We start from the raw sequence: 1,153,433 nt of genomic DNA, 5'->3' as shown, positions 1-1,153,433 counted from the left end.
CATAGCATATCAAAACATAGCATAGCAAAACAAAGCATAGCATAATAAAACATAGCATATAGCATAGCATAACAAAACATAGCATAGCATAACAAAGCATAGCATAACAAAGTATAGCATAACAAAACGTAGCATAACAAAACATAGCATAGCAAAACAAAGCATAGCATAGCAAAACACAACATAACATAGCATAGCATAACAAAGCATAGCATAACAAACACAACAAAACATAGCATAACAAAACAAAGCATAGGATAGCAAAACATAGCATTGCATAATAAAACAAAGCATAACAAAACATTGCATAGCATAACAAAACATAGCATAACATAACAAAACATAGCATAGCATAACAAAACACAACAACACATAGCATAACAAAACATAGCAAAACACAACAAAACATAGCATAGCTTAACAAAACACAACAAAACATAGCATAACAAAACAAAACATATCATAGCATAGCAAAACATATCATAGCATAACAAAACATAGCATAGCAAAACAAAGCCACAACCACACACACAACCACAACCACACACAACACACACAACTATCTATCTATCGCCCTCACTCTGTCTATCGATCTATCGCCCTCACTCTTATCTGTCTATCTATCTATCGCCCTCACTCTATCTATCTATTGCCCTCACTATCTATCGCCCTCACTCTATCTATCTATCTCCCTCACTCTATCTATCTATCTATCTATCTATCGCCCTCACTCTATCTGTCTATCTATCGCCCTCACTCTATCTATCTATCGGCCTCACTCTATCTAATCGCCCTCACTCTATCTATCTATCTATCTATCTATCTATCTATCTATTGCCCTCACTCTATCTATCTATTGCCCTCACTATCTATCTATCACCCTCACTCTATCTATTGCCCTCACTCTATCGCCCTCACTCTATCTATCTATCGCCCTAACTCTATCTATCGCCCTAACTCTATCTATCTATCTATCGCCCTCACTCTATCTATCTATCTATTTATCTATCTATCACCCTCACTCTATCTATCGCCCTAACTCTATCTATCTATTCGCCCTCACTCTATCTATCTATCTATCTATCTATCTATCTATCTATCTATCTATCTATCTATCAATCTATCAATCTATCGGCCTCACTCTATCTATCGGCCTCACTCTATCTATTGCCCTCACTCTTTCTATCTATCTCCCTCGGTCTATCTATCTATCGATCTATCTAACACCTTCACTCTATCTATCGCCCTCACTCTATCTATCGCCCTAACTCTATCTATCTATCTATCGCCCTCACTCTAGCTAATCGCCCTCACTCTATCTATCTATCTATTTATCTATCTATCGCCCTCACTCTATCTATCGCCCTAACTCTATCTATCTATCTATCACCCTCACTCTATCTAATCGCCCTCACTCTATCTATCTATCTATCGCCCTCACTCTATCGCCCTAACTCTATCTATCTATCTATCTATCGCCCTCACTCACTCTATCTATCTATCTATCAATCTATCAATCTATCGGCCTCACTCTATCTATCAGACTCACTCTATCTATCGCCCTCACTCTATCTTGCTATTGCCCTCACTCTATCTATCTATCTATTGCCCTCACTATCTATCTATCGCCCTCACTCTTTCTATCTATCTCCCTCGCTCTATCTATCTATCGATCTATCCAACGCCCTCACTCTATCTATCGCCCTCACTCTATCTATCTATCGCCCTCACTCTATCTATCTATCTATCTATCGCCCTCACTCTATCTTGCTATCGCCCTCACTCTATCTATCTATTGCCCTCACTATCTATCTATCACCCTACTCTATCTATCTATCTATCTATCTATCTATCTATCTATCTATCTATCGCCCTCACTCTATCGCCCTCACTCTATCTATCGCCCTCACTCTATCTATCTATTGCCCTCACTCTATCTATCGCCCTCACTCTATCTATCTATCTATCGCCCTCACTCTATCTTGCTATCGCCCTCACTCTATCTATCTATTGGCCTCACTATCTATCTATCACCCTCACTCTCTCTATCTATTGCCCTCACTATCTATCTATCACCCTCACTCTATCTATCTATCTATTGCCCTCACTATCTATCGCCCTCCCTCTATCTATCTATCTATCTCACGCCTTCACTCTATCTTTTGCCCTCACTCTATCTATCGCCCTCACTCTATCTATCGCCCTCACTCTATCTTGCTATCGCCCTCACTCTATCGCCCTCACTCTATCTATCTATCGCCCTCACTCTATCTTGCTATCGCCCTCACTCTATCTATCTATCTATCTATCGCCCTCACTCTATCTATCGCCCTCACTCTATCTTGCTATCGCCCTCACTCTATCTATCTATTGCCCTCACTCTATCTATCTATTGCCCTCACTATCTATCTATCACCCTCACTCTATCTATTGCCCTCACTCTATCGCCCTCACTCTATCTATCTATCGCCCTCACTCTATCTTGCTATCGCCCTCACTCTATCTATCTATTGCCCTCACTCTATCTATCTATTGCCCTCACTATCTATCTATCACCCTCACTCTATCTATTGCCCTCACTCTATCGCCCTCACTCTATCTATCTATCGCCCTCACTCTATCTATCGCCCTCACTCTATCTATCTATCGCCCTCACTCTATCTATCGCCCTCACTCTATCTATCTATTGCCCTCACTCTATCGCCCTCACTCTATCTATCTATCGCCCTCACTCTATCTTGCTATCGCCCTCACTCTATCTATCTATTGCCCTCACTATCTATCGCCCTCACTCTATCTATCTATCTCCCTCACTCTATCTATCTATCTCCCTCACTCTATCTATCTATCTATCGCCCTCACTCTATCTATCGGCCTCACTCTATCTATCGCCCTCACTCTATCTATCGCCCTCACTCTATCTATCGCCCTCACTCTATCTATCGCCCTCACTCTATCTATCGCCCTCACTCTATCTATCGCCCTCACTCTATTTATCGCCCTCACTCTATTTATCGCCCTCACTCTATCTAGCTATCTGTCGCCCTCACTCTATCTCTCTTTCTATCTATCGCCCTCACTCTATTGCCCTCACGCTATCTATCTATCGCCCTCACTCTATCTACCTATCGCCCTCACTCTATCTACCTATCGCCCTCACTCTATCTACCTATCGCCCTCACTCTATCTACCTATCGCCCTCACTCTATCTACCTATCGCCCTCACTCTATATATATATCTATCTATCTCGCTCACTCAATCTCTCTATCGCTCTCACTCTATCTATCGCCCTCACTCTATCTATCTATCTATCGCCCTCACTCTATCTATCTATCTATCTATCGCCCTCACTCTATCTATCGCCCTCACTCTATCTATCACCCTCACTCTATCTATCGCCCTCACTCTATCTATCGCCCTCACTCTATCTATCGCCCTCACTCTATCTATCGCCCTCACTCTATCTATCGCCCTCACTCTATCTATCGCCCTCACTCTATCTATCGCCCTCACTCTATCTATTGCTCTCACTCTATCGCCCTCACTCTATCTATCGCCCTCACTCTATCTATCGCCCTCACTCTATCTATCGCCCTCACTCTATCGCCCTCACTCTATCGCCCTCACTCTATCGCCCTCACTCTATCGCCCTCACTCTATCGCCCTCACTCTATCGCCCTCACTCTATCGCCCTCACTCTATCTGTCTATCTATCGCCCTCACTCTATCTATCTATCGCCCTCACTCTATCTATCGCCCTCACTCTATCTATCTATTGCCCTCACTCTATCGCCCTCACTCTATCTATCTATCGCCCTCACTCTATCTTGCTATCGCCCTCACTCTATCTATCTATTGCCCTCACTATATCTATCTATCTCCCTCACTCTATCTATCTATCGCCCTCACTCTATCTATCGCCCTCACTCTATCTATCGCCCTCACTCTATCTATCTATCGCCCTCACTCTATCTATCTATCGCCCTCACTCTATCTATCTATCGCCCTCACTCTATTTTGCTATCGCCCTCACTCTATCTATCTATTGCCCTTACGCTATCTATCGCCCTCACTCTATCTACCTATCGCCCTCACTCTATCTACCTATCGCCCTCACTCTATCTATCTATCTATCTATCTATCGCCCTCACTCTATCTATCGCCCTCACTCTATCTATCGCCCTCACTCTATCTATCGCCCTCACTCTATCTATCTATCGCCCTCACTCTATTTTGCTATCGCCCTCACTCTATCTATTGCCCTTACGCTATCTATCGCCCTCACTCTATCTACCTATCGCCCTCACTCTATCTACCTATCGCCCTCACTCTATCTATCTATCGCCCTCACTCTATCTATCGCCCTCACTCTATCTATCGCCCTCACTCTATCTATCGCCCTCACTCTATCTATCGCCCTCACTCACTCTATCTATCCCACTCACTCTATCTATCACATCACCACAGCATCACTCAGCACCACCACAACAACAACATCACTATGCGCTACCACAGGATCATTGAATGCCACAGCATCACTAGTCGCCACCACAACATCACTCAGCGCCACCACAGCATCAATCTGTGCAACCATTCAACAACAACTGGGTCAAATATGTTCTCTCAATGTTTCAAGCTTTATTACAAATGTCACAAAAAGAGGTTAGCATTTCACTTCTGTTCTTGGATTTTCGTCACAATAAAATACACTGAACATATTCTTCACAAAAGTTATTTACAAAAGTTTAAGCTATTGCCATTATAAATTACAACAACTTTTATTTAAGTATTAATTATTAAAAAAAATTAAAAGCCATTGTTATTTGTAATATCAATACATCTAAGTCACGTGAATACAACACATATTGCATTACAAATGCTATAGGTGTCACAAGTTATAACTATTGGCATTGTAAATGACAAAGCTATTATTTTTGCTATTTTCAAAACCAACACATAAATAAAAAATGTGTCATTTACAATACCAATAGCTCAAACTTTCCTAATGCGAGACCTTATGCATTGCAAATGCTTGTTTTAGAAATGTATAGGTTTCTGGGTTTCCTCATGGGATTCAAAACCTGATTGCACCACAAACTGCTTGTTGATAAAACTGCAAAAATAGAAATTATTGACTACCGCTTAGTAAGTTGCAATAAATATGGTAGAATATTGTTTTTAACAACTCCGCTCGTTCCTGGAAGCTGGGAAAAAGGTGATCTTAGCACAGCAAAGGTTTTGTTGAGGCCAGTTTTATTAAAAAAAAGCCTTACTCTTTCTTGCAAATCACTTTTTCTGAAAACAATACCATTCTGCTTATCGAGTGTGAATTATCGTGAAGCACGTACTGAGGAACGTGGTCTAAATCTGGAGGGGACAGATTTCTGCTGGAATATTGGCTATGCAGCAACCTTTTGACTTTACCATACTGTGTAATGTTAATCAGATTCTCTACCTTCATAGTTTATATGGACGCTGAAAGATGTACTTCAGTACTGTATTGCCAATGCCATTGAATTATTTGAGATTCAGATTGTTTTGCTTCCATATACGAATTGTAATAAAAACCTACAAAATGACAATAAAGAAATATAAAATAAAATAAAAAAACAATACCATTTTGCTATATTTTGTCTATTTTCTTAGTTCTCCTCTAGAGGAATCAAATATTTCCTCACATATCATCGAGTGAAAGTCCTGGCCTCTGAGATAAGCCTGTCTACTCGTGCCAAGCTACCAAGGGGGTGAGCAGGGATTATTTTAGAAGTGTATCCCTTACCCTGATTAGGAAGAAGGGTTCCGACTTGGACAAAGGTGCAAACCATTGCCAACAGGGCCGGTGTTCTTTCCCCAAAACTGTACCTTTGCTCCTACAATGGCTCCTAAATTGGCCCTCCTCTGGCCTACATATAAGTCCCAAGTAAAAAGTGCCAGGGGCACCAAGGTCCTTGTAGCCAGAGAAAGTCTCTGAGGGCTGAAGCATATATTGCTACCCTCAGAGACTCCTCCCCTGACTCTGTGTGCCAGGGGGAGAACCTAAAACTACAAGCTGACATGGCACACATCCCTGTGTGCTATGCCTACCAAAACACTGCCTGTGGCATAGGTCAGTCACCCCCTAGCGGGCCTTACAGCCCTAAGGCAGGGTGCACTATACCCCAGGCGAGGGCACAGTAGCATGAGCCCTGGGCCCTGCAGTACCAGTGCCATTCACAAGTATTGTAAGTGCAGTAAAGCCATTTTTAAACCATGGGCTGGGAGTTTGGCACCCCTAACTCCACAGCTCTATGATGGCTTAACTGAAGACTGAGATGTTTTGTATCAAACTTCTCAGCCTATTAAACCCACACTGATGCCAGAGTTGGATTTAATACCAAATGCACACCGAGGGCGTCTTCGAGATAACCACTAAAAAACAACCTAACTCTAGTGTCCTGGCTGAGTGGCTACTTGTCAGCAGCCACCACAGACATGTTTATGGACCCCTGGATCAAGAGCCTCCTGCTCTATGAGTCCTGAAGCAAAGCACATCCTGTGCAGAGGTGCCAAGCCTCCTACCCCAGGATTGGCAGGGTCCACAATGGGAAAGCTTCAAAGACTTGCCACCTTTGTTAGCTGACCCAGGTTTTTTGCTGCTCCCAGCAACTAGCCGCCACCAGTTCTAAACCCCACTTTGGGAGGGAGAATCGGCGGAAAAAGCAAGCTAGGAGGAGAGGTGTGCCCACATCTCTTAGTCCCCGCCATCTTTTATGCCACCCCTCCCACTGGTGCGAGGCACAATAGGGGGGTCCCAAACTGTACCTACCTGAAACACCCCTAACTTTAAGTATTTAGGGAGGACCCCAAACCTTGCCTCCTCAGACAAGCAAGAATAAGAAGGACTGAAGAGATGTGCTGAAGGAAGACGAGGAGGGCACCAACTGCCTTGGCCACAGCCCTTCCGGCCTGTGCCGACCTCGACCTGCTCCAGTGCAATCCCTCAATGTATCTCAGCCTATAGAACCCGGAGGACCTGCCCTGCCTGCCCTGCTATGTCTCTGTCTTCTGTCTTGACTTGCTCACAAACCAGAGTCTGGCTCTGGTCAAATCCGTGAGTCTGCACCACTCTGCATCCGAAGCCCACAGCCTGAGTTCGAGTGGCCCAACACTACGAGGTCCCCCCAGCAAATCTGACCTAGGACCTTGTGATCCTTGACCTACCTCAAACCCATCGACGACGTCTGCAGCCTCTATCTGGAGGATCCCTGAACCGCATCCGGAACTGGTAAAGAAACTCAATGCCTAAATGCACCCTTGCACCCGAAGCCCCGCGGCCTTTGGAGGCCCAACCGACGAAGTCCCAGCATTCCCCTGCATCCCAACTTACCTCTTCAACTGGTGGTCGCCTCCAGGAGGCTCCCTGTCCAAGCCTGCAGTCTTTGTTCTGACTGGAGAGCTACCATTGAAAACAACAGGGCACCCACCGCTAAATCAGCACCCTACACCCGGCTGCCACTGAGCCGCTGTAGGTGCACCTTGTGTGCTAACTCGAATCCCCCTTTGCCCTGAGCTTAACCCTAGAAGCTTCCACAACCCAGTACTTCGCTCAGGAGCAGCCACCAACCGACGGCCCCCAAGCCCAGTAGGCTAACATTGGGCCTCAGCACTCCCAACTCAGCTGCCCTAGTGCTGCTGAGGGTGCTCTTTGAGTGCATCCTTGACCCTGAGGGAACCCTTGTTCTAACCCCAGAAACTCAACCCTCAAGGCAGACTGCTTACCTACAAACCGATAACCACATTTTCTTCCATAGGATTGCATTGACTGTTTTCCCTCTGAAGAGGTTTTGGGTTGAGTTGTGTTTGTATGGAAACCTTAGCAACTATGTTTTAATGTCAAAGTGCTTTACTTACCTTTGTCTACGACATGTCCCAATGTGGCATCTAGGCATACCACACTCTGTAAAAAAAGTTATCTAAAAGTAATCTCAAAAGACATCTAAAAGTAATCAAAAAGTAATTACAAATATCAACTGTCTTTGAATGTTTTACAAGCCTCACAAAGTAAATTTCATCCAGCTTGCATATCCTTACCAACTTGTTTTAAAAAGTACAATTCAACTTACCTACACCAAGTCCTCTTTTATTCTAAAAATAAAATACAACTAAAGAAATACTTTTTTATACAAACAATTGGTCTGAGTTCAGTCTTTCAGGGTGGGACATCATTTCTTGCCTTGCCGCTTGCCCACACTACCACAAATAGAGAGTAAGGTGATATCTACTTTTACCTCTGCCTACCTTGGGGTTCCACTGGACTCTGTGCACACTATACCTCAATTTGGTACTGTATATAGAAAGCCCCATTGTCCATCTTTATTGTATGATTAATTAAAATCCTTTACAAAAACGGCAGAAAGTTCAAGTTGAGAAAAGGTGATAATAAAATACATAAAATCTAAATAAAACAAGATATTTAAAATGCGGAGATACAATAAGGTAGCAGAACGCAAATAACTTAGTACCAACAAGAGAAAAGGGGAAAAGGAATGGTCCATTTAAAAACAAAACATGCAGAGATTGACAAGCGGGGAATGAGCAAAACTGCTCAGGGCGTTCTGTTCCTACCAAAAGTTAGTATAGACTTGTATATTATTGAAAATGCGGTGATAAGTAATAGCGAGTGTCAGTGGTGCTTAAAGCATAGTTTATTCAGCTGTCACTTCTCTGGCTGACCGTATGAGCATTCCAGCAGCAGCATAAAACTTCCCAATTAGTGCCAGCTCCATCGGGACTGTGGTAGTGTAGATATGCCTTAAAGCCTCCTTAAATGATCTAGGGCCGTGATGTATAAGCATAGTGCTTAAATACAAGCTCCTTGGGTACAGTAAAGCTGGGCAGCAGCAAATAACATGCTCAGCAGATTCTGTGTGGTGTTGACACAGACAACAGCCGGAGCCACTAGATGACCAGTTTTTCCAGTGGGCTCTATAGTCTTGTATAGGCAAAGTTAAGAGCCTCACTCTCATGGCATTTTGTAGGGCTTGCCTTTCAAGGCCTGCTTTTAAGTAGGGCTGGCATGTGGTAGTTTCACGTGAGTTAACAAGGCCTTCTGCACCCAGTTTTGATCTAATCCGTTCAAGGTCCTGTTGCCTCGAGATGTTCTTGCCACACTTTTTTTTAGCAGGATCTTTGAGCTACACTTTGTTAGTGGTATGTGTAGAAGGTTCGATTGTTAGTCCCAATGTTTGTTTGGCAATCAAGAGATACCTCGCCCAGCGACTGTTGTTATCTGAAAGGACCACCTGTAGTGCTGCCCTGATTGTGCCCGGACATGAATTGATCACTTTATGTTGGAGTTTGACTATGTCTTTTTTACATTCAATGTCCATTGCTGTGATGTTGAACTCTAATCGTATCTGTGAACGCCTGGTCGTGTAGGGGAGCTTGAAGACTTTTCTATACGCCATTGGGTTACAGTTATGTTTATGTGCAGTTAATTAAAACCATTCCAAAACAAGCATTTGCAATGCAATAGGTCTCGCATTATGAAAGTTTGAGCTATTAGTCTTGTAAATGACATTTTTTTATTTATGTGTTGGTTTTGAAAATAGCTAAACTAATAGCTTTGCCATTTACAATGCCAATAGTTATAACTTTCGCAAATGTGACACCTATAGCATTTGTAATGCAACATGTTTTGTATTTACGTGACTTAGATGTATTGATATTACAAATAACAATGGCTTTTAATTTTTTTAAATAATTAATACTTAAATAAAAGTGATTGTAACTTATAATGGCAATAGCTTCAATTTTTGTAAATAACTTTTGTGAAGATTATGTTCAGTGTATTTTATTGTAATGAAAATCCAAGAACAGAAGTGAAATATTAACATCTTTTTGTGACATTTGTAATAAAGCTTGAAACATTGAGAGAACATATTTGAACCAGTTGTTGTTGAATGGTTGCAGAGATTGATGCAGGGGTTGCGCCGACTGATGCAGGGGTTGCGCCGACTGATGCAGGGGTTGCGCCGACTGATGCAGGGGTTGCGCCGACTGATGCAGGGGTTGCGCCGACTGATGCAGGGGTTGCGCCGACTGATGCAGGGGTTGCGCCGACTGATGCAGGGGTTGCGCTGTGTGATGCAGGCGTTGCGCTGTGTGATGCAGGCGTTGCGCTGTGTGATGCAGGCGTTGCGCTGAGTGATGCAGGCGTTGCGCTGAGTGATGCAGGCGTTGCGCTGAGTGATGCAGGCGTTGCGCTGAGTGATGCAGGCGTTGCGCTGAGTGATGCTGGGGTTGCAAGGGAAAAACGAGTCTAACAGAGGGCAGAAGGGCACAAAAAGCGAGTCTAAAAGAGGGCAGAAGGGCAGAATAAAGCAGATGTCTGTGTGTGTGTTTTTTTTCCTCTCGTGCCTTCGGTTTGTTTCCTTTAAACATGTGAATTCCCCTAAACATTCATTAAGCAGGATAGCTCTGTCTATATTGCCCCTGTGGCGCTGGCTGTCTGTTTCCAGCAGAGATGAAGGAGCCAAAGAAGCAGGATGCACGCGCCGTTTTTTAAAAGGAGATGTTACTGAAAGAGGATGACTGGCGGCCTTGTGGCACAGTGGCGCCTGTTGTCTGTTCCCAGCTAACACTTGCTAATTAAGCATTGTAGCTGTATAACTAAAACAATCACACCAAAATGGGCACTAAAAGAGTGTAAAACATTAATTATTTAAAAAAGCTTGCCTATACACACACAATATCTGTAACCTTAGTTTGCAAAAAAATTAAACTGCTACAACTAATCACGCGCAAAAGTTAAATTAAATGCCAGAACAAATGCAGGAACAGAAGGAGGACAGGTAGCTGATTAATATTTTGGCAAAGTATGTTTAATCTTCAGCGTTTGCTAACTGGCCGGCGTTTTCACTCTCCTCCCTCTGACCTGGCTTTTAATAACTACATAATCGTGTAGCGTTTCCTTTTTTTTTATTCCATTATTGTGCTTACACAAAATACATGATGTAATGTCCATAACATAACAGCGGAACATAACAGCGGCCGTGTGCAAATAACGAAAGTGACATTAAATGCGAGGGTGGGAGGATAGAACTACAAGCTGACAACAACAAAGAGACGGGTTAGGAAAGGGAGAGTTATAGTAAAATATTATAAAAATGTACATCCAAATAAAATAAAATATTTGTTTTCTACCTTTAAAAAAATGGAACACTTGACATTGCTCAATCGGTGGCAGCAAATGTGAGGACTCAAAGTAAACGTGGCCAGTTGGCGGGCGTGTTTCGCGTTTTTTTTAAATCTACATTTAAAAGCGCTCGCATTTATATGTGTGTATTAGCGGCAGTGTTCGCAAAAAAGTAAAATTAAATGCCGGGACTGAAGAAGCTCCCTCTTACCCGGACTAACAGTGATTCCTTTAACAGAAAGTTAAATTAAATGCGAGGTGAGAAAAAAAAGTGAAGACAGCGGCCAGTCAAACAGTGGTGCGAGGGGGGGGGAGCGAAATATAGTGTGAACTGGACCTGATGGCATTAAAGCGCTTTACAAGCGCAGTAGTTTAAAATGCAGCATATTTTGTTAAATGCGAGGTGAGAAAAACAAGACGCAAAAAGCCCTGTGACCGCGAGATGTTTTAAGTGCGAGGAGGGAAGCCGGATGGGGGTGGGAGAGCCTGGGGCGTGAATGCGAGCGAGGAGAGTGCAAGGAGGGAAGCCGGATGGGGGTGGGAGAGCCTGGGGGGTGAATGCGAGCGAGGAGAGTGCGAGGAGGGAAGCCGGATGGGGGTGGGAGAGCCTGGGGGGTGAATGCGAGCGAGGAGAGTGCGAGGAGGGAAGCCGGATGGGGGTAGGAGAGCCTGGGGCGTGAATGCGAGCGAGGAGAGTGCGAGGAGGGAAGCCGGATGGGGGTAGGAGAGCCTGGGGCGTGAATGCGAGCGAGGAGAGTGCGAGGAGGGAAGCCGGATGGGGGTGGGAGAGCCTGGGTGGTGAATGCGAGCGAGGGGAGGCAGGCAGATTAGGGAGATGCGCGTGCTTGTGTGGTCACGTGACCCGCTTTGTGGCCACGTGACCTCACATGCACTGTAAAGAAACGCCAGTGGTTTCACTAGTCGATCGAGCACTTGAATTCTCGATCCCTCAATGCGCTTGCGCGCATTGTAGGTCACGAGACCTAAAAATATATGAGCATCGTTTATAAGCAATAAAACATTAGTTTAAAATAAGCTTATGACCTCAATTAAAAAGCGCACATAAAGATCGCGGAGCGGATCCCCTCCCCCAACCTTGATGACCCATTGTGTTGTTTCTTCATTTTTATCGGTTGAGGTAAACAGCAGTTCGTGAGGCCGTGATCAGTGCATGTTTGTATTGCATAGTCCCGTCTCAACATTCATTGGTTTATACAAGGGTAAATAACATTTTGATATTTTTCTTTGGAGCTTGTATGTGCAAAAAAATGCTTACAAATTGTATGCTTAAAAACAAAGTTACAGCTGTGAGCGCAAAAGATTGACAGGTCGTCGCCATCTCTGTTCCAGTACAGCCATTGTGTATAGGCCCTCCAATTTTTTAGTTAACAGACCAGGAAAGACAAGGTGGCCATAGCTGAGTGAAGGCATTAGCTTGGCTTGCATAACTCGTCGGATCCCCTCCGTCGCGTGGCTTACAAGCTTGTGGTGTAATTTGCACAAGCCATAGGTTAGCTTAGCTGCTTTTGCCTCCAGTGCTTTGACCTGCAGTACTGGTCTGCAGGTATGTGTAAATTGTACTCCTAAGTAGGTGTACTTGTTGGTCAAGCTTATCCTTAGAGGACCCAGCTGCCATGCCAGTATTTGTTTTTTTGGCTTGTGACCAAAGATCAGCACTTTAGTCTTAGATGCATTAGCCGCGAGCTTGTTTTCCATGTTGTAATTATGTAGCGTCTCTAATGCCCTTTTCATGCCAATTCTTGTATGATCCAACAAAACCAGATCATCCGCATACTGCATAATTGGCTGTCTAAGGTGGCCCAATTTTGGAGGAAAGATGTTAGTTTTTAACAGTGCTTCTCCCAGGACAACAGTGTATAAGTTAAACAGGGTGGGGGCGATCACGCAGCCCTGTTTTAGCCCCCTGTTTGTGAAGATCTAGGCAGTTGCGCATGTACTAGTAAGCTTGACTCGCACCCACGTGCCAGTGTAGAGTGAGGTCATAATTTCTGCCCAACTGCTCTGTGGGCCATTTATGCATGTATTCTGCTTCCATTTGATGTACTTTGCCCGGCTTATAGGGCCCCATTTGATGCGTTTAATGAAGCTGTTTCATTATCTAGACTGAGCATTTTGCCTGCAGTTATATGTTCCTCATGCATCATGCTGCTAATCTTGACCAGGATAGAGATTGGTTGATGATCGCTTCCGGGAGTAGGCAATACCTTATACTCTGCGCATCTCCTTAACAAATTCTTACTCAGAAAAATATAGTCAAGCGTGGAATTGTTTTTAAATGTAGGTTGTGGAGGCGTTGTCAGCTGGCATGGGTTACTCGCAGACCCCAGATACTAGCAGACCCCAGGTACAGTATATACAGAGCCAGCTTCCTACACACATTTGCCCATTACGGGTTAAGGCTGTCAAGGTAGCATTTCATTCTATTGCTTTTGTTTCTGCCTTCCATACTTAATCACTTCCCTGTGTGCACTGGCAGTGGATGAGCTAACTACCATATTGTGTCTCTAAATACCAAAAATAACCCAGGGTATGCGTTTCTACCCGGAGGGAAGGCTCTTGTTGAGACGAGAAAACCAAGTGGTTTGCTCCCATCAGATGAGAGGCCCAATTATATTTTCATAGATCTGGGAAAGCAACATCCCCATTATAAACTCTGCAAGCTAACATGTCAAAGGTGATCTTTGGGGGGTATCCCACAGTAGTGTGTATACTGCTACTTCTGTTCCTTGGAAGAAGAGCCATAGCAGTGTGCATACTGCTGCGTCTGTTCTTTCCTGGAATAATTCCTCCAGTACCCAGTACAATGTGTTCTGGAGTATGTAAACAAGCACAATAATTCTGAATAGTACAGTCCTTTCCAACAGTGATATATATATATTTTTTTCTTCTAACATTGGGTGGTAGACATCCCATTGCTGCACAGTTAGGTGAGATCTTCGCAAGACTGTGACTGCATGTTTCTGTAGAATACTAGTGTCGTATTAAAACCAATCCACCCTTCGACATCTAGTTGTAGAATGTGTTATATATTTATTATAACCTGCAAACCTGCTGTAGCTGCGGAGAAAGGAAGCACTATATGCATCCAGCATACACTGTAGCTTTAAGGAGACCAGCAGATTCCATTACCCAGCATGCATGGTACTGGCAGTATGCCGGACAGCCTCCGTTTTTTTTTTCTGGATCGTGCTGACTGGATCTCAGAACACTTCAGGGGTTTCTAATGCTTTTTTTCTGAAGGTTATTTTCTTCAGCAAATCGTTGCTCACACCTTTAATAAACATTTCTGAAAGATTTCAACAGTTTCCGTGTGTTATAACACCTTTAGGGAATATTGCTTCCTCCAAACTACCATTGCTTTTTGTGACAAGCCCCTACTGCGGTAAAAAGAGCACTGCTTCCGAACCTCATGACCTACTCACACTGTTAAGGACTGTCATTTTTGCCAGAAAAACAAAAATAGAGCACCCAAGAACAGGGAAGGAATACGCCTGAGAGGAACTCAGGGCTGTGGAATAAAGAAATATGCAGAAGTGGAGAGAGGGGACTAACCCTACAGCACCAGGTTCCTCACGTGAAAAGGACCCCCATACAGGGACATCCAGGGAGTGAAAGCACCGAAAACACAGTCACCACCCCTTCAAGCACTACCGCCCTTCACAGGAGCATCATTTACCACTTGCCTGCTCATGAGGGCCCCGGTCGTCATGCGTGACGGTGGACGTGTGCTGACGACGGCCGGGTGGTGTCCGAATCCAGCCCACTTTTAAAATTGCCCGCACAGCGCAAAAATTTGCGGTGCATGCAAGGGGTTAAACATCAAATCCTTTGGCACAACAATGCTCTTTGTCAAAGAGCTCCACAGTTCCAACAATATTCACACTAAGAGCCATGGTACTGATTACTACTTCTACGCAACTGCCAGCCTCGATGTCAGCTTCCTCAACATCAAGACCACCACCTTCGACGGTGACAATGTTGAAACAGGCTATGGAGCAATCTACAATGCCGGCGCATCATCCACCCATGACAACACATTCTAAGACTGTATCCCCACGCACCATAATTTGACACAAAGAAACTTCATGTAACCATCATCTTCGATGTTTAGACATCATCGCATCTAGGCACAGAGCATGTCCCTCTCTCTCACTCTCTGGAATCGACCTTGAGATCGATGTGAAGGAGATCAACATTGACACAATTGAAGTTGAGGCACTCAACAGAATCAGTTCATTCTGTGTTATTCTGATGTAGTTGTCCCTATGGAAGAGCCCATTTTTCCAGTGAGGCCAAGACAGGCAGAAGATACACAGCCAGGACCTTTAAAGTCTCTAGATCAACCACCTCTTCCTGAACCTCTGGTGGCACAATGGGTCATCCATTCACCTGCTCCAGTAACACCTTTGCTAAAAGGAACACCAACTCCACCGGTTCCGAGATTATTAGTGTCTATAACACCTTGTCACCCGCATACTCCTGACAGACTAAAATGCAGAAGCACAACTTCTGCTTCTCCGAGCACATCCAGATATCACACCACGGATTCTTTGTACACGCTGACTTCACCTCCAGCTGCACCATTACGTTAATCTCCGGTGAATGATATATTGACTTTACAAGATGTTCTTATTAGAAGCGCAGTGAAATATAATAAACAAATTGAGGTTCCTCACACCATGACCTCACTCATAATGGAGACTTTACAATCCAGACCCTCTGCAAAACCTGTTCTCCAACTAGTCCCATGTTTTACTGAACTGGCAGAGGAGACGTTTTTAACCACAAGATAATTTAAAATTGGCAACTCCATGCCTAATTCAGAAATACAAGCTTGCACAGCAAGAACCTGTACTTCATCACCAAGAACCTAAGTCTGGTACTGTAATAGTCTCTGTTGTACGTAAAAAGCATCCATATGTGCAAGAGACACTGTTACCACAAGAAAGGGAGAGTAAAAAGATGGATGCACTGGGCAGGAAAGTCTGTGGTTCAGCAGCAACAGACATAAAATCTGTCAGAGACTGCACTTTTCAGCAGGTATGACAAAACACTTTGGGAATCTTTGCTCACATTTGTAGATCTTCAGAAGGACAGAAAACAAGATTTCCTAGCAATCTTGAATGAAGCACAGACTGTCTCTAATCAGGTGGTAAGAACTGGCATTATTGCAGCAGATTTAGTGGGACTACTTTTTGTCACGGCACTGCACTGCAACGTGCACATTGGCTTCAACTCATATCAATGAAACATGATGTACTATTACAAATAATGAGCCTGACATTTTTTGGCCTGTTCTCTTTCGTCCTTAGGCAGATGAAGAAATGGAGAGGATGAAATTGGAGTAAGAGACACCTAAAGCAGTGGGCCTTGAAGGGGAAAAACAATTCTGTTGTTCTCAATTTTGTTCCTGGGACACCAGGCAACATCAGCAGAAGGTGGTTCTACCCCCTTAATGTCCTAACTACACGCAATCTCAGCAGCGACAATCTCAAAATCAGCCTCAGTACTCATGAAGAATGATCCCTCCGTCTACTCTGTTCGCCACCTCAGTGGGAGGGAGTGTACAAACCAACAGGAATAGTGGAGAAAATTTACAACAGATAAATGAGTTTTACAAATAATTCAGAAGTGCTACAAACATCCAATTCAAGTTTCCGCCGCTCAGGATTCCACCAAAACGAGCACCGCAATACTAGCAGCATGATCTTCGAGTGGAAATAAAAGCTACTACAAAAACAAGGAATAGAACCCGTTTCACCATCACAAACTGGAAAAGCCATGTTTTGGAGATTTTGTGGTACCTAATTACCCAAATGAGAATTCAGACTCATATTAAACCCAAGACAAGTCAACAAGTATATCATAAGCGAAAAATTCAGAATGTTAAAGCGGCATCAGATCTATCCACAGCTCGTGAAAGGAGACTGAATGTGCTCTGTGGATCTTTGGATTGCTCATTTCCGCATACCAGTAGCAGTCAAACTCAGAAAGTTTCCGAGGCTCCTTGAGGGTAAAGCCCACTGCCATTCGGCCTCAAGAAAATTCCCAAAAAGCATGAAAGGGGTTGCTGCCTTTCTAAGCAAAATGAAATCTTTATCTACTCATACTTTGACGACTGGTGGATGAGGGGCATGAAGGCATGCACAGCTTGACTGGCACAAAAGAAAATCGACTACACTGTCACATTATTAGACGGACTGAGTCTGTGTGGGAATCTAGAAATATCAATCACATTTCTGGTTCAAGGAGCATCTTTTGAAAGCATTGCAGAGGACAGAGTGTGTAGCATTCCTCAAAAATGTCACCAGTTGTAACATGCCATTAAGCGAACAAAAAGGCAAGTCACCTCTCAGCTGGGGTCCATTGCCTCTTGTATTTTTCTAGTACCAAATGCCCGTCTCTACATGAGAACTCTGCAACATGCTTGGAAAATCAATGGTCCACCATCACGGCAAATAGGATCAATCCTGATACCAGTAGTGGAGTTATTAAAGAATGCACCCAGAGGGCACCTTAGAGGTGCCCCCTGAAAACCACTACCAGCCTCTTAGTGTGCTGGCTGACCGTTATCTTCCAGCCTGCCACCACAGACGTGTTTCTGTTCCCCTGGAGGTGAGAGCCGTGCTCTCAGAGGTCAGAAACAATACTTGCTCTGGCGGGAGGTGTTTACACCTCCTCCAGCAGGATGATTAGTGAATCTGCATACCAAGGCCAGAGGCTTCAAAGCGTCTGCTGCCTTTGATATACGACCCCCGCTTCCTCTAGACCTGGGGAATGCCACCCCTTGCCCTGAGGACCAACCCACAACAGGACAGGCGGGAAAGTAGCTATTCAAGTAGGCATGTTGCACCACCAGGTTAGTCATAGCACTAGGGGTGGCAGCCTGATGTGCTCCACGAAGGAAGTATTCCACCGCCTTGATTTTGGTGTAATTAGGAACTCTGGGACAAGGTGATCCCTACTCCCCAAAGGAAGTGGTCATATAGGAGGTTTAGTGACCCCAACGGTAAATAGCCCTTGGCTACTACCCCTCACTCCCCTTAATGCCCCTAAATTCGGTATTTGTGTGGCCCCCTGACATCAGGAACGTTGATTCACCTGACAAAAGAAGAAGAAGGACAAACAAGAGCCGAAGAAGCGAGAACTGAATACTATCAGTGGACTTTGGAGCCAAACCCTGCCTGCATGTTCTAACCCTGACAATCCCGACAACCTTACTTGTCCTTCAGCTGAGCAGCCTGCAAAAGTGTCAGAGGGCCACAAGCACTTCGCCAAGCGGTCATCTCCCTTTAAGTGGGGAGCAACTTCCCTGCAACCTGTAGACATTGACCACAACATCCAGTTTACCATACTGCTGTCCACCGGGTCCACTGACCCAGCAGCTGCCAAGGAGGAAGTCACCGTGCTCCCAAAAGGTCAGTTCCGTCTCCCCGTCTGGAGACGCCAGGATCCTCAAGAACCACCCTGCACCAACACCCAGACCGGACTCCTTGCAACAACCAACACTTGCTTGAAGTCCAATCCGGACTCCAATCCCACAAAGACCAACCAGCCGACGAGGGACATTAGCATCGCAGAGGCCAGCATCAAGTGGCTCAGCTGTCCTGTCTTGTCCCACTCTGCAGGTCTGACCGAGAACCGTGAGTGCATTTGACGCACAGGCCCAGCCGACCATAACGGTCGGGCACCTGAGCTTCCCGGCCTGGGTCCACTGACACCGACTGTGCCCCCTGCTCTAAGGATCCTCACAACTGAGTCCCCCTGAGTAAACATTTGGTCCACTTTATGTCCTGGAACTTAAATGGCTTGAGGTCTATGAGAATACTGGCTCGAATTATGGAATTTCTTAAGAAATCTGAGGCCATTGTTATTTTATTACAAGAAACTCACCCAGAAAAAAGTGAATGTAAAAACGCATTTAATAAGTGGGCCTGGGTTCAGGACGTCGCTTGTTCAGATCAGAGAGGTAGTACGAGGGGGTTGGCTGTTATTACAAGAAGTAACTGTAGTATTAAATTGGAGAATTATCAGACAGACTCCTCTGGGAGATGGGTATTGGTTAAGATGAGGAGACATGGAATGCCAAAGGTTTGTCCTAGTTACTATGGGCCAAACGAGGACAATCCAGATGCACTTGTTAAACTGGAATCATGTTTACTGTTAACTAATGCCCCCGTGATAATTGGAGGAGATTTCAACATAGTCCAAAGTAAAGATTTGGATAGAACCTCCAAAGTTAAATATGTTAGTTCACCCAAAACAATGGTGGTGCTTAAAACTCTGATCCAAGAATTAAACTTAGTGGACATTTGGAGAACTAAGATGGGAGATAAGAAGGATTTCACTTTCTTTAGAAAGAAGTACGGCCACCATTCTCGTATTGATTACTTTTTAATTAATCGAGAGTTGCTGACGGGGGTGGAAGGGATTAAACATCTGCCTGCTATACTTTCAGATCATTCAGTTGTGCTTTTCTCCTTGAGGCTCCTGGATAAGAGGGGTAGAATAAGGTGGACTCTAGATAGGGCAATCCTGTTAAATGAGGGGGTGATATCTAATATGAGATGGGGTTTTGGTCTTCTTCAAAGTCAATATAGGGTCAGCAAAAATTCAATCAGTATGGGACTCTTTTAAGGCTTTATCAAGAGCTATTGGTACCTCTACAACGGTGGGTAAAAGGTGTAGCATGAGGCAGAAAGAGGAAAAACTTTCCAAAAAAATGAAAAGTAAAGAGCAGGAGCTTCAAAGGGCATCACTGGAGGGCTCTAGTAAGGTTGCTTTGCTGATTAAAGAATTAGAACAGCTGCAAGCAGAATATCAGGGGGCCCTGGATAAGACGTTGTCTGATAGATGGAAGGTTAGCAAATTGCAACATTTTTCATACGGGGAGAAGAGCGGCTCACTCCTTGCCTGGAAAGCTAAAGTAGATAAAGCCCGCAACACAATAGCTAGTTTAAGACAGAGTATAACAGGTGACATAGTAAATACCAACATAAAAATTGGATTGGAAGTCTGTAGACATATGAGTCAATTGTATAAGGAGGATATCTCTCCTGGGAGGGAAAATATAGAGGGTTTTTTCTAAAGAACATCAAACTCCCGAATGTAAGTGAAGATCAGAAAACGACGTTAACTCTGAGATAACGGAGGAGGAAGTCCGACCTCAGCTGAGAAAGATGGCTAGAGGGAAGGCGGCTGGGCTGGACGGCCTACCAGTTGAGATATATCTTAGTCTCCTAGATAGCATAGTATTAGTTTTATAAGAGCTTTTCAATGATATATTGATGGAAGGGGAAGACCCCCCTTTGTCCTGGGCTGAAGCCACTGTAACCCTGATCTTGAAACCCAACAAAGACCCCCTGGTGGCAGATTCTTGTAGGCCAATATTGCTGTTGAATACCGACTACAAGGTTTTCTCAGGGATATTGGCCGCCAGGGTGGCTAAGATCATAAAAAGTGTTATACATCAAGATCAGAGAGGTTTTATCCCCGGGAGGCAGCTCAATGAGTTAACCTTCGGAATGCTCGGGGTAGTTGATTTGGCAGAAACGTATAATCTACCTGTAACAGTTGTGACAGTGGACGCCGCTAAGGCCTTTGACCAAGTTCACTGGCCCTATCTCTGGGAGGCCCTAAAGACCTTTGGATTTCCCGACAATATAATAAAGGCGGTCCAACTTTTATACCGTTCACCAAGAGCAAGGGTTCTAGTAAATGGGGAGTTAACGGATTGGTTTAATATAATGCGGGGAACTAGACAGGGATGCCTCCTGTCCCCGCTTTTATTCAATCTTTATATTGAACCGTTAGCGGCTTGGATTAGAAAGGACGATTCCATTGTTCCGTTTAGATATGCAAACTTGGAGGCAAAACTAGCCTTTTACGCTGACGACCTCATACTGTATATGTTAAACCATGAGAGGGCTATCCCTAATTTAAAAGCTAAAGTGGAATCCTTTAGGAAGATATCAGGGTACAAGGTAAATAGGGATAAGACAGAAGTTATGGAATGGAATCAGCCAAAACAAACTTTGGGGGCAAAATCGAACATGCGCTATCTGGGTATCCTAATTACGCAGAAATTAGCGGAAATGACTACTGTCAACAGGAGAAAGATTATTCAGGCGGTAGGGAGATTGTTGGTTAGGTGGGCAAACCTTCCCCTAAATTTATATGGCAGGGTAAATCTTATTAAAATGATTGTTCTGCCTAAGCTCACCTTCCTTTTTAATTCTATACCCCTTTTATTTGACAGAGGAGAGATTGCTAAACTACAGGGAAAGATAGGCAGCTTCATTTGGGCCTCGAAGGGCTTCTGTATATCCTGGAAAACATTAAGTAGGAAGTTGGAGAAAGGTGGGCTGGCACTTCCTGATTTGATGATATATGGGCATGCTTTTTATTTTAAGAATTATCGGATGCGGTTAAATAAAGCAGATGGCTCAGCACTAGGAATTCTCTTTGGGGCAATGCTCAGTGAGCTGAGGGAGGGGCAAGATCAGTTTCTATTAAAGTATGGGGACCCAAAGTTTTTTTTTTTTAAGTGAAATTGAAGATTTTGTTGGGGGCATTGAAAGCATGGGTCTTTATCAGGACAAAACTAGGAATAACATACTACTTCCCGGGAGTGCTAAAAAGACTCGCTCAGCCTTCCACTGAAGAATGCGGGAATTTCCCGATGGGGAGAACTGAAGTCGGGAACGGAGTTAGTTAGCTGGGAAACTTTGAGTTTATGTACAGTGGGTCAACTAACTAGATTTAAGTATTATCAAGTCTCCGCGTGGTGGTCACGTCAAGACTAGGATGAGGAGGAAGATGATACCTGGTTGGATCAAGCAACAAAAAACGGTACTGTTAAGAAGGAGGTTGCCTTGTGGTATCGTATTTTGGCAGAGGCAGAAGATGGACTGGATAAAGACATTCAAAAGCTCTGGGGAGATGACTTGGTAAACTTAAATCTGAGCGAGGCGTGGTTGGGTTCATTTGCAATCCTTCGGGAGACAGTTAAACCTGCCATTCTTAAACGTAACCACCTTTTTACTGTTTACAGGGTGTATTGGTCCCCAGCAAAATTTTTACAATTTTTAGGAACACACTATTCATGCCCAAGATGTAGGGATCCCTCAGCAGATGACCTTCATATTTTTTTAACGTGTCCTGAGATTACGAAATTTTGGACTGAAGTTTGTAAATTTTTAACTGAAGTAACAGGCATACAGATGAGGGTAAAGACCTTTACTTGTATTTAGTGCCACCTGTCCGAATAAGCCGTTTGCAAGATTTATATTTTATGTGATCTTATTGGGGAGAAGGGAGATTTGTAGATCATGGAAATCAGGTGCTCCACCTCCTTTTCTGGAGTGCAAAAAGAATATTATATCTATAAAGTCAACAGGATATAGCATGTGATCCCAGTAGTCGGAAAAAAGTATGGGCCAAGCTGGTGGAGTGGATTTAAAAACCTAGTGTCCAATGATTAAGCCAATAAATTGCTGTCAGTCCTGATCCCTTCTTTGCTACAGGCACACCAGTGAAGGGCAGAAGTGGAAGCAAATATGTATTCTTGGGTGGAATGACTCCATCCCTGGCTGGTATACCAGTAATGGAAAGAGAGTATTGCCAACAAGAGAATTGGCAGAATGAGGACACACAAAATAAAAAAATAAAAAATACTTTTTTTTTTTAAATACGGAAACCCCATTTGGAAGCTCCCGGACTTGTCTCCCTCTGCAGTCTGTTTTTAAGTGCGCCCCCCCCCCCCCTTTTAGCCTACAGTGCAGCGCACAAGGCCACCAACCCGTCCGGCTCCTCTGTAGCTGCACACTTTTAGGGCAGGTATACCTGAACTGATGGTGGATCTTGTGACCTTGACCACCAGCACCTTAAGTGCTTAAGGTAACCCCTGAAATACGTTTGCAAAATACCTATATGCAGTATATGTTTCCTTCTCCATAGGAAAACATTACCGCGGAAGAATGCATTTGTGTGACATTTTTACTTAACTGTAAAAATTGATAATGCAAAAAACACTTACCCAATTATGAATTTCTTGGTGTTAGGAAATATATAAAAATACATGTTATTTTTCCGAATTGGTCTTGAGTTTCTTCTTGAGTGTGTGTCTGATTTATTGACTCTGTGTGTTCAACAAATGCTTAACACTAAAGTCTGATTAACCTAAAGTGCTCGCCCACACTAACAGAAAAGAGGGCATTTGGGATTATTAATTTAAGCTTGTAAACCAGTAAGGGTCATCTGGACTTTCGACATAATGTACCTCATTTTGTACACTTCATAAAAAGCCAGCTTCCTATAGATACCGAGACTCCTCTGATAATTTCTCATTTCATAACCAGTACATTTCCTGGAATGAAATACACTTATTGAAATACAATGGACTGAAGTGTTCCCACAGACATAAAACACCGATGGGGCTAGTAACTAGTGATATCGACTTTACCGGAATTAAAAAGGCACTTCTAATTGAGACCAAAGAGGCTACTTACCAGGTGGCGGATAGCGATTAGAAGCAGAGGAAGAGGTGGGTTCCTCAGTCCATGGCCTTCTTGCTGCAGAGTGGTAAGGCCCGTCGGGTTCATACCTATAGATGTAAGATTACATCCCTTTTTGTGCATTCACAGACAAATACATTCTTTGTCAAATGCAAACTGACAAACTATTAATAAAAAGTTACACACTTCTTGGTACTACTCTTAAGGATTTAGTTATCAACTGCTTTAATCAGCTTACCCTTGTGTGTGCCTTTATTACAGCAACACTACCACCACTGGCTGATTCTGTTTAGTGGTGACTGGTTCTTTATCCAAGACGTGTTTTTTTTTTTAAAGAACTAGTGTGTCATAACATTTAAATGTCCCTTTGGCTGCACAAAGGTACTGGGACTCAGTCCATGGCTCAGCCTCCCATGATACAGTCACAGTGGCTGCAAAAGGTTTTAAAGCAGGTGAAAGATCTGAAACTGTAACCACAAAATTCACAATGAAAACATTAAAATTTATTTTTATATTAAATAACACATAATCTAAAAATACTGTGCCCCCTTTCTTAAATACCGGAATGGCAAAGACTAAAAGGATTACTTTGCATATAATAAGAAAAACAAAAAAGTGATGAGTGAACTGCTTGCATTAATCTCAGCCCTAGAATTACTCCTGGGACATTCCAATTCATTATTTCTTGTGGGCTATTCCACTTTAAGCAGAGACCAGCCCTAGACAAAACAGTCTTGGTACTGCTCCAATACTAACAGTCCAGCTTAAACTATCAGGCCAGAGCCCCACCAGCTCAAAATACCAGTAAACCAGACCAGTTTTAGCCTGCTGGACCTCGTTATGAGGTGAAGTGTGGGTCCAATGAAACAGTAAGAAATTTAGCATTCTCACCAATTACCCGTTATCAGGGCCAGACTGGCCGTAGCGGCACCTGGCATTTCCTCAGTGGGCGGTCAGGGTGGGGGTCGGCAATAACGGCCCCCTGTAACAAATTCGGGGGCTGGCTGAGCAGTTTGCCAGGGCCGGTTTCTGTTCCCAGTCCGGCCCTGCCCGTTATGATGGGCAGCAGTGGGTGGACCGATCCCGTAGAGGGCGTATAGTCATGGCAGTGTTTCAGAGCCATCTCCTGAAAACTTGAGGCTGCTAGATAATTTGCCCGGACACAAAAAATATCATTAACACAATTGTGACTTACCTTGTCTCCATGTAAGCTTACATCATGATTTGTGAGGAAAGACATGTGGCACACCAAATGTATTAAACCAATCGAAGATAACCGTTGTTCCTATTTTTGCTTCTAGCATTTTACCAATCGAAGAAGGATCCTGACCTTTTAATTTGTGGTCTAGACAATATATAAATGGCTTTGAGAAGAGATGCGTAAAGCGCTACACTTTTGGAGTTTTGTTTTTGTGATGTCCATTGCCTCTTCAATCAATATGTTCCCCGGAGTCTGTTTTCCCTACTCCATTCTTTAGTTATCCTGTTGAATCTTTCTGAAAGTTTGTTTGCTGCTTGGCTCACCTCTGTCTCAGTGTGGTTCTGGTGCCTTGCTCGTCTTCTTCTGCCTGAGCTCCAATCAAGGTTTTTCTACCCTTAAGATATTTTCCTTCTATAGAGAGACACCTTCATCATAATAGCTCTGTACAGGGTGACACAATGGCTACTAGAAGCGATTGGCCATTCCAAAGGCAGCCAAAATGGAGAGAGGAGACCCATAATCCAGCCCTTGATATTACCATCCATTCTAACGGGTGGGATCATGAATGCACTTAGGCCTGCAGAACGATGGATTGACTTTGACATTTACAGAATCGGTGTTGAGAATTATTAGAAGAGTGATTTAAATTTACAACTTCACAAAATCTACCATTAGGGTGGGATTTCTGTGATAAAATTCGATGAACACTAACAAAGTTTTAGATTCATGGGTATTACAGACTCAAGTTGCACACTAAATTGAAGTGTTAGAAAATGCAAGACTAAGTTCGCCAATCGGGTGTAAAAAAGTTCACCCCCTATATTCCAAAGAGTGCAAGGAATGGTTTCTTCCACATCGAAATATACTTTCTGTGTACAGAAATGAGAACTTGTTTGACCCATACTGGGCCACAAAAGCACACAGCTCATTACCCTGAATACACTTGTGTATAATGCACATTGCGCCATGCCGCTTTCTTCACCTGTGATGATTACTGCACTGTACCAGGTGCTGAATGATCACTGATGATGTTGCACATTGTGTTAAGTGAAAGGTAAAATCGAAGAGGTGACCAAAAATGTCCTTGAAATATACCTGACTGGGTTTTTACAATGGAGATCGTAGCAGGGTCCGTCTCATCGCCAAAACAACTGTGATTTGCAAGCGTTTCATTATGTTTTGAAAGAAATGTCTCAAGAATGGAAACATAAAGACCATTTCAAAACGTTCTTGCATCCAATGGTCTCAAACAGTATGGTATAGCTGAAAATGTTTACTTCTTTAAGTTGTCCTTCTTCAATCTTCTTCCTTTCTTGCTTCCCTTCTGCTCTTTCCTTCCTATCTCTCTATTTCCTATTCTTGCTTCACATTTCTTTTTCTTCTTCTCTTCGCTTGCTTCTTTCCTCATTTCATTATCTTGCTTACTACCTCAATAAACCATCCGCCCCTTCCTCCTATTGCTTCCTGCCACTTGTGCATTCCTTGCATTTGTTTTCTCTGCTTCTTCCAAAGAACACCACACGGGCCAGTTTGATGGGTCTTTTTGAGACATGTTCTAGATAGTTTGATCACCCTTAATGTTTCTGCTGCACATACATCTTTGTAGTCAGTGGGTCTCACAAATGTGAACTCTCTTGTGTAGCGTAGTTCCTATATTCCCAATAGGCTCTGCGCATTGGAATAATATATCCTATAGAATTGACGTAGGACTTAGGTCGACTAGGTCTCTATCGAATATATTAAACTTAATTGTGAGTGCCAGCTAGCTCAGAGGTCACTAGAAACTTTCTCGAATAAACAAGAAGGGATTCGTTTCTGACAACGGCATAAACATTACAACTTTGTTTCCCAAGAATAAAACGTATCTTCAGAGTCATGGAAACAATAGATAGATATTTTACTCAGTAAATCGTGCATGCTTCGTTTCACCAGAGGTGCAGAGAAATAGAGAGACGGGCGTTTTCAATAAAAAAGATTTATTGAACAGTCTTCTTTCTCATGCAGAAGAAATGAACTGCTACTATCGTAATACTGGCTGCAAAGTATAATACATACAGCGAGAAGAGTATTATAAAATAATACTGTAAAAGCATGGTATGGTTTCTAAGCCATAAAATACATACATAAATAACAAAGACTAAAAGCATTCAACTGGTGCTTCTAAAATACGCCTACCCCAATGTACCTAACCTAAGTCTAGTACGAGGGAAGAAGTAAGTATGGTGTAGCATAGGTTTAGTATTTTTTGCCAAGAATCTATCCAAGATTTCTCTTAGGGTCTAATCAGATCCGTACCTTGGTTTTAGAATGAAGGAGGTCTGGTATCTCTCTGTCTCGGGACTCGATTTCCCAACACCCCGTAAGGGGAGCTTGGAAACAATAGAGCTTGATTCTCAGCGAGAGAAAGGCAGCCTCTCTGTCAGTGCGTCAGCTGGAGGGTCGGCTTCCTTCGGCACTTGGTATAGCGAGCTGCGTCGGGCAAGTAGATAGTCGGACTGCTCCAAACCCCCGTGTGTTTGCTAGGGCAAGTATGGGCATATTTATACCTTGAAGGTGCCTGGTTTGACGTAAAGTTGGACATAATAACATCATCAAAGAACCCAAAGGGAATGGCAGTTCTCTGAAAACTCCATGAGTTCTTGGACAAATCAATTTTCAAGCAAGGGGATGACCCTAACTGCTGAAGCCGAGTTTTCCAAGAAATCGTTGTGGCTTTTCAGAACTAGTGGAAGTATCCATGCCTGTATTTGGACTGCATGGGCTATGCCTAAATATGGTTATGATTTCTATGCCTATATAAGGGCAAGGTGATTTGTACCTATATAAGGGCATGAATCGGGAAAATTACACTAGGGTCCTAAAATGCTATACAACACTTGGGGCCTTAATATCAACAGGCTTTGTCGTCAGTGCAATAAATATGTTTTGTATGCCATCACCTATTGCAGGTTCTAAACAGAATCTGCATTTCAAAACAGGCAATGGACTGCTGACAGCAGAAGTGTCTGGTCAGAAGGGGCAAAGTCTGTCCAGGTGCATCGTTTTCTAGCATGTGGGGAGGAGGCAGGTGGCTTTGGCAATGGTTCTGCAGAGCACGGTTGGGTGTATGCATGTCCGTGTGCCTAAAACAGAGGCTTGGCTCTGCTGCCAGATGTTTCCAGTCCCAAAGATCTGAAGGTACAACTTTGATTTAAAGCATGCCACCACTTTTTCTAAGAGTAGGGTGTGAGAGAGAGTGCTGCATACATACAGTACCTGTTCGTGGTATGGCATGCATAGTTGCAGTCCGAGGGAAGGACAGAGAGGGGGGTCCATGCAAGCGCTCTCTAGCAACTGCCGTTGGACAGCATTCTCTCCATCCATGTCATCGACATCACTGCTCGCCCCACCTGCACCGGCAGGCATGAGCTGCTCCCTATCCGTCTATTGCTTAAACTAACAGGAACAGCCAGACATTCTCTGTTAAATCGAGCATTTACATAATTTCCTATTAGCTGGCTGTTTTATTCAGTGTAAAAGTGCTTACTGGCTTGCTGAAGCCTTATATTAGCAAGAGATGCTTTCAGTTGTAAATAAAATTAAAGACATACATGTAGGTATTGCTGTGAGAATAGCAGGTGATGTTATGCCTATTTTGATCAAGCTCTATGGTAGAATAGAGTAACATGAAACTGACTAATGTAAAATTTGTTCTACTAGTAACATAGACTAGAAACTAGTTGGAATACAAAATATGTGACTGATTCTTCTAATCTCATATGCTGATTTTGATATATAGTTTGCTGCAATACAACACTGCCATTTCCTCCAAAGAGCTCTGGGGAGCTATAATGAATTCCTCATTCATAAAAAGTTTGCACAAGGGATCTGTGGGTCACTCAGAAACAAGTTTTCTTTAAACATTTCAGGTTTTCACATAGTGCTATGACCATGGGGATTACAAAGGCTCTAAGACAGATTCTGTGGGGACGTGAATATGAGGTGGCATTGAACATGAGATTAAAAAGATGTCAGCCTTTTGAGAACCACAATAATCTTGGGATCACATCTGTAGATTTCCTTTAACCTCACAGGATTACATGCCTATTTAAAAGAAAAGGAAAGCGACAGCGTTTCTCACAGAGTCATGCTCATGAGAAATAGGGATGGGTTGATTATGACAAACCTGCCAGAGAACACTTTGCAGGTAAAAGAGAAACGGCCAAGACCGAACCCACAAAATAGGTGCACCCACAAAACTAGGATTGAATAATGATGAGAATGTATTAACTGCTGTTCCTTTAGATATTTTGTAAGTGATTATAATTCATACTACCTCAAGAATTAAAAGTAAGATAAGACTGAATACAAGATACAACTCAAACGCTGTCCTTCCCAAATCAATAACCCATTGGTCACAAAAACCCTAACTGCCCTTTGGCATTATATTACTATATCTATATTAAATTGCAGAGCCACGTCAAATCCCCCTCATATTTGTCAGCCAGACGGTCGCAACTAGGTTACCCTCTCGACAGTATCTCTACCAGCAACCGTCATCTCTGTGCCCCTCTGCTAGGTGCTTTTATGAATGTCTTCTTTTAAGAAGTGTATGGAGAAAGTGTGCTAATGAACACAGAAACTGTATTTCCAGGAGGACTGAAAATGAGGGCGAAAGCAACAACTGTTTTTATTTACGAATTCCAGAAGCAGAGAACTATGCAAGGTCAGCCCGCAGAAGCCTCTTGCCCTCTTGCCGTCAGCCCAAACATTCAGCAGAGAACAGAAAAATATCCTAATTTCATGGGCAGAAAATATGTGACAATTTTGCACGTACAAACATTCTGTACGCTTGCACTAAATGAAGCTGGAAACCTTGTGCAAGATTCCTAAATTCTAGTTCTGGAATACTTACATTAAATGAAATAGTCACTCAATTCTTAGCAATTAACAAAGATAGTCTACATTAGCATGCATGCTCACACATGAGTCAGGGAAACAATTCAGCACCGATCATCAAATTAAACGCCTAGCGTGATGCAGAACCCATGCTACAGTTAAAGCCTGCTAATGAAAACATAAGAATACAGTGATGCCATCATTGTGGGTAGGAGAGGCGTTATTTTGAGGTGCTTTCTTCAGTAAGGTTAGTATTAATATTTAAATTGAACCCAAACTAAAACACAAACTGAACTCACAACTGCAAGAATATGAGCCTGAGAGTGAAAAGGGCATTTTTTGGTGGCACAGCCAAAGAGTTCCACAGTGTACTACAAAGCCCTATCCACAATTTCCCCCATCTGACCCACAACAACAAATGCTTCCTCTTTAGCATGACAAGCCTGATTGATTGCTGCAGTCCTTTAGCCCTCACAGATTTCAGAAGGAAATTCAGAAGGAAAAAATCTGGTGGTCGAAAAAAGCACAGTTCTTCCTTTCAGCTTCAGGAGAATAGCACCTGGGCCCAAGCTAGCAAACAAAGCTGCATCTTCAGTAATCAAAATAAAAGATGTTTTGTGTTTGGCTGTCGGTACTCAGCACATTGGTTGCAGCGATTCAGTTTGGAGGAAGAAGTGCTTAGGAGGATGGCAGATGGCTCTCTGGGGAACACCACAAATAACAACATATTTTAAAAAAAATCCTAATATTTTATGATTACCTTTGATTGGGTGTCCACTTCTGCTTTCTGCTTCCACGAGGGCTGGGGCTACACCTCTGGTCCTCCTCTCTCCAGTTGTTGCGCTTCATGCTTTAAAGAAAAATGTCAAACAACTAATGATGAGGAACGTTCTTCTCGCAAGGTGTGCACTCCTCACCATCTTCTCTTAGGTAGAGCAGTGATCTCAAAGCTATCAAGAAGGAACAGTGGGTCAGACAACAGATCAGCAATCACTGGTAAGAAACAAGAAAGGTAAACACCTCGCAGACAATGTGGAGGCAGCTGACCGAACCAGTAAAAACTGATCTACATAGGTAAATGTTAGAGAGATTATAGTGTCAGGAATTCCGAAGAAGGACCTGTTGAAGAGAGGGGCTGTCAGTTTTTTGTATAATACGCAAAGGTTCCCTTTGATGCCGTAACTTCTCCCTAAAGTGCCTACTGGGTTGACTACAATAAAAGTGGGACCCTGAAGACAATTTGAGGGTGGTGCAAAGGAAGGTAACAGAGCCATTCATAGACAATACAACATTTTGGGTGGTTTTAGGCAAGCACGTTTGACTGATCATTGAGACACTAACAGAGCTTGTAAAACAATCAACATTTGTTATGAGTGCATGTTAGGTGTCTAATGGGTATAACAGATTTTTAAGTTCTACTGCTAAAGCTGTCATTAAATATCGAAAAAGAGGCACAAGATTCAGTTAAATAAAGATCCTAAATCTAAAGACAAAATAAATAATTAATAAAAGGATGTAACAAAACCGGATGATGAATTTATAACATTACAGGAAAGATCCAGTTGAAGGAGTTGTCCACAGTTCATAGACTAAACACTCTCAAGAATATATGAATTAAATTATTTGCATACTGACTTGAACAAGAGAAGCTGTTACAAACATTGCAAAGCCAACAAATTAGGCAGGTAATTTGAGTCAATAGAGGCGAGCTAATAATCATTGATGTACAGCACAATTTAAATCTGAGAAAAACTGGACATTAAGAAAGAAAAATATAGTGCCTAAGAAATAGGTATACAAGTGAGACCTAAACGAACCCACTTTTATTCCAGCTCCAAATTCTTTATCACCAAGAAAGTGAATGCTCCCCAGAGCAGAGGAATGCTGTGTGACCGGGGCGGTGTTTGAAGTCTCCCAGAGATAGGTTACATCATATGATGAATGTACTTTCTGATGGAGGACCTGAGTATCTGCTTACTGTTCTGCAGGTAGAGAGATGGTCCAGGAGAAGAATCCCGGTGCGTTCCTGGCCTGAAGAGGACCCACAGAAAATGGACTGCCTCAGAGAAAGGAACCAGGACCAACACGTGCTGCAGAGGGTCTTGCGGTTTCTCTGCGGTTCCAGAGGAGAACCATAAAAATCTGTGCACACCCAGACATCAGCTCGAGGCAGGCTGGATCTACCTTTAGGTGTGCATTGACCTAGGTCAAGGCTGCATCTGCCTTGCTTTGTGTATCAGCCAAAGACACAGCAGCAACTGCCTCGCTGTGCGCACCGATCTAGGTTTGGAACACAACTGATGTGACGAGAGTCCACGTAAGCCCAGAAGCAGGCCACAACCACCAGGATCGCATGCTCAGTGATGCCAAGGCCTATAGAGTGACATCAGACCATACACGAGCTTCCACCAGTGAGAAACAACCTCAACCATAATGTTTGGGGCTATTAGCCCCTGAAAAGCTGTCAAGCCCCTGAGCAGGGTCTGACAACTGGTGGCAAACGGTGTGAGATCTACAAGTGCCAGGTCAAACTTTCATGAACAGAACAATAGGTATGGCTTAAACACAGCACGCCTGCACAGTACAAAGATAGTTACAAAGTTGGAAGGAGTAGATCCAGACACCCTGTTCTTATAACAGTTAAAATCTCTGTGTTTTGGTAGAGGTTGGAGACAGTGTGATGGACTCTGGAGAGGATACTATGATAGGAATTCAGGGAAGTGCTGTAGTGCCTGGCTACCCTAGCCCAGATTTTTACAGTACGCACCACGTATGTGTTCCCCTAAAAGATTCCCCCTTTAAGGGTACCAGGGTCACCAAATTCAGGAATTACTCTCTTGGGTGGGTTAAGCCTGGCTGAGATCCTAAACTTGCAGTTGGCTTTTCAGAAAGCTAAAGCCGAGGAAGAGGAGAAAGCCGGGAATTCAAGAGGGAGAAGATGAGATTAGCACAGCAGAAACAAGAGGAAAGGAAGCAGGTGAGAAATGGGGATAGGGCCCGTGAGGAAAGAGGAAAATGAAAGGCAAGAAAAAGAACTGGAAAGAGAAGAAAAAGAGAATGAGGTCATCGGGAGAGACTGGACAGCTTTCAAGAAGGAAAAGCTCAGGATTGACGTAGAGACAGTTATGTTAGAAAAAGCCTATTCTAACTCTAACTCAGCAAGTGTACCTGTAAAGGTTCCAAAAGAGTTTGCGCACTTGTACGCAAAACCCAGGATATTGTGGAATGGTTTATAAGTTTTGAGATCACTTGTAGAGTATAGGTTATGAATGATGTGTCTAAGGCAGCTACTTTACCGAGTCACTTGCCAAAAACAAGGAACAGCAGACATTTGGAGAATGCCTGTAGCTAATCAAATGACCTATGAGCAAATGAAGGATGCTCTGATCAGCTGGTTTGGCCTGAAGTCAGCTTAGAATTATCAGAGATTCAATGAGAGCAAGAGAGCAGGAAGTATACCATTTGCAACTTGGATTTGGATAAATGGTGTGTTGTTTGATTGGATTGATTAGGTGAGAACATGGAGGCCAGAGATTGTCATTAGGTCTCGCCTGTCGATGCGCATGCGCATCGAGCAAGCGAGACTATGGGGGCTTATCCACTCTTTGTCCAACTTGCAAGGAATCGTGGCGATTCCTTGCAGTGCCCGTGACTTTTAAGCTCAATGCGCATGTGCATTGAGCTTAAAAGCGCGTGCACATGCCCCCAGCCGCCTGCCTTACCTACTCTCCCGCCCCCTCACTTCTTGATTGCACGGCCGCTAGGCCGTGCCTCCCCTACTCCTCCTCCTACTCTCCTCCCCTCGCCGTCTGTTCCCGCACTCCTCCCACACCCCCGCTCCGCCCCCTCCCCTGCCTGCCGCGTCGCATTTCTCGAAACTGGTGAGTCTATGTCTGTGACAGGAGGAGCCACGTCGTCTGTGTGTCTTTGTACCCACAGGTGTCCAGAAGTTTGGCCATGTTGTTTTTATGTCCTCGGAACCAAGGCCTGCTTCGATTCAGAGATGCTCGCGCCTGCCTTGCCTACTCTCCCGCCCCCTCACTTCTTGATTGCACGGCCGCTAGGCCGTGCCTCCCCTACTCCTCCTCCTACTCTCCTCCCCTCGCCGTCTGTTCCCGCACTCCTCCCACACCCCCGCTCCGCCCCCTCCCCTGCCTGCCGCGTCGCATTTCTCGAAACTGGTGAGTCTATGTCTGTGACAGGAGGAGCCACGTCGTCTGTGTGTCTTTGTACCCACAGGTGTCCAGAAGTTTGGCCATGTTGTTTTTATGTCCTCGGAACCAAGGCCTGCTTCGATTCAGAGATGCTCGATCCCAAGTGTTTCTTCGGAGCCAATGCGGGGTTAAAGTTTGTTTGGTAGGGCTGTGACGTACCGTGGCACGGTGGGGAAAGTGTTTGCAAGATTTTCTTGGCACGTGAGTGAGCGCAACACTTCAAAGTCAGTCACATCAGCAGATGTTACGGGCACCCGGAGCTCACAGCCACTCTCTCTGCCCGCCCGCTCTCCACTCCATCAGGCAGCCAGCTTCAGGAGAGCAATCTGCGGGGTGCCGCCATTTTGTATAGGGTAAAGGCTCAGGCGCCAGCATCTAAAAGTTATATTTAAACAGCCCCCTCTCGCAGCAATTGTGTACTTGCAATGTGTAGATCTGGCGCTCGAGGCAGCGCGGTCCGCCAGCCCCAGGCACCTTTGCGTGCTTTGGTTCGTTCTCCGCAGTTTCCCACAGCTGCGGCCTTCAGTCTCGCTTTCCGCCTCGGGCTCGATTTTAGCAGCGAGATAATGGTGCTCGGCTGCGGCTGGTTCAGTGTCTCCCAATCGGGTCCCACCTTCCTCCGGATCTCGCCCAGCGGGACACTTTTCGCTCCGTTGTTTTTCATTCGTGTGGCCACCAAAGCTTACCCCACCGTGTAGAGTGAACAGCACGCCAGTTACAGCTTGTATTGCAGGATAAATTAAGAGGATTAATCCCCCGGTCGGCGGAGCTCGCTCACATGGCGGCCATCTCGCAGCTCGGCTAGCCACGCCCCCCCAATGAATCACCGAACTTAGTGGAGAATGAATCAAAATAGAGTGGGACATCACAAGAAAAACACACTCACACTCACGCAACGTCACACACCCGAAGCCTCACACCCCCTCACTCACACTCACCCTCACACCCCCTAACCCGCACACCGCCTAACGCTCACACCCCCTAACGCTCACACCCCCTAACGCTCACACCCCCTAACAATCACCCCCTAACCCTCACCCCCTCACTCTCACCCCACACCCTCATCCCCTCACCCCTCACCCCCTCACCCTCACTCCCTCACCCTCACCCCCCCACCCTCACCCTCCACCCTCACTCACCCTCAACCCCTCACCCTCACACCCTCAACCCTTCACCCTCAACCTCTCACTCACCCTCACTCACCCTCAACACCTCAGCCTCACCCTCACTCACCCTCACCCTCACTCACCCTCAACCCCTCACACTCACTCACCCTCACCCACCCTCAACTCCTCACCCTCACTCACCCTCAACTCCTCACCCTCACTCACCCTCACTCACCCTCACCCACACTCACCCTCCCTCAACCCCTCACCCTCACTCACCCTCAACCCCTCACCCTCAAACCTTCACCCTCAACCCCTCACTCACCCTCACTCTCACTCACCCTCACTCAGCCTCAACTACTCTCACTCACCCTCAACCCCTCACCCTAACTCACCCTCACCCTCACTCACCCTCAACACCTCACTCACCCTCACCCACCCTCAACACCTCACCCTCAACCCCTCACCCTCACTCACCCTCACTCACCCTCACTCACCCTCACTCTCACTCACTCTCACTCACCCTCAACCCCTCACCCTCACTCACCCTCACTCACCCTCAACCCCTCACCCTCACTCACCCTCACCCACCCTCACCCTCACTCACCCTCAAACCCTCAAACCCTCACACAGTGCAATAGGTCTCAGACCATTTCAGTTAGAGCTTTAAGAAATGTTTATGGCTTTTTTTATTTGTAATTCTTTAGCATTGGCTACAGGAAACAAAAATGCTAAACATTTACAAAAAAAACCCATAAACAATTCTAAAAGCACTAACTCTAATGGTGCGAGACCTATTGCATTTCCAATGCTTGTTACTTTAAACTGTTGATGGTGACCAGGGGTCTCAAGGAAGAGCCCCTCTGCCACAATGCTTGGGCAATACTTGTCAGAAGGATCCATCGATGCAGTGTTGGATGACACGTGGTTGGCTAACAGGATTACCATAGTGCTGGAGCAGCTATGCTCTAAAGCATGGGTACTCACAAACATTTTCCCAGGGGCCGCATACTTTGGTCTGTGGTGTGATCGAGGGTCGTACTGAGGCCAACGGAGGGTGTAAAGTGGGTGTAGGGGAAGCAAAGCATGTATATCTAGTAGTTGTGTTTAAAAATGAAGGTGTTACTAAAGTTAAGGGCCTAGTTACTTCCTTTCCCTAACTGCAATTAACCTTTAAATAAGTGTTTGCTGTATATTTAACTTTTTTTTCATGTTAATGCTGAGTCTAGTAAAAGGCAGCTCAGTGCTGCTGCTGCCCAGAGGGCCGCATGCAAAGGTCCTGAGGGCCGCATGCGGCCCCTGGGCAGTACTTTGAGTATCACTGCTCTAAAGCAAAGGGAGAGATGAGGTCTCAACAGACTCATTCCAAAACTGGAAGTATGGGCCAATATCCAAGGGTCCAAAGTAGAACCCAAGATAAAAAGGCAATTGGATACCAGGAACATAGGGAGACGGGAGGAGAGAAAGGTTAGTCCAAGCTAAAAGTGATTACTAGTTATAGAAGGTCACAAGGAGGGGTATTCTAAGAGAACATTTGAGGTGTCTTCTGCAACATGAAACACCCCAAAATGCAATTTTGAGACATCAGCAAAGTTATTAGCTGTGGATTTTGGGCATGGGAGTAGAAAAAGTTTGCTGATCAATGTTGCATTTTGGGCCCTTTGCTATCGCAGGTGCTAGGACCATCCATACAAGTGGAGTACCATTTCTATCGGGAGACTTGTGGGAAAGCAGGGTGGCAGAAAATGTGTGCCACACTAGCCGTCAAGTGGGTAATATCAAGTGACAATATTTTCTCTGTTATTAAACATAATATTCTTCTTCTTGATAACTTTATTGCGGTCAGAGACCATAAAAGCACAAGTAAAATATGTACATACATGGAATAGAATACATAAATAATTATAAAATACATGGTTAAAAGGTTATTAAACAGTAAGTTATCAAAGTAATGGTATCAAAACATCCCAGTTAATCACAGATTGTTACAGTTCATTAAAATAAGTCTTCTGCGCCACATACCATATAAAAAACGGGATACCGCAAACACAATAGAGGGGGAGGTGTCATATCTTAAAATTCTGACAGCTTGTGCACATTGTCTTAAACAAAGGCTTCTACATAGCGGTGCCAGCCAGCATCTCCTTATTGTACTGTAGGCTGGGCAGAAGAATAAGACGTGGGCAGTATCCTCTTTAGTGTTGTTACAAACTGGGCAAATTCCCTCTTCTCGTCCATTCCATTTGCAAGTAAATGCCCCAATAGGTAAAGTTTTCTTGCAAGGGGAGGCTGTATTAAGTCCAGAAACTCCTCCCTCTTAGGCACCAGTTTCACCTGCAAGAACTCTGCAGACAAACTGCCCAGCGTTGTCGAGCTATACAGAAGGCTTAGGTTGCAATGTCTCAGGGAGGCCAAAAGCTCCATTCTCTTCACTCTCGGGCAGCTCACCTCCGGTGTCTCCCATAATTGGGGCATTCCAATTTGATGTACAAGGGCCTTGATATGGGCTAGCCAGGGGATATTCTTGGTCTTTAGGTACCCCCAGACTGCAGCGAACTCAGCTCTATAATCCTCAAGCTCAGGCACTGTCCAGAGCCTTCTCCAATACAGAAGCGGTCGGGTGGCTAGCAGTTCTGAAATGGGCTCTAGGCCTAGATCTAGTCTCAAGGGTGTGAGCGGGGTACTCTGGGGGAGGCCTATCAGGTTCCGCATAAAGGCCTGTTCCACCTTGAGGAGGCTTGGTGTGCTCTTATGGCCCCAGAGTTCTGCACCATACCTCACAGCTGGTCTAGCTTGCGCCCCATAGATCTCAAGGGCTGGGGCAACTGGCTTAAACAGGGTTGTTCTGTGGAACTTGCCAATGCCCCCTCCGATCTGCGCCAACCTCAAAGCAGATTTGGATACCTGTGGGCCCCAACCGAAATCTTCAGTCAGGGTAACCCCAATGTATATAAAGGTTCTCACCCTTTCGAGCGGGACACCGTTTAATACCGGGTTAGGGCGAGTTCGCTTTGGGGGATGGAAAATCATAAACTTCGTCTTTGCTAAGTTTATCTCCAATCCCCTCCGATCGCAAAAGGATACAAAACCATCCAGGACCCTCTGGATACCTGATGATGTTCGAGACAACAACAGAGTGTCGTCTGCGAACATCAGAGCAGGTACCCGGCCAGTGGCCAACCAAGGAGCATCACTATCTCTGACCCTATCCAGTTCACCCACCAGGCCATTTATATAAAGACTAAAGAGCGTGGGAGCCAGGGTGCAGCCCTGGCGTACGCCTTTAGTCACGGGGAAGCGGGCTGATAATTCCCCTTTCTTCCCGCATCTCACCTTGGCGTAATTCCCTGCATAGAAGCGCATCAGGACGTCTAGCAGAAAGGGCGGGAGGTCTAGTTCTTTCAGTACCCTCCATAGGCTTTCCCTGGGGACAAGGTCGAAAGCAGCCCGCAGGTTACGAAAACAAGGTAGAGGCTGCCACCCTCTACACTTGCTGTCTTCCAAAAAAGGACCTGCAACCTAAAAAGTTGGTCCAGGGTCGAAATTCCAGCTCTGAAGCCGGCCTGTAGGGTAGTCAATATTTTTTGCTCCTCCATCCACCTCAACAATCTGTCCAAAAGGACTCGGCCCATTAGCTTCTGTGAAGTATCCAGGAGACTAATCGCCAATAATTTGATGGCACTAAGGGGCAGCCCTTCTTGAAGATTGGCACAATCTCGGCTCCTGCCCAGGTGTCCGGTAACTTGGCTCCCCAAAGGACAGCATTGAATAGAGCAGCCAAGTATGGGGCCCAGATTTTTGGCTGGGAGCGGAAAAGGTCTCCTGGTAGTCTGTCGAGGCCTGGGGCTTTATTAGGTAGTTGCCTGATGATCACCGATTCCACCTCTTTGACTGAGATACTCTCGGTGTCTCCAGGGCCCTCCCTTGCCCTGACGTCCCGGTGGCCTAACGGATAACCCAAGTCCGAGGCCCCCCGCAGTCGATACTTGTGCGGGGGGTCTGGGGCTCGGGACATCCGGAGGGCATCATCTACCACCGATATCTCTGCCCCATTTAGATGTTCACTAGTATCAGTCTCAGGGCTGGTGTAAAGCGCAGCAAAGTGCGCCTCCCAGACTGACGGAGCAATGTTTGGTTGAAGAGGCTCCCCTCCCTCTTTTACACCAGAGTTTACTATTGCCCAGAATAATTTGGCATCATTTGCTAGTAGGGCCCCTCTTAGATCTTCTCACCTGGCTTCTTCCCACTCCCTCTTGCCCCTAGCGAGCTCCTTTTTATATAGCAGTCTGTTTGTGATAATGTTCACTCTGTCATTCGATTTGATTGCCACAAGTAGCTCCTTTTTTAGTTTTTTGCATGCATCATCAAACCAAGGGTGAGATTTCGGGGCTCGCCTTTTAATTCCTTTTACAGGGTAAAACACGTCCCCCAATACCGTAACTAGCTGCCTGTGTGTCTCCACTACCTGATGCTTGCAGGATAGATCACCCATCTGGGTGATAAGTGGAATTGCAAGTAGGTACATTTTTGCTAGCCTGGATGGTGAATTTACTAGGCGGGGCCATTTAACCCTTCTTCTATTATTAGCCAACAAGAGGGGAGGCATCAACGCCGCGGGTTCGGATACAGGATTAGTTAAACCAAAGGACCCCGGCTTAAGAGTTAAAACCAGGGCATTATGGTCGCTATCTTGTCTTTGTACGGCCCTAAATTCTTTTAGCTTATCCCAATTTTTGGCGTCTACCATAAGGTAGTTGTAGGAGAGTAGGGTCTGCAATCCTATGATCACCCAGATTTTTTGCTTTTTGCTGCACTGGTTTACGACTTTCCCTGGCTGTGGGCCTGCTAATCAGACCCACAGCCTAGCTGTTCTCTCTATCCAAATTGTACTCAGGTACTGAATTGGCACTGGGCCCTCTCCAAGTCCCTGTACCCAGGGCTGAGGTGCACCCAGAAGTCTCCCAGGGGCTGAAGCATGTATTGTGCCACCCCTGGATTGACTAACTAAAACTGACACAACTGGCTGCACGACAGCTGGGGCAAGGTGGTGTACTCACCCTTTGCTTTAGATATAGTATACTTATATCTAACCCTAAAATGGACACACAGATCTCCTATCAGTCACTCCTATGGCAGGCCTTAACAATCCTGAAGGCAGAGTGCTTGGAATCGTGTGAGATGGTGCTCTGGCATGAGCTGAGCCTGTCTGCGGCTTTCGGGATCCATCCCTTAGCCGTTTCCATGATATCGCATACCATATACTCTTAAGTGCATTATAATCCTCGCGGTTATGTGCCAACTCTGGTATCGCTTTATCAAAACATGTCGAGTAAGGTGTCATACGAATTGGAATACTAACCCCTCGCCAATTCTGGCGACGGGGTTAGCATTCCACCCTTCTAGAGGGACACGACATGTATGTAACCCCTAACCCCGGTTAAAGTCAGACAGAGCCTTAGCATCCACAAAATGGATGCTGCCACCGAGACACAAGTCTGCCCTCCTGCTGCTGGGAGTCCTCCCAGAGCAGGAGATAAGGACAAAGGGTTTCCTGCCAGGGGCGGTGCCAGCACCGTCCCAGACAGGGTTTTGTGTATTGTAGGTAGGCAGGGCTTTAGAGGAAGGTGACTGCACGTGGCACCCCGGTGCTCACTGTGCATAGGCTGGCTGGAACCAGTTCCAGGGTCACTCCAGACCCTGTACTGGGGAAAAGCCCGCCAAGGAAGTGGGTGTAACCACCCCCCTCCTAGTCCCACCCATAGGGCAGGACTTAGTCGCGTGCCAGCCCCTTTTTACAGGATAAAGGTAGGAACTGGCCCCCTTCCAAATCAGATCATCTTTGAATCCTGAAACTACTTTCCACGAAAGGAACTCAAGACTTCTTCCTAAGATTTCTCCCTTGTGACTAAGGAGTAGTCACCCTGCATCCGCAGGCACCATCTAAGAACACTGCGGTCTGCTGCACGTCCTTCCTCCGGAATCCGACTGCCCAGCTCGACGAGAACCGGCTTCCCTGGCACCTCTGACCTCTACCCACCTCTACAGCCCAGCTGAGAACCGTGGGTGCGACGAGACCTCAAGGGACCGGCCATCTGCAAGACTGCACGACTTCTTTCCAGCAAGCCCGCCGAGTGAATTCCTGGTGAGTGCTTTGGGGTCCGAGAAGCCCCCACCCTGAGCAGCTCCAGCACCGAAGAGCAGCCCCCCAGCATCTCCACGATCTGCGTGGGGCCCTTCTGCTTTTTGCTGCTCACCGCGTTGTTTGGCTACTAGCCCGCTGGCTTGTGGCCTTCCTGACGACGCCCGACGACATTTCTGCTGCTGGTCTGGTTGCTCCAGACTGGCCCTTGCTTCCCTCCATCGGAGAAGTACCCTGGACCCTCCTGGTCCACCCAAGACGCCATTTTAGGTCCACCGCGTGGGCCTTGCATTTGCCAAGACTTGTTGCCCAATCCTGGGTCCAGCGACGTCGACAGCAAGAACCTCCGTGGGACAGCTCGCACCTCCATCCTGGTCGCCGACAACGCCTCCTGGTCCGAGAGACTGCAGAGCCCAGCAGCGCCCACTCACCTGACTGCGGTGACTTCGCCCGGTGCCATCCTGGTGCCCACTTAATCACTGGCTAGTGATTCAAGAACTTGGTCCCCTCTGCTTTCAGGTTTTCTTCTTCCTTGATCCAGGCTTGGATCCATCGAACTTTTCTTCACTGGTCGCCTGCCAGCAACTTCTTCCTTCCAGGCTCCTGGTCCGGCAACGAGATCCCCGACGTCTTTTCAGACCTATGCAGCTGCAGCCCCTGGGCTAGGTAACTTCGGCACTTCGGTGTCCCAGCATAGCCTCACTATCCTAGGGTCAGGATCCACTGTCGTTTTCTTCCTACCAGGTCGGGTTCGCCCGTGAACACTAACTTTGCCTTTACTAGCCTCCATAGACTTTGTCCCGCATCCCGCGTGAGAGTGCACACTCTGCACCCGAGTCCCCTAGGTCTCCTAGTAGTAATCTAACGATTCCCTAGTTCAGTCCTAGCGATTCCAAAGCCTATTAGAACTGTTACTTACCTACTAGTAATTCGCATTCCACTTTTTAAGTATATGGTTTTTCGTGCCCCTCGGGCATTTGTGTATAACGTGCTAACTTAAGTATTTTCATAAGAGTTTTGTTGTGTGCCTAGCACCCTGTCCTCATAAAGAGTACAGGGTTGTTGTGATTCTAATAAATACACTGTTTATTTTCATAACACTTGTGTGGTGTCCTTTCACTGGGTGTTCAAGGGGTAATGTGATGGTAAGACAGCTGGCTTAACACGCCCTCTAGAGTCTTAGCCTTAGACTGCTCGTATCCATGCTACTAGGATAGCTGGTCTATAAGGTTGACTTACAACCAATCATCAATAAGGGTTGTTTGGACTGATATATAGTGATCACTAGAATAGTGAGCACTGCACATCAGGCCAACTTCTCACATTGGTGAGCAGCGGTTGGGATTTGAGCTTGCTGTTGTTTTACCACACATGCCCTAAGAATATCTTGTGAAAGATCACATAAGTACTAAAGGTACATATAACTTAGCTTAGAATACTCTGAGTTCTACTGAACCAGCTGTTGTAGCTCCTAGGGCCTAGCACACCCTAAACTACAACTCTAGCAAGGGATCAGTAGGCAAACATATAGTGTAGGTAAGTGCACCACTTACACCTCACTAGAAAAGCATGTCTACCCAGGGAGAATCTACTGAGACTCCCCTGGTCAGTGTTGACCCTCCACAGGTCACTTCAAGATATGCAGCTCTCAGTTTTCAGGAGATGAGACAAATCTGTGTCTCCAGGAAACTGAAGCAGGGGTCTAACCCCACCATTCCCTTTCTGATAGGTCTCTTAGAGACATATGATGCCAGAAAGCTTTCTCAATTACATGAGAACATGCCAGCCTTAGAGGGAACCTCTGGGGATCCAGACCTCCCCAACACTGATTCAGCAGTTGAGGAGGAGGATCAAGAGGAACTCTCTGGGGATGAGGTAGACAAAGGTCTTGAGGTAGTCAGAAGGCTAACTAGGACCAACTTAGACTTACTTGGGCTAGGATCTGGGGGCCCCCCAGTACTAACCCGAAGTGGGCCTAACCTTGGAGTTAGGAGAGATAGATCTCTTTCTAGGGACTCCAATAGATCTCTGCACTCTAATGCCTCTTCTCAGGGGAGAAGGAATCCTCCACAGAGGAGATTTACTTCTCCACAGAGAAAAGAGCATGAAGCTAGAATGAGACAAGCTGAACTGAGGATTGAAAGGGAAGAACTTGCCCTGGCCAAAGAAAAGCTTGCCTTTGCTAGAGAGCAGCAGATGAGTGGGCTAGCTCCCACTGGTGGCAGCAATCTCCCAAGAGATAGAGAGAAGGGTTTAGATACTAAACACCTGACTAAAATAGTGCCCCCCTTTAAGCAAGGGGATGATATCCAGAAATGGATGGCTGCTCTGGAGAGGGCCTGCACTGTGCAGGGCATTCCCCAGAGTCAGTGGGCAGCTATACTGTGGCTCTCCTTTGATGGTAAAGGTAGAGATAAGCTCCTCACTACAAGAGTGGAGGATGCTAACAATTACCAGGTCCTGAAGAATACACTGGTTGATGGGTTTGGTTTAACCACTGAGCAGTACAGGTTGCTGTTCAGAGACACCCAGAAAACTCAGTCTCAGGACTGGTCTGATTTTGTGGATTGTGCCACTAAGGCTTTGGAGGGCTGGTTGCTGGGTAGCAAGGTTACAGATTACACAGGATTGTATAATCTAATGATGAGAGAACAAATTTTAAACAATTGTCAGAACCAGTTGCTGCACCAGCACCTTGTTGATTCAGATCTGACCTCTCCCCAAGAATTGGGAAAGAAGGCAGACAAATGGGTCAGGACAAGGATCAAGCAGAACCAGAACCAGGGTGGTCAGAAGAAAGCAGACCAGAAGGGTAATGTTAAGAATGAGCAAAATGACCAGAAGTCTTCACCAGGTCCCCAACAAACCAAAGAGGGTGGGGGTCAGGCTTCCCAGAAGAAGAAGACTCAAGAAGGCCAGTCAAAAAGGTGGTGCCAGTACTGCAAAAGTAAATCTCACTGGTTTAGTGAGTGCACCAAAAGAGGAGGACAAACTCCTGCCACTACAGCTCCTAAAGCAACTGCACCCCCTAGTACAGTCAGTAGTGGTAGTGTCACTCCCAAGGCATTAGTTGGGTTAACCTTGGGTACTGAGGGGTCTGACAACTTAGTTGGCACACTCACTCAGGCTGTCCTTGTCTGTACAGGGGATATGGATATGTCCCCTGAAATAAGTCCCAATACTTTGGGCAAATACAGGCAGACACCTTTGATAAATGGCAAAATGGCTCAGGCCTATAGGGACACTTGTGCCAGTGTCACCATGGTGACACCTAACTTTGTGGACCCTGGACAGATCATGCCAGGTACTGATTTCCTGGTGACCAATGCCAGCAATGTCACTACTAGTCATAGTGTGGCAATTGTGGCTTTCTCCTGGGGTGGAGTGAAGGGACAAAAGAAAGTTGTAGTCAGTTCAGACCTCCCAGTTGATTGTTTGTTGGGCAATGATTTGGAGTCATCACAATGGTCAGAAGTGGAGCAGAGGACTCACATGGAGATGTTAGGCTTGCCAGCACATGTGCTTGCTGTGACTAGGTCACAGGCCAGAAGATGCCCCACTGAACAGGTGCTGGATCCTGAAATTATGGACCAGACACCTTCCAAGAAGAAGAGCAGTAAGGGTAAGGCTTTGCCTTCCCCCTTGCCCCAGGTTGAGGATCAAGTCTCTGAGGAGGCTGATCTAGAAGAGCTGAGGGAAACTGAGCCTAAAGAGCTTGAACTTGATCAAGTTGAGTTTCTGGGCTCAGGGGGACCCTCCAGAGCAGACCTGGGGAAGGAACAGTTGAGCTGCCCTTCCCTTGAACCCCTCAGACAGCAGGCTGCTGCTGAGGCTGCAGGGAATGCCACAGGTGCCCACAGGGTATACTGGGAAGATGGACTCCTGTACTCTGAGTCAAGAGACCCCAAGCCTGGTGCAACCAGGAGGCTGGTCATCCCCTTGTCTCTGAGAGGTTTCCCTCTCACATTGGCCCATGAGATTCCCCTTGCAGGTCACTTAGGTCAGACAAAGACTTGGGACAGGCTTGTCTCACACTTTCACTGGCCCCATATGAATGAGAATACCAAGGAGTTTTGTCGCTCCTGTGTCACTTGCCAAGCCAGTGGTAAGTCAGGTGGCACAACAAAGGCCCCCCTCATACCACTACCTGTGGTGGGGGTTCCCTTTGAAAGAGTGGGGATTGACATTGTTGGTCCAATGGAACCCCAGACAGCATCAGGACACAAGTTTATACTGGTGGTGGTGGACCATGCCACCAGGTATCCTGAGGCTATTCCCCTTAGGACCACTACAGCCCCTGTAGTGGCAAGAGCCCTAGTTGGAGTGTTCTCCAGAGTGGGTTTCCCTAAGGAGGTCGTTTCTGACAGAGGTACAAACTTCATGTCAGGATATCTGACTGCCATGTGGAAAGAGTGTGGTGTGAACTACAAGTTCACCACACCCTATCATCCACAATGCAATGGGCTTGTTGAGAGATTCAACAGGACCCTGAAAGGGATGATTCATGGACTACCTGAACCTCTTAGGAGAAGATGGGATGTCCTGATCCCCTGCCTCTTGTTTGCTTACAGAGAGGTCCCACAGAAGGGGGTTGGCTACAGCCCTTTTGAGCTTCTGTATGGGCATCCTGTAAGAGGACCCCTGTGTTTGGTGAAGGAAGGATGGGAGAGACCTCTCAAAAAGCCTGCAACCAACATAGTGGACTATGTACTTGGTCTCCGCTCCAGGATGGCTGAGTACATGGAAAAGGCATCCAAAAACCTTGAGGCCAGCCAAGAACTTCAAAAAGCTTGGCATGACCAAAAGGCTGTTCTGACGGTGTACCAGCCAGGACAGAAGGTGTGGGTGCTGGAGCCAGTGGCCCCAGCAGCTCTGAAAGACAAATGGTCTGGGCCCCACACCATCATTGAGCAAAAGGGAGAGGTTACCTACTTGGTGGACCTTGGAACTCCCAGGAGCCCTCTCAGAGTGCTCCATGTTAACAGGCTCAAGGCATATGTTGACAGGAAGGACATGAGCTTGCTCATGGCCACAGATGAGGGACAGGAGGAAGAGAGTGACCCTCTCCCAGACCTGCTCACTCAGAATCCTGATGATGGGTCAGTTGATGGTGTTGTCTTTTGTGGCAGCCTCACTGAACATCAGCAACAGGATTGCAGGCAAGTTCTGCAATCCTTCAGACATATGTTCTCTCTGACACCCAGCCAAACTGATTGGTGTACCCATGATGTTGACACTGGAGACAGTCTGCCTGTCAAGAGTAAAATCTACAGACAGCCTGATCATGTTAGAGACTGCATCAAAACTGAAGTGCAGAAAATGTTGGAGCTGGGAGTCATTGAGCCCTCAGATAGCCCTTGGGCTAGCCCAGTAGTTCTAGTGCCAAAGCCTCACACCCAGGGTGGTAAGAGAGAGATGAGGTTTTGCGTAGACTACAGAGGCCTCAATGCAGTCACTAAGACTGATGCCCACCCAATACCAAGAGCAGATGAGCTTATAGATAGATTGGCTTCTGCCAACTTCTTAAGCACATTTGATTTGACAGCTGGGTATTGGCAAATCAGGTTAGCTGAGGAAGCCAAACCCAAGACAGCATTTTCTACCCCTGGAGGGCATTATCAATTTGTGGTAATGCCCTTTGGACTGAAAAATGCACCTGCCACCTTCCAAAGGTTGGTGAATCAAGTCCTCACTGGGCTGGATGACTTCTGTGCAGCATATCTGGATGATATTGCTGTCTTTAGCTCCACCTGGGAGGATCACCTGGTCCACCTGAGGAAAGTGTTAGAGGCCCTGCAAAAGGCAGGCCTCACTATCAAGGCCACAAAGTGCCAGATAGGGCAGACACAGGTTGTATACCTGGGCCACCTTGTAGGTGGAGGCCAGGTTCAGCCACTGGAGAGTAAGATACAGGCCATCAAGGACTGGACTCCTCCAATCACCCAGACTCAGGTTCGAGCTTTCTTGGGCCTGACTGGGTACTATAGGAAGTTTGTCAGAAATTATGGGTCCATAGTGACCCCCCTTAATGACCTGACAAGCAAGAAGATGCCAAAGAAAGTTCAGTGGACAGCAAGCTGTCAGAAAGCATTCAATGACCTAAAGCAGGCCATGTGCACAGCACCTATCCTCAAGAGTCCAGATTACTCCAAGCCATTCATTGTCCAAACAGATGCTTCTGAGTTGGGTGTGGGAGCTGTTCTGTCTCAACTGAATTTTGATGGTAATGATCAGCCTATTGCTTTCATTAGTAGAAGGTTGACACCCAGAGAGAAAAATTGGTCAGCTATTGAGAGGGAGGCCTTTGCTGTGGTCTGGGCCCTGAAGAAGCTGAGGGCCTACTTGTTTGGCACTCACTTCACCATTCAGACAGACCATAAGCCCCTCTTGTGGCTAAATCAGATGAAGGGTGAAAACCCCAAACTGCTTAGGTGGTCCATTTCCCTACAGGGGATGGATTTTACAGTGGAGCATAGACCTGGGACTGATCACAGCAATGCTGATGGGCTCTCCAGGTATTTCCACTTAGAGCAAGAAGACTCACCTGGTCAAGGTTAGTTTATTGTCCCAAAGTTTGGGGGGGGGTCATGTAGGAGAGTAGGGTCTGCAATCCTATGATCACCCAGATTTTTTGCTTTTTGCTGCACTGGTTTACGACTTTCCCTGGCTGTGGGCCTGCTAATCAGACCCACAGCCTAGCTGTTCTCTCTATCCAAATTGTACTCAGGTACTGAATTGGCACTGGGCCCTCTCCAAGTCCCTGTACCCAGGGCTGAGGTGCACCCAGAAGTCTCCCAGGGGCTGAAGCATGTATTGTGCCACCCCTGGATTGACTAACTAAAACTGACACAACTGGCTGCACGACAGCTGGGGCAAGGTGGTGTACTCACCCTTTGCTTTAGATATAGTATACCTATATCTAACCCTAAAATGGACACACAGATCTCCTATCAGTCACTCCTATGGCAGGCCTTAACAATCCTGAAGGCAGAGTGCTTGGAATCGTGTGAGATGGTGCTCTGGCATGAGCTGAGCCTGTCTGCGGCTTTCGGGATCCATCCCTTAGCCGTTTCCATGATATCGCATACCATATACTCTTAAGTGCATTATAATCCTCGCGGTTATGTGCCAACTCTGGTATCGCTTTATCAAAACATGTCGAGTAAGGTGTCATACGAATTGGAATACTAACCCCTCGCCAATTCTGGCGACGGGGTTAGCATTCCACCCTTCTAGAGGGACACGACATGTATGTAACCCCTAACCCCGGTTAAAGTCAGACAGAGCCTTAGCATCCACAAAATGGATGCTGCCACCGAGACACAAGTCTGCCCTCCTGCTGCTGGGAGTCCTCCCAGAGCAGGAGATAAGGACAAAGGGTTTCCTGCCAGGGGCGGTGCCAGCACCGTCCCAGACAGGGTTTTGTGTATTGTAGGTAGGCAGGGCTTTAGAGGAAGGTGACTGCACGTGGCACCCCGGTGCTCACTGTGCATAGGCTGGCTGGAACCAGTTCCAGGGTCACTCCAGACCCTGTACTGGGGAAAAGCCCGCCAAGGAAGTGGGTGTAACCACCCCCCTCCTAGTCCCACCCATAGGGCAGGACTTAGTCGCGTGCCAGCCCCTTTTTACAGGATAAAGGTAGGAACTGGCCCCCTTCCAAATCAGATCATCTTTGAATCCTGAAACTACTTTCCACGAAAGGAACTCAAGACTTCTTCCTAAGATTTCTCCCTTGTGACTAAGGAGTAGTCACCCTGCATCCGCAGGCACCATCTAAGAACACTGCGGTCTGCTGCACGTCCTTCCTCCGGAATCCGACTGCCCAGCTCGACGAGAACCGGCTTCCCTGGCACCTCTGACCTCTACCCACCTCTACAGCCCAGCTGAGAACCGTGGGTGCGACGAGACCTCAAGGGACCGGCCATCTGCAAGACTGCACGACTTCTTTCCAGCAAGCCCGCCGAGTGAATTCCTGGTGAGTGCTTTGGGGTCCGAGAAGCCCCCACCCTGAGCAGCTCCAGCACCGAAGAGCAGCCCCCCAGCATCTCCACGATCTGCGTGGGGCCCTTCTGCTTTTTGCTGCTCACCGCGTTGTTTGGCTACTAGCCCGCTGGCTTGTGGCCTTCCTGACGACGCCCGACGACATTTCTGCTGCTGGTCTGGTTGCTCCAGACTGGCCCTTGCTTCCCTCCATCGGAGAAGTACCCTGGACCCTCCTGGTCCACCCAAGACGCCATTTTAGGTCCACCGCGTGGGCCTTGCATTTGCCAAGACTTGTTGCCCAATCCTGGGTCCAGCGACGTCGACAGCAAGAACCTCCGTGGGACAGCTCGCACCTCCATCCTGGTCGCCGACAACGCCTCCTGGTCCGAGAGACTGCAGAGCCCAGCAGCGCCCACTCACCTGACTGCGGTGACTTCGCCCGGTGCCATCCTGGTGCCCACTTAATCACTGGCTAGTGATTCAAGAACTTGGTCCCCTCTGCTTTCAGGTTTTCTTCTTCCTTGATCCAGGCTTGGATCCATCGAACTTTTCTTCACTGGTCGCCTGCCAGCAACTTCTTCCTTCCAGGCTCCTGGTCCGGCAACGAGATCCCCGACGTCTTTTCAGACCTATGCAGCTGCAGCCCCTGGGCTAGGTAACTTCGGCACTTCGGTGTCCCAGCATAGCCTCACTATCCTAGGGTCAGGATCCACTGTCGTTTTCTTCCTACCAGGTCGGGTTCGCCCGTGAACACTAACTTTGCCTTTACTAGCCTCCATAGACTTTGTCCCGCATCCCGCGTGAGAGTGCACACTCTGCACCCGAGTCCCCTAGGTCTCCTAGTAGTAATCTAACGATTCCCTAGTTCAGTCCTAGCGATTCCAAAGCCTATTAGAACTGTTACTTACCTGCTAGTAATTCGCATTCCACTTTTTAAGTATATGGTTTTTCGTGCCCCTCGGGCATTTGTGTATAACGTGCTAACTTAAGTATTTTCATAAGAGTTTTGTTGTGTGCCTAGCACCCTGTCCTCATAAAGAGTACAGGGTTGTTGTGATTCTAATAAATACACTGTTTATTTTCATAACACTTGTGTGGTGTCCTTTCACTGGGTGTTCAAGGGGTAATGTGATGGTAAAACAGCTGGCTTAACACGCCCTCTAGAGTCTTAGCCTTAGACTGCTCGTATCCATGCTACTAGGATAGCTGGTCTATAAGGTTGACTTACAACCAATCATCAATAAGGGTTGTTTGGACTGATATATAGTGATCACTAGAATAGTGAGCACTGCACATCAGGCCAACTTCTCACAGTAGTCAATGATGGATGTTTGCCCTACTTGGTTAAACGTAACTATAGCTGGGGAATCAGGGTCCAATCTCCCATTACATGCCCGCAAAGATGTTTCAAGGGAGAGGGATTTTATCTGGAGAGCTAAAGGAGTCCATGCACTAACCGGGGTAATATTGGGCTCAGGAATATGCCAAAGTGCGTCAACCTCATCTTGCTCACCCAGCTCCAGACTTCCCAGTGGTTCGAATTGAGTCTCCCCCAAGAATTATTGAAATAGAGGGGTCTAGCCTCTGGATAAAAGAATTCAGGGCTTTAATTGTTTCCGACTCTTGTCCATTTCTGGATGGTCTGGAGTAGATATTTATTATTGCTACTTTGGGTTTGCTTGCGGGTTTTAATAAGACACACTGTATATCCAATGAGTTTGTTTGTATTTGGGTCGCCTGGATACCCAAATGGGTACCTATCCAAATTGACAACCCACCCGATGGGCGGCCTCTGCCTGTAGACACGGCCAGGATGTCAAATGTTGCGAAAGACGAGCTACTGCTCTCTTCCAGTGCCCAGGTCTCTTGCATGAGGCATATGTCATGTGTTGCCATAAAGGCCGCCCACTCTGGGGTTAGTAGCTTATTTTTTAACCCGGCTATATTCCATGAGATCAACTTTAAACATCCTTCTTGTGGAATTTTGGAGCCCTCTCCTTCCCCTTCTACATTTTTCTTCCCAGAAGCTGATGAACCATGGGATACGGAGTGATTTCTTCTAAAACCCCATGGGCTGCACCTTCTGGACTAGTGGTATGGGATTGTCCACCCATACCCCACCTCGACTGTAAACTTCAGTCGCAATCATCCATACCACTAAACACATCGAACCTATTAAGTGTCTCCAGGGATGTGAAAGGCCTCAGATAGTCCATGTTTCTGTTCAAATTTGTATTGACTCTGGGGGGTACAGTATTCCACCCGTAGGGATCAACAGCAGGCATTTGGTATTGTGCATGTAACAAATGCCTGGTGTTAAATGGGGTTGGAAAATATGTATGGGTATGTGATTGTCCACTTGTGTATTTTGGGGCGAACACTAAGGATCTGGGATAGAAATAGGTCAGAGGGCGGGGGATAATGCTGTTGTTACCATTCCCTGCAGGCCAGTTTAATATATAATTGACCGCACACGAATCTCTAAAGTTGACTACGACTACATCTCCCTCAACGTCCTTACTTCTACTACCCAGCCAAGGAAGTCGGCGAACATGTACTATTTCGCCATTGATGTTACTTGCCATTGGTCTGTATACTCTAAACCAATGCATAATTGTATTCTTCAGCTGGGCAAACCCTTCCCTCTTGTTATCAGCCAATACAGGAACCCCTGTTAAGACAACCACATAAGGCAAAGCTTCCAGGGGGAGTTCTGCTAATGGAGCCCTATTCGTTGGAACCCTTGTGTGTCTGATGCCTCTCCTCACCTCATGTAATTTCCCTGCAGGTACCTTTTCCTGATCCCTCATGATGTTACTCGCGGGAATTACGACTGATTTTTTTGCCTGCTTAGGGGGAGATAGCTTTCGTTGAATGGAACCTGCCATTTTGGGGGATTTTGATGTAACTATAATGGGTTGGGATGAGACTTTAGGGGCAGTGGACATAGCTGGTATGACCGGGATCGGGATCAAGGGCGGCACAGCCTCCCTCACCAGGACCTCAGGTAAGTGATCCTTCCTCCCAACACCCAACTCCATAACCTCAAGACGTTTCTCCACATTTTTTAACCTTTCAATGATAGGTAAAATGAAGGATCTAATTAAGTGTTCCATGCTATCTAATAAGACACTAGTATATACTGATTTCAATGTAGATTCTACAGGTGCATCGGCGGGTAGACTAATGCAAATGTCCATTCCAGTGTGCAGGGATATTGAATCGACTGTCAGATTTAACAATTTGTCTTCTGCAGGTGCTAAAGTCTGTTCGGGTGTGATACCGGGCTTGAGAGACTTGCCAAAATCTGAGTGACAAATCTTAGGTATTTGCATTGCCCCCCTGTTAGAACCTGAGATGCCAGGTCACCTAGGGTAGCCTGGCCTAGGGGTAAGACATGCAATTTCTAGAGGCACAGTGTGAAGGTTGCAGACCACCCAAGAGTAAATCCACGCAATAGCACACAAAAACAACACTACACCAAAGTATAGGAAAATAAGTACTGCTTTATAAAAATAATATATATCTTGGCTCTTTTGTTTTCAGAATACACCACTTAATACATTTCAGGTTGTCTTGGAATTAGCAAGTACTTCTTTTAAACTGCAAAGCAATTTACCACCTATTTTCAACATTACAGTACATCTGTTATTAAATCAGTAATAACACTCTCAGATTTGTTAACTGGAATCAATAATCAATATCGATAGTACATTTCATTACATCAGATTCAACTTTACTGACTTTGACTTCTCTTCAGTGCTTAAACCTCTACCTCCCTTATCTGCCCCTTTATTCACAAAGTGAGTGCACACCCAATGAGAGGTGAGGGAAATACTCAAGTTCTTTGTTAACCTCAACAACTCTTATGGGGGTCTTATATTCTTCCCCAAGCGACAGATACCTTCAACATTCCCTTTTCAGATTGGTTCATTCAGCTCCTCCCCACCTCATGCATCTCATTTGAGGAGAAAAACAACAATAATCCATGTCTATGGGATTTGTTTACAGGCTCTAGCTCCACCTTCCCACTTCAGATCACCTCCTTACTTGTGGGCAAAGCCTTGCAGCACCAGAGGGTGGGGGGAAAATTACCCGGAAGGCCAAGGGTGTCCAGCGTTGGCAAAAGCTTCTCAGCCCCTCAGGCCCCTCCGCTCCCACCCCGCTCGAGCCAGCTCCTTATGTAACGCTCGAACGGGTAAAGGCAGTTACCGCAGATCTCCCCTCCCGCTCACGCCAGCTACCGTGTGGCGCTCGAGCAGGGGAGAGAAACAGGGAAGAAGCTCACAAGTTATTGTGGGATTCCGGGCGCTCCTCCTCAGCGTCGGACGGACTAGCACACTACTTCCCCAGACATGCGCGGCTCACTCACGCTGGCGCCGCCTCTCACGTGAGCCTCCGGGCACTTCCTCAGGTCCGTCTTCACTGCGCAGCCACCGCGGAGAGACGCCGCTCCCTCTTCCTCACTCAGAAGCGGCCCAGAGACACTACCGCTCGTCGGCCTCACAGCGTCTCTCTACTGCTTCAGATTAGCGTCGCACACCATGCGCCAATACAGGGGCGGAACAGCCCAACTTCTCTCATTCTCCGCTCTCCTAAGTCAGCGCTCAGCCACTAATCCAGCACAGCTCATCAGGCGCTGGCTTGGGGAATAGACAGGCTCCGCTTCACCCCGCTTCTGCCCCTTCCACGGTGGACTCCTCTCCACAGCCAGAAACTGTCCACCACAGGTAATGGATGACTCTCTGTGGGATTTTTGGTAGCTGGGGGTCGGGCACAGCAACCGGGGGTAGGATTCAGTGGATGACTGAACAAGGGGGGGGGCCACAAGGTTAGCCCTAATCCTGGTCAGCACTTGTTCAGTAAAAATCTCTCGCCAGTCTTTCTACTGGGCAGAGGACTGCGCTCTGCAGCACGGCAGTCTCCTTCTCCTTTGACACCCCGCTATTCCTAAGCTAGGGGTTAGTCAGGCGCCAAGGATCTCCCTTATCTTCCACAGCGGGGACAAGACAAGAAACCCACAGGAGGGATAGAGAAGTGGTATTATTAGGCTGCTTCTCAGTCCAAGAGTTTAACCCTTACACTAATCTCCTCCCACCTGCCAGGATAGCCTGTCCTCCAGCTGACTCTCACAGGTAGACAAAATGGCTGCCCCGCATTCCGCCTTTTATAGGCTGCCCTTCAGTGGTCCAGAATGGACCAGAAGGTTCTGGAATGCCCTATGCTGGTCTATGGGTAAGTTCTGGACTTGGCAGTTAGGGCAGTTGGTAGCCACCATTTTGTGGTTCCAACTTTCCCCTGTCAGAACAGGCCTCTGGGCCTGAGGTAAAAGATTATGGGGGGAAAAAGAACACCTATCCCCTTGACCAACACCTAAAAAAGTAGTAGACACAAAAATTAGTAAGGGGAAGAGGGGCAAAAAGGGGACAAAATAAATAATAATGAGGAGGGACTACGCAAAAAAATCCAGACAGGTCTAACACCCCCCCTTGCGTCTTCTTTTGCAGGGTGGTGGGCCTTGTACCTTAGGCAAAATTGGCCTTTTATTCTTACTACGTTTAAGTTTAAATTTGTCAGAAATGCGATTCGCACTAACTGAATCCCTTGTTAAACTGATAGGACTAGAAAGTGGAGTAGGACTCAAGGTCTGTCCAGTAGAGGCACACGATGTAGGGGTACAGTCTTGTAGCAAAAATGGGACACTCTCTTGCAGAGTTAGATCTTCAGTTCCGCTGAGATTCCCCCCATTAGGAAAAGGGGCATTCAGTGTAGGATCTATTATAGTTTTGTTTTTCAGACTTTCTACTGAGCGACGGCGCTCCGCCCTTCGCTCTGATAGCGTGGTCTCCTTTTCAAAGTCAATGAGGACCTTGGTGAAATAATTGTCAAGAGTACCTTTTAACGGCAGCCCCCCCGGCTTATCCACAATAGTTAATTCGGGGCTCATACCTGAAGCAGACATTCCAGCAGTGGGAAGGTTGGAGGATGGATGCAAGAGAATAGGCCCGGCCTGGCCTCAATCGGCCTCTGACGGCCACAGACGGCCCGCCCTTTGCCCGGGCTTCGCCCGGCGTCCCGCGTTGCGAGGGAGCCCGATCTTTAAGCGCCTCCAGGCGCCTACAATGACGTCTTCTGGTGGCGCCGCCACAGGGGTTGCTGGGTAACCGAGTCCTCCGCTCGGCGGATGCTGGAGATGGTGCACGCGGCAGCGGGAGGACTCGGGCAGGCAGGAAGGCACGTCCGGTATCTGGGTGGATAGCAGGGCTCAGAATATGCCCCCAATGTTCTAGCAGGGATTTACATAATATTTAGATCACCTCAAATGAATTAATTCTTTTTATGGCCTGTCTTGATCACGCAGTTGTTGTCAGACAATTATGTAATTATGTGAGAATCTCCAGGAGTGGCTTTGGCTCCGCCCACCTGTTGGGACCCAGAAGTGCATGTTTTGATTGGTCAGAAGTTATGTGCTTCCACAAAAAAGTGCTTGCCCTCCAACAGCTATGATCATTGTGTTTATTTATCCAGCTGCCTGAGCTTGAATTTTCTGATCCCATTTCTTTTCTGATTGTCCTGGTGAACTCTCACTGGCTCACCTGGCACTATCATGCTATTACAGTGTCCTAGATAAGTGCAATTTGTAAGCGGCTTCCTCTAGCAGCAGCACAGATAAGAGAAGTCTAGTAACTCATGTACATAGTTTTTAGGTCTGCCTTGACTGTTACTTCACCTTTTAACCTATGCCAATTTTCCACACAAATACATTTGCTTCCCCTTGCTATCTACTTGTAATGCTTCACATACATACAACAATCCTTTAAAGCAAGACCTACTGGCGTTGCTAGTGCTTGGTTTTAAGTTAATTTTGATTACATGGTACAATGGGCAAATAATGCAGAAGGGGTTAGGCACAGACCTTGCACCTCGGGTGAGATATAACTTGAACTACCATCCCTTAGATGCTTGATATAGAGGGTGGGGCTGGTGCTAGACAAAAGTAATTAAAGTAAATACCTAACTATAAAACCTACAACGATAAACCCAGGACAGCAAAACATTTCACAGAGCGAAACAAGACAATAAAGTGTTATTTTAAAACTGAACATACACACCAACCCTCCGACCTTAAATAAGTATTATAACACAAAAAGGTATTAAAACTGATCGCCTACCTGCTTTGCTTCGACTCTAGTTTGTGCACGTGCAGACCGGATTAAGGAAAAAAAAACATACGAAAACTACTCATTCATGATTGAAAAGTTTACAGTCAGTACTCCGACGGGTCAGCTGGATGTTGTTACACGCATGGCTCCTGTGATTGGTTAAGACAAATGACCCGCCCCCGTATGACGCTCTATCCGCCCGTCTAGATCTCTCACAGGAAGTGATTGGCCAGCCTCACGTGGCCCGGTGTTCCGTAGCCAATGCTTCCTGTTAGCTATGGTTTCGTTTTCGATTTGTTTTCTCTGCGTGAATGCGTGAGCTCTTCTGGGGTCGAGCTAGTGGTCTAGCGTGTGTTTAATAGCCAAAGCAACAGCTTAGTGCGGTATAGTGACTAGCCTTGCACATGACAACCTAATTGCCATCTGTAAACACAAGTTCTGGATTCCGAGCCTCATTTTCAGCATCTGCCATTCTGATTGCTCTTCTTACTGTCGACCCTTTCAAATCATTTGAGAGATCGCTTCGTAATGGCTCCTCCAATAGTTCTGGCTCTCCACCTTTTACTGCAGTAACAAAAGGTGCGATCTGGGATTGCTTAGAGGTCACCATACTTTCCTGTGCCTTTCGGAGCTAATCAGCATTCCATTCTTCGGTTTCGCACTCAAAGCACCGGGTATTTTATTACACATAGTCCCATAAATCTGGAAGCAAGGTATCTTTTCCATTAAGCACCTGACCGGTTTCCTTGCCAATTTCCTCTTGTATTAAGTACTGTTCTTTAGCATTAATGTACATTAAACCATACATGTCAACATTTTAGGACCGGGACGTGGGAGATTTCCAATAAAAAAAATCGGGAGAATGAAAATTCCCCATTGACTGCATTGTAGAAAGTGCAATTTCAGCCGGGAGACAGCTCAAATAAAGCCATTTTTGGCTTGAAAAATCGGTAGTCTCCCGCCTGAATCGGGTCTAATGGAATGTATGTTAGTAGGCACTAGCATTTCTGTATCTATCAAAAGAGTCGGGCCAGCAGCATCGTCCCCCCGGGCAGTGCCGCAGCTGTGCTCCAGGGGTCTTGAATCACGGTACATTCATGGCTCCAGGCACTGGACTGCAGTGCAGGGTGGCCAGGCTGCAGTGCTAAGGCACCAGACCACTACTCCAGTGGTAGCCACAGTCTGCCAGGGGTCGGTTTCAGGTGATCATTACGCCGCTGTGCCTCGGCCGGGCCACTATGCTAAACGCGGGGGGAGCTACAGCAGCAGCGGGCTGGTTAAGTTAAATTGTGTGGCGCCACCCTCGGTCTATAGGTGTGTTTATCACAGACTGTGCTCAGGCATGCTGTGTTGGCAGTAGGGATTTGGCAATGACTCCTGTGAGGTTTGAGTGAAATGAAATGAAAAGACCATTTATATAGCGCGGTAGCTACCCTCAGGCGTCCTAGCGCTGCAGACATCACGCTTATTGAAAAACAGTTAAATCTATTCTGGTTTATTAAAACGCAGGGTTTTCAGGAGTTTACGGAAGGTGAGTAGTTTGGGCTCTGATCTGAGTTGGAGGGGGAGGGAGTTTCAGAGCCTGGCTGAGTTGAGGGAGAACGAGCGGCCTCCACACCTGGCTCTCTTGAACCTAGGTATTACGGCCAGGAAGGAAGAACCAGATCTAAGCTGTCTGGGTGGGTGATAGGCAGTTATCAGAGGTTGGCAGTTATCAGAGGTTGGTCAATGATAGCGCCTGTTCCCCAGAAGGCTCGATGTGTGATGCACATTACCTTAAATTCGATTCTTTTCCTTATTGGGAGCCGGTGGAGGTCCTTCAGTCTGGGTTTGACTGTGAGTCGACGGGGAATTTGGAGGAGGGTTCTGGCTGCACAATTTTGGATAATCTGCAGCTTGTTTAGGGTAGTCTGGGGAGCCCCTAGATACAGGGCATTCCCAAAGTCTAGACGGGACAAGATTAAACCCTGGACCATTATCTGTCTTGCATGAAAAGGTAGCAGGGGAAGGATTTTACGCAGAAGTCTTAGCAGGCCAAAGCAGGTGGCTGAGAGTTTGGTGGCTTGACAGTTGAAATTAAGGGACTTGTCTAGCCAGATGCCCAGACATTTGATCGTATCTTTAGGCGCGGGGTCAGGTCCCAGGCAGGGGGGCCATAGTGGGTCGATGGTGTTATTGATGGGATTGCCCAAGAGCATGAGCTCCGTTTTGTCCCCATTCAATTTAAGGCAGGAAGATGTCATCCACTCAGTGACTGCTTCCAGGCAGTTCTTCAGGCTGTTGGGGAGGTTTGTGGAGGATTAAGAGCCACCACTAGCTGAGTGTCGTCCGCATAGGTGATGATTTTTACTCCGAAGGGGCGGTCGATCTCAGCTAGGGGGCTCATGTATATGTTAAATAGTGTGGGGCTCAGGGAGGAGCACTGGGGTACACCGCAGCTAAGGGGCTTGCTGGGGGAGGTGTAGTCACACTCAAAGACCTGGAAGGAGCGATTGGAGAGGAAAGACTTAAACCAGGTGATAGCCGTTCCTGAGATTCCCTTACTGCTGAGTCGGTGCAGTAGGATGTTGTGGCTCACAGTGTCGAAGTCGGCACTTAGGTCAAGGAGGATGATGGCTACAGAGCCTCCATCGTCTAAGATCCTCCTTGCCTCCTCCGTCACTGCGACCAGGGCGGTTTCAGTCCCATGGAGTCCAAAAGGTTGTTGGATTCTAGGAACTCTGTTAGCTCTGTATTGGCATGTTTTTCCAGGAGTTTACTTAGCCAGGGCAGCAGGGAGATGGTTCGGTAGTTGATGGGGTTGTTTTGATCTAAATTAGTTTTTTTAGGAGAGCTTTGACCATGGCTCACTTCCATGGGAGTGGGACAATGCAGGTGGATAGGGAAGCATTGAGTAGTTCCAGAATGGTTGGTAGGATGTGGTAGTGACTGAGAGTAGGGTGCGTGGTGGTGCAGGGTCGTTAGGGGAGCCGGATTTTACCTGGTGCATAATAGATTCAAGATTGGTGGGGTCTAGAGGGGGGAAATGGTCAAGTGTGGCTGGGGGCTGAGGCCCTGGCTCAGAAGGTTTCTCGGGCGGGATCAGGGGATGGGGAAAAGAAGTGTAGATAGTTTCGATTTTGTGGAGAGAAATATCTGCTAAGTTGTCACAATGGGTTTGGGCATTTAGGTGGTCATAGTGTTTTTCCGGAATATTAAGTAAAGTTTTTGCTATGCGATATATTTCCTTAGGCTTTGAGGCAGCTTCGGTGATTTTTTTCTCGAAAAAGGACGGCTGCGCGCATTTAATACTGGCCTTGTAGGATTTAATCGCTGCTCTGTATGCAATTTTCCTAGAGGGAGAATAGTCAAGGCGCCATTTCCTTTCCATCTTTTTGCAAGTCCGTTTCAATTCCCGTAGTTCCGAGGAGTACCAGGGGGCGGTCTTATTGCTGCGTTTGGATTCGGTGGATTTGATGGGGAGTACAGAGTCGAGTGAGTCGAAGTTCCATTTGTTATAGTTCTCGTTAGCCAGAGTGGGATAAGGGATGCTGGGTGGTTTGGAGGTTTCAAGACCTGCCAGCCATTCAGCTTAGGAGAGTTTCAACCAGTTACGGCTTTTGCGAGTTCCTGAGGGCGTGGGGGGGAGTGGATCTGGGGTGAGCCATGAGAGGGGGATAAGGAAGTGGTCCGTCCATGTAAGGGGAGAAGGTATCCCTACTTGAAGATCTGAACAGTTGCTAAAGATGGGATAGAGGAGATGGCCCATGATATGGGTCGGATCGGACACTAACTGTTTAAGCTGAAGAGCTGAAAGGCTGGTGATCACTTCTCGGGCAGCGAGATCTGTGGAGTCATCAAAATGAATATTAAGATCCCCAAGGAGGGTAAAGTTGGATGGGCTGTAAGCCAGGTAAGCTATAATGGGTGGGAGGGTGTTGGAGAATTGCCCCAGGGAGCCGGGCGGGCGGTATAGGAGCACCCCCGAAAAGGTGCTAGTGGGGGAGAAATCAGATGTGCCCGCAGGGGTGTCGGGGGAATGTTATACATTGTAGCCAGCTGAGCCAGCCTCCAAGACTGCCGCAAGCAACGTGCGGAGGCAGCCCTGCCAAGTATCACGCATCAGGCGGTGGACTAACGCAGCCTGTTTTGCTTTTGCGGATGTGGGTGATGTGTGCGAGTGAGAGTGAAGCAGAACGTAAGTGTCGGGTGGGTTGGTAAATGTGTATGCAGCTGTTCAGGTATTCTGGTCCTGTGTCGTGAGCCAGTGAAGCTTCCTGAGGTGCAGTGTGATGTGGGATCCTCGCAAGCATATGCTTGCGAGGGTTTTTTCAGATTGAATGCTTATTAATTTGGTGCCCCATCATGAATGCAGGGGACACTCTTTCATACACAGAAGAATAAATTAAGAGTCTGAAACCAATACTTTTAAAATTGACTTTTCACTGAATGAAAAAATAAACAAATTGGAGCGGTTAGAAAAGAAACTGGTATGCACCAGACTTCACGGACACCTATTAACAAAGTATCTGCAAGAGAATATCATACCGACTAGTCTCCAAGTGCGCAACGAACCGGCGATCTTCGTGGATAACCCTAAATTTAAAGAAAGATTTAGCTTTGTAGCTAATAATTGCTCAGGCCACTGGATGGTGTTGGGGGTGGAAACAGCACTGGAACAAGTTGAGAAATTCATCAAGGCAATCAGTGATCTCAGGCAAGAGATAAGTGGTGACTCCGCAATTGCCAATGGGAAGGAGACACTAGAAAGACTTGAGAAGACATTGAAGGATTTTGACGTGGGCACACGGGCCAACAAGTTAGACAAATTGGCAAAGGACATCCGCTACTACGATAAGAAGAAAGCATACCCCTACCTGCAAGAAGACTATTTTAAGCAGGATAACCAGGGACGTTTCTATAACGGAGGATGAGGGGGATACAGAAGGGGAAGGAGGTTTACCAACTTTTCAGACTTCATACATCACAGGAAGTGACAGCAAACAAGCTAGCTCCAGTAGCAGCTACCAGTATCAGGATCCATGGTACCAACCACCACAAGACCGCCAAACTGGGCCACTGCCTTTTTTAGAGGAAACCAACTGGCGACCACCAAGAGGCCGAGGTGGATCCTGGAACAGACAACCACGCCGTGGACAGAACCAACAGAACTGGGACATGGGACGCCTACAGGGACAGAACCCCAAGCAAGTGCGATTCCAGCCAGAACCTCAGGGAGATCAACACCAGGAGAATTACATACCGATAGTGAATCAGAAAAACCCGATCATTAACCTATCCTCCCACATACTCTCTCCTAAAGAAACCAGCGTCGTTAAGAAGGGTCTGTCTTTTGTGTCCACATCACATGTGAACCGTTTTAACATAAAGGCGGAGTTGCACAGGTTTTTCTGCAAGATCCGATTAAGACGTTTTTTCAAACACTCGCTACCAATATCATCATCATCATCATATACTGGGATGCATCCACCATCAACGTTCATGCCTCCAGCACACTCTGTATCCCACAGGATTCTGACGTATGAGAGCGTGGTATTATGTGACATTATGAAAATCTGTGGCAAGAGACCATATGTGAATTATAACATCACCAAAGGGGAACAAGAAGCCCTCAACACCCTGAAGAACAATAGAACAATTGTCATCAAGCCGGCTGACAAAGGGGGAGAAATTGTTATGCAAAACATCGAGGACTACAAAGCAGAGATCTACTCGCAACTGAGAGATGGGATCAGCTATACACACATCAACGTGGACTCTACCAAAGAAATTCGGATGACTTTTTGAAGTATCATCGAAAAAGGCAAAGAATTGGGTTTCCTGTCACAGAAGGAGTATGAGTTTTTAAATGTGAACCAGCCCCGCACACCCACCATCTATACTTTGCCCAAAGTACATAAGGACCCACTCAAGCCACCGGGACGACCAATTATTTCTGGCTGTGGATTGCTCTTAGAGCCGGTCTGTAAGTACGTTGATTTCTTCGTGAAACTACTGGCTGAGTCAACTAAAAAATACTTACGAGACACCATGCAAGTAATCAATCTGATGGACGACATAGTGTTTGATGAGAATTAACAACTACTGGTAACCATGGACATCGTCTCCCTCTACACCAGTATCCCCCAAGCACTGGCTTTGGAATCTATGTCAAGGGCTCTTGAGAAAAGATACAAACCCACCAACGTCCCCACCAAATTTATAGTTGACTTACTGGAAGTGGCAATGACAAAAAACTTTGTTGTCTTCCAAAATGAATTTTTCATACAGAGCAAAGGTGTGGAGATGGAGGCCGCTTTCGCTCCAGATCTAGCGATCCTCTATATGGACGATTTTGAAGAAACTAATATACTATCATCTGATAACCCATTCAGGAACAATATCACCGAATGGAGAAGATATATAGATGACGTTCTCCTGATCTGGACGGGAGAAGAGAATGAACTCACCAATTTCTTCATTTGGTTGAACTCCTGGTCTGATGATATCAAGTTCACCATGCAGTATGACAAACACACTATCGATTTCCTGATTATCAGCATAAGGCCAAAACAGCCACCTTTACACCACCCTGTACAGGAGACCGGCTGAACGGAACACGCTCAAGTCAAGTCAAGTCAGAATTTGTATAGCGCACTACATACCCATAGGGTCTCAAGGCGCTTGAGGAAGGGGGAGGGGAGGTTTACTTATCGAATATCCATGTTTTAAGTTGTTTTCTGAAGGCTAGGTGGTTTTGAGTAAGGCGGAGGTGGATGGGAAGGGAATTCCAGGTCTTGGCCGCTAAGTAGGAGAAGGATCTCCTCCCATGGTGGCTTTGTGGATGCGCGGGACAGCGGCGAGGGCTTGGTTGGACGAACGCAGCTGGCGGGTGGGGGTGTAAAAGGAAAGGCGCGTGTTGAGACAATCAGGTCCAAGTTCGTATAGGGCTTTGTGTGCGTGGGTGAGGAGACGGAACGTTATTCTCTTGTTGACGGGGAGCCAGTGAAGGTCTTTCAGGTGAGCGGAAATGTGGTCTGTGCGGGGGATGTCTAGTATGAGTCTGGCTGAAGCATTTTGGATGCGTTGGAGTTTTTTCTGTAGTTTCGCGGTGGAACCGGCGTAAAGGGTGTTTCCGTAGTCCAGACGGCTAGTAACCAGTGCGTGGGTGACCGTTTTTCTTGTTTCGGTGGGGATCCAGTGAAATGTTTTTTTGAGCATGCGTAGGATGTTGAAGCATGAAGATGAGACGGCGTTGACTTGTCTGGTCATCGAGAGTGAGGAGTCCAGGATGATGCCCAGGTTCCGTGCGTGGTCCGTCGGTATGGGGGCTTTTCCTAGGGCCGTTGGCCACCAAGAGTCGTCCCAGGCGGAGGGGGATGAGCCTAAGATGAGGACTTCCGTTTTGTCCGAGTTCAGTTTCAGACGGCTGTGCTTCATCCACTCGGCAACTTCTTTCATCCCTTCGTGTAGGTTGGTTTTGGCGGTGGTTGGGTCTTTGGTGAGTGAGAGGATCAGCTGAGTGTCATCAGCGTAGGAGATGATGTTGAGGTTGTGTTGACGTGCGATGGTTGCGAGGGGGCTCATGTAGACGTTGAAGAGGGTGGGGCTGAGTGATGATCCTTGCGGGACGCCGCAGATGACTTCGGTGGCCTCTGACTTAAAAGGGGGGAGGCGGACTCTCTGAGTTCTTCCAGCGAGGAACGAAATGATCCAGTCCAATGCTTTTCCTTGAATTCCGATGTTTCTGAGGCGTTGTATCAGGGTGCTATGGCAGACGGTGTCGAAGGCAGCGGAGAGGTCAAGCAGGATAAGGGCGACTGTGTCTCCATTGTCCAGTAGTGTTCGGATGTCGTCTGTTGCTGCGATGAGGGCGGTCTCGGTGCTGTGTTTGGCTCGGAAGCCAGACTGTGAGGAGTCGAGTGATTTGTTAGTTTCGAGGAAGGTGGCGTACTGATTGTTAATGGCTTTCTCAATGACTTTGGCAGGGAATGGGAGGAGCGAGATGGGGCGGTAGTTTACTGAGATATACAAGCCACCACACCAGAGGACTCCAAGATAACCTCCCATTTGGCCAGTTTCTCTGGATCAGGAGAAACTGTTCGCTCAAGGAAGGTTTTTTTTGAGAATCAGATGACTTGATCAACCGCCTCTTGGAAAGAGGATACCAGAGGAGACTCATCAAGAGAGCTAGGAAGAGAGCGTGGTACAATGACAGAGAAACCCTACTAACTCCCAAGCTGCGTACTACTTCTCTTGACAGAATGATATGTGTCACGACCTACTGTACCAGAAGCAACAAGATCAAAAGGATAATTAATGGACATTGGGGATTGATCTCCGACACCATAGAGATACAAGAACCTCCCATGCATGCCTTTAAAAAAGCCAAAAACATTAAGGACCAAGTTGTACGTTCATTACTAGACGTTCCACCCAACTTGACCATCCAAACAATGTGGAACCTACCAGAAATAGTAGGCCATTACAAGTGCACAAAATGAAAGGTGGCTCTATGTGCATAGAAACCAAAACTTTTGAATACAAAGACTATACCATCAATCTGCAGGCACATACAAATTGCAACACCGCAAACTCAATCTACGCCATTCTATGCCCCATGCAACCAACTTTATGTGGGACAAACTCGACAAAAGGTAAAGACAAATTCCTACAGCACTGTAGCAGGTTTCAGTGCAAGACAGCTGGAGCACCATTGGTGGAACACTTCTCTACCAAAATGCACACTCCTGAATCCATCAAATAGATAGTGCTAGAGAAGGTATCCATTGGCCAATGAGGAGTGGACCTATGTCCAATCCTTAACATCAGGGAATGTAAGTGGATGCACCGACTGGACACAGTGATGAATGGCCTGAACAAGCAAGATGCCACCTATGCCCAAATGTCAGGTCTACATGCGGAATAAAGCTTATTACTTTTGACTTTTTGACTAAATACACACAGGTTAGACACACGCACATATATGCTATTCTAGTATAAAAACAACACAATACTACTCCCACTCTAGAGCATGATCCTCTAATGATAAGCATCTTCTTCAAAGATATATGACCTGATTAACTACATTTTTTATCTCCCCATTCTATGCTTTGTTATCTCTGTGTTGAAAACGTATCAAAGTGTTTTTTTAAAATACAACCAGCTTTGGAAACATGTCCTTTAATGTACATATATATTTTGAATAATGCTTGAAACAACAGTTAATGAACAGCGTTGTCTTAGACTGCTTGACAATTGTACATATATCTGTTGAAAATACATTGTTATATTTTTCTACTATATGTTTTGGGAAAATGTTCCTACCGTTGACATACATAGTCTGAGGTCTTGGATAATGCCTTGAAATTAGTTTACTGCACAGCATGGCCTGTTACTACACGACATCTGAATACAAAAAGGCCTGATATCCTAATGTAATAAGTTAGGGCACTCGTATGGCATTCTGCTTCTTTTTTAATATGTGCTCGATTGACACACATACAATTCTCGGCGGAGGATTTCCATCTCAGCCGCTGTCATATAAACAAAACTGCAGTATGCTACGTTAGGTCCAATTTCCGACATGAAAATCACCTGCACCGTCACAGTATCTCAAGACACGCCCCTCCCTTTGTCATTGGATAGTGGCGAGGGGAGCCCCCAGGAACCATCGAGCGGCTGCACCTCGCGGTGCACGCACACCGTGGTTTTTGCTTACATCTAGCGTGAGATTACGTGGCAAGCTCATTGTTCGAGCGACCCAGCCACATCAAGGAGGTAAGAGTGTAGCTGTCTAGTACCTTGTCTGTGTTCAACCCAACACTAAGCGCATTTTGAATTCATTGATTGGCACAAGTCGTACAGATAGACTCACGATGTTGCTATATAAGTTATGTACAGGTTGCCAGTCTCCAACGGGTACTCAGTTAGGACCGTATATTTGGCGTATTCACCGCGCACCATGTCCCGCTCACCAGGTGATTTCTGCAATCACCACCACAAGTGTATGTTTTAACAGCGAGTGAACACTTTCTTCAGTAGACGGCAGTACAATGGCTTTCTGACAATGGGAACATTCTAATTTGCTCGTTCCCATTTGCGTATTCACTGCGCACCATGTCACGCTCACCAGGGGCCTCATTTATGAGGCCTTGCGTCAGTTTTGCGCTGCCGATGCGTCACTTTTTGTGACGCATCAGCGGCGTAAAACATGCCTCCTGTTGCACACTATTTACAAAGTGACGCATCTAAGCAGATGCGTCACTTTGTAAACCCCTGCGCCACATTATACCTGCGTCAGGTATAATGTATGCAGAGGGGGCGTTCCCCCGCAAAAAGCCTCGTAATAGTGACGCAGTGAAATCTACGAGATTTCACTGCGTCACTTTTAGGACGCTGTTGCGTCAAAATCTTGCGCCTGCCTCACAGCAGGCGTAAGACTGACACAAGCCCTTTCACATGGGGCTTTCCCCATGTGAAAGGACGCATTGCTGGAGTTGCGTCACTTTTGTGACACACCCCAGCAATGCGTGACTTTTGCGCTTACAGATACGTCAGAAATACTGACGTATCTGTAACTCCTTGCGACATGATGCGTCATACTGTAAATATGACGCATCAATCATGTCGCAAGGAGTGCGCACTGAGAAGTGACGCATCGCTGCTTTCACGCAGCGATGCGTCATTTCTCATAAATGAGGCCCCAGGCGATTTCTGTAATCACCACCACAAGAGTTCGTTTTAACAGCGAGTGAGCACTTCCATAAGCAGACGGCAGGACAATGGCTTTCTGACAATGGAAACATTTTTATTTGCCCGTTCCCATTTGCAAACCCTTTCCTCACCCGGGTTCGGTGCCTAATGTAGCGGGAGATTTTTAACACCGCTTTGAGTATCAAATAACCCCCTGAGACTCTCCGTATATAGAAGTGCCTTTTCTTTATGATTTTCACTACTAACTGCCCAGCACTCCATTGACATTACCCGGGTTCGGTTCCTAATGTAGCAGGAGACTTTCAATACCGCTTTGAGTTTTATATACCCCAGAGTTTTGTAATACCACTCTGACTCTCCATATATAGAAGTGCCTTTTCTTTATGTTTTTCACTACTAACTGCCCAGCGCTCCATTGACATTTCTGCGCAATGTTTTTATCCTGACGAAGCCCATCTCCCTTCTTCCTTCAGACCGTGTTTTGGATTGATTCCATCGCTTGCATCGGGAGATTGATTACCGCATTTGCAAGATTAACGACAGAAGTGAGTGTGCTACCCCTCCGTCTTTCCTATTGATTGGGAAACCTTCTGCCCAACATGTACATTAAACCAGCATGTCTTTTCTCTAGAGTATCAGGAGCCCTTTGAGAGTCCATTAAGGAATTGCACGTTGCCCGTCCTTCCTTACCCAAGTAGGTGCAAATTTCCTTACCTACTTGACTTGTTCACCACTTCTAATTTATTTGTGCACTGAACCAATATTAATTACTCTTAGGTGCTCACCCCATGAATATGTCCTGATGAAGACCCGTCGTGAGGACACCACTCACCCTCCATCCTGCTGGGGTCGAAACGTAGACCGTCCTATCGAAACAACCACGTTCTCATAGAATAAAACTAATCAATTGAAAACATACCTATGGGCAATGTGTATATAGGAACTAACTGACCTTTAATAGGCTGCAAAGGTCAATCTGTATATATTGTGTATTGTATTTCTGTCACAAACACCTTTAACCTGTCCCTCACCCGTCAATTCACTACCAATGCCCTATTTTCCTCTCTTACCTACACTAAGAGCACTGTGAATAGTCTAAACACTACCAATGTTTTGGAACTAATGCATTGCGACCCATTAATGCTTTGACTGACAATCGCATTTAATGCTGGTGTTACATATGGAAATTAAATTTCTGTTTCTGAACTTGCTTTTGCATCTATAGTGGTGAATTGTTTTCTGTTTGTTTTTGGATTTCTTAAAAAATATATAACTACCTCGACCAATCGTTTCAACGTACTGTGTGAAATGGGACGTCGTGTTAGATTGAGTATGAGTATTACAGCGACAATCTGGATGATCTGGAGCCTGTGCAAGAGTTGTTTGGAGATTCCAGCATAAAAAGTGTTGTCACAGTCCAGCCTGATGGTGAGGAGTGCTTGTGTGACACCCCGTCTGATGTTGTTGAAGATCTTTTGCGGCATGCATAGGAGGTACACACTGCGTTGACTTGAGCTGACATGTTGAACTTGTCATCTAGATTGATCCCTAGATTTCATGTGTAGTCTGTAGGTGTGGGTGTTGGTTCTAGCTTGATGGCCACCAGGTGAAGTCCCATGGTGATGTCTTGTTGCTGAAGACCAGTACTTATAACTAGTCGCAGTTTAGCTTCAGGCAGTTTGTTCGCATACAGTCTGCTACCATGGTCATGCAGTTGGTGAAGTTGATTCTGGCGGTGGTTGTCTTGTCCATCAGGGAGAGGATGAGTTGGGTGTCATCGACGAAGGAGACGACTGTGATGTATTGTAATCGGATGATGTTGACATACGTGGCAACATTTTGGGACCAAAGAGGGGTAGAATTATTAAGGGTTTAATACTTTTTATTTGCATAATGATTGTATCACTAAAAGTGATGATATATAACTTTTTTCAGAATTATGACATCAGTTTAAATTACATCCTGAGACTTAAGTCAGAGCCGTCCTAGCCCAACATGTGATGCAGAGGTAATTCACTGACATCAGTGCCTCTTGTCAAACACCAGTACACCAGTTCCAACAAGCTTTGTTCAAGCCAATTTTTATTTCAAGCATATGCTCAACATTTTTTAAAAAGCACACCACCACCTAAATGTGTCAGCCGTTCGCATGCAGTAAAAAATGACAAAACATTGAATTACAAAACATTTGTGCTGTTTTATTAAAACAGTTATAGAAATTTGGGGGGTTGCCTAGAAGGGAAGAGTGAGTAGAATAGGTACAGAAACCCTTAGTTTTGAAGCAATTCACAGGAAACGTGATTCTTATTGCTGCAAAGAAAAGGTACTACTTGCTCTGAATTACTGTATTCTGAAGGCATAGCTCAAGCACACAAGAATAACAAAAAAATTAAAAAGCACCGAAAATGGGAAGAAAAAAGTACCAAAACTGCATGGCTTGAACCTCGGTGCAAATATATTGTAACAAAACACAGTGGCTCCTTGAAGTGGGACGGGCAGGTAGTGGCTCCACGTTTTACTGTGCTTCAGTTCATAAGTTTAAAAATCAACATAGAAGTTACTCAAACATAGACACTGTGCTTGACACAGGCAGTGTTCTTCCCAACAAATGAGTCCAAAGCATATTACAGACACTGTCATGTTGCGTTGCACTCAAAATGTACAAAGTGATTTATAAACAAACATGACAAACGAGTGAGCTTTCAATTTAATGATGCTGTCTCTCCTTTCACCATCCCCCCCATTACTGCGTTCTTGCAATTTCACTTTCCAAGATCACTTCTGTATTCTACTTTACGCTTCAAGAATTTTCAGTTCTAGTTAGCATACGAAGGTTAGGATTATGCTTCCCATTTCTTTACTGAAAACTTACAGCAGGCAATCAAAACAGTTAAACATATAAACTACACTTCCCATAAAACCTCTAACTAATCAGGACCAACTTAGCCCTTTATCTATCAGAGAGACAGAGATCCCTCTTTATTTGCAATATTGTATAAAGATAAGAAACAATCAATTGAAACATGACAAGAGTCAACCAACAAGTCCACAGTGATCTTCTGTTTCACCGGCCAGCACATTCCATAGAATCAACAAGTCCTTCACACAAAACTCTATATGACTGCACCAGTGCCGACACACCAAGTGCTCAGATTTATTATTTATTTATTTATGCGATTTTCTATAGCGCAAACTTTACCCGAAGGTGTCAGAGCGCTTTACATAAGAACCAGTTGAAAAACATAAGGATTTAGGATTACATGCGTTGCATAAAAGATACAAACAGAAAAAAAATTGCAAATGTACAAGATGTAAAGTCACACAAGGAGGAGATACAAATGGATATACTCTAAGAGTCACATAGGAATGGTAGATAGTACAAAGGTCTACTGCATATACTAGTGATTAGAGTTATCTCTATATACATACGGAAGGGATACAAATGGATATACTCTAAGAGTCACATAGGAATGGTAGAGAGCACAACGGTCTACTGCATATACTAGTGATTAGAGTTATCTCTATATACATAGGGAAGGGATATGACTGGATATACTCTAAGAGTCACATAGGAATGGTAGGGAGCACAGCGGTCTACTGCATATACTAGTGATTAGAGTTATCTCTATATACATACGGAAGGGATACGAATGGATATACTCTAAGAGTCACATAGGAATGGTAGAGAGCACAGCGGTCTACTGCATATACTAGTGATTAGAGTTATCCCTATATACATATATATACATACATAGTAGATTTCCTCAGGCAGAGTTCCATTAAGTGGGGATCCATTTGATCCGTCCTCGATCTTGGAACAGCATGAACCACAGCCCATGGCAAGCATTACTCTTGCTACTGATCGTTTCATGAAATGCAAAAAATTAACAGTAACAACTATCTCACTAAAAAGATCCATAAACAATCAGAGAGGGAGAAAAGGATAACAGATAATAATTCTGTATTAACAAAAACTGCAATGTAATTAGAATGCAAATAGCAAAATTCAAAGATGATACATATCAATTTTGAGTGGCATAATCCTCTCCTCTCTGTCCTTAATAGAACTGAAAATGATAATGCTTAAGCTAGATTTATTTTTATTCTATATCAGGAACAGAGGCTCAGATTATTCTTGTTTAAAGCTGACTCTACAATAGAAATAAGCTTGTAATGCATTGTCTTAAACATTGAATCAGAGGACCAAATCTGCTTCCCTCATAATGTCTTCCAGCCGAGAAACCAAACCAAAAGTCCTTGACATTATGGCCATCCTCACAGAGTGTGCATCAAATCTGATCACATCAATGACTACCTCTGGCACAATCCATATAACCCAGCATGTTAAGGTTGGTGGCAGCCATCACTGAACGAAAGAGCTTTTGCAAGGCAATGAAATATTGGCTTGAGCGGGAAGTCCTAAATTCCCTTGTGAAGTCCTCATAAGCCGTCAAACACTGCATCACACACAATTTAGGGTTATTTGGAAATCATGGATGTGAAATAGTCCTGGGTAAAGTCTGGGTCTGTCAAGAAATCTGAAACAAAACCCGGTCCAGAGAAAAAGTTCTACCAGCCAAGTAAAGACTAGAGCCCAGACATTCTGATACTCTTCAGCAAGAAGCCAGACATAACAGAATGTTAAGCTTTGCAGACAACTGCTTCCTGGAAAGATAAGGGTTAGAAGCCAGTTTTCCAAGAAGGTTTACATCACATTGACACTCCAAAGGTAGGAATAACGAGGTTGAGAGGGATTCGAAGGACGAATAGCCCTGAGGAGTTTACCCACCAATGAGTGCTCTGCCACCTGCTTGCTGTGAACATGGGAATGTCCAGCTGAAATGTCTGAAAAATATTGTTGACCGACCTGTAGGTCAGACCATCCTCAGCTGGAGACAACACAAATTTCATAAGGTGTGACAAATCTGCCCCACAGGATCAATGTGGAGTTCACCACACTAACGTACCCATCACTGCCAAGCTGAACGTTTATAGGTACCCCTGGAAATGAGAGTGGAACCGGAGGCTTTCATGACAATTCAAGAAGAGATGGGAACAAAGGTTGGGTACTCCAAAGAGGAGTAACTAGTGTCAGATCCTCATTCTGTCTCCTCACCTGGACAGCTACCCTAGATATTGTCATGAACAGGGAAAAAGCATGGTGGAGAGCCCGAGAAGGACACTTTACAACACACATGTTACAACACGTGTCCTCACAACGCATTTTTTACATCGCAAAATCCATTACAACGCATGTTCTTACAGCGCATGTCGTTACAACGCATAATCCATGACAACGCAATTACTATTCTAACTCCGCTGGGGCGTTACTTTGGGGAATGTGTTGTAATGGATTATGCGATGTAATGACATGCGTTGTAATGGATTTTGCGTTGTAAAACATTTGTTGTAATGACACGCGTTGTAACACGTGCGTTGTAAATGATGTTTCCCGGAGAGCCCTGCTTTAAGCCTGGCCAAATGCATAGGTCACGAGGGTTTTCGGGTCAGAACACAACCTGAAGAACCTCTCCAGCTGATAATTGATCCATGACACAATGAGACCAAGATCTCGCACCCACAGGATCAGTCTGCCACTACATTGTTCTGTCCTGGAAGATATTCCCCAGCTACCGAGATCTTGCGCTGCAGGCAGTAGTGCCAAAAATCCTTGGCTATTTCCGCTAACATTTGAGTCCAAGTTAAGCACCGCTTGTTTACATACCGGACTGCTGACACGTCCATCCGAAGAACGATGCAGCAGTTTGCCTTCTGCGGGGACAAAGTCTTCACTGCATAGAATTTAAATTGGATAGGGTAGACAGATACAATGGTTTTCAATTAAATAAATCTTAAATATTTCAAAGAAGACAGTGAAACCAGAAACAATTTTATTCACAGTATGCAATATTTTTTAAATCAGGCCAGCCAACATGTGTTTCGCCCCCCTTTACAGCGTACAGGCCTGGGGCTTTTTTCAAGGCCCCATTATACCACCGGCAACCACCTTTTTTTGATATTTTGTTCATTTGCTTACCTCACTAGGACATGGATACTACACCAGTTTTAATTATTACCTTATATTACATGTCTTCTCACTTTTGAATAAATGGGTTTATTGTGTGACACAGTTTGAAAACGTCTCATGGGGTGACTAGATACAGATACATATACTTACTATGCAATATGAAAACTTTAAGTAGTTTGTTCTGTTTTTTCCTATTCCATTTTGTTCTTCTATGTTGTATTATTCCTCTCCCATTCATGATTTATTCCAATACCCACTTTTTTGTATGTCCCTTTTAATTTTTCATACTGATTGCCGATGTATTACACATATAGTTAAATACCCAGCTGCTGATCCGTCTGGGCGAAGAGGTTAATTTGAAGAGCCAGGTCTTGCGGTCCTCCCTGAATTGGGTCAATGACGCAAATTGCCTGAGGTGGAGGCGCAGGGTGTTCCAGGTCTTGGTGGTGAGCTAGGAGAAGGATCTTCCTCTGGTTCTGGTCTTGTGGATCTGTGGGACAGAGGCCAGGTCAAGTTGGGAAGAGCGAAGTTGCGAGGCGGTGCTTCAGATATTTTAGTCCTGCGTCGTGGAGAGCTTTTTAGGCATGTGTGAGGAGCTTGAAAGTGATTCTCTTGTTGATTAGGAGCCAGTGGAGATATCGGAAGTATTGTGTTATGTGGTTGTTATGTGACTGCAGCAGGGGATGTCAAAGAATAGTCTGGCTCCAGCGTTTTGGATGTTCTGTAGTTTCCTGAGCTGTTTCTGGATGATGAGGGCATAGAGCGCGTTGACATAGTCATGTCTGCTGGTGATGAGTGCGTGGGTGATCGTCTTTCCGGATTCTGAATGTCTTTCAAAGCAGCGAAGTGTGTGGAGGCAGGATGAGGATTCTGAGTTGATTTGGTGGTTCATTGTGAGCGAGGAGTCCAGTATGAGGCAGAGGTTACGTGCATTTTCGTAGGGGTTGGAGGGGTTCCTTGTGCGGCGGGCCACCAAGAGTCATCCCAGGCTGATGGGGCGGGTCCCAGGATGAGTACTTCGGTCTTGTCCAAGTGGAGCTTGAGGCAGCTGTCTTTCATCCGGGTAGGAACGGCTTTATATTTTGCTGTGAAAGTTGATTCTGGCAGCTGTGGGTTCGTTGGTGAGAGAGAGGATTGGCTGGGTGTCGTCGGCATAGGAGATGATGTCCTTGGTTGACTTGGTGAGTGAGGCTCAGGGAGGAGCCCTAGGGCACTCGGCAGCTGATCTCTGTAGGTTTTGAGAGGATTGGGGGTAGTCTGACTCACTGTGTTCAACCGGTAAGGAAGAAGTGGATCTAGTCCAGTGCCTTGTTGCGGATGCCGGCGTCGTGGAGTCTTGTGATAAGGGTACGGTCGGACGCGGCATCAAAGGCAGCCGAGAGGTCCAGTAGGATGAGTGCTGCGGTTTTACCCCAGTCGAGGAGGGAGCAGATGTCGTCAGTGGCAGTGTGGAGTGAGGTCTCAGTGATGTAGTTGCTTCAGAAGCCAGGTTGGGAGATGTCCAGGACATGGTTCTCTTTGATGAACTCGGAGAGTTTGGGGTTGATGGCCTTCTCGATGACTTTGGCTGGGAAGGGAATGAAGTTCTTGAGGTCTGTTGGGCCGGCAGGCAGCTTCTTGAATGGGGGGTTGATCTCCACGTGTTTCCAGTCATCGGGGAAAGTGGCGGTTTCAATGGAGTAGTTGATGGTGTGGCGGAGCTCAGGCGATGGAGGCGGCTGCTCTATGGAAGATGTGGTACGGGCAAAGATCCAATGGGGATCCTGAGTGAATGAAGCGAAACAAAAGGGGATGATGGACGGAGCGTTTGAGCAAATCAAACACTCACCCCCAGTCAACTGATCTGGGTTTAATCCATCACCATTCTTTAGCTCACTCAGCCACCCCAGTGCAGACATGGCCATATGCAAATCAGTCTGACCCTGTGCCTCATGGGAACAGTCCAGCCCGAACTGCCAAGCCATGTCTTCCCTGGACCGGAAACAAGCATCCTGGGTGAATGCTCTTCATGGTCTTGAGTGTGTCATCTGTGATGAGCGGAGTCTACTTGAGCATGATCTGTTGGGGTGCAGGTGGTTGCGTGCAGGGGTGGCGTGCGTTGTGGCAGGGTCTTGGGTATCGAAGCTGGCGTAGATCTGCCTGATCTTCTGGTGGAAGAAGGTACTGAGTTTGTTGCAGAGGTCTTGGAAGGGTGGGACATCTGTGGTCTTGCTGTTGGGCCTGGCGGACTCCTTGACGATGGCAAATAGTTCTTTACTGTTGTGTACGTTTCTTCAAATCTGTTTTATTTTTTAACACAGCGTTAAGCCTACAACCTCTTGCCGAGGCCGGCCGCGCAAGATGTATCTCGTCGAGTTCTGTGCCAGTGCAATCGGGGAAAAGCTTTAACACAGCGCCTCGCCTACAACCCTCCCAGGAGGGCCGGCCGCATGGCTTAGGGGTGCCGTGGTCAAAGTCTTGCCATACTCATGAGTGTATTCGCTTTGGCAAGTAGGATGCGTGGAGGGCAGGTAGCCCAGCTATCTCTAACAGCCCAACGGGGGCACAACCATCTCAAGGGAAGATAGGCGCCAGGGTGGCAAGTAGGAAGAAAGAGAGTAGGAAGGTCAAAGAGGCCTATGGACAGACAAAGCGGAGGGGGGGGGAAAGGAGGGGGAGGTTCGATGGAATGGCGGGTATTGGCAGCATGGCGGGGGGTAGGGTGCAGGGGGGCGTGCGTGTGTGTGGTCGCAGCCGCGGTGTGTAAGGTGATCAGGGATGTAATCTGGTCGGGTCTCTAGGGACAAGCACGTCCTCGAATAGGTGCAGAGCGCGGAGTCTAGTGGGCATGTGTCGCGCATATTCCACAGAACAGAGATGACGCACCAAGGGCTCCCAAACCGCCTTGAAGCGCACATCTCGCGCCTGTAGACGCGCCGTAAGTAGCTCCATCGCTAGGACCTGCCAAAGGCGCACAAACCAGGCGGCTATGGGAGGTGCCTCCGCTCGCTTCCAGTACAGGGCAATGAGTTGCCTAGCGGCACCTAGCATTTGGAGTGTGAGGGTCCAATCTCCACGAGTGAGTGCCTTGAGCGTAGCAGGACGTATGCCAAGTAGGATCACGCTCACTTCCTCGGGCAGCGGGAACCCCAACACCCCTTTGATATGGCTAAGCACCTCCTTCCAGAAAACAGTAAGGGCCGGACACGTCCACCATATATGTACGAAGTCACCAGTCGCAGATTCACATCTCCAGCACTTCGGGGAGGCGGTGGGGAACATCTGACTAAGGCGGAGGGGGGTGTAGTACCATTGCGTAAGTAGTTTGTAGGCGTTTTCCCTCTGTGGAATGCTGCGGTATACCTTGGGTATATCCCGCCACAGTCTGCTCCATTGAGAGGGGGCAATGTCTACGCCCGTCGCTAATTGCCATTGCCTCTGATAGGGGTGTTCAGGCGCCAATATAGGGTGCTGCAGAATGTAATATATCTGGGAGATCAGCCTCTTCAGTCCCCCGAGGGAGCGCGCCAATTTCTCAAAGGGCGTGTATGCTCGGGTAGCCGCTTGGCACATTTCGTCCCCGGTAGTCCAGTGGCGTAGCTGGACGTGTTGTAAGGCAGCCTGCGGCGGCACCCGAAATTCCTCCCTGCAATCCATCCAAGATTTGGGCATGCCCTCAAGAAATAGGTCTCCAGCTACTCTACAGTCCCCTTGAATCCATTTATCAAACGCCCGAGTCCGGTGGGCCGGGGGGAACTGCGGATTCCCCGCTATCGGGGTGTGTGGGGACGGGAACGTGGTCAGACCTCTAGGCACGGCTATGCTATCCCAGATGTCAAGCACCATTTTCGTGGGTACTGCAAGGTACGCACTTCTCGAGCGTGCAGCTCGCGGAAGCCAAGGCAGGTCCCATATTGTACATCCAGTGACCGCTCGGTCCATGTGGAACCAGTGTTTATCGCTTTCGCGTGCGCCCCATTCCACCACGAATCGGAGATGTGCCGCCCAGTAGTAGTGCACCAAATTGGGACAGGCCAGGCCTCCTCTGTCTCTTGGTTCCATGAGGACCTTTTGCGAGAACCGAGGGCGTTTCCCACCCCAGATAAAGGACGTAATCTCCCGCTGGAGGGCCCGGATACAGTGAAGCGGTATAGGGGTGGGTAGACATTGGAATACATAGAGAATTCGGGGGAGGATCGACATTTTAACTGCGTTGAGACGCCCCAGCCAGGACATCATCAACGGTTTCCATTTCCTAAGGTCCTCTAGCACAGCTTTACGACACTCTGCCCAGTTTACCGAGGACCAGGAGTCCAAGTGGGGGGTAAGGGCGAGGCCCAAGTATCTAATATGGCTCTCCGCCCATCGATAGGGTACGGACTCCTTCAGGGAGAGGTTGAGTGCCCAAGATTTGGTGTGGTTTATTTTGAGGCCCGACGCTCGTTCATACAGACAGAGTACATCGTGGACCGCTGGTAGAGACGTGCGAGGGTGTGTAAGGGTGAGAATCAGGTCGTCCTCAAAGAGCGCCACCTTATTGTCTCTCCCCCCAAGGGTTATTCCATGTATTCTGGGGTCACGTCTGATCAGTGCCGCCAGGGGCTCTACTGCCAGGGCAAACAGGAGTGGCGAGAGGGGGCACCCCTGCCTCGTGCCTCGGTGTATCGCCAACGGCGGTGTAAGTTGGCCATTTATCCTGATCCTGGCCTGTGGACCCAGGTACGGGGCCATAACATACGCTATCATTTTGGGGCCCAGGCCTAGCTTCCGGAGGGTCTCCTTCAAGAAGGTCCAGTCCACCCGGTCGAAAGCCTTCTCTGCGTCGAGCGAGAGAAGGCAAGCAGGGATATCCCAATGTCGCACTTTGCCCACCAAGTGGGCCAGTCTGCGCACGTTGTCGGCTCCCTGCCGGTCGCGGATGAATCCCACTTGATCCGGGTTCACCAACCCTGGCATGTACGGGTCTAGTCGCTTAGCCAGGATCTTAGTATATATCTTCAGGTCAGTGTTCAGGAGGGCAATGGGCCGATAGGAAGCACACAGCGCAGGATCTTTCCCTAGCTTCGGTATTAGTGCGATTTCCGCCATTCCCATGTCAGGGGACGGTCCCACCTCGTCTGAGAAGGAGTGGAACAATCTCAGTAGATGGGGGCGAAGCTGGGTTTGGAAGGTGCGATAGAAGGAGAGCGGCAGGCTATCGGGCCCCGGAGTTTTCCCCATGGGAAGGTCTTTAAGAGCCGAGGAGATCTCATCCTCAAGTATGGGCTCTTCCAACTCCGCCGTTTGATGCGGCGGTAGGGGGGTCCCCTCAAAGTCAGCGAGGACAGCAGCCCGCGCCTCTGCTGATGTAGGCTCCTCCGCATATAAGGAAGAATAGTAGGCCACAAAGGCGTCCTGCTTGGCTCGCTCGGTGACTGCGCACTTACCATCCTGATGTCGCAGATTAGCGATGTGAGCTCTAGCCATCCGCGCCTTTAGCCGTCTCGCCAGTTGTCTACCTACTTTATCCCCCCCTTCGTAGTATTTCTGTTTTAGCGCTAAGAGGGAGTGTTCTGCCTTGTTAGTGCGTATGAGGCGAAGTTGTCCCCTGAGGTTTGCCAGTTTCCTCCTGGACGCCAGCGAGGGCCGTTCCCTGTCGTGCGCCTCCGCCTGTTTGATCTCACCTGCCAGATCAGCCTCCAGCTTACAGGCTGCTCTCCTTCTCGCGATCGCCAGAGAAGTGATATGCCCCCGTATGGTGGCCTTAAAGGCATCCCACACTACCGGGAATGGTGTCTCCGGGATGTCATTGAGAGTGAAGTACGAGTCTATGGCTTCCCGAATGCTATCAACATCTTCCGGGTCTCGAAGAACGCTCGGTGGGAGATGCCATCGTCGCTCCCGGGGGGCGCATGCCCGCGGGTCCTGCAACAGCAGTTCCACATGTGCATGGTCCGACAGCGAGATATCTGAGATGGTGACCTTCAGCGTGTCTCGCGCCAGGGCTAGAGAGGTGAAAAGGTGGTCAATGCGCGAGTAAGTTCTGTGGGAGTGCGAGTAGAAGGTATAGTCACGGACTCCTGGATTATGGTACCTCCACGCATCCACCAGCCCTAGGTCCGTGATCTGCTCTTTCAGTGCGGCCGACATTGCGCCCGTACCGCTAAACGTGTTGTCTCCACGATCTATGTCTGGGTCCCACACCAGGTTGAAGTCCCCGCCTAAGATTGTGTGGGGTGCGCCAGCTTGGAACTGGTCCCTTAGGAGTGCCTGGAGAAACTTGTCCTGCGACTGGTTAGGTGCATACATGTTGCCCAGGGTGTACTGTGTCCCGCCCATCTGTACCGTGGCCCGAAGGAAGCGTCCATCACCACTCTTGTAGGGTCCTGTGGATCCCCGCCTAAAGCCCGCTCTGCAGAGAATGGCCACCCCCGCCGTTTTAGTGTCAGCTGACGCCCAGAATTGCATGGGGTATCTGGGATGTGCCATGCGGCCGGTGTCTCCCCGCAGGAGATGTGTCTCCTGAAGGAAGACAATGTCAGGAGAATGTTGCAGGAGATAGCGCCACACCTGTTTCCGCTTGTTGGGGGAGTTAAGTCCTTTGACATTAAGCGTCAGGACTTTGAGAGGTGTAGGGACATTCACCGCCATGGAATCAAGGGGAGTAAAGCCGTCTCGCCACCCGGTAGCCCCCACCCCATCAAGCAAGGGGGTCCAGCCACCTCCACCCACCATGACCATGCAGGCTCCATCGACAGTCTCCAGGCCGCCACACTGCATAACTGAAGGGGAAACCATTTAAAGGGGAGGGTCGAGCGAGAAGTAGGAGGGATAGAACAGGTAAGAAAAGAGGGAACACATAGAGAGAGTATAACCACAACTGGCCAACGTGGCCGTAGTACAATGTCCCAGATTCCGGGCATCCTCTACCCGAGGGTTTGGATGGTCTCAGGAATGTCACTTCCTTGGGGACAAAGTGGGGGTTGTCTTTATCAGAGAAAGTAGTCTCAAGTGCCCCGAGGCCCGTCCGCCCCGTTGCTCAGGGTGGATTCGGGGGTATGTAGCATAGGGGCAGTGAAGAGAGAGTAGTGTCAGGACAGCCAGGCCGGCAGCATTGGGCCCCGGCGGAAAGACACCACACCCTGGTCCTCCAGCCGCCGCAGCTGAACTTCGTGGGCGTCCGTGGGGGGGTAGCTGCAAACCATCGCCTTCCGAACCAATTCCCTTCCCAGCAGTGCCTTGTCGGGACCCCCCGCAGCGCCCCGTCTGCCTCACCTGTTGGTGCGGCGGGCTCCGGCATCAGCGGTGTACGCTACAAGGTGCGCCTGGACGCGTAGTCATAGAGGGGCCGCCGGCATGCAGGGGTCAGCCAGCGTTCCGCGGGGGGGTTCTGGATTTCAAGAAATGTCCGCTGCATCATTATGGGGTGCAGCATCCTTCACTCCGCTGGGCCTGAGGCGCCGGGGGTCCATAGCTGGCGTGGCAAGGGTTAGAATGAGACCATTCACGGAGTGTGGGGCCCCAAGGTTTGATCCTCGCTGTCGTGCTCAAGGGAGCGGATGTGTTCTATGATGTCCTGCTTTGCCTGGGACATGGAGCCTGCATCCATCGGGGGTGAGCGGCGGCGTCGATTCACTGTGGTCCAGTCGGGCCGGGCCGGGGCCCTCTCCGGGCGGTTGGTGCGAGCGGGACTGCGTTCCGGGGACTCCGAGAGCTTAAGCAGCTGCGCCGCCTCGTTGTAGGAGCGGATGACTTTGCGTTTGCCTTCCCAACGAAAGATGAGAGCAAAGGGATGTCCCCACTGGTAGGGGATTTCGAGGGCCCTCAGCTTCTCCGTCACCGGGCGGAAGACTTTCCGTCTGTGCAGCGTGTTAGGGGCCAGGTCCTGGAAAATTTGGATCTTATGGGCTCCATATCGCAAATCCTGTTGGTCCCTCGCCGCCTTCAGAATGGCCTCCTTCTCTGTGAAGTAGTGCACTCGGGCGATGATGTCTGGGAGGAGACCCGTCTTGCCTCCCGCTCCGAAGATTCGGTGTGCCCGGTCCAAAAGCGGCAGGGGGGCTTCCTTGTTGCCCCTCACCTCATGCAGGAGCTGCGCCACGTAGGCCATGGTGTCCGTCCCTTCTTCTCCGAGTGGCACGCCCCGGATGCGGAGGTTGTTGCGGCGTCCCCTATTTTCGAGGTCCTCCTGCTTAATCTGAAGTTCGATATTCTGCTCCTCCAGGGTTGCCACTCTCTGCCACAGCTGTTCCAAGTCTTCAGTGCGCGTGTCCACCAGCTTCTCGAGACCGTCTACCCTGTCACCCAGCTCCGTCACGTCCTTGCGTAGTTCTTTAACGCACGTTTGCACCTCCGATCTTAGGGACCCTATTTCAGACTTCAGGTCCATCATGAAGGAGGACATGAAGGCTTGTGTCACCGGCGGGGAGTCGGTGACCGATGGTGGCACTTCTTCAGTTGGTGCTGCCGCCCCTGCCTTGCCCCACATGGCAACCACCGAGGTGCCCTTGGACGACGTTGCCTGGTCCGGCTTACCTCCTCTTCCGCGGGTCATGGTCTGTCTTGAGCGCGGCGCTCCACCACCCAATGCTTCGCACGTCGTCGTTGGCTCCGCACCCCCCTGGTGCTATAGTAGTGCGGCGGAGGGTCAGAACACCACCAATCGACCTCCCCCGTAGCAAGCGCCTCCCCTCACGCCGTCCTGTGTCTCCCAGGGAGTGATATACGTAGGCCCTCTCTTCCTGGGGGTCGCAGGGTGACCGCAGTGGTCAGTTGGTCAGCGCTCGGCGTCTTGGGGGTAGACCTCACCCCGGGTTCGGGACGCCGCGGCGCTCTCGCTCCCCACCAGAGGCAGCGTCCCTCAGGAGTGGCAGGTGTGTGGGCCGTCTCCCCACCTCCGTTGTGTCCCCCAAAAAGCAGTTGGGCCCCAGGTCCCTCCGGAAGATGGGGGAGTACTCACGATTCGGAGAGGCCTCACGTCCCCGCCTCAGGCCGGTCCTCCAGGCCGCAGGGGTGCGATCTCCAGCAGGCGACGCAGGTCGGTCAGGCAGCCACTCGCGGAGGCCCCACCAGCAAGGGGGGCGCAGGCCACTCGCTCTCCCAGCACTGGCTCAGCAAGCGGGTAGGGAGGCGCCCGTACCGCCCTTTCAGCCACCTAGACGGCAGCGAGTGCTCGAGGGGCTGGTCAGATGTCGGGGGGCAGGGGTCAAAGGCCCGCTCAGGTGCTCCTGCAGGGTCGCCCTTACTGGGCACTCGCCGATGGTCTCTACAGCCCGCCGGGGCGGGCGCCTTGGTCACCGACGCCGATGGGGAGGGTCAAGATGGCGGGCGAGCTCCCGTCCGGGAGGACAAGATGGCGGGCGGTCCCTCCAGCGCGCCAACTCCCAGTGCGGTAGTTCAGGGCACCACCACGGCGCCAGGCATCGGGGCAGTGAGGGTCCGCCAGGTTCAGGTCTCCAGGTCAGCCTCCCAGGGGACAGTAGCTCCGCAGTCGTGTGGCCGGGGTCCGCTTCACCTCCGACGCGGCCTTGCCGCCACTTCAAAGCCGGGTCCTCTCGTAGGTCCAGCAGCCGGGCCAGTACCGCGTCCCCCTCTAGGAGTCGCTCCGCTCGCGACGGCTCCGCCTCCGCTATCAGCAGGCCCCGCGACCTACCAACCACAGCCTGGGTTTGCCTCGGAGCGTCCGGTTGTGTCTCCAGGCGTTCTCTCGTTCCGGGCGCCGTCCGCCAGAGATGCAGGACCGCTGCGAGGCGGGAAGATGGCCGCGATATTCCGGCAGCCGGGCCCCCAAGATTTCAGTCTCCCCCGGCAGTGTCCTCTGCACCGGAGCGTCCACCAGGCGAGTCTCCACACTGTCAGAGGGTCGGCGGGGGATCAGGGACACAGAGGAAACCCCCGAATAATGCTTAGAAACGCTTATTAGGGCAACGGGGCGACGGAGCTCGCTTGAGTTGCGTCCGCTCACATCACCGCCGTAGCCACGCCCCCCCTGTTGTGTACGTTTGCATTGATTCTGTCTTGGAAGGCCGTTTTCTTTGTGGTTTTGATGAGAAGGTGGTGTGCTTTGACATTGGATTTGAAGGTTGCGTGGGTCTCCTGGGTTTTGTTGTTCCTCCATCTCTTCTCAAGTCTTCTGCAGGTGCGTCTGGACTCGTGGAGGGCAGGAATGAACTAACGGGCTTTCTTGGAGTGTTGCTTGCCTGGTGTCTTCTTGAGGGGTGCCAGACTGTCAGTGCTGTTGGAGAACCATTGGTGAAGGTTGCGTGCTGCGGTGTTGGTGCCTGTTGGTGTTGGTGGAGTGGTCGTTCTGAGGTAGTCGACAAAAAGTTCTTTGGTGGCCTTGTTCCAGCCACGAGGGGGGCGGTGAGGGCAGTGATGTATGGTGGGAATGGCGAAGGCTAAATGCACGCAGTGGTGGTCGGTCCAGAGGAGTTCGGTGGTGTGGCTGTAGGTGATGTTCCCGCTGGCGTAGTAGATGGAGTAGAGCGTGTGTTCGGCTGTGTGGTTCGGTGCAGTGACTAGCTGCTTGAGTCCGATGTTGGAGAGGTTCTCCAGTAGGGAGGCTGTGTTTCCATTTGCTAGGGTTGAGATCTCTGAGTAGGATGTAATCGGTGGATGCGAGAGCCTGGGGTGCGATGAGGTCAACAATGGCATCGGTGAAGGGCAGGCGGGGGCCGGAGGGCCTGTAGATGAGGGTGCCACGGAGAGTTGAAAAATATATATATATGTCCATATAAATTCATATGTATGTACTTCAAAGATATATGCTTAGATATCACACTAACATGAGGCCTAGAGCCCCAAAGGGCTTCTAATCTGACCTTGCCTGGACAAGCTTCAACAGCTATTCTGAACCCCCTTAGAGGTCACTTAGCTTGTCCTGACTTCATGATAGTTTCCTCATCTGGTTGTGCAAGTTGCTTACACACTGCCGAGCCAGCCTTTCTGGTCTGCCCATATCTAGCTGTTTATAATTGGCATGGTGCAGTTCTTGCACATCCCTGTTAGCCATATTTGGCTTGGTGCCTTATTCTAATTCCGCTGACATGGCATTACTAAATGAATATAGCACGCAGAAACTCTGGGAAGAAGCAGTCTGAGAGCCCCTAAGGCAGGAGACCTGACTTCTTCCTTGCTAATTAGCAATAATGCATGCATTTGGTACCAATAAATACATTTTGCTCTGTTTCTGAGCAAACCTGCTATGTCTGGTGAGTTTCATTAATTTGCTTCTGGGAGGGTGCCAGTATTTCCCTATCAACTGTGATGCGATCAACGGTGGACATGTCATATCACTTTTGAAAACTTTAAGCCATGTTGCTCGGCAGCTCGCACTGCTGAGCAGCATGTAAAAAAAAACATTGATCATGTTGCATGGCAGCTCACACTGCTGTGCAACATGTGAAAAATGAATGCATTGGCAAAGACAATAGATATTGCATAGGTGAAACCTACTGGCTTTGTCAGTGCTTGTCTATACTGACACAAATTGGGGTTTTTTTGTCCAAGGAGTGTGCAGCATCTGAAAGGCACTTTCATACTTTATTTTCTGATGCATTCTGGTAGGTACTCTAATGAACTTTCATTAGTGGAATATTGCAGTCACCAGAAATAGTGACTGGGCCCTGCTCACAAACTCAGTCTCGTGCCTTAATAGCTTATAGAAGCGTTTAGAGGTATGATAGCCTACAAAGTGAGCTATACAGTAAAATGTGTGTACTCCTGGTTGCCGTGCAATTGCAATTAAATAAACACGGCAACAACTGTGTGTTCGATAAAAGGAGTAGCACATGGTTGGATAACAGTAACAATTGATAATTACAATGCTACTAACTTATCAGCGTGTGGCCTCAGGCACTATATAAGACAGGTTTGTATATCATATATACATATATAGGGAGATGGACTGCAGGGACATGCACTTTATATGAGTGCATGTTGAAAAGTGAAAAAGAGTGTCTGTAGGAGTTTACAGCCAATAGAAGGACACCGGCTGCAGATAGGAAGCTTTTCCTGGTCCATGCTCCATGACAGGGGCACACACGAAGCCTCAGGAGGAAGCTAAATGAGGAGGAGGCTCTGTCTAATAAGAATTAAGGAAACAAAAGTGACGTGAGAGCCAACCAATGGTAAGTAATGGGCGGGCTCTAAGCAGCACACAATGTACAAACATTAATTTATTTGTTCTGCCCAGTTTAAGCACAAAAGAAGATTTTATATATCCACTCAGCTGTAGCACTAAACACAAAAACGCATTAGGAAGCCAACGGGGCAATGCCTGGGCTGCTTGTCTTGGCTCAATTTAGGTAACAGTACCTTTATATTTGTCATAAAGATGCTAGTTCAGTTACTGTTTCCAACATGCTAGTTAACTCACCCTTATCATTAGTCTCCTTTGTGTTTACTATCATTTCTTCCACAAACATATGAATGGGGGATAATTTGGAACCTTCCTCAAACGGTGTTCTGCCTGTGGTGTTTTGCAAAACGCTCTTAAAAATTCTTATATGGACTCTTTAATAGATACATGCCCAGTCATACCTACCTGTATATTTGTCTACATGACCATGGTTGTTTTGTTAGCCTATCCATTTCCTTTTGGGTTGTATTAGCTTATTTGTTGTGCACTATCCCACTTTTCTTCACAAATCTTTTCATTGTTAGGGACAGAAAGTGTACATCAATATCAAAAAACGTTCCTGTTTATGGGCATGTTCCCCTTCCCTGAGTGCCCAATGGCATGTATATCCATATCCTGACTTTTATTTTGGCCCTATCATCCTGCTAATCTAAGCCTGTGCACAAAAGTATAGCCTGTTCCTGACTATATGAGGTCCTGGACGTGTCTTGTGACTCGAAGGGGAGCATCAAGTCTGTCCTTGTTACTGACAGTGGACTACCGTCCCTGTCATGGGTAGAGCTCAAACTGTGGTTGTGGCAACACACTGTGGTTCAGAGGAATCAGTAGCATGAGCAGTTTTTTTTCTATGTCACCTAGGGTTTAGGCCTACCCTCCTGTATGCATACCTAGAACCTTACGCTGGCATTCCGAGTCTCAGTTAAGCACATGTACATAGGTGTAACAAATGCAAGGTGTGCAAGTAATGGAGGCAAGCAGGATCCATCTTGGCTATCCTTGGATTGGCAAAGCAAAAGATGTCATAAGAGGGGAAACAGCGTTTACAACGCTGTCAACACAACACGCTTCCATTACAATGCAAGTCGTATCAATGCTTTGCTGTAGGGGGCGTGCAACACCAGGGAATGTGTTGGATTTTAAATCCAACACCTTCCCTGCTGTTGCGCAAACTGGAGTATGAATAGTAATTAATACTATTCCTGAGTCCAGGGTGCCCCCTACAGCAAGTTGTTGAAACGACTTGCGATGTAATGGATCGCGTAGAAACAACGCAGTCGTTGTAACGACCGCGTTGTAATGGAATGCGTAGTGAAAGCATTCATTGTAAAGGGCCATATTCAAGAAGAGGATATGTTCCCAGACAGTGGAAATGTTTTGGTTGCACTTCTGGAACTGGAAGAATGAGTCACAGTGAACAAAACTTGCCATTTCTGCAGACTCACCCCGGATTTTTCACCTCTTCCAGAACCCTATATTTTTGCTGGTTATAGAACTCTCTGCACTTGACTCCTGCTAACCAGTGATAAAGTGCCTGATCGTCCCCAAGTCCTTTATGACTAAGTGAGGGAGTGCTTTGCAGAGTACTCAAAGGACTCTGAGTCCTGTGCATCCAATCATGGTGTCTGCCTGACAGCCAGTACCCCAGGGGTGAGAGAACATCACCTGAAATCCAGACATTAAACTGATGGAATGCGTAGAATCCTGCTTGCCTGCTGAGAGAGGTCCAATGCGTGCCAGGTGACTGTAGGGCATCCAGGAAGCGCAGACAACTCAAGAGCTAACTAGGTGGGACCCTGGTGTCTGTGCCCCCCCACCTCCCTCCGGTCTTCCATCTCAGTTCCTAGCAGGAAGTGTTGTGCTGTGTTCCCGGTCGGTCCAGTCAGGGCTGATTATAATTGGTCAAGATGATAACTAAAACTGCCTGATTGTCATTGACCCTAATGAGCGTTGTAATTGCCTGATTGCTGTAGACCTGGCCTACAGCAATCAGGTAATCTCAGTCCAGTCTAGGCGACAGCCTTCAAGATTGCTGCGGCACCGCCCACAAGCTTTACCTATTTGGGCCAAGGTGGGGCCATTTCACGGCACTAGATGAAAACCGCTGCAGTCGGGCCTGCAATTGCACAGGCTCCAGTACTGTATCTTTTCCAAATGAGGCTGGGTGAGCAAGCTGCTGGACATGGGCCCTGCTCTGCTCCAACACTTTTAGTGGACTAACCAACTCACTGTAATCCCTAAGAGAACGTTGAAAGGGCGCTCCTGGTGCAAGGCAGTAAGAGAAGACTTACACTCAAGGACACTGACTTGTGTGATCATTGAATTCTGTACTATTTAGTGCAACTGTATGATTAAAGTACTTTCTTTCTTGTAAAGACAAGCACTGATATGGATATTAACCCGTTCCGCGGGCTGACGGGAGCACTCCCTCCTTGGCGCTGCAAACGGCCGTTGGCTGTCGCAGCCGCGCCCACCCTTTAGAACACCCGCACCGCGGCGAAATTGCCGCCGTGGTTAAGACGTTAAGATAATTGTGTCTTTTTGTTGATTGTTGTGTGCTGAGACTGAGCAACCTCAACACTGCCTCCCAGATCACTAGTGACTGCTCCCCACTCTGAGAGTTAAGTACAGAAGAGGTTGTACTTGGCCCAGTTTGCAGAGCTATATAATGACGGACCCAGGAAAACAGTGGTGAATTACTTCATCCCCCACAACTGAGGCCCAGTGGCTCCTGCCTGCCCATGGCCCACCAAACTGGTCATGACAGTAACAATTTGAGTAGGGAACATTCGTCTATGGGACAGTTGGCTTTTGGAATGTAAGAACTTGTTCCATAGTTGGTTGGAGCACAAATTTACGCTTTACCCACTTGGTGAAATAATTAGGCTTATTATTTATTGCTTCTCGCTTGTCACTGACCCAGTAAAATGCAACCCAGTCTTTTGCCAAAGTAATTTTTACTATGTCATGGACCAAGAGCATACTTTCAAGTTATTTTTTTAGCCATTTTAGAAAGCCAACCATCTTTCACATGCACATCCTTTTCCTTGTCCATGGATTGCCACTAGTATGTAGTGGTCGAAGTGGGCGGGATCGAAGGGACACGATGTGCCCATAATTTATTTAACTTATGAAAACCAGTTCCTCTACTTTTTAGGACATGTTTACCGTCCTGGGACGGTTAATTCCAAGAGTTGAAATGCTTCAGCTGAAATGTAAGTTAGGGAGTCTCCTGTGTTGTGAAACCAAGGGAGTGGTAGAGAGCTAAACAAGCCCTCTTGCCAGGGTGCCTGCTGCTCAAAAGAAATGTATATGTGCACATCTGGCCGATCTGCAAATGTAAAGGGTGCCTGGAAGCAGGTATTGGCGTTAATTGATGGAACCACTTGAAGCTTTCGGATAAGATAGATTTATTCTTTTTGAGTGGTATAGCAAGGGAGTTCCAGCTGAGCTGTGAAGTGTGTACTTTTAAAGAACAGTTATAAAAATAATTTCACTACGCACAGTCTGGCTATTAATTACTAAAATCTATCATTTGGAAGCCCTGTTATATCTTTAACATTTTATAGCAGCCTACCTCCTACCATATGTAACACAAGTTTAAAATAGCGACTGACATATCCACAGTGCTTTATGTCACGGGCTAGGACCTCATAGCACAAAACATACAGACGTCCACTGGACCAACCTGGGTTCAATTCTGTGTCTTTTTGGTTATAGGCACAGACCTCTGCAGTTCATTAACTAATAGAGATTTCATAGTGTATGATAGTGCATTTCCCACTAATTAACTTAACTTGCATTCACTTTTCATTTAAGCTGTGTCTTATTTTATACCTGAAGATGAAAGACTAAAAAAGTTTAGAGACTATTTTGTTTTTTTGCCATGCCTTTGACCCAGCCCCATTTGCACACAGCATCACAGTTCCCATATTTTTTTTAATGTACTTTGACCACTGCCAGTTTGTCTTCCATATCTACTTTTCATACTTATCTGTTATGCCATTGTTCTATCAAATTAATTTGCCACTTGATGCAAGTAGGGGAACAAGCTTCTCATCTCTAACAACCCACTCGTCTTCCAAGCACAGTGCATCACCATCTCTGCAGTCTAGTTGTATGCTTAGAGCTGGTCTGCCCTCCTTGCATTATGTTTTTAAAATGTATTTTACGACTTGTTTGTAAACTTGGCAATACAGGTATCCTAACCAACCAGCTTACAGCCAGCTGAAAATCTTGTTTATAGTGCTAACTCGTGCATTAAAGTTTTTTTTAGCAGCATATACATTTCTCCCCATAGTAAGTGTGATCTACATTATAGGCACAATTGCGATTCTCCTATTAACATGACCAGAGAATCTGGATTTCATTAAAGACACGGAGGCTGACATTATGCATTATCCTTTAATAGCAACTCACAGCAGCCGCATTACATCACAAAGGATAAAGTTCTACAGACTAATAAAGGATGTAACCAGGAAACAGTCTGCCTCTTTTAAAACAATCGCAGCAGGAAAGTCTTCAGAAAATGGCGAGATCCAAACTGAACTTGTAGATCCAACTTGAACTTAACTTCGGAGTCTTAAAAGGAAAGGACCAGACGGTTAAACGGAATTACCTGGAAAGGAGAAAAGATAGGTTTAAGAACCAAATCCAGAAAAGGCCTAGAGAGCAACATTTTCAAAAAAGGCAATGAAGAGAAAACAGAAGCATATCAACAATTGATGATAGTAATAAACTCAGAATTTAAACAATAAACTCGGTATTGAAACATATGAAATGTTGTCAAAGGGAGGAGGGAGGGATAATGTCAGCCTCCGAGTCTTTAATGAAATCCAGATTCTCTGGTCATGTTAATAGGAGAATCGCAATTTCATTACAAGACTGGAGGCTACATTATGCATGTTCGTAGCCCCGAAGGACAACATCGGACATATGCTCGATAGGCTTGCAATAATGACGAGCAAAGGTGTTAGCATTTGACCAATCAGCAGCTTTCAGGATATCATCCAACTTACCACCAAATCAGAAGGACTTACTGGCCATAGCTCCTCTGATAGAATGTGCTTGAAACCTTGAGAGGTCAATACCAGCTAAACTCATGGTAGACTTAACCCATCTAGCTATGGCAGAAGAGGTAACAGGTTTAAATGGTTTAACAAAGGAAACTAAAAGTTGATTTGCATCGCTAGGGCGAAGGTTGTGCATCCTCGAGTCATACTCTTTCATACATGCAACTACACAAAGTTTAGGGAAAAGGTCAAAACGAGGGTAAAAGATAAAATCTGACATGGTTTTAGTTCTCCTTAGAATCTCAAACTTAACACCAAACATATCATAACATCTATTAGAAATATCTAAGCTTTTGATCTCAGAGACTCTCCTACAGGGAATTAAACATAAGAGAGTAGCGAGTTTAAAGGAAAGAAATTTCCTGTTAAGGGAAGAGTTATCTGGCCAGGAACAGAAAAGATCTAGAATAGCCTTAGCATCCCAAAGAGACTGGTACTTAGGTCTAGGGGGTCTCCTTAGCCTAATACTCTTGAGGACTCTACAAATGATAGCATTTTTACCTACCGATTTACCGTTGATGGGTGAATGGCCGGCAGAGATTGCGGATCTAAAGCAATTAATTGAACGATAGGAGAGGCCTCTGTCAAATTGTTCAACCATAAAGTTTACAATATTGACGATAGGAGCCTCCACGGGATCCAGACTCCTTTCCAAGCACCAGTGAAACCATTTTTTCCAAATGTTGTTGTATCTGAGGTGTGTTCCAGGAGCCCAGGATTCCCCGAGAAGAGAGAGAGCTGACGACGAAAGTCCAGACAATTCGTTAGATTGTCTGACACTTTCCAGGCAAGAAGGTTCAAATTCCCCGAGAGGATAAGATGATGATCTTCCCCGTCTGCGTTTGAAACCAGTTCTCTGACTGCTGGGATCAGAAAGGGAATGTCGCATGCGAGTTCCAGGGCTGTCGGGAACCATGCTTGGGACGGCCAAAAGGGAGTTATTAAGATCAGAAAACATTTCTCCGTCCTGACCTTCTGAAGGACCCTCTGAATCATGGCAAAGGGAGGGAAAGCATAACCCAGGAAGTGAGACCAGGGTTGGAGGAAGGCGTTCACAGCAAGTGCGCCCGGGTCTGGCATCCACTGAAGTAGTTTGGCAATTGGAAGGTCAGTTTGCTGGCAAATAAGTCCGCATCTAGGGGACCCCAAAAATTGAAGAGGGCATTGAAAACGCTCACATTGAGCTTCCAGTCTGTGAAATCTAGGAGGAAATCTCGAATTCCAATCTGCAGACAAGTTTGATTTTCCGGGAAGATATTCTGCCCTGAGGGAGATTTTGTGTTCCAGGCAGAACATCCAAAGTTTCTTGGCTAGATTGGAGAGGTCTGCAGATCTCGTTCCTCCCAGACGATTGATATATGCCACGGCAGAGATGTTGTCCATCTTCAGAAAAACTGACCTCCCTTGAAGGGAATGTTTGAAGCTCATAAGAGCGTATAAACCTGCAGTCAACTCCAGAAAATGTATGTGATGTGAAGATTCGGTCAGGGTCCAAACCCCTCCGGTGTTCTGGTCTTGCAAACGAGCACCCCAGCCATGAAGGCTGGCATCTGATTCTAGAATGAAATCCGGGGTTGAACCGAAGATAGCTTTGCCATTCCAGGCATCTAGGTTCTCCAGCCACCAAAAGAGCTCCGTCCTTGCATCTGTGTCCAGAATCACATGATCTCCATACCAAAGACCTGAATTGAGGGCTTTCCTCTTTATTCTCTGAAGGGCGCGGTAATTCAGAGGTCCAGGAAAGATGGCCTGGATGGAAGAAGAAAGAAGGCCAAGAAGTCTGGATAGTTCGCGAAAGGTTAAGGATTCTTGTTTTAGAACTGATCTGATCTCCTTTCGGATCTTGGCAATCTTTTTTGCAGGAAGGAGGAGAAGGCATTCCGAGGTGTCTACCGTGAAACCAAGGAACTCTATGGACTTGCAAGGAGAGAGAATGGATTTTTCTCTGTTTATGATGAAACCCAGACTCTCTATTAGATTCATGGAAGTATTCAGATCTCTGATAAGGTCTGAATGGGACTGAGACATGATAAGAATATCGTCTAGGTAGATGATGAGTCGGATGCCCCTTTCTCTGAGAATTGAGACAATGGTCTTCATAATCTTGGTGAAACACCAAGGGGCAGACGAGAGGCCGAAAGGTAGGGCCTGAAATTGGAATAGACGATCCTTCCAAGCAAATTGAAGGAAGGGTTGATGGTCTTTGGACATAGGGATGGTGAAGTATGCGTCTTTTAAGTCCAATTTGACGAGCCAGTCTCCTTTGAGAAGGAGATCCCTGAGGAGGTGGATACCCTCCATTTTGAAGTGACGATAAACAAGAAATTTGTTGACTTCTCGAAGGTTTATAACGGGTCTCCACCCTTTGTCCTTTTTCTGTACCAGAAATAACGTGCTTATGAATCTTGCAAGAGACCAAGGAACCTCTACATTTGCACCCTTTTTGAGCATAGAAAGGATTTCTTCCTCCACGATCTCTTCTTGATCCTTTGAAAGGATAAAAGGTTGGGGAAGACGCGATTGGGAGGGGACCTCTACAAAATCTATTCTGAAGCCCAGAACGGTTTCTAGAACCCAGGGTTCTTGGGTAAGGGAGTCCCAAACATGATAAAAGTGTTTTAGTCTGCCCCCTACCATGGGAGGAGGGGAAGAGGAAGACTTACTTGCAGTATTGGAGGTGTTGGGAGTACCACGTCCTCTTGAACCTCGGTTTCTCAGACCTCTTCCTCTCTGGGGAAAGAAAGGTTGTCTTGATGGGTAGAAACCTCTACCAGTTCCTCGGAAGGTCGAGTAGGGTCGTTGATAGCCTTGGCCGGAAGAACGACCCCTTCTCCCGGCCTGCCCAAAAAAGTTAGAATTAAGGACGCGTTTGAGGTTGTTTTGGGCCCTGTCAAGGGCAGTAAAGGTTGACACATACTTGCCAATTTCTTTAATTATATCCTCCCCGAAAAGTAGCCCCTTAGGATTCTCTGAGGGTTCCTTTTCTGCTAAATCACCAAGTTTGGGGTTAATTTTGTTCAGAATAGATCTCCTCCTTTCAACATTTAGGCTTGAATTTACGTTGCCAAGGAGTACAAGTGCCCTTTGACTCCAGCCTCGAACAAGATCGGTATTTAAGGGAGTAGAGGAGACGTGAGATTGTTCAGCCAGGTCTAAAATTCTAGTGAGTGGTCCGAGCACATCTAAAAGACGGTCCTGACAACCCTTAAGTGCTCTCTCCAGGCCTTTTCTAGGGTCTCTCCCCAGTTTGAACAAGAATTTAATTAGGTCGGGGTCTAAGTTCGGAGTTTGACAAACCTTGTCATCAATAGTAGGTCTGGGGGATTCAGATCTCATGGTGTTTCGGGTATCTCTATCAAGGAGATTTCTTAGCCAACGTGTGACAAAGCGGGAAACATGCTCCTGTGGGAACCACTTTGAACTATTAGGACATGAGATATTTAGGGGAGAGAACATCTCCTCCCCGATAGGGTTGAGGATTATATTTTTAGAGGTTGGCTCTGGGTCAGGTTGGGAATTAAAATCAGGTTCGACCTCATCTAGGTCGAAGACAAACTCGTCGTCGGAATCTCTAGAGGTGCAGTCTTCAGAAGAAGAGGAGTCAAAGTCCAAATCATTATTATTGTTGTTAGCACTATTGCAAATTGTGCCGCGAGCGACACCGTTCAGATTTGTGCCGCCATGGGCACCGTTCAAGGGAGTGTCGCGAGGGACATCATGTTCAAGTGAGGCGCGGTGGCCTCCCATCGAAAGTGAGGTGCTAGGACCTCCCGATACGTAAGAGGCGCTAGGGCCACCCGTAGTGCTTTCACAGTGTTTTGTCTTTTTGGTCCTTTTACTGTGGTTAGGAGGGGGTTCTTGGGGATCAAACGGTCTCTTAGAGGACATAACTTCTTTCAGCGCTACCATCATATAGGATTTAATCTCCTGTTGTAAGAATTTTTTAAGGGATTGATTAACTGGGGCAGGTGAACTTGCCGTACCGTCATCAGATTCCATGTCAGACATGGTGAAGGGTAGATCTTGAAGGTTTTTAATTTATTTTTTTAAATATGAATAATTCAAATTGAAAAATAAATGTAATAATAATATTATTACTTTCTTTTTTTTTTTATGGTATAGAGAAATGGTTAGAGTAATTGAAAGCAAAAGAGTGTGCTTTAAGATAAAATTATCAATTGGTAGATTAATAAAGGTAAACTTAATATGGCTATTGTTTGTAAATGCTGTAAATCAACAAATTAATAGTAATAAGTCTCTTTCCCCTTTTTTTTTTTATATTAGGCTGAAAAAGAGGAAATCGTTAGGAAAGCTTCTCCGGCAGCGGCTGAAGGGATGAAACTGACGAGATGAAAAATCGCTCGAGCTCCGCCGCTGCCAGAGAAAGAGGAAAGAGCCTTGGGGAATGAGACACGCAACGCGGGTGTTGCTAATGACTCTTCCTCTAAGTTAGCAGGCCCGTACTCCTAAAGTTGCGACGCGGTCGCGGGGAAGAAGGCAAGAAGGAGTGTGAAAGAGTCGGAAAAGGCCGCGGAGGAAAGGGCGCTCGTCCGGTTATTATGAATTCATCATAATGTATGAAAATTAACCAGTGTCGCCTAAAAGTATGCGAGGTTGCGAGATCGCGCTAATGGGAGAGATATCATTTCGGCATCAAGAGGGTAAGGCTCAATAAAGGGAAACGAAGAGGGGGGGGATAGGGAGACAACCATAAATTGGAAGTCGTTTGGCAGGGGTGGGAGGGGGGGAAACCAGCGCCACCACGTATTGTGTAAAATAAGCAGAGAATATATAAATGCTTTTAGGACAAGCTAAAGAATATATATAATCAATAAAATACAAGTTAAATTAATTAAATAGAAGGCTTAATGCCCAAAAACAAAGGTAAATCATGGACAAGTAAGAGGCAGTGACTTATCTGCTAGCGAGCCGCTTTTAAAACAGGCAGACTGTTTCCTGGTTACATCCTTTATTAGTCTATAGAACTTTATCCTTTGTGATGTAATGCGGCTGCTTTGAGTTGCTATTAAAGGATAATGCATAATGCCATGCCTGTATAGTGACCTCTTGGGAAACATTGGATGCCACTTACGGAGATCATTATCCGATCTCCTTCTCTATAAAACTAGAAGGGCAAGCACAGGCTCGGGTGGAATTTTTTTTATATCAAGCAGAAATCAATTTAGGGCGCAGAAACGGTTATTCTATTAAATGGAACAAGGTGGATCCAGTGAGACTATTAACAAACTTAGGGCCCGATGTAGGTAAATCTTTTTTACCACTTCTTAAATACCGATTCATACCGAATCGGTATTTAAGAAGTGGTAAAAAAGAGGAGGCCAGATGTAGGTAATTGTATTTTTACAATTACCGAATCGGAAGGAATCGGTATTTATCGATTCGGTAAATACCGAATCGGTAATGCCCATTGATTCCTATGGGCATTGAAGCCCATAGGAATCAATGGGCATTACCGAATCGGTATTTACCGAATCGGTAAATACCGATTTTTGCAAGGATGCAGGGGGTGTCACTTTGACACCCTCTGGCACCCCAATTACAGGCATGTGTGCCATGTAGCACACAGACATGCCCTAAGGGGGCATGGATTCGGTATTTCACCACCCAATTGGATTGGGTGGTAAAATACCGAATCTAAAAGGCCTGTAGCACTGGAAACAGTGCTACCTGCATCAGGAATTTTCCAAATCGGTAAAATTACCGAATCGGTATTTTACAGAATCGATAAATTTACCGATTCTGTAACTTTACCGATTCTGTAAAATATAGCCCCTACATCTCAATGTCCCATTTACCGGTCGGTAACGGCCGAATTCGGCCGTTACCGACCGGTAATGGCCACCTACATCGGGCCCTTAGTACTGAAAACCAGGGAAGAAATCTATACTTGTCTGTCTCTCACAGAAACCCCAGCAAAAATTCTGGGCTCCTTCCTAAAAATTCAAACAGAAATAAAAAAGATCCTGACTAGGGAATGTCGCTCCACATCAATCCGACCAAACGGCTGGTTTGATAACAACTGCACTAAAGCACTCAAAGCTTTAAAAAAGGCACTGTGTACATCTCCAAGATCCGAGAATGAGATCCGCCTAGCCAGAAAGCTATACTCTAGGGCAGTCAAAACCAGGAAACAATCCCTGAAGTCTGAGGCGTGGTCAGCCCTGATCAATGTCTCAAAAAACCGGGATATGACCGCCTTCTGGAAGGCTGTCAACGCCCCTTATTTGCAGAACAAGCAGACAGACATATTAGATATCGCCATTAATGGCGAAACCTGGGTAAAGCACTTCAAAGGCCTCTATGATAAAGCAAATCCCCCCACTCCTGTAGCTTCTACTTTAGTAACAACACCAGAGGACTATGATATTCACATCGCGGCTGTATTCCCTCTGGGCATCACTTTTACCTGCGAGGAGGTTACTGCTGCAATTAAACAAAGTCCCTCAGGTAAAGCCCCGGGCCCGGACAGCATTCCAATAGATGTTTTTAAAACTAAAATTGATCTCTGGGCCCCCATGCTACTTAATGTCCTGAACAGCGCAAACTCCCATGGGTTTATATCCACCTGGACCGAAGCAATAGTCGTTCCTATCTTCAAAAAAGGAGATAGGAACGACCCTATTTGCTATCGGCCAATTTTTCTTCTCGACGCCTTAATGAAGGTAGCAGGCCGCATAATTTTAAATCAAATTCAAATTTGGGCGGAGGAGGGTGACATTATTTCCGGCTTACAGTACGGATTCAGAACTGGTAAAGGCACAGTTGAACAGGGATTAAATCTGGACCTCGTTATATCAAAGTATACTCAAGCCAAGAAGGGTAACCTCTACATCACTTTTGTCGACTTGAGTTCAGTCTTCGACTGTGTGGACCACAATAATTTGTGGTCTACACTTTCTGATATGGGCATAGACGACCAAATCCTTACATTCATCAAGGAATTATATAGGGACGCAGGAGCCAGGGTAAGGTACGGCATTCATGGAGAATGCTCGGACAAGTTCCCTATTAGGAGGGGCGTGAGACAGGGATGCATATTAGCACCCCTATTATTCACCCTATACATAAATTCAATAGGCAACCACCTTAAAGAGTCGCAGTTCGATTATCCAGCAATCAACGGGAAGTCGGTGCCAATACTCCTTTACGCAGATGACGCTGCCATCATGTCACGAACCAAGGTAGGCCTACAGAGGGCCGTACTGAAGTTTTCAAATTATATGAAAGATAAGGGTTTAAGAATAAACATCACGAAAACTTTCACTATGGCCTGTGGGAATGGCCCCAAGAACGCACCCTGCCCAATATTCCTTGAGGGTAGGAGGATCGAGACAACCGATCAATTCTCTTAACTAGGAATACATTTTAATAGGAGAGGTAACTGGCACATCGCCGTGAGAGCACGAAACTTAGCGTTCACACGCGCTGTAGGAGCCCTGAACAACTTCGCGGCTAAAATAGGAGGTAGACCCGTGAAGGAACTGACCATAATTTATAAGGCTAAATGCATTTCCACGGCCATATACGGGGCAGGAATCTGGGGAATCGATAACGCATCATCGATTCAACTAACAGAGAACCAGTACCTCAGATACTTGCTTGGGTCCCCCAAATCTACACCAACCTACCTCACACACATCGAACTGGGCCTATCGTACATTTTAGATGTCATAAAAATCGCACCCATACTATTATGGCACAAGGTGTGGGTCACGCCGGAGACCTCCTTAAATCGTAATTTAATCTCCGACTGCTTGACCCTCGACGGTGTTAGCAACATCAAATGGCTGGCATATGTTAAAAACCTGATGACTGAGATTGGTCACCCAGAGTATTTTATGAGACCATCCAGTATGGAGGTGGTGCAAGAAAAGCATTAAAAAAAAATGGCTCTGGACTACTTAGCCAATAACAGATGGGACAAGGAAAAAACTAAAAACTCAGTGTTGTACTACCAGCTAATCACCGTCAACAAAGGGCCTCAACTGTACCTTACATGCGATTTTAACTGCTACTCTAGAATGTTACTGTCCCGTTTTAGGTTTGGCACCTTCTTTCGTTTAATTACTTTTCCAGTCTGTAATATTTGGTCAAGGAAGACACTTACCTGCCCATGGGATGACACCTCCGCCCAATCAAACATTCATTGCATTCTTTTCTGTAAATTTTATTCAGCCCCCTAGGGCAGCCTTACTGAAACCAATCCTGAGGGCATGGGGCCATCGTACTTGCAGAACTGCCTTCATTAGGTTGCAACAGCTAGAAAATGCTACTGTTGCACAAGCTGTATCGAGTTTTTTAAAAACTATTGATCAAGTTCAGGAATTCAATGTAATGAACTTTGTAAATTAACTGCATTTTAGATTCTTTTTAAAAAACTCTTGGCATTACTAGATTTTAACGTTGGTGCATGTACAAACCCTCTTCTTTTTCTCTTGCTGTATCTTACGTGCTATGAATTTTTTTAAATGAATGCTTTTATGACTTCAAATATGAATTTCGAATAAAGCTTTTTGAATTTGAATTTGAATTAATGCATAATGTTGCCTCCTGTCTTGTAATGAAATCAGGCTTTAAGTGGGCCGGGTCCCCTAAAAAGCAGGTGCTGAGACGGATCCCTAGCGGGCTCTCCATTTTTGCCCTCACCCTCAGGTTGAAAAATAAATCTTAACTCTGCAGCCATGCCACCCTTCACTGCCTTTGATGTAACTTCGAAGAGACTCGTTGTAGGTCTTTCATCGTCTCATCATTTCAGAACTGAAGCATTTTCAATATTATTAACAACGAAGCCAATGTTGTTGCTTAGTTATTTTATGTAACTAACAACTATTGGTAAAGCCAATAGTCCTGGCTTGTTGTAGGTATAATGTTACTTGCTGTATTATATATCTGAATGCAATAACAGAAACAGCTCAATACCATCCGGACAGCCCACTATGCTAAGCACAGTTTTGTAGCTTAGGTCTTTTAAGCCACACCCTTTATTACATAGGCCTTGCCCCTTGTGAGACACCCCACCCAGTTTTTTCATGCCACTTAAAACTCTGGGCACAATCTTACAGTTTGCTTATTTTTCTGACCTCGCACAAAAATCCACAGGCCCCGCCCAAGAATAAACTCAGTTTTCATACCCACATAACTTTATTAAAGTAAATGCAATTGTACTTGATTCATTGCTTTTTATTGTAACAGTCCCACCCCAGCAGTTTTTTTCTGTGCTGACTTCAACAATTAACCTGTGGGTAGTATATGTTAGAAGTATATTTATGGCAGAAGAGTTTATGGGTTATGTCTATTATGACACTCAAGCAGTCATGGTGGACATGCTACTTTTTCAATAAACAGTTCTAATGTCAGTGCTTTATCAACAAGTTGATACAATCCCTCCTTTTGCAACATTCAGAATTCCATTGGTATCTTTATTTTTCTTTACTAACGCTCTCATCAACTCTACCTTAGAAGCATAGTTAGAAATGAATTTCAAGACCAGATTTCACTTTCACTTTTCCTGTTTCCTGGAGCATGGCTTCTGTAGTGGCTGAGACAAGGCTGAATTTGGTCTCACTCACCCATGTGCATTTCAAGGGGTGCCCTGAATATCATACTTCATGTCTTCATTTCCATATTTGAACATCTGTTCTCTGCCTTGAGGTCTTCAAAACTTCCTTCTAGATTTTGATATGCTAGGAATTTATCTCAGCATCAATGAAGACATCGCCCTGGGATGAATGCCCTTGTATACCTTAAAAATAGTACTCATTATGACTGTCTGAAAATAGTCGCAGCTGAGATAAGACTTCATGGTTTTGAGCCAATCTGACAAACTCCTTCATGAGTGACAAATTCTCTTAATGAATGTATGCCTTTATGCAATTTTACCGGATTTTAAGCCGCAATGAAATCCAACTTTTCATTACCCAGTCAGTATTAAAACCATTTCTTGTATGTGTGGAGTACCAAAACACATTCATAACCTCTAATCTCCTCCTTGTGGGCTATAACAAGTGAGAGTAATCATATAAATTAGATACTCCCAGTTTAAATATCATTCTAAAGTAATTTATTGATCACCGTATCCTCTGGTCTTATGTCACGTTTGTATAATATATTTTTTCCTTGTATTTCTTTCAATTTCTATAATTGACCGAATATCCATTGAACTGTTTACGCGTGGTCAGTCTAAGTTTCCAATAGACTTACACTGCTTTGTCTCTTCATTTTCACGATTTAGCTTCACCATCAAGACCATGTATTCTAATTTGTCATTCATGGTATTTTTCCATTCACACCTTCATGAAGAGCACAACCTTTTTTGATGAACAACATTTTGTAAACATGGGCCAAGGGACCATTCTTTCAAGTTAAAGTTCACTTTCCCAAGGCAGGCACATTGGCCTCTGTGCTTTCTCATACAGTTTGGTAAAGATATCAAAGGTTTTATTTTTTTATCACGATGCATACATTGAATTTCCAGTCTGTTTTATCCTTCCCAATCGTCATCTTTTTCTCTTCTCATCAGAGAAGGAAATGTGATCTAACAGGTGCTTGCCTTCCGCCCCTTAGCAATTATGTAGCATAGTTTGCTTTCTTTCACCGGAAAATCTTTAGCCATCAATACATTTGGGAACTTTTGACTCATGGTGTCTGCCTGTTGGTTGTGATGCCAGATGCTCCTAAAAAGGTGACAGGTGGTGACACTACAAAAATAGACGTGTAAGGGCAGAGAGAAAAGTCTGTGGGCATTGGGTTTAAAATACATGTAAGAAGTGAGGGATTGAGGGAATGCCAGATGGCGACATCATTATATCAGTGGTACCTCAAAGGAAGCAAAAAGATCAGAAAAGTGAAAGCATCACAAGAATAGAGACCCTGGGTGTACTTTAAGGTAGCGATACAGAGTGAAGCTAGAAAAAGCCACAAATGCTGCTTTCAGACGTTGCACTCCTCCACTGCCCGATGACAGCTTGAAGAGGTGACAAAGAAAGGCGGAGCAACGAGGCCCATTCTACAATAGATACAGAGCTGAAGTGCTTCCATCTTGCTGGACTGTAGCTCTGAGGGAGAGGCAAGCTGCACTATGAACAGAGGCAGTGGGTAATTTGTACAAAAACATAAGTGCCGTGGCTCTCGTCAGGAGGCAGCTTGCACCAGCCCATTTCTCCCCTCCTAAAACAGGAAAGGCTCCATAATATCACCAATTTACAAGAAGGGAGACAAGAATAAAGGAACCAGCTATAGACTTGTAGCCCTAATTGATGTTGAGGCAAAATAGAGTCAGAGTCAGAGTCAAAAATACTTTATTCGATTAATTAAAATCATAAAAGTATACTACACACATATTTATAAAATAATCTACATAAATTCACAGATAAAACTTTAAAATTCACAAACAATTGTTAAAAAGCAGTTAAAAAGACAGTTAAAACAGTTGTGTGGGAAGTAATCAGGCACAGTTTAAAATTTATGATACCCTGTAAACCATCAGATTGATTATATAACTAATTTCATTGTCTTGTTACTTCTTGTTGACGGTGTGAACAAGCAGGGAAAAAATGAAAATGAACCGCTCTTGATGGTAAAAATTAATCAGACCAAACTTTAGCTAATCCAAAACACATTCCATCATTGTGGTATTCAACAATCTTTTACGTTTGGCACGCAACGCCGCTACCAGAAAGTTGGCAACCCCAAACATTACAATAGGGGTCTCCATAAGCTGTAAAAACAACAACGCGGGTTTCACTTGCATAAATCCCTTGTCCCTCAGTAGTGGTAAAATATATTTTTTCCTCCCTTCGACAAAAAAGGGACAGAAAAATACAAAGTGCGTCAAGTCTTGGTCATTAAAGGCATCACATTTACACGGGGCATTGTCCCTTGGCTTATTCCATTTCAGGTATTCACCCAAAAGAAGATGCATCTGATTAAAACGGAATTTCGTCAATAGCCAACGATGATATGGTCTATTGACTACAGATAAGTATGGCTGGATGGTCAAGATAGAAATTACCATGTAATGAGCCCTTACTGTAATTTTTTCAATTTCCATAGCTTCCCGGTGAGTATTTCTAAGGTTTAAAAGTTGGGCTTTCATCCATTTAACATCATCTTTACTGAGTCTTTCAGGGTTACAGTACAGTTCTGGACGACCTAATTGTGTAGCTAAGAATTTAATATGTTTCAGCCATTTAATGTCCATTGCTCTATCTCTCCCCATGCAGTCGGTGATAATTTTTCGATTTAATGACAGAGTAGGGTTCAGCCATACTTTCACCCATAGCAATAGTGGAGCCAAGTTAAGGGCATCCTCAATATGACCTTGCCCCAATTCCAAGTGGACAGAGAACGAGGGAGTGGACTGTGGTAAACCCAGTAGAGAACGCATAGATCTGTTCTCCTCTTTTTGAATTGGGGCTAAGTTCTTATAACCCCAAATCCCGGCCCCATATCTGGCCAGAGCCAGGGTTTTAGCTCTATATAGGGAAAGAATGGCTTCAATAGGTTTCCCTCCCAACCTCTTGGCGAAACTTAGTATGGCTGCAAAAGATCTTCGTACAGCTATCGCTTTGTTAGCAATCTGGGGGGTCCAGGTGACTAAATTATCAAAAATTACACCGAGGTATGTAAATGTCTTTACTTTAGACAATGTCACACCGTTGCATCTCAAGATTTTTGTATTATCCTTGCCTTTCCCAATTGACATAACATGGGACTTTTCCATGTTAACAACCAGATCCAATTTCTGCATAAAGGCCCCAAAAGTGTCAAGGAGTAACTGTAGTCCATTGGGGGTTCTGGCAATGAGGACCGTATCATCGGCATACATCAGTACGGGCAGAGGGGACCCACCCATACTAGGTATATCCGGTGTGACTGTTGATAGAGCTGAATACAGTGAATTTATATACAGTGAAAATAACATGGGCGCTAAAATGCACCCTTGTCTTACCCCTCTGGCTGATCTAAACCCAGCAGTGCATTTACCATCGGATGACATACGCACTGAGGCGGTCAGATCACTGTGCAAATAGGCCAGGAAGTTAACCAAAGCAGGGTCCAAACCCATCTCCAAAAGTATTGTCCACAGTTTCGACCTATTGACTAGGTCGAACGCTGTGGACAAGTCCATAAATGCCAGGTGGATTGCCCCCCTAGCAGCAACAGTATATTTACAAATGGTCATATACAGGTTAAGACACTGTTCCTCAGTACCCCTCCCCACCCTGAACCCGTATTGGGTATTACATAAAATTTCATTTTCCTTTTCCCATTTATTAATTTTGTTTAAGATGACTTTGCCTAAAATCTTGAATGACGAGTCGAGCAACGATATCGGTCTATAACACCTTGGGTCACCCCTTTGACCCTTCTTAAAAACTGGTATAATAATCGAGTGTGACCAATAAGTAGGAATGTTAGAGTTATCCATACAGACTAAATTAAAAACATTTGCGAGAACTACGGACCACACATGAGAGTGTGTCTTGAACATATCGGCGGGAACCCCGTCCGGGCCGGGGGCCTTACCACCAGCCGTGTTTTCTATGGCATTTTGTACTTCTTTCACCGTGATTCTTAGTGGGGTGTCTGAATTTGTAAAATCAATAGGGGTGAAAGGAGTTATAAAGATCTTACTGCCATAGATAGTTTCAAAATGGTCCAGCCATTGTTTCTCGGTGATGTTAGCCTCCAGTATTTCATTATCTCTGCCATTAAACAATGGAGAATTCACTACAGCCCAAAACTTAGCGCTGTCCCTCAGTGTAAGTTTATCATATAGTGATTCCCAGGCCTTGTCTTTAATTTCTCTTTTACGTGCCTCAGTCGTGATTTTATATTCCTTCCTGCATTTTGACACTTCTGCTCTGTTACGCGGTGTACATTTCAAGGCTTCTAGTAAGTTTTTATGTGCCTTGGAACAATCGGCGTTAAACCACCCTTGCGCTTTACGTGTCTTGTTATTAGGTTGGCACGTAAGTGCCATGGCAACATTTTTGCAGATAACTTCAAAGGCTTTAATAACATTCCCTCCTGGTGTCAATGGGTCTCTGCAGATGTTTAATTCTAGACTTACTTTGTCACACAAATCATTAAAAAAATCATTGGGAATAACTCTAGACCATTTAACTCGTCTACCTTGATCATGAGCCTGGATTACAGTAGGATAAATTAAATGTCCGGTAGTTATTATGGTAGGATTTGTGTTAATTAATTCCATAATAACCGGATTATGGTCACTAAATGCCGTCTGTATTGCATTATAAGAAATAACATTTTTGAGTATACTGGGTGACCCAAAAATAAAATCAATGATAGTGTTGCTCCCCCTAGCACTATATGTTGGTACTCTGTCTTTATTATTCACAAAGACGGGTTCTGATATGTCTAAATTTATCAGCAGTTCTTCTAAAGCTCCCCCTTTAACAGAGTGTTCAAAATGCGGGTGGGTCAAATAATCATCTTCCAAACAAACATCATGATAACAATTAAGATGACATATGTGCGTATTAAAATCACCAAGAAGTATATAATGAACAAATGTAGTTTGACTCCTTTTGTAATCATTTAAAAAATCTGTCAACATGAGGATATTTTCACTACCTTGTGTACCCTCTATGGAATTATAAAAATTTACGTAAAGGATTTTTTCCCCCGAATTATTCAGAACCTCCAATAGTAAACAGTTGGGAGAGTTAACATTTAGCATTTTCATCACCCCCATATGTTTAACTGAGATTAAGAGCGCAAGGCCTCCCTTGCTCCTACCCCTAGACGACTTTTGTGCAGCTACAAAAAAAGATGTATGAGGCAAAATACTATGCTGGTCTCTTTCTGGACGAATTAACAGCATGGGCAAATGAAAAAGCCCTCATCCCCATCAACCAGACAGGCTTTTCTAAAGGGACAGGGACCATCACAAACTTACTTGCCCTGACGCTACTGATGGACGGCGTCAAAACAGCGAATCTTCATCTATTTTTCTGCTTCATTGGTTATTCTGCTGCTTTTGAAAGTATAAACAGGCATAAACTGTGGGCTAAACTTGCGAAGGTGGAAATTCCAGTAGCGCTATTAAAGCAGATAATCCACCTACATACCAACACTTGGGTTCAAGTAAAGCTAGGAACCGGTGAATATCTGTCAAGGCGAATACCAACTGCAAGGGGACTGAAGCAGGGTTGCGTGCTGGCCCCCTTGCTTTTTAACCTGTTTATGGCAGACCTTACATCAGAGTTAAACAACAGTACCGCACATGCACCCAGGCTAGGTGGGTTGTCACTTTCTAACCTACTGTATGCTGACGACGTCGTGCTAATTAGCCGAACTCCAATCGGGCTTCAGCACTTGCTAAATACAACTGTCAATCACGCAGCATCTAACGGCTTAACCATCAACCTAGACAACTCAAGGATGATGCGCTTCAACCTGAAAAAGAACACAACTGGAATCTAGCAGGTGCACCCATGGAAGTTGTGACGGAATATAAGTACTTAGGGGTGATACTTGACGAGAAAGGTACTTTCAAATCACAAAAAGAAGCCATAAAAAGGAGAGGAAACTCCATAGCAGTAGCTCTAAAATCTCCAAAACTTAAAACTGCTGGGCCAAGCTTCTATCCTTTACTACAAGTTCTACAAGCATAGTTAATCCCAGCCATCACTCACAGGAGCGAGTGCCTCAGGGGAAAAGATGAGGATACTTGGGAACAAACTGGGATGAGATCAGCAAGAATAATCTTCAGTCTACCAAAGTATGTCTCTCCCGCACAAATCAGGCTGGAGCTCGGTCTACAGTCCCAAAACATAGCTCGAAACGCCGCCTATGTGAAATGCTAGTTTAGGATCAGAAGTGCCGATAAGTGCTCACTGAATTTCCATCTATGGAAAGAGAGAAACTCAAGCAAAGCCTGCACCCCAAGAGATTACCTGGCAGCATCCATAAACCGCCTTGGCCTGAAGGAGCTCTGGGCAACTACAGGAACACAGAACAGCTTTAAGTCTTTGGTAAATAAGACAGTAAAAAGGCTCTGAGCACTGGAAGACAAAGAAGCGCTCTGGGGAAGGTCTCATGGCTGGTGCGTGCTGCAGAGTTATACAAAGCCTGGCCCGTAAAATTATCTGTGTGCTGGTTTCAGCAGAAGACTAAAAGAGAAATATCTCTGGATCCGACTGGGAATTCTTCCTGTCCTGCCGCACCTTCAACCATGGAAGCGATCCGCAGAAATAACTAAGTGCCGCTTTTGCTGGAAAGCTAAAGAGAGCATCACACATCTTCTATGTATCTGACACGGTTTGGACCCAGGACGACGTTTGTTTTTTAAATCAATCTTTAACATAAAGAGGATAAGAACCTGCAGGGAAGCAGTGAAGGCTTACTTTGGAGGAGGAGACATACAGCTGGCATGCCGGTTCGTCCAATTCATGGGGGCAGTAGAGGCGAAATTGAAGAGATTCGATGCACCATAAACAGCTCTAATCGAGGCCTCACCATTCCCTGATATTGGCTTATTTTACAAAAAACTTCCCTTTCACCACATTGAAAACAATTGGACATTTGAAAGGCCACCAACCTCTAGCATCACTATTATAATAATTGACTCTGATCTGATAAATTACACTATTAATGTTGCTACTTTTTATAAATGCCTTACATAAGCTCTTTTTAAGCACATGTTTTTATATCACATGTTTGGGACTAAGGACTGACCAAAGCTGATTAGATGAAATAGACACTCAGTCGGAGGAAGGCACAAGCTTGCCGGAAAGGAAACTCTGGGCCCTCTCTTTTATTGTTTGCATAAATTATGAAATTGTAGTGTATTCCTTTTATAAATTTTTAAACTTGTAAAGATTTTTATTAACTTATACAATAAAAATTACTTACTTACCTCCTAAAACAGAACCAACTACTAACCATGAAAGTGTGGAGAGGATGTGGCATAATGGCCAGACCTGCTGACTTCCAAGCTGGGGAAACAGATTTGCGTCTCGGCATGGGCTCAACATCCTGTGATTCTGAGCAAAGCACTTAATCTCCCCGTAAACTAATGTGTCCTTAACTGTTGCTCATGAAAAGCGCCGGTGTCGATGATTAAGTGCCACTGGAAACAAACCACAGGCTCAAATTAAGCACTGCACAGAGGTTCCACTCAGGCGTGTAACACAGGCCCCGCAGGCCCCGCAGAGCGTAGGACCCCCGAGCTGCAGGGTACCTTGCAGGGGTAACCATTCAACGTTCGTTATGCCACTGGTACCACTCCCTTTAGGCAGTGTGACCAGGTAGTGGAGCTACCATTGCCAAAGGAATGTGGGATAAGAAGTTGTAACAGGGGAGAAGCTGCTTGCGATAGATATCAGACATTTCAACAAACTATTTACATAGAGGTACATTACAATGCATCAAATTAGCATCACATTCTAAGGTATTTCTATGGAGATTACATTTACATTGCGTTTGATGTAGCAGTGCATTTTACAGACGTTTAGTAGAAGCAACACTGCCATCTATGGTATTTTTGCTGTAAATACAATGTTGATTTTTACTGCATTATTATAGAATGGCATATATTATTTCCTGATCTAAAACTGAAAAATACTACAGGTCAAAATCTTTCTTTTAAATATTATTAAGTCACCCATATGTTTGGCTTTTAGCCCAAAAAAGGATGTATTGTACATAAAATAGGACACAGAGAAATGTAATGTTATTGTCCTTACAGGGACTAGCACCCAAAAGCTATTTTCCATTGTTGCAGGCTTGGCTGTTATATATACAAAACCAGAGCACAGTTTAAACTCCTAATACTATATCTCAGATATTGGACTAGCTGCAAAAATAATTAAACAACTACGTTTAATAGTTACTAAAAATCCAATTTATTGGTGAAGCCAGATTTTTTTTTACAGATATTAATGAAAAGCAACTTTTAAAAAGTTACCTTTTCCCTGCTTGAAGTTCCTAGAGGCCAATTTGCATCTGCTCCCCAACTTCTCCCAGCCATAATTGATAACTTATAATGTTTTGTCATATACACATGGCCCAATGTGTTTCAAAGCACAATTGTACACTTTATTTTCTAACTGGATCTTGGTGTAAGATTCAATAATCACTTGGATAGTGTTTTTTAAAATCCTATTTAGGTCTCATTACATTGTGATTTGATCCACATTGTGTTTTGCAAATTGCTTAACAATGGCACCCCCTTGTTATTTGTTATTATATGGTCTTATTGGGAAATTGTTGATAACTTCTCTATTAATACATATCAGCCCAGTCTACATTTGCTGGTATAGTGGCCAGGAAGTACAACATATTTGCTGAGTAGTCCAAGACCTATTGAGGAGGTCATTTGGCTTTCTAGTGTACATTTATATATGACAGTCTTTTACCTGCTTCGTAACATGAAGTTTGACTTTTATCTGCACTTGGCAGGTTTCCATGCTTCCTACATTCACCACTCAAAAAAGTGCATGCACGTCCAAGCCTTGTTAGCCACATAGAGGGTGCCACCTTGAGAGTCCTATGCAAGGAGTCTACTGCATGTGAAAGAGTAGAGAAGGCCCATAAATCTGGAAGTGGATGAATCAGTAAAATCCAAACAGAGGTACCATGCAAGCAGCATCAAGCAGAGCTTTTATCATAGAGCAGGACCCTAGATGCAAACCCATAAAACTGCCTTAGAAGCTGTGATGCTGCCTGCCCATCTACAGGTCCTGTAGCTGGAGATGGAACAAATGTTCTCAGCAAGGCCACAGGCCTCACATGGACCATCCTGGGCTTACACAACCACCTGTCCTTTACCATACCATACCTTCCTGTATTCCTGATTGATGTCTAAGAAGATCTCCTTTTGTACAACATCTTTTCCGCAACCTGCCTGCAACTATGAGGGGTGTATGCCAATGTCAGAGCCTGCTTTAAGTCAATGCAGTTTTAACTGGTGCTTTTGATCAAATGTAATTGAACTATTCATCTTGTGTCACAACCTTATAGTGAAATTCGTTGTAGGAACTTTCCCTGTAAAATGACACTTAAATTCTATTTAGTTTTCACCGTAGTTGCAGCCCTAAAATATTTAAATTACACTGTTTGCTGCTAATTTCCCAAAATGTTATGCTCCAAGCGCTGTGTAAAGTTATTTTCAATTAGTGGTGAGTTAAATTAAAACTTCACTTACAAAGTTGGCCAGAATTATGAAACTCCAGACTTTATGAAGATGAGGAAGTTTTCTAAATTTAAGATGAGATAAGGTTTATCCTTTTGGACCTTACAGGTGTGATAATTTCCTGATGCAGAATGTCCCAGGTAGGACATCCTCCAGCAAACTAATTTCTAGTGTGGAGGCTGGACATTCACCACCTACGGTAAGAGGTATGGGAGAGAGGGCTCTGAGCAGAGGCCAGCTTATGTGGTTTAAAAAAAAAGAACTTGATACACTTTGTATTGCACAAGGCTTGAACAGTTCAGAAAACATATAAAGTTGGGAGTGAGCCTACTATACAACTTTACCCTCTTCTACTTTAAATCCCAGCTAACTGATAGGATTTAAAGTTTGATTACGAAAAGTTGATTGAGTGTTCTTTAATATGTACCGAAGAAATCGACATAATATTTTATATAGAATCATATGGTGTGCACCTGGATATCGAAACCAGAATATCAATGGCACAACATTTTGAAGACATAATATGGAATTCAAAATATTGACCGGTAAGTATAGCTTTTCTATATCTTACTCCACATATATGTATCTACGCAATATATATATATCTTAAAGGTATATAGATGCATAGTTATAAATAATATATCTGTACTTCCCTATATGCACTTACCTTTAAATATTCTGTCCATGATATTCTTGAACCAGGATATTCTGGGGGGGGGGGGTTATTTAGTAGTGAAACAGTATTTGAGAGCAAATGCACCCATAAAGCACAGCTTTAATGTTTGGTTATGGTTGGGGGCCATGGCCCCTAAAAATATACTTATGGCTACGGGACTGCCTGGGCCTAAATTCTGCACCTACCCATAACACCAAAATTGGTCAATTTTCATGATGTCTCTATGTTGCGTTTTGATGCCTGTTGTTTGCGGGTGATAGGCCTAGCCCCATAATGGGGGGAGGGGGGCATTTTTATTGAACAAAATGTGGGACCGGGGGATGGCGGAAATGTTGTGGGTGCCAAAAGATTACAAAACTTTCCCTTACAGAAATGTGAGAAAAATGTGGGCTTTTGCCAAAGTGTGAGGTTTGAAGGGTAATCTGAGTGAGAAAATATCATGAGACATCATACTCCTTGGACTCTCCTGGGGTTTTTAGTTTTCAGAAATGTCTAGGTTTAGAAGGCTTTCCTGGGTGGCAGCTGAGCCCAAGCCCAAATACCCCAACAATACCCATCGCCAAGATGGGTACATTTTCATGATGAAAACTTGATGTCTCCATGTAGCTTGGATGTATGTCACTACAACACACACTTTTACAACGCATACCTTTACAACGCATTTTTTACAACGCAACATCCATTACAACGCATTCCATTACAACGCATGCCATTACAACGAAAATTAAAAAACTACATTTACAACGCATTCAATTACAACGCATAATACCTTTGCAACGCATACTATTACAACGCATAACATTACATTGCACGTTTAGGTAAGTATTGGATAGTGTAGGGGTAACATTTACTATTCTAACTCCAGGGGGTGCAACAGTAGGGTAAGTGTTGGATAGTGTAGGGGTAAAAATTACTATTCTAACTCCAGGGGGTGCAACAGTAGGGTAAGTGTTGGATAGTGTAGGGGTAAAAATTACTATTCTAACTCCAGGGGGTGCAACAGTAGGGTAAGTGTTGGATGGTAACGTTATGCATTGTAATGGTATGCGTTGTAATGACTGCGTTATAAAGACATGCGTTGTAGTGGTGTGCGTTGTAGTGGTGTGCGTTGTAGTGTCGTGCGTTGTAATGGTTGCGTTGTAATGGCATGCATTGTAATGGATGTTGTGTTGTAAAAGTTTCGTTGTAATGGTAGTGCGTTGTAAAAGTTGCATTGTAAAGGTTGTTTCCCGGGTGGAAAGGGTGGGTGGTAGGAATTTTGTTGATCATTTTAGATTCCAGAACAAAAATGTGAGGAAAATACATGTCTTTTGACAAAGTATGAGGTTTGCGGGGCATTCTGAGTAAGAAACTTTCTTAGGATCCACATATGTTGCACCGCTCTAGACTTTGCTGGGTGTCTAGTTTTAAGAAATGCCTGGATTTAGTAGGATTCCCTTGGTGGCAGCCGAGCATGGATGGAAATACTGCAGCGACCAACATGGCCATGATGGGTCAATTTGCAAGTTAAAAATGTTGATGTCTCCACGTTGCGTTTTTGGGTCCTTTCCTGTCACAGACGATAAGCACAGCCCCACAAGTTGGGTATCACTTTTTATCAAGCAGGAGTGTGGCAATACAGAATAGAAGAAAATTTGATTTTTTTTTATTAACAATTGCATATAAACGCACTTATGCCTTCTAAGTGTAAGCCAGCGTGCAAGAAAGAACAAATTTTGCAAAAGACCATTCAGGGCCTGACATTGAAACCACTTTCCCCTTCATTATTGCATTCTCAGAGTGGACCACCCTGACCATGTTGGAGGTGGATTGACGGTTAAAACTGTTTTCCACATCGGCTCCTCACATCACTTGCCACCTTTGAGCAGAATTTATTCTTGCTGAATTAAAGCTTTCAGGCACCTTACCTTGTTGTCTATCGTCCTCCCCTCTTCATGTCCTGAATTAATTCCCAAAATCACTTACACATTCACATCCTTTCTCATAAACGCTACCAATTTCATTCTGGAAACTGGAAGCAGGCCTTAGTAGTCTCTCTCCTAAAGAAGCCCTCCGCCAAACCCAAACATCGTTAAAAGTACATCTGTAGGAAACTGCCCCTTTTTGCATGGTTGCCCCGCCCCCCACACTTTTTGTCTAGTGTTGATGTACTTTGACTGAGTGTGCCCTGGGCTCCTGCCAACCAGGTACCCAGGGCCTATGCTCGTTCCCAAACTGCATTGAAAACAAAACCCAATTGCCAACTCTCTAGCCACATATACGTCCCTTGTAAACTGTACCATAGGTATCAAGGGCACTGTGACTAGGGAAGGCCTCTAAGGACTGCAGCACATATTGTGCCATCCTTAGAAGCCCTGGACCATTGCACAGACAAACACTGCCCTTGCAGGCTGCATGTTTTAGTGCAGAGAAAAGTGAGGAGTTGGCATGGCACACCTACCTGTGTGCCATGCCTACAACCCACTGCCTGTGGTGTAGGTGAGACACTCTTCTAGCTGGGTGCACTATACCACTGGTAAGGGCACAGGTGCATGAGCCCTGTACCCCTACAGTGTTTAAGTCCACTCTTAGACATTGTAAGTGCAGTAAAGTCATAAAAGATGAGATGGTCTGGGAGTTTGTCATTACGAACTCCACAGAACCATAATGCCTTTCCTGAAAACGGAGAAGTGTGGTATCAAACTTCTCAGCACATTAAACAAAAAATGCACTCAGAGGGCATCTTAGAGATGCCCCCTGAAAATGACCTAACTCTAGTGTCCTGGTTGAGTGACTGCTTATCAGCTGCCACCATCAGACATGTTTCTGGATGCCTGGGTCGAGAGCTTGCCTCTTGAAGGGTGCTGAAACAGAGCACATCCTGGGACGAGGTGCCAAGCATCCTCCCCCAGGAGGGGCAGGGTCCATGAAGGAGAAGCTTCAAAGGCTTGCTGCCTTTGTGAGCTACCCCAGCCATTTGCTACTCCCAGCAACTGGCCTCTACCGGTTCTGACCCCCACTTTGGAAGGAAGAATTGTCGGGAAAACCAAGTCAGGAGGAGAGGTGTGCCCACGTTTGCCAACCCCACCCCTCAGGTGGGGCAGGCAAGATGAAGCACAACTCTCAGCCTCCGCCATCTTGCAGATGGAGGGACCCAGCCAACTAGAGTGAGGCTTATGCCCCATTCCCACTGGAGGATGGCATGCTAGGTGGTGTATCCACCCCAAGGAAGGGAACCATTGCAGTGGTGGCTGGTGACATTTGAAAGTGGTGAGGCGTTAATGTTGATGACAAGTTCCACGGAGGGAATAAAGGTAGCAAGGATGAGCAATTGACAAATTGGGACTGGGTAGAATAATATTGCTAGACAAAATCATGTTATTTACAGCACATTTTCATAAAAATGTGTTTATAATGCAAAACATTTTTTTTATAGTAATACTGAAGGGCTAATATAGTATACCAGTAGTTTTTTTATGGGAGGGAAGCTACTGTAACTAACAAAATAGATTAGAAAGGAGGCACAGTTACCTTTCAAGAAAACACGAGAAGGCTAGAGCCATATAGTAAGGCCCTTGAACTTTAAGCACAGTTGAAATATGCAAGCGTTAAATAATTATCCACAACAGGAAAAAATGCAACACATTCAAGTTTAGAATAGACAAAGTAGGAGAAAGCGAGAAATTTAGCAGCATTCTAGTCAGTTTGAAAGGGTGGCATCTTAGGGGAAAAAATGTCATGCATGAAACAGACTCTTCAAGGGCCCGAAGGGTTTAATACGTGACTGGTTTTGCTTTAATCATGCCAACTCACAGAAACCAATAAAAGCTATGTTTAAAACAATCTTTAGCCCTGACTGACTTGGCCCCAGCCAAACTAGCCTTTTGGTAGCGAGCCTGTTCTGTGATTGACTCGTCTCCACCTCTACAGATCTTTCCATACTAAGTCTGCCTATCTACTGGCTAGGGTGCAGCTATGCCTAGTGCTTCATCCAATGCCAGTCTGTGATGTATCCGGCTTTCAGAGACACGTGCCTTTCTTGGAAGGTCATGATCGCCCAGCAGGCGACCTCCGGCAGCAGATCGTTGTCCCACCTTGCCGCCAAGTCATGGAACACCCTCCCCAACCACCTACGACTGACCCAAGACCTGCTGACCTTCAGAAGACTCCTCAAGACCTGGCTCTTCGCATAGTAGCAGCATCGCTCACCCCCCAGCGCCTTGAGACCCTCACGGGTAAGTAGTGGACTTGATAAATGCCATGATTGATTGATTGATTGATTGAATGCAGGCCAGCTGGGACACCTTCACCAGCACAGCCAGTGGCGCAGCCAGGGTCTCACTCTCATCTCATGGCAATAAATGGAATCAAGGAAAGGGCACAGAACCAATCTTAGACAAACACGTGGGTCAGTTTCTGAAGCTTTCACTAGAAAGAGAATGCTGTCCCCTCATCGCAGGCTGATAATACAAGCTGAAGGTAACTCAAATGTACGACTAGCTTTTGTAAAGCGCCCTGGCATCCACTTGACAATGTCAGCGCTACCAGAAAGTAACATAAAGTCGCCCTGCAAAGTTTGAGGTGCTTCGCAGACTCTGTGAGGTTTTGCCAATCTGCACCTCTTGGACACTTTAGAGGCAGCCACACATAGCACACATCTAAAAGCCAGGGCATTAAAAATAGCGGTTGATGCTCAAACACAAAACAAGTGTAGAAAGCGCTCATCACCACTTTTTAAGAGTTGGGGAAGCGTGCCACTTTTTTAAAGCACGACAAATACACGATGCTCGGGGCACGCACAATACCTAAAACAAACTCTCGAGTTGCACAACATTTTCTTGTGTTACCAGTGGAGATCCGCGTAATTTTCACCAAAAAGTGGTACATGATGCTAATTTATAAAATCAGGTTCACATATTGTACTTCAAAACACACACCAATAACTACTGACACACAATAATACAATATTCTGACGGTTTATCCTCACGTCCAGGGACTCCTGGATAGATGTTGTTCCTCTCTAGTTCAAGGGAGCACCGCTCCTCGATCACAAACACAAGGGCAGCCCGGATCGAATCCCAGCTCCGGACTCCAAACCAAAACAAATGAAACAAGGTGCCAAGAAGCCTGGAATGTTCTAGGACTGTGTTATCCAAGTTATCGATCCGTGTTACCTGGTGCCAGAGAAGGCAGGGTCAGTAGCCGCGCCACGAAGCCCGGTAGCCACATCCTTAGGCTGCAAGTGTCTGTTTTAAGGTGTCATAGGTACCAAGCGGGGATATTAAAAAAAACGTACACAGCTTCTGGATTGGTCCATCCAACTCCCGCCATCCTGCGCCAATTCCTGCAGCTCTACTCATCATCAGGAAAGCCAGCCTCCCTCCCTCCCCTCCGCCAATTACAACGCTGCATTGGCAGCGTTGTGATTTTTTTAGGCGCAGGGGAGAGCGCAGCAGGCGCGCAATTTTGTCCTACATAGAGAAAAAGGGAGAGTAGGCGGTCATGCTTGAGGACAGGGGGGAGCGGCTTTCCCACTGTTGTGGATACTGACTGTTTGGTCGGCTCCAAACAGTCAGTACCCACAACAGTGGGTAAGCCACTCCCCGCCTGCCCTCGGGCATGACCACCACCCTCCCGCCCCTAACCAGGCACTTCTGCTTTCTTGCAGTGCGAGAAGCAGAAACATAAAATGGTAGTGTTTACAATTTTATGTTTCTGCTTCTCGCACTGCGAGAAAGCTGTGAGGCAACGCCCAAATGCCCCTATGGAGGACCCGCCTCTGACCCATTGGTCCTGACCTGTACATACCTGTAATGCTCCTAAATTTAGTATTTAGGGGAAATCATGAACCTTGCCTCCTCAGACAAGAAGAAACAAGAAGACGAAGGACCGAAGAGCTGTGCTGAAGAAGAAGAGGAGGACACCAACTGACTTGGCCCCAGCCCTACCGGTCTGTCCCGCCCTCGACCTGCCACAGTGATATCCTGGTGTGTCCTGCAGCCAATTTTCCTTCCCAAACCAGACTTTGTCTCCCTTGAGCACCAGATGTGCTCAAACGCAAACTCTGACTCTGGCCAAATCCACGAGTCCGCACCACTCTGCACTCAACAGCCACAGCCCGATTTCGAGTGGCCCAACACCACGAGGAGGTCTACCCAGCGATCCTGACCTGGGATCTGGTGATCCCTGACCTGCCTCAAGTCTCCAAACAATGCCTGCAGCCCCTTTCTGGAGGATCCCCCAGACCGCAACCAGAGCCTTTAAGGAAATTCCGACACCAAAAGACACCCCTGCACCTGACACACCACGGCCTTGGGTGGCCAAACCGACAGTGTCCCAGCAGCCGAACTTACCTCTCCAACCGGTGGTCGCCTCCAGAAGATCTTCGTCCCCGAACCTGCAGTGTTTATTGCATACGGGAAATCCCCATTGAAATCAACAGAGCACCCAACGCCAAAACAGCACACTGCACCTGGCCACCCCTGTGCCACTGTGGGTGTACTTTGTGTGCTAAATCAGATCCCCCTTTGCCCTGAGCCTAACAACAGGAGCTTTGCTCCCACAACCTTGTGGTCTGCTCGTGAGCAGCCACCAACTGGAGGTCTCCTATCCCCTGTTGGATAATATTGGGCTTCAGCATTCTGCACCTGGCTGCCCTAGTGACGCTGAGGATGCTTTGAGAGTGCATCCTCGACCATGGGGAAACCCTGGTTCTAACCCCAGAAACCCACCTCCCACAGCCAAGTACTTACCTGTAAACCGATAAATTAATTTCCTCCCATGGGATTACATTGACTACTTTTCTGTGAAAAATCTTGTGTGTGGAGTTGGTTTGTATGAAACCTTCGAAAACTGCAAATGTACAACAACTGAATTACTTGGTTTTTCTTTAGAAAATGTCCCTGTGTGGAATCTAGGCATATCACACTGAGTTAAAAAAAAGTAACTTAAAAAGTAATCTGGAAGGTAACATACAAAGTAATCTCAAAAGTAACTGTAAAGTAATTTTGACTGTTGACTTACCTGTAAGCATCGCCCTGTGCCCTAAAACCGTCCCCCACTCCTAAAACCTACACTCCCCCCTCTACCCTAGCCCCAGCCCAACTTATCACACCGCGTCCTGGTTCTTCCTACAGCAATCTTCTGGTTCCTCTCCCCACCCGCTCAGACATCTAGACCATGCACTGCCTTAACCACGCATATGTGTGGTTAAGGCACATGCACGGTTAAGGCAAGCGTTGTTAGGTTGCAGGGAAATGGCACACATGCTAAAGTCCTCGTTGTAAAGGCTGTTTCTCTTCTCCTTGAAATATTACTGCAACATGTGCTGCGGTATAACTTTGGGAATAGTAATCATGAAATTATATATTTTCTTGTCTTCTTTGATGGTCTGTCTTCATTATGTAAGTCTATCTCTTTCACACATGCCCGTTCTTGTTCGATTCTAAATGGTTGGGCTGGAAGGCGGCCCACCTTGTTTTTCATGAGCGTAGTACACATGCTTCAACCTCAGTAGAGCCGGTTCAGCCATATTTGTGTCTAGTGTGTATATTTGACTCCTGAGTGATGTGATAAAATCACAGAAGGCATTGTGAGGGGGGCTGTCCTATACTCTGTCTCTACCATTTTTAACTCCTCTGCAAGTTTATCTCTTTGCTGGAGCCTCAACGTTATAAGATTGGCAGTTTACTAATGCATTCACCCCTGATGACTTCCTTGAAGGCATCCTAGTGGCCCGCAAGAAAAACAACATGTGTGTCATTGTTTCGAAGTACTCTTTAACATGTGTATGTAGTTCCCCCCGGATCCTTAAAAAGTGATGGATCGAAAATCTATCGTCCTTTCATTTTCTGTCCCTCCCCTAATTCTATGTCTATCCAGATCGGGGCATGATCGGATAGAAATGTTCCTATCTCAGATTTTGATATTAGCGATACCAGGAGGTTTTTAGTAAGCATATAATCAATTCTTGGGTACATGCTATGGACATGGGAATGGAATGTAAGTAAGTACTTTTTTTCATGCATAGTTAATTAAAACCATTACATGTACATATAAAACAAATTAAAATATTTCCTTAATAATGCAATATAGCAATTAAAACATCTTAAATAAGAAAAACTGCAAAACAGGGCAAGTTATTAAGTTGGAATTTTGGGCAAGGAATGTATAATCTTGCTGTGTGTAGTTCCTGGCTCATGTCTTGGAGTGTAGATCTCTGACTTTACCCTTCAGTGTCTTAGAAAGTACTCCAGATGTGCTGTTCCAGCGCCCATTCTACCCATTCTAGGGTCCCAGGTTGCATTAAAGTTTCCCATAAGTATAATGTCTTCATCCACGAACCCCACTAGCATGTCGATGGTACCGCATTGGAAGGTATCTTCAGGGCCGGACTGGCTACCGGGCGTTTTGGCATGCTGCCAAGCTGGGGGCTTATTTCACTGCGGTGGGGGCTGATTTCGTTGATGGGGACCTGCGTGTGCTTCTAAATAAACAAAGCGAAACAAATGATTTTACGCACACGCAGGTCCCCATCAACGAAATCAGCTCCCAGCTTGGCAGCATGCCAAAACGCCCGGTAGCCAGTCCGGCGCTGGGTATCTTGACCTTGGCCACAGATAACCGGTCTTGCAACATGTTCCTTCCAGCAAGCCCTTATTCAATCATGAGGTATTCCCCCTCCTTATCTTTCTTACCATTGTTTTTAAAAAAGGGAAAGCATCTATATAGGAAGAGAACTGCCCCCTGGTGCCTTGAGAGGCAAGAGGAGCAGAATGCCTGTGGATATTTCTATGCCTGAATCTCATCTCCTTTAACCTTTTTAAGTGCGTCTCCTGGACAGTTACAACATCATATCTCCCGTCTCCTATGCAGAGCCACGCTGTGGAACATTTATTTGGGGCACTCAACCCTTTTGCATTCATTGATATTATTTTCAGCATCCTAGCATCTCTGGATGAGTGAATCTCCTTCCGTCTCCCCGCACCCAGGAGGGGGTAAGGGGGAGGCAAGTGTACTGAAGGCCTGGGCAATATCTTAACATCTTCTGTGTTAATGGCCTCACAACTAACATGAGAGAGAGAGAGAGAAAGAGAGAAAGAGAGAGAAAGAGAAAGAGAGAAAGAGAGAGAAAGAGATTGAAAACAGAAAGTCATGGACATCATACAGTTCTTGAACCACCCAAACGGACATTTTGGGTGCCATAAATACGGGACTGTCCACAGAAACCTCTTTTAAGGTAGTCTGTGGGCCTGTAAAGACAGGGCCGGCTTTAGGGCAGTGCGACTGGTGCGGCTGCACTGGATGCTGACCTGTGGAAGGGGCGCTGACCTCATAGGGAGGGCACTGTGTTTAGCAATAACTTATTATTGGAAAGATGAGGGGCACTTTTGCCCGGTGGTAGCGAGAGAATCCAAGGATGCGATCATGGGGCACCAGAAATGATTGTTGCACTGGGTGCCACCAGTGCTAAAGCTGGCCCCACCCGTTACTCTTTTGGTCAGAACCAGTATTGAATTCTAAACACTGTTGTAGGCAAGGGTTGGCGCATTGAGCCTCTCCACAAAACTCTGAACCCAGTGCTTAATTTGTGCCGGTGGTTTCCAGTGCTGGGCACCCGCACCTAATTATTGGCTTCCATCTCAGAACGTGTACTCGGCATCAGGATTCAGATCGTAGCGTACTTTAATAACACTGGTCCCTCAGGACAAGCCGCATTACTTAGGACTAGTCACCTGTCCTTATTATAAAGTTTGGAATATACTTTCTTGACAGAAATTTGAGCACCGAATTTGATATATGATAAATTGAGCAGCCGGGTTGGAAGTATAACTGGTGGAAGGTTACTGAATTTAGCACCTAAAGAGCCATACAATCCTGAAGAAGTCGAGGGGTAATCCCCTTACGAAGAAACACCTGTTGGCTGGGCGTTGTTGGATTAAAGACAAGGAAAAGACAAACAAGACATTACTGTGAGAAAGTGACTCTATATATACTGGACCAAAGTAAGGTACAGTGTGAATAGAGGCCAAACACCCCAGAGGTATTACAGAGGTTAAAGTCAGGTCTGACCTTACTCTCTAAAGTGGTAGCTTGGTCGAGCAGTAAGGCAGGACCAGAGGACAGTGTAAACCATTTGTTGTACACACTCCAGCAAAAGGTTTCACACACTCAAGGACTGAACTCCAGGCCAATTGTTTTTATATCAAAAGATATAGTTGTTTTATTTTTAGAACCAACAGGTATCAAAATATACTTTTCTCAATATGAGAGGTCTCAGATGAGTACCTTGCAGAAAGGCAATAAACTTGGTGAACACAATAGGTACAAGGGTTTCAGTAGGCAACACAATTCTATACACAATTTAGCATTGAGCTCAATCGGTTTTTCTACATAAAGGCAGCTGGTTACTTTATCAATTACTTTTGGAATCCCAGGACTGGATCCTAGATTCAGTCTTGGGGTCTAAGCTGAAAACAGTTTAGCAAAAACGATTTGGCTACTGCACTGATTTTTAAGAAATATAAAGCTATTTTAAAAGTTCACACTTAAAAACTTTTCAATGAAAATCTGGCAATATTATCCAATGGGAGGAAATTCAGGTTACAGGTAATATACGTTCTCGTTACTTTTGTAATCTAGAACTGGGCTCCTAGGTCCAGCACTGGGGTCTCTACGCAAAACAGGTAAGCAATTACGTTTCAGTAGTTGGTACGATTTTTAAGAAATATTTCAAGTTTTCAAAAGTAGACAGAAGAAATTTCATAGAAAAGCAGACAATGGATTCCTATGGAGAAAATTCAGTAAACCCGGTTAGGATTACTTTTGTGGTTCAGTACTGGGCTACAAGGTACAGTACTGGCTTCTCTCCTGATCACAGGTAAGTACTTCAGAATTTGTTATTCGGCTGATTTTATAGGAATATTTTAAAGTTTCAAAACTTCACAGAAGATTTTTCGAGTCAAACCAGTCAATGTTATCCAATGGCAGGAAAGTGAGTCATCGGTTTTCAGGTGAGTACTCGACTGGTGAAGTTAAGAAGGTTCTGGGCATAGACTCAGGGGTCCCCCAGGGTCAGGTAGGTACAGTTGGTACACCCTCAGCGGCACAGGGGCGGCCGGGTGCAGAGGTAGTTAGGCCCAATGTTATCCAAAGAGAGGCAGGGGGCCTTCGGTTGGTGGCTGCTGGCTAGCAGGCCACGCGGCTGTGGGAGCTGGGCTCCTGGTCATTTGCTCAGGGCAAATGGGGAAGTAGGATAGGGTACAGGTTGCACTGCCAGGGGCACTCGGGCGGCTGGGTGCAGGGTGCTTTTGAGCCGTCGGGCGATCAATGTTATTCAATGAGGATCTTGAAAAGGGAACAAAGGCTGCAGGCTCAGGGATGAAGGATCTTCTGGAGCGACCAACTCTTCGAGGGGTAAGTTGGGATTTTGGAGGATAGGTAGGCACCCAGGAGTTAGGCACAGGGGGCCGTGGGGCGCCGGGTGCAGGGGTGTCTTTTGATGTCGGGAAATCTTACCCCCTGCTGGTCGCGATCGGAGGGGTCCGTTGTCCTGAGGCTGCAGGCGTCGTCGGGGTCTTCGAGGAGGGTTCTTGGGCACTGGATTCCAAGTCAGAATCGCCGGGGGGACGTCCTCAGGGTCTTGATTCACTCTGGCACAGGCCAGGCTTGGCGGGTGCAGAGTGGGCAGGGTTCGTGGTTCCGGGCTGATGCCAGGGCTTGTTACTTGCTTTGAGCAGTACCAGTGCTCGTGGGAGACCCAGGGAGTCAGAGTCACAAGGCAGTCAGGTCCTCCGGTGTTTTTGAGGTTGCTGACCACTGGAGACGCCGGGGTTTAGCAGGAGCAGGTTCGAAGGTCGACTGGGCAGTAGGGCTGGGGCCAAATCAGTTGGTGTCTTCCTCTTCTTAGCAGCTGCACGGCAGGTCTTCTTGTTTCTTGTTCTTCTTTCTTGTTTCGGTATCTGTATCTAAGGAAGGAAGGTTCAGGGTGCCCCTAAATACTAAATTTAGGGTCGTTACAGGTCGGGCAAGGGCAGGGACCAATGGGTCCCTGTCCTGGGGTGGGTACACCCCCTAGCCTGCTCCTCTCCTGTGGGAGGGGGGCAGGAGCCTAGCTGTGATTGGGTAGGGCTCCCCATCTTCAAGATGGCCAGAGCCCGGGGTCGTGCATCACCTCGCCCCTCCCACCTGAGGGGTGGAGTGGACACAGGCTGGCACACCCCTCTTTCTGACGTAGGGTTTCCTGCCAGTCTTCCCGTCAGAGTGGGGGTCAGAATTGGTGGGGGCCAGTTGCTGAGTACAGCAAGTGGTCTGGAGAAGCTCACAAAGGCGGAATGCCTTTGAAGCTTCCCCTGTCCATCTTGGGGAGGAGGCTTGGCACCTCGTCCCAGGATGTGCATTGTTGCAGGCCCAGGAGAGCGGGAGCTCTCCACCCAGGGGTCCAGCAACATGTCTGCTGTGTGGCAGCCTAGGCATCCTCTCAGACAAGACGTGGATTGTAGGTTAGGTTTCAGGGGTGCCCTCTGTAGTGCATTTTACATTAAATCCCACACTGGCATCAGTGTGAGTTTAATGTGCAGAGAAGTTTGATATCAAACTTGTCGGCCTTCAGTGTAGCCATTATGGTGCTGTGGAGTTCATAATGACAAACCTCCCAGTACCATATACTCTTAATGGCACCACTCTACTTACAGTGCCCAGGAATGGTCCTGGGTACTGTAGGGGCACAGGGCTCATGCATCTGTGCCCACTCCACTGGCATAGGGCACCCAGCTAAAGGGGTGGCTGATGTATGCCAGGGCAGGGGGTTTGCGGGCATGGCACACAGGGATGTGTGCCATGTCGACTCTTTGTTTAGTTCTGAACCAGGACACTCAGCCTGCAAGCACAGTGTGTGTGTGTCAGGATACAGGGCCCCTAAGGGTGGCACAATAAGTGCTGCAGCCCTTAGGGGTCTTCTCTGGTGACAATGCCCAGGGTACCTAGGGTACCATTTACTAGGGGCTGACATGTGGCCAGAGATGCCAATTGGGTTTAGGCTTTGTCCAGTTTTTAGGGAAGGAACACAGGCCCTGGGTCCCTGATTGGCAGGGACCCAGGGCACACCAAGGAAAAGTGCATCAGGTAGCAGGCAAAAAGTGGGGGGGTACCGCAACAAAAACTCACTTTCCCACACAGACAAAGAAAAGACAAACAAGACATTACTCCTCTTTCTTTTGTTTTCATCTACTGTATGAGGGACTTTCATTTGATATTAGAGCGTGTGTATAGGATAAGAAATTGTAACCTCCACCTAATTGTCCGCACCTGCGCGTGCTTGTCACAGTCTTGCATATATTGGCACTGTCTGTCTAATTTAGTGATGAGCACAACAACAGTTGTTTATTAATACAGTATACATCAAAAGTTACTTTTACCTGTCACCCAAGCCACTTTATAGCTTTGGGGCCCTGGGATAGTCTGAATTGTCACACTTGGAGGAGTGTGACCGTTAGTAATTGTGTTGGTACTGCTGTTGGCAGCGCTGGCAGGGGCAATGTGTGGTGCAGGCTGTAGCAGCCTGCTGAGGAGGGCCCTGGCACTTACATTTTCACAAATTAAGCAGTGTCTGAACCTGTTGTAGACCTATGTGTACAGCTGGAAGTGGGGTAGTGTTACTAAGGCTCTTTCTCATTTATTGTATGTTAACCTCTAACAGTTTTTTTCTAGCGCCACTAGACCGACATTAATAACTGGTGTGTTACTGTGTGCGTTCTGTCTTTTTGTCCACCACAGAATAAATGAGCGCCGGGTATGTCCTTAAAGGGGCCCTCCATTGTGGGGATAAAACAGCTGTCTCCCCCCAGTCCTTCGTCACTCACAGTCACAAACAGGAGGCACTCTAGGATGTTACCTTGTTTGATGTCTGCCTGCTGGGGTCTTAAGATGTATTGTGGCATCACTCACCTGTCCTGTACATCATTTATGGATGCAAGGTGGTACTATTTAGAAGCCTGTGTCAGAACGCTTAACACAGGGGAGAGGAGTTGGCCTACTAACAGCTAGGGCGGTCGACCTCGAATCTGGGGAACTGGGTTTGAGTCTGAGCAATAACGCTGAACATCCTGTGATTCTGGACAAATTACTAAATCTCACTGTGCCTAACAAAAAAAACCATGAATGTAGGGCGCTCTGATACCCAATTCAGGTCAAGTTCGCGCTATATAAAACTGTATAAAATAGAAATAAATAAATAAATAAAAGGAGTACTCCCACAAAACCTCCATGTAAGTGCTAACTCGCCCCTATGCAGAAGACTGCTCGCCTGGATATTGCAGACTTGAAAATAATAACGTTGTTCGATTGTCTTTTTTTCTAAAAATTTTACCTTTTTAATATGGATTTCTTAGCCCATCCTGTGTTTCGCACGCCCAATTAGTGCGTTTTCCCATGCGCTCCCCGTCACTTTCGTTAAATCAATCACATAAAACCTATTGACGAAAATTTGTGAATCACTAGTAAGCCTGCCCACCAAGTGTACAATTACAATATACGGCATACCTGCTCCTCTGAGACATCTTTCAGTTGTTCATTAACAAGTGAAATTTAGCACGCACGTGCGATTTGAACTAACACATATTTTGTGCGTTCAAAAATTCTAGCTTTTGTTATTTTTGGTATGTTTGACGTACACGTGGTAAAATCTTTGTGTACCTTGTATATATGCTCGTGCCCCTCGTCTTCCTGAGTCTGTGCATCTCTTTTCTCTTTGCGACTCTTGAAGTTTCACAATGTCGAGTCGCATCAGCCGTTAGGGCCTCTTTCTACGTTGCTTCTGCTCTTGTTGTGTGGCCCGCATTTCCCGGGGTTTCTCAGGTGTGGCAGTCACTAGGCAGTCTTTGTAGTTGTTTACCCTCTAGACCCGTGTTTCCCAAAATGGCGTCCGTGACACATTCCCAGGGGGTCCCCAGGCAGCAGTTTTAAAAGCACTGCAAAGCTCCTTGTAGAATTAGCATGTTTCGAGCAACAATAAAAGTGTCAAGATAACACCAGTGATTAATGTACCTTCTGGAGAGAGATTAGTTTTGTCCAGTGGTAGGTTTGACTTATCTAATGTAGCACAGAGGGTTAATATGCCTGCTGCAAAGAACGTGTACCATGCATTTTAAATAACAGTATTTTATGTGCATAGGTCAGTGGGTTACTGTTTTGTTACAGATATTCTTGTGTTACTCTGCAGCTCATAAGAGACAATCATAATCTAGCACAGTGACCTATAAACTGTCAAAGAGCTGCTTACACACTGCTTCGTACAAGTTAGTAACTTATGTTTTTTCTCAGTCTTTCATTATCCTGATGCTGCTAAAGGTGTTTATTTGGGTGGAAATGTATTTTTTATTGTTAAAGTCAATGCTAACCACTGTGTTATGTTCTCAATCATGAGTTTGTGCTTTTCCAGACCAAGCACTCTTTAAAAATGTCTACCAGTATGAACAACGCGGTACAAAAGGGGGTGGTAATGGACGGAGCATCTGAACCAATCAAACACTCACACCCAGTCAACAGATCTGGGTTTAATCCATCACCGTTCTTTAACCCACTCTGCCACCCCAGTTCAGACATGGCCATATGCAAATCAGTCGGACCCTGTACCTCATGGGAACAGTCTAGCCCGAACTGCCAAGACATGCCTTCCCTGGACCGGATTCAAGCTTCCTAGGATAGGTTTCTGGCATAACATAATTGCCAGAAACCGGTCCTAGGAAGCTTGTTTCTGGTCCAGGGAAGACATGGCTTGGCAGTTCGGGCTGGACTGTTCCCATGAGGCACAGGGTCAGACTGATTTGCATATGGCCTTTTCTGAACTGGGGTGGCAGAGTGGGCTAAAGAACGGTGATGGATCAAACCCAGATCTGTTGACTGGGTGTGAGTGTTTGATTGGTTCAAATGCTCCATCCATCACCACCCCGTTTTGTACCAGTATGAACGGCATGTGAATCCTACAACTTGTAGTCCCCTTTGCCTTATGTAACATTTTTTGTACACTGATTTACATGTATGATTCATTATCTCTATATGTGTGTGATGTAAAGTGCTCTGACATCCTACAATGGTATTAGAGAGGCTATACAACAAATGAAATACATGTGACGGATGTGCTATGGAGAAATCAAGCAAGCCTGGCTGAAGACGGCTGGAATGCCAGAAACCGGTCCTAGGAAGCTTGTTTCCGGTCCAGGGAAGGCATGGCTTGGCAGTTCGGGCTGGACTGTTCCCATGAGGCACAGGGTCAGACTGATTTGTATATGGCCATGTCTGAACTGGGGTGGCAGAGTGGGCTAAAGAACGGTGATGGATTAAACCCAGATCTGTTGATTGGGTGTGAGTGTTTGATTTGTTCAGATGCTCCGTCCATCACCACCCCCTTTTGTACCGCTTTGTTCACCATAAGTTGGCAGGGTATGCACAGACGTGAGTCCCTTGCTCACTTTGCCACTGGATTCAAGCAAGCCTGGCTGAAGACGGCTGGAATGCCAGAAACCGGTCCTAGGAAGCTTGTTTCCGGTCCAGGGAAGGCATGGCTTGGCAGTTCAGGCTGGACTGTTCCCATGAGGCACAGGGTCAGACTGATTTGCATATGGCCATTTCTGAACTGGGGTGGCAGAGTGGGCTAAAGAACGGTGATGGATTAAACCCAGATCTGTTGACTGGGTGTGAGTGTTTGATTGGTTCAGATGCTCCGTCCATCACCACCCCCTTTTGTACCGCTTTGTTTGCCATAAGTTGGCAGGGTTTGCTCAGACGTGAGTCCCTTGCTCATTTTGCCACTGGATTCAAGCAAGCCTGGCTGAAGAGGGCTAGAATGCCAGAAACCGGTCCTAGGACGCTTGTTTCCGGTCCAGGAAAGGCATGGCTTGGCAGTTCAGGCTGGACTGTTCCCATGAGGCACAGGGTCAGACTGATTTGCATATGGCCATGTCCGAACTGGGGTTGCAGAGTGGGCTAAAGAACAGTGATGGATTAAACCCAGATCTGTTGACTGGGTGTGAGTGTTTGATTGGTTCAGATGCTCCATCCATCACCACCCCCTTTTGTACCGCTTTGTTCGCCATAAGTTGGCAGGGTATGCACAGACGTGAGTCCCTTGCTCACTTTGCCACTGGATTCAAGCAAGCCTGGCTGAAGACGGCTGGAATGCCAGCAACCGGTCCTAGGAAGCTTGTTTCCGGTCCAGGGAAGGCATGGCTTGGCAGTTCAGGCTGGACTGTTCCCATGAGGCACAGGGTCAGACTGATTTGCATATGGCCATTTCTGAACTGGGGTGGCAGAGTGGGCTAAAGAACGGTGATGGATTAAACCCAGATCTGTTGACTGGGTGTGAGTGTTTGATTGGTTCAGATGCTCCGTCCATCACCACCCCCTTTTGTACCGCTTTGTTCGCCATAAGTTGGCAGGGTATGCTCAGACGTGAGTCCCTTGCTCACTTTGCCACTGGATTCAAGCAAGCCTGGCTGAAGACGGCTGGAATGCCACAAACCGGTCCTAGGATGCTTGTTTCCGGTCCAGGGAAGGCATGGTTTAGCAGTTCAGGCTGGACTGTTCCCATGAGGTACAGGGTCAGACTGATTTGCATATGGCCATGTCTGAACTGGGGTGGCAGAGTGGGCTAAAGAACGGTGATGGATTAAACCCAGATCTGTTGACTGGGTGTGAGTGTTTGATTGGTTCAGATGCCCCGTCCATCACCACCCCCTTTTGTACCGCTTTGTTTGCCATAAGTTGGCAGGGTTTGCTCAGACGTGAGTCCCTTGCTCACTTTGCCACTGGATTCAAGCAAGCCTGGCTGAAGACTGCTGGAATGCCAGAAACCGGTCCTAGGAAGCTTGTTTCCGGTCCATGGAAGGCATGGCTTGGCAGTTCGGGCTGGACTGTTCCCATGAGGCACAGGGTCAGACTGATTTGCATATGGCCTTTTCTGAACTGGGGTGGCAGAATGGGCTAAAGAACGGTGATGGATCAAACCCAGATCTGTTGACTAGGTGTGAGTGTTTGATTGGTTCAAATGCTCCATCCATCACCACCCCGTTTTGTACCAGTATGAACGGCATGTGAATCCTACAACTTGTAGTCCCCTTTGCCTTATGTAACATTTTTTGTACACGGATTTACATGTATGATTCATTATCTCTATATGTGTGTGATGTAATAATAATAAATAATCCACATTTGTAAAGCGCACAATCACCCGTTAGGGTCTCTAGGCGCTGGGGGCCGTCGGGAAGATTAAGCAAGCTATTGCTCAGAGTCACATGGTGCTGGGCTAACCTGCCGCCGGAGCCGGGGATCGAACCGTGATCCCCAGATTCCAGCGTCAGTCGCCCTGGCCGCGGCGCCACACCTCTTCCACATGTAAAGTGCTCTGACATCCTACAATGGTATTAGAGAGGCTATACAACAAATGAAATACATGTGACGGATGTGCTATGGAGAAATCAGGCAAGCCTGGCTGAAGACGGCTGGAATGCCGGAAACCGGTCCTAGGAAGCTTGTTTACGGTCCAGGGAAGGCATGGCTTGGCAGTTCGGGTTGGACTGTTCCCATGAGGCACAGGGTCAGACTGATTTGTATATGGCCATGTCTGAACTGGGCTGGCAGAGTGGGCTAAAGAACGGTGATGGATTAATCCCAGATCTGTTGACTGGGTGTGAGTGTTTGATTGGTTCAGATGCTCCGTCCATCACCACCTCCTTTTGTACCGCTTTGTTCGCCATAAGTTGGCAGGGTATGCTCAGACGTGAGTCCCTTGCTCACTTTGCCACTTGCTTCAAGCAAGCCTGGCTGAAGACGGCTGGGATGCCAGAAACCGGTCCTAGGAAGCTTGTTTCCGGTCCAGGGAAGGCATGGCTTGGCAGTTCAGGCTGGACTGTTCCCATGAGGCACAGGGTCAGACTGATTTGCATATGGCCATGTCTGAACTGGGGTGGCATAGTGGGCTAAAGAACAGTGATGGATTAAACCCAGGTCTGTTGACTGAGTGTGAGTGCTTCATTGGTTCAGGTGCTCCGTCCATCACCACCCCCTTTTGTACCGCTTTGTTCGCCATAAGTTGGCAGGATATGCTCAGACGTGAGTCCCTTGCTCACTTTGCCACTGGATTCAAGCAAGCCTGGCTGAAGACGGCTAGAATGCCAGAAACCGGTCCTAGGAAGCTTGTTTCCGGTCCAGGGAAGGCATGGTTTAGCAGTTCAGGCTGGACTGTTCCCATGAGGTACAGGGTCAGACTGATTTGCATATGGCCATGTCTGAACTGGGGTGGCAGAGTGGGCTAAAGAACGGTGATGGATTAAACCCAGATCTGTTGACTTGGTGTGAGTGTTTGATTGGTTCAGATGCTCCGTCCATCACCACCCCCTTTTGTACCGCTTTGTTTGCCATAAGTTGGCAGGGTTTGCTCAGACGTGAGTCCCTTGCTCACTTTACCACTGGATTCAAGCAAGCCTGGCTGAAGACTGCTGGAATGCCAGAAACCGGTCCTAGGAAGCTTGTTTCCGGTCCATGGAAGACATGGCTTGGCAGTTCGGGCTGGACTGTTCCCATGAGGCACAGGGTCAGACTGATTTGCATATGGCCTTTTCTGAACTTGGGTGGCAGAATGGGCTAAAGAACAGTGATGGATCAAAACCAGATCTGTTGACTGGGTGTGAGTGTTTGATTGGTTCAAATGCTCCATCCAGCACCACCCCGTTTTGTACCAGTATGAACGGCATGTGAATCCTGCAACTTGTAGTCCCCTTTGCCTTATGTAACATTTTTTGTACACTGATTTACATGTATGATTCATTATCTCTATATGTGTGTGATGTAAAGTGCTGTGACATCCTACAATGGTATTAGAGAGGCTATACAACAAATGAAATGTGACGGATGTGCTATGGAGAAATCAAGCAAGCCTGGATGAAGACGGCTGGAATGCCAGAAACCGGTCCTAGGAAGCTTGTTTACGGTCCAGGGAAGGCATGGCTTGGCAGTTCGGGTTGGAGTGTTCCCATGAGGCACAGGGTCAGACTGATTTGTATATGGCCATGTCTGAACTGGGGGGGCAGAGTGGGCTAAAGAACGGTGATGGATTAATCCCAGATCTGTTGACTGGGTGTGAGTGTTTGATTGGTTCAGATGCTCCGTCCATCACCACCCCCTTTTGTACCGCTTTGTTCGCCATAAGTTGGCAGGGTATGCTCAGACGTGAGTCCCTTGCTCACTTTGCCACTGGATTCAAGCAAGCCAGGCTGAAGACGGCTGGAATGCCAGAAACCGGTCCTAGGAAGCTTGTTTCCGGTCCAGGGAAGGCATGGCTTGGCAGTTCAGGCTGGACTGTTCCCATGAGGCACAGGGTCAGACTGATTTGCATATGGCCATGTCCGAACTGGGGTTGCAGAGTGGGCTAAAGAACAGTGATGGATTAAACCCAGATCTGTTGACTGGGTGTGAGTGTTTGATTGGTTCAGATGCTCCGTCCATCACCACCCCCTTTTGTACTGCTTTGTTCGCCATAAATTGGCAGGGTATGCTCAGACGTGAGTCCCTTGCTCACTATGCCACTGGATTCAAACAAGCCTGGCTGAAGACTGCTGGAATGCTAGAAACCGGTCCTAGGAAGCTTGTTTCAGGTCCAGGGAAGGCATGGCTTGGCAGTTCGGGCTGGACTGATCCCATGAGGCACAGGGTCAGACAGATTTGCAAAGGGCCATGTCTGAACTGGGGTGGCAGAGTGGGCTAAAGAACGGTGATGGATTAAACCCAGATCTGTTGACTGGGTGTGAGTGTTTGATTGGTTCAGATGCTCCGTCCATCACCACCCCCTTTTGTACCGCTATGGTGAAATCAGAGGCACTGTTGAAGTGTGATAATTAGGGACTCATTCAAGAACCCTAACAAAGATTGTTGTATCCTGGTGCATAGTAAGGTCATCATTTACTATTCTTTAAAAGCTAATACATTTCAATATATAATGATAAATGGGTTGTAGAATGCACCATTGTATTCCAAATTGTTTTGAGGGTAGAGCCTCCCAAAGGCCCCTTTGTAGTGGTCAGGCTCACTCACTGCACTTGGGGTGCACTGTATGAGGCCTGGTCTGAAAACATTTGCCAGGGCTGCTTTGGGTTTCCACTCTGGCCCTGGCAGGAGCAGGAGCCTTGTACTGCGAAATAAAACTAACCATTTAAAAGTTAATAACGGAGATGCAGCACCAACCTTTCCATAACATTTTTCTGTTTTTTTGCAAACTCTTTAATATAAAATACTAAAATCCTTAGTAATTTGAGTGTTTGTTTTGTGTGCACCTGTGTGTTTATCTTTTTCAAATTACTCTTTTAATGTTTGAAATTTAAATCATACAAATTGCTGGGGGTTTCCGGCTTCCAGTGGGGAGTCAATGGGGGTCCTCAGGAGTCAAAAGATTGGGAAACACTGCTCTAGACCTCCACGACAAAGGTTCAGGGCAGATGTTCCCAGCCCTGTATCGCCAGTTACACGCACTGCTGTTTTGTTTTGTTTAGCTGAGCCGCGTTCCGCCACAGGGGGGGCGCTCTTCTACCGCTGATGACTCGGTATTAGTATGGCCTATAGTGGGCCGGGGAAAAAATTATTCTCTGTGACTCTTCCATTGATTCTCGTGAGCACGGGGCCTTCCAGAGATGATTCAAGGCATGAGCAAAGTGGGCTCTGACGCAGGGACCCACTGTTTATGGGGCCCCCTGATAAGAGCCAGCTGTGTTATGCAGGGAGCCCTTCCCTGGTAGTTCCTAAACTGCTTGTTTTAAATACTATTTTCTTTTAATTTTTTTTGTATGTGGATGATATGTGAGAATCTAATACAAACGTGTTTATGTTTCATGCATGATCCATAAAAAAAGGTTCTTTTAGATCAAAACAAGACCTCACATATGAGAAATGGGAGGGTGGCCCAGAGATTATTTGCAGCAACATTAGTGAGTTGTTGCTATGTTACAATATGCAAAGTCGCTGTCCCTGAATATTAGATGTAAACACATTTAGAATGTGGTCGAGTGCGCACGTGCGCTGTCAGTGACCTTGCCAAAGAGGGCATGAAAAAGATGAAATTTGATTATTCAAATCTGTTCCCAACATGGGCACCAAAACACGTTTGGCACAGGGCCAGCAAATCATTAAGATGCCACTGAGGCGTGCCTACCTGTGCAAAAATAACAATTAATGGACACTGGCGTAACGAAAAGTGATGGGGCCTCCCTGCACGGTACTTAGGGGGGCCCCCTCTGGGCGCAATCAGGAACTCTCCCGGCCAGAGTTCAGTGCCGAGGGGGCGTCTTGGAGCTAGGGGCCCCCCACACTGCGTGGTCTGCGGGGGCCTGTGTTACGCCCTTGTTAATGGACGGAATGCTGAAACATTGTCAAACATTCACGCCCAGTACAAAGATCCATTGTTTTTTTTGCACCCCATGCCATTCCAGTTCAGACCTCAGCCATGTGCAAATCAGCCTTGACCCTGGGCCCAATAGGAACAGTCCAGCCTGAATTGTCAAGCCAGGCCCTCCCTGGACTGTAAACAAGCATCCTGGGACCGGTTTCAGGGTATCACCCTTCATCAGCCAGGCTTGCTTGAATCCAGTGCACAGTGAGCACTTGACCCACATCAGGGCGATCTGAGAGCAACTGAGTCACAAAAGTCTAAATCAGGGCCTCACTGCGCTGTGCGAGGCACGTGACTTGCTGCAGGAGGAATAATTGGGGAGGATTCTGCCCCCAGGAACCTATCTGGAACAAAAATGGTGCTTTAGAGCACAACCGCCATATGGTGGTTGAAAGGGTATAGGATTTGCACGCAGCAGACAGAAATACTCAGATGTGTCGCTTACAGTCCTTGGGGGCAATATTCTTACACAACAAATCATGTATGTAACTACACAAAGAACGTGCAAATCCAAAGAAAAACAGTGCCAGTCGGGGGTGACAAGGGGAGCTTACACAGCTACTGTGCCACTGTGATTCAGGTCCATGACTTGGCGGTTCCACACATCTCATTAACTGAGCGATCTTTTTCACTAGGACTGGAATCCGTGACCTGTAGATTACATGTAACTCTCTGCAGAAGACAGGCCTGCTCGCCAAGCCTTCTCTTCGAGGTTGGAACCTGTGTCTTACAGGTTACACTTTTGCCTGTGTAGTACTTGAATGTATCCATTGAGCTTCCTGGCTTGTTCTGGAACATTCGACCTGTGGATTACACACACATCCTGGTTTATCTTGAACCATAGCACTATATAATTAGGATTAGAATCATTAAATTTAAAATTGTGTCTGGATCTTGCAGTACCTTTTTATTTGTCTTCTGGTTCCTTTCAGTGTCACCTTTTCTCACGTTTTCCTTTTTAGGGCTCGGGCCTACGTCACACACTGCGAAGCAGTGTGGGCGGAGCCAAGAGTCCTATTATCAGGGTGTCCGAGAAGCAACCCAAACATTCCTGAATGCTCGTGATCGTTGTTTGCCATCTGCATGGCGATTGGGCCTTGCATGCCTGTCTCTTTAGAAGTCAGCACGCAATAGGGCATAGTCTGTACAGCTTCTCCACTTCCTGCATATTCCGTTCGGGCACGAGCTTGAGAAGGTCATAAATCTTCAATTACCAGCTGTCATAGCTGGCAGTAATTGAAGACAGATGCTGGGCGAGCAAGGCAGATGGTGGGCGCGCGTGCTCACGTTAGCCCCACAGAGTAAACACCATTCCTCGCATGAGCAGCACTGTGCGTTCGCCTCTCTTGCTTTATATTTTAGCTGTGTGTGTGCGCGCATGCTGGTTTCCTTTCCAGGTATTCACACTGCCCTGAGGTGCATGTGTTGGCAGTTTGAACAATGCCCTTAGCACAATTTTTTTTCAATGCTGCTTTATTGCCGTTGCACGTATTTATATATTTATTAACATGCCGGTTCTTAGTAAAGTACATGTCAAAGGCTAAGAAAAGTAGGTTATTGCAGTGAACTATATCTATAATGGCAAACCCTTGTTTTTCAATGCTGCTTTATTGCCGTTGCACGTATTTATATATTTATTAACATGCCGGTTCTTAGTAAAGTACATGTCAAAGGCTAAGAAAAGTAGGTTATTGCAGTGAACTATATCAATAATGGCAAACCCTTGGTTACAAGACATAAGGATTATTATAGTGTGAGTGCAGAGTGGTGAGTGCAGAGTGGTGAGTGCAGAGTAGTGAGTGCAGAGTGCAGAGTAGTGAGTACAGAGTGCAGAGTAGTGAGTGCAGAGTAGTGAGTGCAGAGTGCTGAGTGCAGAGTGCTGAGTAGTGAGTAGTGAGTGCAGAGTGCAGAGTAGTGAGTGCAGAGTGAGTTTCCAGAGTGCAGAGTAGTGAGTGCAGAGTGCAGAGTAGTGAGTGCAGAGTAGTGAGTGCAGAGTGAGTGTGCAGAGTAGTGAGTAGTGAGTGCAGAGTGTGAGTGCAGAGTAGTGAGTGCAGAGTGAGTGTGCAGAGTAGTGAGTGTGGAGTGTGAGTGCAGAGTAGTGAGTGCAGAGTAGTGAGTGCAGAGTAGTGAGCGCAGAGTGAGTGTGCAGAGTACTGAGTAGTGAGTGCAGAGTAGTGAGTGCAGAGTGAGTTTCCAGAGTGCAGAGTAGTGAGTGCAGAGTAGTGAGTGCAGAGTAGTGAGTGCAGAGTAGTGAGTGCAGAGTAGTGAGTGCAGAGTGAGTGGGCAGAGTAGTGAGTAGTGAGTGCAGAGTGTGAATGCAGAGTAGTGAGTGCAGAGTGAGTGTGCAGAGTAGTGAGTAGTGAGTGCAGAGTGTGAGTGCAGAGTAGTGAGTGCAGAGTCGTGAGTGCAGAGTAGTGAGTGCAGAGTGAGTGTGCAGAGTAGTGAGTAGTGAGTGCAGAGTGCTGAGTAGTGAGTGCAGAGTGCTGAGTGCAGAGTGCTGAGTAGTGAGTAGTGAGTGCAGAGTGCATAGTAGTGAGTGCAGAGTGAGTTTCTAGAGTGCAGAGTAGTGAGTGCAGAGTGCAGAGTAGTGAGTGCAGAGTAGTGAGTGCAGAGTAGTGAGTGCAGAGTGAGTGTGCAGAGTGCTGAGTAGTGAGTGCAGAGTAGTGAGTGCAGAGTAGTGAGTGCAGAGTGAGTGTGCAGAGTGCTGAGTAGTGAGTGAAGAGTGCTGAGTGCAGAGTGCTGAGTAGTGAGTAGTGAGTAGTGAGTGCAGAGTGCAGAGTAGTGAGTGCAGAGTGAGTTTCCAGAGTGCAGAGTAGTGAGTGCAGAGTAGTGAGTGCAGAGTGCAGAGTAGTGAGTGCAGAGTAGTGAGTGCAGAGTAGTGAGTGCAGAGTAGTGAGTAGTGAGTGCAGAGTGAGTGTGCAGAGTAGTGAGTAGTGAGTGCAGAGTGAGTGTACAGAGTAGTGAGTAGTGAGTGCAGAGTGTGAGTGCAGAGTGTGAGTGCAGAGTGTGAGTGCCGAGTAGTGAGTGCCGAGTAGTGAGTGCTGAGTAGTGAGTGCAGAGTGAGTGTGCAGAGTAGTGAGTAGTGAGTGCAGAGTGAGTGTGCAGAGTAGTGAGTAGTGAGTGCAGAGTAGTGAGTAGTGAGTGCAGAGTAGTGAGTGCAGAGTAGTGAGTAGTGAGTGCAGAGTAGTGAGTAGTGAGTGCAGAGTAGTGAGTGCAGAGTAGTGAGTGCAGAGTAGTGAGTGCAGAGTAGTGAGTAGTGAGTGCAGAGTAGTGAGTAGTGAGTGCAGAGTAGTGAGTAGTGAGTACAGAGTAGTGAGTGCAGAGAAGTGAGTGCAGAGTAGTGAGTGCAGAGTAGTGAGTGCAGAGTGAGTGTGCAGAGTAGTGAGTAGTGAGTGCAGAGTAGTGAGTGCAGAGTAGTGAGTAGTGAGTGGTGAGTAGTGAGTGCAGAGTAGTGAGTGCAGAGTAGTGAGTGCCGAGTAGTGAGTAGTGAGTGCAGAGTAGTGAGTGCAGAGTAGTGAGTAGTGGGTGCAGAGTAGTGAGTAGTGAGTGCAGAGTAGTGAGTAGTGAGTGCAGAGTAGTGAGTGCAGAGTAGTGAGTGCAGAGTGAGTGTGCAGAGTAGTGAGTAGTGAGTGCATAGTGAGTGTGCAGAGTAGTGAGTGCAGAGTGAGTGTGCAGAGTAGTGAGTAGTGAGTGCAGAGTAGTGAGTGCAGAGTGTGAGTGCAGAGTAGTGAGTGCCGAGTAGTGAGTGCAGAGTAATGAGTGCAGAGTGAGTGTGCAGAGTAGTGAGTAGTGAGTGCAGAGTGAGTGTGCAGAGTAGTGAGTAGTGAGTGCAGAGTAGTGAGTAGTGAGTGCAGAGTAGTGAGTGCAGAGTAGTGAGTAGTGAGTGCAGAGTAGTGAGTAGTGAGTGCAGAGTAGTGAGTAGTGAGTGCAGAGTAGTGAGTGCAGAGAAGTGAGTGCAGAGTAGTGAGTGCAGAGTAGTGAGTGCAGAGTGAGTGTGCAGAGTAGTGAGTAGTGAGTGCAGAGTAGTGAGTAGTGAGTGCAGAGTAGTGAGTGCCTAGTAGTGAGTAGTGAGTGCAGAGTAGTGAGTGCAGAGTAGTGAGTAGTGGGTGCAGAGTAGTGAGTAGTGAGTGCAGAGTAGTGAGTAGTGAGTTCAGAGTAGTGAGTGCAGAGTAGTGAGTGCAGAGTGAGTGTGCAGAGTAGTGAGTAGTGAGTGCAGAGTGAGTCTGCAGAGTAGTGAGTGCAGAGTGAGTGTGCAGAGTAGTGAGTAGTGAGTGCAGAGTAGTGAGTAGTGAGTGCAGAGTAGTGAGTGCAGAGTAGTAGTGCAGAGTAGTGAGTGCAGAGTAGGGAGTGCAGAGTAGTGAGTGCAGAGTGAGTGTGCAGAGTAGTGAGTAGTGAGTGCAGAGTAATGAGTAGTGAGTGCAGAGTAGTGAGTGCAGAGTGAGTGTTCAGAGTGCAGAGTAGTGAGTGCAGAGTGAGTGTGCAGAGTAGTGAGTAGTGAGTGCAGAGTGAGTGTGCAGAGTAGTGAGTAGTGAGTGCAGAGTGAGTGTGCAGAGTAGTGATTAGTGAGTGCAGAATGTGAGTGCAGAGTGTGAGTGCAGAGTAGTGAGTAGTGAGTGCAGAGTAGTGAGTGCAGAGTAGTGAGTAGTGAGTTCAGAGTAGTGAGTGCAGAGTAGTGAGTGCAGCGTGAGTGTGCAGAGTGATCAGGCAGCGCGTTACTCTGCTGCATAACATAATTCTTAGGAGCTGAGTTGGCGAGCATTATTTGACGAACCGGATTATTTTAGAAACTGAAATTTAGCGATTTTAAAATTGTATGAAAAATGTATTTTATTCACTGAATTTGCAGACAGCATACCTGTAGCTGACCCGCATTCATTTGCTAGCACATTTGCGCCCGGTACCTGCCGATCTAGGGCAAGGCACCGAGCACCAGGGACTTTAGTGGCGGCCATCTTAGGTCGGGACAGAGCGGTGAGAGCGCTCTCGTCTCGGGCATAAAAGGAATCGGTTCCTCTCCGCGCAAGCGGACGCGTTTGTGGACGCGCCTCGTCAGCGCCAGAGTCCAGCCTGAGTCGGCCCGTCTGTGCCCGTCCGGGCCAGGCCGGGACACGGGGCTCGGATGTCTGCTCCACCTACTTTAGGGATGACAACAAGTGAGCAACTCAGGGCTCTTCGTCCTATGAGAGATAATAACTGTACTACCTTGAATCCATTACTTGCTGGAGCACAAGCATGCCCTCATTGCACCCTCTCTCTGACTAACTATCAGCCCTATCCCGAAGCCAAACACGGTACTAATAACAAAGCCTATTCTCTGCGAAAGGGCCCCCGTGATTTTACATTTTATACGGTAAACTGTAGATCATTACCACAACACAAACTAGATATCTTCCATCTTCTAATGGAGGAAAAGCCTAGTGCGGTATTTCTGACGGAGACGTGGCTCCACGATAGTGCAGGTCCAGATGTTGCAACTGCCCTCCCCTCGAGTTACGCTATTGTAAGAAAGGACCGAGTAGGACAAGTAGGCGGGGGGGTTGCAATTGTTTATAATAGAGATCTTGTGTGCAACCTTGAACCTGCAGGCATTCCTAGCTGTGAGGCGGCATCGTTTAAGATTACCCTTAGCCCCAATTTTACTTTCTCTGGCCTATTGATCTACCGCCCGCCAGGGAATAATTCTGCATGGTCAGAAAATTTGGTTAACTACATTCTACCATACCATCTTAATGCCCAAAATTTTACAGTACTAGGGGACTTAAATCTTCACTTAGAAGACGATAACAATACTGCTTGTATAAATCTCATTGATGACTTCGCGGCCTTGGACATGACGCTGCGCAACAAGGGCCCCACCCATAAAGCTGGCCATTTGTTAGATCCCATCATTTCTAATATGAGAGAACTTACATGGTTGAATACCATTCCCATCTGCTGGTCGGACCATTTCCTCACACGTTTTGGCATCTCACTTAAACACTCTACACTGCCTTCCGTGACTCCCTCCGAAACTTTCAGGAGGAACTGGAAAACCCTTAACAGGGAGGATTTACATAACGTATTGAGGAACGATCCCCCATGCTTAGTTGGGGATATGGAAAGTATAGCAGACGCTACACATAAATGGCTTAAAAACGCAGTTGATGCCTGCTTGCCTCTTTCTCGTTGTAAAGGGAAAGTGCACCGCCCTCCTGCCCCCTGGTATACTGAGGCCCTCAGGAAGGAAAAATCCATATGCAAGGCTCTGGAGAGGCAGTGGCGCAAGAAATATGAGTCGAACCAAAAAGAGGTTTATCGCAGGGCCAGAAACATTTACCACTCGGCCTGCATGAAAGCCAAAGCGTGTTATGTTACAACTTCCATCAACACGGCTGTAAATAAATCCCAGACTCTTTTTAATACCGTAAAAGATCTGGCTGGGGAGAAATCGAGAGCTGAGGTGAACCCCCTTAACACTCAGCAGTGCCAGGATCTGGCGTCTTTTTTCGTTGGAAAGATTGAGACTATCATCTCCAATATCAACCAAAATTGTACCGATACATATAAGCAGGACGACACCCCCCAAGCCCCCAGAGGAGATTACCGCCTTGAAACTTGGCCTCCCATTACTCTGGATAAATTGAAGGAATTGTCAAAATCCATTAAATCGGGTTCCCCACGAGACCCTATTCCTATTAGCATCATTTGCCAGTTGGAGGACTCTGCTTTGACCATCATAACTGAGACACTTAACTCCTCCATAGAACAGGCCACAGTTCCAGCGCTATGGAAACACGCTATGGTTAGTCCACTGCTTAAAAAGCCGGCGGCCGACCCCACGATACTGGCCAATTATCGTCCAATATCGTTACTTCCTGCTTTCTCTAAAATTTTGGAGAAGCACATCCATAGTGCCCTCTCAATCTACGTGGAAAATAATGATCTGCTTCATTCTTCCCAGTCCGGTTTTAGGACTGGATATTCCACAGAAACTGCCCTTCTTGGGGTCACAGAAAAGATCAGGTAGCTAATGGACGATGGCCAAACGATCGCATTGGTTCTGTTGGACCTTAGTGCGGCGTTTGACACCATTTCTCACTCCAGACTGCTTGTCAGGCTGGAGGAGAATGGTGTCGGTGGCACGGCACTGAATTGGATCAGGTCTTACCTATCCCTTCGTACCTTTCAGATCTCCTCTTCCTTGGCATGTTCTGATGTGCTCTACTCCCCCCACGGTGTGCCACAGGGCTCAATTTTGAGTCCTCTGTTTTTCAACTTGTACCTCCGTCCACTTGCTGACCTTGCAGAGAGTTATGGTCTTGCTTTAATGACCTATGCAGACGACTCGCAAATTCTTTTCTCACTTTCCAAATCTGATCCGTCTGCTCCATCTGCTCTCAAAACAGGCCTTCACGAAGTTTTTAACTGGATGTCGGATAACCAATTAAAACTTAATGGGGAGAAAACGGAGAGCCTCCTCTTAGGGAAAAGCAAGGACCTCTGGAGTGATCCCCATTGGCCGACGTCGTTGGGTAGGCTCCCGCCACCAGCCACCCAGGTTAGAAACCTTGGGGTTATCATAGATGATGGACTATCTATGACGCAGCAAGCCAACAAAGTGGCAGGCATGTGCTTCACCATTCTTAGATGGCTACGCAAAATTGTCTGGAGTTACCACCTATTACCCAGAAGACCGTAGTCAATGCCTTAGTTACATCTCGGCTTGACTACGGGAACATCCTCTACCTGGGCTCCAACAAAGCAGTGATAAGACGCCTGCAGCTTGTGCAAAACTCTGCTGCTAGACTGCTATGCAGAATCCCTAGATCTGCTAGGATCACAAAACATCTTAGGGATCTGCACTGGCTAAGGGTGGAAAATCGGATCCGATTCAAAGCCCTGAACTATCTGTTCAAAATCAAAGCTGGCACTGCCCCCAGGTACTTACAAGATCTTGCTAAGCCCTATTTCCCCAACCGCAACCTTCGCTCTTGTACAGCAGCGAATTTTGCTGTTCCCAGGTACAAACTGGCCAGAATGGGTGGGAGATCCTTTTCCTACCTAGGGCCCACCCTCTGGAACACACTCCCCCCCACATACGCAAAGAAGAAAATCATCTGAAATTTAGAAAAAGTGTTAAAACTTGGCTGTTTGACAAATAGTTGGCTGCTGATTGTCTCCTCTCCTGTTGTGTTTTGGGCTCTGCTACCTTGGCGCCGGGAAACCCTTTGTGGGTGGCTGCGCGCCTTATAAGTGCTATAAAATAAATAAAAAATAAATAAATAAATAAGTGAGTGCAGAGTGAGTGTGCAGAGTAGTGAGTGCAGAGTGCAGAGTAGTGAGTGCAGAGTGCTGAGTAGTGAGTAGTGAGTGCAGAGTGCAGAGTAGTGAGTGCAGAGTGCAGAGTAGTGAGTGCAGAGTGAGTTTCCAGAGTGCAGAGTAGTGAGTACAGAGTGCAGAGTAGTGAGTGCAGAGTGCAGAGTAGTGAGTGCAGAGTAGAGAGTGCAGAGTAGTGAGTGCAGAGTAGTGAGTGCAGAGTGAGTGGGCAGAGTAGTGAGTAGTGAGTGCAGAGTAGTGGGTGCAGAGTAGTGAGTGCAGAGTAGTGAGTGCAGAGTGAGTGTGCAGAGTAGTGAGCAGTGAGTGCAGATTGCTGAGTAGTGACTGCAGAGTGCTGAGTGCAGAGTGCTGAGTAGTGAGTGCAGAGTGCAGAGTGGTGAGTGCAGAGTAGTGAGTGCAGAGTGCAGAGTAGTGAGTGCAGAGTGCAGAGTAGTGAGTGCAGAGTAGTGAGTGCAGAGTAGTGAGGGTAGAGCAGTGAGTGCAGAGTAGTGAGTAGTGAATGCAGAGTGAGTGTGCAGAGTAGTGAGTAGTGAGTGCAGAGTGAGTGTGCAGAGTAGTGAGTAGTGAGTGCAGAGTAGTGAGTAGTGAGAGCAGAGTAGTGAGTGCAGAGTAGTTAGTGCAGAGTAGTGAGTGCAGAGTAGTGAGTAGTGAGTGCAGAGTAGTGAGTAGTGAGAGCAGAGTAGTGAGTGCAGAGTAGTTAGTGCAGAGTAGTGAGTGCAGAGTAGTGAGTGCAGAGTGTGAGTGCAGAGTAGTGAGTGCAGAGTAGTGAGTGCAGAGTAGTGAGTGCAGAGTGTGAGTGCAGAGTAGTGAGTAGTGAGTGCAGAGTAGTGAGTGCAGAGTAGTGAGTGCAGAGTAGTGAGGAGTGAGTGCAGAGTGTGAGTGCAGAGTAGTGAGTAATGAGTGCAGAGTAGTGAGTGCAGAGTAGTGAGTGCAGAGTAGTGAGTGCAGAGTGAGTGTGCAGAGTAGTGAGTAGTGAGTGCAGGGTGAGTGTGCAGTGTAGTGAGTAGTGAGTGCAGAGTTTGAGTGCAGAGTAGTGAGTAGTGAGTGCAGAGTAGTGAGTAGTGAGTGCAGAGTAGTGAGTGCAGAGTAGTGAGTGCAGAGTAGTGAGTGCAGAGTAGTGAGTAGTGAGTGCAGAGTAGTGAGTGCAGAGTAGTGAGTAGTGAGTGCAGAGTAGTGAGTGCAGAGTAGTGAGTGCAGAGTAGTGAGTGCAGTGTAGGGAGTGCAGAGTAGTGAGTGCAGAGTAGTGCGTGCAGAGTGAGTTTCCAGAGTGCAGAGTAGTGAGTTCAGAGTGCAGAGTAGTGAGTGCATGTGCAGAGTAGTGAGTGCAGAGTAGTGAGTGCAGAGTAGCAAAGTAGTGAGTGCAGAGTAGTGAGTGCAGAGTAGTGAGTGCAGAGTAGTGAGTGCAGAGTTGTGAGTGCAGAGTAGTGAGTAGTGAGTGCAGAGTAGTGAGTGCAGAGGGAGTGTGCAGAGTAGTGAGTAGTGAGTGCAGAGTGAGTGTGCAGAGTAGTGAGTGCACAGTGAGTGTTCAGAGTAGTGAGTGCAGAGTGTGAGTGCAGAGTAGTGAGTAGTGAGTGCAGAAAGTGAGTGCAGAGTAGTGAGTAGTGAGTGCAGAGTAGTGAGTGCAGAGTAGTGAGTAGTGAGTGCAGAGTAGTGAGTGCAGAGTAGTGAGTGCAGAGTAGTGAGTGCAGAGTGAGTGTGCAGAGTAGTGAGTGCAGAGTAGTGAGTGCAGAATAGTGAGTGCAGAGTAGTGAGTAGTGAGTGCAGAGTAGTGAGTGAAGAGTAGTGAGCGCAGAGTAGTGAGTGCAGAGTAGTGAGTGCAGAGTAATGAGTGCAGAGTAATGAGTGCAGAGTAATGAGTGCAGAGTAATGAGTGCAGAGTGTGAGTGCAGAGTGAGTGTGCAGAGTAGTGAGTAGTGAGTGCAGAGTAGTGAGTGCAGAGTAGTGAGTGCAGAGTAGTGAGTGCAGAGTAATGAGTGCAGAGTAATGAGTGCAGAGTAGTGAGTGCAGAATAGTGAGTGCAGAGTAGTGAGTAGTGAGTGCAGAGTAGTGAGTGAAGAGTAGTGAATGCAGAGTAGTGAGTGCAGAGTAGTGAGTGCAGAGTGTGAGTGCAGAGTAGTGAGTGCAGAGTAGTGAGTGGAGAGTAGTGAGTGCAGAGTAGTGAGTAGTGAGTGCAGAGTTGTGAGTGCAGAGTAGTGAGTAGTGAGTGCAGAGTAGTGAGTGCAGAGTAGTGAGTGCAGAGTAGTGAGTGCAGAGTAGTGAGTAGTGAGTGCCGAGTAGTGAGTGCAGAGTGAGTGTTCAGAGTGCAGAGTAGTGAGTGCAGAGTGAGTGTTCAGAGTGCAGAGTAGTGAGTGCAGAGTGAGTGTTCAGAATAGTGAGTAGTGAGTGCGGAGTGAGTGTGCAGAGTAGTGAGTAGTGAGTGCAGAGTGTGAGTGCAGAGTAGTGAGTAGTGAGTGCAGAGTGTGAGTACAGAGTAGCGAGTAGTGAGTGCAGAGTAGTGAGTGCAGAGTAGTGATTAGTGAGTGCAGAGTAGTGAGTAGTGATTGCAGAGTAGTGAGTATTGAATGCAGAGTAGTGAGTGCAGAGTAGTGAGTAGTGAGTGCAGAGTAGTGAGTGAAGAGTAGTGAGTGCAGAGTGTGAGTGCAGAGTAGTGAGTAGTGAGTGCAGAAAGTGAGTGCAGAGTAGTGAGTAGTGAGTGCAGAGTAGTGAGTGCAGAGTAGTGAGTAGTGAGTGCAGAGTAGTGAGTGCAGAGTAGTGAGTGCAGAGTAGTGAGTGCAGAGTGAGTGTGCAGAGTAGTGAGTGCAGAGTGAGTGTGCAGAGTAGTGAGTAGTGAGTGCAGAGTAGTGAGTGCAGAGTAGTGAGTGCAGAGTAGTGAGTGCAGAGTAATGAGTGCAGAGTAATGAGTGCAGAGTAGTGAGTATTGAATGCAGAGTAGTGAGTGCAGAGTAGTGAGTAGTGAGTGCAGAGTAGTGAGTGAAGAGTAGTGAGTGCAGAGTGTGAGTGCAGAGTAGTGAGTAGTGAGTGCAGAAAGTGAGTGCAGAGTAGTGAGTAGTGAGTGCAGAGTAGTGAGTGCAGAGTAGTGAGTAGTGAGTGCAGAGTAGTGAGTGCAGAGTAGTGAGTGCAGAGTAGTGAGTGCAGAGTGAGTGTGCAGAGTAGTGAGTAGTGAGTGCAGAGTGAGTGTGCAGAGTAGTGAGTAGTGAGTGCAGAGTAGTGAGTGCAGAGTAGTGAGTGCAGAGTAGTGAGTGCAGAGTAATGAGTGCAGAGTAATGAGTGCAGAGTAGTGAGTGCAGAATAGTGAGTGCAGAGTAGTGAGTAGTGAGTGCAGAGTAGTGAGTGAAGAGTAGTGAATGCAGAGTAGTGAGTGCAGAGTAGTGAGTGCAGAGTGTGAGTGCAGAGTAGTGAGTAGTGAGTGCAGAGTAGTGAGTGGAGAGTAGTGAGTGCAGAGTAGTGAGTAGTGAGTGCAGAGTTGTGAGTGCAGAGTAGTGAGTAGTGAGTGCAGAGTAGTGAGTGCAGAGTAGTGAGTGCAGAGTAGTGAGTGCAGAGTAGTGAGTAGTGAGTGCAGAGTAGTGAGTGCAGAGTGAGTGTTCAGAGTGCAGAGTAGTGAGTGCAGAGTGAGTGTTCAGAGTGCAGAGTAGTGAGTGCAGAGTGAGTGTTCAGAATAGTGAGTAGTGAGTGCAGAGTGAGTGTGCAGAGTAGTGAGTGCAGAGTGTGAGTGCAGAGTAGTGAGTAGTGAGTGCAGAGTGTGAGTGCAGAGTAGTGAGTATTGAGTGCAGAGTAGTGAGTGCAGAGTAGTGATTAGTGAGTGCAGAGTAGTGAGTAGTGAGTGCAGAGTAGTGAGTATTGAATGCAGAGTAGTGAGTGCAGAGTAGTGAGTAGTGAGTGCAGAGTAGTGAGTGAAGAGTAGTGAATGCAGAGTAGTGAGTGCAGAGTAGTGAGTGCAGAGTGTGAGTGCAGAGTAGTGAGTAGTGAGTGCAGAGTAGTGAGTGGAGAGTAGTGAGTGCAGAGTAGTGAGTAGTGAGTGCAGAGTTGTGAGTGCAGAGTAGTGAGTAGTGAGTGCAGAGTAGTGAGTGCAGAGTAGTGAGTGCAGAGTAGTGAGTGCACAGTAGTGAGTAGTGAGTGCAGAGTAGTGAGTGCAGAGTGAGTGTGCAGTGAGTGCAGAGTAGTGAGTGCAGAGTGAGTGTTCAGAGTGCAGAGTCGTGAGTGCAGAGTGAGTGTTCAGAGTGCAGAGTAGTGAGTGCAGAGTGAGTGTTCAGAATAGTGAGTAGTGAGTGCAGAGTGAGTGTGCAGAGTAGTGAGTAGTGAGTGCAGAGTGTGAGTGCAGAGTAGTGAGTAGTGAGTGCAGAGTGTGAGTGCAGAGTAGTGAGTGCAGAGTAGTGAGTGCAGAGTAGTGATTAGTGAGTGCAGAGTAGTGAGTAGTGAGTGCAGAGTAGTGAGTGCAGAGTAGTGAGTGCAGAGTAGTGAGTAGTGAGTGCAGAGTAGTGAGTGCAGAGTAGTGATTAGTGAGTGCAGAGTAGTGAGTAGTGAATGCAGAGTAGTGAGTGCAGAGTAGTGAGTGCAGAGTAGTGAGTGCAGAGTAGTGAGTAGTGAGTGCAGAGTGTGAGTGCCGAGTAGTGAGTGCAGAGTAGTGAGTGCAGAGTAGTAAGTGCAGAGTAGTGAGTAGTGAGTGCAGAGTTGTGAGTGCAGAGTAGTGAGTGCAGAGTAGTGAGTGCAGAGTAGTGAGCGCAGAGTAGTGAGTGCAGTGAGTGCAGAGTAGTGAGTGCACAGTGAGTGTTCAGAGTGCAGAGTGAGTGTGCAGAGTAGTGAGTAGTGAGTGCAGAGTGATTGTGCAGAGTAGTGAGTAGTGAGTGCAGAGTGAGTGTGCAGAGTAGTGAGTAGTGAGTGCAGAGTGTGAGTAGTGAGTGCAGAGTGTGAGTGCAGAGTAGTGAGTAGTGAGTGCAGAGTAGTAAGTGCAGAGTAGTGAGTGCAGAGTAGTGAGTGCAGAGTAGTGAGTGCAGAGTAGTGAGTTCAGAGTGCAGAGTAGTGAGTGCAGAGTGCTGAGTAGTGAGTAGTGAGTGCAGAGTGCAGAGTAGTGAGTGCAGAGTACAGAGTGAGTTTCCAGAGTGCAGAGTATTGAGTACAGAGTGCAGAGTAGTGAGTGCAGAGTGCAGAGTAGTGAGTGCAGAGTAGTGAGTGCAGAGTGCAGAGTAGTGAGTGCAGAGTGAGTGGGCAGAGTAGTGAGTGCAGAGTAGTGAGTACAGAGTAGTGAGGGCAGAGTAGTGAGGGCAGAGTAGTGAGCAGTGAGCGCAGAGTAGTGAGTGCAGAGTGAGTGTGCAGAGTAGTGAGTAGTGAGTGCAGAGTGAGTGTGCAGAGTAGTGAGTAGTGAGTGCAGAGTGTGAGTGCAGAGTAGTGAGTGCAGAGTAGTGAGTGCAGAGTGAGTGTGCAGAGTAGTGAGTGCAGAGTGCAGAGTAGTGAGTGCAGAGTGCTGAGTAGTGAGTAGTGAGTGCAGAGTGCAGAGTAGTGAGTGCAGAGTACAGAGTGAGTTTCCAGAGTGCAGAGTAGTGAGTACAGAGTGCAGAGTAGTGAGTACAGAGTGCAGAGTAGTGAGTGCAGAGTAGTGAGTGCAGAGTAGTGAGTGCAGAGTGCAGAGTAGTGAGTGCAGATTGAGTGGGCAGAGTAGTGAGTGCAGAGTAGTGAGTGCAGAGTAGTCAGTGCAAAGTAGTGAGTAGTGAGTGCAGAGTAGTGAGTGCAGAGTGAGTGTGCAGAGTAGTGAGTAGTGAGTGCAGAGTGAGTGTGCAGAGTAGTGAGTAGTGAGTGCAGAGTGTGAGTGCAGAGTAGTGAGTGCAGAGTAGTGAGTGCAGAGTAGTGAGTGCAGAGTAGTGAGGGTAGAGCAGTGAGTGCAGAGTAGTGAGTAGTGAATGCAGAGTGAGTGTGCAGAGTAGTGAGTAGTGAGTGCAGAGTGAGTGTGCAGAGTAGTGAGTAGTGAGTGCAGAGTAGTGAGTAGTGAGAGCAGAGTAGTGAGTGCAGAGTAGTTAGTGCAGAGTAGTGAGTGCAGAGTAGTGAGTAGTGAGTGCAGAGTAGTGAGTAGTGAGAGCAGAGTAGTGAGTGCAGAGTAGTTAGTGCAGAGTAGTGAGTGCAGAGTAGTGAGTGCAGAGTGTGAGTGCAGAGTAGTGAGTGCAGAGTAGTGAGTGCAGAGTAGTGAGTGCAGAGTGTGAGTGCAGAGTAGTGAGTAGTGAGTGCAGAGTAGTGAGTGCAGAGTAGTGAGTGCAGAGTAGTGAGGAGTGAGTGCAGAGTGTGAGTGCAGAGTAGTGAGTAATGAGTGCAGAGTAGTGAGTGCAGAGTAGTGAGTGCAGAGTAGTGAGTGCAGAGTGAGTGTGCAGAGTAGTGAGTAGTGAGTGCAGGGTGAGTGTGCAGTGTAGTGAGTAGTGAGTGCAGAGTTTGAGTGCAGAGTAGTGAGTAGTGAGTGCAGAGTAGTGAGTAGTGAGTGCAGAGTAGTGAGTGCAGAGTAGTGAGTGCAGAGTAGTGAGTGCAGAGTAGTGAGTAGTGAGTGCAGAGTAGTGAGTGCAGAGTAGTGAGTAGTGAGTGCAGAGTAGTGAGTGCAGAGTAGTGAGTGCAGAGTAGTGAGTGCAGTGTAGGGAGTGCAGAGTAGTGAGTGCAGAGTAGTGCGTGCAGAGTGAGTTTCCAGAGTGCAGAGTAGTGAGTTCAGAGTGCAGAGTAGTGAGTGCATGTGCAGAGTAGTGAGTGCAGAGTAGTGAGTGCAGAGTAGCAAAGTAGTGAGTGCAGAGTAGTGAGTGCAGAGTAGTGAGTGCAGAGTAGTGAGTGCAGAGTTGTGAGTGCAGAGTAGTGAGTAGTGAGTGCAGAGTAGTGAGTGCAGAGGGAGTGTGCAGAGTAGTGAGTAGTGAGTGCAGAGTGAGTGTGCAGAGTAGTGAGTGCACAGTGAGTGTTCAGAGTAGTGAGTGCAGAGTGTGAGTGCAGAGTAGTGAGTAGTGAGTGCAGAAAGTGAGTGCAGAGTAGTGAGTAGTGAGTGCAGAGTAGTGAGTGCAGAGTAGTGAGTAGTGAGTGCAGAGTAGTGAGTGCAGAGTAGTGAGTGCAGAGTAGTGAGTGCAGAGTGAGTGTGCAGAGTAGTGAGTGCAGAGTAGTGAGTGCAGAATAGTGAGTGCAGAGTAGTGAGTAGTGAGTGCAGAGTAGTGAGTGAAGAGTAGTGAGTGCAGAGTAGTGAGTGCAGAGTAGTGAGTGCAGAGTAATGAGTGCAGAGTAATGAGTGCAGAGTAATGAGTGCAGAGTAATGAGTGCAGAGTGTGAGTGCAGAGTGAGTGTGCAGAGTAGTGAGTAGTGAGTGCAGAGTAGTGAGTGCAGAGTAGTGAGTGCAGAGTAGTGAGTGCAGAGTAATGAGTGCAGAGTAATGAGTGCAGAGTAGTGAGTGCAGAATAGTGAGTGCAGAGTAGTGAGTAGTGAGTGCAGAGTAGTGAGTGAAGAGTAGTGAATGCAGAGTAGTGAGTGCAGAGTAGTGAGTGCAGAGTGTGAGTGCAGAGTAGTGAGTGCAGAGTAGTGAGTGGAGAGTAGTGAGTGCAGAGTAGTGAGTAGTGAGTGCAGAGTTGTGAGTGCAGAGTAGTGAGTAGTGAGTGCCGAGTAGTGAGTGCAGAGTGAGTGTTCAGAGTGCAGAGTAGTGAGTGCAGAGTGAGTGTTCAGAGTGCAGAGTAGTGAGTGCAGAGTGAGTGTTCAGAATAGTGAGTAGTGAGTGCGGAGTGAGTGTGCAGAGTAGTGAGTAGTGAGTGCAGAGTGTGAGTGCAGAGTAGTGAGTAGTGAGTGCAGAGTGTGAGTACAGAGTAGCGAGTAGTGAGTGCAGAGTAGTGAGTGCAGAGTAGTGATTAGTGAGTGCAGAGTAGTGAGTAGTGATTGCAGAGTAGTGAGTATTGAATGCAGAGTAGTGAGTGCAGAGTAGTGAGTAGTGAGTGCAGAGTAGTGAGTGAAGAGTAGTGAGTGCAGAGTGTGAGTGCAGAGTAGTGAGTAGTGAGTGCAGAAAGTGAGTGCAGAGTAGTGAGTAGTGAGTGCAGAGTAGTGAGTGCAGAGTAGTGAGTAGTGAGTGCAGAGTAGTGAGTGCAGAGTAGTGAGTGCAGAGTAGTGAGTGCAGAGTGAGTGTGCAGAGTAGTGAGTGCAGAGTGAGTGTGCAGAGTAGTGAGTAGTGAGTGCAGAGTAGTGAGTGCAGAGTAGTGAGTGCAGAGTAGTGAGTGCAGAGTAATGAGTGCAGAGTAATGAGTGCAGAGTAGTGAGTATTGAATGCAGAGTAGTGAGTGCAGAGTAGTGAGTAGTGAGTGCAGAGTAGTGAGTGAAGAGTAGTGAGTGCAGAGTGTGAGTGCAGAGTAGTGAGTAGTGAGTGCAGAAAGTGAGTGCAGAGTAGTGAGTAGTGAGTGCAGAGTAGTGAGTGCAGAGTAGTGAGTAGTGAGTGCAGAGTAGTGAGTGCAGAGTAGTGAGTGCAGAGTAGTGAGTGCAGAGTGAGTGTGCAGAGTAGTGAGTAGTGAGTGCAGAGTGAGTGTGCAGAGTAGTGAGTAGTGAGTGCAGAGTAGTGAGTGCAGAGTAGTGAGTGCAGAGTAGTGAGTGCAGAGTAATGAGTGCAGAGTAATGAGTGCAGAGTAGTGAGTGCAGAATAGTGAGTGCAGAGTAGTGAGTAGTGAGTGCAGAGTAGTGAGTGAAGAGTAGTGAATGCAGAGTAGTGAGTGCAGAGTAGTGAGTGCAGAGTGTGAGTACAGAGTAGTGAGTAGTGAGTGCAGAGTAGTGAGTGGAGAGTAGTGAGTGCAGAGTAGTGAGTAGTGAGTGCAGAGTTGTGAGTGCAGAGTAGTGAGTAGTGAGTGCAGAGTAGTGAGTGCAGAGTAGTGAGTGCAGAGTAGTGAGTGCAGAGTAGTGAGTAGTGAGTGCAGAGTAGTGAGTGCAGAGTGAGTGTTCAGAGTGCAGAGTAGTGAGTGCAGAGTGAGTGTTCAGAGTGCAGAGTAGTGAGTGCAGAGTGAGTGTTCAGAATAGTGAGTAGTGAGTGCAGAGTGAGTGTGCAGAGTAGTGAGTGCAGAGTGTGAGTGCAGAGTAGTGAGTAGTGAGTGCAGAGTGTGAGTGCAGAGTAGTGAGTATTGAGTGCAGAGTAGTGAGTGCAGAGTAGTGATTAGTGAGTGCAGAGTAGTGAGTAGTGAGTGCAGAGTAGTGAGTATTGAATGCAGAGTAGTGAGTGCAGAGTAGTGAGTAGTGAGTGCAGAGTAGTGAGTGAAGAGTAGTGAATGCAGAGTAGTGAGTGCAGAGTAGTGAGTGCAGAGTGTGAGTGCAGAGTAGTGAGTAGTGAGTGCAGAGTAGTGAGTGGAGAGTAGTGAGTGCAGAGTAGTGAGTAGTGAGTGCAGAGTTGTGAGTGCAGAGTAGTGAGTAGTGAGTGCAGAGTAGTGAGTGCAGAGTAGTGAGTGCAGAGTAGTGAGTGCACAGTAGTGAGTAGTGAGTGCAGAGTAGTGAGTGCAGAGTGAGTGTGCAGTGAGTGCAGAGTAGTGAGTGCAGAGTGAGTGTTCAGAGTGCAGAGTCGTGAGTGCAGAGTGAGTGTTCAGAGTGCAGAGTAGTGAGTGCAGAGTGAGTGTTCAGAATAGTGAGTAGTGAGTGCAGAGTGAGTGTGCAGAGTAGTGAGTAGTGAGTGCAGAGTGTGAGTGCAGAGTAGTGAGTAGTGAGTGCAGAGTGTGAGTGCAGAGTAGTGAGTGCAGAGTAGTGAGTGCAGAGTAGTGATTAGTGAGTGCAGAGTAGTGAGTAGTGAGTGCAGAGTAGTGAGTGCAGAGTAGTGAGTGCAGAGTAGTGAGTAGTGAGTGCAGAGTAGTGAGTGCAGAGTAGTGATTAGTGAGTGCAGAGTAGTGAGTAGTGAATGCAGAGTAGTGAGTGCAGAGTAGTGAGTGCAGAGTAGTGAGTGCAGAGTAGTGAGTAGTGAGTGCAGAGTGTGAGTGCCGAGTAGTGAGTGCAGAGTAGTGAGTGCAGAGTAGTAAGTGCAGAGTAGTGAGTAGTGAGTGCAGAGTTGTGAGTGCAGAGTAGTGAGTGCAGAGTAGTGAGTGCAGAGTAGTGAGCGCAGAGTAGTGAGTGCAGTGAGTGCAGAGTAGTGAGTGCACAGTGAGTGTTCAGAGTGCAGAGTGAGTGTGCAGAGTAGTGAGTAGTGAGTGCAGAGTGATTGTGCAGAGTAGTGAGTAGTGAGTGCAGAGTGAGTGTGCAGAGTAGTGAGTAGTGAGTGCAGAGTGTGAGTAGTGAGTGCAGAGTGTGAGTGCAGAGTAGTGAGTAGTGAGTGCAGAGTAGTAAGTGCAGAGTAGTGAGTGCAGAGTAGTGAGTGCAGAGTAGTGAGTGCAGAGTAGTGAGTTCAGAGTGCAGAGTAGTGAGTGCAGAGTGCTGAGTAGTGAGTAGTGAGTGCAGAGTGCAGAGTAGTGAGTGCAGAGTACAGAGTGAGTTTCCAGAGTGCAGAGTATTGAGTACAGAGTGCAGAGTAGTGAGTGCAGAGTGCAGAGTAGTGAGTGCAGAGTAGTGAGTGCAGAGTGCAGAGTAGTGAGTGCAGAGTGAGTGGGCAGAGTAGTGAGTGCAGAGTAGTGAGTACAGAGTAGTGAGGGCAGAGTAGTGAGGGCAGAGTAGTGAGCAGTGAGCGCAGAGTAGTGAGTGCAGAGTGAGTGTGCAGAGTAGTGAGTAGTGAGTGCAGAGTGAGTGTGCAGAGTAGTGAGTAGTGAGTGCAGAGTGTGAGTGCAGAGTAGTGAGTGCAGAGTAGTGAGTGCAGAGTGAGTGTGCAGAGTAGTGAGTGCAGAGTGCAGAGTAGTGAGTGCAGAGTGCTGAGTAGTGAGTAGTGAGTGCAGAGTGCAGAGTAGTGAGTGCAGAGTACAGAGTGAGTTTCCAGAGTGCAGAGTAGTGAGTACAGAGTGCAGAGTAGTGAGTACAGAGTGCAGAGTAGTGAGTGCAGAGTAGTGAGTGCAGAGTAGTGAGTGCAGAGTGCAGAGTAGTGAGTGCAGATTGAGTGGGCAGAGTAGTGAGTGCAGAGTAGTGAGTGCAGAGTAGTCAGTGCAGAGTAGTGAGTAGTGAGTGCAGAGTAGTGAGTGCAGAGTGAGTGTGCAGAGTAGTGAGTAGTGAGTGCAGAGTGAGTGTGCAGAGTAGTGAGTAGTGAGTGCAGAGTGTGAGTGCAGAGTAGTGAGTGCAGAGTAGTGAGTGCAGAGTAGTGAGTGCAGAGTAGTGAGGGTAGAGCAGTGAGTGCAGAGTAGTGAGTAGTGAATGCAGAGTGAGTGTGCAGAGTAGTGAGTAGTGAGTGCAGAGTGAGTGTGCAGAGTAGTGAGTAGTGAGTGCAGAGTAGTGAGTAGTGAGAGCAGAGTAGTGAGTGCAGAGTAGTTAGTGCAGAGTAGTGAGTGCAGAGTAGTGAGTAGTGAGTGCAGAGTAGTGAGTAGTGAGAGCAGAGTAGTGAGTGCAGAGTAGTTAGTGCAGAGTAGTGAGTGCAGAGTAGTGAGTGCAGAGTGTGAGTGCAGAGTAGTGAGTGCAGAGTAGTGAGTGCAGAGTAGTGAGTGCAGAGTGTGAGTGCAGAGTAGTGAGTAGTGAGTGCAGAGTAGTGAGTGCAGAGTAGTGAGTGCAGAGTAGTGAGGAGTGAGTGCAGAGTGTGAGTGCAGAGTAGTGAGTAATGAGTGCAGAGTAGTGAGTGCAGAGTAGTGAGTGCAGAGTAGTGAGTGCAGAGTGAGTGTGCAGAGTAGTGAGTAGTGAGTGCAGGGTGAGTGTGCAGTGTAGTGAGTAGTGAGTGCAGAGTTTGAGTGCAGAGTAGTGAGTAGTGAGTGCAGAGTAGTGAGTAGTGAGTGCAGAGTAGTGAGTGCAGAGTAGTGAGTGCAGAGTAGTGAGTGCAGAGTAGTGAGTAGTGAGTGCAGAGTAGTGAGTGCAGAGTAGTGAGTAGTGAGTGCAGAGTAGTGAGTGCAGAGTAGTGAGTGCAGAGTAGTGAGTGCAGTGTAGGGAGTGCAGAGTAGTGAGTGCAGAGTAGTGCGTGCAGAGTGAGTTTCCAGAGTGCAGAGTAGTGAGTTCAGAGTGCAGAGTAGTGAGTGCATGTGCAGAGTAGTGAGTGCAGAGTAGTGAGTGCAGAGTAGCAAAGTAGTGAGTGCAGAGTAGTGAGTGCAGAGTAGTGAGTGCAGAGTAGTGAGTGCAGAGTTGTGAGTGCAGAGTAGTGAGTAGTGAGTGCAGAGTAGTGAGTGCAGAGGGAGTGTGCAGAGTAGTGAGTAGTGAGTGCAGAGTGAGTGTGCAGAGTAGTGAGTGCACAGTGAGTGTTCAGAGTAGTGAGTGCAGAGTGTGAGTGCAGAGTAGTGAGTAGTGAGTGCAGAAAGTGAGTGCAGAGTAGTGAGTAGTGAGTGCAGAGTAGTGAGTGCAGAGTAGTGAGTGCAGAGTGAGTGTGCAGAGTAGTGAGTGCAGAGTAGTGAGTGCAGAATAGTGAGTGCAGAGTAGTGAGTAGTGAGTGCAGAGTAGTGAGTGAAGAGTAGTGAGTGCAGAGTAGTGAGTGCAGAGTAGTGAGTGCAGAGTAATGAGTGCAGAGTAATGAGTGCAGAGTAATGAGTGCAGAGTAATGAGTGCAGAGTGTGAGTGCAGAGTGAGTGTGCAGAGTAGTGAGTAGTGAGTGCAGAGTAGTGAGTGCAGAGTAGTGAGTGCAGAGTAGTGAGTGCAGAGTAATGAGTGCAGAGTAATGAGTGCAGAGTAGTGAGTGCAGAATAGTGAGTGCAGAGTAGTGAGTAGTGAGTGCAGAGTAGTGAGTGAAGAGTAGTGAATGCAGAGTAGTGAGTGCAGAGTAGTGAGTGCAGAGTGTGAGTGCAGAGTAGTGAGTGCAGAGTAGTGAGTGGAGAGTAGTGAGTGCAGAGTAGTGAGTAGTGAGTGCAGAGTTGTGAGTGCAGAGTAGTGAGTAGTGAGTGCAGAGTAGTGAGTGCAGAGTAGTGAGTGCAGAGTAGTGAGTGCAGAGTAGTGAGTAGTGAGTGCCGAGTAGTGAGTGCAGAGTGAGTGTTCAGAGTGCAGAGTAGTGAGTGCAGAGTGAGTGTTCAGAGTGCAGAGTAGTGAGTGCAGAGTGAGTGTTCAGAATAGTGAGTAGTGAGTGCGGAGTGAGTGTGCAGAGTAGTGAGTAGTGAGTGCAGAGTGTGAGTGCAGAGTAGTGAGTAGTGAGTGCAGAGTGTGAGTACAGAGTAGCGAGTAGTGAGTGCAGAGTAGTGAGTGCAGAGTAGTGATTAGTGAGTGCAGAGTAGTGAGTAGTGATTGCAGAGTAGTGAGTATTGAATGCAGAGTAGTGAGTGCAGAGTAGTGAGTAGTGAGTGCAGAGTAGTGAGTGAAGAGTAGTGAGTGCAGAGTGTGAGTGCAGAGTAGTGAGTAGTGAGTGCAGAAAGTGAGTGCAGAGTAGTGAGTAGTGAGTGCAGAGTAGTGAGTGCAGAGTAGTGAGTAGTGAGTGCAGAGTAGTGAGTGCAGAGTAGTGAGTGCAGAGTAGTGAGTGCAGAGTGAGTGTGCAGAGTAGTGAGTGCAGAGTGAGTGTGCAGAGTAGTGAGTAGTGAGTGCAGAGTAGTGAGTGCAGAGTAGTGAGTGCAGAGTAGTGAGTGCAGAGTAATGAGTGCAGAGTAATGAGTGCAGAGTAGTGAGTATTGAATGCAGAGTAGTGAGTGCAGAGTAGTGAGTAGTGAGTGCAGAGTAGTGAGTGAAGAGTAGTGAGTGCAGAGTGTGAGTGCAGAGTAGTGAGTAGTGAGTGCAGAAAGTGAGTGCAGAGTAGTGAGTAGTGAGTGCAGAGTAGTGAGTGCAGAGTAGTGAGTAGTGAGTGCAGAGTAGTGAGTGCAGAGTAGTGAGTGCAGAGTAGTGAGTGCAGAGTGAGTGTGCAGAGTAGTGAGTAGTGAGTGCAGAGTGAGTGTGCAGAGTAGTGAGTAGTGAGTGCAGAGTAGTGAGTGCAGAGTAGTGAGTGCAGAGTAGTGAGTGCAGAGTAATGAGTGCAGAGTAATGAGTGCAGAGTAGTGAGTGCAGAATAGTGAGTGCAGAGTAGTGAGTAGTGAGTGCAGAGTAGTGAGTGAAGAGTAGTGAATGCAGAGTAGTGAGTGCAGAGTAGTGAGTGCAGAGTGTGAGTGCAGAGTAGTGAGTAGTGAGTGCAGAGTAGTGAGTGGAGAGTAGTGAGTGCAGAGTAGTGAGTAGTGAGTGCAGAGTTGTGAGTGCAGAGTAGTGAGTAGTGAGTGCAGAGTAGTGAGTGCAGAGTAGTGAGTGCAGAGTAGTGAGTGCAGAGTAGTGAGTAGTGAGTGCAGAGTAGTGAGTGCAGAGTGAGTGTTCAGAGTGCAGAGTAGTGAGTGCAGAGTGAGTGTTCAGAGTGCAGAGTAGTGAGTGCAGAGTGAGTGTTCAGAATAGTGAGTAGTGAGTGCAGAGTGAGTGTGCAGAGTAGTGAGTGCAGAGTGTGAGTGCAGAGTAGTGAGTAGTGAGTGCAGAGTGTGAGTGCAGAGTAGTGAGTATTGAGTGCAGAGTAGTGAGTGCAGAGTAGTGATTAGTGAGTGCAGAGTAGTGAGTAGTGAGTGCAGAGTAGTGAGTATTGAATGCAGAGTAGTGAGTGCAGAGTAGTGAGTAGTGAGTGCAGAGTAGTGAGTGAAGAGTAGTGAATGCAGAGTAGTGAGTGCAGAGTAGTGAGTGCAGAGTGTGAGTGCAGAGTAGTGAGTAGTGAGTGCAGAGTAGTGAGTGGAGAGTAGTGAGTGCAGAGTAGTGAGTAGTGAGTGCAGAGTTGTGAGTGCAGAGTAGTGAGTAGTGAGTGCAGAGTAGTGAGTGCAGAGTAGTGAGTGCAGAGTAGTGAGTGCACAGTAGTGAGTAGTGAGTGCAGAGTAGTGAGTGCAGAGTGAGTGTGCAGTGAGTGCAGAGTAGTGAGTGCAGAGTGAGTGTTCAGAGTGCAGAGTCGTGAGTGCAGAGTGAGTGTTCAGAGTGCAGAGTAGTGAGTGCAGAGTGAGTGTTCAGAATAGTGAGTAGTGAGTGCAGAGTGAGTGTGCAGAGTAGTGAGTAGTGAGTGCAGAGTGTGAGTGCAGAGTAGTGAGTAGTGAGTGCAGAGTGTGAGTGCAGAGTAGTGAGTGCAGAGTAGTGAGTGCAGAGTAGTGATTAGTGAGTGCAGAGTAGTGAGTAGTGAGTGCAGAGTAGTGAGTGCAGAGTAGTGAGTGCAGAGTAGTGAGTAGTGAGTGCAGAGTAGTGAGTGCAGAGTAGTGATTAGTGAGTGCAGAGTAGTGAGTAGTGAATGCAGAGTAGTGAGTGCAGAGTAGTGAGTGCAGAGTAGTGAGTGCAGAGTAGTGAGTAGTGAGTGCAGAGTGTGAGTGCCGAGTAGTGAGTGCAGAGTAGTGAGTGCAGAGTAGTAAGTGCAGAGTAGTGAGTAGTGAGTGCAGAGTTGTGAGTGCAGAGTAGTGAGTGCAGAGTAGTGAGTGCAGAGTAGTGAGCGCAGAGTAGTGAGTGCAGTGAGTGCAGAGTAGTGAGTGCACAGTGAGTGTTCAGAGTGCAGAGTGAGTGTGCAGAGTAGTGAGTAGTGAGTGCAGAGTGATTGTGCAGAGTAGTGAGTAGTGAGTGCAGAGTGAGTGTGCAGAGTAGTGAGTAGTGAGTGCAGAGTGTGAGTAGTGAGTGCAGAGTGTGAGTGCAGAGTAGTGAGTAGTGAGTGCAGAGTAGTAAGTGCAGAGTAGTGAGTGCAGAGTAGTGAGTGCAGAGTAGTGAGTGCAGAGTAGTGAGTTCAGAGTGCAGAGTAGTGAGTGCAGAGTGCTGAGTAGTGAGTAGTGAGTGCAGAGTGCAGAGTAGTGAGTGCAGAGTACAGAGTGAGTTTCCAGAGTGCAGAGTATTGAGTACAGAGTGCAGAGTAGTGAGTGCAGAGTGCAGAGTAGTGAGTGCAGAGTAGTGAGTGCAGAGTGCAGAGTAGTGAGTGCAGAGTGAGTGGGCAGAGTAGTGAGTGCAGAGTAGTGAGTACAGAGTAGTGAGGGCAGAGTAGTGAGGGCAGAGTAGTGAGCAGTGAGCGCAGAGTAGTGAGTGCAGAGTGAGTGTGCAGAGTAGTGAGTAGTGAGTGCAGAGTGAGTGTGCAGAGTAGTGAGTAGTGAGTGCAGAGTGTGAGTGCAGAGTAGTGAGTGCAGAGTAGTGAGTGCAGAGTGAGTGTGCAGAGTAGTGAGTGCAGAGTGCAGAGTAGTGAGTGCAGAGTGCTGAGTAGTGAGTAGTGAGTGCAGAGTGCAGAGTAGTGAGTGCAGAGTACAGAGTGAGTTTCCAGAGTGCAGAGTAGTGAGTACAGAGTGCAGAGTAGTGAGTACAGAGTGCAGAGTAGTGAGTGCAGAGTAGTGAGTGCAGAGTAGTGAGTGCAGAGTGCAGAGTAGTGAGTGCAGATTGAGTGGGCAGAGTAGTGAGTGCAGAGTAGTGAGTGCAGAGTAGTCAGTGCAGAGTAGTGAGTAGTGAGTGCAGAGTAGTGAGTGCAGAGTGAGTGTGCAGAGTAGTGAGTAGTGAGTGCAGAGTGAGTGTGCAGAGTAGTGAGTAGTGAGTGCAGAGTGTGAGTGCAGAGTAGTGAGTGCAGAGTAGTGAGTGCAGAGTAGTGAGTGCAGAGTAGTGAGTGCAGAGTAGTGAGTGCAGAGTAGTGAGTAGTGAGTGCAGAGTAGTGAGTTCAGAGTAGTGAGTGCAGAGTAGTGAGTGCAGAGTGAGTGTGCAGAGTAGTGAGTAGTGAGTGCAGAGTGAGTGTGCAGAGTAGTGAGTAGTGAGTGCAGAGTTTGAGTGCAGAGTAGTGAGTGCAGAGTAGTGAGTGCAGAGTAGTGAGTGCAGAGTAGTGAGGGTGCAGGGTGAACAGTGTGTGAGCATGCAGGGTGAACAGTGTGTGAGCGTGCAGGGTGATCAGTGTGCGAGCGTGCAGGGTGATCAATTCCAATCCAAACCACATAATTCCACTACACACCATGTTAGAAGGGGCAATCTCCGAGGGCCAGGTTGTGCTCACCCAGACACCCCAAGATCCACCTCTCCCACAGAACTTGCCGAGTCTTGATTGTGAGGTCCTCGCCGGGGAGGCCTTTGGGTTTGGGATCGTACACACTGAGCTCACACCACACTACGAACAGACACCACACCGTTGGGTTTTAGGAACAAGTTCTTTATATAAGCAAATAATGAAGGAAGCACTCTTATATACACAGTGGCAACAGGACCACAAAGTCTCTGAGGATTCGGGAAGGGGGAAGCGGGACAGTCTTTTAGTCTCTGGGTCAGTACGAGGCGTACCCCACGCACAGCTCTCAATCCTCGAGCCGGGGGTTACGGGATGGTGGTCGTACTGGCTGCCTCACCTTCGTCGAGTCGACCCGGTCGTGATGGTGGTCTCGATGGTCCAGCCGGACCAGAGTACTCCTCGAGCCGCGACGAGGTCAGCAGGGCTTGATCTGGAGAAGTTTGTGAGAGCCGCGACAGCGTCAGCAGGGCTCGGATGGTCTTAGAGGTCGAGCCGCGACAGCGTCAGCAGGGCTCGGATGGTCTTAGAGGTCGAGCCGCAACAGCATCAGCAGGGCTCCGGTGGTCTTTAGAGATCGAGCCGCGACAGCGTCAGCAGGGCTCCGGTGGTTCAGTTCCTTAAGGCGAAGAAGGAGCCGCGACAGCGTCAGCAGGGCTCAGAGGTTCCAGGTGAGTCTTCTTAGGGTCAGCCGCGATCAGATCAGCAGGCTTCAGGTCCAAGATACAACTGCCCGCTAGTTGTCGGGCGAGCCCAGTTATAGTCCTTCTACTCTTTGATCTCCGGACCCTCGCAGGCAGAGGTCTCCGGCCCTGGGGGCTGGTCGTTGGCGAGGTCCGGCGGTTGGCTCTTTGATCCCTTTGAAAGATGGGTCCGGGAATTCCCAGACGCCCAGCGGGTCTGGAGCCAGCCCTCGGGGGGGCCAGAGGGGTGATTGAAACCGGCCCACAGGGGAGGGCCAAAGGTGTGACAGAAACCAGCCCCTCGGGGGAGGCCGGAGGTGCCATCGAAACTCCCTGGCTTATCTCACTCGGGGAGCCCTTTACCCCCCAAGCCGGGACTGGCGCGCCTTTGGAGTCTGGGCTTCGCGGGGGCCGGGGTCACGCTAGGACTAGGGAGACAGGGATGTCGGGAAGGGAAGATGGCGTCCGGGCCTTGTGGGGCATGCATGGTTAGGCGCTCGGAGCCGGGCGAGGAGCGGGAAAGGCAGGCCTGGTCAAGGGTTCTCGGGGGATCTAGGTGTCCCTGGGTAGGACGACCAGGCTCGGGTTGCAGGCTACACCAACGGGGTGGCCGCGCAGGGGACTCGGGGTACAGGCCTACGCTCACAGGGTGTGGAGGGACAGAGGTGAACCACGCCACGAGGCCGGGTCCAACACGCGTCCCCCCCAGCTGAAGGCGGGGAGAACTACCCATCCTCTTGGGGGTTCTCTTCGCTGAGGCGGAAGAATCGGGACAGGCCGTCAGCGTTGGCGTGGTCAGAGCCCGGCCGGTGTTCGAAAGTGAAGTCCATCCCCTGGAGGGAGATGGACCAGCGCAGCAATTTGGGATTCTCCCCTCTCATCTGCATTAGCCACCGGAGAGGTCGGTGGTCGGTCTGGACCCGGAAGTGAGTACCGAACAGGTAGGGCCTCAGCTTCTTCAGGGCCCAAACTACCGCGAAGGCCTCCCGCTCGATGGTGCTCCACCTTTGTTCTCGAGGGAGTAGCCTCCGGCTAATGAATGCCACTGGTTGGTCTAGGCCGTTCTCATTCACCTGGGACAGGACGGCTCCGATGCCATGCTCGGACGCGTCCGTCTGGACTACAAACTCTCGTGAGTAGTCGGGGGCCTGCAAGATGGGGGCAGTGCACATGGCGTCTTTTAACGTTTCGAACGCCTCTTGGCAGGCGGGGGTCCAGCTGACTTTCTTCGGCTGGTTTTTGGAGGTTAACTCCGTGAGGGGGGCTACGATGCTGCCGTAACTCTTGATGAACCGGCGGTAGTACCCCGTGAGCCCTAGAAACGCCCGCACTTCCGTCTGGGTTGTGGGGGCCTCCCAGGCCACGATGGCATCGATCTTGGGCTGGAGGGGGGCTACGAGGCCGCTTCCGACCTGGTGCCCGAGGTAGATTATGGACCCTTGTCCGATCTGGCACTTGCTTGCCTTAATGGTGAGACCGGCCCTTCTCAGGGCCGTCAGCACCGCCCAGAGGTGCTGGAGGTGCTCGGGCCAGTGGGAACTGTACACTGCGATATCGTCCAGATACGCAGCGCTGAACTCCTCCAACCCCGCCAATACCTGGTTCACCAGCCTCTGGAAGGTGGCGGGGGCGTTCTTCATCCAAAAGGGCATCACCCGGAAATGGTAGTGACCATCCGGGGTGGAAAAAGCGGATCTTGCCTTTGCTCCCTCGGTGAGGGCGATCTGCCAGTATCCACTGGTCAGGTCGAACGTGCTAAGGAAGCGAGCAGCCCCGAGGCGATCGATAAGCTCGTCGGCTCGGGGGATGGGATGAGCATCGGTTCTGGTGACTGCGTTGAGCCCGCGGTAGTCAACGCAGAACCTCAGCTCGGGAACAGCACCGGGGGCGGCTGCCTTCGGAACCAGGACCACGGGACTAGCCCATGGGCTGTCAGAGGCTTCGACCACCCCGAGAGCTAGCATCTTTGATACCTCGGCCTTGATACAGGCCCGGACTCGGTCAGGGACGCGGTAGGCTCTGTGCCGTACCGGTGGGCTGTCCCCGGTGTCCACGTCGTGGACGCACCAGTTGGTGACGCCGGGGGTGAGGGAGAAGAGGTCCGAGAACTGTCCCAACAACTGGCGACAGTCCTCGCGCTGCTCGGGAGAGAGGGAGGAGGAGAGACTCACCCCCTCTACGGAGCCATCTTTTTCTTTCACGCACAGGAGATCGGGGAGAGGCTCCGCTTCTTCTTCTTCCCCATCGTCCGTGGCGAGGAGCAAGCTCAACTCGGACCGGGCGAAGTGGGGCTTGAGGCGGTTCACGTGAAGGACCCGCAAGGGGTTCCTGGGGGACTCTACATCGATGAGGTAGGTCACCTGACTCTTGCGCTCTACCACCTTGAAGGGCCCTGTCCACTTGTCTTGCAGGGCACAGGGCTCTACGGGGGCCATAACCCAGACCTGCTGTCCGGGCTGAAACTCGACCAGAGTGGCATTTTGGTCATACCACCGTTTCATTTCTTCTTGGCTGGCTTCGAGGTTTGCCTCGGCCAGCTCTCGGAACTTCCTCGTCTGGTTCCGGAGGGCCAAAATGTATCGAAACACATCGGGAGGGGGCTCTGGGGCCGCCGTCTCCCACCCTTCCTTGACCAGGGTGAGGGGTCCCCGGACAGGGTGCCCGTAGAGCAGTTCGAAGGGGCTGAACCCCAGGGATTTCTGGGGAACTTCGCGGTACGCGAAGAGGAGACAGGGAAGGAGGACGTCCCACTTACGCCACAGGGGCTCTTCGAGTCCCATGATCATTCCTTTGAGGGTCCGGTTGAAGCGTTCCACCGGGCCATTACCCTGGGGGTGGTATGGGGTGGTGAACTTGTACGTCACCCCACATTGTTGCCAAAGGGACTTCATGTATTTCGAGATGAAGTTGGTCCCTCGGTCACTGACGACCTCTCGAGGGAATCCCACCCGGGAGAAGATGGCCATGAGGGCCCGCCCCACTACGGGGGCGGTCACCGTTCGGAGGGGAACGGCTTCGGGGTATCGGGTGGCATGATCTACCAGCACCAGGATAAAGCGGTGCCCCAAGGAAGTTCGGGGGTCGAGTGGGCCCACAATGTCGATTCCCACCCTCTCAAAGGGGGTACTGACCACGGGGAAGGGTTGGAGAGGAGCCTTGCGCTTCCCTCCGCTCTTTCCGCTGGACTGACAAGTGGGGCAGGATTTACAGTGGGCCTCCACATCGGAGCGCATGCCCGGCCAGTAGAAGTGGGTGACCAGGCGCTGGTACGTTTTGTCTTGTCCCAAGTGTCCCGCCAGGGGCACGTCATGGGCCAGGTTCAGGAGAAAGCTGCGGAAGCGTAGGGGGACCACCAGCACTCGGCCGGACCCTAGCTCGGCGGACTTTTGCTCGCTGTATAATAGGCCGTTTTCCCAATAGATAAAGTGGGAGCCGGACTGGTCACCGGCGGCCTGGGCGGCGGCCTGCTGCCGCGGCCCCACCAGGGATGGGCAGGATGTCTGGTCTAGGCAGAACTCTTCTCGGGACGGTCCCCCTTCCTGGCGCCATTGGGCCAGCTCAGGAAGGTCGTCCAAGCTCGGGGTCGGTTCGACGTCGGGGCAGAGGGGCCCTGCGTCGAGGGGGAAGCTCTCCCCGGGGAATAGCTCAGGGGTCTCAAAGGGTTCAGGGACCTCGGGGTCCTCGGGGGTCGCCGGGTCCGCCTCTAAGGTCACCCCTTCGGGGCGGTCCTTCGGGTGGTCATCGACCGGGTACTCACACAGGCCCACTCGGGTAGGCCCACCATCTCTAAGTGGGTCCTTTTCTCAACCCGCTGCCATGGGGAGCTCTCTAGATCGTTGCCGAGCAGGCAGTCCACCGGCATGTCGGAGCGGACCGCCACTCGTAACTCTCCAGAGACGCCCCCCCACTCGAACGGGACTTGAGCTATTCGGCAGGTGCGGACGGAGTTATCGGCTGCGATCACCCTGCAGGAGATGTGGGGAACAATCTGGGCTTCGGTGACGAGGTGCCGTTTGACGGCGGTGATACTGGCCCCAGTGTCTCGGAGCGCCCCTATGTGATGGCCATTGATAGTCACCTGCTGCCGGTACTTCTCTGTGTTGTCGGGTAGGGGAGCTCCGGGGACCATCTCCCTATCACCCAAGGAGACTAACATCATAGCTGCGGGTTCAGCTCCCTCGAACTCTTCCTCCCCCTCCTCTTCTAGGGCTACGGAGGTGATGTGGCGCACTGGGGGCCCTGCAGCGGCAGGCTTCTGGAACAAGGGGCAGCGGGGGTCATTGGCATAGTGCCCGGGTTTCTGGCAATGGTAGCAGGCTTGGCTGACCCGGGGCCCTGGCCTAGCTGGGGGAAACCCTGCGCGCGCTGTGGGAGGCGAGGTACCTGGCTGGTTTCTGGGGGGACTGCGCGGGGACCCTACCTGGGAACCCCTCTGTCTATTCTGACCCCCTCCTCCCCTCGGGCGGGATGGTCCTTGTTCGTTCCGGCCAGTGTCCCCCCCGGGCCCCCGGGGTACTCTGGTGCTCACCCAGCGATCGGCCTCGACGGCCAGCTTCCGGGGGTCGGCCAACTTGCTGTCCAGGAGGTGCTGTCAGAGTTCCACAAAGCAATTCAGGGACAAATGTTCGTAGGCAATGAGGTCGATGAGCCCCTCGAAGGTGGATACCTTGCTGCCCTTGATCCACCCTTCCAGGGCCCGGCTGTAGAAATTGACATATTCTACCCACGTGGTGCCGGGGATCTTCTTGCATTCTCGGAAGTGTTGGCGGTACATTTCTGGAGTGAGCCCGTACCTTGTGAGGAGGGCCTCTTTCATGTGGCTGTAGGAGGTCTGTTCGGCAGACGGTAGGTCGAGTAGGGTGTCTCTCCCCTCACTCAGGAATCGACCCCACAGCCCGGCTCCCCAATCTTTCTGTGGAACTCGGTGTGAGGTCATAGCTACCTCGTAGGCCTTGAACCATTGCTGGATGTCATCGTTTTTATAATATTCTTTGACTACATCCTTGGGGATGTGGACCTTGGGTTCCACTGGGGGACCAGACTCTCGGGTCGCTGTGGTTTTGTTGCCTTCGTTCCGGGCCTTTAGTTCGATTTCCAATATGCTGCGCTCGTGCTCCAGCTGGAGCTTTTTTCCGTCATGTTCTTGCTGGAGCTTCTTCTCCTCCAGTTCTCCTTGCAGCCGCAGCTGCTCGATGGCTAGCTTCTTCTCGGCCAGTTTGAGTTCTCCTTCCATTTTCAAACGGGCTAGTTCTAGCTCGTGGTTTCGGTTGCGCTCTCGGTCGGTCATCTCTTCTCGAGACAGACCTCTCTCGGGGCTGTAAGTCCGCGTCGGGGACTTTGCTCTTTCTTGCTCTGGGGCGTGGGTTTCGATCAGGGGTGCTCCCCCTCCATCGGCTTCCGTCGGTGCTGGAGGTTGGGCTCCGGTCTCCACCCAGGCTGTTAGAGCTTGTTGGAAGTCCTCTTTGGTGTTTAATCCCGTTGACGGGATATGAAGATCTTTGCAGAATTGCTTGAGCTCACGGTGCGAATAGTCTCCCAGAAGCTCCATCTGGAAGGTGGTCTTGTCGGTAGTGACGCTCATGGCTGCTCTTTGTTCGGGTAGTGTGTCAGTACTGTACGATCCCTAGACGTAGGTTCTTATCGCGACGCTGCCACCAATGTTAGAAGGGGCAATCTCCGAGGGCCAGGTTGTGCTCACCCAGACACCCCAAGATCCACCTCTCCCACAGAACTTGCCGAGTCTTGATTGTGAGGTCCTCGCCGGGGAGGACTTTGGGTTTGGGATCGTACACACTGAGCTCACACCACACTACGAACAGACACCACACCGTTGGGTTTTAGGAACAAATTCTTTATATAAGCAAATAATGAAGGAAGCACTCTTATATACACAGTGGCAACAGGACCACAAAGTCTCTGAGGATTCGGGAAGGGGGAAGCGGGACAGTCTTTTAGTCTCTGGGTCAGTACGAGGCGTACCCCACGCACAGCTCTCAATCCTCGAGCCGGGGGTTACGGGATGGTGGTCGTACTGGCTGCCTCACCTTCGTCGAGTCGGCCCGGTCGTGATGGTGGTCTCGATGGTCCAGCCGGACCAGAGTACTCCTCGAGCCGCGACGAGGTCAGCAGGGCTTGATCTGGAGAAGTTCGAGAGAGCCGCGACAGCGTCAGCAGGGCTCGGATGGTCTTAGAGGTCGAGCCGCGACAGCGTCAGCAGGGCTCCGGTGGTCTTTAGAGATCGAGCCGCGACAGCGTCAGCAGGGCTCCGGTGGTTCAGTTCCTTAAGGCGAAGAAGGAGCCGCGACAGCGTCAGCAGGGCTCAGAGGTTCCAGGTGAGTCTTCTTAGGGTCAGCCGCGATCAGATCAGCAGGCTTCAGGTCCAAGATACAACTGCCCGCTAGTTGTCGGGCGAGCCCAGTTATAGTCCTTCTACTCTTTGATCTCCGGACCCTCGCAGGCAGAGGTCTCCGGCCCTGGGGGCTGGTCGTTGGCGAGGTCCGGCGGTTGGCTCTTTGATCCCTTTGAAAGATGGGTCCGGGAATTCCCAGACGCCCAGCGGGTCTGGAGCCAGCCCTCGGGGGGGCCAGAGGGGTGATCGAAACCGGCCCACAGGGGAGGGCCAAAGGTGTGACAGAAACCAGCCCCTCAGGGGAGGCTGGAGGTGCCATCGAAATTCCCTGGCTTATCTCACTCGGGGAGCCCTTTACCCCCCCAGCCGGGACTGGCGTGCCTTTGGAGTCTGGGCTTCGCGGGGGCCGGGGTCACGCTAGGCCTAGGGAGACAGGGATGTCGGGAAGGGAAGATGGCGTCCGGGCCTTGTGGAGCATGCATGGTTAGGCGCTCGGAGCCGGGCGAGGAGCGGGAAAGGCAGGCCTGGTCAAGGGTTCTCGGGGGATCTAGGTGTCCCTGGGTAGGACGACCAGGCTCGGGTTGCAGGCTACACCAACGGGGTGGCCGCGCAGGGGACTCGGGGTACAGGCCTACGCTCACAGGGTGTGGAGGGACAGAGGTGAACCACGCCACGAGGCCGGGTCCAACACACCACATGCATACACTCCATAACACATGGCTAAAAGACATTGCCATTTACAATGCCATTAGCTCTAACTCAAATAAATCCGAGACCTATTGCATTTCCAATGCTTGTTTCAATCTTCCTGTTGATTTTTTCCTTTTCATTTTGTGACTTCTTCACCGTGTCTGTTCCACTTGTACAGCCCGTTCCTCATTTGTATTTACCTGGGGTCTCTTTCTTTCAAATTATTTTCGGACGTTTTCTTTTTCTTCCTGTTTTCATTTTCTTCTCCTTTGCAGTACAGTTTTCTACATAGTTCTTTCTCCCTGCAGTGTCTTTTCATTTCTATTTTTACCTTTGTGTTCATCTTCTGCTCTTATCGTGCTTGTCATGCTCTCTCTCCCTAGATGCTGTCTCCCAGGGGCTCGGTAGGGTTTGGAGTTAGTTTGATTACTACAGCACGTGGCAACACCCAGGGCAGCAAAACCTGCTCTCAACATAGGCCTGTGCAGGGATGCAAGGGAAGCAGGGGAGGTAGGGATTATAGGGGGCTGGGACCAGGCATGTCAGAAGCTTTTGTGGGGCCGTACATTTGTGGGGCTTCTCTTCGATCTAGCATTCAAGGATTCCAGATTTAGAAAAATGTATAATCTCGGCGAAAGCGAAAATACAGTATATGGCGCCACCTAGTGGTACCGCAATAGTAGCTATACCAAGAATTGGTAGGCTTGACTTTTTGGTCGTTTTATTAGGTCGAGCTCGACGTAAGCAATGCGAAGCATTGCTGACGTCAGCGAAGACATCTATTGTGATCCGTTTCTGGGAATGTGGACAGGAAAGGGTGCACGAGCGCAGAGTAGCTCAGTTTTCACCTCGTGAGCGCGCACGGCGCCGTGCCCCTCTCCTGTCCACATTCCCTTGCGCAAACACTCTACACTCACGCATGCGCACATACACAGGCATACACAGGCACCCACACACTGCATACACACACGCAAACACACACGCAAGCCCACGCGCACACACACAGACACACGCACACACACAGACACACGCACAGACACATTCGAACACACGCGCGACCCCCACCCCACCACTTACCGGGCTCTTTCGGCGTGTTCAGTGTGTCATCTACGGCAGCGCTGGTACCAGGGGGCAGGACTTCACTTCTGGGGCTCCCTCCAGCACCTGGGAGCCCCGGGATGCGGAGAGGCCATCAGTCGGCCGGCTCCACTTCTTCCTCGGCGGCGGCGGCTGTGGCGGCGGGCGGGACTTCCTGCCGGATTGCAGGCCCCGCCCCCATCTCAGGCAAAAGTGCCTGACTTCCGTTTTTTAGGTCTCGCCTGTCGATGCGCATGCGCATCGAGCTTGCGAGACTATTGGGGCTTAAACAGTCTTTAACCAACTTGCAAGGAATCGTGGCGATTCCTTGCAGTGCCCGTGAAATTCAAGCTTAATGCGCATGTGCATTGAGCTTAAAAGCGCGTGCATATGCCCCCAGCCGCCTGCTTGCATGTATTTTCCCTCAGCCGCACTCCTCCCACACCCCCGCTCTGCCCCCTCCCCTGCCTGCCGTGTCGCGTTTCTTCAGTTCCCTTAGCCGCACTCCAGGCCCCTGCTGCTTTCACAACCTCATGCCGCTCTCCCCGCTCCGCCCCCTCCCCTGCCCGCCATGTCGCATTTCTCCTCCCCCCTCCCCACAGCAATGCCCTCCGTCTTGTTTAACCCGTTTCTTCTTTTCTCTATCTGTCCCGCGTCCCTTTCTCTCTTTGCCTCGCAGCGTCTTTTTTTTTGCTTCTGATGCCCGTATGTTTCTTTACAGTATCTCAAGCATGCCAAAAGTTCTTTTGATTTAAACATAAAAAACGACCATGTCTAGAACTTAAAGAGCAAGAGATTAGTGCCTTTCGTTTTTAAACTCTGATTTCCTCAAACAAACATGAGCCCGCGTCCCTTTCTCTCTTTGCCTCGCAGCGTCTTTTTTTTGCTTCTGATGCCCGTATTTTTGTGCAGGCAACCGAGGGGTTCATTCATGGCTGGCCGGTGGCCGGCCGTACTTTCAGTTTCCTGCTTCTCCAGCTCCTTCCTCTCTGCTGGAAACAGACAAAAGGCGCCAGTGGTGCACAACATAGACGGAGCCATCCGGCTTAATGATTGCTTTGGAATTCCATGTGTTAACAGTAAACAGACCAGAGGCGCCAGGAGAGCACAAGCCACACAGAGTTGCACCCCCACCTGCCCCTCTCGCCTTAGTCAAACGAGGTGTTTGTAACCAAGGCTGCGTCTTCTTTGGTGCGTTTATAATGTACATGGGATGTTTGGGTTCATGCTGGGTAGCGCTGCAGCCATTGACTCTCCCTCAGCCCTACCCTCCTTTGGCTTCTATAACGCACTGTTGTAGTACTGTTAAGGTGGGCTAAAATACAGGCACTTTCTTCTAAACTAAACATATGTTTGTCGTAATCTCTTTGTTTTAAAGTGCAAACAATGTTTTAAAATGCTGCCGCTGTTAGTTACACGAGGTGTTTGTAACCGAGGACGCTTCTCCACATGATCGCCTGCCTCTCGCACACATGTGAGTGCGTTTCAACTATGTTTTATTAGTACCGTGCTGTGTGTTGGCTTTTTCATATGTTGTCATGGGTCTATATTTTTATAATAATGGCAGCGCTTTAGGCAACGCCACCTGCAGATAATTACCCGGACGTCTGCTGAGGCAATCAGCAGCGCTGCTCTCGAAGAATAACACGGGGGTCCATAGCAGTGCCACGCGACCGGTCCGGCGCGCTCTCCTCCCTGCTACCGGGGGCCAAGACAGGCAGGGATATCCTTAAATTGCACAGCCAACGAAACTCCAGGGCAAATGTGGTAAGGGGATAAACAAGGGCACGGCGAAAACATGGCAACAGTCACCGCATGCAAAACTCGATTGCTGTTTAATTTCCTACCCCACCACCATACACGCATACAACCACTCACACATACAACCACTCACACATACAACCACTCACACATACAACCACTCACACATACAACCACTCACACATACAACCACTCACACATACAACCACCCACACATACAACCACCCACACATACAACCACCCACACATACAACCACCCACACAACCACCCACACAACAACCACTCACACATACAACCACTCAAACAACTACACACACAACCGCACACATCTGTCGCACACACATCTCACACACGCAACGCCACTCACACACGCAACGCCACTCACACACGCAATGCCACTCACACACGCAACGCCACTGACCTGCTCTCGGTACAGGCTAGTGACGAAGGGAGGCAGAGCCTTCTCGGTATTGGTTCCCCAGCTGTGGAACAATTTGCCTGGAGGGCTGCGTGAGGAAGGAAACCTCTTAAAATTTCGAAAGAGTCTGAAAACGCTACTGTTTAGGAGAAGCCTGAGCATGGCTTAATCCAATGCGATTTTTTGTTCTGACCCTGTTATGTTATTGTCCTGTACCATCTTTCCGGGCGCTTAGAGACCTGCAGGTGATTAGGCGCGGTATAAAATTAAAATAACAATAACAATAACAATAACAACACACGCAACGCCACTCACACACGCAACGCCACTCACACACGCAACGCCACTCACACACGCCACTCATCCACGCAACGCCACTCATCCACGCAACGCCACTCATCCACGCAACGCCACTCATCCACGCAACGCCACTCATCCACGCAACGCCACTCATCCATTTGAAAAACGAAAAATGTCAAACTCTTCTATTGCGAGACCTATTGCATTTTCAATGCTTGTTTTTTATATCGGTGCGTGGGAAAGCAGTCAGATAGTGAATTGGGTCTAATTTTGGAACACGGTCTCTCCTTTGACTCGCTGTAGAGTGCTGCAGAACTAGCATTACTGTATGCGTGCAGCAGACTCATGACCCATAGTCCCTGCTAATTTTTTTTTTTTGCTGCATAAATGGATGGTCAGTCTGTTTTTCAAAGCTCCGCCCTTCATGACTCTACCCCCTTTACTCCACCCAACCATGAAACCCCCATACCCAATGTATGACTTCCCAGAATAAATGTTTAATTTCAACACTTATGGTAGGTAAAAAAGACAAGATTTAACAAGCTGAAAAACGAATAAGAAGCAGGCAGAAATGAGTCACAGAAAGGACCCCCGTGGGACTGGCGGGCTGTGGGCTCCTGGATATTCTTGAGAAGCCAGAGTCTTTCGCATCAACCTCGATTTAATAGAAACTGCTTGGGGGAGGCATAAGCCTACTCCACAGCCAAAGAGCACTTCGGAATTCTACCGTGTATTAGCATTGGCTAAAATGCCGCCAATGCTCCAATCTCAGGTCATTTTAGACAATAAGTATTGACTCTCACACGCAGCCGGCTTGAAGAATCTATTCAGCCTTGGCATTGGTTGTTATGGGACGCGGAAGTGCTAAAATTACGGAGAAATGGCATGCGTTATAAGCTCAACTACGGACAAGGAGGGTTGCACTGAATTTGCTGACGGTCCGTGTAAGTAGCGGACAAGTGGTCACTTTATTATTCCTATGCCTCCCTCCCTCTGTCACCTTAGCTTTTGGATATGCCACGCCAGCCGACAAGATCACCTTTGTAAGGCAGTGCGTGTGTAAACTGCCTCCCTTCCTATGTATGCTATATAGCTATGGATGGAGAAAGTCCTCTGCATCGTATTTAATGAGTTTTCAGGTGTTGCATATAAAAAAAGTGAGATCAGTGGAATACTGTACATAGAATGATGTGCAACTGACAGTTCAAAAGGTGCATTAATCACTTTGAGAGTACGATAACATGCAGGAACTGCGCTGTAGACGGTGTAACAGCAGCAGCACACACTTTAGCTGATGGTACAGAGCGTAATTAGTTTTTCAAGTTGTGTTGATTTTGCTATAGCATTAACCGCTTTATCATTTCTCCAGTAGTACTTTTTACGTTTTCACGTTATTGGCCTGTAGAACTTGTTTATTTTTTGAGTGTATCCTTACAGTAGTCTGCGAGACGGAATTTAGTTACAAGCAACAGAAACCCATAAATACCCATACAAATGGGACTGTGCTACATATCACTGTGCATTGCGTAGTTGCAAGTATGCGTTAAGTGCTTGGAATGCTCAGTAAGCAAGGCTGGTTAATTTGTTACGTAGTATATGGTTTATCTAAATCCACGATTTAATTTGTTTACATAGGTCACTATGTAAACAAATATTTGGTTTATTTTCAGTCATTGTCACTTTCATTCTTGGTCTTCCCTCTGACTGGACCATTTTTTAGCTTGTGATCATTTAATGTAGCAGAATTTCTTGCACCATACATAATCTAATGGTCGAAAAAGTTGCTCCAATTTTGCGTTTTTCACAAAGTCGAACACGCAGTTAATTTCGAATAAGCTGCAAATCTAATTAGAGCATTCCTGACTAAGCCTCGACCACAGCCTTTTGCCCGCGAACTGTGATTTATTTTTTAGATTAATAATTGGGATACAAATCGTGTTGGGTATACATCTTGGAGGTTCACTTTTTTTAACTGCTATTATAATTTAAAATCACACACGTAGAAATCAAGTAAAAATGTATTTACCATGGTGTCTGTAAGAAAGTGATGCTGTCAATAATAAATTTAGATTGAGCTTTCAACATTAGTGCACAGATGCATATTGATGCCACTTCCTATTTGGGCTGCTGTATAGTTGGATCCAGAGCACAACGGGTTAACTCCATTCCTCAGTTTTCTTCTTATGCAAAAGTGTCTTTCGACTATTTAAGATGAGTCTTGTATCTTTCTACTGGTTTTGTCGTTTATGTAGCATCACCAGGAGACACTTCTCACTATAGTCAACAGGCGCTTCCAATCAGGCCAATGTCATGAACGCGATTCACAATAACAGGTGCTTTGAACGCCCTCTGCTCCTTTTGGAAAAAGTTTGAATTTTCGAAGAGTGATGTTCTTTATGCCTACCCTAGAATTTCGTGTATTTGTTCGTGTGCAAGTTGTTTCAGTCCCCAGTTCAGCAGATGGCAGTTTGATAGCATCAACACTAAAATAATAGCAGGGAAACTGTAAACGTGCTATCTGTTCTTTTACCAGAATCGAGGCATAATGTTTGATGGGGCTTACCCATGGAGCTAGAAAGAATTCTCCGAGCACTCAGAAAATCAACAGTTAGGTCATGATTTCAATGTATTTTTTATTGAAATATTATTATTCAATTCTTCCCTCGCCAACACCTGTTTAGTCTATTGCTGACTCAAAGACAGCAGACATCATCCGGGCTAGTTATGAGATGAGTAATGGTATTGGATAGAAGTAGGATGAACATGGTCGGTATCTTGTGTGGCCCCACTGCCTCGTGTGCGACATTAGTGGTCTAAATGTGTACAGTCTGGAAAAGAGTACTCGTGTGTGTATCCTCCTGACTAGCTCCGATGAAGTCTGTTGTCACCAATCGAGTCAGCAATAGATGAAAGATGTGTTGGCGAGGGCAGAATGCAATAAAGGCAGTTCAATAAAGAACACATGTTGAAACCACAACCTCATTTGGCTACAAACCTGGATGTCCTCTGAAGATTGTATTATGCCTTGTTATTGAGGGATACACCATATGCTGTCGTCTAACCCTTCCCTTGGTGCCCAACCTCATATTTGCAGGGCCGCTTAAGTGTATGGACCATGATGCAATCTCTATGCATTGAGACGATATGGGGTTAGGGCTTGGCGCACAGTGGGTTATATACATAACCCACTGTGCGCCAAGCCCTAACCCCATATCGTCTCAACGTATTTCTCTGTTCCCAGGCTGGCAGCACGGACTTTTTGAACTTCAAAAATGCAATACGAAGAGATTTCGAAATCCACCGAAGCAAGAGCTGACATTTTAGCTTTTGACACTGATGCAACAGCGAGAATCTACGCTTTGATCAATGAAGACCTCACACAGACTACCACCAGCAGAACAAAGAGCAATGCGTCAAACAACTATTATACCTATCTAAACGCCGCATTAATCAACAACTACATGCCCATACCCTCATTAAATACCACAAGGTACTCCGGATTCCCCGTGGCCTACGGATTGCTTTAAAACCGTCGTTATGCAAGAACTCCAAAACATTCGTTGAAAAATGGAACGCCATCCTTAATAAGTGCAGTCTGGACCTCATACTACTAATCGTAGAAGAACTATCAGGCATCCTAACTGAACTTTCCCACGAAATTGAAATTATACAGGATGAACTGAAAGAAGCAATAACTGCTGAGGAACTGACATCCACCTTAGAGGACATCAAAGTACAACTCGAGAAACATACAAGGGAAATAAATGAACGTAAGATCCGGAAATTCCGCCGGGATACACTGGACTACAAATTAGGAGAGGTTTACACGTGGGCGGACCTATACGCCCAACGACGAAGAAACAAACCCTTCAACCCTAACACTGATACCTCCTCTTCAGGAAGCGACACTACTAACCGTCCTCCTAAAAGAACCCAGACAGGCGCCTCAGCCTCCACTGGTCCTTTTCATGAAACACCATCTACCTCTGACGTAGACCTAACTACCAGTGAGCCTTTTTTAGGTTCAGGTCCAGACAAAACCGCAGACCCAGACGGGGGAAAAGAGCAGGCAAAAAATCAAGAGGAAACTCAACATCAAGCGAGGACCCGAAAAACTCAAAAGAAGAATCGCTAGTGATTAACATCTCAAGTACCAAACTTACCGATTTCGAGACTAGAACTCTGCAAAAAGGCATGTCATTCATCCCGACTCATGATACTAACCTTTTGGAACTGGACGTCAGCACTTTTAAACTCACCAGAAAACTTAGGTTGAGACATTTTTTTGAAAACATCCTAGAACCAGCCAGAGAACAGAGACCGGATCAACTTATGGGCCTACGCCCACAGAGCACCTTTATACCACCCGCCAGTCACAAAAGTATTGACACTTTTGAGACCCTGGTCAAACAGGATATCGCCAAGATCAACTTTCGCAAAAAAACCCGAAGAAACATCACCAATAAGGAATTGGATACCCTGAAGAACCTAGCCAAGAACCCCTCCATCAAATGCATTAAGGCTGACAAGGGCGGCGCTCAGGTCATCCTTAACACTCAACTTTATGATCAAAGAACACGGGAACACGTGATGGACCCTGAAGTATATCTACCTTTGGAAGGCAATCCTACTAATGATTACCGTATTGAATTACAACTAATCATTGACCACGCCATCGCGGATGGGATTATTGATGACAAAACCAAGAGATACCTCACTGTAGAACACCCAAGAAGCCCGTCTATCACCATGTTACCTAAGATACACAAAAACCTGATGGACCCTCCATTTCGCCCGATTGTTTCTACCAGAGGCTCAATTCATGAACCGACGGGAAAATTCATAGACCGTTATCTTCAACCTATGGTCCTGCACCTACAAAGCTACATAAAAGATACCACTGAATTTTTGAACAAATTGAATTCAGTACAAATTGGTGAGAATGAAACGTTATACCTTTGTACAGCTGACGTCAAAAGCTTATACACTTCGATTCCCCATGACGGAGGGATCAACGCCATAGAGCAAGCTCTACTCTCAGCAGAGATGGATGATTCTTTGAAACCCTTTATATTGGAACTGATGATATACACTTTGTATCACAGTTACTTTAAGTTTGATGACAAGTGGTACCTCCAGATGTCCGGGATGGCCATGGGCAATTGTGCGGCACCGACGTACGCAAACCTCTACATGGGCAACTTCGAACTCTGTCACATCTATAAAAATGCCAACTGGATGAGCCACTTAAAACTCTATGTCCGGTATATCGACGATTTGTTCTTTATCTGGAAAGATTCAAAAGAAAACCTGGAATTGGCCCTCACTGAACTCAACACTAAAGACGACCGCATTGAGTTCACTTGGAACATCAGTGCTCAGGAGATAACCTATTTGGATGTTTTGATTAGACTCACCCCCCAAGGCATTGTAACTGATCTGTTCCGGAAACCTACTGACCGCAACAACTCTTTACTTTTCAGTAGCTTTCACCAGAACTCACTTAAAAGACATTTACCCTTCAGTCAACTACTCAGAGTCACACGCATCGTATCTGACCCAGAAACAAGGATGATCCAAATTGAATCCATGAAAACCAGGTTCAAAAACAGAGGATACCCTGATGACATCCTACAAGACGCAGCCCAACGAACAGCCGTAATACCCCGCGAGCAAACCTTACAACGAACTGTGAAACCAGCTGACCATAGGATGGTCCTTGTGTCGAGGTATTCCACCTCAAGTAAATGCTACAAAAACATCATTTTGAAACACTGGAGAATTCTCTCCTCAGAGCCTGACTTTAAGGATCTGTTTAAAGAACCACCAATCTTTGCATACACCAGACCAAGGAACCTCAAGGAAATTCTCTCCAGACCGATTTTGACAGGGGAAACTACACAACACACTGGCACACGCCCTTGTTACCACTGTAACAACTGCAATAACATCATTAAAGGCAACAACATCAACCACCCAATGCGAGGATTCAACATTAAATTGAACGTGGATGCAACTTGCGACTCTTCTAATTTGATCTACCTTTTGAAATGCCCCTGCGGCAAAATTTATGTGGGTAAGACCAGCCGTAAGATTAAAATCCGACTTAATGAACATAAGTCCAATATCCGCACAAAAAACTCCAAATCTAATGTTGCCACCCACTTCAATGAGGCTAACCAAAACGTGGCTCAACTCAAATACCTAGTCCTTGAGTTGGTCCCTAAAACAGAAGGGAGAGACAATAACAAGACCCTGCTTCAACGCGAAACATCGTGGATTTATAGACTTCAGTCTCAAAAACCATTTGGTCTTAACGACCGCACAGAACTCAGTTGTTATCTGTAAATCTTTGCTTATTGGCCGCTTTGCACTGACATTCTGCTGTTGTTTAATCTTATGCTTCATTGATTCTTTTATTCTCTTAGCCTTCTTAAAATGGCCGCCGTCATCACAATGCAAGTCCACCACACATTCCCAACCCGTAGTCCCTCGTCGATTTCTATTATAATTTTCGAACATTAACTTCACATTTCCTAGCCGAGCTCACACAGCCGACACCGACTCGTTGCATGCTGCACGACCCGGTATTGAAGTAAGTACCCTCACCCTTTCCAACTCCCTAAACTGCGCGGCAGCCTATGCCACGCTAGAACCCGTTTTATCCTATGTTCACTGTTCACTTTTCACCCAGATAATCCGGCACGTTTTCTCAGCCGGTATCCTCATGTTTTACATGTTCCCAGACGTTATGGCAGCTCATACATGCTTTTCGTTTAAATGTTAATGCACGTTTTTATGTAACCAGCACCTCTGTGAACACTACTCTTTAACCGATTAGCCCCTTTCATACTCGCTACGCCGACATATGCATGTTTCACCGCTTAGACTAAAGAAGCACGTTTTTTATCCTCCAAACACAACCCGCCAATGGAGCACTTCCACTTCTCACGTATTATTATTTTTTCTCACCGGTTACCCTCAGTTTGGGCTGCACGCGGTCGTTCCAATCACCCTGTCACGTAAATTGACTGCACATTTACCGCGAAGGCTTTGTTCTGATTCTTTTTCCTGTTGCATCTTTTTGTAGAGCTCCTTGATAAAGGACAGCATGTCCGAAATGCATCGGAGCACTGTATAATACCATGATCTCAACGTTATTTCTTTGACTCATATGAGAAAAATATGAACTTTATGGAATAAATTCTTTTTGAAAAACCATTCTTCACTTGTTGAATATCCAATTGGAACTCTATGGCACAGGGTGCCTAGAACCGAATCAGTGTGCCCTATACAGGGATGTGCCTACACTGTTGTAGCACACTTCACTTTCAGGCAATCTCTATGCAGCCTGCAGTGTGGGGGAGGTATTGTTCGACTCTACCACAGAGATTCTTTTCCTAGAGCATTCACACTTGATTCAGCATCAGGCTATCCTTTAGTGGTCAAGCAAAACTGTGTGCTGTGCAGTTTCAACTGTTTTGCTCTATTCTGTGCAGTTCAAGTTCAGATTTTGGGAAAATAACCATTTCTTTGATATGTCGGAGGCGGCCCATTTGGACTGGATGGAGGAGAGGAAGGTTTTTGCAGGAGTATTGGAGACATGGCGTGATACATGTTGGTGGCATCCCCCAAAGAAAGAAGTGGTCAAAGAAGTTGTTCCTTCTGTGCCACAAGTAATTCTGTGACCAGTATACATTCTGATTCTAGAGAACCTGATGAGAGAGACTCTTGGCAGTGATTGCAACTTTAGAGAGGCTGCAATCACCGCCAAAGAATTACTTTATTGTTTTGCATTTTGTAATCCATTGTGCTCTCCTAGTTTTTTTGCTTTGATCTCTCTGCTAATCATATGTCTTCTTTCCTATACTGTTGAGTCTAAATGATTCTGGCCCCTCTCTCTTCTTTGCCTCACCTCCACACCATGCACCCATGGGCAGGGAAAGGGTTACCCATCCCCACTTGACATATGGTCATGCCGTTTATATCTCAGTGGCATATTCTACCTACTTAATGTTTGATAATTCAGGGCTGTTTGGTGAGGTTGGGAGTTGGTCTACTTCGCACACAAGGTTTTCACTCCTTAGATCAGTGTTATTCAAAGGTGATCTGTGCATCGGTGGGGTTCATTGTTTTTAAAACCTGCAATCGGTGCATAAACACGCACTTTGAACGTATATTCCTTGCTTACAATGAGCAAAGCTGGCAGTAAAAGAGACTTACAGCCTTGCTTCTCATAAGCATGGACTATAAGTGCAAAGTGCTTGTTTATGCAACGATGCAAATGAAGAAAAGGCATTGTCATTTACAATGCCAATAGCTCAAACTTTAATAATGCAAGACCTATTGCATTGTAAATGCTTGTATAAAACATGTAACATAAGAGCGAGGCTTCAATAAGCGCGGGGCTCAGGACAAAGAGCGGAGTCTTTGGGGCTCGGCATGGTTGGAATTAATTTAACTACCACAACCTCCAGCAGTCCCTAACACAGTAGCCTACCTCCTGGGAAACCCGCGTCCTGCTTAAATGGCCTGTCCGGACATGCAGGAGAAGCAGGGGAGGCAGGCTAGGAGGAGAGGGCTCTGGATCCAGCCGTGTCGGATGCTTCTGTAGGGCTGGGAACATAACCTTTGTGGGGCTTCTCTGTGATCCAGGGAACGGCTCACCATTAAGGAGATTTTTATTGTGGGAAAAGAGAAAACACAGTATTTGGTGCCTCCTAGCGATGATACAACGGTAGCCGCATCAGGAATGTATAGTTCATGTATAAAAACATGCTGTAATAGGAGAGCGGGCCTCAGAATGCCTGGGGCACCGGGCAAACCCCGGCTGCCCTCCCCTGGCGAGGGCCGGGCTGCTGGATCAGTGAGGGGCTGATGCTTCACGGTGGAAGGCAGGCATCGCCTCATCACAGCTGGTTTGCCGTTGCCAAGTATGTTGTTGATTGTGTAGGGGACCAAGGGAACACATACACACAGACACATTGATGGGCTAGTCATACCGGAAGTCCCGAGCGACTCCGGCACATTTATTTATAGCCTTCTGGCCACGTGATACAAAGGTGCACTTGTTTCCGGCGGTGGCCGGGACCTGGGGTAAAGCACTAGAGCGCTACATTCCTTCCCAATTAGTCCTTCAAATAAATTAAAGTAAAATGGTTAACACGCAAAGTCTGCCAGTCTCTGGCTAGGCCTGGGATTGGGCCTAAGGTCATACTGCCATTGTCCTCTCACCGGTGCACACTCTGGGTTGGTTCTCGGCACCGGCCTTGGTGATACGGGGGTGGTAGCAGGAGAGGGTGTCGAAGAGTCGAGGTGTTGAAACTCTTCCGACCTACTTGTGTTGTTACACCCCGCTGATGTTTCACCTGACTGCTCTGCGCTGACGGGTGTCAGTGGTATTCGCTTGAACCATGAGATGTTCCTTGTCACCTCTTCTCCATCGCGTTGTGCTGTTACGGCAGTGCCTATGTGATGTATTCCTATAGGTTCTGTATCGATCCCCCCTATTCCGGACCCTATTCTGGTTAACGAATTAACTAGCAGCCATCCCATGATGCAGAAACCGTTATCTGATTACGCCAGACCACGGCACAGGAGCGCGTTATCTGATTAGGTCATAACGCTTGCCATCTAATTAGGCAAGCAATATTCCTCCAGCCCCTGATAAGGCATACGGAGTTCTCAAAACAAATCAAACCTATGACAACCTGGGAAAATCCCTGCGGCCATTGTTTTGATTTCTCAAAGAACTTCAGTAAAAGAATGTGCTAACGACCAGCTCGTATGACATCCTTATTGACGTATCTATGTCCATCCTTACGTCAATCTCGGCACCTTACAGGTATAAATATTACCGATATTGCCTTAAGCAAACACACGCGGTGGTGACGAGATCGGAGCAGCGAGAATTGCCGAAGCTCAGCAGAGAGCGAAGCCCACTGGCGCTGCCCCGCCTTCCTGACGCGCTGAGAACGAGACGCTGCCTTTCTCCTGCCGAGAAATCCAGCTCCGGCGCTTCCGAGCAACCCTTGCAGGCAGCCTGGAATATCGAGACCAAAGATGAGAGATACCATCCCTCAATCATCCTAGATTCAGGTACAGAGCTGAATAACCCCTTGCAGAGAATTCTTGAGTCAGTCACTTGGCAAAACAAACTTAACTTAAACTGCTACTTTCTATCCCTGCCCACGTATTAGGCTTAGGTCAGGTACACTGGGGTAGGCGTAGTTAGAAGCACCAGTTGAGTACGATTAGTCAAATGTTTATATGTATGTATCTATTTTATCCATTTTAAACCACCATATGGCTTAGAAACCATATAAATGTTTTTACAGTATTATTTTATACTTCTGCTTTTATTGTATGCACTTTACTTAACCATAAGTATTGTGATAATATCGATTCATTTCTCTTGTACGAGAAAAGAGACTGATCAATAAATAACATCTTTTATTGAACACGCCCGTCTCTTCCTTTTCTCTACAATCTGGTGAAACTAAGAATGCACGTACTGACTGAGTAAAATAAGTTGTCTTTTGTTTTCACACGACTCTAGAGATACACTCTTGATTAGGGGAGAGCAAAGTTGTCATGTTCTATGGTTGTCAGAAACTAAATCCCTTCTTGTCTATCCAGGGAGGTTCAACTCCTCCTTGCCTATTCGAGAAAGTTTCTAGTGAACTCTGAGCTAGCTGGCAAACCCAAAACTTTAAGTCTAATATCGACAGTAGAAGACCTAGTTAACGTCTGGTCTAGGTCTATACTATTGGAGGTATTATTCCAATGCGCAGAGCCTATTGGGATAATAGGAACTACACTACATGGCGCCCAACGTGTTTGGATAGGCGATAAAACTAACGCAAGACTTTAGAGTAACTCAGTCGTGCTCTTTCACTCAGACCCTTTTTTCCCATAATACTCCAAAGACGTCTGGAGTGGGTGAGAGGTAAAATCCGCCAAACCTCGCAGGAGGGAACTCCTATGTATGGTTCTTGGTTCAATCAACGTTGAAGGATACACTGTTCCAAAATATTGTGCATCTAATCTTTGTTTCCACAAGAAACCTGATCTGCAAACAAACAGAATAACCTTCCTGACAGTAAAATGCCAGAAAGTGATGATGAAAGAGAGAGAGCTAGAGTAGCAGCTGAACTAATAGAAGCTGATAATACTATGCAAGAAGCGGACCCGGATATAAAACTCATCCCGGTCAACATAAGAAGATCTATAACGTTAAAACTTATAGAAAATGGACTGACACCAAGAGGTGGTACAGTCATATTCGTAATTGAGGCACACGAATATCGGCAGACAGAGGTATTCTATTCATGGATAAACTTTCCAGCAGCAAATGCTGTAACGAAGGAGTTCCACTATTATAAAATAGAGGAACCTCCTAATGAGTACACTCCTTTCGAGGAAGTAGAAGTACCACTTAAATTCCAAGAGCACCTGCTCTTGTTTAATGGCGCCCTAAAACACAACAAACACATCACCAGGCTCGGTCCACTAGGTAGACCAGGAGCAACGTGGCCGGTCCTAGCCGGATACACACCACATCCAGACATCGAAAGAATGTCTGCAGCAGATGTTTTAGTACAACTAAAACAATTAATAAAAATATATAGACAACTAGTCCAATATGTAATGCGGACTTCAACAATCAAACCAGCAATTAAAAATCCACAGCTGACCCCTCATCAGGGGAACACAAATAAAATTACACCACAGAACATACAGTCCTGCCTAGGTAAAGTACCAGCTAAACGGGAACAAATACCATTCTGGTTAGCACAAAAAATCACCCAAATAGAGGCGGTGTTTCCAGACACCACCCCTGTGGATAAACACAGGATTCTGACTATCTGTCTTCCAATGGGAATCGCACCACACGTGGAGGACTGTGACACTTGGGGTACAGTCTTTGCTTCCATTTACACAAAAACACATCGTGTACCATCCATGTCGGTAATACCAGATGTGCTAAAACAAATTCAAGACGAATACGGTCCAGAACCCGCTTTAACTCTCGGTATGAAATTACTAAAAGACTTCAAGCAGGTCTCGGCAATATTACTAGCCAACATAAAAGGAGAAGCAGCGAATGTGGCGATCCGCCAGAGGTTAAAAGAGACAGATATAGCAGACCAACCAGCTGAAATTGCCAGAATTATAGAAAAATCCTATGAAGAACTAGGTAGAGATAGTTTGGGTGGAATACCAGTAAAGCCCCAACTAATTGAAAGTCTTGAAAAAATATTTATTAAAAATAATCTAAACAGTCAAAAGAAGAACTGGGATGGAAACAAACAATCCAATCCAAAAGAAAAGAGATTCCAGTCCAGAGGAAGGTCTCCTCGGCGGAGAGAAAGATCTCCGGACCAAGGACCCAAGTCTCCCCAAAGGGAGCCCTCTGTGAAAAAATACAACCTTAGAAATAGGGATAACATAAAGAAACCGGATAGATATCAAGATTTTGATACACGTCCCTCTCAATCTTTTCAGACTTCCTCGCAGAAATCGGAAAGAAGAGGACGATCGGAACCCAGGGAAGGGCACGTCAAGTCCAAAGACAAGGAACCTGCTCATCCAAATAAAAAATTACAGTTTCCAAAAAAGAAGGTAGCCAGTATTAAAGTATTCAACAATGCCGAGAATACTGAGGACACAGCTGAAAAACGGAGAGTGGGCTCAGACAATGCTAGACAGCGCAGCAGAAGTGAGCATAGCACGCAAAGTCCTTATGAATCATCTGGAGACAGTGGACACGAATGAATACATTCAAGTGGAAACTGCAGACACCAGAGTTAGCAAACCTCACAAAATATATGAAATAACTTTACGTATAGAAGGGGATAAGACTAGGAAAATAAGGGGCCTTTTTTGGGATAATCTCTCCAAGGGCTATGACATCCTTCTAGCTGAAAAAGATTGGCCACCAGAGTTCGTCAGGGAGTGCCCACATGGCGAAGAAATAATTATGCCTGCCTTCTCAAATCATATTCCAATTCATAAAAAATATACACTTGCAAGAAAGTGGGCAGTAGCTCAAGCTCCTGCTTTATATAAAAATCATGTAGGATGGGATGAGGAGTCTCCTCCTCACAAAATCCAGTTAAAATCACAACCTACTGCACAAAGGCAGTATCCAATCAAGCAAGAAGCTAAAAAACAGGTAAAAGAAATTCTAGATCAACTAGAATACCAGGGGGTGATTGAAACTTGCACCTCACAAATGAACAACCCTTTGTTTCCTGTCTCTAAACCAGACAATTCATATCGTCTAGTTTTGGATTACAGACACCTTAACTCATGTTGCAAAACTTTTGCAGTACAAAACTCGCATAGTGCTGCACTAATGAATAACAAAGTGCGCAAAAAATATAAAACAACATTAGACATCTCTAATGGATTATTTTGTCAAAATATAGCACCAGAGAGCAGATACTTGTCAGCGTTCTCAATAAATGGCGCTCAAAAAGAATTCTGTCGGTTACCCCAGGGGTACAAGAACAGCCCAGGATTATTCTCAGCGAGAGTAACAGAGTTACTACAAACATATGATGACGAAGCATTATCGTATGTCGACGACATATACCTAACAGACGATGACTTGGATACTCACTTGAAGAGAGTGAACACCATAATACTTGGGTTCGCGGCAGAGGGTTACAAATTCAACTTTAAAAAATCTAGAATTGCCCATCTAACAGTCCTGTTCTTAGGATATGAATTATCAAGTGAAGGCAAAAGCATGGCTGACAATTTCCTAGAGAAATGTGCCGTACTCCAAGCACCTAGAACACTAAAAAACCTACAGTCAATTCTAGGCTTCCTAAATTTCGGAAGAACATACATTGCAAATTACGCAGAAAGGGTCAAACCCCTTTATGATCTAATAAAACCAGATTTTAAAAAACCCAATTGGACTCAAATACACACAGAAATTCTGAGATCCTTATAAACAGATATGTTAATTAAAACAAAACTAGAAACACGTGATAACACACGCAACCTTGTGATTCGAGTCATCCCAGGAAGATGCGGATTCACATACCTGACCTCTAATGAGGGAGAAAAGGTACCAATTGCATTCAAATCACACTTGTACACTAAAGCTGAAATGAAATTTAGCCCAACGGAAAAAATTCTTACTGCAACACAGACAGCTATAGCAAAAGAACGAGCCCTGTCACAAGGTAAACGAATAATATTCGTTACACCGATACCAGCCCTAGAGGCTGTAACAAAAGCAAGCATACCAAATGCTAAAGCACTCCATCCGAGATGGATACAATGGGCTAATTCTCTTGCTGCAACAGACGTGGCACACGAATTTGATCCTAACTTAAAAACACAAGAGTTTCTCCAATACGAATTCGAATGTCCGCCGCCGACCGAAATTCTGCCTCTAGAACATTACGGCTGTATAATATATACAGACGGATCAGCACAACCCGCAGTAGGAGGTAAACAAGCTTACAGTGCTGCGTGTGCGATTGTAAAAGGTCGCTGGCACGATGGGAAATTCAAACCAGCGGTCACTAAAACACAATCTCTAGGAGATTGTACAGCTCAGCGAGCAGAACTACTAGCATTCAAGATGGCACTTGAAAATACCGATCGAGAATTCCCCACACTCATAGTGTGTGATTCGTATTATTGCGTTCAGTCTTACAATGAATACTTACAGATCTGGCTTCAGAATGGTTTTAAGGATGCAAAAGGAGGCACAATCAAGCATAAAATGCTTTGGGAACAAGTAGTTCTTTTACAAAAGGAACTACCAAAGACTCACGTGATACATACACTGAGTCATCAACGTGATGGCGTTCACGTTGCAGGGAATTCATTGGCTGAGAAAGCCACAGTGGTAGCAACTAAATCGGCTTCCGTAGCTAGGAAAAAGCGTGCAGTAAAATACATTGACGGTGAAACAATGCTGGCGGTAAAAACGTCATCAAAAGTCGACTGCTCAGCGTTACCGATCAGTTACCCACTCGAATATACATACATAATCGATGCGAACTCCGTTCCTTTTGCTCGAATCCCTGGAGTGGGGGATAGAGTAATTCCAAACAAGGACAGGAGAACTTTGTTAATAGCAGACGCACATATGGGCGAGGGTCTCAGACACCTCAAACTAAAAGATTCTCTGGAAGAGCTACAATCAGTGTACTGGTGGCCGAGCCTGCATCATCACATTTTTGTAAAAAAATGCCCGGGCTGCAACAGAGATCGCAGCGGCGAGAGGAACGGGGTAATACCATGGCGTTTCACTCAATAAGGGCTAAACAATAATCAGTGAAAAAAGTGTAAATAATGCGTCCCATTAACAAATAAGGACTAGTTTCCACTTATAAATGTAGACCCCAGCACTCGGCTGACGTCAGGACTGTTATACAAAGATTTGCGAGTCTAAATGGCATATACGCTAGGAGCATGCTACGTTTGACCAATGTTTTCACTTTAGCCCTCAAGCTTGTGGGAAAGCACGGCCAAATGAGCATAGCGAAGCGGGATTCTTCTCACTTTCTTCCTGAGGGATACGGGATGGTGTAAAGAAAAAACCAAGGCATAAAGCAATCTATAACAGCAAAGGTATTAGGTTCGGGAGCTGGGTGGGTCAAACATCTAATAAGTGTCCAACGTAGTCTAAACAACTTGCCAAGAAATTCTCTGAGGGGATTCAGTCCGTACGAATTACTGTTTGGGACTAGGATGCTAGTCTTAGATCTTGACAGTCAGACTTCAGTGGTGAAAGAAAAAAGCTTTGATATCAAAGATCGTTTGGCTATTTTACAGGACTTAAACGAAACAAGAAAAGACCTGAGCAACATAAAGTTGAAACAGCAGCCAACAACCACTGAAGAACCACCACCTGTCCCAGCAAGACCTGTCTGGATTCCAAAAATCGGGGATCTAGTCAGAGAAAAGATCGCGGTAAAGAAGGAATTTGGGCCTTCTTACAGAAAAGCAGTTCCTGTCTTGTCCATCAACGGGACGAGATCAGTTGTACTACCGCCACTTGCTGGTAAAAAGGAGAACCGAGTTGTATCCACCGACCTGGTAAAACCACAATCATGTGGCCGATAACAAACAGTAGGCCAAGTGGACTCCCGATAAGTAGTAGAACACCGAGGTTTGCTACAAGTACAGAGGTGCTAACTAAAAGGCTAATCACATTCGAAACGCCTACAGAACAACAACAAGGAATATGCAACAATGCAATGGAACTCACACCTCTGAAAACCCAAATAAAAACATTTAGTAGAGACACACCAACCTACAATGAAGTAACAAATTAATATGCTGAAGCTGCAAGAAACAGTAATCCTGAAGCAATTGGAACAATAGACAGAACGGCATCCGGCTACTTCATCAACTTTGATGATTCTTCTGAAGATCTAAGTGAATCAAAGACACAGCCATCAACAAAAACTTTTAAAGAAAAAGCTAAGGAACTTTTGAAACAGCTGAAAGAAACCTATCTGATTTCTCCATGGATTGAATTTTGGGTGTCCTTTGGTGTATTTATCCTGATACTTTGGCTCATCATGATACTATGTTTGGGACGCTTCATTGAGGGAAAATATGCAAAAATGGACACAGCAAGCCAGAAAATCAACTTGATCCTCAAGCCACACACGTCTTCACACGTCGAGAAAAGAGAACTTTCTTCAGTCAACTTCACAGCCAATCCTATACCGGGTGGGGTAGCATGGGACAATACTGACTATGAAATCTATGGTCCGGTTGAAATCCTCAAATATCCACACCAAATCAAGATCTCGTTGAGTGACTTTGTAAAACCAAACTCATTTGCTGATGATTGGGACTTTGAAAGTATTAATGACATGATGTCTGACCTAGTGATGTCTGCTAAATTTACCAAACATGATTATTTGCAGGGTTCATCTAATTATGACAGTATGTACTGCTACAACCACTATGGTAACCATTTTTTACATAAATCAGCACAACCTAGAAATGTTTTAAATTATAATCAATGGGAACATTGTGCAACCCCTCCAAAAGGAAGCTTAAGAACCTTTTATGACAAATATTCATACTTTTCAGGGTTCAACACAAGTAATGCTGAAACATTTTATTTCAAATTGTCAAATAGGACAGGAACAAAAACCATGCTTACAAACACGAAATTGATATATTCGGACTCATTTTTTGAACAAATGAATACATTTGGTTTTGATTATTGGGACAAAAATGTTGAAGTAAAAAGTGTTTGGGGTACAAAAGAATGGCAAGTACAAGGTATAGAATCATTGTTTAGAGCCTGCATGATCCCAGAACAAATTATATTCTTGAATGAAACTATTCAACAAACTACCTGTCTTGGATTAGCCAAAATCAAAGACTTAAATAAACCGTCTATTCCAAAACCAACAATGAACAGCAATAACTCTGCAGATGAAGAGATAGACGTAAACTTTGTATTAAACCAAAACAGAACAAATCCTGATTGGAAACAATGGTTGATCTGGCCCACAGATACTAATAACTGTCAAGACAGATTCCTGAACAAAACACAGGGGTTCACATTGACCAGGCCAGACCCTAGATATTCCCAAAGACAACACCCAGGGATAATCACCACCTACAGTGTGGGCAAACTCTGCCTTCAATGGCTACAAGCTTCCACACTGACAGAGATTAAGCAACACCTAACTTTACTTACTGATGGTGCTGACTTGCGTGATTTCATTATGGGACCGCGCAAACAGCGTCAAAAACGCTTCATAGCAGCCTCTATATATGCAGCTTACAACGAGGCCTGGAAGATAACTCAAATTGAGACAGCAGAAAGTATACGGGAAATTGACCGTATTAATTTGGAAAAATCGCTTTCTGTAGTGGACAATGGGTTAATGACTCTGTCCTCCAGAATCTTTTCATTGGACAGCATTGTGTCATCAGCAATCGACATAATATCGCAAGACTTACTGTTGTTACAACACGGTCAGTCTCAATTGCGTTCTATTGTACAGCTTGGCTGGACGTTACAAAACCTGCGTTCAGGCTATGTGCCTTGGCGTTTAATCAACACAACGTCACTATTCAATATCTTTAACCTTACTGATAAACAAATCAGTATGGCACAAAAGGGTGCTGATTATACAATCCTGAGCATTGAGAAACTCGAGAGATTACCATTGACAATGTCAGAACGACCTGTCATTGAATGGATAATACATGGGATAATTAATATTCCGATATCTACTTTCAGGTTTCAATACTGCCAAAAATATATACAGGCTGGCATGTACGAAAAATTGGGTAAAGGGTACATTAAGACACCATGGAACTTGCCCTATTCACATGCATGTGTCAGTAATAAAGGACAGAAAGTGTTTCTTAGTGGCAATGATTGTGCGAGGTCACTAAGCGGTACACTTCTGTGTAATGGAATTAGTTTGCATGGAGCCTGTGAAGGGAATTCAAATAACCTTTCATGTCACCAGCTAGGCACACCTGCAACAGAGATAGAACCATTCTTTAAAAGACTCTATAACGGGAGTTACATTCTAATTGTGGATCGCAGATGTTGTAGTCTACTGCCCGGGGTTCCTTATCTCGTTAGTACGACTGCGAAGGTCATGTGCTGTGGACGCTTATTGTTCCCCAGCTCCTTTCCAGACAGGGAGGCAAAGGCATGGCCTAACTTGAAAATTACTTCTATTCGAGTTGATACTTTAAGCAGAATGAAAACAGTGCTTCTTCAGACGCCGACCAGGCTCACGTCATCAAAAGAAACGTATGATCTCCTAGTCGCAAGGACGACTGCAGAGATTCACTCATTATTATCAACTAATTCCCCCATACATTTCGCAGAAATCCTGAATGAAATCTTAAATATTTCTGATACCAGTGGAGTCTCAAATGTATTTAAGACAGTATTTTCGATGGCATTAACACCATTCAAAGCCATACTGGGTATTTTTCCAGACTTCGTCCATTCGATTTTTGGAGGAGTTCCCCTCATTTTGGGACTAATTGCAGGAATCCTATTCTTAGTCCTTATATTTCGTTATGGCAAACCATGTCACAGACAAAACACCCGCGACAAGGGAAGAAACAATCCGACCCATTGGATACCGGGACCGGATATCAAAAATCCTGGGACTAACCCGGCTTAGAGACCTGAACATGACTTGGTTTCTTTCATTTCGGCCGATATGGCAAACATTACCTGTACTAAGGTGCATGCTGTGCGGAGAAGAATGCGTGTTGGACACCTGTCTGACGCTACAATCGGATGCGCCAATGGATGCAGAAACATTGTTGGGTCCGGTAAAGGCTCATGCATTGTGCTGCCCTCAACGGCTGCCAATCCTGATGACGGCATTCGTGGAAACTTCACCACTATGATTAAGGGGTAGTGAAGATCAAGATGAAAGCAGCATCGATCAGGTACAACCTTCTGTCAGCAATACTACTCAAAACGTCAATGGAGACAATCATGCACATGAATGCATGGTTACATCCTTTTCCGAGTTAGTGGAACTCTCACAGGAAGCTGTTGACAGCTTTTTCAGCAGTCTCAATGATATGATGTTCTCACCAGAGCAGAAATAATGACTCTTGAACAAGCTAGCACACGGCGTTCCCGACACCTTGAATTTGGCCTTCAACTTTAATAATAAAGTAGCAAGATCAACTTTTCCTCCAGTCCACGGACAGCAATTTTTTTAGCAGCCCCAAAATATTTTTTTTTAAATTTTACGGGACACTTTTCTTCTGCTTAAAGTAAGAACTATTCTTAGAGAACTAATTTCTATTTTTAGAAACTTCATAGACATTAGCTGCCCGCTGGTATGTTCATAAATATTTTTGAACTGTGATGAAGTGGTCTCGAACTTTTCTTCTGTATTAAGAGCCATTTCATGTGTAATTCTAATATTCAATTACTAATAATGTATACATATGCGTGATTATTTTAGCATTATTCTACTGCTTGAGTGCATATAGTACATATGACTATTTTTTTCCCGTATGTTACATAATTTCAAAATGCATTATGTGTATTTTGGGGTGGTAAGGTATACACGATACTCTACAGTATGTTTTACTATGCCTAGATTCGTAAATATGGCCATAGTTAGCGTGGAGTGGGTGTGATGTATTCCTATAGGTTCTGTATCGATCCCCCTATTCCTGACCCTATTCTGGTTAACAAATTAACTAGCAGCCATCCCATGATGCAGAAACCGTTATCTGATTACGCCAGACCACGGCACAGGAGCGCGTTATCTGATTAGGTCATAACGCTTGCCATCTAATTAGGCAAGCAATATTCCTCCAGCCCCTGATAAGGCATACGGAGTTCTCAAAACAAATCAAACCTATGACAACCTGGGAAAATCCCTGCGGCCATTGTTTTGATTTCTCAAAGAACTTCAGTAAAAGAATGTGCTAACGACCAGCTCGTATGACATCCTTATTGACGTATCTATGTCCATCCTTACGTCAATCTCGGCACCTTACAGGTATAAATATTACCGATATTGCCTTAAGCAAACACACGCGGTGGTGACGAGATCGGAGCAGCGAGACTTGCCGAAGCTCAGCAGAGAGCGAAGCCCACTGGCGCTGCCCCGCCTTCCTGACGCGCTGAGAACGAGATGCTGCCTTTCTCCTGCCGAGAAATCCAGCTCCGGCGCTTCCGAGCAGCCCTTGCAGGCAGCCTGGAATATCGAGACCAAAGATGAGAGATACCATCCCTCAATCATCCTAGATTCAGGTACAGAGCTGAATAACCCCTTGCAGAGAATTCTTGAGTCAGTCACTTGGCAAAACAAACTTAACTTAAACTGCTACTTTCTATCCCTGCCCACGTATTAGGCTTAGGTCAGGTACACTGGGGTAGGCGTAGTTAGAAGCACCAGTTGAGTACGATTAGTCAAATGTTTATATGTATGTATCTATTTTATCCATTTTAAACCACCATATGGCTTAGAAACCATATAAATGTTTTTACAGTATTATTTTATACTTCTGCTTTTATTGTATGCACTTTACTTAACCATAAGTATTGCGATAATATCGATTCATTTCTCTTGTACGAGAAAAGAGACTGATCAATAAATAACATCTTTTATTGAACACGCCCGTCTCTTCCTTTTCTCTACAATCTGGTGAAACTAAGAATGCACGTACTGACTGAGTAAAATAAGTTGTCTTTTGTTTTCACACGACTCTAGAGATACACTCTTGATTAGGGGAGAGCAAAGTTGTCATGTTCTATGGTTGTCAGAAACTAAATCCCTTCTTGTCTATCCAGGGAGGTTCAACTCCTCCTTGCCTATTCGAGAAAGTTTCTAGTGAACTCTGAGCTAGCTGGCAAACCCAAAACTTTAAGTCTAATATCAACAGTAGAAGACCTAGTTAACGTCTGGTCTAGGTCTATACTATTGGAGGTATTATTCCAATGCGCAGAGCCTATTGGGATAATAGGAACTACACTACACCTATGGTCGTTCTGATTGTCCATGGCACGGTTTCATAAGGTGTTCGGAACTTCCCACCTGGTCTTCTCGTTCGGATCAGTACCGAGTCTCCCGGAATTAGTGTTCGGTCTTTGGGCTCTCCTCTTCTTGCTTGCCCTGTCGTTGGTCTTCTTTCACCGTACCTGAGTGTCCTCCGGAATGTATGGGCCAGGCACCCAGTTTTCTGCCATAGGGAGAAGGTAACGCCTCGGCCCCGACAACATGAGTGACCAGGGAGATCTCTGGGTTGTGCTGTGAGGGGTGCTCCGGTATTCTCGGAGGAAGTGTTGGAGTGCTTCTTCAGGGTTCGTTCCTTCTACTGTGGCTATTCTCAGGACTTTGTTTATAGTCCTCATGAACCGTTCTACCTCTCCGTTGGCTTGGGGCCATTGTGGTGTTATGCGATGATGTCACACTCCTAGCCCTTGCAGGAACTCCTTGAATTCGGTTCCCTGAAAAGGGGGCCCATTGTCTGCTTTGAGCCGGTGTGGAATTCCGAACATGGCGAATGCTTTGCTTAGGATTGGTTGTATATTCGTGAAGCTTGTGGATTGTGCCAGTTCCACTAGGGGATACTTCGTGTAGCTGTCCATGAGGACCACCGTAGCTCTCCCATCCGGGAAGCTGCCAAAGTCCAGACTGACACACTACCATGGCGACGGTGCGGGGTCGTCGGTGATGATTGGTGCTGGGACTTCTGCTATGCTTGCCAGTTGACATGCTCGGCAGTTCTGCACTACTGCATCGACGCTGTTTTCCAGATTGGGAAACCATACTTTCTCTCGCATTCTGGCTTTCATCCTACGAGTGCCCTGGTGTCCTTCATGGGCTAGCGTTGTTGCTTGATCCTGTAGTGCTAGAGGGATCACGACTCTCGACCCTCTTATGATGAGCCCATTTTTTGCAATGCTGAGCTCGTTGTGTATTTTCCAGAACTGACTCAAGCGCAGTCGGTCTGCTTCACTCCACCCTTGGACATCTCGGAGGAAACCTTCCCACGATCCTGTCTGTATTGCGTCTGTAACTCTTTTCAGAACTACGTCATTGGCATACTGTGCCACAATCATTCCCACTGACAGGGCTTGGGGACAAGCCCACTGAGATATCATGTTCACAAACTCTTCTGTTTGTCTGTCTGGCACTTCTCCTGTGTTGTGTCGATAGCTGGGTGCCGAGACAGGAAATCCGCCGGGTTCTTTGCTCCGGGTCAGTACACAAGGTCCATCTGATACTGCTGTATCTGAATGGCCCACCTCTCAATTTGTGGGGGTGGATGAGGGGCTGTACCTTTAAACAAAGGTATTAGAGGTTGGTGATCTGTCACCATCCTGAATGAGTGTCCAGTTATGTAGAGGTGAAAATGGTTACAAGCCCATTTCACAGCCAGGGCTTCTCTTTCAATTTGAGAGGATCTTGCTTCCGTTGCCGCGAGCGCCTTGCTCGCGAGAGCTAATGGGGCCCACACCCCTGGTTCTGTTTCTTGTGTGAGCAAGGCCCTTAGCCCGACGGGGCTGGCATCTACCAATATCTCTGTGTGCCTCGAGGTGTCGAAATAGGCCACGGTGGTCCCATCTAGTAGTGCGGTTTTGATTTTGGTGAATTCTTCCTCTTAGGTGTCGGTCCACTTCCATGGATTTTCTTTTTTCGTCAGATTCCGTAGGGGCTCAGCAATGGTGGCCAGGTTCGGGATAAATCTGACACTGTATTGGGCCATGCCCAAGAAGCTTCTCACTTCCGAAGCTGTCGTTGGGGCCGGGGCATGCTTGATTGCCTGAGATTTTCTGGGGTCCACTTGAACTCCTTTTGAGTTGAAGACGTAACCAAAGAATTCTATTGACTTTTGGAAGAACTTGCATTTTTCCTTGTGTAAGGTTACTCCATGTTCGGCTAGCCTCTTAAGTGTGGACTTCAGTCGCCTATGATGTTCCTCGCTGGTTTTAGAGTGTGTTAATATATCGTCGCTGACGTTTAACACCCCTTGCAGGCCAGACAGTATCTCCCTTATGGTGTTTTGGAATATTTCCGCTGCTGATGATATTCCGAAGTTTAACCTCTTGTACCTCCTAAGGCCTAGATGTGTCGAGAATGTTGTTATATATCTGCTTTCCTCAGCTAGCCTTAGTTGGTGGTACCCAGCATTCAGATCTAATTTCGAGAACCACTGGGCTCCGTTCAAGTCTGTCAGTATGTCATCGACGGTGGGTGTGATATGTCTTACTCTTTTTATTGCTTTGTTGGGCATCCGCATGTATATGCAGATTCTTATTTTTCCTGGTTGCCGGGGTTTCTCTGCTATCACCATGAGTGATACCCACGGTGTCGGGCCAGTTACTTTTTCAATTACCCCTTGCTTTTCTAGTTGTGTTAGTTCTTGTTCGACTGCGGTTCTCAAATGAAATGGAATCCTCCGATGCTTCAAAGCAATGGGCTGGATGGCTTTATCAGTGTGCAACTTTACAGGCTGCCGTTTGATTGTTCCTAGCCCTTCAAATAACGACAGGAATAGTTATAAGATATCTTCAGTCTGGAGTACCTTGACGGCGTTGGCAAATGCAATGAGGTTTAGATCTTCTGCGGTGTGGCTTCCGACTAGAAGGTCGGCCTCTTTATCGACGACGTGGTATGTCGTCATGACCTCACGGTATTCTGCTTTGACCTGTACCAGTATTTTGCCTCATACGTTAGGATTCGGATCTTGGACGGCGTTAGTTTCGGCTTTGGGTTGAGGTTTTTGTAGTGCTGTATGTGTTGAGGAGTCCTGTGAAACCCTTCTGACGTTTCCTTTCGAGCTGCAAACTCCCAACTCCCTCAAGGATTTACCAACACAATCAGAACTTAAAACACTGACTGGATTGACTTCTCCTTCAGGGAAAGGGGAAGTGGACAGAGAGACTCACAACAAATTATACAAGATTTGGTCTTCAGTTGAGTCTCTCTCAAGAAAGTGCTTCAGGCCAAGAATCTTCTCTCAAGGATTTTCTGCGCTGCCTTCACGCTACACTGTGATGCAACATTAACAGCAATTACTCAGTTGACAATTTCTTAACTAATTTCTATATTCAACTAAACATTGTGCTTACTGACCATCAATCCGTTTGACCCTTGTTCGCACTTTTACTGAAGTATTAGCACTGACTCAGAAGCTTGACACCTTCAAATAAACATAACATGTCAGAATCACTTAAAACTTTAACTAAGGTGACAGGCTAATTAGATTAGTTGGGTTAGTTTTAACTAAACTCAGATTCTTCATGCAAGGCCATACCTGAGTCTTTAGTTACTTCTTTCATAGGTGATTCTGCAGTTGGAAGACAGAAAATAACAGCCTATCCAATTTTCCGTTGCTAACTAAATTATTATTTCCAATCCTACTTGTAAATCTGCACACCATTACAAGTATATATATATATATAAATATCTATATATATCTCTGTCATAAGGTCTACAAATTCCAACAGTACACATTAGCTCTGTTTGACGTTTTCATACATTTGCCTTTACCAAGGCTTGTTTTTTCCTGGCCCAGTTGTAAATATGCGAGGCTTTTGAAATATATCTCTGTAACTAAATCAACATATCACCAATTGTACACATTGGTCCTATTTGCCTGTAAATCTGCCTATTTAACACATTTGCCTTAACCAAGGCTTGTTTTAACTCAGCATTCCGCTTTTTGCGCGATTAAACAATTCACTGTTAACTCAATTCTAAAGTTGAGGTAAATCTCTTTGAACTAATTGAGAACACTTCGTGAAACTAGCTTTTCCCAAAGAGTAAATTAAAACTGCTTAATGCACAGTGTCTTTTGCCTTTGTCAAGGCTTGTTCCTTTCTCAGTTCTACTCGACGTGCTAGCTTAGAAATGTCTTGCGCGGAGTATTGACTGTAAATAAGCCTTTGCCACTTACTAATTAGGTAAATTGTTCGTGGCCCTTTTTAAAAAGAAATAATCTCTCTTACTGTCTCTTTCCAAGGTTTCAAGCAATTACTCACTGTCCGACTGACAGGAGCCTCGAACTGCCGACCGGCAGAGGAAAGCGGGGAAACAAACCTCCCGGCTGCTTCAGAAATGCCGGAGCTCAGCCAAGCAGTCGCGCTGGCAAAACTCAGCGTCGATGACAGGCGGGGAACTCAGGACCTCGCCGACAGGTTTCCTCAAAGGATTCCAAGGCTTTACCTGAAATTAAGGGGAAGTGGCGGTTTCAAGGCCAGGGAAGCCACTACACGGGGACAGAAGCTCTCACAGGGAATAACGAGAGACGAAGCGTTTGGCAGTTGGCTGAAGCTAGTATTTATAGCTTCAGCCACGAGACCAGCGCGAGGCTCACACTTCAGGATACCAAGCGCGAGGGCAGACAGAGCCTGTCTTCACATGAGCGCACAATCTAGGAAACAGCACACAGTAAATGGAAATAACAAACAAGCATTGCTAAAGGCAATTGATACAGATTATATTTCCATAAAGAGTTTTATTTACACTTAACATAAAATCATACTCTAAATGAAATCAATAAACTAAAGCAACACTTTAGATTAAATATATATATATATACACTGAAACCATTCTGGGTCTGTACCTAATTAAGACGACCTGTAACACCCCTAACAGTTCCTCCCCCCAAAGGTCGTCTTACAGGTCTAGGTTTATCAGGATGCAGAGCATGAAAAGATCTAACAAGTCTAGGAGCATGAACATTTTTCTCAGGTTCCCAAGATCTCTCAGAAGGATCATAACCCTTCCAGTCAACCAAATAAAACAAGGCACCCCGAATTCTTTTGGAATCTAGAATGGATTTAACCTCGTACTCAACATGGTCACCGACAATTACCGGCGGTGGTGGGTTATCAGCACGAGTAGAAGGTTCAAAAGGTTTCAACAGAGAAACATGAAAAACAGGATGAATAGCATATTCCTCAGGTAAAACTAATTTTACAGATACGGGGTTCAAAACCTTTTTAACTTCAAAAGGCCCAATATATCTAGGCTTCAACTTCCTGGGACCTTCCATCTGAATGTTTCTAGTAGATAACCACACCAACTGACCTTCCTTATACAAAGGGGCAACTTTACGATGAGAATCAGCAGTCCTTTTCATAGATACCTTACTTTTGACCCATTGCTTTCTAGCCTTATCTTGAATATCCAACAGATGAGTCAACCTATCCGTAACTGCTGGCATAGACAATTGCTCCTCAGGTAAAAGTATAGGAATAGATCTTGGATGTTGACCAGTGAGAAAATAAAAAGGAGAACAACCCAAAGCTGAATGAGTGGTGTTATTATAAGAAAATTCTGCCCACGGTAACATTTCATCCCAAGGGTGAGAAGAGGTAGTTAACAAACATCTTAAACCCTGTTCAACATGCTGATTCAACCTCTCCGTTTGACCATCCGTCTGTGGATGAAAAGAAGAAGACAGAGCCAACTCAATTCCCAAAAGTTTGCTAAGTTGTGACCAGAATTTAGAAATGAACTGAGGACCCCTATCCGAAATAATCTTTGAGGGCAGACCATGAAGCTTCACAATATTAGATAAAAATACAGCACTAAATTCAGTTGCCGAGGGAATCTTATGTAATGGAATAAAATGTCCCATTTTGGATAACAAATCCACCACCACGAGGACTGTAGTAAAACCATTAGACTTAGGAAGATCAGTAATAAAATCTAAACTGATTGTATGCCAAGGGTTAGGGGGAATAGTCATAGGACGAAGTAAACCCATTGGAACCTCATGTAAAGCCTTTTGACGAGAACAAACTGGACAGGCTTTCACGAATTGCTGAATAATTGAAATCATTTTTTCCCACCAAAAATGACGTTGACACAAATCCAAGGTTTTGTTAATACCAGGATGTGCAGCAATCGCCAAATCATGATTCCATTGCATGACCTTATCCTGTAAATCTCTTGTGGGAATAAACAATTTATCATTGTGATAGAAAAACCCATCTCTAATGGAATTACCTTTTTTTAATAACCATTCATGAACCTCAAAATTCTTTAATTCTTTTTTTACTGAATCCAAGAAACTTTCAGAATGGATTTCAGCAGCAATTTTTTCTAAAGGCAAAATGCTGGGAGGATCCTTCATAGAATTTAAATCCTTTTCACAAACTAAACGTGAAAGTGTATCAGATAATAGCTGCTTCTTTCCTGGTCGATACATAATCAAAAAATCAAATTCGCTAAAAAATTGCAACCACCTCATTTGTCTGGGAGTAAAAGCTTTAACAGTGGAATAAAATTGCAAATTTTTATGGTCAGAATAAACAGTAATAGTGTGTTTAGCCCCCAAAAGATGATGCCTCCATTCTTGAAACACATCTTTAATAGCTAACAATTCACGTTCTGCAATCGTATAATTTTGCTCGGCCAAAAGTAATTTTCTGGAGAAAAAGGCGATTGGATGAAGGTGACCAGTATTTGAATCCTTTTGAAGCAACACACCACCAATAGCAGTCTGTGAAGCATCTGCTTCCACAAAGAAAGGCCTATTAGGATCAGGATGTACCAAAATGGGAGCCGAGGTAAAAGCCTTCTTCAACAAAGAAAATGCCTGATCAGCCTCCTCAGTCCAAGAGAAGACTTTCCCTTTTTTCAATAACTGGGTAATAGGAGTAACAATTTCAGAAAATTTAGAAATGAAACGCCTATAAAAATTAGCAAATCCTAAAATTCTCTGTGTTTCTTTTATTGAAGCAGGGATTGGCCAAGATAAAATTGCCTCAACCTTCTTAGGATCCATATGAATTCCCTCAGGTGACAAACAATAGCCAAGAAATTCAACTTGAGAAGCATGGAAAACACATTTTTCCAACTTAGCATACAGAGAATGATCTCTCAATCTCTGTAATACCAACCGAACATGCTGTACATGCTCCTCCATACTTTTAGAATAAATTAAGATGTCATCTATATAAACAATACAACAGACATCCAATAAATCATGCAGGACCTCATTAATGAAATATTGAAAAGCCGCTGGAGCGTTGCAAAGACCAAAAGGCATAACCGTATACTCAAAAAGACCAAATTTCGTACGAAAAGCGGTCTTCCACTCATCGCCTTCTTTGACTCTAATCAAATGATATGCTCCTCTAAGATCCAACTTGGTGTAGACACTAGATCCTTTAATTTGATTAAGAAGCACTGGAATCAAAGGCAATGGATATCTATTCTTAATGGTTGCTTTATTAACCTTTCTGTAATCAATACAAGCCCTCAGATCCCCAGACTTCTTCGAAACGAAGAAAAGAGGAGACGAAACAGGAGAAGTAGAATGTCGAATGAACCCTAACTCCAAAAGCTCATCCAAATAGTTCCTTAAATAAACATTTTCAGGCTCCGTTAAGGCGTAAATTCTGCTACATGGCAGAATAGCACCAGGAACTAAATCAATTCTGCAATCAAAAATTCTGTGCGGTGGTAATTGGGTTGCTTCAACAGGATCAAAAACCTTAGAAAAGTTTCTATACTCAACTGGAAGCCTATTATCTTCCGCAGTTAGAGCAGCACAAAAAAGGGGCATCACCGGATCTTTGGTTTCTTGATAACAGTGTAACTTACAAAAAGAAGACTCTAAAGTAACAGTCCTTTTAATCCAATCAATATTGGGATTATGTAATTCCAACCAAGGAATGCCTAGGATGACACCAAAACTTGGAGCATCAATAAGATCAAAAACCACTTTCTCCGTATGCCCATTATCTGCTACCAAAGTTAATGGTTCGGTGTTAAATTGAATCATACCAGAAGATAAAACCGAACCATCAACCGCTCTCACAGACTCAGGCTCCTCCTTAGTAACAAATTTCAGATTCAATTTATGGGCAAACCCAATATCGAAAAAATTCCCAGTAGCCCCAGAATCCAAAAGTACAGGAATGCTATGTCTTTGAAGAGTAGTTAAGATAAAGACCATCCGAATAGTAAAATGTTTAGGAATATGTGTAGTTACATTGGTGACAAATTTGGAGATCTTAGAAGAAGATTTGCTCGAGGGAACGATCTCAGCTTTCCTCGAGTATTTTAGTTTTCCGACGGCTTAATAGGAAGAGTTTCAACAACTAAAACTTTCTTTTTTGTGGGTTTCACAGAACAATCCTTGGCAAAATGCCCAGGTTTGCCACAATATAAACATAAATTGCCCTTACGCCTCCGTTCTTTTTCTTCAGGAGTTAAAGGCCCTTTGAACCCACCCGGTAAAACAGATTCAACAAAAACATTCTTAGCCTCAGACTCTTTTTTCTCAACTTTAACTAGAGGACTTCTAAAGTCACTCCTAGTTTTTTCATTTCTACGTTCACCCAATCTGTGATCAAGTCTAACCACTAGATCCTGAAATTCCTTAAACCCATCAGGTAAATTCACTATGTGCGCAAGGGAGTCTTTTAAATCATCTTTTAAACCTCTATAAAATAAAGAAATCCTCTTCTCCTCAGGCCAATGAGTTTCAGACAGAAGCCTATTAAAGGTAGTTATATAGGATACAAGGTCCTTGGTCCCTTGACGAAGACTCAATAACTCATTATCAGAAGATTGAATTAAGGTATGTTTGGCGAATAGACTGGACATGGCCAATTTAAAATTCTGCAAATTGTGAAGCAAAGGATCATTATTATCTACTAAAGGCGTGGCCCAATTAGCAGCCACCCCTCCCAGATAAGAAATTATAAAAGCCACCTTAGCAGAATCAGAAGAAAAAATTTGAGGTTTACACATGAAGTGCAATTGACATTGACTAAAAAATGTTGCAAATCTGCTATTATCCCCAGTAAACCTTTCAGGATTAGCCAAAGGGACAGGTGTGGGAGTAACAACAGTTACTTGAACTGGTTGTTTTTCTGACTGAACTTCTGAGGTATGAGGCTGAATAACCTCAACTCCAAATCTGGCTGGCGCTAAAACTGGTTTCTTCTCCTTAGAAGAATCCCTCCAAGACGAGAATCCAACCCTAGTCTCATCTAGCTCCTGACGAAGCGATTGGTTCTCTAAGCGTAAATTTTCCATCTCCACTGTCATCTTCTGGACTAACTGTGACAACTGTGAAGCATCCATGAGGGTGAGTTTGCAGACTTGAAAGGAAACGATTTTAAAATTGGGAAGTTAGGCTTCGTCTACTGTTGAGGAGTCCTGTGAAACCCTTCTGACGTTTCCTTTCGAGCTGCAAACTCCCAACTCCCTCAAGGATTTACCAACACAATCAGAACTTAAAACACTGACTGGATTGACTTCTCCTTCAGGGAAAGGGGAAGTGGACAGAGAGACTCACAACAAATTATACAAGATTTGGTCTTCAGTTGAGTCTCTCTCAAGAAAGTGCTTCAGGCCAAGAATCTTCTCTCAAGGATTTTCTGCGCTGCCTTCACGCTACACTGTGATGCAACATTAACAGCAATTACTCAGTTGACAATTTCTTAACTAATTTCTATATTCAACTAAACATTGTGCTTACTGACCATCAATCCGTTTGACCCTTGTTCGCACTTTTACTGAAGTATTAGCACTGACTCAGAAGCTTGACACCTTCAAATAAACATAACATGTCAGAATCACTTAAAACTTTAACTAAGGTGACAGGCTAATTAGATTAGTTGGGTTAGTTTTAACTAAACTCAGATTCTTCATGCAAGGCCATACCTGAGTCTTTAGTTACTTCTTTCATAGGTGATTCTGCAGTTGGAAGACAGAAAATAACAGCCTATCCAATTTTCCGTTGCTAACTAAATTATTATTTCCAATCCTACTTGTAAATCTGCACACCATTACAAGTATATATATATATATATATAAATATCTATATATATCTCTGTCATAAGGTCTACAAATTCCAACAGTACACATTAGCTCTGTTTGACGTTTTCATACATTTGCCTTTACCAAGGCTTGTTTTTACCTGGCCCAGTTGTAAATATGCGAGGCTTTTGAAATATATCTCTGTAACTAAATCAACATATCACCAATTGTACACATTGGTCCTATTTGCCTGTAAATCTGCCTATTTAACACATTTGCCTTAACCAAGGCTTGTTTTAACTCAGCATTCCGCTTTTTGCGCGATTAAACAATTCACTGTTAACTCAATTCTAAAGTTGAGGTAAATCTCTTTGAACTAATTGAGAACACTTCGTGAAACTAGCTTTTCCCAAAGAGTAAATTAAAACTGCTTAATGCACAGTGTCTTTTGCCTTTGTCAAGGCTTGTTCCTTTCTCAGTTCTACTCGACGTGCTAGCTTAGAAATGTCTTGCGCGGAGTATTGACTGTAAATAAGCCTTTGCCACTTACTAATTAGGTAAATTGTTCGTGGCCCTTTTTAAAAAGAAATAATCTCTCTTACTGTCTCTTTCCAAGGTTTCAAGCAATTACTCACTGTCCGACTGACAGGAGCCTCGAACTGCCGACCGGCAGAGGAAAGCGGGGAAACAAACCTCCCGGCTGCTTCAGAAATGCCGGAGCTCAGCCAAGCAGTCGCGCTGGCAAAACTCAGCGTCGATGACAGGCGGGGAACTCAGGACCTCGCCGACAGGTTTCCTCAAAGGATTCCAAGGCTTTACCTGAAATTAAGGGGAAGTGGCGGTTTCAGGGCCAGGGAAGCCACTACACGGGGACAGAAGCTCTCACAGGGAATAACGAGAGACGAAGCGTTTGGCAGTTGGCTGAAGCTAGTATTTATAGCTTCAGCCACGAGACCAGCGCGAGGCTCACACTTCAGGATACCAAGCGCGAGGGCAGACAGAGCCTGTCTTCACATGAGCGCACAATCTAGGAAACAGCACACAGTAAATGGAAATAACAAACAAGCATTGCTAAAGGCAATTGATACAGATTATATTTCCATAAAGAGTTTTATTTACACTTAACATAAAATCATACTCTAAATGAAATCAATAAACTAAAGCAACACTTTAGATTAAATATATATATATATACACTGAAACCATTCTGGGTCTGTACCTAATTAAGACGACCTGTAACACCCCTAACAGTATGCCCATCACATTCACTGTTGCGCCAGTGTCTATTACCCCAGTGACCGCTGAGCCATCGATTTGGATCTGGTGTTTTGGTTGGGGTCTCCGCCTCCTCTTCAGGTCCTTCATGAAAGACACAAAGTAGCATTCATCATCCTCTTCAGTGGAGGAATCGTCTAGGCGTGCATGGTGGTGGTGCCGGGTCGTCGTAAATCGTGACTGCTGGGTCTCCTCAAGGCTTAGCTGTCTGACTGCCCCTGTGATTGTCTTCCTTCCAGAGGGGTTTCTTCCACGGAACCCTCCTCGGCATACACTTGCAAAATGGTTCGGCACTCCACACTTGGAGCAAGTCTTTCCTCGCGCAGGGCAGCCATCTTGGCTGTGTTCTTCTCGTCCGCAATATCCACAAGGCTGCCGTCGTGGTGTTCTGGTTGGGGATGTACGTTGTTGCAACGCATGCTTTTACCACACATGCTGTAACAACGCAAGTTTTAAAACGCATTCCATTACAACGCATTACACTGGGGGGTGCTGGATAGTGAATAGTTTAATTTACTATTCCAACACCAGTCCCCGTGAACACTAGGGAAGGTGTTGGATAGTAAATTAAAACTATTCCCTATCCTAGAGCGCCCCCAGTGTAATGCGTTGTAATGGTTTTCGTTTTAAAGTCTGCGTTGTAATAGCACTGCGTGCTAAAAGTTGCGTAGTAAAGGTTGTTCCCCTCTGGTTGGCCATCTTCCTCGCCCACCCCTACCTGGGGTGAGAACAGCGTCTACCCTTTCTGTTTTTATGTTGGTTCCAGCATCTGCCTGAGGATTGATGGCGGCTTCCATTGCCGTGGACCGGGCATCAGACAATTTGTGCGATCGTGCAAGTATGAGTATTTCATTTAACCTGATGCGTGGTTGACACAGTATCAGCGTCCTCAGAGTTTTGTTCCGGCACCCTTGAATAAGCTGTGCGGTGACCTCCTTTGTTTGGTCATCCTCGGTACATGTACTCGCTAATTCTCTCAAACGGGCATGGAACGCATCCATCGCCTCTCCTTCTCTTTGCCTCGACTGACGGAATTTGAATCGTTCATAGTGTGGGTTGAGCTGAGGGTCGAAGTGCGCATTGAGCGCTCGCACAGCAGCGTCATAGTCATTGGCAGCTCCAATGTTTGGGAGATGAGTGAAAAGCTTGCAAATCTCAGTTCCTCCAAAGTGCAGCAGTAACAATCTCTTGACCTCATTGTCCTTTTCCCGGGTTGCCACAAAGTAATTGTTTAGTTGCCCAACCCACACTGCCCATCTCGGTGCTGCTGTTGCTGGATCGATTAACTCGCTAAATGGTGGCAGTGCTTGAATTTGTGAATGCGCCGAGGGTAGCGTTGGTGGCCCTGCTGGTTGTGCTGGGATCTCTGCTTGTTGTTGTTGGTTTCCTCCCCCAGCGTCTGGCTGGTTCGACATTGTGAGGTGCCTCTACTTGTGCTTCTTGTCACCTGGGATTTGGTCACACAACTGTTTTGCACCTTTATCTTTGGTTTTGCCAGTGTTTGTTAAATCACTCCACTCTTGGTTTTGCTCGTGCTTGTTTGCTCCTTTTTTCCCCCCCTCTACTGGTGTGTGTGGCGTTCTGTTTTCTCTCCGGGGCACTCCTGGGCTGTCAGGGACTTGTGTTTGCTGTTTGTTAGTCATACGCGGGGTTAATTGCTCTGCCCGTTCTGTGTATCTTCACTCGCGCTCACTCGTTCTGGGCCTCCGTGTCTCTGTCTGGCCTTTCCCCGCTTCTGCGCATGCGCGCTTGTTGCAGCCGGCAGTCGGGCCTCCTAGCACACAGACGGGCTGCCGGTGTTCGCGTCTCCCCGCTGCCTACCGCACCTGTGTCCCTACGCAGCTCCTGGCTCACGCTGCTCACCGGTGCGGCTGATGATGTCGTGGGGGTCTTCGCCTTGGGCTGTGTTCCCGGTGTCGGGCGCCTCGCTTCGCGCCGGTTCTTCGCCAGCTAGTGCTTCGGCACACTTGCCGGTAATTCTGCTTTTGCTTCTTTTGGGGGTATTGTTAACACCCCACCCTCGTCGCCATTGTACGGGACCAAGGGAGCACATACACACAGACACAGTGATGGGCTAGTCGGACCAGAAGTCCCGAGCGACTCCGGCCCATTTATTTATAGCCTTCTGGCCACGCCTGGCCAGAAGGTGATACAAAGGTGCACGTGTTTCCGGCGGTGCCCGGGACCTGGGGTAAACCACTAGAGCGCTACAGATTGTACCAGATCTTCTCAGCGGGTCTGACATCCCTGGCACTTTTTAATAAAGCTGCTTGCTATATGTATACAAGACAGTTCCAGCACATCCCAGCATTACTGTTCATCAACACTGCTTTAAAGGGCTGCTTTAGGGCAGTAAATAACTTTTTTTAAACTATTTTTATCAGTGCTGTAGAAGGAGTTTGAAAACTGATCACCTCAGTAGTAGCGAGCGAGGTAACATTATGTGCACAGCCTGGTACATGCGATGACAACGGTCCAGAAATATAATTTTGCTGCAGACGAAGAATATCTGAGATGAAAAAAGAGGTAAGATTCATGCAGAGATAATAGTAAAAGAGTGGAAAAAATTGAAAAAATCAAAGGATGTACTGATCCAGGTGCTTGGTTAGGAAGTTATCCTTTAGTAGGGGCAGGGGTGGTGCCAGCTTTGGTAGATATTACCACAGTTTAATGACATTTCCAGTCAGTAGGCCGAGCCTGCAAGCAGCGCGCATGCGCGGTCACTTGGCGGCGATCTACTCTGTCTAAAAAAAAAAACTCTAAAAAGAGGCTTTTAGCTTGCCCATTACTAACGGTTGGACCTGGCCCTTTTTGGCAGGGTCACCCCGAAACTTTTTGCTTTTTTCTAGCCTGTTTCTGTGACCTGGTGTTGGTGATTTTAGGCCTCCATGCACTTTTTCACTGTGGTACAGTGTAAAGTGCGTGAGCTCTCTGTGTATGTGTGGTGAGTGACCTGCCCTCTCATAGGAATGAATGGGGAATATGTATGCCCATGGTAGTTCCTGATGTGTGGGGAGTGCAGGGTCGAGTTTGGTATGTGCGAACTCGTGAGATTGAATGTTGCGCAATGGTATATGCGGCATGATTGTGTCTAGTGTAGAAGTGCCACTTTTAGAAGTTGGCATATTTGTGTAATTTGTGTCTGGCGTATGATTGGCTGAGGCTGGCTGGTGAGCCTGGCACCAAGAGTCTGGGAGGGTCTGCCCCGTGAGGTTCTGTGAATTCTGAACCCTTGTGTTCCAATTTGTGCACGGTAGCCATTTTGTGGTTGCCCTCACATAGGCCATGATTGTGGCTGAAACAAGTCTTTTAAGGACATGTAGACCTTAGCTTGAGTTTGTGCTGACTCCTGTTTGACCTGAGTGAACTGACCCTGTTGCCTGAAGCTGACCCTGTTAAACCAGTTCCTGCCCTTTAGCTGATCAAGATTGAGGATCAAAGCACAGGACATTGTAGAGTTTGGTATGCACACACACACCCCTTGTCTGTTTTCTGTTCCTTCTTTTATGGTCTGTTTATGATATGGGTTGTGGTCCTTTTATTATGGGTTTGTCCGGCTTGTGTAAGAAGGAATGTTAGGTATTTTGCATGCTTGCAAAAGCTAGGACTGCCCCTTACTTGTATGCTGAAGTTTGTAACCCTGAGAGCATATAAAAGGCCTCTGTTCTCTGTACTCTGCAGACTACCTCATTCAGTTGCTACGGCTTCTGTGTGACGTGGCCTCACTTATTAAATTTAATAAAGATGTCTTTTCATATTTTCAGCTTCTGTGCCAAGTTCTTTTTATTAGTAAGTATTCCCTGAGAATGAAGATTACAGTTCTTCAAATGGCGCGGCCAATGTGGGCTTCATCAGAGAAGTGACTTTCTGTGGGAGTGATCTGGTCAGAGGACTGAAATCTACTGAGGAGGACAGAACAGGATTCTACTAAGGAGGTACTCTGTGCACAGGGGTTCTGGAGATTCTTTGATTCTGCAGCCCAGTATATTTCTGATCTTCCTGATTTTGATCCTCCACATGATGTCACTCCTGACTGAGAACCTTTTTGGCGGGAGTATTCTAAAAAAGACCGTTAGGTCATGTAGAACTTGACAGTTAGAATTTGGATAACCTTTTGATTAGTAAAAATAAGAAGTACAAGTGGGTCGCTCCCACGACTTTGTTTGGTTTCTTGGTTTTGATTTGGTTATTGCAATTACCAAAGCCGAGGGGTTTGGTTTCTTGGTTTTTGATTTGGTTATTGCAAATCACCAAAGCCGAGGGGCTCGTATATTTGCGAGTGTATTGGTAGAGATAACCCCTTGAAGTTTGAAGCTAGATTAGTGAGCTATAAGATGCCTAATCCTAGCAAATTTGGGACTGTAGCTTTGGAACTTTGGAATTTATGTTGGCCAACTTTGGATTTGTATAGGTTTGGATATGCGAATTGCAATTTGTGTAGGCAGGTAATGAGGAGATATTTCTCCATTTGGTTTAGTTGAACGGTGCACGTACGAAAAGTACCTTAAGCACCACTTTGATTATAATACTTGCGTATTCCGCAGTATTTTTTGGCATACCTGTTCTCAAGCTCACATGGAAAAATGTGTTGCTTTTTTGGAAGGTACCATAGTGTGATGTGAAGTAAATTAGCCGGCCCCCTAAAGGGAATATCTAAATAGGTTTAGATTTACAAACATATTTCTTCCTTGGTGATTTTGTATCCCCAGGGAATTCAAATATGACATAATACATATAAGGATCCTTTGTTCTGCGCAATGTTATGAAGGAAGATATGCAGAGCGATTGTGTTCTGCTAGCCAAAGCTAGTGAATTGAGTGTATTTTCGCTTCTTGGACATACATCAGTCTGTTGGGCTGTTTTTGCAGTCTTTTTGAAACACAATTGAGAAGCGTTTCTTGTAAATATGACTTACAACTAGTATTTACAAATGGTTTGGTTTAAGTAGAGTCTGTGGGCTGTCCTTGGTTTCTGTCCTTAGTATTGATTTGTGGGTTAAATGTGTGTTTAAATGTCTATGTGGGTTTCCCATTAGTGCAACTTCTGTAAGTACATAGCGATGGCGCTATTCACGAGATGCATGGCTAAAGCGCGCTGTATTGTGTGTCCTGAGTGTTTTGACCCCTTTCTGTTTATGTCTGAAATTAGCTCAATGTCTGTTCGTGGTTTTTCTTGATGTTTTCAGTCTATTAAGCAACATTTTGTAAGCATATTCTTGGGTCTGTTGCTAAATAAAATTGTCCTTTTTAGAAAGAAAAAAATGGCGCACACATTTTGTCATGTTTCAAGTTAGGCGTCTGTGCTCGGGCTTATAAATGAATGCGTCTAAAAATGATAGGCAAGGGATGCAACTTGCTCTTATATGTGGAATTATCAAAAATAATTGGATTTATTAAATAATAATTATTAATTATGAACAATAATTATTAAAAATAAGTGCTACAAAATTCGTTTTTTACTATTCATGGAGCCTAATGCTCATACTGTGACCTCCTAGCATTATAATTTAATTTGAGTTGTGTTGCACTGCATAATGAGGACATTAGCATATGACATCTTACCTAGCGCAGGCGTAAAAAACTCATTTTTCTAAAGATTTACATGGGATATATCTGATTAAAAATCTCTGTAATTTGTAAAGAATATTCTGAGGATGATTAATATGTATCACACGTATAGGATATTTATTTTTAAGTGCCCCAAACATCAAAGTCGAATTTGGGTAAAATAGACCATTTATAACAGCATTCTTGCCATTTATGATAGCTTTAAAGTGCTTTAGGCTTCAGTAAATGCATACATTTCGGTGTAATACAAATTTGCAGACTGTCCCCATTTGGGGTTTGCTGTTAAATGGCCCAGTGAGATTCATTTAATGTTGCTGAAATGAGTACCATTGCATAGGGTAATAGCAAACATCTGTTCTGAAGATGGTATGTTGTGTTATTATGTTTTGCTAATTAGTCACAGTAACTGTTTTAATAATCTAAGTATAGAAATAAATTGTAGCCCCTAACAGGAGTAATATATATATCATGTGTTTTAAATAGGGTTGGTTATTGCAGGTTAGAAAGAGTTGGGAAGGTTTTTTGTCTTTTTTCAGCCTTAAGAGTGAGGAAGAGATAGAGGGCTGAGGAGCCCGCGAGGCAGATTTTGACCTTAAGGTCAGTAAGGTGGGAGTTAGGAGTAAGTGTAAACAGATGGAGAAATGATTGCTTGGAAAAGCAGGGCCTCAAAGGGTGTTGGCGCACGGGACACGCAGAGTGTCAGTGAAAGAATTTTACTTTTGGAAAGTGAAAAGGGCTTCATGTTGCAAGCTGACTGACAAGATGGTAACAGTTAAGTAATGGAATTTTTTTGTGTCTGTTAATGTGTATCATGTTTTGTCTTCTGATTAAAAGTTATAATTGATGTCTGTTTGTCTTGAGAAATGTCTCTCTTTTGTGTGTTGTGTATTTTTTCTTTTTGCTTCTGCTCACAGATCATTCATGGATTGTCCTGAGTGATTTTAAGGCTGACAAGACACGTGAGTTTGGTTGGTTGAAAAGAGATGTGTTTTTGCGTAATTTCTTTGAAAAGAAATGTTTGTGCATTTTACATATTCTTGCATTTTATCCTTTTATGAATTGTTCCTGCTGGTCCTGTGTGTCAGAAGTGACACACAGTAAGTTGCATTTGACAGCCAAATCTCCACTACCTGGTGATTTGCTGTCAAAAAGAGGGTGAGGATTTTAAACCTGACAAATTAAGCAGGCCCGAATATTGTTAGTACATGACCTGGTGTTGTGCGTCACCGCTCATTTATATATGCTATTGTTTTGTCTATGCTTTTTGTGCTTGATATACAGTGAGTATATCTGATGGCTTGACATGTCCGTTTTGTGCGTTTTTTTGCATGTTTTTGTTTTATGTTGCTGCTTATAATACTATTACAAGTTTACCTGTGTGGTGAAGGGATATACATGACGATGTGTATCCTGCAAACAGTTGGGTAGATTTGCTTTGACACAAAATTTCACAGAAAAACAGACAACACTTCATCAGTGTATGTCAAATTTGGCTTCAATGGTATTTGAAGGAAAATAAAAAAGAAATATACAGAACCAAAGTGTGTCACATGCTGTTAGTCACGTACTGCCCTTCCCCTTAAGGAACAGGCAGCCCTAAAATTATGTATCCTGAATTGGACGTAAGGATAAATTATAGATCTGTGACTTTTGTGCATGGTGACCTAATTTTTATATTACATTAGTCAGTTTTGTTCTGCTTCCTAAGTAGTGTATGGCCTTGTACCATAAAGGAAACCAGGTTTCATTTTTCCCTGAAGAAGGAACTAGAACATTAGCTGAGATTACCGTATATGGTGTAGCGGCCAGTGGTAGAGTTTAAATTTGTGTATTATTTTGACCTTTTGTGTATCACCCATACTCTTGGTATTGTGTCACATGCCTGACTATCACCCAAGTGCATCGTGCCTAGTTATTGGGATTTTAACTGTGTCCTAGTTCCATTTCCCTTTCCATATTCTTTTCACCAGTTAGCCCATTTCTTTATTGTTGGTGAATTATTCAGGTTCACACTTTCAGATTGAAGTAATGTACCGTGGACCCCCATCTTATGTATAATTCCCTTTTGTATAACCAGACTGTTTTCCCTGATAATCTGTATTATGCGATTTTTCTTTTGAGATGTTCTAGATAAGGAATTTAGGAACACCTATATGTAATCATTGAGATAAAATGTGTTTACCCCATTAGACGATGCCACTATGTGTGAGGACATCCATTCAGATAGAATTCCCATGTCGCTATCTACCCTTAGATGGTGAAGGATATGCTCTCACACGGAAACCCAATTGAAGAGCCTAGAGGAACTGTTTTGCCTACTGCCTTTGTTTTTGTATTACCTTTCTACTGCCTTTGTTTTTGTATTACCTTTGAGAATGACAGTGTATTTCAACGCAGAATTGTCCCATGGCGTATGGGCACTCCTTTGAAGATTGCAGGCCACCTGTTTTCAGTCCCCTTGTTATACAATGAACTGTTTAAAGCATCGCACTTGCTCCATCAGACGGCATTGGACATCACAGAGCCAGAATTTCAGTGCAAAAGAACGCCTGTCATGTACTGGTAACCTCTGACAGTGTGCAGTCCCTTGAGTCCCTTGGCCTGAGTTTTGGCCACACCCCCCCCTTTTCCTTTGCTCCAACGGAAGTGCAGTGCACTGGAGGAACCAAGATTGGAAAAAGGCACTACATTCTGGTGCTCATGAAAGAGCAGCCTGAGCGTTCTCTGACACTGAGTAATGAGTGTTGGAGCCTGAGAATGTAGACCCGGATCTGCATAAAATGATCTGTGCCCTTGATCAATGAAGAGCACTCTATCTGTAGTGCCTGCCGCAGAGGAGAGATATTGGTGCACTGCCTTGAGACATTGAGACTTTCAAATGAGCTGTGAGTGTTTGCCAGGAGGGCACTCCAACGGATACTGAAAAACACTATTTTTCATGGGAGGCATGAATCAAGAGGCCCATGCAACAACTGGAGCAGATATGATGGATAATAGAAGCCTGCCAGAGAGGCTTTTGAACGAACTCTGAGCATAGTTGGTTTCACAAGTTGTTTCCGTGTGATTGCATAAAATGGGTTTGAGGAGACTGATCATTATTGTTTTACTGGCATTGTTTTAAAGTAGTATTCTGTTTAGTAAAAGCAGAATAAAGTCCATTCTCTGTGGAAGAGTATTCCCTTTTCACCTCTCGCCACTGTTTCACCTGAACATATAATAAGTTACTGAAGTGCATAGGAGCCATAAAAATGTTACTAGATAATTTTAGGATCTGCTTTCTGCTTAGGGTTGTGAAAAATTATAATTTTGTTTGTAATAATGGTCATTACTTTCTCCTGTTGTCTATATGTTCTTAATAACGTGTTTTCTAGTATTTTTAAACATGATGTTGTCTCTGATGGGTGGGATTGTTTTTGCTACCCAGTTGACATCTGTACCAACCTTCCAACCTATGTCTCTTCCTACTACTACTTCTTTGCATTCTTTCCATACTTTACCTGAACATGAACTGGTTAGGAGGTCAGAGTTTACTAATAATTCCTTTGTACAGCTTCTGCTTCAACACCAGTTAGTAATAAACACCACAAATTGTTGGGTGTGTGGTTTTATGCCACATACTACAGATAGAGGTATTCCCTATTTGGTTCTGTCATTTAGTTACAATGGGTCTGTATGGGCATATCAGACGATGTTTATTTATGCCAACGAAGTCTATCCCTTGTGTTCCATGAAAGATAACTCGAGTAATAGTGCCTTAGTGAAAGGAATAACGGATAATATTGATATCGATTCAGACACAGACTGAGTGATTGCCTATGTAAGGGCAAAAGGAGGGTCTGAGGTTCTGTGAATTCTGAACCCTTGGGTTCCATTTTGTGCATGGTAGCCATTTTGTGGTTGCCCTCACATAGGCCATGATTGTGGCTGAAACAAGTCTTTTAAGGACATGTAGACCTTAGCTTGAGTTTCTGCTGACCCTGTTGCCTGAAGCTGACCTTGTTAAACCAGTGCCTGCCCTTTAGCTGATCAAGATTGAGGATCAAAGCACAGGACATTGTAGAGTTTGGTATGCACACACACACACCCCTTATCTGTTTTCTGTTCCTTCTTTTATGGTCTGTTCATGATATGGGTTGTGGTCCTTTTATTATGGGTTTGTCCGGCTTGTGTAAGAAAGAATGTTAGGTATTTTGCATGCTTGCAAAAGCTAGGACTGCCCCTTACTTGTATGCTGAAGTTTGTAACCCTGAGAGCATATAAAAGGCCTCTGTTCTCTGTACTCTGCAGACTACCTCATTCAGTTGCTACGGCTTCTGTGTGACCTGGCCTCACTTATTAAATTTAATAAAGATGTCTTTTCATATTTTCAGCTTCTGTGCCAAGTTCTTTTTATTAGTAAGTATTCCCTGAGAATGAAGATTACAGTTCTTCACCCGGTGGTGAATGGAGTGTTTAGCATGCCTATGTGAGGGGAGGAGCGAGCCTGGGCCTGCTTGTGGATTGACTGTCTGGTTTGAGGGTCCTGAGTGAGGCTGGGTTTCCCCCACACAATGCTGGCTCCACCCCCTGGGGTGCGTCTGATGTCCCTAGCCTGGCCAGTGAAAGGAATTCCCTATAACCAGTTCTAGCTGGTTCTCACACTGCTTGCACCCTGCTAGACAAAGGATTTCTCTGTATAAAAAGGGGCTGTGTCCCCTTCCAAAATGTTCTTGTTTCAGACTTTAATCCTGCCAGGGGCGTGCTGCTGCTTGGGCTCAGGGGAAGGCTTGCCTCCCTGAGCCCTGCCCAGCCCCTGGATACCTGATGGATGCCTGGAGGACTTCTGGGGGACCCCTCTGCCTTGCCTGGGCTGATTGGGGGACTTTGCTTGCCCTGGGATCCTTTGGACCTTCTTCCTATCCCCTGAAGGACTTTTCTGGACTTGTTGTTCCTGTAGCGCTGAGAGAGCGCTTTATTATCCTTCTAGCGCTGGGAGCGCTGTGTTTCTTCTCTTTAGCACCTGTGAGCGCTTCACTGGGGCAATAGCGCTTAAGAGCGCTTTATTTCTGATTATAGCGCTGGTAGCGCTCTGTTCATTTTTCCTTAGCGCTTGGAAATGCTTTATTTCCCATTGCCAGTGCCCACCCGGCCTGGCCCCGCTCACTGCCGCATTTTTTCTGGCCAAGATCGCCGCCGCCGCCCGGCCGGAAGTCAGGCAGGCCGGGGGCGGGACGAGGAGGACAACAGGAAGTGGTGGAGAGAGGAGGTCGGGAGCCTACCCCGCCTCCTCGTGGGCCGTGAGCTGTGTGGCGTGGGGGAAGCCTTGTTTTTTCGTTGCCGGTCTCCCATGCGATGGAGGGAGACCGGAGATGTGCCCGGAGGTGTGGCGTCCTGTAGCGGGGCTCCCCTGTGCTGAGGGAGCCCCGGAGAAGAAGATAGAAGAGGCCCGCAGCAGCAACGGAGGGTCCCGAGGAGCGGGAGCTCTCCTCCGACGGCCGCCGCCAGACCCGGTGAGTGGGGCATTGGTAGTGTTGGCAGCAGAGGGGGGCGTCGGGGCACATTGCCGGTGCCCGCCCCCCCCGTGTGCTCTCCCAGAGTGGGGCGCTGGTAATTCAGGAGCCCCGAGGCTCCCAGGGCATTTCCTGCCTCGGAGTCCCCCGAGAGGGACTCCAGCGTCCGGGGGCATGTTTGTGGATGAGCCCTGAGAGGCTCCAGGCAGTTCTTCAGTTCCGAGCCCAGAGAGGCTCACGGGGGCATTTTGTTATGCAGAGCCCCGGGGCTCACAGCCGCCATTGTTTACAAAGAGCCCAGCGAGGCTCAATGGGGCCAGTCATTTGTTTGGAGCCCTGAGAGGTTCAGGGAGACATTTTATTTCTTTAGAGCCCGCGAGGCTCTTCTGAGGGCCAGTCATTTGTTAAGGCCCACGAGAGGCTTCTGAGTATTTCGGCATGTTTCTTTTCAGAGCCCCGTGGCTCCCACGATGGCTATTAGTTGTTCAAGGTCCCTGTGAGGGGCTTAGGGCCCCCTGTGTGTTAAAGAGCCCAAGAGATGCGGATGGCAGTGGGTCGCCCCAGCATTTGGCCATGTCTGATGTCCAGAGCCTGTGTGGCTCCAACGAGCGCAGTTCCGAGCCTGTGGGGCTCCAGCAGTGGGCGCAATTTGCTTGAAGGGCTACTGAGGGCCTTGTCGCAGTTTTGAGTCTCCAGCTGCCCAGCAATTAGTGGGCAGCTGCACCGTTTAGGCGCAAGATGGAGAGTGGGTCCCTGAGAGGGACAGAGGTGGCACAGAGGTGCCAGGCCGGTCACAGCTGCGCAGCACTTAGTGCCAGCTGCAGCGTTTAGGCCCTTGTGACTGTTCCCAGGTGCCCAGCAAGTAGTGGGCACCTGCAACATTTAGGTTTTGCGCCAATGGCGCACCCCTGACTGGCGCTGCATTGGCAGCGCACCCTGACATTCTGGACACAGGGCTCTGTAGTCCCTTTATTAGATGGGGGCTGGTATGTGATTTTATTTAGGCGCAATGTGATTATCTATGTGATGGTAATTGCCTAATGTGAGTTTTGCGCAATGTGATGTGGTGCTAGGAAATGTAATGCATTTAATATGATTACGCACCTTGATCTTACACCTCTGAATGTTTTTAGGCATCATGTGTTTTTGCGCTATTGAGTTATGTTCTGGCACCTCTGAATGTTTTTATGCATCATGTGTCTTCCTTGATTTTACACCTCTGAATGTGTTGGTTTATGCATCATGTGTTTTTCCTTCCCTGCACCTCTGAATGTGTTTATGATGCATCATGTACCTTATTATTACACCGCTGAATGTGTTTTTATACATCATGTGCTTACCTTTTTCCCTACACCTCTGAATGTTGTGATGCATCATGTGTAATGTGTTCTTGCTGATACCCCTAAATGTATTTTATTCTTAGGTGGTGGTTCTTTCCAGTACATGTGGTCCTAGTGAGGTCCTGGTTCCCTGCGTGACATTCTCCTAAGGTGGTTAGGGTTGCGTAGGTGGTACTTACCTGTTACCAGTAGTTACTGGTTGTGTGCTATACTTGCTAATTTGTGCTACAGTGATTTTATATTCTTTTATTCTAATTTCTGACAGTATTTCTATTTCTAAAAGTATTGATCCTGACAGTGGCCCATGTGGCCCTGTCTTGTGAATAATCCCTTGTGAATATTGCCCGTGCCAGGTGGCACAATGTACATGTGTGATTTCTATCTGATGTGATTTTGACAATACAGAAGTTATTTTTATATAACCTTGTGTGGAGTTCCTTTTGTGGTGTGCCTAGGATGTTGTTGCTGTTGTGTGCTGGCGCAAATGCTTTACACATTGCCTCCAAGTTTAGCCTTACTGCTCGTGCCAAGCTACCAAGGTGGTGAGCAGGGGTTATCTTGGCGTGTGACTCCCTTGCCCTGACTAGAATGGTGGTTTCTGCCTGGCTTTGGCGTCAGCCTTAGCCTACCAGAAATAGCCAGTTCTAACACTTACCATCCGTTGGCATCACTATCACTCTTATTCGCTGTCTTCTAATTTAGTTTGTCGCCCTAAGTGGCACAGGTATGGCCAAACATGGGTCCCTTGCGCACTCTGTCACTGAAACCAATATGTATCCGACTGATGAACCCTTAGCTAGGGCGAAACCAATCCTGAGTTGCCTGTGTTTCGGTTCAGGGAGGTCTTGGTTTGGCAGTTCAAACTGGACTGTTTCGATTGGAGCAGGGTCAAGACTGATTTGGAAGAGGTGTGGCGCCGCGGCCAGGGCGACTGACGCTGGAATCTGGGGACCACGGTTCGATCCCCGGCTCCGGCGGCAGGTTAGCCCAGCACCATGTGACTCTGGGCAATAGCTCGCTTAATCTTCCCGACGGCCCCCCAGCGCCTAGAGACCCTTACGGGTGATTGTGCGCTTTACAAATGTGGACTTTACTTTACTTTACTTACTTATACCTGGTTCCAAACTGAGGTGACATGGTGTGCAAAATAACGATGGGATGCAGTCCAGAGTCGATTAATTCCAGTTCTAAATCTGTGGCGTGTCCCCAGGGCCGGACTGGGAACCAAAACCGGCCCTGGCAAAGTGCTCGGCCGGCCCCCCCTCCTCCCCCTGTGGGAGGGGGGTGATGCCACCAAGCTCTTTACCAGGGCCGCTTTTCCGCCGAATTTGTTACAGGGCCGATTTCGCAGCTTTGCTGCAAAAACGGCCCTGTCACAAAAACGGCCCCCAGGGGCCCAAAAACGGCCCCCACCCTTGCGGCCGACCGGGGAATTGCCCGGTGCCCGCAACGGCCAGTCCGGGCCTGCGTGTCCCAGGCATCACTTCTTGCATCACTTCCTTTTCTTTGTGTGGCGCATGGATCAAGTACAGATTGATTTATCTTGATTAGTGTTCGTAATGTATACGCTGTGATTTAGGTACTATTTTTTGTTTTTTCGTATGATATATAGCGCAACTCTGTCCTCTAGTGGTCAAATTTGATTACTTCAACTATTCTCAACTGGACTTTAAAATCTCTCAATCCATGTTTACAGTTCTTTGTCTTCCACTACATTGTATTGTATTGTATTGTAATTGCATTTATATAGCGCTTACTACCCCTGACGAGGCGTCAAAGCGCTTTTTCGGTGAGTAGCACGCTATTCCGGGACCCATAGAGGATTAGTTTTGAATTAGTATAGTGAAACATGCAAGTACATTTTAAGTGGTAGATAGGTTAGTCAGTTATTTGGATTTAGAATGATAGCAGAAGGATAGAGGAGGAAAAAGGTTTGTATTTATATAGCGCTTGTTGATGCACGCTATTCAGGAAGCCCATAAAGGATTTGTGGTTAATTAATATGGTGACATATGAAGTAATTTCCGTGGTGGATATTAGTCAGTTACTTGAAATGAGAAGGATATCGGAGGGATAAAAGGGGAAGAAAGGTTTGCATTCATATAGCACTTGTTACCCCTGATGGGTGTTGAAGCGCTTTTCTGGCGAGTAGCACGCCACTCTGGAACCCATAAAGGATTAGTGTTGAAAATGAGTATAGTAAAATATGAAGTAATTTGAGTAGTGGATATGTTATTCAGTTATTGGGGTAGAGAAGGGTAGGTGGCGGGATAGAAGAGGGAAAGAGGTTTGTATTTATAAAGCGCTTGCTACCCCTGATGGGGTTTTGAAGTGCAAGTAGCACGCTACTCTGGAACCCATCAGGATTAGTGTTGAATTAGTATGGTGAAACATGAGATTAATTTTAGTGGTGGATATGTTAGTCAGTTATTTGGATTGAGAAGGCTTGGGGACGGTTGGAAAGGAAAAAGGTTTGCATTTATATAGCACTTGTAACCCTGATGGGGCGTTGGGACGCTTTATTGGCGAGTAGCACGATGCTCTGGAACCCAACAAAGGATTAGTGGTGAATTAGTATAGTTGAATATGGAATTTGAGAAATGAACATGTTAGTCTGTTAATTTTGATTGAAAAGGATAGTGGAGGGATGAAAGAGTGAAGGATTTTTTAAATTTTTTTTAGGTCTTAGCAGTAGGAGGAGGCTTTTGGATGAGTAAAAATGAGTTTTGGAGGGGATTAAAACTGTGGCCAAGAATTCTCATGAAAGATTCAAGCACCCAACTTGTGTGATTTTATTCACAAATGTATATGTGGGATGTGTACTAATTGGACTGGGTCAAATGTGGAGGTTATGGCAGGGGCCGCCGCCAAAGGGGGGAATACGGGTCGGCGCAATAACATCCGCTAGGGACCCGTAAATTCTGGTTTAAGCTGCCATAGCGGCTAACACAAGGGGAGAGGCGTCCAGCTCCCTCCCATGGGAAGAAAAAGCACTGCAAGGTTGACGCGAAAAAAAGGGCCAATGTGGGCCCTGGTAATGTTTTGAACTAATCTGCAGAAAGTACATTTGAGGAACAGGGGCAGCTCTCAGGAAATTTGAGACCCACCCACCTACACCAGAACAGCTACATTGTTGTAGGGCTGAGACGTCAGGCAAGGCAGTAAAAGGGGGTATGTTGGTTGGTAAAGGAGGCACACCGGTGAGCGGTGTACTAATGGATGCCCACTGACCGTGGGATGTCTTAAGGCAGGGTAATAGGCCGACAGGAGGAGTATGCAGAGCACGGCACTCACAGCCCAGTCTCGCTGGTTGTCTGGGCACAAAATGGTAGACAAGGTAGCAAGTTGGGCCTAACAGCAGTGAGAGGTTACCTCCCCTGTAAAATGAGGATGAAAAAAAAACAACCTAACACTTTATGACCCCGAAAAAGTGGCATAGATGATGGCCTCAACAACAAAAAGGTGTGACAAACAAATGAGTGGATTTCATTGATGTCGGGCTTAATTGATTTTTTGACCCGTTAACTGTTGATGATTCATGACCTGTCACAAATTTATGATTTAGGATTATGTCAGAATGATTTATGTATAACGGAGACGATTTATGACCTGTCAATCTTTGTTGATTTATGACCTGTCTCGTAATTGTGATGTATGATTCTGTCAGAATGATTTGTGATCCTTCAAATGATTGATGCTGCAGTAATAATGATTTATGCCATTGTTACAATGATTTATGGCCTTGTCATCTTGAATTATGACATACTACTGTGATTTATGAGGTCATTAACATAGAGACCATGCATGTAAACTGCTGCCAAGAATTCCCACAAAAGATACAAGCATACGGCTGGTTGAATTTTATTCACAATGTATATGTGGGATGTCTACTAATTGGACTGGGCCAAGTGCGGGGCTTATTCACTGTCCATAGCTGCTTCTCTAGGAGTAGCAGGCTGTCAACACACCGGAGCCTGCATGCTTTGGTTATGGAGAGGAAGCTGTGGCGCGCTGATTGTGGACTGAAGAGTAGTAGAGACTTGGGGCCTCATTTATGAGGCCTTGCGTGAGTTTTGCGCTTCCGATGCGTCACTTTTTGTGACGCATCGGGGGCGTTAAACATGCCTCCTGATGCGCACTATGTACAAAGTGACGCATCTAAGCAGATCCGTCACTTTGTAAACCCCTGTGCTACATTATACCTGCGTCAGGTATAATGTATGCAGAGGGGGCGTTCACCCGCAAAAAGCCTCGTAATAGTGACGCAGTGAAATCTATGAGATTTCACAGCGTCACTTTTAGGACGCTGTTGCGTCAAAATCTTGCACCTGCCTCACAGCAGGCGTAACACTGACGCAAGCCCTTTCACATGGGGCTTTCCCCATGAAAGGAAGCATTGCTGGAGTTGCGTCACTTTTGGGACACACTCCAGCAATGCGTCACTTTTGCGCCTACAGATACGTCAGAAATACAGATGTATCTGTAACTCCTTGCGACATGATGAGTCATATTATAAATATGACGCATCAATCATGTCGCAGGGAGAGCGCAGTGAAAAGTGACGCATCGCGGTTTTCACGCAGCGATGCGTCACTTTTCATAAATGAGGCCCCCGGGGCCTAAAGGATGCTGCTGTATGTTGCTGGATGGGCTGTTTAAAGGCATTGTGTCTGGCAAGGCTGACTTTTGGCATGGGAGAGCAGGGCCCGGGCCCAGGGGGCCAGTTTTCCAAGGGGCACACAGCGCTGTCTGCATTTAAATTCTGAAAACAGCAGCACCTCTCTCACCTGTCTCCAATGATTGAGACTGAACTGCTTTTAATCTTTTTTACTTGCTGCAGGTTCCGTTATACACTTAATCAACCCCCCTCCCCCTATCTCCCTCCCACCCCCTCCTGCCGACACCCCCCAACACTGCCATTCGCACTACCAACAACTTGACATTGGGGGTTTAGTTTATTATGTGTGATTAATAAAAAACCGTTGCATACACGTATCATTACAAATTCATTTACATTATGCGAAGCTGAATAAAAACACTGTTTAAAACCTTTGTAAAATGCCACATATAAAAAATTCACATTTTAAGGCTTTTGCAACTCATCAAATTTAAAGTGCTTGTGCATCGAAAGGTGGACTAACAAGAATCTTGACAAGTTGTGCAACAGTAAGACCATGGCCCAGCTATGTTCTTATTCAATGTCCGTTTGCAAAGTGCATTGAAGTCTCTCTGCCACTATGTCAAATAATGTGTACGTCGACAGTTTGGCTGTGTTTCCACTGGATTAAAGCACAGCTTTACTGCCTGCCTGCAGGTCCTAATGACGCTCTTTTTGAGCATTGATTGAAGTAAGGTGCATCTTATGTCATTCAGGTTGGGGCCGATGCAGATGACGTGTACAAGGTCTTTGTTTCCTTTTTTGCAGAGGCGGCAGGTCTGCTCTTCTCGTATCCTTTTTCAGGGCAGCAGGTGCGGAAGAATTGGTAAGATGCCAAAGCAAAGCCTTAGGAATTTTTCTTTGAACCTCATTTTGACTCCTGTTTTTAGATAAAATTGCGGTTTAAGAACTTTGTAGTCGTTTTATATAGCATAAACTTAACCTAAAGATATCGGGGCACTACAGATGAGCACCAGTTACATCGCACAAGTTCATATTATTTTTAAGTTTCTCCTATACAGTGCATGCACTGTCTCTGCAAGAGATGTTGTTGCACACAGTGAGCTTACAGCCTGCCCATAGCTTACCATTTGTTAGCATTAACATCGCTCTCATTTCCTTTGCCCCCTTTTGTCCTGTCATGCGAGCCTTCTGTCTTCTTCTTGGGTTTGGCCCTCCCCTGGAGCAAGGACCAAGTACTTATGTCCATCCCGTGCTCCTGTTTTCGGAACTACTTTTTTCTTTGTGTTCAAGCACTCCATATGAGGGCTTGTGTTTTCAGTCTGCCTCCCAAATCCCCATCCATGTAGCTTCTTTTAAACCCTCTACTCTACGCCACTGCACTCTACTCTTCACCACTCTATGCCACTACACTCTACTCTGCATCACTCTACTCTACACCACTGCACTCCACTCTGCACTACTGCACTCTACACCACTACACTCTACGCTACACCAATGCACTCTATGTCACTGCACTCTATTCTACTCCACTGAACTACACACCACTGCACTCTGTTCTGCACCATGCTACACCACTGCACTCTACACCACTGCACTCTACGCCACTGCACTCTACGCTGCACCACTGAAGTGTGCACACTCTACTCTGCACCATTCTACTATGGACCACTCTACCCTATACCACTGCACTCTAGGCCACAGCACTCTTCCCTGCTCCACTCTATGCCACTATACTCTGCTCTGCACCATTTTACTCTATACCACCGCACTCTATGCCACTGCTCTCTACGTCACTCTAATCTACTCTGCTCTATGCCACTACACTCTGCACCACTCTACTCTGCACCACTGCACTATATGCTGCACCACTCTATTCTGCACCACTGCGCTCTACACCACTCTACTCTACACCATTCTACTCTTCACAACCATACTCTATGATACTGCACCCTTTCCCACTGCACTCTGTGCCACTGCACTCTACTCTATGCTACTGCACTCTATGCCACTCTACTTTGCAGTACTGCACTCTACACCACTCTACTCTATGCCACCTTACTCTCCACCACCGTACTCTATGCCAGTGTACCGTACAGCAATTTACCCCACTGCACTCTATGCCACTCTACTCTACACCACTCCACTCCACTGCACTCTACCCCAGTGCAATATATGCTACTCTACTCTGCACTACTGCAGTCTACACCCCTGCACTCTATGCCACTTCACTATACTCCACTCCTTGTCGCTCCACTTCAATCTGCCACTCCACTCTACGCCACTCCTTGTCACTTTATGCCACTCCCCTGTATGCCACTCTGTGCCACTACACTCTGCTTTACTCTATGCCACTCTACGCCACTCCACACAGTGCCACTTTATGCCACTCTACTATATGCCCCTCTATTCTGCACCCCTCTACTCTATGCCACTCCAAGCCACACTACTTCACTCTATGCCATGCCACTCCACTCCATTGTAGTCTACCCCACTCCACGCTATGCCATTCAACTCTACTCTATGCCACTCTACTTTGCAGTACTGCACTCTACACCACTCTACTCTATGCCACCTTACTCTCCACCACCGTACTCTATGCCAGTGTACCGTACAGCAATTTACCCCACTGCACTCTATGCCACTCTACTCTACACCACTCCACTCCACTGCACTCTACCCCAGTGCAATATACGCTACTCTACTCTGCACTACTGCAGTCTACACCCCTGCACTCTATGACACTCCACTCTACTCCACTCCTTGTCACTCCACTTCAATCTGCCACTCCACTCTACGCCACTCCTTGTCACTTTATGCCACTCCCCTGTATGCCACTCTGTGCCACTCCACTCTGCTTTACTCTATGCCACTCTACGCCACTCCACACAGTGCCACTTTATGCCACTCTACTATATGACCCTCTATTGTGCACCCCTCTACTCTATGCCACTCCAAGCCACTCTACTTCACTCTATACCATGCCACTCCACTCCATTGTAGTCTACCCCACTCCACGCTATGCCATTCAACTCTACTCTATGCCAATCTACTCTACACCACTACACTCTACACCACTCTACGACTACAGTCGGACAACACGTAGGCAGGTACACATAGAGAGTCAGGGGCCATAAGGACAAGCAGATACAGGGGCAAACAGACAGATGGACCCATAATTGGTGTTTGGAATGCCCTTATTTACTTAGGGCACAATTCTCAAAGGTAAATGTACTTTAGGAAAAGTATGCATGTATGGAAGAACTCTATAACGATGTGAATGTTTCCAAACATATGACATCCAAGCACGTCTAAGTGTAGACATACATCGGCATGCCCCTCTGCTGATTTCAATTTGAGACTGTTGATGTATGCCTGAAACAACAGCTGTATTGCTAGTACACATGACATTGCATGTGTAGATTGGGCATGCTAGCTTAGCATCATGAAGGTGGAATGCTACACATGTGTTGTGTGTCATTGCAAACTGGGGGAAAAAGGAAGCCTACAATTTCTCTCTCTCTTTCTCTCGCTCTCTCTCTCTCTCTCTCTCTTTATCTCTCTCCTCTCCCTCTCTCTAGCTGTCTCTCTCTCTCTTTCTCTCCCTACCTCTTTCTCTCTCTTCTCTCTTCTCTCTCTCTCTCTCATCACCTAGTTTCTCCAAAACAGAACTCACAGATTCAAGGTTAATAAGTCCCTATCTAAGACCACTCCTGTCACACTAGGGGTCTCAAGGGGGTTCCTCCCTCTCACACATTCTCTTTAACTTTGTCAAGGAGCCTCTAACTAAAATTCTGCATTTATCCAACATCCATTATCGAATGTATGCTGAAGACACCCAGTATACCTGAAAGTCTCCTCCCCCGAAGACATCACATCCCTGAACTTCACTCTACAGATATTCCAAAGTTGACTGGCAAGCAACCACCTCAAGCTAAACATTCCCAAAACAGATTTCGACAAGAACCTTAACAGACAGAAGCACATCCGTGCTACCACCAAAGGAGCGACTCTCCAAATGAACATCTTAAGAAAATTAAAACCCTTCCTGCCCCCCAACCCCCAATGACTTCAAATCTGCAATGCAAACCCTAGTGATTTCCAGGTTGGACTATGGAAGTGCAAACCTCTGCAGCTTGCCCAGATCCAAAATGGCTCCTCTAAGGGCCTCCTTTAACTCTGCTGTAAAACTCCTCACAGAATCAAAAAGTAACAACCACATCACCCTTGATTTGAAATCCCTCAATTGGCTCCCTTACGGAGCAAGAACTCAGTTAAACATTACCTGCATGACCCATAAAGCCTTACACTTCAATACCCTGAGATACCTTGCTCAGAAGCTGGAACTTTCTGGTAGCTGCAGATCCTCCCAGAAGCTCCAGCACCTTACTGCTGAAACCACAGAGATTCTTTATAAAGAAAAGCTACAACCGAGCTTTCTCTGCGATCGCCCCAAGAATTTGGAACTCCTTGCCCCTTGAAATCAGACTGAATCACTCAACTGCTTCTTTCAAGAAAGAAGTTAAAGTACAACTTATGAACACATTTCTGCCCTAGTTCTTATGTTCTCCTCTCTCCGCACCTTTCATGACACATCAATTACACTCATGACTACTGCTCACTGTTATTGTTTGTGTTCTATCGGGCCTAACATTGTGGTGATCCCTCCCTTATCTGGGGAGTTGCCATATACTGTACGTTTTTTTCGACTATGATATTATTGGTTCTATTTGTCTCTGCTCTCTGAGCATTTGTAAAACGTTCCGATACCCGCAAGGGTCATGTTCGCACTATATAAAACTTTTTTTTAAATTAAAAAGAATCTCTCTCTCTCCCTCTTTCTCTACACTCTCTTTCTCTCTCTCCCTCTCTATATATATATATATTTATATATATATATATATATATATATATATCTGTCTCTCTTGCGCACACACACACTCACGCACGCATGCACGCATGCATACACACACACACACACACCTTTTTCAGGTAACAATAGAAATCAGAAGAACATAACTACTTCAATACCCATGGCCCTGACCTCTTCCCCTTGTGCTGTGCATCTCATTGGAGTCAGAGTGGCAATACAAGCATCAAGCTGCAGACCGCCTAACTCAAGAGTTATTTTATTCAATTTTATTTTAACACACCCCTATGGTAAACTACACACACCCTCGATGAAGCAAGACCCCCAGGCCATGTGGAAGGGTGTAGAATGGTGCAGAATAGAGTGACATAGAGTACAGTAGTGCAGAGTACAGTGGTGAAGTCTAGAGTGCTGAAATAGGAGGAATGCATGGGGTAGAGGATTGCACCATGGGTGGAAATAAAATGGAAGTGGCACGTTGAAAGGAGTGAGAAGTATAAACCTACTAGGATAGAGCTGGCAGATCTTGTTTCTGGCAGCGGACCCGGATCACGGATCCAACTTACCTCCGTGAAGCAACATGGCCTCCTGACCATGCACTCCCACCAACTGCATGGACTGCCTGCTCTGGAGGCCATCATCATCAGGCAGCTCAGATGCATACACAGGAGAGGTGGTAGCAATACAAAATAGCGCCAGCAAATGTTCCTAACACACCTGACGGCTAACGGCAACCATGCTGGGTGTTCCAAGGGCACAACCAGGCCTGGCTTCATAGCCCTCAGCCAACCAGGAAGATGCCACCGCAATTCAGTGCTATCAGTGCCACTAGCCTGATAGTAGGGCAATATCATTTGTAGATAGGTCCACTGTCACCACAAGGTCTCACCAGCACCCATGCCAGTCTGCACACACCTCCAATTGCCGCACTATGGGAAATCACATAGGGATTAACACTTGGTATCCATTATTTCTGTCCCTCCCACCAGTGTGAGAGCTTTGTTCTCAGCCCTCAGCCATCTGCCACCACCTCCAGTCTAATTGCCCTCTGTGTGATGACATGGAGTCTGGTCACTATGACTGGACAGGTGACAGAGCCCAGCAAGCTTCCTTCAATATCTACAACTAAATCGCACAGCATGTTGGTTTACCACACGGTCACCTACTTGTAGCTCTCAATACTTGTTGCACGTCTTCTATAGGTAACCGTGAGTCCTCACAAGTCTCAGGCTTGCATTGTCCTCACAACAAAGACCCTTGTCCAGGCCACCACTGGTCTCACCGCCTGCAGGAATGCAGCCAACAAATATGTGTCTCAAGATGTTCACAAGGTATTACATGTCACAGGTGCCTTTGTATGATCAGTCACAATGTTGTTTTATATATTGCAATGATGAGGTCTGAAAGGAGGCAACTTGTTCTGAGGTGGTAGGAATGATTACGTGCTAATACCACCAGGTGCAAATACTCTTGTTACCAGGTCACGTTATTACCAAGGGTTCTACTGTCTGATTCCACGTTTTCCAGGCCATAACAGGGAACAAGGTGTAGTTTGGGTTTTCTGATCAGCAGATCCACACCCAGTGTCCCTTGCTGATCTGTTTCCCTCATAAGAATTCCTGCAGGGGGTGCCTGGATGGATTCTCGTGGAAGAAAACCCTGCATTTGTCTACGGTTTGTCCCTGACTAAAAATGCAACCTTAGACGTATATACCATTGGTGGTCAACTCCAAATCTATATCAGAAACCAGCCCTTTAGTATTTCTTATTGAGAACAGCTCTGGCCACTCAATACTGGATCACACTCCCTCAGCTCTCAGTTTGCAGCAACAGAGCCCCCTTGAGGCAGTGTTGGAGTAGGCACTCTTGCTAGAGAGGAACCCCACCTCTTTGTAGCTGGTTCTCTCTGGCTTCATTCTCCTAGTCACAGTGACCCCCAAGGTCTCACTAAGATTCTCCCATGGTAGCTGTAGCGAAAATAACAGCCCTATTCCTACCCTTTGACCCCTGGCTGACTTGTACAAAACTGCCCGATTCCGATTCGGGTAAAACCGCTCCGAATAGCCGTTCGGAGCGTTTTTCCCATATGAATCGTACCCTGCAACGTCCCCCGTACGTACGACGAAGTACGATTTGTACCAGGAGCCGTACTCCGTACGAGTCGTACAGAGACCGTACGACTCTAATCTCCGTACGATTCTCCCTCGGAACCCGCTGTACGCGACATCTGTACGGTTCGTGGCTGGTTTTTACGACCCAGCAAGTACGATACATGTCGGGTATGCACCGTACGACCCTTTTTCTACGGGAGCTGAAAACAGCCGTGAAAGCAGAGTTCGCGCCGAAACAGGTACAGAACGCCCCCCCCGGGTATGGTGCATACCCCCCATGATCGCAGGGGTACGCACGGTACCCCTGCGATCATGGGGTGAACGAGCCGTACCCCATGTACGATGGGTGTATAAGCCGTACCCAATGTACGATGGGTTTACGAGCCGTACCCCATGTACGATGGGTACACCGTACCCTGGGGTGTACAAGCCGTACCCCATGTACGATGGGTGTACGAGCCGTACCCCATGTACGATGGGTGTACGAGCCGTACCCCATGTACAATGGGTGTACGAGCCGTACCCCATGTACGATGGGTGTACAAGTCGTACCCCATGTATGATGGGTGTACGAGCCTTACCCCATGTACGGCTCGGAGAAAGTGGGAGTGTCCTCTAGTGCCCTGCGTCCCTCCTGTACTCGCCTAGGTCTCATCCCAGGTTTTTTTCTCAGAAATTCCCCGGATCCCAAGTACATCAATCCGGAGATACTTAAAGCCATCAGAGGACCATGGCAGGGGCATGACCAATCAGCAGGAGGTGCCCATCAGGTCAATGGAAACGCCATTGACTTTCACTAGTTGATGCAAACCCCTGAGTACCTGCTGTACGTCTCCAAAATCTCCAGGGCTCTGGGAATGGAATGAAAGGGGTCAGCTAAATACAACAACACGTCATCCACGTAGAGGCAGATGACGTCCTCCCAGTCCGGACCCCAACGCAGTCTCCAAATCTGAGTGTCTGCGTGCACCCAGCAGACCAGGATCTCCAGGGTCAGGGAGAACAGCAAGGCGAGAGCAGGCATCTCTGCCTCATCCCTCATCTCGGGCCATACTCCCTAGACAATGACCCATTTGCCTGAACTCTAGCCACTGGTTTGGTATATAGCAAACCTATCCAGGAGATGAGCTCCTTACCGAAACCCATCTTGCCCAAAACCGCTTATAAGACATACAACTCAACTGAGTCAAAGGCCTTTTCGGCATTCAGGGTCATGAACACAACCGGTTCCCCTTGGACCTGACTCTTTGCCCAAGAGCCAAAGAGCTGCTGCAGGTAATGATAAGTAGAGTGCATGGGCATAAAGCATACAGTCTGACTGGTCAGGGGGTCACAAATTTGTTGATCACCTGTGTCAGCTGATTAACCAGAACCTTAGCCAAGATCTTGACTTCATATTCTAGTAGGGTTATCGACCTGTAGGAAGCACAGTGACCTGTAGGCTTACTCTCCTCATGGAAAACGACTTTAATGGTGGTCCTCAGGTCCCTGAATAGACAACTCTCCCCCCTGGCCTCATATAGCGTCCTAGATATCGGCACCAGACCTCCCACACATCTGTAGGACTCAGATCAATGGACATTTGGCCCAGGGGGTCTACACCCTTGGAACTGACAGATGACCTCTCAGATCTCCTCGTCACGAATCCCCCTCATCAAGTTGTTCTGCCCTGGAACTGGGACGGGCAGGTCTTTCACAAACCTCTGTAGGTCCGCTGTGGACTGATCCAGCCCAGGGATAAAGAGCTACATGACATGGGCTGCAAAAGCGTTAGTGATTTCCTCCTTAGTGTATACCAACACTCCCTCACTGTTTATTACTTGGTAGATCCAGCGCCTTGCTTCCTCATGCTGCACCAGCTAGGCTATTTCCCAGGTCTTTTACCACCTCATATTGCTTACATTGTTTTGTCTGGTGCTGGCTTCTTGCCTCTTCTTCCACCAAGCAGTGATACTCTTCAATGGTAAGGGTGATGCAGTAGAGCAGGGCACGGCTGGAGGGTGTACTCCCACTACCATTCTAACAGTCTTGATTCAAGGCCATGGACTGCCTAGTGTCTCTCTTCTTCTCCCCATTATGTGGGCTCCTATGGGTCAGTCTCTATGACACCTGCCCCTCCATCGGAACCACTGGCTCAGCCTAGTATCGATGGAAGAGTGATCTGAAACACATTCTAGCAAATAGCAGGTGTCTCAATACCACCCCCGCATTTAGGGAACAAGGAAGTAGTCTAATCTGCACATGGAACCAGCCATTCCTGCTGCATAGGTGTGCTGTTGCTCTGTGGGTTCAGTACCCCACCATATGTCTAGCAGTAGACACAGCCTCGGAAAATGTGCACAGGCATGTATCCCTACCTGGGTGCAGTGTCAACTGGTAAAGATTTTAAATCTGGCCCAGCCTAGAATAGATGGGAGATTGATTTGTAATGCCTTTTGGCATATAGCAGGTTTCTCAACCCTGCTTTTGGGGAACAAGGACATCTGCACATGGAACCAGCCGCTCCCGCTGCATAGGAGTGAGAGCTAGGGGTGGGGTTTTTAGTGAGGACAGGAAGAAGTGGTGCTCTGACTAATATGCGTTATGTTCATAAGGATCTAAGTAAATACGGTGCTGCCAGGTCGGGGAATTTACCCGATAACCCTCGGATTTGTGTGGGTCGAAGGATCCACACTGGAAAATAAGCACAGTCCTGGGCACACGTGATGAGGGTATTACAGAGTTAGTTCAAGTGTTTTCACAATTTTGACAAAGGGGCGGTCAACACCAGTGTAGTTTTTGAAAAAAGGTTTTTTATATCACAAGGCAACAACTGTATTGAAGCAAACAACCATCCGACACGTGTTTCGTCACAAGGAGTTATCCTGTGACTCTTCAAGACTGTTCCGAGTCGGAAGAAGTAGGAGAGCAGGCCCCAAGTAACCGGTGATAATTCCAACCTTAAAATTAACAATTTTAAAATTAAAAAAACCACAAAATTAAACAGCTGGTTTGCAGTTGCCAAGAAGGTTATTGATTGTACCAGATCTTCTCAGTGGGTCTGACATACCTAGCACTTTTTTTTTTGTTTAAGAGTTTTTTTTTACATTTTACAAATACATATGAAGCCATAAAATATCATAAATAGCATAGTGAACATAAGCAAACAGGCAGATATCAAATGAGCGAAATAGTGATGATAGAATTAAAAAGAAAGGGGAAAGAAAGAAAGTGTGGAAGAGAGAAAAGAGGAAGAGAGAAAAAGAAAGAGAGCAAAGCATACCTAGCACTTTTTAATAAGGCTGTTTGCTATATGTGTACTAGACAGTTCCAGCACATCCCAGCATTACTGTCCATCAACACCTCTTTACAGGGCTGAGACATGTGTGAAGGGCAACACCAGCATTGCACGGCAGGGCTGCTTTAGGGCAGTAAATAACATTTGTTTTACTTTTTTCATCAGTGCTGTAGCAGGAGTTTGAAAACTGACCGCCTCAGTAATTGCGAACGACGTAACATTTTGCGCACAAGTGCACAGCCTGGTACATGTGAGGACAACGGTCCAGAAATAATGTTTTTCTTGCAAATAGAGAATATCTGAGATGAGAAAAGAGGTACGATTACCGCAGAGATAATAGTAGGATAATTGAACAAATCAAGGATGGACTGATCTAGGTGCTGGGTTAGGAAGTTATCCTTTAGTAGTGGCAGGGGTGGTGCCAGCCTTGGTAGACCTTTCCATGTTTTAATGACATTTCCTGAGAAGGCGCTGGTGTCAGTAGGCCGAGCCTGCAAACAGCAAAAGAGGCTTTTTGCCTGCCCATTGCTTACCATGCGTTAGCATCACTATCACTCTTATTCGCTGTCTTATAATTTAGTTTGTCGCCCTAAGTGGCACGGGTATGCCCAAACGTGGGTCCGATCCGCACTCTGTCACTGAAACCAATATGTGCCCGACTGATGAGCCCTTAGCTAGGGCGAAACCAATCCTGAGTTGCCTGTGTTTCTATTCAGGGAGGTCTTGGTTTGGCATTTCAAACTGGACTGTTTCGATTGGAGCAGGGTCAAGACTGATTTGCATATACCTGGTTCCAAACTAAGGTTATGTTATGTTATGTTAATTTTTCTTATATAGCGCATGGCTGCCCCAACAGCAGGGCGTCCCAGCGCTTGCGGAAAAACCAACCAGGGGTGGCAGCGGAAAACAACAGAGGGAGTACTGAGAAGCCGGGAGTCGGCTATCTAGATGGAAGCAAACAACCAGGTTTTTATAAATTTACGGAAAAGCCAATGATCTTGTATGGCACGTGCTTCAATGGGGATGGAATTCCAGAGAGCAGGGGCCAAAGCCCTGAAAGAGCAGCCACCTGCTCTGCTCCTGCGAACCCTGATAGTGCAGGCTAGATGGCGATCAGCAGAGCGCAAGGCCCGGGTGGGAGTATAGGGGGTGCAGAGTCCTTGCAGTATTTGAGGGCCCTGGCCGTTGAGAATTTTATGAGTTAAACAGAGGGACTTGTTCGTAATGTATATGCTGTGATTTAGGTACTATTTTTCTTTTCTTTTCTTTTCGTATTGATATATAGCGCAACTCTGTCCTCTAGTGGTCAAATTTGATTACTTCAACTATCCTCAACTGGACTTTAAATTCCCTCAAGCCATGTTTACAGTTCTTTGTCTTCCACTACGTTGAATCTTGGGATCAACAGCTCAGTGATTCTTGGCTTCTATAGAGAGTTACAAGTTATTTTTGATGACTGTCATTATTTCACTTGGCACTTGCATAACACGCATCTGCCACTACCGTGGCATCGTGTCACTCTAAGTGCCCAGAGCCATTTTTTAGTAGTTTTTATATAGCATAAACTTGACCTAAAGATATCGGGGCACTATACATGAGCACCAGTTACATCGCACAAGCTCATATTATTTGTAAGTTTCGGCTATACAGTGCATGCGCTGTCTCTGCAAGACATGTTGTTGCACACAGTGAGCTTACAGCCTGCTCATAGCTTAGCATTTGTTAGCTTTAACATTGCTCTCATTTCCTTTGTCCCCTTTTGAACCGCCATGCGAGCCTTCTGTCTTATTCTTGGGTTTGGCCCTCCCCTGGAGCAAGGACCAAGTACTTGTGTCATCCTGTGCTCCTGTTTTTGGAACTACTTTTTTCTTTGTGTTCAAGCACTCAATATGAGGGCTTGTGTTTTCAGTCTGTTCTGCACCATGCTACACCACTGCACTCTACGCCACTGCACTCTACGCTGCACCACTGAAGTGTGCACACTCTACTCTGCACCATTCTACTATGGACCACTCTACCCTATACCACTGCACTCTAGGCCACAGCACTATTCCCTGCACCACTCTATGCCACTATACTCTGCTCTGCACCATTTTACTCTATACCACCGCACTCTATGGCACTGCTCTCTACGTCACTCTAATCTACTGCTCTATGCCACTACACTCTGCACCACTCTACTCTGCACCACTGCACTATATGCTGGACCACTCTATTCTGCACCAATGCACTCTACACCACTCTACTCTACACCATTCTACTATTCACAACCATACTCTATGATACTGCACCCTTTGCCACTACACTTTGTGCCACTGCACTCTACTCTATGCTACAGCACTCTATGCCACTCTACTCTGCAGTACTGCACTCTACACCACTCTGCTCTATGCCACCTTACTCTCCACCACCGTACTCTATGCCAGTGCACCGTACAGCAATTTACCCCACTGCACTCTATGCCACTCTACTCTACACCACTCGTCTACACTGCACTCTACCTCAGTGCAATATACGCTACTCTACTCTGCACTACTGCAGTCTACACGACTGCACTCTATGCCACTTCACTCTACTCCACTCCTTGTCACTCCACTTCACTCTGCCACTCCACTCTACGCCACTCCATGTCACTTTATGCTACTCCCCTGTATGCCATTCTGTGCCACCCTACTCTGCTTTACTCTATGCCACTCTACGCCACTCCACACAGTGCCACTTTATGCCACTCTACTATATGCCCCTCTATTCTGCACCCCTCTACTCTATGCCACTCCAAGCCTCTCTACTTCACTCTATGCCATGCCACTCCACTCCATTGTAGTCTATCCCACTCCACGCTATGCCATTCAACTCTACTCTATGCCAATCTACTCTACACCACTACACTCTACCCCACTCTACTCTACACCACTCTACGACTACAGTCGGACAACATGTAGGAAGGTACACATAGAGAGTCAGGGGCCATAAGGACAAGCAGATACAGGGGCAAACAGACAGATGGACCCATAATTGGTGTTTGGAATGCCCTTATTTACTTAGGGCACAATTCTCAAAGGTAAATGTACTTTAGGAAAAGTATGCATGTATGGAAGAACTCTATAACGATGTGAATGTTTCCAAACATATGACATCCAAGCACGTCTAAGTGTAGACATACATCGGCATGCCCCTCTGCTGATTTCAATTTGAGACTGTTGATGTATGCCTGAAACAACAGCTGTAATGCTAGTACACATGACATTGCATGTGTAGATTGGGCATGCTAGCTTAGCATCATGAAGGTGGAATGCTACACATGTGTTGTGTGTCATTGCAAACTGGGGGAAAAAGGAAGCCTACAATTTCTCTCTCTCTTTCTCTCGCTCTCTCTCTCTCTCTCTCTTTATCTCTCTCCTCTCCCTCTCTCTAGCTGTCTCTCTCTCTCTTTCTCTCCCTACCTCTTTCTCTCTCTTCTCTCTTCTCTCTCTCTCTCTCTCTCTCTCTCTCTCTCATCACCTAGTTTCTCCAAAACAGAACTCACTGATTCAAGGTTAATAAGTCCCTATCTAAGACAACTCCTGTCACACTAGGGGTCTCAAGGGGGTTCCTCCCTCTCACACATTCTCTTTAACTTTGTCAAGGAGCCTCTAACTAAAATTCTGCATTTATCCAACATCCATTATCGAATGTATGCTGAAGACACCCAGTATACCTGAAAGTCTCCTCCCCCGAAGACATCACATCCCTGAACTTCACTCTACAGATATTCCAAAGTTGACTGGCAAGCAACCACCTCAAGCTAAACATTCCCAAAACAGAATTCGACAAGAACCTTAACAGACAGAAGCACATCCGTGCTACCACCAAAGGAGCGACTCTCCAAATGAACATCTTAAGAAAATTAAAACCCTTCCTGCCCCCCAACCCCCAATGACTTCAAATCTGCAATGCAAACCCTAGTGATTTCCAGGTTGGACTATGGAAGTGCAAACCTCTGCAGCTTGCCCAGATCCAAAATGGCTCCTCTAAGGGCCTCCTTTAACTCTGCTGTAAAACTCCTCACAGAATCAAAAAGTAACAACCACATCACCCTTGATTTGAAATCCCTCAATTGGCTCCCTTACGGAGCAAGAACTCAGTTAAACTTTACCTGCATGACCCATAAAGCCTTACACTTCAATACCCTGAGATACCTTGCTCAGAAGCTGGAACTTTCTGGTAGCTGCAGATCCTCCCAGAAGCTCCAGCACCTTACTGCTGAAACCACAGAGATTCTTTATACAGAAAAGCTACAACCGAGCTTTCTCTGCGATCGCCCCAAGAATTTGGAACTCCCTGCCCCTTGAAATCAGATTGAATCACTCAACTGCTTCTTTCAAGAAAGAAGTTAAAGTACAACTTATGAACACATTTCTGCCCTAGTTCTTATGTTCTCCTCTCTCCGCACCTTTCATGACACATCAATTACACTCATGACTACTGCTCACTGTTATTGTTTGTGTTCTATCGGGCCTAACATTGTGGTGATCCCTCCCTTATCTGGGGAGTTGCCATATACTGTACGTTTTTTTCGACTATGATATTATTGGTTCTATTTGTCTCTGCTCTCTGAGCATTTGTAAAACGTTCCGATACCCGCAAGGGTCATGTTCGCACTATATAAAACTTTTTTTTAAATTAAAAAGAATCTCTCTCTCTCCCTCTCTCTCTACACTCTCTTTCTCTCTCTCCCTCTGTATATATATATATTTATATATATATATATATATATATATATATATATATATATATATATATATATATATATATATCTGTCTCTCTTGCGCACACACACACTCGCGCACGCATGCACGCATGCATACACACACACACACACCTTTTTCAGGTAACAATAGAAATCAGAAGAACATAACTACTTCAATACCCATGGCCCTGACCTCTTCCCCTTGTGCTGTGCATCTCATTGGAGTCAGAGTGGCAATACAAGCATCAAGCTGCAGACCGCCTAACTCAAGAGTTATTTTATTCAATTTTATTTTAACACACCCCTATGGTAAACTACACACACCCTCGATGAAGCAAGACCCCCAGGCCATGTGGAAGGGTGTAGAATGGTGCAGAATAGAGTGACATAGAGTACAGTAGTGCAGAGTACAGTGGTGAAGTCTAGAGTGCTGAAATAGGAGGAATGCATGGGGTAGAGGCTTGCACCATGGGTGGAAATAAAATGGAAGTGGCACGTTGAAAGGAGTGAGAAGTATAAACCTACTAGGATAGAGCTGGCAGATCTTGTTTCTGGCAGCAGACCCGGATCACGGATCCAACTTACCTCCGTGAAGCAACATGGCCTCCTGACCATGCACTTCCACCAACTGCATGGACTGCCTGCTCTGGAGGACATCATCATCAGGCAGCTCAGATGCATACACAGGAGCGGTGGTAGCAATACAAAATAGCGCCAGCAAATGTTCCTAACACACCTGACAGCTAACGGCAACCATGCTGGGTGTTCCAAGGGCACAACCAGGCCTGGCTTCATAGCCCTCAGCCAACCAGGAAGATGCCTCCGCAATTCAGTGCTATCAGTGCCACTACCCTGATAGTAGGGCAATATCATTTGTAGATAGGTCCACTGTCACCACAAGGTCTCACCAGCACCCATGCCAGTCTGCACACACCTCCAATTGCCGCACTATGGGAAATCACATAGGGATTAACACTTGGTATCCATTATTTCTGTCCCTCCCACCAGTGTGAGAGCTTTGTTCTCAGCCCTCAGCCATCTGCCACCACCTCCAGTCTAATTGCCCTCTGTGTGATGACATGGAGTCTGGTCACTATGACTGGACAGGTGACAGAGCCCAGCAAGCTTCCTTCAACATCTACAACTAAATCGCACAGCATGTTGGTTTACCACACGGTCACCTACTTGTAGCTCTCAATACTTGTTGCACGTCTTCTATAGGTAACCGTGAGTCCTTACAAGTCTCAGGCTTGCATTGTCCTCACAACAAAGACCCTTGTCCAGGCCACCACTGGTCTCACCGCCTGCAGGAATGCAGCCAACAAATATGTGTCTCAAGATGTTCACAAGGTGTTACATGTCACAGGTGCCTTTGTATGATCAGTCACAATGTTGTTTTATATATTGCAATGATGAGGTCTGAAAGGAGGCAACTTGTTCTGAGGTGGTAGGAATGATTACGTGCTAATACCACCAGGTGCAAATACTCTTGTTACCAGGTCACGGTATTACCAAGGGTTCTACTGTCTGATTCCACGTTTTCCAGGCCAGAACAGGGAACAAGGTGTAGTTTGGGTTTTCTGATCAGCAGATCCACACCCAGTGTCCCTTGCTGATCTGTTTCCCTCATAAGAATTCCTGCAGGGGGTGCCTGGATGGATTCTCGTGGAAGAAAACCCTGCATTTGTCTACGGTTTGTCCCTGACTAAAAATGCAACCTTAGACGTTGTCACGAAGCCGGGCTCCCTGACCTGGACGAGCTCCCTGACGCAATCGGACGGGGTGTGCCTGCTAACGTCTCTTCCTTTACACCCCGTCCGCAGGATCCTTGTGACGTTTCATGGGCTTCCCCGGCCCTGCCTCCAGCACGTCCGTTTCCGTGTCCAGCCTCCATGATGCTGGGGGCGTTCCCACCGACTGCATCTGCACCCGACCAATCCGGCGCCTGGACGTCATCCACCACTGGCCAATCACGGGAGCTAGGGGCGTTTAAGGAAGCCCCGTTTCCCTACTGCAGCGCGGATCCTTTGGAAACAGAATGGGAAGACGAGGAAGACACCGCCAAGGAGGAAGAAGGAGGAACCGTCGTAGAACCGCTGTTGAGCCCCCTGGAGCCGAGAGTCGACACGCCAGGAGGCCAACGTTCCCATGAGCCGCCCCGCCACACTTCCAAGGGAGAAGTGTGGCTACACAAGGTACGAGGGCGTTTTCAAGGGTTGTTTTTCTCACGGGGTGGGACCGGGTAGCCTGAGGGTGGACACTCTCGCCGTGCCTTGTTATCCTTCACAGATAGGCGGTTACAGACGGTGGTAGTACCCTGGTGTTCCCTCACTACCCTAACCCCCTCTCTACCTTTGTTTATATTGGTCTCGGCCCTAACGTGGCTCTTTTCTGTTTTTCTTTTCTCTCGAGTACAAATCCCTGGAACAAGCCGGCCTTCTCTCCTTGAGGCAAAGACTGGAAGTGATGACCTCGACAGTTCGCCGCTAAAGGGACTCCAGACCTATGTTCATTGTACTTTAAACCTTGTTTTGCTTACAATCCAACCGGTGGTAAAGAAGTACTTAATAAAAACCCGGTTAAAGACACCTTCATACTTGTGAGGCTCTCCTTCCCCCGACCCCCCTTCCCACAAGTGGTGCCGTGACTCGGATCCTTCAGTGAACCCCGCCATTCGAAACAGAATGGAGAGTCTGTTGACCCAAATGGAGGCTGACAGAGCCGCGTTTACTCAAGCCATTCAGACCCAGTCCGACAATCTTATTAAACTGGCGGAAGGACAAACACAATTGATGACTGTGATAGGACAGGGAAGGACTACAGCTCCCCCTCCAGGCACTGTTGTACCGCTACAAAAATTCAGTCCAGGCGAGGACCCACGGGCTTTCTTTTTGAACTTTGAAAGAGCGGCAAGAGCCAGTTCCTGGCCTGGGGATAGATGGCCCTTCTACTTGGCGCCCTTATTGATTGGTGAGGCCCAGGCAGCTTATCAAACTGTGAACCGCGATGGAACTACGGCTTATGCTGTCGTGAAACAGTATATCCTCGACAGGTTGGGGGTGGACGAGGAAACCCATAGACTTAGGTTCCGTCAAGAAAAGGGTTCCCCCGGGGATTTACCCAAAACTTTGTTTTTCAAACTAAAAGAATCAGCAGACCTGTGGCTCAAACCCCAGGAAGGAAACGTCGATGCCATAATGAACAAGATATATCTTGAACAGTTCATTGAGTCCCTTCCCTATAGCACCCAGAGGTGGCTTAAACAACATGCCGGTTTAACCCTGGATCACGCTATAGAAATGGCGACCTGTTACGCCCGAGCCCAGGGTAGGCCTTATACGAGGGAACCAGAAAAAAATACCAAGCTGTTACCTCCTATCAAAACTGAAAAAAAACCATTCCAAAAACCCATTCCTGAACCCGTGAAAGCACGGTTCCAACGACCGGAACTGCCTAACACCGGCCCTCAATGTTATGATTGCGGTGAGTGGGGTCATATCGCTCGCTTTTGTCGGAAGAAAAAGGAAAGAGAAGAAGAACCTATGGACGTGAGCTATGCCCCCAGGTCCATCCTGTACGCACAAGAAACCGGAACCACTTTCTACGTACGTGTCTTATTGAACGGTGCCAAAGTAAGAGCGTTGTTGGATTCCGGCTGCAAACAATCTGTTATACGAAAGGAGTTGGTAGAACAGGCCTCTCTCCTTGCTGGGAGATGGGTCAGTATCCGTTGTGTCCATGGGGACGTCAAGGATTATCCGGTGGCAAAGGTCACGTTGACAACGCCCTCAGGGACACCAATGGACATAGTGGTGGGGGTTATGTCTAGTCTACCCGAGCCTGTAATCATAGGGACAGATAACCCCTCCTTTAGTTCTTTGTTGTTAGAGGTTCTTCACCCCCTGTCCCTTCCTCGTGAAGCCTTGTTAGCCGTAGAGCCCTGGGCCATGGACACTCATTTTAGGACAGCCCAGTTAAATGACGCCAGCCTCAGTAATGCATGGCAGGTTGCCCGAAATAGACAAGACCCGACCACCCGAAGTTATCCCACCTTTGTTGAAAAAAACGGTCTACTGTACAGGCTCGCCAAGGCGGACGCCGAACCCCAATTGTTGGTCCCGCATAGCTTTCGTGATCAGATCTTGTTCTTTGGTCATGCGCATCTGTTAGCCGGCCACTCAGGGGTAGAAAAAACTGGTCAGTCCATCTTACGCCATTTTTTCTGGCCAGGCATTTATGCCCAAGTCCAGAAATATTGCCAGGAGTGTAGGATTTGTCAGAAACGTAACCCGTACACTCCTCCTCCTGTCCCTCTGATGCCCATGCCTATTATAGGTGTTCCCTTCGACCGAATAGGGATGGATCTGATCGGCCCTTTGCCGAAATCCTCCCGAGGACATCAGTATGCCTTAGTCCTTGTTGATTACGCCACGAGATATCCCGAGGCATTTCCCCTTAGGGCTGCTACGACCACCACAATAGCCCAGAGGTTGGTTGAGGTCTTCTCTCGTATGGGTTTCCCGAAGGAGATCATTACCGATCAGGGCACCCCGTTTGTTTCACGGTTGATGCAACAGGTGTGCAAACAGTTAAACATCAAACACATCAAAACGTCTGTGTATCACCCACAAACAGACGGGTTGGTTGAGCGCTACAACGGCTCCCTTAAGTTGACGTTAAAAAAACTGTTGTCAGGTGACGGGAAGAACTGGGACCAGTTATTGCCTCTGGCTCTCTTTGTCCTTCGCAGCCAGAAACAGTCTAGTTTAGGGACTTCGCCATTTGAATTGCTGTTCGGGAGACCCCCTAGAACTCTTCTGGAAATCACTAAAGACAGCTGGGAGTCTGTGGGAGCACAGGAAGCAGAGGCCCTGTTGGATTACACTAGGCAGTTACAGAGCAGGCTCCATAAACTACGGACCCTGGCTCACGACCACTTAGCAGCGGCACAAACCAAACAGAAAACCCTCTATGATCGGGGTACAAAGTGGAGAGTATTAGACGTAGGCGATTGGGTGTTAATCTTATTACCTTCCTCTACCCACAAAATGAGGAAGGAGTGGCAGGGACCCTTTAAGATTTTGAGGAAAATAGGACGCACGACATACTTAGTACAAATGGGAAGAGGTAAAACCCAGATGTATCACATCAATTTACTCAAAAAATGGTTAGGTACACCTCCTCAGGACGTCCATGTGGCGTCTCCCGTTTCCACTATGAGTCACACCGTTGGTGACGCTCCTATCAATCCTGAGTTATCCGCTACCCAACAACAAGAAGTGACCAACTTACTCATGTCTCATGCAGCGGTCTTCTCTGATCAACCGGGCCATACACACTTGGCAGAACACTGTATACCTACTCTCCCCAATGTGGTGGTAAAACAAAAGCCCTACCGCATCCCCGAGGCGAGACGCAAAGCATTCCAGGACGAGGTTGACAGCATGCTGAAATCCGGGATCATAGTGCCTTCCCACAGCAATTGGTGCTCTCCGGTGGTCCTGGTACCAAAGCCTGACGGTAGTATCAGGTTTTGCATCGACTTTCGGGCGGTTAATCGGGTGTCTAAACAAGATGCCTACCCTTTGCCTAGAGTCGATGAGCTGCTGGAACGCCTTGGTGAGGCCCGGTACATAACCACCATCGATCTCACCAAGGGGTATTGGCAAATACCCCTTGCTCCTCAGGACAGGGAGAAGACGGCGTTCTCAACCCCTTCTGGTCACTTTCATTTTACGGTACTCCCCTTTGGGCTGCATGGAGCGCCAGCAACATTTCAGAGGGCCATGGATACACTGCTGGCACCTCACTTACAATATGCGTCGGCCTACTTGGACGACATTGTGGTGTTCAGTAAGACATGGGAGGACCACTTAAAACATCTGGGGAACATACTAACCGGTCTGAAGGAGGCCAATCTCCACATTAACGCAAAGAAGTCCCGATTTGCTTTCCAGCAGGTCAAGTATCTCGGGTATCTCTTAGGGGATGGAAAAATTAAACCTCAGACTGAGAAACTGGAAGCGATCAAAGCAATACCCTACCCCTCTACGAAGAAAGAACTCAGGGCCTTCTTGGGGTTGGTGGGTTACTACCGCCGCTTCATTGCTCAGTTTGCAGGTCTGGCAGGGCCCCTCACTGACCTGCTTGGGAAAAACACTAAGTCAGCTGCACTCCCCTCACCTTCTGTTGTGCAGTCTTCGGCCTTCCAGGCTTTGAAGGACGCCCTGACTTCCTCCTCTGTTCTGGTGTCTCCTGATTTCCTCAATCCATTCATACTCCAGACGGATGCCTCTGGAGTGGGTATTGGTGCAGTACTGTCCCAGGTGGATGCGAACGGGGCCGAACGGCCTGTGCTCTTTATAAGTCGCAAACTATTTCCTAGGGAGCAAGCTTATTCCACTATCGAGAAGGAATGCCTGGCTGTCCGCTGGGGAGTGGAGAAGTTGAGGTACTATCTCGAGGGGAGGCCCTTTGTGTTGTATACCGATCATGCTCCCTTGACTTGGCTCCAACGCAACCGTGGGAACAATGACCGCATTCTGCGTTGGTTCCTGGCCCTGCAGCCTTACCAGATTGAGGTCCGTCACAGGAAAGGTTCCCTGCAGGGTAATGTTGACTTTCTCTCCCGGTATCCGATTCCCCCCGATCGGGTCAATCCTGGGGGTGGGATGTGTCACGAAGCCGGGCTCCCTGACCTGGACGAGCTCCCTGACGCAATCGGACGGGGTGTGCCTGCTAACGTCTCTTCCTTTACACCCCGTCCGCAGGATCCTTGTGACGTTTCATGGGCTTCCCCGGCCCTGCCTCCAGCACGTCCGTTTCCGTGTCCAGCCTCCATGACGCTGGGGGCGTTCCCACCGACTGCATCTGCACCCGACCAATCCGGCGCCTGGACGTCATCCACCACTGGCCAATCACGGGAGCTAGGGGCGTTTAAGGAAGCCCCGTTTCCCTACTGCAGCGCGGATCCTTTGGAAACAGAACGGGAAGACGAGGAAGACACCGCCAAGGAGGAAGAAGGAGGAACCGTCGTAGAACCGCTGTTGAGCCCCCTGGAGCCGAGAGTCGACACGCCAGGAGGCCAACGTTCCCATGAGCCGCCCCGCCACACTTCCAAGGGAGAAGTGTGGCTACACAAGGTACGAGGGCGTTTTCAAGGGTTGTTTTTCTCACGGGGTGGGACCGGGTAGCCTGAGGGTGGACACTCTCGCCGTGCCTTGTTATCCTTCACAGATAGGCGGTTACAGACGGTGGTAGTACCCTGGTGTTCCCTCACTACCCTAACCCCCTCTCTACCTTTGTTTATATTGGTCTCGGCCCTAACGTGGCTCTTTTCTGTTTTTCTTTTCTCTCGAGTACAAATCCCTGGAACAAGCCGGCCTTCTCTCCTTGAGGCAAAGACTGGAAGTGATGACCTCGACAGTTCGCCGCTAGAGGGACTCCAGACCTATGTTCATTGTACTTTAAACCTTGTTTTGCTTACAATCCAACCGGTGGTAAAGAAGTACTTAATAAAAACCCGGTTAAAGACACCTTCATACTTGTGAGGCTCTCCTTCCCCCGACCCCCCTTCCCACAGACGTATATACCATTGGTGGTCAACTCCAAATCTATATCAGAAACCAGCCCTTTAGTATTTCTTATTGAGAACAGCTCTGGCCACTCAATACTGGATCACACTCCCTCAGCTCTCAGTTTGCAGCAACAGAGCCCCCTTGAGGCAGTGTTGGAGTAGGCACTCTTGCTAGAGAGGAACCCCACCTCTTTGTAGCTGGTTCTCTCTGGCTTCATTCTCCTAGTCACAGTGACCCCCAAGGTCTCACTAAGATTCTCCCATGGTAGCTGTAGCGAAAATAACAGCCCTATTCCTACCCTTTGACCCCTGGCTGACTTGTACAAAACTGCCCGATTCCGATTCGGGTAAAACCGCTCCGAATAGCCGTTCGGAGCTTTTTTCCCATATGAATCGTACCCTGCAACGTCCCCCGTACGTACGACGAAGTACGATTTGTACCAGGAGCCGTACTCCGTACGAGTCGTACAGAGACCGTACGACTCTAATCTCCGTACGATTCTCCTTCGGAACCCGCTGTACGCGACATCTGTACGGTTCGTGGCTGTTTTTTACGACCCAGCAAGTACGATACATGTCGGGTATGCACCGTACAACCCTTTTTCTACGGGAGCTGAAAACAGCCGTGAAAGCAGAGTTCGCGCCGAAACAGGTACAGAACGCCCCCCCCGGGTACGGTGCATACCCCCCATGATCGCAGGGGTACACACGGTACCCCTGCGATCATGGGGTGAACGAGCCGTACCCCATGTACGATGGGTGTATGAGCCGTACCCAATGTACGATGGGTTTACGAGCCGTACCCCATGTACGATGGGTACACCGTACCCTGGGGTGTACAAGCCGTACCCCATGTACGATCGGTGTACGAGCCGTACCCCATGTACGATGGGTGTATGAGCCGTACCCCATGTACAATGGGTGTACGAGCCGTACCCCATGTACGATGGGTGTACAAGTCGTACCCCATGTATGATGGGTGTACGAGCCTTACCCCATGTACGGCTCGGAGAAAGTGGGAGTGCCCTCTAGTGCCCTGCGTCCCTCCTGTACTCGCCTAGGACTCATCCCAGGTTTTTTTCTCAGAAATTCCCCGGATCCCAAGTACATCAATCCGGAGATACTTAAAGCCATCAGAGGACCATGGCAGGGGCATGACCAATCAGCAGGAGGTGCCCATCAGGTCAATGGAAACGCCATTGACTTTCACTAGTTGATGCAAACCCCTGAGTACCTGCTGTACGTCTCCAAAATCTCCAGGGCTCTGGGAATGGAATGAAAGGGGTCAGCTAAATACAACAACACGTCATCCACGTAGAGGCAGATGACGTCCTCCCAGTCCGGACCCCAACGCAGTCTCCAAATCTGAGTGTCTGCGTGCACCCAGCAGACCAGGGTCTCCAGGGTCAGGGAGAACAGCAAGGCGAGAGCAGGCATCTCTGCCTCATCCCTCATCTCGGGCCATACTCCCTAGACAATGACCCATTTGCCTGAACTCTAGCCACTGGTTTGGTATATAGCAAACCTATCCAGGAGATGAGCTCCTTACCGAAACCCATCTTGCCCAAAACCGCTTATAAGACATACAACTCAACTGAGTCAAAGGCCTTTTCGGCATTCGGGGTCATGAGCACAACCGGTTTCCCTTGGACCTGCCTCTTTGCCCAAGAGCCAAAGAGCTGCTGCAGGTAATGATAAGTAGAGTGCATGGGCATAAAGCATACAGTCTGACTGGTCAGGGGGTCACAAATTTGTTGATCACCTGTGTCAGCTGATTAACCAGAACCTTAGCCAAGATCTTGACTTCATATTCTAGTAGGGTTATCGACCTGTAGGAAGCACAGTGACCTGTAGGCTTACTCTCCTCATGGAAAACGACTTTAATGGTGGTCCTCAGGTCCCTGAATAGACAACTCTCCCCCCTGGCCTCATATAGCGTCCTAGATATCGGCACCAGACCTCCCACACATCTGTAGGACTCAGATCAATGGACATTTGGCCCAGGGGGTCTACACCCTTGGAACTGACAGATGACCTCTCAGATCTCCTCGTCACGAATCCCCCTCATCAAGTTGTTCTGCCCTGGAACTGGGACGGGCAGGTCTTTCACAAACCTCTGTAGGTCCGCTGTGGACTGATCCAGCCCAGGGATAAAGAGCTACATGACATGGGCTGCAAAAGCGTTAGTGATTTCCTCCTTAGTGTATACCAACACTCCCTCACTGTTTATTACTTGGTAGATCCAGCGCCTTGCTTCCTCATGCTGCACCAGCTAGGCTATTTCCCAGGTCTTTTACCACCTCATATTGCTTACATTGTTTTGTCTGGTGCTGGCTTCTTGCCTCTTCTTCCACCAAGCAGTGATACTCTTCAATGGTAAGGGTGATGCAGTAGAGCAGGGCACGGCTGGAGGGTGTACTCCCACTACCATTCTAACAGTCTTGATTCAAGGCCATGGACTGCCTAGTGTCTCTCTTCTTCTCCCCATTATGTGGGCTCCTATGGGTCAGTCTCTATGACACCTGCCCCTCCATCGGAACCACTGGCTCAGCCTAGTATCGATGGAAGAGTGATCTGAAACACATTCTAGCAAATAGCAGGTGTCTCAATACCACCCCCGCATTTAGGGAACAAGGAAGTAGTCTAATCTGCACATGGAACCAGCCATTCCTGCTGCATAGGTGTGCTGTTGCTCTGTGGGTTCAGTACCCCACCATATGTCTAGCAGTAGACACAGCCTCGGAAAATGTGCACAGGCATGTATCCCTACCTGGGTGCAGTGTCAACTGGTAAAGATTTTAAATCTGGCCCAGCCTAGAATAGATGGGAGATTGATTTGTAATGCCTTTTGGCATATAGCAGGTTTCTCAACCCTGCTTTTGGGGAACAAGGACATCTGCACATGGAACCAGCCGCTCCCGCTGCATAGGAGTGAGAGCTAGGGGTGGGGTTTTTAGTGAGGACAGGAAGAAGTGGTGCTCTGACTAATATGCGTTATGTTCATAAGGATCTAAGTAAATACGGTGATGCCAGGTCGGGGAATTTACCCGATAACCCTCGGATTTGTGTGGGTCGAAGGATCCACACTGGAAAATAAGCACAGTCCTGGGCACACATGATGAGGGTATTACAGAGTTAGTTCAAGTGTTTTCACAATTTTGACAAAGGGGCGGTCAACACCAGTGTAGTTTTTGAAAAAAGGTTTTTTATATCACAAGGCAACAACTGTATTGAAGCAAACAAACATCCGACACGTGTTTCGTCACAAGGAGTTATCCTGTGACTCTTCAAGACTGTTCCGAGTCGGAAGAAGTAGGAGAGCAGGCCCCAAGTAACCGGTGATAATTCCAACCCGGTCTGGGGTATGCGACGTGCTAGAGATAAAAGATGTAGGAGGTGGCACTGCGTCAGCGAGAAATAACGGATGGTCCTATGTCAAGGAACAGAAGCGGTAGGATCGTGGGGCCCAGGATAATATCTGTGGGCTGCAGTATCGGTTAGAGTGGCCAAGGCGGATACGCAGTGGCGGCCGATGGGCGAGTAGCGCCCAAGTGTGATTGGGTAGACGTCCAGTGCCAACAAGTGAAATGGGGTGGAAGCGTCTGGTATTGGCGGTTGTAGAAAGCCAGGGTGTAAAAGAAGTTCTTGTGGTCCGAGTAGGGACGCGTTGTGCAGCGGGTTCGCCTGAGGTATCAGTCGAGGCGAGGTGCAGCGACACGTGATCTGTGGGTAGTAGTGTTGGAAGGGAAGCCCTGCTTTAGAGCAATATGCAGAAATGTTACATAATTTTGAAAAGTCCTTTGCGTAGCAAGATGCGAGGCAAGAGATTCAATAACTTCCTTCTGGGGTGTGGAAACATGTAATATTTGACGTTAGCATAAGCAACAGTCATTTTGGTTGTGGTGTCCATTTAGTTTCCTTCGTAATTCTTCCGTCGTCTGCTGCTCGTCTTTTTCACTCTGCTTGTGTTATCTATTTTAGTTGACCTCCTGACATGGCTTAGCAATGTATGTGCTGGGGGTTTGTAGCTGCCAGTGCACCAGGTCTCAGATGGTAACTGTCGACCATTTACTGCTGCCATAAGCATTTTTTCCCCCTCCCACTTTGCTGACCAAGTGGTTATCCATCTGCCCTTCTTTGCTCATAGCGATTTCTAAACTTGTTCTTTCCATTTCTGTTCACATGCTTACATTGCAACAAAATGATAAAAAAAGGGACGATGTTTTGTTAAGCCAGTGTACTACCTCCTGCAACACTTGAGAGTGTTGTGTGGACATGGTCCCACTCATGAGTGATTAATAAACTTGATATTTTATTTCAGCTCCAGTGCCGATCTCTTCTTGTTAGTCTTGGAACCCGTATACGAGAATGTGACCCTGCACCAGTGTACCCCTAAAAAGGTACATTTTCACAGCGGGCTACTCTGTAAATGTGTAATTGGTGTATTGATTTCAAGTGCCAAGGTCTAGGCTTTTCCTTTGTGTCTGAGTGCTCTGTTGGTGGCGTTAGGTGATGTGCGCTTCTTGGGAACCATTTTGAGTACCACATGCAAATCGGTTGCAGGTGGCTTCTTATGTGTTCATCGTGTCAAATGCCTTTGACAACAATTACTTTAGTATTGGAGCTGCAGATACCATGCAGCTGAAGGTTTCAGGAGTCGGTTTTGAAGCTGTCACTATAGTTACCATGATGTCTGGTTTCCACTTCTTCCAGGTGGTTGTTGCTAGGAATTGTGATAGTTTAGTACCACAGTGTTGAAAGCAAAAGCATGATGGTCGCTCCAGGGCAAGACTTGAAGTTGCAAAGTAGTTGTATTGCCGCAGTTGTCAAACGTTACATCCAGTTTATTTATTATAGAATGTGCTTCACAGGTAATAAGTTGGGTCAGTTGGATAGCTCTAAGTCCTTATAGAAGTGATTTTGTTGATAGTCGATCCACCTTCTCAAGACATATACTGAAGTCGCCCAAACCAATAATGTTTGGCTGGATTAGAAATCATAGTTCAGTCGATAGCTTTACTTTGATGAAAACTAACCAAAACATTTAAAAAAAACACATCTTTATGTAATATTGAGCAAGTAATTTAAAATCATTTTCTTAAGTCTGTTTTCAAAGAAAAACTGCTATTTTTTTTAATTCAAGTAATTTTTATTGACATTTTATAAGAGCAAAAGAGTACAGACATGGCAAATGTATTGCGAACAAATGGCATTCCGTTGGGGAGACATAAATGCATTAGAGTACAGAATTCTCTCTTTTATTGAGATAGGTGACAAATAAAATGTTGAGTATGGGTAGTCGTAGGTATGTGAGCTGATGATGGGAATTGTTAGACCCGACATCTTTTGGCGGGATTTCCCCTGTCTTTTTGCTTCTGACCTTTTGCTTTTGACTGTGTGCTGAGAATCGTTTTGCTGGTGTTCATAACTCTGGGCACCTTACCACTGCTGACCAGTGCTACAGTGCATGTGATCTGTATCTAAAATGTAATGCCATTTGGTTTATCTATGACTGGCATATTTAATTTACAAGCAAGTCTCTAGGACAGCGCACTGTGTATGCCCAGGGCTGTAAATCAAGTACTACTAGAGGGCCACAGCACGGATTGTGCCACCCAGATGAGTAGCCCCTCAAACTTGTCTCGGGCCTGCCGCCGCCGAGCCTGTGTGGGCAGTTTTAAATTGCCATGTTGACCTGGCAAGCCCTCCTGCAGGTCCAAACGTTCCCTTTTTATTACATGTTAGGCACCCCTGAGGAAGGCCCTAGGTAGCTCCATCGGCAAGGTGCTGTGTATTTAAAAGGTAGGACAAGTTCTTGGGAGGTAGGTTTTACATGTCCTGGTAGTGGAAAACTGCTAAACTCATTTTCACTACAAATAGGCCTATCTCTCCCATAGGATAGCGTTTGAGATGCCTTGTAACCTCTTACAAGGGTATCTTTCAATTGGGAACAGATAGAGAATTGGAGTTTGGTGTTTCTGGACTCACAATTTAAAAACACCTCTTTTAGTAAAGTTGTTTTTTAGATTGTAGGTCTGAAAGTGTCACTGTTAGAAAGTTACAATGAAGAACTACAGGAGAAAAACCTGTAAACCCAGTTGATAACTGGGTAAATTCAGTATCAAACAACAATGTCTCAACAGGTATTGTTTCTAGACAGATTGACAAATTGTACAATTAATTACAAAATAACAGAAAGAGGAAAAAAACAATGATTTTTTGAAAATGCAGTCTGTATTAACAATTGTATTAGTTATAACAGCACTAATACATAGTTTTGCAGTGTAATCCAAAAAGTAGTGCCCACAATGTGCTTGTGAAAAAGGTCCCAAATCGGCCGATAGCAAGTAGGACTGAGTCGATCTCCCTTCTTATAAATGGGGACTATAAGTGCTTCCGACCATATTTTTTAAAACCCTCCACTGCAGCAAGCTCCTAGAAACAATGTCAATAACGGGGCCCACAAAGAGATGTTAGCTTTAAAAAGATCCACAGGGATGCTGTCGGGACCTGGCGCTTTCCCCTCTTTACTCGTATTCAAAGCCCTGGCAACCTCCTCCAATGTAAATGAGATGGTAATGGGGCTGTGAGATGGAGCAACAGTTTAGACAACGGGTGCAGAGGAACCAGGCTCTACCTGTATCTCAATAGGCTTCTTAAGGTGTTAGAGAAGTGGACCCATTCAACTTCACTAACAGCAATCTACAATTGAGGGCCGTCCATTGATCTCAAAAAGGGTGTGTTTATCACAGGCCCGAAGGTGGTATCATCATCACTAAGACTTGCTCAATGCAGGGACTCCTATTCTTCATCCCTCAGACCATTTCTGCGCTGTTCAGAGCTTGCCTATACTCCCTCCGGCATGTCTGAATTTCCTGTTTACATTTGGGCACTTTGTGTCAGGCATATTTTAGTCTCCTATGCACCTTTGGGCATATTGAATCAAACCACCCTTTCCTACTATCTGTTGAATATCTCCTCATAACAGATAGGCCATTCTTGACCCCTTTCGATATTAACTGAAAAGCCTCCATGACTTTAACAGGGTCCGTTGTATCATCTAGGCAGACCCCTGAAGGCCTCTTTTTGAGTATTAATTAGCTGTTCTTAACATTTATTAGGTTCAACTTGAGACCATCGCAAGGACTAACCATTTACACTGGCAATGTCAATATTATCCACAACATGAGGTTTATAATTCTCAATCAAATTAGCATTGTCATTAAGAGCAAGGTTTACACTCTGCGGAAAATGGTCGCTTGTTGGGTTGTGTGTAGTAAAATTTGTAACTCTAGCACAACATCGATTGTAACTAACTAACTAAGGCCATGATTACGAATCTGCCAGTCCACGGACCGTCAGACTCATGGGGGCTTGGCAGTCTCCCGACCACCCAATTATGATATGGACAGTCGGACCACCACTGCCCCTCTTCGTAACCACCAGGGAACCGCAGGTCCGGGTCAGGAGGCAGTAATAGGCTTGCCGCATATTACAGGTTTCCTTTTCGCCATTGTTTTCATGGCGGTTCCTCCTCCATGAACACCGTGGCGGAGAGGAAACAACGGTGGCCTTACAAGGCCCCCTGGTGCCTCAGTATCTGTGGATGCGCACAGAGAGGCATAACATGTGCCCTCCCTGTGTGCGTTGTGCCCCCCTGTACGCATGCACACCAGTTGCTGCAGGGCATGAACTTCACATTCCATGCCATGCAGGATCTGTTTTTGGCAATCCTATTGCGGTGCCCATGTTCTGAGGCACCACTGTGGGAACATCAAAAACAAAGCCTGTCAGACAGAAGGAAACTCCTAATCTGGCAGACGGTCTGACTACGGCTTTGGCGTTGCAGCGGTGGGGTCGACCCGCCCCTGCACTGTCAAAGTCTTAATCAGGTCCTAAGTATCTAACTTTAATGCATTTCCGCACTTTGTTGCATATTTGTCTACTGCATTTTTCACTACTGCATTAACAATGCCTTTTTAGGCAAATCCGGTGTGTGCCTAGATTTCTGGTGCATCGGTATGCATAGCAGCCACAAGCAGTAATCCTGGACTGTTTAACGTTAAAGTAATTTCGTCCAAGTTATGGTTTATTGTTATATCGGTTACCAACTGTATTCTCACCCACTATCGCCAAACACTCACATGCACTCACTCACTCATGTGCAACCCGGTACCAACTTCATAGTCTCACAACTAGCCATTTTCTTATTTGACGTCTTACTGGAAGACACAAAGAACACTGTTCTTAATGTACCTCTTTCAGCAGCCATTCCTTTTTAGGTCTCGGCAACGAGAACTATTGTCGCCTAGTAAGCTAGCAAGGGACTACAGAGAGGTGGACGAGCCGACCAGGGTCTGTGGACGCGCACACACAAAGGCAGGCAGGCACACACCAGACACACACAGACACAGACAGACACACGCACGCACACACACACACACGCACACACACACCCTCCCTCTCTGCCCACTCCCTCTCTGCCGCCCCCCCTCTACCCCCACTCACCGGGCTCTTTCCCTCCGCAGCGGGTCAGTCAGGGCAGCAGGCAGACTCGGAATCTTCTCCGGCGATCTTCAGCTGATGTGCACGCTCACGCTGCGTCTCCTGCGCGCCCACCACGCTGTTTCGCGCCCGTTGATGCTCAGCTTGTGATTACTACTCCTTCTAACCCGGATTCCAAATTACTATTTCTTGGTTCTCTAACTCCACTCTGTTGATTCATAACAAACTGATATTCAGCACATTTCACAGTCTCGCTTTTGCTTCTCATAAATACAAGAAGATTATTTTAAGCAATGTCTACCCTTCTTTTGGTTCTGTGCCTATTATGCTTCGGACTATAGAGTTTTAGAAAGTGTGGTGGAAGAGTCCATGATATCAGTGGTGTGCACAGTGCAGAGTGAGTGTGCAGAGTAGTGAGTGCAGAGTGAGTGTGCAGAGTAGTGAGTGCAGAGTAGTGAGTGCAGAGTAGTGAGTGCAGAGTAGTGAGTGCAGAGTAGTGAGTGCAGAGTAGTGAGTACAGAGTAGTGAGTGCAGAGTGTGAGTGCAGAGTAGTGAGTGCGCAGAGTAGTGAGTGCGCAGAGTAGTGAGTGCGCAGAGTAGTGAGTGCAGAGTAGTGAGTAGTGAGTGCAGAGTAGTGAGTAGTGAGTGCAGAGTAGTGAGTAGTGAGTGCAGAGTAGTGAGTGCAGAGTAGTGAGTAGTGAGTAGTGAGTGCAGAGTAGTGAGTAGTGAGTAGTGAGTGCAGAGTAGTGAGTAGTGAGTGCAGAGTAGTGAGTGCAGAGTGCAGAGTAGTGAGTAGTGAGTGCAGACTAGTGAGTGCAGAGTAGTGAGTGCAGAGTAGTGAGTGCAGAGTAGTGAGTGCAGAGTAGTGAGTGCAGAGTAGTGAGTGCAGAGTAGTGAGTGCAGAGTAGTGAGTAGTAAGTGCAGAGTAGTGAGTAGTGAGTGCAGAGTAGTGAGTAGTGAGAGCAGAGTAGTGAGTGCAGAGTAGTGAGTGCAGAGTAGTGAGTAGTAAGTGCAGAGTAGTGAGTAGTGAGTGCAGAGTAGTGAGTGCAGAGTAGTGAGTGCAGAGTAGTGAGTAGTAAGTGCAGAGTAGTGAGTAGTGAGTGCAGAGTAGTGAGTAGTGAGTGCAGAGTAGTGAGTGCAGAGTAGTGAGTGCAGAGTGCAGAGTAGTGAGTAGTGAGTGCAGAGTAGTGAGTAGTGAGTGCAGATTAGTGAGTAGTGAGTGCAGAGTAGTGAGTGCAGAGTGCAGAGTAGTGAGTAGTGAGTGCAGAGTAGTGAGTGCAGAGTAGTGAGTGCAGAGTAGTGAGTAGTGAGTGCAGAGTAGTGAGTAGTGAGTGCAGAGTGCAGAGTAGTGAGTGCAGAGTAGTGAGTGCAGAGTAGTGAGTGCAGAGTGCAGAGTAGTGAGTGCAGAGTAGTGAGTAGTGAGTGCAGAGTAGTGAGTAGTGAGTGCAGAGTAGTGAGTAGTGAGTGCAGAGTAGTGAGTAGTGAGAGCAGAGTAGTGAGTGCAGAGTAGTGAGTAGTGAGTGCAGAGTAGTGAGTAGTAAGTGCAGAGTAGTGAGTAGTGAGTGCAGAGTAGTGAGTAGTGAGTGCAGAGTAGTGAGTAGTAAGTGCAGAGTAGTGAGTAGTGAGTGCAGAGTAGTGAGTGCAGAGTGCAGAGTAGTGAGTAGTGAGTGCAGAGTAGTGAGTAGTGAGTGCAGATTAGTGAGTAGTGAGTGCAGAGTAGTGAGTAGTGAGTGCAGAGTAGTGAGTAGTGAGTGCAGAGTAGTGAGTGCAGAGTAGTGAGTGCAGAGTAGTGAGTAGTGAGTGCAGAGTAGTGAGTAGTGAGTGCAGATTAGTGAGTAGTGAGTGCAGATTAGTGAGTAGTGAGTGCAGAGTAGTGAGTAGTGAGTGCAGAGTAGTGAGTGCAGAGTAGTGAGTAGTGAGTGCTGAGTAGTGAGTAGTGAGTGCAGAGTAGTGAGTAGTGAGAGCAGAGTAGTGAGTGCAGAGTAGTGAGTGCAGAGTGCAGAGTAGTGAGTAGTGAGTGCAGAGTAGTGAGTAGTGAGTGCAGATTAGTGAGTAGTGAGTGCAGAGTAGTGAGTAGTGAGTGCAGAGTAGTGAGTAGTGAGTGCAGAGTAGTGAGTGCAGAGTAGTGAGTGCAGAGTAGTGAGTAGTGAGTGCAGAGTAGTGAGTAGTGAGTGCAGATTAGTGAGTAGTGAGTGCAGAGTAGTGAGTAGTGAGTGCAGAGTAGTGAGTGCAGAGTAGTGAGTGCAGAGTAGTGAGTAGTGAGTGCAGAGTAGTGAGTAGTGAGTGCAGAGTAGTGAGTAGTGAGAGCAGAGTAGTGAGTGCAGAGTAGTGAGTAGTGAGTGCAGAGTAGTGAGTAGTAAGTGCAGAGTAGTGAGTAGTGAGTGCAGAGTAGTGAGTAGTGAGTGCAGAGTAGTGAGTGCAGAGTGTAGAGTAGTGAGTGTAGAGTGTAGAGTAGTGAGTGCAGAGTGTAGAGTGTAGAGTAGTGAGTGCAGAGTGCAGAGTAGTGAGTGCAGAGTAGTGAGTGCAGAGTGCAGAGTAGTGAGTGCAGAGTAGTGAGTGCAGAGTAGTGAGTGCAGAGTGCAGAGTAGTGAGTAGTGAGTGCAGAGTAGTGAGTAGTGAGTGCAGATTAGTAAGTAGTGAGTGCAGAGTAGTGAGTGCAGAGTAGTGAGTAGTGAGTGCAGAGTAGTGAGTGCAGAGTAGTGAATGCAGAGTGCAGAGTAGTGAGTGCAGAGTAGTGAGTAGTGAGTGCAGAATAGTGAGTAGTGAGTGCAGAGTAGTGAGTGCAGAGTAGTGAGTGCAGAGTAGTGAGTAGTGAGTGCAGAGTAGTGAGTAGTGAGTGCAGAGTAGTGAGTAGTGAGTGCAGAGTAGTGAGTGCAGAGTAGTGAGTGCAGAGTAGTGAGTGCAGAGTAGTGAGTGCAGAGTAGTGAGTGCAGAGTAGTGAGTGCAGAGTAGTGAGTGCAGAGTAGTGAGTGCAGAGTAGTGAGTGCAAAGTGCAGTGCAGGTGAGTGCAGTGCAGTGCAGGTGAGTGCAGGTGAGTGCAGTGCAGTGCAGGTGAGTGCAGTGCAGTGCAGGTGAGTGCAGTGCAGTGCAGGTGAGTGCAGTGCAGTGCAGGTCAGAGCAGTGCAGGTCAGAGCAGTGCAGGTCAGAGCAGTGCAGGTGAGTGCAGTGCAGGTGAGTGCAGTGCAGGTGAGTGGAGTGCAGGTGAGTGCAGTGCAGGTGAGTGCAGTGCAGGTGAGTGCAGTGCAGTGCAGGTGAGTGCAGTGCAGGTGAGTGCAGTGCAGGTGAGTGCAGTGCAGTGCAGGTGAGTGCAGTGCAGGTGAGTGCAGTGCAGGTGTGTGCAGTGCAGGTGAGTGCAGTGCAATGCAGGTGAGTGCAGTGCAGGTGAGTGCAGTGCAGGTGAGTGTAGTGCAGTGCAGGTGAGTGCAGTGCAGGTGAGTGCAGTGCAGTGCAGGTGAGTGCAGTGCAGTGCAGGTGAGTGCAGTGCAGGTGAGTGCAGTGCAGGTGTGTGCAGTGCAGGTGTGTGCAGTGCAGTGCAGGTGAGTGCAGTGCAGGTGAGTGCAGTGCAGGTGAGTGCAGTGCAGGTGAGTGCAGTGCAGGTGTGTGCAGTGCAGGTGAGTGTAGTGCAGTGCAGGTGAGTGCAGTGCAGGTGAGTGCAGTGCAGTGCAGGTGAGTGCAGTGCAGTGCAGGTGAGTGCAGTGCAGGTGAGTGCAGTGCAGGTGAGTGCAGTGCAGGTGAGTGCAGTGCAGGTCAGTGCAGTGCAGTGCAGGTGAGTGCAGTGCAGGTGAGTGCAGTGCAGGTGAGTGCAGTGCAGGTGAGTGTAGTGCAGTGCAGGTGAGTGCAGTGCAGGTGAGTGCAGTGCAGGTGAGTGCAGTGCAGTGCAGGTGAGTGCAGTGCAGGTGAGTGCAGGTGAGTGCAGTGCAGGTGAGTGCAGTGCAGGTGAGTGCAGTGCAGGTGTGTGCAGTGCAGGTGTGTGCAGTGCAGTGCAGGTGAGTGCAGTGCAGGTGAGTGCAGTGCAGGTGAGTGCGGTGCAGGTGAGTGCAGTGCAGGTGTGTGCAGTGCAGGTGTGTGCAGTGCAGGTGAGTGTAGTGCAGTGCAGGTGAGTGCAGTGCAGGTGAGTGCAGTGCAGTGCAGTGCAGGTGAGTGCAGTGCAGGTGAGTGCAGTGCAGGTGAGTGCAGTGCAGGTGAGTGCAGTGCAGGTGAGTGCAGTGCAGGTGAGTGCAGTGCAGGTGAGTGCAGTGCAATGCAGGTGAGTGCAGTGCAGGTGAGTGCAGTGCAGGTGAGTGCAGTGCAGGTGAGTGCAGTGCAGGTGAGTGCAGTGCAGGTGTGTGCAGTGCAGGTGAGTGCAGTGCAGGTGAGTGCAGTGCAGGTGAGTGCAGTGCAGTGCAGGTGAGTGCAGTGCAGGTGAGTGCAGTGCAGGTGAGTGCAGTGCAGGTGTGTGCAGTGCAGGTGAGTGCAGTGCAGGTGAGTGCAGTGCAGGTGTGTGCAGTTCAGGTGAGTGCAGTGCAGGTGTGTGCAGTGCAGGTGAGTGCAGTGCAGTGCAGGTGAGTGCAGTGCAGTGCAGTGCAGATGAGTGTAGTGCAGTGCAGGTGAGTGCAGTGCAGTGCAGGTGAGTGCAGTGCAGGTGAGTGCAGTGCAGGTGAGTGCAGTGCAGTGCAGGTGAGTGCAGTGCAGGTGAGTGCAGTGCAGTGCAGGTGAGTGCAGTGCAGTAGAGTGCAGGTGAGTGCAGTGCAGGTGAGTGCAGTGCAGGTGAGTGCAGTGCGTGCAGTGCAGGTGAGTGCAGTGCAGGTGAGTGCAGTGCAGTGCAGGTGAGTGCAGTGCAGTGCAGGTGAGTGCAGTGCAGGTGAGTGCAGTGCAGGTGAGTGCAGTGCAGTGCAGGTGAGTGCATTGCAGGCGAGTGCAGTGCAGTGCAGGTGAGTGCAGTGCAGGCGAGTGCAGTGCAGTGCAGGTGAGTGCAGTGCAGTGCAGGCGAGTGCAGTGCAGGCGAGTGCAGTGCAGGCGAGTGCAGTGCGTGCAGTGCAGGTGAGTGCAGTGCAGTGCAGGTGAGTGCAGTGCAGGTGAGTGCAGTGCAGTGCAGGTGAGTGCAGTGCAGGTGAGTGCAGTACAGTGCAGGTGAGTGCAGTACAGTGCAGGTGAGTGGAGTGCAGGTGAGTGCAGTGCAGGTGAGTGCAGTGCAGTGCAGGTGAGTGCAGTGCAGGTGAGTGCAGTGCAGGTGAGTGCAGTGCAGGTGCAGTGCAGTGCAGGTGAGTGCAGGTGAGTGCAGTGCAGGTGAGTGCAGTGCAGGTGAGTGCAGTGCAGTGCAGGTGAGTGCAGTGCAGGGGAGTGCAGTGCAGTGCAAGTGAGTGCAGTGCAGGTGAGTGCAGTGCAGGTGAGTGCAGTGCAGAGCAGGTGAGTGCAGTGCAGGTGAGTGCAGTGCAGGTGAGTGCAGTGCAGGTGAGTGCAGTGCAGTGCAGGTGAGTGCAGTGCAGTGCAGGTGAGTGCAGTGCAGGTGAGTGCAGTGCAGTGCAGGTGAGTGCAGTGCAGTGCAGGTGAGTGCAGTGCAGTGCAGGTGAGTGCAGTTGAGTGCAGTGCAGGTGAGTGCAGGTGAGTGCAGTGCAGTGCTGGTGAGTGCAGTTGAGTGCAGTGCAGGTGAGTGCAGTTGAGTGCAGAGTGGTGTGTATTGACAATGTAAATGACAATGCCATTTATTTATGATTTAAAGAAAAAAAAATTGTCATGAGCAATGCCAATAGCTCTACCTTTAATGATGCCGAGACCATTGCATTGTAAATGCTTGTTAGAATGCCCAGTACCAGCCAGGCGAGTTTTTGTTTTATTCTTTTCCCACTTCCGGCATAACGAGGACAGGAAACACTAAATGACTCACGGCTTCCGGGATACTTCCGGCGCGCGGACTGTAATCATCTTCCCCATTAAACTTCCTGTCCCACCCACCTTGAATGGCACCGAACTTTAACTCTCAACAAAGCACCAGTCCTCGTTCTTAAGTTAATTTGTACATATCTCTGCTTCACTGACAGAGGAGCCGGAAGCAGGCTACGCACATGTTGAAAGTGGGAATTAACTGATTTTATTGCAGGTATATGCCTCCACGACACGACATAAGACATCCACATCTTGGTCTTCTGACAGCAACTGACATACCGGTCACTGTCAGAACCCTGAGGCCACCAGGATGTTCCACTATGCCAACATTCTAATACATCATAGCATCATGGAAACTCATAGAAACTCACGTGCAACAGAGCCCACCTCCATTTCAGGGTGGCTGACAATGCATTGACTTCTACAGAACTCCTGCGCTTCAGACCAAAATATTTTTTGGACCACTCTTTGTTTAAGGCAACAAAACAAGTATCTATAAAGCGCGTTTTTTGCCCTTAGGACTCAATACCAGATGTTTATTAAAGTTACCCAACTCAGTGGTACTCTTTTTATCGATATCAGAAGGATGAAAGGCTGAGTGGACGTGCTGGGGTTTAAACTAGGGCTGAGGGTTGTTTGCGAAGTAGCGCTTCGCGAAGCTACGCGAAGTGCACTTCGCGCTACGCGAGCTGCGCGTAGCACTACGCGAACTGCGTAGTAGCATGTTCGCACTGTGCAAGATGCCGTTTTCAATGACTGCACAGTGCGGACAAGCATCCGGCACTGAGGAATCATTGAAAACGGCATCTTGCACAGTGCGAGCTGTAGTTTTCTGACTCGAGCTACAGCTTTCTCAATGCGGACTGGTAGTTTCTCATCGCGAGCAGTCGCGAGCATACGTGACCACTCGCAATGAGAAAACAGACCTCCCCACGTTGAAAATCTTGCATGGAGGTTTATTTTCCACGCTCGGGATCAGCAACTTGATGTTGCTGATCGCGAACGAGGAAAAAGTCTCGCCAAGATGTCATTTTGCTTGCTCGCAGTCGCCAACTTGTTGTTGAGGACCGCGAGCAAGCAAAAAATTACTGCTGCACTACGCTACGCTATGCTACGCGTGTTCGCACTGTGCTACGTGCAGCTCGCGTAGTGCGAAGTTGCGCAAACTTCGCAAACTACGCGAGTGTAGCGTAGTGCTTCGCCCAGGCCTAGTTTAAACCTGTGACCATGAAGTCAAACACAGACTCCCAGGGCCAGCTTTATCATTATTTGATGATGCACAACGCAGCAGGACATGGTGCAAGGATGCCTTTGTGCTGGAAGGGGCACCTTCCTGCACAAAGAGGAGCAACTTGGAGAAATAAAGATATTTTTCCTTGTTGCGCCTCTATTGGGAAGGTGTACAAATGTGACACATTTCAAAGTTTAATACTCTTGGTAAACCTGGGAATGCAGCAAAAAGCATGGGTGGATGCGTGGAAACACCCACTCTCCATCGTGGTATCGCTTTTCCGGCGCAGAGCCACTGCCTTGAGTTACTCCAGATTCACCAAGCTGTGCTGGCCATGCAAGGTGGTTTTGCGTGCCTTGGTAAATCTGACTTAAGGATTGTGTTACCCTTGTGTCACTGTCCCTGATGCAAGGACAACACAATCCTTTGATGAATCTGGGCCCTAGTATGGATGCATTAGTCCACTGAGCCACCACAATCACAAAGCCTGTCCACCTTTTTCCCTCCACGCAGAGTGTGACTAACAGACAGAATATTCTGGTGGATCAATGTTATACAAGGAGTGCGAGCCGTAAAGATGAGTGGTGGTTTGAAAATGCCAATTTAACTCTTTCGATGCTGATGACGGAACCGCTCCATCATCAGCTGCGGTGGCGCTGTGCTGATGACGGAGCGGTTCCGTCATGGCCCGGCCGCCGCGCCTGCGCGGCGCGGATTCCGCGCCTGCGCTGGGCGTTCTATTGAGCAGGCAGGGCCATGACGGAACTGCTCCGTCATGAGCACAGCGCAACCCCGGCTGGTGACGGAGCGGTTCCGTCACCAGCATGCGCCCGCCACGCGGCCGCCCCGCCCCCTTAGCGCTGCGGCGGAATAGCCGCCGCAGCGATGTGGTTAAATATGCTGCTAAATGCAGCACATGCAGCACTGGTTGTAAGACTCTGTGGGCCTATTTCCAACCCGAACACAGCACAGAACATTTTATGCATTAAATTCAATGCCTGGTGGAAAGAATATCCTTCCAAATTATCTGGTTCTTAGTTGGTCCTAACAACTTATCAACTACTCTCTATGAGGCAACCACCATCTCTTTTCCTAGATGACATTTTCGGATGGGTGGTAGGTTTCCAGTGCAACCCCAGCAAGCATGCCTCAGGGGAGTGCAAACCTCCCCTATTTCGGACACTCTCTAGTGGTTCAATTTCTTCAGAAAGACTCAACATCTAGACACATCCAAAACGTGATAGAAATATGTGTTATGATGGGTGCTTCTGGGACTATTCATCTCTCCCTTCCATGTATGAGGTTTAGTCTTCTGGGGGACATGTAAGTCACATGTTTATTGTTGGACTGGGTGTATTTGAACCTCACATTCCTGCACACCTGTGTGTGTGCTAGAGCCCTCACCCATTCTTTACCACTCAGCAACCTATCCAGGCTAAAACTGTCTAGGAATCTGGTTAGAGTGATTAGCTGTCGGTCAAGGTGTAGGTCACCTTCTGATAGACAACCTTCTGTCAAGTGGTTCAGTGCAGGAGCTGTACAATAGCATGTGCCATCTGGGAACCCTATTAATGGGGTCATGAGAGCATTCATTGGCTTACATGACATTTTATACACTCGCGTCACCCAATATCTCAGGCAAATACCATCAGGACACTTGAAAATTGCATCCCAGGTCTTGAGTCCAGGAGACACCCCACCAACTCACCCCTGGCTATCCCGGCTCACATTCGACCCAATTCTTAAGATAGTTCACCGTTCAGTCGTCTAGCTATCCACTTAATTTGCACTGCCAGGTAGCACAGTTCTAAGTCAGGTAGCCCCAGGCCACCTCTGCTACAGGTGGCTGCAAGGTCCTTAGAGCTGCCCTGTGCTCACATATAAAGTCCTTCAAAAAAGGCCTCTTGGGTCCAGACCCAGTCCAGGGGCTGCCACATGGGTACACTTCTTGAATAATGAAACCGGGTCGAAAGCACCACTGTTATGACCAGGGTTACTCTGCCCGTCACTGACAGCTTCAGAGACTGCCAAAACTCTCTACTACCTTTTAAATTTCTCATTGCTGGCCACAGATTACCATCCAAGATATGCCTGTGATATATCCTCACCGCCAGGTATCTAAATGTACTTTTGCTTCTGGGTGACACCACAGCTGAGCTGGTATTCTTGGACCCAGATGTGTGGATTTATCTATGTGGTGCGCACATGTCTTTGACCAGTTAGCACGTGTAGCATCCTGCTACAAGAACCACAGACACAGATATGCATTATCAATGGAGCTTTATTATCATGCTCCCTGCCTGCCTCCTGTCCCTACTCTAACTGCCTCTTCCTCGTGAGTTCCCTCCTCTTCCTGTCCACCCCCTAAGCTCCACCCACAACCACTAGCCTGCTAACTTCACTACATCTCCCCCCTTTGTAACAAAACAAGCAACATACTGACGGTCTAGTCCATTTCTTCAATAAGTCTTTTGGGTGGACGTATGTCACGATGAGGTCGTGGTGACCTCATTCCCAGATTGGTATCACTCCTTGTTTCATTGATTGGACTAGTGTTCTCACGACTGACTGAAGGTGGTTCTTCCGAACCGGGAGTGTCCATTTCACTCATTGAGATATCAGTGGCATCGTGTGGCAATTTCTTGAAATGCGAAATATTTCTCGTGAATCGTCTCTGTTCTGATTCAGCAGTCACCATAGTTCCTTTCTTTTTCGTAACCAGTAACGGTTCGTCCTTGAATAGGCAGTCGGTCTTTTTCTGTTGTTCTTGCTTGACAAGCACCCGATCTCCTTCATGTAACGAGAGTGATCTCGCTCTTCTCCTGTGATCTGCATATGACTTCATTTTGTCTTTTCGGCGCTGGTCTGTCTTCATCATTTCTTGATGATCTCGAGTGGGTGACAATGATGGTCGTAATGCCCCTTCCCACGTTGGGATGCGATTCCTCATAGGACGTCCCAGCATGAGTGTTGCCGGGCATTTTCCTGTGGTAGCGTGAGGAGTTGTTCGGTAAGCTCGGAGGACCTCGTTGAGGGCGACTTGTAGATCTTTCCCTTCCGCTGTCGCATGTTGAAAAGTCTTTTTGAGCGTGGCCATGAATCTTTCAATTGTTCCATTGGCCTGTGGCCAGAGGGGTGTAATTTTACGATGATGGAAATCCAGGTGTTTCGCAAATGCTGCAAAGTCATTTCCATTAAATGGAGGTCCGTTGTCTGTCTTAACCGTGGAGGGAACGCCCCAGGTCTTTTTGAGCGTGGCCATGAATCTTTCAATTGTTCCATTGGCCTGTGGCCAGAGGGGTGTAATTTTACGATGATGGAAATCCAGGTGTTTCGCAAATGCTGCAAAGTCATTTCCATTAAATGGAGGTCCGTTGTCTGTCTTAACCGTGGAGGGAACGCCCCAGGCCGCAAAGACTTCGTCTAATACTTTGAGAGTGCTGACGGCATTTGTAGATGACACAAAACGTGCAATGGGGTACCTAGAGTGTTCATCGATGATGGCCAGCACATACTTGCCCGATGCCAAGGGTCCATAGAAATCAATGGCAATTTCTTGCCACACACCAGGTGGTAGAGGGGTCATGTTTAGGGGTGCTGGAGGATCACTTTTGCTCGTAAGTTGACAAAGATGACAGTCCTTCAAGGTAGCTTCAACCATTTGGTCGAGATATGGAAACCACACTCGTTCTCTCAATGCTCGCTTGGTTGACACAATACCCCTATGTCCTTCATGGGCAAGGGCAACCACTCCTTGTCTCAGTTGAGTGGGAATCACGATTCTCTGGTCTCGCAGTATTATGCCATCCATGGTGGCTGACAGCTCACTGCACACATGCCGGAAGGCTTGCATTTCTTGTTTAAGGACCGGATCAGTCTCTGCATCCTGAGAATCATGACTCCATCTGTTATGTCGAATCTTGCGCAGGACCTTCTGCAGGATGATGTCTTGTGCTGTGCTTTCTCTGATGGTGTCCATTGGGATAGCGGGAGGAAGAGCCTGATCGGTCACAAAGTGTATGTACTCTTCCGCAATGGACGATTTAGAGACTGAAGATGTGGCCGGGTGTCTGGACATATAGTCAGCTGGGTTTTCTGACTTCCCTGGCTTGTGGATGATGGTGAATGTGTACTCCTGTAGTCGCAAACCCCACCTTTCGATTCTTGGGGGCATCTTGGATCGTGGGTTTCCGTAAATGGTAACAAGAGCCTGGTGATCCGTAATCAAAGTGAAATGTTTTCCATATATGAAGACATGAAAATGTTCACATGCCCACACTACGGCAAGACTTTCTTTTTCTGGCTGCGAGTATGCCCGCTCCGGGTCAGTCAAGCTACGACTCGCATATGCAATTATCCGACGTGGGTCTGAGTCATTGTCATACTGTGCCAAGATTGCACCAAGACCAACGGGGCTGGCATCCACAGTAATTTCCGTTTTTCTCTTTGGGTTGAAATAGGATAAGTGATCCACAGATGCTACCGCCTTCTTGATTTCCTTGAAGGATTTTTCACATTGGGGAGTCCACTCAAACGGCTGGCCTTGTTTGGTCAACAGGCGAAGGGGATGGCTGATTGTTGCGTAGTCCCTGATATAGCGAGCACAGTAGCTGGCCATGCCGAGGAACGACCTGAGCTCACTGACGTCTTGGGGGCTCTTGGTGTTGTTCAGAGTCCCAATCTTGTCGGGGTCAGGTTTCATGCCAGCGCCTGAGAAGATATGACCAAAGAATTTTAGTGTGTCCTGATGGAATTCGCATTTCTCTTTGTTGAGGGTCAGGTTTGCTTCTAGTAGTGCGTGGCAAACACGATTGAGTGCGATATCATGTTCTCGCAGATCTGAGCCATAGACAAGGATGTCGACGCTGTAGTTGAAGGCATTGGGAATATTCTGAATGACCTGTCGGATGGCTTCCTGGAATATTTCAGCTGCAGAGGAAACCCCAAAGCTTAGTCTCTTGTATCTGAACAACCCCAGGTGGGTTGCAAATGTGGTGATATATCTCGACTTTGCCTCCAATTCTAACTGGTGGTACCCCTTGTTTAAGTCCAACTTGGAAAATATTTTCGCTCCATTCAGGGCCGAAATCATATCACTCAAGTGCGGCCCCGGGTGTCGCTCCCTTTCAATTGCAGTGTTGGGCAGGCGCATATCTACACAGAGTCTGACTTTGTTGGCCGTGCCCTTTTTGGGAACAATAACTACTGGGGACACCCATGGTGTTGGACCCTCGGTGCGCTCGATGATGTCAGCAGCTAGCAAGTCCTGAAGTTCTTCTTCTACAGCGGTTTGGAGGTGAAATGGTACCCGTCGAGGGTGTTGAGCGACAGGTCTGATTTGTTCATTAATGTGTAATCGTACTTGGCAGTTCTTTAGCTTGCCTAGTCCTTGGAATAGTCTGGGAAACTGGCGGGTCACATCTTGATTTCCGCTGACCTTGAAAAGGATTTCCACTAGATGAAGGCGTTCAGCTGTCGGGAGGCTCAGTAGACAGTCCGCTTCCGGGCCCTTAATGACGTGGATTACAGCTGGGATGGTTGTGTCCTCATGTTGGAGGGTCGTTGAAAACTTCCCGAGGCAGGGGAGTGGCTTCTTAGCCATCCATGTAAAGACTCTGACTGGTGCAAAGGTCAGTGGAGGACATGGCTTCATTCTTTCATATTCGGTGACTGGAATATAGTTCAGAGATGCACCTGAGTCTAGTATAAATTGCGTGTCATGATTGCCAACTTTGATATCCAGTCTGGGATATGTCTTGAGCTGGTCTTGATCTACAGCTAAGTTCAGATATTCAATGGTGTAAGTTGAGTCTCTGGATGACGGTCTCGATTCCTGGGATGGTGATCTCCGTTCCCACCTGGACCGACGTGACTCTCGGCTGGAGTGTGATGACCCAGAAGACTGTTCAGCTTGGTCTTGGACAGCTCGGGCATGATGCCTTCGAGTACCAGATCGGGACGTTCTCGGGGTACCTCTTCGTGAGTCGAGCTGAGCTGGCTTTGTGGCACCACTTCTTCTCTCCTTGTTGTATTCCCCACACATCGCTTCAAAGTGATTAGTTCGACCACACTTCCGACATCTTTGGCCCATGGCAGGACAGCTGTCTACATGGGGGTAATCGTACCCACAACGGAAGCACTTCCTCACGTTCTCTGATCTCCTTTCCTTCTTCCACGGTTCTCGCCGTCGATGTCCTGATTGCTCTCGACGTGATGACGGACGTGATCTCCAGTGTTTGTCACTCGAGCGTCTTCGACTTTCATTCTTGGCGTGCACGCGTCGCACTTGTTCGCGACTTCCTTTGTGTCCCGTTTCGATGTCTGCTGCATATTCTTCTGCTTGATCAAATATTCGTGTCATCTCCTCTATATCATCAAGTCTATGTTCCTTTCTCAATAGTCGTCTCCTCAATTGGTCGGAGTGACATCCATCAATTATTTGTGACTTAATTGCGGCATCTGTCGAGAAATTGTCAAATGCACAATGCTTAGCTAGTCTTCTCAGTCGCATCATAAAAGCACTCATTGGTTCCTCTTTCCCTTGACGAGCCGAGTGAAATGTATGGCGTTCATAGTCAACATTCTTTTTGTGAAGGAATCTCTTGTTTAATGCGTCACGCACTTTGTCATAGGTGTCCGCCTCAGCGTCAGGAAGGTCTTTGAATATTTTGACTATCTCCCGCCCGCCAAGTTACGCAGGGCAATCAACTTCTTTTTATCCTCAGTCACTTCTGATCCTTCGATATAATCCTCGAATTCTTCTAACCATTCTTGCCATTTGGGACCCATGGTTCCCCCAGTGGTCACTTTTAGGGGTTCAGGCGCTCGCAGGTGCGACCCACCTGGAACCTTAGGCTTGGCATCTGCCGGTGGCGGCTGATTTCTATCAACATCGGACATCTTTGCAGTGTTTGTTTGTGTCTTTGTCACACTCACTTGGTTTCATCAATGCTTGTCTCTTTACCAATGTTTGTTTGTTTTCGGGAACCAATGCTTGTTTCTTTTGCCAATGTTTGTTTGTTTTCGGGTACCAATGCTTGTTTGTTTGCCAATGCTTGTTTTTTTTTCATCAATGCCTGACTTCAAAATGGCCGCCGTGTAACAGTCAAGGGGTTTGTCTTGAAACTTGCCTGACTTAAAGATGGCCGCCGTGCACAAACTCAAGGTTCAGTCCTAAGGCTTGCCTGATTTCAAGATGGCCGCCGTCCCTGCACCACACGAGGCTTGCTCTCCAGGCTCAATCACTCCAGGCCACTCTGGACTCACCAGCGGCTGGCTCTGCGGGTGGCTACTCCAGACTTCGTCTCTCTTCGGCCACTGCGGTCATCAGGTGAGGTTGGGGTGGGCTCCCAGCTCACTTTCGCTCTTCCGCTTTTCCCGCGCCGATAGACTGCTTAACCTCACGCATCGGGCGTGAGGTTTTCCGATTCAGGACAGCGTCCTGATTGAAATCGGGGCGCACTTGGCAGCGCTTGAAGGCTGCACGTCGCGGACGACGTCCGCGGTCTTGGGGCACTTCGCCAAGTTACGCAGGGCAATCAACTTCTTTTTATCCTCAGTCACTTCTGATCCTTCGATATAATCCTCGAATTCTTCTAACCATTCTTGCCATTTGGGACCCATGGTTCCCCCAGTGGTCACTTTTAGGGGTTCAGGCGCTCGCAGGTGCGACCCACCTGGAACCTTAGGCTTGGCATCTGCCGGTGGCGGCTGATTTCTATCAACATCGGACATCTTTGCAGTGTTTGTTTGTGTCTTTGTCACACTCACTTGGTTTCACCAATGCTTGTCTCTTTACCAATGTTTGTTTGTTTTCGGGAACCAATGCTTGTTTCTTTTGCCAATGTTTGTTTGTTTTCGGGTACCAATGCTTGTTTGTTTGCCAATGCTTGTTTTTTTCATCAATGCCTGACTTCAAAATGGCCGCCGTGTAACAGTCAAGGGGTTTGTCTTGAAACTTGCCTGACTTAAAGATGGCCGCCGTGCACAAACTCAAGGTTCAGTCCTAAGGCTTGCCTGATTTCAAGATGGCCACCGTCCCTGCACCACACGAGGCTTGCTCTCCAGGCTCAATCACTCCAGGCCACTCTGGACTCACCAGCGGCTGGCTCTGCGGGTGGCTACTCCAGACTTCGTCTCTCTTCGGCCACTGCGGTCATCAGGTGAGGTTGGGGTGGGCTCCCAGCTCACTTTCGCTCTTCCGCTTTTCCCGCGCCGATAGACTGCTAAACCTCACGCATCGGGCGTGAGGTTTTCCGATTCAGGACAGCGTCCTGATTGAAATCGGGGCGCACTTGGCAGCGCTTGAAGGCTGCACGTCGCGGACGACGTCCGCGGTCTTGGGGCACTTCTCTTTTGCTTTTTGGGCATGCAGCAGGGTCGGAGTGGGCTCCCGATCCCTGCGGGCAGGCAGCTCACCCAGGACTCACGCTTCTGGCGGGGTCGCGTGTCGGCGCTCTCCGCTTCTTCTTTCTTCGAGCCTTTCAGCGCTCGGGTGCGCAGCCCCTCACAGCTCACTCGCGAGGGGGGGGGGGCGCAGATTGCCTGCTGCTGGCTTCTTCTCCTAGTGCATCAGCAGTTCGCAATTTACGACAGCGTCTTCTTTTCTTTTGCACTGCCGGGGACAGGGTGTCTCTCTAGACTTCTACAGGCGGGGGTTTTAACTATATCCCATCCGCGTCGCCAGTTGTAGCATCCTGCTACAAGAACCACAGACACAGATATGCATTATCAATGGAGCTTTATTATCATGCTCCCTGCCTGCCTCCTGTCCCTACTCTAACTGCCTCTTCCTCGTGAGTTCCCTCCTCTTCCTGTCCACCCCCTAAGCTCCACCCACAACCACTAGCCTGCTAACTTCACTACAGCACGCAGGCCTGACAATCTGCAAAATTCCTCGGGATAGCCTATGGTGGTTGCCAATACATCTTCTGCATCCTTTAAGAACAGAAGCATGTCATCTACAGGGACTACAATGACATGTCCCATCTGCCAATGGAATTCCCCTGTTCTTAGATGCTCCACAAAGGGCTCTATTGCTAGAGCAGAGGGAGGAGGAAGGGGATTCTAGTCCCACAGTGGATTGAGTATGCTGACAAGTTCAACCTCCCAGTTTTGACCCTTGATGTGGGGCTATTATATAGGAGATTATTCCAATTTATTCATTCTTCTCTATTATCTTGCATTTGAGTGCCTCTATTAGGAAACTCCAACTCAGAGTATCCAATGCTTTTTCTAAGTCCAATACCAAGATCATGGTTAATGGGTGCATGTTTACCAGCGTTTCATGCATTATCCTTAAAAAACGCATGACACTGAAGGGGGGTATTCCTTGTGATCATTGTGGACTAGTGCGGTCATGTGTGAGTGGAGTCTTATGGCTAAAACTTTACTGAGAATCTTATAAACTAGATTCGTCTTTGAGAGTGGTCTGCAGGGGAATCTAACAGCCTTAACCCTGTGCTGCTTGGGTACAGATATTAATAATGCCTTACTTGTGGCACTAGGGAGGCTGCCCATCTCCCAGGCAAGGTGTACAGCTTAAGCAGCTGTTCTCTGTTCATGTGATGTTTTGCTGCCTAACCATTTGTCCTTCTTCCTTCATTAATTTTTTTCCTTGTTTTCTTCTTTCCGTAGGGCTGATGACAGAGGATCCTGGGCAGCCTACTGACGAGATAAGAGGTAAGTATGTGATCCTGTCCGACTCTAGATACTCGCCTTCCTGACACCTGCAATCGTTCAACAACCAGGAGGTTTTATACACTATCTATGCGTAACAATTAGCAAAAGCTGCAACCTCAGCATGGCATGATTATGGTTAGATTGCATTGCCAAATAAAAAACAACCTCACAATAATTACAATTTCTTAATATAAGAGAAATATAATGCTTACTTTCTCAGCAGCTGAACTTCGGAGATGTTCAATATAATATGAAACATTTCTCAGAAATAGCTCCTCGAGTTATATTCTTCTGCCTGTCTGCATCATAACTTCCTTCAGAAATCCTTCAAAATGATACCTCAGGTACACGGTGGAAAGTTTAATTGAGAATACGTGCCTTCTAATACAATCTCCCCTTTTAGTTCATAGCACAGGATGCTTTACAGAAACAGTGAAGAGAGAAGTCTCACAGCGGGTCTCTGATAAGGAGCGAGAACGAGCAGAAGCAAGATGAGCAGAACACCAGAAACTGCATCCCTTGTAAAATCATGGTTTCTCTCACGAAAATGTGTCATAACTATACTTCGTTATTAATCATATTTCTATACAAATAATCAAGTTGTTTTAGGTAAAACACCATTAGTTCATCCGTTATGACCATATGCAATCTTAAAATTGCTAATTCAATCAATTAATTTTTCACCCTAAATTGCACATTAAAAAAACTTCTACAACCTCCCCCCTCTGATTATATTTTAATCATCACTATAACCCTATTACTAAACTTTATTAGTCAACTATCAATTCGCTGAGACTTTCATCCTCTTAAATAATCGGACATCTTCCGCCATCTTTTTTAATTGTTGGTACACTCAATCCTTGTAGCTATTCATTTCCAAATCCATTGGTCTTTTTCTCTTCCTTAATTTGTTATTACTCTTAGTCTCACTAATAATACACTTGTGGAGTAGGGGTATGGGCGGGCCGGAATAACAGGCGGGGAGGCCGGATGAAGTGCGCTATGATCAGCAACTTTTATTTCAAAGTCATAAAAATGTCTTTCGAAGTATAAATGGTAAGTGGTGAGTCCCGGTTGGATATGTAGGGCTGGGGTCGCCTGAATGCTGGCCAGGTGAGTTGGAGTCGTCTGGATGAGCTCCTCGCCCTTGGCTCGATGTCGTCTTGTCCACGGAGGGCACTGGTGTTCCTCGGAGGCATACAGGGGAGAGAAAAGTACAGGGCGGTTAGTCCTGGCGAATGGACTTCGGAGTACTGCCACCTGCACCGGGGAGTGAGGGATTTGAAAACGAACGTGGGGAAGGGACGGTAGGGTAGGCTGGGAATAGAAAAGCAAGAGAGGGAACAGGAAGAGGGTGTTTGTACGTGGGGGAACGGTGCTCAGGTTTTCTACAGTGCCAGTGGTGATTACCTACAATTTACAGTGATTCCGGGGTCGTGCGGGTCGTGCGGTCCTTATATACACTATGTAACAGTTATCTACAAGGGAAACACGGAGAAAAGATCGAGAGTACTCACGTGCCCCGCCGCAACTCTCCTCCGAGTTGCGGCCGCTCTCCAGCCACCTCCTGAGGACGCCACCAGTCTTCGGACCACACGTCGTCCTCCTCGTCCTCATCTCGATTCTTCTGCTTCACTCCGCTCACCACCACTGGTTCTTCGCTTGCTGCTGCCTCCTGCCACGAGTCCGCTGCTGGGAACCACTTTCCTTCCTCACTATCGGCTTTTCTGTGTTCCGGGCTGTTCTCGGGGAAAACACTTCCGGGGTCAAAGGCATTTGCTTCCGGGGCTTCGAGGGTCGCCTCACTTCCGGGGTCAATGGAGTCCGCTTCCTGTCCTTCATTTTCGGCTGATGATGCTGGTTCCTGTAGGGGAAGAGAGAGAGGAGGAGTCCGGGTTGATAGGGACGCTGTACGACTGGACCCGGAGGTCAGGGATCCCACTCTCGGATTTCGACCTGGGGAGGTACGGACTGTTCATTCTCCACAACACTCTATTCATTTCAATAAACAAAATAGAACAATTGGGCAAATCATTATGATTATTATAGGTGTTGAAAATGATCCAAAAACACCATTACCATTATCACCTAACCATTCAACTATCTTATAAAAGCTACTTCTCAACTCGCTTATTCAAGATCCTACAGTCTCCCATAGTCCTAGCTCCTCCAAAAATCAAATTTCCTGAGTCAAATTAGTTATGTTACTAATAAAGGAATCACTCACTCCTCTATAATCTGGTATGGAAGTACAACTCATCATGGCTTTAATTACTTTATAAATTCTGCCCTCTTTTGCCAAAAGGCTATCTAATGCAAGACGATTCTGAACAACCATTGCTCTAATTTCCACCATCACTACATTCACTAATCTAACATATTCTACTGTATCTTCACAAAGTCTATCTACTATTGCAGACAATAGTCTTATCTTCACATCATTTATTGCTATCGCCGTTGGAGGAATAATAGCTCCTAAAATGCCTAAATCTATTTGTTCAAACTTCATTTCACTATCCTCAGGCTATGTTGATCATCCAATTTATCTACATGATAAATTCTCTGGAAAACTAAAGCCAAATAACACGCACCTACCCAATTTCTCGGTAGGTTAAAATAAGCAGTCTTTCCACAAACATAATAGATTCCCCTCATAATGGGTCTCCTCCAGACAAAAGATTTCCACTAAATTCATAAGATGTGTCACACACATTCTCACCTTTAACCTCTACCTTCTTCTTTTCTAATGGCCTACGCATTACCTTATACATTTCACCTTTCCTTTCTTACTCTAATTTCAATCTAGGACGGGAACCTGCAAACCTAAATTCTTCTTCTTTTATTTCTTTTAAAGCAATCTTTTGCTCTTCCAGATTTCTCACTATTTTCAAACCTCATTTATTATATTCTCTAATAAAATCATGCTCCTTTCACTCAATAAACATGAATATTCCTTATTGAAGTTAGTATCAATATCCACCTAATCATTCTTATTAATAAGCAAATTATGTATAGACACATTAAAATCAGTCAACTAAGGGGGAAAGAACATTTTTATGATTAAAAATTGCAATGAAAACACTATATGATAATGTGTATGAAATCTCTAATTGTACATAAGTTGAACCATCTCCAGGTGGAGGTAAGTACATATGTAACACCTACTCAATTTCATTATCTTTATTTACTCCCTAATCATTTTAGTATTCACATTATCCTTAAAACCACTAGCTAAATGCTCTTCATATTCTGGTATCATTTGTCGAAATTCGTCATAGTTAGTTCTAACTTGAACATTGCTATTTATACTATCGGAAACATTTCCCATGGGAGCCAGTAAGCACATCAACAGGCCAACTAATGCTAAAAATGTTATGATTAACAATGTCATCTATACAATTTTATAGAATCCGCTATGTCTAATAATCTAGTTTGAGACAAATATTCCTCTTGTGGAAAAAATCAAAAATCAACCAAAATGTTCTTTAATATAAGAATATTTTTAACTTTTCTTCTTAGTTCATTAAAATAATATCTTAAAGAAAGATCAGAATCAGCTTTTCAGTTTCTTTTTTTAAAAGTTAATGTGTCAACTCTCACAAATCTGTTATAGAGCGACTATATTTAATAGTTATTTCAGTTCTTGAGCAAAAATCTTTCTAATTCTGTTCAATTTCTCTTTCTTTAAAGCTGAATATTCAAGTCTCAATTTCATTTTACAGTTTCAGTCTCAGGATCTGAGCCACTTTCAAGAAGGTATTGGTACTTGTTCACTTGGAAGAAATCATCCTCAATTTCATCTGCTTCTTCTCTTCCTATAATGTGTCTAAATGCACCCTCTCTGCCAAGGTGTATTTTTGATTTGAAACTCTCATTCTGGTTGATCTTTTAGCAACTGGAGATTCACTCACAGTTGTTTCTGAATTCAACTGACTCTCAAAGTCTCTTTTTGGTTCACAATGTTTCCGTTTGGAAGGTCTCTTTCTTGGAATTTCTTCAGCCATTTCTTTTTAATGACAGCCTTTCTTTCTTTGTCTTCTTCAAAATCTCGCCTTGAGCCCAATTTTGAACTCAGACTTGAACTAGAAATTGCACTTTGACCAATTTTGTCTCAGTCAGATTTTTGCCACAGTGAAACTATCTCTTCCAAGAGGGTTTCTTTTCACTTTGATTTTAAACTGCAACTTGTCACAGTTTTGATTAGAGACTACTTCTTCTTGCTGCCCCTCATGCTTTGCTTTTTGGACTGCAATAACTCTTCACTCTGCCCATTCTGTAACTGGACTTTAGAAATGTCAGGTCTTTATCTGAACTCTCTCTCACCTGAAACTCTTGCTTCACTTTTTGCACTGAATCTTCACCAGTTCTAGAAAAATCTTCATCCCTCTCTAGAATCATACTGCAAACTTGAGTTTGAGCTTGCTTTTGTGCAGACTGTGTACTTTAATCATTTGCCTCATCCACTGTTTCAGCGGTTTTTACTCTCTTCATGTGAGTAGCTTGGATCCATTAAGACACACCCGGGCACTTGACTGCACTATTTGTCATCACCATTTCATGGAAAGACCCTCTCCATCTTGCGACGAGACAGCCTTTACGAACATGTTTTTAAAATACCATCCAATCACCAGCATTCAGTCCATGGCAGGGTGTATCTTTTTAGTCAAAACACACAAGATGATGGACGGAATGTTGCACAATGGCAAAACATTCACCCCCAGTCACAGATCTGGGTTTAATCCATCGTTATTTTGCTCACCAAGCCACCCCAGTTCAGACATGGCCATATGCAGATCAGTCTTGACCCTGTGCCTCATGGGAACAGTCGAGCCCGAACTGCCAAGCCATGTCTTCCCTGGACCGGAAACAAGCATCCTAGGACCGGTTTCTGGCTATCAGCCGTCTTCAGCCAGGATAGCTTGACTCCAGTGGCGTAGTGAGCACGGGACCCATGTCTGGGCATACCCTTCCCACATAGGGTGAACAGCAAAACACACAAGATGATGGACGGAATGTTGCACAATGGCAAAACATTCACCCCCAGTCACAGATCTGGGTTTAATCCATTATTATTTCGCTCACCAAGCCACCCCAGTTCAGACATGGCCATATGCAGATGTATCTTTTTAGTCCTCTGTTGCCACATCCGCCTGATGAGAGACAGATTCACCATATCAGCCAGACCTTTGCAATAATCCCGAACGTTGTCATCAGTTATTGAAACTAGTGCCGCTGAGGTTACATGTGCAAGTCTCAACTCCTAACCCATCACAATCTCATGAGAGGATAAATTAGTTTTCCTGTCAGGAGTACTTCTCACAATCATCAAAACAAGAGGAAGAGCATTAGGCCACTTGAGATCAGCTAAAGCACAAGCTTTCCCCAGTGTATTCTTAAGAGTGCCATTTATACGTTCCTCAAAGCCTGATGATTGTTATCTACATCATGTGCAGGATATTTTACTAAGAATCCTCATGCATAATAAATGAGGCGAGTTCCAACAAAACCAATCGACATGTATTCAGCACATAACTGGGTAAAAGGTCAGAGCTAGAACCGTTATGCAGAGCAAGGTAGGGCAAATGTAGGTAAAAGGTTGCTTTGCTGTTTAGGCCGAGGTTGGGGAACATAACACCCACTCCTCATCCAAAGGAAGCCAAGGTCAACTAATGCTAAAATAAGCCAACTAAAAAGCATAAAAATATTGTTATAAAACGAGTCCACTAAAAAGTCAGTATATGATCAGTCTGACTGAGCACATCAAAAGCCATGGTGGTCAGTGAGAGCAGAAGAAAAATAAAACAAAATGAAATTATGTTTCTCATTCCAATTTGGCTTGTTTTGGAAAAAAGGTTGAATTGTTCCCATCACACGGAGAGCCAAATGTTTATGTATACTGTGTGGGAGATTCAACATCACTGTCACTCGCATTCGCAGATGGCGGTCCCTGTAACACCTCCTGTATCAGGTCAATGGAGCAAAGGTGATCTTCTCCTGTTCCCACAGCAGCCATTGAGAAAGCACTCAACACCTGTGAGCCTGTTGTAAAGCAGTTGTCCATTCCGCCAGGAGCTGAAGCACCCTGTGGAGGCTCTAAGAATGCTGTCATCAACATGGGAATACGCTGAGGACATTGATACACGTGGGCATTTAAGGGGTCCAGTAGTGCATCTACGTATCAGCGGCGCAACCAATCGAAGGGTCAGACACAAGTCCATCACGCATTCGTATCCGCAAAACAGGCAGCGGAACACAGGCAAGATGCAGCCAAACCAGAGTGGTCTGAACGATAGGAACCAATGTTCGCTTAGATGCCGAGGTATGCCCAGATGAAGCACCATGCATTCACGACAAAGTTGCACCAGCAGTGCTTTTTCCGTCTCTCAATGAACTGAGACGTCCATTGTGAAGCAGGAAAATTAAAACCAGGATACTTATTACACGTAATAAGACCAGCGGAAGCCCTCCAAAAAAGCTTCCCAATACGGGTGTATGAATGCTGGAATGACTCTGAAGTTTGTCTGAACGGTCTTTAACAGTCCAAAACCTATACGTTTAAATAGGTGCACGTTCCCCCTCGTATCAGACATGTTAAAGATGTGATGAACCATTTCCCCTAAATGGAGCGGAAAGTTCGTAGGAACTATTATCTGTATCTCAGATGAAGACCTTTCAACCAAGGAGATCAAACATCTCTCGGACTGAGGTTAAGGCCACATCTTTCTGAAAAAGCATGGATTTCAGTCTGCTCAGAGAATCAAACCATATAAAGGAAACATTTAGTGAAGACCATAATATTGCCTCCCTAACTGTGTGGGTCGGTGGAAACAATACTTGCATACAACAAGTAACCCTAGAACTTAATGTGATATGCGATGCTTGGTACCATCCCACAACAGCCTAGATCATTCAGCATCAAATAGCTTGAACACCGGATGAATCACGGCAGCTGGGGAACCCTTCAAGTGACAGGACAATTCAGCACCTGAAGCATTACAGGCCCGTGATGCGAAATGTCTTTGCAAACTAAGGACCCACTTAAAGCACTTTTACAGTTTGAACCGCTGAGAAAAACTTCAGGGTCCCCATTCTTGCATCTAAATCTGTACAGTAATTCACAGTACTCATGTATGTCTCCTTTTCCTGGTGCTTCGTATCTGTTTACTTGGTGATACTGGAGACAGTATTGAAATTGAAATGTTGTGACTGGCAGTGCACTATAGCCATGGATTAACCATTCTGTGGAAGGTGACTCAGACACCATGAAAGGTAATTGCTCCAATTTTTCATTGGACAACATGCTATATTTTGTATCTCTGCATGCTATAACCCTCTGTCTTTCTGTTAGATTGTATACAGAGAACAGAGTTGTGCTGTTGATGTAACGCCAGGGCACGTGACCAGAACACAATGATTGTAGCGTACAGCTTAATAATGGAATGGATCGAAATTGCGATTGTCCATATAGAATAGACAAATCCTGTTCCATTATATCTATTGCAGAAGACCCAATGTTGCCCAGTGAATACATTCTGGATGATAGACTGGTCATACCATTGTTGACCACAGCCAAAGCCTTTTCTAGGTTAACCCTATCAATCTCACACAATCTTTCAACAGTCTCCTGTTGGGAGACTTTCCATAGCTCATTGTAAATAGCATACAAGAAGCGCTTCTGACTTGTTTTCTGGGGACCTAACAAAAAATACCTAAGATCCATATCATCCGGGAGAAGGGATAAGTGTTGTTTCACTTGGGACAATGTCGAGGTCTTTAGCCACTCTTGGCATAACTTCACAACATTGTAAGATGTCACCACCCCAAGTATTCTGATTGTACATAGCGCTGATCAGGCCTATGGATACTAAACCCTTCAGTTGGACCCCTGAATCTTGACTGACACATGTTTGTGTTGATAGGCCAAACCAACCAACCCTTCCAATTGGAGCCAGATGAATTCAAAGAACCATTGTGTAGCATGGCATCTAATGAATCCTCACTTTGTAGTGTATAGTTTTGCCAACCCTCAAAGTGTGCAAGCAAGAGAATCCGAGGTGTGTTCAAGTCCTTAATCTTGGCCAACACAAGACAGGAAGTTTGTTGAACTGTCACATTCAGGAAAATCATTTGATGTGGTATGAGGCATGCTCTAAATAAGGCCTCAGTTCCCTGAATTCGCTAATCTTTAGTCCCCCAGACAGACTTAGTGTCTATAGTGTCTTTCCATAAATCAATCAATCAAACCGTGTACAGACAGCGGGGACATAAATGAAGCAGAGCATATCAGCTTAATGAGCATATTTTTCTTTGCAGGTGCAGGTGCAAGCCTATAGTAATAAGAGGTCGGGTCTGAAGTGTTAAACCCAGAAAAAGAAGCAAACTTCTGTAAAAATGTTGAACTACCTTTCGGCGGTGTTGGGCAATGTTCCCATTGATGTTAAGTGAAAACATTACGTAGGATACTTGCTTTGTGCAAAAAATGGTGACCATATTGTTGGTAACTAAAATGGTGTTAAAATTAGATGTGCCATCATACAATCCATCATTTGAAAATGCAGCAGATTGTTTTAAATCAAATAGCATAGTATGCACAGTTTCAATGTCCCAATCATCATAGAGAGAGTACTAGCGGTGATGATATCACTAAGAGACATTTTGAATAAATGAGATAGTCTTAAGAGTTCAGTAAGACCATACACATTATAGGAAACTCTGTCCCAAACTATTCCTTCAGGAACTGGAACTGCTGTAATGTTCACTAAGGATAGTTTTCTCTGTTCACGGTGTGATGATGCATACAGTTTCAGGACTAAGTTCACATGTTGTACTGCAGAGCATTCTGGGAGGTAATATCCTTTCAGGAGGAAGAAAAAGACAGTCACTAACATGATCCAAAGGACTAGAAACATTGGACCAATCCATAGCTGTAGACAGGGAAAAACAAAGTAAGTCTTTTTCAGCAAAAGGTAGAAATCACAAATTCGTTGTCTGAGGGGAACAGGCGGTGGCGGTAACTCGAGTTCACTTGGATACGATGAGAAATCGACAAAATTGATGAAGTAGCCAGACGCAGTTTGATCTATCTTTGCTAGCTCAGCAGGTTTTGTGGAACTGGCAGATGCCTGCATTCGAAACATATTCACATGGCCGTCAGTATAAGGCCGAATTGAGATCTGTGTGTCATTTGTAGTTTGATGTTGTTCAGTTTCAACAGGTACAAGTTGCATTCCGTTGTTGGTAACTCCTTCGCTTCGCAGAGTGGAGTCTTCTAAAGTTATTAATCTTTCCATCTGAACTTCCTGTATGGTAGCCAGAGGAGATCGGTGGCTACCCAGAAGCCCACACGGCATACTGTTGAGTATCTGCCACATAGTGTGGTATGATCAGATCAATTGAGACAAATCTCTTGTCTTTGCAGCTGGCAAGGGGCGAAAGAAGTACTGTTCTTCTTCCTTCGACAGCCAGGACAAGCGCTCTGTAAAACGGGCCAAATTTCATTTTGTCCATAATCTTTTCTCTGACCAGGTCCCCAATCTTCGGGACCCAGGCAGGTCTTACCGGAACAGCTTTCACTTCTCCAGTGGTTGTGCGTTTTACTTGGACGTTGCTTTGTAATGCCCGGAATTCATTGAGTTCCTGTAAAACAGCCAAACGATCATTGTCAAATGGTTTGTCATCCACCACTATGCTGCCACAATCGAGGTCTGGTTCCCACATTCTTATTCCATAACAGGACTTCATATGGAGTATGGTCCCCCAGGGAACTTCTTCGCATGTTGTTAAGTGCCCTCTGGACCCCATATAGATGACTGACCCAACTGCCTCCCGAGCCTAATAACCTACCTATTTGTCCCAGGCTTGAACGTATCCTCAGGATCGAACTGATGCTCTAAAGGGGTCCACCTATCAACAGCCCCAAGTCTGGATATGTGCACACACAGACTAAAGGGTGGTTAAGCGGGGGAAGGGAAGGATGGGGACAGCAGGGAGGGAGACCTGTAACGAGACACAAAAGGGGTAATTACTACTCACTCTGAAACACCTCCCTATCTCTTACTCTCCCTTGTTACCCATACTTCCACTAACGTGTAAAGAAAAAAACGTAGTCTGTAACACAGGAGTGTTGAGCGTGCACCTCTCAGTATCATACAGATTGCTGGAAAACATTAAAGGTCAATAAGAACAAGACCTTCTATGTTGAAAACAGGTAAAACCACACTAGGATCCCCTGTGATGTCTATCTGTGATAAAGAGGTACACACCAAATTCACTGTATAGACACCCCTGTGGAGGATTACAAGAAGAGGAACAGAACAACGTTGAGCAGCAGCAGAGAATGACATCAAACACTTGGAATAAGTACATAAGGAGTTGCGCTCCAAAAGTCAGCAATATTTGAATGCAGAAATAACAGTCAGCAATGTTTGAATGCAGCAATAACAGTTAGCATCAACGAACACGAGAATAGTTACGTCACTCTCCCCGCATGAGAATAGCATCACAGGGTGAACTGAAATAGAGCCCCATCTCCAGTAAATGTAACAAAATAGGTAAGACTTTCCCTCAGGATGATACGGGGAAGAGTACCGCAATGCTACACCCAAACATCCCATGGCTTCTTTGTCAGCCCGTGAGCTAAATGCAGGACCCAGGTCGGAAGGTAATATGCCAATTGCTCATGTCCCTATGAAGACTCGCAAATCCTTTATAACAGTTTGGGCGTCAGCAGAGCGATAAGGCCAAACCCACAGGAATCTAGAGCATGAATCCACTGTCACCAAGATGTACTTGTAAACCCCAGTGGTACAAATAGACACATGCAAGAGGTCTGTCTGATATCAGTAGGGGTGTTTGAGGCGGACGTGCTACAGTGGAACCTTTCATCTGCTGACAGATGTCGTACTTGAGGACATAACCCTTGGTCTGTTTAGTAAGACCCGCCCACCAATTACACTGCTTTAGTAGTGAAACATATGCAAAAGAAACAATTGATGGATGGAATGCTGGACAATGCAAACATTTACACCCAGTCACAAGGATCTGGGTTTAATCCATCATTCTTTTGCTCACCACTTACCCCGGGCGGAGAAAGAGGAGTTGCTGTAGGCGGAGCTCTACGTAGTTGGGCAAAAACTCTGCTCTGCATCCTCCCACCCCCCCACAATAAATATTTTTCAAATACAATTACAATTAATGAAAATAAAAGTGCACTTACCTTTATCGTGGCGTCCCGGGCTACCCTCCTCCTCCTCCTCCTTGCCTGTCGAATCCCCTATGTTAGATGCACGTCATGGTAGGACTACACATGCGCACACATGCCCAATCCTACCAGAACGTACCTCTGATGTAGGGGATTACGGCGAGGAGGAGGGCAGCCCGGAGACGCCGCGATAAAGGTAAGTGCGCTTTTATTTACTTTATTTGTAGTTGTATTTGAAAAATATTTATTATGGGGGGGTGGGAGGCGGAAGGATCCGTGGCTGAACTCGGCTCCGCTGTGGAGTCGGTAATTTTGAAGGAACTTCACATTCTCTGCAGAATGCAGAGTATGCAAAAATCCGCAAACTCTGCCAGCTGAGCGGAGTTCGCAGCCGAGGGTTACTCACCACACCACCCCAGTTTGGACCCAGCTATATGCAAATCAGTCTTGACCCTGTTCCTTATGGGAACAGTCCAGCCTGAACTACCAAGACAGGTCCTCCCTGAACCAGAAACAAGCATCCTGGGACCGGTTTCAGGGCATCATCCTTCAACATCTAGGCTAGCTTGAATCCAGTGGTGCAGTGAGCATGGGACCCACGTCTGGGCATACCCTTCCCACAAAGGGCAACATATGCAAAAGAAACAACTCATGGACGGAATGCTGGACAATGCAAACATTCACCCCGTCACAAGGATCTGGGTTTGATCCATCAACCTTTTTCTCACCACACCACCCCAGTTTGGACCCAGTCATATACAAATCAGTCTTGACCCTGTACCTTATGGGAACATTTCAGCCTGAACTTCCTCCCTGGAACCGAAACACACTTCCTGGAACCAGTTTCAGGGCATCACCCTTCATCATCCAGGCTGACTTAAATCCAGTGGTGTAGTGAGCACGTGACCACATCTGGGCATACCCTTCCACATAGAGCGACAAATACACAAGAAACAATTGATGGACGGAATGCTGGACAATGCAAGCATTCACCCCCAGTCACAAGGATCTAGGTGCAATCCATTATTCTTTTGCTCACCACCCCACCCCACTTTGGACCGAGCCATATGCGAATCAGTCTTGACCCTGTTCCTTATGGGAACAGTCCAGCCGGAACTGCCAAGCCAGGTCCTCTATGGACCAAAAACAGGCATCCTGGGACCGGTTTCAGGGCATCGCCCTTCATCTGTCAGAAGTCAGTAGTGCCCAACTTAATATGCCACTAACCTTCAGGACGGCCAGCAGGAACGACGCCGTGAAGATCAGTTCCCAATGTCCCCCAAACACTAAACTCACCACAATGTATGTCGCACTATGGGTAGTGAAGTATTCTAGGAAAAAGGGGAATGGGACAAAGTAATTAAAAAAAAGCCTGTTCCGTCACAGGAATAGGTGACTGTTGTTCTATACTCCCTCTGGGACCCCTGCATCAGGAAGACAACAAGAACAGAAATGAGTAGTCCTGCAAACACACCCCCACTAGCACAGAAAGGTACAACCCCGTTCCGACTTACATGAATATGTCCTGGATCACTCTCCAGAGGGCTGTGAAAGAGAAGACGGGTGCCTTGTGCGGGGAGTACCTTGGCGTGCTGGTCTGCTCTAGAGGGGAGAGGAGAACTCCTTTGCTCCGGAGTAACTTTGCACCCAGGAAGGGGGCGTTCCCGGTCCCTGGTCTCCCGGGCAAAATCCACTGTCCCGTACTCAAAATCACCAAGGCATTCCAAAGGTACCTAAAGTCATGTAAACAAAATAAATAAAAAGGAAATCCAAAGTTCATCGGTTCGGTTCCTGAACCGTGACTTATCGCACCAACAGCCTCGAGGTGCTTCCGGGTATTCAAGGTCCGCTATCGGGAGGTTATGTGTCACGCTCCCTAACAGCGCGAAGGTTTCAGCGTCTCCTGTTCAGCTCCTGTGAACAGAGACGCGGAGGTCCGCTATCGGGAGGTTATTTGTCACGCTCCCTAACAGCGCGAAGGTTTCAGCGTCTCCTGTTCAGCTCCTGTGAACAGAGACGCGGGCTCTCCCTCGGTTCCGCGTGAAGACCGCGAACCAAGGAAAAGTGCAGACAAAGTCAGAAAGCAAGGTAGCTCAATGCAGGAACGCATTTCCCCGTTCTGTCAGGACGTGAAGACGGTAGAACTCCGGGAAAAAGGCGTAGAATCAGCACACAAGAGTAGAGCTCCACAGGCAGTTTGTCAAGCACCGACCCTTAGGGGGCGGGGTTTAAGTAGGAGTGTGCTCCTTCCTGGCCCGCAGAGATGTGCCCCTAAGGATTGTGGGATATGTAGTCCCTACCGCATTCATTCGTGACAAGCAAAACCGAGAAAGGTGAGGGCTGCAGGCTGTATGCGTGCTCGTAACCATGACATCATCATCCAGGCTAGCTTGATTTCAGAGGTGTAGTGAATACGGGACCCAGTCTGGGCATACTCTTCCCACATAGGGCGACATGTGCAAAAGAAACAATTGATCGTTGGAATGCTGGAATATGCAAACAATTACCCCAGGTCATAAGGATTTTGGTTTAATCCATCATTCTTTTGCTCACCACGCCACCCCAGTTTGGACCCAGCCATCTGCAAATCAGTCTTGACCCTGTTCCTTATGGGAACAGTCCAGATGGGATTGCAAAGCCAGGTCCTCCCTGGATGGGAAACAAGAATTCTGTGACCTGTTTGAGGGCATCACCCTTCAACAGCCACACTAGCTTAAATCCAGTGGTGTAGTGAGCATGGGACCCACGTCTGGGCATACCCTTCCCACATAGGGCGACATATGCAAAAGAAATAATTGATGGACAGAATGCTGGACAATGCAAACATTGCTCACCACACCACTTCAGTTTGGACCCAGCCATATGCAAATCAGTCTTGACCCTGTTCCTTATGGGAACAGTCCAGCCCGAACTGCCAAGCCAGGTCCTCCCTGGACCGAAAACAAGCATCCTGGGATCAGTTTCAGGGATCACCCTTGATCAGCCAGGCTAGCTTGAATCCAGTGGTGTAGTGAGCATGGGTCCCATGCCTGGGCATACCCTTCCCACATAGGGAAACATATTCAAAAGAAACAATTGATGGAGCAACGATGGATTTAGGCCCAGATCCCTTTACTGGGGTGAATGTACAACATCGTTCTGCATTCTGTCCAATAATTGTTGTTTTTGCATTTGTCACCCGAGTGGGATGGGTATGCCCAGACGTGGGTCCCGTGCTCTCCATGCCACTGGAGTCAAGCTATCCTGGCTGATGATGGGTGAAACCCTGAAACCGGTCCTAGGACTCTTGTTTCCAGTCCAGGAAAGGACCTGGTGTGGCAATTCGGTCTGGACTGTTCCCATTGGGTGCAGGGTGAAGACTGATTTCCATATGGCTGGGTTCAAACTAGAATGTCATTGGGAGCAAGAAAACGATGGATTTAGGCCCAGATCTCTGTACTTGGGTGAATGTATGACATTGGTCTGCATTCTGTCAACCAATTGTTGGTTTTGCATTTGTCACCCCAAGTGGGACGGATATGCCCAGACGTGGGTCCCGTGCTCTCCATGCCACTGGAGTCAAGCTATCCTGGCTGATGATGGGTGAACCCCTGAAAACCGGTCCTAGGATGCTTGTTTCCAGTCCAGAGAGGACCTGGGCTGGCATTTCGGGCTGGACTGTTCCAATTGGGTGCAGGGTCAAGAATGATTTCCATATGGCTGGGTTCAAACTAGAATGTCATTGGGAACAAAAAAACTATGGATTTAGGCCCAGATCTCTGTACTTGGGTGAATGTATGACATTGGTCTGCATTCTGTTAATCAATTGTTGTTTTTGAATTAGTAGTGAAACAGTCCCAGCGATACCTGTGTGTGCTGAACCCAGACCCTTGTTTGCAGTTAGAATGAATCCTAATCTGCGATCCATGCTTGGTATTACTCTATCCCCCACTCCTGGAATTTGAGCATACAGAATGTTTTACGCTTCTAACTTGTAGGAGTACTTGTGTGGAAAACCTTTTGGCAAGCCTTAGCTGTTGTGCATAGCGTTTCATCTATCATTATCTGTCCGTCTATCCTGTGATTGAGCGAGCCATTGCAACAATGGCAGCAGTTTCAATTACCTTCAATGTGCACTCCAACACTCTGATGACTCAATGTCTGAATTACATGAGCCCCGAGACAAGCATTTCTTCAGCATTGCCACCTGCTCCCAAAGCAACTTGTGCTTTATTGTGCAACATTTGGAATCTCTAAACCCATTCTGGACCCAGTAGTGAAGATATTCATTGTATGCCTGGACTCAATAAAATGAATCACACACAATAAGTGTGGGGAATTCCCGATCCGTATTTTAGTGCCAGTAGCAGGGCTTTTAGTTCTGCCAGCTGTGCTGTGCATTCTCCTAGAGACTACATCTGTATATTGCTAGGACGGAACTTGCAGTCCCACATACGTCCCTTTACAATCGCACATGCCGTGCTGTATTGCTGTTTACGTCCTACGGCTGGGCAGATCGTCAGTATAAATGATGCTGTCATACTGATCTAGAGGCATTATTTCATTCGGGACCGGATATTCTTGTTCGTACTGCAGTAATGCTTGTGTTTTTAATGTAGAATCAAATTTATAGACTACATCTGTTGCAGTGAGAGAATTAGACCATTGTATCCATCGCGGATGCAGTGCTTATGCGTTTGGAGGTCTTGCTTTGCTAACAGCCTCTAAGGTTGGTACTGGAGTCACGACAATTTATGCCTTTCCCCTGTACTACTTGTCCTTCTCTCACTACAGCAGTTTGTACAATATCTTATCCGTGGATGCAAAACGCATTTCGGCATTTGCGTACAAATGTGATTTGTATGCTATGGGTACCGTTTTGCCTTCATTGAAAGTGATGTAAGTGTACCCTGAGTGACTAGCGTCTACACGGATCACCAAATTAGTGTTATTTACACATGCTATCATGTCAGCTAGTATGGAACTGAGAATTTCTGCGTGTTACTGTGTCCATGTTGGACTGAAAAATCAGGCCTGATTAGGTTGTAAAAAGCTTTAACCCTTTCAGCGTAATCCAAAATGTATGTTCTGCCAAAATGTAGGAATCCTAAAATGGATTGTAAACCTTTCAGAGTCTTTGGAGGTTGGAGCAGCGCTCATTTTTCAAAAAACTAGCTGCCAGGCTTTTCCCTTCACTTAACAGCTCATATCCCAAAAATAAGACATTGAGGTGGGCATTTTTGTTTTAAGTTACATTTGTAGCCCACAGTGGCAAAGCCCAAAAATATATTAAAACTAGAACAGGGGTGTTCTTGTATGTGAGGAAATGGTGCCTACTGAGTATGCATACATTTAATTATAACAAATCAAGCAGTGCAAAAGGTGAGGGAAAACACCCTTAGCCCTCTGAATCGACCCTAGGGTCAAACACAATTGTATATACAAGCCTCTGCACACGCTAATACCATTACTCCTTTCAATGAGTAAACAGTATATTCTATACACATTCAAGAGACAAAGTGAATAATAACTGAGAGTAATCCATGTCGTTGATGATTTCCTGCTCCATTTTTCTGAAAATGCCCATCCAACACGTGTTTTGTCACAGGGAAGTACCCTTTGACTTCTTCAGGGCTGTCAGGCTAGTGGATTCAATGCCACAGCTCTCTCCGCCGGTTCTACTTTCTTCCTGGCTGGCAAAATTGTGTGGGATCCACCACTGTTCACCAAAATCTCTATTCTAATATTTAAATGTGGTACCTGTGTGGGTAGATATGTAGTTGACTTCTGTTATTGTAGCGAATCGGAGGTTTCGGCCTTTGCCCGATTAAAGGAAGAAATCACGAACGCACCCATACTTGCAGCACCAGACTATAACAAGGAATTCTCCCTGCTCTGCCATAGCGATGGACAAGTGATCACAGCAGTACTCACCCAGATGCACGCTTTAGGGCACAAATCCATAGCGTATTACGGTACTCAACTCAACTCTGTAATGCAGGGACATTTCCCTTGCAAGTGGGCTCTTGCGGCCGCAGCCTTCATGGTGGACAAAAGCACCTCCATTGTCATGGGGGCACCCTTTACACTTTACACCGAACATGCAGTGTTTGTGATCATACAGAAAGGGAAAGCCACCCTGACCACCCAACATGTCTCGGGATATGAGCTTATGCTATCCAGACCAGCGCTCAACATAGTGCGGTGCCATATCGTCAAACCAGCCACCTTCATTGCTTCATTTCAAGAATGGCAGGAAGTCCATGACTGCTGCCCTGTGAAGGCGCCAGCCGAACTGCCAGGGTAGAAGAAGACCCGATCCCCAACAGCAAAGTCATGTTTGTAGATGACTCCTGTAGGAAGCTGGTTCTTTATATGGTATACTAAAAAGAGGTATACCGTGCAAAGAGTCCAGGTATTCCATTACTAATTGTCAGGGGCCTGCTTTTGCGATCCCAAGGAGCTCTTTTTAGGGAGTAGTGTGGTCAAGCAGCCGTAGGCTTATCAGAGAGGAGTGTAAGACATCTACAATACACCTACAGTTAATAAATGATCCACATGACTCAATAAGGAGATCGGTAAACAACCTTTACAACGCGGTCAAAACACCGCAGTGCCATCACAACTCAGATTTTACAAGGCAAGTTGTTACCACGACTTGCACTGGAGGGCGCTCTAGATTAAGGAATACTAGATTTACTATTCCAACACCTTCCCTACTGTAAGTAGGCTGGGGTTGGAATAGTAAATCATACTATTCCTAAGTCCAGCACCCTACAGCGCAAGTCGTGGTAACGACTTGCGTTGTAAAAGCTGCATTGTGATGTACCGCGATCATTTTGATCACGTGGTAACATCATACATCCAGGAGATCCATACTAATTTATAAAAATAACACTTATCTTTAGGTACCAAAATCATCAAGATCAGGCAAGTACTTTTTAAAGTAGCAGGTATGAAGATAATCACTTTTTGATACTTTAAATCATATTTGAAGCACTACGTTGCAATGTTAATTTAGGAAGAAAAGATACACTGCATGTGGTCACTTCACAACGACTTACGGGACCCTTCCCCGGGTCTTAAGGGAAGTATGGGGCAAGGTCTTAGGCAACACCAACAGGTCACCTCGGGAGGGACTGGGGCATCTGGGTGCAGAGGTGAGTTTTTGGGTGTAAGGTGATTTTGATACTTTAAATCGTAATTGAAGCACTTTGTGATAATATTAACCTCTGGATAAAAAACATATATTGCATTCGGGCACTCAACACCAACTTACGGGACCAATCTTCTGGGCTTAAGGTTAGTATGTGGCAAGGTCGAAATCAACACCAACAGTTCACTTCGGGCAGCACTGGGGCGGCCAGGTGCCAGCAGCCAGCGTTGGGTGCCCCCTTCAAGTCCATGAACATCACTCCATCAGAAAAGAAGCTGCAGGCTCGGACTGGTGGACCAGTCAAGCTGAACCAATAAGGGGGCTCAGGCCTTATGATGCTTAGGGATGTGGGGAGACCTTTGGTCCTCTTCTCCACTGGGGACGGGTGCAGAGGTGTCCTGAGGCATCGAGTTTTCGTCACCCGGAGCAGTTGTGGTGGAGAGGGTGAACGAACAGAAGCTGAAGGTGGCGGCATGGAGTCTACAGTGGGCAAGTCCAAGGTTGACTTTCTCTTTGGAGGGCCGGGGGACCATGCTGGAACCATTGACCCACTTCAGCTCAGGCTAGGAAGCGCAGATGCAGTGATGCTTTGCGGCATGGGGTGTTTGCGGTTCCAGATTCTCATAGTGTTCTTTGGGGTGTGGGGCAGGTGCTGTGTCAGCTGCTTCTTCCACAGTCTGTGCTTTTGCGGCACACCAGTATCCTTCTTTGTAGGCCAGCAGGAATCTATGGTGCCCTCTGTGTATTGCTAAATCTGACACTGGCATCAGTGTGGGTTTATTAATGTGAAATGTTTAATATCAACCGTCCCTATTTTCCGTGAAGCCATTATGTAGCTGGAGAACTCGTTTTCACCAGTGTCCAACACATTCTCTGACAATGGCTTCCCTGATCACTTGTACTGGCAGTAATGGAACTGACTAGCATGGGGGCATATCTGCTCATGCAGTTATGTCCTCACCTGTAGTATACAACACCCTGCCTTAGGACAGTAAGGCCTACTGCAGGGGCGACTTACTTATACTGCATGCAGTGTCAGCAGGCGGGGCACACGGGCTGCGTGCCATGTTGTGTGTTCACTTTTGTCTGCACCAAGACACGCAGCCTGCAAAGACAGTTTGTATGAGTTTGGTGATTTTGAGCTACCATCCTTAGGGGACACTCTTTAGTACCTCAGGCCCTAAGTACCATGGGTACCATTTACAAGGGACTTCCAGAGGGTACCAAAGGTATTACCAATTCAGGGAAACAATGGTACAGTTTTGGGAAAGAGATCTGGCACTGGGGGTCTTGTTAGCAGTGCACTTCCAGTCAAAATCACATCAAATACCAGGCAAACAGTGGGGGGTTACCATGTCGAAAAAGGCTCTTTCCTACAGCTCCTCAGTCATAGTTCAAGAAACAGATGTTAGGAACACAGGAGCAGCAGTGGTCACAGGGGATAATCAGACAACCTCAGATTCCCTGCAAATCACAGCAAAGCTGATATTGCTCCCACACCTCTCTGCACAAGCAGCCGAATTCATAGCACTCTTTGAGGCCCTCATACAAGGCACAAGGGACACCATGATCGTATATTTTGCCTATATTACAACTACCGTACATTCCAGTAGTAGCAGATGGAAGAGAAGAGGCTTTCTCAAATCGGATGGCACACCAGTAATGCATAGGGATCTGTTAGCACTCAGCATCAACCCATTGACACTGCTGAAACGAGTAGCAGTCATTAAGGGCACCGCACATACAGGAAGCCAGGACTTTATCTCCCAGCGCAACGCACTCACAGAGTGGTCCTCAAAGGAGGTGGCCTATGGGACCACAGGACCAATCCACGAGTTCCCAGTACAGGAGAGTGAGAATTAACCTTCAGAGGATTCCTCACCAGCTTCTGAACTGCCAAACACTGAGACGGCTAGGTTGTACCTTGGGGAAATACAGGAAGCGGCTCTAACACATGAGCGAGCACTCTTGGAATCTAGGGGATGCACACAGACCCCCCACAATCTTATCTACAGGGACACTTATACAGGGAAACCCATCATGCCCCACAGGCTACTCTACACAACCCTGAACCAGCTCCACCTCCCGGCACACCCCCTAAAGAGAGCATGCTCATTAGCCTACAGCTATACTGGTTTATTTCCCATGTGGCAGAAATGATCTCTATGTGCCTAAATGAGTGCACAGTATGTCAGCTGCACTCACCTAAACTCACACTAAAGGTTATAACCTCATCTTTTCTGGGACCTACTGGGCCATTCCATCCACTACACATCGAGTTCATCAACATGATTGACAGATATGCCACTTACCAATATCTAATCATGGTGGTCTGCCCCTTCTCCAGATGGATAGAAGCGGGCCGCTGCACACACTGCAATGCTAAAGCTGCAGCTACCTTTCTGGTTCGGGAAGTCATACCCAGGTGGGGGGTACCAGTGGCCATCCGATCAGACAACGGGTGACATTTCATGAACAAAATGTTCAAAAACATCTGTACCCTGATGGGCATAACCCACAAACTAGTCTCAGCATACCAGCTCAAAAGCAATGGCAACAGCCTGCTAAAAACCAAACTCAGCACACTGTGCACCACCATGAGTAAGAAATGGCTGCATTGATTGTCTCCAACCCCTGTTCCCTCTAAGGAACACCCCAAGCAGAGACCACCACTGGACCCCCCATTAGCTAGTCACTGGTGGTCAATTCGGACACCAATACCTCAGAGCAGAACCAAACTAAGCACAGAGTCCAGCTCCAAATCCCTAGGTAATGAAACTGTATATATATATATATATATATATATATATATATAAATATATCTGAATTGACCAAAGCTTGCAGATTCCTCTCTAAACAGTTAACCCAAAGGAAGGCTGTGCGCACCTCTGTTGACTGAACCTAGATCATCCCACAGCCTGGCGAATGAGTCCTAATCCGGAACTTCCATTGTAGGAGGAGAGACAGCAAGTTTGAGTGTCCCTTCAAAGTAATCTTTTCAACTCCTACAGCTATCATGGTCGAAGAGAAAGGGTCATGGATGCACCTCTCGGACATTCGCTTGGACCAATCACTACCACCACCACCAAAGAAGTCACCATCACAGATTTTTCCAACAAGAACTATGAACACTTTTTGTACATAAGGGCCCACAGGGCTTCCCCCTGGTGTTGCAAACACTTTGTGGATAGGAGCGCTCATAGGGCTCTCCCTGGACTTTACGTCAACTCTTTCATACCCTGACTGAAAGTACAGATAGTCTATACCTGCCTCAGGAGGTACAACACAGAAAAACCTTGTGCCTCATACACTTGTACATATGCCGAATAAGAGCTAAACTCGAAACCAACACTAAAACACCACAGGAGGTTACAGTGAACCTAACTAAGTATGGCATCATACTCAAAGCCCTTGACATCCTGACAGAGCAGGATGAGATCCAGTCTGAGCTAGACAAGCTAAAAAAAAGGGCCACACACAGTATTGGAACACAGGGCCTAAAACAAGCCCCCACAAGGGTTTCTTGGAGGTCACCAAGCTCTTAGCCCAGTGCAATGATGTTCCCACACAAGTACTAACCTGTGAACCAAAGTTAGCCTTTAGTGTAACTGGAGACGTATTTATGAACAACAAGTGGAACCCCACTTTCAGTTTACCAGCAGGGGCATCAATTCGAGAAACAGAAGTAACAACGGGTCCCAACGGGTTGGGTTGAATGGCACCCTACTTACGCAATGTCAAGACATCTGGCACACAGAGTTAGGAGGGTACTTTGGGTGGGACAGATTCAAGGACATTCCTGAAGAGTTTTGGCTCTTTGCTGATTCACCTATAGGTGTAAGAGGGTCAATGCCCTTCTTTACTGTGCAAAAGAAGGCCAATGCCAGGTGGCTGCGTATCACCAGGTGGAAACTGCTGAAAATGATGAACACCATTGAAGATGTCCTCAACGCAATCAAAGACGAAATGCGTGCCATCCGACTCATGGTGATGCAGCATTGGTATGTGTTGGAAGAAATAACTGCAATGAAAGGAGAGCTATGTGACAAGATAGGTCCTGCGTGTTGTACCTTCATCCCCATGAATGACCTGGACATTGGCATGTTTTTAATCGCCGTCCAAGCACTGCACAACCTACAGCAGGTCATGGATAAAGAAGGTGGTGCCCCAAACATAGAATGGTTCACCGGCTGGTTTGCTGGGTACAAAGGTGGATCACAGGCTTATGCAATGCCTTGTTACCAGTGGTTATAATCTTGTTCTTGCTATACCCTGCAACTAATATGTCCCTGCATGAAGAAGGCTACACCGAAAATAGGGGGAATACTTCTGGCTAGGATACCCAAAGTTGAAGGAAACACGCACATAACAAGCCGGAAACAGGGAACCAAGACATGTAAGACATGGACACAAATAGCCAGGGCAGTAGTTGATAACTCAACTAGAGGGGGTAATAGTACCATTAGATTGATTTATAAAAAAGTCCCGCTTTTAGGAGTCCAGCACACCGCAGAGAAACTGTTGCCCACAAATGTACAATAACACACATGTTACAGTTTCAGAGTCACCCTTTATCAGATTAACATAAAACAGCTGCCCTGTTTCCAACCCTAGCCCTTCCTGCGATGTCCCCGTGTATCAGGTTGGTATCAACATCTAAGATGTAATTTATGGCCCACTGTACTAGTATTTCCTGCCCAAAGGTGGAAGAGCTTCTCCTTATTACACCAACTGTACAGTATAAAGCATGCCATGTATCTAATGCATTGTTGAATTTCAGCACGCAACTGTAAGCGATGTGTCTGCTATTCCCGGCCGTTACTGTTTAATTAAACTTCAACTGTTCCTTATTGCTAAGCCTCGCTGTTCTCCTTTTTTTTTTTGCCGAGGACACCTATCGTTCGTTTTCTAGGAAATAGTGGTCTAATGCCTTGATCAGGTCTCCCCTAATTTTGGGATTGCGCAGATGCCAGGGATTAATGGGGGCCACCCTACCCTCAGACCCCGAGGAAACACCGAAGCGGAACCAGAGCGGCGAATGATCCGATATACCTCTAGCAAGATGCGTCGCCTCCACCACGCAAGAAGCATGAGCTGCAGGAAAAAGACAGTAATCCAATCTGGACAGACTACCATGTGCCCCAGAGTGAAAAGTATACTGCTTTTGATCCGGATGGAGCAACCTCCAGCCGTCAACCAAACCCATCACCTCAAGGAAATCGGCCGACCATCCCTGAGTACGTCCCATATTCCGCAGAGGATGCCTGTCCATAACTCCCGAGACCACAGCGTTAAAGTCCCCCCCCCCAATAACAATAGGCCACGCGGGAGAGCAAGCAAAGCTTTTCCCAAATCGGCGAAAGTGAGAGCTTGCATACCCAGAGGTACATAAACCGACAACAAGGAGAGAACATGGCCCTCCCATCGGCCCGTAACTCCAACATACCTGCCCTTATCATCCTCAAGTACGGAATCAATAACCAAAGGAAGTACCTTACGGGCAAGGATTCCCACCCCTCTGGAGCCTGAAGTTAAGCCTGCTTGTGCCACCAATCTGTATCCCATTCTATGCAGTGCCTTACATGTGTTCCCTATTAAATGAGTTTCCTGTAAGAGAACCACATCGGGGGCGTGAAGTTTCATATATTGAAGAACCACACTACGCTTGATTTTATCCCCTAACCCATTCACATTCCAACTCAACACTTTCAACTCCCTACCCCCATCACCTGAGATGCTAACGGAGAGGCCGTCCCCCACCCACTGATACATAGTCATGCCGCCTTTCCGATCCGATGCCCTGATAAACAACAACAAATAAAATGAAAACACAACAAAAAGTCCCCCCCAAACAAACCCCACTGACCACCACCCTCCCTGCACCCCTGCTCACAGTATACATCCACCCCCAACTCACAGTGTGCCTGACGCCCCATGGTCTAACTACCTATCTATCGAAAAGGAAACCCGAGGAGGAGTGCGACCCTCCGATTCCCCGCCTAACCCCTAAAATATCGTTGGACATATGAAAACCATTACTACAATTAACAGTTCCACGAACACTTTACAGCCAGGGCCCACCCCCCAAATCGCCCCAGCCCCACCTGCAACAATATCAATGATTATTCTTGCTCCTGCACGCTCTCATCTTCAGCATCATCTGTCGTCGCTGATCGTCCCAGGAGAAAAAACTCTCCAGCCAGTCCGAGACAATTACGGGATTATCGAACAAAAACGCCTTACCCTCATGTTCAACACGTAACTTGTCAGGGTACATCATGGCATACCTCAGTCCTTTATCACGGAGTTTCCTTTTGACACCCATAAAAGTTTGTTGTTGCTTCTGTACCGCCTGCGTAAAATCCGGGAAAAACTGAGGGTGGAGTTGTCATACTTCAGGGGGCCCCCAGTTCTGGAGGCCTGCAGGATAGCATCTCTGTCCCTGAAATTAAGCACCCTCGCAATCATCGGCCGGGGCGGTGCTCCAGGTCGTGGTCTACCTCCCGGAATCCTGTGCGCTCTTTCCACTATAAAAAAGTTTCCCAGTCCTCTGGGTTTCAAATGATTGAGTATAATGTCTTTGATGAAAAGGTCCGCAGCCTGTCCTTCGGCTTTCTCTGGTACACCAATAATGCGCACGTTGTTTCTACGGGCCCGTCCTTCATACTCATCCAACTTACGACCTGCGGCTGCGTTGGAGGCTTTGAGATCATGTACGTCTTGCTGTAATTGCGCCACATCATCGGTAAGACTGGACATCTTGATGTCTAGCGATTTTACCTTCTCACTAGTTTCGGTGAGGTCCGCCCAGATTAAGTTAACCTCTTTAGTGACCGTGTCCAGTTTATGATCTAAGGGCTCCATCTTTTGACCGAGAGAGGTTTTCACTCCGTCGATCGCGACCATCACATCTTGCAGCGTAAGTTCGCTGTTCTCCTTTTTGATAGTCAGAACCTGCTAACAACAATTTGATAGAAATTTTGTGGTCCTGACCATGGATTACTCACATACTATTTTAGACAATCCCCCACTGGCCATCCAGGGGTACATATTAATTAAAGTGTGGTCCGGAAGAAGGTGGATACAGATTTATTTTCACCCACTGAAGCGTGCTCCAACCGCTTTTAGGAGTGATCCTAGCCCGTAACAAGCCAGCCGTTGAAATAGAAGATCTTTTTCTGTTGCAATCCTTGGTGTATGTGGGGTCTGACTGGTATGAGTGAAGTATGCTAGAGGATGTGTTCTGGGAATAAGTAAGTGGATTGATGGATGAGGGAGACAATAATCATGTAACGTTGTAACATGGTGCATTGCAAAAGGTTTTTATGTAAAATACAAAAATATGGCTTTATAAAAACATTTTTTATACATGAAGGATAAAAAGTACTCGAAGGGTTTGAGTACTGTAAACAATATTGTGGATATGGGAAGTAAAAGTATAGAAATATACATTTATTAATGAAAAATAAAAAGTAAACACAAATTATGTAAATGTTTTAACCATAAATTGCTAGAATTTGCTTTTGGTCAGACCACAACGCACTTTGAGCCACAATAGAAGAAATACAGGTCATGTGGGATATTGTGTTCTGTTTATGGAATGGTCTGCGCTGTGCCTGTTTTGTGCTTGTTAGTGGATGCTTGAACTGATGCGGTCTGTGCAGTCCCTGTTCTGTTTTTGTTAGTGGGTGCTTGTAGTGTTGCTCTCTACACTGTGCCTGTTCTGTGCATATCAGTGGGTGCTTGAAGTGCTGCGGTGTGTGCTGTGCCTGTTCTGTGCATGTTAGTGGACGCTTGAAGTGCTGAAGTCTGCACTGTGCATGTCAGTGGACGCCTGTAGTGCTGCAGTCTACGCTGTGCCTGTTCTGTGCATGTCAGTGGTGCTTAGAGTGCTGCGGTCTGTGCTGTGCCTGTTCTGTGCATGTTAGCGGGTGCTTCGATGGCTGCTGTCTGCGCTGTGCCTGTTCTGTGGATGTCAGTGGAGGCTTGTAGTGCTGCAGTCTGTGCTGTGCCTGTTCTGTGCATGTCAGTGGACGCTTGTAGTGCTGCAGTCTGCGCTGTGCCTGTTCAGTGCATGTCAGTGGGCGCTTTAGTGCTCCAGTCTGCACTGTGTCTGTTCTGTGGATGTCAGTGGATGCTTGTAGTGCTGCAGTCTGTGCTGTGCCTGTTCTGTGCATGTCAGTGGACGCTTGTAGTGCTGCAGTCTGCGCTGTGCCTGTTCAGTGCATGTCAGTGGGCGCTTTAGTGCTCCAGTCTGCACTGTGTCTGTTCTGTGGATGTCAGTGGATGCTTGTAGTGATGCAGTCTCTGCTGTGCCTGTTCTGTCCATGTCAGTGGACGCCTATAGTGCTGCAGTCTGCACTGTTCCTGTTCTGTGCATGTTAGCGGGTGCTTCGATGCCTGCTGTCTGCGCTGTGCCTGTTCTGTGGATGTCAGTGGATGCTTGCAGTGCTGCACTCTGCGCTGTTCCTGTTCTGTGCATGTCAGCGGTGGCTTGTAGTGCTGCAGTCTGCACTGTGCCTGTTCTGTGCATGTCGTGGATGCTTGCAGTGCTGCAGTCTGCGCTGTGCCTGTTCTGTGCATATCAGTGGGTGCTTCGATGGCTGCTGTCTGCGCTGTGCCTGTTCTGTGCATGTCAGTGGACGCCTGTAGTGCTGCAGTCTGCACTGTGCCTGTTCTGTGCATGTCAGTGGACGCTTGTAGTGCTGCAGTCTGCGCTGTGCCTGTTCAGTGCATGTTAGCGAGTGCTTCGATGGCTGCTGTCTGCGCTGCGCCTGTTCTGTGCATGTCAGTGGACGCCTGTAGTGCTGCAGTCTGCGCTGTGCCTGTTCTGTCCATGTCAGTGGATGCTTGTAGTGCCGCTGTCTGCGCTGTGCCTGTTCTGTGCATATCAGTGGACGCCTGTAGTGCTGCAGTCTACACTGTGTCTGTTCTGTCAATGTCAGTGGACGATTGTAGTGCTGCAGTCTGCGATGTGCCTGTTCTGTGCATGTCAGTGGACGCTTGCAGTGCTGCAGTCTGCGCTGTGTCTGTTCTGTGCATGTCAGTGGTGCTTAGAGTGCTGCAGTCCGCGCTGTGCCTGTTCTGTGCATGTTAGCGGGTGCTTCGATGGCTGCTGTCTGCGCTGTGCCTGTTCTGTGGATGTCAGTGGATGCTTGTAGTGCTGCAGTCTGCGCTGTGCCTGTTCTGTGCATGTCAGTGGACGCTTGTAGTGCTGCAGTCTGCGCTGTGCCTGTTCAGTGCATGTCAGTGGGCGCTTTAGTGCTCCAGTCTGCACTGTGTCTGTTCTGTGGATGTCAGTGGATGCTTGTAGTGATGCAGTCTCTGCTGTGCCTGTTCTGTCCATGTCAGTGGACGCCTATAGTGCTGCAGTCTGCACTGTTCCTGTTCTGTGCATGTTAGCGGGTGCTTCGATGCCTGCTGTCTGCGCTGTGCCTGTTCTGTGGATGTCAGTGGATGCTTGCAGTGCTGCACTCTGCGCTGTTCCTGTTCTGTGCATGTCAGCGGGTGCTTGTAGTGCTGCAGTCTGCACTGTGCCTGTTCTGTGCATGTCGTGGATGCTTGCAGTGCTGCAGTCTGCGCTGTGCCTGTTCTGTGCATATCAGTGGGTGCTTCGATGGCTGCTGTCTGCGCTGTGCCTGTTCTGTGCATGTCAGTGGACGCCTGTAGTGCTGCACTCTGCACTGTGCCTGTTCTGTGCATGTCAGTGGACGCTTGTAGTGCTGCAGTCTGCGCTGTGCCTGTTCAGTGCATGTTAGCGAGTGCTTCGATGGCTGCTGTCTGCGCTGCGCCTGTTCTGTGCATGTCAGTGGACGCCTGTAGTGCTGCAGTCTGCGCTGTGCCTGTTCTGTCCATGTCAGTGGATGCTTGTAGTGCCGCTGTCTGCGCTGTGCCTGTTCTGTGCATATCAGTGGACGCCTGTAGTGCTGCAGTCTACACTGTGTCTGTTCTGTCAATGTCAGTGGACCATTGTAGTGCTGCAGTCTGCGATGTGCCTGTTCTGTGCATGTCAGTGGACGCTTGCAGTGCTGCAGTCTGCGCTGTGCCTGTTCTGTGCATGTCAGTGGACGCTTGCAGTGCTGCAGTCCGCGCTGTGCCTGTTCTGTACATGCCAGTGGACGCTTGCAGTGCTGCAGTCTGCACTGTGCCTGTGCTATGCATGTCAGTGATGCTTGTAGGGCTGCAGTCTGCACTGTGCCTGTTCAGTGCATGTTAGCTAGTGCTTTGATGGCTGCTGTCTGTGCTGCGCCTGTTCTGTGCATGTCAGTGGACGCCTGTAGTGCTGCAGTCTGCACTGTGCCTGTTCCGTCCATGTCAGTGGGCACTTGAGGCGCTGCAGTCTGCGCTGTGCCTGTTCTGTGCATGTCAGTGGATGCTTGTAGTGCTGCAGTCTGCACTGTGTCTGTTCTGTCAATGTCAGTGGACGATTGTAGTGCCGCTGTCTGCGCTGTGCCTGTTCTGTGCATATCAGTGGATGCCTGTAGTGCTGCAGTCTGCACTGTCTGTTCTGTCAATGTCATTGGACGATTGTAGTGCTGCAGTCTGCAATGTGCCTGTTCTGTGCATGTCAGTGGACGCTTGCAGTGCTGCAGTCTGCGCTGTGCCTGTTCAGTGCATGTCAGTGGACGCTTGCAGTGCTCCAGTCAGCACTGTGTCTGTTCTGTGGATGTCAGTGTATGCTTGTAGTGATGCAGTCTCTGCTGTGCCTGTTCTGTCCAGGTCAGTGGACGCCTGTAGTGCTGCAGTCTGCACTGTTCCTGTTCTGTGCATGTTTTTTTTTCAAAACAGATTTTATTGACTGATCACATAAGTAGCCACAGATCTCTGTACCCCAGAGGAACCTGCCAAGAATCAATACATTTGTACAAGAACGCAATCCGTCATTACTTTTGTAGTCTATACAATGGGAACAATTACAGTGAACAAGACCCCCCACCCAACTCCCTGAACCCACCCCCCAACTACTTCCCCCTCCCCTCCCACCCTGGTCCCTCCCCCCCGCACGGCATTCGATTGTTCAAGCCACTCGCGCACACTCATCCGATCGACGAGTTCACTCATATGTCTGGATCTGGATCCTGCTCTATCGGGGGCTCAAACCAAATACCCCTGTAGTCCGCCCACCTCTTCCATATCTTATAGTGTTTGCTGGGGCAGCCGCGGGCCAGGAATATGGGCCTCTCCATCCCCATACAGAAGTCTAGGCCCCGCTTCCAAGCGAGAAGTGACGGGGGCTGCGGGTCCTTCCAGGCCCTAGCTATGTCGCGCTTGGCTATCATTAGTCCCAATAGTAACAAATGCCTTGTGTACAAGTTGCCTCCCACTCCCTCCAGCACATGCAGCAGTCCCAAGCGTGGCGTGCGCGGGAGCACCCAACCCAACGCCTCATCCAGGCCATTCCAGACACCACACCAGAACCTGTCCAGTCGTCCACAACTCCACACTGTATGGAGGAAAGTACCCTCCTCGCTCCCACACCTAGTACACTCTGGGGATGCGATGAGTCCCGCCCTCCACAACCTCTGCCATGTGTAGTACACTCTGTGAAGATATTTAAATTGAATCAGCCGGAGGCGGATCGAGATGGCCGCGCCTCTAGGACTCGCCAGCGCTTCGTTCCAGTCTTCCTCCTCCAGCGGCCCAACATCTTCCTCCCATTTCTCCTTAAGGGAGCATAAGTCAGTGGAGCAATGTATGATCAAAGATTGATAAATGCGAGAAATTGTTTTGGTATCCAACTCCCCCATAAAGACACGGGCCTCCAGAGGGCTAAATTCAGGGAGGGACCTCAGACCCTCCAGATCCGGAGCCAGGGCATGGCGAAATTGTAAGTACTGGAAAAACTGTGTATGGGGCATGTCAAACTCCACTCTCAGCTCCTGGAACGATTTAAGCGTTGTCCCAGCCATAACATCCCCCAGCTTAGAGATGCCGATGGCATCCCATCCCGCGAAACCCGCCAGGGTAGCCAGACCCTGGAGGCGGCCGTTGTGCCAGAGGGGAGTCTCCTCGGTCAAGGTTCGCCACCATCCCATCCGCCTCAGCGCTCGCCGCCAGACATCGAATACGACCTGGGTCGCCATCGGCAAGGCCCTACGTTCCTTTGGTGCATAAAGCAGCGTGTGTAGTGTGTGTGGCTCCATTAGCAGTCTCTCCAGCGTATAGGCCGGGTCACCCCTATCCCCATACCACCAATCATTTAGAACAAGAAGATGGGACGCCTGGTAATAGGAAAGGACGTCTGAGGTCGCCAGTCCTCCTCCGTACGTGGATCGAAAGCATGTGTGCAGCGCTACCCTGATGGAGCCGCCCTCCCAGAGGAACTGTCCCAGGACCGTGTTTACTCGCTTAAACCATGAGGGTTGGATCGGGTATGGATGGTTCTGCAATTGGTATAGCAGCCTGGGCAGGGCTACCATCTTAAATATGGCAGATCTGCCATATATGGTCAACGGCATACGAGACCACACCTTGATATCCGCTTGGGTCCGTTCCCAGACCAGCACCATATTGCGCTCCCAAGCGATGGCTGGGACCCTGGTAAGGAACACCCCTAGATATTTAATCCCTCCTGTGGCCTGCTGGAGCTCCACCGCCCAGTCTCCAACCGGTGGGCCCCTTCCCAACACTCAGATGGTGGACTTACGTGGATTCATATATAGGCCCGATGTCTCCCCAAAGATCTGTAGGATGCGCATGAGGCGAGGCCCGGACCTATTGAGTTCAGTGAGGAAAAATAGAACGTCGTCCGCATAGAGTGCGATGCGGTCAGACAGGTTACTAGTCCACTCAAAGCCTCTCATCTGCGCGTCGATCCGGACCCAGGCAGCCAGGGGTTCCATGGCTAAGGCAAATAAATAGGGCGAGAGGGGACAACCCTGTCTGGTGCCCCTCTGGATTGGAAAGTTCGATGACACCGCCCCGCCACCCGAACCGAGGCCGTAAGGTCAGTGCAGAGCAGTTTCACATACGACAGAAATACCGGCCCTAAGTTCAGCCGTGGCAGTAACGAGAAGAGGTACGTCAAGCTGAGGGAATCGAACGCCCTGTCCATGTCCGCCAGGAATAGCGCCGCCTGCACCCCGGACGACTGAATCGCCGCAACCGCGACATTGGCCCGCCTAATATTGTGCCGGGTCGCCCGTTTGGGCATAAAGCCAGCTTGGTCCAGATGTATGAGATCGGAGATGTATGGCAACAGTCTATTGGCCAGAGCCTTAGCTAAGACTTTGGCCTCCACATTCAATAAAGAGATCGGGCGATACGACGCGTATTGCTCGGGGGACGACCGGGTTTGTGAAAGACCACCACCTCAGCGTGTCTCCAGTCTTGGGGCAGGTATCCTAGTTCCCGTGCCTCCTCCACCACCGCTCTGTATTGGGTTCCCAGCTGAAGATGAAATTTCTTTAAAAATTCAGTGGGGAAGCCGTTGGGGCCAGGAGCCTTCCCTGTATTCAGTTCCCCCAGAGCGGTTCCCAGCTCATCCTCAGTTAATGGATTGTCCAGGCAATCACGGGCTTCATCTGAGAACGCCCGCGGCGGTAGATGCGCTATAAACTTATCAATCAAATCCTCTCCGATGCATTCATGCGGGGAGTACAGGTCGGCATAATTGGCCGCGAAGCCTTCCGAAAGCGACATGGGATCGGTTATCAGGGCGCCGGACTCATCTAGAATTCTCGTAGGGGTCTGTGCATGAAACTGGCCCTGACACAATCTATGCAACATCGTCCCAGATTTGTCCCCCCATTGGTACACCCTGCTGCGGGTCGCCAGCCACACCTGCCGCGCCTCATCGAGTAGCAATGACGCGTAGGACTGTTGCGCCAGTAGTAGTTGCTCCAGCGCCCGATCCTCCTCTCCCGAACCACTACTCCGTTCCAAATCCCATATGACCGCCTCCGCTTGTGCCAGAGCCTCCCTACGCCGCCGCCTGGCCGCCACACACCACGCTATGTCTATGCCCCTCAATGTGGGCTTCATGGCCTCCCAGAGCGTCGCCTTATTCTCCACCGTCCCAATATTCTCAGCCAAGTATTGCGCTATAGCTTTCCGCATGTGGGCCTGGTAATCCCCCAGCTGCAGGTGCCAAACTGACAGCCGCCAACGAAACTGCTGTTGCCTCCGGTCCAATCTCATAGTGACCACAACCTGGGAATGGTCCGACAGTCCCCGCGGCAAGATATCCGCGGCCTCCACCCTACCCTGAGCCGCCTAGGGGACGAAGATGTAATCCAGCCTGGAGAAGGAGTGATGGACTGCCGAGAGGAAGGTGTATTCTCGCTGTGTGCCATGCATGTATCTCCATGTGTCCACCCATCCCAGAGTCCTGGACATATCATGCAATTTGGTATGCCCGGACGCTACTACCCCCCCCCCCCTGGGTCTGTACCTGTCACGCGCCAGATCCATCACATCATTCCAGTCACCCCCAACGACAGCCAGCAGATTCGGGATGGCCGCCCACACCGTGAAGATCTTTTCGACCAAGGACCACTGCAAGGGGGGCGGGGCATACACACAGCCAAACACAACATCCTCGTCCCCAAGTGTGCCCTGAATAAAAATGTATCTACCCTGTGGGTCTAGCCAGTGAGTGGAGTGCACATATGGGACTCTGCGGTGTACTAGGATAGCGATGCCCCTGGATCCCCTGGCAAAACCGGCATGGAAAACCTGACTATAGCCAAAGCGCTGGAGGCATAGCGTCTTAGTCCCTAGGAGATGCGTTTCTTGCAGCATAACGACATCAGCCCCCACTCTTTTAGCCTGTTTCAGGACCGCCCCCCGCTTGATCTTGTCTAGCACCCCTCTCACATTCCAACTAAGGACCCAAAGTGTGGCCCCAGGCCCAACAGCCCCTCTATCCTGGCTCGACATCAAGGACCCTTCGCAGCCAGTATCCACGACACTCGCCACCTGTGTGTGCTTCCAGCCACCATCGCAATCGCTTCAGAGCCGTGCAGTCCCCCCCAATTCAACATCCACCAACTCCTCGAAACTCACCCCCCCACCCCATACCTCAAAAAACGATGAAGTACCTGTTGCGGTGTAGCGCGGCTTCCGCCTCCAACATGAGACCGACAACCCACCCCACCAATGGATCCCCATAACTGAAGTTAACTCACCCAACACCTACTCCTCCCCACCCACACCTGAAAGGAACCCCCCCCGCCCGTGTACTACCCCCATCCGCAGTCACCCCTCATCCGCTCACTTGGTCTCGCACATGGCACAGACACCCCGCTCTCCCTGCGAGAGCTCCTCCCAGAAAGGAGGGAATTAAGCTAAATTGTCCGCCATATGGCTCCAGGCGCCCTCACGTGCTCTTCTTCTGTTTCTTGGCCGCTTCAGCCGCCGTCTCCAAAGCAGTGCTTGACACGGACCGCTGTCGGGAGCGGGATCTCCAATTGCCCTTGCGTCGGGAAGATCTCGCCTGCGCATCATCATGCGAGGAGTCGGAGTCTCGCCCCGGTGGAGTGTGCACTTTCACTGGTCTAAGTTCATCTGTCCACAGAAACACATCCTCCGGGGATTCAAAGAAGTGTGTACGAGATTGGAATATTACTCTTAGGCGGGCAGGATAAAGAAGTGCATATTGTACCTTCAGGTCTCGCAGACGCGCCTTGGCCGCCGTGAAGGACTGGCGCTGCTGCTGTACCAAGCGGGTATAGTCTGGAAAGATCAGGATCGTATGATTTTCAAATCGCAGGGGCTCTTTCGCTCTGGCCTGTTTGAGGATCACATCTCTGTCATGGTAATTGAGAAGCTTCGCAATAACCGGCCGCGGCCTCGCTCCCTCCGGTGGCTTCTGCATCAGGGCCCGGTGCGCTCTTTCTATAACAAAGCAACTGGACAGGGCTTCAGGAGGGATCCAGCTTTCAATCCACCGCGTCAGGAAGCCCTCCATATCTCCCTTCTCACAACCTTCAGGCAATCCTACAAAGCGGAGGTTGTTGCACCTGGCGCGCCCTTCTGCGTCCTCCACTCGAAGCGCCAGGCCCTTTTGTGTGGATTCCAGGGCAGCCACTGTGCGCTTGAGAGTCACCACGTCGTCTTCAACTCCAGATATCCGAGCTTCGGCCTCTGTGATGCGGGAGACCGCATTCCGCAAGTCCTGGCGAAGGAGCGTAACATCTGCTCCCACCGCCCCAATTTTGGCATTCAGCGCTTCCCGGGACTGGGTGATGGCTGCCATTAGTGCCGCATTGTCTGGCCAGGCCACCTGGGAACCACCGGAGGCCCCCGTGCTGCCTCCCGGCCCTGTGAACTTGTCTATGGGCCCCTGCTTAGGGCCTCCTCCACCTCCTCCTGCCCCGCGAGTCATGATGAATGTATTGCACCAATTTCCAGGGCCACCGAGTGAGCACCGGCGGACCACTGCCCACTATGACAAACAGGGGGCCCCCGCGGTCCGAGCCGACCGCCGAATAGTCGGGCCAGGCACCACCCCACGGCCCCAGCTGGCCCCGATTGCACCCCTCGAGGTCCTGGTCCAGCAGTGGCGTGTGCAACCGGGGTTCCTGTGCCCCTCCACCAAGGCTCCACCGCCGCCAACCCTCGCCCTGTGTGGCGCCGGTCCTCTCACTGCCGCCCAATGGGGTCCCCCCCTGTCCGTTACCTCAATATAAGGCTGCCAGGTCTCCCGCTACTCAGCCGCTCTGTTGGGGCTCACCGCGGCAGCAGCCGGGCCCGCCAGGCTCCGCGATGGTATCCGGCCAGTGCTCTTCACTGCCAGGCCCCGGGCCTCTTCACTGACACACCGCTGGGCTCCAAGGAGATCGAGGTCCCCGGCTACCGCCGCCGCTTCAGGCCTCTGCGCCGCCGATGGAGCGCCCGGGGTCTCCCCAACTCCAGCACTCTGCCCCTCACCACCCGGGGGCTAAGGAGGAAAGAGGAGCACCTGCTGGGCTGTTCTGTTCCGGCAGCGCGTTCTCCGCTCACTGATCGGGCCGCGTTGCTCCGCCGCCTCCTGTGGGACCACTGTTGCTAGGCTAGTACCCCCGGGTCCAGGGCCGAGGCGTCCCCCAAATGCACAGGGCTAGGCGCGTCTCTCCGCCTCCGCAGGTCCGCCGCCTTCTGGCTGGGTTCCGGCCGCTGATGCGTGATGTGTCTCTGGGTCCCGAAACTCGAGCTCCCCGGCTTCAGGAGGCCGCCTAGGCCGCGCCGTGTCCGCCGGCCCTCACTCGCCTCCAGCTGTGCCGACCCGGTTCAAATTGTGCCAATATGAGCTCCGCAACCCCTCGCATCAAGCGCTACTCTCAGGCCGCGGTCCGATGAGGAGGAACAGGATAATTCGGCAGATGATCGGCTAGCGGGGACGGAGCTCAACTAGGCTGCGTCCGCCATGCTTGCCGTCCAAGCCACGCCCCCCTGTTCTGTGCATGTTAGCGGGTGCTTCGATGGCTGCTGTCTGCGCTGCGCCTGTTCTGTGCATGTCAGTGGACGCCTGTAGTGCTGCAGTCTGCACTGTGCCTGTTCTGTGCATGTCAGTGGATGCTTGTAGTGCTGCAGTCTGCGCTGTGCCTGTTCGGTCCGTGTCAGTGGATGCTTGTAGTGCCGCTGTCTGCGCTGTGCCTGTTCTGTGCATATCAGTGGACGCCTGTAGTGCTGCAGTCTGCACTGTGTCTGTTCTGTCAATGTCAGTGGACGATTGTAGTGCTGCAGTCTGCGATGTGCCTGTTCTGTGCATATCAGTGGACGCTTGCAGTGCTGCAGTCTGCACTGTGCCTGTGCTGTGCATGTCAGTGATGCTTGTAGGGCTGCAGTCTGCACTGTGCCTGTTCTGTGCATGTCAGTAGATGCTTGTAGTGCGGCAGTCTGCGCTGTGCCTGTTCTGTCCATGTCAGTGGATGCTTGTAGTGCCGCTGTCTGCGCTGTGCCTGTTCTGTGCATATCAGTGGACGCCTGTAGTGCTGCAGTCTGCACTGTGTCTGTTCTGTGCATGTCAGTGGACGATTGTAGTGCTGCAGTCTGCGATGTGCCTGTTCTGTGCATGTCAGTGGATGCTTGCAGTGCTGCAGTCTGCGCTGTGCCTATTCTGTGCATGTCAGTGGACGCTTGTAGTGCTGTGCATGTCAGGGAATCTTGTAGGGCTGCAGTCTGCACTGTGCCTGTCCTGTGCATGTCAGAGGATGCTTGTAGTGCTGCAGTCTGCGCTGTGCCTGTTCTGTGCATGTCAGTGGACGCTTGCAGTGCTACAGTCTGCGCTGTGCCTGTTAGTGGATGCTTGTAGTGCTGCAGTCTGCGCTGTGCCTGTTCTGTCCATGTCATTCTGTAAAACAAGGGAACCCACTTGGTAAGCAAGGACCAAGGGTATATAGTATTGTCTTTCAACAGCAGTCCTTGACAGGAAAGAATGTGTGAACTTTAAATAATTATAGGCCACAATATGCACTATAATAAGTAAGGTGTCCAGCCGGACCCTGAATTTTAATGGATGTAAAGGATAATTGAGGATTTACACAAGAACATATATGAAGTGGGACACAGTCCTGTATCCACAACATATAACAAGGCTAAAACACAACATATATAGGGTCAACGAATAGCAGGCAATTTTACAATTCTTGAGAAGCTAGTACAGAAGGGAAACAGTTAATCTAGCTTTACTCATGTAGTGAAAACAGAAATAAGGTCACACAATGGAGCACTATTGTTTAAACTACACTAACTGTTGACGGCGTTTCGATCCTGTTAAAATAAAGGATCATTATCAGGACAATCAATGACAAGCATGAAAGTGTGAGCCTGCAATTAAAAGGAGAGACAAAAAGACACAAAGGACATTTGTTTAAAATCTCACCTCAACAACATTATATGGTCACCTTGATTTCCACGCCATGCCTTAAGATGAAGAACACCCACACGTGTTGGTGTTTCCATTGAAGTGACTTTCATCCTGATTTGGCTTAATAGTGTTTATTATTGAAGTGAGACACTGCGAGATGATGATTGACTATTTTCAGGACATGGTCCATGCAATCTCGACATTTCCGTTGTGAGCCCCGTGACGCTATTTGATAGTGCTCAGAGTAGTACTAGGGGGTGAGAGCAGTGATGGAGAGGACGACCGTGTGACAGTGAGTGACGGGTCGTCTAGGAATCGGTGCCTTACCTAATTGGATTGGATGCGGGGCTGGCCGGTTGAGATGCAGCAGCCGCGGCAGGCAAGGGTGATCCTTCCTATAAGGGAGGTGGCATGTTAAGCTGGGTGATAGAGTAAGGGTTGCCTTAATTACGAAGCAGTCGGTACAAGGAGCTTACCACAGCGGAAACAAGAGATAAGGGTCCCGATGTGGTGGAGGATTGAGGAGCGGGGCCCGGAGGGCAGGAGCTCATGGATTGATAACCGATCCGATCAGAGTCGGGAGATGCAACGGACCTGCAAGGGATTAAGATATTGCGAAACTAAGGAAGGACTGTTTAACAGCATTAGAATCTAATTAAAAAACGGGCAGACGGCGGTATAATGCTTACCCCGGGGGGGCCGATGAGGACTTGATAGAACTTATTGCTTTGGAAAGGGGGCCCTTGATGGCAGGTCCTCGTGGGGGATCCCCGAGGGTTCAGTTCCAACAACAGAGGGTGCCCGGAATGAGGCAGAATCTGTGGTAAATTATGGGTTACCAACTAGTAAGGGGAGGGCTGGTGAAGGAATATGGAGTACGGGCGCATCACTTACAGTATTGTTCGGGATAGAACAATCGGAGATGTCTGGAGGGCTTGATGGCGCCGGTCAGACAACTGGTGCTCGGTGTACAGTACAGAAGTAGCCGATCGGCCATGTGGAGTGGGGCTACGAGACACGAATCGGAATAGTGGCGGCCATATTGAGTGTGGCAGGGGGGCATAATACGACGGCCATATTGAAGTGGAGAAGAATAACGATGTAGTGAGTGGAAGACGCAGTGAGAGTGACCCATACAAGACAACTAGACGGTCCCAAGGGAACATAAACTAGAAGCGGCGATGATATAAGGGGCGCTCCGTTCTGCCAGTGACCCTGAGCCGTGAATTAAGGCTAGTGGGCGTGATTAACAACAGTAGTGGCTGTTTTGGAATTAGAGAAAGGACATAGTGGAGCGGCCATCATGCAGGAGGCGCAGTGAGTGGGCGTGGGAGTGAAGTATATCATTAGTGTCAATTCCCAGAGGCATGTACTGTATTTCATACAAGATAGGATTAATTAAAAGGCACTAACAACAGTTCGATCAATGAAGTGAAGGCTACATATTATGAGCAATAATTCCCAAACTCATTCAGGTACAACCACATAGTGTAACATACAGGTAGCTGACAATTGTATGACTTGGGGCTATTGGCATTTTACAAAAAAGAGTGTTGGGAATACATATGATTATTGCAACTACAGGATGTATAGTTAGAGAAGCGAGGTCCAATCCTCATTGCGATTAAGCCCATTCCTGATGCTGTCCACGAGAAGGATCATTTTCAATTCTTCTCTGTTGAGCAGGTGCGCAATGTCTCCTCCACGCGGTGGTAGTTTGACGGATTTAAGGACTGTCCATTTCAGATCATTGTCATTGTGTCCCTTTTCCGTGAAGTGGTCCACCAAGGGGGCGTTGGGGGTCTTGCAACGGATTCTACTCCGATGTTGACCGATCCTGATCTTGATCTTTTGCTTTGTTTGGCCCACATATATGAGTTTACACGGACATTGAATCAGATAAATTACATCAGAACTGTTGTAATTGGTGAAGGTTTTACAATTAATTGTGACATTGTTGAAGATGGACGATTTACGTTCCAATGTGAAATCACACACACTACATGTACCACATTTAGCATGCCCTACAAGTGGTGCTTGGTTCCAGAGGGCATGTACCGTGTTCCGTGAAGGTGGGCTGGGTAGTGCAGCTCTGACCAGATGGTCCTTTAGATTAGAGCTTTTCTTAAAAGCAAACAATAGACCGTCAATCTGCAAATTGCCGGCATTGACTGTTGGCCAATGCTTGATGATACTTTTCCTCAAAGAATTGGAAACCGGTGAGAATGTCGTCACACATGCTATTCTGGAATTGGATTATTTTTCTTTGGGGCAAAGAAGGACCTCCCTAGGGCAATACCATGCCCTTTTCAAAGCCCTCCTAACCAGTCTGCTAGGGTAGCCCCTGTCCCTGAGTTTTTTAGATAAGACGTTAGCTTCCCTAAAGTAATCCTCTTTAGCGAAGCAATTACGTCTAATACGTAGAAATTGGGAGTAGGGTAAGGAATCCCTAAGGGCTCTGGGGTGGTTGCTATTATAGCTCAATAATGTGTTCCTCTCAGTTGGCTTACGGTACAGTTTGGTGTGTAATGAGCCTTCAGATTGATAGATTGTGAGATCTAGGAAGGGAATGGATTGTGTATCAACTGTGCTGGTAAATGTGAGGCCACAACAATTGTTATTGAGCCAGTGGATAAACTGGTTCAAGCTCTCATGATCACTGTTCCAGATTAGAAAAACATCATCTATATAACGCCTCCAGATGGAAATAGCTGATGAAAAGGGGTTGGAAGGAGTTAGTATAGTGTCAGTCTCAATTTTGTCCATGAAAAGTATGGCCAGGTTTGGGGCAAAAATAGCCCCCATTGACGTACCCTTTACTTGTTGGTAGTACTGTTGTTCAAAGGAGAAGAAATTTCTTGTAAGACAAATCTCCAATGATTGGAGGATAAACAAGCATTTACAATGCAATAGGTCTCGGCACTGCGAGTTTTGGAGCTATTGGCATTGTAAATGGCAATGCCTTTGATAAAAAATTAAAAGGCATTGTCATTTACAATACTAAAAGCAACACCTATTGCATTGCAGAGCGTGGTGTCCGCGCTGCGCTCATTAAGTAAAAAAAAGAAAAAACAAAACAAAAAACAACGCTGTGTCCCTGAAGCGGGCGCCGCGCTCGGTATTACATTTAAAAAAATTATAAATGTAACCGAGAGCGGTGTCCGTGAAGTGTGCGCCTTGCTCGGTATTAAATTTAAATAAATAAATACGCTCAGTGCGGTGTCCCTGAAGCGGGAGCCACGCTAAAGATGCTAATACGACAAAATAAAGCAGCCGCCATTGTGCCCATACGTAAACACGCATTAAGGAGTACGCAAGACAAACTAAGGCGCTCGACCTCGGACCTGGGGATCTGGGTTCGAGTCTCGGTAACTACGCCAAAAACCCCCTGTGATTCTGGGCAAATCACTTAATCTCCCCGTGCCTAAAATGAAAGTGTGTCCTCATGTAACGTAACTGGTGCTATGTAAAGCGCTCTGATAACTGATTCGGTTCGGTTCTAGTTCGCGCTATATAAAACTGCAAAAAAAAAAGTCGAACAGGAGTGCATTCCACACAACCCCAGTATTGTTTACATACGTAAACAAGGTCATGAGTCTTCAGCCAGGGGTACAGATGTGCTAAGCACAACAGGTGCTGCGCCGAGCTGAGCTCTCCTCCTGGCTGCCCCACTGCATGCCTGTCCAGTCCTTGTGATACTAAGCACGCTTTCTTCTTGCTCCTGATTCCCGACGAAACCTGTTGACCTATCCACTTTCTTCATCCACTGTTAGACCCGGCTTCCTGGGCACCAGGGCACTCAGGGGTAACTGCGCTCCAATCGCATCAACTGGAGTGTTCCCTCACTGGTGTCCTGGGGCCTCAGTACTAAGGGACCCAAAACTGGATAACCAAGTACTCCTCTCCAGCACTTGACTCTCTCAGGGTAGCAAGACAGAGCAGTTGAAGGCTTACTCAAGGAGGTGAGGTGGGGTTAGACATTCCGAATACAGTGTAAACCGTACCACCAGCTGATAAACTCAATGTCCAGTCAGTGCTTTACTTTTTATAAAAGAAAAGTACTTTAATACACATAAGATAATTATTCTACACATACAACTAGGATAAACAGTGAAAACCAGAAGTCTCTACAACCCTCTGGGGCAGTGTTCTGACCCCAAACAGTATTATAGCGCCTAGACGCCAAGCACTATAAAAACAGAGTTAACATGAAAACACACAGTAAGAATTGCATATTACAGATCATGTTACACAGGGCTGTTCTCATTCACCAGAGCCTTGATACCAAACTTTGTATTGAAAGGATATAGTTTCAGCATATGATGTGAAGTCAAATGTTCGTGATCAGCCCCATAACCCCCCACCCAAAGCAACAGAAGTGCCCTCCCATTGTGAGTGAGGACACCGCTCTAGTGGTGTCAGGGATCTGATCAGAGGTGCCGGATGTCTTGGCACAGTTTACTGGAGTCCCACTAGTCACTGGCTAGCTGTAGGAGGGTAGTGGCTGGGCAGAGTGCCAGTTCACCCTGATACCCTCAGGGTTCACAAAAAGAAAGGTGGGGGCCTGCTTCACTGGCCTCTATTCCCAGTTACTGCTTGTACAGGCTCCCACAGCGCAAGGGAGGAGCCTAGAGGGGATTTGATCTCACCTTCAAAGACTAGAATCAAGCATCCACCTCTCTGGCTCTCGTCATGTGCTGCAAGCTTCTTTCCACCAGCCTCTGTGATGTGCTGTAGGCTTCCTTCCCACACCTTTGGTGATGTGCCGCAAGCTTCCTTTCCACACCTTTGGCAGCTGTCTGTAATTTCCTTGGTCCAAAGCGAATGCTCCTCCAAGCCTCACAAACAGCTGGTCCTTAATGATGCCTTTCTTCCAGACCGCAGTGAACAGTCTTATCTCCTGTCTTCACACCGCAGGGTCACGGCTGGTTACTGTCAGAGGGCTCTGGTGTGGCCGCTCGTCAGTCATAGACCAGTCTTGAACAACAGCTGACCACTCAGGCCAGACTTTTATCACCTCTGATTGATAGGCTCATCCAATCAGAGGGTCTGCCGCTCTTTGCATTCTGAATACACCTCCAATCACAGACCATTCACTGCATGTTCAATGCATGGGTAAAGCATGTAGCAGGTCCTGTTCTGGTATCAGGCTGTGCAACCCCCTAGAGAGGAATTTTAATTAACTCCAGCCAGGAGGCACTGACCAGTGGGGGAGGGTCTTCTCCACACAGTTAGTGCAGCTAAACCCAGATAAGAGCTGAGTGTCTCCCCCAGCCCACCAGGCCTTTCCAAGGAAATAGGGAGGGGGACGGGGGAGCTGGGATGTCCAGCAGGACAGCTCACATTCCTCACACTGGCTCAAATCCCCATTCTTCCCCTGTACACCCACGGGCTCTCAAACACACATCAGTCAGACAAAGGCAACAGGCCCACAGGCATGGCAAACTGCACAGACTTGGTCAGGAGGGTGCCTAGGGACTCACCCCTCCTGACTATAGATTTATTGCTGCCACCAATGTCAGTCTACCACAGCCATAATAGAGAGGGCAGTAGCCACTCTCTGAAAAATAAGGGTGCACTAGGCATGCCCCCTCGACCTCAGAGCCAAGCTCTAGGGTCTCAATCCATGTAAACAGGGAGAGCCTCAGTGGACATGTATGATTGTCATGCTCACTGAGGTAGGGATCTAGAAACTATACAGTAGCTTTTGAGTGACTTGCCTGGAGATTAGCATAAGGCAGGGGAAGCACTCTCTCCAGAGACATGCAGGAGACTTTCCGTCCCAACATATGCCCTTAAATGACCATTAATACAGTATTCCTCTTACATGGAGCCCTAAGGCTAGACAATGACGGAAACTATTGATGCGATTCAGTAGCTTTAGGAATGCAGAGAAGGAGGGCTGGACTGCTAACTGGAATCATAACATACTCTTGGCAGACTCAGAGGCAGAGCCAGGCTGAACCGGGCACTGTGAGGCAGGAAGTAAGTGAAGGGTCGAGGATACAGGTGGGGGCTGTATCGCTCCTCAGCGAGGGCTTCAGGAGACAGGAGCTGAATCTGGTGTCCAGGCCCTTTTGAGGCCTAGAAACGGGGACTTTACAATGAAATAACGTGCACACTGGGAAACGTGGCAACGTAACTTTACATAGGCCTAATATTCGTTGTATTCACGAAGACTGGAAACTGGCATACTAGAGGTGGACACAACTGTAATTGCGTCTTTAATCGAACATGGGGAATACATATGCATATTAATCATGCACACATAACATATGATGGAGGACGCGTAGGGACACAGAACATGGCAAAATTTACTTTTCCACACCCAGATCAGAATGGTCGGTACTTACTTCCCAGTGGGAGAAGACCGATCATCTGATTGGATAAACCGGCGGGAAAGTCCATCTGCATTACCGTGCTGTAAGCCTGCTTTATGTTCCACTGTAAAATCTAGTCCCTGCAGAGATATGGACCACCTGAGCAACTTTGGGTTTTCCCCTTTCATTGCCATAAGCCACTTGAGGGGCTTGTGATCTGTCTGAACCACAAACCTTGCACCAAACAAGTAAGGCCTGAATCTTCGAAGGGCCCACACTATGGCAAAGCATTCTTTTTCAACTGCAGACCAGTTCTGCTCCCTGGGGAGTAGTCGGCGGCTGATAAAGGCCACCGGATGCTCCCTTCCCTTTTCATTGAGCTGGGCAAGAACTGCCCCAACTCCCTTGTCTGAAGCATCTGTCTGCCCAATGAAGGTCTGACTGTAATCAGGGGCCTTCAGTACAGGTGCATTGCATAGTGCAGCCTTCAATCCATCAAATGCCTTCTGACACTCTTCAGTCCAGCTCACCTTCCTGGGCTGCTTCTTAGCAGGCAGGGTGTCCCCTGTGTCTGTGTCAAGCGCACAGACAGGCGTCAGCCCAGGGGTAAGTGAAAAGAGACGGGACAATCTCCTCGGCAGCTCTTTACACTCCACCTGCTGTTCAGGTGTCAGTTCAGAGGCAAGCTTAACTCCCTCAAATGAACCATCCATCTCATCACCTTGCAATAAGTCAGGGAGGGACTCACTCTCCTCTTCTAACTCTTCAGCCATTGCAAGTAAAGAAACCGTGTCATTCCTGGGAAGACACACCACCCTCTCTAAGGGTACCTCCACGACTGGTAGAAGAACCAAGGGTGCCTTCATCGGGCCACCAGACATGCTGCTGGCCTGACAAACCAGACAGGTATGGCAAAACCTCTCCACATCCTGACCTACTCCTGGCCAGTAAAACAGAGGTGCTAACCTGTCCTTTGTCTTTTTGATGCCCAAGTGACCAGCTAGGGGTACATCATGGGCTAGCTGCAGCAGGAAATTCCTGTGCACCTGAGGAACCACCAACCTTTTGCTGGTTCCTGGCTTTGGGTCAGGAGGCTCACTGTAAAGGAGTCCATCTTCCCAAGCCACCTTGTGCTTTCCGACTACTCCAGTGGAGACCTGCTCCTGAGCAGTCGTCCGCAGGCCAACAAGTGTAGGACACTCAGCCTGTGCCTTACAAAACTCCTCACGGGACGGTCCTCCTGCCACAAGCAGCTCCTGCAGCTCTGGCAGGGACCCAGACTCCAACACCTTATCCGCCTCTGGATGCACACCCTCCTCTCCCACTGGAGCAGGCGGTGCAGACACCAGGATAGGTGCCTTCTCAGAATCTGCCCTTAGTTCTTGTTCTGGCCTGTTCCCCTCTAGTGTCTCTTCCGCTAGAGTTGTCCCCACTTCACTAGGAAGCAGTTTTACCTTCTGTGCCCTAGTGAGCACTGCTGATTAAATCCAGGCCATATAGGCCTCAGGGCCTGGTACTAACCCGGGTTCAACAAGATCATTCCCCAGAAAGCACCCAGCACCCTGCTTCTCTCGCACCCCGACATTGACCATGGCCTTCCTGCCATTCACCTCTACCTTCACTCTAGCAAGAGGGTACTCCATGTCATCACCACTAGCTACAAGTCCATACCCCTTGGAACCAGGAATGATCTCTTCGGGTTTGAGATATTTGCGTTCAACCATAGTCCTGTGGGCACTAGTATCCCTCATGGCAGGAACCTTCCTTCCATTGATACTTGCCACACTCATATACCCCGTTGAGTTAGGGTGAATATGCTTAAGGGCTTCTGGGTCAAGTTCCCAGATGTCCTTGGTGACTAAGTTAAACTCACTTGGGACTCCCTTCATGTCTGCCCCCACTGAAAGCACACTTGCTATCACGGGTGCCACTGGCACCACATCCTTCACTGGGCAGTCTGGCTTTAAGTGTCCCTCTCGGTGGCACTTATAGCATTTAATCCCCTTTGGAGTGAAAGGACCCTTTGCTCCTTTCCCCTTCTTGTACTGACTAGAGGCCCCGTTCCCCTTAGACTCTTGTCCGGACTGAGAGCCTTGGGAACCGTTCTGGCCCTTCCCCTCTGGTTTAGGGCCAGCCTGCTGGGAGTTCTTCTCCCCCTTGGGCTTGGAAAGGGGTTGCCCCTGCCCCCTGTTCACTCTGTTGGCAAGTCACTCACTATGTCATGGACCCAATTCTCAAAAGGAACCCCCTCTGCCTTCTTGTTCTCACGGAACCTCTGCAAGTACTGGGCTGGTTTCAACCCAAACCGCCTAATCAAAGCATACTGAGGTGCCGGGTTTTTAGGAACCCGGTGGTGCCAGGGGATAACACCCGAAGACCTCTGAGTTCTCCCTTGTTCCGGACCACAGAAACACTGAGTCTTCTAGTCGCAGTCAGAGATCAAGTTTTATTGGTAGCTACCAAGTAACAAACGTCCTAGAAGCACGATAAACACGGATCATGTGTTCTCAGGAGACTGTTCGTTTTTACAGAACCAGCCGTCTCCTTATATACAAAAATAATAGCTGCAAGCAAGAATTCCTGAGTTTATGATATGGCTATACACATATTTCTACAATAATACAAAAGAGCGAAGTCATGTAGGCAAGCCCCTATTTTAGACGTCCAGTTTGTGATAGATTACCCGGCCAGGCCCGGAACTCCCATCAGATATCGATGAAACACCAATAAAGAAAGGCACCTCCTAGTCATAAAACTGGCCATAAAACAGGGAACGTGGACAGGTGCATGTTTGTAGAAAGCATGGTCTGTATGTAGTGAATAGGTTGTGGAATGTTATGCATTGATGTTATCATTTTGGGCCACTGGGCGAGGAGCTGCCCAAACAGGTTTGGCTAAAGGCAATGGAGTCAGTTGGGACAGGTCAGGGGGAAGTCAGGGAAGGTGGACGTGTCCTTTTAGATCAAGCTCGACCTTTAATTGACTTATCATGAGGGCAAGACGTAAGATGGATGTCGTTTACAAAATGGAGTCTAAGGGGTCGGGACGAAAACTACGATTTAGGGGTGTTGGCGACCCTCGATTATGACGCAAATGTATAGGAATGATGTCCTAATCATTATCGGTTCGCTGACACCAAATTCGTCATGGTACGTTGATATTTTGTGACACGGGTATTGGACCTCGATATCGGGATAACAACAGGGTCCAGATTTTCAGAACCACAGACCCTCCTTTTGCCCTTATGTAAGGCAATAACTTATGTTAATCTGAGTCCAAATCCGTATGAAGGAATTCGTGGAGATGCTGCTGTAACATCATTCTGTTGCTCAGTCCGTCCTTTAACACAGGCTTCCGTACACATGAAGTAGCACAGAGGCCACAGAGTGCAGGAGCGCACTGTATACACAGGCAGAACATAAACAGAAGCGCTAAGATCATCCCAATGAAGATCAGTGTTTTCCATCCCCAGGCAGTGATCAGTCCCCAGAACCACCCTAGCAAGGACCAATCTCCTTTTTCCACGTGGAGGGAACCAGATATTTCGTGTAGTTTAGAGATGGCCTGGTACACTGTCGGTGCGTTATCAGGGATGAAAATGCAACAACTAGATTGGATCACTCTACACACACACACACTCTGTGGAGAGGTGTGGCTCACTGGTTAGAGGCGGCAGACCTGTAAGCAGAGAACGGCCCGGGACCAGGGTTCAATTCCAGACGCGGCAGGGTCTAGGACCAGGGTCAACGGACTCGATAATTCTCGCCTCAGTGCCTACTCTAACCAGAGAACACATTCGGTAACTCTGGGCATTAAGCTTGCCTCATCTCTACCACGGCCCCCCACAGACGCCGGGGATGCCTGGTTTCACCCTGGAGATACCCAGAAAGGGACCATCTCACAGGGAAAACCAGGACGGGTTCCCCAGCGGTCTACAGCGCCAGGACACTCGGGAAGAGTAACAGTGCGCTTTACAAGTATCCCACATTTTACACCACCACGATCGGCGAGTATGATATCTAGGGCAACTCGGTTCTGAAGGGTCATAAGTCGATCCGACTGAAGCTCGGTTGTCAAATTGCCAAGGGCTCCGGCCGTTTCAATCACGGCGGATTCAACTATCCTTGCTAATTGACGAATATTCCTGCTGTTCACCATAGGCCCCCAAAATGGCAGAAAACCCTTTGCAAAGTCAGCGAATTCCTGACTTGCGGTGTCGTCTTTACTCACGACACCCCTAGCTGTCCTTGTCCGATGGTAATCTGCTCTGGCCGTGTAGGTGGGAGGCAGCAGAAATGAGATAAAACACGTGCCTGAGAAGTCAGGGGGCAACCATGTGTAGGCTTGGTCGTGGCAGACGAAATACGTGCCTTTGGCTGCTAAGAGTATAGGGGAGGTTCGGGAAGCGAACACATATGTCTCCGTGCATATGCTCTTTCCTAATTGTGCTTTGGGATCCCTACCGATACCTTGTAAACATAAGTTACCTCGGTGGGGTACTATCCAAACTGGGCGGGATTTCTTCGCCATCTGGCTCTTACTCAGGTAAACCCCATATTTAGTTACGTTCCAACGGGCGTACGGAGTGAGTTCATCTTTGGGGATCGTTAGATAGGTGTCGATATCCCTACTCATATTTCTTATCCCTGCTATTAGTGCCTTGTTACTGGAATCGCTCTCAGTGGAACGGGTCGGGTATGGTTCTAGGGCGAATAGGAACATGGTCTGGAAAGCCCACAGAGAACCATAATAACTGAATGGCAGGATGAAGTATGGGATACCCTTATCAGTCGTGTGCGGCATGAGTCCGCATATTCAACAGTTTGATGTGTTCATTATGGACTGGTGTTGGTGTAGGAGTTGAATAAATGAGTTATTTACAAATTCGAGTCTTCTGGCAGACTCGTGTTCAGGTAGAGGGTGAAAGGAGTGTGGAGAGAGAGTGGGGGGAGGCGTTGGTCGGGTGTCATTTTGGAATAAGGAAACTTGAAATACGAATAGAGCATAACCAGTCAAGAACATCACTATGCTACACAGCATTAAAACACATATTATTAAAAATCTTCTTCTGGACAGTATTGTACACAATTGTCTTTCAAAGTTCGTGAATCTGGCAGGTCTCTCTACCCTTGGAAACTCCATCCTCTACTTGCTGGCCGCGGTGGTAGGTTGGTTCTGCCAGGGAGTGCGCTCCGTTCAGTCCAGGGTAACTCCCTCGGACCAACCAGAACCGTTGACCTAAAACTTCCCCGGTTGCACTCCCCACATTTCAACCGCGACCCTAGCAGCGGAACCGGATGGCGGTTCAAAAATAAAAAAATGAGCTAGTTCCCTGGGACGAGAGAGCTGAAAAATCAAAAATAGTTCTTAGGGAAAAGGAAATCACATTAGTTTGCCCTTTTATTAGTCTCTGGGGTTAGATCTCAAGTTGTACCGTCGTTTCCCAGGTACGGAAGTGTCTTCAAACAATGTCTCAGGTTCGGTAGTGTCCAACTGCATAGACGGTGACACAAGTCCTTGCAAAATACGATCACTCTCCTTTTCGGTGCCAGTCTCTTTTAAACGTGCATCGTTGAGAGGGATGAAACGAGGTATGGATTCTGTTTCAGAGTCGGCAAGTCCTTTATTGACCCACCGGTCGTATGGAAGGGGTAGAGGGACCCGTTTACAATGGGTCCCGTGCACCCAGTTCTTTTTGCCTTCCACCCGAACAGCTGACCTCGTGGAAAGAAGTACCAGGTATGGTCCGGTCCACCTCGGTTGTTCGTTGTTGGTGCGCTGGAAGTTCCGCACCAAAACCCATGTGCCGGGTACGATGGTGTGACCTGGATCGTCAGAGGCTCGCGGAGAGGAACTGTGAACCTGTTGGTGTAAAACATGCAATTTAGTTGTCATTTCGCACAAGTAGTCAAGCAGTACGGGGTGTTCTATTTCACTGAGTTTCTTTGGTCTTGGCACGCCCCAGACGTTGGCTGGGCGGCCAAACACTATCTCGTGGGGGCTGAGTCCTAATCTGGAATGGACAGTCATTCTGGTCGACAGGAGTGCTAGAGGCAAGGCGTCAGGCCATTTAAGACCTGTACTGGCTTGGATCTTGGCTAGCTTGAGTTTCAACGTGCCATTGTAGCACTCTACTAATCCAGCTGATTGGGGGTGATTTGCAGCGTGGAACTTCTGGTATATGCCTAGACACTCACACACTCTCTTCATCACGCGTCCTACAAATTCACTTCCATTATCACTCCAGACAATTCTAGGCATACCAAATCTCGGGAAGAACTCTTTGACAAGGGCTTTGGCAGTTGACAAGGCGGTATTGTCCTTAAGGGGGTACGCTTCCACCCACCTGGAAAAGGCGCAAACAACAACAAGCACATATTTCAGATTGTTGCACCTCTCCATGTGGATGAAATCGAGCTGCAAAACCTCGAACGGATACGTTGGAGGCGCAAAATGACCAGCTGGAGTTGGGGTTCCCCTACCGGGATTGTACTTTAAACATACCATACAGTTTCTGACCACATTCTCTGCATATTTTGGGATATTGCTATTCTGCCATACTGGGGCCAATAGTTTACATATTCCTTTCGAACTGATGTGTGCAGTTCCATGAGCCATTGTTACTACTGCAAGTACATATGCGTTAGGTAATAGCCATCGCTGGTGTTCCGACAATTCGACCCAACAACCATTCGTGTCTAATCTACCTGTACTTTCTCTCCATTCATTCAACTCTTTCTCAGTTGCCTCGGCTTGTATAGATTTCACGCTTTCAATGGTGTCTTCACACATTCCCAAATCAGCAATCCATCTAGCGGGACCCGCAACATACATCCGACTCATTGTGTTCCTTGCAGTCTCTTTCGCAACCTCGTCTGCAAATGCATTCCCGCGGCCAACATCATCCTGAATCTTTTTGTGTGCACTGCATTTCATGATGGCAACTTGTAGTGGCAAGGTCAGTGACTCAAGGAGTTCATTAACTAGCTGACCATGTTGTATCTGTGCACCATGTGATGTAAGGAAACCACGTTCTCGCCACAATCTCCCAAAACTGTGAGCCACACCAAAGGCGTACTGGCTGTCAGTGTACACATTCACTCGCTTTCCTTTTGCTAACACACACGCTCTGGTAAGTGCAATAAGTTCTGCAGCTTGTGCAGAATGGTGGGAAATGCGCGCGGTCTCTATAATGGTGTGTAATGTCTAAGCATGGGCGTAAAATCCGCGTTACGGCATATGCTGTAGTCGTATCACCATTCGGCAACTTGAAACATGAACCATCAACCCATAAAGTATCCTTGCATTCAGGAAGGGGAGTGTCCTGTAAGTCTACTCTCCCTTTTGTCTCTTCTTCTGTCCTAAAGCAGCAGTCATGTTTATCAATCCCGTCTGTTTCTGTCGGAATGGGTAGTAGCGTTGCGGGGTTGAGTGTATCACACCTCTTTATGTGGATGTGACTTGCTAACAGTGTAAGTTCGTAACTGGATAGTCGAGCGCTAGTAAGATGTTGTGTCTTCGTCCTGTTTAGCAAAATGTCTACTGCATGTGGAACCATAATGATCAGAGTATTATTCATGACTAATCCAGCAGACTGTCGAATGCAGACAGCTGCTGCGGCGGTAGCCCTCAGACAACTTGGTAGGGCTTTAGCCACAGGGTCTAGAGTTGCCGAAAAATACGCGCATGGGCGCTGTTTGTCCCCAAAGTGTTGTGTTAGGACTGATAATGCACAACCTTCCTTCTCATGGACGTATAATGTGAAAGGCTTACTGTAGTTGGGGTTTCCCAACACAGGAGCCGAACACAATGCATCACACAACTCGTGGAAACTCGTCTGACAGTCGTCAGACCAGGGCATAGGATTGGGTGTGTCTTTACAGAGTAGCGCCAGTAAGGGTTTAGCTAGTAGTGAGAAATTCGGTATCCATTGTCTACAGTACGATGTAATGCCCAAGAAGGCTCGAACCTCTCTCTGTGTCCTTGGGGCACTCAGATCTGCAATTGCCTGTATTCTTTCTGGTGTCAGTCTCCTTCCCTCCTTCGACAAGATGTGACCTAAGTAGGTTACTTCTTGTCGGCAAAATTGTAGTTTGGAAAGAGAGACTTTGTGCTTCATGTCACATAAGTGACGCAATAATGACAGTGTAGCTTGTTTGCAAATTTCTTCAGTGTCTGCGGCGATCAGCAGATCGTCTACATACTGAATCAGAGTTGACCCATCTGGTGGAACAATGGTGTCTAGTTGTGTTTTCAGGGCCTGACTGAATATTGATGGGCTTTCGCAGTAGCCTTGAGGAGCGCACTTGAAGCGGAAGCTTCGTCCTCCTAAATTGAATCCAAAAATATCCCTACTCTCCTCAGCAATCGGGATGCTGAAGAAAGCGTTCTTCAGGTCAATCACCGAGAACCAAGCTCCTGAAGCTGGAACCATGGTCAATAATGCAGTAATGTCGGGGACAACTGGAAACTGTGGGATAACTACCTTATTCACTTCTCTGAGGTCAATCACGAACCTGTATACAGGCGGTTGTGAAGGATCAGTACGTTTTAAGACGGGCAAAACTGGACTGTTACAAACATTTCCTGTTGTTTCTTCGATGACGTCTTTATCAATTAGGTCATAAACAATCGTCAATAACGCTCTTTCACATTCACCAGATATCTTATATTGGGGAATACGTGGCAACCTAACGTTGGCTTTCAAAGTTATGACATACGGTGCTATCTCCAAACGACCTACATCATTAGAACCATTAGCCCAAAGTATATCAGGAAGTGATAACAATTCAGTTTGAATATTTTCCTTTGACAAATACATTGGAGAAATGACTTTCTTACCTAAAGTAAGTTGTACTCCCAAGGGGGAACAGTATAAAGTCGCATACAACCTCTTTAATAAATCCAAACCTAACAAATTTTCACCGCAACCTGTTGTCAAAATGAGGGGTGCTTCTAATTCGCATGGGCCAACAGAAAGGGATATAGGACTAGAGATCGGGTTTCTAACAGGGGCGCCAGAGAAACCTACTGAGACATTCATTTCGCCAGACAAAGGTGCGCCAGGAAGTTTCGAGTGCATAATAGAACTTTTTGTAGCACCAGTATCCAGCAGAAATGGCTCTGACACTCCTGAGGCAATTACCTCGACATAAGGTCCATTCTGATCTACTGGAACTGAAACAACTCCCTCTCTTTGTCCATGGCTGTCCTAGCAATCATTACCCTCATTTTCGTGTTCGGTGTAATAGTCGTCAGCATAGTACTGGGCTGACCTAGACAATGCATTATTCTGTTGGTCAAAGCTGTTCATGGAATTCTGAGGCGGAAAAGAAGTTGTATTCTGAGTGAGATTTCCACGGCCCCTACCTCTAGGGGCATGCTGAACACCTCTTCCCCTTACACCCGAAACGCCGTTTAACCGTTGCGCATGAGCCGGACAATTTCCCTTAAAATGACCCTCTTCCTTGCAATACGCACATTTATTCGGGCCATATGTAGGACGCTGATGGGAAAACTCGTTTCCTTGCGCGTTTCTCGAATACTGCTGTTGTGGTTGATAATTGGGCTGACTAGCCGTGCGAGGCGGATAGGCCTGCTGGAGAAGAACTTTAGTTTTTAAATCTTTCGTCTTTTTATCTGCTTTATCTAGCTCGTCTTTACGCCTATTTTCATAGTACTGGGCTGTAGCTAAAATCTGCGCCGACGTGGAGACAGCCCAAGCACTCTCCGAATCTTTCAGTTTATTACATAGTTCAGGAAGCAAATTATGTAGGAACTTGTCTACAAACAATCTTTGGCCACCCTCGGTAGCCATATCTTGACCACTATGATCGGTGAAAGTTTCCTCAAATCTCGTGAAGAAGTCAGACACATTCTCATCTTTCTTTTGCTTACATGTGGATAGCTTGTCCCAGTTTACCCGTACTTCAGGCATTATTGTTTTCATGTATGCTATAATCCTACCGGGAAGTTCAGCTATTAACGGCTCAGGTTTAAAACCACCGATTTGTCTAGCATCTGTAGTCGCAATGTTCGCCCACGAGTCACCTAGTTCCTGATCGTGATCCGTATGACGTCTTTTGCTCCATAAAGGATGTGGAACAACGTTCCCAAACAACATGTCTATATCCGCTAAATTCATTATACATGAGCTTGCAGTTTGCGATAACTCCTTATAATACCCAGTCGGGTTTTTACGAGGATCAGGTAGTGTCTGCTTGAGTGCTAAAACTTCTGATCTTTTCCAGGGGACATGTACCCATACACGCTGGAAATGAGGCAGAATTGGGGGATTTGCATTCGCATCACCTTCCCTCCAAACCGGAGGAGCCTCTCTCATGGGGTACTGTCTCGCTCTTTTCCTACTAGACGTACCACATTCAGATGATGACCCAGAATTACCACCCGTACTTTGATATGATAATAATATCTCAACTGCTTTTTCGACATCGGGACCTATGATCATACCTTCCCCAAATTTAAATCGTACATTACACAACTCTCGAGCGTTGCTCTCTTGACCATTATCTTCCAAATCCTCACACAGAAAAACACACATCTGTTCAAAAACATATCTTTGCGTCGGTTCATCCCATTGACGGAAGACGTTCATGACAGACTCTACATCATATCTCGCTGTATCCATAGCCCAATTCCGTGCTAACTTATTCAGTAATTCCCTCTCTTGATAATCAGGCATTTGGCTTCGTGATTGTCTTGGTCCCGTATTAGGGGTCGTTTTAGGCGACCGAAAAAGTGGTGAAGGAATGTTAGTAGAAATGCTGGTCATTTTATGCCAGACAAAAGGTGAAAGCGGAGGAATAACTGGTGGCAGAACAGAGTCACGCAAAGCAGAAACAGAAGCATTCGTAGAACGAGTATCAGAAGAAATAGAAGGTGCGCTAGGCGAAGTTGTAGGAGGAACAGGAGAACAAGTAGATGTGATCGGTGAGCCTTGAGGAGGCTGCACCAGAGAAATAGAAGCCAGTTGAAGAGCAGCTGGTGAGTGCTGTAAAGGAGCCGACATAACGGCTACCAGAGGTGCAACTAAAGGTTGCGGAGGTGCTGTGGCATTTTGCGCATAGGGTGGTGGCGAACTTAGCAAATGTGCCTTTAATGGATCTTTTTCACGCTCTTTTACTGTCTCTTGCTGAAGAGATGGTAAAACAGGATAGCATTTATCTATTGCCATTTTACGTTGCCTGTGCAACTGCTCACTCATTTGATCTTCTTCGTTGTCTTTAAATTTTATCGCGGCTTGCATTACTGAAATACCTCTTTCTCTCTTATTTTTGTTTTCTAATTTAATTTCCTTTTGTTTGGCCTCTTTACGCCATAAACGGAAAGAGTCAAACATCGCCGGCCGGGCTTTCTTCTTGAACAATTTAACCTCTAAATTATCTAAAATGTCTGAGTCAAAACTACCATATTGGGGCCTTTTTTAAACACCATCCTTACGGGTGTATTTTATCCACAGTTCATTATATGTGATAGGACCTACGCCGTGCTTTACATAGAGCTCATACGTTGGAGTTCCAATTGGAGGAATCGGACAAGAATCCTCTAATCGGGAGTCCTTACTACAACCAAGACAAAACAAGTTTCCAAGTCTGCTAAAACCAGGCATATTCGCTCACTAGTCTAGCTTCAAACTTCAAAGGATTATCTGTTACGATATTTTCTCGTGAAAACACGAGTCCTTCGGCTTTGGGGCTTGCAAGTACCAAATCAAGTCGTATCTCAAGGATACCAAAAACTAAGGACAAACTAAGGACTGGGAGACGCTCCACTCATACTTAACTGAAGTATTTGAAGATCTGTGACGTCGCTAGAAGACTCGTCTATCGTTTCGCTCTACCAAGGATCACTGGGTCCAAAACAAGGCGATAGTCAGGGCAGCAGTCCTTCGTAGCCGTCGGGACGCGGGGAACCTCGCAGCAAAGACCTTCGGAACCACGTCGACATACAGGGGTCGCTGAAGTGGCTGGCCGTCCTCCGGAATTTTCACACGAAGCTCCTCACGAACATCTGGCTTGGACCGTCGCCGCTTGATATCGCCCCGAGTTGGGCGCCAACTGAGGTGCCAGGTTTTTAGGAACCCGGTGGTGCCAGGGGATAACACCCGAAGACCTCTGAGTTCTCCCTTGTTCCGGACCACAGAAACACTGAGTCTTCTAGTCGCAGTCAGAGATCAAGTTTTATTGGTAGCTACCAAGTAACAAGTGTCCTAGAAGCACGATAAACACGGATCATGTGTTCTCAGGAGACTGTTCGTTTTTACAGAACCAGCCGTCTCCTTATATACAAAAATAATAGCTGCAAGCAAGAATTCCTGAGTTTATGATATGGCTATACACATATTTCTACAATAATACAAAAGAGCGAAGTCATGTAGGCAAGCCCCTATTTTAGACGTCCAGTTCGTGATAGATTACCCGGCCAGGCCCGGAAATCCCATCAGATATCGATGAAACACCAATAAAGAAAGGCACCTCCTAGTCATAAAACTGGCCATAAAACAGGGAACGTGGACAGGTGCATGTTTGTAGAAAGCATGGTCTGTATGTAGTGAATAGGTTGTGGAATGTTATGCATTGATGTTATCGTTTTGGGCCACTGGGCGAGGAGCTGCCCAAACAGGTTTGGCTAAAGGCAATGGAGTCAGTTGGGACAGGTCAGGGGGAAGTCAGGGAAGGTGGACGTGTCCTTTTAGATCAAGCTCGACCTTTAATTGACTTATCATGAGGGCAAGACGTAAGATGGATGTCGTTTACAAAATGGAGTCTAAGGGGTCGGGACGAAAACTACGATTTAGGGGTGTTGGCGACCCTCGATTATGACACAAATGTATAGGAATGATGTCCTAATCATTATCGGTTCGCTGACACCAAATTCGTCATGGTACGTTGATATTTTGTGACACGGGTATTGGACCTCGATATCGGGATAACAACAGGGTCCAGATTTTCAGAACCACAATCCTTCATGCACTCATATGTCAGACTGTCTTTCTCAGGCATCCTTTCAATCACTTCAGTCCCTTTCCGAGGGAGGCGAATCAGTAAAGTCGCTGCTTTGGACTGACCATTAAGACCTTGAGCCTTACATGCTAGATGAAAGGCACGCATCCAACTGAGAATATCAGTGCCAGGGACATACATGTGTATCAATTCTTTTGGTACCTTGGTGGTATTTTCCTTTCCCTGGGACTTTGAAGTGGATGCACCATCCACAGAGCTAAGCCCTCTATCAGCTGCTAACTTGAGCTTCTCTTTCTCTAGGGCTATCCGTTCTTTCTCCAATTCCCTATCCTTCTCTTTCTCCTGTCTCTCCCTTTCTTTCTCCAGCATCTCCCTTTCCCTCTCCTTCTCTTTCTCCTGTCTCTCCCTTTCTTTCTCTTTCTCCTTCCAAGCCCACTCTTCCTGTCTGACCCTTCGCTGCTCCTCTTCTGCCTGGCGGGCCATCCTTAGCTTCTCCCTTTCAAACTCCCTTGCTTTCTCCTCTGCTAAATCCTTAGCTTCCGGGAGTTTCAGCTGAAGTTTAAGGGTCTCTGCTAGCTCAGTCCCTCGTAAGGAGGCGAATCCTGGGACAGGGGAAAAGGTAGCCCTGGAGATAGGGGGAGGTGAAAGTCTAGGGGCAGGTCTAGGGAATACCTAGGGGAAAGCATAGGGGAAAGCCTTGGGGAATGCCTTGGGGCTGGTACAGGAGAAGCCTGCACTGACTGACTTGGCAGGCTTGTGGTAACAGTGCTCTCCAACTCTTGCACAACAGTGACCTCTTGCTCAAAGCATTTTCTCATGTGCCTCATGTGGCTAATCAGGTGTTCCCTGTCCTTAGACCTTGGGACCTTCCACCCCCTTTCAGCACACATTTGCTTTAATTGCTCCACAGTCAAGTTCTGCAATTCCAATTCCTCTCCAATGTTATCTGCCATTTTACATATAGATTATGGATATCTACTGGAATTATCAACTGGCCTCAGTGTCCACTGAGTCTGAAGTCTAGTGATCCGTCACCGCTTGCCACCAATGTTAGACCCGGCTTCCTGGGCACCAGGGCACTCAGAGGTAACTGCGCTCCAATCGCATCAACTGGAGTGTTCCCTCACTGGTGTCCTGGGGCCTCAGTACTAAGGGACCCAAAACTGGATAACCAAGTACTCCTCTCCAGCACTTGACTCTCTCAGGGTAGCGAGACAGAGCAGTCGAAGGCTTACTCAAGGAGGTGAGGTGGGGTTAGACATTCAGAATACAGTGTAAACCGTACCACCAGCTGATAAACTCAATGTCCAGTCAGTGCTTTACTTTTTATAAAAGAAAAGTACTTTAATACACATAAGATAATTATTCTACACATACAACTAGGATAAACAGTGAAAACCAGAAGTCTCTACAACCCTCTGTGAAAAGGTAGGGCCGAATTCGACCAAGAACCCTTCAGTATTTGCCTGGCGTTAGTCGCCTCTTATACCATTCGAGTTTATCAAACAAAGAGACAGGCGCTGGAGACAGGAAGACGAGAAACAGGAGTTTATTCCGACGGAGCAGAACACGTCAAATCAGACAACAGGGTATCTTCTCGAGGTGCTCTAACCGCATCTCTGAGGCCTGGCCTCTTATACACAGGTTTATGGCTTTATTACATACACTGCATCCGTAATGTTTCTTTGAAGGACAGAATAGACATCCTTGGAATCCCCGGTCCAGGCCCGTTCCCACACACATCTACAGTAGAGTTCCCACCCCGATCTCAGCATGTGGTGGTTATCGCGCAGCTGGACATTCCGCTGGGAACGGGGATGTGTGTGATCAGTCGGACCTTCGGGGTGCGAAAGCATTGATTAATCCCCGCTCCTTTGATGTGAGGCGAGGTCCCACTGTAGGGGGCAATAAACTGCATCTGTTGGGCTAGGTGATGGCCTGGGATCAGGCCGGACATTCGGGCAGGGAGGAAGAGGTTAAAAAAAGGCCTGTTCTTTGAATGAGATGAAAGAGTGAGGGGGTTCAGCACGGGATGTGGCTCGGAGACAGGGTTGCGTTAGAGGTGCGCTTTTGGCCCAAGCAGGAGAGACCGGGGGCTGTCGGGGTGCGGGGGAATGCTTGCGAGGACGGGGAGTGAGGGGGAGAGACGCGCAGGTTATTGGCAGTGGGCAGGGAGGCCACGACACACAAAATGGCTGCCATTTACGTGCATGATGGGGCCTAAAAGGGACAAGATGGCGTGGCCACTGTTTCACGATTCTCACTTTACTTTCAACAGTGGCTGTGGTGAACATGAATGAACGCCGCTTATATATACCTAATTTTACTCATTTTCCACAGTCCCCAGTTTTTATCATAAGTTAGTTCATTCCTGTTCACGTCACAGGGGAGGATGTACAAGCTGACATTAGTTATACAATTCGCTTTGGTAGCCCATATGCATTACAGGCAGATGGAAATAATTCAGCTATAAATGCAGACAGAATCGTACATAACCATATGTAGTCAATGTGGTGGGCGGGGAGAGAGTGCATACAAAATTACATTAGCTGCGTCATACGTTAGACCTTGGAGGCGGGGACATTACATTAGACGATGTAGGAGATTAGTTCGAATACAAACGTGATGTCATACAAAAATGTTCTGGCAGGATAAGGGCTATTATCACTTGAGGTCTGGACTCCATGGGGGTCAAAACTAGACAGTATGTTCATGTGCATAACTGGTGTTCTACAATCATCAAGATACAGAGTTAACGCCTTCTTAGTTATCCATGTACAGTTGAAAGGTGACCGATGTAAGGTTTCGAAAGCTCAATTGGGTGATAATCAATACAAAGCGGTTGGGAGAGGAATTCAACTTAATGCAAGGGACAGTCAAGAGGTGGCAATGTTCAAAAAAGGTTCGTCTTTCCAGTGTCTTTTTACAGCAAGCCATCACTGGTAGGCTCTCATTGTTTTTCTTCTTTCGTTGGCATGTTGAGCACCGGCGGTGGAGCTATGCGTCCAGCTCGGATTCAGATTTCGCGTTGCAGGGTGTGGCCACTCTTTGCTCTCGGACCACAGTCCTGTTTGTCCTGTTACCTAACTAATCTACCATAGGTACTTTAGTCGGGGTACCCGTATTCCGTTCTTCTTTCGGGACAAACCCTATTCTATCTTTGGTGCTGTGTTTCTTCTTTAAGTCAAGTTCAAAAACTCCATATGAAAAAGGGGTGTTGGGGGCGTGCTTTGGGAGGCCGAGGGAAAAGAGGGTGGAGCGAGATCAGGTCTGAAACGGACCAAGGAGGGCAGAAATTTCAAGCAAGTGGGCCCATCAATCGGGCATAATGGGCTGGGACTTTCGGCACGAGCTCATCAACATGCAGGGGCTTCTGGACAGCCTTTCTTTCCTTCACTTTCCACGTTGAGAATGGTGCCTTGTCCCGCAACTCTTTGCTCTGTGGCTCCACCTTGGTCGAGGTCATAGATATTTCCCGATCTGCAGCCAGGCTGTGCGTCACGTCCGGCCCCTCTCCTCCAACGACCGCACGTTATCTTTAAATGAGTACAAAAAAACAAGTCTTAAAGAACTGGCAGGGGAAGATGTTTACACACTTAAATTTCTCTCCCAACCCCAAGTAGTTGGGGAAACGTTTATTGGTCACGATAGGGTGGATGCTTAGTAACCCTTACATCGGTGTATGCTGTCAACTCATGCATCATTGCTGTGGTGCAGATCTGCAAGTATCTTTCTATTTTCAAACATCATGTCTGTCTGGTGTTTATTCCTGTTATATTTGCGAGAGTGGCAAGAAGTCTGATATCTAACAATTACATGGTTCATCGAATTCAAACCGGCTCCTCCAATAGAGACTCGTGTTTTTCTAAAACAAATCCTGTTGAGCTATATTTTTCTTCAAGGTCTGCTAATTCATAAAAAGTGTGAACTGCTTATTATCATGGGCTTACAGCTACTTTTTCCAGGGAAGGACATACGTTAAGCATTTTTTTTTTTTCTGACAGCAACGGCTAACTTTTATCAGTTTTTGGACGATTTATCTTTAAAAACAAGGTCATCAGCTACAGTCTTTAAGATTTTCTGGGACGGCTGGTTACAGAACTGGGACCATTCTGGAAAATCGGGGACGTTTCGGACATTCTACTATTGTGCAATGGGCGGTGGTAATCCGAATGATGAGGGTGGTGTTACTAAAGCACTAAAACAAAAGCCACTGACATATAGTTCCCTTTTAAGGGTCAGATTAGGGGACATTAGTCGTCTTACCTGTCCTTTCTTTCTCAGCCAATTAAGTTCCATCATTTTACAGAAAGGAGAGGTAGTAATATGGCAAAGTACGATCGTTTTGCTTCTGTCAATTTGTTCAAACACTGTCGTGTCTAAAGCCAATTATACCTGTACCGGCGAGGTACAGTGTCGTCATTTATTCAAAAAGGGAGCAAGGGAGCCCTCAGAGGGAGAGAGCGTTGTGTGCACAAAATAGGCTATTAGTACACGTACAACATAAAGAGAGAGAGAGAGAGAGAAACGTGTATAATAATAGGTTATTCAGTGCACACACATATAGAACAGTACGGGTCGGTTTCACGTATAAAACACAAGCTGAGGGAAAACATAAATTCATAGTTTAGGTACACTCAAATACCAGATAGGGTGCGACAGCACATACATCAAGTACGGAAACCTAAGACAGAACACAGAGCTATTTTGGGCAAAAGGACTTTGTCATGCATGTTGCGTATTCTCAGTATTCCCTTTAATTCATTTTGGGGGTCGAGCTCTTTGTTCTCCTTCCTTCCTAATAGTAGACAATTTTGTTGGTAACCTCGCTTCAAAAATACTTACTCCTTTTTAATTGGTCGGACACTAGTCCAGTCGTGCTTATACTCACGGTGGGGTCTTCCAACATCTAGCAAATGATGATCCAAGCTAAGGTAAAGGAGGGGTGTCAGTCGGACGTGCGATGGTACAATTCTGACTTTTCTATGAGGGTGGAAGGAGAAGGGGTAAATCTAAAAAAATAACAATATCCCTAATATCTGGGCTGAGGGGGGTTTTGGATGAACCCCCAACCCGGGGTACTCTTAACTTTTTTTATTTAGTCAGCACATAAATTGACTCACTGGTGCGCGTTATTTTGGGTGTACGTTTGGGATATCGGTTGGGGTTGGGTTCGTCGTACTGAAATAAGCCTTCAAGTTTCTGGTGTAGGCCACTCTCCCATTCGCTAGCTCCAGAGAGAGTCGTTCCTAAGTAAGGAAAGTGCTATATGTTTATTCGTCTTTCACATGCAGTTACCATGTTCGGGCTTAATCTTCCTAACCCATTAACCGTTCGATCAACGCCTCAATCATACAAAAAGCATTCTTTTATTGACCCAGACGTGCGCCACACATACGCATTCATACCGTACACATCAGGGCCCATGCGCACATTCATACCATACAACTTTTCATGCTCCCAGAGATAGCTCCTACATATAATGTACCGTCTCACAGAGCTAGCCTATTTTTCTCACGTGGAACACGGTGCGGTTTTAGGTCTTCTCCATACTTCAGCTGAAATTCCGATGTAACCTGCAAAAAGAAAAAAAAAAGGGGGGGGGGCAGCGTTCAAAGCACATCAGCGCGCATAAACACGAAAATGTTTTTACCTACCACGTACTTGACTTATCTCTCTGGGATGCAGTCCCTTATGTCTCGGCATTGAAGCCCAGAGGAGCTGGTAGTGTGGCAAAGATAACCAATGGTAGTCTGTTCATTACATAGATCGCCCGTGGGCGGTAGTACAGACCGCGTGTAGGGGAGGGTCAAAAGCCAAGGGTCAAAAGCCAGGGGTAGTATAGGAGTACGTAACGAGCGAGCCATTTTTAATTAAAAAACTAAATGTGACAAAAGGTTGCAGGATCAGTGAAGGTTGATTTTATAATTGAAAGTATAACAGGATCAGTTACAATAAAATCGTTCATACGCATACCATGGGCGAGTATCATGAGTGACATTACTTCGGAGCTTTAATAATACAATAATCAATAGTAAAAACGACATCAATAGGGTTGTCCACATGCCCAGTCAGTATTCTTCCCCGCCCGCCATGTGCACAAAGACCGCATACATCCCCATAACATCAAGGCTAAGTAACTAGAATCGTCATAAGGAGTTGCAAGTCCCGCCCATACTGGCGCCATTTTGGTCGAGGCCGGGCAGATCCAGAGTATAGTTCAAATGCCTCCAATAACTAGCGGCCGGACCAGAATCCCTTTCGGCAGTTCAAAAAAAATTCCATTAACGCCAGCAGAAGGGACAGGCGGCATGAACCGCGACTTAAAGGCGAGGAAGGCAAAAATCTTCCCTACCGGGTCACACTGAGGTCCCACCGGAACTGATCGAGTTGGCAGTCTACAGTGTCTCTTAGTAATTCGGACAAAGGCTGGTGTTAGCATGAGAGTGCCACCATCTTGTGACAACGTTGTGGCCACTCCGGAGAGCGGGACAGCAGGCGTATCCCTCCACAGATGCGTTGAATCAGTCTTTCCCTCGGCACCAGATGTGGACAAGGCGGCGGTCACCCGGGGCAGCGGCATATCCATGGGGGATAGTCGAGCAACAGTGGCGGCTGCCCCCACCGGAAGCCCGCGGGAGTCGAGGGCCAACGACTCTCGTAGAATCTTTAAAACTGAGAGGACGTCTTCAAGAGTGGGGCTCATGCCCGAGCAGGCAAGCATCCGAGTTCCATGGTAGCCCAGAGCCATCCTAGTGGACCAGGCCCAAATCCGGGGTGTCGGCCGCCATCTTGAGAGCCCCCCAGCAGCTGCCCTTCACCATGGCCACCGGAGCGGCCCTTCCCGGTCAGCCAACCGTGGGGGGGTCCGCGAGTGGAACGCGAATGGCAGTCTTGGTGCAGGAGAGGAACCTCCACCTGGGGGGGGCGTGGGGGAGAGGGGGTCGTCCGCGCCGCCTCTCCGTGGGCGCCCCACGCCATCTGCGGGCGCCCCGCGCCATCTCCTGGCGCAGGTAGAAGAAATGGCTGGACCAGGCAACAAAGGGGGGAGCCATCAGCAAGGCATCCCCCGCACACAACTTGCTGGACAACACCTCTGGATGATCTGGGGACGGGCCTCGGCGCGTGGGGTAGCCTCCGGCCTATTCGCACAACGGTCCGCCACCGACGCTACCTCGCCGGCTGATGGCTTTTGTAGACTTTCTTATAGCCCAAAGCCTACTAAAAAGTAGCTCAAAGTAGCCCAACAGGAACAGCGTCAAGCAGACGGCAAATGCATTTGGGTTTGTTGTTGCAGCCGTTTGCCATGTAAATAGTTGTTTAATAATAAAAGTTTTAACATGTTACTTTGCTGGAGTGTTGTATATATTTATAATATTCGCATAGGGTTTGTCGTTATTTGGGCGGGGTGGGCGACGGAGTCGAGCTGTCTTGCGGCCATCATGGCGTCGAGCTCGGTTCTTCTCACTAGTTTCATATTTCTCATGAGGGGTTGTTCCTAATGTTTCTATTTTAGCGGGGTCAAAAAGATCCCATCAGTGGCCTACTGATTTTGTTCGATTCCTTTTGTTTTCCCTAACGATTTTTATGTTATAGTTTGCTAGCATGATACAGCGGCTAATCCGTATTTTTATATATATGCAGGGGTGTGGAATTTAATGAAATATGTACTTGTCCAAGGGACAAGTAGCTTCATAAATCTACTTGTCCTGTAACAAAATCCACTTGTCCCTTTGGTGCCACATAGTGCGCCGTAAAATAATAGCAGCCATCTCAATATAGAAGAGCTCTGATAGTAGCCTCTCTGGTTCATGTCAGGCTAATACTATAAAAGGATTTGACTTTTGGGGGTTTTCACTAGCTTTTCTCTAATCTTTTCCCATACAGAGAAAGGTTGGAAATTTACTACCCCTGACAACAGCAGAAGTAAAGTTTCTTCCAGGGCTGGGAAAATGTGGTTCGAGAAAAAGTTGACTTGTAAACACTCAGATTTCCACTGGGGTACATTCATCTTTGCTCATGCTAAAATGCAATTCGCAAATATTTTCTAGAATTACGGTTTCCTGGCCTACTTAAGAAAATTCATGTGAATTCATGAAAAACGTAAATCTGCATTAATATAAGGACATATATCCTGGGTGCACTTTAGTGACTTTCTTTAACATTTGAGCCCCTAATTCAATCTGAGGTAACCAAGACTTTTTGTTTTTATTTAAATGCTTTCTCATCCTATCTATCGGCTGGCTTCATTGTGTGTGACACCATTCTGCTCTTTTACAAAGTAGTTTTGTTCAGTACCAGGAATTTCTATGGCAATGAGGCCTTTATGAGACCAAATACTGGCTGTCTAGTAAGAACGTGCTGGCGAACAGCACCACACCTACCTGATAATCCCCAGGTAGAGAAAGGAGCATAGTGCAGGCCAAGTGAGTAACCAGAAAATTGAAATACCCCCCCACTTTGACCCAAAGCTCTTATGCCACCAAGCAAGTGAAAAGAGTCACTGGAGTCCTCTCTAGAATTGCCCTGTCTCTTCCATCTAAGCATCCATCCATTCATCCTTTCACCCACTGATATATAGCATTTCATCTTTACATGGTCATCCATTCATTCTTTCATCCATTAGCCTTTCACCAATATGTTCGTCCATCTGTTGATTTGTCAGTCCATCCGCTCATCAATATCCAAACCCACCCATCCATCTCCAAACCTAACCATTTCAGCCATCTGTCCATCCTTTCGCTCATCCATACAGTCACCCTTTCCCTCCATCCATCTATCCATCCATCCTTTCACTTATCCATCCTTTCACTCATCCATCCACCCTTTCACTCATCCATCCACCCAACCTTCTACCAATCCATCAATCCATCCTTCCACTCATCCATTTATCCTTTACACTCATCCATCCTTTCGCTCCCTAATCCATACACCCTGTAACCCATCCATCCATTCAGCTTTTCCTTCATTATAACATCCTTTGTCCATCTACTATCCCCGTCACTCAACCATCCCTGTCACTCATTCATCCATGCATTTAGCCAGCAACACTTACACTCACTCATCCTTTCACCCACACATTCATCCATCCTTTCACTCACACCCACCCTTTCACATTAATTATGAGCCTTTGTCTGTCGAGCTGCAGACAGAAGAGGCCCATCAAGAGCTCCACCTCTACAGTAGCTGCTAAAGTGGGGTGTTCACGAAGCCCCTGTTCATACCTATCCTTCCATCTCCAAACCTATCTATCAAACTCATCCATCCCGCCTTCCTTTCACTCATCCATCCTTTTGCTCATCCATCCATCCTTTCACCCCACACATCCTCCTTTTCGCTCATATTCATCCACCCTTTCACTCATGCCTCCATCCATCCTTTTGCTCATACATCCATCCTCCTTTTCACTCGTATATCCTTCCACCCTTTCACTTCCTCCATTTATGCTTTAGCTCATCCATCCACCCTTTTACCCCATCCATCTTCCATTTCGCTCATATATCCATCCACCCTTTCACTAATCCCTCCATCCACCCTTTCACTAATCCCTCCATCCACCCTTTCACTAATCCCTCCATCCACCCATCCATCCACCCTTCCACCCAGCTAGCCACCTACCCACCCACCCAGCCAGCCACCTACCCACCCACCCAGCCATCCATCCATTCGTCTACTCTATCTCTCACCCATTAATCCCCCTTTCATTCAGCCATCCATCCTGTCACTCATCCATCCACTTTCACCCCATCCATCCACTTTCACCCCATCCATCCACTCAGCCATCCATCCTTTCACCTTTGCCCATCCATTCTTTCACCCATCCTTCCTTACATCCATCATTTCACTCATTCATTCATGCATCTATCCATCCACCCTTTCACTCCACCCATTCATCCATGCACCTATCCATCCAACCTTTCACTCATTCATACATGCATCTACCCATCCACCCTTTCACTTATTCATCCATGCATCTATACATCCACCCTCTCACTTATTCTTCCATGCATTCTATCCATCCACCCTTTCACTCATTCATCCATGCATCTATTCATCCACCCTATCACTCATCCACCCACCCCTTTCAAATTCATTATGGGCCTTTGTGTGCAGACCTGCAAACTGAAGAGGCCCATCAAGAACTCCACAGCTGCTGTAGTTGCTATGGCAGTGTGTTCAAAATGCCCCTGGTGTATGCACAAAGTGAGATGAGAGGCCTAGTGCAAGGACAGAAATGGGGGTGGCCTTAGGACTGCATGAAAGCCTCATGGAGAAACTTATGAGCTTTAATGTAAGCCCTGAATGACTGAGAAAACGAGAGGCCAAGGGGAGCAGGTCCGGGCTGTCAGAGAGGCCGGTTTTAGCAGGTTTAGGCACCGAGTGAAACATAAAGTGTACAGGAAAGGCAAAGTGGAAAGAAGGGGGGCACGAGGTGCATGAGAAGGGAAAGCACTGCTCTTGGGGCCGTATGAGGTTCAAGAGTGGAGCAGAGATTAAAACGCAGGGGTCATAGAGTTCAAGTCAGAGCAAGGGGCCAAGAGGCAGATAAGGCAGCCTCTTACATGACAGTGCTGCGAGTGTTCTGGAGCTGCAGAAGCACGATGTTTGTCTCATGCTCAAAGAAAATAAAAGGAACAGGGGCGGGCCTGGGGGGCACACAAGCTTATGGAGCTGGCTGCAACTTTGAGCTCTGCTTTATCTCTGTTGTTCTGCTCTGGGGAAATTAAAGTGCGGGCCCCAGCACCATTAAACTGTCTACTTGTCCTTTGGACAAAATGCTAATTAAAACCTCTTGCCCTCCTAAGAAATCTAGATGTCTCGGGCGTCGGGAGATAGGAATTCCCCACCCCTGTATATGTCCTTTCTATCAGGGGTGTCCTCCAGTGGAGCCGGATGATCTACCTCTAATAACGGTCCGGGCTGAACCAACTACCAACAAATGGGGCGAAGATAGGCATGACGGGTTATAAAGGGGACAAAAGTCTGCACTACCTATCCTTCACTATCCGCAAAGACTAAACAGAGTATTGCGACTCTGTGCTTATTTGTGAATAGAGAATAACCCAAAGAGAAGAAATTCCGAACAATCAATGTGTTCGGATAAACAATCAATCAAATGAGGGATAAAAATAGGCACGACGGATTACAATGGGGGCAAAAGCCTGCGTTACCTATCCTTCACTATCTGCAAAGACTAAACAGAGTATTGCTTCTCTGTGCTTGTTTGCAAATAGAGAATGATCCAAGGAGAACCAATTCCAAAACAGTAAATGCTTGGATAACAATCAATCAAATGGAGAGGGAAGCAGGCACGACGGATTACAATGGGGGCAAAGGCCTGCGTTACCTACCCTTCACTATCTGCAAAGACTAAACAGAGTATTGCGACTCTGTGCTTGTTTGCAAATAGAGAATCTCTCAGAAACAATCAAATGAGTAATACTAGTATTTTCAAACAATCAAACAATCAATTCGCAATTTGTCGTGTTACACGACCTTACCCGGACCGCATGGACAGTTTCTCGTCTTCCGCTTCCAGCACCTGATCGTCCTCTATTCTCCGTAATTGCTGTGGCACTCCTGATGGTTCCCAGTCAGGACCGTAGATCACTCGAGAGAGGTCTGCTCGGAACCAGTGAAGTTCGGATGATCGGCTGCCAGACGAGGGTCTATCGGGCAGGTGCACTTCCCGATCGTTGCAGTCGTTCACTCTGTCATTGGGACCTCTCCCACTGGATCCACGTGTCGCTGATGGGCCCCACGTTTGGGACGCCAATTGTGAAAAGGTAGGGCCGAATTCGACCAAGAACCCTTCAGTATTTGCCCGGCGTTAGTCGCCTCTTATACCATTCGAGTTTATCAAACAAAGAGACAGGCGCTGGAGACAGGAAGACGAGAAACAGGAGTTTATTCCGACGGAGCAGAACACGTCAAATCAGACAACAGGGTATCTTCTCGAGGGGCTCTAACCGCATCTCTGAGGCCTGGCCTCTTATACACAGGTTTATGGCTTTATTACATACACTGCATCCGTAATGTTTCTTTGAAGGACAGAAAAGACATCCTTGGAATCCCCGGTCCAGGCCCGTTCCCACACACATCTACAGTAGAGTTCCCACCCCGATCTCAGCATGTGGTGGTTATCGCGCAGCTGGACATTCCGCTGGGAACGGGGATGTGTGTGATCAGTCGGACCTTCGGGGTGCGAAAGCATTGATTAATCCCCGCTCCTTTGATGTGAGGCGAGGTCCTACTGTAGGGGGCAATAAACTGCATCTGTTGGGCTAGGTGATGGCCTGGGATCAGGCCGAACAATCGGGCAGGAAGGAAGAGGTTAAAAAAAAGGGCCTGTTCTTTGAATGAGATGAAAGAGTGAGGGGGTTCAGCACGGGATGTGGCTCGGAGACAGGGTTGCGTTAGAGGTGCGCTTTTGGCCCAAGCAGGAGAGACCGGGGGCTGTCGGGGCGCGGGGGAATGCTTGCGAGGACGGGGAGTGAGGGGGAGAGACGCGCAGGCTATTGGCAGTGGGCAGGGAGGCCACGACACACAAAATGGCTGCCATTTACGTGCATGATGGGGCCTAAAAGGGACAAGATGGCGTGGCCACTGTTTCACGATTCTCACTTTACTTTCAACAGTGGCTGTGGTGAACATGAATGAACGCCACTTATATATACCTAATTTTAGTCATTTTCCACAGTCCCCAGTTTTTATCATAAGTTAGTTCATTCCTGTTCACGTCACAGGGGAGGATGTACAAGCTGACATTAGTTATACAATTCGCTTTGGTAGCCCAAATGCATTACAGGCAGATGGAAATAATTCAGCTATAATGCAGACAGAATCGTACATAACCATATGTAGTCAATGTGGTGGGCGGGGAGAGAGTGCATACAAAATTACATTCTCACTTTACTTTCAACAGTGGCTTTGGTGAACATGAATGAACGCCGCTTATATATATACCTAATTTTAGTCATTTTCCACACCTCTGGGGCAGAGTTCTGACCCCAAACAGTATTATAGCGCCTAGACGCCAAGCACTATAAAAACAGAGTTAACATGAAAACACACAGTAAGAATTGCATATTACAGATCATGTTACACAGGGCTGTTCCCATTCACTAGAGCCTTGATACCAAACTTTGTATTGAAAGGATATAGTTTCAGCATATGATGTGAAGTCAAATGTTCGTGATCAGCCCCATAACCCCCCACCCAAAGCAACAGAAGTGCCCTCCCATTGTGAGTGAGGACACCGCTCTAGTGGTGTCAGGGATCTGATCAGAGGTGCCGGATGTCTTGGCACAGTTTACTGGAGTCCCACTAGTCACTGGCTAGCTGTAGGAGGGTAGTGGCTGGGCAGAGTGCCAGTTCACCCTGATACCCTCAGGGTTCACAAAAAGAAAGGTGGGGGCCTGCTTCACTGGCCTCTATTCCCAGTTACTGCTTGTACAGGCTCCCACAGCGCAAGGGAGGGGCCTAGAGGGGATTTGATCTCACCTTCAAAGACTAGAATCAAGCATCCACCTCTCTGGCTCTCGTCATGTGCTGCAAGCTTCTTTCCACCAGCCTCTGTGATGTGCTGTAGGCTTCCTTCCCACACCTTTGGTGATGTGCCGCAAGCTTCCTTTCCACACCTTTGGCAGCTGTCTGTAATTTCCTTGGTCCAAAGCGAATGCTCCTCCAAGCCTCACAAACAGCTGGTCCTTAATGATGCCTTTCTTCCAGACCGCAGTGAACAGTCTTATCTCCTGTCTTCACACCGCAGGGTCACGGCTGGTTACTGTCAGAGGGCTCTGGTGTGGCCGCTCGTCAGTCATAGACCAGTCTTGAACAACAGCTGACCACTCAGGCCAGACTTTTATCACCTCTGATTGATAGGCTCATCCAATCAGAGGGTCTGCCGCTCTTTGCATTCTGAATACACCTCCAATCACAGACCATTCACTGTGTGTTCAATGCATGGGTAAAGCATGTAGCAGGTCCTGTTCTGGTATCAGGCTGTGCAACCCCCTAGAGAGGAATTTTAATTAACTCCAGCCAGGAGGCACTGACCAGTGGGGGAGGGTCTTCTCCACACAGTTAGTGCAGCTAAACCCAGATAAGAGCTGAGTGTCTCCCCCAGCCCACCAGGCCTTTCCAAGGAAATAGGGAGGGGGACGGGGGAGCTGGGATGTCCAGCAGGACAGCTCACATTCCTCACACTGGCTCAAATCCCCATTCTTCCCCTGTACACCCACGGGCTCTCAAACACACATCAGTCAGACAAAGGCAACAGGCCCACAGGCATGGCAAACTGCACAGACTTGGTCAGGAGGGTGCCTAGGGACTCACCCCTCCTGACTGTAGATTTATTGCTGCCACCAATGTCAGTCTACCACAGCCATAATAGAGAGGGCAGTAGCCACTCTCTGAAAAATAGGGGTGCACTAGGCATGCCCCCTCGACCTCAGAGCCAAGCTCTAGGGTCTCAATCCATGTAAACAGGGAGATGCTCAGTGGACATGTATGATTGTCATGCTCACTGAGGTAGGGATCTAGAAACTATACAGTAGCTTTTGAGTGACTTGCCTGGAGATTAGCATAAGGCAGGGGAAGCACTCTCTCCAGAGACATGCAGGAGACTTCCCGTCCCAACATCCACATATCGAGGCCTACTAGGTTTTGAGCCTAGCTGTCTCAGACTAGGGCCTCTGTTAGGAGGGCTGTCTGGTCTGAGAGCTACTTAATAGGCATCCAGGTTTATTCCTCCTTTACAAGCTACCAACAACATCGCTGCATGGGCGGAAGTCAAGAAGCATCATTCACTTTTTCCTTTGTGCTCACCACACCGATTAGGATATTGATTGCTCAAGGGGCTTCCCAGATGTCAGTGATCCGCTCCTTTATAGCCCAATCGGATCTATTGGGAGCGCCTAACTGCTACAGCCTGAATGTGGAAAGGTGAAAGTAGAATGAAGAGTTCTTCTTTGTGCAAAGTGACTCCATTGTGAATCTTAGGAAGCATCGTATAAAGCAGCTCATCCTTGCACTTATATAATTCAACTGGCGCCAGAGTGAAAGAAAACAAGATGGCACTTAATTTAGCTTTAGCCTGCCCGATGTCAGAGTATTCTGCTGCTCAACACTTTGCCAAGGAGTTTAAAAGTGTGCGCAACAAACGCTGAAAGCCCCGTTTTCTAAGCAGCATCGAGAGGGAGTGTGTGTTACTGCAGAGTCTGAATACAGACACTCTGATGTTGTTGAATTAAACAGCCGTGCAGCTGCAGGGCTGCTCGCAGTGCTTTAACAAGTCTGTGGCCACCGTGAGGGGGAAAAAGACGCCTTTGAGTCGGGTCCCTGATCGTTCTGTTCTATAAGGCCCGAGTATTCATTCACTGGTTTCTTGAGTTCTTCGTTAAAACTGAACGTAAGTGCGTGTGTTAATTTCCGCCTTGGAAAATCGTCGGCAAGGACCGAAACTTAAAAAATAAAATAAACAAGCAATGAAAAGTGCTCGTAACACTAAAAGAAGCGTGGGGAAAGTGAAAGGGTGTACTCGGAATCGCCGAGGTTAATGATGGGGAAAGGAGAAATGCTTACCGGTCGTATGAAGTCCTGGCAACAAAAAACGCCCAAAAAGGCATGAGGACAAAAGGGGCGGGACTTAAAAAAAGACCCAGAAACGCCCCCGAATCGCATCAAGGCGGGCCCTGAACTGAGTGACGCTCCTCTCCTCCAATGGCTGGCCAGCAGCCAGCCAATGGAGAAGAGGGGCGTGTTCAGGCCCCCATACTACACACATAAAATTTCGGCCCCGCCCACTGCTTACGCAGTGCGACGGTAGCCTCAACCTAAAAACGAGGGTACCCGGTGTGGTCTTGGCCTTGTCTCGAGAATGTCCCAAATGACTAAAAGAGCTGCAGTCTGGGGAATGTTTGTGTACAATGACTCCACGTCCATTGTTCACAGTAACTGGTCCCCCACTGAAAAAGGTGTCTTTTCAATCAGGTTCACCATGACCATACTGTCCCTAACGTAACATTGTGTCATAGGTACAAAATCTTTGATGAAGAAATTCACTTAGTTCCCAAGGGGCTCAAGAATGGAACCACAACCAGATATCCTGTCCATGTCAGCGGGTGCTTGTAGTGCTGCAGTTTGCACTGCGCCTGTTCTGTGCATGTCAGTGGGCGCTTTAGTGCTGCAGTCGGCGCTGTGCCTGTTCTGTGGATGTCAGTGGATGCTTGTGGTGCTGCAGTCAGCGCTGTGCCTGTTCTGTGGATGTCAGTAGGGCTGCAGTCTGCACTGCGCATGTCAGTGGGCGCTTTAGTGCTGCAGTCAGCGCTGTGCCTGTTTTGCGCATGTTAGTGTGTGCTTTGATGGCTGCAGTTTGCACTGTGCCTGTTCTGTGCATGTCAGTGGGCGTTTTAATGCTGCAGTCTGCACTGTGCCGGTTCTGTGCCTGTCAGTGGGTCGTTGAATTCCTGCAGTCTGCGCTGTGTGTGAGCGAGAGAGTGTGGGGGAGAAGAAGCTTGCACTACACTATACCTGTCCCTTGCTGCTGTGCCCCTCTGTTAGTCACTCTAGGTAAAGCCCTCGGAGTATCGGAAATCTGGACCTGTGAGGGTGGGGGGTGGGGTGGGGGTGGGGGGAGAGAGAGAGAGAGAGAGAGAGAAGCTTACAGATGCTCCTGCCTGTGCTAAAACTCAGCTCTGTGTAAGTGAACCATATGATAGAGTGCGTGCATTAGAGAGAGTGTGGGGGAGAAGCTTGCACTATACCACACCTGCTCCCTGCTGCTGGTGAAGCTTGTCTGCTGCTGCTGCGGCGCCCCCTGTTAGTGACTCTTGGTAAAGCCCTTGGAGTATCCAGAAGCCAGACCTGTGGGCTTTGTCGCTGTGAGTGTGTGGTGCGTGAGAGAGAGTGTGGGGGAAGCTTGCACTGTACCACACCTGCTCCTTGATGCTGGTGAAGCTTCTCTGCTGCTGCGCCCCGTTAGTACTCTAGGTAAAGCCCTTGTCATATCAGGGGCGGCTCTAGGCTCATGGCGGCCCTGAGCGTAGGTAGGGGGCCCCGGAAGAGGAGGTCCGGGCAGGGCAGAGCCTCCCCAGAGCTCAGGAAGGTGTTTGGAAGTGGAACAGAGCCGGAGGCCGCCAAATCCCTGCCAGGGGGCGCCACGCAAATATGTATCCATCCTCAGAGGATTATTATATTAAGGATATATATTGGCGTGGTAGCCCCTGGGGTTTGGTGGCCCTGTGCAGGTGTGCACATGCCTAAGGCCGTCCCGTCCCTTGCTGCTGGTGAAGCTTGTCTGCTGCTGTGCCCCTGGTGGTGACTCTATCCAGACGCCAGACCTGTGGGCTTTCTCGCTGTGTGTGTGTGTGTGTGTGTGAGAGAGAGTGTGTGTGGGGGAGACGCTTGCACTATACCACACCTGCTCCTTGCTGCTGGTGAAGCTTGTCTGCTGCTGTGCCCCTGGTGGTGACTCTATCCAGACGCCAGACCTGTGGGCTTTCTCGCTGTATGTGTGTGTGAAGAGAGGGGTGTGTGTGTGTGAGAGAGTGTGTGTGTGGGGGGAGAGACGCTTGCACTATACCACACCTGCTCCTTGCTGCCGGTGACGCTCGTCCTCTGCTGTGCCCCTGGTGGTGACTCTATCCAGACGCCAGACCTGTGGGCTTTCTCGCTGTATGTGTGTGTGAAGAGAGAGAGAGAGAGAGGGGGGTGGGGTGTGTGTGTGTGTGTGTGTGTGTGTGTGTGTGTGTGTGTGTGTGTGTGTGTGTGTGTGTGTGTGTGTGTGTGTGTGTGTGTGTGTGTGTGTGTGTGTGTGTGTGTGTGTGTGTGTGTGTGTGTGTGTGTGTGTGTGTGTGTGTGTGTGTGTGTGTGTGTGTGTGTGTGTGTGTGTGTGTGTGTGTGTGTGTGTGTGTGTGTGTGTGTGTGTGTGTGTGTGTGTGTGTGTGTGTGTGTGTGTGTGTGTGTGTGTGTGTGTGTGTGTGTGTGTGTGTGTGTGTGTGTGTGTGTGTGTGTGTGTGTGTGTGTGTGTGTGTGTGTGTGTGTGTGTGTGTGTGTGTGTGTGTGTGTGTGTGTGTCTGTGTGTGTCTGTGTGTGTCTGTGTGTCTGTGTCTGTGTGTGTCTGTGTGTCTGTGTCTGTGTGTCTGTGTCTGTGTGTCTGTGTCTGTGTGTCTGTGTCTGTGTGTCTGTGTCTGTGTGTCTGTGTGTGACGCGTGACGCTTGCACTATACCACACCTGCTCCTTGCTGCCGGTGACGCTCGTCCTCTGCTGTGCCCCCTGTTGGTGACTCTATCCAGACGCCAGCCCTGTGGGCCTTGTCGCCGTGGTTCGCCGTGCAGATGTGGCCACCCCTGCTTTGCTTTAGAACCTCGGCCTCCCTGTTGATTTCTGGTGGTTTTCGTGGACTCTGTAATCTCGGGTTGGCAGGCCCTCGGTGAAACAGTACTGTGCAGTTTCCATTGTACGTGCAGAGGCGCAGCGGGGCGACGGCTGACCTGAGGCCTCCGGGGGCTGCCGGCAGAGAGGGGACGGGAGGGGGCGGCGGGGGAGGGAGGGAGGCAGCGCGGCCTGACATACTTGTGATGGTCTCGGAGGCGCCCCGGGGGAGGTGACTGGAGATAAAGAGAGACGGGGGAGAGAGACGAGCATTGAAATTCCCAGGCAGAGGCGGCCAGCGCCGGGACACCTGCAATTTATGGCCTTTGATGAGATGGCGGGGCTCCAATGTTTACGCATGAGCAGAGGGGACCGGGCCTCGGGGGCTGGCGGGGGTGCAGGCTGAGCCGTGGCATCTCTCTCTTCCTGCGGCTCAGGTTGCCAGGTGCCTCGAGGACTCCACGCGCCCAGCGCTGGGTTTTCATTTACCCAAGTAGTGCATTCTGGGAGTTGTAGGATTCACTGACTGTACTAACAAATCTGAGAACAGTGATTTGTAAAAGGAATGCCTGTCCTCCTGACATGCAGCGGTACACCAACCCTAATATAGTGCACAGTGCATTCTAAGCCGCTTCTTGGCACCTGTGAACGGAGGATAAACAAAGGTGCCAAGTTGAAATGTCAACGAAGGCAGCCTTTTCCTTTTGTTGGGACGGGAATGTCCTTTGCTGGGTGTACACAGGGGCGTAGCTTCAGCGGAGTGTTTGGGGGTGTTACACCCCCCTAATAAATGTATTTTGTGATAAATAGTTGGGTACAGGTGCTCTCAGTCTGGTAAGATCTCTGTAGGATTTCATCAGGAATTTTTACATACACACAGACAAAACCTCAAAAACACTCTCTCCCTCTCTGTTTTGAAAGTCTTTAAAAATGTTGGCAAATTAACAAAATATTGCATTTCTCTCTTTGTAAGCTTCCAATCGGCATTCCTCTCCCCTTCCACTGCCCCTGAGGCCTCTCTCATGCATCCTGCTTTTCGTATAATGTATTTTAACATTAAATGCCAGCGTGATTGTTGGAAAAACTTAACCTCACCCCCCCTAATCTTACTGACCAAGCTACACCCTTGGGTGTACAGTTGTGCTCCCCTGACCCGGCTGCCTAACTGCAAGCATCCAGTGTCCTGGTTTTGGGTTTTGCCCCCAGACTCACCCTAATATAGCCTGTGCACGAAGGCATAGCCCTTTCCCTGTGCATGAGAGCGCGCCTCAATTCTGTGCTGAATTTGGGGCCGGGTGGAGGGGGCAACAAAGTGTGCTCTCGTTGGTTAGACAGTGGACTATTGTCCATATTATGGGTTTCGCGTGCAGCACAGTGGTTGGTTGGAGTGCAGCATGTTTGTCAATTAGTAATGGTGACCAGACCTTTCTCTGTGTCACGCGAGTGGAGGCCCACTGGCCCACTCGTGTAAAATTCCACTGCTGCATGCTAACCAAGCTTTCAGGGCCGAGGTCCTGTGCATGTTTCTGTGTGTGACCTGCACGGTGACTGCATCATGTGCATGGGTGAACTACAGTACTGAAGAAGCGTGGCTCAATGGTTAGAGCGGCAGACCCTGATGCAGAGGTCTGGCCCGAGACCATGGTTCAATTCCCGCCTTGGCGGCTCTTGGACTCAATTTTCTCGGACCCGATAATTCTCGCCTCGGTGCCTATTCTAATCATGGGTCCCACTCTGTGACTCTGGGCAATAGCTTGCTTAATCTCCACAACGGCCCCAGCAGCGCCGTGGATGCCTGGCTTCACCTTGGGGGTGCCCAGGAGTGGACATTTCACAGGAGAGCCAGGATGGGTTCCACAGCGGTATGAATACAGCGCTACGAGGCCTCCGGGTAGAAGTGCGCTATATAAATATTCTACATTTACATTTACTGGAGTTCCATTTTGGAAGCCACTGGTCTATTCTTGTTCACAAGATGGCGGTTGTTTTCCCAGATAGTGGACGTGCATTGCTGACATTCCTGAAGCTGGTGGGAGGAGACGTATCCACTGAAGTAGGGAAGGAGCCTGGCCTCCCTTCCAAACTCCTGATTCCATCTTTTTTTGCTGCAGGGGCCCCCATGAGTCTTCCTGAGCCAGCCATTTGCTCGCTCTTTGGGGTGAAGATGCTGCATTCTTTGTTGTTTGGAGTGTGAAGGGTTCTGTGGGTGAGGCCAGATGTTCACCTCTCTTCTGGATCACTCTTAAGTGTGTCTATTGATTGCCAGGTCCCAAATGCTCACACCTCTTTGTGTCTTTTTTCCTGGGTGCTCCCACCTGAAGACGACTTTGTTGTGAGGAGCAACAGTCTCTACAAAGGCTGAGTCTGGAAGTCTGCCCAAAAAGGACACAGGAAAGGAGAACCGCCCCAAACCGGTTATGAAACTGCAGAGAGAAAATAAACGGTGCACAGACATAATATCGACTCCAAAATATCGACTGGAAAGAATATCGAGTTTTAAATATCGTTTGGAGAAAATATCGACTAGACAGAATATCGACAGTCAAAATATCGTTTTTAAGGTAAGTGAAGTAATATCGACTGTAAATAATATAGACAGTGAAAATATCCAAGTATATAATCTAGATAGTAAAAAATATAGTTTTTTCAATAATATTTAATTATTTATAGTGTTTTTATGTTATAATATATGTGAAAAGTGTCATTTTTTTAATAATTATTTTTAATTAATAATTTTTTTTAATTATTGTGTAATTTTATTCTGTAGCGGGTTGTGGGTTTATAGGGGAATAGGGTGGGAAGTAATTTAATTATAATAAATTAAATATGTAAATTTATTAATTGGTAGTAATAATTAATTAATTGGTAATTAAATAATATATGTTAATTATTTACAATTTAATTGGTAATTAATTTAATTTAATTGATTAATTGCTAATTATGTTAAATTAAAGGGGTATTTTTAGGGTTCAGGGTCAGTTTTCAGTTTTTGGGCAAAGGGGTATTTTTAGGGTTCAGGGTCAGTTTTCAGTTTTTGGGTAAAGGGGTATTTTTAGAGTTCAGGGTCAGTTTTCAGTTTTTGGGCAAAGGGGTATTTTTAGGGTTCAGGGTCAGTTTTCAGTTTTTGGGTAAAGGGGTATTTTTAGGGTTCAGGGTCAGTTTTCAGTTTTTGGGTAAAGGGGTATTTTTAGGGTTCAGGGTCAGTTTTCAGTTTTTGGGTAAAGGGGTATTTTTAGGGTTCAGGGTCAGTTTTCAGTTTTTGGGTAAAGGGGTATTTTTAGGGTTCAGGGTCAGTTTTTGGGTAAAGGGGTATTTTTAGGGTTCAGGGTCAGTTTTCAGTTTTTGGGTAAAGGGGTATTTTTAGGGTTCAGGGTCAGTTTTCAGTTTTTGGGTAAAGGGGTATTTTTAGGGTTCAGGGTCAGTTTTCAGTTTTTGGGTAAAGGGGTATTTTTAGGGTTCAGGGTCAGTTTGGGGTTTTTGGGGTACATATACAATATTGCCTATTATTTAATTAAATTTTGTTACTATATATATATGTTTTAAGAAATATGATGAAAAAAAATTTTACTTTCATTAATTATTTAATTATTAAAAGTTATTTTAAGTATTGTTAATTATATTTTAGTAATTAATTTTTTATATTAATGTAATTAAACATTGTTTTTAGTAAAGTCGATATTTTTAACAACGATATTTTTGTAAACGATATTTTGTACTCGATATTTTTGTACTTACCTGTTTGTAGATAGAAACTCGATATTTTGTACTCGATATTTTCTCAACGATATTTTGGGTAGTCGATATTCTTTCAGTCGATATTCTTTCAGTGATCCAAAATAAACATCTGCTGCCTGCTTTAAATGTATAAAAGTGGGAGCTGCTGACCCACTTGTTCTTCTGCTCCAGGTGCCCTTTCACTGAGGAAGGGGATGCTCCATGGAGGACGGCTGTCCAATCAGAGCTGGTTTATCTCTGACAGACAGCTCCCCACAGGTGAGCAGCGACTCCTCTGCTATGGCTGAAGAGCATCACCCCCCTGCAGCAGCTTCAAACGGTGAAAACCCCCCAATAATAAAACATATTTATCATCATTTTAATTTTTGACTTCTAAGTGTGCATCCTGGGGGCGGGACCATCGCAGGGGCAGCCACAAGGCAGAGCGGTAGCCACTGCTATCAGTGTGTAGGACGGTCCTGGAAGCCCATCTCCGGGCCCGGAGCCCAAGGATTCTAGAACATTTTATAGCACACCTAGGGGCATATTTAAGAGTTCTGGCGCATCTCTGCATATCAGCAGAGATGCGCCAGAACAAATGCGTCACGCAAAACTACCCTTACGTCACGGCAGATGCGGCACAAGGATAGGCAGATGGGTGACGCATCTCGTGACGTAAGGGCGGCGCAATGCTGGAGTCGCGTCGCAAGCGCGACGCAACTCCAGCAATGTTCAGGGCCGCCCAATACTTAACATGCTGCGTCAGTCCTTATGCCTGCTTTAAGCAGGCGTAAGGAATTGACGTAGCATCGTCGCGGAAGTGCCTGCGTGAAATCTTGTATTTGATTTCACGCAGGCATTTTTGCGAGGCGTACAGGCGCCGGAACGCCCACCCTGCATGGGAACGGCCCCATTGTGGCGCTGGGCTTTATAACGTGACGCATCTCCCTAGATGCGTCATGTTGTAAATGCCTCGCAGGGATGCGCCACGTTTATGCCGCTGTTGCGTCACGCAAGGCGGCGTAAACGTGGCGCAAGGGGCTTGTAAATCTTGTAAATCTTGTAAATCTGCCCCCTAAAGTTTAGGGATGTGCAAACTTTTGCTTCAGCAATAGTTTTTTGGCAGTCACTTTTCCTAGTTTCTTTATTACATACCATTAGGGTTGTAGGTTTCTAAAACAAATCCCTTCAAGAAGGTAACGTTCTCACTTTAAGTGGTCCCCTCAGGCTACGATTTTGTCAAGCCTGTTTATTTATTCTCAATTATTCACCTGGCAACTGTAAAATTGTCCAATTTTACCAGAGATGGTCACTTCAGTCGCCCAACATTTAATAATTTCTTAGCTCCTAAATGCTTTGACCACTAATGGAACGGACTGGTTAGGTGTTCGCAAGTTTAGCTAATAATCTGATAAGCATTCCTTTAACGTGGAAATAATAAATAGAGAAGGATTCAGCTGATGGGCGTGGGAAGTCCCAACTCATTCCAACTAGTATGGTACTAATGAATTATGGTCAATAGTCCAAATGTTCTGAACTTCCTGACCCTGAAGCCAGCCTAGATGGCTTTCTGACTAACTATAATCAACCATTTGTGGTAAATGACTGAAAGGGTTTTTAATGAGGTTCTAGTAACCCCACAACAATGGCACTTTGCTAACATGACGGCTAGAATGCCAGAAACCGGTCCTCGGAAGCTTGTTTCCGGTCCAGGGAAGGCATGGCTTGGCAGTTCGGCTGCATTGTTCCCATGAGGCACAGGGTCAGACTGATTTGCATATAGCCATGTCTGAACTGGGGTGGCAGAGTGGGCTAAAGAACGGTGGTGGATCAAACCCAGATCTTTTGACTGGGTGTGAGTGTTTGATTGGTTCAGATGCTCCGTCCATCACCACCCCCTTTTGTACCGCTTTGGCCGCCATAAGTGTGGCAGGGTATGCTCAGACGTGAGTCCCTTGCTCACTTTGCCACTGGATTCAAGCAAGCCGGGCTAAAGACGGCTGGAATGCCAGAAACCGGTCCTCGGAAGCTTGTTTCCGGTCCAGGGAAGGCATGGCTTGGCAGTTCGGGCTGGACTGTTTCCATGAGGCACAGGGTCAGACTGATTTGCATATAGCCATGTCTGAACTGGGGTGGCAGTGTTGGCTAAAGAACGGTGATGGATCAAACCCAGATCTTTTGACTGGGTGTGAGTGTTTGATTGGTTCAGATGCTCCGTCCATCACCACCCCCTTTTGTACCACTTTGCTAACATGGGTCATAGTCAAGCTCTCCCTATAGATGGTTACGACAGACTTTAGCAGTTTGAATTCTGATTGTACAGTCTTATGAACACACGTTTAGTTGTCTGGGTTTGAAATATATGCAGGACACATAATGATGCTTCTGCGTTGAACACTGACTGGAATTAAAGAGATATGTATAGGACCATCTTGACTCTCTTTTAAATCCTCATGTTACGGGCTACATATTCTTTGAGCAGAAATACCAGTTAAAGTGCCTGAAGAAATTAATTCACCACTAATCCTTTGTAGGCTTCCTGAATAGCGTGCGTCAACAAGCGCTATATAAATACAAACCTTTGTCCTCCTCTATCCTTCTGCTATCATTCCAAATCCAAATAACTGACTAACCTATCCACCACTTAAAATGTACTTGCATGTTTCACTATACTAATTCAACAGTAATCGTCTATGGGTCCCGGAGTAGCGTGCTACTCGCCGAAAAAGCGCTTAGACGCCTCGTCAGGGGTAGTAAGCGCTATATAAATGCAATTACAATACAATACAATACAATACCACAGCAGCAAGGAAGATGCTGCTTGTGGGCTTCTCACACTGCCCTAACATCGGAACCGGACGGCCCCAAAATTATACGAAATAATGAAAAAGAAAAACAAAAGCCACAATGTGCAAGGCCGCGTGGCACAACAAAGAAAAGAAGTCGCCTATTTGGAATTCTATTAATGCTTCCTGCAAGGAAGTGTCCCATAATGCCCTGTGGGCTGAAATTGGCAAAGCATTTTTAGTTGTTTGTTGTGGCCATGTGTTGGCAGGGGCCCCACCAACACAAAAAGAGAGTGGGGGGAGCTGCAGGAATGCAGCAGCCCCCCCCCAAGGAAACCTAAAGGATTTCTAAAAGGTGACCCTAAGTTTGTAGGGTCAAAGGCAAGATGACGACCCTGCGATTCACAGCCCTGCCTAAAATTGGAGCTTAGGCACTACAGCAGGGAGAGCAGCACCCTATTAGGACCTGGTTGTATTGCTGTTCTTTATGAGTTCTAAGGTTGTTGTAAACATGTGTGCACATTATATCTCACAATGTTTTCACTTACAATGACTGCAGATGGATTATGGTTACTCTAGTCAGTGTTGGAATGAGTTATTATGACTTGTGATTCTGGTCTTGAAAGTGGGAACATTGACCTGATGTAAAAAGACGCTCCCCTTATATGGTTATGTGCTGCATTGTGCATGGAGGGGGTGGTACTGTGATGTTTGGGTCATGACCCCCTAGGGGTCAAATGCAATGTTGCCAAAGGTATTTCAATCAGCCTTATGTATATTTGTAAATTACTGTGTAGTATTAAATGTACTTTAACTTTTTTAAAGAAAAAGCACAGACTGGAAAATAATTTTTTGAGTGTTATTATTGCGTGCCAGCGAATGGTGATTGCTTGCCCACACCACCTCCCCTGATTAGGCCTTGGACTGCTCTGCTTCGCTACCCTGAGAGAGTCGAGTGCTACAATGGGGTGTGTGGTTCCTAGTGAAGCAGTGAATGTGGACCCGTTACTTGTGCAGCCAACACAACTAATGGCCCGTTTCCTTACAGTTATGTTTAGATGCCTAGCAGTTACAGATTGGTGCCAGGTCGAGAGGCTGCCATGACTCCTTGTCAACAATGGAAGCAGATTCACTTTAGACCAAGGCTCCTGCCTCCTTGTGTCATTCCAACAGACAGCCAGCTGTGTCTAAAAATAAGATCCAATCAAGATACAGACACATTGAAATCGGGCTTGGAGGGAACTAAGGTTTACCTCTCCAAACACTTTTTAAAATTAAATTGAGACAACGCAGAGCTCTTGCACATCACTCTTAATAGCAACTGCAAACTTACTCATGATTTGATCCTGGACACAAATGTTCTTGGAACAAAGGCCAATTGTCATGAATTGTGTACGATACTCAGGTTTCATCCTAGACAGCAAGGTCTATAGCCAAGGCCATGTAAAATACATAGCAAAGAACGCTTGATGGCTACTGCCTACTCTCAACCAATCAATCAATCAATCAATCAATCATAACATTTGTATAGCGCACTACTCACCCGGAAGGGTCTCAAGGCGCTTGGGGGAAGGGGTCCGCTACTGCTCGAACAGCCGGTCTTGAGTTGTCTCCTGAAGGCGAGATGGTCCTGGGTCAGACGAAGGTGGATGGGGAGGGAGTTCCATGTCTTGGCTGCCAGGTAGGAGAAGGATCTTCCTCCGGCGGTGGCTCTTCGGATGCGTGGTACGGCGGCGAGGGCGAGGCTTGTGGAACGTAGCTGGCGGGTGGGCGTGTAGAAGGTCAGGCGGTCGTTGAGGTACTTGGGGCCCAGGTCGTGGAGAGACTTGTGTGCGTGGGTGAGGAGCCGGAACGTGATCCTCTTGTTGACGGGGAGCCAGTGCAGGTCTCTCAGGTGGCCGGAGATGTGGCTGCGTCGGGGGACGTCCAGGATGAGTCGGGCGGAGGCGTTCTGGATGCGCTGGAGTCTTTTCTGTAGCTTGGCTGTGGTTCCGGCGTAGAGGGTGTTTTCGTAGTCCAGTCGGCTGGTGACGAGTGCCTGGGTGACCGTCTTCCTGGTCTCGGTCGGGATCCAACGGAAGATCTTGCGAAGCATGCGCAGGGTGTGAAAGCACGATGAGGAGACTGCGTTGACTTGTCTGGTCATCGAGAGTGAGGAGTCCAGGATGAAGCCCAGGTTGCGTGCGTGGTCTGTTGGCTTGGGTGCGGTGCCCAGGGCGGGGGGCCACCAGGAGTCGTCCCAGGCGGAGGGCGATGGTCCCAGGATGAGGACTTCCGTCTTGTCTGAGTTCAGCTTCAGGCGGCTGTTCCTCATCCACTCGGCTACATCTTTCATCCCTTCGTGTAGGCTGGTTCTGGCGGTGTCGGGGTCTCTGGTGAGGGAGAGGATCAGCTGGGTGTCGTCGGCGTAGGAGATGATGTTGAGGTTGTGTTGGCGTGCGATGGCTGCAAAAGGTCTCATGTAGACGTTGAAGAGGGTGGGGCTGAGAGATGATCCTTGCGGTACGCCGCAGATGACTTCGGTAGCCTCGGAGCGAAACGGGGGGAGGCGGACTCTCTGTGTTCTTCCGGCGAGGAACGAGATGATCCACTCCAGTGCCTTCTCTTGGATGCCGATGTCGCTGAGGCGTTGAACTAGGTTGCGGTGGCAGACAGTGTCGAACGCTGCAGAGAGGTCCAGGAGGATGAGTGCCGCTGTTTCCCCGTTGTCGAGCAGGGCTCGTATGTCGTCGGTGGCTGCGATGAGGGCGGTCTCGGTGCTGTGGTTGGCTCTGAAACCGGACTGCGAGGGGTCGAGGGATCCGTTCATCTCGAGGAAGGCGGCAAGCTGTCTGTTGACGATCTTCTCGATGACTTTAGCAGGAAAAGGGAGGAGCGAGATGGGGCGGAAGTTTTTGAGGTCGTGGGGGTCCGCTGTTGGTTTCTTCAGTAGGGCGCTGAGCTCGGCATGCTTCCAGCTCTCCGGGAAGGTGGCGGTGTTGAAGGAGGTGTTGATGATGTTCCGGAGTTGGGGTGCGATGGTGGAGTCGGCCTTGTTGTAGACGTGGTGGGGGCAGGGGTCAGTTGGAGATCCGGAGTGGATGGTGTTCATCGTGCGGGCTGTGTCTTCGGTGGTCACCGTGGTCCAGGTGCAGAGGGTGGCGGTGGGGGGCGTTGGTTCGACGGTTGGGTGCGTGGCTGGAGCGCTGAAGCTATTGTGGATGTCGGCGATCTTGCGGTGGAAGAACGAGGCGAGGGAGTCGCAGAGATCTTGTGACGGAGTGATGTCGTTGTTGCTGGTGCTGGGGTTGGAGAACTCCTTGACGATGCTGAAGAGTTCCTTGTTGTCGTGGGCGTTGTTGTCCAGTGGTTCCTTCAGTGATATCTTCTTGGTGGTGCGGATAAGCTGGTGGTGCTTGCGGGTGACGTGTTTGAGGGCGGTCATGTTGTCAGTGGTCTGGTCGAGGAGCCAGGCTTTCTCGAGGGTGCGGCAAGTCTTCTTGGAGTCTTTGAGTTCGTCGGTGAACCAGGATGCCTTCTTGCTTCTGGGTCTGCTGGGTCTGCTAGAGCGCTGCTTTTCACCCGTCAGGTATCCAGGTGCTGGGTTGTTGGACTTAGTCGAAAAGCCAGGTCTGGGGTCTCTTACTGAAGTCCGTCAGCAAGGGTGATGTTCGGAGATAAAGTGGGAGGGTGTTCCAGGTCTTGGCGGCGAGGTGGGAGAAGGAGTGGCCTCCACTGTGGCTATGGCGGATGCTTGGTGTCTGTGCGAGGGCGAGATAGATGGAGTAAAGGTTTCGGGATGGTTGGTGGTTTTTCAGGCAGTGGTTCATGTATGCCGGCCCTTGGCCTTGGAGTGCTTTGTAGGCATATTCCAGTAGTTTGAATAGTTTCAATTTATATTTTTTCTGGACAGGGAGCCAGTGGAGGTTCTTCAAATGTTGGGTGCTATGGGTCAGTTTGGGCAGGTTGAGGATCAATCTGGCCGCTGAATTCAGCATCGTCTGGAGCCTTTTCATGAGTTCGGTGGTGATTCCTGCGTACAATGCGTTGCGTAGTCCAGACCGCGGGTGATTAGAGCTTGCATGACTGTTTTTCTCGTCCTTATGGGGAGCCATTTGAAGATTCTTCGGAGCATGAGAAGATTGTGGAAGCAGGCAGAGGAGACTGTGTTGATCTGTCGTTTCATGGTGAGTTTTCTGTCCAGGATGATGCAAAGGTTGTGGGCGTGGCTTTTTATTGTGCGGTGTGGAAAATGACAATGTATATGTACATAAGCGGCGTTCATTTGTGTTCACCACAGCCACTGTTGAAAGTAAAGCGAAATTCACGAAGCAGTGGCCACGCCATCTTGTCCCTTTTAGGCCCTAGCACGGACGTAGGTGGCAGCCATTTTGTGTGTCATGACCTCTCTGCCCACTGCCAATAGCCTGCGCGTCTCTCCCCCTCACTCCCCAGCCTCGCAAGCCTTCCCCCGTGCCCCGACAGCCCCCGGTCTCTCCTGCTTGGGCCATAAACGCACCTCTAACGCGACCCTGTCTCCGAGCCATATCCCGTGCTGAACCCCCTCGCTCTTTCATCCCATTCATGGAACACCCCCTTTCTGACAACCTCTTCCTCCCTGCCCGATTGTCCAGCCTCATCCCAGGCCATCACCTAGCCCGGCAGATGCAGTTTATTGCCCCCTACAGTAGGACCTCGCCTCACATCAAAGGAGCGGTGGTTAATCAATACCCTCACACCTCCAGATCCGACCGATCGCCCACTTTCCCGTTCCCAGCGGAATGTCCAGCTGCGCGACAGCCACCACATGCTGAGATTGGGGTGGGAACTCTACTATAGATGTGTGTGGGAACGGGCCTGGACCGGGGATTCCGGGGATGCCTTTCCGTACTTCAAAGTGTCTTTATTGCAATAAGGAATGTTTGTACATCATAAACCTGTGTATAAAAGACGGAGCCTCAGAGAAACTTGTTAGAGCACCTCTTGAAGACATTGTGCGCGTGTCCGAAATGACAGGCTCGCCTCATGAGAAATAAAAATCTGTTCCTGCACTCCCGCTTCCAGCGCCCGTCTCTTTATTTGGTAACTGTTCAAGATGGGAACTAAGAGGCGTCTTGTGCCAGCAGCCTGGGCATCGGTTGTAATTTGGGCTGTTTTCCTCAATTGGCGTCCCAACGCGGGGCCCATCAGCGACATAAGGTCCGGTAAGAGAGATCCAGAGGATGGGGTGAACATCTGAACGATTGGAGTATACCTGCCTTGAGAGGGCCCTCGTCCGGCTGCCGATCGAATGAACTTCACCGATTCCGAATGGACCTCTCTCAAGCGACCTACTGTCCTGACTGGGATCCCACAGGAAAGCTGCGGTAAAAACATGGAGTAAGAGAACGATCGGGCGCTGGAAAGGGAAAGCGAAGAACTGTCCACACGGTCCGGTCCGGGTAAGGTTAAGTAGGACGTCTTTACGTCTGATTGGTAGGATGGCTTTATCCATCTGATTGATTGATTGTTTATATTGGAATCGGTATTTAAATACTGGTATTGTTCATTGATTGGTTCATTTAGCCTTGGGTGCTACTTGAAGTATTGGTTCTCTTTGAGACATTCTCTGTTTGCAAACAGCGACGAATAGGAACGTTCCTCTCTCTTTGCAAATAGTGAAGGATAGGTAATGCGGACTTTTGTCCCCCGTTGTAATCCGTCATGCCTATTTTTCTCCCCACTGATTGATTGGTTGCTCTGTTGCTCTTTGAGACATTCGCTGTCTACAAACGGGGAAGAATAGAAATATTCTGGCTCCCTTTGCAGATAGCGAAGGGTAGGTAATGCAGACTTTTGTCCCCGTTGTAATCCGTCATGCCTATCTTTCTCCCCACTGATTGTTTGTTATCGATTTTTATCGATTATCGCTCTTTTGAGATATTCCCTGTCTACAAACAGAGAAGAATAGGAATATTCTGTCTCCCTTTGCAGATAGCGAAGGATAGGTAATGCGGACTTTTGTCCCCCGTTGTAATCCGTCATGCCTGTTTTTCTCCCCACTGATTGATTGATTGTCTGGACATTTATTGTTCAAGGAATAGTTCTTTTGAGGTATTTTCTGTTTTCAAATAACGTGGAATAGAAATATTCTGTCTAGTCTTTGCAAGTAGTGAAGGGTAGGTAATGCGGACCTTTGTCCCCCGTTGTAATCTGTCATGCCTATCTACTCCCCACTGATTGGTAAACCAGTTCCACCCGGACCACTTATTAGAGGTAGATCATCTGGCTCAACCGGAGGGCGCCCCTAATAAAAAGGACATATGTAAAATACGAAGTAATCACCGTATCCTGTTAACAGAAACTTTAGCGCAAAAACACACTAGAAAAGGAAGGAAAAAGAAATCGAGCAAAATCAGTAGGCCACTGATGAGTTTTTTTTTTACTTCGCTAGAAATAAGAAACGTTAGAAATAGCCCGCAATAAGAAACATGAAAGTGGTGAGAGAAGCCAAGCTTGACACCACGGCAGCCACGAGGTAGCTAGGCTCCGCCGCACCTCACTGCGCCAAGCATGTTTGTCCCACCGCCCGCCACGCCCAATAATGGTAACATAAGATAGATACGAGTCAGCAGATACCTACCCCCATTCCGGAAGCTCCCGAAGTGCAACAGGTCCACGGTTACGCCCATCCGGAAGACGAAGCCTCGACACGTGCAGGGCGGGGCTCGGCTGGCCGCCATCGGCCGGAGAGGTCGTGGGGTGAATGGCCCGGAAATGTACTGGTCTCCCCATCCTCTTCTTCTGGCGCCTTGCAGGCCACGGGGGGGGATGTCTTGCCTATGCCTCCGACCCTCCCCCCCTCTCATCGCCTGGTCCGGCCATCATGAAAGTCAGCGCCGGGAGACGGCGTAGGGTGCACTGGGAGGGAGAGGCGGCGCGGACGAGCCTCTCCCACCTCCCCAGGTGGAGGCCCCTCAGCTGCACCCCCGACGAGGGTTCGTCCACTCTTGCAGTGCAGCGGCGCTCCACTCGCCCAGCGGGGTCTCGTCCACTGTTGCGATGCAGCGACGTCTCGCCCGAACCAGCTGAGTTCCTCCCACCCGGGGGAGATTGGGCTTGGCGTGCAAAGGTGGCCTGATCGCTTGTCAACTAGAAAATGAGTCCCCCGTCCAGAAGCGTCTCCTCAACTTTGAAGATTCTACGAGAACCGCAGGGGTCCCCGACTCCCGCAGGCCCCCGATGGGGAATGACTGCCATGATTTCCCGCGGAACGACCAAGACGTAGCCGCGAGACGTTGGCGCTCTCATGCTGGCGCCAGCCTCAGTTTGAATGACCGAAATCCTGCAGACTACCAATTTGATCAGTTCCGGTGGAACACCAGTATGACCCGGTAGGAAAGATTGTTGCCTCCCTCCCCCCTTTGACTGATGGTTCTTGTCGGCGGCCCCTTCTGTTGCCCTTTAACGAAACTTTTGGACTGCCGAAAGAGGCTCTGGGCCAGCCACGAGTTGGTGGAGACATTTTGACTATACTTGGACCTGCCTGACCTCACCCAAAATGGCGCCGATACACATGAAACTCGCAACTCCCTGTTGTGTTCCGGTTGCTCAGCCTTGATATCATGAGATATGTATGCAGTTTTCGAAGCGCATGGCGGGAGGGGATGGGTACTGATTGAACATTCGGGCAATGAATTGATATTAAGTTCTGACGCGTCATTGATTACCGTATTATTGAAAGTTCGAATTTTCGACACTTATGGTACTTGCCCACTATGAATTTTCGATATGATTTTATTGCACTTGTCGCACCTTTATGAAATAAACGACCACCGACTCCGTTACGTTTTCCTCTAATAAATATCCCCTCATGTACAGTTCCAGTCTGCACCGTGGCCGGCCCACGTGATTGTAGGCCCGTATTTGTGCGCCAACATTTTTAAATAAAGGTTTTTGTAAAAAGCAAACATAGTTGTAGCGCTTGGTTTGGTAAGTTTCGAATAAATGGCCACTGTTTCCGATAAATAAAATTCAGGTGAAATGAAGCAACTCGATTACTTAAAGGTTAAAAAGCAAAGTACACGGAAATATCGCAAATGTGAATGGTCCAGGTTTGTTGTGTGTGTGTTTTATATATATATATATATATATTTTTGTGCAACGTAAAGCGATCGATAAAGGTCCCGATATTTAGCCTTTACTTTATGTGCCACATGTATCAGGGAAGTTGTTTTCAGTTGCCCCTAAGCCACTCCGAAGGAATGCCACCTAGCCCCTCCAGTTTCCGCGCCTGATGAACAAAAACGACCCTGTACCACTGTAGCCCATCCCTCCTCCTCGAAGGAGAGCACGAGTTCATCACCACTTTACACTGACTGCCCTTTGTTCTTGACCCTTCCCTACACATGATCCATAATACCACCCTTGGGCGATCTATGCAATATACAGTCCATCAATAATTATCTCTCCCGCACCACCGGTCTCTCTGGGCTTAAAACGCCGAGATGAAAGGGACTGCATCCCACGGAGATAGGTCGAGTATGGGGTAAGTAAAAGCATTTTTCAGGTTTATGCGCGCTGATGTGTTTTAAAACGCTGCCCCACCCCTTCTTTTTCCCTTCTTTCCTGCAGGTCACATCGGAACGTCGACTAAAGTATGGAGAAGACCTAAGCAACACGCCATGGTTCCGCACGGAAAAATTGTATATTGTCTATGGGGACTGCCCCTGAGAACGTGACGAATTTGTGTGAGATGAATGCACGTGTGGATGCCCTGATGCGTATAGCTCGACTGAATACACGTTGTACCCGTTTGGGTTGATAAGAGAATGTTTTATGCATGACTTAAGTGAGGATCGAACGGCCGATGGAATGGGAAAAAGGGATCTGAACATGGTGCCTATACACGACGAACAAACAAAGGTATAGCACTCCCTTACTTAGAAACGACTCTCTCTCTCTCTCTCTCTCTAAACCCAGCGACTGGGAGGGTGGCCTGAAGCAGAAACTTGACGGGTTATTGCAGTATGACAAAATATGACTCCAACCGGCACCCCAAATAAAGCAACCAAGGATGACGTGCACCCATGAGTAAATTCATACGATAACTAAATAGGGAAAGGTTCAGGAATATCCCTGGGTGAGGTTTACCCGAGTACACTTCTCCCGGAAGACTAGGAAAATTGTCAATGTTTAAGATTTACCACCTCCTTCTTGCACCCTCATAGACATGAAACTCAAAGCTGCCCCATTGTTCTCCCGACTGACACCCTCCGTTGCCTCAGCCTGGATACCCATTCGCTAAAAATGATTCAAAGATCCCACCGTGAGTATTAGCCCGGCCAGGTTAGTTCCCGAACAATTGACAAAGATGTAAGTATTTGCAACCGAGACCACCAGCAAAGGCAGCCAGAATGAATTAAGTAGGATACTAAGGATGCACAGCATGCAGGAAGAACTTTTTTTTGGCCAAGCACTGTTCTATGTTTTGTCTTGGATTTTTGTATATGATACATGTACTATTCCCTCCCCGTCTGAATTCATGTGTACGTAATGTATGGACCTACGTCGTCCCTCAGCCTGTGTTTCTATATAACTTGACCCCTGTTGTTCTGTGTTGTGTGCGCACTAAATGACCTATTATTGTACACGTTTTCCCTCTCTCCATGTCGTACGTGTACCGAATAGTTTGTTTAAAATGCGGACGACTCTCTCTCTCTGAGAGTCCCCCTGTTCTCCCTTCCTTTGTGTGGTAACGTTGTGCCCCACCGGCACAAGCCTAATTGGTTTTTGAACACAAAGGTGTTCGGCAAAAATTGACAGCAACTAAAACAATTGTAATCTGCCATATTACTTCCTCTCCTTTCTGTAAAATGATGGAACTTGAATTGGCCAAGAAGGAAAGGACAGGTAAGACGACTGATGTCCCCTAATCTGGCCTTGTTATAAGGGGACTATATGTCAGTGGCCTTCTGTTCTCAGTTCGTTAGAAACACAATCCCCAATGCCCAGACTGCCCCACCCCTCTGCACCCAAGTACAGATGTCCAAAGCGTCCTCGTTTCTCCCGATTGACCCCAGCTCCGTACCCCAAAGTATAACTGATGACCCTGATTAACCGTTGCTCCCCGAGAAAAGAATGTTTAGCCTCTGTTCCTCTCTCATGATGATAGAAGACTGCCAGGGCTTGGGTTAGAAAGACAAGTCTCTACCGTAGGATCCGATTTCGAGTTTGATGGAATACGCAGTTGATAAGAGTCTGACTTCTCTCCAATATACGTCATGAATGAACGCCAAATAGACTTAGTACAAACTCAGTAGAAATGCCCGCATACATACTCCATAGTGATAACTTCTGAATGTGACCGATGAACGTATCCCCAACTACTTAAGAGTGGGGCGGAATTGTAATATATAAATGTCTTCTCCTGCCAGTTCTCTAAAACTTGTTTTGTACCCATTCAAAGATACACGATCACCGAAGGAGAGGGGCTGGACGTGACGCACAGCCTAGCCGCAGATCATGAAACACATGTGACTTCGACCAAAGGTGGAGCCGCAGAGCAACGAGACGCAGGACGAGGCACCACTCTCAAACGCGGGAAATGAAAGGATGGAGGGCTGCTTTGAAGCCCTCTGCTTGCTGACCCACGCGTGCCAGAAGTCCCCGCCCCTTTTAGCCCGATCGATGGGCCTGCCTGCTTGTTATCCCTTGCTCCCTTGGTTTGTCTCAAAGATCTGATCCCACTCCGCCCTCTCTTCCCTCGATTATCCGACAAACACCTCTTTTTCTTTTTTTCACATGGATTTTGACTCAGAGAAGAAGAACAGCATTTAGGTAGAATAGGGTTTGCCACGGAAGGAGAAAGAAATGCAGATGCCCAGCATGAGGCACCCTTGAAAAGATTAGTTAGAAAACAGGACTGTGGTCTAACAGCACAGGACAGATCGCACCCTGCAACGTGTAAGGATTGATCCGAGCTGGACCTATAGCTCCACCGCCGGTGCTCAACAGCGCCAACGGAAGAAAACGAACTACCAGAGCCTACCAGTGATGGCTCGCTGCTAAAAAGACACTGTGGCGAAGACCCCCCCCCTTTTTCCGAACTTTCTACCCCCCCCTCTGACTACTTGCTTGTATTGAACTGAATTCCTCCCTCAACCACTTTGTATTGCTTTCAAAATGTTTCATCGGTCACTTTTAACTGTACATTGATACCGCCGGAGAGAGAGTCAGAACATGGTCCCATAATGTACCGGAACATTTCCTTGATTGACTCCGACTGAGTTGTATACCGATCTCTAGACTCTTATATATATATATATATCATGACAAATGTAAATTCATATGTATTGCACCTCGTCTATCGCATCGACTGCACATGGTTATATGCAATCCACCAGTATTGACAATGCTATTTCATTGACCACACATGGCTATATGTACACCCCGTCAGTTATGATAAACACGGAAATGAACTAACTTAAGTTAAAAACCAGCGACTGTGGAAAATTACAATGTATATGTACATAAGCGGCGTTCATTTGTGTTCACCACAGCCACTGTTGAAAGTAAAGCGAAAATCACGAAGCAGTGGCCACGCCATCTTGTCCCTTTTAGGCCCCAGCACGAACGTAGGTGGCAGCCATTTTGTGTGTCATGACCTCTCTGCCCACTGCCAATAGCCTGCGCGTCTCTCCCCCTCACTCCTCAGCCTCGCAAGCCTTTCCCCGCGCCCCGACAGCCCCCGGTCTCTCCTGCTTGGGCCATAAACGCACCTCTAACGCGACCCTGTCTCCGAGCCATATCCCGTGCTGAACCCCCTCGCTCTTTCATCCCATTCATGGAACACCCCCTTTCTGACAACCTCTTCCTCCCTGCCCGATTGTCTAGCCTCATCCCAGGCCATCACCTAGCCCGGCAGATGCAGTTTATTGCCCCCTACAGTAGGACCTCACCTCACATCAAAGGAGCGGTGGTTAATCAATACCCTTGTTAACGCGGGATTTCTGGTTACTAGTTACCTTACCAGATCCCAAACCAAGTCGACTGAATCGTTGGTACCTGTCATTGAGTAAAAGGTAATCTAACAATAAGTCAATCAATTTAAGAACTTACACCACTCTAAATGATCACTGACCAAATTTAAGTTTCAAAGATTTAATATAAAGTCAAGGATAACTGAAGATACAAACTTCTCAAAATGAGATTCAGAAGATAAATTGGTATCACTATGAACATGAGCTTTTTGAATAGTCTGAGTCTGAAAAACAGAATAATGAGTACAACTTCAAATAACATAAGCGTTGCCAAAATGGATACAAGTTGCAACCTCAAAGTCATTACAGAAAAGAAAATTAAGGTTAGTCTGTCCCTACACTATACTAAGTGACATCCCTACTTAACAAGATCTTTTACCCCTCTAGGTGTCAGCCGTGGTGACTTCCTAAGAAGATCACGCACTTCTCTTTGTCTCTTCTCTGATAATGGGTCTCTCCTGATCAGCCTATCTGCCTACCCATCCGCTTCCTTAGGCTCCCAAAATCATCTGCTCTACTCTCCTCCCGGGTCGCTTTCCCTAATACCAAATCACATTCCCAATAGAAACGCCCCTTGGGACGCCCCTCACGTGGTACATCTTTGCGCGGTAAACTCCATGATGGTACTCTTCAAGACCCTCGTTATAGTTGACCTTGGTTCCCAGGCTTCTTCTCCAGTGCGCCGATACCCCCTGAAATTCCTGGAAACTCCTACAGGCCTGCGCCAAGCGCCACTGAACAAAGCCCCTTTCATTCTAGCTGATTAAGACCCTCGCACCTGCATACAGTCCGTCCTGCAGTGGGCCTCAAATTCCAGACTCCACCATATCTATAGGTCGTAAAGCACGCTCGAAGCTCTGAGCTGGACACCTCTCGACTTCTCCTCTAACGAGCACATGGCACATCAAAGGAGATGACATTATCAGCACAGGCCTCCTTGATTTACATGAAGCGAGTCCCTGCACTCTAAAACATTACCTTGATTTAAACAACATTCTTAACTAGCATACGTTTCTAAAACAACACATCTATAAAACATATATTTCAAACTTAATTCGATAATACATTTGTGGAAGAACCAGGTTAACCCCATCTCACATTATTTTAGCAGCACGTTTAGATTTGCTGTGAATTGCCCTAAGGCCTACACAATATACTGGATTTTTTTAGAGTTCTATTCAACTCTAACATGATTCCTTTAACATGAGAACATGAGGTTTTCATTTTCATTCCAACATTTCTACATTAATCTCACACAGTTATGATTATTGTTACTCTACTTAAACATTCTATACACTTCACTACTGAATATAAGACACTCTGTGTATTTCACTTCTAAATATAAAACACTCGTGTGCAAAAGCATGTTTAAACTAACTACGTGCTTGTAAATATGGTGCACTTATACATTTTTCAGACTTGTGCTCTCTCAATCCCCCCTTTGATGATCTTCTGGGGTCATCACCATCAAGACACCATCACAAAATGTAGAACCCTTCAAAGTGAAGTCGTGGCAGTGCCACCTCTTTTCATTGTCTCTAATGCCTTTAGACTCCTGTATTGGGTGTCCTGCATCGCTGTCAACTTTTCCTCCTGTTTCCTCATAGTTCTCTGCAACCTATTTGCTCTATACCACTGATACAAACGCACCAATCCCCACAAAGTGATTACACAAATCACAATTATGATGATGGGTTTCAGTATGTACCAAACGATACCCTTTCCTAAGTTGGCAAACCAACCTCCAACTTTACCCATTCCATGACCTACTTTTTCCCACACGTTTATCTTTGTCAGATCCTCAATTTCGTAGTGTATGGCAGTGATGTTTCGTATATACTTCTCTAGAGGTTTTGAATTGTCTGGAATGTAAGTGCAGCACCCCTGGACCTTCAAAGCCTTACAGACTCCTCCCTCTTTAGCTAACAGAACATCTAAAGCAAGTCGGTTCTGAAGAACCATTGCCCTAATCGATTGCATCTCACCTTCCACCAGCATCAATGATCTAGCAGTACTGGCGGAAAGCCTATCTACGACTGTAGCTAACCTCCTAATCTTAATGTCATTCAGTATCACTCCTAGAATAGGGAATGCAGCACCGAATACATCTCCAATTACTTCTGCTGCTCCCAGCCCTCTCTTCCCTCTAGTTGGAATTTCTTTCTTCGTCGTTTCTAAATTCTCAACATGATATATTTTAGGGAAGACAATAGCCAGATAGCATGATCCGTACCAATTATCTGGTAGCTTCACATAGGCATTTCTTCCACATACAAAATATACATTTGGAATTGCTTGCATCTCTTTCAGGAAATCCTTAGAGTAATACTCCAGTTGAAAAGCATGTTCACAACTGACTTGACCTACATACAGATTCTCATAATAGGAGTAACTCCTGTGAATGCACAGTTTCCCCCATTTCTCCTTGTCTAAAGCAATTGGACCAAAGCTACCCTTTCTTTGATGTATCCTTTCCTCCTTGGTCCAATCTGTTTCCCATTGTCCTGAGGCCTTTAGAATCTTCTGCCTCCTGTACCTAGTATCTACCTGCCCTATAAACTTTTTCTCAATTTCTGACACTTGACAAGTCAGATTGTTTCTTCGAGCATGTGAAGTATCTAACGTTTTCCATGGAATAAACCATTTGTGTAATCTGTCTTCGCTTTTGTAATAGTCCCACTTGTTCAAATGCTTGTAATTTGGGACCTCTGGCAATGTCGAGTCGAAATTCGAGAAATAATATTCAAATCCTTCTCGTCCATAAAATATGCTCAACAACAAACTGCATGTGATTCCATATGTCAATGGAAGATGATGGTATCTGATACCCTCCTCTACCGAAGCTGGTAATTGCATACAAACGTAGCAATTCTTCGCCTCCATGACATCAATGTACTCATAAAGTAATTTAGCATAAGCATTTGACCTGAAATTTCCCTGTGACTCATCTGTGTGTAACCTTTTTATTTCTGCATCTAACAACGCTTTGTCTTTATCATTGATGTTTCCCTTATCATTAACAATAGTGGTTCTCGGTGTTGACACTCCCTTGACCTCCTTGACTGCAGTTGCATCTCTCTCGTGTCCCACTATGTATGAGACAGTAACCACTAAAACTATCAGGGAAATCACCACTCCCAACAATGTGCCAACTATACATTTTGCCCTGCGGTTCGGGTTGCCAGCCTCCATGTTCTCAAACAGTGTAGTTCTTGTCGTTCCTCCAGCATTCGCTTCTTCTTCTCTCTGAACAAAGTCTTTCTTTTACATAATGTCTCTCTTTGGAACACTTGGAAGCCGACAATTTACTCCACAAAACAGTTCAAAGTTCGGTAGAAACAGACAACCCTAGCCCTTCTCCATCCGCTAAAAGGAAACCCCTACCATTTTTCTTCTTCCACTCGGCGCTAGGTTATCTTGCAGTAATTTTTCAAAGTCCTTTCAAAAAGTCTTTTTACAACAAAGTGTTAGTCCAAAACAATGCGATCTCCGAGAAGTTCTACTACTCGCTCAAGCATCTCCAAACGAAGAAGAGTTCCCTCTAATATTGGATATCGTGAACAGCAAACTGGAAATTCAACTGTTTCTAAGAGCAATTTTCTTATTCCGCTTAAGAGAGGAGGATAGACGATGTTGAGTGTCAGCAACCTTTCAGTCTCTGCCCCCGGTAGCAGGAACAGAATTTGTACAGTGATGATTGGGTCAGTTCTGATCAGGTTCACTTCCCTGACCCTCCCGGTTCTGTGCCCCACCGACATCTGCAACGAGGTAGGTCCAATCAGGAGTAGAGTATCTTCTACTAGGCACTCGCACCCTCCTTGATCTTCTAGGGCCCTCCTCGGTTCCCTCCTGGGTATCTTCCTCCTGATCCGAGTCTTCGGATATAGGAACAAGTGTTTCTTCCTGGGCCGACCTCAAACTTAGCCTCCTGTCTCTTCCCGGCCAAATGGCAGCCTCACACCTTGTTCTCCTATATCTCGTCCTCACACTCGGTTCTTGATCACTTTGGTACTGATCTGTGTCTGTTTCGTATTCACTGCTGCTCTCTCCTTCAGTTGCGTCTTCAGTCTCACTGCCGTCCTGCCTTCGCTCTTCTTCTGAATCCGATGCGTTCCCAACTTCTTCCGACACCCCCTCAGCTGCTTCAATCCCTTCTTGCGACTCTTCCTCCACTTCCGGGCTTTCGTCTGGGATAGGAGCTGTTTCTTCTAGAGGTGCTGGAACTCTTCGAGTATGGGATGCATGGATCCAATTTGGTAGCCCCCCGCACTTCACCGCGGTGTTCGTGATCAGGATTACCTGAAAGGGCCCACGCCAGCGAACATCTAGGTAGTTCTTCCGGACGTGTTTTTTAACCAACACCCAGTCCCCTGGGTTCAGGTCATGACACAGGTTCCTCGATGCTGGAACTTCAGCCGCATGCACCTGAAGGGACACAGAATGGATGGCGTCAGACAATCCTTTACAATAATCCAAGATCAGATCATCTGTAATATTCAATAGGGCAGCAGTTGGAACTGTGGGAAGTCTCATGGCCCTCCCCATCAGAATCTCATGTGGAGAGAGACCTGTCCTCCTGTCAGGGGTGCTGCGCATGCTCATAAGCACTAAAGGAAGAGCATCTGGCCAACTCAAAGATGTGGATGCCACTACTTTAGCCAATCTATTCTTCAAAGTGCCGTTCACTTGTTCCACAATTCCTGAAGCTTCTGGTCGATAACTACAATGCAGCTTTTGATCGATATTCAGTGTGGAGCACAACATCTTCACTATTTCGCTGTTAAAATGTTTTCCTCTGTCCGATTCCAGAGAGGCAGGCACCCCGAAGCGCGGTATCAACTCCCTGAGCAACAATTTAGCCACTGTGAGTGTATCGCACCTACGTGTAGGGTACGCTTCAACCCATCTGGAAAATACGCATACAATCACCAACACATACCGAAGGCGATTAACTCTTGGCATTTCGATGAAATCTAGTTGCATTCTATTGAAAGGCCCCCCCGACCTCCCAATGTGACTCAGTGTGACTGGTGTTCGTTTGCCTACGTTCAGTTGTTGGCAGGTAACACATCGCTTACATACTGATTCTGCTGCTATTCTAAATTTAGGGCAATACCAAGTTTGCCTAAACACTCTCATCATAGCATCCCTTCCTAGATGTACTGGACCATGTATTTCTCTCGCCATGGGATTAGCTAATTCTTCAGGTAACACAGCCCTCCCATCTGCTGAAACCCAAAAATCCATTTCACTTCGCACGCAACCTGCTATTTCCCATGCCTTTTTCTCTGTTTCAGGTGCGTTCTCCTGCATCATTCTTAAATCCTCCCAAGTGTCTACAGTTTCTAACATCATACTTAATTCAGTCTTTTCTTCAGCACCATCTATTTCCACTTTTGAAAACGAATAATCTTGTTCCGCACAATAACGTGCGACTTCATCAGCGTATCTGTTGCCTTGTGACACAAAATCTGTATTCTTAGTATGAGCTACACACTTTACGATTGCAATGTCAACTGGACCTTGTAATGCTTCTAACAACAATCTCACAAATTCTCCGTTTCGAATGGGCGAACCAGAGGAGGTCATGTAACCCCTCTGAGACCACAACTGCCCGAAATCATGAACCACACCGAAACCATATTGGCTGTCAGTGTATATGGTGACTCTCTTTCCGTTTCCTGCTATGCAGGCACGAGTTAGGGCAATGATTTCTGCTACCTGTGCGGAATGTACTCCTTCCAGGCAAGCGGCTTCCACAACTCCAGTAATGGTACAAACAGCATAAGCTGCTCTCAATCGACCAGTATCGTCTCTTAAACATGAGCCATCAACAAAATAAATTTCATCGGGGTCAGACAACGGCTCATCCACAATATCTGGCCTGGGTTTCGTGCATAGTTCAGTCACATCAAGGCAATCGTGGTCTTCACATCCTTCGCCTTCTATTACAGTAGGTAATGGCATTAAAGTAGCAGGATTCAAGACAGAGCATCTCCTGAGAGTCACGTTCTCCGCGGCAAGAATAACTTGCTCGTAGCGCGTGAGCCTACTATTGGTCAGATGCTGCGTCTTCGTCCTGGTCATTAGCAATTCAACTGAATGTGGTACATACACCACCACTGGATGTCCCATCACAATACTCTCGCTCCTTTCAATGCTGACACCCGTTGCAGCAACGGATTTGAGACATCCGGGCAACGCTGCGGCTACTGGATCTAATGTAGCCGAAAAATATGCAACGGGTCTACGGGCATTTCCGTGGGTCTGTGCCAAGACTGACAAAGCACATCCCTCTCTCTCACAGCAATAGAGTGAAAATGATTTATTCGTAATCGGGCATTCCCAGAGCCGGAGCACGACATAAATCGTCCCTCAGCTGCAATAACGCCACCAAGCATTCTTCGTCCCATGGTACCGGATCACTCACCTCCTTGTGCGTCAGTTTCTGTAAGGGCTTTGCTTTCAGTGAAAAGTTAACTATCCACTGTCGGCAGTAACCCACCATTCCTAGGAACATTCTAACTTCTCTCTGTGTTGTAGGCGCATTCATCTTCATTATCGCCTCAATCCTCTCTGGGGACACCTTACGTTTTCCTTTCTCTAACCGGTGCCCTAAATACTGTACTTCTGTCAGACAATACTGCAACTTGCTCGGGGATACCTTATGTCCATTCTCAGCTAAATGGTTCAGTAAGGCAATTGAATCTGCTTTACAGGCTTCCTCTGTCTCTGACGCAACAAGTAGGTCATCTATGTACTGTACCAGAACCGAGTTCTGCGGCAGTACTAGATTTTCGAGATTCTTCTTCAACAACTGGTTGAAGATGGATGGACTGTCTGTGAATCCTTGTGGGATTCGACACCATGTTAAAACGCGATCTTCCATTTTAAAAGCAAAAAGATACCTGCTCTCTTCATCCAATGGGATTGAAAAGAAGGCCTGGCAAAGATCTATCACTGTGAACCATTCTGCTTGACATGGTATTTGAAACAGTATCACTGAAGGATTCGGTACCACGGGACAACATGAAACGACTATGTTGTTAATTTTTCGTAAATCCTGCACTATCCTGAATTTCCCGCTAGGTTTCTGCAAACCCATAATCGGGGAGTTACAAGGACTACCCACGATTTCTTTCAGTATTCCCTGTTGTATCATTGACTCGATCACAGGTTTTATCCCCGCAATCGTTTCCTGGGACAATTTGTATTGAGGCGTTCTTGGAAACTCGGCATTTGGTTTTACCAGTATTTTTACCGGTTCTACCCCTTTAATCAATCCTATTTCTTCTCCTGTGAAATCCCATACCTCTGACGCCACTGCATCTCGTAAGTCTTGGGGAAGATCTTCTACTGTCAGAGTAGGATATAGTTCTACACAGGATTTTGAATTGGCCACCTTGAAGGTAGCATCATCGTCCGTAGTCTGTACCTCCACTCCTTGCGGGGTGCAGTATATGGTGCAGTTCAATTTGCACAACAAATCCCTTCCTAACAGACATACCGGACTCGAGTCACAAACCACAAACTGATGCTCGTTCATGTGGTTTCCTATTTTCACAGACACTGGTTCTGTCAAGGGACTAGTCAGCCTTTTGTTCGCAACTCCTACCACTTGAATTGATTCCCCTGACATCGGCAAGTCTGGAACCACCGCCGATCTCAGAGTTGATCGGGTAGCCCCAGTATCCACCAAGAACGTAGTGGGACACCCTGCCACCTCTGCCTCAACAAATGGCCCTCTCTGATCCACCTCTAGGACAGCCCCGAGGGTACAGTCCTCTTCACTGCTCACACGTTGTCCTGTCAATGGATCAATGTAATAACACTTTTCTTCCTCAATGAAGAGAGGCATCTGTTTAAAGACCTTTCCCCCTGTCGCTACCTTCGGTGGCTGTGGGAACTGGGCCCGTGGAGCCGAAGTCCCCCCTTTGGCCACCTTGCTGCCTGGAACTGTCACCTTTGGAGTTGGGACTTCTTGAACCTGCTCTTCTACTTCTAGCTCTCCATTTTCAGGGTTAAAGGGACACTCGCGTCGCCAATGCCCCACCTGGTGACACTGATGGCACTTCGTCGTTTTCTTTAAAGTGGCAAAGTCTATCCTAGGTCTCTGCCCTTCTTCATTATCTTTGTTCTGACCGTTTGGTTTTCGTCCCATCCCCTGCTTCTGCTGGCCCCCCTTCCCAGCGGACTGCATTTGCACCACCATTAATTTCTCCTTTAAATTCTTAGCTTTAGAATCTATTTCGTCACTACAGTATCTCGCATAACGTAGAATCTCATCTAGTGGTTTGTTCTGCAAACAGATTAAATGTTGCTGTATCATCAAACAAATATCAGGTCTCAACCCCAAGACAAACTTTGACACAAACTGCCCTATATCTTTGGGATCCATTACATCTAGTCCACTGTATTGCTTGAATGTTTTCAATAATCTTTCATAAAACTCGTGAACTGTCTCCTTGGGTTCCTGCCTCGTTCGGTCTATTTTCACTCAATCTATATCCTGTGGTGGTACCTTATCTTTCAACCAAGCTATTACCCTTTCATACTTTCGCATGACAATCTCGGACGGTCCATTAGTCCGAGCATCCCTCACTGGTTCAGTATTTGGCCATTCAACACTAGTCTTGCACGGGGTCCACAAATCAGATGGGACTACGATGTCAAACAACGTGTTCAAATCAATCCACAATACTTTCGAGATCTTGACAAACCTTTCTACCTGCTTATACCACTCAACTGGATTGTCCCTTAACTTCGGAAATGAGTTGGTAAATGCAGCTAAGTCTCCTCTACTCCAGGGCACATGTACATAATTTCCGTTTGATATTTCTCGCAAAGGGAATGCCTCCATGTGCATTACCCTTCCCTCGGGGCTCATCACATTTGCACTTCGTCTAACTGTGCCCTTTTTCGACCACCTTTCTTCCCATTTGTCCAATTCCCTCCACACTCTTATCCCTGATACCAGCTCTCTTATGTGTGTTTTTAATCCAGTAGTTCTCTTCTCATCTAGATCCTGGTCTGCGTACTGTAATCTGTGGTTACTCTGTAATGCCCTTGTCCTAGATAAATCCACGGCATACCTGTCTGCCAAATCAGTCAGTTTCTCATTAAACGCTCTAGCTTTCCTAGTAATATCCTTTGCCATGAACAATAACTCATCCTGTTCATACAATTCTATCCTTTCCAAAGGCAATGTTCCATCTATTATCTCATCAACATCTGATTTTAAACTAGTAACATCGAGTCTCTTTGCCTTAATTTCAGCTTTCAAGACACTCAATTTAGCTCCTCCATCCGCATCTCTCCCATCCCAGCTCCGAGATCTACGTTTAGGTACTGGTGAGTTATAGGGAGTCCTCCCCTGTTCCCATCTCTCTAGGTCCCATGCCTTTCCATCTTCTCGGGTGGGTGGTGAAACACTCCTTCACGCCTCATAGCCCCTCTCTCCCCATCCTGGCTAGTTTCACGGGATGCAGGGTAAGATATTCCATTACTCCCTCTTTCTTCACTACTTCCCTGTGATTCCTGATTATTCGAGGCGTGGCGGGACCTATCGCTGTCCTCCTTTCTCCAATGTTGAACATCTTCTCCGAGTACATGATGAAGGCACCTAAATCTATTCTGAAAAGCTCGTACCATCTCATCTCCCCCTTTCTCCCAGAGACGGGACATTTCCTCACACTCTACACTCCTACTATTTTGTTCCTGCTGTTCTCTCTGATCTGCAGGACGTGTATCCCCTCTATTCTCTTGACTTTGGCCTTCCCGCCCCTGACTACTTTCGCTGGCCCCACAATGAGATACGGTCCCATTACCTCTGCTTTCCCATTCTGGTTCTGTTCTTGACCTATTACTCGGGGCTACTGCGGACCCATCCCATTCCCTCAAATCAGCTCTTAATTCTGTATAGGACTTTGGCCGCGGTCCCCTTAGGTCCATCGGTCCTCTCTGACCACCCTGTCCTGTGTTGGGAACTACAGATGTATCTAATGGGGTGTTCCACGTTACCGAACCTGGCAATTGCTTCCATGTATTTGTCACGTTATTCCTCCTTTCCATCTCAATCCTTTCTCTATCCAACTGCCTCTGTTCTTCCTCTCTATCTCTCTCTGGGTTATAGATCGATACTATAGGTCCTATGGTAACAGGCACCTGAAGAGCATCTGGCAATCCAAAGGACTCAACCCTTTCGGTGGCTGGCGTTTTCTGCACCACAAACCTTCCCACTACACTCTGTACTGTGCTGGGTTGAGGTGTCTCCCCACCTTTGGTAGGTGTCCATTCCGATATATGGAGTGGTGTATACCCCTCAATGGCATTCCCATCTTCCCTTGCGAGCCCCCTATCTTCTATCACCCACACTCTCGGAGGTGGTCTATCCATTAACAATCTGTTTATCAGATTGTCCTCCGACTCGCTTTCCTCGTCTTCTTCCATGAGGTTTCCTCCTCCTCCTGCCACCTCCCTCATCGGATACATTTTTTCCACCTCAATAACCTGTACCCTCCACCGCTTTGCTTCCTCATCCCATTTAGAATCTCGCACTGCTCTTACCGATCGCGTCAGTCTTTGTTGACGCCTGTTCAAATTTCTGTCGTGTGCAGCCCTAATCCATGCATTAAGGGCCTCAAACTGTGTTGGTCTGGGCGAGGGTTTCAATGAGGACATGGTTGCTTTTAGCCGATGTAACACCTCTAACTTAAACGTCCCGTACCTCGGGAACTGCATTTCCTCATTCCCTTCCGTAAGCTTATTCCAAGCCCCAATCCATAATATGGTATGCAGCCCAACATTCGTTGCCATATAATGAGCTGGCGTACCCTCCGGCGGAGCCTCTTCCCCATAATAATGTTCACTTCGTTTTCGTTTAAAAATCCCTTTCAAACACTTAAAACACTTCATGATTTCGCTCTTTCTCCGCGGTTGTTTACTTCCTGATGATATTCCACCAATCTCAGCCCCGTTCTCACTAACTGGCCTATCCGTACGCGACTTTCCTCCGACGTCACTCTAGCCACCCAACCAGAGCGCGGCTCTAGCTAACGTCACACCAACCGCTCAATCACAGCGCGGCTCTAGCCGACGTCACCCGTCCCCCTTCGCAGCAGTTCCCCTCCTTTCTCAGCTCGTCTCCTCGGTCATGCACGCGTCCCATTCATACTCTGAAAAAATGATTACTTCCGTCCAAGCGATCACCTTTCTTGACTGTACGCCCACAGTCTTTCTGTAGTTGTCACCTTAACTTTGGCGAAATGTCTTTCCGTTTACTTCCAGACAATCGCCTTCTCCGATAGGTTACTCACACGCAGTAACTTTCGACCAGCGTCCGTTACTCATACACTCACTCTTACACTCCCCCTATCTTGGATCCACGGCGGTCAATGGTACCTCGTGACCTCCGTACTATGGTCGACAACTACCCTGGATGTTCGATACACCCAAAACCACTTAAGCTCTGGCCTGAACTTAAGATTTCACCAGTTCACCCGTTTACCAGGTAACCAGTTTACCAGGTTGCGCGCGCTCACAACCTTCTCTCATTCACACTACAGGCATTCAACTCCGCAAGACATTACAATACAAATACAACACAAAACACCGCAATCTGTTCACGCATGACCCTTTTTATACTCACTCTCCTCCGATACTGCTGCTTTTCTCGCACCGTCTGCACCTTTCGGCACACGATTCTTCCGCTGCTCGTCTCTCGACGTCTCGGGGCCTTGGGGTAAACTAACCTCTCTAGATTACCTTCCTCAAGAAGATAACCATCCTCTGCTACCAACTGTTAACGCGGGATTTCTGGTTACTAGTTACCTTACCAGATCCCAAACCAAGTCGACTGAATCGTTGGTACCTGTCATTGAGTAAAAGGTAATCTAACAATAAGTCAATCAATTTAAGAACTTACACCACTCTAAATGATCACTGACCAAATTTAAGTTTCAAAGATTTAATATAAAGTCAAGGATAACTGAAGATACAAACTTCTCAAAATGAGATTCAGAAGATAAATTGGTATCACTATGAACATGAACTTTTTGAATAGTCTGAGTCTGAAAAACAGAATAATGAGTACAACTTCAAATAACATAAGCGTTGCCAAAATGGATACAAGTTGCAACCTCAAAGTCATTACAGAAAAGAAAATTAAGGTTAGTCTGTCCCTACACTATACTAAGTGACATCCCTACTTAACAAGATCTTTTACCCCTCTAGGTGTCAGCCGTGGTGACTTCCTAAGAAGATCACGCACTTCTCTTTGTCTCTTCTCTGATAATGGGTCTCTCCTGATCAGCCTATCTGCCTACCCATCCGCTTCCTTAGGCTCCCAAAATCATCTGCTCTACTCTCCTCCCGGGTCGCTTTCCCTAATACCAAATCACATTCCCAATAGAAACGCCCCTTGGGACGCCCCTCACGTGGTACATCTTTGCGCGGTAAACTCCATGATGGTACTCTTCAAGACCCTCGTTATAGTTGACCTTGGTTCCCAGGCTTCTTCTCCAGTGCGCCGATACCCCCTGAAATTCCTGGAAACTCCTACAGGCCTGCGCCAAGCGCCACTGAACAAAGCCCCTTTCATTCTAGCTGATTAAGACCCTCGCACCTGCATACAGTCCGTCCTGCAGTGGGCCTCAAATTCCAGACTCCACCATATCTATAGGTCGTAAAGCACGCTCGAAGCTCTGAGCTGGACACCTCTCGACTTCTCCTCTAACGAGCACATGGCACATCAAAGGAGATGACATTATCAGCACAGGCCTCCTTGATTTACATGAAGCGAGTCCCTGCACTCTAAAACATTAACTTGATTTAAACAACATTCTTAACTAGCATACGTTTCTAAAACAACACATCTATAAAACATATATTTCAAACTTAATTCGATAATACATTTGTGGAAGAACCAGGTTAACCCCATCTCACATTATTTTAGCAGCACGTTTAGATTTGCTGTGAATTGCCCTAAGGCCTACACAATATACTGGATTTTTTTAGAGTTCTATTCAACTCTAACATGATTCCTTTAACATGAGAACATGAGGTTTTCATTTTCATTCCAACATTTCTACATTAATCTCACACAGTTATGATTATTGTTACTCTACTTAAACATTCTATACACTTCACTACTGAATATAAGACACTGTGTATTTCACTTCTAAATATAAAACACTCGTGTGCAAAAGCATGTTTAAACTAACTACGTGCTTGTAAATATGGTGCACTTATACATTTTTCAGACTTGTGCTCTCTCACCCTCACACCTCCAGATCTGACCGATCGCCCACTTTCCCATTCCCAGCGGAATGTCCAGCTGCGCGACAACCACCACATGCTGAGATTGGGGTGGGAACTCTACTATAGATGTGTGTGGGAACGGGCCTGGACCGGGGATTCCGGGGATGCCTTTCCGTACTCCAAAGTGTCTTTATTGCAATAAGGAATGTTTGTACATCATAAACCTGTGTATAAAAGACGGAGCCTCAGAGAAACTTGTTAGAGCACCTCTTGAAGACATTGTGCGCGTGTCCGAAATGACAGGCTCTCCTCATGAGAAATAAAAATCTGTTCCTGCACTCCCGCTTCCAGCGCCCGTCTCTTTATTTGGTAACTGTTCAAGATGGGAACTAAGAGGCGTCTTGTGCCAGCAGCCTGGGCATCGGTTGTAATTTGGGCTGTTTTCCTCAGCGGTGGGGCCGTGGTCAGTGGGCAACCAGCTGTCTTTCCAGAGGGAGGCATAGTTGTCAAAGATCAGCACTTTAGTCTTGTCCGTGTTGAGCTTCAGAATATTGTCCGTCATCCAGGCTGCGATGTTCTTCATGCAGTTGTAGAAAGTGGTCTTGGTGGTGGTGGGGTCTGCTGAATTGCTAGCGCCCCCCCCTCTTTCATACACCCACCACGGGGCGGCAAACACAGGGGCTGCAACGGGCAGTCTAAGGACTAGTTACACCACTGCTTTTCTTGCCGTCTCGCCCATGGGCTTCTCGTCCCCACACTCCACGTTGCTGTCCTTCTACCATGTTCTCTCCCATTCTTTGCTTCCTCCCCACCTGCTGTGTTGCTTCACCCCCGCCGACTCCTGCGTCAGCATATCCATTATTTATTTATTTTTATAAAAACAGGCTTCAACCTCTGTTTTAAAATAGGGCTTTCACGCTACTTTTAAAAAAACGTGCCAATCCACTGCAGATCAGTAAATAAAAAGAGATCACAGTGCCCTTTGTAAGGGTGTGCATGTGTGTTAAACGCATGCTTGTGCCTACACAATCATGTCACAGTCACGTCATTAGGTCTTTTTTTCACCCTGGTGCAAAGCAGCTGCAATGCTGCTGAACATGGCGAAAAACATTAACAAAGCCGATAGGTTTTATAGGTGCGACCTATTGGCTTTGCCAGTGCTTGTTTACATTTTGTTTTGCACTGCTCTAACGTTCTGGCTCTTGAACTCTTAGCACCTTAAGCAGAAGCCTAACCTTTGGTTCCAGAAGTCAGAAGATTCAGTTCATGAGTAGAGACATCAACCTTAAATTGGCCATAGATTTCATAACTTTCATTCCTAAACACAGAGAGATCGCAGTTGACACATTTTAAATGGGACCTTAAAAATGGGACAGAGGTGAGCAGAGCTTGGAATGTTTAAAAAAAACACGACAGGAAGGATTTCAGTAAAGACTGCTTCTAAGGGAAGATGTGGATACCAGTCGGAGCTGCTGACTTTGCAACTAGGGAACCAGGTTCAAGTCTCGGCGTCAGCACAACATCCTGTGATTCTGGGCACATCACTTCATCTCCCTGTGCCTCTCAAAAAATGAATGCGTCCTAGTGTAATGCAACTTGTGTGCTCATGCAAAGGGTTCTAACATCTTCGGTTGGAGTTCGAGCTATATAACAATTGCAACAAAAAAATCTCATAAATATATAACTCCAAGAAAGGTAAGGGGCAATAAATAAAAGGGGCTCTCTTTATATTATATTCGGACAGAGAGAAGAAGCAGAAGTTAAATGGTGTCGGGTCTCTGAAAGAAAGGAGAGTGGAGGCTGCAGATGCTCGTATTTTGGGGGGTGGATGAGGCTGGAGGGACCCTGGCAGGTGAGACTGTCCTCCCTCTCTGCCTGTCCTGTCCCTTTAAGCCCTGCTGCCTGCACCCTGCCTGCCCGACCTCAGGGGCTTTGACAGCTCCCTCATTACCGGCCCGGCCGCCGGCCACGCCTCTTCGCGCCTCCCATTGGCTGGCGGACCGGCAGGCCCACAGCCCATTGGCCGACGGTCCGGAGCGGAGCAAAAAAGCTTTGGAACTCCGAGGCGGACACTGCTCTGTTACATTGTAGCAAAGATGGCGACTGTCATTCACAACCCGCTCAAGAGGTGAGTGCGGGGGGCCCCGGCCGGGGGCTTGCACGGGGGCTTGCACGGGGGCGCACACAGGGCTGGGGGGCGCCCCCTGCAGGCACGGGCACTGCCCGGGGGTCGTGGCTGCGCCCCCTCCGGGTCTCCGGGCTCGGAGCGGGCATTGTGTGCGTGGCGGGGGCTGTGGGGGTCTCTGTACCAGTGCCTCTCCCAGGGGTGTCTGCGAGGCCTGCACCCCCCCTTGAAGTGCGCCGCTTCGAATATTGCACCCGCCCACTTCCCCAAGGGGAGCCGGCGCTGGACTCGGGGCACCCCCTTCAGATGCAGGGTTGAAGCTCACCCCGCTCCGCCCTGCAGAACCCACCCCTGCTGTAACTTTACCTCCCGGGGAGGAGAGCGCGACCCCTGGCCCGTGCATGCAGGGGTCACTGGTTCCTGCAGTTTGCATCACATCCTTGCACTTCTGCACCCCGCCTAGGCTCCCTGCTTCTCAGCACCCCGCGCCCCCCCATCACTCTGTGTTCGAGGTGCCAACCTTGGTCCGTGCATGGGGGCCCACTGGTTCCTGCTGCTGTGCATCCCGTCCCTGCACTTCTGCACCCCGTGTCCCTGCTTCTCAGCATTCTCACCCCCCCTCACAACTCTGCTTTCGAGCTGTTCAACCCAGTCCTTGCTCCTGCATGGGTTGCCCACTGGTTCCTGCAGCATTAAACCCCTGCCCTCTGCAAACACGCCCTCTGGTCCTGCTTCCTTCCCCCTGCCTTGTTTTCCAGGTGTTCCCACCGTCTTTTGGTGCCCAATGGTTCCTACAGCATCGAACCCCTGCACCCACGCCTTCCCCTGCTTCCTCTGCCGCCCGTCACCCCTCTGGTCCTGCTTGTTTACACTTTTTTGCTCCCCGTTTTCGATGTGTTCTGCTCGGTCCTTGCTCCGTGCATGTGGTGCTCAGGGGTTCCTGCAGCATTGCACTCCTGCACTTTGCATTCACGCCCTCTGGAGTCTGGACCTGTCCGTTTCCCCTGCCTTGTTTTCTTATCGTCTCTTGGCCCCTGCATGAGGTGCCCACTCGTTCCTGCAGTTATTGAACCTCTGCACCGACGCCTCCTGCTTCCTCTGCCCCCTTCCCCCCCCACCCACCCCCGCTTGTTTCCACTTCTCGCTCCCCGTTTTCGAGGTGTTCTGCTCGGTCCGTGCTCCCTGCATGGGTGCCCACTGGTTCCTGCAGCATTGCACCCCTGCACCCACTTCCCCTGGTCCTTCCTGCTGTCCCTCCCTTGTTTTCGAGGTGTCCTGCTCGCCCCCCTCCACCTGCACTTCCAGAGGGGCTGAGGCCACCCCTCCCCCCGGCCAGTTGGCCGGTGCCCCGAGGCTGGCTTGGCTGCACTCGGAGGGGGTGGGGCGGTGCGTGCCTTCCCTGGATCCCTGGACTGACTGCGGGTCTCACCCACGGGGGAGGGGGTGGCGGTGGATCCCGAGGGCCGGGGGCCAGGGGGTGTGCCTGCTGCTGTTTACTTGAGCGTGTGCGCTCGCTGGGTGGAGAACGCAATGTGGTTTCGTATTCTGATGTTATGTTCACAGTCCCGTGTGTTTATCGCATATTGAAATGAGGCAAGCGCCTCTTGCTTTGGGATCAAGTTTCGAAGCGCTTAAGGATAATAGATCATTGTGTAGGAACTACGCGCGGTCCAGCCAAGCGTGGAACTGAACATCTCCATTAAAATTGCATTAAATAAATCTCCCTGGCAGGAGGTGTGCATGGTACGTAAAGCAGGAAGGAACGTGTACTCTGTCCCTGCAGGAGGTATGCATGGTACAGTGTAGCACCGCCCGCGCTGTCCTGCAGGAGGTATGCATGGTACAGTGTAGCAGCGCCCACGCTGTCCTGCAGGAGGTGTGCATGGTACAGTGTGCAGCGCCCGCGCTGTCCTGCAGGAGGTATGCATGGTACAGTGTAGCAGCGCCCGCTGTCCTGCAGGAGGTGTGCATGGTACAGTGTAGCAGCGCCCCCGCTGTCCCTGCAGGAGGTGTGCATGGTACAGTGTAGCGGCGCACGCGCTGTCCCTGCAGGGGGTGTGCATGGTACAGTGTAGCAGCGCCCGCGCTGTCCTGCAGGAGGTGTGCATTTTACAGTGTAGCAGCGCCCGCGCTGTCCTGCAGGAGGTGTGCATGGTACAGTGTAGCAGCGCCTCCGCTGTCCTGCAGGAGGTGTGCATGGTACAGTGTAGCAGCGTCCGCGCTGTCCCTGCAGGAGGTGTGCATGGTACAGTGTAGCAGCGCCCACGCTGTCCCTGCAGGAGGTGTGCATGGTACAGTGTAGCAGTGCCCCCGCTGTCCCTGTAGGAGGTGTGCATGGTACCTGCATAGCAGCGCCCCGCTGTCCCTGCAGGAGGTGTGCATGGTACCTGTATAGCAGCGCAGGCGCTGTCCCTGCAGGAGGTGTGCATGGTACAGTGTAGCAGCGCCCCGCTGTCCTGCAGGAGGTGTGCATGGTACAGTGTAGCAGCGCCCCGCTGTCCCTGCAGGAGGTGTGCATGGTACAGTGTAGCAGCGCCCGCTGTCCCTGCAGGAGGTGTGCATGGTACAGTGTAGCAGCGCCCCCGCTGTCCCTGCAGGAGGTATGCATGGTACAGTGTAGCAGCGCCCCGCTGTCCCTGCAGGAGGTGTGCATGGTACAGTGTAGCAGCGCCCGCTGTCCCTGCAGGAGGTGTGCATGGTACAGTGTAGCAGCGCCCCGCTGTCCCTGCAGGAGGTGTGCATGGTACAGTGTAGCAGCGCCCCCGCTGTCCCTGCAGGAGGTGTGTGCATGGTACAGTGTAGCAGCGCCCCGCTGTCCCTGCAGGAGGTGTGCATGGTACAGTGTAGCAGTGCCCCCGCTGTCCCTGCAGGAGGTGTGCATGGTACAGTGTAGCAGCGCCCGCTGTCCCTGCAGGAGGTATGCATGGTACAGTGTAGCAGCGCCCCCGCTGTCCCTGCAGGAGGTGTGTGCATGGTACAGTGTAGCAGCGCCCCGCTGTCCCTGCAGGAGGTGTGCATGGTACAGTGTAGCAGCGCCCCCGCTGTCCTGTAGGAGGTGTGCATGGTACAGTATAGCAGCGCCCGCGCTGGCCCTGCAGGAGGTGTGCATGGTACAGTGTAGCAGCGACCCGCACACACTCCCTGCAGGAGGTGTGCATGGTACCTGTATAGCAGCGCCCCGCTGTCCCTGCAGGAGGTGTGCATGGTACCTGTATAGCAGCGCAGGCGCTGTCCCTGCAGGAGGTGTGCATGGTACAGTGTAGCAGCGCCCCGCTGTCCTGCAGGAGGTGTGCATGGTACAGTGTAGCAGCGCACGCACTGTCTCTGCAGGAGGTGTGTGCATGGTACATTGTAGCAGCCCCCGCTGTCCCTGCAGGAGGTGTGCATGGTACAGTGTAGCAGCGCCCCGCTGTCCCTGCAGGAGGTGTGCATGGTACAGTGTAGCAGCGCCCCCGCTGTCCCTGCAGGAGGTGTGCATGGTACAGTGTAGCAGCGCCCGCTGTCCCTGCAGGAGGTATGCATGGTACAGTGTAGCAGCGCCCCCGCTGTCCCTGCAGGAGGTATGCATGGTACAGTGTAGCAGCGCCCCGCTGTCCCTGCAGGAGGTGTGCATGGTACAGTATAGCAGCGCCCGCGCTGGCCCTGCAGGAGGTGTGCATGGTACAGTGTAGCAGCGACCCGCACACACTCCCTGCAGGAGGTGTGCATGGTACCTGTATAGCAGCGCCCCGCTGTCCCTGCATGAGGTGTGCATGGTACCTGTATAGCAGCGCAGGCGCTGTCCCTGCAGGAGGTGTGCATGGTACAGTGTAGCAGCGCCCGCTGTCCCTGCAGGAGGTGTGCATGGTACAGTGTAGCAGCGCCCCCGCTGTCCCTGCAGGAGGTGTGCATGGTACAGTGTAGCAGCGCCCCCGCTGTCCTGTAGGAGGTGTGCATGGTACGGTATAGCGGGACAATGCACTCTCTCCCTGTAGGAGGTATGCATGGTACATTATTATCAGTGACCCAACTCTCTCCCTGCAGGAGGTGTGCATGGTACTGTATAGCGGGAACATGCTCTCTCTCCCTTTAGTAGGTATGCATGGTACATTATTATCAGTGACCCAACTCTCTCCCTGCAGGAGGTGTGCATAGTAGGGTAAAGCAGGAACGTGTAGCGGATCCCTGCAGAAGGTGTGCATGGAGCCGTGAAGCAGAGCCCCCCCCCCACACTTCCGGCATGAAGTGTGCATTGCACTGTAACACAGTGACACCGCTCTCTTATTGCATAAGCTGTGAATGGATCCGTAAAGCAAGAACCTGCGCCCTCTCACTGCAGGAGGTGTGCACGGCACGATGAAGCCGCAACAAGCCCCCTCTTCCTGCAGGAGGTGTGCACGGTACGGTGAGGCAGGAACCTGCACCCTCTTCTTGCACGAGGCGCCCTTGCAAGAGTTGTGAATGACGAGGCCAATGATGCACTCTCCTCTCGGGGGCAGGAGATGTGCACGAGACGCAAGTGGCCGTGCATGCTTCCTGCACGACGTGTGGACGGACTGAGCTGTGCATTAGAATGGAAAACCGGGTGATGCCCTCCCCTCTCGCTAGGGTCGTGCACACGATCTCGGCATAAGACATACATGGCCGCGCATGCATGTCCTGCATGGAATGACGTGCATTGAATGGCAGGTCCAGTGATGCACATTCTTTTTGGGGGAAGGGAGGCATGCAGTCGCTCTCGCAGGAAATGTGCTTGAGACGCACATGGACGTGCACGCTGTTCTGCCTGATCATCACGTGCAGTGAATGTATGATAATAATCCAGTGACGTGCATGGGCGCTGCACGGGCCCGGAGTCTATGCTTGTCGGGCGTAGACGGCCTGGGTGATGCAGGGAACTGGGGGACTCCCCAAGCCTGTCCCTGCGGGAGCTGTGTATTGGTGATGTGAGTACCTGCAGCTTCTCCCTACAGGAGGCTGCACCCGGCATGGGTGGCCTGCACCATCCTCGGGAGGGGTGCCTTGCACACGGAATGTACCAACCTGCACCCACTCCCCCTGTGAGGGCACGCGGAATGTACCAACCTGCACCCATTCCCTAGGAGGCCTAGTATATGAAGCTGCGAGGAGTGTGTCTGGCGCGAGGTGCGGCCTCGCGCCCCGGGGCATGCATTCTATTAGTTAAGCGCACAGAGTAGCTCCTCGCGGCGCTGTGCTGTGTCCAGAGAGCGGTCCCAGGCGCTATGCTTGCACCGCGGGCGGCCTCGGGTAGTGGATACCTTATTGGGCTGCACATGTCTCGCCCGCCCCACTCCTTCGGCTGCAGCCCGGTGTGCCTGAATGAGTGAATGATTAATTAATTGTGTGTAATGGAGTTCTGTGGAGGCCCAGGGCTCTTCGAGTACACACGATACCCAGTATTCCGAACTCTTGTTACACAGGAGGTGTTTCTTGTGCAGTAGTAATTTTCTAGAGATGTGCACAGTGTTTAGTATCAGAGGTTATTCTGTCCTTAAGGCGCTTTCCCGTGTGACAGGTTCAGTAAATTACATCACCCGTTTGCACAGGATCACAGCGTTGCGAACATCAAATTTAAACCTCAAAGATTGAAACTCCAGTCTCTTGGTTACACAGTGACAGCTATCAAAACATCGCTTAGGAAAGGGTGACGTTAAGGTGTGACATTGTAGCGCCAACATGGTAACGGGTGGAGTCTTCAGGGCGCTTGAAATGTCCTGTGTTTGAACCGTGTAGGCACGGCGCTTCCCAAGCCCTCTTGTGAGCGCCCCCCTGAAGGGGTTTCTTCGAAGGAGGGGGGTCGGATTCTTAAGGCAGGCCTCATTATCGAGGCGCCCTTAGCAGGGATATTCGGGGGCTCTCGTGAGGGGCCGCGGAAGTGAGGTCACGTGAGGGGCTCCTGCGGGTTGAAGGATGGGGGGGGGGGGGGGTGTCACACGAGTGGCTAAGGAAGCGGGGCCCCTCGCGGGGTGAAGAAGTGGGGGCTAGCAGAAGGGGGTGAGGTGGGGGCTGGTTTGCACATTCCTGCTCGGATGGCGGGACGCTGTTTGTTTTCCCAGAGAGATTTCAGGGAAAGGAAGGAAGTGCCCCAGAGGGAAGGTGGTCGTACACAATCGTTTGGTGGAGTTTTTCTCTGTGAGTTTTGGGGGGCAGGAGGGATGGTGGGCATGGCAGTAAAGTAAGCCCCCTCAAAGTGACAGACACCCTCTGGAGAGTTCAACGCGGTGCTCTGTTTTCGTGTGAGCTGGCAGGCGGGGGTTGTTATCGCGTCAGACCAGAAGTGCTGGGTTATTTAAAGTTAGGGCCTTGTTTACAGAACTCGAGGGCAGGTCTGCTCGAGGGGCTTCATGTGGTCATCCAGCCCCCCACCCCCATTCGAACAGGCCTGGAGACTCTCTGGCCAATGTAGCCTGCGAGGCCCTGAAATCAGCCATTATTGTAACTTTAGCAAAGACCCCGAAAATAGAAAGGTGTCTGAAGCGAGACCCCCTTTGAGCTTCTTAAACGACCGAATGCAAATTCTGCCGCCCACTGGGGGGCGTATACCTTCTTTTTAAAGATCATGTTAATTGCACCCCCCAGTCCGTGTACTGGGCCTATGCATTTCTGGGAAATAAGATTTAGAAGTTTAATTGTTACTCATTACTAGCCTGTTTCGTTGCTGTTGCAAATGTGTGTTGTATTGTCATTAAACTAGCGCTGCATACTCTGACGAGGCGCTGTTCGCGCATTTGCGGTTGGTTAGCACGCCACCCCGTGGGTGTGCTTGGATCAGTGTGTGTGGGTGTGTGTGCGAGGGCCGGAGTTGGGCTTTTTATCTGACTTTGCGCTGTAGGTATGGTGTGCAGTGAAAGGAATGATTGCTGAGGCGCATTAATGGATAAGTGCGTGAAAGCATAAATGTATGTAAAGTACACATACTACCGGCGAGGGTTCTAAGAGCGCCCATGTCTAGGGTGCGACATCTGCCCAAGATCACACATTCTTATTATGATCGATGATTATTATTGCGCACCATGTAAGGGCCTCTTGGCGCTGTTACAGACGTCTCCCTCATTCTAAATGTGTATAGGGGCCATCAATCAATCAATCAATCAAAGCATTTGTATAGCGCACTACTCACCCGGAGGGTCTCAAGGCGCTTGGGGGGAGGGGGTCCGCTACTGCTCGAACAGCCAGGTCTTGAGCTGCTTCCTGAAGGCGAGGTGGTCTTGGGTCAGGCGGAGGTGGGTCGGAAGGGAGTTCCAGGTCTTGGCGGCGATGTAGGAGAAGGATCTTCCTCCTGTGGTGGCTCTTCGGATGCGGGCGAGGGCGTGGCTGGTCGATCGGAGCTGGCGTTTGGGAGCGTAGAAGTTGAGGCGGCTGTTGAGGTATCCTGGTCCTTGGTTGTGTAGGGCTTTGTGTGCGTGGGTGAGGAGCCGGAAGGTGATTCTCTTGTTGACCGGGAGCCAGTGCAGGTCTCTCAGGTGTCCGGAGATGTGGCTGCGGCGGGGGATGTCCAGGATGAGTCGTGCTGAGGTGTTCTGGATCCGCTGGAGTCTCTTCTGGAGTTTGGCAGGATTTGTATTATTTTTTAAGTGCACACGCCCTCATTAGGCTCAATTCTGCTGGTTTCCTGGCCAATTTAGCCACTAAACCTTATGGATCGGGTTCCAGAAGTGGTTCGTGGCAGCGCCTGGAGTAGGGAGTACCTGTGGGGGCCTGACAGCTGTGGCCAGTGGTGGAAGGGTCCAAGAAGTGAGACGTGAGAAGCAAGTGCTGCTACTGAACATGCGCACCTGAAGCGAAGTGCCGGTACACGCCCGGGAAATGTACTGCCGCCCTGCTTAGGAGTACTGGTAATGTCAGGTTAAAGGATTGCAGGTTCCCGCCAGAATTTGGACGTTTACTACGAAGCTGCGGTTCCCACCTCTGAGGCTCCTTTTGAATCAACAAGGGCCACTGAGACAGTCCAAGTGTGAGACCCTGTTCCACAGCTTGGGGTAGCGCCGACATCAAGCGCATCGAGGGAGATAGCTTCGCTGGATGGGTTCCATCTCATTAAAAGGAGCTTAGTTCCATGGCGCAAAGCTGTTTGACAACGTTGGACACATTTTTGGAATACAATTCAGTATGCAAAAAAGTAACTATGCCAACCAGTGCTTAATTTGAGACAGTGGTTTCCGGTGCTGGGCACTGCCACTTAATTGTCAACATCAGCGTTTGTGAAAGTCTGCCACAAGGTGGCGCTGTCTGGCTAATTTAGAGATAACCTACATAACAGTTAATTATGAATTCAATACACATTAAAATGCCTATTACCTGCCGCCCAAGCTATTCTTATAGCTTTGGGGGTCTGAAGTATTCTGAATTGACACACTTGTAAGAGTGTGATTGTTAGTAGTTGTGGTGTTACTATCATTGGCAGCATAGCAGAGGCAATGTGTGGTGCAACCTGCAGTGGCCTCTTGACCAGAGCCCTGGTACTTTATATATATTTTTGTTTACAAATTAACAATGATGCAACCCTTATATGGTGACGTGCCAATAGTATATAATAATGTTCGCGAAGCAGTGTAGATACTTCTTACTGTAGGTCCAACAGATGGATGAAAGAACTATTAAGAACCAGCTCAACTCTGCCAGGTGCAAGACGCTGGTCCTAGCTTAACTTGACTCTGCTTGTCTGAGTTTAGCTTGACTCAGTCTTTCCACGCTTAACTTGACTCAGTCGTTGGGTAACGTAACGCAGCTAATCCGTGCTTAACATGACTCGGTCCATCCTACCTTAATGTTGCTTGATGGGCCCTAGCTTAACTTGACTCGGCTAGCCTTCGCTTAACTTGATTAAACTAGTTTTTGGCTAAATTTGCATGACTAGTCTTTGGGTAACTTGATGTGGCTAGTCCTTTAACGTAACTCTGTGCATACTAGCTAAATTAGACTCTGAGTGCAAGTTTAGTGTGGCTAGGGCTGGCGCGCCTACACTTGACTCTGGCCTGTTGGGCCTAGACTCGACTCGTGCCTGGCGGGCCTAGACTCGACTCGTGACTGGCGGGCCTAGACTCGACTCGTGCCTGGCGGGCCTAGACTCGACTCGTGTCTGGCGGGCCTAGACTCGACTCGTGCCTGGCGGGCCTAGACTCGACTCGTGCCTGGCAGGCCTAGGCTCGGCTCGTGCCTGGCGGACCTAGGCTCGACTCGTGCCTGGCGGCCCTAGGCTCGACTCGTGCCTGGCGGGCCTAGGCTCGACTCGTCCCTGGCGGGCCTAGGCTCAACTCGTGCCTGGCGGGCCTAGGCTCGACTCGTGCCTGGCGGGCGTAGGCTCGACTCGTGCCTGGCGGGCCTCGGCTCGGCTCGGGGGCCGGCGGGCCTGGACTCGACTCGTGCCTGGCGGGCCTGGACTCGACTCGTGCCTGGCGGGCCTGGACTCGACTCGTGGCTGGCGGGCCTGGACTCGACTCGTGGCTGGCGTGCCTAGACTCGACTCGTGGCTGGCGTGCCTAGACTCGACTCGGGCCTGGCGTGCCTAGACTCGACTCGGGCCTGGCGGGCCGAGACTCGACCCGGGCCTAGCCTCGACTCTGGGCCGGCGGGCCTAGACTCTAATTTTAGCCAGAAGCCAAAGTGAGCGTGATCTGAGGGACAGGACGTGTCCATACTTTTTTAATTTGACAAAAAAAGTTCCCTTACTTTATTTTACAACGTTATGTGACGTTATGTCAATGGAAGTGTAAGGGAGCGAGTCTTCTGGGCTGTGGAGCCGAGAGAGGGGCAGACAGCTGAACAAGAAACAAGCCTTCTTGCCAGGGTGTCTGATGCCTGAAAGAAATGTAAATGTGCTAATCTGCCAATGTGAAGGGTGCTTGGGTGCCAGTATTGACTTTAAGTAATGGAGTCACTTGAAGAGTATTCTGTTTGCGAGGTATTTATTGGAAGGTGACCTGATGAGCTGTGGCGTGTGTGCGTGTTCTAATGTACAGTTATAAAAATGTTTGCAGCAGGTGCAGCCTGCATATTACTCAGGTTTATATTACGGATGCGCGTTGAAAAAAAATCCTAAACCTACATCTTTTTGTGTACCTTGTGACAGGTTGTCTATACTGTGTGTAATGCAAGTTTAAAATAATGATGTACATATTCACAGGGCTTTCTATCACAGGCTGGGATCTATAACACTAAAAACTCACAAACCACTACTCCCCACTGCACCAACCTGAATTAAGGTCTGCGGCTCTCTGGTTACACCGGGAAACATCCTTTACAACGCAACTTTTACTCCGCACTACCATTACGACGCAGCTATTACAACGCTAGTCGTTACAACGACTTGCGCTGGAGGGCGCTGTAGGATAGGGGATAATTTAATTTCCTATCCAACATCTTCCCTACTATCTACGGGGACTGGAGTTGGAATAGAAAATTAAACTATTCCACTATCCAGCGCCCCCCAACGTAAGTCGTTGTAACGACTTGCGTTGTAAAAACTGCATTGTAATGGCATGCGGAGTAAAAGCATGCGCTGTGGTGACATACATCCGTTACACCGATATCTAAAGTGATTGCATTAACCCATAGAGGTTTGACACCGTAAAATAGAGCATCTCTCACTGATTGTTTAACTTGCATTTATTTTTCTTTTAAAGTGTGTTATTTTATATGCAGTTACTTGATTGTGAAAGACCATCAAATAGTTACAGAATATGTTGTTATTTTTAGCCTCCCCCTTGAGCCCGCCCCCAGGTTCACTAACTCGCCCCTTTGGCCTCAGCATTACAGGTCCCATACTTTGTTTTTAAAATGCACCTTGACTGCTGGTTTTAGATATCTTTAAGGTAACACTGCGAAACAGCCAGGGTCTAAAGCCAGGGCAAGTGTCTTAATTTGTGCAGGTGTTTGGCAGATCGCACCTTTTTGTGGCCAGGGACCTGCCTGTTTTCCGTGACCCAGAACACAAGCGAGAGAAGCAGAAAAGGTAGAACAGTGACGGTAGGACAGTCAGGATGGAAGAAGTGAGAGGGAGAGACAGAGACCGGAAGTGTAGGCTGAAGAAGAGGGGTGGAGTTAGAGGAGGCGGCCTCGGGTTCGAGGCGCTAGAGGCTTCTTCCACGAAACCGCTCTTTCGCATTTGTCGTCTTTGTACAAATTAAACACTGCTTAAGGCCAACTCTCCCCTTACCTTATGCTTAGCAAAATAGCTTCATGATCTTTGTTTGTGTTTATATGGTGTGTATGTGTAATTTATCCCTCATAAGTGCATGCGCTCTGAGGTCGACAATGACAACACGATTCGTGCTATATAAAGCCTCAAGTAAATCAGTGTGGGGGAGGGGCATTGTGCAGGGCAGAGATTTTGTAGCCAGACGGTGGCCCTTGTCTTTCACGTGGGTGTCTTTTCCTAGGCCGTCTTATGTCATTTTCCATCCCGCTTCAAATGTTGTGCTTGTTAAGTCACTTTATGAAAGTAATTCGACGCATAGCTCTGGAGAGGGCGCGAGCAGGGGTAGTCGGGGGTTACTTCGTGCCATCAATATATGCACATAGATTTCTTATTGCGTTCGTCGAGTGCATCAATGAAACCTCCCAACATGGACTGGGCGTTGCAGTCGTGTGTGTAAACACCCTAGTGTAATGAGAGGGTAGTGAGCATCCACTCCGTAGTGCCCGGAGCCGTCACGTGCCGACGTGTCCTCGTGCGCTCTCGGTAACCGCGAGCTGGATGAGCACTGGGAGGTCACCAGTCTGCTGGTTGGGTGGATGCACGCGCCCCCTAGAGGCCTTTCACGCACTTTTAATATATATACATATATATATTTTTGTATTCACTGAAAAAAAACTAAAGGTTAAAGTAACTTTATAGTTAGGTGAATATGTCAGCGACAACATTGTTTTGAACTTTTAAAAAACCAAACGGAACTTCACCATATATTTATCAATAACTTGCGCCCATGCCAAACTCTGCTTATGACCTCACATTACATCACTCATGGCATGTTCTTTGACCTCTCACATGACTTCACTGGTGACATCATCCTTTGTGTGTGTTACTTTGTTTTATAGGTTACATAGTGGTGGGTAAATACCATCATACTTTTGTACCTTATTTTGTACAGGCTGTGTCCAGCTAATTTATTTATTTATAAAGATGTGTATAGTGTGAACGAGACCCTATACCAGAGCGCTTTGTCTAATCTCCTGTACCTCCTCCTTCAAAGAAAAAGCCAAATCTTTTCGACTGACAAAGTTTTTCCTTTAAGACAATATAATGACCACAATGAAAATGTATACACAGCAAACTCCTATGGGGATTGCCCCTCCTATCACTGTCTTCCGTGTTATGCTACTATACTTTATGATTTGTTTGGTTCTCACGCATGTATTTCCCTTTTTTTTTTTTTTTTATGATTTTTTTTCCCGGTTGTCAGTTATAACAAAAAATCATGTGCTCCTTAAGCATCATAGGTGTGTAGAAGTACTGAACATGTTTAAATCTTTGCATTGATGAGATAACTTGTGTCCAGTATGTTCCACATAAGCTTTTTTTTTTTTTTTTCGCTCTGCAAAAAAAGTTTTCAACACAGCAAATATTCCACATAGTAGAAACTAAGTTTTGTAAGCAGACTTGAGTTATTAGACAGAATTGTCTTAGCATGACAATTTCTACATAACATAGAAGACTGTCTGCGCCAGGTACTAACCCTTCATATATGTGCTAGTTTAGGTTCACAAGGTGGGTTATTTGTAAAGGTTTAACCATAGTATGAAGGCTGCAGGAAGTATGATCCATAGCACCTTCAGACCTTGATTATTTTAAGCGAATAGTGTCTTCATTGACAAGTGTTGCATAGAGTGTACATTGTTCTTAGTAAATAGTAGATACTTTTTAATACCCTGGGGTGTATTTGAGTTTCACTGTCTGCAAACAATGTAGTACAGAGTCAACTCTCTCCATAGAATAAACACTGTTTACAGTCCCCACTTTTCTACTCCGATCAACTTCATTTCTTAATGTAGGTTCGGTGACTGAGGGGTTCGATGCAGATAAAAGCTGTCAGTAGTAGGTCATTCATTTTAAAAACAGATGTTGAGTAAGTTGGCTTTCTCTAAACATCTGTTTATATATTGAACACTGTGTGCGATGAAGATTTCCCATATGCCTGTAGTTGATTATTAATGTACACTAGGCTACCCATAAAGTGCGTGATATAGGGTCAAACATAACACATGCTTGCTACACCTAAGAGATTTGTATCTGTGATGCTTCATATTATTCTGAGCAATTTTTTACTTATTTTCAGGCCTTTATGCACATACTTGTTTATGGAGTAATGTGTACAAAAGAAGCTTGGATGATGTCATGAGTGATGTAATATGTGAGGTCATAAGCAGTGCATGGCGCAAGCACAGGTTATAGTTGGCTCTGCTAACTATAATTAGTGAATTTCTATAGTACAAAACCATGTTGTCACTGATCTATTCACCTAACATTACTTTAACCTTATTTTTTTTTCCAGTGAATTTTAAGTTTGTGTGTTTTTTTTAAAATAGTTTTTTAAATAAACTAAAACTCATCTTATCGCACCTAACTACAACGTTACTTTAACCTTTAACCTTTTTGTTTTTCTGTGAATTTTTAGCATTCTTTTAACAGAAAAGTAATATTTGATCACCATATGTAAAGCTAACCACTTGCTATGCACGGCCTTTGGTTTAGCGATCCAATATCGAGCTCCCTCCCCTTTTTATGTCGAGCATCAGCACGCATGCGCTGTCTGCAAGACCTGCTGTCATCAATAATACCATTTTTTTCCGCCTCCTACTTGCCATTGGTTCACTCCACTATCATTTTTCCATGCTGCCTTCTAACTCGTTGGAATTTCCCATACATCACTTCCCTGCGAGGCTTAGGCACACCGGCCAATTACAGTTTCCTTACAATGTCTCTCTTAAGACGTTGTGTGGGAGAACTCTTTTCTTTTAATTGACGCTTTCTGCCGCCGCTCGTCGCTGCTTGCATTTATTGCGGCAGCAAGTGATCCTTTGCTGGTGCCGGGACCATTGTGCTGGCTACAAGGCTCCTTAAAATTGGCCTGCACTGTAATCTGGGCTTTACTTTGTTTCTGTCTGCCGCCACTTGTCGTTGTCCCACATAGTGGCGGCCATAAACTCTGCTATTACAGAATAATACAATGCTTCCCTATGTGGCACACACCAGTATGCCCTTCTTCCAGGGTGCTGGTTGTGTGTTCAAATAGTTACAGAGTAACGGAGTGTTGAAAACAGTACCAAAAAAAAATTGCCACTCTTTCCAGTGTTCTGTAAAAGAGGTTGCCTTTAGTCAAGTAGTGGCCATGTCGGTAAAGGCTACTAGCTGTGGCACTCTTTCCTGATGTCATTTCACATGCACCCTACTGTATGTAACAAGTCTTTTATAGTTAATCAAAATGCTAGTGTGTATATGTGTGTTTATGTATGTGTGTGTGTATATATATATATATATATATATATATATATATATATATATATATATATATATATATATACATATATACACACATATATCAATCCAGTTGTGGTTCAGTTTTAAAACATACATTTATATATATATGTATGTTTTAAAACTGAACCACAACTGGAAAGATATATGTGTGTGTGTATATATATATATATATATATATATATATATATATATATATATCTCAAATTAGTTTAGCAGGGAAGAATGCCAAACCGACTACTTAGTTACTCAACTGTAACACGGGTTTCATATTCCATGTATTTATTGAAATTATTGTCCCGCTATGACAAATAAAGTGTTTGTGCTGTCGGAGGCGAGAGTTAGCAGTAACTACTTAATCAAATATATAATCTTGTTTGCAGTATTTAAATGGAGTAAGACTCAATTAAAGATGAAAAAAATTAAATTTTAATATTCAAAACCTTTCTATCTATTGTTGTAATGCGTTGTGTATTTATTGTCATTGCTCTAATTGTTTTAGTTGCTTATTCCATGTGTCGCTTTTTGTAAATCTCCAGTTATTACAAAAACAGAGCACTTTCCAATGATGCAAGCATTTGCAATGCATTAGGTCTCACATTTTAGATACTTTAACCTATTTGTATTGTAAATGACAATGCCATTTATTTGTTGTTTTTTAAACACCTAAATAAAAAGCATTGTCATTTACAATGCGACTAGCTCAAAATCTCGCAATTGCGAGACCTATTGCATTGCAAATGCTTTTTTTTAAATTTAGGCCAGAGGGACTTTTGCAAGAGTCCATCAAATCCAACCATCCAGCTATAAAATTATTTAGGAGCCTCAATTTCTCAAAAACTACTGAACGGATTTACACCAAAGCACAATCTGCGTGCCAACCCAGATCTAGCTCCCTGGAAAATTGGGTGTAATTGTGTTCAGCAGTTTTTGCTGTAGCTCTGCCTAAAGAAGTCTGTGAAAAATAATAATAATAAAGTACATTTAAAAAGCGAGACAGCTACCTCTAACAGAGGTGTCCCGGTGCGAACGCAGACAAGCAGGCAGGCATACATCTAGAGAGACCCGCTCTGGTTGAATAACCAGGTCTTCAGCGCTTTCCTGAACTCTGATTCCCATTGAATTAGGCAAAGCTTGACTGGGAGAGAGTTCCACAATCTACTGATACCCACTCTGAAGGATCTGCCCCCAATGCGTGCCTTTGCGTATTGAGTACGCAGAGCAGGTTCTGGGAGTTTGATCTTAGCGAGCGTTGTTGAAAATCGGGACGAATATGTTTCCTAATGTAGCTGGGACAGTCGCCTCTCAGAGCCCTGAAAGCTACCATCAGCAATTTGAATTCAATTCGTTTGGCTACGGGTAGTCAGTGGAGCTGTTTAATGTGCGGAAAGATATGATGTCTAAACGGTACTCTTTGATCAATCTCGCAGTCGCATTTTGCACCATCTGCTATCTCTTGATCAGATATGTAGGCAGCCCCAGGCAAAGACTATTTGCCTAGTCCAGCCTCGATGTCACTGAAGCGTGAACAATGGACCAGCGGCAGCTCATCAGCAGTATGTGTAGAAATGTTCTCATACTTTCCAATATCCCGACAAGAGGCTGCCATGTGATGTATTTGTGTTGAGAACGTCCGGTCGTGTTCCCATTTTACTCCCAGGTTTTTTGCTGAGGTAGAGGGGCATGGAGGAAGTCCAATTTCCTCCGGCCACCACAGTTTGGCAAGGCATCCCACCTGGCACCCTAAGAACAGGACCTCCGTTTTTTCTGCGTTTAGCTTTAATTTATTGTTGTGCATCCAGCTGGAGATGTCCTTTAGGCATCCCCTAAATCCAGCAAAGGAGTTTGCTGAGTGGTCCTCGAAAGAGAATACCAGTTGGGTGTCGTCCACGTAGGAAATAGCTTTTTTCCCCATTTTTGCAATAAGCGAGAAGATGGGAGCCACATATATGGTAAAAATTAGAGTGCTCAATGCCGACCCCTGTGGTATCCCACATCGAAAAGGTTTGGCTTCTGACTTGAAAAGGTGGAGAGTGACCCTTTGCATACGGTCACGAAGATAGGACTTTATCCAAGCGACCCTTCTACTCCCGCACTTTTAAGCCTGGCAAGTAGGATAAGGTGATCCACCATATCGAATGCGGCGGACACGTCCAACAGCACTGGCTGAGGCTCCCGCATCCACTGACATTCTTATAGACTCTGCCACCTCCAACAGAGCTGTCTCCGTGCTGAAGCCTGCTTGAAAGCCAGACTGCGTTTCGTTTAAGATGCAGCGTCTGTCAATGAAATTGGTCAGTTGACGTTGGACCAAATTTTCCAGCATCTTCGCCGGTGCTGGCAAAAGCGAGCAAAAATGCATGGGGATTTTGCTTTTTGGATCCCGCTTTTTTCTTTGTGTAAATTTCTTGGAGATTTGTCAAATGGTGCCAACGTTATTAGAACCACAAAAAAACGCATTTCCTATGGAAATGCTGAGCTAACTATAACCAGTGGCAACTGCCATTGGGTTAAAGAAATAAATAATATATATTTATATTATATATGTTGGGTGGTACTTGCACAGTGTTATGTATAGGCGAAGCATACAATTATTACCATTTCGCAACGTTTCACGCTTCTCATGCTGTCTCGTTTTTGTGTATGTGTAATTGTGTGTGTGTGTGTATATAAAGTGGATGTATGCAAAAGTGCTCACATTTGCATAATTTATTCCTCTCGCAGTCCAGTGTCCTATGGACAAATCTTTGTGACAGGATGCTTGCATATTACACACCTAAACACAAACCGTGCTATACACTGTTTCTGTTGTCTGTGACATGGGCTGTGAATTATTTCTCGCTGAGTCCTTGAGTTGGGGTGAAGTGTAAAGAGAGAACCATAACTTGAGCCATAAAGTTAAATTGGACATTTCAGGCTGGAATTCATCTTCTTAAATACAGGTTCTTTTGCCCATGGACTATGCTTGTTGAAGTAAAGTTGTGCACGTTGCTTCATAATCTCATTCGTACATATCCTGAGGGTTTTATTTCTTTGTACAAGTTTGCATATAGATGCTTTTGAATGAATGAATACTTTATTGTTTGGTTACTCAAAACCATTACATTAAAACCAAAGTACAAAATTACAAAAGTTAAAACCAAAGGAGCTTCGGGAGGTCAGTCTGTGTGGTAGCTCCCTGAGCACTAGAGGATACGGTAGATAGGGTTCATGGTAAGACATGGGTCTGCAAAGTCTCTATATGCTCTATAGATGCTTTTGTTGGCATGAATAAGCTAGGTATTCCCTGCTTCCTTCAGATGAATGATGTGTATATTTTGTTTGTGTGACGTGGTAGACTTACTTTGAACTATCAATATGTAAGGGGGGCTATGACTCACAAGAGGCGGAGCCATAATCGGGTCATGATGCCCCTTCTCACAAAAATGGTGGTAAATATGATGTTAATCTACATGTATGCCACCCCCCACCCCCGCTTTGAAGTGTTGCCACTAAGGGCCAGATGTACGACCCTTTCTTTTAGCGCCTTGCAATTTGCGATTCTTTGCGAGTCACAAATTGGGAGGCACTAAATGAAATGCACGACAGTGTTATTATACTGTTTTGCGATTCCCAATGGGGTTGAGAATTGTGAGGCTCATTAATATTAAAGAGCCTCTCGCAATTTGCGAGCCCATTGGGAATGCCAGCCCTCCCAGGGATGGCGGCCTGCTGGGGTCTGCAGACCACCATGTCTGGGACTGCTTTTTTAATAAAGCAGTTTTTAGGTCTCGCCTGAGACCGGGCATGCGCTGTCTCTTCAAGACATTTAGTAAGTGTCTTTTAAAAGTGCCACCAGGGGCTTTTGCTGGCCTACAGCTTGCGTTCACGAGCTTGTGCACGTGCACAGCTGCCATCTGTGTTTTTTATTCCTGTATTCAGGCTTCTCTGCTTGCACTACCACCCCCTCCCTTTTCCTGTCCCTCCTGGTCAGTTTCATTTGTGTCTTCTAGCTGTGAATAATGCTCCTCTGCTTCCATTCCCCCTCCCTCTTCGTCAGTTTCAGTTGTGTCTTCTATCAATGAGAATTCTCCTGCTTCCACCAGGCACACACACCACCAGCCTTCAGTGCAAGCTTCCACAAGGCACACACACCACCATCCATCAGTGCACGCTTCCACCAGGCACACACACCACCAGCCATCAGTACACGCTTCCACCAAGCACACACACCACCAGCCGTCAGTGCACGCATCCACCAGGCACACACACACCACCAGCCATCAGTGCACGCTTCCACCAGGCACACACACCACCAGCCGTCCGTGCAAGCTTCCACCAGGCGCACACACCACCAGCCGTCCGTGCAAGCTTCCACCAGGCACACAAACCACCAGCTGTCAGCGCACGCGTCCACCAGGCACACACACCACCAGCCATCAATGCACGCTTCCACCAGGCACACATCCCACCAGCCGTCAGTGCACGCTTCCACCAGGCAAATACACCACCAACCGTCACACACTACCAGCCGTCGGTGCACGCATCCACCAAGCACTCACCACCAGCCGTCAGTGCACGCTTTCACCAGGCACACACACACACACACAACCAGCCGTCTGTGCACACTTTCACCAGGCACACACACCACCAGTCATCAGTGCACGCTTCCACCAGGCACACACACCGCCAGCCATCAGTGCACACTTCCACTGAGCACACACACCACCAGCCGTCAGTGCACGCTTCCACCAGGCACACACCACCAGCCGTCAGTGCACGCTTCCACCAGGCACACACACCACCAGCCGTCAGTGCACGCTTCCACCAGGCACACACACCACCAGCCGTCAGTGCACGCTTCCACCAGGCACACACACCACCAGCCGTCAGTGCACGCTTCCACCAGGCACACACACCACCAGCCGTCAGTGCACGCTTCCACCAGGCACACACACCACCAGCCGTCCGTGCACGCTTCCACCAGGCCCACACACCACCAGCCGTCAGTGCACGCTTCCACCGGGCACACACACCACCAGCCGTCAGTGCACGCTTCCACCAGGCACACACACCACCAGCCGTCAGTGCACGGTTTCACGGGGCACACACACCACCAGCCGTCAGTGCACGGTTTCACGGGGCACACACACCACCAGCCGTCAGTGCACGGTTTCACGGGGCACACACACCACCAGCCGTCAGTGCACGCTTCCACCGGGCACACACACCACCAGCCATCAGTGCACGCTTCCACCAGGCACACACACCACCAGCCGTCTGTGCACGCTTCCACTGGGCACACACCCCACTAGTCATCAGTGCATGCTTTCACCAGGCGCGCACACACACCACCAGCCGTCAGTGCACGCTTCCACCAGGCATACCCACCACCAGCCGTCAGTGTAAACTTTCACGAGGCACACACACTACCAGCCGTCACACACTACCAGCCGTCGGTGCACGCTTCCACCAGGCACACACACTACCAGCCGTCGGTGCACGCTTCCACCAGGCACACACACCACCAGCCGTCAGTGCACGCTTCCACCAGGCACACACACCACCAGCCCTCAGTGCACGATTACACCAGGCACACACACCACCAGCCATCAGTGCATGCTTACACCAGGCACACACACCACCAGCCGTCAGTGCACGCTTTCACTGGGCACACACACCACCAGCCGTCAGTGCACGCTTTCACCAGGCATACACACCACCAGCCGTCAGTGTATCAGGCAGGCTCTTCTCAGAGTTTCTTGGTAAATATGTGTTTGATGCCTGGGAGGGAGTGGGTCGAGTTTCCTTACACCATGCTGAGTATGCAGGTGCAGTGCATGAACTCCTGTGTGAGCGAGTCATGCTGCCTGGGGCTCACTTACTTCACACTTGTAAATTGCTCCTGCACCAGCAGAATATCCTTGGTGCAACAACATCAACTGTTGCATGGCTAAACACTTAATAGGCCCCAAATGCTAGACCTATTGGCTATGCCAATGCTTGTTTTTTTTTTTTCTCTTCAATCAAGCCCGTTTTCCTTAAAGGAAAACGGGATGCATTTAAAAAAGAAAAATGTAACTTTTTAGTTTCATTTTTTTTAAGGGCAGGCAGTGGTCTCTGGGATCACTGCCTGCTCTTAAAAAGTATATTCCCACAGACTCACAAAGGGGAAGAGGTCCCCAGGGAACCCCTTCCTTTTTGAGAGTGGTTTACCACCTACTTAAAGTAGGTGGTAAACTGCAAGTGGGACGCACCTTCCTAATTGCGAGAGTCGCAAACGCTGTTTTGCGAGTCAGTGACTCGTAAAATAGCATTTGTACATGCTGTTACCCTTTTTTGCGGCCGCAAACAGGAGGATATCCCGTTTGCTGCCGCCAAAAAGGGTTGTACATCTGGCCCTTAGCAGCCATAGGTCCCTTCAATAGCATCGCTGGTTTGTGAATTTCTCACAATTCTTAAGCTTGTCCTCCAACCTGACGGAGTGATGGTACAGATAGTGATAAAGTTAAGACTTTCAAGCAGCTGTTGGTCATTTGTGTTCTGTAACTTGCTAAATATATTGTAATTTTTACATCAAACCACTAAAAGAACATAAATTGAACCTATCCATTCTTTCCTGCCAACTGTGGTGAAATTCTGTTTTTTAGCTATGCATTTTGAGCAAAAAGTCTTGATATACTTCTAATGGGGAAAATTTACATTTTAACACGCCTCTCAAATAGTGAAGTAGTGTGGCTCACTGGTTAGAGGCGGCAGACCCGAGAGCAGAGGACGGCCCGGGACCAGGGTTCGATTCCCGGCGCGGCAGGTTTCTGGACCAGGGTCAGCGGACTCGATAATTCTCTCGCCTCGGTGCCCACTCTGATCAGCGTTCACACTCTGCAACTCTGGGCATTAGCTTGCCTCATCTTCACTAACGGCCCCACCAGACCGCCGGGGATGCCCGGTCTCACCCTGGAGATACCCATTAAGGGACCATCTCTCAGGGAAGCCAGGAAGGGTTTCGCAGCGGTCGAAGCGCCTTGGGACCCTACGGGTAAGTAGTGCGCTATATAAATGCCTATACATTTACATTTACATTTACAATAGCATGAAATGTGGTGAAAAATGTTTCATTGGAGAATAAAGGCAAAATTTGGAACATTTTTTGTAGATTCATGGAGCGCGTCTTAAGACAGTACTCTTTATTTGTATGGCACATTAACGTCTGACACGTTTCGCCTTTGTACAAATGGACTTTATCAAGGCTTGTTGAATTTTGTCAAACCATATGTTGAGTTGGTGATGGCGGCAGGTTACGTTGTGTACAAAAAATTATGAACTAACACATAATGTATCTGATATGAGGTAGTCTGTTGCACCGTTGCCAAACACATCTGAAAGCTGTCACCTTTTAAAGTGTACGTTTATTTTGGAAAATGTGCATTTTTTTTTATTTGCGTGAGAATATTTGCTGCTTAAATGCTAAAAAGTGAACTAGGCTTGTGTGCATAGCGATTAAATGGTGCATACTAACTAGCACCATTCTAAACCGGAGTATGTTTTTTTTATGCACAATTTTTTTAATTTTTATCTTTGAGGGAATTCGCCGTAAAGTGTGCAAGTAGTCGAAAGTTATGTTACATTTTATTTATCGGCGCGTTTAAAGACGCTACTGAGGGAACGCAACGGGTGAGGCTAAAAATAGCTGAAAAGTAAAAGCTGAAAAACACCAGGCAAAGAGGGGAGTGAGTAACTACTTGTCTATTAGTGCAGTCGCTCTAAATTTGTTATTGGGGCACATTTATTTTAGGACAAACACGTCAACTTTCCACAGACGCAATGAAATGTTAGGGCACACCTAGAAGTCAGCGTGGTTCCTCCTGATAATACTTTCCGGCACATCCCTTCTGCATGTGGACTGGAACAGAGCTTCTCCAAGTACTTCCGGGGTCAGTGCCGGTCCTTTTATATTTTTTGCCTGACTGGCTGTTTCATCACCATTTTCAATCTTTTTTCAGCTGGGGGAAAAAATAGAACGACGTTCGTTGACCAAAGTAATTATATGCTCCCCCCTCCCACCCTAGGAGTGCCTTTTGTTTATCGGCGAGTGAAAAATTGTCTAGCATTCGCGACAAAGAATTTTCAATTCTATTAAGGACACGGAGGCGAGGATTATGCTTCTCTTATCTTTACTGACCAAAACAGCAGCCAATAAACAACTTTAAACTGGCATGACCCCGGAAGGACAAGCCCCTCCATCAGTCTGCACCAATCACTGTCCAGTCCAATACAATAACAGTCCATGCAAAACCGGAACCTTCCTCTTTCTTTGCGATGTTCTCCGCAGTCCAACCAAGACTGTAGCCCAACGTGGCAACTATCGCATCCTCTTGTCCGAAGGGGAAAACTTCTCCTCAGCTGAGACCCAGCTCAGTCCGCAGGAATCTTTACTCCGGTCTGCTTGTGCTGATCACCTGAAACGAAAAGATATGTCGTAATGGCTATTCCAACATCAAGGAATACAACAAGCCATAACATTATTCGGGTGGGTAAAATACATCACATCTTCAAATCGACATACAAAGTACATCACTGACAACTCGGGTGGGATAATCCTCGCCTCCGTGTCCTTAATAGAATTGAAAATTCTTTGTCGCGAATGCTAGACAATTTTTCATTCTATGTCAGTCCACGGAGGCTCTGATTATGCTAGTTTAAAGTTTCTCCACCACCACCGAGGCTACATCCACAATATGTTTATGATAAAACGTTTTAAAAGTAGATTCAGATGACCAATCAGCCGCAGTCATGATGTCCTGAAGCCGAGAGCCGGCACCAAAGGATTTCGAGGCCATAGCCCCTCTTACAGAATGAGCTCCAAATTTAGAGGAATCAACACCCGCCAGACTCCACAACCAGGAAACCCACCTGGCCAGAGTAGCATTGGCGACTGGGCGGAAAGGTCTCTGTAGAGAAATCAATAATTGACCAAAATCGTTCCTAAACTCCCTAGTACAATCCTCATATACCTTCAAACACTTTACTACACACAATTTACTGTGGTGAGGAAAAGCAGGATAGGAAATACATTTTGAATGTGTTTTAGTACGTTTTGAAATAGTAAAGGAAACTCCCGTAGGAGTAAATACTCTACCTGCCAAAACCAGAGCTCCAATGTCCGAGACTCTTCTGCAGGAAATCAAGCATAGCAAAATCGTAAGTTTCGCTGAGAGCTGTTTTCTAGACAGACCCTCATTCGCCGGCCAAGCCGATAAAAAACGCAGGATAACAGAAACGTCCCAAAGCTCCGTATACTTAGGCTGAGGAGGGTTCACCAGCCGGATCCCCCTGACAACCTTACACACCAGTGGGTGTTCTCCGACAGGTTTACCATCCACGTGTGGATGTCCCGCCGAAATAGCTGATCGGAAAGTGTTCACCGATCTGTATGCCAAGCCTGATTGAGCCAAATCTGACAAGAAATTCGCAATCATAGAGACATCTGATCCCACCGGATCTCCCTGTCGTTCGTTACACCAACCAACCCAGCGTCTCCAAGCTGACTCATAACGCTTGTGGGTGGAAGGTGCCCATGCCTGTGACAAGAAAAAGAGTGTCCTGAGAAACTCCCGGCACTTGCCAGCGTCTCCTGAAAGTCTCCACGCCATGAGAGACAACTGATCCAGAAGGACCAGCGGATGTTGAAGGCCCACAGGATCCGTCAGAAGGTCTGGGAACGATGAGATTCGCACTGGAGGTGCGCCTGCAAGACTCATCGCGACCGGAAACCACGCTTGGGTTTTCCAACATGGGGAGATCAAAATCACCTCTGCCTTCTGCCTCTGAATCTGAGCTAGAACCCTCGGGATCATGATGAACGGGGGGAAAGCATAAAGAATGCCCATCGTCCATGACTGAAGAAAGGCGTCCGAGCTGATCGCCAAAGGATCCGGGCGCCAACTGAAAAAATGGGGCAACTGTCTGTTGAGTCGTGAGGCAAACAGATCTATCACACACGGACCCCACAAGTGGTCCAAAACTCTGAAAATCCTGGGATGCAACCTCCAATCGCTGGCATCCCTCAAATATCGAGAGTTCCAATCCGCTGTCACGTTGACAGATCCCGGAATGTACTCTGCCGTCACCGATATTTGATGGTCCAGGCAATAGTGCCAAAAGTCTTTGGCTATCTCCGCAAGGAGACGAGACCTGGTGCCCCCGAGGCGATTTATGTACCGTACCGCGGACACATTGTCCATGTGTAGGAGAATGCAACAAGAGATCTTTTGAGGGGATAGAGTCCGCACCGCAAATGAACCCGCCAGGAGTTCCAGACAATTGATGTGGAGTTTCAACTCTTTGCGGGACCAACGGCCCCCGGTCTCCACCGAGCCGCAGCGGGCTCCCCAGCCCCACCGGCTCGCATCTGACTCTATCACTACTTCTGGAGTGGCAGCAAATATGGCCCTGCCGTTCCAGGCCTCCAAATGCTCCAACCACCAGTTCATCTCCGTGCGAGCGTCCGTCGACAACAAAACCTGCTGGGCGTAAGTCACGCCCTTGCGAAGATGCAAAGACTTCAATCGTTGCATCGCTCTGTAGTGCAAGGGACCCGGAAAGATCGCCTGGATGGACGAGGCCAACAGCCCCACCAGGCGAGCTAAGGTCCTCAAGGAAATTGTCGGAGAGGCAAGCGCTTTCCTCAACTCCTTCTTGATTGCCACCCTCTTCTTGAGCGGTAAGAGCAACTGAGCTTTCACCGAGTCGACCTGGAACCCCAGGAATTCCATAACCTGTGAAGGTGTCAGAATGGACTTCTGCAAGTTCAAAAGGAAGCCCAGTTCCTGAAGGAGGTGAACCGTCCATGACAAATGGAGCGAAACAATTTCCGGAGAGCATCCCAAAATCAGGATGTCGTCTAGGTAGATGATCATTCTCACGCCCCTCTCCCTTAAGCACTGAACTATTGGTTTCATCAGTTTGGTGAAACACCAGGGAGCGGACGAGAGGCCAAAGGGCATGGCGGCAAACTCGAACCACTTGTTGCGCCACTGAAATTGAAGAAACCGTCGATGCGGTGGAAAAATGGGCATCGCCAGGTAAGCGTCCTTCAAGTCCAGACGTACAATCCAATCTTGTTCTAACAGAATGTCTCGCAGTAGGTGTATGCCCTCCATTTTGAAGTGTCGATACACCACCCATGCGTTGAAATCCCTGAGGTTTAAAACCAACCGAAAGCCCTGGTCTTTCTTTGGGACCACGAATACGGTGCTCGCAAAGCCTTGAGCGTGCGGCAAAGTTTCCACTATTGCTCCTTTTTGGAGCAAAGCCAACACCTCTGAGTCTATGAAACTGTTCTTGTAGGGAAAAATGTAGTGGCGCGGGCGCTTGACGCTGCGCGGGGGAGGCATAAAACTCTATGTGATACCCTTGGACGGATTGCAACACCCAGGGATCTGTTGTTAGCTCCCGCCACCTGTGAACAAATAATGCCAACCTGCCTCCCACCTTGTGTTCTGTTGCACAAAGAATTCGTACCTGAATAGGAGTTGTCTCCTGAATTATTTTGCTGTCCTCTGTAATTTCCTTTCTGTCCTCTGCCACGACCCCCTCGATTACGGGAGGGGTAGAAGTTGGGGCGTTGATAACCTCTGCCTCTCTGCTCACCTCCACGTGAGGTCTGATTAAAACCTCGGCCGGACCCTCGACCTCGCTGACGTCCGGCCCTGTCAAAAACACCGGTGTGAAGCACCCTCTTAATCGTGGTCTGCGCCTTGTCAAGCGCGGAAAAGGTGGCGACGTACTTGCCCATTTCCTTGACGAATTTGTCTCCGAAGAGCATGCCGTTAGCCAGAGAACCAGGTTCGTTGGTGGCCATCTCCGCTAATTGGGAATCAATACGCATCAGAAAAGAGCGTCTGCGCTCCGTAGACAGCGCCACATTTGCGTTCCCCAAAAAGCACATGGCGGGTTGGGCCCATTCCATGATATCCGATGTGTCCATAGGCACGCCTTGTTCTTTGGCCTTGACTGCGGCCTCCAGAATCTTAGTAAGGGGTCCAGATACGTCCAGTAATTTGTCCTCGCACCCCCGCCATGCCCTATCCAGTCCTTTTTTGGGATCCTTAGCAAACTTCCTCATGAACGCTGTCATGGTAGGGTCAAGGTCCGGAGTATCCGCCACCTTCCCTGTCACTGAAGGTCTGGGGCATTCCGATCTCAACGTGGCTCGTACCCCACTCTCAAAGCCTTGCCGCAAATTATTGGTGACATAATGCGCCACTTCGGCACAGGGCACCCACTCCGTGGATCTAGGGTGAACTATATTATTGGGATCAAACAGAAGGTTCCTAGGGACCTGACTATCATCTGCCTTGAATGCCGTGTGCTTAGCTTTCTTAGTCTTCTTTCTAGAAGCTATCGAATCCACCTCCGAGTCTGAAGTGCCAGGTGGCGTCGAGGAGGAGCCCCCCGAAGTCTGAAAAGCCATAGAGCCATGGTCCCTCATCACTGACTTGGCCATCTGTGCTATCTTGTGGGTCTGGGACTGATCTGAAGTATCCCCCTTTCGTGAGGATTTAAACTTCCTCTTGCCCGATGGGTGATGGGACTTAGTAAAAGGTTTTAACGCCTTAATCAGGGCTTTACTGACAGAGCTCTGATCGTGGGTAGCCAGGGCTTCACCTAAGTTCTCCTCCAGCTGTTCTTCCTCAGGCTCATATTGTTCATATTCATTAAATTCGACCCACTGGTCGCCCTCCTCGGCGTAATACGCCATATTCACGGGGAAAGGAGGTGAGGAGGAGATTAATAGGGGGGGAGTAACCCAGGGGTGCCTCTACACACACACTTCGCAACCTCACGTGCCAACACACCACAGAGGCAGTTTATTACACGGTGGAAGCTCTCACTCCGGACACGCTCCGGTCAGCGTTAGACTGAGACCAGGGATTGATGCAGTCACTAACGCGCAGATCGCGAGGAGCCGGTAATCTCAAAACGGACCTCGGCTCCTCTCGCATGCGCGTTGCACACACTCGACTGCTCCCTGCGCACGGCGAAGCCGCGTCTGCCTCCTCCTGCTCCACCGCCCCTAACGCGCTCAGACACACCGCGCACACCGCAGGACGGCGGACCGGGAGACGAAACCCGACGCCAAAAACGTTTGCAAAGGCGGAATAACAAACAGCGTAATAGCGCTATAACCAGTCGCGCATTAGCGCATGTAACGCCTATAAATCACACACCACAAACCCCCATCCGCAAAGCAAATAAGGGAAAAGGCACTTAACTCGCTGCTGCAGCAGCAAAGAAAGAGGAAGGTTCCGGTTTTGCATGGACTGTTATTGTATTGGACTGGACAGTGATTGGTGCAGACTGATGGAGGGGCTTGTCCTTCCGGGGTCATGCCAGTTTAAAGTTGTTTATTGGCTGCTGTTTTGGTCAGTAAAGATAAGAGAAGCATAATCAGAGCCTCCGTGGACTGACATAGATTTAGTATTTAGCTCAGTGGACTTTCCGAAGCTCACTCCCTGGACTTTGCCATACTGTTGTGTTGTGTTTATCTAACTTAAAAAAACATAATCACGGACAAGAAAGTAAATAACAAATACAGGATCCAACATAATAGTTTTTGAATAAAAAAAACCCTCCATAAAAGTAAACTTAATAATAACAAATGTAGACACTTATTTTACTTTAAAATACAATTTGGGTAAAATGTGCATGTTTAGAGTTGGGAGCATCTATGATTCATGAGAAGCAAAACCCCCAGTGACTTGCTACCCCTCTACTCCTACAATGTTAAGAGATCGCATATAATACTCTGGACGCAGGAGCCTATGGTTTGCCATTGTATTTTCTATAACTTATTTTAATAAAATATATTCAACCAAAACCAAGGAGTTAAATGTGTGCAATGTGGCAAAACTTTATGGAAGAGGCCACCCAGCTGTTGAAAGCGTTGTTTACTTGTGTAAAGCAATTGTTTCATTCAATCAGCCCGAATGTTACAAAAAAAACATTTTTGATAAACTCTGGTAATAAACTTGAAATCGACCTTTGCACTGTAATAATAAATGTGGGTGTATGTGCATTTATTTTCACAGTTGCTCCAAATTGCATAGTTATCGTGCCACATTTAATTTTCATTGCCATTGTGCACATATATTTATTACATAGTGACCATCACCAGCTTGTTTAATTATGGTTCAGCCGGTCTTTCACTGAAAAGGCATTTTTATGACAAGCTTTTTACTTATGACCTATATTCAGATTTGCATGAATTTGCCAGTTTACTATCTCAGTTAGCTAAGTTTTGGCAATCCAGGTTATAGGAAACTGGAGTCCATAGGGGAAAAAATGGTAAGAGGGTGGTGAAAAGGTGAATCATTTCCCAATTCAGCTGCCATAAGAAATGTTGCCAAAAGAGCAATAAACGCTGAACAGCCAGATTTACTCCCATGTTGGCATGGAAGCAGGCATTTACTCAGTGAGCGTGCCTTTTTCGGTCTTGCCTTAGCCAGAGCGCATGCGCTGCTCTACGAGGCTTTTAGTAAGGACTTTTGAACTCTGAACACACGCTCGTGCATGTGCTTTTTTTTAATTAACCCGCAATTGGCCTGTGCATGTGTCTTTATAAGAAAGACAGCACACAATTGGTCCAAGACGGGTGCATGTCCTGCCTTCTCTGTCCCCTGGCCTAGGGTGCTCGGGAGTGAGCAGCAGCGCCATTTGTTTCCAATTATCGCGCCCGCGTCTCGTGGTCGCGTTAATTGGAAACAGATGGTGGTCGCGCTTTAATTATCTTCAGTGCGTTATTTTGTAGTCATTAATAGTTATTATATAGGTGGTAACTTGTTTTGGACGTTTCTGCCAGCACATGAGTGTTTCGGTTTTTTTTGGGTTTTTTTTGACAGAGGTTCCACTTGTTTTTATGCTTCCAATAGGCAATTTCACACGTGATTTCACCAGGGCAATCACTACACAGAATGGAGGCAGGAGCAGTGGTATACTGGCAGTAAGGTGGGTGAGCTTAATAGTGCGGAGGATCATGCACAAATGATTTTTTTTTCACGAGGAGCACACAGCACCCAAATAGATTGCTAAGCCGTGGTTACACAGACTCTGCGTCTCTTTGCAGCCATAGCGCATGGTCCGCAGTGCAGCTTGCCTCGCACTTTCATTTTTCAAGACCCTTTTTGTAGCATTTTATATAACTTGAACTTCACCCGAAGGTATTGGAGTGCTTTAAATAATAAGCACTAGTTAGTTACATCACACACGGTCACTCATATTTTCCTTAAGGTACGGAGAGATTCAGCGATTTGGCCAGAATAACCTGGTAGCTCTGGTCGTAACGTGAGATCCTCTCCCTTGTCCAACATCTTGAGAACATGTCAGGGCCACTTTCACCATGTCAGTTCTGCTCTCCGGAGTCCCTAGGCATCCTCCTGTCCCCTTTAGAGCACAGTGCGTGCCACTCAACCGGTATAGGCGACGCACTGTATGCCTCGATCCACGGCAGCCTATTTTGTTATGACTAGTAGTGTGCCTCTTGCTTGCGTTCCTTGGGACATTGCAAAGTCCAGTAAGTTGGGCTACAGCTCCTTAGCCTCTTATGCTGTGCTGCTGGATGTCTCCTCTTGGACGGCACGGTGTCCGAGTCACTCATGGTCTAGAGAAGACCCAGAGGGAGGGTCGGATTGACACTAGAAACAGACCCTGATAACCACCCAAAAAGAGTTTTCGCTAAACATTTCTTAGTATCAGGTGGCTGATTTTTGGAGAAATGTTAAAGGTTGCTGGACATTGGAGGCAGTTTCAATTCATTAAGTTAGCGCCTATAATTTCTCTTGCGATGATCAACAATAGACTAGACAGGTTTCTGAAGTTACATTGAAAGAACGTGATGCTCACAGTACTTGCTATTTTACTGTTTAATAGTTTTTTATATTAAGTTTGACAAAAAGTAACTCAAGTCAACACGTGTTTCAAGAACTATTACTTAATTTGTTGCTTCATCAGAACTCCCAGTATTAGTGAAATAATTTGTATTGATTGTTTTTTTTTTATATTTCTTTTTATTGAAATAAAACAAATAAACATATAAGAAAAAACAGCACAAGGCAATACGTACATAAATGTGTCACATCAGTGCGAGGAGAGGGACATACAGATGCAATTCAATCTGCATAATCACGGGAGAGGCAGGGGAGAGGAATCTGAAACAGGAGAAATGCTTAAAGGGTTGCGGAGGGAACATCAGATTGAGAGGGTAGCAGTTCAGCGATCAAGTCCGCTTGGGGGGGGGGGGTACATATCCCACCACGATATGAGTTCCATAGGTCCCAGATCCTCCCCCATTTTCGAGGTCTGCCACGGGCAACTTATACAGTCTTTTCTCTAAACATGCACCAATCCATATTTTGTTTCCATGCCAGAACCGTGGGCGGCCTCTGGGCACCCCATAACTGGGCTATGTCTCTCTTGGCAATCATATTGCCCAGGGTTACCCATTGAAGCTGTGCCACATTGTAGTCATTCGGCTCCCACACGTTCAACAAGCTCCGCCTAGCCTCAGGCATCGACTTCACACCCGTGACCTCACTCATAACTTCATGCACACGAGTCCAATAGCGCGCCACCGTAGGACATTCCCAAATTATGTGGAAAAGGGTACCCACGAGGCCACAACCACGCCTACACAGCCCATCTAGAGAAAATCCCATGTGCACCAGACGCGGCCGAGTAACATAGACTCTGTGAAGAATCTTGAGTTGAACAAACCGAAGGCGCGCCGGAATTGCCACTTCCTTAGGAGAAGACACCGCCGCCTGCCAGTCCTCATCATCCAGCTCTAAGCCATCACTAGTCCAGGCCTCACGAAGACGTCATAGGAGGTCAACCCTGTTATTGATCAACTTCTTATATATTAGCGAAATCGTGCTGTCTGGGACATACCCGTCCAGTATAAGGTCCTCGAGCGGGGATGCCTCCGGTATATCCGCACCCACAGGAAAAACAGATAACAACGCGTGACGGATTTGCGCATAACGAAAAAATTCCCTAGCATTCAAGTCATACTCTACCTTCAGTTCCTCAAACGTTTTGACCCTACCCTTGGTCCACACATCAGCTACCCTGCAGATACCGATTACGTCCCACTTATCACATCCCTTCGTTTTCCATAGAGACCCCAGCTTCTTCGATGCATACAACGGGGTCGCTCGAGTCAATTTGTCCGTCCAACCCAGAGCAGCCGTGGCGCGATACCATACCTGTACGGCTATCCTTGTGGGGCCCGTGAGTGCCCTCCCCGCGTAACGTGCGTACAGAACCCTATTATAGTCCCCGCCCGGCAACAATCACTTATCCATCGCAAACGCCGGATTTGGCGCGGGACCATAAGTACAGTGATTGATCGCCCCCATCTGGGAGGCCCAATAATAACGACGAATGTCAGGAAGCGCGATTCCACCATCATACCACGGGAGCGTCATCTTCGCGAGAACAATACGGGGACGACCCCCCACAGCAATTGCCTCTGTAGATTTTCGACCTCCCGAAAGTAGCTAGCCGGCACAGTGTCGAAAGTATTCTGCAACGCATATAAGAACCGGGGCAGCGACATCATCTTGAATAATGCCGCCCGTCCTAGAGGGGAGAGAGGGAGCCTACGCCAGGCGGCTACGTCAGACCTGAGGCGCTGAAGCGGAGGCAACAAATTACGCTCATAACTGAGTGTGGGGTCCAAGGTGATAAAGATCCCCAAATACTTGAATCCCTCCCGCACCACCTGTATAGGACAAACACGAGGCAAGAGTGGAGCGTCGCCCGAGAGAACATAGATGCAAGATTTAGACCAGTTAATGACAAGACCAGAATTTTTACGGAAAGAGTTCAGGACATCAAATAAGACTATCAACGACTTCCGAGGGGACGTAAGATATAACAGGATATCATCCGCGTACAAAGACACACGGTCTTCAAAGTCTGAAGTCCATCGAATGCCCTTCAAAGACGGCTCCCACCTCAGCCAGGCCGCCAGGGGTTCCAAGGCGAGAGCAAAAAGAAGCGGGGACAAGGGGCAACCCTGGCGCGTCCCTCTGCCAAGGGTAAATGGAGCGGAGACCCGGCCGTTTACCACCACTTGAGCTAAGGGATCAGTGTAAAGCAACTTCACCCATCTAATAAATACCGGGCCGAAACCGAACTTCGCAAGGGCCGCCCAAAGATATGGCCATTCCAGCGTATCAAACGCCATTGTGGCGTCCAAAGAAGCCAAAATGGCCGGCTCACGTAACGTCGCCGCCCTGCCGAGGGCGCCGTGCAGGCGCCGGAGGTTCAGCGCCGTGTTGCGATGTGGTATAAAACCGGATTGGTCGGGGTGAACCAAGTCGCCGATGACGGTTATTAAGCGAGTAGCAAGCAATTTGGCCAGGATCTTGGGCTCGGCGTTTAAGAGAGATATGGGTCTATATGAGGTGCAGAGGTCGCGCGGTCTCCCCTCCTTGTGTATTACAACAATAGAAGCCAGTCACTGATCAGGAGGGAGGGAGCCCTTTTCCAATGAATCCAAAAACATCGACCTAAGGTAAGGGGCTATCACATCTGGGCGAAGCTTTTAGAGCTCAATGGGGAGTCCATTCGGGCCCATGGCCTTCCCCGAGCGAACCGCACGGATGGCATCCGCCACCTCCTCGACAGTAGGCGTGGCATCGAGGAGTTCCCTTTCAGGGTCCGACAAACAAGGCAACGCGATATCCCGCAAGAGTAGCCGGGAATCCTGCTCAGGTCTATCTGACACTGGGGAATAGACATCCCGGAAATACTCCGCAAAACACTCCACAATCTCAACAGGGCCAGTCATTCTCGCTCCATTCGCATTCTCAAGCACCGGAACCACACGACTAGCAGACTCCTTCTTATCCAACCATGCGAGCAATTTCCCGGCTTTGTCACCCACATCATACAGACGTCCCTGCTGCTCTCTACTCATTACTTTCGCAGCATCAGTAACCAGTGTTCTATAATCGAGTTGTTTAAGACTAAGGAGGTGCAGCTTGTCTTGGGTAACCCCAGAATCAAACTCCCTTTCCAAAGCAGTTATTTCAGTTTCAATCCGAACAATCGCCTCCTGTTTACGTTTCTTTGCATTGCTAACTAAGGAAAGGACCTGGCCCCTAATGACAGTCTTGTACGCTTCCCACAGTGAGACAGAAGAGGACACAGAGCCCACATTCTCCGCAAAATAACGATCTAGCGCTTTAATCAGTTCCGCCCGCACCCTAGGGTCCCGGAGGTACCAGGGGTTAATTGGAGCCACCCGACCCTCCGTTCCCAGCTTCGTGTCCATGACCAACCATAAGCGGGAGTGATCCGATATGCCCCTGGCCAGATGTTTAATCTCCCTAATAGAGGAAGCTTGCGAAGAGGGCATCAGCACATAGTCTAGTCTTGAGAGACTACCGTGGGCACCGGAGTGGAACGTGTATTGCAACTGCTCCGGGTGGAGCAGTCTCCAACAATCGATCAGTCCCAGAGTGTCCAAGAAGTCACCCAACCAGGATTGAGACTTCGCAATTTCCCTGGGGGGGTAGCGATCACACATCCCGGAAACCACTGAATTAAAATCTCCACCCACCACCAGTTGACCCTCCGGAACTCCCAGGATCACTTTACCCAAATCAGCGAAGGTAGTAGTCTGCAAACCAGACGGAACATAGACAGAGAGGAGGGTAATGACCCTCCCTCCCAGCGCCCAACAATGGCGGCCTACCGACCTGAAGAGGGAGGGAGTTCCTGACCAGAATACCAACCCCCCGAGAGCCAGAGGTGAATCCGGAGTGCGCCAAGAGACGATAACCACGCCTGTTCATAGCATGGCACGTATTGCCTATTAAGTGCGTCTCCTGTAGCAACACAACATCAGGGGATAAACGACGTAACAGTTGTAGTACCACCCCTCGTTTTATCCTATCTCCCAACCCATTGACGTTCCAACACAATCGCCTCAATCCCCTACCCCCCATCCCAGAAACCAATCCCACCCCCATCCCACAACAGATGCGACATAGAGCTACAGTAGATCATCAGTACATTGCCTTGAGAGAAACAAAAGAACAGTAACTTCTCCCCGTCCACCCCCCAACAGATCCCAAACATCACACCCCCCACCCTGCACCCCTGCGTGAGACTAAAAAGCCACCCCAACTTGCAGTGTGCCTGTTGCCCTAACACACAACTAATCTACGAAAAGAACCCTAGAGGAGGAAAGACCCACCCAACCCCCGCCCATACCCCCGAAGGACAGTACATTACCGAACAAATTTGCATAGCATCAAACCGCTGCCAAAAGTCAATATGTTGATCCGGGAGCCGATCGCACCCGTTATTCCTGCTCCACCGGGCCGCCCTCGGCTCCTCCTGAGTACTCAGAGTGTTCTTGTCGCATGGGCAGTGTGTCAAGCCAGTCCCCAGCAGCCTCAGGATGGTTAAAGAAGAAAGTCCGGTCTTCGTACACCACACGCACCCGGGCCGGGAAGAGCATAGCATACTTCATGTCTCTGTCTCTTAGTCTCTTTTTCACCCCCTGGAACCCCAGGCGCTGTTTCTGTACCTGCTGGGTGAAGTCCGGGTAAAAACTCACTGTAGTGTTCTCAAAGGCAGTGGGACCACTCTGGCGCGACGCTTGCAGGATCGCATCTCTGTCCCGAAAGTTAAAAATCCTAGCAATAATGGGTCACGGGGTGGCCCCCTGCTTGGGCATTCCTCCCGGTATCCTAGGAGCCCGTTCCACAGCGAAGAACTTACTAAGACCCTTGGGGGCAAGGTGGTTCACAACAAGGTCCTCCACAAGCAGGTCGACCGAAGAAGCATCCGTCTTTTCCGGGACACCGACCACACGAATGTTGTTCCGTCTTGCACGGCTTTCAAAATCTTCCAAGCGCCGGGAGAAAAAATCGTGTGAGGATCGCAGGTTTCTGACCTCAGACTGTAGATCAGAGACATCCGTGGTAAGACTGGAGGTCTTTAAATCGAGAGTCTTGACCTTTTCATTGGTCTTAGCTAGGTCTGCCCTGATCAGAGTGACATCAATTGCAACTGTATCCAATTTGTGGGCCAGAGCTTCGTACTGTTGACCTAGCGAGGCCTTCATGCCAGTAATGGCGCCCATGACATCACTCAGCGTCAGGTCCTCACCCGTTGAGGAATCATCTCCAACGTTGCTCGGGGGTTTAGTCGGTCCCCCCGGAGAGCAAGAGTGTATCTGTCCATGACGTTTGACTGTACAGAGCCCCCACGGAGAGCCGGCTTGGTCTTGCGCTTCTCACCCTCAGGCTTGGTGGCCATCTTGGGTTCAGCGCCCCGGAGGGGAGCCTTGGACCTGGTGAAAATGGCTACACTCGATGCGACCAAAACGGGTCCACAGGAGAAAGCGGGCATGTCACACCACACGATAAATCGCAGTAGGCCAGTGCAGAGCCGGAGTAGAAACAGGGGAGCAAAATGTGACCAGTGCGGGTCAGGGCAGACCAGGTCTCAGAGCCAAAAACGAAACCGAAAGTGAGTGGCGAAGCAAGAAGACTCGGGCAAGCCGTTGTTGTTCGATTACTGCCCGGCTGGCTGAGAAATCGAGCCCGGGTCAGCACCAAGGAGCAGGCCAGAAAAGTTCAGGAGCTCGTAACTGCGGCTCCCAAGATCCAAATCGAAATCCGAAAACAGCTAGTAGGTCAGCCAGGTTGTGCCAGTAACGACTCGTCGTTGTGAACAGGATAAGATGCAGGATAAACGGCGGAGGCCCGAGAGCCCTGTGCTCACGCGACCATTCTGGTTGCGCGCGAAGCTCCTCCCCATGTATTGATTGTTTTAATGATCATTTAACATGCCAAGCATTTTTGCTGCTCGGCTCGTGCACAGACTTGTGGCTCGGCTCTCCCTTATAATGTATTGGCTCGCCCACCTCTACCTCGCAATGCCTGCACTGTACATGGAAACGCACTATATGCAGCTTCTGAACGTGCACAGACAGAAAATATTTCCCCACACTTCTTTCACCGTGCACAGGCGCACTCTGTCTGAGCTCTTGCGCTCCATTACCATAGACCGAAACGGTCTCCTTAGAGCACCCGCACCGCACCGTCCGTGCAGAAATGCTCTCTAATTCCAAGCTTTTGCAAATGTAATTTTTTTTACAGCGCTGTGCTTATCGTAAGCGCTACTGCCTACTTGTTAACAATAGTCCACTTATACGGTCCCAAAGGTGAGATCTATTAGATATGCCAATGCTTGTTTGATTTGGTACGAATCCACTCTGTAGTTTTTTTTTTTTTTTTAGATCTTTTCAGTTAAGAAAGTGGGAGGGATTAACACTTTTGTGTATGTTCTCATTAATTGTTAATTTACTTACAATTTTGGCATTGTTTGACCAACATGCTTGAAATGTGGCTGGCACTTAATACATTTAGATTACTATTGACACTTTTCAAATTGTGCATAGCCATGGGGGGGGGGTGAATTTAAAAGGGGATTAAAAGGCAAAACAAGTGGTAATTTGGTAATACCTTCAGCATTATGTTGTGTATGCAACAAATTTGGCAGAAGCTAAGGAGGATTCGTTTTTTATTGATATGTCCAGTTCTCTTAAAAGGGGAGGGGCCAATAACATGCTCATTACCTTATAACCTAGGTGCCGTTTGTGTTGTGTCCTGTAGTTGGCAAGTGATAACTAGTGCAGGTATATTCAGCTTTGTGGAGATTCAATGAGGGCAACGTTTAAAGAGGGGCCAACATATTTTTGATTTACCTATAATTTAAGAACTGTGTGAAATTTGGCAAGGTCTTCAGATAGTTAACTCCTTCTAGTATTTTTAAGTTGGTGCAACTCCACAGGGGCTCTGAGGTAAACTGGAGGAAGGGGGAAGGGGGATGTTCATTTGCTAATAAAATCATAGAGTTTTAAGGGACATTCACAAAACTTGCCAGAAGGCTGGAAGATTTGGAGTCTGATTGCCATGCCAAGTTTTATGCCAGCCATCCGGTGGGGCCACATTTAAAAGGGAGCGGGGAGTATACCATAAACGTTTTAATTGCTTTTAACTTAAGCACAGTTTGCTAAATCTGTATCAGAAGTGGCAAACTGCTAGCAAGTTACAAACCGTGCAGGTATTTCACTTTTTTGCAGATCCAGTTGGGGAGGGGTAGGATTTAGAGGGGGCTGGGGTCAAAATTATTTTGATTTTCTAATAACTTCAGCTCTGTGTGATGGACTTGCACCAACTTTGTTGGAGTCTTAGCATGTGCAGCCTTCTATTGGTGTTCTGAGCTCCATACATGCCCATCAAGGGGATGGAGGTAGATTTCAGAGGGTGTATAAAAGACTTGTCCATCTGCTAATCCATTTGGCTCTGATGACTCGACGCAAAATTTGGCAGACGTTTAGCTGGTTTTGCTCACTATTGGTTATCTCTGGCTTGTTTAAGCCAATCCCATTGGGCGCGGATAAATGGGGGCGGTGGGTGGGTTAGAGTTGAATTCACTAATAACTTTGGTGCAATTAACTAAATCTGCATGAAATTTGGTTTCGGTGCAGTAGCAGGAAAACGTGTTCTTTCAGGTAGACAAGCAGATACTGTTTGTCGTAAAAGAATTTCAACATGGAGTTCTAAAGTTGAGGCCTTAGTATAATCAGAGTATGCTTGTTGGAAAAACCACGTTGGTAGAAGTGATATTTTTGAAGGTGCTGCCACCGAGGTACACCTAACAGTGAACCCTGTTTGCATTCAGAATGTTCATGGAAGGTAAACAAAATCTGAAGTACAGGTGGGTGGGGAAATAAAAAAAAAAAAGCAATAGTGAACCTCTGTCAAGAGGTTTCGGGCTGCATTGTCTGAATGCACTGTCCTGCGTATGCAGTGGGAAGGAAATACAACCACCCGCTACATGAGATCTGTATTTCACAGAAATGTTGTCATATCCGTTAAATAACATCATAACCCTGTGAAACATGGCTTTTCGAAGCCACTGCTGCTGGTGCACTTAGAGTTGCCTCCAAGGGGGTCTTTCCCTGGCCTGGAGTATCCCCCCCCCCTCTGTTTAACTTTGTAAAAGTACTTTTATATGAAGTCAGTGAGGCAGTAAGCAGTGAATTCTCATGTGTAACCTCTGCTGTGGTGATGACCGAATTTGACCTTCCCACTGGATTAGTAAGTGGGTGATTGGACACATGTTGGTACAGATGTTCCAGATACTATCAAATGTTGTATCCTGTTTGTCATCTGGTCCTGATGACCTCCCAACAGACCCTTTCACTCAAGTTTCATGTCTGTATCATTTTGAAACATACCAAACTAGCAGTCGGTGTATCCAGTAACTATATTTTCCTTCTATCCTCTCAGTTGTTGGGTTTGGTTAGTTGTTGCCAAATATTAGTAAATGGTCTTAATCCATTAGGTCACAATTTGCACATTGTAATTGTTTTTTCATAGCTCTTACTACCCCTGATGAGGCATCAAAACACTTTTCAGCGAGTAGCATGCTACTCAACTTAGTGTTGATTTAGTATAGGTATATTTTGAATTAATTTGAGTGGTGGACATGCGAGTCTGTTAGTTGGAATAAGAAGGATAACGGAGGATAGAAGAGGGAATATTGACCGTCTAGAGTAAAAATATTTTAGTAATCAATATTCTTTAGAACTTTCAAAACTGAGAGGGCAAGAGTGCGTGCGCGCGTTTTTGTGTGTGTGTGTGTGTATGGAAAAAATGTTGGTGGAATTAGACAGCCATCTCAACACGACTGAAAGCACCGGCAAACAGCTTTTTGTTGGAAAATACATGGTGGTGTAACTCGTACCCCAGAAGCTACACCCCTGCTCTGCACCACATAAGAGCAGTCCTTTGTTTATTCTTGAGTGAGTGAGCGTGATTGTGTGCGAGTTATGAGAAGCTGCTAATCTGGGTGGAAGCCTGACCAAAAGACACTTAGACCAACTGTATGTAGGCCCTTGGACCCAGCTACGCACATTTATCGGGGGCGGCACACACGCCCCCCTGGAGCGACGCCCCCCTCCTTGAGCGCCTTTGGAGGTGGGACAGTGACAGTGTGCTATCGGTTCACGCTGGAGATTTCAAGTCATACACAACTGGACCCCCCCACCCCCCCCCCCCACGGCGCGAATATTTGAAGCTGCAAAAAAACATGCTTCCAGAAACACGCCTTCCGCATTCTTGAAACATATGATACCCACGGGTCTAGCTAGTGCTATATAAAACTTTAAAAATAAATAAATATAAAAAAAAAAAACTCAACTTTTCACCTTTTTTGCCACCGGTCGTTAGGGGAGGAGCTGGTTTTAGGCGTCCCTCGGACAGAAATGAGATCTGTCTCATCCCTTAACTCACCCCCACGCTCGTGGGGGGCAGGCGGCTCTGGAAGAGCGCGTGACAGCTGCGAATGAAGACACAAAATTGATCTACAATCCCCTGCGGATATGAACCCCCCCCCCCCCCCCCCGCACCTTCCAGGGCCCATTCCATGCCAATCCGAGAGTTGCCTCCGATCCAACCACGCAAACCCGTTTTCCATTTAATTACACCTCCCTTTCTCCTCTCAGCCTTTTACTCCTCCATTTCTTTATTTTTATTTTGTTCTTTGCTTTCTCCTCATATCTCTCCCACGCTTTCATTTCATATTTCCTTCTTTATTCCCAACTCTATACTTCCCTTCCTTTCTTTCTTTCTCCCTTCCTATTTCTTTCCTACCCCTTTCTTTATACCCCTTTATCTCTGTTCTTTTTCTCTCTCTCTCTCTACTTTTCTCTAGGTCGTCACTCCCCCCCCCCCCCTCCCATTTGCGCCCCCCTCAACCAACACACACCCTTTCGTGTCGTAGATCACCGGGTTTCGTTTGTTTGTAAAACATGTTTTGCATGCTGGCTGTTTTTAATTAACTCTATTCATTTTCTTAACCTTTTGAGATTAGGATTTATATTAATGGTTTTAATACTTTTCCGGAGTTGCGTGTATACTTGAATACTTTCTTCATCTTGGCAGGAGGCTATTCCTATCTGTGTGTCTTCAAAATGCAACGATTAATACCATTATTATTAAAGCTTACATTTTTTTCATCTTCTTTTTAGGTCTCGCCTGTCGATGCGCATGCGCATCGAGCAAGGCGAGAGTATTGCGAGTTATCCACTCTTTATCCACACTGCAAGGAATCGTGGCGATTCCTTGCAGTGCCCGTGACTTTTAAGGTCAATGCGCATGCGCATTAAGCTTATGCGCATGCGCATTGACCTTAAAAGTCACGGGCGCGTGCATGTCCGTCTTTGTTTACCCGCTCCGCCCCCTCCCGCCGTGTCGCCTTGCCTACTCTCTTCCACAGCCTCCCCCAGCTCCGCCCCCTCACTACTTGATTGCACGGCCGCTAGGCCGTGCCTCCCCTACTCTCCTCCCCCCTCCTCCCCTGCCTGCCTGCCGCTAGCTGAGTCCTAGCGTTGGCTGAACATCCCGTGATTTTGGACAAATCCCTTAATCTTGCTGTGACCTTGTTTCTACTTTCAGCGCGGAGGCTTATTTCTAAACATGTTCACACTCTCGACGTCTGAAACGGGTGAAACAGGACTATGAGATTGCAAGATTTCTGCGAAAATTGGTAGTCTTAAAGAGCTCTGCCGCCCACTTTAAAACACATTCAAGACCTCACTAAGTGAGAGGAGACCCCACTGTTCCTCTACCACGAGGCATCAGACCTTTAAGACCGCAGCGTTCTTTCTGTTCGAGTGAACGCAGACCCTGTACAATACCACTCGTACGAGTCACAACCCAGCCTACTATAATCGCGCATCTTTGTGTGACACGTTCCGTGAATTCCATTCCCCGAATCTGTTGCGAAATACTACAGCCCACACTTTACCCGTGTTGTGACTGACTAGTTTTAATTTATTGCGGTGCCCATTTCATTTACACTATTTTTGTTCTGAAGTGTCTGCCATTTATTGCAGTATTGTACCTCTACCTGCACTTTGTACGCTTCTGAAACCTGCACACATATCACTTTTCCTCCTATAATGTACCGATTGCTACTTCATGTATTTTTGCTGCTCACCATTGTCACTATTCATTCACGCAACTCAACGTTGCCTTCCTTCACCTATAATTTTCTCCTCACGCATCCTTAATGCTCCCATCGAGACGCGCCCCGCCAACCCACTGCAAAGTCCGCGCTACCAAAACCAACAAACAAACTATCACCCCCGCATCGCTCTCCGTACTCTGGCCTCAGCAACCCCCTTCTCCACCCCCACCAGTCCCCTCGGCTAACTTGGTAGAGATGCGGCCCCGCCCGGGCTCCCCCCTCCCAGGACTTCCTCCTCGCATCCCTGCCCCCTCGCGCTGCTTCAACCCCTCCCCTGGCCACGGCACTTTATTAGGGGCCTAACCCGACCATTTGACTGTCATTGTAAGTCTCTTGCTGGAGCTACAGTCCCAACAAAAAATAAGCCTTTCGGCAGTCCGATGTCCCAGCTGCGTCTAGCTTGCTTTCTGTGACCAGACACACGTTTTTTGGCTTTTATTGAGTTATCCCCTCTGCTCTTGAACATTGTAAATCGCACCCTCTCTTCTATGGGTGCTAAGTGCTATATCCTGTATTTTTCTTCTTCATATATGACTTTGTTTCTATCACTGTGCTGCTCTCTGCAAATTTATAAAGCGCTCTGATACCCGTCAAGTTTGCGCTATAAAAAACGATCAAATAAATAAATACTTGCATGAAGTCCGTGTTTTAAATCTAGCGACTGAGATGTATTTTCTATTTTGTTTAGTTCATTTCGTGACAAAAACGTTACGAGTCATTGCCTGTGCGACTTCTTTTAATCTTGCAGAAGCAAGGCTGCACCACGCCACATCTTGTTCCTCTTTTACCCACTCTGACACTGTCCCGGGACCGTCAAAACCAGTTTGCCCAGTTTGGAAAGCTTCACTTCAGTGCTTCTCTCCTCTACCTGCATATCAACACGGTGGTGTGAGGGGGTGTGGTGTCGGGAGAGGTAGGCTGGGGGGAGGAGAGGTGTGTTTGTGACAACTCCCAGGGCTGTGCACAAACGCCTTTCATTTGCTCGGTTACCAACAATCTCATAGCCAGCTACTTAAGTGTCCAGGGAAGGCAACACGCAGGGCCGAAAGCTGCCGTTATTATCCGTAACGACCTCAGAGGGGACCTCTCAACATTACTCACAGAAAACAACTCAGAAGGTGGAGTCATTATACTAAAAGGAAACCGCACAGGCTTTCTGTATACTGTGACTGTGGGAGAATTAGTTAATGTTCCTGCGTTTGAGTTAGAGCTTTTAGATTTGTTTATGGCTTTTTTTCTTTGTAATTCTTTAGCATTGCCTACAGGAAACAAAAATGCTAAAGATTTAAAAAAAAAAACCCATAAACAATTCTAAAAGCACTAACTCTAATGCTGCGAGACCTATTGCATTTCCAATGCTTGTTTTTAATTGTAAATCTTGCAATATGCAAACGTAAGATCAGACGCATGTCTGAGGAAACGTGGCATCTATTTGTAATTGACCACTGCCATGCATGCCACAAACAGAATGACCTTTTGGGATTCTAATAGCAAATTGGTTGTAGATACCCACTGTGGTACCAATCTCTAAGAATGAGTGTGAGCTTGCCCTGTAATGACAAACGCTGGCACGAGGCTCTTTACACTCCACAACCGTTGAGCTGCCTTACTAGTTCATAAGGCTTTGGAGGCGCTGCGCCGGAGTGCTTTTCTTTACCTGGGTGTGGCCCTTGTAGAATGCAGAGAGGCGCTAGGTGCCAAGCTTCAGCATGGGTTTGGTGAAAGCAGTGCCAGGTGTTGAAGAGAGAAGCTTCACTTTGCACGCATGCCGGGATGTGCGCCTAGTCGTGGGCGCCTGCACAGTTTGTGGTGCATTGAACACAACACTTATAGCGCGCTGAAAATAGAGGCCACGGGTAGAGGGCATGAGGTATGTTTTTTGGAGATGTATTCAAGGCAGTTTGTAAGACTTGGCGACCTTCTGTTAGCTAGAACTTTTGTTTGCAAGCACAACATTTACTTAAGGTAGGCTTTGGGTCAGCCCCTTGCTTATGATTGGATGGCTTTGGGTCTGCCCCTTGCTTATGATTGGATGGTTTTGGGTCTGCCCCTTGCTTATGATTGGATGGCTTTGTGGTCTGTCAGGTACCTGTTCTTGATTTAATGGTTTTCCTCATTCCTGCCTGACCTGCCCAAGAGCATTTCTGTCTGTTTGACAGGGGATTCCTCTTCTTCTTCTTTTTTTTTTTTTGTCTGGAGTTTGAGGCGACTCCAGGGCATTACACTGTGTCCAGTCCTTAACATTTCACCTACAAATCTTTGGATTCAGGTTTGTTAGTCTAATTAGTTCAATGGAAGCAGAACATGACTACAACACCCAGAATGCATTAGGCTGTCACAACAAAAGTCCAGGATTGGAACCATAGTTCGTAATGACCTGAACGGAGGTGCTCCATGGGGCAGGCAACATTGAAGAGCTGGATTATAAATGTCAGTGAAATCATGAAGAAGTGGTGAGCGGGGCAAGCCCAAAGCGACTCGACCATGGTTGCGGGTAGGTTTGGGTGAGAGAATACTCAGTTTAACTTGCCACGTCTTGTGTATTCTGTGAACCAAGTCAGGTTCTCACTCTGATTCCTGTAGCTTTACCTGGTCCACTTGAAATCCATTGCTGTTGATGTCAAAATCGAAGGACTGTGTTGTAATATGAGCAGTCCAACGTCAACCAGCTATACCTGTATTTAATCGAATAATACCATGCAATGTTTTATTTTTGAAGATATGACCTTTATTTTGTATTCTTTTATCTACTTTCACCCAGTGTTGTCTGTGCAACCTTTTCATTCAAATGTATTACTTCTACAGTCATTTCAAATATATAATGCAGCGATTAAATTCTCTTACACATATTGAATAAATGTATCTGCACTCACACATACCCATAATCCAGGGAAAAGTTGCATCCCATTATCATTTGTCTCTACCCGTCTTAAAGCATGAGCCTACATAAAAGGCTGACCCATGTTTCGTGGCAATTTAGGTCTTATATCCACCTTCTTCGGGGGTGAACATATAACCAACGCATACCAATAACCTCTGTAGAGCTCTCCATGGTGTTGTAATCTGCTCAGGATACTATTACCTCATTCCAAGTTCTTGGGTACTTTAGCTGAAGACTTCCACCTGACTTATGAATTAAAAAAAATACTTTAAAAATGAACTGCTTGACTTTATCCATGTCTTTGTGAATGCTAACTTATTGGTTAGAGGAAAAACCCCTCTAGCTGGTTTTCAGAACGTTTTCCTTGACAATTTGTTAGTCATTTATGCAGGTTATCTGTTTTTGCTTTAAAGTGCAGTTTCTGCTGCTGTAAGTAGCTTAGTATCAGTTAAAGGCATATTAATTAGGTACCTCCAAATTTAAATTTACCTGGGTTATTTAAGTAGACATTTGTGATCTGATCCCAGCGGTCTCCCCAGCTCGTATGATCCAGGTCTCGACTGGGCTGTCCTACAGTCTAGCATCTAGGGTTAGCAGAGACAACAGGCAGTGTCATATGAACCCTGCAATCAGAAGGAGATCTTCCCCAAAATGCAGGCACCCTTGGTTACATTGTTCCTCTGCAGCATCATAACTTGTGTGTGGTGATGGGCTCACCGCTGTACCTCTGTATGGTGTTGTCCATACTATGTTTCTGACACCCATGCAGAGCGACTGTATTCCGGACAGTCTGCTTTGTGCCTCCTAATTTCTCAATTATCTTACCTCCTCCTGTTGCATGTTGTCTGCCAGTTACTTGATGTAGCTGTTCTTGCTCTTATGCCATTGACTTCTTGGCATAGATCGATGCGGAACTTGATGCACACTCTGTTAGCGGGTAGGCTTAGCCTTTTGAACGCAATAAAAGTAGAACCAGAAACTTGGAGATTGCTTTTTACTCAATGAGACTCTAAGCCATCAATGGTCTTCTGTTGCTGTGTGTGTTTTTTTTTTTTTTTTTTTAAACAGTCAGCCAACTACATTTGCCTAAAGGTAGGTGCGGTCACCAAAGAAAGAACCATATTTGATAATTAACTTGTCAAAACATGTACTAACGAGAGCGGAAGAGACTCTTTTAAACAAAGGGCTGACATTTTGTCCGGAAAAACACTGGGATCTAGTGGAAACCAAGATAGATCTCTATAAGTACGTGAGAAAGATGAAACTATCTAAAATCTTCAAGAAACAAGGGAGACAAAATATGGAATCTAATACAACTAACATCAATACGGATGAGAACCAAGCACTGAGTATTCAGGATATACCAGCACTAAGAACAGCTCATGGACTGGTACATAAAACAAATGAAGACAGCATCTCAGATACTCAAATCCTAACTGAAATGGGACATGAAACTAGTGGCCACCCTAGGACAAATTTAAAAAAACTGTCGATTTTTTTTGTCCAACATTACATCCAGGCAACAAAATTGACCTCTTCTATGATCTGGTAAATGAAGAATTGGACAAATTGAGTAACATCAAAACAAAGAGAAAAGAAAACCTGACGAGAGAGGAACGTAATGTATTGGAATCATTAATGTCAAATGATAATCTGGAAATCAAACCCGCCGACAAGGGCGGAAATATAGTAATCCAAAACAAGGAAGACTATATGAAGGAAGCGATGCGACAATTATATGATACCAATAACTACAAAAAGTTGAACAAAAATCCAATCAACGAAATAACGGACCTGGAAAAACGTCTAAAAAAGTGGCAAGATCAAAATTTACTAAGTGAAAATGAAGTTCAATTCCTCAATAATCAAACTCCGATCACTCCAACGCTATACTTTCTCCCGAAAGTTCACAAGACATTAAACAAACCTCCAGGGAGACCAATTATTTCTAGTTGTGGCTCTATATATGAAAATGTTGCCAACTATGTTGATCATTTTTTAGCCCCAATTGTGCCCACCATATCCTCGTATATAAAAGATATGGGGGATTTCCTCAGACATTTGATGAATATAGAATGGATGGATGGTTACCGGCTGGTGACCATCGATGTAGTCTCTCTCTACACCTCAATAGATCACAAACTGGGACTGACCGCTATAGAGTATTTTCTCAAGCAAAAACCGATAGAACAATTGAAACATTGTAAGATGATTGTTGAAATGGTAGAAATGTGCCTTAAAAACAATGTTTTTCTTTTTAACAAGGCACATTACACTCAAATGTGTGGGACAGCAATGGGAGTTTCCTTCTCTCCAAGGCACGCCAACCTAGTTATGGGTTGGTGGGAGAAAATGGTGGCTTGGAGAGAAGGAAATGACCAACACGTAGCCAGAGTGGTTCTCTGGCTACGAATCATAGATGACCTATTCATAATATGGAATGGATCAAACAAAGAATTCATGGAGTACTTAAAAATCCTAAATAACAACAACGAGGTGGGTTTGAAATTCACACACAACATAAGTACCAGTGAAATAGTATTTCTGGATACCAAAGTGTATGTTGAGAATGGTCAACTAGAAACAACGGTCCACAGAAAAACAACTGCCACGAACAGCATACTTCATGGTCAAAGTTTTCATCCTGAGGCATTAAAAAGAAATATACCGTATGGTGAATTTATTAGTGATAGAGCGCGCGGGTCACCCGACCAATAATTTCGCCACTTCCGGCTTCGGGGCCATATATTTCAAATCACCATATACATTGATCGGATGACCTCACGGTCTACTATCAATAATTTGTGAGTTCCTTTCGTTATTCTTCAGAATACCCGACTTACCATCCACCGATGCAGGTACCTATGACCACAATGGATCAGGGAGCTAGTTGTAAAAGGAAAGGCAGCAAAATACAAACCCAACAAATAATATTCAAATTCTTTGTAAATGACCACGGACAACAGGAAGTTTTAAAGTCTTTATCTAATTTAGTAAAATTCAGAGAGTATCAAATTCACAGTGATTAAGCAATCAATGAACAGAATAACATACAGTACACAGCTGAATAGCAAATAAGTCAGTGCAACCATTTATAAACTAATGGAACCAGGACATATTCAAAATGAAGGACCAGAAATTAGAACATTTAAGAGGAATCACTAAAGATGGGATAGTCTTTGATTAGGACTAGTATACTGAAATTATCTCAAGGAAATGAGACAGGATTTCGGGACATATATATATCTATAGGAGAAACTATGAAGAAAAACACGCTATGCATCAAGGCAAAAGTTCTTTAGACAGTTTAAGTAAGGATGTTCTAGACCATATCAGGAAATGACAAACTGCAATGCAAAATATAATTTCTAACAGGTAGGGTAACATAGGAACACGTTATGAAATAAATGCAAATGACTTTATGATTCAATGGTTGCGGAAAAAGCATGGAAAATTAACATATGCAAAAGGTATGTCTTTATTAAAGCAAAAGACAGAAATTCAGAAAGGTGCAAGATTCAGAGTTTTCAGAGTGATATTTACCTAGACTGGTGTGGAAACCAAACCCTGGCCACGGGTCAGTTAAGGACAGGAAAACCCCTCAAGGAAGGATACCCCTCAATGGACAGCAGGTGCAGAATGGACACCCAGGACAGGACAGGAAGACCAGATTAGGATCAGGACAGGACCGTCAGGACAGGACCCTCCGGACAGGACCGGCACCCGCAGTTCGGAAGCAACGCCTGCGCTCCACCCTCTCTGCAGCTATCGATCAGGACCCCGATTGGGTCAGCGAATTCCCCAGAAAAGTGCTTCGCCAGCACTTAAGGTTCAGTAAAACCTTCAGAGTCTATGGTCAAATTTCGGACAGAGAGCTCCGCAGCTCCTCTGTATCAAGTCACCTATTGAGTGCGTTGGGTCAGTGACAGGTCAGCTAAACCAGACAAGTCGGACAATTTCCCTAGGTGAACCCAGGGTAGATATACTGTTTTGGGACGGTGTACCACCCCCCAATGTTGCAAAGTGTCAGAATCCCTCAATTTGGATTGGTCCTAAGGTAGGATTTGGGTAACACACCAATCAGAACAGACTATTTGGAAGCCTAATTTGCATCTCTGGGTACCGCCTAGCAAGATTGGGGTTCCCATGGGAAGTCGCAGAGAATACAATGGAAAGAATACATTTCGATACAATAGAACATAATCATGATGCTTTTGCTGGGTGAAGGTGCACTTTCCCATGGTGGCTCTGGCATCAACCTTCTTTGGCCTGAGTTCAATGTCATGGCAGCCTCTAGTGATTCTGCGCAGAAATACCCTCCAAGATGGACTCCCCAGCCCCAGCACCCCTCCGAGTCGAGGATACATGAAAAGTAAGCGAAAACAAATTAAAACATAGAAGTGAATGCATGAAAAACACATCATGGTTTTGTACTTTAAACTTATCATTATAAAAATATACTATGCAGTTTAAACATTAGCAACATATACACGTTCACAAGAGCATCACCACGTTATTCACGAAAGCTGTGTATTACGCATGCGCACCCTTTCCCACCAAACTTATAACTACGTCAGGACACGTGAGTGTGACTGACGCATGCGCAGAAGCAATTTTTCAAGCGGCGGCCATGTTTAGGGACATGGATTAGTTGTATTAGAAAACACATATGTAAGCTTCCTCTACTTCGTTCGAATATGAAAATAAAAGATTAGAAAGACGTACAAATTTTATTAATTGATTACACACGGGCGAGGTTCATGACTCGAGCAAGTCGCAATGCGAAGCTTGCTCTATCATTAGGATGAAGAGAAATTGTTCTAATCAAGGCGAAATGAACAAAAAGTTCAAAGAAACTACTGCCAGATTCAGGAAAAGGGGATATAAACAACATGATATTGAACGAGGTGAAAAGAGAGCAAGAGAGAAAAGCCGAATTGAAACACTGATTCCGCAGAAAGAAATAGAGAATGAACCAACCACAAAGGAACCGATCAGAATGATATTGACATACACAATAGAGAGTCACAAAATACAGAAAACATTACAAAAATTCTGGGATGTGTTACAAAAAGATCCAGATATAGGAAAAGAACTTGGCCAATTTCCACAGATGACATTTAGGAAAGCTCCGTCATTGTCGGACAAACTGATCAACAGCCACTTTGAAGAAAAGAAAAAATTCAAAAAATTGGTTAGATGGAAGACGTAATGGCTTCACGAAATGCAGCCAATGTAAGGCTTGTCAAGTGGGACGAAATCTATCTAAAATAAAGGACCCAAAAGGAAAAATCTTTGATGTGGAAAGTACCATGACCTGTAAAACAACACATGTGGTATATCTGTTACAATGTTTTTGTGGCCAAAGATATATCGGAAGTACCATCTGCCCTCTACACAAAAGAATATTGGAGCATATCCATGCAATAGAGAATCACAATCAAAGCTATGCAATGGCAAAACATATGCTAACCCATGAAAAAGACAAAAGGACATGGAAGGACATTACATACAGTGGATTGACAACAGTGCCAATAAAGGAGAGAGGGTGGTAATAGACTGATGACTTTACGTCGACTTGAATCGAGGTTAATCATTCGATTTAAAACAAAAAACCCTGGTGGATTAAATGAGGACGAGGAACTTTATGTGCACCTTTAATAAGTTAAAACCTCACTTGAAATAATCTGGTTATTGGAAGGACAAATAACAGCTAATGATATACGATGCAGACTTGTCTTTAAAAATAGGGCACTGAGTCCCGAGATATATATATATATATATATATATATATATATATATATATATATATATATATCTATATCTATATATCTATATCTTTTGTAAAATAACCTAGCACATAATGTAATGCTTAGAACAGTAGGCATTCACATGTAATTGGTCCATATATGCATGTAAATATGTGTATATACTAGACTCACTTAGAGATTATACACTATGTTTTGTGACCTTTTAACTTGCATGAACAAGACAAAGACACGTGTGTATATATCTGTGCCACAGAACATCTTGTAAATATGCAAACAAAATCTGCCACGTTCCTTAAATGTATGAATTGAAAATAGTAACTACTAGTTCCATAATGCCTCATAATAGGGCAGTTATGATTGACTGGTATAAAAGGTAGAAACAAACAATGGACAAATGTTTGTAACCGTGATCAAGGTCGTCAGATCGAAACGCGTAGGTAAAGGCTGTGTGCTGTAATGGCACATAAATAAACCTGCTATGAACTGATTTCCTGGTGGAGTGCGAGTATAATTTCTTTTTGGTGGCAAATATATATCTAATATATATATAGATATATAAAGTCACGAGTTGCTCTGTAGGTTGCAGGAGGCCCCTCGGGAGGTGGCGTGTACTCCGGTCGAGCACGCCGGAAATTCAATGAAAGGTCAGTAAACAACGTAACACACGCTCTCAGTGGCAGCCAAAGTAACACCAAACCGCAAAGGTCCAAGGGTGTTTAATCGTCTGCGTAGCAGACGATTAAACACCCTTGGACCTTTGCTGTTTGGTGTTACTTTGGCTGCCACTGAGAGCGTGTGTTACGTTGTTTACGGACCATATATATATATATATATATATATATATATATCCGAATTAATGTATAGAACCGCCCTTTTGTCCCTCACAAATCCCTCTTTTTAAACACAAAAGATGAATTCGATATTGTGGTAATGATAATTATACACTTCCTGCTGAAAGAACAACAATGTTACCATTACAGAATATGTTTTTGTATTTTGCACTTTTGAGCACATGTGCACAGAACAGGTGAAGTAATTGGTCAGAATTACATTAATGAAAACTAACACAAGCAAAAAGCCTGTCAATATGTAGCATGCTTGTGTGTGTGGCTGAACTGTTGGCTGCACAGATGCACTGGGTGTGTGGCTGATCTGTTGGCTGCACAGATGCACTGGGTGTGTGACTGAACTTTTGTTGGCTGCACAGATGCACTGTGTGTGTGGCTGACTGTTGGCTGCACAGATGCACTGTTCATGTGGATGAACTGTTGTTGGCTGCACAGATGCACTGTGTGTGTGGCTGAACTGTTGGCTGCACATATGCACACTGTTTGTGTGGCTGAACTGTTGACCGCATATATGCACACTGTGTGTGGCTGAACTGTTGGCTGCACAGATGCACTGTGTGTGTGGCTGAACTGTTGTTGGCTGCACAGATGCACTGTGTGTGTGGCTGAACTGTTGGCTTCACAGATACACACTGTGTGTGTGTGGCTCAATCAATCAGTATTTGTAAAGTGCACTACTCGCCCGTTAGGGTCTCAAAGGGCTGGGGGGCAGGGGGGAGTGTATGCAGCTCCGTTAGGGTTATTCGATGAGCCAGGTCTTGAGGTCTTTTCTGAATTTGTTCAGTTTTAGGATTCGCCGGAGGTGAAGGGTTAGGTCGCTCCAGGTCTTGGCTGTGAAGTCTGAGAAGGACCTTCCACTCGTTATGTTCCTGTAGAAGCGTGGGACGGTGGCTAGGGCGAGGTCGGCTGAGCTGAGGTTTCTCTTGGGGTATGGAAGGAGAGGCGGTTGTTTGGGTATTGTGGTCCGATGATGTTGTGGAGGGCCTTGTAGGCGTTTGTGAGTAGCTTGAAAGTTATTCTACTTTTGGCAGGGAGCCATTGAGGTTGCTGGGGTGTTGGGTGATGTGGTTGCGTCATGGGATATCGAGGATTAGTCTGGCCGCAGCGTTCCGGACAGTCTGGAGTTTTTGGAGGAGTTTTTTGTTGATTGTGGCGTTAGTTGCCTTAGTTGAGTCTGCTGATGATGAGCGCGTGAGTGGCAGTTTTCCTGGAGTCGGGGTATCCATTTTAATGTTCTGCGAAGTATGTGGAGGGTGTTCAAGCATGTGGAGGAGATGGAGTTGATCTGGTGATTCTGGCTGAACTGTTTGTTTGCTGCACAGATGCACGGTGTATGTGGCTTAACTGTTTGTTGGCTGCACAGATGCACTCTGTGTGTGGCTGAACTTAGCTGCACAGACTCAGTGTGTGGCTGAAATTTGATGCATTGTTGCGGGATGTTATGGCCTCAAAGCCACGTATTGTAGGTGAAGTGGGTGTGATACAGGTGTTTACCTGTACGAATTGCTTCTGGTGTGTCCGATCCTATGAAATGGGCATTATTGCCTCGTTTCAGAGTCCACCATGAGAGGATTGACTCTCGAAAGCATCAGTGTCTGTGGCTTAGAAGAGGGTCTCGAACAGTTCATCACTTCCCTTTTCTTTCCCACTTCTGTCTCAGATTCCCTTTGTTCCCAGGCACAGTTAAATAATTTGCGTTAAGAACAGATATGAAAGTTTCCTTTTCAAAACGTATTTTAGGCTTTTTGAACTTTGCAACCTGAGGATAGGAGTTGGCTTGGCCTAACTGCTAGGGCGGTGGATCTCGAATCTGGGTTCTAGTCTCGGCAATAACGTGCAACATTCTGTGATTCTGGGCTAATCACTTAATCTCGCCGTGCCTAACAAAGATGAATGTGTCCTCATGTAACGTAACTGGTGCTATGTAAAGCGCTCCGATACTCTATTTGGGTCAAGTTCGCGCTATATAAAACTCTGCAAAAAAGAAAAAAGTTTTCTTAGCTAGTTTATTAATAGGGAGTTGTTTTAGATTGGACAGTAGGGTGCACCTATATGAAAAATTTTGATTTTTTTTTTTCTGACAGAGTGTAAGTGGCGATCCGAACTGACACCGGATCGAGTCATTATTTCCATGTCTGATGAAGAGAGCTAGCTATACTGAGGTCCACGTTGGCGAACAAGGTTGTTTTTGTTTAAAGAAAGGAAATATCACGTTTTCCTTTTGATCATAAACCTAATTAAAATCCTCTTCAGAGGCTATCAAACTGATGAAAAATCTTATAATTAAATAGTTGCTAAAATATTGAACAAAAAAGGCTTTAAAGCATTTTACAATCCATACGCATCAATGACACGTCGAGTCACAGCGAACTGCAGCAAATCTCTTGAACGTAAATACTTTAACTTCCGCCTAGAGATGCTCTAACCAGCCCGTAAATCTTAGCTTAAATCTCTGGCTAACGCAAAGAAAGGAAACCTGCAGTCCCTAAAATGCTGGGTGTGTGGGAAGGCCACCCAGAGAGTCCCTGCTCCTGGACGCCCAAAAACATGCCTCAGATGTGCCCACACACCAGGCTGGCACAGGGCAGATTGGGACTGGCTACACTCCCCTCCCTGAAAGTGCACGCGCTTTCGCCAAGCTGACGACGCGCTCGTGTTTACGTCGTGGTACCTCGTGCCACACGTCTTGGATGACGCTGCGCCCGCGCTGGTCACGTGACGCGGAAGTGGAGGTGCTCCCATGGCACGCGCAGCCTGCATTGTACACACACTCCCTAATTAGCTGTATTTTGTTTCCTGGCCCCGGGGGATAGCGGCATAATCGTAAAATATTCTGGTGGATGGTAAAACAAATATATATACTACCGTCTTTGGGCGCTAATTTGCAAATTTGACCGTAGTCCAAAACCGACACCGTGTGATCCAGTGCTCCCCCCCCCCCCCCCCCCCCCCCGAAGAGGCCTGTTCAATGGGGGTGCACCCCAATGTGCAGTTAAAAACATTGGGTTAGCTGCTGGCAGAATGCCAACTGTACAGGAATCTCAGCTTGGGCCCATCCTATTGCGTTTAACAGCTGTCTACTATCATTATAGTTAAAAGGGGGAAGGTTTGTTCCCAGAAGGACGGGTTTCATGCTGTCTTCGTTCTGAAAGAATAGCACGCATACGGTTAGTATTTTTTTGATTATTGTGATTAAAGTGCAGGTCAGTAAGAGGGCCCCCGTTTCCTAATAAACATTCAGAGTTCATGATGTAGGTGAACAGAGGCGTCTCATGGCCTAGAGGTACCTTAAGGGAAAGCAGGTCGCTTCAGCGCCTGGAAGTTGTCGTTGCTGTGGCTCACGTGCGCGCCCTGGTGCATTTCTGGTAACCAACAGTCTAGTGTTTCTGCCTGCCACTCCCTCGAGGGCTGGCCCACATACATACCATCTCGCCCTTCCAATATGGACATCACCAATCAGGTGACCCTGCTAATAAAACGGCTCGAGTGCACATGCTCGTGGCTAGTTTCCAGTACAGTATACAAGTGTCTGTGTCGGCACTTCTACCGTATGTGGGCCTAGGGCCCAGAACCTAACACTGGCGACGAGGATGGGATTTGCCCGCGTGTGCAGCCACCGTTTGTGAGGTGGAGGTGTGCGGCCTGGTTTGAGGGCACCCCCCTGTGCTGAGGGGGCGGTTGTTGAGCTGTGTTTGCAGGCCATCATTGAGGGCAGATCCAGGGCCTGCCACCTCAAAGCCGCCAAGGATGCTGATGAGTCACGTGACGTGGAGAGCTGAGTGAGGTCAGTCCCTAACCTGCAGGCTGAATTCCACAGAGCTGCCCAGAACAAAACACTCCACTCAAGGCTAGGCCAGGGAAAGTCCAACCAATCCCTGCTATCAGAAGAACACTGGCTGTACATCATTCTCGGTGCAAACAGCACCGCTTTTAAACCCATTGCCACCAAAGACGTGAAGCACGAAATACCAACTGAAGTTCAGAAAGGTAGCAAAGACCTGGCATTTCCTAAAATAAGTATACTCAACCAGCCTGATTTCCTAGCTCCAAAAAGCCGGCAAACGTCAAGCCAGAGCAAAATATTTTGTCCAAGTGCAGTGTGCAGTGCACGACAGACACAGGACCAAGGTGTGTTGCAAGGAAAAGCTTCAGAAATCACCTGATTGGGCACCACTGACAGTAGTCAGACATATAATTCTCTAGGGGCCCTCAATGATGGATCATACCTTGCTGATCGCTGTCTGTCATCAGAGCTGACTGGAAGGTCTCACATCCCTTCTGGACACGCAGAAGCAGTAATAGCGTAGCAACTTGTAATGGGACATCTGAAAGCCATGCCACACACTTCACCTTTCAGACAACACTAAAACCACGAAAACCCGCTAAAAACATAAAATGCGCATAATGACGAGATAATGCTTCAATACACAGAGGTTGGACAGACGTCACTTGAAATGGTGCTGCAAAACCCACACTGACTATTCCACAACTAGCTGGCATCTTGGATGGCTTTAATGTACAGTACTACTAGCTGGCATCTTGGATGGCTTTAATGTACAATATTCCTACTGGCTTCCATGTAGCCTCCTCACAAGTTTAATCTTTTGTTTCCAAGTTAATACTACAGCTTGCATCACGGATGCCCTGTCTCACCCCCTTCCCCCCCCCCCCGCTTCCCCAGGTTAGGAGCAGGAGTCTGTTCTCTCACCTACCACACCAAATTTGGTCTCAGGCGGACCATGCGGCAAAGACATCCTTCCAACCAAGTTCTCCCCTGCAGTGTACGTGCTGTCTGTCCCATAATGCACCTCGACACTTTTCCAGGGGTATGGAGCTAAAAATGCCATTCATTACATTTCCTCTGCTGCCCTTTGCGTTTGTAGTGTTGCATCGCTCCGATAAGGGCCACGTGACTTGTTTGGAAAGGTTTCTTCCACACCCACCTCTCAGAGAGGAACGTGTGCTCCTGGCGCCTCCCGGGTACACAGAGATGCCACCTGGGTGCTTAATTTTTTTCGTGCCCTTCATGGGGTGGCGGCTCCGTGTCCCTGCAGGAATGCCTCTTGGCAGTGACCTCTGAAGACCCTCCCCCTGGCAGCCTGCCCTGTCCACGCCTTGTTGAAAGAACAGAGACGTTGGGAGAGGTTTATGAAACGTGATAGCTCTCATTAGCACGCGGGCTAATGGCATATTAGGCCTCTGTGAAGGGACATTATCCACAGTCAGGGCCTGTGATGCCTTCATCAGGTGGCATCATTTGACATCAGTATATTGCGTCAGAGATGCTCCTGGGCTCGAGGGAAGGTGTAGTGGTATTGGCTGAACCCGCCTCTTTGAAGTCTAATGAATTGCGCTGAACTCGAATGACAATTTGCCATATATTTTTGTTTTTATTGGTGCTCTGTTGCGGCTGGAAATTTGTCGGGGCAAAAGGTCATGTCTCAATCAATAAATTGACACTTCAAAAGAGCAGTATTCATTTAGTCTGGCGAGCGCTCTTTACTGAGGCGATCTGCGTTGAACAAGCAGCAGCAGTCAGAATGCCAATTTTGGCGAGAAAATGCAGAGCAGTTAGTCGTTTGGACTACAATTAGATGAAAAAAGAAAAAGAAAATATTGTGCATGCTTTTAATTTTATATCTTTTTTTTTTTAGGTCGAGGCCTCGTCCGCACTGCTGTAAGCAGTGGTGGGCGGAGCCGAGATTTAATGATGTCTAGTATGGGAGCTTGAACCCACCCCTCTTCTCTATGGCTGGCCTCGTAAATGCTGGCCAGCCATTGGAGGAGAGGGGCGTCACTCGGTTCTAGCCCCGGCTTGAGCAGATTCGGGGGGCTTTTCTCTCTTTTTTTTAAGCCCCGCCCCTTTTCTAGTGGTGGGCTTCTGTTCCCTCCCTTTCCGCCCCTCCTCGTAGCCATTTCTGCCCTTGTTAAACGAGTGACCAGTTGCGTTACATGAGGACACACTCTTTTTCATTAGGCATGGGGAGATTAAGTGATTTGCCCAGAATCACAAGATGTTGTGCTCATTGCCAAGACTCGGACCCAGTTCCCCAGATTCGAGGTCGACCGCCCTAGCCGTTAGGCAACCTCACCTCCTCTCCCCTCCCTAGTCTTCTTGTGAGTGGTGTAACAAGAAATCCACCACCATGCGCACCACTTATGATTTCACAATATCATACATGACCTAAGTAATCTAGGTATGGGCACCCCACATCACATCACTGTTGGCGACACCATGACATCACCAACTTTGTAGACTTGGCGATTGTCCACTTGATGTTTCCCAGCCATGGGAAATACTTCATGCTTTCTATAAGCAGGGCTGGACTGGGAACCAAAACCGGCCCAGGCAAAGTTCTCAGCCGCCCCTCCCCACATCCCGGAAGGGGGGGGAGGGGTTGGGGGTGCCGCCGAGCACTCTGCCAGGGCCGGTTTTCGGCTGATTTTGTTACAGGGCCGATTTTGCAGCTATGCTGCAAAAACGGTCCTGTAACAAAAAAGGGGCCCAAAACCGTCCCCCACCCATGCGGCGTACCGGGGGATTGCCCAGTGCCCGCTACGGCCAGTCCGGCCCTGTCTATAAGTAACTCAGTACTTCCTTCCTTCTGTGCTCTGTTCCTATTTACCCATTCACCCCGGTTTGTTATTATTAAAGGGGCCAATCAGTTTCCAGAACAGATGTTCTAGAATGTTTGATGACGTCTACTGGGGTTTGAGACTGTTATAGCGTGATTTCTCTCCTTTCTTTACATTGATATTCCCTTCTCTGTTCAGCCTGAATGACTGTAGAATGTAGTATGATGTCACAGAATGTTTAAGTGCCTGGTCTTAAAGTGTGAGTTGGAAGATTGCAGGCTGAGCAGTAGGGAGGCTGCTCCTGGTGGGGCTACGTTATATCAACTTACCATCTTATCTACTATTCTACATCTTGTGTAATTGGACCCTAATTAAGCATCATCTTTGGAGCCTACCACTTGGCTATTTGTGGACCTTTTTACTACAACAGAGACCTACTGTGATATAATTTAGCAGACGCCCTCTTTGTTGTGCATTGCCTTCAGAAAGGGACGCTTGGAGATGGGCCCGGATAGGCTGGTCAGTGAGCCACGGCCCGGGTGGAGATTATGGGACGGGGGAAGGACTGCTCTACGGTACCAGTTACACTTTTGGGCGGAACCAGAACTGAATTCCAAACACTGTTGTATGCAAGGGTTGGTGCACTGAGCCTCTCCGCCAAACTCTTCACCCAGTGCTTAATTTGTGCCAGTGGTTTCCGGTGCTGGTCACCTGCACTTAATTGTCAGCACCTGTGGGCACTTGGGGTGACAGTCTGCCATATGGTGGCGCTGTCTGTCTGCTTGAGAGATGAGCACAACAACAGTTGTTTATTAATACAGTAATGAGCACGACAACAGTTGTTTTAATACAGTATACATTAAAAAAGACTGTTACCTGTCACCCAAGCCATTCTTATAGCTTTGGGGGCCTGGAATAGTCTGAATTATCACACTTGTAGAAGTGTGATCGATAGTAGTGAAGTTGGTAGTGTCATATGGCAGCGCTGGCAGGGGCAATTGGTGGTGCAAGCTGTAGTTGCCGTCTGACGAGGGCCCCGGCACTTATATTTTTACAAATTAAACACTGGTGTGGAGTATGCAAAGAGTGATATCAGTCGGAACCCTGAGATGATGGCCGTTTCCTATGTTTGTTAATATGAGTTAGATTTCTCCGGCATATGTCTGACAGTGGTTTGAAAATGTAGGGGTTAGACCTCAACCAGGGCTCAATGCTCTAATTTTGAAGAATTGAGAGAGGCCACACATGGTGCACTTAGGAGGGAACTTCTCTTTCAAAGTAGATAAGGTCTTTTCCAGGTCTTGAGAAGAGGGCTGTTCGTAGGCTTGGGTTGGCCAAGATTGGACGCCCTGGTGGTAGTTAACAGATTGTTCCTAAGCGGTGGGATTCTGTTGTTTGTGGTGTCCGACCACATCTGCCTCAGTGTCCGCTATTGAGGGGTTACTTAACTTCTGACATATAGGCTATGAAGGAGGGATTCATATCTAGTGTGCTGGATTTTGGCATCTGGTCAGGTTCCTGCATGTCGGATGCTACTAACAGCCTGATTCATCAAAGACCCGTTTTGCGAGTCTATAATAGCGATTCATAAGGAATCGCTATTACAGACTCGCAAAACGGGATTCATGTAAGAATTGCAAAAAGAATTGCGATTCCTACACATTCCTTATTTGCGATTAGCAAATTGCTAATCGCAAATAAGGAATAACTCCCCATTCATTCCTATGGGCCAAAAGGCCCATAGGAATGAATGGGGAGTATTCCATATTTGCGAATCGCAATTAGCTAATCGCAAATAAGATAGCGATTTAAAGGGTGCCAGGGGTGTCCAAAGGACACCCTGTAGCACCCCTTAAATGCAAATTGAAACCGGTGTTGCACACACACATGTCCAAAGGACATGTGTGTGTGCAACATGCAACTTAGAAAAATGCTTTTAAAAGCATTTTTCTAAGTTTTCGCTATTTACCACGAGGTTTGACCTCGCGGTAAATAGCGGGCCGAAATTGTGGATTCGCAATTTTTAAATGGATGATGAATTGCATTTAAGGAATCTCAAATAGAGGGGGCGCTAGAGGGCGCACGAGCAGCAAGGCCGCACTTGTGTGAGGCTCCTGCAGCCTGTGCCCCTATCCTGCTATTATCCTGTCTTCACCACCTCCAACGCTGACGAAAATTGGTGGATGTGTAGAGAAACTGTGTTCCTACACTCGCTGAAATTTTGAAGGACCACGGACCCGTAATAGCGGAGATTTCACCGCGAGAAGACCCGACCGGCCACTGCTGCGGAGGCTGCGCTGCGTGAGACTGGGCGCAGAGACTACGTGACATCGGGGAGCCCACAAGGTCAGAGGGCCCTGACCGGCTCGTGGCTGTGCAGATTTGCCCGATTGCAGTGCGGGACCCGGAGGAGCGGGGCTGGATACGCTGCTGACAGACCTGGCAGATGTGGTTGGGTCACAGGCACGACTGCATGACCTAGCGATAGCCTGAGATCTACAGGGGCAGTACAGAGGCCTGGAGAGTTGCCGAGCGAGCTGTGATTGCCGGAGGGGAGGTGCGTTAGTGATTACAATTTCTGCCGATACCCTCCTAACGTCCCCCCTGTTCCCCTGCGGTGGAAGGAGAAGTGTGCTGCTGCTCTGTGTGCTGTTCGTGGCTGGACTTTTGCGGACACATTGGCGCCAAAAGCGATTTTGAATGCGCATTGGGACAGGACGACCGTTGGTCTACCAGACGGCGCTGCTGTGACCCGGCTGTGATATTCGTGAGGTACAGTGTCGCATGAGAGTGGAGGACGAGCGCCATACCGCTGGAGATGAGCAGTGGGGACAGAGTGTGAAGTGGTGCTTTAGTGCCTAACTGGTTGGCAGACCGATTGCACTGTGATAGCGTTGGAAAGCACTATCTACCCTTGCAGGGAGCTCAGAGATTGATAGACGCGTGGAGCCAACACTGTCAGCTACAATATTGAGGAAACACACACGACGCCGCTGTTCCCCCCTCTGTTGCACGGAGAGAACTATATCCGTTGGTGTGATTGTGCCAGTGGAGTTCTGCGACTGAAAGGCACATATCAGAGACTAGTTGTGGATCATTGACTGCTATATTACTCTGGTGGAGTCGAAGTACAACTGGGTGACTTCGTGAGTCCGAATCCTGGACCACGTGCGCTGGAGCCTTGTACGATTGGGCCGGTCTTGCCCTTGCACGCTATTTACAACACAGCACACTGGTGAGCATAAGTGTTGGAGACGGAGTGGCGCTTGTTGAAGACCACGGCTGCAGTTGACTGGTTCGGAGCTGGCCTGGTGGATCATTCAAGGATTGTTGTGCTGCGCTAGTTTATGACGGACGCTTCCGGTTCACCCAGTGGCGGAGGGGGTAAAGGGACCTCTGTCACCAGAGTAAGATCAGCAAAGGGCGCTACCATGGGGCGACAGGACACTAGGCAGCCGAAGCTATCCTTTGAATCGGCCCAACCATCGAAGAAAAATGCTAGATTGGAATCGGACTCTGGAGGGCCTCACAACATGACCGCAGCGGGGACCAGCCGTGACGCAGCCGCGCCGGATATGCACCTTATTCTACAGGAGATGAAACAGGGTTTCGCGACGGTGGTGGACAAGGTGGATCGGCTCTCCTCCAGAATGGACGCTATTGCACAAAAAATGGACGTTCACGAGGAACGCATCACAGCGGTGGAGAGAAGAATCTCGGACAGTGATGATAATGTGGCCTCCCACGATACTCGGCTGTCAAGAATGGACAACATCCTCCGGGTGATGGCTGCAAAGAATGAAGAGTTGGAAGCGCGCAGCCGCCGCAATAATATATGCGTGATAGGTGTACCGGAATCGACGAACACTGGGCGGATGGAAGAATATGTGGAGCGGATTCTAAAAACGGCGGTGGGTGAGGAGGCCTTTTCGCAACCATTCATTGTCGAGAGGGCGCATCGTGCTTTAGGCCCTCAACCCAAACCTGGTGCGCCGCCCAGACCGATCATAGCACGGCTACTGAATTATAGAGACAGGGATACTGCTTTGCGGGCTGCAAGAACCACGAAACAACTGTCATGTGATGGAGTTCATTTCTCCCTATACCCAGATTTCACACCAATGGTACAAGACCAAAGACGGAAGTTTTTGGATGTGAAGAGAAAGCTTAGAAACCTGCAAATTGATTATGCTCTACTATACCCTGCAAAGCTCAGAGTCACGCACCAGGCGAAACAACACTTTTTTGTGAATCCACAACAAGTTGAGGACTTCCTGAAAGCGCTGAGAAGAGAGCAAGGTCCCCGTCGAGCAGAGGAAGAAGCGGGAGAGGAGGAGGACTGAACTCTCTATGATAACTATTGGCACGGATTGCTGACTGAACTGCGACTCGTATGGGTTGTACTGGATGACTTCAACTGTGCTGCCGAATTGGAGACTCTGTATTGACACTGCTGATGTGGGTACGAGATGCTGATGCAGTCGGCGTTGGGACTGACGGTGGTAATGTATGCCAGGCGACACCCCCTTCTCTCGTGGAAACCTCCGTGGGGAGGTTCGAAACGATGTACGGGACGGAGGGGGTGATGAAGTGCGCACCTTAGATGGCCCCACTAGGGTGTGCCCCACTGACGTTGTTGTTTTTTGCACTGCAGCTCATTGGGGGTTTGCTAGCGGTGATAAGGGAGGTGGGGGGAAGGGTTGCTGGAGAGTTGGGGATGCTTCAGTGGGAGGGGGGTGGGTGGGGAGTGCACGCGATTTGGATGCTTATAGCACTACTGGGGTGGTTGAGGATTTGGGATGCTGAGATAGTGTCCGTTTGGGAGAAGGGGGGGGATGTTGGGATGTTTGAATTGGGTGGGGGGAGGCGGGGGATGCAGAATGTGGCTGAAATGGTTGGTTACTGCGGACGATGGTTACACAGGAAATTGCATGTCCAATGGAGGGATTGCGATGAGGTGGCTGGCGGGTGGCTCGGATGGGTGGGTATGTGCATCATTATAACTGACACAGACGCTTATGGCTGATAAGTCTAGGAATGCGCTGTCGATTCTGTCATGGAATGTGAGGGGCATTAATGATGCGAGGAAAGGTAGAAATATACTTGCTTATCTGGATAGGCATAATGTGCACATAGCTCTGTTGCAGGAGACACACTTTAAACCACGGTTGGATCCCACTTTTGCTAGAAAGTGGGCTGTGATCAGGACATTTTCATCATATTCCTCGTACTCGCGGGGCACTGCTGTGCTGATCAAAAACTCCATAACTTTTCAATTGATGGGTGAGATACTGGACCCTAATGGTCGCTTTGTACTATTGTGGGGGAGGTTGGGCACGGATACCGTTGTGATTGTGAGTTGTTATGCTCCTAATGTTGACACCCCGGACTTCTTTACGACGCTTTGGGGGCATGTATTGGGGGTGGGCGCCTCTCATGTTATTTGGGGGGGGGGGATTTTAATGTTGCATTATTTCCTGGTATGGATAGGTCAGATGGTTGCGTACAATATAACAGACAAGCGCGAGATGTGTTGGTAGGCATTATAGAGGAAGCTGGGCTGGTAGATAGTTGGAGGCACACACACCCTACACGCAGGGAAGGCACACACTTTACTTCCTACACTAATACTTGGGCTAGATTGGACTACTGCTTTGTGACGAGGGGACTATGTGAAGGGATGGGTGCGGTAACACACTTGCCAAGGACTTACTCTGACCATTGCCCTGTACTGCTGTCCCTTGCTGTGCCGGGTCATAATCGCTTGAGACCTCCCTGGAGGATGCTTCCGTCCATGCTACTGGACACAGTGTTCAAGACAGAGTTGGGAGTCGAAATTGAGGAATTTTTCCCTAGGAACAAGGACTCGGTGGTTACTGTGGAGACAGTGTGGGAGGCATTCAAAGTCACGATTAGAGGGGTTTGCATATCCAAGGGTGGGGGGGTGCTGAGAGATATACAAAGGACATTGAGCAGATTGGAACATGAACTGAAAGTACTAGAACTTGACATGGCAACGAGACCGGACGCGGGATTACACAAGACATTTAGAGATAAACTGACTGAGTATGAGGAAGAGGCGGCAAGAGAGGTCAATTTCAAAGGGAAGTACTGGACGGCATGTCGGTATTGCGAGGGGGAGCGGCCGGGCAAAGTATTGGCTGCACTGACGAAGAAACCACGATTTAGCTCCAACGTATTAGAAATTGTAGCGCAGGACGGTGCACGGTATCGTGATACTGAGAGCATTCAGAGGGAGTTTCTGTCGCATTATGGTCACCTTTACACTTCGCAACAGACTACTGCGGTCGACATGAGCAGCTTCCTTGACGACATTGCGTTGTGCTGGATCAGCGATGTGCATAGGGCGTTCCTTAGCGCGCCGCTGGAGCTTGATGAGATACGCGACGCGATAATGTCATTGGCTAATGGAAAGGCGGCGGGACTGGACGGACTCCCTGCGGAGTTCTATAAATGTTACATAGATATCATGGCACCGGTCCTTCGTGAAGTCTATATAGAAGCTTTGGAAGCTGGTATATTGCCGGGATCGATGAGGGAAGTGGTTATTACCTCCTTGTTGAAACCGGGGAAAGACTCTGCAGATACGAACTCCTATCGTCCGCTGTCACTAATAAATTGCGACGCTAAAATTCTTGCTAAAGTCCTTGCGACACGCCCTTCGCTGATAATGTCTAAATTGGTATTACCGGATCAGGCTGGTTTTGTGCCGGGCCGTGCTACCTCGCATAATCTCAGAACGCTGTTCTCTTTAATTCAGACGATCGCCCCTGATATCCCAGTCGCCGCCGTATTCCTAGATGCCACGAAAGCATTCGACTCGGTTGAATGGACATACCTAATTGCTATATTGCACAGGATGGGATTTCCGAAGCTGTTTGTTAGCTGGGTGGAACTGCTGTATACCGCGCCGCCGGCCAAAATAGTTATTAATGGACTGCTGTCTTCCCCTATACCAATAACCAGAGGCACTAGACAGGGGTGCCCTCTCTCCCCATTGCTCTTCGCTATAGCGATAGAGCCACTGGCTTGTCGTATCCGACAACTGCACAGAGACGGTGCTTTTCGCTGCTGCCAACGCCAAATCGGTGTATCATTGTATGCGGACGACATCACGCTTTATGTGAAAGACCCGCAAACTAATCTTAATCCTATCCTAAGAGAGCTCCTGGTTTTTGGACGAATATCAGGTGTGCAAATCAATTGGAAAAAATCTAAATTTTTCCCCGCTCAAGGGTGCGGTTCAAAGATTCCAGTTGGACTATCCACTGGAGTGGTGCGATTCAGATCTCAAGTACCTGGGAATACAGATATCCCTGAGCAGGGAGGAGTCGCTGAGGATGAATTACGGGGTAGCCGTATCGAAACTGGCGGATAACATTACGCGGTGGAAGACACTGCCATTATCAATGGCAGGGAGAACATCGCTAATAAAGATGGTGATACTGCCACAGTTTTTATACCTATTCCAGAACGTACCTTATTACCCAGGTGCCTTTTTTTTAAACAGCTGAGGTCGGAACTTCTTCGTCTTTTCTGGGGGGGGGTAAACAACCGCGGCTGCGTTGGGACATTCTAACCCAGCCTTATGAGAAAGGAGGTTTCGACGTGCCTGACTTCGAAACCTATTATATTGCTGCACAGGCGCAGTACGCCTATCACTGGATTAACCCCACACCCTTTATGCCACAAGTCGCTGCAGAAGACTGGATCGCACGGCCATTGACACTTACTGGCTTGATATACGGTTCGGTGCGGGATATAGACACACCGTTCACTACGGTGACATGCACCATAGACGCTTGGACTCGCATTGCGAAGATGCTTCATGTCACGCAACTGTATTCACCTGCTATGCCCCTCACGTACCACTCTTGTATACCGCTCCTACAGGAGGCGGGCTTTCGGCTGATGTGTAAGCGCCTAAAGGTAGCCACGTGGGGAGACCTGTTCCTCAATGGGCAGTTCCGTACCAGGGAACAAATGTTTCAGGCTGTTGAGCCCACTCCTCTAGAAGTTTTCTATTACGTCAGGCTTAGACAGGGGCTAAGAGCGCTCCTGCCTGACTTCCCGAAGGAACCCGATGTGGTGTTGCCACTACATGCCATGCCGCCATCCGATGGCCGCCATCTCGTTTCCAGGTTGTACAACAATATCCGACTACAGCGCCAGGGGCCTGAGAGCTCCGCTCGTAGTCAGTGGTGCGAGGACCTGGGCAGATGTGTCTCTGACGATCAATGGGAATATTGTTGTGCCATCACAGCTAGGATTTCGTCTAGTAGCAGGCTGAAGATTATTCATTACACATTTTTACAACGATTTTACTATACGCCTGTTAGAAAGCTGCGCTTTCATTTAGTGGACAACGATAGATGTGAACGCTGCAGGGCGGAGGGGGCGGGATTTGTCCACTTGGCATGGGAGTGTCCTGGCGTGTATGAATATTGTTTGCAGGTACAGGATGCTCTGCAGACCATGACTGGAGGGGTGATTGACAGAGATCCGTTAATAATGCTGTTGGGATACACACGGGATGTACCTAAGACTGTTCGCAGGTTTGTTGAGGTTGCGCTGCTACTAGCCAAAAGACGTGTAGCGTGCAGATGGGGCAGGGGGAGGGCCCCAAAGTTCAAGGAGTGGATTGCTGATATGGTTTATTGCCAGGATCAAAACACTGTGTATGCCGATTTGATACCAGTACGAAGCAGGCCAGGCGATATTTGGGGTCCATTGCAGAACTATTTATTGAAGGATGCGGCGGCATCAGCGGATTCAGATACTGGCAGTCGAGAGTAAAGGCTGCAACGGGTGCTTCGCCGCTACTACCGAGGGTACCCCTTAGACTCCTGTATGGGATACTATATCCGTCTGTTCTTGAGCATGTGATCACCCCATCCTAAATGCTGATTGTTTTATGTGACGATTGAGGAAGCGTACGAGTTGGGATGTGAGGCTTAAAGTGGAACATGTTCAGTCTCATAAGGGTGCAAGAATGTCAATAGGCACAGTCTTCCTGACTATCTTTAATTTCTTGGTATGTTGTTTGATACCCTCCAAAGATGACTTGCACTGCTATAATGTCTTACTATTGTATAAGTGATGGGTCATGTGCTGAAGAACAGCTTAAGAACTGATGTCTGTGTGAACCCGGCCTGTTCGGACTCGCCAGCCGCCGTATTATTTTTATGTATATGCTTAGGAATGCAATGTGGAAATGTGTAACCTACCTGAATGCCGTTCTATCTTGCTGTTTGTCAAGACAAGTTTATAAATAAAGATTTAAAAAAAAAAAAAAAGGAATCTCAAATAGAGATTCCTTAAATGTAATTCCTCGCAAAATAGCGAAATCGCAATTACCGATTTTTGCATTTGGGATGATGAATCTCAAATGCAAAAATAGCGCTCGCAAAGGGCCAGATTCTCAGAATCTGGCCCTTTTGCGAGCCGATTTCGGCTTGATGAATCAGGCTGTAAGTGTTTTGCATTGCCAAAGTCATCTGTTAGATTGCGTCTTTGCGTTGGATGGAGAACTTCAGTTTTGTGATTGTTTTGGTATTGGTATCTCTTCATTAGGGGAGTTGGGGGTGGGCAGTTTTCACAATTTTCCATGAGAGTACAGAGGGTTTATATAATTCCTGTGATTAACAAATTCAAGAGCTGGTATGGGGGCGTAATCATGTTGAGTACCATTGATAGTTTTAATTATCAGTCTCAGTTGCTGCTTTCTTATTTGGTAGCTCTGTGTGTATGTATAGGCATTTATATAGCGCACTACTTACCCGTAGGGTCCCAAGGCGCTTCGACCGCTGCGAAACCCTTCCTGGCTTCCCTGAGAGATGGTCCCTTAATGGGTATTTCCAGGGTGAGACCAGGCATCCCCGGCGGTCTGGTGGGGCCGTTAGTGAAGATGAGGCAAGCTAATGCCCAGAGTTGCCGAGTGTGATCGCTAATCAGAGTGGGCACCGAGGCGAGAGAATTATCGAGTCCGCTGACCCTGGTCCAGAAACCTGCCGCGCCGGGAATCGAACCCTGGTCCCGGGCCGTCCTCTGCTCTCGGGTCTGCCGCCTCTAACCAGTGAGCCACACTACTTCGCTCTGTGGGCATTCCTTCCTCTGATTGAGTTTGCCCCTGGAGCATGGACATTACTATATTCTTGCAGCGCTAGCTTTTTCAGTCCTACATTTTTCTTTTGTGCAATCTACATTAGTGTATGTGTTTTCCTGCTGTCTCCCTTGTGTGCTGCTCTCCTGCCCTCTGTTCCCCTTTCACACTCATGCATTTCTCCCACATGCTTTTCTCCCCTGCGTCCCCCACTTTGCTTTTTCACATGTGTGCTTTCTCCTAGCAAGTCCCATGTTGCTCTTTCACCTTTTTGATGCCGCATCAGCGCTCCCATTTGTGCTTCCCCCATAGGATTCCTCCCTTGTTGATTCTGCCCCTTGTCCCCTGTGATGCTTCTGCCCCCCCCCCCCACCAGCCCTGTGTTGCTTTTGCCCCTCAGTGTTGCTTTCACCCTGCTTTAAAAACCCACTTGTGCCCTGTGTTGTTTTCTGTAGCACCCATATTGAAATAAAAAAAAAGTTCCCACTTTTTTTGCCAGTTAGTTACCGATCCACATGGGATCAGTTGCTAAAAAGAAAGAACAAAGGAAGCGGCTGCATCATTTTGCTTCATTTTGTAGGCGCACACGTGTGGTGCACATGCTTTCAAAATAGTATGGCCGGTCGCAATCAAAAGCTTCTTTCTTTATTTACTACATTTTTTAAATGTATTTACTATAATTCTTTAGTCATGTGGCACAGCACTGTGGATGCTGAGTCGCATGGCTTAAACCATTGCCAAAGCCAACCCAGGTTCCCAAAGCCGAGACCCATTGGCTAGGCCAATGCTTGTTTGTCATTGTACAGTGAGAGGCGATGCTTGTTCTGGCGGCAATATTTTTTTCATGTGCCCATCGTTTACTTCTTTCTTTGCTTGTTTTGTGTATAGCGTTGTAAGGTTTTATTTAAAAAATTATTGTAAATATCATAGGTTCAGGTGAATGTATTTTATTATTCTGTTGGGAAGGTCATCTGTATCTGTGTGTAGATGCCTAGCTTGAATCTAGCGAGTGAGGTGGTCTATTAATCTGGTTATTTGAGAATTTATTGTGAAAGAACTTGTTTTAGTCTAATTTGTGATGGAGAAAAAAGGGAGATTCTGTGAGGGCAAAGAGTTGCTTGACAAGAGATTGTTCATGCAATGCTGGTTATCACATGACCTTTGATGCAGATGACCGGTTATTGTATGGTGAGTCTTATCAAATTATTATTTTTTTTTAACCACATCGCTGCGGCGGCTATTCCGCCGCAGCGCTAAGGGGGCGGGGCGGCCGCATGCCGGAGACGGAACCGCTCCATCACCAGCCGCGGTTGGGCTGTGCTCATGACTGAGCGGTTCCGTCATGGCCCGCCCGCTCAATGGAACGCCCAGCGCAGGCGCGGAATCCGCGCCGGAACTGCTCCGTCATCAGCAAAGCGCCACCGCAGCTGATGACGGAGTGGTTACGTCATCAGCATCGAAAGAGTTAACAACATCTTTTTCAAAACTCGATGTTGCAGTGTGACAGAGTTAAAGGCACGTGCAAACAATCAAGACCTAGAACTATTAACCGGAACAGTCCAGGTCAAACCGCCCAGCCAGGACTCAAGCCGCACCTCGCTGATGAGGCTCGAGGTTGACGCTGATAGGTTGAAACCACACTGGGGTTGTGTATGTTCCTGTGTGGAGGAGACCTAAGGTGGTTGAGGCAGGACTCTTTCTTTAGGAGCAGGACCAAGACTGATCTGCATATGATTGGTTTCTGTCTAGAGTGGCATAGTGTGTGAAAAACGATGGACTGGAATGCAGCCTGAGCGACTGGCAGTGGGTGAGATGCATTTAAGCACTCCTTCCATCACTGTTGCTGGTGCACGCGCTCGGTGGCATGATGTGGTGAAGGCTCCATTTGTCGCACAGTGAGTGTTCCGTGCTTGTGGAGTTTCTGCAGGGGGTTGGAGTGAGGTGCTAGAGTGCTGAGCACCTGTTTACATAGGTCCTGGGGATGAACAGTAAAGGTTTACTTAAGGGCACTGCTTATGACAATTCATTTAGGAATAACTGGAATAAACCATAACCTACAATGAGCAGTGATTCATTTGTGGACACCAGTCTTCCAGTCAATCAAACAAGACTTGTATAGTGCGGCTAATCACCCGTGAGGGTATCCAGGCGCTAGATGCCCTTTAGTTCTCCCTTTTGTTCAGGGGGGTGACATAAAGGAGTGAAATGCACTTTTTACCCCAGTATGTTCATGTTTAACCAGAAACTGCTGATTGGAAATATGTTGAAACTCAACTCACAAGTGGAGCCTCTGCAAAGGGACATTTCTTGTTCCTCGGTGAGGAGGGTGAAGAATTCTCTGGAGTAGTCGATTGAATACACTGAATTCCTTCCCTGGGAGGGATCCCTTCTGTTCCTCAGTCTTCAAAGAACAGAAGCCAAGGCAGTAGTGTGGGGCTGCTTTTCTTTATCACTGAGATAAGAGGAAAATTCTACTGCCCCTTGATAAAGATTGATTCTTCTCTACCCTCCTCATTTGGCCTCTCTCCACTGTGCACAAAGATGGTTGCACACCTCCTGCTTGCAGATCTAGGTGTGCTTTGCCAGTCCGTCCACTATTATTGTGATGTTTTTGCTTTATCAATAAGGCGTGTTATGCAACCCCTATGACCATGCGCTTTCAGGGTAAGCTGTCATCATGCTGAGTTATAGCGGGTGTATGTTTTCTTACCGCTGTCATGGTATCTTACAGCACCCCCTGGGTCCACCTGGCCCACCTCCTCTAGTGGCGGCTGCTGTGGCATTAAAGTGGTGAGGCAGTGCGGAGAGGCCGAGCAGAGAGTAGCGCAACGAGAATATAAAATTAGTTTTTACCTGCCGTTTGCCTCCTCCGTGCCCTTCTGAGCCTCGACTCCCGGCAGTCCACAGGCTCCCCGACGCCAATCCAGACGCTTCTCATATGCGGGGTAATACCAGCCAGGATTGCTCTGAGTGCCCTGGTTCGGCGCTCACCAAGGGACTACGACCATGTTCCTGTTCTGCTCTCCTCCCAGCTGTACAACACAAGTCGGATGGAAAGATCTAAATGCGTATGTCGGTTTGGTCGTCGTAAGACAGCCGGCTAAATCGTCATGCGCACTTGCAGCAGTGTCCCCATTCCTCCTCCTTGCTGCAGCTGTCCCCCAAGATGGCCCAGCCCGGTCCTAGACTGTCAAGTGAGGAAAAATAAAATTATGATAACCTGTGTCATCAACATTTCTTTCTCATGTTTTCACTGCTGCGAGAGCAGTGGAGTGACGCTTCTCCGCCTTAACTGATGAGCCGCAGCTGTGGCTACCATGCTAAAGCCATGGTAAGTGATCAGGGTGGGGCAGTGGCAAAATGCTGGGGGACACTGGGACTTGGGTTCCATCAAAGACTTGATAAGAGCCCTACACAACTATCCTATGCATGAGGAGGGAACTTGTGTTTGGATGTGTCGGGTGAGGTTTTGTCTACGGAGCCTGTGCTGGCCCTCCATTCCCAGGGTACCAGCCATTTAGGGAGTGAATGAACTAGGATAAAAAGTTTGTACTGTATGGTTGTTGGCATGTTTATGGTCCTTGTCTCATCAAGCTCATTTGAGCCTTTTCTTCATTCCATCATTCAGATTGTGCGGTGTGACTTCGAAGATGCATCGCTGTACATCAAGCGCTTGGCAGGCTGCAGTTATTTCATTACTGTGCTGTCCGCGAGCTAGGAGAGTGGGTAGACCCAGCTGCGAGTAATTGGTTGAGCACGAATGCTTCCAAGACCAGGGAGCGAAGGCCAAAGCTTGAGTGATGACTATGGTGCACGCGGCAGGCAGGCCAAGCTGCTTCCTGTGCGTCGCTCTGTGGCTGGTTGTTTATATGGTGTGACTTCCTGTTGAAGGGTACACACAACAAGGGATTCCACTTGCTTGTTCTATGGAGTCCTGGCTGTTCCAGTGGTTTTTGACGGCATTCACCTGCACTAAAAATGTTACCTTGTATTTTTTGTGTGCATTTTATTTGTTTGATTGAATCAGCTCTATCATCAATCGTTATTCACCTCTCCTGAACAATTCTTAAAGTTTACGAAGAATTTGAAAGAAGTATTATACAGAAATGTAAATGTTGCTTGGAAGCGGGTTATACACGTTGACCAATGTTTTGATGTCCCATGAGGACTTGTTTCTGGAAAAAAATTTAACTTAAAAAAATACAACAAACACTTAGAAGAACTTTGAGTGCGATCATTTCATGAATTGTCAAATGTTCTAACTAATGTTCCCCTAGAATGTGTTTATTATATTTTGTGGTTGTCTAGAGATCTGGGAGTTGCTGGAAGATATTCATGTAGTTGCATGGGTTACTTTTTAGTCTTGTTTGGTGGTAATCTAAAGAAGATTGGAGCTACTAGCAAGAATTAACCTAGTTGTGTGTCTCTGCCTATTAATACATATTTGTACTGTTGTTTTTACTGTAGATGCTTGTAAATTAATTACTCGTGCACAATATACTGGATTTGAATTGTTAATGCCAACACTAGTTTGAAATGCCCAAGCGATGGGCTTCAGTCATCCAGCTGAAGTTGCCCATTTTTGAGGAGGTGCCCAATCAACTGGCAGGTCCTTGTGCCTTCAAGTGAAGTAGATTTATTCTTAGCTGGTGGCTCAGACTTCGAATGTGTACAATATGTTCTCTTCCATTATATGCTTCAGGGAGGCAGGTTTTCTGTATCCTGCCTATGAGCCTGCTGCCCCTGAAATACATCTTGTTTGGACCTCGTTAATGAAAGAGAATAATGAGCGCATTCATACATACTAAGGGTACATTTGCAAGGCACACCGGTTCGGTTGTCGGGAGTTTCAGCAAGTGGTCTTCTGTAGAGTAGAAGGCCATAGATCTCAAACCAGTGACTTGTTGAAGCAGAGGTAGGGTCTTGAAGTTAGGCCTGAATAGCAGTTGGTTCCTCTGGTGTAGTGTGGAACACCTCAAGGGAATGCCTAAACTGTCCTACACTTGGGCATGAATAGGCTGATCTTTAAAACCAAACACTCATCAGTAAAGCCATCGGTCTGGCTTTTTGTTGGTAGGAAGTGTTTGGTAATCGTTGGCCGACCTTGTGTGTGTTGCTCTCCCATCCTAAAAACTTATGAAGGAGCAACATCTTGGGCTCCCACAAGAGTTATACCGGGAGTAGGACGATTGGCTGAACAGACGGCATTAGCAAAGTTACGCTGTGCCCTTAAAGAAGAGTCGTGAAGAAGCGTCAGACGATGATTGCACTGTACGAGGCGAACCTAAGAGGGATATACAGCAAAATGTTGAATACTAGATGCTTCTGACAAACGGCCAATATTTTTATTGCTTCTTTAAGAAGGCCTATGTGTCTTTACTATGTGAAAAAAAAGGCTGTAACTCCAACAGCATGTTGTGATGACAATAAAGTGAAACAAATGAAAAGTCTGATTTAATGAATAGCATAGGCTAATGTATCCCAGCAGCAAGCACTTTGTAAACCAACAAATAGCAGAAGTCAGCAGTTAAAATGGTTGTGTCAGTAAAGACATCCAAGAACACACACTGGCTTTTAATTACAGGCTGAGCATCATATTGCATCTGCTGTCCAACAAAAGGACTACTTGATGCTCCATCACCCGAAACCCTGTGGAAATTTAAATAGGACATTGTAACCAGACTCCAAAGTGCAATGGCCTTGATGAGCAGCCCATCCAAGCAGTAGCAAACCATGAAAAACGCATGAAAACCAAAGGCTGAAGAGTCTGATCTAAACCTCCCTCTCTATTCCTGTGCATCTTATCGTACCTTTGTTGTGGGGAAAAATGGTGAAATTGAGTCTTCCTGGCAGCAAATTCTGCTGTCCACCAAATCTGAGGTTGACTAGCAGTACTGGAAGTATATTGGCCTTCTGAGAGCAGGCTACTTGGGGCAGTGAACAAAAGAGCTAGATAAAGGTGGCTCCTTCGGGTGGTCCTAACGACTGGTTGAAGATGAGAAAGTGAGCGTTGTGATGTCTGGCTTGTTCTGTGGGCACACTGAGAGTTACTCAAACATTTAGCTCTGGCTAAGTCCGGAAGATGATTTAAAGATAATCTACAAAGGAAAAAAGCAAGGAGATGGGTAATTGGAGTAGTGCAGTAGTTTGCTGATCAGTAAGTGCTTGGAGACGGAAGGCACTCTAGGAGCACTCGTCGGGGGGCTCCTTCAAGAGTATTTTAAGAAACACAAGCCACATAGTCTACTATGACTCTGGTGAGGTGCTTCGCCATTACACCAGATCTCTGATGGAGATCTCAAAATGTTTCATAGACCAGGACTAAAGTCTTCCTGTAAGAATTCTTCAAAAATTGGGTCCTTCCTCATAGCTTCAAAGCCGATGCTGCTCAGTGGAGCCATCCTGACAAATGAGCCAAGTGTCAGTCCGAAGGACCAGCACACTCTGGGTAGGCCCATGAGAACCAGAGCAGTTCTAGACCTGCAGGGTATTCACATGTAAGGGATACATGTCCATGGAATCAATCTTAAAGGGAAAAGTTTGGATAGTCGGTAGATATCCTGAAAATCTGGCATGGACCTATGCTGGAAAGCTGGGCAGTACACCATGATGACCTCCAGTCATTGGGGACACACTGCAGCATCAGTGTCCCAGGCGCATTAAAGAAACTAAGAATTCCAGTCCTCCTAATCCCGGCATAGTCCTTTCTAGTCGGTGGTACCTGCCGCGATGGGTGTCAAAGACTATGTCCGGCTAACACTGCACGCTTCTTCAGACTCTAGTGGGGCACGTCTTCTTTTAATGTATGTCATGAGGTTCTAAATTGCAAGATACGTCTCTCGCACTGGGCGTTTGATAATCCGCATTTCCTTTTCTCGGATAATTCAAAAGCTGTAATTTTATAATGTCCGTCTTTGCCAATCAAATGTTTGTAAAATCTGTATAAGCTGAGCTATAGCTCTGCTGTCTTCTGTCCGAAATTGCAAACTGAGTTATCTTGTTTTTCATTTTTCCATCCTGCGCTTAAGTAGTTATAATCTTTGAGTATCTGTAGAGCAGAACAATGAGACTAAGTGCATGGTAGATGTGAAGAAATATGCTGCTTGAACATTCAACGATATTGGAATGGAACAACCTCCCTCAACACATCAGAGCCTCATCCTCAATTCTGGAGTTCTACGTTAAGCCGAAGTCCTGGCTTTTCTTATATGCACCTTGGCGACCACACCCCTACACACCTGCCCAAGAGTCTCGATACCCTGTCGGTGATTAATGCACTGTACAAATCAATATAACATAACACATCTTTAGAACAATTCAACAACACACAGAGGACATCATTTGACTTACACTTTGATTTTAACGCCCGAATAGGTTTGATGATCCACGGCGGGGAGTAAGGAGTTGCTGGGGTGACAGTAGAAAACCAAACAATAATGCATGCAGTTCTCCTTCAAATCCTCAACTAATGACCCAGCTCTAGTAATACAAGCATGCCCTGGACGCTCACACATCAAGTCTCACAACTTACAAATGCTACTACTTTCAAAACCTAACCTCCTCCTTACAAATGCTTCCTTATCATCTCCACTTCACCACCATTCTCCACTGCTTGTACTCCCTTACTCACGCCTCCCTCTTGGCTGATAACTTCGCATTCTATTTCTTCTCTAAAATCCCAGACATTAAAACAAGGCCGACCACCCTACTTGGAAGCCCACTTCCACCTCCTTTATAACTCCTGTGCTGCCCAACATCTCTGAAGTGTGCTGTACTTTCCCACCCACATCTCCCACCGAGCAAATACTCCTACTGATAGCAGCCAACCCCTCTTGTGCTCCACCAGACCCTTCCACTCCCCAAATCAATAAAGCGCTGACTCTTTTCCCAGGGTCCTATCGTGCCAGACTTCTCTCTTCAACCACGCTCTCAGCCCAGGCGTGTATCCAAGTCCACTGTGGTCAAACCACTCCTGAAAAACCCCACCGCTGACCTTTCATTCCTGCCACTTCCCATCCGGCCTCACTGCTCGGTCTTCTCTAGAATGCTAGAATGATTGCCATTCACCCGCCTCAATGCTTTCCTCACCAATCATAAGCAACTAAATTCCTTTTGGCCTGGCTGGTGGACCGCACTCAACTGAAATAGCCTGGTCCCATGTGTCCAACTATATAACTTCTCTCAATCTCCTCGACATTGACATTGTTGATCATTGCATCCGCATGTCAACACGATCTAGTCTTGACATCGAAGACATGGCTGTGGACGTCTCTTCACCCAATCTTTGAATCACTCTTTCTCTTGTTGCTCCTCAATCTACACCTCCACTTTTTTTCCAGAGAGGGTTGTGGAGGTCCCGCAAGGCTCAGTCTTGGCACCCCCTCCTCTTCACTGTTTAAACTCTCTCTTGACCAGATCATCGCCTTGTTTGACTCTTCATATCCCCGCTATTGTGATGATCCAAAGCAGTGTGAGACCTTTGTTGGAAGGAAGAGAAAAGACCATTTCCTCGGTCCCATTTGTCATTGGATGGCAAAGAGATCTCTTAAATGCAGTTTCTCTAAACCAGAAACCATCTCCTTTCCGCCACTTCAGCCCCGGGCTACCTTCTTGACCCTGCCCACTTTCCCAGACATCTTAATGCTTACGTCCTCAGCAGCATCCTTTTTGTTCACTTCAACTCTTCCGCGAACATGGAAGGATTCATAATCTAATGCATCCACAATGGCAACAGGCTTTTGGTAGGTCCCCCCCTTTGCTCTTCTTCCCCATTAGACAAGACCACTTCCTTGAATACAAGGCCCCTCTATCATTTTCCCCACTTACTGTCACCAAGTCGGCTGGCCATCCACAAAAACCAGAGGTCCATATAAGACATGGCTCTTCAAAGCCATGAATGGCTTCTCTTCTGCTTTACCTGCCACTATATATGACCCAACGTGTAACCTTGTTGTGTGTTGCTTCTCCCCTCCCGCCCTTTTCCGTGAGCTTCTCTCCAGCCCACCCGCCCTTTTCCGTGTTGCGTCTCCCTGCCCAACCACCCTTTTCCATGTTGCTTCTCATACACCCACCCGCCCTTTTCCGTGTTGCTTCTGCCCTTTTCCGTGCTCCTTCTCCCCAACCCACCCGCCCTTTTCCGTGTTGCTTCTCCCCCACCCGCCCTGTTCTGTGTTGCTTCTCTCCAGCCCACCCGCCCTTTCCCGTGTTGCTTCTGCCCAGCCCACCCGCCCTTTTCCGTGTTGCGTCTCCCTGCCCAACCACCCTTTTCCATGTTGCTTCTCATACACCCACCCGCCCTTTTCCGTGTTGCTTCCTCCCTTTTCCGTGCTCCTTCTCCCCCACCCACCCGCCATTTTCTGTGTTGCTTCTCCCCCACCCACCCGCCCTTTTCTGTGTTGCTTCTCCCCCACCCGCCGCCCTTTTCTGTGTTGCTTCTCCCCCACCCACCCGCCCTGTTCTGTGTTGCTTCTCCCCCACCCACCCGCCCTGTTCTGTGTTGCTTCTCCCCCACCCACCCGCCCTGTTCTGTGTTGCTTCTCCCCCACCCACCAGCCCTTTTCTGTGTTGCTTCCCCACCCACCCGCCCTTGTTCGTGACATAGCTCTGACATTCTAACTTTTAGTCGTGCTGCACAGCAGCCACCCTGCTCTACCACATGCCTAAAAGACATTGACAAAGCCAACAGTTCTGGCATATGCAAGACCTGCTAGCTTTGCCAATGCTTGTTCCCCATTACTATGTATTGCTTTCTTTTATGTGATGGACTGCCTGTTTTATTTTTCCTAACATTTTTTTTATTTCTTTGAATGGGTTTTGTGATTGTGCTTTTTATTTTTCACTAAAACGCATTTTTCTTCTTTTACTGGTTTTGAGCTCCGGCGGAGAGTAAACGAACAGTGAGGATTCAGGAAGGAACGCTGTTATTAGCGAGGGTGTTTGGCCGCTAAGTGCCTCCGAACCGAGGCTGTCGCATATTCACTCCGCACATCCGGAGTTCAGTCTGACTGTTTAATGGTCTTCAAATCACCCCTTAATTATTAATGATGTTCATTCAGACGCTGCCCGCAGCAAGTAGATGAATTATAGGGTATTTATGGAAAATAAAATAATTGACGATTGTTTAGAGATTACACCGTGCAATCATTTTTTTTATTTTTTTTATTCCCCGTCCGCATTCATGAACTATTTTGTTCCACGGAAGGAAGAGGCTTCGTAACTCACCATGGTCGCAGCGACTTTAAATATACATGTGTGCGTCCCTCTTCCACACATACATTACACGACTGTCTGTTTTTAGCTCCCGTGCAGTCTTTTAATAGCTGCGGTGCTATGTATTTTCTCGCACTGAGAGCCTGGCGCGGCTGTGTAGTTTTATGGGCCCTGTAATTCTGTGAAAGAAGCTATCAATTACAGTAAAATATAATGACTAGTTATAAAAACATCTGACGCAAAGACGTCGCGCGCATGCTAAAGTTCCCACTTTTTACCAGTCATAAAATCTTCCAGTGTCTGATGGAGAAACTGATAGAAATCCCCTCCGGGCTGCAGGCCTGCCTCTATAACCAGGAGGCTCTCTTTATTTCTTCTGCAAGTGCGTACTTTAATACTCCAAAAAGTAGTATTTTAATTCACATTGCAGCCCAATTGGGCGGTTCAGGGTTAGCCTAGTCAGACACGCATGTCCTGTGACTGACTCGGCCATCACCTACTCAGCCGGTCATCTGACATTGTTTTCCTCCTTTTACCCGTTGTGCTTCCTTCCCTCCTCCTCCCTCCATGATTCTTTGATTTAATTGATGTAACTATGTAACCTGTAACTCGCTGATTCTCTTGTCAAGCGCTCTGATACCTCCGGGTCTAACCAGCGCTATATAAAACTTTTTAAATGAAAATAAAATGAAAAATAAATGGTCATTTGCTATTGGCATTTCAGAAGCATAAATTTGCTGAACAAAGTTCCTTTACAGGACAGCGTAGATGTCAGTCATCACCCCCTGCTTGCACGTTTCAATTTCAGATATTTTTTTATTCATTGTTTTCAAAACCGTTTCAATCCTTATTGGTCACACTGGCCGTGCTGCCGATTAAACCATCTGTAGTCTGCTGGTACCTTCCCTTGCCCTGTGATCAAGGCCACTGGCACTATGCGTTTGTGCCGCTGCTGTGATATTCGCATAAATGTAGATTTGTTGCACTTGCCACATAATCCATCATCTGACGTTAAATCTGCAGATTTTCCCTCCAAAAATGTTTGTTTCTAGCTCAAACGGTTAAAAAATTAGTTTGAAAAAAAAGCAGCGGCACTTGTTGTTGCGCAGTGGAGGGCCCTTTAGATAAGGTGACTTCACACTTTTCTATATTTCGGTGTTAAACTGGCACTAATGATGTGCCCCTAATGCCTAGATAGTGTTAACAAACTTTAAAATAATACCATCACCAATTTTTCTGTTTTTGCCGCATAATTTAATCAACTCAGTCTCATAATTACCTCTGCCACATAATTCCAGTGGCCTTGCCTAAAATGGACATTTGCTATTTCCTCGGCCTGGCAGAGGTAGTAGGATATCAACTTTCATACCTTGCTCTTTAGCTGTTTGCAGCTGACTGGCAAGCACATGGGCAGCGAGTAGTGGGCTCGGGGAGCCCATTGTACTGTGTACGCGCAGCTACCTTTTTGTAGTTTTCTGAAACCAGGAGTAGCAGAAGCAGCGGCAGTGGTAAGTGGGAGGGGCGAACTAGCTCTATCCGCTATGTCGGCCTAATTAACAAATATTAACATTCATCAATGATTATTTTTATTTGTATTTGTATAATTTTTTTATCATAATGCTTCTATTAATACAAACAAGTACACAAAAATATAAAAGAAATTAACAATTGATTAAGAACTAAAATAGTGGAGGGCCCAAGGAAATCTAAAACGCCATTAAGCGCCATCACTATTGCTGTGTAGAACATTACGGTGCAAAGATTTTAAAAACTTGACGCAGGTACTATCATGATTCAAAAGACGAACGAGCGACACCACATATACTACTTCTGTTGTACAAACAGTGTACTTGCTCAACATTGGATTTAAGAGCTTCTTATGCACAATAAACCAGGACAAATACTTAACAAGCATTTGCAATGCATTAGGTCTCGCATGTGTTCAAGTTAGAGCTGTTGACATTTAAAATGACAATGTTTTTTACTTTAGCTTTTCTATTTGCAGTGAAGTGCTCGTATTTGCATAGCCCATTCATAGTGCTCAAAGACTGTAAATAAAACATACTGAGTAACAAAACAAGTAAAAGGGCCAGTACTCATGGGCGGTTACAAATGTAGAAAAGGCGGTTCCAATGAGGGCCTACCAAGCCTATGAATGAATCAAAAGCAGCAGTTTAGAAACAACAGTAACAGGAGCCAATTGAAAAGATGGGCGGAGTTTCAAGTCCATATCTGAATACAGCATATCTTGAAGAGACAGCGCAAGCGCTGCCTCGGCGGGAGGTAAAAAAATAGGGCCGGCTTTAGGGCGGTACAACTGGTGCGGCCACACTAGCGGCTTACCTGGAATGGGGTGGAGGGGCGCTGAGTTTAGGGGGATGCGCTCTCTTCAGCAATAACTTACAATTTAACAAGCACCTGCTGCAGAGTGATTAACGTTCCTCCTAGAGAGAGAGATTGGAGTTTTGTCTAGTGCCAGTTTTGACTCTCCATAAAGTAGCGCAGAGGGTTAATATGCCTGCTGCAAAGAACAGATCTGAATGTTATGTGGATAGCGGAGTGAATTAGTAAAACCAGCCTTTGCCAGCGCTTTAAAACAAATTAAACATATGTGATAGAGGGGCCATGGAGAGATGAGGGGCACATTCTCAGGGTGGTAGTGAGTGAATCCGAGGAGGAGGAGGAGGTCAAGTGGGGGCAAGGGAGGGGCACCAAAAAAGATTGTTGCACCAAACATTAAAGACTATTGCCTCATACCACATGTTTGACAGGTAGGCGCCAATACGACCAAGCGTGGTGCATTACATTTTTGCCTGTATAGTGAATGTTATCATAAAATGGCTTCGTATTTTTTGAAGTAATTGTATTTATATAGTGCTTACTATCCCTAACGAGGCGTTTGAAGTGCTTTTCAGCGAGTAGCACTCTACTCCAAAACCCAAAGAGGATTTGTGGTGGATTAGTATAGGAAAATCTAAGTTGTTAATTAGTTGGATTGAATAGGATATCGGAGAGATAGAGGAAGGAGGAGTCTAGACTGTGTTATTTGGAAGATAATAGTAGAAAAATGAGGTTTGGGATGAGTCAGAGTGGAGTTAGAGAATATTTTGAAAGAGGTATAGGATGAGACATACAGTAGTGAGTTGGAGAGATTGAAAGGTTTTTATTTGTATTCTTTTTTCTTCAGTGGGAGTAAATGAATACATATATAGATTCATAAATACATAAAATATGAGGCTTCAGTTTTCTAAAATTAATTGTTAAATTGCCATCTATAATTAGTGGAACAACCGCGAATAAAAGACGCAGCCTTGCTATTAAGTATTCTTATAATTGTAATATAAAACACTTTGTTGAAATTCACGTAAAATAATGTTACCACTCTGAGTAGCTCTCACAGCATTTTGCTGTTTAAAAAGCATGCATTTGGAAAATTCTTAACTTGTAATTTCCAAACATTTTCTTTTTACGCTACACAGGGAATCTCTGCCTTTGCTCCAGCCTGTTACTCTTACATTGGTAGTAAAAGCTACTGGGAGCAGTGAAGGTAGATGAGGAGCTTCTGGCTTCATTAAAATATATATATATATATATATATATATGAAAAATTGCACCTTTTGAGAGAAGCCGCACAGCCAGAGGTAAGGGTTCAGCGCTTTTATTTTGGTGAAAATGCGTTGGGCATTCTAAGAAGGAAGACAGTGCCCTGACTTGTAAGCTGCTGTTTTTCACCAAAATAAAAGCGCTGAACCCTTACCTCTGGCTGTGCGGCTTCTCTCAAAAGGTGCAATTTTTCGTGTGGATTTGTTAGCGGCTAGCCTGGTCGCGAGAGAGGCCCCGCCGCTTTGTGGACCTTTGCTGCCGCCAAACTGACGACAGCATTAAAGGGCTAGAGGAGCGTGAGTGGGAACATTGAGATGCAGCCAGCAAGGTGCAGGACATTGTGCTTCATCCCACTGGGGTTTTAATTTTTCTGAGATTGGGCATTCTACGAGCCACTCACTTGAGGAATACTGGCCCAGCACTACATAGACCATCAGGCAGCTGGTGCTGCCACGCCCACTGAGGCGAGCGTATCTGCGCACAACAGGTGCTGACTATTGACTCTGTGAATGCTTAAGAGAAGGCGGCCCGTGATCAAGTGCTGAACGAGCACGAAACGCGTTGGGCATTCTAAGAAGGAAGACAGTGCCCTGACTTGTAAGCTGCTGTTTTTCACCAAAATAAAAGCGCTGAACCCTTACCTCTGGCTGTGCGGCTTCTCTCAAAAGGTGCAATTTTTCGTGTGGATATATATATATATATATATATATATATATATATATATTTGTTTTTTAATGCACAAACAAATTCTCCAAAGTGGTGTTAGAAATGGTCCTGGTTTTAAATTGGCTGAGGTACCAGCTACCCTTTCCCCTCCCCATATTCATGCTTATGATCTTTTTGTTTCAGTAAATCTATGCAAAACCTCTCCACTGTGAAGTAAATCTTCTCCAAAGCTTCTCTGAGCTGTTTTACAATAGAAGTGTTTTAAAGTCGAGGTACTTGGTTTGTCCTCCAAGGAAATATATCCTGTTTCAACTTTGAAGACCAGGCTTATTAAACTAATAGTTTCTTATGGAGCCAAATCTTGGGCCTTGATTTTCTTTGTATCTTACTTCCATTGACAAGGTAAGGCCATTTTCTCTAGTTTCCTATTTATTGAAGATTAGGCGTTTACAATTCCATGCATATTTCACAGTGTCGAAACAAAATTAATTTATTTTCAATGTTTTGGGGACTCTTGCCCTATTTCCCGCCATCAGTTTCTATTTTTCGCTGTCATAGAATTTCACTAGTGTTTTTTCATTAAAGCCATATTCTTCATTTCAGTTTTTTATCATGAGGTGTAGCTTAATTTCCTATGAGCTATTTATGTTTTTATGGGTACTGGGTGCCACTCCATGTTGCCCTCATGCTTTCACGGGCAAATCTTGTGGTCCTCTGTTTCGGCGTTGAGGCCCGGTCCTTTCTGGTCCTGATTTTTGAAAGAAGGATTGAATACCTCCAGGGCACAAGTCCTAAAAAAGAAGTGGGGGGACGCTGACGTCACGACAGGAAGTGACGTCACAAAAGGTGGCTTGCACTCAGTTGCAGTTTTTAGGTATCGAGCTCCCGTTAAAATAAGTGGGGGACGCTGTCCACCCGCGTGGTATCCCGACTCGAGCCCTGAATACCTCCCTCAAGAGGACTCAGTTGGGGTTTATTGAAGACTTGAGGCTGGTCATGGATGTACACCCCAAGTCTAACTAATGTGGGCCTGTCGCGTTAATGGTTTTCCTGCCAAGGGTTTTTTTATGGCCAGTTTCTGCAGGTCCTAGGTACCTTTGCCCCTTTAAGCTTTGTTTACCCCACAAATTGCATTCAACTCGACCCAGTGGTGCACAAGAAGGCAAGGAAAGTGTTACCAAAGGGAAAAGAGCAATTCCCCACACTCTGTGTGGGAACATGAACCACTAAATCCAATTTTTAAGTGTAATTACAAAAGCCGTGCTGTTGGAACTAAGCACTAAAGCATTCTGAAACTCGTGTTTTTTCTTTCTGTGATGAGGTGTTTAGTTGGAAAGTAAAAATATATGGCTGTGTATTCAACTTTTATCACATACTTGATCAAATGCAACTGGCGTACGGCTATTCAGCATCCTTGGTGGCATTCTAAAATTGACCATTGGGTACATCACCGCCAACGCTGCAAACAGCACCTCAGAAGCCCTCGCTGACATCTCTGCTTTTTTGTCCTCCTCTCCTCCCGTCCCCTCCCCACATGGAATGGAGCCAAGTTACATTGCCGTTCCCAAAGCGGGTTTATCGGCTGGTAAACTCAGGTCTGTAGTTCCTCCCCATGGTATATCAGGGTGCAGAAACATCAGTCCACTCATGATTGAGGCGAGCGGAATTAGACCCGGTAATCAGTGAGGTAACGAAACTTGAGGCCCCGCCTCCGCAAAGTGCATAAAGGCCTCACCCCAGTTACCACCTACCACTTTGCCCTACAGCCAAAAAATGGAGTGCATAAAACTAACTCTAACTGGTCCCAGACCCTGTCCATGTGCTAGGGGGGCTCCCTGGAGCTCGGAACGGGCCCTCCCAGCACCAATGGGGCTAATGTTACGCCACTGATGTGGATTCTACACGCCTCCATTTGTAGTCCCGGCCCATGAAAGCAGCAGGGTTTATCCATACATTATTCTAGTTCGATGACTTTAATTTGAATCGGCTTCGTGCGATTGGTCTGGGCATACCTTTTATTGTCCAGTGTGAATGTGTGATACTAGAACAAACAACTGGACGGTGTGAAGTTTAGTTGAATTCCATGTTTCCAGCCCTCACTCGCCCTTGATTCTGTAATGGGGTCTGAGTGGAGCTCGCAGACTCCGCTGCCCCTGGTGCTCCTTCCATAATACAAATATTCTCTTTCGACGTTTCTCGTCATAGGTGTACACTAGAACACACCTTTAAAAACAAGCACTGACATAGCCAATAGGTCTGGGAAGCAGGGCGTGAATTTTTAAGTCTCCGTTAGACAGCACAAGATGTCTCTTCGAGACAGCGCATGTTTTCAATGTGAGGGCTTCGGCCCGCCCATAGGCTTTCCATTCGCTGACTTCATTGTTACTCTCATATCCTTTGGCCCCATTTGTCCATGGCATGCATGCGTCATGCCTCTTCTCGTGTTTATCCCTCCCCCAGAGCTGGACCTAGTACTTGAGTCCATCCACTGCTCCAGTTTTAGGAGCTCTGTTTTTCTTTGTTTGAGCACGCCACACGAGTGCGTGTGTCTTCACTTGCTCAGTTTCCTGGCAGGACCCGTATTTTCTATGGTATTGCGTCCAAGCATTTTGATTTGTGCGGTTTTCTAATCTGCTCTCTGGGCGGCGCACCACTTCTGAGGTGCTAATGCTACAGTAAACTTTGTTGTATATACACAGTGCTCTGTGGCTCATTGGAAGTAGGTCACGTCTATGTAAAATGCAAAAATATATATATATTTTTTCTTTTCAATTCTACTGGTTTTATTAAAGCTAAGTGTGTCCCAGTCTTACAACAGTACACTAAGCTCATTGACCACAGCTGAGTACCAGTGTGCTGCAGTAACAAGATAATTCGTCTTTGTTGTGAATGTGTTTTGACTGAAGCGGAAGCAGTTTGTCCCCCTTTGCTACCTGTACCCAGGAAGATATGGCAGCGAAGGACAGTAATGCCAAAGAGATGAGGACTTTGTTACTTCTAGGAAACCTCTCAATGATCTAGAAGAAGGTAATTCCCACTGACCCGCGAGGATCCTTTACTTCCCTCCCTGGGATGTGGTCATTTGTCCAAGCGAGCGCTCTGAGGCAGACTGCGTATCTTTGATTGACTTACCATCTCTCCATTTGGCCTCCTGACGGCGTTGGCATCTTAACTTTTCCAATATACCAAACTTTCTTTTAGACTTTAATGGATGTCATTCTCTGTACTAAACATCTGAAGTGGTGTTCACCGAAGTGTCCGATTCCCCTTCCAGAAACAAGCTTTTGCTCTCTTTGAAAACTGTCCAAGTTGGAGCAATACCTTTTCCTCACACGTTACTGTTTACATACGTGACTGTAACATGGCTCAGCACAGTCACATTGCACGGTCGCCCGAGTGACATGTAACCAATCATCTGGTAATTACAGCCCTAGTAAACCAACAGTAGGAGGAGTACCACCGAGAGACCTTTCAGAGTCTCAAAGCTTTGGGAGAAGTTGCACAAGAAGGAAAGTTATCCTTTCTTAAGAAGACATTTACAGCCCTAGCTCATAATGCTGTGTGCGCTGGCCGTGCATTGGCCATGTCATAGTGCTTTTATTTCATAACTTTCAGCCATGATGAACAGCTGCCGGGCAGTTATACAACATGGCTAAAAGACATTGACAACATCAATAGCTCTTGGGTTGGCAAGACCTAGTGGCTTGCCAATATTTTTTTTTTTTGCATGTATATGCAGTAGAAATCAAAGGATTAAAAGTAAAAACCAAATACTGCATTCAAAGGGTGGCGGCCTTATGTTTGGATAGAAAAATTAGTGAAAAGTGCACCCTTTTTCAGAAAGATGTCCACATGTTGTCACTCAGAGAGCAAGATAGGGAGTTGATAAAGTGGGCTGTCCTATGGTACCCAAGCTCTATGCAGTGGTTGGTGGAAGCAAAATGTGAATGGCACTTGAACAGACCAATGGATGAAGAAGGTTGTCCGAAAGCCCCTAATTGAATATATGTATCGATTTGTATTGTGAATTTTCTTGAAAACATGAGGCTGTGATGCAGCTAAGGCTTCTTTCCAGGCCAAACCTGAAAATGGGATAACATTTGCAAGTGTCTGAATGATCAAATTGATAATGTTTTGCTTAACAAGGCTGTAAAATAACTATTGCTATAAAAATTATTTGTGAAGGAAGTGTGTGCTCTTTGTACCAGATGGCTTATATTCCCAGGAAGGGGGTACCACAGGTGCGGGTAACGGCTTTCTTCCCGCAGGGCCCTCCATATACCAAGGGACCACCACTACTGCGCGCCTCTAAGAAGGAAGCAAACGCTCTCCAACATCTGCTCGTGTTTGCCCTCCTTTCATCTCATTAGTGGTCGCTGGATCCGCCCACTTATCCCAAAACCATGTACGGTTGTATTCCTATCTCTTCTGGGGACAACTCTCTTCCAGATTGTGTATCCATTGAGTAATGGAAGTAAAGGCCCACGCGTGCTTTGTATAATAATGTCTGAAGATGGGGTGGCCTTGTCGGGCTTGGTGCCAAAGTATGTCAGCTGTCATTGAATAACTTTTAATTATAAATGCTTTTTTATACAATTATTGTGGGTACCTTATTTTATTGTTATATGTATATGTTGTGCTATGAGTAGAAATTCTGTTTTTCAAAAGTTTTCTCCCTGAACCTCTGTTGCTTCAATATTCTTTACTGGCCCCAGGTTCTGGGGAATAGGGATACCCCAGTTTGTTGTAATTACTAAAGTATGTCAGCGAAGCCCCAATACCCTCTTTTAACTTGGCTTAGTTGTCAACAATATTTAAAATAATTATTTAAAGGTGTTGGCAAAACTCAACAGCACTATTTCAAAGAGTGTTTAAGCTGCCATTTTTACATTGATGCCAAGTGTCCCAGTGCATATCAGTTTGAAGCGTACTCTATGTGAAAAGTGAAGTTTTACTTGAAACCGCGTATGCTACACAGCCAGGTGATGTCACTGGTTGGTAATTGAGATATACATATAAATATATGGATGATACATCACAGGTAAACATGTAAGATAGTCCTATATTATCATTCAAAGGTTCTGGTAGCATCAAAGATGAGGCTGATGCCCTAGTGGTCGATAAAGGCCACCAGAAACCTAAGGTGGCAATATATGGCCATATAACACGTGTTACTGTGTATATATATGTGATCAAGCGCTCGGTGAAGCGCAAAACGCGTCATGTCGATTTGCAAACCCAGCACGAAATAAACAATCTTTGCACCTATTTTGGGCCCGTATCTGTTTCTGCAGTTTCGAAAAACTCTGCGTTGTGATTCGGATATCCTTGGAATATATATATATATATATATATATATATATATATATATATATATATATATATTACCTACTGGCGATAGCCAGTAGGTATATATAGTTAGGATTTTTTTCCTATGGGATTTTTGAAAATTCTATGTCGAATAACTTTGGCGTTTGAGGACAGAATTGGCTGAAATTTTCAGGAAAATGGAACATTTTGTTTCTGAGCAGCCCCTGAAAATTTGGGGGGGTTTCGTCAAGGGGGGGCCGAGAAAAAAGGGGGGTCCCAAAACGTGTTTTTCCCATGCAATTTTCCATAGGGCGGTTGGCCTCACTTTTAGCCTGAACGGCTGAATGGATTTACACCAAACTTGGCAAAATTGTAGGGACTGGTAGCCCGATGTGCCTTTGCTATGTCTCAAGATATAGGCTCCAGTGGTTTTTACGAAAATTAACTTTGAAAAATATATATTGGGCTACATTGGGCTATATATATGTTGGAGCCCAAATGTAGCCCAATGTAGCACAATGTAGCCCAATGTAGCCCAAAGATGGCCACCAGAGACAAAAAAAACAAATGTAGCCCAAATATCAGCCAGATGTAGCCCAACTATAGCCCAATGACAGAATGTCCCAGAGTGTTCTAAAGAACAACTAGAGTGCTAACAGTCCTACTTATTACAAAGGTATGGCACACCTGAAGCCATCTTGATTGGAATAAAGTGGTAATTCTTAAAACATTTAATTTAAAAAGGAACAAAATGAGGGGGTTCATTTTGCCATAGAAAGTATGATTAGCGAATATATGACGAAATCCCGCATACCATCAGTCCGCAAAAAAAAAACCCAATGTACTATTAGGCTGCAAATTAAAATAACGAAAACTTTTAGAACGAATATGCCTTTAGCATACACTAAACAACTAAACTACCCTAAACCCTAAAACACTACCCCCAGCATGACCCTACACTACACAAACAGTACAACACTACCCTAAACCCTAAAACACTACCCCCAGCATGACCCTACACTACACAAACACTACAACACTACCCTAAACCCTAAAACACTACCCCCAGCATGACCCTACACTACGCAAACACTACAACACTACCCTAAACCCTAAAACACTACCCCCAGCATGACCCTACACTACGCAAACACTACAACACTACCCTAAACCCTAAAACACTACCCCCAGCATGACCCTACACTACGCAAACACTACAACACTACCCTAAACCCTAAAACACTACCCCCAGCATGACCCTACACTACGCAAACACTACAACACTACCCAAAACCCTAAAACACTACCCCCAGCATGACCCTACACTACGCAAACACTACAACACTACCCAAAACCCTAAAACACTACACCCCAGCATGACCCTACACTACGCAAACACTACAACACTACCCAAAACCCTAAAACACTACACCCCAGCATGACCCTACACTACGCAAACACTACAACACTACCCAAAACCCTAAAACACTACACCCCAGCATGACCCTACACTACGCAAACACTACAACACTACCCAAAACCCTAAAACACTACACCCCAGCATGACCCTACACTACGCAAACACTACAACACTACCTTAAAACACTACCCCCAGCATGACCCTACACTACGCAAACACTACAACACTACCTTAAAACACTACACCCCAGCATGACCCTACACTACGCAAACACTACAACACTACCCTAAACCCTAAAACACTACCCCCAGCATGACCCTACACTACGCAAACACTACAACACTACCCTAAACCCTAAAACACTACCCCCAGCATGACCCTACACTACGCAAACACTACAACACTACCCTAAACCCTAAAACACTACCCCCAGCATGACCCTACACTACGCAAACACTACAACACTACCCTAAACCCTAAAACACTACCCCCAGCATGACCCTACACTACGCAAACACTACAACACTACCCTAAACCCTAAAACACTACCCCCAGCATGACCCTACACTACGCAAACACTACAACACTACCCAAAACCCTAAAACACTACCCCCCAGCATGACCCTACACTACGCAAACACTACAACACTACCCAAAACCCTAAAACACTACCCCCAGCATGACCCTACACTACGCAAACACTACAACACTACCCAAAACCCTAAAACACTACACCCCAGCATGACCCTACACTACGCAAACACTACAACACTACCCAAAACCCTAAAACACTACACCCCAGCATGACCCTACACTACGCAAACACTACAACACTACCCAAAACCCTAAAACACTACCCCCAGCATGACCCTACACTACGCAAACACTACAACACTACCCAAAACCCTAAAACACTACCCCCAACATGACCCTACACTACGCAAACACTACAACACTACCCTAAACCCTAAAATACTACACCCCAGCATGACCCTACACTACGCAAACACTACAACACTACCCAAAACCCTAAAACACTACCCCCAGCATGACCCTACACTACGCAAACACTACAACACTATCCTAAACCCTAAAACACTACGCCCAGCATGACCCTACACTACGCAAACACTACAACACTACCCTAAACCCTAAAACACTAGCCCCAGCATGACCCTACACTACGCAAACACTACAACACAACCCTAAACCCTAAAACACTACCCCCAGCATGACCCTACACTACGCAAACACTACAACACTACCCTAAACCCTAAAACACTACCCCCAGCATGACCCTACACTACGCAAACACTACAACACAACCCTAAACCCTAAAACACTACCCCCAGCATGACCCTACACTACGCAAACACTACAACACAACCCTAAAACACTACCCCCAGCATGACCCTACACTAAACAACCACCACAACTCTACACTACACTAACACAACACTACACTACACAACACTACACTACACTACACAATCACTAACCCATGAAAAAATTAACACAAACCCACTTACCTCTCTCGTCATCGTGGTTTTCACAACGCAAATGCATTTACCATACATGCCTTTAAAACGTAATTCTTTGTAAAGGCATGCGCGATAAATGCACATGCGTTTTGAAAAAATGCGGGATAATGGTATGCGAGGTCAATGACCTTGCGGGATAATGATATGCGGACTGAAAGTCTGCGGGATAAAAAATGCGGGAAAATGGCTGCAAACCATGATTAGCAGCAGACTTCCCTGGTGAGCACTAGCTTTACTACAGTGATCTAATGAGCAACTAGAGTGCTAACATTCAGAATTTATGGCAAATGTGTGACACATCTGAATGCCTTCTTGATAGAACCAAAGTAAACAAGCATTGAAAATGCAATAGATCTCGCCCTCGTTTAAGTTAAAGCCATTCTGTTTGTAATGAGGTGGCTTTTTAGCTTTGCTTTTATTAGTGTTTTTAAAACTTTCATGTAAATAACATGCATATGTATGCATATATGTATATGTATGCATGCATTTATATTTATATAGATATGCAGATTATATATGTTTATATATGTATATTACCTACTGGCGATAGCCAGTGGGTATATATAGTTAGGATTTTTTCTCTATGGGATTTCTGAAAATTCTATGTCTAATAACTTTGGCGTTCGTGGACGGAATTGGCTGAAATTTTCAGGAAAATGGCACATTTTGTTTCTGAGCAGCCCCTGAAAATTTGGGGGGGTTTCGCCAAGGGGGGGCCGAGAAAAAAGGGGGGTCCCAAAACGAGTTTTTCCCATTCATTTTTCCATAGGGCGGTTGGACTCACTTTTAGCTCGAACGGCTGAATAGATTTACATGAAACTTGGCAAAATTGAAGATATGGTTTGCCCGACGTGCCTTTGCTATGTCTCAATATATGTGCTCCAGTGGATTTTGAGAAATTAACGTTTAAAAAAATATATATATCTGTGACAGCGCTCCGGTTAGCGCCCCGGTTCGCGTACCTGACGCGTAACGGAACTTCGCGAAGCTGATTGGCTCTCCGGTGTCTGTCAACATTCTAAACAGTCCGGAGCGGCCGCCATCTTGTCTCTCGGTACGATCGAGAGACAAGATGTGGTGAAAAACGAAGGGGGAAATGAAGGAAAGGGGGCAAGGTAGACCACTCCTGACCCCCTAGGATTGATGAGGGGGATATTAAAGTGCCCCGCGGGGCAAAAAATGAAAACATTTTTTTTTGCGATTTTACGCCGTAGAGGCGCGACCCGGTACGCGAACCGGGCAGCTCACCGGGCAGCTAACCGGGCAGCTAACCGGGCAGCTAACCGGCAGCGTAGCTGTCAACATTGTAAACAGTCCGGAGCGGCCGCCATCTTGTCTCTCGGTAGGTTCGAGAGACAAGATGTGGTGAAAAAAGAAGGGGGAAATGAAGGAAAGGGGGCAAGGTAAACCCCTCCTGACCCCCTAGGATTGATGAAGGGGATATTAAAGTCCCCCGCGATTTTTCGCGGTAGAGGCGCTTCCCGGTACGCGAACCGGGCAGCTAACCAGCAGCGTAACGGGAGTCCGCCATCTTGTGTTTTTGGAGCGTCCGGTTCGCGTACCGGGTAGCGTCCCGGTAAGCGTAACAAGGGGAAAACCAAGAGAAACAGTAAAAAGAAAAGTAAGGGAATAGATTTCCAGCAAACTTGGCAAAATTGTAGGGACTGTTTGTTTGATGTGCCTTTGCAAGGCCTCAAGATATGTGCACGTGTGGATTTTGTCTAATTAAGGTTAAAAAAAAAATATATATCTGTAAGCGTGCTCCGGCACGCTTACGTTACGGGTTTTGTTTGCGCTGCAGAGCCGATACGTCACGGTTATGCGACGCGTCATGAGGCGTCTCACGTGGCTACGTGATACGTCACGTAATAAAGAATATATTTTACAGCTATAGATATTAGCTTTTAAAAAACCAATGAAATTCACTGAAAAAACCATAGGTTAGAGACCATATATAGTTAGCTGGACATTTTATTGACATAAAACCAATGAAATTCCACTGCTGATGATGTCACATATTACATCATTCATGACATGGTCAGTGACATCACTGATGACATCACTGATGACATCTCAAATGACATCACTGATGACATCATGACACACCAATACCAGTTACTACATACGCACTCACTGATTCCTACGTCTACACATACATTCACTCATTCACCCATACAATCACTCATACATACAGTCACTCATTATTACAACACTATCATATGCACTCATACACCTATGCAGACACTCACACACTGCCACTCATCCATGGAGTTACTCACACACCTAGTCAGTCCTGTAAAGAATCAATCACACTTCCATTTCCTCATCTATACAGTTAAACACAGAACACCATACTTCAGTGACATCACTGATGACATCACTGATGACATCTCAAATGACATCACTGATGACATCATGACACACCAATACCAGTTACTACATACGCACTCACTGATTCCTACGTCTACACACACATTCACTCATTCACCCATACAATCACTCATACATACAGTTACTCATTATTACAACACTATCATATGCACTCATACACCTAGTCAGTCCTGTGAAGAATCAATCACACTTCGATTTCCTCATCTATACAGTTAAACACAGAACACCATACTTTTCACACATATACTAACACATACTTACTCTCTTATACAATCACTGATACAAGTACACATTGATATGCACAGAGTCACACACCTCCCAGCCAGCCACACACACACTCCGTCTTCCATACATCCACTCATTCTTCAATATGTAAAACATATTTAAACTTTACAAAAACACACAGACACTAGATGATGTCATCAGTGATGTCATTTGAGATGTCATCAGTGATGTCATCAGTGATGTCACTGACCATGTCATGAATGATGTAATATGTGACATCATCAGCAGTGGATTGCGGGTGCGCGATATATAGTTAGTGCAACTAACTATATATGGAATTTCATTGGTTTTATGTCAATAAAATGTCCAGCTAACTATATATGGTCTCTAACCTATGGTTTTTTCAGTGAATTTTCAAGGTTTTGTAAATGCAAATTCCTAACTATATATGGTCTATAACCTATGGTTTTTTCAGTGAATATATATATATATATATATATATATATATATATATATATATATATATATATATATATATATATATATATATATATAATTTAATATTCGATGTCTATTACAGGATTGTTAGACCTGGCATCATTGGCATGAGTCTCTCCTCCATTTTTTCTGTTTGCCTCCTCTGTTTACAATGTTTTTGCTGGTAAATGCTTTGGGCACTGTGCCACTGCTGATCAGTGCCACAGTGCAAGTGCTCCCTATGTGAAATTGCTGTATTGATTGAATGCCATGTTTGGCTTATTTGGTTTACTGTCAGTCCCTAGTAGAGTGCACCAGGAGTGCCAGGGCTTGTAAATACAAATGCTGCTAGTGGGCCTGCAGCACGTGTTGTGCCACCCACAAGAGCGGCCTAGTAAAAGTATGTCTGAAGGTCTACCATTGCTAGACCACGTGCAGTCTATTACTGTCACGCAGACTGCGCAAGTACACCTACTTGCCAGTCCCTAAACCTTCCCTTAACTTCATGTTAGTCACCCCTATGGTAGGCCCACGGGCAGGGTGCATTGTAAGCATAAGGTAGGACAAGCCTGACAAGGTTGGCATGTCCTAATAGTGAATTACAGCCATATTCGTTTTTCACTATTGTAAGGTAACCTGCTCTCCATCAGTTAGAATGGGCTGCCAGGATTATTAATGCTATAATCCTAGTGGGCTCGGGGAGCATGGTGCAATGTCGAGTTTGGTATCCCTGAACTCAGGGTTTAATAACGCATCCGTTTGGGTGGATGGTTTTTGGACTCTGTGTTTGAAAATAGCACTTTTAGAAAGTAGCTATTTTCTTGTCTAACTGTCTACCGGTCTCTGCTGGTTCTGGTGTGCGTGTGACAGGAGCTGGGTGGCTCCAGAGGTCTGAATGAGTCCGTGTGGGATGAGTGGGGCATTTGCATTGAGAGTAGGGGAAGAGTAGCTCCTGATAGCCTGCCCTGCCTGATACAATGCTGGCTCCGCCCCCCTGCCGGGCGGCTGATGACTCTGTGCCTGCCTGGGACTTTCCTGGCCCACCTCCTGCCGGGCAACTGATGGCCCTGCCCCTGCCAGTGACAATGCTGGCTCCGCTCCTGCTGGGCGGCTGAAGACTCTGCCCTGCACAGTGAATAGGCCAGGTGCTTCGGCCTGGCAACACCCACAACAAACCCAAGATGGGGGGAAATTCCCCTGCATGGACAAAGGGATCAAAGCCAAAAAGGGGTATAAGAGAAGGACCCCTGAACCAAGAATTTAGATCACTTCTGACAAGGAAACCTGAACCAAGGACAAGACGCCTGCTGATCTAAGGACTGCCTACCCCTTCTGCCAGAGTGCTGTTTGTTGGGGGAATCCTGCATTGCTTCTTTATTTTTGCCAAGGAACCAGGAGAGCGGAACTGTGTGTGTACTCTCAATCTTTGCTAAGAAAATCTCCAAGGGCTGGAAGAGTGCCAGTCTCCTGTTGAAGTCACAGGGCTAAAGGACTTCATCTGCTTAAAGTGCTGTTTGCTGGAACTTGTGAATCCAGCCCCTCTGAAAGAATCCAGCAACCTCGACGCCGCCGGACGCCGCTGAATCCAGCTCGACATCGAGAGTAACGGCTCCAGTGTCCCGCTTCCTCGACGCCGGCCGCCGGGCCCGATCGACGCCAGCAACAACGCCAGTGAGCAGTGAGTTCGGCTCCAGCTCCAAGTGACCTTGTGTCTGCACCGCTGCTGATCGTATCGACTTCGAGCCCTCTCGACGCCGTGAGCGCTGCTCACTCTTGCAACATCGACATCGACGACGCCGTATCCTGCTTCACCTCGTGAGCGCTGCTCCTGCCTGACTTCGGTCGACGCCGCTGCAGATCGCCCCGACTCCGAGGCCCGATCGACGCCAAAGACGCGACGCCGGACATCTCGACGCCGCTGATCATCGAGTGCTTCACTTTTCCAAGGTACTGTGTTGTGGGGGTCTGTGCGACTCCGGGCTCGACGTAGCGCTCCTCGCGGTCGACGCCGAACCTTTGGATTAACTTTGCCTCGACGTCGTGTGACTCCCGTGTGGGTTACATTGTTGCCAAGAACTGTGTTTTAAAGAAGAAGAGTTGCTTTTGATACTAAAGACTTTGTGCCAAGAAGAAACCGTGCTTGAACTATTATTTTTCCTTCCAAAAGTATTTATTAAGATTGTGGTATATTTTTGTCGTTATTTGGTCTTGTGCTAAGCCTTATATAAAAATCCTTATTTTTATAATACTACTGTCGTGTCCATTTGTAGTGTATTCACTTTATTACTGTATGTGGTCATAACTGCTTAACGCACTGCCTCTGAGATAAGCCTGTCTGCTTTGCCAAGCTACCAAGGGGGTGAGCAGGGGTTATCTAAGTGTGTGATCCCCTTGCCCTGACTGGAAAAGGTGTGTCCCTATTTGTCAGAAGTGTATACCTCTGCCAACTAGAGACAGCCGCTTCTAACAAGGATAGTTTGCTTCCTAAAAGAAAAAATCTGTTCTCCATCCGTTTAACGTTCAGTTAAAACACTAGTTGTAGTTGGGAGTGTGAAGTTTTAGAAAAAATACTGACTTTGTTTTAAAAGTATTGTTTCTGGGAAAGGCTGTTTGAATATGTTCTGTGCGAGGTTCAGCAAACAATGGATACGTTATACAATGTCTGTATAACAGTGTTAACATTGGCCATTGCTGTGTGGTTTGTGGCTGGCGTTATGGAGATAAAACTATTTTACAGGGACCCCTGAAATATTTCACTGGGACCTGTGAAATATTCGACATACTTCACGTATCCGTATGTATTGTAGGATTACTGACCACTGCATTGTTTGCAAATAAAAGTATTCAAACATGCAAAGGAACACGCTATATCAAACCAGCGTTTTCAGGGCCAATCGGAATGCTTCAGTATTTGAAATCCCAGTCCCAGGGGACTTCTGCAGGATAAACTGTCAATATATTTAAACATTTTGAAGTTTCATTTCTCCAAAAGCTACTGCAGATTTACACCAAATCACAAAAAGCAACCTTTCTGGGTAGAGATCTAGCATTCTGCAAAATTTGTTTTCGTTTTGTTCAGTCTTTTTTTTTTTTTTTCTTGTATCCTTGTCTAATTTTTCCTTTTGAAAATGTATGGGGGTGTCCCGAGGGGGTTGGGACGTGTGGGGAATCGACCACTGGACTGACCGTTGAAGTTTGGGTAAAGAGAAACACAGGCGCCTTCAATAGCGGTTTTAAAGAGGGTTTAATGGGGATGTATGTCTTTTTCATTGAAGGTGGCAGTCCACTTTATCCTACAAGATAACCGTGTCCCAAACTATATAATGCTTTTTCCAGCTTTACAATCCCAAGGTCTTGACAGGCGTGGTTTTCGTAGGACCCTGGGATCTTCTTACTCGTGGCTCCACACAGTTACCAAAATAAAGAGAAATGGGGGTCAGGTACGTGTAACACTCTGGGACTCAAAATAGGGCCGGGGGTGAAGACACGACAACCGTGCACCAGTGCTCACTTCACACGTACTGGGGTGAGGGGAAGTGCTCGTGACGAGGGAGGGGATTCTAGGGCGGTGCTCCTTACACTCGGGGCTGCATCTTCCGCCCGACCCAACACGCTACCCGGCCCCGTACCTCTTGGAGCCACTCTCCTCCCGTGGGAACGTGGCTGGGCGAAGAGTGTAAATGTTGGCCTCCTGGCTTGCCGCTCTCACTACCCTCCGACTCTCTCCGTCTGTCCTCCTCGATATTCACCGCCTCCTGGGAAACGCCGTCCGACGAGCCCAGGATACTTCCGGCTTTTGATCTCGTGCCGTCATCGATGGGCGGAGCCTCGGCCACACTGTACATTTCCTTAAAGGGCCCGCGTGAGTTGGTATCGTCGGTCCAGCCGGACTCAGGATCAGCGGCCCAGGTACACTGCGGTAGCTGTGGGGACAAGGGGCATGGTGAAAGGGGGGTGGCGGACCACCAGTCCGTAGGTCCTTCTATGTCCGGTCCGCCCACCCCGTCACAGGGGGAAATGTGTTTCTGGGCACTCACTTTTGCTTGGAAGTTGGCCCCCTCTTGAATGATCACCCGAAACTTTCCAGGAAGGAGCTGAGGTTGATTAACTTTTGTTTTTTATTTGTTATTTGAAATGTTTGTGAAGATTTGTCAAACAGCACCACAGTTATTAGCAAAACAAAAAAAGCTCTTCCTAGCGTAATTCTGACTCTTGTATAACTACACTAATTCCAACGTATTCTGTTTGGGTTCCGGAGTAGCGTGCTACTCACCAAAAAGCACTTTAACACCTCATCAAGGGGTAGCAAGCGCTAGATTAATGCAAACATTTTACCTCTTCTATCCCTTCACTATCCTTCTCAATCCAAGTTACAGACTAACATATCCACCGCTAAAATTACTTTCATATTTCACTATACTAAATTACCACTAATCCTTTATGAGTTCTGGAGTAGCGTGCTATTTGCCAAAAAAGTGCTTTGACGCCTCGCCAGGGATAGTAAGCGATCTATAAATGCAATTACAATACACAGTAGCGACCGCTACTGTGTAATTCATGACCATTGTGATTATCACTCTGTCATTGCTGAGAGAGAGGAGTGGCATTGTAACTCACTTGAAACTTCGCTTCTTTTGCTTCTTGACCCCTCTCCACAACTGTAATAAATAGCCTATTTTTGTGTGTGTGTATGTATATATATATATGTGTGTGTGTGTGTGTGTGTGTATATGTGTGTATATATATATATATATATATATATATATATATATATATATATATATATATATATATATGTGCGTGTGTGTATATTCACCTCCATGCTGTTCGCTTAAATCTACTTCCTCTACCCCCGTCAGGTGGGGATTGCCAAGCATGGACAGTATCAATCCATCTGTTCTTGCACCATACTTTCTCTAGTGTCTAGTCTAGTGCATGCCTACAGTTCTGGGCTTCTTCTCCTGTATCTGTAAGAGGCCATTTTAGGATTTGTCTAAGGACTGCTTTTAGCCATCCACTGACGTAAGACCGCCTCTACACCATATCTAAACAGACAGTGGGCTTAGGGGGGTCAGTCTATTGTGTACCATTGGTTGGCTTTTTTGTCACTCTAATTTGCTTGCTTCTTATTGGCTGTGTTTTTTTCTTCTTCGGCTTGTGGTTGGCGCTCCCTTAAAGCAAAGTTTATGTCACATCCTTTTGACTGGTTGAGTTGTATTCCTCCTCTGCTGACATTCACGGAATTACTTTTTAGATTTCGCCTACAGTGCACATGCGCTGTGCGCAAATGTTCTAAGAAAAAATAATTTTCAAAAATAACTTCCTATTGGTTGGCGTGCCACCAGCTTTCTCCTCGGTTTCAGTCTTCGTCTTCTGTGAGGCATACTGGTTCCTGTGGCCAGTGTCCTACCATTGGCCGCAGGCTACTTCAGGTACTCTTATTTAATGTCCCCCCACCCCTCCAAAGTCATTCTCTTTAACCCACTCACCTCCCCACCTTTGTTTTCCAACCTCTTGTTGCCCCCCCCCAAATTTTATATAGCTCAAACTCTACCCAAAGGTATTGGAGTGACTTACGTGTGCAACAGTTACATTACTCAAGGACCCATTAACTTTTGTTTTATTACACAAGGACACAATCATCTGCTGTGTAACATCTTTAAAAGACATGAACATAACCAAATATCCCCCGCAGACCTATTTGGATTTCTTAATATTTTTTGCGCGATGCTGTGCAACATGGCTTAAAGTAAACAAAAAAAGCGCTGTGACGTGGCCAACGCTGGCCGCGCCCTATTGATTTGTTTTTATTTGCTTTAAACCAAGTTGCACAGCAGGGAGCCGGGAACTTTTACACAATGTATTATGAGAAGTAAATAGATTTGGGGCATATTAATTGTTGTGAATGTGGGTGCCCTTCTGGGGCAGCATATAAGGCAGACAAGTGAACTGTTAACTATCAAAGAGCATGAAGGTTGGCATGGTCCAGATGGGTGCCTAAAATGGTCTGAATGGGAGGGGAAAGAGTGTAGAGCCTTATCCTGGTAAAATGGAGTCATCCTATCATGATGGCAGGATTTCTGAAAAAAGTCTTTCAATTGGTGAATGCAGCTCCCTCATGCGATGATACATTCTCATAATCGCAAGTCTACAATCACTTGTGTAACTTTTTTTTGCAAGACTCTGAGCGTCTGTTATAATGCACCAAGGTGGTCTGTATTTTCCCAAATCGACACTAATTTATACAAAACGGATAGCCGGAATCTGAAGTGGAAAGTGTTGTCAAGGAAGATCATGTTCTGCTTTTATCTGCATCCTTTGGGGCGTTCTTTGATGCCTAAGCATTCTTAAAGGATGTCTTTTGACTGCCATTAAACTTGTTTTTGTGGGGAAGGTGGCTGAAACATGTCCTTAGTTATACCCACTCCCTCCTTTTTATCACTCCAATAAAAATATATGAACTCCACCATATTCTATTTTCTTGCACTCCCCACCACATTTGGTGGGTTTGCTGTACAAGGCGGTCTTTCTTTTCTTGCGTTGAGTTTTATCGCAAATGGCCCTTAATTGTTTGCAGTAATTTGTCGCAGAGAAGTTCCTGGTTTATTCAGTTGGATTCCACGATGAAAAATAAGCGTGCCATTCCAAAAAATTGTAACCTTTTTGATTGTTCGTTGGTTGGTTCGTCAGACTGTGCACTTTATTTTTAATTTAAACGTAGTTTGTATAGTTATGCTCATTTGACACAAGAGGTCTGGTTGTGGCCCTCTTTAATTGGCGCCAGTAAGGAGATACTGAGTCGAACAGGGACATCTGATGCCCTAGGCAAGAAGTGGTGCGGTGCGGATGTTCGAAGACAAATTCTTTTTGCTGCTAGTATCCAGATTGTATCACCCTCCGGGCAGTGAATGGCCCCGGAGAGCCAATTATATGGAAGAATCTGGTGTGAAGCGGATAGACAAGGATTTTTTTTAACCTTATGGCAAGTGCACCTCGGTCACAGTCATTCCTAGTGGAACCGTTGTGTGTCCCGCACGCTGCATCGAAGCAGCGATCAAGTGTTGTGCCTATCCAGTTATCTGTTTGGGACCAAGAGTCCCTTTATATGACCTATAGACCAGAACACGAAACGATGGGTCGCAACGCTACCCTGAGCAATTGCCAGTGGCTAGACTATTTGCAAGCATTCGTCCCATCACCTTTTTGGTGATTGGTGTAATGTCCTAGTTGGCCATGGGTATGCCCATGTGTGGGTCCCTAGCTCACTGTCGGACAGGGTCACCGCTACAACTTCCTGATGAGGCCCAAGTAGGCTGAAACCGTTGTGGAGGTGTCCTCGGCTTACGATTCGGGTGATCTGTTTCCTGGCAGACCAGCGGTCAGTACTGATGTGCATAGGTGGGTCTTTGTCTAGAGTGGCACCAATGTTTTGGAATGCTACTCTGAGCAATTGGCTGCGGTTAGACAGTTTGCAAGGCTTCCTCCCATCATCCTTTATGCTTAAAGACAGAGTCAATAGGGTTCGGGGGAATTGAGTAAACAGTTCCTCAAGTTTACCCTGGTTTAACCCTGATTATGAGGTCTACTCTTCAATGGGCATCGAGTGACCAATGAGAAAGCACAAATGCAGAGTAGTAGACGACTCAGTTTGGTATGCTGTGTGCTGTTACTGCAGGGCCTAAAGTTCTTGCAGTGCTGGAAGGTTGGGAATTCCTGTCTCTTTTATTGGTGGGTGTGCTGTTGCTGCTTGGCTTATTTTGTAATTTAACCCATTGTCAGGGTGGGTCGGGGTTTGCACCCATAGTGTACACCCACCATTAGCGGAGGGTGCTTATTGCCTCCTTACCAAGCTGTCAAGACTGTTGTTTGTTGGTGGCTGAGTGTTTGGTGGAGAAACACATGCCATTTTAACTGTGTTTATCTAAATGAAAATCTATAGTCGCACATAAGTGGGCCCTATTAGAATCCCCTGTTTGTGTCTGTGTGTGTGTATTATTCATGTGGAGTGTCTATGTGCAGAGTAAGTTGTGTTCCACAAGCACATTGGCGTTGCAACGCAAATGAAGATTTCCCTTTCTGATTGGCTGTGTGTATATGACAACCTACATGTAGGTTTTCCCTTTGCAAAACCGGTAGCCCGTATGAGAGCATCAAGCCAGGTCAGTGCCAGGATGGGAGATCGTGGTTGTAGTGGGCTCAAGGCTTTGCTCGTTCTTGCTTGGCATGTCCGTGCTATTTCTTTGCTGTTGTGCCCCTCCCCTTCTTTCGATCGAGCCTACCAGACAACACAGCTCTATGGTTGTGGAAAGACATATTGTGGGTTTCCCAAGAACATAGATGGCTTGGAGGCCCGTCCAATGCTTACCATTGTTTGGCTATACTGCCACTCTTGCCTGCTTCTTATTTGTGTCCTGGCTTGTCAATTTTGTGTTTGTCCCTCCCATGGGCCACAGCCTCTTTACCATCTCTTGGACTGGATGATATCCATGCTCCATTGCCATTATCCCACTGTTCTTTATTGTTTATATTTACACTTGTTCCAATCAAGCCGATGACATTGCCTCAGTTTCCATCACTGAACTGTTCATTTGGTCTCTTCTTACTGACCTGGATATAAAGGCAATATTCAGTTCCCGCCTATTGGGTAAAAAAAAAAACCTCCATTGCTATGAGCCGCAATATACTCCGATGTAGGTCTAGGTAGATGCACGATCTTTTACCTATATTTGTCCTACCTTGCTCTACATAACTGCTCTGGCGCTGACCTTTTACCTAGTTATGTGCTGAATAAATGTTGTGTGGTTTTCTTCGAAAACTAGCTTAATTTATTATGCATGAAGATTCTTCGTATCACACAGCATGATTACCATCTTCTGTATAATAACTCTGTACAAAAGTCACCGCCATAGTCATCCTTGAATGGCATGCCCACAGTACCATTCTAGGTAGACCCCCTGAGGGTACCTTTTTGGGTATATAAGCATCACATCTTTGCTGGGTAAACCAGAGGAGAAGCTTCCATGCTGACACGAGATGCTGCCGTCCCTACACGCAGAAACCTCTAGCCCGCAGTGGTCTGACATCCTTTACGGGGTGTCTAACTCGAGACCAAGACTGGGTCCTTCGTTGTTTCCCATCAGGTAATGGGGTTGGCTCTTTCCTAGGGGGATTCTTGGCTTCACACCTACGTACGTGCTCAGTACACTTAGGTACACCTAGCTAGGGTTCGCCTCTTAGGAGTATGCCTGATTAATGCTATATATCTATCTGCCAGCATATATTCACTGTTTTAGCACCATGGTAGAATTCTACCTTTTATTTACTCTGTCGGTGCTTGTAATCGTATATATCTGTTTCTGTCGAATTGTTGTTGCAGCACATATATTTTATACTAGAATGACGCTGGTTCAGTAAATGCTTATTGAAAGCGTCCACATCGTTTATTCTGTATACCTCTCTGAGACAAAGTGTAAAAGCTAACATATCCTTTGGGAGGGTCTGGAACAATCTGGGCACCAATCTCTTAGTTTATGTTGTCTAAACGCGCAGATCCTACGTATTTTTAGGGATTGCACAACAACATACATTGGAACTTGTATCCATCTTTCGATTGATATCAAATGTATTTAATGAGTGTGGTTGGAGATATATTCCATTGTTCTAATATTCTGCCTTGCATTTCTTGTTTTACGCGTATTTGCTATCCTTTTAACAATTAGCTAATGCAGGTTTTTTTGTCCAAATGGCCTACAACCATAGTACAGATTTTGTAGCGGAGCAAAAAAGCTCAATTTGTCATGGTCCTGAGGGATTAGTCATTTCTTGGCTGCAATCTGCTCAAATATGTGTCTGCACCTATCACAATTTTACATTTCTTTTCTTCAATGGTAAATACTGAAAGCTCTAGATTTCAGTACTTTTCCAAATGTCAACATGTTACCTCCTTATACCAAGATATCATCATCCTGTAAGGTTCTTATTATTGTGTTACATCTGAGCCCCTGGCACAAGCAAACTCAAGAGGTTTCTTGAAACGGAATGCTTCTTTTGGCATGCTAATGATGTCCGATGCCTGTATTCTTCATGGAACAATATTTGGAGTGAATTCAAATTATAGAGTCTGTATATGACATTGATTCTTGGCAACAGTGGATTTATTATTGTGCAAATCCACACAAATTGTAATTTGGGTCACTCATCTTCTTGGTGACCACGAGGTGTTAGGCAGTCAAGGAATCAATTGTTCCAAATATGGTAGCTTTGTTAATCTTACTTGAAGTTGATCCCTTTCTGTGAAAGGGAAACCTGGGATATTAGCCACATCTTTAAACATGCGCTGTACTTTGCACTTTGAAAGGAGGGATTTTGGCAGCCTATAACCTTTCCTGAATTTTGCAGTTGCCATGATCCTATCATTGCAGCAAAATAATAACACTTTATTTCCAGACCGTAGACACTTGCCTCATGTGAATAATGTAGTAGCTATCCAAGACGACATCCTCTTTTACATAAAAAATGTTTTTCCAATACTCGCATTGTCTTGTTGAATATCTCTATTTTGTTGTCATCTCTGCAGCTGCATGAACTGCCAGCTGATATGTTGGAATTTAATTCTGAAACTTTCCCGTGTCAATCTGCAGTAATTGGGCTTTTCTCCTCCTAGTCTCAACCCTGTTCCCCCCCATATTTCTGCAAAATAGTTAAAGCACACTTTAGTAATACAGACACACAGCCACATCAAAAACACCCTGCCATATTAGGTATTATGTTCAAAGATAGAGTGATTCCTGTAAAACAAAAGTTCATCACTAGATACCGGATTCAACAGTATGATGTTGTTTTTCACTGTTTAAAACGCTGCTCTTGTACTGTCTTTGGCAAGGTGAAATACTGCCCTTAAGTGTCCTTGCTGTTTTCCTTGCTCTCCAGCGTGCTGATAATGGGTTGAATAATCTCACCCTTATTGCATGGCTCACTCTGCCCTGGAGTTTTGATACGAGCATACCCAAACTGTGGTTGGGGATACGGTCATCTGTACTAACTCTAAAGCAGTGCATCCCCTTCCAGATGAGGCATGTGCATGTTCAGGTACTCCTTATGAGTTGTGGAAGAAAAAGGGGTGTTTAGTCCCAATTCCTTATGCGCCGTGTAGGTTTGGGCAGTTCTGATTTTGAGCACTTGTCCTGGACAGGGGGAAGACCCCCAACCCCCTTAGTACGCAGTGATTACAAACAAGGATGTCTGGACAAGTTTTTGTGTTCTTTCTGATGCAGGAAAAAATTCCAGTAGGCGGAGTTCAAGGTGAAGGTTCTTTATATACAAGTGATTTGGGGATTCTGTTTCGGTTTAATAGCTCGTCGGCAGATACCAGCTCTCCTACATGCCGACGATGCTGTCATTCTAGCAAGAACACCAAATGAATTACAGCTGGCCCTGAATAGATACTGTACCTTCATGGCAAGCCTGAATCTGAAACTAAACGTAAAAAAAACTTATACAATGCACGTGGGGGAGAAAAGAAACGCAAAAAACAGGAAACTGCTTGTACAGGGCGAACAACTGGATAGGACTATAACCTATCCCTATTTAGGGATCATCATTGATGAAAAATTTAAATGGAACCCAGCTATCAACGCTAGGAAACTTTCATTTCTTCGAGAGACATCCTCGTTAAAAGTTTTCTCACAAAGACTGGGGCAGCGACCGGTCAAAGAACTGCTGCAAATATATAACTCAAAATGCATAAGTACGGCAACATATGGGGCGGGGATATGGGGCTTCGCAAATGTGGAACCAATACAAAAAATTGAGAACTCCTTTCTGAGATACCTGTTGGCGGTACCAAAAAGTTGCTCCACTCATGTCTGCCACACAGAGCTGGGTATTGACCATATAACAGATATCATAAAATTGCAACCAATAATGTTGTGGCGCAGAATATGGGTCACTGAGCAGTGCAAACTGACTAGGGCGATTATTCAAGATATTTTAACGCTGGATCACTGCAAGAAAATCAAATGGGTGTCCTATGTTAAAGCGCTATTAACAGACCTAGGCTACAGGAAGTATTTTGACCATCCGTTACTGATAAAAGAAATCTCAAAAAAGAACTTAAAAAGAGAGTGCCTTGCACACCTGCGTCAATTACGATTACTATCCGAGATCCATAAACAATCTGTTCAACACTCCTTACTAGTGCAGACTGTGTTCATTGCTGAACCTTATTTGAACTTCAAACTAACACAGTATGAAAAAATGCTGCTCACTCGCTTCAGACTTGATCTGTTTCATTTACTGGTTGCATTTCCAAAGCAAAATGTCTGGACATCTACATTTTCTATGTGCCCTTGTGATCTACTGTCCCCTCAAACAACGATACATACAATGTTATTCTGTACGTTTTTTATCGAACCCCGCAAACGCTGGATACTGCCCATCTTGAAATTCTGGGGCCTTCGACAGTGCCGCCCTGCATATCTGGCACTCCAGTATCTTGAAAACAAAAATTATGCCAAAGCGATCGTACTTTTTCTCAAATTCTGTATACGTCATCGTACAAATCTTTGAGTATGAACTATACTGCGGACTTGCACAAATGAAAGAATCTTAGAAAACAGGAAAACTGTATGCCATTATAAGATCGAAAAAATTATACAAATTAAGATGCTCCTGCTCTTCTTAATTGTTTTTTTTAACAAACTTATTTTTAACTCTTTTTAAATTTTCATAATTCTTGTAACTTGATTATTGTGAACTTTTATGGTGTTTTTCTTAAAACTACCGAATAAAGTTATTATTGAATTGAATAGCGTGTGAAAAACAGCCAACAAGTGTTTCGCCCCTTTACATGGACAACTGGCCAAGGGCTTTTTCAGGGCGTATCAGGTAATCAGGACATTTTGCGAGTCTTAAAAAGTTAAGAAACGGACGGAGATCCTAAGTCGATTATCTCTAAATCTCTGGCATAATCCCACTTCTCACTTTGACTATCCTACTCCTGGAGTAGATTATTAGGTGGTCTGCTAGGAGAGGCAGCACCAGAGAACCGTGTGGGGATACATTATTACACTGCATTACAGCCATATTATTGAGATTATTTTGGTCTCCTCATGGCCTCTCAATGCCACTTACTTAGGGTCTTGGAAGGAACTTCTCTAAATTAGATTATTTTGATCACTTTATTATGATCACTTTATTACTTGGCTCCACTTTCTTGAAGGATGGTTTGATCACTTGAATGATGAATAGCAGCATTTATCATCCGTATGAGCCTGTTCTCTAATCTAGTCTTGAAAGGGCAGGGGTGTCATACAGAGTTTCATGTTGGAAGATCTTTGGCCATGAAACTCAAATTGGTAGTAATTTCTTGCTGAATAATACCTGCCTGGTAGTGGGGAGCCAGATTTCTGCAAAAGCCACTGATGTATTTCTCTGCACCCTGTGATCAGAGTGTGTGTATGTATATGTATGTATATGTATGTATATATATATATATATATATATATATGTGTGTGTGTGTGTGTGTGTGTGTGTGTGTGTGTGTGTGTGTGTGTGTGTGTGTGTGTGTGTGTGTGTGTGTGTGTGTGTGTGTGTGTGTGTGTGTGTGTGTATATATATATATATATATATATATATATATATATATATTTCGAGAAAATACACCAAAAAAAAGGATAAAAAAGAAATACTTTTGTATTGTGTTATATATTTGCTGCTATTTGACATTTTCTGATATTTGCACTATTTGTAAATATTAGATATATATATATTTTTTTAACAATATGGGTCCAACACACTTCGGATTGTACATAGATGAATTTAATTATCATGGATATTTCTCTGACAGTGTATGTTGGTTGATTGATCTAATTTTGTAAATATTACATGTTTTCGACAGCCTTGCGGTTACTTTTCAGCAAGATGTTATTTGTTGTTAATATGTATATTACTTAATTTCAAATATTGATGGCCCACTTGGGCACGATGTAACTCCCCATTGTATTTACGGATGTGTACAGCATTTAGGTTTTGAAGTATTTTCTTCATTTCCATAACACAATTCAATGCACTGTCACTTTAAAAGGTCGAGTACGATGCTCGCTGCTTTGTCATGTGAACAAGCCTCCTTGGGAGGCGAAACGTGTCGTGGCGGCAGCGCTGGCTTTGAAGAAATAAATCACTGTTCACCAGCACTCTATGGGTCGGCTCTTTGTTGCTGTTATTGAACTTTTCCTGGTTCGGTGTGACAAACTACGCCATATATATATATATATATATATATATATATATATATATATATCGGGATGATTTATTTTTAAATATGTTTTTAAATATGTTCGGTGAGAGTACCGCTTCAGTTTAAGATAGTAGTTTTCTATCTCTCTTTCTAAAAGAGTATTGAAACCATGTGTAGGTTGGTGACTTTGTAGGCACGGTCTTCAAAAGTGAAATATATGTGGGAATTAATAACTCCAAGGTCAAGACAAGGAAGGTGTGGAAGACCACAAGGAGAGTGGTTGTCCATGAGAAACAAGGTGTATGGGGAGACTTTTCTGTACAGGTCACTAGTAACAATCTAGAGAGAATTTCACATTTTTCCATTGCTGGTTGTAGGTTTTTGACACAATGAAAGAAAATTCACTAAGAAATGTGTGGAAAACACTCGAAAGAAATGGTTACGTAGTAAAATGTACATGTATATGCAACAGAGTGGCAGTGTAGAGCCTGAAGAGAGCTGCTAAGGGGCTTGGTGAATGCTATTCGGATTAACCAGTCAGACTTACCTCTAAAAGACCATAACTTGAATGAATTCAAGGAGATCTTTCTTCAGTGTATGAGAAAACATACAAACATTCCGCCATCAGTTCACGGGCCTGTTCAGTCAAACATTCTAATAACTGCAAAAGTACAAAATCGTAATCCAGTTTTTCTTTCCACCAACAAATCAAGTTGTTGGGCTTCCACTTGGACAGCCATTCTGCAGTCCCTTACGTTGATAGAGCGCGGCTTTGATAGAGCGCGCAGGTCACCCAACCAACAATTTCACCATATACGTATCGGGCCCATAAACTTCAATTTATCATATACATTAATCAGGTGACCTTACACTCTACTACCAGTAACCCTAGTTCCTTCCTATTTATTCCTACTGTACCCGACTTACCAATCCACCGTTACGGGTACCTAATGACCACAACGTATCAGGGAGCTAGCTGTAAAAGAAAGGCAGATACCAAAAATACTTTCTATATTGGCACTCATATAATAAACACAAACTCAAGAAGTTTTAAGATCTTTATCTAAAGTTCAGATTCGGAAAGCAAAAGATTTACAACAAGTAAACAATCAATAACCAAGATAATAAAGAGTACGTATCCATAAAGGAAATAAATCAAGCTAACCATTTATGAGTCTAAAGAAAGGAATGAACAGGGAACATGCTAGTTAGAGTTTTCAGTGAAATGAATTTCAGAATGAATAACTATGGACGGGAAAATTATGGGACACTTTAGAACGTTACTACTGGAAAATACTTCCGATGAATGGGTATAGAAAAGGGCTTGGTTTATATTGCGAGAATTTGGAATGCTATACCACTATAGGAAAGGTAAAAAATGGGACACGCTATAAATTCTAGAAACATCAATCAATCAATCAGAGCATTTGTATAGCGCACTACTCACCCGGAGGGTCTCAAGGCGCTGGGGGGGGGGGGGGTCCGCTACTGCTCGAATAGCCAGGTCTTGAGCTGCTTCCTGAAGGCGAGGTGGTCCTGGGTCAGGCGGAGGTGGGTCGGAAGGGAGTTCCAAGTCTTGGCGGCCAGGTAGGAGAAGGACCTTCCTCCTGTGGTGGCTCTTCGGATGCGGGGGACGGCGGCGAGGGCGTGGCTGGTCGATCGAAGCTGGCGCGTGGGAGCGTAGAAGTTGAGGCGGCTGTTGAGGTATCCTGGTCCTTGGTTGTGTAAGGCTTTGTGTGCGTGGGTGAGGAGCCGGAAGGTGATTCTCTTGTTGACCGGGAGCCAGTGCAGGTCTCTCAGGTGTCCGGAGATGTGGCTGCGGCGGGGGATGTCCAGGATGAGTCGTGCTGAGGTGTTCTGGATCCGCTGGAGTCTCTTCTGGAGTTTGGCTGTGGTTCCGGCGTAGAGGGAGTTGCCGTAGTCCAGACGGCTGGTGACGAGGGCCTGGGTGACCGTCTTCCTGGTCTCGGTGGGGATCCATCGGAAGATCTTGCGTAGCATTCGCAGGATGTGGAAGCACGACGAGGAGACGGCGTTGACTTGTCTGGTCATGGAGAGGGAGGAGTCCAGGATGAAGCCCAGGTTGCGTGCATGGTCAGTTGGTTTGGGTGCGCTGCCCAGGGCGGGGGGCCACCAGGAGTCGTCCCAGGCGGAGGGTGGGGATCCCAGGATGAGGACTTCCGTCTTGTCTGAGTTCAGTTTCAGGCGGCTGTTCGACATCCATTTGGCTACTTCTGTCATCCCTTCGTGCAGGTTGGCTCTGGCGGTGGCGGGGTCGTTGGTGAGGGAGAGGATCAGCTGGGTGTCGTCGGCGTAGGAGATGATTTTCAGGTTGTGCTGGCGTGCGATGGCTGCGAGGGGGCTCATGTAGACGTTGAAGAGAGTTGGGCTGAGCGAGGAGCCTTGAGGGACGCCGCAGATGACTTCGGTGGCCTCCGATCTGAACGGGGGGAGGCGGACTCTCTGTGTCCTTCCGGTGAGGAAGGAGGTGATCCACTCCAGTGCCTTCTCCTGGATTCCGACGTTGCTGAGGCGCTGTACTAGGGTGCGGTGGCAGACCGTGTCGAAGGCCGTGGAGAGGTCCAGGAGGATGAGGGCCGCTGTTTCTCCGTTGTCGAGCAGGGCTCGGATGTCGTCTGTGGCTGCGATCAGGGCGGTCTCGGTGCTGTGGTTGGCCCGGAAGCCAGACTGCGAGAGGTCGAGGGAGCCGTTCGTCTCGAGGAAGGCGGCCAGTTGCTTGTTGACGGTCTTCTCGATGACTTTGGCCGGAAACGGGAGCAGCGAGATGGGGCGGTAATTCTTGAGGTCGTTAGGGTCTGCTGATGGTTTCTTGAGTAGAGCGCTGAGTTCGGCGTGCTTCCAGCTCTCCGGGAAGGTGGCGATGTCGAAGGAGGTGTTGATGATGTCCCGCAGGTGGGGTGCGATGACAGTGTCGGCCTTGTTGAAGACGTGGTGAGGGCAGGGGTCGGTCGGAGATCCGGAGTGGATGGAGTTCATCGTGCGGATGGTGTCTTCGGTGCTGATCGGGGTCCAGGCGCGGAGGGTGGTGGTGGGGGGCGGTGGTTCGGTCGTGGCGTGCGTCGGTTGAGTGCTGAAGCTGTTGTGTATGTCCGCGATCTTGTTGTGGAAGTAGGAGGCGAGGGAGTTGCAGAGGTCTTGCGAAGGGGTGATGTCGTTGTTTCCGGCGTTGGGGTTGGAGAGCTCTTTCACGATGTTGAAGAGTTCCTTGCTGTTGTGTGCGTTGTTTTCCAGTCGTTCCTTGAATGCAGTTTTCTTGGTGGCGCGGATCAGCTGGTGGTGTTTTCGGGTGGCGAGCTTGAGGGCAGTCATGTTGTCCGGTGTTGGGTCTGTGCGCCAGGTTTTCTCGAGTGCTCTGCAGTTCTTCTTGGAGCTCTTGAGTTCGTCGTTAAACCATGGGGCTTTCTTGCTGCCGGGTCGGCTCGGCGGGGTCTTCAGCGGGGCGAGTTCGTCTGCACAGTCGCTGATCCATTTCGTGAGGTTGGTGGCTGCTTGACTGGGGTTCGTTGTGCTGGTGGGAGGGTTCTTGCTCAAGGACGTGGTGAGCTGGTCTGCAGTGATCTTGTTCCAGCTTCTGTGGGGAGCCTGTTGCTGGTGATGGTGGAGCGTGGTCCTTCTGAAGCTGAAGTGGACGCAGCTGTGGTCCGTTCATGGGAGTCCCGTGGCGTGGCTGAAGGCGATGTCCTTGCTGGAAGAGAAGATCGGGTCGAGTGTGTGTCCGGCGTAGTGGGTCAGCTGAATAGAGAAAAATATAAAACACATCTACTTTCGTGAACGGTGTAGAGAATTTTGCTTAAAGGAAGGGAAACATAGGAACATACTAAGAATAATCAACAATGTCTGAGTTTTTTCATTCAGTAGTTTGCGGAAAAGCATGGAAAATCAATATATGTAAAGGTATGTCTTTATTAAAGCAAAAGACAGGAAAAATAGAAAGGTGCAGTGTAGAGTCTCAGCACTATATTTACCTAGAATGGTGTGAAGACCAACCCTGGCCACGGGTCAGTTAAGGACGGGAGAAACTCCAAGGAAGGACAGTCATCAGTGGGACAGCAGTTGTAGAATGGACACCCCAGGACAGGACAGGAAACCCAGATTAGGATTAGGACAGGACCACCAAGGCACAACCAGCACCCGCAGTTTGGAAGAAACGCCTGCGCTCCACCCTCTCTGCAGCTATCGGTCAGAACCCCGATTGGGTTATCGATTTCCCCAGCAAAGTGCTCCGCCAGCACTTAAGGTTTAAAACCTCTCGAGTCTATGGAAATTTCGAACACAGTGCTCCGCAGCCCTCTGTATCAAGTCACCTATTGAGTGCGTTGGGTCTGTGACAGGTCAGCTATTCGGACTAGTCGGACAATTTCTATAGCTAAACCTAGGCTAGTTATACTATTTTCGGGTCAGTGTACCACCCCCCAAATGTTGCAAGTGTCAGAATCCCCAATTTCGATTGGTCCCCAAGTAGGATAGGTCAACACACCAATCACATTTCAATTCTACAAGCCTCTATTAACATATTCTGGGACCGCCTATTGATTTTGGGGTTCCCATGACATGCTCTACGGAATACAATGAAATAGAATACAAGTGTAACAATTGCAGAACAGTTCAGCTTCTTTTGCTAGGTGAGGGTGCATCTTCCTAGGCACATCTTGGCTGGGACCTCTGGTTGGCAAGTTTTCAATGCCACCGGCAGAAGACTGTCATGCGCAGAAAGGTATCTCAATATGAATTCACGAGTGTCCCTCAGACCCTCAAAATCGCGGTACATGAAAAGTAAGCGAAAACATATTAGAAACACAAGAAAAAATGAATACACTGTATACCGTGAATAGCTACTCTATACCGCTTACTTTATATGAACTATGGCATTAGGGTTTAGTGCAAATAAATGACAACACGAAACATCAGCGCAAGCTTCACCATGTGAGGACACACAACGGCCATCTTAAGGCAAGTGCGCAAGCGCAAAGGTTCCCACCAGAACTGCAAGTACGTCACGTGAGTGTGACTAACGCATGCGCAGAAAGAAAACCCGCCAAGCAGCGGCCATTTTTAGGGACAAGCGTTATTGAGTTAGTAAACACATAGGCAAGCGTCTCTAGGGCATTCCCAGTGTCAAAATAAAGGGAAATGAGTAAAACAAAACATGTTGGATTACTTTGTTACATGTTATTCGAGGTTCATGAATTCAAGCAAGTCGCGTAACGTGCGAATCCTTGCTCCATCAGCTTCACTGCTTGGTTTGCTTGTTGTAGGACATCGGACAAGTTGTGTGGGGCCGTAGAACTTCAACTAATGTGCCTATTGGTGGAGGAGCTTAATATTTCAGAAAACACACATGACACTTGTGAAGAGATTGACTTGTGCTGACCTTTCGATCACGCAGGATTTTTTTTTTTAAACAAACTTTATTGCCTTTTATTTTGCATACATCATACATGTTGGGACAATCATTACATGCTATCCTTGGTCAGGCAAACCAGCCCATGGACCTGTTGTTGCTGTCAATATCCTAGTTGTGCCTTTTCCGTTCATGGCGGTGCGGGATTGCCCCATCGTCCCTTTAATTACAGATTATAGCTCCCAAAAACAAGGCCTCAAACAACAACTGCGACCCCCCCCCCCTTTCGATCACGCAGGATAATGTGCTCCACCTGATAAATATTTGAAAACCTCACCATTGTTACAACTCAAAGGGGAGTACCTTGGTGGGTGAAGAAAAGGAAATAATCGGGAATTATTTATTCATTTAATCCAGTAGTGATCGGCAACTGCTAAAACTGCATGTGTCCCCGCTTGTGTCATATACCTCTTATGGACATTGTATTTTGAAATCTTTATATACTGTACATTGATTAACTCTGCTAGGTGCATAATTGCTCCTTTAGATTTACTGCATTCTTAGTTGTGCATTGCATATGTCGACCTGAGTAACATTTAGTATCTGGACAAATATCCGACAATGGATGGAGTATTTGGTAAGAGCAGAATAGTAGTTTTGTGAATAAGGTGATTTGTAAACCTACAGAATATAATTTATATTGCATTTGTCTATTTAGTTATTTTTCCTATTTTTCTATCCTCCGCTAAACTTCTGTACTTAAATTATTAAGGCCAAAAAAGTGGGCTATTACTTTGGGGAGCGAGGGCTTTTTCAACTTAATAAACATACCCTGATTAGGTCTCGGTTCAAGTCTCACTCTGTGTCATTCTGCTCAGTCCCTAATTTGACCTCACTGGGCAGTTCTGAGCAATTTATAATTTTTCCCACCTCCGGAAGGACCAGAACAAAGTTTCACTTTTGTCCAGCTGCTGAGCAAATTCTTCCTAGTCCTATCTGCAGCCATCATGACCATGAGGCAGTCTTCGAGGCACTACACCTCCCTTGAGTCGGAACCAGGGGCGTAACACAGGCCCCTGCAGCTCCCGCGGTGCGGGGGGAGCCGAAGCTCCAGGGGGCTCCCTTGGCACTGCACTCTGGCCGGAGAGCTCATGATTGAGCCCGGAGGGGGCCCCTCTGTGTACCGTGCAGGGAGGCCCCCTCAGTTTTCATTACGCCAGTGGTCGGAACCCTTGCAAAGTCTGGGATCGGCGGGCCCTCTTGGAGTCACGAGTCTTTGAAATGAAATGAAATGAAATTAAATGAAATGTGTACTTGTAAAGCGCACTTATACCCCAACTGGGGTGTCCTGGAGCTGTAACGCATACCGATGTGGAACCCTTCCTGGCTTTTCCCTATGAAATGTCCACTCCTGGGCACCCCCAAGGTGAAGCCAGGCATCCCAGCGCTGCTGGGGCCGTTGTGGAGATTAAGCAAGCTATTGCCCAGAGTTGCAGAGTGGGACCCATGATTAGAATAGGCACCGAGGCGAGAATTATCAGGTCTGGGGAAATTGAGCCCAAGACCCGCCAAGGCGGGAATTGAACCCTGGTCCCGGGCTAAACCTCTGCATTAGGGTCTACCGCTCTGACCATTGATTCAGAAAAGGGGGTGGTGATGAACAGAGTGTCTGAATTAAGCAGACCACTCTTACCCAGTCCAAAGATCAGGGCTTGATCCATCACCGTTATTTAGCTCACTGCCCCATCCCAGCTCAGAACCTGGCTATATGCAAATTGGTCTGTCCCTGGCCCAGTGCATCATGGGAACAGGGCAGACCAAACTACCAAGCCAATTCTTCACCAGAAAGGAGACAAGCTTCCGGGGACCGGTTTCTGTCATTTCAGGCGTCGTCGGCCCGGCTTGCTTGAATCCTGATGGAGCAGTGAGCAAGGGACTCATGTCTGAGTATACCCTTCCACGCTTATGGTGGACAAAATTATTCAGAAAAGGGGGTGGTGATGAACAGAGTGTCTGAATTAAGCAGACCACTCTTACCCAGTCCAAAGATCAGGGCTTGATCCATCACCGTTATTTAGCTCACTGCCCCATCCCAGCTCAGAACCTGGCTATATGCAAATTAGTCTGTCCCTGGCCCAGTGCATCATGGGAACAGGGCAGACCAAACTACCAAGCCAATTCTTCACCAGAAAGGAGACAAGCTTCCGGGGACCGGTTTCTGCCATTTCAGGCGTCGTCGGCCCGGCTTGCTTGAATCCTGATGGAGCAGAGAGCAAGGGACTCATGTCTGAGTATACCCTTCCACGCTTATGGTGGACAAAATGATTCAGAAAAGGGGGTGGTGATGAACAGAGTGTCTGAATTAAGCAGACCACTCTTACCCAGTCCAAAGATCAGGGCTTGATCCATCACCGTTATTTAGCTCACTGCCCCATCCCAGCTCAGAACCTGGCTATATGCAAATTAGTCTGTACCTGGCCCAGTGCATCATGGGAACAGGGCAGACCAAACTACCAAGCCAATTGTTCACCAGAAAGGAGACAAGCTTCCGGGGACCGGTTTCTGCCATTTCAGGCGTCGTCGGCCCGGCTTGCTTGAATCCTGATGGAGCAGTGAGCAAGGGACTCATGTCTGAGTATACCCTTCCACGCTTATGATGGACAAAATGATTCAGAAAAGGGGGTGGTGATGAACAGAGTGTCTGAATTAAGCAGACCACTCTTACCCAGTCCAAAGATCAGGGCTTGATCCATCACCGTTATTTAGCTCACTGCCCCATCCCAGCTCAGAGACTGACCATTGAGCCACACTTCTCCACAGCCACACTTCTACACTACTCTTTCTGCTTTCTGCGTCTTCCGAGCAGGCAAGCAGGAGGTAAGCCTTCTGACCCCTGAGGAGCAGTTCTTGTCTTTGGGTGCCAGTAGGAGCCGAGGGTTCTTTTCTTCCATCAAGGTCTTCTTTCTTCAAATGTAGTGGTCCCAGGTCTAGGAATGTTATGTTATGTTAAATAAATTTATATCGCGTGCAGAGGTAAAGGCAAAGGGTAGCAGAGGGTCAAGTAAAAGAGGAAAGTTTAAAGCTTTTTCTTGAAGATCGCGTGATCCTGAATGCTCCAAGGGCAAAACATTCCAGGCCAGGCTGGCTTTCCTGACAAGTGAACAACCGCCCAGCCTTTGACGATTGAATCTTCGAAGGAGGTGGTGTTGAGGTGTCAATCGTATTCTGTGCACCAGCCACTGATTGGACAATTTCTTCCACCAAATTCTATTCCCTCCCCCCACACTGGTGGCTAATTCCTGTTAAGGGGGTGATTGTTGACTACACCCTGTCTTCCTGGGCCCGGAGGTCAAGCCATTCCCTCCTGGTGATCAGGGTTATCAATTTGATCCACGAATTTGTAATAAACCGCTGAAGGGGAGCTGAGAGTCAAGCTGTGCCTTTTGAACCAAAATTGGTTTAAAAACAAAGTATTATTTTTTTATGAAGTTACTTTTTACAGTCAATTAATCAAAAATCTGAGTTCATCATGAAACTAGATTTTTAAAACTTGGTGGAAATAACTTTTTTCTGATCAGTGTCCTGACCAAAGATATAATTTTACGAATTTTGATTATACCTAGGCCTGTTTATGAGAGCTTTTGGACATTAGTCACTGTGAGGGCACACTATTTTAAATATGTAGTGTGACACTTTTTCTATATTAAGTTCTTTTTGGGTGGTTTATTTCTAAAAAAATGTTTCGCTAGCTCAGCTAGAGTGCTCCTGGCAAGCCACATATGTTTGTCCTATACATCGGTGGTGTAATTGCATGCTACAACTGATGTAGAACTTCAATGCCATTTTTGTATTTCCTGCAGCACTTACCATCGCCATATAGGAAAGTTAAACAGCCCAATTGGTTGAAATCTATTTTAACAATACCATTTTAGGGGCATAGCACACGCACTGTGGCACTGAATAGCCGTGTCCTGATGCACAGCCCTAAAACCAGCAAAAGTTAGGCCCAGAGAAGCGTGAAAAGTCTGAGTGACCACAGAGAAAAGACAACTTTGCAACAAAATCAATTTGATTTTAATTTGTAGATTAGCAATTCCTGAAATAATATTTTACGTGACTCGGCACTTGTCAGCTTGAAGGTTTTGGCTTGGGCTACATAAGCAAAAAAAAAAAAAAAGTGAGAGAGGAAGCTTAATGTCTGTTTCTGCCAAATTTCGAAAGAGTACCTGCGTGAAGCCGAGGGTTGGCACCTCGTTGGGGCCCTGTGGTTTGCCTTATTGATCAGCGAGGCTGTGCGCATGAGGCAGGGCTGCCATGTTATTTTTGTGACCTGCTCCCGCAGTTTCTATTTTTAGAGGCCTGTTTACTTCGGCTTTCCTTTGGGTAGATCCATGCAGTGTCCTTGTGTGCGTGTTCTCTGGTGACAGTTTTAGGTCTGCATAACGGGCTGTTGTTCCTTCCAACAAAGGGGCCACAGTCTTGAGATGGCCGATCCTTTGGTGCTGAGACAGGCCGCGCGCTCTTAACGCAAAGGTCTGGGTGCCATTACCCTTGCTTTGTGGCTGGTGGGTTTTTAGCCCAATCCGCAGGAGTCGTCCATGAGGGTTGTTTTGCCTTCTCTCACGGGTGTGGCTGGCACGGTGCCAGTTTGATTTCTGGCTGCATAGATGTGTTTTCTCTTTGCCACATTCCAGCTGCTCTTGCATAACCATATCCGAATAATTCAGAATGGATTTCCAAATGTCCAGAGGTCATGATGCTCGAGATCGCACTGCCCTTTCTACCATGAACGACTGGTGTCGTGTCCATCTACTGGCGACCGCACATGAACATCCTGGTGGTCTCTGCATAAGCCCCACCAGTGCCACCAGTGGCGTAGCAAGGTCAGGTGGTACCAAGTGCTGAAAATGTCTTGTCACCCCCTGCGTCAAGTTCATCCACATTTTGTTGCGTTTGTTGACTGAACTAAAAAGTTTCAATACGTACACATTTTTTGCCATTTTGTCACCCCCTCAGAGATGACACCCAGGGGGCCACACCCACCGCACACCAGGCCCGGCTCCAGGAACTTTTAATTGGGTGGGCCAAGGACGCATTTGGGTGGGCCACTGCGGGCTCGATTTGTCGCATATATGTCTAGACAGGCCTGCTTCAGGGCCTTCCTTTATCTCTTCTTAGTCTTACAAGGCCCAGTAAAACGCACTCTTTTCAAAATCTCTTTCTAAATGTGATCACTCTCAAAAAGTGTTTTTTCTATGTAATGTCCCTTTGATGGGAAGAGGAGGTGTCTGAGGTGGGAGTATCAGGCAAGTGACACTTCTCGGGCTCCCTCTGTGCGAGCCTTCAGTGAGAATCCATCTTCATTACTACCTCCACCTGACCACGGACTCTTCAACGCACTCCCTTACAAGCTTGATTAGCCACTATTCCTCTCCAGTGCACCTTATCTCACAGATGACCTTGGGCCCCGCCCCATGTCAGGCACCATCTCCCGGTAAAAACTTTAGTAAAATCCCCTTCATACTTAAAACATTGAATAGAGCAATAAATATAATTAGCACGCACTTTAAAATATGTTCCACAGTGGCCCTTATGGCCCAACTGCCAATTAAATCAACAAAAACAGAAAGGCCATGACAGGGCCGGCTTCAGCGCTGATGCAAAAGTCTTTTTTGGCGCTGCACCAAAAACCTCTTTCTCCATAAACACCTTTACTACCACCTTCCAACAGTGTACCTCATCCATCCATGCCCCCCCCTATTGACCTCTTCCTTGGATTCCCTCACTGCCACACGCCACAAGTGCCCCTCATCTCCCCATAGCCCCTCCCCTTTATGAGCTCCTCCCCGGATTCCCTCACTGCCACCCTCCCCCAGTGCCCCTCGTCTCTCTGTAGCCCCTCCCCCTCATGACCTCCTCCTCAGACTCCCTCACTACCACCCTACATCAGTGCCCCTCATCTCTCCCTAGCTCCCCCTCCACCCCATGACCTCTTCCTCGGATTCCCTCACTGGCACCCTCCACCAGTGCCTCTCATCTCTCTGTAGCCCCTCCCCCTCATGACCTCCTCCTCAGACTCCCTTACTACCACCCTCCACCAGTGCCCCTCATGTTTACATATCCTCTCTCTCATATGCATTTAATTTGTTGTATAGTGCTGCTCATATCAATGTAGTGTGTGTCAGTACTTTACACAACGCACACACTTACAGAGACAATGAATCATACAAGTATGTAGATCAGTCTACAGGGAATGTCATTGTCTCTGTAAGTGTGTGAGGATTACAAGGTGTAGGAATCACGTGTCATCCATTCTGGTGGGCAGTATATTTTAAGGGGGTTTGGTCTGGGGAAACACAACCGTAGGATTTAAAGAGTATTCCATGGGGGTCAGCTTTACTGATAAAAATGTAGATCTGCCCAAACATACTCATTTTAGCAACATTAGAATAATGAAAGACTGGGGAAGTTCTAACTATATCACAAAACCAAAAAAGCGAAGTTCTAATTATACCATTCATGTTTGTTTGCAGCTCTTTGGTGGCAGTTCATTGTTCACTGCCTCATACATGCCAACCCTCCCGATTCAGGCGTGAGACTACCGATTTGAAGGCTAGTCTCCCGCCTCCCGATTCCTGCAAGCAAAAACCCGATTCCTCGGGGTTTGTTGACAGGGCGTTTGTGTGAAGTGCTAATTTTTCCAGCAATAGTCAAAGTGGCCATGCAGGGGCTCTCGATGGGGTGAAAAAACAACAAAGGGTCATTAACAAGGCAATAGTCTTTTGAAGACCTGTGAAGTAGGGGGGGGGCGTGTGTGTGCACAGGAAGCTGTTTTCGGCTGGGGTGTCACACAGGGGCGGGGGGGGGGAGGGGGGGGACAACACTTGCATCACCCTCTCAGCCTGCCATTGCGCTCCATGCTTGTAAAAGGTAAGAAAAAAAACGTACATTTGTGTTTCAAATGTCCAATCCTGCAGCAGCACACTTCCAAAGCCCATACACGCCAGTAACCCGATTTGAAGCCCCATTCTCCCGATTTTTAAAAAAAAATCTCCCTCTTTGCTCTTCTGAAATGTTGGCATGTATGCTGCCTTTTGTTAGGATTTTAACTTCTGAAGTAACACAAGGATCTCTGTGACAGAGGCAGTAACCCACTGAGCTATCCACATAAAAATACAGTGCGTCTGTATTTAAAAAATACTAACAGACAAATGATTGCTCTAAAGCAGGATCATTAATCACCAACTTTATCTGGGCATTTTGTATTGTTTTATTGTTGACCAGCATCGGCTACGATGAAATTATAAAAACTGTTTAAATGAAGCACATACGAAGTATGTGTCCTGCTGGGCCTGTGCAGATTTTAAAAATAATTTGTTTTGTAACACATTCTCTTACCTACTCCATTAGTCATACTTTGTGTCACAGCCTGATGTGATAAGCAGCTGCAGGGGTCAGGGGGTGACTAGGAATAAACAGACCACTTTTCCCCTGCGCTGCATAGAAAAAGAAATATCAACGCAGCAGGACGTAGGCAAAGGTTATCAAAGGTTACCGGTGTCCAAGAAAGGATTTGTTCCCTTTCAACATGCAGAGATGAAGGGGTGAAAAAAGTAAACAAAGCCTCGTTAACATGTTAATGGTCTTTAAAGACCTGTTAAGTACTTTGGTGTGGCTGCGATAATCTTAAACTGTCTGTGTGTGTGTGCGCCCGGGAAGCTGTCTCCCCGAGCTGACACACGACCTGTGCGTTGCACGCCTGCCTTCAAGCTCTCACTGCGAGGGCCAAGGCTCCTGTTTGGGTGGGCCAGGCTCATCTTTGGGTGGGCCGGGCCCACCCGGCCCACCCTCTAGAACCGGGCCTGCCGCACACCCCCTTCCTACGCCGCTACAGGCGACCTGCACAGGTTTCAGTCATTATGCGTCTTCAGTGAGGTGTAACTTGATTTCTGGCCCTGCTCAAAAGTAGTTATGTAAGAGGGGTGGTCTTATGAGTGACCCAACAGAAAAGATAACATTTGCTGAAAGTGATTCTTTTTTCTTTCTTTCTACGTTAATGGCTTTTTGGCTTTCAATATTTGGATTAATTTGCTGCAAATTATCATTGTTACAGCAAGTGCCCGTTAGCAATGTCGCAAAATTCTTCTGCCTTTGCTTCTATTAATGCCTGCTTTGCAAAAGTTTTACGTTACACGCACATTTGTATATAATGCATACGCATGCCTTTCATTCTGCGTGCAATCCGTCCCCTGAGGTCACTAGCGGCCCTTTCTGTGAGCTCTGTGCCAAGGAAGGGGCCCTGTCCTTATCTGACAACCCCTGGACCAGCCGGCGCGAGGGCGTAGGTTTGAGATAATGGGGGTCAGGTCGCCAAGAACCGTTTCCAGGACGACAAAGAACGGGGCCCCCAGAAAGGTAGCTTTTCTCGACCACTGTAAACCCTTCTCAAGTACTTTAGACCACAAAGGGCTGGCGCAGGTGTGGGGGAGGGAGCGCGCCTTGACAGGAGATGGGGAACGAATACTAGGCCTGGGCGACCTTCTCGTTCCTCCGATGTAATCGCGCATACGTTTCTCATTCACGTTACGCGTACGCCGCGAAATTCCCCTACATTACGGCATTTTGTTTTTGCGTAACGTCAGCCACACCACTAATGAACAAAATCCGAACGGCTGTTGTTCGTGGCACCTGTTAATTTTGGAGGGGGGGTGGGGGGGCGCAGATAACTCGGCATTCAAAAATGAATGCAAGGATTCATTTAACCCTACAATTTAGTTCTAAATGTCAAATTTGCGTTTTGCCTAATTGTTCTGAAATTTCGACCAATTGCATGAATTTTGCACATTTCTCAGACCTTAATCGCTGCATGCCTGTTCTTCTTTAAATCCTGTGAAGCTTTCATTTTACTATCCTTTGTGACCTCTCGGAACTGCCAAAGCACCGGAATGGCCACTCGTGCTAGAACGCCGAACGATGCTAAGTAAGCTTTAACACAATAATATTAATATTAATACAATGTATAAAGCACATGGCTACCTCGGCAGTGTCCCAGTCTGATAAGGTCTAAGCACCGAAAAGATACACGAAAGCCTGAGGGAAACCCGGGAACTATCTAAAAATGCACGTTTGAGATTTTTCCGGAATAAAAACTGTTTCAGATTGTGTGAGGTGCAGTGGAAGAGAGTTCCATAGCTTGGGATCCAGAAAGCTGAAAGAACTGCCCCAAATAGAGCTTTCTTAACTGTAGGGACTTTTGCCAAACAAGCCCCTGAAGACAAAGGACACCCGGGGTGGGAGAGGGGGCGGTAGGGTTTGATGAAGCGGTGAAGATTGTATTTTGTTATAATGTTTGATGCACCTGGTTGATTATGTATATTGTTATATTGTTGACGCACCTGGTTGACTTTGCACACTTTACCCTCTCCACCTCAACGATCCTTACTTCCCTTCTACTGTCGCACCTGTGGGACTATACATCCTGCACACACCCACCTCAACTTGGCCCACCTTTAAACTCTAAATACTCTAAACACGCTTAAGCAAGTATATGCTCCTTGGTATTGCACTTTATGCTATTGACACAATTGTTTGTCTATTCTCAGTGTACCTACACTACCACACCTGTGACCTACCTCATGTCCTTTGACCTACCTATGTAACTAGCACCTTGTACCTAACTACCTCATATATCACTTTGCATATACGCTTTATTACTTTGTATTTTTACTTTGTATTTTTACTTGTAAAGCGCTCTGATATCTGCAAAGATCTTGTTCGCGCTGTATAAAACTCTCAAAATAAATAAATAAATAAATAAGATAGATGGCATCTGATTTGCTAAAGATCCTGTAACAATAGCATGGAGCCTTGAAGGACAGACTTTATGCAGAGCAGAGCCCATCGAAGCCCGTCTGGGAAGGTTCTGCAGTGCACGAGCCGCAGAGTCCTGTCCTGCATCAAACCATAATGAGAGCGTCAGGATGTAAGTTGACAACATAGCATAACAAAAGAGCTTATGGCAAAAAAACAATGTGGCATAGAAACTTTGCCACATACGGGAATATGGTAACCTAGTTTACCGTCCACCCGGTTCCGGCGGCAGGGGTAGGTCACAAGACGCGCATTCCAAGGATTGCTGGACGCTAAAGTATATTGTCCATGGTCCCGCCGGATACTGATGAGGCATGTCCTAAAAAGTATTTCGGTTCCTATACCTTGTAGGTATTGACCTACAGTGTTACGACGTAGGAGGTAGGTTCACCTCACCACGGTGTGTGGATAGTTTTATTTTCACTCTGGTCCTGAAGAATTGCTGCAGATCCTCTCGACTCCGAAGGCAAGAAACATGTTGACCTATTGAGAGTAGTGGGCATACATCTAGACACATAGTCCCTAAACATCCCCTACTCAATAGTTTTTAATCAGGCAGTTTACCTACCAGAATAAAATTGCTATTTGATTAACAGACCTGTTTTAATCACTTTTCTCATCCCTGCACTACATCTACACAAGTTAAGCCCCTCACCCACAGTGCACCAAACAGCAGCAACAAAAGATCTCCGCTAAAGAGCCCCTCATTGGGTGCCCATAGGGTATTGCAGCGGCGACCCGACGAGGAGCAGGCCCAATGATGAAGCATGACACCTAGCTGGCTGAGTGTGTAAGGACCCTGGTTCCGAAAGGAGGTATTGCCCTCCACTCCCCACCTCGGAGGGTTACCCCCACGAGGTAGTCAGACGTATCTCCCTCTCCTTGTCTCCTACTCCACTTTAGGAACAGCATACCCTTTCACTGTATGCGGTGAGTGGTTCCATCAGGTATTTTCTATTGAGTTAAGGGTGAGCCGTGGTTGACTGGTAATGTGAGGCTTTTATTGTGCCTACAATGCGAGGCTTTTATGGTGCATAAAATGTGAGGCTTTTATGGTGCATAAATCGTTAAAGGGCCAAGAGGCATGTTAACGCGATACCTCTGAAAAATGTGGCCCAATTAAAGATGCTAATTGGGGCAAGTGTACAAATAAAGGCACATGCACGCATTTATTACCGCGGTACAATGGCAGACCCCTTGTTGTGACCATGGTGTAACCTAATGAGCAAAACAGTGTTTATTGCTTCACAGACTGCACGTAATAATGATGTCACAGAGGAAAACAAAGCCACCTGCACCTTTTAGTGTGGCTAGATCTCACTTGTTTAGGCCTTCGTTTTCTGGTTCTGGTCAGGTCCCTTTGTTATTAATAATTACACGTGTAAAAACAGCATGGTATAAGCCCTCTGCACGGATCCGCAGAGGTTAATGTACTGTTTATTACCTATGCTTCTTTGTGGTCACCATACAGCTGGTGGTGAACAGTCCTTCCGTAGGGTGGGGGCTCTCTGTCGCTGCTGTGTCCACTCCTGTGCCCATCGCTGGTGGATTAACAGTTTTTCCAGTGTGGAGGGGCACTATGTCGCTTCTGGTTCATGGTCATACAGCTGGTGGTGGAACAGTTCCTCTGTTGGGTGGGGTCTCTGTCGCTTTGCGGATGAACTCTGCATACATGTAACTGTTGGTTTAACTGTTCCTTCGGTGAGTAGCTTATGTGGCTTTGGGGTGGACTCCACACTGTGTGCAGTGGGTGGTCCACAGTTCCTCAAGTGGGTTTGGGAGTCTGTGGCTTCTGGGTGGACTCCACACAGCTAGTGGTATGACAATTCTCTCCAGTGGGTCTGCTCTCTTTCTACTCTGGGTGGGGTCCACACTGGGCATAAATAGCCCCTAGATCTGCATATACATGGCTTAACTAAGACCCACCCCCCCTTGTCCCAAATCATATCTTGAAATTTACTCCGGGCATCTGAGATGGTGTTTAAAGGTAAAATCTTGCTCCCCGGAGCCTTTCTTCAGGACTATGAATCCCAAATTTGTTACTTGAAATTCGCTTTTCGTCTCACTTTGCCCCTAGTAACATTAATTCTGCTTCAACCATCCCCGTTTCTTAACTAACATGTGGTTCTTCTGAAATGTCCAAAGTCTGCAATTGTTTCCACACAAGTGTGCAGCATTAGTTTTTGAGGGGTGGGGGAGCGTGGCTTGGTGGAAGGAGGCAATGGAAGGCGGTGTTTGAAATAGTAACCCTAATTTTAGGTCCAGGTTTTGGCAGAGCAACTGTTAAACTGAGCTACTGCAAATGATTTGCACACAGGGTGGGCTTTGGGTCTGCCTCTTTCAGCCATTGGCTTATGACTTTGTCAATCATGTCTTGGTTCAGCCCCGTAAATTCAGCTCTCACCTAATGACATTGCAGGCCTGCCATCTCTACATAATAGGGTGAGCTGGAAGCCCTTTAATAGAAGAGGTTTCCAGCTGAGGTGTGAATGGATTACACGACAGAGCTCCATTTAACCCTCTCACGGACTTGGGAGGTGTCCCCACATGCGCAAGCAAGTCTTGCTTGGTTGTGGGTGCGGGAGGCTGGAGTGACTGCTGGTGGGACTGTTTTGGCACAGCAGAACGTCCAACGCACCGCTCGCAATGTCCCTGCCTACTTGCTAAACTCATACCTCATTCCCTGAATGATCACACAGTGAACATTATCTTAAGGTTGGAAGGTTTGGAATTACCCATTTGAGGCAACGCAGTACTGGCCTCGAATGAAGGGACAACTTTACTATTCTAGCCCTCTTTCTGCTCCTGCTGGCTCCCTTTTGTGTATCTCACTGTACTTTAACTGCATACCTCATACACATAAAACCCAGGCCTGTTGGCTTTGCCAGTGCTTGTTTGACTGAACTGTCTGGTTCAGATCCTTGAAAGCTGAGTAAAGTAAGAGGCAGGTTTGCACTGATATTGGCAGGATTCCAGCATTGGCCTTGTACCCCTAATGTTTTTCTTTCTCTTCCAGTAATTAAGCATTGACAATGTCCATATGTCTGGTTTATGAATGAAAGTGCCTTTTTTGTCATTAATGGGTTTATGCACTCAATAAGCCATCATACATGTACTCAGGCAATCCTCTATGCACTCATGCATCCACTCATCCATCCTCTGACCCATTCTTGCATTCACCCTCTGACATACCTGCAATGAAACACACACACGCTCTAAATAACATGGGCGAGATAAATCGAAAGAAAAAAATACTGCCATCTAAACACTGCTGGCATATGCTTGCAATAACGAAACTACACATAGCCGAGGGTGTCCGTCCTGCAGTGGGATTGCGCTTATTATAGCGTTGATTTAAAGTTCCAGCATGGCTACCACATTTAGAATCAATGTGATGGCCATCTTGGAATGGTAGGCTTTAATAGGAAGTAAGAACATTCCACCTTTTAACTTTTCGTAATAAACAGATCAGACCTATGCATCTGAAATGTATTTTCCTAGCGAACCAGTTAAGCCTATATCTGTTATCATTGTCTTGTCTCCATATCCAACCCAGGCCACCAGTATACAGCTTAAACTTTCCCACAAGGCAGCAGTCAGGCATACAATTACATTAGTATACAAAATGACAGTTAAAAAAGTAAAATACTTTTCATCCTAAGAGGCCTTAGAAGAATTCTCACTTTGCAAACCTTCTATACCCATTATTTGTCAGAGAAGGTAAGCACCAAAACCTCTGGCCTACTACGGTTATCTCTGAGATTCCATGTAACAAAATAGTTATATTCAGGGTCACTGGAATTATGCGATTCTGCAACTGCAGTGTTTTTCGCATAGTTATGGAGTTTCCGCATTTGCCACATAATCCATCATCTAAGGAGAATCATCACAGTAAATGTCTACTTCTAGGGTTTGTCAGAGTGGATGGCTGTTGCCAAAACCCTTGCTTACAATTGCAGTCTTTGAGATTACGTGTAACCGAATACCTGTTTGTAGCCTGTCATAATGTGATGCAAATCAACTGTAAGAAACCTATTGGCTTTAACAAATGCTTGCCACATGTTTCCCAGGCCAGGCCTACTGCCTTTATCTAGTTTATTTAATGGTTTTGACCTCCCAGGAGTTCCACATAAAACAAGAAAATACAAGATACACAGACCGCAAGATAGAATAGGTGCTCAAAACCGAATGCCCCATATAGCACCACAAATGTATACATAAAACATGAGTACAAAACTTTGCATTCGGTGGGTTCAGCATTAAATACATAGCATCAGCAGCCATACACGCACAGAACCTTGAGGGGTCTCAGCCACTTACGATGATATAACAGCAAGGCTGGACATATAAATAAAATATGTTTCAAATCCTGGCTTCCATCTTTACAAAAGTTACATGTGCTTGACATATAAAATGCACGGACAGTAAAATAAAATAGGTCTCAAAACCGGGTGCCCCCTATGCCAACATCCACTGCATTCAGTGCAAGTGCAAAAAGCGTTTAACATTTTTTTGAAACATGAATACAAAACAAAAACTCCTTTTTCATAACTGTTCATAGTAAACAGACCAGACCTGTGGCATCTGGCATAACTGCTTCCTGCCCACTAATCCAGCCTAGAGCTGGTATTATTGGTTTCTTGTCACCATAACCAGATCAAGCCTACTGTTCTGTCTAAGCTTTCCCAAAAGGTAAGCATGAGGCATTAATCATCTTCTAGCCCCACAGTGTTTTCTGGTGGTTCACCAGCCCCTGTGCTTACTATGCTAATCTGTGATATTCCCTGTAACAAAATTCCAGCATACAGGCTTGAGCCCAGTGTAATAACAATCCAGCATTAAAAGCCTATTGCCTTTAACATATGTTGTTTGCAATAATTAAGTCAGGCCTACTGACTTTGTCATATCGTTTCATAATAAACAAATCGAAGCTGTGGGATCAGACTTGACTTCTCAATGAAACGATAAGGCATATAGCCTTTAGCATTGGCTTTACACCTTAACCAACAGATGCCTGGTCAAGTGTTCCTAAACTGGCATCCATCATGTATACAATTTTAAAAGTAAAGCTATGTAGAAAAATTCAGTTTGCAAAACAATATACAAGTCCTCTCAATAGTCGAACCAGAATAGTCTCCGTGAAACACCCCGGGGTTCGTCAGAGTGGGTGGCAAAACCCTTGCCTACTACAGTAATCTATGCAATTTCATGTAACAAAATACCCATCTCTAGTGTTTAATATGCAGTAATAGCAATTCACATTTAAATATGTCAGGCCTACTGTCTTTATCGTATCAATTCGTAATAAACAGATCAGGCCTTTAGCTGTCATCTTTGGCTTACAACATGTAAACCAACTCAGTCCTCCTGTATTGAGTATAAGCTTCGTCAGAAACAAAAAAGTGAAGCACAAGCACTATTTTTAGTAGAAGCGCACAACTTTGGCCCAATCATATCCTCTACTTCGGAAAACCAACATGTGGGCGGAGCCTAAGCCCTTCTCTCAGTAGAACTTTGAAAGCGCTTTTTTTGTTGATCACATATGGTCTTCTTACATCTGCACTATTTTCAACAAACTATTTTAAAATCTAAGTATTTCACATCGTCCCCTTCACTGTGTGTGTTTTAGGTAGGCGTGCTTTATCAGTTATGACTACATATACATTTTATTCATTTCCTTATTGCTTGCCATTGCCTCTTACTCTTTTTCCTGCTACCTCTCCTCATCTACACTATTTTTAGTCTCGTGTGCTCGTCCTTTTTACTTTCTTTATGATCCAACTTGCTCGTCTCCCCCTCCCATCCATATGACTGATGCTTCCAGAAGTTACTGGTGACCATGTGACTTACACGAGCCTCAGAGTCCTTATATCCCACTGAGGGGTGCTCACCACGCGAGGCAGGCTTACGTTTCACAAACCTTTAAGTCTGTATGCCAGGACCCACAAGGGGTGGGCCAGAAAGGGGCATGTTTCCCCAGCATTCCATTATGTTTTGCTTACCTCTAGGACAGTTATCCAGCTGATCTCATAGAAGGTTAGGGTTTGCGCTAATTTTAAGGCGTTAACTTAACCGCATGCGCGCTAGCGGTTTTCCCGCTGCGCGCTGCGTTTTTTAAAAAGCCGCGTTACATGACGAGCTCAGCTCGTCATGAGCGTACGAGCGTCGTCACTCATGACGAGCTGAGCTCGTCCTGAGCGCGGAAGTGGTTAAATCTGGATGCTAGATTTTCAAGTTAACAAATGAATAAAGTATTTCTTTTGAAATAAGTTGTATGTAAAAAAAAAAAAATCATGTTGAAATCCTGAACAACTTGTATGGATCTGGGATCACAGTCCTTCTGGACCTACATTGGACACCTCTTGGTTAGATGTTACATTTAAAGTCGAGAACAGGTATGGTGTAAAGATATATTCATTTACGTTGCTGTTGGTATAGGGTTAGCACGGGTTTTTGGTATTAGCACGGGTTTCAGGTTTCTTAATTAGCGAGTTTGCATATCGCAATCCATCTTAATATTTAATTGTGATTTTAGTTTTTAGAGCATTCTTCCTAATGTTGTTTCTTATTAAAATCGTTCTTCCATCAACATTTCTGGATTTGTTATCCTGTAAGCGGTAGGTAGGCAAGAGAACCCAAATTATGACCACTTATTTAAATCTTCACTCCTGGTGATTGCACTTGAGTGTCAGGAAGTAAAAGCTGGACCACAGAGTCGTAGATGAGTAGGAGCGGCAGTCCGGTAGAGGATGGCTTGCACCATCCAAGGCCCTCTAGTGACCACGTAAGCTGCGCAGCAACCTAAAAAAAGCAAATGGGAAACAAGTCCTCATCGAAGGAGATCCAGCGCATCCAGGTGAAGGTTGGCTTCAGCGTGATGTGCGGTAGCTCCGTTGCTTCTAGGTTGCCTCCATCAAGAAGGAGCAGAAGTATTGGCGATGAATGTCATCTGACCTTGACGAGCATCTGCTCAGTGATTTGTCCTATCTAGGTCACCCCTCGCCCAGCCTTATGCTCCCGACACTTCTTGCCTGCAGCTCAGCCATGGGAAGAATTGAGAAGATGGAAGGACCACGGACAGCTAGGCCGCCGCGAGCTGGTGCACCGCTCCGGAACATGCCAAGAGCAAACGCGCATCCGCCGCAGGAACTGTCAGCTTGAGTGGTGATGGCAATTAGGAGAGACGGCTGATGAGCACCTCAGGGGATCCGCCTCCGCGGGTGAGGGCCACTGGAGGAGAGCGAGGACGTTCCAGGAAGGGCAGCAAGCAGACCCCGCCGGAGCTGCCAGACCCAATCCCGCTCACAGCGGAGCCAAGCGTTGTGACACAGAGGCAGACGTTGACGGTGGACAAAAGGTCGAGGCTGCAGGAGCAGCGTCCTCGCTTTCGTGCAGTGCTGAGCATGCGTTACGTGCTGTGGAGGATAGACAGTGGAACAAAATGGCGTCTGCGGAGATCTTGGTTTTTTTCATGGTGAGGGTTTCTGAGGAGACCGGGGGATTCTCATGGATAGGATTGTCCTCAAGTGCATCTGCATACAACTGCTATCCACACACACACACACACACACATACCTCCATCCCACTGCACGCATGAATCTGCCACCTACAACATGTGCGCAACCTCATCTCTCCACACCCTCTCCTCACTACACTCTCATACACAGCCTCTCACCACCTCCTATCCCTCCACACAGACGCACACATACACATTCCTTTTCATTTCCTAGGAAATATTGTTTTGCTGTACTTATATGATCTGTGGATGAGAGGTGTTGTCAAGACTAAAAGGGAACCAATTACAAGCCCTTAAAATTTAACACAACTCTTAAATCCTCCCAAAAGTGCCGTACACCTCATCCGGGGTAGTAAGCACTATATACATGCAATCCTTTTCCCTCTTCTATCCCTCCACTATCCTTCTCAATCCAAATAACAGACTAACATACCCACCGCTCAAATTTAATTTCATATTTCACTATACTTATTCACCAGTAACCCTTTATGGGTTCTGGAATATCATGAAACTTACTGAAAAAGCGCAGGAGTAGTAAGTGCTATATAAATGCAATTACAATACAATTACAATATCAGACCTCTCTAGACCAATAGATGTATGGAATTAAATCTAATAAGTTAAAATACTGTAGATGCAAAACTGTTCCAATTTATTCAGAAAACTGTACAAGTATAGTCAGTTTAATGGTCTGAATTCCTCCCTCCTTCCCTAAAAATGATCAGTGTCACTTTATTTGTTCCCAGTGTTTGCCCCCTGTGTCAGTAAAAAGTACTACACAACAGGAAGTGTAGCTATAGAGCGGATCCCTGACTTTCCTCTGCGTATTCTGGACTGGAATGTGAAACTGGACACATTTGTTGAACAGCGACTGTGTTCTATGAGCAAACCAGGCAGGAGCGTTGCCCTCCCGCATACCCGCTTTCTCATCCTAGGGACATTGATGGTAACTGGGAAATTAAAATGTACTGGAGATCAGGGAGGGACTGACATGACTCAGTGGAGGGTAGGGGAAGAGTGGGGTAGAAAAGACGCTCAGCCTGAAGGTTAGCCTGTGGCATGATGCAAAATAATGCAAACTCCATCTGCAAAAGTTGGTGAGGGGTTGGCCAACAGCGGCCAGGTTATGGGCACGGGCTGTCGGCCCCAGAGACCTAAAGGGGGTTGGAATACTTTAATATTCGTCTGCAGCTGAGACCATTTTTAAAGTACCCTTGCCAGATATTTACCTCAGTTGGTTCTAGTTAAATGGGCGATGGTTCTTATTCTAAAAAAAATAAGTTAAAAACAAAATAAAAAAAATCTTTATATTACATCGTTTGAATATCCGCTTTTGTCTGACATTTAGGATGGGATTTTAATTTAGTCCCTGTTTGCATGGATCCCACCAGAACAATTTCCGATGTTAAAGCTTGCTCCCCTCTCCCTCGGTGTGATGTAGTGCGCATTGCACCACATTGCTCTAATGCAAAAGAAATGTTCCTGGCTGTGTTTTACAGACGTGGCTGGCACCCAGAGTCCTCAAAAGTTTTTTTGGGGGTGGGTGCGTGGGAGGGACTTTGTTTAGAATATTTATTTATTTATCAGAGTTTTATATAGCGCGAACTTGACCCGAGTCTGGTATCGGAGCGCTTTACATAGCACCAGTTGCGTTACATGAGGACACATTCATTTTTGTTAGGCACAAGGAGATTACGTGATTTGCCCTGAATCACAGGTTGTTCAGAGTCATTGCCGAGACTGGAACCCAGTTCCCCAGATTTGACGTCGACCGCCCTAGCCGTTAGGCCAACTCCTCTCCCCAACAACTTTATATTTTATCATTCACTTTTTTAGCTGGTGTAACTCCTGTGATGCCAAACAACATAGAATTGTAAGTTAAGGGTTGAGCTACAGAAATACTCCACAGTGAGCTAGGGAAAAAGTCCATTTCCATGATCCCTTTGGAAAAAGGGGGCCTGGGGCAATGCCCCCCCATGCCTTGACGCGTCCCGGCTGCAGCCACGTGCTGGCAGCCCGCCCAGCGCCGCCCTTCAGCGCGCGCGCACGTTCACTCCACAGATAATTACCCATAAAGGAGACGGGCTCGCTCATCACGCGCGCGCCATTACGGCCGCTGATGCAGTTTTGCTTCTACGGCTTCGAGCGCGCGGCGAGGGCTGCACCTGCGCGGAATGCCAATCCGCTGATTAATTAAAGGGCTCGAGCCGGCGCTGGGAGTTAAACCTGCTTTTGTTGCAGCTTTAATCACTGAAGGGCCTTCAGCCCAGGAAGGTGCGCCTACTTCTTCGAATGCAATTTGCATGGTTGAACCGTTTAATAATCGATAGAGATTTCTGTTTATGTGTAATGATTTCTTTTTCAAGATTAAATGCCCACTGAATAAATGTGGGCCGTTTTCATAGAGTGACATTTTAAAGGTTGATGTAAAACATGTTTTTACCGCTCGGAAAGAAGCGATGTGGGAATTATTAGTACCGTTTAATTTTAAAAACAAGTCACTGTGTAGGAAATTAGTTCAATTGAATTTAGACCGCTGTGTATCCAGGGCTAGCTGGTATACTGTTATCGGGGCATATTGATTAAATGCACAGGGCATTTTTATAGTGAGGACATAACATCCAGGGGTGCAGCTGGTGCTTCGACCCTTCGTAGGATGAATGTGGTATCCAGTCGTTGCGGCTGAAGTACAGAGTTGCCTCAGTTATAGCGCTTTGCAAAGGCCTTCGATGTTAAGGAGCAGTGGTGTGGTGTTCTTTCTGGTGACTTTGTCCAGTCCTTCTCCTCGGAAAATAATTCTAGAATGTTCTTCAGCTGGGGAAAGGAGTTGGCCTAACTGCTAGGGCGGTCGACCTTGAATCCGGGGAACCGGGTTCGAGTCTCTGCAACGACGCTGAACATCCTGTGATTCTGGGCACATCACTTCTATCCCCCTGTGCCTAACAAAAATGAATGCGTTGTTGTGTAACGCAACTGGTGCTCATGTAAAGCGCTCTGATACCCGATACGTGCTATATGAAAGTCTGTAAAAATCCAATTAAATCGTGACATCCTTCACCGGTGGGCCCATAAGTATATTTGGGGTACTGGAGTGCTGTACATTGTGGTTTCTCAGTTGGACCCTATGATGGAACGACTGGGTGGGCATACGTGACATGAAGTGTTTCAAAAGCATCAATCCATGCACTTGACAAGGCGACTAGCGAATCCTGGAAATCACGTGCATGGTAGTCCAGTACCTGTGCATGCCCATCCTGGTTTCAAGAGACCAGAAAAGCTAGACCGGTTTAGGATCTTTTATGTGAGGTGGTTTGAAATGAAGAAGAAAAGAAATTGACTCCCAGCGACATTAAGTCGCAGGATAAGATTAGTGGACTGTAACTGCAACTAGTACCTACTACTACTACTGACATTGGCGATGCTTAAGCAACCATGGTAACGTCAGAACGGTTATCACAATGCAGGTGTTTATTTTTGTTTTTTTCAATGTATGTTTGGGTCACGGTAGGTTTATGTTGAAAAGTGCTGTTACAGATCAGAAAGTCAGTTGCAGTCGGCAAAGGATAGACTTCGATTTTTTTTTTTTATCATGCCCAAAAAAAAATTGACACAAAAAAATTTACATTCTTAATGAAAAAACTAAAAACAAGTGCACGATGCTACCTACCTATACAGCCTTAAATTTTAGCATGCCCAACTTTCTTTCCAACTTCTCTTATTTTTGGTGGTGCTTGTAGCGGACATTTACTTGTTTGCTCGTCAACAATTTGAGAATTTAAAATAGATTAGACAAATCTATCAATTGCACTCGACGGGTAATGCTTTTACTCACTGTCCTCACTGGATCTTTACCATACAGTAATGTAAATGTAAACAATTGTTCATTCCTTTTTCTCATTACAAATTCGTAAATGGAGAAACACTAGACCTTCTAAAAGCTGTTTTTCTTCAGAATTGTAAATACTTACCAGGAGTTGTGGGACTTGGACAGAAGATTTGGAGAAAAACGAGAAATGCTAGCATTTAATCTAAACCCCACCTGAGGGTTAATTGCAGAAAGGAAAACAAACAAGCATTGGAAATGCAATAGGTCTCGCAGCATTAGAGTTAGTGCTTTTAGAATTGTTTATGGTTTTTTTTGTAAATCTTAAGCATTTTTGTTTCCTGTAGCCAATGCTAAAGAATTAAAAAAAAAAAAGCCATAAACATTTCTAAAAGCTCTAACTCAAATGCTCCGAGACCTATTGCACTGTGTGAGGGTGAGGGGTTGAGGGTGAGTGAGGGTGAGTGAGGGTGAGTGAGGGTGAGTGTGAGTGAGGGTGAGTGTGAGTGAGGGTGAGGGTGAGTGAGGGTGAGTGAGGGTGAGTGAGGGTGAGTGAGGGTGAGTGAGTGAGGGTGAGTGAGGGTGAGTGAGTGAGGGTGAGTGAGGGTGAGGGTGAGGGGTTGAGGGTGAGGGGTTGAGGGTGGGTGAGGGTGGGTGAGGGTGAGTGAGGGTGAGTGAGGGTGAGGGTGAGTGAGGTTTTTTTTTTTTTTTTAAAGGCACAAGCAGGCTCTTTGGAGCAAGTATACTGCATTCCTCTTTCCTATAAACGCTGACACTTTGAAGTTAGCCTAGAGCAAAATAAAAAGCTTACCATGTAAACACAGCTTGACATTTTATTTGGGTGAGTAGTTTATGTATGTCCTGGAAAATACCTTAAGAAATGGGTCGAAAACAGAGTTGCCTCTTAAGTATCATCAACACATTTATTTCAACAAACCAGTTTTAACAGGCTGGGTTGCGTATTAATATTTTTTGGAGTCAAAGGATGTACAGTCTGTGCCAAGTTTTGCTGTTTACAATACATGGTGAAGTCGGGGAGCTGGTAAACTGTGCACGAGGGGCATGCGTGATTCGTAAATGCTACAGCAGTGAGAGTGAAGACAACCAATGAGAGACGACTAGGTCCGTGCACTGGGAGACGGTGTGAGTATCGCAGCCAATGGGAAGCCAAAAAGGCCCTGCTGGCTCACGAGAAGCAGGCGTGAACTGCTGTGCGATTGGCTGAAAGGCTCATGAAGATCGCCGACAACAGCAACCGATACACGAGGAGTAGGCGTGCAGGGCTTGTGACTGGGGCAGGGGAGGGGCTTGCGGGCGGCTTCCCTAGGAAATTGACGTAGCTGTAGATTCAAAATGGCCGCCGGGTTTACGTGCGGTCATTCACGTCCTTGCAGTATTACAGCTCCACAATGTATCTCATGTTCGCTCTTTATTATTTCTAGCGGCTGAGTCGGGTCGGGTTGGGCCCTTTTTACTCTGCCATTGTAGATTCCTTGCTAGCTCTATGTTTGCGGGAGGGGTTAGGGTTGCAAGGCTACTGCTGGCATTTAGAATGTATTTCGAGTTAAGTTTTCATACTGCTCCAAAAGCACGCGGAGTTAACGTGTTTTCACTGCTCGCTTTTCAGGTAGTTGTACAAGTGCGCCCCCAAAAATCCCAGTGCATGAATTCTTTCTCTTTGCTAAGTAAAAAAAAAAGCCTTTCACCGTAACACGGCTGGCAGGGGAGGGGGCGGAGAGGGGAGAGGTGCGACACGGCAGTAGGAGGAGGAGGGGGGAGGAGAGTAAGGGAGGCACGGCCTAGCGGCAGGCAGGCAGGGGAGGAGAGGAGGAGGGGGGAGGAGAGTAGGGGAGGCACGGCCTAGCGGCCGTGCAATCAAGTAGTGAGGGGGCGGAGCTGGGGGAGGCTGTGAGAGAGAGTAGGCAAGGCAGGCGGCTGGGGGCATGTGCACACGCTTTTAAGCTCAATGCACATGCGCATTGAGCTTAAAAGTCACGGGCACTGCAAGGAATCGCCACGATTCCTTGCAAGTTAGATAAAGTCTGGATGAGCCCCTATAGTCTCGCTTGCTCGATGCGCATGCGCATCGACAGGCGAGACCTAAAAACAAAACATAGTTACTCCTTTACGAAAGTTTTAGAAGTGGGTGCCTCTGCTAAAGAAGTGCTGACATTTTTAAACTGAGATAAAAATAATAAATACGAGCCAAAGATTGAAGTCAGTTAAAAGTTGGACATTATACATCATTTTTACAACTGGATAAACAAAATTAGAGGTCCATTGTGTTCGAGGCATGTGGGCTGCTAAATTCATATCTTAGCATTAGATCGCCGCCTAGTGTTGGGTCCGGATGATCGCACATTGTTGTCCTGGAAGAGTCTTCGAAGTATCCTGAGATAGGTGGCTCCTCCCCTGGACTACAGTGCGCATGGGCATCGGCTCCATCCCCAGATTGTTTTTTTCCGCCATTGGGTTCGGATGTGGTCTCGACGTCTTTCTGTCGAAACCGAGAAAAACTAACTCTTAGCGGCCAAAAGGCCTCGCTTTTTTGCGTCGGTATTGTCTGCGCACGGTCTCGAGTCTTCCGTCTCTTGGAGCCGGAATAAGCGGAGTTTTCTTTCGCTCTTCGGACTTTGAGGCCTTCTCATCGCGACACGACTGCAAAACTTTTCTGAACATGGAGCGGAGCCCGTTTAAGTACTGCCCGCTCTGTGGGTCCAAGTACCCACACATCGATCTACACCCCGTCTGTAACAAATGCCTTTCGCCTGACCACGACGACGGCAAGTGCAAGGCCTGTGCACAGTTCCGGTCTAAGAAGACTCTCAAGCTTCGGCGCGCGGTGCGCATGGAAGCTAGACAAGCGGCCCCGGATCCGGAAAACATCTTCGGCGACCAAGATGAGGAGGACCAGGGTCATCATCTTCAAATCACCCCACCCGAGACGGAGGTCGAGGCGGATCCGGTAGACGACGACGGAGTCGTGGGTCAAGGCCTTCAATACGTCGACGAGGTAGGAGACGACGAAGAGATTTATGGGGCCGCGGCGGATAGCTCAGGGGACGAGCTCTGCCCCGAAGGTTTCGAGGATACCGACCGGGTCACGGGATCGCCTGTAGGCCTTACCCAAGACCCAATGCCGCAAGCCACAGCCCCGCCTTCTGGCCCGGCCACTGACTTACTTGCTGAGCAGACTGTATCGAAACCGAAACCGACAGCATCGGGATCGACTACATCTAAAATGGCCGACCCGAAAACGAAACCGAAACTTAAGGACTCGAGTGTCCCTAAGATGGCTGCCGTGCCGGCGAAAACGACTGTACCCGCTACTCCGTCGACCTCCGGTCCGCAGAAGTCGAAGAAGTCCGTCGATTCCGCTGCTGCACATTCAAAATCGACGCCAGAGGAGGGGTCCTCTAAGAAAGATGGTCGGCACGGGTCAACAGCGGCGCCGCCGTCCAAGCACGCCAAAGCCGGCTCCACGGAGTCTACGCAGGCGCACGGATCGAAGACTGGCACGTCTGCGCAACGGTCCCAGGCCTCGGGGTCGGTGACAGCGGGATCCGCGTCGAAAGCCCACAAGGCCCACAAAGACGTCGGATCCGAGGGAAATGTCAAAACATCCTCGTCGGCGCCAAAACCAACTGAGAGTGAGGCGTCCCTCATCGCCGCATCACTACAGAGAATCAGGGAGAAGGCCTCTGCTCCGTCGGCTCCGATATCATCGCCGCAGGCGCAAAAGGACATTCCAGCAAAGCCTTCTGGCAAACTTCTCTTTATTTTGCCGCCAAAGGAGGCGCCGAAAGCCTTTTCCACCAAATCGGCACCGAAGAAGACGGTTTCTTCACCGGCTGGCCCACTTCCACGTCGGGTACTCGAATCAGAGGATGATTCAGAGCATTTCATCGACGCTGACACAGGCAAATTGACCCTCTATAAGAGAAAAATATCTTCAGAGTCAGTGGACTCATATGTCATCCCACTGAAAAAGAAAAGGGTGCCCCTTGACGCTTCAGGCCTCATGGACCCAATCCAGCCTCCTCCGAGACGGAGCCCTACTCCCTCACCAGAACACTCTGCGGGTGAGGGGTATGATGAGGACGAGCAATACAATTTCCCTATCAATGAACTAGATGCACAACCGGATTCATATGATGACACTGGTGACCAGGGCACCCAAAGTGTGGGGCAGGACCCGCAGCTTTTTAATGCACGTGCATCCCCAACTGAGGATTCAGCAGCTTTTCATGCGCTAATTGAGAGGGCAGCGGCCAATCATGATGTGGACATGCATGCTGACCCGATAGAGGAAGACTTCCTTTTCGACACATTTTCAGTCTCTGAAAGGACAGTAAAGACGCTGCCTATGCTTAAAGGAGTCCTCAAGCATGCTGGGGATATATTTAAGGAGCCTACCAGAGCACGAGTGGTCAATCCACGCATTGAAAAGAAGTACAGACCTGCACCTGCAGACCCCGCATACATTCGGGGACAGTTGCCACTGGACTCTCTTGTGGTCGCCAATGCCAGGAAACGTGCCAACTCCCAGACGACGGGTGAAGCTCCTCCCCCGGATAAGGAGTCCAAAGTGCTAGAGGCAGGGGGCAAAAGAGTAGCTGCGCAGGCCGCAAACTTTTGGCGCATTGCCAATACACAAGCACTCTTAGCACGTTACGATAGGGCGCATTACGACACCCTAGAACAGGTTATACAACACCTGCCTCCAAAGTTCCAAGAAGGCACCAAACTGCTTATTGAGGAAGGGAAGCTAATCTCAAACGCAGCCATCAAGTGTGCACTTGACGCCGCAGACACAGCTGCTAGAGCTATCAACACTAGCGTTATGCTGAGACGACAGGCGTGGCTCCGCATCTCGGGGTTTAAGCCAGATATTCAGACAACCATTCTTAATCAGCCAGTCAATCCTGATAGTCTGTTTGGTCCAGATGTTGACACCACCCTAGAAAAAATTAAAAAAGACACAGAAACTGCTAAGTCCATGGGGGCCCTACAGTCACAACAGTTTCGTGGCAGCAATTTTCGTCGCTCAGGTGTACGTGGAATCACCAGAGGACAAATGGGTCAACAATCTCAGTTCTCAAAAGGTGGAGCACAATCCTCGTTCACGAAACAGAACAAGGGAGGTTACAGGAATAACAGCAACAGAAGTCGCGGCAGAGGAAACAACAGCTCCCGCTCCTCTACCCCAAGCAAACAGTGACTCTCTGTCGCTGCCCCCCGACCACTTAACACCTGTCGGGGGGAGACTGCAGCACTTCCTGCCCGTCTGGAGAAACATCACCACGGACAGGTGGGTGCGACAACTAGTCCAGTATGGTTATTGCCTAGAGTTGAAATCCACTCCACCCAACATCCCGCCAAGGCAAAGGCCTATGTCCGCAGAGCACTTGCTCTTATTGCAGCAGGAAGTAGTGGTGATGCTGCAAAAAGGCGCAATCGAGCTCGTGCCGGTGGGAGAGGAAGGCACAGGGGTGTATTCCCTGTACTTCCTTATTCCAAAGAAGGACAAATCTCTCAGACCCATTCTGGATCTACGTCCCCTCAACCTGTACATACTATCAGAACACTTCCATATGCTTACACTGCAACAAATTCTTCCCTTGTTAAACCAAGGGGACTTCTTAGCAACCTTAGATCTCAAGGATGCTTATTTCCACATTCCACTACACCCGTCCCACAGAAAATACCTCAGATTCACTATACAAGGCAAGCATTACCAGTTCAAGGTCCTACCCTTCGGAGTGACCACAGCACCAAGAGTGTTTACCAAGTGTCTGGCGACAGTAGCAGCGCACCTCCGGAGGCAGAACATTCATGTCTACCCCTACCTAGACGACTGGCTCGTTCAGGCCAAGTCGGAACAACAGTGCGCCGCAGACATGTCAACTACCATTCACCTCCTTCACGATCTGGGCTTCTCGTTGAACTACCCAAAGTCGCATCTTCAGCCGGCACATGTCCGGCAGTTTCTAGGTGCGATGATCAATACCCTGACGGCCATGGCTCAGCCAAACCAAGTCAGGATAGACAGCATGCAGTCTCTAATCCAAAGGTTCAGACCACAACACTCACTCCCAGCAAGAGTGTTCATGCAGTTGATTGGCATGATGGCCTCCTGCATCTTCATAGTCCCGCACGCACGGTTGCATATGCGTCCGCTCCAGGAATGCTTAGCAAATCAGTGGACACAGGCTCAGGGACAATTGACAGACCTAGTGTTGGTTACCAGTCGGGCATACGACTCTCTGCATTGGTGGACTCCACACAACCTTTGCAAGGGCCGACTGTTCCAGGAGCCAGTGCCACAAATTATCCTGACAACGGACGCATCTCTCCAGGGATGGGGAGCTCATCTGCTCACTTACACAGTGCAGGGACTATGGACGACGCAGCAACAGAAGATGCACATCAACTATCTGGAACTGATGGCAATCTTCATGGCGCTCAAGTCCTTCATTGTACATCTGTGCAACAAGGTAGTGTTAGTCCGGACGGACAACATGACCGCGATGTACTACATTCAAAAACAGGGGGGCACCCACTCGCCACAGCTGTCTCATCTGGCTCAGGGCATGTGGAAGTGGGCCATTCAGAGGAACATTTTCCTCATGGCGGAACACCTCCCGGGCAAGGACAATCAGATGGCGGATCTGCTCAGCAGATACAGCCATCAAATGCACGAGTGGGAGTTACACCCATCTGTACTCCACCCGTACTTCCAGCAGTGGGGTCATCCAGAGATAGACCTGTTTGCCACAAAAGAAAACGCAAAATGCCAACACTTTGCCGCCAGGTTCCCTCACCCACAGTCGCAGGGCAATGCGATATGGATGAACTGGTCAGGCAAATTTGCGTACGCTTTTCCACCAGCCCCTCTGATACCGCTGGTCGCGAGAAAGCTAAGGCAGCACGCGATGACTCTCATCCTAGTTGCTCCAACGTGGGCGCGCCAAGCATGGTACACCACGTTCCTCGAACTCTCAGTGGTGCCGCATCAAAGACTACGCCTCACGCCCAGTCTTTTGACGCAGAACCATGGAGAAATTCAGCATCCAGATCCGCAACAGCTCAACCTGGCAATCTGGCTCCTGAAATCCTAGAGTTTGGCTACCTTAACCTGCCTCCGGAATGCATGGACATCATCAAGGAGGCTAGGAAGCCGACTACCAGAGCATGCTATGCTGCGAAATGGAAGCGTTTTGTCATTTACTGTACAGCCAATGACATCAACCCGCTTGATGCATCTATCCCTAACATCATTTGCTATCTGTTGCATCTTTACAAGTGCAATCTAGCGTACACTTCCATTCGGATACATCTATCCGCCATAGCGGCTTATCTCCAGAACAGGCAGCACCTCTCTGTCTTCAGAGTGCCTGCCATTAAGGCTTTCCTTGAAGGTCTGAAGCGAGTCATTCCCCCAAGAACACCACCAGCTCCGGTGTGGAACCTCAATGTGGTCCTCACCAGACTAATGGGACCACCTTTTGAGCCACTGCACTCGTGTGAACTCCAGTTCCTAACGTGGAAAGTAGCTTTCCTAATCGCTATCACGTCGCTACGGCGTGTTAGTGAGCTGCAAGCGCTCACAATCCAAGAGCCATTCATTCAGATTCATCCAAATAGGGTAGTGCTACGTACTAACCCCAAATTCCTTCCGAAGGTGGTGTCACAGTTTCATCTCAACCAAACTATTGACTTACCGGCATTCTTCCAAAACCCACAAACGGTGGCGGAAAGAATGCTCCATACGTTAGACGTACGGAGGGCGTTGATGTACTACATGGACAGGACACAACCCTTTAGAAAGACAAAACAACTTTTTGTTGCCTTCGCACCACAACACAAAGGCAACCCTATTTCCAAAGCAGGAATAGCCAGGTGGATTGTTAAGTGCATCCAAATATGTTATCAAAAGGCCAAGCGCACTTTAACGATACCCCCAAGGGCGCACTCCACACGCAAACTGGGGGCATCCATGGCTTTCCTGGGAAACATTCCTTTAGAGGATATTTGCAGAGCAGCCACGTGGGTTACACCACATACCTTTACAAAACACTACTGTGTTGACGTACATTCCAAGCAGCAAGCTGCTGTAGGACAGGCTGTTCTCAAGACACTCTTTCAGGTTTCTGCAGCTGGCACGGGCAACCGCCGCTAATGGAGGGACTGCTATGTATTCTGTGCTAAGATATGAATTTAGCAGCCCACATGCCTCGAACTGAATATGCTACTTACCAGTATGCATCTGTTCTTGGCATGTAGGGCTGCTAACATTCATATCGCCCACCCTCCTCCCCGGTGCCTGTCGCAGCTGCAGATATACTATTGTATTCACTTATTAGCATGGACATCCTTTACACTTTTCACTCCATCTTCTGCCACAATGGCGAAAAACAATCTGGGGATGGAGCCGATGCCCATGCGCACTGTAGTCCAGGGGAGGAGCCACCTATCTCAGGATACTTCGAAGACTCTTCCAGGACAACAATGTGCGATCATCCGGACCCAACACTAGGCGGCGATCTAATGCTAAGATATGAATGTTAGCAGCCCTACATGCCAAGAACAGATGCATACTGGTAAGTAGCATATTCACTATCAGTGAAAAGCTAAATAAAAAAAAAACCAGTTGTGACGGTTTATAAAATGATGACCTGCTTTGAAACAAGTCTTTTAGCCATAACATGGAGGAGGAATTAAAAGGAATGCTCAAGTCAACACCAGCAGTTTGAAAAGGAGATCCTCTTCCTCCAGATTTCATTATTTAGTTCAAATAGCGCCTACACCTTTATCTTCTGCTTTCTAGGTGGACGGGAGGGGACTTTGCCTACTGGCTAGAGCCGCCAACCTTAGAGCACGGGGAACCATGTCCAAATACAAGACTTTGCTCAAGATCCTGTGAAACTGGGCAAATCACTAGATCTCAACACCCACATGCCTTGGGAAAAAGGAAAATGTGTAAGATAGTCTGGTTCAATTGTAAAGTGCTCAAATGCCCTTGGGCAAGGTGTGTACTATAAAAAAAAAAAATTGACTGAAGTCAACAAAGTTGCTATAATTTATAATTGATTTTAAATACATGTAGCTTTTGCTGGACAGCTTAAGACATTGTAATTGTAAATTATATTTATGTAGCGCTAGCCACCCCTAGCAAGACATTGTAGCACTTTGTGGTGAGTAGCGCAGTACTCTGGAACCCAGGTTTGGGGTAAATAGGTAATAGGTTAGTGATATATGCTTCCTTTTGCTATATGCTTCGCTCTTGATATCTCATGCATTACCTCCTGTGCTCGGAATAGGGGTTGATTGATTGAGGTGGATCAGTAAATGGAGGATGTGAGATGTTATTGGGAGTGATTGACGTGTATAAAGGATGAATTGGATAGACGAGAGGGAGGAGTCGGGAAGTCTCATTGCTTGCGCTCTGAGGATATGGATAATAAGTCTGGAAGTTTGTGAAATATGACTGTGGGTGTGTTGTACATCTGAAAAATATAAATAAATTGTGGAAATGCCTCATGTACTCAGCGCTAGCTCAAGATGTAAAGAGTATTGGCAAAGCCCATCAGTCTCGCTTATCAAAGAGCTATCAGCTTTTGTCAATGTTTTTTAGCTGTGTTTTTACAGCAGTGTGGCCGGTGTTCAGCATGGCTAAAACTCAGTAGAGCACAGTTGTGTGGAGTAGTGGCAGAGTGTAGTGGCATGGTATCCAGTAGCGTGGCATAGTGTAGAGTAGCGTGGAGTAGAGTGGCAGAGACTGTAATAGAGTTGAGTGGAGTGGCATTGAGTGATGTAGAGTTGTGTGGCATACAGAAGGGAGGTGTGGAGTGGCATAGAGTAATACAATTGTAGGTGTAAGCAACTAAAGCATTGATGAAGATAGCAGGTAGGGTGAAAGCAACATAAAAAAGGAACCGTATGCCAATATTAAAAGTGGGAAAGGACATTGCACATCTAGTAATATTATAAAAACTCTTAATACAAAAAAAAAATAGTGCACGTTGCAAAAGGACGAGGTATAACCAGGTCGAAGAAGGCCATGCTCCAGGGAGAAGCTAATACATGAAAGGAAAAGAGGCCCGCGGTAACTAAGCAATCGAAAGATTTCAAATGAGTGACAACAAAAACAACTAATCGTAGACTGTGCTCGGGTTGTAAGCCCACTGATTTGTAAACAATAGGCCTCTCAGCACTCTGCATGCGCTCTTTAGGCGAGACCTAAAAATGCACTCACTTTCTGTTTCTTGCTTTCTAATTCTTCCTCTCTGGGCTGACATACAGAATCAGAAGTTTGAGCACGAATCCTGGCAACTAGGATTCGTTGCCTCCTGTCATTGCATCAGCAGCACAGGCTCAGCCAATGGGGGAATGAGACAGAACTGTGGGTGGGACTACGAATAGCTTGCTGCCCGTGTCTGCCCTGTCCTTTGGGCTTCCTGCCCGGTCGCAGGAGCTTTCATAGAGTTGCAGTGTGCAACGTCACTGTATCATCTGTGCAGGATGTGCAGTTTTGAATCATGTGTTTTGGCAGACGTCCTCCGGGACACCCGCGTCCCACTAGAACCGGCCCATGCCGTGCTTCCAAGCAGAGTATGGTGTACCATGGAGAAGCTGTAGGCTACCCGCTCGGGGCTGGTGTTAGGGTGTTTTTTTGTGAGTGAGGGGTGATTCTGGATAGGTGGCCAGACTGGGAACAAAAACCGTCCCCACCCATGCGGCGCACCGGGGGATTGCCCGGTGCCCACTATGGCCAGTCCGGGCCTTAAGCATGCAGTGGCCTAGAGGCGCCTGTGGGTGGACATCTGTGCGTCTCCAAACCATCCTGACGTTGTGGTCGAATGTAAACGGAGGGCAGAGCTCACTGCTGAAATGTTCTGCGGCCGCTTTACGGCAGAAGGTTTTACAGCTTGCTGTTTTCTCAACCACAGACTAATAAAGGCGAATAAATGAGACTGTTTATCACAACAGTGAAGCTACTGGGGAATATTATTATCATAAATTATGCAAATCTTGGAAAAAAGAGAGCAAGGCTGTTAATCTCATTTTTGTATAGCGCAAACCAGGTCCCTCGGGGCACCAGCGCGCTGTACACAACGGGGGCCTTGGGCTAAGGTGAGCTTGTTGTCACAACATGGAGATACTCACAGAAGTTTGCTTTGGTAGAGCTGCTTGTCGGACCAAGGTTTGCAAAGTTGTCAGGACTCCGTTAAGCATGCACTCGTCACTGGCGCTGGTTCCTATCCTTGGGGGTAAGTTAAGGCAGTGCTTGCTCCAAACACCGCCGTGCACCGTGTTATACAAGCAGGTTACTGGAGTGTGTGACAAGAAAGTGATTTCATATTGTGTGAAGTTTTGCTGTGGCAGTGATATGTTGTGTTTTTTTTCCTGCTCCTGTGCATTTGTGCTGCATTACGGCAATGTGCTTTTTGTTGTCTTGTACTGCACTTAACTTGCGTTCTTGTTTTGTTGTGATTTACCCTGTCATGTTTTTAATTGAGTTCTTGCATTGTGTATGCTGTGGCGTTGTGTCGTTTACTTTAGATTTGTCAACAAATGCTGCTACATTTCTAGCTATAAGCAGGGTGTGCCTTGAAAGTCAGCGTGGGCGGAGTTCTTCTATGTGGAACCACACAAAGCGACACAAAAACTGTGCCGCGCTACGCAGAGTTCCACAAGCGCAGAGTACGTTAGGTCGTGCTGTTCGCGATGATTTATAGCACTGGGTGTTTGTTCCGTGCTGGAAAATCAGGACGAACGACACCATGCGTAGCACAAAAGGGTGCAGCTTCTTTCTGCTGCACGAGTAGCTGTTCTACTCGAGCGGCAGCTTCCTCAACGCGAACGGAAGGTTTCCCATTGTGAGCGGTAGCGGCCAGCCTCGCCCGCCCGCGTTGAGAAATCTCGCTGAAACGTGGTCTGGAGTAAGATTTTCCTTGGGTAAAAAAAACAACTCAGCTCCATCCAAAGCAAAGAAAACTCCATGAACAAAGTGGAATTCCATGCCCAGGCCTACTTGAAAGTACATGCGACTTGGAACCGTTAACCACTACCTAAGGCGGTAAAACAACACTAACCCAGCTCGTAACACTACTTAAGAGATGACTCGACTCACAACTGTAGCAGAGATTGACTCCTAACTAGGCGCCCCCAGTACTGTGACACTCCTTAGTCTCCCATTTCCCCCCCAGTTTAGCCTAGCCAGCAAGATGGCTCAGGCAGGTTAACGCTCGCCTCTGACATCTGCTATGACCTACAGTTGATGAGTTTGAGTGCTTATAAGGCCATCTCAGCCTTTATCTTACCAAAACAATGGATAATTGTAACCCCTTCATGTATAGAAACCACGAAAACTGCGCCGTGAAACACTGTGAAAAGCGCATTATTGTGTTAACCTAGAGAGGGTTTGAGATGTACTACCAGGCACATGTGCGGCTCCGCTCTCTTGTTTGATTGGCCACTCTTATTGCCCACGTGCAAGGGCGGAGTTGAAGCAGACTTGGAGCGGGGGGAGTGCACACTGTCCATTTGCTGTCCAGTCCGAGGCAGGCTTATTTCCCGCAGTGTCGTAGCCGGTGTGTCATGGGCCAGAGTGGAAGAAAGAAAATGGGTGCCCGAGTCACTGTCTGACTTACAAAATACACCAATAAACAGGGCTCAGTGGACCTTTGGGCCCCGGTGTCATTGCACCTGCTGCACCTCTGACCAGTGTCAGACTGGCCATAGCGGGCACCGGGCAATCCCCCGTTGCGCCGCACGGGTGGGGGCCGGTTTTGGGCCCCTGGGGGCCGTTTTTGTTACAGGGCTGTTTTTGCAGAATAGCCGTGTACCAAAATCTCCAAAAACCAGCCCCGGCAAAGAGCTTGGTGGCAACTCCAAACCCCCCGCCCAAGTATCCTCAACCAGGACATGTCAGGTATCGTTCGTTGTATTGTTTCTCTGCAGGGGTTTACTTCCTGCCTGCGAAATATAATCCAGCTGAACAAGTGCAACCCTTACTGCACCCCACATTGGAAACAAACGGAGAGCAGAAGGGGGGAGTTTAGGTCGTCTGGGCAAAGCTGATCACCATGAAACCTGGAGATCAGGTTCGGATTTGTTGCATTGAAAACAAGCAATGGTAAAGCCGGTTGATCTAGTGTTGCCTACCAGCCTTTTGGTTTTGCCAGTGCTCATTTTGCCTTACCCTGGCTGTTATAAAACATATATAAACACTAGGAAAAAAGCACAAAAACCTTTTGGTTGAACGACTTTGTGCGCAGGTGTGCATCTGGTGAAAGAAGAGAATGCAGTTAGCCAATGACTGAAGGGGGTTGTCCTGCTGCCCTAGGCAGTATGCTGCTGTGGGTGCACAAAACATGAGAGATACAATAACGGAGCATTGTATGAAATGGGCTGTTTGAAAGCACCTATAATATTTATATAGTCTGCATATCATTTTACTAAACTCAAACAATTGTATGGTTTCGGGCAGTCCTCTTTACACCTGTAGCCCCACAAATGCTGTGCATGTGGGAGGTAAATGCATACAAATCAATAGTACAGTGTACTGTCTTTGTTGCATGTTTCATCTCCTGTCCTGCCCCCATCTCTTTTTGTTTTGGATAGCACAGCCTCCTCCCAAGCACCGCAATATTGTATGTGCAGCACTTTGTTTCAAATGACAGATTGCAAGAAACATGCTGGAGTAGGCGCTCCCCTGCTTCAAGGAACGAAGTCGGTGCTTGCTGGGATGGAAAAGTCCTATGCACGCTAATGGACGTGTACCCATGCCCTGAGTGCCCAACTGTACTGTTGTCTGGATCCCTAAAGCTGATTTTTGTTGTCATAGACAAACACCGATCATGCGTGTGCACCATGACAACAGCCTGTCTCATGGATCTTGTTGGACTGGGAGGGCGCCTAAAGCCCTACCCTCCTAGTAGTGGAAGTCTACTGCCTTCACTATGAGTTAGGCAGCACGAGCGCGGTGGTGGCAGTATGCTGTGTAGTGATCAGTAGGAGCGAACCGGTTCTTTTTAACCTGTGTGACTAGAGTGAGGCCAACAGGCTCACTCCCTTTGTTAAAAGTTCAGCTGCTGTGTGCTTAACTCACCCATGGCCTACAATAGTTAGGTGTGAAGTGTTGCACAATGCAGGAATTCTGCATTGGTTGTATGTCTGCCTGGGAAGAGTACAGTGTAGGGATAGAACAGTACTGTACAGTATGTGGTCAATGCATGTATTGGCTGTTATGTATACCTGAAAGAGTACAATACATGAAGGGTACAGTGTGCAGCGTGTGCATGGTGAATGCGTGCACTAGCTGTATGTGGCCGGCAAGACGCACAATACAGAAAGGCTAGCGGTACTGAACTGTGTGCGCAGAGTGAATGTGTGTGCTGAATGTATGTGTGCCTGGGGTGGCACACACATGCACAGAGTACAAGTGTGCCTGTAGTTGTATATTACTTGGAGGATCCCGGGTTACACTTTGTGAAGCCCAGGTTTGCTTGGTGAAAACATGAGGCGCAGAGGAATTCCCCAAGACAGATTTGTGTATTGCTGCATTCCTGTGAGCTGGGTGGGACACACTGGAGGAAGGAAGAGATAGACTCCCTCCTGTATACTTCAAAGTGTGTTCTTTATTCATTGATGGATCACAAGGAAGGGGCCTGGACACATCTCAGGCAGGAGATGGTCTGATAAGGGAATCATAAAGAGTAGGGCTGGGAGCCCCGGATTAACCTTTTTATGCACATATTACTGTGGCTGACATCCAGGTGTGACCTTTAGTCCCTCCCATGGCCTGTGTTGTGGGACTAATGGCTTCAGAGTCTATCCTGCTGTGACAGATGGCATTTCAAGAGGAATAGGGAGGGGCGAAGCATGCCCTTGAAAATATGCAGAACACCAACATAAAACCTCAAAGACCCAGACCCTACATCACATTGGAAATGGGCCATAAGAAGGGGAGGTTGAGACCCCAAAAGTTGCCGTCTGCCAAGGAACCATACAGGTTGTATGAGAAGAGGAAGCTGTGCAAGACTTCTGCCTGTGACCAGGACTGTGGGCCAATGCCTGCTATTCTCCTTGCTGGATGAGGGGAGATGACCCAGAAGCAAGACCACCTGCTCTGGTCCCTGGAGCAAAAGTGCCTGCCTGCTTGCCAAGACCAGTGTGCCCTGTGAAGAAGAGGAGAAAGTTAGAGTGAGGACCAGTGGGGAGGCCTGTTGAGTGCGCTCTCAGTGCAAGGTGTGAATAGACTGCTGCTGCACCAATTGGCTCCTTGCCCATGTGCAGATTCAAGTTGGCACCCACGTATGCTAGGAGTGGGCCGCTGTGAAGATGGCTGTGTGGGAGGGTAAAGCCTGTGCAACACTGTTGTGGAGACCCTGTATGATAGGAGAGAGTGTTATGTAAGATAATGCTGGATTATTAGGGCCAAAGCCTGTGCGGAACCTTAGACGTGACCCCCCATGTGCCAGGACGGGCCTCCATGGTACAGACTGCCGTGTGGTGAAGACCGTCATCTTAGTTGGTAGTGTTGCAGCAATCCTGTATGCCAGACTGGGCTGCTGGTATTAATCGTGCTGTGAGGATCGGGCTGCCTCCTAAGAACTGTGAAGCTGTGTGACCCGTAGTGTAACCAGGAAGCATTGAGTATTGCACCAGAGCTGTCCCCTGGGCTAAGGAGGATGCAGCAGAGGCATCACCCCTCAGATTTGGATCATCCGAATCCCCCCCACCCGCCCTTTGTTGGGTAGCACAGAACTTACTGTGCAGACACAGTACCTCCGATCACTGCTAGAGCTGACCATGTAATCTCAAAGAAGGGCCTGCACTGCTGGGTGCTGCTGCACCTCCCACATCCACATGCATAGCTGCAAAATCGGCCCTGTAACAAAATCGGCCGAAAACCGGCCCTGGCAAAGAGCCCGGTCGCACCCCCAGGGGGGCGGCCGAGCACTTTGCCAGGGCCGGCTTTGGTTCTCAGTCCGGCCCTGCACATGCAGCTGACTTACTGAACCGGATCGGAGCCTTGCGAGTGTCCGTAGATGGGGCACCCGCTGAGATGCTGCATGCTTTCTCACTGTTGGAGTGGGTATGACTGGTACCGGGCCTGTCGGGCCCGGGGGACTCCCTGCTAAGGGCGCTGTGGCACCAAGACACTTTTGAATATTTTCTAAGAGTTGGAGAGGGCTCGCGAGTTAAGGTCTTCCAGTGAGCATTCCCTGGATGTGCCCCCAGTGAATAGGGAATAATCCCGAACACATTACAAAGAGCGGGTGGGACAGGGATTTGCCAGTGAAACATTAGAGCCCTGACCTAATGGGGAAATTAGTTATTGTCTATAAATGTCATAATCTTTCTTTGGATATGTTTTTTAAACTTGTTATTGTTATTATTTGGTGCATGACTCATGACTGTATTCATATCAATCAACAAAATGTTACATATTTTCATATTGTACGCCATTACAACAATGATTGTACATTACCATTACATGTGGGTAGGTATTTAATTTCGTTATTGGCCACTTTGAACTCGTTAAATGTTTTCCACTGAGAGGTCTACTGTGGGTATTGTACATATACTACCCCTAAAAGTGATCCATTTTCCCCATAATCGTTCTCATTTTTTAGGGCATCCTCTGTGTATGTATACCGTTTTTTCCGCCACCATAGCTGTATCCATATCGTTACCCCATTCCGTTATAGTGGGAGTGGGGATAATAGCTCTCTTAGCTATTATCATTCCCAGTGTAGCCCATGTTTGTGCCGTGGTGTTAAGGTCTGTTGATTCTCATATATTTAATAAACAGCGTTTGGGTTCCGGTGGTACCGGGGCCCCACTTACTCTCATTATGGTGGACATAACTGCCTTCCAGTAAGTCACTATTCCTGGACATTCCCATATTGTGTGGAAAAACGTACCTAGTGCTCCACATTGTCGCATGCAGAGTTGGCTGTTAATCTTACCTATCTTGTATAATGTGAAGCTAGTGTAGTAAATCCTGTAGAGTATTTTAAGGAGTACGAGGCGGAGCCTAGATGATCCCGTCACCTCCTTCAGGGATGCCAACGCATCCTGCCAATATGTATCGTCTAAGTCCCCCACATCTTTCTGCCATTTGTCTCAGAGAAGTTGTGTAGGGTCAGGTTGATTGTTAATAATTTTGCGGTATGTTAGGAACGTAGCTTTTTTAATCCATGTGCTCTGTTGATAACCTATCTTCCAATGGTAAGGCTTCAGGGAGGGTAGTATTAGGTGGGATAGTCGCTTCTAATGCGTGTTTGATCTGTATATAAGGGAACTGTTCTGAGGGTGCCAGCTCGTACTGCTCTTAAAGTTAAGAGAAGGTGATTACCTTCCCCTTAATCCAGAGATCTCCTACTTTTGATATTCCTATGTTGTCCAACTGCCCAAACCCTTATTTCTTTGGATATGTTGAGTTAGAAATAAAATACTACTTTTTATTATAAAAATAAGTATTTGACTGGACATTGGTTTTCTGATGCTGCTGTGCACTCTTTGAGGTACCAGTTGTGTTCACTATTCTATATCCAGTTCCCTTGGCAGGTGAGCTCCCCTGCTTCAGCCCCCTTGGTTTGTGAGCTCTCCTGCTTACAGCCTCCAGCCCCCTTGGCTGCTGAGCTCCCCTGCTTTCAGCCTCCAGCCCCCTTGGCCTGTGAGCTCCCCTGCTTTCAGCCTCCAGCCCCCTTGGCCTGTTAGCTCCCCTTCTTTCAGCCCCCAGCCTCCTTGGCTAGCGAGCTCCCCTGCTTCAGCCTCCAGACCCCTTAGTTTGTGAGCTCCCCTGCTTTCAGCCTCCAGCCCCTCGGCTAGTGAGCTCCCCTGCTTCAGCCCCCAGCCCCCTTGGCGTGTGAGCTCCCCTGCTTCAGCCCCCAGCCCCCTTGGTTTGTGAGCTCCCCTGCTTCAGCCTCCAGCCCCCTTAGCTTGTGAGCTCCCCTGCTTACAGCCCCCAGCCCCCTTAGCTTGTGAGCTCCCCTGCTTACAGCCTCCAGCCCCCTTGGCTGCTGAGCTCCCCTGCTTTCAGCCTCCAGCCCCCTTGGATTGTGAGCTCCCCTGCTTTCAGCCTCCAGCCACCTTGGCTAGTGAGCTCCCCTGCTTTCAGCCTCCAGCCCCTTGGCAAGTGAGCTCCCCTGCTTTCAGCCTCCAGTCCCCTTGGCTAGTGAGCCCCCTCCTGCTTTCAGCCTTCAGTCCCCTTGGCTAGTGAGCTCCCCTGCGTTCAGCCCCCAGCCCCCTTGGCTAGTGAGCTCTCCTGCTTTCAGACTCCAGCCCCCTTGGCTTGTGAGCTCCCCTGCTTTCAGCCCACAGCCCCCTTGGCTTGTGAGCTCCCCTGCTTTCAGCCCACAGCCCCCTTGGCTTGTGAGCTCCCCTGCTTTCAGCCTCCAGCCCCCTTGGCTTGTGAGCTCCCCTGCTTTCAGTCTCCAGCCCCCTTGGCTTGTGAGCTCCCCTGCTTATGGCCTCCAGCCCCCTTGGCGTGCGAGCTCCCCTGCTTTCAGCCTCCAGCCCCCTTGGCTAGTGAGCTCCCCTGCTTTCAGCCTCCAGCCCCCTTGGCTAGTGAGCTCCCCTGCTTGCGGCCTCCAGCCCCTTGGCTTGTGAGCTCCCCTGCTTTCAGCCTCCAGCCCCCTTGGCTTGTGAGCTCCCCTGCTTTCAGCCTCCAGCCCCCTTGGCTTGTGAGCTCCCCTGCTTTCAGCCTCCAGCCCCCTTGGCTAGTGAGCCCCCTCCTGCTTTCAGTCCCCAGCCCCCTTGGCTAGTGAGCTCCCCTGCTTACGGCCTCCAGCCCCTTGGCTTGTGAGCTCCCCTGCTTTCAGCCTCCAGCCCCCTTGGCTAGTGAGCTCCCCTGCTTTCAGCCTCCAGCCCCCTTGGCTAGTGAGCTCCCCTGCTTCAGCCCCCAGCCCCCTTGGTTTGTGAGCTCTCCTGCTTACAGCCTCCAGCCCCCTTGGCCTGTGAGCTCCCCTGCTTCAGCCCCCAGCCCCCTTGGTTTGTGAGCTCTCCTGCTTACAGCCTCCAGCCCCCTTGGCCTGTGAGCTCCCCTTCTTTCAGCCCCCAGCCTCCTTGGCTAGCGAGCTCCCCTGCTTCAGCCTCCAGACCCCTTAGTTTGTGAGCTCCCCTGCTTTCAGCCTCCAGCCCCTTGGCTAGTGAGCTCCCCTGCTTCAGCCCCCAGCCCCCTTGGTTTGTGAGCTCCCCTGCTTCAGCCTCCAGCCCCCTTAGCTTGTGAGCTCCCCTGCTTACAGCCTCCAGCCCCCTTAGCTTGTGAGCTCCCCTGCTTACAGCCTCCAGCCCCCTTGGCTGCTGAGCTCCCCTGCTTTCAGCCTCCAGCCCCCTTGGATTGTGAGCTCCCCTGCTTTCAGCCTCCAGCCCCTTTGGATTGTGAGCTCTCCTGCTTTCCGCCTCCAGCCCCCTTGGCTAGTGAGCTCCCCTGCTTTCAGCCTCCAGCCCCTTGGCTAGTGAGCCCCCTCCTGCTTTCAGCCTTCAGTCCCCTTGGCTAGTGAGCTCCCCTGCTTTCAGCCTCCAGTCCCCTTGGCTAGTGAGCCCCCTCCTGCTTTCAGCCTTCAGTCCCCTTGGCTAGTGAGCTCCCCTGCTTTCAGCCCACAGCCCCCTTGGCTAGTGAGCTCTCCTGCTTTCAGACTCCAGCCCCCTTGGCTTGTGAGCTCCCCTGCTTTCAGCCCACAGCCCCCTTGGCTTGTGAGCTCCCCTGCTTTCAGCCTCCAGCCCCCTTGGCTTGTGAGCTCCCGTGCTTTCAGCCTCCAGCCCCATTGGCTTGTGAGCTCCCCTGCTTACGGCCTCCAGCCCCCTTGGCCTGTGAGCTCCCCTGCTTCAGCCCCCAGCCCCCTTGGTTTGTGAGCTCTCCTGCTTACAGCCTCCAGCCCCCTTGGCCTGTGAGCTCCCCTTCTTTCAGCCCCCAGCCTCCTTGGCTAGCGAGCTCCCCTGCTTCAGCCTCCAGACCCCTTAGTTTGTGAGCTCCCCTGCTTTCAGCCTCCAGCCCCTTGGCTAGTGAGCTCCCCTGCTTCAGCCCCCAGCCCCCTTGGTTTGTGAGCTCCCCTGCATCAGCCTCCAGCCCCCTTAGCTTGTGAGCTCCCCTGCTTACAGCCTCCAGCCCCCTTAGCTTGTGAGCTCCCCTGCTTACAGCCTCCAGCCCCCTTGGCTGCTGAGCTCCCCTGCTTTCAGCCTCCAGCCCCCTTGGATTGTGAGCTCCCCTGCTTTCAGCCTCCAGCCCCTTTGGATTGTGAGCTCTCCTGCTTTCCGCCTCCAGCCCCCTTGGCTAGTGAGCTCCCCTGCTTTCAGCCTCCAGCCCCTTGGCTAGTGAGCCCCCTCCTGCTTTCAGCCTTCAGTCCCCTTGGCTAGTGAGCTCCCCTGCTTTCAGCCTCCAGTCCCCTTGGCTAGTGAGCCCCCTCCTGCTTTCAGCCTTCAGTCCCCTTGGCTAGTGAGCTCCCCTGCTTTCAGCCCACAGCCCCCTTGGCTAGTGAGCTCTCCTGCTTTCAGACTCCAGCCCCCTTGGCTTGTGAGCTCCCCTGCTTTCAGCCCACAGCCCCCTTGGCCTGTTAGCTCCCCTGTTTTCAGCCTCCAGCCCCCTTGGCTAGTGAGCTCTCCTGCTTTCAGCCTCCAGTCCCCTTGGCTAGTGAGCCCCCTCCTGCTTTCAGTCCCCAGCCCCCTTGGCTAGTGAGCTCCCCTGCTTACGGCCTCCAGCCCCTTGGTTTGTGAGCTCCCCTGCTTTCAGCCTCCAGCCCCCTTGGCTAGTGAGCCCCCTCCTGCTTTCAGTCCCCAGCCCCCTTGGCTAGTGAGCTCCCCTGCTTACGGCCTCCAGCCCCTTGGCTTGTGAGCTCCCCTGCTTTTAGCCTCCAGTCCCCTTGGCTAGTGAGCTCCCCTGCTTTCAGCCTCCAGCCCCCTTGGCTTGTGAGCTCCCCTGCTTTAAGCCTCCAGCCCCCTTGGCTTGTGAGCTCCCCTGCTTTCAGACTCCAGCCCCCTTGGCTTGTGAGCTCCCCTGCTTTCAGCCACCAGCCCCCTTGGCTTGTGAGCTCCCCTGCTTTCAGCCACCAGCCACCTTGGTTTGTGAGCTCCCCTGCTTTCAGCCTCCAGCCCCCTTGGCTTGTGAGCTCCCCTGCTTACAGCCTCCAGCCCCCTTGGTGTGTGAGCTCCTTGTTTTCAGCCTCCAGCCCCTTGGCTAGTGAGCTCCCCTGCTTTCAGCCTCCAGCCCCCTTGGCTAGTGAGCTCCCCTGCTTTCTGCCTCCAGCCCCCTTGGCTAGTGAGCTCCCCTGCTTTCAGCCTCCAGCCCCCTTGGATTGTGAGCTCCCCTGCTTTCAGCCTCCAGCCCCCTTGGCGTGTGAGCTCCCCTGCTTTCAGCCTCCAGCCCCCTTGGCTTGTGAGCTCCCCTGCTTATGGCCTCCAGCCCCCTTGGCGTGTGAGCTCCCCTGCTTTCAGCCTCCAGCCCCCTTGGCTTGTGAGCTCCCCTGCTTTCCGCCTCCAGCCCCCTTGGCTTGTGAGCTCCCCTGCTTTCACCCTCCAGCCCCCTTGGCTGCAGAGCTCCCCTGCTTACAGGCCTCCAACCCCCTTGGCTAGTGAGCTCCCCTGCTTTCAGCCTCCAGCTCCCGCTTGGCTTGTGAGCTCCCCTGCTTTCACCCTCCAGCCCCCTTGGCTTGTGAGCTCCCCTGCTTTCACCCTCCAGCCCCCTTGGCTTGTGAGCTCCCCTGCTTACAGCCTCCAACCCCCTTGGCTAGTGAGCTCCCCTGCTTTCAGCCTCCAGCCCCCTTGGCTGCAGAGCTCCCCTGCTTACAGCCTCCAACCCCCTTGGCTAGTGAGCTCCCTTGCTTTCAGCCTCCAGCCCCCTTGGCTTGTGAGCTCCCCTGCCTAAAGCCTTCGCCCCCCCCCCCTTGGCTAGTGAGCTCCCTTGCTTTCAGCCTCCAGCCCCCTTGGCTAGTGGGCTCCCCTGCTTTCAGCCTCCAGCCCCCTTGGCTGCAGAGCTCCCCTGCTTACGGCCTCCAGCCCCTTGGCTAGTGAGCTCCCCTGCTTACAGCCTTCAACCCCCTTGGCTAGTGAGCTCCCCTGCTTTCAGCCTCCAGCCCCCTTGGCTGCAGAGCTCCCCTGCTTACAGCCTCCAACCCCCTTGGCTAGTGAGCTCCCCTGCTTACAGCCTCCAACCCCCTTGGCTAGTGAGCTCCCTTGCTTTCAGCCTCCAGCCCCCTTGGCTTGTGAGCTCCCCTGCCTAAAGCCTTCGCCCCCCCCTTGGCTAGTGAGCTCCCTTGCTTTCAGCCTCCAGCCCCCTTGGCTAGTGGGCTCCCCTGCTTTCAGCCTCCAGCCCCCTTGGCTGCAGAGCTCCCCTGCTTACGGCCTCCAGCCCCTTGGCTAGTGAGCTCCCCTGCTTACAGCCTCCAACCCCCTTGGCTAGTGAGCTCCCCTGCTTACAGCCTCCAGCCCCCTTGGCTTGTGAGCTCCCCTGCTTACAGCCCCTTTGCTGCAGAGCTCTTCTGTCTTTTGGCAGGGAGTCAAGCAGCAACTGCTTCTGGAATCCAGCCGCGGCCCGTGCAGGTAAGAGCGGTGGGGCCGGGTGGGGGTTTTCGTCAAACGATGATGAGGGAAAATTAAGTATTTATTTAATTTTCATTCATCATCGTCCATCAATCCTCCCCCACCGCTCTTACCTGCATGGGCCGCTGCTGCTGGAATCGGTACCCGGATCATTGATCCTCGCACCTGCAGCCCGTTCCACCCATGACGTGTTTTCAAGAGGAATTTGTTAAACAGTATTTTTTCTCAGGGTTTTCTGGCTGCAAGTCAGATGTGCAGCACACACTTACATCCCACCGCACAGCACTGTCGGACTCTGACAGGTGCAGTCAGGCACACACAGCCCTTTCCCCGCACAGGCTGACGTACAGGCAGGGTCAGGTGCACAGCGCACACTCTCCTCCCTCCGCACAGGCATGGTCAGGTGTACAGCACACACACCTCACCCACTTCTCGGGCGGGGTCAGTTGCACAGATCACACTCCCCTCTGTCCGCATGGGCATGGTCAGGTGCACAGCGCACACTCCCCTCCCTCCTGTAGTGACAGAGCCACCAGGCTCGCACTATACAATGTTATTCGTACAGTCACCCGGAGGACGGGCACGCCCAAAGGTTTAAAATAAAAGGGCGCATGACCACTTGGAGTCTTGGCTCGTATCACATAAGTGCGTGTGTCTCAGTTATTCCCGTAACACAACTGAGGCCTACCTGTACTCCAGAGTGGCCGCCCGGTGTCTACTGGCCACCACACCTCTGTACAGGCATAGCATACACGCCTCACCCTTCGCACAAGCATGGTCAGGTGTATAGCACATACACCGCCCTCTACACATTCACGGTACAAAAGGGGGTGGTGATGGACGGAGCATCTGAACCAATCAAACACTCACACCCAGTCAAAAGATCTGGGTTTAATCCATCACCGTTCTTTCGCCCACTCAGCCACCCCAGTTCAGACATGGCCATATGCAAATGTCAAGTCAAGTCATAACATTTATATAGCGCACTACATACCCAGAGGGTTTCAAGGCGCTTAGGAAGGGGAGGAGGATTATTTGTCAAATATCCACGTTTTAAGCTGCTTTCTGAAGGCTAGGTGATTCTGGTTGAGGCGAAGGTAGGCGGGGAGTGAGTTCCATGTTTTGGCAGCCAGGTATGAGAAGGATCTGCCTCCCATGGTGGTCTTGTTGAAGCGAGGTACAGTGGCGAGGGCTTGGCTGGAGGAGCGAAGTTGGCGGGAGGGGGTGTAGAAGGACAGTCGGGAGTTGAGGCAATCTGGTCCGATGTCGTAGAGTGATTTGTGTGCGTGGGTAAGTAGTCGGAAAGTAATCCTCTTATTAACGGGTAGCCAGTGGAGGTCTTTAAGGTGGCCAGAGATGTGTTCGTTGCGTGGGATGTCTAATATGAGCCTGGCTGAGGCGTTTTGGATTCGTTGTAGTTTCTTCTGGAGTTTAGCGGTGGTACCTGCGTAGAGGGTGTTTCCGTAGTCCAGTCGGCTCGTGACTAGAGCGTGGGTGACTGTTTTCCTTGTTTCGGTGGGGATCCAGCGAAATGTTTTTCTGAGCATGCGAAGAATGTTAAAGCAGGAGGAGGATACGGCGCTGACTTGTCTGTTCATTGAGAGTGAAGAATCCAGGATGACGCCAAGGTTCCGTGCGTGGTCTGTCGGGATGGGTGCATTTCCGAGGGCTTCCGGCCACCAGGAGTCGTCCCATGCAGAGGGGGATTTACCTAAGATGAGGACTTCTGTTTTGTCTGAGTTCAGTTTCAGACGGCTTTGTTTCATCCATTCGGCGACTTCTTTCATTCCTTCGTGTAGGTTAGTTTTGGCGGTGCTGGGGTCCTTGGTGAGAGATAGGATCAATTGAGTGTCATCCGCGTAAGAGATGATGTTGAGGTTGTGTTGGCGGGCAATGGCCGCGAGGGGGCTCATGTATACGTTGAAGAGGGTGGGACTGAGTGAGGATCCTTGTGGTACGCCGCAGATGACTTCAGAGGCCTCGGACTTGAATGGTGGGAGGCGGACTCTCTGGGTTCTTCCGGTGAGGAACGAGGTGATCCATTCCAGTGCCTTTCCTTGGATTCCGATGTTTCTGAGGCGTTGTAGAAGGGTGCTGTGGCAGACTGTGTCGAAGGCTGCAGAGAGGTCGAGGAGGATGAGGGCGACTGTGTCTCCATTGTCCAGTAGTGTTCGAATGTCGTCTGTTGCTGCGATGAGGGCGGTCTCAGTGCTGTGATTGGCTCGGAAGCCAGATTGTGAGGGGTCGAGTGATTTGTTGGCTTCGAGGAAGGCAGTGAGCTGGTTGTTGACGGCTTTCTCGATGACTTTGGCCGGGAATGGAAGCAGCGAGATGGGGCGGTAGTTTTTGAGTTCGGTGGGGTCTGCTGTTGGTTTTTTCAGAAGGGCGGTGAGTTCAGCGTGTTTCCAGTCTTCTGGGAAGGTAGCGGAGTTGAAGGAGCAGTTGATGACGTCTCGGAGGTGCGGAGCTATGACGGAGTCTGCTTTGTTGAAGATGTGGTGAGGGCATGGGTCTGTGGGGGATCCAGAGTGGATGGAATTCATCAGGCGGATGGTGTCCTCAGTGGAGATTGGGTTCCAGGCGTTAAGGGTGTTAACGGGGGGAAGATGGTCAGCTGATGGTAGGGTGGGTTGGCTTCCGGGTTGGTTGTCAAAGCTGTTGTGGATGTCAGCAATCTTGTTGTGGAAAAAAGAGGCTAGGGAATCGCAGAGGGCTTGAGAGGGGGTGATGTCGTTGGAGTTGGCCGAGGGGTTGGAAAATTCCTTGACGATGTTGAAAAGTTCCTTGCTGTTGTGGGCGTTGTTGTCAAGTCGATCCTTGAATGCTGTTTTCTTGGCTTTTCGGATCAGTTGGTGGTGAGTACGGATGGCGCTTTTGAAGGCGTCCTTGTTGCTGGTGGATGGGTCTTTTTTCCAGGCCTTTTCAAGGGAGCGGCACAGTTTCTTGGACTTCTTGAGATCATCGTTGAACCATGAGGCCTTCTTGTTGCCAAGTTTGTGTTGACGTTTTTTCAGTGGTGCTAAGGTGTCGGCGGTGTTGGATAACCAAAGGGTGAGGTTGGAGGCGGCTTCGTTGGCGTTAGAAGATAGGGTTGGGGAGGTTTGAAGGAGTGATGTGGAGATCTGCTCCGTGGTGATTTTGTTCCAGTTTCTTTGTAGAGTTGGTTGGAGGTGGATGATGGGTTTCGGCTTGTTGTAGGTGAAGTGAACGCAGCTGTGGTCAGTCCAGAGGAGATCCGTAGTGTGGCTGAAGGAGACATGGTTGCTGGAGGTGAAGATGGGGTCGAGTGTGTGACCTGCGATGTGGGTGGGGGAAGTGACCAGTTGTTTAAGTCCGAGGTTGGCGAGGTTGTCCAAGAGGGTGGCGGTGTTGTGGTCGTTGATCTTTTCAAGGTGAAAGTTGAGGTCTCCCAGAAGGATGTAATCTTTGGAGGGGAGCGCGTGTGGAGTGATGAAGTCCGTGATGTCTTCACTGAATTTTGCGCGGGGTCCTGGTGGTCTGTAGAGGAGGGTGCCTCTGAGTGTGGTCTTGGGGTCGATGTGGATCTGGAAGTGAAGGTGTTCGGAGTTGGCGAGGTTGGCGTCAGAGCTGGTTGAGATGCGGATTGATTTCTTATGGACGATAGCGATTCCACCTCCTGTATGGTCGGTGCGGTCCTTGCGTGTGATCTTATAGTCATCAGGGATAGCGATGGCGATGTCAGGGGCGGAGGAAGCGTTCATCCATGTTTCCGTTAGGAAGGCGACGTCAGGAGAGATGGTGTCTAGTAGGTTCCAAAGGTCAATGGCGTGCCTGTGGACCGAGCGGGTGTTGAGAAGGATGCATTCTAGGTGGTTGGGGTCTGGAATCTGTGGTGTGGTCGTGGCGGAGATGTTGTTGGTGCCGCTGAATTTGCAGGAGTAGCAAGAGAAAGGTCCATGGGTGCGTCCAGGAGCGGCTTGGACGCAGTTGGGGGCGCGACCAGGGTTAAGGGCTAGGAGGGTGGTGGCATCGTAGGTAGTGCGGGGGGGCTGGGGAGCGCGAGGGGCAGGGGGTCTGGCGCTGGGCGCGGTCCAGGCGCGGACGGGCGTAGACGGGCTTACCTTTGGCGCACCTTCGGCGCGGATTGGGCGCGGTCGCTGCGCGTGAACGCTGCGCGCGGGAGCTACTGTCATATATGGATGGTGGAGGGGGAGGGGCGAGGGCGGCTCAGCTGGGAGGCGTGGCGGGCTCAGGGGAACACAACAACAGCACTAACAAAATGGAGGGGAGGTCAGAGCAGGGCGCCGGGGGAAATCACACACAACAATGCAATTCAAGCAATCTAAGCGCTGTGGGATAATAGCGCTATGAAATAACGAAGCTTACAAACAATTCGAGCTATGCAAATAATACAGCTTGGTTACAAAGCGCTATGCAGATAACTCTAATACAACTTGGTTACAAAGCGCTATGCAGATAACTCTAATATAACTTGGTTACAAAGAGCTATGCAGATAACTCTATTTGGTTCCAATGCAGCAATACAATACCACGCTGTGAGGAGCAGCGAGGGGAGCGATCACTCAAGGCTGGAGCAGCGAGTGAATCACAGCGCTGAGAGGTTTGGGGAATGCTTTTTAGTGCTTGTGGGAGGGCGGCTCAGCTGGGAGGCGTGGCGGGCTCAGGGGAACACAACAACAGCACTAACAAAATGGAGGGGAGGTCAGAGCAGGGCGCCGGGGGAAATCACACACAACAATGCAATTCAAGCAATCTAAGCGCTGTGGGATAATAGCGCTATGAAATAACGAAGCTTACAAACAATTCGAGCTATGCAAATAATACAGCTTGGTTACAAAGCGCTATGCAGATAACTCTAATACAACTTGGTTACAAAGCGCTATGCAGATAACTCTAATATAACTTGGTTACAAAGCGCTATGCAGATAACTCTATTTGGTTCCAATGCAGCAATACAATACCACGCTGTGAGGAGCAGCGAGGGGAGCGATCACTCAAGGCTGGAGCAGCGAGTGAATCACAGCGCTGAGAGGTTTGGGGAATGCTTTTTAGTGCTTGTGGGAGGGCGGCTCAGCTGGGAGGCGTGGCGGGCTCAGGGGAACACAACAACAGCACTAACAAAATGGAGGGGAGGTCAGAGCAGGGCGCCGGGGGAAATCACACACAACAATGCAATTCAAGCAATCTAAGCGCTGTGGGATAATAGCGCTATGAAATAACGAAGCTTACAAACAATTCGAGCTATGCAAATAATACAGCTTGGTTACAAAGCGCTATGCAGATAACTCTAATACAACTTGGTTACAAAGCGCTATGCAGATAACTCTAATATAACTTGGTTACAAAGCGCTATGCAGATAACTCTATTTGGTTCCAATGCAGCAATACAATACCACGCTGTGAGGAGCAGCGAGGGGAGCGATCACTCAAGGCTGGAGCAGCGAGTGAATCACAGCGCTGAGAGGTTTGGGGAATGCTTTTTAGTGCTTGTGGGAGGGCGGCTCAGCTGGGAGGCGTGGCGGGCTCAGGGGAACACAACAACAGCACTAACAAAATGGAGGGGAGGTCAGAGCAGGGCGCCGGGGGAAATCACACACAACAATGCAATTCAAGCAATCTAAGCGCTGTGGGATAATAGCGCTATGAAATAACGAAGCTTACAAACAATTCGAGCTATGCAAATAATACAGCTTGGTTACAAAGCGCTATGCAGATAACTCTAATACAACTTGGTTACAAAGCGCTATGCAGATAACTCTAATATAACTTGGTTACAAAGCGCTATGCAGATAACTCTATTTGGTTCCAATGCAGCAATACAATACCACGCTGTGAGGAGCAGCGAGGGGAGCGATCACTCAAGGCTGGAGCAGCGAGTGAATCACAGCGCTGAGAGGTTTGGGGAATGCTTTTTAGTGCTTGTGGGAGGGCGGCTCAGCTGGGAGGCGTGGCGGGCTCAGGGGAACACAACAACAGCACTAACAAAATGGAGGGGAGGTCAGAGCAGGGCGCCGGGGGAAATCACACACAACAATGCAATTCAAGCAATCTAAGCGCTGTGGGATAATAGCGCTATGAAATAACGAAGCTTACAAACAATTCGAGCTATGCAAATAATACAGCTTGGTTACAAAGCGCTATGCAGATAACTCTAATACAACTTGGTTACAAAGCGCTATGCAGATAACTCTAATATAACTTGGTTACAAAGCGCTATGCAGATAACTCTATTTGGTTCCAATGCAGCAATACAATACCACGCTGTGAGGAGCAGCGAGGGGAGCGATCACTCAAGGCTGGAGCAGCGAGTGAATCACAGCGCTGAGAGGTTTGGGGAATGCTTTTTAGTGCTTGTGGGAGGGCGGCTCAGCTGGGAGGCGTGGCGGGCTCAGGGGAACACAACAATCAGTCTGACCCTGTGCCTCATGGGAACAGTCCATCCCGAACTGCCAAGCCATGCCTTCCCTGGACCGGAAACAAGCATCCTAGGACCGGTTTCTGGCATTTCAGCCGTCTTCAGCCGGGCTTGCTTGAATCCAGTGGCAAAGTGAGCAAGCAGCAGCAGACCCCCCCCCCCCCCCCTCCTCCCCCCTCTCGCCCTCAGTGCTGGAACTAGGGGTGAGGGGATGTTCCAGCACCCCAAAATAACCATGCTGGAGTTCAGAAAGTGAGCAAGCAATAAAGATGCCTTTACTTTTGTTTTTATCTTGCCACATTTGTTGAGCGTTCAAAGACCGTGCTCAAACGTCGGGCTGTGTCTTCTGACAAACTGCTGCTTGTTATTTTAACTGGGATTGGGGTTTACTTCTCTTTTTCTGACTCCACTGAATTATCTGACACTCTTGCTGGCTTACAGGGAGTGTGAAAGGAAAGGCTACAGGAAGCTGATTTTTGCTTCTACACAACATTTAAATACTTGTAAAGGAACTTACAAATATTCCAAAACGTATCAGTTTGGAAAACAAAATGAAGCAAAAATGTTTATAATTACAAAGTGTGATGGAAACAAAGATTTTGATACAAAAAAACTTTACTTGGTGAGCCGAAAGTTATAAATATTTGCTGAAACCGGACACATCTATAGTTTGCGCCTATGTTTTTTTTCACTAAAACTGCATGTCTTTGCACATATAATGGAAATTTCACTGGAAAATGTGCGGTCTGTAAATGACAGTGCACTACCATACCAGGCTATAGTAATATTTTTGTGACAATGTGCTTCGAAGTGCACTACATGCGAGATGCTACCCCCCCGTACCACTCCTGCTAAATGGGTGTGGTTGTGACACTTGCATTTTTTTTTTAGAATCCCCAGGACTTCAGTGATGTAACATTGATGGCAACACCCACCGTTGGGAACTGATTCCAGCTCCATTGCACGTCTCTCCCTCCCCACTGCCACTATATATTGTGCGCTCAGTAAATATCCCGGAAGTAAATACCACTGATGCACGTGAAAATCAAACGGGGAATGTTTAAACAATTTACTCCAAGCACCTTGGCGTATTGCACGCTGTTATCTGGCAGTACAAGACGCGCTGTTTATTTAGCCCGACAGACTTTCTGCCGAGTCAGTGTGGTATTTTCCAAGCGTGATGGTGAAGCAAGGCCCTGCCCTGGTCGCTCTGAAAGGATGCCGAATGCGTTAGGACATTAAGTGTGTTCCTCTGACCGCATGTCACGGAACAAACCAGTCAGCACTCAGCAGCGATGGAAACGGTCGCTTTGGCTATTGGTAGCTTCAAACCCCCATTACGTCACATTCATGCCAACATTTGAGAACAGGAACGTGAGAGATTGTAAGAAAAAAAATTGGGAGAATGTATTTTACTCATTGACTTCTATGTAAGCAGAAGGAATTTCAGACGGGAGACTACTAAAATAAAGCCAGTTTTGCTTCAAAAAGCGAGAGCCTACCACCTGAATCGGGGAGGTTGGCATGTATGCATCTGTTTATGATGTTCTCTTTTTCTGCCAGTCGCAGCCGGAAGGCCAAAGGCTGCATGAGAAGGGAAATTGGGGGGAGCGGGGATTCCAGCACACTGATCCCTACCCTACGAGTTAATTCCTCTGCCCTCTTGGCTGCCTGTCCCAAACAATTCTCGTTTGAAAGAAACGTGCTCGTAGCCGTTGGGTGCCGCCATGTTTTATTTAAGGCTTCCGGTCACCGAGGCTAGACTTCCGGTTCCTGTTGACGTAGGGTCTCCGGTGATGAATGCCGTTGAAAAGTCACTACTTCAGACCTTAAGCCTTGCAACATGGGGGCGGTGGTGTCTATTTCCTCGTGATGGGGGGGGGGGGAGGGGGGGTGTTGTTATGTTAGAAACAGTAAATGACTATGCTCAACAGGCCCGAACAGTAACCCCCATGGAGGGTCCTAATTAGAGAAATAACGTGGGGCGGGGCCTCGGCGCTGTCTGCTGACACTGCTGGCCCTCCGAGCAGGCACTAGTTTTCGGGTGATATCAGAATGGGAAGGTTACCCCTAGGTTATGGTGCTTTCAAGATGGCTGCGCCTATTTCAGAAGCTCCTTCACACAGGCGCTCTCACATCCCAGTGCGTCACCTCTGAAAAAGTACACTACAAGTTGTCTTCGCTTGTTTATTAACCCCTTCCATGCTTATGACAGAACGGTTCCGTCATGAGCGACGGTTGAGCTGTGCTCATGACAGAACCGTTCCATCATCGTTCCATTGGCTCAATGGAACGTTCAGCACAGCGCAGGAATCTGCGCCGCGCTGAAGCGGTTAAGATATCAGAATTCTGTCTAGGGCTCTATTGACATATTAAACTGCCAGGCTGGAGCTAGAGTGGCTTGTAAAGGTGAAACTAATATAAACCACAGGACAAGCTACCTTGGATCATTTAGTATCTGTTAACTACGCCAAAAAAAACTGTGATTCTGGGCAAATCACTTAATCTCCCCGTGCCTAAAATGAAAGTGCGTCCTCATGTAACCTAACTGGTGCTATGTAAAGCGCTCTGATAACTGATTCGGTTTGGGTCTAGTTCGCGCTATATAAAACTCTGCAAAAAAAACAACAACAAAAAACTAGTTTAGCATGGATTTAACATGTTATTTTTCCTAGTCTAGAAAATACTAACTCACTCTTTCACTACGGATGGTTTCTGCAGCCTCGGGGCAGGTGTAACGATATGACCTCACAGTCTTCTGTGCTTCAGATGTAGCCTGGAGAATGTGGAGGGTCATGTACTCTGCAGTTAAGGAGTTCAAGCTGAAATTTGAATGCGGCTTATACCTTGTGGAAATTGTATATACACAGATGTTTTGTATGCTCTAATTTTGTATTTTATGAACATTGCAATGGTTATAAGTAACTATGCAGGAAATAAAGAAACCTGAACTTGAAACTTGAAATTTGGATGCTGTGGTGTGCTATCTGGTTCTCTGTACTGACAATAAGGGACCAAAATCTGCTTATTTACATGTGGAATGTTGAGAGCTCTGTTGAAGATAATGGAAGTGAATCGGGGCCAATAATAGGTGTTATAGATCTTCTGCTCCAACATTCTAATGCTTTTACTTCTGTTTCTCCCTGTTTATTTAAGAACATTCTATCCAACGTGGGTGGAATGTTTTAATAGCACTGTAGCCCTCGTACTCTGAGCTTTATTAGTTATGAAAGGGCCTCTTCCTTGCTGTGGGTCCTCACAGGAAGCTTTGGCCTGTAACAAGGGGACAAAGTGGGGGATAAATGCGGGTAGACTGCATAAACCAACTATTTCCACAGGGTTCACCCTATCAAAAAGTTGGCGCCCACTAAAATATGCATAATTGGTGTACGGTGAAGATACCAGGACCAGTGCTTGAAATGAAAAAATAGAAGTGCAGGTACTCTTACTTCTCACTTCTGAGAAGTGCCGGTACTCTCTAAAAGTATAGCATTTCTCTTAAAGTGCTGTTACTCTCCGTCTCAAAATAAGTAAGTACTGGTACTCCGTACCGGACAGTACTGACCAGAACACTTTTACCGGCGCCTGCATATTGTCTGCTTTTGTTACGAGCCTCAGCAGTGCAGGCAATAAGGAGGGGGTGTTATTTTAAATTCCAGCTGGCCCCAAAACAAAGGCAGAATTTAAGGGGCCACCACAACTCCTTTTGTTCGAGTATATTGGCTGGGAGCTATCTAGACCCTCACACATAGATGCAAAGCCAAAGAAGGGGAAACAAAAGCATACTTCTTGTTATCACTTCAGAGGTTCTTAAGAGGGGAATGCTGTTGACTTTATTCAGTCCCTGTATACAAGAGATATGTATGCACTGTTATAATGTCAGATGTGTTGGTCTGTCCCAGTAATTAACACAAAAAACACTTTAAGTGCCGCTATTTTTTCTAATTTGTTTTATAGCGTTACTCATCCCAATGCAGAGTGCCAGAGTGCTTTCTTTACATCACACATAAACATTGTGCATTGACAGTAAATCATGTGAGTAAATCAACGTACAGGTTACGTTACGTCATACATGGTTACAAGATGTAGGAGTTGCAAGTCCTTCATAGCTCACTATGCTATTTTAGAAGGATTACTATTTAGGAGCTGCAAGTAACAAAAGGATTTTGTGTAAAAAGGAGAAACCTAAAATAAAAATCTATCATCTGCATGTTACATGATGTGCTTTGCAGGAGACACATTAACCCTCTATGCTATTTTGATTTCAAACTGGAGCAAGACAAACCACAGCTCTCTCCAGAAAATGTGTTAACCTCCAGAGTAATCTTATCTTTATTATTATTCCCTGAGATTTACTGGGCGCACAAAGATCTCTGCAGCAGGTGCCTTAACCCCACACGATATCTTAAAATGCAGACTTTACAACCAATTAAGCTGAACAGATTTACTGCCACATCGGGGCCAATCTGTTTGTGGCAGATTTTAATAAAAAAAAATGTATATGTTGAGGCCCAGATTTTGCATCAGGGTTGCGTCACTTTTTTGTGATAATCGTGATGTTAAATCGCATAATGCGCTCAAGTTTACTCATTGTAGTACCGCTAAAAATATGTCTGCGGTGCTAAGATCTTATGCCACTTCTTGTGAGGTCATGGGTTGTGATGTCACTTTCTGTGATGCCACATGCTACTATGCCACCTGCATACTTCCTAAATTGATTAGTCCCCTACTTGCCTGTAATTCGGGAAGAGAGCCTTTTCACAGCCGCTGTAGCTCTAAACAAGGTGCTATCATGCTACATCAAGAGTGATTTTTACTGAAGATTTTTATCCTATTTAATTGTGGTTTTGTTAACATTGTGTCTGCGAGGGTGAGTGAGGGTTGAAAGTTCTGTGTGCAATATTTTGCTAAACAACATACTGCTGATTGCGTGGAGTTCTTGTGGGTAGCAAACACTCGGTGAAAGTAGAATAATGACATTAGTTAGTATGTTTTGATCATTCACACTGATTTTCACACTGGGGGAATAATCCACTAGTGACAGGCATCAATCCCTGCAACAAATTGTTTGTCGTCAGTTGAAAACTGTAATTCACATGCATGATGTCATTCCTATAAATTATGAAAAAAGGGCATTTTCTTCAATTATCCCCCAACTCTCCCCCCACCCCCCAGATATCTTTCATGCGCCTAGAAGAGGCCACGTAGGCGCTATACAAAGCCCTGAATGTAAATGTATTTTGAGTTTGAATGAAATGTGGAGAAGTGTGGCTCAATGGTTAGAGTGGCAGACTCTGATACAGAGGTCTGGCCCGGGACCAGGGTTCAATTCCCGCCTCGGCGGGTCTTGGGCTCAATTTCCTCGGACCTGATAATTCTCGCCTCGGTGCCTATTCTAATCATGGGTCCCACTCTGCAACTCTGGGCAATAGCTTGCTTAATCTCCACAACGGCCCCAACAGGGCTGGGATGCCTGGCCTCACCTTGGGGGTGCCCAGGAGTGGACATTTCACAGGGAAAAGCCAGGAAGGGTTCCACAGCGGTTTGTGTTACAGCACCAGGACACCCCAGTTGGGGTATTAGTGCGCTTTACAAGTACAAATTACATTTACATGTTGAGATTGGTGCCTTAATGCCTCTTCTCTTGTGTCCACAGCCTCGGGGACCAGTTTTATAAGGAAGCCATCGAGCACTGCCGCAGCTACAATGCGCGCCTCTGCGCCGAGCGCAGCGTGCGCCTCCCCTTCCTCGACTCCCAGACCGGGGTGGCGCAGAACAACTGCTACATCTGGATGGAGAAGCGGCACCGCGGACCAGGTACAGGTGATGACAAGAGACCATGGGGCGGGGCGGGGTGAACCTCGTGGGGTTTCATTACCAGAACATCTCATCTCGCCAGGGTCCAATCTGGGCGAAGCCATCCCAGGTCCCAGATGCGCCACGCGGCCCCCTGGGTCACCGGGGCAGCTGCCAATTATACGCCTCCTGCTGTTCAGGGATGCCAGTCCCTTGTTTATATATAGCACCCCAGCACTGCGCGAGCCTCTCCATAGGCCCCTTCTACATTCCCAACAAGCATTGGCGAAGCCAATAGGTTTGCCGTTGACTGCCACTCTTTGCTTCTTTTTGCACATCTGTATTGCTGGGAAGCTGATGGGCCCTCGTCAATCTAAACAAGCATTGGCAAAGCAGTAGGTCTCGCATTTTGGGACCCATTGGCTCTGTCAATGTTTTTTAGTAATGCTGTGCAACATGGCTAAAGAAAACAAAGTGCTGGGACTTGTAGGCCAAAACTTGCAGTGGGAACATGCAAACTACCGGTCATATCATCGTGCTTCATACTGTTGGCTGAAAAACTCACTGAAGTACAGAAAGACCTAGTCTTGCTATTGGCTGAGGTGTCTGCTATTTAATAAACGTACGAGACATGCAGTTATTTGTACAATTGTATGGCAGACACTACTACTGCATTACCCTTTTTTGTTATTACCTGACACAGAGATAGCAATTAACAACTTTAAAAGTGTTCAGAATGGAGTGACATGCAATGATGGAATCCTCTGACCAACCGATTTTTGCAGCAAGTGTGTTAACCCTTGGAGCTACCACATCAGTATTTCTCTGTGGCGGTCTGTGGGTGTCAATACTTTAAGGTGCATCGCTGTTTCCAGAGGGTAGCCTCTAGCCACGGATCCTCGACATAACGTGAAACTTCCCCCTCAAAGCTGCTTGCTTTTTTGTGGCTTATTTGAGGTCAGTGAAAAAAAAAAATAAGTGCCAAGTGTTGTTGGCTGAATGTGTAGGTGCTAAACTGTGTGCCGTGCCTCGAGGTTTCATGCCTAACCCAAACTACAAAGCAAACTAGGACAAAAACAACCATTATTCTATTAACACAGCTTTTTACAGCTTTATGCCACTTGAACTAAACTCCCGGAATCTATCTCGGAAGGGCATCGGATTGGAACTGAGTCAGTGTTTGACCCAGAGGTCTAATGCCTGTGATAAGAACATACTATGCCAGTTATTTAATCTCTTTAGGCTCGTATATCTGCTCTCATTTTGCTCTGATAAAGGAAAGAATGCCCAGGTTTGTGTCCAAGATCAAAACATCTTAGGTAAAGTGGAGGACTAGATACTAGATATTGTCATTATTAACCCACCTGGTTCTTATGAGTGACTGATTAGAAAAAATACAAAAATCGCGTTGTCATGTAAACCACCCTAGTGCACCTAGCGCGTGTTCCCCAAACAAAAGGATGTCCTACGATAGACCACGTCCTTAATGATGTACTGTGTCATTTTTGCAATGCTGCTCTCATAAATTGTTAGTTTACTCATTCTTTCAGCTGTTACCAAACATTACCGAAGTGTCTAGAGGGTGGAAAGAAAGTACTTTTTGAATCACAATGGTTACATGTAGATATCCAGTTCAAAAGCACTATTTTCTTCGACCTTAGAAGGATGAAAGGCTAGATGATCTTACTTAGATTCAAGCAAAGCGTGAGGTTATGCCCGAAATTTTCAAAGAACGAGTGAGAAACTCTTTCGCCATCAGGCACAATAAGAATACAAAGACCTGGATAGAATGCAGTGGTGGCTGCTGCCAATCAAAACAAATAGCGGGGCGGGGTGTGGGGTGGTTGGGAAATTAAAAAAAATATATTAAACCACTTACCTGCTGCTTTGCTCCTGCTGTAAGCTGCATCGTTGCTCCTGCTTCCCCTCCGGAAGTGGATAGTCCTGGAGACACAAGCTCCCCACCCAATCCAGACGCTGCTCTCATAGCATGAGAGCAGCATCTGGATTGGTCTGACAGGCCTGGTTTGCTGCTCACACAGTACCTGGGAGCCTGTGGGTTTTCTCCAACCTGGCTGTGGATCACAGCTGACTAGTAGAAACATAAGTGCGCATGTCTGTTTGGCCGGCCAAACTGACATGCATGCTCATAAGTGCACAGTACTCCTCTCTGCCATTGCCCTGCCCGACCCTCCTGTCGGAATGCTGGTCAGATACAGGCAAATAAAACAATAATAACAATGTTCTATTATGGTTTTATTTATCATCTGCTGGCAGTGGGGCGACGCTTTGTTCCATTACGGAGGAGCCGCTTCTGATAAAACGTAGCACATCATAAAGAGAAGTGTGACCGATAATTAGTCATGAATGTCGTGGCTAGGAGCGTCAGATAATATAACCCACTGAGATATCGCCTTGCTCGCATGTGAACCTAGAACCTATTAGCTCAAGTATTGTTAGTCTCAAAATGTTCAATGTTTTCACATGGTCGATCCCGCGACATTTTGTAGGCACTTATATACCAATCAAAGTTGGATCAGTAGATAAAAAGAAAAAAACACACATATATATATATATATATATATATATATATAAGACGAGGGAGAGGCAACTCGGGGGGGGGGGGGGGTAGCAACGTGGGGGAGGAGCAAAAGCAACACTGGGGTGGAAGAAAACCAAATGGGCGAGATGGAGCTAGGGGTAGAAGCACACAGTGAAAGCATTGTGGAGGTAAAGGGGTGGAGAAGTACTTGGGTGTCAGAGAGCAACATGGAGTGCGGTGGAGAAGCACACGACGCCAAGTGCATCAGAGGGGTATTAAAAAAAAGCAGTAATCACCTCCATCAAGAGTGAGTTAAATTTTGTCCCATGTTGAAATTTCTGAAAATACTGGAAATATAACTCTGGTGGTTATTGCAATTGATGAGGGATTTGTGTTTTGTCTCGTCACAGTTGGACACACACAGTAGCACAGAGGGTTAATTTTCCTGCAAAGCACAGATTTTTATTTTCTGTAGCTAGGTAGGTGGGTTACTGATTTTGACACAGAGATCCTTCTGTTACTCGGATTTCATAAACTGTAATCCTTCTAGTATAGCACAATGAGCTATGAACCAGCATCAAGGAGCTGTATGCAAACTGCAAGGCATGTATTTGGAACCTCATTGGTTTTATTCCTCAATCTGTTTGTAAGATATTTATTTTTTAGTTGAGGGAAGCAAGTACCCACCTCAGGTAATAATCACAACCCTTTTCAGGCTGACAAAATGTGTAAAGTATCCATGTAGTATCAAAACCGTATTAAAGACAAATTGCAAAACAATACAAATCCCAAACCGATTGAGAAAAACAGAGTTACATTTAATAAACAAAATGACACCAAATTACAGAAATCAAATAAGGGCATCTGGAGATAGGAATTTTTATAGTTTATGTAAAAATAGCGCCCTCAAGCACAAAATGCCAATGATAGTCAATGGTCACAGTAGAACAGACCTTAGGTGCAATTTTGCTTTGACCGCAAAGGAGCACGTGTTGGATGCACTACCCAAGTTCGTCCTGGTGAAAGCTTTTACCTTTTTGACTTTAGCCTTCCAAGTCCCAATCCACCACAGGAGTGTACTTCGGAACCCACTTACCCGTCCCCCACCGTACCCCACCCCAGGAGCTCATAGGGGACACTTTGAGACTCAGAGGGTGCCAGGCAGGGGTCAACAGGAGGGTCCAGTACAGGTCCAGTTGTCATTGGCCAGCTATGCAGGTGCAAGGAAAGGCTTGTTGTCTATTTAGCTTTAAAAGGAGGTCAGCCTTTTGACCCTTGGAGTCCACTTCTTTCTTTTGGGTACAACAGGGAGAGCAGGTTTAGCCTTGTAGGCTGTTCTCAGACAGCAGGTTCCGGTCTCTTATGATCTTTTACAGGTACGGGATTTTCTGAAGTGGGTGCCTGAAGATGCTACGTTTATGCTTGGCACAAGCTAGTGGGTCAGAATGACCCCTGTGGAAGTCCTACCCAATGAAATAAAGGTTTCTGGGACTAACTGAACCTACCGTGGACATTTTCAAGATGGCCAAAGGTCTTTGGCTATGTTAAACTTGGGCTCTGAGTATGTCTGGGGAGTGTGCTATGGTAATCCTTGTGTACTTCCACAGCCAGCAATAAAACCCAGTTTTAGGCAGTCTCTGCACTCCTCCGAAAAACTCAGAGACAGATGTTTGGTAGAACAAAGCTGAGTTTTCAACAATTCCAGTGGATATATAGAAATTATGTAGGCATTCTGTATCCCTCCTTGAAAGTGCACCCCAAATGTCATATGAAAAATCCCAGTAGACCTGTCAAGAAGGTTTTGAGACTCCAACAAGATCTGACACTGATGTCAACAAGAAGCCCACTGTGCTGGAGGCCGGTCTGGCTGGGGTGGGGGGCACAAAAGAAGGGTGTAGTCCTGGGTGTTGGCTACATCTGTTTGTGACAGGGTTGGCCTCTTTGAAGATAATAAAGTCCTTGTGCCCAACCCACAAGGGGTGAAGGGCACAACAAAACCTCCCCAGACCCAAGACTGTGTGTCCCAGTCCTGGGAGCAAGTTCACGCCTCATTCATTGCTACTGAAATGCTAATTACTCGCTAGCAGAATTTGTAGTCCAAAATGCAGTTTAAGCTTCAGGGGACTTCAGACAGGGCAAAAGTAACTGTTTAAATGTCCGATTTCAAAATATGTATTACAAACCCAACTTCACTAGTGAATTTGGCTTGTAATAAATATTTCAAAAAGTCCATAATTAAATTTGAAGCGGTTTCCTAGGCAGAGAAAATATTAACCGTAGTGTTGTATCCCAATTCTTTCATATAGAACAGCCTTCCCTGCTGCAGTGAAATTCCTTTTAGGGCATTTTCACTGTAAGGACATGGTTAACATTAAACTTTTTCATCTCCTACTTTTAAACACCATGCACCCTGCCTTATGGGCAATAAGGCCTACTATTTAGGGGTGACTTCTACAAATTTCAAATGAAGGTTTAGACCTGTCAGACAGGGCTATTTTGACAAGTTGTATTTGCATTTAATATCTGCACGTCCAGACTACCGGTGGCAACCCTGGTGCGATGTTTGCATTGCTGCTGTAGTGGATGGCGCAACTGGTGCTGCAGTCCATTTGTGATATTTAACCTGTAAATCCTGTGTACACCTTGGTTCCATATAGTAGGACTCATAAACAAGTTAAATATGCCAATCTGGTGCATACCAATTTCATCATGTTGAAAGGAGGAGCACTTTACCTCTGATCACCAGGGGTACAGTGCACAGAGTTCTATAGCTAGCAAAAATAGGTTCAGCAAAAAGGGCAAAACAAAACTGGGTTGACCCTGCAGAAATGGCAACATTTCTAATTCTGCCCTTATTATAAGGCTGCTTAAAAGTGTTCAGTTGGGTAGTAATTAAGTCTTATTACTACAGACAACCTCAAGCACTGCTTTAAATCCTGATGTTGTGTTTCTCCAAACTATGCACTCGTGACGAAGAATGCCTACTAGTAAACACGATATAACTCTGATGCCTCGTAACCCTCATTGTCTTATGTAACACTTCCTGTAAAATTAATTCCCCACATGTATGATGTATTGTTAATGTATATTGTGTGCTTGTGATGTAAAGCACTCTGCACCCTGCATTGGGATGAGTAGCGCTATCAAAGAACTAACTAAAAAACAGTACTGTTTAAATAATTAGTGTAAGTACTCAGGCAGACCTATAGGTCTGACGTTGTTACTACAGTTCATGCACGTCTCTTACATACAGGGGTTGAACCAAGTCGGAAACCTCCCGTGTTTCTCTTAACTACTTGTAAAGTGATAACAAGCTGTGCACCTTTGTTTTCCTCCATTGTGTTGTTATCTAGGTTAGGCTGCAGATAGCTGTCAGCCTGGATCATGCTCTTTACATTGTCACAAAAAAGAAAAAAACAATAAAAATATTTTAAAATATAAAAAAAAACATTAGGGCTGACGGGCCCTTAAAGTCGGCATTTGTTTTGTGCCCAGATTGTAAAGAAAGCCCCTTCACCGCCTGCACGTTGCTCATCGGAGCTGAAAGCAGACGAGGTGCGAGCCCTGCTGAATGTGTCCTGGTGTCGGCCAGCTACACCGACACAAATTCTGCATATTTCACCCGGTCCGGCCCGGATCCCAGTTCCGGCTCAGTGACAGCTGCTGGAAGCTGGGGGAGGGTTAAAGAAACGAACACTCCGTGCTCGTGTGTATCCCTTTAAAACCTGCACGCCAGCAACATAAATGCGCTGCCCTGGTAGCCGTGAAAGCCCCGTTGCCTAATGCACCTGTTGCAGCGAGCTGTGATCACGCTGCAGGGCCAGGGGGGCGGTCTTGGCGGGGCTGATTCAGCTATTCATTCTTGTGCGGTTGCTTGCATGGCTCCCATTGACGGCAGTGCTTGGAAGGAGGCCTTGCGGGTGCGGAATATGATATTTATTTTGACTGTCCCGTGTCTTTATTCAGCCAAATGACGTGCCCGTGTGCGGTCGCGCCACAGACTTCTCCCGAAAGAAATCTTAAGTGTGCCCGCTTGAGCCTCTCCCGGGCTGAGAGAACCACGTGACCCTTTGCCACCAGGGTCACCGTGTTCCAGGCCTGGGCTCTGAATAACAAAACGATCATTTCGAGAAGTCTTCCCAGGTTCTCCTCAATTAAAACAGTGCAAGTCTCTTGTTGCACTACAGTGGTTTGTTAAAAATAGAAAAAACGTAACTTGGCTGCTGTGTGCTCAGGGTCACACAGAGGTAAAGAGAAGGCGCTGGCGGTGTGTTCCAGTAAGTGTGATGCCGTTTATCCTCAAGCGCCTGTCCTGCCCTGTTAGTTTACAGAACAAGGCCTGCAAAGACTAATTCTGTTTATCTGAGCTCTGAGAGCCATAACTCTGGAGTGTATGGATGGCATTTGTGGGCAGAGACGCCAGAAAATTGAATGTATATTCTGCATCCCTCCCAGTGCAGGCTGGGTAACTGAGCCTCGAAGAACCAGGGCCTTCGCTGCCGTTGGACTGGAGGGAGGGAGGGAGGGAGGGAGGGCAAGGTGAACAAAACTCCATCTCTGCGTGGGCGTTAATGAGATGTAGCCGCCCCTGCAGGACCAGGGTAGCAAAGATCTCAGGAGCTTTGGTGCAAGAAAATGGAGGGTTAGTAAAATGCAGCAATTATCTGCGAACAGTGCGCCCCTTGAGAGCCTAGGCCCAGGGGCGGCTGGTGACATTTGAAAGTGGTGGGGCGTAAACTAATTTGCATATTGCACCGCAGCGAGCGAGCCCGAATCACCTTGCATCCATCCATACATCATTTATGCATCCACCCATCCATCCACCCACCCACCCACCCATCCATCCACCAATTCTGCATCCATCCTGCATCCATCATTCATTCATGCATCCACCCATCCATCTAGCATCCATCATTCATTCATGCATTCACCCATCCATCCATCCTGCATCCATCATTCATTCATGCATCCACCCATCCATCCATCCTGCATCCATCATTCATTCATCCACCCATCCATCCATTGACCCATCCATCCTGCATCCATCCATCATTCATTCATGCATCCATCCATCCACCCATCCACCCATCCATCCACCCATCCATCATCCATCCTGCATCCATTCCTGCATCCATTCATGTGTCCACCCATCCATCCACCCATCCTGCATCCATCATTCATTCATGCACCCATCCATCCACCCATCCATCCTGCATCCATCATTCATTCATCCACCCATCGATCCATCCACCCATCCATCCATCCATCATTCATTCATGCATCCATCCATCCACCCACCCATCCATCCATCATCCATTCCTGCATCCATTCATGCATCCACCCATCCATCCACCCATTCATCCTGCATCTATCCATCCATCATTCATTCATGCATCCATCCATCCATCCACCCATCCATCCACCCATCCACCCATCCATCATGCATCCATTCCTGCATCCATTCATGTGTCCACCCATCCATCCACCCATCCATCATCCATTCCTGCATCCATTCCTGCATCCACCCACTCATCATCCACCCATCCTGCATCCATCATTCATGTATTTTTATGACCATATAACTTGCACACAGATTGTCAGTGTTTAATACCAGTCTCGAACCTTGTACTCCAGCACCAATGATACATGATTAATATTAATTGTTTTTAAAAACATGTATTTATTCGACACCAATTTCACACCTTAGTCGGAACATCATTTTTATTTGATTTTTAAAATATCTATTTATTTAACACCAAAGTAAGTCATGTATACATTTTTATGGTTCGATAAGAGGCTCGAACCTGGTTTCCCAGCACCAAAGTCGGCCGTGCTATCCGTCAGGGGTTATGTAACCGGGCAATGTATTGACCAGCCAATCCTGCGCCAGGATTGGCTGGGGGGGCACCATGACCCCTCGCCCAGTCGCCCTGTGTAACCCAGGGGGCTGCGGCCCGCCCCCTGGTCCTCTCTCTAAGGGGGAATTCACAAGAAAACGATCTGCGCATGCGCGGGCATGTTTGTGCCCAAAAATACACTTGCGCAGCTGCAGCAGCCCGATCCTTCCCCCCCCCCCCCACCCGCCGACTTGCGCACTCCGGGAAGGTCGGGTGTCTCCCGGTTTCCCGGCCGGCAGATAGCGCGATTTTTAAAAATAATTGTGTTTGGCTTCCAGTGACGACGTGGTGGGTCCATGGGGCTTAGTGGGGCTACGCCCCAATGGACGCACCGCGCCTGCCTAGGCCTGGTGCCAGTGCACCTGCTGCACCAGTGGTAGCCCCTCCCCTGCCTGCAGCCCTTCCTCGTAGCGTTTCCCCTGCAGACCATGCGCAGTGCTTGTTTTGTGTGGTTCACATCTCAGCACATCAGACTCAAGGAGTGCTTCTTTAACACCTTCCGTGCTCATGACGAGCTCAGCTCAGCTCAGCCGTGGAACGCTCACACGCGGGGATAATTCCCCTGCTGTGCTGAACGTTCCACGAAAACGAGTGTGGTCATGACTAGCAGCACAGCGCCACTGTGCTGCTTGACGAGCCAAACTCGTCATGAGCACTGCGGCGCCACACCCGCCCCCCCCTCCTCCCCCACACCGCGGGGGAATTACCCCCGCGGCGAAGGGGTTATACAGCAGGGTGCTGCAGGAAGGAGGCGCTTCATGGGAAACGGTGCAGTGACTTTATATCATATTAACCGCCCCTCCGGCTCAGTCTCTCACAAATCATGGCCACTGTGTCAGGCTGATGAGCCCCCAAACAAGGCAAAACATGCCTATGATTGTTCACCATCTTTGAGAGATGACCAGATTTGGCTGTTCTGTTCTTTGGGACAGTGTAACTACAATGACCTTATTCTGAGCTCTTGCTTGGTGTCTGTAAAGCTCAAAGTGGTTATTTCCGGGCAAGCGTGTGTGCACCCTCAGCAGGTGCCTGCACCACAATTTTAGGGCTGCCGTGTCTCCTCTATCAAGGATCATGCAAATGTCCTCCGTTGGTGCAATGCATGTTGTGTCTGTACTGTAGTTGGACCTGAATGCGGACTATGTGGCGTTGAGTAGCTGGTGGTTGCTCCAGTGGTCGGTGAAGGATTGGTTGATTAGTTTCTGTGAGACCTTTGCTGGGTATGGTAGGAGGGAGATGGATCTGTAGTTGGAAAGCTTGGCTGGTCTTGAACAAGGCATGGTGGTGGCATGTTTCCATGTGTCCAGGAATGTGGCTGAGTCTATGGAGGCGCTGAGGGTGTGTGTTAGTGCATTGCTGATCGGTAGGAGTTTTTTGGTGAAGGCAAGGGCCAGATGAGCCATCGAGTGATTGGTCTGCATGGTAGCAGCCATTTCGTTGATTGTGATGGCAGGCCATGAGGTCAGGGTTCGTTCTTTGGCCATGATGCGAAGTTCAGCTTCAACGGTGACGGGATCCAGTTGAGAGTCGAAGTTGCTGTATGTGAGGTGGTTCTGTTACAGAAGAATTCAGAGAACTTGTTGCATATGTCTTGTGAGGGGGTGATATCACTGGAGGCAGCAGGAGGCACGGTGAAATCTTTGTTGGCGAAAATTTCTTTGCTGCTGTTAGGGCTGGTGTTGATGGAATCTGACAGACCTGTGCTTTTGCTGTTCCATATCTGCTGGTGGTAATGTTTTTAGACTGATTTGAAGTAGTCTTCCTGCGGTGTCTTGACTTGTTCTCCATTTGCGCACCAGTTGCTTCCAGTGGCGTTTCGTCAGCCCGAGTTCCTCTCTGTAACAACTGGCCTGTGGTTGGGCTCTTACCTTTAGGTTATGCTTAAGGGGAGCCAGGGTGTCGGTGCATGCGGTGGTCAGCTTTTGAGGTTCTTCCCGCTGGTGTGTGGAGTAGAGTGCGACCTATGGACTTTAGCTGTTGAGGTTCTTGATGGCTTTCGCCAAGTTGCTGTTATGCGCGAGCTTTTACTCTGAAAGGGCGGTAGCCCACCCCACGTCTGATGCTTTTTCAGCTGCAGTATGCAATTCCGGTAGCTTTGTGGTGGTGCGAGATGGGTATGCTGACACTGAAAAAGGTGTGGTCTGTCCAGGTCATAGTTGTTGACTTATAGAATATGATGTTGCTGATTGAGTAGAAAATTGTGTTCAATAGGTGTCCGGCAGTGTGGCTTGGTTCGATAATGTCCTGGGTGAGGCCAGGGCTTCTGAGGTTTTCGAGAAGGGCGGTAGAGATTAGGTTGGTGCGGTCTGTTAGGTGAAATTTAAGGTCTCTAATGAGGATGAAGATGCTGGCATTTATGAGAAAGGGTGCAATGACGTCTGTGATGTCACTGGCGAAATTAGAGCGGGTCACTGGTGGTCTGTCTACATAGGTTCCGCCCAGGCAGAAATTAACTGATGCGTATCTTGAACTTGAGGTGTTCCATGCATCTGATGAGGGTGTCCGTGTAGGTGGTGCAGCTTATGGTGTCTTGAACCCCTTGCCTGCACTAAACGTTCCGCGCTAGTGCGGAACGTTCTATTGCGCGGGCGGGGCCATGACGTCCAACGGACGTGCGCAGCACTACCGAGGTAGTGCATGTGACGTCCGTTGGACGTCGGCAGCAGCGATGGTGTTAAATATGATAGCAACTCCACCTCTGAACTTGTGCTGTCAGTCTTGGCCGGCGATAGTTCAGCCGGCGGGGATGGCCATTTTCATTGTCTGGTGCCGAGGTTGGATTTAGCCATGTTTCTGTGCGATAGAGCAGGTCTGGAGTGTGGCCATGCTGGTCCCATATTTCTATGGCATGTTTTGCAAACAAGTAGGTGTTGAACAGGAAGCAAGTGTCGCGAGTTTTTTGGTTGTGAGTGGATGGCTGGTTTGTGTGAGTGTGAGCAAGTGGGGTGCCGGGTGCTGCTGTTGCGGGGTTGGTGGGTGTGCATAGTGTGGGAGAGAGCACGAGAACTTGCAGGAGGTGCATGTGAATTCTCCTTCTGTGTTGTGTGGTGCGGTCTGGCAGCAACGAAGGCTAGGGTTGGGAGCAAGATGAGCGCAGCATGGTAGCGGTGGCTAGGGGAAGCCGAGGTGCAGGGTTCCTGGCACGGTCCAGTGCGCATGTCCGCTGCAGCCACAATTATGTCAATTCCAGTGCAGATGGATGATGGGCAATCCAGTGATGTCACCTCCTGTGCACAAGGATGAGGGGGCATTATGGGAGAGAGAAAAAAGCAGCTTTTACAGTTTCCTATCATCGCAAATTATGTTTCTAAATCTGTACATGAACCATATTTAGAAGTTTATCCTTACGAAAGCATAGGAAATATGATTTTTTTTAATCCCTGGTTTCGAAAGAAGGGTGAACTTCCCGAGACCTACACTGGATTCCTACCCGACATGCCTCTCTCCGAAGGAGCAGGAGAACGACGCAGTGCATCTGACGTTTTATTACAACTCAGATTAAGGCGCTCGGAGGCTGCTAAAATTCTGCAAGCGCCTCTTTACAAAAATATATAGTTTACATTTTTGGGTTTCGCCTGCCGAAAGGCTGCGCTCTGCGCAGCTTTTCAGCGCAGGTGAAATCCTATGTTGACAATAAGGACTTCGGGAACGTCCCCCGGCTCTCATTGGCTAGCTCCATAAATGGAGGCTAGCCATTGGGTGCCGGATCTGTCCGTCAAGGCCGGACCAGATTCGGGGGCGTTCCCGAGATTTTTTCCCTGGGCGGAGTTACGTTTTTTCCCGTTCCCTCCCCTTTCCCGCCGTCCGTGTTCTCTCCCGCCCCCCTCCCGTCGTCCGTGTTCTCTCCCGCCCCCCTCCCGCCGTCCGTGTTCTCTCCCGCCCCCGAATCTGGTCCGGCATTGCGTCTCTCCTCCCCCTTTCCCGCCCCCTCCCGCTTGTTATTTATTTAATCCATGACTATTTCAACTGGAAAAAATATCAATGCTATAATGGTAAAGTTTTGCCCGCAAAAATAAACCAAACTATTGCCGAATGTATTTGCTTTGCTGGGAGGAATATTGTAGATTGAAAAAAAGTTGGAAACTGCCTGACGTCGCGGTGACGCGCTCAGGCTCCTCCCGGTGCGGCAGCGGATGGTGTCGCTGCTGCTGAGCAACAAGTAATGGGAGCCGAGGCCCGGGTTATCTCAAAGCCGAGAGAAGCTACAACCTCCTCGGCCACTGCAGGGCGAGGAGAGGCCCCGGATGGACGGGGACCCGGGCGCGCGCTGCCTGCAGCGACCCGAGGGGAGGCGGCCGGCGGCAGAAGGTGATCCGGGGATGGAGGGGTCAGTGTGTCGTCCTCCGGCCTGAGGGAGGCGGCGCGGCTTCCAGCCTGTGGAAGCTCCGCGCGTCTCCCCGTGCTCGGGTGTCTCCGTCTGTGTCTTTCTGTTGCCGGGGGGAGGAGGGAAGCCGTCTGATCAGCAGGCGCTTGAATCGGGAGCAAGAAACATGCCCAGGGGCGCTTGTTTACTAACATTCCTGCCGCCTTACCCACACGCTTCTCGCTGCGCTGCTTCGGATGAGGGCTTTCTGGGAAAGGATGCGGTGCAGATGTGCACCGAAGTTTTGCCGCTGTACTTCAGTGACAGCCAATAGCAATGCTCAAATTATTAAGTTATCTTTGCCATTGTGCTTGTACTGATTGAAATGTGTGTGTACTACAGCAAGTCGTTCTGTATCACCCAGTTTGTGTTGTTGCGGGCACAGTGCGGCGTGGATGGTGCTCTGTGTTACACAGTAGGTACTGCGGTGTAGTTTATCACACGTGTAAAAACTGTCAGAGGGATAGGTGTACGTCTACGATGATACAGGGCAGATGTAAATCATGCAGAGTGTGCCCATCCATTGTGGTACAGTATAGCAACGTTACTGTAAATATTGTGGTCTGTAGTGCATTGTCACACAGAATATTATTTATTATCCCATAGGCGCCAGTGCAGAATAGCTGCAGCAAAAGAGTATATTATGCTAGTATGAGACATAGTTTAACGCAAGGCAGTGTGAAAGAATATAGCATTATAATTCTTGAAGGGATCAGTATTTCTTGGCTCTAACAGATCCCACTAGATCCTAAGTGTGTTGATAAAAAGAATATAGCATGTCATGGTGGAGTTTGATAAAGCGCAGTACCAGACAGTGGTAATGGGAGAATCCTCATTGAACAGTTGTGTAACACTGGGCCTTCATTTAGCATGGGAGGCCGCCAATATAGAGGGGCGCAGGGAGCTGTGTGCATTAAGTTGATGCCAACAGCAGCAGGCCGTCATCTTGCTTCAGCCTTGTCCATGTGTGCACGTTTCTTTCTGATTTTCCAGTTTAAAGTGGTTCTAATCCCTCATTATCACACAGTGGGCACTATTTTTATCATCCCAATACCCCCCTTGGCAGCTCTTCACCGTCTCACCAACATTCACCAACAAAGTCATCATCAGCGGAGGCTGCTGAGCTATCGGTGATTTAGGCGCGCTGGGGGCGGTCCGGAGATGTTTGTGCTCAGGGGCCAGTCACACCTCTGCCATGGCCTGACCAGTGAAGTCAAACGCCCCCCTGCTGTCTCATTTAATTCACTAAGCATCAGCAAGGGTGCCACATTTCTCCCAGCCCAGGGCGCTAACTTAACAAAGGCGGCTCTGAGTGTATGTGTAATAGATCAAGGGACGCTGTTAGGGCCCAGTGCACATTGTTTATTAACCTCTTGCTTACTGTGTAAACCTTACGGCCTTACTCATTCATGTACGCAGGACTGAGCTACGTAAATTCAATGATATGCCATCCGCATATTCACGTGACCGTCTTAAGAAGTGTTTCATTCCTGCCAACCGAGAGTCACGTGACATCCGCTCCAGGGAAGTTTGGCCCGGGTCAAAACGATGAACTGTTTATGGGACAGGAAGGCTTGTATCCACATGAGTAGGTAGAGGTGATACAGGGGAGTTTTGAGTAATTCAGAGCAAGGAAGAGGTGAAAAGGGTCAGCTCTCAGAGCAAAACAAAGCACTTTAAGGTGTCTCCTCTGTCTTCCTTCTGAGAACAACCTAAGTGGTTCGATTGCCAGTCAGAAATCAGACAACCGTAGTATTATACGAGCGTGATCAATTTTTTAAGAGAATTGTGACTTTGTTAAACATGGCCTGACTTAAAATTGCAAGAATCTGTACCAAAGATCGTACGTCTTTGAAAAACACATTCCATGCTTTACATCTGAAACAAATGCTACAGTCACCCATTTATTTTTTGTACCATCATACGAGGACACTGTGTACCCTTTGTGAAAATTCCAGTGGACCAGTTGTAACTGAATTATAATGATCCAGATGCAAAAAGAACGATTGCACTGGAAAAATATAAGATACGTGGTCTTGCCATTATCTGGCGTAATATGCTCAACCCCCCATAACTGAGACCCTTCCCTCTCCCCAGAGACCCTTCCCTCTCCCCAGCGTGTGTTGAGCTGGGGCAGGTGGCATGCATGTGATTCTTGTATGTGCATATTTACTGAACTGGGTAGCAGTATGAATCCCACAGAATTCTAATAGACTACTAGAGTGCTAACATGCTACTTTCAAAACATAAGGGGTGCACTCCTGGACACCATGTTACTGGAATATGAGCTGTTAAATGTAACTCCTTGCCCTAGGAACAGGAAGACGTACATGAATATTGCGGTGTTAATTACAAACATTAACTCAGCTGGTTGCAAATGTGAGGAGAAGTATGGATTTGTATGCCTTTATGCCATATTGATATTGTATGTTAATTGGGTAAAGACAATTAACAAGAGAGGTCGGTACTTAAGTCCTGCATTAACTTTCCACATCTGTTTCTTCAGACAATCCATACCCTCTTAATTTAAAAAAGTGTAATTTGATAGACATAGAATTTATTGTTTTTTTATTTTCAATTTACATTTATGAAATTAGAGCTTTCAGAGGTGGAAAAAGTTATTAGCTGATCTGATCTCATATTTACAGTAGATTTGTGCTCTTAGAGAAACTTAAACCTTCAAATGAGTTGCTGTTTAGAAAAGTAATGTTACTTTAAAAAAAAACTTTTTCCTACTTTCTTTGTGTTAGTAGTTTGAGCTCCCTTTAGGAAGGTACACTAACCTCATATTCACTTTCACAGAAGTTAAATAGATTGAAATGATAAAACCTGTTTAAATAATATATTTTCGTCTTTAAAAATGTTGTGCTAGATATTGTATAAACAACTACATTCAATGTTATTTAAAACATTATAATAAAAATAACATTGTAAATCCAACTTGAAACATTTTAAAATAAAAAGCATTGTAAATCAGACAGAATAACAAGGCATCTATTTCAAATCCGAGCCAACGAACCACGCAATTTTTACTGACTTCGAACACTATATATATATATATATATATATATATATATATATATATATATATATATATATATATATATATGTGTGTAAAATGAACAAACAGAAAGGGATGTTTTCGGGCACTCATTTAATTCAGGGTCTTGTAGCAGCAGTGCCTCAACTTCCCAACTTGTCCAAAACCACGCAGCAATTAACCATCAATTGACAGCTAGTTCACTTGAGTCCACCACAAAAACCTCCCCTCTACTGCCCTCCTTGAGGTATTTGCAATATTCAGCAGCCCACTACGGCTCCGTGCTTCCGATCAGCTTCTACCAAGGAATTTCAGGCATGGAACTGGAATGTTTATTGGCGCTCTTCTGCCTGTGCCACATCCCAATCAGGTGCAGTTAGGTCGCCACTCTTCTCTTTTACTATACAGCACCTCTTTCATCAACAATTCATCCAACCAAGGTGCTCCAGTGTGTGCGTGCATGTGACTGCTCCAGAGTGTGTGTGTGTGTGTGTGTGTGTGACTGCTCCAGTGTGTGTGTGTGTGACTGCTCCAGTGTGTGTGTGCGTGTGTGACTGCTCCAGTGTGTGCGTGCATGCGACTGCTCCAGAGTGTGTGTGACTGCTCCTGGGTGGGTGTGTGTGTGACTGCTCCAGAGTGTGTGTGTATGTGACTGCTCCAGAGTGTGTGTGTGTGTGTGTGTGACTGCTCCTGGGTGTGTGTGTGTGTATGTGACTGCTCCAGAGTGTGTGTGTGTGACTGCTCCAGTGTGTGTGTGTGTGTGTGTGTGACTGCTCCAGTGTGTGTGTGACTGCTCCAGTGTGTGTGTGTGTGTGTGTGTGTGTGTGTGTGTGTGTGTGACTGCTCCAGTGTGTGTGTGTGTGTGTGTGTGTGTGACTGCTCCAGTGTGTGTGTGTGTGTGTGACTGCGCCAGTGTGTGTGTGTGTGACTGCTCCAGTGTGTGTGTGTGTGTGTGTGTGATTGTGTGACTGCTCCAGTGTGTGTGTGTGTGTGTGACTGCTCCAGTGTGTGTGTGTGTATGTGACTGCTCTGGTTGTGTGTGTGGCTGGCTCTGGGTGTGTGTGGCTGGCTCTGGGTGTGTGTGGCTGGCTCTGGGTGTGTGTGGGTGGTAGTAATTGCTGTCTGCTGAGCTCGTCTGTAGGGTACAATAGTTCTCACATTTGCGAGAGATTAAGCTATTGGCAATGTAAATGACAATGCCATTTATTTATCCGTTTTCAAAACCAACACATACATACAAATTTTGTCATTTACAATGCCAATAGCTCTAACTTCTCCAAAGGCGAAGCCGTTGCATTGTAAATGCTTGTTCAGACCTGCCTTCGCCTAAAATGGTCGAGGAGCAAGGGCGTGCTGAAGAATCTTGAACTCAGTTCCTCCCCCCTGAGTGACTGGGCGGATACTTCCGCTTGTCAGACTGTACCTGCTTCCTGTAAGGAGGCGGAAGTGACCCAAAGAATAAGAGCAGTGCTAATAAACTCCCTAATAAATAAATAAATAATCTGTTCATACACTCCCTTGGGGTCCACTGGCCACTCCCTCCCCGAGGCGCAGGTCCTGACAGTAGGGCCAGAACCCCCATAGTCTTTAAAACTGGACAGGGCAGGGAAGGGCTGGGGGGGGGTGTGGGGGGGGGGGCAGAAGAGTTCAGAGCCCCTTCGCTTCAATGTCCCAGTGGGCCCCTCAATTTTGGGCTAGCCCATAACCTCTTCAAAGCGCTTCATGGCTAAGACTAGAGTAGCAGCGCTATATAAATGCTGCTGTACCACACAAATGTTGGCCACTATCACAGACCTGTGGGTCGTGGCAGCTCATTCAGAATCCGCTCCTCGCATTAACCTTTGACCCCACCGGCGTCACTCTGTTGGAATGTTGATGACTAGACTGGTCCTGGGTAAACAGTGGCTTCAAAAGATGTGGGTTGTCCATGTTCACCCCCCGCCCCTGTAGTGTTGCTGCCAGTGGGGCGTACCACTGCAGTCCACGCCCCCTCCCACCTATTCCTGCGTGTTCCCCCCTGGGACGTGCAGGGTCTTGGTTTCCCCCTTGCGTGAGCGCGGTAGCGCGCCTGGTTGAATAAATAGCCCAGAGCTCTGGGCGTGGTCAGCATATAACTAACCACAACCTTGAATGCGTGTGTGTCTGTACCTCTGTCCTGAAGGCCCACTCTGGGACACTACATTGGCGACGAGGGGGTCTATCCCCGAACCATCGCGTGCCCGGATACTCTGTGACCCTGCCGGTCACCCTTGCCGGCCCGCAGCCTCAGCGACGCCTCCATCCCTCGCCCTGCCCGCCCGTTCCTCGGCGGAGGAGGATTCAGCGCTCGCGGCGCCTTCCCTGGCAACAGCCTACCTGCCGGCTGCCGGCGCTGCCTTCCGGTGCCTCCACGTGGGCATCTCTGCACATTCAAGGTACGGGCTGCTGCCTGCCGCTCCACACGGCTGCCCCCACGCCCTGCCTCAGTCTCTCTCGCTCTGCCTGGGGCCCGCGCTCCGCTCTGTGCACGCCGCCGGACCCGCACGTCAGCCCGGCAGTCCCGCGCATGCGCGGTTCACACGAGTGCAATACCTCACGCATCTAGCGTGTCTTCGGGATTCCGGGGCTACAATTCCTCACGCATCTCGCGGAAATAAGCCTGCCTGTGCCCCAGGGGTGCCTGCTCCTGCCTGCTGTGCCTGGGTGGCCCGAGACGTCCTGCATCTGCCTGCCAGTGCTGTGGGTGTTCCCCGCTTTGTGTTCCTACTGCCAACATGGCTAATGTGCCCCCCCTGGAGCCATTTTCCGTCACCGGCACGCCACCTTCTCAAGCATCTCGGTGGAAAAAGTGGGTTGAACGTTTGGAGACCTACTTTATTGCAGCAGACATCGCAGTAGGGAGACGCCGAGCAATGCTCCTGCACCTAGGAGGAGAGGCTATCCACGACATCTCTAAAGACATCACGGAAGGCGACCCGCCGCACACGTACGCCACCCTGCGTGATGCCATCACCAGGTATTTCGAACCTTTCACCAGCGCAGACTACGAACGCTTCCTGCTCCGACAAGCGCGCCAACTCCCGGAAGAGTCTGTCGATGTATTCTACGCGCGTCTGAAGAAATTGGCGAGCACGTGTACACTCCCGGACGCGGAAGACGAAATTCGCGCCCAGTTCATTCAAGGGTGCGCATCTCTGAAACTAAGAGAGAGAGTCCTCGAAACTGATGCCATGCCCATGCGCGACATCCTCGCGCTAGGACGGTCCAAGGAGCTCTCCAAAGCCCGAGCGGCCCACATGGAGCCAGGTCCTGCTGTCAAGGTCAAATCTGAACCCGTGTGCGCACTCAAGACACAACGACAGGATAGCAGGCCGAGGCCTCTGAAACCCGCTCAGTCCCAGCAATCGCAGTCCACCCGGGATCGACCCTGCATGTGGTGTGGTGGCGCCACTCCGCACAAAGGAGCCTGCCCTGCTCAAGGTAAAATCTGCAGTGCGTGCGGCAAAGCCAACCATTTTGCGAGCGTCTGTATGTCGTCGCAACGGAAGAAGCCCAGCGGCCCACCCAGGAGGGCGCGACAGGTGGCGCCGCTCCCAGACACGTCACCCAGCAGCGACATGGACGACGACGAAGATGATGCCGCGTCTGTCCACGTGGTGCGCATGCTCAACACCCTGACTGCCGCATCATCGTCCGAGCCGATGTGCACTGTCCAAGTCCATGACCAAGCGATCAGAGCCCTCATCGACACCGGTGCCACGATAAACCTCATGGCGGCCAGCGTGTACCGGGACCTAGTGGACGCTCCCGCCCTTCACCCCACCAGAGTGCAGGTGTTTGCCTACGGGACTCGGCGGCCCCTACGCCTATGCGGGGTATTCAGAACAACCATCTCCCACGACGCCAGGCAACTACAGACGAAAGTCTATGTGTCCCAAGAAGGGTCTGGATTCCTCCTTGGCTGCAAGACGGCACGTGAACTCGGACTCATCCACTTTGCTCTCACCGTGCAAGCCCAAAACCTAGACCATCTGGTCACCGAACACTCCTCGCTGTTCGAAGGCATCGGATGCCTCCGTGGGCCTCCTGTCCAGCTCCACATCGACCAATCCGTAGCCCCTGTTGCTCTGCGACACAGGCGGATCGCGTTCCACCTCAGACCCAAGGTAGAAGCCGAGCTGAGAATGTTAGAACAAGCAGGAATCATCGAGCGAGTGACTGGGCCCACCCCGTGGGTGTCCCCCATCGTGGTGGCGAAGAAGCCGAAGCAGCCCGATGCAGTACGGATATGTGTGGATATGCGACTTCCCAACCTGGCCATCAAGAGGGAACGTCACCTGACGCCGACCATTGACGACATCATCGGGGAACTCGCCGGGTCCAAGTGGTTCTCCAAAATGGACCTGAGATCGGGATACCACCAGATCCCGCTTCACCCAGACTCGCGCCCAATCACAACGTTCTCCACCCATGCTGGCTTGTGGAGGTACACGAGGCTCAACTTCGGCATCTCCAGCGCCGCCGAAGTGTTTCAGAACATTATCCACAATGTCCTTCAAGGCCTCGACGGGGTGCTAAACGTGAGTGACGACATCCTGGTGCATGCCCCAACTCTGGATGAGCACATCCGGCGCGTCCACGCAGTATTCGACCGCCTGAAGGAGAGAGGGCTGACTCTTCACAAGGACAAGTGCGAGTTCCTGCGGAGAGACATAAGTTTCTTCGGGTACAAGTTCTCCGATCAAGGAGTAGGCCCAGACCCGGAGAAAGTACAAGACATCCACAACGCGCCCGCACCCACCTCAGTAACCGCAGTCCGCAGCTTCTTAGGCATGGTGACCTACTGCGGGCGTTTCATAAAGGACCTGTCTGACCTAACTGGACCACTCCGGGATCTCACGAAATCCAACACTGCCTGGACGTGGGGTCCGGACCAACAGGAGTCGTTTGTGAACACGAAAGCAGCTCTCTCAGCCGACACGACACTGGTATACTTCAACCCTCAGAATGAATCCCAACTGCTTGTAGATGCCAGCCCCACCGGCCTGGGCGCCGTCCTGTCACAGCGTCAACCATGTGGGGAGTGGGCCCCTGTTGCCTACGCCAGCCGCACCCTCACACCCACGGAACAACGCTACTCCCAGATAGAGCGGGAGGCCATCGCAATCCTGTGGGGGTGCCGCCATTTCCACATTTACCTCTATGGACATCCCTTCTCAGTAGTCACTGATCACAAGCCTCTGATACCCCTCTTCCAAGGCTCTTCCTCTCGCCCTCCCCCACGGATCGAGAAGTGGGTGCTGCAGTTGCAGGAGTTCCAATTCACAGTGGAGTACCGGCCAGGCTCGCGCAATCCTGCGGACTACTTGTCGAGACATGCCCGACCTGTCTCTGAGGCAGAGGCAGCTGAAGCAGCAGACACCGAAGAATATGTCCGACTGATCGTCGAAAGGTCAAGACCACGTCCCATGTCTCTGGACGAGGTGTCAAGTGCCACCAAGGACGATGATTGCCTCCAGATCGCGATCCATGCCATAGAGAGTGGAGACTGGAAAGCGCTCCAGAGCCCTGCATCATTCCGCACATCGGATGCCCAAGCCGTCCTGAAGGCCCTGTACCAAGTTCGGCACGAACTGTCCGTATCCACAGAAGGGTGCCTCCTGCGAGGCCCTCGCCTAGTGCTGCCCAGCAGTTTGACCCAACAAGCCGCGGTCCTAGCACACGGATCGCACCAAGGCATCGTCAAATCCAAGAACAGGCTCCGAAGCAAAGTGTGGTTTCCGGGGCTAGACAAAGCAGTGGAAGAAGTGATCCACAGGTGTCCGGTGTGTCTAGCGACAAGCCTCCCAAATCCTCCGGCGCCAATAGTGACCGAGGAGGGCCCCACGTCCCCGTGGGCAAGAGTGAGTGCGGATTTCGGTAGCCTCCCTGGGGGCAAGTACATGCTCGTAGTGGTGGACGACTTCTCCCGATACCCGGAAGTAGAGATTGTGTCGTCAACCGCAACGTGGGAAGTGATACCAAAATTCGAAAAGATACTAGCCACCCATGGGCTCGTGAAAGAAATCCGCACCGATAATGGACCACCCTTCAATGGCAGCGAATTCACGGAGTACCTCCATGGCCAAGGCATCAAGCACAGACGGATCACGCCCAGGTGGCCTCAGGCAAATGGAGAGGTCGAACGCCTAATGAGGACTTTGAACAAGACTATACAAATTGCGGTCGCAGACGGCCAATGTCTGGAGCTTGCCATCTACCAATTCCTCAGAGAGTATCGTTTGACCCCACATTGCACTACAGGAGTCTCTCCAAGCCGACTCTCTTTCAATAGAGTCGTAGTAGACACCATCCCGCACCACCCTGCGTGGGAAAGTGCCCCGCACCCAGAGAACCGGTCCATGGAACAACGCACCAAAACCAATCAAGAAGCGTCCCGACGACGGCGAGCAATGGACAGTCCAATTCAAGTCGGAGATAGGGTCCTAGTGAAGGACCGTCACCCCGGAGGGAAATTCCGCATGCCTTTTGAACTTGATCCATGGACAGTGACAGAAGTAAATGGAACTATGATCACAGCTACCAGGAACGGCGAGTCTGTCACCAGAAACATCTCGTTTTTCAAGCAAGTGCCTGAGGAGAACAGAGACTATGACCAGGATGAGTGGTACCCGACCACTCCTCAGCGGCCCTCAAGTTCCGAGGATACCAGCACTGCAGCAAGCCAAGTAGAGAACAATGCCCCGGGCATCCAGGTCACGCAGAGACCTGTGGAGGACTCCACTACTCAGGAAATCAGAGACTCGGAAGAATCACCTGCAGCCTCCGGGGAGAGTCGAAGCCAGACAAGATACAGCCTACGTCCGTGCCCAAAGCCTTCCCAGAGGTATCGCGACTTCGTGGCACAGTGCTGGCGCTGAAGTGATCGAGATGGCTGACCCCGCCGAGATCTGAAGTAAGACTGTTCTGTTTTTACAGTTAAAGTGTTATATTATGTTGCCTGTTGATCAGAGACTGAACCAGAGACAGTTGGTGAACTATCACGTCGATGTCACCGCCCCATGCCTCCACACGGTCGCTGACCGGATAGACTTTGGAGAGAGAGACTTTGAACATTTTGAATGTTTTGCATACTTCTGTTTTTATCCCTAGGTAAAGGAGGAATGTAGTGTTGCTGCCAGTGGGGCGTACCACTGCAGTCCACGCCCCCTCCCACCTATTCCTGTGTGTTCCCCCCTGGGACGTGCAGGGTCTTGGTTTCCCCCTTGCGTGAGCGCGGTAGCGCGCCTGGTTGAATAAATAGCCCAGAGCTCTGGGCGTGGTCAGCATATAACTAACCACAACCTTGAATGCGTGTGTGTCTGTACCTCTGTCCTGAAGGCCCACTCTGGGACACTACAGCCCCCACATTCCACACTTGTTGCAGCTGGAGCCAGAGTGGTGGCCCCCTGGCACATCTGTAAGAGGTATGCCCCCACCTAAATGCCCCCTCACACACAATTGTGCCTTCCACTGTTCTTTTACTTCTTTAACAGAAGGGAGCGGTCTTAAATTCAGTTTTTTTTAAAATTTATTTCTCCTCATTAGGTAAAAGTGCTCGGTAAATATTCCAGGGGCCGAGGTTTTTTTTTAGATTTATTGTGTTGTGTACAGAACATTTTGCCCATCAACCACACTTAAGACGCCAGAAACATTGTTTGTTTTTAATAAACTCTCCAACCCAGCCCACAGACACCTGGAAAGCGCACGCCCCAAATGCATCTATTTTTGTCAAGTTTGAATCTGTTAATAATAAATCATCTGCATGAATTATTTAATACACATCGCAGTATATGAAGCGTCTCACTCACACTAAACTGTCATTCAACACACTTATCTAAACAATGTGTCATATATGACAGACACCGCAATCTCTCTCAGGTTTCGGAATTATTGAAATTAAATAAATCAGTATGGAAAAGATGACCTAAATTTCTAGTAAAAATCCAGACAACTTTTCTTTCTGGTCCAAAACTGTTGCAAGCAAATGACATAACAATGTAAGGACTCCGCCTAAGTTCCACATACATTCTGCATAATCGGCGCCAAATTCTTCTTCTATTAGGGGTTGGCTGCCTGGTTGTGATTTCCTGCAAGACTAATTGATTAATTCCGAAGAGAAATTCCATTCTTCTATTTTCTAGCTGTGATCGATCTGCCATATTTTGTATTGTATTGTAATTGCATTTATATAGAGCTTACTACCCCTGACGAGGCGTCAAAGCGCTTTTTCGGCGAGTAGCACGCTACTCCGGGACCCATAGAGGATTAGTGTTGAATAATTATAGTGAAACATGCAAGTACATTTTAAGTGGTGGATAGGTTAGTCAGTTATTTGGATTTGGAAAGATAGCAGAAGGATAGAGGAGAAAGGTTTGTATTTATATAGCGCTTGTTGATGCACGCTATTCAGGAAGCCTACAAAGGATTAGTGGTGAGTTAATATGGTGAAATATGAAGTAATTTCAGTGGTGGATATTAGTCAGTTACTTGGAGTGAGAAGGATAGCGGAGGGATAAAAGGGGGAAGAAAGATTTGCATTTATGTTGCACTTGTTACCCCTGATGGGTGTTGAAGCGCTTTTCTGGCGATTAGCACGCCACTCCGGAAACCATAAAGGATGGGTTGTTGTAAACCGCACTCTTACTCCTGCTGCTGACTGCTTTCCTCTGGTCTTAAATTGAGATTTACTCATTGTAGCCATCATGGTTAAAATTGATTATTTATTCATTTATTTATTATATTTCTTAAGCGCGCTGTCACCTGGCAGGCATCCTGGCGCTAACCCTTTCAGAGATACGCAATTATAGGGCCATAGTGCAATTATAGTCTATTTATTTCCTGTCCTGTCACCCTTTTATGCTGTTAGTAAATTCCTAGCGTACGTACCATTGAATCATACCAGCTTCTCTAAAGGGATTGAATGGACGTCATATGGCCACTAAGACCACTATCGAAGGGTAGGTTGGAGCCGGATGAAACTTTGTAAACTATGGCTCCCTTCACAATCGAGCCCCGAGCAGTTCTGAATGATATATAATTTTACTTCATCATGTTTCCGCTTAGTACATCACTATAGGAACTAATGCTAATGCGTAGGCTATTTTTCCTGTGTCGTCAGTTAATCAGTGATCAATTGATTGATGTACACCTTTACTAATGATCATCCCCCGTCCACCTGATCATTCCAATGCTGCTTCCGTTGAAGGACATGCGTATGGTCAGCTGTAAGCATCTGCAGCTGGTCACCACGTCTACATGGCTTCCAGCCAACAACAAGGTGATGGATGGAATGCTTGAATAAATCTCAGCCCCGGGCAATCACTCGGGCCGCATCCTACTCTGCCATATGCAGTCTAGACCCTGCTTCTCATTGGAACAGTCCTGCCTAAACTGCCAGGCCAGGTTCTCCCTGAACCAGAACGCAAGCAACTCACGACCGGTTTCGCCCTAGTTCGGGCTTTCCCAGCCTGGTATAGCTTCGAACGATGGGTTAGAGTGCTACATTGAGGGATTGCAAGTAGTTAGACGTCTTGCAAGCTTCGCCCCAATCACCTTTTGCGTGTTTTATGATCCAGCAAAAGCCAACACTTTAAACCCTTTGTCTTTCCAAATATCATACATTTGGTCTTGCTGGTGTTGACAATCATCATGTTGTTGATTTAATAAATTGCCAAGTTGTCTAAACTTTGCAAGTCTACCTTGGGTATTGGAAAATAATACTGAGTCATCCTCATGAATACATTACAGGGGCATGAGTATCTCTGACAATTGAAGGATGAATATTAACTTAATGTACCTGCATATCAGCTTGTTAGATTAAAAAACCAAGGGGGACTAACTCACATGTGTTTCATACGCTAGCATGACAATCTAGACCAGGGTAATGGGTGGCTAGTGTATTGTGTAGGGTGGTACTCTATTTGAAATTGGCCAGAGGACTTTGTCCATTGTTTCATTCTATTGAGGTGCATGATGTTGATTGCTGGCCTTCAAGTAGTTACCATTTGGGGGTTGTTTTCTCATAGTGTGACTTTGATGGTGTTGCGTAGGTATTTGTGGTAATTCTATGCTGACTTCTTAAGCGTGATTGATATGTAGATTAATGAGAGAGTATAGATGCATCATCAAGGAGGCAGACTCTTTGCTATATTTCTTGGAGCCATGTGTTCACGATGGTTTGTTCCAGGACTTTTCTAATGGATGCAGTTGGTGTTATGTAGGTGTTTGCCTCTGGATATCTGCTTAATGTTGATTTTCCAGAGAAGTCTAAGGACCAGCAGTGCAATCTCTACAGTCAGATGCAACATCCGCCATTTTTTAGGCCCCAGTCACAAACATTGAATAGGTAAGTATCCGCATATGGGTTGCCTTTCTTCTGACTGTGGTCAATTTAAGGCAAGGTAACCCAACACACCAGATCAACCCATTAAACATGGGTGCCCAAGACCCCTGCCCTCTAAGAGTGCAGAATCTCAGTCTAATAATCTCACTCATCTCTGGTGTGGAAATGGTTAGCGTACAGGAAAGCAGGCTGCCCAAGATTGGTATGATAAATTGTGCACATGGGGTGCAGAAGTGTGCGTCAAGCTGGTAAAGAAAGGAGTTGCCATAGGGTGTTTCTGTCTCTTAGGAAGGCTTTTCCCAGGTTGCATTCGCCCTCCATAAGACTCCAACCGATTTTTGCGTCCACTATTCAAAATGAGATGGTATTGTTCATTAGCACTTGTATAGCACACAATGTGCCAATAATATACCATTACCACAACTTTTGGTAGTCTGAAGGAATAACTTTCGAAAACTTTGTTTCAGAGGAGAGTATGATGTGGTTTGTCAAGGGGGAGTATGCCAGTTTTGAGTTATGAAGCTTTTTTGATGGGTGAGACAAGAAAACTGATCCAAATGCTTATGTATCTCCTCAGCTGATAAGGGTGCTCATTGGTGTACGTTAGTTTCCACCTTATTAAACAGACAATGTAATATTCAGGCTTTGTTGAGGGTATGGGCAGAGTTATGACTTAATATGTGCTGTTGTAAGGAGGTGTACTGGGGCAGTACTGTTGCGAGCATAGTCTGCATTTTGTTAATGATGTGGCAGATACTTAATCTTTGTGTTGCTTCTTCCCCCTCCCACCGGCCCCATCTCCGTGTTGCTTCTTCCCCCTCCCACCGGCCCCATCTCCGTGTTGCTTCTTCCCCCTCCCACCGGCCCCATCTCCGTGTTGCTTCTTCCCCCCTGAAAACCACGATATGAAAAGAGGGCCCGAGGGAATTATTTTTAATGACCAAATGAACTCCAAACCCCCATAAAATGAACAAATAACAAAACTAGGAGAACACTGGTCAACAAAATGGTTAGACTGTTAAGCTAGAAAAACCCCAATGGACTCAGTTCCACTGTACTGAGACACGTCCCATCAGCCCACCTCACTGGCGGAGCATCGTCATTTGGGACTGAGAAGTACAGATACAGTGAAGTGCACCCCTCGATGAGGGGGACTTTGCTCACACTGCATATAGTTTGAAATAATAACTATCTCAAGGCAATAGGATCCTATTGCCTTGAGATAGTTATTATTTCAAACTATCTGTTTTTTTCACTTCTTTTTAATCTTGGCACTTGGAAAACACTAAATAAAAGATGGTGGTGTATTCCGGTAGCTATTTTTAATCCACACTTTTTCATGCACTGCACTTTCAGCACCACTCTACTGAAAACTTGGACAGTTTAGTGTCCTCTAGATGCAGTGTGAGCAGAGTCCTCCTCATTGAGGGGTGCACTTCACTGTATCTATATATCTTAGTCCCAAATGACGATGCTCCGCCAGTGAGGTGGGCTGATGGGACGTGTCTCAGTACAGTGGAACTGAGTCCATTGGGTTTTTCTAGCTTAACAGTCTAACCATTTTGTTGACCAGTGTTCTTGTTTTGTTATTTGCTTCTTCCCCCCCTGCCTCATCTCCGTGTTGCTTCTTCCCCCCTCCGACCCACCCCATCTCCTTGTTGCTTCTGCCCCCCTCCCGTCCCATCTGTGTTGCTTCTTCCCCCCCACCCACCCCATCTCTGTGTTGCTTCTTCTCCCCCCACCCACCCCATCTCTGTGTTGCTTCTTCCCCCCCACCCACCCCATCTCTGTGTTGCTTCTTCCCCCCCACCCACCCCATCTCTGTGTTGCTTCTTCCCCTCCCACCCGTCCCATCTGTGTTGCTTCTTCCCCCCACCCACCCCATCTCTGTGTTGCTTCTTCCCCCCCACCCACCCCATCCCTACAGTAGCTCTCCCCAGCGAGGCAACTGGGGCTGCGAGCTACTTTTTACTTCTGGAAAATTGTGGTGAATTGTAAAATAACGTGGATACTTTGAAATACGCTTTGTGCAAATTTTAAACTTAATTGTTTTTTAGTCCTTTATTCTTCCTTAATTTGGGGGACTTGCTTGTAGCTAAGGGGAAATATTTTAGTAGGCACACTGACACCGCTACCACCCTAAAATCTCTATTTTTCCGCCATTCCCGCTTTGTTCTAACACCGGCGACGGTGGGCGCCATCTTGAGGGAGGCAGGGAGAGCGCTCTAGTCGCGCTATACTCCCGCCCCCCTGGAATATTTAATCAGACTCCTCCTCGCGCTCGGTGCCCTACAGTAGCTCTCCCCAGCGAGGCAACTGGGGCTGCGAGCTACTTTTTACTTCTGGAAAATTGTGGTGAATTGTAAAATAACGTGGATACTTTGAAATACGCTTTGTGCAAATTTTAAACTTAATTGGTTTTTAGTCCTTTATTCTTCCTTAATTTGGGGGACTTGCTTGTAGCTAAGGGGAAATATTTTAGTAGGCACACTGACACCGCTACCACCCTAAAATCTCTATTTTTCCGCCATTCCCGCTTTGTTCTAACACCGGCGACGGTGGGCGCCATCTTGAGGGAGGCAGGGAGAGCGCTCTAGTCGCGCTATACTCCCGCCCCCCTGGAATATTTAATCAGACTCCTCCTCGCGCTCGGTGCCCTACAGTAGCTCTCCCCAGCGAGGCAACTGGGGCTGCGAGCTACTTTTTACTTCTGGAAAATTGTGGTGAATTGTAAAATAACGTGGATACTTTGAAATACGCTTTGTGCAAATTTTAAACTTAATTGTTTTTTAGTCCTTTATTCTTCCTTAATTTGGGGGACTTGCTTGTAGCTAAGGGGAAATATTTTAGTAGGCACACTGACACCGCTACCACCCTAAAATCTCTATTTTTCCGCCATTCCCGCTTTGTTCTAACACCGGCGACGGTGGGCGCCATCTTGAGGGAGGCAGGGAGAGCGCTCTAGTCGCGCTTTACTACCGCCCCCTTTTCTCCCTATATCATGTGCAATCCGGCCAGACGGCGCAGCGGGCTGGCGCAGCGGGCGCGCCGGACGCGCGCCGAAGCCGCGCCTAAGCCAAGCCCGTCTGCGCCCGTCCGCGACCGGATCGCGCTGGGCGCAGGGCATGCTGTCGGTCCAAAGCCTGTTATCAGGTATGACAACATTCATTTACTGTCCCTACGCCCTCCACCCGCCCCCCATGGTTATGTCTGCCCCCATTTAGATCCCTCTTCCAGCCCTCTGTTATGTCCTTGTTGTAAATGGACACCTTTGATACCTACAAATGGCTTCGACGATATGCACGCCCCTCCAAAGACTCGCCCCACCCTCTTCAAGGGAGGTCTGGTTAATGCCAGGTCCTTAGCCTGCCATTGCCAAGACGTTCACGACCTAATACTAAACCAAGAGCTGGATGCCTTGTTTATTACGGAAAGTTGGCTTAACGATTCTTCCAACCCCGATCTGGCCATTGCCCTCCCCCCAGGGTACACTATTTTTAGAAGGGACAGACCCTCAGGTCGAGGTGGTGGGATAGCATTAATAATCAAGGATATATTTCCTTGCCACACATTCGACCTATACCATCTTAAAGACGTTGAAAGTCTGGGGTTCTCAATTAAAATTACTCCATCGTTCTCTTTCTCGGCCGGACTCCTTTACCGTCCCCCGGGCAATCCCTCCTCTTTCCTCAACTCTCTGGACGAGGCCTTAGGCGCACTTATGTTACAATATTCTAATTTCATGCTCCTTGGTGATATGAATCTGCACATGGAATCTTCCACTGATCCCCACGTCATTTCCTTTTTACAGTCCCTGAACATCTTCAGCCTCCCCCAACTTATTAATATGGCCACCCATAGTGCTGGTCATACCATTGATGGCATCTGTTCTAATATTCCTACCCTTTCCACCTCCCCTCCACTGCCCTTAATTTGGACCGATCATTTTTTTATCCCCTTTGACATTACGACACCTACTGCTCCCCTATCTAACCCCAGACACACCCAAGCCGCTTATACAGTCAACTGGAAGAAGGTGGCAGAACGTATACAGCTTGAGTCCAAACCGTTGCCCCTACCCCCCACACTAACAGGAGATGTCGAAGCCGACTCATGTAACTTCCACACCTGGATGCGCCAAATAGTTGCGGTTAACTCTGAACCCAAAAATAACCAAGGAAAGGGACCCAAGAAAAGAAAACCCAATGCCCCATGGTACACTAAGACCCTGGCAGATAGCCACCTCCAATGCCGGAGACTTGAAAGACAGTGGAGACAAACATATGACACGACCTCCAAAACTCGCTATGTTCAACAGAGAAAAGTATATCTCTCTGACATCAAAGCAGCTAAAAAGGACTATTTTACTAATCTTATAATGGAAGCGCACCAAAATCAAAAAACAATCTTCACTATAGTCAAGTCCTTCACCCACCCAAAAGCTCTTACCGTTGACATACCTCCGTCAGAGAGTCTCTGCAACCAAATTGCAGACTACTTCGTTGACAAAATTGTCAACATTCAGAAAGACTTTCCTCTACCCCCGACGACCACCACACAAGTCACAGTTAATCACCTCCCTCTCTCCAGTTTTAAACCAGTATCCTTGGAACAGACAAGTAAGGCAATCCGCGCCTGCAAATCAGGAGCACCTACGGACTCTTGTCCTCCTATCATCCTTCATCACCTGATTGATACAGTCAATCTCCACATCAATGGAATCATTAATGAATCCCTTGCATCTGGAATTGTACCTGTCAAATGGAAGAAGGCCACTGTCAAACCCCTGTTAAAAAAACAGAATAAACCACCTACAGACCTGACTAATATGCGGCCTATCTCCCTACTTCCTTTCCTAGGCAAAGTCACGGAGCATTTAGTGCACGAGGAACTTAAAACCTTCACAGAAGCCCATAACATCCTGCATCCACAGCAATCGGGCTTCCGCTCCGGTCACTCGACAGAAACAGCCTTGATCGAGCTTACCGACTCCATTAAATTCCTACAGGATGAGGGCAAGCAAGCTGTCCTCATCCTGTTGGATCTCACAGCGGCATTCGATACCATCTCACACGCTATTCTAATCAATCGAATGCGAGAGATCGGTGTGACAGACTTAGCCTTGGCCTGGATTTCATCTTTTTTATCAAACAGGTCCCAGACTGTAGCACTTGGACCCTATCTTTCCAGCGAAAAGTTAATTACATCTGGAGTGCCCCAGGGGTCCATATTGAGCCCCCTATTTTTTAATATCTACATGGCACCCCTCTTAGCTGTGATAGAGTCGCATGGTATCCTGGTTACGTCCTACGCTGACGACACACAATTGGTCGTCACCATCGACAAACAGCGTACGGACGCAGAGCTTCGCTTTAAAAACTGCCTATCCGATGTCTTTGCATGGCTAAACACTAACCATCTCAGATGCAATAGCGCAAAGACAGAGATTATTCCAATAGGTAAGAATATCTCTTTCTCCCCTAAAGACTGGTGGCCCACAGGCTCCGAGGCTCCTCCTAGTGCAGTTACAGCAGCCAGAAATCTGGGTGTACAATTTGATTCCTCCCTCACTTTTGACGACCACGTCAAGATCACTGCTGGTCGATGTTTTGGACTAATAAAATCTCTGAGGAAATTCTTTGATTTCCTCCCAATCGCAGCCAGAAAGTCAGTCGCGGTAGCCCTTCTACTCTCCCGACTTGACTACTGCAACGGCCTTATGGCTGGGGTGAAAAAATCTACCCTCAGGAAGCTGCAGAGTTTACAACATGCTGCAGCGCGATTGGTTTTGCAACTCCCCAGAAGGTCATCTGCATCTGCAGCCCTGAATTCACTTCATTGGATGCCACTACACAAAAGAATTTTCTTCAAACTGCTTCTCACAGTCCATAAGACCATGCAAAATACAGGACCCCGCTATTTTGTAAACCGCTTCAAGCGCTACAATCCTTCGCGCTGCCTGAGATCTTCTGGGACTAACCTTGTCCAAATCCCCAGATTTAAATATAAGACCAGAGGAGGAAAGTCCTTTAATGTTCTGGCAGCTAAAGCCTGGAACACCTTGCCCATTGACCTCAGAGTCATCAATAATGAGAACAACTTCAGGAAACTTCTTAAGACATGGGTCTATAAACTCTCCGATTCCTCTGTCCTGGCTGCCATCTAGTTCCATCTTTTATTTCACCTCGTATTCCAGTTATTCCTCCGTAACTCGCCCAGCGCCATGATGCTCCCCTGGGAGCGAACGCTCGCGCTTTACAAATACCCACAAATATCAAATATCAAATATCTCTGTGTTGCTTCTTCCCCCCCACCCACCCCATCTCTGTGTTGCTTCTTCCCCCCCACCCACCCCATCTGTGTTGCTTCTTCCCCCCCCACCCGTCCCATCTTTGTGTTGCTTCTTCCCCCCACCCACCCCATCTCTGTGTTGCTTCTTCCCCCCCACCCACCCCATCTCTGTGTTGCGTCTTCCCCTCCCACCCACCCCATCTCTGTGTTGCTTCTTCCCCTCCCACCGTCCCATCTCTGTGTTGCTTCTTCCCCCCACCCACCCCATCTCTGTGTTGCTTCTTCCCCTCCCACCCGTCCCATCTGTGTTGCTTCTTCCCCCCCACCCACCCCATCTCTGTGTTGCTTCTTCCCCCCCACCCACCCCATCTCTGTGTTGCTTCTTCCCCCCACCCACCCCATCTCTGTGTTGCTTCTTCCCCTCCCACCCGTCCCATCTCTGTGTTGCTTCTTCCCCCCACCCACCCCATCTCTGTGTTGCTTCTTCCCCCCACCCACCCCATCTCTGTGTTGCTTCTTCCCCCACCTCATTTCCACGTTGCTTCTTCCCCTCTCCCACCTGCCTCATCTGTGTGGCTTCTTCCCAAATCCCACCCGCCCCTTTTCCGTGTAGCTTCTCCAGCCTCCCACCCACCCCTTCTCCGACACACTATCACAATTCCACTTCCCACAACACTGTTCCGCTACACACAATTCCACTCCACTCCACACAATTCCATGCAATTTCACACCACACAATACCACTCCACGCAGCTCCATTTCCACTCCACCCACACAATTCCACTCCACACTATACAGTACCATTCCACTCCTAGCTATACACTTCCACTGCTAGCTATACACTTCCACTCCACTCACTTCCTTGCCACACAGTTCCATTAAACAGTCCCACTCCTCGCAATTCCACTCCATTCCATGCCACAGAATTCCATTCCTCACCACAAAATTCCATTCAACGCCACACAATTCCTTTCCATGCCACATAGTTCCACTCTACACAGTTCAACTCTACTTCACGTCCCACAATTCCATGTCACACAATTCCATGACATTCCACGCCACACAGTTCCCCTTACCTCCATACCACACAATGTCCCTCCACTCCCAACAAAGCCAATGCATCTCACAAAGGCGAGAGGTATTAGCTTTGCTAATGCTTGTTTAATCTGGCTGTACCTCTTTCTTGTAACCAGAAGGCACATGAACAGTTCAATGCATATCTCTAGGGTGCGTCTCATCATATTTGATGTCCTTCTGGCGGTGCTCACCCTCGTCCCTTTTCACCTCTTACCCTAGTAAACTGCTGCTCAGCCTGCAACTAAGTTCTCCCCACTGACTACCTGCTAATTCACCTTCAAACAGTGGGCAGTGGCACATGCTCATGGTACCAGTTAGACAGCTAAGTTGTGATTGATACCATAGGACACCTAGGTGGGCTTTGCGCCTGCGTCATCTGCCTGTGTCACCTGCAGGTGACGTTATTGAATCCCGGCAAAGCGTACTCCGCATTTCATCTTTCAGAGGTCAATTAAGGAATTTCGTTGCTGCATACGTCACAGTACTTTCGGTCCAGATTTGATGGCGGTGTTGTTTTTCTCTCTTCCTTCCTTTTGTCTGGTGCAAGTTTGCCTCCTTCAGCTCCTACGTCAGGTGCCACCCTCCTCCTAATACTGAATGTGGAGGCAGGTGCAGATATGGGGGTCCCACCTCCCCAAGCACGGCCATAGTAGGTGGGGTCTTATAGTGTCTGTGCTATGTTATTGGTGAGAACCAGGAAGTATAACCACACCCTATATTTTGCAAGATTTTTATTGGCTCATTTGAAGTCCCTAATAAAATTCCCAGTTGCCTAATTTACCTTCAGATAAACTGTATTTGTAACCACCTACCTAGGGCACAAGATGGCGACCTACGGTTGCTCGGGGTGAGCGGCGGTTTTCAGGTTATTTTCAGGTTGGGCACCTTGGAGAATAAAAGGCCTGATTCCAAGTGGGCCGGTAGTGGAAGAGTGAGGCTGACCCTGCAGAGTGCGGTACTTACAGGGTGTAGTAAATAACTCAGTCCGAGTTGTCCTCTGAAAACACGAGGAATTAATTGCATATGGAATGGTTTCTGTACCAAATTCTGCAGGTATTGGAATTTATTGGCTGGGGTTTACCACATTACTTGGAATTCTGTGCCTCTGGGAAACAGAGGTTTGCATATGTATCTGGGTTTACCACCCAATTTGTAATCCAAATTCTAAAACTCTTAATCTGTCTTTCACCGTGGTTGCCTGGTCTCTATGGAATGCCTTGGCAGTGGCGCTTTGCATCGCAAGTATTGTTTGCTCTTCACGAAGTTTAATTTAGGAACACGTTTGTGTTATTTTATTTGGGAAGGTTCTTAGGATTCTTTTCATACCCCACCATCGCACAGGTCTGTGTTTTAACCCTGCATTTGTTTTGTATTGGTTGACAATGTGAGCTCTGGAGCACTAACTAAACCCAAGGGCCTATTTCATGATGAGAATAAAATCAAATTAAAATATTTATTACATGACACACCAGTGCTCAGTAGAGCGTTTTTTCTTTGCTGTAGCGATGGAGGGCGGCTTTGCTTTGCAGTGCCCGAGGTTTTCAGGGAGCTATGTAGAGGTTTTTCTGTTGCAATGTGGAGAAAGGTTTTGCGGTGGCCATAATGCTGGCATCCAGGGGGTGGCCCTTGATTGGCTCAAATCTTTTCTTGACCAACGCTCGCAAGCAGTTCACCTATCCACCTTTTCTGCTTCTTACACCTCCCTCACCTGCGGTGTTCCACAGGGCTCTGCTCTCTCCCCCCTTCTTTTTAATTTGTATCTGCAACCCCTATTATCTTCCCTCCGCAATTCTTCGGTTACAATCTTTAATTATGCGGATGACCTTCAGTTAATTTTCCCCATTGACTCTCTTCCTTCCTCTCGTTCTAATTTTCAGTCCATCATGCTGTCCATTGCTGAGTGGATGTACCACAGCCAACTAAAATTGAACCCCACAAAAACTGAGCTAGTACTTGTGGGAGGTACCACCAATACGTGGAACTCCACCTTTTGGCCTGCATCCCTAGGGATGGCACCCACTCCAGTGAGCACTGTGAAAAGTCTGGGGGTAATCATTTCTCAAGACCTTTCGATGAGACCACAAATCAACTCTGTCACCTCATCCTGTTTTTTCCATCTTAGGCGGATTCGCAAAATCAGCAGGTTTCTCACCAGAGATGCCCTGATTCAAGTCATCATCGCTCTCATTACCTCCAGGCTCGACTACGCCAACATGCTGTATATGGGGGTTCCTGCATGCCATCTCCATCGGCTGCAGTTGGTGCAGAATCAGTCAGCCCGCCTGATCTTCCGCCAGCCCAAACATCAGCACGTTATTCCCCTTCTGCGTAGTCTTCATTGGCTCCCTGTATCCAAGCGCTGCACCTTTAAGCTGGGATGCATAGATTTTAAGGCTCTTTCTGACTTGGCCCCTGCTTTCATCTCTTCTGTCCTGACACGCTACATTCCTCACAGAGCTCTTCGCTCAGCATCTCTCAATCTCCTTGTGGTCCCCAAATTCAAACCGAAAAAGCACGGTGGCTTGAGTTTTTCTGTTTTGGCCCCTTCCACATGGAACTCTCTGCCATCTACACTCCGTCTATGTCCCAGTTACAGCTGCTTTCGCAGACTACTAAAAACCCTGCTATTCCAGACCGCATACAAGTAAAACTCTCCCGCCCTAGTTCACTGTATTTGTCAAGAGCGCCATGAAACCTTTGGTGTAAGTGCGCGGTACAAATAATTTTAACGTAACGGTGGCCATGGGGAGAGAGGTTTTGCGGTGGCCATGTGGAGAGAGGTTTTGCGGTGGCCATGTGGAGAGAGGTTTTGCGGTGGCCATGTGGGGAGAGGATTTGCGGTGGCCATGTGGGGAGAGGTTTTGCGGTGGCCATGTGGGGAGAGGATTTGCGGTGGCCATGTGGGGAGAGGTTTTGCGGTGGCCATGTGGGGAGAGGTTTTGCGGTGGCCATGTGGGGAGAGGATTTGCGGTGGCCATGTGGGGAGAGGTTTTGCGGTGGCCATGTGGCAAGAGGTTTTGCGATGGCCATGTGACGAGAGGTTTTGCGGTGGCCATGTGGCGAGAGGTTTTGCGGTGGCCATGTGGCGAGAGGTTTTGCGGTGGCTATGGGCTAGAGGTTTTGCGGTGGCTATGGGCTAGAGGTTTTGCGGTGGCTATGGGCTAGAGGTTTTGCGGTGGCTATGGGGAGAGAGATTTTGCGGTGGCTATGTGGAGAGGGGTTTTGTGGTGACTGTGGAGAGAAGTTTTGCGGTGGCCATGAGGCGAGAGGTTTTGCTGTGGCCAGATGGCGAGAAGTTTTGAGGTGGCCATGTGGCGACGGTTTTTGTGCTGACTGGAGAGAGGTTTTGCGATGGCTATGGGGCTATGAGGAGAGAGGTTTTGCGATGGCTATGGGGGAGAGAGGTTTTGCGGTGGCTGTGTGGAGAGGTTTTGTGGGGACTGTGGAGAGGTTTTGCAGTGGCTTTGTAGAGAGGTTTTGCGGTGACTCTATGGAGAGGTTTTACGGTGGCTTTGTAGAGAGGTTTTGCGGTGACTCTATGGAGAGGTTTTGCGGTGGCTTTGTAGAAGGTTTTGCGGTGGCTTGTTCCAGCAGTATTTTGCTCTGTTCGTGAAATCTTTTCTGCCCAGCCACCATTTTCTCGTCCAATTTAACCCTTTAAAATGTACTTGCCTCTACTTCTTTTTCCAGTCGTGTACAGTGCTGGTTCTATAGCACCGGAACCATCCCACGTGTTCCAAATATCCAAATTTGATAATCTACATACAGTAGACTCAGAGTAAGCATTTATGCAGCCTCCGGTTGCCTGGAAAATTTGGCATGGATCCAGCCCTGCAGGACTAAGATTGGAATCACCTGCTAAACCCTTTCCCCAATACTTTGTTGTCTTCCTTTTTCTTAATTTATCACTTTCTGTTGAATTCAGTTGTTAGCCTATGGTGTTATTAGGTCGAGCCTGTCCCATTCCGCAGGAATGGATAGGATCGAATTCATGTCGGCAAAATTCTCTTCAAACTAAGGGGTTTCAGCCCGGCGTTTTCTTGCAGTTCACATGAACATGCACGAGCATTCACGGCCAGGCTTCTCCTCCCCTAGCAGCACTCCTCCCACACCAGCAACTCCCCCCTCCCACACCAGCACCTCCCCTCTCTCTCCCCGCAAACACAGCCTTGCCGTAGCAGCACTCCTCCCACACCAGCACCTCCCCCCTCCCACACCAGCACCTCCCCTCTCTCTCCCCTCAAACACAGCCTTCCTTTCATTTCTCCTCCCCCTCCCCAGCCAGCTTCCCCCAGGCCGTGTTCCCTCAGATATGCTATTGCATATCGTTTGCTACCTCTTGTATTTTGTTGCTCTTGATACTTGCACAACTGTCACTATTGTCTCATGTAATGTAACGTTTGCTTTTGTAACATGCTCACTTGTAATTTTGGCTTCATGTATCTAAAAACGCCTCCCTCGCGCTCCTTTCTCCCTCTCTCCCGCTGCCTAGTCCTCCCACCCCCTCCCTCTCCAGCGCGCGCTCCACTCGCATCTGCCTGCTGCTCCCCCGCCCACCCCCCCCACTCCCCCAACCAGCAATTCACACACAGCAACGCCACTCACACACGCAACGCAACTCATCCACGCAACCCCACTAATCCACGCAACCCCACTCATCCACGCAACCCCACTCATCCACGCAACCCCACTCATCCACGCAACCCCACTCATCCACGCAACCCCACTCATCCACGCAACGCAACTCATCCACGCAACCCCACTAATCCACGCAACCCCACTCATCCACGCAACCCCACTCATCCACGCAACCCCACTCATCCACGCAACCCCACTCATCCACGCAACCCCACTCATCCACGCAACCCCACTCATCCACGCAACCCCACTCATCGACGCAACCCCACTCATCGACGCAACCCCACTCATCGACGCAACCCCACTCATCGACGCAACCCCACTCACACACGCAACGCCACTCACACACGCAACGCCTCTCACACACGCAACGCCTCTCACACACGCAACGCCTCTCACACACGCAACGCCTCTCACACACGCAACGCCTCTCACACACGCAACGCCTCTCACACGTAACGCCACTCTCACACACAACGCCACTCACACACGCAACGCCACTCACACACGCAACGCCACTCACACACGCAACGCCACTCACACACGCAACGCCACTCACACACGCAACGCCACTCACACACGCAACGCCACTCACACACGCAACGCCACTCACACACGCAACGCCTCTCACACACGCAACGCCTCTCACACACGCAACGCCTCTCACACGTAACGCCTCTCACACACGCAACGCCTCTCACACGTAACGCCACTCTCACACACAACGCCACTCACACACGCAACGCCACTCACACACGCAACGCCACTCACACACGCAACGCCACTCACACACGCAACGCCACTCACACACGCAACGCCACTCACACACGCAACGCCACTCACACACGCAACGCCACTCACACACGCAACGCCACTCACACACGCAACGCCACTCACACACGCAACGCCACTCACACACGCAACGCCACTCACACACGCAACGCCACTCACACACGCAACGCCACTCACACACGCAACGCCACTCACACACGCAACGCCACTCACACACGCAACGCCACTCACACACGCAACGCCACTCACACACGCAACGCCACTCACACACGCAACTCATCCACGCAACCCCACTCATCGACGCAACCCCACTCATCGACGCAACCCCACTCATCCACGCAACCCCACTCATCCACGCAACGCCACTCATCCACGCAACGCCACTCACACACGCAACGCCACTCACACACGCAACGCCACTCACACACGCAACGCCACTCACACACGCAACGCCACTCACACACGCAACGCCACTCACACACGCAACGCCACTCACACACGCAACGCCACTCACACACGCAACGCCACTCACACACGCAACGCCACTCACACACGCAACGCCACTCACACACGCAACTCATCCACGCAACCCCACTCATCGACGCAACCCCACTCATCGACGCAACCCCACTCATCCACGCAACCCCACTCATCCACGCAACGCCACTCATCCACGCAACGCCACTCACACACGCAACGCCACTCACACACGCAACGCCACTCACACACGCAACGCCACTCACACACGCAACGCCACTCACACACGCAACGCCACTCACACACGCAACGCCACTCACACACGCAACGCCACTCACACACGCAACGCCACTCACACACGCAACGCCACTCACACACGCAACGCCACTCACACACGCAACGTCACTCACACACGCAACCCCACTCACACACGCAACGTCACTCACACACGCAACCCCACTCACCCACGCAACCCCACTCATCCACGCAACCCCACTCATCCACGCAACCCCACTCACACACGCAACCCCACTCACACACGCAGCGCCACTCACACGCAACGCCACTCACACGCAACGCCACTCACACGCATTGCCACTCACACACGCAACGCCACTCACACACGCAACGCCACTCACACACGCAACGCCACTCACACACGCAACGCCACTCACACACGCAACGCCACTCACACACGCAACGCCACTCACACACGCAACGCCACTCACACACGCAACGCCACTCACACACGCAACGCCACTCACACTCGCAACGCCACTCACACACGCAACGCCACTCACACACGCAACGCCACTCACACACGCAACTCATCCACGCAACCCCACTCACACACGCAACGCCACTCACCCACGCAATGCCACTCACCCACGCAATGCCACTCACCCACGCAATGCCACTCACCCACGCAATGCCACTCACCCACGCAACGCCACACACACGCAACCCCACTCATCCACGCAACGCCACTCACCCACGCAACGCCACTCATCCACGCAACGCCACTCACCCACGCAACGCCACTCACCCACGCAACCCCACTCATCCACGCAACCCCACTCACCCACGCAACGCCACTCACCCACGCAACGCCACTCACCCACGCAACGCCACTCACCCACGCAACGCCACTCACCCACGCAACGCCACTCACCCACGCAACGCCACTCACCCACGCAACTCACCCACGCAACCCCACTCACCCACGCAACGCCACTCACCCACGCAACTCACCCACGCAACCCCACTCATCCACGCAACCCCACTCATCCACGCAACCCCACTCATCCACGCAACCCCACTCACCCACGCAACCCCACTCACCCACGCAACCCCACTCACCCACGCAACCCCACTCACCCACGCAACGCCACTCATCCACGCAACGCCACTCATCCACGCAACGCCACTCATCCACGCAACTCACCCACGCAACCCCACTCATCCACGCAACGCCACTCATCCACGCAACGCCACTCATCCACGCAACGCCACTCACACACGCAACGCCACTCACACAACCCCACTCATCCACGCAACCCCACTCATCCACGCAACGCCACTCATCCACGCAACGCCACTCATCCACGCAACGCCACTCACACAACCCCACTCACCCACGCAACGCCACTCATCCACGCAACGCCACTCATCCACGCAACGCCACTCATCCACGCAACTCACCCACGCAACCCCACTCATCCACGCAACGCCACTCATCCACGCAACGCCACTCATCCACGCAACGCCACTCATCCACGCAACGCCACTCACACACGCAACGCCACTCACACAACCCCACTCATCCACGCAACCCCACTCATCCACGCAACGCCACTCATCCACGCAACGCCACTCATCCACGCAACGCCACTCACACAACCCCACTCATCCACGCAACCCCACTCATCCACGCAACCCCACTCATCCACGCAACGCCACTCACACACGCAACGCCACTCACCCACGCAACGCCACTCACACACGCAACGCCACTCACCCATGCAACGCCACTCACCCACGCAACGCCACTCACCCACGCAACGCCACTCACCCACGCAACGCCACTCACCCACGCAACGCCACTCACCCACGCAACGCCACTCACCCACGCAACGCCACTCACCCACGCAACGCCACTCACCCACGCAACGCCACTCACCCACGCAACGCCACTCACCCACGCAACGCCACTCACCCACGCAACGCCACTCACCCACGCAACGCCACTCACCCACGCAACGCCACTCACCCACGCAACGCCACTCACCCACGCAACGCCACTCATCATATTGTGCTGCAAAACTAAATACTTATAAGGTCCCACAAGCGAGACCTATTGGCATTGCCAATGCTTGGTTGGAGGGGGCGACTCAACCCTAAGTTAAGTTTAAATACCGTTCTTTGAAAGTACTTTCCATCCTAGAGATCTACACAGAGACCTAACCCAAGCCATGTAACAACAGTTTTGCAGTGTGAATCTTTCTGGATTCACTATGCTGTGCATATTCCGCAATCTGGTGGTTGGGTCCGGAATCGTAGTCTTTTTTTCTCTCTTTATTTTTTTTTTGTCGTAGCCCAGGTAGGCGTCGACGTCCCACCATTTGGTGTACCTTCGGTGACGTCGGCGTGCTTCCGGCGGAAGCTACCACCTTTGGGCGCCATCTTCAGATTCTTTTTTCCGCTGTTGGGTCTGGATCGTCGCGTGAAGCTCCAGAAGTTTTTGGAGGAGAAAAGAAGGAAATACAGCAACTCTTCGACGGTAAAGACCTGAGAAGATCGGGAGAAGAGGACCATCAGAGAAGAGACGACGAAGAAAGGAAAGAACTTCGAGATCTTCGACGTCCTTGGAGGAATGCGCACACAGGGGGCCCCCTGAGCCCAGGGATGTACAAGACACCCTTTAAATTCTGCAAAAACTGCCACCACAAGTTCGCGCAGAAGGACCAGCACCCGGTCTGCAACCTTTGCCTGCCAATCGACCACGAGAGCAGAGACTGCAACGCCTGCTCCGTCTTCAAGCAGAAGACACTCCGAGTTCGAGAGAGACAGAGGACAGCTCACCACACGATGCAGGGCAAGGGCCAGGCCCCGACGCTTTACGAACTGGGCCTCTCCACCGACGACGAGGACAACATCGCCGAAGGGCCAGATGACTTCACGGTCGCAGAGACCGATAAGAAAACGCCAGCAAGGTAGGAGAGTCTACAACCCCGAAAACCCCCACAGGGTCTCAAAAGCCAGAGGCAGACTCTCGAAAGTCAGAGCCCAGAGCCTCGAAAGGAGCACCGGCGCCGAAAACTTCGACGACCGAAGCTGCATCCTCCGAAAAAGAGCCCAGCGGAACCTTCGAGAAGGACTCCCAGAGGCCGAAGACCAGCGAAAAGCATAGGTCATCGAAGCAAGCCCCCGGAAAAGGGTCTTCGACTTCGACCTAGACTTCGAAGGAAAAGGAGCCGAAGAAAGTTTCGACGCCGAAAAGAGCAGCCGAAACGCTCGACGACGAGCAGGCCGCAGAGATGCAGAGAAAGAAAAGAAGGCTCGAGGCAGAAATGGAGAATATCCTTCAGAGAAAGAAGGACTTCGACGAAAAAATGAAAAAATACAGGATCCCCTCGAAGCCGGCACCGACCGTCGCTAAGGTACAGGAGCACGAGGAGTTCGACGTCGAAGAGACGCCGAAAACTCCGGACCCCTCGGAGCACGAAGAGGAAGAAGACCTCTACTACACAGAACGGGATTACGGGGAGCAGCATTCAAGCTACGGCTCAGGTTCCTCGACGGTCCAAGACCAGGAATGGCAGGACATCGAGGCCGTAAACCCGGAGGAGGCTGTGGAGACATACCCCTCGAGGCCTTCGCCACCAGACGACATTGGGGCATACAATGAGGTGGTCAGGAAGGCGGCAGCAGCCTATGGAGTTAAGCTGGAAGAGGAGAAGCCAAAAGCAGATTTCCTGCTGGAGACATTGCTCCCCACACAGACAAGAAGCCAGTTCTTGCCCATGCTAAAGAGTGTCACAGACCAGGGGAAGGAACCCTTCAAGGAACCGGCTACATGCAGATCAGTAACGCCGAGGACGGAGAAGAAATACAAATTCTCCTCCCAGGACCCAGCTTACATCAAGGGATCCGTCACAGCAGACTCAATAATCGCTGTAACGGCCAGAAAAAGGGCTAACGTCCCAACAACATCTGGACCCCCACCTGACCAGGAAAGCAGGAGGATGGATCTAACTGGCAGGAAAATAGAGAGGAACGCCGCCACGCACTGGCGGATGGCGAACTCCAATGCCCTCCTGAATGGACATCAATACCAGCATTGGGATGAGATGGGCCAATTGATCAAGCACCTCCCGGAACAATACCGTGAGAGGGCATCACACCTTGTGGAAGAGGGGAAAAGCATCGCTAACTCGTGCGTCAAGACAGCCTTGGATGGGGCAGAAACAGCCAGCAGACTGATGGCTATAGGCATCACAGAGAGAAGGCAAGCCTGGCTCAGGATCTCAGGCTTCAAGGCTGAGGTTCAGAACATCATCCTGAGCACACCCTTCAACTGTGAAACACTGTTCGGAGCCCCAGTTGATGAGAAGCTCACCCAACTGAAGAAAGACAACGAGACGGCAAGGTCCATGGGGGCCCTGCAATTCAGAGGGATGAGAAGGGGCACTCCTACACGGAGGCCTAACGGCAGGGGTGGAAGCCAGCAGGGGCAATCACACCAGGCATTCCACCAGGGACAACAGAGTGACAACCAAAGTCACCAGGGCCAGCAGACGCAAAACTGGAACTACCAGTCCTTTTGATCAAGAGGAAATGGACGGGGCCAGAGAAGGAGAGGCGGTGAACAACCCCCCTCAAAGTGACTTCACACGGAAAAAGGTGCTCTCCCACTCGAACCCTCCGGGGGAGGAGCACGGGAAAACAAACAGGAGAGGGCTGCACGGACAAGACACAAAGGAACATGTGACGCCAGTAGGAGGAAGATTGAGATTTTTTCTCCAGGAGTGGAGAAAAATAACAACAGACAAGTGGATAATCAACATTATGCAGTTCGGATACTGCATAGAGTTGGAAAAGAGACCACCAAACAGAAAGCCAAAGAAAAGAGAGCACTCTGGAAGAGAACTGCGATTGCTCCAAGAGGAAGCTCAAGAAATCCTCCTCAAAGCGGCCATCGAACTGGTTTCGTTCAAAGAACAAAACAAGGGAGTGTACTCAAACTACTTCCTGGTGCCAAAAGTGGACGAAAGTCTAAGACCCATCCTGGACCTACAGTTCCTAAACAAATACGTAAAAACTCAAAAATTCAAGATGACGTCCCTACAAGAGGTCATCCCGCAGATAAAGGCTGGGGACTTCTTGTCCACCATAGACCTCAAAGATGCATACCTGCACATCCCCATGAACAGGCGGCACAAGCACATGCTAAGATTCACAGTGAACAAAGATCACTACCAATTCACGACCCTGGCAATCGGCCTAAAGTCCGCACCAAGGGTGTTCACCAAATGCCTCGCGGCAGTGGCCGCACATATGTGAAGGAAAGGGATACACGTGTACCCCTACCTCGACGATTGGCTCGTAAAGGCAAGCTCTTACAGGACATGCAAAGATCATGCAGAACAGGTCACAAGTACGCTTGCAAGCCTGGGTTTCTCCATACACTGGGGAAAATGCTCCATGGAACCAGAGCAAGTGAAAATCTTCCTGGGAGCCCAAATCGACACCGTCCAATGCAGGGTGTTACCCAGCGAAAAGAGAACACTCAGCCTTCTGAGGGAGAAACGGCACTACCAGAAGGGGCGAGCTCTGACAGTGAGGACTGTGAGCAAGATCTTGGGGATGATGGCGTCATGCATACACCTGGTCCCCAATGCACGCCTACAAATGAGACCACTCCAAGAGCGGCTGCAACAGCAATGGTCACAAGCTACAGGAAGTTGGGAGGATCTAGTGGTTGTAACGCACAGGGTGCAGGAAGAAATAAGGTGGTGGACCAAAGAAAGGATAACAGTAGGGAAACCTCTAACACCACTGGACCCAACAGTGACCATCACCACAGACGCATCCCAGAAGGGATGGGGCGCACACACAAACAAGCTCAGAGTGAGGGGTCTGTGGAGCCCTACAGATGCTGTCAGACACATTAATTACTTGGAACTGAAGACAGTGTTGCTAGTCCTCAAGGCCTTTCAGAAACTCCTGTACAGCCAGAAGGTGCTGATACAAACAGACAACACCACAACGATGTTTTACATAAACAAACAGGGGGGAACTCCATCATTCCCTCTGTCAAGCTTGGCATAGGAAATCTGGAGATGGGCAATACCACTCAAAATAGACCTACTAGCCATACACCTGCCAGGGAAGGACAATGTGGAAGCGGATTGGCTCAGCAGGCAGACTTCAGCATCCCACGAGTGGGAACTCAATATTCAAGAAACAGAGAGACTATTCAGGAGGTGGGGCACTCCGACAATAGACCTATTTGCAACACGCCGGAATGCAAAATGCCAACACTTTGCATCCAGGCAACCAGAGGCACTGTCCCAGGGGAATGCCCTATGGATAAGCTGGTCAAAAACATTTGCCTACGCTTTTCCCCCCGATACCACTGATCCCAGGGTTCTCAACAAATGCATGACGAGCAACATGACGCTCATCCTGGTGGCACCACAATGGGCCAGACAGACCTGGTATTCTCAGATAATGGAGATGGCGCAGGGGCCACCCCACAAGTTCTCGAAAAGAAGAGACCTACTCTCCATGGAAAACGGAGAAGTTCTACACCCAGAGCCGGAGAGCCTCAACCTCTCAGCCTGGCTCCTGAGGACTTAGAGTTCGCACATCTAAAATTACCTGAGAGCACCCTGAGGGTGCTGCGAGAGGCAAGAAGGCCCAGCACACGCAAGTGCTATGGAGAAAAATTGAAAAGATTCACTCAATGGTGTTGCAAGAAAAAACTCCATAGAAAACTGACCAGGGAATCTACGGTGCTAAGGTACCTCATGCACCTAATAAAAGCTAAGCTAAGCTCATCCTCGCTGAGGGTACACCTGGCAGCAATTGTGGCGTACACAAGAGGAGAAACAGGGAGAAGCTTCTTCACATCTCAAGTCGTAAAAAGATTCCTGGAAGGGGCTAAAAGAATAGCGCCACCAAAGAGAATGCCGCCACCAGCCTGGAACCTGAATGTGGTACTGACGGAGCTCATGAAAGCACCTTTCGAACCCATCCACAAAGCATCACTGCAAATGCTAACAATGAAAACAGCCTTTCTGGTAGCAATCACCTCGCTACGAAGGGTGAGCGAACTGCAGGCACTCACACTGCAGGAACCCTACATCCAGATACACAGTGACAGGGTCGTGATGAGAACAGACCCACACTTCATGCCAAAGGTGGTGTCAAGGTTCCACATGAATCAGAGTATTCAGATTCCTAGCTTCTTCCAAAACCCCACTACAAGCGCTGAGAGGTCGCTCCACACTCTAGACGCAAGAAGGGCTGTGATGCACTACATTGAAAGGACGAAGGGACACAGGAAGACCAAACAGTTCTTCGTATCCTTTGCAAACAGTTACATGGGTAAACCAGTGACTAAAAACACCATAGCTCGATGGATCGCACAGACAATACAATTCTGCCACAAACAAGCAGGGCAGGAACTAACAGGAGGGGCACAGGCCCACTCGACCAGGAAGAAAGGTGCAACAATCGCCTTTCTGGCCAACACACCAATTCAGGACATATGCCTGGCGGCAACATGGGCTTCGGTGCACACGTTCACTAAGCACTATTGTGTGGATGTACAGATGAACAAGGAAGCACAAGTAGGACAAAAGGTGCTCCAACATATATTCAACAACCAGCGCTCATCTTCCACCCAACCACCACAAAAGTAACGAAAACCGCTACAAAATCTATGCACAGCATAGTGAATCCAGAAAGATTCACGCTGCAAAATGAATAGTTTCTTACCTGTCGGTGTAGTTTTGCAGCTTGAAGATCTTTCTGGATTCACTAGCGAACCCACCCGCCTCCGCCAGAAAGATGAGGCCGGAGAAAAGGGTGGAAACAGATAGATAGAAAAGAAAGCAAGTTGAAGCTTACAAGATACGTGAAAAGATACGTGAAAAGAATTACGTTGAAAAACGATTAACAAACATTGCCATGGATTCACTACAAACACAGAGAAGAAAAAAGAGACAGAAAAAAGAATCCGAAGATGGCGCCCAAAGGTGGTAGCTTCCACCAGAAGCACGCCGACGTCACCGAAGGTACACCAAATGGTGGGACGTCGACGCCCACCTGGGCTACGACAAAAAAAAAAAGAGAAAAAAGACTACGATTCTGGACCCAACCACCAGATTGCGGAATATGCACAGCATAGTGAATCCAGAAAGATCTTCAAGCTGCAAAACTACACCGACAGGTAAGAAACTATTCGTCTTCACACATAACCTCTGGCTTGCATGTGTGGTCTAGTCGTTGTCCTGGGCTCCGGGCTCCGTTGCCCCACCGTGTTCTATATGATGTGCGGCAAAGGCCCTTCGGTGCATGCAAACTACTGGAAATTCCACAGACTTTTTGTTCGCTGTGATTGCACCATTTTTAGGTCTTGGAACAACTTTTGATTTCACTAAAATGATATGCATAATATACGTTAAAATAGCTTTTAGCCAGCCCTCTTCATCCATTGGTCTGTTGCATCCACATTTTTTTTTACGCCTGCTACAGCATACAGGATGGAGTCACCCCCACTTCAGCATTTGTTTAACTTCGTTGTGAGTGACTCATTCAACTCTTTCACATGTGTACATCCGCACAAAATGTAGTTCCTTTCAGAGCCAGGGAGTACTATGGTGATGTGTGCCTGATTAGACCCAAAAAATATTTGTACTTTTAGTCAGTGGTTGTATTTTTTAATTTTTATAATGGCAAGGGCCCAGCAGCTCCCCTAACAATTCTGTTTTACAAAACATATGGCCAAACACAAAGCATTTTCAAAACCAAAAGGCTTGCACCCAATTCCAGACATATTACTTTGCTAATGCTTGTTTAATATTGGGCTCGGGTAGTAATTTTGGTTGGGATGGCCAGTCACAGGGTCAGGTTCTTGGCCAGCGCCACTGATGTGCTGTGATAACATCTGTGATGGGATGCGTGATCAGAATAGGTCCAGTTTTGGTGTATAGATAGTTATGCAACATATTCCTGGACACGAATACATTAACACATGGGTTACTTCGCAAAAGGATGTTTAGCAAAGAAGTGACATTGTTTGACAGGTTTCTAATAGCATTTAATTCTGGCAGCTCGGCTTGATACCAAGTGCTCCAGTTTCCACTGCTTTTGCCCTCCGGTTGACTTGACTTAAATGCCTTCATTCCTCAGTTGGGGACCAAGTCACTCCAATGCACCATCTGCTGTTCAATTTTTTTTTTCACCTCCTCAGCATCTGTAACCTACCTTCCCTCTTCCCAGCCAGCCATGATCAGGAGTGTGTGCAAAGTGACACAAAGGGACAGAAATACATAAATATGTTGTTGATGCTGGCACCTGAAAGGCTATCAAAAATGTGGGCCCACCCACCAAACTCAAGGGCATATCAACATTAGTTTTGTTACGTTCACATTTATGGGTGGAGAAGTGGATATGTGGCTTTATGTCAATAGAGACAAAGCAACTTTTCCCGGCTTCCAAAGTTGAACGCATTGTGTGATCCAGGGCAAATTACCATATCTCCTTCTGCCTGATTTGACTTGTGTACCAGCATTTGGAGTGAACTTGTTTTGTATGACAAATTTCACTGAATGTTTATTTAGGGAGGTAACTTAGTTCCACATCAACTTGATGTCTTCACAACTGAAAACATGGTTTTTAATCCCAGCCTGCCAATTAATTTGTGTTATCCTGGGCAAAATGCCTCATCACTTAGTGTCTTGGTTGCCTCTGACTAATTAAAAAACGCATATAATGGATTAAACTCCAAGATTAATTGGTTCATAAAACTAGATGTTTACATGTGTATTTAATGAAAATGAGTCCTGCCACAGTCCATATTGTTCCCTAGCAACTTCTCTCCTTGAAGAGGACACGTCTGCTGGGTCTTTGGTACTCCGGGGAGCAGAGATGCAGGTGGTTTGTAGAGTACTGTCTCCTGGCACACGGAAGGGCGCGGCGGGCTGGCGCTTGATGGCAGAGTAACTCATTCTAGGGACCTGCTTGCAACACCCCCCTTACACATGCCCGGGACTGGTAATCTGAGACTTTTGTAATACTCCCCAGCCCTCCACTGATTGCAGAATTATTGTAATACCTCGCCCTTAATTCCACCCGCACCACAAGCTGTGATGCCAATTGCAGCGTTAATAGTTCAATCAGTCAATCAATAAAATTGTAAATTGTAAATTGATACTTGTATAGCGCACTACTCACCCGCAGGGGTCTCAAGGCGCTTGTACGAATACCGCTGTGGAACCCATCCTGGCTTTCCCTGTGAGGTGTCCACTCCTGGGCACCCCCAAGGGTGAAGCCAGGCATCCTTAGCGTTGTGGGGGCCGTTGTGGAGATTAAGCAAGCTATTGCCCAGAGTTGCAGAGTGGGACCCATGATTGGAATAGGCACCGAGGCGAGAATTATCAGGTCCGTGGAATTTTCGAGCCCAAGACCCGCCCAGGCGGGGAATTGAACCCTGGTCCCGGGCTAGACCTTTGCATCAGGGTCTGCCGCTCTAACCATTGAGCCACACTTCTCCACTGTTATACCTTTATTCCACATTGTAATACCTCGTCCTTAATTCCACCCGCACCACAGGCTGTGATGCCAATTGCAGCATTAATAGTTCAATCAGTCAATCAATCCGTGTTTGTTAAGCGCGACTATTCACCCGTGAGGGTCTCAAGGCGGTGGGGTGCTGCAGGTCCTGATGGCTGAGGGGGTTCAGTCGTAGAGCCAGGTCTTGAGATCTTTCCTGAATTGAGTCCGCGACAGGGATAGCCTGATAGTTAATTTGTGCAGGTGGTTGGTTGCAAGTAGGGGGCACAGGTTCACATTTTTGGGGTTTGGAAATGATTCTTCAGTATTACACATAGAGCAAGAGAGAGAATGGAAGAAAATGGACAGAGAGAAGGAGGAAGAGGAAGATGGGAAAACAGTAACAAATGGAGTACACAGGGATGAAAAACAACCCGCAGCAGTGAAGGGACAGGAAGTGTACGGAAGACACTAGGCAGCATCAAATCTAGGCGCTTTAGTATTCGGCAGCCTGGCATTCGGCTGCATTGGAACACTTTAGGCGCTTGTGCCTATTTATTACTTGAGTTTACAAATTAAGCCCTAGTTGCAGGTACAGATGACTGGCACGTACGTCCAGGTACGTGCGGAGTACTTAGTTGACTACACTAGCTAGATAGCCAGGTAGAGTAGCTGGTGTTCCCCAGGAGCAATGGCGGAGTAGCGTCGTCCCATAGGCTCAGAGCCAGCAGGTGAAAAATAAAATGATTACCTTTTTCTTTTGCTGGCTTTGAGCCAGCATGTGCAGAGATGGGTGGGACGGGATCATTGGAGGTGGGAGGAGGAGTGCTATGTGCACGTTTAAGTGCACATGTATGTTTGACCGGTTGTCTCAGGCTGGCCAAACACACAGGCACGCTTAGGTTTTTCCAGCCCGGCTGCTCTGAAAAGCTGGGATTGAGAAACAGCACAGACTCCCTGGTCCGAGCAGAACGTCTTTTCAGCCTACTCTGGCCAATCCCCGCCCTGCTTTCATAGCATGAGAGCAGCACGGGGATTGAACAGGGAGTTTAATGCTGCCCCAGTGCCTGCTGGGACCAAGGAGACCACCGCACGACGCGGGAGGTGGCAGACAGATCCAGGTAAATGTTTTTTTTTTTTGATTAGTAACCCAGCGCCTCCTCCACCCACCCCACCACCTCTAAATTGTGTCTGCAGCCACTGGATGTTGGTATTCCTCTCTCTTGACAGTTTCTAGAACCTGTGTTGGGATCTGAGAAGAGCCCCATGACATCACTCACCGCACCATGGCAAGACGCATCATTAAAACAAAGGAAGAACAACCATGGCCATCCAACAGACACGTGATAAAACATAATGCCAATAGTGTCGGGGAAGAGGCTATGTTCATGAGGGCACTTTTCTAGGACGTCAGCTTAGAGAAGAAGTTTAATGTCTCTTTATCTTTATGATTTTGGTCAAAAAGTGCGAGTTTTGCAGCGTGAATCTTTCTGGATTCACTATGCTGTGCATTATTCCGCGGTCTAGTGGTTGTGTCCGTAATCGTTGTCTTTTCTTAGTTTTTTTTTTTTTCCTTAGCCCAGGTGGGCGTTGACGTCCCACTTTTTGATGTCCTTCCTGTGACGTCGGCACACTTCCTGCGGAAGCTCCCACCCTTGGGCGCCATCTTCAGATTCTTTTTTCCGCCGTTGGATCTGGATCGTTCAGGATCGTTCTGGATCGTTGGATCGTTGGATCTGGATCGTTCCCGAGAGCGCAGAAAAAAAGAAGCCAAAAGCAGAATTTTGGATGAAAAAAATTTAAAAGACGACGGGAGACTACACCATCGAAGGGGACGACGAAGAAGGAGACCTTCGAGAACTTCGACGTCCAACGGAGGATGCGCACTCAGGGGGCCCCCTGAACGCAAGGGATGGACAACACACCGTTCAAATTCTGCCGTAACTGCCACCACTAATACGCGCAGAAGGACCAGCACCCGGTTTGCAACCTTTGCCTACCGGTCGACCACGAGAGCAGGACTGCAACGCCTGCTCCGCCTTTACGCCGAAGATTCTTCGAGTTAGAGAGAGGCAGAGAAGGGCTAACTTCAACATGCAGGGCAAGGGCCAGCCACCGTCCCTTCGAGACCTGGGGCTCTCGACCGACGAGGAAGACAACGTCGCCGGAGAAGACGACGGCTACACGGTCGTAGAGGCCGATAAGAAGACTCCTGAAAAGGTAGGAGACTCGACGGCCCCTAAAGCCCCGAAAGACACTTAAGAAGACTCCTGAAAAGGTAGGAGACTCGACGGCCCCTAAAGCCCCGAAAGACACTCGACAGTCTGAACAAGGCTCTCGAAAAAATGAGGGCAAGACCTCGAAAGCGCCAACGCCGAAGGTTTCGGCGTCCGCAGCTAGATCCAGGCCCAGCGGATCCTCAGAGAAGGACTCCCAGGCACCGAAGGCCGGCGAACAGCCAAGGCCGTCGAAAAGCATCCACGAAAGGGAACGTTCGACGCCGAAACATAAGGACCCGAAGAGCACTTCGGCGCCAATGAAGGACCCGAAACCAGTCTCGACGCCGAAACCAGTCTTGAAGCCGAAACCAGTCTCGACGCCGAAATTCGGCTCAACGCCAACGTATCAGACTAAGAGAACTGCAGAACCATTCGATGCCAAACAGGCAGCCGAAATGGAAAGGAAGAAGAGACGGCTCGAGGCAGAGATAGAGAACATCCGGCAACGAAAAAGAGAATTCGACGAAAGGATGAAAGACTTTGTAATCCCGTCGAAACCAAAGCCACTGGTTGTCGAGATAGTAGAAAGTCATGAGGAACTGGAAGAGGAAAGCCCCTACTACGAGGAGGAGGCGGATGACGACCAGAGGACAACCCTGGGCTCGGCATCCTCGGAGACACAGGACCTGGAGTGGCAGGACATCGACACCCAAAGTCCAGAAGAGGGAGTGGACACGTATCCTTCGAGGCCCTCGCCGCCTGATGACATTGGGTTATACAATGCAGTCATCAGAAACGCAGCAACCGCCTTCGGGGTAAAACTCGAGGAGGAACAGCCGAAGGTGGATTTCCTCTTGGAAACACTGCTCCCAATACAAACTAGGAGCCAGTACCTGCCGATGCTCGAAAGCGTCAAAGGACAGGGGAGAGAGGCCTTCAAAGAGCCTGCAACTTGCAAGCCCGTCACACCCAGGACGGAGAAAAAGTATAACCACTCCTCCAAGGACCCACCCTACATCCAGGGCTCGGTCACTGCGGACTCCATCATTGCGGCGACCGCAAAGAAAGAGCCAACGTCCCGACAACTTCAGGGCCACCTCCAGACAAGGAGAGCACAAGGATGGACCTGACTGGGAGAAAAATCGAAAGGAATGCCGCAACGCACTGGCGCATGGCTAATTCCAACGCCCTGCTTAACAGGCACCAATACCAGATCTTGGACGAGCTGGGCCAGTTAGTCAATCACCTTCCACAAGAATACCAACAAAGGGCTTCGCACCTTGTGGAGGAGGGAAAGAATGTGGCAAATTCTTGCCTCAAAACCGCCTTGGACGAAGCCGACACGTCCAGCAGACTTATGATGCTGGGCATCCCGGAAAGGAGACAAGCCTGGCTCAGGATCTCAGGTTTCAAGCCAGAGGTGCAACTCAACACCCTGAACACCCCGTTCAATGGAGAGACACTGTTCGGAGCACCAGTGGACGAAAAGCATACCCTGCTGAAAAAAGACAACAACACTGCAAGATCCATGGGGGCCTTGCAATTCAGAGGGACAAAGAGGGGGACCCGTCACGTAGACCGAACGGGAGAGGGGAAACCAGCCAGGAACGTCGCATCAGGCGTTCCAGCAGTCCCACCAGGGCGACACTCAGACACAACAAGGGCAGCAAAAGCAACCCTGGCAATACCAACAGAGGGGGACAACAACCCACCTCTAAGTGACTCTGTCAAGCTACACGTGCACACCCATTCAAAAACTCCCAGGGTGGAGCACAGCTACAACAAAGAGGAGTGGCTCGGACTAAACATCCACGAGCATGTAACACCGGTGGGAGGGAGACTGAACCTTTTCTTCCAGGAGTGGAAGAAAATAACCACAGACAAATGGATACTCAACAACATACAGTTCGGATACTGCATACAGTTGGAAAGAACACCCCCAAGCAAAAGACCAAAAAGAAGAGCGCTAGCAAAGAAGGAACTAGAACTACTTCAAAAGGAAGCAAAGGACCTCCTGCAGAAGGAGGCTATCGAGCCTGTACCTCACAGAGAAAAGAACAGGGGAGTGTACTCAACGTACTTCCTGGTACCAAAGGTGGACGAAACAATGAGATCCATCCTGGACCTAAGGTTCCTAAACAAATACATAAAAACACAAAAATTCAAGATGACGTCCCTACAAGAGGTACTTCCTCAGATACAAGGCGGGGGCTTCATGGTCACCATAGACCTCAAGGATGCCTACCTGCACATCCCAATGAACAGGCGGCACAAGCATCTGCCAAAATGTATCATCATCGAGTATCACTACCATTACACGGCCCTAGCGTTCGGACTAAAATCAGCACCAAGGGTCTTCACAAAGTGCCTCGCAGCGGTCGCAGCACACTTAAGGAGGGAAGGGATCAATGTATACCCTTACCTGGACGACTGGCTAAAAAAAGCAAGTTCATACAAGACATGCAAACTGCACGCACAGTGAGTGACATGCACACTAATGGCCCTGGTATTCTCCATCCATTGGGGCAAATCCTCAATGGAACCAGAACAAGTGAAAATCTTCTTGGGTGCACAGATCAACACCTTATAGAACAAGGTGTTCCAGAGCGAAAAGAGAACACTGGCGCTGCTGAAGGAGACGCGCCTTTACCAGAAGTGAGGACGGCGAGCAGGATTATGGGCATGATGGCCTCATGCATACATCTAGTGGCAAATGTACGGCTCCACATGAGACCATTCCAGGAATGGGTACAGGACCAATGGTCACAAGCTACAGGTTGTTGGGAAGATCTAGTGGTTGTAACGCACTCAGTGCACAAGGAGATATCATGTTGGAACTAGGAGAACATAACAGAAGGGAAGCCTCTAACACCACCAACCCCAACGGTGACCATCACTACAGATGCATCCCAGAGGGAGTGGGGAGCACACATGAAAAAACTCAGAGTGAGGGGTCTGTGGACACCAGCGGATGCGATCAAACGCATCAACTACCTGGAACTAAAGACCGTTTTCCTCGCAATAAAGGCCTTCCAGACGAAGCTGTACAACCAAAGAGTGTTGATCCAGACAGACAACACAACAGCAATGTTGTACATCAACAAGCAGGGAGGAACACAATCAGCCCGCTGTCGAAACTAGCGCAGGAAATATGGAGATGGTCCATCCCACTCAAAATAGACCTGCTGGCCATACATCTACCAGGGAAGGACAACGTGGAAGCGGATTGGCTCAGCAGACAGACATCGGCATCTTACGAATGGGAGCTCAATGCACAGGAAACAAAGAGGCTGTTCGGCAGGTGGGGAACACCATCAATAGACCTGTTTGCAACACGCCAAAATGCAAAATGCCAACACTTCGCATCCAGGCAACCAGGGGAAGGGTCCCTGGGGAATGCCCTATGGATAAGCTGGTCAAAGACATTTGCTTACGCTTTTCTGCCGATTCCTCTGATACACAAAGTACTCCACAAGTGCAGAAACAGCAACATGACCCTGATACTGGTCTCACCCGAGTGGGCCAGGCAGACCTGGTACTCGCAGATAATGGAGAGGACACAGAGTACACCACACAGATTCAGGAGAAGGAAAGATCTACTCTCCATGCAAAACGGAGAGGTGTTGCATCCAGAGCCGGAGAGCCTCAGCCTGGCAGCATGGCTCCTGAAGACCTAGAGTTTGCACACCTGAAATTACCTGAGAGCACCCTGAGGGTACTTCGAGAGGCAAGAAGACCCAGCACGCGAAGGTGCTATGTGGCTAAATGGAAGAGGGTCACACTATGGTGCAGGAAGGAAAAGCTGCACAAAAAGATGACAAGGGACTCCACAGTGCTTAAATACCTCACGCACCTGCTCGAGGCGAAACTGAGCTCATCCTCGCTAAGAGTACACTTGGCAGCGATAGTCGCTTACACAAGAGGAGAAACAGGCAAAAGCTTCTTTACATCACAGATAGTAAAGAGATTCCTGGAAGGTGCAAAAAGGATTGCACCGCCAAAGAGGTTGCCACCACCAGCATGGAACCTTAATTTAGTCCTGACGGAACTCATGAAAGCGCCTTTTAAACCAATTCATAAGGCCTCCCTACAAATGCTAACAATGAAAACAGGATTCTTAGTGGCAATCACCTTGCTGCGCAGGGTGAGCGAACTACAGGCGTTAACGCTACAAGAACCCTACATCCAAATTCACAATGATAGGGTTGTGATGAGAACGGACCCACACTTTATGCCAAGGGTGGTGTCAAGGTTCCACATCAACCAGACGATACAAATACCAAGTTTCTTCCAGAAACCAACGACAAACGCCGAAAGGGCACACACTGCACACGCTGGACGCCAGAAGGGCAGTCATGCACTACATAGAGAGAACTAAGGAACACAGGAAAACAAAACAGTTCTTTGTGTCCTTCGCAGACAGTTTCTTGGGAAAACCTGTTACTAAGGGAACCATTGCACGATGGATCGCACAAACTATACAGTTCTGCCACAAACAAGCAGGGCAGGAACTAGCAGAGGGGCCACGGGCCCATTCTACCAGGGAAAAGGGAGCAATGATAGCCTTCCTGGCTAACACACCCATACAGGACATATGCCTGGCGGCAACATGTGCCTCGGTGCACACGTTCACAATGCACAACTGTGTGGATATACAAATGAACAAAGAAGCACAAGTAGGACAGAAGGGGCTCCAACATATATTCAACAACAAACGTTCATCTTCAACCCAGCCGCCACAAATATAACAAACCGCTACAAAGTCTATGCGCAGCATAGTGAATCCAGAAAGATTCACGCTGCAAAATGAATAGTTTCTTGCCTGTCGGTGTAGTTTTGCAGCTTGAAGATCTTTCTGGATTCACTAGCGAACCCATCCACCTCCGCCAGAAAGATGAGGCTGGAGAATGAGGGGGTAGAAACAGGGACAATACTGAAACAGACACCTTGAAGGATAAAGCGATAAATCACTTACTGGAACATTGCCATAAAATTCGGAAACAGAACACAAACGAGAAAAAAAGAATCCGAAGAGGGCGCCCACGGGTGAGAGCTTCCGCAGGAAGCGTGCCGACGTCACAGGAAGGACACCAAAAGGTGGGATGTCGACGCCCACCTTGGCTAAGGGAAAAAAAAATATATAGGAAAAGACTACGATTCTGGACCCAACCACTAGACCGCAGAATAATGCACAGCATAGTGAATCCAGAAAGATCTTCAAGCTGCAAAACTACACCTACAGGTAAGAAACTATTTGTTTTTAACTAGGGATGCATTTAGATAGCATCACCTAGGAAATGCCAATCTATGTGGTCCATAGACACTTTTAAAAAATCAAATTCAGATAAAAATAATTATCCCGTTGCCAAACGAACATGGATTTTTGCCATGCTTTCCTACAGGACATGTGGAATGTGCGTCATCTGTTGGAATGTGCCTCTTCTGTTGGAATGTGCCTCTTCTGTTGGAATGTGCCTCTTCTGTTGGAATGTGCCTCTTCTGTTGGAATGTGCCTCTTCTGTTGGAATGTGCCTCTTCTGTTGGAATGTGCCTCTTCTGTTGGAATGTGCCTCTTCTGTTGGAATGTGCGTCTTCTGTTGGAATGTGCGTCTTCTGTTGGAATGTGTGTCTTCTGTTGGAATGTGTGTCTTCTGTTGGAATGTGTGTCTTCTGTTGGAATGTGTGTCTTCTGTTGGAATGTGCGTCTTCTGGTGTCTTGTGCGTCTTCTGGTGGCACGTGCGTCGTCTCCAGCTCAGACAGTTCATCCTGCTGCCGCTGTAAGAGGATGCAATCTGTGGTAGGAAGAGGCTTGCAAGCCTGGTTAACACCCAAGTCAAGAGCAGCGAGGGTGAACTGGTTGCCTCCTTGCATGTACCCTCAGTTTGCATCTACAGACCTTAGATCCTATGCTCTTTTAAATGTTACCATCAAGGAAGGACCGGGGAGAATTGGCCGTAAAATAATCTTTATTCCCTTGATGCTTCGGTTGATGGTACCAAGCTGAGTCATGGCATATCTTCAGGGAATCTCATTTTTTTTATTGGTCTGTATCCTTTTACTCCCAACCTGCTTGGTGCCTTTTTTCTGCTAGTGCAGTTGTGAGTAAATGGCTTATAAACTGGTAGTTACTACTATTTGGTGACTCCTAGTCATAAGCTGGATGTGGAATCTACAGTATATGAAGAGCTCTCACTAACCATAAATTGTTAATTTCAAATTAAATGTTGACCCATGCAGACTTTTCTCAACATGTTTATCGATTATTTTGAAAATCATGCTCCTATGTTTCATTGGAACGCGCCAGATTTTCAGGTTAAAAAATGTCCTGACGTTACTGTAACGAGAAAAACAACATAAGGTTTAGCTCAATTACATATACAAATCATATGCAGAATACTTCTTGGATTTTGTGTTCACAGGAATACACCCGTACATTCTTGAGTTATGAAATCGACTTAAACAGACATCATAAAAATAGTAATACAGTGAATGAGGTTCTGTTTTGGGATATCTTAATTTTGGCGAGTCATCGACTAAGCTTCCTTTGCTTATTCCATCAGTGGTAACATTAAAAAGTCAGAAAGATGGCGGCAACTAGATACTCCTCAGTGTGGTCTATGCGTTTGGATCTGTGTGTGTAGTACAACAGTTTAGCAAGATCTTCTTTGGGGGGGCCCAATGGATTTTTGGGGGTCTGAGTCAGGGATGGGTGAAACTAATGGTGTATTTATCCATATGAAGGTGCACCCATTGAGGCATTGTTACAGTTCTTCAAATGGCATGGCCCAGAAACCATGTCAGTGTGGAGATGCAATGTTCGTCAGATGTGAACGACGTTGGCTTCCTGGGTAGTTTTGTTCAGTGCATCCTCTGTGAAACCGCGGACTTGTTTGTTGACGAGTATGCAAAACCTCCTATGTGTAATATCTATTGGATGTGTGTGCTTGTCCTGGAGAAGTGTGGCTCACTGGTTAGAAGCGGCAGTCCCTGATGCAGAGGTCTGGCCCGGGACCAGGGTTCAATTCCCGACGCGGCAGGGTCTTGGGCTCAATGTCCGCGGACTCGATCATTCTCGCCTCGGTGCCTATTCTAATCATGGGTCCCACTCTGCAACTCTGGGCAATAGCTTGCTTAATCTCCACAACGGCCCCAACAGCGCTGGGATGCCTGGCTTCACCTTGGGGTTGCCCAGTAGGGAGCATCTCACAGGGAAAGCCAGGAAGCGTTCCACAGCGGTATATAGCACCAGGATGCCCCGAGATGGTGCGGCAGTGCGCTTTACAAGTATACCTACATTTACATTTACAACGGCATGGCTCCTGAATGGTAGTGAGCAAGCGGTTAGACTCCAGACCTTCCTGGGAAAATTGGCGACGTCTAGTCCATGGAAGAATCAAATCCTTCAAGGATCTTGAGTTTGTAGCGGGTTTAACTATGTGCATCGGTTTCACATGACCCGTCGTTCAGCCACTATTGGTGTGGAGGATTATGGGGTTTTGTGTGTAAGAGACCTGGTCCATCGAGAACTGAAAAATAGTTTGCAGAGGAAAGTTGGTCTCTTCCTTCATGGTTTTTTAAGCAGCGTCCTGCTTTCTTTAAACAAACTGGAGCCTTGGATGGTATGAGGTGAGGCGTGGACCTGGAAGTTCACCTTAGGCTGGCAGAATGCTACCTCTGAGGCTCAAAGGCCATCCGACTCAACCTACCTTTTTTTTGTATGAATCATCTGTGATCCAAAGTCTGTTGATATTTTAATTTAGTGCCCTTCAAGGATCGCCATTCGGTACCACCAGCAATGCTTTGTTTAGTAATTGTAATGCATTTATGGTAGTCTATAGGAAAGTTTATGCTGATTGATTCATGTAAGTGGAGTGGACAAAGTGGCACGGGTAGGGGAAGTGACATCAAGACATTTCAATTCCTGTTGACATCCGTGTTTACCTCCACCCTTTGCCTCTCAGTGGCCTCCGGTTGCTGCTGATTGGCTGAGGGGCAAGCACAGAAAGTTAGTGGAACTCCCAGGGTCTTGTACGCTTTCCATTCTGCCCCTGCTTTCGTGACCCCTTGGATTAGTGGAACCAAGAGTAGGAAAACCAGAGGTACCGGAAGGCAAGAGGTAGCAGCTGCCACCATCTTTGACTTCCTGGAGAAGTGACCAAGGACAGCCCCAACATTCTATCCTTCTAATGTGTAGACCAGTTACTAGTAAAGATCTTATGTCCTTAGCTACTAAACTGTTGTGGTGCGGGCATTAACATGACTGTGCCTCTAGGTCCTATGTTGAGCTACCACAGGAATGTCATGTACTGATTTCCATACGGATGTATGACGTTACAACCCATACTTTTACAACGCCTACCTTTACATCACAGTTTTTACAACGCATGCTGTTACAACACATAGCGCTAAGGGGTGCTGGATAGTGAATAGTTTAATTTACTATTCCAACTCCAGTCCCCGTGGATAGTAGGGAAGGTGTTGGATAGTAAATTCAATCTATTCCCTATCCTAGAGCGCCCCCCAGCGCAATGCGTTGTAATGACATGCGTTGTAAAAGTTGCGTCGTAATGGTAGTGCGTTGTAAAAGTTGCGTTGTAAAGGATGTTCCCCTTTCCATACTGGTCAGATTGTGGTTTGGCAGGTTACCTGACCGCTGCTGGTTAGAAATAGATCCGAACACTTGAGCCTTTGTTGTCTCAGAGAGGTATTTGGCACGTTCTCCTCTGTTGCTGCAAATTGTGCAATTAGCCCCTAAGGCTGATGACTTTACTGTACAAAGAGGAAAGGTTTGCGGTGGGCGTTGACGTCCGCCCGTAACAATGACAATCGTTTCAAAATAAATGAAATTTTACACTCACACTCTATACTGGTGTTTTGCCTGTTTTTGAGCACGTACTTTAGAGGGGTTAGGTAGCAGTAGTGATATGCCGGACCAGGATCACAGAAGTTGGTAAAGCAGTGAGCCTAGGATTAGACCTCTCTGGTCTGCTGGTTCCTCAGTTGGTATTTTAACTGTAGGACCTCCTCCTCCCCCCCATTAAACCTGTGCTTCATACTTTGTGCTCGTAAATCCAATTTATTGAAGTCAAATGGAGATTGTGATGCATTTTCATGTTCCACCTTTGTAAGTTCTAAGCACTATTCACCTCACACAGATGAAAAGTTGAGTTCGTCCTATTAGAATTGCCACCCGTGACGTTCAGGTCACCGATAGCAAGTACTTAAGCGACCGAGCCAGCTTACTGCCTTATGTTGTCATTGGGCACCAAATGGAATCTGCTTTCTCTCTGCAGGAATTTGTGCAGAAAAGATGCAACATCCTCATGTATTTTTTGTCCCAACTACCTGGTGCCAGGTGATGTAATTTAGGAGGCTGGCCCGCATATATGAACATCCCGAGTACCTCTGAATGTGGGGCGTCTCACTCCGTCCTTCTGGTTGGGACACTTAAGAGCTCTGTAGTTAGGAGGAGTAGACACTCCTTCCTGTAATTGCTTCAATTCTTTGATCTCTCTGGTGAGAGAAGTCCAGATCTTCTTCAAGCAGCTGCAGGGCTTCATCACTGCCTGGAAAGCTTCCAGGTAGCTTGGTAAATGCAAGGCTTACATTAATAATCCGGCTTCATCAACAGTATGGTAACATAAAGCTTCTTGTAAAAACTCTGCGCCAACACTAGCACAAAGAAAAGTTATCCTTGCCAAAGGAAGTCTGATACAGGTCACACTTCTAGACCAGTTCCTTGGCAGAGCCTTCACTTTGTTGTTTTTCTAAGCTGCATCCCTTGTGTCTGCACCCTGTCATTTGTTCTTTGTGTTAAAAGCTCTCCCTTTATTCTCCCACAATTGATAATTCAGAATTCTTACACCTTTAAACAGTGGCAGCCGGTAATTTTACTAAGGAGGGAGGTGGGGGGCACACACACACACACTCACTCACAGCCATGCATATATTCTCTCTCTCTCAATCTCTAACACAAAAAACACACACACAAAAAAACACACTCTCTCACACGCACACACACATACACTACTCACACACACACAAAACGCATACCCATACACACATTACAAAAACACATACCCACACACACATTAAAAAGGCGCATAAAACATACCCACACTGTACCTAAAGTTCAAAATTTCAAGTAAGCATTTAACCCCTTCCGCGCTAATGACAAAGCCAGCTCGTCATGGGCGTTACCTGCGCTACGCGGATGACGAGCTGGCTTTGTCATAAACAGGCCGTTTTTTAAATTCCAGCGCACAGCGGGAAAACGCGGTAGGGGTTAAAGTAAACTGCATTTACCATAATGCTAAGTGATGAACTGTGCTGGGAGGTGAAGCAGTGTGCTCCCATCCCCCTTCATTTTGAAAAGGCTTCCTTGAGTCATTGAGCTGTCGAGCTTTTGGAGATGCACCTGTGCGCCAGAGAGAGGTACTGCGACCTGAGAGGATTGTGGTAGCTTTCTCCGCAACCCCTGATGAATAGAGATTCACAGCACTAACCTGCACCAACTTTGATGAAACAGTTCAGCAAAAATTCAAGTAAGCATTTAAAGTGAACTGCATTTACCATAATGCTAAGGGGTGAACTGTGCTGGGAGGTGAAACAATGTGCTCCTATCCACCTTCACTGTACCTAAAGTTAGCCAATGAGGAGATGCAGCAGCCTCTCACTCGTCAAGAGAGTGCGATGGCTCAGTGAGACTGCTGACCACACCCCACTCTGTGACCAGGTGTCACTGATTGACATTCGCCCCAGGGCACTTCAGGGCCTAAAATTAAAGCACCCAGGTCCAAGGCAATCAGTGACGGTCCTCCTCCTCACGAGGGGGAGAGCCTCGAGGCACTTTGCCAGTCTCAGGAGGTCACGCCCCCAGGGCTGTGAAATCCTCAGCCTGGCAAAGTTCAGCTCAGACAGCCAGGAGCCTGCGCATTTACCACATGGCTTGCTCCTGGTTGCCTGACTTGAACAAGAAGAGCGTGTCTCAGGCTGACCTTTGTTTCGCCTGACAGACACTCTTCTGGCCAAGAATAAGGTGGGTGGCGTGGCTATTCCCCCTTTATGGATTGGCCGCTGCTGCCTTTAAATTATGTTGGCTTTCCATGTCAGAATGCACATGGATACAAATGCAAATTTTGTGAGCTAAAGTCAGGAAGCACTCTACTTTTATCAGAGTTCCTCTTCTGCAGCTTTCTTTCTTAAATTCTCCAAAGGTACAAATATTAGCAAGTGCTACAAATGTTTCCCATCATGCAATGGGATGTAAACATTAGAATTGAAAGAAACAGTGAGATAATGACCTGTATTTAAGTTTGTGTTCAGTGAGATAATGTACCAAAATGACATTCAAGTCCCTTTGCTGATGAATGTAAAGGTGATTTCCACCTACGTCATAATCATTAGAGTTACTTTTAGACAATAACCTAGTTTCGCTGTTAAACTGGGGCATCATCTGTGCTACTTTTAGCTACATTAGCAGAATGCAATACAATGTTGTAAAATAAAAAAAGTAAAAAATGCACATTTCGTGCACAATATGCATTTAACTAACACAAAAACTGGGATGCTGTCCTTGAGGAAATTCTCGGAAAATCTGTCCATTTGGTATCTGCAGAGAACTTACTGCTTGAACTGACATCTGCCAATCAAATTTCTTAAAGAGACAAGGAAGCTTCCTCTTCCCAGCGGTACAGGTTTGATGCAATTAACCAGGTGTATCATAAGTGTTTCACATGATGATCAGAAAAGACTTGGCTTCTTTAGCGTTTAGGTTTGAAGCAATCCTATTTGGAAGGACCCATTTGGTGTCCGCGGCTGCTATTGTCATGCAGTATATAATATAGATAAACCGATACTGGTGATGCAATTAGGATTAGAGGTAGCTTTATTTATTCTTGCAAGATGAAGAGACTCCTAAAGAATAAAATGTTCGTTGACCTCAACAGGTTATTGAGCAGCTCGTCCTGAGGAAGGCTACTGTCTCGTTGAGAGCTGCTGAAACTCTGCATCAGTATTTTTATAGCCGCTGTTCATTGATGAGAACAGGGTGGTTGGAGATATATGGTCCCTCGCCGTCCCTGCTCTTTGATTAAATGACAGGCATTTCTATGTATTGACATAGTTTGTAAAGGTGTATGAACGTTCAGGAAGGGAGTGTATGCCACTTAATAAGTTCCGTTTGTTAATTTGAGGTTTTTAACTATCTTTTATTAAAATATTTCTTATTTGCAGTCATCAATTTTACAATACCATGAATGCAATACCAGCACTCTAATAATCATTTCCAGACTATTTCAGTGGGTATTTATTCTTTTCCGCTTCAAAATCTCCACCTCCAAGTTGAACACATTCGATCTCTTCTTTACTCAAATGTACAGTCGTGTGCGGATGACTCATTCTTACCTTCTCCACGATTCATTCCTTAATAGAAGGAAGGGGAGTTATCTAATCGCCATCAATATTTGCTTCTCATTTGCCCTATGTTTTGTATTTTTTTCCCCAGACATCGTAGACTATATTTTATCCGGCCATATACCAGTCCATGTCTCTCTCAGGTTATGGACAGCCCCATTTGAAACTGTAGGTCTAATATTGAGAAATGCTTGTTTAAAACATTTGTTGTAGTAGTTTCCTGAATACGACAATCTGCCTGGTAGTAGTAAGTAACTCTTTTCTTTTAGTTGGAGACAGAGGTTATCTGAATTCCTTTCAGGAAAAAAAGCATTGGCAAAGGCAATAGATCTTGCCTATATGAGCACTATTGGCTTTGCCAATGCATTTTAGTTAAGTGTTCAGCATGGCTAAAAGCTGATTGAGTGGTGTGGAGTGGTGTAGAGTGGGGTATCATAGAGTGGTAGGAGTGGTGTAACTTGGCATAGATCGCTGTGGAGTGGCGTGCGGGGGGAGTGATGTAGAGTCCCGTTGAGTGGAGTAGGGGATAGTGGCATAGAGGAGAGTGGAATAGAGTATGGTGGCATGGAGAAGAGTGGCATAGAGTTGGGTGGCATTGTGTGGCGTGGAGGGGAGTGGCGTAAGAGTAGAGCGAAGCAGAGTCTAGTAGAGTGGCATGGCATAGACGACTGCAGTTGTGCGTGTAAGTAACTATAGCATCAATAGAGCGGGCAGATAGGGTGAAAGCAACATAAATATGAAGCTGTGTGCCTGTCTTAAAATGTGTGCCTGTCAGATATGATAAACAAAAGATCAGGAGAATATGCCACAGTTCTTGTGAAAAAAGGAAAAGGGAATAGGAAGGTCATAGAAAAAAATAAAGGAAAAAAAAACAAAAAAAAACACAACCCCCCACCCTACACCCCTGCCGATGGCTACGACCTAACCCCACTAGCAGCGTGTCTGTCGCCCACTAAACTACACCCCAAGGAAGGGAAAAGCTGGAGGAGGAGAAAGGTACAAAACGATACGGGCTCTCAGATTCCCATCTCCCCACCAGAGGCGGACATCCCCTACCGCAGCATTGAGCAAGTTATAGCAATAAAATTCAATAGGGGAGCCACAAACAGAAAATGGACCATCCCGCCCGGCCCCCGGCATCACAGAGGTAGCAAATCCCGTTTCGAACATAGCAGTTACACAATACTCAGACAATCAGAATCCCGTCTAGCCCTCGCTCCCACAGACACCACCTGTCAGAGCCAAAAGAAAACATAGGAAAGTCAGCCCTGGCCCCGACGATCAATTACGCAGACCCCATCAAATACTATCAGGCCGCTACGAGTCTTCATGCGAGCCCTGACCATTCGAACCGCCATCACAACAAGAGCATCCAAAGTCAGAAACGGATCAAAAACACCACAGAAGGAGTGATACCAGGATAAACGCTGACAAAGTTCAAAAGTCAAACCAGGTCCACTGCCCAACAATGATAAGTCAGCACAGCATTTTTGAGCATTCTCTGAAAGATTCGAGGTATAAATCCGATAGTTCGTGGAGGAGACAAACTGAAATATAGAAATAGTCACATCCATCCCTGGTGGCATCGATAGAGGGCCAAACACACAGCCAGTACTTTCGGGCTCGCTCGCCGCCATCTTAGGGTCGTGAGAAATTTCCAAGTCCGACAGCCGCCCAGGGTCCTCGGTAGCTATCGAAGTAGGAAAGCACATTGTACGCCCAGGATTAATACGGAAACGCTTAAAAATAAAGAATTGTGTTGCAGAAAGACGAGTAAGAACAAAGACAAGGAAGAACACGTTCTTTATCCAGGCTCCAGGGAGGAGCTAACACAAGAAAGGAAGGGAAGCCCCCAAGACCTAACAAGTTGAAATATTGCAAATGAGTGACAACGAAAACAACTAATTGTATGCTGTGGGTTGGTAGTTAGTCCACTGAGTTGTAATCAATAAGTCCACCGCTCATGCCCTTTGTAGGCAAGACCTAAAAAGCAGACTTGCCGCAGTCTATTTTCCCCCCTCCTCAGGTATGTAAATAAAGCTCTGGAAATGTTTGTGTGTCTGTGTGGGCATACATGACTAGCAAATTGCAGTACCGGGATCATCAAGAGAGGAGTTGGCCTAACGGCTAGGGCGCTCGACCTCGGAACTGGGGATCTGGGTTCGAGTCTCGGTAACCTCCTGTGATTCTGGGCAAATCACTTAATCTTCCCGTGCCTAAAAAATTAATGTGTGTCTGTCCTCATGTAACGTAACCGGTGCTATGTAAAGCGCTCTGATACCTGATTCGGTTCGGATCTAGTTCGCGCTATATAAAACTCTGCAAAAAAATAAATAAATCAATGTTCTTAGAGTCCATAGGCTTAAGATCTAAAAGTTTTAACAGATCTGTGATTTTTGCAGTCATACTCAGAGTTTTTTTCTCATTCGCGTTTCATGCATTATCATGTCACCCAGCGAAATTAAGGTATGGGTGTGGTCAGTGACCTCACACAAACCTTAATTCTACTGGATGACGTTATCCATATCTTGGTTCCATTGCACTTGTGACCTGAAGCACATGGTGAAGTGCTCCACTCTGAAGACATAAGATTGTATTTACTTGGTCATCAAGATGCAGAACTGTTGTTAGAGGTAAGTAACCTTTTACTTTTCATTTTTGTGTTTTTCTTCTTCCCATATAATGACTGATTTGGGGGAAATAATTGTGGAGAATAAATAGGGGAATATAAGACTTCTAGAGGGTGGTGATGCAAGATGTGTATGCGTAGAAAGGTCTTGCTCAAGATGTCGAGTTTTTGCTAATGTGCTTCCGTACATCTTGCAGGAGTGGCCCCAGGACAGCTCTACACGTATCCAGCTCGATGTTGGAGGAAGAAGAGACGCTTACATCCACCCGAGGACTCCAGGCTGATGATGCTTGAAATCAAATCTGGTAACGTCACCAAAATAGCACTTTTGCTCTGTTTTGCCATATTGACTTGTTAATAAATATGGCATTGTATTCTCTCATCACGAGAAGGAAGCTTTCCAATCCTGCTAAATTTGTGACCTGTTTCTTGACTCCCAATTAACCCATGATTATTCCCATATTGGCAACATTTTAAATAGTAAACCAGTGAATATCGAAATTGATTTTGGTCTAGTTGGTCTACTTAAGCCTTAACCACCAAACACCCCTCATTTTCAGGAAGAGTTGTGTGACATCAGCATGTATGTAAAGTTAAAAACATGGGTCCCAAAACTGTAAACCGGTCAATTCGAGTCTTAATAGTCCGTTACCGTTACGCCCAGTCCCCATCCAAGATATTCTATTCAGGAATTGAGCATAGCTATATATTTATGTTTTCTTCTAATTACCTCTTTCTAACAACTTTGGAATCTCAAACCTCTGCATCACCTCCAGTACATTATGGAACATGTAATTTTTTTGGTGTGGGACCCCCTGACTATCATTTATTTTATAAACTTTCTCTTACACAATTTCTTAATTAAAAAATCTCAACCCTTAACTAAGTTTCCTGAAATGATGTAATGCCTAACATAGTAATGGAGGTGATGGAATGCTCGGCCAATGCATTAGGGTACACTAGAAAATGCAGTCCTCGCATATGACCGTCCCCACTTTTTTCATTGCGCTCCATGAAAACCCCATAGGAAACAGACAACGTCTGATTGCATCCTTGTCAGAGATTTCAAACTGTCGGTAGCATTATTTGCCCTGGCCTGTTCTTTGAGGACATGCATCCCGGATTTATAATGCGAAAAGCAAAACTAGAGTGAAAAAGAAGATATTTTGAAGATGAACTGATTTCACTGGATGTAGGACAGTTTGACTTCTGTGGATTGTGCTTGGCACCTCCATGACATTTGAGGTGAGTGCAGACTTCTGTGGTTGTCAATCTTTTTTTTTTTTATATTTATTTTTATTGAGTATAACACAAGAAAGAAATATACACATCAGGTGTCATTAGGGGAAATACATTCCAGCTGGGGACGGGCACATAAGTCGAAGAAATACACTACGATCATAGGCACCGAAAAAGGATCAGTACCAGCGTAAAACTGAAGCAGAACAGTAAGATGCAAATGACCACAAGTACATCGCAATAGCACCCGCCCACCAGAAATACAGGATATACGACTTGAACATATGACACTCAGATATGATAAACAAAAGATCAGGAGAATATGCCACAGTTCTTGTGAAAAAAGGAAAAGGGAATAGGAAGGTCATAGAAAAAAATAAAGGAAAAAAAACCAAAAAAAAACACAACCCCCCACCCTACACCCCTGCCGATGGCTACGACCTAACCCCACTAGCAGCGTGTCTGTCGCCCACTAAACTACACCCCAAGGAAGGGAAAAGCTGGAGGAGGAGAAAGGTACAAAACGATACGGGCTCTCAGATTCCCATCTCCCCACCAGAGGCGGACATCCCCTACCGCAGCATTGAGCAAGTTATAGCAATAAAATTCAATAGGGGAGCCACAAACAGAAAATGGACCATCCCGCCCGGCCCCCGGCATCACAGAGGTAGCAAATCCCGTTTCGAACATAGCAGTTACACAATACTCAGACAATCAGAATCCCGTCTAGCCCTCGCTCCCACAGACACCACCTGTCAGAGCCAAAAGAAAACATAGGAAAGTCAGCCCTGGCCCCGACGATCAATTACGCAGACCCCATCAAATACTATCAGGCCGCTACGAGTCTTCATGCGAGCCCTGACCATTCGAACCGCCATCACAACAAGAGCATCCAAAGTCAGAAACGGATCAAAAACACCACAGAAGGAGTGATACCAGGATAAACGCTGACAAAGTTCAAAAGTCAAACCAGGTCCACTGCCCAACAATGATAAGTCAGCACAGCATTTTTGAGCATTCTCTGAAAGATTCGAGGTATAAATCCGATAGTTCGTGGAGGAGACAAACTGAAATATAGAAATAGTCACATCCATCCCTGGTGGCATCGATAGAGGGCCAAACACACAGCCAGTACTTTCGGGCTCGCTCGCCGCCATCTTAGGGTCGCAAGAAATTTCCAAGTCCGACAGCCGCCCAGGGTCCTCGGTAGCTATCGAAGCTTGCGCCGCGGGTAAGGCGTCCCGGCTCATAACCAACAAAGGATCGGAATCCGGTCTCCGGCAGATGTGATCGACAGTTAAGATCATCCTCTGGAAGGTGGCGGTGACTCGTTTGCGGAGCTCCCCAATGGCGGCCATTACATTGTGCAGCGACGGTGTAATTTCGGCCCCCTCCATAGCCCCTCAGTGAGCGACCGGGCGGGTATCAGAGCCCCGGAGGTCGACTTCTCCGGGGCACAAGGCAGAAGCAATGCAGATGACAACTGTGGGTGCTACCAAGCACGATTGCAGTACCGTCGCCGCCAACGAGGAACCAAGCCCATCAACCCCGGGAGCTCAACGGGGCTTCCGGGCAGCGGATCCCTAGTCCAAGCAGCCGATAGGGAAAGCCGCCGTAGTTGCAAAAGAAAGCTGCCACCAGGTCACCATCCGAAACGAAAGGGAAAGATGCCACTTCAGGAGACCGGAACCACCCACGTCCCGCGGCCGATGTTGTTCAACTCCAACCCGGCCGGGATAGAACTCGAGGCCCCGGCTTCAACTCTGAGTTAGGCCAAGAATGGCACTCGACGTATCTTCACAATCCGATCAGCTAGAGATTCCGGGATTGCACCTTTAGAGTCAGGCGCACTTCAGCTGCACAGGAGTCCAGTGGGAAATCAGGATGGGGGTCAGGATTCATGAGCCCCCGGCGGAGGTCGGCGGAGCCGAGAGCTTATGCGGCCATCTTGGTTTCTAGCGTAGCTCCTCCTCCTGTGGTTGTCAATCTTGTCAAATTAAACATTTGAATTTTAGATGAAGAGATTGAGGGCTAAAAAAGGAAATGAACATAAAATAAGGGGGAATAAACGGTGCTCCCAAACATTCACCGAATGACGAGCATACCCCTCCATCACTTTCAGGTTCTGCATTGTAGGCATTTTGAATTCTCCTATGTGGGCGCTTGTTCAGATCCATCTGGCACAGTCTCCACTCTCCTGCAGTCTAAACTGGAGAGGCTGCATCGTGCGAGAGCATCCCCAAGCATGCCCTTGGCTCAAACTCACTTTGAGGAAAACCTCAGGTGTCCAGGATGGTGGACCCATGACCTTGTCCAGGATGGTGGACCCATGACCTTGTCCAGGATGGTGGACCCATGACCTTGTCCAGGATGGTGGACCCATGACCTTGTCCAGGATGGTGGACCCATGACCTTGTCCAGGATGGTGGACCCATGACCTTGTCCAGGATGGTGGACCCATGACCTTGTCCAGGATGGTGGACCCATGACCTTGTCCAGGATGGTATAGTCCAGGATGGTGGACCCATGACCTTGTCCAGGATGGTGGACCCATGACCTTGTCCAGGATGGTGGACCCATGACCTTGTCCAGGATGGTGGACCCATGACCTTGTCCAGGATGGTGGACCCATGACCTTGTCCAGGATGGTGGACCCATGACCTTGTCCAGGATGGGGATGGTGGACCCATGACATAGTCCAGGATGGTGGACCCATGACATAGTCCAGGATGGTGGACCCATGACATAGTCCAGGATGGTGGACCCATGACATAGTCCAGGATGGTGGACCCATGACATAGTCCAGGATGGTGGACCCATGACATAGTCCAGGATGGTGGACCCATGACCTTGTCCAGGATGGTGGACCCATGACCTTGTCCAGGATGGTGGACCCATGACCTTGTCCAGGATGGTGGACCCATGACCTTGTCCAGGATGGTGGACCCATGACCTTGTCCAGGATGGTGGACCCATGACCTTGTCCAGGATGGTGGACCCATGACCTTGTCCAGGATGGTGGACCCATGACCTTGTCCAGGATGGTATAGTCCAGGATGGTGGACCCATGACCTTGTCCAGGATGGTGGACCCATGACCTTGTCCAGGATGGTGGACCCATGACCTTGTCCAGGATGGTGGACCCATGACCTTGTCCAGGATGGTGGACCCATGACCTTGTCCAGGATGGTGGACCCATGACCTTGTCCAGGATGGTGGACCCATGACATAGTCCAGGATGGTGGACCCATGACATAGTCCAGGATGGTGGACCCATGACATAGTCCAGGATGGTGGACCCATGACATAGTCCAGGATGGTGGACCCATGACATAGTCCAGGATGGTGGACCCATGACATCGTCCAGGATGGTGGACCCATGACATCGTCCAGGATGGTGGACCCATGACATCGTCCAGGATGGTGGACCCAAAAGAGAAAGTTACTGTTGAAGGATACTTGGCAGCTAATACTGTTCATCTCTGGATTTAAGAGCTGAAACTAAATATTTCACTGCATGGCCTACTTTGGAGTAGGGACAGTTAAATGGAGCTGACAGTTTTTCCTTTATGGCGTTGCATATCACTTGCATTAGTAACTAGTGGTATTTCATTTTTTTATCCGTAGCAGATCTATAAAAGGTTGGTGAATAGGCTTCATTGTGTTTTCGCTTTGACTGTATCTCTGGAATTTTGTTGTGCCATTTATATGGTTGTTCGCCACCTTTTCCGGGCATTTATTGAGTAATGCTACCCCATCTGCCGCATGCAGCCCTGCCCGCCGTTGGCTCGCGACGACCTACTTTATCATTGTCTGGCAGTGGCAGCAGCACACCACGCTACATCTGTGCCACCGAGGCTGGCTCATGCCACTGGCAGTCCTGCTGGGATTCGTTGCAGCTGTGCCGCCCAGCATTGGCTGAGGCGCTGCCGCCAGCACATCATCTGAATCCTCTGCAGCCGGCTCCCTTGGCACCGAGAGCTAACAATTGCTCAAATTCAGCAGAAACCTCACCCCCTCAGCCGACATTCACAAGAAAACATCAACTCAGATCCTCATTAAAGGACAAAATCCATAATCCTTGTCGTGCAATCTGCAGAATGTTAGAGAGAGCACATAATTGCTAAACAAACCAATATTCTTATTTTGTTTTTGGTAAATAATATTTTAAGGTATATTAGAACATTGGAATGTTGGGAGCTCCATTGAAAACAATGGAGTGCTCCGGGCTTATAATGGCTGGTATAAACCTGGAGCTCCAACATTCCAATGTTTCTTTGTTCACAGCTCTGGATGTGAACAAAGGCTTCAAGGAGCCTGAGGGGATTCCAATCCCCTCACACTCCCAAAAGGCTTTGTTCTTTTTTGTTAGAACATTCTACCCTCTAGTGGCAGAATGTTCTAATAGTGTTATAGCCCTTCGTGGCTGGGCTATACCGCTATTAAAGTCCCTCTCCCTTGTTAAAGGCCCTCGCCTTCGGCTCGGGCCTTTAACGCTGGAGAGGGCCTTTAATAGCCGGTATAGCCCTCTGCGGTGGGTTCTAAGGCTATAGACCTACATAGCTTCCTCGTGACAGTCATTCACCAATGGACAGATTTTAAGAAACCCACAAATGATGCTAACAAAGACCCTCATGCGTACGCTCGCTATCACCTTTAAAGGTGTTCTCAGTTGTTAAAGATCTGGTGCTAAAAGTGGTAAATTCCATCTTTACAAACGTCGCTTTGTTTTTTAAGCCCGTTTCAAAATCTGGCCAGGCACCTTCGACTCTTCTTTCCAGAGTGGACAATTGAGCGTTTGTGACCTAGTATAGGTTTTTCCCCAAGGCTTTGTGAATGCTTCGCACCCAACGGCATGGGTAAGCTAACGCACTATGACTGCTCAGAATAAACCGCTGTGCACGCGTCATAGGCTGAGTAGCGCTTACTTCTTAATTCCTGCTGTTCCACTTCTGGCCTCATGCTGATCTCCGCAGCTTCCTTGTATTTAAGGCTATTTCCCACATGTCTCCTGAGCTGAGAGAGGCTCGAGGTAAATTCCTATAATTTCCCTGCCTGCGGCACTTTTCCTCCCGGTCTGCCTCCTACTGGGGCTATAATGGTGATGGCCGTGGCCAGCAGGCTGCCTGCTTGTATCTCTTAAGTTAGTAAGAAATCTTGACAATGGAGAGCATGGTCTTACAAACTCATCATTTTATATCGGCACAGAGAGATAATATTCTTAACTGTGGAGTGAACTATGGTGATCCATGCCTCTTTCACAAGCAAAGCGTGAAGAAAAAGAGAATTGCCCTCAATCTGTAGGATCTGCAGAAGAACAAAAGAAAGGAGACTGCACACATATGGTCGCAAGGAAAATAAACTACACTTAATGCTTTGCTGCTCATTCCCGGGCTAATGGTGGATATAGGCTTGCTCCTCCCTCTGGACTACTCCCTCCACTCACAACTAATCGCAGGAATAGCTCAAGAGTTTGATAAGAGCGCATGGTCACAGAAGCTTTGAATAGAATCTTCAGCTCCTGACTTTTTTTTTTTCTTGAAGTTTTATAAAGCGTGAACTTGACCCGAAATCAGGTATGAGAGCGCTTTACATAGCATCAGTTGCGTTACATGAGGACACATTCATTTTTGTTAGGCATGGGGAGATTTGCCCAGAATCACAGGATGTTGCGCGTCGTTGCCGAGACTAACCCGGTTCCCAAGATTTGAAGTCCACCCCCCTAACCATTAGGCTACATCCTCTCCCCAAGGACCTTCATTGAACATTAACGGCATGGAGCCTGCAGGGATACTGTGCCCAAAGAGGTGCACTGCAGGCATCCCTGATTGTCATTGAGAAGCCTGTGGTTCGAGAACTGTTGCTAACTGTGAACACTTTGTTGACCAACTCTGAACTAGTTCCTTCTTCTCTATGGAGAAAGCCTACATTTCTGAAAATAATAAAATAAACACCTTTTATATAGCGCCTGGTTACACTAGGAACAGTGTGTCCCCGCGCTTTCTTCCAGTTTCTTTTAGGCTTTCTCGCTTATTCCCTGGTGCAACAATGACACACCAGCAAATTACTTGTTACAGTGGCACTCCCTAAGGCAACTACTCATTAATCCAAACTAAACTGCCCCACCACCCCCCATGGCAGAACCCAAAACACACGGCAAAGAGGTGCTCCACCTCAACATTACCCGCCGTATCAGGGCGTACAGCCCTTGCGGCACAGGGGGATCCTCCAAAGGACCACCCATTCAGCCTAAGGTTTATGACGATCTGTAAGATGTAGGAGCCTGAGGGACCCATCACCAGATTCAGTAGGTAGGGTCCATCATCTTGCAGTACTCATCTGCTCAGAATGGCCCTTCTGTTTCACTTTTATTTTTGTAAAGATACGGAATAGTGTACCCTCAAGAAGGAGCTATTGTTATAAAGTGCACAGCCACTTGTTCAGTCCCATCATGTTCTTTCTTTAGGGTCAGGCTACATAAAATGCTCAGTGATAACCCAGTGGAAAGATGCAGAATGTAAGCAAACCCATCACTGGTTAATGAGCTTCCACTAAACTTCATGCACAAATTAGTGCAGACAGTAATCCTCTGGGGGTTCGGCTCGGAAACCGAGCTGGAACAAGAACTGGGCCCCGATCGCAAGACAATACCGACTATAACTAAAGGCCTTTTGGCCAAAAAGAAAGTTTTCTATCGATTCTGAACTTGAGTTAACAAATATGCATCCGAACCCAATGGCGGAAAAAAACAATCTGAGGATGGAGTCGATGACCATGCGCACTGTAGTCCAGGGGAGGAGCCACCTATCTCGTGATACTTCGAAGACTCTTCCAGGACAACAATCTGCAATCATCGGGACCCAACACTAGGCGGCGATCTATGCACAAGATATGAATGTCAGCAGCCCTACATGCCAAGAACAGATGCATACTGGTAAGTAGCATATTCGTTGTCTGACATGGTCTAGGAAGATTGACGCATGTTTGATGTTCTTGATATCCAAGTACATTTATAGTTAATGGAAATCAATTGTATCCTTAGTGGTTATGCTCAATATCCCACATGGCTCCATTTGCCTCTGATCGACAACTTTGCTTTACAGCACATATAATCTCTTAGAAGATTTGAGACTTGACAAGGCAATCTTGCTCGGAATGAAGGAGAGCAAACTAAATTAATCTTGACACTCCAGAGACATGCTGATCTTTTGTCTTTCACCATCTGTGCCAGAAATTGTGACAGATGCTCATCGATAAGCACTTGTGATTTTAATCTACATATTGACGACTTGAATTGCAGACCTGCTGAGCAGTTTTGACCTCTTGAAGGTTTTAATTTAGAACAGCTAGTAATGGAGCCCACCCACAAGGCTGGCCATACCCTAGGTCTTATTTTTCTGAACCCCTCAACGGTCCTGGTCAGACCTGCATTGAAGCTTACCTGGTCCGTCCATTTCCTAATTCCTTTTAATGTTCGCTCTACTTTACCTTGCAGACTGCAGGGTCTGATACGGAAAAATCTTGATTCCCACCTGCTGGAGATGTTACGGTCCATCCCCTTCGCATGTACGGGTGCCCTGGGACAGGATGCGAACAGTTTTAATAATTGGCTTGGCAGTGCTCTGGTTAGCTTCGATCCTTCAAAATCCTTCACTTTCAAGAAATCAAGACCATCGCTCAACGGTTTTCGCAAGCTTTAAAAAGTGCGAAATCTCTATGCAAAAGACTAGAACAGAGATAGAGGATCTCCTATGACAATGAGGCTAAAGCTGCTCTAAAGTAATCATGCTGCTATACGTAAGGCTCATAAAACATTTATTGGTTCCTCCATCACAGAAGAACAGAAGTACATCGGGTGGATAGAGGCTCTTTCACATTCTGGTCTCTATTTACTGCGTTTGACCCCATATCTCTGGAGGCATCAACGGTCGAGCTTGATACATGTAAATCGTGTTCCCCTGTAGACCAAGGCCTGCCTGGCATTTTAAAATGTGCAGCCCTCTTAAGAATCCCATCCTGAGCAAATTGATGAATGATTCTTTGGATCTTGCTTTTGTTTCCGAGAGATGGTTCCTCAACTGGAAACAAAAAGAAACTTCTGCTGACCCTCGGGTACTAAGCAATTTTAAACCTAGTTTGCTCTGTTGAAGAAGATTGTCAATTGGCAGCTACCTCATTTTCTATAGTCCAGCCACTTGCCGCATGACTCCCAATCAGGTTTTCATGCAGGTTACAATACTGAGTGCTTTGCTGGAGGTAACAGTTTATCAAGGAATATCTTAATCAGAACTCCTCTGCTATGGTGGTGCTACTTGACTTGTCCTCTGCATTCAATATGGTTACCCATTCTGTTTTGCTTGATAAACTCAAGAATATTGGCATTAGAGATCAAGCCCTGTTATGGCTGAAATCTTTTATCGAAGACAGTTTTTCTTTCTCCTTCTAAACCACGTCAGTGCAGTGTGCCGTAGGGTTCGACACTCAGTTCCACCCTTTTTAATATCTATTTGGAGCTGCTAGCAAAGCTGGTTGAGACATGGGGTGTGTGGGTGGTGTCTTAAGCAGACAACACCCAGCTCCTCCTGGCTTTTCAAGAAAATATGTCTGAAGCACTGGGTTCTTTTAAGCTGTCATGTAAGGGAACGGGATGCACTCCCTTTTTTTAACAAATTTGTCATCATTTTTCCACTTGCTTTACGTTGCGTGCAAACTGGTAAGTGCCATACCCAAAAAGCACTATTGATCAAAACTCGATACTAATGGAGCAATACTTGACCCCAACCAATTGCACAGTTGCATTGTGCCAACAGGCGACATCATCACGAACATACTCCTTTATATATTTTGGCATATTATTCCATTGATTCAAACCCGCGAAATGCATTGGGTTTTTAACGAATAAAACACTGCCCGGGATGAAGTATGCCTCATTCGTGTTCTTTTAAGGAGGTCCGGAAGGACACAATGGGAACACCAGAAACCTGGGAAATAGCAGTATCACTCCCTGTGTGGAATCACAATGAACGTAGTGAGAAATACCAAAAGAAATGAATCAATGGAATAATATGCAAAAATATATAAAGGAGTATGTTCGTGATGATGTCGCCTGTTGGCACAATGCAACTGTGCAATTGGTTGGGGTCAAGTATTGCTCCATTAGTATCGAGTTCTTTTAAGCTGTGCCTTGTGGCACTTAATGAATGAATGCAAGCTGCCTGAGGCTTATCTATCTGCTGGCACCTATAATGAGAAATCTGGATGTGAAATTTGATTCAAATCTTTCATTCGAGCCCCAAATTAAGGCGCTCTCTGGCAACTGTTTTGCCACATTTAGGTGTCTAAGCAGGATGCTCCATCTCATACCGTTAAGACTTTCACAAATCAGTTGTTCATGCTTTGGTCACGTCCAAATTGGACTAGTCCAATAGCCTGTATATGAGGTTTGCCAACATACCTAATTCAGCAATTGCAAATTATACAGAATTTTTCGTTCGCCCTATTCTGAATATTTCCCCAGGGGTCCGGGTGTCCTCTTACCTATGCCCACTTCATTGGCTTACAGTTACCAAGCGGATCCAATTTAAGGCACTAAAATTTGCCTATAGGGCATTCTCACAAAAAGGCTCCCTCCTATTTAAGGAGGAGATTCAAGTCTTATCTTAAAGACCGATCTCGGAGATCCAACAACCTCAAACTTCTCAAACTCTCATGGATTCGTAAGGCTGGGAGAGGCAGAAGATCTTTCATTGTTCTAGCTTCTAAGCTGTAGAATGGTCTTCCTCTCAGCTTGCGTTGAAGTCCCTCTGAATCTGATTTTAGAAAGCATCTTAAAATATTGCTCTTTGATTCTGGTCTGGAGGGCATTTCAGTCGGCGGTCGCCGCTAGTGCTGGAACTCTCAGCGGAGGCAGCTGTTGCACTCAACGAATGACTTTGTATTGCATTGTATTGTATTGCAGCTCCAGGGATCTTCTGGCAAATAGTCCAGACATATGACCACCAATGATTACATACAAAAACTCGAGGAATTACATGACCAAGGTTTTTATCTAAGTAAGCTGACTTATAGGAGTTTTTGAGTAAGAATACCCATCAAAAATAAATTTGAAAGTAAATCCAGTTTCATTGAATGTTTCACATCCTGAGCACCTGCAGTTCAATGTTGCTGTTGTGGCCCTCCGCTATCCTCGTGATGGGATTTCCGATGACCACTTTTCTTTCACCACTTTGGAGCTCCATAAACAAAAAGCTAATGTCCATAGAGCCCCCAGATGGTCTTCTCCCTTGGGATGATTCCTACATGGGAGGTTTGTGGACCCAGCACCATTGGGTCCTGTGAGCTACTGCACCTGGAAAGGATTAGGACTTGGACTTAGCAGGGCCATCTGGTGAATAATGTCACAGTAGATCTCAAAACCACAGCTGACTTCATCAAACAAAACCGCTTTCTAACATGCCAGCTGTAATTATTACTGATGCAGGACCTGGTGAAGAGAACTTCTTTCAACTCACTGTCTGGCCTCTTTAATAGTCTTCCAGCCTCCAGTACCTACCCATAGATGCTACCCATAAAAGGGTCCTCAGGACAGGGTGTCCCTTCTGAGAGGTCTTTCATCCATCTGTGGGCACTCGTGAATTCTCAGGAAGGGGCCCATCTCAGACCCTGGAATGGTGTCCATGGTCAGAAATTAAGATCGGAAGGCTGCAACCTAGGCTGACCAAATAGCCCCTTTGCACATGGTAGCTATGGGAAGAGTAGAGATTTTCCAGTTTTGCGTTAATGGTAACCTTTGTCCACTGGAAACTTGCTGCATTGCCTATCTAAATGACCAGCTAACTTCTCACATTATAACATTATCCGGTCCTCAAGGTTCTCAAGATACTCCGTCAAGCAGGCGAATGGTTAATGCATCAACTACACAACAAGGCTGTTCTTCAAAGGCACTCAGCAGTGAGTGATCCCTTCCATTGAAGTGTGCATTGATTTCATAAGGGTATTTGTAAAGTGGTGTATGTTTTAAGACTTGACAGGGATGGTAAGAGAAGAGAAAGCGTGAGAGTAAGGGAGGATGGCTACCAAAGACTGTAAATAATACTTAGCAAAATATTTTCTTCTAAATTATGATTTTCTTGTAGGTTGCTTGTGATCCTATAGACCAGTGGTTCTTAACCTTTTGACTTCTGGGGACCTCCACTTAATCATTACTGGAACCCCCACTGAATCATTATTGGAATCCGGGGTCCCCACTGAGTCATTACATGGAAGACAGTAACCCCAGCCTAAGCATTTTCAGTGCTATGAACCGTAAAGCAATTTACTAAATATACAGAAAGAAACAGTCATCAAAAATACACAAATGATTAAATATTTTATTTAATTCACAAATATAAAAGAAAAATTATAAATTTAATTGGAAGGTTGGAGCTTTTCTAAATTAATTAAATACTATGTTCTATTTGATGCACTTGCACTGCTCCCATGAATCAATCTGAGGATACTAGCTTCTTTTTTAGCCTCCAATTTCAGATTCTTTCACATTCACAGAACGTTTGAAAATGATCAATTGTACCTTTTACTTCTTGATTTGTATACACTTTATCTGTTAATATTATTTAATTTCCCAAGCTGTCACGGACCCTTTGAGGAGGCTTTGCCGACCCCGAGGAACATATTGTATTTTATTGTACCATTTATATAGTGCTTCATACCCATGTGGGGGTATCAAATGCTCATTTCTGAAGGTTAGCATGCTACCCTTTGGGGCAGGGTGTGGCCGGTGTAACCCTGTATTTGTTGTGATCCTATGTGTGTGGCATGGTTGTGTTTTATGTGAGTAGCTAGTAGCCACCCTGGCTTACCCGTGTGAAGGAAGAGGAAGTATGAGATCGGCGTACAAATTCTAAATATAAAAATTCTAAATATAAGTAGGACTAGAACATGTAGGCATCTACACAGTACCAGCCTAGTAGAGCGGCAGCCACATGATGGGCATTAAGGGAAAACACAGTAATCCACAAGGTAACATGTGCAAGGCTGAGATTCTGTCAGATGAGTAAAGTGAGGCCAAAAGGGCAGACATTGGAGCTGGTGCATCTTCTTAAAGGCAGTGAAACTGCTGTATAAATGCATCCCTTGAGCAGTGCTTAGTTTGTTACAGAATGAGAGCTGGTGCCCAAAGCTCTGTTCAGAAGCCCGCGGCTGGTGCCATCAAATGCCGACGTGCCAAATGCGTAGTCTTGAATCCACCTCATGCCTCTTTAATCCACTGCCAGACCCTCCCTGCCCCTTTATCTGTGTCTTGCAGGCTCCTGCTTTCTCCCTTTGAGGCGGTTCTTTCTCTTCTTCCTTCTTTTCTCGGTTTGTTTTTCTCCATCTTGCTCTCGGCCAATGTCTTATGAAAAAGAGGTGCTGGTGCCTAAAAATGAGTGCCGGTGAGCCCCGCCGGCTCACATCAAGCACTTCCTTGAACGATAAAAGAAGTGTAAGAGGTATCAGGCTTGGCTACCTGAGTAGGCTATGCCGCAAGAGGCCAACATTCGGAGCAGGGTTTCTTGCCTTGAGCCTCTCTCATGCTCCCAAAGGCAGACGAGCACCAGTCTCTGGTGAAGCCTAGTCGCGTCATGGCTCAGACACTAGCCAGGCCGGCACCCTGCACATGCAGTGGTAATCAATGAGGCACCTCGAAGGTGGCTGCTCTGACACCTCAAGAATGACATTATATCGTGTTTGTCCAGCGTGGACCCTGGAGAGCGAGTGCCATGCTAGAGATTCATGTCGAAGACTTTACGTACTTCATTTACATCTACACTAATTATGTGCACATTTCTCTTATGTGAATATCATGAAACTGGCATAGATCTGGCCATCCTGGACTCAGGTGGACCTTCAAGCATTACATTTATGCACAGTAAATTCTCGACTTGGGAAGGCCACAGTGCAGCCCCTTTGTACAAAGTACAAACACTTGTAGAGGTTGACATTTGCAGCACTTTGCAGATGCAAGCACCACTTGCACTTTCATTCGGTATTCAATTATGTAACCGGTGAAAAAGGTGATGAGAACTTTGAACTGTGTATTGAGGTCCAGTGGCCATTGACTGTCAGCGGAGACTTGAGCTCCTCATCTGTGCTCATGAACAATCTGGTGGTGATTGTTTTGGACTTGCTACTGCCTGACAATACTTGTTGGTGATCTTGTACTAGAGGGCATTGCTGTATTCCCACTCCGAATTGCCATTTGCGCGGTCAGTGGTTTTTTGGTTGGATTGGATCAGAAAAGAGCATAATTCTACTGAGAATTTAAGTCCGAAGACGTTTGGAAAGCGACCTTGGTGTCTGTTGTTGTCCCATTAAAAGCAGCATTGAAGAAAGTTGATCCTGGTTTAGCTATAGGGGAGATGGGCCCGTGGATTCCCTTCTTGGTCGTCACCTACCCAGTCGGTCTTTAGACAGACTTCCTTTCGTCTCTCCTGTCGTCTCTTCCTGCATCCTCCCTCTATTTATGTCTCTCCTTCCCTCCTCTCTCAATGTATTGAGACTGAACTATCTTGTCTGATGCCCGATGGAGCTACCTGGTTTAGCTATAGGGGAGATGGGCCGTGGATTCCCGCCTTGGTCGTCACCTATCCTGTCAGTCTTTAGACAGACTTCCTTTCGTCTCTCCTTGTTGTCTCTTCCCTTATCCTCCCTTTCACACCTCCCCTGCCCCTCTACTACTTTTCTCTCTCCCTTCTCTCCTCTCCTAATTGTATTGCCTATTTTTTTTTTATGTATTGTGTAATTGTTGATCTTTTTCTGTTACATTGTCGATTGGCATGTAAAGCGCTCTGATACCTTCGGGTCTTGCCAGCGCTATATAAAACTCTTTAAATAAATAAATACTCCTATTAGCAGGTGAAATAAAGCTGCGAGTAAGGAAAATCGGATTGGTGAGATAGGACAAGAATGGACATGGATAGCAGGAGACAAAGGGTAGGCGCTGATTCAACGAAAGGTGAAAACAAAGTAGCATCAGAAGGCGATAGAATAGTGATTGTGTTTCAGCACGTTAAAGAATGGCAACTCCCTACAGAGGGGCATACCCAAATGCAATAACAATAAGCATTGGCAAAGCCAACATGTTGTGCTTTCCGTTCATGCAGTGCTTAATTTTTGTAAAAATATAAAATAAGCGCCAGGGCCCTTGCCTGGAGGCAACTGCAGCTTGCACCACCCATAGTAGCTGCCAATGACAGTACCTACACAACTACTAACCATCACACTCCTATTAGTGTGGCAATTCACATTATTCCAGGCCCCCATAGCTATACGAATGGCTTGGGCAGCAGGTATTAGTCAATGTATATTGAAATAATAAGCAACTGCTGTGCTCGGCTCTAAATTAGACAAACAGGAAACCACCGGCTCAAATTAAGCACTGGGTGCATGGACATTCTGACAATACTACAGGCAGACGTGCCTGCACAGAGGACACTTGCAGTTGATGTGCAGTGATACATGCACGCAAGCCAGCGTAGCCTCTAGCTGTTCCAGAATGTGAACAACACATTCCTGAAGAAGTAGATGAAGAGGCTGACCTGACTCCCCCTCTCTATATATTTGTTTTCTTCATGACCAGGCATGACTAAGTATAGAGATGTGAACACGCTGAGATAAATCATACATGAGAATTAAGTGAGATGATCCTGTTTATTGTACTCTGCAACGGCACCATCTCTTAGAAAATTGGGATCAGGATCCGGTGCTGGTGGATGCTGTATCGAGAGCCAAGATCCTGATGTCCTTGAAGTGTAACCTGAGGACCAATCAGATAATTGCTTATCCACCCCTCAACACAGGCTTCAGCAGGAGTAGTGGGCAGCTTGGTAAGTGGTGAGAGAAGGGCCAGTGGATTGGTTGAAGGATCTCTGCTTCCTCCCCTCTCTCTAAAACTCCAGCCTTGAGCTGGCTCTTACTGGGTACAAGCTTGGCTTGTAGACTTGGTCTGTGGATTGAAACTGGGAGAAGTGGAAGAGAAGGGATCAGTTTTTAGGGCTCGGCTGAACGCGCGGAAGCGCGTCTCCGCCGAAGCTCTTTTGTCGGCGTGTGTGCTTCCCAGGAGACAATCCTGGCCGCGCGCATCGCCTTTGAGGCGATTTCAAAGTGACACGCGCACGCGAACGAGCGCTGTGGCCAGGCGCGGTCTCCTGAGAAGCACACACGCATGCGCATACACACACACACACACACACAAGCGCCCACACACGCACGCACGCACATACAGAGACACATTCCCCCCAGCTCACATACACACACGAGTGCACCCTCCCTCTCCCCCGCCGTCGCACACATGCATACACACACGCGCGCACGTACGCGCACACACACACACACACACACACACACACACACACACACACACAACGAGGGAACCGAGTCCCCCCCCCCCCCCAGCCCTTTTCAACTTACCTGGTGATTTCTGAGGGACTCCGCTCTCCTTCTGGCGTCGCAAGACGCTTTCACTCCGCCTTCTCTTCCGGTCCGGATGCAGCCCCGCAGCCCCGCCCCCGTCACAGGCGACTTTGCCTGACTTCCGGCGAGGCTGCTGGGCTCGTTGTAAATATGTATTCTGTACTTGTACTACTCATATTATGCCACCTTTCATTTTTATAATCGTGATCGTATATGTAAATTACATCACGAGTAAATCATGTAACCTACTTGTTTCTATTGTCAAGCTCTCTGGCACCTTTGGGTAAAGTTCGCTCTATATAAAATGGCATCAAATAAATAAATGAGCCTAGGCTGGATAAACTACTTAGGCATGGAACTGAGAAACGTGTAGACTACTAGTTTCCAATCCCTTCGTGTTCTGGTTCTTAACACCAGAAGCCCATTTCAAGTTAAACTTAAAGGACAAACGTACGTGCATTTTTTTGTATTTGAATTATGACGAGCAAACGTACATTCTAGGGTGGATTAAATAATTTGCTTTTTGCTCATCATAACGCAAGGCGAAAGAAAAAGTCAACTGAACCCACAGGGACGTGGAAATAAATCAAAGCCATTACGTTTATTTAATGTTACTGTGCGTGTAATTTGAAGAGATCCACCACCAAATAAAATACGGTAACTACGGGCATAAAAATGCAAACTGATCGGGCAGCATAACCGGAATAACCAACTCTCTAGCTAAACTTTCAAATGAACTAGATTACATCACAGCTCAACGCCTGAAAAAGTAGCCGACGTCGACACATTCAGCCGTTTGTCATTCGCAAGTCGTTGTAAAACTCACCTTTCTGAGGCAAAAGCACAAAATCCGTCCCGAAGGAAACCTGGAAATCACTCCTCCGACTGCCTTCATAGTATAAAAGAATCGTAAGGGGTGAGGCCAGAACGCCTATGACCAGCTAATTGGTTGGAGAAATGAAGAACACGTCCGAGTGGTTGAGTGACTAGTTGTGATAGGAGACAGTGATGTTGCGGTATTTTTCTGTAAATGTAGCAGCACTACGTTAACCTTTTACTCAATTGTTGCTGTTCTTTAAGAGAAGTGACCCCTGAAAAAGGAGGCGGTTGATAGCCAGCGAATACTATTCAGATAATCGTATGGAAATCGTATTACTAATTTTCAATTTTATTTACAGAGGTGCCTAGAAGCATTATAGTCGTCATTGTTACACTCTAGTTTGGTCAATAAGTTGTATGCTTCACGATGCTTTCCAGCTTGCTGCAGAATTGTCAACGTGTTCTTTGTTATGAGTGTGTCCTTCAACCAATCCTTGCTTTCTGTCAACAGCATAGGGCATGCTGGTACTTGTAGTGTGGCCGTACAAGCCCCAGGCGGCTTGGTGCAGCTGCTCGCAATACTGTGACTTTCTGGATGTCAGTCTCAAGATGTGGGGCGCGTTGACAACTATGGATCTAGACACCTGACTAACAAAAAAAGGATTAGTGGTGAAATAGTCTAGGGAAATATGAAATTAATCTTAGTGGTGGGCATGTTAGTCTGTTATATTGATTAACAAGCATTGGCATAGCCAATAGGGCTCGCCTTCGGGACCTTACAAGTGTTTAGCCATGCAACAGTTGATGTTGTTGCACTAAGGATATTGTGCTGCATAACTAAATACTTAGAAGGTCCCAAAAGCGAGCCCTATTGGCTATGTCAATGCATTTGCAATGCAATAGGTCTCGGATTATTCAAGTTTGAGCTATTGGTGTTGCATTATTATTAGCAAAGCCAATAGCTCAAACGTAAATAATGCGAGCCCTATTGCATTGCAAATGCTTGTTGTTGTTTGTCTATTGGTGAGGCCAGATCACTGCAGTGCATTTCTGCGCATGGCTGTGAGCGGGCATTACCTGTGAGAATTGCTTTCATAGTTTTGCATTAGTGCCTTGGTCTGCTGGCAAATGTGGAGTTTAATTTACACGGTCCACAGGTGTGACATTCGCATGTGTTTTTGCTTCCTTTCTTCTATATTGTATTTGCGAGTGATTCGCCGGAAGCGTTGGTGTTCTGTGAGTGAAGTATATTTTTTTCACACTTGACTGGGGGATTGTAGCACATTTCTGTTCTTGAAGCCGGTAGTTCCCTCTACTGCAGGCAGAAGACGCTGTTTCTGTGGACTCCTTCCAAGTAACTGATTAGTCAGGCTATGACACATTTGTTGTAGAAATTGATTCCTAATTTTGGGAGCTGGGTAAAGTCTTTGTGGTGGAAGATGTGCAGTGAAACATCAGTAATCAGATTATAGCCCACCTCTAGGCTTTGGAGCTCCTCCGGGTTCTCCGGCTACCAACATGCGATGATGCTGATCAATCTTCTGTTGGGAATCGACGGTACTCACTGAGTTCCTATCTGTTGTATGTTCTCATCCAGTTCGCTTTGAAAACGCGTTTATGTATTTGTCTAGCAGTTACTCCATCTTCTTTCCCACTTGCTCATCTGGCTGTTAAGTAGGGATCTGCAGTTGTACCAGCCGCAAGGGGCTCCAATGAGATCAGCGGCATCTACGGAGTGTTCGTATAATCCTTTGTGATTATATTAGGTAAAGTTTGATATCCAATGTATTGCGTATGACCACCCACACGATAGGAAGGATACAAACAACTGGCTCTTCCTGGACACTTCTTATGCCTTCCTGCTGCCCTGGGGTATAGTATAGTCCAGAACGTAGTCCTGTGTGCTGCAGAAACAAGAGCAAGAACTAAGATTGAAACCTTAAAACCTATATTAAAAACCTTACAGAAAATTCCTTTAAGGTAAAATTTAAAGTGCCCAACCAAGAGATGTCTAGTGTTCCAAAAGATGGACATTTTGGGAAAGGAAATATCATCACATGCACCTTTGCTTGTACCAAACTTTGTAACTGTTCTCCTACAGCTACCAAGGTCCTTGAACACCCACATGGGATCCAATCGGCATTTGGTGTGCATGCCTCGGTTAATTTTTAGATTTGTGTCCTCCTGCTTTTTAGCTTCTCCGACAACCCTACTTCAGGTTTTGCTTTGCGAAGGTGGCACTGAAGCAGCATAGATCTGCGTTTTTGTATCCTTGCGTGGAATGTATAAGAGGATTGCAGTGATGCTTTGACGCAATGGTGACTCGGAGCTTCGCATGTTTCATCTGTAAAGATGTTTTTTATCCTTAAAAGCTGTGCTTCCAAGAACGTTGTATTAAAGTACTTAGTAACGGAGTGTCGTGGATAGGACAGTGACGTGATTGCTGCAAGGGGGCTAATTGTCATGCAGGGAAGGGGAAACAACCTTTACAACGCAACTTTTACAACGCACTACCATTACAACGAAACTTTTACAACGCAACGTCCATTACATCGCCTGCCATTACAATGCAACCAATACAACGCATGACACTACAACGCATACCACTACAACGCATGTCATTACAACGCATACCATTACAATGCATAACATTACAACGCATAGTACCCTTACACTATCCAACACTTACCCTACTGTTGCACCCCCTGGAGTTAAAATAATAATTTTTACCCCTACACTATCCAACACTTACCCTACTGTTGCACCCCCCTGGAGTTAGAATAGTAATTTTTACCCCTACACTATCCAACACTTACCAAACATGCAATGTAATGTTATGCGTTGTAATGGAATGCGTTGTAATGGATGCTGCATTGTAAAGGTATGCGTTGTAAAGGTATGCGTTGTAAAGGTATGTGTTGTAAAGATATGCGTTGTAAAAGTATGCGTTGTAACGTCATACATCCGCAGGGAAGGACCTGCTGCCTTGGACACTGCTTGAAGCAAGGTTGTAAGTGTGCCGGTTGAGTTAGAATGCCTTTTTTATTTTACTTCGCCAGTGCTTCTTTTGTTTTGCCCTTATTGTTGTGGAAGTTGCTGGGCTCTCGCAAATCTAAAAAAACAAAACGGCGAAAAGATGATTTTTGGGTCCCAAAAAGGACACATTCCCATAGTAGTCCCTGGAACGTAAGGGAACTACTTTGTGTATGGATATGCTACTTGTGAAAGGGAAGCGGGCAGTGTCCAGCAGTGGAGTTAACAAATGGCTGAAGTGGACGGACTCACTGTCCAAAGCTGTATGTCCGCAGAAGAAAGAAAAATATGAATAAGGTCTTAACAGACCAATGGATGATGAAGGATGTCTTAAATATGTATGTTATACACATATATGTATAATGTTAATAAAATCTTAATAATAGTGATGAACAAGTTTTGCATTTCATATGACACAATAGCTCCCATGTTTTCTCTGTACTGAGTATTTTTTTGCTCCTACATGTGATATTACTCTCCTGTTGACTTTGCACCAGTAGTGTTTAAGCAGTTAAGCAATCCTATTGCTGTTGCTGCAATAGTGATTTTCCACCAAAATGTGTTTTTGCTCCTAAGTATAAGACTTCACTCTTGTGTATTTTGCACGTAGTAATTTTGCGGTCAATCAGATTTGATGTCTTATTGATTCACATGTTTTACTCCTAAAATGGCCCCGTAACGCTACATTTTGTCTATGTACTGAGTGATATCCCGCTGCTGCATATTGCGGCTGTGCCACCCTGCATCTGTCTCTCAAGATCAGTGGTTTTATCATGGTTGCCAAACCTAAGCAAAGAGAGCTTCATATCCGCTCAGACTTCAGGATGCAGATAACACCATCGCAGAGATACCGTTCCCACTAGTCTATGCAAAACTACCCTCAAATACCACAAACCCCAAGCTTCAGTGGCCTCCAGAAAACCTTAATCAGCGACACATGCCATAGTTTCAGACTGAGCTTCATTACAACTGATCACTTTACATTTTTGGCCCAATAGTTGTATCTTCTTGTATACACTGTTTTCTTTCTTCGTTTCAAAGACCACGAACATCTCTTACTGGAAAAGCGTAATCTTAGGCTACCATTACCAGAAATGTGAGATGTGAATCAGCATTTCTGAAAATGTGAGAGTATGTCTTTAAATCTTCACCAAATTTTTTGACACACCGAACGCCCTGAAGAAATTCTACCTTGGCTAGATATATGAACAGTTCCATCTTTACGGACTAGAATACCCATAGCACAACTTCTTGTAGCCCTCCCTTGCTCCCACCGATTACCCATTATCACCCGCATACCCATTTTTTTATTAATTTTTTTATTTAAAAGAGGTTTATATAGCGCTGGCTAGACCAGAAGGTATCCGAGCGCTTTACATGAGAATCAACAATGTAACAGAACAAGTCCAACAAATTACACAATACATAAAAAAATAAGCAATACAATTAGGAGGGGAGAGAAGGGAGAGAGAGAAGTAGTAGAGGGGGCAGGGGAGGTGAGAAAGGGAGGATAAGGGAAGAGACAATAAGGAGAGACGAAAAGAAGTCTGTCTAAAGACCGACTGGGTAGGTGACAACAAAGGAGGGAATCCACGGCCCATCTCCTCTATAGCTAAGCCAGATAGCTCCAACGGGCGTCAGACAAAATAGTTCATGGGGTTATAAACCCCGAGAGCTTTCTTCCACTATACTTAAAGAATTTGAGACCATAACCTTGAATCAAGTGAACCAAAATTGGAGGCCTACAAAAAGCCGCCACCACCCCTTGATAAAGCCTCCGTCTGAGAACCAACCTCCTCCTAACCCAGTTCAGGTACACCGCAAAGGGCTCGACCAACCATAGCCATGATTCACATAAAACATCTGAATACTCGGCTCGTGCTTCATTACAGCCACTTACTACTGACCAGAATCCAAATCTCTTATCCACTCCCCAGATTGAACTTCTTGACATCACACTGGAGTGGGATCAACTGCATTAGATGTTAAAGAATCTGCAAGCTGCCCTTGTCCTTTCTCTTCTCCTCAAGATCCCTCCTCCTAGAAACTGCTCCCCCATCCTCCTCGTCTCTGTTCCACTTGATTGGACACACCTGCTCCTGGGAAGAGCTGAAAAATGCGGCCTCGGAGCATTTCTCCACGCACATTGTCTGGAGCATCCCACACACCTGAATAATCTGACCACAGACAGTACAGAGCATCTTAATATCGCAATCACCAGAGCAAGGCATCCTAGACCCAATCATAAGACCGATCTGCCCATCAGGGGTATTCAGTGGTTATGTTTTTGGATGACGTGCTAGTGCCTGGTGTGTTGGGCCTGTTTGTGTTAGTGGATGGAAAGGAATTGGTTGGTCTGTAGTCCCCTTTCCTGGTTGATTAAAAAGTCCAGTCTTTAGCTCTGTGATAGTTTACTGCTTATTATAAGTGATTGCTTCTTCTTGTTCCGTGGACGATCTCCGTGGATTCTCAATGGTCTTTGGCCAGGTTTTATCTGATGTACCTATTGTTGGCAGATTGGTCGGGATTTGCCATAAACTGCCCTTTTTAGGACATCCTGGGTCACCTTATTCTGGAGGTGGTTGGGCTGATTTGCCCCAGAGGGGGTTGTGCAAATGTGTTTATTTTGTAAATGGTCACTAGGCAGTGCTTAATTTCAGCCTGTGGTTTCTGGTGCTCGGGATCAGCACTTAATTGTCAACACCTGCACTTACGACAGCTGCCACATGGTGGAGGTGTTTGCATAATTTAGAGTTAAGTAGTACAACAGTTGTCCGCACTTGTAGAGAAGGCCCTGCAGTTGCGGGGGAGTCTCGGCACTTCTTGTGGAATCTCCGATATGAAAATCTCCGCACTCATGGCTGAGACCCTGTATTCATGGTGGAGTCCCCCTATGAGATGACTGCAGGTCCTCCACCACAAGGATGGAAATACTCATTGCAGATAATCTGCCCTGAGCGTGGAGATTCCCCCATGACTGCGGGGCCTCCGCAACGAATGCGGAAATTCTCATTGCAGAGATTCCGCCCGAGTGCGAAGACTCCCCCCATGACTGCGGGGCCTCCGCCATGAGTGCGGAGGCCCTTTGTGAATCAGGCCTATAGTGTTCAAGCAGCTTGTGACATATTGTGTGTTTTAGAAGCCTGGCCCAGTTTGCCGTAGGAAGGGGATTTTTTAAACTTACTTGAACGGTAACGAACTGCCCCTTGAACAAACTCTGGATGCGGAGAAAGCTGCTTTACCTCTGGCTCCTTGGCTAAGGCTGCGCTCAGAGCAGTGCTGGCAAGGAACCTATGATGTGGGATCACTGCTTCATTTGATTACGATTGTCACAGTGCCCAAAGTTTTAATCAGAATCCAGACTCTGGCACTGCGGAATGCTGTGGCGACCGAATACCAAGGCTGGTTGGTCTTGAGTCCACCTCCTGGTTCTTTATTCCACCCCTCTGTGCGCTCTGCCTCATTTTTGTAAGTTCTTTTCATCCCTTCTTTTTCCCTATGTCACTGTTTTCCTGAATTATTTTCCCTCCTCGCCTCCACTTTTCTGCCATTTTCTCTTGCTCTGGGTCAAAGTTTGATGATAAAATAAGTCCGGCCCCCAAAAAGGAGTGCCTGTGGACCCCACTTGCAACCACTGCCTCAAGTTAAGCACTGTGCGCTAGCCTCTATAATTTATGAGAGAAAAACCAAAGCGAAGTACCACATCCTGACCAAACTCTATTTTGGGGAATCTCCAAAAATTTGGAAATTAGTAACAAAAAAAAAACAACCCAGAAAAGTGGCAAAATGGTCACATAGAACAATACAAGAAAACTGACTAGGAGCAAAATGAGAAGGGTTGGGGCGAGGGTAGAACTGCTTTGGTAGAAAAATTAGGATGCATTTACTAGAGTTATTGGTAATAAGGCATAGACCGGCAGTGATGCAGTAAGCTATAGGTGGGCTAGTGATAGTAAGGCACAGAAGTGCAGTGATGTATTACAATATAGGAGTGGCAGTGGTACTAAGGTACAGGCAGTGATGTACTAAGGTATAGGCGGGCAGGGGTACTAGGGCACAGAAGGGCATTGATGTACTATACGATACAGGAGTGGCAATGGTACTAAGGTACAGGCAGGCACTGATTTACTAAGTTATAGGCGAGACAGTGGTACTAGGGTGCAGGCCGGCAGTGATGTATGTATTAAGTTATAGGCTGGGCAGCAGTACTATGGTGCAGGTAGTGAAGCACTAAATTGTAGGTGGGGGTAGGGGTACTAGGGTAGTGATGTAATAATTTATAGGGGTTACCATTGTACAGTAGATAGGGGATTAGGCAGCAGTGAAGGTCCTGGGTATTGGTAAGGGATGGGGTACTAGGGTTTATGCTGGAGTAGAGGTGATGGGGTATATGAGGGTTGGGATACTAGGGGTGGTACATATGCTGGAGTATGAGCTGTGTAAAGGAAAAGCATAATGAAGGTGGAAAAGGAAGCCGGTGAGAGGAAGATGGGTGGATGGATGAATGAAGTAAGTATGACACCAAAGCACAGATTGGCATGGAGTGGGGCAAGGTTAGCCTGGGAGGAAGCTGTATGTGTGCGTGTGTGGGGGTGGGGGGTCTGTGTAAAAGGGGGAGGCAAGTATCCGTGTTATCCTGGACAGAACTGGCTGCATGGATTTTTTTTTATTCCACATAAAGCAATTCATTGGGTAGTATGTTGTAAAGGAATTACTTTGGAAACTCTTAATGGTCAAGTGTGTGGATAAAGTTTGTCCAAAACAGTTTTCCGTAGCCGTATTTTTCGCCGGAACCCCGTAAAGTCCTCCCTTGGGAGTCTATTTTACCACATCGGATATTACCTCCGAATTGGTGCCGGATGCGTGTTTTCCGCCCCCAGGGCTTGAGATGAGTCCCATTACCGAGGCCCAGCCGGCGTGGCCTCGTCGCCATTACACGGTGCTCTCGTCGAATTGACAAAGCTGCCATCAGCGCGCGCGGTGTTTAATGTTTACAGTGGATGTGCTAACTCAATTAAATGTAAGCCGCGCGCGCCGCGGCCCGTGCCACGGCTGCGGCGGTGACAGCTGGGCTGCAAGAAATGTCGGCTCCTCGGGGGCACGCTCTCGCCCGCTCCCGTTTCCATGGCAATGCGTGACCTTGGGGACTCGCGGCATAATCACATCCTTCCCCCCCTCGCGCTCACCGCGAGGCGCAGTGAAAAAGTTCGGGTGGGCGGGCCGCGCGCCGCCCCGCCGCCTGCGTCACCGAGGGCCCCCTCGCCAACACGAGGCGATGCCTACCTCCTCAGAACACCTCACTTGTATTTTTGTAAGGGTGGGCCAAGGCGTGGGCCCCGTGCTCGCTGTGCAGAATGACTTAAACACTTAAATCTTAAATTGGTTGATTTACTAAATGAAAACTCTGAGGCGCAACTGCGGACTGGCCTTTCTCGGATTGAGTCAGCAGTGCTGGAAGGTTGGGAGGACGCAGTGATTTTTTCCAGCACAGCCAGCTTTTCAGCAGCCTGTACCGTCTGAAAAAAGAAGTCTTCTCATAGGCCTGGTGCTTTCTAAGGGTGTGGCCTTTTCTTCATAAAGGGCAGCAATAAGTTTCGAAAGAACTAAAGACTAGAATGTAGTTCTGTGCTGAACAGGGCAGATTATTCCAAAAGGGGAGTTTAGGTCATGACTAAGCGATATAATGTAAAAATGTACCTTTGAACTTTTAAATAGTGCTCCAGTTTGACTCTCGATTTGGGTAGTCAACCCTCCACCTTGCTTATTTCGTGGTGCCTTCTTTTCTGTTTATCCTGAATAAGACCGTGCCAATTTGCTTTGGGGTCGAAACATTGACAAATGACCACACAGATTATGTATAAAGAAATGATTAGACACAACTCCGTCTATACATTATCATAGATGTGGTAATAGCAGTAGCGGCTGCTACTGTACAGGAGTGGTGAGAGTGGGGGCGGGAGGAATGAAAAAGATTTAAAAAAACACCACACTTACCTAGATACGTCCAGCTGGCCACCGCCTCTCCTCCATCCTCTTCATCTCTAGTCGGCCGCCGCCTTGCCTCCATCCTCTTCATCTCGAGTCCGGCAGCAGGAAGTTCCCAGGCTCCCCACAGTCAATCACAATGCTGCAATGCAGCGTTGTGATTGGTCTGAGTACCGTGGTTCGGCGCTCAGACAGGCAGTGGGAGTCTGGGCATGTTATCCACCCAGGCTGCAATACAGCCTGGTTGGAGAACATGCAAAGTGTGCATGAGGCTTTGGCCGGCCCGAGATGGCCGACCAATGCGTCATGCGCACGTAGAGTGTGCCCATCACTTGACTACTGCAGTAGGGGAAATAAAATGATGATAACACTGCGTTATCATTTTTATTTTTCCTTCTTGAACTGCTCGGGGAGTAGTGGGGAGCAGTGGGGCACCACTCCTCCGCCATAGTGGAGGAGCCGCCGCTGGGTCATTGTTTACCAAAAACATAAACGGAGTCCGCGGAGTGCTTTGAAGGGTCAAAGGCAAAGATGCAGTCAGCAAGAGTAGGAGAGGCAGCTGGTTTGTGTATTATTACAGTTATGTGATTTTGCTTTCTTTAAATGGGTGTGTATCATTGTGATTAATTGTTTGTCATATGTGTTTGCATATGTTTTGCTTGCAGCAATTTTGCCCTCCCATGTGTTTCCTGCCACAACCCTTTTGTGGACCTAATAATTAAAGAAATAACTACAACAGCATCTATTTGTTCTAGGTCTTTTTTCATGAACTGTAACATGAATTGTTTATGAATATTTTTTCCTGGGAGAACATTGCTTGTCTGCTCACATTCAACAAAAAGGCAGAAAAGTCATCTTTGTAAGTGGGTGGGGAGCGCTCAGAAGAATATTGCAATTTTGGGTCCAGGGCTGAATTTGATTGCAACTCCTGATGTCCAATCGTGCGATCACACCTATTTTGTTCTTGGTTGGGCATGTGCTGTTGCACCCACAACACAGAGATCAGTCTCCCTCGTCGCAAAGTTGTGGAGTACGTACACCAATCCAGTCCAGGATTTTCATACGGCAGGTCTGCCACTTTTATAATAATGTTTCTATATGTTGTATGGAACTTGGAAACTTGGGGGTTGCAGTATGGAGCTGCGTGGACAGAGAGCATCTGCTTTCTGGGGATCGGAGTCTATGTCTTGTTCCCCGCATGCTCTTCCACCCAAAAGTTCTTGTATTGCACTTGGTCTGACGATCACCACTGCCAGCCATGCAAAAGACACCAGGTGTAATCCACTTTGGTGTAATCCAATTGCTTACAAGAGATTGTTTGATTGTTTAGAGCAGTGAGGTCAACTATTGACTTTTGGAAAACATTATCAGTAGCGGGGAGAATAGTGCTGCTTAAGATGACAACACTTCCCCTTTTGTTATATTATTTCACGGTGCTGCTGGTGTGGATACCTAGAGAAACGTTCTGGGAGTTGGATTTTCAGATTATTGCATTTATCTTGGGAGCAGGTCGTACGAGGTTGGCACTATTCAAATTACAATGCCCGATGAATTGTAGGGGGGCTAGATGTGCCTGAGTTTGAAACCTATTATTTAGCTGCACAGCAGCAGTGGTTCAGCCAATGGGTGGCGGGCAAAAAAACTCCATAGTGAGGGATAGTTGTTTATGAAAAACTTATTCCCCAGACATATCCATAATCATGCTAAAAATGTTACCTCATGGGGCAACTGGGAAAAGCTGAGGAATTGGTCTGTAGCTGGGACGACGAGAATGAGGGATTTATTTCGAGAGGGGGAGCTACTCCTATTAGATGATTTCTGTATAGAGTTTTACTTGCCTGCTTCAGAGTGTATAGATACTTGGGACCTGGGTGCTGGACTATATTAAAGTCCACTGACTTGTCCAGCAATGTGTAACCGGTCTCTTCAGCTGTTTCATGCCTGTTCATTTGATGAGTGCTGTTGCTGGTGATGGACAACCCCCGTTAGAAGTAATATCTTATGTGTATTTCAGAGGTATAAGCTACAATTTGTTGCTGACCAATGCATATTATGGTTTTAATATTATTGTGGGCTATAACGCTTATATATGGAATACATAACTATATAATCCCCCTACGAACCATTGGTTAGCCTTTCTTAGCCTACTTTCATACCAAAAGCAGTTTGCTGGTTAAGTTGTGTGCAATTTGTTGGTTGTAAGCTGAGGATTGCACTTGAGGGTGCGACTGTTTCCTGGGATTTATTGCTGGGATGTGGGTGCTTCAGCTATCTGGGAAATAGCCATGTTTTAAAATGTTTTTAGGAAGTGTATGTGCTCCTGAGTGCTACTAATGCTGGCTGGTAGTGAGTTCCAGAGCTTAGCTGCATGTACTAAGAAAGCAGTGCCTCTTACAGATATCTTATGGTATAGTGGCATGATGATACTTGGTGCAAGCCTGGCGCTCAGTGTTTGGTTTGCTTTGCATTGCTTGAATTTAACTTGTATGTTTAGTGGTTTGTCTCCTTGGGAGCCTCTGTGGACAATGCAGAGTGTCTTCAACCCGTGCCCACCTAGCTATAGGTAGCCAGACAAGTAATTTCTCGTCTGGAGTCGTGAGTTATCTTGGGTGAAGGCAGAGAAGGAGCCTTCCAGCTGAATTTTGGGTGAGTTGTATTTTGAGTATAATGGATGCAAATGCACCAAGGTATAGGCTGTTGGCATAGTCCAGCTTGGAGATTAAGATCGTGAGGATTGCTTGCAGTTTGTTTTTATGGGAAGATGTGGCATAAACTTTTCATTGTGTAGAAAGCACTCTTTGTGTCTTTCGCATGCAGTATCCAGGGTAGGTCTGAATCCATCGTTACTCCTAGGTTTCTAACTTCCATTAATGTTGTTAAAGTGGCTTCATAGTCCATGTAGCAGGAGGCTGGTAGTTTTGCTATTCTTTGCATGTCATAATCTCTGCCTTTGTGATATTGAACTTTAGATGGTTATTCATCATCCATCATCCATGTGCTTATGGCATGCAGAAAGTCATTGAGCTGTGAATTGAAGAGGTCTTCGGGGTATCCATTTTAAAAATGATTTTATCTACATAGTTGTGGCATGTGAGGTTGTTTAATTTAATCAGATTTGCTAAGGGGGTTAGGTAGATGTTGAATAATGGAGGGGATATGATGGATCCCTGATGTGGCTGTGGACAATTTGGTGGGGAGTGGTGGTGAGCAGATCAAGCAGCAGGTTAAATTCAGTTGCATGTTGTAGAGTCTCGCTTTATTGGCTGTTGCATTTTGATTCTTAGAAGCTGCACTCCTTGCAGTGTTGCCTCACATCTATTATACTTGTTCTGTTGGGGTTCGAGGATTGATAGGTGCACTGCTTGGTTTGTTGCAGCTCCATGATTTGTCTGCACTGCTTGCTCTGTTGCACTTCCATTAGTTTATCTACAGTGCTTGTCATTTTTGTAGCTCCATTGTTTATATCTGCACTGCTTGCTGCTTGTCCTTTTGCAGCTCCATTGTTTATATCTACTCCGTTTAGTCGGTTACAGCTCCATTATTTATACCTACACTGCTTGGTCTGTTACGGGTCCATTATTTATACCTGCACTGCTTGGTCTGTTGCAACTCTTTTATTTTATCTACAGTGATTGGTCTGCTGCAGCTCCATTGTTTATACTTGCATTGCTTGGTCCATTGCAGCTCTATTGTTTACATCTGTGCTGCCTGCTCTGTTACAGCTCCGTTGTTTAAATCTGCACCGTTTGCTCTGCTACAGCCTCATTGTTGATACCTGCATTATTTTGTCTAATGCTGCTCTGTTGTTTGTATCTGCATTGCTTTGTCTCTTGCAGCTCCATTGTTTTTATCTGCATTGTTTGCGTTAGCTCTGTTACAGCTCCATTGTTTATATCTGCACCGCATCGCTTTGTCTGTTACAGCTCTATTGTTTTTATCTGCATTGCTTGCTCTGTTGCAGCTCCATTGTTTGTATCTGCACCATTAGCTCTGCTGCAGCTCCATTGTTTATATCTGCACCGCATCGCTTGCTCTGTTACCGCTCTATTGTTTTTATCTGCATTGCTTGCTCTGTTGACCCCTTCCATGCTGCCGTCGGCCATTGGCCGACGGCAACGCTACCTCACTGGTGCTGCCGTCGGCCAATGGCCGACGCGGTCCTGCCCGTTTTGCGGAAGTGCCGCACTTCCGCAAAATCACGGGCGCAGTGGAGGGGTTCAAGCTCCATTGTTTGTATCCTCACCGTTGGCTCTGTTGCAGCTCCGTTGTTTTTATCTGCATTGTTTGGTGTCCTGCAGCTTCATTGTTTTCACCGTTAGCTCTGTCACAGCTCCATTGTTTAAATCTGCACCGTTTGCTCTGTTACACCTTCATTGTTTATACCTGCATTGTTTGGTGTGTTGCAGCTTCATTATTTATACCTGCATTGTTTGGTGTGTTGCAGCTTCTTTGTTTATACCTGCACTGTTTGCTCTGTTACAGCTTCATTGTTTATACCTGCATTGTTTGCTCTGTTACAGCTTCATTGTTTATACCTGCATTGTTTGGTGTGTTGCAGCTTCATTGTTTATACCTGCATTGTTTGGTGTGTTGCAGCTTCATTGTTTATACCTGCATTGTTTGGTGTGTTGCAGCTTCATTGTTTATACCTGCATTGTTTGGTGTGTTGCAGCTTCATTGTTTATACCTGCATTGCTTGGTCTGCGGCTACAGGGGGGTTTGTATCTGCCCCATTTGGTTTGGTCTGTTACAGCTTGAGTGCTATTAGTGTAATGCTGTTTTGCTCTCGCCATGTTATATTGTACGATTATGCCGTCAATCGTTGTAATGGACGTGCCTGGTTCAGGTAATGCAGTGCATAGGGCTTGTACATGAGCGTGGTTCAGCTGTGACAAGTGTAATAACAGATCTAATCTAATGTTATTACGTTCTGTAATGTGACTGCTGAGCGCATTAATTTTCACTTGACTCCGGTAATGCCACCTCAGATTAGGTTGAGAAGATTCAGATGGAGGCACTGAAATATGATGTGTGAAGAAGGGCATATGGGAGGCGATGGCTAGAAGATGCATTGTTTTGAAAGAGTTTTTTTCCTGGTTTTCATGAAAATGGTTGTGGATCCAAGAGAACCATGTTGGCTCTACAGGATGTTAAATGTGTAAAAGCAGCGAGGAGCACTGACATTCATCAGTGAGACACCGGTTTTGTGAAACCGCCATTGCAGGGTTATAACCTTGATGGCGGACTGTTGGTTTTGTAGTAATTTGGTTGGGAGACTCATTGGGCATAACTTGGGTGGGAGACTCGTTTGTTTTAACTTGAGTGGGAAACTTTTTGGTGATAACTTAAGTGGGAGACTCGGTTGTTTTAACCTGGGCGTGAGACTGGTCTGTGGTAACTTCGGTGGGATTCTTATTTGTTTTAACTTGAGTGGGAGACTTTTTGGTGATAACTTGGGTGGGAGACTTGTTTGTTTTAACTTGGACGTGAGACTTGTTTGGTGGAAGACTCGTGTGTTTTAACTTGGGGGGGAGACTTGGTGGTAACTTGGGCCGGCGACTTGTCTGTGGTAACGCGGGTGGGATACTTGTTTGTTTTAACTTGGACGTGAGACTCGTTGGTGGTAACTTGGGTGAGAGACCCATTTGTTGTAACTTGGGTCGAGCACCAGGTCCTTGTTTGGGTGGAAAGCTCACTGATCTTGGTCATAACTTGGAAGTGGACCTCGCTGGTCTCGGTCGAAACTGGGGTAGGAGTGTGGTTGGCTGTGTATTGAATGACAAGCTTGTCTGTCTTGGTTGTAAATTGGGTGAAAGACTCCTTAGTCGCATTTATGGACATTTGTATTAGTATTTATATTGTGTGAATCTAGCTAGGTGGGATCTCGGTACATTACATGGGAGCGATGGAGGGTGTGGATTACCCAAATATATTTCACATATTTAGTCCCGGGGAGATTACATTATTTGCCCAGGATCACACGATGTATACTGAGACTGGGATTCGAATTTGAGTCCCTAGGTTCTGAAGTCGGCAGCTCTGGCCTCGAAGCCAGATCGCCTCGGGTGGACGATTTGTTTGGTGTTGTTTAGCATCCATAAACCTATTCATGCAGTATTGTAAACAGGTGGGTACCCTTCCCGCCTATTGCCTTAACAATGCAAACTTAGGAAGGAAAAATGCATTAAAAGCATTAACACAACCACAATACTCTGCAGTTTCCCACCCTAATCGAGTGCTTGGAAATGCTTTTACTTTGCATCATTGGTAGCAGAGCGTGGTCACAGGCTGCCTCACTCAGAGCATGGGTCACATCACCTGTTTCTGGAGGGGGGCCTCTGCCCCCCTGGTCCCATATACCTATATTCAGATCAGAGCTCTTCACCTGCTCCTGCCTTCCCACTGCTACCTGAAGCCAACCACCTGGACTGAGTGAAACATGCCAAGCTGGCAGGAACCCAGAGTTTGCCCCAGTCTGTTTTTAACTTAAGCTGCTTGTAGGAAATCGAATATGTAAATGTGTTTGTATTTATATAGCGAACTTCTACCCGGAGGCCTCGTAGCGCTGTATTCATACCGCTGTGGAACCCATCCTGGCTTTCCTGTGAAATGTCCACTCCTGGGCACCCCCAAGGTGAAGCCAGGCATCCAAGCGCCGCTAGGGCCGTTGTGGAGATTAAGCAAGCTATTGCCCAGAGTCACAGAGTGGGACCCATGATTAGACTAGGCACCGAGGCGAGAATTATCAGGTCCGGGGAAATTGAGTCCAAGAGCCGCCGAGGCGGGAATTGAACCCTGGTCCCGGGCTAGACCTCTACATCAGGGTCTGCCGCTCTCAACCATTTAGCCACGCTGCAGCTGCCAAAGTGCAGCTGCGCCTATTGAGATGGGCTGAACGTCATTTTAATTTCTGATTTCATTAAAAATAGGCCCAAAAAAATCCATTCTAGGGGACTGTGATGGTGGGTCATAAGTTTAAATATAAAATGTCGCTCGTCACCACATTGAAAAATTGGCATTGAACAGGAAAGATTGTATTTAAATTAGTACATCATTTCCATGGCTATCTATTTCCACTATGCAAAGTGGCATTTTCGAATGAAATTGGACAACTAAGGCCTGCAAATGTCCTAGTATTGCACATTCAAACATGAGGTGCCACAAGACGCCCCTTCCCTTTCTTCTCTGGTGAAAGAGCTGAATGTATGTGCTGGCCTGGTCTGGTTATCCCACTATATTGATAGATAATTTATAAAGTGCTGGGTTAGCCCTAAAGGGTGTCCAGGCACTTAGAAGAACTGAACTGCTCGTATGCTGAGAAGCTGTAAGAGTTAGGTTTGGTTTCCTGGGAGATCGCAAGCCTAGGGTTCCCCATTCTGTCAGTAAATCCTAAAAAAGATTGTCCCCCGCCCAATGGAGCAGATGTACAAACGCGGGGAATAAAACCCAGGCAAGACTAAAAGCACTGGTACAAATTTGGGATCATACTTATTAATGCCCCTCCATAGGGCTTTGTTTGGCCGCCTGTAGTCCAACAAATGTCACCACCACTGGCCAAGTGCTTGGGCGTGGTTTGTTCTGTGCTTTTTCGTATTTATTTTTTGGACAAATGAAGGTTGAGGGTGTGCAGAGGGAAGCAGTACAGTGGTAGAGCGGAAGAAAACACAGCCCTTCCATTGAGTTCTGCAAGCAAAAGAAAGAAAAGAGTTCCTTGAATGTAAGCAGTGGAAGGATACAAGCCACCTATCAAAAGGATGATCAATCAGCTATGCTCTTGGGTACAGACAGACACAAGAACAGTAGGGAAGGCGATTGATGAGCCAGGCAAATGAAATTGAGCAGAAAGCTAACCACGATAAGCAGTGGCCTGACCCAGAGCCCTCTGGCATTGTCCAGGTCGCATGGGGGCGGGTAGGTTGATCGGCACTGTCCGGACCAGCCTGAAAGTGTCCCTCATACTGGTTGGGATCCTCCATTGACACCTAAGAAGCACTAGCTAAACCTCAAGTGAGGTGAAATCACTGATCGGAACCCGCACTGGGGTCACATGCCTACACAATTGGCTGTCCTTGTTAGAAAGGCAAGCCCCAGCCATCAATAAGGGGCCCAACTTGATTTTCCCTAGATCCTGATGAAGTGCCGCCCGCTATTGGGGCTTCAAGGGCACGAAACATGTTGACCACATCACACTAGTGTTTTCACTAAACTAGCAGCTATCCTGGTACCTGAGGACCACCCAATAGCATATCTGTTTTTACTGTAGTCCTGGTAACCTTTTCTCTACCATTGCAAATTTCTTTAGGGAACCAGAGTCTATTTTACCGATCACCCATTCACCACTTTCACTCCCCCCCCTCACTTACATTCATCTTTACGGCATCTTCAGATCAAAAGATGTCCGATAAAGCAGCCACCAGGCCCGTCGGGCATTGCAGCGCCGGCCAGACGAGGAGCGCCCAATGATGAAGCATGACACCCTAACAAGTGTTTGAGGGCACGAAAGATCTGACTTTCAGATCTCCCAATGACCCACATACAAACCTCTGGATCACACAGGTTGTATCCATTCGGCTTAGGAGGAACTACCCTCCAGTCTGATGAATATTGTCCAGAGTAGGCCTTTGGAAAACGGACTGCTAAAGCTGCCTGTAGGCGAGACCTAAAAATAAACCTGAATACATAACAATTAAACATGCATGGATTCTAAGTCTCCAAAATGTTGATAGCACCTCGATCAAGAGTATACAATACGTAATTATATATATTTTTGTTAACCATTCAAGGACCTATAATTAGGAAAAACCTACAGGAAGGATGCACTATTTTACAAAACAAAAGGCCGACACAAGCGCTGAATCTGCACTTTGGTATTTTGTTTGGCATTTCTGTCTGTGGAGGGTTCACACTGAGCCCAGCAAGTTGTCTTGGAATTGCTGTATGAAATATCACACATCCCCGTCTCGCAGTGGGAGCAGCGCGCGCCGTGCACTAACGCAGATGCCGCGCGCTTCAGGAGCACCACGATGATGGATCGGAAAGATCGAAATGCTGAATAGTGGTGTTGATTAAAGAAAGCCGTGCCTTGGTTAGAGTCGTGATGATGCACGCCGGCCTGCCTTAATCAGCGCATCCTGGGGCGCCAAGCATGCATCCACCGACTGATGGTGCTTGTCTGCTTGTTCAGACCCCGCTCCCAGAACCCTCCTGGGGTGAGGTGGAGAGATGCAGCAAACTCAATTGCCAGGTGTTGGGGAGCTGGCTGGATGCTCTTCCCCCACCTACTCCGCAGAGAGAAGAAGGCATCTGTGCTAAAATGGAGGCTGTCCGTGGCGATCTGCTGGGTTTGCAAATCTTCCGCTATCCGCTTCAGTACCGCTTGGAGGACATATCCTTCATCGAGTGTCAAGGGGCTCCGACCAGCCATTCATCACCATGTGCAATGTCACTGTGCGGCCATCAATCTCCCAGCCCATTACTGATCCCTCTCGACTTGACTCTTGTCGATGGAACAAAGAGCTCGCGCAGGCATCTCTGGTCCAAAGATCCATTTTTCTTCGTACAAGATGCACTTATTTAATCTTTCTTTATTGTTTCCATTGCCAGATGTGATCCGCGCATAGTCCATGTTGTAGGTCAAGTCAACATACAGAAAATGCAATGGCCATGTCGCTTCCAGGCCATTGTTAAAATTTGGCGATTGCAAGATGAACAGATTGCAGCCTGCCGTGTCTTACAATGCACGCGTCGTCTGTGGCTTCTGTCTGGGTGTAATGAATAATTAAGAAGGAGGCTGGAGTAATCAAAGGTGCAAGCATAGACACTATTGCACTACACACATAGTGCTTTTTTTGCCTCCCATTTCATATTGTCAGCTTGTTTTCTTCCCTACCTCAGTCCTTCCGCTCAAGGCATCTTCAAGTGGCATATAGGATAGCCGGGCTTGTCGATATGGACTTGAGCCGCGTCTATAGGGACCTGAGGTGTTTTTTTTTTTTTTTTAGAGCCTTGCTTTTGTTAGGTTTATTGGAAATATTGATCATGCTTTGATGTTCATAATGAAGTGTTGATTTTAGGACAAAGTGATGGCTAATCTTGTCTACTTTGTTGTCCGATAAAGTGATGGATTGGATGGATGCTGACGAAGGAATCCTGCCGTGGGCAGGAACAATGCCTCAAGTAGGTTGGCCATCACTCTGCGCCTATCCAAAAGGTCCCTTAGTCCAGTGTGTTCAGTGCTACTGGCTGCAGGTGCTCAAGGGAGGTGATTGACTGCTGTGAGGTCACACATGAGTTGAGTCTGATAGAAACACTTTTGGGAAAGGTACCACTCTGCTAAGCAGTAGCAACAAGAAGTTGGCACCTGCGTCAAAGTGCTGTCTGTGATGTGTGGGTTCTTCTGAGAATTGGTGGTGTTAGCAGCCTATAAATTTGCCTGATCTGAACGAGAATTAATTGGCATTACTTCGTCATGGGATTACTATACTGATCCAGTGATCCCAAACGGATCCCCAAAATGATGGCGCTTGATAGGCAGAATGACTGAATTAGTGAATGTTGACTATCAGTTAAGGAAAGAGTCTGGAACCTGTCGTCTTCATGAATGCTTACCGCGGAGAGTTTATTTAATAAGGCGTTAATGGCGATTTGGTCACAAATGTGGCACCAGAGGATGAAAATCACAGTTATGCTGGAGAGAAACCCAGCAAATTACCCTATTGATTTCTTCATAATCATATTCAACAAAAACGGGTGAAACATCCCCTGTAGCATTTATCACTTATTTCACTGAAAATAAGCTTACTGTTGCACTCTTTTATGAGGCTTTTTCTCCCACATATATCATTGTTAGGAAAATCTTCGCTAGAAGCTTAGGTGGAAAAAAATTGACAACTTTGTGAAGTGCAAAAAACTAGTGACTTTTCCTTAAATTCCAAGTCCTGCTAAGAGAAATGCAGGTATTTAAACATGATTTCACTGCAGGGAAGGAGGGCCGAGGGAGAGGGCAGACATTGACGGTAATGTATGGACTTGTCAGAGTCCCCGGGGCTTCGTGTTTCAGCAGGAAGGGTCTCTTTGAATTAGCGGTCGCGACAAGAGACTGCAGCGGGCAGGAGCTCTCGAGCTCGACCAGAATATATTTTTCATCCCGTTTGGTAGTCAATACTTGATTTATCTCCCATCGGATTTATTTGACACCAGTACATTAAATACATTTATAAATTACCGGTACAAAGAAAACAGGTCAGTGGTGTGTTCTTTTTAACAAGTATATTTAAGAGACTTGAGCAGCTGAGCTCTGCAGGCGTTTTCTGAGTTAAAAGCAATCACTCCGATAAATTGAGAAGCCTCTGAAAAATGCATTGAGGAGCTCCCGACTGGGAGACGGGCTGGGTAATGTTACACCAGACTGATGCAGTATTTAGCGAACCTTTACTGATGGTTGCAAGCTAAGGTTCCAGGCCACCAGCCCAGCTTTGTCTTGGGAGGGGTTTGGGGGGGGGAGGGGATCACCAGCAGTGGTCTAATTATTTAAAGAACTGCACATAGAGCTTTAGCCCTAATCAAACATTTTATTTGACCTGGTTCTGGTCCGGTTTGAATTTGACTTTTAAACAACATTTCTGTGCAAGAAATGTGGCTCAGTGGACTAAAGCAGCCACTGCAGGGGCCTGTGTTCGACCTCATGGTCAAAGGTTCAAGTCCCGGTTGGTCCACTCAGCCTTTCATCCATTTGAGGTCGATAAAATGAGTACCATTGAGTTGGGTAACAATAAAAATCTGTTATTCAGCATCAAGACGCCTTCGGGTAATCGTGCGCTTTACAAATACACCTGCTATGTTAAGTTATGTTTATGTTATGATGTGGTACCCTGTGCCCTTACGTTCCTGTCTATAATAATGCAGTGGCAATGTTGTAGCCCACAGTGTGGTCAATTGGTTGTAGATTGCCTGTGGTGGTGTTGCTGTGCATATAGAATCACACATAGGCACACTTGGGCGTTTTAGCTGATGGTGCTGGCACACGGATACTGGTGTTCCCGGGAGAGGGTCATCGGGTGTCCCCAGGAGATGGTCGTCGGGTGTCCCCCGGGCGATGGTCGTCGGGTGTCCCCCGGGCGATGGTCATCGGGTGTCCCCCGGGCGATGGTCGTCGGGTGTCCCCCGGGCGATGGTCGTCGGGTGTCCCCCGGGCGATGGCCGTTGGGTGTCCCCCGGGCGATGGCCGTTGGGTGTCCCCGGGCGATGGCCGTTGGGTGTCCCCGGGAATTGGCCGTCAGGTGTCCCCGGGAGATGGCCGTCGGTTGTCCCCGGGAGATGGCCGTCGGTTGTCCCCGGGAGATGGCCGTCGGGTGACCCCGGGAGATGGCCGTCGGGTGACCCCGGGAGATGGCCGTCGGGTGACCCCGGGAGATGGCCGTCGGGTGACCCCGGGAGATGGCCGTCGGGTGACCCCGGGAGATGGCCGTCGGCTGACCCCGGGAGATGGCCGTCGGCTGACCCCGGGAGATGGCCGTCGGCTGACCCCGGGAGATGGCCGTCGGGTGACCCCGGGAGATGGCCGTCGGGTGTCCCCGAGAGATGACCATCGGGTGTCCACGGGACTTGGTCGTCTGGTGTCCCCGGGACTTGGTCGTCTGGTGTCCCCGGGACTTGGTCGTCGTCTGGTGTCCCCGGGACTTGGTCGTCGTCTGGTGTCCCCGGGATTTAGTCGTCTGGTGTCCCCGGGATTTGGTCGTCTGGTGTCCCCGGGATTTGGTCGTCTGGTGTCCCCGGGATTTGGTCGTCTGGTGTCCCCCGGGCGATGGTCATCGGGTGTCCCCCGGGCGATGGTCGTCGGGTGTCCCCCGGGCGATGGTCGTCGGGTGTCCCCCGGGCGATGGCCGTTGGGTGTCCCCCGGGCGATGGCCGTCGGGTGACCCCGGGAGATGGCCGTCGGGTGACCCCGGGAGATGGCCGTCGGCTGACCCCGGGAGATGGCCGTCGGCTGACCCCGGGAGATGGCCGTCGGGTGACCCCGGGAGATGGCCGTCGGGTGTCCCCGAGAGATGACCATCGGGTGTCCACGGGACTTGGTCGTCTGGTGTCCCCGGGACTTGGTCGTCTGGTGTCCCCGGGACTTGGTCGTCGTCTGGTGTCCCCGGGACTTGGTCGTCGTCTGGTGTCCCCGGGACTTGGTCGTCGTCTGGTGTCCCCGGGACTTGGTCGTCGTCTGGTGTCCCCGGGACTTGGTCGTCGTCTGGTGTCCCCGGGATTTAGTCGTCTGGTGTCCCCGGGATTTGGTCGTCTGGTGTCCCCGGGATTTGGTCGTCTGGTGTCCCCGGGACTTGGTCGTCTGGTGTCCCCGGGACTTGGTCGTATGGTGCCCCCAGGACTTGGTCGTCTGGTGTTCGGTGGGCGTCTCCGGGACTTGGTCTTCGAGCGTCCTCAGGACTTGGTCTTCGAGCGTCCTCGGGACTTGGTCTTCGAGCGTCCTCGGGACTTGGTCTTCGAGCGTCCTCGGGACTTGGTCTTCGAGCGTCCTCGGGACTTGGTCTTCGAGCGTCCTCGGGACTTGGTCTTTGAGCGTCCCCGGGACTTGGTCTTTGAGCGTCCCCGGGACTTGGTCTTCGACCGTCCCCGGGACTTGGTCTTCGACCGTCCCTGAGACTTGGTCGTCAAGCAATAAGGGACGTCCCCGGGACTTGGTCATCGAGCGTCCCCAGTACTTGGTCGTCCAGTATCCCCGGGGCATTTAGAACTTGGTTGTCTGGTGGTCCCGGGACTTGGTCGTCTGGTGGTCCCGGGACTTGGTCGTCTGGTGGCCCCGGGACTTGGTCGTCTGGTGGCCCCGGGACTTGGTCGTCTGGTGGCCCCGGGACTTGGTCGTCTGGTGGCCCCGGGACTTGGTCGTCTGGTGGCCCCGGGACTTGGTCGTCTGGTGGCCTCGGGACTTGGTCGTCTGGTGGCCCCAGGACTTGGTTGCCTGGTGGCCCCGTGACTTGGGCGTCTGATGGCACTGAACTTCGGGACGAATGGCCGCTATGGTTAGTTCTTAATGACGTCCTGCCTCCTTTTCCTGAAATCTGAAGTACTGTGTTTTTTGAGCCAAGTGGCCTCTCATCACAACACCACCTGAGATGTGTTGTGTTGCAGGTGCATTTTTCAGCTGGTGGCATTTAGGCCAGTAAACCAGCACCATCTCACTGTGAAAGGTGATGGTACCTCAGGGCACCTGAGCAAGTTTCATGTGAGCCGGTACCTCTTGCGCGTGTAAACCTATTGCACTGCGGCATTTCTGAGTTCAAGCTGTGAACGTCTGAACCCATAGTACTAGGTGTACGCACCCTGTACAATCTGAACACCTTTCGAGGAGATGGCAGCAGGGAGTGTCTTTACCAGGGGCATTTTACGATTCTGTGTGGACGGCTCTGGGGCAGTCTTGTGGGGAGTGACTCTTGTTTAATGTCACAAGGGCATTTTTGTGCTAATGTCAATTATGAACACAAGAAGCAGCTGAAAACCTGGCTGTTTCAGCAACAACCTTTAGGTTTTATTCCCTTTTCAGCTATATCAACGGTCCAGCCTTGAGGTTCTTTAGCGCACGGACACTTTTCCTGAGTAGCTGTGCGCTCTACAAGTACCCTTTAACATAACATTTAACATACTTGTTTTGGGGTTAACTGCATTTCGGCAGGGGGATTTTTAAGCAGAAGCCACAAAAGGCAGTTTTATTTCAGGAGCAGGCTTTTTTTTTAATTATTCAGAAATTAAAATGTAGTATTTGGACGTTGACGGGTCGCCAGTGTGCATCACTCTTGAGGTAGGTAGACACTGCACTGTGGTGCAAATCTTGGGGTGCTTTTCTCGCTCTGCTCCTGTAGCACTGAGGAATAACCTCTGCAGATCTCTGCTGATGCCAGGGAGATCCTTCTTGGATGTACATGGGCTCACGCGACTCCCACCAAGCGCCTAGATGCTGGCCTGGTGTGCTTTTCCTCACTCCTCCAGTTCAGTTGTGTGTACTCCCAGTCACTGCTGAGCCTCCTTTCCTTTCGTGCACAGCAGCATGATTTGCCTGGGCTGATTTCCAAGTCAGTTGGTAGCATCTCTTTTTCTGAGGCACCTGCCCAAGTTTAACTCCTTCCCTGCTGCGGCAGATTGGCGTGTACGCATCCTCCCCCTCCTTTTGCCCTTACAAATGTGGCATTATTCACTGCTGCTTTGTGAGGACTTGTTAACAGGGCTGAAAGACCAAACATCTGCGTCACTAGTATCGTCTCTGCTTTTTGCCGTTTGATAGATCAGTACCACACTGGTCCACGGTCACTCTCATATGAACCATACACATCTGTAGACTGGTAGGCTGGTATCTAGACATGCTATGCAAAATAACAATGGATTGGGATGCTGCCTGGAGTAATTATCAGTGGTTGAGATTATTTCAAGCATTCCATCCATCACTGTTTTCAATCCTCGGCTGGGTCTGCCCAGACGTGGGTCCTGTGCACACTGTGTCGCTAGAGCTACACTGTACCTGGCTGTTGAGCCCCTAGGTAGGGCAAAACCGGCTTGGGGTGCTTGTGTTCCAGTTCATAGAGGATCTGGCTTGGTAATTGGGGCGGGACTGTTCCCATTGGAGCAGGGTGAACACTGATTTGCATATGGCTGGGTCCAAACTGAGGAATTACCAGTGGCTGAGATTAATTCAAACATTACATCCATCACTCCTTTGTGTACTTATTGTGTTTGATAGATAGCAGCACACTGGTCCACGGACACCCTCACATCAACCGTACACATCAGTACATTGATAGACTGGTATGGGGCAATTCACCATCTTCCTTAGTCACTGTACCTGCCTCTTGTCCCGCCTTGCCTGCCTCTTATCCCGCCGTGCCTGCCTCTTGCCCCGCCATGCCTGCCTCTTGTCCCGCCGTGCCTGCCTCTTGCCCCACCGTGCCTGCCTCTTGCCCCACCGTGCCTGCCTCTTGCCCCACCGTGCCTGCCTCTTGCCCCGCCATGCCTGCCTCTTGTCCCGCCGTGCCTGCCTCTTGCCCCACCGTGCCTGCCTCTTGCCCCGCCGATCTCCTTGAGATGTCGTACCTGTCTCTAGAGCCACTGTACCAACCATTACAGCCATAGTATCTGTGTTTAGAACCATTGTGCCTGCCTGTAGAACCATCTTGCCTATTTCTTTGGTCTCTAGGCACAATTCTCGACTTAGTGCCTTTCAAGCTCCTTTGCTTTCATCTCGAGCCCCCATGGCTTCTCGGACTGTGAGCCCCTTGCCCTGTCTCTCGCGTCACCGTGCTTGCCTCTTCTTGCCCCTGGGAATGTAGTCTGTGAGCCCATGAGCCAATGGTCCAAGTCTTTGGAAGTCTATAGTCTCTGCCCCCAGACACACTGGTTTAGCATGTCAGTGCTTCAGCCTTTCCGGTACACTGATTGTGGTGTCGGTCGCAAAGAGAGGTCCGCGGGACATCCTTTTATGGACAGTACACAGCTAGAGAATCCGTACGGAGTTTCATAATCTCTTAAATGTACCATTTCGGTCTGAAATGTAAAAACAATTTCTTTCTCTGTGCCCCTGTGTTCCCATTTTGATGCCCCCGAATTAGTCCTTTTCGTGGTTTCTCTATTTGTAAATTATCATTTGCTCTAAGGTGCTGTCTATGTCCGTCTGATATGAGTCCGCCAAGCAGCAAGATCAGGCTTAATTTTTATTGACAGAATTTAACAAAAGTGGGGTACCACAGTCCGGGTGTGTAGTCGGTGAGGTCTGTAGCTAGCAAGAAAGAATCACCCTCATTCATTCATTCATCCTCCCCTTTAAATCCCTTATCTTGTCTATCCTGCCCCACCACCACCTGCTCCAGGTTAACTACCACCTCCTGCCACCTGCCCCACCTGCCTCCCACATGGCACCCTCTGCAGAGGGCAAGGCTTCTGCTCTGGGGCGTGTGAGAAACAGGTGAAAGGGCGTGGTCAACAAGGAGAGCCCGGAGGAAGGAAACTGTGACATGGCCCTTCTTGGGGCAAAGCTGCCCAGTCTGATCAGAGAGGGAAGAAGCGATGCGAGGGGCTCTGAAGCTCCAGGGGTGGTGGGAACGAGCTGCTCACAGAGCAGAGATCCTGTGCTCAGGTGGGACGGTGTCCTTCCATGGTGTAGGTCTTCCCGCGTGTGTCGTGTAGAGGAAAGACTGGGCCATGCACAGGAGCATATGAAGCGCCAAGACATGCGGGCAAACCTGGGGACAGGCCACAAAGACCTACTGCCAATCTTTCCCCCAATTTTAAGCACTCTCTCTCATTCCCACTTGCATGGTGGACCTTTTTCTCCTTCTTGACCACACAGTACCTTTCAGTTCTAGCTTTCCTACACCAAAGCTACCTTTTTTTGTGCTCTGGCGCTCGTGTTGTGTTTTTAGGTCTCGCCTGTCGATGCGCATGCGCATCGAGCAAGCGAGACTATAGGGGCTCATCGACTCTTTATCTAACTTGCAAGGAATCGTGGCGATTCCTTGCAGTGCCCGTGACTTTTAAGCTCAATGCGCATGTGCATTGAGCTTAAAAGCGCGTGCACAGCCGCCCGCATTCCTCCGACACCTTTGAAGTGAAGCTTAGCTTCACTTCAAAGGCCCGGCTTCTTCACACCCACATGCCGCTCTGCCCCGCTCCGCCCCCTCCCCTGAGTCATCCTGCCTGCCCCTTCCCGCCGTGTCGCATTTCTCCTCCCCCCTCCCCTCTCTTCCCTCCGTCTTGGTTCTTTTGTCGATGTTCTTGTTTGTTTAAGCACGTGAGGTTTTGTTAGCTGTCCCGATGTTTTATAGCCTTACACGTCTTACTCGCCTTTAAATCTGTAAGCAGACACTCGTTGTGTCACGTATTCAGCGCGGCTGCTGCTTGGGATCATGTGTTTTTTTTAAAAACAAGCAATTTAGTTATAGAAAGAGGAGGGCTCTATATGCTTTGTAACCTGTGTCGGACGTATTTCGCATGTTTGCTGCTTGGGATCAGGAGTTTTTTTGAGGACAATATGCTTTTAAACGTGTTTTACCCCCTGAATATAACTATTGTAGCTGATGCTAATTGAAAAGGATCGAGGAGGCTGCGCTGTTACAATCTAAATAGCAAAGTGCTCGAAATTATTATTAATGTGCAGCGCTACTCCGTGTGATATTTTGTTAGCAATCCCGATGTTTTATAGACTTTTTGGTAAAAAAAAGAAAGACGAGTGCCTTACTCGCTTTTAAATGTGTAAGCAGACACTCGTTGTGTCACGTATTCAGCGCAGCTGCTGCTTGGGATCACATGTTTTTTTTAAGAACAAGCATATTTTAGTGGGCAGGCACAGGAGTTATTTTTACAATTCAAGCAGCGCTAAACATTTATGTGTGAGGTAATATACGGAGCTAACTAACAAACAGCACTTACGTTTATTACATTCCTAGCTATGGTATATTACAGATTTGCACTTTAAAATGTAAGGTTTTTAACTGTTAAACGGTGTGCGTCTTTATGCAGGTTTACTTATTGCCAATTTCACCCGTAGTTGTAACCGTGCTTTTTATCAGCACTATTTACATTACCTAAAACATATTTGTTTTGTTAGCACGGAATGATGTCTTTTTTGTACTGTGTATGATGTGCACAGATACAAAGCTACGCGCACAGAGGTAGCTAAAACTGGATTTGGTATCGTTGCCGCCACATCCCTTCTGATTTAGCATAAATGTAGTTTAAACCGCTGCCATGCAACTGAGGAACCGGTTCGGCTCTCTGGGAAACGCGGGCTCTATTGGTGCTGCACACCGGTTGGTTATTTAAACTATAGTATTTTCACCTCCTGCAATTGTGTTTAAAAATGTTTGGCATCCCGACAACATATGTCTACACCCTGTGGTATAACATACATTTTAAGTAGAGCTATGGCTGTGCATTGCGAACACGCCACGGTGATCTGTTTATTTTTACAGCAGAGACTGATGTTTTACGCATAAGAGCTTTTTATATTTACAAGTAAAATCCGTAGTACTGCTAGCGAAGAGCTCTGCAATAGGACTATTTAGTTTAAAATAAGCAGTCCGTGTGCGTGATAATTAATAAAAAAGAAAACATATAAATGTAGAAAACAAGTATATGCTATATAATAGTGTACTCCTTTGCCCTGTGCGTTTTGCACATGTGATACGTAATGCAAAGTAGCTTGCATGGCATGCTTTCTTGAGCACAGACGCACATCTTTATTGCGCTTCCTGGAGATAAGCATAAGTTTTATATTATGCTTTTGGTCCACCATAAAATTAATTGTGTTCTCTTTAGAAGTGGAGCTGGGGCGTGGGTTTTATCACTTTTCTCGCCGTTTGTTTACAAACCTGTTGCAGAGGTTAGCTGCATCTGGTACTTTGTTATAAATGTTGCGTTAAAGATGTATTGTGCGATAAATGTAGGCCTTATTTTCCTATGTCTTTTAATAATTGTGTATGCTTGGTATATAGTATTATACAGCTATTTGTGGTTTAACTGTATAGTTAAAAAAAATACTGTTACAGCTTAAACAAAATATTGCAGAGGTTATGAGGGATTTTTAAACGTGTGGAATTTATCTAAAAAAATCTAGAGCCCCACACTCCTTTAAACCTGTAAGCAGACACTCGTTGTTCAGTGCATACAGCGCGACTGCCACTTGGGATCCGATGCTGTCTTTAAAGCATCAAATGTAGCTTTTAAAAACGGGGCCCCACACACCTGTCAACCCATATGCAAACACTCGTTCTGCAGCGCATACAGCGTGCCTGCCACTTGGGATCTAATGTTGCCTTTAAAGTGTGTCATTTAACCTTTAAAAAACGGGGCCCCACATGCCTTTCAAACCATAAGCAAACACTCGTTGTGCAGCGCATGTAGCATGTCTGTTGCTTACAATAAAGCAGCTCCCAGCTATGCATAAGTGGTTTTATTAATTACCCACCACATTATCACTCAGCACCACCACAGCACCACTCAGCAGCACCACAGCATCACTCAGCACCACCACAGCACCACTCAGCACCACCACAGCACCACTCAGCACCACCATATTATCATTCTGCACCACCACATTATCACTCAGCACCACCACAGCATCACTCAGCACCACCACAGCATCACTCGGCACCACCACAGCACCACTCAGCACAACCACAGCACCACTCAGCACCACCACAGCATCACTCAGCACCACCACAGCATCACTCAGCATCACTCAGCGCCACCCCAGCATCACTCAGCACCACCAGAGCACCACTCTGCACCACAACAGCACCACTCAGCACCACCACAGCATCACTCAGCGTCACCCCAGCATCACTCAGCACCACAACACCACCACTCAGCATCACCACATCATCACTCAGCGCTACCCCAGCATCACTCCGCACCACCACATTATCACTCAGCATCACCACAGTATCACTCAGCACCACCACATCACCACACAGCACCACCACAGCATCACTCAGCACCACCACAGCACCACTCAGTACCACCACAGCACCACTCAGCACCACCACAGCACCACTCAGCACCACCACAGCACCACCACATTATCACTCAGCACCACCACAGCACCACTCAGCAGCACCACAGCATCACTCAGCACCACCACAGCACCACTCAGCACCACCACAGCACCACTCAGCACCACCATATTATCATTCTGCACCACCACATTATCACTCAGCACCACCACAGCATCACTCAGCACCACCACAGCATCACTCGGCACCACCACAGCACGACTCCGCACAACCACAGCACCACTCAGCACCACCACAGCATCACTCAGCACCACCACAGCATCACTCAGCATCACTCAGCGCCACCCCAGCATCACTCAGCACCACCAGAGCACCACTCTGCACCACAACAGCACCACTCTGCACCACAACAGCACCACTCAGCACCACCACAGCATCACTCAGTGTCACCCCAGCATCACTCAGCACCACAACACCACCACTCAGCATCACCACATCATCACTCAGCGCTACCCCAGCATCACTCCGCACCACCACATTATCACTCAGCATCACCACAGTATCACTCAGCACCACCACATCACCACACAGCACCACCACAGCATCACTCAGCACCACCACAGCACCACTCAGTACCACCACAGCACCACTCAGCACCACCACATTATCACTCAGCACCACCATATTATCATTCAGCACCACCACAGCACCACTCAGCATCACCACAGCATCACTTAGCACCACTCAGCACCACCACAGCATCACTCAGCACCACCACAGCATCACTCAGCACCACCACAGCATCACTCAGCACCACCACAGCACCACTCAGCACCACCCCAGCATCACTCAGCGCCACCACAGCACCACTCAGCATCACCACATCATCATTCACCGCTACACCAGCATCACTCAGCATCACTCAGCACCACCACATTATCACTAAGCACCACCACATTATCACTCAGCACCAACACAGCACCACTCAGCATCACCAAAGTATCACTCAGCACTACCACAGCATCACTCAGCACCACCACAGCACCACTCAGCACCACCACATTATCACTCAGCACCACCACATTATCACTCAGCACCACCACAGCATCACTCAGGGCCACCACAGCATCACTCAGGGGCACCACAACATCACTATGCGCTACCACAGCATCACTGAACGCCACAGCATCACTCGTCGCCACCACAACGTCACTCCGCGCCCCCACAGCATCAATCTGTGCAACCATTCAACAACAACTGGTTCAAATATTTTCTCTCAATGTTTCAAGCTTTATTACAAATGTCACAAAAAGATGTTAATTTTTCACTTCTGTTCTTGGATTTTTGTCACAATAAAATACACTGAACATAATCTTCACAAAGGTTATTTACAAAAGTTTAAGCTATTGCCATTATAAATTACAATAACTTTTATTTAAGTATTAATTATAAAAAAAATAAAAGCCATTGTTATTTGTAATATCAATACATCTAATTCACGTAAATACAACACTTATTGCATTACAAATGCTATAGGTGTCACATTTGCGAAAGTTATAACTATTGGCATTGTAAATGACAAAGCTATTAATTTAGCTATTTTCAAAACCAACACATAAACAAAAAATGTGTCATTTACAATCCCCATAGCTCAAACTTCCCTAATGCGAGACCTATTGCATTGCAAATGCTTGTTTGTTTAACGCTCCTCACTGGCCACCTTAATTACATGCCAGGCCAGGAGGCTGCTCCCCTCCATCACGTTGGCTCTTTCCCCGCGCGCTGTGGCGCGCGATAAATGAGATTGTGCGCGGATGGCGCCGTGTCTCCCCCAGATGGCGGGCTCGCACCTGACCTGCCCCCCGGCTCCCCTGCAGATGGTGTCCTGCTGCCTCTGAAGGTCACCTTCTCTGCTGCCTGAATCTGTGCTGAGGCTGCGGGCAGACTTGATGGTCTGTCTGCCCCCCCTCCCCAGTGGACGCTCGTGCGTGAGTGTGCGTTGCGAGTCCATTCCTGTTGGGAGGGGGAGGTGGGGGTGGAGAAGGGTGGGGGGAGTGCTTAAAAGGAGGGGGGGTTGTTTGCATTGAGCTCAACTGCTCAAGCACTCTCTAGCTTGCATTGTGTGCTGCAACTCCTGCATTAAAATAGACATATTGAAACGACTGATTGACACTGACCTCGAGACAATCAAAAACCCAATCAGGAGCCTTAAGCAATGAATCAAGACAGTTTCCTCCAGCATTGAGCCACAATCAAACCCTGGGTGTGAAAACTGGGAAACAAGCCTTTATCTGCTCCAGTGATTCCTGGTAAAAGGTCTGAATAATGGCATATTGGTAGTCAGAATCCCACAGTTGACATTAAAGAGAAGAGGCCAAGATATCCAGATGTGGGGAGGAACCTAAAATACTTCTTGTTAAAGGAACCCGCCCCTGATCGATACGTACCCTCAGGAGGGGAAGGTGTTCAAGTGCCTCCAGCAGGTTAAGCCCAAAAATTACATAAATGACTTTACGCAGTATCTCATTTTCTTTTTTCCACCTTCTTTTTCCATGGGCTGAATCTGCTTTATTGTTTACATTACTTGCAGGAGTGGCCCATGCAGGAAAGAGAGGTGGGTCCGGGTTGGGGGGGGGGGGGGCAGGTACTCTGCCGATGATGACGAGGGAAAATTAATTATTTATTTAATTTGACTTCGTCTATTGCGTCCCTTTCTCCACCACCCCACTGCTGTTACCTGCACGGGCCGCTCCCGATCACTTGGTGGTTCATGAAGCGTTTATGTGAGAAAAAGGACCCATTTAAAGTGAGTTTTTAAGGCCTGGGAGCATGAAACCAAGCCGTGCACCACAAGGGCCCCACTGGATTTGCGTGCAGTTCTCTCTGTGACCGTCATTGGAAAAGGGACAGTGAGAACTGCGCTGCCTCCTAAAACAACTCAAGCAAAACGGAAACTCTGTGGTCCAGGAAGTGCTCTAAGGGATCACGCTTGATGATCAAGCATCTCACCCTCAAGGTGGCTAGACCATGAAGCAACCACCAACCTCTCTGGGTCCAGCATCCTTCCGATTCACCCTCAACCACCAGAGAAGCCACCAAGGGACCCTTGTTTTAAAAGCACAAGTTAGCCTCACCAGGTGTTGTAGCATCAAGCTCCCTTTGTCATAGCTGCGTAGCTAAGCAGTAAGTAGACCAAGGTTGGCCTAGAGTCACATCCAGAGGTGAGGCCCAGAGGTCAGGTCCTGGACTGCCACAGCTGGCTCCAGTCTTCTTGGAGGTTGTCTAGTCCACCCCAAACCTGTCCTTTGTAAGTTCACAGGAGGCCTCCTGAATGTTGAGGGGAGGTTCTTCTTTATCCGATTACTCTACAGTTCTGTCACCTGTAAAGCTGGGACACACTGAGTAGCTGTGTGCTATATAAATACCCTTCATTCATTCTTTCATTCATAATATGCTGGCTAGCCTCTGGCTGCTCTTCTTTGCACTTATTTTTATCTTATTTCAGATTTGCTCTGTCGGGCTACTGTGTTTCTTCCAAATGGGATTTGCCTATCGCTGGGTTGCCCCGTGTGATGTTGGACGTGGGTGGATTAAACACCTATTGTCTGTGTGCTCTCTGTGCTATCTTACAATTAAATCTTCCTTGGTCTGGCCTTCCCGGCACAGGCCCTGCCCATAATAATGCTTCACTCAAAGACGAGAGCATCCCTACTTCTGCTCTTCTGAGGGCCATGGAGGAAGATTGTTTGATGGGGAAGGATGTTTTTGAGTTGCATAAATGATGTGGTGATCTCACAAGAAAATACACTTATGGAGGCTGCTCACAGAAAGGTTTTAACATCCCCTGATTATCATGTGGTCTCCTAGGGACATATTCACCGCAAGTATTTTATTAGTATTATATATGTGAATCACATCTGACCCAAAGAAGCAGCTGATTGCTTTACCTCATACCCGGCAAAAGGGCCAGATTAGTGGTGTTCCATGTTGCACACGCGGCTGTTTACAAAGTATAGAAGATATATGAATACAGTACTTGGGGAGAGATTGGAAAGGTGATAAGTGGGGAGTAGGCATACTGGCCGATTTTTTTACAGGAACAAAACCAAAATGGTGGTGGTAGTAGGGCACGTGTGTTCTTTGGTTTCCTGATTGTTATGCAGAGTGATAGGCGGCCTATGACCAAGGATAGCTTCTTTCATTATCTCTGTTATAGATGATCAGGCTTGTTTGCCCTTTGTTTCCTTTCATGTGTTCTGAATTTGTAGCCTTGTGAACCTGAGAAGGCCGCCTTGGATATGAAATTGCTCCTTGAGATAGTCGGGGATGTATGTGTGCACGGCCTTCCATATCACACAGTAACTTTGAAATCTGGTCTGTTTGGGATGGTTGGTCAGAGGAGTTGTTTGTGGTCAGATAAGGTGATGTGGTTGATGCGCAGCAACATACCTTTCATACAGGAGATGGCCTTGAAAATAGTCTCTGTGTAGAATTACATATTGGATTTCAGCCAGTGGCAGGCAACCAACGCCATTTGCGATTCAGTCTGGCATATTATCAGCAAGAAAACTTGACAGCTCAAGAGACTACCATTGTTTCCACCACATACCCTCAACCTTTGTGGATTCTTTGGTTACCTACCAAATTGACTGATCCTTGCCAATTTTGACCCCGCCCTGTCTAGGATTCCAAAAAGCCAGAACAGAGACAGTGAAGTCTATCTAGAACAGACTTTTCTGCTGCTAAGGTCTGTGTGGCCTATCCGTGGCCGTCTACTAACGTTACTCATTTTCAGCTGTCGGGAATTTTAACATGAGGCCTCAGCAGCGATAGACATTGGCTTTTGAGCTGTCTGATGCTTCATGGAAGGTCTGGTCCTGGGTTTCTGGCTGAGAAGTGGATTGAAAGAAGCATTTCATGAGGCACCCAGCAGACCCTGCCACTACCTGGAATTCTAAAATGTATCTTTGGTTTTAAATATAATAAGTCCTACAGTAGGCATTGTGTGGGGACATTCTCAATCCCCACCCACTCCCTGAACGTGCCCGTAAAGAGCTTTAAAGGGTACCGCCTCTGATCACCCTCTTGCCAGCCCAATATTGGGGCCCCCACATGCCTTTTAAAGCAGAGGTTGTTTTTTATGTGACAAGAGTTGAGTTGGTAGTAGAAGGAAATTAAGCTTCACAGAGTGGGGTGTATGTTTCTCCAGAAAGAAGAGCATCCTGGTCAACTCAAGAAGGGGCCAGAGACTGTGGAAGTGCTTGTCCCAAACAAAAGGGCAACATATGTCTTTCCGTTTACTTCCGAATACTGGCATATAACAAGAAACGTGGCCCATTTTGGATCAGAGACTATTGTGCCGCCTGTAGTAAGGCTCTTCTGCAACTTTCGGCAGGACACATTAATGGAATGAGATTTCTCTTGGACAAGTAGATTATGTTTTCATGCCCAGGCAGGCTGTCTCATACTACAGCCTTTAACGATTGATTTCGACCAACAGGACCAATTTAGGTTGCATACCTGTTTTTTAAAAAGTGACTAGAACACCTTTTTAACCAGACGAACATACCAAATTGAATGTGGTTACTTCACTGTATTCTCTAGAAACCATTAGAATTGTTGACGCTCTTACGTTCTCCTTGTCCTGATGATGACCGCAAGTTTCCACTGCGGTTGAAACGCCGTCGACGCATTGGTGTCGCCCAAACTATAGAGGGCTCATAATTTGATGTTTACATTGAAACCCTTCTATCCGAACAGAAATAGTGTTCGCCACTTGTTTGGTTTTTACTGATGTACTGTATTTTTAGCAACCAACAATTAACTCATGAGCGTATTATTTAGATTAATACATTTTTGATATTTTTCTAAATTACTTTTGTTGATCTTTTTTGATGCACTAATTGTAATTTCTGGTCCCTTGTTTCTCTATTCTTTTCTTTCTTTTTCCCTTTTTATTCTACTTGATTTTTTCACTAAAATAATTTTCAGTGTTAACTGAATCTTTCTTGAAAATGCGTTGAATTATTTTTTGTCTCCTGAACTACTGTTTGGAACAATTATTCACTACCCCTGGTTCAGGTGGGTGGGTTGCCTCTGTTGTTGTACACTACCTGTAGTAAGTAGCACGGGAGGTTCAATGTGGTTTCTTTAAATATAATCTTTACATCTGCAGGAGAACTGGAGAAGATAGTCTTTCTTATACCAGTTTCAAGTACTGTTCATAGGATGACACACTAGGGAGGAATTGTCTTCACTGTTGAGGAATGTACTATTTCGGAAATGCATTTTGGTCTATTCCCTTGCTAGGTAGGGTGTAGGGTAAGATTGGTAACATCCGTGCCTGGATGATGTCGATAGCTACTACTTGGTCCCATAGTTCCATCGTTCATAGAATGTGGATGTTGGAGTGTTAAGGGACCTTGTCAAGGTACAGCTTTCCACATGTGTAAGTCACCACCCTGAATGTTTCTGTGGTGCTTCAAGGGTTACATTTTAAGAATTGGACCGTCCAGATGGTTGTTTGCTGGTCTCTCTGTTGGAAGACATGGGCTTACTTGGAGTTCTTGAGGTCCTTTAGGTCTATTCGAGTCCCATATATTGCCCGTTCACTGGTACTCCTCCGGAGCACCTCGTATTCTGGGTTTTGTTCCTGATTGCCCTCACTTCAGAAAAGAAGGCAATTGAGATTTCTCTCTCTCTCTGCAGATAAACCCATGCCTCACATTCCACTAGAATAGCTGTGTTCTTCGCATAAACAGTGAAATGTTTCTTAAGGTGATGTCAAACTTTAACCAATCTGTGAAATGTCAGACTTTTTCCTAGGTTTCATTAGGAAGAGAATGCTGCACAAACTGGATGCAAAAAGAGCTTTCTTATATCTATGAAAGTAATATTGAATGTTTAGGGTTATTTACACAGGTCTTTGTTGCATTGGCTAAAATTGTATTAAGAAATCTGTAAAGCAGATTTTTTTCATATGGTAGTTTCTTTGCCCTGCCTTCTGTTCCAGCATTCCTAGAGTTGCAACCATTGATTTATGCCCAACTTGGTAATGTGGTCTTTTGCTGGAGATCTTTAGTTAATTCGGTCTGTTGTGTGTACATTTGTAAAACACTTCTGCTTGGATTCAGGTCTCTGGCAGATGAAGTTTCTGACAAGGCAGTCCGCACACCTCTTGTTTCCTACGACACCACCTCAGCTGCCTCAGAGGAAGAAAGCTCTCAGCCTCTTGTAGCAGTCTGGTGTGATGTTCACTGGAAATGTAAGGATGTGAAATGAGGTTAATTCCCCAATTTTCAATTTGATGTGCCTATCTTGATGCCAACGTATAGTCAATGAAAATCCTGGATGCATAATTGGAGGTATTTGTGATTTATTTTCTACATAGCTTAACTCTTAGTGTCTAACAACCCTTGCCAGCTCTGTGACCAGAGGTATGATCATATCTTCAAAGTTTGATTGTTTTTTATTTAGAATAGTACCTGAAAGATTTAACATGTCAGCTGCCTGGTTGTATGTTCTTCTGAATGTACTATGAAAGGTTTATCTCAAGCCTCCTACCATCATCACCTGACGTACTGATCAAATTGATTTATCCCCATACTTCTGTTTTATTGAAACCTCTAAAATTGACTTTAGCACAAGCAAGTGATTTGTCAGCTGCAGTTCATCTATGCACTGACAGTCCTAAGTCACTGAAGTATTCCAATTTAACCAGTATGTCTACATGTGCACTAAAGATATCGTTTCAAACTTTCATTGAGTGAGACTTTTGATTTGAAAACATAGGCGGGTGGAATTGTCTAGACACTGCTTTATAGGAGGTTAACTACATTTGAGGCTCCCTCTACGAACGGATATCCGCAATCTTATACCGACAGGTAACGGTATTGACGACTGTGCCAGCAGACATGAACATTTATTGCCCCTTGTGGGATGCATTGATTTTGCCTCTGCACATATTTACTTCTCTAGTCAATGAATCTAGATGTTCATGTCAACAAAACATCTGCTTATTGTGAATGCGCTCTGTGGTTGACGGCGGCATAAACGCGAGCGCGGAACTCAATCTTCATCTGGGCGCGCGCAGTCCCACAGCCATTGTTCATTCTGAAATGATATGAAATCAATACCGTTCAGTAACACAGAAAATTATACAGTACACAGGAGGTTGCGCGTTTTGTGAAATGGAGTCTCTGTTTACACTATTGAGCAGGGGGAAATAAATGTTATGATCATTACATTAAATTGACAACACGGTCCCTTGAATGTAAATCAGCTAAGTACAACTAATTGTATGAATTTAAAGTAGGTTGAAAGATTAATAAAAAGGTGGATTTTCTTTTTAGTTTTGCATGACTTTGAAATTAGTTTGGACAATAGAGGCTAATGTATGTAGGGTGTAGGTGGTGGAATCAGTCTTAGTTCTATAAAACTGATGTCCAGAACTTTGGATTCTCAATTCTTTCCAAAGCCATTCATTCAAAACTAGATTGAACATGAATACTAAAATATACTTTAAATAAAACACTGCTATTTCTGAAGCTATAATATATTGCTTAGTTGTCTGTAATCTTCACACACTGAGGCCGCTGATTACTTCTCGAAGAATGACAATGCCTTGATTCCTTAATTGCAAGATCCTCTTTACCCATTTTTTATTCACTTTCTCACCCTGTGCTCTTGGCTTTGAATGAGCTACATAAGGATAACAAGCATTTGCAATGCAATAGGTCTCGCATTTACGAGTGTTTGAGCTATTTGAAATGCAATAGCTTAAACTCTTGCAACTGCGAGACCTATTGCATTGCAAATTACTAGTGCCCATGCGGCGCTTTCACATTAATGGAGGCCGTGCCCCTTTCTTTACGCAAGAAGTATCTAAAGAAATGGGCGTGGCCGACATTAAAGTGAAACCGTGGCATGTGGCGCTTTGACCAAAAAAAGCATCCGTTTGGCAAGTTGACAAACGGATTTTTTTTTGTACAAACACCCCATGCTGCGGTTTGACTTTAATAGCGCTGTGCCCCTTTCTTTAGATGCCGCTTGTCTAAAGAAAGAGGCGTGACCTCCATGAATGTGAAAGCGCCACATGGGTGCTAGTAAACAAAAAGATAAGTATGCGCGGCCGCTAAACTTAAAGCTATAATAAATAAAGAAACGCGGCTGGTATAGTTAAAGCGGACCCCCATTAGTAAATAAAAGTGGGCGGTGTGCTGCGACGTAGTGGGTGGCATAGGGGCAATTCATTAAACAAAATAGTGCTCACAGCCAAGATAAAGCAGACCGTGTAAAAAGACAAGTAAAAGGTCCAGTCGTTATGGGAGGTAACAAATGCAGACAAGGCGGTACCAAGAAGGGATTAACAAGTCTAATAACAAATCGGAAGCCATTGTTTACAAAGGACAATGGCACACGCCAATTACAAATATGGCCGGAGAGTGGGCGGGGCTTCAAAGCCATACTCCAATACTGCATGCCTCGCACAGCGCATGCGCCGCCGAGGCTCAACCTGAAAATGAGCGCGGTGAGGCAGTATGGAGCCGAGGTTCTAGTTGCTTTTGTTTATGCAGTTAAGAAGTCTGGATAGGATTTACTTTAAGCTGAACGCGCCTGGTGGATTGACTGCTGTGCGGCTGCAATGTGTATGGATGTTTAGGTTGCTAGGGTAACATGGAGTTAATGTTGAGGTATTGGGAATTCAGGAAAAATGGGTGAAAGTTATGCTGAGGTAAACTTCACAAAGAAAGTTAACAGATGCCGTTGCTCTCCAATAAAGAGTACTTTCATAATATAAACATAAAGAAGCGAGCAATCAACTACTAATAAACACCCCTGATGGCTTAGAGGTGTTAGTTATATAATATGCAAAAAATACATGTACGCCCCTTTTGGGGTAATAGTGTTGCTAAGTGAAGGAACTCGTCATGCAACCTTTCAAGGAAAACATAAACTCCAGGGCTGACATAAGCTCTGTAACCGCAATATTCCAAAGAATGAATGAATAAAAGTGTTTTGTAAAGTGCGCGGCTACTCCTGGAAGCTTCCTAGCGCTGAGAATCATCCGAGCAGGCACACGAGAATAGTTTATTTTCCTTAGCAAGAAAAATGATTGAAAGACTTTTCAGGGTGGAGAAAGGCAATCGTATAATAATGATACCACGGAACGTAAACAATCAGTGACAGTCATTAAGTACCGTCCGACAAGGGCAATGCCGATTTTCTGAAGAGGACAGCACTACTCTGCTTTTGCAACCACCTCAGGAGTGCAGGCTTTTGGAGCTATGTTCCTTCCCACCATGCAGCGCGTGCAGCCTCCCCGGGACCCCGGTGTCCTCTCCCTGCGACGAAGGGCGCAGCCGTCTCGGCTTCTTTGGTGCTCTGACTCGCGCTAGGTGCTGTAAGCCCCAAGCGTTGCCCGTGCACGGCCAGCCACGAGCGTTGACTGCCCTCCCTCTAATGCGCTGCCCCTGCCCTGAGCCACCCCGGTGTTTCCCCTCCTTCTGGCTGCTTCTTACCTGTTCCCTGCCGGGCCAGACTCTTATTTTGCCCATCGAACAGCAATTGGCAGGAGTGCGCCTGCGCCGGATCTGTAGTGCGCATGCGCAATGACGAGTTAACTTGGTTTGGCAGGGGATTAGTGGTGCATTTTCTTTGCTCGGGCCATGCCTATCTCCCGGGTACAATAGGCTGCCAATGACAGCGCTCGAGAAAGAGGGATATGGGTTTTTGCAAGTGACAGGTGAACATCAAAGGAACATCCGGTTTCTTTATACTGTACTCGCCAAGAGTCAGGGCTTTAAGTGGACCGGGTCCTGTCAGTTCTCAGCGCAGGCAGTTCTAACAAGGAAAGCGGAAACAATCAGATTTTACGGTCTTCTGGTGGGATGCGCAAGGTAAGATCGGCACTTTCTGTGTGTGAGTGTGTGCCCGCGGGGGGGGGGGGGCGGCGGCGTGTGTGTGCCCGTGTGTCTGTGTGTGCCCGCGTGTGTGTCTGTCTACGTGCGCGCTCCATTGTGACGGGGATCAGCCTGCCGGAATCGGAGCGCGTGTTTATGTGCGCGACCTGATCCGATTCCGGCAGGCTGCGCGTGACAGTCTCTTGTCTCCCCTTGAACTCCTTGAAAGCTAACCTAATTACAATAGGGCTCCACAGCGACAATCGCTTCGCGATTGCGTCGCAGTGCGAGCCCTAAAAAATGGTTAGAGAGGATCTTGCATTTTTTAATTCTTATGTCGCATTTTCAAAGCCAAGAGCACAGGGTGAGAAAGTGCTTTACAACAACTGGCTCCACTGGCACATGGTACAGGTGAGGGAGGGCGATTACATTTCCCAGAGAGGCTAATCAGTATCACTGTACAGTTGAGAGATGCATTGAGGGACAATATTTCAACATTGTTTCGATTGAGGACATGAGCTGTACATAATGCAGTTAAAAGTAAGTCAATTTACAATTGTCGGTGACATGAACAGAATGACACTGGAGGTGGCGTACTCAGCTCCTTGATGCTTTTATTTTCCCCGTCTTACATAGGTTTGGCCTTTACTTGATTTAGATTTGAATTTTTTTTCTTCTTATTTACAAAATTACCGCTTGTTTCTCTGCTTAATTTTCCTTCTTCCTGTAGCACCAGCTCTGGTGGACAGAAGGCTTCTTAACAGATACTGTATTCACAGAAGTCTTGGAAGTGTGTGCTTCTGTAGTCTCAAACTCTTCCTTTTCTGGATCCATGCCTCAATCTGATTTTTTACAACTTTCAAGATTGTGCACGTTTGTGGGATTATGGTGCCCTGAAATCATTGTGATTCGGATTTTGAAAACTCCTTCATGCAAAGATTTTTTAATGCAAATTTTAACCTTGACGGCAGTATTAAATGCGTTTGGTTTATTGATTCAATCATGAAGCCATTTATAGGAAAGTTTCTCTTGGCAATCACTCCCTTTTGACTCTGTCATGGTGGGAGTACCTTCAAGCTTAATTTCAGATATACCCTGATCTTGCCGTAACTATTGTTAGCACACTTGTGTTAGCTTCCTGTCTCCATCTCCATTTTTAGTGGTCCGGGACTAATTGTGGGTGCAGCTACTCCAGACGTACGTTGATCTCTTGTTTGCAAGCATGGAGCACTCTTAAAACCTGCTGTTAGTTCTCCTTTTGGCTGTGGTGAGGAAGCTTGCATTGCCCTGGGGCATCACCATGAATTCATCTAGTGATCTCGTTCATGTTTAGTTGTTGCCCCAGCAGGAGGCTGTCACTTTCAAATGAAATTCACGCAGAAATGTTGGCCACGGTATATTACATCCAGGGCACAAGTCCTAAAAAAATAAGTGGGGGGACGCTCCAAGTTAGCGGGTGTCACCGGAAGGGACGTCATGACAGTAAGTGACGTCACAAAATTTGCCGGTCTCCGTCTGAAATGCGTGAATACATACAAGATACAAGTCGAGTATAATACTGCAATAAGTGACAGTCACTCAAAACACAAGAACACACTAAACACAGGACCCATTCCTCGGATTACACGCGAGGTGGAAAGGGAGATTAGTCTGAGCCTCGGGTGCATTTGAAAGGCTATCATTCGTGCGCAGGTGCAGACTTGGGTACCAGCTCCATATTTTGGGCAGGGGGGACGGCGTCCACCCGGTAAAAACTCGGTAAAATAAGTGTGGGGGGGGGGACTCCGGCCACGCGCGCGGTACCCCGACTCGAGCCCTGGTTACATCATTTGAAATGTGAGGAAGGAGGGCTTATGTAAATGTAAATGTAGGTGTACTTATATAGCGCAAACCTGTCACCCAAAGGGCATCCTGGCGCTTGCTTAGGGAACCCGTCCTGGTATTCCCCTGTGAGAAACCCCGGCAGGGTGTCCACAAGGTGAAAGCCAGGCATCCCGCCGCGAGGGGCCGTAGTGGAGATTAAGCAAGCTATTGCCCAGAGTTGCAGAGTGTGACCCCGTGATTCGAGTAGGCACCGGAGCGAGAATTGTCGAGTCCGTGGAATTTTTGAGCCCGAGACCCGCCGAGGCGGGGAATCGAACCCTGGTCCACGGTCGATCTCAGCTTCCGGGTCTGCCGCCTCTAACCACTGAGCCACGCTTATATTAACTCCTGCCTTTGCATTCACCTGCATCTGCTTGCTGTGGCAACATGTCCATAGGAGCATGGTTAACCATGTGGCCAGGGCCCACCTTATCCCTCGTAAAGGCGCGCTGATTGAATTCAATCTTCGTTTTCATTCCTTGACAGTGATCTATTTGAAGGTGGTAAACAGCTGGCTGTAGCAGCTCATTGGATTTTTCCCCCACTTTTTAAGGCATGGTAGTCGAACCCCTAAATCTTTCATCCCCTCAAAAGATGCTCTATTTTTACAGCTCTGGACCAAATCTAGTTCATTCTTCACATCCCTGAGCCGGGAAAGCCCTTGTTTCCCATTGTTGCTTCCCCACATTCATTGACTCCATGACACAATTTTTTGACATAATTCCCTGGTCTTGCCATTTGTGGAGATCTAGCATATCCTGTTAAGTTAGCCTGATCTCTTTTCCAGTTTTCAGTAAAGGAGGTTATAGACGCAGGTATTATTGTACTTGAATCGCCTGAACTATCTAATTGGCTCGGAAATTGAAATGTTAGGCCTTTAACCCCTTGGCTGCGGATGGAATTCTGCGCCTGTGTCGCACATTCCGATTGCGGGCGTGGTCATGACGGCTCCCGGCCGTCATTAGCACACACCCACTGTAACTCATGACGGCCGGGAGCCGTAATTAGCACAGAACGGGTTAATGTCGATTTCAAGGTAAACAACTAGTTAGACAAATGTGTCGCCGTGCTACATTTATGATTTGAATTTGCCCTTCAGTATATGAAGTGGGTAACGTTTGAGAAGTGGTGCCTGGCTCACTGAGCAACCTCTCTGTACTTGACAGTGCTCTGGCTAGAATCAGATAATTTTGTATCACCGTTTGTGAATATAATTAATGATCAAGCCCAGTGAGGTGCTGTTTGCAGGTGGGGCTCAATTGGGTTGGGAATGGAACTTGTATTTAGACATCTGACTTTGACCCTGAACAAAAGAGGGAATGGCAGCGAAGGGGGAAAGAAGAGAGAGACGGAAATCCAGTGACAAAAGGAGAAAACCGGGACGAAAAGAACCTACAAGAGTTAGGTAAAGGCACAGGGAGAGTATGCTAGTGGATGAGCAAGGCATGAGGTTAAAGCGGATAAAAAGTTGACAGTGGTGGTTTTCGGCAACCCTATCATTTGATAGTCGCTTCTGCAGGATTCCGAGAAAAATTTGGGCCCAACACTTATTCTCTTACAAATGAAGCTCTGGTCAAGCCCATCCCACCACCTGAAAGCTCTCCTATAGGATCCACCTGTCATTGTCCCCTTGTCTTTTTCACGGTTATCTTTTGGTGAAAAAATCCACCCTTATCTTCTGTATTTTCCAAATGTATGCAAGTGATGGACATTGTATCAAGTGAAAACAAAAAACAAGCTGACAAAACATAGACTCAGAAACCTCTCCTACCAAAATATCTCTCATACATAATTGTCTCAAATGCATAACTGTCTCCCATGCAGACTTCTCCCATATGTAAACAACTCCCTAGCAAAAAAATGAAAACACACTAACACCGGTTCTCAAGCTCTTGCACTCCAGTATGGTAGGATTGAAGTCAGAATAGAACTTTACCCAGTCCTGCAACACATGGGAAGTGACTTTGGCTGAATTAAGGAATTGAAAATGGTACTAGAAGGAGATTTTATATAAGGTATTTTGGCAATAGATGTTTTTGCACCCACCGTGTTTCAGGTGGAAGAAGAGATATATAGTCCTCTAGATGAAATAGCACCTGGACTAATGCGTAACACCTTGAAGGGCCAGAGGTCCTGCTGCAACACTTAGATCAGTTCAGATCTTGAAAAAAAAGTGTTTCTTAAAGCAGCCAAAGTACTGCTTGACTGGAAGCCCCACCACCAAGAGGCCCAAGAGGCACCAAAGGTCCCTTGTGATAATAGTGAACCATGTAGGAGAACTGGAGTGTGACCACTCGAGATCAACTCCTGTGGTGCTGCACTTACACCTAAACAAACAGCCCAGAACCGGGCATTGGATCTGACCTGGTCCCTGCTCTGATCAACGCTATGATGAAGAATATACTTTTCTAACTACTTTCAGAATATTTCTCCGACTCCCCATCTCCAGTCCACACACAGAGTGAAGCAAGTCTGCAGTGGCGGCTCCTCCGCTAAGGCAGAGGAGCATCGCCCCACTGCTTTTCAGCAGTGGAAGGAAAAATAAAATGGTAATAACTGAAAGTTATTACTTTATTTTTGCCTATTGCCAGGTGGGCGGGGCAGCTCTGCTGACAGAGCAAGGGGAGAGGAGGAGTGATTTGGACTCCCTAAAGTGCGCATGAATGTTTGGAGATGCCGTACACAAGTTGCGTGAGGTTCTATGTGCTGAAGACTACACCAAACATACCTGTACATCATAAACCTGTCACAAACACATGAAGCGCAGATACAACAGTATTGTGAACAAACATTAACCATTTATTTACACTAATTATAAATATGCATTTCCACAGATCACACCCAGGACGTGTCAGAAACAATTGATCCTGTAGGGGCTACAGACACCCATGTGGAAAATGAGCCCAAAACATCACCACCTACTCAGTCCATCACCCCAGCTCCAACTGCTAGTAGAGCAACCATCTCACCACTAACAGACTTTGTGGACAGTGATGAAGGACCATCGCAGAGCAGGGGCACCACAATATCTGTGGGCAGGATACACAAACTATCAACAGTCTACAATGATAATGTGTCCGACGACGTGTCGGAGAGTTCCCCTGTGTCTGGTGGCTTGGAGAAATCCATCGTCTCTGTACAGCGCCTGCAAACAAAACAAATAAGAGCTGTCAATAGGCATCAGCTACGAATGTCTAGGTCGATGCAGCGATTGGAGAAAGGGCAGGACCGGTGGATTGCTGCCATGGAGAAGGAGCGCCGTGTGCAGAGACAAAGGCACAGGCAGTACCTGGCACGCTTCGATTCCTTCACCCGTTCCATCTTCTGATTGGCAGCCACAACAACACTAGCAAGGCGAACCATCAGACTGGCATGGGGCACTGCTGCCAGGATGTTGCACATGCGCTAATGCAAGTGACCACAGCCCTTGGGAATATTCATGCCCACAAGCTCTGTGCCCCCAACATCCTGCCCCCACCTGAGAGTGAAGAGTGCTTTAGCCTCAGTGGCACAGGGGGCATGTAGTTCCAGGTGTTCATGCTGAAACACTTCGGGGATTGATACGTCAACAGTTCCATAGCCCAGTGTTGCTGACAAGGCACCCAACCCCAGCGGTCAAAAGAAGTGAACCACTGACCACTCGGGCATGAGCGTACTTTGTTTTGTTTGTCATGACATACTTTGTTGCTTAGTTGAAACAATGTTACGTCCACAATGGACACAGTTGATTCTTGATCGAAACAATAAATAGTGGATCTCTCAGTTATGCACCATGCATTACCATCGTGCATGATATCTATTTATTAGATGTTTTGATTACTCTTACCTCAGAAATAGTTGTTGATCTCTGTGCGTCGTGCTCATCCTTCTGCAGCATGTATACCCTCCTGTTCTATCTTTAGTGGTGGTAAATCGTCACCAGAGTCCGATTCCGGCTTTATGGGGATGTTGTGCAAACTCTTTTTCATTGCAATATGGCATATGTGGCGATGATCTTGCAGCACGTCTCGGGTCTGTATAGTAGTTTTCCACCTATCTTGTGGCGGCACAAAACCAGTACTTCAGGAACCAAAAAGTCCTCTTCAATTGAACGCGTTCTCTAATGTGCCCTGTTGTACCGCCTTTCACTTCTTGTCCTTGGAGTTGGGTATGGTGGGAGCAGTGCTTGATTTGAGCCGGTGGTTTTGGTACATGGCACTGACTCTTAATCGTCAACAGCAGTGCTTATAATGCAAACTCGACCCAAAGGTTATGGCACAGTTAAGGACTCATTCCTTTTTTGTAGGCACAGGAGATTAAGTGATTTGCCCCAAATCACAGGATGTTGAGCTTACACCTTGACTCGAACCTGGTTCCCTATCTCAGAAGTCAGCACCTCTGGCCGTTACTCCACCTCTTCTCTCCACTTGTAGCATTTCATGGTAAGTAGTTACTTCTGTTATTGGCGGCGCTAATGGGGCTGTGGCAGCCTACCTACTGGCGAGAGCCCTGGCACTTAATTTTTCATAGATCAAGCACTGGATTTGAGTATTCAGGGAGTAAAGCATATGCTCTGTCACTTTAAGAGCATAAGAAGGCACACCGTATTAATTGGCCGCCTAGCAGAATCGGGAATATCAGGAGCTGTTCTTGACTGGCTAAAAAACTTTCTTAGCCACAGGAAACAGGTTACGGTACTAGGGAAGTACCACTCAGAGGAAAAAGCATTAAATACAGGAGTACCTCGGGGCTCTAGCCTAAGCCCAGTACTATTTAACCTGTATATTACCCCCCTGATAGAACTCATCACCTCCTTCCACATCAGCACTATATCTTATGCTGATGATACCCAGCTCATCCTTGTGTTAGACAACAACACAACCAAGGCAGAGGAGAATCTGAGAGATTGTCTGGCGGCAACATTCGACTGGATGAGAAAACACCACCTTAAATGTAATTCGGGCAAGACTGAAATTCTACCATTCGGTCAACAAAACCTTTTCTGCCCCAAATCATGGTGGCCACAGGATGCAGAAATTCCCCCTAACACCATCACTACGGCCCGTAATCTTGGGATCAGGTTCGACGAGGCCTTGTCATTTAGACAACAAGCAGGTGCTGTGGCAGGGTCCTGCTTTAATATAATCAAAGGCCTCAGAAGATTCTTCGACCTCCTCCCACTGACAGCAAGAAAGCCTGTGGCGGTAGCGCTAATTACATCTCGCCTGGACTACTGTAACAGTCTCTATGCAGGCTCCAACAAAGCAGTACTGCATAGACTGCAGATGGTCCAAAATGCCACCGCCCGCCTCGTGCTGAGATGGCCCAGGAAGTCGTCTGCATCTGCAGCTCTTAAGACCTTACACTGGCTGCCCATCCACAAAAGGATACTATTTAAAATCTTGGTAATCACCTTTAGAGCCTACTACCAGCTGGGCCCTACCTACCTGTCAAATAGGTTTGGCAGATATTGGCCCGCCCGACCACTCAGATCCTCCAACCTGAACTTGCTGGTTATTCCCAAATCTAGACTAGCCATGAAATGAGGCAAAACCCTCGGAGTGCTAGGCGCTAGGGCCTGGAACAAACTACCTCTGCAATTACGCCAGATCCCGACAGAGACCCTTTTCAGAAAAGCTCTAAAAACATGGATTTTTAATCTTACTGACTCAGCATGTCTGGCCCTGATCTAAACCATCTTCTTAGAAATCGCCATTCTATGACACTGGCGCACGACTAATTCTTTGGCCATACACCTTTCTGGACACAACGGTCAGCGCCAAGATGCTCCGTGGAGTGTAAGCTGCGCTTTATAAAAATAAAATGACATTACATTACATTACATTACACCATTAGGTCGCATTACACACCGTCCTGGCCACTGTATGCATTGAGTCTGCGATTCGCTTACCTAGTAGGAAACCATCGTCAAATTCATCTTGTGACGGTAGGTTTTGTATTCCACTGTGGCGGAACATGAATGCGTTGTGCATGCTGCCTGGGAATCTGACCACACGGTCTGTTATGATACAGGAGTCATCAAATACCACATTCACATTGAGTGAGTGTGAGATTTTCCTGTTCCTTTGTATGAATTCAGTTACTAAGGCATGACATATGGCAATATGTGTGTCATGAACCCAGCCAATGACTTGGGAAACTGTGCCACCCGGTAGAGCATCAATTTGATTTGTTGCAGAAATTGAGGGGTATTGAGGAAAGATATACTTTGGATAACTTTACTAACCATGATGTTCAAGAACCTGTTAAAGACCTGGACAAGGCACTTTGTGGCCAGTGGCGGCTCACCTCACAAGGGTTTCTGTTGATAGATATTAGGCTGTAAAACCCTTGCTTGCCCTCACAAAGATGGTGTCCAGGATCAGATACAGCATAATCATGCGGCTGCCCCTGAAAAGATGGGCACTGAGAAATACTGGTGCCCGGAAGTGGTAAGAGCCTTCATTGTAAATAAGTGAAACATAAACTGATGGATTGAGTTAATATTTTGTGAATGAGTCTGGAGCATGTACATGTCCTCTTGAGCATGGCTGGGACCTATTTGAAACAGCTAGTAAATGTTTCAAGAACACTTCTTATAAAAACAAATGCAAAACGCTCCAAAGGGGACACCGATACAATAACGCACTGCCGAATTTCACAGACCACACTATCCAGCGAAATTGCAGTAACAGATTACGTCAAAAGCGAATAGCATGGCCCCCACATTTTTCAAAATGAATTATCCTGTATTTTCCCACATCATGTCCATGGGGGACCACTTAGTGGATTAATTCAGCTGGAGGTAGTGGGAAGCGGGGGTCTTTGGTGGTCAGCCTAGTATTAGAGGAAAAACACTTTGTGCGTTGGCCTTGGCTTCTAGTCCGTCAAAAAGTAGTAATAGGCTGCATCGCCTGTGGGGCAGTTAATGCCACCAACGCTGCTTTAAAATGCCACCTACACCCCTCCTGGCCAATCAGATGAAGTCAAGCCGGCTTTAGCGCTGTTGCTGTGCGGTGCAGCAATCATTTGCGCCCCCCATTACCACCTCCTTGGGTTCCTTCGTGACCACCGGGCTAAAGTACCCCTGGGCAAAAGTACCCCTCCCGTCTCCGTAGACACTCTCTCACATACATTTAATTTGTTTTAAAGCACTGGTAAAGGCAGACTTTACTAACAAGAATGCATATCTACCCAAACAAACCCTTTTCAACAACATTAGGAATAGATAATGAAAGACTGGTGGGGGGGGGGGGGGGGGGGATATAACGTTCCAACCGATTTTATGCAGTTTGCTTGCAGCTCAGTAACAGTCACTGTTCTATATTAGGGTTGTATCTTATGAACTGTGGTAACAAAAGGATCTTTGTGACAAAAGCAGTAATTCACTCAGCTAGCCGAATAAAATACAGATCTGTGATCTGCACGGTACACGTTCTATGCAGCAGGCATATTAACCCTCTGAGCTACTTTATGGCAAGTGAAATCTGCCACTAGACAACATTCTGATCTATCGCTTTTGCAGGATTGCAGAGATGGAGGGACTGCTTTCACTCTTTAGATGGCTTCTCTGGAACTAATGTAGGTTAGTGGTCCCGGTTGAACTGAAAGGTTTATTTACTTTACTTTTTTCTGTACTTTTAACTCTTCTTGGCAGGCTCCTGAACATAGCACATGTTGCCACACCGAGACAGCCCCCCCCCCCCCCCCCGGCTTTGGTGTAGAATGAGGATGCAACGAAATCAGACTCCTGGTTAGAAATAGGAATTAGGAATCACTGCAAAGAAGGGCTCTCCTCTGAGATGCAGTGGGGTAGATAAAATGCACAAATGTGAATGTACAGAAAGGATGGATGAATTAATTTATCGCCAAAGAGTGTAGTATGATGTGTTGGAACAAATAAAGACATGTCTTCAGTTACAGAGTAACTAACAAAATGATGTATAAAAAACAACCAATAAGAAAAAAACAACTTTCACAATGCATTTTGAAAAATAGAAGAACTCGTCATCCACTTTTTGTGCAGGAGCAGCCTCAGGCCACTCAATGGAAGGTGCGAGGCGGATAATAATCTGGGACAAAATGCCCAGGCAGTTTAATCTATCTCCTGAAGCTACAAATTGATTTTGAATTTGGACCGCCTTCAGCATTTCTTTTTTCTGCAGCAGCAGTGAAGTGTTAGTATCAAATGTTTGGCTCTTGAAGCCCTGGCTAACAGAGCACCATGTTTGCAAACACACTTTGTACAGGAGAGCACAGGAGATAACGGATCTACAGAGCAGAGAGGATGCTTCAGAGGGAGAGCGCGTCATGCACCCCTGGACCGGTCCACATGTCTTTCATTTCAGCTGTATGGCCCCACCACTAAGTGGCGCCCTAGGGTGACGTCTCTGCCCTACCGCAGGGATGCCCACAGCATACATCCACTACCATAGGTTCTGCAGGCTCCTGGGTCCTTGTTACAGGACTGTGAACCTCAACCTTCCTAGCTCAAGATCTAATTTGGCCTGAATTGCCCAACCAGTTTACTGCTGACATCTGCCCATAATATGTGTTCAAGGAGTAGGGAGACCCCCCATGTCTTCCTTTAGCGAGCCCCCTCGTACCTGACCCCCTACTTAAGACAGAATCCTAGCTTTACTATAGTACGCCAGCATCAACCATGACGTTGCATCTGGTGATGGTAAATCTGTTACTTGCTGTTGTTAAAGACGCTGGAAACTAGGCCTGCGTTTCCTGCCCTAGTAATCAGAGTCTCAGCTGAATCCTCCTGCGTTTCTGAAATGCATCATGTTGCTTCTACAAGATCAGAAAGTCCTTCACCAGCTTTCTTTGTTATGGTAGCAATTTTCAGGTAGTGTCCTTCAACCATTAGTATGGATGTGACACCCATATATGCTTCCTGGAGTGCTCCTTGGCCAGGGTCTTTGTAACCTGGTTTGCCCTAATCAGATGTTTTTAGTCTGGCCAGGCCAAAGACCTGTGCAAAACAACAGTTGATGGACAGAATACAGAACAATGTCATACATTCACCCCAGTACAGAGCTCTGGGCCTAAATCCATCGTTTTTATGCACTCCACACCACCCCAGTTCAGACATGGACATATGCAAATCAGCCTTGACCCTGTGCCTCATGGGAACAGTCCAGCCCGAACTGCCAAGCCATGTCTTCCCTGGACCGGAATCCAGTATCCTAGGACCGGTTTCTGGCTATCAGCCTTCTTCAGCCTGGATAGCTTGACTCCAGTGGTGTGGAGAGCATAGGACTCACGTCTGAGCATACCCATCCCACTCAGGGTGACAAATGCAAAACAACAGTTGATGGCCAGAATGCAGAACAATGTCATACATTCACCCCAGTACAGAGATCTGAGCCTAAATCCATCGTTTTTTTGCACTCCACACCACCCCAGTGGCTTGGTGAGCAAAATAACGATGGATTAAACCCAGATCTGTGACTGGGGGTGAATGTTTTGCCATTGTGCAACATTCCGTCCATCATCTTGTGTGTTTTGCAGGCTAAAGACCTGTGCCTTGTACTTTACCTTATGCGTCTCCCAAGTATAGACTCTTGCAGAGTTGAGGTGAATACAGATTGAATTGAATATGCATTTGATTCACGAATCACACCTAAAACTCATTTATACAACTGTAAATTGGAAATGGACTCAGCATGTGTATTCGAATGCTGCATTCTGATTGGCTGTTGCCTCATCTGATACTATCCACTCCTTTGCACTGGGAAGCTTGGAATGACCCGCGTATTACTGCCTACTCCAGGAGACACCAGTGGGATGTACCCGTTACTCTGCCAGCCTGCATTCACTTCTGGGCATCTTTCAGTTTGGACTCAGACTACATTGGGACACTAGGCAGCCCCTCCGCCTTGTATATGTGCAACTTTCCTGTATGTGATTTGGCTCTGGCTACAGACAGCACTAGCTATCTGTAAACAAAATGAGATCCATACCACTTACCTGCGGCATATCGCAGACGTGTACCGTACATAATTGACTCCATCATGTCATAGGCCAAGCGTCTACAATTTCTGATGCGTGAAATAATGGCACCACCATGAGTGTGCTGTAAAGATCATAGACCGGCCAGACATGTTGCTATCGACAGTGCTTGTTTTCTTGTGTTTCTGCCTTTGGTGGTTTTATCTCGGAGCAGTCTAATCTTGATATGAACCGTTCATTCCCTAAGGTCTGTTCACCAATAACAGATCTCCAAGCCAGCCTCAACTTTACCATCTCAGGGGTATGTTTCTTGTGCCCACTTCTATTCTGAGATGTGCATTCACTGAAAAACAAAAATCAGAGTTGAGGTAGTGAACTACCAGAAACGTACACTAATATTACCATTGGGGTTTCTAAACTTAAGAATCTGATTTTTGTGGTAAAATTATGTTTGGGTTACTGGGTTTCCTAAGTACACGTAGGAATTCAGCATATACTTCCAGGGTTCTCCAAACCGGTCCTGGAGGGCCGGATCCATGCCAGATTTTTAAAATAACTACATGTATCTAAATGGGGATATGCACAGATATGGATAGATTTTCCACACTTGGTCATTGAAGGCCTTTAGTGTGCTCTGAGTAGGTAAACGTAATGTTTCTATTTTCCAGTAGAGCCCGACACCTCATACTATGCCACAGAGTGGTTGGATAAGACAAGAGAGCAAACAGTTTGTGGTCCATCTTCCTAATATACTTGCCATTTCCATGGAAAGACCGGCATACGTTGTGGTCGATGCCCATATTATATGTATAGATGAATATGGAGTGTTGAAGACTCTTCTCTTGTTGCAGAGCCCAGCTGACACGTGTAGCTATTATTTAAGCAAACCTTTCAGCAGATCATGTTCTTTGTTGTCATAAAATACAAACGCTCCATCATTTGATCAGTTTTAATGGCCTATTAAACCGGCATTTGCAGTGCTATAGGTCTCGCGTTTACGAGACTTTGAGCTATTGGCACAGTAAATGTCAATAGCTTAAATTATCGCAAATGCGAGACCCATTGAATTGCAAATATTGTTTGTTTCCAAGTTCCCCATGCCGCGCTTGCACTTAATAGAGACCACGCCCCTTTCTTTAGACGAGCCGCATCTAAAGAAAGGGGCGTGGCCTCTATTAAGTGGAAGCGCTGCATGGGGCGCTTGGAAACCACCTAAAAGAAAATATTTATAAAGCAATAGGTATCGCATTTGCGAGAGTTTAAGCTATTTTCATTTACAATGCCAATAGCTCAAACGCCTAAATGCGACACCTATGACACTAAAGAAGCTGCCACCTTTGTCCCGGCTGCTTGGAAAGTCAAAGCTCCCATGGCGCACTGAGCGCAAGGACAACGCACCCTTATTTCCTTTGATTAATATGATTGAAAACATTCTGTCCTAGTTTATTTAAATATTCGAAGTTTGAATTGTATGGGCTATTATATGCACTGTCCATGTTATTTTGGCAAAAAGGGTGATCCCACTTCCATCAATACCTTGCCAAAGTTGAGAAAATTGAAGTGATTTGGTAGTGGCAGTGTTGCTATTTGTATATTTTGTATATACTGTTTAAAATTGTGGATGTCGTGTACAATGAATGAAATATAATATAAATGAAGTAAAAACATTTGAATTTGACTGCATCCGTGAATGTAATTCTCCTACTTATACGATGAACTGTTTGGATCACATCTGTGACTGTCAATAAGTGTCAAACTTACTTATTATATAATAATTCCTCAAGCGATGATTTTTGTATAAAACTGAATGTAAGGAAAGCAAGTCATGCCTGCAGTAAGACAAAACTCACTAAAGAAAATAGTGCTTACAGAGTAAATAACACAGACGGTGTAACAGGAGTAAAAGGTGTAGTCCTCATGGGAGGTTACAAATTAAGACAAGGCGGTACTAAGGAGGGACTAACAAGTCGATTACCGAATCAGTACGGCATTTACAAAGGACAAAGACACAAGCCAATGAAAATTATTGGCGGAGAGTGGGCGGAGCTTCAAGTACATACTCTAATACAGCATGTCTCGCAGAGCAGCGCATGCACTGCTTAGGCTCGACCTAAAAAAAAAAGTTGGTATGATGCATGCAAGTCAGATGGGCCAATCTTGGATTGCTTAGAAGGCTAGCATACTCCCTGTACTGATTTAAGCAGAGAGTCACTGCACATTATCTGCTCAGGCCCTCATATCCAAAAATGAGCAGTTTTATCAGCTGTAGATTTCTAATGATGTTTACAAAGATTTCTGATGGCAGATTTGAGAAAGACGACCATAAGTTTTACTTTTGGCGGTTTTCGTAAAACCTATAACAGCTTATGGTTTCATTTCTGTTTTGCCCTGTACAATAAGTGTATTCTGCGCACTGACTGACCTCGTTCCCAGAATCCTCTTCTCTGCCCTCCTGCCATCTGTCCTATAGCATTCTAGTGTTTACGAAATCCTTTATTAAGTAGCATTAAGGATCCCTCTTTTGACATGTCACAGTTTATCACTTTTCCTAGTGCGCATAAAAATGCAACATTTTATTGACCCTCTGCCCGCATTTCTCCTTTTTTGCGGTCTTCTTAACAGACATTGCTCATAGTTTGTTTCTCATGGGCGTGTGGTCATCTGTAAAATCTCGATATTCTGTGGCCTTCATTTACACATCACAGTATCCTGTACACAGTGAACCAGCCACAATCTTGAAGTTCAACGCGTCTATATTTTTTGAAATTAAATAAATAAATATCACAGAATTTGGTTAACGGCAGAATGCAGGTTGTACCTATAAGTCTTTAACGACAATAGTGATCGATCAGTGACGTGTGCATTGCTTGTGGTGTGTCCCACTTTCTGTCTTGTTGCCATATTCTGTAATAGTTTGCAAAACAGCGACTTAATGTTTTCAGATCAACCATGTGACTGTATATCTCTTTTCACTTGATCAGTGCCCTTCATCCTCCCGCCCTAGCTTGTCCAGTGTCCTGTCACTCTTTCCATGGTGAACGGTTTTCACAATTGCTGCGTCGAAAAGCGTATTGCCAAGCATACTGTATGATACCCGGTCAAAGGGTGAAACAGAAAGCATGTTTAGTTGTAGTAATATTGTCAAATAAGATTTTTAATCAACCTTTCATCCAGTCTTTCTAAACTCTTCCCTCATGTATCACTCCTTGACTCAGTCGGTACTTCATCTTTCTCCCTAATCCACTTTTAGAGACTCTTCCCCTTCCATCTCTCCCTTATTCATCCCAAACCTCCTAATACTTCTATGATCTCCAAATAAACAGTTTCTAGACCCTTCCCTCTTCTATCCCCCCACTATCCATTTCAATCCAACTAACAGACTCTCATGTCTACCGCTCAAACTCATTTCATATTTAACCAATACTAATTCACCACTAATACTTTTTGGGTTCCAAAGTAGCGTGCTACTCGCAAAAAATCGCTTCGACTCCTCATCAGGGGTAGTAAGCGCTATATAACTACAATTACAATTTATTTATTTATTTATTTATTTAAAGAGTTTTATATAGCGCTGGCTAGACCCGAAGGTATCAGAGCGCTTTACATAAGGTTCAACAATGTAACAGAAAAAGATCAACAATTATACATTAAATCAAAAAATAAGCAATACATTAAGAGAGGAGAGAAAGGAGAGAGAAAAGTAGTGGCGGGGGGATGAGAGAGATGAAAGGAAGTCTGTCTAAAGACCGACTGGGTAGGTGACGTCCAAGGAGGGAATCCACGGCCCATCGCCCCTATATCTAAACCAGGTAGCTCTATCGGGCATCAGACAAAATAGTTCGTTCTCAAGTGGCGAGGGAAGAAGTTCACAGAAAAATAGGGTGGGGACAAAGGGCAAGTGCAGGTGAGGGCAAAGGTCAGAAGCTGGAAAGAGTAAGAGTGGACCCATTTGTTTTTTTCTTATTTCAATGGGCATCATCACCCCAGCAGGGCTTTCAGTCACGTGGGGATGATGCCTGGGGCACTAGAGTGCACTTTAGTGAAACAATTTACACTGGTATCAGACTGTTTACCAGACCAGAAATCCCAGTCCTAGTTAAAAACATAGCCTGAAGCCTGCTCCCTGACCACACCGACTCTGTCACTATATTCAATATTATAATTCGTGCTCCCGGTATTATGGTATTTATTTTTTTGTCATTTCCATCTGTATTTATCCATATTTATTTTTTGTCAACTTTATCTGTATTTATCCATATTTATTATGGGTTTTGTGAAAAAAGTAAAGCTAAAACTGGTATATTTCCACATTTATTTAACTAATAAATATGCAGCCACGCTTGCATGCCTGTCAGATTTCAGTGATATGAACACCCGCAGAAGATAAATCAGTGCACTTATATGAAAATATTCACTTTTCAGTATCAGCCTTGTGCATAGCTACTGCTGTTTAAGCGTCTTTACTAAAATTCCTTTATTTTTTAACCCCCTTACCTATCAATCCACACAGTTATTGGCCTGGCAGTCATGGCAAAGTGTATTTAGAATTACTCAAAAAGCAACACAATTTCCGTTTTTATCCACATTTAAAAATAAATACATACTAGAAAATTAATGGTTTTCTGTCTGTATTTATCTGTAAAAATCAGTAAAAACGGAAAACAGGGAACCTTAATTATAATGAGAAAAGGCGGCCCCTTTCCAGTAGGATGTAGACTTATTTCAATGCACAAGCAACAATACCAATAGGTTGGAGGGGATCAACTCGAAAACTCGTGTCTTGTATTGGAAAGTGAAAAAGTGAGAAACAATAAATATGAAATGTCCCAAATGTGAAAATTAAAATAGGCATTATCAGGGGTGTGGAATTTAATACAATATCTACTTGTCCATTGGGCAGGTTGCTTTATAAATCTACTTGTCCTGTAACAAAATCCACTTGCCACTTTGGTGCCATGTAGTGCAGTGACACATTATGGCAGACATCTCGTTATATAAGTGCTCTGATATAGCCTCTCTGATTATGCCAAAGCTCATACCATAATAGTGCCATGTTTCCGCAGGATCTACATGCTGGGGCTGAAGGTAGTAGTAAGCAATAGTTCCAGGGTTAGAATGCCCTTTTGAGTCTGTGAAAACCGACTAACTTGCATGTTTTAAGGTTTTTTAACAACTGTTCTCTAAACTTTTCCCATACTGAGAAATGTTGGAAATTTACTTCTAACAATGGCAGACGTAAACCTTCTTCCAGTGTTGGTAAAAAAAAGTGGTTGGAGGGAAAGTGAACTTACAAACACTCAGATTTTCGCATTAGCAAATCTACACATGCAAATTTGCTCATGCTAAAATTCAGTTCACAAATATTTTCTAGGAGTACTATTTCTTGTCCTACTTCTGTAAATTCTTGGGAATTCACGTAAGCCGTATAGCTGCCCTTAATGGAAGGATATATACCATGGGTGCACTTTTGAGACTTTCTTTAATAATTGGGCCCCTAATTTGGTATGGCTTTGGCCATGACATTTTGCGTTTATTAAAATTCTGTGTCTCTCTCTCTCTCTCTCTCTCTCTCTCTCTCTCTCTCTCTCTCTCTCTTTCTCTCTCTCTTGCTCTCTCTCGCTCTCTCTCGCTCTCTCTCGCTCTCTCTCGCTCTCTCTCGCTCTCTCTCGCTCTCTCTCGCTCTCTCTCGCTCTCTCTCGCTCTCTCTCGCTCTCTCTCTCTCTCGCTCTCGGCTGGCTTTACTGTGAGCGACAGCATTCTTCTCTTTCACAAGGAGCATATCGGCACACAAAGTAGTTTTTGTTCAGCACCAGTAACTACTGTGGCAGTGTGCTTTTTGAGACCAAAAACTATTTTTGCTTTTGCAAATGTTTGTTATAATGGTGAGGGCCCGGCAGCTCCCACGCCAAAAAGGTTTTCCAAAAACCATGCCAAAACAATTCACACACTGACAAAACTAAAAAAGCTGACCACCAATTTCCGACCTCAATCAATCAATCAATCATAGCATTTGTCTAGCGCGCTACTCACCCGGAGGGGTCTCAAGGCGCTTGGGGGGGGGGGGGGGTCTGCTACTGCTCGAAGAGCCAGGTCTTGAGTTGCTTCCTGAAGGAAAGGTGGTCCTGGGTCAGTCGGAGGTGGATGGGGAGGGAGTTCCATGTCTTGGCTGTCAGGTAGGAGAAGGGTCTTCCTCCGGTGGTGGCTCTGCGGATGCGTGGAACGGTGGCGAGGGCGAGGCTGGTGGAACGTAGCTGGCGGGTGGGAGTGTAGAAGGTCAGGCGGTCATTGAGGTACCTGGGGCCCAGGTCGTGGAGAGCCTTGTGTGCGTGGGTGAGGAGTCTGAACGTGATTCTCTTGCTGACTGGGAGCCAGTGCAGGTCTCTCAGGTGTCCGGAGATGTGGCTGTGTCGGGGGATGTCCAGCATGAGTCGTGCGGAGGCATTCTGGATGCGTCGGAGTCTTTTCTGAAGTTTGGCTGTGGTTCCGGCGTAGAGGGTGTTCCCGTAGTCCAGTCGGCTGGTGACGAGTGCCTGGGTGACCGTCTTCCTGGTTTCGGTGGGGATCCACCGGAAGATGTTTCGGAGCATACACAGGGTGTTTAAGCATGACGACGAGACGGCGTTGACTTGTCTGGTCATCGAGAGGGAGGAGTCCAGGATGAAGCTCAGGTTACGTGCGTGGTCTGTTGGCTTGGGAGCGGTGCCCAGGGCAGGGGGCCACCAGGAGTCGTCCCAGGCGGAGGGCGATGATCCCAGGATGAGGACTTCCGTCTTGTCTGAGTTCAGTTTCAGGCGGCTGTTCTTCATCCATTCGGCGACGTCTTTCATCCCTTCGTGTAGGTTGGTTCTGGCGGTGGCGGGGTCGTTTGTGAGGGAGAGGATCAGCTGGGTGTCGTCGGCGTAGGAGATGATGTTGAGGTTGTGTTGGCGTGCGATGGCTGCGAGGGGGCTCATGTAGACATTGAAGAGGGTGGGGCTGAGTGATGATCCTTGTGGTACGCCGAAGATGTCTTCGGTGGCCTCGGATCTGAACGGGGGCAGGCGGACCCTCTGGGTTTTTCCGGTGAGGAACGAGATGATCCATTCCAGTGCCTTCTCTTGGATTCCGATGTTGTTGAGGCGCTGCACGAGGGTGCGGTGGCAGACCGTGTCGAATGCTGCGGAGAGGTCCAGGAGGATGAGGGCCGCTGTTTCCCCGTTGTCGAGCAGGGATCTGATGTCGTCCCACTGGCTTTGCCAGTGCTTGTTTATTTTTGTTTCCCATAATCTTATTGAAACTGGTTCCACTGATTTTCCATTATGAATATTTTTGGGAACTACTAGAATGCATCAACACATGTTACTAAATGATGCTGCAAAGAAATGGTACCTGAAATGTTACAGTAGTTTAGCAAAAAAAAAAATTCTTGCTTTCATTTTTATATGCAAAAGAAACAATTGATGGACGGAATATTGGACAATGCAAACATTCGTCCCAGCCACAAGGATCTGGGTTTAATCCTTCATTCTTTTGCTCACCACACCACCCCAGTTTGGACCCAGCCATATGCAAATCAGTCTTGACCCTGTTCCTTATGGGAACAGTCCTGCCCGAACTGCCAAGCCAGGTCCTCCCTGGACCAGAAACAAGCATCCCGGGACCGGTTTCAGGGCATCACCCTTCATCAGCCAGGCTAGCTTGAATCCACTGGTGTAGTGAGCACGGGACCCACGTCTGGGCATACCCTTCGCACTTAGGGCGACATATGCAAAATGGCCAGGTCCAAACTTGGGTGGCATGGTGAGCAAAAGAATGATGGATTTAACCCAGATCTCTTGACTGGGGGTGAATGTTTTGATTTGTTCTGAAATCCGTCCATCAGTTATGTGTCTTTTGCTTTCATTTTTTTTATGAACATTTTATTTTGACAGCAAATAATCATCTTGCTTTCAAGCTTTTGCAAATATTTGCATCAAATCAGAAAGCATTCTGGGAGCATTATATATAGCCTCATATTGCTAAACTTTGAAAACGTGTGTACACATTTTTATACTGGAACCACTGTCAGTAGTGCAGTAAGAGCTTACAACATTTACTTAGAGCGCTCACCCTAATAATAAAGGCTTTCAAATAATGAACCATAAATACAAGCTTGAACAGCATTAACAAATGGACACAATTTTTACCTTAGCTGCAGACAGTGCCCTTCCCTGATCCATAGTGTAGTACTGCAAACTGGCAGCCAAAGGTTTTGTGCTGCTGGGGGTGGGTCCTACTTGTCCCAAGGACAAAATACACATGAAAACCTGTTGCCCTCGACCCCAATCAATATGTATGAATTCCACATCCCTGACCCGGTATTTCATTAATTTGTTATACATGTATCTCTTCAAACAGCATAGATCCAAGCAGGTAACATAATTTTCAAATGGAAATAAAGCAGCTTCCATTTTTGGCAAAATTCTAAAGCTCCTTGGCTCGGTACCTAACTTTAGACACATGTGACCTTCAAAAAGTTGATGTGCGCCTCGAAAGGGCTGTAAAGTAACACTGAACGTTATGTGTGCCCGCTTCTCACTTTACGAGAGGCCACCAAGAGCCTTTTACTCCATAATGCAAAACAAGGATATATCATCCTGTTCATCCCCCGTCCCGGAGTTAAAGATGGCTCAGTGGATTCTATAAAAAAAATATACAATAAATGCACCACGCTCAAGTACACTAGATTCGCTGCAGGGGTGGGGAGGTGTTTTTGTAAAGCGCATGTTCACCCAAGGGTATCTTGGCGCTGAATAACAGATGTTTATTGTTCTCAACTCAATGGTACTTATTTTATTGACCTCAGAAGGATGAAAGGCTGAGTGAACCCGCCGGGATTTGAACCAGTGACCATGAGGTCGAACGCGGGTCCCTACAGTGGACTCATTAGTCCACTAAGCCACCATACCCGGCAGGATAAATGCAGATGGAACAAGAGAAAGTATGTCCATGTGAAGAGGAGTCATTGGAGGGCAGAATATTTTTAGTGGGGAAGCGGTATACCCATTGGGCCGGTGATTGGGGATAGGGAAGTCGCTAGTTGAGAGACGGGTGGGTCTTGCATGAGCACATAGGCCTGTGTGTTGTCAGGTTGTAAATGTTGAGAAGAAAGAGCATAAGGAGGGTGGAGTGTGTCAACAATAGGTCAAGAAGCAAAGGGTGTTGGGCACCTTTTAAAAAAAAAAAATGTAATCTATTTGCATTCCTCTTAATTTATTTACCGATGGCCACTTTAAGCCTAATAAACACATTTATCATGTAATCTTTTTGAAATGGAGATTTTTATTTAATCATTTCATTGTTTCTGGTGTATTCAGTCAACATGTGTGGCAGTATGCTCAAAGGATTGTTTGGTGAGTGGACGAGGGCAGCCGGGAAGTAATATTGAGACAGGAAAAGGTCAATGGAAGAGCTCAGTTCTGCGGCCTTATAGTGAGCACTTGGTATCATTAACAGTCTGCCCTCCTTCCAGAACATGAATGTGGTGGCCATCTTGCGACCATCGGTGGAATAAAAAGCCAATTTTTATCAGCTGGCTTTTTTATTGCATCAGCTTTAAATTACCATTCTTGTGGGGCAAATAAATGTTACACAATCCGAGATTGATTAGTAATGAGCTGTATATATTAGCCTATAAAAGTTAAGTAGAATTTTGTTTACTATTGCAAATTACTTTTGCTGGAAGCATGCACCACTGCTTTGTGAAATAAGTAGGTTTCCATTGGGCATATCCGGTTGTGCAATGAGTGGGTGGGTGTTGCATTTCTGGGGATGGCGAGGGGTGGTTAGGAGTCAATGGTTTCTTGATTTGCAGAGTGCTGTGTTTTTGTAGGGTAAGTGCAGTAGAGTGCCACTGTTTCATGCCTGCTGGCAGGTGGATTCAGCCGGGTCTGCGCTGACTTTGCCGCCAACATTTCACGACTGCTCAGTTCTGTTTTCCAGCAGTCTTCCTCTCGCGTTATCCCCACGGGAGTATGATGATCGCAGGCTCCTGGTTGGTTATTTTTATCGCTGTTACTACAGGGACTGCTGATGAGGTTTCTTAAAGGCAGCCTGGCGACAGACCCCCTGCAAGCGATCAGTTGAAGGACTCTTCCTATATCCGCCATTCTGTACTGCTTTTACAGGTCTTGTTCCTCCCAAGGCGAGCAAAATGTTATGCTATGTTATGTTAGGGAGTATTTATAGAACGCCCAAACACCAACTGGTCTCTTTCCGTTGAGTTATGAAGCCACCGTTATGAGTCCGTACCAAACTATATGCGTGGATGAACCCCAGTTTTTCAGCTTTTTCCTGAAACGCATGTAATCTGCTGTCTGTCTGATGGCAATGGGCATTGAGTTCTAAAATTGGGGTCCTATTGTGGAAAAACGTGACACACCCGTCTTTTTACGTCTAAATCTCGGGACCTCCAATAAATTCATTTGCGCAGATCTAAGATTGCGCTTCACAAAGTAAATTAAACCTTACGCACATTTGTGACCTCAAGTGCTGATGTGGCTTTACAGATACATAGTCCTCAAAAGTGATGGGTAAAGACGGCTTTAACACTCTACGTCACATCTCTCGTTATCCACCCCCCTTATATCTCCCTTCATTCAATTCACATCACCCATACCTCACCCTGTTAAGAAGACCCCCCCCCATTTACTTCTCCCTCATTTCCCTTCATTCAATTCTTCCAAGTCACCCCCTCAGTCACTTCCTCCAGATCGTCCATTTTTAGGTCTTGCCTTCCACAGTCTCAGCTTTGAGTCGTCATAAGACCTGTTCTGTAGAGTGCTAATAATTCAAGTGGACTCTAGGTCAGCCCGTTGCTCATGATTGGTTGGCCTTTTGCTTCACGCATACATTGTTCATCACTTCCCTCACATACCTTTTCTGACTTGGCCCAAGTCACTCGGTCTTAATTCACCTCGTCCTTGTTTCCTTATGCTTTCTCCTTCTGTATTTCCTCTTGTTTCCATTTTGTGTACATCGCATTTCTTATCACCTTTGTGTTTGTCCCGACCAGCCTCTGCGTTAAGTGCAGGATAGATTATAAACTCTAAAAATCCCACCTAGGGTGAGACTTTAAAGGTGCACTATAACCTGGCGCCCACGTTCTAGCTCATTACTGCTCACGCAAATGACGATGATCAGATGTGAGTGTTAAGGGTGTCGATCTGTGTACTACCCGGACCCTAAGCTTTGGAAGGACCCCTCCTTACTCCCTCCTTGACTACCTGAAGCTTGGACATCAACCTTGGTTTCAGGAGAGCCCTAAAATCCGTTTTAGTCTGTCAGCTGTCACTGTTCATTTTTTTCTTGTATGTCATTTTGTAGGATTCTCTTGCACCAAGATGCTCCTGAGTTCTTTATAAATAACTAGCTTACCCGTCGCGCGTTGCTGCGATCTTCGAAGAAAGGAAATTCAAGGAAACTTGTTATGATAACATTAAATTTACATTGTGTCATTTTTATTGAAACGTATTCATTTTAATGTGGAAAACATTTCAAAGTGTCTTTTAATTCTATTTATTTATTTGAGTGCTTGTGGATACATGATTTTTTGTTTTTCCGTCTGGTGCGTACATCAGTATTCGAAAGATTATGAGGGCCCTGGGGGGCCGATATTTAAAACAAGCATTGGAAATGCAATAGGGCTCGCATTAGGAAAGTTTGAGCTATTGGTCTTATAAATTATTTTTTTTAATTTATGTGTTATTTTTTAAAATAGCTAAATTAATAGCTTTGTCATTTACAATGCCAATAGTTATAACTTTCGCAAATGTGGCAACTATAGCATTTGTAATGCAACATGTTTTGTATTTACATGACTTAGATGTATTGATATTACAAATAACAATGGCTTTTAATTTTTTTAAATAATTAATACTTAAATAATTTATTTAATTTGTAACGGCAATAGCTTAAAGTTTTGTAAATAACTTTTGTGAAGATTATGTTCAGTGTTTTTTATTGTGACGAAAATCCAAGAACAGAAGTGAAATATTAACATTTTTTTGTGATTTGTAATAAAGCGTGAAAGCTAGTAAACAGCTGGAAACATTGAAAAAAACATATTTGAACCAGTGATGCTGTGGTTGCGCTGAGTGATGCTGTGGTTGCGCTGAGTGATGCTGTGGTGGTGCTGAGTGAAGCTGTGGTTGCGCTGAGTGGTGGTGCAACGGTGGAGCTTAGTGGGTGCATTGGTGGAGCTGTGTGGTGGGTGCATTGGTGGAGCTGTGTGGTGGGTGCATCAGTGGAGCTGTGTGGTGGGTGCATCAGTGGAGCTGTGTGGTGGGTGCATCAGTGGAGCTGTGTGGTGGGTGCATCAGTGGAGCTGTGTGGTGGGTGCATCAGTGGAGCTGTGTGGTGGGTGCATCGGTGGAGCTGTGTGGTGGGTGCATCGGTGGAGCTGTGTGGTGGGTTCATCAGTGGAGCTGTGTGGTGGGTGCATCAGTGGAGCTGTGTGGTGGGTGCATCGGTGGAGCTGTGTGGTGGGTGCATCGGTGGAGCTGTGTGGTGGGTGCTTCGGTGGAGCTGTGTGGTGGGTGCATCAGTGGAGCTGTGTGGTGGGTGCATCAGTGGAGCTGTGTGGTGGGTGCATCAGTGGAGCTGTGTGGTGGGTGCATCAGTGGAGCTGTGTGGTGGGTGCATCGGTGGAGCTGTGTGGTGGGTGCATCGGTGGAGCTGTGTGTTGAGTGCATCAGTGGAGCTGTGTGGTGGGTGCATCAGTGGAGCTGTGTGGTGGGTGCATCAGTGGAGCTGTGTGGTGGGTGCATCGGTGGAGCTGTGTGGTGGGTGCATCGGTGGAGCTGTGTGGTGGGTGCATCGGTGGAGCTGTGTGGTGGGTGCATCGGTGGAGCTGTGTGTTGGGTGCATCGGTGGAGCTGTGTGTTGGGTGCATCAGTGGAGCTGTGTGTTGGGTGCATCAGTGGAACTGTGTGGTGGGTGCATCAGTGGAGCTGTGTGGTGGGTGCATCTGTGGAGCTGTGTGGTGGGTGCATCGGTGGAGCTGTGTGGTGGGTGCATCGGTGGAGCTGTGTGGTGGGTGCCTCGGTGGAGCTGTGTGCATCGGTGGAGCTGTGTGGTGGGTGCCTTGGTGGAGCTGTATGGTGGGTGCATCAGTGGAGCTGTGTGGTGGGTGCATCCGTGGAGCTGTGTGGTGGGTGCCTCGGTGGAGCTGTGTGCATCGGTGGAGCTGTGTGGTGGGTGCCTCGGTGGAGCTGTGTGCATCGGTGGAGCTGTGTGGTGGGTGCCTTGGTGGAGCTGTATGGTGGGTGCATCAGTGGAGCTGTGTGGTGGGTGCATCGGTGGAGCTGTGTGGTGGGTGCATCGGTGGAGCTGTGTGGTGGGTGCATCGGTGGAGCTGTGTGGTGGGTGCATTGGTGGAGCTGTGTGTTGGGTGCATCAGTGGAGCTGTGTGTTGGGTGCATCAGTGGAGCTGTGTGTTGGGTGCATCAGTGGAGCTGTGTGGTGGGTGCATCTGTGGAGCTGTGTGGTGGGTGCATCAGTGGAGCTGTGTGGTGGGTGCCTCGGTGGAGCTGTGTGCATCGGTGGAGCTGTGTGGTGGGTGCCTTGGTGGAGCTGTATGGTGGGTGCCTCGGTGGAGCCGTGTGGTGGGTGCCTCGGTGGAGCTGTGTTGTGGGTGCATCGGTGGAGCTGTGTCGGTGGAGCTTTGTGGTGGGTGCATCGGTGGAGCTGTGTGGTGGGTGCCTCGGTGGAGCTGGGTGGTGGGTGCCTCGGTGGAGCTGTGTAGGTGGCGCTGTGTGGTGGGTGCATCGGTGGAGCTGTGTGGTGGGTGCATCAGTGGAGCTGTGTGGTGGGTGCATCAGTGGAGCTGTGTGGTGGGTGCATCAGTGGAGCTGTGTGGTGGGTGCATCGGTGGAGCTGTGTGGTGGGTGCATCGGTGGAGCTGTGTGGTGGGTGCATCGGTGGAGCTGTGTGGTGGGTGCATCGGTGGAGCTGTGTGGTGGGTGCATCGGTGGAGCTGTGTGGTGGGTGCATCAGTGGAGCTGTGTGGTGGGTGCATCAGTGGAGCTGTGTGGTGGGTGCATCAGTGGAGCTGTGTGGTGGGTGCATCAGTGGAGCTGTGTGGTGGGTGCATCGGTGGAGCTGTGTGGTGGGTGCATCGGTGGAGCTGTGTGGTGGGTGCATCGGTGGAGCTGTGTGGTGGGTGCATCGGTGGAGCTGTGTGGTGGGTGCATCGGTGGAGCTGTGTGTTGGGTGCATCGGTGGAGCTGTGTGGTGGGTGCATCAGTGGAGCTGTGTGGTGGGTGCATCAGTGGAGCTGTGTGGTGGGTGCATCAGTGGAGCTGTGTGGTGGGTGCATCTGTGGAGCTGTGTGGTGGGTGCATCCGTGGAGCTGTGTGGTGGGTGCCTCGGTGGAGCTGTGTGCATCCGTGGAGCTGTGTGGTGGGTGCCTTGGTGGAGCTGTATGGTGGGTGCATCAGTGGAGCTGTGTGGTGGGTGCATCGGTGGAGCTGTGTGGTGGGTGCATCGGTGGAGCTGTGTGTTGGGTGCATCGGTGGAGCTGTGTGGTGGGTGCATCGGTGGCGCTGTGTGTTGGGTGCATCAGTGGAGCTGTGTGGTGGGTGCCTCGGTGGAGCTGTGTGCATCGGTGGAGATGTGTGGTGGGTGCCTTGGTGGAGCTGTATGGTGGGTGCCTCGGTGGAGCCGTGTGGTGGGTGCCTCGGTGGAGCTGTGTGGTGGGTGCATCGGTGGAGCTGTGTCGGTGGAGCTTTGTGGTGGGTGCATCGGTGGAGCTGTGTGGTGGGTGCCTCGGTGGAGCTGGGTGGTGGGTGCCTCGGTGGAGCTGTGTAGGTGGCGCTGTGTGGTGGGTGCATCGGTGGAGCTGTGTGTTGGGTGCATCAGTGGAGCTGTGTGTTGGGTGCATCAGTGGAGCTGTGTGGTTACCTGATTCGTGATGTGAACTGTACAGGCCGACAACCAACAGTCTTCTTATTAATTCCTTAGCAGACATGCCCCCTATTAATTCCTTAGCAGACATGCCCCCTAAGACTATGATGAGCAGAAACATGCCTAGATCACACGGTACTATCACATTTATTAATCAAGTTATTGGTATCTTGAGACAAACAGCAGGGCAATGTGACACTGCTTAGCGATAAGAGAGCACAGAGCATCCCACAAAATACATATCTCCAGTCCCAAATAGAAGATCTTCATTCAGTCAATCTTTGTTGTTTGTCTAAAGATTAGAGCAGCATAAAGGTGAGTTAAATGTTCACCATTAACCTTTTGTTAGCTGGACTCAAATTTTAATGGGTGCACAGATAACCCCTTCTATGTGCATCTTGGATATAGTATAGGGGTGGACTGTTGGAAAGAAGAATTTTGATGCTGGTATACGAGACGGGTAGGACGGTGAGGAGAATAATGAAAAGTTACTCAGGAGACAAAATATAAGGTAAACGTACAAGATGAGAATTAGGAGCAATAAAGAAGAATTATAATAAGAATAAACGAGGAAAGGAAGGAAAGATAAGCCAGATTTTTTATTATAAGCACTGGATAAACACCATCCTCATTGTTTATGGAGTGAAAACGAGTAAATTCTAATAAACATTAATTTTTACAGTTTGTGAAAACAATGGAAAACACTGAAACAAAACCACACCAGAATTCACAACAAACATACTGAAAACACAAAAGCCTAATTGCCTTTTAGTGTCTGATTTTTAATGAAATGTTTTAGCTAAGGTTACCTTATGTTTATATATAGGATTTGCACGTTTTAATATTATATTGTATACTAAATAGGGTTATGTATATTGTAAAGGATATTGCCGAGAACAATAAAGCTTGTTGTTGGTTTGCCCCCCCACCTCCTCTTGCTTCGAAGATTCGATACTGGAGAACATCACACAACACCATCTTGTGGACTTTTGTGATGGCGCCGCACGGCATCTGCCTGCAGGCCATGTAATGAAGCACCGGCCCTACTCAGAACAAAATGTGGAGGAGGGACGTAACCCTGGATGCTTATTCTTGCCTTGTGCTTGAAGGGGGAGACAATCTCACCTTCTACCTCTCTCGTAGAAGACACTGACAGAGGGCGGGGAAAAGTGAAGCAGTGAATGAGAAACACTGGGTGGCTAGGGAAACGGAGGAGACTGGATGCTAGGCGGCTGCAGGGATAGAAGGGGCAGTTGACCACTACGCCAAAAAAAGAACACAAAGGAAAATCTTATAACATCAATCTTGCTGGAGGGACTGAGTGATAAAAACAACATATCAATTCCTATAGTTCCTTCCGTACCTCTTGCACCATCTGGTGTCACAATGTAATAAAGCGTTGAATCAAAACATTTATATTACATTGAGACAAGATAGCACTGACTTTTAGAAAGGAAAACATATCATTATAATGAAATAGTGAAAGAACTTGATGTTGGTGTACTACTTTGTGACCTCTGACCAATGCCACGGAAATTAAGGAGAGAGGCAGAATTAAGTGGGAGGAGAGGGCGAGAATAAAACAAGTCCTGGTGGCGAAAGATGGGAGTCAGCAATTGAGGAAACAAGTTAAACAAGTTTTAAAAGGAGACGAAACTGAAAGTACGGCCGGCCGGCTGTGTATAATTAGGGGGTGAGAAATGCTGCCTTTGATGTGGTAATGCGAGGCAGGCAGGCAGGCGGCTGGTGGCATTGTGCACGCGCTTTTTAGGGCTTGCACTTGCGCAATGGCCTAAAAAGCACATGCACTTGGTGAAATCGCCAGTGGAATCGTGCTTGGTTAAACGCTGTTTAAGCCCCTTTAGAGCTTCGCCAGCTATGCGCATGCGCACAGCAGGCGAGCCCTAAAAATGTTATGCCAGAAACCTTCGCGGGAGTGTACTCAACAACTTCCCAAAGTTTCCTGGCGATCGGATGAATGATGTTTTAATTCTATTCTTTTTATTCGAGTGCTTGTGGATACACAATTTCTTGTTTTTCCGTCTTGTGCGTACATCAGTATTAGAAAGATTATGAGGGCCCTGGGGGTCCGATATTTAAAACATTTTTATGCCAGAAACCTTCGTGGGAGTGTACTCAACAACTTCCCAAAGTTTCATGGCGATCGGATGAATGGTGTAGTAATGCATAAAGGACAACCAGACAGACATTCGTTTTTATATATATATATATAGATAAGCATTATTAGTAATAATTATGATAATGCTAATCTTAGTAATCATTTGTATTAATGCTAACGATGTCTTTCCCTGTTTGTCTTTCTCGCCGATGAGTATTCTGTGTTGGAATGCAAGTGAAATGAGCCACTCCCCAAGAAGGGATCCCTGAACATACAAGAGTTGTAGTCTGGGAAAGAGTACAGAAAGGGTGGAGGTGTGGTGGTGCCACAGGAGGCACTGAGCATGCGGGGAAGGACGGTGCCCAAGTAGGGAGGAGATTGGCACATGGGGAGTAGAGGCAGATGGAGTCTCAAGCAAGGGCAGCCTAGTAGCACCCTCTGCCTTTAGTAGACTTGCATGCAGTTGGTTCTATTCAGATGATTCCAATGAATAGATTATTTCATGCTATAGGCTTTCCTGACCCGAAAGAACCAGAAGACAAGACAAATATGTCTACCTTGCGGGTGTAAAGAGGACCCTAGTGCTACCATTTTCTGCAGAAGGACCCCCATCGGCAGTCCCTTAAGCGCAAAAGCACCTGACCTAGCAGTACTGTGCCAGCCTCCACTGGCTACTGATTCCACTTGGGGCCATGGACTACTCCCAGCTGTTGCCCCTTCCTTCTGCTGCGTGTACCCCCTGTCGCTGTTACGTACCAGTTACTGCTATTGCGTGTTTTCTTTGGGTGAAATTAATTGGGGGATTACAGTCCTGGCTGACAGGCTACAGCAATAGGAGCTCTCGTCCACAAATTTCAAATATTCAATCTTTACTTCATTTTTAAGAAACGACTTAGTCTTAATTCCTAGTACTCTTCGTCTCCAGCAGCCATGTACCTAGGAAGGGCCTGGTGGTTATTTTCTTTAGCAGTAGCCACAACAATGTATTAAATCATATGTTGCCCATGTGAGCTTTAGGATGGCTCAGTGAGCTGTGCAGACACCACTGTAATACATTGAGTACCATGAATCACTAGTGAGATGTGTTATTTACAGTGCTTAGAAGCAGCAGAATTGCAGTGTGTAGAGCTATGAAAACACAAGTTATTGTAACTTAGTTTGGAATTGCAATAGACCTGTGGATGAACCTAGGAGGGGATGAACTTTCAATATGGTGCTGCAATGGCGGCCACTCAAGTCCTGCATCCTCTTCAATTCTTGGTGCCTCACCGGGAAGACAGTTGTAGCCAATGCATTATACCAGCTGACAAACAGAACATCTCAGGAAGCCAGTACACCACACAAGCCAGAGGTTTGCCGTACACGGTATCTAGAAAAGTAAAAAACGAACAGAGCAGGAGACCGGCCTTATCAAGCTAACCACCCAAGATCTTTGCTGCACTTTGAAAGGGTCTCAAAAACTTTACAAAGAGGCTTTCTACCCTCCTCACTTCTGTACACGATCTGGACTCGTCTCTTCGCTCGTCACATCGTTGGACAAAGTTGGGTTAGAGATGTATAAAGACCAATGTGGTTTGAAAAGGTTAAGGATTTAACTTTCAAGGTAGTCATGCACTTGAAAAAGTCTAATCACCTTTGTAAATACTTCTGTGCAACTTGTTAAAATAGTCCACATCTTAAAAATGTAACCCATCTTGGCATAACTTTTTATAAGGGGTTGGAACTTGTCAGTTCTGACTAAAAGTCTATAATTTTGCAAATTTTCTATCATTTCAAGTCATTAGCATCGTTTGTGAATCATTCATTTATTAATTTTTGTTTTGACATACAAACTCGAAGGGAGAAATTCAAAATTTGCAAATCTTTATGCAATCTACAATTGAATATAAGTAATGTTTGTCGTGATTTTATTTTAATTGACAGATGTATTTGTTGAGCAACTGTCAGATATTTCATCAAGTGTCATTAATTACCATTTGAGGGCAGCAGTCAATTCTGATAGGCAGCTCGGTTGGATGAATGACAGTAATGGTTTGACAGTTTCTGCCTCATGGCTGCTCCTGAACTTCTAAAGTCAAGTTTATGCGCTCTGTTTTTTGATGGGCGGCTGCCGGTGTCACCGCTCTCCTCATTAATCACTGGAACAGACGTTGTCAAGTGGAAGGACCCAATGGGAGAATCGCCACGGGGGAGTGTGGCTTGTCTGTTGCCTGGCAACTATCACTGAGGTCCAGGAATCAGACAAACAAAGAGGGGGTGGTAAAAGATAATGCAGAAAAATAAAGGAAGAAGGTAAACATGAAAGAGGGTGTAGTGAAAGGAACCAGTGAAGTAGCAGCTTGTAGAAGAACTTTGTATTAAACCCATCCTGCCAATACGTTGGGACCCTCTCACGTAACTGCCACTTAGAACCCGTGCCTTGGTATCTACATGTGACTGGTCACTCCTGGTCTCCCATTGTGGTGATAAGGAGCTCCCCATCAGTAGCTTGTGAGTGTGGTTTTGACCTGTACCCCTGTTTGATGAACGTGGACCACACTTCATTAGAAAATGTACTCTAACCGGATACCTGGTGCTTTACTGTGCAGAGAAATCAAGGAAGGACTATAGGTTTGTTATGACTCTAGTAGCAGACATTAAAGAAAGACTTGATTTAATTGATGAGCGTTTCGTTTGCCTACAGGCAGAGTCAAATGTACTTGCTCTATTGTTACTCTGAATGTTTATTCTGCTCCACACAATTTTATGCTGTTAGGAAATAAGTCTCTCTGAAACCAGTTTCATGTTTGTTTCTTGCATAGCAATAGCTGATTTGTGCATTGGCCATGTTGTCTAGGGCTAAATAACAGGAGTTTTGCAGCATGAATCTGTTTCTGGATTCACATGCTGTGCATTATTCCGCCATCTAGTGGCCGGGCCAGGCATTATTCTGCCATCTAGTGGCCGGGTCAGGCATTATTCTGCCATCTAGTGGCCGGGTCAGGCATTATTCCGCCATCTAGTGGCCGGGTCAGGCATTATTCTGCCATCTAGTAGTTGGTTCCGGAATTATCTTTGTTCGTCCCCCCATCCCCTAATGTTTGGGGTGTCGTCGACCACCATTTGGTGCTTGGTCCATCCCTTGTGTGACATCCGACGGTCCCCCGGAAGCTCCTGTGCGTGGTAGGCATCTTCTGATTCTTTTTTCCCACTTTCTCTAGGATATGTGTTGAATCCTGTTGTGTTTAGATGTCAGTTCTTTGGTTTAAGTGATCTCTTGTCACACCTGGTTTTATTCCTCCTCTGAGGGGAGGTGGGTGGGTCGCATGTGAATCTAGAAAACTCTTCAAGCTGCAAAACTACTCCCACTGGTAAGTAACCTCTTTGGTACATACCATAAATAGTCCACATGGTACTATCCTAGGAAAGATTAAAAAGGTCGAGCAAGCTACATTGGCATCAAACTGCTGTTTTACCTTCAAGAGAAAAATCTAAGAACAGAAATTCTCCAAATGCAATTTAAATTCTATCATTTTAAGATGCTTGTTTTTAAGACTTGCTAACTCCGTGCTGCCTCTTATTAACCAGGCCGGGGTATTGATTCAAAAATTGGGAAGCTTTCTGTAAACCTTGTGAAAAAGCATGCGCATGCACTCTGTTGTATTGCATTGTAATTGCTTTTGTATAGTGCTTCACGCCCCACTGCAAGGTGCTGCAGCACATTTTCGGACAAGGTAGCATGGTACACTGTGGAGCAGTGCGTGATTTGAAAGGTGATGTACATGCTCTGGGCCTTTGTTGAAAGTTTTTTCTGTTGCGCGTGAGTGACCAGAATGGTACTCTCATTGTGTTGGAGAGCGTGTGACTGAGATTGTGCACACCGGTGTCCTTAACTGACTGCTGCACATTACTCTCTTCTTCCCATGTTGGGTTTATGGTGATTACCGAAAATGTATGCCCTCTTGAGGTTTCTTCTTTATCTGAGCTCCCAGGCCACATCCTCAGCCCCTGAGATCTTCGGACTCCCTCGCTCGACTGTGTTCTTCACGTATCTCAACCCACCCACTCTGTTCCGTGAAGCTGCAACCTCTTGTCTACACAGGGCTTCTCAGGCCTACCTGCTGTGGTGCTTGAGCCCTTCTGACCATTTCCTTCTCAGTACCTTGCCGCCAAACCCTCGATCCTGTGGTCTTCATCCTTGAGAGGTGCATTTCCTTCGTTCTTCGTCCCTCTCAAACCGCCTATGCTCGTCCGCCCCATCTCAGCCCGTGCTCCACAGCCTCTCATCTCCTACTCACCTCATGCCCCTCAACCCAAAATGGTTGTCACCCCATGCTCTTCATATATCAGACTCCCCTCAGAAACCTCATCACACTTGACCCTCGCCAGTCCAGAGCCCTCCCCTGTTGAGTTCCTCTGGCACTCTCAACCCTCTTCAGCTGCTGGTACGCCTCAGGGCACCTTATCCTACCACTCACCAAATGTGTAAGTTCTTCTTGGAGTTCCTCTGTCAGGAGATGCCCTACCCAGTCTCCCAGCTCTGTAGCTCAACCATTCCCAATAATAGCCCTTACACTAAGTCTTCTGTGACACTATCATTCATGCACAATATCTCACTTGATCTCACTCTGTCAACTCTCTCTCTTTCTCACACACTTTCTCTGTCTCTTTAACTGTCCCCCACTCTCTCACGCCCATTGTCTTTCTCAAAGCCTCAGTTCTCTGTCTCTGTTCTCATTCCTTCTTCTTGATAATTTCACTTTCCCTCGGCAGCCTGGCCTTGTTGTGCTTCAGGTCCTCTTAATTTAGGGCCCTGGGCAATTAGCTACACAGATCGGTCTCTACGAAGCTCCTACGTGGTGATGCCTGCTGTGACAGTGTCATTGAATGAGCAGGACCTGGTTTGGCCCTGCACAGTCAGGCACACGAAGAATGATGCAAGATGTCCATGTCCATTGCCCTATAGGTGCATTGTCGTAATACCTGATATTTACCTTCTCGATATGATAATTTGTCTTTGCATTTATAGCGTGTGTTTATATGGAGTCACTCGCAACATGTGAATTCTTGTTCTTTGACCCATTTTGACTCCAAAATAAATGTTACGGGGCACTAATGATCCGACATCCAACAGACCATTTTTTAGTCTTGGAGGGCACGTTGGGCCTGAAAAAAGGAATAACGAAAGATCACAAGAAAATGACTTAATAGAATTATGCTGTCACGTCACAGGGAGTTGTTTTGTGTCTTTGTCTGCCTGCACCAGGGTTCTCCAAAGTCTGTCCTGGAGAGCCAGATCCATGCCATATTTTTAAGATAACTACATTCATGTAAACTGACTATGCTAAAAATCAGGCATGGATCCGGCACTTCGGGACCGACTTTGGAGAATCCTGGCCTACACCAAGAGCATGATAAGAAATACTAGTTCGAGGCATGTGGGCTGCTGAATTCATATCTTGTGCATAGATCGCCGCCTAGTGTTGGGTCCGGATGATTGCACATTGTTGTCCTGGAAGACTCTTCGAAGTATCACGAGATAGGTGGCTCCTCCCTCAGACTACAGTGCGCATGGGCATCCTCTCCATCCTCAGATTGTTTTTTTCCGCCATTGGGTTCGGATGTACTTTTCTTTACTCAAGTTCGGAAACTTTTCTAAAGGCCAAAAGGCCTTCGGGGTCGTCGGTATTGTTCGTTCGATCGGTGCAGAGTTCTTGTTCCAGTTCTTTTCGAGCAGGACGTCGAAGAGAGCCGCGTGGCCTTTTCGACACCAGAGGCCCGATCGTCGATGGAACGGAGCCCGTTCAAACGATGCCCCCTTTGTAACTCTAAGTACCCGCACATCGATGTACACCCGGTGTGCAACAAGTGCTTATCACCAGACCACAATGAGGACAACTGTCTAGCTTGTGCTCGATTCAGGTCAAAGAAGACGCTTAGGCTCCGACGTGCGGCAAGGCAAACGATGACTAAGCCAGCCCCCGACCCGGTGAATATCTTCGGTGAAGAAGACGATGAGGTCATCGAGGCTCAGGATCCAGGACAGCAATCGGATCCCGGTTCGGAGCATGACTCCCAACTATTATGAACACGAAGAAGAAGTCGATAATGAAAACGTCGTCGAGGTAAGGGACGACGTATCCCCCATCGGAGCCGTCAATGACGACTCGAGCGATGAACCAAGCCCAACTGTGGGTACGGAGCTCAGAACAGGCACTGAAAGGCTACCAAAGGCTCAGGTCGAGGCATCGCCGGGAGGCCTTAGCCAAGATCATGAGGAACGTTCTATAGCCCCGCGTCTCGGCCCGGCTAAGAACATATCACATGAGCCATCAGTCGCACTACTGAAAGCGAAACCGAAAGCCATCGAGTCAAAATCGAAACCGAAACTGCTGAAGACAGTCTTCGGATCGAAGAGTTCGAACACTTCGGATTCCACGAAAAAAGCAAGTGTCGACGATCCTGCGAGGTCGAAAATGAAGGGCGTCGAGCCAAAGATCGGTGCGTTAAAGTCCATCACAAAAGTCAAGCACGTCGAACCGACGAGGTCGACGTCAACGGACAGAGACACAAACAAGGGACTCGAGTCTCGGAAAGTTCTCGATCCGAAGCAACGAGTCGACAGGCCACAGCTCGTCAAAGCCCTCGAGCCGGCAACAAGCACCGCAGTCAACGCAGGGCCAAAGGCATACTGATGAAAGGGCTAAGTCGGTTGGACCTCTATCGACGCCGACCCCGAAAAAGGTCAGTCTGTCTAAAGACTCGCTGCCACCGATAAAGTTTGGACTGCCCCCGACTGCACGCCCTAAGGCGCTCGATCCTAAAACCGGGGTCGAGACACCCAGGACGGTGTCAATGGGAAAAAGAAGTCATCCTCTAGAAGAGGACATTGTATACCAAGAGGCCTCCTATGATGAACTGTCGAAGCTATATATCGACTCCGAATCTGGCAGACTTTTCATTTATCAAAGGAAGATCAGGTCGGAAAATCCTCTGGAATCATATAAAATGCCACTCAAAAGGAAAAGGGATTCTTCTACATCGCCTGTCCTTTTTGAGACTGTAAGCTTCCATGGCCAAGACACTTCTGCGTACTCGCCCACACGCACTAATGAGGATATGGGGTATGACTATAATGAACAATATGATTACCCTGCGGACACGGATCAAGATGACCAGACTCAAGCCTGGGCAGACACTATTGACCCGGGTGAGTCACAAACTATTCCTGATACTCCTTATCCTGTCAAAACTTCACCAACAGAAGATACAGCTGCGTTTAACGTATTAATAGAAAGGGCAGCACTGAATCATAATGTGGAAATGCATGCTGACCCAATTGAAGAGGACTTCTTGTTTGACACTTTCTCCACTTCAGAGAAATCAGTTAAAACATTGCCAATGTTGAAAGGTGTTCTTAAACACGCAGGAGACATTTTCAAAGAAACCACAAGAGCAAGGGTTGTTAACCCCAGAATTGAAAGAAAACACAGACCGGCGCCTGTGGACCCTACATACATTAAGGGACAGCTGCCATTGGACTCTTTGGTGGTATCAAATGCTCGTAAGCGTGCCAACTCGCAAAACTACTGGTGATGCTCCTCCTCCAGTCAAAGAGTCTAAAATATTAGAAGCTTCTGGGAAAAGGGTAGTTGCTAAAGCATCTAATATCTGGAGAATTTCAAATACACAGGCCCTATTTGCCAGATAGGGCTCATTATGACACACTAGAGCAACTGCTACAACATTTGCCTAATGCCTACAAAGAGGGAGCAGAAACACTTATACAAGAAGGGAAACTAATATCCAACGCATCCATTAAATGTGCGCTTGACGCAGCAGACACCGCAGCCAGGGCCATCAACACAAGTGTCATGCTCAGGAGACATCCTTGGTTACACATCTCTGGGTTCAAACCTGAGATTCAAACCACATTATTAAATCAGCCTGTGAACCCTGATTTTTTATTTGGTCCTGATGTGGACACAATCTTAGAGAAGATTAAAAAAGACACAGAGACAGCCAAATCTATGGGTGCCTTGCAGTCGCAACAATTCAGAGGCGGCTCCTTTCATCGTTCCGGTAACAGAGGAGCTACAAGAGGCCAGGCATCCCACCAGACTCCATACAATAAAGGGAGCACGCAAACCACCTATAATAACAAGCATTGGAAATGCAATAGGTCTCGCCTTTGTTTAAGTTAAAGCCATTTGCTTTGCTAATGGTACTGTATTTTAGCTATGTGTTTGAGTGTTTGTATGTGATATGTTGTGCCTTTATGTTGGTTGAATTGTAATGTGTGACTAGTTTAACGCATAGCGTTAGGAGAAGAGCAGTGTTTAAGATTTGGGACAGAGTGAGTAGAAGAATAGCGTGAGGGTTAATGAAGTATAGTGAAGGGAAAGTAGCATGAGGCTAGAGAAAGTGTAGTGGGGAGAGTAGTACGAGGTAGAAGGAAAAAAGCGTGGAGGAGATTAGCGTGATTTTGAAGTAAGGAAAGTATGGAGAGCAGTATGAGGCATAAGGAAGGAGAGAGGAGTAGAGAGTAGTAGGAGGGATATGAAAGGAGTGTGAGAAGTAGAAGAGTAGTGTGAGGTAGCATGAAGGTAAGATTATTTGTTTGTATTAGGTATAATGAAGTAGATAGGTGTAGATGAGCAGTGTGAGGGAGATTGTAGTAGAAGGAGGGGGAGAAGAGCAGTGTGATGCAGAAGGACAGAGTGAGGAGGATAAGAGCAGTGTTAGTGAGAAGGATGGAGAGTGTTGCGGAGAAAAGCAGTGTGTGCTGGAAGGTTTGTGAGTGCGGATGAGAGTAGTATGAGGCATATGGATAGTAAGCACTAGGGCAACCTCTGGAGGGATCCCATGGGCACTGCTTGTGGTGCTGGGTGTGCCGCCATCTCCTCAACCCCACTACACTATTTTTCATATCTATAAAAACCTTTACAGTAGAATACATCCCTTCCTTACTATTATATTTATCTTAGTTCGTGTGGGAGTCTGTGTGGATTTACAGAGCACAAACTTTGTTTCAAGGCTACAGAGAGTTGTACAAGAGCGAGGAATGGTGCACTGCACCCTGTGTCTGATGTATAGCGCCAAGAGACCACTTTGATATTGAGGGCTAGCGCTTAAGAAATACCTTAAAATAGCATCAACAGACATCAGATGTGACCTGGACGTGCCGTTGCCTCGGTACACACCCAGTTACAAAATTGAGAAGTCGAAAACCAGTCACTGATGTGGGGGGGGTGTAATGACTTGTTAGGGTCCTGTGAGGTCACAGTCAGTGCTACATGTCAGACAATAGCCCTAACCAACATAGTACAGTGTGGCCTGGAGTCTGCGTAGGGCACGTACATGTCAGACAATAGTCCTAACCATCATAGTACAGTGTGGCCTGGAGTCTGCGTAGTGCACGTGTTCAAGTGCGTCCCCCCAAACAGGAAGGCAAATCTCTATAGAAAGTGTAATTGCAGTTACAGCACAGTTGCTTTGTAGAAGCTCACCAACTTAATTTGTTTAAGTAACACTGACTTCATTAATGAGGGCCAGGCCTGCGATGATATCACCACCAAGCTGCAATTGGGAAAGTTACTTACTTTCCAAACCAGGAAGCCTCATTCATAAAATAACTTCCAAAAGGACTGTTAGAAACACAAACTAAAAGCGCAGGTTCAAAACAGAGGCGACTAGTAAAACGTGCCAAAGATTAGAGGGTCTAGGTTGAATTTTAAGGCCATGATTTTAGCATAAATAAAATAAACTGGTAATTGGCATCTAATCCAAAAAGCGGATTTATTAAAAGTACCGAAAGGCCGCGGCAATTAAAACCAGTTTACGCCGAAGAAGCAGTTTTGCCGGCGGGGGCGAAAACAGGAAGTCAGGCATCCTTGCCCGTGACATGGGCGGGGCCTGTGACGCGGCCGGAAGAGGCCGGTGATGCTCGTTGTTGCAGGGCTCCCATCATGGAGGGAGAGCCCCGCGGTTGCGCGAAAATCCTGAGAAGTGCCCCGCGTGTGGAGATGCGCCGGAAAAGAGCACGGTGAGTGGAGGGGGGGGGATCTGTGTGTGCGCGCGTGAGCCCCGTGAGTGGTGGGGGAGGGGGGTGCGTGCACGGTGAGTGGAGGGGTGGGGATCTGTGTGTGCGCGCGTGAGCCCCGTGAGTGGTGGGGGAGGGGGGTGCGTGCATGCGTGTGTGTGCCTGCCTGCCTGTGTGTATGCCTCGGGGGGGGGGGAGGGGGGTGAGTGTGTGCGCGTGGGAATGTGTGTGCGCATGCGTGACTTTGCCTGTGTGTGATTGCGAGAGCATGTGAATGGCAGGCAGGGGATGTGCACAGCGCCGTGCGCGCCCTCGACGGCAAATCGGAGACGGCAGAGGCTCGTGCATGGACACCGTCTCACATTCCCCCAGACACGCCAGCAAAAGATCTTTCGCAGACAAAAGCATGCTTCGCATGCTTTTAACGTCTGCTCGACCTAAAAACAATAGAGGTGGATACCGTAGCAACAGCAGCAAGGGCAGAGGACGAGGGAATAACAACACCAGATGCTCCGCCAATACTAAACAGTGACACCTTGTCACTGCCCCCAGACCATGTAACACCGGTCGGGGGCAGATTACAACAGTTCCTGCCAGTCTGGGAGAGCATTACCACAGACAGGTGGCTGAGACAACTTATTCAGTACGGCTATTGTCTAGAGCTAACATCCACTCCACCCAACATACCCCCAAGACACCGTCCTATGTCCGCAGAGCACATAGACTTATTGCAGCAGGAAGTCATCAGCATGCTGCAAAAAGGGGCCATAGAACTCGTCCCTATACAGCAACAGGGTACAGGGGTGTACTCGCTGTACTTCTTAATCCCCAAAAAGGACGAGTCTCTCAGGCCAATACTAGACCTCAGGCCCCTAAACCAATACATCTTGTCGGAACACTTTCACATGCTCACTTTACAGCAGGTTCTACCATTACTCAGTCAGGGAGACTTCCTTGCAACATTAGACCTAAAGGATGCGTATTTCCACATACCAATACATCCAGCACACAGGAAGTATCTCAGGTTTACCATACAAAATCAGCACTACCAGTTCAAGGTACTGCCTTTCGGGGTGACAACTGCCCCAAGGGTGTTTACAAAGTGCCTAGCGACAGTAGCGGCGCACCTGCGGAGAAACCATATTCACGTCTACCCCTATCTGGACGACTGGCTATCCAAGCAAAGTCAGCCCAGCAATGTGCCGACCACATGTCCCGCACTATTCACCTCCTACACAGCCTCTGATTCTCATTAAACTACACAAAGTCTCATCTCCAACCCGCCCACGTACAACAGTACCTGGGAGCGACAATAGACACTCTGGCAGCAAAGGCTCAGCCAAACTCAGCGAGAATCCACAGCATTCAATCGCTGATCCAGGGATTCAGACCCCAACACTCGCTCCCGGCACGGGTGTTTATGCAGTTGATAGGCATGATGGACTCCTGCATCTTCATAGTCCCTCACACAAGACGACACATGCGTCCGCTTCAGGAGTGCTTAGCACAGCAGTGGAACCAGGCTCAAGGACAATTGAAAGACCTAGTGTTGGTGACCGGTCGCGCATACAACTCTCTGCATTGGTGGAACCCACAAAACCTTTGCAGGGGTCGACCGTTCCAAGAGCCTGTGCCACAAATAGTGCTGACGACGGACGCATCTCTCCTGGGATGGGGAGCGCATGTCCTCCATTACACAAATAGTTAAAGGAGCCACCCACACAGCTGGTCATACGCTGGATGGGATTTTTTCAAACAACCCACAGCTATTGGTGAGGAATATATATCCGGTAGTATGGTCGGATCACTCAGCCATTCTATTTGAGATAGCCCCTGTGGTGAATCAAAATAACGCAAAAACAGCAACAAAAATTACCTACTCACGCGCATGGAATAAGATTGAAGCGAAAGAACTATCAGACATACTGGAATCTTCCCTACCATCCTTGTCTGGTGAGGTGGATGTAGCTATTGCTAGTTTTGATGAGTGGATCAATAAAGCCACCAACAAGCTCGCCCCTAAAAAAGGTTTTGGCGGTAAAAGGACTCATCCTTCTGCCCCTTGGTATACTCCCAATTTAAAAGCGCAGAAATGTCTATGTAAACACTCTGAGAGAGAATGGAGGAAGAGTTATAAGACAGAGGAGAAAACTAAATATAAAGATTGCCTACGGGCATATAAGCAACTGCTGGTGACATCTAAGCAAGAATACTTTGCGGCTCAAATTAAGTTAGCAGAAAACTCAGCAAAGGAACTTTTTTAAATTGTCTGTCAATTGGCCAATCCTCATCCACCTAAAGTATTAGGGAGTCAGGAACTCTGTGATAAAATTGCTAAATACTTCTTAGATAAAGTGGAAGTCATTTTTTCAATTTTTAGTAATGCTAACAATAATCTGTCTTGTGATTCAGGTACGGACCTAATCCTAACCCCGCAAACACAATACGCTTTAGTGCAATTTCCCCTGCTGAGCGACACGGACACAGTTGCGCTTCTGCATAAGGTGAAATCTGGGTCTCCTTATGACCCCTGCCCTGTCAAAATTGCTAAAATTACTTCTCAGGTGGTTACGTCAATGCTGACGCCCCTTTTTAACAGGGTATTGAAGGAGGGCAGCTTCCCAGCACACTGGAAGACGGCTTCCTTGATCCCGCTGCTAAAGAAACCTAACTTGGACCCCACAGATGTTCGTAACTTCAGGCCCATCTCTCGGCTACCCTTTCCAGCCAAAATGCTGGAAAAATGGTTAAACAAATATCTGAGTAGCTACCTATATGAGGCGGAGGTGCTTGACTGTACGCAATATGGCTTCCGGGAGGGTCATAGTACAGAAACGGCTCTCCTTAAATCAACTGATGAGATAAGGAAAACGTTAGATCAGGGGGGTAAAGCAGCAATGATCATGCCTGATCTCTCCGCAGCGTTTGACACGGTCCATCACTCATTGTTGATGGACCGTTTGTCAGCCTGCGGAGTAAAGAACGCTGCCTGGAAGGTTCTAAAATCTTTCCTGTCTGAGTGGAAGCAGATAGTAGCCCTCGGAGAGTTCTGTTCAACTCCATTCCAACTGCCTTGTGGGGTCCCTCAGGGATCATCACTAAGTCCAACCTTATTTAATGTGTACGTATCGTCCCTGGCCCCATTGATAAGATCTTACGGGTTCCAGCTTACATCTTATGCGGACGATACGCAGATAGTCGTATCCCTCCTCCCTGGATTAGAAGGAGCAGTTAGCCACAAGTTTCATGATTGTATGGAAGCAGTTGGACTATGGATGACCAGCAATTGTCTAAAATTAAATTCAGACAAAACTGAGGTCATCCTCTTTGGTAATGACATCAGTATCTGGACACCAAAATGCTGGCCAAACTTCCTGGGTCCTCTACCGGTTCCCTCCCCACAGGTGAAGAACCTGGGAATCCATCTAGACGACAGATTGGATATGAGAAAACAAATAAATGCGGTGGTATCTTCCACGATGTTTACTATTAGAACCACTAAGAAAATTCTCCCCCTTGTGCCCAAGGAGAGTCGGCAGACGGTGGTTACTGCACTTGTCATGTCAAGACTTGATTACTGCAACAGCCTCTATTTAAACATCCAAGAGAGGTTGTTGCAGAGGTTACAGTTGCTGCAGAACACAGCTGCCAGGCTGATTTCTGGCATACCCAAATTCTCCCCCATCTCTAGCGAAATTCGTAGACTGCACTGGTTGCTGGTGAGACAACGGATACATTTTAAAGCTTTATGCCTTGTCTTTAAATCTCTTCAGAAGCAGGGCCCACTTTATCTACAAGATCACTTGCAATGGTACTCACCATCTAGATCTTTGCGTTCATCAGGGCAAAGATTGGTAAGAGTGCCACTGGTGAAGAAGGCTCGGTGGGGGGGGTAAGAGATTTATGGTTGGGGCAGCAAACTTTGGAACCAGCTCCCCGTTCATCTGAGATGCTGTACCGAACTACTCCCGTTCAGAAAAATGCTTAAAACCTGGTTATTCTAGATCTATGTCTATGATTGTGCACCCTACTTCTCCTTAGGGACAGCAGATAGCGCCAGGACACCCTCGGGTAACAGATGCGCTTTACAAATCAATTAACATAACATAACATAACACAGTGCAGGGGCTGTGGACGACACAGCAGAAGAAGATGCACATCAACCTGCTGGAACTGATGGCAATCTTCATGGCAATGAAGGCGTTCAAGGTACATTTGTGCAACAAAGTCGTGTTGATCCGGACGGACAACATGATTGCCATGTACTACATACGGAAGCTGGGAGGGACACACTCTCCACAGTTGTCACATCTAGCGCAAAGCATGTGGAAGTGGGCCATTCAGAGAAACATCTTCCTCATGGCGGAACACCTCCCAGGCAAGGACAACCAGATGGCGGATCTGCTCAGCAGACACAGCCACCAGATGCACGAGTGGGAGATACATCCCTCAGTGCTGCAACCGTACTTCCAGCAGTGGGGTCACCCAGAGATAGACCTGTTCGCCACAAGGGAAAACGCAAAATGCCAAAGCTTCGCCGCCAGGTTTCCACATCCGCAGTCTCAGGGAAATGCGATATGGATGAACTGGTCAGGCAAGTTTGCGTACACTTTTGCCCCAGCCCCGCTCATACCACTAGTGGCACGCAAACTGCGACAACACTCAATGACACTCATCCTAGTTGCTCCAACGTGGGCAAGGCAACCATGGTACACCATGTTCCTAGAACTTTCCGTGGTGCCTCCTCAAAGGCTGAGATTGACACCCAGTCTTTTAACGCAGAGCCATGGCGACATTCAGCACCCAGATCCGCAACAGTTGAACCTTGCGATCTGGCTCCTGAAGTCATAGAGTTTGGTTACCTGAACTTGCCTCCTGACTGTATGAATATTTTCAAAGAGGCAAGAAGACCTACTACCAGAGCATGCTATGCGGCGAAGTGGAAACGATTTGTCATCTATTGCAACAATAATGACATAAATCCGCTAGATGCATCTACTCAAAACATCATAGGTTACCTGTTGCATTTGCACAGATTTATTATTAATTATTTATTTATTAATACAATTTGTAAAGCGCATATGTTTGGCCGTGGGCGTCTTGGCGCTATGAATACCAAATAGGATCTCTGAGGGTGGCAGCATCTATACGTAGGACCCATTACTGGTTGAACAACCAGGTCTTCACCAGATGCAATCTGGCTTACAGTTCCATACGTATACATTTAGCTGCGGTGGCAGCTTATCTTCAGAACAGGCAGCACCTTTCACTCTTCAGAGTACCTGCTATTAAAGAATTCATGGAGGGACTCAAACAAGTGATTCCTAAAAAGACACCCACCTTCGCCTGTCTGGAACTTGAACGTAGTTCTAACCAGACTGATGGGACCACCTTTTGAACCTCTACACTCGTGTGAGATACAATTCCTAACGTGGAAAGTGGCTTTTCTAGTGGCGATTACATCCCTTAGAAGAGTTAGTGAGCTGCAAGCTCTTAACTATTCAGGAGCCATTCATACAAATTCACGCAAATAGGGTTGTGCTGCGAACAAACCCTACATTTATGCCAAAGGTGGTATCCCAGTTTCACGTCAATCAAGCTATAGAACTGCCAGTGTTTATCCAAATCCAGATTCAGTGGCAGAAAGAGCTCTACATACCTTAGACGTTAAGAGAGCTCTACTGTACTATATAGACAGGACAAAACTTTTCAGAACAAGCATTGGAAATGCAATCGGGCTCGGATTTATTTGAGTTTGAGCTAATGGCATTGTAAATGGCAATGTCTTTTCGCCATGTGTTATGGAGTGTGTGCATGTGGTGTGTAGTGGAATTATGTGGGTTAGATTGGAATTGTAGCAATGGTGCAATGGTGGCATGCTGTGCTTTACATGAATATGTTTAAAAGTAAAGTGTACCATACTGAGATTGCTACAATAGTTAACTGTGGATGCGTTAACAATTGATGCATGCACTGATGGCTGGTGGTGTGTGTGACTGCCTCTAGAAATTGTGCACTGATGGCTGGTGGTGTGTGTGCTTGGTAAAAGACTGCACTGCCGCCTGGAGGTGTGTGTGCCTGGTGGAAGGGTGCACTGACGGCTGGTGGGTGTGTGGTTGGTAAAAGCGTACACAGATGGCTGATGGTGTGTGTGTTTGGTGAAAGCGTGCACTGACGGTTGCTGGTGAGTGCGCCTTGTAAAAAAATGCACTGACGGCTGGTGTTGTACGCCTGGTGGTGTTTGTGGTTCGTGAAAGCGTGCATTGATGGCTGGTGGTGTTTGGCCCTGGTGAAAGCGTGCACTGACGGCTGGTGGTGTGTTGTTGTGTGTATGGTTGTGTGTGTAGTGGTGAGTGTGTGGTGGTGAGTCTGTGGGGGTGAGTGTGTTACACCAATGTGGCGCACTGGTGCCACTGCACCTGCTGCAGCAATGGTAGCTACGCCACACTGCTGCCACTGCACCTGCTGCACAATCATAGCTAAGTAACACTGATAACACTACACCTGCTACACAACGCCATCTACCACACACTGGTGCCACTGCACCTGCTGCACAATCATAGCTAAGCAACACTACCACTGCAACTGCTCTACCTATGGTAGCTACCACACACTGGTACCACTGCACCTGCTGCACTAAACTGGTACCACAGCACCTGCTCCACCAATGGTAGCTACGCCTATGCCACACTGGTAACACTGCACCTGCTCCAGCAAATATACTTACACCACACCGGTACCACTGCACATGCTGCACCAATGATAGCTACACCACACTGGTGCCACTGCACCTGCTGCACAATCATAGCTAAGTAACACTGATAACACTACACCTGCTACACAACGCCATCTACCACACACTGGTGCCACTGCACCTGCTGCACAATCATAGCTAAGCAACACTACCACTGCAACTGCTCCACCTATGGTAGCTACCACACACTGGTACCACTGCACCTGCTGCACTAAACTGGTACCACAGCACCTGCTCCACCAATGGTAGCTACGCCTACGACACACTGGTACCACTGCACCTGCTCCACCAAATATACTTACACCACACTGGTGCCACTGCACCTGCTGCACAATGGTAGATATGCCACAGTAGTGCCACTGCACCTCCTGCACAAGGGTAGCTATGCCACACTGGTGCAACAGCACCTGCTGCACAATTATAGCTATGCCACACTGGTGCCACTGCACCTGCTGCTCAATGGTAGCTACGCCACACTGGTGGTACTACACCTGCTGCGCAATAATAGCTAAGTAACACTGATAACACCTCACCTGCTCCACGAATGGTAACTACGCCACACACTGGTGCCACTGCACCTGCTGCACAATCATAGCTAAGCAACACTACCACTGCACCTGCTCCACCAATGGAAGCTACCACTCACCGGTACCACTGCACATGCTGCACCAATGATAGCTACGCCACACTGGTGCCACTGCACCTGCTGCACAATCATAGCTAAGTAACACTGATAACACTACACCTGCTACACAACGCCATCTACCACACACTGGTGCCACTGCACCTGCTGCACAATCATAGCTAAGCAACACTACCGCTGCAACTGCTCCACCTATGGTAGCTCCCACACACTGGTACCACTGCACCTGCTGCACTAAACTGGTACCACAGCACCTGCTCCACCAATGGTAGCTACGCCTACGCCACACTGGTAACACTGCACCTGCTCCACCAAATATACTTACACCACACCGGTACCACTGCACATGCTGCACCAATGATAGCTACGCCACACTGGTGCCACTGCACCTGCTGCACAATCATAGCTAAGTAACACTGATAACACTACACCTGCTACACAACGCCATCTACAACACACTGGTGCCACTGCACTTGCTGCACAATCATAGCTAAGCAACACTACCACTGCAACTGCTCCACCTATGGTAGCTACCACACACTGGTACCACTGCACCTGCTGCACTAAACTGGTACCACAGCACCTGCTCCACCAATGGTAGCTACGCCTACGCCACACTGGTAACACTGCACCTGCTCCACCAAAAATACTTACACCACACTGGTGCCACTGCACCTGCTATGCCACACTGGTGCCACTGCACCTGCTGCACAACTGAAGCCACCGTCTATATAAACACAGCTGTAGTCAGTAAAGAAAACAAGATCTGCATGAAAAGAGGAAAAGTGAGTAATGTCTTTGGTAGAAGGAGAACACAGAACAAGCACGAACGCGCGCCACTCACTGCAGACTGGTGAACGCGCCCCGACCATCTGGATTCCATTACCACGGCCCCCTGACAGCTCCTAATTGAAATTTATGGACTGCCGTCCTCGTAACCGCAGACAAAATGCAGGAAATGCCCACCGTGAAATATATATGGCCTATTGCGTTGAGCCTACTACAAACACGCCACCGCGAGGACCAATTACCATGCAGATGGTAAAAGTAAAGTACTAAAAATCTCCCGCACTGAGGAATTTTTCCTGCACGATTCAGAACCCCTTAACAATACAGCTCGGAGCTCCGCCCCCCTGCTGACGCAGGGGTGACGTAGGCCGAGCCCTAAAAACTAAGCAACTGTTTGTTGCCTTTTCACCACAGCACAAAGGCAACCCCATTTCCAAATCCGGTATAGCCAGATGGATTGTTAAGTGCATACAAATTTGTTATCAGAAAGCTAAACGCACATTAACAGTACCCCCAAGAGCGCATTCAACACGCAAATTAGGGGCATCCATGGCTTTCCTAGGAAACATTCCTCTAGAAGACATATGTAGACCAGCCACATGGACTACCATACATACATTTACCAAACACTACTGCATAGATGTACACTCCAAACAGCAAGCAGCTGTAGGACAGGCTGTACTCAAGACTCTTTTTCAGACCGCTGCAGCTGGCACGGGCAACCACCACTAAAGGGAGACTGCTTTACATTCTATGCACAAGATATGAATTCAGCAGCCCACATGCCTCGAACGGAATATGCTACTTACCAGTATGCATCTGTTCTTGGCATGTAGGGATGCTGACATTCATATGAGACGTGCTTGCGCAGACGTGCTTACATATACACGCACACCCAACCCCTGCTTTAGCTTTACCTTGTTGTGCGTTAATTTAGGCTTGCATGCAGTAATGGCACACAGACAGCCCCCCCTGCTTTCACTTCACGTTACTTAGGAGAGAGAGAGAGAGAGAGAGAGACACACACACACACACACACACTCTCTCTATCTCTATCTCTATCTCTATCTCTATATCTCTATCTCTATCTCTATCTCATCTCATCTCTCTCTCTCTCTCTCTCTCTCTCTCTCTCTCTCTCTCTCTCTCCTTCTCTCTCTCTCCTTCTCTCTCTCTCCTTCTCTCTCTCTCCTTCTCTCTCTCTCCTTCTCTCTCTCTCCTTCTCTCTCTCTCTCTCTTCCTCTCTCTCTCTCTTCTTCTCTCTCTCTCTCTCTCCTTCTCTCTCTCTCTCTCTTCTCTTCTTCTCTTCTTCTCTTCTTCCTCTCTCTCTCTCTCTCTCTCTTTCTCTTCTTCTCTCTCTCTCTCTCTCTTTCTCTTCTTCTCTCTCTCTCTCTTTTTCTTCTTCTCTCTTTCTCTTCTTCTCTCTCTTTCTCTTCTCTCTCTTTCTCTTCTTCTCTCTTTCTTCTCTCTCTCTCTCTTCTCTCTCTCTTTCTTCTCTCTTTCTTTCTGCTCTCTCTCTTTCTTCTCTCTCTCTTTCTGCTCTCTCTCTTTCTTCTCTCTCTCTTTCTTCTCTCTTCTCTCTCCCCCCCTCCCCTACAACTAAGCCCCAATCACCGCATCGGCAGCCTCAGCCGCCACTTCTGCAGCCACAGCGGGACTCTCCCTCAGGCATGGGAGTCCCGCGTCACCACTGCTCCTCTGGGCCGGCCACTCCGTGGGCGCGGGCTTCACGCAAAAGACGGAAGTGCCACCCCACGACAGGCGTGACGCTCCTGAACTTCCGGTTTCGGGATGTGCACGCTCACGGCTTGTTTAATTTCTTATTGGTCATGCTAGTATCTCTTTAGTGCAAGATTTCTGTTATGTTTCGTTGTGCTCTCCTTTCAGTTTGTTTCTTTAGCTGTACATTTGATTTTTCACACTTTTTTGTTTTCCGTTTTACATAGCACAAACCTAACCCCTCAGGAAATTAGAGTGTTTTACATTGCACAGGTTGGTATAACAAACGATGCGTACTACAAGGTAGGAGTTGCAGGAGGAACAGTTCGTAGGGACTAGGTAGTTCCCAGGAGGAGGGACTTAAATAAATTCCATACATTTAGGGGCTAGGGTAGTGATATGTACAAGCGGTTGTTACCCGCATGATTCAGTTTGGTTTGCATGAAGTAAGGCAGTAACCAAGTCAGGTATTACCTTTTCATCTCCACAGGACTTTCTGCTGGGGGTTGTGTTGTTATATCCTGGCGAACTGCCATTTTTTCCCTAGCTCTTATTTTATTAGTGTGTTGCCACCACCTGCCCTGATCTAAATTTTCTTTATTTATACTTTTTTTTATATAGCGTGACATTACCCAGAGGTGCTAGAGAGCTTTACAGTAGATAAAGTTCATTAAATAAGGTCCAATATAACAAAGTAGCAGATAGTTACATGGGGTATACAGATGCAAATGTACGCCTTACATCCTTATATCGGTTTGCTTTACAACAAACCAAGATCATTATACAAGTTCCAAAATTGAAAATGGAATATGATGCATAGAGCACAAAATTACAGCTGTTCGAAGTAGGAAGTATTAGATGCAGCAATAAACCGATAGGCTTTCTGCTGGTGCCAAGTAGGGACATAGTTTTACTTTTGGGGGTTGGGGCATTACAGCACACGTTAATCTATTTTTCAATGCGTTGTATGTAATGTCAGCATCATTTTGGTTGTTGTCAGGCCGCAGACATTAAAGAAATGTCACATTTTCTTTGCGTTACCTTGCGGGGATTGTGATGGATAAAGCCTCGTTATCTAGCAATATTATTTACAACAAGGGGTGGTGATGGACAGAGTCTCTGAATTAAGCAGAGTACTCTCACCCAGTCAAGAGATCAGGGTTAGATCGAACACCCTTTTTTAGCTCATTGCACCATCCCAGTTTCAGAACCTGGCTGTATGCAAATTAGTCTATCCCTGGCCCAGTGCATCATGGGAAGTGTGGCTATGGAGAAGTGTGGCTCACTGGTTAGAGGCGGCAGACCCGTAAGCAGAGAACGGTCCGGACCAGGGTTCGATTCCCGACGCGGCAGGGTCGTGGACCAGGGTCAGCGGACTTGATAATTCTCGCCTCGGTGCCTACTCTAGTCAGAAACCACACTCGGCAACTCTGGGCATCAGCTTGCTTCATCTTCACAACGGCCCCCCCAGACCGCCGGGGATGCTTGGTCGCACCTTAGAGATACCCATCAGGGACCATCTCTCAGGGTGAGCCAGGACGGGTTCCCCAGCGGTCGAAGCGTGGAGATACTCCTCCGGGAGTCGATTCCTAGCGCTATATAAACCCGCAATTAATTATTAATTAATTTAATTAAATTATTAATTTAACAGGGCAGACCAGACTACAAAAGCCAATTCTTACACTGGGAAGGAAACAAGCTTCCGGGGACCGGTTTCTGGCATTTCAGCCGTCTTCGGCCCGGCTTGCTTGAATCCTGATGGTGCAATGAGCAAGGGACTCACATCTGAGTATACCCTTCCACGCTTAGGGTGGACAAAATTATTTACAACAAGGGGTGGTGATGGAAAGAGTCTCTGAATTAAGCAGAGTACTCTCACCCAATCAAGAGATCAGGGTTAGATCCAACACCGTTTTTTAGCTCATTGCACCATCCCAGTTTCAGAACCTGGCTGTATGCAAATTAGTCTGTCCCTGGCCCAGTGCATCATGGGAACAGGGCAGACCAGACTACAAAAGCCAATTCTTACACTGGGAAGGAAACAAGCTTCCGGGGACCGGTTTCTGGCATTTCAGCCGTCTTCGGCCCAGCTTGCTTGAATCCTGATGGTGCAATGAGCAAGGGACTCACATCTGAGTATACCCTTCCACGCTTAGGGTGGACAAAATTATTTACAACAAGGGGTGGTGAGCTAAATAACGGTGATGGATCAAGCCCTGATCTTTGGACTGGGTAAGAGTGGTCTGCTTAATTCAGACACTCTGTTCATCACCACCCCCTTTTCTGAATCGTTTTTGGCCACTATAGGTGTGGCAGGGTATACTCAGACATGAGTCCCTTGCTCACTGCTCCATCAGGATTCAAGCAAGCCGGGCCGATGAGGCTGAAATGCCAGAAACCGGTCCCCGGTAGCTTGTCTCCTTTCTGGTGAAGAATTGGCTTTGTAGTTTGGTCTGCCCTGTTCCCATGATGCACTGGGCCAGGGACAGACTAATTTGCATATAGCCAGGTTCTGAGCTGGGATGGGGCAGTGAGCTAAATAACGGTGATGGATCAAGCCCTGATCTTTGGACTGGGTAAGAGTGGTCTGCTTAATTCAGACACTCTGTTCATCACCACCCCCTTTTCTGAATCGTTATCTAGCAATAGCTTTTTTCATCATTAAAAAATTATAATAAATATGCTAAGAATTGTGGGCTATACATTTTTCCCTTTTTGGGTTTGATGGGGGGCGGGGTACATAAACACTGTCCATCAGGCCGTGGTGCAGGGGTGCTTAGTTTTGAGCTGCAAGGCAGCGTGTTTGAGGCTCCAGGACTTATCATTTGTGGGTATTTAGAGGATCTCAGATAAATAAGTGCTGGATTCCAAGCCAGTGGCCCGCAACTGTGACCACTGGCTCAAATTAAGCACTGCTCATTAACCTCCAGGCGACTCGCATTTTAAGCAATATGCGCTGCCCCCACCATTTGAAAGAAGTTACCTTACCCCTTGTCTAGTATACCATTTCCCCTCGACTTTTTGCGTACGGTATTGCATTGTGTGTGTGTGTGTGTGTGGCTGTTTGTGTGTGGCTCTGTGTGTGTGGCTTTGTGTGTGTGTGGCTCTGTGTGTGTGGCTCTGTGTGTGTGGCTCTGTGTGTGTGGCTCTGTGTGTGGCTGTGTGTGTGGCTGCGTGTGGCTGTGTGTGTGTATGTGTGGCTGTGTGTGTGGCTGTGTGTGTGTGTGTGTGGCGGTGTGTGTGGATGTGTGTGTGTGGCTGTGTGTGTATGTGTGGCTGTGTGTGTATGTTTGGCTGTGCATGCGTGGCTCTCTGTGTGTGTGTGTGTGGGTGTAAATGCAATAGGTCTCGCATTTGCGAGAGATGAAGCTATTGGCATTGTAAATGACAATGCCATGCCATTTATTTATCTGTTTTCAAAACCAACACATAAATTAAAATTGTCATTTACAATGCCAATAGCTCTAACTTAGACAAAGGCGAGACCTTTGCATTGTAAATGCTTGTTTTTGTTAGGCACAGGGAGATTAAGTGATTTGCCCAGAATCACAGGATGTTCAGCGTCATTGTCGACACTCGAACCCAGTTCCCCAGATTCGAGGTCGACCGCCCTAGCCGTTAGGCCAACTCCTCTCTCCTCATGTGGAGATTATGTCTTATAGTGCACATCATACTGGGCATTTTTTGCTGAAGTCCCTGTGTCTTAAGTTTGCCGTCCCGTTGCTTTTAAGCTTGGCCAGGAGATCTGTGACTGGCATGAACTAAGACAGACTTGCCGTATAATACAATATGCTCCAGGGTCACAGCACCCACTAAGCTCTATATCCTGTATTTTATCATCACAGTGTGGTATTTATCTTGTGGGGCATTCTCAATTCTTGATTACACAAATCTAAATGGCACAGGTTACTTAAGCTGCAGGAAGTTGTGGCTTTGTGCACTAGACAAGCTCTCATTGCTCACATCAGACGGTGCATACACAATCACTTCTAATCCTTCACAACTTCATACACTATTTGAATATAATAACAGTGGATATATCTACAGTGGTTTGAGGGAGGATTGCCAAGCAGGTGGCTGCGGTGCATTGGTTTCCATCCTCTCTGGTGATGGGCGTCACCTCCAAATATATGTATGAACTTTAAATTTGGAATGTGAGTTTGGCGACTGCGAGTAGTTTCAAATTTGAAGCCTCACAATTATTTGGCCTGAATAGACCTGATTTTCGAGAGTTCATTGTTTTTTTTCTTAAAAGAGATTGCTTTTTGCTTGGCTGTGGCCAGCAGAAGTGGTGTCTTGCATCTGAACCGGTGCAGTTACTGGATGCATGAAACACCTACACACAATTGCATTGCTGCTTAAGTCACAGCTATCCAATACCAGCCCACCTGTTTTATTTGAGTTTTTCTTGTTCCTTCTGGCTGGGCAGTGTGGTGACTTCCTTTACTCACATCCAAACGTTGGCTTCTTTTAAACATTTCCTAGTAAAGCATTGATTATTGGACGCATGTTTCTTTTCTAGTAGAAACAGTAGAGGAACTCCGTGCTTAATCTGTTAAAAAAATAGAAGAAGGCCACAGAGCGCGTCAGTTGGCCACTGCAACTTGCACCACACTCGCGCCAATGACATTACTAACACAAGGACTAACCATCACTCGCCTAGCAGTGCGACTATTCAGACTATATCAGGCCTCCAAGGCTGTAAGAATTCCTTGGGTGGCAGGTACTACTCACATTCTCTTTTGTTTTCACCAGAATACAAGTTGTATATAAGTAAGCACAGTTAATTGCCAGTAATGCATTTTTTGAGGAAATAATTTAAATGGTATGCCAGAATAAAAAAAAAAGGGAAATGTGTACCAAATAATGCAAGGAGGAGAGAAAACATGCATAACAGTGATTGATATGTGCACCCTACAACTCTCCCATAATCCACCCATCAACGATTTTCATCCAGGGTTGAGCCAAACACGGCATAAAGGCCAAGGTAAACCCTTGCATGCATGACTTGACTTCTCTCAAATATATGTGTCAATCATAAATGTGTGGTTTTTAAAAAATATTTTTTTAGTTAAAAAACTTATGTTTTTTCCTCATAGTAGCTCAAGTCATTTTCCTGTAACAGATTTACAGTTCAAACATTTGTATAATAATGAAATAAATCACATTTCACCTTTTCATATGGTAAGGATTGTAGAATAGGCGCTGTGGTCTGCGGCGATGTTCGTAGAGTATATATTTTGCTAATGGTGTTGCCCTTCTTAGAAGGGATGCAGTAGAGTATCATTTGTTGTTGGCTGCCCCCCTGGAGTGCAGTGGTGGTACTGCAGCTGCTGATTGACAGGTGTATCCATAGACTCCTTTGCTCTGTCGCCTGGTCTCGGGTGTGAAGACGTACACGCAACACAGTGACTGGTGATTTCTTCATCAGTTCCCCAGGGGTACCTGGCTGTTTCTGAGCGGATAGCAGCAGTCAAAACCAGCAGACAGATGCTACACTTGATTATGTCATAGCAAGAATACCTGACTCTACTTGGATATTTTAAGCCAGTTTGTTATTCTAATAGAAAATTGTGACAGCGGAGATAAATAGTCCACGTTTCTTGGCAGTCTGGCTATTGTATACAAAAAAAAGGTTTTCAGTCCCGCCTGCTGTCTTCCGCATTGGTGTTCACGTCCAAGTGTTATTCAGAATTGATTAAGGCAATCTGGCCTTGGTACGGCAGCCATCTTCAACACTTTCTCCTCCTGTTTAATGCGCGTCGGACACTATTATATGTCCGTGGGCAATTGAACCTGGTTAGGAGATTCTATACGTGGTACCTTTTTGAAGTGAGTCTGTTTCAAATGTCCTAGCTCCCTTCCGCATAGGTTTAGAATATTGTGGAATTCTACTATGCCCCACACGGCTGCCTCTGGGAGGAACAAGTAATGGAACGCATGCACCAATGACTGGGCAGATCATTGCAGGAAAAAGTTCTAAACAAGCTCCAACTGGTGCAGAACGCCTCAGCGAGAATTTTATTAGGTATCCCCAAATTTAGTTCCATTACCCCTTTCATTCGCCAGCTTCATTGGCTCCCTGTCAAAAGCCGTACTTAGTTCAAGGCACTATGTATTGGCTATTAACAATTCTGGCCCGCAGTTTCTTAAACATGCTTTTCGTCCTCTTGTACCTTTTAGGACACTTCGCTCAGCTTCAGCACACCTTCTTAATGTCCAACGTACACGAAAAGCTAACTGGGGCGACAGATGCTTTGTGATTTCCACAGCTAGACTGTGGAACTCTCTCCCCCTTACTATCAAAACCTCCCCCACCCTCCTCAGCTTCAGGAAGCAATTAAAAACCTGGCTGTTTACACTTTGATTTGTATTCCACTTGTCCATCATCTGAATCTTTAAGCGCTGAGACACCCTCGGGTAGTTGTGCGCTATAAAAATTGCCAAAACATAAACATTGCACGATTGGTTGGCGCACGGTTGGGTTTCAACCAATTAAATTAGTCGAAAGATTCTTCGCTAATGTAATGTCCAAAGGCAGAACGCTCTGTATTCCAAATGGTCAAAGCAAAATCCATTGGATACTACACATGTTAAGCTTTTACAAGTGCCCTCTGATTTCCATACCTTAAACTTTGGATTTGTTGACCACTCCATAGCATTAGGAGGGTGTGTTTTGCTGGTCATGATAACTATGAACCCACACCCTCAAAACCTCAGCATTCCATGTAATTCTGCTCGACTGATTTTTAGTCTTAAATGCAGACAGAAAGCAATCTGTTTCCCTGTCTGCATTTATTTTTTAAACTGGCTATTGCTTGTTAGTTTGAGTGATTCTCCCTGCTGTAAACCATGGCTGCAGCTCAACGGATTGACAGAATAAAAAGGATGGAAATTTACTTTGACGTTCAAATAGCTGGATAAGCACATATATGGTTGCACTTCTTGTAAATAATTTCAAGTGAATTCATTTTTGTATTGCACATGTGGCTCTTTATAGCACTGTAACACCGCAGACAAGTGCGACGCGTGCACATTTATATAATTTAAATAAGTATCAAACTATTTTGCTTGAATTATTTTTTCCACAGGTTCCAAAATTAATGTGGGTAAACACAGATATGTCCAGCAAAAAAAATGAAGGATATATATACACTGAACAATTTGTCAGAGTAAATACCTAAACAAGAAAGGAGCGCTTTCAGAAACCAAGCTTACCCTCGCTGATTTTTGTAATGTGAAAAAATAGGAGCTCCCCAGAGTTCACCGCCCTACTCTTGAATGGAGGAGAGCACATTACCATTGCAAAACAATCTGTAACAATGTTGTTTTAGAAGTGGTATTGTCAAATGCTTAATATTCAATTTCTGATTTCTGCCCATTTTCAGTTATTGACCGATACATGGCACCTGGCCTTTGACTGGCTTGGAGGAACCTGACCTTATTTTTGTTTCTTTTAGAAGCCGACATTGCCCTGAAGAAGGACGGAGTGCTCTCAGAGGGAACAACGTTGGAGGCATTGCTGCGTGGCGAAGGGATTGACAAGAAAGACCCTAGAGATGAAGACAGTCTCCTAGAAATTCAGGTACACACAGACTGCGGAATGCTTGGTTAGGTCTGTGTCGCAGAGCGCATATCTGCTAATATTGTTTTCTATAGAACTGTAGCCAGTTATAAGGACACTTGTGTCATACGGTTTCCGCTTTTTAGTCGGAACTGTTCGTTTGTAGGACAACATAAACGTTGGCATGGTGCCAGACTGATTCTATGCACCCCCTCAGGGTGTTGGCCTATTGTCCTGCTAGCTCACAGTGCCATCATATGTACCCCTAACCCTAGTAAGGTAGCTAATGGTTTGGGTAACCTCAGAACATGATAACTCTGATCTGCCCCAGGAATCGTGGTGACCGGTCTAAAACCTTTTCGCTCAGTCACTCATGCTCACTTGGAGAGATAAACAAGAAATACACAAAGGGGTATTGTCAGTATATATTGAACCATTGTGATTTGTGTATAAAATTTATGTGCTGCAATGATTAATAGATGGAAGCAGGTAAAAGTAATTAGCAATATAAGCATGGTGAAAAGAATAAAAAATTCAATCATTGTGCTAAAACGCTCTGTATTTATAAGCTGACATACAAATACTGTATATAGTGTAGTCCTACTAGGCAATCCTTAACCTTGTTACCTAGGGTGAGTGTTCGGCCAATGGTCCCCTAATGGATGATTTAAACCCGGATTACCTGAAAGCACTGAATGGAGACCCTGGTCTTGGTCATGAGGTGGACATTTGTCCTGGTAGTGGGTAAACAGGAATCTGCTGGGCTGAGATTCCGGCACAGTGACGACCTCGCAATTTTCAGCAGACTGCTCCTCTGATGTGAGCACGGAAATATGTGTATTTATAACAGTATTCATGCTTCTGTGTTGATGCTCCAGCTGAGCTGACATTGTTTATTGTCTCTGTGATAGCAATGCCGCCTTATGGACGAAATAACAAAGATCAACATTTGCACAATGTGTGTGCACATAGTGTGTTCAGGCCTTGTACTGAATGTTCAAGGTGGCGTGGTAGTGTACTTACGAAGTGGAATTTTTAAGCAATGTAGTTTCAAAGAAACTAATCCTGTACTGCAAGCAAATTTGTCTCAAAAGTCATTGTGTAGAAGAGAATGCAACTTAAGAAAAGTGTACTTCTAAAATAGCAGCAGTGTTTCCCAGCCCTAACCTTGCCGCATCAGGGTGGGCATTGTTTAACCTGGAGGTAAAGTACATGGTAATTTAGGGAGTAGGCTTTTAAAATACTCTTGTAGTTTCGAATCCTTTCAGAGCAAATAAGATTTCAGAAATCCAAATAGTCGGTGATCCTGTTTCATAAGATTGATAGGCTATCCCAAAGGAGGACACATAGGCCCTCGTTCCAAGTGGCGTATTATTTCCCTTAGAGCCGTTAATAGCAGTTGGCGGCCCTATCGGAATCAGGAGATCTGCGGAAACCCTGCAGAGCTCTTAACTTTTAACTGGAGATTTCAGCAGCTAAAAGGAACCAAAGGCTTTGGGTGAAAGTCCGGCACAAAATGGAGTATTATCATCAACTGTTAGTCTCTACCACCTGCAGGTGGGGATCGCCCGTTAATGCGCCTTCCATGCTTGGTGCTTGTCTGTAGACACCAGTAGTGAATACCGTTGGCTCCCTAGTGCACCCATGTAACTCAGGACGTAGGATACCCATCCCCAGTAGAGTTCATGTCTCAGTTTTGAGATCTCTCTGTAGAGAGACTGCAAAGGGCCTCAGTCTTTCTCCAGTGCTGCAAGCGGAGCAACTGGAGGCCAGTGCTTGATGGTCGCTGTGAGAGATATCCACATTGCCGCTCTACTACTGCATTCTTTCTATAACAACCTGCAGTGTTCAGATGTCTTGCTGGGGAAGCTTCATGCCTTGAATGAAGCTCTGTGCTTCAGCCCCTCCCCTCATTGGCTCTCCAACACCCCACCCCCTCTGCCACTTTCCCGCCCCCTTCCCCTCCTCCTCCCTCCACCTCCTCCTCCCTCCCTCTTTCGCGCTCTCCCTCCCTCCATCACAGAACCTGGATCTGGTAACATGACTATAAGCAGTCCACAGCCACTTATGTGTCAAGACCGTTCTGTAAGTGAGAATACGTAAAGTATGTCAAATGGTTGATTAAATTGATGTATCCTGCACCATCAAACGTAGATGCTGCATGCTGTCCCGCTGGGCTGTGCACATGCCCTAGCATGCCCAGGGTGTCATGAGCCGTGAAGTGAGTGCTCAAACTGAGGAGTTCTCCCAGACTCTTGCCATCCAAGTGAAGTGCACAGTCACTGCTGAGTACTTTGTAGGAGTGTAACCTATAGGGCAATACATGCCAAGCTTAATCAGAAATGCCAAGCAGCAGACTTATCAGTAATGAAGCGTGTTGTGGTCTGCTGAGAAGCCATGTGTAATCCACCATGTCAGTCATTTGTGCAGACCATGGGTAAAAATTCCCATGACCGATAGCCATGCAGTATTGTTGCTGCCTCAAGCGATGGCACATTTCTTTCTTCTCCCATCTCCTAATGCAATATGTGATCACTTTGCGATATCATTTCCTGTGATCACAGATGCACACTTCCCTCTTCCAACATAGTCTTTGGACAGTGTCTCTCTCTCTCTCTCTCTATTGGCATGCTCTGCAGTCTCTGTGGTGCTCTGACATAGCTGGTGCTCGCTAGAGGTAGACCTTTACTTCCATTATTCAATTTAAAAAAAGCAGCACTCAAAGGTTGTAAAATGTTCCAATATCCTTAAAAAAACATCTAAACAAAATCCTTATGAAAGAAACAAGTGAAACTGATGTGAAACTAAGCAGTGGAAAAGGAACGTCTGCAACACAAGAAAAAACAGCACATAAAACCTGTTTTTAGGGAGAAAATGTGCGTTGATCTATATAGAAAAAATCCAGAGGCAGGTACGGGGCCACACAAAACAAGCAGACGAGGAGAAGTCATAGAAAATAAATACTGATGTTCTGAGTCGAGGTGAAGGTTTATTCATACGTCTTTCAGATCACACATTAACAGTGGAGCAAGGATGGGTATTAAAAGAGGGACTTTCAATCTCCAGAACATTTCAACTACGTAGACACTCTATTGACACATACACATTTGTGAAGAAATTAAAGCTGGGTAAAGTGCATGCAATGAATAAAGAGAAATGGACAACAGTTATTTCAACAAGAAAGCTATAACCTCACAATTGAACACATTCCTGACCTATTCAGCTTATGCAACATTTTAAGTGAAGACGACCAATAAGTGAGAGCTGAGTATTAGAACTGTTATCGATTTATCTTAAATATCTAAGTACCATGTTCAGGAAACCAGTACGTCATTGTTTATGAATTGATGTTTCATGGTGTACAAGAAGTTGGATGAAATAAAAAGTCATGTAAAAAGTGAGAATTTAGCTAAGAGAGAGAGAGAGACCAGGGAAAACCTACGGGACAGTGAAAATATTATAGCAAATGCTGTCTACAAAGTTGCAAAAGTCATGATGATGTCTAAGATGTAATATATCAAAGAAGCAAATGATGAAATAGAAACTATAAAAAAATTGAATAAAAATGACATACATACAATCAAAGAAAGGTATGATAGACTAATAGAAACTTAGAAAATACAGCTACAAATAAACAAGAGTGAATGTCATTATATAAAGACTAACAGTCCAACTATGCCTACTTCCCCCGCCCCCCCCCCCCCAAATGTTCATAAGTCTTTTCAACCCTCCTGGATGACTATGGGATCCCCCTGTAATTCTTCATTTGAAAGGACTTCTCGGTATGAAGACTATTATCTATCTTCATTGGTAAGGAACATCATCTTGTATATCAGCTTCACAGACCTGTTTCAGATCCTGTCCAATATCAATTAGCAAAATGATTACTTCTTGCTAACAATCGATGATGTCTCACTACATACATACATCAGATTTGATGGTGGGTGCAAAGCCTGTGAATCCACCTTGAAGCAATGTAATATTAGGGAGCTAAAACACTCCAACATGCTACCAACAGTGATTGATATCTACCTGAACAACAATATTTTACTTTTTGGTCACCATTCGTACAGACTAAAATGTGGAAGCGTCATGGGAATCCCCTTTTCTCCAAGCGACGCAAATCTCGCAATGGATTGATAGGAAGAGAAGATTGCCTTGGGGTAGCAAAATGATGACAGGCATGTGTTTGAGATGTTAGTAGTAGAGAGGCCACCCAAAATGCTAGTGGACTCACTCCTACAGCATTCATGCGCTTACACATGTGTAAAAAATATAAACATCTGTTTTGATTTAGTATGTTGAAACTTTGAAAACAGCTGTGTAAAATAGTGATAGATAGTAGGCACCTCTGGGAGTGGATGATTCTACCCCAGATCTCACAGCAGTGAGCAAGGCAGATAATGCTGTGATAAATGGGCTTTTCCTAGTGATAAAGGGGCTTTACCTATGGGCAGTGACAAGATGCTTCTGGCTGGCGGTCACCTTGCATCAAGGCTCTGCTAAGATAAGCAGGCAGTGCCTGTGATCCCAAGTCAAGGCCTCTGGGATTCATTTCCGGTGTAACTGATTGAGGAGAGACTTTTACAGCGAAGTTCAGCAGCTTTGCATCTAAACTGTAAAATGCAGGGAATCACTCCTTGAACTCAGAAGACTTGAAAAACAAATGGTTGCAGCAAGAATAAATTACATTTTTGACAGAGAAATCCCAGTTTTAAATGGATTAGGTTGGTAAAGAATTTTTGTGGAAAAAAAACAAATTGTTTTCGCTTGAAGCTGCACTATTAGTTACTGTCAAAAACAAAATATGCTTGCAGAACACCAGAGGATCAGAGTTAAATCGCGCCAGTATTATGGCGGATTATAATAAATAACCGTAACAACGCAGGAATGTGCTGCCTGGGGGGAAATACGGTGTCACTGAACTGCTTGAGAGCCAGGGTTTAGGTAAAAATGTTAAAAAACATAAACTAGTATAGTAGAGCACCTTTCCTCCTGCAGTGTTGAGTGGCTTCAAGTTAGAGCTCTGATAATCATGACCGCAAAGAAACCTGCAGTACAATGTCAGCCATTTTGGCACCAAACGGTAAATCTCAAGAGCAATAGATAAATATTGGTTTAAATTGATGATCTATAGTGATCTATACCTCATTACCATCTCTGTGGTCTGCCAAAGACTACCACATAGAGTCCAGCTGGATAAGATGGCTACCCTAACTGCATACTCTGTACCAGACAACTGTTATTGCCTTTGCTCCTTTCCTTTTCTACTTCTCTCCATAGTTGACTTTGAGTGATTTTGTTACATTATGTTGAAATTTGTGTAGCGCTGTATTGCCGTTATTACAGCCTTGTGGTGCTGCTGGGTTTGAGAATCACCAAACCACAGTCTTTAGGATTCTGTGATAGACCCAAGTTTATTTTCTATTAGTATAAATGGTGGCTAATATTTTGTATGTAGGTTTGATACGTGTATTCAAAGATTGGTACTCATCCAGGTATACGACTGGTAGCTGGCACTCTAGTGTCCTGTTGGGGGCCACTGTTACTTATTTTGTACCAGTGGCTGCAGGTGGTCGCCACCGTCCCTCATTTTTTGGGTTAGTGCATTAAATCAAGTTACACTAACAAATGTGTTATCTAAAATTAAACAAACGCGCTGATTATCATTCGTGCTGGCCACGTTTATCTTGTTGGTCTTGTTTCAGCAGCATAGTCCAACATTCAGCACAACTCGTAGGACGAGACCAATCGCATACAACCGACTAGGATCGTGTATGTCCTATAGTTTGGAATCACTGCTCTCATAGCCGCACTTCTAAATCAATAGAATGTCTTCATCAGACCGCTCCACATATGAATGAATGTCATTTATAAAGCGCACAGCTGCTTCCCAAGAAGCGTCCCAGCACTGAATAAGCCTCTAGAGCAGCACAGTAATACTCCGCATTCCCTAAAAAGGTATGTTTTAAGGATGCTTTCAACGCATTTCCCGTATCTAGATCTCTCAGAGGTTATGGGAGCGATTTCCAGTTTTTAGCAGCATAATAGAATGAATGAAAATACATATTCAGATCTTTTAACTCCAAATGAACTTTAGACAAACCTCCTAGCATAGCACGAGAGGCATTTAGCAATCAAGCAATTTAGCAATCGAGGCACTGTCAAGGCACCTTATTCGCACAGCCATCCCTTGCAGAGCCAACAGGACTGTTATTCAGGGCAAACCACAATCTCACATGAGCAACACAACACTAAGTCTATATAGTCTGTTAACACCTTCGACGCTGATGACGAGCTCAGGTACACCTCTCCTACGCTCATGACGAGCTGAGCTCGTCATGCACGCATAGGTTTCCGTTTGCGGTTAGCGCACAGCGGAAATATGCGCCGCATCGATGAGGTTAAGCACTGCGCCTGTAACAGACCAGACCCTTCTGTCTCACCGTGGTATCGAGTCCAAATTTCTCTCCTTCCCCCAGAAAGAGGCACTATGCGGTCTTCTCTGTTGTGTGCAGCACTCCATTCCTCCGCACTTAGGTTTCAGCTATATAACCGAGACAGTGCATGGCTGTTGTCTCTACACAGTGTTGGACGTCTAGAGAATTTCCTGAGCAAGGTATTAACACCTTAGCCGCGGTTAGATTTACCGCGGTGCGCTGAAGATTGAAAAAACCCGCGGTTCATGACGAGCTCAGCTCGTCATGAGTGTACGAGAGGTGTACCTCATGACGAGCTGAGCTCGTCATGAGCATCGAAGGGGTTAATGACTGGAACAAAAACTCTGGAGATGTTGGAGAAAAAAGATGCTTGCCTCTCTTCACAGGCCTCTGAAGCTAGCCAATCCTGGACTCCTATGTAACAGATGACAGATGAGTACAGCACAAGAGATTCTCTTCCATAGATGCACGGTTTCTGGTTCAGTAGAAGGTTTCTCATGTTTTGACCTGTTTGTTGTCACCAGAATCCCTGTGTTTGACGTGAGTTGATCGCAGAAGGTTTCGGGGTAAAATTTACAAGGCTAAAATAAAGTATGTGCTGTAACAAAGTGGAGCAAAGTGGTACTTGGTTTACTTGAGGGTAGTATCCAGCACCTCCTCCTCGTCGTACTTCTGGATTCCATTCCTTCATATAGCCTTTGAATGCAGAAACATCTAGCGGGTGGTTCCCAGCACATCCGCCGGGAAAACATTCGAGGTTTGCGCCACTTAGTGTTGGAACAAGCTTCCGGTTACTTTACGTGCCTGTCAAACTGAAGCGGCATTTCGTAAGTCACTAACGACCCACCTTTTCTCCACATAATGTTCTCCTCTTTTCCTACCTTCACTGTTCCCAGTTTTACCAGCGCCGGGACGCCCCGTTGGGGCAGCTGTGCACTTTATAAAACGCACAAATAAATAAATAAATAAATCCCGCCCCACTCCGTTATCCCGAGGTAGTGAGCTCTTGATGGGGATAGGTCTGGTTTTTCAGTACGCTGGTTTTGGAAGTTGTGAAACATAAAGGACAATATTCAACAAGGCTTGTGAGTTGTGCTACCAGATTCCAAAGAAAGGGCCACGGGGGAGTCTTTTGTGGTTCATGGTAAACACGCTATCCGGGCGCAATACTGTGCCAGTTCAGAGTTTGGGAACTGTTTGAAGACTGGTGAAGGCGCCATCTTGAGAGGCGCGATGCAGTACCTAAAATCCACAGAACCCTAAATCCTCCATGTTTCAGCAGTGAATGGCTATATAGTGTAGAGTCTGTAGACTATTTACATAAAACCATACAATTGTAATGTTTAATTCTGAATCTACAGGTATGCCTCCTGGTTTGAGCTATAAAAAGGAGACTAGACCAGTTCCAACTCGTTTTGCAAGAGGAGTTGGCCTAATGGCTAGGGCGGTCGACCTCGAATCTGGGGAACTGGGTTTGAGTCTCTGCAATGCCGCTGAGCATCCTGTGATTCTGGGCAAATCACTTAATCTCCCCGTGCCTAACAAAAAATGAATGTGTCCTCATGTAATGCAACTGGTGCTATGTAAAGTGCTCTGATACCCGATTCGGGTCAACTTCGCGCTATATAAAACTCCGTAAAATAAAAAATAAAATTATTTAGTGTTCAGCTGGAAACTTCCTGGCCACTTTTCTTACGCAGTCTGTCCATGAAGAAGTATGCTTTCATTGAGGACTCTCCAGGTTCTGGCCAGCAGGTGGGTCAATGACTTGCCTCTTTCAGCCGGTCTCAACCAGCTGCTAGTAACAGGAATGTGTAGCATGCTAGTGTCATAGAGTGGGCCACATGACAGCCTGCTTTATAATGAATTATCCTGTAATTAATACGTTGTAGATTGGTGGAACAGAAACTGATATTTCCCCGGCATCCACAATGACAGCTGACAATTACAATTGGCTGCACAGTAATTAGTTACTGCCGACAGATTATTTGTGCAGGATGTCTAATTGGTTCTTCCCACACATTGTCAAATCACTGGCATTTGCGATTGGCTTAGGAGTGTGTTGACATCATACCTGGGAGTGGCTGCAGCATGGCCACAACCGTGTGTAATGCGAGGTGAGTTGCTTGACTTCGGCCCTTGCTTAGCCTTGATTTGGCAGGGCGGGACTCCTTTTTACTGCAGGACGAGAACGTCCTCATTTAGGCATAGTATCCGAGATCTTTCAGCTGTGGAATTCACTAAACTGTCGGAGCTTGCCGTGTTGATCACTGGGTCACTTTGGAATGTTGTGACCTATGGTTCCATCTTTCACGAAACACGTGTCGGAACTTCCCAAACGCTGATTAATGAGGCCTTGATGTCTACTCTGCCAAAAGAGCATCCCTGGGAGTAGAGTGGTTCTAGGAGGAGTGTGAACAACAGTGGACCTCAGTGGTGGTGGGGAGATTTGAATGGAAAGTGACAAGCCTCCCTACTGGGGTGGCATTGCGCGATTAACTGGCTGATGTTTAAGGATGCGTGGTCCACACGTTGCAGATCACCAAATATTTTTTACTCTTTCCCAAAGTTCCTGGAGAAGTCATGTGTGTTGAGTATTGGGTTGTAGTAACATTATGCTCTAACACTTGCATAATTAAAACTGCATATTCTGTTGTAGACATTTGCGTATCTAAATGCTTTGGTAGTGTAAATGTTCTGGGAGCATAGTGATTTTTTTTTATTATGCGGACGGCCCTTGTAAATGCCATACTTACACGTAGGCACTTATGGACCACGTTAACAGATTTGTTTTTTATAAGGGCCGCATGTTTCTTCGTAGCTGCATCGGTTTACTAATCACTACAGCATCATTAGCATTCCTCTTCCATCGTCCAGCCCAAGGTAGCAGGTGCAAAGTGCAATGAGGTTTGCAGGATGGATTTTGAAGGACCGCCCGCTTGGCCGTTAGGATGCTGCCGCATCATTGTTGGACTTGGCCACTCTTGGGCACAGATGGCGAGTCGGATTGCCCTGCAGTTTCTCGGATTTGATGTCTTCCCCGAGCCATGTGTCAGGTGGCGAGCTGTAGTGCGCATTATCTTTGCAAGACCGTGCTTGTACTTACGTGGATGCTGTTGTTTATGCCCGTGTTTTGTCTACATCGGCACACGAGTCTTTTGAGATGCAAATCCTCTTTATTTATTTATTTTGAAAGTTTTATATAGCGCGAACAAGATCTTTGCAGATATCAGAGCGCTTTACAAAGCGGGGAATACAAACATGAGGGTGCAAATAGGCCATTCGGTATAGCGCAATTGTAGATAATAAGTAGGTATATGAGGGAGCATGGTAAAGCAGGTACATTAATAATGCAAATAATACATAAGTGTGAGCATAGACAGTCAGGTGAGTAAATCAAAAAAAAAGTAATACAAATCATCGAAGGGATCGAGCAAATAATACAGATCGGTGCAGAGACTTTAAGAATCACGTTAATAGATCAAGTGTATTTGGCTATGAGGATAGCTTTTACTTCTTTCTTAAAGAGTGCGATGGAGGAGATGAGTCTGGTTTCAGGAGGGAGTGAGTTCCATATCCTGGGTGCCATTCCTGAGAAGGAGCGTTTATACGTTTTTTCCTTCCGGAATCTTCGAGGTTTTAGCAGAAGATTATTTGTGCCTCTGGTGTTTCTAGAACCGCCAGAGATTGTCAGCTTCTGGGTGAGGTATCCGGGTGAGCTCAGGTGTACAGCCTTGTGTGTCATGCAGGCGATTTTCAAATGTATTCTGGCTTCAAAAGGCAGCCAGTTCAGAGATTTAAAGTCAGGGGAGATATGCGAGTGCTTTTTTGACCCAGTGATGAGTCTCGCTGCAGCGTTTAGAGAAGCTCTTAGGGGTGCGGTAGAAGTTAGAGGGAGCCCGCAGAGGGCTATGCTGCCGTATTCTATTCGAGGGAGGACTAGTGCTTGTACTGCAGTTTGGAAGTCTTTGGCTGGGAGGAAGGGTTTTAAGTTTCCTCAGGGTATTGATTTGGTAGTTCGCTCCTTTAGTTGCCTTGCTGATATGTTGCTGCATGTTGAGGTTGGTGTCGAGTGTTATGCCTAATGATTTTGCTGAGTCCACGATGGTGGGTTGGACATTGAGTGCAGTTAGGTGATTTAGCCAAGTTTGAGTGGTGGAGATCTTCTCGGGAGGTGAGATCAGAAGGAACTCTGTTTTCAGAGCATTGAGTTTGAGATGATTATCTGCGAGCCAGGATTGGGTGTTTCTGATCGTTGAGTTCAGGAGTACAATGTCTTTGGGGGATTGTAATTTGAGATATAGTTGGATGTCATCGGCATACATGTGAAAGAGTACATTGGATGCTTGTAGCAAGGTGGTGAGAGGTTCCATGACTAGGTTGAACAAAGTTGGGGATAGGGAGGATCCTTGGGGGACGCCTAACGATACAGGTATTGGCGAGGACATCAGGTTGTTGTTCTTGAATTTCTGCGTCCTGTTGTGTAGAAAGGAAGTGAACCACATGAGAACAGTCCCAGATAGACTCATTCTTGTGTTTAAAAGTTCAAGTAGCTTCTCATGTTTAACGGTGTCGAATGCTGAGGAGAGATCAAGAAGGATGAAGGAGGCAGGTGTCGTTTTGATCTAGGATTTGAAGGGCGTCGTCAATAATGTGAGTCATAGCAGTTTCTTTGCTGTGCCCTGCTCGGAAGCCTGATTGATGAGGGTTGAGGAGATCAAACTGATCAATGTGTTTAGTCAATTGTAGTTGTGCGCATTTTTCCAGGAGTTTGGCGAGAGTGGGAATATTGGTAATGGGACGGTAGTTGTTTGGATCAGATGGGTCGGCTGTAGGTTTCTTTAGTAAGGGAGTGACTTGTCCAACTTTGAGGGAGTCCGGGATGGATCCTTGTTGAAGTGAGCTGTTGATAATTTTAGTCCAGAGTGGAAGGAGCAACGGGGTGAAGTCTTTGACAGCGTTAGCAGGGAGGGGGTCCATGAGGTGATTGGATGGTTTCAAGGTGCTGAGCAATTTGCCAATTTCTTCTTCAGAATAGGTGTCAAAGGAAGACCATGTAGCATTGTTTTTTGGATCATTGGGTGCTATGCAGTGAGGTTTGGGGTAAAGGCTTGCGTCAATGAGGAGATCACTCTTTATGTTCTCAGTTTTTTGGATAAAGAAAGCAGCGAAGTCTTCACAGGAGAGTGATTCGCGCACAGTGTTGAGTGGTTGGGATTGTTCCTTCGATTGTGTTCTGATTAGCTCAAACAGTTTTCTCGGGCGGTTTTTTGCTTGGTCGAGCTGGAGGCTGAAGAAGGCTGATTTTGAGCGCTTTATTTTCCTGAAGTATAGGTTTCTCTTTTCCTTCAGGTTTTTTAGGTGCAGTGCAGAGGGAGCTGATCTCCAGGTGCGCTCTGCCATTCGCATGGTTCGTCTATCCTCATTGAGACTCCTGTCGTACCATGGGTTGGAGATTTTAGCGGAGACTCTTTTTAACTGCATGGGTGCCGCCTCATTGATTATTGAGGTCATGGCGTTGAGATAGTGGTCAGTCAAGGATTGGACGTCCGTAGCGCCGGTAGGAGGGAGTAGGAGGTCGCAGCTGTTCGGGGGTAGGGATTTTGGGTTGAGCTTTTTCAGGTCTCTTTTCCAGACTTTAGTCTTGGAGGATTGAACCGTGTTGAATTTGACTTTTTCATTGATGAAGAATGTGACAATATGATGATCTGACCAGTCACAAGGTTGAATGGACTCAAGTTGGATAGCGTCCTCTTTGGAGATGATAAGGTCGAGGATAGACCCTTTCTCGTGGGTCGGGCTGTTGCAAAATTGAGTGAGGTCAAGGGCGTTGAGGAGATTTTTGAGACTATTTACCACCGCATCATTGTGATCGTACCAGTGGAGGTTGAAGTCACCAAGGTATATTTGGGTGAGCTGTCGTCCGGAGTTGGTAGAGATCATATCCATGATTTGTTGGGCGAAGGTGAAGTTGTCCCTGGGTGGGTGGTAGATGCCGTGAAGAGAGCATATCGGTTTGCCCTCACTAACGATATCGAGGCAGATGTATTCACAGGAAGTTGGGGAGGGTAGGGAAGGTGCGGTGACTTTCAAAACAGAAAGGTTGTTCCTGTATATGCATGCGATTCCACCACCTATCTTGCCAGACCTGTCAAGTCTAATGATGTGGTAGTTGGGGGGAACCAGAATGTCCATTATAGGTGTAGAAGATTCCGTTAGCCAGGTTTCAGTTAAGATGATTAGGTCAAGGTCCAATGTTAAGATGAGATCAGCGATGGCGGAGGAGTGTCTAGAGGCCGATCTGCAGTTGAGGAGAGTGCATTTGAGACGGGGTGTGTCAGGGGAGGTAGAGGGTTCCAGCGTGAGAGGGACTTTTCTAAGGTTATTAGGGACGGAGATTCTGTTGCTTAGTGTGGGGGGTCTCCAGGGATTTGATTGTATCGTGGGAATGGAGAGGTGAGTGGTGGTTGTGTGGTTTAGGGGAGCAGGGTCGTATGTGCGGAGGAGGGTGAGTGTGTCGATGTCCGAAAGAGGGTTTCATGGGCGACGGGGGCAGTTGTTGCGGTTGTGGACAGGGATCGCGTTCCAATGTGGGGGGTGTAGAGTGTGAGAGTCATCCGGAAGGGTGGGGGGCAAGTTGGGAGGGGGGGTGGTGGTGTGTGAGGGGTGTCTGGGATGAGTGAGGAGTAGTTCTTTGATGGTGTGAATGTCTTCTTTGATGGTGTGCATGTCTTCTTTGAGCTGGAGGAGGGTGAGCATAATATTGTCCAGTGTGGGATAAGTGTTGGAGTTAGGGATGGGTGAGTGACTGACCTGAGTATTAGCGTGCGGGTGAGGGGGTGGGTTGGTGTTCGTGCAGGTCTCCGTGGCGTCGATGTACGGGTTGGTGTTAGAGAGGAGAGAGGGGTTGTGAGGGATGGGTGTGGATGAGGTAGGGAAGATGTTAGTGGTGTAGATGAGGGCATTGGTGGCAGGCGGAGTGAGCCAGGAGGAGGTTGAGTGTATGTTAGTGGTGATGGGGGAGCAGGTAGGGTAGTGGGGGATGCGAGTGGGGGGAAAAGGGATTGGAGATGGTCCTGTTGTGGGGAGGGGGAGTTGAATTAATGGATGTGGTGTGCTCTGAGTAGTTAGTTAGAGGGTGGTAGTGGGGGCTGAGAATGGGGGGGATAAAGGGTGGGATTTGTCGTTATGCGTGTCGTTCTTGTGCTGAGCTAGGTTAGAGGTGTTGTGGGTGGGAGCTGTGATGTCAGGGGAGAGAGGAATGGGAGAGGTATGAGTGGGTGTCCAAGGGTTGGTGGTAGGGGGGCGGCTGGTGTATGATGGGGAGAGATTTGTGTCTGTGATTGAGGAGTGTTGGGTGGTTACGGCAGGTGGGTGATTGACAAGGGCGCTGGGGGAGGAGGTGAGATGCGTGTCGTTCTGGTGCTGAGCTGGGTTAGGAGGGTGGTGGCTGGGGGCTGTGAAGTCAGGGGTGATAGTACTGGAGGAGATATGTGTGGAGAACCGAGGATTGGAGAGGTGCTCTTTGAAAGTGGGGAACAGGTTGTCTAGTAGTTCCAGGTTCCTGTCTGTGGATTGAATTAGTACAATCCCGTTATTGTAGATAGTAATGGTGGCTCTGCCTGGGAAGAGTTGGGATGGTGTGATGGAGAGAGTTTGGCCATGAGCGGATTTCCTGGTGGTTGAGACGGTGAGTAAGGCGAGGAACGCCTTTCTCCATTGAGCTCTGCGTGTGGTGTGGAAGATGATATCGATGTTCAGGGATCCATTGACCGGTGAGACGTAGGTGTCGGCAAAGGGGGTTTCAGGGTGGGACCTCAGGAAGTTGTGTTTAAAGCGTTTAGCGGCTTTTTTGGTGAGTGTGGAAGGGTAGTTGATTTTATATGTGTGCTTGCCGATGTGATCCATGTTGGGATGGCGGTATAGGAGGGTAAGGGAGGGTGAACGATAGTGATACACATGTGCAAACAAATGCAAACAGTAAGTTAAATGGATCAAGTGACAGTAGTAGGTAGCCAATATAGCCAAGATATAAGAGGTAGCAATCGGTGCAATCCAGGAATCAATAGTGAAATGGGTGAAGCTTACAAAAAATGTACAAGGTATATGAGGTAGCAATCAGTGCATTACCGGCATAAAAGTGAAATGGGTGCAGCTTACAGAAATATACAGTATACAAGTAGAAGTATAATACTGATGATATGCTGGAACAGAATATAGGTGTAAACAAAAGCTGCATGAGTCATAAATGACACTAGTAAGCAGCTAAAAATATATGAGGTAGCGATCGGTGCATTACAGGTGAAGAAAAAGTGACATAGGTGCAGGGTACAAAAATGTACAGAATACAAGTAGAAGTACAGCAAATGTACAAAATACAAGTAGAAATACAATACTGCAATAAAAGGCAGACACTTAATCACACAGTGTTTAGATACAGAGCTATGTAGGTGTGCGGTAGTTGAGATTAGTCTAAAAAGGCCAGTTCTTAGGGTCTGGTCAGGAAGTGAGAATGACTAGTCCATGATGGCCGCCAAAGAAAGAGAGAGACCAGTCTAAAATGGCCGCCAAATAGGGGAGATAGAGACGATAGTCCTCTGTTAGTTGTTGTTGCTTTAAGACCAGGGAAGGGCGGTTTCAGTTTCTATTTGAGCAAGCCCAGTTCTTAGCTTGCTGGGAGGGAGTCTTATCTCTATTTTGGTGGTCTTGTGTGGGGGAGTTAAGCTGAGGAGCCTCGTGGGTATCGGAGGTACAGGAGGGGATTTATTGCTACAGTTTTATGGCCCCAGCCATTTTGTACAAAGGAGGCTTTTTCTAAAAAGTGTGAATAATCGAGTGGGGTAAATAAATACCTTTTTATAGATTCTGTTCAGCACGCACGTTGATGTTGCCAGCAAAGTGATGAATTTATCAAGGTCTAGCCAAAAAGAACACAGTTGCAGTGTGCAACGACTACTGGCAGTTTTATGTGCGTGCGTGGCCAGGTTTAAGTACTATTGCCAAGTCTTTGTGTCTTTATGTGATTTCTGCTCAGTAGTTATGCTGATGTTAACAGCAGAGTTTTGCAGGCATCAGGGGTCTAGCCGGAGTTTGCCCAGCTGCGGTGTCTATCGATTTCTTGCCAGTGAAAAACCCACCTTTGCAGGTCTGCTCCCAGGGTCTCAGTAGTAGCAGGGGGTCCGCAGGTTCGCGTCGTCAGGGTCAGAGGCTTCTCACAGCAGCAGTCCGCAGCGCCGAGTGATTTGTCAGGATCACGCCGTCAGGGGCTCTTGTTGCAAAAAATATATTTATAATCATGTATTTTCTGGCGGTAAAAGGGAGTTTTACCATTGTACAAACTTCAGCAAACCTCAGAACTTAAATCAAGGTTTATGTTGAGCCAGAGATCCCCTCTATATTTGCCAAAGGTTTTTTCATGCTTAAATTTAATGAAGCGCATTCCCTCGCACCCTTCCCTGCCAACTCAGATGTTAACTTGGACGTTTTTGTGTTCCAATCTCCCATTGGGCCTGGTTGTATGCGGTCTGCCTATCCAACAGACATGCTTGTTGGATAGCCATGCTTGCCTGTGACCTCCAAGTGCTTCGTCTCCTCTGGGGATCAAGGGCATGTAACCTGTCCTGTGAAAGTAGGGAGAGATTTCTCCCCTGTATCTTGCCATAAAAGGTTGATCTTTACTATATGCTTTAACCATCAAAAGCTAGAGTGGCGCCACAAATTGTTATCTTTAGCAGAGCCGGTAGCCTTGCTCCTTAGCACCCCAAATGCTTTCCATGATTCCAGGTAAGATCTGGTGACTATCGTGTAGTAAGCATGCCCCTCTGAAAAATATTGTTGCAGAAATTTCCATAAATCCTTCAACTACGAGTTGGTAAGATGTCGAAGCGTGTGCAACCGTTTTCACAACTGAAAGTTTTTCTATTTTGTAAGAAGATAAACTTAATTTCCGGCTACCAGTCTTAGAAGCCCTTAAACAAAAAATCTATTTTATCACCTTTCATTTCATTTCATAAATCTTTATTTCGGTAAAAACATTTTCACCATAAAAGACATTTATAACATCCATAAAATTAATAAAAGAATATATGCTTGGTAAAATCATCCATTATCGATAAAACAGAGTTTCTTGGTACAATATCTGTCCATGGTACGTTAGGTCAGTGGCCAGCCTTGAGGCATTTTCTTCTCAGAAACCAAATGGCACCCAAATATTTGGCCACTGCAAAAACAATGTAGTCCGACAGATTTAATTTGAGAACTCTAAAAGCAGCCAAACACTCTACGAATCCCAGGTTTCTGCATAGGGGAACTATCCATTTCTTGCGAATCTTACTGTAGACCGGGCAAAAAAAGATTATATGGAGTTCAGATTCATCGGACATTCTGCAAGCTGGACACAAGCTGACTGATTGTTCACTCCACTTGCTTGTGAAAGCTCGAAGGGGGAGGGACCCATGCCTCCACTGCAAATATAATTTCCTAAGCAAGGGAGGATACAGTTTATCTAGAGCTGGTACAAAGCTGTAAGTATCCTTAATGCATAGAAAAAGGTCAGTCAATGAGCCAGATTTTTGATGGTTTAGGAGTTCCGTTAATTTACTATCGTGGTATGCCTTAGCTAATTTCTTTTTGGGAAAAAGTGGGCAAGTGGTTAAAGGATCAGACCACATCTTCGGGAGTCCCAGACCCTCCAACTCTAATTTGATGAATTTGAGCCACTTAATTTTCCCAGCATTGGGCATAGCAAGCACCTCCTGTAGTCCCTGTCTGTAGCTGGTCAGTTCAGGAGTTGCCCACAGCCTACGCCAGTAAGCCAGCGGACGAAAAGCCAGATCTTCGTCTAGTGGCCGCAACCCTAGGTCCAATCTTAAAGGGACAAGAGGCGTACTGGGTGGGAGTCCTACAACTCTCCGAATGAATTTGTTCTCCTCTTTTATCAGGTCTTGTGTTCCTGCATGACCCCAAAGTTCACACCCATACATGGCAGCCCCCCTTGCCTGTACCTTGTAGATCTGTATGAGGGACCTATGGGCCGAATAGATGATTTTCTGTTGCTCAGGAGAGTCATAATACCCCCCCAATATTGAGTCAATTTAAGGAGTGCTTTCTCCTGATGCGTACTCCAGGACAATCTATCGTTTAACATGACACCAAGGTACTCGAAAGTTTTCACCCTCTCAAGTCTGCTCTGTCCGATTTTCGGGCTAAAGCGGAATTTCTGCGGGGAGTTAAAGACCATGAATTTGGTCTTTAAGGTGTTAATTTCTAGACCGTGAACCCCGCAGAAGTCCGCAAAGCCGTCAAGTACGCGCTGAATGCCCGTTGCAGACTTTGAAAGCAACAGGGTGTCGTCGGCGAACATAATCGCCGGCACCCTGGTGCCAGCCAGCTTGGGGGCGTCAGAGTTGGCAACCCCGTTTAGGTGAGAGATAACCCCGTTGACATAGAGGCAAAACAGGGTCGGTGCAAGCACACAACCCTGTCTTACCCCCCTGTCAACGGGGAACCTATTTGACAGTGCTCCCACCTTGCCACACCTCACCTGCGCAAAATTTGCACTGTGGAGACGAACAATCATCTCCAACAAACCCTCGGGGACACCCAGTTTGGCCAACACCTCCCAAAGCTTTTTGCGGGGGACCAGGTCGAAGGCCACCCTCAGGTCCACGAATACAGTGTAGAGGCTGCCACCCTCCAGCTGCACCGTTTTCCAGAAAATGAGGACAAGCCGAAAGACCTGATCTATCGTTGAGACCTTCTCCCTAAAGCCCGCTTGGAAAGGACTCAGGATATCCTATTCCGTCGTCCAATCCAACAGGCGGTCCAACAACAGCCTGGCAAACAGTTTTTGTGAAACGTCTATCAGACTTATTGGCCTATAATTGACTGGGAGCAGAGGGGACCCTTTCTTAAAGATTGGGACTATCTCTGCCCCCAGCCAGGTTGGGGGGATTGGCATGCCATTCAAAATCGCGTTGAACAGCACCCAGAAGTACGGGGCCCACATTTTGACTTCGTGTTTGTATAGGTCCCCTGGCAACCTGTCTAGACCTGGCGCCTTTTCATCAGCCAGGCCCATGATTGCCGTACTAACTTCTGCCAGAGTGAATCCGTCCATGGGAACTACACTGTCGTTAGGTTGGTGCATTATATCTTCTGATGGGGTCACCAGTTAGTCCTGATTGTATGATTTATACAGGGTTTTAAAGTGTTCCTCCCAGACAGAGGGTGCTATGTTTGCTTCTACTGCCGCTAGGGATTCAGCTGAGCCATGCTTAACGATTTGCCAAAATTGTCGGGCATCTCGTAGTGTAAGGGCGGCTGACATTTCAGACCAGTTTCCCTCGTCCCATTCTATTTTAGCACTACGAAGGATGGACTTATAAGCTAACCGCTTTTCCCTGATCTTACTGGGAGTTTCTCGTGTTTTAAGGGACTCTAGCAGTACGGCCTTTGCTCTCCTGCAGGAAGCGTTGAACCATGTGGCTCTCTTCTTCTTAGGCTTCTTCGCCCTAGCTACAGGGTTCAGCACTTCTGCCAGGTTAATGCATAGCTCAGAGTGAATGTCCCCAAGCTCATTGAGCTCTGGAGAAGTGGCTAGCAAGGTGATAGGGACCTCAGCTTTGTCTAGGGCACAAGGCTCGATGTCGTTAAATTGCTGGTGCCTAAGAATCTCAACCTTTTCTAGTGCAGGGACAACTAGCGCATACAGCCTTTGAATATTGGATGGGTTTTCCAGCAATTTTGGCCATTTAATTTTGCGTCTATTGCTGGTTAGAACTAGGTCTGCTGGGTCTACTAAATTTTCTTCTGCCAAAGCCGTGTGTGACCCCTGGATCGCAATTCTCAGTGAGAGTATGTTATGGTCACTGTCAGACCTGGCAATTATTCCAAAGTCCCTCACTTTATCCCAATCCCTCACTGAGACCAGGATATAGTCGATTCTTGACTCGTATCCTGGTCTGTTGAAGGTATGCTTTGGTGGGTTGTCCCCTTTAATCCGCCCATTACAGGCCCTCAGCGAGTGACAGAGCGTGAAAGATGTTATTTGGGTGGCAATGGGTGTCCAGGCCTTTATGGGGGGGCCCACCAAAGTGGGGATGTCCCAGAGTTCATCCTCTTCACTGGTTAAGCCTGTCAGATAATCCGGGAGGGGTTCATACTGAGTGTTAAAATCTCCACCAACAATTAGTGAGGAGCAGAGAGTGATGGAATCAAGGAACAGCGCTAAGTCCTCGATTGTTCCCGAGGTGGCTGCTATCCCTCCCGCTCTTGAATATACATTAATCAGTATTACATTTACACCACATGGCCACTCCAAGGATACACACTGGAAATCTGCTGAGTTGGATTCCAGTTTTGTAGCCCTGCAACCGAGATGGGATCCCACCCAGATCAGAAGACCCCCTGATGGTCATCCCTTTCCACCCCATTTTGCCTGAATCTCAAATGAAGCATATCCTGTACGGGAGTGTTTTTCCCTGGCCCATGTTTCTTGGAATAAGCATATGTCATGCCCTTCAATTAAATCCCCCCACTCAGGAGAATCTAATTTGTTGGCCAGCCCGGCAACATTCCAGGAAAGTATGGATACTAGTCCGGGAACCTCCGGCGTATCCGTGGCAGTATGTGCCAGAGAGCACTTGCCTAAGCTGGAGTGGCCTTGCTGGGTGAGGGGGGGTGCAACCGTTGGCACCAACCTTATTTCCGGCATGACCTCAAGAGGGAGATTGTCCTTATTACTTGGCTCTACTTTAACCCTGTCTAAGTTATTAATTTTATCCTTAGTAGACTTAGTTGTTATAATGGCCGCAGGGAATTCAACATGTACCCTATCTTTGTGCCTGCATTGGAGTTGTGATATGGGAAAGGCTGATCGGCCCTGGGGGTAGTTAAAGAGACTAGATGAGTCAGCTGCTAGTGGAGTGATGCTGGACCTGTAATCTTTGAAGGGTTTAAATTCCCTTATCATGCTGATTTCAAGTAACAAGGTGGTCATTTAGTTAGATGTGCTCTTGGCGGAAGCATACATCTCCATATGGCAGTCAATGTTATTTAACTGTAAACAATTTCAGTCTTATAAAATGTTCTAAACTGTTGATCCACCCCTTAGATTTTTTTAAGGCATTGTGGGTGCTGCTCTATCAAATGTCGACTCACTGCACCTTCTGCTGGAGTGTTCATGAGTCTGACCTGGTTAAGGCATTTTGTTCTGTCTCAGACTCCTGCCCACATCCGCGTTCCACCATCCGAGGTGAAGATAGGACTAGATTCGCTGATGTTGCTTCAAGCGACACCTCTCTACAAGGTGGTCTGTCTGCAGACCACCTGAGACACATCTTCTTTAGGTTCTGAGGTGGTAGAGTTAATCCTGTCCAGAGAGCTGTGGTGGATGGAAGTTTTGATGCCGGTGTAATAATTACATGTCGACATAGACTCCTTAGCTAGAACTGCCAGGGACATATCTTCCATTAGTGGCACTGGGGCCCAGAGGGCTTCCTATTGCTGTATTTTATTATTCCAACAACTAAAGAGCCAATTCCTTCCTTGCACAAGGGCCCAGGACACACAGACTACACTACTACTAGAAATATCCACCATGCACGTATGCAGAATATGGATGGATGGTACATTGGTAACAACCATTCTATCTGCATAAGAAAAAACACACCTGTCCCACCTCCTCAAAGTCATCCGAATGGCATTGATGCAGATGTCCAACACCCCAAGTAGTGATTTGAAGTATCTCTGCCTCAACTCCATCCAGTTCTTGGTATTCTTTTCTTCGGTGCCCCAGGGATATGAGATTTATACCAGCAGGTCTGAGGTGGCAATTTTACGACCTCTTGAATGTTCAGGCGTAAGCACCAGTTGTACGTTTCGGACCCCACCTTGCTGCAAACTTAACAAGTTCAAAATCCAGGCTGGTGGTGTTGTCTCCTCATAAGGAAGTCCCACCATAAACTCTGGGGATTTGTGTGGGACAATATTGAGTGAGAATCTTAAAAGGTACATTTCTTCTCCCAGGGATACATAGAAAAAAGGTACTATGAGGCTGGTATTCGTTAAACCTGGGCATTCGGTTCTTCTACCTCCACTGATATCCACAACTTTTACGCGGCTGTCGCTTTAGGGACCTAAACTGCATATCAAGTGTATGGATGATAACTAATATTTCTAATCAATATTTATAGTTTTAAAAGTAAATGCAGCTAATTGATTTGTCTCTCGATGGATAATACACATAATTCATGACCAGTGAAGTATTATTCATTTTTTGACTAGTTAAAGGGCTGAAACCTGAGCAGGTCTTGTTATCAATAGAGCATGCTTTAGTCTCTTACTGATGACATGAAACCTCACCAATTCTAAATAAACCATGTATCATAAAAATATGGAACTACGGGACAAAATGGATACATATTTTTACTGACATTTTTGTGGTGGCCAAAGATGTGGCCAGTTAAGCTACTGGGCAATCTCACATTGCATCTTACCAGTCAGTCATAAAGTAGAGCGCACTCTATTTGATGAGCCTTGCCTACTCTGTTGTGATGCTAGGACTCCAAATGGCTTGCCAAAGGGACAGACGGCAAGCCTAATTACTGGGCCTGTGGTTTTCATAAATTGGCTTCCTCCCTTCGCAGCTTCGAGAGCGACCGGCTGCAATTATGGCCCATCTCTCCCAGAGAGAGCCGCTTCCCTGGATTGGCACAGTTGAGACAACTGGCATTTAACTAAAAGGGTTTGAGAGCTCCTGTGGCTGTAAGGCCAGGGGGAGAAAATCACATACATATTTTCTGATTGGGGGGAAAAAGCTTTTCCTGCGTATTTTTAGCTTTTAGGTCTTGCAAGCAGCGACGTTTTATTTCACAAGACAGGAAAATTACAGAGTTGTTCGTAAAAAGGGCTGATGCTCCCTGTAAATTTAGAATTGTAGATAAAGGGCTGGCCCTAGTTCTCAGTGAAGCCCTGGCAGGTTGCTGAAGTGGCACTAGCCACAGGATTCTGCACCATCTTATCCTTAATAGATGATAATTCTTTCTAGTTCCAGGAATGTTTGTAGAATGTTCCCCTTAAAAGGGTGTTCAATGACGTAGGTGCAACTTTGAAACTGCTTCAGAGTTCTGCTCTTACAACATTTGTTATTGTTTTCCACTTGAATTTTGCATGATAAAATTGAAAATAAAAATCACTTTTCATTCTATATTGTTTGTTTGCCCACAAGTCTCTGCATTCTGTCTAAGACCATGAATATATACAGACAACACACGTTGTGTAATATTGGGACTAGTACAAACCACACAATTTTGTGGGGCTGGCTGAACTCCTTGCTGCAAATTCTCTTGGAACAGTGTTCCTATGGGAAGCAATCTGAAGACAAAAGGCACAATTTGACTCTCATTGGCCACACCTCACAAACTTTTCAGATTTTTTTTTTGGGGATAACCAGTATGCGCTTGATGTTTTCTAGATCTGTACTAGTCCACTGAATACTGGCCTTAAACATTTATACGATTGACGCACTATACTCAAACCCTTAAACGCCAAGCGAGCTAACACATTAGGCTGATATGGCTAGCACATGTATGTACTTGATTCATCCAAGAGAGGGTTCGCGGTGCAGCCTTGTTCTGTACTATCCAGTGAGGGTGTTTTTGCAAATATGGGGGAAAAGGTTGTGCAAGAAAGTATGTGTTTTTGTACTTAAAAGTACATCAATAAAAGGCTTTCTGTGCTAAGGTCACCAACTTCACAGCACTCCGGAACAAGCAGTTCTATCAAGAGCCCCCCCCCCTTTCTTTTTCCTTTAGCCAGTTATTGCATTTTTCTAAGTGTAAGTCCATTTTTCCTAAATTTTGTGTTTTCATGCTACTTCCAGTTTGTGATAGAAAGGTGTCTAGTTTTCAGATAATTCTGGTCTTAAGTTTTCCCAGTGGCAGTCGAGCGCAAACTCAGAGTGCAGCCATTCAGCACGGCAAGTTTGAGAAAATCTGGATTTCCCTTCAATCTGCTGGTCAACATGTCAAAACTCCGCCCAGAAGAATACACATTTCTTCTTGCTTGCCAATGGGATGGGGATGCTCGGTACCCCAGGCGACCAGAATGACTTTTGGGGCATTGACCCAACACAAGAGTTGCCCACCCAATCCCATATTTTTTTCTAAAACAAAAATATATATCCATGCTGTCTAGTGGACTTTTTGCCATCCCCTCGTTTCTGGGCAGATTTGTAGAATACCCAGGGAGGTCGGTGCAGAATGATTGTTGGACCTTGACAGGATTTTTTTTATTAAATTAATTTATTTATATTTTTGAACTATTTTTACTTTTGGGGTGAGGACACAGGCTGATGGGGGGGGGGAGAGAATATCCACACCTTTTTAGTTTTTAGCTGGCATTGAATGGGGTAAACACCCCCTATCCACTCCCCAGGGCTGGCTGAAAGACTGTGTTTGGCGGGAGGAGCACAAGCCTGAAAGGAAACAGCTTTTTGCAGGTTTACCCTCACATTGTGTCCCCATTTTGACTACTAGGGACTGGTGTAATGGCTGTGAAAATGCCCTGAGCCTTGCTAAACAGCTCTCAGTGTATGTGCTTTGGCCCTTCAAATGATTAATTTTTGATTGGCTTGTCCTTAATTGGCATAGCCTTACTTACTTAACATTCCTGTAAAGCTTCAATTGACCCCCTAAAGAATGCTCTGAGCCAGGTTTAGAGTAGAATATGTATTTATTCTAACGGAGCGCCGGGGATATGCGTGCACTCTGTTTTGCCGCGGGCGCCACACAAAATGGCCGCCTTCCGGTTCCGGCCGGGGACTTCCGGATCCGGCGCACATCCCCAACGACTAGAGCGTCGCCACATATCTCCCCCCTTTATGCACTCAACCCATGAATGGGATAAACAATCTTACTTAATGTCCATATCAAAGTCTTCGAACCTCTTGGGAGTTCCCACGACTCTTCCTGCTCTCGTTCTCACCACTCCCTTTACCTTCTCGCCACCTTGCGCGTCTGGCATAGTGGTCATTCCTAGTGTCTCTGTCTCGTCACCATCTCCTTTATATCTCTCTTCTTGGTTCCCCATCCAGTCCGTGTATCTACCTCTCTCTCTCTCTCTCTCTGTTGTTCCCACCGCACGTGTTCTCTTCCTCCTCCACTTGCTGAACCTCTCCTTCTACTTGCTCTCGCCTTCTTCCTCTACATTCCTCGTTCACCATCTCTGCACGACCTTCCACACCTTCTTCTGTTCCCATGGTCCACTTCAGTATTTTGCTGCATTTGGCCTTTCTGTCCTGCGACCATACTTTGCCGTCGCTGAGTAATGCTGACCGGGCATATGGTTCCACTACCTGCAGGGGTGGAGTGAACTTGCTCTCTCCCTTCCTCCTCATGGTCGCCACCTTCACTCTCACCCAGTCTCCTTTCTCAAATGACACTCCTTGTACATTCCGTCTCTTGTTGAATTGTTCAGTGTAGGTCTCCTGAGCCTTCTTTAGATTCCTCCTTACTATCGCCGGTGACCACTTGCTTTGCACCACCATTTGTCTCCACGCAATGTTATCCTTGGTAAACGGCTCCCGACCCCTCCACACCTTAAAGGGGCTGTAGCCTGTGCTGCCTGGAGTGATGCGGTAGGCCCATAACATCTTGGGTAATTCTCTCTCCCAATCCTTTCCGTTGTTTATGGCCACTTGGATTGTTCCCATTATCACTCGGTTGAAACGTTCCACGAGCCCATTCCCAGCCGGGTGGTATATGGGAGTGTGCTTGACCTCTATCCCATTCCTTGACATGTAAGCTTCCCATTTGGCTGAGACGAACTGTGGCCCATTGTCGCACGTTATCACTTTGGGGATGCCTTCCTTAGTGAATACAGCGTTCAAGAACGATATCACCGCCTCCAAGTCCACTGTGTCCTTCACTGCTACCTCCGGCCACTTAGAGTACCTGTCCATCAATACTATGGCATACTTCTGTATTCCTTCAACGTTCAGGATTGGTCCAATGATGTCGATAGACAACATTTCCCATGGTCCTCCTGGCATGGGAAACTTCCCTAACTGGGGCCTTAGCATGACTTGGGACTTGTCCGCCTTGGAGCATGAGTCACATTGTCTCACGTATCTTTCTATCTGGGTATCAATTGCTGGCCACCAGTACGCCTGTCTGGCTAAAGCTTTGGTCTTCGTGATCCCTTGATGTCCTTCATGCAACAACGTCATCAAGTGTTCAATGAGACTCCGGGGGGTGGATGACTTTGTCTCTCCTGAGCAGGAACATGGGGTCCTCCCCAAGTGACAGCTCAACTCTCAGTTCCCAGAATCTCCTCAGGTCCTCCTTTAGATGCCTCTTCTCCGGCCACCCATGGGTGACATATCCCTTGACTGCCTCCAAATCCTCGTCTTGCCTGTAGGCCTCGGCCCATTCCTGCGCACTAATCACTTGCTCCATATCCTGTATGGTCGCTACTGTGTAGCCTTCCCATCCTGGTGTTTCCTGTTCATTCGCTCCTTACTTGGCTGCTGCTCGACTTAGGAAGTCTGCAACTTTGTTCTGGGGCCCGGTATGTACTCCACCTCGTACACAAAGTCTAACAGCCTCAGTGTCATCTTGGCTATTCTCGGGGTGGCGTGCGCATGCCCACTGGACGTCAGGACCTTGACCAGGGGTTTATGGTCTGTGCGGACCAAGAACTTGGCTCCCCACAAGTATTGGCGGAAACGTTCCATCGCCCACACCACTGTGAGCATCTCCTTCTCGATGACAATAAACTTTTCTTCGTTCGGTGTCAGGGACCTGGATGCAAAGCTGACTGTAGTTAACTTTCCTTTGTCATCTCTTTGCATTAACACTGCCCCTAGGCCCCGATCACTGGCATCGGTGGTAAGTATGGAATCGGCAGCCGGGTCAAATCCTTCAAGTGGTATGGCTTCACCCATTTCCCGTTTAAGGGCCTCAAATTCCTCCTGCTCCTCTTTGGTCCACTTGAATCCGTTCCTCTCCTTCAGCAACTGGCGTAGGTTGTGCGTTTTGGTAGCAAAATTGGGGACAAATTTGCTATAGAATTCGGCCATTCCCAGGAATGACCGGACATCTTCCTTCTTTTCTGGCTGAGGGGCATCCTGTATCGCAGTCATGTTGTCTCTTTTCGGCCTGATCCCCTTCTCACTAACTTCATGCCCCAGGTAGGTGACGGAGGGGACTCCAAACGTACACTTTGTCCATTCCGCTGTGAGCCCATTTTCTTGCAGTGTGCGTAGGACCGTGTGTAGCTTCTCGTTGTGCTCTTGTTTTGTTTTTCCCATTATCCGAATGTCATCCTGGAAAAACTGAACACCGTCCACCTTCCGAAAAAGTCTGTGCATCAGGTTCTGAAACACCGCGGCGGCCGATGCCAGTCCAAACGGCATTCTCACGAACTTGTAACACCCAAAAGGTGTTATGAAGGAGGTTAAGTGGTTGCTGGTCGGATGCAGTTTTACCTGGTGGTAGGCCGACGACAGGTCTATTGTCGAGAACCACTTGACGTCTTTGGTCATGGCCAGCATTTCATTGATGCGTGGGAGCGGGAATTTGTCTACTAAAATGTTTTTGTTAAGCTCCCTGAGGTCTACACATAGCCTCACTTTCCCATTTGGCTTCTGAGCTACCACCAAAGGCGATAGCCACTCCGCGCTCTCGATAGCTTGTATTACCCCGCTTTTCTCCAGTCTTGCACTGCCTTCCTGCAGCGGAATGGTATGTTCCGTATGTAGGAGAGTAGGGTCTGCTATCCTATGGTCACCCCAAATTTTTGCTTTTTGCTTCACTGGTTTATGACTTAATGTGGCTGTGGGCCTGCTAATCAGACCCACAGCCTGCTGTTCTCTCTCTAAATTGTAACCCATGTACTTTAGGTGCATAACGAAATTGGAACTGGTTCACCTTATTGCCCCCTGTAACAGTGTACCCAGGTACCCAGGGCATAGGTGCTTCCAAGGCCTACCAGGGGCTGCAGCATGTATTGTGCCACCCCTGGCCTGGCCTCCATATTTGACACAACTGGCTGATCACTCAGCTGGGGTAAGTCGGTGTAACCACCCCATACTTAGGTGTAGTGTTCCTATACCGAACCTAAAATGGACACATATGTTCCTATCAGTCACTCCTATGGAAGGCCTCATCAATCCTGGAGGCAGAGTGCTTGGAAATATGTGAGATGGTGCTCTGGCATGAGCTGAGCCTGTCTGCAGCTTTCGGAACCATGTCCTTTAGCTGTTTCATGATATTGCCATACCATATACTCTTAAGTGCATTATGAACCTCGCGGTTAAATGCTATCTTAGGTTTGGCTTTATCAAAACATGTTGAGTAAGGTGTCATACGAATTGGAATACTACCCCCTCGCCAGTTCTGGCGACGGGGGTAGCATTCCACCCTTCTAGAGGGACACGACATGTACCTAGCCTGAACCCCGGTTAAAGTTAAACAGAGCCTTAGCATCTCAAAATGGATGCTGCCACCACAGACACAAGTCTGACCTCCTGCTGCTGGGAGTCCTTCCAGCGAGGGCAGCTTGGACAAAGGGTTTCCTGCCTGGGGAGGTGCTAGCACCACCCCAGACAGGATTTTGTGTATTGGGTAGGACAGGGCTGAATAGAATCAGACATGCCTGGGGCACACAAGGTGTCCCTGTGCATAGGCCAGTTCAAACCGGTGCTGGGGCTTTCCAGCCCCAGTCCTGGCGCGAAACTGGACAAAGGAAAGGGGGTGTAACCACCCCCCTTCCTGGTTCCACCCAGAGGAGGGACCTAGTAGGTGATCCGGCCCCCCAGATTCGAATAAGAGTGGGAGCTGTGTCCTGAGACTTCAGATCATCCTGAATCAACTTGAAATACAGAAGAAGACTGGACTTCGACATTCTGCTGCACAGAAGACGGAAGAGAATCTCCCTTGTGGCCAAGGAGTGACCACCCTGTGAACACAGGCACCAACCAGCAACTCGACGTCTGCTTTGCCGCCGCCTCCCGCCGGAGCCCGAGCCCAGAGCCTGTTAAGGCCCAGACTCCCAGACTTCTCACAGCCCGATCCACAGTCCCTGCAAAGAAGGGACCCGTGGAGGCACCGAGAGACGTGGGACCGGACATCTTGGAAGACCCCCGAAACGCTGACTGCGCAGCATCAGAGGCACCCTCGACGCTGTGCTTTGGGGTTTGAGAAGCCCCAACCTCGAGCAGCCCTTGCACCGAAGATCAGCCCCCCAGCATCTCCACGATCTGCGTGGGGCCCTTTTGCATCGTGCCACTCGACGCGCCTAACCGTCCACTTGCCACGCGGCTAGTGGCCATCTTGGCGACGAAACCTACAACTTTCACTGCGGGTCTGGTTGCTCCAGACTTGCCCTTGCTCCTGTAAAAAGGAGCCCCTGCTCTGACCTTGCTGGTCTGAGTAACAAGCCCTTTTCGATTTCTGCGTGGCTTGCATTAGCCAAGGCCTGTTTGCTTCAATCAAGTTGCCGACACCGCCAACAGCGAGAAGCCTGCGTGGGACAGCCCGTGACCAACTCCTGGACGTCTTCGACCCCTCGTGTCCACGTGGCTGCAGAGAGAATCTACACCTCGACGCCTGTTTGCACCCGACATCGCCTGGTTCCACTCTGGTTCCACGGTAGTCACTGGCTAGTGACTTTGAACATTGTCCCCTCTGCTTTCAGGTCTTCACCTCTTCAGATCCACCCTTGGATCCACCGGAACTCTTCACATCGAGCCGCCTGCAGCATCTTCAGCTCCAAGCACCATCGACCTGCGTGACGAAACCCGACACTACTTCGACCCTATGCACCCGCTTCCTGTGGGTGAGGTAACTCAGCTCCGCCGGTGTTCCCACACTGGTACACACCTCTAGTGTCTGTCTGAAGTTTCATCCTTCTAGGTCACTCGGAAGGTTCCTTTCTAACTAACTTTGTACTTTTTACGCACCATAGACTTTGCATTGGTGAGTGCGTGCACTTTAAACACTGCACCCGAGTCCCGCGGGCCTTTCCCGACTTCTTCACTGTTAGTCCCGAACAGCTCCAGCGATTCCCCAGGCCCTAGGCCTCTTCACTTTCCCCATAGTGGTTCTTATACCACTATTTTAGTATATGGTTTAGGTGGCCCCTAGGGCTCATCCAAAATTGTGCAACTTTTGTGTATTTTAACTGTTTTGTTTTAACGCATTTGCTTCTGTGCTCATAAAGAGTATCAGGGATATTTGTAGTAATAAATCCTTATATATTTTCAATATATATCTGTGTGGTGTCCTTTCATTTGGTATTCAAGGGATTGTATATGGTAAAACAGCTTGCTTCACATGCCTTTACAGAGTTTAGCCTAAGACTGCTTAGTCCATGCTACCCCTAGGATAGCTTGTCTATAAGGTTGACTTTACAACCTGCACCATAAGGGTTGCTTGGCATGGTACAAGGTGATCACTAGAACTAGTGAGCATCATATACCAGGCCAACTTCTCACATTGGTGAGCAGCGGATTGGGATTTGAGCTTGCTGTTGTTTTACCATTACAATCTTTGAAAATATCATTTGAAAGATCATACAGGTACCTGATAGGTACACTAAAACAAGACTAGATATACTTAAGTTCTACTGAACTTAGTTGTTGTAGAGGATAGGGAGTAGCACACCCTGACTACAACTACTAGATAGGTTTTGTAGGAAAACACCAGTGTAGGTAGATTGCAACACATCCACCACACTAGAGCAATGTCTGGAGCAGAGGGATCCACTGGACCCATCTCTGTTGAGAGTGACCCTCCAAGGGCACCATCCAAATTTGCTAGTTTTCCATTTAAGGAACTGAGGCAACTGTGTTCCATGAGAGGAATCAAAACAGGTCCTTCTCCTACAGCAGGACACCTCAGAGAGCTGTTAGACCAGTCTGAAGCTCTAAGGAACTCCAAACCAGGACCCTCAGGGACTGGAGATGGAGGATCTCCCACTGAAGATGATAACCCTGATACCCCTGCCCCTGTCGTCCAGATAGATGAGGAAAACCAGACCACTGGGAATACTCAGCCTGAGGAAGAAGAAGAGGGGAGGAGGTTGAAGAAAGTGAGTCTGATGATGATAGAGATAGCCAGGTGTTAGTCAGCAGGCTTAACCAGGCTAACCTAAGCTTATTTGGGACTGAAGGTGGGTCCAACCCATTCAGACCCCCAAATGGACTTAACCAGGAGCATAGGAGGAGGAGGAATCACTCAGGTGAATCCAATACTTCCCATGTTTCTAAAGGTTCTCATGGCAACTCCAGAAGGGAGTTGACTAGCCCTCAGAGAAGGGAACATGAGGCCAAAATGAGAGAGGCTGAACTTAGGATCCAGAGACAAGAATTAGAAGTTGCCCTGGCCAAAGAGAAACTTGCTAGAGCAAGGCAGCCTAGAGAGAGTGGATTAGATTCCACTGGTGGCAGCACTATCCCTAAGGATAAAGACAGGTCCTATGACAATAGAAACCTGAGTAAGATTGTGCCCCCCTACAAAGTTGGGGATGATATCCACAAGTGGATGACTGCACTTGAGAGAGCTTGCAAAGTACAGCAGGTCCCTCAGGAGCAGTGGGCAGCAATCTTGTGGCTCTCCTTTGAAGGTAGAGGCCGAGACAGACTCCTCACAGTTAGTGATGGGGATTCTAGAAACTACCTGGTCCTGAAGAGTGCTCTGATTGATGGGTTAGGCTTAACCACTGAACGGTACAGGTTAATGTTCAGAGATACCCAGAAGACACAGACTCAGGACTGGTCTGAATTTGTTGAATGTGCCACTAAGGCTCTGGAGGGCTGGTTGCTGGGAAGTAAGGTTACAGACTATGAAGGATTGTACAATTTGCTTATGAGAGAACAGATTTTAAATAACTGTCAGAACCAGCAGTTGCATCAACATTTGGTTGACTCAGATCTAACCTCTCCCCAAGAATTGGGAAAGAGGGCAGACAAATGGGTTAGAACCAGAGTTAAGCAAAAGAACCAGAACCAGGGTGGTCACCAAAAGAAAACAGACCAGAAGGGTGGGGAGCAGAAAGCTAAAGACCAGAAGTCTTCAACAGGGCCCCAAACTAATACTGAGGGTGGGTCCCAAACTTCCAAGAAGAAGAAGAAAGAAGGTCAAAGAAAACCCTGGTGTAGCTTTTGCAAAAACACCACTCACTGGACAAGTGATTGTAAAAAGGGTGGAGCCACCAACACTGCAGCCCCTAAGGCACCTGCACCCACTAGTACAGTTGGCAGTGTTGGACCACAGACTAAGGGGGTAGTGGGTATCACCTTGGGAACTGATGGAGATTCTGACCTAGTCAGAGTCCCCACACAGGCTGTTCTGATCTGTGATGGGGAGATTGATTTCTCCCCTACTGTCAGTCTCAATAATTTGGGCAAGTACAGACAGACACCTTTAATTAATGAAAAAGTGGCTCAAGCATACAGGGACACATGTGCCAGTGTCACTATGGTGACGCCTAGCTTTGTGGACCCTGGACAGTACATACCAGGTGATAATTACCTGGTGACCAATGCCAGCAATGTCACTACTACACATAGTGTGGCAATTGTTAACTTTTCCTGGGGAGGGGTAACTGGCCTAAAAAGAGTTGTGGTTAGTGCTGATCTCCCAGTAGAATGTTTGTTGGGCAATGACCTGGAGAGCTCTCTATGGTCAGAAGTTGAGTACTGGACTCATGCAGAGATGTTAGGGATATCATCACATGTCCTTGCTGTGACCAGGTCACAGGCCAAAAAGTGCCTCTCTGAACCTCAGGTCTTGGATCCTGGAACAATGGACCAAGTACCTTCCAAGACAAGGAACAGGAGGGCAAAGGCTGTGCCTTCCCAAATGCCTACATGTGAGGATCAGCCTTCACAGGAAGATGATTCTGAGACCCCTGAAGGAACTGTCCCTATAGAGCTTGAACCTGATCAGGTTGAGTTTCTGGGGACAGGGGGACCTTCTAGGGCAGACTTGGGGCAGGCTCAGTTATCCTGTCCTTCTCTTGAACCCCTCAGACAGCAGGCTGCTGCTGAGGCTGCTGGGAATGCTCAAGGTACCCATAAGGTTTATTGGGATGATGGGCTCCTTTATTCAGAGGGTAGAGACCCCAAGCCTGGTACAACCAGGAGGTTGGTCATACCTCTGCAATTTAGGGGCTTCCTTCTTACCTTGGCACACGATATTCCCTTAGCAGGACACCTAGGCCAGAACAAAACATGGGACAGACTTGTCTGTCACTTTCACTGGCCTCACATGTCAGAGGATACCAAGGAGTTTTGTCGCTCCTGTGTAACCTGCCAAGCAAGTGGCAAAGCAGGTGGTTCCACAAAGGCCCCCCTTATACCATTACCTGTGGTGGGGGTGCCCTTTGAAAGAGTGGGGATTGACATTGTTGGACCAATGGATCCCCCTACAGCATCTGGGCACAGATTCATACTGGTGGTGGTGGACCATGCCACCAGGTACCCAGAGGCAATTCCACTTAGGACCACAACAGCTCCTGTTGTGGCCAGGGCCTTACTTGGAGTTTTCTCCAGAGTGGGGTTTCCTAAGGAGGTAGTATCCGATAGAGGTGCCAACTTCATGTCAGGATACTTGACAGCTATGTGGAAGGAATGTGGTGTTAACTATAAGTTCACCACTCCCTATCATCCACAATGCAATGGGCTTGTTGAGAGATTCAACAAGACCCTAAAGGGCATGATCAAAGGATTACCTGAGAAGCTCAGGCGAAGATGGGATATCCTTCTGCCCTGCCTTCTGTTTGCTTACAGAGAGGTCCCACAAAAAGGTGTTGGGTTCAGCCCCTTTGAATTGTTGTTTGGACATCCTGTAAGAGGACCCCTATGTCTGGTGAGGGAAGGATGGGAGTTACCTCTCAAAAAGCCCAAGCAAGACATAGTGGACTATGTACTTGGTCTCCGCTCCAGGATGGCTGAATATATGGAGAAGGCATCCAAGAACCTTGAGGCTAGCCAGGCCTTACAGAAAGCCTGGCATGACCAAAAGGCTGTCCTGACTGAGTACCAGCCTGGACAGAAGGTATGGGTGTTGGAGCCAGTGGCCCCAGCAGCACTCCAAGACAGGTGGTCTGGACCCCATACAATCATTGAGAAAAAGGGAGAGGTTACCTACTTGGTGGACCTTGGAACTCCCAGGAGCCCCCACAGGGTGCTCCATGTTAACAGGCTGAAAGCATATGTTGACAGGGCAGACATGGGCTTGCTCATGGCTACAGATGAGGGGCAGGAGGAAGAGAGTGACCCTCTCCCAGACCTGTTGACTCAGAACCCTGAAGATGGCTCAGTTGATGGTGTGGCCTTAGATGGCAGCCTCACTGAACATCAGCAACATGACTGTAGACAGGTTTTACAGTCATATCGACATATGTTCTCCCTGACACCCAGTCAGACTAACTGGTGTACCCATGTGGTGGACACTGGTGATAGTCTTCCTGTAAAGAACAAAATTTACAGGCAGCCTGACCATGTCAGAGACTGTATCAAGGCTGAGGTGCAAAAGATGCTGGAGTTAGGTATCATTGAGCCTTCAGAGAGCCCCTGGGCTAGCCCAGTGGTTCTGGTCCCCAAACCTCACACCAAAGATGGAAGGAGAGAGATGAGGTTCTGTGTGGACTACAGAGGACTCAATGCTGTCACCAGGACAGATGCACACCCAATTCCAAGGGCAGATGAGCTCATAGACAAATTGGCTTCTGCCAAGTTTTTGAGCACATTTGACTTGACAGCTGGCTACTGGCTAATCAGGTTAGCTGAGGAGTCTAAAGCCAAGACAGCATTTTCTACCCCCAGTGGGCATTACCAGTTTGTGGTGATGCCCTTTGGTTTGAAAAATGCACCTGCCACCTTCCAAAGGTTGGTGAATCAAGTCCTTACTGGGTTGGATGACTTTTGTGCAGCATATCTGGATGATATTGCTGTTTTAGCTCCACCTGGGAGGATCACCTGGTCCACCTGAAGGAAGTGCTAGAGGCTCTGCAAAAGGCAGGCCTCACTATCAAGGCAACCAAGTGCCAGATAGGGCAGAGTAAGGTTGTGTACTTGGGCCACCTTGTGGGTGGAGGCCAAGTTCAACCACTGGAGAGTAAGATTCAGACCATAAAGGACTGGACTCCTCCAACTACCCAGACTCAGGTCAGAGCTTTCTTGGGCCTGACTGGGTACTACAGGAAGTTTGTTAAGAACTATGGGTCCATTGTGACTCCTCTTAATGATCTGACATCCAAGAAGATGCCCAAAAAGGTTCAGTGGACAGAATACTGTCAAAAGGCATTTGATGACCTGAAGAAGGCCATGTGCTCTGCACCTATCCTGAAGAGTCCTGACTACTCCAGAGAGTTTATTGTCCAAACAGATGCTTCTGAGTTGGGAGTGGGAGCTGTGCTTTCACAACTTAATGTAGATGGTCAAGACCAGCCCATTGCTTTCATTAGCAGAAGGCTGACCCCCAGAGAGAAACGTTGGTCAGCCATTGAGAGGGAGGCCTTTGCTGTGGTGTGGGCCCTGAAGAAGTTGAGACCATACTTGTTTGGCACTCACTTCAAGATTCAGACCGACCATAAGCCCCTCTTATGGCTTAATCAGATGAAGGGTGAAAACCCCAAACTGCTCAGGTGGTCCATTTCCCTACAGGGGATGGACTTTACAGTGTAGCACCGCCCAGGGACTGACCATGGTAATGCAGATGGTCTCTCCAGGTACTTCCACTTAGAACATGAAGACACAACTGGTCAAGGTTAGTCTAATGTCCCTGCGTTTGGGGGGGGGTTGTGTAGGAGAGTAGGGTCTGCTATCCTATGGTCACCCCAAATTTTTGCTTTTTGCTTCACTGGTTTATGACTTAATGTGGCTGTGGGCCTGCTAATCAGACCCACAGCCTGCTGTTCTCTCTCTAAATTGTAACCCATGTACTTTAGGTGCATAACGAAATTGGAACTGGTTCACCTTATTGGCCCCTGTAACAGTGTACCCAGGTACCCAGGGCATAGGTGCTTCCAAGGCCTACCAGGGGCTGCAGCATGTATTGTGCCACCCCTGGCCTGGCCTCCATATTTGACACAACTGGCTGATCACTCAGCTGGGGTAAGTCGGTGTAACCACCCCTTACTTAGGTGTAGTATTCCTATACCAAACCTAAAATGGACACATATGTTCCTATCAGTCACTCCTATGGAAGGCCTCATCAATCCTGGAGGCAGAGTGCTTGGAAATATGTGAGATGGTGCTCTGGCATGAGCTGAGCCTGTCTGCAGCTTTTGGAACCATGTCCTTTAGCTGTTTCATGATATTGCCATACCATATACTCTTAAGTGCATTATGAACCTCGCGGTTAAATGCTATCTTAGGTTTGGCTTTATCAAAACATGTCGAGTAAGGTGTCATACGAATTGGAATACTACCCCCTCGCCAGTTCTGGCGACGGGGGTAGCATTCCACCCTTCTAGAGGGACACGACATGTACCTAGCCTGAACCCCGGTTAAAGTTAAACAGAGCCTTAGCATCTCAAAATGGATGCTGCCACCACAGACACAAGTCTGACCTCCTGCTGCTGGGAGTCCTTCCAGCGAGGGCAGCTTGGACAAAGGGTTTCCTGCCTGCCTGCTACCACCACCCCAGACAGGATTTTGTGTATTGGGTAGGACAGGGCTGAATAGAATCAGACATGCCTGGGGCACACAAGGTGTCCCTGTGCATAGGCCAGTTCAAACCGGTGCTGGGGCTTTCCAGCCCCAGTCCTGGCGCGAAACTGGACCACCCCCCTTCCTGGTTCCACCCAGAGGAGGGACCTAGTAGGTGATCCGGCCCCCCAGATTCGAATAAGAGTGGGAGCTGTGTCCTGAGACTTCAGATCATCCTGAATCAACTTGAAATACAGAAGAAGACTGGACTTCGACATTCTGCTGCACAGAAGACGGAAGAGAATCTCCCTTGTGGCCAAGGAGTGACCACCCTGTGAACACAGGCACCAACCAGCAACTCGACGTCTGCTTTGCCGCCGCCTCCCGCCCGAGCCCAGAGCCTGACAAGACCCAGACTCCCAGACTTCTCACAGCCCGATCCACAGTCCCTGCAAAGAAGGGACCCGTGGAGGCACCGAGAGACGTGGGACCGGACATCTTGGAAGACCCCCGAAACGCTGACTGCGCAGCATCAGAGGCACCCTCGATGCTGTGCTTTGGGGTTTGAGAAGCCCCAACCTCGAGCAGCCCTTGCACCGAAGATCAGCCCCCCAGCATCTCCACGATCTGCGTGGGGCCCTTTTGCATCGTGCCACTCGACGCGCCTAACCGTCCACTTGCCAAGCGGCTAGTGGCCATCTTGGCGACGAAACCTACAACTTTCACTGCGGGTCTGGTTGCTCCAGACTTTCCCTTGCTCCTCTAAAAAGGAGCCCCTGCTCTGACCTTGCTGGTCCGAGTAACAAGCCTTTTTCGATTCCTGCGTGGCTTGCATTAGCCAAGGCCTGTTTGCTTCAATCAAGTTGCCGACACCGCCAACAGCGAGAAGCCTGCGTGGGACAGCCCGTGACCAACTCCTGGACGTCTTCGACCCCTCGTGTCCACGTGGCTGCAGAGAGAAGCTACACCTCGACGCCTGTTTGCACCCGACATCGCCTGGTTCCACTCTGGTTCCACGGTAGTCACTGGCTAGTGACTTTGAAACTTGTCCCCTCTGCTTTCAGGTCTTCACCTCTTCAGATCCACCCTTGGATCCACCGGAACTCTTCACATCGAGCTGCCTGCAGCATCTTCAGCTCCAAGCACCATCGACCTGCGTGACGAAACCCGACACTACTTCGACCCTATGCACCCGCTTCCTGTGGGTGAGGTAACTCAGCTCCGCCGGTGTTCCCACACTGGTACACACCTCTAGTGTCTGTGTCTGAAGTTTCATCCTTCTAGGTCACTCGGAAGGTTCCTTTCTAACTAACTTTGTACTTTTTACGCACCATAGACTTTGCATTGGTGAGTGCGTGCACTTTAAACACTGCACCCGAGTCCCGCGGGCCTTTCCCGACTTCTTCACTGTTAGTCCCGAACAGCTCCAGCGATTCCCCAGGCCCTAGGCCTCTTCACTTTCCCCATAGTGGTTCTTATACCACTATTTTAGTATATGGTTTAGGTGGCCCCTAGGGCTCATCCAAAATTGTGCAACTTTTGTGTATTTTAACTGTGTTTTGTTTTAACGCATTTGCTTCTGTGCTCATAAAGAGTATCAGGGATATTTGTAGTAATAAATCCATATATATTTTCAATATATATCTGTGTGGTGTCCTTTCATTTGGTATTCAAGGGATTGTATATGGTAAAACAGCTTGCTTCACATGCCTTTACAGAGTTTAGCCTAAGACTGCTTAGTCCATGCTACCCCTAGGATAGCTTGTCTATAAGGTTGACTTTACAACCTGCACCATAAGGGTTGCTTGGCATGGTACAAGGTGATCACTAGAACTAGTGAGCATCATATACCAGGCCAACTTCTCACATTGGTGAGCAGCGGATTGGGATTTGAGCTTGCTGTTGTTTTACCATTACAATCTTTGAAAATATCATTTGAAAGATCATACAGGTACCTGATAGGTACACTAAAACAAGACTAGATATACTTAAGTTCTACTGAACTTAGTTGTTGTAGAGGATAGGGAGTAGCACACCCTGACTACAACTACTAGATAGGTTTTGTAGGAAAACACCAGTGTAGGTAGATTGCAACACATCCACCACACTAGAGCAATGTCTGGAGCAGAGGGATCCACTGGACCCATCTCTGTTGAGAGTGACCCTCCAAGGGCACCATCCAAATTTGCTAGTTTTCCATTTAAGGAACTGAGGCAACTGTGTTCCATGAGAGGAATCAAAACAGGTCCTTCTCCTACAGCAGGACACCTCAGAGAGCTGTTAGACCAATCTGAAGCTCTAAGGAACTCCAAACCAGGACCCTCAGGGACTGGAGATGGAGGATCTCCCACTGAAGATGATAACTGTGTTTTGTTTTAACGCATTTGCTTCTGTGCTCATAAAGAGTATCAGGGATATTTGTAGTAATAAATCCATATATATTTTCAATATATATCTTTGTGGTGTCCTTTCATTTGGTATTCAAGGGATTGTATATGGTAAAACAGCTTGCTTCACATGCCTTTACAGAGTTTAGCCTAAGACTGCTTAGTCCATGCTACCCCTAGGATAGCTTGTCTATAAGGTTGACTTTACAACCTGCACCATAAGGGTTGCTTGGCATGGTACAAGGTGATCACTAGAACTAGTGAGCATCATATACCAGGCCAACTTCTCACACCGTACCTTGTGGATGACGGGCTTCGCTCCTTCCTTTAATCTTATGACGTGCTTAAACTTGGCCAATTCTCCTATTTGTCCACTGAACACTTTTAGATATGCCCGGTGCCATGCCTCGCCTTCCTGTCCGCCTTCCATGTCCATCAACAGCACCTTTTCGATGCCTCCTGGATTCAGCTGGATTCCCAGGGCGCCTTGATCCTTCCAACTGAGTACTGATGGTCCTTGTTCCGCTACATATAGTTTGCACTGTGCTTGTCTTCCCTTAAACTCAAATAGCAGTGGACAATAACCCAGCATGGGTATCCTCTGCCCCGTGTAGGTGACTGGCCTCACATCCATGGGGCGTAGTACTTCTTTAACTTTGGTCATGAACTTCTCTTCCCCACACTTGTCGTTGCACAATCGTGATGGGGGCACCTGAGTCCGCTACTATTTCAATCGGTAGTCCTCCCATATGCATGTTGAGTCTCGGCTTGTCTGTTTCTTTGCAGCCCACATCCAGGACTTGGACGTCGATGTAGAGGAGTTCTTCCAGGTCATCTTCTTCCTCTTGCGTTTCTTCCTCTGCCTGGCCTCCTTGGTCTATGTATTTGACCGTGGCTTCCTTGGATTTTCTACGACACACCTTCTCATAATGTCCGAACACGCCGCAGAACGCACACTTCGCCCTGAACGCTGGGCATACTTTGTCGTTGCACAGGTGCGACATGCTTCCACATCTGTAGCAGCTTGGTCTTCCTCCTCTACCTGTCTTCGGGTATGCTCCCCCAGTAGGTTGGCTTCTTCTGGATTCCGGGCCTTTTGGTGGGTCACGTTGCCTCAGTTTATCCCCTTTGTTCTGCATCATGATCTTGCAGACTGTTTGCGTGTTTCCGCTGTACTTTCTAGCGGCTTGTGCGCATCGCTTTGACTTCTCTGCCTTTTTCACCAAGGCCCACACTTCCTTCAGGGGAGCGTCCCCGTTGACCTACAGTTTTTCTTGAATGTGGGTGCTAGTCGTGTGCATTATGATTTGATCCCTTACCAACTCATCGTGGAGGGTCCCGAATTTACAAGTGAGCGCTAACTTCTGCAGTGCTGCCACATATTCATCCACCGTTTCTCCGCTGCCCTGTTTTCTCTGGAAGAAATTGTGTCTGTCAATGGCCACGCAAACCACTGGTCTGTAGTGCGCGTCCAGGTCCTCCAGGGCATGTTGGAAAACGTCCGTATCCGTCGCTGCCCTTGGACCCTTGACTATGGTGTCAAACACTCTTAGTCCTTCCGGGCCCAGATTGTGTAATAGTATCTTCCTCCTTCTCGTGTACGCGGTCTCACTCTCTTCTTCCAAGGCCTCCAAGTAATTTAGGAAGTATCGTTTCCAGTCTTCCCAGGGCATCGTGGGATCTCCCCTCTTTGGGAGGAACGGCACCATGTGGGTCAGAGAAGTAGACGGCGTCGCCATCCTGACGTTGCCCCTCGGGACTGCCTGGGCGGGAACCGCTTGGTTGGGCGGGCTGCCTGGTGCTTGTCGCGCGTCTCCGTGCTCCTCGTCGTCCTCTCTGCTGCCTGCGCCGTCCTTCGCACCCTCCGACGATGAGGTCACCTCTGGTTGCTATGCTGGGCCCCTCGACTTGCCCCCGCTGATCTGCCAGCTTGCCGTGGCCGTGGGGTAGGTGTGCACTGGACCGTGCTGGTGTCTCTTGGCCGTGTCTGGAAATGGGTAGGCCGTGTGGTCCCTTTCTGTACGTGATGGGCCCCTTCCTCTTTTTGTTTCCCCTGTTGGGCCCCTTTCCTGCTCTCACCGCTTCCCGCCTTTACCTGGGTGAGCAGATTCCGCGTCGACGCTGTGGGGTTCCTGCCGTGCGTCTCGCCGATGCTGGTGAGTTGAGGGTGCTGCACTGTTCCAGGCCCACTGGCCGACTCTCGCCCTCTGCCGCGCTCCGTGCTAGGCTCCTGGTGCTCTGTGTTGGGGTGGTCAATGGGTTCTTTTCCAGTGTATTTACGTATTTATTTATTTTTTTCCTTTTTGTGCCTCTATCGTTTCTGTAGACTCCGGTCCCGCCTCGTCCCCATTGTAAAGCTTCAATTGACCCCCTAAAGAATGCTCTGAGCCAGGTCTAGAGTAGAATATGTATTTATTCTAACGGAGCACCGGGGATATGCGTGCACTCTGTATTGCCGCGGGCGCCACACAAAATGGCTGCCTTCCGGTTCCGGTCGGGGACTTCCGGATCCGGCGCACATCCCCAACGACTAGAGCGTCGCCACAAGTCCATAGTATATGGTATCAGTGGTACCCAGGGACTGCAGTACTTGTTTTGCCACCCTGAGTGGGACAGGGTAATACATGGCTCCCAGTCTGCCACTGCAGACCGGAAGTGCAGTTTTAAACTGCTAGTATGACTTTGCAATTTAATTTAGTGGAAAAGTCGAAAACCTGCTCTTTTACTATATGAAAGTCACCCCTAAGGTCGCCATCAAAGGGCAAATGAGGATCACTTAGGAGAGGGGCTGCTCTATTGTTTAGGCACAAGAAACAGGAAGCCAGTTATCAAACAAGCTTTCCTCTTGATAGTCACACCTCCGGGTTTGGCTGAGGAGCTCCGCATGCCAAGAGAGGGGTTCTGCCATATTGGTAGTGGGCAGAATGGTTAATCTTGGATAGCCAGATACCAGAGTTCCCAGGAACTAGCCATCAGGAGGGAGGCAACGTGGTAGTTCATTGACTACCAACTGCGTCCTTCACTGAGGGTATTTTCTGAGCATAAATTGAATGCCCCTGGCATCCAGAACTCTGATCTTGTCCGGACTGGCAGGACAAAAGGACTGCTTTGCTGCACAGTGGAACCAATGAGAGGCTGCACCTGCGTGGACTGCACCTGCTGAACCTGGGTGGTTAGCAAAGGAGAGGGACTGTGCCCACTGTGTCCTGCTGAAGGAGAAGTTGTCTCCAATACCCAGCTAAAGCCAAGAGGGTCAGTTAGCTAACCACCTGTTCACAACACGGGCACACAGCGGCTGAGAAGCCTGCTGGGGCATGTTGGGATCCCAGAATCTTGGAGCCGTGCCAACCACTGTAGTGCAGCACCGGAGATAAGCACCTGATGCTCAAAGTTGCACCTGAGTGCTGAGCCCGGAGGAGTCTAGGGGGTGCAGATTGATCGCCCAGAGTTATTGCCTAGGAAAGGATTCGGCTCTGACCGCGATACTGGGCGAGAGGTGGCCCAGTAAGGACTGGACTACTACCAGCACAAAGACTACTTCGAGGGATGTCGACCCTGTGACCAGAACTGCCTCATGCCCTTTGTGGACCGAGGAGTAGCCGCTGGAAGGCCCCCGTTGATTGCAACGCATCCACAGCATCCTTGAGCATCTTCAGCATCCGGTGTCCCTTGCATCAGGACCACTTCCCTAGGAAACCATTGATGCAGGATAACTGGTTCTGAGGGCCTTGCTGGTCCCCCTGACTGCCTCCTGATGGGAGTTGGTTGCCTGAAGGGATTCTAAGAGACCGCAATACAAATAGCCCAACCTTTCGGTGGAAAAGTTTCTAATTGTCAGATTTGTTGAGTTTGCCAATGCTTGTTCGCAGTTGAGTGGAATGCTTTGATTTACTATACCTTTTAAATTCTATATCTCTGGAAAACTCCGGTAGATCTTTTTCGTGTGGTGTCTGAAAATACATTCTATTTTTATAAACTGGGGTCTTATTTCTTTGGTGTCTTGTAGGTTTCTTCTTCAATTGTTTGTGTGGTCTGCAAATGCATTGGACTTGTTCATCGGTGTAAGTCTTGGTGCTCAGAGCCACAGCTACCCGGGGTTAAGCTGAAGGTTTGACAAACGAAACCTAAGGGTCCTATATATGACATTAAACCTCATTCTTTTTTTATTCCTAACCTTTAGCTACCACTACCCACCGCTAAAAACCCTAAAATTACCCATACCTCCCTTTACCACTACTCCACTCTAAACCCTATATTTACCCATACCTCACTTTACCACTGCCCGCTTGGAAACCTAAATTTACTCATGCCTCCCTTTGCAACTACCCACCCCCAATTCTAAAGTTACCTTCTCTTACGAATCGTTATTTTCAATATCTATCTATATTCAGTGCTTAGTTTGCAGTGGCGGCTGGTGACATTTGAAAGTGGCGGGGCGTAGCGCGCGTGCCCGAACTCTCCCCCCCCCTCCCCGAAAATTGAGGGGCACAACGGAATAACAAGTCCCGCTCAAAGCCCTATACTTTAGCAAGGGCCCTCCCTTAGTGCAATAATGCAAAGGACATTAATACCCGCGATTCCACAGTCTGCAGTATTATTGACTCTCACAAACGTAACACACACATTCCTCAAGGGGAAAGAGGTTGTTATTGATGACAATGTGCTTAAATCAGATGCGGTAAAACCGTGTGTGTGTTATTCCCCATTCCAACCTAATTACCGGGGAAGTGGGTGCTAACAATTGCCACAGAGAGCGGTAACGGAATTATACCGGGTGATTTTTACAGCACAGTATTCCATGAAACTTGCCTTCAGGGGCTCAGTCCTGTCACGTCTTCGGTATACCAAAACAGACTTTTATCAATACTTTTGACCCAATGGGGGATCAATACACTTCATAATGCCAAGTATTAACACCAATAGTTTGTCATTGCTTTCCGCACAAAAGGGCCCCTACTACCCAGAGATTAGTACCACAGCGCAAAGATTAATATGTTAAAATAAAAAGTTAAATAAAACTGAAAGGTGAATCCGAAAACATTTCCCGTTGCAATACGAAATCAGTCACCTGCGTCTCAAGCCTGCACATAAAATAATGTGGCAAAGTACAAAATGAAAACCGTGATTTGCAGACGTGTGCATTCTATATTGTGCAATGTGCAAATGACAGTAAGTAATCTAGACAAGTGCGGTTTCCATACTGTATGCCGCCCAATATGCTTAAATACGAAGAATCGACCAATAGAAAATGCCTGTTACAAGTAGAAAATGGTGCACTGTGCACATGAGAGGATCTGGGACCTTTCCCAACCAAGAATCCTCAACCTATCAGGCTCAGTGAGTCTGTGGATGACAGTCACGGCTCGCTCACAGTGGGGGCCAGGGGGGTGGGGATAAATAAAATAAAAAACTTACCTTGTCTTCACTTGACCGGGTCTGCACCATCTCTGCTCTGGGGTCCCGTTGGCGCCTAAACTGATGGCTGCCAACTTGCCGAGACACAGTAGTAGCCAATCCTGATGCTGCTCTCTTTAGAGGAGAGCTGCTCTCTAAAGAGAGTAGCATCAGGATTGGGCTGAGCCTTAAAAAAACGTCGTTCTTTTTTTCAGCACTGGGGTACGTTGCATTAGGCAGGCAAACCCCTAATCTGTTTTTTTTTTTAAAACCACATAGTTTGCTAGCTGGAGAAACCCTGCTGGGCAAATACCACATGCGCAGTGAGTGCGCACTGTGCCGGCACAGAGTCAGTCCAGCGCCACCCAGTGTCAGACAGTGCATACTGTCCATGTCCATGACACACACCACGGCCGCAGGGCAATAATTATCGGGCAATTTATTCGAGCGGCGCGGTAATTTATAAAACTTTTATTAACGCGCCGCTCGAATAAATTGCCTGATAATTATAGGTGGGGCAACGCCCAAACGCCTTAATGGTAAAACCGCCACTGTTAGTTTGTGAAAGAAAGCATGCCGGTGCCCGAAGCCCTGCTCAGAAGCAGTTCGTTGGTACACTTAATCACCGGCGCACTGATAGTCTTTAATCCACTCCCAGGCACTCCTTACCTGTTTGTAGGATAGAGGCACGCATGGCTAAACCACGCGTGCCTCTACCTCGTAGCCCAAACCACGAATGCCTCTTAACCACGCATTCCTTTACCATGCATGCCTTTACCAAGCAATTTCATTGTAGATGCAGGTATGGTAAGGAGGTATGCATGGCTATGTTCACCACAAATCCGACCCCCCCACCCTAAGCTCTAATATTCAAACCACCTACCTGCCCCCCAGCCCTGAAGCCCAAAACCTGCCCTGAAAACTACCCCTTCCCCTCCGCCTGCCATAAGGCCTTAAAACCCTGCCCCTTACCATACGCGACCCCGTCCCCCTCACTGTCGCTTAAGCTACCCTAATTCCTTCCACTGTCCTGATGCCTAAAACCTTGCCAACAATTAAACTACCATTTCCCCTCCCCTACCGCCTAAAACACTGCCCCTTGCCATACACTACCCCACCCCAGCCGTAAAACTACACCAATCCCTTCCATTGGCCTGAGGCCTAAAACCCTGTCATCAATTAACAAAACTACTGTGATCCCTCCCTGTCCCGAACCCAAAAACTGCCCCTCATTTCTAAAAACAACCCTCTAACCTAGTAATTAAAACTACCCTGACCCCCCACCCGGAGCCCTAAAGACCTGCCCCCTTCCCACAAAAGTACCCCAAATCCCCTCCCCAGCCCTAAATGCGACCCTACCACTAAAAACGACACCCCGCCCCGCCCCAGCCCCACTTTTCTGTCCGCATCTGGAGCTTCCTGTTCAGATCCTTTCCCCGCCCATCCTGAACACTAGAGGGCCATCTGCCTTAACCCCGCACATACTGTTGAGGAAGATGCGTTATTCAGGCAAGCGTGGTTACGATTGCGGCGTTCCGGCACGCGTGGCTCTTCCCGCTTTGTTCCAAACGTTCCCCTTTCCGCCCCTTTTTCTCCCTCTTGCATGTTCCTGCTTTTGTCCTTTTGTGACAGCTTTGCTGTCTTTCTCTTTTTTCCTACTCATGCACCCAGGATGTATTTTTTTTCTAAAAATAAGGGCTGGTGCCCCCACCGGCAACCACAAGCTCAAATTAGGCCCTGTCTATATCTATATGTATACTTACCTCATCCATACTTACCATGCATGGTAAAGATGGTCTCCCCTGGGAGGGAGGGGGACCTGCCCCACAATCAACCATACCAGGTCTTTATAAAGACTCAGAAGACCGAATGCCTCAAAGATGCATCCTAATGAGTCATTGGAATATAGGTGGGAAACAGGAGACTCTTTATTGGCATGCCTGTTTATTCCTTATCAGGGAGAGTGTTATCTTCTAGCACAAGCTTTTCTTCCAGAGCTGAAATAGGAAGGGTTCTAGTTCCTACAGAAGCTGGCAAATCTTACCTTTCCTCAGCTGTCACTAGCTCTAATTAAAAGTTCAGCATTAAATGGAGACTGGACAAGAAAGAAACAATATATATGTGCAGGTGGAGTCTGCCTCTTGTAGCAAATGCAAGGTCTGGTGCAGCCAAGACCTTTAATTTTGGAAACAAATGCACATGGTGTAGGCTTTGGCCATTAGATGAAGGCAGTGTGTCAGCCCCTTTCAGCCATTGCTTTGAGACTGGCATGTCTGTGATCAACTCAGAAGAGTATTTCTCTATCAAAGTCCTTTGGGTGTTCGTTCCACTCCCTTCGGAGTATTTTTGTGCCATGCATTGTTTTAATAGTATTAGAGGAACTATTTGCTGAACATAGAAGCCGATTTTGAAAAGAACTCTCCACCTGAACCCCACTAAAACCAGCACATTCTGCATGATCACCAAATGAATACTTGAAGTGTGAGCTAAATAAGTATGTGAATGCACTAAAATGTTTTGTGTACAGGAAATGCTATTACAAATATTAAAAAAAAGTGATTTAGTATTAAAGTTAATGTGCATACTTTTCTTGATCAAAGATTAATTAAGCGCTCTTTCTTTACTTGTGTTGCTTTTCATGTGGACATCCACCTTTGCAAGATGGCTTCTATCTCTGCAGGCTGTTTGATTTTTAAAGGGAACTTTGCTCGCCTTGCCAAACTTGGTCTTTATAAAGGTTCAGAAGTACCTCCAGGCTGCGTCCTTAATCTTAGGGATACAGGGTGCTTGCTGGCTTATTGGCATACCAAATGAATCCTCATCTGGTGAAAGATGATTTCGGAGAGGAGTTTTAACACTAGTGTGCCTGCTTGTTGTTTTCCATTGCTCTCAAAACGACAGCATCTTTGATATCTTTCTTTTTCAAGAAATTTGTTTTCCTTTTCCAGTTTTTTGGCATTGCTGTTTTGATCCTTTTTCATTGACATTGGGTTTTTGCTCAACCAGTTTGATACATGAAATAAAGAGGTGTGCCGGTGTGTGCTCGCTACGTGTGCACCACTTAACATGTTTCCTATCAATTAGTGTGTCCCTGCAAGGGACATGCGTCTTAGTTCCCTTTTGTCATTCTGTTAGCCCCGCCATCTGCTTTGTTCACTGTGGTCTACTGTCTGGCTTCCGCCATGCAGGAACATGAGCATGCCCGTGTCATCAGTCTGTCTACTGTGCTGGGAGTCCAGCCCCACAGTACCAAGGAGATACTGCTTCATCGGGAGACCATCCCTCACCATGTGATTGAGTTTCCCAGGGATGTGCCGATCAATGCATGGACTACTTGACTTGAGTCCACACATCTGCAACTGTGAGGAGGGACTCAACTGTAGGGATGACATGTTATGCATGAGTAAAGAGTTGTGCTGAAAGTTGCATAGCTGTAGATAGGAGATGTGGAGATTGTTGTGTGTGCGGGGGGGTGTCTGTGTGGTATTTAAGGAGTTGCCACTTTGGGACAGTGCATACTCTTGTGTCACGAAGAGTGATGGGAGAAAGGTGGACATAATCACTGAAAACTCAGGTAGCACCAGTAGTTTAACCCCTTGTGTGCGGGGCAAATTCCCCGGCTGTGCTGGGGAGTGGGGGGGGCGCATACAGCGCCCCATGAGCTGACCTCGTCATGAGCATGCAAGGGGTTAAGCACGTACAACAATATGTTGATGGGCGTCCCAATTACTTATGGGCAATCTTCGTCTTAGTCAACTCATTCCTGACAGTGAAAGTTTTTCTCATCCAACAGGCTGGATATTCATTTCCTGCAATAATATTAAGGCAATCATTAGGCAAGCCAATGGGTCTTGTTTTAATGTACACATGCATGTACAAATGCACATAGGCATTTGTGCTGTCTGTCTTAAACTTGCATCCTACGGTATCTTGTATGTATGTGTCTTATTTTTAATTCCACATAGTTGATGTGCTGCATGAGACCAGTAATCATGCTTGGGGAATAAGAAATACAGCCACACTGCAAGCTTGAAGGAGGCATAGGGTGCAATAAAGAAACACATGGAACAGAAACCATCACAAAAAGTTGACAACCATTTGGCGTTCCTGTGTTAGCACGAGTTTGCACGCTAAAGCCAGTGCTATGCCTGTTTTTGTTACGTTGCCTTCCATGGGACAATTGTCTCCAGTTTCTGTTCCAAAGTTTTTTCTGTAGTACCTCCCCTTTGGATGATGGCTGTTTCCTCCTCTGAATTTACCATTGTTGAGTCTAATGAAAATGTCTTGTTGGCAAAGTGAAGGTTACGAACCTTTGACAAGTACAGTTGCTACATTCATCCATCTATGCCACACAGCTTGCACCCAGAGCTGGACTTTCATTGAACAAATCAGTACGCTCCGGAAGTTGCAGTCTTTGTTTGCTTTAGTTGAACCAATTAGAGTAAAGCGCTCAATGACAACAATCTGGAAAAAGAAAACCCAGTGATGGATATGTGTGCATGAATTTACTTGACAACATTTGAAATAATTTTTGGACATGAGTATTTTCCATGCAAAAATGGTTCATGGAATTTCAAATACTACAGAAAAAATAGTACTTTGCCTGCTGCAGCATATATACTTAAAATTGTATTTTTTTCTATCCTTTAGCATAAATTCCAGTCCATCATAAGGTGGCACCTATGATGCTACCTTATATTGCCTGGAGCTCTGGCCTTGTGTTTATAAACTCTAAAGCAACCCATGCTTCTTTTCAATCCCTGGAGATGTCCATGTTTTGGAAGCTATGTGGAATGATTTGACAAAATAGCTTAAAGTTGTGCTGCCTTGTGGCCAGTATCAAAAAGGTCCAAACAAAGACCAGAAGCCCATAATGACATGGATGGTAAATAACATTATTGCCAGATAGGGGGGAGTCACTTAAATAGTTTTTGACTCCGCAAAAGATACACATGTTGAGGATTGTTCTTACAGCTAAGTAAGCGTTCCTAATCCTAAAGACGTGTCATGTCTCCGTTTGTTGGATCATCAAAGTTCCTGATTAAAAGAGGCGTCATCTTTTTTGTCCCATAGAGGGTTCTAGAAAACGATGAGTATGCAGATGAATTACGCGATGAAGAAGACGAAATAGAAGATACACCGAAAAGAAGACACAGGGGTCGAGGACGAGTAAGTAGTCTTTACAAGAAAACAAATGTGAAATCGCTTGCGGCCACACAAAAAGATGCCAGCTATGTAATGGGTGAGTGATCAGGGCACAGTGGAGCTGCTGAGCGCGCGGTCTAAGAACTTCAGCAAAAGCTACTTATTTTGTACTACAGTTTTTCAAAGCTGTAAGTCAATCCCAGAGTGGAGGTATTTAATGTAAAGTATAAACTGTTTACTGCAAAAAAACAGCAAAAAAAACAATGCACTTCAAATTCATACGGTAAAATATCTTATATTCGAGAATGCTTGGTAATTCCCTAACTTAAAGTGTAAAGCTGCTATTTTACACATAGCACATATATAACATTGACAATGCTCTGAGCCGGCCCACCCCAAATGTCTGTTTTTCTAGCAGAATTTGTAAGTGTAAGATTAGCTCAAAAGCCTCTTTCTTTTTTTCTGATATGCATGGTTGGCAGCACCAAGGACAAAAAGCGTGGTCACACTTCTACTTGGGAGACATACTGAAGTATACAAAAAGTGATGGATGGAACACTTGAAATAATCTCAGCCACTGGTAATTACTCCGGCAACATCCCAGTCCATCATTATTTTGCACACCATGCTATATCAGTTTGGACCCCGCTATATGCAAATCAGTCTTGACCCTGCTCCAATGGGAACAGTTCAGACCGAACTGCTACCCTGAACCGGAACACAAGCAACCCCTGACTCGTTTCATCCTTATTATGGACTCACATACCAGGTACAGCTTGATTCTAGAGACAGTGTGCCTGGGGACCCATGTCTGAGCATGCCCGTCCCACTTCGGACGACACACTAAAGTATGCATAAAGTGAATTAATCTTAGCCACTGAAAATTTCTTTAGCCACATCCCAGTCCATCATTATTTTGCACATCATGCCATCTCAGACGGATATGGATGCGGTCTGAGCGATTGCAGTGGCTGAGATTAATTCTAGGATTTCCTCCTTCAACTTGTTGTTTTTGCCTTTGATGCCCTAAGTTTGCAGGATATTCCCAGACGTGGGTCCCAGGCTCACTGGGCCACTGGAACCAAGCCATTCCGGACTGAAAAGCCCTAATGAGGGCATCACCGGTCCTGGGTTACTAGTATTCTGGTTCAGGCAGGACCTGGCCTGGCAGTTCCGGCTGATCTGCTCCCATGAGGAGCAGTGCCAAGACTGATTTGCATATGGCTGGGTCCTAACTGAGGTGGCATGGTGGGTGAAAACCAATGGATTGGGACACAGACAGAGTGATTGCCAATGGCTGAGATTAATTCAAGCATTCTATCCAACACCTCATTGTTTTTACATTTCTACTTGGGGGCATATACATGTTGAGCTACTGAGGTTCTTATAACATGAAGACTCATGTAAAGTGTTGGTGCCGTAGACGTGCTGTGTCAGAAGGCGTAACTTTCCTACTAAAGACTGACCACTACCCAGAGTTTCTCAAATGGTGCATACTTGTGTAAATTACGTAGTACTCTTGGTAATGATCATACAGCACTTGCCATCACCAATGGGAATCTCGACCAATATGCAAGATTGTTTCTCTTTCCAATACAATACTTTTTTTCTTTCATTCTTCTGCCCACTCTCCTTCCTTCATGCTGAACTAAATTGTTCCTCTCTTTTTAGTACCACTAAGGTCTCATTTGAGCTCATGGTATGACAGGCTCTATCCTTGGAAGGAAGAGCAATGTGCTTTCTTGAAAAATGTTTCTGCTCCTTTTTGACTCTCATATGCTTCCTTAGCACCCCTATCCCGGACTGCTTTGCGGCATCCTCAAAAAGTATCTTAAGTGAGTGAGGGCATTCTGGTGTAACACATCACAACATATTCAAAAGACTTGGTAAAGAGCTGTATTATATTTATTGGAGCTTGCGAACAGCGCTGTGTCCTTCTTTCGTTCCCCAGCTTAACTGCCCTGTAATCCCTTGAAATAGCAAAAGCAAAAAAAAATATTAATTTAAAAATGTTCATTTAATCGATCAGGCTTTCTTGGAATTTTTTTAGACGTTCTGAGCACCTGTTCATCGTGTTGATTATTCAGTTGTATGTTTTCCTGTCCACTAATTGGTTTAAGTTTTTGGATGTTTTTTATTTCTTTTTATTATTCTGTTGTTATCTTTTGCTGTTAGTGCTGTTCCCTCAACCCTTGTTATTTGCATAGGTATAGGGTGAAATTTGCTTTCTGATTTCCTTATCTGCTGTTGACGTACTGATACCAAATCACCTATTTGATATTCTTGCTCTCGGCAATTTTCTTCTACTTTTTGCATAATATTTCATTTTGTTCTTCGCTTTTTATCTCTCTGCATTATTTCTTCATAATACTTTGGTGGATCTGCTGGCAGATGTTTTACACAAGTTTGTCTTGATTGACCAAAAGTTAAGTCTGACAGACATTTTCCAGTTGACACATGAGGAGTATTTCTGTAATCTTGCTTGAGGCCATATTGGAGGTGTTCTTCTGTGTACTGTTCACAAAAAAATAATTTCGACTAAATGATGGTCCATTGTCTGTTTTCAATATATTAGGTATTCCCCATGTAGAGAAAATTTCATCAAGAACCGCAAGTACCACTGATGTAGATGTTGACGACACCACTTTCACTATAGGGAACTGCGAATATTCAACTATTATCACTAACTGATAATGTCCTGAGTCCAATAGTCCATAGAAAACTACTGCTATATTAGACCATACAGCATTTGGTAACTCAGACATATGCAACTTTTCCATCCCTTTTTCCTTGGAAGTACATTGACATAAATGACAAGATGTAACCACTTCTTCTACCTGACTGTCTAATCTGGGAAACCATAATGTTCGAGGCATATGGGCTGCAGATGGTACATTTATGAATAGATCGCCATCTGGTGTTGGGCTCGGATGATTGCACTTGTTTTTCTTCTGGAGAAGTCTTTGTCGTCATCGATGACTCCTCCTCTTGGTGTTAGTGCGCATGGGCATCGGCTCCATCCTTAGATTGTTTTTTTCCGCCATCGGGTTCGGATGAGGATCGAAGCGCTCCGGACCGACTTCGATAAAGAAGGTTATATTCGGCGCGTAACCCTTTCCAATTCGACGGTATTGTTATCGAACGCGACTTCACTTCCATCTCGACGCGTTTTGAAGAACGACGACTACGAGAAGACCAGCTCGACGTAGTCCAGCCCGGAGTCCATGGAAAGGACTCCATTCAAAAAATTTCCAACGTGTGGTGCTAAGTTCCCACACAAGGACCTACACGAGGTGTGCAACCTCTGCTTGTCCCCTGAACACGAATCCAGGGACTGTGACGCCTGTGCAGCATTTTCCTCAAAATCGACGATTAGAAACCGTTGAGCTCGAAGACACGAGGTATCGAGAATGCAGTCACAAGCAATCCCGGAGCTGTTCGAGGACCAGCACCTAGAAGAGGAGGAAGAGGAGGTCGACGAGGCGGGGTCAGAAGCGGACGAGTCCGACGTCGAGGAAATCGACGTCCAACAAACCGTGAGTGACGACGTCCCGTTACCCAAGAACAGACCCCGCACGGTGTCGACCCCGCCCTCGAGCCCGGTCAGACAACCGAAAAAAGTTTCCGACGCCCCGCCTTCGGGCCCGGCAACGAAACCGAAACACTCGGTCTCCCATCATGGTGGTTCCGATAAACGACCCACCACGACATCGACACCGAAGCTCCATGTCAAGGAAAGCTCGAAGTCGAGACAGTCCATGTCGACACCGAAACACGTTTCGACGTCGAAAACACCTTCGACACCGAAGACATCCTCGATGCCGAAAGCATCGGATCCGAATAAAATCTCGGTGTCGAAAATACAAATGGACAGTCAGAAGAAAAAACACCTTTCGGACCCGAAAACTGCGGTACCGACACAGGAATATAAAACCGATCCTAAACAAAAGACTCTGTTTATTGATCCACAAACTGGCAAGGTAGTCACAGAACTACCTAAAAAGAGGAAGAATGAACAATCGGACGACAAAACTCCTCCGAAGAAGAGAACAATGGGGACGAATACAACTCCTCCCCCTTCTCCACAACCTAGAGACACACCCTCTTCTCCTCTTCCTCACAATAGGCCAACTAAACCTTTCACACGCCCATCCACACCTACAACAGATGTAGATAGTGACACAGGAGAGGGAGAACATCCTGGGGATGATGAAGACACAATCCCAGAGGAGGCAGACCCATGGGAGGAGTACAATGTAGGGTCAGATAATGACAACGACCCTGAATTGTATCCCTCAAAACCCTCACCACCTGATGATAATACTGGGTTTGCACAATTAATTAATAGAGCAGCAAAATACCACAAGGTAGATCTACATGCAGAACCTCAAATTGAGGACTTCTTGTTAGAAACACTACCTGCTGCACAAAGAACATCAGGAACATTACCAATGCTTAAAGGCCTACTTAGTCACACATCAGAGATATTCAAAGACCCGGTGAGGGCTAGAATATTAAACCCAAGAATTGATAAAAAATATAAGGCAGCTCCAAAGGATCCAATATTTATCAAGGGACAAATTCCTCTAGACTCACTAGTGGTCACAAACGCTCGTAAGAGAGCAAACTCTTTATATACAGGAGAAGCTCCACCTCCTGACAAAGAGTCTAAACTAATAGATGCCTCTGGCAAGAGAGTAGCATCCCAAGCGGCAAACAGCTGGCGCATAGCTAATACGCAAGCATTACTTGCAAGGTATGACAGAGCTCATTATGATGAATTAGAAAAACTCATCACGCATCTCCCCAAAGAACATCAAAAGAGGGCAGATCAGCTCATACAGGAAGGAAAGATAATTACTAACACTTCCATTAAGTGCGCCCTAGACGCAGCAGACACTGCAGCAAGATCCATAAACACAAGCATCATGATAAGGAGACATGCATGGCTCAGAGTCTCAGGGTTCAAACAAGAAGTACAAACATCCTTATTGAACCAGCCTTTTGATGAGAAAACACTTTTCGGATCAGGGACAGATGAGGCCTTAGAAAAGATGAAAAAGGACACGGACACGGCTAAATCAATGGGAGCATTGCAACAGCCCACCCAAAGAGGTTCCTTTCGTAGGTCCAACTATAGAGGAGGATCCAAAAATACAGGCACAAGCCAGCAACAGACCTCTTTTACACCAACATCACCCAGAGGTAATGCTAGGGGCAGTTACAGAGGTAACAACAACAAGGGTAGAGGTCGCGGAAACAACAACAACCGCAACTCTCCAACCCCAAAACAGTGACTTCATACAGCTCCCCCCAGACCACATAACACCGGTCGGGGGACGCCTATCACAGTTCCTACCTGCCTGGGAAAACATCACATCAGACAGGTGGGTGAGACAAATTATCCAACATGGTTATTGCCTAGAACTCACAGCTACCCCACCAAACATCCCCCCCAAACAGCGTCCAATGAAGCAAGATCACCTGACCCTGTTAAAACAAGAAGTACTATCCCTGCTAGAAAAGCATGCCATAGAGAAGGTTCCACAGCACCAACAAGGAACAGGAGTATACTCCCTACACTTCCTAATTCCCAAAAAGGACGGGTCTTTAAGGCCAATATTGGACCTAAGACCTCTCAACGCATACATAAATTCGGAACATTTCCACATGGTCACGCTCCAACAAGTACTTCCTTTACTGAAGAAAGGGGACTTTCTTTCTACACTGGATCTAAAAGACGCTTACTTTCATATCCCGATTCACAAAGCCCACAGGAAATACCTCAGGTTTGTGGTAGACGGACAACGTTATCAGTTCAAAGTCCTTCCGTTTGGTGTCACAACGGCACCAAGGGTGTTCACAAAATGCCTAGCAGTGGTGGCAGCTCACCTAAGAAGACAACAAATATAGTCTTCCCCTACTTGGACGACTGGCTAATAAAGGCCAAGTCACAAGAGGAATGTCTTCAGAACACACAAAAGACAATTCAGCTGCTACACCAGCTAGGGTTCACGGTGAACTACAAAAAGTCACACCTGCAACCAAGCAAGGTTCAACAATATCTGGGGGCTACTATAGACACAGAAAAAGCCAAAGTATACCCCAATCCAGCCAGGATACAAACAATGCTTACAATCATTCAAAGATTCCAGCCACAACACTCACTAGCAGCAAGAGTGTTCATGCAGCTATTAGGGATGATGTCATCCTGCATACTGCTAATACCATATGCCAAACTACAAATGCGTCCGCTACAAGAATGTTTAGCGACACAGTGGAATCAGGCTCAAGGACAGATTACAGATCTGGTGTTGGTAGACGACCGCACACACCGCTCTCTGAAGTGGTGGAACACAACAAACATTACCAAGGGGCGGTCGTTCCTAGAACCAATTCCACAGGTGACAATAACAGCGGACGCATCGCTCACGGGATGGGGAGAACATATGGAGAAATACACAGTGCAAGGAAGGTGGAGTGTGCAGGAAAGAAGACTGCACATCAATCATCTAGAACTACTAGCAGTGTTTCTAGCATTGAAAGCCTTTCAAATACATGTTACCGACAAAGCAGTCCTGATCAGAACAGACAACATGACAGCAATGTATTATATTCAAAAACAGGGGGGGACGCACTCTCTCCAACTATCCAGACTAGCACAGGAAATTTGGAGATGGGCCATTCCTCAAAACATCTATCTGTTAGCCGAACACCTGCCCATGTGTATGCTGTGATCCCCCTTCCAGGTTGACTGATATTAATCCGACCCCATGCTCTACATCTCACTCCTGCCTCTCTGTTCTGTGGTTTCCCTTCATGCAGCAACCCAATGTTGGACATGAAAGAGATTCTGTGGCCTTCCCCTTAATATTTCACTATCAACAAACCCCCGTGGTTTCTTCAAAATATTTCAAAATTGAAATGTTTACTTTTTTGCCATTGATTTCCTGAGTCCTAAAGAGTTGGACCCTTTACAGGTTATCTCTGCCTATTAGCAAAATGTATGCTAATTATTTAATCAAGGCTTATATCCTTCAATATGTACGTCTTGGTTTGTAAATAATCGATGCTTAAATTGTAAACTAGAAGGCGATAAGGAAGTAACTGAACACCACTTTCCTTCACAAATATAAAACTTTATAAATAAAAAAAAAAAACTTTGGAAATTCTATAGTGTTCTATGAATGTGTATGAGGGCATTCTTGTGGATGAAGGTTCCTATGCTTGCTGTCTTGTGATTGGGTGCATGGACCCAACATGGCTCCCTTGGTTGTGGTCTGGAAATTTGCCGCTATCGGAACCACTTAGTACTTGCCTCAGAGCCATGCTGGTTCAAGAAAGTAACTACTGAGATGGAACTACTTCATCTAAACTCAGATGCTAAGGACCTGCAAATATATATGTATATGTACCTTTGTATTGACTGTACTATTGGTATTAAATCTCTTCAGTTGTAAGTGGAGAAAGCCTTACTTAATGAGTTATTACCAATAACAATAGACCTTAAACACATGGGGCTCTATGTAAAACCACCATTTTCTGTTTTTGTATTGTCCGTATTCATATTCACCACTAGTTTTATCTGAAAGAAACTCTTAGTCTGATGATAATAATGATACTGATCATAATTAGTGTTGAAAGAAATGTGTGTGTGTATATATATATATATATATATATATCAGAGACCAGTTTGTGTTGTAGTAATAGTAAATACCAGACAATGTTTGTAGAAATAAGCATGGCTGAAATATGAATAGTGAATATTATTGTATACCTGAAGCTAGACATTTCTTTCATATTGTTTGACTGCCATTTTTAATATGTTCAAATGTATGCACAACCAAGCTTTATTGTGATGGGCAGCAAACCTTGATTGGAACTGGAATGCTAAAACAGAGTGGGCTCTGTAATATTACTTAAACAGTGGCTGAAAGAATGGCAAGCATGAGCCTGTGTGCCAGGTGGGTTAGTTGAAAATAAAGCCCTGTCAATTTGTCTGGAGAAAAACATTGCCACTTAACTCTTTTCAGATGACTGGACTCAATCTGGGATTAGGGCTGTGTACCGTACGTCACCGTGTGCTCGCTGTCGGTGTCTGTGTTAGAGTGAGGGATTCTTTCATGGGCTAGTCATGGAGGCATTGTGAGCTTAACGTTAATTCCCTTGTTGCTTCTTCCAGGCCCGGGGCTCAGCAGGTGGCAGGAAAAAAAACGACGCCGCTGCCGCACAGGAAGACCACGATAAACCTTATGTCTGTGACAGTAAGTAGGCTCTCCGCACCCTCCATCTGTGCCCACATCCGCTCTGCCCTTGCCCTCTTGTTCCTGCTCACTCTAGCCTTGTCCAGCCCTCCAGAACCAAGTCAAGCCCTCACTGGGTCTACCACTGTGTGCACTGCTTCTGTTGGCCTAGCATGTGTCAGTTCTTCAGTTCTGCCTGCATGAATGAATGATGTGCTGATTCTTAGAACCGCCCACAGCCTCTCTTTGCATTTCATCCAGGTGCTCCTCTTTCCACACTTCTTTCTCCTATCTTCTCCACCATCTTTTCTGTTTGCATTTACACTGTCTAATAATGTTGCTTCTGCTAAGCAGTTTATTCACCTTTAATGATTTATTTGCTTTGTAGCCTACCTTCCTTAACTTTTGCTCCCCCCCCCCCTTGATTTCTCTCCTTTTCTCTCTGCACCTCCCACCCCTACCAGAAACATCTCTAGGGTACATTGTGTGCCTCTTATGCCTCTTTAGGGTCCCTATTGGTTTCTCACCTTTCCATAGCCAGATTCTCTGCTTTTTGGGTCATAAATATCTTGGCACTCCCTTACATCTAATTTTTGGGAGAATCCAGATAAATTGAGAACTTGTATCATGTTCAAAGAGGAATACCCACACTTTAGCTTTGGTGATGTACTTTTCTTGTGGCTGTGTAGCACATGTACTTTTCTTGTGGCTGTGTAGCACAGCGACTACAAGTGACCTCTTGGTGCTTGACTGAGCACAGATCTAAAATGTGTCTGATTTGTGGAGTAAGCTATGTCTTGGGGCATTTACAGAAAGATGAGTAGCATCACGCGGATTGCAGCTAAAGTAATAGTGTTCCATTGGCTTGTCCAAGTGGCACATGGAAGTTTTAGGAAGTCATTGTACAAGCATCAGACAGAACACAAATTATAGTGTCGGATGCAGGCGGTGAGGACCAAGGGAGAGGTATCAAGAAGGCCTCTGAGCAATAACCTGGGTACTTTAATAGTGTAGAGTTACAGTCAGCCACTGTACAATGATGAGCAATTGATCTGTTCTGGTAACACAGGTGGCAAGATGGTTTGAAATATTGTAGTTGCACTGTAGGAGGGACCTAAAACATGACAGAAGGCTCGGATGGACCCCAGTATGACAACCTAGTCCTGAGACCGTAACCCCATTATCACACTAGGTCTTTCGGATTGTGGTCAGTATTCTATAATTTTGAGATTAGAAAAGCATCCTTTAGTGAGACAAACTGTTTAAAAGAATTGAGGGAACTATCTACTGAAAAAACAGTATAATTTACTGCTATAGTGGGTGAGATATTTGCCTGAAATACTTAACAATCCAAAGATTTTCAGTGAGCCGTTCTTATCATAAGACTATGCCAGGGCTTGTGTAATTTCTTTTGTCACGTTACTGAATGCCATTTGCCCTTCACCCTATCCCTTCTGGCACAGGAACATGTTTGTAGCAGATACACATGCTCTGCACATTCCTTCCATCTCGTGTTGGGCTCAGACGTTTGCAGGTTGTTTTTCTTCAAAGAAGCCTTTCGAGTCTCAGGATGTGTAGCTATTCATCCCTTAGTGGACAGTGTGTTTGGGCACTGGCTCTGGTTTGGATGTACACTAAGACGTCTCCAAGTTTTGGCATGTTTCAGATGCTTCTTCGGGTCCATGTGGCTAGATTGCAACACAGATGATTTGAAATAGCCAGTTCGTGTTCATCAACTTCCATCACATTCTGAGGACCCACGACTAGCATTCCTGTCCCTTCACACTAAGGCTGTGCACCCTTAAAGGATCCCAATCTCCCCCCCCATGCCCACCTAGAGCTTTGACGACCAAGAATGCATATAGCAAGGAGGTGATTGAATAGTCACTCTTTCAAAACTGACCTTAGTGCAAGCCCAATTATCTGTGGTCAGACCATAAAGAAGTCTGGAGGTTGTATCTTTTTCTGGACCATGACGAGGTCTCCTGTCAGGCCTGCCTCGACCTCTGCTCCTTGAAATCCTAAAGGTACTGCAGGGAGAGGCGTTTGGCTCACTGCAAAAAGCACCAACAGTTGTCATCCAAGACTCCCATTATCTTAGGCGCAAAGGACCCCTTTGGCACAAACAAAGGAGAAGAGGCCGGCCCACCAAAACTCAGGCAGTAAAAGTCTCACCCAGTCTTCTCGAGTGCTTCTGAATACGAGGAGGAATAGAGCTTCAAGCCAGCACCAAAGTCCAGCATCCCTTGAACCAAGACCGCACACAGGGTTGTACATATTCCCCTCAACCCTAACACTCAAAACCTCACAAGAAGTTCCATGCTGAGGTAAAACACCACTCCTGTGTGAGTCAGGAATCAAACCTTGTTCACAAGAGACTGCTGCTTTCAGGCTCCAGTTGGCAATCTGAAAATTCCTCGGAATCAAAAAAGGCTCCTACACAGCCCAAGAGTGCCAAACAGCCTAGTCGGCACTTGAAACCAGCGCAGAAGGCACCACTGAAGCTCCAGTCGATGCCGAAAATGTCTTTGACACCAAATATCCCGTTGATATCAAAAGAGCCTTCAACAGTTGAACCGGAGAAATCTCAGTTGCCCATCCTGTAGATGCTCTAAGAGGTGCTCTTCCTCATCCCGGCATCGGAGAGTATCATGGCAATGTACCTCCACCGAAGCCAGATGAGACTCTGCCTCACAAAACAAGGCTTGTCTTCAAATAAGAACCTGTTTTTGAAGCCCCAATGAAGAAGCCCTAGCCCTCTCCCCTAAGTTTCATCCCACCTCCCTCAACTTTACCACCACCTCCTTCTTTGCAACACTGTCGCACACCACCCTCTGCCTACACAAGGGTCATCCGAGGGGTTGCCACACACCTTATCTGACTCAGGGAGTTCCTTATATCCTACTGCTTCATTTGACAAGCCCTTCGATCCAGGGCCCACAGATTGCCCCTGACATGACTACAATGTCTACCCCCTTGGTGACCCAGATTTGGGCCACTATCTCATCAGGGCATCCCCACCTAGTGATACCACAGCTTACAATGAGGTCATTCAACGGACCACGGCCTTCCACAGGGTGCACATGCATGTCCTACATGTGGAAAAGAACTTCCCTGTAGAGACGGAGTAGTTCCTACCAGTGCTCAAGGGCATGCTTAAATCCACCCCGAGACATACTCGTGAAGGTGAGGGTAGTAACACCAAAGGTGGAAAAGAAGTACACACCCTCGCCCAGTGACCCTGTTGACATCAAGGACCTCCCCAATCCCCCATCCCATGATTCCCTAGTGGTTCATACCGCTTATTTAAAAGGGCCTCCCCTCCGCTCAGCCTACTGGCAATGCCCTGCCACCGGCCAAGGACAGCAAAAAGATAGATGCAGCTGGCAAAGGGGTGGCAGTTATCCATAGCATATAGCCAGTTCTGCCAGGCTTCTCTCCCGATCTCAGTGGGAGGGGAAGCACGAGCTCAGCTGAGGAGTTTATAAAGAATGGGGATAGGAAATGGTGTCTGAGGGCAAGACCTTCTCCATTGGCAACATTTGTTGTGCCTTCAATACCTTGGACACAGCTTGTTGAGGCATTAACACAGGTGTCCTCCTCAGACGCCTCACATGACTCCACATCTCTGGGTTTAAGTCAGAGAGCAGCAGCTTCTTCTCACCCTCCTATTTGATGGGTAATACCTCTTTGGTCCCCAGGTAGATGAAATACTGGGGAAAATCAAGATGGACATTGAGGGCCAAATATAGGGGCTCCTTACAAACTCCAGCTTTTTGGGCTCCTTTCAGAAACAACAGCCCAGGGAAGTATTCATGGGTAATGTACTATGCATGAAATGGTCACAGATATTTGCCTATGCGTATGCTCCTCTCCCACTCCTCCCAAAACATGGTAAAGATGAGGCAAACATCCCTCACTCTCATCTTGTTGGCCCTTAAATAGGCTAGGCAACATTGATTCTTGATGCTCTCTCAAGATGTACATCAGCCCTCATTAAAGACCGCAAATTACGCTGCCCAGATCAGAAACCCAGACCCCAGGCAGCTCAACCTAGTGAACGGGCACAGGAGAACTTAGAATTTGGCTATCTTCATCTCCCACAGGAATGTATGACTAGCCTGTGCAAAGCAAGCACGCTTATGACATGGACCTGCTATGCAGCAATGTGGAAAATGTTTTTCCACTATTTAATTTTGAAGAACCTGGACCATCTAAGCTCAATGTCCAGGATATTTTCTGCTACCTCTTGCATCTGCAGAAGTCAGGCCTTGACTAAACTTCCATATGGTTAGACATCACCACAATTGCAACCTACAAGCAAAAACAGGGAAGATTCATAATTGTTTTGGATTCCAATGGTCAAAGCATTCATGGAGGACCTCAAAAGGATCACACCTCTCAGAGTACCCCCTATCTGTACATGAAACCTCGTTGTAGCCCTCACCAGATTCGTGAGTCTGACTTTTGAACCCTTACACTCTTGCCTTTTACAGTTCCTTTCATGAAAAGTGGCTTTCTCATTAGTCATAATTTCTATCAGATCCATCCTTGAGCTCCAAGCACTTGCCTGGCAAAAGCCTTTAATTAATTAATTAATTAATTTATTTATTTATTTATGTGTCTTGTAGAGCGCACGGCTACCCCCAACGGGGGTGTCCCAGCGCTGTGGACGGCAACGGCAAAACCAGGAGTTAGTAGCTGGAAAACAGCCATGTCTTGAGTTTACCTCTGAACTGAGATTCCAGCTCAATCAGTCGAATGCTCAATGGGAGGGAGTTCCACAGATTTGATGGCACCACCGCAGAGGCTCTACCTCCTTTTCTGGAATGAGGAAGCGGGGGGGTCGCAGAAGGCGGAGGTGGTTGGACCTAAGTGCACGTGATGAGTGTACTAACTTCAGCCTATTTCTTAAGTATACAGGGCCTTTCCCGTTCAAGGCCCTGAAAGTAAGGACCAGGGCCTTAAACTGAATGCGGGCGGATATCGGAAGCCAGTGAAGATTTTTCAAGTGGGGAGAGATAGAGTGGCGGTAGGGCACTTTAAAAATCAGCCTGGCTGCAGCATTCTGCACAATCTGCAGCCGGTGTAGGAGGTAGGCTGGGGCGCCCACATAAAGGGCGTTAGAGTAGTCCAGGTGGGAGGTAATTCTAGTTCATAAGCATATGGTTGTTCTCACAATTAACCCTACGTTTTCCCCCAAGGTGGTATCAAACAGACTAAAGAACTTGGTGTTCTTTCCGCAGTCCGACTCTAGCGGAAGGAATCCTTCACACTCTAGACATTAAGTGGGCTCTCCTGTATTATATTGACAGGGCCAAGTCCTTCCACAAGTCTGAGCCGCTCTTTGTAACCTCACAAAGGCCATTCCATCCCTAAGGCTGGCATACCCAGATATATATATAGTCACGTTCATAAAAAACCTGCTATTGCAAAGCTGACAGATACTTACCTATTTCCCCCAGGGCACTCTCTACCTAAAAAGAGGCAACCATGTTCTTATTGGGAAACCTTGTGCCACCTGACATATACAAATCGTCCACCTGGTCAGAACAACACACTTTTACCAAACACTATTGTGTGGACATCACAGCCTGCCAGTAGGCTATGGTTGGCCAGACAGTATGAAGAACTTTGTTTCAGACCTCTATATTGTCTATACGTTTACCGCTACTTATGGAAAGTACTACTTAACAGTCTATGCAGAGCACATGTGTCTACAGCGACTCAGGATGCGAACAGAAAATGTTACTTACCCTGTAAGCATCTGTTCATAGTGTGTAGTGCTGTAGATTCACATGTGAGAACCCTCCTCCCCGGAAGCCTGCGTTTGTTGCAGATCTCTTCTGTTATTACCTGGTTGACACTGCACAGTGCACATGCACCATGATACTTTCATGCGCCACTCCATACATACTCTCACCCGCTGTGCAGAAAACAATATAACATTCAGTTTTGCAGCGTGAATCTTTCTGGATTCACTATGCTGTGCATATTCCGCAATCTGGTGGTTGGGTCCGGAATCGTAGTCTTTTTTATCTTTTTTTTTTGTCGTAGCCCAGGTGGGCGTCGACGTCCCACCATTTGGTGTACCTTCGGTGACGTCGGCGTGCTTCCGGCGGAAGCTACCACCCTTGGGCGCCATCTTCAGATTCTTTTTTCCGCCGTTGGGTCTGGATCGTCGCGTGAAGCTCCAGAAGTTTTGGAGGAGGAAAGAAGAAAATACAGGAAATATTCACAGGTGAAGACCTGAGAACATCGACAGAAGAGGACCTTTAGAGAGGAGACGACGAAGAAAGGAGAGAACTTCGAAATCTTCGACGCCCTTGAAGGAATGCGCACACAGGGGGCCCCCTGAGCGCAGGGATGTACAAGACGCCGTTTAAATTCTGCAAGAACTGCCACCACAAGTTCGCACAGAAGGACCAGCACCCAGTCTGCAACCTCTGCCTGCCAATCGACCACGAGAGCAGAGACTGCAACGCCTGCTCCGTCTTCAAGCTGAAGACACTCCGAATTCGAGAAGGACAGAGGACGGCTCACCACACGATGCAGGGCAAGGGCCAAGCCCCGACGCTTTATGAACTTGGCCTCTCCACCGACGATGAGGACAACGTCGCCGAAGGACCAGATGACTTCACGGTCGCTGAGACCGATAAGAATACGCCTGATAAGGTAGGAGAGTCTACGACCCCGAAAACTCCCACAGGGCCTCGAAAACCTGAGGCAGACTCTCGAAAGTCAGAGCACAGAGCCTCGAAAGGAGCACCGGCGCCGAGCAAATCGACGACCGAAGCTGCATCCTCCGAAAAAGAGCCCAGCGGATCCTCCGAGAAGGACTCCCGGAGGCAGAAGACCAGCGAAAAGCAAAGGTCATCGAAGCAAGCCCCCGAAAAAGGGCCTTCAACTTCGACGTCGAAAGAAAAAGAGCCGAAGAAAGCTTCGACGTCGACGACGACGCCGAAAAGAGCGGCCGAAACGCTCGACGACGAACATGCCGCAGAAATGCAGAGAAAGAAGAGAAGGCTCGAGGCCGAAATGGAGAACATCCTTCAGAGAAAGAAGGACTTCGACGAAAAAATGAAAAGTTACAAGATCCCCCCGAAGCCGGCACCGACCGTCGCTGAGGTACAGGAGCTCGAGGAGTTCGACGTCGAAGAGCCGCCGAAAACTCCGGAACCTGCGGAGCACGAAGAGGAGGAGGACCTCTACTACACAGAGGGGGATTACGGGGAACAGCAGTCAAGCTACGGTTCACGTTCCTCGACGGCCCAAGACCAGGAATGGCAGGACATCGAGGCCGAAAACCCAGAGGAGGCGGTGGAAACATACCCCTCGAGGCCTTCGCCACCGGATGACATTGGGGCATACAATGAGGTGGTAAGAAAGGCGGCAACAGCTTATGGGATTAAGCTGGAAGAGGAGAAGCCAAAAGCAGACTTCCTGCTCGAGACATTGCTCCCCATACAGACAAGGAGCCAGTTCCTGCCCATGCTCAAGAGTATCACAGACCAGGGAAAGGAGGCCTTCAAGGACCCGGCTACATGCAGATCTGTAACGCCGAGGAACGAGAAGAAATACAAATTCTCCTCCGAAGACCCAGCTTACATCAAGGGATCCGTCACAGCAGATTCTATCATCGCTGCAACGGCCAGAAAAAGGGCAAACGTCCCAACAACGTCCGGACCACCACCTGACAAAGAAAGCAGGAGGATGGATCTAACTGGCAGGAAGATTGAGAGGAACGCTGCAACGCACTGGCGGATGGCGAATTCCAACGCCCTCCTGAATAGGCACCAATACCAGCACTGGGATGAGATGGGACAGTTGCTCAAGCACCTCCCGGAACAATACCGTGAGAGAGCAGCACACCTGGTGGAGGAAGGGAAGAGCATCGCCAACTCATGCCTGAAGACAGCCTTGGATGGGGCAGAAACATCCAGCAGACTGATGGCTATAGGCATCACAGAAAGAAGGCAAGCATGGCTCAGGATTCAAGGCTGAAGTCCAGAACAACATCCTGAACACACCCTTCAGCGGTGAAACATTGTTCGGAGCCCCAGTTGATGATAAGCTCACCCAACTGAAGAAGGACAACGAGACGGCAAGGTCCATGGGAGCCCTGCAGTTCAGAGGGATGAGAAGGGGCACTCCTTCACGGAGGCCGAACGGCAGAGGTGGAAGCCAGCGAGGAGATTCTCACCAGAGTTTCCACCAGGGGCAACAGAGTGACAGCCAAGGCCACCAGGGCCAGCAGAGGCAAAACTGGAACTACCAAGGCAGAGGCCAGTCCTTTCGGTCGAGAGGAAATGGACGGGGCCAGAAAAGGAGAGGCGGTGAACAGCCCCCCTCTAAGTGACTTCAAACGAGAGAAGGTGCTCCACCACCCACACCCTCCGGGGGAGGAGCACGGAAAAACAAAGAGGAGAGGGCTACACGAACAAGACACAAAGGAACATGCAACGCCAGTAGGAGGAAGATTGAGATTTTTTCTCCAAGAGTGGAGAAAAATAACAACAGACAAGTGGATACTCAATATTATGCAGTTCGGGTACTGCATAGAGTTGGAAAAAAGGCCACCAAACAGAAAACCAAAGAAAAGACAGCACTCAGGAATAGAGCTGCAACTACTGCAAGAGGAAGCCCAAGAACTCCTCCTCAAAGCGGCCATAGAAAGGGTCCCCTTCAAAGAACGGAACATGGGAGTGTACTCAAACTACTTCCTAGTGCCAAAGGTGGACGAAAGCCTAAGACCCATCCTGGACCTACGGTTCCTAAACAAATACGTCAAAACCCAAAAATTCAAAATGACGTCCCTACAAGAGGTCATTCCTCAGATAAAAGCAGGGGATTTCTTGTCCACCATAGACCTCAAGGATGCATACCTGCACATCCCCATGAACAAGCAGCAAAAGCACATGCTAAGGTTCACTGTAAACAAGGATCACTACCAATTCACGACCCTCGCTTTCGGCCTAAAGTCCGCACCAAGGGTGTTCACCAAATGCCTCGCGGCAGTGGCCGCACACCTAAGGAGAAAGGGGATACACGTGTACCCATACCTCGATGACTGGCTGGTGAAGGCAAACTGCTACAGGACATGCAAAGAGCATGCAGAACAGGTGACAAGAACGCTAGCAAACCTGGGTTTCTCCATACACTGGGGCAAAAGCTCGATGGAACCAGAGCAAGTGAAGATCTTCCTGGGAGCCCAGATCGACACCATACAATGCAGAGTCTTACCGAGCGAAAAGAGAACGCTCAGCCTACTGAGGGAGAAACGTCACTACCAAAAGGGGCGATCTCTTACAGTGAGGACTGTGAGCAAGATCTTGGGGATGATGGCATCATGCATTCACCTGGTCCCCAATGTACGCCTACAAATGAGACAACTCCAAGAGTGGCTGCAACAACAATGGTCACAAGCCACAGGAAGTTGGGAGGATCTAGTGGTTGTAACGCACAGGGTGCAGGAAGAGATAAGGTGATGGACCAAGGAGAGAATAACAGAAGGGAAACCTCTAACACCCCCGGACCCAACAGTAACCATCACCACAGACGCATCCCAGAAGGGGTGGGGCGCACACATGAACAGGCTCAGAGTGAGGGGTCTGTGGAGCCCTACAGATGCAGTCAGGCACATCAACTACCTGGAACTGAAAACTGTGTTGCTAGCCCTCAAGGCCTTTCAGAAACACCTACACAACCAAAAGGTGCTAATACAAACAGACAACACCACAACGATGTTTTACATACATAAACAAACAGGGGGGGAACTCAATCGTTCCCGCTGTCAAACTTGGCACAGGAGATCTGGAAATGGGCCATACAACTAAAAATAGACCTGCTAGCCATACACCTGCCCGGGAAGGACAATGTAGAAGCGGATTGGCTCAGCAGGCAGACTTCAGCATCCCACGAGTGGGAACTCAACAGTCAGGAAACAGAGAGTCTATTCAGGAAGTGGGGCACCCCAACAATAGACCTATTTGCAACACACCGGAATGCAAAATGCCAATACTTTGCATCCAGGCAACCAGAGGCACGGTCCCAGGGGAATGCCCTATGGATAAGCTGGTCAAAAACATTTGCCTACGCTTTTCCCCCGATACCACTGATCCCCAGGGCTCTCAACAAATGCATGAAGAGCAACATGACGCTCATCCTTGTGGCACCACAATGGGCCAGACAGACGTGGTATTCTCAGATAATGGAGATGGCACAGGGGCCCCCCCACAAGTTCTCAAAAAGAAGAGACCTACTCTCCATGGAAAACGGAGGAATTCTACACCCAGAGCCAGAGAGCCTCAACCTCTCAGCCTGGCTCCTGAGGACTTAGAATTTGCACACCTAAAACTACCAGAGAGCACCCTGCGGGTGCTGCAAGAGGCAAGAAGGCCCAGCACACGCAAGTGCTATGGGGAAAAATGGAAAAGATTCACTCAATGGTGTTGCAAGAAACAGCTCCAAAGGAGACTGACCAAGGAGTCCACGGTGCTAAGGTACCTCACACACCTAATTATGGCAAAGCTAAGCTCATCCTCACTGAGAGTGCACCAAGCAGCGATTGTGGCATACACAAGAGGAGAAACAGGGAGAAGCTTCTTCACATCTCAAGTCGTGAAAAGATTCCTGGAAGGGGCTAAAAGAATAGCGCCGCCAAAGAGAATGCCGCCACCGGCCTGGAACCTAAATGTGGTACTGACGGAGCTCATGAAAGCACCTTTCGAACCCATCCACAAAGCATCACTGCAAATGTTGACAATGAAGATGGCCTTCCTGGTGGCAATCACCTCACTACGAAGGGTGAGCGAACTACAGGCACTCACACTGCAGGAACCCTACATCCACATACACAGTGACAGGCTCGTGATGAGAACTGACCCACACTTCATGCCAAAGGTGGTGTCAAGGTTCCACATGAATCAGAGTATTCAGATCCCTAGCTTCTTCCAAAACCCCACTACAAGCGCTGAGAGGTCGCTCCACACCCTAGACGCAAGAAGGGCTGTGATGCACTACATTGAAAGAACGAAGGAACACAGGAAGACGAAACAGTTCTTCGTGTCCTTCGCTAACAGTTACATGGGCAAACCAGTTACTAAAAACACCATAGCGCGATGGATCGCACAGACAATACAATTCTGCCACAAACAATCTGGCCAGGAGCTAAGAGGAGGGGCACAAGCCCACTCCACCAGGAAGAAAGGAGCAACAATTGCCTTTCTGGCCAACATACCGATTCAGGACATATGCCTGGCGGCAACATGGGCTTCAGTGCACACTTTCACGAAGCACTACTGCGTGGATGTACAGATGAACAAGGAAGCACAAGTAGGACAAAAAGTGCGTCAACATATTTTTAACAACCAACGCTCATCTTCCACCCAACCGCCACAAAAGTAACGAAAACCGCTACAAAATCTATGCACAGCATAGTGAATCCAGAAAGATTCACGCTGCAAAACGAATAGTTTCTTACCTGTCGGTGTAGTTTTGCAGCTTGAAGATCTTTCTGGATTCACTAGCGAACCCACCCGCCTCCGCCAGAAAGATGAGGCTGGAAAAGAGGGTGGAAAAACATGGAAAAGAAAGCAAGTTGGAACAATTACAAGATACGTGGAAAGACTAACGTTGAAAAAACGATTAACAAACATAGCCATGGATTCACTACAAAGACAAAAAAGGAAAAGAGACAGAAAAAAGAATCCGAAGATGGCGCCCAAGGGTGGTAGCTTCCGCCGGAAGCACGCCGACGTCACCGAAGGTACACCAAATGGTGGGACGTCGACGCCCACCTGGCCTACGACAAAAAAAAAAAAAAAAAAAAAAGACTACGATTCCGGACCCAACCACCAGATTGTGGAATATGCACAGCATAGTGAATCCAGAAAGATCTTCAAGCTGCAAAACTACACCGACAGGTAAGAAACTATTCGTTATAAGTAAGGGAAGAGTCACATCAGATCCTGTGATTCGAAATATTTGTTTGAAGAAAAACAACCTGCAAATGTCCGAGCCCAACACTAGAGAGCTTGAATATACAGCTAATGTGAATCCACAGCACTATACACTAATAACCTTTCCTTTGAAGTTTGTAGGTAAAATATGTTTTTCTCTTTATGATGCTGCTTTAAGCAGCCACTAAATGTTGCCATAGAGTCTACATTGACCGGAGTTCCCCAAAGAAGATCATCCCCCATTAATCCATCGCTCTACGGGGTTGGCACATGCTTCGTTTTAATTGCTTGGTCCTCGTTCAACATAATTTTAATGAATTGAAGCCCTACACCCTGCCTATTGAGTGGGAATCCCTCCACCTTCAGCCCTTCTTGCTCCTTCTCATCCCCTCCTTACAGCCTCTTGCTGTTCAACCACAGTCCCTGTTGACAATTATCAAAGCCCTCTCTGTAGTTTCCATGTCCTTCCCCACTCCTCCATTCTCCTATCTGGCTTTTATTTTTGTTTCAGTTGTCTCCAATGCCTCTCTCTCATTTTAATCTTTACAGGCTTTTTCTAAATAAAAACCAACCTTTCTTTATCTTTCTTTCTCTGTTTCAGAGGCTTACAAACAAAAGTATAGCTCAAAAACATCCGACAAAGGTATTTTACCGTTGTTGCCTCTTCTTAAAAAAACAAACAAAAAAAAAATACATAAACTCTTTTCTTTTTCTGCCATTCATTATTGTTACGATCAGTACTCTGTCATTAATAGAAGAACTGAAGGACTGCAGTGTCTGTTTTAAAACCTGTGAATGATATTCTTTCTGCTTGATGGTTGTGAAAATGTATTTGGATTGAGTTCAATGGTTAGCATTGAACTAGGAGGGTACAAACATGGACGTCAGTTCACCAAAATGCCGGGGGTAGCAGAAGTGACTTCACATGCCCTTTGACCTTCAATTTCTCTCACACGTACACAAGCTTACACATAAACATGTATACACACATACACCCACACTCTGCCTACGCATGCATACACATTCACACATACACACACTCATGCACACGCATATATACATTTAAAAACTTTCTTTTTTCTTGCCTCAGCTGCTAGGGAAAGTCAAACTCTAAATATTTTTACTCTATTTTTATTAAACAAATACTGAATAATGTCATATTATTCACTATTAGTATAATAAAAAATTGTTAAAAACAGAGGTGAGTGGAACCCCCGCTAACGTCCATAAGGACGAGTTGCTTCTGTTCCTGCCACTGTTTTTTTCACTGCTGACGCTAGGGGTCGCAAAGGCAGTGCCAGAGTTCCCAAGGGGCATTCCCGAGGTTGCATCAGCGACCCACTAAATTACATCCATGGGTGCAAAATGATGCTTTAAAGTGGGGGGCGGGGAGCAGGGCACAAACTGAGGTATACAATTTTCACAAATTTGACCTTAGAAAGGCGTTTGCTTCTGTTCTGATCTATTGACCGACAAAGATTGTGTGTATGGGTTGACTCATTGACTGCACGTTCCTCTCTGGTGGTTTATACGTTCCACACTAGTAAATTTCCTCCAATATGTATGTGTGCGTTTATATATATAATATATGTTTTTGGTTAATTTCCTTTTGGCCGGAGGAGGAAAATCACAACTTAACAGTTGGGGTCTCCCCATGCGCAGTGTGGTGTTCATATATCAGGAAGTTAGAAGAGCTGAGCTCACTTTTCCAAAATGCAAATACAAGACTATTCTAGTTCTCTGCTGCCTTTCTACTACTTAAGCATGGTGAGCCCACACACTTAACCCCATGAGGCTCTTACGTGTAGGGATCCAGTATCGCTCCGTACATATAGAGGTTACGCCTGTGACTGGTACTCGGTGTCTTTTCCCATGGAATGTAGACCGTGGTTCTCCATTTCTTTGGCAGATGATAAGACTAATGGAACAATATTGACACCATATTTTTTTTATTGTCCTGTTATGAATTCTGTTGTGGTTAGGGGACCCGGTTGCACCCGATATGCTTGTCAAGTGACCACGCTGAAAGGCGAACGTGGTATTTCATATATTTTCCATAGAATTTACTGTTCTGCATAGCATCAGAAATATAGGAAGTGAGAGCAGGACATATGGGGGTCAGGTATTCATTCTACTGAGTAACAGGAGTGTAGGGTTGCTGGCCCTTCATATGTGTGTGTGGTCTTCACCTGCATGTAAACCATCCTTCTTCAGGCTTATCTCTTGACTAATAGACCCCAGCCATGCTTTTCTGTGAAGCTGTAACTAATCCTACGTTCTCATACTGTGCACCCTAATTAATCTATTGGTGGAAGGTGGCCCTTGTTGCTTTCAACTGCTTGGCCAAGAGAACAACCCAAAATGTGTTTTCCCATTTGCATATGGGATTTCCATAGAGGTGCAATTCTACTGTGTGCCCTAATACAAGCAAATAACAGTGAGACGGGTGTGTTCATGTCTTGCTTTGAGTTACCTGTATGGTGCTATCAGGTGTGGTTAGGCTAATGGGGCGGATAGAGAGAAGGAGAGGGGAAGATGGCAAGGAAGAGACGACAATTAGGAGAATGGCAAGGCAAGGTAGAGATGACAATTAGGAGAGGCAGCGATAAAGGGGAATGGGTAGAAGAGATGGGAAGCGACGGCTAGAGGGACAAAGATTGCTTGTTTTCAAGTGCTGCCTTAATGTATGGATTCTCTCGTGCTTCTGGATATGTGAAACTCCGTTCCTTTGGGTAACAATCACAGAGCCTGATGGAAATGTGGGAGAATCCTATATCGTCTTAGTCCACTAAACCTACTGAATTTCACAGTGGAGGGTGGACTACTGGCTGTGTGTTGGCTCACCAGGCAGCCACGAAATGCCTGGTGTTCGTGTTCTTGCAAGGGAATTCCATAGAACAGAAAAAAAAGAATCTCCTGTAAAGTTTCTTCGATCAAGTAAGTTTATGTCTGGTGTTATGAAAATATTTCTCCTAAACTGAGTTTTATAATTGCTTTCTTTTTTATGTCATGCTTTGCAAAAATTCATTCAGTGTCTGTCAACTGGCTGTACTCGATTCCTTCACCTTTTTTGTATTTAAAATTTGAATGCATGATTTCCGTATCCAGGATTTGTAGCTTGTCCCATGAACTTGTGACTTTTCTTATAATGTGGTAGTTGATATCCAGGGGTCTCCGGTGGCTAAAGAAACCTAGAAGGAAATGCCCAGTAGTTGAATAGTAATCAAAACGTGAGAAACAAAATGTGCTTGATTCAGACTTGGAAAAAAACATTTAAAGCTATCTTTCACGGTGAATCCCTAAAGCGGTAATCCTACCTCGGGCAAGTTTTTTAAAAACTAAAATTATCTTCAATGTTCATAGAAAACGTTAACAGAAAGTACATTTCTAGAGTTGTTGTATTGCTTAAGAGAGAAATAGATTCATACTTTTAACCTGATTCCAGCTCAGTCAATATGGAACTTTTTTCTACGCCTAACTTTACCTTCAGAAGCACGATGAACACAGAAATGGTGACCTCGGCAGAAAACTGTTAGTACTGCTTTTCAGAGTACAAAAACGTTTCCTCCATTTATTCTTGAAACAAAATTCATAATTCAGACTTTTAAGGACATTCGTTTTTCACATATAATCCGTAAGTTTATGGATGGGGACAGCTGATTAGAGAAATTGTCTTTGAAGACTCCATAGTTAAAGTCACTCTTTTGATTTTACTTAGCTACTGGAAAAGCAGTCTGTAAGTTAGTTAAAAAGTCAAGCTCTGCTTTCTTGAATCGGCATTCTACATTTTTGGTGTTCTCAAACAATACAACTTTCTGGTCCTAATATGTTCAGTAGCAGGCATAAAACCAATCAATCAGTCAATCAATCATGCCATTTGTATAGCGCACTACTCACCCAGGAGGGTCTCAAGGCGCTTGGGGGGAGGGGTATGCTACTGCTCGAACAGCCAGGTCTTGAGTTGTTTCCTGAAGGCGAGATGGTCCTGGGTCAGCAGAAGGTGGATGGGGAGGGAGTTCCAAGTCTTGGCAGCCAGGTAAGAGAAGGATCTTCCTCCGGCGGTGGCTCTTCGGATGCATGGTATGGCTGCGAGGGCGAGGCTGGTGGACCGTAGCTGGCGGGTGGGCGTGTAGAAGGCCAGGCGGTCGTTGAGGTACTTGGGGCCCAGGTCGTGGAGAGACTTGTGTGCGTGGGTGAGGAGCCGGAACGTGATCCTCTTGTCGACGGGGAGCCAGTGCAGGTTCCTCAGGTGGATGGAGATGTGGCTGCGTCGGGGGACATCCAGGATGAGTCGGGCGGAGGCGTTCTGGATGCGCTGGAGTCTTTTCTGTAGCTTGACTGTGGTTCCGGCGTAGAGGGCGTTTCCGTAGTCCAGTCGGCTGGTGACGAGTGCCTGGGTGACAGTCTTCCTGGTCTCGGTCGGGATCCAGCGGAAGATCTTGCGAAGCATATGCAGGGTGTTGAAGCATGATGAGGAGACGGCGTTGACTTGTCTGGTCATCGAGAGGGAGGGGTCCAGGATGAAGCCCAGGTTGCGTGCGTGGTCGGTTGGCTTGGGTGCGGTGCCCAGGGCTGGGGGCCACCAGGAGTCGTCCCAGGCGGAGGGCGAAGATCCCAGGATGAGGACTTCCGTCTTGTCCGAGTTCAGTTTCAGGCGGCTGTCCTTCATCCACTCGGCGACGTCTTTCATCCCTTCGTGTAGGCAGGTTCTGGCGGTGTCGGGGTCTCTGGTGAGGGAGAGGATCAGCTGGGTGTCGTCGGCGTAAGAGATGATGTTGAGGTTGTGCTGGCGTGCGATGGCTGCGAGAGGTTTCATGTAGATGTTGAAGAGGGTGGGGCTGAGTGAAGATCCTTGCGGGACGCCGCAGATGACTTCGGTGGTCTCGGAGCGAAACGGGGGGAGGCGGACTCTTTGTGTTCTTCCGGCGAGGAACGAGATGATCCACTCCAGTGCCTTCTCTTGGATACCGATGTTGCTGAGGCGCTGGACTAGGGTGCGGTGGCAGACCGTGTTGAACGCAGCGGAGAGGTCCAGGAGGATGAGGGCCACTGTTTCCCCCTTGTCGAGCAGGGTCCGGATGTCGTCGGTGGCTGCGATGAGGGCGGTCTCGGTGCTGTGGTTGGCTCTGAAGCCGGACTTCGAGGGGTCGAGGGATCCGTTCGTCTCGAGGAAGGCGGTCAGCTGTCTGTTGACGATCTTCTCGATGACTTTAGCAGGAAAAGGGAGGAGCGAGATGGGGCGGAAGTTTTTGAGATCGGTGGGGTCCGCTGTAGGTTTCTTCAGGAGGGCGCTGATCTCGGCGTGCTTCCAGCTCTCCGGGAAGGTGGCGGTGTTGAAGGAGGCGTTGATGATGTTCCGGAGTTGGGGTGCGATGGTGGAGTCGGCCTTGTTGAAGACGTGGTGTGGGCAGGGGTCGGTCGGTGATCCGGAGTGGATGGTGTTCATCGTGCGGGCTGTGTCTTCGGTGGTCACCGTGGTCCAGGTGCGAAGGGTGGCGGTGGGGGGGGGGGCGTTGGTTCGCCGGTTGGGTGTGTGGGTGGGGCGCCGAAGCTGTTGTGGATGTCGGAGATCTTGCGGTGGAAGAACGAGGCGATGGAGTCGCAGAGGTCTTGTGACGGAGTGATGTCGTTGGTGCCGGTGCTGGGGTTGGAGAACTCCCTGACGATAGTGAAGAGCTCTTTGCTGTCGTGGGCGTTGTTGTCCAGTCGTTCCTTCAGGGATTTCTTCTTGGTGGTGCGGATGAGCTGGTGGTGCTTGCGGGTAGCGTGTTTGAGGGCGGTCATGTTGTCGGTGGTCCGGTCGAGGAGCCAGGCTTTCTCGAGGGTGCGGCAGGTCTTCTTGGAGTCCTTGAGGTCGTCGGTGAACCAGGATGCCTTCTTGCTTCTGGGTCTGCTGGGAGGGTTCTTTAGTGGCGCGAGGTCGTCGGCGCAGGCGGTCAGCCACTGTGTGAAGTTGCGGGCTGCTTCGTTGGGGTCCGTTGTGTTGGCGGGTGGGCTCTGGCTGAGGGAGGTGGTGAGCTGGTCTGCGGTGATCTTGCTCCAATTCCTGTGAAGTACCTGTTGCGGGTGGTGGTGGGTCGTGGATCTTTTGAAGCTGAAGTGGACGCAGCTGTGGTCGGTCCAGTGAAGTTCGGTGGCGTGGCTGAAGGTGATGTACTTGCTGGAAGAGAAGACGGGATCAAGCGTGTGGCCGGCGTAGTGGGTGGGGGTGTTGACCAGTTGCTTGAGTCCGAGGTTGGCGAGGTTTTCCAGCAGGGCGGTGGTGTTGCGGTCCTTGTTGTTCTCCAGGTGGAAGTTGAGGTCCCCGAGGAGGATGTAGTCAGTGGAGGGGAGGGCGTGCGGGCTGATGAAGTCTGTGATGTCTTCGCTGAATTCTGTGCGTGGTCTCGGGGGTCTGTAGACGAGGGTGCCTCTGAGGGTCGTCTTAGGGTCGGTGTGAATCTGGAAGTGGAGATGTTTGGCTGAGGCGAAGGAGTCGTTGGCGTCGGTCATGATGCGGATGGTGTTCCTGTGGACGATGGCGATGCCACCTCCGGTCTGGTTGATGCGGTCCCTCCTGATGATCTTGTACCCGTCCGGGTTGGCGATGGCGATGTTGGGTGCAGAGGAGGCGTTCATCCAGGTTTCCGTGAGGAAGGCGACGTCCGGTGATGTAGCGTCGAGGAGGTTCCAGAGTTCCACGGCGTGTCTGTGGACGGAGCGGGTGTTGATCAGGATGCACTTGAGGTGGTTGCTGCTGGTGTTTGTCTTGGCGGGTGCGGGGCAGGTTCGGAGGCAGGTGAACTTGCAGGTGCAGCAGGTGAAGGGTCCGTGGGTGCGTCTCGGGGTGGCTCGGCAGCAGGCGTGGGTCCGGCCGGCATTGAGTGAGTTGAGAGTGGCGGCGTCGTAGGTCAGTCGGGTCGTCTTGCCTCGGCGGGGAGGGCCAGGGGTCCTGGCGCTGGGCGCGGGCCGGCGTGGACGGGCGCAGACGGGCTTACCTTTGGCGCACCTCCGGCGCTCAATCGGCGCTCCCGCTGCGCACGTCCGCTGCGCGGTCGCTCTGGGGGCGTCATAAGGAGCCGGGAGGGAGGAGCAGCTGGGTGGCGGGAGCGGGGCGGCGAATGGAATCACAGGGGGGCGGGGCCGCAGGGAGGCAGCGGCGGGAAATTCCAAGAAGCAGCGAGCAGCGGGAAATTCCCAGGAGCAGCGGGAAATTCCCAGGAGCAGCGGGCAGCGAGCGAAGGAATCTGCAGGCAGGAGGCGGCAAAGGCAGGCAGGAGCGGCAGCAGTGAGTGGGGCGACCAAGCCCTGTGGAGGGCTGAGCGGTCAACGTGTATCTGGCCTTCATCTCGTCATCACCAAGTCCTAATTCAACCCACTTTTCACATATAGCACATACAGCACAGGGCAGCAGCTGCACAAGGAAGGAGAAATATGTGATTGCATTTGAAGACACGTGTTCCCAATGTTGATGAAACCACAGCTGAAACAAATTATGAGTAATTTGAAAAGTAAAGTTAAAAGACACTTCCAGGTGGGCTGCTTGAATTCACTTTACCTAAAGCTGCTAAAACATCAACTCTGATCCAGAACACTGCAGCACGACTGCTAGCCATACAAAAAGCCTCGAAATCCCTTCTACCAGACTGGGAAACCAGCACGCTGCCATCTCGACATTGCCGTAGTCCCCTTGAAGGCCACCCACCTCCCATAGGGGTTTCTACACACGACTTCCCCAGAATACTGCTGTGATAATATGCCTTGCTTTATTCCTGGACTCGTCCTGTGCTAACCTATTCCAGTTCAGTGGAACCTGCTACAATACAACTGAGCGAAGCCGCTTCACAGTCCAAGGATCTGGCTATCGACGATTCCGAATGAGCACCCAAAACAAATCGAACCCTCGTGTCCTTTGAGAAATAACTCACAAATCATCTTTTCTGCATTCTGCATCCAACCACCTTTAATCAGTAAGTTCTACTTGCCTTGGGGAGCTTTGCTCCAGAAACATTTCATGACTTGATCAGTCAGTCCACTAGTCTACACCGTGGGCCTAGAATCTAGATATAGAGATCAATAAAGCATTTACACATCTCTTCAACCCCCTAGACAGGCTACCAAGGCGTATTTTTTGACGGGTTGTATGATGTGCTGTTGGGTGTGCATCGTTGGCAAAGAGTTGTATTGGTTGTAATTCTTTGTGGGAAGTGTTTTTATGTCATACTAGAGTGACTTCTATTTTGGGGCATATCGCCTAGCAGTGTGAATGGAGGTGGTGTAAGTGTGAGATAGGCATTCAAATGTATAGTAATAGGTAGGAGTAAACCATATAGGCAGCTACAGAGCACCAGCCTAGCCAAGGGGGCAGTGTGTGTGTGTGTGTGTGTGTCTGTCCATCCCAGTAATCCAATTGCAAGAGGGCAAGCAGTATCCATGCACCTTTTTTAAATGACAGGATACTCTACTTCAGTACAACTATACCTCATTAATGAAGAAAGATGCAGAAGAGCAACCCAGCTTGGCATGCTACACAATCTTTAAAAGGCGCACATTTCACCTACTTCTGCTAGGCTGAAAGCAGGATAAATTTTGAGGACTGTTTAACACCCCAAGAAACTCTAATGTTCCTAGAAGCTTACAAATGTGGATGAATCGGGCAAGCCCTAGTCGGGTCATGGCTCAAACCTGGGGTGCATTCAGCGATTTCCTTATATTTGTACGCATAAAGAACCTCTGCGCTGTCTCTTTCTTTGTTACGGTTTTGAAGAAAAGTCACAAATAGGATTAAGGAGGTTAGCAGCTTTGTAAGAATTAATATGCGGAATGCATCTGCGGTGTGGGATTAGTGTGTTTGCTTTGCTTAATAAGAGCCAAGTGATAGCTGCAGTGCTTGGCATGTTGGATGCACACCAAAAAAGAAAAGTTGATCCCCACTGGTTGAGAATTGATGCCTAGTTCTTCAGTGTCACCACTGTGTACTTAGAATTACAAACTGAGGGTTTGGTGACCTAGCCCTCTGCTCATCTGCAGAAACAACTACGTACTTTACAGCACTGCGATAGGAGGGCTTTATCAGAATTATTTTTCTAAAAACATCAAGGCGCACCCTGAGCGACTGCAGACTCTATTTGTAGCTCATTGTAAGGACATATTTAAATATGTGCTATGAATGTGCCTGTGTGGGCATCTTACCCCTCAGTAGGAGTTGAATTGTGGATCAATATGCGCATTATGGGGTTTCGGGAGTCCAGAGAGCTATGGGTGGACTTGTGGCTACTAGCTGATCTCTGCCAGGGTCCTTTGCAAACACCTGACGAACCGTTAAGCCACAACCTCCTTCTTCCCTTGACTCCCAACATCTATTGTCAAATTACCATGAAACTATACTCTAGCGGCATCCGGTTCCCCAGTCGCAGACTATATGCCATTGTGAATGGCATTTTTATGAATCTTTTACGTCAGTTTAACGATTTATTTTGATGGTATTATGACATCCATAAAAAAATGCTAAATTCACTACATTAAAGTAGACAGCCACAAATCAACTATGTAAAATGATAGGCTTTTGCAAGCCTTTTCTTTGGTAATGTCATCTTGTCTTTCGATAGATCCACAATGCAAGCTTTCCCAGTGTGCAGATAGCATGTTTTAAAATTTTGTTATAAGTAAAAGGATTTGGAATTAACATCCCCTAAAGCAATTTCCTCCTAACCACCAAGGCTTGAGATAAAAACTGACCAAATACAGAAAAATAAGAGCTCCTAGTTGTCACATTTGCTGTTCGGTTTTTCAATGCCTTTTTCAATGTGTGCTAGGTGAGATAGTGCCTCCTGTCTTGCCATAACACTATTTCCATCTCATCCTTTCTATATTTGTCCTTTATTTTATTAATGGCTGGGAAAGTTTTATGATGTTTGTACTCAATGCTGCCTGTCCTTTATCTAAGAGATATTCTCCACACATTTGGAAGGATGTATGGCTGAAAGTCATTGCTGTTGTTATATGTGGTCTCTGTTACAGAAGTGCAGTTTGGAAGCCTTTAGCACCATAGGAAATGTAAGGATCCGTACTTGCATGATTGGTTGTTCCAAAGCATGACTCGTTGTACTGCTCTCCGTCATGTGCCCCTTTTCCCTTATGATCAGTGACCGCTAGCATTGGCCATGAGTAAGCTCTGACCGTCTTCCTTGCAAATTCTCACTCTTTGCCTGTTGTGCCAAGGATTTCGGGGTGAGGGATTAGGTGGGAAGGTGGCACAAGTTCTATATCCCTTCACTAGAAGAAGAACTTTTATTGCCCCCCAATGACCTTCATTTGTACTCACTGTACTCTTGACGTCAATTCCTACCAAATACCCTTGCCACTTCCTGTCTGTTTCATTGAATATTTTGCTATGTGGTGGGTACAATTTAGAGCAAGTTCAGGCAAAAAGATGTCCAGTTTTAGACTACTTGATGCTGTTCTAGAGGGAAAGCAGAGTCGAACATTTTCTCAGCCTGGATGCGACTTGATATTTTTAGTTTTGCTGTGAGTCCTTTCTGTATTCACATGCTGTACGTTATTCTGCCATCTAGTGGTTGGGCCTGGAGTTGTCTCTTTTGGTGCCCTCTCTTTTTTGGTCTCGCCTAGTCAGTGATTGCGCTGTCTCTTCGAGGCATGCTGTATTCAGGTATGGACTTGAAGCTCCACCCATTTTCTACCCTTCTTTTCAATTGGCTTACCTTACTGTCCTTTGTAAATGGTGGCTTTTGATTAGTGAATAGACTTAGTAGTCCCTCCTTAATACCGCCTTTTCTCCATTTGTAACCTTCCATGAGGACTGCCCGTTACATGTTTTGTTACCCAGTATGTTTCATTTACAGTCTGTGAGCATATTTGATTCATGACCTCCTAGCTGCTGTTGCAGGAGGCACTATAAGCGCTCTCGCTTTGGCTTTACACCCTGGACACGGCAGAGAGGAACAACTTCATCTTTAACAATGGCCGCTGTGCCTATCTTTTCTTGGGCATGGCTCGCAAACGTCTACCTGAATATGCTTTTAGTAAGCAGGCCAGCACAGATCTGCTCTGCTTAAGAAAAGCTTACAGTATTGAAAAAAAAGATTTTGGTGAGACGCGCCTTTCTTTTTTTTGACGCTGCGCGCCAAAGTCTATTTTTGAAATATTATATGCTTTTAGTAAGCAGCGCTGCACAGGCGGCGTGCTGCGCAGCTCACATAAAGCTTACAGTAGTGAAAACATAGACTTTGGCGAGTCGCGCCTTTCTTTTCATTGACGCAGCTCGCTAAACGCTGCAATAGGTCTTGCATTTGTTAGTTATTGTCATTATAAATGGCAATTTTTTTTCCCTAGCCATGTTGCAGTACCATGGGACCTCTTTTGGCCGCATATGGTACTGCACCCTGCAACATGGCTAGGTAATAAACCATTGGCATGGCTAGGTAAAAAATATTGGCATTTGTAAAGCCAATAACTCCAACCTCAACAAATGCAAGACATATTGCATTTGCAATGTTTTCTTTTCTGTTTTTTGCGTCGCCAAGCAATCAACCATTTGGTGCTATGTTCCTTCTTGCATAACATCAGATGTACGCCTCTGAAGCCCCTTGATGCGGTCATCTGAAGATGCTTATTTCTGCCATTAGTTCTGGAAGCACGACCAAGAGCTCTGGAGCCAAAGAGGGGAAAATATCAAAGTTTTTTGCTAAAATAGCCAATGAGTCACTCAAATGTAAAGGATTTCTACCAACCTACTGACTTACATTGAGAAAGATTGTCAAGACACCGAAAAGTTTACAAAGAAAACTAATTGACCACGTGGGTCGGAGAATCATCAAGGGGCACGGAGAAAACCCTGTTTAGGTATTGCCCCAACTTCCACCACACGTTTTCACGACGTGGAAAACCTTTGTCTTCCCAAAGACCACAAGTTGGAGTGTTGCGATTCATGTCTCGAAATCCTGCCAGAGACCTTGAAGGCAAGAGAAAAGCAAAGGTGGGACCATTACGTCATGATGTGCAAACAGGGTCTCTTGAAATTCTGGGTTTGCCATGCAATGAGAAAAACCCTGAAGAAGCCGAACTGGCACAAGGAGGTGGCTCTGATGCCGAAGAAATACATTGAGGTCAAGCAAGGAAAGACCTTCTAAAGAGGGAAAGAGCAAGAAAGGCAGGTGACCCGGCGTGCGACGTAGCCAAGCCGAAATCTTCAGACTCAAAGCACACAATTCAACCTTGATGCCTAAAACAATGGTGATCGAAATGTGGCTAAGGTAAAAGCCCCTCGGGATGAGACCAAAAGTCACTGTTGGAGGCAAGCCCACTGAGACTGCCTCGACACAGAAGTTGATCGTGAGAGTAGGCTGGAGAAGAAGCCTAGCGAAAAAGAGGTTCAAGGCCATAAAGAAAGCCTGCTCCACTAAATGCCAAACAAAAGGCCATCAAAGTCAAAAGAAAGAAACAGGACCTCGGGATGAAGGAGTTTGACGACACTTTGAAAACCTTGAAATCCAGCAAAGATGATCCCACTGAGCTGAAGCTCCCGACCACACCAGAGTCCCAGGAAGAGGCCGAGAAAGAATTCTTTGAGTACAGAGAAGAGTCAGTGGTGGGGTAAATTGAGCTGGAATCAACCCAGAGAGGAGACAGTATGAAGCAGTGGCAGGATCTCCACCTAGATTCTCACAAACAAGGGGTCGACATCCAAACCATCCCCACCAGATGACATTGCGGTATACAGTGCCCTAATATAAAGGGCAGTGGACACTTAAGGGATGCACTTGCAGGAAGAACAGATAGGCTCATATTTTCTCCTGTCAATGCCTCTATGCTCACAAGAATGAACTAATTCCTGCTAATGCTGCCCAGCCTCTTGGACCAAGAATGAGAGACCTTCAGAGAGCCAGCTGCCGCAAAGGTATTGACATCAATGGTAGAAGAGAAGTGCAGGCATTCCACCCGGGACCAACCTTACATCCAGGGCAGTGTGGTCGCAGACTATTTCATAGTCACAACTGCATGAAAAGGAGCGAATGCACCATCTACCACAGTGGCCAATCCTGACTAAGAGAGTGAGCCGGTTGCCTTCATGGGTCACAAGATGAGAAGATCAATTGCAGCATATTGGTGTATTGCCAACTCCAAAGTGCTGATGAAGTGATGTGCCCACAAACATGGAATGAAAATGAGGACCTAATACAGCACCACCCAGGACAATACAGGAAGAGAGTGGAGACTCATTCAGAAAGGCAGAAGCATCACTAGCCCCTGCCTACAATCTTCACCACACATGGCAGAAACAGCCACAAGACAGCTGGGTGTGGCCACCACTCTGAGAAGACATTTCTGGCTAAAAGTGTTAGTTTAAACAGGAGGTGCACCCTTCAGTCATTAGTATGCCTTTCAATGGGGAGAATCTCTTAGGCACCACTGTGGATGAACCATTGCAACACAAGAGGAGGGACAAACAGACCACAAAGGCAATAGAGGGCTTTGTCTTAAGAAAACTCCCACAAGGGGAGGTTCAGAACCTTCCACATCACACGCTGCCTTGACACAACCAAACCTCAAAGGGTAGAGGATATAGCTACACAATCAAGGCACACCATGCAAACCCAGAAAAGATAAACACTGCAAAAATGACATGGTTACTTACCTGTAGGAATAGTTTTGTAGCTTTAAGAATTTTCTGGAATCACATGCGACCCTCCCACCTCCCTACAATGAGATGAGTTTTCAAATGAGGGAGACAGAATTAAAAGGGTTATGAGAAGGGGAAACCATATCTATGATCGGGTCACCCAAGGGAGAAAAAGTATCTGAAGATGGAGACCACACCAAGGGGTTTCCAGGCCATACGTTTGACGTCATGTAAGAAGGACATATAATTAAATGGTCAACGTTGCCCACACCAACAAATAGAGAGAGCAAAGAAACTGCAAGAGACCATTCCAGACCCAACCACTAGATGGTGGAATAATTCACATCATGTGACTCCAGAAGACTCTTCAAGCTGCAATACTACTACTATGGGTAAGTAAACCTTTTGTTTTGTAGTGTAGGAGTTCATGTCATGAAGAAAACCAATAAATAATTGAAACATGTAGAGGAATGACCTTAGGAAAATAATTTAGGAGTGGCCAGTGAAGAAATCTTTTCTAATGTGTGCTTCACTGTAAAAGATTGAATCTTTTGACAAAATAAACTGGTGACCCTGAAAAAGACTAAAGGTGATATGAATTGATCTAAGCAACAAATGTTTTATGCTGTGAAGTGGCCTTATAATTAATAATTTGAGGTATGGATTGTTCTTTAAATATTGAAATAAAATCAATTGTGCGTCATTGACTGTACATAGCTTTAACATGGTTTCCCCATAATGAGTTTTTCTAGTAGGGTCATGTATTTAATCCACCTCTTAGCAGAGTGTGGCTTCTTCAGAAAAAGACTCATCTTTTCTGTTTTCTCTGTTCCTTCTGCAGTATGTGGTAAACGCTACAAAAACAGACCGGGTCTCAGTTACCATTATGCCCACACACATTTAGCGGATGAGGAAGGGGACGACAGCAGAGATCAAGATTCAAGGTCTCCACAGTCCTCACCTGTCCACAGAAATGAAAACCACAAACGTAAGTTTATTTTCTCCTTTGGCCTACTGCCCAGAAACACTCTGTTTGACAACATACATGTCTTTTGTTGTATCTTTGTGTTTTTTTAATGTGCGTGCCCTGTTGCGTACCCCACTTAACAGGCTTTGGTGAAGCTTCAGAAATGATCATCTCAAATTTGTATTTTTTTGGGGGGTTTTTACAGTGCATAGAAGTTTCCTGAGGCAGGAAAAGCAGAAGAGAGAAAAAGATTAAGTTAGATTTATTAAAATACTTAAGCAGAGCATAAGTAAAACATTTGACAGAGACTATATTGAATGTAGACGGTGTTTAGTTTTGGAATAGTCATTGGTGTTAAGAGGAAAGGGTTCACCGGGTATCGTGAGAAGAGAATGTAGGACTTGCATGAAGCAAAGAAGGAATTAGGGTGTGTAGGTGTGGAGAAAATGGGAGAAAATACATGTTTTCGTTCCTATTTGAAAGCAGATTTGTGCAGAAAAAATGGAATGTTATGAGTTCTAATTTCTGGGCGTACAACGTGAGAAAGATTGAGTTTGTGTATGTTGCGTTTTTATCAGAGAGTTCAAGGAGGAGGGTTTCAGACCTTGTGGAAAGAACAAAGACCCCCCAGAGATTTTAAGTTTGTGAGAAATGGTAAAAAGGATGATTTTTTTTAATACATGCTGCTTCAGCCGGGAACCATTGTAGGAGAATTAAAGTAGGACTTGCGTTGTTGGAACGGTTATTGCCTTACGAGACAAGCTGCAGCGGGGAGGGCAGCTTTCGGAGGACTGTAGTAGATTTTACATAAGGCAGTGAGGATAGCATTTTCCTACTGAAATGTCAAGAGAATCAGATATTGAACAACTAGCCTGAAATTATGTTCTAGATTGAATTATTAGTTTTAAATAGTAATAAGTGTTGTTGGTCACAGTACATGTAGGAGGAGGCAAGAATCAAGGAAGATTTTAAAAGATGTGCCTCATTAGATCATCCTGATGACCAGTGAAGGAGAATGAAGTAGCCTTGCACGGATTCCAAATGACAGTAGAAACTCTGGGCCAGATGTACGACCCGTTTTTGCATGCGCAAACAGGTTTGCGAACCCGTTTGCGCATGCAAAGACATATTGGGCCATGTACATAGCCTATTTAGCGAGTCTCAATTTTTTGGGACTCGCTGAACAGGTTTTGCAACTTGCTATTCGGAAGGAGCTTTCCCTTCCAAATAGCGAGTCTCAAAACAATGTACTAATGTTTTGCGGTCGCAAAACGCTCGCAATTACCACCTACTTCAAGTTGCATTTGCAAATGGGAAGAGGTCCCCAGGAGACCCCTTCCCCTGTGAAAATGCATGCAAAGTAAGTTTTTTATTGGCAGGCAGTGGTCCCAGGAACCACTGCCTGCCCTTTAAAATTAAACAAAAACGTTTAATTTTTTTTTTTTAATAGCATCCCGTTTTCCTTCAAGTATAACAGGCTGCATTTAAACAAAAAAAAGCTGCTTTATTAAAAAAAGCAGTCCCAGACATGGTGGTCTGCTGAGCCCAGCAGACCACCATACCTGGGAGGGCCTGTCATTCCCAATGGGCTCACAAATTGCGAGAGACTCATTAATATTAATGAGCCTCGCAATTTGCGACCCCATTGGAAATCGCAAAACAGTGTAAACACACTTACTTTTCTTTAGCGACTCACAATGTGTGGCAAATTGCGAGACGCTAAAGGTCGGACATCTGGCCCTCTGTCCTCAAGGGTTATGTTTGAGATGGTGGTTGTTCTTTCAATTCTGTCTCATCAGGGTGGCGGATAGGACACAGATGTTGCAAAGAGTTGATGATGAGTTATGCCATCATCGTGAATGACCGCTCCAAGTGGTTTATGGAATCCGTTCAAGGTGAATGGAGGGGCAACAGTAGAGCCCAGAGATATTCAATAGAGAACAGGGTCAGGTGTGGAGAGCAATTGGAGAACAAATTTAGAAGGATAAATATTTTGTTGCATTTTTTCCCTAGTATTCTGTGTTTGAAGCCAGAGTTCATAAGGTTCTTAGGTCAAGTATATCCATATTATCTAGGTGACATAAGAACAATCTCATTACAATCTAATAGACAATTGACACCTTTTCCATTTTTTAATAGTTTTATATAGCGCAAACTTGACCGAAGGCATCGAGTATCAGATCGCTTTACACGAGCACCAGTTGCGTTACATGAGGACACATTCATTTTTGTTGGGTACAAATATATAATTGTGCACTAAGTCAGGGTTTATCCAGCACTTGTGCCATCCTTTGCTGGCCAGTTCATACTCTGAAGTGACTCCCTCCATTTCCATTACAAATGTTCAATAACAATTTGACATGTGTTAAAGCTTAACTTGTGATACTACAAAAAGTTATCCAGAATGAATTTTTATGAGCGCTCCTAATTCATTTTCACTATCCAAAATGGTGCGGCAGCGTACCCTTCCCTTGTTTCTCGTTACTTGTGAAGCTTCGAAAGATTTGTCGGGCTACTTTTCTAATTGCTCAAGTGACTGGTGTCTATTTGTGCATTTGAATCAGTGAGCGTAATTGGCCTACAACGTTGATACTAGGTGCACAGCATCCATCTAGAATTGACTTCGATATGAAAAGAAATAGGACATTTTTGAATGTGTTGTGTCCTTGTGATCAGTATGATCGTCTGAGGACAGTTGTGAATATTGTTCTGCTCTGTACGACACTCCATAGTGAAGAATCTAAAATGACAGTAAGCAACAAATCTTTTTCGAGATCCATGGTCAAAGATTTGACTCCCAATGAGATTCAGATCTTGGATCATTATCCTAAGGTTTCCTCAAGGTTAACTATGCTACTTGTGTTCTTGTATCGCCAACCAATGTACAGAAGTATATTATAATATTTAATGAAGAGTTGTCCAACGTAAGTGCAGGAGCAATGCATCCATGGCATATTTTCAGCATACTCACTTAAAATACGCCTGCAAGCATTTAATATAAATGAAACTCCTTTGCATTGTACTTATCAAGAAAAAGCTGCCCTGGATCCGGTCCTCCTAGACCGATGTTAAAACACCGGAGGCCTAGGGAATCTTGTAAACTTGTTTAGATTTCCAAAACTAAAATCAATTATCATTTATGCATATTCATGTTGGCCTAGCTACTCAAACTTCTTGAGAAATGTTGTTCATTTGGGTTGGTGGGAAATGTGAAGTCATTCTTTACTTGGATAAAACCAGACAGTGTCCCCTGCAAGCCTTGCATTTATGATTACAACCGTAAGTCTTTTGAAAAGTGTCAGTGGCTGCACATTGATGGTTCTAATTCGTTCTTTCTGTCTTTCATTCTGAATGTTGAATTTGTACAATTGAATAGGAGATTTCTGTCCACCTTTTATATAAACGTTGTCTGCTATTAACAGGACCCGGCAGACCCTTGCAGTCTCGAGCATCTACAGAGGAGCTGACAGAGCCTGAACTCGCAGGTGAGGGGTGATGGTTTAAATCTTTTACTACGTAATATGCACCCAGGCCTCACAGTATTTATAGTCCAAAACTCGCTTTTTTATGTTACCACATCCGCCATCTCCATTTCTGTATTTTCGGGAACGGTACTGATTTCCTGACTATTAGTTTGTCTACTCTCTGTAGTGCTTTCCTTTTCACCTTCCTCCGACTCTTGGGCTCTGGCCATTTTGTCCCATAATCCGCCAGGACAATGATGTACTTGGCACCACCTGGCAAGGAATCATACAGACCCATGATATCCACAAAAATCTTGACCCATCGCCCTGATGGACACTCAATAGGCATGAGAGGCTCTTGTCAGCTGCTTTGCACACAAAACTATTTTCGACCATTTCATCTACTTCAGTGTCAGTTCTTGGCTACCAAAGGATTCGCAAGTGCTTCATTTCGCAAGTGACGATCCAAGGTGCGCCTAGTGGGGATTTCTAATAATGCTACCTCTCACAGAACGTAGAGGAATCTACTTGTCAGATGTTAAAAGACCATCTTCAACCGAAGTCTCATCACCCACCTTACCATAGGGTGATAATTAAGGAGACATGATCTTCCATCAAGCCCAGCTGCCCATTACTAGCTCTATGACCTGTTGTGAAAGTGAGTTGATGTGATTTTGGAGTGCAAGTTTTTTCTGGATTCACGTGCATTACATTACCCTGCCATCGAAATTCTCTTTTCTATAGTCTTTGTGCTCCAAAGCGTCGTCTAGAACCATTTGGTGGGATGCCCGTCCCCTTGTGACTTATGCTCCAGAAGCCCCTGTACACTGTTGCCATGTTCAGATTCTTTTTTCGCTGTTGGGTCTGGAAGCAAGGTGGAGGAGCTCTAGTCGAATCGGAGGGGTCGATTGAGAATCATTAAGGGAAAACTTTGGGAAACGATTGAGTGTTGAAACTCCAAAGGATACCAAAGACTGTTAGTAAAACGCTGGTGTGACTATTTCTCACTGATAGAAATACAACCAGAGAGACAACCACATGATTGGAGAATGTGCAGCCAGGTACTCTGGACCGTGAGGGTTGATGTAGCACACTCCCTTTATACTTCCAAGACCAAGGACACTGCAGAAGGCAAGCCCTCTGAGCCAGCTCTGAGGCCTAATGAGGGTAGAGCTTAGGTAAAAAGAGGTGAGAGATAACAAGCTCCCAACGTCATTGAGGCGGTTGACACTGATGCGAAACTCCAAACAAGGCGTGCTTGATCAAAAGAAATGTAAACTCGAAACCAAAATCGCTGCTCTTTTGTATAAAAGAAAAAGATTTTTTGAAATCATTTGAAAGGGTTTTGAATTCAAACAAGGCCAGCAGAGTTAAAGAGCCAAGGAGGAATACCAAGCTTGTGCCACCAACTATGCAATGGCAATGTCAAAGACATTGGCATCAAAAAATGGGTGCACGTGAGGAGGACTGGCAAGGCCTTGATGCTGGTTCTCCTGAAGAGGGAGTAATCTCGTATCCTTCGAGATCTTCACCGCCAGATGACCTAGTGGTGTACCACTCCCTGATGTTTTAAATGAGCAGCAGCCCCCTACATGGTGCAAGGTACAAGTGGAATCCTGCTTTCTTCTACAAACTCTCATGTCGACAGAACAAAATAATTTTAACCATCCCATGCTTCCAAGCATCCATGACCAAAGGAAGGATGCTTTTCAAGGATGGTTGTTTTTTGAGAGTCTGCAGCCCCCAAGGCAGTGACTCCTGAATTCGAAATGAAGTACAAGCACTCCTCTCAGGAACACACCACAGACTCATACTATGATGCATACCTATGATATAGACTTACATAAGGACTATGTCTGATCACATAGTGCTATTGTTTGCGGATCATTGAGACTTCATGTGTAGATGACCGCATAGACAATCACAGTTTGAGGTATCTGGGCATATTATGGCAATAACTAATGTATGTTTGGGCATACCTGGGAGCAAGTTGGTAATGGCGGACATATGCTAAAATAAAAAAAAGTTGGGAGCAGAAGTGATGGTAACAATGACCTCTTCTGATGCTGGGTGAAGGTTGGGTTACAACACAGTTTTTTGCCGTAAAAATAAAAGAGGTGGGTAATTCTACCAGGGAACTGTTAAAATCAGTTAATTGCTGGCTAAACCTCAGCAAGACAAAGCGTTCAAGCCAGATCAAAATCTATGTAATAAAGTGGCGGACTACTTTCAAGAGAAGGTGCGGGAAATCTATAAAAATTTCCCAAGCCCTGCCAGACCTCAGGACATGATAGTGCCCAGAACCAGCCCACAATGCAAGCTGACTTGTTTCCAGCCAATGAACAACGGAGAGGTTCAAAAGCTTCTACTTTCCATAAAATCTGGTGCACCTACTGATCCTTGTCCCCCTTCCATTATGCATCAAGCAGCACACAAGATCTGCGAAAATCTCGCCCCTATTCTGAATCAAGCCCTAGCTACTGGCTGTTATCCCAGTACTTGGAAAATCGCGGCTATTACGCCTCTTTTAAAGAAACCAAATCTAGATCCTAGTGAGCCTAAGAACTATTGACCCATAGCCGGTCTCCCTATCACTGCAAAAGTGCTAGAAAAACAACTCTGTAGAGTGTTAACAGACTATCTTGACGAAAAAAAACGGCTGGATACTTCACAGCTTGGTTTTCGTCCGCGTCACTCTATTGAGTCCGCACTAATTCTTGCAGTTGAAGAGATCCGCAGGGCTGTGGATGATGGGGGAAGGGCGGTCCTCGTGCTCCTTGACCTTGGTGCAGCAGTTGAGGGATATAGGGGTCGGAGGGACCACCCTGTCCCTACTGTCCTCCTTCTTGGAGGCAAGGGAGCAGAAGCTGATCTGGGATGGCATGCAGTCAGAGAGTTTTCATCTCCCCTGTGGAGTGCCACAAGGGTCTGCGCTATCGCCAATCCTGTTTAATCTGTATGTCACTCCTTTGGCCTACTTAGTTAGGAGACACGGCTTTGGGTTGGTCTCATACGATGATGACTCCCAGCTCTTTATTTCCATCACCAACCAGCCAGAGACCACAACAGCCAGGTTTTATGCCTGCCTTATTGATATCATGGCCTGGATGGGTGAGAGCTATTTGAAAGTTAACACAGAGAGGACAGAGGTGATGGAGTTTGGGCCAGGCCAACCACTTTGGAATGAGGCCTGGTGGCCGATGGAGGCCAGAGAGTGCCCTCGCCCGGTCGAAAAAGTCTGAAATTTGGGGATTATTTTTGACAACAAACAGAATTTCGGTGCGCAGGTGAATAGTCTCATCTCCTCAGGTTTTCTCCTTTTAAAAACCTTGAGAAAAATGTTTCCTTTCATACCCCAAGAGCTTCAAAAAACAGTGATGGTAGCTCTTTTTTTGTCAAAGCTGGATTGTTCCAACGCTCTGTTTTTGGGAATTGATACATTTCAACTGCAAAAATTGCAGTCCTTACAAAATGCGGCAGCCAGACTTCTCCTGGGTTTGCATAGAGTACAGCCAACCTCAGCTGGAATCAGATCACTTCATTGGCTGCCCATCAAACAGCACATTGTATTTAAATATTTAACTCTGGTATATAAGGCAATAAACGGGGGTGTGCAGCTGATCTACAAAAACTTTTTGCACCATATGTTCCCTCACGTGCTCTCAGATCGGCCAGTCAAGGTCTCATAGAAACTGTGAAATTTAAACGAGCCAGATGGGGGGGCCGAGCCATAACATACTGTGCGGCTAAGATGTGAAACAAACTGCCTCTGTCCCTGAGACGCCAGCCAAACCTCCAGCTTTTTAGGAAGAATCTGAAGACCTGGCTTTTTACAGCCACATAGGCATTGTCACCACTGTACTTTTTACCCTCACACCTCGGTGCCAAGATGCTTCCGGCATTTTAGCGCTTTACAAGCAACTAAACATAAACATGGGGGACCCAGTAATGCTATCCAGCAGCAGTAGCGGGTGCAAAATCTGTAACCAGATTTAAGCGGCATTGTGAGGATACAGGGGAGTAATCACAGTGCAAGGACAGAGAGTCAGAACAGAGACTCTGGTATTCTAGTTGTTCCAGAAATGGTGCTGACAGAGCTCTCCTTCTTAACCTGATGTTTTAGTTACACTGAGAGGCTTTTGTTAGCCTTACTCCAATTGATCAAACTGGAAACATGGTGTACGCCTGCTTGTACCAATCAGGCACTCTTATTGAGAAATTGGCAGACAAAAAGAGCAGGTTGGTCTGGCCTGCTCATTGTACACAATGTAACATGTTTGTTGAAACCAGTGCCTAATTTGAGCAGGTGGTTTTCCGGTGCTCGATACCAGCACTTAAATGTTAACACCGGCACATATTACAGTCTGCCAAATGGTGGCGCTGTCTGCCTAATTAGGGATCAGCACAACATCAGCTGTTCATGAATTGAATATACATTAACAATGACTAATACCTGCCACACAAGCCATTCTTATAGCTTTGGTGGCTGGAATAGTCTGAATTGCCACACTTGCAGGAGTGAAATAGTTAGTAGTTGTGTAGGTACTGTCGCTTGCAGGGCCAATGTGTGGTGCAAGTTCAAGTGGCCTCCTGAAGAGAGCCCTGAATCTTTAAAAAAATGTTTTACAAATTAAGCACTGGTTGAAACCATCATATCCATATTTTGTACCATTTTATGTTGAGACAACCACATAGCGAAAGTTGTCTGATTGAGAAAGACATATTGTGATCTTCCAGTGAGCTTACAGCCTGTCCATTGCTTACCATTGGTTTTCTTTGCCACTCATTTGCTTACTTCTTATTCAGTGTCTTGCCACTCTCTTGTGTTTGTACCTCCCCTAGTACGTAACCTCTTTACAATACTCATGATTAACATATCATTCCTCTGCTCACATTTAGGGCACTATTTCAATTATTTTCCATCCAGTTCTCCGTGGAAGTGAATGCGTTTTATAGCTCTCTCCCTCCTTCGCTCCTTTACCCCCAGATACCCCTTCCTTCCCAGGGTGTCTGTAAAAGTACAGCAACAGTGATATTTTTCTCGAGTTATGGCTGAAGAGCAGGATTGTTTTTGCTATGTCCTGCATTCCACATATTACTCAAAAGCCTCAAGCTCTGCCACCCAAAGAGTCTGATGGTGCTGGGGGAGGCCGTCTACTGCACTCTCAGCTGGTGCCTGAGCCTGAAGGTGTGCTTAGCATGACACTTCTTTTGGAGGCCCATAAATCTGCTCCGTGGGCTACTGCTGAGAAGCAAATGGCTGAATTCTATGGACCGTAAACTAGGTCTTGGTAAATGTTTCCCATGACATTCTGACAGCCGAGGCTCGTGCAGGTAAGAGCAGTGGGGGGATTTAGACAGATGACAACAAGGGAAAATTACATAAAAAAATAATTTTCCCTCGTCGTCGTCTGTCGAAATCCCCACCGCCCCAACGCTCTTACCTGCACGAACCACGCTGCTGCATTCTACCACCTTATTCTTTTTAAATTCAGTATAGAGTCCCCTGAGTGACAAGGATTTAAAAAATAAACCATACCAGTTATAAAGATTGAACACATTGAATTTGGTGTACAGGTTTGAAAGACCATAAGATATGTTTGCATTTCCACCTGTATTTTGAAATGCTTTTCTTTTCCTTTTTTCAAACAACACTTTTGAGGCAAACATTGGCAAAGACATCAGCACTCTCATGAAGGTGAGACCTATTGGCTTTACCAATGCTGGTTTGATTATTCCGGCTTCGGCAGGCTTCTTTCCATCCATCCCATATGTAGCATCCTGTGTCCATGTGGAAGCACGGTGCCCTTCCGGCTGCTCCATCGGTCTGGATGTTATCACCTGTGCTGGACCCTGTCTCCGTTTCCATGGCTACGGGGGAGTGCGGGCCGACACTTCACCTGCGTGCACTGCTGAAAGGTTTTGACGGCTGGATATTGAATCGCCGAGGAGCGCGGGGTTCCCGGGGCGCTGCGGGCCCTGGCGTCCCGTGATGCTGGAAAGGTCGCTCTGCTTGCGTCCTTTTCATCTTGGTCAGTGATTTTTGCGCCGGAGTCGGGGGCAGGGCCGCCCGCCGCTGCTTCCACTCGAGAGATCTAATAAAGACAGGTGGCAAGGCCACAGGCGTCCAAGGCTTCCGAGGGGGGTTGCCATGGCAACAGCACACTAGACCTTCGGGGGCTTGGATGCTGTCATCGGCTTGGGGTGGCGGGAAGGGGGTGCAGATGGCAGAAATGCTATGTGAGCCAAAAAAAGAATTCTCTCGAATGTGCAAGCACTTAGGTGGGAAGGCTGTCCGCTCCAAAAGTGATCTGTGACCTTTTATTTTGGTGAACTCGATGTTGTGCGTTTCTGGGACCAAGAAGCGCTTTCCAGAACAGCCATGGATTGTGGCCTGGAGCGCTTCGGCAGGAGCAAGGCTTTAAGTGGAATGAAAAAACCTAGGGGGTCGCTCAAAGGGGCGTGGCCAATGTAATTAAAGGTGTGGCTTAAAAACACGCGATCTAAAAATACGTGCTTAGCATAGTGTGCCCCCTACCGGTATTTTGCTGCTTCTGTCATTGCATCCAGATCTATACTACAGCAAATAACATTACACTTGCAACAAGCCAGGTCTATTGTCTTTGCCAGTGGTTGTTAGTTTTGTAAGATAAATAAGTAACAACTATGGCTTCGTAGTAAGGAATATTGAACATCATTCAGCTTAGAAATGAAGAGACACTGTGAAAGAACAAAAACGAGTCTCTGAAGGTGCCTCAAAGGCAGTGAAGGGTGGCGCTGCTGCAGAGTTAAGATGTAATGTTTTACCCCTGACGGTCAGGGCATAAATGGAGGGCCCGATAGAGACCTGTCTCGGCACCTGCTTTGTAGAACTGTCGGTGCTGAGCACCGGCAGGACCCGGCCCACTTAAAGCCAATAAATCTCATTCTTCGGCAGTCGCTCTAGGCTGTATTCCAGATCTTTGCTTTTCATCCACTGTGCATTCTAGACAGAGGTCTGCATTATGCAAACGAGCAGCCAGACCATGTCCCATTCAACCCCAGACTGGTTTTGACCAATTCAGGCCTCATCAGTGAGGTGTAGCTTGAGTCCCATGGCACAGTGAATACGGGACCCACATTTGGGCATGTCCGTTGCACTTAACCCCTTCCATGCGTGTGATGGAACAATTCCGTCACGAGCCACGGGCGGGCTGTGCTCATGACGGAGTGGTTCCGTCATGCCGCCGCCGCTCTGCCCACGCGGCACTGATTCCCCGCCTGTGCGGGCGAATTAGTGAGTGGGCGGAGCCGTGACGCAACCACTCCGTCATAAGCACAGAGCGCCCGTGGCTCGTGACAGAGTGGTTTTGTCACAAGCATGGCGGCGCCACGCAACCCCCCGTCCCCCATGCAGTGATGATGGATGCCATTGGTGATCCCCCTGAATAGTGGTGTTGTGGGGATCCTCGATACTGTGGCCTTCAGTCTACCTTATTTGATGTTCATTGGTGCACCGTTGAGAGTGGGGACATCACGGGGGTCATGTAGGACCAAGGCTGTCTCCCTCCCCCAAACACAGTCGGCAAGCTACTTCGCCATCCAGTGGGTACACTGGCACAGCCTACTAGGCCTTGTGGACGCAGGGGGGGCTCAGGGACCGGGTCGATTCCAAGCTGTCCTCCCCTGACTTCCCGCCTTGGACCAACTGGGGCACGGGGGTAGTTCAGACCTCTACCCCCAACGTGCATCGCGCTGGTACCTACAAACTGGGGGCGCTCTGACTCATATTCCTATGCACTCTCACCGCTGCGTTGCGAGGGTACTCCAATGGGTGTCGCTGGCCCGAGCTGGTATTTAGCAGATATCACCCCAGACTTCTAAGAGGGTGTCAGACACACTACTGGACCTCACCTGGGTCTGGGCCTTTGCCCATTTCCTAGCTGTTCTAGACTGGACATCCTTCCTGCAGCCCACATTCTTTCTTTATTACAACGCTGGTGTTGCCTGTCCTTGGGGTTGGTGAGAGGTGGCGGAACTCCAACTTTCCTGGCACGCGGTACACCCCGGGGGTCGGTTTGGGCCTAGTTCGTTCCCCTCCTCGCTCTAACAAACCTGGCACCACTTCCTGCCGCAGTGGTGAAGGCGTGGCGTGCCACCCCTGAGGAGTACACTTTCTCCCCTCGCTCAAATATTGGCTGCTACTGACTGTATTATGTATTACTGGTCACCTCCCGCACCTGGACCTTACCATTTGATACCTAAAAGGACATTCACTTTAATGTAAGGGAATGGGAAATCTTTTGTAGGCATTATACTAGAGAACAATTGAACTGATTATGCCAGAATCATTCAAATGTTAAATATTCGATTATACTCCCCATATATTTTGCAGTCTGTGATTTAAAAAAAAAAAAATACAATTGATAAAGTGAATTCAAACATCTTCTAATACCATGTGTGCTCCTGCTCTTATCCACTCAAGTGACTATTGTTTGTTGAAACCAGTGCCTAATTTGAGCAGGTGTTTTCCGGTGCTCCATACCAGCAATTAAATGTTAGCACTGGCACATGCTACAGTCTGCAGCATGGTGGCGCTGTCTGCCTAATTAGGGATCAGCACAACAACAGCTGTTCATGAATTGAATATACATCAAGAATGACTGATACCCGCCACCCAAGCCATTCTTATAGCTTTGGCGGCTGGAATAGTCTGAATTGCCACACCTGCAGTGAAATAGTTAGTAGTTGTGTAGGTACTGTCGCTGGCAGGGGCAATGTGTGGTGCAAGTTCCAGTGGCCTCCTCACCAGGGCCCTGATTTTATTTTTATGTTTTACAAATTTTACAAATTAAACACTGGTTGAAACCATCTCATCCCTATCATGTACCATTTTATGAAGAGATGACCCCATAGCGAAAGCTGTTTGAGAAAGACCTATTGTGATCTTCACTGAGCTTACAGCCTGTTCATTTCTAACCATTGGTTTTCTTTGCAACTCTCATTTCCTTACTTCTTACTCAGTGCCTTGCCTCTTTCTTAAATGTGTGACGTTACTACGACATACATTACCACGCAGTAGATTACAACGCGAATGTTACATCGTCCGTGTTGTTACCACGCATAGCTTTACATCGCAAGTCGTTCCTACAACTTCCACTAGATGGCACGCTGGATATAGGAATAGTACAAATTACTATTCCTTCTCCAGTTGCCGCAACAGTAGGGAATGTGTTGGATTTAATATCCAACACATTCCTTGGTGTTGCACGCCATCTAGCGCAAGTCGTAGAAATGACTTCCGATGTAATGCCATGCGTGGTAACAACGCGGACGATGTAACATCTGGGTTACCTACCCGCGTGGTATTGACAGCGTTATTAATGCTGTTTCCTTCTCTCTTGTGTTTGTTTTTTCCCTGGTACGTAACTTCTTTACAATCATCTTGATTGACTTACTAATATCCTTCATCTGCTCAAATTTTAGGGCACTACTTCTTTTCTTTTCCATGCAGCTCTCCATGAAAGTGAATGTGTTTTATAGCTCTCTCCCTCTTTTGCCCCAGATACTCCTCCCTTCCCAGGGTGTCTGTAAAAGTACATCAACAGTGAGGTGTGGCTGGAAAGCAGACTTTAAGGGTTGTTTTTGCTTTGTCCTGCATTCCACATATTACTCAAAAGCCTCAAGCTCTGGCACCCAAAGAGTCTGATGGTGCTGGGGGAGGCCGGCTACTGCACTCTCAGCTGGTGCCTGAGCCTGAAGGTGTACTTAGCATGCTACTTCTCTTGGGGGCCCATAAATCTGCTCCGTGGGCTACTGCAGAGAAGCAAATGGCTGAATTCTATGGACCGTAAACTAGGTCTTGGTAAATGATTCCCATGACATTCTGACAGCCGAGGCTCGTGCAGGTAAGAGCAGTGGGGGGATTTTGACAGATGACAACAAGGGAAAATTACATAAAGAATTTTATTTTCCCTCGTAGTCGTCTGTCGAAATCCCCAACCACACGGCCCCACCGCCCCAACACTCTTACCTGACCGCGCCGCGGCTGCCTTCTACCACCTTATTCTTTTTTAAATTCAGTTTAGAGTTCCCTGAGTAACGAGTATTTGAAAAATAAACCATACCAATTATAAAGATTGAACACGTTGAATTTGGTGTACAGTTTGGAAAACCCATAAGATATGTTTGCCTTTCCTCCTGTATTTTGAAATGTTTTTCCTTTTACTTTTTTTAAACAACACTTTTGAGACAAACATTGGCAAAGACATCAGCACTCACATGAAGGTGAGACCTATTGGCTTTACCAATGCTGGTTTATGATCATTCAGGCTTCACAGGCCTCTTTCCATCCATCCATGTGTAGCATCCCGTATCCTTGTGCGCTGACCACATTTGGAAGCACGGTGCTATTCAGGCTGTTCCATCGGCCTCCGGAGGTCTGGATGTTATCACCTGTGCTGGACCCTGTCTCCGTTTCCATGGCGACGGGGAAGAGCGGGGCGACACTTCACCTGCCTGCAGCCGGCGCTGCTGAAAGGTTTTGACGGCTGGATATTGAAATCGCCGAGGAGCGCGGAGTTCCCGGTGTGCTGCGGGCCCTGGCGTCCCGTGATGTTGGAAAGGTCACTCTGCTCAAGAGACTATTTTAACCCCTTCCATGCGGCCGCGATTCTGCGCCTGTGTGGCAGGATCACAAGTGGGCGGGTTTATGAGCACACGAGCGCGGTAGTGCATGACGGCTGGGGGCCATCATCAGCATGCAAGGGGTTAAAAGAAGCATCCTAAATGGCTGCATATGGTCTGCATACATGCTTTGACTAACAAGAGAGAGGCTGCTCCTTATTCTTGGGGCGTACCACCCCTTTAATTGCATATCCAACATTCCTAGGTGTTGGCAACCCTTGGAGATTGCGTGACCAAGATATTGTACTCCTGGTTTTACAATTGTCCATTTCAGGTTCTTTTGTAAAATCGCTACTTTAAATTTGACGCCTCACTTATTGGAATACTGAGTCTCAAGCCCAAATGCGGCATGAACTAAGACAAGCATTGACTATGATCCTTAACATAACATGCACTAGCTTCCAGCACTGTTTTTCCACAATAATATTGCAATCAAAGCCTGACAGCTGCCTGAGGCAAACTAACAAATGTGATATAAAGTTAGCAACAAATATTTTTGAGGTTTTCCACGTTAAATATTCCAGATATTTATAAAATTTGTATTCTTGTAGGAATTGGGATAAGGTTGAGCTACAAGTTAAACGTGCTTTTCCTTTGAAGTGATTAAGGCCTTTCACCATTGGTGGTCTTAAAGACAAGCCAAAGTAGGGAAGAGAGTTTTTGATGCATTCCCATTTGTTGTACATTTGGGGTAGCACTCAGTACATCTGTATCATCTGTATAGAAGATTGTTTGAAATTTTCAAGAACATTATGTCCTCACAGTTTATTATATATATTTGTGACCCATACATAACCAATAATCAGTATGGGACTAACTCTCTTGTACGAGGAATAATAATCAATTCATAGGCTGATGGGTTTTATTTTTGCCGCATAGCTATCAGATTACCATACATTATTTAAGAATTTGTTTAGCAGCACCAGATAATTCTCTGTATGTCTTTTTTGATCTAAGTTGATGATTACAATAATAAAACTCTACACTCATTACTGTCTGAGGATCTAGTTTGTTGTATTTGAGCAAAAAGCAGCAGTTAGTGACCGAGAATTAAATACCCAGGATCCTAAAAGGAGGTTCAAAGATGGTTCGGAGAGGAAGGAATATTTATTAAATTACTAACGGCATTTCTAAATAGCACTAACTACACTCAGAGTGTGATAGATTGCTGCAAGGAAGGCCATGTTATAAATTAGAAGCTACAATGTAGGTACACCAAAAATTCCGAACAGTGATTAGCACAAAGATATGGAAGGGACACTAACACTTGATAAAAACCAATAACTGTGGGTTTTGTTAATAATATGGGGTACAAGATAAATATAAAATGCTTGGGTGTGGATGATAATCGTAATACTATAAAAATTCTTCTGCAACACGATTTGATCTATTGCCAGAACCGCAAATGCAAGTCTCCAAGACACCAGGTGAGATCCGTAGCAGCTAAACCACTACACCTCAAAGAAGTTTGTCCCATTAACTAGTAACTTCACCTGTGAAAGTTTCAAAGTCAAGCATAATGATTTTGTGAACAGTGTTCTATGTTTTTAAATTACATGTTCAAGGCATATGAGCTGTAGATCGTATACTTGTGCATAGATCGCAATCTGGTGTTGGGCTCGGATGTTTGCACTTTGTTTTTGTCTTGGAAGAAGTCTTTGTAGTCACGAGGTATGTGACTCCTCCTTAGGACGATAGTGCGCATGGGCATCGACTCCATCTCCAGATAGTTTTTTTTTTCCACCATCCGGTTCGAATGCGCATTGCTGGGCTCCGATTTAGTATTGTCTTCTAACCTTTTCGACGCACAATCATTACCCCTCGACGGTATTGTTTCGATCACGGGTTTCCCCTTTGACGTGCATCGGTGAAATCCAACAACTTCGGGAGCTTCGACGCGGGCCGCATTGCCTGCCCGCGCCGACCACGCCAGCAGTCGATGGAACAGACTTCATTTAAAAAATGCCCCGGGTGTGGTGCTAAATTTCCACACACAGATCTACACAAGGTCTGTAATCTGTGCCTATCCCCAGAGCACGAAGAAAGCAGCTACAAGGCCTGTACATCATTCCGATAGAAGAAAACTATTTGTGACCGTCCGGCTTGACGTCACGAGATGAGAAGTGGCACTAGCCCGGTGCCGCACATCTTCGGAGAAGAGTGAGTTCCATCAGCATAGCGCCAAACAAGAAGAAGAAATCTCTGTGTCTGAAGCTGACGACTCCGACATGGAGGAAGACTCGCACATCACTCCAGGTCAATGAACTGTGAGTAATAAGCCCCAGGTCACCGATAAACCCGCAAAGGCTCCGGTAATACCTTCGGGCCTAGGGAAACACCAAAAACATGGTTCAGATGCCCCGCCCTCCGGCCCGGCTATGAAACCGAAAGACAAAGCCTTCGGCTCTGGATCGAGCCGTCCCCACGGTACCGAAACACCATCTCCGGCACCGAAAACCAAACCCAAACGTGGGTACGATGCTTCGATACCGGCACCAAAGTCATCTTCGGCACCGAAGGACTCTGACCTGAAATCTCACAAACCAAAAATGTCGGATCTGGCAATAACTAAACCCAAATCTTCGGAGCCGAAACCAAAGTAAAAGCCTTCGGATCCAAAACCTCAAGACAAACCTTCGGGCCCGAAAGTTTCAAAAGAGGAGCATAAACGACATGCACCAAAGGATTCGGATCTGAAAAAAACCCTCCTCTTAAAGCTTCACAGACTATCCAAAAAATACCCTCTGAGAAAACTAAAGAAAAGAAGGACATACCAGCTAAAGAACTTACTTTACAGGAGCCAATGGGTCCCAAGCAGAAGAAACTGCATATTGATCCAACAACTGGATATCTTGTAGCAACCCTTCCTTTAAAAACGGAAACGGGACATTTCAGAGGAATACCATACACCTCTCAAAAAGAGGAAGGACATGGGTACTAACCCCTCTTCCCCTTACATACCTCTTCCTCTCCTCCACCTATTGATCCCAACTTAATATCTCCATATAATTCACCACAAGCTCATTTCTCAACTGAACCACAGGAGTATAATGACACAGACGACAATGGGGATGAGGATGGGGATAATGACCATCACACCATACCACAGGACCCAGATCCATGGGACGATTATGATAAAGACCCGGATAATACTAATGATCCGACCTACATCCCTCCAGACCATCACCTCCTGAAAATAATATCGGATTCGCACAACTGATCAATAGAGCTGCTCTATATCATTGAGTGAAGTTACACACTGACCCACTAGAGGAGAATTTCCTCATGGAAACATTTGCTCCTTCCCAGAAATCTACTAATACATTACCAAAGCTAAAAGGCATGCTATAACACACTAATGAAATATTCACCGACCCAGTTAGAGCAAGAATACTTACCCCAACAGTTAATAAAAATTATATAGCTGCTCCTACTGACCTGGTTTATATTAAATGTCAAGTGCCCCTAGACTCCCTTGTTGTGTCCAATGCCAGCAAGCAAGCCATTTCACAAGCCACAGGCGACGCCCTCCTCCTGATAAGGAGTCAAAGCTTATAGACTCTTCAGGCAAACTAATTGCGTCACAAGCCGCTAATAGTTGGCGTATTGCCAATATGCAAGCCCTTCTAGCATGCTATGACAGAGCACACTATGACAAACTAGAAAAGCTAATACAACATTTACCAGATCAATACCAAGGTAAAGCCAGCGACCTCATTCAAGAGGGTAAATTAATTACAAACACCTGTAATAAAATGTGCACTTGATGCTGCTGACACAGCATCCCGTGGCCTTGATACAAGCATCTTGCTACGCCGCCATGCTTGGCTTCGAATCTCTGGATTCAAACAAGAGGTTCAGTCAGCTATACTAAACAAGCCTTTTGACCAACAACATCTTTTTGGACCAAATGTAGATTCTTCTTCAGAAAAATGAAGAAAGATATAGAAACTGCCAAATCTATGGGAGCCCTACCACTACCCTCTAACAGGGGCTCCTTTCGTCGCTCCTTTTATAGGGGTGGCTACAAAACAATGTCATCAGAGAATACCTCCTCTACTTACAAAAGCCAAAATGAACCTCCTCCCAAGGATACTATTGAGGAGGATATAGACGAAACAACAATAGGGGAGGAGGCAAAAATAATTCCACCCGTACTTCTCCTGCAACCAAACAGTGGCTTCCCCACGCTACCCCATCACCATTCCACTCCTGTCGGGGGACGCCTATCACAGTTCCTACCTGTCTAGAATTCCATTGCAACAGACAAGTGGGTAATACAAATTATCCAGTATGGTTAAAGCCTGGAACTCACTGGTACTCCACTAAACATTCCTCCCAGAGAACGGCCAATGTCCTCAGAACATCTCACTCTTCTCAAACAAGAGGTTCTCTCACTGTTACAAAAACATGCAATAGAACCATTCCCTTTGCCTCCTCAAGGCACAGGAGTGTATTCACTGTACCTTTTAATCCCAAAGAAGGACTTCTCTCTCGGACCAATACTGGACCTCAGGCCATTAAATCTATACATTCAGTCAAACCACTTCCACATGGTCACTCTCCAACAGGCACTCCCACTACTTCAACAAGGCGACTTTCTGTCCACTCTGGATTTAAAGGACACCTACTGTCATATTCCCATTCACCCTGCTCACAGGAAATACCTCAGGTTTGTGATAGACAATCAACACTACCAATTCAAAGTCCTCCCATTCGAGGTAACCACAGCACCCACAGTCTTCACCAAGTGCCTCATAGTAGTGGCAGCTCACTTACGAAGACAACATATTCACTTGTTCCCTTACCTGGACGACTGGCTCATAAAAGCTAAGTCACACAGCAGCTCATACAAAACAATCCAGTTGCTTCACAATTTGGGATTCACAGTCAACGTCTCCAAATCCCATCTCCAACCGTCTACAACACAACAGTATCTAGGAGCTACAATAAACACTTCAAAAGCTCTAGCATATCCCAACCCAGTCAGAATAAGCACCATGCAAGGCCTCATATCAAACTTTCAGCCTCAACACTCATTACCAGCTCCAGTGTTCATACAGTTAATTGGGTTGATGGCCTCTTGCATTCTCATCGTCCCTTACGCGAATCTCCAGATACATCCCTTACAGGCGTGTTCGGCACGTCAGTGGAACCAGGCTCAAGGTCAGCTAACAGATCTCGTGTTGGTGGACAGCCGTAAACAGCGCTCTCTGCAGTGGTGAAACACTCAAAACCTTTCGAAAGGGCGGCTGTTTCTTGAGCCGGTTCCACAGATAGTGTTAACAGATGCATCGCTCACCGGCTGGGGAGCTCATCTTTAGAATCATACCATTTAGGGCATGTGGACCTCTCAAAAACAACTCCACATAAATTATCTGGAATTGCTGGCAATCTTCCTAGCGTTAAAATCTTCTCAACTCCACCTTGTAGGCAAAACTGTCCTGGTCCGTACAGACAACATGACAGCAATGTATTGCATACAAAAACGGGGGGCACCCTCTATGCAGCTTTCACACCTAGCTCAAAGCATAAGGAGGTGGTCCGTTCCGCAAAACATATACCTCCATGCAGAACATCTTCCTAGGAGTACACAATCCGATTGCAGATCTGTGCAGTCGTCAAAAGCAGCAGATCCACGAATGGGAACTTTATCCTCAAGTTCTGCTCCCATTCTTTCAAATGTGGGGCCACCCAGAAATAGACCTGTTCGCCACACACAAACGCAAAATGCCCAAGCTTCGCAACCAGGTATCTACAGCCATTGTCCAAAGGCAATGCGCTATGGATGAACTGGTCAGGCAAATTTGCTTATGCTTTTCCACCTCTCCCGCTCATTCCATTAGTGGTTCAGAAGCTCAAACAGCATTCCCTCACAATGATCCTGGTTGCATGAACATGGGCCCGACAGCCATGGTTTACAAACCTCTTGAAACTATCAGTAGTTACTCCTCAAAAGCTACGTCTCTCACCCAAGCTTCTCACTCAGAACCATGGAGAGATAAGACATCCAGATCCCATTCAACTCAACCTTGCGATCTGGTACTTGAAATCTTAGAGTTTGGCTACCTCAATCTCCTGCCATACTGCATGAACATCATTAAAGAGGGTAGGCGTCCTACCACTAGAGCTTGCTCTGCCGCAAAGTGGAGGTTTGTAATTTACTGTACAAATCACAACATCAACCCACTAGATGCTTCCATTCAAAATATCATCTGTTACCTTCTGCATCTACAACACTGTAACCTAGCGTATAAATCCATTGCGAGACTACATCTCACTGCAATGGCAGCCTATCTCCAAAACAGACACTTGTCTTTGTTTAGGGTACCAGCTATCGGAGCATTTATGTAAACACTTAAAGGGATAATTCCACCTACAGTTCCACCCTCTCCAGTATGGAACTTAAATTTGCTCCTTACCAGACCCATGAGTTCTCCATTTGAATCTCTGCATAAATGCGAAACACAATTTCTCACCTGGAAAGTAGCTTTCCTGGTTGCAATCACCTCTCTCAGAAGAGTCCGTGAATTCCAGGCCTTAACTATACAAGAACCATTTCTGCAAATTCATCATAACAAAGTTGTTCTTAGGACTAACCCTACATTTCTACCTAAAGTTGTGTCTCCTTTCCACCTTAACCTGTCTGTAGAGCTCCCAGTGTTTTCCCTCTACCAGACTCAGTAGAAGAACGAGCTCTTCACACGCTAGATGTATAAAGAGCAATGCTATACTATATTGAAAGAACAAAATCCTTTATAAAGACTAAACAACTTTTTGTGGCTTTCTCCCCACCTCATAAAGGCAATTCTATCTCAAAAACCAGGATTGCAGGGTGGATTGTTAAATGCACTAAAATATGCTATGCTAAAGCCAAATGCACCTTAACCATACCCCCTAGAGCTCACTCCACACGTAAACTAGGGGCGTCTATGGCACTCGTAGGGAACATTCCCTTAGATGACATCTGCAAAGCAGCAACTTGGTCTACACCACACACGTTCACAAAGCACTATTGTGTAGACGTGCAAGCAAAACAACAAGCTAGTGTGGGCCAGGCTGTATTAAGAACATTTTTCAAACCACTGCAACAGATACAGGTAGCTACCGCTAAGGAGGTAACTGCTGTATAGTCTATGTACAAGTATATGATTGTAGCGGGGTTGGGCCCTGGAGTAGGTGGTGGCCATATCCACGGCCTCCGCGATGGTTAAGCGGTGATGTTGTCTGAGCCACCTCTGTGTGGCAAAGGGGAGGGCCTCAAGGAATTGTTCAAGATAGATGCGGTCCATGACCTCTGCTTTGGTGCTGGTGGATGGGGTCAGCCATTTGTCGGCTGCCATTTTCAGGCGGATGAACAGGGTTTTGGGGCTTTCCCCCGGGGTGCCTCTTTCCTTTCTGAAGCGTAGCCTGTAGGCCTCTAGATCCAGGCCGAGGTGATCGAGAATTATTCTCTTCACCTCCGGGAAGGCTGTATCGCCATTCGGATTAGCGATCTGGTAGGCTGCTTGGGCCTCTCCGGTCAAAAGGGGTGCCAAAAAGAACGGCCATTTGCTCATGGGCCACCCACAGGCCCTGGCGGCTCTTTCAAAATTGAGCATAAAGGCATCGGGGTCTTCTCCCGCCTGGTATTTCTGCAGAGCCACTGCTGAGGAACCATGGGAGATGTTCCCGTCCCCTCGGCTCCCGCTTGGTAACACGGGGTCAATCCATCCCGGCTGTCCCTCCTCTCGGGTGGCCAGGGCTTTTTTTAGGATCTCGCGGTCCGCTTGGGCGGCGGTTAACTGTTGCTCGGCCACCCAGCCGAGTTTCTCCTGCCCCTTAATCAGTTCCTGTAGAATAGTCTCCATCCCTGTGTCGGGGTTCAGAGTGCCCGCATTCTCCACCACTGTAAGGTTTTGGGCGGGATGCGGCGCAGAAGATATGGGCAAGAGGCGTGCTTTCGGTAACTGCGGTTTTATTAAAGAAAACAGCTGATCAGTGCAACTGGGCCGGGTCGGGTATCGTCGGGGTGACCTGCTCCGACTCCTCCGGCGATGTGGGGTTTTCTCCTTCTTCCGGCTGGCGTCCGGTCCTCGGGGTGGCGCGTCGTCCTCCTCGGAGTCCGTCCCTGCCGTCGGAGTGGCTCTCCAGCAGTCACCCAGGGAGAAAAGAGGAAAACAACAGTGTCAGGCGGTTGCCCAATGTGTGGTTAGCTCAGGGTAGGGAGTGCAGGGATCACCGGTGATATATACATGCAGTGCTACGACGTGCAAAGACCAAAAGGGGGGGGGATTCGGTGTGAGCACAAGCAAGGGCCCAGTGAAGACTACACGTCCCGGGGCGGCGTACCTAAAGTACTTGGTCTCCCCACCCAGCCCCTAAACCGATCACGCACCTGAGTGAGCCACGCACCTCCCCTGGGTGAGTGGCTGGGCGGATCGCGATATCGGTGGCCTCCTGGCTGTGCTCCGTCGGGAATAGGTGGAAGGTCGGTGTTGCCCTTGCCTCCGGTGCCTTCTTCCAGCCGGTGATCTTGTGACGGTTGTCGAGTCTCTCCTCCGGATCTCCGGGGTCGGCTCCTGCTCGGGACGCTGTCGGGTCCGATCCGTCTTTCTCGGCATTCACTCCTCACGGCTTCTGCTTCCTCCTCGCTCTGCTCCGCACTCCAGTCTCCCGACCTCCAGGTGAACAAGCACACCTGCGAGTCGGCGTCCTCACCTTTTGACGGCCACGCCTGATCAGACGGCTCCTCCCACTCCGTGTCCGCTCCAGGTTTAAAGGGCCAGTCCATATTGTCCACAGCAGTCGAGCCGGCACCCAGGTCCTGTGAAGCAGGGAGAGAGAGGGGGGGGGTTTGACACATGAGTTACGTTCTGCCCTCCCAAGGGAGGGCCCGCCCGACTCCCTGTAGAAGGCAGAGACGGGATGCTGTCCGACTCCCTCCGGTACACCCCGCTACAATGATCTACAGCTCATATGCCTCGAACGGAAAATGCTATTTACCAGTATGCATCTGTTCTTGGCATGTAGAGCTGTAGATTAGTATACGCCCACCCCCCCTCCCTGGATACCTCTATCTGTTCCAGTACTACCTTACTTAGATACATTACACATGGACATCCTTTTATATTTCTTACTAACTCCATCATAACCCTCCATGGCAAAACAATCTGGGGAGGGAGTTGACGCACATGTGCACTATCGTCCTAAGGTGGAGTCACCCACCTCGTGACAACAAAGACTTCTTCCAAGACAAAAACAAAGTGCAAACATCCGAACCCAACACCAGATGGCGATCTATGCACATGTGTACGAATCTACAGATCTACATGCCAAGAACAGATGGATACTGGTAAGTAGCATTTTCCTTACTCTCTTTTTCTTGTATTCCCATTTCAGCTAGAAAAGGACCGGATGGTGTGATCCTACCTAATGACTACTGTGACTTCTGCCTTGGGGACTCCAGTAATAACAGGAAGAGTGGGCAACCAGAAGAGCTGGTCTCCTGCTCCGACTGCGGGCGCTCTGGTAGGTCCTTCCTCCAGCTACCTACCCCCATGCTTGCTTCTTTCCTGGGTCCATACATAGGCCTGTTGTCACCCTTTGTCATCATATGTTATTTGTATGTCTTTCCTTTCAAAGTTCAGCACAATTTCTTTTATGCTATAAAAAGCCTGGCTCATTTGTTTCTTCATTGAGTCTCCGAGTCATGAATTGCTAGGTGATTTTGGTAAAAGGTAACATCAATACTGGTAAATTGTCCAAATATTACAGGCACAAATCTGGTGTTTCTGTTTCATACTTTTTTAAGGGCGAACATGAATATATTTATTTATCTATTTATTTGCAGAGTGTTATATAGCGCTGGCTAGACCCGGAGATATCAGATCGCTTTGCATAAGGATCAGCGAGTTACAGGTTACAAAAATTATATCAGTTACAGGAGCCAAATATAGGCATAGGAGGAAAACCTGAGATTACATAATAATATAAGTTAAAAGGGAAAGGAATGCAGATAGAGGCAGGCAGACAGGGAGGGTAAAAAGGACTTCAGGGGGAACAAATCAGACAAAGCAGCCAAAGTGAAGGACAGACAAAACCATTAAAAACAGTGAAAAACAATGTCCGATGTCCGTCTGGGTAGGTGACGGCTGAGGAGGTGAATTAGAGCCAAACTCCTCTGTAGCTGCTTAGGACAGCTCCACCTGGCATCGGCTGAGGGTACTCAGGCTCCGCAGTAAGTACAAACAGCTATAGTTTTAGCCCATGGGGCATCGTCATAGTTTTTTGTGTGTTTTTTTGGGGGATTATTGGTCTTTATTAAACCAATTGTTTTTTTTATTATAATTTTTTTTAAATTAATATCTTTATTGAAGTTTTCAAAAGAGCATTAAAACAAAGCAGTACAGCTCATTGAAGATGTAGACACACTTCCAGTCCATACAGCAGGTTATCTTCTGGACAAAATAGCACCAAACAAGTATACAATCCCAACAACAGAATGACAGTGACCTTCATTACAAGTTCTCACTTGATTCATGTATGAGGCACATGAACTTACACTACAAATACCCCCATGTGCGCATAAGGGACATGAAATAACAAAAAGGAGGGGCTGTGATGCAGGGAGTGAGATGCAGGGGCACATTCACTTGTCTGATCCCGGTGCGTCAGAAATGGGCATCCACGGTTGGGAGGCGTCCCTGATCTCCGGCTCCTCAAGCACAGGTCTTCTAGATACATATAGGGACCAAAAGTTTTTGGGCCTGTTGCGGGGCGGGAGCAGTTTACTGTATACCTCAGTCTGAGTGGAGCAGAACAGCATATCCCTAGACCATTGTGTCATAGTAGGGGTCGGTCCCCTCATCCAGCACACGGCAACACATCGCGTAGCAATGAGAAAGGTCATATCCACTAGTCGCCTATGTGATTTATGGAGCGGCTTAGAGTAACCCAGTAAGGCTAAAAGCGGGTCCGGGGGGAGCGTCCAGTCTGTGATGTGGTTAACTTCAGCAAATACTACCCCCCATAAGGTAGCAACGCCCGGACAGTCCCAAGCCACGTACACGAAATCTGCAACCAGCTTACCACACCTTTGGCACTGCAGGCTCTCGCGCAGACCGTATCTATGTAAACGCTCCGGAGTGTAATACACCCTGTTCAAAAACTTAAAGTGCACCAGTCTATGGCGCCCATTAAGCGATACGCGTTTTGTACTAGTGCAGCAATAGTTCCATTTGTCATCAGTTAGTTCCACTTGCAGGTCCCTCTACCATTCCAAACGGGGCTTAGTGTATGTTCCGTCCCTCTCGGAGAGTGCAGCACGATATAATGTCGAAACCAACCTGGTGGGCGATTTGGCCCCCACTATCGCGGTCAAGGCCCGAACCTCCGGGGGCTCCGCCATATCCTCGCCGAGCTGAACCCTGAGTGCATGCCTCACCCTGTGAAGTTGGAACTTCATGAGCGTGGACGGTGTCCCCTCCCCATTAACCTCCTCCCAGGAGCGTGCTGTACCATTTGCAAAGAGGTCCCCAACCGTATTTATATCCAGCGTCCGCAACGCCACTATGACACCTCTGTCCAGACAGGGCGCCAGCCAGTGGCACCAGTCAAGATGGGCCAATAGGGAGTATAACAGGTTACCTGCCTGCGCGTTCAACAGCCACTGCCATGCGTGAACAACAGAGTTCGGAGATCCAGTATCGCAGTACGCCTATCATGTGGTTGAAACAGCAAGGCCGGCAGGGGAACCGGAGCAGCCACAATGCTTTTAATCAGTGTGTGCGGTATATCAGAGGGGCCGTGCATCCAATGGTATGCATGCGAGCCCTAACCTGCCCTATAATGTGTGTATACTTGTAAAGCGCACTGACGCCCCATCTCGGGGCATCCTGGTGCTGTATACCGCTGTGGAACCTATCCTGGCTTTCCCTGTGAGATGCCCCCTCCAGGGAACCCCCAAGGTGAAGCCAGGCATCCCAGCGCTGTTGGGGCCGTTGTCCAAAATCAGGGGCGCCCAGTCCGCCCATCGAATAGGGCAGGGTCAGTATCCGCCAGGCCCCTCACGGCTGCTTGCCAGCCCACACCAGGTGAACCATCAAAGATTGTTGACGTTGGAAGAAGGCCATAGACAGTACCATAGGGATGTTCGTCAACAGGAACAGGAACCGGGGTAGTATCACCATCTTCATAAGTTAAATTCTACCCATCAGAGACAACGGGAGTTTGATCCATCTTTCAATGTCGTCCTCCAGTTTGGAAGTGGCAACTCCGTAGTTCTCCCTCAGAACAATTTCTGAATCTGTGTGGAGCCGGATGCCCAGGTATCTCACCACATCTGTGGTCCATTGAAGTGGATACTCTGGGTCTAATCGCGTCGTTGCAGGGATAAGTGGAAGCATGATGGACTTGCCCCAATTCACTTGTATGCCCGAAAGTGAACCAAACAAAACCACCTCCCGCAGGACTGGGGACAGGTTAGGTCTCGGGTTCCCTAACGTATAATAAAGTGTCGTCAGCGTAAGTAGACACTATCAACCTGTAACTAGGAAATCTGATGTCCCTGTATCCATGGTACTCCCACAGAGCACATGCCAGGGGTTCCGCCGTCAACGGAAATGGATAGACATGCATGGTCTGAATTCTAACTTCCATTCATGAAGTGGCTAAATCTTGTACCATAGAATTAGTTAATTGATGCTTAATTTTCCAAAAATGATAACCTAAAGTACTGCCTACTTAGCACTTTTGCAAAAGTTGGAATGATTGCAAATTCAGAGGAAGATAGAATAAAGTTAGTTTTCTCAGTTTTATTTGCTCACCCTGTGCTCTCATATATTGGAGATGTGTGACCCTGGAAGCAAGAGAAAAAATTTGTTTTGAAAGATTGCACAAAATGTAAGTTTTAAATGGCTTCTGAGAATGATTTGCTCAATTGAACGGCATCTCCTCTGCCGTTCAGCAACACATTGAGTGCTACATGTGTTGTGTAACGGATAGTAATGCATGATTGGTACTGGACAACCTGTCTACTATTATAAAATCTAGTCATTATTTAAAAAATCTTTTTTTTTTAAATCCCCATAAAAATGTGGATAGAAATGTTAAAGAATACATTTAATTTAACTTTCGTAGATTAGAACGCTGTTTTCTTAAAGTGATACGCCTTAATGCGTAATCTCCCCATAAAAGGTAATCTTTACTTAAACATGTAAAAGCGAGGAGCACATACAGCTAATGCTCACAGACTTAACAAACATTTAATGTTTGTAGCTGTAACTGTCTATTTCTGTTCAGATTTCTCGTTTGTGGTTGTACTGTTGGAGGAAGCTGCTCAGCTCAATTATACATCACAAGCAGTCAAAGGAATATAACAAAGAATGTACCAGTCATGGTGTTTACTGAGACTCCTAAAACTGTTGTGACTGACTACCCTGGAAGATCTTGCTCTTGGTAGATTGTAACTTTTTAGTGGACAATGTTAGCTGCTATCATGAACTTCTCCGGTCTCTGTTGTATATTTTGTGCTTATAAGAAGTACACTTATGTAACCTAAAAAGACATTTCCAAAATGTAGTTTGTTTTCACTCACAATGTGTTAACTCTCCTCTAGACAATTGTCAGCTCTTCTGGATGGAGACGCATTCTCAGTGCAGGATAAGTTTACTTAACCTCTCAGAGCCCAGCCCGACCATGTAAAATTCTGATCTGCCTCAAACATCTATTTTATCCTTATTATGCTTTATAATTTCCTTAACTGAGTTGCCTTCAAGTGATAGAACATAATGTAAATATTACATTCAAATCCGATTAACATTAGCATTTCAACTCTGTTTTCTAATGTGTTGTGTAACTGCACGTTTTCCCTCTGCCAGGTGAAATTTAGAGTTCTAAATTATGGGTATCTGAAGGAGTTGCCCAATTATTGTATTTTTAGATCCCTCGGATGACAACAGCCTATGAATTTCTTTCCAATGCCCTGTAATGAATTCACACCCAAAATATTATTCACATTTGTGCAAATGCCAAAGAGACTTCCAGTCAAAAGGCAGGTCAAAGTTAGGCCCATTAAGAAATTGCTCATATGTACTGAATTGAATTGGGCATATTTGAATGCCTGAACCAATGAGACTGTGAACAGTACATTTGTAAGTAGACAATTCATTGAACCTCGCCAATGAGAAAAAACAACTTGTAAACTCACACATGTTCTGCAACAATATTTAATCTTTATCCAACCTGTCAAAAATCATCCTATTTAGTGACTTCGCCACAGATTTTGCACGACCATTCCCATGTGTGCTAAATATTTATGTAGCAACTTCTACATTCCACACAGTTTCTATGGAGGATATTTAAAAAAGTGAAGTTCCTTCATGTTCACTTTTCCTAAACAACCTTTCTCTATAAACTTTCTATGGCATCTCTTTTCCATTTCTTAGGATAAATATCTGTCTATATCCTGTGACTGCATTAAGTAGATATAGGTACAAAGCTATTGAAAAAGGTTGCTGTTGATGGAAAACCTATTCACCCATTGGCTACCACCTAACTTGGCAGACTTGTTGACCGAATGTGTGACCAGTGTGTTTGCACAATTGCAAGAATGTCTGGAATGTACAGGTACTCTTTTGTTCCACGTCATCAAGAATGAAACAAATGTGGAGCAATAGATAAAAGCTGCTGTCACCACCATTCAAATGCCTTTGAGCCTGCATTAGTATTAATGTTGGTAGTTGCCAGCTTTTTATATGCTCGGCCAAGCGTTTCTTTATAGCACCAGTTAGTGTTAATGGCTTGAGATCTTTTAGTGAACTGATCCAAAGAGTTAAAAAATAGGATAACTTCCCTGATGTGTTGTGGCTTTCCATGTTATCTATTTCACTTAACTGTCAACCTCACTCCACAGAGATGTGGATCCTAAAACACAACACCATTTATAATTGCAGAAAAGTTTCAAATTATTTTGGAAATAATATAAAATGTTGACTGAAGATGGGATATATAATACTTGCAGAGCAACTTATATATTAAAAATTTGAAGCATGACAAAAATTGGCTTAATAAAATATATGATGGCCTAAGGGTAGAGCTAGGCATCCAAAAATATGTGTGGTATTTTGGATCGTTTGTCCACGTACAGTGCATTCTTTTAAGTGTATTATTTTAACTGTGTGGTGCGACAGTCCTGTTCTTAAACTAATCAATTAATTTTAAAATTCAAATAATTGTCTTATTGTTGGATCATATGTAAAGTTCATTTATTGTTGCATTCTCCCTACCTCTGAAAATTTGACTAATAAACGACAAATGTGCAGCCTATATGCCTTATCATTCTCAGAGCTCAGCGGACATATATAGGAACTCACTAATGTTTTTCATAAGTCATTTTGAGTAAAAGAATTCAACTGTTCCCTTTGGTAGTTAGAATTACCGTAAAGAGATTGACTCATATATTAAATTCAGGTTTAGAGTGAGTATTGTGAATGAACTCATTACAGGGCTTACTTTGCAAAGTATGGGATGTACAGTTTTTCCACGTTAAACTAACATTTATTTACTTTGTTATATGCTGTAAAACAAAAAAAAGAAAATCTATAAAATTGCCAGCTTTAGTCCTATTTCTTTCTTAGACTAACTCTGGTGCAGTATTTCTGTTGTAACTTTTCCTTAATAATGCCAATCAGGGTTTTAATTAAATGCATGGAGTACATGAAGGTACATATAAAAGGATTGCAGGAATATTTGCATCATAGATTTATTTCAGTTCATTTGTTCTTTCACTTCCTGTACTTGTGTTGAAGCTGTGTAGCTCATTTCCTAGGGTCTTTAATTTTGCTATTAATTGCTCTTGACCTACTGTCCGAATTAAGGATGAGCCAAAGAATGTTCCCAAATAGAAATAAGTTGATACAGACTCCATAGCTTCATCTGCATAGTAAACATTGTTTAATGTTAGAACACACTGATGTTACTTTGGTGACATTTATTGATAATGTAACCAACCTCATATCATTATCAAAGCAATTTACTTTCCTCTAAAAACTGACCTTTGTTAAATTCAACAGAACAATGTTTCTAGCATACATTAAACAAGTAAACTCTCTTGTGAAAGAGATGGAACGATCAGCTCAATAAAGGGAAATTAGGAGGTAAAGTAGTAACTGGGCCAAAACAAAACCTTGTTTCATGTCATTATGTGCATTAGTACATTTAGAGCATGTTCTGCCATTGATCAGTAGATTTTGCACCCAGGTGAGGTGTCTTTATGAAATTTCACTGTCATTGCAAGAAGCCCCCCAGAAAGATATATTCAGTAATATGCGCCCAGTGGAAACAGTCAGCAATGTCCTTCACCATATGTACATATGCAGTCAAACTTGAAACATTACTGAAGGTGGAAAAGGAATGATGACTCGGTACCCAATGTTATGGCTATTACTTGGACTCGTTATAAATAATAACAACGTTGATATTCTGTGGCAGCAAGTAACAGAAGTGAATAGTGTTCATTTAACAAATGCAAACAATACTTTATTTAAAACTTAAAACATACCAGACATTGTCATATTGGAGCTGTTCATCTGAGGACTCCATTAATGCTAGTTGAAGTTTTATAAACCTTTAAATACAGCCCTTTTAATGGAGAAATCTTGCCCAACCCTACAGCAGCAGTAATGCATTACCTAAAAAGCCCTCTTATGCCTTTCAAACTGCCTAATCATCCTCTTATCTTTTACATTTATTTGCTTTTGTTTTCGTTCCTTGTATACTAGTAGATTTTGTTTCTATTTTCCTGTTGTGATGCTTTTTATTTGAACAAACAAAAGAACTAAAAAAACAAAAAGGTATAGTATGGTACTGTGGTGACTTGAAGCATCTTTCCACTATGGGAAAGGTAAGCACAATACAGATCACTCAGAAGACCTACATATTGTCAAAAGTTACATTTTCAAACCTCTATAGACAAAAGCTCTCACTGTCTGCTCCTCTTCTACACAAACTATTTTTTCACTCAAAGATTCGTAAAAATGTATTTTGAATGCAGTCATCTCCCCCCCCCCCCTTTTCACATTTACGTATTTTAGTAAAGGTGTCTCGGTTTGAAGAAAACACATTTCAACTACTCTCATAATACTCACCTTTAGGCCCTTCAGAGTTCAACCTTAAGGTTATCTTTAACATTGTTTTGTGACTCATGAACTGGATATTGTTTTCTTTTTATTCTGTTCTTCCAATATGTTATGCTGTCTTTTGTGTGACGGTAAAAGGAACACTGTCTTATAAAACTAACTTCTTAAATGCTGTTGGGTTTTCAGGTTGCGTAAGTGCGAATGATCATTAAATGCCTATTTGTTAAAGTTGAAGCCATTCAAATGTGTATCTTGTTATAAAGTATCTTAAAGGTATGAAGCCTGTCTAGGGAACCTGACCAATTCTCTTGAAGAGAGGAAAAACAAAAATTAACCCTTTCGCTGCTTTTATCTTATAAGGGTGTGTGATATTTCTTTGGTATTGTGGGTGTTTTTTTGTACTTACTTAATTGTCAGTGCAAAGAATTGTTAACAATTTGTGTCTGTTGCTTAACCCTTGTGCTGATATATTCATCATACATGTCAGCTCAATTGAGAGGAGGAGGCAGGAAGGTGGATGCCAGCATCGCAGAGGACTTGTTTGGTTCGACATCGGAAAGTGACACGTCGACATTTCAAGGCTTTGACGAAGATGAGCTGGAAGATCCCCTATCAAGCCCTGGCAGCTGCTCCCCCATTGCAGACAAAACGGACAGCTGCTAAAAAAACAAACTTTTGGGCTACTGCCTTTGTAATTATTAGCAGTTCTATTTTTTAGATCCTTTTTTTGAAGCTGTGTGTGTTTCCCGAAAGCACAAATCTATACTGCTACTTTGAACATTTTTTGTTTACTTCTGGAAAATCTGAACTGTGGATATTATTTTTTAAAGAAATTTTATTTTAAATGGGCAGAGTTGATTTTCATTTCTTCAGTGTTTTAATATGAATTCAAGAAACCCTTGACTGAGAGCCACCTAAAATCGTTTTTTACATAATATTTATATGTTGCATCTGATATGAGAACAAGAAATGGAATCCTACGTGATATTGTAAAGTTTCTAGAAAAGCAAAGCAGACGTGGTTTGCTCATTTCATAACGGAGGAACGTTCTGGTGGTTTCTGCAGCTACAAGGTTTTACTGGCTGAAGGAGTAACAAAATGGCTGCTCTTTGTCTAACATGGTTGGCTTGAAGATGTTGATGACCTTGCACAGTAGAAAACAACTGTCTCCTCTCCAACATTGTCACAAACATCTCCTGATCTTCCTCATGGTCTCCACGTCTTCCGTTCATGGAGTTACTTTGTCTTTATTCTCCTAATTTTCGTCATAAGGATTGTCAAACCATGGTTGCAAAAGTGACTGGACCCTTCTGAACAATACTTTTGCGGAAGAAACATAAAGGGAAAATACCTCACCTGTTTTTCTTTTTTTCTGTGTATATTTTTAATATCTATATATATTTGTGGTCCACCAGCGGTTTTTCTGTAGTTCCGAAGACTCCTTTTTTCCGTTTATTTTTACTTACAAAGCACCTCTCAAAATAAACCAAAGCAATACCTGCTGAAGTCTGAAAGACACTGGATATATACGCAAGTTATTTTCTTGTACCAGGAAAGAGGGGAGGAGTTGCTGCAGATAAGGTATGTTCATACAAATATTATTTTAAATAGTTGTTTTCTGTTTATGTTTATTTGATATGCTCTTGTTGTTTTCCTGTTCCATGCAATGAGTTAGTAAGGTAGTTGTATGTCCTGTTTTAATGCACATATAAAACCCATATTTCAAAGAAACACATTTTTGAGATTGTAAAGTACTGTTTGCTGCCCATTGCTTACCACGTTTCTTTATGGGGAAATTTCATTTTTGTAGCATGTCTCTGTTGTAGGTTCACTTGCTTATACAACTGTGTTCCTGAGGTAGGCCCCTTATAGTTTCAGTAGATAACATTTTGCCCTGGCAGATGCTCTATCAGGATTTCTCAAAACCGTGTAGTGGGAACCCAACTCAAATCAGCAGACCGATATGATTGATTTGCTTGGGGTCAGACCAGTCAATTGAAAGGTATAACTAGCGTAGTGATGATGAAAATGGGAGTGGTGGAATAGCCACATTGTTGAACTTAGGCTACTAAATGAATATGGAGGCCACACAAAGATTTTGACAAACTGTGCTCTAGGTCAAGTTTATAGTCTTCCCAGTACTCAATTGGGTCTTTTTGCTAAGTCCAGTGGCATGATCTGTAAGAATCCCATTACAAGCTACTTCATGCTATTAACAGTTATAGTTGTCAGTTTGTAGAGAGAGAGCAGATTTAAAATAGGCTTCTGACCTGAAGGTACTCAAAATTCTTATTTTGTGGTTCAGCCAATTCACTGCTGCTGTTTGCAAAGCAACAAACCAAATGCACTTCCACAGGTTAGCACCATTTCAGCCATGTATCCCAGAGCCTCATAGACCTGTTGTTGCTCTCTTATGTGGTGTAACCATACTTGTCCCTCCAATAAGATGGATGTTGACCAATGGCAAGTGGTTTATGAATGTTAGGGAAAAAGTTATCATGCAACAACCGTGTTCTTTATTGAAGTGACAATGCAGACGGCTACACCAACCAAGAACTAGAATGCACCATCATGCACATGATTTTGAATGCAGGTTCAGGGCCCCTGGCAACCTTAATGGGGCACTGATTCACTCCTAGTAAAATGCTGGGTTCACCTCGGAACTGTCATGCCTTAAAGGTGATTGATTGTGCTTGGGTGAGCATAATGAACAATGCCTGGTCAATTTTCCATAAAAAGTTATTGTCTTCATATTTTGAATATATTAGATTGAACGTCTTCCCATTACTCCAGAAAATCACTAAAAACAAGATACTCTTCTGTTGCACAAAAGCATAAAAAACACCTCTGGGCTTGTCATTCCCAGATTTCACAAAAATACTCTTGTGGCTCAGGTCTGAGAGTTTTGTCATCTCTTAAGACTGAAGGACCTACTTTTACTTGAGAGTAATTGCACTTGTAGACCTTAGTTTCAATAGGGGTGTCTCTATTATATGACATGCTCAGACCCTCCTATGGGACAGTAGGAGAGTATTGCAGCAAATTCCTTTCACCCAAGGAGTTCACTTCATTCCATCTAGGATGCTTTATTGTGAGAGTGTCTGTTTCACAACGAACAAGTACCAATTATCACACTGATGACTTCTCTAGCGATGCACATGTGTCTTCAGTAGCCTTCAGTATGTTGTTACTGAATAAATAAAAAGTAATGGTTTTGCATACCATCTATGCTCAACACAAAAGAATTACTTAACAAAAATACAAATGCTACATTAATTGTCTTTCCAATGTGCTAATCAAGCTAGCTTTCCCTTTCTTTTAAAGTGTTTTTACCCTAACAAATGCTCATTCAGGTATAAGCTCCTGTTTGTACATTAGTTGATATTCCAATGTGGGTGCAAAGTGTGCCTCCCCCCACGGTAGTTTGCTCCCAATATTTTCACAAGGTAAAAGCTGATGATCATCTTGCAAACAAATTCTGCTCAATTTGATGCACCTAGGAGCGGGGGGGCAAGGGGAAATGTGCAATTTACATTCACACCCCCTCCTCCACACTTCAAAGGTTCAAACCCCGTAATATGGTAGTTGAGCACCTCAGTATTGCAATGCATGGATACACAGTTACTACATCAAATTTGTCAAATTGTAGAGTGGCGAATAGCATGAGGCCAAGTGTATGCGTGCATGTGCATATCGGGAAGGTGGAGATGTAAAAGATGCATACTTGGCCATTTTCTTCTGGGGCAGCTAAAATTCTAGCACTAGTCCTGGGTTTCCGTACTTTACAAGTATTTGTTCTTGACTTTATTTGTGAATTTTGCATAGCCATTGTCAGTGATCCTAGCGTTACAAGTTGATTTGGCTCAAAGGGCTCTCATGAATGCCAGCACAGTCCTCGTTCTTCAGTACTTGTGGAAGTCATTGCACCAATTCATGTGCCTAAACTGAGAAATGAGTTTCAGTCATATGCGTCAAAACCTTGGAATGATTATTAATTTCCTGGGCTATATAAAATATGGCAGAGTGGAGAATCATGACCCACTTAAGGTTTCACCTCTCATGAGTCATGGCACCTCCCCATACTCAAAAATGTTGATAAAAGCATATTACATGCTAAACATCTGTATATATTGCTATATCTATTGTAGATATAATCATAGTTATTCTTTATAAGTAGCGCCTACAGCCCATATTACAACTCTCATTGGTACATTGAAATTCAAGTATGAAGAGCCATCAGAAGCATGACATTCAAGGGCACTTGTGCTTGGAATTGACAGAAGGGATATGTGATAATTTGCAGAACAAAAGTTTGGTGTGGTAGCTGATCTTTTTTTTCTTGTTCGTAAGTCACTAAAATGTAACTTTAATGTGCTTTTGTACAAAAACAAAATTGACTGTTTGCTTTATAAAAATATTGTGATTTAAAAAGCGTGACAAGGTAAAGTGTTATATCACTATTCCAGAAAGGATGCTAAATACGTTTGGCCTCAAATATTCCATGTTAAATCTATGCTCACATAGTCTGTAAAGCATACATATCTGCTAACCCCTGGAGTGGCCCTCCATCTTAAACACAGGTATGATGTTGAATCAAGACATGCTGAAGCCTTTGGACATTGTGTGATGCTTGTAATGAAGAATGTGAAATAATATAAAATGGTTAAGAAAAATGTGAAGAGGACCTGGAATTAATCAATTTGGATTTCATTCATCTTCAAACGAATATACTATAGTTACCCTCACCAGAATATGAATTTAAGACTTGCAGGTCAATATATACACATGTGTACTTGTAAGATGACTGATTTTATAGTACTTTAATCTATTCTGTATAAAATTCCATGTGTTTCGGACACACAGGCTCTCTACGCAGTAGACACTCCTCAGTTCAGCCCTAATGACTACCATTTTTGGTGTATATGTGTGAAAAAGAGCAGTGATTAAGGGCCGTGTTGAATGCTTAGAGGGGATGCTTACATTTCTTTGCTTCCACATACAATGATCGTTTTGGTGAAGTGGACCCTTGCCCCTATGAAAAGCAATTCTTCTCATTTGATACATGTCACTAAGTGACATGCATTTTATATTCCACCTCTTCAACCCATAGAGATGAAAGAAACTCTCTAGTAATATGCAAAAGAACAGAAATGCCTGAATCGCCACCATGGCAAGGAGTTATTAAACTCTGTGTAACCACCAGTAATGTACCTTCAAGCTTAGTATTCAAGTTGTGATTATCTTTTAGATAATCAAGCACTGAGAGCCTACCCTGACAGGGTCCACAATTCACTATTTGATTTGAGTCCACTGTGATGAAAATGTATCTTGGGTTTTTGTTTGAATACTTTCTTTATAATGTTTTGCACAAGTCATCAAGTTCTATGGGTAGGCTGTGTTTCTTTTTTTTTTAACTGGTAAATGCTTCTTTTAAACTGTATTAATGTTTTTTAAAATATCTTTTTCAAGCAAGAAGTAATTTTTGTATTTCTCTTCCAGTCACAGACTCCAGTATTCCTCCAGAAAATATTTTAGGATGGAAAATAGAGCATCCTACCCTTTGTACAATGCTTATGCTCCAGCATATTATTCATGATGCCCTGGATTCTAGTGACCTCTTGAAATGCCCTGAGTGTGTGCAATATGAAGAAAACATCTTCGCCCACCTTTTTTTTAATTCACTGTATTTTTTTTAAAATCCAGAACAAACTGGAATTGATATTTCAATGGAAAAGACTAAAAAACGGAAGCGACTAAAGATAAAAACAAAGATGTGAAATATTTTATTTATTTCAGTATTTAAAATGGAAAAAAATCGTAAGTGCTAAGGTTGCACACTATTTTTGTTTTCTGCATTTTGCTTTGAAACAATACTCAATTTTGTGAAGACAAAGATACGTTTTTAAAAAGGCACTTATGTAAAATAAAGAAAAATATTTACTAAAGGTTGCTTTTTTATTCAGAAAATAAAGATCAACTCTGCCATGTTTGGGATTACAACAAATAATTAGTCTTTGTGGTAGCTTTTTATCCCAAAAATTGGATCTGGTAAGTAATAACTTTATCCACAATTTATTGTACATTTCAACACTGTAAATCCTGTTATCAAATCATTAGAGGTAATTGTTGGGTAATGTGTGGAGAGTAGTTCTGTTGTGAAACGTATGAACAGTCACAGTGGAAACATGAACTATCTTTAGATTTTCTGTAAAGTATCAGTCCAAGGCATTTAGGCTGAATACATTTTTCAATAAAACATGACCAGAATTTCTTGTGAATCAGTGTGGCTTACTCTGAAATAGCCTTCATTGTAGTTTGTGTTTTGTGCAGTGCTTTTCAAGCTATTGCGCTTTGCAGTGGCAAATATCCAGAAAGTGTTGCCAGCAATAGTTTAAGTGCACATCCTCCTATTTAGCTAACTACTCGAATGTATTGAAGTTCTGTTTAGAACTTTGTACTTTCTTTCTTAGTTTTTCTGTTAAGCTAAGATGAAAAGATACACTATTTTATACCATATCAAAGCTGGGGCTGATTTACAGTAGTTCGGTGACTAACTGATTGTATACTTACTACTAAGTCTGGAATAAGACATGTACGGAAATATGTGATTTATAGAAATAAAAAGTGTGAGGGTTACTGCACCAAGTCCACAGCATAGACCTTTAACGTGGTCAAGTACATAGTGAAAATGTAGTTATTTACTTTAGAATACAAAATGCATGTTTTTTGTTTAGAATAAAATATTCCACGTTAGTTTTCTTAGATGCTGTTAGATACAGGAATGCTTAATTGTGGGAAAGAAGATATTTGTTTCTGTTAGTTTTGTGCATTCTGTGGGATTGTTTCCTTTTTGGGTGCAAAGCATCACGTATACTGCATATCCCTGGCAGCTCTATTAACACCTCCGATACATGGCCACTTTTTCTCTCTAATTCCTGGGTTGAGCGTGAAAAGTTGTGTGTATGCAGCACATTCATTACACCTGTAACTTGCAATTTGTGAATTATATATGTTTTGCGTGTTAGAAAATTGTACATCTACTGTAGATCTATATTGCGGTACAATTTATCTTCATGTGACTCGGGCAATCTTGAAATGCATAGCCCAAAATTAATTTATAAGCATGTGATTATGTTCAAAACTAGTGGTAGGTGAATTTTAGACCCTCTCCAAATGTACGTTACTATAGTTCACGAATGTATGATTTTGTAATGAAAATGCTAAATAACTAATTTGACTCTAATTTTCTATGAATATCAAAGTGAATTCTTTTTAACGAATAGGACTTCCATGTACTGAATGACGGTTTCAGATTCTAAGTAAAAGGAGGCATCTGGATTCTGAAATGTATTTGATTGGACAAACTTTCCCGAGTTAAAAGTTTGATATTTAGAGTGCAACCTTATTTTATTAACAGCATGATACATTTTCCAAAGATAAGAGAATTAAAGTACATGCTTCTATGACTAAGCCCCAAAGGCTAGAAATTTTACACAAAGCACATTTTTAACTTAAATTAGGCACATACCATTATCGTGATTACTATTTGCCTTCCATCAGAAATTATCCTGTCGAAAATATTAACACCAATTAGGTTTTATCTGTTTAATGTTGTTTTTACAAATAACTTGATTAAACCGTTGAAAATACTGAAAGCCTAGACCATAAATGCACTTTTTCACTATCAATTATCAACACATTTGATTTAAAACTTTTAAAAGAATGTATTTCAGTCTAGAATATTTGACTCGGGATCTATGCTTTAACTTATACCCATGTAAATCTAAACACTAATGCAATCTAAGAACAGTTTTAAATACAATTCATTCACATTCAATTATGGTATTTCAACCAATATGGCTTTCATTTAACAGTTATTTCTATTCTAGTTGCCTGCATGTATTCTCCATGTATGTAATTCCCTTTTTCAAGCCTATCTACACTTTATTCTTTTGATGCCTGTTTTCCCACCTTATGTTGCGTTCTCCTGTAACCTGTCCCTTACAGAGACCTGGTTTAATGTTGTTTATGTATTGCCTGCTGTGTCGCTTCTCTTCTATGTGAAGCATTCTGATAACGTGTTGCCTGGTTTATGCAATATATAAATACACACAAATGTAATAGAAAAAGTGGAACTTTACTCAGTCAGCCTCAGATTATAAAAACATAAGCAAAACATAATACCAATTTAGCAATCAACGACTCCAGACAATAAAGAAACCCACATCATCTATGTATAGGTGCATTTGGTGCATTTATATATTGTGTATGAACTATTACTAAATGAGAGTACAAAATCTATCTGATTAAAAAAAATCTTCTAAATGAAAAGGCAGCAGCTAGCATGATGTAACACACATTTGAGTCCTTACAGCATCACCTCAGTTTATATCAGATCTCCGAGGAATTAGCCAACATTTAAAATCATGATCACAATGTTGGTAGGAAGGATATAGGCTAAATCATTAGGAAATAAAAATTCAGCAACACTGTAGCACAGATAGAAAGAGAAGAGGGAAAGTTACAAGGGGCAAGAGGCAAAAGATATTTATATACAATAGTTATAAACCAAAAGCTTTGAAAGTTATAGTTGCTTGCCTGCATGTTATTGTAACTTTGTCTAGTAAATACATACACACATGGAGTGGGTGTTGAGTCAGCACAGTAGAATCTTGGTTGATCAACATTTGTAATAAGGCCTTTCTTGAAATTGCAAACAAACAAATGATGAACAAAAAGAAGACTTTCTTCTTTGAGATGAATTGCGATTCCCCCCAATGGAACCCACAATGCTCCGTGGCACAGACTTCAGCGTAAATAGTTTTCTTCTGATATTGTGTTCTGACGAGTTTTCACCTTTTTTGCTACTGTTTCAAAGTGAAATACTAAGACGCTGTAGGACCGGGGCACCAGGTTATCAAGACATCCCTAATGCCATGCTATCAAGACATCACTACGATATTGAGTCTTTATAACCAATTATGTTAAGTCATGAATGACTCACGCTGAGGAAAGTATGGAGGGAAAGAAACTTTAAAATTCTGCTCCATACGCAATAGTACATGTTTGTGGTCAGAGTAGAATTGGGTCTGGGGATACAAAAAAAGTGCTTGCTTGGTGCGTATTGCCTTTTGTTCAGAGAAAACTGTTCAGCACTGGAGGCACAAAAAATGGACGCAACAGAATCTTCCTCTGCCATGACCACCAAAGAAAGTCACGGAGTCGACTCCACCTATGGAGGGAAAGTGTCATTCGGTAGCCCGGAGACTCATCAAGAGTGGAACCCTATATTATGACCCGACCTCTGGAGATGAAGAATCTCCAGGCCCTTCATGGCATCGACACCCAGGACAAGGACCACACCTTGGGTTTCAAGCCCTAACACTGCGAACTGGATACAGCTCTCTACGCATTGAGTAGGCACTGCAGATTTTTCCTTTGGGAATCAATCTCAAAAACAGCCTCCACCCAAGGGCAAAGAAGGGCCCAAAGAGACCATGCAGTGACCGGCCAAGTCTACCTAGAAGGAGGCTAGAGTGTCTGCTCCAAACACAGTACTTAAGATCAGTGTCAAAAGTGACACTTGGTGCCTGAAGACTTTGGAAGTAGATATCATAGTGACCAGCATTCGGCACCAAAGTTGACAGCGAATCCAAGCTCAATCTTGACTCCAACCACAAAGAGGAACAGCGTAATATGAGGCAGAGGGCAGTCTACATCAACCCATTCACTAGACATGTCGCGTGATCCCCCCCACCCCATTCCACCACGCAGACAAATAGCTTTTACAGCCTTTTCACTGTAAGGACATGTTCAACATTAAACCTTTGGATAATAAATCTTATTTAGGGGTAACCTATAAATATTTAAAAGGACGGCTTTAGGTTAATCAGAAGGGGTTGTTTTGAGAGGTCGAATTTGCAGTTTAAATCTGCACAGCCAGGCAGGCAATCATGTTTACGTTGTCACTATAGTGGATGGCACATTGGGTGCTGCTGTCCACTTGTGACACTTAACGTTCATACCTTAGATATATCTTGGTACCATATATTAGGTACTTACAAGTAAGTTAAAAATGCCAATCAGCTGTATGCCAATTTCATCAAGTTGAAAGGGGGTGGACAGGCCCTTGACCTCTGGTTAGCAGGTGTAAATGCACAGAGTTCTGTGGCCAAATAAAAACAGGGTCCAGCAAAATGCAAAAACTATGAGGTCACCCAGCAGAAATGGCAAAAGTTCCAACATGCATACAAAGAGGATAAAGGAAACTGTAGAAGGGAAGGTAATCTACAAAGGAAGCCTCAGGTGCACTCTTGATGCAGCAGAAAAGCAGTGCAAAACTAGCATCCTCGTATGATCTAGTCTAGTGCTTGGCATGATCCAGGTTCCATCCAAAAGGTCAGCAACACGTCCGACTTTTCCAAACATTTTTTTACCCGAAAACTAGGCTCGCACAGTGGGAGTTTCCTTTTTTTTTAAATCAACTAACGACCCCCCCCCCCACTCCAAATGTGTGGGAGGGTAGTTTTTCTTTTTCTTTTTTTACTGTCCCCACTGCCAGATAATACCCAGCGTCATCAAACAGAAAAAAAAAACAGCACCACCGTCCACCCTAAATTGTACGGACGGTCGGATGACATACATCCAATAGCACCTATACCTTTGGGCCATCAAACATAGGCTTTACACCAGTGTAGTCTAAATTTTACTGTGGCATAAAACCTACCTTAATCTGATGGGCGGAACTCGAGTCTGTCGCAGATCCAAGGGAGTACCTGTCCGCTAAATCAGCCCAAAAGGCTCACTTAGTGCAAGTCCGTCCTGACCCTGCTCCTCATGGGAACAGTCCATACTGACTCTTGACCATCTTACCCATTCACCCTGTGGCTCACTGCTTTTTTTAGTTGGGAAATTTGGGATTCACACACCCCGAAGCTCACTGATTATGCTACCCCCCATGATAGTGCTGTGGGTTGGTTTAAGCCAAAGGTAAGGGGTAAGCTTAGGTCTGAGGTTAGAGTTGGCATTAGGACCGAGTTTAATAGTTCAGGTTATGGTTCGAATCAGATTTAGTCTACAGGGTAGTGTTAGGCTTTAGAGTTTGAGCTATGGTTGATGTATAGTCGATGTAGTGGCTAATGAGGTTACATACGAACCTTGTGAATGAAGCAGTAGGCATTGTCTTCAATATTGTTGTAGGTCACAGACGTAGTCTCATATTAACGTATAGCTGCATTTTATTCTGGCTATAACTTTTTAGTGCAATATAGTTTACACTCCACTCTAGTGTTCCCTCTAATCTAAATGACAGGCCTTTTTGTCTCTCCTTATGCTTCACTACCCTCCATAGCTATCAATTTGCATAAGGCCCCATCTCCCTCTGCTTGCAATGTCCATCCGTCTATCGGGTCTCTTGACTCACTCTCACATTGCGCTATGCTGTGATAATCTTGATCTTGTCACAGCACAGCAAGTTTCTGAAAGTAATTCCAACCAAATTTCCATACGTCGGTAACTGACGCCATTTTCTTTGTTTTTTAAATGGTCTTCGGAATATCAATTTGGCATCATGAAAGTTTGGGTGCAGCTGTAAAATATGAAGCAGATCTTGTTTGGTGTGGAAATGAAAATCACAAAGGACATGCCCCTTGCGAGGAATTTATCAGATAACTAGGCTTTATAAAACAACTTTCCTTCCTATTCTAATTTGCATATATTTGATCTTCTTCTCTGTCACAGGAAAATTCCGGCAGACTGTGTTGCAAAATTGTCAGGATGTTTTTTTAATGGATAAGATATATACACCTTTGCAACCGTACTTAACATGAGCCCTTCTCAATATTCTTTCTAAACGTTATTAATAATTTGCTTCCAAATGTATGTTAGGGTGAATTTGCAGAGGTCCATTACATCAAACATTACTAAGATGTCTTCCGGTCTTGGTAATGTCGAGCCCCTGTCGGTCATTGCAACCAAGCCGTCTTTCTAGCATTTCTGCTCCTGCAATTAACAGACTTTCTCTGTTCAAGTTGCTTTCACTGGTGCACCACTTTTCTTGTCAAAGTGTTAAGAGATGATAAAAGATCTTGCTTTGCCCGCTCGCAAATTTCAGAACCATTTTAAATGGTTTAGCAATACATTTATTTAGCACAGTTAAACCTTTGTGATGAGATATGGGCAGTATACAACATGTATAGATTTGGAATTCAGGTAATAGTGGTCACTGATGCTTTACTTCCTTGCCGAGAACATGGGTCCAATTCTTATTTTATTTTTTAAATCGAAATTCACTTACATAAATTGTAAACATTTTTGGGTTATTCACTGTGAATTCTAGAAGTATTATTGGAAATCTGTGTTGCAGGTTTCCAGCAGGAGTTCTGAAATGTCAATTCCAAGCTAATTGCATGCGTGCATGCTCAAGTATACATTTTCAAAGTTAGAAATGTGCCTCCCAGCTACATTTGTACATGGTCACTTTTGGTTTTTTTATTATGAGGACTATATTTTCCCCGTTTGAGAAATCAATTTTTCCACACCCCAAACAAATCTGAAGGTGTTCCTTCTTCATTTCTATCCCGTTTAAAGAGTTGCTTCTACCATGGACTTAGTTAAATCTTAGACCATATTCGGGGTGGTGATTTGATTTGTATGCCGAATGTGAATATAACTTTTGTTTGTGGGTGTTCGTACATTCAGGCAAACATTCAGCTTAGATGTGCAAGTACCTTTGCTATTTGGGAAAGATGTGCATAGGACATTCCACCGTTTATTAATCCCTCTAGTGAAATAGGGAAAGATCTTTACTAGATTAAAGCAGAATTATTTATCTGCCTTGAAACCGGGTTCCTATTCTGAGTATTGTAGTTCTTATTTCGTAAGTCCAAAACCATATTCTGTTACGTTGGAGTTTTTAAGTGCTGGTTCTTTAAAAAATTAGAACAACTGTGCTATTATTAGTAGACTACTGTACATTTGTGCTCACATACTTTCAGATGTTCTCAAGTAGCTATTCTAAGAAAGTTTTACACAACGGTATTCTGATTGTTGAAAAGGTAACTGTTGATTTAGCAGAGGCTACAGTTTGTAACATAGTGGTGTAGTGCTGTGACAATCAAGAAACAACAATAGAACAAAAACACTTTATTTCAAGATGACAAAGGTCAGTGTGCATTTATGATCTATGCACATTTCAGAGACCAAATGTCCTCTCTGCTTGTAACTTCAGAGTTCTTTTCACGGACTTCAAAAAGACCATAAACTATTGCAGAATGAAAAGAGCTGCTGACCTTCTCCCTAATTTGTCTTATTTTATTCCTGAACATAAGCTCTATTTTTGGAAAATGCTGGTAAGTTGCTTCTTTGAGGGGTTACATATTGCCACATTTTTTGTATAGTACACCTGCTCTTCCTTTTTTCCATGTTTGATTTATCTTTCAGAAGAAAGCTCAACAAATGCCACCTGAGAACTTCTAGCCCTGGTGCAACCCTGTTACTGTGTGCTTTACAAAGCAGGAATGGACAAGCAAGTAGACAGTGGGAAATAATACACTGATCTTTCAAAATAGAGGTGTCTGATGCAGAGCTTTCCTCTGGTTTGGTTTATGGCTGATTTCGTTTCTCTGGGTGCTCAGATTAGCTGTGTGATTTGATTTATGTGCCCAACTTCAGCGATGCAGAGCTATTAAAAAATCTCCTGCCAAAAAAGAGCCACAAAATAAAGTATGGTTAAAAAGTCAAATCGAGAACCAACTTTCTTTTCATTTTCGGTGAAATTGTTAATTTGTGGGAACTACACGTAATCTGTGACTTGACGTTGCAACCTTAACCCACATTCTATATTCAAATCAAATTTGACAATTGAGCAATACCTCCATTTTCATTCAAATTTTGTTTGGGTTTTGTTAAAGAGCTCTGAACAGAACTGCTTTGCCTATTAAGCTGGTGGATGGGGAGGTAGAGTTGTCTACCCAGCAGCGAAAGGGTTAATGCCTGCTTTTCCTCTTTTGTCTTAATTAGCTGTGGTTCCTGTTGTGATGTATCTACATGTCCATGTGTTTCTGGATTGATAACGTGGAGAGGAAATTAAAAAAAATGCATCTCTGTTTTGCTCAGGTCACCCAACATGTTTGCAGTTCACAGCGAATATGACCGAAGCAGTCAAAACCTACCAGTGGCAATGCATTGAGTGCAAATCCTGCAGCCTCTGCGGGACCTCCGAGAACGATGTGAGTTATAATGAATCCATATTTTGCGCCTTCTGGATGTGAGCATCTTCTATGTCTAAACTGGTTAGATTGTTAGAATATTTCTAAAAGCACTACATTACACCACCAAGACTTTTTCTGGTAGTATTATGAAGACTTGTAATTGATGACAAAAACATTAGCTGTGTATAGGCGAGGTACATTGAAAGGTAGGCAAACCATGCAAAGCTCAATCCTGGCTCAAGCTCGATGTCCGGCTCAGCCATGTCCCTTGTCCCAGAAGACTGGCGGGCCCACATAGAGCTGACCCAAGTTAGCTAGGCACTGCCCCTCTCAGTCCATAATGGATTTTTAATAAAGCAAAATTGCAGAAGCATAGAAAAAAATTTACCTAAACTAGAGATTTCAAATTGGGCTTTTCTATTTGGAATGCTTCTACCAAAACTGAAGATCAAACATAGCGATACAACATGAGTGTCTGAAGCCATGCTGCACTTCACACGTGTGTCTTTGAAGAAATGTTACCGAGGAGCAGCTTCGCTGGTGCACAATATGCCCCCCCCTCTGCCCCTACTAACCCACTTGACCAAATAGTGTGCTCCAAGGCAAATTGTTTCACAATGTTTAAATTTCTTCAGCCATCTATTCCGAGCGCACTTTGAATTTAAATGAATCCAGTTCAGAATCTGTGCTAATCAAAAAACTCACTTGTACATGTTTCAATATAAAATAATGTTGCTTTACATTTCATAACGGTATAGGCCATACTTGGCGAGAAAATGACAAACCTAATCCTCTGGGGCAGATCGTGCCAATCTCGGTGGCATGGTGGGTATTCTTGAATGTTTAATGTCTAGGAAAAAATTTACTTTCATAAGTGCCATTCAGTTCAACAAAAGAGCCATTTGCACTTAATTGAGATACTGGAATTTTGCAAAAATAGTTGTTTTGCTTTGTAAAGTCTTTATCATATTTGTTTGGCATCAGTTGCCTGATCTACATGCTGAATCTGTTAAATGCTTGCCTCATGCTTTTTTTTTTAATCTAAGAGCCAAACCAGAAGCCTAGCTCGCGTTCTTTTTGAATTTGCTGGCTCGCCCACTTCGACTTCATTGCGAGGAACTGTTTATTTTAAAAAAACAGGCAGTAGCTGTAGTATGTTGAATGAGTACTAATGTATTTTTACATAAAGTCGCTTGTACAAAAATCCTATATAGCACTAATTATTTTCACTTTTGGGACGTGTTCAGTGTATTGTCTGTACACGGTGTAAAGTTGTACCTGCTATTTTACACTTGCCCTATTGGGAACAATTAAGTTTTGCCTGATTTTTGGAGCCCAATATTTTTCAAAGCATGTCATTGGGTTTGGATTACTTTCGATAGACCAGTTCAGTTAAGTCCATTTTACTAAATATTTAATGATGCTGGTTGCTAACTGTTTGAAGACAGGATGAATAGTTTTCAGCTGCAGTTTTCTATTATGTTACAGCACAGTTTCCTGGGTTAAGTTGCGTGCCAGAAATGTACAATCAGAATCAAAGTGTGGGATTAGTAATCCAGTCTGTAGTAGAGGGAGAAGGTGATGTGTCTTAAAACTATGAACACACAAAAAGAGTTCATAAGGTGGACCCTTAGGCGGTATGGAGGTAGAGCAGAGACCATAAACTGGGAGGTTCAGCAGCTCCTTTCTGGAAATGAAGGAGCTACACAATGTTGACCTTGATGAGCAGTGAATATTGTGGTTAGTCTGACAACTTGTTATTGAAAAGGCAGACCTAGAAATGGACTGTTTTGTCTGGAATAGCAGGCAAAACTGCTGGTTCCACTGCTGCTGCTTTGACATTGCAAGAGCCAATAAAAGTGCAACTGGCAGTGAAGAGTGTGAGAAACCAGGTCTCCAACTCATTTTGTAAACCACACCCTCAGTTTCTTCTCCCCTTCCATTCCAACTGTGCCCACACCAGCTTCACTGCAATGGTGTGGCGGGACAGGCCATAGACCACCAGAAAAGCTTGGTGTGGATTGACCACGTTTTGAGTCTGGATTACAAATATTACTGTAGACCGCGTGCATTGTACTTGACTCTCTCGTGACCCTGCTTAATGGAATTGTATTAACATGCAGAACTCTGTACAGTCTGTGCTGTTTTCCCGAGCTGGCTTTAACTTTATAATCTCCTTCTGATTTCAGGAAAAGCTGCTATTTTGTGACGATTGTGACCGTGGATACCACATGTATTGTCTGGACCCACCAATGTCAGAACCACCAGAAGGTAACCACATGGACATCCATGCAACCTATGGAGGACCAGATGTTCTAAAATATTCATATTCACTTTCCTGCTGTGATGATGCTTCTGCTGTTTTGTCAGTGAACTCTCTCGCCAAGTTTCTAGTCTGGGAAAGGAACTGATGATTTAATATGATTGTGAACCACTGTGTATTTGACACCGGAGAAGCATTAAGTGAATGGTTATAAATTTAGAATATACTATTTGTATCAGCCACGGTGACATTCAAAAATATTACATCTTTTAAACACATATAATAATTAGGTGGTCATTGACAACAGTAAATGCCGATGTATCATAAATTAGTGTACCCAGATGATATCTCTTTTATACTGAGAAGAGGTTGGTACCAAAGGTCTCGGCATCCCCAGCCTCCTTTTTAAATGCTTGACCAATCGGAAAGGTCTCATAGAATGTACAGGTAGCTAAGGTAGGGATGTACTTTCTTCCAACCCTCGACAACCCACACATCTGTTCCAAGCTCGACGAATTGTCCAGTTCTTCAACAAAAAAGGAGGACCCCCTCAAAATTTCAAACGAATGTCCCTCCAACATTGAATCTGATCAAGCCTTACTATAATTTTTTGGCCCATTACAATTAGATACCATGGTTAAAATGCATATTCTCCATCAAATCAGCCTCTTCCACGCATCCCCCTCAAGCATATATTTTGGCCCAAAAGCTGCTTGCTCATCAGCTTCTCCAGCTGTTCCATTTATCTTTAAAACAGACAGCAGACAGCAATCCTTTGTTTACACGTCCCCCTCTGTTGTAGAAACCCATGGAAGACCCTCAAATGATGAGTAACTACTGATCCATTTCATTACTTCCTTTTCCTAATAAGAACATGGAAAATTAAGCCAACACCCAGCCAGGGCAGGACTGGGACCCCAAAGCAGCCCTGGCAATATTCTCGGACAAGCCCCAGAAGAACTGCCTGGCCCCCGGAGGGTTTAAATGTCCCGGAGGGAGGAAAACCTCGAAGATTCCGGAAGGAAAAAACATATAAGCGCTCCTTCTCAGGAATGGCGCCTAGGATCTGGAACTCACTCCCGCCCGAAACCAGGCTTATCTCTTCAACTACACTCTTTAAAAATGAAGTAAAGGCCATCCTCATGGCTAAATACACTTGAGCTTTTATCTCAGACACTGTTAATACTCTGCATCAATTTGTACTACATGTTTGACCCCTTTGATTATCTGTATTAGCGGTTTTATTACTCACATGATTGGCTTTATAGCCACCTAGTTGTACTGTTTTGACCTATTGATTTATCTGTCTGACTATACTCCCTCATGTACTACTCTTTGTAAAGCGCTCTGATATCTGCAAAGATCTTGTCCGCGCTATATAAAACTTTCAAAATAAATAAAATAAAAATAAATGCTTATCTGTTGTTTTTGTTACTGGGAAAACAATGGTCCTCAAACCAATCCTTAATCAGAGTAAATTATATTACATTATTTTCATAATTCGGACCTAAATGTATATCCCGTTCTTTCAGTAGACAATAATTCTATAAGAAAAAAAGAAGAAAAGGATGTGCAGCAGCTAATTGTATACGGAAAATACTGAGTTTATTCCGTTGAGTAATAAAGATATTCTTCTTTAGTTTCAAATTATGCAATAACGCTTTTATAAAGAGTTGCTCCAAGGGGGACGTGCAAAGATGAGAGTGCTCAAAAGGTGGTGGATGGGAAGATAATCCCAGAGTAAAGTGGAGAGGAGTTAGAAAGATTCGATGTGAGATTGATTCAGCATATCAATCTAAATGACCTGGCCCAAAATATTTTACACGGTCTATTTACATCATTTTTACAATCACAGATTGTTATCATGTGAGGCATGTCTGGGATAGGTGTTGGTAGGGTCCAGGTGAAGGGGTATATGTTCTGTAGTAGGGGATCTCTGTGTATGGTCATAATCTTGTGAATAGTCCCACCCATGTGCGTGGACCCCGGAGCAATCGAAATAGTCCCTTAAGCTGTCTTCTTCTGCAGTCCTGCATAGACACTTAAGAGAAAATCAAAGACAAATAATGCAGCGTAAAACTACAAGGCTACATTGGCCAGCACTTCATCTCAAAGTGAAAACGATAGCCAAAAAATATTAAATTTTACACACTTTGTAAAGTTTCACACCTAGAGAAACTCCCCTTCACAAACATCCATTGTCATGATAGAGAGGAAGGGTTGGACATACAAGCCCCATAAGCTGCCATTATGTGTCTGTAAAAAGGATACCGTGCCTTTAAGGAACTCTCCAGAGACCCTTGGTATCCCAGGATGCACAGCCAAAGGCCTTTTACTTTCAATTATTTTTTCCGGCTCCTGCTAGCCGGACCCTGGAGCATAGAACTCTACCTTTTTGGGTATATCTTCAATTTCTGGAGCTGTTCCAGTGATTTGAGTGTTTCACTCGACGCCTGGGGTCTTCCTCTTCCAGTTGCTCTCTTTTTTAAACAGTTTTGCCACCTCTATATTGTCAAAATGCCAGCTTTATTAGACAAGTGCCCTGAGTGTGGTAGGAAGAAGGCTAAATCTAACCCCCACAGAGTGTGCATACTCTGTCTCCCTTCTACCCATGGCCCTCACTCCTGTGATATCTGTCACTCTTTCTCAAGGAGGACCTTGCGTGACAGGGAGAAGATTTGTCTCCAAGGCCTGGAGCAGAGGAGACATCAAGAACCAGGCGGGACTTCTGGTCATGGAGGGACTTTGTCATCATCCACCGGTCCCGGTCGACGTCTATGGCTTCGACGTCAGCATCGAAAGGTAGGACTACCATCTGTTCACCATTAACCCAGGGCTCTGGGTCAAAGCGATGTCGACGTTCGGCATTGAGGGGTAGGACGTCGAGACCTCGGACGAGGTCGACATCGAGGACTTCACCGGCGTCGACACACCATCGATGTCGTGATGAGTCCCGAAGAGGCAGGCGCTCGCCGTCGAGGTGACACCGCCGTTCGCCGTCAACGTCGACATGAAGGTCGACTTTGAGGAGAGAAAGATCGACGTCAAGGCGAAGGCACTCTAGGTCGGGTAGTTCGCCGGCATCAAGAAGAGCGACATCGAGAAGAAAGACGTCGAAAAGGGACAAGTAGACGTCGAAGAGGAAGTTGAGGCCCAGAACGGTGTCTAGTGCCTCTGTGGTTAGTGTCTCCTCATCATCGGCGAGTCACCGGTCGCTGCGGCGCAGGCGCTCGTCCTCAAAGAGATCTACCTCCAGAGCATCCTCCCCGAGGCCTGCTCGTAAGAAGAGGAGAGTTCTTAGGTCACCGGACTCTGATTATTCCCGGAGCTATTCGCCCTCAAGCCCCAGGATGCCTACGCCTCCTACTCTCCCGCAACTTCCTCGTCCTCCTCCTCCTCCTCCACCTCCACCATCTCCTCCTCCTCCACCACCGCCTCAGCCTCCACAACCGAAGCCTTTGGTTCCGGCTCAACCTCTTCCGCTTCCACAGCCTCCTGGGTCGGTGGCTCCTGCAAGACGCAAAAAGCCAAGGTCAAGATCCAGAGGGAGGCATCGCTCTTGCAGTGAGCGTAGATCTTTGACAAGGTCACGTCATCGTCGGCGGAGGGAACGGTCACGGTCCAGGTACACGGACTCGTCCATTGACAGGAGATTTTCTCCCACTTTGTGGGACTCTCCTCCTACGAGAGTGTCACCAGTGGATGACATTGTGACGTTCCAGAATGTGTTGCTGAGGGAGGTAGCGAAGTTGGGGATCACACTGACGTGCCCACCCCTTCCACCTCTGTGATCTTTGAAACGTTGCAGCGCAGGCACCTCTCTCGCCCTTTGCTGCCTTTGGTGCCAGGACTGGAGGAACCGGCCATGGAGCTGTTTCTGACGCTGGCCTCGGTGAAGTCGGTGCCATACCGGCTTCAAAAGCAGTACAGGCCCCGGATTCGGATCCAGCGTTCTTAAGATCAGATCCTGTCCCGGATTCTGTCATTGTGACAGCGGCCAAGAAGTAGCATTCTACTGCCCCTTCGCCTACGTTCCCTACCGACAAGGAGAGCCGTCAAATGGATTCGGTGGGGAGAAAAGTCTGCAGTACAGCTGCCCCCTCTATGAAAACGGCGAGTCTCTGCAGCAATTCATTGAGCTCCTCCTGAGGGACAGGAGAGAAGACTTCCAGGAGATCTTGAATGATGGCATGATGGTCTCGAATCAGGTCATCAGTTCAGCGGCACACGCCTCTCTCCTGGCTGCTCTTGGGTACTGCCATGGCATAAACTTGAGACGCCACTCCTGTTGCGCCTTACCTCTCTTAAACCAGAGGCGCGACAGCGGATTGCTAACTTGCCCTTTTTGGGATCTACCCTCTTCGGGACTCATGCGGACGAAGAGATGGGCCGCATGAAGGCGGAAGTGGAAATGCTGAAAGCTGTAGGTTTGGAGAAACCAAGGGAGCAGTGGTGGTCCTTCCGCCCCTTCCAGAGGAGTTACTCTTACCAGAGGTTTCAGAGAGTGCAAGGTCGCCAAGCTGGCCAACAGCAGCAGCAACAACAGCAATACTAGCGACAACCCTACCAGAAGGGGCAGAGGCAGCCAGCAAGGCTCCTCAGTGCATAAGGGCCCGGCCGGGTCAAAGCCCTGAGGAGTTACTTCCCCCTCGTCAGTTACCCACTCCGTTGTGGAGAAGCATATAGAATTACTTGGCAGAGTGGAGAAAAATTACTCAGGACAAGTGGGTGCTGAATATTGTTTGCAATGGATACAGTCTTCGTTTTGTCAGCCCTCCTCCAGCTATACCACCGGTTTGTTCGCAATACCAGCTGCGCGAACTTCAAGCGAAGGCCAATACCCTGTTAAGAAAAAGGGCGATAGAAGACGTCCCTCTGTCTCAAAGGGGAAAAGGTCTATACTCAAGGTTCTTTCTGGTACGCAAAAAGGACAAAAACGAGATCAGGCCCATTCTGGATTTGTGACAAGCAAACAAATGGATTCGCAGGGAGAAATTTTGCATGCTGTCCTTGCACCAGATTGCGGGGTGCGTACTTCCATGTGCCCATTGCACGGAAACACCGGTAGTTCCTGCGCTTCCTAGTAGGCACCAATCACTATCAGTACACCGTACTACCGTTTGGTCTGAAGTCGGCTCCCAGGACTTTTTCAAAATGCCTGGCAGTGGTGGCAGCGCACCTGAGAAAGAACAAGGTGTTTGTCTACCTGTACCTGGACGACTGGTTGATCAAATCCTCCACCTTCCAGGAAGCGCAATTGCATTTCAACAGAACAGCCGTTCTGTTGAATCAGCTGGGTTTGCACATCAACATGTCCAAGTCCGTTCCGACTCCTGTTCAGTGCCTGCAGTACTTGGGGGGCCTCCATCAATACTCTGAGCAAGCATGTCTACTTCGGAGGAGCGACGCTTATTGATCCTTCGGAAGGCTCAGGCGCTAATGTCCGTTCCATCAACGACAGTGAGGACGGTGTCTTCTCTTCTGTGGTCAATGGCCTCTTGCATTTTCCTCACACCACAATCACGCCTCCATATGAGACCGCTGCAGGAATGTCTGGAGGATCAATGGGACCAGAAACGAGGTAGCTGGGACGACAGGATCCAACTGTCTCGACACGCTCAACAGTCCCTGAGATGGTGGTGTTCTGCAGAGAATCTCCTCAAGGGGGTTCCATTACACAAGGACATTCCCATACAGACTATTGTGACGGATGCTTCTCTCCACGGCTGGGGAGCCCATTCAGACCATCTACAGATTCAAGAAACGTGGTCCCAGACGGAATCCACGTATCACATCAATTTTCTGGAACTCAGAGCTGTTCATTTCGCGCTGAAAGCCTTTCATCCGTCCTCCCAGACCAACTCCTTGCTTGTGCAGACGGACAATACGACCACAATGTATTACCTCAACAAGCACACACTGTCCCAGGAAGCGCAGGCGATCTGGCACTGGCTGTTAGCCAGAGGACTGACGATAACGGCTACCCATCTACCAGGTGTGCAGAATGCTCAGGCGGACGCACTCAGCAGGCTGGTCCAGGAAAACCACGAGTGGGTCCTAAACGACGAGGTTCTAGGAAACGTCTGCGAAAGATGGGGCACTCCAGAAATAGATCTGTTCGCCACTGCCGAAAACAGAAAATGCCGAGACTTCGCCTCTAGGTTTTACCAACCGGGGACTCTGGGGAATGTGCTATGGATCAGCTGGTCAAACAGCTTTCTTTACGCTTTTCCACCCATTCCCCTGATTCCGGCAGTACTCATCAAGCTGTCTCAATCCAGAGCACGAATCATCCTCATTGTTCCGGAGTGGCCTCGACAGTGGTGGTTCATGAACCTGCTCCACCGGTCTTTCCAACCCAATCTGCGGCTTCCATGTCGGCCGGACCTTCTCATGAAGTTCGGGGGGCAGATGGTGCACCCCAACCTCTCATCGTTGAGTTTGGCGGCATGGCTCCTGAGATAGTACAATATGGACACTTGAACTTGCCTGACAACTGCATGGAAATACTCAAGGAGGCTAAGAGTCCTTCCACAAGGACTTCCTATGCCTGTAAGTGGAAAAGGCTCTTCATCTGGTGCATGTCCAAGAACGCTGATCCTACCTCCTGCAAGGAGGATGTCATCCTTCCATACCTCTTGCATTTAGCTCAACCTGGCCTTAATTTCCATTCTATTAAGGTTCACCTCGCAGCATTAACTGCGTATAGGAAATGCCCTTCACAAACATCCGTCTTCCAGATTCCTGCAGTTAAAGATTTTTTGGAGGGATTGAAGAAAGTATTTCCCCCTGTTCGGCGTCCGTCGCCTTAATGGGAACTGAATGTGGTGCTGTCAAGGTTGATGAAGGAACCTTTTGAAACTATTCATAAGGCTTCTCTACAGCATTTATCCTGGAAGGCGGCCTTCCTTGTGGTTATACCATCGGGCCGCAGGGTGAGTGCGATTCTGGCTCTGTGTTGTCAAGAGCCCTATACAGTGTTTCATGCTTCCAAAGTTGTCATGAGGACTCACCCTAAGTTCCTTCCGAAAGTAATTTCTGATTACCATGTTAATCAGACGATAACTTTACCTACGTTTTTCCAACATCCTTCCTCTCCGGCGGAGAGGTCTCTTCATTCCCTGCATGTAAGAAGGATGGTGAAATTCTACTTGAATAAGACCAAGGACATTCGTAGGTCAGACCAATTGTTTGTCAATTATGGTTCGGTCAGGACTGGTCTTGCCACCTCTAAACAGTCCATCTCTAGGTGGATTGTGTCCTGTATCCAGCTATGTTACCAAAAGGCTAACAAGACCTTAGGGGGTAAGCCTAAGGCTTATTCCACCAAGGGCAAAGCGGCTACAACAGCTTTACTACGTAATGTTCCCATTGCAGATATCTGTAGGGCTGCCACTTGGAAGTCGGTCCATACCTTAGCCAAACGCTACTGCCTGGACTCTGATGCCAGGGCAGACGCACAGGTTGGGCAGGCTTCGTTGAGAAATCTGTTTGCACAGTAGTGGTTTTGTCTGTTTCCTACACCACTGGTTTGGTTTGTTGGGATGGGCTAGCCATTCTATTCACAAGATTATGACTATACACAGAGATCCCCTACTACAGAAGGATTAGTTTCTTACCTGTAACTCCAGTTCTGTAGTAGGGGTATCTCTGTTATAGTCATAAGCACCCGACCTCCTCCCCGGTGGATGAAACGATAATGTACTGAATGCTACAGGCCTGGCTTTATACACCTTGAAAAATAACTCAAAGTAAAAGGCCTTTGGCTGTGCATCCTGGGATACCGAGGGTCTCTGGAGAGTTCCTTAAAGGCACGGTATCCTTTTTCCAGACACACAATGGCAGCCTATGGGGCTTGTCTGTCCAAACCCTTCCTCTCTATCATGATAATGCATTTTTGTGATGGGGAGTTTCTCTAGGTGTGAAACTTTACAAAGTGTGTAAAATTTAATATTATTTGGCTATCTTTTTCACTTTGAGATGAAGTGCTGTCCAATGTAGCCTTGTAGTTTGAGGCTGCATTATTTGTCTTTGATTTTCCCTTAAGTGTCTATGCAGGACTGCAGAAGAAGACCACTTAAGAGACTATTTTGATCGCTCCGGGGTCCACGCACATGGGCGGGACTAGTCACAAGATTATGACTATAACAGAGATACCCCTACTACAGAACTGGAGTTACAGGTGAAAAACTACTCCTTTGTCGGCTTGTGGCACGTAGGGCAGTTGAAACTTGGCCTGCGAGTCTTCTTCAGGACAGGGATGTAGGGGGATGGGGGCAACTAACTCGTGGTATGAGATTCCTCATCTGCATATCTTCATGCGGGGGTTGCAATTATTCAGGTCACTGGGCAGGAACAGCCGTTTCACTGCCACGGGGACTTCAACCAAATATCCGTCATCGGCCGCTCAAGGGTCGGTCAGAATTGCACCATATGCATAGGGTCTGAACATCACGGGCTCGTCCTACGGAGGTTCAATTCTGACCGACACAAGCAGAGTGATACCTTCGACGAACATATACCCCTTCACCTGGACCCTACCAACACCTATTCCTAACGTGCCTCACATGATAACAATCTGTGATTGTAAAAATTATGTAAATAGACCGGGTAAAATATTTTGGGCCAGGTCGTTTAGATTGATATGCTGAAACAATCTCACATAGAACCTATCTAACTCCTTTCCACTTTACTCTGGGATTATCTTCCCATCCACCAACTTTTGAGCACTCTCTTCTTTGCACGTTCCCCTTGAAGCAACCCTTTATAAAAGTGTTATTGCGTAATTTGAAAATTAAGAAGAATATCTTTGTTACTCAACGGAATAAACTCAGTATTTTCCGTGTACAATTGGCTGCTGAACATCCTTTTCTACTTTTTTTCTAGTAGAATTATTGTCTACTGAAAGAGCGTGATATACATTTAGGTCCGAAATATGAAAATAATGTAATATAATTTACTCTGATTAAGGATTGGTTTGAGGACCGTTGTTTTTCTATACTGAACTCTACCCAGGTCCACAAACTCGTATTGGGTTACCCCCTTACTTGTAATGGCGTTTTTTGTTACAGGGGGCTGATATTGCAGCACCATTGTAAAACCGGCCACCAGTAACAAAACCGGACCCCACCACTACAAAACCGCCCCCACCCATCCGGCCTCCTGGGGAAACGCCTGATGTCCAGTATGGCCAGTCTGGCCCTCCACCCAGCTCTTCACTTTCATAGATGCCAAAGATGTCTAGGATGCTACCCAAGTGGGCTTTTGTCCGCATGACTGTACTGAAACTGCCTGTAGTAGTTGAGGGATCGGCAGGATGCACTGTACTGGTTTGTATTGCGTAATTTATTGAACTAAAGAGGAATTAAAGAAACCAGGTACAAAGGGAGTGAGTCCCATTCAGTCTCTCAGTGGGTTTAGTTGTGGGTGACTGATCTCCTTTTTTCTTCAGGAAGCGTAAACTTCGTCCAGGACTCTCAAGTTGAATAAAAGAAAAACAAAGGGAAAATCATCCAAAGAAACCAGGAATTTGAAAAAACGGTTCACTCTTTCTAAGAGTATCCCCAGAGGGCCCTTCACCAGGCAAAATGGGTGTTTGTGCAGGGTGGGACGCTGTGGCCACAACCCTTGTTGTGAGGGGATTCTCTATCTCCTCCCCCCACTTCTTCCACTCACATGCAGTCCCACATGCACTGTTTTCTGTCCCTCAAGTGCCTGCTATAACCGGGTGCCCCACTAGCTCCATCAGAAGCCCCGGGTGTTGTATATTACTTGTCTTGGACCACGTCCCGTCTCCTGGGTCGTGGTGTGGGCATTAAGAGTGTTCTTCTCATCCCTCGAGGTGTTGGGGATGTATCCTGCACAATACAGATGTCCGTCTTCGGTACCCTCTGCACCGGTGTCTCTGGGATTCAGGCTCTCCCTAAGCTCCGCCCTCAGCTCTGCGCACTGTAACCGTTAAACCTTCCTCCGGAAACGTGGTCATCTCTTCTGGTCTCCCACCGTCCGCCTCCTCGTTGTCCTCACTTCCTGGTTCTCCTCCTCTTCATTTATGTCCTGGCACCCTTTCTTTTGTCCTTCCCAGGGGTGTGTCGGATCTCCCAACCCTGATTCCGAGAAAGCTGGAGCGTTCTCCGTGGTTTATTTTTTATTTTATTTTATTTTGAAAGTTTTATATAGCGCAAACAAGATCTTTGCAGATATCAGAGCGCTTTACAAGTACAAGGGGGAGCACTGGTCATTTTACTGCTTACTTGTGAGAAGTCACCGGCAGGAGGAGAGTTCGCCCTGCCCAGCCTCGGACCTCGCCGCACCCGTTTCGCGGGTGCCGCATCGCCTGGTGGCGTGAGGGGCCACACGTCGCTCATCAAGGGAACTGAGGAGTCTTCAACTGGGCTAGGCAGACAGCAGGGCTGCGAGCGTTGCAGGGACTCCATTTCCCAGGATTCCCTGGGTGACCGATTCCCAGCTTCCGGTCCGCTCTCCCTGTTGTCCCGCCCACTGCCCTTTGGACATTTTTTAAACCCCTACTCTGCCTTTCATCGCGGGAGCACTGGTCATTTTACTGCTTACTTGTGTGAAGTCACCGGCAGGAGGAGAGTTCGCCCTTCCCAGCCTCGGACCTCGCCGCACCCGCTTCGCGGGTGCCGCATCGCCTGGTGGCGTGAGGGGCCACACGTCTCTCATCAAGGGAACTGAGGAGTCTTCAACTGGGCTGGGCAGACAGCAGGGCTGCGAGCGTTGCAGGGACTCCATTTCCCAGGAGTCCCTGCGTGACCGATTCCCAGCTTCCGGTCCGCTCTCCCTGTTGTCCCGCCCACTGCCCTTTGGACATTTTTTAAACCCCTACTCTGCCTTTCATCGCGGGAGCACTGGTCATTTTACTGCTTACTTGTGAGAAGTCACCGGCAGGAGGAGAGTTCGCCCTTCCCAGCCTCGGACCTCGCCGCACCCGCTTCGCGGGTGCCGCATCGCCTGGTGGCGTGAGGGGCCACACGTCTCTCATCAAGGGAACTGAGGAGTCTTCAACTAGGCTAGGCAGACAGCAGGGCTGCGAGCGTTGCAGGGACTCCATTTCCCAGGAGTCCCTGCGTGACCGATTCCCAGCTTCCGGTCCGCTCTCCCTGTTGTCCCGCCCACTGCCCTTACCGTCCCCCTATATCAAAGTCTAATTCTCCCGCAGCGCGGGACGCAGCCCGGGGCGAAGACCGGGCAAAGAGCGGGCCGTTGTAGGCCGTTAGAGGCCGATTAGGGCCGGGCCGGCCCACACCTCTAACCCCTGTTGTGATTTAGGCTTACTACTAATAGATGTTATTTATTTTTATTTATTAATATCATCATATTTGCTATCATGTCCCCGAGAGGAACTAGAAGTAAAACCGCGGAAAAAAATAGGCAACTTACCGGTCCTATAGATAGTTTTATCACGAGGGCAAACTCTTTTATAGACCAGAGCATTTTACTTATTGAACGTAGAGTATCGCAAGACCTTTTAGAGGCTAGAAGATCCTCTATGGGACACCTAGCAAACATAAGAACGCCGGTCTCCCATAGAGAGGGAAGACAGAGCGAGGGTGGGGGCAAAAGACAGAGCCTTCCAAATACAGTCGACCTATCGGTCTCTCAACTCTCGGAAACTCAATTAACTTCTGACCTAGAGAAGACCCCTGATTTAGCCCCGCAACCCACCCCGGAAGAGGTAAGACAGGCAAGAGGAAGGAGAGAGGGCGCAGTAAAGAAAAAGAAACCTTTAGATATAAGTAACATAACAACAGACAAACCAGTAGTATCTCTAACTGAGATTATAGAGAATACACCTAGCTCCCCTCTGCTGGAAAATCGGAATAGGCATACGGTGATGATACACCACACTCACGATATTACACCCTCCACTAGCTTAGAAATAGAACCTAACGGCCCACAACCAATTGAGCTAGACCACAACTATAATACTGAATTCCTAACAAAAATCAGAGATTTGTTGCAACAAACTTTTTCACCCATAGAAGCTAGACTAACAAAGATAGAAACAGCGATAGCCGATCTTTCAGCTCTGATGAAACTAAATCAAAAACCTAACTTAACCCAGGAGCAACAAAAACCAGCGGCAGCTAAGCCGCTCTGTTTAACCCCCAAGCGAAAGATTCGACTCCATCATTGGTAGTAGTAACCAAGCCCATAAACAAGACTGCGGTCAATAACAAAACAACCAAAAACCCATCACTAAATCCCTCACACATAACAAACAATACCCCTGGCCAACATATAAATATACCTACGAAAACAAAACAATCCCAAACAAATAGAGAGAGGGAGAGACAACCAATGGGCATAACACGCCCAGTTACCCTTCCGCCAGAAGCAAGTCCATTTGTTGTTATTATGACTGGCGTCCCAGAATTGGTGGATCAAAATTCCGAACCAAACTGGTCGCTTAAAAATAAGATCCAACATTGGCTCAGTATAAATCGTCCACCTCCGCCCTATTGTTCAGCTAGAATTCTGATGGTGAGAAGAGCCCCCTGGGTGGGCCATGGGAAAAAAACAATACAGGGTGACTGTATTTTAATCACCTTTGAAGACCCTAGAATAGTCGAGCACATCTGCTCAGGGGAGGACTTTAGTTTAAATGGGGGGATTAGCACAAAGCGTCTCTCCTTTTTTTACCCACCAAGATTTCCGGATGGTCCCTCTCCAAATGATGGACCCTGGTACACAATGGGACCTCGCTATCAGAGAAGAGGAAGGGAGGAGTGGAGAGAGCCATATCAGAGGGGGAACTATAGAGAACCATCTCGATGGGAGGGTTGGAATGGAATACCACTAACAAACAGGTACAGTGGCCTAGAGTCAGTAGACTGACCATCACAGCCAGCAGACCCTGGTAATAATAATCCAGAGAAGTCCGACACCCTTCATAACTCCCAAAGTGTTAACATCCAAAGCGATAACACCCCTAGGAGCGATCGTTCACATCTGGGTATTGTTTCCTGGAATATTGCTGGACTACGCCCAAAGATTGAAGATGGGAGTATCATGAACCTTGTGGGTAGACACCAAATAGTCTGCCTTCAGGAGACATGGTCACCGACAGAACTTCACCTCTTGGGCTTTAAGACGTATTTTTCCCCAGCTTTGGTAGGACCCAAGGGGCAGGCCGAAGGGAGGTTTAAACATCTATATACCCAACACTAGTCAGCAAATAAAAATAACCACAATTCAATTGGATGATAACTTTCAGATGCTTAGTCTTTCCCTACCTAAAAAAGAGCAAGTTATCCTCATAAATTTTTATAACAACCTTGAGGAACAACAGCTCCTGATGGTGATAGCAAATCTATACGAGAAACTATCTACCCTAAGGCAGAAAAAAGGTGAAAAGGGCTCTGTTTTCTTTATATGGGCGGGGGATCTCAACCTGCATCATTGTAAGAATCTGGAGAAAAATTGTGCTGGGATGGTGACCGAGGAGGGCAATCCCCTCATTCACTTTTCACACACTAAATTTGGTATTATGATGAATGACCTCTTATCAGATCTGGACCTCCAAATGGCTAATACCCTAGATGGTAGTACCAACCACCTAGAACCAACCTATGTGGGAAGGGGGTTTTCGACAACGGTCGACTATATCTTAATATCCGCTGGTCTCCAAACTAGGGTTAATCACTTTGAAGTCATTCCAAACACCTTAAGTGACCATTCTGCTCTTAAATTGGATCTGCATTTAATCCAACAACAATCTTTACCCCAAATAATAGCTAAGGCATTGACTCAGAACAATATAAAGCTGGGTCAATTAAACGGATTCACAATAAAATGGGGGAAGATAAACCCTGGAGAACTCACTGAAGAGCTGATAAAAGCTACTTACCCCCAGTTTATGAAATGTCTAGATTTAATGACACTAGATGAGGAAGTACTTAGCAACTTCTCTATAATTATGGAAAAAATTAAATCTTTACTTAGAGCAAGACCAAGTACCCGACCCCTGAGCAATAAAGGCTGGTTTAACCATGACTGTACCCAGGCTCATTCCAAACTTAAGATAGCACTAAATAAAGACGATGGAGATCTCCATCAAATTGCCACCCTAAGAAAGGAATACCTTGTAACAAGGAAGAAGAGAAAAGCGGAACTAAAGCAGGCCCTATGGGACGAACTCCACTCTAGTGCCCAAGAAAGAAACAGTGAAGCATTTTGGAGAGTAGTGAGAACCCCATTCTTGGCAGATGAAGAAACCCCAAACATTGAAGTAGCCATAGACGAGACAGTATGGGTATCACACTTTTCCAAAATCTTCCAAAAGCGTGTTATAAACCAAGAAGCTGAACGAGAAATACCCCCAGACATTACGTATCCCATCCAAATAGAGTTTGAAATCCCGGAGATCCTTCTGGCCATAAAAACAAGCAAAAATGGAAAAGCTCCTGGGCCGGATGGAGTCCCGGTCGATCTTTTCAAACACAACACAGACCTCTGGGCCCCTATCCTTACTAGGGTATGCACGGCAGCCGCAAAGAAAGGACTTCTGGAGTCTTGGACAAGGTCTGTGATGGTCCCGATTTTTAAAAAGGGAAATCGCCAGGACCCTGCCTGCTACCGCCCGATATCCTTGTTGGATTCGCTGGGCAAGATAGCAGGCAGGGTAATCCTGGAGCGACTACAGCAATGGGTGGAGGAGAGAGGCATCCTGTCTGACTTGCAATTTGGTTTCCGGGAGGGCTTCGGGACAGTGGAACAGGCCCTAAACCTCTCTATCATCATGGGAAAGTACATACACGCAAAACAGGACAGACTCTACATGGTCTATGTGGATCTGTCTGCCGCATTTGATTGCGTCTCCCATGAAAAATTATGGTCCGTATTGTCTCAAATGGGGGTGGACTTGCCACTTTTAAACTTTTTGAGGGAACTGTACTCCAAGCCTTCCGCGAGAGTCCGTTTTGGTACAAAGGGCGAGCTATCGACGTCATTTGGAGTGGAGCGTGGAGTCAGGCAAGGATGTGTCCTGGCTCCCTTCTTATTCTCCCTCTATACTAACAGCTTGGAGGTCGAGCTTTTGAAGGGTGGCCAGGACCTCCCACAGGCAAAACAACGCCCGATTCCCGCTCTACTCTATGCGGACGATGCCGTCCTGCTGGCGCGGACTCCTCGCGAACTTCAGAAGGTACTCTGTAGATATTCTTCGTTTATGGGTAGCCTTGATCTCCATATAAACGTGACAAAGACTTTTGTAATGATGGCAGGCACAGGGAGAAAGCAGCCTAAAGACTTAGTGCTAAAAACCCAAAAAATAAAATTTACTTCTGATTATTGTTACCTGGGCATCACGATAGATGACAAACTGTCTTGGAAGGCGGCAGTCGAAGCCAGGAAACATTGTTTTAAGAGAGCCATAGCAGCCTTGGTGTCCTTTTCGCAAAAACTGGGCAAACGGCCACCCCTTGAACTATTAAAAATATACAGAGCCAAATGCCACTCAACAGCACTGTATGGGGCTGGCGTCTGGGGCCATACAGATGTCTCTGCGCTACAGCTAGCAGAAAATGCATTTCTTAGGTTCCTCCTGATGGCCCCAAAGCGATCCTCAACATATGCGTGCCACGCTGAACTAGGCACCCCATATGTTGAGGATCTGGCAAGAATTCAACCACTGCTCCTATGGCGGCGTATCTGGACCTCGGAAAAAAATGCATTTACTAAAAGGATAGTGGCAGATGCCATGTCATTGGACCATTCCCTAAAAATAAAATGGCTCGCCTACATCAAGAACTTTTTTACTGATTTAGGACTGGAGATTTACTACTCCACTCCGGAAAAGATAAGTGAAATCTCCAAGAAAGAGTTAAAAGATCTGGCCCTGGGTCATTTGGACAACCTGAGGCTCCTGACTGAATCAGGCAAACCCTCTGTCCACCACGCCATAATGGTCCAGACCACTTTCACTATTCACCCCTACCTAACTCTTGAAATGAGTACTTTTGACCGTTTTCTTCTGACGAGATTCAGATTAAATCTATTTCACAGGCTAGTAGCTTTCCCTGTAATGAATTCTTGGGACTCGCCCTTACCCCTCTGTCCTTGTGACGAAAACTCAGTACAATCCACTCTACATGTAGTCATGTTTTGCAAATTTTATAAAGAACATCGTAAATTGTGGTTATTGTCTTTGTTAAAATCTTGGGGTTTTAAGCAGTGTCGTCCGGCTATGCTATATTTACAGTTCTTAGACACAGAAATTACCTGTTATCATGTTCTTAACTTTCTGAAATGCATATTTAGGCACAGGAAAAATTTGTAAATGTAATTATTTAAAGCATTTAAAATGAACTATGAAAATAATCTCTGTATGCTAAATCTTACTGTATTGTAAAATTTTATGCTCACAATTTTTTCTTTTTAAAACGAAAAAACATATGTATTAACACTGCTTTTATGGATTTCTAACTTCGAAATTCCGAATAAAGAATTTATTATTATTATTATTATTATTATTATTATTATTATAAGTACAAGGGGGTGATAGAGTAGTAATTGAGGTAATTAAGGTACAAGGTGCATAGTTACATAGGTAGAACAAAATACAAGGGGTAGGTCACAGGTGAGGTAGTGTCGGTCCAAGGAACATAGTCAAACAGTTGCGCCAATAATATCACAGTACAAAAATAAGGAGCATATACTTGTTTAAGCGTGCTTAAAATGCTTTTGGAGATAGCATGAAGGCATAGTTGAGGTAGGTGTGTGCAGGGTGTATAGTCGCACAGGTGCATTAGTAGTACGAGAGTAGGGTTAAGGTGGTGTGGGTAGAGTGTGCAAAGTCAAACAGGTGCGTCAAACAATATAAAATATACAAAGTAGGAACGTATACAATCAAGTAAGTCGATAATACAAGTAATACAAATAGACCAAGGGGTCAGGCAGGTAGTACAGAGCGGAATCCTGAGAAATACAGAATAATAGATCATGTGTATTTAGCCATGAGGATCGCTTTTACTTCTTTCTTAAAAAGTTTGTTGGAGGAGATGAGCCTGGTTTCACTAGGGAGTGAGTTCCAGATCCTGGGTGCCATTCCTGAAAAGGAGCATTTATAGGTTTTTTCCTTCAGAAATCTTCGAGGCTTCAGTAAAAGATTGTTTGAGCTTCTAGCAGTTCTAGAGCCCCCAGACATTGTCAGCTTTTGAGTGAGGTAGGCGGGTGAATTCATGTGTACAGCCTTGTGCGTCAAGCAGGCGATTTTCAGATGTATTCTGGCTTCAAAAGGTAGCCAGTTCAGGGATTTAAAGTCAGGGGAAATATGCGAGTGTTTTTTTGAGCCAGTGATGAGTCTCGCTGCAGCGTTAAGAGACGCTCTTATGGGTGCTGTTGTAGTTAGGGGGAGCCCGGAGAGTGCGGTGCTACCGTATTCTATGTGCGGGATGACTAAAGATTGTACTGCAGTTTGGAAGTCTTTGGCAGGAAGGAAGGGTTTAAGTTTTCTCAAGGTATTGATTTGGAAGTTCGCTCCTTTGGTTGCCTTGCTGATGTGCTGCTGCATGTTGAGATTGGCGTCAAGTGTTATGCCTAAAGATTTTGCTGAGTCTACTATGGTAGGTTGTACATTTAGAGCTGTTAAGTGCTTAAGCCATGTTTGAGCCGTAGAAATTTTTCCGGGAGGTGAGATCAGGAGGAACTCAGTTTTCAGCGCATTGAGTTTGAGGTGATTCTTGGCAAGCCATGATTGGGTGTTTCTGATCGTGGTGTTCAGAAGCATGATGTCCTTAGGGGATTGTATTTTGAGATAAAGTTGGGTGTCGTCGGCATACATGTGAAAGTGAACATTGGATGTTTGTAGCAAAGTAGTGAGAGGTTCCATAACTAGGTTGAACAGTGTTGGGGAGAGGGAGGAACCTTGAGGGACGCCTAGCGGTACAGGTACCGGAGAGGACATCAGGTTGTTGCTTTTGAATCTTTGTGAGCGGTTGTGTAGAAAGGAGGTGAACCACTTGAGAACAGTCCCAGATATGCCCATTCTTGTGTTTAATAGATCGAGTAGGTTCTCATGTTTAACTGTGTCGAATGCTGAGGAAAGATCAAGAAGGATGAGGAGGCAGGTATTGTTTTGGTCTAGGATTTGGAGGGTGTCGTCAACTATGTGAGTCATGGCCGTTTCGGTACTGTGCCCTGCTCGGAAGCCTGATTGATGCGCGTTGAGGAGATCAAACTTATCTATGTGTTTAGTCAGTTGTAGCTGTACACATTTTTTCAACAGTTTAGCGAGAGTGGGAATATTTGTAATAGGGCGGTAATTGTTTAGATCAGAGGGATCTGCTGTTGGTTTTTTCAGTAGCGGTGTGACTTGTCCGACTTTGAGGGCGTTGGGGATGGATCCTTGTTGAAGAGAGCTATTGATAATCTTAGTCCAGAGTGGGAGGAGAAAAGGGGTAAAGTCCTTAACAGCGTTAGCAGGAAGGGGGTCAGTGAGGTGATTGGATGGTTTCAGAGTGCTGAGCAATCTGCCAATTTCTTCTTCAGAATAGGTGCCAAAGGAAGACCATGTAGCATTGTTCTTTGGTTCAGGTGCTGCTGTGTGTTGGGGGTTGGAGTAAAGGATTGCGTCATTGAGATCGCTTCTTATGTTGTCGGTTTTTTGGTTAAAGAAAGCAGAGAAGTCTTCACATGAAGGTGTAACGCCCAAGGTGCTGAGTGTCTGGGGTTGTTCTTTGGATTGTGTTCTGATTAGCTCAAACAATTTTCTTGGCCGTTTTTTTGCTTGGGCGAGCTGGAGGCTGAAGAAATCTCTTTTTGAGCGTTTTATTTTCCTGAAGTAGGCGTTTCTCTGTTTCTTCAGCGTTTTTAGGTGCAGTGCAGAGGGGGCAGACCTCCAGGTGCGCTCTGCCATTCGCATGGCCCGTCTATCATCATTGAGGCTCCCGTCATACCATGGGTTGGAGATCTTGGACTAAACTCTTTTCAATTGCAAGGGTGCAGCCTCATTGAATATTGTGGACATAGCATTGAGATAGTGGTCAGTCAGGAGATGAACGTCCGTGGCGCCGGGAGGTGGAAGTAGGAGATTGCAGCTGTTAGGCGGTAAGGAGTTTGGGTTGAGTTTCTTCATGTCTCTTTTCCAAACTTTGGGCTTAGAGGCTTGAATTGGGTTAAGTTTAATTTTTTCATTGATAAGGAAGGAGACAATATGATGATCTGACCAGTCGCAAGGTTGGATTGACTCAAGTTGAATAGCGTCCTCTTTGGAGATGATAAGGTCGAGAATAGAACCTTTCTCATGGGTCGGGCTATTGCAAATTTGGGTGAGATCAAGGGCGTTGAGGAAGCTTTCGAGGCTATTTACCACTGTGTCACTGCTGTCATTCCAATGGAGATTGTAGTCGCCAAGGAAAATTTGGGTGTTTTGCCGTCCTGAGTTGGTTGAAATTGTGTCCATGAGTTGTTGGAAGAAGGAGAGCTTGTCCCCAGGTGGGTGGTATATGATGTGTAGTGAACATACCGGTTTGCTTTCGCTGATGATATCAAGGCAGAGGCATTCACAGGAAGTAAGAGAGGGGGCGGACGCTTTAATAACTGAGAGGTTGCTTCTGTAGATACAGGCAATTCCACCGCCTGTCTTTTTGATCCTGTCAAGTCTAATGATACAGTAGTTGGGTGGGACTAGGATATCCATGATAGGTGTAGACGAATCAGATAACCATGTTTCAGTCAGAATGGTTAGATCCGGTTCCAGAGAAGTGATGAGATCGGCGACCTCCGCGGAGTGTCTTTGGGCCGATCTGCAATTGAGTAGTATGCATTTGAGTCTAGGGGTGCAGAGGGTGGAGGAAGGTTCTATAGTAAGGGGTACATTTGTGAGGTTGTTGGGAACGGCGCCTCTGTTGTTATCCTTTTGTTGTCTGAGGGGGTTAGAGATAATCGTTGGGATGGGCAGATGGTTGGTGGCTAGGCGATTATGGGGAGCCGGGACGTAGGAGTGGAGCAGAGTGTGTATGTCATGGTCTGAGAACGTATTGGTAGTGCGTCTGGGGCGATTGGTGGTATTGCGAGAGGGGATAGAAGTCCAGTGTGGGGAGTGTTGTGTGATAAGGCGAGTAGGAGGTGGGGAGGAGGTGTTGTTAGGTGTATTGTTCGGTGTAATGGGAGTATTACGATTGGTGGTAGTGCGATTGCGATTGGTATTGCGATTGGTGGAATTGCGAGAGGGGATAGAGGTCCAGTGTGGGGGGTGTTGTGTGGTAAGGCGAGTAGGAGGTGAGCGGGAAGTGTTATTAGGTGTAAAGGTGGTGGTGGGAAGGGGGCGTCTGGAGTGTGTGATGAGCAACTCTTTGATGGAGTGTAGTTCTTCTTTCACTTGGAGGAGGGTGGACATAATCATGTCCAGCGTGGTGTTGGGCGCGGAGTTGGGGAGGGGAGCTGACGGTGAACAGGCGTGTAGGTTGCTGGAGAGGGAGGGGAATCGGGGTGGAGAGGTGGAGCTGGTGAAGGGGTTGGAAGTGTTAGAGAGAGGGTTTGTGTTAGGGTTGGTGTTGGCGTTTTTGGAAAGGGCATCAGTGCTAGGAGGGGAAGGGTAAATGGGGGCGGTGTGGTGGCTGGCTGTTGCGGGGGTGGAGGTGGGATAGTGGGGAGTGAGAGTGGGGGGTGAGAGGTTGAAGGAGGGGCGCAGGCTAGGCGTGACGGGAGTGCTAAGTGTGGGGGGAGATAGGCGGACAGAAAGTCATGTTGTGTGGGGTGCAGTTGGGGGAGGAGGGGTGTTCTGAGGAGATTGGTGTGAAGGGCGGGACGGGTGTGCAACGTATGGGGGAGTATGGGAGGATGAGCGGAGGTACGAGTGTTGGTAGGGGGGATGGGGGAGCGGGTGGTGAATGAGGGGGCGAGATCTATGTCAGTGATTGAGGGGTGGGGAGGGGTAGCTGCAGCCGGAGGGGAATTGGCTATGGTGCTGGGTGTGATGGTGAGGTGAGTGTCGTTCTGGGGCTGAACTGGGTTAGGAGGGTCAAGGCTGGGTGCTGTGATGTCAGGGGTGGTAGCATTGGGGGAGATATGTGTGTAAGTCCGATTGGATAGGTGCTCTTTGAAAGTGGGGAACAGGTTGTCAAGTAGTTCCAGGTTCCTGTCTGTCGATTGAATTAGGACAATCCCGTTATTGTAGATAGTGATGGTAGTTCTGCCTGGGAAGAGTTGGGATGGTGTGATTGAGAGTGTAAGGCCATGGGCGGATTTCCTGGTGGTGGAGACGGTGAGTAGGGTGAGGAACGCTTTTTTCCATTGAGCTTCAATTCCATTGGTTCAGACGCGGCATAGGCTGTCGGCCATATTGGAATTCCACGATTGCTCTCACTGCCTTCCGCAGTTGCTGCTGGACAAACTCTTGCCCTTAGTGCCCTTAGTGAGCCACTGGGTGCAAAAAGTGATTTTACCACCTTTCTGTTCCCAACAAAGATCTCTACCATGTAGTGTTCCACAGGGCTGATCACTCAGCCCCACATTTTTTTAGATTTTCTTATCTCCCTTCGCTAACCTGATCCGGCCTTGGTTTCTTAATAATGTATTCTGGAGACAACACTCAAATTGTTGTCTCTTATGTGGACATTTTGGCAATGCTTTGCCATTTTAATTAATTTTTATCAGCAGTAGCCCATTCAATGAGCAGGAATTTTTATAAATGAAATGATGACTAAACAGAGCTATTATTTTCTTGCTCTGCCTCACCTGGTCTCAGAATTGGTGACCATCAGAACTTGTAGCAGCCCCAGCATCAAAGATGATTGCAAAAGAAATAGACGTAAACATAAATACAGCTTTCTCCCTTGAGAAACAAATTAACCCTATCAGACCCTCCTGTTTTGATTACTTGCAAGTGATTTGTAAAATTATTCCTTCTCCTCCAATGGATTCCAACCATGCAGGGGTACAGACATTAATTTTATCATGCTTAGATTACTGCAACTCCCTTTACATTGGCCTACGCTGGCAATCCCAGAAACACCTTCAACTCATCCAGAACCTCTCAGTTTAACTCCTTTTTGACATCCCCAAACCTGTTCAGTATCTGAGTCTGAAACAACCCTTCCTTGACTGCCTGTTAAACAATCCCCTATGTATCGCTCACAGAGCTCGCGTTATATTTCTCAATGAGCCCTGAGGTCAGCGGATGCTCATCTGCTAATTATTCCTTGCATTATCCATTTTCATGTGGGTGGTAGAGACGTTTCTTATTTGGCTCCGAAGTTGTGGAACTCTCTTCCCAATTCATCTTTGCTCAGAAGCTAATTTATTTAAAATTCCGTATAGGCTTAAAACATGGCTCTTTGAAGAAGTTCCTATTTTTTATCGGCTTGGTGTGAAAACACCCTCTTTTGGATAACTGCTGTGCTTCACAAATGCACATCAACATCAAGACTGTGTCTCCTCCACATTTGTAGCTGACCAAAAGCACCTTCAGCTGGTTGCTGGCACCTGTGATCTGCCGTCAGTGCCAACTTCCTATTGGTTTATCTGGGATCTGCGTTTGTGACACTGTGTAGGGGATTGCGTACATTGTATTTGGCATAGTCCAGTTGAGCAGGATTAGAGGTGCCAACCACTGAAGCATGGAGGTCCATAGAGATTTATTGGTAGATTGTCTTGTTAGGCCGTGGGAATTACCATTTATGCACTAGGTAGTTGCTTTTTTAATTTATTTAATTTAGGTGATTAAAGATTTAAACTAGCCGAGTTAGAGGTTGGTTAGGGAGAGACTTTGTGGATGGTGATTAGCTCATAGGTTGTTGTAGTGCAAAGGTAGTCTGCTTCATCCCATTGAGCAAACCATGGCTCTCTAACATAAGTGGATGCAGAATAGAGCAGTTTATGGGATTTTCACTGTGTCAAACATGGGCTGTTGTGATCTAGGAGCAGACTGCGCAATTGGGGTGTCTAAGGAGTAGTCAGAATAGATTTGAGATGGGACACCACAAGATGGAGAGACCTGGTGAACCTCTCTAGGTCCAATACAGATCCTTAACCTCAATTATTGTTCTGCCATTGAGGTCAAAACTAGACAATCTGAGTGAGGAAAAAGAGGCATTTTTGGTGTCCAAGATTATCTCCACAAGTGGGATTTCCTGCTGTAGGTTAAGCCATTGTTGGGTGTCTACAAGTAAGTGTAAGTACCCAAAGCAATATGAAAGTGTTAGCACCTGTTTAACAAATTTGACTTCATCAAAACCTTTAAAGCAGCACCATGTGATTTATGTCCAAACGCACATTTCTATACAGTAATTAATGGACGTGAGTGTCTTTATTGTAGGTAAAAATACAGGCTCAGATTTTTTTTGTTGAGGCTTTCCACAAAATTATACGTTTTTAATTGTTGTTATGGTGAGAGAATGGACTGATTACAAAGAAAGAGTGAACTGTTGAATGTGTGAGGCCCGGATGGGAAATCCTTTGTGTGCTGTTTTAGACATTGCAAATAGGTGAAAGTAATGCAAATGTCTCATCCTTTTGCAGGAAGTTGGAGTTGTCATTTGTGCCTTGACGACGAGCCAAACGAGAAAGCCACCACATTCGCTGAGACACCTTAAGTCTTCCGCGGGTTTTGATACCGTCTTATGCTACGGACTTTGAACAAATGCTTCCTTCACTGTTTGAAAAACCAGGGATATGAAGAAGAAGCGGTGCAGTTATCAAGATTTCTCTATGCCTGGAATCAGGGCATTTTGCTAGAAGATTTTTATTTTAATATCCAAAGTCATATCTCCGACCTTCCATTGATCTGTACTTCAGCAATGTTCACTGTCCAGAAAAAGTAACAATTCCTAGCCAGTTTTGTGTTGTGTGTCATCGTGGACTCAGTCCACATTGTTATCTCTCAGTTGTGAGACCTTCATTCTTAGAGGACAATGGAAAGTTCCAAATATGTGATTACCGCAAAGGAGAGCAGTATATCATATTCTTTGATACTTTGTCAGGAGTCCCTTGGATGCTTGTTTTCTATGGCAAGGCAGCAGCATGAAAATCAAAGACCAAAAGATGGACTTCTGGAAGTGTATGGGACCATTGCATGCCATAGAACTGGATAATCTTTGCCCCGGAAGCCTTCTCAAGACTGATCCGTTTACATGTTCATTTTTTTATGTTATGAGGACAGAAATGGTAATGAGTGCTTTGTTTTTGTTAACGACACAAGGTCATTTTTGCACATGTTTTGTATGTTTCGTTTGCCTGATAAATGTATCACAGATTTTTGGTTTCATTTGCAAGTCTAAACTACAATGACGTGATTTTAATTGTAGAGGAAAGACTAAATGTTATGATAATAAAGGAATATTTCATCTTGCATGTCCTGGTTGTGTTCATTTGCTCACCCACCAAGTACACCGCTTTCATTTGTAGCCCTTCCATGTAATGTGCTTGTTTACATGTAGATTTTAGCTGAGAATACTCTTGCACCATAGCTTCTCCTCCATGCAGCAATTTGTGCTCCTAAAAATCTGTCCTGAACTGTACACACCAGTCTTCCAACTTCTTTTTTAGGTCTCGCCTAGGCTGCACTTGCGCTGTCTCTTCGAGAGATGCTGTATTTAGTATATGAGCATTAAGCTCCTCCCGTGTTCCGCCCATTTTTACCACTGGCTCCTCTTCCTGTCCTTTGCAAATGATGGCTTTTGATTCTTCAATAGGCTTAGTTGTCCCTCCTTAGTATCTCCCTCTCTTTCCTGTTGTTACCTCCCATAAGGACAGCGCCTCTTGCATGTCTCCCTACTCTATAGCTTTCATTAGGAGTTCAGGAGAAAAATGTACTTAGTGTACACAGCATTCGCAAGATGCCAGCTTTAGCAATAGTGGCCGCTTCTTGTTTTGGTTGACTTTTCGCTTCCCGTCTAACAGTCTTGGCATTTGCATTTTTTTATTTCCTGCTCATCAGATGCGTTTCGAGGGCGCCTGTTCATGCACTTTCCCCTCCGGTGTTCTGTTTACTTTGTTGCCGGCTTGCTTTCTTTGAATTGTTCCGACACAGTTTGTTTCAGATTCACCACTGTTTCAATTTATTTGTTAGGAGTTTCATTTTATTTATTAGGCTTGGCATGTTTTTTTATGGAGACGACGCTGAGACTCGGACCCAGTTCCCCAGGCACAAGGTCGGCGGCTCTGTAAGCTACACCACATCGCTAGCTTGAAAAGAAAACATGTTTTCCTACTTCTCGAGAGCCCGGCAGTTCACAAGACAAACCTATGGGCCCTCATTTATTTTGTGTTCAAAGCTCTCAATTGAAAATGGTAACTGTAGTGTCGCACGCTGTCTTACAAGACTACGGGATTTGCAGACACTTTACTTGAGTCTAGTTTAGTTTTTGTAAACATTACAAATAGGAAAGGCTGCCTAGAATCGGCTGCTTACGTTGAGGTTTGCCTGTCCCTTGCCTACACCAATGTTCACAGAGAAGTGCAGATGCTGGTTAACTTTGTGTGGCCTACACTTACTTACTGTTTTAACCAGTGCAGCCCAAATGTTTCAGTTTTCGTTTACAAGTTCATTAAAATGCTCCAAAGCAAATTTTGCATTAGGCTTTTATTTTGTAATGACCTTACGCCTTTTTTCTTTATCTACTTTTCAAAATTGGGGCAGAGGATGTAGCCTTACGGCTAGTGTGATCAACCTCGAAGCTGGGGAACCAGGTTTGAGTCTCGGCAACGACGCTCCAAATCCTGTGTTTCTGGGCAAATCACTTAATCTCCCTGTGCCCAATAAAAATGAATGTGTCCATCTGTAACAAAATTGGTGCTCATGGAAAGCGCTCTGATACCCGATGTCTCTGGTCTAGTTCGTGCTATATAGAACTCAAAAAAAAAAAAAATTCAAAAGATATTCAAGCTTGAAATGCTGAATATGTAAAACAATTTGGGATTTTCACTGCAACTTTTTTGACAAGCCAACTAAAGTGTCCAAGACAAAGGTGGTTTGGGGATTTTGCCATACAATGACTTTCCAGCCCTTCTACTCAGAGAGCGGAGATAGTTCTCTATAGAAAGATGGTTACAGTTTGAAATGTTTTATGTCAAATACAGCCGCATTAACTCCAAGGCATGTCATGCCACAAGGAAGCTACCCAAAGAACCCAGGCTGTGAGTGTGAGAGGAGTAGTCGAGGAGCAAACTGCAAAGCTTGCCTCTGGCTTTCACTGCTTCCCCCCTCTTTCTTCTTCTTCCTCTTCTTCTCCCTTTCTGACTCGCTGCACCTTACTTGCTTAAAACCATGACTTCAACAAATGACTATTACCCTCTCTTTCCCCTCCTTTATTTATTTGTTTCTCTTGTGAAATGGATCCAAACAACACTTTGGCTGCAAGTGTTATCTTTTTCAGACATTTTTCTATTCTAAAGTGCAGCCTCGGGCGGAGAGAAAAAAAAGGTTACAAATACAAAAAATAAAGCAAGGAAAAGTAGTTGCAAATTGGCCAGATTGGTTTTATTCACAACCACACACATTAGCGCCACTTTACAGAATTTGCCAGGGAAGCGCTTTTTTCGTTTCCTCCTCTTTCTTTAAACAGCATTGTTTTCCTCGGGTGGGAAAGTACACCATTCCTGGATGTACTCCAATACCTGGTTGATGCGTAAACTGGAAAACGTGTAATGAGATCCTTATCATCGTTTTTCCCTATTTTAGTTTATAAAATGTGTACTTTGTGTTCAGGGATGTAGTCTTGGTAAACCATACTGCTTATGTTTTATGAGGATATAAGCAATGGACATTAAAATAGGTCCCTTCCAGCCCTGTAGTCATGAGCTTAACTTTTCAGGCAAAAACAGTCAGTGATTTAATAATAAGTGTAAAAGCGTTAAGGTAACTGTGTTGTTCCTGCTTATTTCACATGCTGTACTTCATCTTACATTCCATGTAAGTATTTCCTATTTCCAGGATTTTGTTACTTTTTTTTCCACCCAGCATATTACTCTTGTCTCCCCGTCCTCCTAACCTATTTCCCATTTCTCCAGCGCCTAGAGGTCATACGAATGGCAATAGCGCTTTGCAAATATCACTGAACTGCATACAGAAAACAAAAGTAAAAAACATTGTCATTTTCAACACCAAGAGCTCTAGCTTTCACAAATGCAAGACCTATTGCATTGCAAATGCTTGTTTCAAGTCTTGTATTTTGGTCTCTTTTGCACCGCATATCCTCCTTTAGCCTCCCTTTCAGCCCAAATATTCCCTTTTTCCCCATGTGTCTGGGAGTGACATTAAAGGCCGGATTTATGTTTCGGCAGAAGTGTTACTCCATCATTACGGTGACAGATATTCTGTCCACCGATTATAAATTCCATTATATTGTATGGGATTCAATTTCGGCAGATGGGATCTGCATTACCGTTGTAAAGGTGTAACCCATCCGTCGAAATATTAATTAGGCCCTAATTCTTCAGTATTTCCCGGTACTTACCATTTCTCCATTTGCCTTATTATGGTCATCCTTTCCATGGGTTTCCTACCACATCTGGATCAACTTCTTCTTAGCCCACCTTTCCAGATAACACTTCCCATCTGGATGTGCTTGTCTTTCCTCTCTGTGGAAGTGCCCATCCTTGCATAAGGCTATCCAACCCCATTCCCTAGTATTTCTAGATGCATCTTGGTCAACAGATCAAGATCTCATCCAAATACTTGACTCGGCTCCCACTCTTATGCTACCTTGGAGATTCTCAGGCCTAGCCATGGTCTGCTGTGTCCTGTCATAACATGGTAACCTACAGAACTTTAGTCACCGAAGAGCAAACTCAAATTAGACAATAGCTTCTTACTTTTCAATATCTAGTTACATCTTCTTAAATACAGAGAAGTAAATACAAGAAACCTTTTTTTTTTATTTTACAAAAAGTACAATGTATAGAGTGTAAATTATTTAATAGTCATTGTACAAAGAACAGTGCAGGAGAATGTTGGATTTTCAGTATCTGACATTGGATGGCAGCTAATAAAGATGACACTTATTGCAGCCTACAAGTTTTTCACAATGTTCTCATTTGCCTCTTCATGGCTCACCAGATTCAGAAGCAGAGCAGAGCCCACGTTATTATATTTTTATTACCACACCAAATAGAATGTTTCTTCCAATAAAATGTGCTGATCCAGACCCCATACTTGAAATGTCCATATCTGAAACATGAGGAGTGGATACACATTGTGTACTATTTGATTCACATGACCTGTGATACTAAAATGTGAAGATAAGAAACATTAAGGAAAACCTGACAAAGGTATAAATATTCAATTGTAGTTCTATCTTATTGAGGTGAAGGTCTCATTGTATCCATCAGGGAGAAAGGCGGAGAAGAGAAAGGCAGAGCGCAGAATAGCCAGATTATCAGACAAAACAAGAGGAAGAGGATAAGTTTTGGTTTTGAAGTCAAAAGCGGGAAAGATCAAGTGAAGCCCTGAAGTGATAGAGAAATCTGAGGATTTAGTGGCGCGGAGTGTTCAGTCACCCAAATAATAAACTGGCCTAGAAGCGGAAGCTTGGCATCAACAAAATCTATGGATTCTTTTCTTTATTAAGTGAACATACATCAGAGGCGTCTTAGTGCTAATAAAAAACATAAATAAAAAGGAAACAATGAAGGTAGAAACAGCCAGGGCTATCGTAACAAAAAGTAAGAAAAGAACAACAACTCCTAGTTTACCTTACACACCCTAACAGAATATACAAGATGTTAGCCCCTTGCAAAAATGCAGTCTATATGAAATGCAAGCTCAGCTACTGAATGACCAAATATAGTAGCAGGAGCTGTTAGATGATAGAATATAATACAGGTAAGATGGCAGGAGGCAGAGAGAAAACAATGATTGTAATTTCTTTGGGTTCATCTAGTGGCGGCCCCTCCATTAGTGTGGAGGAGCGCCCCCCCCGCCACCACCCTCAAATAAAACGATAATAAAACTGGTTTTAAACCCATTTTATTTTAATCCCCTGGACCTGCCTCCAGGACTTTGACGAGTCTTCGGGGCGGGTCCAGGGGATGACAATGCTTGTGGGGGAGTTGTAGTGCGCTATGTTCATTGTGCATGACAGTTTGGCCGGCTGTCTTAGGCGGGCCAAACCCTCGTGCGCAGTGAAGCTCTCTCCAGCCACAGCTGCGTTGCTGGAGGGAGCAGGCACAGGCTCACAGTCTGCCTGGGTGCACAAGTTGCCAGCACTCAGGCCAATCCCGACACTGCTTTCATGCAACGTCAGGACTGGCCGCAGTGCAGTCTGGGAGCCTGTGCCCAGAAGCAGGAAGAGCGCGATGCGGCGGGATATAACAGTGTTAAGTTTTTTTAATTTGAAATTTTTTTTATCCTTGAAAGAATGATTTAATAATACTGTCGAGGTAGCGCTCTCAAAAGACAGTGGACCAAATTCAGCATCCCTGCTGTGCAGGAAGGATACACACACATAACTGCAAGGCTGCCTAAAGGAAAGTCTAAAAACCCAAGTCAAAAAGTGCTAAATTCTTACAAAGAACTGTTTATAGTCCTAGCAATTTCCACGTCAAGTCTCACAGCCATCTCTCTATTCCAAAAATCCCTCTAATTATCTTCTAGACCTTCTTCACTAATAGGATAATAAAATCATCACAATCAGAATTAATAGTAAATTACCCCCCTCCTTCCCTGCAAATCCTTCCTTCAATAGACTCCCTTCTCCATTCCCAACATTTATCTTGATTCCAGAGTCTTGACACTACCAAAAACCTGGTCTTTTTTAATCTGTCCTTCAGTCTCAGATATCTGCAAAGCAAACCCATTTATGGTCTCAGCTGTATTGTTAAATATAATCAGTGGTTACTTCTCAATTGTCTGTGCATCTTGCTGAGTGGCTTACAGTCCAAATGTCGCCCCTTGCCGTGGAAAGGAAATAGCTATCCTAAACATCAGAGAAGAGTTACTCATCTCATTGGACAAAGCTCAAGTGTGCACACTGATGTTAGTTAACCTTTCAGCTACATTCAGCACAATAGACCATAAACCTCTTCTAGGTTGGCTGAAATCTCATGTAGGAGTGAGGCAGTCTCGGTGACTGATAGAAACAAACTTCTTACACAAGAACTAGGTACATTCCTCTCTGACACTTTGCACATCACCCACAGAGTCTCCCAGAGCTACACTCTTTCTTTTTCTCTTAATTGTTTATCTGGCACCACTTGCATCTATTCTAGATGCACACAATGTCAGGTTTCATCTGTTCGTGACAGCTGTACTTCAAATGAATAGGGCAAACTGAGGTTCACCATCAGACAGCTAATTGTCTACTCTCATCTTCTTTTTACATAACTAGGTCCATTGGGTCCTGCCTCCAAATCCAGTTCGGAATGTTCCAATCTGGGATTTTTTTGTCATCAATCTCTTTCATTCCTCATTTAAATTCAGATACATAAGGTGTCTCTTCCATCTTTTTCGTTTACGTCATGGCACCATTCCTCATCCTCGATTTCCCACAAAAGATTGTGCTAGGTATCGTATTGGTGCCACCGTACTCTGACTTTTGTAAAAGTATGGTGAGTAGTCTCTCCGAAAACTTAATAAAAAATACTAGAGTTCCAAATTAAGGGTCATATTTACATGAACTGAGGCATCTATGTGTCCGATTTCTTGCACCTGCTGCAAATTTCCTAACAATGCCATTGTTGTGCTGTATTTACAATACAGGGCACCATGGCACAGTGATGCATTGCCAGTGGCCACTGGTGACATTTGAAAGTGGTCAGTGTAAATGTTCGTAATAAGTGCCCTGTGGCGTACCATCAAAATTTTGAAAAAACAGTGGAGAAATGGTGCATTTTCAAGCATATTTGAGAAAGCAAGAAGGTTAATAAATCAATAAAGAGACTTCATATGATGACATAGTAGCTGCTTATTCAATATAACCACTGAAATTCATAACAGACTTTGAGATAACAATGCTGAGTACCTCACATAAGTTAATTAATTGAAAATCACATACGAGTAAAATGACTGAGAAGGCTCCTTAGTATTTCAGTGTTGGCAAATACATGTTAGGCAAAAATAACCATGGTGGAGGTCAAGTGAATATTCAGTAAGGAGGCCTTTACATTTTGCCTTTGTCTTGTCACATGAAGATGATTTGCTGGGAGTTGAAAGACAGAGGTGAAATGTCAGGCAGTGTCTTCTAACGAATTGCTTCTTTTCGCTTCTGATTGACATTGATGTTTGCTCTAACTGCAAAGCGAGAGGGTTTTGTAATGCGAAACAAATGTGTGACAATATTGCTGTGTGCGCAAAAGGAGGTGTGAAACTGAGGAAAAGGATGTATTATTAAAACACATTTGTAGCACGGTAAATTGTAATAAATGCCTTAAAATAAACTGTACATATATTTCAAAATATATCAACAATCTGAAAGAAACCGTTAGTTATAGATTCCTTACCTTAGAATATCCCCTAGTCGTCATACTGGATCCGCAAAGTTTTTCGGTCAGCAGTACAGCAGTACCCCTGCTCATCAGTAGGTGGTGTCGGTCGACTCAGCGTTCGTTGTTTGCATTGTGGTCGCCAGGATGATGCCGCAGAGGTTACTTAGGCATTGCCCTCGCAACTTTTTGTCGACTTCTTTTTGAGTCTTACATCGACTCCTGGTGAACGAGGCATGCCCGGCTTCAAGGCCTGCGGTTACCGTAACTGACTGATGTCGGTAACGGATCCGCAACGTGTGTGCCTCTAATGCCTGGAGCGCGACCATGACACCAAGTCGTGCTCCGACTGCCGGACCATGGCCCGAAAGCTCCTTGAGGCCCAGCAGTCGGCGCTGCATCGTTCGAGGTCCCAGCCGCGTGGGAGGTCATGACAACGATTGCGGAGCCATTATCACTCATCGTCTAAGTCTTCACACTTGGGATCAGGTAAGTTGAAGCACAAAAAGAAGTTGAAGAAGCATCGTCGCTCTTCGATTTCCCCTCGTCCGTTGGCTGACGCAACAAAGGGTGCGGGTGGTGCCACTCCAGCAACTCCACATGTGAGGCCTTCAGGGTCGACTCCGGCCTTCCCGGGACCAGGAGCGACCCTTGGCCAGCTTTGTCAATTTTACAAAGCGATGTATGCCATCATTGGACAGCCCGACTCTGCCGGTGCGCCTTCGGGCCCCACAGACTTGGATGGGGGCACTAGGCCTTTGACGCCTGTGCCTCCGGCATCGGCTCCACAGGGCCCCCATGGGTCCAGGCCTGGATCTGGATCAACGCCAGTCGACCTCATGACACCTCCACCGGCACAGATACCACCGGCACCACGTCCGCAGCCAGTGCCAGCTGGACCTCCAGGCGACGTTGACCCCGGCTGCCACCTAGATGTGGATACGGAGCCGGATCCGATGCCGATGGGTACTTTTGTGCCTGCATTCCACCCTGGCCATTTTCATCCAGTTTGGCAGCCAGCGGAGGGTGAGGAAGACTGGGAGGGGTCTGAGGACCCTTAAACTGCCCAGCTAGAGTATGAGTCGGACTGGAGAGAGGAACTGTGGGATGCCAGTGGTCTGGATAACTCTCCAGACCTAGGCATGTTGACGCCTCCTACTGTGGCTATGGAGGAGGGAGCGTCATATGCAGTGGTGTTGCGTAGGGTGGCAGAGGCTCTCCACCTCGAGCTTCCTACGGTGGCAGTCAGGACTAACCTCCTGATAGAGGTGCTTCAGCCGGCAGCAAGCTCTTCGGAGCCCCTGCTGCCGTTCAGTGATGCCCTTACGGACATCCTTTTGGTCACCTGGTCCAGGCCCAACACAGGGGCTTTTGTGGATAGGATGGTTGACCGACGCCACCGCCCATTCCCGGCGACCCCACTTTCCTCTCCCAACACCCTACCCCTTAGATCTTGGTGGTCCAAGCCTCTACGTCCAAGGGCACCTTCCCTACAGCTCCACCATGCCATTTGTTTGCCCCATTTCTCACTGTGCCATCTGAAATCTCACACAAATTATTCTAAAGAGGCCCTTAGCTTCTGCCCCTGTCGTCTTCATTCTTCTTTTCCAGCCTTGCACTCGGAATGTTATAAAATGCAGAACTGCAGAGTTGCCCTTCACCAATAATAAAAGGAGTTTTTAATTCATATTTTTACTCACAACATGCTTTTCTTGTGGGAGTTGTTGCCCTTTAAATGTCCTAGTACTTTATCCTGCTTTTTGTGTAGCTGCTTCGTAATTAAATTGTATATGATTTTGCTTGCCAAGCAGGGCAGTCACCTCACAAGCAAATAATGTGTTTCCAATGGGTGAGCCATAACACATGGCAATAACACATGGCAAAAGAAATTCTATGCACATTTAAAATGTTAAAATGCAACAAGCCCCAACAAATGTTAGCCGACACCTCTCGAGACTGCTATGTAAAGAAAATCCTCCTTTCTAACTTGTGGAAGAGGTGTGGCGCAGCGGCCACGGCGACTGACGCTGGAATCTGGGTCTCACGGTTCGATCCCCGGCAGCAGGTCAGCACAGCACCATGTGACTCTGGGCAATAGCTTGCTTAATCTTCCGAGGGCCCCCAGCGCCGGGACACCACTTTGGAGGTAGCTGTGCGCTTTACAAATACTGGTATTTCATTTAATTTTATTTATAGACAACAAAGGATATTGGAAAAAATCCTGCGTTCCCTAGGAATACTGGCAACAAGCTGTGAAAGAGACATTTAAAATTTATTTGAGAAGTGAAGTTATTACTCAACCAAGGATGTCCTACCCAGACTATTTGCATTTGTTACTGTGAATGACGTATGCTCTGACGCTAATGGAGCGATGGGAACCATTCTGACGTTCTTTGAGATGCACCACAAAGAATGAAATGTGTTTTATTTTTTAAATAGAACATGTAAATATATGCTTTATAGTCTGTTCCTTTAACCACATCGCTGCGGCTGCTATTCCGCCGCAGCGCTAAGGGGGCGGGGGCGGCCGCGCGGCGGGCCATGACGGAACCGCTCCGTCATGAGCACAGCCCAACCGCGGCTGGTGACGGAGCAGTTCCGTCATCAGCATCGAAAGGGTTAACAAGATGGAGATATCGCACCAGTTTAGGGGAATCTAGTAATTTGTTGCAGATTAGAACTGGAAGTAGGAGTGTTTTCAAGACGTATCATAACCTACAGTATGACAAACACTTTATAAAGTGATAGAATGACGGGCTTTAGAAGAACAGGCAAATAATTAATTAAGAAAAGCATTGCATAACTGAGTTTATGCACACACCCACTTTTTACATATAAAAATAAACTTGTTAGGGCGTAAAGAAACAATAATACCCTGCCACATCTTAGCAGTGTAAGCAAATAGTAAACAAACAAGGAATCGCAGTGGGCCTGAGGGCAGCACACCAGTTGGCTGTCTGGTGCAACAGGACAGTAACACAATGTTGTTGGGAGAAACAATAAAGAACTCTCAAAAAATAATTATTTCAAACTCTGCACAGGTCTACAAGTAAATCAGAAACTGGGACTCAGTTCACGGGTTGATGTCCACACTGCTGAGTGCAGCTCACACACACACACTATTGTGTTTTAAAAAATCCTAGTGCTAATATCAAAAAGAAATCAACGTGCCACATAGTGAAATGATCAGCAGTGCCAGGCTAAGTGGGCTAATGCATACACTGCAGGGATCTCTGTTTGACTCTGCTCACAGGTTGGAATCCCTGAGGGTTCACTTATATTTTCTGATGTTGATAAATGAGTACCATTAAGTTCAGCGACACACCACAGAATTCCACATCATGCCACAATATTCAAGAGCACACCACATAAACTCCACTACACACCACAACACAAAATACCATTCCACATAATTATACTCCATTACACACTATCCCACCTCACATAATTCCAGGACACTCAATACCATCTAATTACTATCAACCTCATTCCAGTGTACACCATGCCACAATCCCACTACACAAATCCACTCAACACCACACAATTCCACAACTAACAATTCCAATCTAACCCACACAATTCCACTACACACCGCATACATACACTCCATAATACATTGATAAAAGACATTGCATTTTACAACACCAATAGCTCTAACTTAAACAAATGAGAACTATTGCATTTCCAATGCTTGTTTGAATTGGTGTTTGTAAAGCGATGCAGAGACTGCAGAAAGCTAAGAAAAGAGCTATTTAAAAAGCTGAAGAACAATGAAGATAATAGTGTGCACCCTTCATCTACCAAAAACCTTAGCTAACCTTAAAAGTACTGTAATACTCCAAGGGAATAACTCTGCATGCACCCAACTAGAAAACCCAGCTTAATAAGAAGTCAGCAGCTGCATAACTGCAAATAAATGGAGGCAACTCAAAAGCACTGTCAAATAGACACACTCAGCACACTGACTTGCAGTCCGAAATCTTAAGTTAACAAACCAAGTAAGCCAGTGAGCAAAACACAGCACGTCAAAATAACAAGCTACACAACAAGTAGAAAGTAAAATTAGATTAGGAGACATGCTTATCTATATAGTGTAGTGGCCAGTGCCACTGATGCCCACTATTGTGACAACAACTTACCTGATCAGATGACAGACTCTGTCACTGGCCTCCTGCGTCATACCTGCAAGAAGGTATAATGCCTTCGTTCTGCTTTCTTTCTCAAGGTGATATTGTGCAATCCTGACTGAGTAGGCGTGGGTGAAATATTATTTTCCACCTGTAGACTTTGGCGACTGCATACTCTTATAAAGCAGAGTTCCAGCCAAATTTACCAATTTATTCTTGCACGAGGCCCCAGAACGGTAAGTTGACGAGTGAGATTTGACATCCCCTAGTACCCTTTCCGGTCGCTAGGAGGACATCCAGCGAGATTTTTTTTAACATGGGTGGCCGCAAGTGGAAAATCTACTCGAGCAGCAGCAAAATAAACTCGAGTAGCTGCGCCCTCTGGTGCATCATGTGGTGATGTTCTTTCAGATTTTGCAGCGTGAAATGCTTTACGGCACTGAATCACAGAGAAAGGAGTGCAACATGCCTGTTCCTGCCTGTGGTGGAACTCTGGGGAATGATGCAGAGTTTTTATGTATCTCCACCCCTACTCTAAAGTCACAAACAGTCAGGACAGTAACAGACTCATTAGGGCCAAGACCAGAGCTCAGCTGCAGAGGAAAGTTTGTTTCCCAGGGATTGATGTGCTTGTGGATGATGCTGTCTGAAGGTATGTCCCCTGTCGGATCACCAGAGGAGGAGAACCACCCTCTCTTATAAAGCCAAAGACAATCCCTGCTATCCATAGACCCACTTAAGTATAGACTTTGCTAGCTTCCTGAATGAGAGATTCACTGTTGCCATCATGGACGACCGCTCCAAATACCCAACAGTGGAATGGCCACCGTCCACGGCGTTCAGAGCGATATAAGACAGTGCTGAAAATGACGTTTGCATTATTTGGGCTACTCGAGGTGGTCAAAAGAGAGAAAAGCCTCCTGTTTCAAGGCTATGAGTTAGCTAACTACCGCAGAAACCTGTGAGTGAAACAAGGGAAGATCACGCTGCAATGGCCCCAGGCAAATAGGGAGGTCGAGCAGTTGATGGCGATCCTCAACAAGATGCTGAGAATTGGCAAACAGACCAATGAAATGCCCAGACAAGACCAGGTAGCATGGGCACCAACCCGCCATGAAGGAGATGTGGTGTTCATCACGAATCACCACCCAAGCAACAAGTTCAGAACCCCATTCGAGAGGGACCCTTGGCAAATCACCTGGATCCAAGATACTATGATCACTGTGTTCGCCAAGGAGAAACTGTGACCAGGAAAACGTATCCCGGTTCAAAAGGGTGAATGGCGCATCAAGTCCCGACACAGAAGCCCTACCCCAACCCCATCGAGGAGAGGAATCATGTGGATGAAATGTCATCAATCAATCAATCAATCAATCAAAGACATTTATAGAGCGCACTACTCACCCGTAGGGTCTCAAGGCGCTAGGGGGGGGTTGCCGTTACTGCTCGAACAGCCAGGTCTTGAGCTTCTTCCTGAAGGAGAGGTGGTCTTGGGTCAGGCGCAGGTCGGTCGGGAGGGAGTTCCAGGTCTTGGCGGCCAGGTAGGAGAAGGACCTTCCTCCTGTTGTCACTCTTCGGATGCGGGGGACGGCGGCGAGGGCGTGGCTGGTTGATCGGAGGTGGCGCTTGGGAGCGTAGAAGTTGATTCGGTTGTTGAGGTAGCTCGGGCCTTGATCGTGTAGGGCTTTGTGTGCGTGGGTGAGGAGACGGAAGGTTATTCTTTTGTTGACGGGGAGCCAGTGCAGGTCTCTCAGATGTCCGGAGATGTGGCTGTTTCGTGGGATGTCGAGGATGAGTCTGGCTGAGGCGTTCTGGATCCGCTGGAGTCTCTTCTGGAGCTTGGCGGTGGTTCCGGCGTAGAGGGCGTTGCCGTAGTCCAGTCGGCTGGTGACGAGAGTCAAACTAGAGCAGTAAGGAACAGGACAATACCACTTCTAACACACCTCCTGAATCAGTGGGCAGTGAACCGCCTTGAGGTCAACCTGCAGAGTCAAGAGGGAACTCAAGGGTCGAGTGCGAGGTGGACACTGTTGTACCATCTGAGACTTCGTCCAGAATAGCGCAGGATCCTCCGGGACTATGGGTGGAACTTGAGAGAATTTGACAACCTCCCAAAAAAGGGGACCCAGGGGAGAACTAACTTGGGGAGGGATGTAGAATGCCAACCGTCCTTTTAAGGATAGAATCCATGTAGGGTTTGGTGCAAGGCCCATGCCCATGGGGCATTCGCACTTTAGAAGGACCTGTACTTATTTCTCTTAACATCTTCCATGCTGGTGACGGAACCACTCCGTCACCAGCCTCAGATGCGCTGTGCTGGTGACGGAGTGGTTCCGTCACGGCCCGGCTGCCACGCCTGTGCGGCGCTGATTTCGCGCCTGCACGGCGCACTCTATTGAGCAGGCAGGGCCGTGACGGAACCACTCCGTCACAAGCACAGCGCGCCCGAGGCTCGTGATGGAGCGGTTCCGTCACGAGCATGGGAGCGCCGCGCGGCCTCCCCTCCCCCCTAGTGCTGCGGCGGAATTACCGCCACAGCCAAGGGGTTAAACAGACTGATCTAAAGCAAGAGAGAGAAAAACACAAAAGGAGGAGAAACAGAAAGGTGGAAAAAACAAAGACAAATGGAGAAAGCAGGGATGGAGAAGAACCTGCACACAGATATCTCAAAATATTTTTAGCCCTCTCCTGTGGGAAGTTGCACCCTTTCTTTGAGTTTGTAGCCATTCACCAGTTTGAGATGAGCTTTTCGATTCGGTGTCACATTTTGTGCTGAATTGCACAACTTCCAGATATTATTTGATCATCGAAATTGCTCTTTAATGTGCTCATCAGTTCACTTTGGAGCAAACAACACCATGTATTGTGGAGAAGGCGTGGGTTTGATTTGTCGACAGCTCGTATTCAAACAATTAGCTTTGTTAATGTTCTCTGAGTGACATAACAGCAGCAAGCCTCATTAAAATGGTAACCCGGGGGAGAAGCAAGGGCCTCAGCTGCCTTATTTATTTTGCTCTATGTCACGCGCAGGTCTGTTGTTTTTAATTTTTCCATTATCAAAAGTTTTCTGTTGTGCCTTTGAGTAGAGGTTTACCAGACGGGTTAGTTTAATCATTTAGATGCTTTGCAAAGCACCACAATGACACTTCGCAGCACTGAGTTATTCACTCTTTTATGTAGACCCACACCCTAGCACCTTTGCTTTTCAATTTTTAAATATGGACCCATTTCTGATATTTGTTTTTCGCTGTGACTCGGTGGACATTGTTCTATTGTATATATGCTGATAGGCATGGCTTTAAGTGGGATGTTAAAACTGAGGGGTCTCTCAAAGGGGCGTGGGCGATACAATCAGGGCGTGGCTTAAACAGTAAGCTAAAAATCTGTGCTTAGCATAGTGTGGTTATTTGATGCTTCTGTCATTGCATCCATATATAAAATCAAAAAGTAAAATTACACCTACAACAAGTCAGGATTGTTGGCTTTGCAAGTGGTTGTTAGTTGCATAAAATAAACAGGCAACTATCGTTTCAAGTTCAAGTTTAATGTTTATTGCTTGATTAATTAAAATCATCACAATACCTCCCCCCCTACATAAAATAACAAATGAGTTTCGTCTACTATAGTTTCTTTGTAGAGAATATTGGAAAAACTTCTGTTCTGACATGATGAGACTGTGAAAGAACTATAACAAGTCTCTTCGAAGTTACATCAAAGGCAGTGAAAGGTGGTACAGTTGGAGAGTTAAGATTTTTTTTTATCATGAGAATGAGGGCAAAAATGGAGGGCCTGATAGGAACCTGTCTCAGCTCTTGCTTTTTAGAACTTCCACTTAGAGCCCTGCTGATAGAATTTAACATTTATGGCTCCCTTTATTCCATGGCAAACGTCTCTTTTCCAGAGAGACTCAGCTGTCAGATGAACTGCCGAGTGGCGTAACACAAAATGACGGGGCCCTCAGTGCAGAATGTGATGCGGCAGTGGCGGCTGCTGCCTATCTTAAGTGGCAGGGCAGCCGCGAGGGTCGGGTGGGGGTAGGAGGGGTTTAATAATATAACATTTTAAAAAGAAAACTTACCTGCCGCTCTGCTCCGGCTCATAACTGCCTCTCTGCTCCTCTTGTCGCCTTCGGGCAGGAAGGGGATAGGCCTTAGGGCACAGGCTCCACACCCAATCCAGACACTGCTCTCACATGAGAGCAGTGCCAGGATTGGTCTGAGCGGCCTCGTTTGCCACTCAGATAGTGCTTTGGAGCCTGTGCCTGTTCTCCAACCCTCCAAGTGCATTAGAGTCATAGCACTGTGCATAGTAGTGAACAAGACATATGCTATATTTTCACTAACTACCTTGTGTGTCAAAAACTAATGTTCATCGTAGTTTATAACATGTTCTTTAGGGAACTTAGGCAGTACTCCCCAGTACGCTAACCTTAGTTTCAAAGATAGATATGCTCACTCAGTTCGAGGAACGTAGGCATCGGAAGGCATTCCCGGACACACCCAACTTGCATCATCAAACTTGAAGGTGATGGATTTATCACAATGAGTTAGCTAAAGACGCATGTCTTCCTGAGCCTCATGTGGCTGTCATGAAAGCCATTAGTAAAGGTTCACTAGGCATGCATTTGGTAATTTTCAGAATGTTATGTTAGGTTATGTTAATTGATTCTTGTATAGCGCAGGTTCACCATCAGGTCTCTTCGCGCTTCTAGAGGAGAATGTTACAAACGGCAGTGCATGTGAGCTAGTGTGGGCGAGATTATTTAGTGGTCAGTGCCTCCAGAAACAAGATAGTCTTGAGTTTTTTTCTGAACGAGAGAAGGACAGGTTCCTTGCGCAAGTTTTCAGGTAGGTTGTTCCAGAGCTGCGGAATCAAGGTGGAAAAGGTTATGCCTATGAATAGACGTGATTACTTGACAGGTGGTAAAAAAATAGGCTAACTGTTTATTAACTTGTGAAGGTTTTGGATGCACCAACTGTCAACATGTCTGGACATATGTGTTTATAGAGGTTTGTTTGTGGTGTATTTGTGTGCAATTTGGGTGATGACTGGTTGAGAGATTGTCTTGAATGGGGGATTCAGTCATGTGGCATATAAATGTGATGGGTCCTTAAATGGTGGTGGTATATTGATGTGAGTGCTCTGATCTGTTGGACTGGGCCAGTGGCTGGCAGTAGGAAAGTTGTGTGTCTTGTGCATGAATGGTGTGCGAATGGACCATACAGCGGTTGGTGCCTTGGCGTGGCTTTATGGCTCACCTTCAGTAGTCTTGGTATCAATATTCAGATATTGTAAGAAGTATTTGTGCTTTAAAGCTACAGTTTCTTGATTTTCTAAAACCAACCAGTGTAAGTGGTGTATTAAGTTTAAAAATTGAGTACCAAATTTATATCTGTGGCGGTAAGGATACACCGTCACAGCGATGATAGAGTATCGTTAACATAAAGATTATGGTCTGCCCGCCAGCTATATATGCGAACGGACTATTGGTGTAACTGTGGGGAAGACTACTCCATCTATTGCATGGTTGCACCCCACCCGCATCCAGAATGGGTAAGGGCCATCTGCAGCTGATCTCTATGTCCGCCCACCTAATTTAGATGTATAGATATACAGGTCAGTTTTCACTGCTCGCCACCACCTGGAAAACCATGGCGGTAAGGGAGAGTCTAATGCCCCACTTGCCACGGGAGATAACTCCCATGGTGAGAGGGCATTTTTCTTTTTTCAAAAAGAAAACCCGGACTCAGGATTTTGTTTTTGAAACGTAAAAAATAAAAATTGATGGATGGCTCAGTCATGATGATGGAGCAGTGCGTCCAACTTAAAAAGGCACTGACAGGAACCACAAAGACAGCGCCTACTGTCAATGTTTTTTAATTGAACTCCAGCTTGGTGGTCATTTACATTTTGTGATGAAAATTTCTGTAATCTGTGCAGATCCCCAACCTGCAACCAACCAGTGTTCCCATGTGTCTCCACATAAAAACGAAACCCAATTTTTGTGGGTGGTCCTATCTCACATGATTGGAAAATGGTAAAAACGTAGCAGAGAAGTATCACATTTCTGCAGTGAAAACGCACCTTTTTTTGCAACGTGGGTAGCTGTGGATTATGAACCCTAACTCAGCCAGCACCAAGGCAAACATAACAAACTTGCACATTTATTTAAACTAGACAGCCATGGGAGTAAAAGATTGTGTGACTTTCATGTATCTCACCGGATAATTTTACACAGCTTTTGCAAACAACTTTGGTACTACACTCACATTTTCCTCACATTTCTGAGATGAAAGATTCTGTAATCTAGAGGGAGTCACAAATTTCCTACCACCCGGAGGTCCAACAAGTCTCCTGACAAGAACATAAACCCTAGTGTGGGTGGGAAAAGAGACCACGACAAAAAAGGCTCTAAAGCGTTACGTTGATAGATAAGCCATAGGGGTAGCTGCTGTGTTTGGGGCCATGTTGTGGCACCACCCATGCAAACCTATGAACTACAGTAGTAATTTAATACTAGACAACCAAGGGAGTCCAGGTTGGTGTGCCATGCATGAATCCCAGGAGGTTTTCTTATTCACAATGCCCTGAAAACCACAAACTCTGGATGAAATGATGCATTTCCTTCATTTTCTGTCACGGAAACAGCCTACCTACCATCATTACCCAATTTGTGCCGAACAAAATGCGGCCCTACTTGTGTGGGTGGTCCTAGCGCCTACTAACTGATTAAACCATGTTCAGTAGGAGCCCTTGCCAGAGGTTCTTTTTCAGCATAAAATGTGATGTGTCTAGGAACTAGGCCCACCCACACAAGTGAGGTAACATTTTGTATCTGAAGACTTAGGTGAATGCTGGGAGGTAGGGAATGTGTGGCTCCCCACAGATTCCAGTAGTTTTACAGGAAGAAATATTCGGAAAATGTCTTCTTTTAGTAGAATTTAGAAGTTTGTAAAGGCTACTGGGTAAAATGACCCGGTAAGAGCCATGAAAATCATGCACCTCTGGACTCCCGTGGTTCTCTAGTTTAAAAAAATTTGCAGGTTTTCTAGGTTTGCCTCCTAGGTGCTGGCTGAGCTAGGGCCCAAAATCCACAGCTACCCACATTGCAAAAAAGGGTCAGTTTTCAGTGTAAAAATGTGATGTGTCTATGGTGAGGTACCACGTTTATCAGGAGACTTGGGGCAGGGCTGGGTAGAAGGAAATTTATGACTCCATGCAGATTCCAGAACTTTCCATCACAGAAATGTGAGGAAAATGTGTTTTCTAGTCAAAGCTTAAGGTTTGCATGGGATTCTTGTTAAACAAAACCTGGTAAGACTCTCTTAAGTCCCACCACCCTGGATTCCCCTAAATGTCTAGATTTTAAAAATATGCAAGTTTGCTAGATTTCCCTAGGTGCCGGCTGAGCTAAGGTCCAAAATCCACAGCTACCCACTTTGCAAAAAAAAAAAAAAAAGGTTAATTTTGACTGTATCCATGTTGCAATTTGAGCAGTTTCCTGTGGCAGGCACCAAGTGAAGTACCCTTTTTATTGGGAGACTTGGGAGAATGTTGGGTGTGTAGTAATTTTCCTTTTGAGCACACTCTGATTCTTCCTTAGTTTGTGTTTCACAAGTTTTAGGCTGCCTCTGTGCACTTTGTATAGCCACATATATCACATTTGTTTTTGTCACATTATTTTGCGAATACGCTGTACATGTTGTTTGTTATTCAGGGACTCTTTGTTGGATTTTGTCTACAAATTTTGTACAAGGTTGCTTGGAATATATAACAACATAGTGCACTGTTTATTTTGCTCGTTCTGCAAGAGCCCCTAACGTTTAGACATAGCACGTCTCATAGCTGCATCTCCAGCACAATACTTTTATCGTGTTAACAGTTTTCTGTCCCTATGGAGGCAGAGAGGAGGATTCCAGCAGAGAGGACTATTGTGGAACAAGAGCAATGTCTGACATGCAGCCCTGATGCGGACCACCTAACTGCACACATCAGGTATGAGGTACTAGGCCAATTCCAGAGATAGCAAAGATATTCCTATGTTTGCATAGTAAGGGTAGACCTAGAAAGATCTATATTTTGCCATGGCTGGGAAGTTCGTCCTATATAACCGGATAGTAATGCTAATTACTTTGTTTAGTTGCATCTGCCTAATGATCGCAGCACATTTGCTTCATAAAAGACTACGATAGTTTCAATAAATGTATTGTAAACTTTCTTTCTGTATTTCTTCTGTTTACTACTGGGCATGCATGGGTGAGTAAGTGATTCACAAAAGGTGAGGCTCTGTTTCCACGGTTCCCTTGGGGACTAGAGGGTCACATTCGAGGTTGCTGAATTCACCTATTACTCTGGGAAGGTTATGAGTTCAGGTGAGGCGCTGTGAGCTCTACGGGATTGGGCCGACAGGCACTAACTTTATAGAGACACTCAGTCCCTACATTCTGCCATCCTACTACACAGTTGTGCTTTTCCAGCAGAATCAGTGCAGCAGGTGGAAGGAAGGTTGTGGCTTTCCATCTCAGAAATGTAAGAAAATGTTTTTTGTTTTTTTAAATCAAAGTTTAAGCTTTGCAATAGTTTCTCGGTAAAATAGACCTAGGTAGAGCCACATAAGTCAGCACACTCTGGATTCCCATAGGTTTCTAGTTTTCAAAAATGTACTAGTTTACTAGGTTTCCCTAGATGCTGGCTGAGCTATAGCCCAATGTCCACAGCTACTCACTTTGTAAAAAAGGGTCAGTTTTGAGTGGAAAAATGTGATGTGTCCATGTTTTGTGTTGGGTCCCCTCCTACTGCAGGCACTAGGCCTACCCACATAAGTAAGGTACCATTTTTTATCAGAGGGCTAGGTGGAAGGATGTTTTGCCTCCCTGCAGACTCCAGAAATTTCCATCATATAGATGTGAGGGAAATGTGCTTTTTTAGACAATATTAGAGGTTTGCAATGGTTTCTGGGTACGAAATGTTGGTACGAGGCGCACACGTCACCCTAGTCTGGATTCCCCTAGGTGTGTGTTTTTCAAAAATGGGCAAGTTTGCTAGGATTCCATAGGTGCCGGATGAGCTAGGGCCCAAAATCCGCAGCTATCGACTTTGCAAAAATAAGGGTCCGTTTTGAGTGGAAAAATGTGATGTATCCATGTTGCATTTGCAGTTATTTCCTGTTGCGGGCCCTAGGCTTACTCAAACAAGTAAGGTACTGTTTTTATCAGAAGACTTGGGGGAATTCTGGGTAGAAGGACATTTGTGGCTCCCTGTAAATCCCAGAACTTTTCATTACTGAAATGTGAGAAAATTTGTTTTTTTTTGTCAAAGTTTGAGATGTGCCAGGGATTCTGAGTAAAAGAAAAACCTGGTAAGGACGTTTGTGGTTCCCTGCAAATCCCAGAACTTTTCATTACTGAAATGTGATGAAAATTTGGTTTTTTTTGGGTCAAAGTTTGAGATTTGCAAGGGATTCGGAGTAAAAGAAAAACCTGGTAAGGATGTTTGTGGCTCCCTGCAAATCCCAGAACCTTTCATTACTGAAATGTGAGGAAAATGTGTTTTTTAGGTCAAAGTTTGAAGTTTTGCATGGGATTCTGAGTAAAAGAAAAACCTGATAAGATCCACCTAAGTCACCCCACCCTGGATTCCTCCCAATGTCTAGTTTTTAAAAATATGCAAGTTTGCAACGTTTGTCTAGGTGCTGGCTGAGCTCAAAATCCACAGCTACTCACATAAGAAACAAGCATTGGAAATGCAATAGGTCTCGCATTAGGAAAGTTTGAACAATTGGTATTGTAAATGACACTTTTTTTATTTATGTGTTGGTTTTGAAAATAGCAAAAGTAATAGCTTTGTCAGTTACAATGTCAATAGTTTGAACTTTCGCAAATGTGACACCTATAGCATTTGTAATGCAATGTGTGTTGTCTTTACGTGACTTAGATGTATTGATATTGCAAATAACAATGGCTTTTAATTTTGTACATAATTAATACTTAAATAAAATTTATTGTAATTTATAATGGCAATAGCTTAAACGTTTGTAAATTAATTTTGTGAAGATTATGTTCAGTGTATTTTATTGTGACGAAAATCCAAGAACATTGCATTTGCACCTGGTGGTGGATGTGGTGGTGGATGTGGAGGTGATGGTGGATGTGGTGGATGTGGTGGTGGATGCGGTGGTGGTGGTGGATGCGGTGGATGTGGTGGTGGATGTCATGGTGGATGTGGAGGTGATGGTTGTGGTGGTGGATGCGGTGGTGGTGGTGGATGCGGTGGTGCATGTGGTGGTGGATGTCATGGTGGTTGTGGTGGTGGATGCGGTGGTTGTTGTGGTGGTGGATGTGGAGGTGGATGTGGTGGTGGATGTGGTGGATGTGGGTGTGGTGGATGTGGGTGTGGTGGATGTGGGTGTGGTGGATGTGGGTGTGGTGGAATTGAAACATTTTTTATATTAATTACTGCCAACGAAATCATTGCTGTTACTCAACAGCAAACGACCATTGAGAAAGCCAAACTCCCCACCTGGCACATACCCCCTCATTTCAGGTCATGACCCCTATTGTTACATGACACTCAGGAGAGCTACTAGGACCCTCTGTCTCAATTTTTTAAATATATAATATGTAGCTGTGCAGCCTTGATCGCTCCAATTTTACTTAATATGTAATCTTGAGTGAATATGTAATTTGTTAATCTGTAACTCACGTCACGAGTAACTGCTGTACATATAAGTAGTGTTGTCTACTACCATGTCACTTTTTCCTTATGTAATTTACTTCGCTCTAGTCTAAAGCGCTCTGACAACTCTGGGTAAAGTGCGCGCTATGTTAAAAACACATAAATAAATAAATTGCAATAGTCCTGTTAGGTTTTTGGTGCACGTCAATTTTTGTGTTCTATAACTGGATGAAATAAAGGAAAGCTGGGAGAGGAACCAAAATTCATGTTGGGTGGCACATACCAAGGAAATAAATTAAATAGGCCAAAAACCTTTTGGAGACCCCCTCCCCCAAACACCTTTGCATCCCACTTATAGCCCGGTGACGAACAGTATTGGGAGGGGTGATCTGTTGGAATTGGAAAGGAGGGGGAATTTGTGAGGGAGAGCAAAAAAGAGCTGTAAAGGGAAGTGATGGGAAATTAGGGGGAGAGTAATTGAGCTGGGAGAAGTTCAAAGGGAGGCGAAAGAAGTGTGCGAGAAAGAGAGGGGGGAGGAGGGAGGGGGCCGTCTGAGGCGAGGTGGCGTCGGTGCGGTGAGAGGCGGATGTGGGGCGACACAACAACAAAGAAGCAGCGAAAACAAAGCAACATATGGCTGGGGAGTTGCAAAGACCGTAAATTAATTATAAAGGGAGGTGAGATAATGAGAGCACGTGGTCAGTCCCCTTGAAGGGGAGGGAGCAATGGCGGGCGCGAGGCAGAGACTGCAGAGTGATGCGAGGCTCCGGCGGGGTGGATTGTGCGCGAGAGAGATTGAAGGGGAGGGGGCAATGGCGGGCGCGGGGCAGAGACTGCAGAGTGATGCGAGGCTCCGGCGGGGTGGAGTGTGCGCGAGAGAGGAGGGAGGCTAAAGGGCGAAAGAAGTGTGCGAGAAAGAGAGGGGGGGGAGGAGGGAGGGGGCCGTCTGAGGCGAGGTGGCGTCGGTGCGGTGAGAGGCGGATGTGGGGCGACACAACAACAAAGAATTTATTACCCATATCATTGAATGTTTTAAAGGTTATATTGTCCACATTGTTTATATTTGCGAAGAAGGGCGCAGTTCAGCGACTTCTTCCGCCTTTATACAAGCGTTGGTGGAGGTCTAATATGCTTTTTGATTGATTATAAAGGGAGGTGAGATAATGAGAGCACGTGGTCAGTCCCCTTGAAGGGGAGGGGGCAATGGCGGGCGCGAGGCAGAGACTGCAGAGTGATGCGAGGCTCCGGCGGGGTGGATTGTGCGCGAGAGAGATTGAAGGGGAGGGGGCAATGGCGGGCGCGAGGCAGAGACTGCAGAGTGATGTGAGGCTCCGGCGGGGTGGAGTGTGCGCGAGAGAGGAGGGAGGCTAAAGGGCGAAAGAAGTGTGCGAGAAAGAGAGGGGGGGGAGGAGGGAGGGGGCCGTCTGAGGCGAGGTGGCGTCGGTGCGGTGAGAGGCGGATGTGGGGCGACACAACAACAAAGAATTTATTACCCATATCATTGAATGTTTTAAAGGTTATATTGTCCACATTGTTTATATTTGCGAAGAAGGGAGCAGTTCAGCGACCTCTTCCGCCTTTATACAAGCGTTGGTGGAGGTCTAATATGCTTTTTGATTGGCGGAAAAACGTCCAATCCGGAAAACGTTACTATGGGAACACGACGCGTTTTTCTTCGCGTTATTCACAGCTCTTTGATCTTATCGTGTAAAGCAGCGAAAACAAAGCAACATATGGCTGGGGAGTTGCAAAGACCGTAACACGGCGGGCAGGGGAGGGGGCAGAGCGGGGAGAGGGGAGAGGTGCGACACGAGAGTAGGAGGAGGAGGGGGGAGGAGAGTAGGGGAGGCACGGCCTAGCGGCCGTGCAATCAAGAAGTGAGGGGGCGGAGCTGGGGGAGGCTGTGAGAGAGAGAGTAGGCAAGGCAGGCGGCTGGGGGCATGTGCACGCGCTTTTAAGCTCAATGCGCATGCTCATTGAGCTTAAATTTCTCGTGCACTGCAAGGAATCGCCACGATTCCTTGCAAGTTGGTTAAAGAGTGGATAAGCCCAAATAGTCTCGCAAGCTCGATGCGCATGCGCATCGACAGGCGAGACCTAAAAAGGATCAGTTTTCAGTTGAAAAATGTGATGTGTACATGTTGTGTTTTGCCCCATTTCCTGTTGTGGGCACTAGGTCTACCCACACAATTGTGGTACCATTTTTATCGGAAGATATATGGCAGCATAGAATAGTAGAACATTTGTTATTACCAATTGAATTTCGCTGCATTTGTGCCCTCTAAAAGTAAGCCAGTGTGTAAAAAATAAAATCTAAATAATATGCTAGTACGGGTACATGAAAATTCAGAGAAGTACAAAAAATATATATACATAGATTTCCTTGATACACATTATTCACACATACATATTTCACCAAATGAATTGGTCTATACTCGGTACACAATGAAAAATCACTATACGCTGCACCTCAGTTGTTGGCTCTGGGTACCTTGGGTTCTTGGAGAACCTCCAAACCCTATATATCCCAGCAACCAGACAGGTCTAGCTGACATAAAGCTATATTGTTTTTGTAAACTGGCTATTGTGACAAAAAGTTTCAGGAGAAAATATCACTAATTGCAGTTTTTTCCTACTAATTTTAAATATTTTTTATTTCAACACTTAGCTTCTTTGGTAAAACATTGAGGGGCCTACACTTGTGACCCATTGCTGAATTCAGAATGTTGTCTACTTTTCAGCTTTTCTGGATCTTCCCTTGAGTTTCGCACTGGTTTCCACCACAAACTGGAAGTAGGTTGAGAGCACAAATAAATAGGAAAAATGGTCACCTCTTAGAAAAATGCCAAAACTGTGGATAAAAATGTGTTTTTTATTCATCTTTGCATGCTCTTAAAGGCTGAAAATATGGTGACTTTAGCACAGCAAACCATTTGTTGATGGCATTTTCTAGAAGAAACAAGGTACTTTATCTGGGGTACATTTTTTCCTATTTTCTCGGTCCCTTTCAGGGGATACCACAAACCCTGAATACCTTTAGAATCCTGAGGATGTTGGTAAAAGGGCGCAAATTTGGCATCAATATGTTATTTTGAAAAATAGTTATGTAGCCCTCTGTGTGAACTTCCTCAAATAGCCAAAAAATGGCTCCGCACTGGGGGTGGGGGTGGCCCAGCAGGTAAGGGGTTAATAAATTATTGTTAGTAGTCTGTAAATGTTTTTAAATAGTTGTTTTATTGTTTTGGTATTATTTTAAACTGTTGTTTTTGAGTTTATTTTTATTTTTCTAAATACTGGCACGTTTTTAATTTGTGTGGTGTAAGTTGGGAAGATATATTAATATATATAAACTTTTTATGCTTTTGTTTTACAAATTTTAACATTTAATTATTTGTTAGATTAACATTAATGCCAATTTTATTTCATTAATATTTCATTTTTTAATTGTTTCTTTTTTAATTGGTTAATTAGATGATAGCTATGCAATGATTTATGTGATTAATTTTTTTATGAATGTTATTGTTAATTAATTTATTATAATTGGATATTTACATCATAATGCAAATTATTTAGTTAGTTAAATTAATTGATTTCCTTTATTTTATAGCGATATTGTTTTATTTGTTTGAAAAAGATTTTTTTTATGCCTTTATATTATATTTTTATTTTATTTTTTAGTACCATTTCTCTTTGCATGTTTTTGGAATTGTAGGAGAGTTGAGTGGAAAGTGGTTTTACTGTACAATTTGTAATGCTTTTATTGGTAAATTATGTTTAGAATGGCAACGTTCTTAATACATTTTTTTGTAATGTATGTGTTTGAATACATCATAAGAGTACTTGACTGGTTATAGAAATGTTTGTGTTTTTTAAAAAAACTATTTAATATAACATTTAAAAACTTTTATTTTAAGGTTTAATGGTGTGATTTTTATACATGTTTTAGTATATATATTTTTTTCAACATTTTGCCTACTGTTGCTTAGTTTGGAGTGGGAATATTAAGTCTGATCCTTCCAAAGTTCAAGATCAGCGGTTTCCCTACTGTGACTTGGGTTGGAGTGGGAATAGTAAATCTTGTCCTTAACCCCTCCAAAGTCCGACACTTTCCCTTTTGCTGATTAAGTTGAAGTGGGAGTGGTAAATTTGACCCCTCCAAAATCCTGTGCTTTCTCTATTGTTTCTTAGTTAGGAGCGGGAATAGGACATCCAACCCGTCCACAGTCTATAACTTTACCTACTGTTGCTTAGGTTGGAGTGGGAATATTAAATCTGACCACCCTCCCAATACAAAATCTGACCCCCAAAGTCCAAAATATTCACCAATGTTACTCAAATTGGAATGTGGCTAGTAAATCTGACCTCTCCAACATCCAGCATTGTCTCTTTGGTTGCTTAGTTTGGAGATGGAATAGTAAGTCTCACCAAAGTCCAGTACTTTAATGAATGTTTTTTAGGTGGAGTGGAAATTATAAATTTGACCCCACCGAAATTGGACCTCATGCCCAAAATCCAACTCTTTCTCTGTGGTTGCTTAGGTTGGAGTGGGAATATTAAATCTGACCCCTCCAAAGTGTAACAATTTCCCTACTGTTGCTTAGGTTGGAGGGGTTGGTAATCTGTCCCTCCCCAAAGTCAACATTTTCCCCACTGTTACTAAGATTGGAGTGGCAATAATATATCTGAGCCCTTGAAAGTCAAACACTTTCCCTTCAGTTGCTTAGTTTGGAGTAGGAATATTAAATCAGACCCCACCCCAGTCCAAAATGTTCAAGAATATTGCTTAGATTGGAGTAGGAATAGTACATCTGACCTCTCCGCAATTAAGTGCTGTCCCTTCTGTTGCTTAATTTGGAGGGGCATTAGTAAATTTTATTGCTCCAAAATTTTCACCTTTTTCTGTCAACTTTGGGATTTTATTTATGTTTTGGTTCTATTTTTTATTTTAAACAATTTTAATTCTTTGTTTGATGTGTCATGTTTTGTATTACATGGATGTAGTGTGAAAAATAATTTCATTTTTTGTTAAAGATGTATCAATTAAAATTGATTTCCGTAGATTGTTCTGTATTACAAATTGTTCTGATTTTATTTAATGGAATATTTGTAGTTTTATATTTGTATTTTATTGAATGTTTTTTGAGTAATATGAATTTTATTGATCTATTTTAAATTTTAATTTCAATTATAGAATAGTTGCATCGAATTTTTATTCCATTTTCTAGTACAATTGTACATTAAATATATTTTGTGTTGTAAAAATGTTTTAGCTATAAGTATTTGTTATATATTTTTTTTTTAATTTATATGATATTTATTATATATTAGTTTATTTAAATTCATTTAGGGCCACAATATTTTTGCTGCTGTATTTTTGCTCGATACTATGGGCCTGATTATGAGTTTGGCCGTTCAACTGCCGCGGTCCCCAGAAGACTACTGTGCCGGTGGTCTTCCACCCACGATATTACTAGTCATGCAGCCTGAAACGCCGACAGTGGTTTTCCTAACTGGGTTGTGGCAGTCTGCAAAGTTGGCGATTCGTACTCTGATGCTGTCAGGGCCACAGCTTCCCGCTAAGGCTATTATGACAACACAGTTGTACTGGTGATCCCCTAGCGGCAGTTCTCCAACGGCGGTAGACCGTAACGTTCGCAGCAAAGCACCACAACAGTGCTCATTGCATGGATTCAAAAACTACATAGAGTTGTATTGTTGCATTTAGGATCACACGTTTCAATCTCCATTACATAGCACATATTGGAATACTGTAAGTGTATAATTAGAAAGATATCATGCCTGGACCCATAAAATGTGTCAAAATGTAAATGTATGGTCCTTCCCAAATGCATGTTGCCAAAAGGTATAATACACTAACCATTTGTCAAGTTATAGGAAGTTGCGTTAGAAATGACTGCAACTATCATGAGGCTCAGTGACTGTAACTCTAACCAATATGCAATAGTTCTTTTTGCCCTTTCTCACTTGTCTGTCATGTTACAATTGATGTTCCCTCATCATGCAAATTGGTAAGGCGAGTTAGAAATGCCTATAACTATTCCAGAACCCTCATCAACTGGGCAAATTCCCCCTACACGGGCTGAAAAAACCCCCACTAACTACAATCTTTGGAGAACTACTCCTCTCCGCAAGCATAGACCTCTCTGCACCTCTTGCCATCTCTCCCCATTCAACCTTACTGACCTACGCAACTCTTACCATCCTAGTTCATCAATCAATAATCCTCCACTCCCATACTGTAACATCCCTGTTATTCTGGAGACTAACAGAATCCCCTCCTCTCCCGTCTCCCCGAGACCCCCTGCTCAACTCACCACCATCCACTCCTGCCCATCCCCCAAAAGCAAACCCAAACCACTCGCCTCTGATTGTGAACTGTCAACTTGTTGTCCGACATGCCAGTGAAATTTCCGAAACTATCCTTAGCGAATCCATTGACATCGCGTTCCTCGCGGAAACCTGGCTCAATGACCACTCTAAGAGCATACGTGACCTACTCTCCCCCCCACCCCCAGGATATTCAATTCTTAGAAAAGACAGACCTGACAGAATAGGTGGTGGGTTAGCCACAATCTTCAAAAACTACCTTCAGCTCTCCCTTGTTAACAATTCCGACTACTCTACCTTTGAATACCTTGAAGCTGAACTAAACGTACCCACCCAATTCGTCTACATAATACCTACCACCCTCCTGGAGATCCTAATCCCTTCGTTGATGGATTATCCGACCTTCTGACATAATCCTCAATATCCAACTCTAAAAATCTCTTCCTTGGAGATCTCAACCTCCATTGGAATGATACTGATGATCCCCCCCCCATCACCCTACTCACTAATCTTCTTGAGATTAATGACCTTAAACAACTATGTCAGTCCCCAAACCACACCAAAGGAGGAGCCATCCTGGACACTATTATTACCAATAAGGATATGGCCAATATCGTCCCGATCGACTAGTCCAACCCCCACCTCATACTGGTCACCATAGCTACACCTGCTCTGCAAGAATTGAGAAATAACAAGACAATTACTATACGTAGTGCAGATAAAGGTGGAAACATAGTTGTTCTTGATACCTGTGATTATAATGATGAAGTCTATTCCCAACTTAATAATATACAATACTATGAGAAACTTACCTCAAATCCAATGAATGATCTGACTCTTCTAATTAACAGCAAGGTAAAAGAATGGTATGATTTAAATCTTTTGGATCATGATGAATATCTTTATCTGACAAATAATGCACCTAAAGCACCTTGCATGTACACTTTGCCCAAAGTCCACAAATGCCGGGACAAGCCGCCAGGACGACCTATTGTCTCTGGCATAGGTGGATCTACGGAACATTTGTCAGAATTTATTGATTGCTTTCTGAGACAATATGTGTATAATTTGCCCTCCTTTATTGAGGATACCAAACATGTTTTGAACTTGCTTGATGATGTTATATGGGAGGATGGGATGTTTTTGGTTACACTTCATGTGGTTTCTTTGTATACTGTTATTGATCACGACCTTGGTATACATGCATTGGATCACTTTTTAAGTCGTAGGCCAGCTGAGATGTATGATCATACACAGATGATTTTACAGATGACGGAACTGGTTCTTAAGAACAACGTTTTCCTATTTGATGGACGGTGGTACAGGCAACGACATGGGACCGCGATGGGTTCCAGATTCGCTCCGTCTTTTGCCAACCTATTTATGGGCTGGTTCGAGGCGGAGCGGATCTGGGGACCATCTGGCAGAAATTGGACACAGTACATACATTACTGGGGTCGATTTATCGACGCCTGTTTACTGGTATGGACTGGAACTGTGGAGGAGCTAAAGGGTTTCTTTGATTATCTGAATGATAATACACTTAACCTTCAATTCACCACACATTATGATAGTAAAAGCATCACTTTCTTGGACGTAGAGCTGTTTATCGAGGGAGATAGGATAAAGAGCAGAATGTACAGAAAACCTACGAGTTGTAATGCGATTTTGCATGCTGGAAGTTGCCACCGCAGCAGCTAAATTAATGCAATACCATATGGAGAATTCATTAGGGCCAGGCGTAACTGTGCCCTTGATGATGATTTTGAAACTAACTTGCAAGATATGACAAGGAGATTTTTTAATCGTGGATACAAACATGATGTGATTACAGCTGCGGTATCCAGAGCGAGAAAAGTTAAGAGGAAAACTACTTTGATCAGACATAACAGAGGTGAAAGTAAGGAAGATAAAGATAATAGGATCAGGTTGATTACAAGTTATGGCATGGGGAGTTCAAGACTTTTTGCTATTTTGAAGAAACACTGGCATCTTCTCCTCATGGACCATGATTTGAAACCTTACTTATTTGAAAGACCCAGCATGACCTTCAGGAAAGGGGTTACGATAAAGAATTTAGTAAGTCCTAGCTATCCAAGAAAACCAGACAGGTCCGACTGGCTGACAAACTTCAAGGGGTTTTACAAATGTGGAAGATGCAGCTCGTGCAGATGGGCAAGACCCAAGGTACTGCAGTTTAACTACAATGATTCGGGAATAAATACGATTGGTATGTTTATCAATTGTGATACCACTTTTGTGGACTATGTAATTGTATGCTCCTGCGGCAAAATATATGTAGGGAGCACAATTAGGAGACTAAGGGACAGAATGGTGGAGCATTTTAGAGCCCTTAAAACTGGTGATACACGGTATCCAATAGCATCTCATATAGTGCAGAACTTTGAAAACAGAGGACAACATATCTTCTCCTTTCATGGAATTGACCATATTAAACCTGATCCCCGGGGGGGAAATAGACTATTAACCTTAAGGAGAAGAGAGGTATTGTGGCTGATCAAGCTTAAGGCTGTGGAATGTGGTCTGAATGTTGATCATGAATTTTAATTCTTTCTAGGTCAAGAATAACTGTTTAATGTATGTGATATGATGCTAAGAACTTAGTATTCACATTATGATTGCATCTTCTGTCCTGTATAACTATCAATGATAAGATCATGCAACTGAGAGTATGTAACATATCTTTCAAAATGAACAACTTAGCGGGAATATTGTGATGCTGTGTTATGAATTTACAGTATACATTGAATTTGAGGAAATATGGAATACTAGACATCATAAAATATGAAAATTGTTCTGGATCATATTGACCCCCCTTACCCACTAATACTGATTAGATTACTCATTTTTCTTTCTTTAATTTGAGGAATTGTTGTGTAGAATTGGTGGACAGCACGATACCCATATTCAGACATGTGACTCAGTTGAGGTTATTAATGTAGACCCATATTTATGTGGATAGTGCTTGTTTGGACTCGTGCTGATGTTATTATAAATAGTGGACGCTATATACGAGAGATGGAAATTGTTGAGCAGGTACGGATCTGATTGGAGATTAGTCTGAAATTAGTTCGTTAAGCTAGAATTTCTCAGGGAGTTGGTATAATTGATTAACTTGATGTTGAGATTGTTACCTTTTGTTTTAGTAAATATTGCGAATATTTACTATTATAAGATGGCGGCCGATATCGGCTTGTGAGAAACAACCCCTCCTTCCTCCGTTTTTCTGAAATGGAGGAAGGATAAGGACCGTAAGAATAGCTACCATGCTATTTCTGGTAAATACGATGTCTATGTTGTTACCATTTACTTCGATAACGTATGTTTACTACTACAAGATGGCGGCCGTGTTCGGCCTGTGAGATACAACTCCTTTTTGAAATAGAGGATGGACAAGAATTGTGAGAGTAGCTACTAGGCTATTTCGTTATATATTGCCATTCAAAGATGGCGATGGTGCTGAACGCCACAACTTTACGCGTGACTATTGATAGAGACGGTAAGCTGGGAATTATTGGATTATAATTGAAATCATGTCGTATATGGCGCCCCATTATTTCATATATATTAGTCATTATGTTTTTGTATTTGGTTTCAGTACACGTACAATGGGAAACCGTACTGAAGATTTTATGGGGACAGGACGGAGATCGTCCTTCTAGTACAACTAACTGTGATAAGGTGAGATAGGATTATCATTGAACATTGCAATGTTGTTAAGAGCTGAATGATATTACACGGAGTATGGTAATATCGTTATAGGTAGAAATCCAATATATGAATATTAATGATGACATATCAAATCGTTACACAAATGTGATAGACCGTATAGGGTGAATTAGCTGGAATTTTAGATGATGGCAGTAATATAGATTAAATTGACCAAATGTTATAAATTTAACTTGTAGGATGAACATTTGTTTGAGACTGATAATGTCTGGAGGATATGAACAATTGGAAGATTAACTGGATTTTCTTATGGACATAGTTTTGAGGTGAGGGTCGAGATACATTTTCTCTTTTCTACATTTTACATGGGAAGACTTGAATAATGATTTAATACTTAGAGAGATCACTAAGGTATGCTGTTCTTTTTATAGAAGTGTTGCTTTTGGACTAGCGGAATACGTTGGATATTGATACTTATGAGATATTGGTGAGTGCTACTAGATAGTATAGACTGGATTTAATATGACTCTCTATGAATTTGGGTAGAATGTTGTCACCCTTGATTCACGACAATTTCTATATATATAAAAACTTTACCTGGTAAAATACTGGTTATAAGTATTTACACCTTTTCTCTTTTAAGCGGTGTTTTGAGCACGTCTTTGGTGGAGCCTATTCTTTCTTTCTATTTCTTACAATTTGAAATTAGAATCTTATGTTTTCTTTTCTATGTGTGTTGGCTTGAGGGTGTTAACCTTGAGAACCTCTCCTAGGAACTTAATAGGAGTGTTAATAATTTGACAGTGACGTTGTAATATTTGTTACTTATATTATTAATTTTGGGTTGCAGCCCTGAAGAAGTCATACGTCTATACGTGACGAAACACATGTTGGCTGCGTTATTCCGTATTTTGGATTTGACATGAATTTGAGAGACATTTGATTTTGGACATTAAAATCAAACGAAAATATTTTGTGGAGACTGTGTTGGAATTGATCTTATACTAATTGGATTGAGAGACTTTTTCTTTGGACATCATAACTAAACGGAAGTATTCCTCATAGACTGTTTCTTGAGTGCTCTGAAGTCCATCATAATGGTAGTGGAAGAGGTGTGGCGCCGCGGCCAGGGCGACTGACGCTGGAATCTGGGGACCACGGTTCGATCCCCGGCTCCGGCGGCAGGTCAGCCCAGCACCATGTGACTCTGGGCAATAGCTCGCTTAATCTTCCCGACGGCCCCCCAGCGCCTAGAGACCCTTACGGGTGATTGTGCGCTTTACAAATGTGGACTTTCGTTACTTTACTTTAATGGTCACCATAGCTACCACGGCACCCACCCCACTAAAATCATTAAACCTAAGAAATGGACCAAAAATCTAAATCTTATCCCCCCTGCTGAACTCGAGTCTAAACTTCATGCTCCACTTCTCTTCATCCCTCCCTCACAAAACGCAAATGAGCTTAATGAACACTTTAATTAAGAGGTCACCAATACCTTAGACCAAATGGCCCCGCCTAAACTTAAAAAAAATCTAAGAAATATCCCTTCCAAATCACGGTTTAACTCTGAGCTCAACAAAGAAAGATGCACACTTAGACTTATGGAAAGAACATGGAGACGGCATCCCTCTCCCTCACATCTGGCACTCCTCACACAAGCTAGATCGACTTACAAGAAACACATTTTTAACGAAAAGGCATCCTTCTACCGGACACAACTTCATTGGGCCAAAAATAGACCAAGAGAACTGTTCAACATCGTTCGTAACCAAACATCCTCCACACCTCCAATTGCGTTGCCCTCGACTGCTAGATGTGAAGTAATTGCTCACTTCTTCTCTGAAAAATTGCAGAGAGCAATCCTTCCTTTCAACTCTGATCCCAACCACCTCCCAACACACTCCTGACATCACCTCAAAAACTCATACCGCATTCCCCATACCCCCAAACCCACCTCAAACCTACTACTTCACCTCACCCTAAATACTCCTCACACACAACCACTACGATACCTCCTCTATATCACTCCCCACACTTACCCACAACCACACCTCTTCAAACCAATATCCCCAACTCACAACTTAAAAACAATGTCTCCTGGCATAATTTCCACCCTGGAACTGAGTGCGAAGTTTTTAACATCATTGCTAAAATAAAACCGTCCTCCCATACTAAAGAACCCCTCCCTTCTAACCTTGCCCAAGACCTAAAGCACATCAATGCTCCATCTTGGACCTCTATCATCAACACCTCCCTTGCCACGGGTTGTGTCCCTATTTACCTTCATTTTGGACAAATCACTCCCATTCTTTAAAACCTTATGGCTGACCCCAATGACCTTAACCATCTCTGCCCCATCTCTAACCTCCCCCGTCTTTCTAAAGCCCTTGAAAAATGTGTCCTGCTCCAATTAGATAAACACATCAAAAATTTCAACTTACTGGGCCCCCTACAGTCAGGCTTCAGGAAAGGTTGCAGCACGGAAACTGCCGTGCTTAACATTGTCGATGACATCCACCACTCCCTCGACAATGGCGAGACCTGCCTACTTATGCTCCTTGATCTCTCCGCTGCGTTCGATACAGTTAACCACTAAGGCCTACTTAATGTTCTCAGAGATCGCTTCGGCCTCAATGGTACTGCCCATAAATGGTTTGTCTTTTAACTCCAACACCGAAAAGCAAATCAAAATTCATGACTGCTCATCAAACCCCACTCCGGTCTCCCTAGGAGTCCCCGGGGATCCATTCTCTCTCCCTCTCTCTTTAACCTCTTTATGGAACCCCTCACCCTCACTCATAAACAAGCTGAAATCAACTACCACCTCTATGCCGATGATACCCAACTCTACTATAAGATCAAAACCCACAGGGAAATCCTACACCTTAACAACACCCCCACTAAGATTCAATCCTGGTTCCAATTAAATCATCTCTAACTCAACCCCAAAAACTGAAATCATTCTCTTCTCCCCTAAAAACAACCCTCTCCCCATTCAAACTTGGATCTCCGACCTTAATGCCCTCAACTGCTCACTCTCCTCGTCCAACTCAATAAAATCCCTTGGTATCGCCATCGATAATAGCCTAACTCTCAATGTGCACATCAAAAACTCAGCTAAAGGAGCCCCTCTTCACTCTCTGTCATCTAAAGAAAATTAAGCCCTTTATTCCTACTGATGAATTTAAATTAGTAGTCAAATCTCTTGTCCTTTCGTGTATTGATCACGGCAACGCCATCCTCACCGGAATCTCCAAGGTCCACCATGCTCCACTCAAATCCGTGATCAACCTTGCAACCAGGCTCATCACCGACTGCAAACGCTTCGACCACATCTCCCCAGCCCTCAAAACCCTTAAGTGGCTCCCCATCAAAGGTAGATCCGCCTACAAAACTGCTTGCATTACACACAAAGTCCTCCATCAAAATACACCGCCATACCTCGCCAATAAACTCTGCAAAGCGGGCAGCACATGACCCATGAGAAGCACCAACGCTCTCCTCCTAGTCCCACCCCTGCTAAAAAAGAAATCCACATAACACCACTCCTTCTCCGGTGATGCCCCAAACATCTGGAATGCCCTCCCCAAAGACCTGCGATGCAACTGTTCCTACATCAGCTTAAAAACAAACATTTACAATGCAATGGTCTCGGCATCATTAAAGGTAGAGCTATTGGCATTGCTCATGACATTTCTTTTTTTTTCTTTAAATCATAAATAAATGGCACTGTCATTTACATTGCCAATACACAGCACTCTGCACTCAACAGCACACACCACTCTGCACCTGCACTCACTGCTCTGCACACTCACTCTGCACTCACTACTCTGCACTCACTACTCTGCACTCACTACTCTGCACTCACTACACTTCACCATTTTACCTCTGAGTGGTGACCATCCTCACCAATTATGTTGTGCGCCCTTCCTCTTCTCTGCCTCTCCTGATTTTACCATATTCATTCATTCACCATTCATCCACAACCTTCTTCTCAACCATGTGTCAAAAACTGCCATTGTCAGCATTTATCTGCAACAACCTACTATTAACCACTGACAGATATTCAACAAGTCCACCCCGAGTCTGTTTCACCCCTTTTAGTAAAGAATCTACGGGTCGGAGGAGGGCTGCGGGCGGAGGGGGGAGGGGGGAGTGGGACGGAGGAGAGCTGCGGGCGGAGGGAGGGGGGGAGCGGGACAGAGGAGAGCTGCGGGCAGAGGGAAGGGGGGGAGCGGGACAGAGGAGAGCTGCGGGCGGAGGGGGGGCGGGACGGAGGAGAGCTGCGGAGGGAGGGGGGGAGCGGGACGGAGGAGAGTTGCGGGCGGAGGGAGGGGGGACGAGCAGAGCAGCTCTGGAAACGGGTGACGTCACTGGCGAAAGAACAGCAAAATGTACGCCCCCAAATCCGAAAAAGACGGAGCCTATTCGGATGGACAGCTCTCTCCTCCAGTGGCTGGCCTCCGTTTAGGAAGCCAGCCAATGGGAGAGAGGCAAAAACAGAGGCGAGACAAATAGTCCACACTAAGAAACATTAAATCTCGGTACTTCCGGTTCTGCCTTTGGCAGACCGGATATTACCTCGACCTAAAAACAGTGGATACCAACAATACAAGACATTCCTAGAAAACACAACTGTACTCATTGACTACAATTTTCCAACCACCTAGATTCCCAAACCTCTTCCCAAATTGTTGTGATCAGACATGTTTGCAACTTCTCGCAACCTTTATGTTTGATTAAACGTTGAATATCAGACCTGTCTTGTAGAGGGCATAGAGGGCGTGGCTTGCAGGGACAAGATGACGGACGTCCCTTAACGCTGTTATGCCACCCATCCCCGTTATCCGTTTTTTTCCTCTTCCCAATAACGGCATTCACGCACAAATGATGCCCTGCCGTCCTACTTAAGTACCCCCACGTGCATACTTGTTGCATGCTGGAGTGGGTTGTCTTTACCGTTGCCACTGTGGTCTGGAGGCCTGCTGCCGGTGGTGTGACAGAGTGGAGGGCTGTGCCTCGCGGCTGGAGGTAGCTGGCCTACGAACCCACTGACACACGACACAGTTGGTGGTTGTGGGGCAGCAAGGACTGAAACAGCAGCAAGGTCCCTAGGATGCTGCTGCTGGGACATCCTACCTGCTGCTGCTGTGGACCGGGGGCCTGCTGCAAGTGGTGCAGAGGAACAAGAGAGCGCAAATTGTGGCCGGAGGCTCTGGGCCCACTGACCTTCTGATTCCTGACGTCACTTCCGACTGACTACCAGCAGGGACCGATACAACTGTAGGGTCGTTGGAGTGCCGGCTGTGCGGCGGCCCATCTGCTGCTACGGTGATCTGGAGGCCTGCTGTGAACGGCGTGGAAGGGCGGAGAGGCCGCGCATCGCAGCTGGAGGCGTCTGGCTTACGGACCTGCTTACGGACTGATGCTGCAGGCGGCCGATGGGCAGTATGGATCAAAACCGCTGTGGGGCCTCTAAGGTGCCGGCTGCGAGGTGCCTCCCAGACGTGTGGTAATTACAACTGCAGCATTACATTGAAGGAGATTCGCAGCTAATGGCTGGAATCTGAGTGTCCCGGAGAACAACGCAGTGAGTCAGCACCCACCCCGCCTGATCCTTGAATAAGTGTGTGCTTTTGGGCTTTGGCTGTGCCTTGTCTTGTTGCCCACATCGCACAGGGTGTAAAGTCATGGGGCCCGCCTGATAAACTGTTGGCGCCCGAAGTGCAGTTAATGCCACCCTGTGACATAGGGCTGAGCTCTCCACACAATCCCTGGACACTGGGGACCTGGATTTCTCCCTCCGGACATTGAGAGGGCTTCTTTCCTCAGGCTTGCCAGCACACTCCCCGAATACTGAATGCTGCTAGATATGTTCTTTCCCATCTGAGATTACAGCAACTCTGTTGGGGTTACATGCAACGCGTTGCGCCACAATGCGCTGGTACGAGATCATAAGTGGATCTACAAACAGTTACATGCCAGCCCCATCCTACCTGTTGCTTGTAACCGGGCGGAGGGAGGGATGGGGAGCGGGGCGGAGGAGAGCTGCGGGCGGAGGGAGGGGGTGGCGGGACAGAGGAGAGCTGCGGGCGGAGGGAGGGGGGGAGCGGGACGGAGGAGAGCTGCGGGCAGAGGGAGGGGGAGCGGGACAGAGGAGAGCTGCGGCCGGAGGGAGGGGAGGGAGCGGGACGGAGGAGAGCTGCGGGCAGAGGGAGGGGGGAGCGGGACGGAGGAGAGCTGCGGGCGGAAGGAGGGGGGACGAGCAGAGCAGCTCTGGAAACCACCACCGTCTTTCTCCGAGGCAAAGCAGAAATGCCTCGGAGAAAGCATGGTAATTTTCGCATTTGGGGGCGTGTGTTTTGTTGTTCTGAGTGACGTCACTGGCGAAAGAACAGCAAAATGTACGCCCCCAAATCCGAAAAAGACGGAGCCTATTCGGAGGGACAGCTCTCTCCTCCAATGGCTGGCCTCCGTTTAGGAAGCCAGCCAATGGGAGAGAGGCAAAAACAGAGGCGGGACAAATAGTCCACACTAAGAAACATTAAATCTCGGTACTTCCGGTTCTGCCTTCGGCAAATGTCTGCTTGTTACTGGCATTTCTTCTCATGTGAACCAGTGGGTCTGTCAGTGGGTGCTTCCAAGTAATCATCATATTGCTCTTTTAGTATTGCTTGCACAGAGTGGTCTAAGGGGGAACTGGCATATGAAAAGCCTGCTAGAAACATTGCTTCCATGGAAGAGAGACGAAGATGTGCTATTGTATGGAGTTTACTTCCATACACCTGAAGTTATACTTGGCCAAGAAACCAGCCCACTCTTGCTTTATGACAGGGACACTAGAGCCAAGATTCAACTTCACATAGAGCCAGCTTTTGTAGCTGCAAAAAAACTACACAGTGGCCATGAATCCAACCTCCTATGGAAAGTTCACATGACCAAGAGGCTATTGTTGAAGTCCCTTATAGAGCGCTTTGGCTAGGATGCCCGACAAACCAACACCGTTCCTTGAAAATCTGTAAGAAAGTTTTGTGCTAAATGCTGCCACACAGCCAAACTTCTAGTGTCTAATTTAATGAAGTCCGGAGCCGGGGACTGGTGTGCCATGCCAAGGAGTTAGCTTGACACAAGAGGTGGTGCATGGATATTTATAATCTGGGTGCCTGGCTGGTTCTCTGGGGCCATGAAGGGGTAGCTGGGTCTGGAGGGCGTCAGGTGGGGTTGGCACGCTCAGATGAGAGCGGCAGTGGCGGTTGCACGGCTGCTGTGACTAGGCAGCCGCCGAGATCCGGCCTAGGAGGTGGTGGTCACGGCTGACGCCGGGCGGGGAGACCTGAGGGCAGCCGCTTGCCCGGCAGCAGCCCCTGCATAGCTTGGGCGCGGAGGCCGTCGTGTCTGCACTTGCAGGAATCTGATGCTACAGGGAAGGAATGCCTCACTGCCTGGCGAGCTGTGCTCCTTTCAGCGCTACGCCCCGCCACAACGCACCGCGCGTACCTGCGGATCCGTTTCACAGAGTGCGGCCGCCATGGGGGCAGAGACGGGGGACCCAGAGCGGGGGTAAGTGTGTGCGGGAGTCGGGCTGGGGATCAGGGGAGTAGAACCAGCAGCCTTTCATCCTAAACTGGACGCGTACCTCGGGGTATCTGGTCCCCACCCGCCGCGGGAATGCGAGCCCCGCATTTAAAATGAGCTGCATCACCTGTGCACTCGGAGCGGTGTCTGAGGCGACCTCTCCTCTGCATAGGAAGAGTGCGTGCTGCAGGCTAGGGTTGAGGGGCGCCGGCAGAGCGGGCCCCGACCTCACTTATGGAATAAGGCTGCAGCGCGCGGCATTATTGATGTGTATTGATAGTGTAGTGTTCGTGGTCCCACTTTTGAAGTAGGCATGAGTGTGTGGTACAGGGCAGCATCAACGAGCACTGGCACAGCTGTGGGAGAGTCACATCTGGAATAAACATGCTGGAGGGAGTGTTGAGCGGCATTGGCAGACCTCGCTGGAATAGTAAGGGCCCCTTCCAGCTTGAGCTGCATTGGCTGAGCTGTCTCTCGATCTCATTACTGGAAAGGCCTGGGTGTGGTAAGGAAGAGTTGGAGTGCATCGGAAGAATTGTGTGTTGGGCTTAGCTAGCACTGGGATAGAAGCAGCACAAATGGTCGGAATTCGCGGTGCATCTGATTAGTGCTCTCATCCCGTTGCTGGAATACGAGGTGTGCTCGATGCTAGGGTCTAGTCTCATTGGGTGAGACGTGTGTGGGTGCCTCCAGATCACCGTAGCAGCGGGACAGAGGAGAGCTGCGGGCGGAGGGAGGGGGGGGGGGCGGGACGGAGAAGAGCTGCGGGCGGAGGGAGGGGGTGAGCGGGACGGAGGAGAGCTGCGGGCGGAGGGAGGGGGGACGAGCCGAGCAGCTCTGGAAACCACCACCGTCTTTCTCCGAGGCAAAGCAGAAATGCCTCGGAGAAAGCATGGTAATTTTCGCATTCGGGGCGTGTGTTTTGTTGTTCTGAGTGACGGGTGACGTCACTGGCGAAAGAACAGCAAAATGTACGCCCCCAAATCCGAAAAAGACGGAGCCTATTCGGAGGGACAGCTCTCTCCTCCAATGGCTGGCCTCCGTTTAGGAAGCCAGCCAATGGGAGAGAGGCAAAAACAGAGGCGGGACAAATAGTCCACACTAAGAAACATTAAATCTCGGTACTTCCGGTTCTGCCTTCGGCAGACCGGATATTACCTCGACCTAAAAAGACCTCAAAATGCACCTCCTCAATAAATATTGGGGGTCTTAACCAGCACCCTTAGTTCGCCCTCACTCCTTCCACTATTCTGGTCCCCCCTACTTTCCTACTGTCTCTCTCCTCCCCCAATCCCCTCCCTCTACATTCCACTGGCTCAGCTTTCTCCCTTTCCCGCTGCTCATCCGCTCCCTCTCATAGTCCTTCTCATCCCCCTCCCCCCTCTCCTACCAAATTACCCCTCTGCTTCCCTCCCCCTTTCTCACGTCTAACTTCCTACTACCTGCTGCCCTTCATGCCTTTCTGCATCCCAAACCATTATACAAAATCTGATCTCCCATTTCCATGTTATACATGTTTATAGCCCTCGATCTATCTATCTGTTTATTTGATATGTGTAAATTCATGATGTTTCTATTTTGTTAACTTGTTGGTATTCCATGCTGTTGAATTATTGTTTTATACCGTTACCATCTTCTTACTCATGTAAAGCGCTCTGATACCTCTGGGTATAGCCAGCGCTATATAAGACCTCTAAAATAAATAAATAAACTACCGTGAGGCCCTGTTGACTGTAACTCCAACCAAGTTTCAATAGTCTTTTTGCCCCGTCTCACTTATCTGCTATGTTACAACTGGTGTTCCCTCATGTAGTTCCCTCATGTAGGAAGCTGGCTCTGTATATGATATAGCCATAAGGTAGTAATACCATGCACAGAGTCCAGGAGTTCCGCAAAAGGGTACATGACTCAATGTAATACACAAAGTGCTCTATTAGTTGTAGTGTGGGTGAGCAGCCTTAGGCCTAACACAGAGGACTGTATGACATTTATTGCACAACAGTGATCAATAATGGACACACAACTCAAGAAGGAGATCTGGACCAATTTTAGAAAATTATACTTTGTTTGTTCTTTATTTTAAGCCCAACATATTTGTAATAAGCTAAGTATGTTTTTAATTAAAAATACTTTGCACTTTGAAACATCGTTACTTAGAATATTTTCAGAACCGTTCAATGTTATACTTTAGGGAAAACAGTTTTGCGGTTAATCAGGTAAGTACGCAACTTACAGTTCCAGTCTTCGGGACCAAAGGTCAGCAGTGGACACGGGGTAGGTAAGTACAAACACTGCAACACTATTGGCACAGGAGCGGCCTGGTTCAGAGGTCATACTCGGAGTTCGGCCCAGTGCATTTCAATGGAGACTGGGGGTCCTTGGAGCCAGGCTGCTTGCAGGTAAGTGGAACGGTTGCAGGGGCCAAGCTTTTAAAGTTAGGACCAGCACAGCTGGGGGACACAAAGCAGCAAAACACATACACCACCAGAGGCACAGGGGCGGCTGGGTGCAGGGTGCAGGGTGCAAACACAGCATTGGACGTTCAATGCAATCCAATGGCGTTTCTTCTTTTTGGAAACGGCCAGCAGGTGTCGAACCAGAGGGTCCAGACAGGACACCAGCGACAGCACAGGTAAGTTGAAATGTTGGGGGTCACAGGGGCACTGCTTGTTGGTTGAGCTCATCCAAGCCCAGGGACTGCGGGTGCAGGGGTGCCTTTAGACATCAGAAATCTTCTTACCGGACCAGTCGCGGTGGGGGGAACCCTTCAGATTCACTTTGCAGGAGCCGTCGTGGAGGTCAGGAGAGGTCGGACAATGCAGGAGGGTCTTCACTGGGCAATTGGGCCACTCAGACTTGGGCTATGGGGGTTGGGTGGAGAGTGGGCACGAGTTGAGGATCTGCCTAGATCCGGAGTCTTTGTTGTTTTCTTCTGGACACGGGAGACTGGAGTCTTTGTTGAAGGCAGCAATCATCCCAGGGGTTTCAGAGGTCTCTAGCTGCAAGACAGGTCGTAGGTATGTCAAAGCTGGAGACAGGCCGGTAGGGCTGGGGCCAAGGCAGTTGTCTATAATCTTCTCTGCAGGGTCATCTTCTTTCGTCATAGGCTGTCGCAGATCTAGTTTCCAGGTCTGGGGGAGCCACCTAAATGCTATATTTAGGGGCGTTTTTAGGGGAGTAGCAGGTAGGGCAAATGGGCACCTCACCTGGGGAGATTACACCCTCTATTATGCAACCCTCCTGTGGGAGGGGGGGCATAGACCTAGCCCTGATTGGAGGGGTCTGTCCATCTTCATGAGGGCGGGGACTTAAAGATGTCCTTCACCTCGCCTCCCATCTTAGGGGTGAAGTTGGCAGAGGTGGGCACACCTCCTATTCATCTTAGGTTTTCCCGGCGGGTTTCCCCGCCCAAAGTGGGGGTGTAAACTGGGGGTTTCCATCTTCTTCTAGCAACAGAGGCTGCTGGTAAAGGCAGCAGGCCTTTAAAGCTCCCCTCTTCGAGCACTGGCTCATCATGTTGAAGGAGGTATTACACCTCTACCCAGGATGTGAATTGTTTCTGATCCCAGAGAGCAGGGGTCTCCACACAGGTGTCCAGAAACATGCCTGGTGGTTGCTGGCAGCCTACAGCCGGTCAGAGACCTCACCAGGGCGGTCAGGTTTTCAGGGGGCACCTGAGGTACCCTCTGGGTAAATGGTACAATAAATCCCACACTGGCATCAGTGTGGATTTATTGAAAGGAGTAGTTTGGTACCAAACACTCCTGTGTTCAATGAAGCCATCATGGGGATGTGGAAGTAGAGTTATCAAGTTTCCAGCCCATGTACTCTCTATGGCTTCACTGGCACTTGCAATATTAGGAAATGGACCCCAAAATTGTAGGAGTATACCTGCTCATGCAGATATTCCCTCACCTGTGGTATAGAGCACCATGCCTTAGAGCTGTGAGGCCTGCTAGAGGGGTGACTTACCTATGCCTTCGGGCAGTGTTAGCTGGAATGGCATCCAGGCAGGGTGCCATGCCGACGTTGTTGTTTTCTCCCTTACAGGGGCATGCAAGCTGTAAGGGCAGTGACGTGGTCCCTGTGAGGGGGTCCAAAGGGACCCGATTAAGTACCATTTACTAGGGACTTACAGGGGGTAGATTCAATTGGCGATTTGTTTCATGGGAAGAAGCACTGTCATAGGGTCCTGGTTGGCAGCGGCCCTATGCTCTACAATTTAAACCACATCAAAACCAGACCTAAAGTGGGGGCTAACCATTCAAAAGAGACACTGTCTCACTCCTCACACATACTATTTGTCAAGTGTTGGTAGTTAAGTTAAAAATGCCTACAACTAATATGAGGCCCTGTAAATGTAACTCCAATCAAGATGCAATAGTCTTTTTGCCCCTTCTCACTTGTCTGCCATGCTACAAAAGATGTTCCCTTATCATGCAGGTTACCATTTGTCAAGTCTTGGTAAGTCGAGTTAGAAATGCCTACAACCACCATGAGGACCTGTGCCTGAAACTCCAACCAAGATGCAACAGCCTTTCGACCCTTCTTGCTTGTCTGCCAAGTTACAACTGATGTTCTCTCATCCCGCAGGTTACCATTTATCAAGTGTTGGTAAGGTAAGTTAAGTTAGAAATGCCCACAACTACCAAGAGGCCCTGCGACTGTAACCCCAACCAAGATACACCAATCTTTTTGACCCTTCTCACTTATCTGCCATGTTACAACAGTTTTTACCTTACATAGACTGTGCAATGTACATACAATGCACTACTCAGATACATGTCTGACTACTTTGATTGATGGCGTCCTGGTATCCTGAAGTGAAACTAGTGATGGCATGAGTGACCAAGTGTGTACCTCAAATACAAGTAAGGCATGGAGGTGACTCAGCTGATTAGAAGTGGCAGGTGACCCATTGACTTTGCACTGCTCACATGATGAATAATGCTAAACATACAACCAAGTTGTCTGTATGCCTCTATTCTAGGCAACTAGGCATTGAAATGCTCAAATTCACATATGACTTCTACACTGTGTTGGCTTACATGTTTAGGAGACGTCATGTTTATCCCTAAATCCGAATTTCAACATATCAGCACATCTAATGAGCTGCTCAATTCTACTACATGACGCAAAAATCTTGTAAACAACTTCAACACCAGACAAATAGATCACACTAGCAATCTCTACCTGTTAGATTCAATCCTAGGTTTCTACTTACAGTGGCACAAACAATGTGGATATAGATACCACACTTACACCACTAGCAATGTTCCCGATTTCTCAACAGGTCTATCTGGCAGAGAATCTGGCCAGAGCTTGACCACTGAACAGACTTCAGCTCCACCCCAGGATCAAGTCCTCAGTGATGATAACACTCTTGGAGAGGTGGATGTTGATAACCTTCCTGGCCTCCATGGGCAGACGGCAACAGTGGGGCTCAATGTGCCCACAACACCTCCCACGCCAGTTGCAACAACACAGCCAACTACTGCCTCCAAACCTGGATTCTGAGGTAGCAATCACCAACACACTAACCAGGAACCAGTGAGAGGGTGCAGCCTGGGCAAAGGGCACAGGTCCGTGGGGGTAAGGTTCATGGGAGGGTAACTGTGGACCCACTGACTGAGCCCACTGGGACCACAGACATCCAGGCCACCATCACCCAAGTCTTGGAGAGTCTATCAGGACTCCCAAGGTGTGATGGGCCGGGTACTTAGGGAAACCCAAGAGATGAAGCAGCTGCAGAGGGACCCATACTAGGAGTCAGCTGGCATCAACACCAACATGACTTCCCTGGCTGGGGTGCTACAGGACAACACCACCTGCTGCAGGGCTTTTCCACCTGCATCTAGTTTGTGCAGTGACTGACCAACACTTCCCATTGGTAAGTTGTGCTTCAACAGTGACATAAGTGTGCAAACATCCTGGTGCCATCAGCGTCTATATATTGCCCAATGTACATTTGCCTTTTGCTAGTTCATCTGAAGTAGTGCTCTAAAATCAATGACTGGTGACATGCCTCAGGGAGTGAGATGTAGAACTGTAGAGATAATATGTGGGTTTCTACACTTATCCTTACAGGGCAATCAGAGTTTGCAATTCAAAACAGTGCTGTGATGTGCCATCCCTTTTGGGACTCTAGTGAGCCCACATCTTCATATCATAGATATTCACGGACACCCAACAACCTTCAAATGTGTATTGGCTTGTAGGAATACAATCTTTGAAGGGCGCTATCACCTGTAACAAGCAGGTTTGTGGAAGTTCATACAGCTATATGAAGTCTTGTGATGTGTAAATTTGGAGTATCTATCTCCCAAAACTTTTGACCTCAATGTTTCAAGGCAAATTTCTATGGTACACATGAAACATAGCTAAACTACTTCAGTACAGCTTTCATTGCACTTTTCAGGTTGTGGACGTATGATGAGGTTTGGAGTAAAAAGTCTCATCAGTATGCAATGTGCCTTTGCATGCAACATGATTTCTGCCACAAGACATATTATTGGCACCTTGGTCTTTAACTTGCCCTTCATGGCATTCTGATGTGTGATGAGGCAAAGGAAGGTCTGTTGCAATCTGGGCCTTGGGTGAACAGTATGTAAATGAAAACATTGTGTCCATCCTATTTGTTTACATCATTTTACTATTGTATACTACAAGTGCCAAAGCATGCTAGGTGAACAACTATCGTGGTATGGAAATAAGGATGGAGTGTAGCCAGGTCCATCAATGCATTTGGAGATGTCTGGAGATTTGACATAAGACAAACCAACTTTTTGCAGGTTATGTAGCATGCATGCTAAATTTGAAGTCTACAGAGTAAACCATGACACTGGTGTAATATGTGCACTTAATAAATGTTTTCTGTTGATTTGTGATGGTAAGGTGTGTAAAAGCAGTTGCAATTAAACCATTTTACATGTTCCTTCAGATTCATCCAGGACAGGTGAAGGAGATGGGCCACAGTCATTGGGGACACAGTTGGTCACAGTGTTTCTGGATTTGATACCTCAGACACAGAGGGACCCAGTGACCAGGAGGGTGTGGGGTGTACCATGGAGGACAGCAGCTCATCATCATCTTCATCAGTCACCCTCCAGTGAACACACTTGAGTGGTGTCAGACCTCGCTAGTTTAATGCCACCTTCATCCTAGCCAACCACCGCCAGTTCCATCGCCACCCTCCCTGCTGTCCCCCAAACAGTTGTTTAGACCCACGCTACTAAGAGGGGAGCCGTCCCCTTCGCCTCAGGCACCTCAGCCCCATACCTGTCACCCCTGCTGCCATGAGTGAGGAGGCTATTGACCTCCTGAGGAACATCTCTGTGGCTCAGACTGCACTCCTGAGAGCCATCCAGGGGCAAGGCAACAAGCTGACACAGATTGTAGCCTACCTGGAAGTCATTCACAGTGCAATGTTTGGCCTACAGAGGTGTTTTCAGGCTCTGGCCTCCTCACTCAAGGCAGCACTCCACCCATCCCAACCTTCCACCCCACCTCCTGCCCCTTCCAAATTCCCTATTTTCTTGCCTGTCCCAAGCACACACACACATACAGATGCACACAATTAATCAGTCTCAAGCATCACACACAAACAAAAAACACACAAAAAACATAGGTATGCAACCACTCACCAAGCACACACCCCTGACAACCCCACCTCACCCATACCCCCAGATATCATACCAGGACCCACAGACCCCTCCACAACCACACCAACACACACAGACCCCTCCACAACCACACCCCCAGATACCACACCAGCACAAACCCTCCACAATCACACACATATCCCCAGACACCAAACCAACACACACAGACCCCTCCACAACCACACCTATACCCCCAGACACCACACCAACACACACAGACCTCTCCACAACACAGAGCATGTCCACATCTCACACACCAAAGAAACGCAAATATTCAGTCACCCACACAACAGACAGTTGATCCAGCAGACCCAGATCTCACTTCCACTCCATTTACCTAAAAAATCCAACTCCATCCCGAACATTCTAACCTTTTTCCCTGTGAAGATGTCCTGCTTGCCCCTACCCCTGTGAAAACAGACCACCCCTCCCAAAATCCCAAAAGCCTCTCCCAAAGCCCAACCCATCCCTTCCACATCCCAATCCACTCCTGAGAAACCTGATCCCCAGAAGTGTGGCTCAATAGTTAGAGCGGCAGACCCTGATGCAGAGGTCTAGCCCGGGACCAGGGTTCAATTCCCCGCCTCGGCGGGTCTTGGGCTCAAAAATTCCACGGACCTGATAATTCTCGCCTCGTTGCCTATTCCAATCATGGAGTCCCACTCTGCAACTCTGGGCAATAGCTTGCTTAATCTCCACAACGGCCCCCACAACGCTAAGGATGCCTGGCCTCCACCTTGGGGGTGCCCAGGAGTGGACACCTCACAGGGAAAGCCAGGATGGGTTCCACAGCGGTATTCGTACAAGCGCCTTGAGACCCTTGCGGGTGAGTAGTGCGCTATACAAGTATCAATTTACATTTACATCCCACTAAACCCAGACCTACCTCCAAAAACCCCAAGAAAACCCCTCCCAAAACCAAAGCCCCTTCTCCCTAAACTGCAGCCCATCCCCCTCCCAAGTACCATCTTCGAGGTGCCTCCTATGCCCAAAGGATGACCCGTGAGGAGGTTACCTGGTAGCGTCAGTATGGGCAAGTTTGGTGCCACAGCATTGGACTGGCCTTTGGCTTTTGTTGGATATTATGGTTATCCTACATTCAATAAAACTTTTCATAGTTTTGAAGACATTGGTCTTGCCTGTCTTTTCTACTTATTTTATGTTATTGTATAGTTGGTGATGTGTGACAACAGTTGTGTTTGTTTCAACTCTGTTTGCTGATCCATTTGAAATGGTTAGTACGATCTGACATTGGAGCCAGTGCTGAAATTTCACAGGACAAGGGGAAAGGTGGAATGGATGTCTAAGTGGGATGAAATCCAATTGGGACTTACATTGCATTGGGTGTTATATTATATGGTAAGTATTTCAGCTTGGCCTAGCCACTGTCAACGTCATTTAGATTGCACTTCTCTCTATGATGTAGGTTGGATATGTGTTTAAAGTGTTCAAGTTAGATATTTGTTTATCCACAGATGGATGGTGTTAAATTGTCATACCTTTGTTACAATTTGTATAGACATGTGTCCATTTACCTGCGTGTACCTTACACCCACTTTATCTACATGTGTGACAAATGCCGTTAGTGCTGTGTTTGCTTTCATGACTTGCACCTAGAGATTTCCTAATTATGAGTGACACTTGGTTATACTATTGGTTGTCCCTGATATACTTCAATCCACAGTTCCTGTGCACATTGAGCTTTTCAGGCATGTGCCAAATGGACTGGGCCCTAGGGCCCCATCCTTTCTGGGTTCCCCTTGGCAGAGGCATACCTATTCTGCAGAGTGTTTAACTTGTACCTTTGAATGCATCTCATACTGATTATTTGGGATCCCATTTACTGGCATTACCGTTTAATGTGGGTGATGTGTGAAAGTCCAATACAGAGTTATAAAAGAGAAGGTGTATATTTGATATAACAGGACCTAGGATGTGTGCAATTTGAGGGTGTCAGAGAGATAAATAGGTGTTATATTGATGAGGAGGTTGATGCTGTGTGATACAATTTATTGCACACATCACTCTCTGATTGTGAGATGTAAACACATATCCATTTGTGTACAGTCTGCCTGTGCAATGTCAGTAACTTGGAGGGCATCTTACAAATGTCTTTGGGTTATACATTTCAATACAATCCCAAGCAGGGTCCCACAAAATATGTTTGATCAAGGGACCCCAAACGGCTTTGCCCGGTCCATAGAAAGCTTCGATTTGCTGAGAAGTCTATAGAAACAAGTAGAAGTTTGACTTACCATCGGTTGCGTCAGCGACGGTGTGGGTTTTGAAAGTGATCAAGCAGGCACAGCAGCGGCAATACGTGCACGATCGGCTCAATGGCGGCACCGGCCTTGTAGAGGTGAGTACAGGTGATTTTCGGCCTTATATACCTCCCTTTCCACCAGCTCAGATAGGGCGCTTGAACCACCACGTTTACGCCAGCTGTAAGGCAACTCTTAATTGGGCTGGCGGTTACACTAATGGTCCGCCCTCCGACAGACTCATTGGCTTATTAGGATGCTGCCGCGTTGGGATTACCTGGCAGTGGTTGCGGGACTGCGGCAGTCTGTCATCTATATAACCAAATGTCTTGTAATTAGGTGGTCTGACCACCAGCGTTGCAGTGGTTTGAGGAAAAACAGCCCAAATTACAACTGATGCCCAGGCTGCTGGCACAAGACGCCTCTTAGTTCCCATTTTGATCAGTTACCATATAAAGAGACGGGCGCTGGAAGCGGGAGTGCAAGAACAGATTTTTATTTCTCATGAGAAGAGCCTGTCATTTCGGACACGCGCACAATGTCTTCAAGAGGTGCTCTAACAAGTTTCTCTGAGGCTCCGTCTTTTATACACAGGTTTATGATGCACAAACATTCCTTATTGCAATAAAGAAACTTTGAAGTACGAAAAGGCACGTTTGGAATCCCAGCTTCAGGCCTATTCCCAGACCTGCCGCTCGGATGTCGTTTCCCCTCCCAAATGTAACATGTGATTGTAATCTTGCAGCCGGACATTCCAACAGGACACGAGGGCAAGAGGGGGTGGTCAGATCTAAGGTTGGGCAGGCGATAAGATCGGGCACTTCGGTTGGTGTATCACGTTTTGCTATGCGGGGCCGGGGGGGGTACATCCATGAGGCTTTGTTTTATGACTTGGGACCGGGTCGAGAGGCCAGGTGTAGCCGGGGGGGTCATCAGAAGAGGGGAAGGGTATTCCTGGGAGGAATGCAGGGGGTGTCGGTCAGGCAGGGGTGTCACTTTTAGAGCAGGGTCGCGCAGAGGGAGAGGGTTTTATGGCCTATGCATGAGAGACCGGGGGCTGTCGGGGATGCTTGCGAGGCTGGGGAGTGAGGGGGAGAGAGAGACGCTGGCTATCGGGAGTGGGCAGAGAGGCCATGGCAATCAAAATGGTTGCTGCTTACGCGCACGTATGGATCTGAAAAGGACAAGATGGCGCCGATAATGTTTACGCCACAATCCAGATTTTAACAGTCCTCCCTTTTCAACATATCTAGCCAGCATGTCAATTTATGTCTATCCCCATTATATTACGTATTTCGATATCATACAAAGCTTTCGTACGTTCAGCTTCGAAATTCGGAGTCTTAGGGCACATGCAGTTGGTAATGAGTGAACACAAATGAACGCCGCTTATGTACATATACATTGTCATTTTCCACAGGTTGATCCATGTCTGTGGTCGGACCACTAAACTCATTATTAGGGCCTATATCATGGAAGTCCCACTGATCTGTTTTGGTGTCTTTAGATTTCACTCCTGCATGGAGGGGACCTCAATGACACAACACCCTTTCACTTACTTGCCTTGCTATTTCAGTGATTGGAAATATGAGACTTCTGTAGGCCCCTTGTAATGTCATTTCCAGTGTCTGTGTCATTGTGCCATTGTCATGCACAAACACACTTCTGCTTCCATCATCTGTAACTTCCTGGCCCCATCTGTGCTGCCTTCCTCTCATATCTCTTCTGTTTGTATTTAGAGCATATGACCTGCTGATGGAGCCATCACTCACCTGCATTGTTCAATGTAAAACGTAAAACAATTTTACTTCTGAATCATGGGACATACACAAAATCATCAGGACGTTTCCACTTGAGGACTGGAACCACGTCTGACTATATAAATTATTAATCCGTGTCAGGAATTAGTGAAGCAGATGAATAACGCATTTCCATTTCAAGTGCTAGGCATGACCATGGCTTGAACTAAATTCTTTAAATGGGATCCAGGATGAAAATGCCTCATGCAGTATATAATTTATATATGGTGGTTGACAATCACTGCTAATGTTGATATAGGCATCCCCTTCGTTCAGATGCATGATTGGGCTAGTTGTTAATCTGCAGTTTTGTTTGAGAAGTAACATGGAACGTGTTTTTTGAGAACTGACCTTTACCTTCATATAATTCGTAATCAGGCTGCTGACAGTGTAGTTTGTGGTATATCTGGGTGTTGTCCGGATGGAGGCCAATAAAAAGCATTGTGGCACACAGAAATACGAGGTAGTGAGATTTAAAGTTGACTTGATAATTTTCACTTTTTAAATGAGTTCATAAGGTGGGACTGGAAGAAGTTCTAAACAATATTTAAAAGCCCATCCACTCCAATAGAAATGTCGGACAATGTCATTGCTACTCATGTGAAACACTGATGATAAATCATGTAATACTACAAGACATGTCATTCCTTTTTCAAGGAAAAGGAGCGAGTGATCATTAATCCTGAGGTTGACTGTAAAAGCCCCTGGAGTTTGTTTTTGTTGTTAATGCGTTTGTTAAGTTGGAACCCCCACTTTTCTCTTCTTTTAGCCAGCTATGGAAGGGTGCTGGTTAGTCTGAAATGTTCTGTTTGGTTAATCTTGCATGTCATTACATAACTTTTTTTACTTCGACCTACAAAATTATAGATTTACTATTCTTAACACCACTTGTGTGTACTACACATCATCAAGGTAGCACACCTTGTGTGCATCATTGATGTAGTTTAGGGATTCATCAGGGGAAGGATGCCTGACCTCTCTGTGCCATAAACCTATGGAAGCTCCATGTGGCTTTAGTATTTTTCACATTCCAGGGCTTGGGGGAAAAAAAAGACAAAAAATATATATACATATACATATATATATATATATATATATTGATTACCAGTCTACATCCACACCAAGGGGCCGATTAGGATGGCGGTTTTTCCGCATCCTCCGGGCCGGCGGAAGTGTCCGCCGGCCTGGAGGATGCGGAAAAACCGCGGCGGAGACTCCAAAGACCCACCGCCAAATTAGGATGGCTGGTGGGTCTGGAATTCCGTCCGCCGCTTTTCCGCCGCGGTCGGCTTCCGACCGCGGCGGAAAAGCTATAACATGGCAGGCGGTGTCTATGAGACACCGTCCGCCATGTTATGATGTTGGTGTAAATATGCTTTTCCACGGCGGCTTTTCCGCCATGGAAAAGCATACGGACATTCACTTTGGGGGCCCGTTGCGGGCCCCCTGGGTGAATGGGGGTGGGGGGTGCACATGGGGGGTACCTATGGTACCCCCCTGCATTTGCGTACACAAAGCAGCAGGCACTGTGCGGTGCCTGCCGCTTTGTGCATGTAAATGCAACACATGCATTTTTAACATTGCGGCGGGTGCAGCTTGAAGCTGCACCCGCCGCAATGTTAAAAATAGAGGATGTGACCGCCACCCTGGCGGTCACATCCTAATTGCCATGGAGGGACCGCCGCTGCCCATGCGGACGGTCCCTCCTACTCAGGGGTGGCGGACGGACGCAAGTCCGTCCGCCATCCTAATCGGCCCCCAATTACGGAAGGCACTGACACCGTGAATTTCTACTCAAGAAATGAGTTTATTCCATCATGCTGCAAAAGACGCGTTTCGGCGGAAGCCTCCGCCTTGCTCACTTCATCTGCCAAATGTGACGCTGACATTTTTATACACATTCCAACACATTTCAACAACACTATGGTGTGACTGGCTGTTCGTCACCATAGTAACCATGAGTCATGACATTAACGAGGATGGACATAGAAGAGTTAAAGGCACTCCTCGAGTGCATATCACATTAGCCACTTCTGACGTTGTAAAGCACTGCTTCCATCAACCATTATAGTGATGTTACGTTGTTACATTGTATCAGCGACCTTGTATAAAAATCTAAACAACGTTATAAGTATACCGATTATTACAATTTTGACTCATTTCAGAAACGGCATTATCGTGCTTGTGTTCAACCGTGGGCAATTCATTATAGGCTAGTATATCTAGAGAGAGCGAGACAGGGAGAGAGTGTGATCAGTCTGTCTATCTGTTTATCCCTTCAGATGGGTGAGTGAGTTTCACAACTCTGAGAACAAAGGGATATGTGCAGACGTGGCTTGCACTGTAGTTCCTTAATGCGTGCCAAGTGTGCTACGACCCCGAAGCACCAATGGAAATGTTCTTCAAAGTGTCACCTCGAGGACAGTTGCAATCTGGCAACACCAACCCTGCACCTTCCTCTTCAAATCTTTCTTAGAGTAAAGGTGCTTCTTCCTAGCTCCAGACCAATACGATCACGACGAGTTTCCAATTTCCCCTCAATTAGTATTCGAAATGCGGCCACTGAGGGCCGCTCTCACAGCTTCTTCGGCGATGTATTGCTTGATAAATGAATGAGTCCCAGATCACAGCTGGGTTGTTCATGCAGCTTAGCTGGCCATCCTGACCCGCTGCACTGAGACCAGAAATATTCAGAGCAGAAGGTGGGCCTGCTGTTACTGTAGCAGCAAAAAGCACACGCGCAGGCTCCTGAGTCTTTCTGGAAGCTTCCATTCGTTAGCTGCCTCTTCCGGCAAACTTCCGTTGTGTTCAGCTGAGTTTTAGGGGAATTTTCCGTTGCGCCATCTGCCTTTTCCGGTTAGATTCCGTTACGCTTAGTTCCGTCGGGACGTTCCATTGCGTCAGCTGCCTCTTCCGGGAAGCTTACGTTGCTCCAACTGCCACTTCCGGAGGCTTCCTTTGTGCTTTGACGTCTGAGTTTTTTTTTATCCGTGAGGTGGCTTCCATGAAGGGATTATTTTGTTTTGTTTCTCTGGATTAAGGGAGTTTGTATAAAATACGCGTAAACTTTACCAAAAAGAGTAAATGGAAAAAAGAGGTCCACATTCAATAATTGTATCTGTTTCTGCCGAAAATACCCTATTCATCGTATTTCAACGGAGGGCAGATAGTGGTGACAAACGTGCCCCTATCTTGCTGCTTGCAACCCCTGTTGCTTGACCAGTGATACCGCTGAGTTTCTCAAAGGAAGCATGTTGGACAGCGGAAGTAATCAACTCCATTTTATATCCTTGACGTCACATGTTTGTCTCCTTGTACTAAACTTAACCCCACAACAGTCTTCTTTTTCCAGCTAAGAAACTATAAGAAGGTTATAATTGGAAACTACAGAAAGTAGCCAAGGCTCTCACAACTCATTAGAGCCCTATTTACTTTCTTTTCCTGCTGGGACTTTCATGACTCCTGAGACCACAGGAGGCAACCTCAGAACCGCGGTACCCAAAGCAATAGCAGCAGTAGGCAGCGCCTGCTATTCCTGGTTTCACAAAAGTGGTACTCATGCCTTCGTCAACTAATGCCAGAGTCTGGCTGATGAAAGTGGCAGGAGAGAACCGATAATTCATCATGGAATACAAATGTTTAGTTTTGAGAAAATGTACAAAATTTCCTCAAACAAAACTTTGTGTCATTTAGAGTCTGACAGAACAGTGCATCTGCCATAAAAAAGCACATGCACATTGTCAGGAATTGTCCTATGTCTCTTCACACCAGTAACGCCATGGTCTGCAACCATTATCCCATCGCCTGAAACAATGGTGCATCACAAATGGAAGCCTTGATGGAGGCCCGCCACTGCCTAAAGTGGTAGGGGCGATGCTCTGCTTTCAACCCCAGCCACCCAGGAGGTCAATGCGGCAACACAAACTATGCCTTAATATGCACATGATACAAGAAACACAAAGTGAAATCTCCCGAGATTTGTCAGCCATCTTGGATTTCGGAGTGGGGCCGGCCTATGAATAGAAGCCACACCTGAGCCACGCTGCCAGTTATTGAGGAACCCGCGAGGTGACCGCAGCTCCACAGTGAGAAGTGATTATTGCGATTCAGGTAGGAAGAGCTTCAAGTGTGAGTGTTGAAGAGCTGGTGATCACACTTTAGGAAGCTCTGAAAGTCTGAGAGTGTTTAAACAGTGTTGTCTTTGAGGATTCTAGAGTGAGAAGTTCACTTGTACTTGTTAGTAAAAGACTAACACCGAGTTGCTAAATCGAACCAAAAGACTAAAAGCGGAGGGGCAGATCTACCAATATCGCACACACAAGGAGATGATGGACGGAGCGCTGAAGCTTTTCAGACACTTATCCCCAGTCACAGATCTAGGTTAAATCCATCATTGTTCTTTAGCTCACTTCGCCACCCCAATTCAGACACAGCTATATGCAAACCAGTCTTGACTTTTTTTGTGCCCTACTGCGTGAAATTGTTTTTTCCTTGTTTTTGTGCCCCTTTTGCCTTCTGTTCCACTCGTTTCCCCCACCGCTGTGCCCCCTGCAGCCCGCCCCCCTGACTGCCCACTGCCCATTCGCTGCCCCTGCCTCCCAGCTGCTCCTCCCTCCCACCTCCCCATATAGGCCAGCCACTGCACGGTGAGGAGAGCGACCCTTGACCCCACCAGGTAGGTCGCTCCCCCTCCGCACAGTACCGCCTGTGCCTCCCTGCCCCAGCCGCCGCTGCTGAGGAAGTTCGAGGCCCTCCACCACCCGCAGGCTACCACCTGCGCCTCATCCCTGGTGGCCAGTGGTAGGCCGTAGGTAGGTTTGTTCATCCTCCGCTTTATTGCTTTTATTGTATTGCCTGTATTTTCATTGTTGGGTCTGTGACAGCTGCTGTCTGTCTTCCCACGCTGCCTTTATGTGGTCCGTGCCCCTTTTTCTTCCCTCTGTTCCCCTCGCTGTCACCGTGCTCTCTCTGCCCGGTCTTTCCTTCTGTACCGCTCGCTGCCCCGTGTCTCTGCCCGGTTTTCCCTTCTGTTCCCCTCGCTGCCCCCATGCCTCTCTGCCCGTTCTGCCTTCTGTTTTTAGCTTCCCCTGTATTTCTGTATTCTGTATTTTGCCTCTGTGCCACTTGTTTTTCCGGTATTTCTGTGCCCTTTTTGCCTTCTGTGCCTCTCGTTTTCCCCTCATTTTTGTGCCCCCTGTGCCCTACTGCCCTCTGTTCCACTCGTTTTTTTCCCTTCTGCCCTCTGTGCCACTCATTTTTCCCTCGTTTTTGTGCCCCTTTTGCCTTCTGTTCCACTTGTTTTTTTGTGTCCTCCTGCTCTCTGTGCCACTCGTTTTTCCCTTATTTGTGTGCCCCTTTTGCCTTCTGTTCCACTCGTTTTTTGTGCCCTTCTGCCCTCCGTTCCACTCATTTTTTATGCCCTTCTGCCCTCTGTGCCACTCGTTTTTCCCTCGTTTCTGTGGCCCTTTTGCCTTCTGTTCCACTCGTTTTTTTGTGCCCTTGATTTTATGCCCCTTTTTAGGGCTCGGCTGAACGCGCGGAAGCGCGTCTCCGCCGAGAACTTATTGTGGCCGTGCCTCCTTTCCAGGAGACATTCCTGGCCGCGCGCATCGCCTTGAAGGCGATTCGAAACGAGCACGCGCACGCGAACGCGCTCGCTGCATTCACAGGGCTCGGCTGAACGCGCGGAAGGAACGGGGACTGTAATGCTTGCAGGTCGGGGGCTGGTGCACCTTGCCCGAAGCCATTCTATTTTCCGAGGTGGTTTGCAGTCCGGCTCCTGCCCTGTCCTCCGCGGGCTGGCAGCTGCTGGAAGGCTTCTCGCCCAGTGGCGGGCGAGCGGAGGCAGCACAGGTCTCGCGCACAGGCTCGCTCCTCTCAGCAGCCGCCGTCTGACGCCCCTCGCTCCAGCGCTGCAGATCTCCAGACCCTTCATCAAAGCAGCCTGGACAGGGCGAAGCGTGCGCGAGGCTTCGTGGTGTGTTTTTTTGGTCCGCTCTCTGACAGAAGACATGCCTCCGATGCCTGCGTGCTGCGAATTCCTGGGAGCACCCACCGCATTACTGTATGCGGGGCACGTTGTTACACGGCGCTTTCAAGAAGGCATTGTTGAGTCACATTCCTGATTATAAGACCTTCATTCGGCCTGCTGTTTCTGTGCGCGTTTCCCAGTTGCTCTCTGCCACAGATGTAAATATCCTGTCTCTGGCGAAAGCTGTCGAATACATTTTTCTTCGGGACTTATGGAGTTTGATTGGCGCTGGGTGCCCGTGTCAAAGGGAAGACCTGCTTTATTAGGGCACGGCTGAACTCGCTTGGCCGTGTCTCCTTTCCAGGAGACATTCCTGGCCGCGCGCATCGCCTTGGAGGCATTTATTTATGATTTAAAGAAATGTAATGAGCAATGCCAATAACTCTATCTTTAATGGTGCCGAGACCATTGCATTGTAAATGCTTGTTACTTCTGTTACCTTCGTTGTCCCTCATCGCCCTCGCCGATGCGTCACCTGCGTCCCCGCCCCCCTGACTGCCCACTGCCCATTCGCTGCCCCCGCCTCCCAGCTGCTCCTCCCTCCCACCTCCCCCTATATGCCTGCCGCTGTGCTGCCACGCCGCTGATGTGCCGAAGGCGAGTCCGTCTGCGCCTGTCCGTGCCTGGACCGCGCCCAGCGCCAGAACCCCTAGCCCCCGCACCGACGACCGCCGCCACTACGACGCCAGTACTCTGCACGCTCTCAACTTCGGACAAAGCCACACCTGCTTCAACGCCGCCCCGAAACGCACACACGGCCCCTTCACCTGCCGGAACTGCAGCTACACCAGCCTCAGAGCCGACAAACCACCCACCAAGAAAGACCCAAACCACCTCCGATGCATACTACTGAACACCCACTCCGCACGCAAGCAATCCGTCGAGCTCTGGGACCTGCTTGACACAACATCCCCGGACGTCGCCTTCCTGACAGAGACCTGGTTTTACGACTCCTCCGCACCCGACATCGCCATAACCATCCCAGATGGCTACAAGATCACCCGCAGAGACGGCACCAACGGAGTCGGAGGAGGAATCACCATCATCCACAAGAACAGCATCAGGGTCTCGACTAGCACCGACGACGCGCTCTGCACCACCGAACACATGCATTTCCAGATCCTTCTCCCACCTCGCCGCCAAGAAATGGAACACCCTCCCACTGAGCCTACGACGGACCCAAGACCTGCTGACCTTCAGGAGGATACTCAAGACCTGGCTGTTCGATCAGTAGCGCCCCCCCAGCGCCTTGAGACCCTCGCTAGTATGTAATGTGCTTTACAAATGATTGATTGATTGATTGACCCTGTGTCTCATGGGAACAGTCCAACCCGAACTTCCAAGTCATGTCTTCCCTGGACCGGAAACAAGCATCCTGGGACCGGTTTCGGGCTAACAGCCCTCATCAGCCAAGCTATCTTAAATCCAGTGGCAAAGTGAGCAAGGGACCCACGTCTGGGCATACCCTGCCAACTTAGGTCGAACAAAGCAAACACAAGGAGAAGACGGATGGAGCGCTGAAACTTTTCAGACACTCACCCCCAGCCACAGATCTGGGTTGAATGCATCATCGTTCTTTATCTCACTTTGATTCCCTGGTTCAGACCTAGCCATATGCATATCAGTCTTGACCCTGTGCCTCATGGGAACGGTCCTACCTGAACTGCCAAGCCATGCCTTCCATGGACCGGAAATAAGCATCCTGGGAGCGGTTTCAAGGTAACGCCCTCATCAGCCAGTTTCTCACGCAGTGCAGTGCAGTACCTGCAAATGTTGCACTGCTGGAAAAGGAGAAAGCAGGAGAGCGACACATTTACTGAAATATGGCACTCTCTTCCCCTCTCTCTAGCGCTGGTGCTGATATCAGCTGCTGTGTGCCACAGAGTCACCTTTGTGCCATAGTGCAAGGGTGTCTCCACGAGTCTAGCATAGGTTTGTACTGGAACAGTACAAATACTATGCATATACTGACTTTTACCCTTTTCCTCTTTGTATGTGTAATGTAAAGTGCAGCACAGTGCAAAGTCGGAAAAGGAAGGAGAAATGAAAGCGTTTCTCCTTCCTTGCGCCTGCTTCAAAAGAAGCGCACATTTCTGATGCTAAACCCTGTCTACTTTATTTAGCAAATAGGGTTTCACATCAGAAACCATGGGTGGTTGCATGGGAATGCCCATGCGCCACCCATGGTACGCCCCCTAGCGCTAAGTAATGCAAAGCAATGCTATGCGCTTCTTTGTGTTACTTTCATGTTATTTCCAGTGCTAAACAAGTTTAACGCTGGAAAGTAAATCAGATTTCTTTTCCTCGTTCGCGCTGATTTAAACACCGCATAAAATCATGGTAAATCACCCCAAGTTTTCCTCCCGAGAGAAACTTTGTTTGCCGTGGATATCGACGAAGGTAAAGATTAAAAAACCTTGTGACTGTACTTCCTGGGGATTTTTTATTGAGGAGAGAGTTGACTGAAATCTTAACCTTTAGTGAGAGCTTGAGTGTTAAGAAATTCCTAAGACACCAAAGTGACTCTTTCTCAATCCGTGAACGTTTGGGACATTCCACTCTGAAGTCAAGGGTATATGGCTCAATGAATTAAAATATATATATATTAGCTTTGTGAGCTACAGTGTGCAAGAGCTCATAAGAGATGGAAAGGTTGGGGCCAGGGTGTAAATTATTGTTTGCACAAAAGTCCTGGTGTATGAACCGTAAAATTGCTTTAGAGTGGCTCAGCTCTATACAGCCCACCAAACATAATCCTTTCCCTAAGTCAGCAGAGTAGTTCCAAACAAGGGTATAGTTGATGCACTTCTATTACTCACAAAGACGAGACGCATCCTTTAATACATTTATAGTATGTGATCTTAATGCTTGGAAAAAAATATCATTAGTAATGGAGCAGCGTAATTGTGGCTCCACCCTTACACGTCACAAATACGCAACATAAACATGCTCTTAGCACCTGTTTTCTGTTTAGTCCAACAATATTAATGTAAAGTGTTGAACATGACATCACTATTAAAGTGCATTCACTGTATAATTAGAGAATTCATACATACAGTGTGTCTTAATCCATTAAATGGCATTTACCATTTAGGTGATTAAATTAACCATACTTACACTATTGAAATGTATTTACCTAAGAAATTAAAAGACTTATATAAATTGTGCACTAGTGTTTCACCTTTGCATTTATAATGTACTTCTTAGTCACACTTATATGCATGTACTTAAAGTTATTTTACCTTTATGAACCTTAACATGAATCCAATGTACTGACAGTTTAATTTATTTGTGTTGGAATATGCACACGCATATTAAATATGCACCATTGATGGGGCGTGGCTACGGAGGCGACCAAGATGGCCGCATCCGCATAGAGCTCCGCCGGTCAGGCGTTTCCAGCAGCCCTTGCATGGCGTAGAGCGAGTAGAACTACGCGCTACCATCTCCCCCTTCTGTGCGTGGAACTCGACTGCCGGACAATGTCTTTTTGGTGCGGCTGCGGCACTCCTGGGGACGTCGTTTGAGCCTGATGACACCGGGCCTACATTGAGGTATTGCCTGCATCGCGCTGGGGCCGTCGGAGCCGGGGTAAGTCTTCGCCTGTTTCTCTGCCCGCCCACGAGCCTCGTCCTGCCCGCCACTGCTCTGGTGACTGTCCCTGCGCCCTGTCTCTCGGCTGCCCCTCCCTGCTGGGCCCTCGCAACCGTTACAGTGGTTCCGGCCTTTGGGCCTACAGCGTTTTTCGACCCCGGGGCCCACAGTAGGTTTGAGGGCCGGCCTGGAGTGCATGTGATGCGGGTCCGACGTGCTATGGTGGCGGAGTGGCGTGAGGTGGCGGTGGGCCGGTGGGGTTAGGGCGATTGTACTTCCCCCCCCCTTTCGACACCAGGGGGGCGCTCTGTGACCGGTGGGGGTGATTTGGCCTCGTTTCCCACCCTCCTCCTGTCCCGGGCCCTCCCTTGGCAGCGCCTAAGCGTCTGGCACGCCCGGCAGTGAAATCTGCGACCATCCTGCCCAATCTACCAGCTGCCCCCGGCAGGGGACCCCTGTGGGCTGCTCTTTCGGATCACACCGGCACCTTGTTGTCTCCTGTTCGTGGCCAGCCACAGTGGACCTACACTTACCTTCTCCCTGGGGACCCTCATTGGCGCAGTGACTCTGCTTGGTGCTGTGTGGTCCTTGACGGCCTCCTTGTCCTGGTGGCGCCCCGGCTGGACCTGGCGCGCTGGGCGCTCGGAGGTCGGGGTTAATTTTCACGACCGTGCCCAGGACTGCCCTTCTGCATCCTCCCTTTGACCCGAGGACTCGACCCAGCTCCAGTTGACCGGCTCATTTATACGCTTGCACGCCACAAATCGTGTCGCCCTCCCTGGGCACCAGCTCACCTTCCACAATGGTTAAAAAAGACCCGAGACAGCCTAAACTCCAATTTGAAAAGCCTCCTGATACCTCGGCGGACCCTGCAGCAGACCTAGCCACTGCAGCGGCTCCCCCTCCGGAGTCATACTCTAACCCACTGGCTGCCGCCATGATAGCCGAAATGAGATCTGGCTTCAAAGCCCTGGACGACCGCCTTGATGACCTCGATAAGAATTTGGCCAACATGAACGCGAAAATCCAGGGTCACGACCGCAGGCTGGATGTGGTGAAGTCCAGGGTTTCTGACCTCGAAGATGGCGCCTCTTCTTCCCTGAAACGGCTGAAAAGAGTCGAGAAGATCCTTAAAGACGTGGGTTTGAAGAACGAAGATTTGGAGGCAAGGGGACGCCGCAACAACATACGCCTTCTTGGCGTTCCGGAGACGACGGCCACTGGTCGGCTGGACACGTTTGTGGAACAGCTCTTGTCGGACCTTTTTGGTAGGGAAACCTTTACCCAGGGCTTCGTGGTTGAACGAGCGCATTGGTCCCTGGGCCCTCGCCCCAAGCCGGGCCTGCCCCCTAGACCGATTATTGCAAGGCTTATGAACTTTCGCGATCGGGACGCTGCCCTCCGAGCAGCCCGTGAGAAGGGCGACATCCAATGGCAGGGCAACAGCCTGTCCTTCTTCCCGGACTTTACGATTATGGTGCAGGAAGCTAGGCGAAAGTATCAGAGTGTCAAGGCCATGCTGAGAAATTTGGGACTCCGTTATGGTATGCTCTACCCGGCCCGACTCAGGGTGGACATTGATGACAAATCAAGAATTTTTGATACCCCACACGCCGCACAGGAATTTTTCCGCAACTTCAAGAACAACAAAAGTGGTTCGCCCGGTGGCTCACGGCCACACTCCCCTCCACAGCAGACCTCGCAATCTAGCGTGGACCTCTTTTCCCAGTCCGGGAGTGGCTGAATGACTGTTTTGTTCTATTCCTTGGTTCACAATATGACTGGTGGTTCTTGCTCGTTCGAATGCATATTTACCATTCTACTGTTTTAGTTATTTGAATGCTGGCTTGCCCGACTGGCGTGGTGTTGCCATGCCTCATGGTGAATACCTCCATGGTTTGTTTTTGTGGGAACGGTAATTGGGTATTCCACTTTCTGGGTAGGGAGAGGGTGGGTGGTGGGCGGGAGGGGTTCTTTGTGTTTTTTATTTTTATTTTTGTTGATTATTGCAGTTTGCAAAGTATGAGGATGTTTTTGAGTGCTATGATTTACCGGTACATTGACTCCATTTATAGGATATTGCTGATATGGTTGTGCTAGGAAATTTGCCGGTCCCTCCGGACTGTCATTGTTAACTTGGAATGTGCGGGCCTGAATGATAATAGAAAACGGAGACAAGTCCTGAACTATGTGGCACGTCATAAGGTAGACATCCTTTTCATGCAGGAAACTCATTTGGCAGACGCCACGGCTGGTGGCCTGGCATCGGGGTGGGCCCGCATAGGTATTTCTCCAGTTATAGTTCGTATTCAAGAGGGGTGGCTATCCTTGTACATAAGCACATCCAGTTTGCACACTTTGCCACAAAATGCGACCCTGAAGGTCGTTTCTTGATTGTCACTGGTCAGCTACTGGGTCCTAGGATAACATTGGTCTGTGTCTATGGCCCGAACACTGACACTCCCTCGTTTTATCAATCCCTTTCTACCTACCTCCTTGCTATTGACACCGGGCTCTTGATTATTGGCGGGGACTTTAACCTTCTCATGGATCATGATAGAGACAGTACCGCTTCCACCCCCGATTCCAAACCCCATTCCCGCCAGGCCCTTCAGGAGATCTGCACACATTATTCCCTTGTAGACGTTGAGGCACATTTACACTCTATCAGCCCTGTTTTCACTCACTACTCTGGGTTCCACAACACATGGACCAGACTAGATTACTGGTTGGTCTCTCCCGTGATTGCTAGCAGGTTGGGATCAGTCCGCACTCTCCCCCGCACTCTTTCTGATCACTGCCCGGTTCTTCTCCAATTGCTTATCCCAAGAGAGGGGGTTATGAGAGGTGTTGGCGCTTCCCTGGACGGGCACTGCTGGACCCCGTCTTCACCGAGGAGGTGCGACAAGCTATCGAAGATTACTTTGATTTGAACACTGGCTCTGTTGACACCTGGGCGGTCCTGTGGGAGGACTTTAAGGCATATATCAGAGGGGTTTGCATTTCAAAACACGCAGGGATCCTCCGAGACCTGCGCTCCACCTTAGACAAGATCGAAGAAGAAATTGCCGCTCCTGACCGCAAACTACTTACTGCCCCCTCAGACGCCCTGTCTGCCACTCGTTTAGCGCTTTGTATTAAGTTCCGTGACGCGGCGGATAGGGAACTTTCATTTCTTAATAAACACTGCGTGGCACGGTGTTATGGGAGAAGGCGAGCGCCCTGGTCGCCTATTAGCCAACACTCTGCGCCCTCCTAGAGCCCCAACTTGCATCATTTCCATGTCTGGTCTAGACGGCTCTCCAGTACAGTCTACCCCAGCGGTCTGTGAGCTCTTCCTCATGTACTATAAGACCCTTTATGCTTCACGCCTCTCCGGGAATCTGGCAGACCAAGAAGAGTATCTATCGGAGGTGGCCCTGGTGTATCTGGAGCGTTACATGCAAGAGTTCCTTCTAGCCCCCATTACCGCAGACAGCATCATAGAAGCCATTGATGCCTTGCGTGGTTCTTCGGCCCCCGGACTGGACGGCTTCTCGGCCGACTTTTATAAAGCATATAAAGACCTTCTGGTGCCTCGTCTGGTTGAGGTCTATGCGGAGGGCTTGGATGTGGGCATCCTCCCCCCGATGTTTCGTGAAGCGGTGATCATTCTATTGCCCAAACCAGGGAAAGACCCCATGCTCTGTGGTTCATATAGACCGCTGTCACTGCTGAATACGGACTACAAAATCCTAGCCAAAGTGAAAGCAATCAGACTGTCGCTTCCTGTGGAATTTATCATTTCTCCCGTGCAATCGGGTTTTGTTCCACATAGGTCTACGTCTCTTAACCTCCGCACCTTATTCACGGTCTTACACCGTATTGACCCCGTTTCTCCAGCTGCGGCAATTTTATTAGATGCGGAGAAAGCATTTGATTCTCTTGAATGGCCCATTTTCCTTTCTGTCATGCGCCGTATGGGCATGCCGGAGTGCTTTATTGCAACTGTTGCCCTTTTGTATACCAGGCCCTCCGCTCGGCTGCGACTTAATGGTGTATTGTCAGATCCCTTCCCTCTATCGCGGGGCACAAGACAGGGTTGCCCCCTTTACCCACTATTGTTTATTTTAGCTCTCGATCCCTTGGCCCGGCAGTTCCAGGAGACCCACCTCCAGCGCGGGTTGCAGTTTCGAACTGGCCCTTTATTGATGTCCATGTACGCAGACGACATGGTACTATATGTTAGGCACCCCCACTGTAATCTGTCCCCATTAATACGGGAAATTATACGTTTCGGTGCATTCTCAGGACTAAATATTAACTGGCGGAGGAGCTTCACGGGCATACAAGATGGTCGCGTGAGCACAGAGCTCCCCGGACCCGCGCCGCCCTTCACGGATATCCTGACTACATCCTGCTTTCAAGGACGGGCTTTTGTTCGTACATCCTTGCTGATCTTCGTACCTTTTGAAAAATTGAATTTGGACGCTGGGGTCCACTTTTGCATCGTCTCTACTTTTTGTGGCCTACCCCGAGGCGGACCGGGGGCTCGGTTGCTTGGCAGGCCGTGGAGTAGTGGATCAACAACGGCTGAGGGGGTCCCCTCTGGTCGACCCCTCCTGACTTTCGGTTTTCTGCTCCCGACTCTGATTGGCAGAGGTGTAGCCCTGATCCACCTTCGGCTGGCCTGTTGTCACTTTGCTGTTTGGTGCTGGCCCGACTGACTGCCCACAACCCGGCCTTTTTTGTGCCTACAACCATCTGATCTGGTCTTGTTGACTGTCTGGACACTCCACGACCGGCCATTTTCACCAGGTCGCGGGGACCCCTTCGGGGTCTCTTTTCCAATATGGCCACCGGACCGCCTCTTGAGAAGCGCAAAACCAAGGCACCTCTCTGTGGTGGCCAAACCCAGACGAACATTATGGATCACTACTCGCAGGTCAAGGGGTCGCCTGGCACTGCGGGTCGCGCTTCGGATAATCCTAAGACCGTCCTTTCAGCGTCTTCGAAACCATCCCTACAGGACGTCATGGGTGCCATTGCCAACATGCAGGCCTCTATGGGACATCAGTACGAGGCCTTAGCCTCTAAGATCGACACGGTGGCCGTTGACATTACGCTGATTAGAGCGGATCTTGCGAAGACCAATGAGAGGGTCGAGTCATTGGGCTTGAAGATTTCTAGTCTTACTGCGGATGTCACAGAAGCCCAGACAGAGATCGGCAATCTGCGTTCCTCGCATGACCTGATGGCTCGTCGTCTCGAGGACTACGAAAACAGGGCCCGTCGCAACAACGTGCGCCTTATTGGTGTCCCGGAGAATCCCGAGATCCTGGGGGTTGACCTCTTGGTTGAGGACTTGATTACCAACTATCTTTCTCCCGCTGGACTCAGCAAGTTCTTTGCGGTTGAGCGCGCTCATCGTGTCCCTGGTGGGAAGGCTAAGCCGGGTGCTCCCCCGAGGCCCATTATTGCCAGGTTGTTCCACGTTAGAGACCGGGATGCTGTTCTGCAAGCCTCACGGGACAAGGGCCCAGTGAATTTTGAAAATGCCTCCGTTTCTTTTCATCCTGACTTTTCACCGCTTGTCCAGAAACAAAGACTTGGATTTCAGGGAGTGAAGAAACGATTGCGGGACTTGGGTCTCAAGTACGCCATGTTGTTCCCTACCAGGCTTCGGATTGAATATCGGGAACGTGTATTCTTTTTTGATCGCCCCGAAAATGTCAGTGACTGGCTCGACTCTCTGCCTATAAGAGATGAACATACTGGGCACCCCGAAGGCGCCGACGGGGGTGTGGCGGAATGAGGATTTTACCTGTGGATCCTGGCGTCTGAACTTTTCTGCTGTTTCAGCTGACTCTGGACTTGGGTCTTCTGTTAGGCCTAGATCAGCCTGGGGGTGGTGGGGGGTGAATGGGGACTCTTCCTCCTCCTGGGTTCTTTGCGTAGCTTAGTTTAGTAATGGGGCGACAGGCACACTGCAAGTTGGGGTGGCTTATTAGTCGTACGCAGAGGTGCAGGGTGGGGGGAGTAACATGTTCAAGTTGGGGGTGGTGGGTGTGTGTGTGTGTGTTTTTGTTTACTCATGAGGCATCGTATTGTTTTTCTCATCTGCACTGATCATGGGGTTCTATGTGGGTCCTGCTCTGTCTACTTTTCGGGGATGGGGGGTGGCGAGTTGAGACTGTTATCCTGGAATGTCAATGGGTTAGGGGACAGAATTAAGCGGAGTATTGTTTTGCGATTCCTTAGGCGTCCTTCTCCTGATATTGTCCTCCTACAGGAGACGCATTTAATAGGCAATGCGTGTCAGGCAATGAATAGGCGCAGTTATCGGTTGGTGGCCCATGCGGGGTTTACTTCTGGGTCCAGGGGGGCAGGTATTCTCATTCGGTCCTCTCTCCCTTTTGCAGTTGACGAGGTGAAACTTGACGACAGGGAGCGCTATGCGGTGCTCACTGGTAGGTGGGAGGGGAGGACATTATCCATACTTTCAGTTTATATCCCCCCGGGTCTGCAGGCTTTAACCTACGCGGATCTGTGTAGAGTCCTTTTGGACCTTTCGGAGGGCCTTCTTATTTTGGGTGGGGACTTGAATTCGGTTGTTTCTGGCTCCTCTGATCGTCACCCTCCCAGAGATCTACCCAGGGCACAAATGTGGTTGAGTGATTTGCTAGAGACCTTTGGGCTTGTGGACGCCTGGAGACTACTACACCCTACACAGTTGGAGTACACCTTCCACTCTGGGGCATACGGCAGCCTTTCTAGATTGGACTATTTCTTAATGCCAGCGGTCCAATCCTCCTCCATCAGAGAAATCCGTCAGCTCCCTAGGGGTATTTCCGATCACTCCCCCTTATGGCTCCGGTATGAGGTCGGGGCAGGCAATGAGGGAAGAGTTGCTCCTATTAATCCATGGTACTTTCGCAACCCCAAGACCCGTTCGGAACTTGTAAAAGCTATTGAGCATTATTTCGACGAAAATGTGGGGTCTGTTTCTTCTGCTGTTTCGCTATGGGAAGCATTTAAAACTGTTATACGTGGTCAGTCCCTGTTCTTGATTGTCGCTGCTAAGAAGGCCGCCAATGTGGAGGTTGTGCGATTGGAATCTGAGATAGCCGCTCTGGAGGACGATCTTCGTTTGGGCGTCTCCAGTATGAAGTTGCACTCCCTTGCTTTGAAACAAGCTGACTACAAGGCTCTGGTAACTGATGCTGCGAGAGTGATGTATAGGGAGCAGCAGGGACGACTGTATGATGTGGGAGACAAAGCGGGTAAGTTGCTTGCGTGGTTGGACAAGAAAGAGAGGGTTAATCGTGTGGTCCCTGTGATTGAGCAGCTTGATGGGGAGTGTGTCACTGATCCAGCTGGGATCGTTCAGTGTTTTGCGGACCACTTTGAGACTGTATACACCTCTGTTTGTGATAGGGATGAAGGGGACTCCCGATTGTTGTTGCGGGACATTGCTTTGCCTCGCCTTTCTGACGCTGACAGAGACCTCATGGATGCTCCACTTACAGTGGATGAAGTTACGGTGGCTATTCGTTCCCTCCGTTCGGGTAAGGCGATGGGCCCCAATGGTTTGCCCATTGAATTGTACAAGCTGCGACCTGATAAAATGGCGCCCTACTTAAGGGACATGTTCCTCGAGGCTCTGGAGTCTGGCTCCCTCCCCTTGGACCAACGACTCACTACTATCGTAGTCATTCCTAAGGAGGGTAAGCCACGGGATCGTTGCACTTCGTACAGACCTATTTCTTTACTCAATGCCGAACCCAAAATTTTGGCTAAACTATTAGCGAATCGCTTAGTAACTGTGATCAGAGACTTGATCCATCCAGATCAATCCGGTTTTATCCCATACCGCAACACTGCTTTGAATCTGCGCAGACTCCACGGAGTTCTCACGAGAGCCGGGACGCTTACTGAACCGGCCATTTTGGCTTCTCTTGACGCTACCATGGCCTTCGACACTATCGAATGGCCCTACCTTTGGGCGGCCCTCTCGAAATTCGGGTTTGGGCCGGGCTTCATAGCCTGGGTGAAACTTCTTTATGAGAGTCCCCTGGCCCAGGTGGTTGTTAATCGAAGAGTGTCTTGCGTTTTTACGCTTGGACGGGGTACCCGGCAGGGCTGTCCGCTGTCCCCTTTGCTTTTTGCTCTCGCTCTTGAACCTCCGTTGGGAACCTTCTATGCGGGGCATCCGATGGTCTCCTGATTTCGAGGAGCGAGTCTCGCTATACGCGGATGACATCCTCCTATATCTCACTTCCCCTAAAAAGTCCCTGAATGTACTTTTTGATGTTCTGACCTCTTTCGGGAAGAACTCCGGTCTTGTTATTAATTGGGCTAAATCCTGCGTCTACGTTCTGGCGGGAGATCTCCCTCCACTGCAGCGTAGATTTCCGATTCACGTAACGGAGACCGGTTTTAAGTACTTGGGGATTTATGTTTCCTTGGACCCCCCCCCTAGACGCTACGAGCTTAATTTATTACCCCCCCTTCAGCGGCTCACGCTCGATGTGGCTCGCTGGCGTAGGTTGCCGCTGTCGCCCCTCGGTCGAGCGGCGCTTTTCAAAATGATGTCTCTGCCTCGATTTCTGTACGTGCTTCAGAATTCCTTTGACCAGATTGCCTCGGGTTATTTTCGTGAAGTGGAGAGCCTACAGAGACAACTGGTCTGGGACGGGCGTGCCCGTATTGCTCTTTCTAAACTCACGCTTCCGTGGTATGATGGCGGTATAGCCCTCCCAGACATCAGACGTTATTACTGGGCATCCCAGTTAAGTGTGATTAATCATGCGACCTACGCACCAGGCCCTGCCCCGGCGTTCTCCATGGATACATTTATTCTGCCAGGGGGGACCTTCAGCAGAGCGTTGTACTCTGGAGGACTCCGTGGAACATTGACAAGTCCCACTAAGATTGCAGTGAGAGTGTGGCGTGATGCGAATGCGGCCTTGGGTTGGTGTGGCAGGTTCACTCGGGCCACCCCATTGTATGATTCGGAATGTTTGGGCCATTTGTGAAAAACGAAAGGTTTTGATAAATGGGATATGATTGGTATCAGCAGAGTGGGCGATCTGTGGTCGAAGGGTACTGTCAAGTCCTTTGACGTGCTGCAAGTGGAGTATGAGCTTGGTGACAATGAATTCTTTAGGTACGCCCAGATCCGTCATGCTCTGTTGTCTGTGTTTGCTGCGGGTGATGATATTCCTGAGTCTTCCCCTCTGGAGGACCGCATTTTGGATGGTCATGTGCCCGACAGCACGAACTCATTGATTTATAAAAAACTCATCAATAACAGAGCTGACTTGCTGGTTCGCCTCAGGGCCGTGTGATGTGCGGACGGACTGGAATTGGATGATGAGGACTGGCAGTCTGCTTTGTCCTCGCCCAGGGAGGTCGCCATTCCTGCTCGTTTGAGGTTCGTCCAGCTTAAGATACTTCACCGAGTGTATGTCACTGGGCCTTGTCTGGTTCGAATGGGTTTTTCCTTGGATGGGTTATGTATGCGTGGTGGTGGGATGTCTGTTACCTTTCTCCACATATTGTGGGAATGCCCGGAGGTGGTTAAGTTCTGGTCCCGAGTACATGATGTCATGGAGAGTGTCACGGGTGTGTCCCTGCTGCCCGAGGCCAGGCGTTGTTTGTTGAATGTTTGGGAGCCTAATGGCTACGGCTCAGCACAGATTGTATGGGCGACCCTTGGAAATATGGTCGCGAAAAGGGACATTGCCCAGCTCTGGGGTTCACATAGACCGCCCACTTTATCCAAGTAGAAAGAAAACATGGACTGGTGCATGTTCCGAGAGAAGACCGTGTACCTTTCCCGGGGACAGCCCAAGAAATGGGTTAGAATCTGGTCCCAATGGAACGCCTATCGTGGTAATATATGTACTCCCCCGCAGGATGTAACTATTGATGTGTCTTCGTCCCCCTAATTGACATTCACTCTTTATCTATTGTCAATGATTCCGCTTGTTTCCTTGTCCGCCCCTATCCCCGTACTAGCCGATTGAAATGTATGCATCTATCCTTTGAGCTCTGCCCGCACGGACCTATGATACTGTACTATTATGTTTTTGCCTTGTGAGGTTTGGTTTGTTTTCATGTATGTTTATTTAATTTCAATAAAAACTTAAAAAAACATATATATTAACTGGCACAAATCTGTCATTTTTCCACTGACTACCAGCACTACACCCTGGTCTTTTGACTTTCCGCTGGAATGGTGCGAGGATTCCGTTAAATATTTAGGAATTCATATCCATCTAGACACTGCATCGATGATACGCCTCAACTATGGCTCTGCAGTCTCCGCGTTGGAATCACAGATTAACCGCTGGATTAGTCTATCCCTCTACATGACCGTGAGAGTTGCAATTATTAAAATGGTGGTGCTTCCACGTTTTCTATATTATTTTAATAACATACCGGTACCCCTAACCAAAGCCTTTTTCAAGCAACTTCGCTCACTTCTGCTTCGATTGGTCTGGGGTGACCTCACGCCATGTGTCAGCTGGAGAGTCTTGACCATGCCGCCAGACAAGGGCGGGCTGGGTGTACCGGACTTCTACTTGTATTATTTACTTGCCCAATGTGCCTATGCCTATTCTTGGTTCCACCCGGACGCACGTATTCCATACTTACGTCCAGAGGCGAATTTGGTTCTCCCTAGACAGCTTCTCACACTTCTTCCCACTGGCTTCCCTCGGGACCCGCGTGATATTAAAACTGTATCCACCACATGCTGGGCCTGGATTAAACTGCGCAAGCCTTTAGGGCTAGATGTGCTTTATTCTCCGGTATTGCCCCTTCCCAATGCCTCCCTTCTTCCCATTACGGTAGAGACGTTGGTGAAGCACACCTTGCAGAAATTTACTATCGGCACCCTCGGGGACCTTTTCCCCGATGGTCATGTATTCTGTGTGAGGGAGGAAGCCCGATTCACTGACCGCTCCTTTATGGACACATGTATCCTCACCCGGCTTCGCTCAGCATTGAGGGCATGTCTCCCCTCCTTTCCTCTAGCCCCCGAGGAGATCCCCCCTCTTACGTTAGTGATACAGAGCCCAACCAATGCGCACCTGATCTCCAAGTTATATAAGCAATGTGTAACACTTAAACCTAGTGATGACTCCAAACTCAGGGCCGAATGGGAGAGAGACCTGGGCGGGCCTATTTCGGATGAGCAATGGACATATTGTTGTAAGGCCACGACGGACGTCTCCCTGAATAGTCGGCATGAGTTGCTACAGTTTAAATTTCTCCGGCGGATGTATTTCACCCCGGCTCGTGCACATAGAATAGACGACTCCCGGCCCCACCACTGCCGGAAATGTCTTTCCCCTTTTGCAGATTTCGCGCACTTGACATGGACTTGCCCCAAGATACATCAATACTGGTTAGACGTTCACTCTACATTGGGGGATATACTCTCTATGCCACTCCTGCCTACCCCTGAGATTGCACTGCTGGGATATGTCGGAAATTTACCTAGGAACATTCGTAAATTGGCAGCGCTTGGCTTCATGTTGGCCAAGAGGGGAATAGCATTGCTCTGGGGTAGTAGACGGGTCCCCACTCTCCGCTCATGGTTAAACAGTTTAGCATTCTGCAATACAAACTGTGAGGAGTTCAGCACTTTACTCCCCCCCACTTCCAGGCCTACGGATATCTGGGACCCCTATCGAGACTACATCTCCCGGCAACGAGTGGCCCAGGAGCCCCTGACACAATCCGGCATCACCCCGACCGGGGTGGGTTGAACCCCTTCAATCTCTGCATTGGGGCAGTACGCTGCCAGAGTTTGCATCACTATTTAGCTGTTATCTTTCTGTTGGCATTATTCAATGTACGTAATTGTGTCGTTGGAGTGATGTTCGCTCGGTATGATGTCTTTGATATAAGTCAATGTTGAGATATCGTGGTACTCTCTTTTCAGATTTCACTTTGGTTCTTGTCATTTGTGTTCATATTTCATGGATATGCTTTGCTGCCTTATTGTTATTGTCATTATTTGATATTACATTGCACTATTATTGTTTGGAAAAAAAAAGTACAGCCTTGTGTGAAAATTCTAATTTATTGAAAAAACCTGCTTAGTTAGTTAAAACCAATGAACATCCTACATCAGATATAAAATATGTACAAAATAAAAATATTATTATTTTTTATGTCTTAAAAAAAATAAAAAAAATAAAAATATGTACCATTGATTTAAAACGCTAACTTGACATTGCTAGGCGGATATTTCTTTCTGCATGAAATGCTGTTTTCCATTTTCTGCTTGCATGTCTTTTCCTTGCAGGTGTAATTCACATGGTTTGTTAGCTGAGATTAGATACAACACTGTACTAGTGAAAGATAGAGAGCATGAGAAGAAGACCTTGACAAGGAACATGGAAAGCCAGAGCATACACTGAAACTGTCCATTCAAAACTGTGTAAAGGCTTACAAGTGACAAAGGAGAATGCTGCTCCCATGTTTGCCCAGGAAGAAATTGTTGAAGTTTCAGCTAACAACGTGAGACTGAAAAGGACAATGGAGCCCCTGATAATGCGTCCAGAGGGGTGTTACTTTGGAGATTCTAGTGGAAATAAGTGCAGTTCACACTGTCTGAGGTTAAGTCATTTTCCTTTGGACTTTGAGAGGTTTAGACATCTATGCTTCTCCTTTGGCTCTTGGAGACTGTGGCTTAGGGTAACGCTCATTTCCCTGACCGAGGAAGACTTTTGACCGAGCTGATGAGATGCCGACACCTTCTTATACTTTCCTGCATTTTCCGATTTTTCTACAATTCTATGATTTTTTTAGATCCCTCTAGGATATTAACCATCCTCTTTAGTTTGTTTGGACATAATATAGATGATTTTAGCTTTTACCCGTTTATAGAAGAGAGAATCAGAAACTCTTCTCTGAAAATTAAATTCTGTTATTGATCTTTTGTATTGCCGTGACTGAACTTCTTGTTTGCCTCCTATTGGTACGCCGAAACTTCTTTAGGAGGTTGGGTTTTCCGGTTGTTGTCCTGTATCTTTACAGCATGGTACTAAGATGTGTTTATCTTAACTTGACTGCCAGCTTGTAATAAACCATCTGATCTATAGTCACTTATTCCTGTCCCTTATTGTGTAGCCAAATGGATTGCACTTTTAATGACATTGATTGATTTAATCCTAACTCCCTTTACCTCTCAGTCGACGAGAAAATGTCCACCGCATAACAATGGTAAGAGGGTTGGCCCATCGCTGCATCAATAATCTCTTCGATGGTCAACAAGATCTACTCCCAGTGCCTCTTCCTAACCCTCCCCCCAAGATCTTGTAGTGGTATGCCTATTTAGTCTCTCTGTTGGCTATCTCTTCAATACTAGGGTGGCTTGAGATCGCATTTTGCTTTCGCGTACGTATACCGGTCCTGAGAAACTGTTATGCCAAAAATGTTTTCCCAGCCGTTTTTGGAGATGAGGGTACCACTAGGTTTCTGATGGACACGCCTCAACCTGTAGAAACCCTTAGGCAGGCAGTCCATCCACCACCCTCTCACTGGGTCATATTGTTGGACATGCAGCCCTGTTTAGGGCTCGGTGATCACCACTTGTTTTCCCTGCCAGGACCTCCTTGTGAGACCTGGTGATCCTGGATAGGGAAGTAGCAAAACAGCCCCCACTCACAGGGAGAAAACTTCCTGTCTGTTGGACCACTGTTATTTTTTATAGGAACAAGCTCTAGGTCGGGGAGTATGTTCTTTCATTCCAAAATACTTTCAAGTGTGGGCTCATCAGACATGGCATCTGCTCGGTAAATGATTAATGTTTTAAATAGAGGCACTGGAGGCACAGACTTCCCGCCAGGCACCAAGAGATCGCAACAATCTGGCAGTGGTCCTTCACCAGCGCAGCAGAGGCTATAGCAGGTTTGCAGGGCGTTTGTCAGATTTTAAATGAGATCCTTTGTCATTTACATGCAAAAAAACAGTATTTTACCTAAAACATTACATTTTAGTTATTAGTACCTGCATTTTTGGTCACAAGAGTGTTTGCAGTAAAGAAAAACATAATTTTTTTTATTAATGATGGATTCAACCCAGATCTGTGACTGGGGGTGAGAGTCTGAAAAGTTTCAGTGCTCCATCCATTTTCTCCTTGAGTATGCTTTGTGGGAGAATAACAAGGGGAGGGGAGGGTGGACAAAAAAGGAATCCAAGGCAAAAGGAATCCTCAGCAACAGCACAGCAACCAAGGGAGCAGGATACCGGAGTCCAAGCAATGGCAATATCGAGCAATGACATAAAGGTAGGACCCACATTTATTCATGTAGCCCAGGTCATGTGATGGTGGCCCATGGTCACTGAAATAGGACTAACTGCATTTCCTAACAGACCTAAGTTGGCAGGGTATGCCCAGATGTGGGTCCCTTGCTCACTTTGCCACTGGATTCAAGCTAGCCTGGCTGATGCGGTGTTACCCTGAAACCTGTACCAGGATGCTTGTTTCCAGTCCAGGGAAGTCCTGGCTGGCAAAGTGAGCTAAAGAACGATGATGTATTCAACCCAGATCTGTAACGGGGTATGAGTGTCTGAAAAGTTTCCCCGCTCTGTCCATCATCTCCTTGTGTTTGCTTTGTTCACCCTCCGTTGGCAAGGTATGCCCTGACGTGGGTCCCTTGTTCACTTTGCCACTGGATTCATGTTAGCCTGGCTGATGAGAGGTGTTACCCAGAAACCGGTCCCAAGATGCTTGTTTCTTGACCCGGGAAGACCTTGCTTGGCAGTTTGGGCTGGACTATTGCCATGAGACACAGGGTCAAGACTGATTTGCATATGGCTGGGTCTGAACTGGGGTAGCAAAGTGAGCTAAAGAACGATGATGGATTCAACCCACATCTGTGACTGGGGGTGAATGTCTGAAAAGTTTCAGTGCTCCACCCATTATCTCCTTGTGTTTGCTTTGTTTGACCTAAGTTGGCAGGGTATGCCCAGGCGTGGGTCCCTTGCTCACTTTGCCACTGGATTCAAGCTAGCCTGCCTGATGCGGTGTTACCCTGAAACCGGTACCAGGATGCTTGTTTACAGTCATGGGAAGTCCTGGCTGGCAAAGTGAGCTAAAGAACGATGATGGATTCAACACAGATCTGTGACGGGGTGTGAGTGTCTGAAAAGTTTCACCACTCTGTCCATCATCTCCTTGTGTTTGCTTTGTTTGCCCTACGTTGGCAAGGTATGCCCTGATTTGGGTCCCTTGTTCACTTTGCCACTGGATTCGTGTTAGCCTGACTGATGAGAGGTGTTACCCAGAGACCGGTCCCAAGATGCTTGTTTCCGGACCGGGATGACCTGGCCTGGCAGTTTGGGCTCGACTATTGTCATGAGGCACAGGGTCAAGACTGATTTGCATATGGCTGGGTCTGAACTGGGGTGGCAAAGTGAGCTAAAGAACGATGATGGATTCAACCCAGATCTGTGACACGGGGTGAGTGTCTGAAAAGTTTCAGTGTTCCATCCATCATCTCCTTGTGTTTGCTTTGTTCGCCCTAAGTTGACAAGGTATGCCCCGACGTGGGTCCCTTGTTCTCTTTGCCACTGGATTCATGTTAGCCTGGCTGATGAGAGGTGTTACCCAGAAACCGGTCCCAAGATGCTGGTTTCCGGACCCGGGAAGACCTGGCTTGGCAGTTTGGGCTGGACTATTGTCATGAGGCACAGGGTCAAGACTGATTTGCATATGGCTGGGTCTCAACTGGGGAGGGCAAAGTGAGCTAAAGAACGATGATGGATTCATCCCAGATCTGTGACTGGGGGTGAGTGTCGGAAAAGTTTCAGCGCTCCATCCATCCTCTCCATGTGTTTGCATTGCCTTTGGTACCCATTTATCATCATCATCACATTTTATCACATAGCAAGGAATTTAGCACCATTGTGCTAGGGACAGACAAAATAATGTCAAGAATGACCACTATTTATTTAGGACGGAATTGCGTCATTCCATGGACAGCCAGAATGCCACTATCTGCCAATGTTTTGCAATGACTAGCGGAAATGTCACTAGAGCAAATCACAGTTTATAAGGAATCAGGAATCAGCGTGCAGGGGGTAAAAAGCATGCAGAACATGGATTTACTTTAGAATTTACATGTGTACACTGACATGATGCTATTGTATGTAAACCAATTTACTATGTATTGTTAAAGTGTATTTTTCTGGCTTATGTTAACTAGTCCTCAATTCGGCTTTGACACCATCTTGTTTAATCCGTATATGTCCTCCTGCATGTTCACTGTTCATTATTTCTGCAGCACACAGTCAAGCAGAGTTATGTTTGTTTATTTCCATTGAGGTTGTTCTTGCTGTTCTCGAAGAAAAAATTCCAAGGACATAATAATGTTACATTTTCAAAGCCCTTCTGCTAGCTCGCGCTACTGCATTCACAATAGTATGCTGTTGTTCCTAGTTTGTCTTTGGAGATGAGGGTACCATTAGGTTTCTGATGGACACGCCTCAATCTGTAGAAACCCTTAAGCAGGCAGTCCATCCACCAACCTCCCACTGGGTCATATTGTTTGACATGCAGCCCTGTTTAGGGCTGGGTGATCACCACTTGTTTTCCCTGCCAGGACCTCCTTGTGAGACCTGGTGATCCTGGATAGGGAAGTAGCAAAACAGCCCCTACTCGCAGGGAGAAAACTCCCTATCTGTTGGACCACTGTTATTTTTTATAGGAACAAGCTCTAGGTCGGGGAGTATGTTCTTTCATTCCAAAATACTTTCAAGTGTGGGCTCATCAGACATGGCATCTGCTCGGTAAATGATTAATGTTTTAAATAGAGGCACTGGAGGCACAGACTTCCCATCAAGAACCAAGAGATCGCAACAATCTAGTAGTCTTTCACCAGCGCAGCAGAGGCTATAGCAGGTTTGCAGGGCATTTGTCAGATTTGAAATGAGATCATTTGTCATTTACATGTAAAATAACAGTATTTTACCTAAAACATTACATTTTAGTTATTAGTACCTGCATTGTTGGTCACAAGAGTGTTTGCAGTAAAGAAAAACATAAAAAAATGTATTAATGATGGATTCAACCCAGATCTGTGACTGGGGGTGAGTGTCTGAAAAGTTTCAGTGCTCCATCCAGTTTCTCCTTGTTTTTGCTTTGTTTGCCCTAAGTTGGCGGGGTATGCCCAGACGTGGGTCCCTAGCTCACTTTGCCACTGGATTCAAGCTAGCCATGGCTGGATCTGAACTGGGGTGGCAAAGTGAGCAAAAGAACGATGATGGATTCAACCCAGATCTGTGACTGGGGGTGAGTGTCGGAAAAGTTTTAGCACTCCATCCATCCTCTCCTTGTGTTTGCATTGCCTTTGGTACCCATTTATCATCATCATCACATTTTATCACATAGCAAGGAATTTAGCACCATTGTGCTAGGGACAGCCAAAATAATGTCAAGAATAACCACTATTTATTTAGGACGGAATTGCGTCATTCCATGGACAGCCAGAATGCCGCTATCTGCCAATGTTTTGCAATGACTAGCGGAAATGTCACTAGAGCAAATCACAGTTTATAAGGAATCAGGAATCGGCGCGCAGGGGGTTAAAAGCATGCAGAACATGGATTTACTTTTGAATTTACATGTATACACTGACATGATGCTATTGTATGTAAACCAATTTGCTATGTATTGTTAAAGTGTATTTTTCTGGCTTATGGGTAACTAGTCCTCAATTCGGCCTTGACACCATCTTGTTTAATCCGTATATGTCCTCCTGCATGTTCACTGTTCATTATTTCTGCAGCACACAGTCAAGCAGAGTTATGTTTGTTTATTTCCATTGAGGTTGTTCTTGCTGTTCTCGAAGAAAAAATTCCAAGGACATAATAATGTTGCATTTTCAAGGCCCTTCTGCTAGCTCGCTCTACTGCATTCACAATAGTTTGCTGTTGTTCCTAGTTTGTCTTGTCATCTCCGGATGACATTAGTATAGAGTAGGGCAGAATCAATATTCATGTAGTGGTTTAGTGCTTAGATGGTAAGGCGATATGATGTTTTATAGAGGAAAGTATTCAAGAGAGGAAAGTGGCGCAAGTGTGCTTGAATTGGCACTAGGCAGCTGTATCATTTTAAATACAGCACATTCCTACCCTGTCCCTTTAAAGCAGCGCAGACAGTGGCGTAACAAAGGTCCCCGCAGCCCCCGCGGTGTGGGAGGGCCCGTGCTCCTGGCGGCCCCCTCAGCACAGGACCCTTGCCTGAAATTTCCTGAGTGTGGTCGGAGGGCCCCCCTCCATGGGCCTCCTTTATGAGAAATGACGCATCGCTGCATGAAAGCATCGATGCGCCACTTCTCAGTGAACACTCCTTGCGACACCAATGATGCGTCATATTTACAGTATGACGCATCATGTCGGAAGGAGTTACAGATACGTCAGTATTTCTGACGTATCTGTAGGTGCAAAAGTGACGCATTGCTGGAGTGTGTCACAAAAGTGACGCAACCCCAGCAATGGGTCCTTTCACATGGGGCAAGCACATGTGAAAGGGCTTGCGTCAGTCTTACGCCTACTGTGAGGCAGGCGTAAGATATTGACACATTTGAGTCCTAGAAGTGACGCAGTGAAATCTGGTAGATTTCACTGCGTCACTTCTATGACTCTTTCTTGCGTGGGAACACCCCCTGTATACATTATACCTGGCGCAGGTATATTGTAGCGCAAGGGTTTACAAAGTGACGCATCTACCTAGATGCGTCACTTTGTAAATGTGGTGCAACAAGGCGCATTTTTTTACACTGCTGCTGCGTCACAAAAAGTGACGCACCTGTGGTGCAAAAGAGACGCAAAGGGCTCATAAATGAGCCCCCATGTTCTTTGCAGGTGGCGGCTTGCTGGGTTGTGCTACGTGAAAGCTTCGTTAATGTGCCCCTTTGTGTTTTAGCTGTCGAGGGTGTCAGGATATCCGTAAAATCTCCTCCTGGGTTTGCACACTGTTAGCAGTTTATGCAGCAAATGTTAGAGGGATCAAATAATCTTCTTTCAAAGGTCTTTCTAACAGTGTAAGAGCTCTCTGTGCTTTTTGTGAGTTGTTTTTCCCTGCGTGGCTCTCTTGCAAGGTTATCACCCCGGGCTTTTCATGCTATTCAGTTACTGCTCAGTGCAGCATCAGACACTTCCTTACAAAGCTTGTTACTGAGCTCCTCGCTGCCAAGCTGCAAAGACGAGTTTAGAAAAACTGCACCAGCACAGAGTACAACAGTGTTAACAGCGAACTTTAAACAATTCTGAAATTGTATCGTGTTCTGTGAACAAACGTGTAAACTACGAAGAGAGCATTAATCCTATCATGTGCTTGGTGTGGGCAGACCCATGAAAAATGTAAACGCTGCCATTCCCTAATGACTTGCTTAGTGCAGGCAGGCACACACACAAACCCTCACACAGAAACGCTCTCTCCCACACACACACACGTGGACACACACACAAACATATAGGGGCATATTTACAACAACTGGCGCATCCCTGCACATCAGCAGGGAGGCGGCAGTTATTGTGCGCCATGCCTCCGCCACCATGGATGTGCCGCATTTAACATGCGGCGCACCATGGAGCAAAAACGGTACAGATGCGTGACGCATCTGTACCGTAAAGGCGGCGCATTGCTGGAGTTGCGTCGCAAGCGCGTTGCAGCTCCAGCAATGCTCTGGGGGGCCCTATTCTTACAATGCTGCGTCAATCCTTACGCCTGCTTCAAGCAGGTGCAGTGTTTTGATGCAGCATGGGCTCAAAAGTGACTGAGATTTCATTCGGCCACTTTTAGGAGGCGTTCCTGCGCCGGAACCCCCCCCCCCCCCTGCGCAGGAACGCCTCCTTCTGGCGCAGGGCTTTACAACTTGACACATCTCCCAGATGCATCACGTTGTAAATACCCCGCAGCATGGCGCATCTTTTGCGCCGCCGCTGCGTCACAAAAGTGATGCAACAGCAGCGTAAAAGAGGTGCAAGGGGCTTGTAAATCTGCCCCATAAAATGTGCAGACAATGCACTAATGTTGGAATGTGCTTAGTGTAGGCAGAAACATACTCACTCTCACACTCAAAAAGTGCAGATAATACACTAAGGTTGGAATGTGCTTAGTGTAGACAGAAACACACACACTAACACATACACACAAACTCTCTCTCTGTCTCTCTCACACACACGTAAAGTGCAGATAATACACTAATGTTGGAATGTGCGTAGTGTAGGCAGAAACACACATAAATACATACACACAAACTCTCACACACACACACACCAAGTGCATACAATACACTAATGTTGGAATGTGCGTAGTGTAGGCAGAAGCACACACACTAACACATACACACAAACTCTCTCTCTCTCTCACACACACAAAGTACATACAATACACTAAGGTTGGAATGGGCTTAGTGTAGGCAGAAGCACACACAAACACATACACACAAACTCTCTCTCTCTCTCTCACACACACACACACACTTTGCAGACAATATACCTCTTTTGGAATGTGCTTAGTGTAGGCAGAAACACACACATAAACAGTCTAAGCATGTGCGTGTACACACACATAGACACACACACCAGTCAGTCATTAATCTTTATGAGGCTGCAAGCATTAACAAATTAAAATAAAAAAGCACAATTCATAGTAACAAATAGCATTGTTTCTCATTAGGGAGCACGCAAAATTACCAACATTCCCATAAATAAAATACAATATATGAACTCAGAAACCATTAAAAACCTTAAGCCAGTTACATAAAATGAAAGAAAGAAATAGTCCTTGTACTGTACATTTTAGTATGCTCCGTAGCGTTTCCTAATCTTGAGAAAAATTCTGATAAAATGAATTATTGTATAAAATATATGTGGCCAACTTAGTTGTTCTAAATAAGGAATCCCAGTCTGATACTGGCTAATGTTCGGTTCTCGTTCAATAGGGACTACAGTGTACTTCCGTAGATGCATAATATAAAGTGCTAAACAATATACAATGCACGGCGCTTTGATTGGTAACCATGGGCCCGATTCACAGAACTAACTTAAGACAAAATCCTAAACTTAGGGGCAGATTTATTATGACTGGCGCATCCCCAGGGATGCGCCAGTCATCCTGCGCCGCTGCTCCACCACCCATGGTGCGCCGCATTTACAATGCGGCGCACCATGGGGCAAAAACGGCACAGATGCGTGACGCATCTGTGCCGAAAAGGTGGCGCAGTGCTGGAGCTGTGTCGCAAGCGCGACGCAGCTCCAGCAAGGCTCGGGGGTGCCCCATCTCCACAATGCTGCGTCAAGACCTACGCCTGCTTCAAGCAGGCGCAGGCTTTTGACGCAGCATTGTCCTGAAAGTGACTGAGTGAAATCTTATAGATTTCACTCAGCCACTTTTGCGAGGCGCACCTGCCCCGGAACGCCCACCCTGCGCCGGAACGCCTCCTGATGGCGCAGGGCTTTACAACGTGACGCATCTCCTAGATGCGTCACGTTGTAAATAGGGCGCATTGTTTGCGCCGCCGTTGCGTCAAATAAAGTGACGCACCGGCGGCGCAAGGCCTTCATAAATCTGCCCCTTGCTACTTTTGGTATTCATAGAAGTTAGGATTTTGTCTTAAGTTTATCTTAAGACAGACTTAAGACAAAATCCTAACTTAAATCTGTCTTAAGTCTGTTTTAAGACAAACTTAAGACAAAATCCTAACTTCTGTGAATACCAAAAGTAATAAGTTTAGGATTTTGTCTTAAGTTAGTTCTGTGAATCGGCCCCTCCGTCACATGGGCATTTTGGAAGCACCGTACACCATAGACTCTGCGTTAGAAAAGCAACTTCAAAGTGCAAAGTGCCCAGGTGTAGACGAGTAAGGTAACATCTTAAAACAGGATTAGACATAAGGTCCAAGTAAGGTTCCAACCCGAGAGTGGCAGAAACAGCTACATTCTGCAGAACATGTAGAAAGGGCAAAATGCATCTAAGGATTGTTTTTGTAAAGGAAGGTGGGTTCCGTCACACAGCGCAGCTAGTTGCCTTGCGAGACAATTTCCTCTTAATGTCACTGCTAGCGGCTAAGGGTTCATAACGATTCCATATCTCCACATTATAACTATTCTGATGCCCTATGAGTCGACACTAGGCCCTTGGTCTGAACAGCGATTAACAAGCTCAGCATGGGGTCTATGAAGTACAAGCCCAGAGGATAGACATGAATTCCATTGTGATTGTTAACCTGTTTGCCGCTGCTGCGATTTCGCGGTAGTGCAGCAGTTGCGAAAAATGGGCCATTGGCCGACGGCAGCACTGGGGAGGTAGTGCTGCCGTCAATGGCCGACGGCAGCATGGAAGGGGTTAAATCAGTCAATTAGAATTTATAAAGCGCGACTAATCACCTGATAGTTTAAAAAAAAAATTTTTTTTATTGAAATTTCATATAAGAACATACACAATGAAACATGTTACCGCACTTCCATTATATGTCTACTTATCCATTTGTTTGCCTAAAGGGTCACAACATCCGCAGAACACCATTTTTGAATTTGTTAGCATAGTGAAAGAAAAAGACATCACGGTGGTGCATCACAGTCAAGATGAAAGTAACAGACATTTAGCATTACAATACTACACAATCAGTCTAGCCAGCGCGCACCCTCTCATTACAGAAAATGGGCACTATCTGGCACATTCATCAAGCTAGGATTTTGCTAGTCTTTAATTGCGGATACGCAATTAAGGACTCGCAAAATCCTATGCATTTGGAATCGCTACAATAATAGCAATTCCTACACATTCCTTATTTGCGATTCGCAAATTGTGAGTTGCAAATAAGGAATAGCTTCCCATTCATTCCTATGGGCCTACAGGTCCATAGGAATGAATGAAAAATTGCTAGCGCAAGTTGCGAGTACCAATAGGTACTCGCAAATTGCGCATGCAATTTCAGGGTGCAAAGGTGTCAAAAGGACACCCTGTTACATCCCTGGAATTGACCAGTGCACATATGTTGCGCACACACATGCCCTAAGGGCATGTGTGTGCGCAATATGAAACTTTGAAAAATGCACAAAAGTGCTTTTTTCAAAGGTTTTGCAACTTACCATGAATTTCAATTTCATGGTAATTTGTGCAGCCCATTAGCGAAATTGCTATTTTTTTTACTTTAATGCATTTCATTTAAGGAATCTCAATTTGGGATTCCTTAAATGCAATCGCATTTTAAGTAATCGCAATTTAGAGGTTACTTAAATTGCGATTTTTGCATTTGGGATGATGCATCGCAAATGCGGAAATACCAGTAGCAAAGGGACAGATTCTGAGAATCTGCCAGTTTGCAACCGGTTTTCCTTTTGATGCATTTGCCTGTATCTCTTTGTGCAGGTAGGATCATGGAGCGTCTGCAGCAGCAGAACAGAGACAATTTGTAAATGGGGACCATGTGTCTTTAGGGCGGGATTGTGTTGGTAGCAGTTCCCAATAGCAAGTTAATTGGTCTCTGCAGTATGTGATGTCCTTTACCCAAGTTTTTGTGGTTTGGGAGGAGAGAGGGTCCCAATGCAGGGCCACCTGTCTTTTTGCCAGCACCAGCGGTGAGCCCCCCTTCCGCTGGTGCGGTATCCTGAACAAACCCCATCAATGCCACCAGTGGGGTGCTGGGCAAATTCTGCCCAGTAATATTCTTAATGTGGTGCCGTATGTTCAACCAGAAGTTAGTTATTGGCCGACACTGCCACGCTAGGTGAATGAAAGTGGCTTGGGGGGGTCCCACACCGACCAGCAGTTCGGGTCCGATCTCCACCCCATGCGTTGTAGATGTGTCGGAGTGTGGTAAAGGCGATGTATGTATTTAAAGTGGATGAGCCGCAGACAATAGTTAGGAGACAGTTGTTACAATTGCCTGCAGCAAAATTCCCACTACGCGTCTGTGAGATCCTCCCCTAAGTCCACCTCCAAAGCTCTACGAGGCATATTACCAACAAGTAGCGTTAATTATCGCTAAATAGGCTTAGCGACAAATTTTTTATCGCTGGATATGTTAGCGGAGAAAACATGCTATTAGCAACGTTTTTCTCCATTGTGCTAAAATATCCAGCCATAGTGGTGAAATGCGCGAATATCGCTGAGAATACAGCGATATACACGCATTAGCGACAAAATGCTCTTAGCCATGTTACCCACCTCCCAGGGGATAATATGGCTAAGAACTGGTCGGAGCAGGCGTTAGTTTTTGGCGATAGCGGGAATATGTCCATTGCTACGCCTGCCTTGCTAATAGGCGATAGCGACATTAGCGACTGCTTTCAATCGCTAACAGGTTGGGTACGCCCACTTTGCATGTCATTAGCGATAAATATCGCTGACGTACAAAGCGGGCCCCAAACCGCTCGCTATCGCCTAAAAGCTTTCGCTAACATCAGTTAGCAACAGCTTGCTAATAGAGCGATAGAATTATCGCCGAAACGGCGATAATTGCCTATCGCCACCCTTGGTAATATGCCCCTACGTGTTTGTGGTAGAATGATTGGACAATTTTTTTTTGTGTGATTGTATAAATAAGAATCACCAGCTTGCGGCCTGATTCTACTACAATTATGTTTTCTAAAGCTGGCAGTGACGGAGAAGTATCTGAGAATGTGTTAAATCTGCTCCAACACGATGCACTTAGCTGGTAGTATAAGAACGTGTCTAGCACTGATTGAGGTGTTGAACTGCACATTAATCACCCGATAGTTAATCACATGTCTCAATCAAGAAGAAATTGTCTTACAATCTGGGGATTTTTAAAGTTGATCACCACACAATACCCTTTGGATTTGTTCGGTGTAAGCCTCCCCACCCCACCTTTTGCACAATAAAGTCTTCATTGGACAGATCATCCCACCACCCTATTCTTCCGCCACTGTACAACTTTACACTTCAGAGACATTGCGTCCTCTTCTGAACCAGAACCTAATGGAGGAACATTCTAAACAACAATAACATAGGGGGTACATTCCAGTGATAAATCAAGTCGCGGCTGGTGCAGGTAAGAGCAATAGGGCTGTGGGTAGGGTAGGGGGGGTGAGTCGACAGACAACGACTAAGGGAAGATACATAAAAAAAATTAAAAAAACACTTACCTTGTGCTCGCCTCATTGCCGAGTCGGCGATGCAGTGAGCGAAAGGTAAGGGATTTTCTTTTTTTGTGAATTTTATTTTCCCTCGTTGTCATCTGTTGACTCACTGCCCCGCTCCAGTACCCCACCGCTCTTACCTGCACCGGCCATGACTGGGTAAATGCAAAGGGCCTCATTTACAAGGCCCCAAGCAGCACTTTTGCACCACTAGAGCATCACTTTTTTGACACTCTGGTGGCGCAATGTGTGGCAGCACATTTACAAAGCCACTAAAAAGCTAGTTTACGTGGCTTTTTATAGCCTTGAAAATATGTGCCCCTTTCAGACAGAACAGTTCATGAAAGGGGAGTTCCATGGGTGTTGCTGTGGGTGCACCCACGCAACGCCCATGGAATCTGAAGCACTTCCAGATTTACGAGGAATTGTCAACCTGGGAATCAGCCAGATTCTAACGCCGAAGGGTGGCGTTGGGGAGGTGCAACGAGGAGAAATATCCTTATTAATATCCTTATCCTTATTTCTCCTCATTTGTTCCTCTTTCTATGTGCTACATTTTGCAGCACACATAGAAGAGGAAATCGTCTCCATTGATTGATTTTGTGCAGAAAGGTGTCCTTCCCTGCACAAAATGAATCATCCCCGCAATCGCGACACCCTTGCAACATGGCGCAAGGGTGCCTGTGTTGGCACTAGGCTGCTTTTTTAGCGCCAGAGTAGGGGTCAGCACAAGAATGCACCGTACTCTTGTAAATACGGCTCATTTCTGCACTTTTAGAATGATGCAGCACAGCGCAGCCAAATTTCTTACGGCATCGCGCTGCGCCATTCTATTGTAAATAAGGCCCAAAATGTCTCTATAGTTTGAGGTATACAGCCTTTACCACGAAACTTTTACAATGAACTACCATTACAACGCAACTTTTACAACGCAAACCATTACAACCCATAGCGCTGGGGGGGGGGGCGCTCTAGGATAGGGAATAGGTTTAATGTACTATCCAACACCTTCCCTACTATCCACGGGGACTGGAGTTGGAATAGTAAATTAAACTATTCACTATCCAGCGCCCAAAAGCATTATGCGTTGTAATGGTATGCGTTGTAAAACTTGCGATGTAAAGGTAGGCGTTGTAAAAGTATGCGTTGTAACGTCATACATCCATAGTTTGAACGATTCAAATGAACCTCACTGTTCCTTTGTGAATTTAATTGTAGTAAGTCAGTCTGTGCGCTCGTTGGCACTGATGCCGAAGGGGTCTCAAGAGAGGAACTATTTTCAAAAGGAACAGCTAAAGGACAAGTTGGTCTGGAACATCCAGAACCGGCGAAGAAAAGTTCATCATACATTGAACTCTGTATGAGTAGCCCTAGGTAGACGTGATTTAAAGGGGGCTGTGATAATCCTAGCTGCCAAAAGAGACACTCTAGTTCCAAATTAGTATAAAATGTTGGAAAAAGAGATTCTAATTTTGTAAAAAGATGAATATAGTGCTCCATCATTTTGTTATGCAAGGACATTATCTCATCATTTCCAGCTGTCGCAGATTGTTTTACATGACTGATTCCCTCTTCGAAAAAATACAGTGGCAGGCTGGGATGAATCCATCAACTTCTTACCAGCACCCTTGACACCTTCCCTTCTTCTCTTTTTGTTTGGCGGGGGCTTAAAAGGGTCAAATCCCTCAAACACCTCATTCACAGCAGTACTAGGTTCATGTGGGCTTTGCAAAGTAACTTCAGCATTCCTTTTCGAGTTACATCTGACTCCCTCCTCAGTACGAGGCGCTTAATTTGCACCAGTCCCATGAGCATGCAAAGGAATTTGCGGGGTCTGGTGCTGCCCAGCATCCATCCTTTCTTCAACAGTTTCACTCTCAGATGTTATTGTTCCCATAAAGCATGTTAGATAAGTAATAATTGAGAAAGTAGCTTTGTGTGAGTCCTCCTGAGTCTCTTTAAACCAAGTGGATTTTCTTTTCCCCATAATGAATGTTAATCCCACCTGCCTCCTCCTAAGGTAGGTCATCGGGGTCAAAGCAGTAAGCCAAGACATGTGGCCCAGCCCAGTCTCCTCTGGGCTCAGATTGGCATGGATAGTCCCTGTCTTGGTCAAGCATATCTCCCCCAGCAGTAGCCACGACACCTTAAAAGGCGCCCAGCAAGAAGTCCAGCATCCAGGCACAGGTAAGGCCCCTCTGGGTATACAGCCTCGTTGCCTTGGAGGTGAATGCAGCATGCTCCAGTGACCTGGTGTGGTGATATGCCAGCCGAGGGCGCACAGCCAAACTGCAAACACCACACCCATCCTATTATGAAATATGGTGCATTCCTGTCCTTTCACCCAGCGCTGGTGCACAATTTACTGCCTAGTGCCAAAACAGGCACCCTTGCACCATGGTGCAAGGTGCCTCCGTTGCAGGCAGAATTGTTTTTGTGCAGGAAGAGGCGCAAACATTTCTCCTCGTTGCAACTCGCAACGCTACCCCTAGGGAACACCCACAGCAACACCCATGTCACACCCTTTTCATGCAAACTCTTGCGTGAGAAGGGTCCATATTTACAAGGACAGAAAAAGCCATGCAGGGTGGCTTTACTTGTCCTGGTAAATATGGGACAGGAGGTTGCGCCAGCGGTGCGTCACAAAAAGTGATGCACTGATGGCACAAGGGGCTTGTAAAGAAGCTTCTGCATATTTTGCAAGGACTACCTGATAGAAGGAGCCCCCAAAACAAGGGCTGTGATAGAAGATATGGGCTTAGCCAGATTGCCACAATTACAGGATACCTTCCACCTTGCCATTCCTGCATGCATGCTTGCTGAAACAGAGTCACAAGAGCCCATATATGAGGAAATATCAGGAACTTTTAAGAGAAGTGGGCTCTCCAAGGCTCCCAGTGTTGCTGCAACAGTACACCCAACAATGACTCAACATCAACCCATTCAACAGTCTCCACTAAGCCACAGTGGTGAGATTCAACGTTGTGAAACGAAGACACTGGTGGTAGAAATGAAGCCTTGTGAAGGGTGGTGGAGACCTTTGAACCGGGAACTGATGGGTGAAGCTCCTTGGAGACGTTCACTTTGCAGGTACAAGGTGATTATGACCTTATTTCCACAGTGGGGAGAACATTACACGGCCAGGACTGATGGGCAAAGATTCTCACTGAGATCCCTTTGAGACAGGGTTGGACAGGCCTATGACACGTTACTTTGCATGCCATTACTATGCGGTTATTTCTTAGCAATAACCGTTACTACGCAAGTTTTTATTCGCATACCATTACATTCAAAGTGTTAATGTTTACAAAGTAAAAACTTGCCTAGTAATAAAATGGTATGGGGAATAACGTGTCATATTATAAAAAGACATTTAAGCACATTTTTAAAATGTTTAAAAGACAACACTACTTTAAATATTAATTAGAAATACACTACCTTACTCATCTAAAAATGGAAAACACTATCAAAACACTCAAACACTACACTACCCTACACTACACTACCGGTATCCCTAAATCACTACCCCTTGCACGAACCTAATCATTCGACCACTCCGCTCCCTACACTCATTTACTACCTATCACAACCCCCTGACACTACACAAAACACTAAAACTTGCATATTAATAAAAACAGACATTTACCACAACACTAAACTAAATACTAAAAACAAATACACTACCCTACACAAAACAAACTCTAAGAAACTACCCAAACACTACACTACCCTACACTACTCAAACACTACACTACCCTAAACCCTAAATCACTAACCCAGCCCGACCCAGCCTCTACCCCAGTCCTGTCCCTACTCTCAACCACTACCCTTCACGACCCCCATCACTACCCTAAACCACTACCCTTCACTACACCACAACACTACCCTAAAACCTAAAACACTACCCTAGCACGACCCTGCCTCTACCCCAGTCCTGTCCCTACTCTCAACCACTACCCTTCACGACCCCCATCACTACCCTAAACCACTACCCTACACTACACCACAACACTACCCTAAAAACTAAAACACTACCCTAGCACGACCCTGCCTCTACCCCAGTACTGTCCCTACTCTCAAACACTACCCTTCACGACCCCCAACACTACCCTAAACCACTACCCTTCACTACACCACAACACTACCCTAAAACCTAAAACACTACCCCCTGCACAACCCTCCCCGGACCCCCACTCCTGTCCCTATACTCAAACACTACCCTGCACAATCCCCCAACACTACCCTAAACCCTAATAAACTACCCTACACTACACTTACATCACACCACTGCACTAAACCCTAAAACACTACCCCATGAACAACCCTCACCCTTCCCCCAGTCCGCTCCCTACCCTACAACACTACCCTACACGATACCAAAACACTACCCTTAACCCTAAAACACTACCCTACACTACACAAACACCACAACACTACACTAAATCCTACCCACAGTATGACCCTCCACTTACCCCCAATCCTGCCCCTACACCCAAACACTCCCTTACACGACCCCCGACACTACCCTAAACCCCAAAACACTACTCATCAAACAAAACACTACCTTAATCCTCCCCCTACCCTATACCCTTAAAAATAGTCCCTCTTACCTCTCTCTCCTCCTGTCCTTTGTTCTCCTTCCTGCATCTTCAGAGAAGCGGTCATCATTGCACGTCGTTGTGAGGAAACGCCTCAGTTTCTTCACAACGATGTGGTTCACTTTACAACGCATGCATTGTAATAACATGCATCGCAATGGCTACATGTTATTACAGAGCATGCGTAGTAAAGCATGCGTAGTAATGGTATGCGGAGGCCAGTCCCTCCCCACAGTAGGCTGTGGGGAGGGACTGGCCTCTCGTTAGAGACCCCCCTTTCTCAGATGACGGGTGTGCATAGTAGGGTATGGGGAGGGACCGGCCTCTCCATTTAGACCCCTCTCTCAGATAACAGATGTTCATAATAGGGTGTGGGAAGAGACTCACCTTTCATTATAGACCCCGTCTCTCATATGACGGGTGTAAGTAGTAGGGTGTGGGGATGGACTAGCCTCGAATTTCAGACCTCTCTCAGATGACGGGTGTGCGTAGTAGGCTGTGGGGAGGGACTGGTCTCTCATTTCAGACTCTCTCTCAGATATCGAGTGTGTGTAGTAGGGTGTGAGGAGGGACTGGCCTCTCATTTCAGACTCTCTCTCAGATATCGAGTGTGCATAGTAGGGTGTTGGGAGGAAGTGGCCTCTCCTTTCGGACCTCTCTCTCAGATGACGGGTGTGCGTAGTAGGGTGTGGGGACGGACTGTCCTGTCATTACAGACCCCTCTCTCCGATGATGGGTATGTATAGTAAGGTGTAGTGAAGGACTAGCCTCTCCTTTCGGACCCCTCTCTCAGATGACGGTGTGAATAGTAGGGTGTGGGGAGGTACTGGCCTCTCATTACAGACCCCTCTCTCAGATCATGGGTGTGATGAGGGACTTCTCCTTTTAAACCCCTCTCTCTGATGACGGATGTACGTAGTAGGATGTGTGGAGGGACTGGCCTTTTTGCTGAGATCTCTCTCTGTAACAATTGGTGTGCGTAGTAGGGTGTAAAAAGGAACTGGCCTCTCCTTTCACACCTCTCTCTCAGATGACGGATGTGTGTAGTAGGATGTGTGGAGGGACTTGACTCTTTGCTAAGATCTCTCTCTGTAACACTGGGGGTGCGTAGTATGGTGTGGTGAGGGACTGGCCTCTCCTCCTTCAAAACACACAAGATGATGGACGGAATGTTGCACAATGGCAAAACTTTCACCCCAGTCACAGATCTGGGTTTAATCCATCATTATTTTGTTCAGCCTATGTGGGAAGGGTATGCCCAGACATGGGTCCCGTGCTCACTACGCCACTGGAGTCAAGCTATCCTGGCTGAAGACGGCTGATAGCCAGAAACCGGTCCTAGGATGCTTGATTCCGGTCCAGGGAAGACATGGCTTGGCAGTTCGGTCTGGACTGTTCCCATGAGGCACAGGATCAAGACTGATTTGCTTACGGCCATGTGTGAACTGGGGTGGCTTGGTGAGCAATATAACGATGGATTAAACCCATATCTGTGACTGGGGATGAATGTTTTGCTATTGTGCAACATTCCGCCCATCATCTTGTGTGTTTTGCTGTTCACCCTATGTGGGAAGGGTATGCCCAGACGTGAGTCCCGTGCTCACTACGCCACTGGAGTCAAGCTATCCTGGCTGAAGACGGCTGATAGCCAGAAACCGGTCCTAGGATGCTTGATTCCGGTCCAGGGAAGACATGGCTTGGCAGTTCGGTCTGGACTGTTCCCATGAGGCACAGGATCAAGACTGATTTGCTTACGGCCATGTGTGAACTGGGGTGGCTTGGTGAGCAATATAACGATGGATTAAACCCAGATCTGTGACTGGGGATGAATGTTTTGCTATTGTGCAACATTCCGTCCATCATCTTGTGTGTTTTGCTGTTCACCCTATGTGGGAAGGGTATGCCCAGACGTGGGTCCCGTGCTCACTACGCCACTGGAGTCAAGCTATCCTGGCTGAAGACGGCTGATAACCAGAAACCGGTCCTAGGATGCTTGATTCCGGTCCAGGGAAGACATGGCTTGGCAGTTCGGTATGGACTGTTCCCATGAGGCACAGGGTCAAGACTGATTTGCATATGGCCATGTGTGAACCGGGGTGGCTTGGTGAGCAAAATAACGATGGATTAAACCCAGATCTGTGACTGGGGGTGAATGTTTTGCCATTGTGCTGCATTCCGTCTATCATCTTGTGTGTTTTGCTGGTCTCTCTTCCTTCAAACCCTCTCACAAATGATGGGTGTGCATACTACGGTGTGGTGGGGGGTAGATCTCTCCTTTCAGACCTCTCTCTCAGATGACGGGTGTGCATAGTAGGGTGTAGGGTGGGACTGGGTTCTACTTTCACACATCTAGCTAAGTTGCCGGGTCTGCATAGTAGAGTATGTGGAGGGACTGCCCTCTTCTTTAAGAACACTCTCTCAGATGCCAGGTGTGCATAGTAGGGTGTGGGGATGGTTTGACCTCTCCTTTCAGACCCCTCTCTCAGATGACAGGTTTGTGTAGTAGGATGTGTAGAGGGACTGGCCTCTCTGCTGAGATCCCTCTCCGTAACAATGGGTGTGCATAGTAGGGTGTAGAAAGAGCATTTACTCTACTCACAACTCTTCCCAAGACGATGGACGTAAATAGTATAATCTGGTAAAAACTATCTCCACTAAGGGCCTGTTTGCAAGTTTGGTTGTGTGGCACCGGATCTGCCCTGTCGCCAAACCCATGATCCGGCTGCCCGTGAGAGTACAAGTAATTCTCGTGTCTTGCGGGCTGGTTTTTTGACGTTCCCATGACGGTGCCCTGAAAATGGGCATTACAATGGGAACGCCAAAATCAGTTCCTGCATAGCATGGACTGTTAAGTGCATACTGTGCAGGAACTGGGGTGCATGCTTACAGGGGGCACATGTTGTGCCGCCTTGTATACATCCCCAAGCAGAGGAGACACAGGGGGCTCTTCAGTGCCCCCTTATTTTCCTCTCTGCCATGGTGTTCATGGACTAGGAACCTCCATGACACCGTCGGTGGAGAGAAAACTTGTAACTTTCATGGTGGGACTGCGGCAGTCCCGCCAAGCATAATGCGGCCTTCTGAGCGCCACAGCACTGTCAGTGAATGGCAGTTCCCTGGTGGGTGCGGTGAAGCAGTGGAGGTCCAACTGCCCTAATTGTAATAGGGCTGTTGGGAGACTGCTCCCGCCGCGCCCCCACTTGCTATTAAGTTCCATGACTCCTTCCTACATGAACCAGTGGTGTGCATACCAGAGTGTATTCAAAGATCACCTACTCCTTTCTATTTTTGAAGATCCTCTGAGAGTCTTGCGAGATTGTAATGTTTTAAAAAAAATAATTAACCTTCTACTCATCACAGTACTTATGCCTTACACACATCCTCTCAATAACAAGCACTACAATATGCATTTATACTAGTAGAGTGCATTGAGCGCTCACCTTCTCCTTTTTACTATTCACAATCCCCCTGGAGTTCAGCAAGATTATAAAATGTTTTAAAAACAATATAATTTTTTTTCATCATAGTAGTTATGCCTTAGAGACCTCTTCTCTAAATGTAAAAGACCAGTATGTCTTTCTGCTGCCCCCTTCTATAGCTATTTTACTTCATTCCCACAAGATCTTCAATTTCTCACAGTAAACAATAATGGCAGCCATGTCATTTCCAACATTCAACAGCCAGCCAATCAGAAAGCTCATGGAACTCACGGGAAGCTCTTGCTCCTGCAAGTGTGTGAAGTCTCAAGGGAAAAATAGAAAAAAGAACAGTTGATTAACAGAATGCAGAACAATGTCACACATTCAACCCAGTACAGAGATCTGGGCCTAAATCCATTGTTTGTTTGCTCCCCATGCCATTTTAAACCCACCCTTATGCAAATCAGTCTTGATCCTGCGCTCAATGGGAACAGTTCAGCCTTGTCTCAGAAGATAGACTCTCCCCATGTTACGTAGTTGAAATAGCATATTGTACACTGATAGAGACCCCTCGACCTAGATCCTTTCGAGACCACCAATGGCTAAGATTCTAAACAACTGAGATAGGCACGCACTTCAATCTTGGCTATCTATGACTCTAAACATATCTTAATCTTCCCAGACTACACACACCAAATAACGAAAAATATTCAACAATGCCGCTTCTAATGTCTGCGTGAAATGCCGAGTCGAGTAGGACAAAAGGCGGGAGTCTCCATATGAATTCCTGTTTAATGGAAATTGGGAAGGCTATTTTGCAGGTGCAGGGGGAATGATCAGATAACGTTCCAGATAGGTGTTGCGCAGCTGATGTCCACGTTGCTATTGTGTGGAAACATAGGTGCCTTCTCATGTGTGTGGGTTCAGATGTCTCCATATATCAACTAAGTGACTGTCTGAAATAATTGAATTAAGTGCATGGCTAGATCGGGCTGCAATGGTTGGGATGAGCCTAGTCTGTCTAGTTAAAATAGCATTAAAAACTCCCTCACCCCCCAGATGACAGTGTCACAACCCATTGCCAGAATGTTAGCCCATACATCATAAAACAATTCTGGATCATCAACGTTTGACCTTTCAATATGATATACCTTCCTTCTGTGTCAATATGCAAATTTGACAGTGTCCAATCTAGGCTGTTATGTATAAGGATGGCTACTCCTCTGGAGTAATTAGAATAGGTTGGTGAGTAATCTCCCCACCGTTTATGCCGCAATTTATTAGTGTCAGCTGGTTGGAAGTGAGTCTCCTGTAGGAAACAAACATCTACTTGTTTTCTCGCTAGATAGGCATGGATAAGCCTTGCTTTTCTATAGTTATTAAGACCTCGGACATTCCAAGTTAGAAAGTTGTACTGAGCAGGTGTAGTAGCTAGCGGCATGTTAGAGGTGTATTGTATGAAGTGTAGATGTTGCTATTGTAGTTGGAGGACTTTCAGGGGTGACCTGATTAGAGATATAGTGCGCCAATCGTTGTTGCATAGATGCGTGAAATGTAATGCATTGTGAATCTTTGATGCATGTTGAAGATTGTGATGCGTGTGCTTCTGCAAAAACTAAACATAACAGTTTAACATCCCCTCCACCCTCCACCCACACCAACCCCCCAATTAGGTCCTGCATAGTCCCCCCTTTACCCATCGAAACTGAGAGAACAAGAAACATTACTAGTGAGCTTATGGTGATCTCCCAGGGGTCATGGAGTCGCCGGCATACAGCCCCGCCATGTGGAGGGGCGGCCGAGAAGTTAAATAATTACCAATGGAAGTTCACTCCGCGCAATTGTAAAAAAAAATCTGAGGTCCGGTGCGGCTGATTCTATGAAGGTGTTCGACCCATAATGCTATCTGTTTAACATCTTTAAGCAGGAAGTGTGGTAAGAACGCAAGGCAACACAGTTGATTTTGTCAATCATTATCATTAAGAGTAGCGTTGGAGGCAGCATCATTAATCATGGCAGGTTTTCACTGTTGCATTTGGCCAATGTGCTTTGCGAACTTCAGCGCTGATTTTGCATCTGTAAAGTAGTTGGCATACCCTCGTGGGTCACTTTCAACTTTGTCGGATAAAAGAGAGCATACGTTGTGCCAGATTTTTGAAGAAGGCGTTTGGCTGGGCCAAACTCACGCCACCCAGCCTGGACAGTTGATGTGAAGTCTGGAAAAAATGAAGGTCTATTTCCTTGATGAGTGATTATCCCTTTTTCGCTGGATTTTTGCAATATTATATCTCTGCACTTATAGTTCAACAAATGAGCTATAATGGGTCTTGGTGTAGCTCCAACTAGAGGTTTGGGTGGCAGCCTACGATAGGCTCTTTCTATTATGAACAGAGGGGATAAGTCTGGTTCGAAGAGGTCACATATAAGGTCTACCATGAACACTTCAATTTTGGTACTTGCGGTGGTTTCTCGAACATCAAGAACACAAATGTTGTTTCTCCTAGAACGTGCTTCAAGATCTTCATTCTTTGTTCTAATGACATCCAGCACTTTTTCCATATAAAGGAGGTGTTCTTTAGATTCAACTTGAAAGTTGTGTGCATCCGTCGCTCTGTTCTTGAGCTGATCCAGATGGATCTCATGAGTATCAATTTTGTTACGGACCTGGTCAAGCTGGGAGGAGAGTCTGTCAAGTTTATTATCAATAGCTTTGAGGCTGGACTCGACCTCTAATAGAATGCTGCGCAGATCTTCTTCAGGTGGGTCTGTGGAAGTATTCGCGGGTGATTCTGCGTTTTGATTCACTTCAGAGTCAGTGGTGCGGGTGCTGCGCCTGTTGTCAAATGATATTTTTGATTGCTTAGGATCAGTTTTCCCATTTTGACTGTGACAGGGGATGACTGCAGATTTCTGGTTGTAAATAGCTGCACCGCTGGATATTATCACGGATTGTGATCTGATCAGGATATAGATCCAAAGAGGCACATTCGCATTAAAATGTACTGGGGAACACAGGGTTAGGAATAACCATGGAGCTTTATGTGGATTAACAAAGCATCATCAGGAGCCTCGTCTAGGTATCTGGTGTCTTAAATTCTCGTAACCTTCAAAGTCTATGGAGTGCAGTAACTGAGAGTGAGGTCGTACTTGGTATGTATGAAGACAAGAGCACCTTATGCCCCAAGTTAATTACTGTGATGAGAGTACACTCTGTGTTGTTTTTGCATATTGCCAGGTGTCACTGGGTGTGAAATACAGCTTATTTGATTATACAGAGAGGTCTTACCATATGACAGCATGTAGTGATAACCACAATATATTTAGGATAGTCTTTCACGTCGCCGCTCACGATGGTGCAGCTTTGGGCCCCGGCGTCAGCCTCGGTGCGAGGTGACTGATCAAGGCAGAGTTCTGAGCAGAAGAGGAGCATGACAAAGTCTATGTGTAGGGTGTAGATCTACTGCGAGAATGATCAGGGCCAGCCCACACATAGTATGCCAAATGGCTGTAGGTCTCCACGGGCCTAGGGGTTTCTCAGCGGGGTCTCCACACTGCACACCCTCACGCTGGATGGCGCAGGATCAATCAGCTCTGAGCGACACTGCCTCCTCACCTTCTCAACGCCAGGTAAGTCTACAAGTTCCCTGGATACACCAAGGCTGCGGCATCACAGGGCATGAACGGATGAGTCCCGGCAAAGCGGGGAGATCCCACCATGTGTGAGCGCATGGCCAGAGCCCCAGTAGAACTAGGCCAGCGTTTCGCGGCGGAGCATCCGATGATGCAATAGCAGGTCGCAGCTGCGGCCCCAGAGCCAAATCGAGCAATCAGGATGGACTATTAAGCAGAAGGAGGTCGCAGAGAAGTCTCTGTATATGGCGCAGAGCTTCTTTGGGGAAGATCAATGCCTGGCTTTGCGCAACACACCAAACTGCTGTAGGCCTCCACGGGCCAAGCGGTTGCTCAACTGAGTGTCTGCGCTGCACTTTCACACGCTGAATGGCACAGGTTCAAGGCAGCACCGTCTCCTTGCCTTCCGAGCACCGGATAGGCCTCCGTGTCACCGTGGTATGCCAGAGCCGCAGCGCCGGCTGGAATGGAGAGGCGAGCCCGTTGATCGCTGGGTGCCAATTACCATGGCCCACCCCGGGAGATTGCTATGGGTCTGGTAGGAGCCTCTCCGCTCGTGCTTTCGCCTCTGACCTCGAGAGTGGACGTTGCCTGTCTGGGTCGTGCAGGCTAGAGGATCGGTGTCCCTGGGGTCACCGGGCCTTCAGCCACTCGGAACCACGCCGATGTAGGAGTTCTGCCTCAAAGCAGGTCCCCAGCGTCCTTGGCCTCAGCGCCACGCCAGTGGCCACATTGCACCAATATCGTTCTTTTTTGGGGCGTTAGGGACTCCGGGCCTTCCCTAATCAGGATCTACTGTGTGGTGGGTAGATCACTCAGATTTGGTAGGATAAATGCCGGATATTCAGCACGGCCAGCAGAGCTCGCTTAGAGAGTGGCCATCTTGCTGCTCGGCTTAGCCCCCCCCCCCCCCCCCCCCCCCTCCTGCCGGCGACACTTAGACAGTTGTCGGACTTACTTACCTTCAGGAAGCTGCTGAAAACCTGGCTGTTCCAGCAACAACCTTAAGGTTTCTATTCCCCGTTAGGGACAGCAACAGTCCAGCCACGAGGTTCATTAGCGCCGGGACACTCTTCCTGAGTGGCTGTGCGCTTCACAAATACCCTTTAACATTAACATTAACAAAGTGAACAAACACGAACAACATCATTGTGGACGTGAGTGGTACTCCTACAGGTAGCTGCAAAAGCAAAGTTTGAAAGATGAGACACAATAGAAATTTCTTCTCTAAAGAATGGGGGAAAGTTGAACAGTGTGAGATCCTCCAGGCACAAAGCAGCGAACAAGTTTTCACCCATTGGGAATCCATAATCGGGGCCATACATAAATCACAAGCCTTTTCTCCAGGTCGCAGGTGCTCTTTGTCAAAAAACCCCAATAAAAACCAGTCCATACTAATCAGCTAACGTCACATCGGTGAGCTGATGAAAGCCAACCATAAAATCCATAACCAACAGACCAAAGCTGCATTGCAACAAGAATTGAGGGATGCAAAAAAAACACAAGAGATTTGTATGGTTGGTAAAAAATCAGGAGAGGGAAAAGGAGTGGCAATACGTATACTCGCACATGAGTAAGCAAAACCAGGCCGACTTATATGGAGGCACATCAAATACAAAACACTGCAGAACATCATTAGATCTAACACCACCGATGAAGCTACATGGACTCTGCACGTAAAAAAAACTATACGTAACTGAACAAATCTTGCTCTCCTTCACCAGAAACCTTAGACCGCACAGATGACCCAAATGGAGGTGTCTTAAAGTTTACGATTAATAACATCAAAAAGTCATAGGCAAATCAAGAGCATCAAGAGCGTCTGGCCCAAACGGGATCCCAGCACAACTGTTCAAAGACGACCCAGTATTGTGGCATGCAATCCCCACACCACTGTTTCACACGTCTCAAGCTCTGCCAAGTCTCTGACAGCTGGAGAGGATCAATTCTGCATCCAATTTTTAAAAAGGGCAACAGACAGAACCCCGCCTGATTGCCCTATTGGACCCTGAGGCCAAGATGCAATTTCTCTGCCATTTTAAAAGATCTTCAGTCATGGGCAACAACAAATGTAATAATTCCTTTCTGCCAAACAGGATTCAGACCAAACTCCTCCACACTAGCCCACATAGTTACCCTTTCCTAGCTCATACACTAGGTGAACAGGCACAAATCACTTGCTCTTTATGCATGCTTTGTTGACTATTCTTCAGCATTTTACCTGGTGGACAGGGGCATACTATGGAGCGAACTCCAGGTGTGGGGCATCCCAAGCGACCTGCTTAATGCTATCATCATGCTGTACTCATCAACTTGGGCGATGGTCAAGCTGTCAGAGACTGTGCTAACAGTCAAGATCGACACCAACCAAGGCCTAAAGCAAGGGTGCATGCTAGCTCCAAGGCTTTTTAATCTATACACAGCAGACGTGTCTTCAGCACTGAGTCACGCCAACTTAATTCCACCAAAAATAGGAAAAACTAAGATCTGAATACTGCAGTATGCGGACTACCTTGTTTTGCTTGACCACTCAAAAATTGGGATCCAGAGAGCCTTAAACGCCCTTCACATATATAGTAAGACAAACAAGATGATTGTAAATGTCTCAAAAACAAAGGTGATATCATTTGGAAGGATGCGCAGACAAGAGTAAAATATTATAACTACCTAGAACCGCACTAATCACCACCAGGCCAACTGAACGCTGCCCATGAAAGCCCCACCTCAGAACCAATACAAACAGTGCCTAGTGTCGTACTTCAATTCCGCTTTCACTTATGGCAGTGAGGCCTTTATGGGACAACTCATTAAAAACACGGAACAATTATATCTAAAAGTATACAAAAGAGTGTTCAGGCTGCCATATTTCACGAAGGAATCATTGGTGAGACTTGACTTTGGTTTATTAGGTGGTCTAAAGTGGGCCAACATGTGGACTTTTCTAAAATATTGTCACATATGCATCTCGGCCATGCTTTGCATGTTGAAGTTTGTCATTCAAAATATATTTGGAAAAAAACCAGTCCTTGGTCCACCTATTTAATGGCGGCAGCAGACACACTCCAAATAGACTTGACTAACCTAAATGCTCCATCCATCGTTCATGTACAAAACAGTGAAAAGTATATTGAAAAAAGAGACAAAACTTCTCTCGAAGACCGCAAATATGGAAAACATCAAGTCCACTCCACCTTTAAAGACCAAGGCAACTTCGTACGAAAATGTCTGCCACGTTGACCTGCAGCCACAGCCATATCTTAATTGGACAATCGGGAAAGCCTGCTTTACCCAAGTTATGGCTGCGAGGATGATGGCATTACAAATTAAAATTTTTTATATAAACTGGTTGCCCCTCTCCAATATTTTTAAGTGCAGGCTGTGCGGCTACAAACTTGAAACCTTTCCACACTTACTCTGTAGCTGTCCATCGCTGCCTCACTTTAGGCGGTCACTGCTAAAGCAATTTTCTTAGACCATGGTATAAAGACTTGCAATGATGCTACAAATTGGATTTTCAGCACCATGGCAAGAATAGCCAAATTCTCCAAAGTGGTGCAGGACCTTCTATAAAAAAAAAACAATAAAGCACAATGACGACCACCGACTGACAATACACACCTTACACTTTGGCCCTCTTGCAACTGATTGTAAGCATATATACTATCTTTGTTTAACGATTGCTGATTTTAAACTACGCATTTTTATCTGCTGACATCATATGCGCACATGGAGATCCGACCCCTCATCACTGCATCTCAAATCGCTTAAGAACAAGAGAAATGCCTACTTTAGGAAAATAAAGCACGCAAAGTCTGACTTCTTTAGCCGCCAGCTGGACCAAGCAAAAAACAGGCCAAAAAAACTGTTCGAACTAATCAAAACTCAAACAAAGACACAACCCTTACAACCAAACAGCACAACAAGCGATACCCCACACTGTGAAGCCTTTTCTGCTTTCTTTAAGCTAAAGACCGACAACATAAGAAATGACCTCATCATGGATGTAAGCCGATTCCCCAGTCACACCAGAATGACTAACACTCAACCTAAAAATAATGCATCATGGTCGTCCTTCGACAACTACTCGGAAGAAGCAATACACAAACTGCTCGGCACCCTGAAGCCCTCTAACCACCTCATAGACCCCCTACCTGCCAATGCTGTAGAAGACTTCATCCCCCTGCTCCTCCCACTCTGAACCAAAATCATTAACAGCTCCCTTCAACAAGGTCTCATCCCAGACTCCCTCAAGGTGGGGGAAGTCACGCCTATACTCAAGAAGCCTACAGCTGACCCGTCTGACCTGAGCAATTACCGCCCTATTACTAATATCCCCACCCTGGCCAAACTGCTGGAAAAATGTGTCCAACTCCAACTAACAAAACACATTGACCAATATGACCTCCTCAACGCTCATCAATCAGGCTTCCGAGCGAATCATAGCACGGAAACGGCTATGACGCACATAATTGATGACGCCCTCCAAATTCTAGATCGCAATGAATCCTGCCTCCTCATCCTTCTTGACCTCTCTTCAGCATTTGACACGGTCAAACACGAGAACTTACTGGAGCTGCTAAGCACTAGAATGGGTCTATCAGGAACTGTTCTTAAATGGTTTACTTCCTTCCTTTATAACCGGACTCAGAAGTTCAAGATCGACAATGTGCTATCTACACCTGTGCCAGCAGATCTAGGTGTGCCACAAGGATCATCCCTCTCCCCCACACTGTTCAACCTCGTCATGGAACCGCTCGCCACCTTGCTCCAAGCATCCAATGTTTAATTCCATAAGTACGCCGATGACACACAACTTTACCTAAAGCTACGATCCCCGGAAGATATCAAACTTCTGAATTCTACACTTAGTAACACTCAATCCTGGTTGGCCGTTAATCACCTCAAACTAAATGCTCTGAAAACTGAGTTTCTACTCATCTCACCTCCTGCGAAAATTACCACCACCCAAACCTGGCTCAATAACCTAACAGCACTCAATGTCCAACCTACCATCGTGGACTCTGCGAAATCCCTAGGCATCACACTCGACACCAAGCTCAACATGCAACAGCACGTTAGCAAAGCAACAAAAGGAGCTAATTTCCAAATCAACACACTGAGGAAACTTAAACCCTTCCTCCCAGCCAAGGACTTCCAAACGGCTGTACAAGCGTTAGTCATCCCTCGCATAGACTATGGAATTGTGGCCCTCAGCGGACTCCCGTTAGCCACAACAGCACCCCTAAGAGCCTCCCTGAACGCTGCCGCGAGACTCATCACTGGCTCACGTAAACATTCGCATATATCCCCAGACTTAAAAGCTCTAAAATGGCTACCTTTTGAAGCCAGAATACAGCTAAAAATTGCCGTTATGACACACTCGGCCGTGCACCACAAGGCACCCAACTACCTCGCTCAAAAGTTATCTATATCAGGTGGCTCGAGATCCAACAGAAGTACAAAAAACCTACTCCTGAAACCTCGTAGATTCCGGAAGGAAAAAACATACAAGCGCTCCTTTTCAGGAATGGCACCCAGGATCTGGAATGCACTCCCTCCTGAAACCAGGCTTATCCCCTCCACTGCATTCTTCAAGAAAGAGGTGAAAACCATCCTCATGGCCAAGTTCACCTGAACTTTATAGGTGATGGATCAGAGTCTCTGCATCGCTGTATATTTTTGAACTTTTGATCTCCTGATTGCCTCCTGACACTATACTCTTATTTGTTTGTGACACTATTATGCTACTCTCCTACTACCGACTACTGTATGATACACCTTAGTTTGTTGAATCACCCTCACGTTGCCCCCACCCCTTGTTCGCTCTATCCTTAGAATTTGGTATAAGCCATCCCTACATCCAAAGTTTACCTGAACTCTGTTGTAGCGTGATCAATGTTTTTGCGCCGTCTTATACTACTTGTTACCTGGATGTATATTGATATGTTCTCTGTACACTACTGTTTTCCTATTATGTTTAGTGACTATTATACTGTTCCCATTAGTTCTCTTCAGTCCTGTTGCCCCTACCCCTGTCTCTGTGAAGCGCTCTGATATCTGTAAAGATCTTGTTCGCGCTATATAAAACTTTGAATAAATAAATAAATAAATATGCCTGCCTATATCAGTTGGTCCTACAAAGATTTACCCATTTGGTTTATTTGTAATTGATTTTAAACTAATACACTGCCATTAAGTCAACTATAGCAGATTTTAAATTACATGTTCTATCATTTGACATATATCTTTATGTTAGACGGCACCACAGTAAAGATCAATCCATTTTACTTCTGTGTCCTCTGCATATCATGGTTTTAATTCTCTTTTAAATGTTTATAATGTCAAGGTTTTAGTTAACCACACAATACAATTTCTTTGACTTGACATAAGTGTGTGAGATGCTTTGCTGACCTAGGAGATTTTTGTTCTAACCATCTCAATTCTTCTACTGTTTGTAGATAATATGATTTCTAGTAACCGAAAGCCCATCATAAAACACACCCCAAACACATTTCCATAATTGACCGGGGCATGGGAGGCAGACATCAGCCTGCTTGAAGATATCAGCAGACAGCAACTTTGGTGCTTCCAAAGACATTGATCTTCCATCTTCTTGAAGGGTAAATCGTAAATGGGTGACTACACTTCCCAGCATCCCCAGGAAGCCGCACACGCCTGCTACACACCCGGAGGCGCATAAAAATAATCGAAAGCCCCGGTGGAGTGGGGCTCTATCTCTACTGGGCACTTTGAATTTACCTGCACCGCTGCACTCCTCGTGGCATTTTTGTCCCTGCTGTTGCTGCCACACACCGCGTCCCTGCTGCTAGTCTCCCCCGCCTCCGCAGCCTTTCTAAATCTTGGCGCGGCCGCTGTGAGGGGGACTACACTTCCCAGCATCCCCAGGAAGCCACACGCACCTGCTACACGCCCGGAGGGGCATAAAAATCATCGAGCGCCCCCGGTCCGCGGGCAGCGCCGGGCTAAGCCCGGGACAAGGGCGGGGCCATCTGCGGCCGTCCGCGGCCGTCTGCGGCCAGACGAGGCTGGGCTGGGCCCCCCCCCCCCCCCCCTTAGTCCTTGACACTGACATTGAACAAGGTAAAACTGACATATATTTGGGACAATTGGTTAGACCTGGACAAATCATACTGTAATGGTATTTTAGATTGTAGTGCACGTATAAGGGGCCTAGTATCAGCTTGAACTGTAGTCACTTGCTTAACCTGGTTATAGGGCTATTATACGATTTTGGCCAAATAGTGGTAGTGTACCTTTACTCTTCGGGGGTCATTGTGTACCTACAGTAATAAGGCCATGTCTACTATGACAAGCAAGAGGAAGGGAATGGCTGGGACTCTGGATGATTTCATTACGCGGGCAGAGATTGTTCTGGCGCGCGAGATGGAAAGCGCTCAGCTGTACCGTCAATAAGAGGAAGACCCTCTGGTGGCCTAGCAATCTGGGTGAAAGTTAGTCTAAGTATCAGTATAAAACAAATAGTGACAGACTCCCTGGACATCTTAGGCATCAAAATAACAACTGGGGTAAACAGGACAATGCATATTTACAATGTCTATAATCGGCCAGGGTCTGGATCAAAGGAATCAAAGACAATTGTGAAGCTGGATAGCATATTAAATATAGTAGATCCAGGCGTAGGAATTGTAATTTGTGGAGATTTTAACTGTAATTTCGAACCCATTATTGGGCTTGAAAAGATCCTAGAAGATGAAGACCTGGCAAATAAAATCCCTGTTCTAATAAGTACGAAAAGGGTCCCATACTCCGCATTAGCCCTGAAAATAATGAGATTAACAGTGACACATGGCTTAAGGGCATGTAATGGTCGCCTTCCCTCGGATGAGGGAAAACATCCCACATTCTGTAGAGGTCTCACACAAACCAAAATAGATTACATTATACTATCCCATGACTTATGGCCATACGCTGTCGATTTTGTAATTGATTTGAGGATGGAGAGTGACCACCGCCCACTTACTCTTATCTTAGATGGTGGGTTGTTGCCAAACTCCTTGTGTACTATAAGCATTCCACCCAATCAAATCGACAACGTCACAGTGAGTAACAACCGTCGTACAGTCAAATGGGCTCACATTTTGGAGCGTTATGAGACGCTGACAAAAATTTACGATACCCTGGCAGATACCTTTGGTCCATATAGCATGGAAAATGAGAATATAGACACATTTATGGAATTGCATAAAAGCTATTCCAAGGCAATTATCCCAATGATGACAAGACTATGTAAAAAAGGGAGAGACAATGGTAACCAAATACAGAATGGTAAAGCCTGGTACAATAAAGAATGTCGTCATGCAAAAACTGAACTACTAAAACCAATTAAGCACAAAGAGGGTCAGACTGTGAAGGAAGCCAGGACTAGATACAAGAAAGTATTAAAGGATGCTAAATCAACCTCGGACGAAGAAGTATGGTCAGAAATGCTGGAGGCTGCAAAAAATAGGGACCATAGAACTTTTTGGAATATTGTTGCAAACGGCAACAAAAAAGAAAGGGATTCCAGGGAAGTTTACTTGGATGAAACATCCTGGGTAGACCACTTTACTAATTTATACTCAGCTCCGGAACTAGGTGGATTTGAAAGTGAGGGATCAGTACCATACAGGAGTTTAGACAAAGTAGAATTTAGCCTACAAGAAACACTCCTGGCTATTAATTCAGTCAAAGCTAGGAAAGCCCCCGGACTTATACAAACATGATCCTAGTGTATGGGGCCCCTACATCAACCACCTATGTAATTTTGTAGCAGCCGGAGCAGAAATTCCTGAAACATGGAGAGGTGCTGAAATCATTTGTATTTTTAAAAAGGGTGACAAGAATGATCCTGGGAACTACCGCTCGATAAGTTTAATTGATATTTTACAGAAAATATACGCAAGGCACATTTCAAATCACATTAATCCTTGGATTGATTATAAGCATATTTTAACAAAATTTCAGGCAGGATTCAGACCCAAAATCAGTACAATAGATCAGGTGTTCAGGTTTGCTTGCATGTGTTGGAAATATGTTAACCTAAGAAAGGGCCACTTATATGTGGCCATCGTTGACTTAAGAGCAGCATTCGACCTTATCCCGAGACAGTTATTATGGGAAGCACTTAACAGACAGGGACTACCTGGCAGCCTCCTGAAGCTATTAATAAGATTACATCATAATAACTACGCGAAGGTGAGGTGGGGACTGGATGGTGTACAGACTAGTGCAATTCCAATCAAGAGGGGCGTCCTCCAAGGATGCGTACTAGCTCCAACTCTGTTCTCCTTATTTGTAAATGATATCCCTAGTTTCCTAAAAGACTGTAGGAACGATGCCCCAAGATTGGGAGGTGAGACAATACCTGCTCTTTTATTTGCGGATGATACTATCTTAGTCTCACAAACACCAAAGGGTCTGCAATGTTTTCTCAATCAGTTCCAAATATACTGTATTCAAAAAGGTCTAGAGATCAACACCAGCAAAACCAAGTACATGGCAATAAACCCGCATCGGTCCTTTAATGGTAATATGGTCTTAAATGGGCAAAACATAGAATATGTCCATAATTTTACGTATTTGGGTGTTTTAATTGACTCAAAAATGTCCTGCAAAACCCAGATTGAAAAGAGCAAGCTCTTGCTCACGCAAAACTCATTACCTATTTTAAAAAAACATGGCAATAGTCGAAATAAAGCAGTTTCTCCTGCGCTTGAGGTTTTTAAGTTTGAAGCACAATCTGCGGCTATTTATGGCGCGGAGTTGTGGGGACCAGCGTGTGAAAGGGAGTTCAAGCTGAACGAAAATAATTTTTTTAGAGCATTGCTTAAATTGCCAACTCGTACCCCATTAACGCCATTAATGCTGGACCTCAATGTGAAACGAACAGATTACCATGAAATTATTAGACCCCTAATGTTCTGGGTTAGGATTTGGACAACACCTGAACTAATGGATTATAGGACAGCACTAATTGAGATAAAGGATCTCGACACCTATAGCTGTATCACATGGTTTCGCCATATCAGGACATGGTTGACAATGATTGGTCTGGTACATTTTTGGAATACTCCACTTGTAATGACCACAAGCTCAAAGAAGGTTCTAAAAACAACTTTTTGGGCTTATATGGAGCAAAATAGACCAAATAAAAGATTAAATGGATCATTGGCTAGTGAATTTCTGTTGTATAAAGGTAGCCCCAGCTTTGAACCTTTTCTAAATGAGATAAATCCCCCTCTTGCCAAATCATTATACCTGAAGTACAGATATGGTATACTAATGCTAAAATCATGTGTGGCAAGATCGACAAAGGATAACAATGATTCATGTACTCTGTGCTCTGGGGATACAAGGGATGACATTACTCATTTTCTTTTTTTCTACCCAGCATATGGGACGCCAAGAAAATAATGGATAAAACCATTGTGTAGAAATGTTGGTGTAAGATCATATCTTGTGGCGGAAAGACTACTAAAAACAGACACCAGCCAAGTATTTGGCTTCACTGTAAGTAGATTTTTGTTAGCAGTGAATTTTATTAGGACAAAGGCAGGTGAGAAGTTTTAGATACCCAATATAGACCCAACGAAGAACTAGGGAATATTGTGGGAGCTGGACTGAAACTAGGGTCTGGGGATGTCAATTGCCGAAATAATTGTAAATTAATTGTAAATTCATTGTAAATTGATCAATTTTAGTTTTTGATATGTGCCTTTTTATCATTTATTGTATTTATGGAAAAACTCTGATTACTGCCATCTCTCCTCAAGTAATACTGTAAATCATATTAGCAAGAGTTGTATCCCTATGAATGCCTTGGATGATTGTTTTTTTAATGTACTTTTTAAGGTACCTTTTATGATACGGTAGTATCGAAATAAAGATTTGAATGAATGAAATGGGTGACTTTATTCATTTTATACGGGGATGTACCGTCATCGGGAGATTTTGGTATGGAAAAGCACGGACCGTCTGTGGGAGTGGGTACCGCACTAACATTAACACCCCAGACAGCACCATTGAAAATAGTAGATGGCCTGCATAGGAGCAGATATCAAGACTTGTTCTTGGGATCACATCTAGTAATTGTGACATGTGCTATTGCACAGATGTGGAGATGAGAAATTGTTTTAAGTTGGGAGAAATGGGAGGCTGGTTTAGACCAATGTAGGATCATGGAGAGACCAAAATATGGGGCCTGAGGGTGCCCACTCAAACACCAACACATCTGGGGATCATGTATGGACTACAAAGATGTCATACTGTCATATAGTTATGCTTTGCCTATATGCTGTGTTAAGTTAGCATGAGCTTATTAAGAGTTTAAACGCCATTTTTCCTTTCTACTGCTTCTGCACACGACACATAACTGTTATTGTAGCTTTGAGTCTAGTAGAGTGTTTTGATTCACACACGAATAATATGTTATTACTCTGATATCAGCTTTGCTTAGTGAACCGTGTCTGTACAGTGAGTGCTGAAGCCTTCAATGATATCTCAACACAGTTGTTGTGAGGTCTGATCTTCGCACCTTCCTAGACATAACATGCATGCAGCTGCGGCCAAATTCAGGCGCTAGGCGCGTTTTATATTGCTTTGCACAGAGCATAAACACACACTTGATGGTGCTTCGCATGCAGAGAGCTGGTGGAAGATGATGTGATCCCTTACCACTAAGATCTGAGGTATGGGCCCGCCCTGCTAAAACCCAAAGAGACCTTCTTTGATATAATATAATATGCTAGCTAGGGAGGGTGAGAATTAGGTGTTGTTTAAACCTATTCATTTTAGCATTTTAATATGCTTTCACCTTTTGTTTTCTATGGACTAGTGACTCTGCTGATTACTTTGGGCCAGATGTAGGTGGCCAATTACCGGTCGGTAACGGCCGAATTCGGCCGTTACCGACCGGTAATTGGTTTTTAAGATGTAGGTGGAAAAAACAGGCATTTTCGGTAATTTTACCGAATCGGTAAATATACCGGTCGGTAAAATTACCGAAAATGCATTTTCGGTATGTAGGTGCCAAGTTGCACATTGACACAGGGCTTTGAAAATTGGTATTTTACCATGCAATACAATTGCATGGTAAAATACCGATGCAGGTGTACATGCACATCTGTGCATGTACACCTGTGCCATGTGGCACACATGCATGCCCTTAGGGCATGTATGTGTGCCACATGGCACACAAGCCTACAACAGGAGTGCCAGAGGGTGTCAAAGTGACACCCCCTGCACCCTTGCTAAAATCGGTATTTACCGATTCTGTAATTACAGAATCGGTATTGCCCATTGATTCCTATGGGCTTCACAGCCCATAGGAATCAATAGGAAATACCGATTCGGTATTTCCAGATTCGGTAAATACCGAATCTTAACGATTCGGTATTTCCACATCTGGAAATACCTACATCTCCCCCCTTCATATTTACCACTTCTTAAATACCGAATCGGTAAAATTCGGTATTTAAGAAGTGGGAAATATGAAGTACCTACATCTGGCCCTTTGTTTCTTATAATATGTTTGCTTGTATTAGCTAAGATACTGCGTTTGAGAACACTGCATTAGTAAATAAACATTTCAAATGTGCACGTGTCCTCTTTTACTCCTTGTTCTGGATTGAACTGATTGTATAACGAAAGAGTGTTCATGTGTTCCACGTTACCTGAGGTGTTCTAAGTCCATGTTCTGGTTTGTCTAAGCATTGGGAGTTTGTAATGACCAATGAGACACTGTAGCTAGTCTGGTAGGGGATTTTGGGTACTAAGGTGAGTTTTGGCACACCCTAACTCACTGAGGTTCCAAGTCTCTATGCACAGTTCTGTAGGAGAACGGAATCCCTGCGACATGGCGCCCAACGTTTTCGGTGGTCTTATTACATGACGCTTGAGTAGTACATCATTTGATCCTTAACCCCTTCACTATCGTTTCCGGAAAACGGTGGTGTCGGAAAAACCTACCTATTATTGTAATAGGTCTTTTCAAACTTGAATCTTTCTAAACGCTTTCCTTGAATTACAACGCAGTTGTGCAACAAAGTTTGCTTTGTCCCTCTATCTTTCTGTGTCGTTATGGCCGCAGTGAACATTCCGCAGCATAGTCGCATTGCGGTGCGCAACCATTTGCAGCATTCTAATGTTCCCGTGGATGGCATGGCCGTGATAATGGTGGTGAGTGCAGAGGTGGCTTACCCTTACGAAATCTTTTACTCGTGGGTGACCTTCCCAGCTGTGGACGGAACTTCGGGTGTGTTCCATACGTACACTCCCACTGCTGTGCCGAATGAATATACTCCGTATAGGGCACTGGAAGTACCTATTGAGGCTTGGCAGCACCGAGTTTGGTTCGATGGCGCCCTACCCCACTCTTTAACAGCCCGAGGTTAGGTCCTTTGTCCATTCCAGGCGCAAATTGGCCTTTTGGCTGGATTTACGCCTCATCCTCAACACAGCGCTTGTACCGTTGTTGAACTAAGACGACTACATGTAGTCGCAATTAGCGTGATTAGGTCGTTAGTGCAATACATAACCCGTAATCTCCCAGGCGGGGCCCGAGGAGCTGCGGCGCTTCCTGCTGGACAGGGCGGTATAAAGCTCAGTCCCTTGATGGTCAACGCTGTGATGGGCAAGAGCCCCCAGGATAGGGATGAATTTCCTTTCTGGCTTGCCGAGAAGTTTGACCAGCTGGAAGCACTATTTCCTAACACGACTCCTGGTGAGAAACACAGGATTCTGACAATTAGCATGCCGGAAGACTTGACCCCTGAGATCGGTGACTGTGAGACCTGGGGTAGAATATTTGCGGCAGTCTTTGCTAGGTGTTACGGCACACCGTCTATGACTGTTTTGCAGACGGTCCTTAAGCGTGTTCAGGATGAGCACGGACCTGAAGCTGCTGTTGAATTGGGTATGCGCCTTTGTGGCTCCTTTGATGTAGTTTACGATCTCATACTTGCTAATGTCAAGGGGGATGCGGTGAACTTTCAGGTAGCCAATGCTTTGCAGGCGATACCCGAGGTCGAGAAACCCCGACAGTTAGCACGAATTATTGTGGCGGCTTATAAAACCGTGGGCCGCAACAGTAGGGGTCCTAAGCCTTTTTCTACAAAAGAGAAAAAACAACCCCAAGGGCAGAAGTCAGAAACTGACGAACAGCCCAAGACCAAAAAACAAAATTGGCCGAAAAAACAAAAACAGGGTAAGCAACAACAACAGAGACAGGAGTCTCGTCCTGCGTCTCCTTTGCCTGCGCCCACAGAATGTGTTTATGACTTGCACGATCGCGCAATGATAAAATCACCTAATCGATTTCAGGTTTCTGATCAACGCTCTCCTCGTTCTTTTCAGGAGTCTTTGGCCCCAACGACCGGTGGAGGAGGAGGCGGCAGGGGCCGGGGTGGTCAGTAGGGACGCGGCCAGCTCCACCCGGCAGACGGTAAAGGCAAGCAGGACGATTCTACACCAAAAAGACCCCAGTTTCAGAAAAAGAAAGTCGCTGCTTTAACAGCGAGATATGCCACAGATAGTGAGAACGCAAATTCGGAATCAGACATGGGCTCTGACCTTGCTGGACAGCGTGGCGGTGATCACCATTGTACGAGAGGTGCTCCGTCCACTACTGTAGGTGACATCGACTGACCGTTATGTTGTTGTAGAGACAGCTGACACTAGGGTTGCTCCCCCTGACAGACTTTATGAAATAGTCCTGTTCATTGAAGGTGACATACAACGTACCATAAAAGGGGTATTTTGGTAAACTCTTACGACTACCTACGACATTTTGTTAGCGGAGGCTGACTGGCCCCCACCTTTTGTTCTCGCAGCTCCGCGATAAATTTTCCCCACACCACGAAATTCCGTTGGGTCGCAGCCACAGCCACAACCTCAATATCCCATTAAACGAGAAGCAAAGGCTTCCGTTGCGGAAATCCTTGAGCAATTGGAGTATCAAGGTGTAATTGAAACGTGTGTGTCACCAATGAATAACCCACTTTTTACTGTGACTAAGCCTGACGGATCGTATCGTTTGGTATTGGATTACCGGCATTTAAACTTGCATTGCCGTACCTGTGCAGTACAGAATACTCACGGCTCTGCCTTAGGGGATAGTCTTGTGCGTAAGCGGTTTAAAACAACGCTTAACATTTCCAACGGTTTTTATGCCCACCATTTGGATGGTCTGAGTTCCCAATGGACAAGTTTTACATGCGGCGGCGGCGAAAAACAATTCCGTCATTTACCAATGGGCTATAAGAATAGTCCTGGGGTATTTGCCGCCCGCATTGTCTCTCTGCTAGAGAGGATCGACCCTGATGCTTACTCATATGTGGATGACATTTATCTCACAGACGACAAACTTTGGGAGCATTTGTGTCGAGTTGACTGCATAATTTGTAGCTTTGCGGACTTTGGTTACAAGTTTAATTTTGCAAAATCGCACATTGCAGAGTATACAGTGCTGTTCCTGGGCTATGAGCTCAACAATGAAGGTCGAGGTTTGGCTCCTCACTTCTTGGAGAAATGCGCACAACTGCGCGCTCCTACAACACTGAAAAAATTACAGTCTTTGCTGGGATTTTTGAATTTCGGAAGGACATACATTCCGGAATATGCCCAGCGTATCAAGCCTTTGTATGCTTTGATACAACCTACTTTCACCAAATCATGCTGGCTGCCTGAGCACTCAGCTATACTGCAATCTTTGCAGGCTGATCTGCTCGCTTCTAAATACTTACTGACACCTGATAACCACACCAACCTGGTGATAAGAATCGTCCCTGGTACGGTGGGTTTCACGTACCTTACTTTTAATGAAGGAGACACAGTACCTATTGCCTACAAGTCGCACTTGTACACATCAGCAGAAATGTGGTTTTCCACTGTGGAGAAAGTTTTAACAGCTGTACAGATGGCGATTCTTGAGGAACGTGCTCTGTTACAGGTAAAATGCATGTTGGTTGTTACCCCGTGTCCTGCTTTAGAGGCAGTCACGAAAGCCAGTGTACCAAATTCTAAAGCTTTGCACCCTCGGTGGATACAATGGGCTGCTTCATTGATGTCTCCGGATGTCACGTTCATTTTTGATGCCTCCTTACGGTCGCAGGAGTTTTTACAGTATGAATTCGTTCATCCTGCGCCTTTGGCTATGCGTCCTTTGGAGGATTTCCCTTGTATCATATACACTGATGGTTAGGCGCAGGTTGCGCATGGTTCTAAACACGCCTACGTTTCCGCATGCGCCATTGTGGTAGGTGCCATGGTGAACGATGAGTTCAAGTCCAGAGTTGTGCACACGCAGACTCTAGTGGACTGCACCGCACAATTGGCAGAGCTTCGTGCTTTGATGCTTGCATTGGAGTACGCTGATCCTAGTGTGACGACTCTGATTGTGAGCGATTCTTACTACTATGTCCAGTCTTACAATGAGAACTTGTTCTTTTGGATTCAGAATGACTTTCGTGATTCCAACTATAGCACAATAAAACATAAAATGATCTGGGTCCGAGTGGCTGAACTCAAGGAGCAGTTGCCTCTCGTGTTTGTAATTCATACTCTTGGTCATCAGCGCGTTGGAGTCCACGCTCTTGGCAACTCGCTAGCTGATGAAGCGGCAAAATCAGCGGTATCGACATGTTTAGTTGCAGCTGTTACACGGTGCAAAAGTAAGATTGATGATGATATCTTGGCGGCTGGTGCTGCCACTGAGAAGGGAGGTAAATATCCAAAAGGGTTCCCTTCGAAGTACACATACCACTTAAGTCCCGATAAGGTTCCTTATGTGAAAATACCTGACGTTGGGGAGAGATTGATTCCCAACGCGGATCGCAGAAATACATTGATCACAGCGGCTCATGAAGGTGTTGCGTCTGCGCATGCGGGCGTTTCGGCCACTGTGTCTCAATTACAACAGCGTTTTTGGTGGCGGGGACTGTACAAACAGAAGCGCGATTATGTACTTCAATGTGACATTTGCCAGCAGATTAAACCTTCAACTGCTGCGCGTCCGCCACAAACACGGTTGTTCATATCTAATAAACCACTAGGTTGTGTTGACTTAAATCACTGCGGTCCTTTTTCATCTGATACTGCATATAAGTACATCTTAGTAGCAGTTGATTCATGCACACGCTTTGTATGTGTATGGCCGCACCGCAGCGCTGATTCACGGACTGTCATAAGAGATTTGTGTGTCTTTGTAGAGATCTTTGCCTGTGGAACCTTCCATTCGGATCAGGGTCCTGCTTTCGCCTCTAAGGTGTATAAGGATGCCATGACTTCGTTGGGGGTCCAAGTCAAGTTTTCGTGTCCATACAGACCTGAAGGTAATAGTGTAGTGGAACGAATGAACCGTGACTTAAAGCAATCATTGACAGCTCGAGTTATAGGCACTGGCAGGAACTGGCTGGCCCATCTTAATGGCGTGCAGCGTGCTCTTAATAATCTCCTTAGAAGGTCTCTGGGTGGGCGGACCCCATACGAAATGCTCTTTGGTATCAAGATGTATGTGCCGGACCTTGACATCATTTTCTGGGTTTGGCTGATGGTTTTGCACGGGTCAGGGCCGACCCCCTTTTTGGGAATTACCATTCTGTCGCCGCTTATTCAATTGGCGGATTGTGTCGGAATTGGCTCAAGCATTCTACCTTGGCGTCGGTTGGGCTGCATCTGTCTGAGCTGACTGGTGATGTTGACTTGAGTGATTTTGAAGGGGGCACGGCTGGTGGTGGATCAGGGAGATGGATGTGTGCGGTTTATAATGAAATCTGGAAAACATCTCTGATTGAGGCGGCTACCCGCCTTAGGGCTATTGATCAAGCTAACTTGGAGAAAGTGTTTGCAGTTGTTAACCCCTTCCACGCTCATGACGAGCTGGGCTCGTCATGAGGTGGCCTCCTCCCACGCTCATGACGAGCCCAGCTCGTCACGTAACATGCGATTTAAAAAAACTCAGCGTACGGGCGGAATTCCGCCCGCACGCATGCGGTTAATAATAGTATTAACACGCTTCCTTCCCGCATTTACACGTTGGATAATATTGTGTCATCTGTTGTTGATATTGTGCAAGATGAAGTGTCTGTGTTATACCATGGTCAGAATCAATTGCGTTCCATTATGCAATTTGCATGGACCCTGCAGACGCTTAAGGCCAGAAAAGTGCCTTTGAATCACATGAATGTGTCCTCCCTCTTTGCCCCGTTTAATGTGACTGAAAAGCAGCGGTTGCTTTCAATGAGAGATGCATCTTTTTCAATGTTACACATTGAACGCTTAGAGTCTTTACCATTCTCTGTGGCAGAGGCTGCTGCTGCAACGTGGCTTATCCACGGTTTAATTACTTTACCATTTGCTTTGTTTAAATTTACAAATTGTATGAAATATTTTCCAGTTGGTAGATACGAGCCTCTTGGTAGTTCCTACCTTCATGAAACGTAGGCGCTTCCTTTTACATACAGATGCCTTAGGGAAGGAAAGGAAGTTTATCTCAAAGGTGAAGAGTGCACGGAGACACCAGATCACTCATTAATGTGTAGACATATACAATTACACGGCTCTTGCAACCAAGAACAGCATAATTTAGCATATGTTTTAAAAGGTACCTCGCGCCCGCTATCGTTCCCACTTTTACACTACTGGCAAATGGCAGTTATTTACTTTTGAATAATGATGATTGCTGTGGGTTAATAAAAGGCATTGCTTATGTGGTGACAGTCAGTGAAAGGGTGGTTTGCTGTAAAAATGTTTTATATCCGCCTCCGCATGGGAATCTGGATGTTTCCATCTGGCCGAGGATTCCGACCTTGAAGACAGAGTTCAATGGAATGAGTAGAATGGGAGCCCTATTGTCACAAAGGGAGGTTGCGCTGACTTCGGCTCGTGAAACATTTGTCCTTCACGTGGCTAACACCCGCACATAGGTGCAGGCTTTGTTGGATACTGACCTGCCGTTACGTTTCGGTGAGCTGGTTCACACAGTCTTTGGCGCGTCCTCCACTTCGGGCCTAGCTCATTTTTTTGAAGTGGTTAGCAGTGGTCTTGTGACTTCTTTTGAAAAGATGTTTGGAGTCATTCCTGCTTTCTTCCATTCAATCTTTTCCAGCCTCTTTGGTGGATTTCCTGATTTACTGGCGCTGGCTGCGGGCTTTCTGGTGCTGTTTTGTTTAATTAAAAATGGATGCATGTCCTGTATTCCAAAACGAACTGCCGTTACTGGCGCTGTTTTGCAACAGGATGCTTGATTACCAGTGGCGTTACGAAACTTGAGGGGGCCCCCCTGCAAGATACATTTGAGGGGCCCCTCCGAATCAGGAGCTCTCGGGCCAGAGAACTGTGCTGAGCGGGGGCCCTACAGCTTGGGGGCCCCCCGCTCCACAGGGGCTGCCGGACCTGTGTTACGCCACTGGGGTAGAGGAGGAGACAGAACGTGCAATTAGGCCAGAGCTGCTGACTGGGGAACCATGTTTGAGACTCAGCATCGGCTCAGCATCAACGGTGATTCTGAGCAAATCCCTTAATCTCTCATGAATGTGTCCTTGTGTAATGTAGCCATTGCTCTTGTGAAGCACTCCAATATCTACAGGCCGAGTTCGTGCTGTATAAAACTGCAAAAATAATTGGTTCAAGCCAGTTTGCATCTCAAATGCTGAAGGTGCCTCTGAACCTGCAAGGTGCAGGACCCCACCTGTGTGCCGACGCCTCCCTCCCTGCCTGCCATGGGCAAGCTAACCCTTTCACAGTTCATAAAACTGAAAGAAAGCTGTTTGTTCATTGAAACTGCCAGGGTGCCAAAATGCAGGACAATTGGCATCATGCTGTGCCTTTGAGTGGGCAGTTGGGATAGGATCGCCAATTGCAGGCCAAAGTGCTAAATGTGTACTGGGCTTGAAGCTATGTTGTGGGGCTGCAAGGCCCAGGGGAGAAGGGGGCACCTTTCTCTATTCCTCCCAGCACTAATCATGCCTGCCCGGCCCAGGAGAGAGGCGCCCCTCCCCTGGGCCTCGTGGAAGAGGTATGTCGCAGCGGCCAGGATGCCTGACTTTGGACCACAGGGTTTACGGTTCGATCCCCGGCTCCAGCGACAGGTTAGCCTAGCACCATGTGACTCTGGGCAATAGCTTGCTTAATCTTCCTGACCACCCCCAGCACCGGGACACCTCCGCTGGAGGTAGCTGTGCGCTTTACAAATGCTGGCATAGAGCTGCAGCACAGGTGTGAGACCCCATGCTGGTGTGCTGAGCACGGGGCCCTGAGCAACAGCCCACGCTGCTCATGCCTAGCACTAGTCTTGCAAGCCAGACCCTTGTCTCAGCCCTCCCTGTTAATTTGTTGGCTCGCTCACCTCTACTGCGCCAATAGGGTGATCACCCTTGGGAAAAAATAGAAAATACAAAAGGACGTAAGATGGAAAGTAAAACAATCAATATGTCCTATGAATATCCAAACTCCGAAATTATCAAAGCCGGTAAATACAATTATCGTACCTCCCACTGCACACATTCACAGGTAATACAAATACCTTCATAACAAAACCTTCAAACCCACAAATACATGACTATGGAGTATATGATAGCCACACATAAACTTAAATGGAAGGATGGTTCCTCAACCCATGAAGGAGGAAACACAAATGGACCTCGATACAACATGGATGATTCCTCAACCACTGAAGGAGGAATCGAAGTTGGATTACAATACACCAGGGAAACTTGCATATCCTTAACCACTGAGGAAGAACGAAACAAGCTCAGGGTGCAACACAACAGAACCCTAATGATCTTTAACCACTGAGGAAGTACGTAGCAAGCTCAGGGTGCAACACAACATGACCCTCTAAATCATAACATTCCTTAACCCCTGATAAAGACCTCTACAAACTTTGGGTACAATACAACATGACTATAGCAAAAATCTCCTCAAGGACAATACAGACCAGATGCATCTAAACCATGATAAGGCTTAACCCCTGAGGAAGGACTCTTGCAATCTTAGGGTGCAACATAACATGACCCCAGCTAACATCTCCTCAACCACTGAGGAAGGACGTAGCAAGCTCAGGGTGCAACACAACAGAACCCTAACAATCTTTAACCACTGAGGAAGGACGTAGCAAGCTCAGGGTGCAACACAACACAAACCTAACGATCTTTAACCACTGAGGAAGGACTCTACAAACTTAGGATGCAACACAGCATGACCCTCTAAATCATAACATTCCTTAACTCCTGAGAAAGGACTCTACAAACTTTAGGTACAATACAACATGGCTATAACTAAAATCTCCTCAAGGACAATACAGGCCAGATGCATCTCAACCATGATAACTCTTAACCCTGATATCTTAGGGTGCAACATAACATGACCCCAGCTAACATCTCATTGAAACACTCACAGAGCACGAACTACTGCCACGATACACCAGCGCTCTATTTTAGGAGACTAGTACTGCATTTAGGAGAATTGTAGGCTGCTTGGAATTATTTTAGAAACATTTACCGATTTTAAAAACACATGTTTTAAATATTGTTAGTGTAAATATCTATGTTGCTGCACTGATCCTAGCGTATTTGCACATATCCCCAGCACCTACCCGACCCGCCAGAGCGGAGGGAATAGGGCACTTGGAGCCGTCCACGAGCACCAGCCGCCATCTTGGGGCTGGGTCGGGACGCGGTCTAGCTCTTCTCCACTTCCTGGGAGAGAGCTATTTAGAGCGAGCGAGCCCTTCGCTCAATTGATACTCATTGAAACACTCACAGAGCATGAACTACTGCCACGATACACCAGCGCTCTATTTTAGGAGACTAGTACTGCATTTAGGAGAATTGTAGGCTGCTTGGAATTATTTTAGAAACATTTACCGATTTTAAAAACACATGTTTTAAATATTGTTAGTGTAAATATCTATGTTGCTGCACTGATCCTAGCGTATTTTCACATATCCCCAGCACCTACCCGACCCGCCAGAGCGGAGGGAATAGGGCCCTTGGAGCCATCCACGAGCACCAGCCGCCATCTTGGGGCTGGGTCGGGACGCGGTCTAGCTCTTCTCCACTTCCTGGGAGAGAGCTATTTAGAGCGAGCGAGCCCTTCGCTCAATTGATACTCATTGAAACACTCACAGAGCACGAACTACTGCCACGATACACCAGCGCTCTATTTTAGGAGACTAGTACTGCATTTAGGAGAATTGTAGGCTGCTTGGAATTATTTTAGAAACATTTACCGATTTTAAAAACACATGTTTTAAATATTGTTAGTGTAAATATCTATGTTGCTGCACTGATCCTAGCGTATTTTCACATATCCCCAGCACCTACCCGACCCGCCAGAGCGGAGGGAATAGGGCCCTTGGAGCCGTCCACGAGCACCAGCCGCCATCTTGGGGCTGGGTCGGGACGCGGTCTAGCTCTCCTTCACTTCCTGGGAGAGAGCTATTTAGTCCTCGCTTGTCTAGGATGCGCAGCGGACGAGCGCAGCGGGCGCGCGCCAAAGACGCGCCTAAGACAAGCCCGTCTGCGCCCGTCCGAGCCAGATCCGGGCCCAGGGCCATCACCCCTGCTCCGGCGGCCATCCATTATACTACACCTACCCTACGTTACACCTCTGCACAGCTGAGAGAGCTGAACCCAGGTTTGGGTAGGTCATGCCACGTATTACCGCCTTTTAAACACTTGACATCTACGCCCATTTCATGTGTAGGCTGCGCTTTTACCCTTCCACCTCCTTTGTCCGTGACCATTACCACATTGTATGCACGGGAAACTACCACCGCCCTGCTTGCAGTTGATCAGTATTATAGGGCAGCACTGATTAACGCACGTTCTCTCCCCCAACATAGCTTGGATATTAGAGAGTTTATTCTCAATCAGAAACTGGATATTCTCTTTGTCACGGAATCCTGGGGAGATGAGGCATCGTGCCCTGACTTTGTTCTGTCCACCCCTGAAGGCTACTGTGTGGCCAGACAGGACAGAATTTCTGGCCGAGGCGGAGGTTTAGCCATTATCCATAAGGACACTTATCGTGCAAAATTTGAGCCTACTCAAAGCACTACCTGTGAAGCTTTTGCGTTTGTTATTAATCTTACGCAGAGGCAAGCTTTCAAAGGGACACTTGTGTACAGGCCACCGGGTTCCCGTACCAAATTCTTAGCTGAACTTACAGAAATAACTGAACTAGTAATAGGATCCTCGGACTATACGATTCTAGGGGATTTTAATTTCCCGCTTGAAAACCTTGAAAATAAAGACACAGCCCAACTTATCACCGATATGCAGGCAATGGGGTTACAACAGTTGGTGAGGGGCCCTACGCATGAGGCCGGGCACACACTGGATGGCCTGTTTACCAATAAACCCGGACATTGATCTATCAGCGGTGCTACCTTTGGTATGGTCTGACCACCAAGTTATTATTTTCAGGATTAGATCGTCACCCTCCAAACCCTCTCAGATCAAAATCCGGTCGTCAGTGGGGACGCGGAGATGGAAAAATGCAGACATTTCACACCTCACTAATCTCCTAATGACATCAGCCCCGGAAAGTTCATGTGATCCTGAAATCATGTCCACTAATTTTCAGGATTGGATACTGAAGGCAGCTAATCAAGTTGCACCTGAAAATTTTTATCGCCCAAATAGAGCCACTCCATCTGCCCAGTGGTATACAGAGGAGCTGCGACTCCAACGTCAGTATTGCAGAAACCTAGAAAGGCGTTGGAGAAAGCATTACAGCCCCTCCGCTAAGCTAGTCTATAAAAATGCACTGGCAATATACAAGAAAGCTGTCTTTGCGCAAAAGAATATCTTTTTCACTGGCCAAATTGAGCAAGCACAGAACTCAGCCAGGATGCTTTTTCAAGTGGTGAGCTCTCTTTCTAATCCTCCAACTGGACCTGTAACTTTGTAGTTCATTGGCCACATTCTTCACCTCTAAGGTGATGGATATCTATTCCACATTTTCCAAAGAACCGGTGGAAGGATCCATGGACTTATCCATCCATCCAGCGCCCACTCACCCTTTCCTCGCTCAGTTTCAGTCAGTTACTGAAGACCAGGTCAGCACGCTTGTTGCTAGGATTAAATCCGGCTCTCCGCTTGATCCATGTCCTCCTCCCATAATGAACCAATTACATAACATCATCACCCAGCCGCTCACCGATATTTGTAATTCCATCTTCAAAACCGGTGTCTATCCTGAGATTTGGAAGAAGGCTATTGTCAAACCTTTGCTCAAGAAGCCTTCCCTAGACCCCACCATTACGGCCAACTATAGGCCTATTGCTTGCCTTCCCTTCCCGGCTAAAATCGTAGAGGCCATCATGAACCAACAGCTGTCAGAGTTTATTGAGCAAAATGGACTCTTGGATGATACTCAGTTCGGGTTCCAGAAGGGACACGGAACCGAGACAGCACTGATAAAGGCCTCCGATGAAATCAGAGATATTATGGACTCGGGAGGAGCGGCAGTAATTATTTTGTTGGACCTATCGGCGGCCTTTGACACGGTCGACCACGTCATCTTGGTCGACCGTGTCGCAGCCCTTGGGATTAACCATCTGGCTAAAAAGCTTATAGCTTCTTTCTTAGTTGACCGTAAGCAGGCAGTCAAATTGGGTAACCATTACTCACCGACTTCTGAACTGCCTTGCGGGGTTCCTCAAGGATCCTCGTTAAGTCCGACGCTTTTCAACATTTATGTCGCGGACTTGGCGAGGGTCATCAAATCTCATGGGATGCGTTTAACCACCTACGCAGATGACACCCAGCTTGTGCTGGCGGTGCATAAGAATGGCCCAGTGGTAGCAGCTAAGCTTCAGGAGGGGTTACTGGACATACAATCATGGATGCACAGTAACTGCTTGAAGCTTAATGCGGAGAAAACGGAGGTGATGACCTTCGGTAATATCTCGCCAGAGTGGTCCCCGACATGGTGGCCCAGTCAGATGGGCCCCCCCCCCCGGTCCCAGCCACCAAGGTCAGGAATCTAGGAGTGATTTTTGATAGCAAGCTATCTTTCGGATACCATGTTAACAAGGTGGTCTCTGCGGCGTTCTTCACGCTGAAAAAGATAAAAAAACTTCTGCCGTATTTACCAGCATCAGCAGGAAAAACACTGATTACTACCTTAGTGTTTTCCAAGCTTGATTATGGAAATGCTCTCTTTTTCAACACGTATAAATGCATCCTGAATAAGCTTCAATCGGTCCAAAATATGGCAGCACGGATCCTGCTCAACATACCCAGACGTCACTCCACTTCGGCAGCCATACGCCAGCTCCACTGGCTAAGAGTGGAGAGCAGGATCAAATTTAAAGCTTTGTGCATTGCCTATAAGGCCATCCATCACATTGGACCGAAGTTCCTAAAGGAGGCATTTCAGGTGTACATTCCTAAAAAGAACCTAAGATCAGCAGTAAGCTATCGACTTTCTGTACCCCGTACAAGAACGGCAACATGGGACGACAGACGATTTTTGGTAGCAACTCCAATATTGTGGAACTCACTCCCCTTAGACATTAAAACTGCGCCAACCCTCATTAGCTTCCGCAAGGCTTTGAAGACCTGGCTCTTCAATTAATAAGATCGTGTCCTGACCACTGTATCTTGGAGTATCTCACTGCGCCTAGACACCTCAGGGTAGTAGCTGCGCATTAAAAATTCCATAAATAAATAAATAAATAAATCTCCTCAACCCCTGAGGGAGGATGATACAAACCAGATGCAGCATCACAACCGATGCATCGCAACCATGACAATCCTAAACCCCTGAGAAAGGACTCTCATATATGTGAGGTCCGACGCAGCATGACCGTTACAACATCTCCTCAACCCCTGAGGAAGGATCATCTTAAATAATAAACTGCAGCAATTCCCACCCCTTCTGCATACATGGTTTACCCACATGGACTCCTATAGCCACTTTCTTAGACTCCTGCATTCATTCTTGCATCAAACAGCACTCAATACAAAACAGAAATATTCTGCCAATTTACATTTAGCATAGCATTGCACAAAATGGTATAAAATGACATCATACTTAAATATCCAGCAACGTCACAACAGACATTTTCTGGCAACTTGACAGCATATCTAAAGAAATCAGCATTAAAATTATTCTCTGGCACGTAGCTCAAATCCACCACCCTGGTGAGCGGCTTCTCACCCGAACAAATGGCAACACACAAAAAAAAAATCCTCGACTCTGCACTTTACCCCAAATACCTTGTGAACAATTCAGAATGCTGGAGAATGCTAAAAAAATACATTTATGTCCAGTTACTTACGTAGTGAGTGCATGTTACTCAGCAGCAACGTCATGTCACACAACACGGCTCCATTATCTCGTAATCCATCGCTTTAAATACCCTGTTGTGCCCGTACTTAAGAACGTAGCAGCATTCTAGTCCTTTTCCCCCCCCATACATCATAACCACTTCCTAGTGTTTTCAACAGTGCAGAACGGCCAATCGCATTCTTGTCCTTCAGTGAGTATGTCACTGCCGCGTTCCTGAATGCCACACATGATCCTTGCACTTTTAAACCTTGGCAACAGGGCACAGTAGAGTAACAGCTCAGCTCTTATCAACGCTTTTCTCCGTGCTCATACCATACACGCACCTCCCTTTACAACGCTCTTCAAATGCCAATGCTGATGAACCCAACTTTCCTCAATAATAGTACAGTCTCATGCGTCTGAATGTTTGTGCTCCCAGCTGTTTAACATAGCTGCCAAGGTTTCTGATTGCTTTTGTGTGACATTTTTGTCATTTCAGTGGAATTATGAGTGACATATTACGCCTATGAGTGACACTTTGTCACGAGCAAAATCAAGCAATAAAGACGTAAAAATGGCTTCGGCACTTGCGCCTCTCAACCATACGCTCTGTGTCAGACCTCTCCAGGCTCCAATTTTTACCTGATTCAGACTTTCAATATGCATCATCTAGTGCTTTCAGTCGCTCATGGGACATTGGAGCAGTAGAATACACCACTGGCCAACTATCCACCCCTGCGCCAAATAGGCCAAAATTTAGTGATTGTATTAATCAATCGAATATTTCATGAGATTAATGTAAAAGAATGTTTTTCTCTTTCATTTTGCTTCATTTGCAGGTCAGCTCTTCACCACTTGAGCTGTGTGATATTTGGCCAGGCTGAGAAGGAGGGTCACAGGCTGTAGAAGCAGGCAGGAATTGAAAGGTGTGTCTGAGCCAAGGTCGGACTGGCATATTGGGCAACTAGACAGTGCCTGAAGGCAGCCGCTGCCGGCAGTGGGAGGGGGAGGGGCAGGGTGGGGGTAGTAATGTATGGATTACGGAGTTTTACAGGTAAGTAAACATTTAAATAAATAAAACGAATTTCGTTGAGTGCACTCTTGCCCAGACTGGCCGTTGTGGGCACCGGGCAATCCCCCGGTCGGCCGCAAGGGTGGGGGCCGGTTTTGGGCCCTGGGGGCCGTTTTTGTTGCAGAGCCGTTTTTGCAGCATAGCTGCAAAATCGGCCCTGTAACAAAATCGGCTGAAAAGCGGCCCTGGCTAAGCGCTCGCCCCCCTCCCGCCCAGGGGGCGGGGGGGCCGGCCGAGCACTTTGCCAGGGCCGGTTTTGGTTCCCAGTCCGGCCCTGAGTGCACTGTATCCCAAAATGCTATGCAGTGCGCGCAACGAAATTCGTTTTATTTATTTAAATGTTTACTTACCTGTAAAACTCCGTAATCCATACATTACTACCCCCCCACCCTGCCCCTCCCCTTCCCCACGTCACCGCCCTGCATTTACTCCCACTGCCGGCCGCAGCTGCCTGAAGGCCTGGCCTGCCAGGACAGTGTGTGCGCTGTTTTTTATGTCTGTCTGTTGCCCTATTTTTTTCTTCTTTTCACTGTTGATTTTCCCGTTATTAAAACAAACACAGCATGGCTCAAATTCATTATGTGTTCCATTCCTTGCAAAATGCTTGTATGATGTGCCTGAAACCTGGCACAATTTGCAAGCATTGGTCTGGTCACTTAGTGAGGCACTTTTATTTTGGTGCCTGCGCCTAATTTCTGTCCCAACCTGACTCAGTTGGAGTCAGCAGAGAGTCACTGGCCCTGTGAGCTCTCCTAGCTGGGTAGTGTTAAGTATCCGGTTTCTGCAGGCTGAGACAGACAGTGATTGATTAGTGGCACTGGCAGGCCTAAGTGTGCCCCCTCAAAAACACCCATCCACAGCACCATGACCTTTTGAATAGCAGAATAAACAAGACACCATTACATCCCTGATAAAAGAGGCTCCAAAGTTGCAAGTGCTTGAAAACACAAGGAGGCATGAAAAGGCAATGGGAGGAAGCAGGTAGGCATTTTTATAAAAAAATAATTATATCTACGAACTACGGAGGTAATAATCGGGTTAGCAGCATACATAGAGGTGGGGAGGGGGCGCACTTACCCAGCTCGTCCTGCTCTTTATTTCGGTGGTTTTAAGTGCATCTGTTGTCTCCACTTTCCTTCGTTTTTTGAACGCTCGAGTGTTGTGCGGTTGGCAGGGAAAGGGCCCATTGGTCCTGCAGACCCCCGGATAGCTGCGAAGAGAACCAGCCAGTGCCATAACTCTGCCTGTACCTCCTGCTGCAACCAGTGTGACTCCGTGATGGTGATGTCACTGGCTGCAACACTTTCACTCTGTCGGGCTCCGGCTCAGAAATAATTATACGCCAGCATTAGGAAATTATTTTACCCCAAAACAAGGGTGGCCAGATCGTGCAGCAGGGACGATGGTAGTTCTGCGTGGCACCAAGCACCATGATTCCGGCGCTTCCCACAAACCAGTGGGGCAGCCAGCCTCCACCTCCAAGTTCTTTGTAAATGTAACTCCTTGCGGGCGTGGCTTAGCATGAGATGGGGCTCAATTCAGGCCTATAATGTTGATCATAGAGGCCGAAGACCGTGCAGTCACGGAGTCAACTGCGCAACATTTAATAATGAAGAAGAGCCTCAGAGGCCCGGCTGGGGCCCGGGCGTGCGCAGTCCCTCATTGCGCACGTCACCATTTCTTTAATGAAGAGGCCCTGGCGTGTGAGGCTTGAGTGAGGGAGGCCCCCTGCTGGCCCCCTGGAGCAGTAGGCCCCCCCGCACCGCGGGGGCTGCGGGGGCCTGTGTTACGCCCCTGTTGATTACTATGGCGCACTGCCGCTCGCCACCTTAAGTGCAGCATATGGATTATCATTTCGATTTTCCTATTTTACATGTGCCCAGCCTGTCTTTCATTGCTGAGCTGCGATTTCGACTGGGCCCTGGATTTGTGTTTCTGCAAGATGGTGTCTCCTGACGTGGATTTTAATCATCTCATGAGTCTCTTAATGGCTTAAGGGTTGCTTTGTTCCAACGAAGGAATTATGGCCTTGGCAGCGATGCATGGAGTACTGGGTCGTTGGAATATATTTGCAGCGGCGCAAGATTTCTTGGCACACAGCTTCATTGTAACACCGCCGAGTTGTCCTCTGATGGTGCTAGAGGCTCCGGTAAATGAAGAGCATGAATGTTCTTTCCCAATATTAAATTGGATGGCTATATTATTTTCAGATGATAACAGTGATTTCCTTTTGGAAGCTGTTGCTGCTTATTTTTCATATTCAGTCCTGGGCTGAGACTTATGAAGGGCTATTTTTAGGTCCCAGAACCATTGACTTTGTTGAAAATGAACACAAGATTGTCATGTTCGTGAGATTTTTTTTTTATAGTGAAAATATTTTTTCACATTTCCTCGATTTTGAATTGAATCTCGTCCTTGCATTTCAAATAAGAACTCCTTATTTTTTTATCTTTTCTTCTCCGTGCTCGGAACATAGGGGGATGTCATATAGGGATCACTGAAATAATATCGACTACCAAAATATCGACTACCCAAAATATCGAGGAAAAAATATCTACAACCAAAATATCGAGTTTGTATGTACAAACAGGTAAGTACAAAAATATCGAGTACAAAATATCGTTTACAAAAATATAGTTGTAAAAAATATCGACTTTAATAAAAACAATGTTTAATTACATTAATATAAAAAATTAATTACTAAAATATAATTAACAATACTTAAAATAACTTTTAATAATTAAATAATTAATGAAAGTAAAAAAATAATATTTTTTTAATCATATTTCTTAAAACATATATATATATAGCAACAAAATTTAATTAAATAATAGCCAATATTATTAACGTACAAATACAAAAGAGTAAAAATTACTATTCCCACTGCAAAGAGTGCAACAGTGGATATATGACGTTACAACGCAACTTTTACAACGCACTACCATTACAACGTAAGTATTGGTTAGTATATAATAATTTTTTTTTATTTAAATTATTTAAAATGATTTAAATATAATTTAACTTAATTTAATTTCATTAAATTAAATTAATGTAAATTTAATTTTACTTTATTTTTACACTGTACCCCTGTACCCCTGTACCCCAAAACTGACCCTGAACCCTAAAAAAACCCTTTACCCAAAAACCCAAAACTGACCCTGAACCCTAAAAATACCCCTTTACCCAAAAACTAAAAACTGACCCTGAACCCTAAAAATACCCCTTTACCCAAAAACTAAAAACTGACCCTGAACCCTAAAAATACCCCTTTACCTAAAAACCCAAAACTGACCCTGAACCCTAAAAATACCCCTTTACCCAAAAACTAAAAACTGACCCTGAACCCTAAAAATACCCCTTTACCCAAAAACTAAAAACTGACCCTGAACCCTAAAAATACCCCTTTACCCAAAAACTAAAAACTGAACCTGAACCCTAAAAATACCCCTTTACCCAAAAACTAAAAACTGACCCTGAACCCTAAAAATACCCCTTTACCCAAAAACTAAAAACTGACCCTGAACCCTAAAAATACCCCTTTACCCAAAAACTAAAAACTGACCCTGAACCCTAAAAATACCCCTTTAATTTAACATAATTAGCAATTAATCAATTAAAATAAATTAATTACCAATTACATTTTAATTAATTAACAAATATTATTTAATTACCAATTAATTAAATATTACTACCAATTAATACATTTACATATTTAATAAATAATAATTAAATTACTTCCCACCCTATTCCCCTACAAACCCACAACCCGCTACAGGAAATACATTATTTTAATGTACATAATTAGCAATTAATAAATTAAATTAAATTAATTACCAATTACATTTTAAATAATTAACATATATTATTTAATTACCAATTAATTAATTATTACTACCAATTAATACATTTACATATTTAATTAATTATAATTAAAGTACTTCCCACCCTATTCCCCTATAAACCCACAACCCGCTACAGAATAAAATTACACAATAATTTAAAAAAATCATTAATTAAAAATAATTATAACATAAAATGGCACTTTTCACACATATTATAACATAAAAACACTATAAATAATTACATATTATATAAAAAACGATATTTTTTACTTTCTATATTATTTACAGTCGATATTACTTCACTTACCTTAAAAATGATATTTTGGCTGTCGATATTCTGTCCTGTCGATATTTTCTCCAAACGATATTTAAAACTCGATATTCTGTCCAAACGATATTTTGGAGTCGATATTATGTCTGTGCACCGTCATATAGTTATGCTTTGCCTATATGCTGTGTTAAGTTAGCATGAGCTTATTAATAGTTTAAACGCCATTTTTCCTTTCTACTGCTTCTGCACACAACACATAACTGTTATTGTAGCTTTGAGCCTAGTACAGTGTTTTGATTCACACACGAATAATATGTTATTACTCTGATATCAGCTTTGCTTAGTGAACCGTGTCTGTACAGTGAGTGCTGAAGCCTTCAAGGATATCTCGACACAGTTGTTGTGAGGTCTGATCTTCGCACTTTCCTAGACATAACATACATGCAGCTGCGGCCAAATTCAGGTGCTAGGCGCATTTTATATTGCTTTCCACAGAGCATAAGCACACACTTGATGGTGCTTCGCATGCAGAGAGCTGGTGGAAGATGATGTGATCCCTTACCACTAAGATCTGAGGTATGGGCCCGCCCTGCTAAAACCCAAAGAGAACTTCTTAGATATAATATAATATGCTAGCTAGGGAGGGTGGGAATTAGGTGTTGTTTAAACCTATTCATTTTAGCATTTTAATATGCTTTCACCTTTTGTTTTCTATGGACTAGTGACTCTGCTGATTACTTTGTTTCTTATAATATGTTTGCTTGCATTAGCTAAGATACTACGTTTGAGAACACTGCATTAGTAAATAAACATTTCAAATGTGCACGTGTCCTCTTTTACTCCTTGTTCTGGATTGAACTGATTGTATAATGAAAGAGTGTTCATGTGTTCCACGTTACCTGAGGTATTCTAAGTCCATGTTCTGGTTTGTCTAAGCATTGGGAGTTTGTAATGACCAGTGAGACACTGTAGCTAGCTCGGTAAGGTGATTTTGGGTACTAAGGTGAGTTTTGGCACACCCTAACTCACTGAGGTTCCAAGTCTCTATGCACAGTTCTGTAGGAGAACGGAATCCCTGCGACAATACATTGAGAAGGAACAGTTCAAAGCGGTTAGAGGAAAGAGGGAGAAGGCTGGATAACCCAGGCTGTAAACCTGATCAGTAGGTATCGGAGTGATAGAGATGGGCTGAACAGAATGTAGCCGTACTTGTAAAGCGCACTGATACTCCTGAGTGTCCTGGCGCTGTACTCATACCGCTAGGGAACCCTTCCTGGTTTTTCCCCGTGAAATGTCCACTCCTGGGCATCCCCAGGGTGCAACCAGGCATCCCTAGCGCTGTAGGGGGCCGTTGTGGAGACTAAGCAAGCTATTGCCCAGAGTTGCAGCGTGGGACCCATGCTTAGAGTAGGCACCGAGGCGAGAAATCATGTCCGAGGAATTATGAGCCCAAGATCCGCCGAGACCAGCCAAGGCAGGAATTGAACCCTGGTCCCGGGCCAGACCTCTGCATCAGGGTCTGCCGCTCTAACCATTGAGCCACACTTCTCCATTTTCACAGATGATGTAATGAGGAAATGCTAATAAAATATTTCTATAACAATAAGATAAAATAAATAATGGGAATAGACATAAACGTTCAATTCTGTGCATAGTCAGTGCAGTATGCATCGCTCAGGTTCTACCCCTGTAACATCTGTGGTTTCCTCTGCTTTCCAGCCTCTTACATAGACATACTACCAACAGGTGATCATTTATGCATGGCAGAGTGGAACTTCTATTTGAAATACTTAAGATTCTGACCACTTAAGTGTCACAGAGAGGCCGAAAAGTTTCATCAACCAGGCACTTCAAGGTCTACAATCTTGCACAAATCTGTATCTTTTAACTGAAATTTGACTACGGAGACTGCAAGTCTTGACCTCGTTTTAAAATGGTTCTCTGATAACGACATTCCATTTTATTGTTATAACTCAAGAGCAACAAATTGCAAAGCTATGCTAATTTCAAAATCATACTGTACGGACTGGTATAAATCTTATGGTTTTTAATCTTATTTCCTGAAGGCCTGTTGAATGTAACCTAAGACCTTTAGCATAATTCTAGTAATGGAAACTGAGAACTGGATGCACGAAACACAAGCATATTTAACCTCTCTCAATCAGAATTTAGACTGGAATTTTCCAGACCTGAACAATTTTTTTCACTTTCATTGATATTTTGAAGCCCCAGAGTTTATCTTTTTTGGTAACTATATATCTGACTATTTTATTTTGAGTGCAACTCTCAACACCTTTTGCCTTATTTGATCTTACCGTTGAGGTGCAGCGAGAGTTCCTCATGCATGTTTTACGCTATGGGCCTTGCATCTTGTCATACCAAATAGTTGATTTCTGATTCAGAGGGATTTGGCCTAGTGGTTTGACCAAGAATGATTTCCTTGGGGTTACTTTTTCTCTGGATGGCTCCTTCAGTTCTGAGATGTGATGAAATGTAATAGAGCCATGAGTAATAATCTGTGGAGGAGATTGATTCCAGCATCACGTCCATTGCTTTTTGTTTTTCTCCATGAATTTTTGTTACCTTGGTGGTACACAGCACAATGCTTACAAAGGGATACCTCTGGGGCTTATAGTGGCTGATCACTGACAGTCTGTTTGCTTGCTGGGGACCTTTGCTTTTGGAAGGATGTCGCTTGATGAGGTGTCTGGGAATCCAGAGGGAGCGGCAGACTTCAGTGGAAATTTCCAGTTGTTTGGAAGTGCTGCAATCCTGGATAGACAGAATCCATTTGTGTGGAGCTTGAATCAGGAACCAGACTTGGAATTGGAGACGACTCAACTCAAAGCTGGCTCTTATGCGCCACCTCATGTTCACACACAGTCTATCAACTTCTGCATTCCTGATTGGCTGTGAACTTACCCATCATTAATACCGTGTTTGTTCTAAATTGTCTTCTGCTCTGAAACAGGGATTTAGAAGTTACTGTTTCGGATGAAGAATCATGATCCTCTGTGTTGTAATTTTTTTATACACAACATTTAATGATCAGAAACAGTATGGGGCATATTTATCATACGGTTGTGTCACTTTTGTGCCACACAAAGGGGTGCAAAAGCAGTACAACCCTTAAGATGAGATTCATCAAGCCACGGAAGGGCCCCCTGCGTTGCTCTGAGTGGCTTGATAAATCTCAAGCAGGGGTCTCCAAACTTTTCAGTACAAGGGCCACATCGTATATTTTACAAATATAAGAAAAAAAGTTTTATAAATTAATGAATACATTTTTTATGAATGAGGATGTCTTGGATCTTTTTTGTAATCAGCATGATATAATTCAGAGCAAAAGAGAAATTTGACAATTAGAAAGAAACAATGCTGTGCTTGAACCGAGAAATTATATTTTACCTGCCTAGCGCCAACACAGGCACCTTTGCACCATAGTACATGGGGGCCTGCGTTGAGGGGAATGATCGTTTATGCAGCACACGTAGAATTTCAAAACGTCACTTTTTTTAAGGATTGTTTATGTGCAGGAAGGGACACCTTCCTGCACATAAACAGTGGTGTTTTGCTGTTTCTATGGGAAACAGAAAAAATCGAGGAGAAATTTAACATTTCTCCTTGTTGCTCCAGGTTTAAGACCAGGTTTTCCCTGGTCTTAATTTTGGCACCGCCCCATATTTCCGCCACCCTTCTAAATATGGGGCAGCGTAAAAATCAATGGGTGTTGCTGTGAAACGTACCCAAGGGTGCCTTATTCACAAGGCATCGTTAAGCCACGCTATGTGGCTTAATGCCACCTTGTGAATAAGGCGAAGCCCATATCCCAACCACAATGTTGAAAAAAGTGACGTTTTGGTGGGGATAGGGGCTTATAAATATGCCCCTTGGTGTGAGACCATATTGCAACCTTTAGAATTGCATGTACCTCCACGTCATCTGAGATAATATATGCTGTAATAAGGTTTTTAAAGCATTCTTGGAGGAAAATAAAGAATTATTTTGATCTTGTGCAATGATGTATTGTTTCCCCAATCTTAATCCTCTTTATCCCTCTTTTTATATTGTTTATAATACGTTTTTAATAGGAGTTGGTTGTTGTTATTTACCTTTTAAAATGTATTTACTAAGATTGTTGTACTTATTTGCTATTTATTCTGACAATATTTCATGGGTAAGAAATATCCACAATAAATGATGATGATGACGATGGAGGTAAATGTTCACATTCTGATATATTCGGTGAGAGTACTTTACTAACAAATGCTGAACACATTAGGATGTCTGTTGGGGACTGAGAAACTTGATGCTATGTGAGCTTATTTCACAAAGCCATTTACGTCCAGAAACATATATTTATGGCTGAAAGTGGCTGAATTTACGCGTCCAGATATTAAAACAAGCATTTACAATGCAATGGTTTTGCCTTTGTTAAAGTTAGAGCTATTGGCATTGCTCTTGACATTATTTTTATTTATGTTTTTTTTTGTAACAAATAAATGGCATTGTCATTTACAATAGCAGGGCACAGGGAAGGGGGGCGAGGAGAGACGAAGGAGAGCTGCGGGCTCAGGGAAGGGGGGGTGAGGAGAGACGGAAAGCTGCGGGCTCTTGTTGTAATGCTTGCATGGATGAGTTGGTGGATGCATGGATGAGTGCATGCATGGATGGGTGTATGGATGGGTGTATGGATAGATGCATGGATGGGTGGATGGATAGATGCATATATACAGCCAATCCCTCAACAATGTATGCAATCCACCAACCCATCCAACCAACAACCCATCCATGCATCCACCCATACATCATGCATACATTCATCATTCATGCATCTATCCACCCACTGTGTCCCACTCCGACCCCTCTAAATATAACTCATTTTTTCTGTATATAGAGAGGACTGTATTCACTAGTATATGCAGTAGACCTTTCTATTCTAACATTCGTATGCGACTCTTGCAGTACATCTATTCATATCCCTTCCATATATATATGGAAATATAACGAGAATCAACAGTCTCTTTTTTGTGTGACTACATCTAGTACATTTCAATTGTTTTCCTGTTTGTATCTTTTACTTAACGCATGTAAATCAAAGTCCTTAGGTTTGGCAACTGGTTCTTATGTAATGCGCTCTGACACCTTCGGGTAAAGTTCGCGCTACATAAAATCACATTAAATAAAACTTTACCCCACAAATCCAACCATCCATTTGTGCCTAGGCTTACATTTTACGGCCTCGAAGCACACAGAGAAGGGACAGTTTACTAAGTCGAGGCTTTGTAGGGTGCATGGCAGGGGACAGTTTTAGGCGCCAAGGGAGGGTAAGGAGCAGAGTCAGAGTACTTCACAGAGGTAGGGGGCAGTTTTTTCTGACATAAAAATGTCCAACTTGCTGCTTCGATTATATAAGCTGCTTTTAACCTCTGACCTTTAAAACAATTCATGTCCTACATTTCTGATCAAAACACATAGCCAGTGGTGACGCTGCGATCAATTCACAACTTTATGTCAGTCTTTAAGAAAGTTTCATATAATACCAGTCTGGAATGTCAAACAACATCATTCTGATTGCAGGCTAGTCTTCAACACCTGGCTTGCCCTTGGCGGGCATAAGTCCACGATACAGGACAGAAAAAACTCAACCATCAAACCCTTGGATCTTAAAAATACCTCTGTTTCACCTCCACCTCAGGCGAGGAAAGGGGGTATTCTGTGAAGTCCAGGACCCCTAGAATACTTCTAATGGACCATAGGAAAGAAGGCAGTATTCTCCCTTACCTGAAAGGGATTTTTTGAACTGACCATCCAGATTCATACGTACTGTGCCAGAAAACCTAGGTGGTGGCTGATGGAGTAAAAACACAGTCCATCCTTTATAAAACACCACAGGCACACTCGTCTGATAGTGGTGCTCAACCAAAGCGTGGCATTCTCCTGAACTTCCAGTACTGGTACTCTGCCCGTGTACCCACTTCATACATACAGCACTTTGCGGAGTTCTTTGTGCTGGAAACAGCTCTCTGCTGGCGCACCACCATACCAAACCACAGAGCAGTCGTGCACTCTGTTGGGAAACAAGAACATCAATCTTGACCGGCACAACAACCTGCTTCAGCGGTAGTTAGACAGGCAATCCCAAGGTGTATAATCTTAGCCAGCAATGAATGCTTCAAGCTGCGCAAATCCCATTTCCAACATAGAGCAACACCCTTCAACATTCCATGTCATTCCAGTACTTACATCCACACAGCACCATACATACATCTTAAAACTACACAATCCGTTGTGTGTCGGGGTCGGATGCCCCGCACACAGCCCTACTCTACACACACTAACATGAGCTGCATCAATACCCACAGAAGATTGCCACAGCCAAGCCACCGCCCTGCATCTCTGGCGCTGCACAGATAAACAACTGTCGATATATGTGATACCAGTGCAGCAATCCCGGCTGCCGTATCATTAAAGACAGGCACGCATCATTTTATCATCTTCCTGCTACTATAATGCTTCCTATAATTGACAGATGTACCATTGCCGTTGCCACGTTTCACGTCTCTACCAGGACTGGTCCCACCAACAGGGTTTGGACCCCAAAAGCTTTACTGTCATCTTTCTGTCCACGAAATGGGTACCAAAGAGAAGGTGGGTGGCATTAATCTATGTAAGCATTTGGAGACAAGTCAGCCTGCACTAGGAGTCATTGTGCGCTCGTAGCTCGCTGCATGCTTAACACCAACACCCAGCACTGCCAGTGCCCTCCCGTGGCTTCGATTATAGCTGAGGGTGAGACAGTTATACAGACTCCGGTTTCACCAGAGGGCCGGCAAATGTCTGTAAAGCAGCCCTGGACAACACAAACATGTGCAGACGCACCCAATGTACCTGCTGCAAGGTGATACTGAATACATAGCAGCCTGTCCTGCGTTGCGGCCCAGGAGCAAGCCATGGGCTGAGCCCTGCTGAGGGCCGTCCTCCGGGTGACTGGCGGGAAGGGGTCCCCTTCGAAGCCACAAGCACCGGCACTTTAACGAGTGGAGTGTAAAAGCAGTGCGGAAGGCCACTTCATCCACCTGAGAGCCGGGCCTCCACTGGAAGCTGGCCTGAGTCGGGGCGAGGCTGCAGACGACGACAGCCGAGCTACGCCAGCCTGCAGCAATGAGGCGTGGGCACGGAGGGCTGCGAGCAGAGCGAGGAATGAGGGAGCAGCGTCTGGCAGGAAGGGTGACCGGGGCAATGCTTCTGTGTGTAACACATGGTTTTACCTGCAATGTGGCACAGAAAATGCAAAGTGTTCCGTTATTTTTAAAGGGCAATCGATCCTTTCATTCACAACTATAAGCTTTCCAAGTTAGCCATTGGGTGCCAGTGCCGGCAATGCCGGACCAGATTCGGGGGCGTTCCCGGCTTTTGGCTGACGTAGCGTGACGTCCCCAAAAGCCAAAAATTCCCGGGAACGCCCCCGAATCTGGTCCGGCATTGACGGACAGAGCCCTCTCCCAATGGCTAGCCTCCATTTATGGAGCTAGCCAATGGGAGAGTGGGGACGAACCATGCCCCACAGAGAGAAATCATCACGTTTTTCCTAGCGCATGCGCACTTCGTACGCATCGGCTAGGCAAAACCTAAAAAGTGCCGGACCATTTACTTGCCTTAGGTCACTCTGAGCCTTTCCGCATATGAGGATATTGGGCACCCCCTGGCCTTTCGAGCACTCTTTGACCAGCAGTGCACCGGCCTTCTCTGTTGAAGATGGGGCAGGTTGGGGCTGGTGTGTTTCCCACCTTTTCCAAAGATGCTGAATCCTAGGGTTGAACGTGAGTGACTGTACACATGATGTGTGAGCCAGACTATGCGTTGTGTGGGCTGTCTCTCTATAGATACTGGAGACAGGCCTTGAAACTGGCTTAACAGCCAGAGCTGCTGACTCTGGATTTGGAGAACCAGGTTCGAGTCTCTGCGTCATCTCAACATCCTGTGATTCTGAGCAAATCGCGTAATCTCCCCGTGCCTACCAAAAATGAACGTGTCCTTGTGTAATGTAACTGATGCTCATGTAAAGCGCTCCAATACCTTCGGGTCGAGTTGGCGCTATATAAAACTGCAACAACAACAAACATATCACTGTATACCACAGAGTTCTTTGGCCTTGCCACCAGAAGACGTGAAAGGCAACTTCAGTGGCACTTTCGGTCGACCTGGTATAAATAGTTTCCAGTAGAAACATCTGCAGCATCAGGACTTTCTAGGAGCCCCTGGGGGAGTACGGCCCATCTGTTCAGCGGAATGAAGACAAGACATGTTACCCCTTCAAGGAAAGGACCAAGCAAGGCCAATGTGTATCGCTGAATCTCTCATCCACCAAAGAAAGAATGACGTAAGAAACCGGCGACCTGTAATCCACAATAGAAAGGGACAGACACACAGACACACACCACCGCCCACCACTGACCCCGCACAGGGCTACCAGCGACGAGTTGAGAAGTGCAGAGATGAAGGAAACACACAATGGGAAGGGGCAGGGGGAGGGCAGGGGGGAGGGCCGCGTCACTTCCCGGAGGCCCCCGCAGACCTGCCACTCACAGGACCAGCACCCGGGGGTGGACTCGGGAACAGGCTGACTCGGAAAATGAGCCCACCTGGCACTGGGAAGTGAGCTCCAGGCACCATCTGTGCTCCAACCTAAAAGGTGGTGGATGGGAGCACATAGAGGGTAATCTGTGTGTAATGGTCCAACAAAGCAATCTCGTGGGTGTGGGGGCGTCGCAAGCCACGAGGCCCTCGGCTTCATGGCTTATTGTCACAGGAGGCCTCGTGACATTATAAGACCTTTAAAAAGATACACGTATGTATGTATACATATCTACATATATATTTATGCGCATGTGCAATGTACAGGCACATAGATACATGCACATCTGTGAACACATATCATGAACCCAAACCCACATATACGTGTACATTGATAACACATTTAAAACAGCCAGATGTGCAGACAGATTGTATGTGCACGGCCCCCCGGCCCCCACTCACCCGCGTGTAGATGTGCTTCTTGGTCAGAGCCATCCTGCCGGCCCCCTGGGGGCTGTCCCACCCTCTCCGTGTGTCAGCCGCTCCCTTTGTGGGGCTGCTCCCGGCGCATCCCCTGACACCCCAGCAGGATGTGGCTGCGGGTGCGAGCGGCCGGCCCGGCTGCGGTCAAGTCAAGTCAGAGAATTTATATAGCGCACTACATACCCAGAGGGTCTCAAGGCGCTTAAGGAGGGGTAGGGAATCACTTGTCAAATATCCACGTTTTAAGTTGCTTTCTGAATGCTAGGTGGTTCTGGGTAAGGCGAAGGTAGGTGGGAAGTGAGTTCCAGGTTTTAGCTGCCAGGTAGGAGAAGGATCTACCTCCCATGGTGGTCTTGTTGATGCGAGGTACATTGGCAAGGGCTTGGTTGGAAGATCGAAGCTGGCGGGAGGGGGCGTAGAAGGACAGTCGTGTGTTGAGGCATTCTGGTCCGATTTCGTAGAGTGCTTTGTGTGCGTGGGTAAGGAGCCGGAAAGTGATTCTCTTATTGACGGGAAGCCAGTGGAGGTTTTTCAGGTGACCAGAGATATGTTCTTTACGCAGGATGTCTAATATGAGCCTGGCTGAGGCGTTTTGGATTCGTTGGAGTTTTTTCTGGAGTTTAGCGGTAGTCCCGACGTAGAGGGTGTTTCCATAGTCCAGTCGGCTCGTGACCAGAGCGTGGGTGACCGTTTTCCTAGTTTCGGTGGGGATCCAACGAAATGTTTTTTTGAGCATGCGAAGAATGTTGAAGCAGGATGAGGAGACGGCGTTGACTTGTCTGTTCATTGAAAGTGAGGAATCCAGGATGACGCCCAGGTTCCGTGCATGGTCTGTCGGGATGGGTGCTTTTCCAAGGGCTTCTGGCCACCAAGAGTCGTCCCATGCGGAGGGGGAGGTACCTAAGATGAGGACTTCTGTTTTATCTGAGTTCAGTTTCAGACGGCTGTGTTTCATCCATTCGGCTACTTCTTTCATTCCTTCGTGTAGGTTCGTTTTGGCGGTGCTAGGGTCATTGGTGAGTGATAGGATCAGTTGAGTGTCATCCGCGTAGGAGATGATGTTGAGGTGCCTGGTGTCAGCGGGGGTGGGAGTGACCCCCCGGAGCTCCGTCTGCCTCTGCCCGCTGGAGGGCTCCCCGATGCTGGGCATAGCTGCCAATGTTTCAGATTGCTTTTGTGTGACATTTTCATAATCTCAGTGTAATTATGAGTGACATTCAACGACTATGAGTGACACTTTCTCACAAGCAAAATCAAGCAATAAATACGAGAGGAACATATAAATATCAGAAAATACACCCATTTGAGCAACCAGAAACTCTAAAATATTTAAACTGCTGCAAAGCACCAGAGCCAGGTGTAGTGGCGACAGGCGTTCCAGGCTGCATTGGCCATGGAAGCAGTCAGAGCGAACCCCCAATCTGTGTACTCAGATGATTACAACAGGCACCCCAACCACCATGCTATCTTTCTCGGTTCAATCTCTTGTCCTGCGGGATAAATACACAGATCTTCACAGATGGCACATGAAGCCACTCCATTAACAGCAAGTAATCAAACCTGTAACTTGTAGTTTACACATAGGTTTTTCCAACAAGCTCACTAAGTGTCTGTGCTCTGTCACCATGGTCGCACCCCTTCGGTCCCTGCAAGATGTATACACATTAAAGCAAATACCCTAAGGCTGCAGTGCCTAACACTATAATTTGCAGTTTACACATAGATCACACTTCCTAAAACATACACAGTCCTTTACAGCAGGCACTCTGGTCACTCCAAACACATAACCTGCACACACATCTGCAGCTAGCACATGAACCACATGGGCTGTTTTATAGTGCAGATACCTTTCCCAGCGTTTGCCCCTCCTGTTGAGTTTGCTGCTGTCCACTGGGAGCCCCACAGAGAGTCCACATGTACAGATACCTTTATGGCAGGCCTCTGTAACTCAAAACCCAAGATTGGACAGATTTTGTTTTGATTTTTATAGCAACTATTTACAGGTTCAAAATCGGGCAGGAGGATGGGAAATTAATGAAATCCAAAGGCGCACCTGGGATGGACTTTGTTTCTGACCACCCACCTCCCAAAACCATTCCCTTCCATCGTCCAACCACCTCAAGTCCCTCCTCACCCAGTAACAGGATACAGACCTCTGTTCAAATATTGGTCTTGTATATATGCGTACAGTTACAAGCCACAGCATCAAGTTATTGCACAGCAGAGTTATTAAAGTGGGCCTTCAGCACTAATAACAGATTCTATGTTTGCTTCAAATGTTGCGGTTTGATCGACCTCATGAAGATGAAAGGCTGCGCTCGGCTGCGAGAGAAATCTATGAGGAAAGGATAAACTCGTGCGCACCTTCGTCCACTGAGCCCCCGGCTGACTTCAACGTAAAGGTAGGTGAAAAGTGCTGTGAGCAGAAGGAACCACACAAACCCTCCCCAAAATACACAATATAGCAAGGCGTGAATAATGTGTGTAGATGAGATCAACCTCACCTTTTTTCTGCGTGTTAAAAACGTTTTCTAACTGCAAGTGCAGCCATACGTCTCCCTAAAATCGATTTGTCTGTGCACGAAGAAAGATAGCAAAATACACCAGAGCCTCTGAAATGCTGGGGACAGCGCTGCGCTAGAGCTGCTGAGCCCGGGCCGATGACAGGGAGGGAGAGCCGCGGGGTCCTAGCGCCGGGTACTTCCGTCCGAGGGACGGGGCATTCCCAAAAAGAGCAAGCACTTTGTGAGCTGGACTAAGAAGCGGAGAGAGACTAGGCTCCAGCAGTCGCCGCTATCATTTACAGTGCACCCCGTATGAGCAGCGCATGAGTAATGGAATCCCACTGAATGAAAGGAAGAGCAGCTCGGCACCTCCTATACACAGGCACCCACAGTTTGACATCTGGTCATCTCTCAGCAGCTGCCTTGTCCCAGCTAGCGAAGTTTCATCACTGGTGTGTAAGCCTGTTGCGTGCTTGTTGATTTGTGATATTTTAGAATAGGTTATTGATTTGCAACGCACTTTGGAGTACGACAGCACTCCGTGCAGCGGTATGCACCACTTTGTGTGTGCGGTGTACCTTCCAGAGCGCTGCCCCATCCAGCTTTATTCACAGATATGGAGGGGACTATCTATATGAAGACAGTGTGGAGAGGACTATGTATATGGAGAATGGTATGGAGGGGACTGTATATGGAGATGGTATGGAGGGGATTATGTATGGAGATGGTGGGAGTCTGAGCGAAAGCACTACATGCACTGGAGACAGCACAAAGGACTGCGTGCTCTTCCCACGTTCCCCTTTAGCTTGCATGAATCTGCCTTCCTCCTCCCAGCCCCACTCTGGCAGAGATCCATGACCTCCAAACCCAGACCAGCACAAGAAGGTGAAGATCCCCCCCCCTCTTACCCTCCCCCTCACCCCACCCATCTGTCCCAACCCACCCCCATCTACCTACCCCCACCTCCCTGTCTCACACATGATCTGCCCCTTTTGGTGCAGTTACCGACTGTGCTATGTACATCCAGCACCACGAGGCATTCTGGAACTTGTAGATTTTGTTGTTTAAATTGTTGGGGTCAACAATAGCTGGCACTTGTGGCTGGGGGAGCAAGGGTGACGACAAGCAGTGGGAAGGATGGTCATTGATGTGGGGGGTAGAACGTGCTTGCCAGTGATGAATAAAACAGTTAAGAAGATAGAGTAACACATGTTGGATCATAATGTTTTTTTTTCGAACTCGCCGCCGTCAAGTAAGTTCCAATTAGGAGTCAGTGACGACTATTTATCATGTGGGTGAGTAGGGATAGGGTGCACGTATCTGTGCGCTCGCAAGTTTTGAAAAGGGAGATTGGATTTAGAGAAGTGCAACCAAGTATCTGCGCTGTACGCTCCTGCATTCATTCAACCAGACAGTCAGATTTGTTTTTTGCTGTTGCACTTTCATATAGCACCAACTCGACCCGAAGGTATCGGAGCGCTTTACAAGAGCACCAGTTGCATCACAGCCGGACACATTATTATTTTATTTTTTCTTTGGATTTTTTTTTTAGCACAGGGATATTAAGTGAATCACAGGGTGCCTGAGCCTCCCGCCAGACTCGAACCTGGTTCCCCAGCTTCAAGGTCGGCCGTTTTAGACGTTAATCTCTGCAGTCCTATTGAAAGTTGTCACTCTTTGGGAGTGACGTCCGCACGTTCGGCTGCTCTCCGCGGCTTTGCGTGGAATGGCACGCTGCTGCCCTCTGGGGCTTTCCGGCAGTCGCCTTCATCACGCATTGATTTCACGAGTCACTTCTTCCCCCCCACCCATGGTCGTTTGTTTCCTTCTACATTGGCCACTCCCCTACCCCTCCCCGTGACACACTGACACGAATCGAGAACGCGCCAAAGGCCAGACGGACACAAGACAGGAACCTGACCGACAGAGAGCCGGGCGGAGAAGGAGCAGCCCGGAGTACAAGATACCGGCAGCCCAGACTTATGCAAATATCACCAAAAGCCTGTAAGCAGCACAACAAGCAGGGCGTCCACACGCACGTGGGTTCTGAAGGGAAACTTATTTCCCTTATCCCCTCTTAAAAAAAAAAAAAAGTGCGAAAAAGCAACGAAAGGCGACTAAACTTAGAGAGCATAACTCACCCGCTGGGGACGTTCTGCCGGCTCAAAATAATGCCATTCTCTCCCCTTTATGTCAGAGACACACATGCGGATCTCGTTTGAATTGTAGCAAGTAAAGCATGCAACAGTCATGCAGTAAACAACAACAGATCCCTCCGTGTGAGGAGGGCCACTATCTTCAGCCACAGCGGGGGGCTTCTGGATCAGCGTCAGGCAGGGTGACCATGCCGGACCAGATTCGGGGGCGTTCTCGGCTTTTGGCTGACGTAGCGTGACGTCGCCAAAAGCCAAAGAATCTCGGGAACGCCCCCGAATCTGGTCCGGCATTGACGGACAGGCCCCTCGTCCAATGGCTAGCCTCCATTTATGGAGCTAGCCAATCGGAGGAGGGGGCGTATCCCGACCCACACACACAACTCAAGAGGTTTTTTTGGCGCATGCGCAAAGCGCATGGCCAGTCAAAACCTAAAAATGATTTCTAGCAGACATGAATTAACTCCGGCATAATTGTATGCCACAACTGCATCTGCTTACATAAGAGTAAACCAAACACAAGGGGTGGGGGATCAAGGTGTTGTCATGAATACTCACAAACAGCTCTCAGTGTGGAGAGGGAATGAAACACCCTCGACATTAATGGAATGTAAATGAACGAATTTCTTTAATGGGATAAATGTTTACACATTGAGAACAGCTAGAACAATTAAGGAATGTAGAAATGCACAAAGGTGTTGGCTTCCCCAGTGCACTATCCTGTTCTGTTGCAATACCAATGTGTAAAAATGTTATCTACCATTCCCAGTAGCATCCCTGGACACCTGCTCCTAGCACTGCATCCATGGATACAACTGGGAATGTTTGTGACTTACAAAAACACAGTAATGCCAGCTTTCATGGGGACGCTTCTATGGGAGCAGATTTGCTACTTTCTTGGTGAATCCAACCTTTTGAATATAGCTGCCTTTTACCAGCATTGCAAACAGAAAAAAGACAGGGTGTAGACTGCTGAGTAAAGCAAGTCTTTTCATTAGCCCGTGCTAAAAGTGAATATTCTGGCATATTTAGAATGCTTTTCTACATCTACCTCACATTAGTTGGTTGATTATACTGATCATTTCTACCCAAAAGTAATCTTTAAGCATATAAAGTTTCAGTTTAGTCAAGTACAAAATGAATATTGATTCACCAGTGAAAAACATGGAAGGCTCTTGTAAGTTCATGTAGTGAAATTTGAAAATCAATTGCATTGAAGGTGTATCAACATGCTGCATGCTACCATTCTGAATCCAAATAACTGACTAACCAGTCTACCACTTTAATTACTTGCATATTTCACTATACTAATTCAACACTAATCCTTTATGGGTCCCGGAGTAGCGTGCCACTCGCCGAAAAAGCGCTTTGACGCCTCGTCAGGGGTAGTAAGCGCTATATAAATGCAATTACAATACAATACTACAACCAAATGTACACATGGTGGTGTATACTAAGCAGACTTTGGCTCGCGGCTGTTCACCAGTTCCCTGAGCTTCGCTCACGCCACCAAGCTTCACCACGACTTCTTTGGTTTTGTGAGATCCATCGCCAATACTCAGAGGCTACAAGGAAACAAAGATGAACACTACCAAACAACACACTTGAAGTAAATTCCAGACAACACCAGGATTACTTAGCATGCCTAAATCCATCACCCAAGTGTTGTTCCTCTTCCTCCTTTCGTCAAAATAATAATTGAGGGGACCCAACATTGACTCCATGATAAATTTGATATTCAACTGAGGGAGGGGTGATGTGCTTATATTACAGTGGGCAATATTCGCTTTACCCTATATCCATGAATAATTCCATTGTCAAGATTAGTGTGGCCAAATGTTTATCCATTTTAACAGTCAGTAACTCAGCACTTTAAACGACAAGGGTGCAATTATACCCATCTCCTTTTCCACTTAGGTGTGCAGGACCCACCTCCAGGTACCAGTCTACTGTGTAGGGTGGGGAATATTTGGGGCCACAAAACTGTTTCAGAATATCTCCACATTTCTTGCTCAATTAATTGCCGGTCATAGTACAACAGGATTCTGAGTCGTACTCGATTACCAGTGGTGGGACACCAAGTGGTGACAAGCGGTATTGGTTTCGTACACATTTTCATCGTCGTGATTGGTCTGAGTGGTCTGTTTGGCCGCTCTGGCAGTGCCTGGGAGGTTGGGGATGTTCTCCACGGGGCTGTGTTGCACTCTTCTAAATGCGCATGGTGGTTTGGCTGGCCCAAAAAGGCTGTACCAAACCGTCATGTGCACTTAGAGAAGTGCAAATCACTCCTCACTCTACTCTGGCATCACAGACCCCATCCTCGCCCGGCTCCAAGTGCCGTATAGAAAAATCAAATGATAATAACGTCCTGTTATCATTTTCTTTTATGCACTGCTGAAAGAGCAGTGGGGCGACACTCCTCCGCCTTAGCAGATTAGCCGCCACTGATCATTTTATGTTATATTATACATATTTTTTGTATTTTCCTGAGTTAAGATTATGCTAAAGATTCCAATAAAGATTTTAAACACAAAAATAAAATGCAAAACATGATTAACAAGCAAACACAGTCAGTGAAGTAAAAGACTCAAATAATCACATTCATTTTATTGTCTCTCAAACTTTATTCTTCTGATTACTGTGGTAGCTCGCTTCTGCATTTCCCAAAAACTTGCTGCCTCCTGGGTTTACCTTTAGAAAAACGTGCAAAATGTATTTCGTTAATTAAGATAGACAGTGTTTCTATATATATGTATATATTTATTTGAGGCATTGAACGCATGTGATTTATGTTAAACCAGTGCACTTTTTTCTTTATTTCTAGTTATGTCCAACTTGATCAAACTCAAACACAAGTCGTGATGGATCGAATTTACACACGCCAATGCCCAGGCACGACTGTCAACTATTCTTTCAATCCACCTATTTGATTCTTAAATATTTCTAGAACTGAAGAATGGAAGAGGAGGCATGGTAAGTGTCACAGAAGAGGTTCAGGGATCTGTTTAGAGTTTGAGTTCAACCAGGTGAGTGCAGAATGAGGATCAGGAAAAATTATAAATGTTCATTAACATAAAAAGAATGACTTAACAGTCATTGAATAGTTGTACAGAGTCCACACTGCATTTCGTGGTGCTGCCCATGTAGTCTGATGGTTAAACTTCTAATCAAACACAGTGGGCTTCTACGTAACATGGAAGTGCATGCGTATCTCCACACGTGACTGTCCACGGCATGCGGCATCGGACTCGCAGGTTTCATAAAACGCTCAGGCTCTTCCAGGATTGGGGTGGCATCCAGGCAGAATGGTTTAGGCTGAGTGATTCACTACCATGTGCTCACACCTGCCATAATATTGACAGAGATGAGACCAACAGTTTGGCAGGATTAGGGCCAAAGAGAGATATCTAAAAAGGTCTATTTTCATTTATTTAGTGTGTGCCAAGCATGTCAGTGGAGTCAACTCAAACTATGTGATGAAAACCCAAAGAAATTACAATTGTACAGATGACCTGAAAAGGGAAGCCAGTAAGAGACAGACAGGCAGACATACACACACACACGCACATGTGTAACCAAATGATTTCAGGGAGTGTTGGAGTAAAGGCAGGACCTAACTTCTTTCCTACTTTTCAGGTGGTCATCAAGAAACTGAATGAAGAAGGAAGACAGTTCCATTCCAAAGATATGATCCTAACAGAGATAAGGCATTGCCTGCTTACCTAAATATTTTTTCTTTGATTTACTTGGATGTTTTGTCGACTGTCTACATGTTGATCTTAAGGCGACGTGGCAGCACTGACGTTATATGTGTCTGGCAAAGGATTCTTGACCTGGTGGCATCTTGCAAGGGATCAGAAGAACCCTGTTCTTCAGCAGATCAAACCCAGTGCCTGTGATTGGGATAACACGCCTCTCTCAAACAGGAGACATGGAGTGGGACTCAGAGGATGTTGTGAAGGCTTTCTGAAATTGCCATAGTTAGGCAATGCTATTAGCAGGTGCATCGTGTCATTCCTAAGGACAGAATGTTGAGAAGAGGTTTTGGGTAAGATCCTAAACACAGCTGCGTGGTGTTTAAAATGTGGTAGATGCTTATTTTTTTTTTAAATGCACCACTGCTTATTGTGAGACTTTGGTTGCAGGTAGGAACCCACCTTTACTTTTCTCTGGGGACCAGCACTTATTTTTACTTCAAAACTTGTATCAAGCGCAATAGAGAGAAAAAATGCAAAAGCGAGGAAGAGGGAAAACAGTGTCAAAGAGAGAAAGCAGGGATAAAAAAGAACCAGTAAGAGAGAGCTAAAGGGGCAGGGAGTGTCTGGTGCTGGATTAAAGAAGCATAAGGTGGAATCAAGTCTATGCAGCATTGGTATTCAACACCCTGACTTTTGAAAGCACCGACTGTTGGCTTCCGTACAAAACCTTGGGTCTCGGAACTTGTTCATTCACAAACTAAGCACTGAATCGCACTCACTGCTGTGGGTTGTTAGCTCATTAGTAGATGCTCACACTTTTGCCAGATACGGGGTTTCAGGTAGAGCAAGAAAAAGGGACTTGTCCAAGATGATACAATCGAGTCAATTGTGCAAACCCAACCTAAAACCCAGGTCTCATGGTTTGATAAACTACAAAGTAGCCCTTAGGCCAGTCTTCCTAGGGTAGTAGGGACTAAGTCAAAACATAGGGGGGAATTCATGATGTAGGGGAGGGGTTTCTCCATTGGGAAAATGTTTCCTGTGGAAGAAAACCAGTGTGAAATTGCACATTGGCCACCATTTACCCAGAGCTTAAATCAACACTTAGTAGAATTCGATGAAAGACGAGCCCAATGAATATTTCACACAACACTCCTAGAAAAACCTTGCACCTGGTGTAACTTTCCAGATGTATTACTGGGAATGTTTGGGAATTCCTTTCATATGATTAACTGTGCAAGTGCAGATATATCACTTTTTTTATGAATTGCCTCTTTAATTTTTGCTTGCTATTAGTGCACAGCAGCAGATACAACCAAAGAGAAGAACTGAAGGTTTCCTGCAGAGGAGGCATTTTTTGCATCCTTGCTGAATTGTGCAGCAGGAGGAGCAGAGGAATGGAGCCCTCCATTGCAGTGTGGGCCAATCTGTGCAGGGTCCTCTGTATAACAGAATCCAGAGCATCACCTTCAGCACACACAGGGAGTCTAGAAAGATGTGCACTGCTCCTATCTCACTTTCAGGGACCACTGGTTTATTTTGTGGAACCGCTAAAAGAGAAACATCCACAACACTTCATGGCAAGCCAGGATCCAGGTGGAATGCATGATATGGTGAACAACAATCACGACTTCTGTAGTGCAGGCTGAAGGGTCTACTGAATAGCATACATGGACTTTGTGTTACATCTTAATGGTGCGCATGTGACTGTTCTGCAGAAGACGAAAAGCGCAGTGGGTGGTGGTGGGATCGGAACCTGTGGCCCGAAGGTTTCTACGATGGCGCTCAGTCCACGCACTACCTCCTCATCATGCATTCTTAATAGTCTGGCCACAGGATACCAGCGTCAAAGATTCCCATTAAATGACTGGCATTCCACACTGTGATAGGTATATTGAAATACAAATGGTGAAATTAAACCTACCCAATAGACCTAATGTTATACATATCCTTAGGAAAGCACTGTTCTTTTACTGAGTAAGTGGGCACACGATGTTACTGGTTTGGACTTTTCTACCTTCTGCTCTTTCTCTAGCATTTGAAACAATTCCTAGAGGTAATTTCACTACCACTGTCCCTGTTATTCCATTTCCTTCGTCCCTTCCTTGTCCCTTTTCATTTGTCTCCCCTCTTCCTCTTTTCCTTACTCTGTCAGAGCCTCACTTAATATGAAAATGTAATAATAACCAAAGCATATATTCATCTGTTGCTTAGTCTTGCTTACTCTAGAAATGCCATACAGGGGAAGGACCAAGATGTATCAGACATAGGCTGAAGCATGCGTAGATTAGTGCAACAAAAGCTTCACGTAACTACGTTACACATTAAATAATTGAGAAGTGATTTTCTTTGGGCTTATGTTTTGATTTTCTATATTATTCATGGCCTGTCCAATTATTTTCTCCCACACACCATATTAACCTTAGCACACCTCTTAGCACTTTTCTAAAACTGTTATATTTTATTTATGTGTTGTAAATAGAAATTAATTTTAGGCAAAGATTGAATTAACAACACTTTGGAAATGGGATTAGATTTATGATCTTGCGATTCTCTGTGTTTCATCTCCCCACTTTATATTCCTGTCTCAATTGGGTTTGATGCAACCACATATGATCACTCCATTTTAGAAATTTTAAATTTCGATTGACTGAGTCATTTATCAAGGGAAACCCATTATGTAAAAGGTGTATGTGATGTCATACATTCAGGAGAGCAACAAAAGATATATGAAATGATGCATGTTGAAAAAGTGGACACTGCTTTCAGTACTCGGCACATTATGCACCGTACTCTGGGGGTTTTGCGTAAATCTGCCTTTGGAAGGTGTTGCTATTTCTTAAATATTGAAATGTTGAACAGAACTCAATCATTTTGCAAAGCGAATTAGGATTTGCATTTTTAACTAGCCAATCAGCTTTTAAGGAAATTCAATTTGCCCTAGTCAAGAATAGGAGTTACACCTACAGTTACCGTGGGCGGTGTCAGGATGCAACATATTGAGAGCAAGACAAAGAGCAGAGAAGTCAGCTACCTTAACAGCCAAGCGCACGTGTAAATATTGAGTTGGGCTGGTCTACCTCATTGGAGCCCCTCCCCTGCATATGATGCTTTATGGTACAGTCCACTGTGGAAAGTGCTAAGCGACGCACACTGGCACGCCCATCAAGCAGAAGCTCATCACAACATCTTTCAGAAATTTTGGAGAGAGAACTTTTGGCCCTTGTTTCCCCTCTTAATCTACTTGGCTTTATCCTGTCTGTATTAACCAAAGTCAGCTCTAATTCCTAAACATATAAACTGGGGAACGTTCTATCATGCTTTTATTAACAATTATTTTGGATTTGTTTGAGGTTTTCCCTTGTGTGTGGGTAACCTGCACATGCCTTGTTTCAGACTAACGGATGCATTGGAGATGTTTCCTACTGGGAAATTGACAATTCCCCTGCAAGGTTGGCGTGCCTGGAAGATTGACAGGTCTGGAGCCGCGTGATGCGTGACACTCTCTCCTCTGCCCTCGTTGTAGGACACCGGCTTGCCTTCTGTGGGGTGCGGCTTTATAGTAACAACTTGTGTTGGTGGGGGTGCTGCGACTGTGAGTGACACTTTTAGAAACTTAAGAACACAAGTTACTTGCACAATAAATGTAAAAATAGCAGAGGTCATGCCTGTCTAAAATCTGATTAAATATTCATGAAACCACATTGAAGACTCTGACTTTTACAAAAATGGCTGATTTACTGTAGAGCACTTTAAATGATTTGAGTCTCTCCTGTAAATGGACCACATCTTTGAAAATAAAAATTGTTGATCATACTTGAAATGTAGATGAACCATTCTGAAAAAACTGGAGCCAGGTATCCCGTACAACTGTGATAGTGCCATCCCTAACACATGCCGTAGAGGCAGAAGCTACAAATAAGACGTCTTGCCTTTAAAAGCGCTTTCAGTCATGTTTGAATGAAGCACAACCGCCTTGTTCTTGTCGTGCCCCTCTTTGAACCGGCATACTCATCAGGCAACAAACAGACGTTGCTCTTTGTGGTGTCTAAAAAGTTTCATTCCTAATGTTGGCCCTTGTTCAGCTGTCCCACCTTCACAACAGCATGGATGTTCGATCTTGCACTATGGTATCTGAGTTTAATCTAATTTTATGTAAGCCCATATCAGGGACATTGGCTATAGTGAGATATTTAAAGTTTGTTTGCAGGATTTCTCCACCAGACGGAACAAAAACATGTCCAATGGTCGTCGTTTAAATCTGGCCATGGAAGGCTATTATATAATCCGTATAGAAACACCAAACTACCATGCTAAACATTGTGTTCACCTACATAATATTGGGTTTAATAAATTATAGATGCCCCACGCTTTTTTTTTGTACTACAGAGATATGGCGAGCACAGTAAATATGTGCCACAAAAGAACATACAGTTAGTGTATTGTGTGTAAGATGGCACTGTGTATAACTTTGCCCAGTTATATGATCTTTGGACCTGGCAAAGTGCCCATGGAAAGACGCCAAAAACAACGTGCGTATTCAACAACTCGTCCAACATGACAACAAGCCAATGAGATGCTTGCAGAGTCACAGCGCACAGAAACAGAGCCCATGATGGTTTTTAGGAGTGGAAGTAGCTTCTGGCGGTTGATCTATCGGAGTCCGGTGGCGTGCAACAAATGGAGGGAGGGTCGGTAGTCGTGGTGGAGCGGTCCATTACAACCGTGCAGCAGGGGGAGGTGAGACTGAGGACTGAGCTTTAGTTCTTCTGATACTAGTCAGACCAGCTCTTCTATGCCTCGTCTGGTGTTATTGCTGAGTTCTTTCAAACAAAATATCCACCTGTGTTGTCCCATTCTTTAAAAGCAAAGTGTGCTCCCATGTCAAGGTATCACAAACCCAAAGGTCCATTGCAACGGAGAGTCCTTACGAAGTTGACCTATGGAAAGAAGATCCTGCAGCGGCCCGGTCCAGCTTCGCATTTTTTTCCCACTGCTTTGACCCACTTTCCTTGCAACATGAACCTTCCAGCGGAGCTCAGGAGAAGCCATGCCTCAGGTTCTCAGCGGCTGCTCGACCGGCGGTGACTGTCAGGAAGACTGCATGAGACCTGTGAGGCGCTTGGAAGCCAATGTTTTTCCCTGCAAAACCAAGACAAAACACTTTGGTTAGCAAGTTCTCTGCCCTTACAAGGCCCAAAAGAGCATTTACCGCCCTGTTCACTTAAAGACCAACCCCCATCCCATTTAACTAGAGGACTGTCTACCCCCACCCATGCCTTTCTTTATGACCAGTCAGATGTACTTCTCAGAGCACAGATATTTATCTGAACAGTAAAACAAGCAAGGAAACCTCTCGATTTCACCAGTTTATTTGGAGTCACTGGAAATGCTGACACCAGTTTACCCATCCCTTGATGCCACTAGACATTTCCCAGGGTTCATTGCAGAGGCAAGGCAAGGATTTTATGCAAAGTAACATTTTACTGCCCCTCCCATGGCAACTGTGTCATATTGATACTTCCAGGCAATCAGCCACTCCCTTGCTCGCGTTGCCGGAGGTGATTGGCTGCCAAGTCTTACCTCAAAGCAGCAGCAGCCATGAGTACAACCAGTCCCGGATTTAGGCAGACACTAATACATTTCACATTTGGAGAATAAATCTTTGTAAAATCTTTCTGACAGGGCAGCCAGAGATGCTCCAGCTGATTCTTTGTGATACTGGGGCCAATTCTTGAGGCCCCAAGTCCTTCCTGACATCAATGGCTGTGTCTCGGTACTGAAAAGTGCAGTTTAAGGGCTTGACAAGTGCCAACATTTTTTTTTTCGTACACACAGAATGCCACATAGTGGAACAAATACTACTTTAATGCTAAAGGGCACTACTTTATTTACTGAGAAAGCCTTAATATTAGGTCCACAGTTCAGTATGTAACCCTGTAACCATCTGCCATATGTCGGGGTCCCTGTATGAATGCTACAAGTATTAGGCAACAGCTCAGTACGTAAACCTGTAAGAGTCCGCCATCTGCCAGAGACCCTGATCAATGCTACAAGTATTAGGCAACAGCTCAGCCTGTAACCCTGTAACCGTCCGCCATCTGCCGGGGTCCTGATCAATGCTACTAGTATTAGGCAACAGCTCAGCATGTAACCCTGTAACCGTCCGCCATCTGCCGGGGTCCCTGATCAATGCTACTAGTATTAGGAAACAGCTCAGCATGTAACCCTGTAACCGTCCGCCATCTGCCGGGGTCCCTGATCAATGCTACTAGTATTAGGCAACAGCTCAGCCTGTAACCCTGTAACCGTCCGCCATCTGCCGGGGTCCTGATCAATGCTACTAGTATTAGGCAACAGCTCAGCATGTAACCCTGTCACCGTCCGCCATCTGCCGGGGTCCCTGATCAATGCTACTAGTATTAGGAAACAGCTCAGCATGTAACCCTGTAACCGTCCGCCATCTGCCGAGGTCCCTGATCAATGCTACTAGTATTAGGCAACAGCTCAGCATGTAACCCTGTAACCGTCCGCCATCTGCCGGAGTCCTGATCAATGCTACTAGTATTAGGCAACAGCTCAGCATGTAACCCTGTAACCGTCCGCCATCTGCCGAGGTCCCTGATCAATGCTACTAGTATTATGCAACAGCTCAGTATGTAACCCTGTAACCGTCCGCCATCTGCGGGGTCCCTGATCAATGCTACTAGTATTATGCAACAGCTCAGTATGTAACCCTGTAACCGTCCGCCATCTGCCGGGGTCCCTGTATCAATGCTACTAGTATTAGGCAACAGCTCAGTATGTAACCCTGTAACCCTCCGCCATCTGCGGGGTCCCTGTATATTAGATACTAGTATTAATCAACATATAGCTAAAGCTGGCTGTAGTCAGACACTAAAAAGATACTAAATGCAGTTTTGGGATCTTGGTCAACATTTTATACATATCCACTGATATGTCATCTGGCTTTAACGCTTCCCCAGTTATCACATACCTCAAAGCAGCGCATCAAACGTGCACTGATATTTCCCCTTCTAATAGACATTAAAAATGGGAGGGTTATATTATTCAAGTTCTCCTGGTTTTCTTTCCTAGACCATTCCGCTCTACACCCTTAGGCACCTTACAAAGAAATGCACCCCCACAACGCGCTCACTTGCAACAATGATAATGTGTACTAGATTACAAGACCACGGAATCCCATTTTTTTATTTCTTAGCTTTGACCTGTTATACTCAAACTGAGCCTTATTTTTCATCCTACTGAGACCGCCACTGTATACTTCCCTTGGACCTTTGATCAAGTTACTGAATAGAAAAATATTCAGTTATCTTTTCAATTCCTATTTGTCTATCAACTGCAGAGGCAACATTCATATTCCCAGCAGCAACAGTTCAGCTGTCAAGGTCTGATTCAGATCTTTCAGATGAACCCTTCCTGAATTCCTGAAAATACATTAAATAAATATTTCCAATTTAGGGACTAAGGGCCGCATGCATCAAAGTCAGGATTTGCGAATCCTAAATAGCGAACTTTTAGAAATCGCTATTTAGGATTCACAAATCCCTAAGCATGTAGGAAACGCAAAAAAAAATTGCCCGATTTCTTCAAATTCCTTAATTGCGATTCGCAAATTGCGAATCACAATTAAGAAATTGCATCCCATTCATTCCTATGGGCCCTTAGGAATGAGTGGGAATTGCATGCGCAAATAGGTACTCGCAAATTGCGCATTCAATTTCAAGGGTGCAAGAGTGCCAAAAGGACACCCTGTTGCACCCCTGAAATTGAGATGTTACCACATATTGCACACATACATGCCCCAAGAGCATGTGTGTGTGAGTAACATGAAACTTTAGTGCATTTTTCAAAGTTTTTGCAAATTACCATCAAGTTCAAATTGATGATAATTTGCGATCCTTAATTGCAAATTTGCAATTTGGAATTGCATCATGCATTGCATTAAAGGAATGCAATTTGAGTAATCGCAAATTTTGCGATTACTTAAATTGCGAATTTGCATTTGGGTTAATGCATCCCAAATGCAAAAATACCGGTCTCAATCAGTATTTTGACTGATTCATGTGCCCCTAAGGGCTATATTTATCGAGGTTATGAGTAGCCCTTGCGCAGGGGTGCAAGGGCGATGCAAAATCTAAGTGAGATTAACAGAGGAAGCTCCTCCCCCCCTAAATCCCACGAGATTAAAAATAAAATGGCAGCTCAGTACCATATTATTTTTCACCCCCTGTCCTGAGGCAAGCGTCAGGACGGGGGCGGGCAGCTGTTGATTGACTGCATCAGGGAGGAGTGTGGGCTGTGTAATGCACTGTTTAAAGTGCGCATGTCTTTTTCGCCGACCGTCAGCCACACTTGGGCACTTTAAACCTATGAACCCAGCTGTTTTAAGACAGCTGGATTGAGAGTAAGTACAGGCCTCAAGAGCGCTGTGAAGCGCCAAGTGAGGCCACTCCCTCCAATTAGGCTTCTGCTCACATGCATGTGAGCAGCACCAGGATTGGTCAAGTGAGTTCTAGCATCCGGGTCCAATTCCACCAAAGAAGAGGTCTAGTGTGAGGACGTCACGTTAGGTAAGTTATATTTTATTTTGTGTTTTTTTATAATATTTTGCGCATGCATGCCCCCTCTCCCATATATGCCAGTCACCACTGGGGATTAATCAGGCCACACAAGGCCACCGGGCTTGGCCCTGCATTGATTGTTAAATCTGGAGTAACGCAACGCAGCGCAAATCCATGCATTGCTTTGCTCTGCCCCAGGGAGGTGTTCCAACAGTGGAGCGTGTGTGTTCCCATCCACACATGGATTTTGGTGCCTTTCAGATTTACCATTAGTGGTAGACCTAGGAAGGGAAACAACCGTTACAATGCAACTTTTACAACGCATTACCATTACAACAAAACTTTTACAACGCAACATCCATTACAACGCATGCAATTACAATGCAGCCATTACAACGCATGACACTACAACGCACACCACTACAACGCATGTCATTACAACTCAGTCATTACAACGCATACCATTACAACACATAACATTACCATCCAACACTTACCCTACTGTTGCACCCCCTGGAGTTAGAATAGTCATTTTTACCCCTACACTATCCAACACTTACCCTACTGTTGCACCCCCTGGAGTTAGAATAGTCATTTTTACCCCTACACTATCCAACACTTACCCTACTGTTGCACCCCCTGGAGTTAGAATAGTAATGTTTACCCCTACACTATCCAATACTTACCAAACATGCAATGTAATGTTATGCGTTGTAATGGTATGCGTTGTAAAGGTATTATGCGTTGTAATGGAATGCGTTGTAAATGTAGTTTTTAAAATTTCGTTGTAATGGCATGCGTTGTAATGGAATGCGTTGTAATGGATGTTGCATTGTAAAAAACTGCGTTGTAAAGGTATGCGTTGTAAAAGTGTGCGTTGTAACGTCATACATCCCCTGAGAATGCATCAAAATGAACCTCTCCTCAGGTGAAGCGTAATGAGGAGAAATATCTTTATTTCTCCTCCTTACTTCCTCTTGCACATGGAGAAAGAGGAAAATGCCTCTGAGGATTGTTTTTATGCAGGAAGGGACACCTTCCTGCACTAAAATAATCCAGCCTATAATTCAAGCACCATTGCACCATGACACAAGGGTGCCTGCATTGACGCAAGGCAGCACATTGTGTGCCAGTACTGGTAAAGGACAGGAATGCAAATGTTAAATACGGCGTATTCCTACCCTCTCCCTTTTACCCAGGGCACCAGAGCAAGGTGTCTTGCTGTGTTGTATTGCATGTATTGCCTTTAGTACAACAGGAGACCATCACCACACAGTAGTTTACAGTTGAAGGTCAAGAAGTTAGTCTTACAGAGACGCGCGAGCGCGTCAACCAAGATGGCCGCCGCCGAGTGAAGCTCGTCCCGTTTTCGGCCCGTTTTGGTCAAAATACGACGAATTTCTGTCATAAACTTTCAGAAAATGGGAGCGCTGGCCTGCAGATTTGATTATTTACCTGTGTGGCGATTTTCCTGCAGTTCCCTTCGTTGGAAGCCTGTTTTTCTGCCTCCTGGTTCCTACTCCCAGCCTCTCTTCAAGGTAGAGCCTGCTTGGTATTCTCAGGGGGAGGAGTGCTTCTTAGGAAAGGGCCTGTCCTGGGCCTAGCCACGCCCACAGTCCGATTTAGCTGCTGCACTAGTGACTTTTTGGAGTTTTTCACTACTTTCTTCATATGATTACTCCTGTAACTCACTTTTGGGTTTATTTTCGACTTTCTGTGTATTTTTTCCTCTCACAATGGAAAATAAAAATCCAGTCAGCACTAAACGAAGGCAGCAAATCTCCCCTCCTCCAGTTAAATCTAAAGTGGTGGAGTCATCTGAGCCTTCTCTTTCCGTAATTTTGGAAGAAATTCAAGCACTCAGAATTAATACTGAAGCTATTGCCTCTGATATTAAAAGTGTGCGCAAAGATATCGCTTCTATGTCAATGAAAATTTCTGATAATTCCATCAAAATACAGGATAACAAGAATAAAGTAGATGCTCTCGCTCCTCTGACAGCTCAACTTTTGGAGTTAGAAAATCGAAATAGGCAATATAACCTTTGCATTTTTAATTTACCTGAAGAAGTTGAAGGTTCTAGTTGTCGATTATATTTGGAATCTTTGCTTCCTGGTCTTTTGAACATCAAGTTACCGGAAAAATTTGAAGTGGACAAAGCCCATAGAATACCTTCTCATCGTAGCCCTCGCCTTACTAAACCCAGGCAAATGATATTCAAGGTGCTGCGCCATCATCATCTTGTACTGATAAGGAAAGCTGCAAGAGACATTCCTTCACTTATAGTGAATGGTAACAAAATTTTTATTCACCAAGACTTTGCTAAAGAGACGGTTGCTATCCGCAAGGAGTTCTCTGCTTGTCGTCCACAGCTTAGGAGCCTTGGTTTCAAGTATGGACTATTTGATCCTTCTACAATGCGCATATGGAAAGATAACTTTTCCAAATCCTTTCAACGTCCTGAAGAGCTGAGGCAATTCCTTGAGCAACAATCTCCACCTTCAATGGATACTCATGACCCCAACACTTGACTCCTTCTAGTCAGAAATTAAATGACACATTTATGACTCTCCTTATCTTTTGGGCTTCAACGGTTTTGGCCTTGCTTGTGGAACGTGTGTGCGTTTCTCTGTTTCTATTACTGTATTTTGTTTGTTCTTTTCTCCCTATTTTCTTTTCCTCCTTTTCTGTTCCTACTTATGGAGTTACTATTTTAAGCTGTCTCTCATTTCTGCTTTTCTCCATCTCTTCTTGTCCCAATGCCTTTTTTCCTGGTTGTTCTTTTTCTAAATGGCTACTGTTCATAATATTAAAGTTGTTTCTCTTAATGTGAAAGGTTTGCGACATCCAGTTAAACGTACTAAAATTTTGGACTATTTAGGTAGTTGTTAAAGCTGATATTTGTTTTGTTCAAGAGACTCATGTTGAAGATAAGGTTTTACATTATATGAATAAAAAATGGGTAGACTCTATTGTTTCCTCTCTGGCTACTGGAAGGAAAAATTGAGTTGCTATTTTCTTTGCAAAACGGCTACATTGTCAGGTTTTGAATAAAATTTCGGATTCTGAGGGTAGATATATAATAGTTCAAATTAAAATTCATGATTCTACCTTATTTTTACTCAATATTTATGGTCCCACAGCGGATGACCCCGTTTTTTGGTCTACTATCACTACTGAAGTTCTGAAGTTGGGTAATGTTCCATTGGTTGTTGGGGGTGATCTTAATGTTATTGCTGATCCATTGCTAGACAGGTTATCTGCAACTAGATTTCGTCCCCCTAAAGTGTTTAATGCCTTCAAATTGTTTACCCAAACTACTAAATTGGTTGACATATGGCGATTACACTTCCCTACTGATAAATGTTTTACGTTTTTCTCCAACCCCCATAATTCTCATTCACGAATTGATTATTTTTTGCTTTCTCCTTCTCTTATTCAAACTGCAACTTCCCCGGTTATTGGTAATATTGATATATCGGATCATGCTTTAATTTCTTTTGTTTTAAATATCTCCTCCAATTTTACTAAACAAACCAGATGGCGTATGAATACTGGTATTGCAATTCTTGACCATAACAAACCTAAACTATTACAGGCTATTCAAGACTATTTTTTGTTTAATCCAGACAACTCTACTTCTGTAATCAATAGATGGGACGCATTTAAGGCTTATATTAGAGGTGCTACAATTTCTATTATGGCTCATGAGAATACATTGTTTAATGCTAATATTAAACTCTTGGAGAAACAAATAGCGAAGTTTGAGAGGTTATTTATTACTTCTAATAATCTCCACTACAAAACTGAATTACAGAAACTTCGTTATGAATTTTATTCTATTCTTAGTAAACGAGCTAGGATTCAACTTGCTAATTCAAATGCTAGATTTCGCTTCAATTCTCATAAATCTGGAAAACGCCTTGCAAATTATCTACGCATTAAAAGAGATAAGACACAAATTACTTCAATTTGTGGTCCCCAGGGTAAGATTGCCTTATCACATAATGATATTGTTAAAGAGTTTCTAGATTTTTATTCAAACTTGTATAACAAACCTGATATCTGTGACAATTCATTAATTGATACCTTTTTGAATGCATGTGATTTGCCACAGATTTCCCCCCTCAATAGAACTAAATTGGATCTGCCTATTACTACTGATGACATTTTGAAAGCCATTCACTCACTTAAAAAGAATAAATCTCCAGGCCCTGATGGTATCCCTGCAGAATTTTATAAAGAATTTCAACCTCATCTTTTACCCTATTTATTCCAGCTTTTCTCCCACTTTAGCTCTTCTGGGACCATTTCCGGTTCTTTTACTGATGCTTTGATTGTTGTGCTTCCCAAACCTGATAAAGATCCTACCCTAGTTTCCAATTACCATCCTATATCCTTAATAAATCAAGATTGTAAATTATATGCTAAAATACTTGCCTCTAGGTTAGCTCCAATACTCCATTCTATTATTCACCCTGATCAATCTGGATTCATGAAAAATAGATATTCCGCTAATAACACTAGAACCTTGTTACATGTTCTAGAACAAAGTTCTACCCTACTGGAACCTGCTGGGGTCATGGCTTTAGATGCAGAAAAAGCCTTTGATAAAATTCATTGGCAATTCTTATTTCAAACCCTGTTGTCATTTAATTTTGGTCCATCTTTTATTCGTATGATTTCTGCGTTATATTATGCTCCCACTGCTCGTTTATTTATCAATGGCCAAATTTCTACTCAATTTTCCCTTTTCAGAGGAACTCGTCAGGGCTGTCCCCTTTCACCACTTTTATTTCTGTTAGGAATAGAACCTTTTCTTAAATATATACGTAATTGCAATGCTATTCAAGGTATTACACTTAATGATGTCACTATTAAAACGTTAGCGTATGCAGATGACGTATTGTTATTTATTAGTAATCCCATTTCATCTGTTCCCTCATTATTAGATATTATAGCTAAATATTCTGCTATTTCAGGTTATAAACCTAATGTTAATAAGACAGAATTTTTCCCTTTAAATGTTCTCTGTACGTCTGATATGTTACCTTTATCTGATATTGTTTGGCAAAAGGACAAGCTGAAATATTTGGGTATTTTATTTTCATCCTCCTTACCTTCAACGTTAAAGTTGAATAGTACTTTTATACTTGATTACGTTAAAAATAAAACTTCTAAATGGTCTTCTCTCCATCTTACATGGTGGGGAAGAATGGAATCTATAAAAATGAATATTGCTCCTAAAATATTTTATTCCCTTGCTATGATTCCCACCCAATTTCCATTACAATTTTATAAATATGTTGATAAATTATTGTCTACATTTTTATGGCTTCACAAGCCTCCTCGAATTGCTAATAGAAAATTAAAAATCCCTAAATGTAATGCAGGATTTGGCCTTCCAGACTTCTTTCACTATCATAAAGCATTCATATTAAAACAAGGGGGCATATTATCAAGGGGGTTTATCTCCGCTTTTTTGGCTTTAAAAGCCAAGAAAGCGGAGATAAAATTATCTCCCTATTACCTAGCTGTCGCTAACACCAGTTAGCGACAGCTAGTAAGAGATAGCGACCATCTTGGGCCCCACTTTGCATGTCAGGGATATTTATCACTAATGACATGCAAAGTGGGCGTGCCAAGATGTTAGCGACTGGAAACAGTCGCTAACATCGCTATCTCCTATTACCAACTTTTGGAGATATTCGCGCTAAGCGCGAATATCTCCAAAAACTAACACCTGCCCTGAGCAGTTCTTAGCCATGTTATCCAATGGGAGGTGGATAACATGGCTAAGAGCATTAGCTCGGTAATGCATGAATATCGCTGACTTTTCAGCGATATTCATGCATTGCGGCTGTTTTTTATCGCATTTGCGATAAACCTTGATAATAGCAAGATTTATCTGCGATAATTTCTGACGATGCTTAGCGTTAAAAAATTCGTTGCTAAGCATCGTTAGCGATAAATATCGCTTAACGTTGGTAATATGCCCCAAAGTTCCTTATGGTTCACTGTTTCTCCTCTAGTTAAACCTCCTATCTGGTTTCATATAGAAAAATCAATTGTTGCTCCTTTTCCATTGCCTTCCTTACTCACAATGTCTCATAAATCTACTGTTGTACATCGTTCCTCTATACTCAAATCATCAAGGTTAATTTTTAATGATTTGGATGAGAACTTTGCTTCTCCTTTAAGCTCTACTATGGATGTATCGTTATGGCATACTCCTGTTATTAAGCTGAATAGAAATATCAATTTTTCTATCAACTTTGGTTGAGTTATTCTTAAGAGGTGAGATTTGCTTGAGACTGTTTTGGAAAAGGATAGTGCAGCTAGGAAGTTTAACAAAGATAACCTTTTTTTTGACTGGTCGCGTTTCCGATGGTGCATTGACATCCATGGTTTTATCTCATAGAGGATTTGAGCTGCCACCTGCATATTTTGTGTCACTGTTGCCTAAGCTATCACTCAAAATCCATTGAAGAAGCCCACCAAACCGTCTAGGAGTTTGAGGAGGCAAGAGTTTCCTTCTTCTAGAATGCACAAGACATCATTTAGAATTTCAGGCCTGGTAAAATGCAACAAGGGCTCACGAAAAAGAGGGATTGGGTGGAATATGGGCAAAGCAGAGCCAACATAATGAAGTGGGACAGTAGTTCTTGATATAGAGAGGCTGTAGGGGTTAAGGTTAGGGTGTGGCTGGGTGGCAGGCAGGAAACAGTGGTAGGTAGAAGATTGGGCAAAGGACAAGGTTGAGCGGTTGAAATGGACAGAGTGATAACGGATGGAAGTGGTTGTCGCTTGGACTCAGTTGACTGGGAGTAAACATTCAACAATATATTTTAAGTGTATCTTAAGTACTGGAAAAAGATACATAAATGTTTAGAAGAGTAAAACCAATTGTCATGGTTTCCAGGAGAATATTTTTAGCATCCCAATGAGTTGAGCATGTTCTATTCACCTGTCTGTAGAGAGAAGAGTATAAAAAGCTTTCAGGAATGTACCCTATTTAGGTCGAGCCGAGATCCAGTGCGCTTGCGCTGTGAGACTTTTTGTAGAGGAGTAGGTGAATAGAAGCTCTGCCCACTTTACAGCCATATTAGCCATTGGCTTGTGTCATTGTCTGTCCTAAATGCTGGCTTACTGATTCGTCGATAGGCTTGTTAGTTCCTCCTTAGTACCGCCTCCTCTTCATCTGTCACCTCCCATGGCGACTGGCGCCTTTACTTCGGTTGTTACATGGTCTGTGTTATTTAGACTGTGAGCACTATTTTCTTTAATGAGATTCTCCTTCACAAGCACAACATGCTTTGGTGCCTTCTTTACTCCCCCCACCTCTCACTCGTTGTCGAGCCTTCTCTCCCCCCTGCCCTCCCTCCCGTTTACGAGAAATAGGATAACCCACATCGAGGGCTCTCTAAAGGAAATTTAGTTGCGTCATTACTAAACCGAAAGTAGCATGGGCGACGCAGTTATTGTTCTTCAAATGTGTACATATTTTGTCCTAATGTATACCCTTGTGAACTGATTTCGATTTTCATGGTGAAGTATTTCTAAAGCCTTAAATTGAAAATAATTCCAGGCTGTGGGTGTTAAAAGCAACATATATTTCAACCTAGCCTCAAAATGTCTCTGTAATGGTAAAAAGGGATAGTCAAGGTAAAGGCGTTACCACGGTACACGCACTTCTTTAATCTTTCCAGAAACATGCCTTGAAGATTTGATGTGATTGTTTAGAAAAGAAAACTACCTTAGAAAACCCAAATTTGTTTAGGAAGGAAAATTTATTTTGTGCACAACAACTTGCATGCTACCAAATCTGTTTAAATCCACATGATGTTTAGTCCCGACCAATTATACTGTACTGCTGTAGAGGGGAAAACCTGCTGTGTCATGAAGCAACGGCGCTGTGTGTGATTTTTTTAAACAGCAAATTTAAGTTTTCCATATCCATGCCTGAATATATTATCCAGACATGTATTTGCTGTGGAACTTACCCAACTTTCTGTTAGATAGACAGAACTATAAATCCCAAAATCTAAACATTATCCAGCATTTGCAATGCAATATGTTTCGCATTTACGCAATTTAAGCTATTGGCATTGTAAATGACAATGCCTTTTATTTATGCTTTAAAAAGCCAAAACAATGTGAGGTTCCACGCCGAGGATGCTTCGAGCAGCTGAGGCAATGCGTCAGTTCCAGGGAGCTGTAAGGCTGTGAGGCGGGAACCTATGTCGTCGTCGAGGCTGCCGTCGACAAGGGATTTTCAATGTGAGGGTCAGTGTCTGGAAAGCTTTGCAAAGGCGGTGGCTCTAATGGGAAACATCCTTTACAACGGAACCGCTACAACGCGGTACCGTTACGATGCAGTTGTAACAACGAAAGTCGTTAAAACGACTTTCGCTGGAGGGCGCTCTAGGATAGGGGATAGTTTAATTTACTATCTAACACCTACTATCCACGGGGACTGGTGTTGGAATAGTAAATTAAACTATTCACTATCAGCGCCCCCCCAACGCAAGTCGTTGTAACGACTTGCGTTGTTAAAACTGCATCGTAAAGGGACGCGTTGTAACAGTACGCGTTGTACCGTCATACATCCGGCTCTGATGCAGGCTGCGAAGTTGATGAAGAGTTCCTGTGTCGGGAGAACTCCTGCAGCAGAGGTAAGGCATCGGTTCTGCTTGGGGCTGCGCTGTGAAGCTGAGGTGATGCGTCAATCCTGCTGGATCCAAAGATGGGCTGGCAGAGCATCTTCGCGCCTACTTCCAAGGGTCCAGGGCTGGGGTTGCACCACTTAGCAGGGTAGGGATCACAGATGATAGAGTCGAGGTGCTTGGTTCAAGGTTGTAGAGCCTTCTGTCCCTGACGGAGGCCAGCCAACTAGAGTCCTAGGTTCAACAGATGCAGGTGCAGTCCCTCTCACCCAGGCAAGAGGGCAGCAGGTGAACATGGCAAGCAAGTAGTACAGCAAAGCATTAGTCCAGCAGTGCAGCAGTCCAGCAGAGTGGCAGTCTTTTCAGTGGCATAGCATCCTCTTTCTAGCAGAGTTTCCACAGGTCCAGAAGTATACTGAAGAGGTGGTGTCTGAGGTCCCTTATTTATACCTGGTGCCCTTCTTCTGGAAGGTGGGGGAAGCTTCCAGAAAGTCTCATTGCCATGCACAGGCTTCCTGCCTTCCCTGTCCTGACTCTAGACTAACTACAGGGAGTATGTATCCCTTTGTGTGGAAGTAGGACATAAAAATGTAAGTAGGACTGTGCCTAGCTCTGCCCTCCCATCCTGCCAGTAAAGACGAATTGAGGCACACCTGAGCTCTCTGCTCTCTATTGTGTGTGGCTGTCTACGAGTAATACACAAAGCCCAACTGCCAGCTACCCCAGTCATGTGACCCGGAGACAAGCCACAGGAACTAAATGGCTATTGTAGGAAAATACCAACTGTCTGAAAGTGGCATTTTTAAATTTGTAATGTAAAATCCACCTTCACCATGAAAGAGAATTTTTCATTTCAATTCCAGAGACATCAAACATGAATTAGTTACCTACTTCCATTTGGAAAATGTCACTTATTAAATGTAATAAGGTAATTCCAATGATAGCCTATGGAAAAGGTGGGCCTTGCAGGTGTGAAAAACGAATTTGAGAGTCTTTCACTACCGGGGCCTGTATAACTTAAAGGTACATGTCCAACGTTTTAAATGTACTGTATCTTGCACTCTAGGCTGTCCAGGGCTTAATTGGGAGGGGACTTCTATGTCTTCAAAAAAAAGGTTTGAGCCTGGTAAAAGGTGTATTTTGCCCGGTCGAAATGGCAGTTTGAAACTGCACAAGCACAGTGTACAATGGTAGGTCTGAGACATGTTTAAAGGTCTACTTAAGTGGATGGCACAATCAGTGCTGCAGGCACACTAGTAGCATTTAATTTACAAGCCCTGGGTGCAGGTTGTCCCCCTTTACTAGGGACTTACAAGTAAATTGAATATTCTGATTGGGGATAAGCCAATTTTACCATATTTGAAGGAGTGAGCGAAGGCACTTAAGCAAGGGTTAGCAGTGATAAGTTGAACAGACTCCTAGAGACAACAAAAACGTAGGTTTGGGGGAAGATCACTCCAAGGCTGACTGGTCCAACATTCTCCAACTGCTCGGCCTCCACTCTATTTAATCCCCAGACCACTGAACCACAGGACAAGGAAAAAGAGAGTAAGATGCAAGGGAGGGGGGTCTGTTGGATATGTTCCCCATGCAGTTGTAAATACTGTCTTTTTCTAGTACAGGAATGAACTGTGTGTTTTTCAAACCAGCGACAAATGAATGACTGCGATTCCATCGAATGTACACCTGTAGCATGTTCTTCTGTTCCGTAAAAGCATCATAGAATAGTGATAATCAAGCCCAGGCAAATACATTCATAATGGTTAAACATTTCTGCTTGAGCATATCATTGCTATGAGTTACTAACAGAGTGTGTAGAAGATTAGTGATGGCGTGCCTCAGTCTTTGTTATCTTTCAGAAAATATTCTGACAAACAATCCAGCAGTGGCTGATTTTCAACCGGCTCTATGGCTGAACCTTATAAGAACCTCATGTACCAGGCCATAGGTTAGAGAGGAGCTTCGCACCACTGATATCAGAAAGGAAAGGACGACTACAATACCATCACAAATCGAAGGTTGCTGTGAGTCAGGTGGGCCTCATAGGCAGCTCATGGGATGTGTGTTCATTCACAGCTTTTAACCGCGATATCAGGTTTGCTATACAGACAGAACCAAAAGGACTTATTGCTCGGAAGACAGGTATGAGAGGGGCACCATCTTTGCAGTTCAGAACTGGTCAGTTAAATTATTAATCCTCTAGAACTAGCATAGCATCTAGAAAGCACTTAGCACAGTCCCGCGCATCCGAAGAACAACCACCGGCGGGAGACATATCCAGGTTTCATATCTAGAAGACCTTTGCACCAGTTTCCAAACCTCATGCATGGCACCCATTCCCACCCTCTCCCTCTCAGGCCAACCTACAATCAACACTCTTTGTGCTTCATTACCTCCTCAGTGCTACAAAACACTATGGGGCATATTTACAAGAAAGTGACGCAGTTCTGCACTGCAAGCCGTCAGGCTGCGCTGCATCATTTTCAAAGCACAGGGATGCTTCATCTTTACAACAATATGTCACACCCCTGTGCTTTCCCCTGCACTGTCGCACAATTGGCTGCCATGCACTAACGCAGGCACACTTGCTTCATGGTGCAAGGGTATCTGCCTTTTAGTGGAGATTTTTTTGCGCAGGAAGGGACACCTGAGGTGTTTCCATCTTTCTATGCGTGCTGCATAATGCAGCATGCATAGAAAGTGGGAAAAAACGAGGAGAAATTCAAGTATTTCTCCTTGTGCCTCCTTACACATCCCCTGGGGAGGCGTAGGATTCTGATGCATTCCCAGGTTTAGGAAATGTTGTAAATCTGTGAATTCGGCATAATCCATGGGCGTTGCGAGTGAACACCCACATCAACACACTTGTCACGCCCCTTTCATGCAAAGTTACGGTGTGAAAAAAAGTTGTATTTATGAGGCCACGAAAATCCATGCGGGGTGGTTTTACATGGTCTTGTAAATATGGAGCACCTCACTGCGCTGCTTCAAAAAAAGGGATGCACCGGCGGCGCAAGGGGCTTTCTAAATATTCCCCTATATGAGTTACAAATAGGGAGTAGCTGCTTATTTACAAATCAAAATAAATCTTTAGGCCTCACCAGGGGTAAAGAAAGCTACCAATACAATAAAATGATCTGGAAGTAAAAGAGAATGACGTTGTGTTTCCTGTGTTTAGTGACAATAAGGCGAGATGCAGAATTTGCATTACTACACTGAAAAGATAAGTACTGTAGTATGAAACCTTGATCACCACAGATACTATTTATGCTTGTGTTTCACCAAGTACAGCACTCTGCACCTTTTGGCTAGGTTTGCACTATAGAAATACTAAATACATTGAGGCAAACAAAATGTCTCCTTATAAAAATGTGTTAAATAAGCAGGAGGTTTTGTGACCACCTCTGAATGCTCCTTTTTGCAGTGATGCTAATTTGCACAACAGTCCCCCAGTAAAATGAAGGGCACATTGCAAACCAGTTGGGGTGCCAAACAACAGACTGATTTGCAACCTGCACTTTATACAGTGGACCCCAAATGGATCCCTTCAAATGCATGTAGATTGATAGTGTATGTGCACGTGTACATGTTAGAAAAAAGGAGCACAGGTGCACATGCGCAAGCACACACATGCACCCGGTGTTTATTATGTGCTGGTGTTTGCCGGTGCTCTTCACAGGCACTTAGGGCCCCATTACGATGGCGGGCGGACAAACCGTAATGGAAAATGGGACTGACTGCCAGTGGTGCGGCGGTCCCACGAGGCCAATTAGAATGCGCCCTCCACACTGGTGGGAGCATTCTTGCCTGTAAACAGCACCCACCGCAATGTTAAAGAGGCATGTTGTGCATTGCCATGAACAACGTGACAGGCACTGCAATTTACGCTTACCTTTCCATGACGGAGTCGCACCCATAGAAAGGCCGTGAAATATGCACATCATAATATGGATGGCGGTGCCTGCTCGGCACCGCCACCATATTGAGCCTCAGATCCGCACGGCAGGCAATCGTAACGATTGCCTGCCTGCGGAAAAGCGGCGGATGGTCCTTCTGTCTGCCGTGGTACCCCGGCCATACTAATATTGCGGGGGTAAATCATTTACTGATTGTGGGTGGATCGCCACCACCAGGCCGGCGGTGGTGATCTGCCCGCCATCATAATAGGCCCCTAAATTCTGAACCCTGGCACTTACTTTTACAACTATTCACCACATGGTGACACAGGGCCGGCTCTAGGGCGGTGCGATCGGGCCATTGCAGCGGGCGCTGACTTGGGGTGGGAGCGTCATGTTTATTGTTTTAGAAGAAGCTGGTGCTGCGTTCCTAGTTCCAGCAATAAATATGTCAAGATAACTCATCCGATTAATGTTCTTCCTGGAGAGAGACCGGAGCTATATTTAAGAAATGTTGACTCGTAGTGCATAGGGTTAATATGTCTGCTGCAAATAATGTGTCCCATTCTTATCACAAAGTGCGTAAAATATAAATTGGTCAATGGGTTACCACTTTTGTCAGAGCGATCCTGTTGTTACTTGTATAAGTTAAAATCCTAATTTATTAATGGTCATGAAAGAGCTGCATGCAAACTGCAAGGAATGTGTTAGAGCTATGTGTGTTTTTTTGCCAGTCTTTTGTTATCCTAATATTGCAAAAAGGGTTCATTTATGTATAAATCAATTCTTATTATTAAAGAAAACCCCTAACATTGGTGTAACATTTTAAATTCTGAATGTGTGACTCAAACTATACTGCCTACCAGAATAGATGACATTTTACTCCTACACCTTGTAGGCCCTTGCCTTATGTAACATTTCCTATACACTCATTTACACATCTATGATTGTGCAGTGTGTTTGTGTAATTAAAGTGTTCTGACACCTTAAACTGGTATGAGTTGTGCTATAAAACTAAATGAATCTAAGAGACAGTGGTTGCTGAGACTTGTCAAATGGTGGTAGTGTGTGAATCCGTGACAGAAGTGGTCATTGGGGGGGCGCCAACAAACATTGTTACACAGGGCGCCACCAGTGCTAAAGCCGGGCCTGTGGTAACACTATTTACTTTGGAGCAAAGAACATTAGCAGACTTTTTTTTATCAATTCAAATAAGAAATATCTTAATGCCAGTGCGTCGAAGACATTGTTACAAGTTTGAATGGCCCGGAATTGTTTAAATGGTCACATTTGAAGGAGTGTAATGACATTTGCAGCAGCTCTGGCTGGGGCAGTTAATGGTGCAAGTAACAGTGGCTTCCTGAGAAATAACTCAGGCTGTGGCACTTATTTTTCTACAAATTAAACCTTGGCATTCCACATGTGTACGTATGCAATTACTATCATGCAGTGCTGTTTGCTGCTTGTCTCAGGTGTCCCACTTAATATATATCATATATATCACTATATTTTGCCAAAGGCAAAATCTAAAAGAAAAGGTTGTTTTAGGACAAGATTGAGGATTTTTTTTTAACCACTGCTAAGAAGAATTTGTGTACTAAATCGGTGTCATGCACTATATCTGGAGCTGAAGTTCTTTGGAGGAAAACAGCATATCCCCAATCTGCAAGGTGCCCAGAGTCATGTTAAGAATTTTGAAAGCCCCTAGTCAGAAAAACTTTGAATGCTATTACCCATTTTCTGCTAATTCAAGCCCATGATGCCTAATTATATTGAATTATATGTTAAAGTATGACATGGAGAAATAGAGAGAAGTATGAAAAAGCAAAACTTCACTTTCCCAGGTGCCCCTTGGTTGATGGGGCCATGGGTGAATGCCCACTTTGCCCATGCCTTAAAATATCTCTAATTGCAACCAAACATGGCCCCATTTCTCACCCTTTGAGATATCCATGATGGGTTAACTTGATGAAGAAAGATGGAGGTTTTTGCAGAAGCGTACAGTTCCACTTGCAAGTCAAATGTTCCACCCGCTGTATTCACAATACATGATGACGTGTCACTGTGTGGATTTTTGGAACATTGCCTGGGACACAATACATGGACCTATCTTCTAAGGTTGTAAAATTGAAAAAGTGAAATGGTAATAAAGGAATGGACAGAACTGAGGTTAAAAGAAACAAAAAACTTACCACACTGCGTGTGAACTTTTCTAGAGAGGTTCTACGGCCTTGCTCATTCTCAGGCTTAAAAAAAAGGGGGGGAGGGAGAATACAGACAAAAAAAGTCTTCAGCTTAGACAATTTGTGTTTGTTTTTTTAAAGCGGCAGCAAGTCAGCAAAGCAAAAAAAAAGGAAATGGGAAGCAAGCAAAAAAAACTAAATAAATAAAAAAAAGATAAGCAGCCAATGGGACTTGCAACTGCAGGGAAACAAAAATGAAACCATCCTAATTGTTATGGTCAATAATGACCAGTAGTGTCAGGTACCATGGTCTTGTAACTCTGTCATGTCTTAGAGTATGTTTTATGTGTACCATACGTTGATTTGAGGTTGTGGAAGGAAAATGATGGCACATGCAAACACAGCGATGGCGTAGGGTTATAGGACATTCACGGCAACCAGGCTTTCATAAAATCCACATTGTAAAATTGATAAATGGAAGAGGACCTTAGAATTTGAATTTAACCAAAGGCCATCAAAAAGATGCATAGAAAAGTAAATTGAATGGATATTTTGTCAATAGAAGTGTTTACCTCCATCCCACCAAACCAATCATACACATTGATGACCTGGTAAAATACGACTACAATTGAAATTTAGAACAGATTGTTAACACCCCTTTTTCCAGTTATACTTGTGTAGAGCTCTTTTTGCATGTGGAACACAGCCTACAATTAATACAATTCACAAACACAAGACAGCAGACAGTATGATATCACAGGGAACAACCAAATACAAAAAAACACTGTTCTAAACTGTACACAGCAGTCTCAACAATAAGAAGTAGTAGCCAGGGTCTACAGAATGTCAGAGTTTGCAGTTGGTGGACTGGAACTTGGTGAATTCAAACCCATCTGGTTGTTTCTCAGCATATGTAGAATGTCACGGGTGGCCACAAACAAATTTGACTAGCGCACTATCAGCAAACAACTCTGGTATCTGAGGGCAGTGGACAGACAGCTGCCCTTAAAGATATGGGAAGACCAGGACTCTAAGGATATCTGGAAACGGTGTAGTTTGAGCAGAGGTGACACATCTGGACTAACAAGCTGTTGGTAGTAATTGATGAACACTGCAAACAATCATTGGCTACCACCGCAGAAATCTAAGTGTGCAGAACTAGCTAGGCTGTAGATATACGTCTTCTTCTCTACTCTTTGATATCACCTGAGATGATGCTTGTAGACAGTAATAATTCTCATATCAACCAGTTTGTAACATGTAAATATAGACAACCATCGGCCCTGCATATTTTTACAACTTTTAATGGCTATTTCATGAACTCATCCACTCAAGGCACTTATTTCTGTAAAATGTCCCTCCTCACTAGAGGTCTATCAGGGGGCTGACCAAGAGATGGAGCATCGAGCACTACGACCGTCTTGGCAAGAACCGAGCTACAAGCTATAGAGTGATTCCCTAAACTCTGAATAAGTGGATGCAGGGGAGTGTTGACTGGACATGAGGCTAAAAGATATGGGAGAAATTGGGGCTTGCAAAGAGATAGTAATGTTCTCTACCTGAAATGTACACGCATCTATCCTGCGGTATCCCCCCTTTCACTTTGTATTGCGTCAATGAAAGTAGCAGGTGGGGGGGTGGACTTGAGAAAGCTACGTTTTCTTTTAATTGTTCTGAGCTCGCTCAGAGAGTGATGTGCTTGTCATCTGATCATGCGGATTGTATTCAAGGGCTCTGGCCATGCCAACTTGGGGCCGTAGGACCAGATAGGGCATAATATTGCTGCAGTCCATGCTGTTGATGTGTTTTTCATTGAAAAAGGTTGTTAGGAGAATGCTACATTGAGACAATCGATAAAACCTAACCTCCCTCCAGAAGACCCTTTAATGTCTTACTTGTCCTTAGCATTACCCTGGATTTGTGTTTGTTCCCTGTTTGGCTACAGGTGTACACGGCAATATCAAGATGTTTCCTTCATTGCAGTGAAGTCTCCTTTAAGAATTCAGGCTTTATCAAATGTGTTGGACAGCCTTCTGCATAGCAGTATTTTAGAGATTTCTCATATGATAGTTGAGGTTTCATTATCTTTTATGAGTGAGCTCCGACCAGTTCTAATCCGGCTGCCTCTAATGTGATACAGACCATTGCGAGTTCTGCTGAAGCTGCTCCTGCTGTGGTGGCTTGAGACGTCAGGGGGTGGTGCCTGTGTCCTGGACAAACTGGTGACATCGTGAGTGTGCCAAGTGTTAATAAATAGTGCTGCAGATCACGTTGAATTGTATCTATCCTTCTCTGCTATGTTAATCTTCTCTAACAACATGAAATAGGTGTAAGGTAGCTAAGAATGCCCCAGTTGCATTGCTTGGGATTTAATATCTGGCTTAAACACTGGAAACCTTCTGCATCCATTTTGAAAATGTTATGTTATTTTGTTCTAGAAACAAGAGTAGAGTATTCTGCCAAAGGTACTTAATAGACTGTGGTTTCATAGATTCAGATTAAGCAATTCTACAGAGGAGAAGAAGACTAGCGCCTGTCATTGTACTAGTCCCAGACCCCACATTTTTATCTTTTTTTCTATTGTATAACAGACTTGACAAAATCTTTATGCCCACACGCACGGGCGAGGAAGACTTTAAGAGGTTGAGTATTACTTTTTATAAGTGTGCCGGAAAGGTTCAAAAGCCATTTATTAGTTAGTTGGCACTATTAACTAAGCGTTTCCTGCGCCTTCCATTGGGGCAGCCTAGCCTGTCTCTGACCTGAACCTAATCTTCTTGAAATTAACATGTTTTCACACTCATGCTGATGGATATGTTATCAAATTCAAGTTTATTTTGGATTAGTTCATTCTCAAAAATGTACGATATACATATATAAAATCCATCACAATAAAATTTGAAGTAACAACATAAATAGAATTAGTACCTCAAATAGTATTCTTAAAACTAAATGCCTGTTACAAAATGTCATTTGTTTAATCCATACAGCATTAAGGTATCTCACAAACATTACAAACTATAGTCTCATCTGTACTTGATCTTAGGTTTCGTATGCCTTGTCCCTAGTGAATGATATATTGGTAAGATTAAAAAAACATAACAAGTGAGCCTCCGTTTCAGATTCTTTTTTCCACACTGGGCAACAGTCATCTCCCAGATGGTTTTTAGACCATTTGGAGTAAAGAAATTAAATTAGCAAGATTTCTTATCAAATTTTATGAAAATTGCTTATCTCTTTGGCAAGGGACACTGTATAAAATGGTTCTAAGAAGGGTACGCTTTTGTGATCTAGAAATCTATCCTTGGTAGACCTGTTCTTTCATTTATGTACCTCCCCTCGCAAGTGAAAATGATAAAAAAAATCTTTGAGGGCAGATTTTATGATCTGTAGGAAGGTAGATCCCTGACTATGGTTGCCCCCAACTTTTTGCCTGGTGTTTTGCTGGTTTTCTGACTTAGTTGACCTGGGGCCCTGCTATTCAGGACCCCAGGCCTACTGCTCTCTCTGTAAAATGGATTCCATGTACCCTAGGTACATATCTAATTGGATACTGAGTCACCTTATCAGTCCCTGTACAGAGTACCTTAGGTGCCCAGGGCATAGGTGTACCCAGGGCCTACCAGGGGCTGCAGCATGTATTATGCCACCCCTGGCTGGCCATCCAAATCTGACACAACTGGCTGCACGACAGCTGGGGCAAGGTGGTGTAATCACCCTTTGCTTTAGATATAGTATACCTATATCTAACCCTAAAAATGGACACACAGATCTCCTATCAGTCACTCCTATGGCAGGCCTTAACAATCCTGAAGGCAGAGTGCTTGGAATCGTGTGAGATAGTGCTCTGGCATGAGCTGAGCCTGTCTGCGGCTTCCGGGATCTATCCCTTAGCCGTTTCCATGATATCGCATACCATATACTCTTAAGTGCATTATAATCCTCGCGGTTATGTGCCAACTCTGGTATCGCTTTATCAAAACATGTCGAGTAAGGTGTCATACGAATTGGAATACTAACCCCTCGCCAATTCTGGCGACGGGGTTAGCATTCCACCCTTCTAGAGGGACACGACATTTATGTAACCTGTAACCCCGGTTAAAGTTAGACAGAGCCTTAGCTCCACAAAATGGATGCTGCCACCGAGACACAAGTCTGCCCTCCTGCTGCTGGGAGTCCTCCCAGCCCAGGAGGCAAGGACAAAGGGTTTCCTGCCAGGGGCGGTGCCAGCACCGTCCCAGACAGGATTTTGTGTATTCTAGGTAGGCAGGGCTTTAGAGGAAGGTGACTGCAAGTGGCACCCCGGTGCTCACTGTGCATAGGCCGGCTGAAACCAGTTCCAGGGGCACTCCAGCCCCTGGCCTGGGGAAAGCCCGCCAAAGGAGAGGGGTGTAACCACCCCCCTCCTGGTCCCACCCATAGGGCAGGACTTAGTCGCGTGCCAGCCCCCTTTTCCCAGATAAAGGTAGGAACTGGCCCCCTTCCAAATTAGATCATCTTTGGAATCAAGACACGACTTTCTACGAAAGGACATCAAGATTTCTTCTTCAAGATTCTCCCTTGTGACTAAGGAGTAGTCACCCTGCATCCGCAGGCACCACCTTAAGAACACTGCGGTCTGCTGCAAGTCCTTCCTCCGGAATCCGACTGTCCAGCTCGACAAGACCCGGCTTCCCTGGCACCTCCGACCTCTACTCACCTCTACAGCCAAGCTGAGAACCGTGAGTGCGACGAGACCTCAAGGGACCGACTATTGCCACGACTGCACGACTTCTTCACAGCAAGCCCGCCGGGTAATCTACTGGCAAGTGCTTTGGGGTCCGAGAAGCCCCGACCCTGAGCAGCTCCAGCACCGAAGATCAGCCCCCCAGCATCTCCACGATCGGCGTGGGGCCCTTCTGCTCTTTGCTGCTCACCGCGTTGTTTGGCTACTAGCCCGCTGGCTTGTGGCCTTCTGAACGACGCCCGACGACATCACTGCTGCTGGTCTGGTTGCTCCAGACTGGTTCTTGCTCCCTTCCAGAAGAGGAGCACCCCGGACCCTCCTGGTCCACTCAAGACGCCATTTTGAGTCCACCTCGTGGGCTTGAATTAGCCAAGGCTTTGTTGCCCAATCCTGGGTCCTTCGACGCCGACAGCTTCATCCATCGTGGGACAGCTCGCCCCTCCATCCTGGTCGCCGACAACGCCTCCTGGTCCGTGAGATCTGCAGAGCACAGCGTCGCCCACTCACCTAGTCGAGGTGACTACCCTCCGGTGCCCTCCTGGTGCCCCTGACTACTGGCTAGTAGTCACGAACTTGGTCCCCTCTGCTTTCAGGTGTCCTCCATCTTCAAGATCCAGGCTTGGATCACTTCGAACTCTCTTCACTGGTCGCCTGCCAGCATCTTTCTTCCAGGCTCCTGGTTCGTCTACGAGGATTCCCGACGTCTTTTGAGACATATGCAGCTGCAGCCCCTGGGCTAGGTAACTTCGGCATTTCGGTGCCCCAGCATAGCCTCACTATCCAAGGGTCAGGATCCACTGTCGTTTTCTTCCTACCAGGTCGGGTTCGCCCGTGAACACTAACTTTACCTTTACTAGCTATCATAGACTTTGTCCCGCATCCCGCGTGAGAGTGCACACTCTGCACTCGAGTCCCCTGGGCCTCCTAGAAGTAATCTAACGATTCTATAGTCAAGTCCTAGCGATTCCAAAGCCTATTAGTACTGTACTTACCTGCTAGTAGTTTCGCGTTCCACTTTTTGAGTATATGGTTTCCCGTGCCCCTCGGGCATTTGTATATACTGTGCTAACTTAAGTATTTTTATAAGAGTTTGGTTGTGTGCTTAGCTCCCTGTCTCATAAAGAGCCAGGGTAGTCTTGTTATAAATAAATACACTGTTTATTTTCATAACAACTTGTGTGGTGTCCTTTCACTGGGTGTTCAAGGGGTAATGTGATGGTAAAACAGCTGGCTTAACACGCCCTCTAGAGTCTTAGCCTTAGACTGCTCGTATCCATGCTACTAGGATAGCTGGTCTATAAGGTTGACTTACAACCAATCATCAATAAGGGTTGTTTGGACTGATACAAAGTGCTCACTAGAATAGTGAACATTATATATCAGGCCAACTTCTCACATGATCCCTCTTGCCGCAGCTGGTCTATCCCATAAATCTGTGCAATAAATCTATATGTAAATAATTCTACACCTACTCACATAGGAGGGCACCTTCTTGACCTGATCTTTTCCAATCTAAAACATCTTGACACCGCCTCTCCACTGCAATTTACTGTGGTTTGACCAATACGCATTACCTTTCTCGGTCCTGCCTTGTTCTGCTCTGCCCAGAGCAAGGGGTAGATCACAGTCTAAGATCAGTGCATAGTCTAGACTAGACATCCTACAGCTTAATATCCAACTGAGGAGCACAATGCCGAGCTTAACTCAAGAGGATGAGCTAGACCAGACCATGAATGATGATTGGCTGCGGGACTTGCTGGATACTGGCGTGACAGCTAAATATAGTCGGTCAGCCAGCACACAGCCCCCAGCCCCTTGGTTTACCGAGACTTTACAGGTGGAGACATCAAGATGTAAGCGCTTAGAGAGGTCCGGAGGCTTACCTATGATGAGGACAGAAACTTAAATATGTTAGCACTGAAAAACTAACACAGTCTTTGCAGGAGGGCCCAATATACCTTCTACACTGAGCAAATTACATCTGCTCAAAACTGCCATAAACATTTTTTTAGGGTGCTCAAAGACCTTTCCGACCCCAACATGGTTTCATCTGCGCCCTTGTCCCAGCTTCAGTGTGAGGAACTGGCATTGCTCTTTGTAAATATGGTGTTGAATATCCTACAGTCACTGAAGGTGGATGGGCCGACCACTGCTCAGGCCTTCCCCAATCCACCCTCCTCTGCCAGCGAGGACTCGAACATCTCATCCTCCCTACTGCCCACCAGAAACTGAACTGTTGGTCCAATCTCGACCTGCCTATGTTCATGCCACTGCTGCAAACAATAAAGTCTGGTTTTCCTAGAGGCCCTTTGCCCCCTACTAAGCTCAGCACTCTAGATCAGGACATCTTACAGCTTCTAGCTTTTGGCTCCTTTAAAGGTCTTAGATCCTGCGGTATCAGATATGGTTCTCCCATTGCAAGCTCTGAGGCAAAGGCTAATGGTCATTCCCATTAATTGGGTCACTAATTACGACAATTTTTTGATCAAGGGAGGGTCTAAACTTTTCACTCCCCCTTTTTCATCCTCATCATCAGCAGGTGTACTTGAAGAGCCATCAAAGGGTTCAAATGTTATGTCAAAGTCTTCTGCGACAAATGATGGTCCACTAGTAAGACTCCCCTCTAGTGCAATCTCCGGCTGACTAATGGTTGTAGACTCATTGTTTTTTAATCAGTTTTTATTGTATATATTTACAATAAACATTTTAGACTCATCTACAGTGTAACATTTAAAGACAATTAATGTCCAATGAAGGAATTGGCATTACTTTAATTTTAAGGCTGAGAAAGATTTTTACCCAAATAACTAGGCCTGCCCCTAGCCTATTGGACTGCATGTATAGCATATGTTGAAAATCCAGACCTGTGGATAGGATTAGTATACCACGTTTCCTGAAACTAACATATGTCATGCATTTAAATAACATTCCCCAATCAAGGTCAGACACCTTCAATTGGAGAGCTGCTATATTCCATGAGAGGAGTTTCCACTTAGAGGCTATTGGAGGCAGAGCACTGTTTGGTATAAAGTTATTATCAAGTCAATCCACAGAGTCTAAGTCCACTGCAGGCCTACAAGCCTACACAAACTGTCCAGAAACCCTTTTAGGACTTCATCCATGAAATACTAGAAAGCTGCCAGGGCACCGCAGTGTCCAAAGGGCATGACCTGGTATTTGAAAAGACTGAACTTTAGTCTAAACACAGTCTTCCATTCATCACCCTGGCAAACTCTGAGAAGCTAAGCACTCTGGAAGTCCAATTTAGTAAAAATTACAGCCCCTTTAATTCGGTCCAGTAAAACCGATATCAAGGGCAGAGGATGGTTTTATTTTTACAGTTATCCGGTTGATTGCTCTATAATTGATACGTACACGCAACTCTCCTCCATTCTTAGGTACAAAGAAGAGAGGAGAAAATGCACGTGATTGGAAGTGTCGGATGAAACCTGTGGCCAGGTTTTCCTTTATATAGTCTCACAAGTAATGTGACTTGAGCTCACTCAAGGTGTAGATCCTACTACAAGGAATACTGTCTCCCAGTACGAGGTCTATGTGGCAGTCATAGTCACGATGAGGGGGAAGACAAACTAGATTTCTTTGTAGCAGTCAGGTACATGTATGGAACAGCAAAATTGTTTTTCTATGCTCCCATGAGTTAATAACTGTTCTGGACCTAATGACAAGAGGGTGCAGTTTTCCTTACATTAATTTGACTGTAACTGAATAGGGTGTGTGCCCTAATGGACAAGTGGGTTGTGTTGCGTCAACCATGACATTCCTAAAATAACTTAAAGTTGGAGTGCATCTATCAAGTCAAATTTGACCTGTCCTACGCTGGTTTTATTTATTGTCATAGTTAACCATTCTGTATTGTGACGTATTGGTCCTGATCTTAAGATTGAATCATCTACTTTCTTCACTGACTCTGAATGAGTTATCTGAACCCATGAGATTTGTAGCCTTTTAGCATTACTCAGATCAATGACATTTCCGGTTGCCTCAGAATCCAACAATTCTTGAATGTCAAGTTGTCTTCCATCGTATACTGATAAATGACATTTATATTTAAATGGACTGCTGACCCCTGTACAGTCTTTGCTAAAAAACTGGAGGTCTCAATGGGACATCCTTCAAGTTCGAGAGTAGTGGTTTCCAGATTTGATCTTGTCTGTTCTGATCATCACCCCCTGTCACAGATTCAACCCAGATCCTTGACTGGGGGTGTGTCTGAAAAGTTTCCGCGCTCCGTCCATCATCTCCTTGTGTTTGCTTTGTTTGCCCTAATTTGGCAGGGTATGCCCAGACGTGGGTCCCTTGTTCACTTTACCACTGTATTCAAGCTAGCCTGGCTGATGAAGGGTGATACCCAGAAACCGGTCCCAGGATGCTTGTTTCCAGTTCAGGTAAGACGTGGCTTGGCTGTTTGGGCTGGACTGTCCCCATAAGGACAGGGTCAAGTCTGATTTGCATATAGCTGGGTCTGAACTGAGGTGGCGAAGTCAGCTAAAGAATGATGATGGATTCAACCCAGATCTGTGACTGGGGGTGAGTGTCTGAAAAGTTTCAGTGCTCCGTCCATCATCTCCTTGTGTTTTCTTTGTTTACCCTAAGTTGGCAGGGTATGCCCAGACATGGGTCCCTTGCTCACTTTGCCACTGGATTCAAGCTAGCCTGGCTGATGAAGGGTGTTACCCAGAAACCGGTCCCAGGATGCTTGTTTCTGGTTCAGGGAAGACCTGGCTTGGCAGTTCGGGCTGGACTGTTCCCATGAGGCACAAGGTCAAGACTGATTTGCATATAGCTGGGTCTGAACTGAGGTGGCAAAGTGAGCTAAAGAATGATTATTGATTAAACCCAGATCTGTGGTTGGGGGTGAGTGTCTGAAAAGTTTCAGCGCTCCATCTATCATTTCCTTGTGTTTGCTTTGTTCGCCCTAAGTTGGCAGAATATGTTCGGACGTGGGTTCCTTGCTCACTTTGTCACTGGATTCAAGCTAGCCTGGCTGATGAAGGGTGTTACCCAGAAACCGGTCCCAGGAGGCTTGTTTCCGGTTCAGGGAAGACCTGGCTTGGCAGTTCAGGCTGGATTGTTCCCATGAGGCACATGTTCAAGACTGATTTGCATATAGCTGGGTCTGAACTGAGGTGGCAAAGTGAGCTAAAGAATGATGATGGATTCAACCCAGATCTGTGACTGGGGGTGAGTGTCTGAAAAGTTACAGTGCTCCGCCCATCATCTCGTTGTTTACTTTGTTCACCATAAGTTGGCAGGGTATGCCCAGATATGGGTTTCTTGCTCACTTTGCCACTGGATTCAAGCTAGCCTGGCTGATGAAGGGTGTTACCCAGAAACTGGTCCTAGGATGCTTGTTTACGGTTCAGGGAAGACCTGGCTTGGCAATTCGAGCTGGACTGTTCCCATGAGGCACACGGTCAAGACTGATTTGCATATAGCTGGGTCTGAACTGAGGTGGCGAAGTGAGTTAAAGAATGATGATGGATTCAACCCAGATCTGTGACTGGGGGTGAGTGTCTGAAAAGTTTCAGCGCTCCATTCATCATCTCCTTGTGTTTGCTCTGATCATCACCACTGTCTGACTTTGTCCTGCTAACTTGCCATCTTTATTGTCTGGATTTTCCCCTGTTGCTTGTAAGTCCTTGATGAAGTGACCACTCTGGCCATAATACATAGTACTTACATCTGTTACACTCAATAGTTTCCACTCAGGGTCTCGTCAGGGGGTGCCTTACTGGGATGTACTATAATTACTTTGGGATCATTCTTTGATCTATCCCTACGCCATTGAGATAGTCTATGGCAAAGTTGTACTGCTAGGTCAATTAGAGTCCTTGCAGGTCTTGGGGACTTTTATCACTTGCACCAGAACATCTTTTAATACTCTCCTTAAGCGCTGAAAAAAACAGAAAACCTCTCAGATCTTCAGGTCAATATATATCAACAACCAAACAGTTGAATGTAGTTATATATGAGAGCCGTTCTTGAATTCCCAGTTTTTACCATCAGTAATTCCTTGTCTAAAGTGACTACATGGGTCGTTCTGTAAAAAATGTTTTTCATTTGTCTACAAAAGACTGCAAGATTATACAGCATGGGGTTGTTTCATTCCATGATTGCGATTGCTCAACTAGCTGTGTTCCCTCTCAGATAGGATCATGCAAAAGCAGTAATTCTTTGGTCATTATGTAAGGCGGCTGAGGGTCCCCATAAAAGCATTCCTAGCTCTCTTTTATGTTTTTGACTCTCTTCCTGGGAAGCCTGGACCTCCTTGTACAATGATGTTATTGTTTCGAGAATCGTACTAAGAACCATATTGGCATCCCTCACTCAAGCTGGGTAGCAATCATGGGCTTGACAATCTGTCAGAGGTTGGTTAGCCAGTAAACTCATCAGATTGACTAACCTGAAATACCTGGGTCCAGTGGGAGTGATGAACGAATCCTAATGTTCGATGCCCAACGGCGCTCTCCAGATCAAACATTGGATACCCCTAATCAGAGACAATGTCAGCAGAAGGAGGGAAATGGGATGAAAGAGAAGGTATGACAACTGTGTCTGCGCGTACCTGTGCTGCTGTCTTCCCTCACACCGCTATGCTTCATGATGTCTCTAACTGTTTTTAATTTCATACCTCTCTTCTTTTTCAATCAAATTCTCTGATTGTATCACTGCAGGAAAAAAAGTCTATGTTTACTACACCTACCTACCACTGGATGCTTAATCCCCTTTTTGGCCTCAAGTGTGTGTGGAAGCTCTCCCTGAACCTTCTTTTTCCTTTGAGCCTCCCTTAGCTGGTGGGAAAAGTATTAATGTCCAACCACAAAGGTTTTTCGACTGTAGATCCAAACTCTGGACCTGGTGCTTGAGGTTTGCCTAAATTCATCTTAGTCTCTGAACACCTACAACCTTGTACTCTCGATCACTCCAATGAGTTGTTAGCTTTGTCTGGTTGTTAGGTCTTGTTCCTGACTCAGCAACCTCCTGAAGCAATCAGGCTTAGTCTCAGACAATGTCTCACAAATCATCTCTCAAATCGAAGACTAGTCTCTCCTATTTCTTTGTTAAGTCAGATTTTAAGCAAGTATATTGTAGCTTAGGGCGAATTGTTCTCATCTGAGTCTGAGGTTGTGTAGTGCTGGAATTGGTGAAGACCAAGGATTCTGGGATGCTGTCTGCTGTGAAGACTGGACAATCAGGAGTAAGACTGGAATTGTTCCAAGAAGCTGGACAGAATTGTGCGGATAAATATGGCAAGCGAACCGGAGCTTGCATCTGCTGAGTTCCCGATTACCACGCAGGGTGTGACAGGCAGGCATGCCTTTTACAGGGTCTGGATTCAACGTGACCACTGAGAATATTCCAGAAGGTTTTGGATTTAAAATGCCCACCAAGAAGATTCTAGAAGGTTACGGATTCAAAAATGGCCACTGAGAGGTTTCCAGAAGGTTCTCCAGGTAGGTAACCTAGTGCAAGTGAGCCAAATCGGATTGGTGGTGAATTCTGAGGACAATTGGCCTTTTAAACACTTGATAACCTAAATGCTATGATGTTAAGCCTGACCACTGAGTGTGCTTTGAGCTACACATGTGAATACTGTGTCCCTGACTGCTCCTAATGGCTGTGACACTACTCACTTGTGTTATATATGGCTATGATTTTTTAGGGGGCCCCAGGTGATCTTGAGGGCAGAGCTGCGACTTAGGGCAGGGCACAGTAGGGAGCCCTTGGCGGTATAATGTGAACCTAGCCAAAACATCAAAGCGCAAGACAGGGTCAAAGACAAAGGTATTGGCATTGAGTGATAGGAGAAGTAGCTGGTTTCTGAAAGTGGAAGTGAACTGGGAAGGGTTTGATGGATACAGGGATGTTGTTCCAGATTCTGCATGCATAGATAGTCATTCAAAGGCTGTGTATATATGTGATATTGCTGTTCTACTTAACCAGTGAGGCAAACATGTTATGTAAAGTTATGTGACCACCTATTTGACCAGGATGGTGTCTTTTTTTAAGTATCTGTGCTGTCAGACTCTACAAATAGAAAAGACTGAATGGAAAAGACTTGAACGTTGCCAAGACAATGGAGATGGAACAAATACACAATCTTCCATTGGATTCGTAAAGTATTTTGAGACTGGCACAACTTTGGATAAATGAAGGCTAACCATGCTCTTGCACACTGTGTTACCGTGTGCCCATCTATGCTTTTGAAATAAAACTTGTGTATGAATTTCCTATGTATTTTCTCATTGTTTCTCTTGACAACATCTCATCAGTTTTGGTTCATTTCAATTTACTATGTGAGGCTTCAAAGCTTTCTTGAACGACAGTGACGGACTATAGTCTCACATTTTGAGGCAGAAAGTAGCATATTTTGGGCATGATTCACAAGTGTAAAATGAGACGAAAGTCTAACTTTATGACTTTCGGTATTCACAATGGACATTTACTACTCATAAATGCCCTTTGTGAATACCAAATTTGAACTTTACGACATTTAGTATTCACAGAGGGGATTCACAATGAAGTACATGTTTTCATTGTACTGGTCAGTTGTCTTTTGACATCTTGCTCTAAGGAGATGTATTGTACCATATACTACTTCTGAAACTAGCAAGGCAGTATTAATGTTCCTCAAATCTGTTAATCATTATTTGAATGCATTTCCTGAACTTCCCAGTGGTGACAACTTTTAAACAGAGGAGAAAAATGTGAGGATGAAAGTGATCAGACCATTGTACTGGGATTTTCTAAAATGGTGCGTTCGTATAACTGGAGGTTGCATTTACTTTACTTGAGGTAGATTATTGTCAAATAAAAATGAGGATAAGAAAGTTATGGCAGTTTATGTTTTCCTCACATAAGTGGAGTTGAGGTCACTGATGAAGATGTTGTTGCTCAAGATAATTAAGGATTCATTAATCCATAAAGATTTTGTTGTCTCTTGGTAAGTGGTAGATGACAAGGCACGTAAAGGGATTATGACCAGTTGAGAGACATTGGAAGCTAGAAAACAGAGCATATTATTTAGACTTCCAAATTTGAAGGTGTTTTTTTGGATTATCACTAGCCCACCACCTGTTGACTCTTTTCTATCCAGGTAGATGAAAAATGCATTTCAATGGAAAAGTAGGTCAAACATTAATTGATAGGATTCTTTAAAACAAGTTTCAACCAGGAAGATAAGATACACGTTGTTTAATGTGATTTCATCTGCAATCTCCACACTATGCTTTACTGCCAATCTGCACTTATCTTAGTAAGTACATAAAATAAATTTATAGAGCATACAGTAGCCAAAGGTGTAACTGCACTAGCAAAGCCCAGAAGCAGCGACAGAGGCAGGGAGAGCAAAATAAAACGATAGGATAACCGTACACAAGATCAAATGGAAAAGAGCCATGTCTTAAAATTCCTTCTAAACAGATAATGGTCTGCAAGTCCCGCAATATGGTGGGGTAGCATATTCCATAGTCTAGCTGTGGCATAAATAAAAGATATGCCACCCTATCTGGGTCTGAAAATTTTGGGCACTACAATTGACCTATTGTTGGCAGATCACAACACTCTTCTAGGTACATACCACTAGAATTGTAGCTCTAAGGAATCAGGGGGACAGAACTGTAAAACACTTTGTGATCTGTGCAAAAGCCTTTGAACATATTTGTTTTTCTAATGGGAAGCCAGTGCTGGCCCTTCAGCTCCTGAGTTGTTAACTGAAGTTTTGTCATGTCCAAAAAAACATGGGTTGCAGTGGTCTTGGTCACCTGTGATCAATTAAGAGAGGCCAGATTGATGTTGAGATACAACAAGTTGCAGTAGTCCAAATGCGAGGGCACCAGAGCAAAAACAACCACTTTACCCAGAGCCATCGCAATTAGAGGAAACACATTTTTAAAAGATCTAATAATATGGAAGCAACAACTGATGGTGCCGCTACCATGTCTATCAAGAAAAGGCCGATCATTGAAGACCACCCAAGATTCTTGGCCGAACTAACTGGAGATGGAAATGACCAAGGACTTCCGGCCACCACAAAGGAGTCTAAACTCAGTGGTGGGTGCCAAAAACAAGAACCTTGGGCTTTATCTGTGTTCAGTTTTAGTCCTGAACCTAGCAGCGATTGAGGAGACATCATTCGGGATGGTACCAATAATCTGTGTGCTGTCAGCATAAGATAACAACCGAAAACCAAAAGATTCCATCAGTACGGCTAGTGACAAGACATACATATTTCAGAGGGTGGAAGAGGTGTGGCGCCGAGGCTAGGGTGACTGACTCCGGAATCTGGGTATCACCGTTCGATCCCCGGCACCGGTGGCAGATTAGCCCAGCACCATGTGACTCTGGGCAATAGCTTGCTTAATCTTCCTGACAGCCCCCAGCGCCTAGAGACCCTTATGGGTGATTGTGCGCTTTACAAATGAGGATTATTAGGGTGGAACCTAATGAAGAATCCCGAGGAACCATACAGGGGATATGAAAGAATTCTGCAGTAAACTATCCATTACTAACTTTACTTACTCACTTTGAGAGTTATTCAAACACTGGTCTTCAATGGCCTTAAGTGAAATATGTCATGGTTCTATGATGTCTTGGCTTTCCTCTAGTGCACGGTCTAGATAAAACCCTATGTTTGGAGGGACACCTGTTTTGTGGGATGTGAAATGGCAATTCAGTGTGTTTTCAAGAGAGGTCATGCTAGTGCATGTAAGGTCAGTGGAGTCCAATCTCATTTCCTTGAGTATGTGAAGCTCAACTGAGGTGATTTTCCATTTTCAAGAGGGGTTGATAAACCTTTTATAGGTTAACTGCAAAAAAAGGGAGATGCGATCTTGCCACCAAGCATGGGTAGGGGTGGGTCTCCTCTGGGTCGTAACCAAGGAAGTTTAACGGTCCAGGGGTAACAGGAAAGAGATCAACTGAGACATTTAGGTTCTTGTGACGTCTTTGGCATGGATGAAGGTAGGGAATGAAGGACTAATTTCTCTGTGGAGTTGAGGTTTGCAGGAAGATGGGGTATTATGCAGAGGAATTGGAGGAAGAGGCTGGATCTGAATAGCATTTGTCAAGATGGAGATCAAACAATTATCTCCAAAGAGCAGGGAGTGAGAAACAGAACATTTCTAGCCGAGCAAGGTTTAGAATTTTTAATTAATGTTCAAATGTTTTTGAAATAGATTTGACCAGAGAGCGTTGTTGTGAAAGAAAAATTTGTGGTTGATTTTGAGACTGCCATTTGTGGACTGGTACTGGTTAGCAGTGAGCAGTTTATGGCGCTCTCTCATGAGCTTATTTTTAACGTTATGTTTTGTCAGTATTGTTTGGATATTTGGACTGGACAGAGAATCCTGAAGATGTTAGGTCTTGAGGGTGTTAGGTCCAGATTTCTGTAAGTGATTGAATTAGCAACTCACACAGCCAGGCATCAAGGAAACCATTTTGTTTTACCATCTCAAACAGTAGGTGTAGTCATTTGCTTAAACACAGTAACCCATCATGTGATTAGTGTTTTCCTGAAAAGTGGAGTTTTAGAAATGTAAACAAATGTGGGAAAATTTTCATTGTGCAATTTTAGTTTCTCCTTTCTGAGCATAGGACTATAGGTCTCAGCATACACAATGTTGTTGTGCAAAGCGCCTTGGCACGCTGGAATGTCACACATGACATGATATCTTGTCAGCGGTTTATCCCATGGGGACACATTTGTGCATGCTAAGGCTTCTCATCTTTTGGAAATATTTTGCACTTGGGATTTTCCTACACTAAAGCTCTGGATCCTGATTGAAATGCCTTAACATCTTTCTTTCATGCCTGTCTTCTCCTTTGTTTAATTTTAACTGTTGCCCTTGGGCCCCATAGGAGGAAATACTTTCCAATTTACAATATGGGTTGTCCTACCCAAAAAACGTATGGTGCTTTAATCAGAACTAATACAAAGTGAAATGCAAACTGCACCAGGTGATAAGATTCTCTACTTTCTTCTCACAAAGATCCAACACTGCTGTTATTATGAGGAAAAGTTCTCAGAGTCATGACAAAGGACCACAGCAGACTGGTGGCGTGGTGTAGCATGGCCATCTCAGTGCTTGAACCTCTTATTTGGCACTCTCGCTTTACACAGGTGCATGGTGAGCATATACAGGAGTGTGAGTAACAATCCTGCTGAACCTTAAACACACAAATGAAACAACTAAACAAAACATCAGGGTTTTGAATCAGGACGAGGTCCTGTTCGTGAGCTTTTCAGCCGAGGTGGTGTGGGGCAACTTCAAATGATGGCGTCACTACTCGGAAGGCTTGATCAAAGCTGAACGTCATGGTACATTTACAGACACTGACCAAATCCAGTTTTATGCTATGCATATCAATACTGCTCATCTCATCAGGTTATCTTCTTTTTGTTGCTGGAATTTCAGCTCATCAGTGAAAAATTTGCTTTTTACCTGGTGTTAAATGTTTCCTTAACACCCCTCATCTTCATGGTAGGATATCCTCATAAGAATATGGTGCCGGCACGGGAGAGCGGTAAATCTTCTGTGTAGCATCAAAAAAGGGTGGAGGTGTAGCACAACTCCATGTGGTGGCATCACTACTCTCAGACTTGAAAACTGCTCAGCATCATGTAATTTGAGTCCCCTTTACAAATGCATATTCAGTCTTTGGTGCCACAAATGGATCATGTCATGAAGATATCCTTTGATGCCAGCATTTAAGATCAATAAGAAGAATAGTATTTTTTTGTATGTCATGTCAAATGTACCTCTACAGTCACTAATTTCTTATGCAGAATACCTTGATGGGCGTATGCACAGGGTTCAAGCAGCCTGTTATTTAAACAAGCATGATTGTTACACATTTAACATTCATGAGGGCGATTGGAAATGATCTTTCTCACGCTGCACTATTTTGCTCTATTTTTTTTTTTAGCTTTAAGCTAGCTGTACTAAACCGAGTATTTCAAAGGCTCCCAATGGAGATGTATGTCAATTAATTCACTTGAGCAATGAACTGGGAGAGGGGAGAGGGGTTGGCCTAACGGCTAGGGCGCTCGACCTCGGACCTGGAGGAACTGGGTTCGAGTCTCGGTAATGACGCCAAAAACCTCCTGTGATTCTGGGCAAATCACTTAATCTCCCCGTGCCTAAAATGAAAGTAACTGGAAAACGTAAAAATGTAACGTAACTGGAAAAATATGTAAAGCGCTCTGATACCTGATTCGGTTCGGGTCTAGTTCGCGCTATATAAAACTCTGCAAAAAAAATAAATAAAAAAAATAAAAAAACTGGTTGACTATGGAGTGGACTGTAATGCCTTGTGTGGCCTGGGTAGGCAGATGCTTGTGCAGTTCTGCACAATGTAAACATGAGGCCTGCATGAGTTCCTGTGTTAGGGGGATTGGCAGCATGTGTTTCACAAGAGACTGCTTGGGTAATGAGCTTTAGCACACACTATGCAATGAACCGCATTTGAATTTAGTGATGCTAGTAAGGAGGAATGTGATCACATGCAGGGAAGGGGCCTTAAACAAAATAAATAAAAAAACCAGTGTAGGGGCCCAGTCCTAGAGGCTTTAGTTCAATTGGTAAAGTGTGGGGCCCGGCAACTGATGATGGCATTTTATTACCAGTACAAACGACAATAATAATCTATCTACAGCTAACAATAATGAAATATCAACATTATAATGAAGGTGAATGGGAAGTACTAACAAAACATACTAAAAGCAGAAGATTCAAATAATACCTTGTTCCTTATTAGTGCTTGTTGTGTACTGTTATAGTGTTCAAAATGTATATATGTATGTATATGGTATTTCTATAGCACTGACCTAGCCACGAGTCTGCAAACATAGTAGGTGTTACAGTTAAGCAACTCCACAGAAAGGATGAGTTGAACCTGACATTCTTGGCATGGTTTGCCCCCAACATTTTGCCTTCCAGCCTCCTGTTTTTGCTGACTGTAGGACTCTGCACACTTTACAACTACAAACCAGTGCTAAAGTGATTAAGCTCTCACTTTTAAACATGGTAATATTGGCTTACACCCAATTGGCATGCTTAATTTACTTAAAATCCCTAATAAAGAGGTACTGCATGCACCTAGGGCCTGTAAATCAAATGCTACTAGTGGACCTATTGCACTCTTTGTGCCTTCCACTTAAGTAGCCCTTTAAACATGTCTCAGGCTTGCCCCTGCACCCTGTGCGCGCAGTTTAAAACTATCATTACGACCTGGCAAGATAAACCTCTTGCCGGGCCCAAACCTCCCTTTTTAAATCATGTAAGTCACACCTAGGGTAGGCCCTACACCGTTCAGAGGGCAGTGTGCAGTTTATTTAAAAAGTAGGACATGGACTTTTAAATTTTACATGTCCTGGTAGTGAAAAAATCTTAAATTTGTTTTTCACTACTGAGGATAACATTGGGTTAACTTATTACACTTAATAAGTGATAACTATAGATGGAGAGCACATGTTCAGTCTTTGTTTTGCAGACCTACGCCAATACCTGATTGATAGCAAGCTCACTGACCTCAGAGAGCTTGCCAAGGAGGCAGACCGCTGGCTCAGTACCAGGGTCCACAAGAAGGTATCTGGGGGGGTCATAACAAAGATGGGCAGGGTTCCTACCAGAAGAAAGAGGCGTGCGATAAAAATAAAACCAGGTATTTCTCTGAAGTCCCAAAAATAGCTCCACGGGACAGGAATCCCAATCCTCATATGAACAGAAGAAGACCATAAATCCACAGGGAAGTTTACCCATAGGTACTATGAGTGCCAACAGGTCGTGCCCTTCAAGGGTGATGCCCAGGGTCCCAAGACCGCACAGCCCCCCACTGGTGGGCAAATACCAGAGCTGGTGAATCTAGCACCTAGGTGGGTGGAGGTTGTCCAGTTAGTTTGGGGATAGTGTAGAGGTGACAGTGAGATGGTGCCAAGAGCCCATATGCCTAGCAATACTAAGAAATACAGGCAGTGGGCCACCATTAATGGATATAGGATGGAGGTTCTGAGAGACATAGGCGCCAGCCTGGCAACCGTCAGGTGCCATCTGGTGTCCTCAGAACAGGTAGTCCCTAATGTAGTCCAACAGGTTGTAGCAGCTGACAAGCATGAGAGTCACTATTCAGTTGCTTTGGTTCCCTTTGAATTAGGTGTAGGGGTGTCAGGTTCCTTGGTGGTAGCTGGAGGGCCTACGGCAGTTGGTGACACCTCTAGTGATCACCTGATTTACTGGGAGAATGAGCTCCTGTAAAGTGAGCCGAATGGTCCTGAGCCTGGTGCAACCAAAACTCTTCTGGACACCTCAAGACCTGTGGAAGTTTCAGAAGAACACCTGTGTTGCTCTGTCATAATGACTGCTACTCTCTTACCTTGCTGTTTGAACAAGAAGGACTGGACCTGCATCTTGATCCCAGGACTACCAGAGTGACTCCAAGTGCCAGTTTGCTAGCATCCTGATAAGAAGCCTCAGGGACAGAACAGGCTCCAACCACCTTAAACCCAGCACTTGGACTCAGCTTGCTGTGACTTTTGTCCCCCAAGTAGTGACACCTCAGTCCTGGGCCCTTTGAGTGCGTTTGAATTTGCTCTGCCAGCCCAGCTGTCATTCTGTGGGCATTACCGATGCAGCACGATGCATCTCCTTATAGCTCCACTTCAGAAACCCCTCTGCACTACGCATTCACCACGCAGGACTTCGCATCGAAGCCCACAGCCTCCTCGGAACGCAACGCATCCTCGACACAGGCTTTCGCATTGCCAAGTCCTCGTTGACCACCTCCTTGGCGATGCGGGACTCTTCATTGCAAGCGCTACAACTTTGTTGGAACCAGTCGGTGCTCGACTCATCTTCAAAGCAGGAGTTCACATCTCAAACCCTCTGTCGATGGCATCCTCAATGACAATGCAGGACCTATCAAAGCAATCTCTCAGGTACTCAGTACCACCACTGTGTGACGCATACTAGATGCGGGATCTTGCAATGCTCCGCAACCAGGGTTTAATGTACTCTTATTCAGATGGCCTAACTTGGTCCCTGTATACAGCCCACACTCTATTGCGGTCAGCCTGAACTCATGACTTTGTCCTGGTCTGGCGCAACCAAGTGTCCATAGTTGGCGCTTTGTACTTCTAGGCACTATTTTTGCTTAAATTAAAAAATTGCATATCTCCGGCTCTCCTTTTTCTGCCCTCTGTTTGGCCTTTCAGCTCATTTTTCTGCCCCCTGTTTTGCCCTGTTTTGCTCTGTTTTGCCTTTTCAGCTAATTTTTCTGCCCTTTGGTCCTTTTCTGCTCCTTTTTCTGCAGTGTTTTCTGCCTTTTCTGCTAGTTTCTTCCCTCTTCCCCCCCGTTTCCTCAAGACCTAGCTTTTTGATGGAGACCTCGCACCCCAGTGCTCAGATACCCCCAGGGTCGACAGTGCTATTCACTACAAATGCTGATTGATTGATTGGATATTTGTAGTTTTGGTCTCAAATAATTATAACATTTTACTCTATTTCTCTAAATTAATGTGGGATTTTTCTTGTGCTGTGTTTTCACTTTATCACTGTTTGCAGTGCTGCATAAATACTTTACACATTGCCTCTAAGTTAAGCCTGACTGCTTGTGTGCCAAGCTACCAGAGGGTTTAGCACAGGCTAATTGGGGGTTCGATTGTGTTTCACCCTGACAAGGATTGTGGTTGCTACTTGAGTTGGGGCATACCCCCCTCAACCAGTAACCTAATTTCCAACAGTATGCAAGACTGAGCATTGGGATTTACAGCTGGCGATCAACAGAACATATAAGGTTTGTGCAGCAGTTACCTTAACCCTAATTAATTTGCGTCGCAGTGAATTGAAACTGGAGATTTCCTGAAAAAGGGCAGGTAAAAAATCAGAAGAGCTAGAGAGTCATTCATAAGTCACAACTAAGCTCCATTCCCACTAGTCTTTCAAAGGCACCACCCTAGGATCCCTAAACTGCCCACCCCATCTTTGTGCACAGTAGGATGGACACTTTCTAGGGATCAGTCATAATTAGGACACCACAGAGGGTGGCACCACTAGTGAGCCACTACATTGTTCAAGTTGGTGTGACATAGCCAGGTGCGAGATCCTGCTGCTACAGTGGCTTTGAAGGCGCACCCTTGTCAGGTGCTATAATGTCGCAGGGATGCCGCTGCTACAGTGGGTCTCAAGGCGCACCCTTGTCAGGTGAGACAATGTCGCAGGGATGCCTGTGCTACAGTGGGTCTGAAGGCGCACCCTTGTCAGGTGCTATAATGTTGCTGGGATGCCGCTGCTACAGTGGGTCTGAAGGCGCACCCTTGTCAGGTGAGACAATGTCGCAGGGATGCCTGTGCTACAGTGGGTCTGAAGGCGCACCCTTGTCAGGTGCTATAATGTCGCAGGGATGCCGCTGCTACAGTGGGTCTTAAGGCGCACCCTTTTCAGGTGCGACACTGTCACAGGGATCCCGTGGCTACAGTGGGTCTGAAGGCGCACCCTTGTCAGGTGCGACAATGTCGCAGGGATGCCTGTGCTACAGTGGGTCTGAAGGCGCACCCTTTTCAGGTGCTATAATGTCGCTGGGATGCCGCTGCTACGGTGGGTCTTAAGGCGCACCCTTGTCAGAGGAGACAATGTCGCAGGGATGCCTGTGCTACAGTGGGTCTGAAGGCGCACCCTTGTCAGGTGCTATAATGTCGCAGGGATGCCGCTGCTACAGTGGGTCTGAAGGCGCACCCTTGTCAGGTGCTATAATGCCGCAGGGATGCCGCTGCTACAGTGGGTCTGAAGGCGCACCCTTGTCAGGTGCTATAATGTCGCAGGGATGCCGCTGCTACAGTGGGTCTGAAGGCGCACCCTTGTCAGGTGCTATAATGTCGCAGGGATGCCGCTGCTACAGTGGGTCTGAAAGCGCACCCTTGTCAAGTGCGACAATGTGGCAGGGATACCGCTGCTACAGTGGGTCTTAAGGCGCACCCTTTTCAGGTGCTATATTGTCGCTGGGATGCTGCTGCCACGGTGGGTCTTAAGGCGCACCTTTGTCAGGTGCGACAATGTCGCAGGGATGCCTGTGCTACAGTGGGTCTGAAGGCGTACCCTTGTCAGGTGCTATAATGTCGCAGGGATGCCGCTGCTACAGTGGGTCTTAAGGCGCGCCCTTTTCAGGTGCGACAATGTCACAGGGATCCAGTGGCTACAGTGGGTCTGAAGGCGTACCCTTGTCAGGTGCAACAATGTCGCAGGGATGCCTGTGCTACAGTGGGTCTGAAGGCGCACCCTTTTCAGGTGCTATAATGTCACTGGGATGCCGCTGCTACGGTGGGTCTTAAGGCGCACCCTTTTCAGGTGCGACAATGTCACAGGGATCCCGTGGTTAATGTGAGTCTGAAGGCGCACCCTTGTCAGGTGCGACAATGTCGCAGGGATGCCGCTGCTACAGTGGGTCTTAAGGCGCACCCTTTTCAGGTGCGACAATGTCACAGGGATACCGTGGTTACAGTGAGTCTGTAGGCGCACCCTTGTCAGGTGCGACAATGTTGCAAGGATGCCGCTGCTACAGTGGGTCTGAAGGCGCACCCTTTTCAAGTGCGACAATGTCACAGGGATCCCGTGGTTACAGTGAGTCTGAAGGCGCACCCTTGTCAGGTGCGACAATGTAGCAGGGATGCCGCTGCTACAGTGTGTCTTAAGGCGCACCCTTTTCAGGTGCTATAATGTCGCAGGGATGCCGCTGCTACGGTGGGTCTTAAGGCGCACCCTATTCAGGTGCGACAATGTCACAGGGATCCCGTGGTTACAGTGAGTCTGAAGGCGCACCCTTGTCAGGTGCGACAATGTCGCAGGGATGACGCTGCTACAGTGGGTCTAAAGGCACAGCCTTTTCAGGTGCTATAATGTCGCAGGGATCCCGTGGTTACAGTGAGTCTGAAGGCGCACTCTTGTCAGGTGCGACAATGTCGCAGGGATGCCGCTGCTACAGTGGGTCTGAAGGCGCACCCTTTTCAAGTGCGACAATGTCACAGGGATCCCGTGGTTACAGTGAGTCTGAAGGCGCACCCTAGTCAGGTGAGACAATGTCGCAGGGATGCCGCTGCTACAGTGGCTTTGAAGGCGCACCCTTGTCAGGTGCGACAATGCCACAGGGATCCCGCTGCTACAGTGGCCTTGGTCAGGAGCGACAATGTTACAGGGATCCCGCTTTTACAATGGGTTTAAAGACACACACTTCTCAGGTGCGACATTGTTACAGGGATCCTGATTAGATCCTTTGGCATAGCGGTGACGAACTACGCAGATGACACTCAACTTGTCTTCTCACTTGAGGGCAAGGAAGCAGTGACTCTTGACACCTTCCACCGCTGTAGGCTCGCAACTGCGGACTGGCTGAATCAGAATTCGCTGCAGTTTAACAGCTCTAAGACTGAAGTCTTACACTGCACCACTGATCGCATCCCTAGACCTCTTCCACCGGATTTCTGGCCACCTTCCTTCCAAAGTACGATTGGGCCTACCACCTCGGTCCGCAATCTGGGAGTGATGTTTGGGTCCAATCTCCAACTGGATGTAGCGGTTAATAAAACAGTAAGCACTTGCATGGGACTGCTTCGCATGTTGAGAAAGGTTCTCCCGATGCTTCCTAAGGACAGTAGGCCAGAAGTGGTGAGGAGCATTATTGTAAGCCGTTTGATTATTGCAATGCTCTATTTCTTGGAGCACCAGCCACCTTGATAGGAAAATTACAACGGGTGCAAAATCTTGCAGCCAAATTGGCGCTTGCTCGCCGCCGCTATGACTCCTCATCCCAGGCATTAAGGGACCTTCATTGGCTACCGATCCTTCAACGGATCGATTTTAAATCTGTATGTATTGTATTCAAGGCCCTCCACGGACCCGGTCCAGTACCACTTCAGAACATGTTTCATTGGTACACTCCGTCTAGATCCCTTCGCTCGGCTTCCGCTCATCTTGCTGTGGTGCCTAAAGTTTTGAGAGCTCGGCTGGGCGGCCGATCTTTCAGCTTTACGGCAGCCAGATTATGGAATACTCTTCCGTTGGAATTGAGAAGTACACAAGACCTTGTCTCTTTCAAGAAAATCTTAAAAACACATCTTTTTCCTAGGACTGTATCTTCTTAATTCCTAAATTCCAGTAGGATGTTTTAGCAGGATTTTCATCAGTCAAAGCGCCAGGATACCCGTGGGGTGACAGACACGCGCTATAAAAGACTATAAATACATACATACATACATACATACATACATCCTGCTGTTGCGATTATGTAAAACACACCCAAGACAGATGCCAACATCTTGCAAGGCTTCTGCTGTTACAATGTATGCAAAACCACACCCGACCCACATTCCAAAATATTACAGGTTCCTGCTGTTACAAAGTGTGCAAATACTCCACAATCACTTAGAATTGTCACTGAAACCCCCAAGTGTTGACAGATCTTTCACTGCATGTGTTCAGTGACTGCCCACTTGGAAGTAAGGGAGGCTGAGTAGAAATGCAAAAAATGTTACAGGGAACAGTCAACTCGGATTTATAGGGTGCGGCTAATCACCCGTGAGGGTATGTGGGCGCTGGGTTCTTGCTGGGATCAGTCGAAGAGCCAGGTCTTGAGTCCTCTTCTAAATTTAGTGAGAGAGGTTAATTTTACAGGGGTGCTGTTGTTACAATGTGTTTAAAAACACACTATTTCAGATGCTACAATTTTATAGGTAGCCTGGTGTTACAATGTTTTTTTAAAAGAACACTTTTGTCAGGTGCTACAATATTACAAGGACCCTGCTGTTACAACGTGTGTAAACACACACCCATGTCAGGTGCTACAGTATTACAGGGATCCTGCTTTTACAATGGGTTTGAAGACACACACACTATTTCAGATGCTACAATGTGATAGGGAGCCTGGTGTTACAATGTTTGTTTTTTTTTTTTAAATGAACACTTTTGTCAGGTGCTACAATATTACAAGAACCCTACTGTTACAACATGTGGAAACACACACCCTTGTTGGATGCTACAACCTTACAGGGAGCCTGCTGTTACAACACTCCTTGCCTGTTGCCAAAATGTTACAGGCACCCTGTTCTTGTGATGTGTGTGCAAATGCAGTCTAATGTGGTGCTGAAATGCTGTTACCTGTAGTGTGAAAATACAATCCCTTCAGTTGCAAAAAACTGCACATTTATGAGGGTCATTTAAACGTGCTGGAAAGAAGGTAGAAGGAACAAAATCTACTTTGTCTATTGTGTGCTCAACAATAGAGAAACAGACAGTGTCACACAAAACTGACATAATACATTGTCAAGCAAACTGTTGTCCTTTTTTCTGTATTGGGTGTTGAGTAAACACTGACATGTCACGAGTCAAACTATGGAACTTCAGCACTCACAGTCCAGGTAAGCACCAGTGCATCATTCATATTAAATGAAACCTGTTGTTAAAAGGAAATGAAAGCTTCATATGTCCGCGGTGTCTTCCATGATGTGCATGTTCAGTGTGACAGGGGTGTTGTTGGAGCCTCCAAATATGGAAATAAGTTCGTAAAATAACATTATGCGGCGTACCAGCATGGCACGTACTGTACATCACAACATCACAGGAGGGCAAGCAAGGTAAGTGCAATACTCATTAATATACAATCACAACACCAACTTCACCACAGATGCAAACAGATGCATAAATATTAAGCGTTTTTAAACCATGCAGATGCAAAACAAAATATTCACACATTCATAAAAGGTCCTGTTATGAGCCCTAGGCAGAGACTGGTCCATAAACCAAAGTTCTAAATTTCCCATGGCCCATGCAGAAGTAGCTAATCCAGTCCGGGGTCCTGATTCATAAAGGTGCACTTACACTTTTGTGTAAGTTTACAATTGTTTGCTATTCACAAAGGTATGTTATGAGTAATATCTTTACGGCTGCGGAGTCTCCAAGCAAAAAAAGATAGGACAGCCCTATCTTTTCATGTGCAGAGTTTCTGCCATGACTGTGGGGACTCCGCAGTGGTAAAGATACAACTCCTAAAATACCTTTGTGAATAACAAACAATTGTAAATTTACACAAAAGTGTACATTGACCTTTGTGAATCAGACCATAGGTGCTTCCTTGAATTTGTAGCTCTGTCTTTCTAAATTGGACTCCAAGTCCCAAAATGCAATTGAAAAAACCCTGGGCTAGAAGAGCTAATTCCACATAGACCTTGTAAACTGGGAGACCAGCAAAAAAAAACCACAAAAAAAACCCTGTAAAACTGCTCTTCCGTGTGTGAGATGTGGAGGCGTAATGCTCAGTAGCATTTGTGAATAGAAACTATCTTTAATTGACACAGCACTGAAGGCAAAGCACTGATCACAATGATGTTGTCTGTTAGATGCAACAATAAACTGCTGAAGAGTATTTTTTATGAAACCAGTGGGATACTTTGACATTATGACAAGAATACCGAGTTCTAGTTCAAGGTACCACAATCTGTGTTCCATTTATATTTGGAAGCCAAGAGAAAAATGAACAATTTCTGGAAATCAAGAATTCTTGCTACTGCCTCGTACTCCTCAACGCTTCATCCTTCCCTCCAGCTGACAATAGCTGCAGTCGTTTGGAAAAGTAGTAGCTCAAAATAGAAAAGGCAGCAGCACCCCACCTCCCAGCTGACAGTAAAACTGCAAATTGAGCACTGTTGTGCGCCAGTAAGTTAAGCACATATACCTATTAAAACTGGAGAAGTCTGCTGTACCAACTGAAAACAGGATCTTGCTGTTTCAACAATTTTGATTGCACGCCCATTCATTCAATGAGAACAGGTATGTGTGATAGACCCAGTAATGATTGACTGAAGACAACCAGTCAACATTGAAGTGGGTAGAATGTGCCTTCTTAGACTGTGGCTGTGGGCAAGGTTGCACAGGAAGCTTGACTATATGGGGCCTGATTCACAAAGGTAACTTGCACTTTTGAGTATGTTTACGCTTTTGAGTAAGTTTACTACCTTTCGGTATTCACAAACGCCGGGCCTGATTTATAAAGGTAACTTGAACTTTTGTGTAAGTTTACACTTTTGGGTAAGTGTACAACGTTTTGGTTGTCACAAACTGTACTTTGGAGCAGCTTATAGTTTTCTGCAATTTACACTCTTGTGGTAAGTCCAGCACTATGCATGGCCAACCACTAGTACTGCAACACCCGCTCCAGGAACAATAATAGAGGTAGGGACTTAAAAATAAAATCTCCATAGGAAATAATGATAAGTAAAATTAAATTATTTAAAATAGATAAAAATATAAATAAATATAAATTAATATTAAAAACTATATTAAAATAGTATGTTAATTATTCAACTATATGATATTGTAATAACCTATTTTGAATTTAAAATATGATGTAAAAATAATTTTAAGCAGTTCTATACATCACTTTTAGTCATTGTTAAGGCACCTGGAAAACAAATTCTAAATTCTGTAGATCAGAAATAATTTTTTTATTTAAACTTCTGAAAACTAATGTATATTTTAATGTAGTATATTTCCATTAACTGAAGTTTTAATCCATATTTAATTTAATGGTGCTGTAGCAATTTTCTATTTTGTTCTACATCTAAAATAAATAAATAAAACAAATTTCCGTCAATCTTCGACATAAAAATATTTTTACTATCCATTTTTGAATTGTAAACTTTTTATTGTTCCTTATTTTTTGTCATATGGAGATCTCCACCCAAAGTGCGGAGTCCCCCTATGATAAAGTATAGAGAAATGGAATAGTTTGGCAATGTAGAGAAAACAGTGGGGTATTAATGTAAGTATAGAAGGGACCAGAGAGACGGAAGATGATTGGGGTGGGTTACTGCTGAGGGCTGGCTAAGTTGTCTGATAGATTCCTGCCATACCTTGCAGTGTGAGCAAATTTTCTCCCCAAGAATTCTGGTGGCCGAACACTAGAATTCTCTGCAGCTGAGCATCAAGTCTTAGGAGAAGCAGCTAGAGGTGGCCCAGTGTTGTCAACTAGGGAGGGAAGTAATACATTGTTTCCAATGGTGTGAGTAAGTGCATGTCTGTATGTGTCTGTGCACTTGTTGTGGCATCTGTATGTATGGGCATTTGTACCAGTGGGCTGGCACCTGGCCCTGGCATATTGGAAATAATATTGGCATATTGGGGGCTTCTATGACATTATTGTGCTTGCCCCTTGACAAAAAGTGGGTCTGGCCTATTGGTTGTACCCCTAGGCAAATGTCGGCCATATATGGCATGATGGTGCCCACACTGGCAAGATTCTGGACCTGGAATAATAGTGGTAATTCTTGACCTGTTGAGGTCTTCCATGTATAATTGTGCCTAACCCTTGCCCATATTGTGGGCATTTATTACGTAGGTTTGCCTGACCCTGATATAATCATAACTCTGGCATCACAGTGGAAATTCCTAGCCTCTTATGGGTATCCACAATGATGCTCACTTTTCATAGACTGACGGCCCTGGTAAAATAGAGGAAAATCTTGGCATATTATCTGCTTCATTGGCATGAGATGGTGATAAATGGGCATGCAAGACAGAATCAGGGGTGTAGCTTGGTCAGTAAGATTGGGGGGGCATAAGCTTCAGAGGGGCTCCTCGCTTAGCCTCACACTGTTTAATGTCTACTTGGGGCAGCTGGCATGGATAGTCTAGGAGTTCAGCATCTCTATGATATCGTACGCAGATGACACACAACTGGTGGTTTCTCTCGACACCAATACCAAAGGTAAAGCAGACTGTTTAGCGCCATGCCTGGAAAGAGTGGTGGAATGGATGACAAGTAGCTGCCTAAAGCTGAACGGGGATAAAACCGAGCTCATGGTGCTTGGAAATAATGTGGTCCCCAGGACTATGAGCAGCTGGCCTATTTGTCTAGGCAGCCTACCAGTCCCTAAAACGACTATTAAAAATCTTGGCTTTTGGCTTGAAAGGGGACTAACTATAAAAACCCAAGCGAAAAAACTCACAGGTACTTTCTTTGGGCTGCTTAGAATGCTCCATAAGATTATGGGGTGCATACTCTCACCGCTCAGAAAAACTGAAAATTCATGCGTTGGTTACATCACGCCAGAACTATGGAAATTCCCTCTATTTGGGGGCACCAAAATATGTCATAAAAAACAATTAGGTTGTACAGAACGCCATAGTTAGACTGTTGTGTAAGGCTCCCATACAGGAGGCCGTGGGAAAGCTATTAAAAGCACTACACTGGCTTCCGATTGAGGCTAGAGTAAAATTCAAGACACTCTGCCTGACACACAAAGCCATACACAACAAGAGATCTGGTAAGCTTATTTGTCCCGAACAGAAGCCTCCGCCCTGGCGCTGAACAGTTACTAAAACAACCAGAATCAAAAGAGCCAGATGGGGCGGTAGATCTTTTACACATCTTGCACACAAGCCATGGAATTCTCTGCCTTGTGAGCTCAGATTTCTGGAAGCAGAATCAATCTTCCGAAAAAAGGTTAAGACCTGGCTCTTCACTCAATACCATTAATCTCCCCTTAGCTTCAGCATCGGATATGTCAGCCAGCGCTGGGAAGCCCTTGGGCAACCATGCACTTTATAAATCCCCTACTTAAATAAATAAATAAAAAGTTCTCAACAATCATGCTGGCCTAACCTGTTAAAGCACATTATAAGAAGCGGGACACAAAGGGGTCTTAAAAGGCAGTTGAAAGAGAGAGGAGGGTGGTTTGTTAGGGGTATTTAAAAAACAATTTTTTCCAAACTGACCTCATTTTAAGGCAGAGACAAAAGAGCTTGTGTGTGTGTGTTTTTTTGTCTCTATATGCATGTAAAAATACAGGTTGAAATCCAACAGACAACTCACCATACCCGACTGAAAGCACCTGTACCCAACTATTTACTGCAGAATAATTTTTTAGTGGGGTATTTAAAGTGAGCTAACAGTATATGTGTACACTTAATGTAAGTGATAGACTGATATTGTGCACCAAACATGAACATGCTAAGATTGAAATAAGTTGGTATTTCAGGAAATAATGTATTTATGACAACTAAGCTTTTGTTTGCGGGAAACACTGCTATTTTTCCAAAATGAAAACTCTGTTTTTGATAGCAAAATATGAGCATTTTTATAGGAAGACTAGCTGAGGTCTGTGGACCAGCCGAATACATCTTCAAATGTATATTTAAAGCAGACAATTGAAAGATGAGCCACACATGTCTGAAACTCTAACATATATGAAAAGTGTAACCTGCCTGCTCTCCGGCACACTGGTATGAGCATGTAAAATCTGTCTACCTCTATTGCAGAACCATTTAGAAGGGGCTGCATGAATAATGAAATAAAGTGAAAATAAGTGTTGTAGTTAGATGCTGTGGTGGTAAATAATAGGAGATGTGAAATGTAATTTTTTTAACTGCCTGTATCACCTGAGATATTTTATCGGAAATTGTGTCGAAACATGAAGTATTTTGCCATCATTTCTAAAAAAGATCTTATGGTTGTTGAAAATTCAACACTTTTGGAAAGAGTGAGACTTAGATGGCACACCATGAAAGTACTGGAATTTCATGACGGCCCTAGCAAAACTTATGATATTTTTGCAAATTTTGAGTGAAAAATGTGCTTGACTCTGTTACAAAAAAATGTCTAAAGGGGAGAACCTCCCAAAACCTCCTTAAGATGTGAACGTTTCACTTACTGGCTGGCTGTAGTTCGGGACAGGTATTACGGTCAACTACTTTCAAAGATCATCAACCGTCACTAGGGATGAGCGGAACTCGCAAATTTTCACTCTGCAGAATTCTGGCGAGTTACATAAAAACTCTGTGAGATTCCGCGGAGTTCTGCCAATGGGTAGAAAATATGCAGCTTGCACTGCTCGTGCTGTAATTTAGCGTTGATAGGGCAAGCAGTAGATTTTGCTGACACTCGACTAGAAGATCTATTCGAGCATCAGCAAATCTACTCAGCCCTCTGACCGCAACAGCCCGCGTTAGAAAATCTCTCATTGGGATGCCAAATCTCACTCACCAGCTCACAATTTCTGGACCTTCACAGGAGACAAATTCCACCATGCAGCGATTGGTGGAATTCGGCTAGAAATCCACCCATGCCTCAGGTGTAAAGAAACATTCAACCCACCCTTAGCCGTCACTTGTGACCTCTATTAAAGTGTCCTTCCTACATCCTTCTCTTACCGTGCTCTCTTCCAGACATTTCATCCCAAACACTGTCTTCTCTAACACTGATCTCCCTTGCAGTGCACTCCGCTCACTTCTCTTTGAGAACACTCATAACCCACCTCTCCATCACTTCCTATATTGTTACATTGCTTAGAGGTCAAGAAATGTGGGAGTTGGTTTCTCTATTAGAGGGTGGTTGTTTAGGGCTATTCAGACATTCTGGCATCTGGGGGAAGTAGGAGGTAGAGAAAGGTGAATAGGAGTTGACGGGAATCTTAGTATAGTTATTTATTATTTTTTGCTTATTTAGTGCCACGTCCAGCACTTGGAAAGCACAAGTTAGAAGGTGGAGGTGTACAAAGTCTAGGGCCTAATTTGACGTCTGCTGAATTTGGACAAACGGATTGAGTCATCTGATCACAGATTGCAGCTTTTATCTCTAGGCCAGTTTATGAAGATCCTTAGGGCCTGCGCTCCAGCTAGATTTAGGATGAGAAGCAAGAGTCTTGGATACAATCCTTTCCTTCACTGTAAGTCATAGGAAAGTTGTCGGCTCAGGCAGAATGTGGACAGAACTATGGCTGAATCCTTGGAGTGTAGCTTGAGTATCCAGCAAAACTTTCATGAAAAGGAAACAATGAATTATGGTGCTCCAGCAGCCCATCCTTGCAGAGAAGCATTACACATCGTCAAGACTGATGGTACATGAACACCATGAAGTCAAAGAGACATAACAAAGGATATTGCATTATGATAATAAGATACATTCTTTAACTCCACACCAGATGAAAAAGTACAGAATACAGCGCTCTAGGTATAAAAACTCACTACGGGTGAGGTACATACAAGGCACAGGAAATGGTGATGCCCACAGCTGTGATATCACCAATTACAGAAACACAACTATAGCCAGCCTGAAGGCCAAGCCAACTGAATGGTTTGTTCCATTAAAGCACGTTTGAATATGACAAGTACAAAAATTGGCACAACACTGCATTTGGGAGCCTTCTTCTGATCTAGTAGTGAGGGTAAACATAGTGTACAATGGGGTGTCAATCACCTCATTTATGAGACATGAGATCATTTAAAATGGGGTACAGGTAACTAGCCATTCATAGAGCCCCACTATCAGAAGACAATATGTGATTAAATTCCCCACATATTGCTGCTTATCCACCTCAGACATAACCACCGCCTCCTATGGAACCGGCAAGATTAATTGGTATTCAAAAAGTGCTTCAGAATGATCTACTGATCTCTTGATCCCTAACCCCCAGCCTCCTGAATCTCATGTGAGGGGTGCTGACTGCCCTGTTTTTGCAGCATAACGCCCCCCCTGCAAAGTCTAAACCCACCGCATCTTGGAAGCCCCATGCCTGCTTCCTAGCAAACTGTTTGATACACCATATAACTAGAAGAGTAGAGGGCAGGACACCATGGAGGAAGCTGGTAGATGCATGACATATGTAGTCCACCAAATACCAGCCACAGCTTTAACCTACCTTATTACCTTGGAAATAACATCTTTCCTGTCTTTGCACTCCCACTTGAACTAACGTGGGCTGGACTGATCAAGTCTCAGGGCCAAAATGGATTTCAAAGGACAATATGGTGAGGGGGATACTCAGAATGCTACTTTGACTCATCACAGAAGGACTTACTGTCTTCTGCAGAGGCCACCCCTCCCTAACCACATACATTGGAAGGCCTAACTATTTCCTGAAAGCTGTGTGTATGGTCTTCTATGCTGTAGCAAGGCAATAGCCCTTCCCGTGCCCTTACCAGGAGCTGGGTGGTGGCGCACAAGTTACTTATATCTGTAAGAAACAGTAGTTAGTATTAGATTCCTTTCCTTAGAATATCCCCAGGCGTCAGACTGGATCCGGAAAATTTTGCGTAGCAGTACCCCTACACGTCAGTAGGCGTCGTCTGCGGCTCCGCGTCCATCGTGGGCGTCGTTGGCGCCGGGATGTCATCGTGAGAGTACTTAGACGCCGCCCTCGCGCGCTGATGTCAGTTCTTATACACAGCTTTTCCGCGCCAGAAAAGCAGAGCCATGATAAAAACCAACACTGGTGCCATGAAACTAGGGCCCTAAAAGGAATGACCTTAACCCTAGATATCGGTTTGCAGAACGGGGAGGATGGGTGGAGCGGTAAGGAATCTAATACTAACTACTGTTTCTTACAGATATATCGTTATCGAAGGTAAGTAACTTGTGCATCTGAAAGAAACAGGTTAGTATTAGATTCCGTACCTTAGAATAGATACCCCAGCAATACCAACCCCGGTGGTGGGTCTGCGAACCAATAATCATACCAGAAAGTCCTGGAGAATGGAACGGCCAAAAAAGCCATCTCTCCGGACTTGGCTGTCCAGGCAGTAGTGTCTAGCAAACGTGTGCAGCGAGGCCCATGTAGCTGCCTGACAGATGTCCGGCAAGGGGACTCCCCGACTGAGGGCAGTAGTAGCCGCCGTGGCCCAAGTGGAATGGGCCCACAGCCCAACAGGAGGCTCCTTGCTAGCCCAGGAATAAAAAGCCTTGATGCACAAGACGACCTATCGAGAAATGGTCCGTTTGTGCACCGCCCATCCCTTCTTAGCGCCCACGTAACCAACAAAGAGTTGGTCATCCACCCGGAACTGGGGTGTGTGATCCTGATAGTATGAGAGCGCACATTTTGGGTCCAGACGGTGGAGCCTCTCTTCCACTTTCGAGAGATGCGGAGGCGGAAAGAAGGTGGGCAAGGTGATGGACTGCCCGATGTGGAAGGCTGTGACTACCTTGGGTAGGAAAGAGGGACGCATCCGCAACACAACTTTGTCCGGATGGACAGAAAGGAAAGGAGGTTGAGAAGATAAAGCCTGGAGCTCACTCACCCTCCTGGCAGAGGTGATGGCAACCAGGAAAGTAGTCTTAAGGGTAAGAAGACGAAGAGGACAGTTATGAAGTGGCTCGAAGGGAGCGCACACCAGGTAAGTCAAGACAAGGTTCAAGTCCCACTGAGGCATCACGAAAGGAACAGGAGGAAACATATGAGTGATGCCCTTCAAGAACCTATGTACAACCGGGGACTTGAACAAAGATGGCTGATCAGGTAGCCTTAAAAAGGCGGAAATGGCAGAAAGGTAGCACTTGAGAGTGCCCAGGGCAGAGCCCTGCTTGGCAAGAGAAAGAAGGAAGAGGAGAACCTCAGAAAGGGGAGCAGAGAGTGGATCCACAGCCTTTGCTGTGCACCATGCCACAAATTTGTTCCACCTGCAGGCGTATATCGATTTTGTGGAGGGACGCATGGCTGCCAGAATAATATCACAAACTTCAGGAGGCAAGTCAAATGGCCTCAACTGTCGCCGCTCAATCTCCACGCATGGAGGTAGAGGCTGGATAGGTTCGGGTGGAGGACCATCCCCTGCTGCTGCGACAGAAGGTCCTCCTGAAGAGGCTGACGAATCGGGGGATCGACTGACATGCTGAGTAGCTCGGGATACCAGTATCTTTGTGCCCAGTCCGGAGCCACAGAATGACTTGAGCCTGGTCGCGCCTGATCTTCTTCAGCACTCTGAGCAGAAGTGGTATAGGCGGAAAGGCGTACAACAGACCGCAACTCCACTTGTGACGAAAAGTGTCTCCGAGCGAGTGCCGCCTTGGAAATCCCAACACGCAGAACTGATGACATTGCGCGTTCTCTTCTGTGGGGAATAGATCTAACCAAGACTCTCCCCACTGCTGAAAGAGACCTTGCGCCACGTCCGAGTTCAGACGCCATTCATGATCCATCATGCACCGATGGCTGAGTTTGTCCGCCCTGGCGTTCAGGGAACCTGCCAGGTGTTGAACCACCAGGGTCACGCCCTGATGTTCCAGCCACTGCCAGAGGCACAGAGCCTCCTGGCATAGGGTCCACGACCCCACCCCGCCCTGTTTGTTGAAGTACCACATGGCGGTGGTGTTGTTCGTGAACACCTGCACTACACTCCCCCGGACAGAGGGGAGGAATGCCTTCAGTGCAAGCTGGATCGCCCGCAGCTCCAGAATGTTGATGTGGAGCCGGGACTCCGCCGGAGACCAGAGGCCTCTGATCTCCGCCTCTCCCATGTGGCCCCCCAGCCATGGAGGGACGTGTCCGTCACAACTACGTGCTCCAGTTGGGGTAGGGAGAGGGAACTGCCGCTGACCCAATCACGGTCCGTGAGCCACCACTGCAACTGTCTTGCAGTGCCCTCCGAGATCAAGACATGGTCGGACACGTTGCCCTGATGCTGGGCCCACTGAAACTTCAGGTCCCACTGCAGAGCCCGCATCCGCCACCTGGCGTGATGCACCAGGAGGATCCAGGAGGCCATCAGCCCCAGAAGCCGCAGCATCAACCTGACCGAGACTCGGGATAACGGCTGAAAAATCGGAATCAGAGCCTGAATATCCCGAACCCGCTGTTGGGGAGGATAATCCCGAAACTGCGCCGAGTCTAGAACTGCTCCGATGAAGAGGAGCTTCTGAGAGGGACACAGGTGTGACTTCGGCACATTGATGAAGAATCCCAGCAGGTGCAGGAGGTCGGCCGTAGTCTGGAGGTGGCTGACGACTGTCTGGGGCGAGCCCGCCTTCAACAACCAGTCATCGAGGTTGGGGAAGACTGAAACCCCCAACCTGCGCAGATGAGCTGCGACCACCCGTGAGGCGCTGGTAAGGCCAAAGGGGAGCACGGTAAACTTAAAGTGCTCGTGGCCTACCATGAACCGCAGGTAGCGCCGGTGGGCCGGCTGGACGGGGATGTGAAAATATGCGTCCTGCAAGACCAACGCTACCATCCAATCTCCTGGGTCCAGGGCAGCTAAGACCTGAGCCAAAGTCAGCATCTTGAACTTCTCCTTCGGAGGAAGCCGTTGACGTTCCGTAGGTCCAAGATAGGGCGTAGGCCCCCTTTGTCTGCCATGGGAACCAGAAAGTAGTGGGAGTAGCAACCACACCCTACTTCTGGCCCAGGAACGCGCCTGATGGCCCCCTTGGCCAAGAGGGCCGAAACTTCCTCTTGCAGAAGTTGCAAGTGATCCCCCGACATGCGGTGGTACTGTGGTGGCATGGCTGGAGGGGTCGCCTCGAAGGGGAGGGAGCTGCCCCTTCGGACGATTTGCAGCACCCACCTGTCCGATGTGATGGTGCGCCAGTGGAGGAGGTGATGGCGAACCCTGCCCCCCATTGGCGTCAAATGGGCCTGAAAGCTCGGACTAGGAAGGCTTTGAGGCAGATGCTGCGGGGGTGGATGAGGACTGGCCGCGACGGTAACCGCGTCCGCCGCCACGCTGAATGTTAGTCTGCGGCCCGTGGCTGGCAGGACGTGTGGGGGAGCCCCTTCCGTGGCCACGAAAGGAGCGCTGAGCAGAAGATTGCTGGCGCGGGGCCGACAGGCCTAAGGACTTGGCCGTAGCCCTGGAGTCCTTAAGGCGTTCCACCGCTTGCCTTGCCACCGAAGAGGTGACTGCCATCGAACGGCATGTCCATAAGTGTGTTCTGGACATCGGCCGAAAAGTTGGCGGACCTCAGCCAGGCGTGGCGGCAAACCGCCACAGACGTGGAAATTGCTCTTCCTAGCGAGTCCGTGGTATCCAGTCCACATTGTATCGAATACCGCGCTGCGTCTCTTCCCTCTGCGAGGGCTTGAGCGAGTTTCACCCGGGCCCCCTCCGGGCACTCAGGCAGCACCATGTTCCACATAGAGTGGGTGTAACGGCCACGAGGTACGCGGTGTTGACCGACCGCAACCCCAAACTAAGGGAGGAGAACATCTTCTTGCCGAATTGTTCATACCTCTTGGATTCTCGATCTGGTGGTGCAGTCGGGAATGCGGATTGGGAAGTGGAGGCCTGGATAACCAGGCTCTCGGGGTGGGGTGGGTGGACAAGAAACTAGGGTCACCCGGGGCAGGGCGGTGGCGCCTAGCAACGTTCCTATCTACAGGGGGACCTGTAGTGGGCCTGGACCAGGTGCCCAACAGGACGTCCGTGAGAGCCTCATTAAACAGCAGTAGAGGCTCTGGGGAGCTTACCTGCGGTTTAAGGACCTCTGTGAGGTTGTTAGACCTCACCGTTGTGACGGGGAGCTCAAGAGCCAAGGCCTTGGCTGCCCTCATCAGCACCACACTATAAGCAGCCCCCTCCTCCATAGCCACGGTAGGAACGGGAGACAAACCCAGTGTCTGGGGAGGTATCCAGGCCCCTGGCTTCCCCTAGTTCCTGTGTCCAGTCCTGAAATGACTGGCACTCACGTGCCAGGGGGTCCTCAGACCCCCCCAGTCACCCTCGCTGCCCATGTCCTGAAATTCAGGGATAAAGGATGGACCCAGATCCTCGAAGAATTCCTCTTCGGCCGGTGCCGAATGCGGCGTCGAGCCAGCGGGGCCTTGTAGCGCCAGGACCGAAGTCGCCGACGGTGCCGGGGCCGGAGCACCCGACGGTGCCGGGGCCGAAGCACCCGGCCCGCTTGGACTCCCAGTCGGGGCCGCTTGGCCCGAAGGAGCCGCGGAACCCGACGGAGGAGAGAGCGACCTCATGGCCATGAGGAAGGCCTTGATCTCCTCCGGCGTCGCGTTTTGCCCCGGGACCGGCGGGTATGGAGCAGGCCGCGACGCCTGCTACTCCGGCGGAGCCACGTGGGCGGCGTCACCCAAACTCCCGGCGTCGTCGCGTGAGCGTCGGGTGGGAGTCAGAAGATCGATGTCACCTCTTCGACTTCTTATGCCTCTTACCTCAGGACACCCCCGCGCCGCACGGCCACCAGCTGTAGAGTGTGCGCTTCCTCCCCGCTACTGATCTCAGCCTCGCTGAGCCCGCCCCGTCAACCCCGCCCTCCGCCGTATTATCGTGATTGTTTTGGTCTCTGCCTGTTCTTCCTCGTTCTGTGCCTCATTCTGTACTGTACTGTCTGTCCCCCATATTTGTTGATTGCCTGTGCCCATATTGTCTCCCTCTCCCACCCTGTGCCCCCCGCCCCGCTCCCCGCCGCCTGTGTGAGGACACGCCGCCTTTTTCCTTCGGTACCCTCCCCGCGCCCGCCTCCCAGCTGCTCCTCCCTCCCTCCCACTTCGCCATAAATGGCGATCGTGCGTACGCGCAGTGTTGACGCGCAGCGGGCGCGCCGATTGTGCGCCGAAGGCGCGCCAAAGGCAAGCCCGTCCGCGCCTGGACCACGCCCAGCGCCAGGACCCCTGGCCCTCCCCGCCAATGCAAGACGACCCGTCTGACCTACGACGCCACCACTCTCAACGCACTCAATGCCGGCCGGACCCACGCCTGCTGCCGAGCCACCCCAAGACGCACCCACGGACACTTCACCTGCTGTACCTGCAAGTTCACCTGCCTCCGAACCTGCCCCGCACCCGCCAAGACAAGCACCAGCAGCAACCACCTCAAGTGCATCCTGCTCAACACCCGCTCCGTCCACAGACACGCCGTGGAACTCTGGAACCTCCTCGACGCCACATCACCGGACGTCGCCTTCCTCACGGAAACCTGGATGAACGCCTCCTCTGCACCCGACATCGCCATCGCCATCCCGGACGGGTACAAGATCATCAGGAGGGACCGCATCAACCAGACCGGAGGAGGCATCGCCATCGTCCACAAGAACACCATCCGCATCACGACTGACGCCAACGACTCCCTCGCTGCAGCCGAACATCTCCACTTCCAGATTCACACCGACCCTAAGACGACCCTCAGAGGCACCCTCGTCTACAGACCCCCGGGACCACGCACACAATTCAGCGAAGACATCACAGACTTCATCAGCCCACACGCCCTCCCCTCCGCTGACTACATCCTCATAGGGGACCTCAACTTCCACCTGGAGAACAACAAGGACCGCAACACCACCGCCCTGCTGGAAAACCTCGCCAACCTCGGACTCAAGCAACTGGTCAACACCCCCACCCACTACTTCGGCCACACACTTGATCCCGTCTTCTCTTCCAGCAAGTACATCACCTTCAGCCACGCCACCGGACTCCACTGGACCGACCACAGCTGCGTCCACTTCAGCTTCAAAAGAACCACGACCCACCACCACCCGCAACAGGTACCTCACAGGAATTGGAGCAAGATCACCGCGGACCAGCTAACCACCTCCCTCAACCAGAGCCCACCCGCCAACACAACGGACCCCAACGAAGCTGCCCGCAACTTCACACAGTGGCTGTCCACCTGCGCCGACGACCTCGCACCACTGAAGAACCCTCCCAGCAGACCCAGAAGCAAGAAGGCATCCTGGTTCACCAACGAACTCAAGGACTCCAAGAAGACCTGCCGCACCCTCGAGAAAGCCTGGCTCCTCGACCGGACCACCGGCAACATGACCGCCCTCAAACACGCTACCCGCAAGCACCAACAGCTCATCCGCACCACCAAGAAGAAATCCCTGAAGGAACGACTGGACAACAATACCCATGACAGCAAGGAACTCTTCAGCATCGTCAAGGAGTTCTCCAACCCCAGCACTGGCACCAACGACATCACTCCGTCACAAGACTCTGCGACTCCCTCGCCTCATTCTTCCACCGCAAGATCGCCGACATCCACAACAGCTTCGGCGCACCACCCACGCACCCAACCGTCGAACCAACGCCCCCCACCGCCACCCTTCGCACCTGGACCACGGTGACCACCGAAGACACAGCCCGCGCGATGAACACCATCCACTCCGGATCACCGACCGACCCCTGCCCACACCACGTCTTCAACAAGGCCGACTCCACCATCGCACCCCAACTCCGGAACATCATCAACACCTCCTTCAACACCGCCACCTTCCCGGAGAGCTGGAAGGACGCCGAGCTCAGCGCCCTCCTGAAGAAACCTACAGCGGACCCCACCGACCTCAAAAACTTCCGCCCCATCTCGCTCCTCCCTTTTCCTGCTAAAGTCATCGAGAAGATCGTCAACAGACAGCTGACCGCCTTCCTCGAGACGAACGGATCCCTCGACCCCTCGCAGTTCGGCTTCAGAGCCAACCACAGCACCGAGACCGCCCTCATCGCAGCCACCGACGACATCCGGACCCTGCTCGACAAGGGGGAAACAGTGGCCCTCATCCTCCTGGACCTCTCCGCTGCGTTCGACACTGTCTGCCACCGCACCCTAGTCCAGCGCCTCAGCAACATCGGTATCCAAGAGAAGGCACTGGAGTGGATCATCTCGTTCCTCGCCGGAAGAACACAAAGAGTCCGCCTCCCCCCGTTAAGCTCCGAGGCCACCGAAGTCATCTGCGGCGTCCGGCAAGGATCTTCACTCAGCCCCACCCTCTTCAACGTCTACATGAAACCTCTTGCAGCCATCGCACGCCAGCACAACCTCAACATCATCTCTTACGCCGACGACACCCAGCTGATCCTCTCCCTCACCAGAGACCCGACACCGCCAGAACCTGCCTACACGAAGGGATGAAAGACGTCGCCGAGTGGATGAAGGACAGCCGCCTGAAACTGAACTCGGACAAGACCAAAGTCCTCATCCTGGGATCCTCGCCCTCCGCCTGGGACGACTCCTGGTGGCCCCCAGCCCTGGGCACCGCACCCAAGCCAACCGACCACGCACGCAACCTGGGCTTCATCCTGGACTCCTCCCTCTCGATGACCAGACAAGTCAACGCCGTCTCCTCAACATGCTTCAACACCCTGCGTATGCTTCGCAAGATCTTCTGCTGGATCCCGACCGAGACCAGGAAGACTGTCACCCAGGCACTCGTCACCAGCCGACTGGACTACAGAAACGCCCTCTACGCCGGAACCACAGCGAAGCTACAGAAAAGACTCCAGCGCATCCAGAACGCCTCCGCCCGACTCATCCTGGATGTCCCCCGACGCAGCCACATCTCCAGCCACCTGAGGAACCTGCACTGGCTCCCCGTCGACAAGAGGATCATGTTCCGGCTCCTCACCCACGCACACAAGTCTCTCCACGACCTGGACCCCAAATACCTCAACGACCGCCTGACCTTCTACACGCCCACCCGCCAGCTACGGTCCACCAGCCTCGCCCTCGCAGCCGTACCACGCATCCGAAGAGCCACCGCCGGAGGAAGATCCTTCTCTTACCTGGCTGCCAAGACATGGAACTCCCTCCCCATCCACCTTCGGCTGACCCAGGACCATCTCGCCTTCAGGAAACAACTCAAGACCTGGTTGTTCGAGCAGTAGCATACCCCTTCCCCCAAGCGCCTTGAGACCCTCCCGGGTGAGTAGTGCGCTATACAAATGTTATGATTGATTGATTGATTACCTGAGGACTTGGAGCCTGACGAGTGGTGTCGACTCGCCAAGATGTGATGACTCCGGCCCCGCGACCGGTCCCTCGACTTCCGTCCGGACCGGGACCTCGAACGGGGCGGGGACGACTGCCGGAGCTCGAGGCGCTTACGGGACCACTCCCGCCTAGTCTTCGACGTCACGGCCCGGCAGTCGGGGCACGACTTGTCATCGTGGTCGGGCCCCAGGCAATGTAGGCACCGGCGATGAGGGTCGGTAACCGACATCAGTCGGCTGCAGTCGGCACAGGGCTTGAACCCGGGCATCCCTACTGGCACCGATGGAGTCGTAGACTCGAAACGGATCCAAAAGGATCAAAAAAGTTTAGTCAAAAAATGACTAAAGGGTACCACTTTCTCCGGACCTGTGCTTGCTGACGCGGAAAAAAGAAGAACTGACGTCAGCGCGCGAGGGCGGCGTCTAAGTACTCTGACGACGTCATCCCGGCGCCAACAACGCCGATGACGAACGCAGGGTTACTGCTACGCAAAATTTTCCAGATCCAGTTTGACGGCTGGGGATATTCTAAGGTAAGGAATCTAATACTAACCTGTTTCTGTCAGATATTTACATTCATTCACAAAGGACCTCCCAGAAGCATGTCTGTACCCTCCTGTGGCTTCACCTGGAAAGCCCTCCACTACTGCTGCTGCTCACTCCCCACTGCTCCAACAACTCTTTGCACAGGTTCCATCCTTCGCAATTCCAGCAACACAACCGGTTTCTCCCTTTTATGTGGATTTGCCTGCCCCCCGCATATCAATCATATTCTACTCCAGAAACTGTCTTGTGACCAAATTCCACTTCCTCATTTAGGCCACAGCTTTGTATCACCATTCAATCAACATAACACCTCCTTAAGAAATATCTCCTGGAGCTCAGTCAGTAGTGGGAAAACTGTGGATGAACTTGCTCCAAGTTGCCTATCCTAATTTTGGGGAAAAGGTGCCGGACATCTTGGAATGTGGCTAATACTGTTGAAGGGCTCACTATCAAGGGCGATCCAGATTACTGTGGAAGGGGCAATTTTCTTAACGAGTAGTGTAAAACTGAGATTGGACTAATACTGAGCATTTGCCCTAACCCCTAACCCAAGACAACGGGTGCACACACCTGAGTATTCCATCACACATTAGCACAACAAAGAAAGCCTACGCCTTACAGCTTACCAAGGAAGACAACCACAAGTTGTCCTTACTAGCCTCAGTTGGTTTCCAATACTAATCTTGTGGTGTGTCTGCCCAAGGCCCTGTCCTCTCTTTAAACACTACCAGCAGATAACCCCACTTAAGATCCCTCCACAAGCCTACTGCGGAGATACGCCACTACCTCACACAGGCTAACACTGCTTTTCAAGAGAGGTGATGAAGGGTGACAACCATTTGGAATAGACTAAAGGGGGCAAAAAAGACACTCAACACTTGAACTGCAACCAGTGACTCAAATAAGAGACAAATGCTATTGCCCAAAGAAAAAATCAGGCAACATTGATCTGCTATTGCCCTCGGCTGGGTCATTCAGGGCAGTGTTCCTCATCTTCTGTGTGTTAAGAATCCTAGGAAGTACCATTTACTATTTGCATTTCCCACCATCAAATGCAATGCATTAATCCTTAACAGCCATAAAATGGATTCTTCAAGTGAACAAACACAACCTATTAACCTTCAAATCCCTGTACATTAATTGGTGAGAGAAGCTGCCATTGACAAGGGGCATACTTTGAAGTTTACGAAGACCAAAACAGATAAGTACGGCACAGCACAGCTTTGGCCCACAGGACAAGTAGCAGAGTAGGATTCTCAGTACAGATTCACAGAGATGTATTGAAGGACAGCCCTTCAACTGATTAACAAGCACACTTACATTACATACAAGGACAAATATCAGTGTAATGCAACCTATCCCAACTAGATAACAAGCATCTCTTACATTACGTACATAGAAATATAGCAATGTAGAATGTATGACGTTACACCACGGTCTTTACGCCGCAATATGTTTACAACGCAGTCATTACAATGCAAATCGTTACAACGACTTGCACTGGAGGGCGCTGGAGTTAGGAATAGTATGATTTACTATTCCAACTCTAGCCTACATAACAGTAGGGAAGGTGTTGGAATAGTAAATCATACTATTCCTTAGTGTATAGCGCCATCCAGCGCAAGTCGTTGTAACGACTTGCATTGTAATGGCCAAGTTGTAAACGTATCGTGGTGTAAAGACCGAGTTGAAACGGATGTCTCCTAGCAATGTACTGCACTATATGACATCTCAATTGTTATTATCATAATATTGTGGTGGAAATATTGACCTGTAGATATATCACAACCATAATATAATCAAGGCCAGTGCAGATAATATTTTGGGAGTCAATATTATGGTCATGATATATCTGTGAGATGATATTTTGAACACAATATTGTAGTGCCATGCCATCTTGATAGGTTACATACAAGCACGTTTTAAAAGCGTGGAGCATCTCAAGGTACTTTGATATCATAACTTAGGTCCTTTTGCCTGCCACTCCCGGAAGTACACTATAGGCGACCACCTATGTGCCCGATGCCTGGAAATGGGCCTGCATAAATGCATTTCTCAAATTGACCAAACCACATTCAGGCCCATAAACAAATGAATGGGAAAGACCAGTACATAAGATAATTAAACATGTAGGTACATTTAAAACACATTAAAAAAGCACACAGCATATTAAGAGGGTATACACTATTAACATGAAATAAGTGAGGGATGTAAGAATGCTGCCATAAATAAATGACTGTGCTTGAATACCAAAGCCCTTGAAACTAAACTGTCTTAGGCCACTAAGATGAGAAGAAAAGGATTCAGAAAAGATAGGCTTTGAGGATGCAACAAATGTAGTTGTTAATTAAATATTTATATAATGATATGTTTGATGTGTATCCGTCATTGGTTACAGATGCTTACACCAAACTTCTGAAAGGTCTTCATTTTTCAAATGCAAACCCTCAAACTGGGAGTTTGTTTTTGAAAAATGTTAAACTAGCGGCCCCAACTATATGGAAGGGGTCTCCCTTGGTGTGAGGGTTATTTATATTTTATAAATTTTTACTGTCCGTTACTGTTGATGGACTGCAAAATTTGACTGCTCACTCAAAGTTGGGTGGATGATCAAATGGCTTACCTCCGATGGTCTGTACTCCGTCAGGCCGTCAGAAGAGTATGTCGGTGATAGAGCAGGAATAGTTCCCCTTGTGACATACTGTTGGTGTGCCCAGCCATAAATTGGGCAGACAGACCAAGAGTTTGGTGGAGAGGCTACTCCATCGCCATTACGATGGAGTTCCCTCTCTGGCAAACTCTAAATCGGGCTCTAAGTTCCACCATATCGCCCCCACAATCAAGGAACTCAACTGGCTCACCTTTGCAACTTTGCGCAAACCAGATGTAAGTCTTTACAAGGTCATTTACAAACTGCCTGGCAAAAAGGAACTATCTTGTTTGTCCATGCCAGCACTACGTTGAGCATGACCTATCTTCCTCCTGTAACTAGCCTCCAAACTCATGGCTGTTCGGAAAGAAGCCAAGTTCTTCTCCATCTGTTAACCTGCTTGTCTTGCATGTCATTTCCTTGATCTTTGTAAATGTTTCACTGACCTCTGAGCAAGGCTCAACTTATAAAAAAAACATATAAGTGAAGGGGCTCAAATATTCTCTCCTAAATGTAGGGACTGCCAAATGCCAAGGCTGTTTGACCTTGATTCCTCCTCATGCCTCTTTTCTCCACCACCATATCTTTCTTGGTCTCGCTCTTACTTGTTCTTTGATATTCCATTTTGATTCTTGTTTCACTCTTTTCCTGTGTTTCTCCTTCTCCTTTTTTCTCCCTTTTCTTTCTTTGCTTCTCTTGCACTGGGCAAAAATCTGATGACGTTAAATAAGCCCTGGTCGCCAAAAATGGCTGCTGGTGTGTGTCCACCTAGATTAACACTACTAAAATACTGGTAATGAAGATAAGATAAATAGAATAAGATCTGTATATGAGGAAATATATAGGTATGGTTGTTATAATGCATGCAGTATTTTCGCCACTCATATTGTATGTGACTCTCCACCTAGTCACATAACTGCAATGTAGTCAGAAAAAGTAATGCAAAAATATCGAAAGGTAAAAAAATACGGAAATGGAGATTGTCTTAACCTGAAGCTTAAAAGATGTAAAATGTCCCATTGTTATTATTATAATTATTATTTAAGGATTTGTAGAACACATCAGCTACTCAGAAGAGTGTCCTGGATGGAGACACCTGAGGCAATAAGTACTCTATCTTCTGTTTATCTCTCTGAAGTGTTCCAAAGACCTAACACATGTCATACATAGTATTTCAGTGCACAGATATAGGTCTCTTGTTTTCCAGGTGCAGTTGAACTTTGCATTTACAAAGATGGGAACTACAACTTGTGTAACTCTCTATTTTCCAATATGTTTGACCTTTGAAGCTGCCGGAAGACAGAGCTGATCACCAAGAATATACTCATCAGTCTAGATAGACGTAAGAGGCTCCACATTTGTAAACACCGCCTTCCCCCAGGACCTTTGCCAACTTCCCCAGGTACATTTCCATCTACTCTCCTTCTGGCTTAACAACAATGGCTTTAGGAGTGTTGGTCTGGCCTCTGTCCATCTTTGTGAGGGGTACACAATCCCAAGAGCTCCCCATCCTCAATGTTTGATTTTGCCCCATGTGTGCCAAAGCCCTGCGTCTTCCATCCGGTGTGTTTCCCTTGCAAACCCCTACCCTACACCTGCCTCCTAGTATCTGTCTCTGCACTTACGCCAAAGTGTGTGCAATGTTGGGTTGTGTGGTAAGCCTAGATGAGACTTGACTTTGTGGCTTCCATTTAACATTTTGTAGAAGGAGGCATTAGCCTTCCTCCAAGAAAATCCCACCGACCCCCCCAGCCATGCCTCCAGGCTGTCATATTCCTACCTGGCATTCCTACCTTTCTAATCGCTGGGCATATCCGAGCTGCCTAAATGTTCTTAAGAAATAATATACAGCAGCAGGGATGATGGAACTTCACGGGGCAATTATGGCTGCAATGATCTCTTTTTAAATACTGATGTACAAGTTTGTGCAGGATGATGGCCTAGTTGAACAAATTCATACTCCTCACTCAAAAGTAGAAAGATTTTTATGTGCCACAGGCAATACTTAATTTGTGCTGGGGCCCAAATTTTGCTAAGAGGTCCACGGACGCCTCTGACTAATGTCGGGGTTACAGAACACAAGGCTGTCTTGTCTTTATTTCACATCATGGCGCATTCATCCACCAATATGCTCTCCCTGCCCCTATATCTTACACTCGTAAGATCCTATTCACCCCGGCGTTCAACCCTGTGCCCCAGTTCTTTCTTCCTTCTCTTCCTCCTTCTTACCCATTTTGCTGCTTTTCTTTCTCTTGTCTTGTCTGATGATCAAAACTAAGCCCCGATCCCTAAACAAGACTGCAGGTGGATCACACATGCAAACACTGGATCAAATTAAGTACTACGAAGTTCTGGTTCTTTAATACAGCACCTTTCTCTCAGGAGCAGTGGTTCTGCTGTGGTAGCTTCTGTGGATGATGCAGATGAAACTCTTTGAAGCATGGGTGTAATAGCATCCTAAAGAAACCAGTAGGGCTTTTTTGCAATCTTTGCAGTATTTGGGAAACCCTGGTCCATATTCACAAAACTAAATTTGTTCATACATTTATGTTTGGTGTCAAATTTCCTTTTTTATTTTTTTTTATTTTTTACATCTGTCAGGAATTTTCAAATACAGAGAACTCCAAAGCCATAAATCCCACTCAAGGGGTGGGGAAGTGGATGGTCTAAGTTGTGGTATGCCTTGGAGTTTTGGGAACGCCCACACATTGGTATGTTTGTGGGTATTCTCAAAGTCCGATCAATCCCCATTTCAGACTGGAAAGGGTCAGAAATGCACCCAACCAGAAGCAGTGTTGCATAACTGGTGTAAAGGGGAATGGATAACCAGAGATTTGGTGGGGGTGTAGAGGCATAAATTGTGTTCCCTGCAGAAAAAAAACGAATAGAAAGAAGTTCATTTGCACCGGGAGAACATGTTTTTTTAAAGTCTATTATTATTTTATCTATTCCCCCTACCCAAATTATCCAGTATGGAGAACTCTGCACAGCAGGAATAGGATCCTTTTGGAAAGGTCAAATTCTAGAGCAGCATTTCACTGTCCGCGAGACAGTCGGCACTTGGGTCATATATGTGAGTGGAGGAGGATGTTAAGGAGAGAAGTCTGTCTATTTGGGCATTTCTGTTTCTTAGAAAAACCAAAGGAGGTGATGGACGGAGCGTTGACAAAACAAACACTCACCCCCGGTCAACTGATCTGGGTTTAATCCATCACCGTTCTTTAGCTACCTCTGCCACCCCAGTTCAGACATGGCCATATGCAAATCAGTCTGACCCTGTGCCAATTTCTGTTTCTTCCCTTCCATATGTTGCAGTCGCCATTGTTCATCACATTAACCTCCATATGCCCGTGTCGCCCCAATAGCCGCTTCTATTCCGAGTGTCATCAATACTTCCAATTGCCTGTTACATCAATTGGACCTTAGATTCATCTCTCAGTGGTGCTCTAATTACTTATTTCACAATAATTCTTATAGAGGGCTTAAATCTCATTCTGAGTTTGAAATTTGGAGTACTGCACCCAGTCATGACCATACCCTAAGCAGTTGGTAAATTCCACTTGTGCTGTTACCCCATCGGTTTTCTGGAAAGATTTCGTGAACCTTAAGTATCAGACACTCTTGCTCTCAAGCCTGCCAGTCCTTCAGTCCCAAGCACTACTCTGGTCTCCCATCACCTTTACCTCGCCTGTGTAGGAGGGAAGGCAGATATAGATATAGAGTAGAGCGCTTCCCTTGTCTCCCATGTCCTTCTACGAAGGTTGCAGAGCATGAGGGCATGGAGACTAGCTAAGAAGGAAGATGGACACTTGGCAAGGGAAATGCAGCCAGATTCATCAACGGAAAATCTGAGAATCTGGCCCTTTGCGAGTGCAATTTTTGCATTTGGGATTCATCACCCCAAATGCAAAAATTGCAAATAACGAAATCGCTAAATTGCGAGGAATTGCATTTAAGGAATCTCTATTTGAGATTCCTTAAATGCAATTCATGAACCATTTTTGAATTGCGAAATCACTATTTTTGGCCGCTATTTACCGCGAAGTCTGACTTCTTGGTAAATAGCGAAAACTTAGAAAAATGCACTTTAGTGCATTTTTCTAAGTTGTATGTTACACACACATAACATCAGTCTACATTTACATTTCAGGGGTGCTACAGGGTGTCCTTTGGACACCCCTGGCACCCTTGAAATCGCATCCTTATTTGCGATTAGCAAATTGCTAATCGCAAATAAGGAATGACTCCCCATTCATTCCTATGGGCCTTAGGCCCATAGGAATGAATGGGGAGTCATTCCTTATTTGCGATTAGCAATTTGCTAATCGCAAATAAGGAAGCTGTAGAAATTGCAAATAATATTGCGATTTCTACAAGAATCCCGTTTTGCGAGTCTTTAATAGCGATTCCTTAATAATCGCTATTAAGGACTCGCAAAAGAGGACAATGATGAATCTGGGGGATGGTCTTTGGCAAATACCTCGCAGAGTCAACTTTAGGGTACCAGATGACTTGTGATTGCTGCACACATCTCTCCAGGGAAAAGGTCCCGGTGCTGCACAAAGGGACGCAGGAGCATGTGCTCATATGGTATTCATAGCAACCTGGCAGAAACACTTGCTTGACCATCACAAGCATGCAGAACGAGATTAAGAAGCAACAGAAAACACAGGCTCAACATTTAACATAATATCATTCTGCATGGGCAGCCATGGCGGGCGACCACCATGACATCATGGCCATGCCAATGATAACGAAAGACAGCAATGCATGACGCAAAAGTATGTTTATTTCTTGATAGGGGTCAATACGCGTGTGTCATTGGCTGCATTTTTGTCAGTGCATGCCAGAGAAAACAACTGCTTAATCTTCATTCTCCATGTTGTCAAGTGTACAGAGAACTCTAAGTACAGGCATGTAAACATCTAAATGTTTCCAACCAACACATTAATTTAGTTTACACTTCTGGACTTTTTGGCAGTTTGATCTTCTCATTACTCGGCTAAGGTTGTTCCAGGTTGTTTGTGTATTCATACACTGGTTTTAATGCTTTTTTGAACAATAAACAGTACAGGTGAATGAGGTTGCAAGTTAGAAGGTAGGAGATAATTAAAAGATAATTAAAAGTTTGGCATTGCCAAATCTTGCATCTCCTTTATGCAGGCTGAATCTAGACTGGGTACATCCACCATCCTCTCACTACCCATCCACCAGGATGCTAACTCTGTGGTTCAATACTTGATTGGAGGGTGGTGGTGGGATGGAAAGCGGGACATGGAGAACACACTGAAGATAACTTGCCATCATTTGTGTCTCTTTCTTGGGTTTCTTTTGGCTTTCTCCATCTCAGTGGCACATATCTGGTCCCTTGGAGATAAGAAATAGAGTTTGAAACTTCAATAGGTATCTATCACCTTCCCCTCGACACACATACAGTAGAGGGCTTTAGAGGACCAATGCTGGCAGAACCCATGGCCCTCTGTGAAGAAAGTGATCAAGATAAGGGGGAGAAGAACTGAGAAGATAACTCGGTGAAATGTGGAGGGGAGGTTTGGCAACGATCAAAGTTGCATCGTATAATCTGTGTACAGGCTTTAGAATGAACTAGACTTGTTGGTGAAAATTCATACAATTCTATCATTGCTGTGCCTATGCCAAGTCACTCGGGACTAGTGGGAGACATTCTGAATCCCTCCCATATCCACCTTAATTAAATTGTGGGCATTTGCCAGCAGATCATTTGGATGCATAAAAGCTGGGAACCCATCAATTATGCAGCTGGGGAGAAACTTTCACCCAGCTCTAGAACTGAAATAAGACGCTGGAGCAAAAGGAACCTAGTCGGCGATGCGGTAAGAGCAAGGTAAGTGGTTTTCTTTTTTTAAATTTAATTATCCCTCATCATTGTCTGTCGACTCCCTCCCCGCCCTGCCCCACAACTCGTACCTGCACGAGCCGCTCCTGCTTAATTTTTCTTCTCCACCCGACTGCAGTTTTTCTCTGGTTCGAGCAGAAACCATCTTGTGGTTTTCTGCGAACAGGTGAGTGCCAGGGCTGCAAGACATGTTCTATATCACCACTCTCACCCCAGCACCCCCCATGATTTATGTATGCTTTGAATACTCGTGTACAATCTTCATGCAGATTGCCAAATGTACTTCTTGTGATATTTTTTACTATCTTCGAAACTTCGACCTACCATGTGACGAAAATATATTGCAATTTCACCCACTGCTATTACAGTAATGTGGCTCTGCTAAAACATACAAATAAAGTCTATAGTCTAATATACTGGCCTGGTGCGTTTCTGGGATATCAGTAGCTATCTGAGCTTTCTCTACAAGCGCTAAGCGACCTGCAGGTGATTACGCGCTATATAAGCTACAATTAACAATAACAATAAAGTTACATGGGGGCACTGAACGAAAGGCCTCCTTTCAAGTACAAATCTAGTGCAATCTACAAGCGAGTACGCCATGTTCTAGAAGCGTGCTGACAATAAACTCTTTCCCCAGGGCCTCCTAAATGTTGAAGAGCATGATTTGGTCTAGACTATGGAGTAAGGTTACTATCATGATTATTTTTTGTGTAACTGGTTTTAAAAAGAAATAAAACACAATTAAACTGGTTTCCATGACATTGTTAGTAGCAAGCAGCAGGCGTGCACCAAAAGATGCGAGAGATGCAAGCACGGCAATCCACACATTACAGTACCTTCTTCTTGGCCAACAACAACTCCTGGTACGCGTTGGAGCGCAGAAACCGCGCGTAGCTGTCGCTCTTCATCAGCTTGTATATATGCTCCTGCGGACAGAGATGAGAGAAGCGTCAGAAACTGAGATCTACAGATGAGTTGTACCAACATCTTGAGTCCTACCAGCAAACTACGACAAGTCTGCTCCCAAACACTAATATCAACTACAAAACAAACTTTCAACTAATCCAGTGCAATTCTGTAGGTCATTCTGAGGTCAGAGGGGTATCCTGGAAGTGTTACTTTTATGCAAATGATCTCCACTTCAGCCTCAGTTTATGCATCATTGGTAGTGACTGATGCAACACAATATTATATAGAATTACAAGCAAATTCATGGATAGGAAATCCGAAGCACAGAAAAATAATTGTTTGTGACACTATTTACATTGGAACCTGCACAGCACCACCATCTGGGAATTTGTAGGGAACAATTGATGCAAATACTGAGCAAACACAAAGCACTGCCAGAGGCACCAGCATTTATTATGGTAAGTATTATTTTTATTTTTGCTAGTTATTTTATACATGATATTAAAATGCTAGATTACTATTTTGTGTTGGGGTTTATTCATTTTTAAAAGCAGTAAAAAGTATTAACACAGCACTAACAGGTTAGTAGTAAAAACTCAAAAAACAAATGGCATTAGAGTTACTAAGTAAGAACTATTGAAACCTATATTAAAATGACTATGTGCATGTCTCTTAATTATGATTATTATTATTATTTTTTTTAATAAATCTTTTTATTATTTAGAAAAAGGGAAAAAAGGGGAATAGACATATCCGGTGCCATAGATACATACATTGATAATAAGGTGGAACTTGTATTATATCAGGATGGATGTAGAGCAACAGAAGAATCACTGAGCCGCCCGCACTATTGAGTACAAAATAGGATATGCAGCAAGACATTCGATAAACAGTTTAAGTGCGGACTCTCAAGACCCTCCCACCCACAAAATCGAAACAACAGGAGAATCTTGGCAACCAGACACTAGAATTTGAGGAACAAAATCAGGATATTTCGCCAATATTGCGAGTAAGGAAAAACTAAAAGAGAATTGAAAAAAAAAAGAAAGAGAAAAACCATATGAGCGATAACAGAATGAAAACAATAAACCCATCCTGCCACCCTGCACCCCTGCAAACGGCTATCGCCTAATCCCCGGTAGCAGCGTGCCTGTCGCCCCAACTAACTAGGTACTAAAAGTAGAAAAGAGAAAAGTGGGGGAGGGCATTTCCGTACGAGCTCCCGGTCCCCTTCCCCCCCGCCAGAGACTAGCGCCCCCAAGACGAAAAATCGATAATATCTAAAATCACAAAGAATAAATTAGGGGGAGCCATGATGCACCGCCCAACCTCCGGTGGGACCAACAGCCATTAATTTACATCCGTCAAGGCCGTAATACAAACTACAGTCAATCACTCTCAGCCCTTGCCTTTCCGAACCATTACGTGTACCCCTCCCGGTGGGACCATGACGTCGACAGGAGAATCAAAGCGAAAAAAGAGTCTGTATAGATACAATACAAAACAGTTCAAAGTCAGTAAGTTCTCAAGGACTTCAGCAACACAGGAAAGCCCATGCATGGACGGATAGTTCCAACGTAGTTTCCTCCAAGATCGCACAGTCACTGAAGATGGAAAGGATGGGACAGAAGTCCGAGAATAATCAGCCACAGGATTCTCCGGGGGGGGGGGGTACTCAAATCAAGTCTCCCAAAGTCAGCGATAAGGGTAGATGTTGCAATCTGTTCAAAACGTTGGGTTCAGGATGTTCCAGGAGACTGTCTCAGGGCTGCAGCTCCTTTTGTCGCACGGGGTCCTCGCTCAAAGTCAGGATGGTTGTCGTTGAAATCGCAGCTTGCGGTAACACCTGAGATGTAGCAGGGTCCGGTTCTACGCCCGCCTTCTCCAATAAGCCCGTCATTATTTTATTAATCAGAGCATCCACATGTGACTGGGATGCCCCGATGGCTGCCAATACCGTCTTCAGCGACGGCTCACGCTCCGTCCGGTCCATTACTCCACCTCAATACCGATCACGTTCACTTCCCCCGGGGAGCCCGGTTTCTCCGGGGGGAACAGGCAGGAGCGGAGCGGACGGTGTCGGAGGGTGACCGATCGGTTTCTGCGGCAACAATACTTATCTCGCTTCCGTGGGCAAAGACCCCGTCCCACCGAACTCCGGCCGGATCCAACCGGGTCCGCGGGTCAGGGACCTCCACCCCGGCCACTGTCGTGCCACGTCACTCCTCACTCGATGTTGATCAGGCAAGATGAGCGCCATCGAGATCGGGCAAAGTAAAAACCTCCACTGCGGTAGACCGGACCCTGATCGGACCTCACGGCCGATGTTGTTCAACTACGACACGGCCAAGTCAAAACTCGAGGCCCCGGCTGTCCTGCTGGAGTAGGCCACAAACTTCGACTCGACACAGCTCCTTCACCGAAGCCAACAACATTTTCGGAATTGCACCATCGGAGTGAGCATCGGTTCATCCACACGGAGGTCGGGCGTTAAATCAGGATTATAAACAGGATCATCTGGCAGGATACGGAGGTCGGCGGAGCCGGGAGTCTACGCGGCCATCTTGGTTGCTAGCTTGGCTCCTCCTCCGTCTCTTAATTATTAATGTTGAAAAGAGGGGGTGCATGAATACCAGGCAGCTTTGATTCTAAGATTGTCAGCAGTTTGATTGAGTATTCCTGACAACCATGAGTGAGAGGGTTTAGATGGTTTGATTAAGTGTCAATCGAACTTGACTCGACATCTCTAATTTGCATCAACAAAAGACCAGCGACACCGTAAAGGTTTGTGCTGGTGGTCCCAATACTTGCAGATCTTATCCACTGTTGGAATATGACTCACGCTAGCTCACATTAGTGACGGGAGGTACATGCCTACACAACAGTGTGACTTGTGATGACTTGCATTGTAGGACCTGTCTCATCACAATACTTCAGAAATACTGATAATGGCCACACCTCGGTGACACCATTATGCAGAACAATAACACATACTCATCCTTCCTTCCACCACTAATGCAGGTATTGGAGACTCCCTCCTTGTGCAGTGGATGAGTGACCTTAGGGTGAATGCCCCATGCCATATTGACATCCATTGTCAATACCAGTCATTCAATTGAGTTGCAAAAATGCTTTTATGTTTGTGGAGCAGATACTGGACCATCAGGTTCTCAGACTCATTTCATACCGACAGAGGTGGTGATCATCCATTCTACATGAGAAGAGGGCGTAAAGTTGTAAAGGTTCTTTGCCTGTCAACAACATGTTTTGTATAACTATAAGTTTGAAATCTTTGCAATGTCGACTAAATCTTGCACAGAGTGTTGGGGTGCATGAGAACATTTCATAAATCTCACTTTTATGCAAGTATTCTTTCACAGAACAAAAACCCCCAAAGTTGGGAAACTGCAAACTTCATAACCTTCACTATGTGGTTGGGTTGTTATCTTTATGTGATAAGTTGAAACATCTCAACCCTCATATTCTAAATCCTCTGATAAACAGTGGCTGAGGCAGAGGTTTAGTTTCTCCCAAACAATCTTATATCTATTTCAGAACAAACCTTTCCCTGTGGCCTCTGGTACATCTGTATCTCCATAGAGGTTATGAAGCTAGGGACAGGTCCACCCCCTAATCGTGGGGACAGGATATACCTGGCTAGCTTTGGAATACAAGGAAGGGCATAGCTGTTACTAGAGCACAGTAGGAGAGCAAAGTTGTATTGGAGCACTGAAGTCAAAGTACCCAGCACATGACTATGACCAAAGACAGCCTTTACACCAGAGCAAGTTGTATGTGAAGCAGTGGGAGAAAAGGAATGCAGTGAGTGCAGGCGAGTCAGTGGTGAGGTGGTACAAAGCAGAGAGGAGTGCCAAAAGATGGTGATACTGGACACATAAAAGGGTGGCTTGCTAGGATTCTGTAGTTGAAAGACAGCTGCATAAACTTGAGGAATTCTACCACAAGGCCTGATGTCCGAGGGCTCCTGGGGCTATCCAGGGACTAATCATTTAATTGATTCTAGATGTGCTGTTGACAAATATCAGGCGGTTTAAAGTAAAATGAGGAAGTTCCGGCGTGTGTGAAGAGAACACGCTGCTGCCAACAATTCCAGAGCTGCTCTCACAGGTAAAGGATGGAACAAGAGATACTCTACATGTCTTGTGGTTGGCGTCAGTGGTGCAACAACCATTCCAGGTCGCGTGGAATTTCTGACCATGACAGGCATAATGGCATTCAGTGATTAGAGGGTTCTGTCTTACAGAGATCAACACTTGTTACCTGTTCACTGTACAACACTGGCCCATTCAATGGCAGCCTAAGAAGATTGTTACTAAAACTTGTCCTCGGCCAACATGGCACTCAGTATGAGCTGGTATTAGTTCAGTTCGATTTCCAGCCCTAGTCGATTTCACTCTGCTATCCCAACTGTACACTAGCCCACTCGCCCACTAAGAAAAAACCTCTGCCTAACTATAGTGTTTCTGTGCTTGCAAAGAACCCTTGCACAGCCTAGCAGTCAAGAGCGCTTTCGCCTTTTTTCCCATCCAAGAGGGCAGACACGGTCAATATTATAGCATTCTCCCACAATTTTTTGAAGCGCTGACATATATATCAGCAGGCATCTTTGCGTACAGTGCCTGAGGATCTGAAGTCCTCCATCTTCACCTTTTCAGGCTTCAGAAGTGAAAACCACATGCACTTTGCCAGGTTGGACATGGCCCAGCGACCTTGTAGACTCAGTATGGTGCTGGGGAAATGTCCTCTCTTTTTAAATACTGTATGTACACTAGCTACCCTGGCGCTCTCTCTCCAGTTTCCCCGAGATTGACTACCACTATTCCCAAATACGTGGTTCAAGCACCCCTTCTTGAGAAAATGGGGGTCCTGACTTCTGCCCTTAGCTCCTGCAGGGGTCTTTTATCAAAACCACCAGTATGATGCCAACGAAGACCCTCTTAAAATCCAACATTATGTTCTGTTGCGTGAAACCTGGGAAGCGGGCCTATGTTGTTGAAGAAATTGCTATAATTACACTAGGAGAAGAGTAATAATGTCATACTGTAAATTATTATATATGAGCTTTTTACTTGGCAAACTGTGGGTGCTTAGCACAACATTTCTCTTAAGCAGGATTCTGTATCCCACTGGAAGGTTGGTTTCTTGATGGGAAAAGGTAAATTATTCTTTGTGATCTTGTCTGATAACTCATTGATCAACACATCACTTACAATGTCCTTATTTTCATTAATTTCTGTCCACAGGTTTTAAGAAGGATGACACCAAGGGTCAGGTGGAACCACAAACCACAGTATAGCTGGTCAACAGAACTAGGAAGAAGGCCAGAACGGGCATATCAAATGTCTACGGTGACAACAGGGTCACCAGGGGCAGTGCATCTCCAGACGTTGCGTGTCCCAGTAATTTCTTCCCACACACCAAGTCACTGGAGCACCCTGATGAGAAGAAGCCTGGCGTTTGGAAGGAGCTCAGTCAGTGTACCCCAATGGAAGCTCCCGCAAGGTGTTTACTTTCAATCCCTGGTAAAGTGTTGCTGCAGCAGCACTGCACTTTATCAGGTGTTAGCCGAAAACTGTTTCTGCATACACAAGCTAGCAGATCAGTGAACTTTATTCATATTACACTCTACACTTACACAGAGTAAGGGCTGCAACCAATGCCACAGTTATGAAGGAGTACGAATAAATGAGTCACGGGAGAACAGGTTTCCCGTGTCATCTCCCCCGCTGCCTCGGCCTTTGCCTCGCTTGTGCTCCCTCGCTTGTGCTAATGCTGCTCTGCTCCTCCTAGCTCTATTATTTATTTTATTATTTTATTTTTTTTGAAAACCTTTATTGATATCAAAAGAAGACAAATCGAGGACCACAACCAAGCCGGACGGCCGCAGTGTACACAACAGTCAGGAGTCATCAGACAAATATTACATAATCAAGCAATACAAAGCAGAGGCCGTACAATCGCAATAGGGGAGAAGAAATACAAAAACTAAAGGGCTAAAACACAGGAGTAAATAAGGCTTAATTTTACAATAAGGGGAGAGGACGTATGACAGGCACACCTGCAATACGGAGGCATCCGACATCCCGTAACCAACCACAACATTAAGAAGGGGGCATGGGGCAAAATATCAGGGGTACAACACAATGCAATCAAGAAATCAGGATATGTGAGATACAGTCAGCCCCTGAGCATTATCCTCGTAACACGCCCGCCACCCGGGACACTACCAAGGCAGAACAGAGGGATCGGAAGACAATGCATCCAAATCCGCCCGTCACAGCACCCTCTGGGACGCAGGAAGGAAAAAAAGGGGGGGGGACTAGGTAGGTGGGGGGGGAAGAGGAAGGGAAAGGAAAATGGAGGGAAGAAAAACCAAACAATAAAAAGGGAATAAGGAAATATGAAAAAAGAAAGGTAAAAGACACGCCGACACGGCCCCCCGTGGTGGGAGGACAGGAGACAAAAGGATTAGCGGCCCAAGTGGGGCATGGCGATCGGAAGGAAAGACAGCCGAAATATAGCAGGAGGAGTAACGATGCCATACCCCCACCCGAAACACACCATAGGAGGTCGGGACAGACGCGGCCTCACGAAAAAGAGATACAAAAGGGCCATAGAACCAGAAGACAAACAAAAAATAGAACCCAACCCACCCGTCCCACCCTGCACCCCTGTAGAAGGCTATGGCCTAACCTTCAAACAGCGTGCCTGTCGCCCTAAACCAGAACCCGAAATATAGCAAGGAGAAAGAAAGAAAAACGAGACAAAAAGGCCACAAAAGCGGAGAAAAGAAAACAGGAGGGAGGAGCAGAATAACTATAATACAATCGGTAGGCCGCAGCCCTCCGCCCAACCCGACAAGTACAATCAAAAACAGACCAGGACGACACCCCATCACGCGCCACGAAATATTAGAAGAAGGGGACCTCCCACCCCCCTACGATCAGAAACAATTGTGCAACGAAATCGCATACCGGGAATCAAGCAGAAGTCGTACATTTCACCCCCAACCCTTCCGAGCGACAAACCCCACCCACCACATGGCAATGTACAACCACATACTAAATACGAAATCAGCATATAATCGAGTGGAATGGTGACTAGCATAGCTACGTGGGGGGTAAATAGATCGACAAGTGAGCAGTAGTCCAAACTGAAAGTATTGATGCATCAACAATCGAAGCACGAGCCATGAGAAACAGGAGTTCAGTTGCGCCACTGGAGCAGGCGAGGTGGTCCCAATTTTAAACACAGGCAAAGTCATCGAAGCAGGCGCAGGAGGAAGTCCACCCATAGTTTCAGGCAACAATGTCGAACAGGGGCGCAGTACAGCATCCGAGTCCCCGGGGTCCGAACCTTGAAAAGCAGGGCGCCCCAAAGTCACCAGCACACTACACGATCTTCGATCAGTGGTGGAGACACTCAGGTCAATCGAGGGGGGTGAGGCAATGAAGTCATCGAAACAAGAGGGCGACAAGAAGAAACGGCCGCCCAAAATGGCGGCGGATCGTGGCGGACCCACCGAGACGCCCAGGGCCAGGGAAGCGTGCAGGGATCTGAGGGCTTCCAGGATATCTCTGACTGTCGGCTCACGCCCACCAGATCCGATCCCCACACAATCAGGCAACTCGGGCCCGCCGCCACAGGGTGACTCTCGTTCCAGAGGGCCGGCCGCCATTTCGTGAATCAGCCCAATCGCCGCCCACGAGGACCCCCGGAAATAACAGTTCTCAAATGTAGGACTTTACAAGCGCCGGGGGTCCCAGCAAGGGCGGCTTCGATGCCAAAAGGATGTCCGCCCAAAACGGGTCTCCGCCCGCACCAGCACCGGCGCCCCAAACAAGCGGAGTCCGGGCCCCGAGGACCAGGGCCGCCGGACAAAGCAGCGGCGGGGGGAGACCCCTTCTCAGAATCAGGTCCCGGGGCTTCTCACCCACGTCGGCCACGCGGCCAGCAGGGCAGGCCCGGGTCAGGATCGCCGGGATCTTCGCACATCGGCTCCCAACACTGGTTCTCGCTCTCGGCCGGGGCCGAGAGCCGTCGGATCCCACCGGCCGGGTCCCAGTCCAAGTCTCGCAGAGGCCCCGATCTCTCGGAGGCCAGAACTCCGGAGCCACTGCACGCCGAGACCCCGGGGTCAGATGGTAAGTACAAACAAGCCGTTATGTTTCCAATTCCCCAAAAGTGCGCCGTCCCGGGACAGGATAAAAGACAGGATAGGCAGTCAGGATGGAGGGCTGCGGGAGCCGAGCTAAAGGGCGACCATCACGGCCGCGAGCTAGGCTCCTCCCCTAGCTCTATTATTGTACTTGTTTCATTCTACTGTTGTTGTTATTCCCTTGTTCTATTGTTGTTGCTGCTGTTGTTGTTATTTTATCTCTGTTTCCCATCTTATTGTAATACCAGCAGCTACACCGCCACTGAGGTCATAGCCTTGGAGCACAGACTCCACAACAACAACTGCTGATGCTAGTCCCCACGCTCAACAGTAGGACCTTTCTCTTGCCGCCACTGCCTCTTCTCCTGCAACACCGGAGCTCCCACACATGCAACCGCCGCACAACGCCTACCACAAATGTGCCTGGACAACTCCACTGCCTCCCGCTAAACACCCAATCACTCTGCAAACATGCAACCAAGATCTGGAACACCATCACCTTCCTGACCCTGACGTCGTCTTCCTCACGAGGCCTGGCTCAACCCTGCACCTGCACCCAACATCACTATAGCCAAGCCCAACAGATACAAGATAGCACACTGGGACTGTATCAACAAACACAGATGTGGAATCACCATCATCCACACAGGAACCATCCACTGCACCACCACCACAGACAACACCACCCCGATCATGGAACACATCAACTTCCAACTCAAAGGAGAAGGCAAATTCACCATCAGAGGCACCCTCACCTACAGACCTTCAGGTCCATGCCCCAGCTTCTCCTACGCCATCCCTACATATTCCTTGGACACCTCAATTTCCACCACGATGACCCTAACAATGCCAACCTACTTGAAAGCATGAAGAACATCGGCCTCAACCAACTAGTCACCAGACCCACACAGAACGCAGGACAGCCATGTCACCAAGCTCACCTAGACAGACCACTCAATCGTCCACTTCACCATCACAGGAGCCCCCAGTACCACCATGAAGCTGCCTAGAACATCACACTGCAGCTGGAACAAAGTATTGAAGGCCAATGGGCCAACAGCATCAACACCTCCCTCTCTGACATCACAACCATCCTTGATCAGGCTGTCAAGAACTTCACTGCCTGGATCACTGACTGCGTAGACAGAGTCGCACCCATCAAACCCACCAAACTCATGAGAGCCACCAAACATGCCAGTTGGTACACCTCAGAACTAAGAACCACGATATGCAACGGCAAGCAACTAGAAAGGAAATGGCTCATCAGCAAGCACAGCGACTGCACCACCTTCAAGACATCACTAAACCAATGCCACCAACACCTGAACAAGATGAAAAAGAATGTCATACCCAACCACATTGTAGCCAGCTCCAACCACAGCAAAGAACTCCTGAGCATTGTTAAGGAGTTCACCAACCCCTCCACAACGGAAAACATCATCACCCCTTCCCAAGAACTCTGTGACACCCTGGCAGGCTTCTTCCATGATAAGAGCTCACCATCTACAAAGACTTTATACCCCAACCCACCACATCCGACATTCTCAGCCTCCTTGCTCCAGCAGATGTAAACTCTGACCACCGGACCACCATGTAGGACCAACTCACAACACAGAGCACCTCAGCTATAGTGCACTCCATCCACTCAGGAACACCCACGGATCCCTGCCCACATGTTCAACCTCGGAATCAGGACTATCAGCAACAAGCTCACCACCATCTTCAAAACATCCATCACCTCGGCCACCTTCCCAGAAGAATGGAAACACAAGGTAGTCAAACCCATCCTCAAGAAACCATCCGCCGACCCCAACCAGCTCAATAACTTCTGGCCCATCTCTCGGCTCCACTTTCCCACCAAAGTCCTTCAACCGCCAATTCATGGAATACCTGAATAATAATGATCTTCTGGACTAATTCCAATCTAGATTCCATTCGAACCGCTGCCCCGAAACTGCTCATATCACAGCCACCTACGATATGAGAACCCTCCTGGATTGGGGGGAAGCAGCCAACCTGATCCTCCTCGACCTCTCAGTAGCCTTCAACACTGTGTCCCACCACACCCTGATCAAGAGGCTTCATTAGATCAGAATCTGAGCTGATGCCCTCAAATGGATCGCATCCTTCCTCACTGGAAGAACCCATTGAATCTGCCTACCACACCTTTGGCCTCAGAACCCTAGAACATCATCTGTTGCTGTCCCTCAAGGTTCATCTCTCAGCCTTACTCTGTCCAATGCCTACACAACCCCCTGGCCAATACAGTCAGAACCCAGGGACTGAACATCATATTCTATGCAGACAACACCCAGCTCATTCTCTCTCTATCTGAAGACCCTTGCATCACGAGTCCCAAATTCTACCTGAGCATGACCAGCATTGCTGACTGGATGCAAAACAACTGCCTCAAACTCAACACAGACAAAACAGAAGTACTGATCCTTGGGAACAATGGCTGCCATTGTAGTGACTCCTGGTGCCCTACTGAGCTAGGACACTCATCCACTTCTACAGACCCCACCTGGAACCTCAGTATCATCCTAGACAGCAAACTAGCCATGAAAAAAACAGATCAATGCAGCCCCCTCCAGCTACTTCCTTATACTTCTCAGGCTCCGAAAGATCTTCAAATGCCTCCCAGTGAACACCAGATGGAATGTCACTCAAGCCCTCATTACTAGTTGCCTGGACTATGGCAATGCACTCTACGAAGGAATTACCACACACATCCTGAAGAGACTGTAAATCATACCGAACTCAGCAGCCAGACTTATCATCGACCTCACCAAACGGACCCACATTTTTCCCACAACATCCAGAAACTCCACTGCGTCCCCGTCCACAAGAGATGTCAATTCAAAATGCTGACCCATGCCTACAAAGGCCTGCACAATCAAAGACCATTACATCAACCACCGCCTTAGTTTCCATCAACCCTCCAGACCCCTGCGCTCCACCTCACACCACCAGCATCAGGAAAAGCAACAGTGGAGGTTACACCTTTCCTACCTTGCCACAAAGTCCTAGAAAAACCTCCCCCTCCAACCTCCAGACCACATCCTACCATCAGGAACTCAGAAGGGGACTCAAGACTTGGCTGTTCAACTAATTCCACATGAGCAACAAGGCTCTCAGCACCTGGATACCTCGCAGGTGAATAGCAGCGCTCTATATATCCTGATTGATTGGGGCATGTGTAATAGAGGTCTGTGGGTGGAGGGTACCCCAATTATTATCCCTCGAGCATCCTTTAGGTTTAGTAGTTGTGGCCAAGGATAGTCTGCTGTGGGTCCAATTATAGTTGTGTTTGTCCAGCTACTCTATGTTCCAATGGTTATGAGGACTGGAAATCCCTGGACCCAACTATCAACATCTCCATTATTTGGAGGATGCAACACCCCAAACACCCTCTCACCGAATGTACACCTGTGGGGGCGCATTAGCAATTTAACTTTTGATTTGTGTCGCGTCTTCAGATTCCCCGAGTGTTACAGACAAGAGACCTCCGAACCCTTGGAACATTGGAGGCCTAACATTAGTATGCCATCTTTATGACAACAGTTACAGTTACACATGTGTGTTCTTCACCACAGAGGTCTCTTTGCTGCAAACGCCCCTCGTCGCCAATGTTTTCTACTTTCTCCTTGACACAGAGGCGTTCTCCCAGAGCAGGGAGCTGGTACCCCCGAGAGGGTGATGGATAGCACCTTGACTTATGCAGCATTAAAGCATCCCCACTGGTGAAGCAGATGAGAACAAATTCTCCCCTAGGAATGTCTGCATCATTAAGCTCTTAATTTATGCAGTCGGTACAGTTGAATGTTAATGAGCCACCATACCTAACCTCATTACACAAAAAGGCATTTTGTATACAGTGGCGGGTTTTATATGCCCTCTGAAAAATCTTGCAACTGTGCCATCACATCGATTTCAGATCAGGAAATAATTGTTTACCTGCAGACATCACCGCCTGTTAATTAGTGTACGCTTTAAAAAAAGTGGGGCATTGTTCTAAAGATATTTGGTAACTGTACCTTTATGTGCTTGATTAATAAAAACCGTTATAATAATAGAGTTTTTCTTTGTACACAATCTAATAATAGAAAAAGATAATCATAAAGCAGGTTGCAATAAAATAATATAAAAGCTTAGCCTACAGACTTCAGTATTCTAATCCATACATTTACTAATTACAAAAAATATTCCATATATCTACCAGTTGGTGACCGATTTCTAATTTTGCATTGATATAGCCTGTGAGGTATAATCCATATACATACAATTCAGTTGAAAAAACACAAATGGATAAATGTTTCAGAGGGAGATTTTTTGCGGTGGCAAATGTAAGCTTTCTCGACATTGTATCTAAATTTTGTGGGGAGATAGACGAGAAGGCTCCCTGTCCTCCCCTCTGCCGGAAGTGACGTGACACAGACCCTTGCTCTCAAACAAACTCAATGGAACGAAGGGTGAGTTAGGCACATCCCAGTGTGGTATTCTTACATCCTGAATTTATGAATTCGACTGATAAATTTGACTGCTTAATACTGATTTTCAAATTTTTTTTCAAAGTCCAGGTGTATTTGAGTTAACTAGTGTGATTCTGCAACCAGTATTTTTGTAGCCGAATTTAATGACTGATAAATCCAGTTGCAAAAACACCACCAGTAATTCTGTGTATGTGGAGAAAACTGCTCTGTATTAGGAAGCAACCTATAAAGACAGAGATTAGGTCATGTCCTGCTGCCATCAGCACTGGAAACGGTACTATTTTGACCCTAAAACCTTACACTCACTCCTAATGTAGCAGAAAATCCACTTCTGCAGAGAATCCAGCACCACAGTATAAGAATCACAGCTGCCTTTGTAGATTTCAGAATCTAACAGAGTCCTCCACTCTACACTGCCACCTGGTCTTCAAACCACCTAAAACCTTTATGATGGTCGCTGTCTGTGGGAGGAAGGTGAAATTTAATATGTGCATGGTGGAAAAAGAGGAGCCTAGGCTAATGGACTACCTACCCAAAATAAGCACTAAAGGGAGGTGTAAACTCTGGCGAGAGTTCACGAAGAAGGTGAGCGAGGTATCCGTGCGTCCTTGCAAATATTTGCAAGACTTGAAGCAGCATGTTTGTGAGATACCATCTAAACACCCCTTGATTCCTTGGCAACAGTGGGTGCCTCAGCATCAGAGCAGTATCTGCAACCATGGGAGGAAGCTATCTGCATCATCATCATCAGCCCTACAAACATTGCGAGTGTTGACGATGGAGCTGAGGGTATTGAAGAAGATAATATCAAGCACCACGCATTGAAGTTAATGAGCTACATATGAAGTAATGAAAGTGATACATGCAATATTAGATCGCCTGCTGATAATTGTCTTTGTCAATGCCGTATGCACATTGTTGCTAGGAGAGCGCAATGGTGGGCAATGTATTTTCATATGTGTCCTATGAGTGTTGCTCCAGTATGTACATCTTGCCAAATTTACATAAATGTGTATCTCATGCAGGATTTCTCCTCAGACATTAGTCTGTACAGCTTGGTTCCAGTGGCACAGTATGCACGGGACCCATATCCAGGCATACCCATCCCACTTAGAGTAAAATAAGGGATGGCATGGATCATGTGCCTAATGCCCCTTCTGTTGGCCTTCTCCTCTGCCAGATATAGGATGCAGTATCTCTGTTCTACCCATATGTCCTGCTGCCTCTGGATGTGCAGTGCCTAAGGGCGGAAGGTGCCTTTGTATTGTGGATCCTCCTAACCAGCTCTGCAAGAACTCCCCAACTTTAGCAATTGCTGCTGTGATTTGGGTGCAGTGGTGTTGATGTGCGGCATTTCTTACCTCCACAGTAGCTGAGGTAGGAAAGTAGCTATTCTTTGGCTTGTCTGATGCAGGCTTTGTGCCGGGTGGTACAGCTGGCCTGTGCTGGATGTGGTGTAGGTGACTTCCTCTCCTCTTCATCATCTGAAAACCAGGCCTCAATGGCTGTACCAGCCAAATTCTTGAGTACCTGATGTTCCTATTGTTGCATTTCCACCTCTTCCATCCTGCTTCAATTCTCTTTGCCTGGGTGGTCTTTCCAGATATGGGCCCTGCTGAGATGATATTTGAGCAGCATGACTGGTGCTGATCGTGGGCCAAGCACGGACAGGCACAGACGGGCTGGAATAAACGTGAACGACTAAGCAGACCAATTAAATTTACCACTGAGAAGGATGTATTTTCCTTTCATGTTAGATGACACTCTTGAGAACTTTAGGAAATTGGACAGAATAACTGGACATTATCAGCAGACTTCAGGCAGGTTACATCGATTCAAGATGCAGCACCTGTGACATCTCACGCCTCATTGGCACTTCTACCCGGTGCTGGAAAGAAGGTTGTTTCAAATGGAGATCACACTAATAATTCAATTGATCAAGAAGAGAAAAGAGCAAGATTTTTTCCAAAATGTTGCTGCTACTAGAGTATGGCTCCCTCATTTGGAGCACACCTGACACACCTTCTTCACACCTTGCTATGTAATTAATTTTTAAAGAATTTTCCCAGAGCAGTCAGCTCGCATGCCATTACCTCTTGGCACTGGTGACTTAAGTCATTACCAATTGGAGCTGGCGACTCAAGTCATTGCCTCTTGGCACTTGCGACTGAAGCCACTGACGCTTGGCACTGGGGACTTGTCATTACATGCACTGGAATACTTTGTCTCCTGTGCCCCAGGTGCCAAATCGGGCCCTTCGTAGAAGCAGGAACAGCAGTAATCTCTATGGACCGGATTCAGGGGGGCTGTTTTGAGCTCCACATCCTGAATCACTGAATCAGAACAAGAGAAATTTACCATGTAGTTAGGTCTCCGGAAAATCTGCCAATATGGAGCTTTTTCCATCACTGTAAGTGCTGGGTTTAATAGCGATGTGGGGGGGGCATGCGGATCAACCAAGTGTCCTGAACATCCACACATTCAAAAGTTTGAAGGATTTTATTTACTGACATTCTGCAGGTAGTTTCTTGCCCTGGAAGTGCATGTACAACGGTCCTGGTGAGAGGCAGAAGTATTTGTCTTTGCACCGCAGGACAAGAAGGGACCACTGCCATATTTCTTGGTGGTACATGGGTGTCTGTAGAAGAAAGATATTCTCACTGTAACATAGAAGATACATGAGTAGATGTTTATTTTTCTATTCATGAGATTTTGGAAAGTAGGCACACTCTTGGAAATCTACAACTCTTAGAGATTTCCAAGGCGAAACCTAGGAGTTCGGTGAATCTGCAAAAAGGTGGAAATCCATCTCAAACGTTGTTGGAACTTCTGTGAGTAGATCTGGACTTTTTCAAGCTGCCTTGGATCTCAACTCCAAATAAATTCATGCAAACTTTACAGCCCAAGAACAGCGTTTACAATTTTTCTTATTGTCTGGAGACAGCATTGAAGAATTGTTGTATTACCTTAAAAGAACTAAAATGCAGGATGGCCAATCACTATTCAAAGCATCTTTAAGAAGCGAGGAGATCTGCTGGCTTTATGTAAAGTGTAGCTGATGTACTATGACATTGAATTGCGGTCAATTCCATTGACCTACAATCATATCACATCCACTACATGACCTACCACCAGGTCATCCAAATAAGTATATTATTATTATTTTCACCCTTACATAGTCTAGCCTGTTAACAATTGTATGCACCAAGTATGCTTAGCTAGTCATGCCTTGCCAGGTAGTGTTTGTGTCGATGTAATGGATGTGATCAAATTGGCATGTGATATAATGGATGCAATATAGTAGAGTGATACCATAGCTGAACAGATGCCATTTAAACAGTCAGATAAACTCTAGTTATTTCACTGTCCAGGTAAGCTTTACATGCACTGACTAGCTGTTAGTCCATGCAGGTAGATCAACATTGTACATCTTAGACTGAACTGAGACAGGTGAGCAGCAATGTCCTTTTCACTGCATTGTTTAGAGCGCTCCACTTCCCCTTGGAGGTAGCACCAATGTTGACCGGCACGATGATTGTGTAAATGGTTATGCTGACCCTTAGCAATGCTATGCTAGATTAATGCTTCCGTTGAAGAATCCTGTATCAGGAGAACTCTAGCATCTAGGAAGACAGCATAACATGCCCGCACTAGATTATACCAGGACAATAAGACATCCAGGAAATATTATGCCAGGAGACTGCCCTCAGGAACCCTATGCTAGGAGAATCGCGTCCCTGAGGATTGCAATGCCAGGAGATTGTGTGCCCGCAGGGAGACCACAAAGAGAATGCTGCACCCAGGAATTACGATCAATGAAGAATTCTGATCCATTGAACATTTCCTCCTTTTCTTCTTTATTTTCCTGGTCCACCAGTGCAGTTCCCTCCCTCTTTTCCCTACCTTATACCTAGCACATTTTGGTGGTATAACACTATTTTTCATGTATTTCCCTGATTACGTTTCTTTTAGTGGGAAATATACTGAAATTTAAAAAAGGTGTTTCATTTCAACCATATACTCAGTTCTGATGTAGGTCAAGTGTTAACTTCAAGCTTTTAAATATCATGAACCAGGTATTAAAAGAGGTGCCAGAACAGTTATCCACCTGGGCGAAACAATGAAGAAACAAAATGAGAAACGAAGAATTATGGATTATTTATTATTTACTAATGTGTGGTAACATGTTTACTTTTTTAAGCTCCTTTTCACAGTTGCATTAATGGATGTAATTTTGAATATTTTATTGCAGATTTCATTGTTAGAACTAAATCTCTAATAAAACTTGAACTTGAAACTTAAACTTTATTATTTTCTCCCCTTTCTTTTTTATCTCAGGTCCCTACCTCTTTTCCCTACATTATTCCTAGCACATTTTGGCAGTAAAACACTATTTTTCATGTCTTTTGCTGATGAAGTTTCTTTTTGTGAGAAATAAATTGAAATTAAAAGCACTCTGCCTTTTATTTCATCCTAATATTTAGTTCTGATATAGGTAATAGTTACAATAAGATTTTATATAGCATGAACTAGATATTACAAAATGCACCAGAGAGGTGAACAATTTGGGTGAAACATCTGAGAATTATAATTTTTTTTTTTAAATAAACATAATTTTTATAAGGAATGAATTGTATAATGCGATTTAATAAAATAAGGGTGCTATACATTACGAAAAAAAGCAATAATAATAAGGCAGATGTCAACATTTAGGAGAGACAAATACATTTGTAAACAACTCAATAGTGAAGCTTTTGGGCCTTCATGTGCAAAGTAACTTTAAGGTCGCAAACCTCGAATTCCGAAAAATTCAGCTTTTGCGACTGAAAAATGTCATTTTTGTATTTACAAAACCCAAATTGCGATTCCTTATTGGTTGCAATTTATGATTTGTTATATGGCATTTTAGCACTTGAGGGCCATGGCGACAACAATGTGAGGGTAATGCACTTGTGTAATCGGAGACAAGTAAGCACTTGCCAATTTCAGCGAGATGGTGGGAAGAGGGAATCTGAAACAGAGAATAATGTTTGTGTCGAAACTACTGATTTATGAATATGTCAGTATGATAACAGAGATCATGAAACTGAGAACAATAATGAGCCAGAGAGTGTGCACAGAAGGTGACTTCTGACCAGTGCCTAATTTATAAAAAATTAAGTGCCAGGGAAATCGTCAGGAGGCCACTGCAGCTTGCACCACCCATTGCCAATAACAGTACCAACACAATTGCTAAGCATCACACTCCTCCAAATGTGACAATTCAGAGCTATAAGAATGGCTTGGGTGACAGATATTAGTAATTTTTAATGTATGTTGAATTAATAACCAATTGTTGTGCTCATCTGTAAATTAGACAAACAGCGCCACCATGTGGCAGACTGTTGTAAGTATTGCTGCTGACAATTAAGTGCAGGTGCCGCGCACCAGAAAGTACCGGCTCAAATTAAGCACTGCTTTTGACACATTTTATTAAGACAAAAAGAGAGGGCGCAAGCTTAATGTGACTGGAGAGACTGGGGAGCTCGTTCAGTATTTGCCGCCACCGCCAAGAGTCACTTTGGGCTGCACTTACCTGCTGATGCATTACAGTTGCAGGAGCCGCCACCGTAGAGAGTCATCGGGGCCATTTTCTTGAGGTCAGGACGCCAGAGGGGAGGCGAACTACACCTCCCAGTGTCCTTTGCGGCGCGCATGCCGCTGACAGCGCCAGGAGGCGCCTAAAAGGACGGTCGGGATCCCGCGGCACGGGAGCTCGTTCAGTATTTGCCGCCACCGCCAAGAGTCACTTTGGGCTGAACTTACCTGCTGGGGCATTACAGTTGCAGGAGCCGCCACCGCCAAGAGTCATCGGGGCCATTTTCTTGAGGTCAGGACGCCGGAGGGGAGGCGAACTGCACCTCCCAGCGTCCTTTGCGGCGCGCATGCCGCTGACAGCAGCTGACAGCGCCAGGAGGCGCCTAAAAGGACGGTCGGGCTCCTGCGGCCAAGGGCCGTCTGCGCCCGTCGTAGCCAGGAGGAGGCAGGGCGGGGCCACCCCCTTTTCAACGCCGTATCGGTGCTCCCAAGGACTTGGTAAGTGACTTTGGAATTTTATCTGGTGACTCTATTTATAAACATTGGATACATTTTTACGTTACTATTGGGCGACGTCTATTTTAGGAGAACTCAGGGTTAAATTTGTTGCATGAGACTTATTTTTGTGGTTTTACTTATTTAAGGCAAGCTTGGGATATTACTTCAGTGCTATAGCTATGGGGAGGCGTAAGATCCAGGCAAATCAGGACGGGGTTCTGGGCAATGCAAAAACAACTGTAAATACCATGGATGCCTTCCTGTCTAGAGCCGCTACATTGATAGACAGGTAGATTGACATGGTAAATAGACGCCTATCTAGATCACCGACTAATGACCTTTTACCTCTCTTGGATGGGGCTATCAATCAGTCAAAAAATTGTTCTGAAGAGGTTGGAATTACGATACTCACACGGGGGGGTACTCACCGCCAAGCCGAGCTCCAGCAACAACCACCTCAAGTGCATCCTGCTCAACACCCGCTCCGTCCACAGGCACGCCGTCGAACTCTGGAACCTCCTCAACACAACATCACCAGACGTCGCCTTCCTCACAGAAACATGGATGAACGCCTCCTCAGCCCCCGACATCGCCATAGCCATCCCGGAGGGCTACAAGATCACCCGGAGGGACCGCGTCAACCAGACCGGAGGAGGCATCGCCATCGTCCACAGAAACACCATCCGCATCATGACCAACTCCGACGACACCCTCACCGCCGCCGAGCACCTTCACTTCCAGATTCACACCGACCCCAAGACCACCCTCAGAGGCACCCTCATCTACAGACCCCCGGGACCACGCACACAATTCAGCGAAGCCATCGTAGACTTTGTCAGTCCACACGCCCTCACCTCCACAGACTACATCCTCCTAGGGAACCTCAACTTCCACCTGGAGAACAACAAGGACTGCAACACCGCCGCCCTGCTGGACAACCTCGCCAACCTCGGACTCAAGCAACTGGTGAGCACCCCCACCCACTACGCCGGCCACACGCTCGACCCCATCTTCTCCTCCAGCAAGCACATCTCCTTCAGCCACTCAACCGGACTACACTGGACAGACCACAGCTGCGTCCACTTCAACTTCATGAGAACCACGACCCACCATCACCCACAACAGGCTCCCCGCAGAAGCTGGAGCAAGATCACCGCCGACCAGCTCACCACCGTCCTCAACCAGTACCCTCCCACCAACACAACGGACCCCAACGAAGCAGCCCGCAACCTCACACAGTGGCTCACCAACTGCGCAGACGAACTCGCACCTCTGAAAAATCCTCCCAGCAGCAGGAAAGCCTTGTGGTTAACCAACGACCTCAAAAACTCCAAGAAAACCTGCCGCACCCTCGAGAAAGCCTGGCGCCACGACCAGACAGCAGAAAACATGACCGCCCTCAAGAACGCCACCCGCAAACACCACCAGTTGATCCGCACCACCAAGAAGACAACATTCAAAGAACGACTGGACAACAACACCCACAACAGCAAGGAACTCTTCAGCATCGTTAAAGAGCTCTCCAGCTGCAGCGCCTGCAACAACGACATCACACCCTCGCAAGACCTGTGCGACTCACTCGCCTCGTTCTTCCACCGCAAGATCGCCGACATACACAACAGCTTCGGCGCGCTGACCACGCACCCAACCACCGAACCAGCGCACCCCACCACCACCCTCTGCACCTGGACCCCTGTCAGCACCGAAGACACCACCCGCCTGATGAACACCATCCACTCCGGCTCCCCTACCGACCCCTGCCCACACCACATCTTCAACAAAGCCGACTCTATCATCGCACCCCAACTCTGGAACATCATCAACAGCTCCTTCGCATCCGCCACCTTCCCAGAGAGCTGGAAACATGCCGAGCTGAGCTCCATCCTGAAGAAACCCACCGCGGACCCCACGGACCTGAAGAACTTCCGCCCCATCTCGCTCCTCCCCTTTCCAGCCAAAGTCATCGAGAAGACCGTCAACAGATAACTCTCTGCCTTCCTGGAGACCAACAGATCCCTCGACCCCTCTCAGTCCGGTTTCTGAGCAAACCACAGCACCGAGACCGCCCTCATCGCAGCCACCGACGACATCAGGTCCCTGCTTGACAACGGGGAAACTGCTGCCCTCATTCTCCTGGACCTCTCAGCAGCCTTCGACACCGTATGCCACCGCACCCTGATACAGCGCCTCAGCAACACCGGAATCCAAGGAGCGGCCCTGGAGTGGATCATCTCATTCCTCGACGGAAGAACCCAGAGAGTCTGCCTCCCCCTGTTCCGATCCGCGGCCACCAAAGTCATCTGCGGCGTTCCGCAAGGATCCTCACTCAGCCCCACCCTCTTCAACATCTACATGAGCCCTCTCGCAGCCATCGCTCACCAACACAACCTCAACATCATCTCCTACGCCGACGAAACCCAGCTGATCCTCTCCCTCACCAACGACCCCGCCACCGCCAAAGCCAACCTCCAGGAAGGAATGAAAGACGTCGCAGAATGGATGAAGATCAGCCATCTGAAACTGAACTCAGACAAGACGGAAGTCCTCATCCTCGGACCATCCCCCTCCACCTGGGACGACTCCTGGTGGCCCCCTGCCCTGGGCACCGCACCCAAGCCAACGGACCACGCACGCAACCTGGGCTTCATCCTGGACTCCTCCCTCACGATGACCAAGCAAGTCAACGCCATCTCGTCATCCTGCTTCAACACCCTACGCATGCTCCGCAAGATCTTCCGATGGATCCCCACCGAAACCAGGAAGACGGTCACTCAGGCCCTCGTCACCAGCCTTCTGGACTACGGGAACACCCTCTACGCTGGAACCACAGCCAAACTCCAGAAAAGACTCCAGCGCATTCAGAACGCCTCAGCACGACTCGTCCTGGACATCCCTCACCACAGCCACTTCTCTGCCCACCTGAAAGACCTGCACTGGCTCCCCGTCACGTTCAGACTCCTCACCCACGCACACAAGGCTCTCCACGACACGGGTCCGAAGTACCTCAACAGCCGCCTCACATTCTACACACCGACCCGCCAGCTCCGATCCGCCAGCCTCGCCCTCGCCTCCGTCCCATGAGTCCGCAGATCCACCGTCGGAGGAAGATCCTTCTGCTACCTGTCAGCCAAGACTTGGAACTCCCTCCCCACTCACCTACGGCTGACCCGGGACCATCTCTCCTTCAGGAAACAACTCAAGACATGGCTGTTCGAGCAGTAGCGACCCCCCCCCCCCCCCCCCCCCTTGAGACCCTACAGGTGAGTAGCGCGCTATACAAGTTCTGATGATTGATTGATTGAAGGAAGGGCGACCTCTACCACTCCTATTGAGGCTACCGGCATCCTTAATCCACCGCAATATTTGGGGGGTGCACACTCGTCAAATGGTAGCACGAAGAGAAAAGGCAAAGCAATGGGCAGTCAGGCAAAAAAGATTAAATCCAATGCACTGTTAATTCCAGCACCAGAAATCAGGGCATCATCACCAGCAGTCCCTGCTGCGACTGATCTCCCTTTAATGGAAGTGTTTAAATCTACCCTATGCAGCATACTGGAAGATAAACTCCACCCAATCATGATTCAATTACATAACATTGAGCAAAGTATAGCAGATCAGCACAACATTATACAATCCATTCAAAATCAAAATCGAAGTTGTGCTGTGTCAGCCCCTTCTACTTTAAATAAAGAACTGTCGAGGGTACACTTAGAAGGGAAGTCTGGAGACCCTTGCCCTCAAATTAATTGTGCTCCAGCTATGAGTCCTAGCTGTTCAGGAGGGTTGAATGACAGGGCTCCAGATTGTTTGATAACAGATGGAGCTCAGGCAACAAAGCAACACGGTGTAGCTTTTAGTGTTGTAGGAAAGAATGGGGGCATGTCGCAGGGGTATACCAATGAAGTACAACAGAACCGGTAATTGATCTACCGCCGCAATCAACACCACTGGTGGCTATTCTAGGGAATGTGCCATCTCTCCCAATTGGAATAAAGGACGACTTTTTTCAGCTTAAAAATAAGGTTACTCATTGGCTGTCCTGTAACATTGATGCTGGCCCAATGATTGTACGCAATATTATTATGGTTCGTCGAGTTGCTTGGCTGGGAAGCTCCAGGAAAACAATGGAGGGAGACTGTATTGTTGTGAATTTTAATAACTCATTGCCTGTAGAGAGAATTTTCTGGGAGGTAAATGCTAGTTTGGCAAAAAGGGACAAGGCATCCAGATACTGCCCCTGGGATATTTTTATAAGGCGATAAACCCAAGACAGACCAATTTGAAGCTAGCACGTCATACCTGGCCTCAAAAGTTGATGGAGCCAATTATGACTGGCTCATTATAACCCTAGGGTAGAAAGGTATAATCTACAGAGGGAGCGTCTTTTCTCTTGTATTGCACAGGGTCCAAATAGATTTGCAGCTCTGTCAGGGCTGAATGACTCAGATTGACTGAGAGACGGTTCAGAGCTCTTAGAATCAATAGCCCAGATATCTGCATCTGTTGTCCCTATAACTCCTGATGCAGGCCAAACGTTACCAGAAATACCTATTGGTGAGTCACCAGAGGCTGTAATTGACGCAGGGATATCAGCTCAGGAGCAGCGAGAAAAATCAACCCCCTTGCTATTGGAGGATTTACCTATCGCACTTTTTGCGGACCACCCCAAGATAGAGGACTATAATGTTCTATCTTGGAATATTGCGGGGTTGGCAGAGAAGATTGTAGACCCACTATGGGTGCAGTTCATCAGGCGCTTCTCCGTTATCTGTCTCCAGGAGACATGGATGGTGAACTGTAACCGATTTTTGGAGGGGTATAAAGCTTTCTTTGTCCCTGCATCCCCAGAAACTAGTGGAAGAGCCAGGGGTGGTTTGGTTATTTTTACATCGCTGTCCCTGAAATGTAGGATTAAGGATATCTCCTCTGCCCACATGATTTCCACTCAATTGTTTTAAGGTGAGGGAACTCCAGTCTATGTCTGATCAATTTCATCAGTGCAGTGTACAGACAGGGGGTTTGCAAGATAACTCAGCTGAATAGCTGAATAGCTTTGTTAAGCAGTATTGTTGCCCCTCTAGAAACAGCCTTATGATAGCAGGCGATTTTAATGTTCATCATTGTGGGGACCCTGTATCCACCAGTATGGGTGATATGGGCTATGCTAGGATCTGGGGTCTCCATTTTGAGCATTCGCCACAGGGAGAAACACTAAACGATCTGCTCAATGAATACGATCTGTTTTTCTCCATGTGTTTTGTAGCACCATCGAGTAAACAGATGGTTCCGTCTTTTAAAGGTCGTAGCGGTTTATAGATCATATTCTGATCTCTGCATTCAGTCCCTTTTATTGGGATTTACAATTTTAGAGAGTGCCTTTAGTGATCATAACCCTGGGTGCGTGCATTTGGGGGGCAGCATATTGTTAAGGCAGGCAAGGGTGGTACAACCAGGTACGCTGAAGCTTACTGATGATAGGCGTCGCCTTAAATGGGCCCAAGTAACTCCATCCCTTTTTCAAGAAAAGGTTCATGAATCCTGTGCGGTAGAACTTACCTATTGTGTGGAACCTGACTCTACTGCCAAGGGTATTCTTAATGCTTTTAAAGGGATTGTTTACAAGGTGAGGGTACTGTTATCAGTCCCGGACAAATAAGGTTGGTCGACGACCCCAAGTGGTTTAATCCATCATGCTCCAAAGCCGCAAGAGAATTAAAGGCCGCGCTGAAAGCGAATCCTAGGGATCAATCTCAGATTCGTACTCTTTGTATTAACTATAAAAAGATACTGGCTGATCGCAAAAGGGAACTGAAGGAGGCCACTTGGCGGGAACTTTTAGATCCTTCCACATTAAGCAGCAGCTCCAGATTTTGGAGCTTTGTTAATAGACCTCTTTTTGAAAGGGACAGAGCTGAGGATTTGGGCACTGATATAACAGAAGAAGAATGGGTGTCTCACGTCAGCTGTATTTTTTAAAGCGCCTCAACCTTACCCCAGTGGAGGAAGGTATTGCCAGTCTTTCGTGTAGTAAGGCACCTGGCCCGGATGGTATGCCACCAGACCTTTTTAAATCTAATCCCTCCTTCTGGGTATCGATTCTGGTGGCAGTACTTAAAGCCGCGGTGAAGGAAGGGTGTCCAGAGTCATGGGGTATCTCCACCATCGTACCCATTTTTAAAAAGGGGGATCGTAATAGTACTATGAATTGTAGACCGATTTCCCTTATTGACTCCGTGGTTAAGGTTGTAGGTGGAGTCGTTTTAAATAGATTGGCGGCCTGGACGGAAGAAAATAATATTCTTTCTGATATTCAGTATGGGTTCCGCCCAGGTCACTCTACCCTGGCACAATGCCTTAACTCTATTTGATCCTCGGAAAGTACACTGTTGCCCGCCAGGGGACAATCTACATGGCCTTCATGGATCTTTCCTCCGCTTTTGACTGTGTCAATCAGGGGAAGATGTGGCAGTCCATGAGGGCCATGGGGGTGGAGGCAAATTTGGTGGACTTTCTGATGGATCTGCATAGAGACACTACGGCAAACATTAGATTTGCTCAGGGCCTGAGGGTCTCTAGGGACCTTAGTACAGAAAGAGGTGTACGGCAGGGGTGCATTTTAGCCCCGTTTCTTTTTAATCTTTATATCAACGATTTAGATAAGACCTTGACAGAAACTGGGGCTGACTTTCCATTTGTGGGATGCAGGGGACTGCCCATCTTGCTTTATGCAGACGATGCAGTTCTCCTGGCCCGCACCCCAAAAAGCTTACAGACTTTGCTGGACACCTTCCGCAGGTTTATGGCCGAACAAGGTCTGGCCATAAACAACTCTAAATCCTATATAGTGCAAGTTGGGTTGCGCCCCAGGAGGCAGTACTCCTTTAAGGTGAACGGAGAAAACGTACCTATATCATCGACTTTCTCCTACTTGGGTGTCCTTTTGGATGACCACCTGGATTGGGGCCCTCTGCTTAGAAAGAAAAGGGGGGAAGTGTCTAGGACTAATACAGCGATTTTTAACTTCGCTGCAAAAATGGGCAAGCGCCCGATAGCGGCAATGTTAAAAATTTATCAGGCAAAGAGTATAGTAGTTGCCAGTTATGGTAGTGAATTGTGGGGGTATACAGGTCTGGAGGGCATTCAGGTCGTAGAAAATAACTTTTTTAAACAGTTGTTGGGGGTTCCGAAAGGGACTTCAAACTTAATATTTCACGAAGAGACTTGACTAACATTCATCTGCGATATTCTAGCTATGCGCCCACTGCTTTTTTGGCTCAACTATTGGCTGAATGAGGATCTTGGCCTTACTCAGGAGTTAATGAAAGAAATGTTGAGCCTGGACCACATGATTAAAATACCATGGTTAAAATACCTAAAGGGCTGCTTTGGAGAGCTGTGGCGTCCGGACCTTTTTTAAGACCTGATTGTGTTACTAGAGCAGATGTGGCTTCTGTGAAACAATCTTTTATCTTGCGCAAGAAACTAAAAAGAGAGGGGATGGAATTGTCTAAAAATAGCGTCCGTAGGTACGTGATGCTAAAATCCACCCCAGACATGGAGCCATACCTTTTGTGGCCTTTGTCGGCTCACGAGCGGTTTTTACTAATCAGGTTGCGATTGGATTATTTTCATCTTTTACTTGCTGTACCGAAGGGGTGTCGCAAAAGACAAGTTTTAGCACCCTGTGGCTGCGACAGTTTGGCTCCACAGGATTTGCTGCACTTTGTGTTTTTTTGCAGTTTTTATGATGCCCCTCGGAGGTTCTTTTTAAAACCACTTTTAAAAAAGTTAAATTTTAGTCAGGTTCGCCCCTCTCTCTATTTTTTGCAATTATTAAAGCCAGAGTGTCTCCCATTTGTGGTTGGTTTTCTGAAATCATCTTTAAGGTACAGAAACTATGTGGATTCTTAAAAGTTGGCTGCTGTATTTTATGAAGTAATTTTTTTAAATATCAATGATGTTGTGTCCATATCTTTTCGTATTTTTTATATATATTAGGATATTTGTATAGTATGTCTCGATATGTACATTTGTGTTTTGTATATTTTTAAGATGAAATGCAAACTTTTTATGGTTTTCTTTCATGTAACTGGTTGAAGAAATTCCAACATAAAAATCTCACTGTGACAGGCTCTGCCCAATACTAAAATATAAAAAAAACTTGAGCACTTAAGTCATGAAGTTCTTGCCACAATTTCCATAACCCGTACCTGACCACAGTTTTACATTGCAGAGTCATAGACAGTATACACATTTGCTAGAAATTTAGTAGGTGTTTTGCACCATTTGTTTTTCTAACCCTTGTGAAGCTCTGCTGGGTGATTAGGCCCCCAGATACCACCCTACTAACCACCTTTGTGAACAAAGAAAAAAATAAGTATACAAGATATTCGAATGCGTGACAGTTACTTGTGTTAGGTAACATCAAATTACAATTCCTTGAATTCTTTCATTTTCAGACTATGACTTGTTTAAACGTTATACGGCATGGTAGCCGGAGATGAGAGATAGCGTCCGCGGTCAAGTAGCAACATTAAAGGAATTGTAATTTGATGTTACCTAACACGTCACGCATTCGAATCAATGCTAACCGCCCATTGAGCCCTGAAGAAGTCTCGTCACGAGACGAAACGCGTTGGCTAAAAGAGAATTACATGTGTATTTGGATTTTTATTGTCTGGATCAAATAATAAAGAACTCATTCCGATCAACAGGGGAGTCCGGACCTGTTCATTATATAATTCCTCTTTGGACTGACTCAACATAAAAAGACTTATATTTCCTTGATGGGTGCTGATTCCGGAAATTTCTTTTCTGTATTTTGGGCATGTGCTCAATAGGGAGTAAAAAGGGTTTTACTCTCTGGTTTCTGCGGCACCATCACAAGACCAGCCAGCTACTTATATTAACAAGTGTAGTTCTCTTGCCTCGACCTGTTTGTGCTATTTTATGTGTCTTGCGGAGGATGCGGAGGGAGTTGAAGCATGTTGAGGCGACGGTGTTGATCTAGCGGGTCATGGTGAGGGATGGGAGTCTAGGATGATGCTGAGGTTCCAGGCATGGTCCATCAGGGTGGGTTTCTGAGGGCAGGGGGCCACCAGAAGCTGCCCCACGCTGTGGGGGAGGGTCCAAGGACAAGGACCGCGCTCTTCTCTGAGTTCAGTTTTAGGCAGCTGTCGCTCACCCCGGCTGCAACGTCTTTCATTCCTTCTTGGAAGCAGAGTCTGGTGTCTTTGTGGTTCCTTGTGAGAGAGAGGATGAGCTGGGTATTGTCAGCGTAAGATACTATGCTGAGCCCATGCTGTCTGACGATGGCGCCGAGGGGGGCCATGTAGATGTTGAAAAGCGTGGGGTTGAGCGATGATCCTTGGGGTACGCCACAGTTGATTTCTGTAGGTTGGCAGGAAGGAAGGGAGTCTGATCCTTTGGGTTCTGCTGGAGAGAAAGGAGCAGATCCTACCCCCCCCCCCCATACCCCACCCCCCTCGTGAACACCTCTGAGGGAATCCACATTCAAATCACAGGCCCAGGAAAACATTCTGGACACTGAACCAATCATACTGAACCCCCACTTGCAAATTTCAATGGATCCTACCTTTAAGCAAAAAATAAAAATGTGTCACTTTCTGCCCGACTTTTCAGTCAAACATAGAATCTCTGAAATAGGTTCACAAATGACAGACACTTCTTTCTCTACAGACCTTAAACGAATTAAAAAGCTTCGATTTCCACTCGAAAATCAATGTTACATTAAAAGGCAATTTTAGATGGAAAGGGCTTTTATACTTACAATCCCTGTGGTAAAATCCAAGGCACACAATCTAACTTGGAAATGGATAAGCACTGTGCATAAAACGAGACTGCGCTTGTAGAATACAATTACAGCTGTGTGCAGTAGATGGTTTAAAAGTGCCGCCCTCTGCGAGCAATGAAGCTGCTTTCATCAACTTTCTAAACATTATTCGCCTGTTTTTCCTTCTACGAGTCAGACTACCAATTGCCAGCCAAGAGGTGGGAGGGGTGGGCAGGCACACACAGCTGGCTGTGAGCTGCCTGGAGACATCGTAGAGAGGAAAGCAAGCTGCCTGCAGCTAACAAACCTTGTAAACAAGACGAAGCAGAGGTATTTTTAGCAACACCACTTTCTTGGTGACAGCCCGCCCAGGCGAGGGTGAAGGTGAACAGGTGGGCACGCACATAGCCTGGGCGCCATGGCAACCCAGCTCCTGGAAGCCACAAGAGAGGTGATGCGTAACATTGTAAGGATATGCGTGTGTGTGACCTGACCCGGAAGTGCCACATGTGACAGGCAGGTGAGACCTGGAGTTCAGAAGAGCTCTGCTGACGGAAGTGGATTGAAGGTCATGGCTGCCACTCGAGCTTTATTCCAATACAGAGGGGCAGATTTACAAGCCCCTTGCGTCTCTTTTACGCCGCCTTTGCGTCCCTTTTGTGATGCAGCGGTGGCGCAAAAGATGCGCCATGGTGTGGGGTATTTACAACGTGACGCATCTGGGAGATGCTTCACGTTGTAAAGCCCTGCGCCAGAAGTAGGCGTTCCTGGGCAAGGAGAGGGGGCGTTCCGGTGAAGGAACGCCTCCTAAAAGTGGCTGGGTGAAATCTACAAGATTTCACTCAGTCTCTTTTGAGCCCATGCTGCGTCAAAACCCTGCGCCTGCTTAAAGCAGGCGTAAGGATTGACGCAGCATTGTACAGATAAGGCCCCCCAGAGCATTGCTGGAGCTGCGTCGAGCTTGTGACGCAACTCCAGCAATGCGCTGCCTTTACGGCACAGATGCGTCACGCATCTGTGCCGTTTTTGCCCAATGGTGCGCCGCATTGTATATGCGGTGCATCCATGGTGGCGGAGCCGCGGCTCACAATAACTGGCGCATCCCTGCTGATATGCATGGATGCGCCAGTTATTGTAAATCTGCCCCAGAGTTTCTAAATCATCACAGCGGCCCCCTCTCTTTTAGCTAGAACAACAGATAGGAAACTGGTACTGTCCTGGCTAAACTGCAATAGGCGCCAACCCTGGACTAGCCCCTGACGGTCTCGTCATACTTCCGCTGTAATGTTACAGGCCTATAAACCATGGGTTCTAAAGACCTACAACACCCTCGACACCGCAGGCCTTCAGCTCACCCACCTCAACTTTCTTGCCTTGTGAAGCAACTATGTACCATAAATGCAGAAAATGCCAACGCTGTCTACACCCGTATGCAACCCATGGCACCACTAGCCATTTTCCAATGTCCTTTGCAAACAGGGATAGTGCAAGAATTTTTTGTACCCGAGTTAGTGTCAAATGTTGCTGCACCGCTATCACGGAAGTGGTGAAATATTTGATATTTCTAGGGTCAATCAGGTACTTTCTTATGGTGGTCGCCATGGTGACTGCCTTCTCTTTCCTCAACACACTGTCACCCCTGATTGGAAAATGGTATTTGGGCAAGGCCCAATTCAGCCCACATTTGGGGAGTAGTTTTTGGTGAATTCTTTCTGACAGAACTGCCCCATCTGAATCATCTGAACCATGGACACCTGTCCACCTTAACAATTAGAGTTTTTTTGGGTAGGACATCACATAATCCTAGTCAACGGGGATGCCATGTTTTCAATTCTTGACTTTCTTTTAACCATCTAAGGCACTCAGTGAGGAAAAGATTTACCTTGGAACCATTGGGCAAAGCTATCAGACACCAACGGTGAGTAAATAAAAGTCCTGGACCAGGGCCGGTCTAGGAACTTAAAACAGCCTAGGCAAAAATTATGAATTTTGTCCCCATATGAAGGCACGCTAGAACCAGTGCAACTCTTTCATCTTTCAGGTTGCCGTCACGATCACATAATGTGCCCCACCACCCCTAGAGGCTGATACCAGCTTCCTAGGGCTTCAGCCACTAGGAGGATTGCCTGCTTGCCCGGCTGGCCAGTCCAGCCATGTCCTGGACTGAACCTAGTGTGTTCCCTGTTTCATATGGCATTCCTTGCCAGAACCCTCTTCCCGGTCCTCCTGGTGTTCAAAAGGTGCTGTTGAAGAACCGGGGTTTAACCCAGCGGCGTCAGGAGCACGCCTAAGATCTTCGAGTTCACCTGTCTTGGTATTCAAAGACACGGAATACTTCTGGATGGCATCAGAGACCAAGTTTATTAGCTGCAGCTAGTAACAGTAATCCTAGAAATACATCACGGTGTAAATTCTCAGGAGACTGCTCATTTTACTAAGGCGAGACCTCTCCTTTTATACCCAATATTCACATTATAAATGTACACCCACTGCACAAAATTCTAGCCAATAAGATACATTTTTAAACAAAGTATCACATAGCAAAAACTCAATTTACAGTTTCCCAACCCAAAAGTTAATTATTAGGAATGTCCCAAATTCAATCTCCACAAGCCGGACAAACCTATAATTGAAAGCATAACCCATGTAATGAAGAAACATAAAAAAAAGAAACAGTAACAGATACTGAACAAGATAAGCACATGCAAGGAAACTAAAAGTTAACGATGTCCTGAACATTGATTGGCAATCTCAGATAAAAGATCGATCAGGGAAATTGGCTTTGCGAGGTCAGTTTCTTACAGTTCATTTCAGAGTCAAAGAGAAACCTAGTTAATGTATACATGAACTAAGAAGGCCAGGCCACTTTGTTCGCCAGGTTACCTTTACAGGCCTACGTGAGGGCAACACAAAATGGTGGCACAGAACAAAATGGAGTCAGACTCGAGAATTACAGAACCTCAGTGTCATGTCTGCACACTGTCTTGCTTATCACTGGCATCCAGCCAATCTCTCCATCAGCACCACCTGGGCACCACCCATACACTGACCTGAAGCCACAACCTGCACACAGGCTCCTGGTAAACCAACCACCCTTCCAGGCCCTTCTACCACCAAGCTCTGGGCAACTCCGTCTGGTCTACTGATAAACCATCCACCAAATTTTGGATTCTAACATCCACTGCTTGACTCTCCAGTAAAGGTGGCCCTGGTACCCAGAAATCCTGGTTTTCCCCTTGCTGCAAGTGCCATTTTACCATATTTCAGTGATCCTGTAACTCCCTCCACTGCCACCACGACCAGCCAACTTAAGACCCTCTTTACTCTAAATCCATTATTAACTCTCTGCTTGGGTTCACTCGCTTAATAATAGCCCACTGCTGACCCTTCGTCAAAGCTCTCCAACCTCTGAATACAGGTCTGCAGCAACTATTGTGCCAACTCCTACCAGTTAGTATAAAATATTGGCAGGGACACAGAAATTATGCGGCAGTCGAGGACTGAATCATGCAGCAAGGATGACAACAGTCTGTGGCATGAAAAGGCATAAAGCTGCACAATCTGTAGCAGTATTATTTTACTATTTTACCATTTTAACAGATGTTAATATTATCTGGGCAAAGCTGTACCTCACAAATACCAGTTTAATGCATGAATACAGCGATTGAAAAAGTGGCTGGTTAATCTTTGCAAAAGATCCGCCACTGCGCAAAATTGCACCTGACACATTTTTTGTGTTAATTTTTGATCTGTTTGAGCTGCAAACAATTTTTTTGTGAAATCTAAAAATTAGGTAGGAAATATGGCAAGTCCATGGTTTGCTGAAAACGCCGCAGCTGGCGAATCGTAAAATCCTGTGGCCCTAGATTCTGGTCACCTGGGCTCTGATGCCCATTGCAGTTTGCTTCTCTCATCTTCTCATGCACTGTGGTTCTCCTTCCCCTTTCGATGGTTCCCCCACACTGTTGTCCTATTCACCCACCACTCACATCTTCTACCTTATACAGAGTGTGGGGTGTCGATTTTTCTGAACGCAATGCCGGGTCAAGAGAAATGCCTTAATGATCACCATGCTCCATCTTAGGTACATCCCCCTCTGCATGGGACGACTCCTGGTGGCCGGAAGCCCTCGGAAAAGCACCCATCCCGACAGACCACGCACGGAACCTAGGCGTCATCCTGGATTCTTCACTCTCAATGAACAGACAAGTCAACGCCGTATCCTCTTCCTGCTTCAACATTCTTCGCATGCTCAGAAAAACTTTTCGCTGGATCCCCACCGAAACTAGGAAAACAGTCACCCATGCTCTGGTCACTAGCCGACTGGACTACGGAAACACCCTCTACGCAGGCACTACCGCTAAACTCCAGAAAAAACTCCAACGGATCCAAAACGCCTCAGCCAGGATCATATTAGACATCCCACGCAATGAACACATCTCTGGTCACCTTAAAGACCTCCACTGGCTGCCCGTCAATAAGAGGATCACTTTCCGACTGCTAACCCACGCACACAAATCACTCTACGACATCGGACCAGAATGCCTCAACTCACGACTGTCCTTCTACACCCCCTCCCGCCAACTACGTTCTTCCAACCAAGCCCTCGCCACTGTACCTCGCATCAACAAGACCACCATGGGAGGCAGATCCTTCTCATACCTGGCTGCTAAGACATGGAACTCACTCCCCGCTCACCTTCGCCTTACCCAGAATCACCTAGCATTCAGAAAACAACTTAAAACGTGGATATTTGACAAGTAATCCTCCCCCCCTTTCTAAGCGCCTTGAAACCCTCTGGGTATGTAGTGCGCTATATAAATTCTCTGACTTGACTTGACTTGACATGCTCTAGGAGAGTGTGTATTGCAGCAAATAATTGACAGAAATGTCAGCTGACATAAATATTGTGCCCTAAATATTTTTTACAAAATATCGCCTCAATGGGTGTAGATTTTCTTTTATTACTCATTTGTACAATATATTTAGGACACAATATTCTGGTGCAATGAGCCTGGGAGAAGTCTCCCTGTATTCCCAAGCCTTATGAAACTAGTCTTATTTTTCAGGGCAAAAGACCTCAGCTTTGGGAGCTTGTTCTGGCGGACCTTCAATTGCAGTTTTTTTCTGATTTTATGGTGGGAGTGGTTTTGCAAAAAAATAAAAAGCAACCAACATTCCGGGAAAATCTTGACACAGAGGATCAGCAGCAGCTAAGCCAGCAGAGATGCTACAGCTGGCCTGCGGTGCCATTTATGAGCACTTAAATAAAATTAGTTAAAGGAACAGAAAACAATTATGGACCCAACAGAAAATGTAAAAGGACCTAATGGGCTACTGATTAATTGGCTTTCAGGAAGGCTCTAAAAACGTGGCTGTTTGATCTATAAACTGGCGGCAAGTGATGTTTATTTGGAGCACATTAGCGAGCGCCAGGACACCCTAGGGTAACAGTTGCGCTGTACAAATTTCTCTAACTTAACAATCACAGCTTCATAAAGAATACAGTTAAATGAATAGTGAGAATGACTTGCGCAAAGACACGAGTGAGTGAAAATCGAAGAAAGACTGCAGGATTCATCATGGTGGAAGGTATATTTGTAAAATCTGATGACGAGTGTATTAGATGAAAGACTACAGGCATAGAAGAAAGACTATAAGGAAGAATTCATTACCTCAGTTCGAGGGGCATACTTCGTGCGTTGATTTCCATGTGTGTAAGGGTGAAATTGGAGTCATACCCTTCCAGGGGGGGGACAAAGTCAAGGCTAGTGGGTTATGGTTGCTATCGGTAGATGACAAGACCTCCATATCTAGCAAATGTGCCCAAAGCCTATAATTCAGGAGTATATAATCAATCCGTGAAGTGTGGCCCACCCTGCTGTATGTGTGAACCCCTTGGGAGTCAGACTTAGATCTACCATTGGTTGCCCTGAGGCCAAATTCCATACAGAGGGCGTTAAGATCTATGGCGCTCTGGGTCCATTTTTTAATAGGTGGGAGAGTGAGCGGGGGGATACCTCTCCTAGCATCTTCTTCCCAGATATCTAGGATATCCTCACTGGCAAGTGGTTCGAAGGAACAGTTAAAGTCTCCAGCTAGTAAAACAAGGGAGTCAGCATTACAGGATCCGAGTTCCTCCTCTATACCTGTGAGTGGCAGCATAGAAACACCACCCCTTGCCTCCCTTAGGTAGATGTTAAAAACTTCTAGCTTTTCCCCCCCCTGGCCTTTGATGGGCGGCTGAAATGGAAAAAAGTTGCTGTGGACGAAGGAAAGATGACACTGGCAAAATCCATAATGTCTAATGTGAAGTTGCGGTTAGACTCCCCGGGTCCCAATAAACTTGATGTCCCGAATCTCTTTTTAGAGACAACCAAAGCACTAGGTGAATTGTTCATTGTCCATCCAGTAGGCGCAAGGGATAAGAAAAGAGGTGTTCCTAAGGGCGGCGCGAGCTGGTTTTCCCTTGCCTGTCGCTCCGCAAAACGAGAACTTATTAGAGTAGTGAAATCTAAGGCCACCGGACACATCAGTCTTGCCAGGAAAAGTTACAAAAAGGCACTAGCCACGGCTAGGGTTGAGCACGAAACTCAATTTTGGAATGATTTAATGGCGGCTAGTTCCAGGAAAGACTCGAAGGGCTTCTGGGAATTGATGAGAGTAAGGGACAAGCCCGAAGACTCCCTATTGACATGCAATATAACCGGGGAGGTGTGGTTTACCCACTTTTCCAAGCTCTACTCTTTATCTGGGGGTCCTCCAGTCTCCCCGACGGACCTGCCGCACATTGAATGTTGCGATCTCAATGAGGCTAATTTCTTCCTTACCAAGGAAGTAGAGGGAGCAATCAAGTGCCTGGTTCCGAATAAGGCTGCGGGACCTGACGGCATCCAGGGCGACCTACTTCGGGCTAACCCAGAAGAGTGGAGTAGACTCATTGCCTTACTCCTGAATGTTGCCTTGATGGGTGGGCGTCTGCCTGACTCATGGAAGGGCGCGGAGGTCGTCCCAATTTTTAAAAAAGGGAGTAGGGACGACCCCGCTAACTATCGCCCAATCAGCCTGTTAGACTCCACACAGAAGGTAGCTGGCAAGGTAGTCCTAGGAAGGGTTTTGCAGTGGGTTGAGGAAAAACAAATACTCTCGGATTATCAGGCTGGGTTCAGATCCGGCATGGGGACCATTGAACAGACATTCCGGTTATTAATGATCTACTGGAAAGTGGTTGTACTGGGCAAGGGCAGTCTGTACCTTGCATTCATAGATTTACGGACTGCCTTTGACCTGGTCCCACGTGACCAATTGTGGTGTGTCCTTGACGCAATGGGTATCCCCTCATATCTACTTAATATGCTTATAAAGCTGCATGAGGATAACTTTGCACAGATCAGGTGGGGTGATCAGGGTAAAAAAACATCACGTATTCCTGTAAATAGGGGTGTCCGCCAGGGCTGTGTGCTAGCCCCCACTCTGTTTTCTTTATATGTAAACGGAGTGGTGGAGCATTTACTCAAACAATCAGCAGATGCACCTTCCCTGGCTGGTAGGAAAATCCCCACCCTCCTATTTGCAGACGACACCCTCCTGATCTCAAAAACCCCAGTAGGCCTGTAGCGTCTACTTACCAGCTTTAAGAATTTCTGTGACTCTAGGGGCCTTGCTATTAATGTAGGTAAAACTAAGTTCTTGGTCTTAAACCCTCCGAGGAAAACTGTTATTCCACCTTCCTTGGACTCTGTACCGCTCGAGAGGGTAAAGGAGTTCGATTACCTAGGCATCCGCCTATGTGATTCCATGAGCTGGAAATCTCACCATCAAAAGATATTGTTGACTCATAAGAGGGTGGTAGGGGCACTTCTGAAGGAACAACGTGCATCCACACTTAAACCCATTGGTCCTGTATTGGACATCTATAGGGCAAAGGGGGTGAGTGCAGCTTTGTACGGGTCTGAACTATGGGGCGTACAGAAGGTAGACTTTTTGACCCGTTCAGAAAATAAATTCCACAAAGACCTCATGGGCTTACCGCACAGTACACCATCTCTTCCACTTCTTTTAGATGCGGGTACTCGTCCAATAAGTGATCAGGCGAGGTTGCGCCCCCTCCTCCTATGGGCACGAATTTGGAGGGTACCAGAACTGTCTAGTTATGCTGAAGGCTTAAGGGAACTCCTCTCAACATCTGGTTGGCACAAGGTCCGATGGTTAAAAGAAGTTAAGTGCCTTCTTTTTGACCTGGGCCTTGAGGATGCCTGGGCTAATAGAACTGCCCCGCCTAAGCTGACTCTAAAGAAGTTATACTGGTCATGGGTGATGGATGGCAGAAATTGCAACTCCAAACTGTGTAGAACTTCTGTAGAATTTCTGATGGTCAAGGAGGTCCCCTTTCGTGAACCATATTTGGATATGATTTCCAAACCTTGGGATAGGGCACTATATTTTAGGTTCAGGGTGGGCCTATTGCCAGTGGGGAAACTGACTGCTAGCTGGAAGGTACCGGCGCAAACGACACCATATTGCCCCTTCTGTGTAAATAGGCCCGAGTCAGTCCCTCACTTACTGTTCGAATGTCCAGCTTATACAGTCCTGCGCCGCATTTGGTTGAAGCCACTCTGCAGGAGCCTTGGTACTAGATCTCATCTGGAGGCCCTACGAATCCTAAGATCAGATCCTCGCCCTCTGTTTGCTTGTTGCCTGGCCAAATTCCTTGGTTGGGCTTGGCGGGTTAGATCTTCTAGGCTGCTGAGTTTGCCATAAATACCCTCCCTTCCTGTGCTAATGTTCAATTTGTATGCTTTAAATAAGAAACGAAATGTTTTTACCATTGTAATGAGTTTTTAATGTTTGTTTATTCTATTGTAACACTTTTTAAGATATGTGTAATATATCGAAATAAAGCTTGTTGTTTCTTTCTTCTTCTTAATTCATTACCTCAGTAAGGTGAATGCTGAAGAAAGACATGAGTGCATGGCACTGACTAAGCAGCTGAGGAAGATTAAACAAAGAAAGTGTAGACAAGGAAAAAGACTAGAAAAACATGTATTCCTGCATTGATGGAGGAACACTGTAATCAATGCCTTCGAGGGATGCAAGCGGAAAGCAAGATCTAAACAAGCAATGAACAGATGAGAGCACATGTAAGCACTTCTAGAGCTACTATTAGAACATGATAGACAAATGAATATTTAATTGTCACACTACCTAAATGTAGATACAATAACCAACCTTAGCATAGTTAGTCCCACTAGGCGGAACGTAAGGCTAAATTAATACAGTTATCCTGGTAGCCGTATTGCACTGCTCCTATGCACATGTCTACTGCCGGTTAATCAACCTTCATTATGGCTATCCCATAGTACATATATCACCACGACACCAGGACTGGCTCGTCATCCAGCACAACCCTCGGAGAATGGATGAAAGGGTCTATTAAAACTGTCCACCGGACAGAATTCCTTGGCCCTGAATGATTGCACTACTAGAATGCCCAACTCTATCCTGCCTTGAAACAACCACATGGTTCAAATTGTGCTCTAGATGAATCATCCATCCACCCATCCTCCCACAAACCCACACACCCATTCATCCATCCATCCATCCATCCACCCACCCACCCATCCATCCTCCTACCCACTCACCAACCCACCCATCCATCCACCCATCCGCCCACCCACCCATCCACCCATCCACCCACCCATCCATCCATCCTGATAAATACTGTGTAAATAACATTGTGACAGATTGCATTGAGGTTCAATACTTAGTTATGCAGACACATTAAACATTGATAAGTTAATCATGAGCAGGGTTTAGTGAACCTCCACTGATGCCTATTTTGGGACAAGACTCCCTAAACCACCTTACCCCAAGAAGATCGTCGACCACCTTCCTATGCCACACCTATCTTACACTAAAACAAACGTTACTGAAGCAATTACCATTAAAAATACTCCTTTTCAAACAAAGGAGCCACTGATACCCTCACAGAGGTGAAAGATGCAACTAACCTGCTACTGATGCACATGGAAAGTATGGGCCCTATTTAGCAAAGATTTGCGTCGCTCTTGCAGCACTCGACGCAACTCGTAAAACAGGCTTATCGAGCCAGGCAAAGCCACCTTCTGTGGCCCTGTCTGGCTTGTAGGCCCGGACTGGCCGTAGCGGGCACCGGGCAATCCCCCCGTGCGCCGCACGGGTGGGGGCCGGTTTTGGGCCCCTGAGGGACGATTTTGTTACAGGGACGTTTTTGCAGCATAGCTGCAGAATCGTTCCGAAATCGGCCGAAAACCGGCCCTGGCAAAGAGCTCGGCGGCACCCCCAACCACCGGGAAGAGGGGGGGAGGGTGGCCGAGCACTTTGCCAGGGCCGGTTTTGGTTCCCAGTCCGGCCCTGCTGGCTTGATAAATGTAGAGTAACGCAATACAGCACAAATCACTGCATTACGTTACTCTGCCCTGGGAAGGCGTTCCATGGGTGGAGTGTGGGTGTCCCATGCATCTACCCATGGATTCTGACACATTCTCTGGTTTACCAACACTGATAGACCTGGGAATGCATCAGAATTGTATGTCTTCCCACCAGAGGCGCAATGAGGAGACTACTTCCTCTTTCTATTTTAGCTGTATTCTGTAGCACTCGTAAAAAGAAAAATATGCCTCAGGGAACGTTTTTGTGAAAAAAGGTGTCCTTTCCTGCCCAAAAACAATCCTGCTTACAACGATGGTGCTTGCAACGGTGCCTGCACTGGCACTAGGTAGCACAATGTGCATCAGCACGGGGAAAAGCAAGGAATGCCGGAAGAGCCGGTCCCAGGCACTACGATCTCGTGTCTGGACCAGCGTACTCGCTGGATCAGCCTTGACAATTCTCTTATTGCACTGAGAATACTCTGCTTACTCATGGTGTACCTTCTATTGTCTGAACTACCGGATTTAGCACGTCCCAGTGACCTCACACTAAGTGATTTCTCGCATTTACCCTTTGGAAACCTCATCCGGTTTTTCTTCATTTTACTTCACCTCCTTGCCAGCCGGGAAGGAAGGACAACTGGCAGAGAGATAAGCAGACCTTCATTAGTTGCCATAAGCCCTGAGGAAGTCTAGGGTTACTTGCCCAGATGAAACACGTGTTAGCTGGGCAATCTCTCAGGAATAAAAGAAGAACGAAATGCAAATGTTGATCGTTCATTGCATGACATAACATGTACACATGTTATTTTTAAGTGTTGTTTAACTGCAAATAGACAAAGTACTTACTTTGCTTTAAAACCTTAAAGACGTGTGCCCAGGCTTGTTCTCACAGCCTTTAAAAGACCTTCAGGTAGAGGGTCAGGAAGCCTAAAGTCTGACTAGCGTTCAATGCAAAACAGCAGCCAGTAAAGCAAAAGGATCAGAGACAAATGTCATTTTAGCCGACCAGGGCTCCAACTAGAAAACAATCGGTGGAGCTGAGAGCTGAGAAGGGAGAGGTGTGGCGCCGCGGCCAGGGCGACTGACGTTGGAATCTGGAGATCACGGTTTGATCCTCGGCTCCGGCGGCAGGTTAGCCCAGCACCATGTGACTCTGGGCAATAGCTTGCTTAATCTTCCCGACGGCCCCCACCGCCTAGAGACCCTTACGGGTGATTGTGTGCTTTACAAATGTGGATTATTATTATTATTATTGTTATTAGCTAAAATTCACATATAACCAACCCTGTATAAATATTTTCTCTCAATACACGTCAATGAGCCTGATCATGTGAGAGAGACTAGTTACTCTCAGTGTAAATTTATCTATTGTGTAGGTGTCAGGACCGTCCACTCCAGGCAGGGCCAGACAGGCCTTTTATTCCACCGGGCATTTCCCTGTTGGGCTGAAGCCCTTGGAGGCTGGTTTTGAAAGTCCAGAGCCACTCCTGATGCTTTTGTCACTTACACTGGTCCCATAGGAACAGGGAGGCTTCAAGAGATGAAGGAAGGGAGGGGGAAAGTAGAGAGAAAGCACTCCTGTGTAAAAGTGAAATAAATAAAAATATAAAGCACAATGTAATATAGGATGAAGGAATACTGGAGTGAGAATAGTTTGACAGTAGAGTTCTTTGTCATGCTGTAGTGTGTGGTCGTGGGCAGTCCGAAGGCAGAGAGATGAGGATGGTCCAGAGGCAGCAAAGTGCAATTGGAGGCAGAACCGAGAAAGATTATGAGAGGGATAAATGGGTTTGAAGGATAATAGTGAGTTATAGTGTCAGTGAAAGAAATGGAAAGGAGAAGCATGTCTGAGGATGGAAGGGAGTACTGGAGAATAGAGACTAAGACATAGATTGGGTGTGGGCTGCAAAGTCAGCAGCAGGCAGGTTGTGGAAAAGTAATGGAATGGCTGAAGAGGGTGGAGGGTGGGTTTGGAAGTAAAAGGAAATCAGTGAATGATCAAATATAGGAACAGGTAAAGATTATATTAGTGAATAGAAGACAAGACATCAGAAGATGAGCTAAGGAACAGAGTCAATAGAGCTGGACCATTCTGTGTACACTTACACCCGCTCTACCCCTCACTTTCTATACACTAATAGCACAAACAAACAACTGAAGTAACACTGCTCCATACACTCTACATTAGGCAGCAGCACCTAAGCCCTGCCTAAAGTCATTAACTATCCCAGGGCCAGGGTCAGACTTATTTGCATGTAGCCAGGTTCTGAACTGGGATGGTGCAGTGAGCTAAAAAACGGTGATGGATCAAGCCTTGATCTTTTGACTGGGTAGGAGTGTTCTGCTTAATTCAGATGCTCTGTCCATCACCACCCCCTTTTGAATCATTCATGGACTCAGGCACTTCTGGTGGCTCCAAAATGAAAATCTACCTAGGATCTATCTCATAAATCAGGGGTATAATGCTTCGGCAAATGTCACAACTGTGTCCGAACAATGGGAAAGGGCACAGTACTGGGGAGGAAACTCTGGGCCCATTGTGGGATGTCTGTGTTCCAACCAGTGGCTTGCTTGCAGGGTTTTGAGACAGCTCTTGAGTTCCCTGCTGATTGAAAATAGTGTGACTACTTCCTCCCAGTTCATTACAGAGAGTGTTTCCTGTGATCCTTCATATGATCACATAATGAATTATGGGTGATGTAGTCTTGTTTTGCTCCCATTGAACTGGTTAGACTAACACCTGCAAACAATGATTTGAAGTTGAAAAGTTCAGGAATAGAGACAGTGTCCAGTATGACCTGGAGTGAGGTGGCCACACTACTTCCAGGTCAGCAATGGGGAGAAGAGGGGAAGGGCGACTTAATGACAGGAAGCAGGGGCTTTGGAAGGAGAAGGTGAGATGCTGGGAGTATGAAAGAGGAAAGTTAGGGAAAAGGGAGAAGGTTATGGTACTGATAACATCCCCCTCTTTTATGGAACCATCTCAGCCCAGGCCAGAGGTACAAGGGACCATAGACCAGAATGGAAGACTGCTAACCCCACACCAGGCAAGAGAGAGACTGTGAAGAGAGTGACTGCTGCTCAACACCACCCATACATTCAGCATGTTGGCTCTCCTGCTAGCCCTGACTGAGGCAGTCCAGGAGCAGATATTCTGAAGCCTTGACTCCTCACAATGAGGTCTAAGTCACAATGCAGGTGGATCCTCAGAATGTTAGAATGTGCTTAAGTACATGCGACTCTTGATGAGCTGCTCTGGTCCTTACAGTGTCCTCCTGACCGGCAAGGGCACTGGAATTCCCTTCAGAAACACATAAAAGAGTATCTACAACCTTTGCTCGTCTCACTTGTGGCCGAATGCTTAGTGTTGATGAACTGCTTTAATCTCCCTGGTTTAACACAACTACATAACGAAGGTCCCTATCGCACATAACGAAGGTCGCCATCCCACCTCCTGAATGATGAGTTTAATTAAATTACATTGAATGCTATGGGGAGCTATGAGTCGTGTACTGCAACGTAAGTGGCCAAGGAATCTTCTGCGTACTCCAGACTCTAGTTAACCGTTGCACCTCCATGTTGTGGGTGTCAAAGAGATACATTTATAGGTGGATACTTTTATTAAAGGCATTCAGATCACTAGCATCCTCTGTCCTCGCCCCACCCCTGTCTGCAAGGTCTTCCCACGTCAGGGCAGGAGTTACTGACATTAGCAGGAATCAGGTGAAGTTTGCCACTTCTTTCAGTGGGGGGGAATATGTTCTCCCTGATTTGGGGCATGTCTCCAAGGCTGTGGAATCCCCAATATTTCATAATGCAACACACCCTGCTGCTATTTTCTGTTTCATGTTAGCTGAGCAAGGAATACAGCATGTTTGCAGCATTCGAGAAGATATCCCTTGCTGGTTTACCGACCAAAGAGGGAAGCGAGGGCAGTCCCAGGAGGAGAGGCGAGAACAAGAACCAGTAGAGGTTTAAAGAATACCGAGATACTTCATGACAAAGACCCGCGCTCCAGCTACAGGTGAAGCGAGGGCTGCACAAGTACCATAATGTTTCACAGGTCCTGGGGCAGTCAGTGGGTACCAGGCTGTCCTCCCATGAGAAAATACCATTTTCCACCGGAGTCCCACAGTACCGGGTAAAATTGGCCTGCACAAAGAGCCAACATTTTATTTTTCGGGTCTTGACTGTCCTGGAAAGTAAAGTTCAAGCAACCAAGGGATGACCTGTGAGGAGTTACAAGTAAGTAATGTTTGGGAGGAATGACAAAGTCAAATACAACTCAACATCCTGCTAGAGTTAGAGTTGTTTATTAGAAGAATTCAAATGATGATCAAGAAAGCAAAGAAGAGGGTCTTGAGTCTTCTGGTCCTGAGATACAACCAACCTCAAATGTTAGTGCAATGCCGCCCCCTGTGGATGCTACCTGCACTGCAACACAAACCATATGTCAACTATTGGGAACAGCTGACAGTAAGCCACCGTCCCTGGGCACTGGACTGTGATCCAGTTTACAGAAATAGGCCTTACCCTGCAGCAGTTCTCTCTTGAACATGTCGGTACAGGCTAACTGTAACACAGACATCAGGTTTCTTAGCAACCGTGACGTCAAAGGGGAATTACTACAGCAGTGCAAGCGTCTTGGCAAATCGTGGTTAGGTAGCTCACATCCAGGGTCTATGCTACAGAGCTTGATGTTTGCAAATACATCAAATTAAATCAGCAAACCCACTGCCCAGAGGTATCAATGGACCCTTGAAGATTTGAAGCCAAACTAACGTTAAGTTAAAGGTTCAGGAAAAAGTTGTATTGTCATTTGCTCAAAACATTCAAGGGCCCAAAACTCAGCTATGTTACTACTACATGATCGATCTATCTATCTATGTTATGTTATGTTACAATGTTTTTGTATAGCGCAAATCACCACTGGTCTCTAAGCGCTCTCACAGAAAAAGTACATAACCTGCTGTATCCCAAGACGCCATTCCGCCATCAGACCCCATTAGGGTATTGATGTCACCTTTTTAAACAAGCAGGTCTTTAGATTCTTTCTAAAGGAAAGTAATGTTGAGTCTGCCTGCAAAGTAGCAGGTAGCTCATTCCAGAGTTGCGGAAGGAGTACTGATAGGGCTCTGCCACCTTTAGATTTCAACTTAAATCTAGGTTGAATTAGTTTGCAGGGTTTACCAGAGCGCAGAGCTCTACCCGGGAAGTACTTCCTCAAGCGCTCTTTGATATAACTAGGGGCCTTTCCAAAAATGGCTTTATGGGCCATACAAAGACATTTGAACTGCACTCTGAGTTCAATGGGCAGCCAGTGCAGCTTCAGGAGAAGAGGGGTTGCATGAGAGCTCCTTGGCAGAGAAAAGATCAGCCTAGCTGCATCGTTCTCCACAACCTGCAGTTTCCTCAGGAGTTTCTGCGTGAGGCCCAGGTACGGAGCATTACCATAGTCCAGCCGGGAGATGACAGTGGCGGATACTATGGATTGCAAGGCAGAGGTGGACAAAATGAGTACCAGCTTCCGGAGTTGCCTGAGCACTCCCACACAGGAACCTACCACCGCCGAGACTTGGGGGGCATAGATAGATCTGCATCAATCTTCAGGCCTAGACTTTTTACCACTGTTCCAGGAGTTGGCATAGTCCCTAATTCTGGAGGCCAGAACAGCTCACACCAAGGATTTTCTTGATTGGTAATAACCAGCACCACCGTTTTCTCAGTGTTAACTTTCAGGAGGTTGCTGGTCATCCAATTTACGGTGAAACTGAGCAAGTTCTTTACCGAATCCTGTACCTCCCTGGAATTCTCCAACTTAACCAGCAGTTGGGTGTCGTCGGCGTAATTAAAAACTTGGCAATTTCTGTGCGTTAGCTTCTCTATAAGGGGTTGAAGGTAGATGTTAAATAACAGGGGAGATAGTGCAGACCCCTGAAGAACACCCCAGGTCACAGCACTGGCATCGGATAATTGGTCTCCCAGCTGCACTCTCTGGGTCCGGCCAGTAAGAAAGGACTTAAGCCACTTGAAAGCTTGTCCTGTTATTCCCGACTTTGCGATGCGGTCAAGCAGGATAGTATGGCTGACCGTATCAAACGCTGCTGACAGATCCAGTAGAATCAGGGCACATGGCTGTTTATTGTCTGCCCTGATTCTCAGATCGTCAGCAACCGTGGCCATGACCAATTCTGTGCTATGCTGTGGTTGGAAGCCCGCCTGCCTTGGATGAAGTAGACCATTTTCCTCCAAATAGCCCGCCAGTGTAGTCAGAACGTGTTTTTCCAGGATCTTTCCTAAAAATGGGAGTTGGGAAATAGGCCTATAGTTCTTTGGAGCCTTGATGTCTGCTCCTGCTTTCTTCAGGAGGGGGATGACCCTGGCTTCCTTCAGATTCGCTGGGACGTATCCCGACTCTAGGGACCTGTTTAATAAGTTCAGCAGACGTCTTTCCAGGCCAGGCAAGGCCATTTGAAATATTCTGGGGGGGCACGGATCCATACTTGATCCTGATTTAATTTGGCAGGCGATAGCTGACAAACTCCCTACATCCAAACATGGGAAACTGTTCAAGTTACAGATCAACTCCCGGGAGATAGGGGCCGCTAAGAGAATGGAATCAACTGAGCTTTTTGTAATGTCCCCAATGATATCTTGTACTTTTTGGAGAAAGAAACTCTGAAAGGTGTCGCAATCCGGGCGGTCATTTACTGGGGCTTTACTATCCCTCTGTGTTAATTCCCTGAGAATAGCAAAGATCTCCCTTTGCTATCTATCTATCTGTCTATCTATCTGTCTATCTATCTATCTATCTATCTATCTATCTATCTATCTATCTATCTATCTATCTATCTATCTATCTATCTATCTGTCTGTCTGTCTATCTATCTATCTATCTATCTATCTATCTATCTATCTATCTATCTATCTATCTATCTATCTATCTATCTATCTATCTATCTATCTATCTATCTGTCTGTCTGTCTGTCTGTCTATATATCTATCCATCTACCATCTTAACAGAATTATTTATGAGACCATTGAAACGGTGAGCAGACGGCACAACGCGGTCAAAACACCGCTGTGCCATTTCGGCGCGTCTTTTACAACGCAAGTCATTACCACGACTTGTCCTGGAGGGCGCTCTAGACTAAGGTATAGTAGATTTACTATTCCAACACCTTCCCTACTGTACGTAGGCTGGAGTTGGAATAGTAAATCTTACTATTCCTAAGTCCAGCACCCTACAGCGCAAGTCGTGGTAACGACTTGTGTTGTAAAAGATACGTTGTGATGTACCGCGATCATTTTGATTGCGTTGTACCATCATACATCCATTGAAATGGTCCCTTTTTAAAAGTGTATTCATAATACGTTTCCTCCCACTACTGTTCTCATTTCACAGCATAAACACAAGAGCTCCTTTGCATACTTCTCAGTGTGAAGCATACAAAGGACAAGTACATCTTGCATTCACCCCAGACATGGTCTGGTATGAACTGTGAGCCAGGCCGCCTGCACAGGCTAGGTTCAGTCTCCCTCCCAGGTGCGTGGATTATGTATCACATTTCTTCTAATACCAGGTTATGACCTACTACCAACTAGGAATAGACACTGAAGGAAACATATTGTAATCGTCGCCAATATTTATGTAGTAATAGTCTTGCACGTAGGTGGTTTAAGATAGTATTTATTGATAGGAGAACAGCTTAACAACCACAAGTAGGATCCCTCCCAACTCCTCTGCTACTCGTCTACTCGTGTGCCTCCTGGTACTCCAACTGCCCCATAACTCAACAACAAACATTCTATCTGACATAGTACCATTTTAAAACATACAGAGTAATAGAATACCACACATATACAATTGAATAAAATGCTTAGTTGCTTTCCTCCTGTATATTTGCTGTTGCCAATATACAGCTATGGGGTTTTCCTAACCTTTTTGACACATATGTTTTGCACTGGGCTGGTGTATAGTGAATGAATGAATGAATGAAAAAAGAAATTTATAGAGCGCACAATCACCAATGGCTTCTTGGCGCTTAGGGACGGATTAGCAAGGGCAGTGCAGAGAAGAGTTTAATCAAACGCTTGTACGAACAACCATGTCTTCAGGGCCTTTCTGAATGCCGGGTAAGAAGGAATGTGACTGAGTTCAGGAGGGAGAGAGTTCCAGAGGAGGGGGGCTTGTGAGGCAAATCTCAAACCCCCGATCCTTTTTCGCTTAAACAAACAGGTGGCAAGGAGGTTGAGGCCAGCTGACCGAAGCGATCACGAGGGGGTATAGCGGCGAAGAAGGACACCAATGAAGGAGGGACCTTGGTTGGCTAGAGCTAGATGAGTAAGACAGGCGACTTTGAAGAGGCTGCGCTGGATTATTGGAAGCCAGTGCAGGCTCTTCAAGAGAGGTTTCACAGAGCAGTGTTTAGGCTGTCGGAAGATCAATCTTGCCGCCTGGTTTTGAACAAGCTGGAGTTGGTGGGCCTGATAGAGAGGAATCCCGATGTAGAGGGAGTTCGCATAATCAATGCGAGACATCACCAAGCCCAGCACGATGTGAACCAAGGCCTCACGAGTAAGGAACCTGCTGATTTTCCTGATGATTTACAACAAGGGGTGGTGAGGGACAGAGTCTCTGAATTAAGCAGAATACTCTCACCCAGTCAAGAGATCAGGGCTAGATCCAACACCGTTTTTTAGCTCATTGCACCATCGCAGTTTCAGAACCTGGCTGTATGCAAATTAGTCTGTCCCTGGCCCAGTGCATCATGGGAACAGGGCAGACCAGACTACAAAAGCCAATTCTTACACTGGGAAGGAAACAAGCTTCCGGGGACCGGTTTCTGGCATTACAGCCGTCTTCGGCCCGGCTTGCTTGAATCCTGATGGTGCAATGAGCAAGGGACTCATGTCTGAGTATACCCTTCCACGCTTAGGGTGGACACAATTATTTACAACAAGGGGTGGTGAGGGACAGAGTCTCTGAATTAAGCAGAATACTCTCACCCAGTCAAGAGATCAGGGCTAGATCCAACACCGTTTTTTAGCTCACTGCACCATCCAAGTTTCAGAACCTGGCTGTATGCAAATTAGTCTGTTCCTGTCCCAGTGCATGATGGGAACAGGGCAAACCAAACTACAAAAGCCAATTCTTACACTGGGAAGGAAACAAGCTTCCGGGGTTTTGAAGCTTGTTTCCTTCCCAGTGTAAGAATTGGCTTTTGTAGTCTGGTCTGCCCTGTTCCCATGATGCACTGGGCCAGGGACAGACTAATTTGCATACAGCCAGGTTCTGAAACTGGGATGGTGCAATGAGCTAAAAAACGGTGTTGGATCTAGCCCTGATCTCTTGACTGGGTGAGAGTACTCTGCTTAATTCAGAGACTCTGTCCATCACCACCCCTTGTTGTAAATAATTTTGTCCACCCTAAGCGTGGAAGGGTATACTCAGATGTGAGTCCCTTGCTCATTGCACCATCAGGATTCAAGCAAGCCGGGCCGAAGACGGCTGAAATGCCAGAAACCGGTCCCCGGAAGCTTGTTTCCTTCCCAGTGTAAGAATTGGCTTTTGTAGTCTGGTCTGCCCTGTTCCCATGATGCACTGGGCCAGGGACAGACTAATTTGCATACAGCCAGGTTCTGAAACTGGGATGGTGCAATGAGCTAAAAAACGGTGTTGGATCTAGCCCTGATCTCTTGACTGGGTGAGAGTACTCTGCTTAATTCAGAGACTCTGTCCATCACCACCCCTTGTTGTAAATAATTTTGTCCACCCTAAGCGTGGAAGGGTATACTCAGATGTGAGTCCCTTGCTCATTGCACCATCAGGATTCAAGCAAGCCGGGCCGAAGACGGCTGAAATGCCAGAAACCGGTCCCCGGAAGCTTGTTTCCTTCCCAGTGTAAGAATTGGCTTTTGTAGTCTGGTCTGCCCTGTTCCCATGATGCACTGGGCCAGGGACAGACTAATTTGCATACAGCCAGGTTCTGAAACTGCGATGGTGCAATGAGCTAAAAAACGGTGTTGGATCTAGCCCTGATCTCTTGACTGGGTGAGAGTACTCTGCTTAATTCAGAGACTCTGTCCATCACCACCCCTTGTTGTAAATAATTTTGTCCACCCTAAGCGTGGAAGGGTATACTCAGATGTGAGTCCCTTGCTCATTGCACCATCAGGATTCAAGCAAGCCGGGCCGAAGACGGCTGAAATGCCAGAAACCGGTCCCCGGAAGCTTGTTTCCTTCCCAGTGTAAGAATTGGCTTTTGTAGTCTGGTCTGCCCTGTTCCCATGATGCACTGGGCCAGGGACAGACTAATTTGCATACAGCCAGGTTCTGAAACTGGGATGGTGCAATGAGCTAAAAAACGGTGTTGGATCTAGCCCTGATCTCTTGACTGGGTGAGAGTACTCTGCTTAATTCAGAGACTCTGTCCATCACCACCCCTTGTTGTAAATAATTTTGTTCACCCTAAGCGTGGAAGGGTATACTCAGATGTGAGTCCCTTGCTCATTGCACCATCAGGATTCAAGCAAGCCGG

The 1,153,433-nt window shown here is 46.7% G+C and overlaps 3 protein-coding genes across 18 annotated transcripts in view; 1 reads left to right on the top strand and 2 right to left on the bottom strand.

Moving 5' to 3' along the window:
• The window catches only part of DCAF4 (DDB1 and CUL4 associated factor 4), a 241,436-nt gene extending 184,873 nt beyond the window's left edge, over positions 1-56,563 (bottom strand). For 2 of the 9 annotated variants that reach the window (XM_078659484.1, XM_078659482.1), the window contains exons 1-3: positions 56,407-56,563; positions 30,553-30,642; positions 23,708-23,802 (exon numbers count right to left, since the gene is read on the bottom strand). In XM_078659484.1, the coding sequence (XP_078515610.1) occupies positions 23,708-23,802; positions 30,553-30,641 (184 nt within the window). In that variant the 5' untranslated portion in view covers position 30,642; positions 56,407-56,563. Of the gene's footprint in view, positions 1-23,707; positions 23,803-30,552; positions 30,743-56,406 lie in introns of those variants that run through there. The other 7 variants (XM_078659483.1, XM_078659485.1, XM_078659486.1 and 4 more) reach the window with 7 other exon arrangements.
• A 318,479-nt stretch (positions 56,564-375,042) lies between these two features.
• On the top strand, positions 375,043-881,923 carry DPF3 (double PHD fingers 3). Of its 7 annotated transcripts, none has more exons than XM_078659478.1 (13): positions 375,043-375,129; positions 544,157-544,317; positions 612,019-612,126; positions 725,976-726,100; positions 775,033-775,128; positions 783,287-783,368; positions 795,909-795,950; positions 809,767-809,913; positions 813,315-813,377; positions 833,403-833,531; positions 855,254-855,366; positions 857,538-857,619; positions 881,096-881,314. In XM_078659478.1, exons 1-13 carry the CDS (start codon positions 375,098-375,100, stop codon positions 881,167-881,169), a joined length of 1,254 nt encoding a protein of 417 aa, XP_078515604.1. In that variant the 5' UTR covers positions 375,043-375,097; the 3' UTR covers positions 881,170-881,314. The 7 variants fall into 7 exon arrangements, 5 of the variants coding, with proteins under 5 accessions (XP_078515604.1, XP_078515603.1, XP_078515606.1 ...); XM_078659477.1 differs by having other exon boundaries at positions 544,157-544,323; XM_078659480.1 differs by lacking the exon at positions 795,909-795,950 and having other exon boundaries at positions 881,096-881,923.
• Positions 881,924-1,027,327: 145,404 nt separating this feature from the next.
• RGS6 (regulator of G protein signaling 6) overlaps positions 1,027,328-1,153,433 on the bottom strand; it is a 1,203,707-nt gene continuing 1,077,601 nt past the window's right edge. The window contains exons 16-18 of one of the 2 annotated variants that reach the window (XM_078659475.1): positions 1,103,868-1,103,957; positions 1,051,755-1,051,808; positions 1,027,328-1,033,557 (exon numbers count right to left, since the gene is read on the bottom strand). In XM_078659475.1, coding sequence (XP_078515601.1) covers positions 1,033,507-1,033,557; positions 1,051,755-1,051,808; positions 1,103,868-1,103,957 — 195 coding nt within the window. In that variant the 3' untranslated portion in view covers positions 1,027,328-1,033,506. The remainder of the gene's footprint in view (positions 1,033,558-1,051,754; positions 1,051,809-1,103,867; positions 1,103,958-1,153,433) is intronic. The other variant, XM_078659476.1, reaches the window with a different exon arrangement.

This window comes from Lissotriton helveticus, chromosome 9 (assembly GCF_964261635.1).
Source record: "Lissotriton helveticus chromosome 9, aLisHel1.1, whole genome shotgun sequence".
Taxonomy (NCBI): domain Eukaryota; kingdom Metazoa; phylum Chordata; class Amphibia; order Caudata; family Salamandridae; genus Lissotriton; species Lissotriton helveticus.
Note: the sequence above shows the minus strand (reverse complement) of the source record. Positions and strands in the feature narration are given on the sequence as shown.

Coding starts and splice junctions, on each gene's coding strand:
- DPF3 (XM_078659477.1), top strand. CDS start 375,098: ATGGCGACTGTCATTCACAACCCGCTCAAGAG. Junction 375,130..544,156: donor ATTCACAACCCGCTCAAGAG/GTGAGTGCGGGG, acceptor TTGTGTCCACAG/CCTCGGGGACCAGTTTTATA. Junction 857,620..881,095: donor AATGTCAGAACCACCAGAAG/GTAACCACATGG, acceptor ATCCTTTTGCAG/GAAGTTGGAGTTGTCATTTG.